At 42.4% G+C, this 833932-nt stretch overlaps 1 protein-coding gene and 1 pseudogene across 1 annotated transcript; one reads left to right on the top strand and one right to left on the bottom strand.

Annotated features, from left to right (window-relative positions):
- The first annotated feature begins 191467 nt into the window (after nt 1-191467).
- On the top strand, nt 191468-756147 carry RGS6 (regulator of G protein signaling 6). The gene is made up of 19 exons (XM_068562720.1): nt 191468-191490; nt 221071-221174; nt 571440-571539; nt 656027-656077; nt 659075-659181; nt 660465-660516; nt 665746-665810; nt 669382-669458; nt 672170-672251; nt 673669-673743; nt 675222-675320; nt 676962-677023; nt 690547-690657; nt 703318-703443; nt 711082-711268; nt 725375-725464; nt 729182-729235; nt 741198-741264; nt 755981-756147. Exons 2-19 carry the CDS (start codon nt 221091-221093, stop codon nt 756145-756147), a joined length of 1656 nt encoding a protein of 551 aa, XP_068418821.1. The 5' UTR covers nt 191468-191490; nt 221071-221090.
- Nucleotides 271941-277188, bottom strand: LOC137762456 (protein phosphatase 1 regulatory subunit 14B pseudogene; annotated as a pseudogene).
- Nucleotides 756148-833932: the final 77785 nt, after the last annotated feature.

Here is an 833932-nt window from a genome sequence, read left to right as displayed (position 1 = left end):
AGATAACAATGTGGCAAAATTGTATTTTTAGCTTGCTCAAAATGCACTTACTAATAAATTAGTAAATCCTTCTCTCCAAAGCAAGACTTCACCAGTATTTGTAACTAGGAAAAGTGAATGTTAAATTGTGAACTTTAATACTTACTTGTTAGGAGCAATGACTGTGATAATGGAATGGCCTTTTGAGACCTGCATGTCCCAGTGTACAATTTCAGCCCAGCATTTTCTGCATCCTTGTGTGGCCTTCCAAAGGATTCTGCTGCAGAAATGATTGATGTGCTATTTTTCCTGTCTAGTGATGCAGCTGCTTTGGGCCCCTGGCCGTTGTTCCAAGGCTCTCAGTCCTGCACAGAACAGAGAAACTGGGTCACTAGTGTTGAGAGGCCCCAGGGGAGCTCCTGGTGGCCTTGTTTCTTGCCTTCACAATTGTCACTAAATTGCCACCTGTGCCCCTTCAGTGGTAACTCTGGTCTAAGGGAACGTTCAGCTATCCAGTGGCACCTGCTCGGAAGTTCCCTGCCCCAAGTAATCTCAGCCCATTCCTCTCTCCATCCCTGAAAGAAACGGGATGGATTTTCCTCTCTTCTCCCCCGCACCCCCATCACTAGACTTTTATGCTACAGTTTCGTTCATGATTGTGATTTCTCCATGGGATTTTTTTTTTTTTCTGGTGACATTTCTGTCATGGAAATAGGAAGATTTCGGAGTGCTCTGTAAAGATCTCAATTGTCTGTCTCTTTCTCTCTTTGACTTGTATGAAGGAGATTGTACATTGCCTGATATCTCTTTGTAAATGAGAAATACTGCTAACATCCAAGCATTCTGAAGTCTTGCTTAGCCTTCTAAGTTTAGTTTTTATTTTGTTTTACATTTTGTCTGGGGACTTGGGGCAAGCTATTTATTAGAGTTTTGCAACAGAGTTCTTGTTTGAAGCCTTTAAAGACTACTTGTAAAATTCAAATAATAAAATTCATTTTAAACACTCTTTTAAAACACTTTGGTATTATTGCTTGAGGTTTTCTTATTTATTTATTTTTTTTCCTTTTCTTTTCTTTTCTTTTCTTCTCTTTTCTTTTCTTAACATCTTTACTGGAGCACAGCCGCTCCACAATGGTCTGTTAGCCTCCACTACACAACAAAGCGAATCAGCTATACACACACATACACCCCCATATCTCCTCCCTCCCGTGCCCCGCGCCCCCCGCCCTTCCCATCCCACCCCTCCAGGTGGTCACAAAGCACCGAGCTGATCTCCCTGTGCTATGCAGCTGCTTCCCACTAGCTATCTATGTTACATTTGGTAGTGTATCTATGTCCATGCCACTCTCTCACTTCATCCCAGTTTACCCTTCCCCCTCCCCGTGTCCTCAAGTCCATTCTCTTTCTTCTTTGAAAGACCACCCAGTAACTCATTGACCCTCCTTGTATCCTTATTTTTCCATCAGACTCCATTAACACCCAAGATGATCCTTGAAACTTTGTCCCTTTTAGAATTTTAATAAGCTTTTATACTGTCTGTTCACATGTCCATAGAGAATTCCTAATTTGCCCTCTCTGCTTACACTTTAATATTTGCAGAGCACTTTATAATTAGTTCCCTCTTCATTACCCGTGTGTGGATTGTCCGTAACAACGCTCATGCCCTGAGACCAGCACATTTTGGACTCCTCTACGGCATCTGCCCAACTCTCAATGTTAGATGTCGTATGCTCGGGGAATACAAATGCCTGTTAATACTAGGCTGTGCAAGATGTAATTAGGAAAGTTAATCTACTGAAAAACATCACAATGCATTCCAAAGCCAAATGGAACCAAATTTTTTAAATCTACCACGTCACTGTTCCTCTCCAGTGGCGCAGCTAATTGAGAGCTGACAGTAGAGTTTCTTCCTTTTATTTGGTTCAGCAATTCTACAAATTCTAGAATTACAAGACAGGCTAAGACTGGATGCCACAAGATACTCTGATTAGCAAGCTAAAAAGTCTGTTTAGACCATGATTTTTACCTGGTTTAGAGGGTTTCCGAAGGGCTTGGACGTGGGTTGTGAGTTCCTGGGAGAAGGTGCCATTGACCTACATTGATGGAGGACCTTCATCCATGAGCTGACTGGAGGGGCCAATTGGTTGCACTACAAGTCTGCTGCAGGTGATAAACAGATTGGGTTGTGTTGGATTACTAACTCTGTAGATGGGGATAAAAACGGTAGTACAAGGGCAAAGGAAATAGGCCCAGCAAGCTTAAGCCATTTGCCTCTAGTTAAATGCAGAGCAATGGCCTGAACAGATTACAACCTCACAGTAGATATATGTAACCGCCTGGTGCTATTTCCCCAGAAGGAACAAAATCGAGATTAAAGTGCAAGGTGGCACACCTTGGTCAGAAATGCACTTAAACGGTAAAGACTTGGGCATTGTTAAAGATGAAGTGTGTTATTTTAAAAGAATGAGAGCACAGTAATATTGGATACCTTTTCCCTGTATGAATTATGCCACTACTGACCTGTCCATAAGGAATCAACATACTCTAATAAAAAAGGCATTTGACTTGGACTCAAATCCCATCCAATTGTGTAGCGGCTGTGTCTTTAGGTAAATTACCTAATATATTTGAGTTTGGTTTCCTATCTGGTAAAATAGCAACAGCCTCATATTGTTTTAAGGATTAAGTGGGATCATATGTGTAAAGCCAGTGACTGGCAAATTCAAGGCACTCAATAATTATATGTCTTTCCTTGTCTTCCACCTCCAATATGTTAGGGCTTTTATGTTGTTTTTCTAGGAGAGAGTCCTGACATATTAATAGGAGAGGGGGATGGAAGAGCCAGAATGAGCTCGTCCACTCTGCCTAATATCGGCCCGGGGCTTTTCACCCTTTGCCGTGTATTTTAGAACAGTGACTCAAACTTGAGCTTGCATCACAGTCACATAGAGGGTTGGTTAAAAACCTGGGTCACTGGGTTGCATCCCCAGGATCTGTAATTGGGCAGGTCTGGGGTGGGAACTTTGTATTTTCTCCAACTTCCCAGGTGATGATTTAGAAGCAGGACTTTTGAAGAATAGAGTTAACAAGAGGATAGCCATGCCCATTAGTAATTGAAAGAAATAGATGCTACGATGCGAGGCTCTTAACCATGTCCAGAAACCTGAGTATTATTTTGACAGGTTGGCTAACCACAGAGCACCTTGCCGAAGGAAACAGGCTTAAATTATAGCTAAAGAGAGCTTAGGCAAAATAACTTATTTTTTCTTTTTTACTAAAAAGGTAATTTAGAGACCCCTTTGCATGACAGTTTCTGCCACTTGACTATTTTAAATTCTTGTGTTACCTAGATGTGACTGGAGTGTCCTTAACTACCATTAATGGTATGAGACTAGTTACCAGGTCAGCAAGGAATGACCTTGGTGACCTTGAGGAGCTAACAGTTTGGGAGCCAGTGAAGAGCCCTCAGCCAGGCCCACAGTGTGCAGCTTCACAGGAGTACAAAGACCGGGAGACTAGGTCCCAGGCTGGGAGCATTGAATTCCAGTCACTAATTTCCAAATTCAGCCCGTCCTGTTTACCCTACTCTCCAAGAACCTATCAACCCTCAAAGTTACTAGACAAGCAAATTTCCCAACTGCCCTCATACCTGCTCCAAACTTAAGAAATCTATCCTCATGCTGCATCACAGCTCATTTTCTGTGCCACTGTCCAGAGAGAAGGAAAGCATTGCTGATCCTCTATATCCTTTAGATAAGCCGCAGCTCAGGCTTGAAGACACTGGCTGTCTTTTTGGAGATCATTATAACCATGGTTTTATTTGCTGCTGCTTTGTCCCCTTACTGCTCTCCTTTCCTCGGGTCTCCCCCCTCTCCCCAGAAGAGTCGGCCAGTGTCGTGCTCCTCTGTTTCCTTGTCAGCTGAGCCCCTCCGGTCCTCCATCCTTAAATATCCAAACATCTCCCCCTCTCATGCCTTAGCGCATCCGAGTCATCGTACCTGAGACCAAAGAGAGCTTTCGCCTTCCCTGTCGCATTACACCTCTCATTATACACCTTCACCACGATTGCCTTTGGTCCTGTGAACATGCCTGTCTCAAATGTCCTCCCATTACTTCTTCTAAATGAGCACACGTCACTATGCCCCTTAAAGAACTCCTCTGCCAGGACAGCCCCACCTTCAAATATATGCAGCTCATGTCATCCTTCAAGTTGTATCCCTCATGACCCATTTTCAACCTGAATGATCTCCCAGGCAAAATCCCCTAAGCTTTGGGCATTTTACTCTGTATTTTTAAATACTTTCCTTAAGGGATCTCATCACATGTTCTAGGGATGCACCCATCACTCCCTGTCCTTAACCAGAATGCTCTGTTCTCTTAAAGGGACCCATCTCTGTACACATTTTTTTAGATATTAGAACACTCCCTGAATCTCTAATGAGCCCACCCAGCCGTACCTCTCCTACACATTTCTGTAATTCAGCATGTAAGAAAAGAATCACAAAATGGCTATCCACCAATCAAATCCAGCTCCCTTGGCAGAAGTATAAATGGCTGGGAGGGTGTGGGTTCTCCCACTCAGCAGTGACACTTCCACTCGCTATTGCCCTAACTACCCCCAACTCGCTGCACACATTTAACTAGACTGGTAGGTAGACATTTGAGTGGGTGTCCAGATCCCCAGGCCAAACCCAGGGCGGCACTTCCGCCAACCCCCCCCCCCACCCCGCCCCATAATGCACAGACATTCCCACCCCACCCCGACCCCACCTGCTCTGTGTTCCTGGGAGTGAAAGCTCTGAGAAAATACTTTTAAGAAAGGAGTTTTATTCAAGTTCAAATAGCAAGCTAGAAGTAACTAATAAAATTGCCGGGAGGCGGTCCTTCTGTCTCGTCTTAGTGAAGATCTGGGAATGGATTTGTAAGTGGACCCAGTAATTTTTCTAAAGAGCTTAGGGGTATTTGAACAGTTACTTCTCTTAAGCAGCTTAAACGTTGCTCTACAATCTTAAGGAAAAGAATATGTTTAGCAAACTTTTGCAGTAGTTGGTACAAAGATACATTCAGCCCAGTGTAGGCACATATCAAATAAATGAGGCTATGCCTATTGAAACATGTGCTGTCAATGCAGTCTAGCTTAATATTAAAGATTCCAGCTGGAGTAAGAACTTGAATTTCATTTACAGGCACTGGGAACAAACAATTCTACCCGCAAAGAGAAAAGACTCAGTGGAGGGTAGGAGGGGTTCAGGGATATGGAACTACTGATCACTATCTTTAAGTATTTGACACACCATGGTGTGAAGGAGAAAGCAGCCTTGATCTCTGTGGTTCTAGAGACAAAACTGGGACCAATGGATACAAGTTACAGGAAACATATTATGTCTGATTGGGTGGTTTCCTGGACTTGAAGCCAAGAATTAAGTTAGGCCAGGAACCACTTTGCAAAGATGCCACTCATCACCTTTTCTAGTGGACTCCGCCCTGTTTAAATAAACTTGGAGTCATGAGTTACAGACTCAAGATGGAAAGGAACCTTCAACATTACGGTTCTACCTCCCTTCCCAGGAGTCAGTCTCTCTTCATCACCCAGCCGCAAGTTCAAGCACCTGGGTTTTGAATACATCCAGTGATGGGGAGCTCACTACTTCCTGAGACAGCACATTTTATCTTTATATTTACTCCTCTTTTTAAAAAGTGCCTCCTTTTATTCAGAGAAAATCCATTTTCCTTTCATTTTTGTAACTACTCCCAGTCCTACCATTTTAAATTACACAAACAAATATAAATTTCCCTTCCCAGGTAATAACCATCAATATGTTGGGAAATATCAAGTCTTCCCAATATTATTTCTTCCCCAGGATAAGAATTCTCTATTCTCTCAACTTGTCCTCATGTGTCATGGTTTCCAGTCCCTTTCCCTGCATAATCTAATCACACATAATATGTATTAAAGACACAATTGCTTTATATGCATTTGCTCTTTGAATACTTATAACAGCCCTGTGAGGAGGGTGCTTTTTTTGTCCCCACTTTACAAAAACAAGAAACTGAGGCCTGGAAAGGTCAAATAATTTGTCTGCAGTAAAACAGCTGGTGAATGGTAGAGCTGGGATTCAAACCCAGGCCTCTGATTTCAGAGCCAATACTTAATCTGTACTTTCTCAATTGTATTGGTTCCAACTTATGGGCCCCCTTCACGGCCTGGTTGCATGGATCCTTACCAAAGGCACCTAGACAGTGAGCATCCCAGATATTGGGCCATAAATGGGGTAGGGCTGAGAGCCAGGGAAGACAACAAAGTGTCCCTAAAGGCTCTAGGACTGAGAGGAAACCATCTCTTCTGGGGACCCTTTAGCAGAGAGGAAGCTTTAAAGTGCTTCGACATTTTCTCTGATACAATATAGATGTTCTCCCTACAAATATCAATTCAAGAAAACATCTCTGTCCAATCGCAGGCCAACTCTGGAAGTAAAGAGGCTTTGAGAAGCCCAAGCCAATGGTTCCTAGACTTAAGAATGCATCAGTGCCACCTGGAGAGCTTATCTAATTACCAATTCCTGGGCTCCAAGCTCGAAGGTTTAGTCTTATTAGGTCTGGGTGGAGCTGTGGAAGCTTCATTTTAATAAGCATCCCAAGTAGTTATGGCGTGGATGGCTCCTGAACCACTCTCTGAGAAACTCTGCCCTAAGCTTTCAAAAACTGTTGGCCAGCTCTTCTGAATAAGGGAATGGTGTGTTAAGGCAAGGTGTTGTAGGCCAAGTGGTCATCTGGCTTGAGATACCTGGATGCCTTGCTGCTCCCCCAGTAGGTGGAGAATGGCAGCCTGGGCCCTGCTGGCCAGCCAGGGTTCTTGATGACAGAAGGGTAGAGTTACCCTCTGAGCAGCCATTTATACAGTGGCTGAGAATTCTCAGCCTCACCTCACCCTACTCCCAGGTTTTCCTTTTTTTAAAACAAGAAGTAGTTGCTTAAGTGGAAGCCAATTAAAATCGTTATTTTAAAACCAACTTCTAAATATTGTATCTAACACTCTTCCCTCCTTAGGATAAACTGCAACAATGTTAATTTTACACCCTGATCTAATCAGATCTCATTACTGATGTTGCTGTAATAACCTGCTACCAGCTCTGTATCCTTACTAGTGAGCAGATAGAAGTCATAGATTTCAAAGCTGGTCCCTGTTTTTAGCAAATAGAAAGACAAAGAAGAGACTTCCAGCTTATACTTCGAAACCCATCTGTTGGAAAACCATGCCCAAGGTGCTTGCAGTCTGCCTGCTAAAGCAACAGACTGAGAGGAGCAAAACAAGCCCAGCTCCCAAGTGTAAACCCAGGCAAAAGTCCAAATGCCTCCCGACTGCCTGCCAAGGCTACAGCAGGACAGCTGGAGCCAGTGTCCCTGGCCAGGACCTCTTCCTTCAGCCAGTGTTCTGGTTATCTATGGCCACTTAAACTACTTCCTACTTGCTTGTTTAAACCACCACCATTGCATTATGCACAATCTCACATGTCAGGAATTTGGGCAGGACTCAGCTGTGTGATTCTTCGATTCCATGTGGCATTAACTGGGGTGACTCAGTGGCATTCAGCTGGACTGGTTTGGAAAGTCCAAGATGACTTCACTCATGTTGCTGCCCCTCAGCAGGAACAGTGGAAGGCTGAGCTCAGAAGGGCCCATTCCCCTCTCTCTACAGTCTCAGAGCTTCTACCTGCATCCTTCCTAGCACAGTGGCTGGGCTGCTAACATGGTACTCAGGGCTCCAAGAGACCAAGGTGGACATGGCCAGTCTTCTTACAAGGTAGGCCCAGAAATGGCTTAGTGTCACTTCTCGTGTTTTGTCAGGCCCCGAGTCATGGGGAGGGGAAATAGACACACCCTACCTTTCAAGGAGAGGCTTGTCAAAGAATATGCACCATCTTTATCTCCCAGAGCCAGCCTCTTCTCCTCTGGCTCCCATGGGTTCAGAGCCGTTCTCCCTTCACAGACCGCTAAATCCTTAAGACCAGAATACAAGGCTCCAGTTCCAGACGGCGATGTAGAAGCATCCTGAACTCACTTCTTCCCATGAACACCCCAAATCCCAAACCCCAAAACTAGACGAGTGACTCCTACACATCAGGCAAATGAGAAAATCCCACATCAAAGTGGGAAGGAGAGGCTGAGGCACAGTCTCACTATAAACCCAACCGCCGGCACAGGATCAGGGGGAAACTCACAAACCTGAGGTTCTCCCTGAAGAGCAAAGGGTTTGGACCCCACTTTCGCACCCCAACTTTTAAGACCTGCACCTGAGAGATGAATCCCCCCAAACATCTACCTTTGAAAGCCAGTGAGGCTTGTGTCCATGAGACCCACAGGGCTATAGTGAACTGAGAAGCAGTCCCTAAAGGGCTCACGTGCAGACTCACCAATCCAGAGCTTGATACAGAGGCTGCCAAATGAAAAGGCCCCAGCCTTTCTGTGAAAGAGGCTTATTAACTTATCTTAAGGCAATGGCCAGAGGAGCAGGCATCTAATTGAACACACATCTAGGGCTCTACTGAAGTACTCTCCAAAGACGGGGCCAGCAGTTGCTGTGTTCGTGTTCTCCCTCTGCCTTGCTCCAGCTTGTTCGTATCTCCCAGAAAGGAGTTTACACCCTTGTCTGGTACCCCAATTGTTGTGGCTGCTGCCTAGGGAACACGTCTAGATCTCCTGGCTTGGGTGGCCAGTGGAGTTTATGTTCACGGGTACCACAAGACTGTAACAAATGGAGAAAGAGTTCTTAACTGGCTGTCATTTGCAGGACGCGGCAGAGAGGCAACAGATGGGAGTGCCCAGTCTGTCTGTGAAAGAAACCTACTGGCTTGTCTTCCTAGTTGTAGCCTGAGGGGTGGCTTCTAATTAAACACACATTTAACGGCCAACTGTAATCCTCTCCAGAGACCTGGGAAGACAGGCACTATCTTCACACTCTCCCTCTGCTGTTCTCCAGAACACCATTATCTCCTGGAATGGGGCCTGTATCTGGCGCCCCGGTTTTTATGTCTGGTACCCTGTTGTTATGGCTGCCACCCAGGGGATACCCCTTGATCACCTGGCTCTAATGGCCAGTGGGACTTGTGTTCACGAGTTCAATGGGTTGGTAGCAAAGAAAAAAACAGATCTTAACTAGCTCTCAAGTCTCAGCACAGGGAGAAATGCTCATCTCCCAGTCTTCCCCTGAGAGAGGTATATCTGCATAATTTAAAAGCTACTGCCTAAAGGTCTGGCTTCCGATTAGCCAGAGTCTAGGTGCTGACTAAAATCCTCCCCTTTAGTATACTGACAGGTCTTTTCACATCTTCAACTACTAGAGGCTATTAAAAATAAAATAAGCAGCTTGAACGATCACAAAGATTTGTCCTGAAAACTAGGGCAGGGTAGAATGATAAGTTTCATCTCCTACACGAGGCCACCCCTTAAAGACTGGAAGAGGTGGCTGCTTTATCTAATGCATAGAAACCCAGCACAGTCAAGGAAGATGAAGAAACAAAGGGAAATGTTCAAAATGAAAATGAAGATAAAACCTCAGAAAAAGACCTTAATGAAATGGAGGTAGGTGATCTGCCTGATAAAGACTTCAAATACATGGTGATAAAGATGCTCATTAATCTTGAGAGAAGAATGCATGAACAAAGTGAGAATTTCAACGATGAGATGGAACATATAAAAAATACCAAGCAGAAGTCACAGAGCCGAAGAATACAGTAACTGAACTGAGAGGTACAGTAGAGGGGTTCAACACACCTGAAGATGCAGAGGAAAGTATCACTGAACTCGAAGACAGAGCAGTAGAACTCACCCAATCAGAGCAGCAAAAAACACAAATAGCTTAAGGGACTGACTTACGGGTCAACATCAAATGGACCAACATTTGCATTATAAGAGCCCCAGAAGGAGAAGAGGGAGAGAGGCAGAAAACTTATTTGAAGAAATAATGGCAGAGAATTTCCCCAACCTGCAGAAGGAAACACACATCCAGATCCAGAAAGCTCAGAGAGTCTCAAATAAGATGAACCCAAAGAAACCCACACCAAGACACATTACAAAGTGTCAAAAGTTAAGAAAAAAGAGGGAGGGAGATCAAGATGGCAGAGCTCACACCCCCCGCTCCCGCCATGAACACATCAAAAATACATCTACATGTGGAGTAATTCTCACTGAAAACAAACTGGAGACTGGCAGAGAGACACATACAACCAAGGCTGTAAGAAAGATCCACAAGGAAACAGGAACGGAAGAGAAGCAATCATGCCGGGTCCTGCACTCCTAGAAGGGGAAGCATGACCTTTAGATCCTCCCTGGGGAGTGAGCCGTTTGATCCACATATTGGGCACCCCAACCCTGCGGTCTGTCACTGGGGAGGACAAGTCCCCACGCTGGTTTGAAAAGCAGAGGGACTGATAGAAGGGCTGTAAGAAACCGAGACTCCACTTGTGAAAAGCATGCACATACTTGCTTACTGCCAAAAGAAGGCAGAGGAAGAAGATTGAAACTGCCCAGGACTCTGCCAGTTTCCTGTGGGTTTCCTGTGACTACCCCAGCACACCGCCCAGCTTGAGCTGATCACCCACTCCAATCCCCTCTTGCTCTGTGCTGCAGCTCCACACTGGGGCAAGGCCTACTGCAGCTGAGAGGAGTGCCCATTTGTGAGAGAAGAAACCAGCTCAGACCTGGCACAGCATCTGTACAGGGTGAGGATGGCCATTGCCGGTGCTCACAGAGGCAGAGGATTGGGAGTAGTCCAGAACTCTTATTGGTGCTGGGACTGCCAGAGCCTGCACCCACACCCATGTCAAGCACCCACTCTGACTCCTCTTGCTCCATCGGTGCTTCCCTCTGAGGTGAGGGTGCCAGTGCTAGGATGGAGGAAAGCACACACTTAGAGGGAATAAAGCCAACTTGAACCTGGCCTTCAGTGCTTCTGCTCCAGTGACTTGGGACCTGACCCCACCACCAAGAGGGTGATGTTGGCCACTGAGCAGAGGAGAAGACACAGCTCACACCTGGCTCTGGCCATAGCCCTTCCATCTCCAGCCCCATCTCCTACCAAGGTGATAGCTGCCAGAACACCCTGAGGAAGATGTGACTCATGCTCATGCCAGATCCAGCTCACCAAAGCCACTGGCCACATACAGATTGTACAAGGATGCTCCCACACAAGGATACCCCTTCAAGACTGGGATGGGTAAATGTTTCACCCAATTTCATAGAGACAGAGAAAGTTAAGCAAAATGAGAAGACAGAGGAATTTGTTTCAATTGAAAGAACAAGAGAAAACCCCTGACAAAACAACTAACAAAACAGAAATAAATAATTTACCAGATAAAGAATTCAAGGCATTAGTAATAAGAATACTAACTGAATTAGGGAAAAGAATAGATGAACACAGTAAGAATTTTTCCAAGGAACTAGAATATATAAAAAAGAACCAGTCAGAACTGAAGAATACAATAACTGAAATGAAAAATACACTAGAAGGAATTAACAGCAGACTAGGTGATGCAGAAGAATGCGTAAGTGATCTGGAAGACAGAATAATGAAAATTACCCAATTGGAACAACAGAAAGAAAAATAAATTTTAAAAATGAGAACAGTTTAAAGGATCTCTGAGACAACATCAAGCATACCGCCATTCACAGTATAGGGGTCCCAGAAGGAGAAGAGAGAGAAAAATGGGTCAAAAATGTATTTGATGAAATTACAGCTAAAAACTTCCTAAACCTGAAGAAGGAAACAGATATCAAGGTACAGAAAGCACAGAGAGTCCCAAACAAGATGAACTCAAACAGCCATAAAAAAAGAATAAAATTCTGCCATTTGTACCAACATGAGTAGACCTGGAGGGTATCATGCTTAGTGAAATAAGTCAGACAGAAAAAGACAAATACTGTATGTTATCACTTATATGTGGAATCTAAAAAGCCTCATGGCTTTTTTTTTTTAACCACAAAGCAAAAAACCTAGAGTATATACACAAATGATATAAAGAAATGAATCTAAGCATACCACTACAGAAAATCATCAAATTACAAAGGAAGAGAGCAAGAGAAAAAGGAAGGAAAAGAGGAACTACAAAACAGCTAGAAAACAATTAACAAAAAGATAATAAGTACATATACATCAATGATTACTTTAAATGTAAATGGACTAAATTCTCCAAGCAAAAGACATTGAGTAGCTGAATGGATAAAAAGACAAGACCAATCTCTATGCTTCCTCCAAGAGTCTCACTTCAGATGTAAGGAAACAGACTAAATGCGAAGGAATGGAAAAAGATACTCCATGCAAATGGAAACCAAAAGAAAGTTGGGTGGGGTAGCAATACTTAAATCAGACAAATTAGATTTTAAGACAAAGTGTAATAACAGACAAAAAAGATCATGACATAATTCTAAAGGGGTCAATACAACAATAGGATATATCATTTGTTAATATTTATGCACCCAACACAACAACACCTAAATATATAAAGCAAATATTAACAAACTTAAAAAGAGAAATAGATAGCAATACAATAATAGTAGAAATTTTAAAACCCCACTTACATCATTGGATAGATCATCTAGACAGAAAATTAATAAGAAAACATCAACCTTAAATGATACATTAGACCAGATGGACTTAACAGATACATAAGAATTCATTCAAAAGCAAAAGAATGCACATTCGCTCAAGTGAACATGGAACATTCTCCAGGATAGATCATATGTTGGGCCACAAAACAAGTCTTAATAAATTTAAGAATACTGAAATCATATCATGCATCTTTTCCAACTACAATGGTATGAAACTGGAAATCAATTATAAGAAGAAAACCAGAAAATTCAAATAGGTGGAGAGTAAACAACATGCTAATGAACAACCAAAGGGTCTAAGAAGAAATCAAAGGAGAAATTAAAAAATACCTTGAGACAAGTGAAAATGGAAACACAACATACCAAAATTTGTAAGATGCAACAAAAGCAATTCTAAGAGGGAAGTTCATAGCAATAAGGACTACATCAAGAAACAAGAAAGATCTCAAATAAACAACCTCACTTTACACTGCCAGAAACTAGAAAAAGAAGAACAAATAAAGAGCAAAGTTAGTAGAAGGAAGGAAATAAAATCAGAGAAGAAATAAATGAAATAGAGACTAAAAAGACAATAGAAAAAAATCAACAAAAGTAAGAGCTGCTTCTCTGAAAAGATAAACATAATTGACAAACTTTCAGCTAGACACACCAAGAAAAAGAGAGGACTCAAAATCAGAAATGAAAGAGGAAATATTATAACTGATACCACAGAAATAAAAAAAGCTCATAAAAGACTACTGTGAACAGTTATACACCCAAAAAATTGGACACCTAGAAGAAATGGATAAATTCATAAAAATATACAACCTACCAAGAGTGAATCAAGAAGAAATAGAAAACTGAACAGATGAATTACTAGGGAGGAGACTGAATCAGCAACCACCAACCTCCCAACATACAAAAGTCCAGGACCAGACAGCTTCCTTCTCAATATCCCAAAAAACAGAAGAGGAGGGAACTCTTCCAAATTATTCTTTGAGGCTAGCATTACCTTAATACCAAAAGGTATTAAGACAGAAAGAAAAGGACACCATAAGAAAAGAATACTACAGGCCAATATCCCAGATGAACATATATGCAAAAAATCCAACAAAATATTTGAAAACCAAATTCAACAACACATTAAAAGGATCATACAGCTGATAAAGTGGGATTTATTCCAGGGATGAAAGTATGGTTCAACAATGTGATACAGGGGGGAGGAGTCAAGATGGTGGAGTAGGAAGATGTGGAGTTCAAGTCTCCTCAAAATTAGGGCACCTACCAGGTGTTGTTTGGGGGCCTCGGACACCTAAAGGGATGGGAGGAATCCCCAAGCAACCGGGTAAGATGTAGTGGGGGGGGAAGGAGGAGAGGAGACAGGATGGGACTGGCACCCCAAGGGACGGCTGGGGGAGGGGAGGGGTTCCCACGATCTGAGGGGCCGACCCCCAGAGCAGGGATCAGTGGGGATGGGGAGAGACCTTCAGGGTATTGGGGGATCAGAGGGGAAGGAGGCTAGCATCTCCCCTGCCTGCTCGATCCCCAGCAAGCCTACTCGGGTCCCGGGCCTAAACCTCAGCCCTCTGGGGCCCCCTCCATCCGTGCTGAGCCTAAGGCCCGCCCCCCCACACTCCCAGGGCCTTTTCCGGCCATGGAGGTCCTGAGCCTAGGCCCTGCCCCCCAGCTAAACTCTGCCCCCCTACCAAGGCCTTTTCCAGCCTTTTTCTTTTCTTTTCTTTTCTTTTGCTGTTGTAGTTCTGTTTTGCCTTGTTGTTGTTGTTCCATATATATATATATATATATATATTTATTTATTTATTTATTTATTTATGTTTTGGCTGCATTGGGTCTTCGTTGCTGCATGCAGGCTTTCTCTAGTTGCAGCAAGCAGGGGCTACCCATTGTTGAGGTGCGCAGGCTTCTCATTGCGGTGGCTTCTCTTGTTATGGAGCATGGGCTCTAGTTGTGTGGGCTTCAGTAGTTGTGGCATGTGGGCTTCAGTAGTTGTGGCATGTGGACTTCAGTAGTTGTGGCTTGTGGACTCTAGAGCACAGGTTCAGTAGTTGTGGCGCACAGGCTTAGTTGCTCGGCAGCATGTGTGATCTTCCCAGACCAGGGCTCAAACCCGTGTCCCCTTCATTGGCAGGCAGATTCTTAACCACTGTGCCACCAGGGAAGCCCTATATTTTTATCTTTTCTAATATATTTTTTATTTTTCTAATTTTATCTTATTTTTTATTCTTTGTTATTGTTCTGCTCTTTTTTTTTTGCCATGCTGTGGGGCTTGCAAAATCTTGATTCCCAGGCCAGGGGCTGGGCCTGAGCTCCTGTGGTGGGAGTGCCAAGTCCAAACTGCTGGACTAACAGAGAACCTCAGACCCTAGGGAATATTAATCAGTGTGAAGTCTCCTGGAGGTCCTCATCTTGGCCCCAACCCCAGCTCTATCCAACTGCCTGCAAACTCCAGTTTGCAGGACGTCTCAGGCCAAACAACAGGTAAGACAGAAACACAGCCCCACCAATCAAAAAAAAAAAAAAAAATGACACAACACTATGTTACAAAGGAGCAAGGTAAAAACCTACAAGACCAAATAAATGAAGAGGAAATAGGCAATCTACCTGAAAAAGAATTCAGAGTAATGATAGTAAAGATGATCCAAACTCTCAGAAATAGAATGGAGGCACAGATCGAGAAAATACAAGAAATGTTTAACAAGGACCTAGAAGAACTAAAGAACAAACAGTGATGAACAACACAATAACTGAAATGAAAAATACACTAGAAGGAATCAATAGCAGAATAACTGAAGCAGAAGAACGAATAAATGAGCTGGAAGATAGAATGGTGGAAATAACTGCCAAGAAGCAGAATAAAGAAAACAGAATGTAAAGAAATGAGGATAGTCTCAGAGACCTCTGGGACAACATTAAATGCACCAACATACAAATTATAGGGGTCCCAGAAGAAGAAGAGAAAGAGAAAGTGTTTGAGAAAATATTTGAAGAGATTAGTCAAAAACTTCCCTAACACGGAAAGGAAATAGTCACCCAAGTCCAGGAAGCACAGAGAGTCCCATATAAGATAAACCCTAGGAGAAACACACCAAGACACATATTAATCAAACTAACAAAAATTAAATTCAAAGAAAAAATATTAAAAGCAGCAAAGGAAAAGCAACAAATAACATACAAGGGAATCCCCATAAGGTTATCATCTGATTTTTCAGCAGAAACTCTGCAGGCCAGAAGGGAGTGGCAGGATATATTTAAGGTGATGAAAAGGAAAATCCTACAACCAAGATTACTCTACCCAGCAAGGATCTCATTCAGATTCAATGGAGAAATCAGAAGCTTTACAGACAAGCAAAAGCTAAAAGAATTCAGCATTACCAAGCCAGCTTTACAGCTAATGCTAAAGGAACTTCTCTAGGAGGGAAACACAAGAGAAGAAAAAGACCCACAAAAACAAACCCAAAACAATTAGGAAAATGGTAATAGGAACATACATATCGATAATTACCTTGAATGTAAATGGATTAAATGCTCCAACCAAAAGACACAGAATGGCTGAATGGACATATATATGTCCATATCCCCTCACCGTATATATACTGTCTACAAGAGACCCACTTCAGACCTAGGGACGCATACAGACTGAAAGTGAGGGGATAGAAAAAGATACTCCATACAAATGGAAATCAAAAGAAAGCTCGAGTAACAATACTCATGTCAGATAAAATAGACTTTAAAATAAAGACTGTTACAAGAGATAAGGAAGGACACTACATAATGATCAAGGGATCAATCCAAGAAGAAGATATAACAATTATAAATATTTATGCACCCAACGTAGGAGCACCTCAATACATAAGGCAAATACTAATAGCCATAAAAGGGCAAACTGACAGTAACACAAAAATAGTGGGGGACTGTAACACCCCACTTACACCAATGGACAGATTATCCAGACAGAAAATAAATAAGGAAACACAAGCTTTATTTTTTTAATATAAATTAATGTTATTTATTTATTTAATTAATTTTTTTAGCTGCATCTGGTCTTAGTTGCGGCACGAGGGGTCTTTGTTGAGGTGTGTATGATCTTTCATTGTGGCGTGGGCTCTTCGTTGTGGTGCGCGGGCTTCTCTCTAGTTGTGGTGTGTGGGGTCTTTTTCTCTCTCTAGTTGTGGCATGCAGGGTCCAGAGTGCGTGGGCTCTGTAGTTTGCAGCACACAGGCTCTCTCATTGAGGTGCGTGTGCTCAGTGTTGTGGCGCACAGGCTTAGTTGCCCTGTGGCACGTGGGATCTTAGTTCTCTGACCAGGGATCAAACCCGGGTCCCCTGCATTGGAAAGTGGATTCTTTACCACTGGACCACCAGGGAAGTCCCAGGAAACACAAGCTTTAAATGACACAATAGACCAGATAGATTTAATTGATATTTATAGGACATTCCACCTGAAAGTGGCAGAATACACTTTCTTCTCAAGTGCACATGGAACATTCTCCAGGATAGATCACATATTGGGTCTCAAATCAAGCCTCGGAAAATTTAAGAAAACTGAAATCGTATCAAGCATTTTTCCGACCACAATGTTATGAAATTAGAAATCAATTACAGGGAAAGAAAACTGTGAAAAACACAAACACATGGAGGCTAAACAATATTCTACTAAATAACCAAGAGATCACTGAAGAAATCAAAGAGGAAATCAAAAAATACGTAGAAACAAATGACAATGAAAACATGACAACCCCAAACCTATGGGATGCAGCAAAGCAGTTCTAAGAGGGAAGTTTATAGCAATTCAACCTCACCTCAGGAAACAAGAAAAATCTCAAATAATCTAACCTAACACTTAAAGCAACTAGAGAAAGAAGAAGAAGAACAACAACAACAACAAAAACCCCAATGTTAGTAGAAGGAAAGAAATCATAAAGATCAGAGCAGAAATAAATGAAATAGAAGTGAAGAAAACAATAGCAAAGGTCAATGAAACTAAAAGTTGGTTCTTTGAGAAGATAAACAAAATTGATAAACCTTTAACCAGACTCATCAAGAAAAAAAGGGAGAGGATTCAAATCAATAAAATTAGAGGTGAAAAAGGAGAAATTACAACCGACACCGCAGAAATACAAAGGTTCATAAGAGACTGCTACAAGCAACTATATGCCAATAAAATGGACAACCTGGAAGAAATAGATAAATTCTTGGAAAGGTACAACTTCCAAGACTCAACCAGGAATAATTAGAAAATATAAGCAGACCAATCACAAGTAAAGAAATTGAAAGTGTAATTAAAAATCTTCCAGCAAATAAAAGTCCAGGAACAGATGGCTTCACAGGCGAATTCTATCAAACATTTAGAGAAGAGTTCACCTATCCTTCTCAAACTCTTCCAAAAAATTGCAGAGGGAGGAACACTCCCAAACTCGTTCTACGAGACCACCATCACCCTGATACCAAAACCAGACAAAGATATCACACACACACAAATTAGACACCAATATCACTGATGAACATAGACGCAAAAATCCTCAACAAACTTCTAGCAAATAGAATCCAACAACACGTTAAAAGGATCATACATCATGATCAAGTGGGATTTATCCCAGGGATGCAAGGATTCTTCAATATACGCAAATCAATCAATGTGATACAACATATTAACAAATTAAAGAATAAAAACCATATGATCATCTCAATAGATGCAGAAAAATCTTTTGACAAAATCCAACACCCATTTATGATAAAAACTCTCCAGAAAGTGGGCATAGAGGGAACCTCAACATAATAAAGGTCATATACAACAAACCCACAGCAAACATCATTCTCAATGGTGAAAAACTGAAAGCATTTCCTCTAAGATCAGGAACAAGAAAAGGATGTCCACTCTTGCCACTATTATTCAACATAGTTTTGGAATTCCTAGCCACAGCAATCAGAGAAGAAAAAGAAATAAAAGGAATCCAAATTGGAAAAGAAGAAGTAAAACTGTCACTGTTTGCAGATGACATGATACTATACATAGAAAATCCTAAAGATGCCACCAGAAAACTACTAGAGCTAATCAATGAATTTGGTAAAGTTGCAGGATACAAAATTAATGCACAGAAATCTCTTGCATTCCTATACACGAACAATGAAATATCAGAAAGAGAAATTAAGGAAACAATCCCATTTACCATCGCAACAAAAAGAATAAAATACCTAGGAATAAATCTACCTAAGGAGGCAAAATACCTGTACTTGGAAAACTATAAAACACTGATGAAAGAAATCAAAGATGACACAAACAGATGGAGAGTTATCCCATGTTCTTGGATTGGAAGAATCAATATTGTGAAAATGACTATACTACCCAAAGCAATCTACAGATTCAATGCAATCCCTATCAAATTACCAATGGCATTTTTCACAGAGTTAGAACAAAAAATTTCACAATTTGTATGGAAACACAAAAGACCCCAAATAACCAAAGCAATCTTGAGAAAGAAAAACGGAGCTGGAGGAATCAGACTCCCTGACTTCAGACTATACTACAAAGCTACAGTAATCAAGACAGTATGGGACTGGCACAAAAACAGAAATATAGATCAATGGTACAGGATAGAAAGCCCATGCACCTATGAGACAAACCCACACACCTATGGTCACCTAATCTATGACAAAGGAGGCAAGAATATACAATGGAGAAAGGACAGTCTCTTCAATAAGTGGTGCTGGGAAAACTGGACAGCTACATGTAAAAGAATGAAATTAGAATACTCCCTAACACCATACATAAAAATAAACTCAAGATGGATTAAAGACCTAAATGTAAGGCCAGACACTATAAAACTCTTAGAGGAAAACGTAGGCAGACAACTCTATGACATAATCACAGCAAGATCCTTTCTGACCCACCTCCTAGAGAAATGGAAATAAAATAAAAAATAAACAAATGGGACCTAATGAAACTTAAAAGCTTTTGCACAGTGAAGGAAACCATAAACAAGATGGAAAGACAACCCTCAGAATGGGAGAAAATATTTGCAAATGAAGCAACAGACAAAGGATTAATCTTCAAAATATACAAACAGCTCATGCAGCTCAATATCAAAAAACAAACAACCCAATCAAAAAATGGGTGGAAGACCTAAACAGACATTTCTCCAAAGAAGACTTACAGATGGCCAAGAGGCACATGAAAAGATGTTCAACATCACTAATTTTAATGCAAATCAAAACTATAATGACGTATAACCTCACACCAGTCAGACTGGCCATCATCAAAAAATCTACAAACAATAAGTTCTGGAGAGGGTGTGGAGAAAAGGGAACCCTCTTGCACTGTTGGTGGGAATGTAAATTGATACAGCCACTATGGAGAGCAGTATGGAGGTTCCTTAAAATACTAAAAGTAGAATTACCATATGGCCCAGCAATCCCACTACTGGGCATATACCCAGAGAAAACCATCATTCAAAAAGACACATGCACCCCAATGTTCATTGCAGCACTATTTACAATAGCCAGGTCATGGAAGCAACCTAAATGCCCATAGACAGACGAATGGATAAAGAAGATGTGGTACATATATACAATGGAATATTACTCAGCCATAAAAAGGAACAAAACTGGGTCATTTGTAGATATGTGAATGGACCTAGAGTCTATCATACAGAGTGAAGTAAGTCAGAAAGAGAAAAACAAATATCGTATATTAACGCATATATGTGGAATCTAGAAAAATGGTACAGATGAACCTATTTGCAGGGCAGGAATAGAGACAGAGAAGTAGAGAATGGACATGTGGACACAGTGGGGGAAGGAGAGGGTGGGACGAATTGGGAGCATAGGATTGACATATATACACTACCATGTGCAAAATAGATAGCTAGTGGGAACCTGCTGTATAGCACAGGAAGCTCAGCTCAGTGCTCTGTGATGACCTAGATGGGCAGGATTGGGAGGGGGTGAGTGGGAGGGAGGTCGAAGAGGGAGGGGATATATGTATACATATAGCTGATTCACTTTGTTGCACAGCAGAATCTAACACAACATTGTAAAGCAACTATACCCCAATAAAATAAATGTGATACACCACAATCTGCCAATCATTGTGATGCACCACATTAACAAAATGCAAGACAAAAATAATATGATCATCTTAATAGATGCAGAAAAAGCCGTCGAAGTTTTCAACATTCATTTATGGTAAAAACTTTCAGCAATGTGGGTATGGAGAAGACATACCTCAACATAATAAAGGCCACGTATGATAAGCCCACAGTTATCATACTCAACTTTGAAAAGCTGAAAGATTTCCTCTAAGGTCAGGAACAAAACAAGGATGCCCACTCTCACCACTTTTATTTAACACAGTATTGGAAGTCCTAGCTAGATCAATTAGGCAAGAAAAAGAAACAAAAGGCATCCAAATTGGAAAGGAAGGAGTAAAACTGTCACTATTTGCAAACATCATGATATTATATACAGAAAACCCTAAAGACTTCACCAAAAAACTATTAGAACTAATCAATAAATTCAGTAAAGTTGGAGGACACAAATCAATACACAAAAATCTTGTGTTTCTAATAACACTAATAACAAACTATCAAAAGGAGATATTAAGAAAACAATCCCGTATACAGTTGAATCAAACAGAATAAAATGTCTAGGAATAAATTTAACCAGGGAGGTAAAAGACCTGTACACTGAAAAGTATAAGACATTAATGAAAGAAATTGAAGACACAAAAGATAATCAATGCTCATGGATTAGAAGAATATTGTTAAAATTTCCATACTACCCAAAGCAATCTACATATTCAAAGCAATCCCTATTAAATTCTCATGGCCTTTTTCACAGGAATAGAATAAAGAATCCTAAAATTTGTATGGAACCACAAGAGACCTTGAATAGCCAAAAATCAGTGTTGATAAAGAACCAAAAAACTGGAGGCATCATGCTTCCTGATTTCAAATTTTATTACAGAGGTACAATAAAACAGTATGGTACTGGCATAAAAACAGACACATACATCAATGGAACAGAATAGAGAGCCCAGAAATAAACCCACACATATATGGTTAATTTATGATAAAGGAGGCAAGAACATATAATGGGGAAGGACAGTCTCTTTAGTAAGTGGTGTTAGGAAAACTGGACAGTCACATGCAAAAGAATGAATCTGGACCACTATTTTACACCATACACAAAAGTTAACTCATAATGGATTAAAGACTTGAATGTAAGACCTGAAATCATAAAACTCCTAGAAGAAGACATACATGGTAAGCAACTTGACATCAGTCTTGGTGATGATTTTTTGGATCTGACACCAAAAACAACAAAAGCAAAACTAAACAAGTGGTACTACATCAAACCAAAAAGCTCTGCACAGCAAAGGAAACCATCAACAAAATGAAAAGGCCACCTACCCAAGCGGAGAAAATATTTGCAAATCATATATCTGATAAAGGATTAATATCCAAAGTATATAAAGAACTCATACAATTCAACAACAACAAAAACAACCCAATTAAAAAATGGGCAGAGAATCTGAATAGACAATTTTCCCAAAGATATACAGATGGCCAACACACACATGAATGTAATGTTCAACATTACTAATTATTAGGAAAATGCACATCGAAACCACAATATCACCTCATCTCTGCTAGAATGGCTATTATCAAAAAGCCAAGAAATAACAAGTGTTGGCGAGGATGTGGAGAAAAGGGAACCCTCGTGCACTGTTGGTGAGAATGTAAGTTAGTGCAGCCACTGTGGAAAACAGTATGGAGGTTCCTCAAAAAAAGAAGAGGATAGACTACCATATGATCCATCTATCCCACTTCTGGGTATTTATCCAAAGAGCATGAAAACACTAATCGGAAAAGATATCTGCAGCCACATGTTTATTAAATCATTATTTACTGTAGCCAAGATAGGGAAACAGCCTAAGCACCCATCAATGGATGAATGGATAAAGAAGATGGAATATTACTCAGCCATAAAAAGATGAAATCTTGGCATTTGCAACAACATGGATGGACCTTGAGGGTATTATGCTAAGTAAACTAAGTCAGATGGAGAAAGACAAATTTTGTATGATTTCGCTCATATATGCAATATAAAAAACAAACACAATAAATAAATAAACAAACAAACAAATACAACAAGTCAAACCAAACAAAAACAAGCATGTAGATACAGAAAACAGTAGTGGTAAGCAGAAGTTAAGGGTGAAATTGGTAAAGGGGATCAACTGTATGGTGATGAACGGAAACTAAATTTTTGGTGGTGATCTACTATAGTGTATACAGAAGTAGAACTATGATGTTGTACATATGAAACTTATATAATGTTATATACCAATGTTATCTCAATTAAAAAAAAATGGGCAGAGGATCTGAATAGACATTTCTCCAAAGAAGAAATACAAATGGCCAAGAGGTACACGACAATGTGCTCAACATCACCAATCATCAAAGAAATGCAAATCAAAACTATAATGAGGGGGCTTCCCTGGTGGCGCAGTGCTTGAGAATCTGCCTGCCAATGCAGGGGACACGGGTTCGAGCCCTGGTCTGGGAAGATCCCACATGCCGCGGAGCAACTAGGCCCGTGAGCCACAATTACTGAGCCTGCGCATCTGGAGCCTGTGCTCCCCAACAAGAGAGGCCCCGATAATGAGAGGCCCGCGCACCACGATGAAGAGTCGCCCCTGCTTGCCGCAACTAGAGAAAGTCCTCACACAGAAATGAAGACCCAACACAGCCATAAATAAATAAATAAAATTAAAAAAAAAAACAACTATAATGAGGTATCACCTCACACCTGTCAGAATGGCTATTATCAAAAAGACGACAAACAAGAAGTGTTGGCAAGAATGTTCATTGTTGGTGGGAATGTAAATTGTACAGCCACTATGGAAAACAGTATGGAAGCTCCTCAAAAAATTAAAAATAGAATTACCCTGTGATCCAGCAATTCCACTTCTTGGTATTTAATCAAAGAAATAAAAAACACTCACTTGAAAAGATATATGCACCCCCATGTTCAATGCAGCATTATTTACAATAACCAAGATGCAGAAACAACCCAAGTATCCATGGATGGATGAATGGATAAAGAAAAAGTGGTGTGTGTGTATACACACACACACACACACACACACACACACACACACACACACAGAGGAATATATCCAGCCATAAAAAGGAAGGAAATCTTGCCATTTGAGACAACATGGATGGACTTTGAAGGCATTATGCTGAGTGAAATAAGTCAGAAAGAGAAGGACAAATACTGTAATATCTCACTTAGATATAGAATCTTAAAAAAACAACGAAAAAGCCCTCCCCCAAAGCTGAACTTAGAGATACAGAGAACAGATTGGTGGTTGCCAGAGGTGGGGGCTTGGGGGGTGGGTGAAATGGGTGAAGGGGGTCAAGAGATCCATACTTCCAGTTACATAATAAATAAGTCACGGGGAGGCAGTGTACAGCGTGGTGACAACAGTTAATAACACTGCCTTCAGTATTTGAAAGTTGCTAAAAGTAGATCTTAAAAGTTCTCATCACAGGAAGAAAATTGTGTGGTGATGCATGTTAACTAGACTTACTGTGGTGACCATTCTGCAATATACAAATATTGAATCGTTATACTGTACACCTGAAACTAATATAGTGTTATATGGTCAATTATTTTTCCATTAACATAAAAAGACTAGAATACCAGAAGTTTCATCAGGAGCCGTAAGAAACATGAATGCTGATTTCACCTGTGGACAATTACCTCATTCCTCACGTGGTCATGGCGGGGAAGGGCAGGCGCTTTTCAATGTCTTTGCTGGACAGAGAGGCCCCACTGCCCCTCACCCCTTTCACCACCACTCCCATCAGCGGGTCTGAGGTTCACCAGTTGATAAACACTCCTTTTTATTTTTTACCCCAGCTTGGTCTGAGTGCCATGGCGTGCCATCAGAAGAGACCGGCAGAAGAAGAGACGGTCAACCCTCACCCCAGCCCCCTTCCCACTAAGCCTGAGAGTCTCCATCCAAAGACCCTGTCCACCCAAGGTCGACAATTGCTGTGGGGCCTGAGAGGCCCCCAACTCTGAAGGACCAAGAAAGAGCTGGCTCCCTAGGCCATCACCACATTCCTGAGAACTCGGGGTTTACTATATATTTGGGGCAGCCCTTAGGACCCAAAGGCCATTTAAGGGCTACCACAAGGACAAGGGTAAGCAGAGCAGTCTGGAGGTGGCTGGTAGGAAGTGGTACAGTGCGGGGAGCCCCAGCCAGCAGGCAGGGAGCCAGGGGCCGAAGCTCTAGGGACAGTCCCCTAGCTGCTTCTGCAGCACCAGCGACGGCCTCCCTTCTGCTGCCAGGGAAGCGATGCGCCAGAATGCCGGTGTGCAGGGCTGCGACGCCCTCTGCCGGCTGTCTAGAGGCATGGGAAGTGGCCTGGCAGCCCTGTTTCCTGCACTTGAGTGAGCTTCGTGTGGGAGATCTGTCAGCGTAATCCCCTAAACAGCTCCCTCCTGCAACTCACACGGCCTGCCTGCTGGGCCCCAATGCTTAACCCGCCAGAGAACTGACCACGAGAAGTAGCAGGAAGTGGAATCAAGGAAAGCCCTCAGCTGGGGCGCAGTGAGCCCCCCCCATCCCATGTCATGTGACTCTTCATGAAAGACGCCCTCGGAGGAGCAAGGGATATCCGCCTCCCCCCCCCCCCGCCCCCCCGCCGGCACCTAAATGCCTTTCACCTTTCCAGCCACGTCCGGCCAGTCTCTGTCTTCGCGGCCTCTAAGCCTCACTTAATGGGGGTGCGATGAAGCACTGCCCTAGGTTTGGGACAGCTTCCCCATGTCCAGATGTGGGGACATCTGCAGCCCTGCCCTTTGGCTGGCTGTTCTGCAGCACAGTGGCCGGATGGGCCAAGCACAGTTCTTTTTTTAAAAGCAGGGCTAAATTCTCCCTCGACACCAAGAACGATACTTGTAATCAATCTAGCTGGGGCAGCAAAGTACACACATTCTCAGTATTATAACCACCTGAATGTTCCTAACCTCCCAAAACTGCACTCTGTGGAGGGGAAGCTCCAAGTGCTAGAAGATTCTTTTGCACTAAACCCAAAATTATCCCCCTCTAAGTACCCCCTAATAGTAACAACAAGTGCACTTTATCCAGGCCTTACAATGCTTCCGGCCCTCTGCTGAGCACTTTGTGGCCGTCGTCCCATCCTGGGTGCTGCTTGGGAGTGCAGGCATACCAGCATCCCTGCTTTACAGCTGAGGTTCAAGGTTCAGTGGGCTAAGGACATCGCTGAGTCACTTAGCTGGGTTTGAACACAGGTTTGTGGGATGCCCTGGACCAATGTTCCTCCCAGCCTGTTGGGCCTGGTTCTATCCTCTGAAACCCCAAAGAAAAACATCACCCCTCTTTCTCTAGGCCTCTCTACACCAGTCTTTTCTCCTAGACCAAGCATCCTTGGGCTTCTCATTGCCACTTAGCAGCCTTGGCCTCAGTCCCCTCACCATCCTGGTCACTTGTTTGCCTGGGCTCCCATCAGAGGGCAACAGGTAGAAATGGACACAATACTGCAGCATTAGTAACCACCTCTCCACTTCTGGATCCCATATGCCCTGTGATGCAGCCGAAGATTACCTTTTTTTGGCCTCTCTATCCCACATGAGCACAGAGGCAACTCCAACACCTGATGCTTGTTCACACGCGGTATTTTAGGGTATTCCTTCTGCATTCAGAACTTTACATTTATCTCGATCAAATTTTGTCTTGTTAGATTGGATTGATTGTTTCAGTCTCTTGAGTACTTTTACCAATGCCGATTCTGTCATTCAGCACACACGCTACCCCTCAAAGCGTGTCATGCGTAAATGTGGCCTCACAAAGGACACTGATGACGTGCCGACTGGCTGAGGCTGAGGATATGGCCTGAGGCCACCACACACCACATCCAGACTGGGATCCACTGCGTTTAAACAGGGCCCCTTGGGAAGCACCGGTCAGCCCGATGAATCCACCACCCAATGCCACCCCCGTACTCACCCCTCTCCTTCCAGGTTTCCTCCTGATCTCCACTGCTGGCTCCTGGCTCCCTCCAGGATTCTTGGAATGTCTGAGCAAGACAATGACAGACTTCCACTTCTTTGTTAAACGTGGTCAATGTCTGCCCCGAGTCATGAAACTGTCAATGTTTTTCTGCGGAGTCTCCCGACAGCAGTTGAAAGTTGTGGAGCGGAGACCTCTGTGATGTTCCGGAGGGGATCAGCGTGCAGGCAACCGGGACCTTTTAAAACAACCAGGTAGCCCCAGTGGTGGACGAGGCTGAGGAAGGGAAGGCAGCTGTCCTGGAAGGTGAAAGCGGAGGCGTTTCTGAAACCCAGAGTCCAACCGTGAGCCCTGATCTCAAGAAACTTACAGCACCTGTCCCTCAAGGTCTGTGGGGACCGTGTGTGGGAGATGCAAGGAATTCTCAGCAGAAGGAAGGAAGGAGGGAAGGAAGAGAGGAGTTCTGGCCTGGCGGAGCCCACGGGCTTCTGGTGGAGAGAGAGGTGGACAGAGGCTGCCTCTGCTGCTTTTCTGCTTTCCATTTTCCTCAAGAGGCACTTCACCTGGGCTTTGCTGATTGGGTTCAGCCCCTCTTTGCAGCACAAAGTGCAGGGGTGGGGGAGCTTACTTGAAGAACACCTGTTTAAAATCAGGTATCAGATAGTTGGCTAAGGAGTTGATTAGCTTCATTACCAAAAGGTGCTTCTTATAGACGATTCGGGGTCCTCAGAGACAGAAAATGCCCCCAACGCTTTTCTGGGTGTCCACAGGTTAGCCATTCAAAGAGGACCAGAGGGAAAGGGCACACATTTAAGTTCTAGAGAGAGGGAAGGGACTGTCTACTGCAAAAGAATCGGAAAAGAAGGTAAATTCCCTCTGTAAATCTGAGAAAAATGAGCCTCACTAGACAAGCTGTATTTCCACCTGCTAATAACACAGCGGCTGTGAAAAGACGGGTTGACATGGGAGAGCGACACAGGTGATGAATTTGGAAGGAAACCACAGTGGGCCCTCGAGAGGCATTCACTTAAGTCAATGTGTATTTTCCGGGCGCTCCAGTTCCAGGGGGAAGAGCCAACAAGCCCTTGGAATACTTACTACACTTCAGAAGCCTGGCCTGAAAGCCAACGGCAGGCTGCTGGCTCCCTCTGCTGGATGCTTTTAAGTCTTGCTTCAGGTGAAGAAGAAGAGCTGTGCCAGGAGAAAATCTGAAGGCACGAAGACTTGGCTCAGACTCTTGGGGCTCTCGCAGGACTGGGAGAGCCGCTGATCTGAATTTCAGCAGGACACACAGCCCTGTCACTGTCTGAGCTAATGGGCGGGGCTGCGAGTGACCCACTCATTGACCGGTGGCCTTCGGAGCACAATTTCTTTCAAGGACTTTTCCTGGGGTGGCAGTGAAGAGGCAGTCTGTAAAGGCAAAGGGGTCCACAGAGCACTGAGCAAATGATAAAGACATTGCTTCAACCTGAACAGACATTCCTCCAAAGAAGACATACAGACGGCCAACAGGCACGTGAAAAGATGCTCAACATCACTCATCATTAGAGAAATGCAAATCAAAACCACAGCGAGGTATCACTGGTCAGAATGGCCATCATCAAAAAATCTACAAACATGCTGGAGAGGGTGTGGAGAAAAGGGAACCCTCCTGCACCGTTGGTGGGAATGTAAATGGATACAGCCACTATGGAGAACAGTATGGAGGTTCCTTAAGAAACTAAAAATAGAACTACCATACAACCCAGCAATCCCACTACTGGGCATATACCCTGAGAAAACCATAATTCAAAAAGAGTCATGCACCCCAATGTTCATTGCAGCTCTATTTACAATAGCCAGGACATGGAAGCAACCTAAGTTTCCGTCAACAGATGAATGGATAAAGAAGATGTGGCACATATATACAATGGAATATTACTCAGCCATAAAAAGAAACGAAATTGAACTATTTGTAGTGAGGTGGATGGACCTAGAGTCTGTCATACAGAGTGAAGTAAGTCAGAAAGAGAAAAACAAATACTGTATGCTAATACATATATATGGAATCTAAAAAAAATGGTACTGATGAAACTAGGGGCAGGGCAGAATAAAGATGCAGACGTTGAGGGTGGACTTGAGGACATGGCGTGGGGAGGGGAAGCTGGGGTGAAGTGAGAGTAGCATGGGCATATATACACTACCAAATGTAAAATAGATAGCTAGTGGGAAGCAGCCGCATAGCACAGGGAGATCAGCTCAGTGCTTTGTGACCACATAGAGGGGTGGGATAGGGAGGGTGGGAGGGAGGTGCAAGAGGGAGGGGATATAGGGATATATGTATACATATAGCTGATTCACTTTGTTGTACAACAGAAACTAACACAGCATTGAGAAGCAACTGTACTCCAATAAAGATGTATAAAAAACCCACAGTGAGGGCTTCCCTGGTGGCTCAGTAGTTGAGAGTCCGCCTGCCAATGCAGGGGACATGGGTTCGAGCCCTGGTCTGGGAAGATCCCACATGCCGCGGAGCGGCTGGGCCCGTGAGCCATAATTACTGAGCCTGCGCGTCTGGAGCCTGTGCTCCGCAACAAGAGAGGCCGCGATAGTGAGAGGCCCGCGCACCGTGATGAAGAGCGGCCCGCGCTCGCCACAACTAGAGAAAGCCCTCGCACAGAAACGAAGACCCAACACAGCCATAAATAAATAAATAAAAATTAAAAAAAAAAAAAAAAAACAACCCACAATGAGATGTCACCTCACACCTGTCAGAATGGCCATCATCAAAAAGTCTAAGAATAACAAATGTTGGCAAGGATGTGGAGAAAAGGGAACACTTGTACACTGTTGGTGGGAATGTAAATTGGTACAGCCACTATGGGAAACAGTATGGAGGTTTCTCAAAAAACTAAAAATAAAACTACCATAAGGACTTCCCTGGTGGTGCAGTAGCTGAGAATCCACCTGCCAAGGCAGGGGACACGGGTTCGAGCCCTGGTCCGAGAAGATCCCACATGCCGTGGAGCAACTAAGCCTGTGCGCCACAACTACTGAGCCTGCGCTCTAGAGCCCACGAGGCACAACTACTGAAGCCTGTGCACCTAGAGCCCGTGCTCTGCAACAAGAGAAGCCACTGCAATGAGAGGCCCGTGCACCACATTGAGGAGTAGTCCCTTCTCGCTGCAACTAGAGCAGCAACGAAGACAAAACACAGCCAAAACAAACAAACAAACAAACAAAAACAAAACTACCATATGACCCAGAAATTTCATTCCTGGGTATATACCCAAAATAACCAAAAACACTAATTTCAATGATACATGCACCCCAATGTTTATAGCAGCATTATTTACAATTGCCAGGATATGGAAGCAACCTAAGTGTCCATCAACAGATGAATGGATAAAGAAGATGTGGTGTGTATACACAATGGAATATTACTCAGCCATAAAAAAATGAAATTTTGCCATTTGCAACAACATGAATAGACTTGGAGGGTATTAAGCTAAGTGAAATAAGTCAGACAAAGAAAAGACAAATACTGTATTATATCACTTATATGTGGTATCTAAAAATTTTTTTAAGACACATAATGAATATGACAAAAAAGAAGTAGACTCACAGATATAGAGAACAAACTAGTGGTTACCAAGGGGGAGGAGGAAGGGGGAAAGGTGAGACAGGGGTAGGGGATTAAGGGGTACCAACTACTATGCATAAAATAAATAAGCTACAAGGATATGCTGTACAACACAGGGAATATAGCCAATATTTCATAATAACCGTAAATGGAGTATAACCTTTAAAAATTGTGAATCACTGTTGTACACCTGAAACTTATATAATATCATACATCAACTATACTTCAATTTTAAAAAAAGCATTGCTTCATCCCAGAAGGTGTTGAGAAGACAGAGAACTTCTGTTGATGGCTCCACGTGGTTTCCATTTTCCTCCCCTCAGGCTGATGGGAAAACCTCCTACCACCTATAACCTCCCCCCACCAGCACCTGAAAAGTCCTGGGGAGCCAGAGCAACTGGAAAGAACTAGGGAGTGGGGTGGGGATGAGCTGCGGGGGCCCTGATTTCTCTGACCAGGAATTCTCCACAAAGTGATCTGCTAAGTACCCAGACATTTTGTTTTTCCCCTAAAGCAAGTTCCAGAAATGTCAAGATTGTCCAGCAGGGAAGGCCCTGGAGTCCACCCTTCCCCAGACCATGAGCTCCCCCCACTTCAAGAGATAAAAGGAGGAGAAGAGTGTCAGGATTCACCAAACTTATTTATGGAGTGGATTATGACTTTACTGAATTAAACGGTGTGTAAGAAATGTCACATTTCTTTCCTTTCTTCCCAATCCAAATCTATCCTATCTGCTCTAATCTGGCTAGGTTGAAAGGGAATTCCATCTTGGTAAGGACCGAAGCTCTCACCTGCCCTCCCACGGTCATATAAAGGTGCCAGGGGTCCTAGCAGGGAGGTCCCAGGTCTTCTGGTCACCATATCCTGGTTTGATACACTCCTTGTTCTTATCTGCTGAGCCAGGGCATGGAGGTCACTCCCCAGGTCACAGCCCCAGCTGTGTTCCAGCAGATATTCTCCTCGAGGTCCTGCCACATCCCAGGGATGCTGTGCTCAGAACCTAAGGACTCCCGTCCCCTTCCCGGGCATGGGGGAAGCTCTCAGAATCTCATTCCAGTCTTCCTGTTTCTCCGTGCCCAGCACAGCTTGAGGCAGGGGTAAGCCCCAAATGGCCCCTCACTCTCGGCACCAGCCTTTAAGCCTGGGCAAGAGGGGTGCCACGCTATACAGGGCCCACAAATCATGCATGTACACACACTACACACACACACACACACACACACACACGCACTCAGGACACAACCCCCAGTGCTGGCACAGAGCCACCTGTAAACCCCAAACAGTCGCCTTACTAAAACCTATCAGGCCTCAGAGAAATGCCTGCCCTTGTCTTTTGCTCTGTGGCTTCAAAACAAAAGGTGGTGGAGACAGAATGCTTGCAGGGAGCTGGATACCACTGTGAAATGTGGGGAGGAGTTGAGCACGGGGAGTGTCTAGGGTGGAGAAAAGACATGTTAGCTTGTCAAATGCATCCTCTTAAGTAGCATCAAAGGAATAGCTTTGTGCACAGCAAAGTGTTGCTTCTGTATAGTTTGAAGTGTCCATTTTCTAGCTTCTCTTCATGTTCCAGTTCATGGTCCCAATTCTGTGACATTCACAACAGGTGCATATGGCGGCTGAGGACCATTTTGTACTATTAAACAATTCATATTACTCTTCAGCCTGTGTATGTAAAGGTCTAGGGGTAACATGTTTGAAGTAATATACCAAATCATTTTTATGTTTACATTTATGGTAATTTACATTTTTGATAAATAGATATTAAAATTGTGTGCATTTGGGATACAATTCCATTTAATTTCTCCAGATCCTTGAAAAGAGGAGAACAAATCAGGATGATGAAAAAATAGAAAATCTGACAGAGGAAATCAGAAAAAAGGCTGAAAAGAGAAAAGAAATAGAAAATCTTTAGAGAAATGGACTGCTTAAATTTTTTAGAAACAGGAAATGCTGAAAGTGAGCAGGTTTGCATGTCAAAATGCACTCATGTCATTATGAAAATGGACAGAAGACTAGATAAGCAGCCAACAGTCAAGATATTCAACAATGACAAGGAAATACGTGTCAAGACTTGAAATATTATACGTTCAATATTTAGCCAAATATAATGACGCTTTTGATGGCACTAACAGTGCAATATTTATAGAAAACAATGGGTAATTTTTAAGTTTAACAGAAATGATTTTGAAATGTGATGCTATAATGGCCAAAACATGTAGTTTGGATAAAAATTAAAGAAATAATCCCTCCCTAGGATGGAGAATTCAAAATGAGATTATTAATTTATGAGTAATAAAGTCAAAAAAACATACATATATCCAATTCAACTAGATTGTACTAGGGAGGGACAAAATCATGGTGCATAACTAACATTTTTATACATATCATTGAGCTGCCAGAAGAAAACAAGGAAGTTGAAGTTAATGAATGTTTTTAACTGGTTTTGCAAATATTGTAAAAGATAATATTCTTGTTCTAAGTGAAGAACTAAAAAAAGTTTAAATTTTAGGCATTCATTGAAAGCAGAGATGCACAAACTTTTTATGTAAAGGGCTAGATAGTAAATATTTTAGTCTCTCTAGGCTAGACTGTGCTTGCAATCCTTCCAGCTCTTTCAGGCATAAAGGATAGGTTCCAGGATAGTATTGGGGTCAGCCTGTCCCAGACGGAAAACTTTAGGAAATGCTGAAAGAGATCACAGGATCCCCAGCCCAGGATGCCTAAAAGGGTTCCTGTTTACAAATGAGCCCCGTTAAGGGGCTCCTGCAGACTCGGAGACCCCAACCTCAATTTCTCAACATCCTGTTTACCATCTGCCACTGGAAGGACAAAATTAGACATGTCTGTGGCACATGATATTTAATAATCTCTTATCGGTGCTGCATATTTTCATTGTGAATATTTTAGGACTTTTATCATTTAACTGGATTCACATATCTTCTAAGGGATCCAAGCTATCTGATCAACAAAGTTGTCTTTACATTGCAAATTCAATGTAGAAGAGTTTCCTAGTTCTTTTATATTTTTAGGTTTCTTTCTGTGGTCCAACCCATCACCTTCATATTTCTAGAAGAAGGAACATAAAAAGAAAAAGAAAAAAGCCCTTGCAACTTCATAGGGGTGACTATAGCAGCACAGCATGCTGATATCCTAAAGAAAGCAGACAGCACAGTTCCAGGTAAAAGTTAGAAAGTTGAGACTATATTTTACTCTATATTAATAAACTCTAAATAAAAAAGTTTTGTTATTTCTCTGATAACGCAAAGTCTTCTTTGAAGCTGTGGAAGGGAGAGTGTGTGTGTGTGCTTGCCATTTTTATTTTTCTTAATGTACTGATAGGCTGGGCTGGGCTGGGATTGGATAGAGAACTTCAGAGAAAAAGAGTAGGAACCACTCAACTCTTAAAATTTGCCTGCTGGTCTCCTAGCAACTGGCTTCTTGTCTGAGGCACAATCGAGCTGTGCAGGAACTCAGAACACTGTGAAGGGCCACAGATTCGCTTTCCCACTGGATAATGGAGTTGTTTGTAATTAATACAAACATTCCATTTAAGGAGTCGTGAAGGAAAGAGGGAGAGTTTTCAGAATAAGCTTTCCTTTTCTTTTTAAAAATTCTTTTTCATTATGGTTTATTACAAGATATAGTTTCCTGTATTATATAGTAGGTCCTTGTTGTATATCTCTTTTATATACAGTAGTGTATATATGTTACTCCTAATTTATCCCTCGCCCCCTTTCCCCTTTGGTAAACATAAGTTTGTTTTCTATGTCTGTTAGTCTGTTTCTGTTTTTTGTAAATAAGTTCCTTTGTGTCATATTTTAGATTCCACATGTAAGTGTTATGTGATATTTGTCTTTCTCTGTCTGACTGACTTTACTTAGTATGATAATCTCTGGGTCCACCCATGTAGCTGCACATGGCATTATTTCATTCTTTTTTGTGGCTGAGTAGTCAGAATGAGCTTCTCTGGGTTGCTGTGTCTGCTGTTGTGACAAGAGAAGATGTGTGTGTGAGGGTGATGGTTGGCTTAGTCCTTACGGGAGCCGGAGTTGCTCATGCAGCCTCCTCCATGCACACGGGGGCCAGGCGGGCTACCTGAATGAGGAAGGAGGCAGGTGAGGCACTGGAGGGCAGGACCAGACTGGAGTGAGGCAGGTGAGGAGAGTGAGACATTGGGGTGAAAATGTAAGGAGGCGTTCATTCTCTGGGTGATGATACAAATGCTGGCTCTGCACTCGCAGCCCCTGCTTACACTAGGCAACCCACTGACCCCACTCCAGGCTCTGCTGGAGGGGCATGTCCTGCCTCAGGACAGCATTTGCTTTTGAGACTATGAGCCCAGTTACCAGATCACTTGGTTTTTAAAGAAGCAACAGGAATCTAGATGTCTGTGTGTGTGTGTGTGTGTGTGTGTGTATGTAAATCTCCCAATTTAAATATACACTCTGCTATATATAAAATAGATAATCGACAAGGACCTACTATATAGCACAAGGAACTCTACTCAATACTCTGTAATAACCTATATGGGGAAATAAGCTGAAAAAGAATAGATATATGTAGGGAATTCCCTGGTGGTCCAGTGGTTAAGACTCTGCTCCCAACACAGGGGACCAGGGTTCGATCCCTGGTCAGGGAACTAGGTCCCGCATGCCACAACTAAAGATCCCTCATGCCACAGTGAAGATCCCGTATGCCGCCATCTAACACCCAATGCAGCCAAATAAATAAATACATACATAAATATTAAAAAAAAGAATAGATATATGTGTATGTATAACTAAATCACTTTGCTATACACCTGAAACTAACACAATATTGTAACTCAAATATACTCTAATAGAGAATTTAAAAATAAATAAATAAATAGATAAATAAAATTTGCTTATTTTTCTTCAAAAAATAAAATAAAAATATTTTTACGCAAATGTTTTTCATTCCCTTGGGACACATGAGGGCCAAAATTTGAACCACGACCCTTTGCTTAAATCTTTTCTCAGCAGACTTTGCTTTTAAAAACTCTTTTCTCATCCCATTCCTAAAGCCATGCACTCCCCTTCGGGCAGGATGATGACCCAGGAGTGTCAGAAGCATCAGAGGCTTTTTAGTCCCACAGCTCAGTCTGCGAGCTACGCCCCGCCAGACACGGGGTTCAGCACTCTAGCACCTCTCCCCACACTGAGTGCAGATCCTTAGTGGAGGGCGGTGGTGACCAGGGAGACCAGGGCGGTGGTGGACAGGGGAGACCAGGGCTGTGGTGGACAGGGGAGACCAGGGCTGTGGTGGACAGGGGAGACCAGGGCTGTGGTGGACAGGGGAGATCAGGGCTGTGGTGGACAGGGGAGACCAGGGCGGTGGTGACCGGGGAGACCAGGGCTGTGGTGACCGGGGAGACCAGGGCTGTGGTGGACAGGGGAGACCAGGGCTGTGGTGGACAGGGGAGACCAGGGCTGTGGTGACCGGGGGGACCAGGGCTGTGGTGGACAGGGGAGACCAGGGCTGTGGTGACCGGGGAGACCAGGGCTGTGGTGGACAGGGGAGACCAGGGGTGTGGTGACCGGGGGGACCAGGGCTGTGGTGGACAGGGGAGACCAGGGGTGTGGTGACCGGGGGGACCAGGGCTGTGGTGGACAGGGGAGACCAGGGCTGTGGTGACCGGGGAGACCAGGGCTGTGGTGGACAGGGGAGACCAGGGGTGTGGTGACCGGGGGGACCAGGGCTGTGGTGGACAGGGGGGACCAGGGCTGTGGTGGACAGAGGAGACCAGGGCTGTGGTGGACAGGGGAGACCAGGGCTGTGGTGACCGGGGAGACCAGGGCTGTGGTGGACAGGGGAGACCAGGGCTGTGGTGGACAGGGGGGACCAGGGCTGTGGTGGACAGGGGGGACCAGGGCTGTGGTGGACAGAGGAGACCAGGGCTGTGGTGGACAGGGGAGACCAGGGCTGTGGTGGACGCGGGAGACCAGGGCTGTAGGGGGGGTGAAAACTTGGTGACCGGAGATTGCCACCAGTATCTATAGAAGTGAAGAGTCCAATGAGGAAAAAGACTGCAGAATGAAGGGCATATTGAGTGTTCACATTTGGGGGGTGGGGCGGGGTGAGCAGCGGTTTAGCTGAGGGCATAGGCAAACTTGTGAAGCTGAGTTCTGCTTCTGGGTAGGCTAGAGTAGGTCATGGCACACCAACTCACTTACTGACAAAGAGCAGAAAAAACTGGATAAATTACAAAAGTCATATTTTTAATGGCATCAAAGAGTTGAGGAAGCTACAAGGATAAATGGACTAACATTTCAGAAAGGGGAGAACTGTCCAGAGCTGAGTGGACAATTGGCTGCCCTTTATTTCCCTGGGTCATTTTCTGATTCTGGGCTGGGCTGAGCACCACGCGAGGCGGGGAGCAGCCAAACTCTCGGGGGCCCTGCGGGGTTGCACTGCTCAAAGCGGGGGTTTTAGGAGTCTCCAACTCGTGGCTAGCTCCCCCGTAAAAACTTTTCTGAATCTGAGGCTGTGAGGGTGACAAAAGAGTTAGGTGACAAGTTTTAAAAGGCAGAGTGAAATATCCTATGGTCTAGGGGTGCTGAAGAAACTAAAATGGCCAGGTGGAAATGAACTGAAAACAAAAAGGCAACTGATGAAAGCTATAGGGAGAGGGGTACACTGACACTGAGATTCCATAGGCCCTTTTTACCTGGGGTCACTTATGAATTCTGGAAGCTGCTAGAGCCTGGGAGTCGAGGCTTGCCTCTAAGTCTGCAGCTAGAGGTGGAGAGCTTATGATATTTATGAGAAACTGGGGTGATACAACTGAAGACTAGGGGACCTCAGACAGATGGCTGGGCTCCCTCTCAGGATATGTACTAAAGTTTGAATCTGTATGAGGTGAGATGTTAAAAAAGCTAAGCTGAAAACCTGTGAAGGGCAGAGCTCTCCTGTAGTCTTCAGGTGAAGGAGCCAAAGACCGGCCAGGCTCTAACTGAAAACTCTGCAGAGTCACACCCTAGGCACAGGGTAAGCTGGAGGTAGACCGAGTCTTGCCAAAACTCTTACCAAAATCACATCCTAGGCCTGATTCAGCTCAGCCTCTGATGGACAGTCTCCTGCCTGATGCCTAACAGAGGAAAAGGGGAAGATAACATCATTTGGAGCCTTTACAGGTCTTTCATCAAAATGTCTGGCATCTAATAAAAAATTACCAAACACGTGAAAAGCAAGATTGTACCACAGATAACTAAATTAAAAACCTAGACAATAGAAATAAACCCATAGATGGTCCAGATAGTAACAGATAAGAACTTTTAAATAGCTATGATTAATATACTCAAGAAGGTAGAGAAAAGGATGGACAAAAGAGATGACAGAATAGAGAATTTCACCAGACATTTGGAATAGAATCTATAAAGAAAGAAACAAATGGACATTCTAGAACTGGAAAATACAATATTTAAGCTTGAGAACTCAATGAATGGGTTTAATGTCAGATTGTGAACATAATTTACTAACTAGTTGGAAGACAGCCTACTAGAAAATATTCAAAATAAATATACAGAAGAAAAATATGAAAAAGTAAACATCAACAGTGTGACATGTGGGGTCACTGGAGTCTCAGAAGGAGAGAAAGAGGGAATGGAAAGAAACAATAGGGATTATGCTTAAAAATTTCCCAAACTGATGAAAGACAGATTCCCTCCCACAGATTCAGAAAGCTCAGCAAACCCCAAGCAAGATAAATACAAACTTGTGGTGCCCTTCTATGCTGTTTTTAGATCCTGAACTGAGTACAATAAGAAGTAAGGGCTTAGAATTAGAGAAATAGAAATATTTATTCTGGGGCATCGACCACCTTTGGTTAGAAAACTGACATATTTCACAAACTCCCTATGACCACTCCCCATTTCCCAAGGCACTTTGGACACTGAAACTGCCCTGCTTTGCTGTTGTTTTTTCTCTGCTTGGAATGCTCCCTCTCATCTACCTGTTGAATCTCTGTTTGTCCTTCAAGACCTGTGGCATGTGATGCTTATCACTGCTGATCATTTTGAGGTTGAGGGGAGGGCACACTTGCTACACTCACCAGGAGGAAACAGTACTGCAGAAACACCACTGGCCCCTCTCTTTTCCTCTTGACTGTATCTCCTTATGGAAGGAGGCATGATTTATTTGACTGGACCATTGGAGAAATCTGACACCCTCCCCATAGTTATGTTTCTCTATTCAGTGAGGCTAACAGGCTAAAATCACCCCTACACATGGCCTTTCTCTCTCTTCTGCGTTCAACTTTTGTATCACAGTTCACAACCCGGCCTGCTGCTGGCTCAGAGTCTGCCTTGCTCACCTGGTTTTCTCATGAACTCCCTGTGTGCAGGTACTGAAGTCTAGACTATGAGAGAAATGTGAAGATTTTTTTCACCCATAGCCCCAAGCCTCATTCTCGAGTCCAGTTTTATATGCAACATTTACTCCCTATTCTATTTCTCAGTTGGTTCAAACTCCAAGGGGATGAATGAGGTTTATTATCACCCTTAAAAACCCAATAGGGGGGGAGGAGAGAAGATGGCGGAAGAGTAAGACGCGGAGATCACCTTCCTTCCCACAGATACAGTAGAAATACATCTACACGTGGAACTGCTCCTACAGAACACCCACTGAACGCTGGCAGAAAACGTCCGACCTCCAAAAAGGCAAGAAACTCCCCCCGTACTTGGGTAGGGCAAAAGAAAAAAGAAATAACAGAGACAAAAGAATAGGGACGGCACCTGCACCAGTGGGAGGGAGCTGTGAAGGAGGAAAGATTTCCACGCACTAGGAAGCCCCTTCGCGGGCAGAGACTGCGGGTGGCAGAGGGGGGAAGCTTCGGAGCCACGGAGGAGAGCGCAGCCACAGGGGTGCGGAGGGCAAAGCGGAGAGGCTCCCGCACGGAGGAGCGGTGCCGACCAGCACTCACCAGCCCGAGAGGCTTGTCTGCTCCCCCGCCGAGGCGGGCGGAGGCTGGGAGCTGAGGCTCGGGCTTCGGTCGGATCGCAGGGAGAGGACTGGGATTGGCGGCGTGAACACAGCCTGAAGGGGTTAGCGCACCACAGCTAGCCGGGAGGGAGTCCGAGAAAAAGTCTGCAGCTGCCGAAGAGGCAAGAGATTTTTGCTTCCCTCTTTGTTTCCTGGTGCGCGAGGAGAGGGGATTCAGAGCGCCGCCTAAACGAACTTCAGAGACGGGCGCGAGCCGCAGCTAACAGCGCGGATCCCACAGCAACAGGGGCGCAGAGGAAAAAGCGGAGAGACTCCCGCACAGAGGCTTGGCGCCAAGCAGCGCTCACCAGCCCGAGAGGCTTGTCTGCTCCCCCGCCGGGGCAGGCGGGGTTGGGAGCTGAGGCTCGGGCTTCGGTCGGGTCGCAGGGGGAGGACTGGGATTGGCGGCGTGAACACAGCCTGAAGGGGTTAGCGCACCACAGCTGGCTGGGAGGGAGACCGGGAAAAGGTCTGCAGCTGCCGAAGAGGCAAGAGACTTTTTCTTGCCTCTTTGTTTCGCTGCGCGCAAGGAGAGGGGATTCAGAGCGCCGCCTAAACGAACTCCAGAGAAGGGCGCGAGCCGCGGCGATCAGCGCGGACCCCAGAGACGGGCGTGAGACGCTGGGGCTGCTGCTGCCGCCTCCAAAAAGCCTGTGTGTGAGCACAGGTCACTCTCCACACCGCCCCTCCCGGGAGCCGGTGCAGCCCGCCACTGCCAGGGTCCCGTGATCCCCGGACAAATTCCCCGGGAGAACGCACTGCGCGCCTCAGGCTGGTGCAACGTCACGCCGGCCTCTGACGCCACAGGCTCGCCCCGCCTCCTCCGTACCCCTCCCTCCCCGCGGCCTGAGTGAGCCAGCGCCCCCGAAGCAGCGGCTCCTTTAACCCCGTTCTGTCTGGGCGGGGAATAGACGCCCTCAGGCGACCTACACGCAGAGGCGGGTCCAAATCCAAAGCTGAACCCCAGGAGCTGTGTGAACAGGGAAGAGAAGGGGAAATCTCTCCCAGCAGCCTCAGAAGCAGCGGATTAAAACTCCACAAACAACTTGATGTGCCTGCATCTGTTGAATACCTGAATAGACAACGAATCATCCCAAATTCAGGAGGTGGACTTTGGGAGCAGGATATATTAATTTTTCCCCTGTTCCTTTTTTTTTGTGAGTGTATATGTATATGCTTCTGGGTGAGATTTTGTCTGTATAGCTTTGCTTTACAATAGCTTTATTTTACTTCACTATATTATAGCCTCTTTCTTTCTTTCTTTCTTTCTTTCTTTCTTTCTTTCTTTCTTTCTTTCTTTCTTTCTTTCTTTCTTTCTTTCTATTTTTTCTCCCTTTTACTCTGAGCCGTGTGGACGAAAGGCTCTTGGTGCTCCAGCCAGGCATCAGGGCCGTGCCTCTGAGGTGGGAGAGCCAACTTCAGGACACTGGTCCACAAGAGACCTCCCAGCTCCACGTAATACCAAACGGTAAAAATCTCTCAGAGATCTCCATCTCAACATCAAGACCCAGCATCACTCAATGACCAGCAAGCTACAGTGCTGAACACCCTATGCCAAACAACTAGCAAGACAGGAACACAGCCCCGTCCATTAGCAGAGAGGCTGCCTAAAATCATAATAAGGCCACAGACACCCCAAAATACACCACCAGACGTGGATGTGCCCACCAGAAAGACAAGATCCAGCCTCATCCACCAGCGCTCAGGCACTAGTTCCCTACACCAGGAAGCCTACACAACCCACTGAACCAACCTTAGCCACTGGGGACAGATACCAAAAACAACGGGAACTACGAACCTGCAGCCTGTGAAAAGGAGACCCCAAACACAGTAAGATAAGCAAAATGAGACGACAGAAAAACACACAGCAGATGAAGGAGCAAGGTAAAAACACACCAGACCTAACAAATGAAGAGGAAATAGGTAGTCTACCTGAAAAAGAATTCAGAATAATGATAGTAAGGATGATCCAAAATCTTGGAAATAGAATAGACAAAATGCAAGAAACATTTAACAAGGACGTAGAAGAACTAAAGAGGAACCAAGCAACGATGAAAAACACAATAAATGAAATTAAAAATACTCTAGATGGGATCAATAGCAGAATAACTGAGGCAGAAGAAAGGATAAGTGACCTGGAAGATAAAATGGTGGAAATAACTACTACAGAGCAGGATAAAGAAAAAAGAATGAAAAGAACTGAGGACAGTCTCAGAGACCTCTGGGACAACATTAAACGCACCAACATTCGAATTATAGGGGTCCCAGAAGAAGAAGAGAAAAAGAAAGGGACTGAGAAAATATTTGAAGAGATTATAGTTGAAAACTTCCCTAATATGGGAAAGGAAATAGTTAATCAAGTCCTGGAAGCACAGAGTCCCATACAGGATAAACCCAAGGAGAAACACGCCAAGACACATATTAATCAAACTGTCAAAAATTAAATATAAGGAAAACATATTAAAGGCAGCAAGGGAAAAAAAAACAAATAACACACAAGGGAATCCCCATAAGGTTAACATCTGATCTTTCAGCAGAAACTCTGCAAGCCAGAAGGGAGTGGCAGGATATACTTAAAGTGATGAAGGAGAAAAACCTACAACCAAGATTACTCTACCCAGCAAGGATCTCATTCAGATTCCATGGAGAAATTAAAACCTTTACAGACAAGCAAAAGCTGAGAGAGTTCAGCACCACCAAACCAGCTTTACAACAAATGCTAAAGGAACTTCTCTAGGCAAGAAACACAAGAGAAGGAAAACACCTACAATAACAAACCCAAAACATTTAAGAAAATGGGAATAGGAACATATATATCGATAATTACCTTGAATGTAAATGGATTAAATGCTCCCACCAAAAGACACAGGCTGGCTGAATGGATACAAAAACAAGACCCATATATATGCTGTCTACAAGAGACCCACTTCAGACCTAGAGACACATACAGACTGAAAGTGAGGGGATGGAAAAAGATATTCCATGCAAATGGAAATCAAAAGAAAGCTGGAGTAGCAATTCTCATATCAGACAAAATAGACTTTAAAATAAAGACTATTACAAGAGACAAAGAAGGACACTATATAATGATCAAGGGATCGATCCAAGAGGAAGGTATAACAATTGTAAATATTTATGCACCCAACATAGGAGCACCTCAATACATAAGGCAAATACTAACAGCCATAAAAGGGGAAATCGACAGCAACACAATCATAGTAGGGGACTTTAACACCCCACTTTCACCAATGGACAGATCATCCAAAATGAAAATAAATAAGGAAACACAAGCTTTAAATGATACATTAAACAAGATGGACTTAATTGATATTTATAGGACATTCTACCCAAAAACAACAGAATACACATTTTTCTCAAGTGCTCATGGAACATTCTCCAGGATAGATCATATCTTGGGTCATAAATCAAGCCTTGGTAAATTTAAGAAAATTGAAATCGTATCAAGTATCTTTTCCGACCACAACGCTATGAGACTAGATATCAATTACAGGAAAAGATCTGTAAAAAATACAAACACATGGAGGCTACACAATACACTACTTAATAACGAAGTGATTACTGAAGAAATCAAAGGGGAAATCAAAAAATACCTAGAAACAAATGACAATGGGGATACGACGACCCAAAACCTATGGGACGCAGCAAAAGCAGTGCTAAGAGGGAAGTTTATAGCAATACAAGCCTACCTCAAGAAACAGGAAACATCTCGAATAAACAACCTAACCTTGCACCTGAAGCAATTAGAGAAAGAAGAACAAAAAAACCCCAAAGCCAGCAGAAGGAAAGAAATCATAAAGATCAGATCAGAAATAAATGAAAAAGAAATGAAGGAAACAATAGCAAAAATCAATGAAACTAAAAGCTGGTTCTTTGAGAAGATAAACAAAATTGATAAACCATTAGCCAGACTCATCAAGAAAAAAGGGAGAAGACTCAAATCAATAGAATTAGAAATGAAAAAGGAGAAGTAACCACTGACACTGCAGAAATACAAAAGATCATGAGAGATTACTACAAGCAACTCTATGCCAATAAAATGGACAACCTGGAAGAAATGGACAGATTCTTAGAAATGCACAAACTGCCAAGACTGAACCAGGAAGAAATAGAAAATATGAACAGACCAATCACAAGCACTGAAATTGAAACTGTGATTAAAAACCTTCCAACAAACAAAAGCCCAGGACCAGATGGCTTCACAGGTGAATTCTATCAAACATTTAGAGAAGAGCTAACACCTATCCTTCTCAAACTCTTCCAAAATATTGCAGAGGGAGGAACACTCCCAAACTCATTCTACGAGGCCACCATCACCCTGATACCAAAACCAGACAAAGATGTCACAAAGAAAGAAAACTACAGGCCAATATCACTGATGAATATAGATGCAAAAATCCTCAACAAAATACTAGCAAACAGAATCCAACAGCACATTAAAAGGATCATACACCATGATCAAGTGGGGTTTATCCCAGGAATGCAAGGATTCTTCAATATACGCAAATCAATCAATGTGATACACCATATTAACAAATTGAAGGAGAAAAACCATATGATCATCTCAATAGATGCAGAGAAAGCTTTCGACAAAATTCAACACCCATTTATGATAAAAGCCCTGCAGAAAGTAGGCATAGAGGGAACTTTCCTCAACATAATAAAGGCCATATATGACAAACCCACAGCCAACATTGTCCTCAATGGTGAAAAACTGAAACCATTTCCACTAAGATCAGGAACAAGACAAGGTTGCCCACTCTCACCACTATTATTCAACATAGTTTTGGAAGTGTTAGCCACAGCAATCAGAGAAGACAAAGAAATAAAAGGAATCAAAATCGGAAAAGAAGAAGTAAAGCTGTCACTATTGGCAGATGACATGATACTATACATAGAGAATCCTAAAGATGCTACCAGAAAACTCCTAGAGCTAATCAATGAATTTGGTAAAGTAGCAGGATACAAAATTAATGCACAGAAATCTCTTGCATTTCTATACACTAATGACGAAAAATCTGAAAGTGAAATTAAGAAAACACTCCCATTTACCATTGCAACAAAAAGAATAAAATATCTAGGAATAAACCTACCTAAGGAGACAAAAGACCTGTATGCAGAAAATTATAAGACACTGATGAAAGAAATTAAAGATGATACAAATAGATGGAGAGATATACCATGTTCCTGGATTGGAAGAATCAACATTGTGAAAATGACTCTACTACCCAAAGCAATCTACAGATTCAATGCAATCCCTATCAAACTACCACTGGCATTTTTCACAGAACTAGAACAAAAAATTTCACAATTTGTATGGAAACACAAAAGACCCCGAATAGCCAAGGCAATCTTGAGAACGAAAAATGGAGCTGGGGGAATCAGGCTTCCTGACTTCAGACTATATTACAAAGCTTCAGTAATCAACACAGTTTGGTACTGGCACAAAAACAGAAATATAGATCAATGGAACAGGATAGAAAGCCCAGAGATAAACCCACACACATATGGTCACCTTATCTTTGATAAAGGAGGCAAGAATATACAGTGGAGAAAAGACAGCCTCTTCAATAAGTGGTGCTGGGAAAATTGGACAGGTACATGTAAAAGTATGAAATTAGAACACTGCCTGACACCATGCACAAAAATAAACTCAAAATGGATTAAAGACCTAAGTGTAAGGGCAGACACTATCAAACTCTTAGAGGAAAACATAGGCAGAACACTCTATGACATACATCACAGCAAGATTCTTTTTGACCCAGCTCCCAGAGAAATGGAAATAAGAACACAAATAAACAAATGGGACCTAATGAAACTTAAAAGCTTTTGCACAGCAAAGGAAACCATAAACAAGACCAAAAGACAACCATCAGAATGGGAGAAAATATTTGCAAATGAAGCAACTGACAAAGGATTAATCTCCAAGATTTACAAGCAGCTCATGCAGCTCAATAACAAAAAAACCAACAACCCAATCCAAAAATGGGCAGAAGACCTAAATAGACATTTCTCCAAAGAAGATATACAGATGGCCTACAGACACATGAAAGAATGCTCAACATCATTAATCATTAGAGAAATGCAAATCAAAACTACAATGAGATATCATCTCACACTGGTCAGAATGGCCATCATCAAAAAATCTAGAAACAATAAATGCTGGAGAGGGTGTGGAGGAAAGGGAACACTCTTGCACTGTTGGTGGGAATGTAAATTGATAGAGCCACTATGGAGAACAGTATGGAGGTTCCTGAAAAAACTACAAATAGAACTACCATACGACCCAGCAGTCCCAATACTGGGCATATACCCTGAGAAAACCATAGGTCAAAAAGAGTCATGTACCAAAATGTTCATTGCAGCTCTATTTACAATAGCCAGGACATGGAAGCAACCTAAATGTCCATCGACAGATGAATGGATAAAGAAGATGTGGCACATATATACAATGGAATATTACTCAGCCATAAAAAGAAATGAAATGGAGGTATTTGTAATGTGGTGGATGGAGTTAGAGTCTGTCATACAGAGTGAAGTAAGTCAGAAAGAGAAAAACAAATACAGTATGCTAACACATATATACGGAATCTAAGGAAAAAAAAAAAAAAAAAGGTCATGAAGAACCTAGTGGCAAGACAGGAATAAAGACACAGACCTACTAGAGAATGGACTTGAGGATATGGGGAGGGGGTGGGGTGAGAAGTGACAGGGTAAGAGAGTGTCATGGACATATATACACTACCAAATGTAAAATAGATAACTAGTGGGAAGCAGCCGCATAGCACAGGGAGATCAGCTCGGTGCTTTGTGACCACCTAGAGGGGTGGGATGGGGAGGGTGGGAGGGAGGGAGATGCAAGAGGGAAGAGAAATGGGAACATATTGTATATGTATAACTGATTCACTTTGTTATAAAACAGAAGCTAACACACCATTGTAAGGCAATTATACTTCAATAAAGATGTTTAAAAAAAAAAAAAACCCAATAAAACACATCTCAAAAGGTACACCTTATTTTAAGCCTTTCTTATTCTTTCCAAGCAGAATACACTGCTCCCTTTACGGCTCTGAACCACTTCACAATAGTACCACATTGTGTGGTTATTATTTCTTGATCCAGATGCCCTCCTCACTTGGCCCAGGCTCTTTGATTCAGGTACCATATCTGATTTCCTCATGTTACCTAACTCAGCATCTGGCACATCCTAGGTATTCAACATTTGTTTAAGGAGGGGACTCTGGAATTTCACCAAATATTACTATGTGAGAATCGCTAATGTTAGCAACTAATTCTTTGCTCTGTAGCTGTTTTCTATATCAGGTTCACCTTTATTAATTCAGAGTAGCTAGGAATGGGCTGTTTTAAAAAGGCTAACTCTTACATAACAAAATTTTCTTCTCCAAGTGCCAATGTTTTAAAACTTTCTTTACCCTTTTGAATGAAACTTTTCCATACATACATAAATATATAACTTTATTATATTATTTCTCTGCTTTTTGAAATACTGGGTTGGCCAAAATTTCATGAAGGTTGGCTTCATGAATCTAGAGTTAGGAATAACAAGATTCCTGAGTTTTTCAAGGGTCCTAGAAAAAGCTACCTTATCCCATGTTAGGCAGAGTTGATTTCCAAGGAGGAAATGAACTGATGCAATAGTCCCTGTGTTTACCTTCTTTCTTTTTTAAAAAAAAAATCTTTTTTGAGATAGAATTCACACACCATATGTCTTAGTTTGCTTGGGCTGCTATAACAAGATAGATGGGTAGCTTAAATAACAGGTACTTATTTTTCACAGTTCTGGAGGTTAGGAAGAACAGGATCAAGGTGCTGGCAGATTTAATTCTTGGTGAGGGCCTCCTCCTGGCTTGTATACAGCACCTTCTTGCTGTGTGCTCACATGGCCTTTCCTGAGTGCATGCATGTGGAGAGGGGATCTCTCCATCTTCCTTATAAGGGCACTAGTCCCATCATGAGGGTCCCATGCTCATAACCTAATTTAAACCTAATTATCTCCCAAAGGCCCGCCTCCAAATACCATTACGTTGGGGGTTAGGGCTTCAACATATGAATTTGGGCGGGGGACACAAACATTCAGCCCATAACACCATACAATTCACCCATCTAAAGTATACAATTCAATGAATTTTCATATACGCACAGATATGCACAACAATCGCCACAGTCAACTTTGGAACATTTCTCTTATCTCAAAAAGAAACCCCATACTCCTTAGCTATCATCCCATTCTCCCCCAGTCCCCAGTCCTAAGCAACTGCTAATCTACTTTCTGTCTCTATAGGCATACTTATTTTGTACATTTCATATGAATGGAATCATATAATATGTGGTCACTGGTGACTTAGATAAGCGGTCTGGTTGAGGGTCTCTCATGAAATTGCAGTCAAGATGTTGGCTGGGGCCTACAGTTATTAGCCTGAAGACTTGACTGTACCTGGAGGATTCACTTGAAAGATGGCTCACTCACGTGACCATTGGCAGAAGGCCTCAGTTCCTCACCATGCAGACCTCTCCATAAGACTGCTAGAGTGTCCTCACGATATGGCAGGTGGCTCCTCATACAGCAAATGCCCTGAAAGAAAATAGAGGAAACTGAATTAAATTTTATGATTTAAAGTCTCAGAAGTCACACACCATCACCACATTCTATTTGTTAGACGTGGGTCACTAAATCTACACTCAAGGGGAGAAGGATAGGTTCCATTTCTTGAAAGGAAGATCAAGGAATATGTGGACAAATTTATAACTCACCACAGAAATATTGCTGGATTAAAGATCAATGAAAAAACTAATACCAGTTTTTATACCACCAACAATTAACTAGAAAATGTAAGAACAACAACAACAACGAAGCATGCTATCTACAATAGTTATCAAAAATAAAAAGTTTCTAAAAATTAACCAAGAACACCAAGTCTTCTATAAGGGCTATAGGGGAAGATCCGATAAATGGAGAGATATCCTATGTTCTAGAATGGGACAACAATCCATTCCCTAGTTATCTAAAAATTTGCTATTATCAAAATGAAGATTCAATTTGAACTTCTTGAGAATATTGATAAACATGATAAAATTTACATGGAAAAAAGTCAAAGTCTACAAATAGGTAAGATAGTTTTAAAAAAGAAGCATAAAGAGGGGTACATGCCCTACCAAATACAGAACACATCACAGAATTATAACAAAAACAACAACAACAAAAAACCCATAAGCAGTGTGATATTGACACAAGAACAGTCAAATGGACTATTGAAGCAGAAGAGAGAGAGCTCAGCAAGACCCAAAGGTATAGGAGAACTTAATATGAGATAAACATGGTACCACATATCAGTGAGGACTGACTGGCTTGTCTGTCAAATGGTACTGAGAAAAATAACAACTATATGGTGAAAATACACTGGATATCTACCTAACACCACATAAAAAGATGCACTCAAGATGGAAAAAAAAACTAAATATAAAAGGTTATATAGTTAACAGGAAAAAATGTCGACAATATTGTTTTGAACTGAGAGCATAAACCATAAGACAAAAATTTTATTTGTCTAAATAAAAATTAAGTATTTATTTTCAACAAAATAAATCATGGATGTCTTTTGATAGAATGACAGAAGATATCTGCAGTGTTTAAAACTGAAAAGGGATTAATATCTAGAACATTGCGTGTCAAATTTTAACAGGGATTCTAATTCCTTGGGGGATTTTGTTAAACTGCAGATTCTGATTCTGTAGGTCTGGGGTGGGGCCCTGAATTCTGTACTTTTAACAAGCTCCCAGCTGATGCCAATGCTTCTGAATAGCAAGGATCTAGAGTATATAAAAAACTTCCAAACCATCAAGAAAATGACAGAAACCTTAATACAAAATGGACAAAGGTCATGAGAACATGATTTAAAGAGGAAACCCAAAAGGCCATCAAACATATGAAAAGAGTCTCAAACTCATTAATTATAAGATAAATGCAAATTAAAACAATAAGAAAATATTATTTTACACATATCAGGGTGTCAAAAATTAGGAAGACTGATAATGCCACTTATTAGCATAAAGTTTGGGAATATAGAAATACTCATGCACTGCTGGTGGGATGGTAGACTGGCATAGCCATTTTTCTGAGTAGTCTAGCACTATTTGGTAAATTTAAATACAAATTCACACCATATGTATAGGCGATCTACTCCTGGTTACATTTTCCAAAATAATTCTCACATAGGTTCATAAGGAGATATGCTTATTTATGAGAATGTTTATTAGAGCATTATTTATGGTACTAAGGAATTGAAGGCTCTCTAGAGGTCCATACCTAACAGAGTGGACAGATACCCACTTTAGAACATACACCAAGTTTATGGATCAAAAAACTTAATGTCTTTAAGATGACAATACTCACCTAATTGATGTACAGATTCAACACAATCTCTATTAAAATCCCAGCTGCCTTTTCTGCATAAATAGACAAGCTGATCCTAAAATTCATATGGTAATGCAAAGGACCTAGAATAGCCAATTGTGCTGGACATGGGACTTTTTAGCATGGTGGAGTGAGGAGTTTGGCAAATCTAACAACTAACATCTTACTCAATGGTGAAAGACTGGATGCTTTTCCTCTAAGATGAGGAACAAAATAAGGATATTCTATCTTGCCACTTCTATTCAACATTGTACCAGAGGTTCTAGCAAGAGCAATTAGGCAAGAAAAATAAATTAAAGGCATCCAGATTGGAAAGAAAGGAGTAAAACCATCTCTATTTGCAGACAACATGATCTTCTATATATAAAATCCTAAAGAATCCACTTAAAAACTATGTGAATTAGTAAATTAGTTCAGCAATGTTGCAGGATATAAGATCAATATAAAAAGTCAATTATATTTCTATATATTTGCATTGAACAATCCAAAAATATAACTAAGAATGCAATTCCATTTACAATGGCATTAAAAATATTAAAATATTTAGGAATACATTTCATTAAAAGAGTGCAAAACTTATGCTCTGAAAATTACAAAACATTGTTGAAAGAAATTAAAAGGAGACCCAAATAAGTGGAAAGACATTCCATGTTCATGGATCAGAAGATTTAATAGTGCTCAGATGGCAGTACTCCTCAAATTGATCTACAGATTCAATGCAATCCATATCAAAATCCCAGCCAGCTTCTTTGCAAAAATTGACAAGCTGATTTTAAAATGTGTATGGAAATTCAAGGGGCCTAGAATAGCAAAACAATCTTGAAAAAGAACAAAGTTTGACAGTTTCTGATTTCAAAACTTATTATAAAGCTATAGTAATTGAGACAGCGAAGTACTGATAAAGATAGACATAGTGGTCAACAGAATGGAAATGAGAAAAAATTTGTCACAGTTATAGTCAACAGATTTTAAACAAGGGTACCAAGGCAATTCAATGAGTAAAGAATGATCTTTTCAATAAATGGTGCTGGGAAAACTGGATATCCACATGTAAAATAATTAATTTGGATACCTACATCACACCACATGGAAAAATTAATTCCAAATGGAACAAGGCCATTTTAGGAAAAGCCAAAACTATAATATTCTTAGAAGTAAACATAGGCATAAATCTTCATGACCTTCGATTAGGCAATGGCTTCTTAGATATGACACCAAAGGCACAAATAACAAAAGAAAAAATGCATATATTGGACATTATCAAAATTAAAAACTTGCATTCATCAAAGGACATCATTAAGAAAGTGAAAAAATCTATAGAATGAGAGAAAACTTTTGGAAATCACGTATCTGAAAGGGGTTTTGTATTCAGAACATAGAAAGGATTCTTACAGCTCAGTAATAACCCAATTTAAAAATGGGCAAAAGATCTAAATAGGTATTTGTCCAAAAAAGATATATAAATGGCTAATAAGCATATGAAAAGATGTTCAACATCACTGGTCATCTGAGCAATGCAAATCAAAACCACAGTGAGATAGCCACTCAAATAACCACAGTGAGATAGCCACTCAAATATTTGAGTAACAAGTATTAGTAAGGATGTGGAGAAGTTGGAACCTTAATATAATGCTAGTAGGAATGTAAAATGGTACAACTATTTTGGAAAGCAGTTTGGTGATTTCTTAAAAAGCTAAGTATATACTTTCCATATGGCTCATTTATTCCATTCCTAGGTATTTACTCAAAAGAAATGAAAGCAGTATGTCCACACAAAGACTTGTAAGCAAATCTGTAGAGACAGGAAATAGATCAGTGTTTGCCTGGGGCTGGAGGTGGGAATAGGTATTGACTACAAGTGGAATGAGTGAACTTTTCTGGTGTTGGAAATGTTTTAAAATTGAATTTTTGTGACCGTTACACAGATCTATAAATTTAGTTAAAGACATTGACCTATATAATTATAATGACTGAATTTAATGGTATGGAATTATACTTCAATAAAATTGTTTAAAAAATAACCAGCAAGTGATAGGAGGTATGGATAAATCAAGATTGGCAGTGTGTTGAAAACTGCTGAACCTCAGTGATAATGGGGTTTCGTTACACTCTTCTTTCTATTTTTATATATATTTGAAAATTTTCATAATACAAAGTAAAAAAACAACAACAACAAAACAGTAGTGTTTTAGGAAAGTTTTGTAGCCAAATAACTTTGTGATGGGAAAAGTCTATTTGATGGTAAGGCTATTCAGAAAGAAATTGCACACTGAGACATTGCACACATCTCTAAATGTATAAATTCATACTAAGCATTTGAGTTGTCTTTATTCAACAACCATTAAAAAAGAGATAAATTTTAAAAATCTGTATCACAATGCCCACAGGTCTGTATCCCCTAAAACATGTTGCTAGCACTCAGCATCCCAAGATTGGGATGTTAGTGTTCGACAAACAAGATTGTCCACTGAATGACCCCAGATAGTCTCTGCACGTTGCCTGGCAACAAGCCATCTGGGATCAGTATAAGGGGCTGCACACAGTCTGGACTTCCCACAAGGTCTCCAGGTGCTATCAGCATAGGTCTGCAAACTCCCTGGACAGTTGGAACTTATGCCCAGACTCTTTTCTCCTGTGTGTGAGGCTGTTCTCTGGCTGCCCTATAAAAATGCAAAGCAACAGAGGGAAAGTTTCCAGATGGAGCACAGGGCAAGGTACACACATCTGTGCCTTGGCTCCTGAACTTTCCTTGGGATAATGAGAGCTTGGTGGTGGGGGACGCATGTCTCCTCTTACTGCTTGTAAGTTTACTCCCAAATTCTGCTTTGCATCTACACCCTGTCACATGTAGTATATTCCTTCATCCACATTCCACAGGTGAGGCCCAACATGGAGAACATACAGCTTCTTACTGCCATTTTGAAATAGTCAAAGGGATCAATTAGGTCATTTTGGGTGTGGGAGACATGGCTCCTGGGGGCAATGGCAGGCCACCTGGCTGAGCTGGGATTGTGACCTTGTGGTCAGAGATTTATGCCCATGGACTGCACGAGTCACAGAGCAGTGGTTCAAACATAAAAGGAGAGGCAATGGAAGACAAGGCTACCCATAATTCTATTCCTTTGCTTTTCTGGAAATCCTTTTGAAGAACAAGAAGGAAGAGACAAAAGAGGTCTCTCCTAGGCCACCATCAGAGGGACTGGGTTATCGTAACCACTTAGATCTGAAATCTATTAATATGCAGGGTTGCAACCAGGGTCGTTTTGTCAGGAGAAGTGTGAGTCAGGCTCCCTCCTTCATTACCACCCTCGGTCAGAGGAGTCCTGAGAAGTGTGTCATTTACAGGACATGAAGGGGCTGAACAAGGGAAGTTAAGGGAAACCAAGAGGTGGTTAATGCAAGCTTCCCTGCTGCCAAATGAATTGCCTCGAACCTGTCTAATTCCTGAATTGGCTGCCAGGGTAATCAGGTCCTCATACCTGCACAAAGGAGGTTCCTCTGAGACCTTGCATGTGGAAGCCTACTGATGTAGCCACAGCCATTTGAGACACTTTGCAATTTTGTTGTCATTATGTGATAAACCTGGGCATTGCGAGGCACGCTCAACAATGTGCCCTGGACTCAGAGTCTGCCAGATGAGTTAACAGAGACAGAGGTTTCCAAGAAGAAACCTTGTTCCATGCCTGGATGGGGGCGGGGTGGGGAAGTATTGTGAGAGGTGGGATAAGGATTTTAGCTGCTTATATATACCATATACCATGTCTCAAGGGAACAGATGGAGTTAAGAGGCCAAATAGGGGCCTTGTCTGGCAGCTATGGAAAGAAAGGGGGTTGAAGAAGGGGGTAAGCAAAAAGAGGGGAAGACCCAAGGGCCAGACTCTTATAAGACAATATGGTTGTTGGCCAAAGGGGTTGTTACTGAGGAAGCAGACTGACTGGTCACCCAATCCTAATCTGTGAAAAATAGAGACAGGCAGGTTTCAGAGGTCTGAGGTGCTGTGGGCTCTGCGATCCCCCTTCCTTCCTGGGTCAGGGGCCTAGGAGGTTCCTAAGGGGCTGTATAAGTCTCCAGGCTGACCCTGGAACAAGTGACCTCTGGCCCTGAGGCCTCTCTTAGCTGCTCCTGGGCCCCGCCTACAGGAACAGAGAAGATAGAAGCCACAGGCACAGTTGTAGGTGGTGGGGGTGGTGGCTGGAGAGACATCCGGCCCCAGACATGTTGCAGCTATAGGGTTTCTGGGGGGATAAAACATTGGGTCTCGGGGTCCTCTAGGGGCTTCTGGTTTCTTGAGCTCATGTATTGCTCCTTTCCTCTCCTCATTCCCAAGACACCTGTTGTAGCTGGAGTGATCTTCATGATAGACAAGTCCTGGTTTACGCTGGGGAAAGAGTGATGCCCAGATGGGCTTTGTTACATTGGTCAATGACAACAATGACAATGACAACAGTAATAGGTAACCTTGCCTGAGCGCTCTCTAGATGTGAGGCCCTGCTCTAAGGACTACACATGCTAACTCATTAATCCTCACAATCTCTCCGTGATCATCTCTGAACATCTCCACATTACACATGAGGAAACTGAGACACGGAGAAGTTAGTAATTAGTCCAGGGCAATGCAGCTAGTGAGGAGCCTCTGGTCACATGGATGGACAGACACGTGAAGGACACGCAGACTTCAGATTATATACCTGTGTCCTTCACAGACACGTGAAGGACATGCAGACTTCAGATTATATACCTGTGCTGCTTCCTTCCATACCTCACCTCTGCTCGTTATCAGAAAGGCTGGTGGCGGGGGGCTTCCCTGGTGGTGCAGTGGTTGAGAATCTGCCTGCCAATGCAGGGGACACGGGTTCGAGCCCTGGTCTGGAAAGATCCCACATGCCGCGGAGCAACTGGGCCCGTGAGCCACAACTACGGAGCCTGCACGTCTGGAGTCTGTGCTCCGCAACAAGAGAGGCCGCGATAGTGAGAGGCCTGCACACCACGATGAAGAGTGGCCCCTGCTTGCCGCAACTAGAGAAAGCCCTCGCACAGAAACGAAGACCCAACACAGCCATAAATAAATAAATTAATTAATTAAAAAAAAAAAAAAAAAGAATGGCTGGGGCAGTGAGCAGAGTGGTATGGGGTGAAAGTAAACTATGGAGTCAGATGGCCTGAGTTCAAATCCTGGATCTGCTACTTAAGAGTTGGTCCACAGCAAGTTACTTAGGCTCTTTAAGGCTCAGCTTCCTCATCCTTAACAAGCGGATGGTTATACTCGTACCTATCTCATAGGTTGTTATCAGTATTAAATGGGGTAACATGTTAATTCTAGTGACCAGGCTGGATGCTGGAGCCACAACCCACACACTGTATGACTATATTCTATCCATATATCTCTATATATCCAGGCAGCAGGAAGAAGGAAGGTGGGAAGGACTAAAAGGTGCTCTCTCTGTTTAAAGGAACCCTCCAGAAGTCCTACACAACTTCCCTGCTCACATCTCATAGTCCAGGACGTAGTCCACGGCCACTCTAGGCACAAAGGATGCTGGGAAATACATGGTTGCTCTGAATCCAGGTTCTGATTCCCAGGAGGAGGGGATAATGGATGAGGAGGTAGGCAGATAGCAATCTCTGCCACACTCTTCCAGACACGTGGAAGTGCTCAGAGGAAAATTCATCATGGAGCTGGGCGATGCATTTGATTTTACATTCGTAGTAGAAACTTCTAGTTGCTTACTCAATCAATACCCATCCTCATTGTCTCCCTTTCCAGAAGAATCCCCATTTGGGGGATGTGGGGGATGCAATTGTGAGAAAAAGGCTGTTTTCTTCACTTCCCTTGTATAAAGTGGAGCCACGTGATCCACTTCTGGTCTTCAAGGCATAAGCTTGGTATTTCTGGGAAACCCTTTGCTTCTTAGATAGAGATTCTGGAGTTTCCTTTCCTTCTTCTTCCTGCTCAGAATATGGACTTGATGGCTAAAGACAAAGCACAACCTTGAGACCAAAAGGGAAAGGCCAAGTGAATAGAGAAGACCTTAGTCCTAAAATCCCGAAGCTTCTCAACTAACGTTGGTGACCATGCACCTGGACCTCTTGTGTAAGAAAAGAAACCTAGGTGTTTAAGCCACTACTGGTTGGCTTCCCATTTCATGCAGATCATAATACACTCATGGATACACTTTGTCTAGGAAAGAACCAGTCATTGTCAACCTCATCCATGGGACCAGAACCCTTGCCAGCGGACACCATGGCACAAATCCATCCCAACTGCTGCTGCCCTGCCAGTATTGGGTGGAGGGGAAAAAAATAAGACTGAGACACAAACACTTGCAAGGCGCAGAAGGGACCGATGAGATTATTTTGGTAGGGAGTGCTTGATATTTGGAAGAAAAAGGGGAAAAAGTGGGGGAAGAGGGCAACATAGGGGAAGGTGCTGTATGGAGATTCATTCTCTCCCTCTCTTCTTTCTCCCCACCATCTTGCAGTCTCTGTTTTTCACACCTCCAACTCCTTTCTAGTTGCCATCCTCCCAGTACAGAATTCTTGTAACTTTCTTGGGACTTCCCTGGTGGTCCAGTGGTTGAGACTCCATGCTCCCAATGCAGGGGCCCGGGTTCGATCCCTGGTCAGGGAACCAGATCCCACATGCCGCAACTAAAATATCCTGCGTGTCGCAACTAAAGATCCTACATACTGCAACTAAAGATCTTGTATGGTGCAACTAAAAAAAAAGATCCCACATGCTGCAGTGAAGATCCCCCATGTCGCAACTAAGACCTGGCGTAGCCAAATTAAAAAAAAAAAAAAAGAATTCCTATAACTTTATTTTTTTTCTCTTTTAAATTAATTAAGTTATTTATTTATTTTTGGCTGCATTGGGTCTTCGTTGCTGCGCGCGGGCTTTCTCTAGTTGCAGCCAGTGGGGGCTTCTCTTGTTGCAGAGCATGGGCTCTAGGCATGCAGGCTCAGTAGTTGTGGCACGTGGGCTCAGTAGTTGTGGTGCACGGGCTTAGTTGCTCCGCGGCACGTGGGATCTTCCCGGACCAGGGCTCGAACCCGTGTCCCCTGCATTGGCAGGCGGATTCTTAACCACTGAGCCACCACGGAAGTCCCCTATAACTTTCTTAAGCATTTTAATTCTCCATCCCCTCAGCGCATTTTTATAAACTGATTAAATTGCTGTACTAGTCCAGGTGATTAAGGCGAAGTACAAAGGAATAAACTTAAGAAACGTAAAAATTCCTCTGTGGGGACGTATACAAGACTTGAACAAATGGAAAAGACAAAATATTTCCGTATAAGAAAACTAAAGACATCAATTTTATCTAAGATGATTTGTGCCATGATCCTGGTTTAAAAAGAAATATTAACAGGATATTATTGAGAAATGGGCAAACTGGTGACAAAATTCAAATGGAAAAATAAGTGGGTAATGGAGCCAGACTAACTCCATCCTAATCTGCTGATGGAAATGGAAGAAAGTAAACAGGTTTTGGTAAGACTTGGCTTGCACATGACTCACATCTGCAGTGCTGCATTCAATTGGCAAGAACTAGTCACCTAGTCACCTGGTCAGACCTGGATGCTGAGGGCCTGGGAACACTGTGGCCTCCTAGTAGCAACACTGTGCTATGGGAGGGGAATTGCCTTATTTATTTCTTATAGTGACTGACAGGATGCTTATTATTATGCTTATTTTAGACACCTTCCTGAGCCTTAGGTAGGTTAAGTAACTTTCCCTAATTCACAACTAGTAATTGTCAGGGCTGGGAATCAAATTGGGCAGCAAGGCATCCCAAACCTAAGCTCTTTTCTCCATAGCAGGTTACATTTTAGAGCTGGAAGGGGACTTAGAGATGACTTAGTTGTACCCTCGACTGTGAAATGCTTGCAGGCTTCTTCTGGACCTAGCACGGGTCCCGGCTCAATTACACGTGTTGCCTCCCTAATGAATGGACTGGCTGGCTCTCCTCCAGATGAGCAAACTGAGGCCCCAGACCTTTGAATGACACGCCCGAGGTCCTCTCCTAGTTAATGGCGGAACTGGGATGGGCCTGTGTCCGTTTATCGCTCTGTCTTCTAGGCCACACTGCCATGATCCTTTTCTCTCCTCCATATGAACTCATCCCAATCCATGAAACCCCTCTCGTCAGAGGGTTAGTCCTTTATTCTTCACTGTGAGTGTCAAATGTGACTCATGGGCAGTTTTACAAGTAGTCATAACTTCACAGAAAGGTCTGGCTTTTCATCTGAAGTCCTCACTTCTGAAGCTTGACCAGCTACACTTCTTGATGACCCCCATTCCAGATGAGAACAAAGTTCTTTCTGGCTTTCCTCCCTCTTGCAATTCAGTTTGGAAATTGCCCTTTCCCCCCAGACTCCTCACAGCTGGCACTGGTTTCTGTCTCAGCTGCTTCTCTCCAAATCTGGACTCTCTTAAATGGTCATTTCTTTGCACTCCTAATCTGAGGCCAGATCCACTTTTGGATTAATTCCAAATACCTTCTGCCTAATAACTAACTCTTGTCATCCCTGGCAGTCCTGGGGAAGAATCTGGCATTGGTCCAGCTGTGTCCTCAGATGTCTGCCTGGGATCGCTTCTGCTCCAGCCCGCAGGGATGACACTTGTATTTTCCTGGAGTGCTTAACCTCCTACTAGTAAACTCTCACCTATTGCTAATTTGCAGTTGTAGAACACACACAAACACACCTTACAGACACACACCCCCTTCCTATTTATATGGGTTTGTTCTTACCGGTCCCTGAAGACAGATACATTTATAACACCCCTAGAACCAGAGGGTTATTCTTCACAGCAGACTGGAAAACCCAGATCTGTCCTTGGAGTTGACTTTACTTTTGCCTGTTGGGAATGGTTCCCCTGGGGGACGGGAGGGAATAGGTTGATATCAATCATTTAGATGCAAGAATCAAACCAAACCAAACCAAACCAAACCAACTCACAACCGGAGGCACTGGAGAACTCGAATTAAAACCTCTTTAAAGAGAATTTTGAGAGGTAATGATTATCTTGCTAAGTAACCCTTATTTAAGGTGGCCTCCATAGTAGGAAACTTTTTGTCTGAATAGGCCAACAGCCTTTAAATTTCATATGGATGAAAAAAATTGTCATAACACAAGAGATAAATGAATAAAAATGGTTTCTCCAACTCATATATTTGAAAATAATATCTTTCATTGCAAGTAATATTATGTGATGTCTTAAGCCTCTGGAGTTGGACATTTAGTAATATAATTATCGATGTTTATCTGCATTCACCTTTGTGTGCTCAAATCTTATTTTTGAGAAAAATAATGTAAATTCAATTAATCACAATGTAATAGGGCCATAAAGGAATCTTGATAAACCAGCAACAAACACTATAACACTTACTGTCCAGGATCACATCTTTAAGCTAAGCGCTGAAAACAAATTTCAGGGCTGAAAGGGCTAAGCCCTGCTAAAGACTTGGGCTCTCTTTCTACCAAAGGAAAGACTGGGGAACACGTAGCAGCCTTGAGGCCAAATCAAACATCTTTGAATTTCTTCCTGTTCACATCCTAAGCCTCTTGATTATTCCTTATCCCAGGAAGGAAAAGAAAGTCAGATGTTCCCCTTGACAGGAAGTTGGAGGGTGAAATTCATCCAAAGTGAACTGTCAGGGAGGGGGTCCTGGGGTGAGTGGGGAAGATGGAGGAGGAAATCAAAGGGGTTCGCGGGGCTGTGACCAGGGCAAGGTAGCTATGCCAACAACCTGTCATCTGTCTGGGGGCCACCTCTCCTTGGTCCCTTGCCCCTGGAGGTAGAGAAGCAGGACATGTGAGGGGTCTGGCACATGGCTTGGGAACAGCAGCTGAGGGGACAGATCCTGTGTGTAGGGCCAGCACAATGAAGATGTGCTATATTGGGTGCCTTGGAGAGAGAGATGCAGAGCGAGCGCTGGCAGCAGGGAGAAACATCCTAGGTGCAATAAAATAGTGAGTGGAGAAGCCTTTTATAAAAGGGCAGCGTAGTTGTATTCTTGGATTTCTGGAAGCTTCTTGGACGAGCAAGTGCAGTGGGGTGATGGTTTTCATTTCCATAACTCCTCTTGGTCCCTACGCTCTCGTTAGCATCGGTCAGACTTTGTTCTCGGGATAGAGTTGTCAGAGTGAAGTGCAAAGGGCAAAGTAAAAACCTACATATTTCTTGGGTTTGGAATTTCCAAATGGACATTTCCATTTCCAGTTGGGAGCACACCCAGCTTTTGAGTACCAAAGCCAACATTCGTGCCATACGCAATAGGCCTGGGAAGGAAGACTGATGTTGTAACAGTCAGTCCTCTTGTCCTAAGCCTGATCAAGGGTGAGAGTTGGGGAGGAAGACGATAGCCAAGGTGCTGGTGTGTGGCCCTGTGCTCTTGCCCCATCCCTCCTGTCTGGGGGCTGAGTCCAGGGGAAAGACCCTTTGATGGTTAGGAATCTAGGAGGAGAGAGGATGTATGTCTTGCTATTCATCTGGTGCTCTACTGGCCTCACAAATGTGCCGGGGGGAAGCAGGTAAGCCTGGGATGGTGGCAGGGCAGGGAGGGCTGGATCCTGGCCAGTCCTGACAACCCTTAGAGCAGCTCAGAAGTGAGTTTTCTTGCACAGGAGACAAAGGGATGGGCTCAGAATTAGCAATAGAAATGGGAATGATAAGATGCCTAAGGCTGTTCATCTATACAGGAGTCTTGAGTGTGGGGGACAAAAGATGAAAACCCAGGACTGCCCTGGTGGCGCAGTGGTTAAGAATCCGCCTGCCAATGCAGGGGACATGGGTTCGAGCCCTAGTCCGGGAAGATCCCACATGCTGGGGAGCAACTAAGCCCGTGCGCCACAACTACTGAGCCTGCGCTCCAGAGCCCGCGAGCCACAACTACTGACCCCGCGAGCCACAACTACTGAAGCCTGTGCACCTAGAGCCCGTGCTCCACAACAAGAGAAGCCACCACAATGAGAAGCCCTCGCACCGCAATGAAGAGTAGCCCCCACTCGCTGCAACTAGAGAAAGCCTGCGCACAGCAACAAAGACCCAATGCAGCCAAAAATAAATAAATAAATAATAAATAAATAAACTTAAAAAAAAAAAAGATGAAAACCCTTTCAAGACTTAATGGTTTTCAGCCCACCTCTCCTCCTGGGATCAGGAATTCCACAAGTTCATCTGTTCATTGGTTTGTTAGTTTGCCTGGTTATTATTTCAATTATTCATTTGTTCTCATTGGTTTCAGCACCTACTATATTTCTAGAGTTTAAATCTTGTATTAGCTACTGAACCAGCTCTCTCCAGCATTAAGGAATGTTCCCTTGTCTTATCCTGGAAAATGGTGATCAGTTCTGAATTGCCCTGCCCAGACTCTTCATTGTTTTGGATACTCTGATCAGACTGACTTTGAGCCTGAAAGGTAAAGTTTTTAGAAATCTTAAACCATGGAGCAAGAACCGTTGTGTGGACATACTGAAGAGAAGGGAAACACATATTCGTTCTCTTTAGAGTTTTCCACACCCATGGAGTTACTTCACGTATGAAAAAATAGGAAGGGGCATCTAATTTTCAGAAGAGAAGACATTTAAACTCTTACCTTTCAGGAGGGCAAACATTTAACTTCTTTGTGCATCTCGAGGTCACACAGGCTCAGAAAATTCCGACTTCCTTTAAACTCCAGCCTCTTGACTTATTATTATTCTCTTGGTCCTGAGACTTTGGAGCAAATAAGGTGATGGCTTATTTTCTCAGCATATCTGAGGAATAAAGATTCCACAAATGTTGGAGATTCAGTAAGTAAGCCATAGAAATGTAAGTGATCTAGGGACAAAAGTGTAACTGTTCCTGGAGGCTGTCAAGAACTGCTTTCTTCAAGCTCCCTTTATTCTTAGGATTCTCTGGGTGGCGAGTGTATTTATGGACCATACCCCCTGGGTAGATCATCAACCTTGCTATTTCCAGAAGAATCCATTAACATAGCACTAGACACTGCAGACATCCTGCTTCCTGTGTGTAGAATACAAGGCTATTTTCTATACATTCCCAAGGGAGAGTATGTATTTTTTCAATACCTATTTCCTTACTGTAAAGAAAAAGAAAAGTGACTGAGGTATTTTGCCTGTGAGAATCCATGGAAGTCTGGGCTGGTTACTGCCGTGACTGGAGCAACAGGAATGAAGCCAAGGGTTTAGTCCATACGTCAACCTGTTAGTTCCAATGTCTGACCACAAATTATTCTCCTCACGTGACTTGCAAATGCCTCATGTTGGTCATGAGAACTGATTAAGAAGTACAGATGGCTCAGTGTGTATCCATCACCCTCAGTGGGAAAGTAATGCCAAGTGCATGCTAACAGCTCATTCCAGGCAGCGACAAATGGCTTCTTTTCCAGTTGTGTTGGAAGCCGAAGGTTTTTCTTATTATAAAAAGATGTTATTTAAATTATTGTTTGCTTTTGCTCTGATGTGAGGAGAGAAAAAAAAAAAAAGCGTGGGATTGCAAAGACCCTTTTCCTGCTGAGATGAAACAGAGAAGGATAGGCTGCAATCTGAGAGGGCACATGTGGTCTCTGTTTGGCTTTAGATCCTAGGGTAGCAGAAAGACACCTTCACTCCATTATAGGGGTGATGCAGACTCAGAAGGGAAGTGCAAAAGCCTCCAAGGTCATGGGCTTTCTCCGAGAGGAAAGAAGAGCTAATGAAGGAAGTCACAAAGAGATGTCAAGGGAACCAAGAAGGAATGAGTCTGTCAATAGCAATTTGCCATCTGCTTTTGTTATGCACAAGACAATTAGGTGACATCTAAGGCTGAGTTCTTCAAGGGCAGTCAAAAACAAACAGAGCTTCTTCAAGCATCTGTAGTAGACTCATAGATTAACTTGGTCAGTGACTTATTTGCAACTCAGCTGGTGAATGATGGTCTGGCAGTCTGCTCTCTGGGCTTTGAGGAATTCTTGAAGATATTTGGTAAGTCGAAGAATGATGTTCAGAGAATAGTTGGTGTCAGCTGAGGCAGGACCTTTCTGGGGAATCTGAGCCTCACCCTGAGCAAACCTACACATTTGATGTTGGTGTGTGTGTGTTTCAATGTGAGCTGACCCAAGGGACTGACTCACACTAACCAAATGCATAAGAGGCAGATGCAAAAGCCCAACTGACGATTCATTAATTTTTAGCAAGAAACATAACAGTTGACATACTGTGTCAGCTGGTCAGCATGTTGGCTCTCTGGAGGGATGGGAAACTCCAATGCCCGTGGGGCCAGGCGGGCAAAGAAATGAATTGACCAGATGTGAGGTCAAAAGGAGGCATAGGAATTGTGCTGAACAGGGGACCCTATTCCCTTTTTAAACTATGCAGCCAATATGATCTCCACCCAGGTGTTGCTGTTCAGGGGGTGGTGTGTGCAGAATTTCTGATTTTTTAGAAGTTGAGATACAGAGTTGTATAAGAAATTTCCTGATTTATAAATATTAGCAATTAATTTTTTAAAGTTTTAAAACCCACTGTATAAGCCAAACATGCCTACACACTTCACATTTGCAACTGCTCATTAAATTAAAACCAGAAGGCTGCTCTGAGAGCCAATTTCAGGACAAGGGAGTTAGTTGGTTGAGCTCAATGTTTAGTGTCATCAAACTGTAAAAGCCTGATGTATCTGTCTGTTTCTATTCCACACACCTGCTAGGAAGGGTTGAAGTCTCCTCTGGTCCAGATACACAGTCACATCTGCCTCAGCTTCATAGGTTTCATTAAAACCACCAATCCCCCCACTAGCAACACTTTCTTCATTTACACTGTGGTGTTTGCCAAGGAAGGTTCCACCTTTCTGGACATCTTCTGGGATTGCATTCTCACTCCCCAGTTAGAGTTTACCAAGCTCCTGTTTTGACCTAAGGATTCCGGAGCACTTTGTCCAAGTGGATATACAATCTTATTCATTAGGAATTGATTTTTCTCGTTTAATTTTCCACAGGAAACAATGACACTATTAATAGTATTCATTCATCCAACAAGTGTTTATTGAGCTCCTATATTGAACCAAGCACCAAGCTGGGCACTAGGATTGCATGAGCAAACAAGAGAGAACCGAAGGAGCTTACACTCTAAGCACTGCCAACATTTATCAAGATCTTTCAATGTACCAGGCTCTGGGAGAGATATTTTATGTAATTATTCAATCTTTAGGTCAACTCAAAAACCAGTATTATAATTATTTCTGTGTTATGGTTAAGAAGCTGTGGCAAGTTAAGATCTAATGACCCTACTTCCACTATCCAGAGAGGCACCGTGGGTCCCCATTTGTCAACCTTAGTGTCTTCCTAGGCACTGATGACTCAACTCCTTCCCCCCACCATGCTGTCTTGGGACTGGACTTGGTGGATGGGAAGTGGGTTGGGTCTTCTGATGGGAATTCCACGTATGTGTTGAAGGTCTTTCCCATTCAAGAGTTCTTTATAATAATTATTAAAAGAGATACCATTTTCTGGGTGCTTACTTTGTGCTAGGCTTCACACTAAGTATTTTACTTATATTAATTAAATCCTCAAATCTATCACACGACGTAGGTATTATTACACCTTTTTACAGATGAAGAAACTGGAGATCAGAGAAGTCAATAACCTGTCCAAGATTACACACAGGGTCACTGCACGTCACTGGGGGTTGGTGGGGGGGACTGACGTCGCAGACCATGGAGTAGGCAGTGCATGACGTAGTCAGTTGCTCACAGAGTTCATACATGGTGCCACCGAGAGCTGACCCAGAACAAATACAGTCAGATGGAAACACAGGCAGAGGGGCTGGTGGAGGGGAAAGAGAATTCCAGGAGGGATTCAAGAGAACCGCCCTCCTACCCCGGGAAGTGGGAGATGCTACCCGCACATGGGGACAACCTCTCCAATATCATAATTTTGCCCGTGGTCATTCCAACACATTGGAAGAGTTGGCTCAGCTAATAACTCACCAAAAAGACAAGCAACTGGTTGATTCACCTATAAGATAGTCAGAGTCTTGTAAAACTGTTGTAGTTGTTCAACTTCTTTCATCTGACCAATCTGGGAATGTAACTGACCTTCTTGACCAGATATTTTGGCATTGTGTGGACAAAGCGGAATAAACAATCAACACTAAGATCCAAAAAGCCTACATTAAGATATGGTTAAGAAGAGTCAGAATGTTTTGCAGATCATGAGGCCTTCCCTGTTTATGGTTTGTCCTATTGTCCTAGCTGGGTTGAGGAAGGAAACATTTTCCTAAGGTTTAAAAATAAATAAGTAAGTAGGATGCTATCAAAAGCCATAAACTAAAAGAGTCCTTGGAGAACAGCCAAATGGGATTGTTATCAAGGAATGGCAGCCTTCCTGAGCAACCAGTCAAATCCTTGGCATGTCAAAATGGATTGCAAATGGAACAAGTAGTCCTGGAATTCTAGAATATTAGATCTGGAAGGGGCTTTAGGGACCAGCTAGACAATCTCCCTTATTTTATAAATGAGGAAAAACTTACGGACCAGAGAGACAGAATGACTTAGTCAAGGTCACACAGCCAATGATGGAAGAGCATTAGAATGAAGGCTTCCTGAAGCTTCTGCATATCTAGAGCAACATTTCTGCCTCTTTGAGGACTATTTAGAGCTATTTGGCCGGGGTGGGGGGGGGGTCTTAAAATAAATAGTTGATTTATTAATGTTATAAATTCAAAAGTGTAATTTTTCTCTCAACTTTTACATTCAACTTATGTCTCATATTTTTATTTATCAAATAGCCCTATTTAATCCAGTTAATAAAATTCTTTTAAATCTACTCAACATGATTATAAAGGTAATATATTCCATTTTCATTTTTAAAACTTTTTAAATGTCTGAATTAATAAGCAACTTTCCTAAATACTTAAACAACGCTAACAAATCTAATAAATCTAGTAGAATCATCAGTGATTATCAATCTTAAATGCTCCAGTAAAGCTGTAAAATTCTCTTAACACTTATGAACTTAAAAATCACAAGCTAAAATTAACTACTCCATCTTACTTTTTAAGTTGGAACCACAAGGCAGTGTTTTATTCCCTAATATTCCAAATTCTCTTAAGCATTTTAGACACTTTAAGCATCAAATATACAGATTGTCCCAATGTTCACAAAATCTATTCTTAAACTGAATAGAAAAGTATTAACTCTATGGAACTGACGTACTTCACCATCTCCTTAAGTCTAAATCTTTCCCAGGGGTAAAGAAGCCATTACTCCATCCCCAGACTGAGGGCATCATTTCAGTGAACCGAGGACCATGAAGGATTTGGCTGTGATGGGCAGCCTAGAGCAGCAGGTAGGTAGAGGAGTCATCCCTGGATATGCACTACATTTTGAACCCCTTTAAAACTGTTGCACCAATAGTGTGGTCTTGCAGTCTGGGTTCTCTGGTTTGAAACGATACCTTCTCTCTTTTCATTTGTATCTTCATTTCCTTTCCACTCTGCAAGCCTGCTTTGCAACTTGATTGGATTCTGCTAATCTGTTTACTGCATTATTGTGTTCTGAAGCTTTTCCCTTTGTTCCTGTTTCTCCCTGCCCAGGCCATAACTCTTATAGATACTTAATGACATCTGTTTGGATTCTGTATGGATATCTCAGAGCTTTGTCCGGTTCTGTGGTCACTTAATCCAGTGATACCCCAGAGGTCTTTCCATCACATGGCCTTCTCCTGTAACATGGAGGTCAGTCTCTGGGCAGGATCTGGGAGTGGCTGCAGGCTTCTCCTCCCTCTCATCCGGGAAAAATAACCCCCAAATGCTGATTGCCTTATAGACCTCTGAGGCAGAGCCCAATTCTCCCCAGGGAGCTGGTCCCCCAGTTGGATACAGCCTGCCCTATTATGGCGGTATTCTTCTGTGGAAGAGACTTCAATACAAAGCTTTTTTTTTTTCTTTTTAAATAGATTTATTTATTGGCTGCACCGTGCAGCATGTGGGGTCTTAATTCCCCAACCAGGGATCGAACCTGCACCCCCTGCATTGGAAGTGCAGAGTCTTAAACACTGGACCGCCAGGGAAGTCCAATATAAAGCTTTTTAAGATAATGAGTTTTGGGGTGTCTTTCTTTTTTTTTTGTAATACAGGGAAAAGATGCCCTCCAGTCTCAGTCTTTTTTTTTTTTTTTAAAGGACTGGTTTTGCTTATTTATTTATTTAATTAGGACGCACCATGCAGCATGCGGGATCTTAACTTCCCGACCAGGGATCAAACCCATGCCCCCTGCAGTGGAAGTTCAGAGTCTTAACTGCTGGACTGCCAGGAAATTCCTGATTTGGGGTGTCTTTTAATACTTCATGTGAATATAAAATTTAGTGGGTGTGCTTGGGTGGTTTAAAAAAAAAAATGTTATGTGATATGCCCAAATTTTACTTTGGAGGGTCCTGGGAATCACACTTAAGAGAAGCAGAATCTCAGATATTACTGGAAGCCCATATGGCCTCTGGTCAGAAGTAATCTACTCTATGTATTAAGATGCTGTAAACAGAGAAAACAAGCAATGGTTTCAAATCAAAACTCACCTTGAATTACAGGTGTTGATTTGCAATTGAGCTGCTTTTCTCATGAGCATACACCTGGGTACAGGGCAGCCAGAGATGGACGATTAAATGATGCTTAGTGATTCTTCAGCATGATACTGGGTTAACCAGAATTTATTTTCTGTATATATGATATGCGTATGTACGTGTGCGCATGTATATGTATATATCTTTCAAATTGAAAAGAAAAAAAAGAAACAGAAGTTCCTTTAGTTTTTGTTTATTTACAAAAATATTTAGCTGGGCTTGACAAAACTTCGGAGTGTGTACAGCAGATGTTGCAAAACTGTCCTACTCTGGTAAAATCCAGCCTGTAGATGGGATTAGTTCAGCCCATTAGTATCGGCCCATGTGGTGTTAAGAAAACAGCAACCAACATTTAGGAGTAGGAAGGTAGCACGTAAATATCTAGATTTCTTTAAGGAATGCCTGGCTACACAACCAGTATGACATGGTGACAATGGTGTCCCCACTAGATGGGGCTTGTACTCTTCAGTCCACAGTCCCCATCATCCCCTATGTCTACCTGACATTGAGTGTCAGTTGCTGTTTATCTTCACACTCACCTTGTTATTTTTCTTATGGTAGCATTAAGAAGCAGCATCATAATTCTAGCAAAAAATGGAAAAACAAAAGTCCAAGGGAGTTGCAGTTTTCAAGAAATAAAAGAGGGCGTATTTCTATGCAGAAATAAAGGCTGTTCCTAAGTTTTTAACATGCAGAGTTTTCTTAGACCCAGACAGCACCATTCATTGGCTTGACCTCCGGGGTTCCTGCTGGCTTGTGAATATGCAACCCTTGGGTCAACTGTGCTTGGGAATAGATCCTTATGTTTGGCTCCCTGACAATGAGTGTCAGCATGCTGTAACCCACTGAAATACTCATGGCAGGGAAGGTGGGTGAGCTTTACAAACTTTAGCAGTTCTCTCTTTAGCTTCTTCCCTAAGGCCCTCCTTTCTCACAAAACTTTCAAGCCAGTCTCACTAACTCACTTCACACAAACATAATTGTCTGCACTGGTACTTTTTCCCTTTCCAATCTCCCTTGAAATTGGGTTATTGCACTAGAAGTGTTCATGGCCATGAGAGACTTAAAAGCTAATAGAGATATGTAATACAGAAGACTCAGCCCTCCCTTAGGAAATTATTCTGTAATACAGTTGAAAGGGGAAGATATTAAAATCAAGATTATGTTGAATAAGATTGAAAAGGAAACACGGTAACTAGGGAGAGGGGTAAAGAGGGTAGTTGGAGGGATTTCTTGATTTTAAAATTCATTCTATTAAAAAGATATTGTCAGTTTAGAATAAGCCCTACTCTTAGCTTTTGATTAAAAGGTTGGGAGAAGAAATGAATATTTCAGACTTTCATATGGGCAGAAGTAGCATTACAGATGACTCATTTCAAAGGGGAAAGAAGAGTAAAGGTTTTCTTGCAGTGGTGCAAAGGGTGCTGGAAAAGAGGCACGTCTTTCTGACAACGAATCTGACCTACTTAAATTCAGGGTCTGGAGAAGCATGAAAACATAAAAGTCCTAGAGAGTCACTCTGATCGTGTCCTCCTCTCTTTCGTATATGAGACTTCCTTCGGGAGTGATAACCTTCCATAACCAATGCAATGAACAAAAATGATTGACCTCTAAGGTGCAGCCTCAAACAACCTTACTGGTGCCTCCACCCCTAGGTCCTGGTTCAGATCTGCTCTGTGCAGCTCCTTTTCCTGACTCCCGGGTGAGGTCTAGGGCAAGCCCAGACTGTCTTGGTCACCCTCAGATAAGGAAAAATCTTCTGGTCACCTGAAGTCACAAAATCAGTCTCATCTCAGTAATTAGGATATTTAGTTGCACAAAATAGTTAAAACTCCAAGTACATTTAGAGTTACAAGTTCTTTTCTCCTTTAAGTCAGGCTGCCCCAGGAAAAGGAGGCCTGATTGGATTCTTCAAGATTTCCCAATCTAGCGCTTACACCAGCGCTCCCATCCTCCTTTCTCGGTGTGCTGACCACAGAGTTTCTAATCCTTCCAGGAAGCAGGGGAGAGGGAGGAGAAGTAGGATGTCAGGAGAGGTCTTACCTGACAGGTACAGACATGGCTGTCACGAGGGCTGGGATTAGGACATAAAATTTAAGGGGCTCCCCAAATTAGCAATCAAGATAAATAGTATTTTAATCCCACATTAAAAAAAAACTAAAATTAATGCAAGAATCCCTAATGAACAAAATGTCAATGTTTTTTAAAGACAGGATAAGCTGAAATTAATTTAAAAATTATTTCAAATGCTCACTTACACAAGAGAAATTGTCAAACACAGCAATTCTCTCAAATGAAAATGAGATAAGTAAAAAAGTTGATTCTGAAGATGTTATTGATGAGTTTGTGTCCATTAAAGCCAGGAAATTAAAATAATAGCAAATCTGTTGGGGTTACAGATAAAATATTTAAATTTAAAGTAATGTGGTTTCAAAACATTTTTCAATTTCTCAGTATTTTTTCAACTATGTTAATGTTCTGGGAAAAAATTAACCATTAAAAAGATACATTAAAAAATGTATGTAGAGGGCACACGTCTTTCCTTTCACCTCAGGCTCCAATATGGCTTGCTGCGGCACTGTTACCAATCCTGCTTTCATTTAAAATATTAATACTTTGTTCATCATGAATGTTTTACCATTAATTTTGATTTTTAAAAATACTGTATCAGAATATTATTTATCTTGATTACTGAGTTGTTTGGTGTCCCCTTAAATTTTGTGCCCACCCTAAGTGTCCTGCTCCGGTTGCCCTAATCCCAGCCAGGGCTGACACTGTGTTTGAAGGTGGGCTAGGCAGTTGTTTCAACGTGACTGTCACCTGCACGGCTCCCATACTGCAGGTGTACCTACCCTGTCTCTACACACTCATGATTCTTCCCTCCACCTTTAGACAACCCACAGGACACTTCCACCCTTATCTGCAACTCTTGGGCAGGGTCTAAGCCTCACCTGAGCGGCTGTCAGGTGCCCACAACCTTTCCTGGAAAACAAGTACCTTGAACCCACCATTATTAGTAACTAAGGTCCTTAGTTTATTTAGATTTTCTTAATTTTAACCTAATGTCCTTTTAAAATTTTAATTTAAGACAAAATAAAAATTTATAAAAAGACTATCTTTTTAGAGCAATTTTAGGTTCACAGCAAAATTGAGAGGAAGGTACAGAAATTTCCCATATAACCACTGCCCTCACACATGTATAACCTCCCCCATTATCAACATCCCCTCTCAGAGTGGTGCCTTTATTGCAATTAATGAGCCTACATTAACACATCATAATCATCCAAAGCCCATAGACCACATTAGTGTTCATTCTTGGTGTTGTCCATTCTATGGGTTTGACAAATCTATAATGCCATGTATCCATCATTACAGTATTTTACAGAATAATTCACTGCCCTAAAAATCCTCTGTGTCCTGCATATTCACCCTTCCCTCCGACTCTCAGCCCTTGGAAACCACTGCTTTTTTGTCTCATAGTTTTGCCTTTCCCAGAATGTCATATAGTTGGAATTATATAGTATGTAACCTTTCAGATTGGCTTTTTTCACTTAGTAATATGTACTTAAGTTTCCTCCATGACTTTTCATAGCTTGATAGCTCATTTATTTTAGTGCTGAATAATATTCCATTGTCTGGATGTACCAGAATTTATTTATCCACCCACCTGAAGGATATCTTGGTTTCTTCCAAGTTTTGGCAATTACGAATAAAATTGCTATAAACATCTGTAAGTTTTTTGTGCAGACATAAGTTTTTTTTTAAAAATATTTTCAGTTTTTTTGGATGTATAGTTGATTTACAATGTTGTGTTTGTTTCAGGTATACAGCAAAGTGATTCAGTTATACGTATACATATATCCATTCTTTTTCAAGTTCTTTTCCCATTTAGGTTATTACAGAATATTGAGCATAGTTCCCTGTGCTATATAGTAGGTCCTTGTTGGTTATCTATTTTTTATATAGTAGTATATATATGTTAATCCCAAACTCCTAATTTATGTGGACATAAGTTTTTAACTCCTTTAGGTAAATACCAAGAATGCAATTGCTGGATCATATGGTAAGTGTATGTTTTGTAAGAAATGGCCAACTGTCTTTTGAAGTGGCTGTATCATTTTACCAACATTTCATCAACATTTGGCGTTGTCAATGTTCTGGATTTTGGCCATTCTAATAGATGTGTAGTGGTATCTCATTGTTGATTTAATTTACATTTCCCGAAGACATAAGATGTGGAGCATTTTTTATATGCTTATTTGCCATCTGTATATCTTATTTGGTGAGATGTCTATTAAGTATGGCCTTTGGCCCACTTTTTAACTGGGTAGATTGTTTTTCTATTGTTGAGCTTAAAGAGTTTTTGGTATGTTTTGGATAATAGTCCCTTATCAGATGTGTCTTTTGCAAATATTTTCTCCCACTCTGTGGTTTGTCTTCTCATTCTCTTGACCTTTTTATGTTCTAGGATCCCATCTAGTATACCACATTATATTTGTCAATTCTCCTTAGGCTCCTCTTGGCTATGACAGTTTCTCAGACATTCCTTGTTTTGGATGATCTTGACAGTTTGAGGGGTACTGATCAGGTATATTGTAGGATGTCCCTTTATTGGAACTTGTCTTAGGTTTTGGTCATGATTACACTGGGGCTATGAATTTTTAGGAGGAAAATAAAAGAGGTAAAGTGTCATTTTTATCACAGCATATTAAGGGTATATACTACCAACATGATTTATAACTGTTGATGTTGAACTTGATTACCTGGCTGAAGCAGTGTTTGGCAGATTTCTCTACTGTAACATGACTCTTGTTTATCTCCTTTCCATGCTGTGCTCTTCGGAATGCAGTCATTACACGCAGCCCACACTTAAGGAACAGGGAGTTATGTTCCCCCTCTTTAGAATGGAGTAGATACGTAATTTATTTGTAATTTTTCTACATAGGATATCTGTGATTTATTGGTTTATTCCGTAACTTATTTGTATCAGTAGGCCTCATGTATATTTATTTTATTCTTCTTTTTTATGTAGGTGTTTATAGCCATGTATTTCCTTTAAGCACTACTTAGCTGCATTCCATAAGTACAAAACTGGTTTTTAACCAACTCCTGAGCGAGTCCCTTAGCGTGACTACTTGATAGCTAGTCTTGGGGCTCAGCCAAAACTCAGACTGAGTGCCCTTTTAACATCCTGGTATAACAAGGTTCTTTGACACTTGACCAACAAACTCCCCTTTTTTGAGGTCCGTAATAGATTTACATTTATTTTACGTTTCTATGATATTGAGCAAAGTCCCAGGGCAAGAAGCATTGTGGGGTTGAGGGTTGCCATAGCAGGAAGTTAGATTTCTAATGTGTTCACAATGGTTACTTTTAGTTTAATTTAGGCATACCCTTAGACGAATTGCACCGCTGCAATTATAAGTTAAGCAGAGGAAACAGACATATCTCTTCTCGATTATTTGGTTAATTTAGGCCAGACTGTGTGTTTATATGTGGAGGAAATATGGAGAGAGAGACTGGGAAGTGGGGAGATGGAGATGGTAAATATTTGCAGTCGTTGAGGTCTGGCTCATAATCCAGAAAGGAGACAAGAACCAAAGGGCAAAACTCTCAGGTAGTCACAGTGACTTCAGGAGCATGACGGCTTGAAAATTCTTATCGGCACAAAACCAAAAAAGCAGCTTATTTGAAATAGGATTATCCTGGTCCACTTTCTTGTGCTTTGGCTCTGAAATAAACTGAGCTTGGCCTTTGGTTCTTGGAAGACTGACTTCCCAGGAGTAACTCCTGAGAAAGCTGGTATCCAATGGGGAAAGATATTGCCTTTGAGGCTTCCCAGGGCTGTGATATGGTCATATCATCCCTAGTTGCTCCATAACTTATTGTGTGACCTGGGGAAAGCCCCCTTAACCTCTCTGAGCCTTACCTTCCTTATCTAGAAAAATGAGACTGGAATAGATGGAGTAAATGATATCTAGAGACCCTTCCAGCTCTAACCTTCTGTGTTAGATTTCTCGGCTGGTGTTAGCCCATCTTCCATTATAAAATGACCCCCAGAGAAACATAGAGTACTAGTCTGTATTTTTCTCCCCTCCCTTTTTTTCTCTCCTCACCCTTGCCCATACTATTTTTCCCTGTTTTTATCCAAATACTAAAATTTCCCTTAAACTTAAAACTGGGATGGAATTGAAAAAGATGTGATGCTTCCCATATATGTTTAATAAGCTAAAATGACTGTTTCAGTTAGGGAGGGAAGACCTCAGCAAGCCCAGCACCAGAAACCCAGTTCTCAAGGGCATGCCCTGATTATGGTTTCATTCAGGGTATTTTCAGTAAACAAAAGATAATTAACAATGAAACAGAAGCAAAACAAACCATTTGTGCCCATTTGCATTCTCTTCATAGGGTGATGTCTAATTCTGGAAGCAACAGTAAAAAATTACAACAAAGAACTCTGTTGTGATTCAGCTGGTGAACAGCACAAGCCAGTTCTTTTCAATATGCAAAAAGTTGGGGACTTCCCTGGTGGCGCAGTGGTTAAGAATCTGCCTGCCAATGCAGGGGACACGGGTTCGAGCCCTGGTCTGGGAGGATCCCACATGCCGTGGAGTAACTAAGCCCGTGTGCCACAACTACTGAGCCCGTGCGCCTAGAGCCCGTGCCCTGCAACAAGAGAAGCCACCGCAATGAGAAGCCCGCGCACCGCAGTGAAGAGTAGCTCCCACTCGCTGCAACTACAGAAAGCCTGTGCACAGCAATGAAGACCCAACACAGCCAAAAAAATAATATTAATAATAATATGCAAAAGGTTGGGGAAGGGGTCAGATATGATTAGGTGGCAAGAGGCTTGTTCGGCAAAAGCTCAGTGAATTTTTCATCTGTGTTGTACCTGGGCTTCCTGAAACCCACCGAAGTATCTTTTCTGTTAAAAACGTTTCAGAGAACGTTTTTGGGGGGCACAGAGGAGGGGGAGAGGAAAAAAGAGAAAGAGTGTCAGGGATAGGTCCAACCATCTGGTTTATGCCACAGAAGGCCCAGAATTAGATGTTTCTCAAAGATACAGTGTGGTGAGACGCACGCTGGATTTGGAGTCCAAGTCAGAACCTGAGCCTCCTGCCCTGTAGCACAGAACTCCGCCTAACGCTTGCTCACGTGACTGTTGTGAAGGCCAAAGAGATCCTTTACAGGGGCTGGAAAACAACAGCATCTCGTGTTGGCCGATGTCACGAAGAGGCCGTGCTCCTTGGAAAGAGAGGTGCATTTCAAACTAAGCAGGGATTGCTGTAAAGGGGGCTGTAACTGGGGATGAGGAGGGCTTCAGGGATTTGTGCCCCCTCATTTCCACAGGTGTCTCTTCCTATAGAGGCAAACTACTTGTAACTGGTGAGGCAGGGTCCCAGCGGGAATTGCACTGGGAGGGCAGGGGAAGCAGCCTTGGGGACTCAGGCTGGAGAGTTATTTGGGGACCTTGAGATGCTCGAGGGACCACAGGCGATGACTGCAGTACACCTGCTGAGGGCCAGCTCACCCTTCCTTCTGGCTAGAACACGTGTTAGACTTGGATGATTAAGTGTTATGATGGGATTTATTTGTGTTATGGTTCCGACTCATCTTACGTGAAACTTACACGATTTAAGCTATGTTAAGATATGTTAAGTAGTTCTAAATGGAGTCCCAGTGGCCAATGGGAATTTTCCTAATTGTTGTTTTGAAACGTCTGCTGTAGGACTGCGAGTGTCTTAGGGTGTAAACTAAGAGTGTTACTTTAGATAAGAAGTATGACGGGCAATGTATGTCCCTGGAACAGAAAGAGTGACTGATAGTCAAGACCCCTTTCCTAGGGTAATCGTTACTTCTTAAAAAGAAACCACTCAGCTGAGTGGCTTGAAGGCTCTTTGCCGGGGGACCTGACTCCACACTGCTGCCCTGTCGGAGCTTGTCCTGACTCACGCTTGTCACAAGACCAGTTGCCAGACTGGAGACTGCTGCTCACGTTGAGATGCCTCCTTCCAGACTCTCCTTGGGGTGGTTCGTTACCCTCTTTTCCCTACTTTAACTAACCTGTGTTATGTGCTACTTGTGTACAATAAACCAAGTGATTCGTGAATTGAATATTGGCTCTTATTTCATCCGCCTCCAATTCCCATGATTCTTACCTGCCCTTGCTGCTGGCTCCTGCAACGAGCATTAAACCTTCCCTCTCTGAAGGGCTCAAATAAACACCCCAAAGAACTACAGACTCAGAGGTCTAGAGGTTGTCATTCTTTTCAGTTAACTCATTTCCTTCCTCTATCTGATGGTCTTGTCTCTTCGGCTTCCAGTGTGCTTAACTCCTCCCAACTTCATTGCCCTCTATCTCCCTATTTCAGGTCCTTCCTTTGGCTTTACACACACACACACACACACAAACACAGCCATTCCCCAGTCTTTCCTGTCTGGCCATCTTCCAACCCTCCTAGAGATCTTCATTCCTTCCTACATAATAAAGAAGTCCTGACCCCATACTCTTGTGCCCTGCAAACTCGGATCACTTGGACTTTAACAGGAGCCTAGTGGAGGTTTGCCTTTGCTGACTCTAGATGTGTGTGGAAGATGGGGCAGCAGAGGGTCAAACTGGATATGGAAGGAAAATGTGGTTATGGGATATGATGTGGTTTCCTGATCCAGTTCATGTTAGATGCTCCACCAGCCAGAGATGCATTGAGTTCCCTCCAAAATCAACCTACAAGGAAACGCACCTTGTGCGCTTCCAGACAAAAGTATGGAAAATTCCACGCGTGTGTGTGTGTGTGTGTGTGTGTGTGAGAGAGAGAGAGAGAGAGAGAGAGAGAGAGAGGGAAAGGGAGAGAGGGAGAGGGAAAGGGAGAGGGAGAGAGGGACAGGGATCTTAATGTCATTCTATTTTTAAGTGGAGTAATTTTTAAATTTAATTTTCAGATTTTCAACTGGGAGCACAGATAGATGACTAAAAACCATTTAAGAGCACACAAGCTTTAATGTCCACGTGACAATGAAGGACATTCAGAACACACTGAAGTAAATGATAATTACAGCAGATCTGATGCGGTCTGAGGCTCCATAGTGAATGACTAGCATAATGCTACATAACGACTAGAAAAGACAGCAGTACCACATCCATAGCGAGTGGTTCATGGAGCTCATTAAAAATTTCTATAACTTGACCAAAAGGAGTTTGCAAATCAACAGATTTTCACCCACACATCATTTAAAACGGAGCAAAACAAGCACAATAAAATGTCAAATTCATTCATGGCTTTAGTCCAATCAGAAGTAAAAATGGGGTTGACTTTAGTCTTTCAGTCAGAGTTCAGGGACGTCTTTTGAACATGCAAAAATGCATCATTTCAGCTTGGCCGTCTCTTCTTGAGCCTAAACCCAGATCCACAACCCGGATCTCTACCAAGTTTTCTCCTATTACATGATTCTGAAATTTTGAAAGAAGCTTCAAGCAATTTTGTCTCCATCGTCTTATTTCTAGCCCAGACATGTTTCCTGTTAGCCACAAGAATCCCTGAGATGCATTCAAAATTGCATAATTGAATTTTCAATGTCACTGCAACAACGGTTCTTTATTGATCAGTTTTATCACACAGGAGTTTTATTATATGAAAGTTTGTGATCATTTGCATCTCCACAATTATAAAGCCCAGGTTTAACATAAGCATCTAAATACCTCCTACACTTTAAAAATTGCCCACAGCTTACTTGTTATGGTTTTGGAAGTACCATCTTCTTTTTTATAAGATTGTACCTAAGAGGCAGTGAGTGTGCATTCAGCTAGCATATACGTATCCTCACGTCCGCATGTGAGCAACACTCAGGAAAAGCAGCGCACCCTGAAGCCACAGCCGTGCACCAACCGTGACACCACAATTATTTAGATCACCTTTCCTCAAAGGGTCTGTATCAGGGTTCTCCGGAGAAACAGGACCAATAGTAAATATACAGATACGTAGAAAGAGAGTTATTGTTAGGAATTGGCTCAGGCAATTATGTAGGCTAAATCCCACCATCTGCTGCCTGCCAGCTGAAGTCTTAGGAAAGCCAGTGGTGTATAATTCTAGTCTGAACCTAAAGCTCTGAGAACCAACGGAGCTGATGTAAGTCCCCCTCTGAGTCCAAAGGTCTCAGAATCAGGAGCGCTGATGTCCAAGGGCAGGGGAAGATGGATGTCCTGATCTAGGCAGAGAGCAAATTCGCCTTTCCTCTGTCTTTCTGCTCTATTCAGACCCTCAACAGATTGGATAACACCCACCTGCATGGGTGAGGAAACTCTTCCTTATTCAGTCTACTGATAAATACTGGATTCAGTCCAATGCTAATCTCTCCTGGAAACACCCTCACGGATACACCCAGAAATAATGTTTTACCAGCCATCCAGGCATCCCTTACCCCAGTCAAGTTGACACTGAAAACTAACCATCATGGAGTCTGAGTCTTGATCTTTTCAGTGGCATCAGCGTTCTCAGTTTACTCACTGGTAAAAAAATAGGATGTAAACTGTGTAAAGATCAGTGGTTTGAATACTGACCTTTCCAGAGGAAGCAGAAAGCTTGTGCTAGCACATATCTATATGCTATTTCAGCTGGGAGAAGGCGCTCATTAAAATTTTCAGGCTGGGGCTTCCCTGGTGGCACAGTGGTTGAGAGTCTGCCTGCCGATGCAGGGGACATGGGTTCGAGCCCTGCTCCGGTAAGATCCCACATGCCGCGGAGCAACTAAGCCCGTGCGCCACAACTACTGAGCCTGCGCGTCTGGAGCTGTGCTCCACAACGAGAGGCCGCGACAGTGAGAGGCCCACGCACCGCGATGAGGAGTGGCCCCTGCTCGCCACAACTAGAGAAAGCCCTCGCACAGAAACGAAGACCCAACACAGCCAAAAATAAATAAATAAATAAAATTAAATTAAAAAAATTTTTTTTTTCAGGCAAAGAATTAAACGGTTGTTTATCTTTTTGGAGAAAATGCGACCTTGAGGCAAAGGTAAAAGCGTGAACGGGCAAACGATTTTATTTTTGACCTTGATGATGAAAAGTGACTCACAAAGTTGCCTTTTTGCAGCAGATATTCTTTATCATGACTGACTGAGCATGCTCATTCAACACAAAGGTGAAAATAAATATTTTAAATTGCACGTGACTTGATCACAAATAAAAATGAAGTTTGAGGGTTGGATAAAGACAGTTGATTGTGAGGACAGTGAATCATTTAAGACTCTCTGTTTACCTGGCATCCAAAATCACAGCCCCATTGGTAAAATAAAGAACAACATTGGCAGTGATCTTTTATCGCAGAAAAAGCCACTTAATGAATATTTCCTGGGGTTGTTGAGCCTGATAGAGGCTCCTTCAAAACAAAATGTGACATGAGCGACCTGACCTCTTAACAAAGATATATTTGTTAAGTTTGCATCAGCTGAGTTTCAGCAGCCTGAAAACCTTGTGCTATGTACCTCTTAGTATAATTCTGGCATGTTTCCTCAGCCATTACTGTGATGTTTGTTTGAGTTGTTAAAAAAAAATAAAGCTGTAGCCGTTATATTTATGTAAATCTGTGTTTATAAATATTATGACACAAAGAGAAGGGAAATTGTGTTGATGGTGAACTTAGTACATGTCCCCTCCTGCACCCCAGCCCCCATCCTGCCCAGGCAGCCCTCAGTTTTTACTACTCAGCTCTGTTTCCCCTGCTGCTTCCTCTCTTTTTCAAACCTGGGTGAGCAGATCACGTGATGATCACTTCCTCCTTGTGCTGTAGTCAAAGGAGTTCTTCTTGACCCAGGAGTTCTTTGCAAAGTGCCCATTAAAGTCTTTTGGGCCCAATTCCCAGTTTATATGGTAGGTACTTAATAAACATTTGCTGTCGAATGTTGTTCAGCTGCTGTGTTTTGTGGGCTTTCCCATTCGGGGTACTTGGGCTCTCATTCCAGTGTTTGAAAAGCACTCTTTTCATTGTGGCACTCTCTTTGACTTTGCTCATTTTGAGTGCCTGGTATTTTTGGTCTTTGGCTCACTCTTGTTCCTGGGTTTCTAATAAATGGCCTTTTAAATAGTCTCTAGGCTTCCTGTGGGTTTGCTTGCTTGTTTGTTTGTTTTTTTTTTATCTTGTCTTATAACTCTCCCTTTACAATTTTTTCCCCAACTAGTGTCTGATAGTGTCAAATTTCCCTTTTCTAACGTTGGATATCTAAGCAATGGATATGCTTGGTTTTCTCTCTCCTTGTGGATAGCAGGGGAGGGTTAGAGTTGGGATTGAAAAAAGAGAACTAACATTTATTACATACACGGTATAGACTTTACATGTAATTTTATTTAATGCTCACAAATGCTTATGTCCAAGATTATTTATAATAACAGCCAATATTTATTGAGCATTTACCACCTTTCTAGAGATCAAATTTTTGCTCATTTGTGTATACTATCTCACGTGATTCTCATGACAACTCTATGGGGTAGATTATATTATTCTCATCAGTTTAAATGTAAGGAAGCTGAGGATCAGAGAGGCCAAGTGACCTGCCCAAGGTCACACAGCTAGTACGGGGCAGAAGTGGGCTTCACACTCAGTCCAAAGCTTCGGCAGCTATGCACTTGAGCATTCTGTTAACAAGTGTTGCAGCTGGGGTTCACAACCAGGGTTCACAAGTAGGACTGGCCGCAAAGGCCGTGTTCCTTCCACTACAGCACCCCTGCCTCCCTTGTTATTACATGCTATTAAATTCAACTCCAGAGTGTGTAATTTAACAGTCTCGTGATTACTGGCTCACAGTGAAAGAATATCTTGACATTCTTGAAAGATGTTTAAAACCATGATAAGGCCGAACAACTGAAGGCATAAAGGGGTATTAAAGGAGGTAGTCAAATGATCTGGTTTATCCTGAATTTTGAATAATTTGCAACAGGTTAGAAAACATCGAGAGGCTATTTCCATACAGGATGCAAAAGACTCACCAGCTCTGTTTCAGCCTCACTGAGTTCCCATTGGCCCATATTAGCCACATTTGTGAAAGAGAAAAATTGAGCTTGTAAAGGACTCCAATTCATTAATTCATGTATCTATTCATTCGGTCATTCAACAAATATGTGTATTAAGTTAAAAAATGTGCCAGGTACTGTTGTAGGTAATGTGGTTATAAACTGTACAAGACAGATGAAATGTCTGTCCTCTTGGACCATATTCGAAGGGTGATGAGAACCCCTGGAAGGTTTCAGGTTTCTAATGTTTGAAAGGCTCACTCTGGCTTCTGGAGGGCAGGAGTGGAGGGGGGACTAGATGGAAGGATTCTGTAGTGGTCTGGGCAAGAACTCACGGCGGCATGGAAGATCAAGGGATAGAGGTGGAAGGGATGAGAGGGATGAGAGGAGGCTGAGGTCAGGATATATTTTTTTTTTTGTTTATAAATTTATTTATTTAATTTATTTTATTTTTGGCTGCATTGGGTCTTCGTTGCTGCGCACGGGCTTTCTCTAGTTGCGGCGAGCGGGGGCTACTCTTCGTTGCGGTGCGCGGGCTTCTCATTGCGGTGGCTTCTCTTGTTGCGGAGCACGGGCTCTAGGTGCAGGCTTCAGTAGTTGTGGTACGCGGGCTCAGTAGTTGTGGCTCGCGGGCTCTAGAGCGCAGGCTTAGTAGTTGCGGTGAACAGGCTTAGTTGCTTTGTGGCATGTGGGATCTTCCCGGCCCAGGGCTCGAACCCGTGTCCCCTGCATTGGCAGGTGGATTCTTAACCACTGCGCCACCAGGGAAGCCCCCAGGATACATCTTGAAGGCACAGCCAACGGGGTGAGTTGTGGGGAGTGAAAGACAGAGAGAGTGGAAGTTGCTTCCCAGTCTTGGGGTTGGGCTGCTGGATAAATGGAAACGCCATTACCGTCTGTGGGAGCAGCAGGTTTGGGAAGGCGTTCTGTTTCGACTCCTTTAAGTTTGACAAGTCCGTCATGCATTTCCAGGAGCCATGTCAGGCAGGTGGAGGCTGTGTGGGTCTGGAGCTCAAGGGAGAAGTCAGGCACTCCCTGCGGTTGACTTCCCCATCCCACCCAGGTGATTGAGCGGTAGAGAAATGGGGACCTGAGCTCAGGTTTCTCCCTCTTCCACTCAACAGTGATTGGCCCCATTTCACACAGCCTGGAGGACACACATACGGCTTCCCTGGTGTGCTCTCCTGTGAGGCACCTGAGCCCCCAGTGCTCCTCTAATTTCCCCTGGAGACATTCTCAAGATAGAGGAAGTGGCTCCTAGGGCTCCTGAAGGGGCAGGGGGTGCACAATGCCATCGGGAAGAGGTTTTAATCAACTGCCAAGGTGCTGTGTTACTTCTCTCCTTCCTCCTGCCTAGATCCGTGGTGTAGTAATAGTAACAACGGTCAGTACTCCTCTGGGGTCACAGGAGCTGGGAACTGTTCTAAGCACTTTATTATCTCATCTCAGCAATCCTTACAACAATCCCCCGTGGAAGGCAGTCTTATTATCCCTGTTTTACAGACAGCACACTGAAGCACAGAGAGAGGATGAGAGGTGTGGCCACCAGCCTGGCCTGGCCTGCCCTCTGCCCTGCTGGTCCTGATGAGGTACCCCTTCCTCCTACCTGCGGCTCCCCTTGCTCCCCTTCATCTTCCTTGTTGCAGGCTGGTGCAGAGGAGGGGCTTTCTACTTAGTGCTCAGGCCTGATTATTCTCCTCTGACCCCTGTAGAGCTGATGGGAAGACCCCTCTCTGGGGGATCTTCATTCACATCTTGGTCTAGGTAAGGCAGGGCCCACTTCTCTGCTTGACCTCTGAAGCACCCCAAGCAATCACCCATGAGTTTCCACTAAACAAGGTGTGACTGAGGAAGTTCAAAATCATGAGAGAAGAAAGCCTCCCAGTTCCTTGTACCACTTAGAGCGTATCACCTGCACGCATCAGTGCCAAAAACTACCCTGCTGACCCTCCTGCTTTTGCCCTACTTGATCACACCTCCTTTTGGGTCTTTTAGTAACTTTTATTTATTTTATTTATTAAAAACATTTTTAAATTGAAGTATAGTTGATTTAAAATGTGTTAATTTCTGCTGTACAGCAAAGTGACTCAGTTATACACATATATACATTCTTTTTCATTTTGAATTTTATTTATTTTTGTATACAGCAGGTTCTTATTAGTCATCCATTTTATACACATCAGTGTATACATGTCAATCCCAATTGCCCAATTCATCACACCACCACCCCCACCCTCCTCCGCTTTCCCCCCTTGGTGTCCATACGTTTGTTCTCTACATCTGTGTCTCTATTTCTGTCCTGCAAACTGGTTCATCTGTACCATTTTTCTAGGTTCCACATATATGCATTAATATACGATATTTGTTTTTCTCTTTCTGACTTACTTCACTCTGTATGACAGTCTCTAGATCCATCCACATCTCTACAAATGACCCAATTTCGTTCCTTGTCATGGCTGAGTAATATTCCACTGTATACATGTACCATATCTTCTTTAACCATTTGTCTGTTGATGGGCATTTAGGTTGCTTCCATGACCTGGCTATTGTAAATAGTGCTGCAATGAACATTGGGGTGCACGTGTCTTTTTGAATTATGGTTTTCTCAGGGTATATGCCCAGTAGTGGGATTGCTGGGTCGTATGGTAATTCTATTTTTAGTTTTTTAAGGAACCTCCATACAGTTCCCCATAGTGGCTGTATCAGTTTACATTCCCACCAACAGTGCAAGAGGGTTCCCTTTTCTCCACACCCTCTCCAGCATTTGTTGTTTGTAGATTTTCCTATGATGCCCATTCTAAACAGTGTGAGGTGATACCTCATTGTAGTTTTGGTTTGCATTTCTCTAATAATTAGTGATGTTGAGCAGCTTTTCATGTGCTTCTTGGCCATCTGTATGTCTTCTTTGGAGAAATGTCTATTTAGGTCTTCTGCCCATTTTTGGATTGGGTTGTTTGTTTTTTTAATATTGAGCTGCATGAGCTGTTTATATATTTTGGAGATTAATCCTTTGTCCGTTGATTCATTTGCAAATATTTTCTCCCATTCTGAGGGTTGTCTTTTCGTCTTGTTTATGGTTTCCTTTGCTGTGCAAAAGCTTTTAAGGTCCCATTTGTGTATTTTTGTTTTTATTTCCATTACTCTAGGAGGTGGATCAAAAAAGATCTTGCGGTGATTTATGTCAAAGAGTGTTCTTCCTATGTTTTCCTCTGAGTTTTATAGTGTCTTGTCTTAGGTTTATGTCTCTAATCCATTTGAGTTTATTTTTGTGTATGGTGTTAGGGAGTGCTCTAATTTCATTCTTTTACATGTAGCTGTCCAGTTTTCCCAGCACCACTTATTGAAGAGACTGTCTTTTCTCCATTGTATATCCTTGCCTCCTTTGTCGTAGATTAGCTGACCATAGGTGCGTGGGTTTATCTTTGGGCTTTCTATCTTGTTCCATTGATTTGTATTTCTGTTTTTGTGCCAGTACCCTATTGTCTTGATTACTGTAGCTTTGTAGTATAGTCTGAAGTCAGGGAGTCTGATTCCTCCAGCTCCGCTTTTTTCCCTCAAGACTGCTTTGACTATTCGGGGTCTTTTGTATCTCCATACAAATTTTAAGATTTTTTGTTCTAGTTCTGTAAAAAATGCCATTGGTAATTTGATAGGGATTGCATTGAATCTGTAGATTGCTTTGGGTAGTATAGTCATTTTCACAATATTGATTCTTCCAATCCAAGAACATGGTATATCTCTCCATCTGTTGGTATCATCTTTAATTTCTTTCATCAGTGTCTTATAGTTTTCTGCATACAGGTCTTTTGTTTCCCTAGGTAGGTATATTCCTAGGTATTTTATTCTTTTTGTTGCAATGGTAAATGGGAGTGTTTCCTTAATTTCTCTTTCAGGTTTTTCATCATTAGTATATAGGAATGCAAGAGATTTCTGTGCATTAATTTTGTATCCTGCAACTTTACCAAATTCATTGATTAGCTCTAGTAGTTTTCTGGTGGCATCTTTACGATTCTCTATATATAGTATCATGTCATCTGCAAACAGTGACAGTTTCACTTCTTCTTTTCCAATTTGTATTCCTTTTATTTCTTTTTCCATTCTTTTTAATATTCTTTTCCATTATGGTTTATCCCAGGATATTGAATGTAGTTCCCTGTGCTATACAGCAGGACCTTGTTTTTTATCCATTCTGTATGTAGTCTTTTAGTAACTTTTAAACATTTTCTTCATATACCCTTGTATATTTTTTGTTATGCTTACTGCTAGGTATTTTATCTTTTTATTGCTACTTTAAAAGATTTTTCCACTATATCTATTAACTAGTTGCTGTTTATATATATGTGTGTGTGTCTATGTGTGTGTGTGGGTGTGTGTGGTGTGAAAACTACTGATTTAAATATTTATTCTGTATCCCTCTATGGTGCTGAACTCTTACTGTTAGCAGTGAATTTTCAGTTAAGTTTTTTGGGTTTTTCAGATACAGAGCAATATCTTCAATGATAATTTTAGCCTCTCCTTTTATATTTTTTATGCTTGTAATTTCTCACTCTCTTCTGTGTTGGTTGGTACCTCGAGGTTAATATTGAACAATGGTGGTGATAGCCAGCTCACTTGCTTCTTCCCGACTTTAGTGGGACTGCCTCTCATAGTCCCTATTAACTTTACCTCAGGCATGAAATAGATGTATCATGTTGAGAAGTAATCACATACACCTACTTTATTGTGTGTTGTGATCAAGATTGGTTTATTGATTTTGTCAAATGGCATTTCGGCATCTGTGAGCATGATATTCTCCTGAGAGCCATTGACATGATAAATTATATTAATAGTTTTGCTAATATTGAAGCATTTGGACATTCCTGGAATAAATTCCACTTGGTCATGATATTTCAGTTTTAAATAAACTGTTGAATTTAGAATTGATATCCTTACATGAGAATGATCTATAGTAAGTTTGTTTTGTACAAGCTTTGACAGATTTGTTATCATTATTATACTGGTTTCGTAAAAGGAATTCGAACATTTTCTTTTTTTCCCATGCTCTAAAAGAGAGCCTTAGAATTATCAATTCTTTGAGGTTTTGGTGGAATTCCCACATGAAACTCCCTGATGCCATCTTGGGGGTCATCTCTTTGAACTTTCTCTCTTTTGCCTATAGAAAAGGGCTGTTTTGATTTTCTCTTTCTTCTGGGTTAGTTTTATTTAGTTATATTTTCCTAGAGAATTGTCCATTTCATTCATATTAACATGCTGTAATTCCCTTAATTTCCTCTGTATCTATGATTATTGTCCTTTTACGATCCATCATTCTGTATCTATGTGCTTTTGCCCTTTCTCTCCTGACTGGCCTAGCTAGTGCTTTGTTGTGAGTTGGGTTCTCAGGGGAGTAGACCATGAGGCAGAGGTGAGTGAATCAGATGTTTGTTAGGGAATGCTGCTGGAATCAAGATTTGTGGAAGGCAGGGGTAGGAAGCAGAAGTAGTCAGAGAGAGAAGAGATCCAGGTCCAATGCTAACCTCTGGTGACTTCTTGGGCAGCTCTGGAGCTAGAATGGCCTTCGGAGTTGTCCCCCAATGGGCCGCACGGTCAGGCCTCTTTTACTGCTTTGAAGAGATAGTGGATATGGACCACTTGCTCCAGAAGGGGTGTGACCTGAGTGAGGTGACTCTCTGCGGCTGACACAATCCTCAAAGCCACTGACAGCTGAAGCAACAAGTTTTCAAGAAGGGAGAACTGGGGAAATCAGTGTCCCCCACATGGTTTATCAACTTTTTACTTCTTGAAGATTCTACTTTTTGACTTATTTATTGCCTCTTTTTTTTTAACATATTAATTTCTGTTTTTACCCATATTAATTTCTTCTGTCTTCTTTCACCTTATTTTGTTGTTCATTTCTTAACTTTTTGAGCCAGATGCCTAATTCATATGTTTTTTTTCTTTCATGTTTATTTTTGTAAGTATTTTTAAGGTTAAATACTTTCCTCTGTGTATGACTTTTGAAGTTTTCTGTAGCTTCTGATACATCTTTATGATTTTTTTTTTTCCTTTCTAGGAAGTCTGCAATTTCTGTTTATATTTCCTTTTAGACCCTAAGGTTGTTTAAGAGTTTTTAAAATTTGCAGATGGAAAATGTTTTCTGATTGTTATTAATTTCAAATTTTATTGACTTTGAGCAGAAAATATTGTTTGTACTATTTCTACTATTTGAAATTTATTGAGGTTCCCTTTGTGGATTTAATGTATGGTCAATTTTTGAGAAAGTTCTCTAGGTACTCGAAAAGAAGGCATATTTAATTAATTAATTAATTTTTTGGCCACCCCGCGTGGCATGTTGAACTTCCCCTAACAGGGATCGAAACCATGCCCCCTGAAGTGGAAGCACGGGATCTTAACCAATGGATCACCGGGGAAGTCAAGAAGGCATATTTTAAATTATTCTTAGGATACACAGTTTGATGTGTATCAATTTAGATATATACCTTATTCATTACTTAGGTACTCTATATCTTGTTTATTCTTTGCTCTACGTAATGTTTTTTGGCTTAAATTTTAGCTTACCTTTTATTTGAGACCATGACCTCTGCTTTGTTTGGTTTGTTTATTGCATTTGCCTAGTATGTCTCAGCATAAACTTCTGTTTCCAAACTTGCTACATAACTTTTCTTTTTCAGGTGTGTATTTTGCATGCTGCATAGAGGTAGTTTTTGCTTTGCGATCCAACCTGAAAATCTTCTTATTTAATAGATAAGTTAAGCCATTTGTATTAACTGATGTAACAAATATGTTTGGTTTCAGTTCTATTATTTTAATTTATAGTATGTTTCCTGAATTTAGAAAAGTTTTTAAAAAACTTATAGTCTGTTTTCTTTGCGTGTGGTTCTCTGGGCAGTACTTCTGATATTTAGAAAGGTATCTATTTTTGTTCTGTTAATAAATAACAACTTATAATGTAATTTCATTTAATGCCCTTAGTCCTTTGTTTCTTTAGAAAATATCCATTAATTCCTTAATAAGAGAAGTGATAAAATTAACATGTTTCTTTTTACTTCCCCTTGTAACAGGGAAGAGCCAAATCGGACTACATGTTGGATCTGTTTTAGTTTAACCTTTGCTTTCCGTGGCTTTTGTTCACTAAAAGGATACTGTCTCTACATAATGGCCTGCCTTGGGAAACTCTGCCCCTCTGCCTGAATATTAAAGTGCCTTTGTTCAGGGAAACATCGGACCCTGTTCTGCCTGTGGATGGCTACAAGAAAGAAGAAATAAACACATCCCCTCCCGGAGGTAGGCCATTCCAGGTGATATTTGCAAAACTTACGGCCTTTTTACTTTACGTCCTCATCTCCTCTGTGCTATAAAAGAAACTGGCATCCAAACCCTGATAAGATGGTTATTTTGGGACTTCAGTATGCCATATTCTCGGTCTGCCAGCTTTCTGAATAAAGTCGTATTCCTTGCCTCAGCACCTCGTCTCTGATTTATTGGCCTGTCGTGCAGCAAGCAGAGTGAGCTTGGACTCGGTAACACCCTCTCCTTCTTTTCCTTCATCACCTGATTTTTGTCAATATTTTTTAGCATTTCTTTTGAACCATTATATGTACTTATACTTTGATAACTTGTTCATTTGTTTTAAGTGATATCTTTGGCTCTCGTTTTTACAGATGAGACCACCTCTGAACTTATTCTATTCCCTAACAACTTTCTCCCTTTCTCTCCCATTTTTTATTGTATAATTTTTACACGGTCAAGAATAAGCTTCCCTGACATAAGGTGTATCATTTTAATATGCAAATTTAAGAAGGAACAATCTCTTGAATTTTACCTTCTAATGTTCTTCTTTTTCATTGTCTTGGTTTTCTTCCTTCTTACAGCTAAAGGTATATTGGGGTTTTTTTTCATCCATTCTCCATATTTATCACTGTTTTCTCTAGTCCTTTTTAGTTATTCCTTTGTTACCATTTCGTTTTAGTCTTTGTTTTTATTTCTACCTTGTGTACCTTATGTTTTTCTGAAATGCCTATGTTCCCTGTGCTCCTTCCAAATTTTACTTTTTTTTCTTTTATAGTTTCCTGAGTTTTTTTTAAATTGAAGTATAGTTGATTTACAACATTGTGTTAATTTTCCTGAGTTTTTCTAGTTCAAGGCTTTTTTTTTTTTTTTGAATTGAGGTATGGTTGATGTACAATTTTTTAAAATTGAGGTATTCTAGGTCAAGTTTCATCTCCTCCTGAAGTTTGCCATCTCTTCCTTGATTTCTTACATCTGTGCTTTGTGGTTTTTCCTTTATAGAAGCAATTACCTCATTAGGTTATTTTTTTGTTGTTGTTCATTAGGTTATTTTAATTCTTAGCAAATAAGCCAGAAAGAGAAAAACAAATATCATATATTAACGCATATTTGTGGAATATAGAAAAACGGTACAGATGAACCTATTTGCAGGGCTGGAATAGAGACGTAGATGTAGAGAACGGACATGTGGACGCAGCACGGGGTAAGGGGAGGGTGGGACGAACTGGGAGATTAGGTTTGACATAAATGCACTACCATGCGTAAAATAGCTAGCTAGTGGGAACCTACTGTATAGCACAGGGAGCTCAGCTCAGCGCTCTGTGACAGGAGTGGGGGTCCAGGGGGGAGGGGAGATATGTATCCATATAGCTGATTCGCTTCATTGTACAGCAGAAACCAACACAACATTGTAAAGCAATTATACTCCAATAAAAAAATAAAATTAAAAAAAAATTTGCTCAGGATTTCCATCCATTTCATTGTAACTTTTTTCTGGTAGCAATTATATCTGTTGGTAGGTTTTACTGCTCTTTTCCACCATTTTTTTCTTATGGTATCTTTGTATCAATATTGTGTCAGCTTCTTTATGATCACTCACCTTTGAGTGAGAAGTATTTGGGGGAAGCTCTGTGCAGGAGATTCCTTTGGGCTAGGGCAGCAAGTAACCTGAAAGGCTTCAGAATTCAAAGGCTTTCTGCTATCAGCTGCCTCAGAGACAGTCTTCTGCAAATATGGCTCATTTGGTGATTCTTTGAACGGTCCATCCCCACTGCTTCTATGATGCAAGCCAGACCAGGGAGGTCACCTGTCACCAGCCCTGCTCATCTCAGGTTCCATACTTGCATTGTAAGGAAGAGAGAGTTTTGCACCTTGGGTGAATCTGTCACTTTCAGGAAGAGTATTTTATGACACTTTCGTAGATACGATACCACTGAACCCTCTTGCAATTCTCTATATTTCTTGTCTTCACTTTCTACCCTATTTTAGCTGTTTTGGGGCATCTTTTAGCATATTTTGAAGGCGTGTAAATTGTATTTGTCTCCTAGTATAGCTGAAACTGAATTTGTGGGGTTTTATTTTCTTTATTGCTTCTGTATGTTTTCCAGGAGAAGGGAAAAGATACTGATTTGCATAAGTTTGTTTATATCAGATGTTCTGAAGAATGACTTTCTTTTTTTAGAAATGGAAGTGTAGTTGATTTACAATGTTGTGTTAGTATCAGGTGTACAGCAAAGTGATTCAATTATATATATACTTTTCAGATTTTTTTAAATTATAGGTTTTTATAAGATATTAAATATAGTTCCCTGTTTTATACAATAGGTCCTTGTTGTTTATCTGTTTCATATATAGTAGTGTGTAAGGAATGACCTTCTTAAAATAAAAACCAGATCCTATCTTCCCAGCTTAAAATTTTTTGGTGGCTTTGCATTTCACATAGGATAAAATCCAAATTCCTTTGTACTAGTAAGTCTTGTTTGTGGTCTAGTCTCTATTCAGCTTTCCAACCTCACCTTAAATCTCTCTCCTACATACCATGTTCCAGCAGCATTGACTTTCTTGGACTCCTTAGAACATGCCAGGTTCTTGCTCACTAAGGGTCTCTGTCCACTAAACACTCCCTTTGCCCTGCCCCCTATGGCTTCAGGATTTGTTACTTTATCAGCTCCTTCTCATTTTATAGGTCTGAGTGTAAATAACACATTTTCAGAGATACCTTCCCTGGCCATCCTATTCCAGCCCCTTGCTTGTGAAGGGTAGCAAAACATGCCATCCCAAAATAGGCCCCTTTGCTATACTGATTAGTTTGAGCTTTAGACTCTTGAAAAACAGCAAATGCAGGGAGAGGCTTTCTCTGAACTCCCCTTATTTGTCAAAAGACAGATTCTCCAAAAGGAACTCACCTGTCTTAAACTGCCTACCTGGGGATGGGGGGTTTCATCAACCAGGGAAGATCGAGACTCTTACCAAGTGGGGGGAGACTAGAGGTGGACTCCACACATACAGACTTTGTCACAATCATACCTCCCATCTATTCTGCTAAAGGCCCCTTCATCTTTCCTGACAACCATTTACTCTCCCCTAACAGGCCTACATCCCTCCTTCCCTCTCCCTACTATGATGCTATTTAATCCTGAATTCTAAGTCACCTTGGAGAGTTACTCAGTTTTCTTGGGTATCTCTCGTGTATACAAAAGGTATACATGATAGTAAACTTTCGTTTGTTTTTATTTTCTTAATCTGTCTTTTACTACAGGGGTCTCAGCTAAGAACTCAGAAAGTAGGGGGAAATTTATTTTTCCTTCCCTATACTTGCTCCTTTCATAGTACGTCATATATTTTGTAATTATTTGTCTCTTTCCCTTTGATGAAATAAAATTCATATTTTATGGCAAGACAATAAAAATTTTAAATATAAAATGTTTCTGCGCTTGTTTGGGCCCCCTCCCTCTTTAGTGTATACTACGCATCTGCATGAACTGGACCTCCTTAGGAGATACCTTCTTTATCTTTGTACGTGCAGATCTGGATTATGTAAACTGTCAGTTCATCATTTGATGTCTAACCCTTTGTCTCAAGAACGTATATAACTGTGCTTCAGCTTTCTGAAAGGCTGTCTCCCAGGTTATCGTCCTCAGGTTGACTCGAATAAAATTTTTTATTTCTTTCTTAGATTGACTATTGATTAATTTTTATTGACACCTTCTTCCCTTCTCTCTCTCCTTCCTTTCTTCCTTCCTTCCCTCTTTCTTTTCCTTGTTTCTTCCTCCTTCCCTTCCTTTCTCCTTCTCTCCCTTACTATAAGCTTTAGGAGTAAAGGAACTGTGATAATCTTGTTCTTTCTCTTCAACACAGTGCCTGTCATTAACATGTGCTCAATAAGCGTTTGTTAAGAGAATAAACACATAAATCAGTGAAGATTGTTTTCACACGTGAGTGTCATATTTGAATAGGGAAATCAATAGGGTCTGTTGTTTGCACTGGAGAATAAATAGGTTGGATGGAGGTCTAGAGACTGTTTCTTGGAAGGTTTGGTTATAGGAACAAGGGATATTTCATTTTGGAGAAGAGAAAAGTTTGGAGATGGAAATTAATAGCCTTCAAATATAAGCAGTTTAATCTTGTAGAAAAGTGTTTTTCATCATACGAATCCCCTGAGGACCTTGTTAAAAACATGGAACCCCAGGCTCTTCCCTGATCTTTGATACATTGGGTACAGAGTAGGACTAGAGAATCTGTTTTTTCTGTTGTTTGTTTTGGTTTGTTTTTTAACAAGCACCTCAGGAAGTTCTTTATATCAGAAAATGTTGGGAAATGCTATTTTATATGAGGCAGTGTTGTTACAGTGGTGAAAACTAGGATTTATGGGCTGAAGTTATAGAAAGGCAGACTTTGACTCAACATAAGGAAATTGTTTTAAGCCAGAAGGGCGGCAAAGTGGATGAGGCTGCCTCTCTGGATGGATCTGGCAGAGGCGGTCAACCCTCCAGGGGCTAATCTTGCAGTGGAAATTGCAGGGGGTGAATGAGATACATGCTGAAGCAGCTAAAATCTAGGGTTCAAGGAGATGCAAAGTGTTTTAAATACTTGGGGCTAGCAGTTATTCTAAGAGTGAGGAAAGGCAGGAAACAACAATAATGACAAACAAAACACAAAACCACACACACAAAACCATGGGAGATTTCTGAGAGGGAAAAAGGAAGCAAGACAGCAGATATAATTAAACCCTCAAAGGTCTTGAAGACCAGAGGAAACCTGACATTTTTAATATATTTAGAGCCACAGGACAAACAACAAGAATGATGAAGTGAGCTGAGTCTCAGTTATTAACTAGATTATCTTCAAGTGCAAGGGCCTCAGCAATTACCATGCAGAATCATCGTGCTTTTGCAAATAACATATTATGAGGAAATGGACTGTGGAGCAGTGGGTTCCGGGCTGTGGGAAGATGAACTGGCTAGAAACTGTTTACCTGTGGTCAGTAATTCCCAGGTAGCCCTGGAGTGGGAGGAAGGTCACTGACTTCCGGGTGGTGACAAGTCAGAAGCCGCCCGGTTTGTTTCTGGGTGGCAGTGGAGGCTGCTATACAAACAGAGACTGGTTCTAGAAACTCTCTCTCAACTGGCCTGATGGGGGCTCAGAAAGGCAGAGGTGAGCGTCATCACTGGTTTTTTTGAGCTGATGTGGGGAGAGGGCCCCCTTGGAATAGAGCACGTTTGGCTCTGCTAACAGAATGGTTTCTCCAGCTCCAGGTGAAACCTGCCCCCCTCTCCCATCCAGGGGAATAGACAGCTCTGAACACTCACCACTGGTCTGAATGTCTAAAATAAAGGCAGGTTTTTTTTTGACAGATACCCTCTAATGTGGAACTTGCCCCTTTGGATATCCATAGAGGCTTTTCTAGCTTAAGAGCAAACACAAGGAGGGACTTCCCCGGTGGTGCAGTGGTTAAGACTCCACACTCCCAATGCAGGGGGCCCGGGTTCGATCCCTGGTCAGGGAACTAGATCCCACATGCATGCTGCAACTAAGAGTTCGCATGCCACAATTAAGCAGCCTGTGAGCCTCAACTAAGGAGCTCACCTGCTGCAACTAAGGAGCCCACGTGCCACAGCTAAGGAGCTGGTGAGCCACAACTAAGGAGCCCGCCTGCCACAACTAAGACCCGGCGCAACTAAATACATAAATAAATATTTTTTAAAAAAGAAGTTATAGGGCTTCCCTGGTGGCGCAGTGGTTGAGAATCTGCCTGCCAATGCAGGGGACATGGGTTCGAGCCCTGGTCTGGGAAGATCCCACATGCCGCGGAGCAACTAGTCCCGTGAGCCACAACTACTGAGCCTGCACGTCTGGAGCCTGTGCTCCGCAACAAGAGAGGCCGCGACAGTGAGAGGCCCACGCACCACGATGAGGAGTGGCCCCCACTCGCCGCAACTAGAGAAAGCCCTCGCACAGAAACGAAGACCCAACACAGCCAAAAATAAATAAATAAATAAATAAATAAGCTTTCATTTAAAAAAAAAAAAAAAAGAAGTTATAAAAAGAAAAGAGCAAACACAAGGAGAAAAGGGGAGTAAAGCTAAGCCAGCCTGGACATTGAGAAAGCCATGTGGATCAGCCTGTGGTGTCAGACCTCAGAGCAACAGAATCCTGTCCCATTTTCCTCTATGTTAGCGCTTCCAATCCTGGCAGCCCGTTGGACCCATCTGGAAGAAGTGATGCTTTGGAGTTGGTATATACTAGCTCATGAAAACCAATTCAGAAAATTTCAGAAATTTTGTGAACCACTGGTTGAATAGACCCATTAGTAAAAATTAATTATATGAAAATATAATTAGCTACATGATATTGAAAACAAAGCCCATCACTCCCTAATTATTTTACTCTTCTCTATGCTCTTGAGGTTGTTTACATCTATCGTATGTGTAGGGCGGAAGCCCTACGTGATGGTATGCAACCACTCACCTCTTCCCAACTCCTGTGCTCAGTGATGTCTCACTGTAAGCTTAAAAGTGACCATCATGGGAGTATTTGTACCATGAAAACTGGTAAGTACTTTAATCCGGGCTTGATCTATTGTCTTGTTGATTGTCTAAGACTTAACGAAATGATAGATAAAAATGTCAATAATGCAGATTAAACTTAAAAGTATGTCCTGTTTATAACTGTTACACTGCGAATAACACAAAAAGTTGAGGAAATATTCCTCCAGCCTTCAACATTATTATCTGTTTAAATAAAGAAGTTACTCACGTTATGGACAATTGAGGATAATCTGACCTACTTTTACATGTTTCACTTTCATTTTCTTCATTAACATAAATGAGAATATCAATCAACATTCATGTCTGAACTACGCTCATGTGTCAGTTACAACTGTACGTTAACCATGAATAAAAGAGTTCAGTAAAAATAAATGGAAGCATTTTGTGAGAATCAATTGGTTAAATGGAATTTACAGTAAAGAGCATTATGTTTTATTTTTATATGTAAATTATGTGCTACACATCTTTTATGTCACTAAAGTTTATAATAAGCTTATGTAGTTATATGCATACTGATTTTTTTCTTTTGGAGAGCTGGCTGTTAAACACTACCACTACACCACTTCTGCCTGGGAGCTTTAAAAATCACTAATACCTGGAAAGGTGTCATCAGCAAGATGGTGGAGTAGGAGATACCAGCCTTCAGTCCCCCCATATAAAACAACAGTTAGACAGCTATCCATGAACAAAAATAGCCCTGGGTGGGCTCAAGTCTAATTAAGAACCTGCAGCAACACAATGGAACATCAAGAACAGCAACAGCAACAGCAAACGAAGAATAACTGCACAGAAAGGACTGCTGGGGAGATCTGCATAGCTGAGATGTCTGGAGATGGCTGAGAACAAAGAAGAAGCGTGGGGACTATCAGTGATACCCGCTGATACGGTGTTTCCTAGTGGCCTGCCCTGTGATGGACCTTCCCATCCTTTGCCTCTGAAGACCTCAACAGCCTCTGCAATGGCCACAGACTCCCTGAAGCTTTCACAGCAGAGGAAGGACCCCACAGTGTTTGTTGGCACCGACCCCAGCAGCCAGCTCCACAGAGAACTCCTTGCTAGGTAACCTCCACCTTACTAGGTAACCAGCAGTCATCGCAGCCATGGACGCCCCTGGAGAGGGAGAGGCTACTGTGCTCTTGTCCCAAGAAGGAGCCGCTGGTGTGCCATCCAGGGCTAACACACCCCATCCCCCACCTCCATACATGCCTTGGACCCAAGAGCTCTGGCTGCTCTGTGTATACCTGTGCCTCAGTGACCAGAGCCACTGTCACTGTGGACTAACCTGTGCCCTGGCCTAGTTCTGCACCCTAGCTCTGTGGCCCCTTGTGAGCACTGTGGAAATTAGAGGCACAGCTGCAACGCGTGTATCTGCACTGTGGACCATGGCGCCACAGTCACTCTGCCCACACCCACGCTCTGGATTCTGGCTCCACAGCCACTCTGTGAGTACCTGTGCCGAGGACACTGGGCCACCACCGCAATGGGCACGTCTGTGTCCTGGGCCCCAGAGCCATCTGTAAATATAGCACACATCTGTGCTCAGACCACTGGCTCGGCAGCTGCTCTGTGAGTGCCCACGCCAAGGGCACTGGCGTCACCTACAGCGGGACCCGGACCAGCTATAACTCTGCACATTCTGTGCTCCAGACACTGGTTCCCTGGCTGCCCCATAGGTGCGTGTACATCAGCACTGGTGCCACCACCACTGCAAGTACATCCAGAAACCAGACCTGGTGCCAAGAGGGATTCCCTTGGCCATAACTTCCCCTGTGGGAGGAAAAGATATCAGGAAAAGCCCAGAATCTTTGCCATAAAAGACCCCAACAGCCCTCACTGCTGCTGTGGTCACTTACCACAATGGTTGCTGAGGACCCCTGTAATCTTGGCAAATGCTGACCTCAGGTGATGGACAAGCACAGAGACTATACCGCTGCGTCCTCCATGAAGCAGGAGCTGCCACACCCCACCCAGCCAATGCCCTTGCACACATTCATAGGTGAAGTCTTTCCCCACTGAAACCAGTCCATAGAGTCTGGTAGAGGTGAGTGCTACATCAGATGTATACATTAAAACAAGGCTACAAGAAATATGAAAAGTCAAGGTAATATGACACCACCAAAGGCACACAATAATTTTCCACTAAATGACTCCAAAGAAATGAAGATTTACAAATTGCTGGACAAATAATTCAAAATAATTGTTTTAAGGAAGCTCAGTGAACTACAAGAAAACACAGACAACTCAATGAAATCAGGAAAACAATATATGAACAAAAGAAGTTCAACAAAGAGATAGAAATCACAAAAAAAGGAACCAAACAAATTCTGGAGCTGAAGGATACAATGAATGAAATAAAAGTGGGATAGACAGCATCAGTAGCAGATTTGATCAAGCAAAAGAAAAAATCTGCAAACTAAATGGTAGGTCATTTGAAATTACCCAGTTAGAGGAACAAAAAGAATGAAAAAGAGTGAAGAAAGCCCATGGAATTTGGGGGTACCAGTAAAGGAAACAACCAACAAAATGAAAAGGCAACTTATAGAATGGGAGAAAATATTTGCAAACCATATATCTGATAAGGAATTAATATTCCAAATATATAAGTAACTCATACAATTCAATAGCAAAAAACCCTAAATAACTTGATTAAAAAATGGGCAGAAGACCTGAGTAGACATTTTTCCAAAGAAGATATACAAACAGCCAACAGGTATATGAAAAGATGCTTAATATCACTAATTACCAGGGAAATGCAAATCAAAACCACAATGAAATATCACCTCACACTTGTTAGGATGGCTATTATCAAAAAGTCAAAAGATAACAAGTGTTAGGATGTGGAGAAAAGGGAACCTTTATTCACTGTTGGTGGAAACGTAAACTGGTATAGCAACTATGGAAAACAGCATGGAGGTTCCTCAAAAAATTAAAAATAGAACTACCGGATGATCCAGCAATCCCACTTCTGGGTATATATCCAAAGGAAATGAAATCACTGTCTTGAAGAGATATCTGTACTCTCATGTTTGCTGAAGTATTCCTCAGAGCAGCCAAGATATGGAAACAAGCTAAGTATTCTTTGACAGATGAATGGATGAAGAAAATGTGAAAAAAAAAATACGTAATGGAATATTATTCAGCCCTGAAAAAGAAGGAAATCCTGCCACGTGTGACGTGGATGAACCTGGAGGGCATTATGCTAAGTGAAAGAAGCCAGACACAGAAAAACAAATACTGCATAATCTCACTTATATGTGAACTCTAAAAAGGAAGTCAAATTTATAGTAACAAAAAATAGAATGGTGTTAACAGGGGCTGGGTGATAGGGAAAAAGGGGAGATGTCTGTCAAAGGGCACAAACTTTCAGTTATAAGGTAAATAAGTTCTGGGACATGGACCTAGAGATTATCATACTAAGTGAAGTAAGCCAGACAGAGAAAGACAAATATCATATGATACCGCTTACACGTGGAATCTACAAGGAAAAAAAAAAGACTGAAATGAGCTTATTTCCAAAACAGAAAGAGACTCACAGACACAGAAAACAAACTTATGGTTACCAAAGGGGAAAGGTGGGGTGAGGGAGGAATAAATTAGGAGGCTGCAATTAACATATACATACTACTATGTGTATAATAACAACAAGGACCTACAGTACAGCACAGGGAACTGTACTCAATATTATGTAATAACCTATAAGGGAAAAGAATCTGCAAAAGAATACGTGTGTGTGTGTATAACTGAATCACTATGTTGTACACCTGAAACTTACACAATATTGTAAGTCAACTATACTTCAATTAAAAAAAAAGATAAATAAGTTCTGGATACCTAATGTACAGCATAGTGGCTATAGATAATAATAATGTATTATATACTCAATTTCAACTGTTCTCACTAGAAGGAAGAAAAAGGTAACTTTGTGAGGTGATAGATATGTAATTTAGTTTTTGTGGCAATCATGTCACAATGTATATCAAAACATCACATTGTATACCTTAAATATATAAAATTTTTCATTTGTCTGTCATACCTCACTGAAGTTGGAAAAAAATCACTAATACTTGAATCCCGTCCCCACATTTTCTGATGTAACAGTGTCTGGTATAACGATTACATCAGCCTCAGGTGACTTTAGTGTGCAGTAGCTGACAGCAACTGCTCCAGAGATTTGCAAAACTGAATTCCAGAAAGTCTAGGTTGGGTCACTTGACCAAGACTGGCTTCATAGGAGACGTGGCTCTCCTTCCCAGGCTCAGATGACTACATGGAAACTTTATCTTCTGAGATGCAACCAGCCCATCTTCAAGCAATGACATACAAGCTCTCTGTCCTCAAAAAGATTCCAGGTAAGGCAGGAAGGGAAGCTTGGTATAAATGAAATGTAATGAAAAACACAGGGCTTACAAAATTAAGATCCAGATTATGGGAAGAGGAAGAAAGTGTGAGGATACGTTTGTCACAGGCAACTAGGTATGTACATGTTGGCAACAGCGTACCATACAAGGTCTTACAGGGGGGTAGGACTAGCCTAGGGCGAAACTTAAAGAGGTTGTACTTGTGACAATTATTAAAACATGCGAACTACACACACACACACACACACCCCACCCCCACAAATGAGTGCCAGAGGCAGAAATATAGATTATTTAGAGAGATTGTCTGCCTAAATCAGTAGTTTACTCTTTCTCATAGTCTCTTATTTTACCCCCTTTGGTTTTAAATTCTTCTTTTACACTCTATTTTTTCCCTATCAGTTCCTTTCTTTGATTTTATATGACATCCTACTCATTACCACAGAAAAGAATCAGAGTAACTGCCATGTTCTTCCCAAGTCTCCTCAGGGCCAGCAGAATGTCAAGAGGCTTGCCAATTATTTTAGATTGAGGTTCTCAGAGCTAGAAGTTTCAGGGAAATAAAAGTTAAAAAGTGTGGTTAAAGGGCCAGCATATGCCAACATCTTCTAATCAAACTCAGATGAAATCCAAAGAGCTCTGCAGATTGAGTGAAGCCTATGGGGATAGGTGGGAGGGGTGGCAAAAATAGTCCTGTTCTCTGACTCACAAATCTCAGCTGCCCTGACGCCCCTCACAGGGTACTGCAGAGAGACTAGCGGACAATGCAGAACAGCCTGGATTATTTTACAATCATCCTCCATCTTCTATAATTGAGTTAGACTGACTTCAGCTCTATATACACTTTAGACATTTTTAAGAGTTGAGGATTAGGACAGGAAATTGGAAAGAGCTAAAACTAGCCACTTGTGACAGAAGCTGCTACTTATTCCCCAATACATTAATTCTCTCTTCCTTTTTAACACAGACACCATTTCTTATGTAAGCAAATGGTCACCTAAAATAAAACCCCCTCTGTAGTTTGTTGAGGGCTTATGGCAAAGTTCTGGTGAATAAGATGTAAGAGGGAAGGTTACATGAGATTCTAGGAAGTATCCTTAAAGAGAGGGGATGCACTCTTGTCTCTTCCTCCTTCATGTTGGCTGGAATGTAGACATGAGAACTGGAATGCTGGCAACCACCTTGGACCATTGAGGATGGTGAAGAGCAAGATGGAAGGGGCCAGAGTTCCAGTTCCTGGAAAGATGGAGTAGACACTGTATCTTGTCTCTCCCACTGAATGCAGTTATAAAACCTGGACAGAATCCTTGGAACTGATATTTGAGGACTCTAAAAATTAACTTATAGCAGGAAGATGGGAAGAAGACCAGAATTCGAAGAATCACCAAATCAGTGATGAATCCCACCCCCTCCCCAATGTTTTTCCTCTCTTTTCCCCCAGTCTGGACTCAAGGCAGCCTGAAACCAGGAAGTAAGCACCAAGGCAGGAGAAGTCCTCTAGTTCTGGCTTGAAAAGTGGGAAAGGGGATTCCTAACAAGTTGAGAAATCCTCCACTTCCCTTTGTTTTCTCCATTCTCTTACACCCTAGCCCCGACAATCCTGTGATGGTGGTGGCAACAGCAATGACAGTAGCAGTAGTGGGACCCGCAGGTGCCTAAAACTGAGGGATGGGGACTTTCCTCTCTGATCAGAGGTGCTGTGGTCCCAAAAGGGTAAGATAAACCTCTATTTTGGTTTGTCTCTCTGTCTTTCTACCATTTGGCCTCTGTTATAGGTGCAGGAAATATATACAACAGGGCTCAATTAACAAGTCCCAGTTTTCTGGCCGAAGGACCATAAAAGGGAGCCCCAGAGAGTCAGAAAGTAGCAGAAATATCACATAGAGGGGGTTCTTGGGGGAAAAAAAAGACATAAATCTATTGGGTTCTCCTGGAAATTGTGCATACATGGGGCCAAGAGAATACTACAAACTTGAAAATGAAGTACTGGGTAGGCTACCACCTAAGTCCCAGACTGGCCACTAGGTGGCACACACGACAGACAGATATGAATAGCACAGGAAATGCTTTGAAAACATAACTGACACTGGAATTACATTCTATGGAAGACTGGTCAGAACTTGCTGCCTGAACCCAAACAGGTCTATATCCTGGCAAAACAAAAATGTCAACGTTCTCTACAGGATTTAAACAAGACTTGGAGTCTCATGACGGAAGATCCAAAATGTCCAGGATACAATCCAAAATAGTTTGGCATATTAACAACCAGACAGATCTCAATTTGTGTAGAAAAAGACAATCAACAGACACCAACTGTCGAAATGACACAGATGTGGAGACTATCTGACACGGACTAAATAAATAAAATGGTTAAAAAAAAAAGTAAGGGTGAATACTCTTTTAAAGAATGGAAAGATAGGAAGTTTCAGTCAAAAATCCCAGAAGATATAAGGAAAAAACAAATGGAAATTTTAGAACTAAAAAATACAAAATGTGAAATAAGAATTCCATTGGATGGATTCAATAGCAGAATGGTGATGACAAAGGTAAAAGTCAGTGAACTTGCAGACAGACCAATAGAAATTATATAACATAAACCAGAGAGAGAAAAAGATTGGGGGGAAAATTAACAGAGCATCAGAGGCCTAGGGGACAATACCAAAAGTCTAACATTTGTGGCATCAGAGTCCTGGAACATGCAGAGAAAGCATGTGGTACAGAAAAAAAAGTAAGTGAAGAAATAGTGGCTGAAAACTTCCCAAATTTCTCAGAAGAAAGAAATTTCTTCTGTGAGTGCAAATTTCTTCAGTGAGTGCAATGTTATACTTTACTATTTTATCAGTCAGTATCCTCTCAGGGAAATGGAAACCATGCTAGGTATTTCAAACAGAGAAAATTTAATACAGGAAATTGGTTACAAATTTCTTAGAAGGGCTTGAAGAGCAAAACAAAGGGAGCTTAGTAAATGCACAAGGCAATTAGCAACCTCCTCCCCCCAGGAGAAAAAGTTAGAATGACTTTATCCAGAGCCCAGAATCATTGCACATCTGAGGGTGCTCAAGCACCTACTGCTGTTACTAGAACCATCACTGCTGCTTTGTGCAAACAAAGCATGGTGACGGATGATGTAGGAGCCCAGCAACCGGAAGTCACCTGGATTGCTGCTGCTGTTGCTGGAGGTGCCATCAGAAACAGAAAAAAAAAAAAAGAAAAAAGCCTTCTCTTTTCCTTCTGCCTTATAATCTCTGACAAGTGCCTCTCATTAGAAGCATATAAACTGAAGCCAACTGACAAAGGAGTATGGAAGATGTACTTTGTAGGGTTCAAGCCTGTTTTGAGACAAAGCAGTGCTCAGAGTGCCTGGAATGAGGCAAGAACAGAAGCTAAACAACTGACCAACTAAAAAGTGTTGTTCAAATCTTCTGTATCTTTAGTATATCAATTATTGACATAGTGTATTTGTATATTTCTCCTTACAGTTCTGTCAATTTTTTCCTTCATTATTTTGAGCCTGTATTATTGGATTCATACAAATTTAATATTTTTAGAGCTTCCTGGTAAATTGAATCTTTTAAAAAATTATGAAGTGACCCTCTTTATCTCAAGTAAGCATGTTTGTCTTAAAGTCCATTGATGTGATATTATTATAGTTTGTCTTAAGTTGGGTTCCCTAAGAGCAGAGCAGAGACAGGGATTTTGATGCAAACTTGACCATTTTACCCATTTGTCACTGTACAGTTCAATGGCATTAACATCCATATCGTTGTGTAACCACCATTGCTATAGATCGTTTGTAGATGCCCTCTGTAAGACTGAGGAACTTTCCATTTTTCCTGGTTTGCTGAGAGTTTTTATCATAAAGGTGTTGAATTTTGTCAAATGTTATTTTTTTCTGCATCTGTGAGATAATTGTATGTTTTTCTTTTATTCTATTAATTTAATAAACCATACTGATTTATTTTAGAATGTTCCATCAAACTATTTTGGTTAAAACCCACTTGTTCATGGAGGATTGCCATTTTACTATATTGATATTCATGAGTTGTATTGCTCTGTAATTTCTCTTTCTTTTAATATCTTTGTCAGTTTTGCTATAGCTATGTTGTTCTCATAAAACAATTTGGGAAACATTTCTTGTATTATTTGAGAGTTTTTGTAATTAAAAACCTTTCCATAAAGAAAATGTTAGGCTTAGATGGATTTACTGATGAACTCTATCAAATATTTAAGGAAAAAATAATTCTAATCTTACAAAGAACCAAATTCTGACTTTTAAAATTTTTCATTGCTATTTTTCTATTCTCCATTTTTAAATTACTGCTCTTTATCATTTCCCTCCTGTTACTTGTTTTGGGTTTAGTTTGCTGTTCTTCATTTAGCCCTTAATCTTAGATCATTATATTAAACGTTTCTTTTCTTTTAAAGATCTACATTTATAATTATACATTTTCCTCTAAGCAGTGCTTTAGCTGCATCTTACAAATTTTGTTGTATTTTCAATACTATTCAACTCAAAATATTTTCTTGTTTCTTTTAAGATTTCTTCTTTGACTCATGGGTCATTAAGAAGTATGTTGTATAAGTTTTTAAATTGTGGAGCTTTTTATAATACCTTATTGATTTCTAATTGAACTCCACTGTGTTCAGAACACACACTCTGTATGATTTCAATATTTTGAATATTTTTGATTATTTCATGGCCCAGGAGGTGGTCTATTTTGGAGAATGTTCCATGTGCCCTGCAGAGCATGTTCTGCCATTTTTGGTCATTGTGTTCTATAGATGGTAATTAGGTTGCATTGGTTGGTAGTGTTCATATTTTCTGTATTCTTACTGATTTTTAAAAATCTACTTGGCCTATCTGTCATTGAAAGAGAAGTGCTAACATTTCCAACTATGATTGCAAATTTGTCTATTTCTCCTTTTAGTTTTGTCAAATTTGCATCCTGCATTTTGAAACCCTATTATGAGGTACATAATAATTTAGGATTATTATGTCTTCCTGGTGAACTAATCCTTTTATCTTTACAAAATGTCCCTGGTCATAGTCCTTGTGATTTTTCTCCCCTTCACTTGGTGCCAAGGTTCAAGACACTTGATTTTCCTTATGGTCTCCTGATTGGGGCAGGATGGCTCAATCTTATACTAATAATGTAGTTATTTGGGGTTCTGGCTCTAAAAATGGTAGGTGTCACTTTTTTTTGAGATGAAGAAAGCTAAAAGAGGAATAGCATCCAGGGGGAGGGGGAGATGAACCAGAACTCAGATGTATACATGTTATGCTGGAGATTCCCAAGAGCTGTACAAATACAAGTGGAGATAATTTTTTGAATATTTTCTATATGACAATCACAATCCCAATTGCTTTACATGTACTAACAGATTTAATATTTGTAGCAGCCCTATGAGGAGGATAACATTGTTATTCTCTTTTATAGATGGGAAACTGAGGCTCAGAGAAGTTCGATTACTTGCAGAGCTAACAGAAGAGAGAGGCAGAACATGAAGCCAGGCAGTGATACTTAGGAGCCCACCTCGGAACCACTATGTCCACATGTGATGTAGTGATCGCAAGTCAACTGTTACATTCTGAACTGGATATGCAAATCTGATCATGACACTTGACAGCTCAAATCTTTTTAATGGCTTGTCATGGTTCTTAGGTTAAAGACCAAAATTCTTTACCTGTTCCTGTAAGATTTAGATCCTGCTCATCGCCTGAGCCTCATTTTGAGTTACTTTGCCCCTTGGTCCACCTCATTCATACTGCTCATCTCTAAGATTTTCAAATATAATATGGTTTCTCCTTCTCTAAGAACATGACACATACTCACCCTAAGTCTGAAACACTCTTCCTCTCTATTTTTACCCCATCATGTTTTAAATCTCGAACTTTTCCTCCTCCAGGAAGTCTTCTCTGATACTCCTTGGTGAGATTCTCCTGCCTTACGTGCTCACAGGATTCTCTAACACTCATCATGCTTGGAACTAGAAATTATCATGCTTGTTGGTGATATGTCTTTTCTTATGGACTTTCAACTCAATAAGGCCAGGAATGGTGACTGTCTTATTCACAGTTGGGTCCTTATCGCTCCACAACGGGCTTGACACATAACAGTCCTGCAGTAAATGTTTAACTATTTCAGTTCCAGAAGGAAAACTGGTGTCTTAGAGAAGTAGTTCTCTCTCTAGGCACATGGCCTCTGAGAATTTGGAATATCTTATGAACACTTCAGACACTGTATAGGGCTCACATCCCAGATTTAATTCGCTATCTGAAAATTAGGTTAGCATTCTCCTGAGAACAAGCCTCAGGAGATGAGATTTCTGGGGTTTTTGCTTTAGGAAGTTAGGAAAGCATTTCTCGTGGTGTTTTGACCTCACAGATTCCAGTAACATCTGGAACCTAAAATGCAAAGTCATGTATATTTATGAGAAAAAAAAAGTGGCCAAAGCTATGAAACAATCCTTTTGGCAGATTCCAAATAAATTTGTTTTAACCAATGAGAAGAGGGCATAGGGAATATTATTTATACAGAGATTGCTTTAAAGTATGAAACGGATGCCAGCAAATCCCCTGTACCCCAACGTGTTTGCCTCAAATTCCACTTGTAACATTTTGGAGAAAAGCAATTGCCTCTTTTGAAATGCAAATATCATCAGGGGATGAAGGAGGCAGAGCTAAGGAGACAGCATGATGAGTTGCTGCTAATGTTCCTTTGTTCCATTTTCTTTTCACAATTTTGTGTGACTTAGTAAAGCATCTCCTTCCCAAACTGACAGATAAGTTGAGAATAGGCTCCGTGAGAAGGAAAAGAAAAAAAGACAAGAGGGAAGAGTTACTCCCAGACGGATCCTTCTTGGGAATGGGATGGAGAATCCTGAGTACCAGGCAAGCAGGAAATGCCACAGAATGCCAGGGAAGGAGAAAGAGAGCCCTGTGTAGGCAGGAAGGAAAGCTTCATAGAAGTTGCATCTTGTTCACAATGTTTCCCGGGACAAGTTTATCGACTTCATTCAGCTTTGTTTAATGAGCTGCACATACCTCTATCCTACTCTATTAATTTGAAATAAAAGATTTTTTTTAAAGACAGCTTTGCTGAAGTATAATTGGCATGATAAACTGCACATATGCACTTTAAATTTTATTAAAATAAAATTTGATATATGAATACACCTGCGAAATTATCACCACAGTCAAGATAATGAACATAAGCCCCCCACCCCAAAACTTTCTTCTTGCCTCTTTGTAAATCCTTCCTCTTGCCCCTTCCCATCCTTTCCCTCTAGGCAACTATTGATTGGCTTTCTTTTGGGGGGGGGGAGGTGTTTATCTTTTAAAAAAATTTTTTATTGATGTATAGTTGATTTACAATGTTGTGTCAGCTGATTTGCTTTCTATCACTCTAGATTAGTTTGCATTTTCTTGAATTGTTCTATACAGAGAATTATACTGTGTGTATTCCTTTCATTTGGCATAATTATTTTGAGATTCATCCATGTTGCATGTATTAATAGTTCATTACTTTTTTATTTCATTGTATGGATATGCCACATTTTGTTTATTCATTTATCTGTTGATGTATATTTGGATTGTTTCCCATTTTTGGCTATTACAAATAAAGCTGCTATGAACATTCACGGATAATTCTGTATAAGTCTCTGTGTGGACATATGATTTTAGTTCTTTGGGTAAGTATCAAGGACTAGAACAACTGAGTCATATTGTAGGGGTATTTTAACTTTTTAAGAAACTGCCAAACAATTTTCCAAAGTGATTGTGTCATTTTACATTCCCAAGAGCAGTATATGAGAATTCCAGTTTCTCTGCATCCATGCCAGCATTTGGTATGGTCATACTGTTTAATTTCAGCCGTTCTAATCATGTGTAGTAGGGTTTCCTTGAGGTTTTAATTTGTATTTCCCTAATGACTGATGATGTTGAACGTCTTTTCATGTGCTTATTTGCCATCTGTATATCTTCTTTGGTGATATGTCTATTCAAATCCTTTTCCCATAAAAAAATTGGGTTGTTTTCTTATTTTTGAGTTTTGAGAGTTCTTTATATATCCTGGATATAAGCCTTTTATCAAATATATGCTTTGCAAATATTTTTTTCTCAGTCTTTCAGTAGTCTTTTTGTTCTCTTAACAATGTCTTCCAAAGAAAAGAAGTTTTTAACTTAGATGAAGTGCAATTTACCAATTTTTGCTTTTATGGGCTGTGCTTTTGGTATCATGTCCATGAAAGCTTTGTCTAAATCAAAGTCACAAAGATTTTCTCCTATGTTTTCTTCTAGAAATTTTTACAGTTTTGGTTTTTGTATTTGGGTCTGTAATCCATTTTGAGTTAATTTTTGTATATGGTGGAGGATTGGACAGGAGTTCTATATTTTGGTTTATGGATATCCAATTGTTCCAGTATCATTTGTTGAAAAGACTATCCATTCTCCGCTGAATTGTCTTTGCAACTTTTTCAAAACACAATTATCCATATATGTGTGGGCCTATTTCTGAACTCTATTCTCTGCCTTTCATTTATTTTTCTAATATTTATGCTAATAGCTTATTGTCTTGATTATTGTAGCTTTATAATAAGTCTTGAAATCAGGTAGTATTAGCCTTCCAAACTTGTCTTTTTCAAAGTTATTTTTGGCTAGTCTAGGACATTTGCCTTACCATATCAAGTTTAAAATCAGCTTGTGAATTTCAACAACAAAAAAACCCTGCTGGGATTTGAATAGGAATTGCATTGAATCTAAAGAACAATTTGGGGAGGACTGAAATCTTAACAACTTTTAGTCTTTCAACCCATGAACAAGGCATGTATCTCTATTCATTTGACTTAAAGTTTCCACAGCTAATTTTATAGATTTCAATGTATATGTTTTTTAACATCCGTCAGACTTACTCCTAGGTATTTCATGTTTGATACTATTATAAATAATTTTTAAAATTCCAATTTTTGAATGTTCATTGCTAGTAAATAGAAATATTACTGATTTCTAATGTGGATCTTATATACTACAACCTCGCTAAATTCACTTATTAATTCTAGTAGCTTTTAAAAATAGATTCCAACAGATTTTCTAAACAATTGTACCCAATGTTGTCTATAAAGACAATTTTACTTCTCTCTTTCCAATCTGGATGACCTTTATTTCCTATTCCTCCCTTGTTGTACTGACTAGAGCCCCCAGTACAATGTTGAATAGACTGGGTGAGAGCAGACATCTTTGTTTGTTCTAGATCTTAGGGGAAAAACATTCAGTCTTTCACCATTAAGTGTGATGTTAACATTAAGTTTTTCTAGATTACTAGTATCTGGCTGAGAAAGTTCCCTTCTATTTCCAGTTTGCTGAGGGTTTTTTAAAAAAATAGAAACGTATGTTGGACTTCGTCAATGCTTTCTCTGCATCTATTAAAATGATCATATGTTTTTTTCTTTTTAACAACTTTTTAAAAAGTTTAATAGCTGAATTACATCAATTAATTTTCTAATGTTAAGCTAATCTTACATACATGGAATGAATTCTATTTGGTCATGCTGTATTGCACTTTTTATATACTGTTGGATTCAGTTTGATAAAATTTTGTTTACAATGTTTGCATGTATGTTCATGAGAGATTTTGATCTGTAGATTTTTAAAAAATGGTAATCTCTCTGGGTTTTGGTATCAGGGTAATGCTGACCTTGTAGAATGAGTTGGGATGTATTCCTTCCTCTTCATTTTTATGGAGGAGTTTGTGTAGTATTGATATTACTTCTTCATTAAATATCAAGTAGAACTTCCTTAAATATTCCTTAAATATTCAGTAGAACTTAAATATTCAGTGAAGCCATCTGAGCCTGGAGTTTTCTTTTTTTTTTTTTTTTTCACACACACACACTGTATTTTATTTTTACAAGGGATAAATAGACTGACACCAAGCATTGTACATGGATGACCACAACAAAAGCAACAATGATTGCAATTACCAAACATGAAACACACTCATACTATGTCATAATATTGACATTCAGTCCAGTAATCCTCCACTGTAACAGCTCCTTTACTTTGCAGTGAAAATTGATTTGTATATTCTTTGCCTCTGAGTCCTTGTGGGATTTTTTTTTTTTTTTTTAATTCAGACAGAAAGTCACAAAAATTATACTCATCCTCATCAGTTCACTCAGTCCCATGTAATTAATTTTTTTTTTTCATCTTGATCTTTTGTTAGCACTTTTATGAGTTCATCAGTTTTTCATTAGAGTTCTGAAAATGCTTATTCATTCAGTTCAGCAGTACAGTCAGTTACCAGAAACCTGTACTTCTCAGAGTCTTTTCCATGAATTTCTTGAAGATGAAACCCTCTTATAGGAACATATTTGCAAAATCATCAGAGTACACCCAGAACTGTCTGTAAATGACAAAAGACTTAAAAATGACCACGGTTAAAGATTTGATGAAAGTTCATAATAATGCAGTTGACAAGAAAATTAGTTATTTCTGAGATATACATTTTAAAGTAATAACTAGGATTATTACTTATAACATTATACCAGAACATATAAGATTTTTAGAAATTTCATGTAATGTCTGAAACATTTATATTAACATATTTCCATACAAATACAAATATAAGATTTTTAGAAATTTCATGTAATGTCTGAAACATTTATATTAACATATTTCCATACATATTTCCATACAAATACAAATACAAGATTTTTAGAAATTTCATGTAATGTCTGAAACATTTATATTAACATATTTCCATACAAATAACCCGATGAAAGTTTAGTATTAGTTGTTTTGTTTGTTTGTTTTTTTATACTGCAGGTTCTTATTAGGCATCAATTTTATACACATCAGTGTATACATGTCAATCCCAATCGCCCAATTCAGCACACCACCATCCCCACCTCACCGCAGTTTTCCCCCCTTGGTGTCCATATGTCCATTCTCTACATCTGTGTCTCAACTTCTGCCCTGCAAACTGGCTCATCTGTACCATTTTTCTAGGTTCCACATACATGCATTAATATACGATATTTGTTTTTCTCTTTCTGACTTACTTCACTCTGTATGACAGTCTCTAGATCCATCCACGTCTCAACAAATGACTCAATTTCATTCCTTTTTATGGCTGAGTAATATTCCATTGTATATATGTACCACAACTTCTTTATCCATTCGTCTGCTGATGGGCACTTAGGTTGCTTCCATGACCTGGCTATTGTAAATAGTGCTGCAATGAACATTCGGGTGCATGTGTCTTTTTGAATTACGGTTTTCTCTGGGTATATGCCCAGTAGTGGGATTGTTGGGTCATATGGTAATTCTATTTTTAGTTTTTTAAGGAACCTCCATATTGTTCTCCATAGTGGCTGTATCAATTTACATTCCCACCAACAGTGCAAGAGGGTTCCCTTTTCTCCACACCCTCTCCAGCATTTGTTGTTTGTAGATTTTCTGATGATGCCCATTCTAACAGGAGTGAGGTGATACCTCATTGTAGTTTTGATTTGCATTTCTCTAATAATTAGTGATGTTGAGCATCTTTTCATATGCTTCGTGGCCGTCTGTATGTCTTCTTTGGAGAAATGTCTATTTAGGTCTTCTGCCCATTTTTGGATTGGGGTGTTTGTTTCTTTGATATTGAGCTGAATGAGCTGTTTATATATTTTGGAGATTAATCCTTTGTCCGTTGATTCATTTGCAAATATTTTCTCCCATTCTGAGGGTTGTCTTTTCGTCTTGTTTATGGTTTCCTTTGCTGTGCAAAAGCTTTGAAGTTTCATTAGGTCCCACTTGTTTATTTTTGTTTTTATTTCCATTACTCTAGGAGGTGGATCAAAAAAGATCTTGCTGTGATTTACGTCAAAGAGTGTTCTTCCTATGTTTTCCTCTAAGAGTTTTATAGTGTCCAGTCTTATATTTAGGTCTCTAATCCATTTTGAGTTTATTTTTGTGTATGGTGTTAGGGAGTGCTCTAATTTCATTCTTTTACATGTAGCTGTCCAGTTTTCCCAGCACCACTTATTGAAGAGACTGTCTTTTCTCCATTGTATATCTTTGCCTCCTTTGTCATAGATTAGTTGACCATAGGTGCGTGGGTTAATCTCTGGGCTTTCTATCTTGTTCCATTGATCTATGTTTCTGTTTTTGTGCCAGTACCATATTGTCTTGATTACTGTAGCTTTGTAGTAGAGTCTGAAGTCAGGGAGTCTGATTCCTCCAGCTCCATTTTTTTGCCTCAAGACTGCTTTGGCTATTCGGGGTCTTTTGTGTCTCCATACAAATTTTAAGATGATTTGTTCTAGCTCCGTAAAAAATGCCATTGGTAATTTGATAGGGATTGCATTGAATCTGTAGATTGCTTTGGGTAGTATACTCATTTTCACAATGTTGATTCTTCCAATCCAAGAACATGGTATATCTCTCCATCTGTTGGTATCATCTTTAATTTCTTTCATCAGTGTCTTATAGTTTTCTGCATACAGGTCTTTTGTCTCCCTAGGTAGGTTTATTCCTAGGTATTTTATTCTTTTTGTTGCAATGGTAAATGGAAGTGTTTCCATAATTTCTCTTTCAGATTTTTCATCATTAGTGTATAGGAATGCAAGAGATTTCTGTGCATTAATTTTGTATCCTGCAACTTTACCATAGTCATTAATTAGCTCTAGCAGTTTTCTGGTGGCAGTTTTAGGATTCTCTATGTATAGTATCATGTCATCTGCAAACAGTGACAGTTTTACTTCTTCTTTTCCAATTTGTATTCCTTTTATTTCTTTTTCTTCTCTGATTGCCGTGGCTAGGACTTCCAGAACTATGTTGAATAATAGTGGTGAGAGTGGACATCCTTGTCTCGTTCCTGATCTTAGAGGAAATGCTTTCAGTTTTTCACCATTGAGAATGATGTTTGCTGTGGGTTTGTCATATATGGCCTTTATTATGTTGAGGTAGGTTCCCTCTATGCCCACTTTCTGGAGAGTTTTTATCAGAAATGGGTGTTGAATTTTGTCAAAAGCTGTTTCTGCATCTATTGAGATGATCATATGGTTTTTATTCTTCAAATTGTTAATATGGTGTATCACATTGATTGATTTGCGTATATTGAAGAATCCTTGCATCCCTGGGATAAATCCCACTTGATCGTGGTGTATGATCCTTTTAATGTGTTGTGGATTCTGTTTGCTAGTATTTTGTTGAGGATTTTTGCATCTATATTCATCAGTGATATTGGTCTGTAATTTTCTTTTTTTGTAGTGTCTTTGTCTGGTTTTGGTATCAGGGTGATGGTGGCCTCATAGAATGAGTTTGGGAGTGTTCCTTCCTCTGCAATTTTTTGGAAGAGTTTGAGAAGGATGGGTGTTAGCTCTTCTCTAAATGTTTGATAGAATTCACCTGTGAAGCCATCTGGTCCTGGACTTTTGTTTGTTGGAAGATTTTTAATCACAGTTTCAATTTCATTACTTGTGATTGGTCTGTTCATATTTTCTGTTTCTTCCTGATTCAGTCTTGGAAGGTTATACCTTTCTAAGAATTTGTCCATTTCTTCCAGGTTGTCAATTTTATTGGCATAAAGTTGCTTGTAGTAGTCTCTTAGGATGCTTTGTATTTCTGCGGTGTCTGTTGTAACTTCTCCTTTTTCATTTCTGATTTTATTGATTTGAGTCCTCTCCCTCTTTTTCTTGATGAGTCTGGCTAATGGCTTATCAATTTTGTTTATCTTCTCAAAGAACCAACTTTTAGTTTTATTGATCTTTGCTATTGTTTTCTTTGTTTCTATTTCATTTATTTCTGCTCTGATCTTTATGATTTCTTTCCTTCTGCTAACTTTGGGTTTTGTTTGTTCTTCTTTCTCTAGTTTCTTTAGGTGTAAGGTTAGATTGTTTACTTGAGATTTTTCTTGTTTCTTTAGGTAGGCTTGTATAGCTATAAACTTCCCGCTTAGAACCGCTTTTGCTGCATCCCATAGGTTTTGGGTCGTCGTGTTTTCATTGTCATTTGTCTCTAGGTATTTTTTTATTTCCTCTTTGATTTCTTCAGTGATCTCTTGGTTATTTAGTAACGTATTGTTTAGCCTCCATGTGTTTGTCTTTTTTACGTTTTTTTCCCTGTAATTCATTTCTAATCTCATAGCGTTGTGGTCAGAAAAGATGCTTGATATGATTTCAATTTTCTTAAATTTACCGAGGCTTGATTTGTGACCCAAGATGTGATCTATCCTGGAGAATGTTCCGTGCGCACTTGAGAAGAACGTGTAATCTGCTGTTTTTGGATGGAATGTCCTATATATATCAATTAAATCTATCTGGTCTATTGTGTCATTTAAAGCTTCTGTTTCCTTATTTATTTTCATTTTGGATGATCTGTCCTTTGGTGTAAGTGAAGTGTTAAAGTCCCCCACTATTATTGTGTTACTGTCGATTTCCTCTTTTATAGCTGTTAGCAGTTGCCTTATGTATTGAGGTGCTCCTATGTTGGGTGCATATATGTTTATAATTGTTATATCTTCTTCTTGGATTGATCCCTGGATCATTATGTAGTGTCCTTCCTTGTCTCTTGTAACATTCTTTATTTTAAAGTCTATTTTATCTGATATGAGTATAGCTACTCCAGCTTTCTTTTGATTTCCATTTGCATGGAATATCTTTTTCCATCCCCTCACTTTCAGACTGTATGTGTCCCTAGGTCTAAAGTGGGTCTCTTGTAGACAGCATATATATGGGTCTTGTTTTTGTATCCATTCAGCAAGCCTGTGTCTTTTGGTTGGGGCATTTAATCCATTCACATTTAAGGTAATTATCGATATGTATGTTCCTATGACCATTTTCTTAATTGTTTTGGGTTTGTTTTTGTAGGTTCTTTTCTTCTCTTGTGTTTCCCACTTAGAGAAGTTCCTTTAGCATTTGTTGTAGAGCTGGTTTGGTGGTGCTGAATTCTCTTAGCTTTTGCTTGTCTGTAAAGCTTTTGATTTGTCCATCAAATCTAAATGAGATCCTTGCCGGGTAGAGTAATCTTGGTTGTAGGTTCTTCCCTTTCATCACTTTAAGTATATCATGCCACTCCCTTCTGGCTTGCAGAGTTTCTGCTGAGAAATCAGCTGTTAACCTTATGGGAGTTCCCTTGTATGTTATTTGTCGTTTTTCCCTTGCTGCTTTCAATAATTTTTCTTTGTCTTTAATTTTTGCCACTTTGATTACTATGTGTCTCGGCGTGTTTCTCCTTGGGTTTATCCTGTATGGGACTCTCTGCGCTTCCTGGACTTGGGTGGCTATTTCCTTTCCCATGTTAGGGAAGCTTTCGACTATAATCTCTTCAAATATTTTCTCTGGTCCTTTCTCTCTCTCTTCTCCTTCTGGGACCCCTATAATGCGAATGTTGTTGCGTTTAATGTTGTCCCAGAGGTCTCTTAGGCTCTCTTCATTTCTTTTCATTCTTTTTTCTTTAGTCTGTTCCGCAGCAGTGAATTCCACCATTCTGTCTTCCAGGTCACTTATCCGTTCTTCTGACTCAGTTATTCTGCTATTGATTCCTTCTAGTGTAGTTTTCATTTCAGTTATTGTATTGGCCATCTCTGTTTGTTTGTTCTTTAATTCTTCTAGGTCTTTGTTAATCATTTCTTGCATCTTCTCAATCTTTGCCTCCATTCTTATTCCGAGGTCCTGGATCATCTTCACTATCATTATTCTGAATTCTTTTTCTGGAAGGTTGCCTATCTCCACTTCATTTAGTTGTTTTTCTGGGGTTTTTTCTTGTTCCTTCATCTGGTACATAGCCCTCTGCCTTTTCATCTTGTCTATCTTTCTGTAACTGTGGTTTTTGGTCCACAGGCTGCAGGATTGTAGTTTTTCTTGCTTCTGCTGTCTCTGGAGTTTTCTTTTTGGGAAGGTATTTAACTACAAAGTCAAGTTTTTCTTTTTTTTTTTTTTTTTAATAGATATAGAGCTATTCAGTTTGTCTATTTCTTTTTGAGTGGGTTTGGTGTTGGTCCATTTTATCTAAATTATCAAGTTTATTATCATAGAGTTGTGAATTGTATTTCCTTACTATTTGTTTACTATCTGTAGAATGTATAGTGAAATAGCCATTCTCATTCTTGATATTGGTAATTTATGTTTTCTTTTCCTGATCAGTCTGGCTAGGGGTTTATCAGTTTTATTGATCATATCGTAGGATTAGCTTTTAGTTTTACAGATTTTCTTTATTGTGCTTCTATTACCTATTTCACTGATATTTATTTCAATCTTTATTGTTTCATTTCTTCTATTTTTTTTTTTCCCTAGTTTAAGCTGAAAACAGGCCACTGGTAAGATACCTTTATTCTTTTCTACTTTAGGCATTTAAAGCTATAAATTTCCCCCTAAGTAATGCTTTTGTAGCATTCCCCAAATTTGGATACGCTGTACTTTCATTTTTGTTCAGTTCAAAATACTTTCTAACTTCCCTTTTGATTTCTTCTCTGACTCATGGATTATTTAGAAGTATTCATGTTATTTAATGTTCAAATAATTGGAGATTTTTCAGAGATATTGGTAATTTAATTTTACTGTGGTCAGAGAGCACTCTTTATATGACTTGAATCCTTTTAAATTTACTGAGACGTATCTTATGGCCCAGAATTTGGTCTAGTGTGGTAAATTTTCCTTGTGCACTTGAAAAGGGTGTGAATCCTGCTATTGTTGGGTGGAGTGTCAATCAGGTCAAGTTGGTTGACTATGTTGTTCAAGTCTTTTCTATTTTTACTGATTTTTTATCTCTATTTGTTCTACTAGGTATTGAGAAAGGGGCTTTAAGATCTCTGACTATAGTTACGGATTTGTCTATTTCTCCTTGAAGTTCTACTAATTTGATGCATAAACCCTTATTATGGTTATGCCCTCTTGATGAATTGATCTCTTCATCATTATGAAATGACCTTCTTTACCACTGGTAATATGCTCTTCTCTGAATGTTACTGATATTAATCTAGTCACTTCAGCTTTCTTTTGATTAGTACAATATGATATACATTTTCAATCGTTTTACTTTTAACTTATTTGTCTTTATAGTGAATAAATGTTTTTTATAGGTAGCATATAGTTGCATCTTACTTTTCCCAATCAATCTGACAATTTCTACCTTTTGACTTTAATTATGTGTTTATTGGATACTTTAGGCTTCCTCACAGCTCATTTTTATAATTCATTTTTCTCTATTTCATTTGGTAGGTTCTACTGTTGTGTTTAAGTTCACTAATCTTTTCTTCTGAAATGTCTAATATGCCATTAATTCTATCCAGTTTTTTTTCACCTTAGACATTATAGGTTTTTTTGTATAAAAGTTCAATTTGGGTCATTTTATTTCTTCCATGTGTCTACCTAACTCTTTGAACATATGGGATGTTTTAATATCCTTATTTTTTGAAAATTGAAATCTCTCTGGGTTTTGTTATCAGAATAATGCTGACCTTGTAGAATGAGTTGGGATTAAGAATAGGACTAATTTTTTTACATTAAAGTTTCTTCAATGATTATAATCAATACAACTCGAGTTTCTTTAATGTGTACTCCAGTTTTTTTTTAATAAGATTCAAAAAGTCTTAACAAATATATCAATTAATATACAAATTATGAAAAATAAAATAAATTTTAAAATATACAAATTAGGATCACAAGCAAAGGTTTTTTTCCCCCCTAGTTCTCACCACTGCTTCCGGGTTGGCTCAGCTTCCCTGGCAGGCTATTATCTGTCTCGTACATGTTCTTCTCCCCCCACCCTCCATTCTCTGTGATTCTCTCTCTCTCTCATTCTTTCTGTCTCTCTTTCAATTTCTCTTTCTTACTACACTGGGACACAAGACATGTACACTCTATTCCTAGAATTATTACTATGCCTGTGAAACACTGGCTAAGTCATTTCAACCCACTGATTTTAAACAAAATAATAATAAAGGTTAAATTAGTTGCCACCTCTCTATATGATGGAAATCCTGGTGCTAGGTAATACAGTTGTAGATAAAGGTTCTCAAGGTTAACAGATTTTATCTGTTTAATCCTTCCCTGTAGGCTGTCTCTCATTAAATGCCTGCAGGGGCTTAGGGCTAGGGAATGTGCTATACTGGGGGAGGTTTTGGGGTGGGTTGGGGGGAGGAAAGAGCTACCAAGGAAAAGGAGCCCCCAGGTAGTTTTTGATCTTATAGTGCTAGTCTCTTAAATGCAGATTTTGCTTTGGGCTCTTAGAAGAGTTGCTAGGGCCCATTATAATTGGATAGCATTTATTACAAAGAAGGCGCTTTTATATGTTTGTGTATACATTCAACTGACCTAGTATATCTGGATGTAAACACTAAGAATGTTTTGAATTTTAGCCAGTCCCTTTGGTAGCCATTTTTACAGAGACAATGACCCAGGCTGCCCCAGATGGGCCCAGAATAAATAGCTTTGCCTGGCTTTCCATAGCCACCTTTTTCAATCATTTCTTTAAAGTGTAGGAGTCAGATTACATGGGTTTGTTAGTACTTTAAACCTGGCAGGACAGGGACCTCTAACCCTCTGTTTCTTCATCTGAAATGTGAGAACACTCTACCCCCTACATAGGGTTATTGTGGGAATTAAACAAGATGGTGCACATAAAGCATTTAGTACAGTTCCTGGCATGTGGTAAGCTCTCAGTTACTGTCAGCTACTATCATTATTCACCATCTAATAACTACTTGTTGAGTACCCACTACATACAAAGCCCTGGACTGGGTTCTGTGATGCTCTAATGAAAAAGCCATCACCCCTGCACTGCAGTCTAGAGCAAGGTCAGCTAAGTTTTTCCACAGAAGGCCAGAAGGTAAATATTTTAGGCTTTGTGGGACATACTGCCTCTCTCACAACTACTCGATTTTGTGTTATAGCTTAAAAGCAGCCACATATGAGACATAGATGAAAGGATATGGCTGTGTTCCTACAGCTCCAGTAGTTTGCTAACCCCTGGTCTAGAGGGAAGACAGATATTCAAAGGGGCCATTACGATACAGTGTGATAAGTGTTCTGATAGAGTGAGTGGGGAATAACCTAGTCCCTCGCTACTCCAAGTATGGTCCTCAGACCAGCAGCATTGATATAACCATGGAGCTTGTTAGCAATGCAGAATCTCATACCCCACCCCAGAACTGTTAAATCAGAGTCTGCATTTAATAGGAGAAGCTCTGGTAGGGGGCCACTTCATAGAAGGAAAAACATCTGATCTGAAAGCTGGACAAGTAGGAGATTTCCAGGTGATGTGTGGGGCCTGGGGACATCTTTCAGGCAGAAAGCACAGTAAGTGCAAAGGCCCGGAGGTGAGCGAGAGGTATTTGAGGAACCGAAGAAGTCGAAGACCTTGTCGGCGTTGTTCAGATATTAACACTACTCTAGGTTAGAAGAGATTTAAGCAACATAACAGTCAAAAGCAGTGACTCGATTTTGTTTAGATCCTGTTTTAAAGAAACCAACTCTTAAAAGACATTTTTGAGACAATTAGAAAGTTTGAACATTGAGTGGGTGTTAATACCACTGGTTGTGAAAATGGTTTTGTGTTTATATAAGAAAATGCCTACTTATTAGAGATACACATGGAAAGATTTAGGGACAAAATGACCTGACCATGGGAATTGGCTTGAAAAAATATTCACCAAAAAAGAAGACAGATAAAAAGGAATAGATGAAGCAGTGGCACAGAAAGTGAATAATGGCTGAATCAGGGGATGGGCACATGGGTTCATTATATTATTCTCTCCTCTTTTGTGTGTACTTTTGACAACTTTCATAATAAAAAGTTAAAAAAGAATTTAGGACTTCATCAAATCTCTTATCTTTGCTTTTATGTGCAGTTCATGATTAAACCATCCCAAGAGCTATGCACAAAGCAATACCTTCCTTCTTTGAAGACATTTCAGAGGCCCTTGACAGAAGGTCACTTTCAGCCCTGGTGGAGCTACATGCATTTTCTTTTATTGGAAAGAACAGAAAAACAATAGCTTTATGGAAGTTTTGACTCCATTTCTTTAAGCAGAGGCATCTGAGCCTGGGCGCAGGGGCCTCGGCCCAGAGGTAGCACAGACCCTCACCCAGAGGCCCCTGTGGTGCAGGCACAGCCAGGCCTGCAGCCTGGTAGGCAGTATTCTGCAATGGACACATGAAGAATGTGCACTCCCGTGTTCCTGGGTTTGGAATCATACATATACAACAGCGACTTTCTATGGTGAAGATTACAGATTTTTCAGTGAGTGACATTTACTGTAACTCTGAGAAGATCAGTAATAAGGAAATGAGAACAGCAAAAGGAGATGGCTTTGGAGCCACCATTTATCAGCTCTGTAGCCTTGAGAAAGCTATTAAGTTTCTCATGGTCTCATTTCATCATCTGTAAAATTATTTCACCTACTCAATTGGGTTCCTGTGAAGATTTAATGAGATAATTTGTATAAAGGCTTGGTCTCATTTGGAGCTGTAAGAAGTAATCAATAAATGCATTTTGTCTGAGTTGGACTTCTTTGTATTCTCCCTTATTTCCTATGTGGTTTGTAAAGCTTATTTTTGGACCTCAAATTTTACTCTTCCCCCGGTACCCTGTCTTCATCTCTAATGCAAAAACTGGCCCTTTAGCATGTATCTCTTAACCTGGATCTTCTTCCTGCCTGGAATGTTGACACAATTCCTAGAGGTGGAGCAGCCATCTTGCCATCCTGAGGATTAGCCTACAACCTAAGGGTGTCAGGGCAGAAGGATAGAAACCTTGGTCCTCAGTGGCAATGTGGGACTGTACCAAGGCTGGACTACCCACAGAATTTCACCTTTAAAGAACATACATCTGGGCTTCCCTGGTGGCACAGTGGTTAAGAATCCGCCTGCCAATTCAGGGGACACAGGTTCCAGCCCTGGTCCGGGAAGATCCCACATGCCGCAGAGCAACTAAGCCCGTGCGCCACAACTACTGAAGCCTGTGCGCCTAGAGCCCGTGCTCCACAACAGGAGAAGCCACCGCAATGAGAAGCCCATGCACTGTGGCTAAGAGTAGCCCCCGCTCACCACAACTAGAGAAAGCCTGCGCACAGCAATGAAGACACAATGCAGCAAATAAATTTATTTAAAAAAATAAAGAACATACATCCTAGAATTTTAAACTCCAACTGTCTCTAACATAAGAAAGAAAGAAAATAGGTATAGGTAAGGAAGTGTGGCAGAATACTGATAAATGATGAATCTGGAGAATGGATACATGGATTCACTATATTTTTCTCTCTACTTCTATGTGTGTGTATGTGTGTGCACATGTGTGTGAACATTTTCATAATAAAAAGTTTTTTAAAATTTGAACTTCAAGAAATTTCCCATCGTGATTATTTTGTGAAGCTCCGGCTCATAATTAAGCTCTTCCAAGAGCAGAGCGCAATGGTTTTCTGTTCGCAGAGTTTTCACTGGCCTAATCCATATACTCCAGGCCTGCCTCCATATTCCTGCCACGCTGCTGCCCTCTGCTGGCCCCTGCCATGGTGTGTGCCTGAGGTTAAGCGTTCCACCATGTCAAAGGGTCCTGGTTGTAAGCTCTCTCTACTGAACGTTTTCAGGGAGAGATCTGTCTCTTGATTTCAGATGATGTTTGATAAGTGAGTGTCCCTTCTATTCTAAAATTCTTAATGCCTGCTTTTTGCAAGGCACCACAAATGCTCAAAAATGGCATATGGGAGGGCTTCCCTGGTGGCGCAGTGGTTGAGAATCTGCCCGCCAATGCAGGGGACACGGGTTCGAGCGCTGGTCTGGGAAGATCCTACATGCCGCGGAGCAACTGGGCCCGTGAGCCACAATTACTGAGCCTGCGCGTCTGGAGCCTGTGCTCCGCAACAAGAGAGGCCGCGATAGTGAGAGGCCCGCGCACCGCGACGAAGAGTGGCCCCCGCTTGCCACAACTAGAGAAAGCCCTCGCACAGAAATGAAGACACAACACAGCCATAAACTAAAAAAAAAAAAAAAAAAAAAAAAAAAAAGGCATATGGGGAGATACAAGAGACAGAAAACCCTGCCTTTGAGGTTCATGTTATGGGGACGAGGATTCATAAACTTCCCCCTGGAGAGGATGCCCTCCATTTCATTCTCACTTCTCTGATTTCTCCAGTTTTCTACTCATGGAGATGTTCTGGGATATATTTCTGAAATCCCATCCTTTCTGCTTTTATTTAATCTTAGGCTTCATGGATGTGATAGTGGTGAAATATTTGAGAACAGAATGACTATTTAAGATGGGCCAGGAAGAGATGAAGGGTTGGGTGCAGGTTGCTTTACAAGGAGGTTGTTGAATCATTTCTGTGATCCCAGAACAGAATAGATCCCAGAATAGAATAGAAATTGTACCACTAGGTTGACTGGCAAGAGACTGAGGAACTTGCACTATCTTTTCAAGTTGAGGAAAAACTGACAGGTTCATATGCCCTCCTTAATATAATTAAGGTTGTGGAAATTGCCTTGTAGGACGGAATATTTTTTGTATGCACTTCCTCAAATTCCCCATGGCTTCTGGGTAACTAAAGACAGGGCTTTACAAGCAGGTTGTATTTTCTATGTCCATTCATTCAGGAGCAGATAAAATAAAATTGTTTTGTTACTCGTGGCAAATGGAAGTTGTCTAATCCCTGTTTATTCACGGACATGAGGGGTACATATTAAAGACAGAGGAGAACTTTTAGGGATTATCTAATTTACTCTTCTCATTTTACAGACATGAAAACAGAGGGCCATGTGAGATGGGGCGATTTAACAGATGTCCCATTGGTAGCTCCGTGGTAGGCAGGCACTGGAGCTTAGATATCTTTTTAAGTGCACTTGGAACATTTACCAGGATAGATCATATCCTGGATCATAAAAGAAACCCTAACCAAAATAATTCAAGTCATACAAGTATGTACTCTAATCATAATGGAATTAAAACAGAAATCAATAACAAAAGAACAGGAAAATTCCCAAACGTTTGAAAAAAATCAAACACACTGCTAAATAATACATGTGTCAAAAAATAAGTCTCAAAGAAAAGTAGAAAATATTTTGAACTGTATGAAAATGAAAATAGAACATATTAAGATTTGTGGAATGCCACTAAGGCAGTGCTTAGAGGGAAATTTATGGCATTAAATGCTTATATTAGAAAATAAGTGTTTCAGATTAATAATCTCAACTCCCGTCTTAAGGAACTAGAAAAAGAAGAGCAAAATAAACCCCAAGCAAGCAAAGCATAAAGAAAGAAAGATAAAAGTAGAAGTTAACCAAACTAAAAACAGGAAAAAAAAAAAATCAATAAACAGCTGGTTTTGATAAATATTGATCAACTTGTGGACAAAGACTGTCACCTGCCATATCAGTGAACAAAGGATGTTGAGGCCATCAAGCCATCAGCCACTGCAGCCACCCCCAGTGGTGCACCCCGAGGGGACTCAGGATGGAGGAAAACAGGATACTGGCCCTAGACAGTTAAGGTGCATGTCAAAGGAATAATTACAATAAATCCAGACTCTTGCATCTTCCCATACATAGAAAGGTATTAAGTTCATTAACTTGAGATGTCTGGTTTTCTTTAATTAGCAGTAATCTTTTGATGTTCTGACTACCTGGTTTTTTTTTTTTTTTGCAAAAACTTCTATATACCTGGCTCCTCCCTTACCTCTTCGGAATAGTCCCTCAGAGCTATCTGAGAGGCTGTCTCTCTGGTTTAAGTCCTCAGTAAGTCCATTGTATAAGACATAATTTTCAACTTTTAGGTTGTGCATTTTTTTCAGTCGACAAACTTGTAGCAAGACTGCCAAAGGAGACGGAGAAGAAAGAGGAGAGTAACCACTCTCTTTTAGTTTTAGCACTGAAAGTCCTGCATCCGAGGAAATCCCCCATTCCTGAGCAATCTGAGATGGTTGGTCACCCTACAACAAATTACCCAGGGATGGAAAAGATTTCACTACAGACCTGCAGAGGATAACAAGGAAATACTAAAAACAACTCTACACACAGAAAGTCAACCAATCCTGATGAAATGGACTGTTTCTTTGAAAACCACAAATTATAAAAACTCACCCAAGATGAAATAGACAACCTGAATAACTTGATAAGTACTAAAGAAATTGAATTCATAGTTAACAACCTCCTGTAAAAGAACTCTCCAGGCCCAAATGGTTTCACTGGCAAATTCTACCAATCATTTAAAGAAGAAATAGCACAAATTCCTTATAATCTCTTCCAAAAAAATAGAATAGGAAGGAATATTTCCCATCTTGTTATTTGATTACTTAATTACTCTGATACCAGAACCAGAAAAGAGATTAGAAGAAAAGAAAACCACAGCCCAATATCCATCATGAACATAGGTGCAAAAATTTCCAATGAAGTATTACTGAATTAAATCCAACTCTTCCTTTCTTCCTTCCTTCCTTCCTTTGTACCTTCCTTCCTTTCTACGTTCCTTCCTTTCTACATTCCTTCTTTTCTACCTACATACCTGTCTATCCATCCATCCACTCACCCACCCATCCATCTACCTACCTATCTATCTCACCATGACCAAGCACATCTTATCCTCGTAATGCAAGAAGACTGGCTCAGTTTTCAAATAACAATCAATGTTATCCACTATATTAACAATCTAAAGAAGAAAAACCACATGATCTTACCAAGTGGTACAGAAAAAGCTTTTCACAATTCAGCATTTAATCATGATACAAATTTTTGGTGAACTAGAAATAGAAGGTAACATTCTCAACCCAATAAAAAGCATCTACAAAAAATGTACAGCTAACATCATACTTAATGATGAAAAAATGAATGTTTTTCTTCTAAGATCAAAAACAAGACTGGGATGTCTACTCTCCTCACTCTTAGTCAACATGGTATTGAAGTCTAGCTAGTGCAATAAGGCAAGAAAAAAAGGCATACGTATTAGAAAGAAAGAAAGAATCATATTACCTTTGAATAGGGATGATTTTAAGAAAATCACAAGGAATCTACAAAAAACAAAAACAAAACCTTCCTAGAACAATAAATGAGTTCACTGACAGAGCAGAATTCAAGGTCAATTCACAGTATCAGCTGTATTTGTTATATACTAACAATGAACAATTAGAACCCCAAATTTAATACAATAGACCCCCCAAAAACAGAGAGAAAGAAATACTGACATATAAATCTAACAAAACATGTATAGATTCTGTATGCTGAAAACTACAAAACTAATGAAAGAAAGCAAAGAATACCTTGAAAAATGCAGATGTAAACCTTGTGAGTTGGAAGTCTCAAAACAGTAAACATGTTAGTTCACCATAAATTAACCTACAAATTTAATACAATTCCAATACAAATTCCAGAAGAACTTTTTGTTGATGTGGACAGCTTATTCTAAAACTCATATGGAATGGCAAAGAAACTAGAATAGCCAAAAAAAATTTGCAAAAAAATAAAGTTTGACCCTAAAGACTCCACACAAAAACTACTAGAATTGATAAACAAATTCAGTAAGATAGCAGGATACAAGATTAATACAGAAATCTGCTGCATTTATTTACACTACGAATGAAATTCAGAGAGGGAAAGTTAATTTAAAAATCCCTTTTAAAATTGCATCAAGAAAATAAAATACTTAGGAATAAGCCTGACCAAGGGGTTAAAGACTTATATGATGAGAACTATAAAACAACGATAAAGGAAACTGAAGATGATTCAAAGAAATGGAAAGATATCCCATGCTCTTGGATTGGAAGAATTAATATTCTTAAAATGGCCACACTACCCAAAGCAACCTACAGATGTAACTCGATCCCTACCAAATCATCCATGGCATTTTTCACAGAACTAGAACAAATAATCCTAAAATTTATATGGAACCATAGAAGACCCAGAAGTGCCAAAGAAATCCTGAGGAAAAAGAATAAAGCTAGAGGCATACCCTCCCAGACTTCAGATAATACTACAAAGCTACAGTAATCAAAACAGTGTGGTATTGGCCCCAAACCATCACATGGATCAATGAAACAGAACAGAGAGCCCAGAAATAAATCTACACACATATGGTCAATTAATCTTCGACAAAGGAGTCAAGAATATACAATGGATAAATGACAGTCTCTTCAGCAAGTGGTGTTGGGAAAGCTGGACAGCTGCATGTAAATCAATGAAGTTAGAACACTCCCTCACACCATATACAAAAATAAACTCAAAATGGCTTAAATACGTAAGTTTAAACCATGACACCATAAAACTCCTAGAAGAGAACATAGGCAAAACATTCTCTCACATAAATGATAGCAATGTTCTCTTAGGTCAGTCTCCCAAGGAAATAGAAATAAAAGCAAAAATAAACAAATGGGACCTAATCGAACTTATAAGCTTTTGCACAGCAAAGGAAACCATAAACAAAACAAAAAGACAGCCTACGGACCGGGAGAAAATATTTGCAAATGATGTGACCAACAGGGCTTAATATCCAAAATATAACAGCTCATACAACTCAATAACAACAACAAAACAACCCAATCAACAAATGGGCAGAAGATCTAAATAGCCATTTCTCCAAAGAAGACATCCAGATGTCCAACAGGCACATGAACAGATGTTCAACATCGCTAATTATTAGAGAGATGCAAATCAAAACTACAATGAGGTATCACCTCACACTGGTCAGAATGGCCATCATCGAAAAGTCTACAAATAATAAATGCCGGAGAGGGTGTGGAGAAAAGGGAACTCTCCTACACTGTTGGTGGGAATGTAAATTGGTACAGCCACTATGGAAAACAGTATGGAGGTTCCTTAAAAAACTAAAAATAGAACTACCATATGACCCAACAATCCTACTCCTGGGAATATCTTCAGAAAAAACTCTAATTGGAAAAGATACATGCACCCCAATATGCATAGCAGCACTATTTACAATAGCCAAGACATGGAAGCAACCTAAATGTCCATCAACAGGTGAATGAATACAGAATATGTGGTGTGTATATATATATACACAATGGAATATCACTCAGCCATAAAAACAGAATGAAATGACCATTTGCAACAACATGGATGGACCTAGAGATTATCATACTAAGTGAAGTAAGTCAGAGAGAGAAAGTTAAATATCATACGATATCACTTATATGTGGAATCTAAAAAATGACACAAATGAACTTATTTACAAAAGAGAAACAGACTAACAGACATAGAAAACAAACTTATGGTCACAAAAGGGAAAGGGGGATGGGAGGGATAGATTAGGAGTTTGGGATTAACATATACACACTGCTACATATAAAATAGATAAACAACAAGGTCCTACTGTATAGCACAAGGAACTATATTTAATATCTTGTAATAAACTATGTTTAATATCTTGTAATAAACTACAAAACAATCCAAAAAAGAATATGTATATGTAAAACTGAATCACTTTGCTGTACACTTGAAACTAATACAACATTGCAAATTAACTATACTTCAATAAAAAAAACTGATATTAAAAAAAAAAAGACTTCCTCTCTTCACCTACATCATAGGGAACGCAGCTCTTGAGAAATGAGGTCTCATGGAAGATATATATCACTTTGTTGCACACCAAACATTAACACAATATTATAAATCAACTATACTTCAATAAAAATAAATAAAATTGTATAGCTTGATTCCTCAAACTTTAAGACTTACTATACAGCTACAGAAATCAAGACGGGAGGACCTTCAAGATGGAGGAGGAGTAAGATGTAGAGATCACCTTCCTTTCCACAAATACATCACAAATACATCTACATGTGGAAGAACTCCTACAGAACATCTACTGAACACTGGCAGAAGACTTCAGACTTCCCAAAAGGCAAGAAACTCCTCACGTACCTGGCCTTGTGGCTGACAGGGTCTTGGTGCTCCGGCCGGGTGTCAGGCCTGAGTCTCTGACATGGGAGAGCCGAGTTCAGGACACTGAACCACAAGAGACCTCCCAGCCCCATGTAATATCAATCGGCGAGAGCTCTCCCAGAGATCTCTGTCTCAACGCTAAGACCCAGCTCCACTCAATCACCAGCAAGCTCCAGCACTGGACACCCTATGCCAAACAACTAGCAAGACAGGAACACAACCTCACCAATTAGCAGAGAGGCTGCTTAAAATCATAATAAGGCCACAGACACCCCAAAACACACCACCGGACGTGGTACTGCCTATCAGAAAGACAAGATCCAGCCTCATCCACCAGAACACAGGCACCAGTCCCCTCCACCAGGAAGGCTACACAACCCACTGAGCCAACCTTACCCACTGGGGGCAGACACCAAAAACAATGGGAACTACGAACCTGCAGCCTGCAAAAAGGAGATCCCAAACCCAGTAAGTTAAGCAAAATGAGATGACAGAGAAACACACAGCAGACGAAGAAGCAAGGTAAAAACCCACCAGACCAAACAAATGAAGAGGAAATAGGCAGTCTACCTGAAAAAAAATTCAGAGTAATGATAGTAAAGATGAGCCAAAATCTTGGAAATAGAATTGAGAAAACACAAGAAATGTTTAACAAGGACCTAGAAGAACTAAAGAGCAAACAAACAATGATGAACAACACAATAAATGAAATTAAAAATTCTCTAGAAGGAATCAATAGCAAAATAACTGAGGCAGAAGACCAGATAAGTGACCTGGAAGATAAAATAGTGGAAATAGCTACCACAGAGCAGAATAAAGAAAAAAGAATGAAAAGAATTGAGGACAGTCTCAGAGACCTCTGGGACAGCATTGAACACACCAACATTCGAATTATAGGGGTCCGAGAAGAAGAAGAGAAAAAGAAAGGGACTGAGAAAATATTTGAAGAGATTATAGTTGAAAACTTCCCTAATATGGGAAAGGAAATATTCAATCAAGTCCAGGAAGCACAGAGAGTCCCATACAGGATAAATCCAAGGAGAAACATGCCAAGACACATATTAATCAACATATCAAAAGTTAAATACAAAGAAAAAATATTAAAAGCAGCAAGGGAAAAGCAACAAATAACATACAAGGGAATCCCCATAAGGTTAACAGCTGATCTTTCAGCAGAAACTCTGCAAGCCAGAAGGGAGTGGCAGGAAATATTTAAAGTGATGAAAGGGAAAAACCTACAACCAAGATTACTCTACCCAGCAAAGACCTCATTCAGATTCGATGGAGAAATTAAAACCTTTACAGACAAGCAAAAGTTAAGAGAACTCAGCACCACCAAACCACCTTTACAACAAATGCTAAAGGAACTTCTCTAGGCAGAAAACACAAGAGAAGGAAAAGACCTACAATAACAAACCCAAAACAATTAAGAAAATGGTAATAGGAACATACATATCGATAATTACCTTAAATGTGAATGGATTAAATGCCGCAACCAAAAGACATACCCTGGCTGAATGGATACAAAAACAAGACCCATATATATGCTGTCTACAAGAGACCCGCTTCAGACCTAGGGACACACATAGACTGAAAGTGAGGGGATGGAAAAAGATATTCCATGCAAATGGAAATCAAAAGAAAGCTGGAGCAGCAATTCTCATATCAGACAAAATAGACTTTAAAATAAAGACTATTACAAGAGACAAAGAAGGACACTACATAATGATCAAGGGATCAATTCAAGAAGAAGATATAACAATTGTAAATATTTATGCACCCAACATAGGAGTACCTCAATACATGAGTCAAATGCTAACAGCCATAAAAGGGGAAATCGACAGTAACACAATAACAGTAGGGGACTTTAACACCCCACTTTCACCAATGGAGAGATCAACCAAAATGAAAATAAATAAGGAAACACAAGATTTAAATGATACATTAAACAAGATGGACTTGATATTTATAGGACATTCCATCCAAAAACAAAAGATGACACATTCTTCTCAAGTGCTCATGGAACATTCTCCAGAATAGATCATATCTTGGGTCACAAATCAAGTCGTGGTAAATTTAAGAAAATTGAAATCGTATCAAGCATCTTTTCTGACCACAATGCTATGAGACTAGATATCAATTAAAGGAAAAAAAACTGTAAAAAATACAAACACATGGAGGCTAAACAATATGCTACTAAATAACCAACAGATCACTGAAGAAATCAAAGAGGAAATCAAAAAATACCTAGAAACAAATGACAATGAAAACACGACGGCCCAAAACCTATGGGATGCAGCAAAAGCAGTTCTAAGAGGGAAATTTACAGCAATACAATCATACCTCAGGAAACAAGAAAAATCTCAAACAACCTAATCTTACATGTAAAGCAATTAGAGAAAGAAGAACAAAAAAACCCCAAAGTTAGCAGAAGGAAAGAAATCATAAAGATCAGATCAGAAATAAATGAAAAGGAAATGAAGGAAACAATAGCAAAGATCAATAAAACTAAATGCTGGTTCTTTGAGAACATAAACAAAATTGATAAACCATTAGCCAGACTCATCAAGAAAAAAAAAGGAGAAGACTCAAATCAATAGAATTAGAAATGAAAAAGGAGAAGTAACCACTGACACTGCAGAAATACAAAGGATCATGAGAGACGACTACAGGCAACTATATGTCAATAAAATGGACAACCTGGAAGAAATGGACAAATTCGTAGAAAAGCACAACCTTCCGAGACTGAGCTAGGAAGAAATAGAAAATATAAACAGACCAATCACAAGCACTGAAATTGAAACTGTGGTTAAAAATCTTCCAACAAACAAAAGCCCAGGACCAGAAGGATTCACGGGCGAATTCTATCAAACATTTAGAGAAGAGCTAACACATATCCTTCTCACACTCTTCCAAAATATAGCAGAGGGAGGAACACTCCCAAACTCATTTACAAGGCCACCATCACCCTGATACCAAAACCAGAAAAAGATGTCACAAAGAAAGAAAACTACAGGCCAATATCACTGATGAATATAGAATCAAAAATCCTCAACAAAATACTAACAAACAGAATCCAACAACACAGTAAAAAGATCATACACCATGATCAAGTGGGGTTTATCCCAGGAATGCAAGGATTCTTCAATATACGCAAATCAATCAACGTGATACATCATATTAACAAATTGAAGGAGAAAAACCATATGATCATCTCAATAGATGCAGAGAAAGCTTTTGACAAAATTCAACACCCATTTATGATAAAAGCCCTGCAGAAAGTAGGCATAGAGGGAACTTTCCTCAACATAATAAAGGCCATACATGACAAACCCACAGCCAACATCGTTCTCAATGGTGGAAAATCTGAAACCATTTCCACTAAGATCAGGAACAAGACAAGGTTGCCCACTCTCACCACTATTATTCAACATAGTTTTGGAAGTTTTAGCCACAGCAATCAGAGACAAAAAAGAAATAAAAGGAATCCAAATCAGAAAAGAAGAAGTAAAACTGTCACTGTTTGCAGATGACATGATACTATACAAAGAGAATCCTAAACATGCTACCAGAAAACTACTAGAGCTAATCAATTAATTTGGTAAAGTAGCAGGATACAAAATTAATGCACTGAAATCTCTTGCATTCTTATACACTAATGATGAAAAATCTGTAAGAGAAATTAAGGAAACACTCCCATATAACACTGCAACAAAAAGAATAAAATACCTAGGAATAAACCTACCTAGGGAGACAAAAGACCTGTATGCAGAAAACTATAAGACACTAATGAAAGAAATTAAAGATGATACAAACAGAAGGAGAGATATACCATGTTCTTGGATTGGAAGAATCAACATTGTGAAAATGACTATACTACCCAAAGCAATCTACAGATTCAATGCAATCCCTATCAAACTACCAATGGCATTTTTCACAGAACTAGAACAAAACATTTCACAATTTGTATGGAAATGAAAATGACCCCGAATAGACAAAGCAATCTGGAGAAAGAAAAATGGAGCTGGAGGAATCAGGCTCCCTGACTTCAGACTATACTACAAAGCTACAGTAATCAAGACAATATGGTACTGGCACAAAAACAGAAATATAGATCAATGGAACAGGATAGAAAGCCCAGAGATAAACCCATGCACATATGGTCTCCTTATTTTTGATAAAGGAGGCAAGAATATACAGTGGAGAAAAGACAGCCTCTTCAATAAGTAGAGCTGGGAAAACTGGACAGCTACATGTAAAAGAATGAAATTAGAACACTCCCTAACACCATACACAAAAATAAACTCAAAATGGATGAAAGACCTAAATGTAAGGCCAGACACTATAAAACTTAGAGGAAAACATAGGCAGAACACTCTATGACATAAATCACAGGAAGATCTCTTTTGACCCACCTCCTAGAGAAATGGAAATAAAAACAAAAATAAACAAATGGGACCTAATGAAACTTAAAACTTTTGCACAGCAAAGGAAACCATAAACAAGACGAAGAAACAACCCTCAGAATGGGAGAAAATATTTGCAAATGAAGCAACTGACAAAGGATTAATCTCCAAAATATATATGCAGCTCATGCAGCTCAATATCAAAAAAACAAACAACCCAATCCAAAAATGGGCAGAAGACCTAAACAGACATTTCTCCAAAGAAGATATACAGATTGCCAACAGACACATGAAAGGATGCTCAACATCACTAATCATTAGAGAAATGCAAATCAAAACTACAATGAGGTATCACCTCACACCGGTCAGGATGGCCAGCATCAAAAAATCTACAAACAATAAATGCTGGAGAGGGTGTGGAGCAAAGGGAACCCTCTTGCACTGTTGGTGGGAATGTAAATTGATACAGCCACTATGGAGAACAGTATGGAGGTTCCTTAAGAAACTAAAAATGCAACTACCATATGACCCAGCAATCCCACTACTGGGCATATACCCTGAGAAAACCATAATTCAAAAAGACAAATGTAGCACAATGTTTATTGCAGCACTGTTTACAATAGCCAGGACATGGAAGCAACGTAAGTGCCCTTCGACAGATGAATGGATAAAGAAGATGTGGCACATATATATAATGGAATATTACTCAGCCATAAAAAGAAACGAAATTGAGTTATTTTTACTGAGGTGGATGGACCTAGAGTCTGTCATACAGAGTGAAGTAAGTCAGAAAGAGAAAAACAAATACCATATGCTAACACATTTATATGGAATCTAAAAAGAAAAAAAATTGGTTCTGAAGAATCTAGCGGCAGGACAGGAATAAAGATGCAGATGTAGAGAATGGACTTGAGGACATGGGGAGGGGGAAGGGTAAGCTGGGACGAAGTTAGAGAGTGGCATGGACATATATACACTACCAAATGTAAAATAGATAGCTAGTGGGAAGCAGCCGCATAGCACAGGGAGATCAGCTTGGTGCTTTGTGACCACCTAGAAGGCTGGGATAGGGAGGGTGGGAGGGAGACACAAGAGGGAGGGGATATGGGGATATATGTATACGTATAGCTGATTCACTTTGTTATACAGCAGCAACTAACACAACAATGAAAAGCAATTATTCTCCAATAAAGATGTTAAAAAAATAAAGAAATCAAGACAGTGTGGTATTGGTGAAGGAACAAACCATAGACCAATGAGACAGCATAGAGAGACCAGAAATAGACCTACACAAATATGACCAATTGATGTTCAACAGAGGTTCAAAGGCAATTCAATGGAGAAAGGATTCTCTTTTCAACAAATAGTGTTGGAACAACTGGATATCCATATGTAAAAAAAACCCAAAACAACCTTATCTTCACACCTACACAAAACTTAATTCAAATAGATCATAGCTCTAATCGTAAAACATAAAACTATAGAACTTTTACAGAAAAACAAAGGAGAAAATCTTCATGATCTTGATTAGGCAAAGAATTCTTAGATAAGACACTAAAAGTATGAGCCACAATAGAAAATATTGGTAAATTAGACTTCAACAAAGTTAAAAACTTTTGCTCTGATAAAGATATTGTTAACAGAATGAAAATACATACTACACTCTTAGATAAAATATTTATAAATCACATATCAAAGGTCTTGTATGCACAGTATATAAAAAGCTCTCAATATTTAATGGGAGGAGAAGGATTGATCCAGCAATCACACTGTTAGGTATCTTCCCTAGAGAAATAAAAACTTTTGTTCATGCAGCTCTATTGAAAATCAACCAAAACTGGAAATAACCCAAAGGTCCATCAAAAGATGAATAAATACGAACTGTGGTATGTCCATACAATGGAATTTTACTCAGCAATAGAAAGGACTGAACTATTGATACATGTAACAACCTGGATATTCTTCAAGGCATTATGCTAAATGATAAAAAAGCCATTCTCAAAAGGTTATACACTGTATTATTCCATTATACGACATTTTTGAAAGGACTAAAGCACAGTGCCAGAGAACAGATTAGGGGTGGTGTGAAGGTGAGATTACAAAGATAACAGGAGACTTTTTTTGGGGTGACAAAACTATTTTGCATTCAGACTGTGGTGGTAGTTACAGAAATCAATACATGTGTTAAAATCCATAGAATTGTAAGGACATTATATGTTAACTTAAAAAATAACATTTGAATCTTTAATAATAATAGACATTTACTTTTCTGAAATAATTTCTGAAAACCCTAAGAATTAGATATTGGACTAAATGACCTCTCAAGATTCTTATAGCTCTTATTCTTATTGAGCAGTTCCTTTGGAAAACACTAAAGACAGATTCATCTATATTTAACTTAATTGCTTCCAGTACTACAAATTTGGGTAAAACAATCTCAAATACTTTAAAGATAATAGGATAATAGAGGGGAAAGAATAGGTGTTTAATTTATCATTGAAACAGTCATTTTCTTTAACATGTGAAACAAGAAACAGGTGGAAAAAGAGTAAGTTGTCATTCTAACCTTATTAGAACTCATCTGCATTTCAATCAGGAGCTGTTTTGACCACAGCAGCTTAAACACAATAGGGACCCAACCTTCCATTTTTCTGCTCCTCCATCCTTAGCATATAGCCTACATCCTCAGGGTCACCTCATGGGCCATAGCTGATGGATCTCCAACCGTTCTGTTTATCTTCCAAGGGAACAAGAAAGATGAAGGGGAGGATATGCAAAAAACTTCCACTGAGTCAAGTCCGTTTAAGGAGTTTTATTTGGCGGTGCATGTATGCTTCCTCTCATTGGCCAGACCTTAGTTACACGGCTAGCCCTATCTGCAAGGGAGGTTGGGAAATGCAGTTTCTTAGTTGGGCCCAATGCAGCCCAGGATAAGATCAGAATTCTGTTACTAATGAAGGAGGGGAAATGGATGTTGGGTATTCAGCTAGTAGTTTCTGCAATAGATTCTCCCATGTGAGAGAGGGTTAATTTGATTTCATGAGGAAGGGTGGGCAGAAAGGCAGTTTGCAATAGCCCAGAGAAGCATTTGTCTTTCAGGGGGATTATCTGGTTGAATAAGCTGTGGAGAACAACTCAGCCTCAGTAAGAATCCCTTTACCAGGAGGACTGTCAGTCTGACCAAGAGAAGATCCTCTCCAATCTGTCAGGATTTGAGAATAAAAAGTGTCTTCCATTCCTGGAAGCTTCCAGGAAGAATTACAACTTGTAGCTCCATGTTGACTAGGTCTTGATTGAGTTGAGGACCCATATGGTAGCCTCCAGGCTTGCAGATGACGTAGGACTGCCCAGCATTTGGGGCTAAAGTCTGGGCCATCACTCAGGATTTGCACACACTGGGCCGAGCAAAGGCTTCCAGTAGCTCTTCTACCGACCCACTTCTGTGGCACTTGGAATGTCTCCACCATTTCCTCTCCACTGTAGAGACGCCCCCGCCTTTGGGAGGGACACAGGCGTTTTCAGCACTGTCCTTCGTTGCTATCTTCCAGAACTCCCTCCTCAGGGGTCTGTTAATGCTGTTACCTGGAAAAACTGTGTCTCACGGTTTTGCTCTCTTCTCTTCCCCAGCTAGGCTTCTCCTTTTCAGCTGTGTTTTTAGCTCTAATCTTTTCCCTCCCACTGTATTGCTGTGATGGCCCATATGTGGTGATAAGTAAAATATGGAAATATATATGTGTATTAGTCAGGGTTCTCCGGAGAAACAAAACCAATCGGATATTTGTAAATAAATAAATACAATAAATCGATGTAAACAAATAAATTTACATATATATAAAATAGAAATTGACTCACGTGATTATGGAGATGAAGAAGTCCCATGATTTGCCATCTGGAAGCTGGGGAACAAGGGAAACCGGTGGTGTAGGCCAGTCCGAGTCTGAAGGCCTGAGAACCAGGAGCTCTGAGGTCCAAAAGCGGGAGGAAGTAAATGTGCCGGCTCAGGCAGAGAGCAAACTCACCCCTCCTCCACCTTTTGGTCCTTTTCATGCCCTCAAGGGGGTTGATGATGCCCAGCTGCGCTGATGAGGATACCAATCCGCCACTTCACCTGCTAATCTCTTTCAGAAACACCCTCACAGATGCACCCAGAAATAATGATTTCCCAGCGATCCGGGCAGCTCTTAGACCAGTCAAGGTGACGTATAAAATTAACCGCCATGACCTCCATTTATTTGGCTTTTGAGCACAGCAGTGGGAGGTGCTGAGAAGCCAGAGAGCTCTGAGCGCATTTGGGGGTCTCTAAAGTGATAACATACAGTGGCAATAATAATAATAACAACAACAACAACAAAAATAAGAATAAAGAAACATACAGACTTTCAGCCCTCTGTAAACGTAACGACCTAAATCCCTCCGCAGTCACTGGATTTCTGGCCCATGCCCCTCACTCTTACCACTCGAGCGTGTACCCAACAGGTTTCTCATTGTCAGCACCTGCGTTTCTTTGTGTGCGGACCTCCTCTTGCTGCTGGAGCCCACTTAGCTGCTCACACCGCCAGGCAGAAGTACCAGGGAATTAATGCTCCCTAGGAGCAACCCTCAACCAACGACTTATGCGAACTGGTGTATACATGGCCCCTTGCGTGGAGTAAATCCTAGGCATACGCTGTATGCTGGCTGCCAGAGTCTCCCCTGGGGGATAAGCTCCAGGCATCCACAATGGCGGCTGCCTTAAGAACACATGCTTACCCCCCACTGGTGTTCCCTTCACCTCCCGAAAAGACTAGTTACCCTAGAGTCCTTGTCTTAGGATCTGCTTCTGAGGGAACCCAAACTAAGACAGGTCCCAGCTGACAGTATTATGAGGAACAGCACATATAAGCAGACAAAGAAGACATCACTATTTCATGCTTTTTTTTTTTTTTTGAGGCGCTACTGAGTGTCACACAAATGGCTAAGCTATTATTGCTTCGTGTCAATTCTAACAAACTTAGATATCTGTTTTCTAAATCCAGAACAGATTAGAAGTAAAAAATTAGAAGGGAGTAGTTTTATGCTACAGGAAGGCAGAAAAGGAACTAAAAAATGAATGCAAGGGAAGGGCAAAAACATGATTGAAAAAATAAGCAGTCATAGATACAGAGAACAAACAGGTGGTTGCCAGATGGAAGGGGGGGTGGGGGGATGAGAGAAATAGGTGAGGGAGTTTGAGGTACAAGCTTCCAGTTACAAAATAAACGAGTCATGGCAATGAAATGTACAGTGTGGGGAATATAGTCCATAATTATGTCATATCTTTCTATGGTGGCAGATGGTAACTAGCTTTATGGTGGTGACCATTTTATAATGTATAGAAATATCGAATCACTACGTTGTGTAGCAGGAAGTAACATAGTGGTGTAGGTCAATTATACTTCAAAAACAAACAAGCAAAGTCACAGAAAAAGAGATCAGACTTGTGGTAACCAGAGACGGGGTGGCATGGGGGAGGGGGAATTGGATGAAGGTGGTCAAGAGGTATAAACTGCCAGTTATAAGTACTAGGGATGTAATGGACAACATGATAAATATAATGAACACTGATGAACGTTATCTGTGAAAGTTAAGAGTAAATCCTAAGAGGTCTCATCACAAGGAAAAAAATTTTCTTTTTAAAAAGTTTTATATCTATACAAGATGATGGTTGCTTGCTGAACTTATTGTGATAATCATTTCATGAGGTATGTTAAGTCAGACCATTCTGCTGTACACCTTAAACTTATGCAGTGCTGTGTGTCAATTATATCTCAATAAAACTGGAAGAAAAAAAATAAGCAGCCATGGTTATTGGTATCCACAGCAGATGGGGACCATTTAGTTTAGGACAAATAGCACTACACACTTCAGATGGTCCCAATGGGTCAGTGTTTATAGAATTGTAGATGAACTGTTCTAACTTCCAGATCCCTGCCCTTGACCTGATGTGGTAATCCACTGCCCACCATTGTTGCCCAGGTATAGACTCTTCTTACTTCTTGCTTGGATTATTAGCAGCCACTTATCAGGCCTCTTTAGTATCATGCTCACGTCTCCTTAATTCGTCCCCACTACTGTTGCCAGAGAGATCATTTTAACAAGGAAACCAAATTATGCTTAAAATCCTTCAGTAGCAGTATTTCTCAGCCAGGGAATGTCCCAGATGTCCTAGGGAGTGTATGCCCTTAAAAGTTTCTTTCTTTTTTTTTTTTTTTGATTTCCTGTTTCAGAGTCTATTTTTCTGAACTTGAAATACGAATGTTAGAATTACTTAATTATTCCCACCTGTGAAAGCCGAAGCATTTGCTCCCCTCTTGAGGGGGCCTGCACGGTGGTTAATGAGGTGGGAAGAAGGAAAACTGTCTGGAAGCAATTACTCAGCTGGGTTATCAGGGGACCACTGATAACCACAGTGGTGGTTTTAGCTGGTACACTATTTTAAGTTGTTTGCATTTTTGGTTATGTATTTTAAAATTTATACCCATAACGAATTAATGGCTAAAGATGGGACACATTTAGGTACTCACATCGAAATGCAACAAAAGAATGAAAAAACATAAGAAAGAACATTCTCTAAATCTCTTCAAGATGATTTCATCAGATCTAGAAATTGCACGTATATAACAACACTTGTTGTATAGTATATCAAGGGATCTCTGATACTTGTGACTGTTACATGTAATCTGGTGTCCGGTTTATTGGGTATAAAGACCGTTAATACCTACAAAGTGTTCTGGGCTAGAAGAGCTGGGAAAGAGCAGTCCGAAGCCCTTTCCTAATTTCATCATTTAGAAACAAACACTAATGTTTCAAAAATAAACCAGTTGGTATTTTTTTTCACAGCAAAGGAAGCATTCCAACATTAGGTCATAAAAGCAGTTTTAATCTATTTTTGCTACTGTAAAGTGTAGTCAAAATCATTCTATATTAGGTGTGCTCAATCTCAAAATACATCCACAATACAAGATGTTAATGGTAAATGTACTGGACAAGAAAAAATGCTTTTCCTTACGTAATTAACAAGGTAAATTAAGGAGCATGTGTTGCCTATTAATGGAACAAAGAAGGAATTTGTCTGTTTACATAAATACTATTAAACAGTTATTAAAAACTGAATCTTGTAATATAATCTGTAATCCACTAACCTAAAAATATTTTTTAACTCAAAAATATTTCTTTATCTTATACCACATATAAATGACATGAGATTTTTAAAATCCTCCGAGAGTATCACAAGCTTATCTATTTTATCTCTGTGAGAGACATTCAAGGGTCATAACTGGATCTTTTAGCATGATACATTAGCCTCTCTAAGACTTGGTCCACATTCCTACCATTCACCAATGCACACTACCTCCTGGCTATCCCAAACCATTGGACGTTCCCCCCAAACACGTCCTCAAACCCTGGGTTTTTGCACGTGCTCCTTTCGGCCTGGAATGTTCTTCCGTCATTGTCACCATTTTTGAACCAAATGAAGCATTTCTTACTTAATCCTTGACATCAACTTATCTCTAAACATTTCCCTTTCTGAAAGTCAGGAAGAATTAGATGTTACTTTCTGTGTTTCCAAACCATCCTTTTCACAATCCATTTAATTATCAGGAAGTTTTGTAAGTAGTTGAGTAGTTCTCTGTCTCTCCCACTAGACTGTGAGTTCTTGGCAGTGGGGTTTTTGTCTTATTTATGTTTGTATCCCCTGGGCACAGTGCCTGGAACAAAAATTGGCTCTCAATAAATGTTTAAAATGATGTTCCATAAGGTGACCCCTATCAAGAAAGGGCTTAATTATATTTTAAAAATTCTGTTTAGAAAGCCGGAAAGTGTAAACTGTATTTTGAAAAAGATTACCATCTCAAATGACTAAAAGAGAAACAAAAACGTTGATATTTACAAAGGTGCCCTCTCAGATCTTCAGGGCACTGAGCTTTCCACAGAACCCAGTCCTGAGGGGATCCTGGGTACACAGGCTGTGCTCAGCTCAGAATCACCCATTCTTTTCATGTGAACTCCCTGTGTCTACCTGATGGATATGACCCAGGTTGGTCCTTTTATCACTTATACTGGCTCCTGGTTCCTTTTGGAGAGGGCCCTATCGCTGGAGTGAACGAGGTAAAGGCAGAAAAGGACAAAGGAGCCAGGCTATATTGCCATAAGACGTTATTTTAGTGCCTTGCAAGGAAAGAGGCCCTTGGAGGAATGAATCCACATATGTAAGCACGAGCAGTTACATTTAATTTTGTTTCAGAGAAATCCTGAGGAAAAACTGCAGGAAAGCAGTGCTGTGTTCTCTTGCTGGCCCAGGAATCAAAAGGATGCATGTGAAAGTCTCCTCATTTCTCATAAATCAGGGTCAGGTGAGTCTGCTGGGCGTCCTCTTTATATCTGAAGAATGTCAGGAAATCTCTAATTAAATATTCTGGAGGTGCTCTAATTTTGGGGGAATCTTGTTTGAGCAAAACCCAAGGGATGAGCTCATGCAGCTCAATATTAAAGAAACAAGCAACCCAATCCAAAAATGGGCAGAAGACCTAAATAGACATTTCTCCAAAGAAGACATACAGATGGCCAAGAAGCACATGAAAAGTTGCTCAACATCACTAATCATTAGAGAAATGCAAATCAAAACTACAATGAGGTATCACCTCACACCAGTTAGAATGGGCATCATCAGAAAATCTACAAACAACAAATGCTGGAGAGGGTGTGGAGAAAAGGGAACCTCTTGCACTGTTGGTGGGAATGTAAACTGATACAGACACTATAGAGAACAGTATGGAGGTTCCTTAAAAAACTAAAAATAGAACTACCATATGATCCAGCAATCCCACTACTGGGCATATACCCTGAGAAAACCATAATTCAAAAAGACACGTGCACCCCAATGTTCATTGCAGCACTATTTATAATAGCCAGGTCGTGGAAGCAACCTAAATGCCCATCAACAGACGAATAGATAAAGAAGTTGTGGTACATATATACAATGGAGTATTACTCAGCCATAAAAAGGAACGAAATTGGGTCATTTGTAGAGACGTGGATGGATCTAGAGACTGTCATACAGAGTGAAGTAAGTCAGAAAGAGAAAAACAAATATCATATATTAACGCATATATGTGGAATCTAGAAAAATGGTACAGATGAACCAGTTTGCAAGGCAGAAATAGAGACACAGATGTAGAGGACAAACGTATGGACACCAACGGGGAAAGTGGCAGGGGGTGGGGGTGGTGGTGTGATGAATTGGGAGATTGGGATTTACATATACACACTAATATGTATAAAATGGATAACTAATAAGAACCTGCTGTATAAAAAATAAATAAAATTTTAAAAAAACCCCAAAGGATGAGGATATAAAAAGTCTTAAAAGTCTACCTTCTCTTTTCTGTTTGAAAGGGCACTAGTGCATTCTGCCAGCTTCACTCCAACACTTCCCTAAAGAAAAGAGTGCAGGTTAAGTGGGGCGCCCTTGTGCCTTCCAAGAGAGTTCAATTATTTAACTCAGGTGCAGGTGATTTGGCTGAAAGCAGTTTGAGCAAAAGCAATTTGGTCGAATATAATTTGGACAATAAGATAATTTGGGTCAAAAATGAATGCTTCTTGATCATTGATTTTTCATGTATTAATCATTTTGGCAGACTAGGAGGGAGGTTTTGCAACCCTTAATGTATTGTTTGGGCACTTTTTGTCTCCTCTCCCTGCCTTTTTTAAGTGCAGTGAGTTTTTTTCCGTATTCTTTGGATATTTTACCTTTGGAATTAATTTTCAAAAATGTATTCCAGCTCTGCACTCTATATGATAATGAAAAGTTAGAAACATTTTAAATGCTGAGCGAAAGAAAGCTAGTTGAAATAAACTCCATGTCCAACAATAGGTGGATTGTTTAAACATGTTATAGCATGTTTCAAAGAAGTATGAAAATCCCCAGCTATCCCCCAAATTAGCTATTTATCAAGACTCAGACCTAAGGGATATAAATGTGTAACCCATTCTTCTAGAAAAGACATATGGACACACACAGAAAAATCTGGAAGATGTATGCTTTGGTGATGTTTTCTAATAGGTGAATTGATATGGGAATTCTTTATAGTTGCCTATGTTCTATTTTTTTTCCTTTTAATGAACATCCATTGCCTTTTTAGTAAGAAAAATAATTTTAGAAACTTCCTTAATAAAATAAACTATAAGAGAATGATCTGGAATTTTCATGCTTTGGGGATGTGATGGAGACTTGCAGCTGCCTGCACCATCATCATGTTACTTGAGGCAGCAGTGCACTCAGCCAGAGGGCTGCCTCTCCCAGCCTCTCCTGTAGCTGCATGGGCCTTGGGACTGGGTTCTGACCTTAGCAGAGGGGCTATGTGATCCTTCCAGAACGTCTCCTTAAAAGGGATGGAGTGGGCCCTTGCACTTCTCATCTTCTGTCCTCTGCCTGAACTTGGATATGATGGCCAACACTCCAAGTGTTAAGGCCAGGGATAACTGACTGAAAATGAACTAAACAATTAAGGAAAAAACAGCAAACCTCCCTCACTAAAACAGGAAAATATTTAGAGAAACAGACAAAAATTCGTAGAGGCTGCAAAATCACCCCCAAAGGCACTAGAATTGTTAATACTTAAAAAAGTCAGCAACTGGAGATATTTATGTAACAGGATGAAGCTAGGCGCCAAGTGGGAGTGTTTTCTCATCTTGGTTGGAACTGATAACCAACTTAACTGCTGAAAACAAAACCTCAAGTTTCCCCACATTGTAAGCGCAGAGAATGGCCAGCCATGGGGATGGTAGCTTTCCAAAATGACTTGCTGAGAGGCAATACTTTCAGCAGGTCCCACACCACCACAAACTCCAACCTCCCAGCATCCCTCTGACCCCATCCAAAACGCCCACACCATCTCCCAGTATAGGACTTTGGGGGAGGGAAATGGTTTTTTAAGCAGGAAAATATTATGAAGAACAGCGATGTCTCCTTTTTCTTATGCCCCTCATGGGGATAGAGAATAAGCTCCTGAAAGGGGCAGGACCTGGGGAGATTCACATCTGTACAACTTGGGAGTGTCTTCAAGAAAGGCAGGCTGACATCTCATCTTCTGGTTAGGACTAAAGAAAGAGCCCTGGGAGAGATGATAAGAGATGTCCAGATCAGGTGAGGACAAGGACCATTCCTCTAAATGTTTCACTCCTAGAAGTACAGAAAGTAGATTCCTCTTGTGTCGGCCGATTCCACGATTATGAGCCTCCTTGAATTGATGAGGTTGGGATAGGGCTAACTGGGGAACGTCATAGCAAATAGCAAAGAGCCTAGGCCTCGCACGAATATAGCTTAGATTGCCCGTGGGGGTCATCCTGAAGATGAGATCACTCGTCTTTAGGGATGCTAGACACCTTGGGAAACTGTCTCACATCACTGAAGCTTGTTGAGACCAGCACCCAATCACCCATCCATAACCAGACCATAGAAAACTAGACTGGGCTTCCCTGGTGGCGCAGTGGTTGAGAATCTGCCTGCCAATGCAGGGAACACGGGTTCGAGCCCTGGTCTGGGAGGATCCCACATGCCGTGGAGCAGCTGGGCCCGTGAGCCACAACTACTGAGCCTGCGCGTCTGGAGCCTGTGCTCCGCAACAAGAGAGGCCGCGATAGTGAGAGGCCCGCGCACCGCGATGAAGAGTGGCCCCCGCTCGCCGCAACTAGAGAAAGCCCGTGCACAGAAACAAAGACCCAACACAGCCATAAATAAATAAATAAACAAATACTTAAAAAAAAAAAAGAAAACTAGCCTGGGCTTGGTGGGAGGCGGGGAGGATGGGGGGCTTTGAATTGAATTTGAAATGGAAAGTTTTAAATAAACAAGACTGAACTTCAAGGACTAAAATGAGATGACTCTTTTTTAAATTAATTTATTAATTTTTGGCTGCGTTGGGTCTTCGTTGCTGTGCGCAGGCTTTCTCTAGTTGCGGCGAGCGGGGGCGACTCTTCATTGCAGTGCACGGGTTTCTCATTGTGGTGGCTTCTCTTGTTGCGGAGTATGGGCTCTAGAGGCACTGGCTTCAGCAGTTGTGGCGCACAGGCTCAGTAATTGTGACTTACGGGCTCTAGAGCACAGGCTTAGCAGTTGTGGTGCATGGGCTTAGTTGCTCCGCAGCATGTGGGATCTTCCCGGACCAGGGCTCGAACCGCTGTTCCCTCTATTGGCAGGCGGATTCTTAACCACTGCCACCAGGGAAGCCCCTAAAATGAGATGACTTTGATAACTGAAAGTAATCGAGGAGCTATGGGCTTAAACAGAAATGTCATTAAGGGAGCTCACTCCTCCAGTGGGAAAGGGTGTTCCACAGAGCCCAGTAGAGAGCAGGCACTGGAAAACTAGGCCCATTTTGTGTTTCCACTCCAGTGTGGGATTCCCCCTTTTTAAACCAATTATATATATTCCTTTTCAAAAAAATTGTCCAATTGACTGTACTGTTTCAAGCCAAATGGTATGCCATCCTGAAGGCTGGACAGGATCTTGCAATGAGGTGGTCACATAGCACAGGTATGGAAGAAAGTTCTAGAAAGTCAATGTGTGGTACACTTCAGGAACCATTTCTGATCCTTTTGATCTCACCTGTCCCGGGTACCCTTGACCATTTGACTGCTCCAGGAAACATTTTCTCAAGGACCCCAGTCACTTTCAGGAGGGCCCAATTCCATAGCCTCTTGGCCTTTTGCTCTACTAGACTCCTAACTCCTGCCCTGGGGCATCCCTGTTGGGGGGGAGCCACAACTCTGCCCTGAGGTCTGCTGGGGTCCCAAGGAATGATCCAAGAGTGGTCACCCAATGAGAAATGGATACATCGTCCTTTCCTCCAGGGACAGGCTGCCTTGAGCTGCAGTTTACAGCACCCCTTGGAAGGGGAGCCTTTGAGACTGAGCAGCCATTCGCACCTGACACCCACATCCCCTCGTTCCCTGCCTCAGCTCTCTTCCCCATCACACCCACTTCCCTGGGATCGTACTCTTTAATAAGGAGTAGTATATGAGCCTTTGCCTCAGGCTCTGCTTCTGGGGAACTCAGACAGGGACAGGTGTGCAAACCTGTCTTGATTTTCAAAATATTCCTTCTCTGGTTTCTGTGCCAGATTTGCCTTGAGAATCGGCTCAAATAGTGTGAGTGTTAGCGCTGAAGATGCCGCCAGCTAGAGGCATGCGATATACCAAGTGCCCACTGTCTGCCAGGAGAAAGCAGAATCAGACAGGCTCTCAGTCCCCAACCCCACTGTGCCTACCAGGACTGGACTGCGATTCCAGGGGAACCTTCCCAAGCGAAGGAAGGGAGACTGTCCTTCACTTTGCAAATAGAGTTAGGTGGAAATGACAGACATTGGGGAAACAAAAGTGCTCTCCAGACATTGTTGCTATGGTCCCTGCAGAGACTAAAAAACTGAAACTGACAAGCTTTCCCAACAAAGGAAAATGACTTACCTTCCAGTATGCTAAATTAAAAGTAAAATATCCATTTTGAAAGAAAGCACAGTGTTCCAGCTATAGAATGCCTCCTAAGGAAATGAGACAAACCTTTGGCTAAAAACCCCCAAACCACCGGATCAGCATATCAAAACTTGACACAGTGTGGTTTACCAAAAGAATGAGCTGCTAAACTCCAGGCCAAGGTCTTCAGAGCACCACCCAGTCAATTCCTTTTGGAAGTACACCGTGACCCATCCTGTATGACAAAAGGCAAAACCGTCCCTACTGACTTTTAGCTTTTTTTTTCCTCATTCAACTATTTGTCCCTTTGCAACTAAGCTAAAGTAAGTTGAGTAGAGCCGGGATAACAATGACACCAGTCTGATTCACCTCCAGTGAGGGAAGAAAATAGAATGGAGAGTCTTCAGTGTTAGTAAAAGGCAAATCCACATCCTCCCTAGGAGATGGTCGAGGCTGTTCAGGAGCAGGGGTAGGGGCTGAAGTTTGCAGATGACCCCTGAACACTATCAGGGTAACCAGAGAAGTAGTTTAAGGGGTTGATGCTAAAGACATCTGGGGCGTCTGAGAATTCACCCACAGCACGGGTAGTTTTGGGGGGTTCGTGCCTTCCTCACTGAGTCGGGCACCTCTGTGTGTGATACGGCTTGGTGTCCAGGAAGGACACCAAGGCTGCCGAGAGTCCCCCAAAGAATTCCAAGACTAGGGGCCTTGGCTGCTGTCACTGCCCAGTTCCTGTAGCCCCTCCAGAACATCTGGAGCGAGGCCGCGTGCAGGCAGCAGTGCCGACCTGCAGCCCAGGGGTGCAGCAGCCAAGGTCCTGCCCCCGCCGGGGGTTCCCGGGGTGCCAGGACTGTCCACAGAGATTGCCCAGCTCAGGGCTGCGCTAAGGGAGAAGTCAGCCTTATTAAGTGGCCTCGGGCCTCCCACCTGGGTCACTGTGTAAGGTGGACATAGTTTGATGCCTGTACCTCTGTGAGGTGGCACAGGCTGTATACAAGTCCTCCTGGGAAGAGGGACAATTACAGTAGTGAGGTGGGGGCAGGGAAGAAGTCAAGCAGCTGCCCCACCAATCCTGCTGAGGCTTTCCCAGCCCCCAGGGTGCCCGCTGACCTCCGGGTCAGAATGGAACAGCGTAGAGAAAGCTTCCTGCACTGAGACCCTGTTCCTGAGGAACGTGCCTCCTCAGGGGTGAGGAGCTAGCTGGTGAGTGAGTACAGGGTAACTTCAGACACCATACTTTCAAAACAATGACTGGGAAAAGGGAAGGGAGGGAAAATCCCAAACCAGAGCATTTCCCCCAGAGTCTTCCACTCCTAAAAATGGAGACCAACACAGGCTATAGAAGTGGTCGAAGAGAGTGTCATGGACATATATACACTACCAAATGTAAAATAGATAGCTAGTGGGAAGCAGCTGCATAGCACAGGGAGATCAGCTTGGTGCTTTGTGACCACCTAGAGGGGTGGGATATAGAGGGTGGGAGGGAGGGAGATGCAAGAGGGAAGAGATATGGGAACATATGTATATGTATAACTGATTCACTTTGTTATAAAGCAGAAACTAACACACCATTGTAAAGCAATTATACTCCAATAAAGATGTTTAAAAAAAAAAAAAAAAGTGGTCGATAGAAGCCAGACTGCTTGCCTAAGACTCCCATATCCTTTTCTTGCTAGTCTCTGAATAACTTCTGTGTTCTTTCCTCCTGTCTGCCCTCAGTGACTCTTCGCCCTCTTTCACACCGTATGCTGTGTGTTCCCAAGGTTTGGTCTTTAGCTTTTTGCTCTGATTTTTTCCCTCTGAGAGCTAATTCCCAAGAAGCCCCCTCCTCAAATATCACCTCTGTGGACTCCTCTAAACCCATCTCTACTCCTGACCACCTAGAGACCGTCTCGTGGGGATGTTCCTGAGACCCGGGTGTCACCAACAAACTCAAAACCTGGATGTGTTGCTCTCTGAACACCATCTCCTTCACGCACCACATTCGCATGGCCATCGAGGTCAGGTGATTTCCTTCTTCCCCTTCCTGTTTGCTGTTCCTATCGCCCTGACCCAGGTCTCCATCACCTCACACCTGAGTTACTGTCAGGGGACTTAGCCAACAGCATTCTTTCCTCTCCAGCTCATTTCCTCACCTTGCTGTTGGGCGAATCTCCCTGGAGCATCTTTCACGGTGTCCTATCACCCACTTACATCCAGACCTCCAACGACGATTTCCTGGGGCAGCAGATTTGAGCTTGACCTGCGCAGGGGCGGACGGGGTGGGCAGATGAGCCGGGAGGTGAGGGAGCAGGGAGGCAGGCGTCCCTCCTTGAGAGCTTTGCCGGGAGCAGCCCGTGGGCAGCCGCCCAGCAGGGCTCTGGCTCCGTCTTTGACTGAGGTTTATTCGGTTCTAATTACAAGTGAACACAATACCACCCCCACTCCTTAAAAAACGAGCAGTTTGCCACACTTCCGCCCACAGGATCGGATAAAAGAAGAATCCATTCGGTGACTCAGGGCTTCCTTCTCCCACTGACAATCCCACCCTCTCGCCGGTGGTGTGCACAATTTCCCAGGATTAGGTTTCCGTGATCCGAGTGGCACGGCTGGATTCTCTGATAGGACGGAGAGGGGAATGATTTCTTTTCTCTCCAGCTCACTAAAATGCTTTCTTTTCTGCTCCCGGAGCCTAATCTGGCTTAAGGGGTGCTCACGGGCTGCCGTGGACCCCGGATCTCTAATCATTCCTTTTGTGTGAAAGCCCCAGGGCTTTTGTGGTCTTAAAGGGAGTTTTGAATCTCATGGTATAATTGGGTAGAACCTAGCAATAACTGAAGAGATAGTATGTGTAAATGTAGAAAATATACTCCAAAACCTAATAGAAACGAGTTTTTTGTTTGTTTGTTTTTGTTTTTAATTCAGTTTGTTTTATCCTAGCTGCAGCTCCCTTCGTTGAGGGATGCTGATTTAGAATTCTGTTTCTTAGAGTCCCACCAAACCTTTGCTTCTGTGTCTGGTTTTGTGACATTTAATCAGATATTTTGGGCATAGTTTTTCTGGATGTCGTCCACTTCACAGTTTATTCGCTTTCTGCCCTACACACACCTGTTGTCTGGGTTCTTAATTCTGAGCCCGAGGCTTATGAAAAGGGAGAAAAAACTGGGCTTCAAAGCTTTAGGAGCTCACAGGGCAAAAACTCACTGTGGATTTATGGGAGAAAGCTATTTTCATTTCCCCTCTTCGAAAGCAAAAGATGAAAGAGCTTGGAGATGTAACAGGTAATTCTAAAATTTGCTTTATTCACAAGTGAAAGATTTGCCTGGAAAGAAGAGGCAGTAGAGAGGAGTGGTTAAGAGTACAGGCTTTGAATGGAGACAGAACTGGCTCTGCTGTGTGACTTAAGGGGACTGAACTACCCTCTCTGAATCTCTGTAGCTCATCTATCAGATAAGCGGATAACTCCTCACAGTGCTGTGAAGATTAAATGAGTTGCTTAGCACAGAGCCTGACACACAGTAGCAGACGAAATCACAAACCCCCAAAACTAAAGGTGAGTCCAACAACTGGACAGCACTTTTTTCTTTCCTTCCTCCCTTCTTCCCTTCTTCCCTCCTCCCTCCCTTCCTTCCTTTATATTGTGGGAAAATAATGCACACCATAAAATTTACCATTTAACCATTTTTAAGTGTACAGTTCAGTGGCATTAAGTACATCCACATTGTTGTGCAACCATCGCCACTATCCATCTCCAGAACTTTTCATCATCTCAAACTCTGTACCTATTATACTAACTCCCCATTCCCTCCTCCCCGCTAGCCTCTGGTAACCACTATTCCACTTTCTGTCTCTATGAATTTGACTATCCTAAGTACCTCATATAAGTGGAATCATACAGTATTTGTCCTTTTGTATCTGGCTTATTTCACTTAGCATAACATCCTCAAGTTTCATCATGTTGTAGCATGTATCAAAATTTCATTCCTTTTAATGGCTGAGTAATATTCCATTGTATGGATATACCACTTCTTGTTTATTCATTCATCTATCAATGGACATTTGGGTCCACCTTTTGGCTATTGTGAGTAATGCCACTATGAACATCGATGTGCAGATATCCAAGTCCCTGTTTTCTGGACAGCACATTAAAAAGGTGTGGTTTGCTATGAAAAATTATTCCAAACTTGGAAACAGGCAAAAAGGATTACTGGATGTCCTTTCAGTGCAGTGCTGGGTGCTGTTTAACAGTCTACCCCGTGTGGGGATGATCTTCTACCCTGTGTGGGGATGATTTTCTAGGGATGTTGACCTGTGTTTGATTTCCTATTTATGATTGGTTCAGTTATTTTACAACTCTATATATTTTAGTATATTGAAAATCATCAGAATTACAAATGATTGTTGTTCAATTGCAATGCAAATGATTTCTGCCCAGGAGGAAAGAAAGTGAATGCCAAGATTACAGTTCATGCCTTGTGGCATATTTTAGCAGGTTTAACAGAGGTTGTGAAAGAACTAGAAAATCTGTATAATTTTAATAAGGATGGTTTTGGCTTCTTGGTCTATCTTGCTCTGCTTCCCAAAGAGTCTCCAACAGTGTTTGTTTTCTGGACTTGTTCAACCCTTCAAATGTCTCCCTGGAAGAGGATATTTGGAAGTTGGGTTTTTTTCCGACTCTCACACCACTTCTTTGGTCAAGAAACCTTATCCTTGATTGGAGTCTTCATTTCTTATGGAGAATCCTGCTCTCTCTTTAACAGTTGTGATGTATATTTCCCTACTCTAGTTCATTTCATGACTTGTGCTTGTTTATTATTTTAGTTCAGTGATAGGCAGGGTGTGGAAATGAAAGAAGAACATGAAGGGGCAGGAGGGGGTCAAAGTGACAGGTTGGATATTTGTAACCAGCACCTCTTCTTACCTTGGGAAAGTGACTCTCTCTTCTAAGCCAAGACACACTCTTGTTCTTCTCAGACAGAGAATGAGGTCTCTATTTTCTAGTAGTTAAATCTGTCAACTTTTCACCAATCCCGTTTTCCACCTTTGCATGCCCATTTGTCACTACCAGGAGAATTTATGTCTGGATCCCCTCACTTTCTTGTAGCCCCACAGAGCTCAATTCCCCGGGGCCAGAACTAGGAACCAGATGCAGTGAGTGGGTGCCTGGGCACAAAATGTAAGGAGGCCTCTGGGACTTCCCGGGCAGTCCAGTGGTTAAGACTTCGCCTTCCAATGCAGGGGATGAAGGTTCAATCCCTGGTCGGGGAGCTAAGATCCCACATGCCTTGCAGCCAAAAAACCAAAACATAGAACAGAAGCAATATTGTAACAAATTCAATAAAGACTTTAAAAAAAGTAAGGAGGCCTCCCTCTCAGTGTTGTCCAAGTGCAGGGTCAGCACCCAAGATGCCTCACTTGCCTCACCCTATCTATTCCCATCCTATGGAAGCGACAGCACTGCTAACCTAGAAACTTCCTCTCCAATACAATCTCACTCCCTCAATATGACCTTCAGCTGGGTGCAGATAGCTTTCTCCCCCGCAGCCATTCTTCTAACTTGCCTATTGAAAGAGACAATTGTATTTAAATTGTAAACAAATCATTTAACCAGCACTAAAACAAACAAACAGTTCTAACTAACATAACCGAGTTAATTTTTTTTCGTTCATAAAGTTGCCAAACTAACTCAGTAATAAAGACATGTGACATTAATTCCTAGGATGCCTGATCTAGGTGATATTATAGCCATCTCTGGATTTTAGACATTAAAATTTTTCTTCACTCCAGTTCTTACAAGAGCAAGTTCTTAAAGAGGCAGCTCGCTCTGTTTTTGGAGCTCACATGGTGGAAGGAGGGCAGAGCACACGCGGAAAGTCTTAGTGGTCCTTCTAGGATTTCAAGAGCGTTCACTTGGGGAGTCAGTAATCACATCAGAGAACCAGAGGGGATTTGAGGGGTAACAATGATTGAGGCTGTCAGAGGGTTTGAAACACAAACAAACAAGAGCTGCAAAATTAATAACACAGTACATTCTTTTGCGCATAGGAGAGTTCAAAGGCTGTTCTTGTGGGATACTGGCAATTCTTTCCAGTGCTGTCTACTTTCAGAGATGACCTTCACCTTTGGCCTTGTTTCTCTCCCATGTAGTCTTTGGCCAGAGAAGAGGAAGGCTGTTTAATAGGGGGATAAAATTCCTGCTTCCCTTCCTCTCTCCCTCCCTCCCTCCTCCCCCACCCTTTCCCTTTCCTCCATCTCCCTTCCTCCCTCCCTCTCTCCTTCCCTCCTCCCTCCCTCTCTCTCCTCCCGCCCTTCCTTTCTCTGCCTTTATTTTCTTCAGAAATGCATGTGATCCTAAATTCAAAGAAGGAAATTGACCATCTCATCCCTTGCTAGTCATTAGAAAACAATTAGTTCTCAGGACTTGGACTGTTTAATGATTTTCTTTCCTTTTTTTAAAAAAAAAAAATTAATGTATTTATTTATTGGAGGCATTGGGTTTTCGTTGAGGTGCATGGGTTTCTCATTGCAGTGGCTTCTCTTGTTGCGGAGCGTGGGCTCTAGGTGTGCGGGCTTTAGTAGTTGTGGCACACAGGCTCAGTAGTTGTGGCTCACGGGCTCTAGAGTGCAGGCTCAGTAGTTGTGGCGCATGGGCTTAGTTGCTCTGCGGTATGTGGGATCTTCCCAGACCAGGGCTCGAACCCGAGTTCCATGCATTGGCAGGCAGATTCTTAACCACTGCGCCACCAGGGAAGTCCCAGGGCTTGGACTGTTTAGATTGATGTGATTAAGGTTTAAGCCATGCTGATATACTGACAATAAATTATGCTTACATATGGTCTTCCAGGAATAAGCCAGGTAAAGTAGCTTTTTTGCCTACCATACTTATCACTATCTGAATCTCTTATTTTTCTGTTTAAGAGTTGATTGTCCCTCCTACTAGAAGTTAAGCTCATTGAGGGCAGTGACTTTGCCTTATGCATGGCATAAAGATCCTCAGTTAAAATCACTGTGCACAAGAGAGAGGAGATATGGGGATATATGTATATGTATAGCTGATTCACTTTGTTATAAAGCAGAAACTAACACACCATTGTAAAGCAATTATACTGCAGTAAAGTATGTTAAAAAAATCACTGTGCACATCTTGGAGTAGGTGATTAATATTGGTTAAATGAATGAATGAATAAATGTATGAATGAGTTGCATTCCAATAATGAGTCATCTAAGTAAGTAGATAATAATGTGTTTGCATTCTCTCATTTAGTAACCATTCTATCCAGGATCTATTTGGAGACATATGCCAGGCAGTGTGCTGGGCACTGAGGCTAAGGCAATGAACAAGAACTCCCTGGCTCCTGCCTTCATGGACCTTAGAGTCTAGCAGGAAATACAAGAAATAAACAAGTAATTTCAGTGTGTTGCACTTTTTGTAAAGTAGGACTTTAATTTTGTTTGTTTGTTTCTTTTGGAGGAAAACAATTGAGGTATAACTTGAAGGCTGCTGGGTACAGTTTGACAAACGCTTGGAAGAAACCCAGGGCTTTCTGGTGGGGCATATCCATTAGAGATTGCTTTTGCCTGCATATGATAGAGTCCTGACTGCGGGAGCTTAACCAAATTGGGGTTTATTTTTCCTCATATAGCAAACAGGTGGCTCCATGATGTGGTCAGTGTTTCAAGATCTTTCTTTCCCCCTGCTCTGCCATCCCAAGCATCAGACTCTCCTCCACAAGGTTGCAAAACGGCTGTTCCACCTTGGGTCTGATACTCGTTCTCCATTCACTAAGAAGGAAAGGAAGGGACAAGGTGCAACAGGAAATTTAAATCTTCCTTGAAGTCACTTCTTCCAAAACTGTGTCATGTGGGCAGCCTCAGACACAAGGAGTTGGGGAACTATAGCTTTTCATTACCTTGGGCAAAAGCTGTATTGGGGTGGAAGGATGGCAAATGCTACTCCATTACAAAAGCAGGTTTCCATTAGTAAGGAAAAGGGGAAGAATAAATATTAGGAAACAAATAGCAATGAGCAGTCTTCCACAGACGACTTATTTCCTCCTGAACTTGTTCAGATAGACTGAGCTGGCCTGACTGTGGGTTAGTGACCGGAAACAAGAACTTTGTGAGTCACACAGGAGAATACATCTTCAGAATGCTGGGGTTTCAGCAGGCGGTGACAACAGATTCCAGCACCAGCAGCAAAAGCAGTGACATGGTCCATCAGAGACATCTCTCAGTGTGATGACAGCAGGGTTCCGGAGCAATCAGAGAAAACAGGGAACAGGTTCGGCTGCTATAATAAAAGAGACCTCAAACACAGTGGCTTGAGCAAGATGGAAAATTTTCCCCTCATATGCAGCATTCCAGTGATAAGCTGTCCGGGGCTATTTGAACTACTCTGTCATTCCCAACTTGTGGTTTCCATCTCAAGACAAGGAAGCTACCCCAATTGTCTTCAGCTCTTAGCCAGAATGAAGGAGAAAAGGGCCAGAGATGCATGTACTAGTTCTTTTAAAAGCAAGACCTGGAAGTCTTCCAGCCTCGAGGGGCTATTCTGATTCCATTAGTGATTCAAGAATATGCAGGTCCGGCTTTCTATAAATTAGTAAGCTTTGGAGTCTATAAGAGGAGGAAGATTCCAGAAAGAATGAGACTTTCTATAAAGTGGGGAGATGGGAGCTCAAGTCTTGAACTTAGAGATACTCCTGGAAAGCTGTTATTTGTACTCCATTCTGTGAAGTAGAACTCCAGGTCACAATAATAAAATGAGGTGATTATAAAGGGAACTGTCTTAGCCTGGGTACTCCAGAGCCTGAGGCAAGGATTAAGGTGCTAACCCTTTTTTAGGGAGGTACAAGCCCAAAGCAGGGAGAGTAAAGGAGAAAGAGAAATGGCCACAGATGACGGGAAGCGACGCGATGCATTACGTTACACACTAGTCACCACTTCACAATGAGCCACAAAGAGACAAGGGACATAACAGGCTGCTCAGCAGGTGTGTTCACTCAGCATACGCAGCACTTTGCCCAGACAGGTTGCAAGGAAGGAACCCCACCTGAAGTAGCTAACAGGTGATAAAGATGAGGAAGAATTTATCGGCCTTGGTCCTCCCATTTCCTATTTCTCATTGATCAAGGTTCACCCCACAGAAAGCAAACGCTCCCTCCCTCCACAAACCAGTGACGATACTGTCACTGCTCCACATTGAGAAAGAGAAACATAAACAAATGAATAGCATTGCAACACCACCCATGCTAAGGGCGAAATGAGTGATAAAGAAGTCAGAGGAGGACATTATCACCAGAGCTTGGGTAGAGGAGAAGGCTTCATGAAGATGGTCAGATTTGATCTGGGTCTTAAAAGAAAGGGGGACTTCGGTATGTTTGGAGTGGGAGGAGGGCATTCTGGGTTGGAGGCAAGGAGCAGAGGTATGGTCTTTGTGGGAAAGTACATGGTGAAGAGCAACCAGAAGAAGAAGAAGCAATGAATAACTGCCTTTGTCTGGAGAAGGGAAGGGTGAGAAACATAGCTGTCAAGAGAGGTTGGATCTTAAATTGTGGATATTCTTAAATACTAAGATAGGGAGTTTGATTTTTTTCCCCAAAGGCCTTGGAGATGCCACAGAGGGACGTTAGCATTCCGAGAATGGGAAACTGGAGGGGCAACTTTTAGTGGGCGGTGGAAGGGGAGTTGGATAAGTCCCATTGCGGACTTTATCAAGGACCCTCAACCAAATAGGTCACACCTACTTGGTCAGAGAGGGGATAGTGAAGTGGGGTAGGTCTATGGGGCAGTGCACTTAGGGGGTGTAAAGTACAGAAAGCAAAAGCAAGAGGGCAACGAACATAATTATTCTGTGTTGTAGTTTTGCCAAGTTTTGACTGTGAGCAGACCAAGAGATCTGGTCAGCGTGCTTCGTGTTGGGTCCTTTCAATGCTATGTGAGAGGCAAAATCAGTGCAGGAGGCTCTGCCATGAAGAACTACAGTAAGTAACGGTCTGATTTGTACGGCTGTAAGATAATTTTCCAGGGGGGGTGTGTGTGCGCGTGTGCGTGTGAATGAGAAAGAGATCTTGTCTAGAGGCTGAACCTGTCTCTGACTGCATTTCATGTTTTCTTCCAACGCCTCATAATGCTGGGGGCATCCGTCTTCCTGTTAAGCCAATTGTCAGATGTTATTTTTTTATTTTTATTTTTTAAAATTTATTTATTTATTTATTTTTGGCTGTGTTGGGTCTTCGTTTCTATGCGAGGGCTTTCTCTAGTTGTGGCAAGCAGGGGCCACTCTTCATCGCGGTGCGCGGGCCTCTCACTATCGCGGCCTCTCTTGTTGCAGAGCACAGGCTCCAGACGCGCAGGCTCAGTAATTGTGGCTCACGTGCCCAGTTGCTCCGCGGCATGTGGGATCTTCCCAGACCAGGGCTCGAACCCGTGTCCCCTGCATTGGCAGGCAGACTCTCAACCACTGCGCCACCAGGGAAGCCTGTCAGATGTTATTTTGGTGAGCATAGGCCTTTATTCTAACCCATTCTTTAAAAGGTTATTTTCCAGATTATTCCATTTCTAACCATGCACTTGCTGCTAACCCTCCATGCAGTTAATTCTAGGGCTGCCTGCAGATCCTGCCATAGATGTTTTATAACTGTTACAACGTATTTTTAAAATTCATTGGGGATGTTTTCCCTAGAGTAACTTACCCTTCCAGAAAGTCTTTAGCTGCTACCCACACACCACATGAGTCACAACAGATCTTGATTCAGAGCTAGTGAAACCTTTAAGAATAAAGCTGTTATTAGTGAAAAAGGCTTAGTTCAGGAGCACCTAAGAAGGATTTGATTCAGTTTGGGCTTAAAAACAACAAGACACTTTAAAAAAAAGAATTTTGTCTTTATATCTCAAATCTATATGTTTTGAGAAAATATTTTAGTACTCAGTGGGATTTCTGGTAAAATAAAATATGAGAAAATGGATTCTGGAGTGAAAGGTAATTTGTTTGAGTTTTATATAGTGTCTGTAGACAAGGGGCACTTTTCTTGATCTGGAAAGAAAAGAAGGTGCCACAGTTATTAGGACAGTTTGCCAGAATCAGCCAACACATTGACTTTTTTTTTTTTAAGTTTGCCTAATGCAGTCCGAGGATATTCTGTCTGTGAAATTCGCACACAGATCTCCTGTAGGTCAACAAATCAGTCCTCATTTTGGTTACCATTGCTGTAAGTCCAATTGTCTCAGGGCCAGAAATTCTAAAGGACTCAGCTGGGAAGTTCTCACTTAGTTTGTAGCATGTAATTGCAGTCAGATGTGTACTGGGACTGCAATCATCCAAAGGTTTGACTGGGCTGGATGTGCAAGATGGCTCATCACATGGCTGGCAGCTGATGCCTCCTGTTGGCTGACAAGAGTGTCCACACATGGCCTCTTCAGCAGGGCAGTCTGTGAGTAGTCAGCAGCTGGCTTCCAACACGGAGCAAACATTCCAACAAAACCAAGTGGAAGCTATATGGCCATTTCCAACCCAGCCTCAAAAGTCACATGGCGACTGTACTGGGTGATACAGTCATAGGTCCACCCACACTCAAGGGAGAAGGCAGAGACCCAGTCTTGATGAGAGGAATACCAGATAATTTGCCACCATTAAAAAAAAAACCCAAACTGCTATAATCCTTTACAGCCAGCCTTAAGATGTCTCTGAGGACATTTCTAGAGATTCTTATCAAGTTCATGTCAAATTCTGTTAGCATCAGGATATCCACTTAGTAGACTGTCTTCTCCAGCTTTTCCCCAGGACCTCCTTGTCACACTTTTCTTCCTTTTCTTTCTCTCTACTTGGACAAATCACCTTAGGTATCTCATCTTCAATTTTAAGGACTTTCTAACTGAATTGGTTCTAATCGGTTGATGGATTTGTAACTTGTGCGTAGAATGCCTGTCATAAAATGTATTTTTATATTAGTAACAAAGTGGAGATTTTAATATAATAGCTCATTTTTTGAACTATCTTTCACATGACTACATTGCACATGAATCTTATTACAATACACATCATTTCAGTGAAGAGTCTGTGTTTTTCATCTTAACGGCATCTAATTGGCCTTCTATCTCAACACAATGAAATTCCTTCATGATAAAATACTATGGACAGTCCTTTGGAAACAATTGTAGTGGGTTGGACCCATGTTAGAAAAGGAAAGCTACTGGGAGCTGTTTGAACGCCTGAGAAATTGTATTCTGTTGAATATTTTCAAGCAATTAGCCACCAATAAGCCTCATAAAAATAGATTCTTCCCTGCCTTAAAAACTGAATAATTGCCGGTAATCTTCAGCCAGATGGATACAGCCTTCCTACAATCACCTTAAATTTTCCTTTTCAGTCTTCCTGGGTCAGCTGAGAATTATGCTCACATTAGCTTCTTAATAATGAATGAACTAAGATTGACAGGATGATGGATCCCACCCACTTCTCTTACTGGAGTAAGGATGGAGGAGTGGCTTTTTCTCCTGTAGGAGGAAATTCTGAAGAGGGATGGTGCCAGTGAAGAGGGAGTGTCACAGTATAACCTGAGCATGTCACACTGAGCACATCCAAGGGTGTGGCCTTGGATTTGCAGACTATGTAAACTGTTATCCAGAGCAAAAGGAAATGGTAAATTTAGAAGGATAGCACGTCACTGAGATGGCGACAGGGCTATTCAATAAACTATGAATGCCTTCTTAGAAATTAAATGTAGTTTATATAAGACAGTGGATTGTTAGGGATTTTAAAACACAATATGGTTTCTGTAATACAATGGCATTTTATGGCTTTTCATGATGATTTTTTTATCAATGTTGAGTATGCAGTTTTTTCTTATAGAAATTGTGTGACAAGACAACAATAATGTGCTCTACGTACAGATGAATATGTGACCTGAGCCAGCCTCATGGGATGGCAGTGTTCTGTCCAAGGGCATTTATCTGTTATACTGTTTGTAATTCAAAACACTTCTGCATAAACACAGTAAAATCTGTATTAGTTGGCTTTTATCTACACTTCAGAGGCAGTTAGTTAATATTTGAAGTATTCTAAATCAGAAATTATACACCAAAGGGATAATTAGTTAGCATTTGAAAGTTCTGAATAAAGTCTGTACTCCAGAGACAGCTGACTGTAGAGGGACCTCAGCATTCCTTATCTGTGATCCACACTAGAGACTTGGATGAATATAGTGGATGTTAGAATTCTGTCACCGATGAAGTGAGTGGTGTTCAAATGTGTGGACTTGCTAGAAATATTGTTTGGGAGCTCCTACCTTTATATACACAGGGTATGAGGATTTAGCAAGGCCCATACGTCTCTCTAGGATTTGATTACAAATTTGCCTTGGACTCAAATGCTGATTAGAGAATTTTTGTGACCCTGCTTTGACTTGGCAACTGAATCTGCTGCTAGAATATTACCACATTTGCTTTAAGTAAACTTTTCATGAAAGATTCTTTCCCAGCACCCAAAAGGACAGAAAGCTGGGACTTCATCGTTTATGGAATAGAATGTATGACTCTTTTTCTGTTTATGTGTTAAAGTAACTTCTCAGGAAATTAATTGCAAGTATATCTCAAAGGTATTTTTCAAACCCACTGCCAGGGAAGAGGTTTGTGAGCACACTAACTTCAATATTTCTTACTTGACACATATTTTGTAGGGGAAAAATTGTTTAGATAATCACTACTAGGCTGTATTTTTTAAAAAAGAATGTTTATACATGTACCCCAATGCAGCACTATTTACAGTAGCTGGGACATGGAAGGAACCTAAATGTCCATCGATGGAGGAATGGATAAAGAAGATGTGGTACATACATACAATGGAATATTATTCAGCCATAAAAGGAATGAAATAATGTCATTGCAGCGACATGGATGGACCTAGAGATTGTCATAGCAAGTGAAGTAAGTCAGACAAAGACAAATATCATATGATACCGCTTATATGTGGAATCTCAAAAAATGGTACAAATGAACTTATCTATTGATACAAAACAGAAATAGAGTCACAGATGTAGAAAACAAACTTATGGTTACTAAGAGGGCAAGGGGGGGAGGGATTAATTGGGAGATTGGGATTGACATATACACACTACTATATATAAAATAGATAACTAATAAGGACCTACCGTAGAGCACAGGAAACTCTACTCAATACTCTGTAATGGCATATATGGGAAAAGAATCTAAAAGAGTGGATATATGTATATGTATATCTGATTCACTTTGCTGTACAGCAGAAACTAACACAACATTGTAAATCACCTATACTCCAATAAAAATTAGTTAAGAAAAATAAAATAAAAAAGAATGTTTAAAGATCATTAGACACTCTAGGAGACTGGTCATAGGTTGCTAGACAACTCGTGAGGTTGATGGTGGATGTGTTAGTCTAGGTCTTGGTAGAAAGCAAATGGTTTGCTCAAAATGGGTAATGTGAAGACAGTTGGAGAGAGGTTGTTTGTTGTGGTGTGCGTGTGGGGTTTGGGGATACTAACAAGGGGTGTGCACCTCAGAGCTGGCAGCAGTGGGAGCCATTGCTACTCTTACCTGAAGGGCCAAGGGAAGGGAGCCGGCACTAGACCGGAAGAAGAGAGCTACATAGAAGGTGCCATCTCCCAGGAACAGAGGCCTTCAGGAGAGGGGTCTAGCCAACCCATGGTGTCTTTGCAGGGAGAGAGCCAGGGCGTGTGTACCCAGCCTCACTCTCCTCCTGCCCTTTACCCTCTGGTCTCCTACTGGTGCTTCTCACTGGCCAAACCCATCCCAAGCTGGAAGGCCAGGGAGCCCAGGAATGCAGTCCATACAAGCTAGCTTCCAGGGCTCATGAGCGTGATGAAAGGTGCAGAGTGGAGCTGGGGGGGCAAACAGAAGACCCAGCGCAGGAAATTTTCTGGAAAGAACTCTTGAGCTCATTGAAGTCTATCAGAAAATAGCTTATGCGATTTATCAGAAATGGTAATTACCTCTCCAAAGGAGCAGCTAACTCACATCAGACCATGGAGTTCTGCCTCCACTCAGGGACAATTTTTCTTTCTCAGTATGTGTAGCAAAAATTGGTCTGACCTGGCTTTTATTACTGCTTCATCTACCTATAAGCAGGTGCGGCTATTAGGCAGAGATTATCTTCTTGATACCACGCACCTGTGAAGGGCTGGACTGCGCTAGGTAAGCTCACTACATCTCTATACTCTCCATCCTCTTCTTTTCCCTCATCGTATTTGTTGCCATTCAGATTATATATTTATTAGTTTGTTCATTTGTTTATTGTCTCTCTGCCATCCTGCTCAGTGTCCATAGTTCATGAAGGCAAAAGAATATGTCTCTCTATACTGTCTATCATGGTGCCAGGCACGTAGTAGGTGCTCAATAATTATTTATTGAATGAAGGGGTGAATGAATACTCTGCTTATCTTCCAGCAAGACAGCATTAGTGAAGTAAAGAGAATGTGGGTTCTGGAATAAGGAAGAATTGGGTTTGAATCTTGATCTACTTGGGAGCTGAGAGGTCTTAGCAAATTGCTTAATCTCTCAAAGCTGCAATTTCCTCCTCTATAATGTGGTGATTATAAAATTTACTCACCTGGTTGTTAAAGTTTGAATCAGATACACTGTTAAGTGCCTATAAGGACTGGGAACATGAAGGAAATAGAGTGATACCTGCTGCTGGTCTCATCTACCTATTGTTAGGTTTTGTTAAAGAATGTTTACAGCAAGAGAGGACTCCTTTCAAGTGAGGAATGCGCGTTAAAACAATTTTTTTTCTTGCAGGAAAAACCAGGGGCTTAGCATATAATATAAAGGCTTTATCTTTTTGAGGGTTATAGAAATTTCTTTTTTAGATGATCACTGGTCACTGGGGTTTAGTACCATCTAGTGGATATACTTTCAGCTGAGTCTGAAGTCCTTAGCATCTGTGAGCCAGGGTGTCCTATGGAATTGTCATGGGGTAAATGCAATAGAAATGTTCCTAAGAATATGCAGGCACACATTTATCAATTATGTTATATTTTAAATGCATTAGGAACATTCACCCTGTGATGAATTCTCTTCTAATTCTAAGAATATCTCCAATATTATTTTTTAAAATCTAATTTCCTTTACGTAATGCTAATGTGGGAAAACCCATATGCTGGTGATGTCCTCTGGGCTGGCTTTCCAAGTACTTGTCAGTAAAGCACCCCCTTCATCCCCTTTTTCAAAGTGGGCTTTAAAAAAATTTGAAAATCTCTCAAGTTGACTATAGAAAAAAATAAGAAATACAAATAGCAAAAATAATTTAAAAATGTAAACCCCACCCAGAATCCAACTGCTCAAGAGTGAATTTGTACTTACCCCTTCCTTTATAGACTTTACCAGGAAAAATCTTCATTGGTGATACTTTCTCCTCCCTGGAATGATAGCAGGGTTTTATGTTTCAGTGAGTATTTTTGTAAACAGAATCCCTTTTGCAAATTTCCCCCACTTTCCCACTCTAAGAAAAAACTCTCAAGAACCTGTCATTGGGACTTCCCTGGTGGGGCAGTGGTTAAGAATCCTCCTGCCAATGCAGGGGACATGGGTTCGAGCCCTGGGCCAGGAAGATCCCACATGCTGCAGAGCAACTAAGCCCCTGCACCACAACTACTGAGCCTGCGCTGTAAAGCCCGTGAGCCACAACTATTGAAACCTGTGCGCTTAGAGTCCGTGCTCCGCAGGAGGAGAGGCCACTGCAATGAGAAGCCCGCGCACCACAAGGAAGAGCCGCAACTAGAGAAAGCCCGCGCGCAGCAACCAAGACCCAACGCAGCCAAAAATAAAAATAAGTTAAAAAAAAAAAAAAAGAAACCGTTATTGCTTCCCCAACATTGATTTTACCTCCTTCACGATAAGTAAAAACTATATTGTTTGAGTAGGATTGAGCCAACCCCTCAGTTTTAGGGATGGGCGCTACGTGGTATAAACCAACCCAGGTAATCCCATTTCCTCTTGCTGAGGTGATTGGTTCAAGCAATGTAGGCCTAGAACTATCTGTGCTATTCCCTTAGCCACAAAGATTGACTCATAGGTGATCCAATCAGCTTGTAGCTTGAGCCATTTGCTGGGAATTCTGCAATATAAAATTTTCTCTCCTGGATGTGGAATGTGAGTGTGTAATACAATTCTAGCCAATGCAATGTGAGGAAAGCCTTTTTGTTTGTTTGTTTTGGGTTTTTTTTGCAGGGCTTCTGGAAAAAAAAACTGTTCTCTTAAAAGGCAAATAGGCAAATAGGGATGGGACATTTTGTCCTCCAGCCTTGGGGTGTTGATATATGAACAAGTGACGCTTGAGGTGGCTACAGTCATCCTTTTATCATAATGCGTCAAGCCCGAGATGAGAGTCAGCACTGAGGAGAAAAGAACCTGGTTCTTGATGACATTGTTGAACAGCTGGAAACCAACCTGATTCAGGACGGCTTGCTGTATAGTAGATTAAATCCCTTTACCGTTCAAGCCATTTAGAGTGTTCTGTTGCTTACATCAGTGATTCAACTATGAGATATGAATAACCTATTTTCTCCTCTGAGATGTTTTTCTTTTTGTTCAGAGAGAAGCAGGCTGTGGAAAAACATGAATAGCTCCACTCATTTTGTAGAAAAAATAATTACCAAAAGGTTCTTTTGGCAACTATTTTCATATATTTCATATTTTTGAGTGACACCAAATCTTGTTAGGCTTAAAGAAAAAGTAAAACCTTTGTTTCCTGTTAGATGTGGAGACTTGGGTACCTCAGAGAGAACTTTGGGTATCTCTTGGGACATTTTACTTCATCAGTACAGTTTCAAAAAGTCTGAATGCTCACAAACAGTAGTTTTCTTCTGAGGTATGTTCCTCAGAGAGGAGCAAAATTGTTTGGAAATACAAGATTCAGAGAGAGAAAAATCCTCTTCTTAGGGACAGAAAGGACTATTCTTGAAACTACAACTTCTGGCAAAGTCAATATAGTTAAAGAAATAGAAAGAATAGATGCTGCTTCTGAACCATATTATGACAGGAAATACATCAAACATATAAACTTATTTGCCTTTTGAAAGGAAAAGATTGTGTGGCATTTACCTAAAGGCAGATCAATCCCTCTCCCAGACTAAATGAGGAAGAGATTAATTGAAATCTTAATGAAACAGAAAATTAGGCATTGGTGATATTGCCTGCAACCATTGTAGACTGATAAATAATGCAGCCAGTCTGTTTACCTTGTTGGAATGAGCCCTGGGGAAGCCATGTATCTGATTCCTAATCTGAGAATTAAATCTCTACTCCTTAGTTTCTGTCGACAGGCTAATTTCCGTTCTCACTGGATAAATCAGGTACATTTCCAGCTTCCTTTGTTTCGACCTAGGGAAGATTTAATGACATTTGTCTAGGCATGGCAGGGTGAAGTCCAACACTATGTTGAAAAGAACTGGGATGCAGGAAGACGTGGCCCTATTAACAGCAGTGTTCCCTTTAAAACAGCAGAAGGGGAATGATGTCTTTTGAAGAAAGCCCGTGTTATCACCATCCTCCTCTCTCTACATGTCAGCAATCTCTATAGTTACATGCTTGAGCTCCTTGAGGGCAAGGCCCTTCCCTCATCAATCTCCTTATCTCCCTCTTCCTGTCATGGTGCTCTGGACATAGTAGATGTTTGATAAATCCTAGTTGGTTGACAATTGAGGTCAACCTGTTCTCCAATCCACATTTTGAAAGGTTGGGTTCATTACTACTGAGGCTCTAGATAAAGATTGCTAGGGATTAACAGATTGTACTGCTAGTGTCTGACATCCTGGGGTGGGAAAGTAGGTGGGAAGAGATGGAGTGGAGAGTGGGAGGCCAGGAGCCAGAGGAGCAAATTAGCAAGTGGAGTTCACACTCTTCTCTTGGAGCCCCTTATTACTGTTACCGTGGAGATCTGACTTCCGAACATAGTGAGGGTGTGGTTGCCAATCCATATATCAATATACAAAATGTTAATGAAGCTTCCTTTTATCCTAAAAAAATTAGTAAGAAAAATAAATAGAAATTCTACTATTATCTTCGTGCACCAAACTTTTTTACACATCTCACTTTGCAGACTGCTCGTCCACGTGGATAAACAAGATAAGCACAGTTTCTCTGCCCTCATAGGGGTTATAATCCACTGGGGAATATTAATGACAAAACAAGCCTTTATAATAATGTAACACCCATATTCAAATATATACCTCCATACGTAATATTAAAATAAGTGAATATTAACTGATAGTAACATTTTTGTGTAGCTAAACAGATGACAATATTTCTCAGCTGCTGTAGCAGACAATTGTGGCTTCTGCTACCCAAACTCTATTTCCACTTTTTCTGGGAAGAACATCCTGGGTTTTTTCTTAGGATAGCATCTCCTCTTCCCCCTGGACTTTTAGCCCACCACCCCCCTCCCCAGATCTAGGGATGGGGAAATTATCCAGGTGTCAGCAGTATATTTTAATCCCTGACCAGAGAGATTGTTTCAGAAGTAGTCATGTGACCCAAGCTAGTCCAAGCAGAAAAAATCCTGGGATTTTTTTTTTTTTTTTTTCCTGGAATAACTTGGAAAGAGGAGTTCTCTTTTTTACAGATTTGGAATCAAGTATGAAAGTTTGGAACTTCAGGCAGATATCCTCTCCACAAGAGGAGAGCCTATGAAAAGAGAACCAAGACAGAAGAAATGTAACATTCAAGAGGCAAAGGCGGAGAGACTGGGTTTTGGTGATGTTTGAGCCCTGAATCCCTGGAGACCAGATATACCTCTATACCTTCCATTTACATGGACCAATAGATTCTTGATTTTTTGCTTAAGCTGTTTTGAGTTGGGCTTTCTCTTAACAACCAAAATTTTGTACCAAATTTACTAATTTGCAGCTACTTTCAATGACTGCTAAGCTAACCTTAGTCTTGTTTGAAGTTTGAATGGAGCTCACCTCTTTAACATCCTAAATTTTTCTTGGATTTATACTTTACCTAATATTTGTCTTTTATCTCTGAGCTTTTAAAAATGATAGTGGCTTCTGGATATCATTATCCTTCCCTGTACCCTCCATTGTGATTTTTGCTATCCTAGCACAGTTTTTCCTCAGTCTGTTTTGAAATCATGAGATGCCCATTGAAACTGCAGATACTGTGAAGGTTGGACAATCTGCATTTTTTAAATGCTCCCAAGTGGTTCTGTCATGCACTAGCATTTGAAAACCAGAGTCCTAGCCCTAGACCATCATCTATAATTGCTTTCTGCTCTTCCCCCAAAACCCTTAGGTCACTCTCTGCCTTTGATCAGTTTCTTTTCCCATCCATGGATAGAAAGTGAATGAGAAACAGAAGAGCTACCTGGACTTCCCATTGGCCAGTGTGACCCTGATCTTTCTCTCTCATTCACGTAGCTGGGAAAATTTTCCCAGATGAACTATCTCAAAACTCAGCTCTTTGCCCTTTGGAAATCTGAATTTATGTTTCCTAACAAAGTGCACTGATGTATAGTCTTCCGTACTTTTTGCAGCTGTACTTTTTGCAAGGGGCACAGAATTCCTAAAACTCAGCCCGCATCAGAAATTGGAAAACATGTACGTAAATAGAACATAACAAGATATTTAAATGTTTTCCTTTTTCTTCCCCCTTCTATGAAGAGGCAAGAGAGGTCTGAGGCTGCCTGCCCCTTCTTCTGTAAAATGAGCCCACTTATATTAGGGGCTTGTACGGCAGCACCATATCAGGGTCTTTAAACAAAAATATCCAACGATAACCTCAAACTTGACGGGACTGTTGATTGTGATACATGAGGCTGCAGGGAAAGTTATGGGACAGTCATAGAAGCCAACTTTGAACTGTAAGCCTTTCCCATGACCTGTGCCCCCAGAATAGTAGCTCCCTGCCGGCGACCATCTGTAGCCCTGATCTGACCCTGCCCCAAACGTTTGTCATGTGGAAGCTGGCCCAGCTGTCACAGAGCAAGCAGATAAATTTCCCAGTGTTTACAGACTTCTCCTGGACTTGTGCATATCCCCGCAGTAATGGCTGTTTAAAAAACACCCAATAAAATTCAAGAATGTGCCAATAATAATCCCCTCATCACAGGCTGGACTGGATTTGCAGAGCTCCAGATGCTGAATGCTGCTCCTCTAGGAAAGACATTGAGCAGGGTACCAGGAGGTGCCCTGTTGAAGGCACTGGCCTCACCCTGGCCCCCAGGTCCATCTCACTCCAAACCACAGGCCTGGTCCACTTCAGGTCAGGGAGATGTGGGTGTGGGCAGAGTGGGCGAGGAAGGAAATCTCACCTTTTACATCAGCTTTTCTTAACCTTTCTTTGCTTTCCAGGTCCTGCCGCTTATCTCACCATCCCTGTCTTCCCACCCCTCACCTTCCCCCCCACCCCTGCCCTGCCCCCAGTGGAGACGGATTCCTTAAAGCTTCATGCAGAAAACTCTGAGTCACCTCTGCTTACACCATTAATTCTCCCTCTCTGCCCTTCCTTCCCTAAATCTCCTCCACAGTACAAATGAGTGCCTAAGACTTTGCAATGAGATGTTAAAAAATGTATTTTTAAGTTAAGGAGGAAAATGATATATGAGCTCTTCCATTTGAATTGAGAATTGAGAAAGGCAATGTGTTTTATTTAGGGATCCATGTTCCAGAAGATCCAGGCAGAAGTCAGCACTTTTGGGGAAATTCAGGGACCTCCCCGCAAATCTATCGTATACAGAATATTTCCCATCAAAAGGACTAAGGTGAGGACAGTAAGGGATAGGAAACCAGGGAGTTTGTGGGGCAGATTGAGGTAGAGGAAGCACTGTAGTTAGATGGGGTGACCCTTTCCTTTCTCTCGGGAAGGACCTCTGCAAGAGAGGGAGGCTTGGACCCTCCAGGGGATGAATGTTTATATCCTTCAACAAGTATTGAGTGTGCCAGGCACAGTACTGGATGTGGAGGTTACAAGGATGCATAAAGAGACGTGGTTCCTGCCTCCACGGAGCTAGAGTGTGTGTTGGGAGGTGTAATGCTAGTAATCAATTAATCATTAAATAAATGTGCACATGAAGCAGTGGTAAGTGCTGCTAAGGAGAGGTTTGTTGGGCTAGGAGAGGCAATTTGAGAGAGGATTTGACCTATTCTGAGGGGTCAGGGAAAGCTTTCCTAAGAAAGTGATGACTGGCTTGAGAGCTGAATGATGACTAAGAACTAGGCAGCTAAAGGGGGAAGGACGGGGCTGGAGCTGGGGGCCCGTGGGGGCCTGCTGAGCAGAAGGCCCTAGAGTAAGGACAGTGGATTGGAGTTGGGAGAGCAAATGGGGGAGGGGTTGAGGCTGGAGAGGTTCTACGGCACCGATCAGGGAGCACCTTGATTGTAGACCATGTTGAGGATTCTCGTCTTTATCATACAAGCAATGAAAAGCCACTGAACCATTTTAATTGGTGGTGGTGGGCATGGTAGTGGTGGGGGATGTGTTCAGATTTGTGTTGGAAAAGATTGTTTTGGCTACAATGTGATGGGTTGCGGGGGTGGGGGGTGGTGGTAGATTCAAGGTAGAAAGAAGAGGCGGGGGGGTGGGGTGGGTCGTGTAGTAGCCCAGGCAAGAAATGATGATAGCTTGGGCTAAGTTAGTGGCAGTGATGGGAAGAGAGATTTTAGAGGCAAAATCAACAGGGCTTGGTGTGTGTGTTCCCCTTATCACCTTCAAGCTTCCTCAAGTGTAAATCTGACAGGAGCCTGAAGGTAGCATGCCCATTGGTGCATGAGAGAGCAGGTCACAGCTAAATTACATTTATCTGAACAAACAGCTCCGGTGCTGGATCTCAAAGAGGATTTTCCAGCCCTCGTGCATCTTTGGCATGAGCAGGCACTGAAAATGAAGTGCTAGGGAAGGAAGCAGGCTCCCAGGTTATTTTTAGTAAGCTCTAGGAAATAGCCGACATTCTAATTTGAATCCTTCTCATTAAAATCCAGAGCCTCACCTCACACAGTTCTTGTTGCTAATGTCTGCAAACTTCTCTTTTCCCCAGATAATTGACAGTAGGGCCCCATGGAAGTCTTCTCAGCATTTCTGCAAAAATTCAGGAAACATTAGGTTTGACACCATCACCATGTTTGCCAAGACAGCAAAAATCCCAGCCGGCAAAACTTCAAGTGTGATGAAGCGGAAGGGTGGGGACAGCACAGAATGACTGATCATCTCGGGATGTCTTCTAGCGAGAGTTTCCAATGTTGGCATTTTCCCTTGTCTTTGAAGCAGGCACAGGAGGCAATGGTGGCTTTGGGGTCATGCCATGGTGATGTAGGTAGGGTTTACCCCTCTTCCTTTTCTACCTTTCCTCTCTGCCCTCAAGCAGTTCCTGGATTTAAAGTTATTTTTAATATTTTTATTTAACAACAGTAAAAGCGTTTTTAAATTAGATATGTTGAAGTTATATAGAACAGTCAGTGCCTGAACTATTGCTGAGCTGATTCTTATGTTGGCATTCCAGGCCCTCCATGGGCTTAACGTGGGACGTGTTATTTAGCCTCTTTGGGTCTTGATTCTGTTGCCCGAGACATGAAGAGGTGTTGTACCAGCTTGGCATTTCTCCACCTTCAGTCATTCAGGCATCACTCTCATCATATTTGCAATGATGACTTTTCACTTACATTATGACTTTCTTAACATGTTTTTCCTTTAAATTGACACATTCGTTTATATCAGTCCCTTTTTTTAAAAAAAAAAGTCTTGGCTATAATGTATATGAAATTGTGGGACTGATGTGATAATGACTTTTTTCCTTAACACACATAAATAAGCACAGAATTAAAAATATTTATCTATCTATCTATCTATCTCAAATTACATTCCACTATGATGATATGTAGACCCCACTCTGGTAGACTCTGGACAAGCTGATTTCTAAGCTCTCTTGCAGTGCTAACATATTATTGTTCACATCTGGCCTTACCTACCCAGCCTTATTTCCCATGGCTTCCTAAAAGAAAACCTCAAGTTTGGCCAAATCAGTGTTCTTGTTGCTCCCTGTAGACAGTGTATGCATGCTATTCCCTTCATCTAGAATCAGTAATTTACTAAGGAGAGAGGAACTCTGACCCAAGAAGAAAGAATAAGTTGAGAAAGCACATGATTGGGTGGACAAGCTACCCTTGACAAGTTGGCCAAGAAAAGCCTTTGGGTTGGCAGTTGTTTGTTTGATGAAGGTCAAGTGTAAAGAGTTGAGGGACTGGTCATTCGTTGGTTATTTTTTTCCCTTTGAAAAGAGGGTTACTCATTTACTGGGCAGATCTACTGGACAAATTTCTGAGTGCCACCCCCCCACCCCGGGGGGAGTTCTTCAGCTTCATCTAATAGAGAAGAGAAAATCTGGTTTGACTATTGTTGTGAGAAATCATTATTTGCTATAGAAATTAATTAGTTCACTTATTTACAATGCATGATGCTTTATTCCATGCTAGTCATTGGATATGTGAACATAATCAAGACACTTCTCTACCCTCTAGGAGCTCAAGTTTAGGAGGAGACAGAAAGTAAATAGGTGAACATGATAAGGCATGTTCAGGCCCCAAAGCAGAAGTGTCTCTAGTGTACAATGTGGCCACAGGAGAGCAAGTGTCAGCTCTATGGAGGCAAAGCTTCCTGGGGGAAGTAAAATGATTTATAAGTTGGGTCTTGACTATAAGTCAGTGCTGGCTAGCTGAATGGGCAGTGCAGGACAAAATGCCCTCCCAGGGAGAATAAACACAGTTATAAAGTTATCTGGCATATTCAATAAAGCTGAAAAGTGAATGCAATTTAGTAGGGGTGGAACATACAGTTACCTCTGTGTGTGTGTGTGTGTGTGTGTGTGTGTGTGTGTGTGTGTGTGTGTGAGAGAGAGAGAGAGAGAGAGAGAGAGAGAAAGACCGAGAGAGAGAAATATTGGACTATAGTCTCTATTCAAGAAGGAGCTATTGAAGTCTTTTAAGCAAGGGGGTGATTGTTCAGAGTTACATACTGAAAATTCACTCAGGCAGCTGCGTTGTGGAGAATTGGGTTGGAAGGCGTTTCCAAAGTACAGGCAAAGAGACCAGTTAAAACTCAATTACAAGGGTCCAGGTGAGAGAGGATGAGGGCAGCAGCAGTGGGTAAAGAGGGAAGGGGCAGATCTGAGACATATTAAGAAGGATGTGATGATGAGACAGTGGGTGATGTATAGGAAGATGCCAAAATTTCCAGCTTGGATGATTGGGTCGTGGCGCCACTCAAACCCAAGAGGAAAGATGCAATTTGGGGAAACATGAATTTCTTTTGGAACTGTATTCCCTGGGGCCTGCATGACCAAGTGACAGGGTTTGAAGCAGTTATGCCTGAGTTTTTTCCCCAGCTCTGTTGGTATGACGTTTGACCTCCCAAGGTCTCTTTGTCCATAAGATGTATTGCCTGTCCTGGATTGATTTGAGGTCTCAAAGAAAAGATATATGTGAAAATACTTTGTAAATGTCTTCACAAATGTAAATATTTATGTCTCCAGGGAGGTGCAAAGTGTAAAAAGCAGAGTCATCATTACATTTAGCTTATAAACGGGCAGCGTGCACAGCTGCTTTCCATTGTGATCCAGCATCCAGCAGATTTCTCTGTGAAATTGCCAGTATCACTGCCTGTCCTCCTGACCAAGATGGATTAATTCCTATGAGACTAAAATGTACTACTTTGCCCTGCAACAGTCCAATTCAAGCAACATCACACATCTTTATTTTTCTAAACCTTATTAAATTGCTCCTCCGTTCCCATTTGCCAGGGTGGCCTAAACATCCATTTTCAGTCAGAATTGAGAGTCCCATTGGATCACATAAAAATCCTGTTTTGTTTTTTTTTTTAAACATCTTTATTGAAGTATAATTGCTTTACAATGGTGTGTTAGTTTCTGCTTTATAACAAAGTGAATCAGTTATACATATACATATGTTCCCATATCTCTTCCCTCTTGGGTCTCCCTCCCTCCCACCCTCCCCATCCCACCCCTCTAGGTGGTCACAAAGCACCGAGGTGATCTCCCTGTGCTATGCGGCTGCTTCCCACTAGCTATCTATTTTACATTTGGTAGTGTATATATGTCCATGACACTCTCTCACTCTGTCACATCTCACCCCTCCCCCTCCGCACATCCTCAAGTCCATTCTCTAGTAGGTCTGTGTCTTTATTCCCGTCTTGCCACTAGGTTCTTCATGGCCTTTTTTTTTTTTTCCCTTAGATTCCATACATATGTGTTAGCATACTGTATTTGTTTTTCTCTTTCTGACTTACTTCACTCTGTATGACAGACTCTAACTCCATCCACCTCATTACAAATACCTCCATTTCATTTCTTTTCATGGCTGAGTAATATTCCATTGCATATATGTGCCACATCTTCTTTATCCATTCACCTGTCGATGGACATTTAGGTTGCTTCCATGTCCTGGCTATTGTACATAGAGCTGCAATGAACATTTTGGTACATGACTCTTTTTGAACTATGGTTTTCTCAGGGTATATGCCCAGTAGTGGGATTGCTGGGTTGTATGGTAGTTCTATCTGTAGTTTTTTAAGGAACCTCCATACTGTTCTCCATAGTGGCTGTATCAATTTACATTCCCACCAACAGTGCAAGAGTGTTCCCTTTCCTCCACACCCTCTCCAGCATTTATTGTTTCTAGATTTTTTGATGATGGCCATTCTGACCGGTGTGAGATGATATCTCATTGTAGTTTTGATTTGCATTTCTCTAATGATTAATGATGTTGAGCATTCTTTCATGTGTCTGTTGGCAATCTGTATATCTTCTTTGGAGAAATGTCTATTTAGGTCTTCTGCCCATTTTTGGATTGGGTTGTTCGTTTTTTTGTTATTGAGCTGCATGAGCTGCTTGTAAATCTTGGAGATTAATCCTTTGTCAGTTGCTTCATTTGCAAATATTTTCTCCCATTCTGAGGGTTGTCTTTTGGTCTTGTTTATGGTTTCCTTTGCTGTGCAAAAGCTTTTAAGTTTCATTAGGTCCCATTTGTTTATTTGTGTTCTTATTTCCATTTCTCTAGGAGCTGGGTCAAAAAGAATCTTGCTGTGATGTATGTCATAGAGTGTTCTGCCTATGTTTTCCTCTAAGAGTTTGATAGTGTCTGGCCTTACACTTAGGTCTTTAATCCATTTTGAGTTTATTTTTGTGCATGGTGTCAGGGAGTGTTCTAATTTCATACTTTTACATGTATCTGTCCAATTTTCCCAGCACCACTTATTGAAGAGGCTGTCTTTTCTCCACTGTATATGCTTGCCTCCTTTATCAAAGATAAGGTGACCATATGTGCGTGGGTTTATCTCTGGGCTTTCTATCCTGTTCCATTGATCTATATTTCTGTTTTTGAAAACTCCTGTTTTTCATTGGTGAAATGAGTGGGGTTCGTAGGTAGGCTAAGAAATATTACATAGGGAGCTCTACCCCCTTGCATGAACAGGGTATACGAGTTGTCATAGGTTTAGGCAAACCTGTAACACCTGTTAATTCAGACCCAGGTCTTCAAGATCCGTTGCCCATAGGGCTGAGAAGAAGATGAGCCTAAGGTCCCCACACCCAAGACAGCTCAGCAGACTTATTATCCAGACCCCAGTATTGAGGATTTACTTTTGGTTGCTGCTGGGTTCACAGTTTGCTGTGGAATAATCATGTTCCTTATAAACGAGGAGAGTTGTAATGTCAACAGTGTGGGGAGGGTCAAGATGGAAGGAAAGCCCCAAAACTGAACCACTGAGGGTAGGGGCTGCTGAGGAGAGCGGAGGGTTGAGTGTACATGATGGAGCTAAGTCTACCGAAGAGAAAGAGGTAGGAAATAAAGACTTTATCTGAAAAAGAGGCCAGAATGGAGAAAAATAGGAATAAGAAAGTATTCTGAGTGCATTGAAAATCTTTCTTTTAATTCTTGCAAATTGTGAAACTATCAACTTAGCACAATTGCCCTTAAAATAAACATTTTTGCTCAGGGCATTTTAAATGCTAACTCAACTCCTGGGAGGAGAGAAAAGCCCCCCTCCTAGAGCAATGTTTCTAGAGTGGGATACATGGACCACTGGTGGCCTGTGAGATGATTCTTGTAGTTAAACATAAGAATATTCTTCTCTTTTAATAGTTCTATGTTTATTTTGATTATCATTATCTTTGGCAACTCATGATAGTTTTCTATTTAAGGCAGTGACACTGTTTTAAAAAAATTTTATTTTATATTAGAGTATAGTTGATTTACAATGTTGTATTAGTTTCAGGTGTACAGCAAAGAGATTTAGTTATACATATACATATATCCATTCTTTTTCAGATTATTTTCCCATATAGGTTGTTGCGGAATATTGAGTAGAGTTCTCTGTGCTATCCAGTAGGTCCTTGTTGATTATCTGTTTTATATAGAGTAGTATATATATATTAATCCCAACCTCCTAATTTATCCCTTCCCCCAACATTTTGACACTTTCTTTTAAAATAAATTTAAGGAAAAAAGTGAGTTGATTTAAAGAAAAAGTATAGGTATTTATTAAAATAAACAGGTGATAGTATGGAAAAATAGAAGGTAGTATTAGAATGACTAATGTTTGGGAAACATCAAAAGTTGTGCTACATTTGGGTGGAGAAGTAGGAAGGAAGTAGCTTACAAGGTTTGTGATGACCACACACAGATAATTTCTCACCAGGTTACCTCATTGCATGGGCTTTTGTCTCATGAAGATTATTCTCTAAAAATGCAAGTAATTTGAGGATAGTGTCATATCGTAACATATTATAAGCACATTTCTTATTCATCTATTTTGTTTTTAGGCCACGCCGTGTTGCTTGTGGGATCTCAGTTCCCCAGTCAGGGATTGAATCCGGCCACAGCAGTGAAAGTGCGGAATCCTAACCACTAGGCTACCAAGGAACTCTTTAGGCACATTTCTTAATGCTCCACTTACACTCTGACCAGGACATACCTGGAAAGAGAAAGGAGATTCCTGGGCTGCAGTGGGGGTGGCGTGGAGTGGACCCCAAGACAGTTCACCAACCTCACAGTTTTGTCCAAGTCTTGAGTGGCAGCATTTACCTAGTGTAGCGGCTGACAAGTGGATTGAATTCAAATGATATGAGGCTTAATTAAATGTGATGACGAGCACCCCTGGAGGGTAGACTTGAGGCATTGTGACTTTTTTTGTATGTAGACCTTGCAGTCCCCAGAATTGTGCTTGGCACATACTACATAGATGCTCAATAAATAGTTGCTAAATGAAAGAATGAATGGCTGTGAAAATTGCACAATATTTTATATTTATACTTGCAAATGAGTAGAAAGGATCCAGGCTTGAAATAATAAAGCACGGAGTTCACATCTCATTTCTGTCTTTTACTTGCTGTGTAACCTTGGGCAAGTTACTTAACCTCTCTGAATCTCGTCTATCAAATGGAACTAATCAGTGATACTCTGGTAAGTGTTTTACAATTGGCTCTCCAAGAAGAAAAGCTCTGCTTTGTAGCATTTGCTGATTTCTGGGGCGTAAATATTCCCATCAAGCTAACAACCATTTAACAGCTAGCTTGCAAAATTCCTGCAAATCTAAAAAATCAAATCTCAGAAGTGACAGGATACAGTTCACCACTGGTGGCAACCTCATGGGGTGTCAATCATTCTTGGAGCACATACTACCTGCTAGCACTGTGCTTAGAATATCTCGTTTAGTTCTCATAAAAATGCTGATGTAGAAACTATTATTATCCTTATTTTAGGGATAAGGAAATAGAGTGTTGGAGAGATTAAGGGATTTGTGTGTGGACACACAGCCTGTATCCTTTCTACTAGACTGTCTTCCCTGTTCTTTGACTTGAATCAAGAAAGGACAAGTACCACATGCAGCATCTGGCATGTAATAGATGCTTAATTAATGTTACTTTCCTTTCCTTCTTCACCATTTCTATGAAAAATATATTGGTAGAAAATGTCCTGGACCAGATCCCAGACATCCCTGGGAAGGTCTAGTCATAGAACAATGCCAGAAACATTATTTTTTTATTTTTGAGAATGCACCTTAGGTATTGGGGAAGGAAAAAAAGAACAACATATGAAATTGCAAAGATACAATAAAATCCAGGTGTAGTTTCAAGTACGTAGAGCATCAAATTGTTGTGTAATGACCCATTTAGCAAGCCAAGGGCTTTGAACATGTATGGTTCTTCTACAGGAGGGCACACGCCACCTCCACTAACTTCCTGCCCAGTTTAAGAGAGCTTCGTAATGATTTACCAGCTAAGTGAGAGCCTCTTCCTTCCCTGATTTCTCTGCTTTTGGCATACCAGGCAATGAGAAACTCACAGGTGTTTCTAAGAGTCTGATATCCAGCTATTCATTAAAAATATAACATTTGGAACTAAACTGATGCATTGTTATACAATTTCTGCCAAAAGAGTATGAAAAATTTTCCTCCTATGGAAAAATGTGGGCATAACTTGGGTTGAAGGAAATTGGACTGGGGGGATTTGGCTAAGGGGATAGGGTCTCCTACCCACCAGTCATTCCCCTCCCACATCCTCCTGCCTGGCAGAGCCAGCTCCACGAGATGCTGGAAAGGCTAGGTACTTGCTTGAAGGGAGGATGGCCATGTAGCCTACCCAGTTATGGCCAAGGGAAAACATGCTAAGGGGCTTCTAGGAACAATTTTCTTTGCTGAAAAAAGCAGGGACATTCAATCACAAATTCCACATGTCCTTACCTGCTTTTGGACACTGTCATCTGAGGGTGACAGTTTTGGTGTCTAGGTGGATAGCCTGGAAGTTTCTACCTCCCTATTTCTCATTAAGCAAGATAGAGAAATATCCTTATTGTTTAAAGCCTGTTTGTCATGTATTCCCTACTTTGCAGCCCAAAGCATCCTATACCAATAGTTAAAATTATCAGGATTATCAAGTTTACCTGCTAGAACTTAAGTGTTAGAACCCATGGTTACCAAAAAACTTTGCATAAGAAAACTTTCTGCTGCAAGTAATTCAAAGTCCTTACTCCAACTGACTTAATATAGGGAAGTTTATCACCTCATGTGGCAGGAAGCACAGAGTCAGGGCAGGCTTTAGGTGGCAGGCATGCCCTGTCTCTGCTTCTCTGAGACTCTCCTATTCTGCTCTTCCTGGTGACTTTGGTCCTCAGGCCAGCTGACTGCCAAGTTCTAGGCACCATGTCCCAAAAAGACCACGTCCCCAGTGGAAGAAGAGGACTTGTCCATCCCTGTGTCTCTTCAGAGAAGTGAGGAAAGCTTCTTTGTTAGTGATAATTCATTTTCCATCCTTTCCTAAGTCATTCTCTGCCAATGGGAACCTAAGATCTTCATGGGCTACATTTGGGTGGAATAGATTTGGGGAACCCACACCAAGCACCAAGAGTCACTTTTCTTATTTTCCCTCTTCTTGGAGATCTTTCATGGACCCTGGTGAGCCCATTGTCTACCTAGAATCTCTGAGAGCCCTAACTGATCCTTTTTTCCCCCTTCTAACTTGGTTTTGAGCCTTAACTCACTCAGATCCCTCCTAGCTGACAAGTGATTCTTTAATGTTATCAGTTGGTTTCTCTTAAAAGAATTGGAATTTTTTTTTTGTTTCTGGGTCCTTAATCCACCCCTGCAAATTATAAAACAGGTGTAGTTTAAAAACAAAAAACAAACAAACAAAAAAAACAATGGGATACAAATTTCTTCAAAGGAAAAATGTCTAGATGTACAAACTACTGTTTTCATGGTTAAAAACGTTTTACCTTGATTTGTTCCTCTGCTTGAGCATATTTTTAAGCTTACAAAGAAAATAGGCACCATGCCTTTAGGAGGAGATATGTCAGATTTTTAAAGTGATACAAAGTTACTTAAGGAATAAGAGCCATGAAATGTGAAGCGACTTTTATCTGGGGAAAACTTCAAGATTCAACCTGGAGGAAAGGGTTAGTAAAGGAGAGAAACTTGTGTGTCAGGTCAACCCTTTCCTCATTTGATGGGAACCCTACCCTTTCCATTACCCCTCACGGCTCCCTCTCCTGTATTCACATGTAGCAGATTAACCACTAAAGGCTTACTTTGTGCCTGGTTCCTGCTGCTTTTAGTCCGAGAATCCCCTGGGTGAACTCTGGGCCAGCAGTAGCTGATTCGGCTGTTGTCATGACTACCTCGCATCCTGTCCCTCCCTTCCCCCACCCTCAAGGGCCCAGTGTCCACCCCGGCCGTCCAGCCTATGTTACTGGGCATGTGGGAGTAAGTCAACCAGCAGTCTGTGGCCACTGGCTCAGGGCAAGCACGGGACAGACATGCCTAGTCGGGAGGAATCGCAGGGTTACTTTGCTTGGAATGTTGTGGCAGACACAATCTCTCTCCCTCTGTGGTATGTGGCTATGGAGGTGTGTGCTGCTTACACTCTGGAAGGCAAAAGAGAGATTGAAAACAGAACAAAAAAAGCAGATGGAAAGAAACTAAGGGCTTCCCTGGCGGCGCAGTGGTTAAGAATCCACCTGCCAATGCAGGGGACACGGGTTCGTTCCCTGGTCCGGAAAGATCCCACATGCCGCGGAACAATTAAGCCCGTGCACCACAACTACTGAGCCTGCGCTCTAGAGCCCACGAGCCACAACTACTGAGCCTGCGTGCTGCAACTACTGAAGCCCACGTGCCTAGAGCCCATGCTCTGCAACGAAGAGTAGCCCCCGCTCACCACAACTAGAGAAAGCCCGTGCCCAGCAACAAAGACCCAATGCAGCCAAAGATAAATAATAAATTAAAAAAAAAAAAAAGAAAGAAACTGAATCAAGACAGGCTTGAGGCCTGACCTGGCTCTGGACCTTCCAGTGACCTGGGCCAAGAAATCTCTTTATTGTTGATTGAATTTTCCATTAGCAGCCACTCAAAGGGCTGCACAGATGGAATGGCTGATGCCATAGGCTGAGGGAGAAGCTGCTCTCAAGAAATTTTAGTAAATAGTCCTATGTGTTTCATAAGTCTAGGTTCCTCAAGGCAAATAAGTTTATTGCCCAAGAAAGGGAGGAAAATGGATCCTTTGTGTTTTGAGGGTTGAAAAGAAAATTAGCCTGATTTCAAGCTTAGAGCCGCAGGCCTGGGAGATAAAAATGGTTTAGGAATTCTTCAGAGGCTGAGCCCACACCCACTCAGATGCAGCCAAGGCGTGGGGTCTCTGAGGGGGCCAGCCTAGCAGGCGTCTGAAAGGACCAGGCAATTAGGGCATCAAAGGCTGGGGTGAGCCTGGCAGAGTGGCCATGGAGGATCCCGCTGGCCCAATCAGGAGGCTTGTCTGTGTCCTGGTCAGCAGTGCTGGGCAAAGGGTGGAGAACCAGTGATCCACAGTCACACTGTCTGTTAAAATGCAGATTCCCAGGACAGATACCAAAGTCACTGAATCAGACCCCCTGGGTGCACAGCCTGGAAACAGGCATTTCAAAAAGCATCCCAGCCAAAGTTTAGGTGAGTACCATTTGAGAACCCACACCTTAGAGCATGCAGAGGGTAAAGCTGAGGAATCTTAGTCCAGCTGTCACCAGCCAGGCAGGAGAATGGCTGAAAACAGGTGGCAGAAAGTCCAGGGTCAGGGTTCTAGCAGATGCAGAAATAGGATGCCACAGGTTACCACTCTGGGTCAGGCTGGCTTAAGATCTTAAAATCCTTTTGAGTTAATTACCAATGCTTCTGCTATGAGGCCCGCCTTTAGTGTCACTACTGACCTTCGACACTTGTCCCTCGTTGGATCGCCCTGCCAGCTTTGAGGTGTTGGAGAGGCAGGGTGACCGGCATACTGGCTCCGTCTGACACCGCCAGAGCTCCTTGGCCTGTGTCAGGGTCACGTGGTCCTCGTGACACACCTCATCACAGACTGGCTCCAGGGTTGAGGTCATGCAACCTCTTTTCCTGCTGCTGCTTTAAAAAGTATACATACAGCAGTTTGGCAGGGAAAAGATTTTTACCACCACTGTTTACAAAGCAAGGCAGAATCATGGAATTATTAGATTTCTCGAAGGTCAAGCAACAGTAGGGAGTCCAGGGAGGTGGGAACCACAGTGGTTTCTACCCGTGACCCTGTGAGCCGTCAAGGTTAGCAGAGGTCATGGCCTAGGCAGCAGACCCCTATGTGGGCCAGCGGCTCCCCCTATCATTATTTGAGTTCTGAGCGTTCTTCAGCTAAAAAAGCAACGCAAATACGAACAACAGGGAAAACGTTAACAAGCACCATTAGGAAGAACACAGGGCTGGAACCAGGAGGATGGAGCTCTGTTCCAACTGTAATCCTTTGGCATCCCATGGTTCTTTCTGGGCCCCTTTGTTCATCAGCAAAATAAGCAGCAGGAATTCATGGCAAAATTATCATCTAGGGCTTCTAGTGTTAGGTGTTTCCTTGTCAATTTAAGCCTCTCTAATACAAGGCCGACTTGGAAGAATGCTCTCAGTGTCCATTTTATATTGGTGGTTCTTAGATTTTTCAGCTTGAGTTTATCTCATTTGGACAATACTTCTCATATTTATCAACACAGTGAAATTAAAGGAGGAGGCCGCACTTACCATTCACAGGCTTGTTTCCACTTGGCTACATTAAATCAGTTGCTAAGCCCTTGATCCCACGAAAGGATTAGCTAATAGATTCCTTCTCTTAAGGTTGCCTAATTTTAGAGACCTCCCAAGGGAATGAAAATGCATAGTTTACTGGGATTGGGATTTTATGGCTGAAATTCTTCATTAATTGAGAGGAAAGAGATACAACCAAAGATCTAGTTTATCCCCAAATAATTTTGTGTTCCCATGTGAGTTGCTTCAGTAGTTAAAAAAAGTCTCCAACTTAAAAATATTCCCTCGGTGTAAATATTTATGTGTGCATACTTTCTTAAACCTCGATCTTTTTCCATTACGTGAAGAAGTTTTCATTCTTGGTATGCAATTCTGTTAAACAACCTATCTATGGTCCTCAAAACCAAGCACTCTAATAATTTCCGTGGGGATTAAGTCTGTAAAATATTTATCGATTCTGAGTCACACCAAATTTACTTTCTTGACAACAACTGTATTATTTTTGGTATCAATCAGTGCCTAAAGAAACTGCCTCTGCAGTAAGCTGATTAGTGAAGTTAGTGTCGAATTCCTGTAGGAATGAATTCCATTTGGTCATGTTAAACCTACAGTATCATTACTACTGGTATATAATCGTACTTGAAAACATTTTTTATTGAGGTATAGTTGATGTAAGTTTCAGGTGTACAACATAGTGATTCACAATTTTTAAAGGTTATACTCCATTTATAGTTATTATAAAATATTGGCTATATTCCCTATACTGTACAATATATCCATGTAACTTATTTATTTTATACATAGTAGTTTGTACCTCTTAATCTCTTACCCCTATCTTGCCCTTCCCTCTACCCTCTCCCCATTGGTAATCACTAGTTTGTTCTTTATATCTGTGAGTCTGTTTCTTCTTTGTTATATTCACTAGTTTTATTTTTTAGATTCCACGTATAAGTGATATCATGCAGTATTTGTCTTTCTCTGTCTGACTCATTTCACTAAGCATAATACCTTCCAAGCCTATCTATGTTGTTGCAAATGGCAAAATTTCATTCTTTTTTACGGCTGAGCAGTATTTTATTGTATATATACATATACATATGTATACCCACATATATATGTATATATGTATACCACATCTTCTTTATCCATTCATCTGTTGTTGGATACTCCTTGGGGATTAGTTTTTAATCTTCATCTTAGTCAGTTGTTCTATTTTATAAGAATAGTATAATTTTACTGTAAGATATACATTTAAATGAAAATCAAATATAATACATGGCAAACAGCCAGGGAGTTGAGTTACTACGATAAAGATTTGTTTGAAACCCACCTGAGGTACAGAACAGCTGTGGTTTCTAGGTAGTTGCATTTAAAGTATTTAATTCTTCTCCTCTTCTTGGTTAAAGAATATTTTTTCTTTTTCCCAGAAAGAGATATTCCTTATCAAATTATATATGATCCACCCTCGTGCTGGGGTAAATAGAAAAGAGACAAGGGCCCATTTCCTTTATGGTCATGTGCCTGGAGAATCTTGGGAAATTCCGGATAAGGAGTGGGTTCTGTCATCTGCAGCTCATAAATCCTCCATAGTTGCTCCCAACGTCTCCACGGCTTCTTGTACAGTCTCAGCCTCTGAAGGGAAGAAGAATGAGGGTTGGTTCCTCCCTTGGCTTGCTCAGAGTTTTCCAGAGTAAGTTCATGTTGGGGCCAGGGCAGGGCGCCTCTCCTCTTTCTCTCTACAGCAGGAATCCTCAAACTCTAGGGTGTCAGAACCACCTGAATTACCCACAGAGCTTGGTACATCGCTGATTTTCAGCTGCCATTGCTGGAGTTTCTGATTCAGCAGAACTTTGGGGATGAGGAACCTGTGTTTTAACCCGCACGTCAACTAGATGTATGTGTTAGTTAGATGTATAGGTGGACAGATAAGCAGGCCGTTAGTTAATATTTGAAATATCCTAGAGGAATGCCTATTCCGGGGGTAGTTAGGGAGTTCATAGTGACTCTCATCTAAAGCCCGTGTGTGTTGGGGTGGGGGTTGGGTGCTTACTAAACGCAGCTTCAATTATCCTTATCTCCCATCACAGAGGATTTGTTAATTAGCACAATGCACATTAGAAATATTTTTTCATTGTGAAATGAGAGGGGTTCAAGATATGTAGGTAGGCTTAGAAATACTACACAGACAGCCTTCCCTTGCATGAACAGCGTATACGAATTGTCATAGGTTCAGGCAAATCCATAACACCTGTTAATTCAGACCCAGTTCTTCGAGATCCGTTGCCCATAGGGCTGAGAAGAAGATGAGCCTAAGGTCCCCACACCCAAGACAGCTCAGCAGACCTATCATGCAGACCCCAGTATTGAGGATTTACTTTTGGTTGCTGCTGGGTTCACAGTTTGCTGTGGAATAATCATGTTCCTTATAAACGAGGAGAGTTGTAATGTCAACAGTGTGGGGAGGATCAAGATGGAAGGAAAACCCCAAAACTGAACCACTGAGGGTGGGGGCTGCTGAGGAGAGCTGAGGGTTGAGTGTACATGATGGAGCTAAGTCTACCGAAGAGAAAGAGGTAGGAAATAAAGACTTTATCTGAAAAATAGGCCAGAATGGGGAAAAAATAGGAATACGAAAGTGTTTTGAGTTCATTAAAATGAACTCAAAACCTTTTTTTATAATTCTTTCTTGCAAATTGTGAAAAGATCAACATGGGGCAATCACCCTTAGAATAGCATTTCTGAGTAGGGTATTTTAAATGCTAATTGCCTGCTCATGTGTATATTAATCCTAATGGACATGCTTATATCTTGCTGAAATGCAGGTTAAAATGCATTAGTTTCTGATGTCCCAGTTGGATGCTTCATAAGAGAGACTAGAACAGTGATTTTCAGTGGGAGAGGAAGGCCCATGGGCATGTATCAGGATATCTGCGTGTGTGAGAGTATGTGTAATTAACACAAATTATTTGCTTCGAGGATTCTCTCAAGCTTTTTGACCCTGTTTTGCTTTCTGCAGACACTGTCATTGCTATAGGAAATCATCTAAGTTCCATGACTTTAAATCCTACCTATTTTATATCTGCAGCCCTCATTTCTCCCTCAAAGGACTGAGATGAACGTACAACTTCCCAACAGACATGTCAAAACAACATGGCCCCGGACTGAGTGCTCGTCTCCAGCACACCTGTTGCATCTCATTGTTCTTCACCTTGGTAAATGGTACTATCCTTTTTCCTGGTTTTTAAGGTTAGAATCATTCTTGACTCCTCTCTTTTTCTCACAGTCTTTATCCAACCTATCAGCAAGTCTTATCAGCTAAATCATATCCTGAACTCAACCACTGCTCATTACTCTCACCTCTATTGCTCTAATCCAAGACAAAACACCATCCTCCCTTGCCATGCTGGTTTACTACAATAGCCACAGTCCTTGTGCTTCCTCCTTCATAGTCTATTCTAAACACAGCAGCTAGAATTTAAATAATAAATATGATTGTGTTTTTCTCCTACTCAAAGCCCCCCAACAGCTTTCCACTGCACTTAAAATAACATCCAAAGTATCAGGGCCTCAAGGTCTGCCATGATCTGAACCCCAGGCATTTCTCTGAACATATCTCCTCCTCTTTTTCAAAAAAATTTTTATTACAGTATAGTTGATTTACAATGTTGTGTTAGTTTCAGGTCTACAGTAAAGTGAATCTGTTTTACATATCCATACATCCACTCTTTTTTAGCTTCTTTTCCCATATAGGCCATTACAGAGTATTGAGTAGTGTTCCCTGTGCTATACTGTAGGTCCTTATTAGTTATCTATTTTATATATAGTAGTGTGTCCTTCTACTCTTTCTTCCTTATATATTCTGCTGTTCTTTAACATGCCAAGCTCATTCTCACCTCAGAGCCTTTGCAAAAGCTGTTGCTTCTGTCTCAGAAGGATTTACCCTAGATATCTACATGGCTCGCCTCCCCCCACCTTCAGTCTATGCTCAAATATCGCTTATCATAAAAACCTTCTGTAACCTCCTGCTCTAAAATAACGTTATCCAGCTTTATTTTCCTTATGACATTATTATTATCTGACAATACATTTATTCTATTCTTTCTTTCTCTTCTAACCTTCCATACTACAACGCAAGCTCTACGAGGACAGGCTTTTCATCTGTTTTGTACATGGTATGTTCCTAGCACCTAAACTGTGCCTGATATTTAGTAAGAACTCAGTAAATATTTGTTAAATGAAGTAAGAAACTCTCAAAACCATCCTAAGCAGTTGAGGTGATACACTTTAAGCAATAAATCACAAAAGCCTTATACCTTTCAAAATGTTCTGTGGCCTTAAAACTTAAAATAATTTTTTGGAATAATTTTTAGACTTACAGAGAAGTTACAATGATAGTACAGAGTGTTTACATATATCCTTCACACAGCTTTCCCTAATGTTAACATCTTACATAACCATGGTACATTTATCAAAGCTAAGAAATTAGCACAGCTGCAATACTGTTAACTGAACTACAGACTTTATTTAGGTATCACCAGTTTTTCCACTAATGTCCCTGCTGTATTGCAGATCCAGTGCAGGATACTACATTGCATTTAGTCACCATGTGTCTTTAGTCTCCTCCAATCTATGTCAGTTTCTCATTTTCTCTTTGTTTATTATGACCTTGACAGTTTTGAACAGCACTGGTCAGGCATTTTGGAGAATGCACTACCATGCTCTTTTTATTTGTTTGCCACAAAAGCCAATGTGATAGGAAACCAACAAAAGGGAACCCCAGCGCCCATTGAAAATTTTGCTATAGCTTACCTTCCGTGGGCTCCTATGAGAGCAGGAACTTACTCACATTAAGTAGGAGATTGTGGAGGCTGAGGAGATCAGGAGAGCAGGGATTAAGAGCCAAGAAGCTTTTTACCAGAAGCTCCCAGCAGATTTTCCATCATTGGTTATATAACATGGCCACAAAAATGGAATCACTATGATTAGCTTAATCCAATGAAGATTCACTCTGGTGAAAGTGGGACTGGGTCCTCTTCCCTGACTCATGCTACTAGAATGGGGAGAAGCCAACAAAGATGAAGGAGGAAACTGAGGGGCATCAGGGATGGGGACCGGGCAGGGAATGGGTTTGGTAGACAACAAACAATGTCTGTTACAGAGTCTATTTTTATATTCTGTGTACCAGTAATGTTTGAATGGGTCATGGCCTCCTAGGAGAATAACATATCAGAAGTGTGATACTTATCAAAAGATGGCTGGTGTGGATAAACAAACTGGTATATCCATACAATGAAACACTACTGGGCACTCAAAATGAATGGACTGCTGGTACATGCAACATCATAGATGAATCTCAAAGGCATTATGCCAACCAAAAGAAGCCTGACAAACAACTGTGTACTGTATGTTTTCAATTATATGACATTCTAGAAAAGGCACAAACATAGGGACAGAAGACAGATAAGTGGCTGCCCAGTGAGGGTGGAGGGAGGTGATTGGATGCAAAGGGGTATGAGGGAACTTTTGGGGCTGATGAAAATGTTCTACAGATTAAAGAGAAAACAACTATTGGGTCTTGGGTGATGGCATGAAAAGGGACAAAAGGACATGACATTGTGGGAAAGTTCTTTTTGAGCATAGGGGACAGTTCTGTTGTCTTGAGAAGGAGTCATCGACCTAGGCTTTGGTTTGGGCAAATGGTGCAAGTTTCATTTCTGTGTTCTTTGGAACATCAGTTAGGAGTTGGCAAACACAAGACTCTGCAGAGGGCTGAGAATACCCTATGAGCTGAGCTCTGGTTCTTAAATATTTGCAAAAGATGATAAATTAATTAAAATACAGTTCTATTAAGACGAAAGCTTTGCCACGTTTTACAGAGGGTGTTATGTGTTGTTTCACAGAGGCTTTTACAGGGGGTGTTATGTGTTCAATTTGGGGGGGCTGCCTGTTTGTAACTGACAGATTTTGCCTCAATAAAGGAATTTTCTAGTAGAAGTACATCCCTGACTATTTACCATGGTCCTAATCAAACATGACTGTAACTGGTTATCAAAAACTGAGGGAAATCCCAGAACCTAGGGATACAGGGGGACAGGGTAGAGATGAGGAACAGGTATCTTTGGCTGAGGTGACCTGTCCAATATTTCAAGTCACATCACACAAACAGCTGCCTATTCTGTGATGAATCTAACCACAAGATCTTGGATGGCAGTGCCTGAAATAATGCCTAGGAGGTGATCTGATGAAGAAGCTTGGTCCGAAAAATTGGTGTGCAGAGAATCCCACGGTTCGTTTGGGGCTGGTGTAGGTTTTTAAAAACTTGTTATTGTTGATGTAAATTTTCTCCCATGTGCACTGGTTGTACACATACATATCCCTGCATCTTGATTATTAAGCACTGGGACTTTGCAAATATGCATTCCAATCTGAGTAACATTACTCCTGAGTTTCAAAACATTACCATTACAGCCTCAAGATATAAACACATCCATTCCCAGACACGTGATTTTCAAAGCTGCAAATCAAGTACTAAACTGTATCAACTGTGCTGGAAAGAGAAAAAAAATCCCCTTTATATTGTACTTAGCTTGCCTGTCATACACCCCTCCTGAGAAGGAGATTATGCAATTAGTAGTAACAGAAACGCTGGGCAGGCTACGGGTTGGTCACACGTTGTTGGAGGATGTCATGGAGAAGATGTGACCTTCGGTTGACTTCTGAGCTGAACCTGGGCGATCAGAGGCTCCTCACTGCCTCCCCGTCCTTGGAATGCACATTCTGACCACATTCTCACAGTGTTCCAAGACCGTCGCCTTGACTGAGGCAAGGTGCTGTTGAGACCATCTGGAGGGTATACATGACTAAACCCAGGTAAGGCCTCTGTGTAAACTTTTAAGATTCTGGCGGGGCGTGGAAATCTACTTGCCTTACAGCTGCCCAAGGCAAGCCTCTTATGTAAGTTTCCTTGCTTGTTAAAACTGCCGCCTGCCAGTCTGGAGGGGTCTGCCTCTTTCTTCAGTCTCTCCCTGCCCTCCGTGTATGGCGCCAGTTTTCAAACCAACACAAATATTTGTTCAAAGGCAGATTCCCAGGTCCCATCACTAGAAATTTCAACTCAGCAGATCTGAGGAGGTACTTGAGAATCTTTACTGCTAAGTTTTAATAAGTACCGCAGGTGACACAGATGCTGTGGCCTTCAAGAAAGACCCTTTTGAGAAAGACCCCTTTCTAAAATATCTAGACAGGAAATTTATTTTCTTTCAGGCTTTAACAGGGGGCAAAACCTAACTCAGAATCTTTTTTTCCTTTTATTGTCAAAGTGCAAAGAAAACAGCTCTTAATTCTCAGAAAAGAAGACAACATTGAAGAGTGAGAAAAAGGAAAGGTGGCGGCTTGAGGAAAAGCAGCATCAGCTGTCAAGTGTCACAAATTCACAGTCCCAGGAAGTAGGCCACATGGTACCAGACTCATCCTCCTACCCAAATCCACTGCCATAAACTCATGCACCAAATGCATTGATACTAACCATATTTTCCTACCTTCTCCCGCCAATACAATTACTGAAACTAAATTGTCAACTCATTTGCATTCTTCTGTTCAATTTGTCACACAGTTTGAGGGCTATACCACAATCAATTCTATTACATACTTTTCTGCAACTCCTTACTTGATAATGAAGTAATAAAAGGATTCAAGATTTTAACTATAAACTTATTTTATTTTATACTTTAGATGAGTTTTGGGAAAGACACTTATATTGCAGCACGCCCTTAAGAAATAATTGCTGAGTGAATGAATGAAATGTTGGGCTGAATCACATTGTATATATTCCCGAAGTAGTAGACCAAATCATATTTTCAATACAGCTCACAGGGAGTTGATTCTTTTTTTTTTTAATTAATTAATTAATTTATTTATTTTTGGCTGTGTTGGGTCTTCGTTTCTGTGCGAGGGCTTTCTCTAGTTGCGGCAAGCGGGGACCACTCTTCATCGCGGTGCGCGGGCCTCTCACCATCGCGGCCTCTCTTGTTGCGGAGCACAGGCTCCAGACGCGCAGGCTCAGTGATTGTGGCTCACGGGCCCAGTTGCTCCGTGGCATGTGGGATCTTCCCAGACCAGGGCTCGAACCCTAGTGCCCTGCATTGGCAGGCAGATTCTCAACCACTGCGCCACCAGGGAAGCCCCTGAAATCATTTTAAATTACAAAAAGTTGCAAAAATAGTTCAAAGAGCTCCCTTATACCCTTCGAGTTGTTAACATTTCTGAACCATCTGAGATAAAGTTGCAGATGTGATGCCCCGTTTACCCCCTCATACTTCAGTGTGTACTTTCCAAAAATGAGGAAACTCTCCTAAATAAAGTACAATCTCATCAGGAAAATAACATTGATCCAATTTAATTCAACAGAATGCATTGAAGTTTTGCTGATTATGCCATTAATGTCATTTATAGATCTTGGATTCCATTCAAGATCATCTCCTGCATTTAGCTGTCCCTTTAGCGTCCTCCAATCTGGAACAATCTTTACTTTAAAGATTATATATTATATCAGGACACAACACAAGGGTGATTTTTCCCATTACTGTTTTTTATTTATGTAAACTTTAGCCGGTTGATTAAGATGGTATCTCCCAAGTATTATAGCTGTGATTGTTAATTAATAAGTATGTTGTGTTTATTAATAAATAATAATATATTAATGAGAATTAATGAATTTTTTTAGGCACATGCTTTGAGACTGTAAATATTCTGTCCCTCATCATACTTTTACCCACTAATTTTAGTACCCATTGATGATTCTGGCCTGAATCAATTATTACCATGATGGTTGCAAAATGGTGATTTTCTAATTCTACCTTTCTTTCTTCATCTATTTTTTGCATTCTACCAGTAGAACTTCCTTTCTCTCTCTCTTTTTTTTTTCCTCCTCTTTTTCTATCAGCATGGACTCGTTGATTCCTATTTTACGCAAAAGTTGCAACCTGCTGCTGTCATTATTTATTTTGATGCTTAAATGGTCCTAGATTTGGCCAGTGGGAACCCCTTCAAACTGGCTCCTATATTCCTTTGACATATCTCCATAATTCTTTAAGTACCTTCTTATTTTTTTGCTCAACAAAGTATTCCAGTTTCACCCACTACACATGGAGCCATAGTTCCTCTTGGTGGAGAATGGTATTTAGAAACAAATCTGAGTTCTAAGTGTGTTCACTGTACTGGGTGCTATTGCTTTCAGGATTTCTTGGTGGACAGAGCTAGGAAATATATCAACGTATATATACACATACATAAGTCTTTCTATCTATCAAACTAAATTAAAAATCATTTCATACCATCACCTCTATTTTCAAGCCACTTCACTGAGTTTATTCTAATCTTTCTCCTTTTTATATCTGTAATTCCCTCCTCCAACAGTGAGAAACCTGCCTCTCAATATCCTTGATATATTTATTTGTTTGCTCAGTTTCCCAGTATGTAAACCAATTTCTTGGCCATGCCAGGAAAAAGTGTGGTCTGTCCCTATTAAGTTAGTTATTTTTATCATTATATATAAATTATATTTATAATATATATAAATTATATAAATAAAAATTATATACCATTATTAAAATATGTGTAGTATGTATATAGTATGTGTATTATGTGATACATATGTACATATGTGTAATCAAACATTTTATGAAAAATCAGATATTTTCCATACATATATAAGAAATTATATTCAAGTCCTTTGTCTATTTTTTAATCAGATTTTTTTTGCTATTGAGTTGTATGAGTTCTTATATATTTTGAATATTAACTTTTTATCAGATAGCTGGTTTGAAAATCTTTTCTCTCATTCTGTAGGTTGCTTTTTCATTTTGCTGATGGTTTCTTTTGCTGTATAGAAGCTTTTTAGTTTGATGTAGTCTCACCTATTTATTTTTGCTTTTGTTGCTTGTGCTTTTGGCATCAGATTAAAAAATTGTTGCCAAGACCAATGTCAAAGAGATTTTCCTTATGTTTTCTTCTAGTAGTTTTACAGTTTGGGGTCTTACATTTAAGTCTTCAATCCATCTGGAGTTAATTTTTGTGAGTGATGTAAGATAGGGGTCCAATTTCATTCTTTTGCTTATGAATATCCAGTTTTCAATAAACACCATTTATTGAAGGGACTATCCTTTCCTTACTGAGTATTCTTGGCTCCCTGGTCAAATATTAGTTGACTGTATATGCATGGGTTTATTTCTGGGCTCTCTATTCCGGTCCATTGGTCTGTTTTTCAGTTTTTACACTGGTATTATACTGTCTTGGTTACTATAGCTTTGTAATATAATTTGAAATCAGGTATTGTGACGTCTCCAGCTTTGTGCTTCTTGCTCCAGACTGCTTTGGCTATTCAGGGTCTTTTGTGAGTCGACATAAATTTTAGGATTTTGTTTCTATTTCTGTGAAAAATGCCACTGGAATTTTGAAAGGGATTGCATTAAATCTATAAATGGCTTTGGGTAGTACAAATATTTTAACAATATCAACTTATCCAATCCATGAACTCGGGGTATCTTTCCATTTATTTATGTCATCTTCAATTTCTTTCTTCAATATCTTGTAATTGTCAGTATACAGATCTTTCACCTCCTTGGTTAAATTTATTCCTAATTATTTTATTATTTTTGATGCTACTGTATTAAGGGAAGTCCACAGAAAGCCTTTCTTCAGATGCACCTGGATCCCTTTGCTCATACTTCCACGTGGTTGTTCCCTCATGCCTGACCCTCAGGAAGCTTCTGGTCTCAGAAATTCAGAGCTCCCCACAGAGGAAGAGCCTGCCGTCACCCCCTCTCTCTCAGTAAGCAGCCTATGCTCTAAGTGTGGAGCCACAGCCAGCTTCTCAGACACGCTTAAGCCAAATGCTAAACCTGGGGAAGGAAAGACTTTACATTTCAACTTTAATTAATGAAATAACTGGGGAATTTATTGAAATTATATTTTACTCACTAGGTTGGGTGTGGTTTCTTTCGGTTGCATGTTTTTCTCTAGTTCTCAAGGACTTAGCCCATGGTAATACACATATCTTGTGCACTGTTAGGCCGGGGGCCTGGATGGCAGAGACTGTTCTGTCATCCGTTTCTAGTGCTTAGCAGAGGGTCTAACACAAGGTATGTGCTAATTACTGTTTATTGGATCAAAGAATGAATACATCCATTAATCAATGTAGAATGGTGGGAAAGGAGATGTATGTTGGGAAGGAGACCTTAGATTTCCACCTCTGGACCCACATGGATGAAGGGAGTCCAGGTTATCCATCCTTAATGGAACCTAGATATTTATTTTTAAGGTTTTTTTTTTTTTTCCTGGTGACACAATACAATATAAGAATAAATCCTGAATTTATCCTTGATGTTGATAACATCGGTATTGCACATCAATCCCATGGTTACCGTCCAGCACCAACAATCTTGTTCTATTTCCACCTGCAGCTTCCTGAATCCTTAACTAAGCATCAAATTTCAAAGCTCCCACATTAAAGAAGGCCGTCAATTGAAGTTACCCTTTCTCATTTTCTGTCTCCTACTTTTTTTCTTCTTCTCCAAGATTATTTGCAGAGTTAAATTTTCTTGAAAGTTCTTTTGTGGTGTGTACTCGATAAGAAGGCTCATAAAACACTCCAAATACAGCATGTGGTGTAAATGTTGAAACAATAAAAATGACGAGGTGAGTAACACTATCCCTGAGGATCGCGGTGGCCCGTTTTAATTTAGAGGGCGCCAGCTACACGTCAGAGAGGGATTCAAGAACCACCGGGCAAACCACTCCGGACTAGGAATCCCCAAGACAACCCTGACACCACCAAAGTTTCCAGTCGCAGCCAGCTCTCGGAATTGACGGAAGGAGCCTCCGCCCCGCTGAGCCGCTCTGCCAGTTTTCTCGCCGGAGCTCAAGTGTCAGGAATTTCTAGTTTTTTTTCCCCCTTCCTCGGGCAAATCTCCATCTGCACCTTCCGCGACGCTGGGAACAGGTGAGCCGGGCAGCGGCGCCCTTAGGACGCGCTCAGGTGCCTCGGCCCCGCCCGGGCCGCCGCGCCCCGCCCCGCCCTGCGCCTGTCGGGGCCCAGGTGCCGGAGCCCAGGTGCGCGCGGCGCGGGCTGCAGCTTCGCTCGACACCCGACAGCGGGCGCCGCTGCGGCAGCTCCCGAGCGGCGGAGCTGAGCGCCTTCGCGACTTGGGGCAGCTCCTGCGCTCGGCCCTGCTCGGCGGCGAGAGCTCCGCCCGGGCGCCGGGTTCCCGAAGCTGGGGGAGCAGGCGGGCGGGCGCCGAGGGGGCGGACCGAGCTCTGCGGACCCCGCCGGCCTGGGGCGACAGAGGCGGGTGAGCGGGGAGCGCCCAGGAGCGCGGAGAGCGTCGCCAGCCCCCAGCGCGCTGGAGACACCCGAGTGACCTGCGCCCTTGACACCATGCGACCCACCGCGCCTCCGCGCCGGCCTCGCTGAGGCTTCGCTGTCCGCTCGCTGAGACGCCGCGCTCGCCACCGCGGAAACTCGGGAAGACCAGGCGAGACGTTGGAGAGCCGCGCGGAGGCTGACCCAGGCGTCCTCTCCGCCCCCAAGAAGCTGCCGGCCCCTTGATCCCTGGGCTCCTCTAGCTTTACCATGAACCTGGCGCAAGCTTGGCGTTAGGAGAAATTCAGAAACCGGAGGGGGAGTCAAGGCAATTCTTTGGTTGCTAAGGTAATTGTAGTTGTTACAGAAATGGGCAAGAAACAAATGGGGGAAAAGATGTTTTAAAACGGTATGCCCTTCACCCTTCCAGTTCATGTGTGTTGATTTCATTTCATTTCCTGGGTGTAGATGCTTGTCCATTGCAGATACGTGACAGGTGTCGGTGTGTGTGTGTGTGTGTGTGTGTGCAGTTTGGGACTGTAGAGGCACGAGCTTACATAAGTGGTTAGGCAAGCTGGCGTGTGGAGTTGTGTGGGACGGGTGCAGGTCTGCATATAAATCATGTTCCTGGGTTTCTGGGTGTGAGGCGCTCACCGGCCGGGGCGAGCTGGCAGAGGGTACGTGCTTTTAGGTACTTCCAATCTTCTGGTTCCGTGATCACAGGTAGGGCAGCTTTACCTCAAAAGCAGATGTTCATTAACTTTTTCTCTGAATAAGCTCGCCCGTTTGTGGTTTGGAAGAAAAGCAAGCGAGAGGCGAGGTGTGGAGGGCAGGGGTGGGTGGGGAGGTCTGCTGTTTGGGGACTGCGGCAGGAAAGGGACCGGTGGGTATTTGCTCCGTGAGGATAACAACTGAAAGGGTTGTGTGAAGGACCGTGTTTACCGTCACTGTCAGGCTGCGTAAGAAGTGGCCCAGTGAGACAGGAAAGGAAAGTGACCCAGAAAATTTAATTTTGTTCAGAATGGAAGCTGTTGAATCTTATTATTACTATTTTTAATTTTGATGGAGTAGGAACGTTGTTTCTTTCTCTCTTGTTGAGACGAGTGGCATTTCCACGCTACAAACTTAAGATATTTTGGGTCTTGTTCTTGGCTTGGAATTGTTCCCTCAGTATTTATCAATGCTTAGCAGCTGGATCTGCAGGTACTTTCTGATCAATACCTCTTAGCAGTCCCAAAGTAAAACTGCAAAAATAAGCAGTAGTAGGTAAACTGGGACCTACTTTCCTAGGGTCCCAAAAGGGTTGGACCCTTTTTCTTAGCAGAGGGGGGTGAGAGATGGAAGAATAAGAAATGGGCTTATAAGTGTCCGGATGGAGTTAGAGTCTGAGCCACAGGTTTGTGTATGTTGTCAAAAAGTGTTAAACTGAAAGGAAACTGTCAGATTTGGCTTAATAGGTAAGGCTTTTATGGATCAATTTTCACAGGTAGATAGGTAATTATATGGAGTGGGCACTGGGGGGTTGGTGAGAAACTTTCTGTGAGTGGTATAGTCATTATATTCTATCTTCTTTTTTTTTTAATTAATTTGTTATTTTTGTAATGGGTGGGACTGCCCTGTGAGAGAAAGCAAGTTCTAGGACTGAGTGAAATTGGAGACTCTTCAGAGATTTACCTTTGTAAGCAAACGCTCACATGCTGAACAGCGAAAACCAAGATGGTAAATTCGTAAATTCTTTCTGCGTTCTCTGATATTACTAAGCTAAACTGTTGTGTAGATCTGGTGAGCTTATGTACTATAAATGTTGGTGTATTACTATATATATTTTTTTACCCCAAATAATTTGTCCTTTTCTGAAAGTGTCTGGAAATTCTAGAAATGTCAGCTTCTGTGAGGTATTTTTCTGAAGTAGGTAGCCACTGGCGTTTTCTTTTCCATAGTAATTACATTTGTTCTTAACTTTACTTCCCTGTCTCCTTTAAGAAACTTTAATTAACACGCACTGAATTTATATTGCTGAGAGTTTCAGTAAAACAATGCTAGGTTTTCTTCCAGTGACAAACTTATCTTATCAAGTGAAGCATTGCAACAATGCTTTTGGGGCAGAAAGATCTCTTTAAATGAGACAGTGCTTATTTATTTATTTATTTATGATCTGTGGAATGAGATGGCCAATATAGATATTTTTTTAAATGAGCAAACATTTCTTGAGAAAGAAAAAAATTTTAAAGGATATTTCGGACAATGAAATTTGTCAGTAATTTTGGATGTCTTACTGTCCGCAGGAACAGACTTTTATATAAAAATTGGATCATTCTCTTTCTTATTTCTCTGATATTCTCCCATGCACGTTATCCCCTGAACTCCTAAGACTTTGCCAGGAATTGCCAAACCTTCTGTTTTGTGCCGGGGTTAAACATCAGGGAGATTTGAGTAACGAGCTATGTGTCACATCAATGTTTTTCAAAAGAGATGCTCTCAGAGATCTCAATACTGGGATTAATTTTTCCTTTAGCTTCACAGTTAGCTCGTCTTAATTCATAGTGCTTTGAACCTAGGAAAGCATTTAACCTCTTCATTTTCAGTGCCAGCTGGATGGAACATATTTACCAAATTTCATCTTCATTGTAACATATGGCATGATATAAATAATTACTACACACACACTATCCTGCTGTATGGAAAGAAATAGAATTACAAAATAAACCTTTATGTTGTGTGATATGGATGTAACATTTCAAAAAAGTGGTTTTACTTTTTGCTTGATACCAAAGTAATAAATAACCATTGGGAAAAATTCAGGAAAATACAAAGGAAAAAATAGAAGATCGTTTGTAATTCTCCCATAGAAAGTGAGCCACTGTTGACATTTCTGCATACTATATATTTTTCTAGGCTATATTCCGATCACATTATTCCTTGTATTTTTACCCTTCTCCCTATCCCGCCCGCCCCCCTCCCCCCCCCCCCCCGCAGTTTTCAAATTGTAAATGAAACTTGGATGTGTGTTAAAGGTTTGGGAAATTACTGCTAGTTTGCTGGATGGCTTTGATAGATCAGGTTTTACTTTTTGTTAGTGGTCTTTATTTTCAAAGAGACTAGTTTCTCTGTTGTCTTTGAAAACCAGTGTTTGCACTTTGGATTGGCCAAACTTGGCTCCCCATAAGATTTAGGATTTAAAGCATCAGAAAAGAAACAGAAAGAACCTTGGCCATGCAGTGCGGGGGTGGGGGGGTGGTGGTGGTGGGAGAGCTGAGTTCTGGTTTCAATTTCCCCACCAACTCCTCACGTGGCTTTTGGGCTCTGGGCCTGTTTCCTCAAAGGACAAATGACACTTTAAGATTTAGCTCAATAAGCTAACCACATACTTGTCGTTTTGACCTTTGATGAGGATGATCTTTGTTTGAAGCAGGTTTTTTCTGGTTACCCCCAGAGTTTTGGACTCAGTTGGTCTGGAGCGGGGCCTGAGCATTTATATTTCTAGCATGATGGTCCCGCTGATTCTGCTGGTCTGGGGACCACCCTGAGAACTAGATGGTAAGTTCCTTGGGGGCAGAAACACTGTTGCACTTTTCTTTGCATCCCTCCGCCCCATGCCTAGCAATGTACCTGCCAGTAAGTGCCCGGTAAACATTGGTCAAACCGCTATCAGTTTTCTCCATGGGGAAAAAAACTTTCCGAAGTGGTCAGGATAAAAGAGATCATCATCCATAATTTGGAACCATTAAATCTGTAATAAGAATAATAATCAGTCATGAAACCCAGTTCTTCCAACTGTAGGGACAGCAAAACTGTTCACAAGTAGGCAAAGTGCACATTAAACCTAGTGAGTTACATTAAGTAACAACTCAGAGTACCTGCTTGAGATGTTACAAACTAGGAAGCTTCTCCAGTGCCTCACAGCTGCCTCCGTGAGACCTGTAAGAGGCAATTCTTTTTCTACCACATGCACATTCTAGTAAGGGTGAGGAAATTCACTATTAATTATCCCAACTACCAAGGCAGCCCATAAAGCAAGCAGTGGCCCAGACTCCGCCCTCATCCCCCAAAAAAGGCAGAACAGTGCTCGTTAGAGCATCCTGACCAGTCTCCGAGGGAGGACCGCATCTTATGACCCAGGAAACAAGAGAAGAGGGCACTGAGTGAGTGCATTTGCTAGCTAGGAGGTTCCAGCTGGCTGAAACACCATGGTCAGAACTTGTTGGTCTTCCTTGTGTGGCTACTTTGTGGCTAGAAAATGAATCCCTTCCTTCCACTTTGGTGTTAGAAACATAGGGTGCAGAGGACACCCATTTTTACAGATGGAAACTGAAAAATGTGTAAATATTTGAATATGAACAGAGTAGATGGTCCTGTGGGTGAGGCTATTCAAATGAGTTGTGGTGGAGACAGCTGTCTGGGCTTTTCGAAATACTTTGGTAAAACCATCAAAGGAAAAAGCCACCTTCAAGTTTTGGCATGGTAGAGCTCCCTTGTCCACTGCTGTCTGCCCTACCCTAGGGGCTATTTTCTTGCACAGGGGAAAGCACACGTTCATCAGAGGCTCCTGAGATGACAGTGTCCTGTATGAACGTGGGTGGGTGGTGGCAGCCCTCGGAGGTCCCCAGGCGCCTGTATTGCATTCAATCCAGGCCAGCCCCGAGCTCCCACAGAACTACCATCCATAGCTCTTCAAGTAGCACGACAGGCATTTTAAACCCTGTTCATTGTGTTTCTGAACCTCAATGTCCTCGTCTGTAAAATTAAAAAAAAAAAAATACCCCGTGAGTATGTGTGGCTGTGAGGAGAAGGGCAGAGGAGGCCCCGTAGCTGGAGAAGATGGGCCCTGTTACACCATACTTCCTGTTTTCTAAGAATTTTGATAATGAGTTACAACCCTGGTTGTTCCCTGGATGAAATCTGAAACCGGTCCCCACACATGAAAGGCAAGGAGAAGGAAGAAAGAGGGAGACCTCCAGATTGGTAGGTGAAAGATGTAATAAGCAAGGAAACTTACATAAGAGCCTTGTCTTCCGCAGGGCCAGAGGGGTAGATCTCTGTACCCACCTGCCAGAACCTTAAAAATTTATGTTTTTCAGGCCTGTGTTTCTACTTTGAGGCTTTAACTGGGCTCAGTCAAGTCCTCAGTCCAGATGGTCTCAACAACACCTTTCTCTCTCAAGGCTGCGTCCTTGCACATGCTCCCCAGGGGGATGGTGGGAAGAACGTACATTCCAAGCACGGGGGAGGGGTGAGGAGCCTCCTGGGTGCCGGGGTTCAACTCGCAGGTCAACTGGAGGCCACGTCCTCTCTGTGACCTCCTCCAGCGTGAGTCTGTTGGGAAATACTAAGTATTTCAGGGCAATTGTTTCCAACTTTTTTCTATTCCTGAGGACTTGCTCTGTCAGCCTAGCATTTGAGGAACTCCTAAGTTCCTTGGAGAATCTTACTCCATAGTTCTGACACTGGATGTGAGAAAGCAAGTGGCCCAAACACTGGAAGTAGAAAGGGTGGAGTGAGGATGATCTTCTTTTGTGGCAGCCAGCGATCTATTTCCATGAGCCTAAAGGCCATTTGTCACCAGCAGGAAGAGAAGTGAAAAATAGGGGCTGTGGCTACATCGATATCTCTTGTGCCAGACTGTGACCCACACCCGGACAAGGCCCTGTGCTATTTTTCTCTATTTCCTTGGTATCTCTTACAGTGCTTGGCACATGGTAGGGGTTTGGTAACTATGTGCTGAGTTACTGACTTGCAGAGTGACAGCTATGGGTGGGTGAAAATGGAAGGAAGGATGGACAAATACTGGTGCAGATGTGCGGACTGGACCAGATGTGGGTGCATGGACTGGCCTGGGTGCAGGCGCATGGGCAGTAACAGGTGAATATGCAAGGTGCAAATGGTTATAACCCCCATTCTTATTGTTTGCTTGATCCTGCCTGGCTAGATCCACCTGAGCTCCATGATATCGTGAGGTCCTCGTCCCAGTTTGTAATTATACATCAGTGTTTGTCTCTCCCACTAGGCTGTGGTCTGTTTTGTTTTTTTTTTTAAACCATAATTTTATCCTGCCCCCACCATGAGGCAACACACATAGTAAATGCTTGAGAGAAATTGGTTTCCTAAGCCAAAAGTTGCCCAGCCTACAGAGCTATGGATCTGTCATACAGCAGTGGACTGATCTTATAAGAATTAGCACATGTAAAGCCTTTTGTAGATCAAAGACTTTAACAAGAATTAGGTGGTATCACTCCCATTTTACAGATGAAGAAACTGAAGCTGAAGAAGAGGTTCAGCCACTTGTCCTAGGTCAGGTAGTTATTGAGTTATTAAAACCAAGATTTAAATCCAGATCTTATCCAACCCTAAGATCCCAAGTCTCTCTGATATATCACAAGGCCAGGGATGAACAGAAACCCTTCCCTTGAGATCATTTCAGTTGTTTTGGAGAGAAATAGAAATAAACAGAAAATAAACAATAAAGGATGTTAAGTGACAGTTTAGGAAAATAATGCACGGAATTTTATAAGTCAGATTGGGTAGCAAATAGATGATGAAGACAGTGAGTACAGTCCAGTTCAGAGAGAGAACACTGTATCATCAGACCTGGAAGAGAGGCTTTGGGAAATAGGCAGAAATTTCATAGGTGAAGAGAGGGGATAACAGCAATCTTTTCAGATAAGAGGTGTTAATAATAATAATAATTAAACCAATTATTGTTTGCTTTCAGAGTAAAAACGAATGTAAAAGCTTCATCATCAGAGTCATCCCAGACCAGCGTAGCTAAAACAACTAACTCCTGCCTCAACACAGTGCTCTGTATTGCCTTATCTGCTCCAGTTTTCTTCAGAGCTTTATCACCATGACATTGCACTATATGTTTTTATTTGTATTTTGTCTGTCTGTGTCCGCTAACATGTACACTCCCTGAGAGCAGGGACTCTATTTTATTCTCTCCTGTAGCTTCAACATCTGTCAGTTTCTGATTCATAGTAATTGCTTGAGAGCTGTTTGCGGAATGAAGGAAAGGAAAAGGCTTAGAAAATGGGTTGCAAACTCAAACACAGAGCCAGTTAGGTAAAGCAGATGAGTGAAACAAGTGAGGTTTCTTTTTTTTTTTTAACATCTTTATTGGAGTGAGGTTTCTTTCACAGTGGTAACTTAAGTTGTATTTTTTCATCAAAACCATGCTTTGTTTGTGTGTAAAACATGTAGAAAGTTTTTACTCCCAGAAAGAAATGTATTTATCCCCAGTTTCTTGAAACGTGGGGCCCTCTGCCCCATTTTTGAAAGAGACATGGGTACCAAATAACACTTTCCTTTTTTCTAAAAGCCAAACAGCCACCCACGTGTGACGATGAATGGCATCTGGTGCTGGACCTCAGGGTTGGGAAGCATTAGGGGCAGGTAAGGACTGTGTTAAAGCAAAGGGTATGTGCTGCTCAGAAAGCTGTTGTCATCCATTTTTAATCCATTTTAGTCATTAGCAACTAATTCCAATTAGAAAAATATAGGGATCTACAATGCCTAATCCAAACAAAACGCTTGTTAGAGCTGGCTGTGTTTTTTTTCTTCTTGTGACCTCTGTAGAAGAAAGACAACTTTAAAAACAGTATACTGTGTATTTTTCCCTGGAGCCACTGTGTAAGTGCTACAGTGTTCAGATTCCAAACCAAGCAGGAAACTGCCGTTATATTATTTTGCTGACCATACATCCTAAAACAAAGACTGATTCAGCAGCTGGTCAGAATAGAAAGGATGCATTCACAAAGAATACATTTATTGATTATATTTGAGTTTTTTTTAAGGGGAAGGCACTTTTAACTTTCAGAATGGCAGGTAGTTTAGGGACTTGGCTGCTGGTTCCTGCCTGTAGCCAGGGGTTTGTGACATTAGACAAAGCAGCTTAATGCTATTGATCTGTGCTCTCCCCAGGTGCAGCATAGGGCTGAGAAATTGTGATTGCTTCTTGGGCATTCCTGTAAGAGAGAGTATTCCTGGAAATCTGAGGTTTAGTCACTCTTAGTTTGGGGGTGGGGGAGGATGGGGGAAGGGGAGGGGGTGTTCCTACCCCAGGTGACAGTTAGTCTAAGGTCTCTGCTGTTCTTCTCTGCTCCTTGTCCTGCTTGTTCGTGACGACAGTGGTCCCACTACTGAAGGCCCTTTTCTAGATGATGATTAATCAGATATGGCTTCTGTTTTCAAGAGGTTTAAAATTCTGTTGAGGGGAAAAAGATGGAGAAACAGAATGTGGTAACACAGGCACGTATACATGGAATGGGGGAGGGATTACTTCCCACTGGGAGATTTCGCTGAAGAGGTTGAATGGATGAATTGGATGTTGGAGGACCTGCAGAGTTGGGGGTCTGCAGAGATGGGGCAGGGGACACAGTTGGTCAAAGTGTGCTTGAGGCATTTCAGTGTAAGTAAAAGGATAGAAGTGACAAAGTGTGCAAAGGATTTTTAATACCTCTCTACTGAGTGTCAGGTCCTCAACGACCTTCCAGGCAGAGAAGTCCATGTTGAAGAACTTAGAACTTAAGGGGAAACAGGGATGGGGAAATCTAAATTTATGTTTACTGAAAGTAAAATGAGAAAACAAAGTAGATTGAGTGACATTTTCCTCACCTTATGTTGATAATAGAGGGTATGTCACAATGAATTTCTAGTTACTTCTTACTATTATTCAGGAGATTGCTCCCCTGCAGTGAAATGCTTGTAACTGGTTTTGCTTTATTACAGTCAATGAACAATTCCCATGCGAATGGGCATTTTTCCCCACTATGTCAGGATCTCTGTCCAAATGTTCAATTTCTTTTAGACTTTCAGACTGAGAGGTTTGACCACTGACTCCCAGATCTTCCTATGGCTTAAGGTTAAAGTGGATACATCTTGGGATAAACTTTATTTAACTTGCTTGGCATGACCGATTAGGAAGTTGTCAGATGTCTCACCCCAACGCACAGGGTATTTCACTTTATGCCAAAGCATATGCTGTCAATTCTAGGTTTTCGTTTCCTTGGCTTCCTTTAGCTTTCAAAAGCTTCTCTGCAAAAACCAGTTCTTCAGCCTGCCATCTGCCATACTCCCCCACTTAAAAAAAAATCCATTTCTAATCCCCAGTTTCTTATATTTTCTAATTATCCTTAACAGGAATGACCAGTTGGCTATCAAAAGTGTATTTGGAAGTAGGTTGTTTTAAGTTGAACTTTACTTATTGGTAATTCTTAGTTGCGGAATGTTTCCTGTGGTTGAGATTGGTCATATTGTTGATTATATGAAGATGAATAGTGATTGATAAGACTAGAAATGCAAATTGGGGCCAGTCTATTGAAGGAATTAAATGCCACATATACATGATAAAGGTGATGATGTTAATGGTGATTCAGAGCTCTCTTGGATGTAGACAAAAAACAAAACAACTGCACTAAAACAAAATTCAAACCAACTCAAGCAAAAAGGAATTTATCTGACTAATATATCTGGGAATTCAGGCATGGCTGGATCCAGGGACTTAAATGATATCATCAGCACTTCTTACTGACACCGCATCGTCTTGATATCCTTCTTCTGTGACACTAGAAAAAAAGAAGATGGTCATTAATCTCCCTCCCCTCATATCCTTTCAGCCTAATCCCTCACAGGGAAGGGGCCTTCTCTCTTCCAGTATTCTTATCTCAGTCTCAAGGAAGGACCCTGATTGGTCCTGGTTAGAGTCACATGTCTATCTTGGTCCAATCAGTGTGCCCAGTGATATGGCATACTCTGCTGAGGACAGTTTACAAGCCCATCTTTCTGTATCAGAAGAAGTAAATTTAACAGCAAATATATATACATATATATACACACATCTATATGTGTATATCTATACACATATAGATGTGTGTATATATATGTATATACACACATCTATATGTGTATATTTATATACACATATATATGTATACATGCACACACACACACACACACACACATACACATACACTGGGCAAAAATATCCAGTAGCTGCTTCAGTCTTCTAAACTGGCTGGAAGACTGGATTTTATTTGCTGGAGAGTAGAAAGTTATTAAGAACAAGTGCAGAGTATTTCAACTACTCTTTGGGAGTTCTGAGCTTTTATAAGAGCTGGAAGACTTTCAATATCCAAAATAAAGCTTTTGGATAGTGTGAAACATTCTTTCAGTTGTGTGTTTCTAATCTTGTTTCACTTCTATACCAGCTCTCTCGTTCAATGATTTTTGCTCCTGGTCTATGCCTGCACACAAACATTGGGGTAAGTGTGTATGTATATAGTGGTGACAGATACAACCTCTGGCTCCTCCACCATCCCTGCAACTGTATCTCTGCAATTACATCACTTTTTCATGGCTGTACCTGAGATGGCTCAGGTGCCACCATGAGAATCAGAGATGCTCTGTCCTATATCCTTTTCCCAGAATATTTGCACTCTTTCCAGAAAAGTACACAAATCATTGCTCAATGAATTTTCAAAGAGTAAATACATCCATATTGTCCCTCCTAGGTTAAGTGAGAGAATATTTATTACCATTCCCCCAGAAACTACCGCAGGCACCCTCCCAGTGGTACTACATACCCCCTTTCCCCAGCGGCGACCACTAACCGGATTTCTAACACCATAGCACTCTCATTTTTGAAATATGCGAAATATATATGGAATTACACATATATGTATATACTCTCTTTTTTGTGGCTTCTTATGAACAGTACTGTTTGAGAGATTTATTCATGATGTGGTATGTAGCCATAGTTTATTTTTACTGCTGTATAGCAGCCCACTCTGTAACATTTCACAAACAGTTTATTCATCTACTGTTGATGGGCATTTGGGACATTTCCAGTTTAGGGCTACTGTGAATAATACGGCTATAATTTTTTTTTAGTGTGTTTTTTGGTGCACGTATGAATGCGTTTCTGTTTGGTATGCACCTAAGACTGGATTTCTGGGACATGGGGACATAATGTTCAACTTTAGGAGGGCCTTACAAAGAGATTTCCTAAGTGGTTGTACCAGTTTATACTCCTATCATCAGTTTATGAGTGTTTCAGTTTCTCCACATACTTGTCAACACTTGAGACTGTCAAACATTTGAATTTTAGCCATTATGGTGGGTGGGTGGTGGTGTCTTATTGTGGTTTCAGTTTGCTCTGGTGACTAATGATTATTGTGCCTTGTTAGTAATTTTTTGTCGCTTTTACTTAATCTTCTGTGGTCCCTCTTCAAGTTTATTGCCTATTTTTCTGTTGGATTATCTATCTTATTGATTTGGAGTTTTTTTTTCAAACAAATTCTGAATACAAATATTTTTACCAGTTATTTGTATTTGAAGTGTCTTTTCCTATTTTGTGGCTTTCCACTTGACTCTCTTTTGATGAATAGGAGATCTTACTTTTAATAATCCAATTTATCAATTTCTTCCTTTATGGTTATTGTTTTCTGTGCCTGCTTAAGAAAGTTTTGCCTACCCTAAGGGTCATGAAGCTATTTTCCCACTTTAATTTATAGAAGCCCTGTTGTTTTGCCTTTTACCTTTAGGCAAAAAATCTATGGCATAAGAAAAAGATCTACTTTGCTTTCCATAAGTATATCCAGTTAACCCATCACTACATATTGAAAAGTCTCTTCTTTTCCACTGCTCTGAAATGCCATCTTTGTTATAAATCAGGTGATCATTTATACGTGGATCGTGGATCTCTCTCTGCTTTCTAGCCCCTTCCATTGTTCTATTTGTCTATTCTTATATAATATCACACTGTCTTAACTAATATAGCTTAATAATAAATCTTGATATCCAGTAGTATGTCTCCTCCAGCTTTGTTGTTATTTTAAGGATAGTTTGGTTATTCTTAGCCATTTGTATTACTATATAAATTTTAAAATCATCTTTTGATGGGATTTTGATTGCATTAAATCCCTAACCCAAACTGAGAGTAAATTAATGTCTTTAGAATGTTGACTGTTTCAATGTATTAATATGGTAATCCCTTCATTTATTTAGAGCTTTCATTTCTGTTAGTGTTTTGTATCTCTCTATGTTGTAAATGCATCACACATTTTTCTTTAGATGTATTCCCAGTTTTTGAAGGTATTTGATGGTATAAATGGTATCTTTTAAAAACATCATTTTCTGATTGTTTGTTGCAGGTATATAGAAATGCAGTTGGTTTTTATATATTGACCTTGTATCCAGTGACTTTGCTAAAAAATTCACCTGTTAATCCTAATTAATCCTAACAGGTCTGATAGGTAGATTATTATGTCTTTTCCATGTACACAAGCAAATTACCTGCAAAAAAAAGTTTTTACTTTTTCCTTTGCAGTCATTGTGCCTTTTATTTCTTTTTCTTGCCTGTTGCATTGGCTGAGACCTTTAACATAATGGTGAATAGAAGTGGTCATAGTGAGCATCATTGTCTCATTCCTAATCTCAGTGGGAAAGCTTCCGGAGTCACTGTATGTGTTTTTAAAATACCCCTTATCAAATTAAGCAAGTTCCCTTACATTCAAAATTTGCTCAGAGTATTTTCATGAGTGGATGTTGGATTTGACGAGATACCTTAAAGCAATGTTTCATGGAATGTCTGTTCTCCTCTGCACTTCCCTTTTCTCCATGTGTCCTCATTGCCTTGGGAGCACTTCTTTTAAAATTTTATCCAACTTTTCTAGTTGTTCTCAGGGGTTGGATATGGAACATTCTAAGTTGAACTATTTTTGTCTTCTATCTACATAATATGAGTAAAATCATACCCTCAGGAACCTATTCAGTTGTTATTTCTTTGACCTGTATTGCTCCTGCCTGGTGAGCTTTATGAATAGACCTTTCTTTTGTCAAGTGTTGCTATCTCCAGAAGGGGAAAAACCTACTACTGCGACTTCACATGTATGCACTGTAGAGTCATAAAAGAGCTGGACCCCGTATTTAAGTGCCCAGTTGTAAAGATACTGATTTTTACCTGTTCTTACAATTAAAAGAAGAAGAAAGAAAAAAACAAAATCCCAAGGAATATAACTGACATTCTTAAAAAAAAAGCCAATCCAAGTGCTTTTCATCTTGGTCCCCTGGGAACATGCCATCCTCTTCATCTCTTAGTCATCCCATTCTTGTGCATAGAAACTGGCAAGGCTTCCCTATCACTCCTATTTCTCCTGTAGCAGTCATGCCACCTTTCATGTGAAATAAGAGAATAATAAAATGTTAATTCTGCAGTCCCCAGAGTCAGTAATATTAGTCACTATTAGTCAGTAGTGTTAGACACTGTGATCTTAGAATCCATACTTATATAAGTCCTCTAATGTGAGAGGACAGGCACTTGGGATCTGAAGACCTGCATTTTCATGCTGCTTTGTTACTGACCAGGAAGATGACATGCTAGTGTAACTCTATCTCCCAGGCCTTGGTTTCAGCCTCTGAAAAATTAAGTGATTGGGCGTGTTCAGGGAACAGAAAAAATTTTGTGTAAAGGATCAAAGAGTAAGTGCTTTGAGCTCTGTGGGCCGCATGGTCTCTGCTGCAGCTACTGAGCTCTGCCCTTGTAGTACAAAAGCAGCCAAGGCAATAAGGAAACAGATGGGTGTTTATAGAACTTTGTTTATGGGCACAGAACTTCGATTTCTGTACAGTTTTCATGTGTCATAAAATATTATTCTTCTTTTAACTTTTTTCAACCATCTGAAAAGGTAGAAATCATTCTTAGCTAACAGACCACACAAAAACAGGCACGGGGGTCAGGGTGGGGAGGGGGAATGGGGAGTTAGTGTTTAATGGGGACAGAGTTTCACTTTAGGAAGGTGAAAAATTCGGGAGCTGGATGATGGTGAGAGTTGCACAACAACGTGAATGTACTTAGTGTCACTGAACTGTACAGTTAAATATGGTTAAAATAGTATGTTTTATATTATGTGACTTTCACCACAATAAAAAAACATTTAAAAGAAAAACAGGCAGCAGGCTAGGTTTGTCCCAAGGGCCCTACTTTGCCAACCCTTGGACTAGCTGATTGTCAAGGGCTATTTTAGAGCTCTGTGTTAGGCATTGATATGCTAATCTTTGTAAAAATATTTTTTTTCTGTCCCATGAACACTGTTCAAAAGAGTCTTATTCCTTTCTCTTAGATCAATTTAGAATAAGAAAATAAAAGAGTTATTTCCCTTTATTTTTTATTTCCCTTTATTTCTTCCCTGACATATGCTGTTTCATTTGGTAGATCTAAGTTTCTGACCTATATGATTTTCCTCTGCCTGAAGAACTCCTAGCATTTCTTGCAGGCAAGTCAATTAGTGATGAACTCACTCAGTATTGATCTGAGAAAATTTAGATTTCCTTCACTTTCGAAGGATCATTTCACTAGATGTAGAATTCCATGTTGGTGTTTTTTTTCTTTCAACATTTTAAGTATTTAGAAACTAACACACCATTGTAAAGCAATTATACTCCAATAAAGATGTTAAAAAAAAACATTTTAAGTATTTGCCTGTACTCTCATTTGTATGATTTCTGGTGAGAAGCCCCCTGTAATTCTTATCCTTGTTCTTACATAGTTAAGGTTTTTCTTCTGGTTTCTTTCAAGATTTTCTCTTTGATTTTCTGCACTTTGAATACAGTATGTCTAGATGTAGTGATCTGTTTTGTTCTGTTTTCATGTATACTGATTGGTGGTCTCTGATCTTTCTGGATCTGTGTTTTGGTGTATGTCATTAACTTTGGAAAATTCTCAGTCATTATTCCTACGAATATTTCTTCTTCTCCTTTCTCTTTCTTTTCCTTCTGGTACTCCAATTACACTTAATGCCTTTTGATATGTACCATAGTCTTTGGATGTTCTGTTCCATTAAAATTTTTTTCTCCCTTTTTTTCAGTTTGAGAAGTTTCTATTGACCTCAAGCTCACTGAATTCTTCCGTGGCCATTTAGAGTCCACCAATGAGTCCACTGAAGGCATTCTTCATTTGTTACAGTGTTTTTGACTTTTAGCATTTTCTTTTTAAGGATTTTTTTTTTTTTTTAAAAAGAGTTTCTATCTCTGCTTTCATTACCATCTATTTTTCCATCAGAACCTTTAACATATTTAATCATAGTTATTTTAAATTTCATGTCTGATAATTTCAACATCTGTGTCACATCTGGTTTTCATGACTGCTTGTCTCTTCAGATTGTGTTTTTCCCTTGCCTGTTAGCATGGCTCATGATTTTTTGCTGAGAGCCAAACACAAGGTATCAGGTAATAGAAACTGAAGTAACCAGGCCTTTTCCGTGAGGTTTTATTTAATCTGGCCAGGAGTTGGGCTGTGCTCAATGCTTGTTGTAGCTGTAAGTGCGAGAAGCTTCAAATTCCCCTGGTGTTCTTGTTTTCGCCTACTCTCTTAAATTAAGGTTTCCCTATGTGCTCTTCAGAGACAGTGTCTTGGAGGTCTTTGAGCTGTAACCCACTGTTGTTATACCGGAGCCTGTCGGTGTGGTGGGAGGGTGTAGATGAGGAACAACGTTCTATCACCTTCCAACTAAGGGCAAATGTAGAGCGGCTTCCCTCTGTAAATGCAACAGCACTTCCCCTATTGCAGTGGAAGGAAGACCAAGAGCATGGTGGTTTAGGTGAGGGTGTCTCAAGATGAGAGACTTGCCTTCTGCCGGCTTCCATTTCTTCAACAGATTTTGAAGTGAGCCCATCAACTGAGACCGTGTGTGAAGCTCGAACAAGGAGAAGTTATGAGATAGCCAACTCAGAAGGGGAGAGAGCAAGCTTGACAGGAAAACCTTTTAGGTTTGGTGGGCAGTGTTGACGAACTAACTAACTAATTTACTTATTTATTTATTCATTTATTTATGGCTAACTCACTTCAAGTTTGCACTCATGAATTTCAAATGCAGCTTGTGGGCTTCCCTGGTGGCGCAGTGGTTGAGAATCCGCCTGCCAATGCAGGGGACACGGGTTCGAGCCCTGGTCTGGGAAGATCCCACATGCCGCGGAGCAACTGGGCCCGTGAGCCACAACTACTGAGCCTGCGCGTCTGGAGCCTGTGCTCCGCAACAAGAGAGGCCACGCTGGTGAGAGGCCCGCACACAGTGATGAAGAGTGGCCCCCGCTTGCTGCAACTAGAGAAAGCCCTCGCACAGAAACGAAGACCCAACACAGCCATAAATAAATAAATAAATAAATAAATAAATAATTAAAAAAAAAAAATTTTAAAATGCAGCTTGTCAGCCTGGTGAGTGATTTCCTCCCCACCCCAAAGCATTCACCTGCTCGGATGTGAGCTTGGATATCATATGGCAGAGAGTCGGGTTCCCTCCGTGTTGGAGTTTTGTCAGGAAATATGACACAGAAAGGGGAGGTGAGGAAGTTGAGGATATTTGCAAAGGACTGATGATGAGTGATTATAATGACGGAGCCAGGGGGAGAAGAAAGTGAAGGCAGAGTGAAGAGCAGTAATGAATAGTACCAAAGGTGTGGTTGAAATGGATTGAATATTTGTAGAGAATGTTCAATAAGTGATCTGGAAAGAGGGGCAGTGGACAGAGTGTACCTTCTCAACTTGTGTTGGGATTTGAGGTGGTACAGTCACCAGCGATGGCAAGGTTCCGCATGTGGCTTTGCAAGATGGTAGCTGAGGAGGAGGGATGAAGGAAAAGGGTTCAGATGAGGAAAGAAAAGGGTGGAGAAACCAGCTTTGGCTCTAATGTTAAAGTCACTGAGGTTGACCAAGGGATGGAGAAAACCTCTGAGACCTCGAAGCTGGAATCTTTAGGAAATGAAAAGGCTTAACAGGAGAGAGGTAGGAAATAGCAGTGAGAATGGGTGGATAGTGGCACGGCCAGATGGTCCGAATGTCATGAGGGCAGGGGTTTGTGTAGGAAGACGGGAGGGAAATCATTTGAAGCAGTAGTGGAGAATCAGGAGGATGCTTGCTTTACTTCTTGGTCTTGAGATAGGTGGGGTGAAGACAACTAGGCTTCAGGGAGGGGATGTCTTTGGGGGAAGCCAGGGTTCCATGAAGGTCACAGAAGGTCGGAGTTCAGAGAGGAGGTGGAAGGACATAGTGGGCATGCTGTTCACAGAAGGAGAATTCAGAAGGCAGAAGGAGTCAGTGAGGAGGTGACGGGCTCTGCGTGTCCAGAGCTGTGTGGAGTTCAAAGCCCCTGGTAAGAGAGGATTCCTGGTGGACCTGAACTTCAGGCAGCGACTGCAGTAATAGACTGTGAGGCACATCACACAGCCAAGTGCATCCTGTTATGTGAAGAACTTTCCACTTCTCCCTCCCAGCTGAATTTTTTTTAGGACTTTTGTTTAATAAAAGGATTGCAAAAATAATTTTCTTTACAAGTAGCTTTGGTAGATTAGTTTGTTTAGGCTGTCAGGCAGTCAAGCAACTTAGGGAAGATTGTATTTATTCCTATGTCTTCAGGTAGGATTGGTATGGGGATGTCAGCTTCACTGATACACTAGCAAGAAGAAGGAAAGACCCATTAATTAGTTGAGAACCTACTATGTACCAGTTGTACTATGTACCAGAAGTACCTGCTACTGAGTATGCTATAATTAGTCTGTAGGTGCTAAATACTGTATATTTAAGTATATACTGAAATTTGTATATTTACAAAATTTTGTTTTAAATACTGTGTATCAGTGATTTCACTGGAGACCAAGCTGCCCTATTGGAAACTCTGTGGGTATTGCAGTCAGTCCTGGATTTGAATTCTAGATTCTTGGCTGACAAGCTGTTTTATTGATACTTTGGGCAAGTGACCTATGTTCTCAAGCTTCAGTTTTCTCATCTGTAGCGTGGGAGTGATAACATCCACCTGTTAGAGTTTCTGTCATCATCTGGGTGATTCTAATGAGCAGGGAAGGCGGAGAACCACTGGTACAGGTGATGAGTATTTGTTCCATTTTATGGATGAGGAAACCAAGGCTCGGAGAGGCTAAATAAGCATAGCAATACGCTGTTCATGGTCACACAGCTCTTAAGTGGCATGGCCGGGACTGAGAGCCAGTTCTTTGACCTCAGGACCCTGGCTTTATCCATCACAGTGAGTTTCTGGCCAAATTCAAGGGAAGTTAAAGGAGCCCCACCTCAGCATGGCTGCCCAGACTGTCGGCAGCATGGGGCGGGATGAAGGGATCAGGCGAAGAGAAGGCAGGCTCCGTGGAATCTAGGTCACTAGTTCCCAATCCTGACTGTTCTTCCAAATCACCTGGGGAACGTTTCATTTATAAATCTCCACGGACCATCCTAGGCCTACTGGATCAGAATTTCTGGAGCCTGGGAACCAAGAACATGTATCTTTATAATCTGCCCCCCTCTCCAGTGACTCTGAGGCTCCTTGTCTGGTTCAGGTCCTTGGACCAGCTTTTGGGAACCCCTGAGTTCTAGCTGAAGTCCTAAAATGATCAAGCGATTACAGTCTAGTAAAATACTGGGTGCCTGGCATTACCAGCAGCATTGGCCCCTAGGGGTTGAGCTCTAGTGCCTTGTTTTCAGATCTTTGGTGCATTACTTGAAACAGACACTTGAGCTGTCATGGAGCGTCTGAACTTTGAGTATATAGGAGACGTCAAGTTGGCAGACTCTGCAGTAATAGAAAGAGTTATTTGTTCTTTAGAGCTATTGCTCTTCTTTCTTCCCTCTTGAGGTTCCTGCCCACTCAGTCAGATTAGAGCTGTATAAACAAGCTTGTACTACTGAGCTAGCACACATCTTGTAAATTTTTTTTTTTTTTTTCTGAAGTACTTAACATTGCTGATGTCAGAAAAAAAATCCACTGGGTTTTAATGGGCTGAGGCAAACAATGTGAATTGGATATAACACGGAGGGGAGGAAATAGCACCAACAGAAATTCTTATGTGGCAGCATAAATATTCAGACTAATATTACAAGCAGGGTTTGGTTGCCTCTCCTGAAAGGTATTTCCTTGAATAGGGTTTCAAGGGCTGGACGCTAGAAGTGGCGAGCATGATGTGTAGGGCTTTTTGCTGCGTGTGATGCTGGTTTTAGTGGCGTTGTAGTGTAATTGTAGTGGTCTGCTGCTTAGTTGTGTATCACGATCACCCGAGAAGCTTGTGAAACTGCTAATGGCTCCATCTCAGATGCACTGAGTCAGAATACCTGAGGAGGAGGAAGGCTTTCTCCAATGATTCTGATGTCAGTGGCCTGGCAATTTCACTTGGCCAAACACTGGCCAAAAATAAGACTGCTGGTCAGTTGCAACAATTCATTCAGTGCCAAGGAAATTCGTGTGACTTGTTTTATTCCCTCTTCAAAAGCAACCCTGCAAAGTAGAGGGTTCTCTGCTTCCAGGTGAAGAGCTGGAAGTTTAGGGTGGAGGAATCAATTGCCAAAGGCCACACAGCAGCCTTGGTGTGGCCAGAGCTGAGATGCGATTCCTGGTCTGACTTCAAAGCCCCTCCCTTTTCCACATCATGGAGGTCCTTCCTACCTGCCCTGCTCAGCATCATTATCTGCTGGACCCTAGGCTTTGCTTGCTAAGGGGCTGGCATTACAAAGGAAAACAGCTGGCATTTGTGGTAACTGAAGCTGCAAATGCAATGTAAGTTTGGAGTGAATTGCAGTCCTGACTTTCAAAAGATTTACTAATCAGAGTTTGAGTCATAGATGCTCAATTGTTCTGTTATTCACAGGGTCCCTCCTCACTATACTTTCTACCCTCCCACATATTCTTTCTGACCTAAATTGCTCGTGGATTCCAAAAGTGGATCCCTGAGTTCAAGGCTGGTCCACGTCAATAAACCCTGGGGGAAATCTTCATGTGTGATTCCATCCCTAGGTCTTTGTTGATAAAGAGCCTTCTTTGCTGAGCAGTTTTAATGGCTTGTTAACCAGATGAGTGTTCTAGACGGAGTACACTGCATCTTCGTGAAATCTTATCAGTTTTGTCATTCATTAAAAATATTAAGAATCTGCCTGCCAATGCAGGAGACACTGGTTCGAGCCCTGGTCCGGAAAGATCCCACATGCTGCGGTGCAGCTAAGCCCGCGAGCCACAGCTGCTGAGCCCGTGCGCCACAACTACTGAAGCCCGTGCGCCTACAGCCCGTGCTCTGCAACGAGAGAAGCCACCGCAATGAGAAGCCTGTGCACCACGGCGAAGAGTAGCCCCCGCTCGCCACAACTAGAGAAAGCCCACGCGCAGCAACAAAGACCCAATGCAACCAAAAATAAATAAATAAATTAATTTAAAAAAAAGTTTGAGTACCTTCTAGGTGCCAGGGATAGAGGGGTAAACCCCACCGACAAAGACTCTGCCCAGGCAGAACTGGCTCTCTAGCAGCGGAGGTCCCTGATAAACAAGTGAGCAAAGTCATATGAATTCAGCTAGGTGCAAATCCCTGTTATTTCACTCTCCACATTTGACTGTCTTCCACTTAATCTCCTTGAGATCAGATCATCGTCATGTTTTTTTCCTCCCGGGTGTCTACCACTTCTGCGGCTTCAGATGTTCATACCTGTGTTGGGACCCAGGCTGGAAGGGCCTCTTCTGCCTCCCCCAGACTCCTGTTCATCCTTCTGCTTTGATCGTAGTTGCCGCCTCTTCCTGCTCTGTGCTGTCATAACTGAGCACCCACATATTAGTGTCCTGCATTTTTGGACATGTGTCACCCCTCCTGGACTCTGAACATTTTAAGGAGAGACGATCTGTGTCTGATTTATCTTTATATCTCCAGCACAAAGCATGGAGCTTTGTGCAATTGGATTCTCAGTGTTTGCTCCAAGATTAAACGTTGAGTCCCATGGCACCTAGTGGTGGGTGGTAGTATTACAGGAATTGCTCCACGGGGAGGGATGCTGAGTCTGGGAGGGGATGCTCTAGCTTACCAGTTTGGTGATTCTTTGAGAAGTTCAGCATGAGCATCGTCATGATTAGAGGAGAAGAGCTAGCATATAAGCAGTGATGATGGAAGAGAGGTGGCATGGAACATTCTGGTGAGTCTCTGAAGAAAAGTTAGAAATTTGAAATTCTGAGGTTCTAGGACAGAGCTGGAATACTAAGGATGTATAGCTAATGTCCACTGGGGCTGTGGCTTGACCTGGTTCCAACAGCTAGTTAGTTGCAGATCAGGTGGGGGATCCAGGCTTCTCAGTTCAGAGGGTTTTCAACTATGCTGGGACTGCGGTTTGTGACAGATAAGGAAACAAAGGCACAGAGACGTGAAGTAACTTGCCTCAGACCACACAGCTAGTGAGTGGAGCCTGGATTGAGACATAGAGACATAGATCTGTCTGATGAGAGAGGCCAGCTTGTCGCCACTAAGCTATCATGTCTCGGAGATTGTGAAATGCGTGGTTGTAACACATTTGCAGTTTTCCTCTTCTGTTAGTTGAAAGCGACTAGAGAAAAATATTATTACTAACGTGTTTTCTTTCTATTGAAATGTAGTTGTGTGTTTTCAGAAAAACATTCGCAAATATTAAAAGTCCCTATATTATTTACTGTACGTATATACATGTATATCTAAGTAACCTAAAGAAGGTTTTGTTTTTCTCCACCACTAAACTTAAAGTACTCCTACTTCATTTTTATTGTACTTCATTTAAAAATAAATATTTATACTATGTTGTAGTGAATGAAAATCTAGTTCTTTAATTTTAGGAACCCAGCTCTATAGTCAATGATTTAATTAGAACATCCTTACCTGTGTAGGTTTCACATCTAGTACTCTCTAACATCTGTTGACATGTAGACTAGAAAGTGGTTGCATCACTATTTTAGAAATGCTTCTTTCTAGACACAGAAAAGTTAAATGACTCGTCTGAATTTCAAAACGAGTTAATAGAGGAACCAAAAATAGAAGCTTTTCTACTACATATTAGACTCACTAAAGTTCCAAACATAGAGGCTATGTACATTTACTGAGCAGTCTATAGTCCAGAGCCTGGGACACAGCCTGTTTTAACACACAGGAATGTTGCTCTTGGGGGTGGAGGGGTGGCCAGGGAAAGGCGAAAGGAGGGCTGACACGATTGTTTCACGATTGTTTCATTTCCAAACTTGCTATTATTGCACAGTTTTCTGGGTGGAAGATAATATGCTCATTAAAGTGAAAGTGTTCGTTTTAAAATAAAGCAATAGAAACCCAAGATGACTCTGTTACGCAGATAAATGAGATACATAAATGGGCTCAGATTTTGTTTTTCATGCTGTGTCATATTCTGTGTTCAGGCAAAAGAGTAGGTAAATAAGTAGTTGTTGAAAAATGAAACAGTGTGTTGTTCATTTAACTTTAAAAGCTACTGATTAGAATAATAATGAGTGTTTTCATGTAGTACAATATTCATAGAAATACTGATATTACAGTGGGTAGAGATAATAGAATGATGCTCTTTATTTCTGCTTGTAATCTAACTTTTAAAATGCACCCTGATTCATAAATGATGAAGAAAACAAGCAACATTATTCAAATGGGATACTTGGGGCAATTAAATTCTTAGCTTAAATTATAAATTCCTATCTCTTCCCCATCTTCCGCCGAAATTTGTTTTTACAGGATGACCTTTGGTACCAACTTATTTTATAATAAAATGTTTCCTGAGTTTTTATTTTAAATTGAAATGGCCTTTTCTGTCAAGTATGGTATTTATAGAGGTTTCTTTGATGAAAAGCCTCTGAATTTTGTGCAAATAACCCAGGCAGGCTCTTAGATTAGTGATAACATTTGTATAGGACTTTAATGGCTTTATATAATACTTTACACTCGATTTATTTGACCCTTACCTGTGAGTACTCACTGGAATTCACATTTTACTGATGAGAGCAATGTAGGGGAAGGTGACTTGGCATGGTTCTGGGCACATAACAGGCATTCAACATGTTCACTTTAAAAGGAAAGTAACAAAGGGAACCCAACAGGTTATTTAACTTGTTCGAGGTCACCCAGCAAATAGTGCATCATACCAAGAATTGAACTTGCTTCTTTAACTCAAAAATTCCATATGCTGTCATTGTCTCACTGCTGTCTTTTCAGGCTGTTAAAAAAAAAAGGTCAAATTAGAAAAATTCATTCTTCTTAATTGAGATGAAATTCACATAACTTAAAATTAATTTTAAAGCATACATTTCAGTGGCATTTAATACATTCACAATGTTCTGCAGACATCACCTCTATCTAGTTCAAAAATGTTTTCCTCATCCCTAAAGGAGACCCCATATCCATTAAGCAGCCATTCCATTCCCTCCTCCCACCCCAGCTGCTGGTAACTACGAATCTGCTCTCTGTCTCTATAGATTTCCCTATTCTAGATATTTCGTGTAAATGGAATTGTACAATATAGGACTGTCTTAGTCCACTCAGGCTGCTATAATAGAATACCGTAGACTGAGTGGCTTATAAACAATAGAAATTTATTTCTCACCATTCTAGAGACTGGGAAGTCCAAGATCAAGGCTTAAGCAGATTTGGTGTGTGGTGAGAACCCACTTCCTCGTTCATAGATGGCTTTCTTCTCACTGTGTCCTCACATGGTAGAAGGGAGCTCTCTGGGATCTCTTTCATAAGGACACAAATCCCAGTCATGAGGGCTCTGCCCTCATGATCTAATCAAATCCCAAAGGCTCTACCTCCTAATACCATCAGATTTGGGGTTAGGATTTCAACATATACATTTTAAGGGGACATAAATATTCAGTCCTTAGCAGTGACCTTTTATGTCTGGTTTCTTTTACTTAGTATAATGTTTTCAAGGTTGATCTATATTGTAACGTGTATCAGTACTTTATTACTTTGTTTTTGAAAAATCTTTATTGGAGTATAATTGCTTTACAATGGTGTGTACAAAATACAGGTCTTTTGTCTCCTTAGGTAGGTTTATTCCTAGATATTTTATTCTTTTTGTTGCAATGGTAAATGGGAGTGTTTTCTTAATTTCACTTTCAGATTTTTCATCATTAGTGTATAGGAATGCAAGAGATTTCTGTGCATTAATTTTGTATCCTGCCACTTTACCAAATTCATTGATTTGCTCTAGTAGTTTTCTGGTAGCATCTTTAGGATTCTCTATGTATAGTATCATGTCATCTGCAAACAGTGACAGCTTTACTTCTTCTTTTCCGATTTGGATTCCTTTTATTTCTTTTTCTTCTCTGATTGCTGTGGCTAACACTTCCAAAACTATGTTGAATAATAGTGGTGAGAGTGGGCAACCTTGTCTCGTTCCTGATCTTAGTGGAAATGGTTTCAGTTTTTCACCATTGAGGACAATGTTGGCTGTGGGTTTGTCATATATGGCCTTTATTATGTTGAGGAAAGTTCCCTCTATGCCTACTTTCTGGAGGGTTTTTATCATAAATGGGTATTGAATTTTGTTGAAAGCTTTCTCTGCATCTATTGAGATAATCATATGGTTTTTTTTCTTCAATTTGTTAATATGGTGTATCACATTGATTGAATTGCATATATTGAAGAATCCTTGCATTCCTGGGATAAACCCCACTTGATCATGGTGTATGATCCTTTTAATGTGCTGTTGGATTGTGTTTGCTAGTATTTTGTTGAGGATTTTTGCATCTATGTTCATCAGTGATATTGGCCTGTAGTTTTCTTTCTTTGTGACATCTTTGTCTGGTTTTGGTATCAGGGTGATGGTGGCCTCATAGAATGAGTTTGGGAGTGTTCCTCCCTCTGCTATATTTTGGAAGAGTTTGAGAAGGATAGGTGTTAGCTCTTCTCTAAATGTTTGATAGAATTCACCTGTGAAGCCATCTGGTCCTGGACTTTTGTTTGTTGGAAGATTTTTAATCACAGTTTCAGTTTCAGTGCTTGTGATTGGTGTGTTCATATTTTCTATTTCTTCCTGGTTCAGTCTCGGAAGGTTGTGCATTTCTAAGAATTTGTCCATTTCTTCCAGGTTGTCCATTTTATTGGCATATAGTTGCTTGTAGTAATCTCTCATGATCCTTTGTATTTCTGCAGTGTCAGTTGTTACTTCTCCTGTTTCATTTCTAATTCTATTGATTTGAGTCTTCTCCCTGTTTTTCTTGATGAGTCTGGCTAATGGTTTATCAATTTTGTTTATCTTCTCAAAGAACCAGTGTTTAGTTTTATTGATCTTTGCTATCGTTTCCTTCATTTCTTTTTCATTTATTTCTGATCTGGTCGTTATGATTTTTTTCCTTCTGCTAATTTTGGAGGGTTTTTTTGTTCTTCTTTCTCTAATTGCTTTAGATGTAAGGTTAGGGTGTTTATTTGAGATGTTTCTTGTTTCTTAAGGTGGGATTGTATTGCTATAAACTTCTCTCTTAGAACCGCTTTTGCTGCATCCCATACGTTTTGGGTCATCATGTTTTCATTATCATTTGTTTCTAGGTATTTTTTGATTTCCTCTTTGATTTCTTCAGTGATCTCTTGGTTATTAAGTAGTATATTGTTTAGCCTCCATGTGTTTGTATTTTTTACAGATTTTTTCCTGTAATTGATATGTAGTCTCATAGCGTTGTGGTCGGAAAAAATACTTGATATGATTTCAATTTTCTTAAATTTACCAAGGCTTGATTTGTGACCCAAGATATGATCTATCCTGGAGAATGTTCCATGAGCACTTGAGAAGAATGTGTATTCTGTTGTTTTTGGGTGGAATATCCTGTAAATATCAGTTAAGTCCATCTTGTTTAATGTATCATTTAAAGCTTGTTTCCTTATTTATTTTCATTTTGGATGATCCGTTGGTGAAAGTGGGGTGTTAAAGTCCCCTACTATGATTGTGTTACTGTTGATTTCCCCTTTTATGGCTGTTAGTATTTGCCTTATGTATTGAGGTGCTCCTATGTTGGGTGCATAAATATTTACAATTGTTATATCTTCTTCTTGGATTGATCCCTTGATCATTATGCAGTGTCCTTCTTTGTCTCTTGTAATTGTCTTTGTTTTAAAGTCCGTTTTGTCTGATATGAGAATTGCTACTCCAGCTTTCTTTTTTTTTTTTTTTTTTCTTTTTTTCAGCTTTCTTTTGATTTCCATTTTCATGGACTATCTTTTTCCATCCCCTCACTTTCAGTCTGTATATGTCCCTAGGTCTGAAGTGGGTCTCTTGTAGACAGTATATGTACAGGTCTTGTTTTTGTATGCATTCAGCCAATCTATGTCTTTTGGTTGGAGCATTTAATCCATTTACATTTAAGGTAATTATCAATATGTATGTTCCTATTACCATTTTCTTAATTGTTTTGGGTTTGTTATTGTAGGTTTTTTCCTTCTCTTGTGTTTCCTGCCTAGAGAAGTTCCTTTAGCATTTGTTGTAAAGGTGGTTTGGTGGTGCTGAATTCTCTTAGCTTTTGCTTGTCTGTAAAGGTTTTAATTCTCTGTCAAATCTGAATGAGATCCTTGCTGGGTAGAGTAATCTTTGTTGTAGATTTTTCTCCTTAAATACTTTAAGTATGTCCTGCCACTCCCTTCTGGCTTGCCGAGTTTCTGCTGAAAGATCAGCTGGTAACCTTATGGGGATTCCCTTGTGTGTTTTTTGTTGTTTTTCCCTTGCTGCTTTTAATATTTGTTCTTTGTATTTAATTTTTGATAGTTTGATTAATATGTGTCTTGGCATGTTTCTCCTTGGGTTTATCCTGTATTGGACTCTCTGTGCTTCCTGGACTTGAATAACTATTTCTTTTCCCATATTAGGGAAGTTTTCAACTATAATATCTTCAAATATTTTCTCAGTTTCTTTATTTTTCTCTTCTTCTTCTGGGACCCCTATAATTTGAATGTTGGTGCGTTTAATGTTGTCTGAGAGGTCTCTGAGACTGTCCTCAATTCTTTTCATTCTTTTTTCTTTATTCTGCTCTGCAGTAGTTGTTTCCACTATTTTATCTTCCAGGTTACTGTTCCGTTCTTCTGCCTCAGTTATTCTTCTATTGATCCCTTCTAGAGAATTTTAAATTTCATTTATTGTGTTGTTCATCACTGTTTGTTTGCTCTTTAGTTCTTCTAGGTCCTTGTTAAACGTTTCTTGTATTTTCTCCCTTCTATTTCCAAGAGTTTGGATCAACTTTACTATTATTATTCTGAAATCTTTTTCAGGTAGACTGCCTATTTCCTCTTCATTTGTTAGGTCTGGTGGGATTTTGCCTTGCTCCTTCATCTGCTGTGTGTTTCTCTGTCTTCTCATTTTGCTTAACTTACTGTGTTTGGGGTCTCCTTTTCGCAGGCTGCAGGTTCGTAGTTCCCGTTGTTTTTGGTGTCTGTCCCCAGTGGCTAAGGTTGGTTCATTGGGTTGTGTAGGCTTCCTGGTGGAGGGGACCTAGTGCCTGTGTTCTGGTGGATGAGGCTGGATCTTGTCTTTCTGGTGGGCAGGTCCACATCTGGTGGTGTGTTTTGGGGTGTCTGTGGCCTTATTATGGGTTTAGGCAGCCTCTGTGCTAATGGATGGGGTTGTGTTCCTGTCTTGCTAGTTGTTTGGCATAGGGTGTCCAGCACTGTAGCTTGCTGGTCATTGAGTGGAGCTGGGTCTTGGCGTTGAGATGGAGATCTCTGGGAGATTTTCGCCATTTGATATTACGTGGAGCTGGGAGGTCTCTTGTGGACCAGTGTTCTGAACTTGGCTCTCCCACCTCAGAAGCACAGCCCTGATGCCTGGCTGGAGCACCAAGAGCCTGTCCTCTACATGGCTCAGAGTAAAAGGGAGGAAAAAAAAGAAAGAAAGAAAGAAGAAGATAAAATAGAATAAAGTAAAATACAGTTATTAAAATAAAAAATAATTATTAAAAAATTTTTTTTAAAAGTAATAAAAAAAAAAGAAAGAAAGAAGAGAGCAACCAAACCAAAAAACAAATCCACCAATGATAACAAGTACTAAAATCTATACTTTAAAAAAAAATAAAAAAAACGGACAGACAGAACCCTAGGACAAATGGTAAAAGCAAAGCTATACAGACAAAATCACACACAGAAGCATACACATACACACAAAAAGGGAAAAAAATATATATATCATTGCTCCCAAAGTCCACCTCCTCAATTTGGGATGATTCGTTGTGTATTCAGGTATTCCACAGATGCAGGTACATCAAGTTGTGGAGCTTTAATCTGCTGCTTCTGAGGCTGCTGGGAGAGATTTCCCTTTCTCTTCTTTGCTCGCACACAGCTCCTGGGGTTCAGCTTTGGATTTGGCCCTGCCTCTGCGTGTAGGTCGCCTGAGGGCGTCTGTTCTTCGCTCAGACAGGACGGGGTTAAAGGAGCAGCTGCTTCGGGGGCTCTGGCTCACTCAGGCCGGGGGGGGAGGGAGGAGTACGGAGGCGGGGCGAGCCTGCGGCGGCAGAGGCCGGCGTGACGTTGCAGTAGCCTGAGGCGCGCCATGCGTTCTCCCGGGGAAGTTGTCCCTGGATCATGGGACCCTGGCAGTGGTAGGCCGCACAGGCTCCCGTGAGGGGAGGTGTGGCGAGTGACCTGTGCTTGCACATGGGCTTCTTGGTGGCGGCAGCAGCAGCCTTAGCGTCTCCTGCCCGCCTCTGGGGTCCGCGCTGATAGCCGCGGCTCGCTCCCGTTTCTGGAGTTCGTTTAGGTGGCGCTCTGAATCCCCTCTCCTCGCGCACCCGGAAACAATGGTCTCTTGCCTCTCCGGCAGCTCCAGACTTTTTCCCGGACTCCCTCCCGGCTAGCTGTGGTGCACTAGCCCCTTCAGGCTGTGTTCACGCAGCCAACCCCAGTCCTCTCCCTGGGATCCGACCGAAGCCCGAGCCTCAGCTCCCAGCCCCCGCCCGCCCCGGCGGCTGAGCAGACAAGCCCCTCGGGCTGGTGAGTGCTGCTCGGCGCCGCTCCTCTGTGCGGGAATCTCCCCGCTTTGCCCTCCGCACCCCTGTGGCTGCGCTCTCCTCCGTGGCGCCGAAGCTTCCCCCCTCCGCCACCCGCAGTCTCCGCCAGAGAAGGGGCTTCTAGTGTGTGGAAACCTTTCCTCCTTCACAGCTCCCTCCCACTGGTGCAGGTCCCGTCCCTATTCTTTTTCTCTGTATTTTCTTTTTTCTTTTGCCCTACCCAGGTACGTGGGAGGTTTTTTGCTTTTTGGGAGGTCTGAGGTCTTCTGCCAGCGTTCAGTAGGTGTTCTGTAAGAGTTGTTCCACATGTAGATGTATTTCTGATGTATCTGTGGGGAGGAAGGTGATCTCCACGTCTTACTCTTCCGCCATCTTGAAGCTCCCCCCAGTACTTTATTACTTTGGATGGCTGAATTACATTCCATGGTAGAGATAGACCGTATTTTTTTTAGCCATTCATCAGTTGATGGACATTGAGTTATTTCCATTTTTCGGTGAATAGTGCTGCTCTGACAGACATTAGTGTTCAAATATTGGTTTGAATACCTGTTTTTAGTTATTAAGAGTAGAATTGCAAGGTTATATGGTAAATTCTATTCTGTGGTAAATTCTAACTTTTTGAGGAGCCAGCAAACTGTTTTCCATGGTGACTGAACCATTTTATATTCCTACCAACAATGTACAAGCGTTCTGATTTCCCTACATCCTTGCCAATGCTTATTTGAGTTAAAAAAATTATTATAACCATCCTAGTGGGTATAAAGTGGTATCTCCTTGTGGTTTTGATTTGCAATTCCTTGATAAAATATTCATATTTTAATGCATAGAATTAATCATAAAATGAGCTTTGGTAAGACAAAATCAACATGAAAATGAGTGGCTTCATCTATCTCCAGGAGATTATTTAAGATTGGTGTATGATCTCCCCTAGAGTGCATGATTCTGGGCTGAAAATTAAAAAAAAACACATGTTGCTTTGGAATTAGAAGAATGTATGTGGATAATAAGACTACAGTTATCCCCAACTTAAAAAAATACTGCTTAAAGCAATGAGGAAAAAAAAGAAATTACATCACGTTTTGTTTCCATGCCACCTGACAAAAGATACTTAGTTCTTTGCATGGCATGTCTTTTGTGTAATTCTTTCCTCTCTTAATGGTCTGTTTATTTATTTTTGCAGTGTGAGTGAAGACACCCAGGATGGCTCAGGGATCCGGGGATCAAAGAACAGTGGGGATTGCAGACCCAGAGGAGAGTTCTCCAAATATGATAGTCTACCGCAAAGTAAGGCATCTGGTTAAACGCTGGGGGCGCTGCCGTGTACGTGTCTGTGTTCTGTGTAGGGTTGACTGACGGTTGATAGCTCCGCAAATGTTTTCTGCCTAAACGGCCTTGACTGTTAAATGAATAATTTTCTTCGCATATCCTCTGATTCCCCAATTTTAAAATTCAAGGAAGTTAGGTCTTGTCATCCTTGGTATTGAACACTTGAAAATCACTATATGGCTTAGTTTTCTTTAAACCAAAGATTGCCTGAACAATGCAGATAGACACGTGTTGTCCTTTTGCGTAAAGGCCTTAGTGTAACATTAATTAATCGAATGTTCTTCAAACCCATAGTACAGATAAGATCTGGTCTAGATACTGTGGGAGGGACACAGAGGTGTGTATGTATTAAATGGTTTACAGCTGGTAGGAGACATAAGATGTACACAAATAACTGTTATAGCATCCAAGTGTTAATTTCCGAAAGAGAAGTAGAGTGTTACATAATCTCAGAGGAGGGGGCGATTACTTCCAGCCTCCGAGATCTGGGATGGGTTGTGGAGGAGAGGCCTTTGAACTCAGTTTTAAAGGATCTGTAGGATTCCCTTCTGTGGAAAGCAGAAGTGAAGAGCAACGTTGCAGGCAATGAGATGCATTCAGCAAAGGCAAAGAGCTAGAGGAAGTGAAGGGCAAGCAGAACCAGTAAGCTTGGGCAGAGGATGAATTACAAGTAATTGGAGTAAATGGAGGAGAGACTTGGGGAAGACAGTCTGGGATGGAGCCAGATTTTAGAATGTTGAGTCATAGGCAATTTAATCATCAAAAACGTTAGTGCTGGGAGTTGTAAGACCAACATTTCTTTGGGATTATGAGCCTTGCGCCAGTGTGCCAAGTGGACTATTATCGAGGGTGGGTTGGAGGCTTTGGTGGGGTGCTTCTGTGTCTGTGAGAAAGGTAAGGAGGACCCTAATCTAGCAGGGAAAATGCCCCTCAGAAATGAGCAGGACTGAGCAGAGGGATTAAAGAGTCTGAATTAACAATGACTTGGAAACGGAATGAATATGAAATCAGAAGGTGAATAGAGGGTCAAAGATAACTGGGTTTTTGACCTTTGGGTGATAGAAAGGCATTGGTGCTATTAATTCAAATAAGAATATTGGGAAGCATATGTTTTAAAGGAAGGAAATATGGTACATAAGTTTTATTTGTGCATTGCTGAATTTGAGGAAACAGTAGCTGCTTCTCATACACCTTTTTGATGTCTGCACGTTTGTAAAAATGTAGCCTAACTGTATCATATATTAATAAGGAAAATGAGTTCATCTCGTTCATTTCACTAAGTATTTGAGTTGTCTGCTGAGTTCTGTGTATTCTGCAAGATTCTGTGTTCTATCTATGTTAATCATATGTGCAGTGTTGAACTAGATATTCCTGGATGATCAATATGGTGAATTTTTCTTTTTTCCTTGTAAAAACAGAGCTCTCAAACTAATCTTGCTTATAGTACCAAATTCCTTAATCCTTTGCTTTGAAAAAGAAGGCTTAGATAACCCATCCCTAAGACAGATGTTTATTAAGTTGTAGTAAAGAAAAAAGAGATTAGTGGGGCTAACCAAGTTGTGAGGAATATAGAATAATATAGAGACGTTTATTCATTACCTTCTTAACCCACCTCAAACTAGGAGACCCTCTGCCAAGCTCATAGGAACATGGGGTTTGGGGTCAGATCTGGGTTAAAATTGCAACTCCGCCACTTCCTAGTGGTGTGACCTGGAGTCGGTTATTTAACTTCTGTGAGTCTCTGTTTCTTCATCCAGCAAAGGGGGAAAAGGTGGGAGAAAGGATAGTACCTCCAGGAGTTATTGTGAAGATTCATTTGGATAAGGTAATTAAAGCATCTTACATCCTGCTTGGCATAGAGGTGGTCCATGATTAATGCTTCTTTTTCTTTTATCTTTTGGTCTTGTAGCGATAGTAACACTTGGAGAGGAAGTAAATTATAAAATGTATAAATGTTGATGCTGTTAGTAAGGTGATTAAAGTGCATTCACACAGTGAGTTGCTTTTTATGACACAGGAAAACAATGCAGATATTTTTATATTATTCAGGAGATTGCAAATTAATGGATTATTAAAGGTTAATAAGAAATGTAAAGGTCATGTAATCCAAACACCTTCCCACAAGAATGTTTGGTATTATGTTGAAAGGGAAAACTTCCTACAGGTTTGTGGGAACTTGATTTTTACTTTTTAGGTGGTATCAGGGGGCTCTTCATTTTTTAATTTTAATTTAGCTACAAAGTTGTAAAATGCTGTAATCCTTTAGAGAAATGACTATTAGTTATTTGGTTTCTATATTGGAAATCTATCTTGCTTCCTCATGATAAATCTGTGAGGGGTATGTATGTGTTCATGTTATTTGCTATGTTAGTTAATTGGTATAAAAGGGACATTGGATCTGTGCAATCTGTTAGAAAGAAAGCAGGCACACTTATTGCCCCCTATAGGTCCAGGACCTGCAATCATTTAAACCTAGTTGGTTTGACTAACTTAGGCCCTGGTTGTGTTTGAAACATGGGATATTCACCTAGTTTTCTGCTGTAGACTGACCATTGCCTATGACCAAGACTTACCTACTGCAGGACACTATCCTCAAGGTATAGGTAAAGATTGAATCTTGAAACCAAGATTGATTCAAAATATTTTCTATGGAAGTCCTCTTATGTAATGATTTATTCAAGGTCATAGCTATAAAATCAAACCTTTTCTCAGAGTTGTACAGCAAAAATTTACATTAAAAATGTGCAAATAGTGCCTTCATTTTAATTTTCTTTCTCTTGCTTGTTATTTCTTTCTCTTGTCAGATGTTTTCAGTGTGAAATTTTTGCTTGGACTATGTTATGTTGATTCAGATGCTGACATTTAAAAAGCTAAATCTAGAGAAATGAAACTTTTGAGTAAACCTCCGACTAATAAGTGGGGTGATTATGTCCATAATGTTGTTGTGACTTTTAAATGCCATTTAGGATGGTAACCTTCTGACATATGAGTAATGATTTGTGGGTTTCTTAAGCCTATACTTTTCAGAATACTCTTCATTTTCTTTTCATGTGTTCTATGTCATTAACTATGAGAAGTTATACTTTCCCAAGGCATGATTTATTTATTGACTTGAGCAGACTTTCTAATTTAGTTTTTTTATCCTTCATATTCACATTTTGGATTGGAGGTGTGCATGAAAAATGTATTGGTCACATTAAAAATCTACTTAAAAGAAAACCTTAATTATTCATTGTTGTCTAGACCTGTTAACTTTTTTTTTTTTTTTTTTTTAATATTCCTGGATCCAAAAGATCCTGGGGTCATTGAATTGCCCAATGTAGTGATGATATTTGAACCTGGCTGTACATCAGATCATTTAGGGGTACTTTATAAAAATGCTGGTCCTCAAAGAACCCCCAAGTTGTTTTTGTTTAATATGTCTGAGCTGGGTCCTAGGAATCTGAGTTTTAAAGTGTTCTCAAGAGAATCTGATGCCCAGCTATGTTTGAAACACATTTATTTAGTGTCTTTTAAAATATCCAGGTGGAGTATGCAGTGTAAAGTCATGGGGAAGTTGGTGTCTTGAATTGGGTTTTTGATTTTGTAATTATTTGCAGATCTTTCAAGATGTAGAAAAACCAGGCTCTTATAGAGTTAGAATTGAGGAATTTTAGTAGCTTCATCTTAGAGATTTTCTCGTCAATACCCTCATCTGATAGATGAGAAAACTAAAGTATGGGGAAGATGCATAACTTGCTGAAGGTTACTTGGCAATTTCCCAGTGAACCAGTGATTGTGTCCAGGTAACTCGACAGCCCAGTTGGTGTCCTCTCTCCTGTTATGTTATCAACCACAAACTACCGTTACTACATTGTTGGGGCTGAAAGCCATTGGTTAAATAAATGAAAATACCACGTGGCAGATCTTTGGTTTTCGAGGTTATTCTCAGAGGTGTGACTTGGGTTACCTTTGAACATTTGTAATGCTCAAGTTTCATTCTTCTTGCTAGTGCTCTTGTTTCCTGGGTGAAGATGTTCTGAAATGTTTACTTTCTTTTATAACTAGGAATTCTTTTGAGTGAGAGTAGGTTGCTTTCTGATTTTATTTGGTTCTCTGAGAGGTGTTGGTAATGTCTCTTGACAAATTTCCACCTGGACTGGCAATTTGATTTGGTAGAACTCTGGGAAATTAAATGGTAGGTGGACAGAGAAAATCGTAGCTTACTGTGACCCAGGCTAGGGTCAGGAGGTGGTACAGTGTGATGGAAGATGCCAAACAGGGAGCCAAGAGCCCTGGCTCACTTACTGCTTTGGTTCTCTCGGTGGGGAACTTCATCTTCCTGGCTCTGTTTCTTATTTTGCCTTCCTCCTTCCCAACTAAGGAACACTTCTTACAAAAAATATGTATGTATTTAGTGTCTACATAAAATAGAAAGAAGCATGATAAAATTAACCCTGTTTACTCACAGGGTAAACTTAATAAATAAACTCAATAAATAAAATACTGTTTGGCTTCATTTCCTCTTATGTAAAGTGATGGGGATTGGACTAAATAATGTGCACAGAACCTCTCTGCAGTGATTTTGAGAAAGCTAGCAACAGGACATTGTTTTGGAATTCATTGAAGGCAGTTGTAGAGGCCAGCGCAATTGAGAGTCAGGGAACCTGCAGACCCTGGTGACCAAGGCGTGACGAGGATTAGAAACTCTTTAATTAGCAAATACGTAGTGAGTGTCATTTGTGTGCCAGACAGTGTTAGATGCTAGGAAGGCAAGATGAATACTATTCCCTGAAAGAACCCATTGGCCAATGGGGCAGAGATGGGGTAACTAGGCAATTGCAATGCACATAGAGGTACACTGAGGGGTCTGGGAGGAGATAGAAGGGTTGGGAGGTCCGTATCAGGAGAGAGGATGATGATGTCATAGAAGGCATCCAGAGGGTTTGGCCTGCCTGAATTCTTGAAAGACGAATAAGAATTAACCTTGCAGAGAATGGGAGAAAAACTGTGGAGGCAGAAGGACTAGCACATGCAAAGGGACAGAGCTGTGATGTATACTGAGTTCTGGAAACTTTAAGTGGCTGTTTTCCTGGAGCTAGGTTTCTGTGATGAAGGTTGAGAAATAAAGCTGGATAGGTAGATTAGGGCCAGATCATAAAAGATCTTATGCATCAGGCAAGGAGTTTGGATGCTGTGCAGGTATCTTCTCTTTCTGTCTCTGCGCCCACACTCCCCTGCTCTATGTGCTGCTCACTGTACCATGTGGACTGCATCTACAGGGCTTCCGTGACCTCTGGCTTTCAGTTGAATTTGGTCCATAGTAGCCTGAGGAGAGGTGGGGCGGGGGGGAGGAAGAAGAGCAAGGTCAGGGTATTTCTTCCCCTGGCCCCCTCTTGGCAAGGTCTCGCACTGGCTGTGTCCCTTGACTGAAGGTCATTGCTCCTCTCTAGGCAGACTGCTCTCCTCCTCTGGGTCCAGATACTCTTTTCTTCGACTCATCCTTTTGGGCCTTGGGGTGGTGGTTCCAGTTTGTATTAGTAATCTATTGCTGTATAACACATCACCCCCCAACTCAATGGCTTAAATACGACATTTATTGCCACAGTTTCTGTGGGTCCATAATCCAAGTGCAGATTAGGTGGGTCCTCTGGCTCAGGATCTCTCACAAGCTACAGTCAAGATGTTGGCTGGAATTGCAGGTTCATCTGAAAGTTCAACTGGGGAAAGGCCCACATCCAGGCTCACTCATGTGGTTGTTGGTGGGATTCAATTCCTCGAGGGTTATTGAATGATCGCCTCGGTTCCTCACCGTCTGTTGTCTAGAGGTTACTCTCAGTTCCTTTCCATATGTGTCTCTCTGTAGGGTAGGTCACAACATAGAAGCCTGTTTCATCAGAGTAAGCTAGGAAGAGGTGGAGGGTGGGGGGGTTGGCAGTGGGAGTCACACTATTTTATAACCTAATCTTGGAGGTAACACTCCATCCCTTACATTAGGGGCAAGTCTCCAGGTCTAGCCCTCAGTCAAGGTGAGGGGTTTATACAAGGGCACAAATACCCAGAGGTAGAGATCATTATGGGCCACTTTAGAAGCCATTTACCACATGGTTCTACTTCCACAAGTCAGAGGTTCCTGAATGTTCCCTTATGGTTCCCCTATGCCCTGCTACTTCTTTATACTTGATCCTTTCTGAAATAAACCTTCCTTGAATTGTCCTATATTTTATGTGCCATCTGTTTGCCGATAAGCCTCTGACTCATACAGGTCTAATCCCCGAAGCAAAGAGAATCCATTGAGATCCTGTTTTTCTTCGCAATGAAATTCTCCACAAAAGGATTTAAATCAGGGAAGTCATATGTTCAGTGTTCAGGATGGGATTGCGGAGGGAGGCTGTAAGAGAAGTGGTAGGATTAGTAAGCAGAAGAATAGTTCGGTGACTTTACAGGAATTCATGGGAGGAAAAAATGATGTCCAACTCAGTGGCAGTGATAATGTAGATGAAGAGAAGTGCTTGAGAGCTGTTTAGGAGGTAGACTCTACAGGATTTGGTGACTGATAAGATGCAGGGCAGATCTGAGGGTAACGAGAGGGAATGAGAGGGTTCCTCTCACTAGCTTATACCTGGGCGTTGTCTGAAGGTCTCTGGGGCAACAAAATTTTGAACCAAATAACCATGGAACTGGATTGCCTTCCCCTCTTCTTGTATGTAGATAAATCAAGAGGGTCATGGAAAGAGGCTGTAACTGGACCAGGATATCTGGCTGTTTATTGTCACTGCCCCGCTAGTTCACTTTTGGCACTGCGCAAGTTGTTTCTATGTTTTATTAAGTCCAGTTTTGTCATTTGTGAAGTGAAGTGTTAACTAGGCTGAGTGATCTCAAAAGCACTTTCAGTTCTAACATTCCAGGGCTTTAATAATCCATAATAAAGGAATCCACATTTTATTATGCTTATTCTTTCATAGCCTCCTTTGCTTTCTTTTTAGTTTTCTTTAAAAAGTTAACCCAAGTAAAACTTTAAAACACAGGGATGTCAGTATGTTTAAAACAAATACTTTCTGGTCTTGGCTGTCTTTCATTTTCTTTTCTTTTTTTTAACATTAAATAAAATTCCCAAGGACAAACTACAGAGAGTGTTCTGGATAACTAATTGTTCAGTCTGCATTTTAAGATTCCTTTCATTAAATATTTTGAAGGTTCTTAATTGCGTTAAGAAAAAACTGTTCTGTTTTCCATTTCCCCTAGGATTAAACTTGTGAGGGGAAATGCTTCCCATCCCATTATCTTGGTTGGCAGGAGACAGGAGTGCAGGCAAGTCCCAGACCAGTGGTATCAGTGTCCACAGATGAAAGGGATGGTATTTTTAGTGTGGAGAATAGCTCAGTGTGGTTTAATGTGATGTGTTTCCCTGAATATATAACTTTCTAGTTTGAAAGCCTTTGGTGTATTTAAGGCTTCATTTCATTTTTTCAAATTTTTTCCCTCATTTCATTTCAAAGAGTCTAAGATTTTACACTTTGGCAGACAGTTTATTACTCTAGCTATTGATACTCCTGTATCCTTACACTATGGAGAACCTGAGTGGCAGCAGAGGAGATTCCCCATTCTCAGGATTTTGAACAAGAAAAACTAAAAGTTAATAAATGTCTGTGAAAGGAAAATAAATGTGTTAAATCATTGGGGGGATAGGAGGGTTATTTTTAAAAAGTCTGTTAGTTTGCAAATACAAATCAAAATTGAAAAAAGGCAATGAGGGAATGGAAAAAATATATAAAGATATAAATACAGATGTAGACACACACCCATTCCAAAAGAATATCCATACTCTTTGGTGAATAATATCCAAAGATGGAAATAAATCAAATGTCTCTTGAAAGGGAATTAGTTAAATAATTATTCATATTTGGGATGATCCCACAGTTAGGTTACTGAACTTCTGTTCTGGTAGACCTAATAATTGCCTTGAAAGGGAGATGGTTACTGACATCCTGGGATATGGTCAGATTGACTGTTCTTTATTTTTAAAACCCTATAAGACTTTACCATTTTTCTTTTACTTGCTAAATATAATGGTTATGTAGATGTATTAAAAATTATTGTTTCCATTATTCTTAATTATTTTCTGCACCTCTGTGCTTACATCTGGAGTCATTTTTCTTTTGTCTGAAGAACTACCTTTAGACTCTTCTGTAGTGCAGGTCTGCTGGACATAAATTCTCTCAGTTTCTCTTTGTCTAAAAATGTCTTTGTTTCATCTTCATTTTTTGGAGGGTGCTTTTCCTACGTATGGAATTCTAGATTGTCAGTTATTTTCTTTCCACACTTTAATGATAACTTGCTTTGTCTCTTGGCTTCTATGGTTTTTGTTGTGAAGTTACCTGTCAGTTTTGTTACTTTGTTGAATATAATCTCTGTTTTTAATCTTTGACTGCTTTTAAGATTTCTTTCACTTCGGTTTTAGCAATTTTACTATGAGCTGTTATTTTCTCTTTACTTATTGTTCTTAAAGTTAATAGCAGTTCTTTTTATTTGATTGGTGTTTGGAAAATTCTCAGCCATCATCTTCTCAAGTATCGTTTATGTCTAGTTTTCTCTTTTTACTCTTCTTGGGATTTAGTTCATACAGTATGACTTTTTCTCTGTGTTTCATGTTCTTTATGCTCTTTTCTGTATTTTTTATTCCTCTGTGTTTCAATATGGATGTTTTCTACTGACCCAACCTCCAGTTTACAAATTCTTTCCTTAACTGTATCTAATCTGTGGTTAAATCCATCCAATTGAATTTATAACATTAGTTATTACTATTTAAGTTCTAATATTTCCATTGAATTCCTTTCGATAGTTTCCAGTTTCCTGCTAAAATTCTCTATTTTGTCATTTAATTCCTTAAACATATTAATCATAGTTATTAAGTTAGTACCTGATACTTCAAAATCTATATCACTTGCTTGATTGTTTATATTGTCTTCAAATTTTTTTCTAGTTATTTTTTTCTTAAGTTCTGCACATTGTTTATATAACTAACATTGAGAGATAATTTTTAAGGCTCTGGGGGAAAGTTGTCTTACTCCAGAGGGTACTTAGTTCTAACTGTTTCTTTTTTCTATCAGTTAGGCAAGGGGCAGACTACCTTAATCTAATCAGATACAGAGAGTACATGTAGCTGGATTTTAGTTCTTGTTAGGGCTAGTGTATTTCTAGATCACCTTTACTCTTGGGTGCGAGCTCTTCTGGTCCCAACAAAACCCCTGGATGTTCGCTCAGTTTCCTCATCCTTGGTGACTCTGACCTTCAGTTGTTGTCCCTTGAGCTCCATGAGACATCTGAAAGCACAGATCATCTTCTCTGTCATGCCTTTTGTTTAAGAAATTGGCAGTGTCCTGAGAGGAAAATGAAACTCCAATTGCCAGGCTCATCTTCTTAGCTCTCTTCTTTCTCAGATCTTGGTCTAAAGTTCTTACTGCCTTTGTAGCGCTACAATGCCTTCAGACAAATTTAACAAAACATTTTTCAGTCTCTCTGGTTACTCTCAACAGGAGGGTTATCCTGAAACATTTACTTAGCGAGTGCCAGAAGTAGAACCTTAGAACATTGGCTTTGAAGGAAGATAGATCTGTCCCTGATAGCCTCAGTTTGCTCTTAAAATGTTTTAGAAAAGACATTTCCTGAGTGGTTTATTGGTCTAGGGTGGCAGTGGCAGAGATGAAGAACATGAGAGACTTTCAGTATATTTAGGAAGTAGAATTGACTTGGAGGGTGAGAGAGAAGGATTCGAGGCTGATGACTAGGATTTGGGCCTGGGTAGCTGGGTGGCTGGTGGCACCAGTCACTGGGGTAAGTAGGAGGAGGAAGATGACTCTAAAGTGTAATATCACCACAGTACCCAAATGACATGTATTCACCCCAGCCTAGTTCTACAGAACTCTAGAAAGGGGGACTATGTCAGGCAAATAACTCTAATAGGCAATGGGCCTGAAAAGAAGCTTTATCTAAAGGAAATCTTACCTGGCTCTAAAGAGCTTTTTGGTCTAGAAAACAGGACGTAGTTTGTACCTGTCGGTATGACACTTCTGAACATTTTTGTATTTGTTTCCTAGGGCTGCGATAACAAATTGCCACAAACTGTGTGGCTTAAAATAATAGAAATTTATTCTGTCACAGTTCAGGAGGCTAGACGTATGAAATCAAGGTGTCCGCAGGGCTGTGCTCCCTCTGAATGCTCTGAGGAAGAATCCTTCCTTGCCTCTCCCTAGCTTCTTGTGGCTGCCAGTAATCCTTGGTGTTCCTTGGATTATGGCTGCATAAATCCAATCTTAACTTCCATCTTCACATGGCCTCCGGCTTCTGTGTCTTCACATGGCCTTCTTATAAGGTCATTGGATTTAGGACCCACCCTAATCCAGTCCAATTCTGATCTGATATTCACTTAATTAATTACATCTGCAAAGGTCCCATTTCCAAATAAGGTCACATACACAGGTATCAGGGGTTAGGACTTCAACATGTCTTTTTGGGGGACACAATTCAACCTGTAATAGTTTCTAATTTTTCTCTGCCTGAAGCTTAGCGCTCCTTGCAAAAAACAAATCAACAAGTAGTATATATATATATTTTAATACCTTTATTTATTTTATTATTTTATTTATTTATTGTTTTTGGCTGCGTTGGGTCTTCATTGCTGTGCGCAGGCTTTTCTCTGGTTGCGGCGAGTGGGGGCTACTCTTCGTTGCGGTGCGCGGGCCTCTCATTGCGGTGGCTTCTCTTGTTGTGGAGCACCGGCTCTAGGTGCACAGGCTTCAGTAGTTGTGGCTCACGGGCTCTAGAGCACAGGATCAGTAGTTGTGGCGCACGGGCTTAATTGCTCCACGGCATGTGGGATCTTCCTGGACCAGGGCTTGAACCCGTGTCCCCTGCGCTGGCAGACGGATTCTTAACCACTGCACCACCAGGGAAGCCCCAACAAGTACAATATTTATTGAACATCTGCTTCTGGTAAGGCACTGTAATTTATTCCCCCACACACTTTTGTGTGGGGGAATAAAAAGTAGGGTACCACATGGTCCCTGTCCTAGACAATTTTAGATTGTCCTAGACAATCTTCCCAGTTGGGGAGACCAGGGGTGGTGCAAGAGTAAGGAAGAAAATAAGCATTTATTGGCTACCCAGTGTATACCAGATGCTGTCCTGGGTGCTGAACATACACTGAATCATTTAATCATTAGAATAGCTTGTTAGGTAGGTGGTGGTCACCCTATAATTCAGATAAGGAAACTGAGTTTCAGAAGGGTTAAACAACTGGTATGGGTGTTTGAATCTGGGCTTGCTTTATTTTAAAGCATGTGGTTTTTAAAAATACATTGAATTACATAAAAAAAGAAAAAAAAAAGGAAATTTCAAGGCTGTTTATAATTAATTACAGGAGAGTTGGTGTGCACAGGATGGGCATCCAGAGGAAAAGAAATGTGAAGAGAAATGATGTGAATTGCATCTTTAAGAAAGGGTAGGATTCAGTCTGGTAGAAAGAGAGCCAAGAAATGATTCTAGGTGATGGGTGCTATCTGAGAAAAATATGAGATGTTAAGAAAACATAAGATGATAGGACTTCCCTGGTGGCACAGTACTTAAGAATCCACCTGCCAATGCAGGGGACACGGGTTCGAGCCCTGGTCCTGGAAGATCCCACATTGCCACAGAGCAACTAAGCGTGTGTGCCACAACTACTGATCCTGCGCTCTAGAGCTGGCAAGCCACAACTACTGAGCCCGCCTGCCACAACTACTGAAGCCTGTGTGCTTAGAGCCTGTGCTCCGCAACAAGAGAAGCCACCGCAATGAGAAGCCCGCGCACCGCAACGAAGAGTAGCCCCCACTCGCCGCAACTAGAGAAAGCCCGTGCGCAGCAACGAAGACCCAACACAGCCATACATACATACGTAAATAAATCAAACATAAGATGTAGTTAGGAGATAGTATATTTTATAATACTAAATCTAGGAGTTGTGCCTGATGTAATAATAGCCTCATTCTTCGTATGGAGACCCTGAAGCATGAAATCATAAAATATTTTTAGTTCTGAAACTCACATGGCAAGATATTGGTACAGCTGAGCTTTCCACCAACTGACTTTCTTTCTCCCTTTCCTCTTAAAAAACAATTTGTTTTCCATTTTAAAAGTTATAATTGCGTTTTGAAAGAATCGAAGCATGAACTATAGAAAAAAAAATCTCACATATTCCTACCATGCAGATACGACTACAGTAACATTTTGGTCTGTTTCCTCCCAGTTTTTTAATTTGTATAAGCAGTGTATATATAATACATTAACCTAATGGGTAATTTATGGGTACCTAATGGGTACCTAATGGGTACAATTTATGTTTCCCTGCCATATCCTAAGCATTAATCTGTGCCACAAGACATTATCATTATCATAGTTTTGAAGGTTGCTTAATATCCTAAGTGGATTATGTCCCATAATTTAATTTTTTAGTCTCTCCTAATTAATAGCAGAATTTAGAATTCCTAGGTCAAAAGGCATAAACTGTATTGTAACTCCTGATACCCCCCCCCCACCACACACACACACACACATTTTTTTTCTAGAGGGTCAATCTTGGTTTTTGCGTGGTTAGACTATGTTTCCCTCGGTAAAGCTCTGTGTCAGCAGACTGCAGAGAGAGAGAGTGAGGGGATTTCTAATAATCAGGGCCAGTGTTTGCTTCACTCTCAGCCTCTAAACCAGCCCCTCCTTGTGCTGGTGCCTGACTAGCTTTGCAGCACCACCCTTGTCTCCAGAGCCTCAACGGCTGGGGGATTCAGAAACTTTCAACCTGGAACCTTTCCAAGCCGTTTGCTATTGTATCCTCTATTTGTTTATCTTAAGCAACTAACTAAATAAGAATAACATCTCAGCCTCTTTTCACTCCCCACAGCATTTTTCCTGCCTCACCACCCCTGCCTATAGTTTAACCATGGGGTTGCTTCTTATATTTTAAAGCTCAATACAAAAGCACAGTCCTGAGAAGCAGCCAAGTCCTGCAGCCAAGTTTGAAGAATAAAACTTTAAAACAGCCCTTCTGTCACCCACTGGGGAGGGGAGGCAGGCTTTGCTATAAATAAGTCACATTCCATTTCTATCTCATCCTTTGCAGTCCTCTTGGATAACGCTTTTCATACATGTCTACAGTGTTCTCGAACTGCCCACTCGCCCCTTTCAACCTACCATCTTATATCTTATTTTATTTAAATGTTTAGTGGGTCTGGAGTTTAGGGACCCTGCATGAGAGAGGGCTAGAACTTTCCTTTCATCTTCCAGGGTTAGGTGTCACGAGACAAAGCGGCTGACTTGTTAGAAACGATACTTTATCTGGCACATTTTTAGCAGCTGCCTGTATTAGTTTTCTACTGCTGCTGTAACAGATTACCACAATTTGAAACGAAACAGATTTATTCTCTTAGAGTTCTGGAGGTCGGAAGTCGAAAATGATTTGGCCGGGCTGCATTCCTTCCGGAGGCTCTGTGGGAGAATCCATTTCCTTCCTTTCTCTGGAGGCTGCCCACATTCCTCAACTCAGGACCCCTTATCACTCTGATCTCTGCTTCAGTCACTGTGTCTCTTTCTCTGACTGACCCTCCTGCCTCTCTCTCACAGGAAACTGTGATTACATGAAGCCCACCCAGATACCCCAGAATAACCTCCTCATCTCAGAACCCTTAACTTAATCACACTTGCAAAGTCCCTTGTGCCATGGAAGGTAGCATATTCACAGGTTTTGGGGATTAGGATGTGGACATCTTTGGAAAGGGCATTTATTCTGCCGGTCACACTGTCTATCTTTGGAAAGGGAAGGGAAAATAATTTTGGAATTTTATCATTTTCAGTGTTTGGTAGATACAACCTAAATTAAGTCTGGGATATCCGTTTGTACTGGGCCAAGTCCATCTGAGGGCAGAAAAGAGAAGCCTTTCAGCAACCGGCAGTGAGGATGGGAGGGTGTTTCAGTTAAAGACCTTCCTTCCTCTTCACTGGGTGCCCTTATTAGGCCCTGCTCAGGACACAAGCAAGCCCTTGCCATTGAAGGGAAATGACCGAGCAGGTGCATTCAAAATAAATGAAGGAAAACCTCCTTTAATGTAGCCCCATATCGTGTGGCTTCCTTATAGGACTGTTTGTCTCCTGTTATTTTATATTTTAGAATCTATACAAATTATGGTACTGAGCAATAATTAGTAAACACTTTCCTCATGGCTAGCCAGCCAGTACAGTAGCAGACCATGACCTTACATTTTTTTTTAGGCGATAAGAGAGAGTGCTGTCAAAAGGCACTCGCCTTAGCCTGAGAGGAATGTCAGTCTGCTTGTTGACTTTCCTGAGGCCTCTCTGTCCACCCTTTTTCATGTGCTGGCGAGGAGTTGTGATATGTAATGGCCAACAAAATGCACACAAGTGCTAGTGTTGGCAGTAAAACTGCCCAGGAAGAGCATGACCCTGGATGCTAGAAGGATTCAAGGTAGAAGAGCCCGTCCAAGGAGCTAGTCAAGGAAGCAGATGGTAGAGCCTAACTGTCAGCAAGGGATTGGAGTGAGCTTCTTCTCCAAGAAATTATTAATATCATTAAGTTCACTGCCTTCCTGGGAAGGAGAGGTCAGTAGGTGAAAAAAAACAAACAAGCTACTGCAGCTGATGACACATTACAACTTTAGGACAGTGGTCGGCAAACTGCTTGTCCTGGGACCAAATCCATCACCAGGCCAGTTTTTGTATGGCACTCCAGCTAAGGATGGTTTTTCCGTTTTGAAATGGTTGGGAGGAATCAAAAGAGGAGCAACATTCCATGATGTGTGAAAATTATGCGAAATTCAAACGTCAGTGTTCGTAAATCACGTTTTATGGAAACAAAGCCACGCCATTGCTTTACCAGTTGTCTGTGGCCTTTGTTGTGCCACCGTGGAGGAGTTGAGTGCTTGTGACAAGAGACTGACCATGTGACTGGCAGAGCCTAAAATATTTACAAACTGGCCCTTTACAGAGCCGTTTGCAGTCTCTGTTTAGGGGATTTGGAAGAGACTGAAGAAGCATCTGCCAACGTCCTTGTTGGGACAATATTTCCATAGGAACCAAGACCCAGTGATTCTGCATAGTGTTGGCTCATTTCCAGGAACCCACGGAGAGTCTAACTGCAGGATGGGCACACGAGAGAACTCGGGGACCAGGGTGCATTCATGTGCTATAAATAACACACAGGTCCTGTCATTCCCCCCTGGAAGGGTATGTTCCCCTTTACTGAGGGGTCACAGAGCTTATACCAGTGCTTTACAGGAGAGATTTTGTTTGTCTGGTTGTTTGTTTTTTTAATGAAAAAGAGCATATTGAGCCGTTGGAAGTGTTGGGCTGTGTGTTCTGAAATGTCCTGGTAGGAAAAGCACTAGCTACCTACGTTTCAGATGCAGCATCCAAATGTCTCTCCTCCCTCCAGGACCCACTTTGTCTGGGTATCTGACCAGGGCTTGGCATGTGATTGCTCACACAGATAGCACCTCTGCAAGTTCACTGCTGTTATTCCCACTCTGCCTGTGAGGACAGGGGCTTCTGGTGGGTAAGCTTATGCCTGGGGTTCCACTCAAGGTGTGAAGCCATTTCTTCACAGACCAGGCTCTTTTCATAAGACCTGGAAGGAACAGTCCAACCACCTGGGGAGCTGCTTAATTCTGGTGTTTAATCTAGGATAGCAGGGCTGTCACAAGCTCATAAGCAAAACGTTCTAATCACTGAGATATAGTATTCAGGAATAATATTAACTACCATCAACAGACACTTAGGTTGTTTCTGTGTCTTGGCTGTTGTAAAGAATGCTGCAACAAACATACGAGTGCAGGTGTCTCTCTGAGATCCTAATTTTGTTTTCTTTGTATATATACCCCAAAGTGGGCTTGCTGGATCATATGGTAGTGCTACTTTTAATTTTTTGAGGAACCTCCATACTGTTTTTTCATATTAGCTGTACCCACTTACATTCACCAGCAGTGAGCAAGTGTTCCCTTTTCTCCACATCCTCATCAATACTTGTTGTCTCTTGTCTTTTTGATGATGGCCATCCTAACAGGTGTGATGTGATATCTCATTGTGGTTTTAAAAAATGTTTTATTTTATATTGGAGTATAGTTGATTAATAATGATGTGTTAGTTACAGGTGTATAGCAGTGTAATTCAGTTATACCCATACAGGTATCCATTCTTTTTCAAATTCTTTTCCCGTTTAGGTTATTACTCTCATTGTGGTTTTGATTTGTATTCACAATAGCCAAATATGGAAACAACCTACGTGTTTGTCAGTGGATGAATGGATAAACAAATATGGTATGTGTATACAATGGAATATTATTCAGCCATGAACCACAAGGGAAATCCTGCCATTTGCGACACAATATGCATGAACCTGGAGAATGTTATGCTAAGATAAATAAGCCAGGGAGAGAAAGACAGATTCTGTATGATCTCACTTATATGTGGAATCTAAAAAGAAAGTTGAACTCATAGAACCAAAGAGTAGAATGGTAGAGTAGAATCAGAACTGCCAGGGGCTGGGTGGTAGGATGGCTGGTAGGAAAAGGGGAGATGTTGGTCAAAGGGTACAAACGTTCAGCTATAAGATGAGTAAGTTCTGAGGCTCTAATATACAGCATGATGACTATAGTTAATAAGACTGTATTGTGTATGAAATTTGCTAAGAGAGTAGATCTTAAGCATTCTCACCACACACACACACACACAAACACACACACAGGTAACTATGTGAGGTGATGGTTGTGTTCATTAACTTTATTGTGGCAAATATTTCACAACTTATATGTTATGTCAAATCATCATGTTGTACACTTTAAATATATACAGATTTGTCAATTATACCTCAGTAAATCAGGAAGAAAATTAACTTCCCCTTTATAGTTCCTTCCATATCCTTTACATTATGTTCATGACAGTCCTGAGGTATTATTTATTTCTACTTTGTAGATCAGGAAACTGAGGCTCAGAGAGGTTAAGAAACTTGTCTAGGGTCAACTAGCTTTTAGTGGCAGAGCCAGACCTTCTGACCTGGGGTCTGGTGTCCTGTACATTACTTCCCATTGTTTCTCTATGAGACAGGGCTGGCCTGACTGTGTCACTCAGATTGATCTTAGCCGAGGACCGTGCTACTGTCTAGGCTCACCCTCAGTGGTGGCTCATCTTCATCCTCATTGGTGGTCACCAGCTGGCCTCCAAAGACAAATTTCACATCCTAGGTGTCTTTGGACATTACTTGAAAATTGTGGCTCTGCTGAATACAGTGTATGTCTGAATCCCTTTTTCTTCCTCATCACCACATCTGTTGCTTGTGTTTTGGCCCAAACAAAGCAAAGCAAAACCAAAAATGGATTCCCATTTACATGATCCTTACCACATGGCATAATGCATGTGTTCTGCTCAGAAAAAGGCTGAAAAATCATAGGGAAATGCAGCTTCAAAGAAGGTTTGCATTCTTGAAGACACAGGAATATATCATTAATCAGAACTGCCGCTTACTGCTGAACAAATTTCATCTTAGGCAAATTTTAAATACCGGAGAAGATCCATCTTAAGCATGTATAACAAACACTCTGTCCTGGTTTCGCCCCAATCTCGCACTTTCCCTCTCAGTGTTTGTCACTGGAGTAACTTCCGCCGCCCGCCCCAGGAAGCCTTGGCCTCCTTCTCTTATGCATGTGGTCTGGGGGCAAACTCCTGTACTCATATACTGATCTGTCGATCCTGAAATTGCTATCCCCCCTCCAAATTCCAAACGCCTGCATCCGGCTACCAAAAGGGCATCTCTGTTTGAATTCTCCTTGCTTACTGCAAACTCAACTGGTAGAACATAAATATTTGTTTGCCCTCCTGAAACTTCTCCCTCTGCAGTTCAGTGGGAGCATCATTCCCCAGCTAGCATCTGAGTAAAAAACCTGAATCTGATTCTCCATCAGATCAGACAAGAACCATCACTCACCCCTCTGTGCCGTGTAAATATTTTAATTTTTGTATGTGTCACATTCTGTGTCTGTCTCCCTATGATACTGTAAACGCTTGGCACCAATTAGGCACTAAATAAATATTTGCTGAACAGACCTGTTGGTTAAGCATTCCTGAAACATATCCCATTATCTTTCCCAGATGAGATTTGGGGCCACATGACTTCTTTTACTGGATGGATCGTGTAACTCAATCTTTGGTTCAAAGATTGGTAGCAACTCTCCAAGCTTTGCAAACTTATTTATCTTAGGAATGACAGGGCTTGGCTGCTCTCCACGTCATGTAACAATTCTGCTATCACATTTCCCTCCTTGCTTTCTTTCTTCCCTCTCCCCCATCTTTCACATTCCTATCTGTGAGAGAGAATAAGAAGAAATGAAGATGAGAATACAAATCCATATTTCTCTCACCAGTTAAAAATATCCGTTTTACCATTAAGTGTGTTGTCTTCTCTCTATGTCATAATTAAAACAGCTTAGTTTCTTTCTTTTAGTTTTTTTATTATTGCAGAAATAGTTCCCATTTATTGTAAAAAGAAAAACCAGAAATTATAGATAAAAACACAAAGAAGAAAATAAAATGTGTAAAGCCCCATCTCTTACTCAGAGATAACTTTTGAAGTACCTACTTCCATACCTTTTTTCCTATTTGCATATTTTAATAAAAATGGAGACTTTCTATTCTTGCTGTTAGGAAACTTCTTTTCACTAAATAGATTGAGAACATTCTCCCATGATTTAAATATTCATCTAGATCAGGGGTTGGCAAACTTTTTCTGTAAATAGCCAGATAGTGAACATTTTAGGCTTTGTGGGACATACTGCTGTTATAGTGCAAAAGTGTAGATAATATGTAAATGAATGATCATGACTATGTTTCAATAAAACTTTATTTACAAAAACAGACAGTGGGCCAAGTTTGGCTCATAGGTTCGACTGTAGTTTGCCTATGTTTGCTCTAGAATATCATTTTTAATGGCTAAACAGTATTCTACTTTATCAATATATCATGATTTACTTAACCAATCAGAATAATAGCTACTGTTGTTTGAGGCCTTATGCTGACCTTGGCACATTTCTGTGTTTGCTCTATGTACTTTCTTTTCCTGCCTATAACTCTGTGAAGTGTAGGTATCATTCTTTTTATTTAACAGATGAGGAAACTCAGATAAAGAACAGGTAGGTAATTGGCCTCACTTTAGATGGCAAGTTGAAAAGACAGAATTTAAATTTGTTTGATTTTGAGAGGCCAAGCTCTTAACCACTCATTATGTGTTTATGCATATTGGTGGTTATTTCCTTAGGATAAATTCCTAGAATTAAAATAACAAGTGCATTTTAAGGCTTTTGATCTATGTTGCCAGGTTGATTTGATATCCGTTTCTCAGGTTGTATATAACAGGGCTTTGTTCTTCACACCCTTGCCTATAGTGGGGACTCTTAAACCTTTGTGGTAATATGTAAATCAAACCTCATTGTTTTAAATCACATTAAAAATTATAAATACAGATAAACACTAATCTTATGCATATTTCTCATCTATATTTTTAAAAATTGAAGTATAGTTGATTTACAATGTTGTGTGAGTTTTAGGTGTACAGCAAAGTGATTCAGTTATACATACATGTATATCTATTTTTTTCAGAATCTTTTCCCTTATAGGTTACTACAAAATATTGAGTATAGCTCCCTGTGCTATACACTAGGTCCTTGTTGGTTATCTATTTTATATATAGTAATTTGTATATGTTAATCTCAACTCCTACTTTATCCCTCCCCTATATGTCTTCTTTTTTTTTTTTTTTTTTGGAGAGAATCTTTTTTAAAAAAAATTAATTAATTAATTTATTTATTTTTGGCTGTGTTGAGTCTTCATTGTTTTGCGCGGGCCTTCTCCGGTTGGGGCGAGCTGGGGCTACTCCTCTCTGCGGCGTGTGGGCTTCCCATTGCCGCGGCCTCTCCAGTTGCAGAGCACGGGCCCCAGGCTCGCAGGCTTCAGCAGTTGTGGCACGTGGGCCCAGTAGCCGTGGCTTACGGGCTCCAGAGCGCAGGCTCAGCAGCGGTGGCACGTGGGCCCAGCTGCTCTGCAGCATGTGGGATCCTCCCAGAGCAGGGATTGAACCCATGTTCCCTGCATTGGCAGGCGGATTCCCAACTGCTGCGCCACCAGGGAAGTCACCCCATATGTCTTCTTAAGTGAAATTTTCATTCATGTCTTTTCCTCATTATTCTTTAAGATCATTTGTCTCTTCTGTTGATTTGTTGGACCCTTTCAAATAAGGGACTCCTTTGGTGTTAATGTTACCTTGCTTGTTATGAAAATAGCCTGTTTACTTTAAAGAGATATTGTCTTTACAATCGAAAAGAATTAAAGAAAAAAGTATCCTGTTTTTAACATAATAGCACCCGTCAGACTTCTGGAATTTAAAAAACAGAAAAAAACCCAAAAAATCTGTAAGTTAAGAGAGAACTTATTTCTTCTGAGGAACTTGTTCCTTTAGTTTCCATCTCTTAAGTCACTAGGGTTTGTGTTCTTTAATTGGAACTAGTACTTTGCTGTGGCCATGGCAACACATCTTAGCTGCCATGAACAGCACACACCTTGACAATATATTTTTTTAGAGAGTGGTTTTCATTAACCAGTGTATTATGGAGAGTCTAGATGAATTAATGGGTGTAGACCCATAATTGTATAATAATAACAGTAATAAAAATAGTAAAATTAACAGTTACTATCTACAGATCACTTACTGTATTCCAGCCACAATGCTAAATGCTTTGTATTATTTAATCTGATCTTCACAGTAATCCTAGGTTGTGGCTATTGTTATTACCCCTAGTTTATACATGAGGAAATTGAGACACCAAAAAGTTAAGTGGCTTGCCCTGGCTATACAGATGGTAAATACTGGAGTTTGACTTCAACCCCGATGCTGTACTGTTCTGAGTCTCACAGGCTTATTCTAAAAGGATGCTGGGGGGTATATGTTTACTTAAACAGTGTGAGCATGCATGGCAAATATCTTGATTGTAAAAGCTGGGGTTAGCACTGCGAGACTCTAAGACAACACTAGGATCAATGGCCACAGTAACTGCCAGGATTTCAGACCTACGCTCTTACAAAGATCAGAGTTTTGATGCTTCATTAGATTTAAAGAGCCCAAAGGGTAGCTGCTTCAATATATTCTATCTTGGGCTTCTCTTGAGGACCATCAAATTAGAAGAGGGTCTCTGACGGGGAAAAGGTGGAATAGTAAGGCATCCTAGGCACTAAGACAGAAGAACCACTCCTTTTCTTCTAGTTTTATTGAAGTGTAATTGACAAAATTGTGTATAAAAAACACAACATGATCATTTGATATAGGTATACATTATGAAATATTTGCCACAGTAAATTTAATTAAGACACCTGTCACCTCATGTAGTTACTTTTTTTGTGTGATGAGAATGCTTGAGATGTGCTCTGTGAGCAAATTTCAGGTGTACAATACAGTATGATTAACTATAGTCACTATGCTATACATTAGATCTCCAGAACTTAGTCATTTTATAACAAAGTTTGTACCCTTTGACCAATATCTCTTCACTTTCCCCATTCCCCAGCCCCTGGCAACCACCATTCTATTTTCTGGTTCCATGAGTTCAACTTTTTTTTTTTTCAGATTCCATATATAAGTGATATCGTACAATATTTGTCTTTCTGTGTCTAGCTTATTTCACTAAGTGTAATGTCCTCCAGTTCATTTATGTTGTCACAGATGGCAGGATTTCCTTCTTTTTTTATGGCTGAATAATATTCTGTTTTGTATATATATCAGCTTCTTTATCCATTAATCCATCTGTGGACACTTGGGTTGTTTCCATGTCTTGGCTATTGTGAATAATGTTGTAATGAACAGTGGTACAGATATCTCTTCAAGATACTGATTTTATTTCTTTTGGATATGTATCCAGAAGTGAGCTTGCTGGACCATATGGTAGTTCTATTTTTAATTTTTTGAAGAACCTTCATACCGTTTTCCATAATGGCTGTACCAATTTGCATTCCCACTAACAATGTACGAGGGTTTCATTTTCTCCACATCTTCTTCAACAATTTTTGATGATAGCCATTCTGACAGGTGTTAGGTGATACCTCATTGTGGTTTCGATTTGCATTTCCCTGATGATTAGTGATGTTGAGCATCTTTTCATGTACCCATTGGCCATTTGATTGTTTTCTTTGGCAAATGTCTATTTAGGTTCTTTGTCCATTTTTAAATTGGATTATTATTATTATTGCTATTGAGTTATATGGGTTCCTTATATATTTTAGATATTAACCCCTTATGAGATATAGTTTGTAAATAATTTCTCCTGTAGGTTACCTTTTCACTTTGTTGACTGTTTCCCTTGTTGTACAGAAGGTTTTTAGTTGGTTGTAGTCCCACTCATTTATTTTTGCTGTTGTTGACTGTGCTTTTGGTGTCATATCCAAAAAAATTGTTGCCTAGACCAATGTCAAAGAGCTTTTCCCCTACGTTTTCTTCTGGGAGTTTTACAGTTTCAGGTCTTATATTTAAATCTTTAATCCATTTCCAGTTAACTTTTGTGAATGGTGTAAGAGAGGGATCCAGTTTCATTCTTTGGATATAGATTCCAGTTTCCCCAACACTATTTATTGAAGAGATTATTATTTACCCATTGTATGTTCTTGGTGCCCTTGTCAATGATTAGGTGACCATATATTTGTGGGTTTATTTCTGGGCTCTCTGTTTTGTTCCGTTAGTCTGTGTGTCTGTTTTTAATGCCAGTACCATACTGTTCTGATTACTATAGCTTTGTAATATAGTTTGAAATCAGGAATTGTGGTGCCTCCAGTTTTTTCTTCCTTCTCAAGATTGCTTTGACTATTCTGGGTCTTTTGTGCTTCCATATGAATTTTAGGATTGTTTTTCCCAATTCTGTGGAAAATACCACTGGAATTTTGATAGAGATTGCATTGAATCTGTAAATCGTTTTGGGTAGTATGTATATTTTAGCAGTGTTAATTTTTCCAATCTATGAACGTAGGATATCTTTCCATTTATTCATGTCTTCTTCATTTTCTTTCATCAATGTCTTATAGTCTTCAGGGTACAGATCTTTTACTTCCTTGGTTAAATTTATTGCTAAGTATTTTATTGTTTATGAAGCTATCATAAATGGGTTTGTTTTCTTAATTTCTCTTTCAAATAGTTCATTTTTAGTGTATAGAAATGCAACTGATTTTTGTACATTGATTTTATTATATTCTGCAACTTCTCTGAATGTTTTTTATTAATTCTAACAGTTTTTTGGGTGGAGTCTTTAGAGTTTTCTATGTACAAGATTGTGTCGTCTGCAAACAAAGATAGTTTTACTTTTTCCTTTCTAATGTGGCTGCGTTTTATTTCTTTTTCTTGCCTAATTGTTCTGATTAGGACCTCCAGTACTATGTTGAATAGATTCTTGTCTTTTTCCTGACCTTAGAAGGAGTGCTTTCAGCTTTTCATTGGTGAGTATGATGTTAGCTATGGGCTTGTTACATAGGGCCTTTATTATGTTGAAATATGTTTCTTTTACACCTAGTTTGTTGAGAGGTTTTTTTTTTTTTTCAGAAATGAATGTTGAATTTTGTCAAATGCTTCTTCTGCATCTATTAAAATGATCCTATGATTTAAAAAAATTTTTTTATTAGAGTTTAGTTGATTTACAATGTTGTGTTAGTTTCAGGTGTACAGCAAAGTGAATCAGTTATACACACACACACACACACACTCACACACACACACACACACACATATATATATATATATATTCATTCGTTTTTAGATTCTTTTCCTATTTAGGTCATTACAGATTAACGAGTAGAGTTTCCTGTGCTATACAGTAGGTCCTTATTAGTTATCTATTTTATATATAGTAATGTGTATATGTCAGTCCCAGTCTCCTAATTTATCCCACCCCCCTCCTTACCCCCTGGTAACCATAAGTTTGTTTTCTACATCTCTAACTCTATTTCTGTTTTGTAGGTAAGTTCCTTCGTACCTTTTTTTAAAGATTCCACATATAAGTGATATCATATGATATTTGTTTTTCTCTTTCTGACTTACTTCACTCAGTATGACAATTTCTAGGTCCATCTATGTTGCTGCAAATGGCATTATTTCTTTCTTTTTAATGGCTGAGTAATATTCCATTGTATATATGTACCACATTTTCTTTATCCATTCCTCTGTTGATGGACATTTAGGTTGCTTCCATGTCCTGGCTATTGTAAATAGTGCTGCAGTAAACATTGAGGTGCATGTATCTTCTCAAATTATGGTTTTCTCCAGATATATGCCCAAGAGTGGGATTGCTGGATCATATGGTAGCTCTATCTTTAGTTTTTTAAGGAACCTCCATACTGTTCTCCATAGTGGCTGTACCAATTTACATTCCCACCAACAGTGTAGGAGGGTTCCCTTTTCTCCACACTCTCTCAGCATTTATCATTGGTAGACTTTTTGATGATGGCCAGTCTACCTGGTGTGAGGGATACCTCATTGTAGTTTTTATTTGCATTTCTGTAATAATTTGTGATGTTGAGAATGATCCTATGATTTTTATCCTTCATTCTGTTAATGTGTTGTATCACATTTATTTATTTGCATATGTTAAACCATCCTTGCATCCCAAGGATAAATCCCACTTGATTATGGCGTATGATTCTTTTAATGTGCTTTTGAATTCAGTTTGCTAGTATTTTGTTGAGGATTTTTGCATCTGTGTTCTTCAGGCATATTGGCTTGCAATTTTCTTTTCTTGCAGTGTCCTTGTCTGTCTGCCTTTGATATCAGGGTAATGCTGCCCTTGTAAAATAAGTTTGGGAGTGTCCCCTCCTCTTCAGTTTTTTGGAAGAGTTTAAGAAGGATTGATATTAATTCTTTAAATGTTTGGTAGAATTCACCAGTGAAGCCATCTGATCATGGGCTTTTCTTTGTTGGGAGGTTCTTGATTACTGATTCAATATCCTGACTCATTATTGGTCTCCTCAGATTTTCTGCTTTTTCATGACACAGTCTCGGAATGTTGTATGTTTGTATGAATTTATCCATTACTTCTTGGTTATTCACCTTTTTGGTATACAGTAGTCTCTTATGATCCTTTTGTTTCTGTAGTATCAGTTATAATGTTTCCGCTTTCATTTCTGATTTTACTTCTTTGTCTCCTCTTTTTTTTTTTTTTTTAGTCTTGCTAAAGCTTTGTCTGCTCTGTTTATCTTTTCAAAGAACCAGCTTTTAATTTTGTTTATCTTTTCTATTACTTATATAGTCCCTATTTCATTTACATCCATTCTGATCTTTGTTATTCCCTTTCTTCTAACTTTGGGCTTAGTTATTCTTTTTCTATTTCCTTGAGGTATAAAGTTAAGTTGTTTATTTTAAATCTTTCTAGTTTTAAAAAAAAATTTTTTTTGGCTGCATTGGGCCTTTTTGCTGTGCGCGGGCTTTCTCTAGTTGTGGCAAGTGGGGGTTACTCTTCATTGCGGTGCGTGGGCTTCTCACTGCGGTGGCTTCTCTTGTTGCGGAACACGGGCTCTAGGCATGCAGGCTTCAGTAGTTGTGGCACATGGGCTCAGTAGTTGTGGCTCGCGGGCTCTGGAGTGCAGGCTCAGTAGTTGTGGTGCACGGACTTAGTTGCTCTACGGCATGTAGGATCTTCCTGGACCAAGGCTTGAACCCGTGTCCCCTGCATTGGCAGGTAGATTCTTAACCACTACGCCACCCAGGGAAGTCCCTCTAGTTTGTTTTCTTTTTTTTTTTTTTAACATCTTTATTGGAGTATAATTGCTTTACAATGATGTGTTAGTTTCTGCTTTATAACAAAGTGAATCAGTTATACATATACATATATCCCCATATCTCTTCCCTCTTGCATCTCCCTCCCTCCCACCCTCCCTATCTCACCCCTCTAGGTAGTCACAAAGCACTGAACTGATCTCCCTGTGCTATGCGGCTGCTTCCCACTAGCTATCTATTTTACATTTGGTAGGGTATATATGTCCATGCCACTGTCTCACTTTGTCCCAGCTTACCCTTCCCCCTCCCCATATCCTCAAGTCCATTCTCTAGTAGGTCTGTGTCTTTATTCCTGTCTTGCCCCTAGGTTCTTCATGACCATTTTTTTTTTTTTGGTTTTTTAGATTCCATATATATGTGTTAGCATACGGTATTTGTTTTTCTCTTTCTGACTTACTTCACTCTGTATGACAGACTCTAGGTCCATCCAGCTCACTACAAATAACTCAGTTTCATTTCTTTTTATGGCTGAGCCCTCTAGTTTCTTAATATAGGTGTTTGTTGCTGTAAACTTCCCTCTTAGAACTCCTTTTGCTACATCCCATAGGTTTTGGTATGTTGTATTTCCATTTTTGTTTGTTTCAAAAAAATTTTTTTAAATCCCTTTTGATTTCTTCTGTGGCCCATTGGCCATTCAGAAGTGTGTTAATTTCCACATATTTGTGAATTTTCCACCTTTCCTCCTGTTATTGATTTCTAGTTTCATACCTTTATTGTTGGAATAGATATTTGATATGATATTAATCTTCTTAAATTTCTTAAGACCTGTTTGTAGCCTAAGATATGATTTACCTTTGAGAATATTTTGTATGCACTTGAGAAGGATATGTATTCTGTTGCTGCTGACTAGAATGTATATTTATCTTAGGTCTAATTTATCCAATGTGTAGTTTAAGTTCAGTGTTTCGTTATTGGTTTTCTGTCTGTATGATCTATCCATTGTTGAAAGCGGAGTACTGAAGTCCCCTACTATTAATGTATTGTTGTCTGTTACTCCCTTCAGATCTCTTAGTGTTTGCTTAATATATTCACATGCTTGATGTTGGGTGCACATGCATTTACAATTATTATGTACTCTTGATGAATTGATCCCTTTGTTATTATATAATGACCTTCTTTGTCTCTCATTATGATCTTTGACTTAAAGTCTATTTTGTCTAAGTGCAGCTACACCTGCTCCCTTATGGTTTCCATTTTCATGGAATATCTTTTTCCATCCCTTCACTTTCAGCCTATGTGCATTCTTAAAGCTGACATGAGTCTGGTAGGCAGTATTTCATTGGGTCTTTTTTTTTTTTTTTTTTTTTAATCCATTTAGCTACTCTGTGCCTTTTGATTGGAGAATTTAATCCATTTACATTTGAAGCAATTATTGATAGGTAAGGACTTACTATTGCCATCTTGTAATTGTTTTCTGGCTGTTTAGTAGTTCCTTTGTTCCTCTCTTGCTTTCTTCCCTTGTGATTTAATGATTTTTCTTTACTGTTATAAAGTGTCTTGTCTGTAATAGCTTTTGCCTTGAGGTTACCATAAGACTTACATAAAACATCTTACAGTTATAACAATCTGTTTTATGGTGATAACTTCAATCACATACCCTTTTACTCTCTACCTTTTACTACCCACCCCACACATTTTATGTTTTTGATGTCACAGTTTACATCTTTTTACATTGTGTATCCGTATCCAAATTATTGTACCTGTAGTTATTTTAAATCCCTTTTTTCTTTTAATTTTTATACTGGAATTAAGTGATTTACACATCACCTTTGTAGTATTAGAGTATTTTGAATTTGACTATGTAACTTCTTTTACCAGGGAGTTATATACTTTCATATGTTTTTAAGCTATTAATTAACATCTTTTCATTTCTGCTTGAGAACTCTCTTTAGCATTTCTCTTAAGGTATTCCTAGTGGTGATAAACTCCCTCAGCTTTTGTTTGTCTGAGAAATCTTTATCCTTCATTCAAAAGGACAGCTTTTCTGGATAAAGTATTCTTGTTTGGTAGTTTTTTTCTTTCAGCACCTTGACTATCTTATCCCACTCTCTCCTGGTCTGCAGGGTTTCTACTGAGAAATCCACTGATAGCCTTATGAGAGTTCCCTTTTATGTGATGAATCCTTTTCACTTGCTGCTTTCAAAATTCTCTCTTTGTCTCTGGTTTTTGATGGTTATAGTGTGTTTCCATGAAGTCATTTTTGAGTTGAATCTGATTGGGGACCTAGGAGCATCACATACGTGGGTGTCCATATATCTCCCCAGATGGGGAAGTGTTCAGCCAGTATTAGAGGAACTACTTTTCTTGGCCACCTAAATTACTTCCAGATGCCTACTAATTTAGATACAAAACTCCTTTTCCTGCCAATTAAGATTGCCCAAACTATAATTTTTTGACTCCACAATACACACCCAGTTCTCTGGGCAAACAGACCTGACCCAAACACAGCTTGTGCTTTCTCTTTTCTTTGTTCAACCTGTTCTGTCTACTTGGAATGTCTTCAGTTTCTCTGTCCCAACCACAAGTCTCCATCTGTCAGAATTATGGGCCTCCTTCAATCCTGTAATCAAACTCTATCTAAGGATCAATTCCTGATTTTTACATACAAAAGTGACTTCTTTCCCCCTATTTGATTCTTACAGTATTTATATTATTTTCAAGTCAATTATAACCTACTTATTTGTAGGATAGCTTTTGTGTATGTCCTCTCCCTCCAGCTCCATTGGAAGGTCCTTGAGAAATGGGATCAAATTCATTTTTATATTCCCTGTAGGACTTACATGGTTTCTTAAACATAGTAATTTTCTATAAATAAATGATGGCATGCCTTAATCCTGTTCTTAGAGATCCCAACTCTGGAAGAAAGGAAACTGCAGTTTAGAGCTTTGTTACAGGTTGAATTGTGTCTCCCCCCATAACCATACCTTGAAGTCCCGACCCTCTTTGCCTCACATTGTGACCTTATTTGGAAATAGAGTCATTGTAGATATAATTAGTTAAGATGAGGTCATAGTGGAGTAAAGTGGGGCCCCTAATCCAGTACAGCTGGTGTCTTTACAAAAAGGAACATTTGGACACAGACACACATAGAGAGAACACCATGTAAAGACTGGAGTTATGCTGCCACAAACCAAGGAGCTACGAGAAGTTAGGAGAATAGCCTCGAGCTGATGCTTCCCTAGAGCATTCCGAGGAAACAGGAGCCTGCTGACACCTTGATCTCAGACTTCTAGCCTCCAGAACTGTGAGACAGTACATTTCTGTCAGTCAGTTTGTGGTACTGTTACGGCAGCCTCAGGAAACTGACACCAGCCTGGTGTTTTCACCATCCTCAGAACAAACAAGATGGGGTGTTTAACAGCGTTTTTCCTCCTGTTCTAGGTGGAACTGAGGGCTGAGGTGGGGTGGCCAGATAACAAAGTAGCCAGAGTCTTCTCTGTCATCTGCGCCTCTCGTGCACAGCTCCAGCCTCAGAGTTCTGACAGCCCTCTTAGCAGCTTTAGCACTGGCAGCTCAGCAGGTCAAAACTGGATACACAGGGTTTCCCTTCCAAATCTCTTCCTGCCTCTTAATCTCATCTCAGTTACTGTTATTGTATTCCTTTCAGTCCCTCTGGAGAAAGCATTCTGTGATCCTTCCCTTTCCTCATCCCCAATTTTTAAAAATCTGGATTTCTGCCTTTTTTTGAAAAATAGATCTAGGATCATCAGACCCTCATTACCGCATGGCGATAACTGGCCAGACTGAGGGGCTGCCCCTTAATGCAGAGAGTGTGTTCTTGGTCCTGCCTATTCCCATCACTCCCATCACCCCTCTTCCCCCCACCCTGGGGAAGTCAGAGTCAGAAGTCAGGGCAGAGCATCTGATCCTGGGCTCTGAGTCAGCCTGTACCTTTGTCTCTTGCTGTGTCACTTACTGGCTGGGGGGCCTCCTGAGGGAGGCTCTTTAATCTCACTGGGCCTTTGGACATTAATCTGTAGATGAGATAATAATGGTGCTCACCTCCTGTGAACCTTGAGAGGATTAAATGATTTAACGCACATCAAGAGGTTAGACCCTGGCCCCAAGCAGGCCCTCCATAATCGTTCACTTGTATTGTTACCGAGTCAAGAAAATCTCATTGGCATTTATCCAGCCTGCTTTCTTATTTTTCATAAAGGAGGGCGTGGTTACTCCCCAGTTTTTCTTTGTTTCTCCTCATCCCCCACCAGTTTGACACAGTAAGAGATGTGGTAGTTTATGCATGAAGAAGCAGAGCTGGCCTAGCAGGGAGTTTGGAGCAAAGCTCCTGGGCCACTCCTGGCAGCTGAGACTCCCCTGTGCTTACCTGCCTTCTGTGTTGTTTAGGATCCAGTGACCAAACGCATAGCTTGGTGACTGGCCTCCTGAGGCCTCCAGCTTCCCCGGTGGGGGCGGGGGGGTGCCTCTATTTAGGTTCACTGTTGAGGACGCAGGTATTTACCTTGGAGGCAGGAAGGGCTGCTGGGAATAGCTGCTTAACTTGAAATGCAGTCAGCAAGTCTGATGTTAGTTAGAAGCATGTTACCTGTGATTTGAGGCCTTGGCAAAGCCTAGACAAGCACAGTGAGGAGCCCCACTCCCACCCCAGTTGTTTCCATTGTATTCCCCTTATAGGGCCTCTCCGAAGCAGAACTGACTCATTAAGCTGATATTCATGGACTGGATCTTTGTTAATCAATAGGGATTTACTAAGCAATTCCTGGGTGCCAGATACAGTACCAGGTGTTGATAATAAATAAAATGACAGGTGACACACAGTCCTGCCTGTAAGGAGTTTATAGATAGAGACGGGGAGATGGATGAGACAACACTGGCGGTGGGGCTGGGGGATCAAAGGTGTGGGGTATGGGATCCAGGGTGGGAGATCCTGACACAGTCTGGGGTTGGGACCGGCAGTGACTGGGAGATCATCATACTTGTCATTGTTGATCTAATGTCCCAATAAGATTGAGCTTTGTCAGGACAAGGATTGCAACTATCTTTTTATTGCTCTGTCTCTAGTGCTAGCCCAGTGGTTGGCATATAGTAGAGGCTCAGTAAACATTTGATGAATAAGGGAATTAAATGATATCTAAACTGAGAACAGAAGGATGAGGGGCTTGCCAGGAGGCAAGTGTGTGTGTGTGTGTGTGTGTGTGTGTGTGTGTGTGTGGAGTGGCAGGAAGAGGTGGCGTAGAAGGGAGTGGCAGTAGGAAATAAAAAGGTGAGGAAGGACATTATGAGGAGGGGTAGCGAGCTCCTGGTGGGAGACAAAAGACTGAAATTCTGGGAACCATGGCTCAAATGGTGGTGTGGAATAGAGCCATTTCAGGGAGGCATGGAGCAGGCTGATGGTGAGGTTTTAAACAGAGGAAAAACATGATTAGATTTGACACGCATGTTGTTATGGATTGGAGAGAACAGAGTAGAAGCCGAGAGGCCAATTCGATGACTTCTGCAACAATCTTGATTAGAGATCGGGGTGGTTGGACAAATTACTGACAACTGAGATGGGAATGCAGATAGATTCAAAAGCAACTAGGGATGTAGAATTGTCAGGACCTGGCATTTGTCTATGGAGAAGGAAGGAAAGATGTCTGAATGATGTCCACACCTTTGGGGGATGCTAGTTTACTTACGTGGCAAACAACAGAGAAAGAAGAGCAGCAGGGAGATAAAAGCACAAGTGGACACGTTGAGTTTGGGTTGCCAGTGGGAAGTGCATACATCAGTCTTAACCTAATGAGAACAACCTGGCTTGAGATACGGGTTTGGACATTCACTGACGTATGAGATCAGGGTTTCATAACCTAGAGGTCTAGAGATACAATTCAACAGGCCCATGAACCTCAGAAATTTCTTTGAAAATGTAGTGTATGAACGTTACTCTGGAGAGTTAGCTTTGTATCAACTTTCAAAATGTCCATGTCTCCAAATAGGTTATCCCTTGATCTACGTGGTTATGGAAGCTGGAAGGAGAGATGAGGTTTCTCAGGCACAGTGGGAAGGGCAGAGAGATGGCGACTGTGCTGTGGGGCTGAGGGTCCCTGTGCTAAGTCGGGGGTGGGGGCAGAGTATGGGGCAGGAGACGAAGACCTACCGAAAACATTAGGTTTACTGTTTATAAAGCAGAGTCACAGATATTATTGTTTTATGTCTCAGTAACTCAACTAGATATTTATCATTTCGCTCTGGGTCATTTAGAGGTCAGTATAAGACACAGAAACTTGGCCATGAGTTTTAAACAAGAAGGGATTTAATACAGAGAATTAGATGCTTAAAAACCACTGGGAGGGCCAGCCGTGGGGAAAGATTTCCAGAACAATGTGGAACCACACTCAGAGCACAGCCCGGCAGCTGGCATCCCAGCATGGGGAAGCTGGGACCAGAAAGCCACTATGGCTGCCACTACTGCTGTAACTGCTTCTGGACCCTCAGAAAGCTGGAGAAAGGGTGCTGGGACGCTGCTGAGGTTAAAAGGTCTCATGTTTCCATGACCGTCCTTAACAGCAGTGGACAGTCAAGAAGGAGCCAGAAATGGCCCCCATCTTACTTTTACCTTCCAGAACATCTTGCATGAATGCATCTAATTAGTGGAACCTAATTAACGCCCCCTCCCCAGGTTTAGGGAAGTCTGGAAAATATTTCTAATTATTCCACCTCTCTACCTAAAAAGAGAGTGCAGTGGTAGAAGAGGGGGTCTTTTTTTCTAAGGGGCTAGATGGTAAATATTTTAGTCTTACTGGGCCACGTGATCTCTGTTGTAGCTACTCAGCTTTACCATCATAGTGCAAATCAGCCATAGAAAGTACATAAGTAAATGAGCATGGTTGCGTTCCACTAAAACTTTATTTATGAAAATGAGTGGTGGGTTGGTTTTGGCCTGGGGGCCATGGTTTGCCCAACCTTGAGTTAAGCAAGCCAATTCACAATAATTACCATGGGTCCTTTTTACAGATGATGGAAGTAAAATCGGAGAGATTCAGGGTCATTTAACTAGTGCAAGTGAAAACACACCCCAGTTATTTTGGTTTCAAAGTTCATGCTCTTTTCAGCAAACCATGATGCTGAGCCCCTCTCTTTGGGAGACTTGTGATCTAAAATAGGAGAGAAAATGTGCACTTCATTGTTATAGACCGTGGTAAAAGCCCCAAGGATGGTGAAAAATATTTTTGCCTATGAGGCCTTTTTTGACAAGAGGATTCAGGACGAGTTTCATTGTGAAGTAGTTTGAGCTAGGTGTTGAAGAAAGGTGTAATTTTAACAGGTGGAGATGCTGTGGGGGTAGAGAGGTAGGGACCAAAGAGCACTTTGGATGGAGGGGGAAACTTCAAGGCAAGTTTAGGAAAACAGCTAGGAATCCAAACTCATCTGAATGTTGTGACTGTCTAGGGTTTTAGCAGAGATAAGGCTAGATTATGGAGAACCTCAGATGTTAGGATTAGGAATCTGGACGTGAAAAGCAGAAGCAGTGGCAATTTTTGAACAAGGCTGTGATACACACACATTACTTCAGGAAGAATTATCTGGTACTGTGGTGCAGAATTTTTTGAGATCAGAAGATACTGGTAACAAGAATCCACATAAGTTATTGCAATATCTTTGTATGAGGATACAAAGGAAGCAGTGGATATGAGGGATGTCTTGAGCCATTCCTGGGACTTGGAAACTTGTAAGTGTGGGAGAAGTAGAAGGATGGCTTTGATAGTGAGAAGTGAGAAGAATAACAAAACTTGGAAAGCTGGGAGAAGGAGCTTGTTTTTGTAGGAAAGGTGGTGGGTTCCATCTTGGATATAAAGTGCTGAGGGGACAAATGGAAACATGGAGCAGGCGATTGGAAATAATGGCCTTGATCTTGAAAAGAGAGGTGGTTGGGAATTGTCACGTACAGCTGGATGGAGAGCCACAGAAGAGCTCAGATCTCTGAGGGAGTGTGGATAGTGGACGATGCCCAAAGCAGAATCTGGAGGACTTAGGTCCTCAAGGACCTGGAGAGGAACAGGGATAAGAAAATGGGGTAGGAGGAGTAGGTGGAATGCCAGGATGGGTGTTGCACCAGAGGAGTCGAGAGGAAGAGCTGTTTGCAGTGGAAGGACCAGCCAGCGGTGTAGCATGCCACAGGAGGTGGAGAAGAGTTCACCAGGGGCCACTGGACGAGGCGATCACACCATCGTGTTGCGTGTCCCTGAGAGGGCTGTGTAGAGTGGGGTGAGTCAATGGAGACAGAAGGCTGGGGACCATTCTCATGAAGAGTTTGATACAGAAAGGAGAGAGAAGACAGTAGATTGACTAATTCTTCAGTGCCTAAATACCACACATGACTTCGCGTGTCAGGATGTCTCCTGATTTCTCCCCTCCCCCACCACAGTGGGTGGAAAGAGGAACGTCATCTAGGTCTGGATTTCAGGATTCATTCTTTGGTCCTTTGCTTGTGTCTGACTTGACGATGCCTTTGGCTCTGCCGGTGGCTTCTCCTGGCAACCTGTGAGGTCGGACACAAATGTGAGCAGTTGTTGGGCGACTGCTCAAAGCCGTGTGGTCCCCTACGTTTGGAACACATACTAGTTCCCATCTCAGTCTCCACTCAGCGGGAAGAAATCAGTCTCTGACTTTGAAATTTCAGAGGTTATACATTTGCAGAATATGAAATCAGCGTATCGATGATTTTTGTCTCAACTCACAGGATTCCTTTAAACTCTGCTAGAGAATGGGTACACTGGGTTGTGAAAATTTAGTCTCTCCAGGGTTTTTTCTAGAAAAACGTTAAGTATGCCCAAATCCCAGAGGAACGGAATATTTTACATCGGTGCTTTCTGTGATAAGAAACAAAAGCAACACACACAACAACAAACAACAAGCCAGACAAACTCTAGAGTTTCAGTTGGAAATGATCTCATCAGTCTAAATCAAGGGCGTATTCTAACTCATTTCCTTTCACACCTCCGTCTGTGGCTTCTACAACATAATCAGCTTGGTCTCAAATGAGTTATGAAATGGATGTAAGAAGAGGTAACTTGGATTAATATTTTTCCCTCAGTGGAATTCACTTCCTCACTCTCATATTTAAACAGCTGTGTTATACTTAAATGGCCCTGAGTTATGTTTCTCCAGAGCTCTTTAGAGATTTAGAAGTGTTATAGTACTCTTTCACATTTTTATAGAACTTCAGTTGTTGAAATGTTTAGATAGCAGATAGCCATTAATCTCATTTGACCTCACAACAATCTGTGTGATAGGCAGTGCAAGTATGATCATTAAGCCCATTATTGCAGATAAAGGAACTGAGATTCTGAGTGGTTAATTAACTAGCCCATGGTCACACAGGTTGTGAGCAGCAGATTCAAGACTGAAGGTCAAGTGTCCCAGCTCCAAATTCATTACTTTTTCTTTTTTTAAAAAAAAATTAATTAATATATTTATTTTTGGCTGCGTTGGGTCTTCGTTGCTGCGCACGGGCTTTCTCTAGTTGTGGCAAGCCGGGGCTACTCTTTGTTGTGGTGCGTGGGCTTCTCACTGCGGTGGCTTCTCTTTGTTGCGGAGCATGAGCTCTAGGTGCGCGGGCTCAGTAGTTGTGGCTCGCAGGCTCAGTAGTTGTGGTGCATGGGCTTAGTTGCTCCGCGGCATGTGGGATCTTCCCGGATCAGGGCTCGAACCTGTGTCCCCTGCATTGGCAGGCAGATTCTTAACCACTGCACCGCCAGGGAAGTCCCTCATTATTTTTTCCATTATGCTTTGGGTGGCATTTTTGACATTAGCATTTTCTTTCATTTTTAAGCACTTCAGCGTATAAGCTTTGTAAAACATCATGGTTTCTGGTAGTACATTGATTGTGGAGGGCCAGGAGCAAGAAACCACAGACTTTAAATGACAGTTACTCTTATTGGAGGTTTGGCCTTTATTGAATGGAGGTCTTTTGTTAAGGGAAGGTATACATTGATATAAGAGGCTTGCCAGTCTTTCAAAAAATGGAAACTTCTGGGCTCCTTGGGGATGGCTAATGATGATGATTATGGAGGAGTTTGCAAATGTGAAGTACTTTATAAATCCTGGAGTAGTGGCAGTGGACTGTACTGGGGAGAGATTTTTGCATCTGATATTCTTTGGGCACTGCTGCTTTTGGCTCACTCTGGTTTTATAAATAAACCTGTTTTGCTTCTCTTTTAGAAATGGTCTGTTGTCTAGCTTCATGGTGGTTTTCTGTACGTGTGAACTTGTGCTTTAGTTAAATTAAACACTTGTGCTACTGCAAAACTGAATTTAGTAATGTTGCCAATATCTTAGCTCTCAGTAGTCTTTAAATATTCTTAACCCTGGGAGCTGGCCCAAGCAATAGCTTATTTTTTTTCCTGTACTACTCAGCATATAAATCCTGAATTACTGCTGACCAAAGATACGTAAAGTACAAATCAATGAGCATTTTGTTTCTGTGTGTTAGGGAATGAGATAGTGAGTGAAAGAAAACCCCTGGATGAGGGCTTAAAAATATTGTCAGTGTTCTATGGATTAATGGAGCTGAGGCTGCTATTTTATTCATTTGTTGACCACCATGTCTTTACACTGCACTGAAAGGGTTTTTTTAACAGCTTTATTGAGGTATAATTCACATATCAATGATTCACCCATTTATTTTTTAATTCTATTTTTTTTGTGGAGAACAAGTGGTTTACCTTATTTTTTTTTAATTGAAGTAAAATTGGCTTGCAATATTAGTTTCAAGTGTACAACATAGTGATTCTATATTTTTGTACATTATGAAATGCTCACCATTGTATGCCTAGTTACTATCTGAAACCATATAAGATTATTTCAATATTATTGACTGTATTCCTTATGCCATACATTATATCCCCATGACTTAATTATTTTATAACTGGAAGTTTTGTACTTCTTAATCCCCTTCACCTATTTCACCTAGTCCTCCCCACCCTGCTCCCCTCTGGCGAACACCAGTTTTTTCTCTTTATCTATGAGTCTGTTTCTGTCTTGTTTTGTTTGTTCATTTGTTTTGTTTGTTTAGATTCCACATACAAGTGAAATCGTATGATATTTTTGTTTGACTTATTTCACTTAGCATAATGCCCTCTAGGTCCAGCCAAGCTGTCACAAATGGCAAGATTTCTTTCTTTTTTTTATGGCCGAGTAATATTCCATTATATTTTGTGTATATATATATACATGTGTATATATACATATATATACATGTATATATATATACACACACACACATATATATATATATATTGATGGGCACTTAGGTTGCTCCCATAGTTTGGCTGTTGTAAATAATGCTATAATGAATGTTGGGGTGCACATATCTTTCTGAATTAGTGTTTTCATTTTCTTTGGATAAATACCCAGAAGTAGAATTGCTGGATCATACAGTAGTTTTATTTTTAGGAACCTGCATACTGTTTTCCACAGTGGCTGTGCCAGTTTACATTCCCAGAAACAGTGTACAAGGGTTCCCTTTTCTCCACATCCTCGCTAACATTTGTTATTTGTTGCCTTTTTGATAGTAGCCATCTGACAGATGTGAGTTGTATCTCATTGGGGGTTTGATTTGCATTTCCTTGATGATTAGTGAGTTTGAGCATCTTTTCATGTGCCTCTTGGCCATCTGTATGTCTTCTTTGGAAAAATTTCTGTTCAGTTCCTCTGTCTATTTCTCAATCGGATTTTTTTTTTTGATATTGAGTTGTATGAGTTCTTTATGTAGTTTGGATATTAACCCCTTGTTTTGTAATAGGCACGGGGAGGGTGTGCAGCCATTAGCACGAGACCCATAGCACCAATGGTCAGACTCGCAGTGGTCCTCACGGCAGAAAGTGCAGTGAGAGGCAGATCAGGGCCTTCTCCCCAGGGGCCTCCAGTCCCTCCAGCCTCGGGGCTGGCGGGTGAGCTGCGGGGCCCGGGGACAGGCTGGGGGCTGTGTCCTGCAGGGCTCCAGAGCTCTTACCAAGGCCTCCCATTGGCCGGGCCCAGGCCTTGAAGAAGCAGCAAACCTCTCCCACATCCCTTCCTCTGTGACCTAATGCCTGCGGCGGTCTGCATGGGTCGCAGTTCATGGAGGTCTCAGCAACTGGAGTATACGGACACAGCCATTAAGGTAACATCTTCAACCGGCTTCAGTCTCTCCTTTCAAGTTTCAAAAATTAGTCCAGCTTAGATCAGTTGTCTCCCCCTAGGGGGTGACCAGAGGTCAGGGTTAAGGTGTAAGGACACTGCACATCATTACTTCAGGTCCACCTCTGTGGCTGGGGCTATTCTCAAAGAAGGGCAGCTGTTGTGAGCTGGGAATTCACCTGATGGGTATTTGCTACAACGTGTATTCCTATTGATCCTATACAAATGGTTCTCTCCAGTTTAAATGAAAAGCCTAAGGGTTGGCTGGGTCCTGGGTGCCTGGCTCCCTCAGTGATGATGGCTGGGGAGGGTCTGGGGACCTGGCCCTGAGGGCGCCGCCAGCTGAGATCTGCCTCCTCAGCCAGGCCTGGGCACTGGTGGACGGACCCAGACTGGGTACTGGATGAACACTCCCAGGCCAGGGTATCCAGCTGTGCAGAGATCCCCTCCTCTTAGCCAGGGCCTAAACCTCAGAGGGTGAAAGTTGAGCCTTGGGACCTTGCCGTTTTTTGTCAGAACAAAGAATAACATGTGTTTTAGTGGAGGGTTACAGGAACATTGTGACCAACACGTGACCTGACCTCAAGAACAAAGGATCTGACACCAAGAAGTCTGCAACAACTAACCACATCCCTCCCTCACCTTCCCTATAAAAGGGCTTTGCTGAAAGCTTTTGGGGAGTTCGGGGTTTTTTAAGGCATGAGCCACCCATATCCTTGCAAAACCCTGCAATAAACCTCTCTCTGCTCCAAATTCTGATGTTTTGGTATTGTTTGACCTCACTGTGTGTCAGGCACATGGACTTGCGTGAGGTAACAGTTGGACATATCATTTGCATATATCTTCTCCCATTCAGTAGGTTGTCTTATCGTTTTGTTGATGGTTTCCTTCACTGTGCAAAAGCTTTTTTAGTTTTATGTAGTCCCATTTGTTTGTTTTTGCTTTTGTTTCCCTTGTCTGAGGATTCAGATCCAAAAAATATTGCTAAGACCAATGTCAAAGAGCATACTGCCTATGTTTTCTTCTAGGAGTTTTATGGTTTCAGATCTTACATATAAATCTTTAATCCATTTTGAGTTTATTTTTGTATATGGGTTAGGAAAGTGATCTAATTTCATTCTTTTGCATGCAGCTGTCCAGTTTTCCCATCACCATTTATTGAAGGGGCTGTCTGTTCCATTGTATAGGCTTGCCTCCTTTGTCATAGATTAATTGACCATGTAAGTGTGGGTTTATTTCTGGGATTTCTGTTCGGTTCCACTGATCTGTGTGTCTGTTTTTGTGCCAGTACCATACTGTTTTGATTACTGTAGCTTTGTAGTATAGTTTGAAGCCAGGGAGCATGATACCTCCAGCTTTGCTCTTCTTTCTCAAGTTTGCTTTTGCTATTCAGGGTCTGTTGTGGTTCCATAAAAATTTTAGGATTATTTTTTCTAGTTCTGTGAAAAATGCCATGGATATTTTGATAAGAATTGCATTGAATCTGTAGATTGCTTTGGGTAGTATGGACATTTTAACAATATTAATTCTTCCAGTTCATGAGCATGGTGTAGCTTTTCATTTATTTGGGTCATCTTTAATTTCTTTCCTCTATGTCTTACAGTTTTCAGAGTACAGGTGTTTCACCTCCCTGGTTAAATTTATTCCTAGGCATTTTATTCCTTTTGATGCAATTGTAAATGGGGTGGTTTTTAAAATTTCTCTTTCTGATAGTTCATTATGAATGTGTAGAAATGCTACAGATTTCTGTATATTAATTTTGTATCCTTCAACTTTACTGAACAATTTACCCATTTAAAGTATACAATTTAATGATTTGGGGTATATTACGTTATTACTTTTTGAAAATTGTGGTAAAATGTATATAACATAAAATTTACCTTTTTAACTTTTTAATGTACAATTCAGTGGCATTAATCCATTACCTTCATAATTTCGTGCACCCGTCACCACTATTTTCAAAAGTTTTTCATCACCCCAAACAGAAACTCTCACTAAACAATAACTCCACCTGAAAGGATTTCTGACTATGCTTTGGTAACTACCTTCAGCTGTATGTAAGGCTTTTGAGGAAGATTTTGTTTAGTTTCTTCTTTAAGAGGAAGTTTTTTTTTTTAGGGGAAGGTCCATGTAGTCATGACACAGGCTGGTTCCCCTCAGGAAGCAGCCTCTGTGATGAGTGTGTAGGACATTGTTAGGGAATCTCTCAGGGTCAGCACTTGGGGGGAGGGGGAGGAGGCAGAGTTGGGCAGAAGGAGAAGATGGGCTTCACTGCAGTCATAAGGCCTCCTACCCAGTAGGAATTCTGGAACTGGGATTTTCTGAGGTTGGGCAACAAGGATGGGTCTTTTTTTTTTTGGCCACGCTGCGCAGCATGCGGGATCTTAGTTCCCCGATCAGGGATAGAACCCGTGCCCCCTGCAGTGGAAGCGCGGAGTCTTAAGCACTGGACCGCCAGGGAAGTCCCAAGGATGGGTCTTTGTATCTTCATATCCTCCAGTCGTAGGAGGCAGCAGGCCCAAGAAGGGACATGAGCTTAAATTAGTTAACTCTTATCAACCAAGGGCAATTTGAGAGAGGGCTGACAGCCAAGGGCTGTGAGCCCGCAGCATTCCCAGCAGCTGGGGGATGGAATCTTTGGTCAGTGGTTCCAAACGCCGCTGCCCACTGAATCACCTGGGCACCCTCAAAAATGCTATGCCTGGTTAAACTGATGTGGGGTGAGAAGCGGGTGTCAGGAGTTTGAAATGAACAGCGGTTTGGGAATGCCTGCTCTTAGTCCTGAAGAGGCATAAGCATAGTCTGCACCGCTGTGGGAAATGGCTGAGTTTTGGAGTCAGGAAAATTTGAATGTGGCTCAATATTTTCCTAACCCTGTGAGTTCTTATTTATGTTCTGCTGATAACACTTTGCTGCCAGGGTGTTAAACATGTGAATGGGTGTGCATTTGGGTGGGAGGGCACTTAACAAATGAATACGAAAACAGTGAACACTTCCATGAAAATTTGGTAAAAAACAAGGATGTGTAATTCACAAAGAAGAAGTTTAAATGATCTTTAAACATTTTAAAGTGTATTGTCTTAATATATTGTCGTTCATGTCTGAAGAAATGAAAATTAAGACTGTATGTGCTTCTAGTACTCAGTGATGGTGAAGGTGGTGGCCGGAGACATTTCTATACTCTTGGTGTGGGTATACATTGGTATAACATTTATGGTGGGACATGCAGCAATATGCATATAAGTTCTTTAAAACTGAATGTCTTGGGCTTCCCTGGTGGCACAGTGGTTAAGAATCTGCCTGTCAGTGCAGAGGACACGGGTTTGAGCCCTGGTCCGGGAAGATCCCACATGCCGTGGAGCAACTAAGCCCGTGCGCCACAACTACTGAGCCTGCGCCTTAGAGCCTGTGAGCCACAACCGCTGAGCCCACGTGCCACAACTACTGAAGCCCGCATGCCTAGAGCCTGTGCTCCGCAACAAGAGAAGCCACTGCAATGAGAAGCCCGCGCACCGCAACGAAGAGGAGCCCCCGCTCGCTGCAACTAGAGAAAGCCCTCACTCAGCAACGAAGACCCAACACAGCCAAAAATAAATAAATAAATAAAATAAATTAAAAGAAAAAGTAGTGAATGTCTTTTGACATAACAAACCTAACTCTAGAAGTTTATCCTGACGAAGTAACCGGTAAGTGTGCAAAGATGTGTGCATAAAGGTATCAATGCTGAGGCTTGTTGACAATGATGGAAAATTGGGAGCAGCATACATGCTCATCAGTAGGGACTGGTTAAATCAGTTATGGTACATACCTATTCTGGAACTATATAGTCATTAAAAATACTGTAGGTGTACACGTGTTCACGGAGGAAGGTAGCCGCCATGTACTTTTAAGTGAGAGAAGCACTTAACAAAACAGCATGAGCCTATTTTTGCAGTAAAATCATATTTGCATTGAATATGCCTGTAAGAAGAATACTAGGTGTTAACAGTAAAGTGTTTTTCCCCCTGAGTAAAAGAAGTACAGGTGAATTTTACTCTCCCTCATGCCTCTCCATAATATTTAGACTTTAGAATGCATTACCCGTAAGTGAATTTAATATTTATGTGTTAATTTTATATTCATGAAAAACATGGAGCCATTTCCAAAAATGACGTATTTCCAAAATTACACACACATATACATACATACATGCATATATATACATACATATATGTGTGTGTGTGGTATATGTGTATCTTTCTACCTATCTATCAGCAGTCTACAAGGGTATAGTCTGTAATCCAGTTAGTGGTTATCCCTAGAATTTAAGGTCATGGGTGACTTTTACTTTCTTTCTTATGCTTATTTACAGATTTTTATAAAAAGATTGTATCACTTATAGTAAGAAATGAAAAATTAGCTTTTATACTCCAGTGTGCTTGCCTAACCTAGTTTTCCACCCACTCTTTAAACTGTGCTTTGCATCTGTTTCACGTGGAGGTCCTTTGGTTAGCATTTCTTTCTCCATCTCCATCTTTCTTCTTGCCTTCTTATTTAAATAATCACTATCATGTGTTGAAGAGCTGTGTGCTTTACCAAATTAGGGGCATTTATTCTGACTTTCACATTTGTTATCAAACGGTGTATTTTTGCTTTATTCGTCTGTTTGTCATTTTTCCCCCTTAAGTTTGACCTTTACATGAGACATTTCCAAGCATAGTGTTTGTCATCTACCATTATGCTTTTGATTCATCTATTAAATGGTAATGTGTCCTCCAGAAACACTGATATTACATTAAGTCGTTCCATAGTTGCTCTTAGGAAGAGCTTTGGGGTTATTGAATTTACCAGGCAGGTAGGATATGCAAAAAGAGAAATGCATGGGAAGCTTCCAGCAGGCCGAGGCTCTTCCATGTGTCTGACAAATCTCATTCATCCCTTTAGGGCCCTAAATTACATACACATCACCTCCTCTGTCACACCAACTTGACTCCTCAGGGTAAGCTGGTGATAACTTCTCCCATGTGTTTTTTATGGCCCTTATTAAATTTTATTGTAAGTAGTTGTTGATGGCTATCATCCCATTAGACTTCCAGGTAGGAAACGTGGTAGCCATCCACCAAGATGGCCCCCAGTGATCCTCACCTCCTGGTATTCACGCCTTTGAAAATAGATTACTACGGAAGTGATGGTTTGTCATGTCCAAGATTAGGTTATAAGTGACTGAGGTTTCCATGTTAGGCTCTTTCTCTTGGACCACTCATTCTATGGAAAGCCAGCTGCCGGGCTGGGAAAATAGGCAACGGATGGAGAGAGACTCAGTCCCGTGGCAGCAGCTAATAAAAAACGGGGCTGGCAACAACCATGTGAGTGAGTTTAGAAGCAGATCTTCCCCTAGTTGAGCCTTCAGCTGTTACAGACTCTGCCCATCAGCTTGATTGCAACTCACGGGAGACCCTGAGCTGAAACCAATCCGTCTAAATTTAGGCTCCCAATTTCTGACCCTCAGAAAGCATGGGAGACAATAGACGCTTATTGTTTTAATCAGGGTGGCTTATTACACAGCAATAGGTAACTAATGAGATTTTGGTAGTAGAAGTGGGGTGCTGATGTAACGAAACACTAAAATGTGGTAGTGGCCTTGAATCTTGGCAGTGTGCAGTGGAAAAAGCTGTAAGGACTTTGAGGAACAGGTTAATAAAAGCTTAACATACCTTGAATACACTGTCTATAGAAGTTTGGACTTTGAGGAGGCTGCCAGTGAAGGCTTACAGGAAAATAATACTGGGAACTGGAAAAGGGAGAGTCTGTTATGTGGTGGCAAAATATTTAGCAATCCTCATCGCGGTGCGCGGGCCTCTCACCATCGTGGCCTCTCTTGTTGCGGAGCACAGGCTCCAGACGCGCAGGCTCAGTAGTTGTGGCTCACGGACCTAGACCAGGGCTCGAACCCATGTCCCCTGCATTGGCAGGCAGACGCTCAACCACTGCACCACCAGGGAAGCCCCCAGTTAAGGGGATTTCTAACCGAGGTGTTGAAAGTGCCTTCTGTTTTTTTCCTGTTGCTTATAGTAAAATTGCAGGAAGAGAGAAGCTGAAGGCAGAAGCAGTCAGCAAAAAAGAGCCAGGACTAGCTGTTTTTGAAGATTTGCAGCAAGAAATGGCTTCTAAGCAAAGATCAAATTTGGGCCACTTTTAGGAAAACAAGCTCCAAACGTGAAGCCAAGGGTGTGACTGTAAAATCTTTTCTTAAGATCTCACAAAATCTAAGATGGTGTCTCAGAGTACCAAGCAGCCAGCCAAAGAGCCCTCTAAAGAGATTAAGGGTTTGTCTTCACAGATCCACTTGATCAAACAAGAGCGCTTCTTGGAGGCTCAAGGACATGGTACCCCAGCAAAAGCCCAGGGTGAGGAAGGACCGAATGCACAGGGATTGGTGGGTGGGGCTTTTTGTCTAATGGAGTGAATCCTAAAAGGAGTCACAGAAGACCTTCAGAGTTTTTAAGAGTCATACTTGGAGAGGCGCCATCAGCTTGAAATGAAAGGAACATAGAACAAAATGAAGAGAGGTCTTTGGACCCCCAGGTATCAACAAGTAGGAGGCAAGCTGAGGAAATTACTCCTCTGCAAATGCGTTTTACCCTTCATGAAAATGGAAAGATGATGGAGAGGCCAAAACCAGGAGCCCGGAGGGTGGCGTTAAGGGTCACAGAGAACTATTCTCAGACCTCACCTCTAGACCAAATCAAGGAACATCTGCTCGGCAGGATTTTAGAATTGCTACCCCTACGTGCTCCTCATTACCCACTTTGTGAGCAGGAGTGTTTATAGCAGTTATCCTTTGCTTGTCCCACCATTGTGTATTGAGTGTGTGTCGCTTGAGTGACAGGTGTCTACAGATTGAGAGGAGCCGTACATCAGGGACTATACTGAAGAAGTCTCATCTGTACTTAGACATGATCTAGATGACAAGCGTCTAGACGTGGAACTGATGCTGTGATGGGATGAGACTTTTAGGGACCGTGGGAGGGGTTAGTGTATGCTGCATGTAGGAGGGATGTGAATCATTGGGAGCCAGAGGGTAGGCTGTGGTAGGCACCCTCCAAGACAGCCCACCATGACCTCTGACTCTTGGCATCCCCTCCTTTTCCCACATTGTACTAGAGTTGGTCTTTGTGACCAGCAGTGGAAGTGATGGTATGTCACTTTGAGATTAGTGTATTAGAGACTGGCTTCCATTTGGGGCATGTTCTCGATCTCTTACTCTCTTGGATGACTTGCCGTGGGGGAATGCCAGCTGCCATATGTTGAGGATGTGCAGGCAGCCACGTGGAGAGCCCTGCACAGGGAAGAACTTCCAGCCTGTAGCTGCGTGCGAGAGCTTTCTTATGAGCATACCTCTAGCTCTAGTCAAGGCTTCAGATGAGGGAGCCCCAGCTGACACCTTGACTACAACCTCATGGGACACTGCATAGAAAAGAATTCACATAGCAGGCCTGAAACTGCCATCCTTAGAAAGTCCTGCTTGCAAGATTGGCTCTTGGCTGGCATCTGGGAGCTTGGATTTAGGGAGGGTTCTCACCATTCTCTAACTGATGGTGAGAGTGCTTGACTGTCCCTAAACTGTGCAAGCAGTATTTTTATCATGAACACCTGCTTCTATCTGGAAGTCTGGAATTTTGGTATGTGCTAGACAGAGGGTGGGTATGTGAACAGCCACCAGTAAAAACCTCGGGCACTGAGTCTCTGATGAGCTTCCCTGGTAGAGAACATTTCACAAATTGTAGTTACAATACGATGCTGGGGAATTAAGCCTGTCCTGTGTGACTTGGTAGGGAGAGGACTCTTGGCAGCTTGTGCCTGGTTTCCTACGGACTTCACTCCAGGCACCCTTTGCTGATTTTGCTGTAATAAATCAGAGCCATAAGTAATACCATACGTGAGTCCTGTGCATCATTCTAGTGGTCACTGACCCTGGGGGACCCCCAACACAGAAACCCTGAGCCAGAGCCACCTCTTCTGAAACTGTGAGATAGTTGTTTTTTGTTTTTTTTTTAAAACCCAATCAAGATTTGCCCATTGCATTCAATTGTTATATCTTTTACCCAACTCTTTTTTTTTTTTTTAATTTATTTATTTATGGCTGTGTTGGGTCTTCGTTTCTGTGCGAGGGCTTTCTCTAGTTGTGGCAAGCGGGTGCCACTCTTCATCGCGGTGCGCGGGCCTCTCACTATCGCGGCCTCTCTTGTTGCGGAGCACAGGCTCCAGACGCGCAGGCTCAGTAATTGTGGCTCATGGGCCCAGTTGCTCCGCGGCATGTGGGATCTTCCCAGACCAGGGCTCGAACCCGTGTCCCCTGCATTGGCAGGCGGATTCTCAACCACTGCGCCACCAGGGAAGCCCTAACAGTTGTTTTGTTATTTTAAGCCACTGAGTTTTAGAGTAGTTTTAATCCACACAGCTGTAGATAAACTAATACAGGAAGCCAGTCATTTCTCTCTCCCCAGCATTTAGCTTAGTGTCTGGAACATAGGTGTTAAAGAAATATTTGTTGAGTGAATTGATATTTCTACCTTTGAAGAATTTTATAGCCCATCTGGCTGCTTTGCGGGAAATCGCGATCCTGGGTCGGTATAAGGAAGCAGGCTTCCCTTCCTGTTCCTTGTCTGGAAGAACCAGTCCCAGAGGCAGCCGCCTGCCTTACAGTTGTCACTTCTGCCATCTTCCTTTCTGGATGAAGTCCACGTGTATGAGAAGTAGTGTGTGGCCATCAGACCATGCTTCGTCTCTGTTCCTCACTTCTTAGGTCCCCTGATTTTTTTTTCTCTCTCCTATGCCTTGGTGGTGATAACTATTCTTACCATTGAAATAAAACCTTCCTTCTGAAAAATTAATTAACAAATGTTTCAGGGCCTTATAAGATACTAACATTTCTCTTGCCTCTTTATCATATTATTGCCTCCACAGAAGTTGAGACAAATGAACTTTTCTTGTTTCACATTGTCCCCTCCTCTGCACAGTATCTCAAAATAGACTTATATACGAAGATAGCAACCATAGCTTTGATGTGGGAGAGAAACCTAAAATATATACTAGAAGTAGACTTCCTTGAGGAGTTATTTACAGTTTCTTAGAGAAGTATTTTAATCAAAGGGTGTTTCTGTTCTCGTGTGTGGGTATGTGTGCGTGCATACACACACACACACACACACACACACAGAGCCGTATTGATTCCTGTGGTAATTATCAGAACGTTTCCCTCTCTTCAAATCTGCTTCAGTCTTAGCAGATGACCTTGATTCCTGTTTTCCTGATAATTTCAAGGTGGTCTCATAGGATCTCTCTCATTTGATCTCCTTTCCACCTAATTAGAAAACTTTCCTCCTCTTTTATCAAAAACTCGTCTATCTTTCTTTCAAAAGGTCCCCTCTCCAGCCCGTCCTCCCTCTTCTTGAACGTGTCATCTGTTTTTCTGCTCTTCATGCCTGCATTTCTTCCTCTTTCTACCGGTTTCTGTAAGGATGCTCAGGTTTCTCCAACACTAAATAGAACAGCCGTCCTTTTCCTTAGACTTGCTTTCTCTCGGAGCTGGACTTCTGTGTGTTTCCTTTACTCTCCCGCCACGCTTACGATCATTCCCTTGTGCTGGCAGCCTTCAACTTCCTCATCACCCATCCCCTGCTTCCCACTTAAAACACTCTGAAATGCCCTCCAAGGTATTTTAGTGACCAAGTCTGTTAACCCTCCACCCCCCCACCCCACGCAGATTGTTGACCTTTCTAAAGTATTTTTTTAATTGCTTTACAGTTGTCAGCTTCTGTCATCTTCCTTTTTGGATGAGGTCCATGTGTATAAGAATTAGTGTGTGGCCATCAGGTTTTACCTCCATCTTTTCTGTCTCGGAGGCAGTTTTGTGAGTGGTAAAGAGCTTGGACCACAATTTGAATTGTGACTCAACCATTTACCAGCTGTGTGACTTTGGGCAGGTTTGTGAACCTGGGAATGTCTCATTTACCCTCATCTGTAAATTGAGGATAAAAGTAATACCCACATGGCTGTATCGTTGTGAAGACTAAATGAGTTAGTACGTGGGAAATACTTAACAGTGCCTGGCATAGAGTAAGCAAACAAGAAACTTTAGCCTTTATTGCCAGTCAAGTCCCTTGTCGAGTAAGCGAGGTTAATCATCAAATAGCTCCTGTAAAATGAAGCGTGGATACGTTCTTCAGTAAGATGAATTATGTATTAAAGACTCTGTTTTACCAGTTTTAATGGCCAGGAGCCATGAACACGGCAATCTCAACGTGTGGGAGTTTATAGGGATAGTGTGTAATCTTGCACATTTAAAAGGTGAGTCGGAGCCCTTTTGTAGGCAGATTCCTACAGCGACAAATGAGGGGAGAATTAAAGCCTTCTTAGAAGAAATTTGTCCTTGGTTTTGTGAACAGCATACTTAATTTACCCCACACTTGATGAGGGCAGGGACGCGGCTGTTTCAGGTCACCATTTGTATACCAGTCCCGCACTCGGCCATGGAAGGCACTCAATAAATACTCATGAACTAAATACACATTTGTGAACAAACATGTCTATGCTTTGTTGAATGTAAGTTGTACACATAATGCAGGCTTTGTGTGATGAACTGACGATGGACGAGGGAACTCTTGTCCACAGAGTGGGATGGGGGCTTGCAGCCTTTTCTTCTGATTTTTATTGGGCTTGAGGGTGAGCAGCTTCAGAAACCATGCAGGCAACGTTTGCTGCTTGGGCATGCCTCCCTCTAAGCCGATCAGGTTCTCTGATTCCTCTGCCTTTCCCTCGTGGTGCCCTGTCCTTATCGCAGCTGCTGGATCAGATCTCACTGTGAAAACAGTGTTTCCTTTCTACTGACCCATGGGGTTCAGTGTTTGATTAACAAGTTTCCGATTTTCTGAGCCAAACACCTAGGTAAATCCCCCCAGATGCTGTGAGGATCTGCAGTAATTTACAACCACTGCATGAGCCCTGTGTTGAATGGCACGCTCTTTGTAAGGGTGGGGTGTCATTTTTAATGCTGGTTCCAACATCGCTCCTAGCTGTGCGGCGTGTTGGCTCCCATACTAGATGACATTGACAGTCAGGAGAGGAGTGACTTCAGTTGCCACTGCTGAATTAAAGAAAAATCAGATTTACAGTATAAGTGGATTTTGTTCTCTACAAACTAGTGACCTTGGGATAGATGTAATCCTTCGATGCTTCCACTGATGTTGCTATTGCCCCAAACATTTCTGGAATCCTTCTTTTTAAGTTGTCTTCTGAGCCTGTGGCATATTCTTGGGAATATTTTCAAGTCTGACAAATATTCATTCTTTGTAGGAGGCTTTGATTTTTGGAAAAAGGAAAGAGTCGCTGGCATTGGGTCCAGCAGCTGAGGTGGGTGATGGGGCCAGGGAGCACTGGTCCTGTCCAACGCAACGTAGGATTTTAGACGTCTTTTCATTATGTCCTAAGACTGGTATCTTTTTTGTTCTGAACAGTGTTTCTTTTAAAAATAATGTTTCAAATTATAAACATATCAAGCCTATAGAACACTATGGGACTCTGTATGACAGACAGGTGTATTTCCAGCACTGATGTTTAAATGGATGCTAACTTTTTTTTTTCCCCAAGCGAATTAGTTTGTGAAATGAAGACTATGGTGTGAGCTTAAGCTTAAACGATGCAGGTTAAACATTAACCAGCTCAGACCACAAACCAGATGTGAAGATGATCCCAGCTGTGCCCGGGTCAGTGTTGCACTGGAAGAACGGAATCCAGGTGACTGAGTTTGCATTCTCTGGCTCAGCAGGGAGTTTTTTTTTTTTTTTTTTTAAGACTTGTATGCCTCCCAAACAAGCTGGGCATAAATTTAATTCTTCATTAAAATACTGGCAAAAAACTCAATTTTTACCTAATTTCCAAATTATATAGAAAATTTTAGATATTCATATTTGTGATCGGATGCTATTTGCTCTATTTGTTGGCATGTGTTCTTTCTTCTTTCTCCCAAAAAATACATTTTAGGTATTCCTAAAACCCTACCCTGCCCCATGCCCATCTGCACCCACCCTCCCTCTGTAGTCACACCTCTGCCAATCCCAGGTGTGTCTAGGCCTTTTGGAGGGAGTGTTTTAAAATGAACATGAATTGTATTATACTGTATGTTTCCCTCCGACATTTTTTTTTTTTTTTGGAGATTTATCCATGTCGATTTGTTTAACTGCTCTATAGTATTTCACCTTCAGAATTGTTTTGCCATACCAGGCTCTTTACACTTTAAAATATATTTCAGGAATGTGGAGCCCTGTTTTGCTTTGTTGGAATTACTCAGATGTTTTACAGACACATTATGAAAATTTGTCTTCTTATGATAATGGGTCTTCTCACCCACAAACATGTTATACTGTGTTTATTTAGTTGTTTTTTAATGTCCTTCAATAGAATTTCCCAATTTTTGGTATACTTCTCTTACATATCTTTATTGAGGGAATTCATAAGTATCCCATACCCTATATTTCTGTTGCTTTTTTTTTTTTTTTTTTTAACTGCACCAAAGGCGTATCCTAGCTTTATTAAAGAGCCCGCGCCGCAGTCAGTATAAACACACAAGAACTCCCATCAGTTTAATAATAATAACCCCCCCACAAAATGGAAAACTGAGGGGGCAGGGAAGAGGCCCCTGGGCCAGGGGCATGGGGAGCCATGCTCATGGCAGCAGGCCTGGCTGCAGGGCCCCCCGGTATTGCTGTTGCTACGAGGTTGGGGGTCAGCGATTGTCCTGTGGGAGCCATCGTTCACCTGGGTCGAAGACCCTTACTTCTTCTGGGGTGTGCTCAGCTTCTGCATGCCCCGGATCTTGCCCAGCAGGCCAGACATGAAGACCTCAGTGGGTTTGCAACAGTCCACCAGCGGCTCCTTGACCCTGGCAGCTCGGGTATCATCGCCCTCCACGTCAGGATTTATCCACATCAGTCTCCAGCTCCGGGATCTCCTCTTCCTGGCAGTTGTAGAGGCGAATGAGCTGCTCCAGGATCCACTCCTCCAGGTTGAGGCGCTTCCGTAGCTCCTTGCGTTCCTACTCAACCGTGACCTTCCCTTGGCGCCTCATTGGGCCCTCATCCTCCGTGCTGCTCGGGCCCTCGCCTGCGGCCCCAAGGGGTCTCTGAAAGTAGACGCTGGTCCCTGGGCCGCCACTGCCTGGTCCAGGGCCCGGAGCCGCAAACGCTGCGCCCCCCGCGGGGCCGCTGTCTGCCTTGGCGGCCGCTGGGGCCACGTGCATGCGTCGGTCCCCTCCCTGTGCCGCCACCTCCGGGAGGGCCGCCGGCTGGCTACGGGCTGCTGGCTCGGCTTAGCCGGTGAGCTCCGCTCAGCCTGGCTCCACGGAGAGGGCGGCGGAGGGGGCGCCCGGGGGCAGCATGCGGAGCCCCCGGCCGGCCCTGGCCTGGTCACGCCCCCTGTGTTTGTACTGTTAATGGCATCTTTTTATTATGTTTTCCTGTTGTTGCTAGTGCATAGGAACATTACTTGTTTTTGTATATCTTGCTGAACTCTCATTTATTTTCATGGTTTATCTGTAGATAGTCTTGCATTTCCTATGCATATGGATATATAACTTTTTGATGACAGATTTTTTTTTTTAAGTTTGTGTGACTAAAGGAAAACCGTTTTTCTACTGACAACACATGCGTGGATTTTCCACATATTTCAATTTTCTGTGGACCAACTGGATGGCCTACAATTTAATTCAATTCTGGCGTTATCGACCTGGAGTTAGCGCAGACCCCTCAAGACTGCCCCCTCTTCACATGCCAGTTCCAAGTCTGGGCTTCCCATGCTTTTGACTAGTAGGTTCCCATGACCCCCTCCTGAGTTCAGTAATTTGCTAGAATGGTGCGCAGATCTCAGGAAAGCACTGTACTTACTATCGCTGGTTTATTATAGGGATACAACTTAGGAACAGCCAAATGGAAGAGATGTATAGGGCAAGATATGGGAGGAGGGGTACACGGGGCTTCCATGCCCTCTCCAGGCACGCCACCCTCACAGCACCTCCACGTGGTCACCTACCCAGAAGCTCTCCAAACCCTGTCCTTTATGGTTTTTATGGAGGTTTCATTACATAGGCATGATTGATTAAATTATTGGCCATTGGTGATTGAACTCAATCTCCAGCCCCTCTCCCCTCTCCTCTGGTAACCAGCTTCATCTGCCAGGAGTCACCTCATTAGCATAAATTCACCTGTGGTTAAAAGGGACTTATTATGAATAGCAAAAGACACTCCTCTCACCCCTATCACTCAGGAAATTCCAGGGGTTTTAGGAGCTCTGTGCTAGGAACCCGGGATGACGACCAAATACATGTATTTTATTATATCGCAGTAACTTTCACTTATTTTTCTTGAATTAATGTATTGGCTTGGACTTCCACTCTAATACCTGTTTTTGTAAATGAAGTTTTATTGAAACACAGCCACACTCTTATTGTCTCTGGTTCCTTTTGCATTACAACAGCAGAGTTGACTACTTGGAACAGAGACTTTCTAGTTTGCAAAGCCTAAAGTATTTGCTATCAGGCCCTTTACAGAAAGTTTGTGAACACCCTCAACACAGTGTTGAACACAGAAAGTGATAGTAACCTTTCTTGTCTCATTACTGACTTTAAAAGGAGAGCTTATAGTGCTGTGCCATTAAGAATGACGCTATCCATAGGCTGGTTAGCGTGTGCCCTTTATTGGGTTAAGAAAATGTCTTTCTAGTCTTAGATTTGTAAGAAAGGTTTTCTTGTTTGCCGAATTTTGTTATTTTTAAGAAATCATAAATCAATGTTGAGTTTTATCAAATGTGTTTTTGGCATCTGAGATTGGTTTTTCTCTCCTTTTAAACATACCTAATTATGTTCTCTTTCAGAGTTTTCTATTATTTCCAGTTCTTAGGGGCTAGAATCCTCCAGTTCACTGTGCTTTTATCACTTGTGAGCTTCCTGGGTCTGACTTTTCTAATTGTCTGTAGCATGAGTTGTGGGAGTTTTGCTCTCATTTTTCCCATGCCCATCGTTGGCCCAGGACCAATTTTTATGCTAATTTCTTAGGTTGGGCATTTCCAGACTGTAGCCTAAATCTGTACCCCAAATGCTCCAGAGGCAGAGGTATGAGGTTCAAATTTTGCAGGAAGCTTTTAGTTCTCCTCCCCTGAAGCCAGAGATAGACAAGCTAGCTGAGCTGGTAGGGAAATACTTTTCAGCCCATTTTTCCCGGGGTCGCAGCTCTTTGCAGGGCCTCGCTTTGGACAGCACCCTCCTCTCTCGGGCAGGACTCACGGGCTTTGCCTCCTGTTCCCATGTGCTAGTTGACATCTACACCCTTACTTCCCCTGGATCAATGCTTATTCTATTCCTTCCTCTGCCCTGTGGTCCCCCTCAGCCCCAGGAGTGGCTGCCCGGTTGATTCCTCTGCTTACTTCTGGTTTTCAGTTGAGGCTTTGTTTCTGGCACCTGGTAATTTCCTATTCTTTATTGCAGGTTCAAGTATGCATTTAAAAAATTATTGTATCTGATATTTCTAGGTGCTTATAGCAGGAATGTTTGAAAGTGTATGTCATCTTAGCTCAACATCTTGCTGAAATGAGAGATCGCCATTTAAATGCAATTTCAGGATTCAACACCCAAAAGCAAAACAAAACCCAGTAAAACAAAAAGCAAAACCCCAAATCGGATCCCTAAACAAACTATCCATGAACCAGGCAACATGCAAAGTCCTCTGATATTAGCTCATGTAATTCTTACGAAGACCCCATAACTCTTTGCCAATGGAGAACTTGAGTAACTGGCCTAGCAGTTTGTCAGGGGGAGAGCCAGGCAAGGATCTCAGCTTTATCTGACATTCCCTCCTCTTAAGTGGTCTGAACATCAGTAACACTAAGTATGAAGTGTGCCCGTTCTCAAGGTGACTAATGTGAAGGTCAATGCTATTTTCCATCTCATATTCCTAATATATTTACACAACTGTCTCACCTGGTAATCCAGAATAGAATCATGATTGTGTTTGTCTATGAGAATTTGCAGTTTTGGGTGAGTTTAAATTAAAGAAAAATCTGAAAAGCAGTTGCCTAGGGGCTATTAATTGTTGCAAAAAGGAGCATGAGTACACCTCCTTCTGAGCACAGTAGAGCTCCAGGGAATTAATAGGGACCCATTGTTTTCCATGTTGACTTTCGAGAAATGTACCTTACTCCCAGTCTGCTGAAACATGTTTTAAGGATGTACTGTCATGCATGTAGTTTCTGAAAGGCCACAGACAAGTGAATTTTTATATCCCCTCTTGGTTCATTTGCTCATCCTCTGAAATCAAGGCCTCTGCAAAGATGGAGTCAGTGGTCATTATAGTTTGTGTTAGGAGTTGCAGGTGGCTGACATTTTAGTCTCAGTTAATGGCTGAGGATGGACCCCAGGGCACTTCACCTTGTTCACAGTCTAATTTAGCAACACAATCTTAATTTGAGTTGAAAAGTAGCCTTAGGGATTTTTGCTTGGTGCTTGCACGAGCATTCTGGAACACTGTATGTTACCTGATGCTACCTGAGAGGAGGTGCTTGGGCAGTCACGGCTTCTCTGAGCCCTCATCTACATGGGGGAGGTTGAGAAGTGGCAGAAGTTCTATTCTACCAGCAGCATAGACCTGTCTCACTATGAAGTTGTGTTAATGGCTTTGCCAAGAATTTTCTCCGTGCACAGTAGACATATTTGCTGGAGGAGCTGATCTTGCAGTCCCTGTATATCTGGAGCAGTCAGTTATGAATCTGCTAATTAGCTTGATGTTTGGTCTCCCAGCTAAGTGAGCTCTTGTGAACTCTGCCAGAATATGGATTTCCAAATGATCTGACGAGAGGAAAGGGAAAGATTGGGCCAAAGAGGCCATTACAATTTAATTTCATATAATCAGAAGTTTACTCAGCCCTAGCGCCTGCCTTTTCTGTTGCCACAAAATACCCATTCTTCCCCTTTCATAGCTGCTGACCCATCCGTGGGTGAACTGGTTTTGCCTCCCTTTTTTTGTTTTCAGTATTAGCGCTTGAAAAAGCCTCTGGCCACATGGTGCAAGGTGTGGCCTCCCCAGGGGCACATCTCACCTCTCTTCCCTGCCTTAAAAGGAGGCCCAAATTTCTAATCTTGGAGAGTCTGTTAATTTTTCCTTTTCCCGGTGAGTACGTGGGAGTGTTCCAAGGTTCAGCACTTCCCATCTGCCTTTCTCTTTACAAGTTTTTGAGATATTCATCAATAAATGCTAATATTTACTGAACATGTTTTATATGCGAGACACTTTTGAAAGCACTTTAATAACAACACTAATATTACTGAGCATCTACTGTGTGCCAGGCACTGCCCTAGGCACCAAGGATGTGGAACAAGCAAAACAAAGGTCATCCCTCCTGGAGCACATGTTTTATTAGGCAGACAGCCAGACAGTACAACCCATCAGTAAACAAACATATACTATGTCAGATAGTTACACACGTGCTCTGAAGGAGAAGTGGGGGGAGGTGACAGTGCGTGTAGGAGCTGGCCAGGGAAAGCCTCTCTGATGGGGGGAGAATAGAGTCTCCAAGGTAATGAAGGAATAAGTCCACTGGGCCTCAGATCTCCTCCTCCCCAGGTCTTGCTGACTCAGACAGAGCCAGTGGCATGGGGAGCCCCTCCCTCCCTTCTCTGCTCTCTGCTCATGGCACCACGTTCTCCCAGACCCCAGCCTCTAGGCCTGAGTCCCCACCCTTCCCTCCTCTTTCCTCATCCAATCGCCAGACCTCATTGACTTTCTTTGGAAATCTCTGTGGCATCCCTTCCACTGCCTTTGTGGAAAAGAAACCCCTGCCAGCTGAGCCCTTTGCCGGTCCGTTTTAGAATGACTGTAACCGCCTCCTAAGTGTTCTCTCTGGGCTGCTAGCCTCTCTTCTCACCAATCTGTCACCGCCCAAGTGCTGGCACATACATGCCATCGTTTGAGTGCTTATTCCAGGCGGGGCACTGGATCCCCATAGGAGCTTTATTATTATTATTATCATCGCCATTTTACAGATGAGGAAACAGACTCCCTCAAGGTCACTCACTGATCCAATAAGTGGTTAAATCCGAATTTGAACTCAGGTCCCACTGAATCCACAGGACTCTTCTAGCCAGGAGCCCAAGCTGCCTCTACCCTGCCCTTGTGTGTATCAAGACCCTGCTTTGATCGCTCCTTTGCTTAGAAATCTTTCATGCTTCCCATCATCTGTGGGGGAAAGTCCAACCATTTTGAAATAGTTTTCAAAGCCTTTCATAACTGGACCACGCTTCACCTGTCTCCCCGTCTTACACCTGAGTTCTCTCCAGTGACAACCTCTGCCGGGCACACACAGATGTGTCCCGTTGGCAAACACAGCTACACCTGTGCTCACAGGTGGGTGTTTTTTCACTCCCTCTGTGTTAACTCACTCTCCACGCCCCAGCTCAGACTGCATCCTCTCTTACCTTCATTTGTGTCCGTCTTTACCGCCAGCCTCCACCTAGTTAGGAGGAGTGTCCTGCCTGTCTTAAGCCAATCCTGATGTCATAGGATGCACTGGGCCATCCTTTGAGCGCATGTAGCTCTCTTAGTTCTGATCCCCAACTGGCCATTCCCGTTGATTTCCTTAGTACTTTCCCACATGTGATCCTAAAATATTGAGAAAACTTATATGTCCAAAATGAGTATAACTTTCTAAGTAAGAGTCTTGGAAGATACATACTTATTTCACTAAACCTTCTCAGAGTTCAAAACACATTTGGAGGAGGCCCCTTTGCTAAACTGCCTTCCAGCTACCCAAGAAAGCCAATTTCCTTCTTTAATAACTGCGGCTCATTTTTGGACCCACGATGACACGAATCCAGTTCGCTCACCCATCTGGATCATCAGTAGGGACTCCATTTAAAGTTAGACAATTTTCCTAAATCAAATCCATCCTCAAGAGATTAAAGGTAGATATTCACTAGAATGTACCCTGGGAAATTCTGAAGTAAGAGTTCCGAAAATGTTGGTTTAAAATGTCAGGGGCTGAAACTAGGAGAAAAGCAGGACTGGAATGTTCCTCTTATTTCTTAATTCATTGTCCCTCACTTACCTGCTTCTTAGTGGAAGAAAAGACAGAAACGGAAGCATGGGAAGGAAAAGGGGAACTAATCAGAGGCAGCTGGAATCACGGGAAGCAGTTAAAACTCACAAAAAAGAAAATGAACAAAATTTTCTCCTGAATCCAAGCCTTCCTTAGGGGAGGCTGGAGCAGGAAATTTCATTTTGAAAATGAGAGCTGGTCCGGTGCAATTGGAAAGATGGGTATAGAGGCAGGAGGAATGAGGTAGAAAGACCTAGGGACCCTGGAGCAAAGGAATGCCATTTATTTGCAAGTAATTCTCCAGAGGTAAGGGAGGGGATGGCATAGAGGGGGAGGCTGGGGACTAGAGGGCTTGGTCCAAGCTGGATCAAGACCTTGGTCTTCTGCACTCATCTGGTTACGTGCAGCTCCTCTACTCAGCAGTTGTGTTGACAATGAGCTCGCTGAGAGCTGCCACTGAATTTTATTCTATACACTATGTACATCCAGCACTTAGCACTTGTCTGGCCCCTAGTAAGGACTCAGTACATATATATATATTTTTAACATCTTTATTGGAGTATAATTGCTTTACAATGGTGTGTTAGTTTCTGCTTTATAACAAAGTGAATCAGTTATACATATACATATGTTCCCATATCTCTTCCTTCTTGCATCTCCCTACCTCCCACCCTCCCTATCCCACCCCTCTAGGTGGTCACAAAGCACAGAGCTGATCTCCCTGTGCTATGCGGTTGCTTCCCACTAGCTATTTTACGTTTCGTAGTGTATATATTTGCTGAGTGAAAAAATACAAAGTACTTTGTTGCTGGAAGAGGTTAAGGCTAATTCTGTGCTGTCATTTCTGGTAGCGGCCACCAGGTGGTGCCTTCCTAAGAGCTAGAGCAAATGAGATCTTGAATCTTGGGTGGAAGTCTTCAGAGAAGCCTTAGGTCTCACCCAGAAGGAACCCTCACCCGAGTGCGTGCCCTCCAGCAATTCATCACACTTTCTTATTCCTCTGTTGAATGTGCCTGCAGAGTTCAGACAAGTGGCTAGAACCAACTTTCTTTACTTGGAGTCAGTTTCACAGGAGGCCCACAAAAACCTTTCAGTTTCATTTACGGCTAAACTTTGGGATGTGAGACCAGTCCCGCCCCAGTCCTGTGCTCTGTCACGTGGGTTCCCATTGTTCCCAATGACCCATTCTTCAGGAGAATGTCTACTCCCATGGATCCTGTATTTTCTCTGAAATTCTTCCCCAAAGTCATTTATGGCTTCACACCCAGCTCTGGCAGCCTGTGAGTTGAAGTGCGTGGCACCCCTGCCTACTTTAAGCTGCTGCCTGATGAGTCCCTACGCTGTGCCTGTGGTTTATAGGTTCACATTCTCAGAATAGTTCCACAAGATGGGCAGAAAGCAGAATAGCAGCTCAGAAGGCTTAGGCAGCCTTCCCAGAGTGGCACAGCCAGTCCATGGGAGAGAGGACTCAAGCCCAGGGCCAGCTGCCCACAGGCCTTGCTGGGATTCTTTTTTTTTTTTTTCCACACACACACACACACACACACACACACACACACACACACTGTATTTTATTTTTACAAGAGAGAAATAAACTGACACCAAGCATTGTAAAATGGATGACCACAACAAAAGCAACAATGATTGCAATTACCAAACACACTAATACTATGTCATAATATTGACATTCAGTCCAGTAATTCTCCACTGTAACAGGTCCTTTACTTTGCAGTGAAAATTGATTTGTATATTTTTTGCCTCTGAGTCCTTGTGGGACTTTTTTTTTTTTAATTCAAACAGAAAGTCACAAAAATTATAATCATCCTCATCAGTTCACTCAGGCCTTGCTGGGGTTCTTATTGCATTTCACATAGAGTGAGTGCAGTTTCATGTATCTGTATGTCTGAGGTCCAGGGACAGTAACGATAATAATAACGATTATTGTTTTAATAACGATAAAGCAAAATCCACATCCTGTGAAGCCAAGTCTTATAGGAGTATAGTTGACCATCAGTGTGAGCAGAAACACTCAGCTGTGGTCAGTTTTTAGACAGTGCCAAAGGAAAAAATACTCAGCCTCCTTTGTGCCCATAAACCTAATTAAAGGTACTAGAGATTTTGATTGGCAAGAGCTGGGGATGGAGGTGCTGAGTGAGATTGTATGTGTCCTCGTGTATGTGTGTGTGTGTGTGTGTGTGTGTGTGTGTGTGTGTGTGAGAGAGAGAGAGAGAGAGCATGTTAAATCCTATGAAGACCTAGAAAATGATCATTTTTGCCAGGACTGGACTTGGGCAAAGCAACAGAATACAAGGACTTTATGTCTGAGTGCCCCCTTCAAAACGTACCTGTTCTGTGTCTCACTGTCTCAGGTTTCTGCTATGCAAGTTGCAATGAATTGTACAAGGTTAATCAAATAAATAGATCAATATAATGCACTTGCTAAATAGTGTTTCTTTTGGGAGAAGATGATTTAACTCAGTTAACCATCTCCAGGCATGGGGGATGTTAATGTTGGGAATATCAGGAGTGATTGGCCTGTGGGGTCGGGGTGGGTGGGGTGGGAAGAAGGGAGGTGGAAATCCAGATCACAGTGGGGACCGAGGTGAAGGGCGGGCTGAAGGAAAGGGGGGATGGGAGGATGTGGAGTCAGGAGCGCCTCCTGAAGTCTCTTATCTCAGACCTTACTCTGTGCCTTTTCATAGGGCTGCACCTGATCATCCTGGGCTTTATGGTCTTGAATGTCTTCTTTGAGCCTTTCAGAAATTTTCCACGTAGTAATATACATGATTTATGCTTTTAAACACTTAACATGCTAGAAACTGGGCATTGTTTCCATAATCGTCACAGGAGACTTGGGAGATACTGTTATTCTTTCCTCCCACCCTTCTTTCAACTAATGAAATGGAGATTCAGGAAGGCCATAAGCTAGAGCCAAAATTCAAAGCCAGGACTGTGTGATTATAAAGCCATGCACTTAACAGCTATCTTGTGCTGTGAGAATAAAGTGGCAAATCTTAAAATAAAAGCACCCATTATCAGTAATCTGGCAACCCCCCACCCCAAACCATTGATTGATTTATTCAACATGAATGTGCCAGGTGTAGCAGATATGGGGGATACAGGATGAATGAAACAGGCAAACCTAATTGAATGGAGTTTACCTTTAGAGAATAATAGAATAAAAGTTCTCTCAAACTTAGGAAAAGCCTGATTGTTCCATAGCTATGGTAACAAGTAGCCAGCGGAACCAATTTTAAATCTGTTTGCTTGGTCCGCACCAACTTGTCTTAGTGAAAGCTGGTTTTAAAACCAACCAGTGTTGGCTCCCCAGTTCTGAAAGTCAGCCAGTCAGGGATGGATGCTCTCCAGAAAACCTGTCAATCAACATCAGCCTTACCTGAGCACCCACCTGTTGTCAGCCCAGGAATGACTCTGAACATCCGCGAATCACAGAGCTCCACACTTTCCAAAGCCCTCTATGAGATCAGTCACCTGTTCTGCTTGTAGAGACCTTTTGGCCAGCACAGCTCTTCCGTATTATCTGAGCAATAAATTCAGCCTTGTAGTCCGATTTCAGACCCTGAGTAGTGTTCTCATTGTCCTTTGACAAAACAGACAAGTACACACATGTCAGGTAGTGTCTGGCTACAGAGAAAGTAGCACAGGTAAGAGGAGCATGACAGGATGGAAAGCTCAGGAGAACCTGTTGGTTGGGGGAAGGTTTGTGGAGAGACTGGAATGATTTGAGAGGGGTCCAGGCATGTGCAGATCTAGACCTAGAGCTTTTAAGGGGCCCTGAGGAAGAGAGGTTGCCCTGTGTTTTGGGAAGGAGGAGAAGAGGAGGCTGATTCTCCAGGGCTTTGGGAGTTTGGATTTTGCTCCAAATGCAGTGGGAAAGCAGGAAACTACCCAGGAATGGACCACGTCCTCTGCTTTAAAAAGGATGTGCACGTTTGCACATGTGTATACACACTCATGTTCTGAAATTAGGTCCAAAGATCCTTTAGGTCTATCACAGTGTTTATGACCTTGAGCATGTGAATCAGGATGCCCTCCACTGTGTGCTGCTGCCCCTGCCCACACTTTCCCATTGTGAGTCCCAGAAATGGGGTGATTTCTCTACCACTGATGGGGTCCAGTAACAGGCAATCAGTGATATAAAAAGTACAGGTCGGGGGCTTCCCTGGTGGCGCAGTGGTTGAGAGTCTGCCTGCTAATGCAGGGGACGCGGGTTCGAACCCTGGTCTGGGAGGATCCCGCATGCTGCGGAGCAACTAGGCCCGTGAGCCACAACTACTGAGCCTGCGCGTCTGGAGCCTGTGCTCCGCAACAAGAGAGGCCACAATAGTGAGAGGCCCGTGCACCACGATGAAGGGTGGCCCCTGCTTGCCACAACTGGAGAAAGCCCTCACAGAGACGAAGACCGAACACAGCCAAAAATGAATAAATAAATAAATTTAAAAAAAAAAGTACAGGTCTAAGAGATGATTCACTTCATTGTAAAGCTGCTCTATTGTGTCAGGTACAGAGTCTGGGGAGGCTGGGGCCAGAGTAAGGCCCCAAACTACTGTGAAACCTGCCCAAGTCCAAGTTGGGGTTGGTCTACTCCTAAATACGTTAGCCAATTGTTTTTCTTAGTCCTTACATGTAAAGCTCGATGTCTGTTTCTCAAGCAGGATTTATCCTGATCACCATTCTTACAGAGGGGATAGATGCCCATAAAAGACTGACATATGCTCTGTTTTTATTCCTCTTACACAGTTGTTGCTTCAGTGAGATCACCTGACCATCTGCTGGGAGTGTTTCTGTTAATTTGTGAAGCCTGATTTCAATTGCTGTAGGAGATGAATGTCACAAGCGCTCATTGTTTTTGTTTGAGAACTGCCGCTGCCCTGGGGGACTGCGTGCCGGTGCTGCTGGCTTTTGCTGACGAGGCCATTGGATTTACACTGCTGTGGGAGGACAAGGCCAGCCTGGCAGTTTTGTGGGGCTGGGTAGGCTGCTCTTTCATTCCTGGCTGCTTTGCTCTTCCAAAAGCATTAACTCCAGTTCAGGTGGAAATCATTCTCCTTTTCATCAGCCCGAACTTCTGAACCCATTCCTTCAGCCATACCTCCAGACTGCTTGGACACTTGGGGATGTGTTTTGCTTATTCACATTTGAATTGCAGTCTGGTTTGTGGATACTCCCTCACTAGATTGGCAGTTGTTTGCAGAATTCCTGAGTACCAGTTACACTGAGTAGCAGGAAATAAAAAGACAAGCAAGGAACTAGTAGAGCCCAGAGCATAGCCCTTTATCATTCTTCCTTCTTAGCTAATACATCTTATAGTTATCTCTGAAAGGAGAATTTATTTAAACATACTAAATACTGTGGATAGTGACTTATGTTTGTTATCATAATAACATTGCTAATGCTACATTTCAAGGTGCAGTGAATAAACCTTTGGAGAAATAACCTCATAATATGGTTTCAAAGGACATGCATCCTTCTGGAACACATTGCTAAAGTAGTGTTGTTGTTTAAATTAGCACAGAGAGATCCTATTTCTAAGGCTGTGTTTGTGCTCCATTGTAATATGTCTGTAATGGATATGGAAGTCTTATGTGTGATTCAGTGTGGGTAGCTGAACTAGCTAAAGAAGACTTAATGTTTGTTTGGCTTTGTGGCTCTGGTGAAATTCTCAGACGGTAGAGTTGAAAAATCAACATGGGTTGACTCGCTCTCTTCTCATTGTTGCTTTTGGTCTTCTAGTGAATCAAAAAACAGGTACTCTTCTTGAAGTCTTTCTGCCAGTTCCTCATTTGTAGGTCCTGTCGTAATTGAAATACGGCCTAAATGGTTGGAGTCATAAAAAGTAGAATCCCCGGACTTCCCTGGTGGTGCAGTGATTATGAATCCGCCTCCCAATGCAGGGGACACGGGTTCGAGCCCTGGTCCGGGAAGATCCCACATGCCGTGGAGCAACTAAGCCCTTGAGCCACAACTACCGAGCCTGCGTTCTAGAACCCACGAGCCACAACTACTGAGCCCACATGCCACAACTACTGAAGCCCACGCGCCTAGAGCCCATGCTCCACAACAAGAGAAGCCCACCCACGGCAATGAAGAGTAGCCCCGTGCACCGCAACTAGAGAAAGCCCGCGTGCAGCAACGGAGACCCAACGCAGCCAAAAGATAAAAATAAATTAATTAATAAATTAAAAAAAAAAAACAGGCTGAATTTAGTCCACAAGCCATGTTTAAAAAAAAAAAGTGGAATCCCTATGACATATGAGCCAGTTTCTAGCATCGTACTGGCTCTTGATGTTGGGGTTCCATTGATAAGTTAGTCAGGATTATAATTTGTTAAGAATCTCCTGTCATTGGGAATAATCAACAGTGGATGGATAACGTGTTGGATATGGACATTGCTTGCAAGTCGCAGTGTGCTTGTAAACATTATTAAGTGTCATCTGTAGCAGGAACCAGTTTTTCATGATCCCTCTTGCAGTGATTACTAGCTAGGTCTCCATCATGGAGACCTACAGTATAGTTTCAAATGCAGCAGCAGCTGCATAATCCTTGTCACCCAAAGACTATAGGTCTTGCCAGAAGTTGTATAATAGTGGCCTTGCTGATTACTGATATACATTCACCTTGTCATTTGGCCATGTGAGAAAACTGAAGCCATCATTGTATTTTGATGTATATCAGACTCTGTGTCTTCTGAATGTAATTCAACTCCTGGATTTCTTGGTTATGGAGGTATCAAGATCACCTGATGCTCACTGATGTGAACTACTGTGAAAGTTCTTGAGGCTTCTTCTGCTGGGTTTCTAAAGTTTCATCCTTACAGAGAGGCCCTTCCTCTTGCACAGTCTGCATCCAGCACCCATAAGTGCTCTCTTTTGCTGCAGGCTCAGGAACTGAACCAAACCGCGGATGTGGTGGGAAATGTGTTTCCTGGTTCCTGCTAACTAGTGGTATGATGTGATAAGTAAGCTCCAATGCAGTGCCTCCTGGAAGGGTCCCCCAACTTCATGTGATGAAAAGCATTTCTCTCTCTTTCTTTGGATAGAGAGAGGGGCTTTGGATTTGAAAAGAATGATGTTCTTGGGCCTCAAGATGGGGAGAAGGTGGTCAAGTGTTTTATTCTTTCTGTGATGAGAACCAGCTCATTACAGAACTGAAAGTGAATGCTGTGTATCAAATTTAAACTAGGCGCTTGTGTTGAAGTCTAAGTAGTGATGGAATTTTTTTTTTTTTTCCTCCTTGAGGAGGCCAGCAGTCTGCTCGCAAATGATAGAGCTACAGGCAAAATATCTAGCCTTTTCTCTTCCTTTAATTCTTCATCTTGTTTATTGGTCCCTCAGTCATTCTAGAGGGTTAAAAGATAAGGAGTTCTAAGGTCTTTGCATTGTCTGGGAAGAAGTATAAATATAAGTCAGTATTAGTCTTTGATAAGTTAATGACATATATTGTAATTGTTAGAATAACCCCTAAAGAGTAGTAAGAGTGTATAATTTCCATGCTAACAGGTTGAAAACAAAATAATTAAAAATAAGCCAATGGGAATGAAGGAGAAAGAGAATTTGAACATTGGGACAAAAGCACTGCACACAATGGTAGACACAAACCCAAATATTTCAGTAATTATATTAAATATAAGTAGACTGAATGTTGCAATTAAAAGACAAAGACTGTCAGAGTTTAAAAACTTTCAGGAGATATATGTAAAAGATAAAGAATTAAAATTTTGAAAAATAAAAAGTTGGAAAAATATAATATGCAAATACTAACCCAAGGAAAGTAGATGTAGCTTGGTGTCAATGTTGATCATATCATGGACATGGTTGATTATGGTATGGATTTGTGCTTTATGTTGTATGTTTTCATAATCAGAGTTTCTTGTAGGTAGAAAAAATGATCAAATTTTATGATTCATAGAAAATATTTTATAATTGTAGCTGATTTCTTTTTCTTTTTGTTAAAGATGTAGGTTTTTTTACTGCATCTGAAGGAGTCTTTCAACCATTATGTAAACTATGTACCATTATGTAAGATAAGTGGAAGATAATATTTGTTTAAGCCATTGGAATTTAATTGGAAACAGCTTATGTTAACAATATCATTATCTTAATGGTGAAGGGGCAGGGAGAATGCAGTAGAAATCAGATTCCCTGGGGAATAGGCTCTACAGCCCAAAGTAGAGTTGTTTATTTCCTGACCAGTGACTTATCTTATTTTTTAGGTCAGTGGTGTTCTCTAAATAAAGCAAGATTTAATGGGGCTCATTTGTAGCTGATATGAATTCTGGGGCCTGAATAGGACTTGGGTATTGAACTGGGAATCTAGAAAAGATAAGAAATAAGACCTTTAGCAACAAAAAATTTCTAGGGTTTGAGATTAGTTAACACAGGATACAGGACAAAGAGTGTTAGGTTGTAAATTTGTGGATAAGCATAAATATATACTCCATAGATTAAAGCATTGGCCAGATAGCTCCCATTTTTCAAGACAGCACGTTCATATGAAGGGATAATCTCTTCTTTCTGGAAAACTTTCAGTTTGCAAATTTTACATGATAAAGTTCCCTTCTGAACATTTTTTGTGACTTCCATGCTCTTTAAGGAATGTTATTTTACCCATTAGAGATCATGTATGAATACACGCTATTAAAAAACTAACAACAAAAAAAATGGTTCTGATGAACCTAGGGGCAGGACAGGAATAAAGACGTAGAGAATGGACTTGAAGACACGGGGAGGGGGAAGGGTAAGCTGGGACGAAGTGGGAGAGTAGCATGGACATATATACACTACCAAATGTAAAATAGATAGCTAGTGGGAAGCAGCCGCATAGCACAGGGAGATCAGCTCGGTGCTTTGTGACCACCCAGAGGGGTGGGATAGGGAGGGTGGGAGGGAGGCTCAAGAGGGAGGGGATATGGGGATATATGTATACGTATAGCTGATTCACTTTGTTATGCAGCAGAAACTAACACAACATTGTAAAGCAATACTCCAATGAAGATGTTAAAAAAATAATAATAAAAAAACAAAACAGAGGTAGGAAGAATTTCCTATATATCCATCAAAAGATAATCATTATTAATATTTGGGTGTGTGTACTTTTAGTCTTTTTTTCTAGGAATAAGATATTTATAAAGTAGAGGTATACTCATAGCATATATAGTTTTTATTGTGTTCTTTTATACTTACAATTTAATGTAATTAGCATTTTTCTTATGGAGTAGGGATACTACATCAGTCTAGATACTGTTGTGACACAGCTCCTCAAATCTTAGTGACTTAACACAAAAGATTTAGTTTTTGCTCTTGTTACATGTCTAGTGTGGTTCAACAGGGAAACTTTGTTCATTCAAATTCAGGGAACCATGATGAATTCAGGGATCCATGATGACTCTGATGGACGCTCCATTTGGACACAAGCATTCACAGTCATCAAAGCAAAATAAGAGAATGTGGTCACTCTTCACTAGCTTTAAAATCTTCTTCCTAGAAGGGAAACACCACTTGCTTACATTTCATTGGTCAAAGCCAGTCACATGGCCATGCTAACTTCAAAGAAGGTGAACAAGTGCAATCCTACTATGTGTCCAGAAGGAAGAGAACTAAAATATTTGGGGACAGCTCTAATGACTATCCCAAATGGCCATTGAAAGCACTTTTTTAAATGATTGAGATAATATTCCTATGAATACCTAGTTTACAGAGTTAGCCCTTCTATTTATGTTTCCAATGTCAATATTTTATTAATAATGCTGAAATGAACATTTTGGTATGTTATCACACCTCCATCCTACCCCCTTTTGGGGTACTTAAATTCTTATAGATTACAGACTAGATTAATTTCCCTGTTATATAGCTTAATGGCCTGTTGTACACCTACTTTGTAGCACTTAATTTCTGCCTCCACACTGTAAGTTTCATAATTGGAACATAATAAATGCTAAATATTCATTGATGAAGGAATGAATAAATTGGGAGAGAGGGAAGAGTTTTATCAGAGGATAAAATGGTAAAGCTATTATTAAGGCTTTTTCTGTGTATTGTTAAATTGCTTTCCAAAAAGATTAAAGCAATGAACGTGTCAGTCTGCCAGGGTTAGTCAACTCACTGCCTATTGCTATCATTGGTAATTTTTCTTTGCTAAATGGAAAGGCAAAATAAATAGTATTTCAGCATTTTTTCAGCAGTTTAATTGGCATATCTTTGATTACCAATATGACTATTTTTCATACATTTTTTTCTTGTGGTAAAAAACACATAACAAAATTTACCATCTTAATGATTTTAAAATATACAGTACAAAAGTGTTAACTATATGTACATTGTTGTGCAACAGATCCCTAGAACTTTTTCATCTTGCAAAATGAAAACTCTGTATCTATTGAACCCTTTCCCCCCACCCCCCCAAGCCCCGGACAACCACCATTCTGCTTTCTGTTTCTAAGAGTTTGACTACTTTAGATACCCCATATAAGTATAATCATTCAGTAATTGTCTTTTTGTGGCTGACTTATTTCACTTAGCATAATGTCCTCAAGTTTCATCCATATTGTAGCATATGATAGTATTTTCTTCTTAAGGCTGAATAATATTCCATTGCATATATATATATATATATTTTTTTTTCCTTATCAATTCATCCACTGATAGACATTTATTTTGCTTTAACCTCTAGGCTATTGTGAATAATCCTGTAATGAGTACGAGTGTGCAGATATCTCTTTAAGATTCTGTTTTCAAATCATTTGGATATATGTGCAAAATATATAGAGGTGTGATCGCTGAATCATATGGTAATTCTATTTTTAATTTTTTGAGGAACCTCCATAGCAGCTGTACCGTTTTACGTTGCCACTAACAGCGAACAAGAGTTCCAATTTCTCTACATCGTTGCCAACATTTGTAATTTTTTTTTTTTTTTGATAGTGGTCATCCTAATGGGTTGAAGGGTGGTGACTTCTCACTGTGGTTTTGATTTGCATTTCCCTGATGATTAGTAACGCTGAGCATCTTTTCATGTTTGTTGGCCATTTTCATGTCTTCTTTGGAGAAATGTCTATTCAAGTCATCTGCCCATTTTTAAATCAGGTTATTTGTTTGTTGTTGAGTTTTAGGAGTTATTTATATATTCTGGATATTCTAGATAACCCCTTATCAGATACATGGTTGCCTTTTGACTCTGTTGATCACTTACTTTCCTGCACAGAGTTTTAAAGTTTGATGTAGTCCTATTTGTCGATTTTAGCTTTGGTGGTCTGTGATTTTGGTGTCATATCCAAGAAATCATTGTCAAATCCAATGTTATAAAGCTTTCCCTTGTGTCTTCTTCTAGAAATTTTATAGTTTCAGTTCTTACATTTAGGTCTTTAATCCACTTTGAATTAATTATTGTACATGGTATAAGGTAATGGTTCAACTTTATTCTTTTTCATGTGGATATCCAGTTTTCCCAGCACCATTTGTTGAAGAGACTATTCTTTACCCTTTATGTAGTCACGGAACCCATGTTGAAAATCACCTGAGCGTGTACCTTAGGGTTTATTTCTGGCCTGTCTATTCTGTTACATTAGTCTATATGTCTGTATTTATGCGAGTACCATATTGCTTTGATTACTGTAGCTACGTAAAATGATTTTGAAATAGGGATGTATGAAGCCTCCAGCTTTGTTTTTCTTTCTCAAGAGTATCTTGGCTATTTCAGTTCCTTTGAGAGTTCATATGAATTTTTAGGATTGTTTTTTCTACATCTGCAAAAATAGGCATTGGGATTTTGATAGAGATTGCTTTGAATCTATAGATCACTTAGGTCATACAGACATTTTAACAATATTAAGTCTTCCAATTCATGAACATGGAGTGTCTTCACATTATTTGTATTGTCTTTACTTTCTTTCAGCAATCTTTTATAGCTTTCAGTATATACATTTTTTGCCTCCTTGGTTAAGTTTATTCCTAAGTATTTTATTGCTTTTGATGCTCTTGTAACTGGGATTGCTTTCTTAGTTTCCTTTTTTAGATTGTTCATTGTTAGTATATAGACACTCAACTGATTTTTGCATGTTGATTTTTGTATGTTGATTTTTGTATCCTGCAACTTTGCTTAATTTCTTCTAATACATTACAATATTACAGTATTCTGTATTTGCTAATATATTTAGAGAACTTTATATTTTTATATGCTTTCATGTTGCTGTCTAGCATCCTTTCGTTTCAACTTGAAGGACTCCCTTTAGCATTTTTTGTAAGGCAGGTCTAGTGGTGATGAACTTCCTCAGCTTTGTTTACCTGGGAAAATTTTTATTTCTTCTTTATTTTTGAACAACTCTTTGGCCAGATACAGTATTCTTGGTTGGCAATTTATGTCTTTCAGCACTTTGAATATATCATCCCACTCTCTTCTGGCCTATTATGTTTCTGCTTAGAAATTCACTGATAATCTTTTAGGAGCTTCGTGGTACATGATGAGTCAGTTCTGACTTGCTGTCTTCAAGATTCTCTCTTTGTCTTTTATTTTTGATAGCTGATTATAATGTGTCTCAGTGGGCTATTTAGGTTTATCCTAGTTGGAGTCCATTAAGCTTCTTGAATTTGGATGTCTATTTTCTTCCTAATTTGGGAAGTTTTTGGCCATTATTTCTTCAAATAATCTCTCTGCCCCTTTCCATCTGCTCCTTCTGGGACTCCCATAATGTGTTTATCGGTACATCTGATGTTGTCCTATAAGCCCCTTAAGTTCTCTTCACTTTTCTTCTTCTTTTTAAAAAAATTTATTATTCTGCTTCTCTGATTGGATACTTACAAATGACCTGTTTTTCAAGTTCACTGATTCTTTCTTATACTTGATTGAATCTGCTGTTGAACTCCTCTAGTGAATTTTTCAATTCAGTTACTGTATTTTTCAGCTTCAGAATTTCTGTTTGGTTCTTTTTTTATAGTTTCTTCCTCTTTGTTGGTATTCTCATTTTGTTCATTCATCATTTTTCTATTTCATTTGGTTGTCTATCTGTGTTCTCTTTTAGCTTATTGAACTTTTTTGCTATGGTAATTTTGAATTCTTTTTTAGGTAGTCAGTACATCTCTATTTCTTTTCTTTTTTTTTTTTAAACATATATTTGTATTTCCAAATAAAGTCCTTCAATCAGTTATTTATTTATTTATTTATTTATGACTGTGTTGGGTCTTCGTTTCTGTGCGAGGGCTTTCTCTAGTTGCGGCAAGCAGGGGCCACTCTTCATCGCGGTGTGTGGGCCTTACACTATCGCGGCCTCTCTTGTTGCGGAGAACAGACTCCAGACGCGCAGGCTCGGTAATTGTGGCTCACGGGCCCAGTTGCTCTGTGGCATGTGGGATCTTCCCAGACCAGGGCTCAAACCCGTGTCCCCTGCATTAGCAGGCAGACTCTCAACCACTGCGCCACCAGGGAAGCCCACATCTCTATTTCTTTAAGATCAGTTCTGGAGATTTATTTTGCTCCTTTGATTGGGCTGTGTTTCCCTGCTTCTTCCTATGCCTTTTTATTTTTGCTGGGACTTGCCATTAAAAAAAAAGCCACCTCACCTAGTCTTTACAGACTGGCTTCATATAGGAGAAGATCTTCCCCAGTCAGTCTGGCTAGAGAATCTGGAGACCCCTCCAACCTTTTCTGGGATGCATTTTCTCTGGGCTTGTGTGTATACTTTCCCAATTAGAGAGGTTTGCTGATTTCTTTTCCTAGAGCTCATTATCTCTTGTTCCCTTTGGTGTCTCTCTGCAATCATGCAAGTTCTTTGGTGCAGCAAGAAGACACCAAGCTCTCCTTTGTTCTTAGCCCCCACACATCCTAATTATGCTAGTTCCCCATTAGTGCTCAGTAGTAGCCCCCTGGAAAGTCAGAATGTTGGATCTACATTTTACTCTTCTCTTTCCCTCCTGAACCACAACTCGGGTATTTTCTCCTGACCACACTAATCTGTGCCAGGGGAAGCCTATTGAGGGTTAAATGCAATGGCTTTTTCTTACCCATTTTGGTGAGACTATTCTTGGCTTTGTGTTTGCCTGGAGTACTGTACTTCTTAACTGTTTCTGGAGAGCTCATAAAGGCTTTTGGACCATTGATAAGTCAGTATCTCTATGGGGAAATAATATCTTGGGCTTCCTTTTCTGCCATCTTGCTGACATCACACCCCAGGAAGATCAAATTTTAAGTCTATCAGTGTAGGGCAGTGGAAAGGTTGTTTGTATTGAAAACCAGGAGATACGGTTCCATGTTTGTTTCTGTAACTAATGGTAGAACTACTGCTATCTTATAAAAATTTTAAATGGTGCTAGAATAGAATATCATATTGTTGAAACTATAAAATCTGAAGGACTTTATTGCTTATTTTTTGCATATTCTCAGAGTTTTAATAGTAAAAAAAAATTCCTTTAATAATTTTAGTATTTTGCTAATTATGAATCTAATGAATGCTTATAGCTTTGTATACATTTATTATAGTAATATGTATTACATATAATATATTACTATAAACATTCATTAAGTTCATAATTAGAAAATTACTCTCTAAAAATCATCTGTAACCCATTCAACCTGAGTAATAACATTTTTGGAGTATTTCTTTTACATTTTGTTTGTATCTGTATGATGGGTTCAAAATTATATAACTTTAAATGTTTTCTGTACACAGTTTTGTTTACTCTCTGATCACCAGACTTTATATGATGAACTTTTTTTTCTTGATAAGCATTTAGTGATTTTTTTTCAGTAGCTATATATTGTTCTAATACCTTATTTGACCATATAACCATATCTCATATTTCTGTTTTGGGAGCTTACTATAAATATGGGGCTATGAACATCTTTGCAGAAATATAGTGAAATAGTGGTTTCTCCACTGTAAAGTTACACTTCTATCCCCCCTCTTCATACTGTCCTCTTTGGAAGGAAGTCATTATGTGCTGCCCACACTTAAGGAATGTTCCCTCTCCTTAAGGGCAGAGTAGCTACATAAATTAATTGGAAATCTTCTGCATGGGAGATTTGCCTCTCCTCCCCCTTTTGTCAACCATTTATTTATTTAACAGTTTATTTATATCAGTCTGGACAAATGAATATTTATTTTTTACCTTGGGCTGTAATTCCAATGCCACTTTCTTTTGTTGCTCCAGTTGTTCTAGCTGGGAGTTCTTTCAGTTGGCTTCTATGTCCCTTTGACAAACCACTATCATTGTGTGTGTGTGTGTGTGTTGAGCACTTCCTTACTTTCCTGCATTAGAAGATGCTCATGCTCATCTTGTATGTTATCTGCCCAGCCCTGCAATCTACCATTTCTTTAAGGAATTTTGGCTCCTTTTATTGGAGAATGGTCTTAGAAACTAAGATCTGGGCGCTGGGTGTTCTACTACCAAGTTTTTAAATATAAATTTAAGAGAAACTTGAAGCTTTGGAGAAGTTTTCTTTGCCAAATGAGTTTATTGCAAATTCAGCATATTTATCCAACTTCTCAGGAGGCATAAAAGTCCAGTAGTTGTTGAGTATTTACACTGTGCCAGACATTATGCCAACTGCTGGGGAGAGAGTGGGATGTGAGACCTTTTAGTGGTTTCTGGAACCACATATTCCGGTTTGTGTCTGGTGAGGGGGGCTTGGACGGGGATGGGGGCATGGGTGGGTGGGAGAAATAAACAAATAGATGATTTTGGTGAAAGATAAGCAGAAGATAAAGAAAAAAGGAATGAAGTAGAGAATGACTTAGGATTGGTGCTCCTGAAGCAGTAATCACTGGGGGAAGGTCACCTAGAGGGGCCACTCTGAGCCACTTGAATAATGCAAAGGAGGCATCTCAAGTTCATAAAAGATCGTTCCCAACAAAAGGAACAGTGAAGGCAAAGGGAAGAATTTGATGTGTTGGAGGGACAGAAAAACACCCATGAAGGACCAGTGGAGGATAGTGATTGAACAGGAGGATGGAGGGAGAGGAAGGCAAAGACATAGATAGGGCTAGGGTGGTGGTGGTGGAAAGTAGGCAGAGCGATAAATCATGGGATACCATACCTGGGGTTCTGACCACCTTAACTTTCCCTCCAGACTTTGCCCCTTTTCCCCAAATCCTAATTGTCCCTACTTTCAGGTTACTTGGGGGCATTTTGGCCCTTGTCTGCTACCTCAGTCCTGGACCAGAAACTTGCTTTGGGAAGTGGCTCGGTGTTGAAGAAAGATCATGGCTTTGGATTCAGAAAGTTCTAAGTTTGAATTGTGTAGGATCTTGGGGTATTTACTTAACTTTGCAGAACCCCATTTTTCTTGGAATCTTGCAGGAATCTTTTGTGGATTAGAGGTGATATATGTAAAGTGCTTTGGAGGTACACAATGGGTGTGGCTTATTATTTGTAGTCAAAGTTTCATTGTACACCATGAGAAGAAGTTTGTGGTACAAACTGAACAGTTAAATCATAACTAATTAAGAGTAACTCAGGGTTATATAATAGTCTCTCATGACTCCAGCTTATGCGACCCTGTTAAGATATAAAAGTGGATGATGCCAAGAAACTGTGGACATATGATAGCCCTCAACCCTTTGATAGTACAAAGTTATCAAAAGGCAACCAGAGACAGTAGAGGGGGAGCAAAAGGAACCATAAAATAGTGGAAGAGGAAGGCAAAGGCACCAAGAATAAACACAACATAAATATTAAATGAGAGAAAAAGAGGTCTGTATTTGAGATAAGAAGTGAGGAAGAGAAGTCAATCAGAGCCACCACATGAATTGTGCCCCTTGGAGACATGCAACATGGCAGCCTTGATTGGAATCCATACGAGTGAAAGAAGAACAGAATCTTAATATATTTAAGAGAAAGTCTAAGGGCTAAGATACAGAAGTCCAGGCAGGTAAGACCTGGTGAGACCAAATGTTTTAGTCAGAACCTGGGATATACCGGCTTGGCCATGTGCACCAAGTTCCATCCTGAAAAGTTTTCTCTTTGGCCTTCCTGCCTACACACACCCTGTACCCACCACTTGAAGCTTCCCATTGGGCAGGTGGTGCCATGTTTCCATATCTTTGTGCAGGCAGCACTCTCTACCTAGAATTCATTTCCTCCACTGAGATCCTGGACTTCTTTCAATTCAGTCCATAAGTCTTCTCCTGGGAATTCCCTGGAGGTCCAATGGTTAGGCCTTCATGCTCTCACTGCCAAGGGCACGGGTTCAGTCCCTGGTCGGGGAACTAAGATCCCACAAGCCGTGCAGCCAAAAAAAAAAAAAAAAAAAAGTCTTCTCCTATAGAAAGACCATTCTTATTTATTTCCTTCACCCATACCAAACTAACATGCCATTCTTTGGGTTCCTGTGGTACACATTCCCACCATCTACTGCACATGTGTGTCTGTCTCTTTTTCTATACTAAATCATGAACTATCTGTTGGTCTAGTTCATCTCTGTGTTACACAGATTATTTGTTAGTACAATGGGCTATCAAATAATTGGCATTTGACAATTTACTTATTGAGACCTACAGTGTTCTGGCGTTGTTTTAGCCTCTGGGGAGAGTGTGAATCAGACAAAGTTCTTGCCTCATGGGGCAATAAGCACACACATAAAATAGCATCACAGAGTAATAAATGCCATGAAGACCTGGTTAGGAGATTGAAAGTGATAGGGGCAGGGGAGGGAGTAGTTAATGGGGAGGAAGGAAGCTTTGGGATAGGGTGGTCAGAAAAAGCCTCTCTTAGGAGATGACATTTGAGCAGTCACTCAAGAAACATGGAAGAAAAGCTCAGAAAAAAATATGGAGAGAAAGATGTCAATTACAGGATTTCTTCTTAGGGAGATTTAATCTATTTGTTTGGAAGAAATGTGCTGGTAAGTCAGTTTGAAGTAGCAGATGAGACCTCCAAAGGGCTGACTCAGAAAGATGAAGAGGAGCTGATTTGCTTCTGAAGCACAGTGGGAAGAGGAGAGACAAGGGGACCGAGGGGGGCCCAGTAGGAGGGAATATGACCCTCTGTGTGGGCCCCACCCCCAGCCTTCAGTGAAGTTTCTGAACCCATGAACTGCTTGGTGGGTACACAGAGAATCACAAACAGCACATGTGGTTGTAGGAGCCCAGAGTCAGGCAGACCCTGGGTGAGACTCAGGCAGGCAGGTGGATAGCAGGTTACAGAAGGCAGGCAGGTGAGACACAGACAACCCAGCAGCAGGTCTAGAGACTAAACGGGAGACCAGAAAGTAGCAGTGGAAGCTGGAAAGTCAGCCCTACCCAGCAGCTCCTGTAAGGATAATACCTAAATTTAAACCAGACCACTCTATCTGCTTAAAAGTCTGTGAGATCAGTGCTCAGTTCTGGTGTGAGCTGCCAACTTGCTTCTGCCTTGGCTTCTGCTCATCTACGTAGTATCTCGATGTGTTCTCAGAGGTCTTGCTGCTCTAAGAAATGAAAGCAAATGCTGCTGTTTTAATCTATGGTCACCATGGTTCTAGGGCATATCCTGGAGTGTGTGGTGTGTGTACCTTTGTGGGTGTGTGTCTGTGTGTGTTGGTGGGCGGGTATTGGGAAATTCAAACTGTTCTCCAAAGAGCCTGGTGTCAATGAAGTTCTTGGAGGTCTTAGGTCTCTCCTTTTGTGCCCCAGAATCTCAGTGACATCATCTATTCTTGGTTACGCAGGTGAAAATGTTAGTAGGCGTTTCTCCAGGGGAGTATCTTTTTCTTTCTTTTTTTTTTTTTCAAATTGCCAGGCTAGTGTTAGGCACAGATTCACTCCTTAAATTTTGTTTTTCTTACCTGATTATGACTGTAATGTTGAACTTTTAGGTGTGGTGCATACACACACCTCTTGTTTTATTTTAATTGCTTTTAAATTCCCGTATCCAGTATCTATTTTGAATCTTATATTTGGTAACCTGAAACATTTCATTTCTAAATTTAATTCTCTAATTGTATAGCATTTACATGGCTTGTGATAAAGACATCAATTAGGAAGAGTCTAGGATCCAACTCCTAGTGTTGTGTATTAAGAGTAAGTAACCTATTTTGGCTGATGTGGGAAGAGGAGATTGACAAGCCCCAATGTGTGGTGTGGCGTGTGCATGTGTGTGTGTGTGAACAGTTGCTCCCCTCTCCCTTCATCCTTCTCCTCCTCTTCCTACTTCTTCTTTTCCTTATCCCCATTCCAAGGAGTTATGCTGGCATTAGAAATATCCCTTAATGACTATACTTTTCAGGTATTATTATTATTTCAGAATTTGGTAGCTGATTACAGGGGCATTCTAGGACAAACGTCATATAGAATCAGACTCTGAGTTCAGACGTAGAAGAAATATATCTCCCTTTATTGAAATCTTACTCATTTTCAGCCACAGTGAACAATTCATGGCCTCCTGATATTAAAAAATAATAAAAATTGATTCTACATAATAACACCTTTATTCACCTAGTCTCATGGCCCTCTGATTTTCTTAGATGATCCAGTCGCTGAAAAATGGACCAGGATTGATGTTCAGACAAATAGTAAATCCCTGTTTTCTTTACAGTGGATGCTTTCTACCCCAAATACCAGCTCTAATAGTAATTTGGGTAGGCAGCTGTTCCCATGACCTTATAATATAATGCATAACAAGAGCTGTGGCTACCCCAGATAATATTGTACTTTGGCAAACTCTGGTGTCTGGAATTTCTGCCTAGCTGCCTTGGATTGTTAAGCCATAGAAGTCCATGACTGAACTGTGTTGTTTCTGGAAAGAGTGATGGAATCAACAGAAATGGCTGTTACTCAGTGAGTACTTACCATGTGCCAGGTCCTGTGCTAAGGGCTTCATGTACCTTATTTTGTTTCATCCTCACAACAAACTTGGGAGGTATTGTTCCCCCTTTGAACTTGAAGACACAAAGGTCAAACAGCTAATAAGCAGAGCTGGTAATAAGTCCTGTTCTAGCCACTAACATTTATTAACTCCATCCTATAGACATACTTTTTTAGGTTGTTTAGCCAGTTCCGTGACTGCTGTGGGACTGGGGCAAAGGAGAGGTAAGTGATGACTGAAGACACAGAGCAGAGAAAGATTCATTCGTATAGGAGTGCGAGTCTGGAGTTACTGGAGATAATGCCTAACAGATGTGGCAGCAACAATGGTTAATAGGCTTATTCCAAATGTGATATCGGCCTTTGCCTTTCCATCATGGTCTGAGTTTGCAAACTTCAGACCGGGGGGTATCGTCTCATATGTATGAAGCCACTATTGAGTTAAGCTGACACATGACATGGTACCTGGACGAGGATCTCAAGTGAACCAGGAATTCTTTGGGCAAAGTGGGAACCTAAGAGAATGTTGATTCAGATTTTTCCATGTAGCCATATTTCAGAACAGGTCATCACAGTGTGTCCTAGGGTAAATAATAGCTAAATTATCACCCAGCTTTAAATGTTTTCACTTTAATGGAGTTACCCAGTGGCACTTTAACTCTGATTTTCTGTCAAGCTTCAGAACTATACATTTTTTTCCTAGTCTGTTCTAGGATCAGTGAGGCCCTCAGCCCATTTCTTCAGGTATCACAGCCCCTGTAGTCTTTTCTTTGCCATGGGTGCGTCCATACTACCTTCTTCTCACACCCTTTTTAGTGGAAAGCACCTATTTTCCTGGTTACCCTGCTGCCTTCTCTCTCCCCTGCAGTGCCACAGAAAGGGAAGGGAATCATGCAGCAGTATGAAATGGGGGACTTTTCTGGGCTGATTTTCCTTTTAAATCAGAATGGAGATTTATAGTCATCCCACTTTCCATTAAATATTTACAGGTTTTCAGGCAACCAGCGCTCTTATCAGTGGTTCTCACAAGTAATGAGGTTAGCCTGCTCTCCAAATAGACTGTCCCTTGCTTTTTTTTTTTAACAAATTTATTTATTTATTTATTTATTTTTAGACTGTCCCTTGTTAAAGGGACACTTTTTTTTTCTTAAGCAGAGAAAATAGAGATATAAAATAGTTTCCTCAATCTCTAAAATAACAGACCAAACCATCATCATTCCTATTTTATTTGTTAAACTTTTTAATTTCACCAACAATACATGGCAGTCGTAGACATTTGTTTTTAATAGAGAAGAGCTAAAAAATAAATGAAAACCTCTATAATTCCAATACCCAGGGATAAGGTCTAACCTCATTCATCTCACAAGTTCTATGCAACTATTGTATTCCATGTTGCCTACTCATTAAATATTGAGAGACTAATATTATTTTTATTATGATGATGATTTGTAAATAATTGCCCAGAGCTAATTCACAGAGATTTGAAATTATGGCCACAATAGAAAGTCAGGATTTTATTTTCTCAGTTGGAAAGTTGATAAAAAAAAATGTAACCATGAAAATTTTTTTTCTATATTTGCATTGGGTGGTTCCAATTTCAAGACAGAGAAAGGTTTTTAACTCCTGCTTTCCTGATTCGTTCTTACAAATAAGTAGAATTGTTTCCCAGCAAAACCTTGGAAAACCCCTAAGGAGAGAGCCACTGTGATAGCAGGAGGATGCTATCACATTCTATGCTATGTAAGTGGAAAATGGCAAGTTTGAAGGATGTTAATTTGGAAATTGCCATCGTTTGGAACACAGAGAGCTGGCCATGGCATTGGACTCAGGTTTTACTTGTTTTCCTCCAGAGCATTAGGTTCAAAATGAAGGAGGGGCTTCAAACCACAGGTCAGGATATTGGGAAAGTTCAGCAAAATGGTGTTAAGTCCCTTATAATATCTACCTTTATACTTACAACTTTCCTATGGTAAAAACAGATCTAGTCTTTTGCAAACCCCCTAAGTTCCCACCAGTAGAAAGTGAAGGAGTGGGTGAGTCAGGAGCAGTCAGCCAGAAGCAAACAAATGGGTTTGAACATGGCACTCCAACAGGTAACACAGAGTGGCTGACTACAACATTTACCCTTAAAATGCCCTTGGTGATCGCAATTAAATATAGTTGGAGCTTCGTCTCTGAGCTTTGTCCTCTGGCAGTCATCTGCCTCATTTGCTGATGGGTTTCTCTTCTTGAAACTCTGAAAGGGAAATCTTCCGTTGACCCATCCCTACTTTTTTTTTTTTTTTTTAATAAATTTATTTATTTATTTATTTATTTATGGCTGTGTTGGGTCTTCGTTTCTGTGCGAGGGCTTTCTCCAGTTGCGGCGAGCGGGGCCCACTCGTCATCGCGGTGCATGGGCCTCTCACTGTGGCGGCCTCTCCCGTTGCAGAGCACAGGCTCCAGATGCACAGGCTCAGTAGTTGTGGCTCACGGGCTTAGTTGCTCCGCGGCATATGGGATCTTCCCAGACCAGGGCTCGAACCCGTGTCCCCTGCATTGGCAGGCAGATTCTCAACCACTGCGCCACCAGGGAAGCCCCATTCCTACTTTTCAGACAGGAAAGGACTTGCAATTTTATGTACTATGCATTGTTTCTGAAAATTTCTTTGATGACTTTCTGTATCAAAAAAGCAATTTAAGAAAGTGGGAAATATAGTAAATAAACAAAAAAATGACACTAAAAAAACCAAAACTATAGTTGAACAGTAGTCCTGTCTAAAACTGACCAGCTAGGTGATCTTGATGATGGAGTAAAGACATGTTTATTCTGTCAACAAGAGAAAAGAAAGGCAAGTAGAAATTCTTGGAAAAACAAAAATTTGCAAAGGAAATCCCAATTCAACTATGAAGTAAACTAAAATGTGACAGAATTCTGAGTAATTGATGATGTATAAAGAGAAAAGAATACATTTGAACTTGATGCTTGGAACTACTATTGTGACAAAGGATTATATCTTCTTCAACTGATCTAGTCTCAATATCTGGATCTGTACTGAATAAAAACACTTACCTAATTGTAATATTAGAAACATTTTATTTTCAATTTTCAGAATTAACCTATTTGTAGAGCATGAAAGATAAATTATATTTACTGAATAAAATGCAAATGTTGTAAAGCTTGACATTGTGAAATAATGATATAGGTGATAAAATGTAAGAAATAGAAGGGGCTACAAGGTAGAGTAAAGCATAAAGGCATACATTTTCTCCTACCTCATGATGTATAGTTGAATTGTACTCTAATCTTGCTAAGTAGAGAAATAGAGATTTAGGTGTATGATTATGTGATTAAGGTAGGCAATAAAAGATTATATGTACGTGAAGGAGACAAAAGGGAAAGACAGTGTATCCTAAAGCCTTTTTTCTCTCATAGTACGGAATCAGCATAAATTGCTTAAAGTTTATAGTGGCATATGGGACAAGGCAAGCTCATACTTTTCACTCTATGCCCTTGTTCAAATTAAAAAAAAATACACTTATACATCATACAAAATTAAAAAAACAAGGTAAACACATGATCTGTAAGAAACTGTGATAGGAAATAACACTAGCAAAACTTCACTAAATTTCCCTATTAGAAGACACAGAGTCTCAGATACAATTAAAAAAAAGCACAATCTGCCTCCGTGTGTTTATAGAAGTACCTAAACAAAAGGGCACCAAGTCTGACAATAAATTGACAGGCACAGAATCTAGGCAAGTGAAAGCAAAAACAAAGCAGGGACAATTTCAAGGCAAAAAGCATTAATGGACAAGAGGGGATTATTTTTTTAATGGTAAAAGTTATTACACCAAGAAATTGGTACAGTCATGGATCTTTACATATGGAAAAACAGCACTAAAGCAAAAATTGTTTGCAGATAAAAGAATTTGTAAGGTAAGAGAAAGCACATAGAAAATCAGAATAACAATTAAGTGGCTTAATTTCATATACAAAACCAGAATATACTTTAAAAAAAAAAAAGTCTTCATCTACAAAGGAATCTTGAAAGGCAAGGCTCTTGGGAGTGGGAGGTGTAGAAGTGTACAGGCAGTTTATCCTACTCATAGGTTTCAGGCACTTTCTAGAAGAAGGAATGAAAAGTTTTATTTCCGTGACATTTTCTCATGGTAAAATTCCATGAAGTTGAAAACTTTGAGATAAAGGTATTACCAGAAGATACTGTCATGATTTTTAGTATGTGAGCTATAAATTCTCTTCTTATCACCAGGTCACTGAGAAGCAAGACTGCTGATTTTCCCAACTCAGTAAAACAGAGTGACCCAACCAAGAAATGATTCTATTGACCTTCATTCTTCTCCATGCAACCCTAATGCCCTTCCTGCTTCTATAGATTCTAGCCGATATAGCAATTTTAGTGACATGACTCGTTTCCTCTAATGGAAGTGAAGATCAAGAGCAAAAGAAGGTTGGCTTGGTATCTGTGCAAATGTCAGCAGGAAGAGGAGGGGGAGCAGGCAGGAGACTGAGAAAGATGTGCTTTGAGCATCAGGGAAAGCTCTTCTAGCACTAAAGACTTGGAAGAGAAATCTCCATCCAAGCCAGAAGAGCACCTTTTTTTTTTTAAATTTTTTAAAGCCTCTTGGTTTATACCTTTTAATCAAATAGCATTGTGACCTTATTACAATCTTTGGACAAAAAATATTTTTAGTACATTTGGTACTAAACATAGAACGTGTTAATGTGTCATTTTATCAAAAACCTTTAAAAGAATTTATTAATGGACTAGAATGAACATGCGTGGTAGAAGTTCCTTACCCTCACCCCACACACACTATTCATAATTTACTGATTTGAAACATTTGTGAAATCAATACAGAGGAATTAACTTAGTTGAGTGCCTGCTCCGCGGTGTCTGGCTGCAGTGATAAGAAGGCTCACCGTGGATGGACTTGATACCAGCTGGTATACAAGGCTTATTTCAACACATGGACTGAAAATAGGGCAGATCAGTGAGCAGAACTGTACCTGTTTTGGTGTCTTAGTCTGTAAGGATCTCAAGGAACTAGATTCCCCAGCAGGAGGAATTTTTCTTACTGGATTTTTAAATGCCCTTATTTGGCAATGATTTATTTGAATTCAAACATCAGGAGAGCTAAGAAAAGTAGCCTTTTCAAGTGATTAGAACTGGCCCAACACTGTATTTTTGCTCTTGTTTAGTTCCTTAAACACTGCCATCAGGTTGTATAGGTAAGAAAGCTGAGACATTTTTGCAAGGGCATTAACTCTAAAAGGCCACAGAAGTATCTTTTTAAATGTATTTATAAAATTGAGTGGATACCGTGTCAGACCCTCAAGGGTTCTTTCAGTGTGTCTGATGTCCAGGACAAACCATGTGTTCAGATTTGCATTGTAAGTTGTAACACAATGTTTCCTACAAGGTGTGGTCCGGGGTCTAGCCTCTTGGTCCTATGCCCCAGTTTCTGATTCAGTAGGTTAGGTGATACTTAGGAATTTTCATTTTAGCATGGTCTCAGGAAGTTTGTAGGCATCCCAAATTTGAGAATAACTGCTAAGGGCCATTATGTTTCTGCAGGCAAAACTATTTTTCTGTTTTCACTTTACGTCATACGTAAGTAGGAGTTTAAAAATTTATTTTTGGTAAAACTGGAACACTGTGTTTAAATTAATAAGAGCCTTGTTGTGTAGGAGAAATCATCTCTTCAAAATTCCTCTATGAAATTGATCTTAAAAAGACCTGCTGACTCAAATGCTAGACAAATCTGTCCTCTCTCCGACTGCTGCCTGTCAGAATTGCTGACCTTAGGCTTATGTATTCAAATGTTTCCTGAAAGTCAAAATATATTTCCCAAAGTTTCTAATGGAAAAGAACTGAGCCTGTCACTGGGTTTTAAAAGGAAGAAATTGAGATAAGACAAAATGGTTCAGATAAATTTTACATCTCAAGAGCAGAGGGAAGAAAAGAATAAAAATTCCTATAACTGCTATCAATTACCTTTTGAGTGAGGGTATCGTGAAATAAGTAGCTCCTGTCTCCCCAAGCCACAATAAATATTAGATATAGCCGTCCTGCCTAATGATTCCTGCTGTGTCATAGATAAATTACATTAATTTCTTATAGAATTATGAAGAATATAACCCTTAAAAAACTGGGAATTGTAACATTAATAATTGGATTTTTATTTTATTTTTTTTTGGTATGGTCTGAAAGACTTTTTTCCTTCCTAGCTATTCTCAATTAGCTACACCAGAGGCACCTTTGGCTGGCAAGGTGAAGGTGCCCCTGTGCTCCAAGATGACAGTTCGGTACCATGACCTGACAACTTTGAGATTCTTGCTTCTAAAGTGAGATGGAACCTGCAAGATGGAGTGATTCTAGTTTATGAGTATTTGACTTAGAATCATTGAAAGTCCTTTGAATTTCCTTCTCACTAGATTGGGCTCTATTGTCTTTACTGATAGAATTTTCTTTTCCTTCCATTCTTTGGAACTCTAGTGCACAGAATTAGAACCACCTTAATTCTTTTTTTTTTTTTTTTTTAGAACCACCTTAATTCTTAGTTCATGACATACCACCAACTGTCCATGCCTTCTTTCATTATTTTACTTATTTTAAAAATGAAGACATTTTAAATGTGAACACATTGCCTCATCTAAGAATCAGAACATTGTTAATTTGTTACATCCGTCTCTGCAATTCTCCTTTTCTTATTGCTTTGCCTCTCCATCCTTCTGCCGCCAGAGGTAACCCCTATTCTGAACACTGTTGCTGTCTTGCTTTACCCCCTCTTTATCTACATGTATGCTTAAGTGATACGTTGTTTCATTTTGCCTGGCTTTGAACTTTATGAAGAGGTGTCATCCCTGGCTTATACAGTCTAGTGAGACTTGCTTTTTCACTCTACATCATGTTCCTGAGATTCATCCGTGCAGCCCCTGCTGTGTAATATTTTGTCGTTATGCTGCAGTTCACCCATAAATTATAGTGTAATTTATACTATGACTTATCCATACTCCTGTCATTGGGCATTTAGGGCGTTTCCAGTTTTTGCTTCTGTGACCAGGGCTGCTCTCTGGTATGCTTGTGCTGAGGTTTCTCTTCTAAAGGTAGAACAGCAGCCACTGCTGTGTGGCAGGATGTGAGATTGTTCAACTTTACAAGATAATATGAAAGTGCTTTCCAATGTTATTGTATCAATTTATGCTCCCAGCAGCAGTGCAGAAATGATTCTATTAATCCAGATCTTCACGAACCCTTTGCATCTTCAGACTTATTTAATTTAGCTAATTTTTTGGGTATGAATCTACTGATATACTTTTAAAGTAATTTGTCCATCACTTAGAAAAAAGTCAGGGAATACGATTTGGTTCCCTTCATGTATATTGGCTAGAGAGCAATTACCTGATAGTGTTGGCTTAGTTTAATGGCACCACATTTTTCCCCTAGTTATATCATTATATGTAGTTGACATTTTTCCCCCATACTTGCTAAAAATATTAAAACCTTGCCTGCACAATGTAATCATTTGGGAAATTTAAAAAAGTACTAATGCCTAGACCCCACCTCCAGAGACTGATTTATCTGGGGTGCAGCCTTGAACATAGGAGTTTTAAAAGCCTCCCAGCAGATTTGAATGTGCCATCAAGGTTGAGAATCACTGCTTTCAATTAAAGAAATCTTGAAAAATAAGTATAAGCTCAGGGTAGCCTGATACCATTACTTTTTCAGTTTTCTAAAGTATAAATTTTGTGTTGCTTTGGAACATTCTCTTGCTTCTAATTTTAAGTTTAGCCAACTTTGAGAGAGGTGTGTGTGTGTGTGCGTGCGTGTGTGTGTGTGTCTGTTGCCAGTAGAAGTAAATAGTAGACACATTCAGTGAAAGTTTTTATAGGCTATTAATTGTGCTTATCACTTATTTTATGCTTCCAACCATGGATCTCAAAGTTTAGTGCACATAAGATTCTCCTGGGATTTTTTTTTTGGTTGTTTTTTACAATGCAGACTTTGATTCCAAAGGTCTGGGTTTGAGCCCAGGAATCTACATTCTGGCAAGGATGTCAGGTGAAGGTGACACAGGTGGGTCCAGGAGCACCCTTAGAGAAAAACTCCCTCCTTCTAATCCTGCAGTTTAGATCGGATTTTCATTTACAGATGAGGAAACAAACGGGAAGCTCAGAGGAGTTGAGAAACCTGGACCAGGTCACACAGCTGCTGAGGGGTCAAGCCTTTGCTCTGTTTGTCCTTAGCCCTACTTCCAGCGGGCCTCCAACAAGACTCCCAGCACGTGGGGAAATCTGCCAGAGTTTGGAACGTGTGTTATCTTCTCTACACTTAAATGTTCTTTTTTTCGTCTGGGCCCACTTCTCCCTCCTACCCCCAAAATAAATAAATAACCTTTAATGTCCTAGCAAAATTCACCTCATTCCTGTGGACCATCGGGTAGACTGCACTCTGGACATGGCCCTGGGCTGCCCTGTGTGCCTCATTCTGTAGGTTTGTAACCAAGAGCAGATGTTTCATTTGAGACTTGCATGTCTAAGTTTCACTTACCTCTGCGTTTTGATTATTTGGGACACGTTGGGTTGCAAGGGAGAGGATACCAAGGCGAGCAAGCAGAAGGGAACTTAAGGGTTGTAACAAAGAGCGGGGTGGGGTGCAGCTGGGGCTCAGGGACCTGTCAGCACTCAGGACCCCAAGCCTCTATTCCTCTCTGCACGATGGTGTCCTTCTGTGACTGGCTCCTCCCGCTTAGCGACAGGTGTGCCTTTGGACGGGAGTGCTGCGTCGTCCTGCACAGCACAGGAGTACATCGCTTTCCCAGCTCCGGAGCGTACACCCTGGGAAGGCTCTGGCTTGGTTTTGGCTCCATGCCTGACCCAGGATCAGTTAGCTGCACAGAAGGTGGGGCACTACGATCGTCAGCCTTATGGTGCAAAGGGAGAAAGGAGCAGTTTTCCTATGAAAAAGGGGGAATGTGTCCCAATAAAGGGGCTGGGGGCAGCCAGGCAGTCAAAGTGACTGACGTCTAATTCAGGTGCCTGTGGCTGATTTTGGAGGGGCAGAGTGACTTCATGGCTTTATGGCGTTTGGCTTTTTGTTTAGGGAAAACGTTGAGCATGATGTATGTATAAGTGACTCTCTCTGGTGTGCCCGTCCCCACAGGTAACCAACAATAAGGCTGAAAATGTTTACTTGCCTACCATTGGCTCAGGACGCTTGATTTTGATTTTGAGGTGGGTTATGTTTTCTGAGGAAACTGTACATAGAGACTTTATTAAAAACAGGTTGAAAAAGCAAAAATCGGTGTGTTGTATTTTTGTTCTTACTAGGCCCTTGATAGTGGCTTTAGTTGGCACTGACTTCCCTGCAACTTTAAGAATTCTTTCTAAACTCATGTACAAGTGGATGGAAATATTTCTGTGCACGTTTTCAAACCTTGTATTCCGTGCATGCTCTCCTCCCCAAATTAGGACTGTACCATGAAATCTGGGCCTTTGGCCTATGTATTTTAATTTATGTTCATATTGTACTACACATGCGACCGGCTATAATACAGCTGTGTATATCTACATGAAACACAATGTGCATTTAAGTTTCCATTCCGTTTGTGAGCACATGGTAGCTTGTCAAGGAAACATCATTAGGATGTTTGTGTCCATATTTTGCCATGCAAACCTCATAATCACTCTCAATAATTACATCTCCTTCTTGTGTTAACCTGTAATAAATGCAGTACCATCATATATGTTGGCATTGTGATATATATCCTTTGTATGCAAAGAATGTTTACTACCGTGGGCATATTTGTGTCCGGACTGTGTGATATATCAAGGGAGTATTCTAGTTTGTATCTGGTGCTTCTTCAAGAAGGGTGTCGTAGGGTCTGTGGTTATGCTCCAGCATGACCCCCCGCCTCTGGCAACCACCAGTCTGTTCTCTGTATCTATGAGCCTGTTTTTTCTTTTTTTCTCTTGTTTTGTTTTTGTTTTTGTTCTTTAGATTCTACATATAAGTGAGATACGGTATTTATCTTTCTCTGTCCAACTTATTTCACTTAGCATAATGCCCTTAAGGTCGATCCACGTTGTTGCAAATGGCACGATTTCCTTCGTTTTTATGGCTGAATTATATTCTTCTGTATACATACACCATATCTTCTTTATCTGTTCTTCTGCTGATGGACACTTAGGTTGTTTCCATATCTTGGCTATTGTGACTAGTGCTACAATGAACGTGGGGGTGCATGTATCTTCTCGAGTTACTGTTTTTGTTTTCTTTAGATTAAATTCTCACAGGTGGAATTGCTGGATCATATGGGAGTTTTCGTTTTTAATTTATTGAGGAACCTCCATACTGGTTTCCATAGTGGCTGTACAGGTTTATTTTCCCACCAGCAGTGCACAAGGGTTCCCTTTTCTCCACATCCTCACCAATACATGTTATTTGTTGTCTTTTTGGTGATAACCATGCTAGCAGGTGTGAGGTGATATCTCATTGTGGTTTTGATTTGCATTTCCTTGATGAGTAGTGATGTTGAGCCTCTTTTCAGGTACCTGTTGGCCATCTGTACATCTTCTTAGGAAAAATGTCTCTTCAGATCTTTTGCCCATTTTTAAATTGCATTGTTTTTTGTTTTTGCTATTGAGGTGCATGGGCAGTGAATTCTTTTCTTTTCTTTTCTTTTGTTTAAATAGAGCTTATTTTTTGGAAGTCCTAGGTTTATGGCAAAATCAAGCAGAATGTTTACAGAGTACCTGCATACTCCTTGACACCTGCCCCCCACACACTCAGACACAGTCTTCCTCACCATCAACATCCTGTGCCACAGTAGTGCATTTGTTACAATCAATACACCTACACTGACATGTCATTATCATCCAAAGTCCACAGTTTACATTTGTGTTCAGCCTTGGTGTTGTACACTCTATGGGTTTTGACAGCTGTATAACAACATGTATCCACCATTATAGTTTCATACAAAATAGTTTCACTACACTAAAAGTCCTCTGTGCTCCACTTATTCATCCCTTCCTCCCCAAATCCCTGGCAATCACTCATATTTTTATTGTCTCCATACTTTTACCTTTTTCAGAATGTCATAGTTGGAATCATACAACATATAGCCTTTTCAGATTGGCTGCTTTCACTTAGTAATATGCATTTAAGGTTCCTCCATGTCTTTTCATGCTTGATAGATCATTTATTTTTAGTGCTGAATGATATTCTGTTGTCTGGATGTACCACAGTTTATTTATCCATTTGTTTATCCAGGACATCTTTTCAAATCACTTCCTAAAGGCTTCATTCCAAGGCCCTTCTGAGGGTCATTTTGTACTTCTACTTAGTGCTCATTGGTAGTACAGAGTCAGCTGGTCAAGAAGCACTCCTGTCACCCATGATCTCTCCAAGTTCTCAGTATGTTCAGAAAGTTAGAATTTCATTCTTTGTAGAATTTACACCTGGCTTGGAAATTAAGGCTGGATTAATTCTGCACAGTCTCTCCAAGTCTCTTGAAGGATGTGCTAACATTTTCATTGGGTTCTACTCCAGGATCACAATGTTATCTGTGAGTAACTGCCACTAAATCTGCTGTGATGAAAATGTTTTCTTATCCTGGTAGATGATGCTGGTTATCGTATCATATTGTCAATTCATGACTTTTTTTTGCCTGTCATCTTCCATGTGAGTATTTCCAGAGCACAGGCATTGACACGCAGAAGGCGTGGCTGTAGTCAATCCAATTTTCTGAGACATGCTGAAGCTTCAGCAAGGGTCTTAAAAAGTTGTGTTAGAATACCCATCTTCAGAAAAGTTTTTCTGAAGTTGATGCAGTGAAACAGCTGCCAATTGATCCTATGTTTCAAGGTGATTTTCCTTTAGCGAGAGTGTACACTCATCCTCACTTTCTTTCCAGTGTTCCTGGCGTTAAATATTTTGAGAGCTGGTTAGAGTTGGCAGAGAGGTCCTTCTTTGGTCATGAAATGATGATGACAAATTCTAAAATCACATGGCTATTCATCATTAAGAGCATTTTTTTTTTTGCATCCATTAACTCATTTATTCTTTATAACAGGCTCTGTGAGGTAGGTATAAAAAGTCTTTTTTGTTTTTGTTGCCAAGTGTTATTTAAAATAATCGTAAAACTTGAGAAAGGAAAACCTAATTAGCAATCACCCAGTCTAATTCTCTCACTTTACAAGTGAAGAAACTGAATTCCAAAGACATGAAGTCACTTGCTTGTGGCTCCATAGCTAGTGAGTGGCCCAACAAATTATTTCCCAGCCCAAAGATGGTTTTGTGGATAAAAGCACATTGATTGAGACCTGATTCTCATATTTTTGACTGGGTGATGTTTTTACCAATTATCTAACATTTCTGGGTCTCTGTTTTTTTCATCTGTAAAATGGAATATTGTGAATATTATATTAAGCTGCATCTAAAATAGCAATCAACCTAGTGCCTAGCATCAAGTAAGTAGTTAATTTATGTTAGCAGTTCACAACTGGATTTATAATTTCAGTATTCTTCTCTCAGGGACTTTGAGAGCCAGAGCAATATGGCAATTTTTCAGCTTTTACATTGTCTTTGGAAGCATTGTATCTATGCGTCTGTTCCATCATTTAAAATTCTCCTAGTGCAATTTGGAAGGATTCACTCTGAAAGAAGAGCAGGGACATTGTTTGGGAGAGTTTGATGAGAACTTGTTATGTGTTGGTTCACTGAAAAGCTGAATGAGTTTCTTTCTTCTTACTTATGTACTCTCATTTAACTGTGAAGTACCCTGGCCCTTAAAACAAGGTACCATACTGTTTTAAACCTGGCAGTGTGTTTAGAAACCATGCTTCAGAGAAGAGTCCATGTTTCATTATCACTCAGTCATGGCTTGTGTTATCTCTTCTTATGAACTAAATGTATCATCCCCACCCCAAACTCCCTCTGCCTCCACTCCAGTTACCAATTGATATGTTGAAACTTTAACCCCCATTGTGATGGTTTTGGAGATGGGGCCTTTGTGGGGGGGTGATATGGGTTAGATTAGGTCAATAGGGTGGGGCCTTCATGATGGGATTAGTGGCTTTATGAGGGGGTGACCGGGGTGGGGGCGAGAGACAAGAGAGAGGGAGAGGGAGATTGAGATCTCCGTTTGAGCACAGAGGAAAGACCGTGTGAAGACTCAGTGAGAAGGAGGCCATCTGCAAGCCAGGAAGAGGACTCTCACCAGAAACTGAACCCTGCTAGAACTTGATCTGGACTTTCCAGCCTCCAGAACTGTGAAAAAAGAAATTTCTGTTGTTTAAAGCACCCAATCTGTGGGATTTCATTAGGGCAGCCAGAGCAGATTAAGACACTTCTGCAGGAGTGTGTGTTGTTCAGCCATCTACTTCCCTGTTTGCCTACACATTTTGAATAGGTCTCCATGATGGAAAAAGCATGACTGTTCAGATGCATTGAGAATTTTCTTTTTATCCTCCAACGTCCTATGCTTTGAGAGGACACTGGACCAGGCACTCAAAGGAGCATCAGTCATCAAATACCTTTCCATTAGGTCTTTGGTGATTTAAAATCTCCTCTTAGATGAATCAAGAGGTTGGGCAAGTGTTAATGTTCACAGTTGATGTATAAAACATGAAAGCTTTGTAATAAAATTATTTTATATATAAGTAGTTTCCGGCAAGTATTTACTCTTCATTTCCATAATTGCTTATAATCTTTTCTTTATGTTTAGTATTTTTGTACAACCCCCCGCCCCCCCCCCACACACTTTTTTTAAAAACCATGATCCATGTGCTTCTGTGTAACCTGGGCTACAAAGACTGGAATACTGCAGATATTCCTTTTTCGTTTCACCTGTAATATCTGTCGTTTTCTTACAAAGAGTCCTTAGTCTGTCATATATAAATCTCTGCATAGACACCAACACTTCTTGCCTATTCATTAGTCTTATCTTGTTCCTTCGGCTTCTGGTTCATCTTTAGCTGAATTCGAAATCATCTGAGGTCAGTGCTTGTCTTTCTCCAAATAGATAGGGTGCAGCTAAACCTGGATCATAGCCAAGAAAGATCTTAAGTCAAGTGTCTACAAAATTAGAAGCATTACCAAGGAAGCTTCAGCAGAGTTTCGTTTACTTGTGTCTTATTCTCAAATAAATTTTATGCATTTGTGATAGAAGCTTTGGGTTGCTATTGTGAAACTGCTAGGAAGTGTAGCATTGTTTAATTTTGCTTTTAATTTTTGAAATATGAAATCTTTCCAGAGATTTTGCCAATGGGGGTTGGGCCTATCCATTAGAGGTCATTTTTGTGTTCACATACGTGACTGGGTAGAAGGTATGAGGTAAACAGGAAGGTCTTTACCTGCTATTTTGTAAAAGTTATTATTCAAGGCTCTGTGAGGGGAATGCGGCAGTCATAAAGGCTGCAAATATTCTGGCAGGATTGTAGAATTTCATCTTCCCTCCTCCTTTGAAGGTAGGAAGGAGCCATGTGAATTTCTTTGGCCAATGAAATGTGAACAGAATGTTGGAGGCTTTAAGAACTGGTACATGTCAAGTAGATCATACTTGAAAAACCACAAATGATAAACATGCAATAGATTCACAAAAACCAAAAAGAAGAAAACATAAGCATAATGTGAAGGGAAACCATCAAACCACAAAAGGAGAAACAAATAAAGGAACAAAGAAGAAATACAAAATCAACTGGAAAACAGGGTTTAAAATGGCAACAAATACATATCTATCAATAATTACCTTAAAAATCAATGGACTAAATGCTCCAATCAAAAGACATAGAGTGGGAGATGGGATTAAAAAACCAAAAGCCTACAATATGCTGCCTACAAGAGACCCACTTTAGGGCAAAGGACACACATAGATTGAAAATGAGGGGATAGAAAAAGATATTTCATGCAAACAGAAATGACAAGAAAGCGGGGGTAGCAATACTCATATGAGACAAAATAGACTTTAAAACCAAGGCCATAAAGAAAGATAAAGAGGGACACTATATAATGATAAAAGGATCAATAGAATAAGAGGATATTACACCCATTAACATATATGCACCCCATATAGGAGCACCCAAATACGTAAAACAAATACTAACAGACAAGAAGGGAAAATTTGATGAGAATACAGTAATAGTAGGAGACATTAACACCACACTCACATCAATGGATAGGTTTTCCAGACAGAAAATCAATAAGGCCACAGAAATCCGAAATGATACAATAGAATAGTTAGACTTAATTGATATTTTCAGGACATTACATCCAAAAAAAAGAATATACATTCTTTTCAAGTACACATGGAACATTTTCCAGGATTGACCACATACTAGGATACAAAACAAGCCTCAAAAAATTTAAGAAGATAGAAATTATTTTAAGTATCTTTTCTGGCCACAATGGCATGAAACAAGAAATCAACCACAGAAAGAGAAATGAGAAAAAAAGATTACTTGGAGACCAAACAACATGATACTAAAAAAACAGTGGGTGAATGATGAAATCAAGGAGGGAATTAAAAAATACCTTGAGGCAACTGACAATGAAAACACAACCATACAAAATCTATGGGATGCAGCAAAAGCAGTTCTTAGAGGGAAGTTCATAGCGATACAGGCCTTCCTCAAAAAATGTGAAAAATCTCAAATAAACAACCTAACCTATCCCTAAAAGAATTAGAAAAAGAAGAACAAACAAAACCTAACGTTAGCAGAAGGAAGGAAATAATAAAGATCAGAGAGAAAATAAATAAAATAGAGATTAAAAAAATAATAGGAAAAATCAATAAAACCAAGAGCTGGTTCTTCAAAAGGGTAAACAAAATCGACAAACCTCTGGCCAGGCTCACCAAGAAGAAAAGAGAGAGGACCCAAATAAACAAAATGAGAAATGAAAGAGAAGATATAACAACCGATACCACAGAAATTTAAAAAAACCGTAAGAGAATACTATGAACAATTATATGCCAACAAATTGGACAACCTAGAAGAAATGGGCAAGTTGCTAGAAACATACAGTCCACCAAAACTGAATCAAGAAGAAATAAATAATTTGAACAGACTTATCACTAGAAGTGAAATAGAATCTGTAATATAAAAACTCCCTGCAAACAAAAGTCCAGGACTAGATGGCTTCACTGGAGAATTCTACCAAACATACAAAGAAGAACTTATACTGATCCATCTCAAACTCTTCCAAAAGTTTGAAGAGGAGGGAACACTCCCAAAGACATTCTTTGAAGCCACCATCACCCTGAAACCAAAACCAGACAATGACAATATCAAAAAAGAAAATTACCAGCCAATATCTTTGATGAACATAGATGCAAAAATTCTCAACAAAATATTAGCAAACCGAATCCAACAATACATATAAAAAAATCATACACCACAATCAAGTTGGATTCTTCCCGGGGTCACAAGGATAGTTCAACATACACAAATCAATCAACGTGATATACCACATCAACAAAAGAAAAGACAAGAACCACATGATCATCTCAATAGATGCAGAAAAAGCATTTGATAAAATTCAACATCCATTCATGATAAAAATTCTTACCAAAGTGGGTATGGAGGGAACATGTTTCAGCTTACTAAAACAGTCAACATAACGCTCAACAGTGAAAAGCTCAAAGCCTTCCCACTAAAATCTGGAACAAGACAAGGATTCCCACTCTCACCACTTCTCTTTAACATAGTATTAGAAGTCCTAGTCACAGAAATCAGTCAAGAAAAAGAAATACAAGGTATCCAACTTGGAGGAAAAGAGGTCAAATTGTCATTATATGAAGATGACATGATACTATATATAGAAAACCCTAAAGACTCCACACAGAAACTACTAGAACTGATAAATGAATTTGGCAAGGTAGCAGGATACAAGATTGACCTACAGAAACTGGTTGTATTTCTTTACATAACAGTGAAATATAAGAAAGGGAAAGTGAAAAAAATCCCTTTTAAAATCACATTGAAAATAAACCTGACCAAGGAAGTGAAAGACTTATGTGCTGAGAACTATAAGACACTGATAAAGGAAATTGAAGATGAGTAAAAGAAATGGAAAGAAATGCTCCTGGATTGGAAGAATTAATCTTGTTAAAATGGCCATACTATCCAAAGCAATCTACAGATTTAATGCAATTCCTATCAAATTACCCATGACATTTTTCACAGAACTAGAGGAAATAATCCTATAATTTATAGGGAACCATAAAAGATGAAGAATTGCCAAAGCAATCCTGAAGAAAAAGAACAAAGCTGGAGGCATAATCCTTCCAGACTCCAGACAATACTACAAAGCTACAGTAATCAAAATAGCATGGTATTGGCACAAAAACAGACATACAGATCAATGGAATAGAATAGAGAACCCAGAAATAAACCCACACACCTATGGTCAATTAATCTTCAACAAAAAAGGCAAGAATATACAATGGAGAAAAGACAGTCTCTTCAGCATGTGGTGTTGGGAAAGCTGGACAGCCACATGTAAGTCAGTGAAGTTAGAACACTCCCTCACATCATACACAAAAATAAGCTCAAAATGTCTTAAAAACTTAAATATAAGTCATGACACCATAAAACTCCTAGAAGAGAACATAGGCAAAACATTCTCTGACATAAATCATAGCAATGTTTTGTTAGGTCAATCTCCCAAGACAATAGAAATAAAAGCAAAAATAAACAAATGGGACCTAATCAAACTCATAAGCTTTTGCACAGCCAAGGAAACCATAAACAATATGAAAATACAACCTATGGACTGAGAGAAAATATTTGCAAACAGTGCAACCAACGAGGGCTTAGTCTCCAAAATATACAAACAGCTCATACAAGTCAATAACAAAAAACAAACAACCCAATCAAAAAATGGGCAGAAGACCTAAATAGACATTTCTCCAAAGAAGACTTACAGATGGCCAACAGGCACATGAAAAGATGCTCGACATCACTAATGATTAGAGAAATGCGAACCACAACTACAATGAAGTATCACCTCACACCTGTCAGAATGGCCATCATCAAAAAGTCAACAAACAACAAATGCTGGAGCGGGTGTGGAGAAAAGGGAAACCTTCTGCACTGTTGGTGGGAATGTAAGTTGGTGCAGCCACTATGGAAAACAGCATGGAGGTTCCTCAAAAAACTAAAAATAGACCCAGAAATCCTACTCCTGGGCATATATCCAGAGAGAACTCTAATTCGAAAAGATACATGCACCCCAATGTTCATAGCAGCACTATTTACAATAGCCACAACATGGAAACAACCTAAATGTCCATCAACAGATGAATGGATAAAGAAGATGTGGTACATATGTACAATGGAATATTACTTGACCGTAAAGAAGAATGAAGTAATGCCATTTGCAACAACATGGATGGACCTAGAGCTCACCATACTAAGTGAAGTAAGTCAGAGAAAGACAGATACCATATAATATCATTTATATGTAGAATCTAAAATATGACACAAATGAACTTATTTATGAAACAGACTCACAGACATAGGAAACGAACTTATGGTTACCAAAGGGGAAAGGGGGTGGGGGAGGGATAAATTAGGAGTTTGGGATTAGCAGATACAAACTATTTTATATAAAATATATAAGCAATAAGGTCCTACTGTATAGCACATATATAGTATACATATATAAAACTGAATCACTTTGTTGTATACCAGAAACTAACACAACATTGTAAATCAACTGTACTTCAAAAAAGAGAGAAGAAAAAAAAAAGAACTGGTACATGATCCACCACATTCATTGCCAAGTGATTTTGAAAGCAAGTGTTGGGAGGGAAATTGTATCTTTCTGGGTACTTAATTGACCATGATAAATTGAATTGTAGCTGGCCTGTATTAGACATGTGTCTTAAGCAATATTATTTTGTTGGCATTTTGTTGGGATAAGGGACTGAGATTTGGCATACCCAGTGTAGCCTAACCTATTCTGACTATTACAGGGGGTCAAAGAAGTAACCTTGTATTCAGGGAGCTTGTGATCTAATTGGGCAGAGAAGATGCATTTGCATAATCAAGAAAGAACTAGGTACTTCACTATACCTTTTATTTAACCACATTTATTACTGAACAAGAGGGAAGTTGATTGTAGCATAGGATTGAGCTTTTCATCATATTCCTGAGACCCTAATTTCAACTAGGAAAAGTAACTTTTTTTTAATGATGCTTTCAGATCATAATTGATCAAAACACCTATGCAGGGGATTAAAATTTGCTGTTCATTAGCTAGTGGATGCATGATATCTTTAATCTGAAACTGGGGGTAAGAAAACCAATTATGAGTTATATCTCTGTTGTTCTTTCTATCTTGATATTATCTACCTAGGAAATAGAAATAAAATCTTTAAAACAATACACATTTGCCTTGATCGCATCTATTAATCAAAATTGTACTTTGTCTTTTTATTATGTGGGGACAACCTGCCTGACTACACATACTCATAGCTAATATTGGATAAATTGGTAACTCGTTCATTGCTTAAATTGGTAATTCATTCAGTAAACATTTATTGGGCATCTGGTATAAACCAAGCCCAGCTGTAGATGCTGTGGGTACAGTGAGGAACAAAACAGAGCCTCTAGCTTCATGAATCTTACATTTTAGTGAAGAAGTTGGGGAATAAACAAGTAAACAAATAAACAAAGAATATGATAGCAGTGAATGAACGCTGTGGCGGCAACTAAAGCAGGGGGATCAGGAATGGTAAGGTGCATGATTTTAGATAGCTTGTGAATCCCCTGGGGAAAAGTATTCCAGGTGACAGAAATAGCAATTGTGAAGGCTCCAAGACAGGGACATAGTATTTAGAGAATAGCAAGGAAGCTAGTGTGAGGTATGAGGGAGAGGTGAGCAAGGGAGAAACTGGGGGGAGGTAAAGCCAAAGAGGTGATCAGGAGACAGATATCCAGGGCTTTCTGGACCTTTTCTACACCTGATGGGAAGCCATCCGGGTTTTGAATGTGGGAGAGCTATGAGCTGCTTTATGTTTTAAACAGATGACCCCAGAGTAGTCCATAGAGAGCAAGAGAACAAACAGGAAGATGGGTTAGGAGGCTTATGCATGAGTCCAGGTGGGAGATGATGGGACTTGGATGCAACTAGCAAGTGTTGGTTGTAAGACTTGGTTGGACTCAGTATATATTTTGAAAGTTTTTGCTGTTAGGATTTGCTGACTGGATGTGGACTTTGGCCTGAGCATCTGGCTGAATGATGACGCCATTTTCTTAGATGAGGAAAATGTTTGAGATGCCGTTACGTATTCAAGAGAAGGTGACCACTGCATCTATGAACCTGGAGTTCAGGGGAGAGGTTAGGGCTGGGGGAATAAGGTTGGGCGTTCAGTTGGTAGGTGGATTTAAGTCCACAAGATTGGACGAGATCCCTAAAGGAGTGAGTGTAGTGGGCCAAGAGAAGATGCCAGAAGACTGAGTCCTGGGGTCCAGCATTTAGAGGTTGAGAAGCTGAAGAGGAACCAGTAAAGAGGACTGAGAAGGAACAGCCACTGAGGACAGGAGGACAGTTGGGCAAGTGAAGTGTCACAAAGCTACAAGCAGAGAGTGTAAAACATGAGAGAGGAGTGAAGAACCATGGGAATGCTACTGAGTGGTCGAAGACCTTGACCATGACTTGAGCATTGGAGGTAGCAGCATGAGATCACGGTGATGTTGACAGTATCAGTGTCAGCAGTTGATTGGGGGAAAAAGTCTGATTGGAATTGGTTCAGGTGAGAAATGAGAGATGAGGAAATAGGGACAGGATACATAGTTCTTGAGAGAACTTGGGGGAGTGGGGGAGAATAGCTATATAGGATATGAGGTCAGAAATATTTAGCTTATTTTTTTAAAAGATGGGAGTTACTGTAATATGTTTGAAAACTGTTGGGAGTTTTTTAGTATAGAGGAAGGAATTGACAGAAGGTCTCCTTTAATAGGCAAGAGGGGATGAAGCTAAGGCATTGCATGTTCTAGATTTGTACAGATTCACATAGATGAGTGTACATAGTTGTGGGAAGATGCAGTGTTATCGTTTGCGTGCTCCTGTTTTCTAAGAAAAATAAGAATCAGGTCATCAGATGAGCGTGAGGAAGAGGTAGAAAGTATAAAATAGTTTTCTAGCAGTAATAGTGTAAGATGGTCAGGGAAGTGTGGTAAGGTCATTAAGTAGGGCTGAAAGCCTTTTGAGAGTAGTGTCCGATCTTTAAAGCAAAACCAGCCAGTATAGTTGTTTATTTTCTCTGGATTGTGTCAGTTTCTCTGGGATAGGGAGAGAATCCAAGGATAATTGTATTTAATCAGGGTTGTAGTTTTGCCAACTGAAGAACATGGAAGCAGAAAGAGGCCGAGATGGACTGGGGACAAACGCAGGGGCATGATTATTGTGTAGTGTGATGGGTCAGGTGGGGTGACAAGGAAGGGGAAGCCATGAGGCTGTGATTGACTGTGAAGAAGTGGTCAAGTCAATGGGTTCCGGGGCCACTGACATCGAAGTGTTGAAGTTGGGGCATTAGAGGGAATGAGCTGGAAATGCATTGAAATAAAAAGTTGGCAGCTTTCCTCAAGCTGAATCTCCAAAAGAGACATTTAAAAAATTACTTACTTTTGCTGCATGGCTGGCGAAAAATGTATTTTTCAAATATGACTTCAACTCATTTTGTATCAGGATATTCACCCTGGTATTCTTGGGCAAGTTATGAAAATTAGGCAACTATTTCTGTGTCTTCACTCATAAAAGAAGATGAGTGAGAAAGCAGAACTGAATACTTAGTGATTGTTGGATTCTACTGAATTTCACTGCTTTGTTGCAGTTTAACTGACAGGCTAGAATTACAGGGATGTCATTTCAGTTAAGCCATCGAGCCTCACATAAGAAGATAAAATTGGAATATAAGGTCTTGGTTGACACAACAAAAGAAGCTTCGGTGTGTCACAAATGAGAGATCATTGGATAGATGTCATCTATTTGATTGTTAAATAATAGCACATAAAGAAATATCCTACCTGAATATTTGTCATGTGTATTTATCTTGTGAAGCATCAGTGAATAAAAAAACTTTCTTTGGAATTATAAAAATGTTCTCATCAAAGATATGGCAATTGTAAAGGTTGTTATATATATGTAAATATATTTAATGTCACAGATGAATCTTGCCATTATTTTTTACAGTATCTTGGGCATAGAACTATTACAATAGTCAGATTCATTTCCAACTTATTGAAAAGCTACTGTAAGCATTCTCACATACATTGTGTTTTTAGGAGAAATTCTACTGATGATTAACATATGTTGTCTAGAAGTGGAGCCTTCTGAATTGACAGCAAAATATGATAATTCACTTTTATTAAATATCCAGCTGGCACACTTTGGAAATGTTATCTCAAAAAAAAAAAAAAAAAAAAGAAAATGTTATGTCAGCATCTAGCATTGGTTTTATTTTAGCTTTCAACTTCCCTGTTTATTTTATCCTGTTGGGGTAGGGGAGTTAAGGTTACAAATTTTGTGTTTTCCCTGCATTACTGGTTGTTATCAAATGGTTTACAGGTCGAGATTCCTAGATCTGTCAGGGACTTTATCCCACAAATACTGACAACAACTATTTCTTAATATAGTTTTAGATTGATTCCTACATTAATACATGTTTTGGGATAAATGAATGGTGCACAATACCTTTAGTCTTAATATGACCATTGGTTTAATTTGGTAGAGTTAGGATGAGGCTACCCATTGCTTAATTAACCCATCTTTGACTTCCCAGTAGAATTTCTCCCTTTTAGAGTTATCTTATATTGCCATACTCTTCTTGTCCTTAAAACAACAATAACAAACCCTCAAAAGTCACTGGGCTCATCAGGGTGTTCCTTTATTTTCAAATCTTTGACCCAGCCTCTCCTGACAGTGAAAGTTTTCAAACTCACCATTTGAAAAGGAGCAGGGAGTGGAAGGCACTTGTGCATCGTGTGGCTTTTGAAAGTAGCCCTCATTATTAACTCATGTCTCTGCCTGTTGATTGGATGTTAACTGTTTACGTTATGGACTGAGGTCAGAGTGTCTGCTGTAAACATTTGGGAGTAAGTCTTCTTTCCTCGCAGGTGAAGTTTATAAGTTCTCCGTAAAATGCACAGGGATCTCAAAAGGAACAAATGTAGCTAAGCCTGATGCGACCACTTTATTGCTGCCTTGGAAGTATGTACTTTTCATCTCTGCAGGTGTGTGGTTTAACTGTGGGGGGAACATGTCACTGGAGATTTTACTTTTGCTGTCTTGTCTCTCCGGGTTCAGTGCCTTGAGAATCAAAGGTAGATAACAGTTTGGCAAAACCCTATAAAGGGCCAGTCTTTTTCTACAGATTTTTAGGTCTGTATTTAGCTCTGTATGTTACTACTTCAAGCTCAGCAACTGGCAATTTTGGTTTCACTGAGATTGTGTTTTCTTTAAATATACAAGATAATAGCACTTTCATACAAACTACATTATATGTATATATTTTATTTAATCTCATCCAGAGGGTTTGTTTTTTTTTAAAACTGGTCTTAAGCTAATTTGGCATCCATCTCTTTTCAAAGAGAAGCATATCCAAGGAGATCGCTCTGTCTGGAGGATGGCTATCCACTTAAAAACTGAAATAGGTCAGTGTTATTTTAAACCCCAAGTGAGTAGTGACTTGGGATTTTACTTAAGTACTTAATTTCCTGAAAAAAACAGTTTTTGAGACTGAATAATTATGATGCTACTGAATAATTACATTTTCTTCTCTGTTCCCAGTGTTCTTAGACTTTAGAGACAAATGTTTTTTAAAAAGACCACAAAAACTTCTGGGGCAGATGTATTTTGGAATTCAGGATGTTTTTGGATTTTAGCAGGGTCTTATGTGGCACTTTTTAATCAAACACAGTAGGATTTCTGCAGTGAAACATGAATACTCACATGAAGTGGGATAAAAATGACAATAACCTCACACCAGTTCAGGTAAGGTTTTGCCTCCTATAGAGTCTTGGTATCAAACTTAAAAATCGACCAACCAAGCAACCAAAACTGTGTTTTCAAGTACTATGTGCCTGACGTATTACCAACTATGACCCTGAACATTAAACATTCTACTTCAGAGTTTTCTGGGACCCTGACTGTTGTATGAATTTGTACTGCAAACTTGCATGGGTTTAGGTTTGTCGTAATGAAATCTTAGGGTTGATTTTATTTTCTTCTTCTTCCATCCATGGCCAAGATGTGAGACAGGCTGGGCTCCTGGCACCCATCTATGTGCTGTTTGTGGTGCTGGTGCTGGTGCTGGGAAGATCTCCTCTACGTGTAGGCACGCAGCTGGTAAAGGGAGCACAGGCTGGATTTCAGCACTTCCCTGTTTGCTGTGGCCCTGCTGTTGGGCCTTAAACCAAAGCTCAGGGAGCCTGGAATTAGACAGGTGACCTCAGGCAAAAGCCAGCTTCAGTGCTTAGCTTATTTCACAGGAATCATGCATGTGGATGCATGTAGATATATATATGAGACTCTGTGTATATAGGTATGAGACACTATGTGTATATAGGCATATATATATGTATGTATGAAACTCTATGTAGAGATAGGTACATGTATGAGACTCTGTGGAGATATAGGTATATATGTAAATATATGTGCATATATATAAATGTATGTAGCCAGTAGATACCTGAAGTATTTTAAAGAGAGACTGGTGTCAGGGTGACGGGCAGTATAATTAGTTCTTCTAGTGCCACTGTAACCTAGCAGCCTGGATTCACGCATCTGCTCCTTTAATCTAATGCCCACCCCCACCGCTTTTGGGGGAAGAGAGTAAATGTAGGTCTGGAAAGCTTGATGTGTTGTAAATTAGGGGGTAGAAGCTCTGTTCTGAGAAAGCAGTGGTTTACAGTCTTTTCAGGTAATCACCCGTCCTCCACTCAATTAGCAACTTAATATGTGATTTGCAGATTAAGTTAGTTTCAAATGGATGTTAATTTTCGTGTCAAAATATATTAAGCAGCATCCCATTAGAGTGAAGGTGAGCCTTGTAATCATTAGAGCAATATGGCATTGCGCTGTGGTTCTCAAATTTGGCTGTACGTTGGACCTACATGGGGAGTTTTAAAAATACTGCACCCTGGGAGTCACTCCCAGAAACTCTGATGTATCTGGTCTGGATGCGGCCTGGGGCATCAGCAGTTTTAAAAGCTCCCCCAGTGCTTCTAATATGTGTTTAAATTTGAGGATTACTTGACAGTAGTCAATTATATGGATGCCGCATTCAGACTAACTAGGTTCAAATAAATCCTGGCTCTGCCACTCACTAGATGTGTGACCTTGGCAAGTTTCACAATGTCAACGTGGAAAATGGGGGTGATAATGATGACAGTATCTCCATCTTAAAGTGTTGTCATGAGGATAAAATGAGTAAGTGTATGTAAAATGCTTAGAGTAGTGGCTGGCACAAAGGAAACATTTGTTGTTATTTTAAATATACTACTGATTAAAAAATTATTACTGTTGTTGGATATTTTCTGTCTCAAAAGTATTTGGAGGGGGGGTAAGAAATTAAATCAAGTTTTGCATAGTACCAACCTAACAGTCTGATATCTCCACTTAGATATTATCATTAAGAAAATTATCTATTTTCCCCATAGTATTTAAAAGTAAACCAGGACTTGTGACATCATGCTAATCAGAGCATTTATAAAATATTATTTAATTTCTTTGTTCTTATTGTAAAGAGTCAGTTTTGTTAATTTGTAAATTCATTTATTTATTCATTATTTGTATACACAACAAGATAATGTGATACAGCCTTGCACTTAAGGATTTTATAGTCTAGGAAAAAAGAATATACACACCACACACATACACACACACACACACACACACACTACACACACCATGTCTGAATATATGAACAGACATAAAATGAAGATAAAATCCTAATCAGGCTTTTATATTTTGTCTTTCCCATAAACTAGACTATCTTTTCTTTCTCAGTAAGTAGAATGGATTACTTTTTATTATAAACATAATGCATGTTCACTGTAAAAGAGAGATAATTAAGAAAGGTATATAAAAGAAAGAGAAAATTACCTATGATCCCACCACCTAGAAGTAAGAACTATTGTTAATGTTTTTATTATTTACTCTTATAAATTTTTCTGTGTATTCACAGGCTGACACTATTTTTTACAGACTTGTTCTCAGTGTATTCATAGGCTGCTACGATTGTTCTGATCCCACACAGCCGATGCAGGTCATCAGCATGATCAGTCCTGGGTACCTTGGGTGTCCTCCAGACATCAGTGCAAGTGTTGGAACTGGCAGGCTGATGGGAATATATGAAAACCTAATTGATTGCCTTTATACATCTGACCAAAATCAGTGGGAAGAACAAGAAGTCGCTGATACCCAGGAGTTCTTCCCAAGAGAGGGCTCAAGGTAACTTTGATGCAGTCCTCAAATTCCTTCTTTACATTCGAAGACCTTTGGTTTCTTTGGAGGACAACATGCTCCCAAACTCCTATAGACCTTGTCTCCAAGAGGTCCTGGCTAGGGCACGTGTGAAGTTACCTCTGTCTTTACAGCATTTGCATTTTGCTTCTTCTTTTTATAAAGCCCTTACTAGAAGGAGAGCAGAGCACTGCCACAGCAGCTGGGAGGTGATGCTTCACTGTGCAACCTCCACAGAGACCTTGACACTGCATGGTTAAATTCTGGTCTCTGCTTCACTCCATGGGGGTAAAAAGAGGATAAAGTATGCTGGAGCCATACCCTCTTCTGTTCTTGTTTTGTCTTCCTCACTCTAACTTTATTGATAATCTTACTAGTTTTTTTTTTTTAATTAATTAATTAATTATTTATGGCTGTGTTGGGTCTTTGTTTCTGTGAGAGGGCTTTCTCTAGTTGCGGCAAGTGGGGGCCACTCTTCATCGCGGTGCGCGGGCCTCTCACTATCGCGGCCTCTCTTGTTGCGGACGGAGCACAGGCTCCAGATGCGCAGGCTCAGTAATTGTGGCTCATGGGCCTAGTTGCTCCGCGGCATGTGGGATCTTCCCAGACCAGGGCTCGAACCCGTGTCTCCTGCATTGGCAGGCAGATTCTCAACCACTGTGCCACCAGGGAAGCCCTAGTTTTTTTTTATATAATTAATTTTTATTTTTTATTAAAAAATCTTTTTGTTGAAGTATAGTTGATTTACAGTGTTGTGATAGTTTTAGGTGTATGGCAGAGTGATTCAGTTATACATACCTATATATCTATTTTTTTCAGATAATTTCCCTTATAGGTTATTACAAAATATTGAATACAGTTCCCTGTGCTGTACAGTAGGTCCTTGTTGGTTATCTATTTTATATATTGTAGTGTATATATGTTAATCTCAAACTCCTAATTTATCCCTCTCTTCCTTTTTCCGTTTGGTAACCACAAGTTTGTTTTCTATGTCTGTGGGTCTATTTCTTCTGTTTCGTATATAAGTTCATTTGTTTGTTTGTTTGTTTTTTAGATTCCACATATAAGCGATATATGATATTTGCCTTTCTCTTTCTGGCTTACTTCAAATTGACAAAAATTAAAGATAAAGAGAAAATATTAAAAGCAACAAGGGAAAAGCAACAAATAACATACAAGGGAATCGCCCTAAGACTATCAGCTGATTTTTCAGCAGAAACTCTGCAGGCCAGAAGGGAGTGGCACAATATATTTGAAGTAATGAAAGGGGAAAACTAATTTTTAATAGTTATATAATATTCTCTTGTATGGACATTCCCTTATATAATCAACTGCTTGTATAACATTTTAATTATTTTTAGTTTTTCAATATTCTAATTAACTCTACAATCAATATTCTTTTACTTGGGACTTGCTTCTGGATGGAGAATTGCTGGATTAAAAAATGTGTACATGTAACATATATGTATGTATATATATCCAAATTATCCCACAAGACTTGTGCCCTGCAAACAGGGCATTACAATTTCCTTTTCCCAGAGGCTTGCCAACACTGTTTACTTACAGTCCTTTCAAGCTTCGTAATTAAGATAAATAAAACTATATTGACTTATAATTGTTTAATGGTAGAGTTGAGGATCCTCCCCTAGCTTTCTTAGACTTTTGTATATTAATTTCCTCATCATATTTTTGCTCACTTTTTCACTGAATTGTTCTCCTTATTGGTTTGTAATGGCTCTGTACATAATAAAAACATTAGTCTTTGCCTTTTTTACATAGTACAAATATTCGCCCCAGTTTTCCTAAGCTTAGTTTTATTCTTCCTTCTGGAATGCTAACTTTTATGTAATCCTGTCTTTCAGTCTTTTTCTTCATTGTTTCTAGCTTTGATGGCATGCATAGAAAGTCCCTTCCTACCCCAAGGTTATAAAGCTATTGGAAAATGCTGTTAAATGCCACTTTTAATATTTATTAAATGCTCTTGAAAAATTTGCTCTATGCTAAAGTCCTCTAATTCTTCCTTTAACCTGTCTTTTCCTATGTCTGTTCCTTAGCATTGTGACTACAGCAGGATACCTATTTGTATCTACATATAAAGCCATATGGGTTCAGCAAATACACCTGTTACTCTTCTTAAAAATTTTTTTCAGCCTACTCTTGAATGTTTATTCTTTTAAATGACTGTTAAACATTTAGTAAATTTTCAAGAACTTTGCTAGTTGTATTTAGATTACATTAAATTGTTAGCTAGTTCACGGGAGAATCAGCATCTTTGTAGTTTTAAGTCTTTCAATCTAAGCTAGCCTGTAGGCATTGCCTGTCTTTATCCCCTTAAGTTTTTTTTTTTTTTTCAAATTCTCAGTGAGGGTGTCAAAATTCTCAAATCCCTCTGCACCAGGACTCCTCTCCCCTAGAACCCTGTGACGGCCCCCCACTCCCACAGTATCAGCCTGGCACTACAGTTAGATTACCCTTCCTTACACTTCTGTATCCGTATCTCCAACTTCATTCATCCATCGTGGTTGTAGCTTATGTCTTTAATTATTTCCTCCATCTTCTATTATATTTATTATTTAAATATTCTACTTTCTCCTTTTCTACTTTTACTGGATTTATCAGAATTTGTAAATCTCCTTTACCTCTGATTTGTTAATTCAACGAAATACATCTATTTTGCCAATGCTCATCTTCTTGTTTCTAACAGTCATATATCAGACCATATTTGGATATTTGGTGTATCCACAGATACACCAAAATTAAAGAACATCTTAGATGTCCTCCGCCAACTGGAGTGTTTATTACCATGTTCTAAACCCACATACTCTCCCTGAATTGAGGTAGGGCATGTAAAAAGCTTTTGTGTCATTATTTTTTTCATCTATTTCTTCCTTGAAAATTCTGGGGCTAGTTGAATTAATTTAGAATTTTAGTTTTAAGATACTGTTAACTTTTCTAACACATATATCTGGAATCTAAGAAAAAAAAAAGGTTCTGAAGAACCTAGGGGCAGGACAGGAATAAAGACGCAGACATAGAGAATGGACTTGAGGACATGGGGAGGGGGAAGGGTAATCTGGGACGAAGTGAGAGAGTGGCATGGACATATATACACTACCAAATGTAAAATAGATAGCTAGTGGGAAGCAGCCGCATAGCACAGGGAGATCAGCTCGGTGCTTTGTGACCACCTAGAGGGGTGGGATAGGGAGGGTGGGAGGGAGGCTCAAGAGGGAGGAGATATGGGGATATATATGTATGTGTATAGCTGATTCACTTTGTTATAAAGCAGAAACTAACACACCATTGTAAAGCAATTATACTCCAATAAAGATGTTAAAAAAAAAAGATACTATTAGCTTTTTATTGCATTGCCAAAAAGTTTGCTCGGGTTTGTCTGTCAGATCTTATGGGAAAAGCCCAAACAAACTTTCTGGCCAACCCAGTAATTTTTTTTGCAGCATGCTTCTATTGTTTAAAGGATCACAGCTTTTAAAACATATCACTAGACACATTTATATTATCTACTTTGACTTAACTACATTATCATATATTCAACCTATTTCCCTAAAAAAGTACTACTCAACACTAATTCTTATACTCTTCATCTTCCCCTTGAGATCTTTGCTTTTGCTTAATTTTTATTTGATCAGGATGCTGTCTTAGAGCCCAGTGTTTGTATACTTTTTTGAGTTTGTTTCCAAAAATATTTTTTTCCCTCAAATATGTACTTTAGCCTGTGGTCTTGGATTGTAGTTCTTTTCCTTCACATGGTGTGTAAACCCTGTTTCATTGTTGTCTGTCATCCAGGGTTGCAGATGAGAAGTCCAATGTTACAGGAATTATTTTTCCTTTATAAGTTACTTGCTCTGTCTCTGTAGAAGAGTGCAGAATTTTCCCTTTTGTCCTTGAAGAAATTTCTCCAGAGTATGTCCAGGTGACTATTTTATTAAGCCTGAGTAGGATTTCTGAGCCTTTTTATTCTAAAAATGCAAGTCTGTCTTCAACTCAGTAAAGCTTTTCAATCTGAAAACTGAAGTTGTAAAGTCAGTGAAGCTTTCTCTCCTTTAAAAAATTATTACCACACCTACTTTTTCTTCTTATATTTGTTGACCTTAAAAAAAAAAAAGAATGCAGTAAGTTCTCATTTAGTTCAAGCAAGAGTTAAGTGTAAACCTCCTGTCATATTTTTTTCAAACCTTTTTTTTAAGTATAATATATTTAAAAATATTGTCTAGAAGACAGGAGTTATAGCCATTCAGTTTTTTTCTCATGGTACTTAGACAGTTGTTTGTGATTTAGAGGATGGTGGTAAGGAATGCTGGAAGCAGCAGAAAGAAGTCTTAGGGAGAAAATAAGCATGTTTTACAGTGTCATGGAACTTGGATCTTGGATGTCAGTATTGTTTTATAAGTATTTGTAATGAACAATACAATAGGATATTGTATTAGGATGCTTTTGGCTAAAAGTTACAAAAATCCCCTGCTCAAATTGGCTTAAAGAATAAAGAAATGGTTCCGTTCCAATAACAAGGGCTACTTGGCTTCACCTCAGGCCAGGCCCTCATGCGTCCCCCTAGAAGACTCACCTGCAGGGTCTCAGTACTCAGAATTCACTCACGTGTTTAAACCAATGGTAAGAAAAATAGAATTCCCATGACTGACATAGACCAGTTGTTCCCAAGCAGAGCTGATTTTACCCCCAGGGGACACTTGGCCATGTCTGGAGATCACTCTGGTTGTCACAGCCGAGGGGTGCTATTGGCATCTAGTGGGTGGAGGCCAGGGTTGCTGCTAAACATCCTACAGGGTACAGGACAGGCCCACAACAAAGAATTATCCAACCCAAACTGTTAGTGGTGTTGAGGTTGAGAAACCCTGACAGACTAATCAGAATTTTACCCCTCGAAGCTGAGGAGAGGGCTATTTTCCACTGAAGCACGGGGCTAAAGAGGGGATGGGTGGGTGTCGTAGAGACCACCAAGAGAGCCCACTGAAACCCCTGATGTTCCCTCTGATGAGGCTGGTCTCCTGAGCTGCTCAGGAAGGACGGCTCAAGGCTGTGGGTTTTAGACTATTAATAAAAATTAACTGGCTGCATTGAATTTCATGCTATTCTCTAATTCATTCCCAGTTTTGTTGTTTGCCAAGCTTTCTGCTAAAGATTTTTGTAATGAATGTAAGCAGGTCCTTATTTAAAAAAAAAAAAAATCTTAAGATCCTGTGATTTGCTTGACGAGGAGCCAGAAGAAGTGACACGTGGGGGAAATGGCCTGAATTAGACAAGCTTGCCTATCCATCTTGTACTTGGGGATTGTCTGGAAAACAGGCAGAGAGGTTATTCAGGCTTCACAGAGAAGCTCACTAACGTCTGCACCTCAAAGCATCAGGGTTGAGAATTGTCGGCAATGGCAATGGTCATGTGTTGAAATTCCACGATGCACAGGCCTTTGCTTTTTTTTTCCTGCTAAAACCATGGTGGTTTTGGGATGAGTAACAGACTAGAACCTTCTGGATTAAGCAGTTAAGGAACCTCTGCAAGTCCCAGATCGACTTGACTGTTTTCAGCTTTGGGTACCTCATCTATAAAATAAAGAAATTAAATTATAAGATTGAACAGGTCCTATAATTCCCCTCATCTCAGGTGAAAAATCCCTTTCTCAGTTCAAGAGAAGGCATGATTGTGATAGCAGCTACTGCAAGTATTTGCTTGTTGCTTTTATTGTTTCTAACAGTCAGTGGGAAATTCATCAGATGAAATCTGTCAGGCCTGCATATATCTGGTCATAACTCATTTACTGATTTTTCTGCTGAAGCTTGTGCATATATAAAAAACGAAAAGACCAAAGTTAATTTTAAGCAGCTCAGTGTCTAGGATTGTGGCTACTTGTCTCCCCAAAGCTGGAGTTGCTCTCAAATAATAAACTAAGCTGTAAAACTTTTAAGATATCTGATCAGGTGGAAAGCATTTCTGATTAATTTTTTGTCTGTTGATTCGTTTGCAAGTATTTTCTCCCATTCTGAGGGTTGTCTTTTCGTCTTGTTTGTAGTTTCCTTTGCTTTGCGAAAACTTTCAAGTTTCAGGGTCCCATTTGTTTATTTTTGTTCTTATTTCCATTACTCTAGGAGGTGGATCAAAAAAGATCTTGTGGTGATTTATGTCAAAGAGTGTTCTTCCTATGTTTTCCTCTAAGAGTTTGATAGTGTCCGGCCTTACATTTAGGTCTCTAATCCATTTTGAGTTTATTTTTGTGTATGGTGTTAGGGAGTGTTCTAATTTCATTCTTTTACATTTAGCTGTCCAGTTTTCCCAGCACCACTTATTGAAGAGGCTGTCTTTTCTCCATTGTATGTCCTTGCCTCCTTTGTCATAGATTAGTTGACCATAGGTGCGTGGGTTTATCTCTGGGCTTTCTATCCTGTTCCACTGATCTATATTTCTGTTTTTGTGCCAGTACCATATTGTCTTGATTACTGTAGCTTTGTAGTACAGTCTGAAATCAGGAAGTCTGATTCCTCCAGCTCCACTTTTTCCCCTCAAGACTGCTTTGGCTATTCGGGGTCTTTTGTGTCTCCATACAAATTTTAATATTTTTTGTTCTAGTTCTGTAAAAAATGGCACTGGTAATTTGATAAGGATTGCATTGAATCTGTAGATTGCTTTGGGTAGTATGGTCATTTTCACAATATTGATTCTTCCAATCCAAGAACATGGTATATCTCTCCATCTGTTTGTGTCATCTTTGATTTCTTTCATCAGTGTCTTACAGTTTTCTGAGTACAGGTTTTTTACCTCCTTAGGTAGGTTTATTCCTAGGTATTTTATTCTTTTTGTTGCAGTGGTAAATGGGATTGTTTCCTTAATTTCTCTTTCTGATTTTTCATTGTTAGTGTATAGGAATGCAACAGATTTCTGTGCATTAATTTTGTATCCTGCAACTTTACCAGATTCATTGATTAGCTCTAGTAGTTTTCTGGTAGCATCTTTAGGATTCTCTATGTATAGTATCATGTCATCTGCAAACAGTGACAGTTTTACTTCTTCCTTTCCAATTTGTATTCCTTTTATTTCTTTTTTCTTCCCTGATTGCTGTGGCTAGGACCTCCAAAACTATATTGAATAATAGTGGTGAGAGTGGGCATCCTTGTCTTGTTCCTGATCTTAGAGGACATGCTTTCAGTTTTTCACCATTGAGAATGATGTTTGCTGTGGGTTTGTCATATATGGCCTTCATTATGTTGAGGTAGGTTCCCACTATGCCCACTTTCTGGAGAGTTTTTATCATAAATGGGTGGTGAATTTTGTCAAAAGCTTTTTCTGCATCTATTGAGATAATATCATATGGTTTTTATTCTTCAATTTGTTAATATGGTGTATCACATTGATTGATTTGCATATATTGAAGAATCCTTGCATCCCTGGGATAAATCCCACTTGATCATGGTGTATGAACCTTTTAATGTGTTGTTGGATTCTGTTTGCTAGTATTTTGTTGAGGATTTTTGCATCTGTATTCATCAGTGCTTTTGGTCTGTGATTTTCTTTTTTTGTAGTATCTTTGTCTGGTTTTGGTATCAGGGTGATGGTGGCCTCATAGAATGAGTTTGGGAGTGTTCCTTCCTCTGCAATTTTTGGAAGGATGGATGTTACCTCTTCTCTAAACGTTTGATAGAATTCACCTGTGAAGCCATCTGGTCCTGGGCTTTTGTTTGTTGGAAGATTCTTAATCACAGTTTCAATTTCATTACTTGTGATTGGTCTGTTCATACTTTCTATTTCTTCCTGGTTCAGTCTTGGAAGGTTATACCTTTCTAAGAATTTGTCCATTTCTTCCAGGTTGTTCATTTTATTGGCATAGAGTTGCTTGTAGTAGTCGCTTATGATGCTTTGTGTTTCTGCGGTGTCCTTTGTAACTTCTTCTTTTTCATTTCTAATTTTATTGATTTCTCTCCCTCTTTTTCTTGATGAGTCTGGCTAATGGTTTATCAATTTTGTTTATCTTCTTGAAGAACCAGCTTTTAGTTTTCTTGATCTTTGCTATCGTTTCCTTCGTTTCTTTTTCATTTATTTCTGGTCTGATCTTTATGATTTCTTTCCTTTTGCTAACTTTGGGTTTTGTTTGTTCTTCTTTCTCTAGTTCCTTTAGGTGTAAGATTAGATTGTTTATTTGAGATTTGTCTTGTTTCTTGAGGTAGGCTTGTATTGCTATAAATTTCCCTCTTAGAACTGCTTTTGCTGCATCCCGTAGGTTTTGGATCATCGTGTTTTTGTTGTAATTTGTCTCTAGGTATTTTTTGATTTCCTCTTTGGTTTCTTCAGTGATCTCTTGGTTATTTAGTAATGTATTGTTTAGCCTCCCTGTGTTTGTGTTTTTTATGTTTTTTTAAAGACCCACATATGGATCAATGATGATAGTTTCTCCTGATTATGAGCAATCAGTTCTGATCATCCAAGATCTTTTGAAATAGGTCCCATGGATGAGCTCATCCATTCCAAATTTGAGATTTTTAAAGTTTCTGCTGTTCTCTATTTTTTTGTATTTATAATTATTATCCTCAGAGAATGTTTAAAAAAAAAATTATTCAGATACTTGTTAAAGATAGTAAGCAGGACTTTATTTGGGGGTGGGGCTGGGGCTACTACAGTGGAGTTTTATAGTTAGGTAGAGAGATCAGGCTCACCTCTGCTGCATACAGCAAGGGCAAGTGGGAATTTATAGCCAAGGAGCAGAGTGAGGGGGTCAGTGGATGGGAAATTATTAAGGGGAAACATTAGGGGTTAGGAGGATTCTTCCTAGACCAACTTTCAACAGAATTCTTGCTGAAGGCAGGCCAGGGTGATAAGATATTGTGGGTAGGAGCTGAGGAATTTGATCAGATTTTGAGGGTGATCAGATACCAAGGGCAGGGGATTTTCACTAAACGGACTTAGCAGGATTCTTGCTAAAACTGGAATAAGCAGGCCAAGGACAGAGCCCAAGGGCAAGGCCTAGTCAGAAAGACTCCAAAGGAGTCTGAGGAGCCTGATTCAAGTTTGGTTAAGGAGAGAGTTTGTTTTTTTTTGTTTGTTTTTTTGTTTTAATTTTTATTTTATATTGGGATATAGTTGATTTACAATGCTGTGTTAGTTTCAGGTGTACAGCAAAGTGCTTCAGTTATACATGTACACATATCCATTCTTTTTCAGATTCTTTTCCAATGTAGTTTATTACAGAATACTGGGAAAACTGACAGCTACATGTAAAAGAATGAAAATTAGAACATTCTCGAACACTATACACAAAAATAAACTCAAAATGGATTAAAGACCTAAATGTAAGACTGGACACTATAAAACTCTTAGAGGAAAACATAGGCAGAACACTCTCTGACATAAATCACAGCAAGATCTTTTTGGATCCACCATCTAGAGTAATGAAAATGAAAGGAGGGAGTCTTTGTTAGAGCACACAGGCCTGTAGCTACTGAAGGCAGAAATACAGGTCAGAGAAATCTTGGGACCACGGGGCTAGGTGAGAATGGGCAAGCCAATAGATAGGGACCTGTGAGGAGGAGTTGGTGCTTTGGGCTGAGCGAAGAAAAGACCTCGTCTTTTTGAATCATCTCTTTCTCTGCATTTAAGGTGAAACTTCGTTCTTAAAAATAAAGGCGCCAGCCCTCTGTGTTACCAGCAGCTGAGGTACCTTTGGTGGCAGAGTTTTTCTTTTTTTCTTTTTAAACCCAATCAAGATTTGCCCATTGCATTCAATTGTTATATCTTTTACCCCACTTTTTTTTTTTTTTAATTTATTTATTTATGGCTGTGTTGGGTCTTCGTTTCTGTGCGAGGGCTTTCTCTAGTTGTGGCAAGCGGGGGCCACTCTTCATCGTGGTGCGCGGGCCTCTCACTATCGTGGCCTCTCTTGTTGCGGAGCACAGGCTCCAGACACGCAGGCTCAGTAATTGTGGCTCACGGGCCCAGTTGCTCCACGGCATGTGGGATCTTCCCAGACCAGGGCTCGAACCCGTGTCCCCTGCATTGGCAGGCAGATTCTCAACCACTGCGCCACCAGGGAAGCCCCGGTGGCAGAGTTTTGATTAAATGGCATGGTTTTGCTCATCATTGACCTGTGGGGCACATTTCGTTCCTAAGAAATTAATGCGGGTGCTGTTCATTTGAATCAAGGGAGAAGCTACCAGCTGTGATGAACTCCTATTTCCCATGATCACAACAGTGTGTTTCTGAGTGACCAGCTCCTTGATTCTGCAGGTGCTCTCCCTTTACAGGTGCTGGCTGAGAGAGAGGGTATCTCACCTCAACACTCACCACATATCACTACCTTTCTATTAAGGCTTCTGCTCTCTTTGGCAAAACAGAAGCGAGACTTCATCTGAAATGATTCATTGAAATGCTACACAGAGGGGAAGGGAACCATCCCATTTAACAGTTACTGACATCAAGTCACCATCATCTTTTGTCTGAACAGCTGTGAGGCTTCCCTGCTCCCTTTATGTCCCCACTGCTCGGCTTCCCAGCCCGTTTCTGTCCTCACCCGCCATGATCTTTAGAAGGCTTAAATTAGACCAGATAATTCTCTTGCTTAAAAACTCTCCAATGATTTCCCATTGCCCTTAGAATAACATCCGTGATTTTATTATGTGCTAGTGGGGCTCGCCACCACCTGGCCCCTGCCTGTGTTCCCTGCCTTGTCTTGTGCCATTTTGCGCATGGTTCACCTATGTTCTTGTTACCCTGGTCTCTTCCTCAGTCACCCTGAGCTCATTCCCTCCTCAAGGCCTTTGCACATGCTGTCCCCTCCCTAGAATATTCCTGGTCCAGAGCTTTGCAAAACTGTCATAGTCTCATCATTCTCAGAAGGGAGCCACCCTGTCTAAAGTAGCCCGCCCGTCGCCTCCACCCCGTTCAGGGACACTGTCTCATTGCACCTTTATATTATCTTCATCGCCCTTACTGACCTCTGAAATTATTCTGGTGTGTTAATGGTTGCCCAGTTAGAATTAATTTCCACGAGGGGAAGAGGAATCTTGAGTGATTCCCCATTGAATTCCTGGTGCCCAGAACACTGCCTGGCAGATAGAAAGTGTTCAGGACATGAAAGCAGAACCGAAGATGTCACTGTTATGTGTGTCTGTGACATAGATCACTTCCAACAAGCGTGGGGGAAACCTTCCCATTTTTCCAGAATAATATTACAAAGGATAGAAAATAAGTGCACACAGCTGAACAACACTTAATAATGCCGTGACCTGCTAGTGTACATTTAAATAAATATTGCCAAAAGAATTAGGTCAACATCAGATGATCTGAGTTTACATTCCCACACATTGTGTATTTGTTTCCTGATGATCCAAACTGAGTTATTTAGTCTACGCTGTGTCTTTTCTGTTAGGGATATGAAGATATCTGCTCTATCCAATTTGTTTTTTCTCAGCTGAGAAATCATCATTGAATTTAAAAAGCGACTTGCTTGGCCCTGTTTCCTGATCTTTTGATGGAAGTGGTTCAGTGGGAAAAAAATATTTACTAGAACCAGATAATTAAATCATTTAATGCAGTTTTCATATGCTAATGCTTCTACGTTCCTCTGAGGGATAACTCCCTTTTTCCGATCCTTTCTCCCAGCCTCCTCCCCAGGCCAGGTCTGGAACTTCCTCTCTGTCACCAGCTCATGGTTCAGCTCCTCAGGCTTCCATATGGGACAGTTCTTCCCCCCACCCCCACCCACCGCCCTTTACCAACTGCCATTTACACACCAGGGCTCCAGTCAAGTGGACTGAGGGGAAGGGAGTTTGGAAAGAGCTTTATAGTTAACTGGTACTTTTATGAGGCACATTGCAAGATGTGTTGAACAGTAATCGGTATCGAGGCAGCAAAGAACAAAGAGCTTTATTTGCGGGGGTCTTAAGAATTGCAGTTTGGGAGACACAGATTCTGGTAAAACCAAAAGAGTGTTCTGGGGAAGAGGAAGAGTCAGGGCAAAAGCCCCCAAAGGCAAAAGCCACAAGGTTCTCCAAGAATCATGATAGACCCTGACATAAGAAAGGAAAGATTTGTCCTTAAGGGATAGGCTGTTACGAGTTGTTTTAGGGTGAAAGGGTCCAATAAGTCTTGAGTTTCTGGAACATCGGGCAGATGTTCTGGAAGCCTGCATTAAGACAATAACTGGTCAGAAGGTCAGATTCCCCCTGGGCCAAGATGTGCATAAGTCACACGTCCTCAGTGGCCTCCCAGCTCCATTTTATTTATTATTTATTTATTTGGCTGTGCCATATGAGAATCTTAGGTCCCCAACCAGAGATCGAACACTTGCCCCCTGCAGTGGAAGCGTGGAGTCCTAACCACTGGACCACTAGGGAGTTACCCTTGGCTCCATTTTAGAGAGCTCTCTTAGCAGTAGCAACTCCATTTTGATTTTCCTTTCACAGATGTTAGGTAAATACAGCACACCAAATTTTATTAACAATAAAAATTCTTTATTCTTTAAGGAACTTTGTTTCTAGAGAGTAACTCTCTTAGATTCTCTTTAAGCCAAAACTTACATAAATCTGAAAATGAATGAATGAGTACATGAACATAGTAGCCATCTAGTTGATAACTATCAACCTGGAGTCAGAATCAGAATATGAGTTCTAGGTAGAAAAGTAAGGAAAAGAAAGTTCATATGTGTTGACTGTGCTTGGCTCCATCCTGGCTGTGTGTACATCTCGTCCCAGTTCCTCCTCATGTCTCCATAATGCAGATATTACGTGTTCCATTTAACAGTCATGCAGACAGAGGCCCAGTGGTTTGATGCAACTCACTCCTAAGTGACAGTGCTAGCAGAGGCGCATGAATTTGCAGGCAAGGTCCATCCTCGGTCCATGCCGAGAGATTTCATTCTCTGGCTCCATCACTTAATTGAACTCTTTGCATGTTAGTTTCCTCATGTGCAGAAGGGGATAATAGTGCTGCATTGTCTACCTCCCAAGCTGTTCTGAGAATCACATGGAACGTGAAATAGCTTTGAAACCCACGTGCAGCTCTGCAAACAGGGGTGAACAGAATGAGCACTAGGTGTTATTAGCAATAGAAGTCAGGTCCGTTCTCCCAGTTTCTTCTCCCTTTCCTCTTCCGTTTGTTCTTCTAACCCCTCTCCCTGATTCATCTCTTCCCTCTACAAGAAAAATCCTCTCTGTCAGTTTGAAGTTGCCCGATAGGAGGGCTGAGCTTAGACCCTAGAATGTTCCCTCTTTCTCTCCTCTTGGTTAGTCTTCAACTCACTGCAGTAGGATTTTGCCTCCTGCACTCCACTGAAACCACCAAGTTTTTCACAAGCACATTTGGTAACTTTGCCCCAATTAGGGAAAATGTATCCCTTCCTTGGAGGGAATGAGCTCATGAGCACAGTGCAGGCTGGTGTCCTTTTTCAGTCAACAACTTGTACAACTATCTTTGGCCAACAGACACTGCTTTGGCAAGGTCATCAATGATCTCCTACCGACAAAATCCAACAGAAACTTTTCAAACTTCATCCTACTGCAGTTCTTTTTACATTTGATGTTGTTGAGAATTCCCTTGGAGCACCAACCTCCCTTCCTCAGTGAAGCTGATACCGATGTTGATTGAACGGGGGCTACTCTTCATTGCGGTGCGGTGGCTTCTCCTGCCATGGAGCACGGGCTCTAGGTGAGCTGGCTCAGTAGTTGTGGCTCCTGGGCTCCAGAGCGCAGGCTCAGCAGCTGCGGCACAGGGACTTAGCTGCTCCGCGGCATGTGGGATCTTCCCCGACCAGGGCTCAAACCCGTGTCCCCTGCACTGGCAGGCAGATTCTTAACCACTGCGCCACTAGGGAAGCCCTGGAAGCAATATAAAGTAAAGGATTTCTCCTTTTGCCTTAACTACCAGGAATCTCACATCTAAATATAGCGCCCAGCTGCAGTGCCTGGCACACCCCAGTTACCTTCAGTACGTTTACATTTTGGCTTTTTAACTAAAGCGTTTTATTTTATTTTTATTTGTCTTGTTTTACATACCACATCATTTTGGAAGTAACTAAGGTATAGATCTTAGAGGGAAGATAAGATTTTGGTCATCCACATTTTTAGCTTTTCGTAGACGAAATAGCCTTCCTTTTCTGGGGGTTTGGGGTGTTTGTGTAGGGGTCTTACAGTACTGGCACGCTTGCTTGATTTCAGTATGAATTCTCCAAATTAATTTATTATCCATCAAGAGGCAATTTGTTCCCTAAATACTTCACTTAGATGATGATTCTTCTTTTTAATCACCACCAACACACACACAAACAGAATTTAGCAATTCCACTTGGCTCTACTGCTATCTTTAGGAATATTTGTCTTGTCTTAACTACTCTCCTCGTAAAGACATCTAGTTTTCTGTGACACTGTTTACTTTCATTATGCCTTAATTATGGGATTCTGATAACCATGGAGGAGTAAAGAGACAATAAATGTGGTTTTGTGGGTGATAAAATGCTAAAGCAAAGCTGAGATGTTTGATAACCACAACAGTTGTTTCTGCAAGTATATTCCAAAAGCAGGAATATTATGGCTATTACACAATAAGCAAGAAAAGAAAAAGCCTCCCACAAATCACTCTGCTACTTTTCTCAACCACTGTGCTTTTGAAAGTCCAATGCTCTTTTATCTGATGTTTTTTTGATTGTCAGTCTGAGTAGTTGGCTCTTGATGGCAGAATGCTATTTAAAGAACAAGTTCTCAGTGTGAATATGTCACTTATGTAAATGAGTGGTTGAAGTGGGCAAAAATGTACCTCATCATCAACCACGTGGAGCATAGTATAGTCTGAAGAAAAATTATATTTGAGGAGCTATAATTGACCTCAATCTTACAAGGGCTTACTAGGTTTTAATGAATGACTTAGCACTATCAAGAAGAAATGCATGTGACTGCAGGTAATGGAAAACTGGAATAACAAGTAGGGTTTATTTTTCTCACATGACAAATCTAGAAATGATAGGCAATTTCTAGGCTTCGTTTAGCTGCTTGGTAATTCCATAAGAGATCTGGGTTTTTTTGTGCTTTCTGTTCTGCTCTTCCTAATGTGTTAGCATTCGTCCTTATGTTTATTGCCTCATGATTGCAAAATGGCTGCTGCAGGTGTCACGTCCACATTCTAGGAGGGAGATGTGAAGTGGTGATGCTGTCCATGGCTTTCCCCTTTTATCAGGATAGCAAAGTTTCATCATAACTCCCAGCAGACTTGCTCGTAATTCTAAATGGCTATAACCGAGTCACGTGGGTGCTCTGCTTTCAAGGAAAGCTCAGAAAGTTGAATATTTAGCTGAGACATTAAAGCTTCAAACAAAGTGGAAGACATTGACAAGAAACACACAGGGAATGGATACTGACAAAGCAACTAACTGCCAATCATCAACCTATCATACATCGCACATGAGAGTTTTGCAGTTAAGCATTTAATATAAAAATGAATGCCATCATCATGAAAATGGAAAACCACTACATATTTATGTCATGTCTGTTCCATAGTTAAAATTGAAAGATAGCAAATCTGGCACACTGCCCACATCAATGTATCTGCTTGTTGACTCTACTGCCTAAAGGATGCTTGTGGAGACAAGCTGATCTTGCTTTGTTTCAGAAGACTTTGCTTTTATTTTTCCTTTTTGTTGCTGACCTTGAAGACAATTAAGAAAGATACATAGACATGAAATGGAGCTGGTTAATTCTTCATATATTCTTGGAAAATGCATACATTTATGCCTTGATTATCTTCAGGTGATCATTAGGGAAAGGGAGCAAGAGATAATTAATAACTACATTCAACTAAAAAATAAATTGGGCCACAAATTTCAATCTCATTTACCATGTTGCCACAGGTTAAAAAAAAAGTTTTCAAATTTCAGGCTTTCCTTTCCTTCCCTTGACATTTGTCTTCTGGTTATGTCATGCTGTGTAATAAGCCACGGTTTCATGGGTTGATGGGCTCAGCTGGAGCTGCTCATGCTCCGGCTCTCCAATGGCAGCTGGGGCTGGAGTTATTGGAAAACTTGGGCTGAGCTAGACGTCCAAGATGGCTCATCATGTGGCCTCTTCATGTGGCATGGGCTTCTCACAGGCTGGTGGCTGGATTCTGAAGTTAAAGGTTCTAAGAATTCAAGGCAGATGCTGCAAGACTTCTAACCTTGAAAGTCATGCAGCATCCACCTTCCACTAGTTATGAAGGACAGCCCAGACAAAGGCGGGGCATGAGGCATGGTCAGTTGGAGACCATCTTTGGAGACAAGCTACCATAGTCTCCTTCCTTTCTTCCTCTTGTGGATTGAAAGGACCATCAGAAGCCAGAAAGAGAAGAAAAGGGTGAGGATACAGCTGCATGTAGCAGGCAATGGAGCCAGGATGCTAAGATTTGCCATCCTGGTACCCGAGGGTATCCTTTTCATGCCATTTTGGAACATGACAATGATAATTATGAGTAGAGTTGAAATCTTTAGCTTTATATTGATACCTTAAAAAATTTTCCCTTTCAGAGGAAAAAGAAGCAAACATTAACCTTTAAAAATTTTTTTCTTTTAATACTAACAGTTGCAAACGAAACATAAAACTTATGACAACCCCAAGCTCAAATCAAAACCAACCCTGAACTATGTTTTGATGTACAATTTCTATTTTTTATATGTGAATATTTCCTCTTGTATTGGAGGCCTAGCAGAGAACATTCTAGTCCAAAATAAATGAGATCAAAATTGATTTTATTAAGAGTATCATCTTTCTTTGTGCCAAGACTATAGGGACACAGTTAAATACATCTGCATGTAACATAGGCACTTTAAATCATTCTCTTTATGTTGACCTTTGGTGATTTTTTCATCTTTGCTGCCTTTTCATGTGAATGAATGGCAAAAGCAGAGCAAGTTTTAAGAATCTGTAGGGATCCTCACAGATTCCTGTCTTGCTGAGACACAGGAAGGCCATAATTAACAAACAGACCAAGAATGGAGAGGTGGAAAAGAGGGCGGGTACCTTCGCTGCTATGAACTACTAGCTTTCACCGTTCTATGCCTTGCCTGTGTTGCTGCTGCCACCTGGAACACCCTTCCTCCCCATTCTTCGCCTGGCAGACTCCCGCTCACCCTCAGATGCAGCCCAGCTGCTGCCTTCTGCGTGAAGCCACCTCAGCTACCCGGACAGGCTACTCCACAGCTACAACCCCGTGTCTGTTGCCTTATTTCTATATAGGCATCTCCCTCCCTGGATTGTGGCTTCTTATGGGGCGGGGACCACCTCTTAGCCTAATGCCATCAGTCAAGAAAGCATAGTGTTCAGGGGCTCGGGAGAAGTTTGAAAGCAGAATACAGAGTCAACTACGCCGATATATAGGTCATTTTTATGATGATCGGCAGCCATTGTGTTAGGTGGCTTATACCCTGCCCTGACCAAAGCAAAACAAACAAATGCTAAAAACAACAAACTGGACCATACACACTTTTTCCATGTCAAAGATGGAAGAGATGTTATAATAACCCGAGACAATTATGCTGGTGCTCATTTAGTCTCTGTTACTGGAGCATACCCCTCTATCTCCTCCAAAGGCTCCCCATCCTTGTGGTCTGGTTCAGGAGGCCAGCCTCCTTGTGGTCCTCGCGGAGCCCCCAGAACCTCGGTGTCTCCCTTCCCCTAAATCCCGATGGAGTCTTGAATGGGGACCACACAATTGAGCAGTTACAGATAACCTAACTTTTGCTGTCATTTCCCTTGCATGTGTCTGGCCTCTTGGCTAAGATGTGAGTGCCCATCCTCACTTTTTTTTCTGTCCCCCAAAGGCTAGGTAGGGTGTATATGTGGCAGGCACTCACTGGAGTTGCCCTTGACTGCCTGGAGCCCAGCAGTGCGTGGATATCAGCTGAGCACTAACACTTCACACCTTCACACCTCCCCTTAGTGGGAATTGGTTCTTTGGAAGGTGTGGCCTGGGGGACATTGGCTTGGTGACATAGTTTTTCTTCAAGCTTAAAGACTACAAACTATCAGCAGGTTCAGCCAAATTTGTCTCACAGATATATTTTGATTGACCTGCACAGGGTATTTAGAAACAATTGAAAGAGTCACCAACATTTAACCATCAGGAGACTGCACATAAGAATCCAGAGTTCTAGTTTCTCTTGAAAATTTGGGAGATTTGGCAAAATTGGACCTTGATTCCCAATTAGCAATAACTGCTTCTAACCAAGTGGCCATTGTTCTCTTCAGACAGAAGATGAGCCTCCCTTCTCCTCCTATAAAATTATACCCCACACTCTCTTTTCCCATTTGTGTTACCTGCCTGGTTCTTGGATAAATTATTCTAGAAAATGCCAATTATATGTGCTGTTGTGAGGCTAAGTGCGAAAAGCCCTAACATACACAAGGCTGACAAAAGATGTATGAACAGCTTACATACGGACTTCTTTCTTATATATTGTACACGTTTTAAGAGGTATCAAGACTTCTGTGCATCCCTTAGAATTGCAGTGTTTTCATCAATTGGCTTATTTAACAGTGATCATAATAGTATCCTTTTTATTGAGCGCTTACTGTGTACTAGTTACTGTTCTAAGCACATATTAACTCATTAATCTCTCAACACCCCTCTGAGCTAGGAGCTTTGATTACCCCCATTTTCTTTCTTTCTTTTTTTTTAAATTTTATTTATTTATTTATTTATTTATTTATTTATTTATTTATTTATTTATGGCTGTGTTGGGTCTTCGTTTCTGTGCGAGGGCTTTCTCTAGTTGCGGCAAGTGGGGGCCACTCTCCATCGCGGTGCGTGGGCCTCTCATTATTGTGGCCTCTCGTTGCGGAGCACAGGCTCCAGACGCGCAGGCTCAGTAATTGTGGCTCACGGGCCCAGTTGCTCCGCGGCATGTGGGATCTTCCTAGACCAGGGCTTGAACCCACGTCCCCTGCGTTGGCAGGCAGATTCTCAACCACTGCGCCACCAGGGAAGCCCTACCCCCATTTTCTAGATGAGAAACTGATAGCTTAAACACCAGGTCCCACAGCCAGGAAGTAGCCTAGCCTGGCTTTGGACTCAGGCACAGGTGGCGAGAGTTACACGTCTTTAAGGTTTATTTCCAGGACAGTATACATTTCTTTAAATGGCTGTTTTGTGGGCATTTAAATGTGCTCATGAAATAGAGCAGGACCCTCTGGTCCTTCCCTACTGCCCCCCACCCCCATGTCCTCTTCATGCCTTTTGTCTGTAGAAAAACTTTAGCCAAAGAATAAGTTTAATCGGAGAAGTGAAAAAATGCAGAAACAAAGGAAAATAGTCAAACGAGACCAAATAATAATAGTTTAGTCATTAAGCGTAGTCAAGGACCTTTAGTTCTTCGCCAAGGGCTGTAGATAATATTCTGAGCCATATCCTGTCAGCTGTCCTGTAGATACTGAAACCCCCATCAGGTGGAAGAACTTAACCACATGGTGACCAGACTGTAGCCGTGACATAAGCCGCCACAGTTCTGAGAACTGGCCTCAAAGAAATAGGAGCAAACCGACCCTAGAACTAAATATTAATAGTACCCCAAAACAATCAAGGTGACGCTGATCAGACCACCATGTGACCAATTTCAAGATGACTGCCAGAGCTGACTGTGCTGTTTCTAAGCGTAGCCCCCTCCCTCTACCTATACACCCCTGAAACGCCCCTTTAAAAGCTCTTTGCCCACCGATTGTTGGGGGTGGGAAGGGGGGAGTTGGCATTTGGACACGAGTCTGCCCTCTCCCCGCTGCTTGCCGGCCTTTGAAATAAAGCAAACTTTCCTTTCCACCAACCTTGCCTCTCTAGTATTGGTTTAAGAGTGGGGAGCAGCCAGACCCCACTTTCAGCAACAAAGTCAGATCTGGTTTTTGTTGTTGTTAAGTAGTCTACTCTGAAGAAAGTTCTACTTGGGCAGGGGGAGGGTTTCCTAATGTTTAAACTATTCAATATAATTGACCCTCAGAAGCCATAAACTTTTTTTGGCATGAATATAAAAGAGAAATTAGTAGTGAGATACTAGTAGAATGAGGGGTTTAGTTTTCTCTTTAATCCTAATCACATCTTTGAATATTTTCTCTGAAGCTACCTACTTGTAGTGCAAACTCCCTACATGCTTAGGACTCTGGTTCTTGTTTTCCCTTCCCTCTCTTGCAACATCTCCTACTTCATTTGCTGCTTTCCCTATTCTTCTCTTTTGCCTCTCTTTTTCATCTCTGCCAAAATCTTTATGGAGTGCTAATGTGTCAGGGAAAAATATGATGGTTTCTGCTCTCAGAAGACTTAGTTTTGTGGAGGCAGGCAGACATATAAACAAAAAATCACTCTTTTGAAACTTCACATTGTAGCGCACCATTTTTCATCAGTTCTATGCTCAAGAATACAAACAGAAAACAATGATTCCTAATGTTGGCAAAACTAAAATAAAATGGGTCCTCTTGTACATTACCAGTATTAGGACATATTTGAGAATTTGAAAAGTATGTAGTTTTTATATTATCCACAGTATTATCAATCAGACTTTCAGGAACTTCAAATATGCTTTCTAAAACACATTAGTCCACTGAGTTATAGACGTATTTTAATAGCCCATCCATGAGAAAGCTCCCTGAAGAGAAGAGGGGACCCCAAGGTACACCTAAGACACAACTTTTGCAGGGCATTCTGGACCAAGGTAAGATATTCTGGGTGTCTCGGGACAATTTGTGTCTCTACAGAGTAGATTTTCTACAGGCGGTATGTAGACAGCAAGGAAACCACAGTGGCCGAATAGAGTGAATGCTCAGAGTAGATAGAATGACTTGCTTGGAAAATGACTGAGATGAAAAGGGATATTCATGCACAAGAAACATCTATATTCTCATTAAAATAATCTGACAATATATCCAATGCCATCAGCGCTCATTCCTCGCTGACACCTCATTCCTCACAACTTCTGGGAATCTAATTTTAGGAACTATTTCAAAATATGGAAAAATCCATACGCATGGAAATTATTCATTTTGGTTCTATTTATAATAACCAAAAATGCTCTATGTGTCCCTCCGTAGAGATATGCTTATGTAAGTTAAAAACATTTTCTTCATGGAATGTTACGCAGCAATTAAATGATGATCTTAAAGACTGTGAAGCAATTTGAAAAATGCTCAAATAATTTAAAAGTAGGATAACAATTGTACACTGTGACCAAAACTGTGTAAATGTTCTTGGGGGGGGGGGAAACAATAGGCAGGAAATACAGCTAAATGTTTGTAATTATTGTGTTAATGCGGGATTATGGATGTAAAATGATTATTATATTACTCCTAATAGTATGATGAATTTATGATTACTTTAACTATGAAAATGGCATACATTTAAACATTGAACAACAGCACTGTGGTAAGTGCATGATAGAAGTAGATGTAGGTGCCTTACTGTGATGTGTGGGCGGTGTCAGTGGATGCGTTCCCTGGGACATAGCTATAGTTGAGTCAGGTGAAAAGTATGGCTTAAACCAAGGGTCTAGGAGACAGACACAGTAGGGCTGCAGAGGCGGGCAGAGGTCAGATGACGGTGGTAATACTGATTTGAGAGCGTCAGCTTTAATATGGTATTTGTGTCCCAAACATCAGAACCCCATCCTGCCACAGCTGGTTTGCCCAGGGAAATACTGGTTTTTCTCTGCCTTCTTTGGAGACACTTTTTCCACTTGATTAGTTCAGTAGTTCTGGGGTTGCTCTCTTTAGGAGCTACTGATGCCCTAGAAAAAGGTTGAGCCAGACCTATTGATGACTCTGCCATTGGTCTTGTGAGGAACTTGCCTTCTCTCTTCCCTATAGCTTTGGCTAGTATTATTTGTCTTTGGACTCGTTCCTTTTTATGAAAGTGATAATAGCGGTAATCACGACAGCAGTCATGGCTAACTTTGTGAGCACATACAGTGTCAGATGTTGTAGGAAGCACTCTCAAACTCCCTATTTTATAGGGGAATGCAAGGAGGCTCAGAGAGCTTAAGTAATTTACTTGGATTATACAATGAGTCAGTGGTAGAAATGCAATTAACTTTTAGAAATGTGTTCATTATTTTTTAAATACTTTTATTGGCTAAAAGTTGGCAACCTAATGTCAGTCCCTCGATCATTATTTTTTTTCCCCTAAAAGTCCTAAAATCACAAGGCCTGGGAAATCCTGTATTATTTTCTGAACCCAGAACTCAGGGCCCATGATTTGACAGTGGAAGAGAATATTTAAAATAGGAAATGTTCCAGAAAATCCAGATGACAAGATTGTCCTAAGGTTCAGAAGAAGAACCAAAGATTTGGCTTGCTGTTCAGAGCTGAACACTGTGTACAAAATATCTCAGGAGGAATTTGAGAGCTCTAGTATTTAAGACATAGGAAATAGCCATTTCTCAGCCCTTGTGCAATCTTTACTTGTCTCTCTGTAAGCAAGGCCCCTTCACAAATGCATTACAGCCAGCCCAGTGCCATCCTTTCCCATCAGGAATCGTCTTTAAAAAGTCTCCAAATTGCAAATATGTGGCTGAGTGTCAAGTGTGGCATGCACTGTATTTAAGTACCACTTAGGAAGAAAAGCAAAAAACTCAGCACTTTGATTTTTAATTTAATATTTTGGTGGAAAATTCCGGTCTTACCTGTGGCAACTAAACACCTTTTTTTTTTTTTTTTTTAAAGATGACCCAGTTTTTGTTGTTGTTGTTTTTAATTTATTTATTTTTATTTTTGGCAGTGTTGGGTCTTTGTTTCTGTGCGAGGGCTTTCTCTAGTTGCGGCAAGTGGGGGCCACTCCTCATTGCAGTGCGTGGGCCTCTCACTATCGCGGCCTCTCTTGTTGCGGAGCACAGGCTCCAGACGCGCCGGCTCAGTAGTTGTGGCTCACGGGCCCAGTTGCTCCGCGGCATGTGGGATCTTCCCAGACCAGGGCTCGAACCCATGTCCCCTGCATTGGCAGGCGGATTCTCAACCACTGCACCACCAGGGAAGCCCAACTAAACACCTTTTATGTAATTTTATTCAAGTTCTTGAAAATACAGGAGGAAAACCACTTCTCATTGTGTCTGCTTTTTCCCCAATAGCAGCAATCAGCAAGCTAACGTCTACCCTCTTCCTGTTCCCTGGAACTTATGTTTTCCCTTAGTTGTTTCCCAACAACTTAGGGAAAAACAAGAACAGAAGAAAACTTTGCCCCTAAAAAATTTACAGAAAATCATAATTATATCGTGCCCAGTGAGGAAAGAAAATCAAATTGTGAAAAGATTTTTACCAAGTTGAAACGAATATGCCTGGGCTTGCTCCCATGGTAGAGATAGGATTCCTGAGAGTCTGCTAGAAGTAGGCAAGGCCACTGGAAGCCTAGACTCAGAAATGGCACATTCTACTTCCACTGAGTTCCATTGGTCAAAGCAACTCATTGAGACCAGCCAGATTCAAAGGGTGGAGAAACAAAGAGTCCACCTATGAGTGAAGGAGTGTGGCCATTTTTTTTTAATAGATATTTATTGGAGTACAATTGCTTCACAGTACTGTGTTAGTTTCTGTTATACACCAAAGTGAATTAGCCATATGTATACATATGTCCCCATATCCCTTCCCTCTTAAGGAATGGCTTTGTCAGAGGTTATTTATAGAGTTAAGTGAGTTAATGTAAGTAAAGGGCTTAGAAGAATGGCACACAGTAATTGCTATTTTGCTACTTATTATTAATATTACTACTATTATTATCTCTAGACATTTCACCCAGAGCTTATTGAGTATCCTTTAATTTTACTTTTTTTTTTTTTTTAAATGGTGTGGGAGGAACAGCAGTGACTCTTCACACGGAAAATGTTATTTCAGGGCTGATATCCTCCGTCACCGGAAGCAAAGGTGTGGGGTGGGAGAGATGTTTCTAGGTGGTGCTGTTCTCCGACGTCCAGGTATCCTGTTTCTTCCTGCTTTTTCCTTCCTTCTCTGTCAAAATTAATTCCAATCCTTTGTTCTCACCATTGTAGTGTTTACCAAATGTGAGTGATATTTCCAGCAGTCTTGTGAAGTTAGGTGTGGATTTATATTTTTATTATAATGTTACTTAACTATGTACAAACATAAGGCTATATATAAGCTAATTATGCTTGTGTATAGCTTTCATGCATCCATAAAATAAAAAGTAACTTTGAAAATGAAAAGATTTAAAAATTAAAAACAAGGCGGGGGAGGGATAAATCAGGAGTTTGAGATTAAAATATACACACTACTATATACAAAATAGATAAAGAAGGACCTAAGGACCTACTGTATAGCACAAGGAACTATACTCAATATCTTGTAATAACCTATAATGGAAGAGAATGTAAAAAAAGAATATATATATGTATTTATATATATCTGTATAACTGAATCACTACTGTACACCTGAAACTAACACAACGTTGTAAATAGAATATATTTACTATATTTCAATAGAAATTTTTTAAAAAGTTAAAGGCAAGAAAAACTTCAGAATTTCAAAGTAACGGCATTATCATAACATGACGGACAATGTTGTTTTTACTAAAACGATTCCTGACTCAAAACCGCCATGGCCTTTGATGCCTTGGTTCTCCCTTAGTTTTCTCTGTTCAGACGACTGTAAACCCCTCCATTACACAGTGTACCGTGACATTATCAGACCTTTGTTTGGCATGAGAGCATCATTTAGATATCAAGTCCATCTCTATCCCTTCTCTTTAGCCTGCAGTGATTACAATAGCACTACTTGATATCGACTTGACTGTATGTAAACACAAACAAGAACAGTGAAGTCACCTGTCAGTGCTTGGTTATCAGATGGCTATCTGATTTAGTGCCTTTCCCATTTTAATGGGCTGATAAATCACAAGAGGATCTTGGTAAAATGCAGACTGGTTCGGAAGGACTGGGATAGGGCCCAGAATTCTGCATCTCCAATAAACTCTCAGGCGATGCTCATGCTGTGGTCCAGGGACAGCACTTTGAGTACAAGGCTCTGATTATGCCCCCATCAATATTTTTTAGATTATTATTTCAACAAAACATACAAACATTTAAGAGTCAGGAGGAAGTTCACATGTCTATGGATTTGTCCATGGTCCCCAACCTAAGAATAACTGTGCTGAAACACAAATGCAGCGAGGTTATTAGACTATTATTACAGGCCCTGTAGGAATCAAATCCTAACATAAGTATGAAGCTGCGTGTATTGAATATCAGGCATCAGCCAGTAATGTAGGAGGAAATGAGGCTTGAACGAAGCCTTCTCTGGATATTCCGTACATAACTCATAGATGACTCCTCTACCAGAGGGACAGGCCAACTGTGTTTTTGCCTCTAATAAATCAAATCTCTCTTTTTTTGTTGTTGTACCTCTCTTATATGACCACTTGCATTTTGCCTGGTCTTAGAGGTTAAAATGTGGTGGAGCTTTTTCAATTTTAATGCCCTGAGGGCAAGGATTATGTTCTATTCATTTTTGTACTTTCACACAGCAGGCATATAAACAGTTGTAGAATTGAATTTATGAGCTAGATAAATCTTGTGAATGCCCTTTGATATTGCATAACCAAGGCTTGATTTTCTTAAAATTCTAGGAATTTTGCTCTCTCTTTTATATTTGAGGACACTTGTTATTTTATTTACTACTCTGCTTTTTTTTTTTCTTTCTAGGAAATATCCCTAAAACTTAAATGACTAAAGCTTAGTTTCTGATATTTGAACTTACACCGCATTTTTATTCTTGGCTCTCAGGTGCACTTTGCCTTTTATTTTTGTCTGGTGAATGTTGAGAGGATAAGAAATGCTTATAGATATATACTTGATAATTTGTGAGGCCAGGATTTATCTTTTCTAAATAGTGCCATAGCAGTCTCCTGAAGAGAAGTCCTGTCAGAAGATGCAATGGAATGAATTTTTCTTTAATAATAAAGTACAAGATCATAGAGAAATATCCAGATGTAGGCTTTGTACATATGATATCTTTCCTATGAGGAAAAAGAAAACAGTGTCCGACTTTATCAATAAACCATTATACGATGTCTCCAACATGGGCACCAAGTACATTCCAACTCTTCTTTTGGATTGAGAAACTTTCAGATAATGATTGGGAGAAAACAATCCAGAGGTCACAGTGGGATACCTAGTGGGTACCCCAACTTATCCTAGTGGGATAAGTTGTGTAACGCATCACTGAACAGAGAGAGACCAGGTGTATAATATATGAATGGTAAGGCAATCTTCTCAAGGTATTAATATGATTTTTCCCTAGTTCTGTTGATCTGTCTGTCTGTCTGCCTGTCCTTCCACCCACCAAATCCATCCACACACCCAACCCACCCAACCAACTCAATCTACTCATCCCATCCATTCATCCCGTCCATCCCACCCCATCCATCCCACCCATCCTATCCATCCCACCCATCCCATCCATCCATCCATCCATTTATCCACCCATCCATCCATCCATCCATCCTATCGTTCCATTCAGTCATTCACTTAACCTTTTCACTGAAAAATAAAATGCAGACTGAAAAGAACCACATAAAACAAATATGGCTTAATGCAAAGATTCTTGAGTGTGGACTCCGTATCATCAGCATCAGCATTATATTAGAACTTGCTAGAAATACACATGTTTGAGCTTCTGTGGAGACATTAAATCACAAACTATGGAGGTGGGGTCTCTTGAAACAGAGGTTTCCCACGCATGCTTGAGTTTGAGAACCATTGGCTTGGTGAACTATTATAAGGTAGACTTTTTTGGAAACTACCACCTAGGTCAAGAACTAGAACTTTTCCAGTCACTTCAGAAGCCCTTTCATGTGCCCCTTCCTAACCATAGCTCCTTCCTCCTTCCGAGAAAACCACTCTCTTGAGTTCTACAGTAATTTTTTACTTGTCTCTTTATAGTTTTATCACTGAATTGCGTATCCCCAGATGCTATAGTTTAGTTTTTTCCATTGATGTTAATTTTTTGTCTTTTAATCTACAGGTTCCCTCCATTGTCATTTTCTTTATCATACAATGTTTCTGTTGAAGAACCTAGATTGTTTGACCTGTTGGAACTTCCCAGAGTATGGATTTTGCAGATAGCATACTCATGGTTCAGTTCAGTGTGTTCTTCTGCATTTCATGCATATTGGCAGCTAGATATAGAGGCTTTATCAAACCCAAGCTTGATCCTTTTGCCCAGACTCTAGGTGGTATTGAGTTCTTTCAACAGGAGGCACATGATGTCTAGTTTTATTGTTGTTTGATATTGACAACCATAGATGCTCAATACCTAGATCTGTTGGGAGGTGTATATTGGCATATTCTGCCATTTCATTTTCCCTTATTAGCTAGAATACTTTCTATGGAGTAAATGTATATCACTAGATGACTTCTCAGTGATAGGGTTTGTACATGAAAGCAGATCAAATGTTCATCTTTCCTTTTATCGACCTAGTTTCAAGATGGTGAATTGTTTTCCCTGTCATGTCCAGAAGATGACCAATTATTTTTTTTAAATATCATTATGAACTACTAGGTTTAAACATATTGGAAGGGTATCAAACAATAGCAAACCTTATCTTTATTAAATCTCAAATTGTTCCATTCGTTGGCCAGTGGGAGCCCCTTCAACCTGCTTCCTGATTCCTCTGGATATGACTCTAGTACTCTGATTCCTTCCGCGTTCCGGGCTCATGTTGTACACTTCTTGCCTCAGACCATTTCTTCAAGAAACCTCTGTCTCTTAATAAGAAAATGGTATGTCAAAACCACAAACCAGGCACTCCTGGCTATTGCCTTGGTCCTTTTTCCTGCATTTTTTCCATGATGGAGCTAGGAAATATTTATAACTATATGCATATCTTTTTCTATACCTATATATAGGTATAGTATACTATATATTTTTATAATTAAATATATATTTAAATGTATATAAAGTTAAAATACCTCGTAAGTTTTTTCTGAGATTTACACTTTAGGACTATGGGTTTTTACCTAACCTCTTTTGTATCTCCCTTCTTCCACCTCAAGAATCTTGGTTCTCAAGGACATAGAGAATGCTAGATTAGAATATCTCATAATTACTCATTTGCTCTATTCCACATTACACACACAATATTATTACTACCAGCACCAGTTATCATTACTAAAAAGAGTTTAAAATTTTTTGTGCATATACTAGTTCCATTTCCCCCTAATATTTTATTGTAATACCTAATCTGTATTATCAGCTAATAGTTATTATATGCTATACTCTCTCCCATTCAACCCTCATTTAATGTTAATTCTTAATTTTATATATTTAATACCACTATCTTTATATCAATAATTCTCTAGTCATTTGGTTTCCTGAATCTTATCCTCTGGTAGATTCCTTAGGAAGAGGTTATGGTTCAGTTTTACTAGATATAAAATCCTTGACTTACATTTACTTTTCTTGAGTACGCTAAATATGTTACTCAGTTTTCTTCTGGCATAAAACATTGCTGTAAAATTATGATGATAATCAAGTTTTCCTTCTCTTATAAGATATGTTCTCCTTTTTGCCTAGAATCCCAAAGAATTTTTAACTTTTTCTTTAAAGTCTTGTAATTTTTAGTAGCATATGTCTTGGTGTTGGTAGTTCTGGGTCATTATTCTCATGTATGTAGTTTATTTTTTAACTATACATTAACATGTAGTTTCTAAAGTTTTTGTATTTCAGGAAAATTTTCTCCAAGTTTTAAAAAATTTGTTATGTCCTCTTGTTTTAGTTTTTTTCTTCAGAGACTTCTGTTATCCTTATGTTGCATCTTATTTGCCTGTCTTCAAAATTTGTCACTTTTCCTTGAAACATTTTCATCTTTCTTCATTTCTTTTGATTTAAAAATTTTTCTATTTTCCCCTTCTATTTATCTTAAGGTATTATTTTTTAAATTCACCCTTAAGTTTTTTCTAGTTAAGGCTTTATTTCTAAAATTTATAATTCTCTCGAGTTTTTCACCTCATTTTTGAATTTTTTCTAGTTCTAATTCCTAAGAAGAAATTGTTGTTCCTTTGTTTCTAGTATATTCTTTTGGTATCTTTTGGCAAGTTTAGAAATTGCATGTTATAGCTGTGATCTGATATTTGAGGCTGTTTTCCTTGGGGTGCTTTCATTGTAGAGTTGTTAATCCTTTTTCCCTCTTTATTTCTTACAGTAATATTGTGTGGAATTTGATCTCAGTGCTTTTCTGTTGCTCATTTTCTTGAAGCTTAAGAAAGAGGCTTGATTCTATATAGCTTTTTCTAACTTCACAGAGCTCCCTCCTCAATTCATGTAGTATTGTTTTTTGTTTTTTTACCTTGCTGTCTGAAGTTTCCTGTCTTTTCTTCCCCTTCCCTACTGTTATCTGGCTCTTCTGGTTTTTCACCTTTGTTATATCTGTTTTGCTTAATTTTGATTTTTCTCCCAGTATTTTTTCTCCAATGTGAGGCCCTGTTCTGGGGGCAGGAGTTGGCTAGTCATGTAGATGTTGGAGGTTTATCCATACCTGCTTGTATTTTGGTGTTTGTGGGGATACCTTGTCACCTAGTTTTGTTGTAAATGGTGTCCATCCATTTTATATGAATTAAATGAATTTTTCTATTTAATTGCTCTGAATGTTTATATGTGGGGATTCCAAGAGATCTAAAGAACTATGTTACTACTACCACTGCCATCTTAGAACTCCCCAGTTTTTAAAATGATGATTATGGAACTTTGGACTTGAGAGAGGTATCATTTTTGGAGCTGGGACAAAAAATTTATAAATGTAATTATGAGAAGTAATGAAAAGAATTGGCTTGTAAAATGTAATGGATTATTATGCAGAGATGGGTGAACTCAGTATCTTTGCCTTGCGCAATTACGGAGCAAATAGGGATAACGATGACAATACAAAAAGAAGTATGTGTGATCTGGGGCAGAAGTAGGTTAATCAACACAGTTTAGTCTCCTTCTCAGGACATATACTTTATTTATTTCTTCATAAAGTTAAGAAATTTCTGTAGTTTCTTACAATGAACAGCTACTATGTTAAGTGCTTTAACAATATGTGGACCCTTGCCTACCTGGCCCATCATATACCAAAATCACACACTGAGATGTTGTGGGGAAGTAAAGTGAGTGGGAAATGACTTGGCCAGTATCACACAGCTGCTTTGAGATTTAGACCTCAAGCCTGCCTTTCCTTAACCGCCAATCCAGGATCCCTTCCACCTCCACCTTCTAGCTCATCACTAAGTATCAAGAAGATGGGTTTGTTAGCCAAAACTAAAACTTCCTGATGTGCAATGTATGGTGTTTTTTGAAGAATGTTGTGAATTCTCCTTTCTTAACCATCAGCATGGCAGCTCTCACTGTAGACTTGTTTTGTTCAGGCCGACATGGCGATCACGGTTCACTGAGTGACTTGGCTGCTTTGCATACATGTTTTTATCTAATCTGCACCGCCTGACAAAGTATTATCCTCATGCCTGGTTTACACACGAGGAGAATGTCGCCCAAAAGTACACTGCTAATAAACTGTGAGTCTATGGACATAAACTCTTTCTTATTTTATTTTTAAAGTGTTCTGGGCAGCAGATAATAGCCTCCTAGTCTCTCTTATCATCACTGTGGACACCACGGTCTGTGTGCCTCCTTCCCCTCGCCTCTCCCCCTCCCTACACATGTGCACATGTGTGCGTGCATGTGCAGGAGAGGAGAGAAGTTCTACCCTGAGTGATTATCTTGGGCGGGAGTCTGTCCTGGTGAATGGGTCCTGTAGGAGGGAGGCAGCCGCTTTTGTTTTCTTGCCTTTTCCCTTTCTGTTTCCCTCCCTACTCAGCAGTTAGTTCATTGAGCGTCAGAGTGTAGATCCAGTGCGTGCTCCTTACTCGTGTCAACGTATCAACTTTTGGGCCATTTTCTATGTAAGATTTCTACTTGAACTCTTTACAACCTGTTGCTTTGGTGCCTAGGGCTGTAGAATAAGCAATAACTAAAAACGGAAATGTTTAAAGAAAAAACTTCATGTCTGATCCTTTATATCCATTGGCCCAGGACTCACAAGGACCACGAGAGGGGAGCGGGAGGCATGGCCCACACGTTGCCAGGCCTCCATCTTTTCCAGGACTCGTTACATCCAGTAGCTTCCTCACTTGTCTTCTTGTCTTGACCTTTATCCTTCTCAAATCCTTCAAACACTGTAACCAGCCGAGGCCCCCGAACTCTTCTTTCCCTAGGTCACTTTCCTACCCAGCACCCACCGATGCTTTCTCATTGTTCCCGAAATCAAATCAAAACTCCTGCTTGACTTTCAAGCCTCTCTCAGTGTGCTTCGCTGAGCTCTTTGCTAGGAGGGCTAGAGTTATAATGGTCTGTAATCCTTCTTTTCCTTTCAACCTGCCTCTCTCTGCCCCCTTTTGCTTTTACTGAGTAACATGTTCTTTTCCACAGTTACTGTAAAAAGAGATCGATTCTTTTTAGCTAAAGTAAATTACATCCAACTCTCCTTACATGGAAAAAAATGTACTAAAGTGCTGACAGATACCATCTCAAGAGTGGGTGGATGTTCTTGCTGTTTTCCTTCCAGGATGATCAGAAACAAATTTAACTGGTGAATGGCCATTTTGTGTGGAAGGCAAGTAATAACTCATGCTAAATTAGTATACCTCCCAGTAGAATTCCCAGCATTTCTATATGATTTGCCACTTACAAATTACAAAGATAATGAATCTCAAATGGGAAGACAAGATGGGTCATATATGCTGTCTACATTTATCTCTTTAAAATGCACTTTGAATAACAGAGCCACAAAAATATGTTAAAAGGAGTGTTAAAATTTCTAGAACATGGTAGGACTTAAAAAATTCCAGGGACTTCCCTGGTGGCACAGTGGTTAAGAATCTGCCTGCCAATGCAGGGGACATGGGTTTGAGCCCTGGTCCGGGAAGATCCCACATGCCGCGAAGCAACTAAGTCTGTGCGCCACAACTACTGAGCCTGCGCTCTAGCCCGCAAGCCACAACTACTTGAGCCCGTGCGCCACAACAACTGAAGCCCGCGTGCCTAGAGCCTGTGCTCTGCAACAAGAGAAGCCACCGCAATGAGAAGCCCACGCACCACAACGAAGAGTAGCCCCTGCTCGCCGCAACTAGAGAAAACCCACATGTAGCAACGAAGACCCAACACAGCCAAAAAATAAATAAATAAATAAATTTATTAAAAAAAAAAACTCCAGTTACCATTATATATTATTCACGGCACCCCCAACAGGGTTTTGATAAAATACCTTTTCCTGACAGAGTTTACTGCCAACACATATCAAGAGACCTGGGGAGGACCACATTTGCATGTGTGTGGCCAGCAGCATCCATGGAGTGGAGTGAGGGGGTATGTGGCTCGAGGGAGCTTCAATAGCCATTCAACGTGGACTCAAAAAGGGAGCCTTGGAGGAGCATTCAGACCAATTGCTTAAATCATTGCATGACCACAAAAAGTGGCAGATGGCAGCTTCAACTAGTGACCTGATAGTTAATCCATGTCTAGGATGTTTCTTAACTAAAAATGTTAAAGGAGATGGATGGATTGGTTTCTACTCCCAATTCTCAGTTTTGCTCTCCTCCTTAGCTACCGTGCTGCTTGTGTCTTTGGTATAATCCCTCTGAGAGACTCCACTGGTGGGGCTCTGGGTCTTAGAGAAATATGGCTGTAAAATGCATGAGGTTTATTCTGATGGTACTTGTGACACTGGGCAAATGGTGGCATTTACCATGTTGATCGGCGAGGAGTGTTTGCACTCGCAGCCACAGATGGGCCGGGAGGGCCTCCTGGTAGCATCACATCCACCCCCTCCAACACACCATGGCAGGTAGTTAGCTGCTCCCTCTTTTTGTTTCATTAGCACTTGTGCTTGTGTTTCTTTCATGTTACCCGTTGGTGGTGGTGATGATAATCTGTCCTGATGCATACTCCTACGAGGCTGTCAAGTCTTTAAGGGTAGGGACCTGGCTTCTGCTTCAGGGGTTAAGAGGTTCTGCACTATGCTCAAGGTCACCAAGCAGCTGAGTAGCAGTGAGGCAGGGTCTAAGCCTCATTCATAAATCTCCGAAGCCCAGGCTCTTAATTAGAAGGCCTGTCATGTCATCAAAATAATAATGGTCCTCTGAGGGCAGAATAATGGAAGTGAAATAGTCCATTGCCCAATAATAATTATAATAGTAATTGTTTATTGGATTTTTAGAAACTGCACTAATCATTTTATAGATATTATTTCGTTAATCCTTCCAACAGTCCTATGCCTAGAAAATACAAACACCATTTTCAGATGAGGAAACAGGTTCACAGAAGTTAAAAGACTTGCCAATCAGGTCACACAACTTGTAAGTAGCTCCAACTTTAACCTCAGTTGATTTGATTCCAAAAAGCCTTTGATTGTCTGCTATGCTTTAGTGCCTGTTGGCACAAATGGGCCTTGAATATCTGAGAAAAACTACAGTCTGGGAGCTCCTCATCTGTGTGTGTCTCTCTTGTTTCACCAAAGCCCAAACTCTAGAGATCATTTGTTGTTACCTTGAGCATAAGAAAACACATGAAGTGATAATAAGCACATGTTTATAGATAGGTGAATAGCTAGATAGCTAGATAGCTAGATATAACTTGTCATATACCTGAATCAAATTGTAGAAAATAATGTGTTAGTTCCAGGTGTACAGCATAGTGATTCAGTTATACATATACATGTATCTATTCTTTTTCAAATTCTTTTCCCGTTTAGGTTGTTACATAATACTGAGCGGAGTTCCCTAAACTATACTCCAATATAAAATTTTAAAAAAAACCATCTGTGTCCTATTAAAATAATTGTAGAAAATAATTTTCTTACGTGTTGTCCCATTTCTCATTTGAAGTCAGTGGGGAGCTTGGGAAGGACCATTGAAAAGTCCCAGCTACCGTTCTCTTGAGCCCCCAAACGTGCCTTATTTCTCACTTAGATTATGGTGAAGGGAGTACCTCTGTCAGGTCCACCCCATCATGTGGATGATTATGGAGAGGCGGTGGTGGGGGTGGCAGCAATGATGCCTTTCATCAGTGTGCCCTGTATTTTTACACGTATTCTGATTTGGTCTACCTCAGAGGTTGGTTGACCAAGCATTACGCATTATTCTCTTTTTCCTCACCTAGGAAGGAACTGGATCTCAAGGGTGGTTAAGTGATCTCGAGTGGGATTTGAACTCAGGACTTCTATTTTCTGATCGAGTGCACTTTCTGTTGGAGTCATTGCTTTCAAACTGTGGCGTGTGGAGGTGCCTCAGAAGCTATGGTGATAAGTGGGGACAGGGGGGCGCAAGGACCTACATCCTGCCTGCAGATCCGCCTTCATCTGGTTGATTTACAGGACTCTGTATGAGGTTTCGATTTATAAAAGGGTTCTGGCATTTTCAGTTTGATGTAACAAAGCACTACCAAAATGTGGTTATTATTATCGTGCATGCACGTGTGGGTTGGCGGGGGTTTGGCTGGGCTGTGCAAGGCTGCCGTGCTGCAGGCTGCACCAGTGGGGCAGCTCTGCTTCTCGTTGCAGGTGTGTGGGGCAGCCAGCGGGATGGCTCTGTTCCACAGGCCTCTCATCTCTCCTGGACCAGTGGGTCAGCCAGGGCACGTTCTTCACATCTTCTTCCAGACTTAGGCTTGGGGCTGGCCTACCATCTCTTCTGAAGCAAGTCACATGGCCAAGCCCAAAGTCAAGGGGCGGGGCAGTTCACGGCTCACTGTGAGGCCGTGGCCAGGGCATGGATGCAGAGAGTGTTGAAGAGTTGGGGCCAGTAATGCAGTCGACCACAGGTACGTTCACAGATTGTAGTATCACTGCACTGCCAACATTTGAAAGTGATGAAAGTTCTTCAAGCCATCTGTACCTATAGGATCCACTGGAGGTGGCTTTGTAGTAAAGGACAGGAGATTTGTACCCAGAGATCATCAGGCTTGAGGAATGTTGCTTGTGAGTGGCTGCCAGTTTTGGCTGTGGTCCTCATCTTTCATAACTTGTCAGGTAGGGTGATGTTTAAATCTGTATATGTGTTAGTGTAAGGACAGAGAGAGAGATGCACGGTACAAACGTGCCTCTCCTACCAACCTTGTCCGTTGCCATCCTTGTTTGACCTGAAAGCTTTATTCTATGCTTCACCTTCCCTCCCACCCCTGCTCTGTCCCAACATTCACATTAAGTTGGTCTGTAGATCCAGTTCCTCCTCTGCCACTGTGTCCTTGGTTGGTGTCAGCTGCACATCTGTACTGTAAGCTTTACCTGCTGAAAGCCATTCCTGGGTGGTTTGTACCTTCTGACCCTAGACTGGCTAATTTGCCTTCATAAACTGTCATATTCTGCAAAGGTCATTTAATTCTGTCTTCTTTGTAATGTGGTTCAAGAAAAATGGCTAAGAGGCCAAACAGTGAGAAATCTGCCCCGAACACAACATGCCAGCTGTGTTCTAATTCATCATTGAAAAAATGGTGCAGGAGTTACCAAGTAAGATATTTATGAAGATGGACTCAATGAGGAGTTTATAAGGACAGATGCAAAATATTACAGTCACAAAATAAAAATTACTCCCTGAGGTTTGGGACAGACAAAATCTCCCCATCTTCCTTACTGCTGTTTTTCCCAGTATGTTTAATTACTTGGGTGACAGTCATTAAACATCGCACGTCATGTGTGCCAAGTGATCCAAAGGCTCGTCACCAGACATCTGAGTGGGAGGGTGATTACCTTGTGGGACAAGTGATTATGATAAAGGAAAACAAGTAAATCATCAGGTGATACAAAAAGATATGCATCCATTCTGTTTAGTCAAAATGAATTTCAATGACCTTTAAAAAGATGGGAAGAATCATAACCATAGGCACTGTGCAAGTATGACCACTTTATCTGATTTAGCAAGTCATTTTCTAATTATCTGGAGCCCACACTAAGTGTATCTACATGCTAAAATTCATTTCCTTCTAATAAGATCCCATCCACCTGGATCTCAATAATGTGGCAATCTTATCAATGTGGAACATGTCTCTGAATACAGAAGGATGTGGGAAGGCCACCAAATTGCCAACCCCAGTGTCTCAGCCAGGGTGTGATCAGAGAAGCAGAGCCACTAGGATTTATGATCTGGATTTCACTTATGCAGTTGGGGGATCTGGTTAAACAGTCAATGGAAGGTTGTTACTTCTGTATTTGACCCTGGGGCCTGAGGTTGGCAGGGCAGGCAGTGGGAAGGAAAGATGGACGTGAAGTGGAGGAAGCAAAGATGAACTGGGACCCTTGGGGATAAGCCGGACTCCAGGAGGATGGGCTGGAAAGCACATTGGTCTCTTGCTGCCTTCAAGCAACTTTCATGATGGGGCTGACCTCCAGCAGAAGCTGACTGACCTTCATCATGGGACAAGCAAGCACCTGGCCAGGAGTCAGGGAAGGTAAAGGAGGAGTTCCCAAATGGCTGGACAGGCTCATTGGCTGCCTCTTGACAGCTAGGTGGCCCACAGACAAATGATAACTGTAAGAGCTGCAGTGGCCCCTGGCACCACGCACAAACCTTTCAAATGCAAAAGTGCCACAGCTGCTGCTGTACTTCCTTCTTTCAGCTCTCACACAGAATGAATGCCTCTTGTGGTCCATGCCAACCCGGAACTCCATAGGAGAGGGAGGGAGGTTTGGGAAACACAGTTCCAGCTTAGCTAGGTTAACACAGTACAAGTCTACTACACTTAGTCTCACAAGCCCATTGATCACACATGGCCCGCCCAAATTGGAATAATCCCTGTTGGTTCACCATTTTGTAAGGGCCACTTTACCTAGTTTGCCTAATTAGGGCGCTAGAGTGTTAGATGCAACCATCAGTTCTGTATTGCCTGTTAAGGATCTGCTTACCTGATGGGAATCTTTTTTTAAAATTTTTTTAGTTGAAGTATAGTTGATTTACAATGTGTTAGTTTCAGGTGTACAGCATAGTGATTCAGTTTTATATACATATTTTTTTTTCCGATTCTTTTCCATTATAGGTTATTACAAGATGTTGAATATAGTTCCCTGTGCTATACAGTAGGTCCTTGTTGTTTATCTATTTTATATATAGTAGTGTGTATCTGTTAATCCCAAACTCCTAATTTATCCCTCTCCCCATGATGGGAATCTTTTAACCCTTGAATTTGCAATGACATCATAAGGATTATTTGAGAAAAACCAGTAATGCAGTGTAGCACACTGCACTGATAGTGACATCTGATGCGGAGATACATAAACATAAATGGATATGAATATTATAACACATATATGCTGTAAATAATATACCGCCATTGATATAACATGGTGTAGCAATAACGCCTCCTCAGTGAAATCCAGGAGCAAGAGTAGCTTAGTTGTTAACAAATGTTGATTGAGCACCTGCTCTGTGTCAGGTAGTGCTAAAGGCACAGGGGATACAGCAGTTAATAGAACAACGTCGACCCTAAGGTGCTTAGGTTCTATTCCAGGTCATCACAGCCAAGGCGCTACTGACATTGTTGGCTGGGTAATCCTTCGTTGTGGGCATTGTTCTGTTCATTGCAGAGTGTCGGACAGTGTCGCTGACCTCTGCCTACCGGAGGCCAGTAGTCCACTCACTCCTCTCCAGGTGGAGGCAACCAAAAATGTCTTTAGACACTGAGGTCAAATGTCCCTGGGGGGGAAATCACCCCTAGTTGAGAACTGCTGTTTCAGGGGGAAGGACAGGTAACAGTCACCACTGAGATACTTTCGGGCGCTACAAGGTGACATTGAGAGTATAAAGTAGGACTGGGTGGTTCCATGAGCACGTTCGGGGGGTTGAGAAAGGCCTTGTGGAGGATTGGTGTTTGATTTGAGATGCAGGTAGCCCTTCAGAGATCTGGGGGCAAAGTACTTCAAGCAGAAGGAAGAGCCAGTGCTCAGGCCCTGGGGGGGCGGGGAACGAGCTTGGGGCGTTGGAGGGCAGAAATGCCAGGGGACTTGGAGCGCATGTGAAGGGGAGAGAGGAGTGCATGGGGTGGGGATGGGGGCTTGACATGGGGGCTTTGTTGCAGGGGTCATGGTACGGAGTCTGCATTTAACCCTGGCTACACAGGGAAGTCCCGGGAGAGATTTGCTCAGGGGAATGAGGTGATCTAATTTATTTAAAACAACCATGCGGCCACTGTGTGTGGGGTAGACAAATGCCTCATTGTCCTGCAGCATCATGTACTCTACTTCCTACATCCAGTGACCTACAGGATCCATGATAACCCCCTGCAGCTGGCTGTTTCCACCTAAGAAGCAAATGGTAGTTTTGAGTCTCAATGTCTGCCAGTGATCAAAACTGCACCTGGAAATCTGGCACTTTCGTCACTGACATTTCTTAAATGCTGGCTACTTCAGTTTCTGGCCCTTGCGTGTACACATCAGCATCCTTGCTCAAGTGCTGAGCCCCACCCTTACCCCACTTTTAAAAACAGGCCTTCTGCAGCCTTTGGTAAACATCAGCTTTTCCCTACGGCTGTAGTGGGAAGGACCCACATAGATTTTGCATTTGGGTAAAATCTGAAAATCTCTTACCTGACTACTGCCTGTAATATTCTTTTCTTCCTGACCAAAAAACCTTAACTCTAGGTTATTTCTCTCCATCTACCTCCCTTCCCCCCTCCTCCCCAACCCCCCATACCTACACAAGATTTTACTGGTTTTATGCCCATTTATATTTGAATTACATAGCATGAGCATTCATGCTCTTTGCTCATAGAAGATTCGCTCTGTCTTTCCTGGAAAAATGATTCACTTTCATTTTGGACCCTGTTTGAGAACACCCGGTTGTCTGAGTAGAAGCAGAAAAGAAAATAGCAAGAAGAGTCCTGCTCCAGGCAGTGGGGAGATGTGGCATCTGACAGCCTGTGAGCAGGACAGTAGAACCAGGATTCAGAAACATCTTCCTGAGGTCAGTGCAGGGTCACTAGCACCACCATAACTAAGTCATCCTGAGGGCCTCTTTGTGTGACAGGCCAGCGTGGCAATGGATTTCCTAATGAAGATCATGAGACATCAAGATAAAATTGATGTCTTCTTAGCATAGTCTATCTAGCAATGCAGGAAAATGTTACACTTTTTAGTTACACTTTAATTTAAAGCGATAAGAAATAAGAGTGGTTTTGGTGCTTAAAGAGTTACTTGAGGAAAAATAGATCATCCAGAGTGCTTCTCTAAAGTTTACTCCTCCAAATTTTATTATTTGGCCTAGCTTTCAGTAGAATCTTCCAAAAGGTATTAATCCATTCTCTTGCTTCAATATATGTTTTCTTGATGGATATTATCTATTTTCTGTTCTGTTGTAAGATTTCCAGGACACATAAAAGTTGGAGGATATATGGTTGATGCAAAATAATTCTGTAGAGTAATGAGATTGATTTGGGGAGGTAGTTTAAGGAATACAGATGCCTTTCTTTCACTTTTCCTGAGTAGATGTAAAAAGAAAGGGAAGGAACAGCATCTGAAGCTAAGGAAGGAATTATTTGAGCTGAAGACTGACTAAATAGGAGCAGAACGGGCTTTTTAACACAGTTCCAAATAGCAGTTGACTTAGACCAATGGCAAAAGCTAGCACTGCAGGCACTTAGGAAGCATTTTTTGTTAGATATTATTGGGCTTGGACAGGAAATCAGACCCTGGTTGTGCTAAAAGAAAATCAGCACTGGTTTTCCATGGGCAATTTGTGCCAGTGGTAGTTTTGTGGGAGGCAGGATTTGCAAAATGACCATGTGTTTGACAGGTCATTGAGGGAGATAGCCTTGAGAGTGAATGTTCCATGGGTGTCCTTTAAGTTTTTTTGCTCCTTCTGTGAACAGCCTGAAGTTTTACTTGGTTTAAAGATTTAGGAAAATAATAGCTATACATACTCACAAATCAGATTCAGCCAGTATTGATTTTAGCCTTGTACAAGCAAGGACTATTTTTGGTGCTATATGTGAATCAAAGGAGAGCGAGCAAGGGAGAAGCAGAGGCTGTCTCTGGCTCTTGGGATTTGGAAGTGAAGATGCAGGTATGTGTACAAGTTGCTATGATACTACACACATGGAGAGCATATGTGTTCTTCTTTTTTTCATTTTTTAAAAAAAATTTTAATATCTTTATTGGAGTATAATTGCTTTACAGTGTTGTGTTAGTCTCTGCTATATAACAGTGAATCAGCTATATGTATACATATGTCCCCATATCCCCTCCCTCTTGCGCCTCCCTCCCACCCTCCTTTTCCTACCCCTCTAGGTGGTCACAAAGCACCGAGCTGCTCCCCCTGTGCTATGCGGCTGCTCCCACTAGCTATCTATTTGACATTTGGTAGCTACTATATGTCAATGCCACTCTCTCACTTCGTTCCAGCTTCCCGTACCCCCACACCCCGTGTCCTCAAGTCCATTCCCTACGTCTGTGTCTTTATTCCTGTTCTGCCTCTATGTTCATCGGAACCTTTTTTTTTTTTTTAGATTCCATATATATGCGTTAGCATACGGCATTTGTTTTTCTCTTTCTGACTTACTTCACTCTGTATGACAGACTCTAGGTCCATCCACCTCACAACAAATAACTCAGTTTCATTTCTTTTCACGACTGAGTAATATTCCATTGTATATATGTGCCACATCTTCTTTATCCATTCATCTGTCGATGGACACTTAGGTTGCTTCCATGTCCTGGCTATTGCAGATAGAGCTGCAGTGAACATTGTGGTACATGTCTCTTTTTGAATAATGGTTTTCTCAGGGTATATGCCCAGGAGTGGGATTGCTGGGTTATATGGTAGTTCCATTTTTAGTTTTTTAAGGAACCTCCATACTGATCTCCATAGCGGCTGTATCAATTTACATTGCCACCAACAGTACAAGAGGGTTCCCTTTTCTCCATATCCTCTCCAGCATTTATTGTTTGTAGATTTTTTGGTGCTGGCCATTCTGACCAGTGTGAGGTGATACGTCATGGTAGTTTTTTTTTTTTTTTTTTTTTTTCTCATTGTAGTTTTGATTTGCATTTCTCTAATGATTAGTGACGTTGAGCATCCTTTCATATGTTTGTTGGCAATCTGTATATCTTCTTTGGAGAAATGTCTGTTTAGGTCTTCTGCCCATTTTTGGATTGGGTTGTTTGTTTTTTTGATATTGAGCTACATGAGCTGCTTATAAATTTTGGAGATTAATCCTTTGTCAGTTGCTTCATTTGCAAATATTTTTCTCCCATTCTGAGGGTTGCCTTTTTGTCTTGTTTATGGTTTCTTTTGCTATGCAAAAGCTTTTAAGTTTCATTAGGTCCCATTTGTTTATTTTTGTTTTTATTCCCATTTCTTTAGGAGGTGGGTCCAAAAGGTTCTTGCTGTGATTTAAGTAATAGAGTGTTCTGCCTATATTTTCCTCTAAGAGTTTGATAGTGTCTGGCCTTACATTTAGGTCTTTAATCCATTTTGAGTTTATTTTTGTGTATGATGTTAGGAAGTGTTCTAATTTCATGCTTTTACATGTAGCTGTCCAGTTTTCCCAGCACCACTTATTGAAGAGGCTGTCTTTTCTCCATTGCATATTCTTGCCTCCTTTATCAAAGATAAGGTGACGATATGTGTGTGGATTTATCTCTGGGCTTTCTATCCTATTCCATTGACCTATATTTCTGTTTTTGTGCCAGTACCATACTGTCTTGATTACTGTAGCTTTGTAGTATAGTCTGAAGTCAGGAAGCCTGATTCCTCCAGCTCCATTTTTCTTTCTCAAGATTGCTTTGGCTATTCAGGGTCTTCTGTGTTTCCATACAAATTGTAAGATTTTTTGATCTAGTTCTGTGAAAAATGCCATTGGTAGTTTGATAGGGATTGCACTGAATCTGTAGATTGCTTTGGGTAGTATAGTCATTTTCACAATGTTGATTCTTCCAATCCAAGAACATGGTATATCTCTCCATCTGTTTGGATCATCTTTAATTTCTTTTATCAGTGTCTTATAGTTTTCTGCATACAGGTCTTTCTTCTCCTTAGGTAGGTTTATTCCTAGGTATTTTATTATTTTTGTTGCAGTGGTAAATGGGAGTGTTTCCTTCATTTCTCTTTCAAATTTTTCGTTGTTAGTGTATAAGAATGCAAGAGATTTCTGTGCATTAATTTTGTATCCTGCTACTTTACCAGATTCACTGATTAGCTCTAGTAGTTTTCTGGTAGCATCTTCAGGATTCTCTATGTATTGTATCATGTCATCTGCAAACAGTGACAGTTTTACTTTTTTTCTTTTCTGATTTGGATTCCTTTTATTCACGAGGAATTTTCATGCGGGCTTCACGAGGCCCGCATGAAAATCACTCAGGGAAGTCCCGTGGGTCTCTGAGATCACTTCTTTCTGTTTCTTGAGTTTTTCTGATGTAAAGCAGAGAGGCTCAAGGGCAGTGGCATTTCAGTTGGTTTGAAGAGAGGGACTCTTTCTTCCCAGAAGAGTCATCAGCCAGTTGCTGATGGTCAGATAAGGCCCCAGGGTCCAGCTCTTCATGAGACTAGTTTTAGTAGTTGTGGCCCCCTATATAACCTGTGTTTCGTTCTTTCAAGAATCAATTTACAATATTTAACGTTCAAGGATGGTTCCATTTCTCCTTTTGCATCCACAGGTGAGGCTTCATTTAGTAGAGGCAGTTAAGAGCAGATGCTGGGGCGGTTGGTTCAGGAGTCCTTGACACTGCTGGAGGGGCTCATATGCTGAGGAACTTGAAGACTATCACTCTGAAATAAGAGCTGAACACAATATCAGATGGACACAAGTCAATATTAATTAATGTCACTTATAGGAATTCTTATTTCCCATCTCTCAGACTTATAACAAAGCTCTTACTGTCATCAGTGGTCATTGTGTAAGAAGTTGGTAGCAGAGAAATAGCCCTCAAAGACCACAGGAAGTACCTGAGAGAAAGGAGAGGGGGAAGCCTGGGTGGAAAGGGAAAATTTTCTGGCTCTGTTTATTCCTCCCTGCCCTCCATTTGCCTTTTATTTGATCAGTTGTTGATTAAATAACGTTTATTTCTGTTGCGGAATTGTAAGTAAGAAACTACTGGCCTTTTATACTGTTCAAGTTGGAAATGAAAGTGATGAGGATTGCAGGTCATCGGTTCTAATATGGCCCATTTTGCCAACGTTATTAACAGCTTTTGGGGAGCAATTAATGTCAAGGTGAAAAGCAGTGAACCCTTCAGCAACCGGGAATGAGCCAAGGGAATATTCACTTAGCCTTCCATAGACCTTTCTCCTGCCAGAACATGTCTTTAAGGTCCAATGTCTAATATTTTTGACTTTTTAATCCAAATTTTTAACTTACTTAGAGTTATTTTGGTGGTTTGTTTAGATTATTAAATCATTCTTTTTTAAACAATGGATATAACAAAAAGTAATGCAGGGAAGATAGTGCTAAATAAAATCTTTGTTTAATGTCAGTAATATTTATTGCCACCAGATTAGGACCAAGGTAACATCAGATTAGTAAATAGCATTTCAATCACAGACCTTTTAGGGATGTGAAGTAAAGAAGACCAAAGAAGTTGAAGAAACAACTAGATTTATCTTTGGGGAGTTTCAAAACCATCAATGAGACATTGGCAAAACTGAGAAAATTATTGCTGAATCTTGAGCCAATGATGTCCCATGATCAGACCATTTGGCTATTATGTGTTTAGAGAGCCATCATGTTTCTTGGCATATTTAATCTAAAAAACCTTTATCCTAAAAAATTAGAGAAAAATTACAACCACAATAAATTGGTCTCATTTTCACGGATTCATGACACCAGTCTCTTTCCGTTTCTTTCTATGTAGTGTTGTTTACAACTACTGCCCACTTAACAAAATTTGGGAGTCTGTAAGGGACAAAATACTGAAGCTATTAGGCCCTTAAGGAAAAGTGTGCAAGATACATCTTCTGTTTTTAACCTACTTCCCCCTTGCCACACCCCTAGGAGAACCTTCTCTTTCAAGAACTCACGGATCAACAGCTGGAAGATGGTTGTATTTTTGAGCGTTGAGGTTCGACTTTTTCTCTTCTAAGCTTTTTATGCTGCAAGAACCCTTTGGAGTGATTTGAAATAACCTCTCCACTCATTCATAATGTATTGAAAATCTATTTGGAGCAAGGTATTGTGGTAGATTTAAAGAGAGGGGAAATGGTTCATTCACTTAGTGTATATTTGTTGTGCACACACTATGTGGTTAAGAACTAGGAATAGAGTGGAGAGCGAAAGAAGACACCATTCCTGCCCTCTTGGAGTTGAGTCTAGTAGAGGAGACACCCTTGAATCAAAAAACCACACCCACAAATACCAGTGTAGTGTGTGACATGAGATGTAAAATAGAGGAATCTCATGTCTGGGGCAAAGGACTTCCCTGAAGAAGGGATATTTAAGGGAAGACTGAGGAGAGATTCACTCAGGAAGGAGTGGGGTGCAGAATTGTACTGCAGGTAGAGGCAGCAGCTGGTGCCCATGTTCTGTGGTGAGGGGTAGCACAGCATAATTGAGAGAGGGTACGGGCTATGGTGCTGGAGCCCAGAGAACTAGGGGGATCTCAGGGTGAGATGAATCTGGAGTGGGAGGTGGGGGCCAGACCATGTAAGACCTTATAACCACTTTAAGGATTTGGGGTTTGATCCTAAGAGTAGTGGGAAATCAGTGAAGGGTTTTAATCAGGGAAGGTGAAAGGAACCCATCTGTGGTTTGCAGAGACCACTCTAGTGCCATTGGAGTGGAGTGGTAGCAAGAGCAGTTAGGGCACTAGTGCATCCAGGTGAAAGATGACAGTATCTCCAATGCACATTATGGAGAAGGGAGCCGTGAATGGATTCTGGAGATGTGGAAGAGGCAGAAGCAATAGAACTTGGTATTGATTGACTGTGGTTTGGAGGAGGGGTGTTAGCATGACCCTTAGGTTTCTATCTTGCTCGTAGGGTGAATGGTGGTTCCAGTCACTGAGATAGAAAACTGGGATAAGATAAGATTTGGGGGAAAGCTGAGTTTTACTTTGGACATGTTGAGTTTGACCTGTTATATGGTGTCTTAAAGTAGGTTCTTGTTATGTAATCGAAAAGAAAAAAGGATTTTAGAAAGGTCAAGATGGCCGGAGGTAGGGTGCTCCAGTTACTTAATGTTGCATAACAAACACCCAATAGTTATGGTTTACAACAACATTGATTTTGCTCATGAGTCTGGAATTTTGGTAGGAATTTTAGAATTGCAGATAGCTCGTCTCTGCTTGGTGTCAGCCTGGGTAGCCTGAAGGCTGGGGGCTGGAATCACCAGAAAGCTTGCTCACTCTATGGCAGTTGATACTGGCTCTTGGCTGGCACCTTAGCTGGGGCTGTGGCCAGAACACCTACCCCTGGCCTTTTCCTGTGGCTGCTGGGCTTCTCAGAGCTTGGTTGGCTGGGCTCCACTGAGTGTCACAAGAGCAGAGTGAGAGCCAGGCAGGGGTCCGACCTCCTTCCGTGCCCTCACCTTGGAAGTCATCAGCATCACTTCGCTTTCCACTGCGTTCTATTCATTAGAAGTGAGTCACTAGGCCAGGCTGTAGGGACACAGGTCAAAGGGAGAGGAATTAGAGTCCACCTTTTGATGGGAGGAGCATTGAAGAATTTGCCAACGTGTTCTAAAAGCACCACTTGGGGTGAGAGGTGAAGAGAAGAAAGCAAAGAGCATTCCAGCTGGAGGGAACAGTTGGAAGCTGGAAAGTAGAAACTGTATTCAATGGAAGTGCTGTTGACCCAATTAGAGAATGCATGAGGGGTCATGAGTAGTGGGGAAATATAGGTTAAAAGAAAGTTTGGGACTAAATTATGGTGGAGCCCAAATTCCCCGAAATCCGTTGTTTTGAACCCTGAAACAGCTGTCCGAGAAGACTACAGGTTCAGATTTATTAAATAAAGATCGAAAGGAGAGATAACAGTTCAATGACTGGCACGGGTTAGGAAGAACTCTATTTGATGATGAAATGATTCATGCCAATTTTTTTTCTGGTTCTAGTCTACAAATTTTGGATCATATGTCTCCAAATTTAAACTGCAGACATGCTCAAATCTCTCTTCATTTGGGTTTGTTGTTTGCCTTATGCCAGTTGGAAAGATGAGTCAAAAAAAAACACACAAAACATGCATGAGTGTTTCCAACAGGGGGTGGATCTCCTTTATCCCTTAGTGGGTTAACTGCAGGAATCCTGGTCTTTCTGTTCCTGGTTATGGCTTCAAATTCCTCCCATCTCACTCTTGGACTACCTCAGTAGGACTGCCTCGGGACAAGTGTAGTGGGTTGAATAATGTCCCCCCAAGTTCATGTCCATGTGGATCCTGAGAATGTCACCTTATTTGGAAATAAGATCTTGTAGATGGAACTAGTTAAGGATCTCAAGATGAAATCATCCTGAGTTTAGGGTGAGCCTTAGTCCAGTGACTGACGTCCCTCTATGAAAAGGAGAAAGGACACGGGGACAGAGGGAAGAAGGCCACGTGAAAATGCAGAGGCAGGGATTGGAGTTACACATCTAAAACCAAAGATTGCCAGGAGCCACCAGAAGCTGGAAGAGGCAAGGAAGGTTGCTTCCCTAACGTTAACCTAACCTAACCTAGAGGTAGCGTGACCCTGTCAACACCTTGATTTCAGACTTCTGGCCACCAGAACTGAGAGAATAAATTTCTGGGTTTTTTAAAGTCACCCAGCGTGTGATGATTTGTAACGGCAGCTCTAGGAAAATAACATCAGGAGTTAGAGCCGGGCATTGAGAGTATTGGTGTTAGTTTGCCAAATGCCAAACAAACAATTTTGAATCTGTTCATAATTGGGTATCATTTTTATCACTTCTACCTCCAGGAAATCAGAAAGTCTAGCATATTTCTAAGTGTAACAGCTAGGTATGTTGGCCTGGGAGAGGGGATATGAAACGTAAGTGATGGGCTCCACCAAAGGGCCCTCATATAACTCTGGCTGGCCCTTTTATCTGCCCTGGTAGATGGTCACCACGAAGGGAAATGGGCCAAGGAAGACTCACAGGTGGAACCTGATGCCCAGCAGTTCATTCAGTGCAGGAATTGCAGCTGTCTACAAAGGAGGGAGCCCGGTTCTTTGTCTCTATTACGGTAAATAGAGAAGAAAGCGGGCCTTCCTATGGCAATGGGGGATTGCTAATGAAGTAAAGGAGACAGAAGAAATGTCCCAATGGAGAAGTATGTCAAAAACAGATTGCTCACGTAATTACTTTCTCAGACCTTCCTGACATTATCAGCAGGATGGGTGTTTTGATGAGAAAACTTAATTAAAACTTAATTTTTTTTAAGTGGAAAATATTCAGCATGGTTACAGGAGGATTGAATCAGGGCACTGTGTAATTTTAGTTGTCTTCAAGAGATGTGCTTCACGGAGATGAGCATGGGGAGAAAGCAGCCCCAGGGACAGACTCAGAGGTGAGCGGCCCTGTTGCATCTCCATCATTGGCAGGTAGTGGTGGCCGTGCCTTTGGGTGGAGTTTTCCCTACTCTTCCAGGTGATGGGATACAAACTCAGGTTTCATTGTTGGCACATCAGCCCAGAGTAAGGGAAGTCAGGGATCTATTCCGGAGCATACTGGTCAGGCCCCGTTTGTATTACACATTGTAGGCAGAATGTTGATTTTTAAAATATAAAGTTTGTTCCCCCAGAAAGGGAAACTGGAAGCTGAGGAGGTTAACTCTCGCATGAGGCAGCAGTTTTTAAATGCTGATCTCTGAATCAGTTCTATCAGAATCATCTGGTTCCAGTTCACTAAATCTGCTTGAGAACCTGTGTGTGTCTATTTTTAAAATAGACCTTCTCACGGGATTCTGGGAGTCAGGTGTGGGAACCACAGGTTTGTAATGAAAGGACGGTGGACTTGGAAACAATATAGGCCGTGCCCTTTACTTCTCGTGGAGATTCAAGCTAGTTGCTCTGCCTCCATCGAACGGGGATAATAAACTTACCTGATGGCGTTTTGTGATAATCAAAGATCACACTAGTAACGTGACTGAGACATAGTAAGTGATCTCAAAATGATAAAACTGTGTAGGAAGAATTGAATCAGTCTCCTTGCTAAATTGGGAGAGTTAAGGCAGCTTTCTTCAAATATTTAGAGGGCAGCTGGGTGGAAGAGGTAATAAACTTATTTCTTGTGGCCTGTAGAGGTCAGACGCAGGCCCAGCAGGTGGAAGTCTTGGAGAGAGAGAAATTTCAGTGCAATACAAAGTGGAACTTTCTAGCGAATGGTCCAGGGATGACCTGGGCTTACTTCAGAGGGCAGTACCTTCCTAATCACTGGAGCAGTGATAGCAGCTGCCGTATCGGAGCCGCTGCTAGGTAACCACCTGGATCAGCTCTGCAGTGGGGTTTCTGGCTTCCTGGGGAGCAGTGGCCAGCATTCCATTGCTTTGTAAACTATAAACACTGGTTTGAAGGAAGTTTTAGCAGAAAACGTGCACAAATAAGACATACACAAGTAGGGGTGGCCTTTGAAGCATTTTCTACCAGGGACATTATTGTCACCCTTACCCCGGGCCTTTCAGAAAGGAATGGGGGCATATTTAGGTTTCTCTAATGAGTGGGAGTTCTACTGGCATTTTGGGGGTGGGGACTAGAGCTGTAAAATGTGCTGAAAAGAGTAGGAGAGTTCCAGGCAGTAAGAAATTATCCCACCCCAAGTGCCAACAGGGCGGGCAGGCTCTATGAAAAACTGGCACCTTGTTGAAACCCAGTTGGTACCCCTGAACCAGGCCCTGAGGCTTCTTTTTGGTGCATAATTTGGAAGCCTCTGGTGTAGGATGGGCTGGGTTACAGGGCCTTGCATCCTGGCACTCCCTGGGACCTCAAGTTTAAAGCCTAGTGTCAAAAAGAAGGTGGGCTGGGCCTGGCCTAAAGCAGAGCGTAAAGACAGTGGTGGGACGTGAAGGCAGTTTACCTCCTTTTCTCTGGGGACCATGTTTGCCTGAATGCTGACACACTTTTCAGAAGGAGACTTAGCCGTTTTCCCAGTCTATCCGTCTTGTTATCAACGAGATGTGGGGGGACCATTTGATGGGGACGAGGGAAGTAGTTTGTGTTCACGGTGTTTGATGTCCCGCAAGGCGCTAAGCAGGCTGTGTGGGAAATCCGATGTCTGACTTTGGCCTTGGCATCAGGCTCCGGCCAACTGACATGAAAGCAATTTGTAATTAATTTCATCCCGGCTAACTCAAGTTTCCAAATCTTTCCTTTCTACATAGATGTTCCTTCTGCCTACTTTAATTAATTGCAAGTGCCTTTCTCCAACTGTTTCACTGTTTGCTCTGATGGCTGTTTTCCCAGTAAGTGGGAAGACCCCGCATCCCTTCTCTGTTGGCGCTCCCTGGTGAGGCTGGTGGTCACGAGGGAACCTTGATGAGTTACAGGGGCATGACCATGTTACCAAGCTGCACACTAAGAGAAACCCTTCTCAGAGGTGCTCCACAAGCCTAGGAGAGGTGACACAGCCCTTGGTAGTGGGCAGGAACAAAAGCCCTGAGGGAATTTGGCCCTCCACCTGAAGGTGATCAGAGCGAAGCAGACATCTCCACTGTGGCACAGTTTGCTCAGCAGCCTTCATTATTGGCTTTCTGGGAAGCCAGTAAACAAGGTGGAGAGACGAATTATTCCCTTTGGAGTGCAGGGGCCCCTCCCCCCCACCACAGTCCTCCTGGCTGTCACTTCGAGTCACACCCCCGGCTTTCTGGAACCGGAATGAATGTCTCTAGTCAGCTCAGGTCTTGCAGCGGTGCCAGATCCAACCTGTGACATTGTCTGAGCAGCAGGGCGTTCTGTTCCTCCTGGCTTAGCTCTGGAGCAGAGCAGTGGCCCAGGCAGACCACAGGTCATTCATTTCCTTCCTAGCATTCTTTAGAACCCTTGGGGCTTGTCACCTGGAATCAAAGACTTGCCAGCACTAAAGAGAATCTTAAAGGTCAGCTTATTCAACCTCCCACCCAGGATATGATCTTCCAGAGCTAACCACCCACATGGCACATTAGTAATATTGTATGTGGTTGCTCAATGCAATTGTGTCATTTCAGGAGAAATGGCTTGTCCCCAGGGTGTCGTAAAACCCAGTGTAATGAGCTGGGCTGTGATGGAGCTTTACTCTGGTTTCCAACCTTAATTATTAGTGGTTTGGATTCTTTAAGTTTATGACTGGTTTTCTGATTACCAATTATGATGTACTACATGCCATTTTTTGAATATAACATGAAGCTCTGAACCACTTTCAACAGCACAGCGGCCAAACGCCCAACAATTGGCAATTTCCCCTTCTAATATCAGCCGTTTGGATCATTGCATCTACTGCGATGGCTGGGGAACCACTTCATCTTCATTCTCTGGCTTTGGTGTTATTTTCTGATGTTGTCATTACCTACCTGGGTACAGCCCTGCGCCATGCTGGGACCTCAGCTCTGTGCCGGTGAGGAAATGCGGTTCCACTGGGGAAATGGCCTAGAGCCATTGTTCTCGGACTTGACTGCTCAGTAGAGTCACGTGGGGACCTTTACAGAAATGCCGATGCATGGGTCCCGCTCCTGGAAATTCTGGTATAATTATCTGGGGTGCAGCCTGGGTCTCAGGAGTTCTGTCATCTCCATGGATAATTCCAGTGTGCAGGCAGGCTTGTGAACCTGTGACTGAAGGGACTGGCCATCGAGGAGAGCAGTACAAATGGTGGTGGCCAAGGGGGGTTAAAATGGACTTGTGATATGTAAGAGCATTTTCACCCCAGAGGTCTAATTAGGCGGTAGCAGGCTTTGCAGGGGGAATGTTTACTCATTAGGTTGATGACTATACAGTGCACAGGAGCAGGATGTGGCTGCTAAGGGTTAGAGTGGTGCAAGGATGGGGCAGATTGACAGTTCTCCAGCAAATAAGATGGGATCTGCAGTTCCAGCAGGAAAAGCTCAGATAAGGACCTTGGACACAGGGAGGTGGTGTGGGCTGTGTCCACAAGCCGCGGTCAGAGGACGAGGCCTGTTTGTCATGCTCACATCGGGCTTGCCGCTCTCATAGACAGTGAGGCTGACTCCAGAGCCTGCCTTCTGGCTGGGTGACGGGGCTCTTCATTTATCTCCAGGCTCAAGGCTGAGCCTGCAGGAAAACAAAAACTGGAGTTCTCGTGTCGTCCAAGACTGAGACAGTCAGAGAAAAATGGACTTGGAACCAGAGGAGTTTGGGATAAAAAGATTGCTCTCAGTCTGTTGTAATGATCAGGCAGTCATTAGGACTGCCTGGAAAGGTGATGTTCGTGGTTGTGTCTTCTTGTGAAAGTAATTTCCTCTCCCAAACCAGGCCGATATGACACCCTTCAGCTCTCATATCGGAAGTACTGAATTAGGTAATGTCTTTAAAGCTCTCTCTGGAGTCCTTAGAAGAAAGATCATTTGAACACTATGCCTAGACGGGAAAGAAAATGCAATTTACCTAAGCACTGCACCATAGCATTCAGTCTTCACCTCCACGTGGACTCCTAGCAACTAGAAGCCCAGGATTTGACGTGAGAAGGCTGGATATTTGGCCGAATGGAAACAGGGATATAGCTCAGGATTTGAAGCACTAGAAGTTGGAGAATCTTTTGATTCCCAGGTGTGTATGTTTGTTACCCACTTGAAACTGGGGAAGGTCTCTCTTGTAGAAAATCTTGCTGTCTGTCCCAGGGCAGCGCAGGTGGTCAGTGGGGGTGTGGAACTTCCTCCTTGTTCTGGGAGATGAGCACCCAGGTTTCCTTGACTATGATGTTGTGGATGTGTGCCACTGTGGGAGGATGTTGCCTGTTCTATGGCTTATAAATGACAAGGGATTTTTCAGAACGCCTTGGGAAGAATTTGAACTTCTTCCTCGAGACAGTGGGGAGCTACTGGAGTTGTTTGGCCAGGTGAGCAACATGTTGAAAGAAATATTTTAGGAATATGCCCTTGGCAGCCTTGTGTAGGTGGGGGGTAATAATACTTAAATGCTGGCTTGTTGTGAAGAGTAAATGAAATGATATAAGTGAATGTGAAGATGCAGGACTGCTATTCCTTTATCCATTCTTATTGCTTTCTCTGAGGTCTGGTGCCCCCCAAGGACACAATATTCTCTTTTTTTTTTTTTAAACACCTTTATTAGAGTATGATTGCTTTACAATGGTGTGTTGGTTTCTGCTTTATAACAAAGTGAATCAGCTATACATATACATATATCCCCATATCTCCTCCCTCTTGCATCTCGCTCCCACCCTCCCTATCCCACCTCTCTAGGTGGTCACAAAGCACCGAGCTCATTTCCCTGTGCTATGTGGCTGCTTCCCACGAGCTATCTATTTTACATTTGGTAGTGTGTACATGTCCGTGCCACTCTCTCACTTCGTCCCAGCTTAACCTTCCCCCTCCCTGTGTCCTCAAGTCCATTCTCTACATCTGCGTCTTTATTCCTGTCCTGCTCCTAGGTTCTTCAGAAGCATTTTTTTTCTTTAGATTCCATATATATGTGTTAGCATACGGTATTTGTTTTTCTCTTTCTGACTTACTTCACTCTGTATGACAGTCTTTAGGTCCATCCACCTCACTACAAATAACTCAACTTCGTTTCTTTTTATGGCTGAGTAATATTCCACTGTATATATGTGCCACATCTTCTTTATCCATTCATCTGTCGATGCACACTTAGGTTGCTTCCACGTCTTGGCTACTGTAAATAGAGCTGCAATGAACATTGTGGTACATGACTCTTTTTTGAATTATGGTTTTCTCAGGATATATGCCCAGTAGTGGGATTGCTGGGTCATATGGTAGTTCTATTTTTAGTTTCTTAAGGAACCTCCGTACTGTTCTCCATAGTGGCTGTATCAATTTACATTCCCACCAACAGTGCAAGAGGGTTCCCTTTTCTCAACACCCGCTCCAGCATTTATTGTTTGTAGATTTTTGATGATGGCTATTCTGACTGGTGTGAGGTGATACCTCATTGTAGTTTTGATTTGCATTTCTCTAATTATAAGTGATGTTGAGTATCCTTTCATGTGTTTGTTGGCAATCTGTATATCTTCTTTGGGGAAATGTCTATTCAGGTATTCTGCCCATTTTTGGATTGGGTTGTTTTTTCGATGTTGAGCTGTATGAGCTGCTTGTAAATTTTGGAGATGAATCCTTTGTCTGTTGCTTCATTTGTAAATATTTTCTCCCATTCTGAGGGTTGTCTTTTCATCTTGTTTATGGTTTCCTTTGCTGTGCAAAAGCTTTTAAGTGTCATTAGGTCCCATTTGTTTATTTTTGTTTTTATTTCCATTTCTCTAGGAGGTGGGTCCAAAAGGATCTTGCTGTGATTTATGTCATAGAGTGTTCTGCCTATGTTTTCCTCTAAGAGTTTTATAGTGTCTGGTCTTACACTTAGGGTTTTAATCCATTTTGAGTTTATTTTTGTGTATGGTGTTAGGGAGTGTTCTAATTTCATTCCTTTACATGTAGCAGGACACAATATTCTCTTGACCAGTATATTAGTTTGCTAGGGCTGCCATAGCAAAGTACCACAGACTGGGTGGCTTAAACAACAGAAATTGATTTTCTCGTGCTTCTGGAGGCTGGTAGTCTGAGATCAAGGTGTTGGCGTAGTTGGTTCCTTCTAAGGGCCGTGAGGGAAGGATCTGTTCCGGGTCTCTCCACTTGGCTTGTTGATGGCCATCTTCTCTTTGCCTTCCCTCTGTGTTTGTGTCTCCGTCCAAATTCCTCCTTCTTGTAAGGATGCCAGTCTTATTGGAATAGGGCCTATCCTAATGACCTTACTTTAATTTAATTACCCCTATAAGGACCTTATCTCTCAATATGGTCACATTCTGAGGCACTGGGGGTTTAGAACTTCAACATATGAATTGGGGGGAGGTACATAATTCAGCCCATAACACCCAGTCTTTTTGGAGACTTTCTCTTTTAGGGCCATCCACTTAGTAATTACAGGCTATCTTAAGAGGTATTTCAAGACCCAACAGCCCCCTTCTCCACCCAGCATATACCCAAAATTATGTTCATTATCTCTTGGTTCCTGTTATCCCATCACTAGAATTACTTGGTTGAATAAAGCAGTGTTTTAAGATAATTTCTGTAAACATGCACTCCTTTTACGTAAGAGGAGTGAAAATAGCAGCCAATGAACTACTGGACGAATTTGTTTACCCAATGACAAACAAGTACTAATGTATGATAGCTAGTTCAGGAACCTAAGATGTGTGACACAGTACAGAACATTTAGAATATCCCGTGTAACATCGTGGGAAACGGCAAGGGCTCTGGAGCCAGTCTGCCTGGGGTTGAATTCCAGCTCTGCCCCTTTGTCTCTCTGTGACCTTAGGCAAATTATTTAATCTCTCTGATTTTTTTCTTCATCTGAATAATGGGCATAATAGTAGCAAGTGTCTGATGTGGTTGATTAGAAGATAAGAATATACATAAAGTGCCTTGTCTATAGTCAGCTTTCAAAAAATGCAGCAGCTATTACTGTTGTTGTTGTTATTATAATGTTTTATGAATTGCAAAGCACATCCCTGTTTTCTTCTTTGCCATTAAAACAACCCTGTGGAGTAAGAGTAATTAGTCCTATTTTACAGATGAAGTGACTGAGGCTCTAAGACATTAAGTGAACCATCCCGGGGCGTATGGCAGTGTTCCTAAATTTTATTTCACTACTGAGGACGCCTATTAGAAGAGAAATAGAACACCAAAATGACAGGGCTTTCCCCAGGAAGGTGAGGCCAAAGTGTGAGCTACTATAGGATGACCTTGGGACAGAACAAGGATGTAAGCTCCTGAGAAGCGATCAAAGAGGCAATCTTTGGGGGAGAAGGATTTCAAAGAACTGTGCCTCTTGGTCAGTGCATCATGGGTTGTAATGCTGTCCAGGTAGCTGCACTTTGAACCCTTCTTGGCTATTTGATGGTAAAGACAATCTTTGAATGTGTTGGTTTCCGGTATTAGATTTGTGGAATCCAGTTGCCTCAGATTTCCCCGTCGTATGCCGGCTCTGCCAGGTGACCTCCATGTGTGGGTTTTATGATGTTTCCAGTGCTCAACATACAGCCTGTGATAATTTTTCTAGGACTCCCGATGGTACACTTAGTGCACTGGAGCAGAAAAGTTTTCTCCGTGTTCTCCTGAGTGTGGTCCTCACCAGGGTTCTTATTGCATCCTCAAGCATGGACAACAAAAATGAACGGGGAGAAATCAGCATTCTCCTAAGTGATGAGGCAAGGTTGAAGGATGACATCATTAACGTGACCATGTATTGCCAACTTGGAACTTTGCACATGTCGGTAAAGATGTCCAATCTTGCTAATTTCAAAAAAAAAAACTTTTTTTTTTTTTTAAATAAATTTTTATTTATTTATTTATTTTTGGCTGTGTTGGGTCTTCATTTCTGTGCGAGGGCTTTCTCTAGTTGTGGCAAGCGGGGGCCCCTCTTCATCGTGGTGCGCGGGCCTCTCACTGTCACGGCCTCTCTTGTTGCGGAGCACAGGCTCCAGACGCGCAGGCTCAGTAGTTGTGGTGCACGGGCCTAGTTGCTCCGCAGCATGTGGGATCTTCCCAGACCAGGGCTCAAACCCGTGTCCCCTGCATTGGCAGGCAGATTCTCAACCACTGCGCCACCAGGGAAGCCCTAATTTCAAAATTTTAAATTCAGTTTAAAAGGCTTTATAAAATTATTTTTATCTTATGAAGTATGTATAGTTCTCTATGCATGTGTCTTTTACCCATTAGATTATGAGCCAGCTCATGGGTAAGCACTAAGACCTACTTAACTTTGTGCCAGAACTCAATTATGCCTAGTAAACAGTAGGTGTTAGTAAATGACAAATGTTCAGTCAAATCAAAAGCTTAGATATAATCTGTACCACCTCCCTGGGCCACTGGGAATGCCTATATTACGCCTCAAAGCACTTTGAATTCAGGTACAAGAGTAGAAGTAATTTTAACAAACCCAGTGTGCTTTAATAAAGGCAGAATTATAGCTATTTCTTTTTCCCTTGATCATCAAAGCAACCTATAAATGAATAAATATATGAAAGAGTCATCAAATGCTATAGGAGAGGACTACTGTTTGGTTTACAAATGATTCCTGTTGTTTCGTTGCATGTGGCAAGGATGGATGGAGGTGGTGTCGGGTAGAGAAAGACTCAGTTCTGTTGGTAAATTATTTACCTTGGTCACTGTTACGGGCTGAATTGTCCTCTCCAAATTCATATGTTGAAAGCCCTAACCCCCCGTACCTCAGCATGTATTTGGAGATAGGGCCATTAAAGAGGTGTAAATTAGGATGAGCCCTAATCCAACCTGACTGGTGTCCTTATAAGAAGAGGAAATTTGCGTACATAGAGTGACACCAGGGATGTGTGTATAAAGGTAAGGTCATGTGAGGACTCAGTGAGAAGGCAGCCGTGTGCAAGCCAAGGAGAGAGGAGACGCCTCCAAAGAAACCAAACCTACCGACAACTTGATCTCAGACTTGCAACCTCCAGAAGTGTGAAAAATCCATTTCCGTTGTTTAAGCCACTCTGTCTGTGGTATTTTATTATGGCGGCCCTAGCGAACTAATGCAAACCACCTACTTTGCAGCATTTGTAGGATCCAAGGATGAGAGCATGTAAAAAATAAAAGGGGAGGTAATGTAGACCCTTTCTTGTTTAATGGAAGTTTTGTAAGTATCACACTGGACCATGGAAGAGTCTGTGTGAATTTTGTTTGTTTGTTTCCATTCTGACCCCAAAGCCAGTCTTGAAAGGGGCCACGTGGGATCTTCCACACAGATGCCATGGACTGGGGGCTCAAGAAAGACACCGTGGCGAAGTCATTGTTGAAATATTCTGTTTCCATGAGGTTTCTGCATGTCATTATGGGCCCTCCCCCTCCAACCTTTGCAATTAGCAAAACTACAGGGGTGCTGAGCAGTGATGTCTTCCACATAGAATTGTGTTTGTGGCCAGCCTTGCTTGAATTAAACTATTTGGCCATATCTACCAACTAGAGTGCTGGATAACGAATGAGGAAAACGAAATGTGAGTTCTTTCTTCCACTGTACAATGGGGCTTCTGTTTTCTTTGTTTTCCTCTCGTTCTTAAGTTCTGTGGGAAACCCATGGGAAATAAGAGATTCTTTCCAGGGTATTTGACTTCAAATCATTTCATCTCTTTTGTTCTTTCTCTCGTCTATTCCACTGTGTTTTTATAATATACTCAAGGGCAGGATTAATTTCAGAGAGAATTCCACTATGAAATTTGAGCAACGTGAATTCTTCATCAAGATTTCAAGAATCAAAACTTTGATTACAATCTAGCCCATAATTGGCACTTGTATGCACTTGACATTGTTCATTTACATTAACTAGCATAAAATGCCTAATGAATGCAGCAAAAAGGGGGGAAAATGCTATATGGGGAAGAAGAAATGATTGCTCTTCTGTTACTCATTGGAGGGAACGGTTGGATTTATTTCAAGTTGTTATTTAGGTAAATACTGTTGATGGACTCTCTGGAGTGTGAAAGTGGTGGACCCTAGCCTGCCTCCATTCCCTGCAGTGTTGTCTGGAAGGATGCTGCAGAATAGACATAAGGCCGAATTACTCTGCAAAATGAAGTTGAAGAATTTTATGAGTTCTGGGAAGTGGAGAGAAGAGGGGTGAATACGATGAGAATGTGGGACTGGGCAACATGACGTCTGGAGCAGGGGACAGAGGAGCTCAGCCAGGAGATGGTCCCTAAGGTGGGGGACAGGACAACAGGGAACAGTAATGCCTAATATTACTGAGCTTTGCTGTTCTGTAACCTCTGTTCACTGCACTCCCCAAAACCTTCACAGACGCCTACTGTACATACCAGGGACTTGTTTCTTGGAAAGTAAAACTCAAACGGTTTCTATGTTGAGTTAGTTTGAGGTGGTAAAAGAGACTGACAGGAGATGAAATGCAAATGAGATTCAGTGGGACCCACACATGCAAGTCAACAGATGACAGAGACTGTAAATCCACCAGGAATCCACAAAACTTTCAAAGAGGGCACTGGACTCCCACAAGAAAGTGAGATTGGTGAGGGTTTTGTTTGAGCCATTAAAAATAAATGTGTAATAAATGAATGGATGAATGTATGAATGAATAGTAATGCCCAGAAAGCTGGAGATCTTGGGAGAAACCCAGGCGAGAAACACTTGGGTTTAAGCAAAACTGCAGTTGTAGAAGCTTTTAAATCCCTACTGTGAAGCTAGGGGAAGGGAATGTTTCTGCTCAAGTACCATTTGAGACATGGGTTATTCCTCTTTTCCGGGGGGAGTGGCAGGAGGAAGGGGTGCAAAGCAGGAGGTAAATAAGATGAAAACATTCCATGTGTTGGTAGTTGGTCACCTAAGAAGGTTTTAGGAAAGAAAAAAAATGACCTGTTCTAGCCAGCAAGCTGATTGATCAAACCTGCCCTCCCCTACCCCACCTTGCCTATAGCCTGCCTTTTCATTTGTAGCATTTTGTATTTTGTTTTTTGGCTGCGTTGGGTCTTCCTTGCATCTTCGTTGCTGCGCGCGGGCTTTCTCTAGTTGCGGCAAGAGGGGGCTACTCTTCGTTGCGGAGCACGGGCTTCTCATTGCGGTGGTTTCTCTTGTTGCGGAGCACGGGCTCTAGGCACGCGGGCTTCAGTAGTTGTGGCACACGGGCTCAGTAGTTGTGGCTCATGGGCTCTGGAGCGCAGGCTCAGTAGTTGTGGCGCATGGGCTTAGTTGCTCCTTGGCATGTGGGATCTTCCCAGACCAGGGCTCGAACCTGTGTCCCCTGCAGTGGCAGGCAGATTCTTAACCTCTGTGCCACCAGGGCATTTTGTATTTTTTTATGCAAAGAGATTTCTCATGAGAGTAAAGGACAGCCCAGGAGAGGGAAGGCATTACCTGTCTCCAGGCACAGGGTTTCAGAACCGTACTGCTCTGGAGTCATAAAAAGAAAAGTAAGTCTTTGATTTGCAGGTGGTTTGTGTTGCTTGCTGTATCAAGTAAAACTCAGATGGAATGTTTCATCCAGCTGCTCTCTGGATGTTCCCTGCAGCCCCGTGCCTGAGCAGCCCTGGGGGAAGGTGCAGAAAGGAAGAGGGAGGAGAGAGGAAGGAGAAAACGGGACCTGGATTTCAGTGTTGGAGATCTTCCCTGTGTCAGACACCTGGAGTGGTCAGCCCTTCAAATCCTCAACACGACCCTTGGATAGAGGGATGATGTTCCACTTTATAGGTGAGGAGACTGAACCTCAGTTCAGTCTGGCTGAGCTAGTAGCTCATAGTTATGAAGTGGCACGGTGCAGTTATGGGACTCAAAACCAGGGCTCTTCGGTCAGAAGGGGGCCATTTCATGACTTAACCCTCCCTCCCTTCATCCCTTCCTCATTCCTTTTCTTTCCTTCCTCCCTTCCTCCCTCCCTTCTTTCCTTTTTGTTGTCTCTCTTGAGGTGAATGGTGATAACTCTACATTTTGAATAAATAATGACTTCAATTTGTAACCATCTTTTGTTCTAGAATTTTAACAAACATAACATGTTTGAAGTTATTTTCCAACAGGCCTGATGAGGTGGTGTATGACCGTGACTGCTGTCATTTATTTTCTATTGGTAAAGTCAGGGTTAATTTGCAAATGTCTAAAGAGGACAGGGCGTGAGCAGCCAAATAGGGCTGGGGTGGGCCTAGGAAAGTGAGATCTCCTTATAGGTCCACCTGGTCTGTCTTAGGGGCACTTACTTCAGTGGTAGCTCAACTCATACTTTGTGAGTTCCGACAAGGAGCCAGGAACCGTGCTTGGGATAGAAAAGCAAAGAAGTCAGGGCACTCGCCTTGCATTGCCCACCAAGCCAAGAAGGTGAGTCAGACTCAGGCAAGGAAGAATCACATCATATGTATGTGCTCCGGCCTGGAGATGCAAGGACAGCTTTCGAAGGACATAGACCTGATAGGTAGATTCACTTGTGGGGAACAGAGTGTGAGGAGGAGGAATAAAGCAGTTCAGGGGTTGCATCACCACGAGGAAACACAATGAGAAGGAGTTTTTTTATCAATCTGGCCTCATCCATAATGAGCAGGTCCCCCAGGACCTCAGCTGCAAGTACTTCTGCTTTACAACCAGTAGCCGTCCCTGAGCTCATGATTTCAAAGAGTGTTGCTGGGTTTCCTTTGGGGCCCTGCTTTCATTTGTTGTGGTCTCGTAGTTTGTTCTGGCACAATGTCCCGCATGGGTTTTTACAGCTTGCTTTAGTGCATGGGCATCTTTCCACCAAGCAGCATGTTTACGAATACCAGCCCTTCGTTTTCTGAAAATACCGCTGAAAAGAGCAACTGTGCTGGGCTGAGCCGTGTGTTTGAGGCCAGGCAACCAGCCACCGGCATCGGCTCTTCCTGGTGACGGGTCTGCTCAGAATCACTGCTCATGTCGTCTGCTTCTCCGGCACTCTAAAGTCCAAAAAAGGGCCTGTCCTCTGCTGACATGCCATCATTTGGGACGCTAAAACCCTTTCTGGCAATTCCTGCTATGCTTTGTCACACGTTCTAGAAAACCCCTTTGTATAAACTCCCTGTATTAGTGAATTTATCCAAACTCCTTAGAGAACATATTTGCACAGATTTTAGAGTTAATCAACTGTAACTAATCTGAATGTTTTAATATTTGTGTTTCCTGTGCAAATCCCTTCAAACCACTCCTCCTTCTGGCCCCATTTTTGAGAGAAAGACAGACAGACAGACAGATAGACAGACCCCACCATACCTTACTGGTTTTTAACTGATGGTCAGATAACTCCCTCCTCTCTGTTACTCCTGCCTTCAAAATCACCACTTCCGTCGTAGTTTTCTCTTTCTCTTACTATATTTCTTACTTTCAAAAACATGTAGGTGAGTGGAATTCAAGGGCTTCCAATCATTTGTTGTATTTGTAAGCTCCTTTCTCTGTGACTGTATTTTCTCAATGTTAGTCCTGAATACAGACTAGTAAACGTATATGGAAGAGAGAGTAGGGAATTACGTTGTTTCACCCACTCAGGAGCTTCCCAATTCAGGAATTGTCTGGATGGGGAAGATTTTACTATATGGCGACACTAGCCAACCAAGTGCATTAAGGAAGCCCGTCTGTGACAGACTTCAGAAACAGACCAAAGATAGAGGGAGTTTTGAGAAATCTAAGGAAGCATAGAAGCCATTCTTAAGGTTTGAGGTCAAAAATGATTGGTAGCAGTGGGTTCATCTCACAATTTGAAAATGCCATAAGGAAAAAAATGCACCTTTCTATAGACCTATTGATTACAGCAGATATCACACAGATGGTGGGGGGATGGTGATCATCCCCCAGACACCCACCATTCAATATTTTCTTCCTTGTCATGTGTTCTCAATTTATTGTGAATGCTTTTCCTACCTAATTTTTGGTGGCAATTTTTGAGGACTGGAAGCTGGACTCATTTATTCTTCATTCGTTTATCAGATCATTTTGTGTGGGTTTTTGCCAGGTTCTATTTCAAATGTTGGGCACAGCTTTAGATTTAATAATTTAACTTCTTTCAATTCCTTACCAGCCCACTTACACATTTCAAATGAATGCATAACTCTTGAAGGGAGAATTTTTTTTAAAGGGAGAGTGTTTGTTTGTAGCTTCTGCTTCTTGTTCTTGGAGGGGACGTTCAGAGGGGTCAAGTCGGGGTTAAAAGCGTCATCTGAAAAAGCAAGAGGTGCGCCCTAGCACCTCCTCTCCAACTCAGTTTGAGTTCCTTAATTAGGCACAGCCAACCCCCACCCACCAGAGGTCCCACCTGTGGGATAACAAGGCTGGTGCCTTCAGGGTCTCTTTCTTGCAAAGCTAGTGTGCCAGAACTAGTGGACTCATGTTTTATTGGCTTAACAATCTGATCCTGGTTAGAAATACAGAATTAAAGTTCTAAAAATCATAGTATTTTCTTGGACACACTATAATTCTTGGAACAAAATGGTCTCAAATCTATTGTACATTTAAGCTAGTATTTTTTTTATTTATAAAAATAAAACATGAACACAGCAGCACAACTAAAGTAATACAAAAGATTATACAAGCACAGTAAAATCTTCCTTTTCTCCCCCTGAATCTGAGTCTCTTTCCCTGAAGGTAATACCTGTTAAGAGTTTCCTATTCTAAAAATTTTCTATACATACACACATTTATATGTGTATACATGCATTTTTATACATTTCCACTGTATTTGCTAACTGCATTAGCTATATATTGCTGTATAACAAAGTACCACAAACACAGATGCTTAAAACTACACACACTTATGATCTGACAGTATCTGTGGGTCAGGAATCTGAGCATGGCTTAACTGAATCCTCTGCTTCAAGGGGTTCTCATGGGGCTACCATCAAGGTATAGTCCAGGACTGGGGTCCTATCTAAAAGCTTGCCTGGGGATGAGCCACGTTCAAGCTCATTTATGTAGTTGTTAGCAGGATTTAGCTCCTTTTGGGCTGTTGGACTGAAGTCCCTCAGGTCCTAGCTGGCTGTGGGCCAGAGACCACCCTTGGTTCTTCACCAAATGGTCCTCCCTGTCATGACAACTTGGCTCTTCAAAGCCAGCAAGGAAGGGAGTCTGCTAGCAAGACAGGAGTTACAATTCTATGTAATGTAGTCAAAGGAGTGACAGCCCATCACCTTTGTCATATTTGGTTGGTTAGAAGCAAGTCACAGGTCCTGTCTACACTCAAGGGAGTGTACATGAGCATTACATGAGCGTATGAATACCAAGAGGTGGGGACTATTGAGGGCCATCCTAGACTCTGTACTCTATGCTGCATGAACACTGAACAGTAATTTCATATTAATTATATCTGTACTTCTATATAACAGTACTCTGCAGAGAATTCACTGTATGCCAGATGATACCTCTGATCTCCTTGGTTTATCTTTCCTTATCCCATCCATAATTACAACTAACAAAACTTCAGGGCATATCAATGGTAAAACAGAATCCTTATTCCAGAAATTTAATTAATAGTCAATAGAAATAAGGACGATTTGTTTATTGTGGGTAAACTAAAACATCATCACAAGGAGGAGTGGGTCAGAATAGGCAAAATACAGTAGCTAATATTGAATAGCTAGGGGTGATGGTTAGAATAATGAATAGCCTATCCAGTGGGGACATTGATCCCCACTGGCCCTATTGAAGCACTTGCCTGGAAGATCCTGCCTGTGCCTGGTGTTAGCCCATCAGTTGCTGAATAGTGGGGAGATTTTTGGTGGGGATTCTGGGGAAGGGGTCTGAGAGGCAGTGATAGAGGACTCTGGGAGAGCTCAGGGCAATTTCTATTTACTCACCATTAAAGACATATTTTAATAACTTAATAATCAGTATAGCTGTACCAGTACATATAGCTTGAATATCACTTCTCTTATTAACAGCTAACCCTTATTGAGCTCTTTCTCAATATATAATATTGGTAATGTACAGAAAGGGAATGCAGCCAATATTGCCTGTGCCAGTGTCTAAGCCCTATTAGAGGTGCTAGTGGTGATGTGATTTATAGTTCTTTTTAAATAAAGAGCCAACAGTAAATAGGACAGTTTCTTCATTCAGCACACGGCGGAGTTGTGGGAGAGCCCACTCCAGCTTGAGTCCCGCTCCCCTTCTTTTTGCACCCCTGCCCCAGCCCTCATTGTGTGGTGCCTGGGACACATGCATGGGAGCCAGGCTACATGTAGAAGCTCCACCCACACCCCCTTCAAACAGCTGCTCTGTGGTCCCCCTCAGGCCTCAGAGCATGAGCTCAGGAGAGGCTCCCCCAGGCCCTGCAAGTGGACACAGGATCCTGCCAAGAATCCGGGGCCCTGTGACCCAGAGCCTGGTCTAGGACTGTGCTGCCAGACACGGTCCCTACATGCGGCCGTGGAGCTCTGGCTGACACGTGCTGTACGTGTAAAGCACACACTGGACTTAACATGAAAAGTGAAGAATGTAAAATATCTCATTAATATTATTACATTGATTACATGTTGAAATGATAATATTTTGCATATATTGGGTTAAATAAAATATATTAATAAAATTAATAATTATAAATTTATAATTGTATCAAATAGTATTAAATTTAATAATTTTGCCTGTTTCTTTTTTACTTTCTAATGTGGCTACTAACAACTTTAAACTTAGGTATGTAGCTCACATTTGTGGCTCCCCTAACATTTCTCTTGGGCAGTGCTGGTCTAGAAGGAGGAAACGGGCCTACGAGGGCATGTGCCCTTGGTGCCTTGGGCTCCTTGTGCTGAGAAGAGGAAGAGCCAGAGCAGAGCCCTCTAAAGCCTGGGGTCCCAGGCAGGGGCCCCATTTCCCCGAAGGTGGTTTATTTTTAAGGTGATGTTCATAGTTAATTTGGTCTTCCACCCTCTCAGGGCTACATGTCCTCCAAATCTCACTTCCCTTTGCTCACAGGTGGTTTTACCTGAGGCAACAAGATAGGCTTCCCGCCCCCGACTGCCACATCACAGTTACTTTTGAATCAATATATACACCAGCACAGGAAGTAAAATTGTTATGTATTAACCATTATCTTTTGAGAAGCTGTTATTATTTGGATAAGACAGAATCCAATCACTAAGCAATTTTTTGCAGGCTCTGCGCCTCTTCCCTCCCTCTCCCTTTACTTTGGAGAACACATTAAGCTTTCCAAATTGATTCTTCTAGTAGAGTGATGACATAAGGATCAGAATAGCTTTTTTGGATTCAAGGGGTGAACATTCTGCTGTATGTTTTAACATCCATTCTGTTGGATTACAATACAGATATTTTCTAAGAAGAAAATCTACTTATCCAATCTCTAGAGAAGGAAACTGTAGACAGTCCCTTATGACTTGCTTAAGAAATCCATGTGTATGGTATATTGCTTTATGACAGCTTTTAGAATTTATAAGAAATGATTTAGACTTAAGGCTTCAGAGTTTCAAGAGAAACAATGGCTTATTTAGGGGGATTGTGCCTCTTGCTTCTGAATAAATTTGATTTGAGCTTGCAAGTAGGAAGGATTAATCATTTAGATGTTTATTGCTTCTTTTCTTATTGTGGCAGAGAGTGGCTAACTGTTAATAACACTGTTTTTCCTCCTGAACACAGAGCTGGTTCACATTACCCAGCCTCCCTTGCAGTTAGGTGTGACCATGTGACTGAGACTGGCCAGTGGGGTGTTGGTGAAAGGGATGGATTCCTGCCCATACTGTTATTTACTCTTTCTCCTTTTCCTCTGTCTGAGGATGCAGAGTATCCAGGGGAGAGATTCAGAATATGCATTTTAACAAGGTCCGCAGGTGATACCTATGCATATTAACATTTGAGAAACACTGTCCTAGGAGGTGACAGAGCCACTTGATGCAAGAAGCTTGGGTCCTTGCCTTGTGCTTAGAGGTGAGTCACCCAGGAGAGCGGCCCCTAGGAATAGCCATCTTAGATTGATACATGTACTAGAAATCACCTTTTATTAGTATTAAGCCACTGAGATTTAGGGGTTGTTTGTTAGAGCAGTTAGCCTTCCCTGGCTAATATACTCACAGAGTATTTGCAGAACTTTGTGCACCTGTAATGTATCCCCCTCTTACGAATAGGCTCTGCCCACCAAAATGATCTTATTATACCTCCATTATCCAAATTATTTAATATAAAAGACCAAGGTAGACCTTAAAAAGTGACATGAGTGAAACCCTTGTGGATAATTTTTAGAAATCACCAAAGTTACAAGACACTGGCAAATTTGCATTTGCCCTGTATATATTTTGTAAATTTTCCTCTCTTCCCCATCTTTCGACCCTTTTTTATCAACTGCCTCCTTCACTTCCCAGTAGCACCAAAGTTAAAGGGTGAAAATCGCCCTTGCTTCCATGAATGGGTGAGGAGGCCACTCTTTCGCAAAATCCCCATGGAAGCCGAATGATAAGAAGATGCAGGTTCAAGAATATAAATTTTCATTTCTCTTAATTAGATTATCTTATTTTCATTTGACTATCTTTAGTTTCTTTAGGCCAACATTGCTTTCTATAGCTTAATTATACAAGTTAAAATGATAAAAGGTATCTTTCTGTTATCATGAAGGTACAATTATTTATATGTTCATCTATTTATTCATTCATTCCTAGTACAGAGAATAGTCCAATCAAGAATAATCTCTTGTACCTATGACAGGTAGAAAAAAGCCCCGAAGATCAGTCTCTAAGGTGTTAATAAGAGTTTTACTGATTTTTTTGCTATAGATCTGGAGATGCAAGATATTCACAAGATGGATAAGTTCATTGGATGTGTATATGAATAGCTGTCTGTGTTGGATTAGACAGAGTCAATATTTTAAAGCTTCATCAGAACTCCCTATATTTATACATTTTAAATTAAGAAATCTAGGTAATTTTTGCTTATTGGCTTACATTATACCTAGAACTAAATTATTAAAACACCAGCATGTTTAAGCCTCATTATTTCCTTAGACACATATATGTGCACACACACAGGCACGCATGTACATATATCTACATGCAAGCATGTATACACATTCTCATGCCTACACATACACACATGGTAACAAAAGAAAAAAGAAGCTGAAAGAATTTGTGCACACATGCATGCACACACATGCATAGGCATGCATATGCACACATGCATGAACACACAAATTCCTTCAGCTTCTTTCTTTTCAGCCAACTGTGGTAGAGAGGAGTGACATCTGTTGTCAAAATTCAAGCAGAAAAATGTAATATACAAGAACCACAAGCCTAGCGGTGGAGAAAAGAAGATTCTTTGAGGCTTTCTGTAGTTGGTGTACACTAGCACTAGATCAGTGTTTCCCAGCGCAGGAGGCCGTCAAGGTGTTGGAGAGCTTAGGTACCACTGTGATAGGGGTTTTATCAAATTTTAGCTTTCCTTCACTTCTCAACTAAAATATCTTGAGGGTGATATGTGCTGAGATTTTGTTTTTAAGGGTGAAATGTCTCTTTCGGAAACAAGAGGAAAAGGAAACAGGTGTCCTGTGGTTTTTATGGTAAGGCTTTATAGCCTGATAGCACATCTTGGCTTCATCATTATTATGTTTAGTGACAGAGGAGGGGAAACAGTAACAGTACCCACAAAATGTGAGTTCAAGTAGCCTGACCTTTATATTGAACTCTGAATTATTAACAAGTGCTGTATGTGCATTTCTCATTTAATGCTTACAACAAGCCTATGAGATGGAGACCATCATTATATCATTTTGCAGAGGAGGAAACTGAAGCACAGAGAAGTTAAGTAACGCGCCCAATGACTCTTAGGATTCTAACTCAGGCCATCTGTCTCCCGGAGCCGGGGTCTTTTTTTCCTTTTTTTTTTGAAGTATAGTTCATTTACATGTTGTGTTAATTTCTGCTGTACAGCAAAGTGATTCGGTTATACACATATTTACATTCTCTTTTATATTCTTTTCCATTATGGTTTATCCCAGGATATTGGATATAGTTCCCTGTGCTGTACAGTAGGACCTTGTTGTTCATCCATTCTATATGTAATAGTTTGCATCTACTAACCCCAAACTCACAATCCATCCCTCCCCAAACCCTCCCACCCCCTTGGCGACCACAAGTCTATTCTCTCTGTCTGTAGTCTGTTTCTGTTTCATAGATAGGTTCATTTGTGCCATATTTCAGATTCCACATATAAGTGATATCATATGGTATTTGTCTTTCTCTGTCCGACTTACTTCACTTAGTATGATAATCTCTAGGTCCATCCATGTTGCTGCAAATAGGAGCCGGGGTCTTAATCAACTTCCTCTACTGTGGAGATGATGAGCTTGCCCCTGCCTCGTGGTCACTCTCTGAGGCTTTGCAATTTGTGATTCTGGGTCTGCCTAACTCACTTAAATGTGGAAGTTTCGCAAAGATTCAGACTGCTCAGGGATATGAAAATGACTCATTGGCAGGGTGGGGCTTCCAAGAAAATCAATTTCATTCCCTTCCTAACGGGCTGTGCGAGTTTGCAAAAATCAAGAACTGTGATGATTTAAGATGCGTTTGAACTATTTTAGATTTCCATAGAACCTCACTCAGCAGTCCTTTTGAGATGACGTCATAGTTCTTCTGTGTAAGCTAGTAATGCTTCCAGGGGAGGAAGCCAACGTATTTTACAAATGTTGTCTTATCCTTACAACACCCTTGAGGCTTAGTGAGTGGTATTTAGTTACCATCTGGGGGACTATAAAAATTAGGTCGTGGTTTTTAAAGTTTATTTTTGTGCCGTGGAGAACTCACATACTTATATGCATATACTGTCTATATAATATTCTATATTATTATTCTAGATCATGTGTTATATATGTATACACACATACATATATGCAAACATTTCATGAAACACTCTTAGTATATGTGATATACCTTGGTGTATTGTATTCTGTTCCATTCTATTCCGCTGAGAAGGATGCCGCTTATGACCCACAAAGCTGACTTCATGACCTACAAATGGGATACAACCTACAGTTTGAAAACCATGGCATTGAGGGGACTCCCCAGCATTTATGGACATTACTCAGGTGGTGCCCTGCTGGCATCCTTCTGATATTTTGCAACTACCACCCGTTGTGACTTTAAACCATCAGCTTTTTAGGTACATGAAAAGTTAGCAGTGTGGCATTAGATCTCGCAGTGTGTCCTAGAATCCCTTTCACATGCTTGGTGGATATTTACTGAGTGCCACCTGTGTGCCAGACCCTGGCATTACAGCAGTGACTCACAGAGTCACTGCACTGGAGAAATTGACTGTCTAGTGGTCAGAGCCAAAGAGAAAACGAATACATCATCTGTCAGGTGATGGTGCGTGCTTCTGAAGAAAAACAAAGTAGGCTGAGCTGCAGTGACATTTCGGCATAGGGCTGCTTCCCAACTCTTCCCCACTCTCACCTTATCTGAGGCTTTTCTTGCTCTCAAGCAGCAGTTTTCAACCAGGGGTGATCCTGGCCTCCTAGGGGACATTTGGAAGTATTTATTGTCACACCTGGGGGAGGGGATGCTGCTGGTGTCTGGTGGGTAGGGACCGGGCATATGGCTAACATTCTGCAATGTACAGGACAGCCCCCTACAACAAAGAATTTTTGAGCTCAGGATGTCAGTAGTGTCCAGGTATCCTAGAGCCATGCTCAGGGGTGCAGGAGACCTCCCAAAGTGAGCATGAAAAGGCAAAACTCCTTTCCCCCTGGGATCCCTTTTTCTGGCCCAGGAAAACCTATGCCATAGCCTGTCTCATTGACAGAATTGTTTGCTGTCGAGCCTCAGTGTTTTGGCACCAGTATGCCACCTTCATGTTTAGACTTGCCAAGGAGCCTCTAGAATAAAATGCGTGTTCAGGGAGAGAGCCATCATGACACGGCACATCTTCCCATTCTTCTCCATCAACCTCACTCCTTGAATGGGTAACGGACATTTCAACAGGAGCTGGTCATCTGGGCTTTGGATCTGGCATGGATTTTATTTAAAAATACTCCATGAGCCCGAGATTCTTGAAATCAAAACCTATGGGCAACCTCCTGCCCCCTCCCCTCAATATAATAGTTAAATAGACGTATCTTTGTTACAGTTATTGCTCTAAAAATAAGGGAAAAATTCACCTCTTTCTCAACAGCACTTTATACTTCTCCCTTTTGGATCCTCAGCTGCTAGAATTTCCTATCCACAAAGTGATTTGAAAAGATGCTCAGGCCACTTGTAAGAAAAAATACCCTTTTAGATTCCTAGGGCCCCAGCCTCTTACGCTGTGCATAGAATACAAGGGCAGGCCCCTTACCTGCCCCGAGTGTGCGGGGGATGGGGGTGGGGGATGGCCAGCGAGGTGGCTCCTCCCTGGAGATGTGCCACCATCCCAAGTGCTCCCGACGGACAGAAGAACATGCAGGACTGTTGAGCAGCCTGGGGCACAACCAGATGCCCTCGTCTCCCGCCATTCTTGGGAACAGTCTCTGAGCCTCCCAGCCGTAAGGCATGGAAGCTCAAGGATGTTTTCATGAATAAACTTGAAAAGGGGGTCTCAGAAAAAACTCCCCAGAATGTTCCATAGAATCCAATTCTTGGGGAAATCCGCCTTTCCGTCTCAGTACTTAGCGTGAAGTGGACCTGGTAGGGTGTAGGGACTGTTTGCTCAGGCTTCTGTCCTGGTCCTCACCCCTCCTGCAGGCCAGGAGCCTCCTCACTAGCCGAAGATCTGGAGCGACTTGTCACCTGGAGACAGCTTCAGATGACCCATTAGAGAGGATTGACCAGATGGTGGCAAGGCTGTGAGTTGGAGGGTCACAGTGACATAAGGAGATGGCAGTTTTGTTGGCAGCCCTCACAGAGGCCCTTGTGCAAGATGGACCCTATCGCCTTTACTCACAGGATAGGAAATGGAAAGGGATACAGGACCTTCCATTGCTGGAGAGGAAGGAAAGGAGGCAGGAGGGCTCCCAGGTAGGTCTTGTCTCTGGGTAATACAGTAAGGGATTGATTTACCCTGCCCGGAGCTGTTCCAGATATGGTGGAGGGACTTAACTGTGTGTCATGGAATGTCCATCCATGAAGCAGAGCTTTTTTTTTTTGGTACTGACATTACTAAATGTTTTCCTGGCAATTTCTCTGCTTTGACCAAGAGTCTTCCTCCGCCACACCCCCACCCCCACCCCGCCCCCAGCAAATCATCCTCTCTGGCCTCTCAAAACCCTGGATAATTCTCTCATTCTGTTTGCCATTTTCATACCATGCATCTGGAACTCTTGGCCTCTGGTTAAATATCCCAACACAAGAAAAAGGAAGCAAAAGAAGGCAAGAGAGCGTATGTCTGAACACACTGTGATTTTTAGAATTTTCAGTTAGTCATAGTTATATTTCACGGTCTCTATGCCAATAATCAACAACTTTTTTTAAAAATTAGAGTCAGAGTAGGATGGTTGTAACCTATCATATCTATATGACTTGCTCCATTTGTTTATGTACGCATGCATTCACTTATTCAACAAAATTGTACTGAGTGTATATTATGGTCTAGGCACGGGCTGGGCTGGCCCCGTGGGAAATGCGAAGGTGAAATAAGACACGCTCCCCTCAAGTCTGCGTGGAATGGGAAGGACTAGATATTGGCTTAGCAAACTGTAAACTCTTCTGGGAGACAGTAGTTTAGGCTAAAACAAGGCATCACACAAATGTCAAATGGGTGCTCCAGTCAGCGAGACTGGGTCAGAGGCTCCTCAGGGGTGGGGAGTGCACCGAGGTGTTGCTGGGTGGCCTGGTGGTTAGCACTACTAAATGAACTGCTGTAGTAGTGCCGAGGGTGATGAAGTGCGGGAGATCACCGCGAGGGAGATCGCGTCGGCAGTCTCTGCAAGAAGGGGAGAATGGCGTTCTGCTCCCTAACTTAGGTTCGCCGAAAATGGGCCTGCAGACCTGCTCTTGTACCTTTGGGGCAAGGGGAAAAGACCATAGAAACAGATGCCACCAAAGGGGTAAGGATTCCAATCAGCACACAGAGCCAGTTGAGGACATGGCCGTGAACCAACTGTTCTGTGTCCTGTTTCCGCTAACATGCCTTTACCCACATAGCAGACTTTTCTCTGTCTTCGCAGCCAAGAAAGTGCCAAGAGTAAGCCTGAAATCTGCGGGGAATTCAGACTCTAGGAAGTTGGGGGAGGAGGCTGGGAAAGAGCCAGTTTAGGGCTGTGAACAGTGATAAGTTAATGAAACAGTTTGAATCTGCCTGAAAATTTACCAAGAGCATTTTAAGATAGAAGAGGCTGAAAATATAAAGTGCACTAATCTTATCTGTCACAGTGAAATTTTACTGTGTATGTAAATTGTACATACACGCACACACACACTCACTCACACACCCCTATATAACCTTCACTCGGGTCAAGATATAGCGTTTCCCACCTCCCTAGATGGAGTGCCTTGTGCTCTTTTTCAGTCAATATCTCCCTAATGTAACCATTATTCTGACTTCTATCACCCTTGATTAATTTGGCCTATTCTTATTCTTGAACTTCACTAAATGAACACACGTAATATGGACTCCTTTGTGTCTGGCTTCTTACCCTCAACAGAATATTTATGAGATTTTTCAATGTTGCTGTATGTATCAGTATTTTCTTCTCTTTTTAAATTCTGTGTATAACCCATCATATGAATAAACCACAATTCGCTTATTTATTCACCTGTTGATGGAAATTTGAATTGTTTCCAATTTTTGGTGCTTTTGAATGGAACTGCTATGAATATCCCTGTGCATGTCTTTCAGTGGACAAAGGCACTCATTTCTCTTAGAAATATCTATAAGACTGGGATTATGCATTGTAAGGTAGACCTAGGTGTAGCTTTCTACCTGGTTTGTTCTATTCTTCCGCTGAGGTCAAAGATAGTAAACGGGTGTCTGAAAGCAGGGAGATTGAAAAGGCTCTTGTGAGCAGGGTAAGTGAATGGCTTGTGCAGTGCAGGGCCAGAAGAGCAGGTGCTGGAAAGACCCCCCCAGAGGAGGCCTGATGCCAATCTAACCAGAGACTGAGGAAGACTCATTGGGAATCAGCTTTTAGTATGTCTAGGCTCAGGGAAAGCTGAGTCAAATGACAGAAGGATAGATTTAAAAAATTGGAAGATTTTTAGTCTGATTTCTAGTTTTGTCCATTAGCACAACGCAAAATAATTGACCTTGGGCATATCACAGGATCTCTCAGATCCTATTTTCTCTTTTATAAATAAAAAGGCTGTTCAGGGTGATCCCTAAATGACCTGTGAGCTCTCATCAGCTCATATGTGTATGAATAGTAGCTTAGTTGTCAGTGATCAATTCTAGTGTAAGAGAAAATCACATGGAGATTACTAAGAGAAGCCCAGTTATTTTCTTCTGTTGTCTTAATATCCATCCCTGGATATTAAAAGAATATGAAAATATATCCTTAGGACTTTCCTTGTTTGGCCAGGCCAGCTATATGCCATTGGTCCTTCATGGGAAGTAGCTAAACCTCTCTCCGCTTCCCCCACTTTTTGTATCCTATCAGGGAACACTGGACCCCAACAGCCGTCCGCCACAGGTGCTATTCCATTTCCTCCCCATCTCTCACTGATTCAGCCACTGCTTCTGGCTGGTTCACTGGCTGTTCTGCCACACTCACTGAAAACCACATCTCAGGATGGATGTAGGGAGGTGGACCATTTTCTTTCACTCATTCATCCATTCACAAAGTAACTCCAGTTATGGCCACTGCAGCCAGCACCTTATACACTGAACTATCTCTGATACCCAGTCCCTGCCCGCTCCTAGACATGACACAGACCTCGCTCTCCTGCCTTGACTTGGGTCAAATCACCAAAAAAACAGCATCCCCCAGAGGACACGCCTGTATCTTAAAGCTTCTCCCTCCGCATTTCAGCTCAGGGACTGGAGAAAACAGGTCAACCCCAGCTTTTCCGATGTCAGTCGGGGGCTGTGAAATGACCCTCCTGCCAAGATGGGAGGGGACTCTGGAGAAATAAGATGGGGCTCTTAGTTGCTAATTCACAGCCTACTGGGTAGAGCCCACGCTTGTGATACCTCAGGATGCTTCCTCTACTCCAACAGACCAACCTCCTGAAGCAGAGAAACTCCCTTTCTCCTCAGTCTGCCCTGGTCCTGGGAATAGGTGTATCCCCAGAGGCCATTTGTTCCTGACCCCTCCTACCTGAGAAGTTCTAGACCTCACTGAGTTCTAGTTTGTTCTTTCTTTCAAGAGCTGCATTAAAATATCTTTACAACTTGTGTTTATTGTTTGTTGAAGTTTAGCTATTTATAATAAATAATTATATTTGTGATAATGTAAGGGCTATATTGGTCCATCTTTCTAGTCTTGGTTTCTAGTTTGGTATCAAGTATATACAACCCTTCATACTGAATAAAGAGAAAGTGGAAAGTAGTTTTGCCAAGAGCCCTACTCAAGGCTGAGGTGCTGATGTATTGTCGCCACCTGGTGACAAGTTACCTAAATTGCAGGAATATGGAACAAGCAGGATATTCATAGTGAACATCTCAGGTAATAACAGAATTTTTAAAAGGGAAAAGGTCTTTATAATTTCTATAAATAATTCAACATTTCAGATTTAGTAACAGAGCACTTGTGGCAGTGCTCTCATAGATCAAGAAAAAATTGATATAATCTGATCTTGGGGAAAGTCCCTCCCTTAAGTTTGTTACTATCAGTAAATATAGTCTTGAAACATTTTTATACCACATTTTGTCGTGTGGAATCCAGCACATAGGTCTGATCTGGTGAAAGCTAAGAGAAGCTCAGTCATAAAAATAATCAGAAAATTATAAAATAGAAATCTGACCTAAGACTGTTTCTTGGAAAAATAAGATGCTGCTTTGAGAAATGAAAAATGAGCCCTAGCACTGGAACAGATTATTCCAAAAACTGCAAGCAAAGATCTTTTTCCCTGTTATGCAAGTTTGTCTCCTTAGTTCCTTTTCTAGGGCTAAAATGTATGCTTAATCTGCATGTGAGTGCCAGTCCCAGGTTGGTGGGCCTGCTGGGATCCCTCAGTCCAGCTGGCATGGTTCAGGAGGGCTATCAGGCTGGGTTTCATGTTTTCATTGTTTCAACAATCTCTGCCTAGCCACCTTGGGCTGGCAAGCACTGCTCGGTTAACAGTGCCTGGCACATGGTGGGTCCGGTGTCAAATGAACTAGCAGATATTTCCAAGTGGTACAGGCAGCAGCACTGGCAATTAGCAGTAACATAGCCCCACAGCAGGGACAGGAAAGCCAAGCCTTCTCTGAGCCCCTGCTACACACAGAGCATGTCTCTGGTCACCAAGGAGGCAGGGCATACTCAGCCAAATATCTGCCCTGATACCTGGCAGCACCAATTTTGCAGGACCTGGATCTGCATAACCCCCGCCCCCCACCCCTGCCAGTGTGCTGTTTACACCATATTTGAAGGGGCTGTACTTTTAGGTTATTCCTGAATTGAGTCCTCTCATATAATAGTGATTCCCAAAGTTTGGTCCCTGAACCAGTAGGATCGAGATCACCTGGGAAATTGTTAGAAATGCAGGTACTCAGGCCCCACCTACTGAATCAAACATTCTTGGGGTGGAGCCAGCAATCAGTGTTTTAACAAGCCCACCAGATGATTCTAATGCACATTCAAGTTCCTGAACCACGGCCATATAAGCATTGCTACCAGTAATCCCACATCACTGTCAGAAGAACACGACTTTGAACCCATTTGTTCCAATGGATCAAGGGCTCTCTGTCCTGGTTCTCGGGCAGATCATCTCTACTGAGAATTACTTGGGTTTTCAGAATTAGAGATGGGAAGTGGATGGGTGGTTAAGAAGGATGTTTGGCTTTTTACTGGGGGGAGAATCATAAGCCAAGTTCTTTTCTTCTCCATTACTTATGTGGTGATGAAAACTGCCAAGGACTGAGGCGATCTGTTGACCGTTGGGTGCGTTACACTTCTGCTTACCTGTTAGTCGCCGTGTTGGGTGTTAGCACTTAAGCAATAGACTGCCCCAGGAAATGAAATCTTAGTACCAGAAATCTTGAGTTGGACTAGACAAAAGTACTTCTCCACATAGCCGCCGTTTTTGGAGGTGTTCAATCGATATTCGTTTAATTGAATAGAATGGATAAGTGCTTGAGTGGCTCACTCCAAACTTTATGAAAGACAGATGATGGCAGTTTTGATCTTAGCCTTCATGATCCATAACCTTTCTTACTTCTCTTGAGAAAATCTTGATCTCAGGTCATTATGGACTCAGGCTGTCATGGGAGATTCAGTCTCAGAAATGCTCCGAAGTCTTTTGTCCTGAGGCATATTTTGGTTCATCATCAGTTTTAAAAGAATGGAAAATTCACCCCCTGTATCTTGAGTAGCAGGGTAACCAGAAAGTAAGAAACCTCTTGTCTCATAATTCTCTACCTCTATTTGTATTCAGGTGCTCTCAATTCTGGAAGGTCTGGTCAGAGGATGGAAATTTGACATTGTAATGCAGCCCTTTGGTGTCGCTACAGTGTTGATTTAATTAAAAACACTCTGCTTTATTTGTCCCCATTAATGATTCACATCTTAGGAAGCCATTGTTAGGACTTTTTGGTTAGTTCAGTGTGGGAAATGGGATTTCCCATCCTTGACCTTCGTGACTAGCTGAGTAGCAGGTGCAGAAGCTGGGTGGTCATTATGCCAACGAGATAAGTAAGGCTCAGTTACCTGATGTTTTGATCTGGGCCCTTGTAATTGCTGTGCAGACAGTGTTCAAAGCCAGATCCATCCTGACCATGAGGTGCTGACAGGACACTCAGTTTTTGCCATCATTCAGAGCTCTGCAAGAGAGCAAATTGCTTGTTACTGAAATGTGTTTGCCTTTGAAGAATAAAAAGCTGAATTGACACTGCTGGGATTTGAGCCTCCAGGTGCAGCGATTTGAGAAATCTATATGTGCCATAGGATGTGGCTTAGCAGGACTAAGCTGATTCCTTCAGCATAATGTACTGTGTTATTAAACCCATCTGCAGTGTGTGGAGTGAAGACCTTTCTTCAACCAGATTTGAAATTTTCTTAAAAATATCTTGATGATATGATAAAATAATCAGGTTCTCTCTAACCCTGAAACCTAGCTGTTTCTTTGATAGTCCTACTAACAATACAAAGTTCTTTTTTTTTTTTCTAACCAACATTGGAGTGCCTTTTATGTGCCTAATACGGGTTATAAGAGCAGCTCACATTACACTTAATTTGAGTTACCAACAGTTTGTCTTTATTATCCAAATATACAGTGGCAACAATAAGATTGTTGTCAGTGCTGAATGTGTGTATACTCACAGATTACTAAGTGACCAATTTACTACAAAAAAAAAGAAGAAAAATTACTGAGATTTGTTGCTTTCTGCTCCTTGTTTTGCATTATGGTTCAGTTGGGATTTTCACAACAATTCAGAAATGAAAATTGTTTTTACATAATGATATCAGTTTGAGTTTTTTCCAAATTTCATTTTCCTTTAGAAAATGTACAGCTTCTATTTTCTATTAACTCCAAAATCCCCACGAATTTTAAAATGCTAGGTCAATGCTGGGGGTACAGCCCAGCAGACTGTGGCTTTTTAATTCACTGAGACAGAGATGGTGGATGAGCTATTCTGGGAAACTGCCAAAAGGAACATCCATCCTCATCGAAAGTCAAGTGGAAACATGGTCCAGATGAGAGCAAAATAAAATATGGATGATGTTTTCAAAGAAGCGAGTAATAAATCAGGGGAGCACACACACACTATTTTAGATAAGATCCACAGCAATTTTCTAGTGTGTAAGAGGGAAAAATCCATTCTGGGGAACTCTCCCAATGACTGTTTTTGGTCAAAGGTTGGAAGGAGCAAGATTTAGCAGAACTTTACCTAAAAAAATGTATTTTGAAACAGTTTAGAAAAACATCTGGTGTTGTGGTCATTGATGATTTTTTTTTTTTCATACTGTGTCTTGTTCAGGAGACATGTGAGTGAAGGAAAGAATAATGTTGTGTCAGTTCATGTTGCATGGCCCATCCTAAGCTAGTACCTTTTTCACCTTCATGGTAAATTCCCCATAACATTTGATGGAGACCATGCAGGTCAAAGGTAGATGCTTCTGGGGCTGTGATTTTGGAAATATATTTTTCCTGGCCTTCAGATACACTATTAATTACAGTTCAGAAATCCTCTTCAATTTAATCTGATAGGATAACCTTACTTTATGTCACCTTAAAATGAGGTCAAGCTAAGTGCTGTAAGGTATCAAGTATTCAGTGGCAGTACTCCATTTCTGCAGGGGACAAAGAAAGCCTGGCTTAGGTAATTGCATTGTAATGCTCAAAACTGGCTGAATTGCTTCTGTACCTGCAAACCACTCTTCTATCTTTTACATTCACAGACTTACATTTCTCCTGAATGTAGATCTAACACCCAGTGTAGGCTCTTGTATAATTTGTGTGATTAATGGACTCTGGGCCTGGCCTATTCCTTGCATTGTAGGCCTATAAATTATCATAATAATATAGGCATAATTGCAGGTACATTTTTATATCTGTCTGGTCCTGCAGTGGTTTTATCATTCATTCACTGAGAACAATTATTAATCTTCAACCCCAAGGCAGGACACCCAGTTCCAATTTGGCCCATAAATAGTACATCAATTTACAATAGGATAGGGGTGGGGGAACAGTGTAGTTTAAAGGGAATAAGTGATATACTAAACCTGGGGATAGGGAGAGAGCATGCAGCAAGTGTGGAAAGAGATTGCAGAGAAGTTTAAAAACAAAGAGGAGAAGAAATATCACAGCAAATGTGCTCGCATCTCAAAGTAGATGTGAAGAATTCTTTTTCCTTCTTCTGTGAATCTGAGCTGCCTCTCCATGACTGTGTGTGCCCCAGGGATTGAGGGGTTTGGTAAGTGATGAGAAAGGAGATTTTTCGTTCCTGGAAGGTGTATTTGCTTGTGTTGGCTCAACTATGGGTAAGTATTCTAGATGATCAATGGACCAAAACCTGATAATATGCCATTTTTTAGAGCTTGTTTATTAGCAGTCTACACATTTTAAGTATTTCCTGCCAGTTTGCACTCTCTGTAGTTTCTGTACCATTAGTGTCAGAAATTTGCTTTTGATAGGAGTTTTCTAATTAAAAACAAATTTATTGTCCCTATGCCTTGTCTCTACATAACCCAATCTTACACACCCTTTGAGGCACTGGTTAGATGTTGTTTCTCTTTCAAGGAGCTTCTTATAGGCAGGAACTGGACCTCATTCATCTTTTTGTCCTACACAAGGCTTGCCACAACTATTTATTGAATAAATGAATGATAAAATTTACAAGGAGTCTCTGAGGCTTACAAACACTTCTTGAAGAGAGTTAATAATGCAATAAAAATAGTAGCATTTAGCGATTACCTGTTCATGTTACAAAAGTATTTTACACTCACACAAAACCACCCAATCTAACAAACCACTTAAGGGAAACCAAAAAAATGATATTATTGTTGCTAGTTGTTGAGTTTATAGTTGATTTATACTTTCCTCTGAATATGTATTGTACTCATTATGTAAGAGCTACAAATAAAGGGTGACCATTTCTATGCTTATCACAGGTACTCCAGCCTAGAAATGCTTTGTTTGAGCCAATAGGCTGGAGAAGAGGACTTGTTTATATTGCTTTATATAGTTAGTCTTGGGTTTCTTATGGGGTAGATGGAAAAATGCCAAGTTTGCTTTTCTGTCATTTGGCAAAGTTTATTATTTTCCTAAGCCCAAGAAGATACACACTTTTCTCCTATTGACACAAAATATTGTTTATACAAGTGTAGAATTCTGTTAAGCATATTATATGTATATTCCTATCTGAGTGTTTCTGTAAAGGACATGCTTCATTTTGAGACAGGTCCAATCCTATTAAAATGCCCTCACAGAAAACTCCTGATAACCATAATAATTATATCCAAGTCCTCTCAATAACAAATGTATTTTCGTCAGTATTTACTACCTCAGAATGGCAATACTATAAATGAAGGATAGGATGTGGTTATAGCGTGGAGTGTGAATTACTTGGACTGGATTGTGAAGTAGATGTAAACACTCTACAGGAAAGAAATTGCAGTCATTATAAATCATAAAAATTAGCATTTGTACATGATTTTCTGATGTATCAACCACTTCCCAAGCATTATGTCATTGATCCTCAAAACAGCCCTTGTGAGTATGGTTGTTATCTCCTCTATAAATGGAAGAAATGAGTCTCGAAGGGGTGATTAGCCTTTAGACAGCTGGGTAAGGAGGTGTTGGCAATTTGAGTTCAGTGCTTTTGACTCCAAAGCCTATGCCCGGAGATGTCTGTCAAGCCCACCACCCTGCTTTTTCAGGTACCAAAGCAGATGTCACCACCTGATCCCATTTCTTTCTCTCTGAACCAGGTGGAGCACAAGAATCCCTGTCAGTGTAGACAAAATCTGTCTGCTCTCCTGCCCTGGGTTCTTTCTAAGCGTATTTTGCTGGGCGTTAGTGGAGATCAAATGCAGCCAGAGTTTGCATAAGAACCACATAGCACATCACCCAGCGCCCAGCGTGAGCCTGCAAGCTGCCCTTGGTTGGAGGAGGTAAATTTCCTGTAAAAGGCTTTGATATGTTTTTCCCCCCAGGAATTTTGGCCCACCTCCTATGGGAGGTGAGAGGTCTTCTGCTCAACGTCTACTCCCTTTATTTCTTCCTTCATAAGAACTTTAACTGGCCAACTTGGAGTATGCTGAGGCGACCTATTTCTGTCTGGGATAACAAAAACGTTCCAGATGACTGATGCCTTTTACTAGGGACAGTTTGACCTGATTCTAACCTTCCTGCTCTGCTTGCCAAGGAAGATGATCACTGACAGGCCTTAGCGCCGACCTCTTTATTTTTCATCTGCATTGTTTTTTCTATTTTCTTGCAAAAATAGCCAACTTGTCCAAGTGCCTAGCTACTATGGCAATGAGTGCTATTTAAATAGTTGTTGAATACATGTGTCCCACCTTCAGTGAGTCAGTGGAAGCAGTCGTGGGATCTGATTGCATAAATGCATGGGAATAGTGTTTGTCTCTGGGGCAACAGAAACTCCTTTTGAGCCCTTGAGATGACTGTGTGCAGACGCAGAAAGGCTGGTGTAATGATCTTACACGTTCAGGTGGAAGGGTCAGTTCCTCCCGAAATGGAAAATGTCAAGAAATGGTCGTTTGGATATTCTGCTTTGTAATCATAGCAAATGCCTCAAGAAAAAGAGAATGAGCAAGGAAAGGCCTCAAAAGCTCTAATGGACTTGGAAAATGTAAAGCCATTATTGTTGGTTTATGGTCTTTATTTGGCTAAGCAAATGTCCTGGCTTATTCAGACACATGGATTGATTTTTTTAAAAATACGCAATGGACATTAAGAAACTTGAACCTAAATAAATGAACATTGCCTTACAGAATGCTGCCAAACACGTCTTGAATACATTGGGAAACCACACTGCTGTGAACAATTACAAAGGCAGAACTTTGTCGACGCAAAGATGACATTGTTTTGAAGATGCCTCTATCATGTGGCTACCAGTGTATCGTGCTAACTCTACAACCCTAAAATGCTCAGGGCACACGGGTGGTCTGTTAGTGCTAGTCGGTTACTAGTCCCGCCATAAAGGTACGGCTTGGTTCCTTAGGTTGGATTCTTTCCAAGTTGGCAGTGGACTTGAGTGCACAGAGATTAGCAGTCTTTTTTGGTCTTGGCAGTAGGCAAAGAAGCAAGGAAAGGGCTCGAAGTTTTAGTCAGACAAGTTCAACATTAGGAAGTCTTCCTGATTTTAAATACCCACTGAAGTTCCCTTAAAAAAAGGTCTTACAAGCCTTTCCACCCTTCCCGCCCCTCCTCTCCTGTTACCTTTTCCTTTTCTTTCTGCAGAGACTCCCCATCTGTAAAATGGGGAAAATAATAATACATTCGATCCTCCTTATTCACAGATTCCATACTCATGAATCCACTACTCACTAAAACTTATGTGTAACCCCAAAGTCAATACTTGTAGCGCGGTACTTCCCTGGCAGTCCAGTGGTTAAGACTCTGCGGCTCCAAGGCAGGGGTCCCACATGCTGCGTGCCGTGGCCAAAAAACAAATAAATAAATAATACTTGCAGCCCTTTTGTGCTCATTTGCAGACATGCACAGAGCAGAGAAAAATTTGAGTCACAAGGTGACCCTTAGTCACCTTGTTTTATCTCATATTATGAACAAGTGTCCTTTCCACACTCTCTTTGGTGCCACATTTTTCACATTTTTGTGCTTTTTGTTGATTTCACTGTTCAAAATGGCCCCCGAGCCTAGTGCTGAAGTGCTATCTAGTGTTCCTAAGCACAGGACGGGTGGGATATGCCTTACGGAGAAAACGTGTGTTAGATAAGCTTTGTCCAGGCACAAGTTACAAGTGCTGTTGGCTGTGAGTTCAGTGTTAGTGAATTAACAATATACATTAAATAAGGTGTCTCTAAACAGAAACACACATAAAACAAGGTTTGTGTGTTGATTGGTTAATGAAAATGTTGTGACCAGAGGCTGGCAGGAACCTAACCCTGTATTTCTCGTAGGAGCAGTGGTGTGGTATTCACTGACTGTTCACATTCACTGTTGTTCACAGCAACTTTATAGCCCATAGTTACCACAAGTATGAGAACTGACCATACCTGCCTCTTAGGATTGGTGTAAGGATCACGTGCGATGATGCCTATGAAATGCATGTTCGACTGGTACAGTGCTCAGTAACCACGTGTACAGCTGTCACTTGTTGTCACCATAGTTATAAGTTAAAACCTGGGAAAAGACAGAATAATTCCACTGTTTTATCTGAACACCTGGCTTCGTTTTGCATCTTTCTTTCAGCCTTTGTTCCTCCTTATTCACATTTTGACAAAAGTGCATTAAGATGCATACAATCTCAAATAATTGTTTTTCACCTGCCATTCTGTCATGTGCTCCATTCTGTGTTGTGACACAGCCTTCATTTCCCTGGTCTTGTTGACTGAAAGTGTTGAACATTTTCTTCCTGGGATGACTTAAGAGTAGTCCTTTTCCAGTATGAGGCTGATTAATCTCTCACGACCCTGAGAAGCTTTAAAATTCTGTGATTAATGGTTAAAAAAAAAAAAAAAAAGAACTTAGCAATAGAGAGAAGACTCTTACTGAGCAGGAAAACTTATTATGCAATCTTTTTTACCTCCAGTGGAAAACTGCCTGTTTTAAGCCAGAGGGTCTGGAACATTATTCAGTGGAACAAGGTGCTGAGGATGTACAAAGGAAGAGTAATTCTAATCTTAGTAAAAGTGCTGGCCTAATTCAGGGATGGTAAAGGTTTTCTGTAAACGGCCAGATAGCAACTATGTTAGATGCTGTGGGCCATATGGTCTCTGTCACAGCTGCTCAAGTCTGCACTGTGGCTAGAAAGTAGGCACAGATGATACTTAAACACATGGGTGTGACCGTGTTCCAATAAAACCTTATTTACAGTTGAGGGTCAATTCCAAACAGAATGTCTGAACACCAAAGTGGGCAGTTGCTTCATTTACTCTGTTCCCTCCGCAAAACTTGTAGTATATGTCAGGTCTTATCCTGGTTGGGAGTAACATCAGGAAGGGTAGCAAAACAAGATTTTCCATGTCTTATGAAGTTTACAGTCTGGAGGAGAAGAGAGAGATCTTAACTGTGTAAATTAATGTACAATTAATTATGTTGATAAATGCCGTGAAGGAACAAATTAATGGGCAATAAAACTGTATACAGAGATTCAGGAACAAAGTTTAGGGAAGGAGCTGCACCTTGAGGCTGCCATCAGAAGCTCACTGAGATTGTAGGGCCTTGTTCATTGTGAAATAAGTGATTTTTATTAACAAGAGCTTAATGATGTACATGCCTAGCAGTAAGTAGATGCTAGCTCTTAATAGATTTTCAACAGTCAGTTGGTTCTTGAACCAGGGCCAAAAAAAAGGGGGCTTTCTTCCTTGAACTAGTAATCCCACAAATGACCCCTTAACTCTTGTGCATAGATATAACCACCATGCCATCTGGATTCAGATTTTTGGTCCTTTTTATGTAACACCCTTTTTTCTTACGGTTTAACTTGCCAGCTTCCCGTTTGCTGACTTGGGGCTGGATTTATTTACATCAACTGCTCCCTTAGTATTTTATTTTTTTGTATTATTGGTCTTTCTAGGGAGAAATGAGTGTGGTTGAGACGTGCAAGATTCAGGGCCACAGCAGCTGCTCAGTGGCTCTGATACTTCAAGGGCAATAGAGAGTCAGTGGGGTAATGGCCCACCCTAACTCTCCACAGGCTGCACCGGGGCAGGGCCTGGGCACCCGCATGGGCTTCCTGGGATGAGATGTGTTTATACAGATACGTGGGAGAAGCCCAGAGACTTCTAGAAGTATGTGGAGGAGAATCTAGGGGGTGCAGTGTAGGGACTGAGAATTTGAGATGTATAGTTTATTACCGTTAATGTGATCTCAACTTTCCACCAGCCTGTGCAGCCCATCAAAGCATGGATTACACTATTAACATGCAGAAATTCCTGATTGTGCCTCTTTTTGAGCTGTTCCATCCTTACATTAGTGCTTTTGAAATCTCCGTGAGTCCTTGAGGTTAGAAATGTAAATTTTCCCAAATATTGAACTTGTCAAAGCACTGCTGCGCATCCGGTAGAAATAGATCTCTCTCCTCAATAGCAATATGCTTATTTTCTTTTCTTGGTGGGTTTTATACCCTTTGCTCATTTTCCATGAAAAGGCTTCCTCACTACCATATTTTAAAAGTTATCTCATCAATATTATTCCAAGTGAATTTTGCAGTATCTTTTAAAGGGGGGCAACAATCATGTGATTCCCTTGCTTTAAACCCTTTGTGATTTCCCCAGTGGTGGAGCCAGGGCCAGGGTGCAATGTAAGGGAGTGTCCAAAGAGTCAGCAATCGGGATAAAAAATATTTAATGCATTGTTTTCTAAAAATCTAATAGGCAACTATGGCTCACATCTGTGTTTGTAAATGAGGTCTTGAGCCACACTCTTGATGTCTCTGAGAGGCCACTACCGCAGACTTCATCACACAGCTCTACCTCTCTCCATTCACACTTACCTTTCTGGAACTCACCATGCTCCCTCCTCCTCCCCCGCTCCCCAGGCCCTTGCACAGGTTGTTCCCTTTCAGATACCTCCCAGGGCTGGCCCTCCTGCTCATCCTTCAGAACTCACTCAAGTGTCCCTTCTCAGGGTCAGGCTCCTCTGCTGTATGCTTTCATGGAAGTGAGTCCCCTTCCTTGAGAGCATTTGCCCAGTAGACATTTTGTTTATTGACATCTAACTTCTCCAGTTGGTTGTAAGTTCCATGAGAGCAGGACTGAGTTCGTTTGTAACTCTCATAGCACAGTGGCTCACACGTTGATGATTAATGAACAATTAATGGGTGTTTATCTCATGTGCTTCTGGTGTAACCCCATGATATTGGATCAGAAACTTCAGATAGTTGTTTTCCTGGTGGTGGGTGTGACACCTTCACCTTGTTCACCATTGCAGCGCTCTTTCGCCTCTTCACAGTAACTCTGCCAGGTAGATTAGGTTGTGTCATGACCTCTGTTGATAGCTGTGCCAAACATATGCTTTTGAGGAGGGCGTAAGGTGGTTAAAAAAAAAAAAAGATGAAGCCATCCCTCTACAGATGAGGAAAATGAATCTCAGAGCAGTGAACTGACTTGGCCAGGAGTCTGTAGCACAGCAAGAACTCCTACCTGGGTTTATGACTCTGAGCTTTGTCCTCATTCTACTTCCCTAGGCGCCATCTGTCAGGGGAAAGTACTGGAGAAGATTCCCCTTTCACTTTCCAGCAAAAGGGCAAAGGAGATTAGGAACCTTTTCTTAGCATTAATGCTTTGCCAATTTCTAGACCTCCTTTTCCCACTAATCCCTTAAAACATCCAATTTGCACATCTCTGCTCTTAGAGGCTGAGTGTTTGGTATAAGTTCCACGGTGAATAAAAGGCAATAAAATAAATAAATAAAAGGCAATAAAAAGTATCCCCTGGTAGAATATAATTTTCTTTCTCTTGTTCCTCTCTCAGGCTTACTTTATCCTCTTCACCATGAAAGGCTTAATTGGAACTGGCTCTCTTATTAGCCTTCCAGTTAAATCGGCTTCCACAGAGGGACTGTCTCTTACTAGACTTGTTTGCTTGGCAGACCTTTGCAGAAGTTAAGCATAGATTGAAGTATTCATCAGAGTAAGGACCCAGCACAGGGTCCAAATGTCTCCATGAGGCCTTGCTGGAAGACCTCGGCTGCTGTTTGTACTACTGCCTGAACCCTGCTGTGGTTCAAGGTCAGGCCTTAGAAATCTTCCATTAGTAGCTATCACTCCCTCTAATGCAAGGCCACATCCTTTCCCCCACAGAGAGTGCAGGCCTTGGAGAGGATTGAGTGTGACCTCAATGGGTTTCTATTCATTCATTCATTTATTCACGCATTAAACAAATATACACTGAGCATCCACTGTGTGCTTGGCGTTTTTTGGACCCTGGGGAGGCACAGTGAACAACTCAAAGATCCCTGTCCTCCTGGAGTTTATATTCTCACGAGGGAAACAGTCAATGAACAAGTAATCAAGTAAGTTTTATTTTCAGTGATAAATGCTATGGAGAAGAATGAATTAGGGCAAATAGGGATGATGTTTGATGCCGGCGGTAAGTGGCAGATGGGGTGGTCAAGGAAGGCCTCCCAAAGAGGTGACATTTGAACAGAGGCCTGAGTGATGGGAGGAGGGAGCCATACAAAGGTCTGGGGAAAAGTTTACCAGGCAATGTATAGAGCTCATGTAAAGCTCTGCGTCCAGAGTAAGGGTGATTATCCAACAATCAGGAAGAGGCCACTGTGGCTGGGAAACGTGGGAAGAGTGGAAGGAAGAGAGACCAGAGATGTGAGCAGGGGACAAAGCAGGAGGGCTGTTATGCAGACCATGATCTTTTATGGAAGTTCTCTCAAATCACTGGAGAGATTTGAGCAGGGGTGGGTCGTGGTCTTATTTATGCTTTAAAGAGGCCATCCTGGCTACTGTGTGCAATGAAAAGTGGATGAGTGGAGCAAGACCGGAGTGGGACAGGGAGATCAGGTGAGAGGCTACTAGAATAATCCAAGTAAAAGATGAAGGTGACTTGGAACAGGGTGTTAGCAGTGGAGGTGATGAGAAGAGGTCAGATCCTTGTGTGTGTTGAGGGCAGTGCTCATTCACAGTTGTTGCTCTGCCAGATGTGGGCTATGAAGGAAAGAGACAAGCCAAGCCTGGCTTATTAGTTCATTTACAAATATTTATTGATCACCCATCAGGGACCAACCATTGTTCTATGTGGTTGGATATACCAGTGAACAAAATAGTCAGAGATTCCTGCCCTTGCAGAGCTTACCTTCTAGCATGGGAAAGAAAGAAACAGAAAATAAATGTAAAAAACAGTAACTTATACTGCATGTTCAGAAGATGATGTATGTTATGGAAAAAGGAAAAATAGAGGAGGGACACTTGGGGAGGGGAACTGTTGCAATTTCAACTAGGGCGGGTAGGGCAGGTCTGCTTAAGAAGTCACTGAGGTTTTTGGCCTGAGTAGCTGGATGGATGCTGATGCTATTTAATGAGATGTCTACAAAGAATAAATAAATAAAACTAGAGCAGGGAGGAGGTTAGAGGTTAGAGTGATGTCAACAAGTACAGTTGACCCTTGAATAACACGGGTTTGAATTGCATGGGTCCACTTATACACAGATTTTTTTCAGTAACTACTACATACTATAGTACTACATGATCCCTGGTTGGTTGCATCCATGGATATGGAACCATGGATACTGACGGTGGACTGTAAAGTCATATGGGGATTTTTGGCTGCATGGAGGGTAGGTGCCCCAACCCCTGCGTTGTGCAAGGGTCAACTGTATTTGCTGTCTTTAAGTACTGAGATTGAGTTGCCTCTTAGTGAAGATATCAAGTAGGTGGATATTCATACCTGGGCCTGAGGGAGAGGTCAGAGCTACAGATGTAAATTTCAGAGTCATCAGAGTCTGGAAGGTATTTAAAGCCATGGGATCAGAGGACATCTCCAAGGGCATGGGTGTAGAGATTAAAAAGAGAGCCAAGGGTTAGTGGGTCCTCCAAGGGGAGGAAAGAAAGGAGGAGTTAGCAAAGGAGGACCTGAAGTAGCAGTTGGAAAGGCAGGAGAAAAATGAGGAGTGTGAAAAAATAAGTGAAAGAAGAGTGTAAGAGGGAGAGAGCAATCAACGATTTGCAAAGCGTCAAGTAAGGTGACGAATGGGTCAGGGAAGTGAACGTGGAGATCTTTTTTTACAGGTTACTTCTTGAGCTGCAAGTAATTAAGTCACCGTGTTACTGCCATTTAACTGCAGTGCCTAGAGTCATGGAAAGTATCGTCTCACTGTGTGTCCACAGAAACACCAGGGCTGAGAGCCCTCCGTGCTGGCCAGTGTTGATGTGGTTGACTTAAGAATAAATGCTTATTCTGCAAGGCAGTGCAGCTGGTTACAGATCATGGAGGCTGTGACTGCCACACAGAAGTCTATGGACTTGATTGTATAGGTGGGGGGATTAAGGTAAGATTTTTAAGCTGGGGAGTGACATATGGAAACCTATTTCATGTAGGTATTTTGGGGAGCAGAAGGAAAGATGGGTTGAAGTGTGAAGAGTGATAGGAAGACCTGGTAGGGAGATCTGGTAGGAAGACTGTTTCAGTAGTTGAGGCATGAGATGGGTGGGTGGGGGGACTGAACCAAAGGAGAAACAGGGAGAAGGCAAAGGGGAGGACACGTCAGAGAGACACCGAGTAGGTAGATCTGGTGGTGCTTGGTAAGTGATCGGGAGAGGATATGGAGAGAGGAAAGATGGAAGACAACTCTAGGGTTTTTCTCTTGTGTGACTTGGGATGGGGGCTGGTGGTAGAGCTCACCGTGGATTTTTGCTGGGAGATCAAGGGAAGGGATTGACAGATTAACCAGTTTATGGATTAATTAAGACACCGCAGGGCCCTGGGAGCAATCCCCCTCACTAATTAGTTAGCTGGTAATTAGGCTGATTAATGCTATCCCCTGCCCCCTGTGGGGTGGGAGGAGAGGAGCTGAGCCCCTGCCCCCCGAGCACTGTGGTGCATGAAAGAAGGGGGACCTAGAGTCCCTGTCATTCATTATAGGATGTCACCACCACCCTCCCAGAAACCCAGCTGTGAAGGGCTTTCCTTGACACCAGATTTTCTCTTCCTGCAACTTTTCAGATGTTTTCTGCCTAATGGAGAGAAAGCAGGGAAAGGAAATAAATATGTGTACCACAGAATTCTCATTCTCATTAGTGGTGTTTTGCAAAAACGCCTTGGCAACCTTCCTCTTCAACTACTTGGGATTTGATTTTCATGCATCTGTCAAGTGCACATCAGAGTTTAATTTTCTACTTTGGAACTACGACTTGGGTTCTGCTTCCCCCATCCTGGGCTTCTGTCCTCCTGACAAGTGCCTGTTCTGATACAAAATGGAAGTTTCCCAAGGCTGATGTAGCAGCTTAACGCTGAGTGTTGGGGAGTAACCCAAAACAGAATTTGGTAAATGCTTTTAAAAATCTATAAATTCCCTAGAAACCCAAGTCGCTTTAATTCATGAAGCACATTCTGACCTCCTGTCGGAGCAGTGTGAGAACTAAATTCCAAACATTCTCTGATTATTTAGTTCAAATATCTATGTCAGAGTGCTGTCTCAGACTTAAATTAAAAATATCTGTCTCAGGCAGGAGTCCTGTGTCTACCAACTTCCCATCCTGTGATGGACACTCTGGCAGAACACTTTGCAGATGCAAGAAGAAAAGGCCCAGGGGACCAGGGGGTAAAGAGCAGAGAGTACCAAGGGGGCAACAGATGGGCTGGATGAAGCCTTTATTTAATAGTACTTTGAAACATTAAAATGAAGTGCCAAAATTTAAAAATCAGTGATTTTTATTTTAAAAATCCAATAAATCCCCCAAATTCCAATAAATTGGGAGTATGGGATTAACAGATGCACACTACCATATATAAAATAGATAAACAATAAGGTTTTACTGTATAGCACAGGGAACTGTATTCAATATCTTATAATAAACTGTAATGGAAAAGAATCGCAAAAAAAGAATTTAAATATATATATATATATATGTATAACTGAATCACTTTGCTGACACTTGAAACGAAGACAATATTGTAAATCAACTATACTTCAATTAAAAAAATTTTTTTAATCCAAATAATCAGAAGACACGACACATTGGGGCCCCAATTTCCATTTGGCAGATGTCAGCTAGAGATGAGTTGGTGTCCTTCAAAACTCAGGGCATGTGTGTTTCCCAAGGGTCACACTCGCCACCACACCTTGCTGTCTCCATAGCGCCAAGGAGACATAGGATTCGCTGATGAGTGATGTTCTTCCAGAAGCCTTCCTTGATCCTCCAGGTCAGGGTCAGGTGCCCACCAATGCTCCTAAACTAGCCAGAGCAATGTCTATTTGTATATATAATATTATATACATATATTATCTATAGTAAAAATATACTATGTGTAGTAAAAATTACATATATAAAATTTATATTTAAAAAATTTACGGTTTTTACATATATATAAAAATTTTACTATTTTTTAGTATATATATAACTTTTTACTATTATAATTGCTTGCTGATTTATCTCAGCCCCCCTCACTGTAATTTAGGCTCCATAAGAGCAAGTACTTTGCCCCGTTTGCTATTACACCTCCAACATAAGGCCCAGCCCAGAGCAGGCATTCAAATAAATTAATTTATAAAATAGGAACTGTAGTCTAAATGATCTCTAGGGCCATTTAGTTGTAATGTCCTATTGCTCTGATGTTTCTCTTCAAATGAACAGGTATCCATGGCGTTCCTACTATGTGACATATTTTGCTTGCATCTATGAACACCTGATTACCAATACTGTGCTTTGGTCTTGTTCCCTCTTTTATAGCTCATAACAATAGAGACTATAAGAGATGGAAGGGCCCTTGGAGTTCAACCCCCTAATTTGCAGGTGGAGAAATGGAGGCTCAGAGAAGAGAAGCGACTTTCCTGAAGGCATACAGTTATAACTCAACTTAGAACCAGAGCCTCTAAAGAATAGTCCGCCTGCCTTGTTCTCTAGTCTGGAGGAGCCACTGATCAATGTAGAAGGAAAGAATAAAGTGAATGCCTGGTGTCACCTGAATGGTGAAAATAATACATGCTAGAAAGATTTCAGAAACATGACTAGGTTTAAGGAATCCAGTCTCCATGGCAATAGTTCTCAAACTGGGGTGCTCAGGCCCATTCTCAGGGGACCCTGAGTCCTCTCTGGAAATAGTGACTATGCATACATTCTGATCATCTGCTGCTGAATTTCAGAGTTTTCACTGGTTTCTGTGAGCAGGTATGAGACTATCCTGGCCAACGAGGTGGCGAAGGAAGGGGCATCGATCTGTAAATGATGTGTACACACTAAGCAAAGGCCCAGGGATGGCGTGATGATGTTTTGCCATAGTCAGGGGGGTGGTTAGTGACATTTTTAAATTGCAGGGCATGATTTCACTGCAGCAGGACACCATGATCCATTGCATTATTTTAATGCAATGGACCATTACTGGCTTTGTATTTAATTTTTACGTTTATTTTAGTTTCAGGATTGCATAAGAGCTGTAAGCAAAAGCACTTGGTATTGAATTTTGTTAGTTTTATGCATATTTAAGCAACACTGCAATAAAAGTAATCTAAAATGATGCTGAAGGTCCAGGAGATTTTATCTTTCCTTTAAAAGGCACCTATGCATTATTCAAAGGTGTTGTACACTGACTTCCTTTCATATTTGTATTTAAGTTATGAGAATCTATTGGCATGAGAGAGAATTTCTGTGGCATGAGCTCTTTGGCTGTCAGAGTGAATTACTTATAAGGAACTTGGTGTGGGACATGTGATATGCTCTTCCCTCAGTAAGTGGCTGTTCCTACAGGCGATTCTAGAATGTAAGAGGTAATTCTGACTATTGATTTGCTAACTTTAGAACCTAATCCATTGTAAGATGTTATGATGTACAAGGTCTGAAAGGGGAAAAAGTGTATCTTCTCTTTAACATGATATAAGCTAGAGGTCTGCAAGCTATAGCCCGAGGACCAAATTTGGCCCGCAGACTGTTTTTGTAAATAAAATTTTATTGAAATTTAGCCACATCCATTTGTTTACAAATTGCTTGTGGCTGCTTTCGCACTATAATGGCAGAGTTGTGAAACAGATACCCTATGGCCTGCAAAGCCTAAAATCTTTACTATCTGACAGACCCCTGGGGTGCGCCTTCTAAATACCATCATTTCTGCACTGTGCTTTCAGCTTATGTACATTTCACTTGTTTGATTCTCTAAAGTGGCTTAATTAATCTGTCCTGTTTTGGGAATTAGGAAATTCTAGATGGTTGTTGCTTTGTGTAAGATTCCTTGATTTCTCTAATGAGGGAATCTACTCTATTCTCAACATCAGTTGCTATTGGGTTGGCCAAAAATTTGTTCAGGTTTTTCCATAAGGTGTTACAGAAAAACCCGAACGAACTTTTTGGCCAACCCAACACTTTCTTTAAATAGGACATTGGAAGCTGGCGAGATGCTGCTTTAATCATGGACACCTACCTGGTGGAGCTGGCCTGCGTCTGAGCTGTGAATTAAATGCTTGTGTTTCCATCTGTCAGCCCTCCCTTGCTGAGTCTCCCACCTTCACCCTGTATTTCTCTCACCATCTTTGAGACGCAGTGCCCTTTGATTCTTTCTTGCCTCTCAGCCATATTAAGGGAAGGCCCAGACACCTCACTTTTATCTCCATTTAAATTCATTTAGTTTGTTCGTTTCTTAGTTCCTCCAAGCGTATTCACACTTAAAGCTTTTTATTCCAACTGTGGAATAAGAAGCTTTGGCCTCTCTTAAAGATTTGACAACGGTAGAGGTGCTGAGGAAGTTTGGGACGATGGGGGTAGCACCAAGGAAAGAGGGTGGGGACAGAGATTTTCCTGGAAATGGCCAAGCCCCCTCAGTGACTATGGTTCACTGCATCGAATCCTGAGTTTGCTGTGAAGATCAGAGTCTATGCCTCCCTGACCTCAAAGCCCTAAATCTTCAGGAGGATCCCAGACTTTAAAAATAAATTCTCTCAATGTGTTTGACTTATTTATGGAACCACCTGAGACTGACACAAAAAGCAGAAGATTCAAACGCTATTTGGGACATTTGACTGAAGATGACTTCCTACATAGTCATGCCTAGGGAAACCATCAAAGGTCTAATGGAGTATTGTAGGATTTAAGGACAGTTCCTAAAAGAAGCTATCTACTGCTGAAAATACTTTGCTAGAGAAATTAGAAGAAAGAAATTGTTGTGAGTAACCAAAATAATGGAAGACACTGGAGCTTTCTTAGCCAACTCAGGTCATTCCTGATGGCGCAAGCATTGCCCACCCTCTGAGGATTAGGTCAGCCACAGTGAGCTTTCGCAGAGAAATGGTGCCTCAGTGACATTCACTTTATTCTTTCCTCCTTTCAGCCAACAACTGAAAAGCAAAGGCAGGTGGCCACTGAGGTGCTCATTTGGTCCTGGTTTTTTAATATGTAATGATAAGAACCCTGTCATCTCTTTACATCTGCTTTGTGTTCTTACCATGGCAATACCTCCAAATATGTCAGGATTGCTGCCAATTAATTGCTTATTCTGGCAACTAGTAATTTGGCACATATGTCCCTAAGAGTTTCTTCAACTAACATTTATTGAACACCTACTGTGTACCAAAAGACTAGGCACAATGGTAAAGTTTTCCTGTCTTTGAGGAGCTCATGATCCAATGAGGATCTGTGAATAATTGCAGTCTAGGCTGGAGAAATTAGGAAAATTCCCCTTAATACTGTGTTCCTCTCATTCCCTTTACACTGAATTTGACATTTTTTTTTTTTTTTGCCTTCCATTCATTGTTGGTTTATTTTTTATTTTTTGGAATATAGTTGATTTACAATGTTGTGTTAGTTTCAGGTGTACAGCAAAGAGATTCAGTTATACATACATATATATTGTTTATATTGTATATAGTATATATATTGTATGTATATATACTATATATAGTAAATATAAATATATATACTATATACAAATATATATATAGTATATTATATATAGTTTATATTATATATATAGTATATATATATATTGTTTATAAAGAGTCTGAGAAACAATATCTATATTGTTTCTCAGATTCTTTTCCCTTATAGGTTATTACAAAATATTAAGTATAGTTCCCTGTGCTATACAGTAGGTCCTTGCTGGTTATCTATTTTATACATAGCAGTGTGTATATGTTAATCCCAAACTCCCAATTTATCCTTCCCTCTCCCTTTCCCCCTTGGTGACCACAAGTTTGTTTTCTATGTCTGTGGCTCTATTTCTGTTTTCTAAATAAATTCATTTATATCATTCTTTTTTTTTTAGATTCCACATATAAGCGATATCATATGATATTTGTCTTTGTCTGTCTGACTTACTCCACTTAGTATGATAATCTCTAGGTCTATTCATGTTGCTGCAAATGGCATTATTTCATTCTTTTCCATGGCTGAGCAATATGCCATTGTATATATATACCACATCTTTATCCATTCACCTGTTGATGGCCATTTTGGTTGCTTCCATGTCTTGACTATTGTAAATAGTGCTGCAGTGAACATTGGGGTGCATGTATCTTTTTGAATTTGACTTTTTAAATTCAGCAGTGATCATCTGAAGCCTAAGCTGTTTAGCTTGCTAGATAACACTACTCCAAGTGAACCTACAAGAATTTTAATTAAAGAAGTGAATTTGGATATGTTCAAATTGTGGCTCATTAAATAACAACTTCTCTGCTATGCATCCTCAGCATTCCCACGTGCCAAATAAACTTGGTGAGCTAGAATAAAGGAGTCGAGATCACAGGTTGGCAAACTACAGGAGGCCAAGTTCCTCCTGCTGCCTATTTTGATAAATAAAATTCTGTTGAAACACAGACAGGTCCATTCATTTACAGTGTCTGTTGTCTGTAGCTGCTTTCGAGCTACAATGGCTGAGTTGAATAGTTGGAACAGAGACAGTCTGTGGCCAGTAACACCTAAAATAATTGCAAGAGGGAAGAGATATGGGAACATATGTGTATGTGTAGCTGATTTACTTTGTTATAAAGCAGAAACTGGCACACCATTGTAAAGCAATTATACTCCAATAAAGATGTTAAAAAAAATAAATAAAATAAAATAAAATAATTGTTATCTTACCCTTCATGGAAAAAAATTTGGCAACCCTTGGTCTAGACTATACTAGACACCCATATAATGTAAAGAGTAAAATTATTCAGCACCTCTGACTGGTAAAACAACTTAAGAACTGGTACATTGGTACATTTTAACATTGATTGGAAATCTAGACAGATTTGGGGTTAAACTCACATCAAATATCCACCTCTTCTGTGACAAGTATTAACACAGGAAATGCTTAGCACTCATGTACTTTAAATCTCTCTTATTTTGATGTGTCTATTTATACAAATTAGGGACTGCTAAATACATTTATAAAGCAAGTCATCTTTACCAGTGGAAGAGTAATAGTACCCAAATCACTGATGCTGAGGTGAGAAGGAAAGAGACCGAGTATTACCCCCATTGCACAGTTAAAGGGAGGGCTAAAATAGTCAGCTGAAGGCACAAAATATCTTTGGAAGAGAGGTGTTAAGAGTAAGAGCACATGTAGCATATTTCGTGAAGTCTCCCCTGTCTTCCAGATTCCCCAGTGGGCCTGCAAAGAGTTTGTCCTGTAAGAGGGCCTCTCTCTGGATCTGAGAAGCTCAGTTCTCACCCATTCCACAGGCCTTTCTTTTGGGGACTTAGGGGAGAACTTACACAGCAGTCTGTGCCCTGTGTTTCACAGAACATTTTTAAACAACTGATTCTCCTAGTTTTGTAGCCAAACTCAGAATCAGCAAGGTCACTTCCTCTCTGGGGAGAAGAAGTCAGGTGAGTCCCCACATGTCCCTGCATGGTGTCTTTGCCTCTAGCTTTGCTGCCAGCTGGAAATGCATTTCTCCACATGGACTAGAGATGCAGCCCCCTGGAAGGAAGGAAAGGGGGAGAGCAGGAATGTGTTACCAGGGGTAGTAGACGGAAGCGTGTACAGCTGTGACTGCCCACTACTGCTTAAATGGCAAGTCAGTCCCCTGATATGAATTCAGAGATTATGCAGAAGGGATCCTGTTTGTTTAGAAAAAGTAGACTGTTAATACACAACTTTTTTTTTTTTTTTTAATTTTTTGATTTTATTTATTTATTTATTTTTGTCTGTGTTGGGTCTTCGTTTCTGTGCGAGGGCTTTCTCCAGTTGCGGCGAGCGGGGGCCACTCCTCATTGCAGTGCGTGGGCCTTTCACTATCGCGGCCTCTCCCGTTGCGGAGCACAGGCTCCAGACGCGCAGGCTCAGTAATTGTGGCTCACGGGCCTAGTTGCTCCGCGGCATGCGGGATCCTCCCAGACCAGGGCTCGAACCCGTGTCCCCTGCATTGGCAGGCGGATTCCCAACCACTGCGCCACCAGGGAAGCTCCTGTTAATACATTATGTATTGTCCCTAGCAGGGTATATACCAGGTACATAGCACAAATACATACTTGAGTAAATGTATAAATTAATGAATGAATGAAGACCTCAGACTCTGAGGACAGGCAAAATTGGATCTAAATCCCAGCTTTGCCAGTTAGTAGCTGTCAGTTATCTATTGCTGCATAACAAATTACACCCAAATTTAGCAACTTAAGTTTTTATCTCACAGTTTCTGTGCATAAGCAATCTGGGCATGACTCCTCTGGGTACCTCTGGTTCAGGGTCTTTCCCAAGGCCACAGTCATCTCAAGGCTTGACTGGAGGAGGACCTGTTCCCAACCTTACCCATGTGGCTGTTGGCAGGCCTTAGATTCTCAATGGCTGCTGGCCAGAGACATCAGTTCATTGCTGCCTGGGCCTCTCCAAAGGACTGCTCACAGCATGGCAGCTGACTTTCTCCAGAGAGAAGAATCTCAGAGAGAGTCCCAAGATGAAGCCACAGTGTTTCTGTTTTGTTTTTTGAACTTTTTAAAATTGTGGATATATACATATACATGTATATGTATATATGTATCATTTTAAGTGTACAGTTCAGTGGCATTAAGTACATTCACAACCACCACCATTATCCATTTGCAAAATTTTTCATCACCCAAACAAAAACTCAAAGCTGTAATGTTTTTACAACCTAATCTCAAAAGTGACATACCATCACTTCTAATCTACTCCTTGGAAACAAGTCACTAAATCCAGCCCACACTCACGGGAAGAGGATTACACAGGGTGAGAACAGCAGGAGGGTGAGTGTCCTTGGCCATCGTAGAGGCTGACTACTATAGAAGCTATGTGATCTTAGGCTTAACCTTGCTAAGCCTCAGTTCCATTCTTTGTAAATCAAGCATGATATCTACATTGTAGAACTGTGCTCGTATCCAAGGGGAAAACCACCAAACTTTCTGCATATCAACGTGAGATAAAATGCATGTCCTTGAGGCATGATGTTTGACCACCTTGGACTGTGTCTTCCCTCACAGCCTCTTGGGTTCTCTATGATGATTCAGTAACTGTCACATCTTTAGACCCCTGACAGCATGAGAAGAGCCATGGAGATCCAGACTACGATCCCTAAATATTCATAGTGTAATCTTTATGCAAAGCAGAGCTTCCTCTAAAGAAGCCTGCACTGGACAATGTTAGCTCATATGTTCCCATTGTATCACCTCTGGGAATTGGTCCACCCTCTCCCTCAGTCACTCATGTTCACCACCAAGATGCTCTCCTTGTTTGCATTATGGTTTACTCTCTTCCTTCCATGCAAATTCCCAAAATGTATCTCCTCTCTTTCCTGGTGAGCTGTCCTGTGCAGTGAATAAGAAGCAGTCAGTTCCTCTGCAGCTCTGTACGTGGGATTATGCAATGAGCAAGCAAGCTGCTTTTAAAACTATCCTTTAAACATTTCCAAAATGGCAATATATATTTCCATTCTTGTCCCCTCTCACAGGTCAATCCTAAACAGGTCAGGGGTTCATTCCAAACACCAGTTTACAGGTGAGTTCTGGGTTCACCATACATTCAGCATGTCTTTGTACTTCTCCTTCTGTAGTCCTATAGGAGACTATCAATTTAGATCCATAACTCATCAGCTGCAAATCAACTCAGATAATTGTACTTTTAAGCCAATGAAGTAAATTAATATTCTGTACCAAGTTTTCCAGTGATAAGTATTTTGCAAAGACTAATAAAAACATTTGAAATTAAAATAGTTTACTGGCTAATGCTCAAAAACCAAAAATAAGTATTGAGCAGTGTTTTCCAAAGTGTAGACTTTGGAATGAAATGCTATTTGTTTGCCCACTGACCAAAATTAAATTGATAATCTCTAGAGTTGATGAGAATATGGTGAAACAGTCATAGACGGTTTGCTGCTGGGAGTATAAATTGGGCTCATCTCTATGGAGGTAAATTGGCAGCTTCTATCAGAATTTAAAATGTATGTGCCCTTTGACCCAGAAATTATACTTTTGGAAATTAATCTTAAATCATCCTTGCACATATACAAAAGGGCACATATACAAGGAGTTTCACTGCAGTACTGTTTGCAATAGGAAAAAATTAGAAACAACTCAAATGTTCATCAATAATAGACCAGGTAAATCAATTTACACTGTACCTCTATTTTGGAGTACCATGCAGCAGTTAAAATAATGAAGCAGATTTATATGCCTGCACACAGAAAGATGGACATAATATTTTGTTACCTGGATGAAGTTAAGTAGTAGAGCAGTGTCTCAGTATGATCCCTTTTGTAGGAGGCTTTATGTATATATGAATGTGATATATGAAATCATACGTATGATATATCATTCACATACACACACACACACACACACACATGAATACCCACATAGATTTGTTTGGAAGGATACACAGCAAACTGGTGATAGTAGTTACTCTTCCTCTTGTGAAAGGAATAGAATTTTCTAGAGGATGGGACGGTTGCTTCCCACTTTACTGTATATACTTGCATATTGTTTGAATTTTTTACAATCAGCATAAATTGCTTTTATAACTTTCATAAAACAATTTAAAAATTACCTTTCAAACTTATCACAGAGTAACATACAAAAGTCTATAATCCCTCCACCCAAATACAATTACCATGAATCTTCCATACCTTTTTCTACACATGTACTGTTTTTAAAAAATGTAATTTTTCCACATAGACATTTTTGTAATCTACTTATCTGAATTCAAAATATGCGATAGGGGGGAGGGGCAAGATGGCGGAAGAGTAAGACGCGGAGATCAACTTCCTTCCCACAGATACAGTAGAAATACATCTACACGTGGAACTGCTCCTACAGAACACCTACTGAACGCTGGCAGAAGACGTCAGACCTCCCAAAAGGCAAGAAAATCCCCACGTACTAGGGTAGGGCAAAAGAAAAAAGAAATAACAGAGACAAAAGAATAGGGACGGGACCTGCGCCAGTGAGAGGGAGCCGTGAAGGAGGAAAGGTTTCCACACACTAGGAAGCCCCTTCGTGGGCAGAGACTGTGGGTGGCAGAGGGGAGAAGCTTCGGAGCCACGGAGGAGAGCGCAGCCACAGGGGTGCGGAGGGCAAAGCAGAGAGATTCTCGCACGGAGGCTCGGCGCCGAGCAGCACTCACCAGCCCGAGAGGCTTGTCTGCTCCCCCGCCGGGGCGGGTGGGGCTGGGAGCTGAGGCTCGGGCTTCGGTGCTAGCCGGGAGGGAGTCCGGGAAAAAGTCTGCAGCTGCTGAAGATGCAAGAGACTTTTTCTTGCCTCTTTGTTTCGCAGCGCGCAAGGAGAGGGGATTCAGAGCGCCGCCTTAATGAACTCCAGAGACGGGCGCGAGCCGTGGCTATCAGCACGGATCCCACAGCAACAGGGGCGCAGAGGGAAAAGCGGAGAGATTCCCGCAAGGAGGCTCAGCGCCGAGCAGCGCTCACCAGCCCGAGAGGCTTGTCTGCTCACCCGCTGGGGCGGGCGGGGCTGGGAGCTGAGGCTCGGGCTTCGGTCGGATCGCAGGGAGAGGACTGGGGCTGGCGGCATGACACAGCCTGAGGGGGGCTAGTGCGCCACAGCTAGCCGGGAGGGAGCCCGAGAAAAAGTCTGCAGCTGCCGAAGACGCAAGAGACTTTTTCTTGCCTCTTTGTTTCACGGTGCGCAAGGAGAGGGGATTCAGAGCGCTGCCTAAACGAACTCCAGAGACGGGCGTGAGCCGCGGCTATCAGCGCGGACCCCAGAGACGGGCAAGAGACGCTAGGGCTGCTGCTGCCGCCACCAAGAAGCCTGTGTGCGAGCGCAGGTCACTCTCCACACCGCCCCTCCCGGGAGCCAGTGCAGCCCGCCACTGCCAGGCTCCCGTGATCCGGGGACAACTTCCCCGGGAAAACGCAGGCTGCTGCAACGCCACGCCGGCCTCTGCCGCCGCAGGCTCGCCCCGCCTCCTCTGTACCCCTCCCTCCCCCCGGCCTGAGTGAGCCAGAGCCCCCGAAGCAGCTGCTCCTTTAACCCTGTTCTGTCTGGGCGGGGAACGGACGCCCTCAGGCGACCTACATGCAGAGGCGGGTCCAAATCCAAAGCTGAACCCCGGGAGCTGTACGAACAAAGAAGAGAAAGGGAAATCTCTCCCAGCAGCCTCAGAAGCAGCGGATTAAACCTCCACAAACAACTTGATGTGCCTGCATCTGTTGAATACCTGAATAGACAACGAATCATCCCAAATTCAAGAGGTGGACTTTGGGAGCAGGATATATTAATTTTTCCCCTTTTCCTTTTTTTGTGAGTGGATATGTGTATGCTTCTGGTTAGGTCCGTCTGTTTTTGTTTTTTTTTTTTTAACTTAAAAAAAATTTTTTTTTCCTAATAAATGTTTTCTTAATAATTTTTTCCTTATTTTCTATTTCTAGATATTAAAAAAAATTTTTTTACTAAGTTTTTTCATATTTTTTATTTTAAAAAAAATTAAAAAATTTTTTTTCTTAATAAATTTTTTTCTTAATAATTTTTTTTCTTATTTTTTATTATAAAAAATTAATAAATCTATCTTTAAAAATTAAAAAAAATTTTTTTCTGAATACATTTACTCTTAATTTTGTTTCTTATTTTTTATTATAATAGCTTTATTTTATTTTATTTTATCCTCTTTCTTTCTTTCTTTCTATTTTTTTCTCCCTTATACTCTGAGCTGTGTGGATGAAAGGCTCTTGGTGCTCCAGCCAGGCATCAGGGCTGTGGCTCTGAGGTGGGAGAGCCAACTTCAGGACACTGGTCCACAAGAGACCTCCCAGCTCCACATAATACCAAACAGTGAAAATCTCTCAGAGATCTCCATCTCAACATCAAGACCCAGCTTCACTCAACGACCAGCAAGCTACAGTGCTGGACACCCTATGCCAAACAACTAGCAAGACAGGAACATAGCCCCATCCATTAGCAGAGAGACTGCCTAAAAACATAATAAGGCCACAGACACCCCAAAACACACCACCAGACGTGGACCTGCCCACCAGAAAGACAAGATCCAACCTCATCCAACAGAACACAGGCACTAGTCCCCTCCACCAGGAAGCCTACACTACCCGCTGAACCAACCTTAGCCACTGGGGACAGATACCAAAAACAATGGGAACTACGAACCTGCAGCCTGTGAAAAGGAGACCCCAAACACAGTAAGATAAGCAAAGTGAGAAGACAAAAAACCACACAGCAGGTGAAGGAGCAGGGTCAAAACCCACCAGACCTAACAAATGAAGAGGAAATAGGCAATCTACCTGAAAAAGAATTCAGAATAATGATAGTAAAGATGATCCAAAATCTTGGAAATAGAATAGACAAAATGCAAGAAACATTTAACAAGGATGTAGAAGAAGTAAAGAGGAACCAAGCAACGATGAAAAACACAATAAATGAAATTAAAAATACTCTAGACGGGATCAATAGCAGAATAACTGAGGCAGAAGAACGGATAAGTGACCTGGAAGATAAAATAGTGGAAATAACTACTGCAGAGCAGAATAAAGAAAAAAGAATGAAAAGAACTGAGGACAGTCTCAGAGACCTCTGGGACAACATTAAACGCACCAACATTCGAATTATAGGGGTCCCAGAAGAAGAAGAGAAAAAGAAAGGGACTGAGAAAATATTTGAAGAGATTATAGTTGAAAACTTCCCTAATATGGGAAAGGAAATAGTTAATCAAGTCCTGGAAGCACAGAGAGTCCCATACAGGATAAATCCAAGGAGAAACACACCAAGACACATATTAATCAAACTATCAAAAATTAAATATAAAGAAAACATATTAAAAGCAGCAAGGGAAAAACAACAAATAACACACAAGGGAATCCCCATAAGGTTAACAGCTGACCTTTCAGCAGAAACTCTGCAAGCCAGAAGGGAGTGGCAGGATATACTTAAAGTGATGAAGGAGAAAAACCTACAATCAAGGTTACTCTACCCAGCAAGGATCTCATTCAGATTTGATGGAGAAATTAAACCCTTTACAGACAAGTAAAAGCTGAGAGAGTTCAGCACCACCAAACCAGCTTTACAACAAATGCTAAAGGAACTTCTCTAGGCAAGAAACACAAGAGAAGGAAAACACCTACAACAACAAACCCAAAACATTTAAGAAAATGGGAATAGGAACATACATATCAATAATTACCTTGAATGTAAATGGATTAAATGCTCCCACCAAAAGACACAGACTGGCTGAATGGATACAAAAACAAGACCCATATATATGCTGTCTACAAGAGACCCACTTCAGACCTAGAGACACATACAGACTGAAAGTGAGGGGATGGAAAAAGATATTCCATGCAAATGGAAATCAAAAGAAAGCTGGAGTAGCAATTCTCATATCAGACAAAATAGACTTTAAAATAAAGACTATTACAAGAGACAAAGAAGGACACTATATAATAAGCAAGGGATCGATCCAAGAGGAAGATATAACAATTGTAAATATTTACGCACCCAACATAGGAGCACCTCAATACATAAGGCAAATACTAACAGCCATAAAAGGGGAAATCGACAGTAACACAATCATAGTAGGGGACTTTAACACCCCACTTTCACCAATGGACAGATCATCCAAAATGAAAATAAATAAGGAAACACAAGCTTTAAATGATACATTAAACAAGATGGACTTAATTGATATTTATAGGACATTCCACCCAAAAACAACAGAATACACATTTTTCTCAAGTGCTCATGGAACATTCTCCAGGATAGATCATATCTTGGGTCACAAATCAAGCCTTGGTAAATTTAAGAAAATTGAAATCGTATCAAGTATCTTTTCCGACCACAACGCTATGAGACTAGATATCAATTACAGGAAAAGATCTGTAAAAAATACAAACACATGGAGGCTACACAATACACTACTTAATAACGAAGTGATTACTGAAGAAATCAAAGGGGAAATCAAAAAATACCTAGAAACAAATGACAATGGAGATACGACGACCCAAAACCTATGGGATGCAGCAAAAGCAGTTCTAAGAGGGAAGTTTATAGCAATACAAGCCTACATCAAGAAACAGGAAACATCTTGAATAAACAACCTAACCTTGCACCTAAAGCAATTAGAGAAAGAAGAGCAAAAAAACCCCAAAGCTAGCAGAAGGAAAGAAATCATAAAGATCAGATCAGAAATAAATGAAAAAGAAATGAAGGAAACAATAGTAAAAATCAATGAAACTAAAAGCTGGTTCTTCGAGAAGATAAACAAAATTGACAAACCATTAGCCAGACTCATCAAGAGAAAAAGGGAGAAGACTCAAATCAATAGAATTAGAAATGAAAAAGGAGAAGTAACCACTGACACTGCAGAAATACAAACGATCATGAGAGATTACTACAAGCAACTCTATGCCAATAAAATGGACAACTTGGAAGAAATGGACAGATTCTTAGAAATGCACAACCTACCGAGACTGAACCAGGAAGAAATAGAAAATATGAACAGACCAATCACAAGCACTGAAATTGAAACTGTGATTAAAAATCTTCCAACAAACAAAAGCCCAGGACCAGATGGCTTCACTGGCGAATTCTATCAAACATTTAGAGAAGAGCTAACACCTATCCTTCTCAAACTCTTCCAAAATATTGCAGAGGGAGGAACACTCCCCAACTCATTCTATGAGGCCACCATCACCCTGATACCAAAACCAGATAAAGATGTCACAAAGAAAGAAAACTACAGGCCAATATCACTGATGAACATAGATGCAAATATCCTCAACAAAATACTAGCAAACAGAATCCAACAGCACATTAAAAGGATTATACACCATGATCAAGTGGGGTTTATTCCAGGAATGCAAGGATTCTTCAATATACGCAAATCAATCAATGTGATACATCATATTAACAAACTGAAGGAGAAAAACCATATGATCATCTCAATAGATGCAGAGAAAGCTTTCGACAAAATTCAACACCCATTTATGATAAAAGCCCTGCAGAAAGTAGGCATCGAGGGAACTTTCCTCAACATAATAAAGGCCATATATGACAAACCCACAGCCAACATTGTCCTCAATGGTGAAAAACTGAAAGCATTTCCACTAAGATCAGGAACAAGACAAGGTTGCCCACTCTCACCACTATTATTCAACATAGTTTTGGAAGTGTTAGCCACAGCAATCAGAGAAGAAAAAGAAATAAAAGGAATCCAAATCGGAAAAGAAGAAGTAAAGCTGTCACTATTTGCAGATGACATGATACTATACATAGAGAATCCTAAAACTGCCACTAGAAAACTACTAGAGCTAATCAATGAATTTGGTAAAGTAGCAGGATACAAAATTAATGCACAGAAATCTCTTGCATTCCTATACACTAATGATGAAAATTCTGAAAGTGAAATTAAGAAAACACTCCCGTTTTCCATTGCAACAAAAAGAATAAAATATCTAGGAATAAATCTACCTAAGGAGACAAAAGACCTGTATGCAGAAAATTATAGGACACTGATGAAAGAAATTAAAGATGATACAAATAGTTGGAGAGATATACCATGTTCTTGGATTGGAAGAATCAACATTGTGAAAATGACTCTACTACCCAAAGCAATCTACAGATTCAATGCAATCCCTATCAAACTACCACAGGCATTTTTCACAGAACTAGAACAAAAAATTTCACAATTTGTATGGAGACACAAAAGACCCCGAATAGCCAAAGCAATCTTGAGAATGAAAAATGGAGCTGGAGGAATCAGGCTCCCTGACTTCAGACTATATTACAAAGCTACAGTAATCAAGACAGTTTGGTACTGGCACTAAAACAGAAATATAGATCAATGGAACAGGATAGAAAGCCCAGAGATAAACCCACGCACATATGGTCACCTTATCTTTGATAAAGGAGGCAAGCATATACAGTGGAGAAAAGACAGTCTCTTCAATAAGTGGTGTTGGGAAAATTGGACAGGTACATGTAAAAGTATGAAACTAGAACACTCCCTGACACCATACACAAAAATAAACTCAAAATGGATTAAAGACCTAAATGTTAAGCCAGACACTATCAAACTCTTAGAGGAAAACATAGGCAGAACACTCTATGACATAAATCGCAGCAAGATCCTTTTTGACCCAGCTCCTAGAGAAATGGAAATAAAAACACAAATAAACAAATGGGACCTAATGAAACTTAAAAGCTTTTGCACAGCAAAGGAAACCATAAACAAGACCAAAAGACAACCCTCAGAATGGGAGAAAATATTTGCAAATGAAGCAACTGACGAAGGATTCATCTCCAAAATTTACAAGCAGCTCATGCAGCTCAATAACAAAAAAACAAACAACCCAATCCAAAAATGGGCAGAAGACCTAAATAGACATTTCTCCAAAGAAGATATACAGATGGCCAAGAGACACATGAAAGAATGCTCAACATCCTTAATCATTAGAGAAATGCAAATCAAAACTACAATGAGGTATCATCTCACACCGGTCAGAATGGCCATCATCAAAAAATGTAGAAACAATAAATGCTGGAGAGGGTGTGGAGAAAAGGGAACACTCTTGCACTGTTGGTGGGAATGTAAATTGATACAGCCACTATGGAGAACAGTATGGAGGTTCCTTAAAAAACTACAAATAGAACTACCATACGACCCAGCAATCCCACTACTGGTCATATACCCTGAGAAAACCATAATTCAAAAAGAGTCATGTACCAAAATATTCATTGCAGCTCTATTTACAATAGCCAGGACATGGAAGCAACCAAAGTGTCCATCATCGGATGAATGGATAAAGAAGATGTGGCACATATATACAATGGAATATTACTCAGCCATAAAAAGAAATGAAATGGAGGTATTTGTAATGAGGTGGATGGAGTTAGAGTCTGTCATACAGAGTGAAGTAAGTCAGAAAGAGAAAAACAAATACAGTATGCTAACACATATATATGGAATCTAAGGGAAAAAAAAAAAAAGGACATTGAAGAACCTAGTGGCGAGATGGGAATAAAGACACAGACCTACTAAAGAATGGACTTGAGGATATGGGGAGGGGGAGGGGTGAGATGTGACAGGGTGAGAGAGTGTCATGGACATATATACACTACCAAATGTAAACTAGATAGCTAGTGGGAAGCAGCCGCATAGCACAGGGAGATCAGCTCGGTGCTTTGTGACCACCTAGAGGGGTGGGATAGGGAGGGTGGGAGGGAGGGAGACGCAAGAGGGAAGAGATATGGGAACATATGTATATGTATAACTGATTCACTTTGTTTTAAAGCAGAAACTAACACACCATTGTAAAGCAATTATACTTCAATAAAGATGTTAAAAAAAAAAAAGAAAAGAAAAAAAAAGAAATGAAAAAAAAATATGCGATAAACATGATTATTCCCCAGAGTGCTACATAATCAACACATTTATGTGTCAGTAGATATTAAATTATAATATGTCTAATGGTTATAATATTATGGTTTTTAGGTACATGAGTTTGCTGGAAAGTAGGAATTAAAAATGGGGCAAGGTAAACTTTTAATGCAAGAGCCTGTTACCTGGTTCCCTGCATTCAGGCTTGTCCATCCCTACGTCCATACTGCCCATAGTCTATACCTAAGCTCTGTTAGTGTCTGGAATAAAATCTTCCATGGCCTCCTGTTGCCTCAAGATACAAGTCTACCATCCCTGTATGGACTACAAGGTCTCTCATCTTCTGGCTTATGTTTATTCTCCAGTATTTGGTCAACACCTTTACCTCCAACTCCTGTCAGCCTCCCACCTTGCTGGCTTACTTACTCCTCCATTTCTTTTTTCTTTTTTTTTTTTTATAAATTAATTTTATTTATTTTTGGCTGCGTTGGGTCTTCATTGCTGGGCGTGGGCTTTCTCTAGTTGCAGCGAGTAGGGGCTACTCTTCACTGCGGTGCGGGGGCTTCTCATTGCAGTGGCTTCTCTTGTTGCGGAGCACAGGCTCTAGGCGCTTCAGTAGTTATGGCTCACGGGCTCGGTAGTTGTGGCTCGCGGGCTCTAGAGCGCAGGCTCAGTAGTTGTGGCACACGGGCTTAGTCGCTCCGCGGCATGTGGGATCTTCCCGGACCAGGGCTCGAACCCATGTCCCCTGCATTGGCAGGTGGATTCTTAACCACTGTGCCACCGGGGAAGCCCACTCCTCCATTTCTGATTCAGTCACTTCTCTGATTCCCACAGCATCCTTGGGCTTACCCTTGGTCCTGGGCATCTCTTGCTTTTGCTACCCAACAGCAAAAGGGAGCTTTTGCTCCCTTTTCCTGACAGAACAGTTTATCATGTGTGGAGACCTGGAGCAGGTTATAAATCAGTTTGTGCTTCAAGCTCATCATCTATTGACAGGATAAAAATAGTCTCTACTTCCTGAGGTCGTTAATTAGAGGAAGCAGATGAATATATCTCAGTGGCTTGGAAGTGCCGGATACATGGTGAGGGCTCTCTGTATGTGGCTGTGGTCGCTGGTCACCACTTTTGTACTTAGTTGGTCCGGTTTGGTTGAGATTGGTTCGGCCTTCTACTCTAGAGGTAGATTCCTGATTAGCTAAGGTGATCAGTTAATCTCCTCCTCCTAGATTGGGTAATTGGTTCAGAAGAGGACACACAACCCGGTTTCAGCCATTAGGAGTCATCATGAAAATTTTAGATTTTGAAGGAGAGAACCTCTCTTTTCTTCTCTAGGCTTGAGCATAGTGTATGCCAGGCTTATTGCTGCTGCACGGAGCCAGCACAGAAGCAAGCAGAGCAGCGTAAAGAGAAAGCACTAGTGTCCTGGTGACACCGTGTGGAGGTCCTTTCATGAAACCACCCCTGAGCAGCTCCTTCCTCAACTTTTCAGTCATTTGAGCCTAAATCTTCCCTTTTTGCTTAAACCACTTAGGGCTGGATTTTCTGTCCCTTGTGACCCAGAGTTCCAAGACTTGTATCCCATGTCTAACCAACATCATATCTCAGTGTAATACTCTGCCTACCGGTCTTTCCTCCTTGTTAGATTTTAAGCCCTGTGAGCAAAGGGCCTGAGTCCTATTCAGCTTTGCATCTCCAGCCCCCAATGCAGTGCTTGAGAATATTAGAGGCTAAGCATTTGTTGAGTGAATAAAATAACCCCAGAGGCTACCTTGAGTGTTTTAACAGAACCTGTTCAATGCTGCTGGTTTATCCAGGCTTAAAATTCTGCTGGTTGACATATAGGATAGGGGAAGAGAATTAACACTACTGAATGCCTATTAGGAGCTGGGTAATATATACAATACTTTACATCACATTGTGTCATTTAATCAAAAAGGCTTATTGCTCTTTCTCCCTATCTGCTCTCCCATGATAGGGGAGTGATTTTATCTATCAGTGAAATAATATGAAATAATGAAATAATCACTTTGCAAGTGAGTGATTTTTTCTATTAATGAAATAAGAACAAAGTATGAGCTATCTTCAGGCATCTAATAAAAACAAAAAGCAGATAAAAAGCACACAAGTTCTATTCTTTAAAAGGAAGCAATCATTTGAGTCTTTGGAGTTCAAGACGCTAGGTTTTATAAGCTATTACTACTGTTTTTGAAATAAATGATTTCATTAACGTGTGCCATTTCAATTGCGAAGCATGTCAATTCAAAATCCCCTAAGAAACAGAAAGTGAAGTGCTTGTATCTAGTCCTTTAATTAGCTAAGGGAAGTGATGTGGTTGGCTATGTATAGGCCAATTGGACGGTCACAGGAAACCCTCTGCCCTCTCCAGGCTGCCAGTTTATTGTCCCCTACTTGGTGACATTCAGTTTGGGGACAATTGGCCAGGACAGAAACACTGAACAGCCTTCAATCCAGAAGATTTTCTGTACTGACTTTGTCCCTGACTTCTCTTGCTCAGAGAGCATACAGTAGTAAGAACACCTAAATTATAATGCTTGTCCTCTATATATGGGCAGTTTATATTTTTTCAGGTTAGTTCTTTAGAGAATAAGAATGAAGACTGTAGTACAACCCAGCTCTTTCTTGTGTAATTACTCTTTATAAAGCAGTCTATAGAAATATATTGACCAAGTAAATACAGTTATTAATCATTGAGTTATCTGCCTAAGGGTACTTAAGAATTATTGAAACTGATTATTGCTGTATTTGTTCAGTAAATATTTAAAGAGCATCCCTCTATGGACCAAACTTTGTGGAATACAAAGATACCTAGGATACAGTAGATCTCTTGTCTGCAAGGAGTGATAATCAAGTTGAGTTGTTCTTGAATTACCTTTTTCCTTTATAGTGGGAATTTTGATGGATGGAGAAATTTATCCGGAAAAGTGTTGAAGAATGTGGTTTATCTGCATGTAGGTTAAGGATTAATATTTAGTGAGAGCCATAGACAGCCTGAGTACACAGTTCTTAGCCCCAAAGAAGCAAGTTATTCAGAGAAAGATGGGAAATGGCAACTCCCTCTAGTGCCTGGTTTTGTTTTGGTTTGTTTTTTTCTCTCTGTCAGAAAGGTGAGTTTCCAGAGTCTTCTAGATCAGATTGCTCGTACCTTTCTCACATAGTTTTGGGCTCCACAAACCTTCATTTTATCCTCAAATTTGCCATAAGTTTAACACCTATTTGTATCTAATCAGGGAAGGACATGATACCATATTATTAGTATTTTACGTGGAAAATCTTTGAGGGGAAATAATTTTTGTCATTTGAAAGAAAGAAGAATTTTTGTTTTGAGTCACTTCAGTTCTGGCAAATTGAAGTGACGTTGTCATTTCAGGTCTTTGTCGTGATAACAGATTCAATCTTATTTAAACTCTGTCTCAGTGAGAATATTCTTAGGTGGGGTGGGAAGCACTTTCAAGTCATTGCACCCTATAATCTGGAAAACGAGATGACCCTTAGCAGTAGAATGCCCTTTTAAGATTGATCTACTTGGTCTTTTGCTTTTTCCTTTCTCCATCTTGTTTTGTCTTAAATCCCCAGGTACTCCCTCTCAGAACTCTTCTTACACTATTGACTGTCCTTCTCTTCTGTCCTTTCCTAGTTTATTTTTTAATTTTTCACCATCTTATAAAGTGATAGCTCCCAAACAAGTGTTCTTTAAGTGAGCAATAAAGGATAATAAACCTTTATTTGTATGTATGCATGTTTTCAATCAACATACTTAATAACAAAATATCAGTAGAAAATGAACAGTGTCACATTTTTCATCCTTTGTTAAAATCAAAACCGTCCCTTTTACCCTTTGCTTTCAAATATGGGAGGGCCTAAATTCCTAAGAAAATGCTAAACATATCAAAGAAATGGAGACAAATATATATGAACAGAGGAGGGCACTGATACTGACCTTGGCCCCAGCATGGACTTATTCGGAAAGGATATCAAGAGACAGATTTTGGGGGTTTCCAAAAGTGAGAAAGATAAGGAAAACTTGGATATTGAGGTGTCACAGAAGCCAAGGGTAGGGTTTCAAGGAGGAGGAAGCGGTCAAAGTGTCAAAATATCAGGTATAAAGAGAACTGAAAAATATAGTTTGGATTTAGAGACTTGGAGTAATTAGTGGCTTTTGCAGCATTGTTTTTGGGAAGTTGTGGGGCTTGAAGTCAAATTGGTAGGCTAAGGAGTGAGCAGAAGATAAGGAAACTGATGTGTAGATATGGGATGCTTCCTTCAAATTAGCTGTGAAGAGAGTAATAGGATGGTAGCTGGAGGAATATAGGGACTTGAGGACTAGGAAATACTTTATTTTAGATGGGAAATACTTGAACAGGTTTAAAAGCTGATGGGAAGGATTCAGCTGGAAGGGAGAGGTTGAATTAAAAGGCCAAGAGAGACGATATAATACAATAGATAATAAGTTCCTGAGATCCACAATGACCCCAAACCCAAGAATTGTCTTAGAATAGACCTGAGGTCCAAGGTTCATCTGGCAAAGACTCTATTTCCAGATGGCCTCTGAATTCAGGACTGATGTTCACCAGCCTGCCCTGAAGTTTGAGAGGAAGAAGAGGACTGAGGTACCATTTGCTCCTTCTCTGACTCTAAGGAACAAAGTTAATGTTCAATATTAATCAAGCTTTGGAAACTAAGGAAAGGAACAGGTAGTGAGGATGCGTAAGGTTAAAATAAAAAACTAGACATGGACAATAAATTCATTACAGGTCAATCTAGCTTTACCATAACCTGAGAGAGGTGGGTGGTCAAGCAGCTAGGTTATATTTATTTTTTTATTTATATATTTTTTAACATCTTTATTGGAGTATAATTGCTTTAAAATGGTGTGTTAGTTTCTGCTTTATAACAAAGTGAATCAGTTATACATATACATACGTCCCCATATCTCTTCCCTCTTGCGTCTCCCTCCCTCCCTATCCCACCCCTCTAGGTGGTCACAAAGCACCGAGCTGATCTCCCTGTGCTATGTGGCTGCTTCCCACTAGCTATCTATTTTATGTTTGGTAGTGTATATATGTCCATGCCACTCTCTCACTTTGTCCCAGCTTACCCTTCCCCCTCCCCGTATCCTCAAGTCCATTCTCTAGTAGATCTGTGTCTTTATTCCCGTCTTGCCCCTAGGTTCTTCATGACCATTTTTTTTTTAGATGCCATATATATGTGTTAGCATACGGTATTTGTTTTTCTCTTTCTGACTTACTTAACTCTGTATGACAGACTCTAGGTATTTGTTTTTCTCTTTCTGACTTACTTGACGCTGTATAACAGACTCTAGGTATTTGTTTTTCTTTTTCTGACTTACTTCACTCTGTATGACAGATTCTAGGTCCATCCTATATCCATATGGCTGAGTAATATTCCATAGTATATATGTACCACATCTTCTTTATCCATTCATCTGTCGATGGACACTCAGGTTGCTTCCATGTCTTGACCATTGTAAATAGAGCTGCAATGAACATTGTGGTACATGACTCTTTTTGAATTATGGTTTCTCAGGGTATATGCCCAGTAGTGGGATTCCTGGGTCGTATGGTAGTTCTACTTTTAGTTTTTTCAGGAACCTCCATACTGTTCTCCATAGTAGCTGTATCAATTTACATTCCCACCAACAGTGCAATAGGGTTCCCTTTTCTCCACACCCTGTCCAGCATTTACTGTTTGTAGATTTCTTGATGATGGCCATTCTGACTGGTGTGAGGTGATACCTCATTGTGGTTTTGATTTGCATTTCTCTAATGATGAATGATGTTGAGCATTCTTTCATGTATTTGTTGGCAATCTGTATATCTTCTTTGGAGAAATGTCTATTTAGGTCTTCTGCCCATTTTTGGATTGGGTTGTTTGTTTCTTTGATATTGAGCTGCATGAGCTGCTTGTATATTTTGGAGATGAATCCTTTGTCAGTTGCTTCATTTGCAAATATTTTCTCCCATTCTGAGGGTTGTCTTTTGGTCTTGTTTATGGTTTCCTTTGCTGTGCAAAAGCTTTTAAGTTTCATTCGGTCCCATTTGTTTATTTTTGTTTTTATTTCCATTTCTCTAGGAGCTGGGTCCAAAAGGATCTTGCTGTGATTTATGTCATAGAGTGTTCTGCCTATGTTTTCCTCTAAGAGTTTTATAGTGTCTGGCCTTACATTTTGGTCTTTAACACATTTTGAGTTTATTTTTGTGTAGGTGTTAGGGAGTGTTCTAATTTCATTCTTTTACATGTAGCTGTCCAGTTTTCCCAGCACCATTTATTGAAGAGGTTGTCTTTTCTCCACTGTATATTCTTGCCTCCTTTATCAAAGATAAGGTGACCATATGTGCGTGGGTATATCCCTGGGCTTTCTATCCTGTTCCATTGATCTATATTTCTGTTTTTGTGCCAGTCCCATATTGTCTTGATTACTGTAGCTTTGTAGTATAGTCTGAAGTCGGGGAGCCTGATTCCTCCAGCTCTGTTTTTCTTTCTCAAGATTGCTTTGGCTATTCGGGGTCTTTTGTGTTTCCATACAAATTGTGAATTTTTTTGTTCTAGTTCTGTGAAAAATGCCAGTGGTAGTTTGATAGGGATTGCATTGAATCTGTAGATTGCTTTGGGTAGTATAGTCATTTTCACAATGCTGATTCTTCCAATCCAGGAACATGGTATATCTCTCCATCTATTTGTATCATCGAATTTATTTCATCAGTGTCTTATGATTTTCTGCATACAGGTCTTTTGTCTCCGTAGGTAGGTTTACTCCTCGGTATTTTATTCTTTTTGTTGCAATGGTAAATGGGAGTGTTTTCTTAATTTCATTTTCAGATTTTTCATCATTAGTGTATAGGCATGCAAGAGATTTCTGTGCATTAATTTTGTATCCTGCTACTTTACCAAATTCATTGATTAGCTCTAGTAGTTTTCTGGTAGCATCTTTAGGATTCTCTATGTATAGTATCATGTCATCTGCAAACAGTGACAGCTTTACTTCTTCTTTTCCGATTTGGATTCCTTTTATTTCTTTTTCTTCTCTGATTGTTGTGGCTAAAACTTCCAAAACTATGTTGAATAATAGTGGTGAGAGTGGGCAACCTTGTCTTGTTCCTGTTCTTAGTGCAAATGGTTTCAGTTGATCACCATTGAGGACGGTGTTGGCTGTGGGTTTGTCATATATGGCCTTTATTATGTTGAGGAAAGTTCCCTCTATGCCTACTTTCTGGAGGGTTTTTATCATAAATGGGTGTTGAATTTTGTCAAAAGTTTTCTCTGCATCTATTGAGATGATCATGTGGTTTTTCTCCTTCAATTTGTTAATATGGTGTATCACATTGATTGAATTGCATATATTGAAGAATCCTTGCATTCCTGGGATAAACCCTACTTGATCATGGTGTATGATCCTTTTAATGTGCTGTTGGATTCTGTTTGCTAGTATTTTGTTGAGGATTTTTGCATCTATGCTCATCAGTGATATTGGCCTGTAGTTTTCTTTCTTTGTGAAATCTTTGTCTGGTTTTGGTATCAGGATGATGGTGGCCTCGTAGAATGAGTTTGGGAGTGTTCCTCCCTCTGCTATATTTTGGAAAGTTTGAGAAGGATAGATATTAGCTGTTCTGTAAATGTTTGATAGAATTCGCCTGTGAAGCCATCTGGTCCTGGGCTTTTGTTTGTTGAAAGATTTTAAATCACAGTTTCAATTTCAGTGCTTGTGATTGGTCTGTTCGTATTTTCTATTTCTTCCTGATTCAGTCTCAGAAGGTTGTGCTTTTCTAAGAATTTCTCCATTTCTTCGTGGTTGTCCATTTTATTGGCATAACTTGCTTGTAGGTATCTCTCATGATCCTTTGTATTTCTGCAGTGGCAGTTGTTACTTCTCCTTTTTCATTTCTAATTCTATTGAATTGAGTCTTCTCCCTTTTTTTCTTGATGAGTGTGGCTAATGGTTTATCAATTTTGTTTATCTTCTCAAAGAACCAGCTTTTAGTTTTATTGATCTTTGCTATCGTTTCCTTCATTTCTTTTTCATTTATTTCTGATCTGATCTTTATGATTTCTTTCCTTCTGCTAAGTTTGGGGTTTTTTTGTTCTTCTTTCTCTAATTGCTTTAGGTGTAAGGTTAGGTTGTTTATTTGGGATGTTTCTTGTTTCTAAGGTGGGATTGTATTGCTGTAAACTTCCCTCTTAGAACTGCTTTTGCTGCATCCCATAGGTTTTGGGTCATTGTGTTTTCATTGTCATTTGTTTCTAGGTATTTTTTGATTTCCTCTTTGATTTCTTCAGTGATCTCTTGGTTATTAAGTAGTGTATTGCTTAGCCTCCATGTGTTTGTATTTTTTACAGGTTTTTTCCTGTAATTGATATCTAGTCTCATAGCATTGTGGTCGGAAAAGATACTTGATATGATTTCAACTTTCTTAAATTTACCAAGGCTTGGTTTGTGACCCAAGATATGATCTATCCTGGAGAATGTTCCATGAGCACTTGAGAAGAAAGTGCATTCTGTTGTTTTTGGATGGAATGTCCTATAAATATCAATTAAGTCCATCTTGTTTAATGTATCATTTAAAGCTTGTGTTTCCTTATTTATTTTCATTTTGGATGATCTGTCCATTGGTGAAAGTGGGGTGTTAAAGTCCCCTACTATGATTGTGTTACTGTCGATTTCCCCTTTTATGGCTGTTAGTATTTGCCTTATGTATTGAGGTGCTCCTATGTTGGGGTGCATAAATATTTACAATTGTTATATCTTCTTCTTGGATTGATCCCTTGATCATTATGTAATGTCCTTCTTTGTCTCTTGTAACTGTCTTTATTTTAAAGTCTATTTCGTCTGATATGAGAATTGCTACTCCAGCTTTCTTTTGATTTCCATTTGCATGGGATATCTTTTTCCATCCCCTCACTTTCAGTCTGTATGTGTCCCTAGGTCTGAAGTAGGTCTCTTGTAGACAGCATATATACGGGTCTTGTTTTTGTATCCATTCAGCCAGTCTATGTCTTTTGGTTGGAGCATTTAATCCATTTACATTTAAGGTAACTATTGATATGTATGTTCCTATTACTATTTTCTTAATTGTTTTGGGTTTGTTATTGTAGGTCTTTTCCTTCTCTTGTGTTTCCTGCCTAGAGAAGTTCCTTTAGCATTTGTTGTAAAGCTGGTTTGGTGGTGCTGAATTCTCATAGCTTTTGCTTGTCCGTAAAAGTTTTAATTTCCCCTTCAAATCTGAATGAGATCCTTGCTGGGTAGAGTAATCTTGGTTGTAGGTTTTTCTCCTTCTTCACTTTAAATATGTCCTGCCGCTCCCTTCTGGCTTGCATTTTCTGCTGAAAGATCAGCTGTTAACCTTATGGGGATTCCTTTGTGTGTTATTTGTTGTTTTTCCCTTGCTGCTTTTAATATTTTTTCTTTGTATTTAATTTTTCATAGGTTGTTTAATATGTGTCTTGGTGTGTTTCTCCTTGGATTTATCCTCTATGGTACTCTCTGTGCTTCCTGGACTTGAATAACTATTTCCTTTCCCATATTAGGGAAGTTTTCAACTATAATCTCTTCAAATATTTTCTCAGACCGTTTCTTTTTCTCTTCTTCTTCTGGGACCCCTATTATTTGAATGTTGGTGTGTTTAATGTTGTCCCAGAGGTCTCTGAGACTGTCCTCAATTCTTTTCATTCTTTTTCTTTATTCTGCTCTGCAGTAGTTATTTCCACTGTTTTATCTTCCAGGCACTTATCTGTTCTTCTGCCTCAGTTATTCTGCTATTGATCCCTTCTAGAGAATTTTTAATTTCATTTATTGTGTTGTTCATCACTGTTTGTTTGCTCTTTAGTTCTTATAGGTCCTTGTTAAACGCTTCTTGTATTTTCTCCATTTTATTTCCAAGATTTTGGATCATCTTTACTATCATTTTTCTGAATTCTTTTTCAGGTAGACTGCCTATTTCCTCTTCATTTGTTGGGTCTGGTGGGTTTTTACCTTGCTCCTTCATCTGCTGTGTGTTTCTCTGTCTTCTCATTTTGCTTAACTTACTGTGTTTGGGGTCTCCTTTTCACAGGCTGCAGGTTCGTAGTTCCCATTGTTTTTGGTGTCTGTCCCCAGTGGCTAAGGTTGGTTCAGTGTGTTGTGTAGGCTTCCTGGTGGAGGGGACTAGTGCCTGTGTTCTGGTGGATGAGGCTGGATCTTGTCTTTCTGGTGGGCAGGTCCACGTCTGGTGGTGTGTTTTGGGGTGTCTGTTGCCTTATTATGATTTTAGGCAGCCCCTCTGCTAATGAGTGGGGTTGTGTTCCTGTCTTGCTAGTTGTTTGGCATAGGGTGTCCAGCACTGTAGCTTGCTGGTCGTTTAGTGGAGCTGGGTCTTGGTATTGAGATGGAGATCTCTGGGAGTTTTCCGCCATTTGGTATTATGTGCGGCTGGGACGTCTCTTGTGGACCAGTGTCCTGAACTTGGCTCTCCACCTCAGAGGCACAGCCCTGATGCCTGGCTGGAGCACCAAGAGCCTGTCATCCACATGGCTCAGAATAAAAGGGAGAAAAAATAGAAAGAAAGAAGAAGATAAAATAAAGTCATTAAAATAAAAAATAAGTATTAAAAAATTTTTTTTAAGTAATTAAGAAAAGATAAAAGGAAAGAAAGAAAGAAGAGAGCAACCAAACCAAAAAACAAATCCACCAATGATAACAAGTGCTAAAAACTATACTAAAAAACAAACAAACAAACAAACAAAAAAACCGACCAACAGAACCCTAGGACAAATGGTAAAAGCAAAGCTATACAGACAAAATCACACACATAAGCATACACATACACACTCACAAAAAGAGAAAAAGGGAAAAAAAATATATCGTTGCTCCTAAAGTCCACCTCCTCAATTTGGGATGATTTGTTGTCTATTCAGGTATTCCACAGATGCAGGTACATCAAGTTGTTTGTGGAGATTTAATCCACTGCTTCTGAGGCTGCTGGGAGAAATTTCCCTTTCTCTTCTTTGTTTGCACAGCTCCCGGGGTTCAGCTTTGGATTTGGCCCCACCTCTGCGTGTAGGTCACCTGAGAGCATCTGTTCTTCGCTCAGACAGGACGGGGTTAAAGGAGCAGCTGATTCAGGGGCTCTGGCTCACTCAGGCCGGGGGGAGGGAGGGGTACGGATGCGGGGCGAGCCTGCGGCGGCAGAGGCCGTTGTGACGTTGCACCAGCCTGAGGCGCGCCGTGCGTTCTCCTGGGGAGGTTGTCCCTGGATCACGGGACCCTGGCAGTGGCGGGCTGCACAGGCTCCTGGGAGGGCAGGTGTGGAGAGTGACCTGTGCTCGCACACAGGCTTCTTGGTGGTGGCAGCAGCAGCCTTAGCGTCTCATGCCCGTCTCTGGGGTCCGCGCTGATAGCCGCGGCTCGTGCCCTTCTCTGGAGCTACTATAAGCGGCGCTCTTAATCCCCTCTCCTTGCACACCAGGAAACAGAGAGGCAAGAAAAAGTCTCTTGTCTCTTCGGCAGCTCCAGACTTTTTCCCCAGTCTCCCTCCCAGCTAGCTGTGGCGCACTAGCCCCCTTCAGGCTGTGTTCACCAGTCCTCTCCCTGCGATCCGACCCGAGCCTCAGCTCCCAGCCCCCGCCCGCCCCGGCGGGGGAGCAGACAAGCCTCTCGGGCTGGTGAGTGCTGCTCGGCGCCGATCCTCCATGCGGGAATCTCTCCGCTTTGCCCTCCGCACCCCTGTGGCTGCGCTCTCCTCCGTGGCTCTGAAGCTTCCCCCCTCTGCCACCCGCAGTCTCCGCCCGCGAAGGGGCTTCCTAGTGTGTGGACACCTTTCCTCCTTCACAGCTCCCTCCCACTGGTGCAGGTCCCGTCCCTATTCTTTTGTCTCTGTTGTTTATTTTTTCTTTTGCCCTACCCAGGTACGTGGGGAGTTTCTTGCCTTTTGGGAGGTCTGTCTTCTGCCAGCATTCAGTAGGTGTTCTGTAGGAGTTGTTCCACATGTAGATGTATTTCTGATGTATTTGTGGGGAGGAAGGTGATCTCCACGTGTTACTCTTTTGCCATCTTGAAGCTCCAAGCAGCTAGGTTTTACCTCAAGTTGGACTTGCACATAGTGAAAACCGTCATCAAAGAAACCAGTGTAGAATCAACATATTAGCTGGGGAAGAATGCCTAGAGCCATAGATCTATTGCCTGGGAAAGGCCAGAAATAAAAAATAAATAAAATTAACTGTGACCAAAGAATAGCATCCTCCTGACACCTCCATGGTACATCACGCACTTTCTGCCCATTTTGAGGACTCACCATCAAGACTTCTAAGCTTGAATCACCGGGCAGTGCTTTGGGGATGTGGCAATGCTAATTATGCTAAATACCTATGATTAGCTGTCTAATCTTATAGTTATATTGATAGCTTAACCTAATCAAAGACTCACTTCAGCCAAGCTGACCTTGCTGATTGCCTGTATTGGCCGCCAACACAACAATTTATCAGAGAGAAGGGTAATACAGAAACTAGAGGTAGATTGTGTTATGACTTATGTGGCACCATGAAAGTAGTGTTTGTGTCAGCAAGAGCTGTGAACAGATGCTGTGGGTAGCTGGATACGGCTGAGATTTTTCAAAAATTGGCAGGCATGTTACTTTTGGAAATTTTCCAGTGAAACAGAGATTTAATAATTTTTTACAGTTTTCTATTCTTGCTTTCTGTGACATTTCTCTCCTTTATGCTTAATCAATGTTTGTTTCCCAGTATATGTTTGCCACTGTTCTTAACTTGGGAAGATAAAAGAAAACCCCAGATCACTCATCTAGGAGTGATTCTCTAGTTTTTTCTGTTGGACACCAACCCACAAAATAACCCCTTTTGTAGGCTCATGCAAGAGTAAAAGAATTCAACTTCCCTGATGGGGGGATAGGTCAAGTTCCAGTGGATGTCAGTTGGTACCTTGTATATCAAGAGAGGGTCAAGAGCATCTCCCCTGCCAATTTACATCATTTTCTGAACAGAGAGAGAATGTCCAAAGGCAGGACCATACACAGGTCCTTGACCATTTCCCTTTTGAAAGCCCCTCCTATCAGGCCTGTAAACTAATTGTATTCCATCACCTAGGTAAAGGAGTAAAGTGGGAAAGGGTAGGGAGAGACCAAAGCTGCTGAGACCAGCATTCCCCTGGGTTATTTTATAGTTGCTTCGTTAACCCTAGGAACTTAACCCGTAGGAGTTAGGCCTGTGGTTAACTAGGTTTCTTCTTGGGGAAAGTAGTCTTACCAGCATCTTTGGGTTGCTTTCCCAATTCCTACCACTACTCCTTTGTATTCCCGCTCAGAAGCTATAGAATGGGCAGGATGACTGCTCCAGGCTTTCTATGAGTGCCTCTTTGATGTTCTGAAATGGGTCAGGAGAGAGGCCCTAAATGCAGACTGGATGGGAGGGTGAGTCACATACTGTCCTCCTGCCCATCTCAGGCTGCACTCTGTCGTGTCATCCACCCGTGCTGGCCAGAGGGTCCTACGAAGCACCCCGGGTACCAGCACCGTCTAGTGGGAAAGTAGGCCCTTCTTCCCAAAGACCGTTGCATCATCATCACATCCTCATGAACAACGGCCCGAGAGACAGTGGGTAAGGGCGGACCTTTAGATTAGCACCCAAACCATGATACATTGGCAGCTGCCGTTGCCTAAAGTCTAGATGGCAAACAGTTCCAGGTAGGTGACAACCTTGTTTGTTTATTCACAAACAAGAGTAGTTTTTGGTTTAAGTGAACATTTTTCTGAACTACTGACGGTGTTGAACTTCACCTGTGATTCCGGAAAACAGTTCTGGGACACAGTTTGCTGCAGAGTCACCTCCCGCATATGACTCACATAAGATTCATGGTGACGCCCTCTTTAACCTATGACAAGGCCAGACACAGACCCTCCAGAAGCCTATTCTCTATCTCATACATGATTAAGCAAATGTGCCCCACTGACCTCTGGACAAAATGCCTGCTAGTTTGACATGACTAAACTTCAGTTAAGGCCAGAGGCCTCCACTCACCCTTGAGGTTGAGCAGGCTTTGGAACACAGAGCAATCCCTCCTGAATGGCCCTTCCTGAGAATCTTCTGGCTGCAGATGATGCCCCCTGCTCACCCCAAAACCCCACCCCGCTCCTCCCAGCCTTGTTTATTACTCTCTGTTGCAAGGGCCCTTTCTGCCCCTCCTGTGATCAGAAAGAGGCTTCTAGATCTTAGGGTCTGAGCCTTGTCTCCATTGCACTAATTCCCCTCCCCTTTTGAAACAGTCTTTTTAAATAAACTCTCTCCTTATCTAAGTCTGGAATTGTTTTTCTTTGACACTGTTATATTTTTTAATACTGAGTCTATTGAACATGACCTTTTCTTAATGACCTGGCTTGCTCCTTGAGACTGTGAGTCACGGTGATGTGCCCAAGAGGTAGTTGTTGGTGATAAAGCTGATGCTGGGATGTTGGCTTCTCTGGCAGTAACAGTGGAGCTGATGTGTTTCTGGGATAGAGTAGCTACTTTTCTTTCATGTGTTTTTGAGTTACATTGAGCTCATTTGGGTCAGGTATAATGGGGACCTCTTACTTGGCCAGGAAAAAAAAAAAACCCAAAACTAAAACGCTGTCTACCAGAGTTCACACTTTCTATCTAACACATGTATATATGTACACATACACACACATATATATGTACATACATATACCTATATAGACATATACGTATATACAACTCTTGTGGCTAATTTCTAAATATGAGTTTGTATTTTATGTATGTACATATATGTGTATGTGTATGTATATGTATACATATATTACCAACTCTTGTATCTAGAAATTAGCTACGAGAATCAGAGGATGTGAGCTAACTTTCTGAAAGGCTATTGCAATATAATACAGGCATCTGGCTGCCATCTTATTTTTACCCCTGACACATGAAATGTTAGCAAAAAAAAAAAATTTAAGTAGTAGTTAATAGTATAATTTTAAAGTTATACCTATAATATCTGGAAGAACATGTAGGTATAGTCCTTTATCAGAAAGGGGGTAAGGAAAGAAGCAGGTAAAAGCAGAAGAAAACCATCTTGCCCTGAGGCTTTAAGAGCAATGTGATATTGAAATTATTCCCATTTTACGTATGAGAAAAAATGAAATTTGAGAATTGTGATTTGCATGAAATCACCTGATTTGTAAGAAGCAGAGCCAGGATTGAACTAGGTTATTCTATTTTCTAGTCTAGGGCTCTCACCAGCATGCCATGAAGCCCTCCCTCTTGTGAGTTTCTGGTATTGAAGACCAGAGAAGTCCATATTTTGCACTTTGTTATTCATTTCACTGTCAGACTGTCTGCAACTTGTTGCCTCAATTGTGCCTTCAACACCAGTGGCTGCTATCCACTCCTCCTTTCCTAGTCAGCATTTTTATTGAAGCATGTAGGAGCTCATTGATTGAGTTCCAGCCAATCAGAGGCAGGAGATCCATTCTGCCCATTATCTCTTTGGGGCTGTATCTATCTCTGAGTACTTGGTGGGGGGCTGCTCTTTGCTGACAGAAGTGGGGCTAGAAAGAGAGGGAATGCTGTGTTCCTCTCTCAACTTCCCAGAACTTCTGAAGGTCCTAGAAGAGAGAGAGTATCCTAGATACTGAAATAGTACTGTATTCCACTCAATATCCATTCTATCGTCATAAGATCTCATGACAAACAGTACACATGAACATACATTCTACCTTAGGTGGTGGAGCCATTTTGAGAATTACATGGACTACAAATCTAGTTTGTTCCGTGGAAATAGCATTTTCATTTCAAAGAGATTGAGTGATATCCTCAAAGCCTCACTTGGTAAGGTGCAGTGCCTCACCAGAGCAAGGTACCACCTTTAGTCTAGCCAGCCTCACTGGATGCTGCCCGGTATTTTAGCTGTTGGTTCATGCTGTCTCTAAATGCAAAGATGTCATGTATATTATGAAGGGACCACAGATGGATTTAGAGCATGCAGGCTTTGCCATTTATTTTAACTTCTCCTAATAGTTACTGTGGAGACAGCAAAAGAAGTGTAAGACACAGCCCTGACACAAGGAGTTATCAGTCTTGTTATTGAGGGGAGAGATGACTCCTTTCAGATAGACTAAATTTCTTTCCGGGCCCTTTAAAAGTGAAATGTAATAAGATATTTAAACATCATTTCACTAACATGTAAAGGAAAATACGAACACGTGCACATTAAATTGCAGGTCTCACAATTTTGGTACTAAGGAAACAGTAATTAAAGTAAGTTCAAAATAATACTTGCTGACTGGGAACAGATCAATTGAAGTAAGAAAACTGTTACAAGTAATATGGAATAGTTAATCAGGCTTAATCCCCCTCCCCCTCCTTCTCCCCCTTTTTCTCTGGCTGTTGCTTTTCTCTTGCTTTTACTCTCTACTTCTCTCTTTCTATATCTTTCATGAGATACATAGTTTTTACATTGGGTGACAAGGTCACAATTCTCTTTAATAATTACATAGATTGAGAATATATTTGCTTTTGGAGGGAAGAAACATTTGCTTTGTAAATGCAGAAAAGAAAGAACGAACTTTGACTTTGTGGTGAAGATAGGTAAGTCCTTCCTTCAGCAATGGAGAAAGGCTGTACCTTGTATAGGGAACAGGGAGGGGGTGTTTCTTGTTTTACAGTGATGGCGTCTCCCAATACAGATCTCATAAGGAAAATGACAAATTTCTTGGTTCGTGGGGCTGGCAGCAGACCCCTTCCCCTAACAGCTTGAAGAGAAGGAAAATCAAGGTGCCTCCTGAGGGTTAAATGCGGTAAACCCACACACAGTGGATGCCATTAGCCATCTGTGGTGGGAAAGTAACAGAGTTTCAATCAATGCATGGTTGAAGAGTTTGAAAACACCCAGAACTCCAGTCAAGGTGATACAGGAGCAATCTCTTGGAAGTAGAACTGGATGGTGGTTGCATTTAGCTGTGACAACCTCATCGGTTGTATTCCCATAGGAAGACTGTGTGCATAAAAGGGTGATGTCAGCCCAGAGCTGGGTTCTCACAGCGTGGCGAGAAGACCACCAGCCTAAGCATCTCCTGAGGTGCCTGTGAAAATGCAGATTCTGGAGCTTCATTGCACAAACACTGAAAATTTGGAGTGGGATAAAATAATTGGCATTTTGTTTATCTAATATATTCAATTGAATTTTCTTTTTAATATTTTCTCTTTAATTAAAAAAATATGTTTATTGTAACTAAGGTTGAAAACATGTTAAAAGAAAAGTAAATCTTACCTGACCCCTCCGTTTTTTCTACCCTGGGGTAACAATATTAGTAGCTGGTAAGCATCCTTCTACCCCATTCTCCACGATACCCATTCAAACATATATACAGTTTTAGAAGTGGTGGCAGTAGTTGTTGTTGTTTTGCTTTTGTTGTTTATTTTTATAAAGTGGGTCGTGTTATACATATTATTTTGAAATTTGTATTTCTCAAGTCTTAATAGAAAACCGTTCAGGTTGAAAAACATGTACGTAGGTATATATGTATGTACACACACACACACATCAGTTTGATTGGAAATGCAGATCAACTCCATCTAACTTGGTAAACTCCATCTAAGACTAAATACTGGCACAGCAGTTACCAAGTACCATAAGAAAAAGTTGAAAAAAACTTTGGAAGAAATATATATATAAATTCTTTAAAATCATTGCGTTTTTTCCATGGTATGGATGTATTAAGATATTCAAACATTTCCCCATCAGTGAACATTCAGGTAACTTCCTAATGTTGTTATATTTCATTTTGTTGCCATTACAACTAATGCTCCTATTTTGGGAGGATAGATTTGCAGAAATGGTATTTCTGGGTCAAAAGCTACATTCATTCTTTTTTTAATTTTTATTGGAGTATAGTTGATTTACAATGTTGTGTTAGCTTCAAATGTACAGCAAAGTGAATCAGTTATACATATACATATAATCACTTTTTTTTTTAAGATTCTTTTCCCATATAGGCCATTACAGAGTATTATGTAGAATTCCCTGTGCTATACAGCAGGTTCTTATTAGTTATGTATTTTATATACAGTAGTGTGTATATGTAAATCCCAGTCTCCCAGTTTATACCCCCCCATCCCCTGGTAACCATAAATTTGTTTTCTATAACCATGACTCCACTTCTGTTTTGTAAATAAGTTTATTTGTACCTTCTTTTTTTAGATTCCACATATAAGTGATACCCTGTGATATTTGTCCTTCTGTGTCTGGCTGACTTCACTCAGTATGACAATCTCTAGGTCCATCCACATTGCTGCAAATGGCATTATTTTGTTCTTTTTTATGGCTGAGTAATATTCCATTGTATATATGTACCACATCTTCTTTATCCATTCCTCTGTTGATGGACATTTAGGTCGCTTCCATGTCCTGGCTACTGTAAATAGTGCTGCTATTACAGAGTTTTTATCATAAATGGGTGTTGAATTTTGTCAAAAGCTTTGTCTGCATCTATAGAGATGATCATATAGTTTTTATTCTTCAGTTTGTTAATATGGTGTATCACATTGATTGATTTGCGTATATTGAAGAATCCTTGCATCGTTGGGATAAATCCCACTTGATCATGGTGTATGATCCTTTTAATTCATCCTTAATTTTATTAGTATTGGGATATTACTTTCCTAAAAGATTGAGGCAAATTGCAGTTGATTATCATTCCACTTAATGATGTCCTATGAAAAACGTTGTGAACCCTAAAGTAGTGAATACTAAATCATTAGAGGAAATACAAGGTTAGGTTCCTGCAAGCTTTGGTCCCAACATTTTTTGTCAAACAATCAATATGTAACCTTGTTTTATGTGTTTCTATTTAAAGACAGCTTATTTATTATATATCATTGATTCTTTAACATTGAACTCACAGCCAACAGCACTATTACTCATGCCTGCACCAAGTTTATCTAACACACATATTTTCTCTGAAAGCACACCACAGCTTTCTTGTGTTTAGAAATGTTAGACGGCACTTCAGCATTATGCTTGGAGGCTATTTAAACAGCAAAGTCACTTTACAAAAAGCAAAAAAAATGCAGGAAGCATTCACTAAATAGATGGTAAAAAGGACACTTGTTTATAGTATGTGAGCTGAAGAAGAAAACAGAAGATCGCCTTGCTTGACCTCAGTTGGAAATGTACCTATTGAATGACTCTATAATTTTACTATTCTGCACATGTCCACAAATGACTGCATGTAACTGTAAAAGCACTTCAAGTATTGATTTTGGAGTTACAAATAAATTTTAGCAAGTAAGTGAATTTGTAAATATGGAATCGACAAATGATAATCTCGCTGGTGGCTATATTCCCACCAGCAATGTGTTTGTCATGCTCACTATCCTTCATCTTCACTGAATGTTATTGTTTTTAAAATAGCTGTGAGGGAATTCCCTAGTGGCGCAGTGGTTAAGACTCTGCGCTCCCAATGCAGGGGGCCCGGGTTTGATCCCTGGTCAGGGAAATAGATCCCACATGCATACCACAACTAAGAATTTGCATGCCATAACTAAGGAGCTGGCGAGCTGCAACTAAGGAGCCCACCTGCCGCAACTAAGAACTAAGACCTGGAGCAACCAAATTAATTAATTAATTAAATATATTTTAAAAATACTTGTGAAATTTTTGTGAAAAATATTTCCTTGTTGCTAACTACTAGTGAGGTTGAGTGTATTTTCTTGCGTTTCTTACACATTTTCATGCAAACTTTGACCACTTACATGTTTATATACTTTGCCACTTTTCCTATTAAGTGGCTTATTTTTTCTCATCAATTTATAGAAACTTTGTATATTAGAGATGTCAACCCTTTGTTCTATGTTATGCAGATATTTTTCCACTCCATTACTTGTCTTATTTTTGGTTTGAGTATCTTTGCCATATTTTTTAATAACCAAGTATGTCTGTTTCCCTTTTGTGATTTAAGGTCTCCTATCTTGTTATACCTCCAAGATTACCTAGACTTCAAGTTTTTGTTCTAATATTTTTATGATATAATTTACATTTAAATTTTGAATTAGCATTACCTCATTAAGATCAACCAGCCCATGGAATAGAAAATAGAAACCTGATAAGGCACAAGTTGGAAGTACTGATTCAAGCACTGTGCAGGAAAAATAACACCCTAGCTCAAAGACATGATCTGAATGTCTGCATGCTAGGTGTATCTCTTAAATCTACTAGGACCCCATGCTGTAAACATTAGACAGCCAAATTCAAATGGCATAACTAATAACAAATTCAATCACTCACCTCACTGAATAATTCAAGGGCTTTTGATCTTTGATCTAGTAGCCCAGTGATATTTCAAAGACCCAGTTTCTTTCCATTTGTGCTCAGCCTTCCTCAATGTCACCTTAACCTAGGGTTGGCTTTCCTCGTGTTCATATGGTGTTTACCAACAGCAAGAATGAGGGCTACATTCTTTCTCGTTCAGGCACAGTGACTGCGGTGGACATATTTCTCCATTGATATGGTTCTTCTGGGGTGGTTGAGACAAAGTTCCTAGCATCTAGAACCAAGCAGCACTGGTGTCCCCTAATGAGGATCAATGTCAGTGTGTGATGTGGTGGAGTGTTTTTTCTCTCTGGGTTGTTTCTGGATCTGCAGCAGCCAAGTCTGGTTCCTTGGCCCTCCTAGAGATTCTATGAGCTACCTTTATTCATCTCTTTCTCCTTAGCCTGGTTAAAGTAGATTCTGGTTTTTGCCACTAAGTTTTGCAGCAAAGAATAGTAAGTGGTGCTGAAAGTGTTTTCACATAACAGACTATTAAGGAAATGGGAATCTAGGATTAGTTATTTAATTTAGTTGGGTTTGAAGGCATGTAGAGTGAAACATTTTCTTAAACATTGGCTGTGGTTAATTGGAGTGAAGTGCCTCTAGAAGGCTAGGCTTCTGTGGGCTCAAGTGGCTGCTGTCATATACTATGCTAAAGAAATGTGGTTGTACTAGTTACATATAAGTATGCTAGAGAGCTTAAAGAAAGAGAAAGGAAACAGGTTTTCAATTCTTACCTCAATGTAGGCTCAGTAAACAAGGGAATGTTTATGTCTGACCTAAAAGAATATCATCTCTTAGAGCCACCAGGTTGATGAAGCTGAGTATCAAACATATGCTCTGATCCTGTGGTTTGTTGTATTACAATATAGGCTGAATTCACAGACTTGCTGGTTCCTTAAGTGAAAGTTAGGGCATTGGGATGAAAAGAATGGGACCCTGAGAACTGAAATGGAGACATTTGGGAGGATTCAGATGACTCATAGCTCACTCACACCTGAAGACCCTATAAGAGGATTTTTTCTTTTTTTGGCTGTGCCATGTGGCTTGTGGGATCTTAGTTCCCTGACCAGGGATCAAACCCAAGCCCACGGCAGTGAAGGTGCCAAGTCTTAACCACTGAAATTCTTAAAGGGAATTCCCTATAAGAGGATATTGATTCCTCATTACCCACTCCTATGATCTCCCTCATTTGCTTCCATTCATCTATCTGAAATCAGATACAAATATGTCACAGAGAGCTTATCATAAACTCATAACTTGGAAGAAAAACATTTCTTCTGTTATTGCTACTCTTGTGATTTTTACATGCCAAAATATTACAAGATTTTTCAGTTCATATCTGCAAAAATCTTTATAGTGTTATCCATTACACACCTTAATTTTCTTGGTAACTAACAGGAACATCTGTTTTTTAAATGACTCAGCTGAAATACTGTATTTCCCAAACGTCTCAGCATCTAGGAATGGCCAAGTGACACAGCCAATGAGACACAAGTGTAAGTCTGCTGATTATTTCTTTAAAAGTTTTGCTTTCCAAAGTGCTGCTCATCCTTCTTGTACCTTTCTCCTTTTTATTGTCTGGACGTAGTTGTAATGTCTGAGGCTGTAGAAGTCATCTTATGCTCATGAGGGAAAGGCCTGGAGAATTGCTAAGACTTCAGAACTGACCTTTTTAAGCCCCTGAACAAATGACTGGTTACTTTCAACTTTTCTTCTTGATTACTTAATGAGATGGAAAATGAAACCTAATTTGTTTAAATCGTTTCGTTGAATTCACTTTTACATCGAGCCAAACACAATCATGAGTAGCTAGTGTGCCAGGTGGAAACCATCTATTTCCCCCTTAAAAAAGTAAAAAAAAAAAAAAATCCCTGAGCTTCGCTGATTGGGTCAACTTCGATCCCATACCAACCCTGTATCCAATTACTTTGGCAAGAGAAATGTTGTGTGCTAATTGGTTTAGTCCAGTTAAGGGCTCCCCTTTGAAGGGGGGGGTGGGTCAATCCCTTTATGCCTACTTGTTTGCAGCTCCATGGGGGGATAAGTGCTGACAGGAAAAAGAAAAGGAAGTTTGGATGTGAAGTAGGCAGGGAACATGTCCACTCTATCCCTATTGTGAATATGCCATTAAAATTTATTACTAATTATCCTTAATCTACTTTCATGACTGCCAAACAATCTGCTGGTTAGATTTGACCCTTGTGTAATTTACAACAGAGTGATAGGCACTACTGATATGAGCCTTGTGGTCTGATTCCTGGTTAATACATTTAAATACAAGATTTCATGAATCAGCATCTCTGAGCTTAGTTAATCTGAGTCCTCTATCCCAACCTCTAAGATATGGATCTGGTCTGCCTGTAATAAACCAGGTCTTGAGCCTGGGAGGATGAGGGCCAGATCCCAGACCAGGGAATTCTCCAGGTAAATGGCACTTTCGGAGCCATCCTAGCATCCAGCTCACTTGCCTTCTGGGGATCTCCCTCTGCTGCACTCCTTAGCATCTACTTGAACCCTTAAAACTGTCATGAGTGCCATGAGCGTTACATTTTCTTTATGAAAGATTTCAGCAGTAACATTTGTTCCATCTCCAAGAGAACCCAGTATACAGTGCAGGGTGGGACAGATCCAATTTCAAATTGATGAATCCAGAACCTTCACCACTATAAAATGGTATCACTTTGATCAGCTGTAATTCAGTTTAAGGGTTCTTGGCAGATATAACCAGGATTATACCAATCGCAGAAATGTAGAGTGAGTTTGAAAAAAAAAAAAAGATTGGCTCTGTAACCAGAGCCTGGCAAAAAAAATCTGGGCTATAGGTAACTGGCTAATATTTATTGAGTATAAAAAGATATACATCTGACTAATAGAGATCCTATCAATAATAATCAATAGGATGAAGAGAGTTCTGGACTGGAAGAGAGGAGCCCTAAGTGCTAATTTGTTTAGTATGGGTGCAGCTGTGAATAAATCACCTCAATAAAATGATCTTCAAGTTTCCTTTCAGTTCTAAAACTGAGTACTCGTTAAGGTTAAATATTTCCTGAGCTGTTTTATTTATCTCATTAACTTTCTTAAAACGGCTTTCCACAAAGATTCAATTACATTGTGGGGTTTTTTTTAACAAACTATAACAAATATTGTATTTGTGGAATCCAAATTAATGAGATCTGGCTGCATGCTAATTAAAACTCCTTAGAATTCTATATAGACTTTCCCTTCAAGAGTTCAGATTTGTTGATGAAATTTTCTCATTAGTCTTCATGATGAGCTTGGGAAACAAATGATCAGTCTATCAACCCTAAAAAGAAAAACTCTGGGATATTCTTCCCAGTTTTTACTATGGAAGGCAGTAACAGACCAGCATAGAAACCTAGCCTTCTGGTTTTAACGTCTTGCAGATAACTCACTCTCTTAAAGAGATTCTTATAATGATTTAAAACCAAACTGTAATGTAGCTGTGAAGATCAATTAGCAGATTCATTGGTTGGGTCTTGATCACACTCCTGGTTGTCACCCCTAATAGATTGAATTAAAGTGTTCATTCATTACGGTCATTAGTCCCTGTCAGTGATAAGAAGAAATCTGTTTGTGTTCAACTTCTAATGAGTGTGTTAAGTGGTGTCTCTGCTTAGAACGCATATCGGTTGTGGTTCAGGGTGGTGTGGCCCATTTAAAAGCCATTCTTGCAGGTGTAGTCTGGGAGGTTTAACTGGAACAGCTGAGAAAAGGCGACACTATCCAATCTAGTAGTAATAGAAGAGGACAGTTTGGAAGGCCATATCTTCCAGAGTCAGGAAGGAAGGTGTTCTCACCAGAGGGAGAGGGTAATTGCTTCGTCCCATCCAGAGGGGGTTTTGCAATGGAACAAAGGTTTACATTAGGCCAGCTTTACTCTAGATATGGTGGGAAGACCACTTGCATCAGAATCATTTGGGATGTTTATCAAAAAAATCAGCCCTTGGGCCACACTGCAGACCTCTGGGGTAGGACCCAGGAACCTGGGTGGTTAATAAGCACCTCAGATTATTTGGGGGCTCACTAAAGATTGAGAACCACCACAGAAGATGCCTGCAAGAAGAGACAGAGAAGCAACTCAGGTGCGGCAAAGACATCAGAACATTTTGTAAGAAAGTATTGAGGAATCATTCAACTTGTATTTATTATTGGAGCTTTTGCCCTAAATAACTGAGATAAGCTATGAAGGGGAGCAGGGGTCAAATTTGCAACAGGTAATGAGAATCGTTTTTTGTTTTTGGGGTTTTTTTTTTGTCCTTTAGAGCTTTTGGTTTTCCTTTTCCTGCTTTATGTGGTCTTGTTTAGTCGTGTGTATTTGAGTTACCTGCATAAAATAGTGGGGTTTTTGTTATTTTTTATTATACATGCAAGAAACATGGGTGTGCTGAAATTTTTTTTTCCTACTTCTGAAAAGTTGTATGTCAGTAATTCATTTCTTTTCCTAGGGTACTTGACATTTTGAGAATCTGATAAAGGGCATGGCTTCTGATTTCCACAAATGCACGTACATAAATGTATAAAGTTTTACATTTAATTTCTGGGGTGGGGGGGAATTTTAGACCTCCCCCTACTGATCCATGGAGCCCAGATAAGGAACCTCTGACCTGAGCCTAAATCACCCGTCAGTTGCTTTATCCACTCAGGTGGCTCCCCGTATCACAGCCATGGCAAGAAGGAAAAGGGTCTGGTTTATGTGGAGGAAATGGGTAACAACCACCTGAGGAATTCAGTGTCCCTCAAGGCCTTGACCCAGACCTTCAGATCTGTCAGAATTGCCACATAAAATATTTGCTCCTCCACAGGAATATTTGAGGCTTAACCTATCTTGGGTGGCAAGTTCCACATTTCCCCATGTTTGCTCATCAGGGCCTGGTGGGAACCATAATTAAAGGCAGGTTTAATGCATTTTGTCCTCCCCACTGAGGACTGTGGGCTCCTTGTCAGTTTTGGCCTCCGTATTTATATTTTGCTACCATAAATGGAGATGGTGTTTTCTAGCGTTTGGGTTTTGCAATCTCAGAGTTTAGTCTAGGGCTATGTGGAAATGGCCCGTAGCTTAGTCTGGGCCCATTATAAATTAGATTTTTTTTAAACTTTTGTCCACTTTGGAAGAAAGAAAAATCAAATCTCCTATAATACCACTGCCAAAACCACCTAATATTATTTTGGAGTGTGTTACTGTAGCATACATTCTATATCTTTTTTTTCAAAAATAGGATCATACTATATTTAGTGTAATCAAATCTGATTTCTTCACTTAATATATCTTAAATATCTATCTATCTCAATAGATACATCTCTTTTATTATGTTTACTGGCTGCTGGTATTCTGTAATATCTATGCATATACTTTATTTGACGAAGTGCCGACTAATGAATGCTTAGGCTCATTCTGTAAACTGGATTTTCTAACATCTTTCTGTGCTTATACCCATTAACGTTTAGGATTCTTGCTGCTGTTATGGCTCATCTCGAAGTCTCTGAAGAAACAAGTGCTTTGTAGAATCCAATTTTCTTGCTTAAAAAAAGAATTCCTCAGAGTCAAGTGTTGTTTAGATGTAATTTTCACTTTATTCTGGAAAACTAAGAATAAATAAAAATCCAAATCTATAACCAATGCCCACCCCTCTCGTGAAAGTAATCAGCCTCTGTCTCTGAAATTTCAAAGGAAAAAAAAAAACTGAAAATGTCACTGAAATCATTTTTAATTAGGCATTTAGCAGTTTCTAAAGCAAGTTATGAATTGACATTCAAGAGTGGTATTTTTTAAGAAAGGAGCATTTTAATTGGTATGTTCTCGTTTAGCATTTTGTGTCAGGTGGTAAAGTTTTAGACTTTAGATGTCGTATCTAAGTGTACCAGACCAAGAATATGATTTTTTCTGTCTTCTAACTAGCTAACCCATGGCACATAGTGGATGTGTCAATATGGATCTATGGGAGGAAAGGGAAACTTTTCTATTAGCTTTAGCTTGATGTCATGTTTGGGGGCTCCAGAGCCACCACTTTTATCATGTAAGCACTGTAGAGCCTCTTAAAATGTGGTCCATGGACCATGGCATCAACACCACCTAGGAGCTTAGATGAATAGAACCGTGGGTCCCACCCTACCCCTCCTGAATCAGAATCTTCATTTTAGCAAGAGCCTCAGGTGACTCCCATATGCTTTAAAGTTTGAGAAGCACTGCCGAAGAGGACACCCAATAAATCAGAACAAGCAAATACATACACAACCTCCATCCACTGCTCTCCACTAGATATGTAGCATTTCTTTCAAAGGGATTGATTCTTGCAGTCGTTTGTAAACTATGAAGGTGTTGTTTGTGCCTTAACGTTGGAATGCATGTGTTCAAGCGAATTGTTATAGAGAAAAACTTCCATTGAGTGAATCTTATTTCTCACTTTATTTTCATAGTAAAATTAGGGGTTTCCAGATTGAAAAAATACCCTAGTATATAATATTAGAATGAAGAAAAGAGTGAATTAAGGTGCTCACCGAACCCCTGGCATTTTGTGTGACAGTGATCTTAAAAGCTTTGAGCCCCTTCCCAACAGCAGCCATTCATCAAACTATTCATAAGCACCTAGAGCATGCCAGGTGCCTCACTGGGGAGGAGGGAAAACCAATACATGCTCCAATAATCACAAAGACAGAGGTGTCCTGGGATTAGAGAGGGCACCTAATTTTGTATGAGGGTACCAGGAAAGCCAAACGGTGGAAGGGATGTTTGAACTGAATCTCGTTAGATAAGGAGGAGTCCCCAGGGGAACCAGGAGGACAGAACACATCCAGTGACTGAGAGGATGAATATAAACATACAAAGATAGGTTGCTATGTTAATAAATCTGTTCTTCCTCCTGCTGTTAGTAGGGAGCCACTGGAGGATTTTAATCAGAGAAGTGACACGATGAGATTTGCATTTGAGAAAGATAATTCTGGTATTCGCAGAAATAGAGCAAGGTAAGGTCAGAGGGAGGGAAATCAACAAGGAAGTTGTGTACTGAGACAGTGAACGTGGCAATAACAGTGGTAGGACTGAGTTTAGAGAGATGCTAGAAGCAGAAGCGAAAGGATTAGTGACAGAGCAAAGAGATAGGATAAGGAGAGTAAAAAGACAAAGACTTCCAAGATTCCAGCTGGGCTAACTTGATTGCTATTGGTGCCATTAAAATGAGATGGAAGACTATACTACAAAGCTACAGTAATCAAGACAGTATGGGACTGGCACAAAAACAGAAATATAGATCAATGGAACAGGATAGAAGGCCCAGAGATAAACCCACGCACATATGGTCACCTTATCTTTGATAAAGGAGGCAAGAATATACAATGGAGAAAAGACAGACTCTTCAATAAGTGGTGCTGGGAAAACTGGACAGCTACATGTAAAAGAAAGAAATTAGAACACTCCCTAAAAAACACCATACACAAAAATAAACTGAAAATGGATTAAAGACCTAAAGGTAAGGCCAGACACTATAAAACCCTTAGAGGAAAACACAGGCAGAACACTCTATGACATAAATCATAGCAAGATCCTTTTTGACCCACGTCCAAGAGAAATGGAAATAAAAACAAAAATAAACAAATGAGACCTAATGAAACTTAAAAGCTTTTGCACAGCAAAAGAAACCATAAACAAGACAAAAAGACAACCCTCAGAATGGGAGAAAATATTTGCAAATGAAGCAACTGACAAAGGATTCATCTCCAAAATTTACAAGCAGCTCATGCAGCTCAATAACAAAAAAACAAACAACCCAATCCAAAAATGGGCAGAAGATCCAAATAGACATTTCTCCAGAGAAGATATACAGATTGCCAACAAACACATGAAAGAATGCTCAACATCACTAATCATTAGAGAAATGCAAGTCAAAACTACAATGAGGTATCACCTCACACCGGTCAGAATGACCATCATCAAAAAATCTACAAACAATAAATGCTGGAGAGGGTGTGGAGAAAAGGGAACCCTCTTGCACTGTTGGTGGGAATGTAAATTGATACAGCCACTATGGAGAACAGTATGGAGGTGCCTGAAAAAACTAAAAATAGAACTACCATATGACCCAGCAATCCCACTACTGGGCATATACCCTGAGAAAACCATAATTCAAAAAGAGTCATGTACCACAATGTTCATTGCAGCTCTATTTACAATAGCCAGGACATGGAAGCAACCTGAGTGTCCATCGACAGATGAATGGATAAAGCAGATGTGATACATATATACAATACAATATTACTCAGCCATAAAAAGAAACAAAATTGAATTATTTTGTAGTGAGGTGGATGGACCTAGAGTCTGTCGTACAGAGTGAAGGAAGTCAGAAAAAGAAAAACAAATGCCGTATGCTAACACATATATATGAAATCTAAAAAAAAAAAAAAAAAAAAAAAAAAGGTTCCAATGAACCTAGGGGCAGGACAGGAATAAAGACGTAGACGTAGAGAATGGACTTGAGGACACGGGAAGGGGGAAGGGTAAGCCGGGACGAAGTGAGAGAGTAGCTTTGACATATATACACTACCAAATGTAAAATAGATAGCTGGTGGGAAGCAGCTGCATCACACGGGGACATCAGCTCGGTGCGGTGCTTTGTGACCACGTAGAGGGGTGGGATTGGGAAGGTGGGAGGTAGATGCAAGAGGGAGGGGATATGGGGATATATGTATACATATAGCTGATTCACTTTGTTATACAGCAGAAACTAACAACATTGTAAAGCAATTATACTCCAATAAAGATGTTAAAAAAATTTTTTAAGTTAAAAAAAAATGCATTGCGATCAGCGGCTTCCACAATGTCTGCATATGAAATGTCACTTGAATTTAAATTCACATCAAAGGATCTGGGTTGATTCTTTGTGTCCTTGAAATTAGTACAGTTCTGATACCATTTTCAGTAACTCTTTCTTAGTGCATCTTTGGCAGGGCTGGTTCTGTATGAACCTCCAGAGTGAGTGGAAGGACAGTGTGGTGCCTACTCTGGTTGCACAGTTAGCTGGAAGGGAAAGGGTTGCAGGCTTATGTGTGACAAACCGAAGGCTACAGGCAGGGGCCATACGGTGAGCCTCTCTGCCTGTGACAAGAGCATCAGCTAAACTGGGCTCTGTGGAAGACAAGTCTGTCTCCAGGGCCATGGCTTTTTGTGCTGATGGTGTGAGGCACTCAGCAGCTAGATGTTTTTCCTGAGTGTCCGTGGTGTAGGGGAGTTTCAACCACAGCATTCAGGGGTGGTGGCTGTGATTAGGGTTGGTTAAGGGGATGGAGAGGCACAGTTGTGGTTTGCTTAACAGCAAAGTTCACTGTCCAGAAGGGGTGCGAGCTGAATCCTGATAGTGTTGCGTGGCTTGTATATATTATTGGACACCTATTATGCTCCATGTTTTGATAAGCACTTAACGTACACTTCCCTTAATTTTCCCAATCATTCCATTTTCACTTTGAGGAAGGCAAACAGTTAAGACAGGGTGGCCCCCTGACAGAACCCCACACAATGACTGTACCTCTAAGGGGTTAACCATTTTCTGAGGTCTGGATCCCTGCTGGGTAGGTTCAAAATTCTGGTTTGTAACCAGAGGTGAATGGGTGTTTAGGAGACTGACACACACTATCCTGACTCATAAGGGACTGATGTATAAAAACAGGACTGCCAGCCACTTATCTTGCAGTGAGAAAGAAAATAATCCTGAGAACGAGAGACCTGTTCTCTGAGTGTTGCATTCTCTCTGAAGGCAGGTTTATATGATAACACAATTTAAGATCTTAAGGTTACTTCAGAGTGTGAAGCAGCACAGGCTGGATGAGGTAGGGGATCTTACTGGCTGGGTAACAGACCTGTGAGGGTCTGAGTCTGGATGTCACAGCTACTTTCACGGTGAGGGGACACCAGGCCCAGCCTCTGTCAGTCTCTGCTTTCAGTGTCTCCAATACTGGCTGACATCCAATTGGGCTGATACAGGCTTTCTTTAGATATTTTAATACTGGCCCTTCAGTCAAGTTGTCGCCTTTGAGAGTATGTTTTCTCTTTGTGATGTCTTTGCATATCACTGTTTTAGTCCATTATTTTTGTTTTATGGCTGTAAGATGTTTTGTTTCCAGATTTGTGGGGAAGGGTAAGAAAAGTGGGGAGACACCGTACTATCAACCTCACCTCCCACTCGAAAGAAGGTATTATTTTCCCCATCTTAGAGCTGAGTAAACTAGGTCATGCTGAGCTCCCATTGCCATCCTATGTAGTAGTCATTTAGTTGCTTGTTTATTGTCAATTTCTCCCATTAGAATGTAAGCTTCACCAGAGTGGGATTGTTTTATTCACTACCATGTTCCCAGCACCTGGAACAGTGTGGGGCACAAAGTAGGTGCAGGCAGAATAAATAGACATTGGATGGATGAATGATCAGACACTCAATTCCAGTCCTATTGGGCTCTAAAGACGTGGTGTCACACCCTAATCTCAGTTTGGTGAGGCAATGGAAGGGAGGGAAACCTAAGAGTATCTGAGCCAAATGAAAATCAAGTGAAGACAGGGCGTGTTCTGGGGGACTTGTGTTCCTACCTCTTCTTAAAGAACCAGGCTGGCCTGGTGGGACTGGAGCTGGTGACACACAATGACACAAGAATGTTGAAGGCCTTTCTTGGGCATGATTGAAATAAACTTTGATGCTAAAGAAGAAAACAATTTGTCCTGCTTTTAATATCTTTTAGATGATATCTGGAACCATGTATCATTTACAATTTCTACTTCCTTTATCACTTTTATTTCAAGTATTTCCATCTATAGTGTCACATCCAAAGGTGACACCCTTTACCTGGTAGCAGTCCCCTGCATTTCAGACATTAATATCTAAGAGAAAATAAATTGGCTCAGAGTTGCCTTTTTGTAACCCCAAATCCAGGATGTGATTATATGGCTTATTAATATTATATGTGATTATATAGTCTGCTAATCTCCTAGTTGTTGATAGCTGGTTGATGGACATATGTATGTACTCTGCATATTTTATTCTGTGAAAAACCCACAGAATTTTACCTTATGTCCAGTATTGCAAACCCCATGCACCTTTGATACAGATACATAAATTAGCCTGTATTTATTATATTAGAAAGTGGGGTTATTTTCTCTAAATATTTTTAAAAGATATTAAAATATCTTGTTCCAAGTCAAATGGAGCTAACTTACTACCAGCATTTTGTACCTTCTTCAATAATTAAAGAAAGCAAGCAAGATTTTCAGACAATGCAATTTTCATGACGCATCAAAAAATGTGTTCTTATAGAAACCGTGTATCACATACTTTCATTTTCTTAACGTCTTAAAATTGCTTGGCAAAATGAAAAGGGGGGGTGGTGGGTGGTCAGGGACCCTCCCAACATTTTATTAGGATACTTTTCAAACAAATAGAAACTCTGAAGGAACTGTACAGTGGGTACTCAGGTACCCACCACCTGTATTTTGCAGTTAACATTTTGCTGTATTTGTCACTGTCCATCCATCTGTCCATTTCTCTCTTCATCTGATTTCTGATACATTTTAAAGTAAGTTGCAGAAATCAATATACTTCAGCCCTAAAGACTTCAGCATTTCTATGATCATCTGGAGTTCAATATGTGTTTATGGTTTTTATTGAGGTAAAAATTTACATGCAGTGACACACACAAATTTAAAATTTTCTATTCAGTGAGTTTTGACAAATGCATACACCTGTGTAATGCCAATCACACAGGGGTAGCCAGTGACCTGATTTTTCTCAATAGGCATTAGTTTAGCCTCTTCTGGAACTTCATACACTTCTAGAATTATAGAGTGTATACTATGTGGGATAAGTACATAGAGTATACACTATTTTGCATAAGTCTTTCAGTGCATATTTTTGAGATTCATCATCTTTTTTTGCATATATCAGTCATCGGTGCCCTTTTTAGTACTGAGTAGTATTGCTTTGGGTGGAGAGACCACAATTTGCTTATCCATTCACCTGTTGATGGTTGCCTGGGCTATTTCTAGTTTTGGGTTATTAGGAATAAAGCTGCTGTGAACATTCTTATATAAGTCTTTTTGTAGGCATATGTTTTTTGCTTACTTTGGAAACCCCTGAAATATGTAGCCTAACAGGGTCTATAGACCCCCTCCCCAAAGTGTCCCTGTAAAACTGGCATTTCCACAGGAATCTTCAGTTTTCAGATTGAGGGAATCTTTTATATTAGTATGATTTTCTACCTGTACACTTAATGCTGTTAGAGCTCCAGCCTTGATGCTAATCTCCGTATCGCCTCCTACCCTCATTGGCAGCAAACCAGTGAGCAGGCAAATCAACTGTGAGTTAACCAGTGGAAGGATTTACCGAAATTTGTTCCTGGGGGATTTTTTAATGCAAGTCTAATGTTTAAATGCAGCTCTGGTTATGGTTCTTAGCTATCAGAAGTGACTTCATTTGGACAGAAAGCTTTTTTACTCAGGGAAAACACAGAATCTGAGCAGCAGCGTAATGCTTTCCAGTGACTCTGCAGGCTATTAAAGTGCCACTTGCTGCTGCTGTTAATTAAGTTTACAGCCTCATTATTAGTTCTTGGCTCTGCTATTGCTATTAATTATGTTGATAAAAATTTATGGTGGTAGGCAATTCCTCAGGGAATTTTTTTAAGTTGCATGCTAAAATTAGAAATAATAAATATTTAAGTTTCCTTATCAATATACTAAGAGTCTGGAGATGTTATTTCCAGCCCTTTCTACATCGTAAAGATGGTGCAATGGTTTGAGAATTTAGTTTTTAATTGCATTTCCCTTCCTTACTAAAATGTTATTTTTGGGGTTTGCAGCAGAAATTTCTATAATACTTACCTGTGTGGTTTAGCATTTTAATGTTTAACCCATTCTGTGACAACTTGTAGTTCATTTCAAGAATTAGAATTATGCCTTTACAAGAGAAGGAAAGGAAAAAGACTGGCATGGGATTTTGCATACAATGGGAACTCAAATTGTGTTGGACAAATTTGAATGTAAGCAAGTCTGTTTGTATACTGATAATACTGGGGAGAACGAATTTTCCTCTACCCTTAAAAGATTCTTTCAGCTGGTCTAATAATCAAATCGACATGAGACAGATTAACAGGAGAAAAAGTTAATTTCATACATATGGGGAACCCAAATAATGAGAGGTTCAAAGACAGAAGGGTAAAAAGAAGTACATATTACAATCCTGAGCTAAGGAATGGGAAAGGGGCCTGGGACTTCAAAGGGGAGAAGGGCAATTCATAGGACAATAAGAGCAGATGTTTAGTAATTAGATGTTTGCCTTGCCATGCAGATAGGTCACTCAGATAAAATTTATCCCTGGTAGTAATTCTCATTCTGGGAAATATTGCCAATTTAAATTCTTCTACATAGTCAAGGGAGAGGCAGAAGTTTCTGTTGAGCCTGCAGGGTCTCAATTATCTTTAGCTCAAAATAACCCACATGCCAAAGTGTTACATTGGGGGTAGCTCATTCTGAACCCCCTTCAACAAAAACAGCCCCTTTAGTTAACAGTACTGTGTCCTTTATTTTGTTTTTATTTTTGAGAAAGGTTTAAATCCCTCCCTGTTCCTTGATTCAACTCTCCAGACAATGTTTGCTAATTGGGTTCATAAGTAATTATGGTACCTTTTGGTTGGTTCTTTTACCAAAGCTTAGTCTTTTATTTTTTTATCTTCTATTAAGAAGAAGCAACAAATCACCCATAATTCTCCATGTTAGAGAAAGCAACTATTGGAATTTTTATGTATTTCCTTCTAAATGCCTTCCCAAGCATATATACCAAACTTAATTTAGATCACACCCTTTTTTTTTTTTTACTTTATTTTACCCCTTAACATTTTATTTAGCTATTCTTTATTATTGGGCATTTAAGTTGTTTGTAATTTTTGTCCTTGAAAAATAAATATATATTGTGCTGAGTAGCTCTTTAAATAAATATTTGAGAGCATCTCTTATTATCTCCTAGATGTCTAGAAATTTTCATGTCTAGGGATATTAACATTGTTAAGGCTCTTGATACAAGTTGAAAAATTGTATCAAGAGCAATTGATACAGGAAATTGTATCCAGGAAATTGTCTGAATTTCCTGTCCACTAGAAGCATTTCAGGGTGCCTGGTTCACTGCAGCCACACCACTTAATATATCTAATAAGCTAATAACCATATTGTTACCCAACTAAACTTGAGTTTGCTTGCCCGAGCATAGCAAAGCCAATCTACTGACATGGGCTTGTGGTGAAGGAAAGTACAACATTTAGTACAGGGTGCCAAGCAAAGAGAATGGGCAGCTAATGCTCAAAAGACATGAACTCCCCAGTTGCTTTCAGGGAAGAGTTTTTAAGGCAATGTTAGGGGTGAGGGTTGTAGGATGTGTAATCAGCTCATGGATTTTCTTCTGATTGGTCAGTGGTGAGATAGTGGAGTGATGTTTTGGTAATATTTATCATTAGCCTTCTGGTTCCAGCCAGTCTGTGGTCCATGTCCTTTTGGTCAGCATGTAGTCACCACCCTCCACCTGGGTGGGGGTCTTAGTTTCTTCAGAACAGCTCAAAGAAATGCATCAGATTGTTATGTATATCCCTAGAGGAGGAGCTAGGACTCTGTTTTATCATTGAACTGCTGTTTAAACTATCATTACTTTTCTTGCTTGGCTGCTTTTTTTTGTTTGTTTCTGCATTCCCTCACTTCCCTAATTAGTAACTGCTTGAGTCTGCTCTTTGGAATTCAGGGGAGGCCTAAGAGACAAAGCCTTTTTCTACAAACAATAAATGGGGGACACGGATGGGTCTGTCACCAGGAAGGCCCTGTGGGTCTTTCATGGTTTCAGTTTTCACTTATTAACTTGTTTTTGAATTCAGAAACTTGATTAATTCAATAAAATAGGATATCAAATACTGATCTATTTCTTTTCAAAGCTTTACTTTGCTCTTGTTGGTGGAAAAATTTTCCTCTTCCAACTTGGATTCAGTGGTTGGGGTCCTGCAAATTAACTGACAATAGACAGTTTAACAGGAGAAAAGATGAACGTTACTTACATATGCACTAGAGAGCTGCTCAGTAATGAGTAACTTACTAAATAGCCAGAGATAAGTGTTTATATACCAACTTAACAAAGGGCATGGAAGTTGGGGTGGAGGAGTGTTAGGGCTTCAGTGGGAAAATATGGAATGTTCTTTTGGGCTTTTTGATGCTAATGCAGGGGGCAGTCTGTCTCCATGGCAGCTGAATTTGCTGAAACTTCCTCAGAGGGAGGTTAATAGCAGCTGTATTTTTGGGAAGCTCTGCTTTAGTCAGATAAAAGAAGTTTAGATAAGATTTCTTTCTATATCTTCTGTAGCTCAAACGTTTTCATTTTAAAATCATCTTTATGCTAACACTGGGGGTTTGAATGGGTCCCCACACTTTTTATTTTTTTTAATATCACAAATAAATGTGCTCAATGATACATTTTCTAGCATGAGTTATGCTGAGATTTAGTATTAATGGTGTTTTATGCCATTTTAAACAGATAAAAATTACCTGTGAGGGATGATATTGGAGGATAAAAGGGGAAAAGAAAGAAAGGTTGCAAGGATAATTTTTATCACAGATATGAATATATTTGCTTGGAACTGACAACTACTTTCAGAAGAAAATTAGGCAAAATTGACTCTAGTGTATGGGGGTGGGGAGGGATAGTAGTTGTGGGTTTCAAAGAATTTTTAACCTCCCCCTTGATACAGTATTACCTGGAGTTCATTTATTTCAGTTTTCAGTCGTGGGATATGTTTAAAACTTCTGAGTGATACTGTTTGGAATAAATAATCATAAATATCAGAGATGGACAGTTAAATTAGTTTCTCATTGTTTTGATGTTCATCTAGGAAACAGTTTGTTCTATAGATGTTATTCAAGCAAATCTCAGTTCCTTGAATCTTGACTTTCGCAGTCACCCTTGATTTGAACATCCGTCCCGTGGTAGCTTTGTGGATAATGCAGTGTGAGAGACATAATCGGAAGGCTTCACAAGTAAGAAAATGGGTTCATACCTCAAAACAAAGGCTCATTATTCATGACATTGAAGGGGTGTAAAAATTTTCCCTTCTTCCCTTCAAGGTTCTTCGGCTGGTCTAATAATTAAACTGATATCAGACAGATTAACCAGAGAAAAACAAATTTTCTATGTATGAGAGCCCCATAATAACTTGAGACCTGCAGGGCAGCCATGTAAGTGAGGCTTGTATAGCATCCTGAGCTAAGGAAATGGGTAGAGGTCTGGGACTACAAAGGGGAGGAGGGTCATTCACAGGAAGGCAGAGGAGATGTTTGGAAAACAAAGATTGCCCTGTTATGCAGAAGTTTCTTAGGTAAAAAGGTATCTTTGATTATAGCTCTCTCCAGGTGTAGGCCCCCATTCCAATGTAAATTTAGGCAGTTGAGGGGAGTTAAAGAGCTTTCCCTGAATCTGCTAGGGTTTGATTGCCTTTAGCTCAAAATAATCCTCATGCCAAAGTGGCATAGTTTGGGGTGACAAATTCTGCTCCCCTTCAACATTATACATTATACATGTGATTCATTTTGGGCTCTTCACTGCATACTTGCCACATAGATTCATTGCCTTCCAATTTAAACGGGTATTTAAACGTTTCCTCTAGGAAAAACACCTTTTTTTCTCTTACCTTCATAACCCTGGTATCTGGTGTCACTAATTCAGCTATTCAGTCTGGGACAAAGTGACTTTTAAGTTTCTAGAGCAATAAGGAAGCTATAAAGGGAATGCCATTCACTCCGTTAGAGAAATAACAGCCTGAGAGATCAGGGACCAGAAATGTTGCTCTCCAAAGGTTTGTTAGAGCCTTACTTTAAATTTTATTCCTCAATATTTTTGTTGGTCTGAACCAGTGACTCTAATTACATATAGAAGATAGAAACAGCATATTTAGCAAGTTGGAAAGATCCCCACAGTCTACCCTAGGAACAGCTAAACATAGGGAGCAAACCTGAGACTCTGAAGACCCTATTAATTCCCTGAGAGATACTGATGACTTAATAGCCCCGGGAACACAACAGAGCGGGAACTCCAGGCAAGAAAGCTCATCAAGGGGTGACACTAAGAGATCACGTATAGCTGTTACCAAACCGAACTTGGGTCGGTTTGCCCGCAGCAGAGCAAAGCCAATCTAATCTACAGACACCGTATTGTGGTGAATGAAAGTATGGTGTTTATTTGCAGGACACCAAGCAAAGAGAGTGGGCAGCTCATGTTCAAAAAACCTGAACTCCCTGAGGGCTTTCAGGGAAGGGTTTTTAAAGGCAACATTTGGAATGAGGGTTGCAGCTCGTGGACTTTCTTCTGATTGGATGGTGGTGAAGTAACATGGTGATGTTTCTGGTATCTTAATCATCAGCCTTCTGGTTCCAACTGATCTCAGGTGGTGGCCTTGGCCTGCAGTGGCTTGAAGCAGGATTTCGTTTCCCTGGCCAGAGATTGTAGTCAGGCCATGACAGTGAGAGTGCTAGATCCTAGCCACTAGACCACCAGGAACAGTGGCCAGTGACAAGGCCCTGCCCTGTCAGCTTTGTAGAAATGAATTTTCACGTAGAGACAGAAAGTAGTGAAACAAAGTGTTTCTTAGGAGGAAAAAGAGAATGTGTGAATAGACACACACAGGCAGACTCAGAGAGAGGTTGCACCCTCATGGTAGCTTGAATCACTTATATGGAGCATTTCTTCCAGGTTTCCTCTGGCCAATCATCTTGCTTTGCCTGGTTCTGAGTCTGTGTTTGGTTTATCTCAGAATCCTTCCCTGTGTGTGCGCACATCTCTTAGCCAAGATGGATTCTAGTGAAGAGGGCTATGGGTAGGTTGACATCACTTACTATGGGGTGGCGCTCCCTCCCTTTTTGACCCCCAAGGAGCCTTTCTGTGTATGTGTAGTTGGGAAGGTCTTCTTGACCTCAAGAATGAGAAATATGCAGTCTCTTTATCTCTTATCTGGGAAGGGCTCAGCTCCTCTCTGCCCCTGCCGTTACTGATATCTTAAAGTGTCCACCGAAGGCAAAGTCCAGCTATTAACCCTGTCCCTGTTGTTGTTCCTATCTGGAAGAGTAAACAGGAGGCTGGCTGTAAATGTCTAACCTGGAGCCCATCTATCTCCTGCCTCACAATTAGTCTGGGGTCTATATATGCTTGTGGTCGGCCTGTAGTCACCATCATCCATCTGAATGAGGGGTCTTAAGTTTTTGCAGAACAACTCAAAGATATGCATCAGATTGTTATATGTATCCCTTGAGAAGGAACTAGGACTGTGTTTTATCACTGAACTATAGTTTAAGCTATCATTACTTTTCTTGCTTGACTGTTTTTTTGTTTGTTTGTTTCTGCATTCTCTCACTTCCCTAACTAGTATCTGCTTGAGTCTGCTCTTTGGAACTCAGGGAAGACCAAAGCCTTTTTCTGCCAACAATAAATGGGGGACATGGAGGGGCTTTTGTATCTGGGAGAGCCCCACAGGCTTCTGCTCATTTTCACAGCCAATCCCCTTCTCCTTGAGGGAAAAGTGGGAAGCACAGGATAAGAAATAGATAGGATAATAAAGCAGTGAGAACTATTATCCTCCTGGTAGCAGTTTGCTCAGGAAGTGTGGGTAGGTAGTGTTGACACTGAGGAAAGGAATGAAAGTCTGATAAAAAATTATAAAAGGGGTGGGTGGGTTGAGCACAGGGTGCTAGCCCCCTGACCCTGCCCCCATCTCCACCCCCCTAAAAAAAGCTAGATAAGTAATAAACAAAAGCATAGGGTGGAAGCTGGGAATTCTCCTGGAGGGCTTATTGATGACCTTTGTCCCATACTGAATAGCTGTCATCTGTTGAGCCTCCACTGGGAAGCTGCCCCAAGAACAGTCGGTCCCCACACGGCAGCCACTGGCTCCTTCCCTCCGACCAGGAAGCCAATTAGAGTCATGAAGTACCTGAAGGGAAAAAAGATGGAGGGAGAGCTAGTGCGGGACCTAGAGCAAGCTTCCCCCATCCCAGCACCCCACATTCCTACTCCTCCCTCCCATGTTCAAGCTTTTGGTGGTGAACCGGGGTGAGGCCATGGGTGCCACTGGCCTCAGGTGCAGGCAATAAGGAGTGCACTGTCCATGGAAATTTTAAAAACATTAATGAAGCTGACTAAAAGTTGATTTGCTTTTTATTATCACTGTGTTCTAAAAATTCTAAATGATGAATATCATACTCCTCCCTAGAAAATTATTTTTTAATGAAAATTTTTTTATTGAAGTATGGTTGATTTACAATATTATATTAATTTCAAGAGTACAACATAGTGATTTGATATTTTTATTGATTATACTTTATAATAACTTTAAATGGAATATAATCGGTAGAAAATTCTTCTGTTAGCTAAGTTCTAAACAATTGCTGCAATGATTGTTGAGTCTTAATAATAATAAAGTAGCACATTTATGACTTACTCTTTCAGAAATACTATATTCTACTTGGAAGTTAACTTGGGGAACTCGCAGTTTTGTCCTTTGACTCCCTACACACGAGGACTCAGCTACATAGAATCAAGTGTGTGTTGGTTAATTGTATGTGTCAGCTTGACTGGCCATGAGGTGCCCAGATTAAACATTATTTCTGGGTATGTCTGTGTGAGGGCGTTTCTGGATGAGATTAGTATTTGAATCCGTGGGCTCAGTAAAGTAGATCACCCTCCTTAATGTAGGTAGGCATCATTGCCTGAGCTGGGACCTCTCATCTCATCTACTCCTGCCCTTGGACTAGGATTTATGTCATCAGCTCCCCTGGTTCTCAGGCCTTTGGACTTAGTCTGAATTATACCACTAGCTTTCACTAGCTTTCCTGGGTTTCCAGCTTGCAGATGACAAATCATGGGACTTCCCAGCCTCCATAATTACAATCAATCTATAATCTCCTATGAGTTCTGTTTCTCTGGAGAATCCTGACTAATACAAAGTGTTAAGTTCATAAGATTTGGAATAATTTGAGTTTGCTTCCAGCACAGTTTGTGTCTCTAAACCCTGTAACACCACATATTTCTGTATTTCGAGAGTAGATTCAAAATGAACAAGGATAACACAATAACTGTAGGGGCACAGAAACAAGGCTGGCCTTACTGCAGTTCTATGTGCAAATCTGTCTCTGAACTTTGTAGAGTTTACTCCTTTCGAAGTGCTTCTTTTCTGTGCCTTTCAAACAAATACTTTAATGTAATTGAAATGATATATCCATTACTTTTCCTCCTTTTTTGTGTTGTAATAATTAATTACTGGCCTAATTATATGTATAAAACTTAATAGAAGACAATTCTTTATGTTTTCACTTCTTTTCTAGCCTTATTTATTACTAGTTTTAGGATCATTTCTGGAGATAATTGCGTTGTATTAAGGAGGGAGGTCTTAAGACCCACTCTGGGGACAGCTGTGCCCCTGTGCCCACCACCCTGGGCTCTTCCTGCCCCTCCCTTCCCCATTCTCATGTCTCTGTAAATGCCTGGAAAAACTTTAATTCTTCCATGAAGACTTGGCTGATTATTCCACCTCCTTTCTTTCTTCTCTGAATTCTTCTACCATGCTATGGTTTCCCACAAGATGTAGCATGTAGTTGTTTGCCAACTTAGATTTGTTTCTAAGGTTTTTTTTTTTCTGAAATAGGTTGTAAATGCCCTGAAAGCCTGGGTTATGCCTCCTATTTCCTCTCTTGTGTCCCACTCAACACACCTAGTGGAAATATCTGATTGATTAAGATATCTGCTCTGTAGCACCAACTCAAATCCTTCCAAAGCAGCTCCTCCACCCTTAAAAACTTCATTGTACTCTCATGATTTTATATGATCATTTTTTATCAGAAAATGAAACCTTGATCTGGGTGACCAAATGCAACCACTTACCTTCAAGGAAACAGAGCTTGCTTCAGCTGTGCATTCTAAAGACACATGAGGGGACAGAAGGAAAATCAATAGCAGCAGTTAATTTCTGGCTTTACCCCCAAGACAGGTACTTTTACAACACTGAAGAGGTACTCATTGAAGAGATGTTAGCAGACGCTAAGCTATGTCCGTGAAAACCATCTTTATTTGTATCCCCTATCTTAGGCCAGCAGTTCTCAAAGTATGATCCAGGGACCCTCCCCAGGAGTCTCAGAGACCTTTTCAGGGGTTCCATGAGGTCAAATTATTTTCATAACATTACCTGGACATTGTTTGCCTTTTTCATTCCCCTCTCACAATCTGAGCAATTGATTCAGAATCTGGTAGGGGCCAGGTACCTCTCCTATATTTTTAAAGTTTTGATGAGGTGATTTTGATGCATAGTGAGGATTAGGAACAGATGACACTGTCAAGTATGTGATCAGATACCAAACAAAACACATAGTTTGTAAGTGGATAGATTCAATCATTTATTCATTTAGCCTTTATCCAGGGCAGAGGCCCACCTGGAGATTTGAACTCAAGTCTTGTTTAACACATAAGTATTTTATGACCTTAGAGGCTGATTGTTAACCTTACTGAGAAACTTGTTGAAGGCGGGGAGAATTTTTTTTAGTTACTCAATTATAGTTTACTCCCTGGATGAGCAACACCAATGGAATAAAGGCTCCAAACTAAATTAGAAGGAATGTGTTAGTCTAGTTTTTGCACTAGCGTAGGACTGATTTACCTGTGTTTCTTTGGTGCAGTGATCCCAACTCATGGGCCAGAGACCCCTGAGGGCTAAGAGTTGCAAGTAATGGAAATCCATCCAAACATCAAGCATTATCTATAAACTAAATACCTAATATGATTCACCTATACATATGTCAGCCCTTCTTTTTCAAATGTATGCATGGACTTGATTGACAGAAAAGATAAAAATGAGTTAAAAACATTATGGAACACATGATTCTTTTTATCAGTTAAGGAATTGATATTGAAATTGATATTAAAATTGTTCAGAAATATTTAATGAGCATCAACTATGTACTAAGTCCCTAGAATACAGTATTGAACAAGACAGCCCCAAGCCACAGAGACACACAGATTAACGGATGATTGCCATCTAGTGAATTTAGTGCCAATCCCTTTATAGCTATCTGTGGTATAAATTTATGTAATGGTATAAATGTCTGTAATTATAGAAAAACTGCCTTTAAAGCCAGCATGTCTGCTCCCATCTCCCTGTTAGCCTGTATAAATCTTCTCAAGTGTTAATTAGCAATCCCAGGGGAGAAGTACTGTCATTCATAATTATCTCAAGATTACCTTTAGATATAGTAAACAGTGGCTTGCAATTGATGAGTATTGTGGTTTTAGCCAAATGCATTTTCTCGGTCTGTAGTTACTCAAAATGGAGCAATAGTCATGGTGGGGGGAGGGGTTGATGCTCAAAATGTGTTGACATGAAAAGGTTGAAAACAGTGATGCAGTTCGATTACCTCATTTTATAAGAGGAGGACTCTGAGGTTCAGAGAGAGACTTATTCTAGATCCATGGTCTTTTAAGGGTTTTTTTTCATAGTGCTGAGCTGACTTTTGCACACCAGGATTTCTTTCTTTTTTTTTTTTTTAATAATTAAAATGTTTTATTTTATTTATTTTTATTTTTGGCTGCATTGGGTCTTCGTTGTTGCGCGCAGGCTTTTCTCTAGCTGCGGTGAGCGGGGCTACTCTTTGCTGCGGTGCACGGGCTTCTCATTGCGGTGGCTTTTATTGCTGCGGAGCATGGGCTCTAGGCGTGCGGGCTTCAGTAGTTGTGGCACGTGGGCTCAGTAGTTGTGGCGCACGGGCTTAGCTACTCCGCGGCATGTGGGATCTTCCCAGACCCGGGCTTGAACCTGTGTCCCCTGCATTGGCAGGTGGATTCTCAACCACGGCGCCATCAGGGAAGCCTGCACACCAGGATTTCTTAAGGTCCTGGCCAGCCATTGGTGCTGTCCCCCCCAAACTGCTCACCTGTTAGGGATGGTCAATTGTGTCCTTGTTCCCAATTATTGTTCCTTCTCTGTAAGAGTACTACACATCCCTGCACATAATCAGGTAACTCACAGTGCCTCCTTATGGTGGGGCATTCACTTCTCTATCCAATGATGTGAGGCTGGGCCACGTGACTTTCACTGACCAATAAAATGTGAGCAAAAGTAATGTAACTATGTACATCCATGCTTAAGCTTTAAGAGTCATTGTGAGATTCAGCCATGCTCTTTTCTCTCTGCCACAAGAATGGTATATTATAATAAGGAATACTTCATCAGCCTGTGAAGAAGACCCAAATCACAGCCACAGCCTGCCCACAACTGACATGTAATGAGAATGAGAAATAAACCTTTGTTTTTGTAAGCCCCTGTGATTGGGAGGCTGTTTGTTATTGTGGCATAACCTAGTGAAAGCTAACTAATACAGTAGGTCACAGATCTGCAAACTTTTTCTTAAAGGACCAGATGGTAAATACTTTAGGCTTGTAGACCACATGTAGTCTGTGTCACAACTACTCAGTGCTATGGCGAGCACAGCTGTAGACCATATGTAAACAAATGGGTATGGCTATATTCTAACAAAACTTTATTTATAAATACAGTTGGCTGGGCTGTGAGCTGTAGTTTGTAAACCCTGCTGTAGGACTGTATTTTCTTATCTCCTTAAAGTTGGATGTGACCATTGAAGTTGGGTGTACACTTGCTTTGGCTAGTGGAATGCAAGTCATTTTAAGATCTGGTGCATGTGGTGGCTACTCTGTCAGCCTGAGTCCTGGGAGAGAATATTAGAAAACTGAGCATGGCCAACCCCTGATGGATATGTAGCTTAACTAAGAAATAAACCTCACTGTTTTAAATCACTAAGATTTGTGGGGTGTTTGTTACCACAGCATAACTGTTTATCGTTCCTGCTATAGGTCTATCTGGCATGAGATTTTAGAGAGCCCCTTCTCTTCTCACTACCATCCCAGTGGACCCCATGTGGCATTCTAAGTTACTTGCTTCTTTACGATGTTTGGGCTGTTGATCATAATGATAGAATTTACTTAGATGATGTTTTGATTGTGGTAGCAGGGTGTGGCAAGGATTGTTCTATTGAACCAATACAACCTCAGATCTTTTATAAATAGATCAATTAACTTAATGAGCTCTTGAATATTTTTAAAAGTATGAACTCATCTGAAATAATTTTTAAGTTAAATTTGTGGTGGATGAAATCTGTTAGCAGTTTGGTTCACAAGGCTGGCCTTCGAAAAAACACAAATCAGAGACTGCCACAATACCTGTATTTCCCTGGTGTGTAATGGTTAATTATCAAACTCATGCTTGGCGATAAAAACGTTGAGTTCATTGAAGTCATCACCTTACATGACCGGAAGCAGCCTTTCTTCCTCACTCTCGGGTCCAGGCCTACTGTGTGACCGTCTGCTTGGACCTGTGACCTCCTTTGTCTTATCCCCTTTCCATGTCGAGCCCTATCTGCTTCTTGGCAGTGCGTGTGTGAGAGCTGCCCTTCCCACAGTTCCTGTTCCTCTCCGAGGTCTGGTTAATTGCTTCTCTGTGTAACGTGTTGTCCAGCTTAAGCTTGCCAGAAACCCTCTGCACCTGCTCTGTGATCTCCACTGTTATTTCTGGAAAATTCCCAATTCACAAGGGGCTCTTTGCTTCCCTTCTTTATGCCCGAGGGAGAACAAATCAGAGAGAAGCAGCAATCCCTTTGTGTCTCAAACTATACCTCCCAGATGGAGCCGCAGAACAAAAGGCAGAATCCCTTTGTTGCTCAGAGAACATTCAGTCCTGGTGGGTTGGGCTCATTGGTGCCATGACAGTGGCTTTCTGGACACTCCCTATAGCATCTCCTACAATTAGTCTTAGAGTTTTTGTTTAGAGTGAAAGGTAATAGACTAGCATTTTGATCCTATTACCTTGGATGAGGTATGGTGAGGCCAGATGTGCTCAAGAAAGGGAAACCAGAAAGAGCTTTACAGTTTTATCACTTACAGTTCCCTGTGAGAACACAGCACATCACATAGGGCCACTCTGGGGAAGCACTGGGGTCGGTCACCAGGCAGGAGGGGTGGGAGAGGCAGTGGTCAAGTCCATTTATTGTGGTTTCCACAGGAAAGAAAGGGTGAGGCAGAGCTGCAGGTTTAGGAGTGGCTGATTTGGAAAATTTCAGCAGACTCTGGGGCAAAGGGGCTGACCCTGGTTGTCTGGGACCTGGCCCCAGGGCAGTTAGGGTGGGTGCACAGTGGCCTGGAGTGTGAGAGACAGTAAGGGAGGTGGTTGGGATTGTGGACTTAATTGACTGCTAATGAAGGGGCACTGACCAGCCTTTGGCCAAAGCCTCAAAACTGGGTGAGGACAGCACCAAAAAACTATAGTACACCTCGGACAGATACCAAAATGCTGGGGGCCTTGTGCCTGCCACAATTATTCCATCAGCTGAAGTCTTATTATGTCTAGTAAGAGTGAGACTAGTGGGGTATTAGACTGAAGTCTATGTTTGTTTAGACGAAGATTCTGAATTTATTTCCTTATTGGTTCCCAGAGATGGACAAAGCCGTGTAGCTGCCAGGCAAGCTGTGAATGGGGCACTAACATTCTTTATTCAGTTGATGCTTTTTAGTGAAGGCTTCAAAGAAACTGATTTTCTATTACTAAAAAGTTCATACTTCTTTATGTTCATAATAAGCATTTAACATGTACACTATCTATAAAACAGCATTTACTTAGTTGGAAAACTTTTATTTCCATTTCACATTTTGCTACCACTCCTTACAAACTAGAATGAGTTGTCCACATTCAGTAGGGATAGAACTAAGTAATAACTTACAAGGAAAGTCTTATTCAAATATGTATATTTTTACCTGGCTTATATGTCAGTAAAATGGTTCCCCTTTTTTGTAGCTTTCCTTTGCAATTTCTTTTGTGATTTCAGAAATATACAACATCTTTTGACACATGTTAAGTGTTTTAAAATTTAAATAGTCAAATAAACCACTTGTTGCCCCCCCCATTGTTATACTATGCTTTGTTCAGTTTTAGAATTTCATCTGAACGTAACTAATAACTACAAATAGCTGTCAACTTACTGATCTTGAGGTTGGGGGCAAGGCCTGTAGTAATACTACTCTGTAACATACATGTGCACCCCCAAAACATGCTATACAGGTGGGCTGACACCAGCAAGAGGAGTGCTTTTGTAAAAAATTCATATGAAGATGCTTTCTACTTCAGTGGGAGTTTTGCCAGTGATGGTAGAAGTTGCTGTGGAAACCAGAATTAGCTGGTCCTATATTTTTGGTTTGTTTTAGTGATGTTGTAATGTCCCTCATTGATTATCACCCAGCAGGAACCATGTTTTATGGAACCCTAAGATTCTTTTGAACTACTTTAGACATTCCTCTGAACATTTATACCACATTAAAGCAGGCTCAATAATAAGATAGTAGCTGAGGAGCCCTGAGGGTTGGCTACCCTAGAGGAGAGAGGGGAGTGTCAGGCTGTGTTTAAAACAGCTCTGGTCCAAGAAGGGCAGCCCACCCAGGCCCAGCCCACAAGCCCCCCTCCCAATAATCACCCAGCCACAGAGCACTGGAGTTGCATGAAGTGCTTGGAGAAAACAGTTCTACTGCTTAAAAGGTTTAAAAACCACTGTTCTATCATTCCTTATGAGAAAAGAAACTAAGAATAAGAACAATACTGAATTTGAACAAGTAATTCCTTAAGACCTAGGGACATCCTGTGCTCTTATAGTTGTAATTTAATACAAATACATTGGAACCATGCTGTAATTCAATTCTAGGCAAAGAACAGAGTTTTGTACACAGCAGATTCATTTTGGAGTACTCTCCAGGGATTTGGTTACAGAAGAATCCAAAGGCCTTCTTTGTGTTCTCTTACCTGTAAATCTGCCCCATGGCCTGAATTTGAGAGAGAACATTGCAACGAGGTCCTCTCTAGGACATACTGTGGGATACACCACTTTATCTTCACAAGACATATTTGAATTACATTCTTTATCTATTGTGTGCCCTTGTTATATTTGGTCAGATTCTACAACCCAGTTCTGAAACTGGGGTTCCATTTCAGCCCATTAATTTGTTGTTATTAGCACAGGGAATTTTAATGCCTTCAGAAAGTGTGTGTAGTATACACTGCACAACTCCAGGGGGCACCATTTGTATTGTGATCACATTGTGTTGTAGGGAACTGTGCCCCTATAGTGGCATTGAGCGAGGCCCTCTCTAGCAGTATCCAAGTCTGGGTTGCATCTGAGTTTGAGATCCTTGCTATGTGACTGCCTTGTTTCTCCTAGTCAGTAGAGCACTTGACTTGGAGCCAGAAGACATAGGTTGGGTCTTCTCATTTCCTGATTCAGGCGTTGATTAATTATCAAGTCAGTTAACGTTGTGGAGCCTCAGTTTATTCACTTATCAATGGGACCAATAGTGTCTATTTCAGAGGGGTTGTTGTGAAAGTCATTTATACCCTGCTTTCCAAAGAGGATTTAGAGTGGACCTATATGTTTGTATAAAATACAGCAAGATGACATAAATTAGAAGTAGCTGAGAAAGAAAAAGGTGAAGGGAGGGAGTATAAAACAGGGCCAAGGGATTGTTCCTTCAGTCCAGATCTGCCTGCTTGCTAGGAGTAGGCCACAAATTTGCTTCTGGGCTTCCTGGCAGCCAAGAAGAAAATGGAAGCTTGATCATTTTCTTTCATCACCATGTCCACAAGATCAACAACATGCTAAAAATTTAGGAAAAATATTCCTCTTCCAAATACCTTAACTGAAGGAGACTGCTCTCAAGGGTCTGCATAGAGGGGACACTGCATAAGGCAACCAACAATATCTGCTACAGAGAGAGGTTGCGAACGGGCAGCCCACAGATGCCAGCATTTGTAGGGGTTTTGATTTGTTTTGATTTGGCTTGATGTCTAAAAAACTTGATCCCATATTTTAAAAAATCAGTTGATTTCACAATATATGAATTTTTAGATTTTCTTTTTTAAAAAATCAGATGATCAGATAACATGAGAGCTGCATGTCAGACGTCGTTGGCACTGAGTAGCAGCTGCATATTTTTTTTTTTATGTGGTTTGTGATTTCGGGATCGCCACCGTCCTTACCACTCCCTACTGCCTCACTTCCTATATAACCTGCTTGGTAACTTAAGCATCTGATTTACTGACTCTTAGTCTATAAAATCCTTTTTGTAGGCTCAGTAATGTGTTTTATCCTGAGAGGACTGACTGAGAAAATGTATGGGAAAATGCTGGCACACTGTACAAACTGTACTACAATGGAAGTATAGAATATTGTTATTGAAATCACATCACTGAGGGTTAAAGTACTTAAACGAACAAGAGTGAGAAATAGCTAATTAATGGAACTTCAACAGAGTCATGTATCTCCCAAAGTACACCGCTGCTAGAAAGTAGCTTACCCAGAGTATCTGGTCCATTTGCTTTTTAATCAAATAAAATTTTTTAAAGAATTTTTACATGACCTATATGGGAAAAGAATCTAAAAAAGAGTGGATATATGTATATGTATAACTGATTCACTTTGCTGTACAGCAGAAACTAACACAACATTGTAAATCAACTATAATTTAAAAAATTTTTTAATTAAAAAAATAAAATTAAAAAATTTTTACATAGGGCTTCCCTGGTGGCGCAGTGGTTGAGAATCTGCCTGCCAATGCAGGGGACACGGGTTCGAGCCCTGGTCTGGGAAGATCCCACATGCCGCGGAGCAACTAGGCCCGTGAGCCACAACTACTGAGCCTGCGCGTCTGGAGCCTGTGCTCTGCAACAGGAGAGGCCGCGATAGTGAGAGGCCTGCGCACCACGATGAAGAGTGGCCCCCACTTGCCGCAGCTAGCGAAAGCCCTCGCACAGAAACGAAGACCCAACACAGCCAAAAATAAATATAAAAATAAATTAAAAAAAAATTTCTATATAAATAAACATAGCTGTATATTTTAATCAGAAAACAGTATTATAGCAAAGCCATGTTTTAATATGCCTTTACATTTGTAAAGTATGATTGTTAGTCTCTATTATATGATTATAATAGTCATTACTATTAGAGTGGAATCCCGATAAGGCTGGTATTTTAATTCAAGGTTCACTTGTGGCTTCTAGACTCATTAAATTTAGTGGTGCTCTCAGCACTGGGTTGCTAATTTTCCAGAAACATAATTTATTTTTTTGTTTTTTTTTTGTTTTTTTTTTTAACTTAAAAAAAAGAAATTTATTATAGCTTGTTCAAACATGTCATCTAATGACAGGTGTGGTTTAAGTGATACTGATGACAGTGGTAGCAAATTCAAGTCTATAACTACGTAGCAGTTTGAACGTTACTCTTTTCTGTAGGCTATTCCATTTGCCTGAATTTTAATGCCATTACAATAATATTCCACATTAAACTCTTTCGAGAATAAGGAGAAGCTCATATAAATTTTAAAAGATAATATCATTTATTCATCCTTATGGATTTATTCAGAGCTCATTTATGGAGTGTCTACTCAGCATAAGGGCTACAATTGTTCCTGCCCTAAGAAGGCTTATAACCTAATGGAATAGAGAGACAATAAAACAGTTATTATAAAGTGAGATAGATGCTCTTTTAGGGAAGTTCTGTATGTAATGGGAGCATATCACAGAGTCATCAGAGAGGACCCCTGCAGCAGGTCCGTTGTGTAGTAATATTGAGATCTCACATGATTTCATCATCAGTCGAGTTATGAGCAAAGTCTTTCTTTTTTTTTTTTTTTTTTTTTCCACACACACACACACTGTATTTTATTTTTACAAGAGATAAATAGACTGACACCAAGCATTGTACATGGATGACCACAACAAAAGCAACAATGATTGCAATTACCAAACATGAAACACACTCATACTATGTCATAATATTTACATTCAGTCCAGTAATCCTCCACTGTAACAGCTCCTTTACTTTGCAGTGAAAATTGATTTCTATATTCTTTGCCTCTGAGTCCTTGTGGGATTTTTTTTTTTTAAATTCAGACAGAAAGTCACAAAAATTATACTCATCCTCATCAGTTCACTCAGTCCCATGTAATTAATTTTTTTTTTCAACTTGATCTTTTTGTTAGCACTTTTATGAGTTCATCAGTTTTTCATTAGAGTTCTGAAAATGCTTATTCATTCAGTTCAGCAGTACAGTCAGTTACCAGAAACCTGTACTTGTCAGAGTCTTTTCCATGAATTTCTTGAAGATGAAACCCTTTTATAGGAACATATTTGCAAACTCATCAGAGTACACCCAGAACTGTCTGTAAATGACAAAAGACTTAAAAATGACCACGGTTAAAGATGTGATGAAAGTTCATAATAATGCAGTTGACAAGAAAATTAGTTATTTCTGAGATATACATTTTAAAGTAATAACTAGGATTATTACTTATACCATTATACCAGAACATATAAGATTTTTAGAAATTTCATATAATGTCTGAAACATTTATATTAACATATTTCCATACATATTTCCATACAAATACAAATATAAGATTTTTAGAAATTTCATGTAATGTCTGAAACATTTATATTAACATATTTCCATACATATTTCCATACAAATACAAATATAAGATTTTTAGAAATTTCATGTAATGTCTGAAACATTTATATTAACATATTTCCATACAAATAACCCAATGAAAGTTTAGTATTAGTTGTTTCGTTTGTTTTTTTATACTGCAGGTTCTTATTAGGCATCAATTTTATACACATCAGTGTATACATGTCAATCCCAATCGCCCAATTCAGCACACCACCATCCCCACCTCACCGCAGTTTTCCCCCCTTGGTGTCCATATGTCCATTGTCTACATCTGTGTCTCAACTTCTGCCCTGCAAACTGGCTCATCTGTACCATTTTTCTAGGTTCCACATACATGCATTAATATACGATATTTGTTTTTCTCTTTCTGACTTACTTCACTCTGTATGACAGTCTCTAGATCCATCCACGTCTCAACAAATGACTCAATTTCGTTCCTTTTTATGGCTGAGTAATATTCCATTGTATATATGTACCACAACTTCTTTATCCATTCGTCTGCTGATGGGCATTTAGGTTGCTTCCATGACCTGGCTATTGTAAATAGTGCTGCAATGAACATTCGGGTGCATGTGTCTTTTTGAATTACGGTTTTCTCTGGGTATATGCCCAGTAGTGGGATTGCTGGGTCATATGGTAATTCTATTTTTAGTTTTTTAAGGAACCTCCATATTGTTCTCCATAGTGGCTGTATCAATTTACATTCCCACCAACAGTGCAAGAGGGTTCCCTTTTCTCCACACCCTCTCCAGCATTTGTTGTTTGTAGATTTTCTGATGATGCCCATTCTAACAGGAGTGAGGTGATACCTCATTGTAGTTTTGATTTGCATTTCTCTAATAATTAGTGATGTTGAGCATCTTTTCATGTGCTTCGTGGCCGTCTGTATGTCTTCTTTGGAGAAATGTCTATTTAGGTCTTCTGCCCATTTTTGGATTGGGGTGTTTGTTTCTTTGATATTGAGCTGAATGAGCTGTTTATATATTTTGGAGATTAATCCTTTGTCCGTTGATTCATTTGCAAATATTTTCTCCCATTCTGAGGGTTGTCTTTTCGTCTTGTTTATGGTTTCCTTTGCTGTGCAAAAGCTTTGAAGTTTCATTAGGTCCCACTTGTTTATTTTTGTTTTTATTTCCATTACTCTAGGAGGTGGATCAAAAAAGATCTTGCTGTGATTTATGTCAAAGAGTGTTCTTCCTATGTTTTCCTCTAAGAGTTTTATAGTGTCCAGTCTTATATTTAGGTCTCTAATCCATTTTGAGTTTATTTTTGTGTATGGTGTTAGGGAGTATTCTAATTTCATTCTTTTACATGTAGCTGTCCAGTTTTCCCAGCACCACTTATTGAAGAGACTGTCTTTTCTCCATTGTATATCTTTGCCTCCTTTGTCATAGATTAGTTGACCATAGGTGCGTGGGTTAATCTCTGGGCTTTCTATCTTGTTCCATTGATCTATGTTTCTGTTTTTGTGCCAGTACCATATTGTCTTGATTACTGTAGCTTTGTAGTATAGTCTGAAGTCAGGGAGTCTGATTCCTCCAGCTCCATTTTTTTCCCTCAAGACTGCTTTGGCTATTCGGGGTCTTTTGTGTCTCCATACAAATTTTAAGATGATTTGTTCTAGCTCCGTAAAAATGCCATTGGTAATTTGATAGGGATTGCATTGAATCTGTAGATTGCTTTGGGTAGTATACTCATTTTCACAATGTTGATTCTTCCAAGCCAAGAACATGGTATATCTCTCCATCTGTTGGTACCATCTTTAATTTCTTTCATCAGTGTCTTATAGTTTTCTGCATACAGGTCTTTTGTCTCCCTAGGTAGGTTTATTCCTAGGTATTTTATTCTTTTTGTTGCAATGGTAAATGGAAGTGTTTCCATAATTTCTCTTTCAGATTTTTCATCATTAGTGTATAGGAATGCAAGAGATTTCTGTGCATTAATTTTGTATCCTGCAACTTTACCATATTCATTAATTAGCTCTAGCAGTTTTCTGGTGGCAGTTTTAGGATTCTCTATGTATAGTATCATGTCATCCGCAAACAGTGACAGTTTTACTTCTTCTTTTCCAATTTGTATTCCTTTTATTTCTTTTTCTTCTCTGATTGCCGTGGCTAGGACTTCCAGAAGTATGTTGAATAATAGTGGTGAGAGTGGACATCCTTGTCTCGTTCCTGATCTTAGAGGAAATGCTTTCAGTTTTTCACCATTGAGAATGATGTTTGCTGTGGGTTTGTCATATATGGCCTTTATTATGTTGAGGTAGGTTCCCTCTATGCCCACTTTCTGGAGAGTTTTTATCAGAAATGGGTGTTGAATTTTGTCAAAAGCTGTTTCTGCATCTATTGAGATGATCATATGGTTTTTATTCTTCAATTTGTTAATATGGTGTATCACATTGATTGATTTGCGTATATTGAAGAATCCTTGCATCCCTGGGATAAATCCCACTTGATCGTGGTGTATGATCCTTTTAATGTGTTGTTGGATTCTGTTTGCTAGTATTTTGTTGAGGATTTTTGCATCTATATTCATCAGTGATATTGGTCTGTAATTTTCTGTTTTTGTAGTGTCTTTGTCTGGTTTTGGTATCAGGGTGATGGTGGCCTCATAGAATGAGTTTGGGAGTGTTCCTTCCTCTGCAATTTTTTGGAAGAGTTTGAGAAGGATGGGTGTTAGCTCTTCTCTAAATGTTTGATAGAATTCACCTGTGAAGCCATCTGGTCCTGGACTTTTGTTTGTTGGAAGATTTTTAATCACAGTTTCAATTTCATTACTTGTGATTGGTCTGTTCATATTTTCTGTTTCTTCCTGATTCAGTCTTGGAAGGTTATACCTTTCTAAGAATTTGTCCATTTCTTCCAGGTTGTCCATTTTATTGGCATAAAGTTGCTTGTAGTAGTCTCTTAGGATGCTTTGTATTTCTGCGGTGTCTGTTGTAACTTCTCCTTTTTCATTTCTGATTTTATTGATTTGAGTCCTCTCCCTCTTTTTCTTGATGAGTCTGGCTAATGGCTTATCAATTTTGTTTATCTTCTCAAAGAACCAACTTTTAGTTTTATTGATCTTTGCTATTGTTTTCTTTGTTTCTATTTCATTTATTTCTGCTCTGATCTTTATGATTTCTTTCCTTCTGCTAACTTTGGGTTTTGTTTGTTCTTCTTTCTCTAGTTTCTTTAGGTGTAAGGTTAGATTGTTTACTTGAGATTTTTCTTGTTTCTTTAGGTAGGCTTGTATAGCTATAAACTTCCCTCTTAGAACCGCTTTTGCTGCATCCCATAGGTTTTGGGTCGTCGTGTTTTCATTGTCATTTGTCTCTAGGTATTTTTTGATTTCCTCTTTGATTTCTTCAGTGATCTCTTGGTTATTTAGTAACGTATTGTTTAGCCTCCATGTGTTTGTCTTTTTTACGTTTTTTTCCCTGTAATTCATTTCTAATCTCATAGCGTTGTGGTCAGAAAAGATGCTTGATATGATTTCAATTTTCTTAAATTTACTGAGGCTTGATTTGTGACCCAAGATGTGATCTATCCTGGAGAATGTTCCGTGCGCACTTGAGAAGAAAGTGTAATCTGCTGTTTTTGGATGGAATGTCCTATGTATATCAATTAAATCTATCTGGTCTATTGTGTCATTTAAAGCTTCTGTTTCCTTATTTATTTTCATTTTGGATGATCTGTCCATTGGTGTAAGTGAAGTGTTAAAGTCCCCCACTATTATTGTGTTACTGTCGATTTCCTCTTTTATAGCTGTTAGCAGTTGCCTTATGTATTGAGGTGCTCCTATGTTGGGTGCATATATATTTATAATTGTTATATCTTCTTCTTGGATTGATCCGTTGATCATTATGTAGTGTCCTTCCTTGTCTCTTGTAACATTCTTTATTTTAAAGTCTATTTTATCTGATATGAGTATAGCTACTCCAGCTTTCTTTTGATTTCCATTTGCATGGAATATCTTTTTCCATCCCCTCACTTTCAGTCTGTATGTGTCCCTAGGTCTAAAGTGGGTCTCTTGTAGACAGCATATATATGGGTCTTGTTTTTGTATCCATTCAGCCAGTCTATGTCTTTTGGTTGGGGCATTTAAACCATTCACGTTTAAGGTAATTATCGATATGTATGTTCCTATGACCATTTTCTTAATTGTTTTGGGTTTGTTTTTGTAGGTCCTTTTCTTCTCTTGTGTTTCCCACTTAGAGAAGTTCCTTTAGCATTTGTTGTAGAGCTGGTTTGGTGGTGCTGAATTCTCTTAGCTTTTGCTTGTCTGTAAAGCTTTTGATTTCTCCATCAAATCTAAATGAGATCCTTGCCGGGTAGAGTAATCTTGGTTGTAGGTTCTTCCCTTTCATCACTTTAAGTATATCATGCCACTCCCTTCTGGCTTGCAGAGTTTCTGCTGAGAAATCAGCTGTTAACCTTATGGGAGTTCCCTTGTATGTTATTTGTCGTTTTTCCCTTGCTGCTTTCAATAATTTTTCTTTGTCTTTAATTTTTGCCACTTTGATTACTATGTGTCTCGGCGTGTTTCTCCTTGGGTTTATCCTGTATGGGACTCTCTGCGCTTCCTGGACTTGGGTGGCTATTTCCTTTCCCATGTTAGGGAAGTTTTCGACTATAATCTCTTCAAATATTTTCTCTGTTCCTTTCTCTCTCTCTTCTCCTTCTGGGACCCCTATAATGCGAATGTTGTTGCGTTTAATGTTGTCCCAGAGGTCTCTTAGGCTGTCTTCATTTCTTTTCATTCTTTTTTCTTTAGTCTGTTCCGCAGCAGTGAATTCCACCATTCTGTCTTCCAGGTCACTTATCCGTTCTTCTGCCTCAGTTATTCTGCTATTGATTCCGTCTAGTGTAGTTTTCATTTCAGTTATTGTATTGGTCATCTCTGTTTGTTTGTTCTTTAATTCTTCTAGGTCTTTGTTAATCATTTCTTGCATCTTCTCAATCTTTGCCTCCATTCTTATTCCGAGGTCCTGGATCATCTTCACTATCATTATTCTGAATTCTTTTTCTGGAAGGTTGCCTATCTCCACTTCATTTAGTTGTTTTTCTGGGGTTTTTTCTTGTTCCTTCATCTGGTACATAGCCCTCTGCCTTTTCATCTTCTCTATCTTTCTGTAACTGTGGTTTTTGGTCCCAGAAACACAATTTATAGTGAGGATGTTGATGGGACTTTTTTCCAATTATCAGAAAGAATTAATACTCCAAAGTTGAAAATGAGTTTTAATTATCTAATATTCTGAAACATAGCGTTAGACATGGCTATGGAGTGTTTAATAAAAGATGTCAAAATTAGTCTAGTGACTACCGGCTCCCAAGTTCTAGCTGATATTAGAGACGACTAGCGATTCAGAAAGAGACTGAAGACAGTCATCTCAGTAAAGAGTCCTGGGCCTCATTCCCCCTCCCACTGCCATGGAGAAAGGAGAGGAGGGGTCTCCCCTCACCCCAAGCCAAGGGAAAGGATCTCCAAACTAGAGGTTGGGGTCATGGCAGCAATAAGAGGGTGACATTTCCCTCCCCAGGCAGATGCGTGCTGAGCTGCCACTGGCCCATCAGAGTGGAGCACGGTGAAGACCTTGGGGGGGTGTGAATACAGAGACAGGGGCCTGCTTCCCACATAGAGAGTTTGGTAGCTGGGAAGTTGCTAAAGCAGCCCATGAAAGTGAGGTCAGGAGAGGGTGTCAGCAGTGGCAAATTCATCTTCCACCGTTCGGCAGAGAAAGACGTGTGTGTTCTCCTTGAGTCAAGCAACACTGGGAAAGGCAGAGAGTCTGAGAAGTTATTGCTAGGTCTTGGCCTTTTGGGGTGAGGTGACCCAGGCAATGGACACAGACTCTGAAGTATATGCTGAGGTCAGAGGTCAAGTGATTCTTCAACCACCTTGGGAACTGGTCAGGGGGAGTTCCATGCGGGTCCTCTGAAGAACCTACGAATGCACCCCTTGAATGTATCAATATGTGATTGTCGCCTCACACAGACAACTTTGATAGCCAAGAGAGAACTGCAAACAGCACAGACTAATGTAAGAAGATGTGCAGCCCCCCTCTGCACTGATGTCACTTCCCCTTGTGTTGTCCCTAGAGGAGCTACAAGCAGCAGGGTGGTGGGGGGCAGTGAAAGAGGTAGGGGAGAGTAAAAGGGAAGGCCATGAGCCCCTTCCCCACTCCAGGTCTTGGAGACGGGGAAGGAGGAGAGAAGCTTCGAATTGGCTGAGTGTGAAGTTTGGATATGAGATCACTAGGCCTCAGGGAAGGGAGCTCCAACAGAACATGCAACAGAAGATGTGAAAATAGTGGTGAGAGAAAAGTGAAACCATATCTTTAAATTCCCACCATTTCATAAACCAGTAACCAACCCCATGGAACTCATATTATTTGACAAGATTCCAATATGAATCTTTCCACATAAGGAGCCCTCTTCTCTTACCAGCTTTATAACTGGTTTTCGTGGCAGTGTTTCCTGCTCAAAATTGAATTCTTATGACCAAAAAGTCAGAATCATAGTCTTCTAGGCTTTTCTTGAAAATATTTTCTCTTACAGTTGAATTGGTTGTCTTGCTTAATTAGTGTCAAAGGTGAATCTACTCTAGAGATAATTTTTGAGTCATGATATGTAATAGTTAAAAACTGTATTTTGATTTTGATCTTCAGTCATGGTAATTTCAAATGAGATTATTAAATCACTGTAACTTCACGTTTTGTAGAAACTGTGAAGAAATTAACCTAAAACATCTTGGACTGCTTCCTTTATTCTGTTATTCACCAGTGCCTTCCAGCATTTCCAGGCAGACTCTGGTTTCCTGTTTATCCTCCTTGTGGCTTTTCCTTTTGGAGGTGTTGGTGGGAGAGAGTGCAGGGCTGAGGGTGACCCTTGCAAAGTGACAAACTGTTGAGTTGACTCCCTCAGAAACTTCATAGAGAGTGTATTAGCTGGCTCAGGTTGCCATAACAAAATACCACAGGCCGAATGGCTTAAATAACAGAAATTTATTTTCTCATAATTCCGGAGGTTAGAAGTCCAAGATCAAGGTGTCATCAGGGTTGGTTTCTGATGAGACATCCCTTCCTGGCTTGTACATGGCCACTTTATTGCTGTGTCCTCACATGGCCTCTTCTCTGTGCAAGCAGAGAGGGAGAGGGAGAGGGAGAGAGAGAGGGCACAAGCCACAAGCTCTGGTCTCTCTTCTTCTTCTTATAGAAACACCAGTCCTGTTGGATTAAGGTTCCACCCTATGACCTCATTTAACCTTAATTACCTTCCTAAAGACCCTAACTCTAAATACAGTCACACTGGGGCTTAGGGCTTCAATATATGAATTTGGGGAGGATGTAATTCAGTCTGTAACAGAGAGGGAGGAAGAGATTCTTCTAAAGTTTTCTCTTCTTAAAGTTAACACTTCTTAAAAAAACATTTTTTTAAATTTCAAGTTTAGGAGACTTCTAGAATTGCCTGTGGAATTTTCTTTTACATGTGACTGAAACCCAGCTCAAACTAGCCAAAGAAAAACTGGACATTTTTTGGCTCACATAGCATATGGCTGAGGGTCAAATATGTCAGCTGCAGCTGGATCCAGGGTTCATGTTGTCATGTGTCTGTCCTCTGCCCCAGCCCTATTTTCCACTGCATTGTCTTCCTGCTCAGGTAGGTCCTCTCCCTGTGGTGGCATCGGTGACCTGCGGCAGCTTCAGGCTGACCCACTTCTTAACGTTTGCGACTTTGAAAGGAGGGACGCTCTCTCCCAAGGATCAGCTCTGATTGCCCCGACATGGGGTAGGGATACTTGCTGATGGCCTGGACCTCTGCAGGTGGGAGAGGCCCAGCTCTCAAACAGCGAAGATTCTGGGCAGTTTAAACTGTAAGACATGCCATGGTCTTGCCCTTCTAAGTTTCTGAGATGAGACAATTTATTTGTCCTTTTTTAACTTCTATAATTTTGTAATTGATAGTCCAGGGACGGTTCAAATTAGTTCATCTTAATCATATTCGAAGAGATTCTATTTTAAGGTTGTTAGAATCTTTTGGAACGCCAATTGGCATCATGTTGACCTTTGCAGGTGTCTCTCTGCAGATCCTGTGGATTACACAGCCTCGTCACCATCAGCAGATTTGGTTCCCACTTCTTTGCCACCTGCAGGCTGTCTACAGGGATGGCCTCCATCTCTGTCCTCCTCCCCCATCCTCACTCTTCTCTGCTCTTTCCTGCACCCCTTGTGTGGCCCCTCTCATGTGGATGCAGGTGCCTGATCCCCAATCTGAACTTCTCGGAGTCAGATATAGCTCTGTATATAGACACTCTTAGCAGGATCTGGGGCAGCACCCAGATTCTAGCTCATTAACATTTCTGCAGGGAAACATGTCAATGTTGACACTAAGTGGGAATAGAGAAAGTCTACAGTAGCCTTGAGACAGGCTGGGACCTGGGACCTGGGACCCTTTGCTGCAGTGCTTGCACCTGGACAAACTTCTCCTCCAGCAACAAAATACAAAGAAACTATGAGGGACTAAATATAACTGCGTGCATGGGCAGCTGGGGCAAATTATGGACAACAAGATACAAAAAGACCAAAATCCCAACTGCCACTTGTGAAGAGCTGGGAGCAAAAACAGGGTGTCGGGAGCAAAAGCAGGGCACTGCACATGCCCCCTGCACTCAGCACCAACAGAGGGGTGGGCAAAACACCTAAGCTACCCCTTTAGCCCCACCCCTGGACACATCCCTACCCTCACCCCATATAAGGAACCAGCTCGGACCCCCCTCTCAGGGAGTGAGCAAGGGAAGCTGTTACCTGTTTTCGCTCCCCTCTGCTGCAGCAGGGACCCCCAATAAAGCCTTGCCTGAATTTCTTGTCTGGCCTCTTATCCTTTGTAAACAAGGATTCTGGACCTATATTTGCTTGTACATAGTAGGTACTTGTGAATACCTCTGTTGGAATCTCAGTAGCTCTGACTGGTCTCCATGAAATTTAAAACTTACGAAACATTTTAACTTAAAGAACTTAAAGCAGTACCTTCCAGTGTTTCAAGTATATGAGTGTATCTGTGGGGGGTAGATAACTATAAAGAAAAACCAATTTTGTGCTGATATCTTTACTTTGAGAGGTTCCTGGTGGGCAAAGAGTTAGAAAGCCACAATACCTGAAATTAGAAGTTTTTATTTACTCTTTTTTTTTTTAAGTACTACTTACCATCCAGGGAGAGGAAAGAATTCTCACCAAAAATGGTTATTTCCATGTGAAATGAGGTCAACGTGAAACTCATTCGTAATTTTCTATTTCAAACCCCTTGTGGGGTTTTCACCAAAGGATTTTCCACATCTTTTTTGTCTTTGAGCACAGAAATTAGAGAACACTCTTACCAGGAGTGAAAGCAATTCAAGCACCCAAAAATAAATTAGTTTACCACTTGGAACCATGAAGTTCAAGAGAATTTTTTTTTTATATGTTTACCTACTTTTTTTTTATTAATTAATTAATTTATTTATTTATTCACTTTTGGCTGTGTTGGAGCTTCGTTTCTGTGCGAGGGCTTTCTCTAGTTGCGGCGAGCGTGGGCCACTCTTCATCGCGGTGTGCGGGCCTCTCACTGTCGCGGCCTCTCTTGTTGCTGAGCACAGGCTCCAGACGCGCAGGCTCAGTAGTTGTGGCTCACGGGCCTAATTGCTCCGCGGCACGTGGGATCTCCCCAGCCCAGGGCTTGAACCCGTGTCCCCTGCATTAGCAGGCAGATTCTCAGCCACTGCGCCACCAGGGAAGCCCTCAAGAGAATTTTTAAGTTTGCAATGCTTGGTGTCTCCCAGGGAGAGGCAGAGGGCAAAATTGATTCTAGTTTTGCTAATGTTCCTGCAGCTTGTGTCAACCATTTACCATCACGATGTCTCTGTTATCCCATCTGTCAGAGTGAAGAGTCTTTGCTGTATTTCAGCATGTCATGTTTTCAAGAACTTCTCAATGCTGCATTCTGGTGCCTGGCAACTGTCATGGGTGAATTTGCTGCACCTCTTTCTGCTGCCTGCCGGGAGGGAGCTGGAGGAAGGATTTAGAGCATCTTCTGGTAAATCCAGATGACCACATATATGCTGCCATGGAGGTGGGAGAATGGAATTAGGGGCAGCTGTCTTATTAGAATTGTGGGAATTGACTTTTCAAATACTCTGTATGAGGAGTTTAGGGTTAGCTATGTGCATAGGCAATGCCCTGATCTGGGAAACACTTGGGGATTGATAAATCTAGTGCTGTTTTTGAAAATGTGGTTGGTTAGGATGGTGACACAGGACTCAGCATCTTTGCGAAAATGAGGCATCAGAAAATTGGAACGCCAAGGATCTTTGGCAGCAAGACGACATTTCAGGTCCAAGCCGCTTGACCCCATGTTTCTCTCCACTTCATGGGGAATCTGCCACCTGGTTCAGCCACAGGCCTGGTGGTTCAGATGAAGAATTTCCTGCCAGGTGCTGGTCCATGTACTGGAGGGCAGAGAAGACCTCTTGGAAGCCACCTGCCCATACAAAGCCTCCCTTTCAGATTCAACCCAGTCTCCAGTTTCTTTCCTTCCTATAGCTTTCCTTACCTACTCCATCCCATATTGATCTTTTCCTTCTCTGAATTTCAGTCATGCCACTTTTGGGGGGAGTAAGGGAGAAGGAGCGCATCTCTTCATATTTGCTGTTCTCCTTATCTATGCTATGTAACTACATCAAAGTTTAGTGGCTTAAAACAGTAAACATTTTATCATGTCTCGTGGGTTTGTGGATCAGGAATTCTGGCAGAGCTCAGCTAGGAGTTTCTTTGCTCCTTGTGGCCCTCAATTGAGGTCACTTGGTGGTTTCAGTTGGCAGATGGGTGATCTGGAGGATGCTAAACGGCTTCACTCGCATGCCTGGCGCCTTGGTGGGGCGGCTGGAAGGTGTGCTCAGCTGGAATGTTCCCTGGACCACCTACACCTACACTTGGTTGTCTCAGACTGATTGCATGGCAGCTGGCTTCCCCCAGAGGGAACATTTCAAGAGAAAGGAAGTGGAAGCTCCAGGTGTCCTAAGCCTGGGCCCAGAGTCACTTCTGCCATATTCTGATGGCCAAGCAGTTAGAAAGTCCTCCCAGATTTAAGGGAAGAGAACCTGGACCCCACCTCCTAACGGGTGGTATAGCAGAGTTGGCCACCATCTTTAATCTTCACACTTGCCTTCTTTGTTATCCGACCTTCTTCTATATTGTGCTGCTTTCTCCAAATTAGATTGTCTCATAAATCTTTGGTACTTAGGACAGGATTCAAGAAATACTAGTTGAAATGAAAAGAGTTGAAGGAAAGAGAGTTTCCCTGTCTAACCACTTTCTCGAAGAGGTGTCAAAGCTTTTGGGAACAATTTAGGGATACTTCTTCTAATCTCACAGCTTGGGGCTCAGAACTGAGCTGATAGGCATTTCTAGATTTCTTCCCAGGTATGACAGGCTGGGGGATATGAGGCCCTGTTCTTTCTCCCCAGGGTTCAACTGTATCAAGCCTGAGCCAGGTTCAGTGAAGTCTCTTTTACCCACCAGGTCGTAGTATCTTAGACCAGGGGCCAGCAACTGTGGCCTGCAGGCCAAATCCATTCTACCTCCTGTTTTTATATAGCCCATGAGTTGGTTGGGTTCTGATGTGACACGGAGAAAGATGCAAACCATTATGAACATCAGTAACAAGTATATTTTGTGTCATTCCAACTCCATGGAGCCAATGACTTATTAAAAGTCGGAGAAGACACTCATTACTTGAACTGGGAGAAGAATGAAAGACTTCTGTTGCTAGAATATCCCTAACACTTGAATCCCTTCTTTCAGCCCACTGTATATTACTGATTCTTAAGACAAGCAAAAAGAAAAAAAAAAAAGTATTTTCATCCCCATAGCCAATTAATTTCTACCCTGAAGCGTAGAATATGGTTATTTCTGTCATTATCTTAGTTTCTGGAGCCACTGATGGTTCAGTGACATACATATTCACATACTCACACACACTACATCTGAGCATTTATCGGAAGGATCTGACTTAGCTTTCAGGAGTGCTCATTTCCCCCTAATTACTCTACACGTGGTTTTTAGAGTATTTACATTTTATATATTGAAGTTTGCTGACATTTAGGATTGTCAGGTAGTTACTCTAGTGTCCAGGACTTTGTAGCAGACACTCACTCAGAATAGCCGCTCCAGCTCCTGGCAAGCTCACCTTTTGGAATACGGCCCCGCCTTGGGTGGCCCTCTCTTGTTAACATAAGAATGACAAGCTGGTACCGAAAGGTGAGTTTTTTCCTAAGATATCATATTGGGAACTTCCTGTTCTCCTCTTTGCCTCTTCTATGCTATTTTTTTTTTCTTTTAAATTCCATAGCAGTTTTTTAAAAGTCTCCCCGCACTGTTTGATAGGCAATGAACTTTCTCTCCTGGGCGGTTTCCACCTGAGGGAAATGGCATAGCACACCCATGATATTTCCCTGACTGCCTCCTACTCTGCATCACAAATCAGCGAGAAAGAGGCTGCATCTAGGCACTGAATACCGGCTCTGTGGCATGTGACTTCTCAGTCACTCTTCTCCAAAATAGGATTTCATCCGCCGGTTACTGTAAGTTACTCGTGACTTCTAATAGACTTTGCAGCGGTGATTCATTTACCCTTGGCTCAGAGAGAGAAGGATTTCAGGTGAGGAAGGATGGTTGGGAGAGGGGCGATGGGTAGGCAGGACAGCTGTAGGAGAATCCTTCCCCGCAAGGTGATAACATCCTTCAGTGTTACACTTTATACCAGGAAAGATGCCACCTTACATGTTATCCTGGCTGAATCTTACAACAATTCTGTAGAGTAAACAGGCATTACTGAATACAGAGGGAGAAATGGAGGTTCAGAGAGGTTAAGCGACTTGCCCAGTGATATACAGCTGGTAATTAGACCTGATCTTCCTGCCAAAACATACTCCTTCAGGCTTCTCCAGTTCAGTAGATGGTCCTGCAATGCTCATATTAAACACCTTGGTGTGATTCTACCTCTCCTGTATTTCTCTTGCATCCTTCTTTTAGTCTAGCAGTGAATTCCTGCTGGCTTCACTTTTCTGTTTTCTTTTTTACTGGTTTATAACATCGTATAAGTTTGATGTGTACAATACTATATTTTGACTTCTGTATACACTACATCATACTCACTACTAAAAGTCTACTTTCCATCCACTGCCATACTGTTGACCCCCTTCCCCATTTTGCCCTTCCCCCACCCCTTTCCCCTCTGGTAACCACTACTCTGTTAAAATACACCCAGAATCTCTCACCTCTTTCACTCCCACCCTGTTTCCAGCCAGCATCATCTCTCTGCTGGACCATTGTGATAGCCTTGTCCCTGGTCTCCCTGCTTCTGCCCTTGTTCCCCTAAAGTCAATTTCCAGCACACAGGCAGATAAGTCAGATCAGACTCTTGACTGGAAATCCCATTTCATTCCAAATAAAAGCAGAAGTCTATACAGGGGCTACAACCTGCCTCCTACCCCCATTATCCCTCTGCCCATCATTGCCCATGCTTGCTCACTCTACTTCAGTCACACTGGTTTCCATGCTGTCTCTTGAATAATCAGGGCCTTTGCACTTGCTCTTCCCTCTGCCTGGAACACTCTTGTCCCAGGGAACTGCATGATTTACTGTCTAACCTTCTTTGTGTCTTTGCTGGAACGATGCCTTTTTAATGATGATCCTGTGTAAAAACCTTTCCCACTCCCTCCCCCCACACCCAGAATTCCTCTTTCCTCCACAGCACTTTATTTTTCCCCATAGTACTATTCATAATCTGGCACACTGCATATTTTACTCATGTATTTGTTTATTGTCTGTCTCCTGCTAGAATGTAAGCTCCATGAGGACATGACTTCTATCTGTCTTATTCAGTGCTGGGTTCCTAGTACCTCTCACAATGCCTGGCACATAGTACATGCTCAATAAACTTGAATGGTAAATGAATGGATTATTCAATCTTAGGACTTTAAATCCAAGCGTCTCTGCTCTTTCCAGATGCTCACTATTCTTTTTTTTTTTTTCAGTGTTATCATACATTTATTTTTTTACATTACAGTTTCCTGACTGTACCATAATTGCACCAAATTCCTGTGTCATTCATACTGAAGGTGTTATTATTACAATACCCATCAGATATAACGACTGTCTCATTACTGACTCTTTCTCAGCAGAACTTTCCTTTTCCCATATACCATATGTTATCTTGTATGGGGGTCTTTCTTGTAGGCCAAGTCAGAGTGGTCTCTGAGTCCCACTGGGTTTGAGGGCAGAACCAAATGTTGCTTTTCAAAGTGCAGCTCAACATGGAGACTGGCGTCCAAATGTGGGGCACAGCTTCTTTATTAACCAGGACCCAGTGGCTTCCCATAGGCAGTATGTGCTGTCTCTGGAAAATGTTCCTGTCCCCTGTTGCCTACCTGATATAGCAACCCCCCTCTTTTTTTTTTTAAGTAATCAGTCATCAATTTTATACACATCAGTGTATACATGTCAATCCCAATCGCCCAATTCAGCACACCACCATCCCCACCCCACCGTGGTTTTCCCCCCTTGGTGTCCATACATTTGTTCTCTACATCTGTGTCTCAACTTCTGCCCTGCAAACCGGTTCATCTGTACCATTTTTCTAGGTTCCACATACATGCGTTAATATACGATATTTGTTTTTCTCTTTCTGACTTACTTCACTCTGTATGACAGTCTCTAGATCCATCCACGTCTCAACAAATGACTCAATTTCGTTCCTTTTTATGGCTGAGTAATATTCCATTGTATATAGGTACCACACCTTCTTTATCCATTCATCTGTCGATGGGCATTTAGGTTGCTTCCATGACCTGGCTATTGTAAATAGTGCTGCAATGAACATTGGGGTGCAAGTGTCTTTTTGAATTACGGTTTTCTCTGGGTATATGCCCAGTAGTGGGATTGCTGGATCATATGGTAATTCTACTTTTAGTTTTTTAAGGAAACTCCATATTGTTCTCCATAGTGGCTGTATCAATTTACATTCCCACCAACAGTGCAAGAGGGTTCCCTTTTCTCCACACCCTCTCCAGCATTTGTTGTTTGTAGATTTTCTGATGATGCCCATTCTAACAGGAGTGAGGTGATACCTCATTGTAGTTTTGATTTGCATTTCTCTAATAATTAGTGATGTTGAGCATCTTTTCATGTGCTTCTTGGCCATCTGTATGTCTTCTTTGGAAAAATGTCTATTTAGGTCTTCTGCCCATTTTTGGATTGGGTTGTTTGTTTCTTTAATATTGAGCTGAATGGATACTCATTATTCTGCTGGTTAATTTTTATATGATCATTTTGATAGAAAACAGCTCATTTCAGGAAATAGCTGAAGAATGCATTTACAGGGGAGGAAATTGGCCCCTGATTTCTGACATCCATTTGGACTTTGATATTCTGTGACTACAAAGGCTGATTTCATGATGCAAAATTGTTTCTGTGTCCCAGAGACACAGATATAGGTTTTCCAGATATGGGGTGTCCTTGGGCTGTGGATGTCATCTCTCTGGTCATCAACCTTCCTGTCTATAAATTATGCAAGTTAGTAGACAATCATTACCCTTCTTTCCACATCAAAAATGTTATATCATTTGGCCCACTGAGGTTAAATACCTCTTCTTAAATACAAGAACCTACTGCTTAGTTTGTGTTCCCTTCTTCTGAATGTGTATCAAAGACTCAAGCTCTCTGAAAACCAGAACTAACTTTTCCTTTACTTGGTTTATTTCCTCACAGTCCAAGATGTGATGTTCTGTACTCAGTTGCATGTCAGTATGCTTTGTTGACGTAACTAAAGACAAAATCACACTGAGTGCTGAGCTCTCCCTTAGTTTGGAGTTCGTTGTTAGGTAAATTAGTTCTAAGAGAATAGCTGCTATTGCCAACATCAGAGGCCGCTACACTTCTGTGCACATATGGCTGCATCCACAATCACCCTAATCAATGGACACTTCCGTTTGGTAAAGTTAACTTCACACAGAGATCAATTAAGACAGTCTATCAAGAAATATTAGAACTACATTGGAGATCTTCATGCTGGAAATCTTAGGATTCTGTGGATTCGTGTGAGTTTCCAAGTTCAAACTCTATCTTGAATGAAGGGATAAATGTTAGGATACCAACTTGGCTTGATCAACATTAACAAGCTATTGCTTATTGCATAAGATTGGAGCTAAGTGTATATGGGAAAGGAAATACCCTTCCGTGTCCTAAATCCACAGCCTCGAAGACGTAAATGTATTCGAGATATTGAAAAACGTTTTAAATCTAGATGGACTTCTAATGAGCGTGATCCTGTCCTTAAGATTTTTTTTTTATATAAATTTATTTATTTATTTTTGGCTGTGTTGAGTCTTCATTGCTGCACGCGGGCTTTCTCTAGTTGCTGCAAGCGGGGGCTACTCTTCGTTGCAGTGCGTGTGCTTCTCATTGCAGTGCCTTCTCTTGTTGTGGAGCACAGGCTCTAGGTGTGTGGGCTTCAGTAGTTGTGGCACGTGGGCTCAGTAGTTGTGGCTCACAGGCTGTAGAGCGCAGGCTCAGTAGCTGTGGCCCACGGGCTTAGTTGCTTCGCGGCATGTGGGATCTGCCCGGACCAGGGCTTGAACCCATGTCCCCTGCATTGGCAGCGGATTCTTAACCACTGTGCCACCAGGGAAGTCCCAAGATTTTTAATAAGAAACTCAGTACAGATGTGTTTTAATGTCACAATCACCACATTTTAGTAAGAATTGGTTGACTTCCCTTTTCGTATGAGATTTTGAATAACGTATGTTTTAATATATGATTTTATGGGTGATATAAAATAGGACAGAATATTTTCTCCCTCCAGAGCAGCACTTCCTTAACTTTATAGAGAAAATACATATTAAAAAGAGCTCATGCTCGAGCACTCTTTCTTTTTCTCGCTCCCTCTTTTCTTCCCTCCCCGACTCCACACATACACATTTTATCTCGATGAAGTGCCATGCACCTTTAATTTAATGCATCAAATATGGACTGAGTCCCTACTGTGTGTAAACTATGCTGTAGTGATATTAGAGGATAGAAAAAGGTAAAAGGGTGTATACGTCTTGCCCTCAGGAAGTTTACACTTTGGAGGGAGAAGAAAACAAAAAGCCAGAATTCGCTGCACATGCCAAAAAAAGTTGCAAGTGAAATGCTATGCAGGGGAAACCATTCGGCAGAAATCTGGAGAGATTTCCTGGAGGAGGGGCTAGAAGAGGAGACCGAGGCGACTGGGGACAATTTAGATCAGGTTTCCCTCTGCCACATTCTCCTTTTTGCCTTCAAAATGCTCTAGTTTGCAAGATGTCAGCTCCTGTGCAACTTTTCTGGGACTCAGCCGTCATCTTAAACGAGGTTCACGCTGATGGTGTTGGTCCGTGCAAAAGAATGACTGGGTGACGGCCAGGACAAATGGACTCCTCCAAAGCAGGGAGACACATAAAGAGAAAGGACATGAAATGGCATGATCCCAGGAACTGCCACAGGGAAAGGGTGGGAGAGAGGAGAGCGGGCAAAGACTATGATGTGTTGTCCATTGTCAACTGTCCAGCCTTTCAGATGTCACCCGAGGACACGGCCAAAATCAGCATGCAACCAGACAGCGCACAATGAGTACACATTTTGGCTTGGTTGGTGGTAATAGTTGAGACTCAGACAAAAGCAGTTTCAGTTGCAGAGCTGGTGCCAGGCTTTCAGAGAAAGAGAATAAATTAGGCTGCTGTGACAAGCTGTCCCATTGCAGCAACAATAGTTTGGACTTGCAATGCTGCCTGTCAACCAGGCCTCAAAATACATCTTCATTTGGTTTTGGGCAGTTGGCGAGGATGAATCATTAAAGAACTCCATAATACATCAAAGGCCATGAATTCTCCCTTTCATGCAGTCACACCTTACCCCAGCCCTCATTCTGCCAAAATAAACTCTTTAGTACACCAAAAGGTAGGTAGAATCCCTTTCCTTTATTTATGTGCTATGTGCCTATTTCTTTGAGAACTGTGAAAAAAATTCAGCCATTCTCTTTAGGACTGCATTTCAGTTCTGCAAGCATTCACGGGCCACCTACTGTTTCCAAGCGTTATGCTGGTTGATGGATGAAAAAGTTGTTGTTGGAAAGCCCAGGCCTATCAATCAGGTTGTTAACGGTGCAAGAGAAGTAGCACCAACAACGTGTTGGGAGGTCAGGGGAAGGAGAGGTTGTGTCTCTGAGAGAGTGAGAAACTGTTGAATCCATCCCCCCTTGTTTCCATTGTCGGTCTGACCAGGTTCACACCTGGTCAAGAGTCAAAAGGAGCTGGTTGGAGAATGGAACATTTTAATGTGTAACAATTTGTGTGGAGTCATTCCAACTTTGTATTGGTTTCCTATGGCTGCTATAACAAATTATCACAAAAGTAGTGGCTTAAAACAACACAAATTATTATCTTACAGTTCTGGAGACCAGAAGTCTGTCATGGGTCTCACTGAGTTAAGATCAAGGTGTTGACAGGGTATGTTCCTTCTGGAGGCTCTAGGGGGAATTTTGCCTTTTCCGGCTTCGAGAGGCTGCCCACATTTCTTGGCTTGTGGTCTTCTTCCCTCTTCAAACCCAGCAACAGTGAGTCGAGTCCTTCTCACACAGCATCACTCACCTTTTTTTGCCTCCTTCTACTTTTAAGGATTCTTGTGATTACCTTGGGCTCACCTGGATAATGCAGGATAATCTTCCTACCTTAAGGACAGCTGATAGGCAACCTTAATTCCATCTACAGCCTTAATTCCCTTTTGCCATGTGACCTAACATATTCACAGGTTCTAGGGCTTAGGATATGGACATATTTGATGGGTGGGGGGTGAGCATTATTCTGCCTACCACAGACTCTCATCCATCCTCCAAAACCACAGATTGCGATCAGTAGGGTAAGGGCTAAGGATATGCACTTGGGGCCCAGGTGAGAGGAGGGTTACGTGGCCTTGCCAAGAGTGACCTCATCTCACCTTACCTAGTGCAACTGGGGCTACGGATCCAAAGGGAAAGGAAGGGGCACCATGTTATACGGGAATAGCACTTGCCTGGTAATCAAAAGACTTAGATTTTGGTTTCTCTTCTGTAAACAAACTGCCAGCTGACTGTGGGCAAGTCATCAGACCTCTCTGGATTTCCACTTTGTCCTCTATAAAACGAAGGTGGTGAATTAGATGTTCTCAAATCCCCTTTCAGTTTCTAGCTCTCCATGGCTCTTTACTAACAAATGTACAAAAACAGAGAAAGGCTGGCCTGTTGAAAATGTCCTGCCATCGCTACAGCATCAGAATGCTAGAATAGTGTACAAAATGTTGTCTATCTACAACTCAGACTCTGTACCCCTTTTACCCCATCCTGGGCCAGCCCCATCATCTTGCCCCTGATGAATGTAATGCACAGTGTCCGCCCCCAGTCTTTTTTTCCTAAACTGGAAATTATGCCAAAAGAGTCATGCCAGTGAATGAGGTGAATTAGAGAGAAAACTGGCTCTGCAGTTGAAACACGGCGTTAAGGAAATCGACTTGGAGATGCATGAGGTCACATGTAATTGAAAGTGAGGATTCTAGAGTGACTTGAGAAGGTTGGTTCTGCTTTTTGAAGCTTGCATTATGGGCAAGAAACCCAAGCCTAAGAAGAAATACTACGTACGTATGTGGGTCATTAGACAACTTCCTCCTTCGTTACCTTTTTTCCTTTAATCAAAGAACTATACATATGCAAGTAACCGAATCACCTCTTCTCTCCTTTTTTCCCTTTAATCACAGCTGAAAGTTTCCAGCTAGGCATTAAATTGGGTCAACAGCAAACACAGCAGGAGTATAGGTGGCAGGGAAGCAAGTGGTACATACACAGGAGATAAATGGCACTGTGCAGCCGGCGTGGATAGCTGTGGAATAGTGCAGGGGCCCCATTAAGATTTAAAGTAATAAAAGATGAGAGGAAATATGGTTACCAGCTGCTGATAAACATCCCTGCCTTACGAAGGTGTTAGTTTCACTTACTGGCTTCTGGTGCCTCAAGTATAATCTCTCGTGGTGACTTTTATCCCCCAGAGCGGGCCTAAAGGACACCTAGGAACTGTCGCCTTTGTAGTTGCTCGAGGAATAACTTTGGGTGGCTGCGGGGAGACCTGAATACATTAAGTATGGCAGGTACGTGGAGTTGCATCCATTTACAAAATCATCGATTCAACTTAAGAAGAAGTGTAAAAAAGACGTCTTTGACCCTGGTATGTGCAGATAGAAGGGGAATTTCATCAGGAGTGTGTATGGAAACATGCCTAGTTGCAAAAGGGCAAGTACTTTCCGCTCAAGTATGTAACAATTTGGAACCATTTATTGCTACTGAACAGCAATGTTTCCTCCCCATGAAACTGTGCTAATATTGGACTAGGACAGTTCACACAATTGGGGGCAATGTCCAAATTATTCCTAGAGATCTGAGGGAGGGGGTCATTCCTTCCCATGTTACACCCAGTTAGGAGTGTCCCAGAGAGTCATTTACCCCCAGGCAAACCTTTAGTGGCAAAGACAGTGGATTAGGAGCAGTTCTAGCATCAATCCACACTGGGTGCAGAAACGTCTTTCCCCTCTGACCTAAGAAGTAGAATCATGCTCTACTTGAGTCTGTCAGATTAGTCTTGATCTATCTCATCACCCACCAGTGTGATTGTAACTCAGGTGCATGTTCATGAGCTCTCAAACCAAGGCCCCATCAGTATTGCATCTGGGGCTTGGGGGTTCTGCTTCCTGCCATCAAGTGACCACACGGATTAAGGCAGCTCAGCCCTCACCACTGACACCACCCTAGACCTTCCATTGCCTCCAAGAGTGAAACCAAAGGCCACAGGAATTTGTTCTCATCAGGCCCAAGGCTCACACAACAGACAGAATAATGGCCCTCATTGATGTCCACGTCCGAATGCCCAGAGCCTCTGAATATATTACCTTATATGGCAAAAGGGACTTTGCACATGTAAGTAAGTTCAGGATCTTTAGGTAGGGAGATTACCCCAGATTATCCACATAGGCCAAATGTAGTCAATAAGAGGATGACAGGAGGTTGAGTCAGAGAAGGTGTTGTAGTGATGAAAGCAGAGGTCAGAGTGATGCTACTGCTGGCTTTGAAGAAGGAAGGGGCCACAAGCCAGAGAATGCAGGCAGCCTCCAAGAGCTTAAAAAAAAGCAAGGAAATGAATTTTAGTCTAGAATGTCCAGGACGGACACAGCCCTGCCACCCATTTTAGACCTCTGACATCCAGAACTGTAAGAGAATTAATTTGTGTTACTTTATGCATCTAAGCCCCTTTACTTTAAGCCCCTAAGTTTGTAATGATTCGTTAAAGCAACAGTAGGAAACAAATGCAGCTTACCTGGTTCCCTGCCATCATGATTAACCACTTTCTGGGTTAATCAACAAGAAACACAACTGTTTCTTTAACAGAAAATTCATTCTCACCCACCAGAGTGAAAGTTTGCCACCCTGGTTCCAGCAAATGCCAAAAGCACTGTAGCATCAACTGTGGGCAGGTCAGCAATTAACAAAACGTTTGTTTGTCTTGTGTGATGATTATAGTTAGATATAGTGGGATTACTACTTCTACTGTTCTGATTTTCTAAACATGTCTTTAATGAGCATGTATTAATTTTGCAATTAAATGATATAATAAATAAAAATTTTAAGGGAAAGGAGAAATTTTTCATTTCTGTAGTGCCCTAACCTGTGTTACCTAATCATTAATGAGAACATGAGTGTGGTTTGCCCAAAGAGAAGGTAGAAGAAGAGCAGCCCTATGAGTGAAAGCAGTTACCCTGTATACCAAGAGCAATGCATAAGAGTGAGTCTTGCCTGTAGATTTCTACATCGTCATGAGCTTAATAAGGGCACTGTAGTAAGCAGAATTCTGAGAGAGCCTCCGAGGGTGTACCAGGTTTGCATTTTCTCTGGATCTATGAGTATAATAAATTTTACTTCTGTGATCAGATATGTTAGGTGACACAGACTTTATGGCAGGGGGATTATTTGGCTGGGCTTGACCTAATCACGTGAACCCTTTAAAAGAAGAGAGTTTTCTCTGGCTAGTAGCAAAAAAGAAAATCAGCCTTGAAGTGACTTCTCTGGTGGTCCAGTGGCTAAGACTCCATGCTCCCTATGCAGGGGGCCCAGGTTCGATCCCTGATCAGGGAACTAGATCCCACATGCCACAACAAAGAGTTCGCATGCCGCAGCAAAAATCCCGTGTGCTGCGACTAAGACCCGATGCAGCCAAATAAATAAATGAATGAATATTTTAAAAAAAATCAGCCTTGAGGCATGAGGAGGATTTTTCCTGGCATCGATGGATATATAGGGTATATTAGTAAAGCTGCTCTTTCACTTCTGCCCTCTAAATTTCACACATGAAGGCCTCTTATGGCCCATTCTAGTCAGAAGCATATAAAGCAGGAAATCCTGGTAACTGTAGTTGAGCCTACCCAAGTTGACACATTACAAAGCCACCAGAGTCTCTAAAGAGAAATTGTGTCTTGGGTCAGGGGAGATGGGAGCCATTAGCAGACTGAGATGAACAATCGATGGCCTGGAAACAGACCTATAAAGGGCCAGAGATATTCATTAGAAGGAATTGACTCATGCAGTTGTGGAGGCTGAGGTTCCAGGATGTGCAGGGTGAGTCAGCCAGCAGGAGGCCCAGGAGAGCCGATGTGTAGGTCCAGTCCAGTGCCTGGCAGCCTCAAGACCCAGGATGAGCCAGTGTTTCCGTTCAAGTCTGAAGGCAGGAAAAAAAAAATGTCCTATCTCATAGGGCAGCCCGGCAGGAGGAATTCCCTCTTAATCAAGGGATGGTTGGCCTTTTGCTCTATTCAGTCCTTCAACTGATTGGATGAGGTCCACCCACATTAGAGAAGGCAATCTGCTTTATTCAGTCTATCAATTTAAATGCTAAACTCAACTAAGAGCACCCTCACAGAAACACCCAGAAGAGTGTTTGACAAGCCATCTGAGTACCTTGTAGCCCAGTCAAGTTGACCCATAAAATTAACCATCACATCATGGTACAAAGAATGTGCGTGGTGGAGTAGTCTCAGCTTTGCCATTCTGACCAGCCTTTTGTAACCTCAGGCTCTTCACATGTGAAGTGGGAGTGATGTATTTATCTCCCAGAACAACTGCAATGACCAACTGCTAATGTAGTTACTCAACAAATGTAGTGAGCAGCAACTCTATACCAGGCGCTGTTCCCCACACTGCGGACACAGTTACGGAGACAGAGACCATGTCCTTGCTCTCACTGAGCTTACGGTGTAGTGAGAAGAGACAGATCAAAGCAAATCAATCAATAATTTGTTACCTAATCGCTCAATGCCCAACGTAATAGAAGCTGTACATTCACTTGCATCCTGGGAAGTGTTTATGATTTCCCTTTTCTAAATGTTGAAATGGAGGTTACTTGCCCGAGATCTCTGCTACCAAGTGTCAGCTGAGGTCTTCCGACTTCATGTGCAGTACTCTTTATACAAAGGCCTCTTCCAACAGAAAATGTAAGCCAGCTGTTCTCACATCCTTACAAAACTTAAGTGGAGTACCTTATCTCATGTGGACAGATAGTTATGACTTTATACACTAAGAAAACCTACTTAGGCAGATGTTTAGGCGATAACAAGAAGTGCAAACTTGACACTAATCCTAATTTAATGGATTTGCTGAAAGTCATTGGTTGCTGTTAATACAGACATAGTTATTGGTGTATTAATGCAGAGAGTAAGGCATATGTAGCAAGCTAAAAAGTGAGAAGTAAAACCAGATTCTTGGGGCAGGAGTGACCACTGGGAACTAGACCCATTTATTTCATTAATTTAAATGATACTGAGTTTCTACTACTAGAGTGATAAAGGCAATAAAGAAAATAAAAGGAGGTGATGGGATCATGTGACTAGGGGAGGGGCCCTCTTTATACAGGTTGGTCAGGCAAGACCTCTGTGAGCAGGTGACTTTTTGAGACAGGCCTGAGGAGGCAAATATGTGAAAATCTGGAGGAAGCCCGTTGTAGGAGAGGGATTGCAAGTGCAAAGACCCTGAGGCAGAATGAGTGTGATGTGCTTGAGGTACAGAGTGAAGAGTGGCTGGAGGTTGCTGAGCAACCTGGTAACCCATGCATCTGGAAAGGTACAGAAGAGCCAGATCCTGCAGGGTGGTGTAGCCCACAATGAGGGATTTGAATTTTATACACAGTACAAGGGAAGCTATTGAAAGATTTTATGCAGAACTGAAATGATGCCATTTGTGTTTTTAAAAAATCACTGTAGCTGATATAAAGGTATCATCAGTTATAGGGCACTTCTAGACATTTAGCTCTTTTTAAAGATTATTGTGTTCTGGATCATTCATGTATTCCAGACTTGAAATGGAAAAGATGAGGTCAAAAATGAGAAACTTGTAGGACATCAGTAAGGACTGCTAGGATCCTGGCTGTGGTGCAGACCTTTGAGTTGTGGCATCCCCAAGACATGGACGTGATGGCAGTAAGGTCCCGTTTGTCACTTCTTCCCATCAAACATAGCTGACCTTCATATGACCCTGTCCACTGATTGGTGACTGGGTACCAGAAGATTAGCATCGATTGGTTTTCAGTTCACTGTGACAGATAGTCAATGTGTTACCCTCTTCAGGTAACAGGGTTCATTAAACCATTTGAAATGCCCAAATTGCCAGAAAGCCTCAATATGTGACTGTAAGAGAGTTGGGATTTCCAAGTCTGTAACTTGCCACTAGGAGAGGGGTTGGAAGACAGGATAGAACACAGAGGCAGCGATGGCCACCTGCTCTGCCCGTGCCTGTGCTTCCCCTGGTTTAAGACATGAGCCAAAATTTCTCTTTAGCTGGTAGGATAACATAAATATTATATATGTACAATCTTATAAGTCAAGAAAATTGTTCTTCAAAAGGTACTGGAAAAACTCAATTCTTACTTTTAGGACTCTTCCATTATTCTGGTGTCTTGGCTTCTCAGGTAACACCATAATACTGAAATTCATTCCATGATACTATTGAGTGAAAGGGATCCACTGCTGGAAATCGACTTGATAGTTGACCGGGTAGGTTAAATACTAGGATAGGTTAGCTAGGGGGCTGCCCCCAGGGGTAATAAGCAGAAAAGAAGGTCATATTGGTCTGGTTGGGGTGGAAAAGGAATAACCCCAGTGGTCTTCCAGAGTCGCAAAGTCCAAGTGGAAAGATGAAACTGCAGGCTGGAGGGAGGTCAGAGTCATGATCTGGGGAGAGGATGCGTGTTGAGCAGAGGGGATAAGTCTTGTATGCAGTGGTGGCTGCAGTGAGGGTTGCTGAAGGAAATACAGAGAATGAAGTTAGGAGGGAGGCTTGGGGGAAAGAAGGTCAGGTACTTTAGAAGGCTGAGAGTTCTAGAAGCGTGGGCAAGAGTGCCTGGCAGAAGGACAGCACCTTGAAAGTGACACATCAGCTTGTTTTTGTCACGGATGGCTCACCCTGCCAGAAATGTCTTGCTAAGGCAGTTTTTAAAGGGAGTTAGTTTCCCTGGCTTTGCTCTCTCTGGGTACCTGAACCTTGATTCTAAGACTTAGATGAGGTCCACTTGGCCTACATATTTATTAAATGCCAGCGTCTAGGGGAGTCCTTGAAAAATGGTAATGCTGTGAAGATGGTGAAGGGCCCTGTTGAGCCACTAAACCCACATTTTGAAATGAGGATTATAACCAATGTATATACAATAAACTAGAAGGGATTATATAGTATTTTCTGATACAAGTCTTTAAATTCTCCATACCAGGGAATTTGTGTTAGTCCTTAATCAGCTGCTCTGGGAATCTGTCTAGTCCAGCGTGGATCTTCATTTCTCTATCTCGTCTACCGTCTGGTGATTGCTTTCTACCCACTTGATCTGGAAAGTGATGGCTGATTCCAGGATCCTTAACCTGCATGCTCTCCCTCTCTATTTCCTTTGGCTCCCATGTTCTCCCTGTGGGATTTTCTCTTCTTCTGCTGTAGCGTTGAAAGCTTGTTGTCAGGATGAGCCCTCTATTACTTAGAATCCAATCTTTTGATGAATTGCCCATTTCACAGAAGCACGGATGCCATGCTACTTCCTGGCAATACAGCTAAAGCTTCAGTCTCCACCCCTACTCTTAGCAAAAGTTCCTTAGGACATTTTTGTTTAATCACTCAGTGCCCAATATCATAGAAGTTAGACATTCATCCCAGGATCTTTGCATCCTGGGAAATAGTTACCACAACTGCTAGATCAAAGGTCACTTGCCCAGGACCTCTCTGCTACCAAGTGTCAAAGGAGAGACTCAGCCCAGGTCATCTGATTCCACGTCCAACACTCTTTATGCAGCCAAAGCCCTCTTCCGACAGAAAATATAAGCCTGCAGTTCTCACATCCTTATAAAACCTAAACAGCATATTATCTCATGTGGACAGATGGTTATGACTTTATACACTAAGAAAACCTATTTAGGCAGATGTTTCGTTGACTCCAAGAAGTGTAAACATGACCCTAATTAATCGATTTGCTGGAAGTTATTGGTTGCTCCTTGTCAGAACTCTGGTTTTTCCTGTCATTCCTCAGATTGGATACAAAGAGAAAAATCAAGCATGAAGAAAATTGGCATTTAAAATGTGTTTATTCTTCACCATCAAGCCAAATAGAACTTTTCATTCAAAAAGGAACGAAGAGTTCATTGTACTATGGAAAATCACACATGAGAAAGAGGGGATAGAGAAATCCGAGGAGGCTCAATCTCTCTTAAAACAAAACGAGGAAATAGTAGAAGTCTCCTTGCAAAGAATTCTGCAGGTGCATAAAGGCTAAGATTGGACTGATCCCCGAGTTTGAGAGTGACACCCAATCTGTGCACCGTTTGGGTTCATTCTCAAGAAGGTGACATCACCCCCACATCCCCCGCCTGGTCCACCAGCGATGCAGGCCACCAACAGGCCATCAGCGATGCAGGCCATTCTTGTTTTGCCCTCCCCATTCCTAAGTGACTCCCTAATGCCTTCATTAGCTTCGCTCCTAGCAAGTGGCAAGTTTTACTTTAGACCGTCAGCAGGCCCTCTGACCCTCAGCTCCATCCCTTTCTCCAACTTCAGCAGAAGGTATTTGCAAGTCCCTTTGAACTGATCCTTGCTGAGTAAACCCCTTTGTGAGTCTCAGACTTTTACAAGTTCTTGGACCTCACAGGACCCCCTCTTTGAGGGTTGACTTGCTGATACATCAGTGTTGCTTCTGTCACCAGAGAAGCAGGTGGAAGTCTAGGCTTGCAGTGGGAGAATGTGTTAATTAGAAATTGGTCCTCATAGAGGGTCGTAAGGGAGACGTTCAATTTGCACGTATCTTAGCGGATCCTCACAGGAGTTAATTAAAAGCCACTGCTCCCACCAGTGAAACCTTCAAGCCTGGGCTGAATTCTCTGCAGCTGCCAAATGTGTACAAAGGGGAGAACAGTTTGAATCTGGGTTCTTTCCAAGGCAGAAGGTTCTTTCAATCTGTGGATTCCAGGGAGCCGGCATCTCAGGGTAGAAGATAAGGAGGAGCAGTTGGGGTTACTTTTCCTCTTTGTCTATTCTCCCCAGATGACCACCGTGCCTCTCCGCTCTCCCTGTCTCCTCCTCTGCCTGTGCTGTGCTCTCCCCCTCCCCGTCTGACCTGGCCAGGCTGTGGCCAGCTCTTTCTCTGTGATCTCCCAGGCACCAATTCTTCAACTCCTCCTTCCCTACATTGTTACATTCAAGCCCTTAGCATGGCATTCCTCCGAGACCTCCCGTGTCCATCTCCTCCCCCACGTCCTTCCACGAGCTTAGGAGGCCAGCCACAGTGGGCAGTGCTTGTCTCTTACGTACCCTCCTCCCAGGCCATTGTTCCTACCAAACTGCCCTTTCTCTCTTCCTCCCCTTAGGAAATTCTGTTAATTCTCCATATCTGTGTTCACATCCACTTCCTTTTGTCCCTGCTAAGAGCTCATTGTTCTTTTTGTCATGCTCCTAAAGTACTCCTCTTAGACCAGCATTGTAGCACGCATTTGTCCTGTCTATATTACAGGCATTTGTGTGGCTTTTCTCCCCGCTGAATTTAAAGTTTTCAAGGGTTTGGTCCTCATCTTATTCATCTCTGTAACCTCATAGTACCTAATAGAGCTCTTTGTACAAACCCAGTGTGGAAAAGTGTTTATTGGATTGAGACCAGCAGGCCAACCTTTCTGATGAGCCAGAAAGATAGAGCAGATTAGCTTTTCTAAAGTTGTGAAGGGCAAGGCTGATGAAAAGCTTGTTCTCAGAAAGATTTTCTTTTGGGACCCTCATCACTTCACCATAGCAGGTTTGAAAACAAACTCAGGGCTGAGTACATCAGTACTGCCTATTGAGTGCACGTGTATACAGGGCCAAACGTCGACTACAATAGGAAGTCGCAAAAAGAAAGAGCAGATGCTTTTTGTACCTTAGGAGCTAATCATTTTCCAATGATTTTCATCTCAGGCCCCAAAGTACATTCTGTTGTTAACCCTGAAATAGTTGTACATGAATGTCCAGTCGAACACACACACATACACACACATAGGTGTGTGTATATGCATGCCTGTATATGTGTGTATATACATGTATGTATGTGTATATATGTGTATGTGTATGTGTATATGTATGTATGTGTGTATATTTGTGTGTATGTATATTCATGTGTTATATGTACACATGTGTATTGTGTGTATATGTATGGGTACATGTGTGTATGTACACACATTTGGTGTATATGTGTGTATCTATATATCTGTGTATGTGTGTATGTGTGTATATTTATGTGTGTATGTGCATATGTATATATGTGTACATATGCGTATATGTATGTATGTATATTATATGTATGTGTGTATACATGTGTGTGTATTTGTGTGTGCACATGTGTATGTATATGCATGTATGTATGTGTTATGCGTATTGTGTGTATGTGTGTATGTGTATATATGTGTGTGTATACATATATGTGTGTATATTTGTATATATGTGTATATTTATGTGTGTATGCATATACATGCATGTGTGTATGTTGTGCATATATGTATCATGTGTATACATATGTATGTGTGTATACGTGTGTATATATATGTATGTGGAGATGTGCATGTGTGTCTATATGAATGTGTGTGTGTGTGTGTGTGTATATATATATATATATATATATATATATATATATATATCCCAATCTGTTTTTAAAAAGCCAGTGTTAGGTAGCACATTCCAGAGGAACCCAAGGCTGAGAGACTCAAGCACAGAAACTCAATTGGACCCATTTCTGCAGAGCAGGATGATTCAGACCATCCTGAGCAAAAGAGGCTGTGGGTGGAGATCCTCACCCCAGGAGATGTGGAAACTGCTTTCTCCAGTTTATTGGTTTTCCCTGACAGCATGGAATCAAGTTAATCCCTGCCAGGGCTTCAAGCCTTATATTTAGTAAATTTGTATTCGAGTCACCAGCACAGATTTGACACCTCGGTGTGGTCAGCTCTGACTGCCATCTGCCCTGCTCTTGTCTCTTCCGGCACAGTGGCTGGAACCTGCGTCTCTATGTCACCACACTTACCTTTCCCTGACCACAGGCACAGAGGAGGAGTGACAGCCGCATCTCCCACTGCCAGGGAGAGCAGAGAAGTTGAGGCTCAGGCCAACAGGATGAAGGCTGAGCCACGGCGAGGAGGACAGTGGAATTAAAATGGCCGAGGGGGGCCCCTACTCTTAGAATTATATCCCTATCAGCACACTGGAGGGGAAGGAATTGGTCCTGGTAATAAAATAAACCTTTCATTCCTGGTCCTATGTTCGGTTTACTGACGTTTCCCCATCACACTGTTTTAACAGTGCCCTCTACAGGCTGTTTCCAAAACTACAGTGCTCTGCAGGCTTTACTTGCCTCCCTCCACTTGTTTAGGAATTCCTTCTGCGGGATGGGCTGAACCCTAAGCTTTCTTGATATAAGAAATATATTACTAACTTCAGGTTCTTAAAAGCATGAAAACGAACCATCCCGTCTAGCTGGAAGGAAGGAGGGACTCTCATCCTTGTAAGAGATTTCTTTGTAAAGGTCCACCAGGATTTCAAAATCTCACCTCCTCCTGAACAGGGGAGAGAGGCCCAGAGCGGTTCTGAAGATGTGATACAGGAACTTGGACACAGGTTGATGGATTGAGAGCATGGCTGCATTTTCTGAACACGTCACTTTGCTGACAGCTCTTAGTCTCCTGTGAAAGGCTCTTTCTCATCTTTGAAGCATACTGGTTTTTCTCTGGTGATGTTTTTATTATGGTTATTTTGCATCTGTCAGAATTTCATCCCTTATTAACTCATCCTTTGCAAAAAAAAAAAATCACTCTGGGCTTGTTAGTTTCTTTACTCCCTCTTAAAGAAACTCTAAACAAAACCCTACATATAGTTACAGCAAAGAGGTGTTTTCTTACTAGATATTCCCATCAGAACACCCCCCCATCCATCTATTTTAGTTCATTTTAAGCCACTATCATGTAACAAGTTCAAGAAAATTGTGTTTTCATCCTGAATTATTATTCACGATCCCTCTGCCTGTTGAAGATCACTGAGGCAGTGCAGAAAAGTAGTAAAGCAACAGATGAGGCCTGTTTTCAAAAAACTGTGGAACTGGTACACAGCATTCCTCAAAATGTGATTGGGGTGAGACTTTGAAAGTTTCTTCTGATAGGTTAGGGTTTTGCTTCTCTTCTCTCTCTCTCCCCAAACCTTAAATAGAAACAGAATCGTATGTATTCTTACAATCAGTAGGCCTGATTTATCCTGCCAGAGAATACACTGCTCAGCCTTTCATGAGGGAAACGAACTCCTATCGGATCCCAGCATTACATTGTGTTTTTAAGCAAATGTTGACCAAGTGACCCAAGTACTTATTCAATTCCAGCACTTGAGTTGTATATTCTGTACCCGGTAGTAGATTCATTTCATTATTTAGGAGTGTGGCTCTAAAAAAAATGAATATCAGACATGGGCTAAGCCAAGGGTTGGTGAACTTTTTCTGTAAAGGGCCAGATAATAAATATTTTCAGCTTGTAGGCCATATGATCTCTTCGCCGCGACTGCTCAACTTGGCTGTTGTAGTGCAGAAGCAGCCACAGATGGGCATGATTGTGTTCCAATAAACTTACAGAATTAGGTGGCAGCCTGGATTTGGCCCGCGAGCTCTTGTTTGCCGACCCCTGGGCTCAAGCTATGGGAGGGCCGCTACTGACAGACCCAGAGGCTGAGCTTTGTCTGATGGAGCCCAACCAAGGGGGTGATGGGACCCAACATCCAACCCATGCTCTGCTTCTCCCCACCTCTGACAGCAAGGGGCTCTTGTTCTAATTTGCACAAAGGTGTCCTCTGCTCACAGGCTGTGTCCAACCAGAAGGAACATCCTTCCTAATGTATTAGTCAGGGTTCTCCAGAAAAACAGAACCAATATGATGTATATAAACAGAAAAGATTTATCATAAGGAATTGGCTCACACAGTGATAGAGTCTGGCTAGTCCCAAGAGCTGCAGGGTGAGTCAGCAAGCAGGAGACCCAGAAGAATTGATGGGTCACTCCCATCCAAGTCCAAAGGCCTGAGAACCAGGAGAGCTTATGTTTCGTTTCTAGTCTGAAGGCCACCAGGCTCAAGACCTAGGAGGAGCCAAGGTTTTGTTTTGAGTCTGGAGGCAGGAAAAATTCCGCCTATTCATAGGAGAGTCGGCCCTTTTGTTCTATTCAGGCCTTCAACTTATTGGAGGAGGCCCATCCACATTAGGGAGGGCAATCTGCTTTACTCAGTGTACTGACTCAAACGTTAATCTCATCCAGAAATACCCTCAAAGACACTCCCAGAATAATGTTTGACCAAATACGTGGGCACTTCATGGCTCACTTCAATTGACACATCAAATCAACCATCACACCTAATTTGCAAAAAGGTGCCAAATGTGGAACAGTAGTGCTGAGTACTTTGCTTTGTTTGCTGGGCTTTATTTTCCAAAGTGGGATCTCACTACCTCTGTTTTAGTATCCACATCACTCTTTAGAGACACAATTATTGTCCAAACAGTAAACAAGAGGGCGCCATCATCAGGACCATTGGACTGCAAGGATTGGAAACCCATTCAATCCCCCAAGTCAATGGAGGGTCTAAAAAGAATGGAGGGGACAGACAGTATAGCACAGCAGGCTACGTGGCATAGGAGGTGGGAACGGTTTCCTCTCACAGAACTACAAGTGATCCTCCCATCCTTGCCTCTCTTTATTTTTTCATTCTCTCACCCACTTCTACTTACACAGGGTCTGCCCCAGCCCTGGCTCAATGGGTCCTTTCATTTCAGACATTTGCACTCTTACCTTCAGCCAGCCAACTGACCTATTGCTTGTTGTCCCAATGCTAGATTGAACGGAGAGGGACCTGATTTTCCTGGATTAAGCTTAGGTCGCCCTTGGATCTAATTAACTGTTACTGAAATTTCAGGATAAGGTCACATGATTCAAACATGGCTTCCTTGACCCACACCTAGGGACTGGGAGTAGGTGGTGGGAGCAATTTCAAAGGAGATGTAGACTGGGCACGTACCCCAGGTAAGGGGAACGCTGAAGAAACTGAGTTCATTTGGTTAGGGATTCCTGTGGTCTGAATATTCGTGTCCTTCCAAAATTCATATGTTGAAACCTACCCCTCAGGGTCATGGTAACAGGAGGTGGTATTAGAGGCCTTTGGGAGATGATGCGGTCATGAGGGTGGAACCCTTGTGAATGAGACTTTAAAAGCTTGAGAAAGCCCCCTTGTCCCTTCTGCCATGTGAGGCCACAGCAAAAAGATAGCCATCAGTGAACAAGGAAGCGGGCTCTCACCAGACAGCAAATCTGCCGGCACCATGATCTTGGACTTCCCAGCCTCCAAAACAGTGAGAAGTAAATTTCTGTTGTTTATTAGCTACCCAGTTTAGGGTATTCTGTTATAGCAGCCCAAACAGGCTAAGACAGGGATCTTGTTACTGGTTATTGCCAAAACCAGAATCCCTTCCAAAAGTTTCTCCTTGTCCAAAAATTGTGATTTAGGCCACCAAGTTCTATCCTAGAATGGTAGAATATTAAAAGTAGGAGGAAACAAAGCATGCTTTTTCAAATTTTAACATCAGAATCCTTTTCTCAAATAAGATCTTAAATGAAACTCCAGTGTATGTAACTGAGAAAGGGGGAGGTGTCTGGTACAACTGGAAAAGGAAGATGAAGAGTGGTCCTCATTGTTCCTTACCCTCCTTGGCCTCCTGCCTGGCCCAGAGGTGGCCACTGAAACTCCACCAGGGAGCCAACTTGAAAGCCACTGCTATCACTCTGAAATGAAATAATTTGGGGTAATAATATCTTCTACCAGCTTTTGTGGATAGAAAACACCTTTTCCTTCCAAATTCCCCCACTATAAACATTTTTTGTTGTAAATATATTTAGAATATTTTATAGAGATTAATATAGAATTGAAAGGCTGAATATAATGTTGGTATTGGACATTCTAATGGATCTAAGCAGTGGGGGGAAGAGAGGAAGTAAAAATAAGTGCATGAAGGAAACTGCTATTAGTGTCTGTTTACATGTGAATGAAATAGCACATCAGCTGGGCATATAAACATCTTGATAGAAGTTTTTTCAGTTACTTGTTTAATGGAGGTATATTTACATAAAGTGAAATGCATAGCTTTTAAGAGCACAGTTTGATCTTGTGTTAACAAATGCATAAACTTGTGTAATCCACTACATTATCAAAATATACACTTTTGTTGGCCAGGATGTAGAGAGAAGGGAACTCTTGTACACTTTTGGTAGGAATGTAAACTGGTGCAGCCACTGTGGAAAAGAATGGTGGTTTCTCAAAAAAACTAAAGATAGAACTACCATATGATCCAGCAATTCCACTCCTGGGTATATATCCAAAAAGAACAAAAACAAAAACACTAATTCGAATAGATACATGCATCCCAATGTTCACAGCAGCATTATTTACAATAGCCAAGTTATGGAAGCAACCTAAGTGTCCATCAATAAATGGATGGATAAAGAAGATGTGGTGTATATACACGAATGAATACTACTCAGCCATAAAAAAAGAAAGAGATTTTGCCATTTGCAGCAACAAATATTCTTTTGTGTCTGGCTTCTTTCACTTAACATAATATTTTTGAGATTCATCCATGTTCAGCATACATCAATACCTAGTTCCTTTTTATGTCTAAGGAGTGTTCCACTGTGTGAATAAAGTGTGGTTTATTCATTCTCTTGTTGATGAATGCCTGGAATGTTTCTAGTGTCTGGCTTTGAAAAAGCTGCTCTGAAAATTCTTGTTCAAGGCTTTTTGTGGACGTATGTCTTCATTTCTCTTGGATAAATACCTAGGAGTAGAACTGTTGCCTCATAGGGGAGATGTATGTTTATCTTTTTTAAAAACTGTCAAAGAATTTTCTGAAATGATTCCCCATTTTACACACTCACTAGCAACATTTTTGCCAGTGCTTGATACTATCAGCCTTTTAATTTCTAGTGGGCATATTATAGTATCTCATTGAAGTTTTAATTTGTATTTCTCTGTAACTAATGATGTTGATTGCCTTTTCAAATACTTATTGGCCATTCATCTATCATTTGTGAAATCTCTTCACTCTACTGGTTCATTCTACTGTGGTGTGCATCCCCTATGGGGCCCTGCATGATGTGCTGTGTCCCCCTCCCCCAGGCTTTGAGTACATATGTCTAATACACTGCCATCTAGCCCATCTGTCTGGTGAAGGGCATTGTGTGTTCTGCCACATCCTACTATTGAGGGCAGGGGATCCCTCTCTCACCAGCTGAGTGAATAGGAGATGATTAGAACAATTCCATATTATACATAGAGCAATATCTTATTCTTTTTAACAGCTGCAAAAAGTTCTACAGTACAAATACAAACTTATTTATCTTGTTCACTATTGGTAGATATTTAGTTTCACTCTTTGGGCAATGCTTTAGTGAATTTTCTTTTTTTCTTTCTTTTTTTCTTAACATCTTTATTGGAGTATAATTGCCTTACATTGTTGTGTTAGTATCTGCTGTATAACAAAGTGGATCAGCTATACGTATACATACGTCCCCATATCCCCTTCCTCTTGTGCCTCCCTCCCACCCTCCCTATGCCACCCCTCTAGGTGGTCACAAAGCACCGAGCTGATCTCCCTGTGCTATGCAGCTGCTTCCCACTAGCTATCTGTTTTACATTTGGTAGTGTATATATGTCCATGCCGCTCTCTCACTTCGTCCCAGCTTACACTTCCCCCTCCCCATGTCCTCAAGTCCATTCTCTACGTCTACATGTTTATTCCTGTACTGCCCCTAGGTTCGTCAGAATCTTTTTTTTTTTTTTTAGATTCCATATATATGTGTTAGCATACGGTATTTGTTTTTCTCTTCCTGACTTACTTCACTCTGTATGACAGACTCTAGGTCCATCCACCTCACTACAAATAACTCAATTTCATTTCTTTTTATGGCGGAGTAATATTCCACTGTATATATGTGCCACATCTTCTTTATCCATTCATCTGTTGATGGACACTTAGGTTGCTTCCATGTCCTGGCTATTGTAAATAGAGCTGCAATGAACATTGTGGTACATGACTCTTTTTGAATTATGGTTTTCTCAGGGTATATGCCCAGTAGTGGGTTTGCTGGGTCATATGGTAGTTCTATTTTTAGTTTTTTCAGGAACCTCTGTACTGTTCTCCATAGTGGCTGTATCAATTTACATTCCCACCAACAGTGCAAGAGGGTTCCCTTTTCCCCACACCCTCTCCAGCGTTTATTGTTTGTAGATTTTTTGATGCTGGCCATTCTGACTGGTGTGAGATGATACCTCATTGTGGTTTTGATTTGCATTTCTCTAATGATTAGTGATGTTGAGCATCCTTTCATGTGTTTGTTGGCAATCTGTATATCTTCTTTGGAGAAATGTCTATTTAGAGCTTCTGCCCATTTTTGGATTGGGTTGTTTGTTTGTTTTTTTGATATTGAGCTGCATGAGCTACTTGTATATTTTGGAGATTAATCCTTTGTCAGTTGCTTCGTTTGCAAATATTTTCTCCTATTCTGAGGGTTGTCTTTTCGTCTTGTTTATGGTTTCCTTTGCTGTGCAAAAGCTTTTAAGTTTCATTAGGTCCCATTTGTTTATTTTTGTTTTTATTTCCATTTCTCTAGGAGGTGGGTCCAAAAGGATCTTGCTGTGATTTATGTCATAGTGTGTTCTGCCTATGTTTTCCTCTAAGAGTTACCAGAAAACTACTAGAGCTAATAAATGAATTTGGTAAAGTAGCAGGATATAAAATTAATGCAAAGAAATCTTTTGCATTCCTATACACTAACGACGAAAAATCTGAGAGAGAAATTAAGGAAACACTCCCATTTACCACTGCAACAAAAAGAACAAAATACCTAGGGGTAAACCTACGTAAGGAGACAAAAGACCTATATGCAGGAAACTATAAGACACTGATGAAAGAAATTAAAGATGATACAAACAGATGGAGAGATATACCATGTTCTTGGGTTGAAAGAATCAACATTGTGAAAATGACTATACTACCCAAAGCAATCTACAGATTCAATGCAATCCCTATCAAATTACCAATGGCATTTTTTACAGAACTAGAACAAAAAATCTTAAAATTTGTATGGAGACGCAAAAGACCCTGAATAGCCAAAGCAGTCTTGAGGGAAAAAAGCAGAGTTGGAGGAATCAGACTCCCTGACTTCAGACTATACTACAAAGCTACAGTCATCAAGACAATATGGTACTGGCACAAAAACAGAAATATAGATCAATGGAACAGGATAGAAAGCCCAGAGATAAACCCTTGCACATATGGTCACCTTATCTTTGATAAAGGAGGCAAGCATATGCAATGGGGAAAAGATAGCCTCTTCAATAAGTGGTTCTGGGAATACTGGATACCTACATGTAAAAGAATGAAATTAGAACACTTCCTAACACCATACACAAAAATAAACTCAAAATGGATTAAAGACCTAAATGTAAGCCCAGACACTTTAGTAAATTTTCTTAAGCAAATGTCATGTCACATCTGAAGGAGTGAATTCTTAGAAGCTGAAGTATGGGTCAAAGACTATGCACATTTAAAATTTGGAGACACATAGCCAACTTGCTCTCCATAAAACATATATACCAATTTAGACTGTCATAGGCCACTTCTGAGAACCTGTTCCCCACATCCTTGTCAACCAGGATGTCATCAAACTGTTTAATCTTGGCCAAGATGATAAGTGAAAAATGTCAAGTTGCTGTGCTTTTAGTCTATATTCTTCTTATTAGAAGTGAGTGTAAGGATCTTTTCATATACTTAAGGCTCATTTATATTTCTGGTCTTTTTCTTACTGACTGAGTAAGATTTTTCTATATAAAGTAAATTAGCCCGTTTTTCTATAATATGGAGTTGGAAACTTGTCATTTATCATTTGACTTGTAGATTTTGTTGTCCAGACCTTTATTTTATTTTATGTTGTTAAATTTATTTTCTCGTATGGATTCTGTTTTTTGGATCACACGCAGTGAGGTCTTCGCCACTCTATTGTTGTATAAAGAAATTCTCCTGATGTTTTTGTGTGGATTGTAATGGCTTAGTGATTACATTTAAATTTTTGATTCATCTATACTGATGTGAGGTATAAGATAAAGATCCACAACTTTTCTTCTTTCAGTTGAATACCTATTTGGGTGTAATTCTTCTTTTCTTGAATAACATGCAATGTCCCCTTTATCAAATTCTAAGAGACTGGTCTGTGTTCTGTTCCATGGATCTATCTGTCTCTTCATCTAATAATATGAGTATATGTATATTAATACAATTAATGTCTGTTACTATCTGCATTTGTCTTCTTTTTCTTATTCATACTTATTTTGTTTCCCATATGAACTCTAAAATCATCTTGTCTACAAACTCCGTGGAAAAATTCTATTGCTATTTTTGTTGAGATTATTTGAAAAAGACATTAAATTAAGAACAATTAAATCTTTAAGATGTGGAGTTTCCCCCTCAAAAGATGTGATAGACATTTTATTTCTTTAAAGGTCTTTATGCCCCTGAACAGTGTTTTAAAGTTTAGTTTATGCAGATTTTACACATTTCTCATTACATTTATTCCTAGATACTTATAGTCTTTTCTTCCTTTGGGGTTTTTTAACTAGTTGTAATTTACAAATATTAAGTCTGCTGATTTCCAGATATGAACTTCCCCTAGATAGCTAACTGAATTTTTTATTACTTATAATAGTTTCCCAGGTATACAGTCATATCCTCTCCAAATAATGATGATTTTACTTCCTCGCTCTCAGTTTTCATAGTCCTTATTTACTTTCCTTGTCTATTTGGGTTGGCCTTCAGAAAAACACTGAGTAAAGGAGAAAGGATACCTTTACCTTATTCTTGACTTCAGCTTCTATGGCTTCCCTACACCAAATGTCAACAGAGTAGCCACTATGTTCCAGGCACCAGGATAGAGCAAATCCAGCTGTCATTGAAGACTTAACCCAAACCCACCTTCTTCCAAAGCCCTTTTTTGATCATCTCAAGAAAAAGCTGTCTTTGTTCCCTCCAAGCTTCCTATTTTCCTCCCCTGTGTCCCTTCCTACTGTTTATCCTGTTTTAGAGTTATTCGTGCCCTTGTCTTTTATAGTCCCCTAAAGTTCTATAAGCTAGAAAAGGCAGGGTCTTTGACTAACCGCCCAGCTGTGCTCAGAATTCAGCCTTGCACATAGCAAATGCTCAACCCTGTGCTGCTTAATTAATTAATTAATATGAAGATCTGCTCAAATAAACTCTAAACATCTGCTCAAATAAAATGGCGGATTCTCATACAGAGCACATAGCCATGAGTAATAAACGTAAATCCAGCTGACAAAATACACAATACACGTATTCATATTTAGCAATCCACAAAGGGTGCAGGGTTTGCCTTTCAATTGTTATGGAGGAAATAAAATAGAAAGGAAAAAGCCACTTGTACCCAGAGAGCTGGGAAGTTTTGAACTTTGATCAGTTCTCTAAAACTAGACGAATAATATAAATCATCCAGTCATTTCATGCCTTTTTGGTTTAACCTCAGAATCTTTTTCTCTAAAAAGCCTCTCTCACTGGGGATAATAGAGTGAATGACCTCAGTATCAGTGTTTGCTGTCTTTGTAAAGTGCAATTGGTTTTATCTGGTGTGGAATGTCTTTTTGATTTTAAATTCCTATTTTTAGCTTCTCCATATTTTGTGTTATGTGGCCACTCTTACTCTCCACCCCCTCGCACCAGAGATCTATCCACACACCCTTTGTAAGTCTCTATAAAAAGGTTTCATGCAGAGCTAGAGTTCTTTTGAGGGACCTGTCATCAGCCTGCTGACACCCACACATCCTCAGGGCCTGAGTGAGGATGGGCACAGGGGCGTGGATGTAGGAGCCTGGATCTCCTGACTCCTCAGGTTATAAGTCGTAATAGGAAGAAAGTGTCTCGAGGCCAGGAACCATGATTTGGCGGCTAGAGCCTAGCACACTGGCTGGCACACATTTGACTCTTAATAAATGTGTGCTCAATGAATGAACAACTAAATGGATAGTGAATGAGTGAACACACTTGCATCTCAACAGGAGATGGATCACAACCCGACATTCACTATAGGCTCTTCTAATTTTTCAATATGATTGAAGTTGGCAGCTTGTACGTTTACACTTGGTTTAGACAAGTTCCATTAACCTGGTCCTCGTGCAATATGTTTCTATTATTAATTCATGCATTTGAAAGAACACACACACTGAACGCAACAGCAAATGCTTTTAAGCTCTACGCTCTGGTGAAGAGCTTCTTTCTTTCATGCTCAGGAAGAAAAATCACTGGTGGTGATGGCAGCAGACTGGTGCCTCGACTCTCTGCTCACAGCCTGTGGAGGAGAGAGCCCACGATGACAGGTCACCTGTATGGTCATACCTGTGATTGGCCAAAATTGTATGATTGAGTTAAATTTAAATTTAATTGTATGATTTTGGTTAAAATTTGTATGGAGACACAAAAGACCCTGAATAGCCAAAGCAGTCTTGAGGGAAAAAAGCGGAGTTGGAGGAATCAGACTCCCTGACTGCAGTCTCTACTACAAAGCTACAGTCATCAAGACAATATGGTACTGGCACAAAAACAGAAATATAGATCAATGGAACAGGATAGAAAGCCCAGAGATAAACCCATGCACTTTAATTAAAGTTAAATCAGTATTTAACTCAAAAATTGGAGATGTATTCTGGGTATTGCAACCATTAGTTTGTCCCGGCCTTTATTTTCTGGCAGATCATTCCTTCCTCTCGTCCTTCCCCCCAGCACTGGTGTAAATTGAGTTTTGTGAGAGGGCAGCTCCTCCTCTCCTTGCCTCCCCCTCCCTCCCCCTCCGCCGGCTCTTCACACCCTGTCGGTCATCTATTAGTGATGACCCTTCGGCATCTTGTCTGCCCCAGGGTTCCCGAAGCCCTTGTGCCCTGCTGAGCAGAGACAGGTGCAGGGTCTGGTGGGGGGCCAGGACTGCTGCTCCGAGCATGCCAGGACGCCTTTCTCTTCCTGCTGCCGGAGAGGACGCCTGGCACCAGAGAAATAACAGCGGTGGCGATGGTGGCCAGTGCCCAGGAGGGTTTGTTTCTCTTGTCTGTTCTCTAGGAAGCAGAAGGTTAAACTGTCCATTTTCAGAGACCTCCTGGGTATAAAATCCTGAGCTTTGTCTTTCTGGAGTGGACCAATTCCTAGGCTCTTGACCTTGACTTCAATGCATCAGTTGCCCACCCCTTAGAGTGGGTTTCTTTCCTCTCTATTTGGTCAGGACAAAGGAGGCTAATGTGTGCTGTTAGCTTAGTTATTGGGGACAAGCACTGGCAGACAAACACCGGCAGAAAAGCGCCGGCAGAAAAGAAGCTGATTCTGTTTCCCCCCTTCTTATTCAAACAAATGTTAACAAGATGATTGGGTGAATAATGTCCATGGAGTGGCCTTTCTGCAGCAGATTATCTGCTTGAGGATTCCTCAGAGAAGGCTGGAGACCCACTGGACCTGTTCACCTTCACATCTGTATGCATGATTTACACACACCGAGCTCCATCCGCATGTCCACAGCCAGCCTCCCCTGAAGCTTTGCAAGACACAGGCTGCTGCTTTAGAGAATGTCAGAACCGGACCCTCCCAGGGACTCATCTCACTGGCTTATCCCATCATGATCAGATTTCATATCTGAGAATTCAGAATTCATAGGGCCCAGGGTAATTTTAGGAAAAGACAACCAGATGTCTACTGCCCAGTTCCCAGAAGGTAAAACAGGTGTTATTCTTGATAGAATAACGAAAAACAGGACCCTGCTGTGTCCCAGGCATCCAGCAAACTTGACTTAGAATTATTCTAGAAAGTAAGGGAGTGATTTGTGTGCTCACTCTAACCAAGGAGTGCGGAGAGAAGGGAAAACCATCCTTTTAGTCCTAATCTCCTACAAGGGACCGTGTACTTAAGGCTTCTCCAAACTTGCTCAGGATTGTATCACAAAATGAACAGTTCTTTGCTCCACAAAATATTTTAATGAAAGTAAAACAAGGGATAAGAGCCTCATGTAATACTGGTCTTGCTTATTTCACATCTTCAAAGGCCTTTAATAATTTCTATTATGTGGCTATGTGATTTTTATCACACAACCTCAGACTCTTACATTTTTTAAATAATTCATCAGCAAGAACCAATGTCAGAACTAAATGCTAATAAGATTTGGTCTGAGAGACTAACATGGGAAGATTGTTAATGTTTAATGCACTCACATCAAAGTGGGATAATCCTGCTGCCGAAGGTCAAGAGAGCTTTTAAAAAAGAATAGAAGAGAAAACATGATTGTAGCCATTCTGTTTTTCTCACTCAAATATATCTAGTTTAAATGTATTACAGCCAAGCCCAGGAGAGACATTTCTTGGCAATCTGGCAATTTCCCACGTATTGTTCACGTGGTTTGTCTCTTTCTTCTTCCTCTCTGTTTCTAATGATGATGATGAAAAGCATCCCTGGAATATTCCATGCCTTCCAAGTACTTCTCTCATTGTCACTCCAAAGGACCACTGTTGGGTTTTATTACCATCATTGATATATATAGTTCATTTGCATACAAAATTGTGGTTTGGTTTTAGAACTCTAGTGATGGAAGTTATCACTCAGCAGTGAGAAAAGGAAGAATGACCTTCAGCCATGCAGTAGGAAATTGCAAAGAGTTCTGCTCCTGGTTCTCTTGCCGAATCAAAAGATTACAAGGGTCAAGATCGATTTCTTCATTTTCTTTAGGCAGCATTCTGAAGAGGGCCCAGCAGAAAACTCCAGCCCTAGAATCTCTAGTAATTGAAAAAAGAAGCAAGTGTTCTTGGGGACCTTATGTGATGTTCATAAAAGGGCACCGGCTTCTGGGTGCAGCCTGGAGTCGCTGGGTTCAGTTTGCGTGTGCACAGAATGGCCCCTGCAGAGTTTCTGTAGGGGGGTGGAGCACGCCGGTGCTCTTTATGAAGCTTCCAACAAGCTTATAGAGTTGCTTTATTTGGCTGGTAAATATTTTCTTGGTCCTCAGCCCTAATTTTCTCTGGCAGATATTGTTCCATAGCTTTGAGATAAATGCACCCATTGAAAACTCTGGGATAAATCCTCACGTGGTTCTATTGTCACTCATCATTTTGCCAAGAAACATTAGTGAAGAAAGCTATAAAGTGGCCGATTAAGTTTTTTGTGTTTTTTTGTTTGTTTTGCTTTTTCATCTTTTTGTGTTTTAGTGGGGGAAGAATCTGTCTCAGAAGAAAAAGCCAGGTTCTGGTTTTAGCTCTGCCCTGTAACTTAATGTGTTCCTTTATGCAAAGGTCTGAATCTTTCCAGGAATTAATTTCTTTATTTGTCAAATGACCCAATGATACCTGCCCCAGTTGACCTATAGCATGGTAGTATGGATAAAGTAAAATCACAAATGTGAAAGTGTTTGCAAAATTCTAAAATGTTTAGATAGCATTTCCTCATGTGTCGGGGGGTAATGAGTTACAATGCTACTGCAAAAAGGCGATTATGAGGATTGAATGTCAAAGGGCTTAGAAGAGACCCTGACACATGAATCGCACCCTGTAGACGGCAGCTGGAAGACCAAGCGGTGGAGGTGTTACCCCACAATCCCTTCTATAACTTCCACCCATGCGAAGCCAAGGAACCTAACTGGCCTCACTCCAATGCTAATATTCATCACTATAATGCTAATATTCTTTGACTTCAGAGATTTTGCCTTTTTTGGATCCTCACATTTCTGCTTTCCAGGCATTTGCCAGAGCTTAGCTCTCCTATCAAAGGGAATCTGCTATCAGCAAAGAATGACCTTGGAGCTGGAATGATCTCGGTGCTAAGTTTGAAATCTAGCTTTTTACTTACTGGTTATGACCTCAGGCAACCTTCCTCAATACTTGGGCCTCAGTTTCTTCAACTGGGGATGGTATTATACCATCTCCCTCATAGGAGATGACACAAATGCCACAGTCAGAGAGGCTACCTGATTGGCAGGGCCCAGTGCAAAATGAAAATGCAAGGTCCCTTGTTCAAACATTATTAAGAATTTCAAGATGGCGACAACAGAGCATTAAACCAAGCATGGGGTCCTTCTGAGCCCAGGGTCCCATGCAACTGTGCAGGGCACATCTGTGAACCTGGCTCTGGCCACGGTTCCTGGTACAGTGACAGCCTGCCACATAATAGGCATTCAGTAAAGACTACTGCTTTCTTTCTTTTCCTCTCTCCTTTCCTCTCTTCTTTCCTTTATAGCTATGTATCCCTAGGAAGAGTTGGTTTCACTCCTAAACCTCCTACTGCAACTTCTCTGACAAGCCCACTTAGGATGGTTCCCTCTGATGATTAAACTGCTTCTTTCTTCCTGCCCCTGAAATTAGGGAGCCAGGTGGTAGGATTAAGAAAGGATAGCTTATCTATACAACCTTCCCATCTTGTGTCTGTATTTCCCAAGCACTCTCAAAGGCAGCCCAAGAAAATAAAGAAATAACAGCATCATGATACATAAGAAGAGGCTAGAATATATATATTCTATATACATATATATATGTGTATATGTATATATATATGTGTGTGTGTGTGTGTGTATATATATATATATATATATATATATATATATAGGTGGAGGGGGAGGAAATGATGGAGAAGGTAAACTGAGGTGAAGAAAACGAACAAAGGAAAATGATGGTATTAGAAGAAAATAAAAGCCTGCACTTCACAAAGGATATCATTTTGCTACCCTCTGTCTAAGCACAATTGCCACAGATTAGTTGTAAATCACTTCTTTTACTTGTTTCCCCAACTTTCAGCCATTTCCATGAAATAAAGCAACCACACATTTTCTGAGGGTTTGATTTCCTTGTCTGTGAACTTCATAATTAAAAAAGTATTTTGTTATGCATTGTTTTATTCAGAATTCACAATATCTGTGTGTTTGGGTATGTTACTTACCTCTTCATTTTGTAGAGGAGGAGATAAAGTAACCTTCCATAGTTACTGGGTCAGTTGGGAATATTTTGGCTCCACATAGCAGAAAATCTGAATTACTGTGTCTGTATTTGGTGGGGAGATGGTCCTCTTAATAAGAGTCTTGGAAGCAGACCACTGCCTCAGGGGCTGGGCAGCTCATAGACATCATGGTTCCTTTCTGCAGTTCTCATGGTCTTTCCTTCAAGGTCACAAGATGGCTGCTTTCACTCCAGGCATCACAGCCATGGTCAAGGGAAGAAGAAATGTGGGAAGGAGCAGTATCAGCCACCTTGTTTCCTTTTCTCCTGAAAGTTAAACTTTCTCAGGCATCCTCTGCTTATGTCTCAATGGCTTAGAACTATGTCTCTTGGAAGTTCTTAGCTACATAAAAGGCTGAGAAAGAGGGTGTTTACTTTTCCAGCCTTTACACTGGAGGTGAGAGAGAAGGGTGCTAAGACACCTCTTGGGTGAAGCACACAACAGCGTAGGCTCTGTGATACAGAGTGGCAGGGCCAGAGACTGAACCCAAGATCTCTGACCCTGAGTTTAGTGCTTTTACCACTGTGCCATATTGGACTTCTTTTAAAAATGTGTTCAGCACCACCCACTTGGCCACTTCCTGCTGAGACGAGCAGACAGAAGTCACTCCACATTATGGAAATTTAAAAACAGGAAATACATTTACTATGCCTTGCCTTAAGGCTCCTCAGAGCAAAACTCCTCCAAGTTATGTAAAACTGAGAGGTAGGTGGCATACAGAGAATTTATTCCTCCCATGAGAAATCCTGTGCATTTGAAGTTTCATAGAACTAGCTGTTGTATATTTGGAAACACATAACAGAAATTGTGTGAGATATCGCTTCAGGCTCTGTGCCCTTCCAGCCTTAAGCTGCCCCTCTTCCCACCCTGCTTCAAATCACAACCGTCTTGTTTTTTGGTAGGAACTATTTACATATGAAGATCATATTTGGATGCCCTTAGTGATTTATTAAACTCACTTTCCTAAAGCAAGACCAGAGTAAAAAACATACATAAATATCAGTTTGGAAGATTAGAAACAAAGGCCAAGATGGAATTTCTCCGCTGTAATCACCACATGCAGTTACCACAACAGGGAAGCTTAACTGAGTAATTCAGTCCAAGGTAGAGAAAGAACAGAATCTGGAAATGTAAATATGTTTCTGTTGGAGATACTTGAAATTACATTATTGCCAGCTTCTTTTTTTTTTTTAGCTGGGGAATGTTGTATGCGGAATTTTTGTTGTGTTTTCTTAAATGCTCCCGGCAGTAAATTGGAAGTATAGCACCTGCTAAATATTTAGTCAGTAGTTGAAAAATTGAATAACTCATGAAATCTGTAGGTGAATAACTCATGAAAACTTGTAGGTGAATAATAGCTGCCCTGGAGAGAATCATAATTCAGTGTTGACAAAATAACCCCCCTTGCATTTTTCTGGGGAATCTTTTATTTTTAGCAAGGGTGTTTGATACTCCTAAGTTAATTAAGAGTTTTGACAGATTGGAATGTTATTGATCCTAGCGGCAATGTTTAAGAACTGCCATATATGTGCTAGGTACTGGGTTAGGCAATTGTGTAAGCATTGGATCATTAAATTCTCTCCCAACACTATACATTTGTCAGCTCTGTCTCTCTCGATGAATAACCAGGACCCTGAGAGGCTGTGTAAGTAGTCCAAGACCACGGCTGGGAAGGAGTAAAGTTTTTTCCGCCACTTCTTCATAAAAGTACTTCCCAGGCAGTGTGGGGGACCCAACGGATTGGCTCACTTGACCCTTGTTACAGCCCCTTCTATCTTGTCTAATTCCTCCACAGAGACCAGAAACCTCAAATTCTCAGCCTTCCTTGTGGCTTGGCTTGGCTTGGTAGCCAGTAGACACAGTCTGTCCAATGATGTGTAGGTGGAATTCCATGGGAAAGCTTCCCTCCCCCCAATAGGTAAATCCTCTTTGCCTTTTGCCCTTTGTTCAGGAAAAGAAGATTCACTCTCTAGGCATTCAGTGGCTACTCTTTACCATGAGAAGGAAAGTTGCGCAGTTAAGGTTGGTATACCAGGAAGTCCAGGTCCTTGATGGCATTCTTGACCACTTGTACTAACCCTAGACTGCTTGATGTTAGAATCCTTCTTACACAAGGAAAATAATAGTCTCTTATTGTATCCAGGAGGCCATGGATTGGTGTTCTGTCTGCCTGCCCACCTCCCCACCTCCCCAGCCCCCTACAGCCAAATTAATACACCTGCATTTCTCAAAGTGTAGCTCCTAGTGTATAGGTTGTTCCTGAGGCAGAGGTAACTGAGAAAGGTGATTGCATATATGTATAGTCAATGTTGCTCTTAGAATTACAATGCAATTCCATTAAAATGATAATATAAATTAGATAACTCATGACTAATAGTGATTAAAGTAAAGGATGTAGTAGTCAGGTAAACCTGGGTTCTAGTGCTGGCTATAGCACTTATTGGTTATGTGACCTTGAGCTAGTCAGCTAAACTTACTAAGTCTCAGTTTCTCATGTATGATTGGGAATAATAATAGCCCCACCTTGTAGGGATTTGCAGGGCACTTAACACTGGCTCGGGCACATAATATGCACACAGTTGGTAGTATTATTGTGGCTAATAATAATAGTAGAATTATTCAAGACTTACAGTTTGAGGGAACAGTTATGAAATATATAACAACTAAGGTAAAAGTGTTCTAATTTTCTCTCTCTGGATTCATCTGTTATGGTACTTTTTAAACTTAATCTAACATTAGTATCCTTCCAGAATTAAATCAATCTTTCTTAAAGGTCAATAGTTTCTCATCCTAGAGAAGCCTCTTTGGGCCTCTGAATGGTGAAAATATCTGTTTGTCCCTTCCCTTTATTTTCATTGTCAAAGGTCTTAGCTACTTTACCTAATTATTCTAGCCAGCTGCTTCCTGACACACTTATGGCCTCAAAGTTTAATACTTGATTTGGTTTCTTTTGACTCTAGTCCCCTATGTTGTGTTGATTTGTAAAACAGTGATTCTAAATGCTAAACCAGAAAGAAGAGCCACATGACTCTTCTTGACCACGTGGCATTCTTGACCAATTGTACTAGCCCTAGACTGCCTGATGTTAGAATCCTTGTTACACGAGAAAAATAATAATCTCTTTTTGTATTCAGGAGGCCATTGATTGGTGTTCTGTCTCCCTGCCCACTCCACTTTGGAATAGTAAAAACAGCATGGTGTCCTTTAAATTTTAAGATTTTATCAGAAAGAAAGCTCTTCCCATTTTACTCTTGAAAATCATAAAACAGAAAAACAAGAATAAAAAGTATAAATTCCATTTTCAGTAAAGCTAGGAGATTCTGTATCCATGAACCACAGTCTGTGACATAGGGCTGGTCAAATGCAAGGGAGCAGGATTTCAGGAAGAGCTAAGACAAAATGGCTGTGACCAGGCTATAGATTTTGATGAAGCGAATGGAAAATATAGCTCCAAAGTTGGCACTACAGAGTAAGCATACCCTAAAGGATGAAACCAATAACCCTTTGAAAAATGGCAAGAGTATTACAAAGCTGGAAGCAAAAGCTTCCTTAGACCCTACCTGACACCACATAATAGCAGATGAAGCCAAAAAGGAAATGAGCAGGTAGATTGGTAAGACATTGCTGTAGCCTCTTGGCTGAGAGGAAGCACAGCTAAAATAGCTCATAAATACACAAACTTTTATAATGAGATTTAATGATGAATCATGGCAAATTTATACCAACACACAGCAACAGCCTGCCTCCTACCCATACAAACTTCTTTCAAGTATCTGGATTGAGAAGAATTCTCCACATTTGATGAACAGTCACAATAAAAAAGGAACCAGCCCAGGATGCTATAACATACTACTTGCTACCACAAAACTACTGCAATAGAAAAGGAGAAAAAGGACTGGAAAAACAAATGGTGAGTAGAGGACACTGACTGTTAGTGATTCTAACAGACAACTGAAAAATATAATGTGATCAAGAACTCAAACAAATTAAAGAAACCGCTGACAAGTTCAAAACAGATGAAGAGGTCAGGGATGATATGGTGAAATGAGAGGAGAAAAGAAACAAATGATATAGCTGACCAAAGAAGTGAAGTGGGAAAAGCAGCACAGATATGAAGATGATTTTGAAGAAACAAAGCAAAATACACACTGCTGAAAATAGAAAAGGGAATCTGAAGGGCAGGATTATCAAAGCAAATAAAGTAAAAAGGAACTAACATTTTTAAAGGATTAGAGATAAAATGGTAGATTTGGCTGTCAAAGAAGACACCACAGATACCTAATAAAATATCGCTGAAGAAAAGAACTAAAAAAATGAAACACAAAGAAATAGTCAAAGATATAATTCCACACAACTTTGAAAAAATAAAAGATGATGAGAATTTGTAGATTGAAAGGATCGACCATGTTCCAGGAAATTTTGTTAAAGAGCTGTCAACACTATTGCTGTATTTTAGGAGTATTAATAAGCTTTAGAGATAAATAATCATTTGGTCAACCCAGCAGGAATACCAAGTAACCTCTATAAGATCAAAAGTTTTTTAAGAGTCAGGATAACCTAAGGTTTCCTTACAGAAGCATTCAAAGATAGCAGAGATAATGCCTATGAAGCCCTCAATGAAAGAAAAGAAAGTGTGTGGCCTAAGAATTTTATGCACAGCCAAACTGTCAATCAAAATAAAGACAGTATATAAAACTTGTCCAACATTTAAGAACCCATAGAAGTTAGTTCTCATGAGTCATTCTTTTAAAAAACTATTAAAGGAAAGACTGTAGCTGACTAAGAGATGAATGGAGAAAATCTGTCAAAAGAACTTCCAAGTAGGCACTGAATCCATTTAGCTTTTGGATTAAATCTAAAATAAATATGGGGAACTTCCCTGGTGGTGCAGTGGTTAAGAATCTGCCTGTCAATGCAGGGGACATGGGTTCAATCCCTGGTCCAGGAAGATCCCACATGCTGCGGAGCAACTAAGCCCATGTACCACAACTACTGAGCCTGTGCTCTAGAGCCCACGAGCCACAACTACTGAGCCCACGCCCCACAACCACTGTAGCCCATGCGCCTAGAGCCCGTGCTCTGCAACAAGAGAAGCCACCACAATGAGAAGTCCGCGCACCGCAACGAAGAGTATCCCCACTCACCGCAACTAGAGAGAAGCCCGTGCACAGCAACAAAGACCCAACGCAGCCCAAAATAAAATAAACAATTAATTTTTTAAAAACTTTAAAAAAATAAATTAAATAAAATAAATATGGAAATTTTGGTTGCAGGAAAAGAAGTATGTTATAAGCCCTGAATATATATAGATATTATAATTAATATAATATTAAGAATAGAGAAGTCAGAAGGATGTATATGTTGTTTTTTTCATCATTTATAGATGAAAATCAAAGGATCTCATTTAAACATGATAAATCAAGTAATTGCTCTTTAAGGATATTAAATATACAAAGGTAAAAAGTGTAAGACTATATATATGTGCTTAGTTATGTATATACATACATATATAGACATATATGTAATTACATATACATTATATATCTATCTATATCTATATCTGTATATATTTTAAATGAAATTCATGTGATGGAAGGAAGAGTAAATGGAGAACAGTTTTTTTTTTAATTGAGGTATAGTTGATATACAATATTATGTGTTACAGGTATACAACAGTTTTTATTGTTCAGAGTGGGAAGTTAAAAGTTACTGTTTCAAGAAATAGAGAAGTTAAATAATTAAATAGTTTACTTATAATGGTGCTCACTGGAAAAATTAATTATAACACAAACCTGCCCAGATAGTACAAGGAACACTCACAAAAATAAAACAAAGAAAATATAGACTGAGAAGTTTAAGATTTTTAAAAAATAAAGCAATAGAAACATAAAACATGACACAAAATGTTGTAAATTAAGAGTAAACACATCTGTCACACCAATAAATATGTAGGCTAAGCTCACAATTGAGTAATTAAATAAAACTTAACCATATGCTATATACCAGACATATATCTAAAGCAAAGTGACTCAGAAACTTGAAAGTAGAAGGATGAACAAAGGAATATCATCAAATGCCAACAAAAAGGAAACAAAAGGCCATGATCTTAGTATAAAACAAGGTTGAATTTAGATCAAAAAGCATTAAGCAAGAAAAATAAAGATACTTTGTATGATAATTATATATTCCACAAGGAAGATCTAGCAGTCATAAGTATTTCTGTACCAACTAAAGGAGCATGGAAAGTTATTAAGCAAAGCTACACAAAATACAAGGAAAAATACTGAAATACTTTAGTTATAGGAAGTTTAACAAATAAAATGGACCAAAAGAAAGTAATGATATAAATGGCCTAAATAACATAACAAAGTTATATATATCAAGCAATCCCTAAAAACTGAGAGTACTTCATCCTTTTTTCCATGTCCACAGAAGATTCCCCCAGACTGACTGTTCTTTAGCCCACACAGAAAACCCAAATAAATTTCCCAGATGTTATCCTCTGATCACTCTGAGTCTAAAAAAAAATTGATCTGAAATTACACAATATTTAAAATTGATAGTGAATGTAACCACACTACATATGTGGTTATAAGGGATCAGCTAAAGCCATTGCTCAAAGGAAAATTCATGGACATAAGTACTTAAATTAATAAACAAGAAAGACAGGAAATCAAACCATTGTCTTCTACTCATGAAGCTAAAAACAAGAAAAATAAAATTAACCTAAGAAAAATATAAGGAAGAGATGAATGATTAAAGCAGGAAACAATAAATTAGAGAAAAAAAGGACAAATAAACTTTAGGAAAAAAGCAATAAATCATTAGTAAGCTAACCAAGATGGATGGATAAATCATTTTCCTGGAAAATATAAATTCCCAAGCATGACCCCTGATAGAAAGGAAAAAAATCTAAATTAGCAACAAGAAATATAGAACATGGACAAAAAGCAAACCTATCCAAAGAAAACACCAGGCCCAGAATATCTCACAGATAACTTCCACCAAACCTCTAAGGAAAAGACAGGTCCAATATTATTTACACTCTTGCAGAATAGAAGCTAGCATACATCAATTGTATCCTGAAAAAGAGAGAACAAAAAAAGAAAGTTAAGACCAATATTGCTTATAAATATTGGTGCAAAAAAATCCTAATTAAAATATTAGCAAACAAATCCAAGAGCTTACAAAGACAAGAATTGACTATGACCAAGTGGGTTTCTTTTTTAATTGAAGGATAGTTGTTACAATATTATATTAGTTTCAGGTATATAACATAGTGATCAAAATTTTTATAGATTATACTCCATTTAAACTTATCATAAAATAATGGTTATATTCCCTGTGCTGCACATTACATTCTTTTATCTTATTTGTTTTATACCTGATAGTTTGTACATCTTAATCCCCTTCCGCATCTTGCCCCGATCCTGACCCCTCTCCCCACTAGTAACCACTAGTTTGTTCTCTGTATCTGTGAGTCTGTTTCTGTTTGTTATACTCGTTTGTTTTATTTTTTAGATTCCACATGTAAGTGAAAACATCCAGTATTTGTCTTTATCTGTCTGACTACTTCACTAAGCATAATATCCTCCAGGTCCATCCATGTTGTTGCAAATGGCAAAATTGCATTCTTTTTCATGGCTGGGCAATATTCCATTATAAATAAATAAATATATATATAATATTCCATTATATGTGTGTGTGTGTGTGTATATATATATATACACACACACACACACACACACACACACACACACACATACACACACACACACATATACCACATCTTTATCCATTTTTCTGTTGATGGATACTTAGGTTGCTTCCATATCCTGGCTATTATAAATAATGCTGCTATGAACATTGGGGTGCATGTATCTTTTTGAATTAGTGTTCTTGGTTTTTTGGATATAGACCCAGGAGTAGAATTGCTGGATCGTATGGTAGTTCTATTTTTAGTTTTTTTGAGGAAACTCCATACTATTTTCAACAATATAATATACCAATTTATATTCCCAAGTGGGATTTTTTTCTTTTAAAAATGTAAGAATGTTTCAAAATCTAGAACCATCTTAATTTAATTTGTATAATATTGTCAAAATTAAGAATCATTTTTATTATCTCAATAGATAACTGAAGAGGCATTTGATAAAATTTGTCTCCATTCTTGATGAAAAACCCATAATAAAATACTTCATTACACACACAGACACACATATACACCCTCACACATACTTAGCAACATATGTCCCCAAAGCTACTAACATATGTACTGGAGAAAAAGTAGAAACAGTGCCATTAATGTCAGCTACAAGAAAAGATACCTTAATCCACAGCATTAGTTAACATTACTCCAGCCCAAGTAGACATTAGCCACCCAAGTAGAAGAGAGAAAGAAATAATCATAGAAATTGGAATCAGGAGTTAAGGTTACGATTATATGCAGATGATATATTATATACTGTTAAACACAAAGAATCATGGAAAAAATGTTATAAACAATAAGGAAACTCATTAAGGTGATGGAGTATAAAAATACTACTACTAAAAACCTTCCAATACAAACAGAAATTGGTTAGAAAATATAACTGAAAAGATCCCATTTACAACTGAGAAAAATTTAACAAGAAATGTGCCAAATAAAACATTTTAATGCTACTGAGGAGAATAAAAGATGATTTAAGCAAATGCAAAGAGATACCCTATTTAACCTAAAGATGTCTTAGCTAAACTAAACTAGTGCAATCAAACACTAATAGGTGTTCTGAGAAGACAGGATGATTCTAAATCTCAAATACAAATAAGCACAGCCTGAGAAATTTACAAAGAAAACTAAGAGTGGGGATTAGCTTTTCACATATTAAAATACATTGTAAAGCTACAGAAGTTAAAAAAATTGATTGACAGATAGATAATAGATAGATAAAGATAGATATATAGACACAGTACCATACCTGCATAACCAGGAAGCTCAATGGAAGAGTGTTTAGAAATAAACCAGACTACATGTGATAGATGACGTGTTACCTATCAATGGAAAAAAAAGATAATCTATTAAAAAATGTTACTGAAACTATTGGATACCTTTTTTGGAAAAAATTAAAGCTGGATTCTATCCTCAAAACCTACACCAAAAGCAATGTCAGATGACTCAAATATTTAAATATAAAAAAGAAAATCATGAAGGCACTATAAAAAAATGGAAAATTTTATTAGCCTGTTTTGGGGAAGACCTTTCAATTTTAGACACAAAATGCAAAAACCATAAGTTAAAATATTAATAAATTCTATCTACTATAAAAAATTTCTGCATTGAAGAAAACACCATAAACAAAATAAAAAAGTGACTTACTGAGAAAAATAATTTGCAAAGGACTTCTCTTCTTAACATATTAAAAATGCTAGTTTACAATTCTGTATTGTACACTTAAAGATTTGTCAAGAGGGTAGATCTCATGTTAAGTGTTTTTAACACACACACACACACACACACACACATGCATGCACACATAAAAAGAATAGAAGAATAAAAGGAAGCAGGAGGAAACTTTTGGAGGTGATGGATATGTTTATTAACTTGATGGTGATGATAGTTTCACAGTTCAGAGGCATATCTCCAAACTCATCAAATTGTATACGTTAAATATGTCTAGTTTTTTTGTATATCAATTATACCTCAAAAAAGCTGTTTTTTTAAACAAAAAAGAATTAAAAGGACAATGAATGAAGTTGGTACTTGCCGCAACTAGAGAAAGCCCTCACACAGAAATGAAGACCCAACACAACCAAAAATAAATAAATAAATAAGCCTACACCTTAAAAAAAAAAAAAATTGAATGGTAATCAATATAGACTCATTACCACAAAGATCCGGTCAATCTATACGAAGGAATCCTATATTCTTTATGAGTATGCTTTCTGAGAAAAACAAAGTGCCGACAGTACTATAGGGTAAGATACCACTGCTGTAAAATAATGATAATAGTAATAATGATTATTATATATAAAGTGTATGCTTACATATGAATAAAAAAAATCACTGAAAGCATACCCATGAACCTGATAACAATGAATGCCTTGGATAGGGGACTTGAGTGACCTGGGGTCTATGTTGAGAAGCAGACTTACTTTCTAATGTGCCCCTTTTCTATCTGTTAAATTTCGTATCCTGTATATGTGTTACCTATTCAAAACGTTAATCAACTTAAATTAATTTAAATCCCAATTCAAATCCTACGGTCTCCTATTTTCAGCTTTGTGACCTTGAGCAAATCATACCCTACTTTCCCTCTCTATGGAGCAGGGACGATCATAATCCTCCCTCCCAGGTTGTGATCAGAGCTACATGAGATAATCATGGGAACGCAGACTGCACAGAGCCTGCCAATTACATGTAATTGTTTAGTAAATGCCCTCCACCTCTTTTCCCTGAGAATTAAAGTAAGTTGCAGTAGTTTCACTATTATTGGGCTTTGCTGTGTTTTTAATGTTCTCCGTGATACACGAATGACTTAAACATATGGCTTCCTTAGGCACCATTAAGTAAGAGGGAGAGCAGTATACATCACCAGTCAGGCATTCTTTCCCATTGTAAAAGTAACACTTTTTATTTAAGAGCCAAGTCTAGGTGTTAACCAGTCCTTGGCACCACTAGAATAAGGTTGAAGGACTAAAGCCGCCAAAGCACAATTATGTACTGGCCTTGGATTTCAGATACCTGGGTTCAAACCCTACCTCCATCACTGCTGACTGCCACCTGGTGGCTGTTTATCGCTGGAGATGTTTTGTTACTTCTCTGCCCTTCCATGGCATCACTTTAAAATGGGAACAACCACCGCGCAGACGTGCTGTCTGGATTAAAGTCAGTCTGTCTAGAAAAGCACCCGATACATACCAGGCACTCAACAAATATTTTTGGAAGAGTATTAAACAGCTACTACGTGCAAGGACCAAGAAATGGTTCCTACCTTCAAAATCCTTACACATGAATATGGGGGAGGAAACCATGACTCGAATGACTGCAGGACCAAGCCATTTAGTGGTAGAAAATGAAGTGAAGAGGGTAAGCATGACTAATAAAGAGTTATCACCAGTGAACCAGTGGCCACGTTGACTAACTGTAGCCAGAATACCAAGGAAGAGTAAAACCAGCATCAGAGGCCAATACATCAAACTTGTAAGTGGAGGAAAGACTCCTTCCTGCATGGTGAAGTATAAACTTCCTGATGGTATCACACAATTTGCGTCTCCACAACAGCAGACATAGCAGGTGTGCTGTAAACATTAGTGCAGGACCAATACTGTAGGTGCAAATGCTTCTCCAGCATCAGGAGCCTTGCCAGGATCTGCCATCAGGCTCCCGATCCCAGATGATGGTTTTAAACCTTCCAGCCCACTTCTCCCCGGTTACCAGTCTTTGTTCAGGACTGGTATTAATGCATTACCAGCCCTGGACAATGCACTAAATGCATGTATTAAATGCCTACCATGTGCATGTAACACACAGCCAGTGGGTGTTCGGGTGGCCCCGCAGAAGGAACTGCACTTCTGTCTTTGCTTGGCACGTCTGTAATTTCAGCGTACCTTGCCGTGTTCTCCTCTGTAAGGGGTCGACGTAAATAAGGAGGAATGTTTGGGGGCCTCTGGGAATCCCTCAGGCCAGCAGCACTCTCAGCATCATGAACTGGGGAAATGGGGCACCCAAGGAGGGTGGATACCCTCTTAGCATATTTTCCCCTCTCATGCCAGGGAGTTTGTTGGCAGGTTGAAAAATCAAGGCTTCTGCCATATTTTTCTCTGAGTTTGATTCATCTGCAAGGGCATTAACTTTTCATATGCCTCAGCTAAGTGGGATTTTAAAACCCGTGTTAGTGACAGGATATCTAATTTCACATCCACAGGGCCCACATCTAAACTTAATATGCATGCTTGTCAGAAGGAATTCCAAATTCCCTCTCGCAGCAGCCTTGCATGGGACCTAGAGATCCCTGACCAGATGGGGGTGACGGGTTCCATCTCAGCTTTCAACTGAACACCTGCAAGAATTTTTTCTTCTGACGTGACACGTAAAAGTTTTTGGTGTGTCCTGTCTTCCCAGACGACATTCGAGTTTCCATCAGTCCTCATGCTTTCCAAGGCCCGTGGTCTGTCATGGAGCGGGGCTTCCCCTGCCCTCGATTAATCAATTTCTCATAGACGATGCAGACAGGCTGCTGGCCCAGGCCAGCAAGGGCTTTCAGCTGAGACCATCTGGAGGGTGAATCTGGAGAAGGCAGCCAACAGGCCCAGGAATCTGCTAGACACAGAGAGGAGGCTGCCCGGCCAAAAGCAAAGATCAGGAAGACTCAAGGAGGGGGTATAAGTCCACCTGTTACGTGCACCTGTACTGGCTTGCTGTGGGCAACAACCACAGGCTGAAAGCCACCCTGTTGTTCAAGAAGATTGAGCTGTTTGCTCATGGACTTTGAAGACTTTCCTAGCTGAGTGTAGCAGTGTGTCAGAGAAGTGACCAGGCGTTCGGATTTTATTTGCAATCGAGGAATATACATGAGGCCGACAGGCTGTCTTGTGGGGTCTGTTAATGTCCTCTGCTTGGTGAGGTGGGCCTGCCTAGCTAAATCGTTACTGGAGAGGGCTGGATAGGATGAAGTAATCCTTGGAGACAGTTCTCTGGGAGGACAGACTACAGAGTTGCGTTTCCACTTGGTGTCCTCCAGGGGCTGCCTGACCTGGGGCTTCAAGCGTCCTTTCAGACCAAGGCTCCAAGGTCAAGGGTGGTCTGCCCTTTTCTTTTCTCATTCTTTCTCTGTCTCCTTTCTACTCACTCTTTCTCCTTCCTTTTCTTTGATGGCTTCTGGCACTCTCTTTGGAGCAGAGCACAAGCTGTACACCCACTGGCCTTGAGAACCTCTCTGTAAGGCTACTCACCCACCCCCAACCCTGGCAAAGGAGAGAAAAGGGAAGTGTGTCCAGTTTATCGCTGTAACAAATACCCAATTTTGTTTTTCTCCATGGGCTCTCCAGATGAATGCTTCTTTTACAATTTGTGTTTGCAGTATTTTCTTCCTTAGAGAAAAAAGCCGTTTGCAGATGTGAAATTATTCTGATTATCTAATCGCTGTTGCATTCCTCGGCAATGCAGAGTTAAATCATGCATGAAATCACCTGTCAGCCCCCATTAGACGGGGCTGTGTTTACATACCCAGAGGCGGCCTGTGAATTATTTAAGGGAAGGGGCTCTTGGCTCTGCGTCCGGTTAGACACGGTTCAGCCCGAGTTACTTTGGAGGTGCCGTTTGTGGCCTCAGCTTCCACTTGGCTGAGGAAACCGTCTGACAGACACTGCGGGCTGCTGCCAGCACCAGCTCTCCTTGAGAACAACTTGAACTTAGCTCCTACAAGATCCAGATGGCTTGCAAACTACAGAGGAGCTTTGCAGAGTCCCGAAAGCGTCTCCAAAAAAGAAAGTCGGCCATGTTTCAGTCCGGGTGGTAGGATCGCCCTGACACTGTGGACTCCAGGATTATTGTTGGGGTTTCAGAGAGTCCATTTAATAACACCACCAGTCTCCATCTGGATTTGGAACCAATGCGAGAGGGAAAGAGAGAGGAGTAGAGGCAGGTGAAGTTCAAAATAGCACCTGTATTCCTGAATGACCTGTCAGAGAACGTGGGGGACAGTGACACTGGACATCCTATGAACCCCAGGATGAACGCACACTTCCTCACCCGGTGCAGGAAGCCGTAAGCCTCACCCCGTGGGGCAGGATCCTGGCGCCTTTTACCCTGGGGCAGGGAGCAGAGGTGAGCCATATTTTCTGTAAGTACCAGGCTCCCAAGAAGCAGCAGCCAGGGACCAATTTTGTGGCCCATACAGTCGGCCCTCCATATCAGTGGACTTCTATCCTAGGTTGGTTGAACCCACAGATATGGAGAGCTGACTGTACTACACCTTTTTTACGTACGGGACTTGAGCCTCCTCAGATTTTGGTATCCGTGGGGGTCCTGGAGCCAGTCCCGTGTGGATACTTAGGGATTATTGTACCCATCTTTCAGGTGAGTTTCTCCCTCTCCCCGGAGAAGAGAGAGGGTAGAGGCTGTGGCAAAAGACAGAGGCATCTGGAGGGGAGCCTTCCCCTGGGAACACAGCATTCCTTGCATGTCCTAAGGGGACGGGTCAAGCTGAAGATTTGGAGGAAGGAGATTATAAGAGCTGGAGAGGATTTTGGAAGCCATGAAATGCTTTTATTTGCAGAAGGAAACTGAGGCACAGGCTCACCCATGGTTATACAGCTCGCTAGGAGCAAGGCTGCGTTCTGCGTGGCCCCCTCCTGGTGGAGTGCAGAACAGCTGATGGATGGCACTGCAGAGGGCTCTTCACCCCAGAACCTCACCATGGAGGCCCATACTGCCTCTTGGTCCATGGCGGCTCCACCCATTGTGGGTCTCAGACCCCAGTCCCACCCCCATCACATCTACCCCACCCCCCCCAGAATGGGATAGGCTTAGAGGATGCACAGTCATCTTCTATTCGTAGCAAATTATAATTTAGTTTAATATCATGACATTGAGTCAAATAAAGGTCTTTGCTGATGCTTTGTCCTTGAGCTTTTTCAACTCTGAACAGACAGTTGGGAATATAATCAGCTCTAGCCTGATCCATAGGGCAGCTTCGGGGGAGGCAAAGGAAGGGAGGGGACCTAATTGGTATGTCACTGGGAGGATGCTATTGCCTCCCAGTTGGATGGGGATCATCGTCACGCCTGCTTCTGCAGACGCTCAGACCTCTAGGCGGCTCTGTGGCTTCTTTCTGTCCTCCGCACACAGTCCCCGCTGCTTTATTTACCTCATTGATAATTCCCACTGTCAAAATCATATTTCTCCCAGCCACTCACTGTGTTGCTTGATTTGTGCACTGTCTTTTGCTGGTGTCAGGGGCTCAACCCCCAGACTGCTTTGGCTTGGGCTCCCATGGAGCAGCCACTCCCTGTGCTAGAGACCCAGGAAAGGGCCCTTCCCAACGTGCCTTGTGACCGTGGGGAGGCGACACCTTTGCCATCATACTCCCTGAGGGCTCTCGTGCTCTCCCCGCCAGAGAAGGCACTGAAAGCTAAACACCTACTGGCTGAGTTTTATTTCTAGCCCTGCAAGGTAACAAGTTCACACACACACCAGATTTCTACTCCCATCGAATCTTGGCACCCCAGAATGACCTACATGTGGGCAAAGGCTTTTTATCTGTCAAAACTCATTATCAACTGGAAGTTTTCTCTCTCTCTCTCTCTCTCCGCTGCACACACATTATCACAAATGCAGGTACCATTTTCTCTCCATCTTGCCAGTCCCCTCCCCTAAACCCTCCACCCCTCCCTCACACCCCAGGCTCTTGAATGCCCCAGGAGAATGTCTGAGGCCAGCATGTAATTGGTGTCCAAAAGGAGGCCCCTGGGGGACAAAAAGGACATTTTTTAGGGCACTCACCCATATATTTTTTTAATATTTAATTGAAGTACAGTTGATTTACCATGTTGTATTAGCAGGTATACAGCAAAGTGATTCAGATTCTTTTTCAGATTCTTTTCCCGTATAGGTTATTACAGAACACTGAGTAGAGTTCCCTGTACTACACAGTAGGTCCTTATTGATTATCTGTTTTATATATAGTAGTGTGTATATGTTAATCCCAAACTCCTAATTTATCCCTCCCCACCCATGTTTCCCCTTTAGTAACCATAAGTTTCTTTTCTGTGTCTGAGTCTATTTCTGTTTTGTAAATAAGTTCGTTTGTATCAATTTTTTTAGATGCCACATATAAGTGATATCATATGATATTTGTCTTTCTCTGGCTTACTTCACTTAGTATGATAATCTCTAGGTCCATCCATGTTGTTGCACAAGACATTATTTCATTCTTTTTTATGGCCACTCACCCATATTTTTAATGGTGCTGTCCTTCCCCATAAGGCCCAGTGCGGGAAAGCCCTCCAGCCATGCCAGCGCCCACCTGCCCTGAGGCTCAGGCTGAACCCCTCTTCTCTCCAGGGCAGTGGGGCCTAGGAGCTGGGCCAAGAACCCCCCCTCTCAGCTCTTGAAAGGGTGTCCATGTACGGCTCATTTGAACCCTGCACTAACCTGGAGGAGCAGGCAGGGCACAGAGGTGAAGGCCACACAGTAGGCAAGTCGGGGAGTGTTTCTCCTTCCCTACTCCTCCACCCCTCGCCTTGGAATCATCATTCACCTTGAAGGCAGAAGGGAAGACGCCTGGACTGGATTGGCCTGGAAACACCCAGAAATCCAAATAGAACCCACGGAGGCACTTGGATTTCAGGAAAATGAGGGATGTCTGTCTTAAACATTTTCTGCAAAAATGTGTTCCACGATGGAGCTCACCCAGCTCATTTATAAGGAGACTGAGAGCCTCAGAGGGGGCATGATTTCCTTGTGACAAAGCAAGGGTAAGAACCACATGCAAAAAAGCCACTCTGAAGGCTTTTTGAGATAAGAACTTCACCTCCCTGCCTCCCCCACCTGCCCAATTCAGCATCTCCCCACCCTCCCGGACACTCTCCCCCTGCGGCCTGGCAATCTCAGGCTTCCCCTGGCTCTAGAGGGGCCCTTGCACCCCACCCCCACCCAACCCCTTCCACCGGCAGCCCCTCACCCGGGCCTACCCACCTTAGAATTCAAGCCTCAGACTCCACCCCTCCTCCCACGCCCCCAGCTCCCGCTGTCCCCAGCCCTTTAGGGTGACCCTGCTCTTTGGGATTTTTCTGGTGAGAGTTAGCTCATCTGATGGACTAACACTTTCTGGGAGGCCACAGGTAATAGGTTAATAGGTTTCCATTCCAAGCTGACTTAGTTGCATTTTAAGAACTGAAAGTGAATCCAAGGGACCAGGGCCTTGGCTCAAGAAGTGCTTCTAGAGCTTGGCAGTGGCAGATCAGAATAGTTTTTTAAGAAACCACCATACTGTTCTCCATAGTGGCTGTATCAATTTACATTCCCACCAACAGTGCAAGAGGGTTCCCTTTTCTCCACACCCGCTCCAGCATCTCTTGTTTGTAGATTTTTTGAGGATGGCCATTCTGACTAGTGTGAGGTGATACCTCGCTGTAGTTTTGATCTGCATTTCTCTAATGATTAGTGATGTTGAGCATCCTTTCATGTGTTTGTTGGCAATCTGTATATCTTCTTTGGAGAAATGTCTATTTAGGTCTTCTGCCCACTTTTGGATTGGGTTGTTTGTTTTTTTGATATTGAGCTGCATGAGCTGCTTGTATATTTTGGATATTAATCCTTTGTCAGTTGCTTCATTTACAAATATTTTCTCCCATTCTGAGGGTTGTCTTTTCGTCTTGTTTATGGTTTCCTTTGCTGTGCAAAAGCTTTTAAGTTTCATTAGGTGCCATTTGTTTATTTTTGTTTTTATTTCCCTTCCTCTAGGAGGTGGGTCCAAAAGGATCTTGCTGTAATTTATGTCATAGAGTGTTCTGCCTATGTTTTCCTCTAAGAGTTTTATAGTGTCTGGCCTTACATTTAGGTCTTTAATCCATTTTGAGTTTATTTTTGTGTATGGTGTTAGGGAGTGTTCTAATTTCATTCTTTTACATGTAGCTGTCCAGTTTTTCCCAGCACCACTTATTGAAGAGGCTCTCTTTTTTCCATTGTATATTCTTGCCTCCTTTATCAAAGATAAGGTGACCATATGTGCATGGGTTTATCTCTGGGCTTTCTATCCTGTTCCATTGATCGATATTTCTGTTTCTGTGCCATTACCATACTGTCTTGATTACTGTAGCTTTGTAGTATAGTCTGAAGTCAGGGAGCCTGATTCCTCCAGGTCTGTTTTTCTTTCTCAAGATTGCTTTGGCTATTTAGGGTCTTTTGTGTTTCCATAAAAATTGTGAAATTTTTTGTTCTAGTTCTGTGAAAAATGCCATTGGTAGTTTGATAGGGATTGCACTGAATCTGTAGATTGCTTTGGGTAGTATAGTCATTTTCACAACGTTGATTCTTCCAATCCAAGAACATGGTATATCTCTGCATCTGTTTGTATCATCTTTAATTTCTTTCATCAGTGTCTTATAATTCTCTGCATACAGGTCTTTTGTCTCCCTAGGTAGGTTTATTCCTAGGTATTTTATTCTTTTTGTTGCAATGGTAAATGGGAGTGTTTTCTTAATTTCAGTTTCAGATTTTTCATCATTAGTGTATAGGAATGCAAGAGATTTCTGTGCATTAATTTTGTATCCTGCTACTTTACCAAATTCATTGATTAGCTCTAGTAGTTTTCTGGTAGCATCTTTAGGATTCTTTATGTATAATATCATCTCATCTGCAAACCGTGACAGTTTTACTTCTTCTTTTCCGATTTGGATTCCTTTAATTTCTTTTTCTTCCCTGATTGCCGTGGCTGAAACTTCCAAAACTATGTTGAATATTAGTGGTGAGAGTGGAAAACCTTGTCTTGTTCCTGATCTTAGTGGAAATGGTCTCAGTTTTTCACCATTGAGAATGATGTTGGCTGTGGGTTTGTCATATATGGCCTTTATTATGTTGAGGTGAGTTCCCTCTATGCCTACTTTCTGGAGGGTTTTGTCATAAATGGGTGTTGAATTTTGTCAAAAGCTTTTTCTACATCTATTGAGATGATCATATGGTTTTTCTCCTTCAATTTGTTAATATGGTTTATCACATTGATTTGTGTATATTGAAGTATCCTTGCATTCCTGGGATAAACCCCACTTGATCATGGTGTATGATCCTTTTAATGTGCTCTTGGATTCTGTTTGCTAGTATTTTGTTGAGGATTTTTGCATCTATGTTCATCAGTGATATTGGCCAGTAGTTTTCTTTTTTTGTGACATCTTTGCCTACTTTTGGTATCAGGGTGATGGTGGTCCCATAGAATGAGTCTGGGAGTGTTCCTGCCTCTGCTATATTTTGGAAGAATTTGAGAAGGATAGGTGTTAGCTCTTCTCTAAAGGTTTGATAGAATTCGCCTGTGAAGCCATCTGGTCCTGGGCTTTTGTTTGTTGGAAGATTTTTAATCACAGTTTCAATTTCAGTGCTTGTGATTGGTCTGTTTATATTTGCTATTTCTTCCTGGTTCAGTCTTGGAAGGTTGAGCTTTTCTAAGAATTTGTCCATTTCTTCCAGGTTGTCCATTTTATTGGCATATAGTTGTTTGTAGTAATCTCTCATGATCCTTTGTATTTCTGCAGTGGCAGTTGGTACTTCTCCTGTTTCATTTTTAATTCTATTGATTTGAGTCTTCTCCCTATTTTTCTTGATGAGTCTGGCTAGTGGTTTATCAATTTTGTTAATCTTCTCAAAGAACCAGCTTTTAGTTTTATTCATTTTTTCTATTGTTTCCTTCATTTCTTTTTCATTTATTTCTGATCTGATTTTTATGATTTCTTTCCTTCTACTAACACTGGGGGTTTTTTGTTCTTCTTTCTCTAATTGCTTTAGGTGTAAGGTTAGGTTGTTTATTTGAGATGTTTCTTGTTTCTTGAGGTAGGATTGTATTGCTATAAACTTCCCTCTTAGAACTGCTTTTGCTGCATCCCATAGGTTTTGGGTTGTCGTGTTTTCATTGTTATTTGTTTCTAGGTATTTTTTGATTTCCTCTTTGATTTCTTCAGTGATCTCTTGGTTATTTAGTGGTGTATTTTTTAGCCTCCATGTGTTTGTATTTTTTACAGAGTTTTTCGAGTAATAGATATCTAGTCTCATAGCGTTTGGGTCAGAAAAGATACTTGATATGATTTCAATTTTCTTAAATTTACCAAGGCTTGATTTGTGACCCAAGATATGATCTATCCTGGAGAATGTTCCATGAGCACTTGAGAAGAAAGTGTATTCTGTTGTTTTTGGATGGCATGTTCTATAAATATCCATTAAGTCCATTTTGTTTAATGTGTCATTTAAAGCTTCTGTTTCCTTATTTATTTTCATTTTGGATGATCTGTCCACTGGTGAAAGTGGGGTGTTAAAGTCCCCTACTATGATTGTGTTACTGTCGATTTCCGCTTTTATGGCTGTTAACATTTGCCTTGTGTGTTGAGGTGTTCCTATGTTGGGTGCCTAAATATTTACAATTGTTATATCTTCTTCTTGGATTCATCCCTTGATCATTATGTCGTGTGCTTCTTTGTCTCTTGTAATAGTCTTTATTTTAAAGTCTATTATGTGTGATATGAAAATTGCTACTCCAGCTTTCTTTTGATTTCCGTTTGCATAAATATCTTTTTCCATCCCCTCACTTTCAGTCTGTATGTGTCCCTAGGTCTGAAGTCGGTCTCTTGTAGGCAGCATATATATGGGTCTTGTTTTTGTATCCATTCAGCCAGTCTATGTCCTTTGGTTGGAGCATTTAAACCATTTACATTTAAGGTGTTATCGATATGTATATTCCTATTACCATTTTCTTAATTGTTTTGGGCTTGTTATTGTAGGTCTTTTCCTTCTCTTCTGTTTCCTGCCTAGAGAAGTTCCTTTAGCATTTGTTGTAAAGCTGGTTTGGTGGTGCTGAATTCTCTTAGTTTTTACTTGTCTGTAAAGGTTTTATTTTCTCTGTTGAATCTGAATGAAATCCTTGCTGGGTAGAATAATCTTGGTTAAAGGTTTTTCCCTTTCATCACTTTAAGTATGTCCTGCCACTCCCTTCTGGCTTGCAGAGTTTCTGCTGAACGATCAGCTGTTAACCTTATGGGGATTCCCTTGTATGTTATTTGTTGCTTTTCCCTTGCTGCTTTTAATATATTTTCTTTGTATTTAATTTTTGATAGTTTGATTAAAATGTGTCTTGGCATGTTTCTCCTTGGATTTATCCTGTATGGGACTCTCTGTGCTTCCTAGACTTGATTGACTATTTCCTTTCCCATATTAGGGAAATTTTCAACTACAATCTCTTCAAATATTTTCTCAGTCCCTCTTTTTTTATCTCTTCTTCTTCTCGGACCCCTATAATTCGAATGTTGGTGTGTTTAATGTTGTCCCAGAGGTCTCTGAGACTATCCTCAGTTCTTTTCATTCTTTTATCTTTATTCTGCTCTGTGATCGTTATTTCCGCTATTTTATCTTCCAGGTCACTTATCCATTCTTCTGCCTCAGTTATTCTGCTATTGATTCCTTCTAGAGAATTTTTAATTTCATTTGTTGGGTTCTTCATCATTGTTTGTTTGCTCTTTAGTTCTTCTAGGTCCTTGTTAAACATTTCTTGTATTTTCTCCATTCTATTTCCAAGATTTTGGATTATCTTTACTATCATTACTCTAGATTCTTTCTCAGGTAGACTGCCTGTTTCGTCTTCATTTGTTTGGTCTGGTGGGTTTTTACCTTGCTCCTTCATCTACTGTGTATTTCTCTGTCTTCTCATTTTGCTTAACTTACTGTGTTTGGGGTCTCCTTTTCATAGGCTGCAGGTTCGTAGTTCCCGTTGTTTTTGGTGTCTGCCCCCAGTGGGTAAGGTTGGTTCAGTGGGTTGTGTAGGCTTCCTGGTGGAGGGGACTGGTGCCTGTGTTCTGGTGGATGACGCTGGATCTTGTCTTTCTGGCGGGAAGGACCATGTCCGGTGGTGTGTTTTGAGGTGTCTGTGAACTTAGTATGACTTTAGGCAGCCTCTCTGCTAATGCGTGAGGTTGTGTTTCTGTGTTGCTAGTTGTTTGCCATAGGGTATCCAGCACTGTAGCTTGCCGGTTGTTGAGTGGAGCTGGGTTTTAGCGTTGAGATGGAGATCTCTGGGAGAGCTTTTGCCGAATGATATTACGTGGGGCTGGGAGGTCTCTGGTGGACCAGTGTCCTGATCTCGGCTCTCCCACCTCAGAGGCTCAGGCCTGACACCTGGCCGGAGCACCAAGACCCTGTCAGCCACACAGCTCATAAGAAAAGGGAGAAGAAAAAAGAAAGAAAGAAAGAATAAAATAAAGTTATTAAAATAAAAAATAAAAAATTATTATTAAGAATTAAAAAATATAAAAGTAATAAAAAAAGAAAGAAAGAAGAGAGCAACCGAATCAAAAAACAAATCCACCAATGATAACAAGTGCTAAAAACTGTACTAAGAAAAAAAAAAAAAACGGACAGACAGAACCCTAGGACAAATGGTAAAAGCAAAGCTATACAGACAAAATCACACAAAGAAGCATACACATATACACTCACAAAAGAGAAAAAGCAAAAGAAAAAAATAATATATATATATTAATAAAAAAAGAATAGAGCAACCAAATCAATAAACAAATCTACCAGTGATAGTAAGCTCTAAATACTAAACTAAGATAAACATAAAACCAGAAACAACTTAGATGCAGAAAGCAAAAGCCAAATCTACAGTTGCTCCCAAAGTCCCCTGCCTCAATTTTCCGATGATTCACTGTCTATTCAGGTATTCCACAGATGCAGGGTACATCAAGTTGATTGTGGAGATTTAATCAGCTGCTCCTGAGGCTGCTGGGAGAGATTTCCCTTTCTCTTCTTTGTTCTCACAGCTCCTGGGGTTCAGTTTGGATTTGGCCCCGCCTCTGTGTGTAGGTCACCTGAGGGCATCTGTTCCCCACCCAGACAGGAGGGAGTTAAGGGAGCGGCTGATTCGGGGGCTCTGACTCACTCAGGCCGGGGGGAGAGAGGGGTACAGAGTGTGGGGCGAGCCTGCGGCGGCAGAGGCCGGCATGACATTGCACCAGCCTGAGGCGTGCCATGTGTTCTCCGGGGGAAGTTGTCCCTCGATGATGGGACCCTGGGAGTGGCGAGCTGCACAGGCTCCTGGGAGGGGAGGTGTGGATAGTGACCTGTGCTTGCACACAGGCCTCTTGGTGGCTGCAGCAGCAGCCTTAGCGTTTCATGCCTGTCTCTGGTGTCCACACTGATAGCCGCGGCTCACGCCCATCTCTGGAGATCATTTAGGCGGTGCTGTGAATCCCCTGTCCTCGTACACCCCACAACAATGGTCTGTTGCCTCTTAGACAGGTCCAGACTTTTTCGAGACTCTCTCCCGGCTAACTGTGGCTCACTAGCCCCCTTCAGGCTGCGTTCACATAGCCAACCCCCATTGTCTCCCTGGGATCTGACCTCCGAAGCCAGAGCCTCAGCTCCCAGCCCCCGCCCATCCCGGCTGGTGAGCAGACAAGCCTCTCGGGCTGGTGAGTGCTGGTCATCACCGATCCTCTGTGCAGGAATCTCTCCGCTTTGCCTTCCGCACCCCTGTTGCTGCACTCTCCTCCGTGGCTCCAAAGCTTCCCCCCCCGCCCACCCCCTGTCTCCACCAGTGAAGGGGCTTCCTAGTGTGTGGAAACTTTTCCTCCTTCACAGCTCCCTCCCAGAGGGGCAGGTCCCATCCCTATTCTTTTGTCTCTGTTTTTTCTTTTTCCTTTTGCCCTGCCCAGGTACATGGGGAGTTTCTTGCCTTTGGGAAGTCTGAGGTCTTCTGCCAGCATTCAGTAGGTGTTCTGTAGGAGTTGTTCCACATGTAGATGTATTTTTGATGTATTTGTGGGGAGGAAGGTGATCTCCACATCTTACTCCTCTTGAAGGTCTCCCCCTCAGAGAGGGAGAGGAAATTGTTTTCATTGCATGTTGAATGGAAAGAGTTGGAAAAATTAATTCCTATGACCTGTAAAGTCATTTGAGGAGTGTAAGTTTGCTAGGACTGCCGTAAGAAAGGAGATCTTGAAGGTCTCCCTCTCTGAAGTATTGTTGATATACAATATTATGTAAGTTACAGGTTACAATGTAGTGATTCACAATTTTTAAAGTTTATACTTAATTTATAGTTATTATAAAATATTGGCTATATTCTCTGTGTTGTATAATATATTGTTATAGCTTATTTTATACCTAATAGTTTGTACCTCTTAATCCCCTTAATCCCCTACCCCTATGTTGCCCCTTCCCCCTTCCCTCTTCCCACTGGTAACCACTAGTTTGTTCTCTATATCTGTGAGTCTGTTTCTTTTTTGTTATATTCACTAGTTTATTGTATTTTTTAAATTCCACATATAAATGATATCATACAGTATTTGTCTTTCTCTGTCTGACTTATTTCACTTAGCATAATGCCCTCCAAGTCCATCCATGTTGCTGCAGATGGTAAAATTTCATTCTTTTTTATGGCTGAGAAAAATTCTGTTGTGTATATATATATACAGTATACATCTTCTTTATTCATTCATCTGCTGATGGACACTTAGGTTGCTTCCATACCTTGGCAATTGTAAATAATGCTGCTATGAACATTGGGGTGCATGTATCTTTGAATTAGTGTGTTTGTATTTTTTGGATATGTACCTAGGAGTGGAATTGCTGGGTCATGTGGTATTTCTATTTTTAGTTTTTTGAGAACCCTCCATACTGTTTTCCACAGTGGCTGTACCAATTTACATTCCCACCAACAGTGTAGGGGCGGTTCCCTTTTCTCCATACACTCGCCAACATTGTTATTTGCAAACCCACTCTTTTTACTTGGACTGTGGGGTTTTTTAAGTTGGTAGAGGGGCTAAGCACTGCCCTGCCAACCTCTACCCCTGTCGTGTAATGCTTTCACAGGATCTAGTCACTTGCTTTTACCCTCACTACAGTTTGTGGATGTTCTCTTAGATCTGGTGCCCAATGGGAACTTGGTATTCCTAAGTGTGTCCTCATCAGTACAGATGAGGGCCCTGTCACCTCCCTCACTCAGGTCACTATGTCTCTGTTTATGCATCCTATGATCAAATTAACCTTTTCATGTTTTGTGTTTGCTGTCATCTTACCTTGTAAGTTTTTAGTTGACTCAAATGAAAAATATCTAGTATTTGGGCTGCTAATTTATCTCTCAAGTTGTGTGGTATTCTGTCTACATATCTGTGCCCTAAGTGCAGGAGTTTATATTTATTCCTTATTACAGATAGTTTTAGAACAAACAAAACCCAGCTCTGGTTGGAATACTCCTCACTCCTGATTCTGGAAAATAGTGTCTTCCTGCACCCCTGGTTCTGAATCTTGTCTCTGAATCTGGTGTTTATTCTCAGCCCCAATGTTAGACATGGTCTTGGCTTTTTAGAAAGGCAGAGCTTTGAAGGAATATGCTGTGTGGCTTCCTGGGAATCAGACAATATGCAAGATGTCAAATAAGTCAGTTTGGCACATGGAACACTGTCTGATCTGGAAATAGTCATCCTCTCTTGGGGGAGAGTGTGTGTGTGTGTGTGTGTGTGTGTGTGTGTGTGTGTGTGTAGGGAGAGAGCAGTGGAGGGGAAGAGAGAGAGGAGAGGAAGGGAGCATGAGAGGAAATTGTTTTCATTGCATGTTGAACGGAAATAATTGGAAAAATTAATTCCTATGACCTGTAAAGTCATTTGAGGAGTGTAAGTTTGCTAGGGCTGCCATAAGAAAGTATTACAGACTGAGTGGCTTAAACAACATAACTTTATTGTCTCAAAGTTCTGCTGTCTAGAAGTTGGGGATCAAGGTGTCCACAGGGTTGGTTCCTTCCACGATCCTTGAGGGAAGGATGTGTCCCTCATCTGCTCTCCTCAGCTTGCAGATGACTGTCTTCTCCCTGTGTCTCCACATCATCTTCCTTTTACACATCTCTGTGTCCAAATATCCCCTTCTTATAAGGACACAATAGTTTGGATTAGGACCCACCCTAATGACCTCATTATAACATGATTGCCTCTGTAAAGACTCTATCTCCAAATCAGGCCACGCTCTGAGGCAGTGGGGGTTAGGAGTTGAATGTAGGACTTTGAGGAGGACACAGTTCAGCCCATAACAAGAGGCTTCACGACACAGTATAATAAGAATATCAGCAAGGCAGCAGGGAGCTCCTGCAAAGCCGGTAGAGCAGTGGAAGTCACGCCTGAGACGTGGCCTTTCTAATGTGATCCCACTCTGGAAATGGTCCAGTTCCCATCAACCATTTACCTATTCCACACCCCTGCCAGGTATTTCAGGCCCTTTGACAGCTTTTCTCCTTAGGTGGGGGAGAAAACCTTCTCCCTTCCAAATTGCTGTGGTCCGTGTTTGAAATCCAGCAGTTTCTCACCTTTGCATCCCTCCTCTGCACCTCCTGGTTCTCTGCAAATCCTCCACCCACATGTAGAGGAGGGAAAAAGTCCTTTTCATTTAGACAGGAGGGGCCAGGTGCTCTACATACAGCAGCGTCTCCATTTAAACGTGAAAAGCTAGGGGGCGTGGTCAGCTGAATGACTGGCAAGTCTCAGGGCCACTCCCCAACCACCCTGCCTCCCCTGTAGATGGGAGCCGGGCACCCAGTGGGTGCTTCTATGTCCTGCCTGACAGGACTGCAGGCTCCGCCTGACTCTCACTTGCCCTCCTGTTGCAGAAGACCTGCAGGGAAACTGCAGAAAAAGAAAGTGACTACAAAAGCCACTTAATCCATGTGGTTAACAGAAATCATTGGCAAATGACCCCACTGCCCTCCCCAGGAACTTGAAGGGTTAATTTTCAGATACGGGTGTTCATCCCACAGATTTGCAGTGTGTGCCGGTAGTGCATCACATGCTTCCCAGAGTTGCTCGGGCTCCTTCTTAGATTAAAATCAGAATTAAGTCAGATAGATAAATACTGTATTAAATCTCATTTTCTTAGGAATGAAAAATAAGTTCATCTTTCAGTCCGTGATTTCAGGAGCAGGAGGCAAAAGACATTGAAATAAAAAACACCTTTTCCTGGGCCTGCAAAACTTGTCCTTCCTCCAGACAGATGTAGACCTCTCCTCGGCAAGGTGCTACCTGTGGCTAGGAAGGTCCTGCTGCAGGTCCTGTGTGTAGTGGGACTTGGGAGGGAAGGTGGTAAAAATAAGGCTGCTTGGGGAGCCCAGGGTTGATGCAGAGTTGGTTCACGGGATGATCCTTTTCCATGTAGTTGGAAACCTACACAAAGTGGGCCCATGAAGTAGGAAATGACTTCAGTGACACTCATTTGGAATGCGTGGCTCTTCTTCCCCAGCTGTTGACCGCTGAGGTTTCTGCAGGGAACTGAACAACAAAGGGCCAATCACGTGCATCTGAAGGGAGCAGTAGAATCTTCTGTGGTTACTCATTTGCTTCAGACGGAAGAAGAAATTAAATCTATTTTGAATGCGGGGAAATTAACATTTATTGGGAGCAACTGTGTGCCAGGCACTGTGCTAGGAGCTTTTGCCTACATCTTCATTTAAATTTTAGAAATAAACTGTTATTCCTTAAAATTAATAAAAGTAGTTCATGGATATTAAAGAAAGTTGGGGAAATATTATAAAGCCTAAAGAAGAGAATAAAATTACCCATTGTGCCTTAGCCCGTTCTGTTTAATCCTTTGGTGGCTGGATTGAAAGGGAGACACCAGCCAATTCAGAAAAACCAGGGGACCTCGTGCTTCTTTCTGAGTAAGAGAAGGTGCAGGGGCATTTTATGGTGCAGGAATGCAACGAGGGGAAGGATCCAAAGTCTACAGGGGAGACAGCAGCCTCTGGGCATCAGTTGCAGACCAGGAGGAGTACTCTGGCATCACTCAGGGGAGTGTCCCAGAAAACAGCCCACGGGCTGGTGTGTTCTGAGCACCAGTATTTGTCAGCAGGAGAGCCATGAGACTCAAAACCCAAAACAGAACCCTTGTTGCTGTCCCTCTGGCAGCACAAGCCGGGGTTGTCATGGGCCCCACCCAGCAGTGCCCGGCAGGACCCCAGGTTGCTGAGGACGGTGCTCGGGGCGCCCTCAGGAATGGAGGCAGGAATTACATGAAGTGAGCAGTGTACATGCACCTCCTTCAGCACGGCTCCCTTGGGGACTGTTCCCCTTTTTCCTTAGGCTCACTTAAAATCCTCAAGGTGAGAGTGGAAGAAAGGGACCCTCCTATCTGGTTTCCCAGCACCTAGCACCTAGTGAGTGCTCAAATATATTTGGCATAAATTCACCTCCTGTTTCCCCTTTAGGACTCTTACCTGGTTTTGCCTGTATAGCATTGAGGGGGGTCCACACACTGCTTTGTCTCAGGGGTGACTCTCCTGTGCTCAGTTGGGGACATCAAACCTGAAGAATGATATCACCAAAGAAGACAATGCCCCAGGAAGAAAAGTAACCAGATCAGCAGCAGTGGGGCTGCCATCTGAGGAAACGGTGAAAAGAATGGGTCCCCTCAGGACAGGTGGGGAGGGGCCCGATGAAACCACAGGCACAGAATCAGAGTCAGCTGGACTGAGGGGAGGCCAGCAGGACCGCCCTCCCCTTCGGAGGGAAGGGTGGTGGTGTCATCGCGAACCACAGTGAGATGTTTGGCACCAAGAAGTGGTGCCACCCCGGGTTCTTCTGAGTGTGGACGGCAGTGGTTCTGAGCAAAGCCAACAGGGGCCCTGGGGGGCAGGCAGCTGGGCAGTCTGTGGGCACCCCTGTCAGAAGAGGTGTGGACACAGTGAGAGGGGATCCTGGGGATGACCAGGCCTCAGGTGCAGACCTACTTTTTCTTTTTAATTCTCTAAAGCTTCTCTAGGCGTTCTGGTGTTTCCAATTGCTGAGCAAATTTCACTCTAGCCCTTCTTGTTGCATCTGGAAATGCTCTTCTCTCTGAAACTCTGGGAGACTATGAAGGGCTAGTTCTCTCATTTCCCTGAGATTAAGGGATGAGTATTCCCTGTTTTAAGGGATGACTGTTATCCTCTCTGTTTTCTATTTCCATTCAATGGAGCCCAGGTACGGAAGACCAGGGCTCATCTTCAAAGATGAGAACTGTCTCTTCTCTCCAGAAAGTTACATTCTAGAGGGAAAGAAGCAGAACTTCAGTAACAGAAAATAAGTCCTAAGTGGAGGCATATAGCACTTACCATTGGAGCAGAGGAAGAAACACCATATTCTGGATCTTGCCTCACATCCTTTGAATGGAAAAAGGGAATAAAAAATAGAGACATTCATTCTGTTTATCCATTCTATATATCATAGCTTACCTCTGCTAACCCCCAACCTCCTGCTCCATCCCTCCCCAACCTCCTCCCTCTTGGCAACCACAAGTCTGTTCTCTATGTCCATGAGTCTGTTTCTGTTTCGTAGATAGGTTCTATATAAGTTATTGTACATAGAATGGATAAACAACAAGGTCCTACTGTATAGCACAGGGAACTATATTCAATATCCTATGATAAACCATAATGGAAAAGAATATTTTTAAAAAGAATGTATATATGTATAACTGAATCACTTTGCTGTACAGCAGAAATTAACACAACAATGTAAGTAAAATATACTGCAATAAAAAATATTTTTCAATAAAAAATATATACATAATGCATATGTACACATGTGCTGGAAAGATCAAGTGACATTTCCTAGAGGAGGAGCTTTGAGCAAGGCCTGGGAGCTTGATGAAGATTTGGGTGGGTTTACAGTGGTGGACGAATCATTGCATGAGCAAGGATAGAATGCAGAGAAGTGTTTGCAGATAAGTGTGACCAGGAACCAAAAGGGTTTGGGGAACTGATGCTGGAAAGGTAGTTTGACGTCAAATCAGAGAGGACCTTGAATTCCATAGTAGGAACCTTGGCATTTATTTTGTAACAGTAGGGAGCCACAGCAGGTGTTTGAGGAGATTATTTACATACATGATTCCAAGCCCCCAAATTCGCTTCAGTGGTCAGTTCAGTTGTTCAGCTTGGAGTAGGGGAAGGTGTTGAGGAAGAGTCAGAAAGGATGAGTGATTCCAGAGTCCAGGGTGTCCCTGGGGACAAGGTCTTACGTTTCTTGCTCCCCTCCAGGAGGAAAAACATGTCGTAAGATTCTAGGACACTGAAGGGACCAGTTTTCTTTGGAAACAAAGATATTGACCTCTCCCCAGCAGTAAGGGAAAGGTGATGTACCTGTTAAACTAGATTATTTCTGTAGGAACTTAAATATATGAAAGGCTTCACGTTCACATTTGGAGCATTTTATGGTGCCGGCCTAATTATTTGGGTTGTGTTGCTGCATGATATTCCTTGTCCAATTCTCCTTGGTAAGCTAGATTGAGGAATGTGGCAAGGGAAAATCTGGGATGGGAAATAAGAAAGGATGTTTGTTTTTGCATGTGTGGTATGTGGTGTTGTTGTTAATTAGTGGGCTGTGACCCATTTGAGAAGCTCCTGGAAACAACCTCTGAACCACCCATCTAATTGTTCCCAGCAGACCAAAAACTGAAGCATTTAAAATGTCATGGAAGCAGTTACTTCGGGATATAGACAGACATCTTCCCTGTCATCATTCCTGACACCTTCCCCAAGCAGAAGGCCACCATTCCTGGCTGACCATTGGTTTGGCTGTTAAACTGTTCAGAAAAAGCAGAGAGCAGTGGAGTCTGGGAAAATCTACCCACTTCCTCCCCAGGAGGAGAAAATAGTAATCTGTTTTGCAACCAAGACAGAATCCTGTTTTTTCCAAACATTTAGTCTTGAGTAGGGGTCACTGTTGCTACTGTAAAAAATTACCACAATTTTAATGGTTTAACCCAACATAAATTTGCTGTTTTACAGTTCTGGGGCTCAGAAGTCTGGAATGGGCCTTTCTGTGCTAAAATCAAGGTGTTGGCAGGACAACATACCTTTTTGAAGGCTCTAGGGGACAATCTGTTTCCTTGCCTTTTCTGGCTTCTAGAAGCCTCCCACATCCCTTGGATTGTGGCCCCTCCCTCCATGTTCAAAGCCAGCAAAGTCCCATTTCTCTGACCCTTTTTCTGTGGCCACATCTCTCTCTCACTGACTGCACCTGGGAAAAGTCCTTGTCTTTCAAGGACTCATGTGATTAGACTAAGCCCAGCTGGATAATGCGGGATAACCACTCCATCTCAAAGACCTAAACCCATTACATTTGCAATGTGTCTTTTGCCATGTAAGGCAGTATATCCACAGGTTCCAAAAAAGATGTGGACATCTTTTTTGGGGGACGGGGGGGAGGTGGGCATTTTTCTGCCTTCCACACTGTGTATTAAACTTTTAAACACAAGATGTGGCCCCATCTTCTGCATCTCCTTCCACACAGCTAAAGTCTTAGGTGTACCGAGGCCTCCCTGGGAGCTACCCTGGCACTGGTGTAGTGACTCAGGGAGCCGGCTCTGGAGCAAGACTGCCTGGGTTTCTTACCAATAATCTCATTATTCAAGTCTCATTTGGCCTTGGACAGTTTACCTTTCCTAAGTATCACTGTGTTTATCTGTTCCCAATAAGAAGCAGATAGCAAACTCAATTAGAGTAACTTGAGAATATAATAAAGAGATTTTAGGTCCTCTGACATTGCTAGAATGTTTCATTGGTCGGTATTCATTTTCCTCATTTGCCTTGTATCTGACCTTCTGCAGTCAGAGATTCCTTGTTCCGTGGCTTGCCCAAAGGACCTGCTCCACTCATATTTGCAAACAAACAATAGATTCTTCTACAGGAGAGACAATGCCTTCTAAGGCATGACTATTGCAGCCAAGCTCAGGGGAAAGTCATTTCCCCTAAAGTGTCATCAACAAGCCACTTGTCCACTGACCTAGAACGTCATTCTTGCCTGCTTTTCTCTTCAGTTAAATGGGGAACAATGTTTTCCATAAAAGTAATTTATGAAGCACTACATATCGTAATAGTAAAACCATAAAAATGGGACTTCCCTGGTGGCACAGTGGTTAAGAATCCGCCTGCCAATTCAGGGGACACGTGTTCGAGCCCAGGTCCAGGAAGATCCCATATGCCGCGGAACAACTAAGCCCGTGTGCCACAACTACTGAGCCTGCACTCTAGAGCCCGCAAGCCACAGCTACTGAGCCCACGTGCCACAACTACTGAAGCTTACGCGCCTAGAGCCTGTGCTCCACAACAAGAGAAGCCACTGCAATGAGAAGCCCACACACTGCAACGAAGAGTAGACCCCACTCGCCGCAACTAGAGAAAGCCCACGTACAGCAACAAAGACCCAACGCAACCAAAAATAAATAAATAAGATAAACAAATTTATTTTAAAAAAGACCCATAAAAATAAGCTTCCAGGAGACAAAGCAAATAACACTGCTTCATCCTTCTAGCCTGGCACTGCCCCTGGGTGATGTCAGGATCAGTCCATTGGGGAACTGGCTCCTAGCTGGACTGGTACTTAGGTGCCTATTTAGCAATTCCTTGAACACTGTTGCTAAGGTTCATGGAATCTTGAGATTTCTGTTTACTTAACGCATTTCCAAAGCAGAATGATCTTAAAAATGTAAATACCGAATTTACTTTAAATGGCAGATATCACTACCCCTAAATCCATGATACATTAAGTATCCCATTCAATGCTGGATTCCAAGATAAAGTTCTTTAAGAATATAGTACTCATGTCATTCATTCATTCATTCATTTACTGATGCATACATTTGATTATTCATTCAATAAATATTTACTGAGCACCCACAATTAGGATTAAATGGTGAGCAAAACCATTTAATCTAATGAGAAATACAAGTACGAATTAAAGTGATAATTGATAGAGAGAAAAGATAGAGGGTTCTATAAGAGCTTATAACAGAAGCACCAAGAAACCATAGACAGATTTTAGGTTAAAGGATCAAATTTTTTCCTCTAAGAGCATCAACAGGCTGCATGTAGAGAACAGGTCAGAGAAAAATCAAGATCTGCCTAACCATCCTTCATGAATATTCTTTAATACAGTGTCTTTGTGGCAGAGAGTGTTACTTGGTTAACCCAACCCCATTTCCATTCTCCTATTCCCATAGTTCCATGTGGTGTAGAGGCTGGAAAAGCTAATTACCCTCTTCCCAGCTTCCTTTGCAACCACATGTAGCCATGTGACCCTGTTCTGGCCAGTGAGACTAGAACAGAGATCTGTTGGGATCTTCTGGGAAGGAATATACTTTTCCAGATAAAAGGAACAAGTACAGCTGTACCAACACTCCCTGCTTCTTCCCACCTTTCTTCTTCTTTAACATAGAAGTGACGTCTAGAGCTGCGGTAGCTTTCTGGAAACTGTGAAGGAAAAGCCAAGATGGCGATTCATGTAGGACTGAGTAACTGCAGTAATGCCAGCAGCCACCCACATGGATATTACTTGTTATGGGGGGAAAATAATACCTCATGTTTGGATTTTGGATTTTTTAAAATTTTTTATTGAAGTATAGCTGGTTTACAATGTTGTGTAAGTTTCTGGTGTATAGCAAAGTGATTCAATTTTATATATATAACTATATATGTATATATTGTTTTTCAGATTCTTTTCCACTATAGATTATTACAAGATATGGAATATAGTTCCCTGTGCTACACAGTAAGACATTGTTGTTTATCTGTTTTACATACAGTAGTGTGTGTATGTTAATTCCAAACTCCTAATTTATCCTTCCTCCCCTCTTTTCCCTTTTGTAACCATAAGTTTGTTTTCTATGTCGGTGAGTCTGTTTCTGTTTTGCATGTAAGATCATTTGTATCATATTTTAGATTCCACATATAGGTGATATCATATGATATTTGTCTTTCTCTGACTTACTTAGTATGATAATCTCTAGGTCCACCCATGTTGCTGCAAATGGCATTATTTCATTCTTTTTTATGGCTGAATAATATTCCATTGTATATATGTTATGACATCTTCTTTATTGGTTCATCTGTCAATGGACATTTAGGTTGCTTCTTTGTCTTGGCTATTGTAAATACTGCTGCAATGAACATTGTGGTACATGACTCTTTTTTTTTTTTAATTTTTATTTATTTATGGCTGCATTGGGTCTTCGTTTCTGTGCGAGGGCTTTCTCTAGTTGTGGCAAGCGGGGGCCACTCTTCATCGTGGTGCGCGAGCCTCTCACTATCGCGGCCTCTCTTCTTGCAGAGCACAGGCTCCAGACTCGCAGGCTCAGTAATTGTGGCTCACGGGCCCAGTTGCTCCGCGGCATGTGGGATCCTCCCAGACCAGGGCTCGAACCCGTATCCCCTGCATTGGCAGGCAGATTCTCAACCACTGTGCCACCAGGGAAGCCCCATGACTCTTTTTGAATTATGATTTTCTCAGGGTATATGCCCAGTAGTGGGATAGCTGGGTCGTATGGTAGTCTATTTTTAGTTTTTTAAGGAAACTCCATACTGTTCTCCCTAGTGGCTGTATCAATTTACATTCCCACCAACAGTGCAAGAGGGTTCCCTTTTCTCCACACCCTCTCCAGCGTTTGTGGTTTATACATTTTCTGATGATGCCCATTCTAACTGGTGTGAGGTGATACCTCATTGTAGTTTTGATTTTTATTCCTCTAATAATTACTGAGTTGAGCAGCTTTTCATGTCCTTCTTGGCCATCTGTATGTCTTCTTTGGAGTAATGTCTATTTAGGTCTTCTGCCCATTTTTTGATTGGGCTGTTTGTTTTTTTGATATTGAGCTGCATGAGCTGTTTATATATTTTGGAGATTAATCCTTTGTCCATTGATTCGTTTGCAAATATTTTCTCCCATTCTCAGGGTGGTCTTTTCATCTTGTTTATGGTTTCCTTTGCTTTGCAAAAGCTTTTAAGTTTCATTAGGTCCCATTTGTTTCTTTTGGTTTTTATTTCGATTACTCTAGGAGGTGGATCAAAAAAGATCTTGCTGTGATTTATGTCAAAGAGTGTTCTTCCTGTGTTTTCCTCTAAGAGTTTTATAGTGTCCGGTCTTACATTTAGGTCTCTAATCCATTTTGAGTTTATTTTTGTGTATGGTGTTAGGGAGTGTTCTAATTTCATTCTTTTACATGTAGCTGTCCAGTTTTCCCAGCACCACTTATGAAGAGACTCTCTTTTCTCCATTGTATATCCTTGCCTACTTTGTCATAGATTAGTTGACCATAGGTGCGTGGGTTTATCTCTGGGCTTTCTATCCTGTTCCATTGATCTATATTTCTGTTTTTGTGCCAGTACCATATTGTCTTTATTACTGTAGCTTTGTAGTATAGTCTGAGGTCAGGGAGTCTGATTCCTCCAGCTCTGTTTTTTTCCCTCAAGACTGCTTTGGCTATTCGGGATCTCTTGTTTCTCCATGGAAATTTTAAGATTGTTTGTTCGAGTTCTGTAAAAATTGCCATTGGTAATTTGATAGGGATTGCCTTGAATCTGTAGATTGCTTTGGGTAGTATAGTCATTTTCACAATATTTATTCTTCCAATCCAAGAACATGGTATATCTCTCCATCTGTTGGTATCACCTTTAATTTCTTTCATCAGTGTCTTATAGTTTTCTGCATAGAGGTCTTCTGTCTCCTTAGGTAGGTTTATTCCTACGTATTTTATTATTTTTGTTGCAGTGGTAAATGGGAGTGTTTCCTTAATTTCTCTTTCAGATTTTTCATCATTAGTGTATAGGAATACAAGAGATTTCTGTGAATTAATTTTGTATCCTGCAACTTTACCAAATTCATTGATTAGCTCTAGTAGTTTTCTGGTGGCATCTTTAAGATTCTCTACGTATAGTGTCATGTCGTCTGCAAACAGTGACGGTTTTACTTCTTCTTTTCCAATTTGTATTCCTTTTATTTCTTTTTCTTCTCTGATTGCCATGGCTAGGACTTCCAAAACTATGTTGAATAATAGTGGCGAGAGTGGACATCCTTGTCTTGTTCCTGATCTTAGAGGAGATGCTTTCAGTTTTTCACCATTGAGAATGATGTTTGCTGTGGGTTTGTCGTTTATGGCATTTATTATGTTGAGGTAGGTTCCCTCTATGTCCGCTTTCAGGGGAGTTTTTATCATAAATGCATGTTGAATTTTGTCAAAAGCTTTTTCTGCATCTATTGAGATGATCATATGGTTTTTATTCTTCAATTTGTTATTATGGTGTATCATATTGATTGATTGGTGTATATTGAAGAATCCTCGCATCACTGGGATAAATCCCACTTGATCATGTTGTATGATCCTTTTAATGTGTTGTTGGATTCTGTCTGCTAATATTTTGTTGAGGATTTCTGTATCTATATTCATCAGTGATATTGGTCTGTAATTTTCTTTTTTTGTAGTGTCTTTGTCTGGTTTTGGTATCAGGGTGGTGGTGGCCTCATAGAATGAGTTTAGGAGTGTTCCTTCCTCTGCAGTTGTTTGGAAGAGTTTGAGAAGGATGGGTGTTAGCTCTTCTCTAAATGTTTGATAGAATTCACCTGTGAAGCCATCTGGTCCTGGACTTTTGTTTGTTGGAAGATTTTAAATCACAGTTTCAATTTCATTACTTGTGATTGGTCTGTTCATATTTTCTATTTCTTCCTGGTTCAGTCTTGGAAGGTTATACCTTTCTAAGAATTTGTCCATTTCTTCCAGGTTGTCCATTTTATTGGCATAGAGTTGCTTGTAGTAGTCTCTTAGGATGCTTTGTATTTCTGCTGTGTCCGTTGTAACTTCTCCTTTTTAATTTCTAATTTTATTGATTTGAGTCCTCTCCCTCTTTTTCTTGATGAGTCTGGCTAATGGTTTATCAATTTTGTTTATCTTGTCAAAGAACCAGCTTTTAGTTCTCTTGATCTTTGCTATTGTTTTCTTCTTTTCTATTTCATTTATTTCTGCTCTGATCTTTATGATTTCTTTCCTTCTACTAACTTTGGGTTTTGTTTGTTCTTCTTTCTCTAGTTCCTTTAGGTGTAAGGTTAGATTGTTTACTTGAGATTTGTCTTGTTTCTTGAGGTAGGTTTGTATTGCTATAAACTTCCCTCTTAGAACTGCTTTTGCTGCATCCCATAGGTTTTGGATCATTGTGTTTTCATTGTCATTTGTCTCTAGGAACTATTTGATTTCCTCTTTGATTTCTTCTGTGATCTCTTGGTTATTTAGTAACGTACTGGTTAGCCTCCATGTGTTTGTGTTTTTTACGTTTTTTCCCTGTAATTGATTTCTAATCTCATAGTGTTGTGGTCAGAAAAGATGCTTGATATGATTTCAATTTTCTTAAATTTACTGAAGCTTGATTTGTGACCCAAGATGTGATCTATCATGGAGAATGTACCATGTACACTTGAGAAGAAAGTGTAATCTGCTGTTTTTGGATGGAATGTCCTATAAATATCAATTAAATCTATCTGGTCTATTGTGTCATTTAAAACTTGTGTTTCTTTATTAATTTTCTGTTTGGATGATCTGTCCACTGGTGTAAGTGAGGTGTTAAAGTCCCCCACTATTATTGTGTTCCTGTCGATTTCCTCTTTTATAGCTGTTAGCAGTTGCCTTATGTATTGAGGTGTTCCTATGTTGGGTGAATATATATTAATAATTGTTATATCTTCTTCTTGGATTGATCCCTTGATCATTATGTGGTGTCCTTCCTTGTCTCTTGTAACAGTCTTTATTTTAAAGTCTATCTTATCTGATACAAATATTGCTACTCCAGCTTTCTTTTGATTTCCATTTGAATGGAATATCTTTTTCCATCCCCTCACTCTCAGTCTGTATGTGTACTTAGGTCTGAAGTGGGTCTCTTGTAGACAGCATATATATGGGTCTTGTTTTTGTATCCATTCAGCAACCCTGTCTTTTGGTTGGAGCATATAATACATTCACCTTTAAGGTAATTATCAATATGTATGTTCCTGTTACCATTTTCTTAATTGTTATGGGTTCGTTTTTGTAGGTCCTTTTCTTCTCTTGTGTTTCCCACTTAGAGAAGTTCCTTTATCATTTGTTGTAGAGCTGGTTTGGTGGTGCTGAATTCTCTTAGCTTTTGCTTGTCCATAAAGCTTTTGATTTCTCTGTTGAATCTGAATGAGATCCTTGCCAGGTAGAGTAATCTTGGTTGTAGGTTCTTCCCTTTCATCACTTTAAATATATCATGCCACTCCCTTCTGGCTTGTAGAGTTTCTGCTGAGAAATGAGCTGTTAACCTTATGGGAGTTCCCTTGTATGTTATTTGTCATTTTTCCCTTGTTGCTTTCAATAATTTTTCTTTGTCTTTAATTTTTGTAAGTTTGATTACTATGTGTCTCAACATGTTTCTCCTTGGGTTTATCCTTTATGGGACTCTCTGCACTTCCTGGACTTGGGTGGCTATTTCCTTTCCCATGTTAGGGAAGTTTTCGACTATAATCTCTTCCAATATTTTCTCTGGTCCTTTCTCTCTCTCTTCTCCTTCTGGGACCTCTATAATGCGAATGTTGTTGCATTTAATGTTGTCCCAGAGGTCTCTTAGGCTGTCTTCATTTCTTTACATTCTTTTTGCTTTATTCTGTTCCATGGCAGTGAATACCACCATTCTGTCTTCCAGGTCACTTATCCGTTCTTCTGCCTCAGTTATTCTGCTACTGATTCCTTCTGGTGTAGTTGTCATTTCAGTTACTGTATTGTTCATCTCTGTTTGTTTGTTCTTTAATTCTTCTAGGTCTTTGTTAAACATTTCTTGCATCTTCTCGATCTTTGCCTCCACTGTTTTTCTGAGGTCCTGGATCATCTTCACTATCATTATTCGGAATTCTTTTTCTGGAAGGTTTTTTTTCTGGAAGGTTTTGTTTTTCTGGGGTTTTATCTTGTTCCTTCATCTGGTACATAGCCCTCTGCCTTTTCATCTTGTCTATCTTTCTGTGAATGTCTTTTCTCTTCCACAGGCTGTAGGATTGTAGTTCTTCTTGCTTCTGCTGTCTGCCCTCTGGTGGATGAGGCTATGTCATATGACAATATTTTTATATTACTTTATAAGTTTACCTGCAAACTCTGGAACTCCACACTCCAGATGCCCTCCTTTTCACATGCTGCCTCTCCCCTTCTGCACCATGTATCTTTTTAAATTATCGTTTTATCCAGATATATGCCCAGGGGTAGGATTGCAAGATCATATGGTAGCTCTATTTTTAGTTTTTTAAGGAACCTCCATACTGCTCTTAGTTTGGATTTTTTTAAACTTTCCGTCAAAAGCATTCTAGGCTGATACAGTGATTCAAAGTAAGTTTAACTGAATACAAGTTAGCAGGCATTGCAATCATTGTCATAGCTAGCACAGGGAATCTCAAAAGTCTGTTCCTGACTTTGAAATCAGTCTTTTGAATGGGCTGGAGGAAAAGGGTGGAAGTCTTGATGGTTCCCCCTCTGAGGGTCTCTGAAAGTGGTATTCCTTAGTGTTTCTAACTTCTTTGGAACTCATACTTGGCTCTGCTGTCTCCAACACAGGCTACATCCCTGAGTCTTTCTGAAATTTATTAGTCCATGATGAAGAGGAACAGATTCTCTCTTTTACCTACTTTTTGTAACCATAGAAACTAAATCAGTGCCTGGCACTTTGTAGATGCTCATTAAATGTCCACTAAACCAGTAGGTCAAGCTGAGGACATTTAAATGTTGAGAATAGCAGTGTGTGGTGTTTTTAAAAATAAAAGTGAGAAATGGTCTGATCTTATGGAACACATATGGGACAGACCATACTCAGTGGAGCATGCCCATTTTGGATTAAGAAATATGATAATCACTTGCCAGCTCTGATTTCTGCCTCTGGGCTGATAAGATGTGTCCAAAGATTCATTTTCACTCATTCGCAGACACCAAGATAGAAGAGGTTTTTAATGAATGCAGGAGCTGAAGTAACAGTCATTAGTAGCTAGAAATAGGCAACTGATTGCTAAGTCAAGATGAAATGCTTCAATAAAAAAGACCTTCATGCCTGAGGCATACTCTGCCTTCTTTGCTGAAGTTGTGGTGTATTTTTTTTTTTAATGATGGCAACATAGTTTGCCTGTTCTTGACGTTTTCTAATCTTCCACTGAGGAAAGATTGGAGGAGCTAAATAAATTAGTTATCAGATAATTAATTTACACAAACAAAACTAATATTGGCCCTTAGTCATTTCTGTTAGGCATGCCATCTATCCAAACAGAGATGGAGCTGGCCAAGAAAGGGCAGTGTCAAGGCCTCTTTGGATCATGTCTCTGTCTGGCTTCTGATGCCATCTGTCTGAAATGATTTCTAAAAACATCAAAAATCCCTGGTCCTGCCCAGCACCTTTCCCCCACCTTGCACTGCTCAGCACTGGGAAGCGTTCTGCATGGATCCACCTGGCAGATGGGCAGGATGGTAACCCAGGGGCCTGATTGCTGGTCCTATTCCTTCCTTGCAGACACAGCTTTGCATTTGTCAAGTCAGAGAAGTCTCTCATGTTTTAGAACTAGAAATCTTAGCTTAGCAACCAGAGCTATCGCTGTAGAGATGAGGGAAGTGAAGTCCAGAGAGGTTAAGTAGCTTGTCTAAGGTCAACACAGCAAAACAGTGAAGCTGAGGCTGGCATTTCTCTTGGGCCTCAGACCAGTGTTCTTCCTACTGTCCTTCTGTGGCTTCAGTTTGTAAAGGGAGGATTGCTTCTCCCCACTCCTCTCTTATACCCCATGGTTATTTCAGTGAATTATGTCTACTGTCCTCATAATATTCCTTTTCATTTCAAAGAAAACCCACTCTATGGTATAGTGCTTTCCATTTTTCCTGCTGTTTGGAAGGATGTTTTACCTGCTTGTCAGTGCTGAGCTCTGAGCTCCTTAGAGAAGGGCGTTTGGTTGTTGTGAGCCATCCAGGCAGAACTGGCCGAGCTGGCCACGTGGTTTCTCCGCATCACTTGGCTGTCAGATAAGGGCCACCTGCTTATTGATTGGCACAGTGTAACTTAGGTCCAACATGCTCCCTGATGACACAGAACTTCAGGGAATTGATGTTGCTCTTCTTCAGGAACAAAAGGTACCAGAAGTTAGATGGAACTGAACAGTCAAGAAAACAAAAGTATATACCTCCCGTCTCCCCATTCCCAACCCAGGAGCTGTGATCTGCCAATAGAGGATAAGTCCAACCAAGCCCCTGGGACAAAGAGAGAAAATGCTGAGCAACAAGACGTCAACAGTCATTGGGCCAAAATAAACCTTGAGATGGTTGAGAATCTGATTATCTGGATCAATTTCTCTTTTTTCTCCTTTATCCTCTTAGGACTGAGCTAAACGTTCCCTTCAATGCAAACAGTATTAAGTGCCTTGTATCTAAAAAGCATGTTGGCAGGCACTGGTTGAGGATAAAAGATGAATCTTAGATTTGATAGACAGAGCTTGGGCATTGGAGACAGGAAGACTTGGGTAAGAATCCTGGCTTTGCCACTTAATAGCTGTGTGTCCTTGGATAAATGACTTAACCTTTCTGAGCCTTAATTTCAGTATCTTTGTTAAATAAATTTTAAGACTGAGAAAAGTATTAAAATACCTAGGACAGTATTGATCATAACATAGATGTTCTGAAAATGTTTGTCATTATAATTTATATAAGCTCCTGGGAGCCCACTTTTGATCTTTTGGCAGATCTGTACTCTTAGCATTTCTCCGGAAACCATGAAAAACTTTTCAGAGACAGTATTATTAGCTGATGTCACAGTGGACCATGCTATGGAATCAAACTCAGCTATCACAAATTTGCCTGACATAATGTTAGAATAAACCCTAAGAATTTTTAAGCACATCGTGAATGGTATAGATGGAATTTCTGCATTCTTTAAAAGGGTTGGATTCTAGGATGCCCTACCTCTAAGGTTTATTGATTCTTATTATTTGTTGTGGCTTCATCAGTTTTGACAAATGCATTTTTTTTCAGAGCCCTGTGTATCAGTCAGCTATAGCCACAATTTTTCTGCATAGCAAATCACTCCAAACTCAGTGGCATGCAACAATAAGCATGCATTTCTCACTCATGAGTCTGCAGGTCAGCTGAGTTTTGACTGTCTAGCTATGGGTTGGGTCCCTTCTGCTCTAGATGTCTCTCACCTTCCTTGGAACAACAGCCATCTGATGCAGGAGGGCCAGGGAAGGGGGTAAGCATCACCATCCAGGTACATTAAAAGCCTCTGCTCACATCACATTCAATAACATCCCATTAGCCAGGCAAGTCACATGGCTAAGCCCCAAAGTCAAGAAGCAGACTTTCCGCCCACCATGAGGCCAGAACAAGGATCTGGGTGTCTGTTAATTCTGGGGAGCAGTCAAGAATTGGGGATCAATGAAACATTCTTCTACACCTCTGATGCTGTAAACTATTGCTAGAATGTTATCCCCTTCTGGTCATTTAAGGAGATTGTCCTTTGGATCTAGCTGTAACCTCTGACGAGTGATCTACCTCTTGGTACATTGTGGGCCAACATAAGAAGGTAGGTTTTCTTCTTTAGTAGACAGGTCCTTTTAAGATTCAATGGTGTGATAAAGCAACTAAACAGAGCAGAGGAAAAAAGAATCATGGAGATGTCCTCTGTCAGTTTTTAAATCCAGTCCACATCAGAACAGACTGGAACTTTTACCAACTAATGTCATGTCAGGGGTCTAACTGAATCGAAATATTGGCTTTCCTCCAATTTCCAGTGATTTTTCAGGCCATTTCATAAAAAGCAGCAATGTAACTGATACTTCTGGTTTCACATAGCACACTAGATCAAAAGCATAGATTACTTTGAAAATCTGATCATTTTTCTAGGAATAACTCTCCTTGACTATCAATAAGTAATAAATACTCAAACTACTCTGAATCGTTGCGTTGAGTTTAGAGGACAAAAGGTGGGGCTCTAGCTGAGACTATTAACAAGAATGTGGTTGAAAATCCTCCTTATCCTGTCATCTAACAGAATACAGGCCTTCAGAGAATGACCCTTTTTCCTGGTGTGATATATTCAACCACTGCCTAAGGGGCAGGGAGCTTAAGATTCTTTCTCACTATCAGTACTACTCTGGGAAACCAAGAAATATCCAGGGGAGAATGGTCTTCCTGCTTGGCTGCTTCTCTGAGACTCTTACTGGGTGACAGAGCACCCCAGGGTTTAGAAGCCTGATCTCTGGGATATGTGGCTGGGTTCAAGCTCAGATCTACCACTGGGTAGCTGTGTGACCTTGGGAAGGTGGTTTAATCTCTGTGATGTCACTGATGCTGCTCACAGATGGCCCTCTCCTCTCTCTTCCTGGCACCCAGAAGACTGGATCCCCTGGTTCATTTGTGGTTGGGTGGTGACTCGTCCTGTCCAAAGAATTGTGATATTATTATAGTAACGTCTGGGCTATAACATGCAATAACTCATGCAAGAGTCTCCAGAATTCTCTCTCGCCTCTCTAACACAATGAGCAGCAACATTCAAGACGGTGGCTACTCCGTCAGCCTCGGTCCCAGGGTAACTACAATGAACAGATTCGTCCTGGTGATCTCTGATAGACTTGTAGCATGAGAGAAAAATAAACTTGGTTACATTAAACCATTGTGATTTTGAGGGTTATTTGTTACCACAGCTTAACTTAGTCTACCCTGATTGATACACCTCACTAAATCTCAGCTTCTTTATCTGAAAATGAGGATAATAGTGGAATCTAGGCTATGAAGTAATCATGGGAATTAAATAAGATAATATGTCTATAGTACTTAGAATAGTACCTACATAATAAATTCTTAATATATTTTGGCTATTGTATATTATTATTATTATTACGTTATATCTTATGCTAACTTTGTCTCTAACAAGCTACCTATTTCTTTCAAATAAGTTGTTAGTCATGTGATTTGAGAAACTCACTTACCCACAAATTGCTATACTAGTACATTAGACTAGGTGAACTCCAGCTTTAAATTTCTAGACTTAAAATTATGTGACTCTACTCTGGAAGCACTCAGAGAATCCATCCTGGTGTTTCACATACATTCAATTGCTTAGGGGAACAAAATATGTGATAAAACTAAGCACTATCTTCTTCCCTTTTCCAGTTGCCCTTCCCTACCACTCACCAAACAAAAAGATCTATGTCCTTTTTACAGTTTGCTCTGTATCCTATTCTGAAGTTTTCTGCCCAGGAAATTACATCTGGCTTGTAAATTCTCAGCTACAGATTGGTTTCCCAGTTTAGGCACCTACATCCTTGGTAGTCCGTCTCCTCTCTCTGTTCTGTGTTCAATCTATGTACACAGTATCTTGTCTCGTCAATACAATTTCACCTGGCTCCAGGCCGTAGCCCACCATGGTCTTCTCATGGTAGTGTGGTCTTCTCTAGTCCAAAAGGAGAGGATCGTGTTCTTGTTCCATCTTAGTCCTGGCTAAAGGTGACGCCCCTCATGCCACCACTCACAACCATGAGACTTGTCCTCCAACTTCTCCACATCAGCACTTTCCATATCTTGATTTATATTCTTTATTTTTTCCCCTATGTGACTCTGGCTGAATCCTTCTCTGGTCCCAAAGGCAGCCCCGCCTATACTTCTAACAGCAGTATGTTAATAATGTTAGGTTAAACTATAGGAAATGGCCATTTTTAGGTTGAATGTGGCAATTTCATATGGCTCAACCTATATATAAACCCAATTTAGGAAAGAGGAGGAATTTCATCACATACATATTGAATTGCATGTTGGATCCAATCCTATCAAGAATTTCTTTCTCCTTACTTGCTGAACTGGGGGCAAGTGGTTGTTCTTACAGACCATGCTTTATGCTATTTATATATAACCCCCTGGCCTCCCTATCCCCAGCACTTGGCCCGTAGCAGATCCTGCTACTACGTTTATTGACTGAGGCAGAGGCTTTTCCTAATATCTCTTATTGGCATCCATGTTCCCACATTTTGGCTATTTATAAAGGTACTGTTTACTATTACTTTGTGAGATACAATAACACTTCTTTTCTTTAATCTCTTTCAGATTGAAGACATCATTACAAAGATGCAAGATGACAAGACAGGTGGTGTGCCTATCAGAACAGTCAAGAGCTTTCTCTCCAAAATCCCCAGTGTTGTCACAGGTAAATGTTCTCCTTACAAGATGTTGATGGCAACAAGGAAGTGTTGCTGAAGTGTTGTGTAGCCTTGACTGTGACCTGGGAGGTGTCTAATAGTTTGTGAATAGCAAAGATGATATGTTCACTGTGCTTCTTATATAAAGTCAAGTTCTGATCCTGGTTTCTAGGAAGAAACTACTCTTTGCCAGTCATTAAGAATGGTCTAACCATGACCAGCCTATGGTTGAGACTTCTGGAAAGAAACAAACTCATTAACGAACTGGCTAGCCCATCAGCCATTTCGCCTATGGGGTGTACACAAGCACAGAAATATTAAGGAAATTATTTTAGTTTTAAACAAGCTTTAAAAAAAGTCTTATATTCAAATTCTATAAAATGCTTTAAAGTGTTTTAACTCATTGTACTTGAACTCTTGAAAGAAGTGGTTTTAAAATGTTTTTCTGCATTACTTTGGGGTTTTTGTGTGTTTTCTGTGCTCAAATATCTCTTTAAAAATTGTTAATTGTGAAATCTATCAAACACATGGGTATAGTTTCAAGAAGAAGAATAGAACAGGTCACATGTACCACCATGCCGCTTCATAAATAACACATCCTCGGTATCTTAGAGCCTCTAGGGAACGTAGTGGATGGCATCTACCTCCCTTTCTGCCAGAGGAACCACTATCTACTTTTATATTAAACAAATTGTTGCTTTTCCTCACAATCTTTCCACATAGGTGTGTATACCTTACTATCCAAACCAATAACCAAATAAATTAAGATAAAATTTTAGATGATTCCCTATCAAAATCTGCTATTTGCTTTCCCATTTGGGGGAAAATGCACACCTATAGAATAGCTAAAATAAAAATCCTGACAATACCAAGTGTCAGTGAGGTTATGGAGCAACTGGAACTCTCATAAGCTGTTGGTGGGAAGGTAAAATGATGCAGCTACTCTGGAAGTTTCTTACAAAGTTAAACATATCCTTACCATGTGACCCAGCAATCCCACTCCTAGGTACTTATCCAAGAGAAATAGAACTTGCATTCAGACAGAAACTTGTCAATATTCGTAGCAACTTTATTCATCATCTCTGAAGACTGGAAACAACCCAGATGTCCTTCAGTGGGTGAATGAATAAACAGACTGTGGTACATCCATATCCAGCAATAAAAAGGAGAGAACTATTGATGCATGCACCAACTTGGATTAATCTCGAAGTCATTTGTCTGAATGAAAAAAAAATCCATCTCAGAAGGTTAGATACTATATGAATCCATTTGTAGGACATTCTAAAAAATAAATAAACCAAAAAAAAAAAACCTATAGTGATAGAGAGCAGATCAATAGTTGCCAGGGATTGGGAGTTGGGGGAGTTATGGAATGACAGAACAGTTCTGTATTCTGATTGGGTTAGTGGTGGTGACATGAATCTATACATAGGTCAATATTCATAGAACAGCACACCAAAAAAAAAAAAAGAGTCAATATACTATATGTCACTTTAAAAAATAAATGTACTCAGTTGAGGTACCCATAAGTATCCCAACTTATTATTCAGACTGTCACTGTCTGAACTCAAGTACCAAGTAGATTTGGATAATGAAAGATGCTTGCATTCTTAGTATTCTCTCATTCTGAAATTTATATAAATGGAATTATACCCTAATATTGGCTAGTATATATTTTTTCACCCATTTCTGCATTTTGCTTGATAAAATGTTGTTCAGGATTTTGTATCTATTTTCATGGGCAAGATTGGACTGTTGGTTTTCTTATTTACCCTCGTTGCTGGTTTCAGTACCAAATTTATGCTGGTTTCAGTACCAAATTTATGCTAGTTTCATAAGATGAACAACGGCATATATCTCTTTCATTGACATTGTGGTGTTCTCTGAAAAATAATTTTACCTTTAATCTAGCTTTCAGGTGTTTATTTCAATTATTCTATTTTTATTTATTAGAGTTCCATCTGGTTCTTCTTTCAGTATGCCTGGTCATTCATTCAACAAATATTTACTGGGTATTTACCATTTTCTAAGCATTGTTGGGCACTGGGGATCCAGAAGTAAATGAAACAGGTCAGAATTTCTGCTCTCATGGAATTTAGATTCTAGTAGAGGAGATAAAATAAAGAAGGAAAATTTGCAGAATTTCCGTAGTGGTAAAGACCAATGAAGAAAATAAGTATGAAAAGGGGATAGGAGTGTTAAAATTTTGGAATTAGTGGCCAAGCAAGAACTTCCTGAGAAGGTAACATTTGAGTAAAGATGGACGGAGATGAGGGGTTGCATTATGTGGATACTGAGGTAACAAGCATTCCTGAAAGCCAGTGCTAAAACTCCAAGGCAGGCGTGTTCCTGGTGTACTGAGGAACTAAGAAGAGGGAACTAGAATAGAGTGAAGAAAAGAAAGGATAATAGAGATGAAGTCAGAGTGATAATGGTGAGCTAGATCGTGTAGCTTCTTGGTCATTATAAGGCCCCCGGAGGACTTTGAGCATGGGGTGACATGCTCTGACTTATGTTTCAACAGGATCACTCTATTGCTTTCTAAGTACTCTGGGGAGTTGGGAGGTTAAGCACCAGATAGGAGGCTATTGTAAAAATGGTGACTCAGACTAGGCTGTCAGCATTGGAGATATGTAAAGTGGTCAGATTCCAATTCAAGCTTAAAGGCAGAATAGTATTTGGGGATAGATCTGATGTAGAATATGAGAGAAAGAAAGGAATTGATGATGACTCCACACTTTTGGGCTTGAGTGACTAGAAGAACAGAGTTGCCATTGAGTTCAATGACAAAGACTGTGAATGGGGCAGGGGGGTTGTTTGTTTGTTTAGCTGAAGTATAAGAAATCAAAAAATTCATTTTCATTTTTATTTTTTAATTGAAATACAGTTGATTTACAATGTTGTGTTAGCTTCAGGTGTACAGCAAAGTGATTCAGTGATACATATATATGTATATTCTTTTCCCTTATAGGTTATTACAAAATATTGAGTTCCCTGTGCTATACAGTAGGTCCTTGTTGGTTATCTATTTTATATACAGTAGTGTGTATATGTTAATCTCAAACTCCTAATTTATCTCTCCCTGCCCTTTCCCCTTTAGTAACCATAAGTTTGTTTTCTATGTCTGTGGGTCTATTTCTGTTTTGTAAATAAGTTCATTTATATCTTTTTTTTTTTTAGATTCCAAATGTAAGCAATATTATATGATATTTGTCTTTCCCTGTCTGGCTTACTTCATTTTGTATGATAATCACTGGGTCCATCCATGATGCTGCAGATGATTATTTCATTCTCTTTTGTGGCTGAGTAATATTCCATTGTGTATGTATGTATATGTGTATATATATATATACCATATCTTCTTTATCCATTCATCTGTCAGTGGACACTTAGGTTGCTTCCATGTCTTGACAATTGTAAATAGTGCTGCAATGAATACTGGGGTGCATGTATCTTTTTGAGTTATAGTTTTTTCCAGATATATGCCCAGGAGTAGGATTGCAGGATCATATGGTAACTCTATTTTTAGTTTTTTAAGAAACCTCCATACTGTTCTCCATAGTGGCTGCACCAATTTACATTCCCACCAACAGTGTAGGAGGGTTGCTTTTACTCCACACCCTATCTAGCATTCATTATTTGTAAACTTTTTGATGATGGCCATTCTGCCAAGTGTGAGGTGATACCTCATTGTAGTTTTGATTTTCATTTTTCTAATAATCAGTGATGTTGAGCATCTTTTCATGTGCTTCATGGCCATATGTATGTCTTCTTTGGAGAAACGCCTATTCAGATTTTCTGCACATTTTTTGATTGGGTTGTTTGTTTTTTTGATTTGAGCGGTATGAGCTGTTTATGTATTTTGGAAATTAATCCCTTGTCGGTTGCATCATTTGCAAATATTTTCTCCATTCGGTAGGTTGTCTTTTCATTTTGTTTACGGTTTCCTTTGCTGTGCAAAAGCTTTTAAGTTTAATTAGGTCCCATTTGTTTATTTTTGTTTTTATTTCCATTATCCTGGGAGATGGATCCAAAAAGATATTGCTGCAATTTACATCAGAGAGTGTTCTGCCTATGTTTTCCTCTAGGAGTTTTACAATATCTGGTCTTACATTTAGGTCTTTAATCCATTTTGAGTTTATTTTTGTATATGGTGTTAGAGAACGTCCTAATTTCATTCTTTTACATGTAGCTGTTCAGTTTTCCCAGCACCATTTATTGAAGAGACTGTCTTTTCTCCATTGTATATCCTTGCCTGCTTTGTTGTAGGTTAATTGACCATAAGTGCATGGGTTTATTTCTGGACTTTCTAACCTGCTCCATCTATATGTCTGTTTTTGCAAAAACTTCATTTTTAGACATGTCAAATTTTAGGGACCTATTATACATTCAACTAGAAATAACAAGTAGGCACTTGGGTTTGTGGATCTAGATCTTTCAGGCAGAGTCTGAGCTGGGACATAAGTCATCGGCATATGGATGGTATTAAAGCCATGGAATTAATGAGCTCACCAAGGGAGTGAGTGTAGGTAGAAAACATAGTCCAAGACCCAAAACTTGGGATAATCTAGTATATAGAGGACATGGAGAAAAGAAGAAATCAGCAAAACAAATTGAGAAAGAGTAGCTGGAGACAAGGAATATCAGGAGGATATGGTTTCTTGGAAGCCAAATTTTCTAGAAAGTATTTGAAGGAAGTGTAGAGTTGATCTACTATATCAAATGTAACTGATAGTCAACTAAGATAAGGACTGAGAATCGACCACTGGATTTAGCAACATTGACTTCACTGCTGACCTTGATAAGTTTGTGTTCCATGAAGCATTGAGAGCAAAAAGCCTTACTGGAGTGGGTTCAAGTCAGAATGGGAGGAGAGTGAGTTGAGGTAGTGAGTATTATTAGCCTTCATAGGAGTTTTCCTTAAAAGGAAGAAGTGCAGTAGTGTCTAAATGGGTAAATGAGATTAGAATACGTAGGTTTTTAAATTAATACGAAAGTCACAGTATGTTTGTATGATGACGGGAGTGATTCAGTAAAGAGGAAAAAATGGTGCAGGAGAAAGAGGGAAAATTCAAGGACTTATTTCGACAAGGAGGTAAGGGATTGAATCTGATGCACAGGTACATGGGAAGCTTTAGCTAGAAACATGTACGGTGTATTCATAGGAGGAGGAGGGAAGGCATAGTAAATGCACAGAGGTACAAATAAGCATAAAGGGGTGGTGGGAGCTTGTAGAAGTTTTCTTCTAATTGTTTAAATTTTCTTAGTAATATGGGCAGCAAAGACAGTAGAGATGTTAAAGGACTGGGAAGAGATTAGAAGCTATGAAATAGTCATTTAAGAGAGTAAAGAGATCGGACTAGGGAAACAGAGTTTTGACTGCTAGGTAGCTTAAAGACCCTCTTGATTATTATTAATATTTATGAATTTAAAGAGAGGCAAATCTTTCTCCAGCCACATTTAACTCCCTTGATTTCGGGCATGTATCAGGTAGAAAATTAGACTTCATTAAAAGTCCTTAAAAGGCTAAAGCAAGTATGAGAGCGTGATAAATCAAAAGAGAGGCAAGAGCATAACTAAAATGATTGACCATTAAGTTTTTTTTTAAACATTAACTCACTGTATTTTTTTAAATTAATTAATTAATTTTGGGCTGCATTGGGTCTTCATTGCTGTGTGCAGGCTTTCTCTAGTTGCGGCGAGTAGGGGCTACTCTTCGTTGTGGTGCGCAGGCTTCTCATTGAGGTGGCTTCTCTTGTTGTGGAGCATGGGCTCTAGGTGTGCGGGCTTCAGTAGTTGTGGCATGCAGGCTCGGTAGTTGTGGCTCGCGGGCTCTAGAGCACAGGCTTAGTAGCTGTGGCGCACGGGCTTAGTTGCTCCGAGGCATGTGGGATCTTCCTGGACCCGGGCTTGAATCCATGTCCCCTGCATTGGCAGGCAGATTCTTAACCACTGCGCCACCAGGGAAGTCCTGACCATTAAATTTTAACCGACTAAGGAGGGAAGCGAGAACATGAGATGGTAAAGAACAGTGAAGAGTAATGATTACAATAAATTTGTAGGTTCCAGTGGCAAAGGAATTTTGGAGCTGGAGGTGAGAGAAAGAGGGTTGGAAATATATGAGGTGGTGATTAGATAGTGGATGTTTGAAATTGAGATTGTAGAGGGGTTGCAATATATTGGTGGTGACAAGATGGAAGGTATGACTATGGGAATAAGTGACTGAGATAGAATGGAGGTCAAGGAACTAAGAGGTCATGATTTTGGAAGATTGAGTTCTCCGGATATTGAAATCACTACTGGGGAGTGTTAGAGAGGGTGCTTGTGAGTCCTCATGGAATGAGAGGCTGGGACCCAGGGATCAGTATGTGACTTTCACAGCAAGGGGTACAGGTGGTTTAACCCGATGTCATGGAAATCAAAGCTGAGTGTTCTTTAGAGAAGAGAGAGGGATTGGAGACAGTCTGAATGAAGCCATGAGAAACAAAGAGGTTGCTTTCCTGCCTTCAAACCCCGAGGGGTATAAGGCATGGGGCAGGGAGGATAGGCACCACCTAAGAGGGCTACAGGGAAGCAGGCCTATTTGGTAAGAACAAGAAGATAAAGGGAATATTAACTGAAAAGGTTGAGGATATTAAAAAATAATCTTACTTATGATTGACCATGTGTTCCAGAGAGCAGGTAAAAGCATTTCAGGAAATGGGGAGTATATGACCTGGGTAATAAATCCACATGATTGCTCTGTACCACGCACTAGGGTAGGCACAGGAGACATGATGATGAGTAAAAACCTGATCTCTGCTTTTCAAAAGCTATTAATCTAGTGAGAGAAACAGATACAGGTAGACCAATAGTTATATGAGCTATGCACTATACTAGAAGAATATTTCTCTGAGGATGTGTATCAGTTATCTATTGCTGTATAACCAACTACCACAAACCATAATGATTTTTTCATTTTTCATGATCATGACTCCATGAATTAGCAATTGGGGCAGTTGTTCTGCTGGTCTCACCCACATGGCCCTAGTCATCTGATGGTTCATCTGAGGCCAGAGGGTCTATGATGGCCTCACTCACTTGCTTGGCAGTGGTGCCTACTCTTCGCTGAGGCTTCAGTTCTCCTCCACGTCTCCTCGTATCCCCCAGTAGGCTAGACTGGACTGCTTCACAGCCTGCTGGTTTCAGAGTTCCAAGAGAGAGAGGATAAAAACAGAAAGGCTTCTTAAGGCCCAGCCTCCAGAACTCATACAATGTCAAGTCCACCACAATCTATTCTTCAAAGCAAGTCACAAGACCAGCCTAGATTGAAGAGGATGGAGAAACCAACTCCATCTCCTGGTGTAGGAGTAGCAGTGTTACATTGACAATAGGGAGACACGATTCATTGGAGGCCAATATTCTAATGATCTACCACAGGAAATAATTTTAGAACTAGGCCTTACTCATGAGGAGAAAATGGAGGAAGGTCATTTCAAGTGGAGAAAATAGAATTTTCAGAGGCTCAAATACAGGAAACCTATGCCAGGTTTCAGCAGGGGTGAGCTTGTTTATGTGGCTGGAGTTTAAGATACGGTAATAAATGTGTTTGAGGAGAGGAACACACTGGCGGAACAGCCACAGGAATTAAAAGAATATGAAGTTTAGACTTCCCAGAACTACTGCTGCCAGTGTCTGTCCCTGAAGTGAGCCAAAGCCACCCCCCACCTCCACAGAGGATCCTACAATACTAGCAGATCTTCAAAAACATGCTTATTTCTCATATGAAAAGCAGTATGCCACTTTAAGAATCCCTGGAGCCCTGTGGAGAGGCCAGCGGTGAGGAGCTGAGGTGGGGCTCCTTCTCAGGCGGTAGCCACGCTTTCGGGGGACTACAGCTTCTGCAAGAGACCCTGATCCCCAACCACCGCCGGATGTGGACCCACAAGTGTTTTTGGCCACAAGGAATGAAATCCGAAGCTGACGGCTAACAGCCTATGGGACAGCAAGACACAAGCGAGGCGCCTGCTGTATACCCTTCAAGTTCTCTGTCTCTCTCATCCTTACAGCTGTGGATTCCACATAAAAAGTGATTAAGAGAGTTTCACCCATTGTTGGAGCCCATCGGGCTGACCAGCATCCTGCCTCTCCACCAGTGTGTGATGCATTCCTTCCACATCTACCTACGTGAAAGCATCCCTCTGTGATGAGGATAGGGTGGTGGTCCACACAGAATCCAGCAGCAAGAGGGAAGACCGTGTGGCTGACAGGGTCTTGGTGCTCTGGCTGGGTGTCAGGCCTGAGCCTCTGAGGTGGGAGCTGAGTTCAGGACATTGGACCACCAGAGACCTTCCAGCCCCACGTAATATCATTTGGTGAGGGCTCTCCCAGAGATCTCCATTTCAACGCTAAGACCCAGCTCCACTCAATCACCAGCAAGGTCCAGTGCTGGACACCCCATGCCAAACAACTAGCAAGACAGGAACACAACCCCACCCATTAGCAGAGAGGCTGCCTAAAATCATACTAAGTTCACAGACACCTCAAAACACACCACCAGAGGTGGTCCTGCCCGCCAGAAAGACAATATCCAGCCTCATCCACCAGAACACAGGCACCACTGGCCTCCACCAGGAAGCCTACACAACCCACTGAACCAACTTTACCCTCTGGGGGCACACACCAAAAACAATGGGAACTACAAACCTGCAGCCTGCGAAAAGGAGATCCCAAACACAGTAAGTTAAGCTAAATGAGAAGACAGAGAAATACACAGCAGATGAAGTAACAAGGTAAAAACCCACCAGACCAAACAAATGAAGAGGAAATAGGCAGTCTACCTGAAAAAGAATTCAGAGTAATGATAGTAAAGACGATCCAAAATCTTGGAAATAGAATGGAGAAAATACAAGAAATGTTTAACAAGGACCTAGAAGAAGTAAAGAGCAAACAAACAATGATGAACAACACAATAAATGAAATTTTAAATTCTCTAAAATTAGGGAATCAATAGCAGAATAACTGAGGCAGAAGAACAGATAAGTGACCTGGAAGATAAAATAGTGGAAATAACTACTGCAGAGCAGAATAAAGATGAAAGAATGAAAAGAACTGAGGACAGTCTCAGAGACCTCTGGGAAAGCATTAAACGCACAACATTCGAATTATAGGGGTCCCAGAGGAAGAGAAAAAGAAAGGGACTGAGAAAATATTTGAAGAGATTATCGTTGAAAACTTCCCTAATATGGGAAAGGAAATAGTCAATCAAGTCCAATAAGTGCAGAGAGTCCCATACAGGATAAATCCAAGCAGACACACGCCAAGACACATATTAAACAAACTATCAAAAATTAAGTACAAAGAAAAATTATTAAAAGCAGCAAAGGAAAAGCAACAAATAATATACAAGGGAATCCCCATAAGGTTAGCAGCAGATCTTTCAGCAGAAACTCTGCAAGCCAGAAAGGAGTGTCAGGACATATTTAAAGTGATGAAAGGGAAAAACTTACAACCAAGACTACTCTAGCCAGCAAGGATCTCATTCAGATTCGATGGAGAAATTAAAACCTTTACAGATAAGCAAAAGCTAAGAGAATTCAGCACCACCAAGCCAGCTTTACAGCAAATGCTAAAGGAACTTCTCTAGGCAGGAAACACAAGAGAAGGAAAAGACCTATGATAACAAACCCAAAACAATTAAGAAAATGGTAAAAGGAACATACATGTCAATAACTACCTTAAATGTAAATGGATTAAATGCTCCAACCAAACGACACAGACTGGCTGAATGGATACAAAAACAAGACCCGTATATATGCTGTCTACAAGAGACCCACTTCAGACCTAGGGACACATACAGACTGAAAGTGAGGGGATGGAAAAAGATATTCCATGCAAATGGAAATCAAAAGAAAGCTGGAGTAGCAATTCTCATATTAGACAAAATAGACTTTAAAATAAAGACTATTACAAGAGACAAAGAAGTACACTACATAATGATCAAGGAACCAATCCAAGAAGAAGATATAACAATTGTAAATATTTATGCACCCAACATAGGAGCACCTCAATACATAAGGCAAATACTAACAGCCATAAAAGGGGAAATCGACAGTAACACAATCATAGTAGGGGACTTTAACACCCCACTTTCACCAATGGACAGATCATCCAAAATGAAAATAAATAAGGAAACACAAACTTTAAATGACACATTAAACAAGATGGACTTAATTAATATTTATAGGACATTCCATCCAAAAACAACAGAATACACTTTCTTCTCAAGTGCTCATGGAACATTCTCCAGGATAGATCATATCTTGGGTCACAAATCAAGCCTTGGTAAATTTAAGAAAATTGAAATCATATCAAGTATCTTTTCCGACCACAACACTGTGAGACTAGATATCTATTACTGGAAAAACTCTGTAAAAAATACAAACACATGGAGGCTAAAAAATACACTACTAGATAACCAAGAGATCACTGAAGAAATCAAAGAGGAAATGAAAAAATACCTAGAAACAAATGACAATGAAAACACAATGACCCCAAACCTATGGGATGCAGCAAAAACAGTTCTAAGAGGGAAATTTATAGCAATACAATCCTACCTCAAGAAACAAGAAACGTCTCAAATAAACAACCTAACCTTACACCTAAAGCAATGAGAGAAAGAAAAACAAAAAAAAAATCCCAATGTTAGTAGAAGGAAAGAAATCATAAAGATCAGATCAGAAATAAATGAAAAAGAAATGAAGGAAACTATAGCAAAAATCAATAAAACTAAAAGCTGGTTCTTCGAGAAGATAAACAAAATTGACAAACCATTAGCCAGACTCATCAAGAGAAAAAGGGAGCTGACTCAAATCAATAGAATTAGAAATGAAAAAGGAGAAGTACCAACTGACACTGCAGAAATACAGAGGATCATGAGAGATTACTACAAGCAACTATATGCCAATAATATGGACAAATTCTTAGAAAAGCACAACCTTCTGAGACTGAACCAGGAAGAAATAGAAAATACAAATAGACCAATCACAAGGACTGAAATTCAGACTGTGATTAAAAATCTTCCAATAAACAAAAGCCCAGGACCAGATGGCTTCACAGGTGAATTCTATCAAACATTTAGAGAAGAGCTAACACCTATCCTTCTCAAATTCTTCCAAAATATAGCAGAGGCAGGAACACTCCCAAACTCATTCTACGAGGCCACCATCACCCTGATACCAAAAGCAGACAAATATGTCACAAAAAAAAGAAAACTAAAGGCTAATATCACTGATGAACATAGATGCAAATATCCTCAACAAAATACTTACAAACAGAATTCAAGAGCACATTAAAAGGATCATACACCATGATCAAGTGGGTTTTATCCCAGGAATGCAAGGATACTTCCATATACACAAATCGATGTGATAAATCGCCTTAACAAATTGAAGGAGAAAAACCATATGATCATCTCAATAGATGCAGAAAAAGCTTTTGACAAAATTCAACGAGAATTTATGATAAAAACCCTCCAGAAAGTAGGCATAGAGGGAACTTACCTCCACAAAATAAAGGCCATATATGACAAACCCACAGCCAACAGCATTCTCAGTGGTGAAAAACTGAGACCATTTCCACAAAGATCAGGAACAAGACAAGGTTGCCCACTCTCACCACTGTTATTCAACGTAGTTTTGGAAGTTTTAGCCACAGCAATCAGAGAAGAAAAAGCAATTAAAGGAATCCAAATTGGAAAAGAAGAAGTAAAACTGTCACTGTTTGCAGATGACATGATATTATGCATAGAGAATCCTAAAGATGCTACCAGAAAACTACTAGAGCTAATCAATGAATTTGGTAAAGTAGCAGGATACAAAATTAATGCACAGAAATCTCTTGCATGCCTATACACTAATGATGAAAAATCTGAAAGCGAAATTAAAGAAACACTCCCATTTACCATTGCAACAAAAAGAATAAAATACCTAGGAATCAATGTACCTAAGGAGACAAAAGACCCGTGTGCAGAAAACTGTAAGACACTGATGTAAGTAATTAAAGATGATACAAACAGATGGAGAGATATGCCATGTTCTTGGATTGGAAGAATTAACATTGTGAAAATGACTGTACTACCCAAAGCAGTCTACAGATTCAGTGCAATCCCTATCAAACTACCAATGGCATTTTTCACAGAACTAGAACAAAACATTTCACAATTTGTATGGAATCACAGAAGACCCCGAATAGCCAAAGCAATCTTGAGAAAGAAAAATGGAGCTGGAGGAATCAGGCTCATGGACTTCAGACTATACTACAAAGCTACAGTAATCAAGACAGTATGGTACTGGCACAAAAACAGAAATATAGATCACTGGAACAGGATAGAAAACACAGAGATAAACCCAGGCACATATGGTCACCTTATCTTTGATAAAGGAGGCAAGAATATACAGTGGAGAAAAGACAGTCTCTTCAATAAGTGGTGCTAGGAAAACTGGACAGCTACATATAAAAGAATGACATTAGAACACTCCCTAACACCATACACAAAATAAACTCAAAATGGATTAAAGACCAAAATGTAAGGCCAGACACTATCAAACTCTTAGAGGAAAACATAGGCAGAACACTCTATGACATAAATCACAGCAAGATCGTTTTAGACCCACGTCCTAGAGAAATGGAAATAAAAACAAAAGTAAACAAATGGGACCTAATGAAACTTAAAAGCTTTTGCACAGCAAAGGAAATCATAAACAAGATGAAAAGACAACCCTCAGAATGGGAGAAAATATTCGTAAATGAAGCAACTGACAAAGGATTAATCTCCAAAATATACAAGTAGCTCATGCAGCTCAATATCAAAAAAACCCAACCTAATTCAAAAATGAGCATAAGCTCTAAATAGACATTTCTCCAAAGAAGATATACAGATTGCCAACAAACACATGAAAGGATGCTCAACATCACTAATCATTAGAGAAATGCAAATCAAAACCACAATGAGGTATCACCTCACACCAGTCAGAATGGCCATCATCAAAAAATCTACAAACAATAAATGCTGGAGAGGGTGTGGGGAAAAGGGAACCCTCTTGCACTGTTGGTGGGAATGTAAATTGATCCAGCCACTATTGAGAACAGTATGGAGGTTCCTTAAAAAACTAAAAATAGAACTACCATGTGACTCAGCAATCCCACTACTGGGCGTATACCCTGAGAAAACCATTATTCAAAAAGAGTCATGTACCACAATGTTCATTGCAGCACTATTTACAATAGCCAGGATATGGAAGTAACGTAAGTGTCCATCGACAGATGAATGGATAAAGAAGATGTGGCACATATATACAATGGAATATTACTCAGCCACAAAAAGAAATGAAATTGAATTATTTGTAGTGAGTTGGATGGACCTAGAGTCTCTCATACAGAGTGAAGTAAGTCAGAAAGAGAAAAACAAATACTGTATGCTAACACATATATATGGAAGCTTAAAAAAAAAAAAGGTTCTGACGAACCTCGGCACAGGACAGGAATAAAGACATAGACGTAGAGAATGGAGTTGAGGACACGGGGAGGGGGAAGGGTAATCTGGGACAAAGTGAGAGAGTGGCATGGACATATATACACTACCAAACGTAATACAGATAGCTAGTGGGAAGCAGTTGCATAGCACAGGGAGATCAGCTCGGTGCTTTGTGACCACCTAGAGGGGTGGGACAGGGAGGGTAGGAGGGAGACGCAAGACAGAGGGGATATGGGGATATATGTAAATGTATAGCTGATTCACTTTATTATACAGCAGAAACTAACACAACATTGCAAAGCAATTATACTCCAATAAAGATATATTTTTTTAAAAAAGTATATGAATTTTAACCATAATTACAGATTAAAAATGAACTTTGGCTTGTGGATTTTATCCCCAAGGTAATGGACTGCCATTAGAGGTTTTTAAATAGGAGGATAAATCACACCTATGTGTTAGAAGTGGATGAAAGGTGGAGCAGGAAGAGATAGGGAATCTGAGACTACTTAGGGAACCTTTAGATGAGGGAGTCTAAGTGGAAAATAAGGAGTATCCACCACAGCATCAGCTGAAACCACAGCTTTAGAGCCACACCTAATTTAATCTTCACAGAAATCCTGTAAGAGAAGAACTGGTATCTTTTCCATCTTATAATCGGGGAAACTGCAAATTCAAGAGCAGTCATTACTTTTCCTTGTTCAAACACCTTGTCAGTGGCAGGACCTGTGCCTCCAGGGCCCACTGTGAAAGAATAGTAAGATACAAGACATCTGAGCAAAAGGTAGAATATAAGATTGATAGGACTTGGTGACTAATGTGAGGCATAAGGTAACTCATTCAAAACTGGATCCAAGTTAACATGATGGATTGAATACATACATCTTTTCTCTTCTGAAATGCCACAAAATCATAAAAAAGGATTTTTTTAAAAGATGTAATCCCAAAGTTGCAGGCCATTATTATAATTATCGAACATGGAAAGTAAACATCATCCTTGGACTAAATCTCCTTGAAAATATAGTCCAATACAAAGGGCAAACAATGCCTCACTCTCAAGATGTACCACTGTGTGAGAGATCCATGGAGAATTGTTTCCAAACACAAGAGACAATAACCACAAAATTCAGGGATCTGAAAAACATATGGATGAATGGTAACTAACAACAGCCCTGAGACATCCTTAACCATCACAGTCATTGGGGAAAGCTAAGAAACAACTCTGTTTAAATGATGGAGTCCTCAAAAGACTCAGACGCTAGCAGCATCAGCAGACCATTCTATTGAGTTAGAATGCATTTTGCCAACATACTCACCTTCTGATTAACCACCACCGCTTAACCAGACACTAACTCGGTGTCTACTGTCCAGCAATATCCGGTCCCATACAACCAGCACAGCACAGGCTGGGGGCTGAGGTGGCCAGTCAAGCCCCATGACAGAAGATAAATCTCATGCTCAACCTGTTCAAAGTATCAAACATGTCATTCAGCCAGCACCTGCTGTGGCACAGGAAAAAATAACGATTAGAACACAGGAAAGTCATTTGCAACTCCAACCAATACCCAAGAACTTCAGTCTACACCAATGAAGAATTCCATTGTAATGCTGTTGGATGGAGTCACAGTTGCAGCCAATCCCATGAGCATTATGTTCAGACCCAGAGCCAGAGTGCTAGCACCAACACAGCAGCCCCTAGCTCTTAACCCCCACCAACCTCCCCTAGAGAAAAACCCTGGGATGGTATTTCAGGAAATCATTATTCCTCTTCACCCACCTAAAGTTGCTGGCACTGGAGTGGAGAGCCACGTACAGAGAAAATCTAGATCGCTGACATCATACCAAACCCAAGCGGAAATCCATGAATATGTGGCCACTGTGTTACTGTGCCAATGGAAGCTGTGTCTACAGAACAGTCACTGGCCTACATTGCAGCCTTTGCTCCTACTCAGCAGCCTCCACCCATCTTTCTAACCATTTGTGAAGTAGCCAGCCTCCCATCACAAACCAGCAAACACCCTTTCAAACATTTCAGCAGTTTTATCACCAACATCAGAGTTTCCCCTCTGTGACCAACAGTTGGGAGTAGCTTTATCTCTTCTGTATTGGGACTCCATTTCCTTAGTAAAGATTGAAACATAAAGATTAAGAATGATGGACATAATGAGGCTGGTTTAACCAACATAGTGTTTCTCTCTTCCACTGCTGGACAACAAACTGTCCATACCTACATGTGACCAACCACCTGAGTAAACCGAAAGTGATTTCCATGAGAAAGAAGAGACAAATAACACAACATTGAGGGGCCTCTGGTGAAAGCTGAGAAGTGCAAGATTCCTCCCAAAGACTGTATTGATGAGGAGCATGTGTGTCCCAGTGCATTCAAGATGCCGTCACTAACACAAGCCCTACAAAGCTACTGATCACCACTTTCTCAGCAGCCCGGTAAAAATCGAAGATCAGAATAATACTCATCTGCAGGAAGTAGCCCTGCTGGGAGGCCCATCTCTGTGCTGTGCAGCTACTATGCTGAGTTGAAAATCTCACCAACTTATACAAATCATCTCAAAGGTTAAAAAAGTGAAGAAGCACCTGTTAATGATCTACACCAAATAAACATAATACACAGAAATATGCAGATGTATACATTTTAATGGATGAAACGAGTGAGTCTGGGTGAGAAACTCCAAACTGAAGGCTTTAGAGTAAAGAAGAAGGTCCCAGAACAAGAATGTATTTGAAAAAAAAAAAAAAAAAAAACCTGGGGGATATGGACTTTGAGAAAAAGGATTAGTGAGAAATGAGCATAGAGGTGGGGGAAAGATGTAGCTGTAAGAGCAGAACACTGAAAGTTTTCTAGAATTCATAGGTGGCCATAAGAGGGATCCATGGAACCCAGTGACACGAAAAGATCAGAGTTGAGTGCATGTTGTTTTTTTCAGATGAGTCCCTTTTGAAGCAGGCTTTGTGGTACCTTTGTTTATAACCTTCCTAATGTGTTGGTATATATCAGTTGGAATCAGTGACATAAGAGATGGTAGGCATTTCTTGACCTTCTACCTTACAAATTAGATTTATCTGGTGAATTCCTGCAGGACCCATACAGAGCCTGGATAGAAAACACCTATTTGGATTGTTGATGCTTAAAAATAAAACCTTTTCCCATCATGTTATTTTCTTTTCTGTCTGCTGGCCTTTAAATATCTGATCTAACTTTAGTGGGCAGATCTTTATTTTTTTAATTTTTTTTAACATCTTTATTGGAGTATAATTGCTTTACACTGTTGTGTTAGTTTCTGCTGTATAACAAAGTGAATCAGCTATACATATACATATATCCCCTCCCTCTTGTGCCTCCCTCCCACCCTCCCTATCCCACCCCTCTAGGTCATCACAAAGCACCGAGCTGATCTCCCTGTGCTATGCGGCTGCTTCCCACTAGCTATCTATTTTACATTTGGTAGTGTATATATATCAATGCTACTCTCTCACTTCATCCCAGTTTACCCTTTCCCCTCCCCATGTCCTCAAGTCCATTACCTACATCTGTGTCTTTATTCCTGTCCTGCCCCTAGGTTCTTCAGAACCATTTTTTTTTTTAGATTCCATATGTATGTGTTAGCATATGGTATTTGTTTTTCTCTTTCTGACTTCACTCTGTATGACAGACTCTAGGTCCATCCAACTCACTACTAATAACTCAATTTCGTTTCTTTTTATGGCTGAGTAATATTCCATTGTATATATGTGCCACATCTTCTTTATCCAGTCATCTGTCGATGGACACTTAGGTTGCTTCCATGTCCTGGCAGATCTTTATTATTAAGAAATATTTTATAAAAATAAACATAATACATTTAAATAAATAAATTTAGCAAAAGTAATGATAACCTTTATTGATCTAACCTAATATAAAAACTTGAGGAAGCTCTAGGTGTGGGAGAGAAGACACAGGAACAGACTTGGTCATGCTGAGTAGGAGGTTTTAAAGGGGCATTTAGGTGGTGCTGTCCAGGAGACAGCTGGAAGTGAGGGACTGAAGTTCTAGAGAACATTTTCTGTAAGAGATATGGATTTGGGAGTCATCAGAGCCTTAGTGGCAGGGGTTTCCAGGGACATGACTGGGTACTAAAATTTGTACATCTTCATCTGCAAGCTATGTACCAGTCTGTCCCTTACTTAGCCTGAGATAATTTGTTAACCCACTCCCATCTTCTATGATTTTGATTTGAAATTTCCCTGCCAACATCAGGAAGTCATCTTCATCTCTCAGATAGGAACTCATAGGTTAATTCACAGACCTTGGTAGAATGAAGAGAGTAGAGGAATGCCCATTGGTTCACCTGTGGGTCAGATGTCTTGGGCTTAGGAAGGCCATCCCAGGGAGTAAATGTACTGAGATAAGGAATGGGTATGTTTAGGAGAAGATCAAACACGAGATAGCCATTAGAACACAATTCCTCCCTCAATAGTGAAAAGGTAAGAGCTATAAGGGGTGAGGCTTAGCAAATAAATGACCTTCAGGGAACACAGATGGAGAATTAGAGAAAGAAAAATAGGGAAGAAAGAGAACCTAGTATTAGATCAAAAGCCAAGGCTCGTTGCCTTTTGGGAGGGAAGGCTCATTCATAAGAAAAAAAGTTGCCAACCCCTCTCACCTTCCAGAGGCTTGGTATTTCTGGGCAAGGTGCCCACAGAAAGGGCACTTCCTAATCACCTTATCACTCCCTTACAGGACAGCAGATCAGCCTCCTTGGGCCCTCCTTTTTGAACAGTAACTAGATTACAAAGAGCCAAAATGGGGAGGTTTCTGAGTTTCCAACTTCCAGCCTGCCAGCCCTCTCCACTCCCCACCTGCCCTGCATGTGACAGACATATCCTGGGCCTAATGCCTGCCAACTCCAGGAAACCAGCCAGCTCGCATGGCCTTGCCCAGCTGTCTTAGGCAGTCATTCCAGGACAACTGTCTGTCATCTGAATGTCATGAGGAATTTTCCAGGGAGTTTGAAGATTAATTTCTTCCAGGCCACCCTCAGAAACACAAATTCCTACCATCTAAGAGCCATAAGATACATCTAGTCTCACTTATTTTTGCAGACAGGAAAATTGAGTCCCAGAGACATGATGTCATATGCTCAAAAATCACACAGCTTCTTAGGGACCAAACCAAGAAAGAATCTGGATTCCTTGCTACAATTACAGTGTTGTTTCCATTACCTTATGAGGAAAATTATAGACTCTTGAATTGGAACAGTTCCTTTTAGGTGTCTGATGCATTACCCCCAAACACAAGAATCACTTGGGTAGCTTATTAAGCGTACACATCCAAGGACATCCCTATGTGCCTGGTCTCAGAAACTTCTGGTTTTAGCATCTGCCCAGATTATCTAATACAGCCTGTTTGAATTTGGGAATCAGTACAACTTCCACATTCCTGCCAAGTGCTCTGCAGCCTCAGCTTTAATAACCTCCAGTGATGAATGTCATCATCTCTCATTCCTGCTTTGGACAACTTTGACCTTTAGAAACTTCTTCCTTATAGTGAACTGAAACTTATCCACAGCCAGACCTGTTGCTTCAACCCATTAGTCCCAATTCTCACAATCAAGAAACAGAGGAATGAACGTGATTAAAAGTATACCCACATAAGGACTTCCTGGCGGTCCAGTGCTTAGGACTTCATGCTTCCACTGCAGGGGGCGTGGGTTCGATCCCTGGTTGGGGAACTAAGATCCCACATGCTGTAAGGTGTGGCCAAAAAAACTTTTAAAAAAGAATTATTAAAAAAAATCCCCACATAGCTCTCCTTGTAAATTTTTATGATACAGTAATTTTCAGATTGTAATGCTAGGTGTATACATGGATTTTTATTCTGTTTATCTCAACACATTTTTTCATGTGTACATTTCTATCTCTTCATAATCCACAAATTTCTTTTTAATGGCTTTATGGTGACATAAACATTTAAAAGTATTTTCCTTATGGATTCTTGGCAGTACAGTCTGGGTGAAAGAGTCTAGGGCTATAAACTGCTTGTGTGACCATTGACCTGGTCATCAGCCTCTTTGGGCCTCAGTTTCCTCATCTGTTAATTAATAGGTTTGGATTAAACAAAATCTGTGGTCCATTCTGGCTCTGACCTTTTGTGATTCTTCAGTGTATGAAGAATGTGTAGGAAGGCCTGTCTGAAGTTAGTTCTTTTCACTCACTCTTCTGGATGGTCTAATTGAATATATCCCTGGGTTAATCCAAGTCATCAGTTTTCTCTTAAACTGTGATTCTCTCAGATCAGAAAACAAGAGAACTGGGTTAGGAAACTGGAGCATTACCCCAAATTGGTTAACATTCTTGACCTTTGTTATTCTCATTCTGCTTCCGTATCATTGAAAGTGAAAGGAACTGACAAAAATGACTCAATTTAGAGATAATTTGTTGGTTGCCTGTAGCAGACTGAAGAGTGGCCCCCAGAGGTATCAGGTCCCAATTCTTGTAACCTATAAATATTATCTTATATTGATGAAGGGTCTTTGCAAGTGTGATTAAGTTATGGATCTTGAGATAGGGAGATTATCCTGGATTACTCAGGTGGGCCCTAAATGCAACCAGATGTATCCTTTTTTTTTTAAATTTATTTAATTTATTTATTTTTGGCTGTGTTGGGTCTTTGTTGCTGCACGAGGGCTTTCTCTACTTGCAGCGAGCGGGGGCTACTCTTTGTTGCGGTGCGCGGGCTTCTCATTGCGGTGGCTTCTCTTGTTGTGGAGCACGGACTCTAAGCGCATGGGCTCAGTAGTTGTGGCTTGCAGGCTCTAGAGCACAGCCTCAGTAGCTGTGGCTCATGGGCTTAGTTGCTCCGCAGCATGTGGGATCTTCCCGGACTAGGGCTTGAACCTGTGTACCCTGCATTAGCAGGTGGATTCTTAACCACTGCGCCACCAGGGAAGCCCTCAGATGTATCCTTATAAAAGAGAGTCAGAGAAAGATTTGACACAGAAGAGGAGAAGGCCATGTGACCACAGAAGCAAGAGATTGGAGCAATGTGGCCACAAGCCAATGAGTGCCAGAAGCCACCAGAAGCTCCCCTAGAGCCTCCAGAGGGAGTGTGGCCCTTCCAACACCTTGATTTTGGCGCAGAACTGTGATAGAATAAATTCCTGTTGTTTTAAGCCACAAAGTTTGTAGTGATTTGTACAGCAGCCACAGAGAACTAGTATAATGCCAAAATCTCACTACACATATTGTAGCATGAAGAAAATGACATCGTAGAAAATTAAGGTGTTATTAATTGAAAAAGAAACAAGCACAAGTTTACAAACGGTTTCTTTCAAAGTTTTAGTGGAAAAATATAAATTATAATAGTAATCTTGAAAACAAATTGTATTGATGTACCTATGTGGTATAATTACTCCACAAGTAGTAAGCCTAAATTGTTTAATGATGCTATAACACAAATTTTACTTATCGAGGTCCTAATGTAGTGCAATATACCTTTCAGATATCCTCAATAATCCTATTATTCCTATATTCATGATGAATTAAATTCAACTAGTTAGTAATATACAAATATAATATTTTTAATTAGCATGCCAGAATTTATACATATGTAGGTGTTATTCCCTTCAAATAGTCACCTTGAAAAGTTGCATATTTATTTCAACAGTACTGTAGTTGATTTGATTATTTCCAGAATTTCTCTTTGATAAGAACTTTTAAAGCTTCTAGAGTTTGTTAAAATGTCCTCAGCAGAAGCACAGCCATAAATCCATATATGTATATATACACACACCTACATATACATATATAGTCATAATTGATTTTGAGACTTCTGCTTTGGGAACTAGGGGACAAGCCTACTCAAACCAACCATCTGGCTGAGAGCAACTATAAAAGCTGGGGGGAGTTTTGACTTGATATCACTGGAGAGCTAATAAGAGAGTGAAGAATTATTAGGCCAAGATTCATAATAGTATGAAAATCCATAGATATAATCCTGGATTTAGGGACAGTTTTTACCCGGGGACATTTGACAGTCCAAACAGGCAATTGCAAAGCTGAGCAGTGCTTTTGATAACATCATGGGCTGAGGGTAACTAAAACTGAAGTCTGAAGACCACTGAAGATGAGGACCCTGAGAAATTCACCATACTTTTGATCAAGATTCTGGAAGACTGAAAAGTGAAATGAAAATATCCAATCTTCATACAGACTGAAGACCAACTTTCAGTCATCAGGATAGGCCAGAAAATTCTAAATTCTTGACATTGGTGAAAAGTGATTCCAGATCATTAGTACCCCTGGGCACTTTGGAGAAGCAGATATAAACACTTTCTTTATTAGAAGATAACTTTATTCTAGTTCTCAAGTCATTTCCACCAATGACTTTCCAAATATAAAGACAGTACACAGTCAAAGATACCAGGCACTTAAGGAGAAAGGTTAACAGGAATGAGAACTAGTAGAAACAATAGATGATTGAAACAAACTCAAAGGAACTCCAGATAGTGAAATTAACAAGACACTAACTTTAAAATAGCTGTCATGACTATGTTCATGACATAGATAGAAAGCAAAAAGGAAAATTTCAGCAGACAACTACAGACCATAAAAAAATACTCATATAACATTTTTAATAGAAATTCTAGAATCAGAAAAATTTAATAACCAAGATTAAGAACTCGGTACATGGGTTTAATGGCATATTAAATGTGGCTGAAAAGAGAATTGTTATAATGGAAGATAACTCAGAAAAAAAAATTCAAAATAAAGACAGAAAATGAATAGGATGAGCAATTGAGAAGAGAGGGTAAAAGACATAGAAATATGAGAAAGTTAAACAAATGTTTAATGGAGTCTTATATGTAGAAGAGAGAGGGAGTAAGGCAGAACCAATATTTGAGGAGAAATTGAGAATCTTTTCAAAACTAATGGAAGACACCAGCCCACAAAATCAGGAAGCCAAACAATCCTCAAGCAGAAAAAATTAATCTACACTTAGACACATCAGAGAAGAATTACAGAAAACCAAAGGCAAAGATAAAATTTGTAAAGACAGTAAGAGAAGAAAGGACAGATCTAACTTCAAAAAGGCAATAATTAGACTGGCAGCTAATTTTCTTGAGAAACAGTAGAAGCTGAAAGGTAATAAGCTGAAAGCAAGTAGTTGTCGATCTAAACTTCTTTACAAAGCAAAAATATCCTTATACCAACAAATTTAACAGCATAGATGAAATGTAAAACTTCCTTAAAACACAAATTACCAAAACTGCCTCATGAAGAATTTTAAAACTGAGTAGAACTATACCTGTTTAAAGGAATTGAATTTATAGTTACAATTTTCCCCACAAACAAAACTATAGTCCCAATAGGTTTCCTACATAAAGATTTAAAGGAAGAAGTAATACCCATTCTACATTGAGAAGGTGAGAGTACTTCCCAGCTCATTTGATGAAGCTGAGATTATCCTGATACCAAAAACAGACCAAGACATGGCAAAAAAGAAAAGTACAGTACAATGTCTCTCACAAAAATAAATGCAAAATTTTGAAACAAACTATTAGCAAATTGAATCAAGTAGTATATCTAAATCAGGAATCGGCAAACTTTTTCTGTAAAGGCCATGTGGCAAATATTAGACTTTGTGAGCCGCAGTCTCTGTTGCAATTATTCACCTCTGCCATGGTAATGCAAAAGCAGCCACAGATAACATGTCAACGAGTGGGCATGGCTGTATTCCTATGAAACTATTTACAAAAATAGATGACAGGCCATAGTTTGCCTACTCTTGCTTTAGATGCAACTAATAAACAAGATATTGAGCAAAAGAAGGCAGATGCAGAAGGATATATACTGTATGATTTCATTTATATAACATTCAAAAACCAAACTATGGAATGATAGCATTGAGGAATATATAATAGGTAATAAAAGTGATAGGAAAAGGATGGAAGTGACTACTCTTTACTTACAGGCAGGTATTGATTGGGACAAGACATTCAAGGAACTCCTGGAATGTTAGGGAAATTTCTTTAACCTCTGTTATGGTAACATGAATGTTTTCTTTAAAGAATTTAAACAGTACATATTATATGTAATATTTCATGATAAAAAATGTTTTTCTTTTTTTATTAAAAAGTAATTTGAAGTCAGTTTGGTGAATAAGGTCTGGGTAAGACCAGTTGCCAGGGCAGAGTGCCTATTTTGGTTTAAATAAGGTATGACTGAATGAATGAAGTGGGTTTTCTTGCTGTCCTTAGAAACTGGTGCATAAGTTTATTTCCAAAGAGGATTTCCAAAAATATGTGTAGCGTAGCCAATACTGCTTGAAATGAGAGTATAAGCTCTGAGGGGCCAGCTCTGAAAAAGATAATGCTTAATTAAATATTGACTATGCGGTGTTTGTCTTAACAAATATAACTCTTCTATAACACATTTTCCTTCGATGTATGCATTTTCACTTTCTTCTTCTGAAGTTCACTTCAGCAACAACATCCTGAAATTCTTTCAAGTTGTCATTGTGAAAGCAAAAGGCATAATATTCTTGGCCTTGGTGCCATTAAAATCTTACTCTAAATGTCATATTAATTCATCTTTTCACATTTTTCCTTGTTTGATTTTTTTTTCCTTCGAGAAGAAATGGTAGGAAAAAGGAAAAGACAGCTCATTTATTAAAAGTGAAAATACACCACACAATCCTCTAATTTGGACTCTAACATTTCTTTTTAAACACTTCTATTAAAAAGTCTGTTTCAGAGTGAGATAAAATTTGAGAGAATGAAGTCCAAATTTATTGTAAATGACCCGGGGTCACTGAGTCTTTTTAAAAGAAGGAATCAGAAACTATCATGGGCACCGTCCCTGTAACAAGGGGTGGTAGGTTAGCAACAATGACTATTGAATTCATGGAATCAACTGTTGTAGCACAGAATTCTATACTCTAAATTGGCTGGATGTGTTGCTGGTAGGAAGACTCTAGCAAAATCATATTGCTGGCAGGAAGTCTATGTAAAGATTGTGAACATGTAGACCATTAACTTTCAGCTTAGCTGCTTTCGCAGTTGATTTTGTCATTCTGTTCTACTGAGGACAGTTGTACCAGATAAAACTTTAATTTGTGGAAACACAAAACATTTTTACTGGCATATTAAAATAATTATGGCATGTATTATGTATTAAAAAAAATTTAAGCTGAATTTAGAAGTTGTTATTGTATCATCCATAAAGGGTTTTTTTTTTTCCTTAAACACATTGACATTAATAAGGCATTCTCTACACAGATAAAGCCTAGTTCTACCCTCAGTTGCAGCCAGAGGAAATTTGAAGTTATTTTTATATAAAACTTGGATTATGACACTTAACCTAATAGTTTTGGGTTCTAAGACATCATTTTCTAGATCCAAGAACCATATCATTGGCTCAGGATTTTCTACAGGGTTCTACCCTATAGATTCTTCAGATATTATGCCCCTAAAGTATTATTTTCCTGAACATTAATGATGACACCCAATATTTGTTGAGCTCATCATAGCTAGCACTTGTTGACTATCTATATTGGCTGAAACACTCCCACCTTTATCCTGAGGTATGTAGGCAAACTGCTGAGATGGAGAGTGGGTTGGGGAGTCCAAAGAGGACCCTCTTCAGAGTCACCGTTGTAGGTTTTTGTAAACAACACTTCCTAAATCCAAGCATTTCCTCCCTCTAAACCAAGTGAGGAGGGCTCCAAGAAAATCACTAGTGATGATTAGGAGTGCCACAGAAGGGGCACGATGGATCCTCTCCCTAACTAGATTCTTACTGAGCTCTTTAAGCCATAGTTCTTTCTTACTTCTGCCAGCAGGAAGGAAAACGTGGAAAAATTCATGGGAAGCTTGGCAGGTATCTCTTTGAGTTTGTGAATGTATGTGAACCAAGAGTGATGTCTGCTTCTTGAAGCTAAGAGGCTGGATGGGGCAGCCCACACCAACAGGCAAATAGGGACCATAGTGTGGTGTGATATGCAAGGAGAAAGATAAGGAACCCGGCCCCCAGGATCCCTGTGACCCTTGGAGGCTCAAGGAGGGATCTCCGTGAAGACTGAAAAAGAGGTAGAAAGAGGAGAAATAAAGGATCAGAGCTCATCCTATTCCGCAAGTCCCTCTGAAAAGTAATAAGAGATAATAAAAGTAATAGAAGGAAAAGAAATAAGAGTTAAATTGGGATTAAATTGTAAATGCAAGTAACCGGAAAGCTAAAGGGTCTACCCAAGATGCCATTAAACAGTGGCAAAGGAGATCTGACTTTTCATGTTTGAGGGCAGTGATTAGGGAAAAGTAAAATCATTTCATGTTTGTACCTCATTAAGTTCAGATTGTGGAATAAACTGGATATAATACTTAGTGACAAAAAGAATCAGGGCTTCTATTTCTGTTCACATAGCCAACTAGATTTCAGAAGAACACCCTTTGGTCAGAACACTGAACTGATAAGAAAGTAAGAGAAATCTTTTGAGGCTATAAGGTAGAAAATGAGAATCCAGAAAAGTCAACTATTATAGGATTAGCCTTTTCTCCGAGGACATCTATCAATCCCAGGTAGTCCAGAACCTGGATTTTAAGAGCCTATGCATGTGGGTGTCAAGAAACAAAACTGAGTAGGGAGACAGTCACTTCAGAGACCCCTGAGGGACAATGCCATTATTGGGTGAACTAGGGATAAAGAGCCTCCGAAAGGGAGATGATAGGAATAATCATTTCAGCCTTGGTTATTATTAGAGTGAAAGAAAGGAGAAAAAATATCTCCCTGGATAATTTCTAATTCCAAATCCTAAATCTCCTCTAGCTGATGTGTCTCACCAAACTCCATGTGGCCCAAAAAAGCCAAGCAAAAAAATATAAAGTTTCTGCATTTCAGTACTGCCCCTAGGTACCTGGCAGAAGCAAACACATCACCTCTCTGGAGGAACACATTTTAAATATGGACCTCAAAAATTCCCAGAAAAAAACCCCCAAAATCACTAGAAATATAAGAGAACAAACCAGTATCAGTGAAAGTCAGCAGAGAGCACAACAGGAAGAATCCAACACATAAAGATTGCAGATGTTGGAATTATCATATACAGATATAGATGAATTGTTAGGTCAGAGTATATGAAATTGTCATTTTTGCAAGTCAAAACTGGTCAATATCTGCAATTTCATATATTTTACCTAATATTTTTAAAGAAATGAGCGGGTATTGGAAGTATCTTGAAGGAGTAAGCATTGTATACTCTCAAAAAGGACTAAGAACTTTGATAAGGAGTCAAACAAAAATTCTAGAAATGAAAAATATAATAACTGAAATTAGAAACTTAACAGAAATGTTCAACAGAAGATTTGGCTTAACTAAAAAGAGAAATAATAAACTGGAAGATAGAGCAGATGAAAGTTCACAGAATATAGTATGGAAGGGCAAAAACAGAAATAATATGAAAGAAAGGTTGTAGAAAAAAGTGAGAAACTGTAACACCTAATCAAATGTTGAGAAGGAAATAGTAGAAAAATGGGAAGGGCAATTCATCCCCATTCGCTCTATTACTTCCTTCTTGATTTAAAGATATAATAGTTGACACTTCCAGAGTTGATTAAAAACATCAGTCCTCAGCTTCCAAAACTCAAACAAATTCCAAACAGGATAAATGAAAACAAATTTATATCTAGCTACATTGACATCAAATTGGAGAAGAACCAAAAGAAGATTTTCAAAACAACGAGAGAAAAGACAGATTGCTTATCCAAAAAATGACTGACAGGTGACCTCTCATATGTAAAAATGGAAGCTACAGGGCAATGTAAGAAAATCTTCCAAGTGTTTAGAGAAAGTAACGATCACTTAAAGTTCTGCATGTAATGAAACTATCTTTCAACAAGAGCTGGATTACACAAAAAATGAAGGGAATGTATTATTAACATACATTTACCAAAGGAATTTCTATAGAATATATTTCAGGAAGAAGGAAAATTATCCCAGGGAAAGTCTAAGGTGCAAAAGGGAACAGTAAGTAAGGAACACGGTGATTAATCTAAACAAACACGGGCTACATAAAGCAAAACCAGTAATCTCTCGCGTGAAGGAATTGATAAAAAGGCAAAATCACTTTTAAATACTGGAAAATAAAAGCATGCAAATTGAGAGGGGGTTGATGAGTTAACATGTATAAAGTTTCTGTAATTGTTTAGAAACAGGATAAAGACATTTAGTATTTCTAGACTGATACTGTCCAATATGGTAGCTACTAGCTGCATATAGCTTTTAAAATCAGAATTAAAGTTAAATAAAATATAACAATTCAGTTCTCTAGTTGTACTAGTTTCATTCTAAGGACTCAATAGCCACTTGTGGTCAGGACAGAAATATAGCATTCCCATAACTGCAGAAATGTTTCTTGGATAGAAAAAACTGCTCTGGACTTTGAGCTTTACATATGTATTAGTTTCCTATTGCTGCTGTAACAAATTACTGCGGAGTTGCCAAATCAACACATATTTATTATCTTACAGTTCTGGGGTCAGAAGTTCAAAATGGGTCTTATGAGGCTAAAATTAAGGTATTGGCAGGGCTGTGTTCCTTCTGGAGGCTCTATGGAAGAATGTGTTTCTCGCCTTTTCCACCTCCTAGAGGGTGCCCATGTTCCTTGACTTATGACCACCCCCCTCCACCTTCCAATCCAGCAACACCTAGCTTAGCCCTTCTTAGGCTGCATGACTCAGCCACTGAGTCTTCTGCCTCCCTCTTCCACATTAAAGAACCCTTAAAATTACATTGGGCCCCCCAGATAATTCAGGAAAATCTCCCTCCATCTCAAGATCCCCAATTACATATGCCAAGTCTCTTTTGTCATATAAGGTAATATATTCACAGATTCCAAGAAAAGTATGTTGATATCTTTTTTTTGGAGGGGAAAGAACCATTATTCTACTAGCTACCACATTGTGTCTTAAATTTTCTAGGGAACTTCCAGAAGAACAGGAATAAAATGTAAACATTTTTTCCTCAGAGAGAGAAGAAAAACCTCAATCCAACAAGCATGAAAAAGGAAAGTACATATATATAAACAAACAGAAAAAGCAAATCAAAGAAAAATATATGCTAGTGAGAATTGGTCTAAATACATGGATAATTACAATATATATAAATAGTAAACTCTGCGTTTAAAAGAGCAAAATTGTGAGACTGCATTTTTTATAAATCAAACTACATGCTATTTATAAGAGATTTTCCTAAAATACAGAAAAACGAGAAAAATAGACCAAACACTAATAAAAGAAATCTGGCATGGGTATATTAATATCAGAAAAAAATAGGATTTAGGACAAAAAAATGACTAGAGAAAACAAAGGTGAGTAAATATAAATAAAGTTTTATTTACCAAAAAGATATAAAAATTCTAAATTTGTGTATACCTAATAACGTAGCCTCAGTGTATAAAACACCAAAAGTGATAGACCTACAAAGAGAAATTAGCATATCCCTAATTATGATGGAAAATTTTAGTATACATGTTTCTGTAATTGATAGATAAGCAAAGAGTAAATGAAAAAGTACTATACAGAAGATTTGAACAGCAAAATTAGCAGGCTCAATTAAATGGATATTTATTAAAAACATAGCCAACAACTCAGAATTCACACAGAACACTTATTAAAAACTAAGCAAATAACAGACCATAAAACAAGTCTCAACGAATTTCAAAAATTTGATATTATATGGTCCATATTCTGTTACAGGAATGTAATTAATCTGGTAATACTAATAATAAAAAGATAAGTAACAAATAAGATTGGAAATTTAAAGCATACTTCTAAATACCTCAGACCAGAGAAAAAATTATAATAGAAATTAGTAAATACTTTAAACAATAATGAAAACACTAGGTATCGAAACTTATAGGATCTGGATAAAACGGTACTTGGAAACTAATAGCTGAAAACAAATGGGCTATGATTCTAATTTGAGAAATATAAAAAACAAAAACAATAAACCCATAGGAAGGAGACAGAAATTAAAGATAGGATAAATTAATAAGACAGATAAAATAGATCAAAAGGGCCCAAATCACCTTTGGAAAGACTGACCAAATTGACAAACCTCAGGCAAGATCAGTCACGAGAGATAGAAAAAAGAGATGTCTATCAGACCATATAAATATCAGAATGAAAGAGAGATATAACCAGAGATGTAAACGAGATTAAAACAACTTAATGCCAAAAACTGAGAATTTATGTGAAATGGTCAAATTTCTAGAAAAATATCCTAAATTACCAAAAAGGACTGAAGAAAAAAATTTTATGAATATTCCTTTAACTTTTAATCACTGTTTAAAAATATCCCCACAAATAAAATACCAGTCCCAGGTTTTTGCATATAGGCTGGCAAACATTCAAGAAACAAATAACTTCAATCTTATATAAACTCTTAGAAACAATAGAAAAGAGACAGATCACTCCTCACCTCATTATATGAGATTAATTCAACGTATTCCTTCTGTTTTACTGCTTCCCAAGGAAGGTCATGTATCCTCCGGTGGAGAACCAAGGGCAGGGCTGTGGGAGCCATCCACTCCAAAGGCAGGCCTTGAGGATGGGGCTGTGGGGAAGGGGGGGACACTGTCTGTAGAGAATTTTAAAATAATAATAAAACTGAATAAAAATCATTCTTCTCTGTGTTATCATCTGCAATTCTAAATAATGTTGGTGTTATCATATGCCTCCCCCCAAAATTATTCTTTTGGTCTGAGTTCTTAATTGCTACAGTTAATAATGAGTAAAATTATATGTATATAAATATACATATTAATATATATGTAAGCTTCAAATTAGCATATTTTCATTACCTATCTTCAAAAACCTCATATTCAAGTTCCCTGGCAGTCCAGTAGTTAGGACTTGATGCTTTCACTGCTGTGGCCTGGGTTCCATCGCTGGTCAGGGAACTAAGATCCTGCAAGCTGTGTGGCATAGCCAAAAAAACAAACAAAAACAAAACAAAAAAATAAAAAACAAACAAACAAAAAACACCTCATATTCTACACGGACATTAACTCAGAGGACCAAGAGTTTCAGGGGCCTCCCAGCATACTTAGTGGCAAGCGTTCACTGGGAGAGTAAATGCATGACCATTTGGTATTAGGTGCAGTCTGTGTCTCAAACCTCTACGGCACTATTTAAACAACAGGTGAAAATAAACACTGGTAGCAAAGTAATTGTAAAGATGAAGAAACAGAACTTAAGTTATATCAGTTCTGCCATTCCGTGTGACCACTTGGAGTTTAAATTTTGTATCTGGAATTGGAAACAGTGAGAACTGTGAAAACTGCAAAGTGTAATATTTTTCTTTGGTAAATATAAGTTTCAGTTCATGCATGAAACAGTCACTGAATTTCAGATATAGCTTTCATGATTAAATTTATTCTCTTTTTGGTCATTTTTTGGTTTTAAAAGTAAAACACACACACACAAATCAAGAAATGACACATTATGTGACTGAGTGGGGCAATTTGGCCGCAATTGTGCCTTTTGTGGATGTTTCCATTTTATTAACATTCACTTATTGGTCATTGTCAGTAAGGAGAGGGTGTTAAAAATTATCTGTCCTGGGTATCAGATACATAGGTATACTCTGGAATCCTCTTTTCCTTTCAGCTCCCCAGGAGGTCAGTGGGAAATCTAGTGTTTCGGGCAGGAGAAAGAGGGATGCTTTAACTGGAGGGGACTTGGTTGGTGTATTTAAGGGAATATTCAACTTGCGCACCTTGTCCTAAACGTGGCCCACCTGAGAACACGCCTTGCTCACTGTTTTGCTTATATGGTAGTCCTTTTCTGTAAACTGAATGATTCAAATCTCCAAGGCCTTGTGAAAAACGTATGTCAAGCTTGGGTGGCATATACATTACACCTGCAGTTACATCCTCACAGCCATTTCAGTATCCTTCTAAATGTTTAGATGTTAAAAATATGTAAGGGGGTGCTCGCTTTGCAAAATGATGACTTGAGGAAGAAAAGTTTCTGAAGACTGCTGCTGTAAGATAGTGTTAGCAGACAGTGTGCGTATTTGGAGGGATTTCAACAGCCAGTAGCCAAGTCTCCTCAGTGTTTCTTACCAAAGAATTCTTGAGAAAGAAATTTCAGGCGATTGGGATGTATTCCTTAAATCGCATAGTAGAGAGTCTTGTTGTTGGGACTTTGTTCCTGGTGAACCAGCACTTGATATATGTCTTCTTATTTAATACTTCAAACAATGAAGTGATTCATTGCTGTGTGGAGCCCTTTTTGATGAAGGTGAGGCTGGGGGTCGGGGCTGACTCGCTCTGCTGGGGGACCCCAGGCTGGTTGGCAGTGGGCTGAGATTTTCACGCAGTCGGCCGCAGGTATCCCCGCCACCTCCTCTGTCCTGCGTTTAGACCTGGCTTTGACCTTCAACATGATGCTGGACAAAGGATTCCAATGGGACAAGTAGGGAAGGCAGCACATTTCCTGAGCTGCCTTTTAATTTGTAAACACGGCCAAAATCTCTTCTCAACCTGTACTCTTTCAGTCAGAATGAGGGTGGAGAAAGCTTCTGTCACAAGCTGACCTTTCATTTTGCCACAGAGAAGCTCCTCGTGGATGTGCTGAAAGAGAACTCGTTTGTGCCAGGGGCTTGGCAAACCTGCGGAACTTGGTGCTGTCAGATAAGCATTTCCCCTCCTACGAGAGTAGTCATGGGGTTTTCTTACTAGGTCACACACGAGCAGGAAGCGATCAAAGGAAGCTGACTGGCATCTTGGGCAGCAGGGGTTGCCTGCCTTCTATTTCCAGTCCCGGCACTGATGGCATCCCTCATCTTTTTGTCTCACTTCCTCCCATCTGAAAGTCTTTGCAGAGGCATATCTGATGGCAGCCAACTTTTGTAGTGAGTAATATTGGGAGGATTTTCCCAGAGCATCGGGAAGCTCTTGTACATGAGCTAAGTCAATGAACAAAGGGCCAACACGGTATCAATGGGGGCAGGAGCCCGGATTCGGTGATACTGATGGGGCTCTGATCCTCACCACTGCCTCTCATTGGGTATCTGACTCTGTGGCCCTGTTTCCTCTTCTGGAAAAGGAGGCCGATGGAACCTATGCATAGAGTTGTCATGAAGAGTAACTGAGAAAGTGTCCTTCAAGCCCGGCACAGAGTGTTTACCAAGAGCTGCCTCCGGGGTCATTAGCACCATCTCCTCCGACATTATGAAAGGAGCCGAGCCATCTATCTCTCTTTACAGGAAATGAAATGACTCCCACTGGGGTCCACCTCTAAGGCAGAATCATTGGAAGCCTCTCTTACCACTCAGGAACCCAACATCTGGGTCACTCCTGACCCAAGTAAAACATTTCGCCCACCCCTGTGGTCCCTCCTCCTCCCCCCACACATGTATAATGAGAAAAGAAAGGAACTTGACTGTTGTCTCAAAATTGGTCTAAAACTGTAAATATACATATAATCCTAAACTACATATCCTAAACTATAGGGTGAGTCTTCATTTTTGACACGGGTTTTGAATTCCAAAGAGTCCTGGTGGGTGGTCCTCTTGAGGCAATGTCTTTGTGAACAGCAAATACCAGGGAACTTGCCCTATTTCTGATCACCCATAAACTCAGAGGAAGGGAACTGGTTTTAAGTCCTCGGCACACCATGATCGTAAAGAGAACAGACCGACCGTTTACGGAGCAGACTGTGGATATACATCAAGACCGTCCTCTCACAATCCTCCCTAAGAGGAGGCCGTGGCAACCGCATCTTACGGACGAGAGGTCTGTGCCCAGCATGTCACAAGGGCAACACCGGGATTCGAGCACAGGTTTGTCGGATCCCTAACTCATGCTTCCTTTTACATTTTATCTTTACCTCCCTATAAATGAGAAGTATAATTGAATAATCTAAGGTGTGGCATTGCCTTTTTACTTAAGAGTAATCTCAAAGATACAGCAAACATTCCATTTATCTGAAATTCTAAAAAAAGCAAAACCATCGTGACAGAAAGCAGATCAATGGTTGCCTGCAGCTGCAGGTGGGGTTGGGAAGAGAATCCACGATGAAGGGGCACCAGGAAACTCTTTTAGTTTTGAGAATTGTTTTATCTTGATTGTGATGGTGGTTATACAGTTAACTGTATACAGTTACCAATGTTCATCAAACGGTACGCTTACAGGAGTGAATTTACAATACAATTGCACATATAATTTTTATGCATAAAGAATTTTATAAATTTTAAAATAATTTTTTTAAATAGAAATATATATAATATACACAACATCTCTTTCTACCCTCCCCCCAAATATGGAAATGAAGAAAGAAGTCTGGTCCATGGAAACCTGTAGGGAGTAAGAACAGTTAGAGATGGCATATTCGTTTGCTCGGGCTGCCGTAACTGAGTACCACACACTGGGTGTTTAAGGAACAGAAATGTATTTTCTCACAGTTTGGAGGCTGGAAGTCCCAGCTCCGGAGGCTTCTCTCCTTGCCTTGTAGATGGTCATCTTCTCCCTGTGTCTTCACATCATCTCCTTCTGTATATGTCTGTGTCCCAATCTCTTCTTATAAGGACATCAGTCATATTGGATTACAGCCCACCCTAATGACCTCATTTTAAGTTAATTACCTTTTTAAAGATCCAATCTCCAAATACAGTCACATTCTGAGGTTCTGGGGGTAGGACGTCAACATATGAATTTGGCAGGAAGAGGACACAGTTCAGCCCACAATAGAGGAGGAATGGTGTCTGAGGTCCTTTATTTACTAATTTACTCACCTTGGTGATATTTGAATTTCTTTACCAGGAGCATGTATTTATAAGTTAAAGAATATATGTTGGAGAAACATACATATTTTTTTTTCAAATACAGCAGAGGTAATCTATAGACCCAAATATGTGCTGACGAGATCAGTAGACTGTGCTCCTTATTGGTCTCCATGATTTGTAACTTGTAAACTGTATCCGTTAGGCTCCACGCAGATGCCATAACTCGTACAGTCCTTGCACACGGCTGTGCAAAAATTATAACTTTATTCTTCTGTGACTGAACTTGATTTCTCTGTGACACTCCTTTTCTCAGTTGCATGTGAGTTTGCGGGGGCAGGCGTAGGGTGTGGTCTCCGGCAGGGAAGGTGGGCAACTCTTCTGGACCTTTGCCAGTCTGTGGTCATTCCTCCAGGATGGTATCCCATAGATAGCCTCCTGCCTACTTGTCCTCCACTCCACACGTGTCACTGCTGCATCCTCTTTGTCCTGACTCTAAGACCTCTTTGGTTTTGACTCCGGAGCTAGACTCCCTGGATTTGAATCCCAGCTCTACTTATTACTGGCTGTGTGCCCTGGCCACTTTACTATACCTCTCTGTGCCTCAGTTTCTCATGTATAAGTTAGAGGTATTTATAATAAAAGTACCCACTTTGTAAGATTGTGGGGAGAATTAAATGAGTTAATGTGTAGCAGTGTTTAAAATAGTGTCTGCCCCATAGTAAGAGCTATATTCTGTAAAATGTTTCCAATTATTAGTATCAGCAGTAGTATTGTTCTTGTTATTTCGTGTGCTTCATTGGTCCTTTATTTGGAAGCACACAAAATACTGGATTTACCCGTTAGCTGTGAAAACTCTACTGGGAGTCTCGGGCCCATCTGCCAGACACATTATTTCTGCTCCTACATCGTGCTGGGAATACAGCTTGTGTGGGCTAGGGTGCAGAGGGATGTGGGACCTCCCAGACTCTCTGTATTTCCCTTGGGAGGTGGAGGGATGCAAATTATTTATGTCCCAGATGCCCAAATCTTTGTTGTAGCAACGGTGCGGCTGGGTACCCCGGCCCCTCAAGGGAGCCTGGCCCCTCTGCTTCCTTTGCTTCTCTCCTTTGCCAGCAGTCCGCACACAGACTGCTTTTCCTGGGAGGCCTTCAAAGAATGAATGGGCTGTTGAGACTCAGACTCAGAGATATGACTCTTGGTCTGCTGGTTTTGCTGAGTCCCTCCCTCCCAAGGCAATAAGTGAGATTTCCCTGACTGCTCCCTGGGGCAAAGGGCAGGACACACGCTGGGTGACAGAAGTGTGGTGGGGCAAAAATCCCTTAAACTGATGCACCAAAATATTCCCAGACAACACCAGGGAAACTTTATAAAGGTCCCTGCAACATCCGAACGTGAGACTCTGTTACCTGTGTCCCCCCACCAGATCCCCAGGGCCTGACACATGGTCCAGGGAATATTTGGAAACTGATTGTGAGAGCTGTAACCTCCTTGGTGGTATAATTGTTTACTTCCCAAGATCCACCAATAATTATGGCTGGTTAATTTGGTTTTTTTAGTCATTTAGACACAAACTGTTTTTTGAGACTCAGGGGGGAAAAAAATCCCACAACAGAACTGTTTGGATAGCTTACAGTCAAGTTTGAATGCTCTGTGTAAATTAATGAAGTTGAAGCCTATCTCATGTGAATTAAAATCTTGGAGTCACATTAACGAAATGAGCCTAATGAATTAATTTTCATAAATTCTTCTGAGTCACTCGCACGTCCTCAAATTAACAATAAAAGTCAAACTAGAATTTGAAGTTTGGGTCCAAGGAGAGCACACGCTGAATAAACATACTTGTGTAGTTAAAGACTCAATAACAGATGGTAGGAGCAGCAAAGTACAGGAAAACTGCAAGAAGTTTTTCTTAAAAAATAAATGAGTCCTCAAAAGAGATGAGTGCCAAACCTCTATTGCCAAATAAAGTAGAAGATTTTAAAGAGCCGTGGTTCTTAGTGGAGAGTGAAGCCTTTCACATCAGCTATATCAGTGCCTGGAGACGTCCCAAGTATGGATGTGAGGAAAAGGTTTAATGGGGAAAAGAAAGAGAACGTTGGGACGGCTGTGAAAAGTTTTAATTATAAGCCCCATTGTCATGGGAAAGGTAGAGATAAGTACTAATTTCATAAATTTAGCTATTACACCAGTCTTCCCAAAAGTCATCACATTTGTCTAATAAAAGCCATTTACCATGATAGCTGCCAGAAAGTGTAAATGTAGAATCATAATATACTAGAGTTTAAAGGTGCTTTGTGATCTTCTGGCCCAATTGACTCATTTTACAGGCAAGGAATTCGGGACTCCGAGAAGTTTACTAAGCGGACCCCCCAGGGTCTCGTGACGAGTTAGTGGTGTAATCAGGGACTAAACCCAGGTGTCTGGCTCTTAGTCCGGGGCTGAGATGTAGCCCCGACCCTCACAGATTGGTAGCGACTTCTTTCTGGGGCCACAGATAAGCACTGATCTTCTAGAATCCTCCCATCAGACTTCATATGCCAGGGTTGTATCCAGAGCTGAGGAGGGCGCTGTCCTGGCTGAAGGGAGAGACTGTGAAATTCAAACATTTTGGCAAATGCAAGCACGTGGAAAAAATCAGCTGAAATCAGGGCAGAAAGCTTTTCTTATTTAAATTGCCATTGGAAAGAAAGGTGAACACTTAACCGTAATTCATGAATGTGATAATTGTTTTTTTCTGCCACGGAGACTCACTCATTTACTCTGAAGGGAATGATACGTTTCATTTCCATATTCTACTTTTACTTTAAAGAAATTCAGACTTCAAGGGAAAAAAAAGTTCAGCACTGTATTGCGATTGCTTCAATAGTTAAGGATATCAGTGCTCACGACTCTGAAAAATCATTAGCAAAAATTGGCCGTGAAAAAGGGAAAACCGTTTAGTTCACAGCAACCATCCATCTTACACGAGTTAATAATTCCTTACCTCGCGTTGGAGAAAAACACAGCACCTAACCGTGTGCCATCAGGATTGGCTTCGCCACAGCGGCTGACCCTGAAGAACCCCCAGGGCTGGCCGGGCTCCAAGCCTTGCCTTCCTTTACCTCTTGTCCCCTTAGTCACTTCCTCCTGCTCCTCTGCCACTTCTTCATCTGTCTAGCATCTTTTATTTATTCATGTATTCCACTGATATTTCTTGTGCCAGGAAGAAAAGTTAATTGCATGCCAAGCAAGGTGTTAGGTGTAAGGAACACACAATGGAAAGCAGAATAGTCCACCCTGCCTTCCCAGAGCTTATAATCCAGTGGCAGGAACATTAGGCAAGAAACCCACAAATAAATGAACCATTGGGCATGTGATGGTGCTCAGAGGAGGGGGACACAGTGACGTAAGAGATCACCACAGGAGAATTTCACTAGGCTGACATTCGAGCTGAGATATGAAAGATAAGCTGGCGTTAGCCAAGTAAAGATGGCTATAGAGAGCCAGGCAGAGGAGACCGCGTGTGCAAAATGCCTGTTGTGGGCGAGAGCACAGCGAGTACATGGGACTAAAGGATGATCGTGGTGAGAGCAGAAGAAGGCAGAGGAGCATGGCCTGGTGGGAGGCTGGAGGGGTGCATAGGGACTTTGGTCTTGAGAGCAGTGGGAAAGCACTGGAGGTTTTATATAGGGATGACGGGATCAGATATGAATTTTGAAAAGGTTGCTCAGGGTTCAATCAGAGAAACAGAAGCACTAGGATACAGCACTGTGTGTACGTTTATGAATATCATTATAAGTATAAATATGAATATATGTGTTTGTTACAGGGGTTTGACATTACCCAGTTGTGATTGCTAGTTAAGCAGTCTCTGTAAGAGTATTGCCTTCACATCTGGTCACCTGATGTTGGAGCTCGTAATCCACAGGATGGGCAGTCAGCAAGGGAAGATGGATGTAAAGCATGGAGAGTGAGGAATAGCTGGGACCCACATGCACACACTGGAACCCGTAAGACTGAAACCATGTCAGTTCTTGCTGCCTCCCTGATGATCCAGTGGTCCTGCTGGACGATGCTCCCATCATCATAGAGATAAACACACACCTAGTCCAGGAGTCAGAGGATCCAAAGGAAAATCCAGGGGAATGTGGGACAGTTGCAAGCCTGGATGCGGCCCACCCCATAATGAGATGAGCCCCCAGATAAGGGACAACATGTGTGTCCTTATCGGCTGCTTCACTGCTGCTCTGGGCACAGGAATGTCCCTTGTGGCCCCACCCTAACTGGAAACGCTGGGGAAAGGCAGCCTGGGGAAGGTGGTTCAGCCTTGCCAAGATGATGCTTTACAAAGCTACGCAGGCAGCCTGGCTACGGTGTGGAGAGAGTGTGCAAAGCCTTCCACATTCCTCTCTGGCAGCTCCTACCCTAGCCTCCTGGGTCAGGTATGCACTTTCAGGGGACGTAACCTCTCCACTCTGCATGCCAGTTGTATGGGGGAAAATTTGGAATTCCCAGGTGAGCTGCCAACAGGCAGAGACAGGGAAGCAGCAGCTAATAACATTACAAGTCCGTTTGGCAGCAGTGCAAACTCCCACCATCACAACTAGAGCAAGTGGAGCGGGGAGACTCTCTTAATGGCCAAATCAAATAAACAGTGGCTGGCTTCTGAAGATAATACCGAACCCTACATGACGTGTCCTGGGAACAAAGAGTCTGACGTCATTCCATCTTTGGTTTGTCTGCTCAGAGAGCTAGGGTGTTTTTCTGCCTTCTCCTGCCTGAGGATCTCCAAGCTACACACCACGAGAGGATCTGACACAGTTTGGCCACCTCTTTTCTCAGAGTGTTAGGGAGCCAGGACGGAGCCTGCAGCAGGATATTCTGTGATGTAAGATGGGTATTTTTGGTTATCAGTAGCTCAGTGGTCCTTGAATCTGACTGTATCTCAGAATAACCTGTATAGCTTTACAGCCTTTCCAATGTCCAAGCTCCCCAGAGCTTGGGGTGGGGCAAGGCATCACAAGTTGGTAAATCTCCTCAGGTGATTCTAACATGCAATCAGGGTCAAGAACCAGGGTTCCAGTCCTCTTGTTTCCAGATAATGAAGCTGAGTCGTAGAGAAGTTAGGTGTGTTGACCAACAGGGCCACAAGGAATAGAACCCAAGTCTCCTAACTCTGAAACTCATCACTTTCCATTGGGTATCCTTCCATATCCTAGAGGTCAAACATAAACTAAAACTACGTTCTCTCCTGTGACCTAAGAATGTGATGATTTTGAAAATATGTTATTTATGAAGACAGGTGGTGAGATTAGTGCTCAGTCATTCATTCAAACTCCTAAAGCACGTAGACAAACACATACGGCCCTGTGATCCTAATGCTGGCAGACCCGGCCGATTCATTTACCATGTCCATAGCATGAGAAGAGAAAAGAAAAAGAGACAAGTCTAGGAATATATTGTTCAATGGAATGCATTCTGCAATGATTCTATAAATTACAGGAGAGCCTTAATAGCCAATAATTAGGTCTCCTAAAAATGGAGCCATCTTAACTAGCTTATGGCCACATGCTCAGTCTAAAATAGAGCCCAGAGCCTCTGTGACAGCCTGCTTCAAAAAGAAGGACAGTAGGAATGGTGAATCAGACTGAGAAAACTTTTGTAAATTAACAAAGCAACATTCAACCTACACTCTGTCCTCATAAGTATCATTAATTATTTCTTTTAAAAGAAACAAAATCAAATCAGTGGACATTTTCAATCTATGGCAATAACATGTTATACCAGTATCTACTTTTACTATCTCCTTATTTTTTTAGCTTAAAGAAAAATTGCAGTATTGTTTCTATAAAAACCATACGTGCTCCTTCTAAAGAATTCAACAGTTGCAGAAAGGTACAAAGAAAAAAAATAATCTTCCAAATCTCACCATCCAAAAATAGCAACATTGAACATTAGGTAGACATCAGTTTAGACTCTTTCAAAGAGTTTGTGTGTGTGTGTGTGTGTGTGTGTGTGTGTGTGTGTACACATACACATGTACACAGAGAAAGAGAGAGAGAAGCTGGCTGGCTGGTTACATAGACGAACTATAAAATTGGGATCATACTCTCAGGCCTTTTTTAAATTTAAAAATATATATATATATTCAGATTGATTTTACTTATGTACAGAAGTAAAGGAAACTGAAGTAACACTGGAAGAATTCTGAAACTCATGTGTTTCTTTACTACCCAACATATGGTTTCCCTAAAGATGCCTTAACAAAAATGATTATAAAAGTCATTGTAGTCATAAAATTTGTATTAACTACATGGTTCACTTTTATATAGTATCAATCGACCCCCTCTTTGGAAGGATATTAACTTCTTCCCATTTCTCTAGCTCCCTCCTCCCAATTTTTGTAGTTTATGCTCATCTTTTCATTTAATATGTGTTCACTGAGGGTCTCCTTTGTGCAAGGCCCTCTCAAGGTGCTGGGCCAATAGCTATAAGCTGTAGACAAAACAGACAAAATTCTCACCCATCATCGTCCTTGCATTTTAATAGAGAGGAAAAAAGAAATTACAATTTTGATATTGTGCGGATTCTGTTCACTAGCCATGAGTCTCATAAATGCTCAGTATCATTTCTATATCCAAATTCATTTGATGCTTATATATAGGTAGAAGTCTGGCAGACTAGACAGATAGCCAAAAACACGTTTATGAAAATGAGGTGATACTGTAAATTCACTTCCGTCATGGAAAGTCAGCCCCATCCTTTACATACCTTCTTACATTCATTTCTCACCACATACCTCTCCAATTCTGCCCCGTTAGAAAGGAAAGTTCTCTCCTTTCCAGATTCATAGGGAAAGTTTCCCCATCATGCTAACTCCCAGGTTTGATTTTAAGGAGCAAGACCGGGCTGGGGGTGGCGCTGAGGCTTCCTCTACTGCTTCTCTGCAGAACTGCCTTGACTGCCAGTTTGGAAGCATGTGACATTGCATTATGTCCCTTTCCCTTTTTGGTTGCTGGTGATAAAAATTTTGATTGGTTTTCACTATTTTGATGTTGTTATTGTTCAGCTTATTAAGTTATCATTAAATTAGAGAAATGTTATGATCAGTCTTTGCTATCTTATTTTTACCAACAGTCTAACTCTTTCAAATACCATTATGAACACAAACCCCTGATATAAAATCAAACCATAATGTGTTTCCTGGAGTAGGGATAGAAAGATATGTTAACTAAATTTTCCTTGTCCGCTTCATGTTGGATCAACTCCTGAAGAATAATTTCTACTCCGTCTCTTGTAAGCTTTGCCGGCCCTGGTTTGTACTTCTGAAGGGCTCCAAAGCAGATGGGAGAATCTTTGATAATTGACAAGGTTCACAAGACTCATTATTGCAACCCACTCCATCATTTGTGAGGGTATCACAACTATGTTGCTACTCAAAATAAAGAGCAAAACTCACAAATGATTTTATATATGTGAGATGTTGCCACATGAGAGGATGACGAGAAGAGATTGACTAGGTCACCTCCCAGCACACTTCCAACCTGGAGACTCTGTGGCAGTTTGGGATTTCCAAATGATTCAAATGAGAAAGAAACGGAAAAATATCTAAATAAATCAGAAAGCTACGTAGGAAACCTTCTGAAGAGCCCAAATATTAGAAGGATGAATGCAACAAAGCAAGGAAGGGAAGGAGAAATAAACGTAGAGTATCCAAAGCTGAAAGAATGATATTCAGTTAGGGTAATGCTAAGAAGGGTTAGAGTCTTGTGACCTATCCTGAGGTCAAAAACAAGAACAAAAAGAGACGTATTTGGAGTGACAGGAAGGGTGAATGAGGGTCTCAGAGGAAGCTGATGGTTCACTGATGATATTTGAGGCTATTTTACTTTATTTTATTAACATCTTTATTGGAGTATAATTGCTTTACAATGTTGTGTTAGTTTCTGCTGTATACAAAGTGAATCAGCTATATGTATACATAAATCCCGTATCCCCTCCCTCTTAAGCCTCCCTCCCACCCTCCCTATCCCACCCCTCTAGGTCATCACAAAGCACCAAGCTCATCTCCCAGTGCTATGCGGCTGCTTCCCACTAGCTATCTGTTTTACATTTGGTAGTGTATATATGTCGATGCTACTCTCTCTTCGCCCCAGCTTCTCCCTCCACCCCCCATGTCTTCAAGTCCATTCCCAGTGTCTACCTCTTTATTCCTGCCCTACCACTAGGTTCATTAGTACCATTTTTTTTTTAAGATTCCATATATATGTGTTAGCATGTGGTATTTCTTTTTCTCTTTCTGACTTACTTCACTCTGTATGACACACTCTAGGTCCATCCACCTGACTACAAATAACTCAATTTCATTTCACTTTATGGCTGAGTAATATTCCATTGTATATATGTACCACATCTTCTTTATCCATTCATCTGTCGACGGACACTTAGGTTGCTTCCATGTCCTGGCTATTGTAAATAGAGCTGCAATGAACACTATGGTACATGACTCTTTTTGAATTATGGTTTTCTCAGGGTATATGCCCAGTAGTGAGATTGCTGGGTCATATGGTAGTTCTATTTTTAGTTTTTTAAGGAATCTCCATACTCTTCTCCATAGTGGCTGGCTATTTTAATGAAAAGTTTTTTTTAAAGTTATGGGAAGAGTATAGAGAAAGTAACAAGGGATGGAGCAAGTTGGAACCTGTTGAGAGTAATTGTTTGGGAAAGGACTCAAGACAGAAGCAGTGGCTTTCAGTGGTGGACCCCAGCCAACCTATGGAATCAGGCAGGGAGTGAGCTAATCCCACTGTCTTTCCATTCCCCCACCTCCCTCTGGTGCTACCTCCCTTTGGCTGAACCAAACCAGAAACCAGAGGGCAAGAGGACCCATGAATCCTCTCCATCCAGGAACCTCTCCAGGCTCAGAGCAGGGTGGAGAAAGGTGGTGATTCTGAGAGACAAGTTGAAGACATCCAGCAAAAAGGACAAAGGGGACAGAATTACTTACTACTTAAAGAGGTTGAGTTGTTACAGTACTTGACAATAAGAAAGCAGATGAATTCAGTGTCTACTTCATGTTTATCTTTTCTATCAGAGACAATGATCTCACTGGTAGGAAAAGAACAGGATTGAAGGCAAAATGAAGCCAAAATGATCAAGACCGTCAACCAACACTTACCTGTTGCAAACCTGCTCAGTGTGGGCCTATATGAATTTTTATCTAAGAGTGCTGAAAAAAGTTATGTTCAATTTCCAGAGAAGGTCAAAATAGTGTATTGTTGCATTTATAATAAAATTACTGAAATTAAAAGGAATGTTTAAGATCTCAAGTATCTAACTTCAGGAAAATACTTGATGGCCCCTCTCACAGTTTGGTTGGGAATATTGCTGGAGAAATGTTGGTGTACAGTAAAGTTGGGCCTACCCCTGGGTGAAGAGTAATACACAGTGAATGTTAACTAGTAGTGATGTGTACATAGCATAGAGGAGAGAGGACACAGGATCCTCTCTCTGACCCACACGTTTTTGTAGAAGACGTATACTCATATCAGAGTTATGACTGATTCAAAGCGAGAAATGAAAAGCAATTCTGAGCAACTCAGTTAAGATGCCTCAGGGTATGGGAGGGGTGGGAGTTCTGGATAGATGGAAAAACACTGCCTGAAGCTTGAGGGAATGTGTTTGATGAAGTTTGTCTGATATGCATTGGATGGAATCAGAGCCAGAATGTTCCTTCTCTGTTGGACTAGCACTGCTTCTGGGCTCCAGATTCTAGCTCCTAAGAATGGCTCTTCATCCCTCAGGGAAACCCCTGTTGCCCATCCCTCTGCTGCCAGCCAGGATGCTGTGAGAGCTGTCCGCACGAATGCAGAGATGCTGCTAGCAGCCTTGCATGCCTCAGGACTCTGTCTCTGTGGTCCCACAGGGCAAGCATGACAAATAGGCCAAATGAAAAAAATTTTTAAAGATCTCACCTGATGGACCAAATTAAATGAAATGTTATGTAATGGAATTTTATGGTTTATAGAGCTAGTTTGTCTATCATATGCTGAAGATGAGCCAGAATGAAGGCTGAAAGAGTGACAGGGCTGCCCCTGCTATTGCTGCCACAGGTGGAAATACAGTGTCTAAATTAAGAGAAGTGACAGTCTTCTTGTATTCTGACAGAGCAAGAACACATCAGAAGTGCTGTCTTTATGGCGAGGCATCCATTTTCAGACAATAATGACAAATCTCAGCGTCTCACTGGGAGAGAGACCAGCAGAGTGATGAGGCTAGAAAATCTGTCAACATGAAGACCAGTGAAAGGAAATGGGGACCCCAGAGGAGAGAAGAACTGAAAGGGATTCACAAGAAGTTGAACTTCAGTGAGATGAGGTTGCAGGGAAACCGATTTTAAGATCAGTGTAAGGAAAAAAATCCTTGACAATGAGACATGTTTCAAAATGGAATCAGCAGCTCTTTGGGATGGGGTCACTACAGTGAGAATATGGGAAGAGGGCTGGGTGACACCTGTCAGAGAGGCTGGAATTCATCCCTGCAAGGTCTTGATTGCCTTCAATCCACTCGTTCATGAGCCTCTGAATAGTGAGGGGCGGTGGAAGGTAACATGGAAAAGAGACGGAAGAGGACCTTCTCGTGTTATTTTCACCTTTCCTTTTCCCTGAAAAAGTGACTAGTCAGTCTACTCTTAGGAGGATGGATGGCAAACTGACCCAAAATGGCTACCAAATAATAATCATCATCATCCTTTACATTTGTTTAGCTATTTAAACTTCTGAAAGGACTTTAACAAAGCAAAGACAAAAGAACTCGCTTTCAGGAGAACTGCATTCAGGGTCTGGCTCCACCAAAGACTAACTGTGTCACCTTGGGCAGTCACCCAAGTCTTAACTTCCCTCTTGGTAAAGTTATGGCATCCACCTACGTTGGTTGTTGAGCGCTTACACACGATGACATAGACAATATTTGTATATGTATACATTCAGACGTGAATATGTAGAAATGGTTGCCACCTCTAACCCCTGCAGCCTCATGTCACCACATGTAAACTCACTGAAGCTCCCAGTGACCAGAGTTTTGCGGAAGCACGACCTCACCATTGACATTGGGTCTCCTTGCATCCCCCCAACCCCAGCTGAAGGAATTCACTGCCAGGGATGTCCTTTGGTGATGGGGTTTAATTTTCTACTTACTGAAATGTAATCAGCTTTCACTTCCAGTTGTGGTCTCTGCCTTGTAGCTTCTTTCTCAGGGCTACTGTCTTCTTTGTACAGCAGGGCCCTCTCTTTTCCAGGTGTCCTTGGATTGCTGAGGATGTATGAGTCGAGGTCTTAATGTTACTGTAGTCAATAAATGGGAGGGGGAAATGGGTTAGGGTTAGGGTTTAAAGGTATCCAGAGGCCTGGGGAAAAGACTTTTGACTGCAAAAGAAAATGCTACTTAACAAAACATCAGCCAAGCACTTTATTGTGGCCATCTGAGTTTTTCTTGCTGTGAAAACTGACACAGAGGAGGTTGTATGTGGGTGTAGGTGACCGGGGACTGGAACAGCACAGAGGCTGGCGATTGGAGTATAGGCTGGGGCTATTTTCTATCACCAGCTACCAGATTTATCCCAAAGATGTAAAGAGCCCCATCTATAGTGACAAGTTCCAATTTTGCGTTTTCTTTGTGTTTGACGTGTCTGTTCTTTCCTTGTAGTTGAGGTGCAGCTATAGAGGTATTTTTACCTGAGTATTTCAGGGCCAAGACTCACAAACCAACGATACAAGAAGGTGTCTGTTGGTTACAGGTAATAGCCTGAGGAAAATCAGCTTCCTTAAGGATGTATTCGGTAAGGAGGGTGGCGGGCTGGCAGCAGCTACCGCCTGGGATTTGCCCAACACAGGCATCCAGTCTTGATTTCATAGATGGGCTGGGCTGGTCCATGCTGTTCAGATATCTACAGGTAACATGAACTCAGACTTATGAAAATAACTCATGAGAATGACTAAGGTCACATTTGGTAATGAAAACTATGTGCAATTTTCTTTTGTTACATTGACGTTGTTATATACTATTCATAATCAATTATATTGATTTGTATTGTATCGTGTCATATTGTATTGTAGATTCTAATACCAAGTCCCAAGGTCTTGCACTCTTTTTTTTTTTTTTAATCAGTCATCAATTTTATACACATCACTTTATACATGTCAATCCCAATCGCCCAATTCAGCACACCACCATCCCCACCCCACCGCAGTTATTCCCCCTTGGTGTCCATACGTTTGTTCTCTACATCTGTGTCTCAACTTCTGCCCTGCAACCCGGTTCATCTGTACCATTTTTCTAGGTTCCACATACATGCGTTAATATACGATATTTGTTTTTCTCTTTCTGACTTACTTCACTCTGTATGACAGTCTCTAGATCCATCCACGTCTCAACAAATGACTCAATTTCGTTCCTTTTTATGTATGAGTAATATTCCATTGTATATATGTACCACAACTTCTTTATCCATTCGTCTGTTGATGGGCATTTAGGTTGCTTCCATGACCTGGCTATTGTAAATAGTGCTGCAATGAACATTGGGGTGCATGTGTCTTTTTGAATTACGGTTTTCTCTGGGTATATGCCCAGTAGTGAGATTGCTGGGTCATATGGTAATTCTATTTTTAGTTTTTTAAGGAACTTCCATATTATTCTCCATAGTGGCTGTATCAATTTACATTCCCACCAACAGTGCAAGAGGGTTCCCTTTTCTCCACACCCTCTCCAGCATTTGTTGTTTGTAGATTTTCTGATGATGCCCATTCTAACTGGTGTGAGGTGATACCTCATTGTAGTTTTGATTTGCATTTCTCTAATAATTAGTGATGTTGAGCATCTTTTCATGTGCTTCGTAGTCGTCTCTATGTCTTCTTTGGCGAAATGTCTATTTAGGTCTTCTGCCCATTTTTGGATTAGGGTGTTTGTTTCTTTAATACTGAGCTGAATGAGCTGTTTATATATTTTGGAGATTAATCCTTTGTCAGTTGCTTCATTTACAAATATTTTCTCCCATTCTGAGGGTTGTCTTTTCGTCTTGTTTATGGTTTCCTTTGCTGTGCAAAAGCTTTGAAGTTTCATTAGGTCCCATTTGTTTATTTTTGTTTTTATTTCCATTACTCTAGGAGGTGGATCAAAAAGGATCTTGCTGTGATTTATGTCAAAGAGTGTTCTTCCTGTGTTTTCCTCTAAGAGTTTTATAGTGTCCAGTCTTACATTTAGGTCTCTAATCCATTTTGAGTTTATTTTTGTGTATGGTGTTAGGGAGTATTCTAATTTCATTCTTTTACATGTAGCTGTCCAGTTTTCCCAGCACCACTTATTGAAGAGACTGTCTTTTCTCCATTGTATATCTTTGCCTCCTTTGTCATAGGTTAGTTGACCATAGGTGTGTGGGTTTATCTCTGGGCTTTCTATCTTGTTCCATTGATCTATGTTTCTGTTTTTGTGCCAGTACCATATTGTCTTGATTACTGTAGCTTTGTAGTATAGGCTGAAGTCAGGGAGTCTGATTCCTCCAGCTCCGTTTTTTTCCCTCAAGACTGCTTTGGCTATTCGGGGTCTTTTGTGTCTCCATACAAATTTTAAGATGATTTGTTCTAGTTCCGTAAAAAATGCCATTGGTAATTTGATAGGGATTGCATTGAATCTGTAGATTGCTTTGGGTAGTATAGTCATTTTCACAATATTGATTCTTCCAATCCAAGAACATGGTATATCTCTCCATCTGTTGGTATCATCTTTAATTTCTTTCATCAGTGTCTTATAGTTTTCTGCATACAGGTCTTTTGTCTTCCTAGGTAGGTTTATTCCTAGGTATTTTATTCTTTTTGTTGCAATGGTAAATGGGAGTGTTTCCATAATTTCTCTTTCAGATTTTTCATCATTAGTGTATAGGAATGCAAGAGATTTCTGTGTATTAATTTTGTATCCTGCAACTTTACCAAATTCATTAATTAGCTCTAGCAGTTTTCTGGTGGCAGTTTTAGGATTCTCTATGTATAATATCATGTCATCTGCAAACAGTGACGGTTTTACTTCTTCTTTTCCAATTTGTATTCCTTTTATTTCTTTTTCTTCTCTGATTGCCGTGGCTCGGACTTCCAGAACTATGTTGGATAATAGTGGTGAGAGTGGACATCCTTGTCTCGTTCCTGATCTTAGAGGAAATGCTTTCAGTTTTTCACCGTTGAGAATGATGTTTGCCGTGGGTTTGTCATATATGGCCTTTATTATGTTGAGGTAGGTTCCCTCTATGCCCACTTTCTGGAGAGTTTTTATCATAAGTGGGTGTTGAATTTTGTCAAAAGCTTTTTCTGCATCTATTGAGATGATCATGTGGTTTTTATTCTTCAATTTGTTAATATGGTGTATCACATTGATTGATTTGCGTATATTGAAGAATCCTTGCATCCCTGGGATAAATCCCACTTGATCATGGTGTATGATCCTTTTAATGTGTTGTTGGATTCTGTTTGCTAGTATTTTGTTGAGGATTTTTGCATCTATATTCATCAGTGATATTGGTCTGTAATTTTCTTTTTTTGTAGTGTCTTTGTCTGGTTTTGGTATCAGGGTGATGGTGGCCTCATAGAATGAGTTTGGGAGTGTTCCTTCCTCTGCAATTTTTTGGAAGAGTTTGAGAAGGATGGGTGTTAGCTCTTCTCTAAATGTTTGATAGAATTCACCTGTGAAGCCATCTGGTCCTGGACTATTGTTTGTTGGAAGATTTTAAATCACAGTTTCAATTTCATTACTTGTGATTGGTCTGTTCATATTTTCTATTTCTTCCTGGTTCAGTCTTGGAAGGTTATACCTTTCTAAGAATTTGTCCATTTCTTCCAGGTTGTCCATTTTATTGGCATAGAGTTGCTTGTAGTAGTTTCTTAGGATGCTTTGTATTTCTGCAGTGTCTGTTGTAACTTCTCCTTTTTCATTTCTGATTTTGTTGATATGAGTCCTCTCCCTCTTTTTCTTGATGAGTCTGGCTAATGGTTTATCAATTTTGTTTATCTTGTCAAAGAACCAGCTTTTAGTTTTATTGATCTTTGCTATTGTTTTCTTTGTTTCTATTTCATTTATTTCCGCTCTGATCTTTATGATTTCTTTCCTTCTGCTAACTTTGGGTTTTGTTTGTTCTTCTTTCTCTAGTTCCTTTAGGTGTAAGGTTAGATTGTTTACTTGAGATTTGTCTTGTTTCTTTAGGTAGGCTTGTATAGCTATAAACTTCCCTCTTAGAACTGCTTTTGCTGCATCCCATAGGTTTTGGGTCATCGTGTTTTCATTGTCATTTGTCTCTAGGTATTTTTTGATTTCCTCTTTGATTTCTTCAGTGATCTCTTGGTTATTTAGTAACGTATTGTTTAGCCTCCATGTGTTTGTGTTTTTTACGTTTTTTTCCCTGTAATTCATTTCTAATCTCATAGCATTGTGGTCAGAAAAGATGCTTGATATGATTTCAATTTTCTTAAATTTACTGAGGCTTGATTTGTGACCCAGGATGTGATCTATCCTGGAGAATGTTCCGTGCGCATTTGAGAAGAAAGTGTAATCTGCTGTTTTTGGATGGAATGTCCTATAAATATCAATTAAATCTATCTGGTCTGTTGTGTCATTTAAAGCTTCTGTTTCCTTATTTATTTTCATTTTGGATGATCTGTCCATTGGTGTAAGTGAGGTGTTAAAGTCCCCCACTATTATTGTTACTGTCAATTTCCTCTTTTATAGCTGTTAGCAGTTGCCTTATGTATTGAGGTGCTCCTATGTTGGGTGCATATATATTTATAATTGTTATATCTTCTTCTTGGATTGATCCGTTGATCATTATGTAGTGTCCTTCCTTGTCTCTTGTAACATTCTTTATTTTAAAGTCTATTTTATCTGATATGAGTATAGCTACTCCAGCTTTCTTTTGATTTCCATTTGCATGGAATATCTTTTTCCATCCCCTCACTTTCAGTCTGTATGTGTCCCTAGGTCTAAAGTGGGTCTCTTGTAGACAGCATATATATGGGTCTTGTTTTTGAATCCATTCAGCAAGCCTGTGTCTTTTGGTTGGAGCATTTAATCCATTCACGTTTAAGGTAATTATCGATATGTATGTTCCTATGACCATTTTCTTAATTGTTTTGGGTTTGTTTTTGTAGGTCCTTTTCTTCTCTTGTGTCTCCCACTTAGAGAAGTTCCTTTAGCATTTGTTGTAGAGCTGGTTTGGTGGTGCTGAATTCTCTTAGCTTTTGCTTGTCTGTAAAGCTTTTGATTTCTCCATCAAATCTAAATGAGATCCTTGCCGGGTAGAGTAATCTTGGTTGTAGGTTCTTCCCTTTCATCACTTTAAGTATATCATGCCACTCCCTTCTGGCTTGTAGAGTTTCTGCTGAGAAATCAGCTGTTAACCTTATGGGAATTCCCTTGTATGTTATTTGTCATTTTTCCCTTGCTGCTTTCAATAATTTTTCTTTGTCTTTAATTTTTGCCACTTTGATTACTATGTGTCTCAGCATGTTTCTCCTTGGGTTTATCCTGTATGGGACTCTCTGCGCTTCCTGGACTTGGGTGGCTATTTCCTTTCCCATGTTAGGGAAGTTTTCGACTATAATCTCTTCAAATATTTTCTCTGATCCTTTCTCTCTCTCTTCTCCTTCTGGGACCCCTATAATGCAAATGTTGTTGTGTTTAATGTTGTCCCAGAGGTCTCTTAGGCTGTCTTCATTTCTTTTCATTCTTTTTTCTTTATTCTGTTCTGCAGCAGTGAATTCCACCATTCTGTCTTCCAGGTCACTTATCCGTTCTTCTGCCTCAGTTATTCTGCTATTGATTCCTTCTAGTGTAGTTTTCATTTCAGTTATTGTATTGGTCATCTCTGTTTGTTTGTTCTTTAATTCTTCTAGGTCTTTGTTAAACATTTCTTGCATCTTCTCAATCTTTGCCTCCATTCTTATTCCGAAGTCCTGGATCATCTTCAGTATCATTATTCTGAAATCTTTTTCTGGAAGGTTGCCTATCTCCACTTCATTTAGTTGTTTTTCTGGGGTTTTTTCTTGTTCCTTCATCTGGTATATAGCCCTCTGCCTTTTCATCTTGTCTATCTTTCTGTAAATGTGGTTTTTGTTCCACAGGCTGCAGGATTGTAGTTTTTCTTGCTTCTGCTGTCTGCCCTCTGGTGGTTGAGGCTATCTAAGAGGCTTGATGGGAGGCTCTCAAGGTCTTGCTGTCTTAAAGACTGGTGACCACCTTTAACTTATATGGCATAGCACTGATAGTCCTGGAATGATCTGAGTCCTCTCCTATATGTCCCATGCAACATTGCCCCATGCCACCTGTGCTAGGGTGCCTGTGTGTGTGTGTGTGTGTGTGTGTGACCCTCTTAGTCTTTGCTTATGCACTTGTGCAGGGTACCATCTTGCAGCAGTGAGTCTGTACTGGTTACTGTCTATGGAAAGCCTCCAGGACATCTGGTATTGCTATTCCCTGTCCCTCCACTGACTGCTGTATTCCTTAGCTGCCACTTTCACCCCAGCACAGTCAGTGTTCTTCCAGGCAGTGATCTAGAATAGCCTCCTTTTAAAGCCATCTGTGTCAAGAGACACTACTTCCTTTTAGAAGCTGACTTTGTATGGAAACACAGATGCTGTGACCTTTCTAATGTGATGACATTAAAATTCCCCCAGCAGTTGAGGCTCAAGAGAAGGGGCCATCTCACAGCCTCTCAAGAGATCAAAAACACCATTACCATTGACATTTTCTTAACTTATGCTCCACTGTTACCATAATATTTGTTGCAGTCTGTGTTCACCAGGAGGTGACCAGTGTAGGAACGGGGACCCTAGACTTGAAATGGTACAGCCAACTAGTTAAACCACAGGGTTTGCTCTGCTTACTGATATCAGCCAGTCTTCCCCTCTACACCATTGGAGAAAAGGAGCTTTATGCAAAAGATATGCTCCGAAAGTGTTGTATTTAAATCAAGTTTTAATAAACCAATTCATGCTGGTTAATCCACTAATAACCTTTTTAAAGGAAATGTTGAGAGTCCTTTTTTGTCATTCCATCATGAAGACAGACTTGCACTAAGCATTTTTAGATTGAATCCAGACTATTTATATACTAAGATCTACAGACCCCACCCCCGCCCAGTGGCTCTCAGATGACTTGAGGATTTGCAGATTCTATTAATTTTTTTTTTAATTTTGTGGTTTTATTTTTTATGATAATTGTTTTCAGTTTTTCTGATGATCTTTTCAATGTTTATAAGTATATATGTGTATATATATATGTATACTTATATATATGTTTGCATATATATAACCTAAATGATTCCCTAACCTAATGTAATATATATATATACATAACCTAATACCACCTAAACAACTAAGTACTACCGAGAGATTTCCGTGTCTGTGTTCTCAGTCCTGCAGGTAACCTAGACATCATCTAAAATAACATCATTTAACTTTAAATATTTGCAAGGCATATCTGGCTGTCATTTGGTTGACAGCATCTGTCTTGTACTCATTTCGTACTGTGTTGGAATCAATCACCGGATGAAACTTCCCTTTTGCCATGATAGGTACAGTTAAATGACATTTTTATAGACCGGGAGTTTAGTTTCTTAGGGCAGTTAATAGATCGATTTGGCATCATGGAAATGACATAGTCCATCACAGTCACATGCGACTTGAAGTGTCACAGTCTAACGATAAGGGACAGAAAAGGGCATATTAGGTAATTGGTACATTTCTGCTAAATGAAGTCATGGCAGGCTGAACAAACAGAAGTTTCACAGTAATTTGGAAGGATAAAATGACGGGGGAATTGAGTCATCACAGGGAGTCTGCCCTGTGGCATCGTCCCTGGTTTACCTTGCTAGCAGGTGTCTTTTCTGGGTTCCATCTGGACACATAACCATTTTAGCAGCAAATACAAAAAGACTCTTACTTTGATGAAACAGAGTTGGTTTTTTTTCAATTGAAGTATAGTTAAGTTACAATGTATTGTTATTTACAGGTGTACAGCAAAGTGATTCAGATAGATACATATATATAACATATATAAGTATGCTTTTTCAGATTCTTTTCCATTAGATATCAAATATAGTATAGTTCCCTGTGCTCTACAGTAGGTCCTTGTTGTTCATTTTTTTATATATAGTAGTGTGTATCTGTTAATCCCCCTTGGTAACCACAAGATTGTGAAACAAAGTTTTTAAACCTGTATTTCAGGGTACACTTGGATTGGTTCTGTAAAAACTAGTACATTATTTTAAAATAATAGCAGGAATAATAATACAGACTCCAGTGAGGGGGGGTCTGTGTTGTTCAGAGTCCAAGGACTGAAGTCAGCAAAAATAAGACATATAAATTCATCTTTTGCCACTGTTATTTATGCCCTACAAAAATGGCAGCTGTGCGTGGTTGGGCCTCAGAAGCACAACAGTGGCAATTTAGTGTCAGCAAAGCAGCGTCCATCACAAGAATAAATTCTTAATTTGAATTTTACCCATCTGTATCTCTGTACTTAGTTGTGCATTCACTTGTTGTACATTTGTATAAGAACTAAAAGCATAAAAAGTTTAAGCCTAGTTCAGTGTTTGTAACATTGAAATAAAAATCATGTAAATCAGTGCTGGAGCACCAGGAGATCTCTAGATACATGACTCAATTTTGAGAAACCTTGAGCTGAATATTTCTATCCTCTGCGGACCCCAAGCAACAGGCTTTAAGGCTGGTGTCCTTTTCTTCTTGTCACCTGTTCTCAGCTCTGAATGGGCGTTTTGCAAATATGCCAGCACTGCATATTAAGCCTCAAAATCATAAGGCATCAGATTTGTAAGTGAATTTGATTCTCTTAATTTTAATTCCTCAAAGTGTTTTCAGTTCATAAAGTTAACCCCAAAGTATAAAGGGACCCCCCCCAAATTAAACCTAGGTCATTCTGTTTAGAGTCTTAGACCTGTTAGTGGACCCCACGGTGCTATAAGGAAATAGTAGTAGACCCTGACCTCAGGCTCTGGTGCTAATACAACATGAGTCAGGAGCTGCCCACTGCAAATAGGGAGCTCATCCCCAGATCCAGGTTCAGGAAGATGTAAGCACCTCTCTCTTTGAACTCTCCAAGGCAGCTAGAGGGTGTGGTTAAGAGTAAGGGCTTTGACAACAGGCTTCCTGGGTTCAAATCCTGCCTCTGACATTAGCTATGTGACCTTCTTAATTCCTCAGTGCCTCAACCACAAAGTGGGTCCAATGATAATGTGAAAACCCCCATAACAGTGTAAGGATTAGACAGGTTAATTGGTACATGTAAAATGCCTAGAACAGTGCCTGGCACATGATAAGCATTCAGTAAATGTTAGCTGCTAGCATGGTAATTTCTTTCACTCTTACTACTGCTTCTGCTGCTGCTGCATGCACGGACAAAGGAACTTAACCCTTCAGGCACAGATCAGCATTGCATCCTGATTTTGACATCTGCATAAAGGGAAGAAATGATTGCAACAGCCAGTGTTCTGGTTTCAGGAATGCTCCCTGCCAGCTGAACTGTGTGATAAGCACCAGACTCTGGAAAGATTTATTGGGATATTGATTATGACATTGTCAAACATTTTTCCTGGTCCATGGAAAGACCTGCAGGCCGGTAAGCCTGGAAAGGTTCAGCCCTTCAATTCCTCCACTTATTCATTCGTATCCAGTCCCTCACTCAGCCAACAGCTGACCAGGGTTCAGTGCATGTGGGTGAAGGCAGCAGCCGAGCCTGGAAAGGCGATTTGACATTAGGCTGGGAAGGAGCAGAAAGCCAGGCTGAAGATTTTGGGTTTATTTATTTTTTCCAGACTGTAGGGAACCTGGATTTGGAGACTTCTGGACCCTCTGGCACTCTATTAACACTGCTGCTACAAAGAAATCACCCCTGGGGAGGCAGGATACCTCCGTGGGAAGTATGGACTATGGAGCTGGTTCTGGGTTCAAATTCCAGTTCTGCCACTCATTTGCTGGATGATCTTGGACAAATGACTTAGCAAATCTGTACTGCAGTTTCCTCACCACCGAAATATACATGAAATACACATACGATAGTACCTAACAGCTGTTATGAGGCTTAAGGGAGTTATCCGTGTAAAGCACAAATGGTGCCTGGCACATCGACAGAGCTGTGTTGGTGCTAACTGTTATCCTTCACCTCTTTGGGCCTCAGTCTCCACATCTGTAATGAGAAGCAAATGGACCGCATACTTTCACATCCTTTTGTACTCAGGTTTTTCATCAGCAGATCTAAGGCTGTGCTTTCAGTTTAACGTGGTGGTGGTTATAGGGTAGCCAGGAGGAGGTACAGGAGCTTGGAGGCTGCCCTGGCTTCACTGTTATCCCTCCTTCCCTCTGTCCCCCACCCCCAGCCTGGACAGCCCTGCAGAAGCCCTTTTATAGATCCAGGCAGTGTGGGAGTCGTCCATGGGGCACATATAACCTCCTCTTTTAATGCCAGTGTCTAAACTGAAACTTCTTTGCCAGGAAATAGAATTGGGAAGGGGGGTAGAAGGAAACTAGAGCAGGGTCAGAAAGATAGGAAAATTGTTTGTTGGTTTGTTTGTTTTTCTGTAATAATAGTGCAACCAGGCTGCAGACTGAGCGGGCCCAAGGATAGGAGGCACACCCACAGCTGAGACAGAATGTCCCAGACCTCCCTTCTCAGAAGGCGACTTGAAGCTTATTTATTCTGCCAGGTCGCCGTTCTTTCTCACCTCTCTTCGTCCCTTTCACTGTCTTCTTCTGTCCATGAATCCCAGCAGATAAAAGCACAAATCTGCTGAGAAGATGCATGTCACAAGTGGTCAGATGAATGACAGCCACAACTCCATGTAGATAAGACCCAGGCTGGCGCCTAGGCTGGCCTGGGAGGGGGCGGGGCGACACTTGCCATTATCAAATTGTGCAATTTAGCAAATGGCCGGTGGCAGGCTGGAATGATAGCGAGTTAATCTGTTTTCCATGCACTCAAGGCTTTTGCGAAGCAGGGGTTCTCTCTGAAGACGCAAAGCTGGAGCCAACCCAGGGAGCAGACTGCTCAGATTGCATTTCCCAGCCCGCTGCAGCGGACACCAGTGAAGCTAGCTGGACAGACGAGCAGGCATAGGGATAAACACAGGGGTTCTTTTTCTTACCATGGAAGAAAGATACTGCTAATTGGCAAGAAGTCCTAGGGTGTTTGTATTGTAATTAGTGATAATAAAAATACTATTCAAAGTTAGCATTTATTAACAGCTTGCTTTCCATGGCGTACTTTTTCAAGTACATTACAAGTACTAGCTGGTTTTATCCACACAGCATCCATAGAAAGTCTCTGCTGTCATTATCTTCAACACATGGGTGAGGCAATGGAGATGCACAGAGAAGTTCTGTAACTTGCCCAAGTTTACACAGCTTGTCAGTAGCAGAGCCAGGCTATGAACTTGGGCAGTCTGGCTCCAGAGTCTGGGCACTAACCATGCTGTAAGCCCACTTGTGCTGTAGGCGAGAGACAGTGTGAGGACACCAGGGACCAAGTCCTGTCAGCTGGACATCAGAGTGTTTAAGTCAAGTCCAGATCCTTTACACAAAATACAGTGTGTATGGGCACATGTGACTGTTAATTCAATCACCTGTCTCCTGGGTTCCTGCTGTGTGCTGGCCACTGGGCTGGACTCTGTGAGGTGGAAGAATCAGATGCAAAGCATGGCCCTAAAGATCCGGTTGGTACAAACAGGCTCCACAAATCATTATAACACAAGAGAGGAAATGGTAGATGCTTAAAGAGAAATATAGATAAAGTGCTGCAAATTCATTAAGGATGGGGAGACTTTTTGCACCCATGGTATCAGGGAAGGCTTCTCGGAGGAGATGGCCTTTGTGGTAGGACTTGAAATAGGAGTAAAACTTGGAAATGGAGCGGAGGGAAGGAAGGAGCCTCCAGGCAGGGCAAGTTGAGCCAAAGAGGTTGGTTCAGGGTGCAGTAAATGACCCAATTTGGCTGCCTGTGGCTGTGAGACAGAGAGATGGACCGGATGACCAGGAAGGCTGTCAGCAGTGGGCCAGGTGGAAGGAGGAGGGGTATTGGTCAGAATCAGAATGGGCTCAGAAGTCAGCTTAGCCAAACCCCTCAATTTACAGATGATGGACCCAAGACTTGACCAAGTGCCTGGAACAATGCAGGAATTAGTTAGTGGCTAAAGTCTCAAATCTAGGGCTTGCCCCAGATTTTCTTTGTACTCTCCACCCAGTGCAAACATGCAGGTAACAAGGATCTCACAAGGCCAGAAAAGCTTCACTTTTTAATTACACGTTCTCTGTGAGGGTCTCCAAATACATGGCCCGTGTTTGGAGTTAGTCTTAGCCAAATACTACCCAGTATTGCAGACAAGGATCAGCACCCACATATATTGGGAGAAGCTGAGGATTTGAGGACTCAGGGTTTGCTGCAGACACTTTGAAGGAGCTGGGCCTCCGATCCACTGAAACCGCTGGCTTAATTACACTTCTTTAATAACCAGTCATCATTGCTGCATAATTTACGAGGCCTGGTGCAATACGGTTCCTGTGAGCTTCAGCTCTCTCTGCTGTCCCCTCCCACTGTCCTTTAGTAAATCTACAACTTTTCTTTCCTGCCTCCTCATTTTTTTCCCTTTTATCTTTTGGACCGCCACAATTAGCATGTTAATTTAATCCATATAACCAGAAGGTCCAGGAACACTTTTAAACTCGTGAAAATCCTTTACAAGTGACTTTTCGCTATAACCATAGGTTTCCCTTGGCCTTCATTATTTGCCTCTGGAAGGTGCTATAAATGACATCAAGCAGATTTCAGATCTTTACCTCTGGAAGCAAGAAATTAAGCAGTTATTCAGGACACCAATGGTTATTAATTTAAAAGAAATAAAAAATCAGTTCCATAATCCCGGATCCTGGCGTTTTTTTCTAATCGGAGATGCAGCCTGGGAAGCATTGTGGCTTTCAAGAGCAACAGCGCTCCGGTGTGGCCAATCTGTGCATTGCATCCCAGAGCAATTGAAAACTCAAGGCGGGAAGAAATGCTGGCCTCAAGCAAGGACCCCAATTCACCAGCAAATAACTTCTGCTTTAAATCAACAGGGTGTTTGTACCAAAAAAAAGATGAGTTCAGTTAGATTTTACTGAGCTGATATTCTGTCTTAAAATTTGAAGAGGATTTCTTTTTTTCCCTGTGAAACCAGGAACAAAAACAGAGAGCCACATGGATGGGTTGGAATCATTTCCATGATTTGAAAGTGTGGGGTGAGTGGAAGGGATGCGATTGGAAAGAGAGGTGCGCTGGTAGGTTGGAGGGAAGATCAGTGCAGAGGTGAGGCGTGGCAGATGGGCTGGGAGACCGGGAGTACAGGGAGGATGGAGTGAGGTTTACCTGGTAATAAGAATTATGGAACATGCAATCGTTTGTATTTTAAACTAAATCAAAGGCTGCACAGAAATATCTTGCAACCCAGAATGGAGAAGTGCTGTCGCCAGAATTCAGAATTCCCTGCTATAGTTTGACGAGGCGTCTGCCTCCCCACCCCAAGCTGACTCTCCACACCCACTTGAGAAAGGATTTAGCTTCTCCTGACTGTGAGCTGAATGTGTGGATGCCGCCCCTCCTGATGCATCTGAAATCACCTTGCCCTGACCTCTGAAGGGCTGTGGTGGAAAAGGAGAAGCAATGGACCTGAAACCCCAAGGCTGGGTTCTATTCCCAGTATAAGAGGGGAGAGGGTATTCATCACTGATATTCTTTATTGTTCTTAAATTCTCTGTGGACCTCAATGCACCTCAATTGCCTGCCCACGCCTACAGCTCCCACTGTTCCCTCCCTTGGAGGACACGGTACTACTTGTCATGTGCCACGGGGCTCCAGTTTCCTCATCTGGAAAGTGAGAATAACGCTCCCTGTTGACCTCACAGTATCGTTTCAAGGGTTAAATGGGCTGTGAGAATGAAATTCTTATATCATTGTTACTGTAATATGCAACTTCGTATCTGATATACTATATAAATAAATATATAATATAAAAGATACATATCTTTATTATCTATTATACTAAAGGAGTGAAATAACTTAGTAATTTCTTGTTAGTGTCTACCTTCTTGGAAAAACCAAATCTAGAGAAATGAGGAGTCACCGTTTGCTGTGGAAAGATGGCCCTCGAGTTAGAGTCGGGTAAGAGAAAGAAATCTCATTTTTCTCAGGAGAAGTCAGTTCCAGGTCAGTAAGCCAGCCCAGGAGGATGGGAGTGCCCTGTGTACTCAGGAGTGGGTACCCATATAAGGGTGTGGGGTGGTCACACTGAGGAGTATCAAAGGGACAGGTAGACTGGGGTCATACATGGAGGAATTTGCCATTCAATAGGTGTGGGAGGTCAAATACAAGTGGAGTCACTTATTAAGAATATGAAGAGGCTTGAGAGAAAGGCCATGTGAGGATAAGTGTTGGAGAGATGCAGCTACAAGCCAAGGAATGCCGAGGATTGCCAGAAACCACCAGAAGCTAGGAGAGAGGCATGGAACGGACTTTCCCTCCCAGCCTCCAGAAAGAACCAACTCTGCCAAAACTTTAATTTCAACCTTCTGGCTTCCAGAAGGCAATCCTTCAGCAATGTTTTGAGTGAGAAAGACAACTTTGGAAGGATTCTTTCAGGAACCATTGTCAGGGCTGGCTATAGACCAGATTGTGAAACAGGCAGAAATCTGTCCCATTTATAGGGCCTTTTCTTTTCCACCCATGTTTCCTCCATGTAATATTTGCCTGTCTCTCAAGCATATGCTGAACGCCCTCAGGCTGGCTTTCTCCTCTCGAAAGTGAATGGCTGGCCCCTAATTCTAAGATATAATATGAGATAGAAATAACAGCAATTTAGTCATTGCAAGATCCGTTATCACATACAAGTCAGGAGTGAATGTCCCTGCCTCCCTCCCCCCAGGAATTCAGACTAGCTGAAAGCTTCATTCCCGTCCATTCATTCACTCCACGCGGGACTGGGGTTATGGTGAACAAAAGTAGAGCCTGTCCCTCTCTGCAGGTGGTTTCCAGTCTCCTGGCGACATTTACTCAGGCAGTGAAGCCACACAGGTGGCATTTCAGGCATGAGTTGGTTTCAGTAAACAAAGGTGTGAGGTCTGCTTGGGTGGCCGGCTGCTTGGGGCTTTTCCTGGTAGGGCCCAGCGCTTTGTCTGTACCTAGACAAGCCTGTGTCTCCCTGTCCTGGACTGTCTTTGCTAGAATGTCCCAAGTACTGTGGGCTCAAGTCCTTCACATTTCTTGCAGGGCACTAATTTTGGGGTGAGTTTTCTATGGATTTATGATGTTTCACTTCAAAAGAAAAATATGGGATAGAAAGAAGTGAAGTGTAACAAATAAATAATCCAAGGCTTGTTCAGTTTAGGGGTGGCAAATAAGGACACTGTGACTTTTCTTGAGTTGATGAGGTCCAGCCAAGGGCAGTAACCCTGAAATGCTATTTATAGGCCTCTTGCAGTGAAAACCCTTGAAGGAAGGGTAGCTCTTCCCCTGCTAAGATTCTGTGATTCAGAGAGATTCGAAAAAGGGTCCTAGGGCATAGATAATATCTGCCTTTAACCTACTAATGAAATGAAAAATTATATCATTGATGATTATTCCTTGATGTGGAACAAATGCTATTAATCCTTTCTTTAGTGTCATTTCAAGCCTTCTCATTCACGGATGTTCTTATAGCTATCTCCTTAGCACCCTCATGCTTATATAGATACTACTCACCGTAAAATGCTCTGAGAGCCAGGAATTGGAGTTCCGGGTGGCATCGCTATAATCTCTGCTCAGGGCCAAAGCCTTCTGTGCAATTGGTCTTTGAATAGAGTGGAATGTGTTTGGGGTTTTGCTTATTTCAGTTTATAAACCCTTCCGTGATAAATGTTTTCATTTTGAGTTCAGATCTATGCTTTAGATGATGCTTCAGTGCTTAAAACAGTGCCTGGCATGTAGGAAGCATCCAGTAAGTATATGTTGAAGGAATGAGTAAACGAATTCAACAGAAACTTACAAAAGCTCATCTCTTTAAAATCTAGACAATATTGCAAGCATGACAGCAAAGGCGAAAACCATAAACAAAAGAGTTGATAGATTTGAACATACAATATTGTAAAACACTACCTCTAGGGGCACCTTAAATGTAAATGACAAATTGGAGGAGGGAAAATTGTGCAGCACAAATTTCAGATAAAATGTTATATCCTTAATACTTAATGAGTTCTTATTAATCAATATAAAAAGTTGGGTACCCCAACAGAAGAAATATGTATGGTGAATAAATGTATTAGAAACATTTAAACTTAAAAAAAGTGATTTTCTTAAATGGGCTATCATTTCTCCCCATCAGATTGGCAATGATAAACAAGAATGCTGGTTAGGGTATAGGGAAAGAGGAATAAGTGTGCACTTCCAGAGGGAGGAGAATTTGGTTCAGCATATTCTGAAGGCCAGTTATGCCATAGATTCTGAAGCCTTGAAAGTGATTCAGAAATTTCTTTTTCTTTTTTTTAACATCTTTATTGGAGTATAATTGCTTTACAATGGTGTGTTAGTTTCTGCTTTATAACAAAGTGAATCAGCTATACGTATACATATCCCCATATCCCCTCCCTCTTGCATCTCTCTCCCACCCTCCCTACCCACCCGTTTAGGTGGTCACAAAGCACTGAGCTGATCTCCCTGTGCTATGTGGCTGCTTCCCACTAGCTCTCTATTTTACATTTGGTAGTATATATATGTCCATGTCACTATCTCACTTCGTCCCAGCAGAAATTTCAATTGTAGAGATTTGTCTTAAGGCAGTCAGAGGAGGTATGAAAAGTCACAACTGTTTATTGCTTTATTGCTTATCATTGCCCCCCCAAAAAGTGGGAAACTACTTCTTTGAAGGGAACTAGATATAATATAAAACTATAAAAATTTATTTTTAAAAAGAGGAGAAAGAGATGATAGAATCCAAGAGGGAGATTCTGTGTGATTTTTATTTTCTTCTTTATGCTTAGTTGTTTTTTCTAAAGTTTTTATTGAATTAAAATCTTTGACTTTTGTATTCACAAAAATGTATTTTTTTCTAAAATAAAAAATTATGGCTGCTTAGATAATAATATGATGACTACCAAGTGATATAACCCATGTTACTGAGACCTTACCATAAGCCTCTGAGTTAACCTCTATCAGGTCCTTACCATAATTCTCAGGGTTAAGCAGGGCAGGTGGCCTTATCCCTCCACATGACAAAACTGAGACTCAGAAAAGGTAAATGGCTGTTTAATATCACACAGTTGATGAGTGAAGTCCAGGGTGCCACACCCACAGCTCAGTAAGTGCTCCCTCCTCTGTGGTCTGTTGCTTCAGAACAAAAATCCAAATGACCATTAGACCATTGTTGGTCTACATGAAGGTGTAGAGCAAACTGTTTTGTAGTTTTGGGAACACTTACCCAAGCATGAGCCTATTCAATTATTAGTGTCAAGCAGGCAAGATATATTTAATATTCCCTTTGTACAGATGGGGAAGCTGAGGCTCAGAGATGTTCCATGACTTTCCCAAGGTTGTACACAGTAATGGGGAAGTTGGGATTTAAACATGCTCTTAGTCCAAGTTCCTTGCTCTGTCCACTTGAGTTTGGCATAATAAGCTCTAATTTCCTTAACATCTCTCAGTCTGTCTTATTGTGTTCCTGAAGGCTTGTGATTGGCTTAAGTCCTTCTTAAGTGCCCTTTCAATATAGTTGTCACAAACTAACAAGGCTTTGGGACTAACCTTGTTTGCCAGATTGTATTTCCAAAGATGTCTGGAATAATGTGTCCTATCCCACATGCTCTTCTAGAACTTTGTCACCTCTCCATCCCAAAACGTGGAGCCAATAGAGTATGGCTGAGGTAACGTTTCATAACATGGTACTTCATGTTAGCCAAGGCTAAGTCATAAAAATTGCATGCACTTCTGCCCTGTTGTCATGGGATGTTTTCTCTTGGAATGCAGCCACCATGCTATAAGGAAGCCCAAGGAGCCCAGGGAGAGGCCCACCTGGAAAGGAACTGAATCCCCCAACTCACACCCTTGGCTGAACTCCCAGCCATCAGCAAGAGCTAACTTGCAGCCATAGTTCACTTTCAACTTGAAACCTGCCCCTAGTCAAGCCACCTCAGCTGATGCTGCAATGTGCAAAGTGAGTTGAACCCACCAAGCTCTGCCCAAATTGCAGATCCCTGAGCAAAATAAATGATTATTTTAAACCATTCATTTTGGGGGCATTTTGTTAGACAGCAATAAAAGACTGATACATCAAAGAACTGAATCACACTTTTAAAATTAATTTTGTGTGAAAAATATATTCATATTTATTAAGCACCTATGATGTGCCAGATATTTTTTTCCAGGTGCTTGGGAGTATTAGCAAACAAAATCCATGAAGCTCCTTGCCCCTGTGAAGTTTGTATTTCAGGGTGGGAGCAGACTAGATAATAAGCATAATAAATAAGTAGCATCTAGTATGCAAAAGGGGATAAATGCTTCTGAAAGTTTAAAAGGTAAAACAGGGAAAGGGAATCAGGAGAGCAGGGTTAGGGCAGTTTGCTGTATTACCAGCGTGGTCAGAGAAGCATCAGGGAGAAGGTGCCATCTGAGCAAAGATGTAAGTTCGCCCTGTTGGGACCTGGGGGAAGACGCTGAGTAGGGGTGTCAGATCACGTTGTCTTGTCGGCCATTGTGAGGACTTTGGCCATTTTAGGGTTTTGAGCAGATCTGTTTCCTGACTGACATTTTTAAAGCTTCACTCTTTCGCCATGTGGAGAGCCGCCACAGGAGATGAATGATGGAAGCGGGGAGACCAGTTAGGAATCAGGCAGGAAACAGAGGCTCCGTCCTAGGTGGGAACGGTGGAGGTGGTGAGAAACGCTAGATTTCAGGCCATATTCTATGTTTGGAAGGTACGCCTGAATGGATTTCCTGACGGATCGGATGTGGAACGTGAGAGGAAGAGAGAATTCAAGGATCACTCTGAAATTTGGGGCCTGAGCAACTCTAAGGATGGAGCAGCCGTCAGCTGAGACACGCGAGGACTAGGAGTGAGAGATGGGGAAGGTCGGGAGCCCATTCTACTGTGTTAGTACCGAGGCGAAGCCGCAGAGTAGGGGTGTCAGATCTGTGCTGTCCAGCATTTGGACTGTATGGGTTTTAAAGGCCCATTTGTTCCACAAGTGTTTATCGCGTGGCTACTGTGTGGTGGGCACTGAGCTTGGCACTGGTGATTTCGAGGTGGATAAAACAGTGCATTTCTGAAGATGGCTGATGTATAGTGAGAGGACCAGATAGCTGGACAGGCAACGGCCATGCTGTGTGACAAGCAGTTTGATAGAGATGCACGTGTATGGGCTGTGGGACCACATGGAGTCGGGGGTGGGCAGTAACATCTGAGCTGGGCCCAGAAGGCAGTGCTGGAGATACACAGGCCAAGTGCCATAAGCAATGGACCAGCATGGGCAAAGGCCCAGGGGTGGGCAGGGAGAGGCTGGGGGTATAGGCTTGGCCTTCTGTAGGTCCTGCTAAGAGTCCTGAAAGTTACCTGTTAAAAATAGGACTTCTCCCACTTGGCTGGAGGTTGGAATGTGTTTGAGGAAGATGCTATTTCCTAAGAGAAAAAAGATGTTTAAGTATTTGCACAACCTTTAAAAATCATTATAAAGTACTTTCTAAATTCTAGGGCTCTGGAACAGAATCCTGGTCACCATACTCAGTTGTGGCTCCACGGAATCTCTGTGCAATTTACAAACGGGAAGAGTAAGATTTGAATTTGAAGATCACTGGAGTAGAGGACAGGGAACTGAGAAGCTGACATAGTCAGTGGGTCCCACACATGGATAATGATGTCACCAAGGAGAGTGGCAGGATTTAGGGTGGAAAACAAGATTGTGATCCAGGTGCCAAAGTCTTCCACGAATGAGGAGAAGTTAACAAAAATAAAGAGACGATAGGCCGGAAGAGTAGAGAGGAAACTGGTAGAATATATAAACCTCAAATAATCAGGAATTTTTACATGGAAAAAGGAGAAATATCATGAAGGGCAAGATGATGCCTACTTTCCCTCCTAGCCCCAAATTAGGTGGTGGTGCGGGGGGGGTGGTGTGTGGCACAAGAACAAAGGACACTGGAAACAACAGCAGGGGGAGGGTCAGTGTAGACCAGGAGGCAGACGGGTCCTTCTGCACATCAGTGAAGGCTACACGGGAACTTTTTTCACCAATGGAGCCAGAGAACAGAGGTTCCAGATGTGGGCATGGGGAACGGGTCAGGGACAAATTAAGGGAAGAGGTAGCTCAAAGCAACATGGAGATGAACTTAGAAATAATGGGGCTCCAGTGGCGCTTGGGTTTTACCCACTGACTAAGGATGAGGGGGAATTAGCTGGTGTCAACATTTCTGACAGAGCAAGTTAGAGGTAATCTAGTACATATTTGTGGGTTTGTTGTATGGAAGGATGGATGGATGGATGGATGGATGGATGGATGGATGGATGGATGGATAGATGGACGGACAGCTGGGGGGACTTATCTCTGGAAGGCTCCACCTCACCCTGGAATGATGGTGTTTCTATGAGAACTCTGGCAGTATTTGGTCTCTCCCAGACCCTCATAACATGTTGTAAGAAGTGGATGATCAAGGGGGGCCCCCCCACTGAACGTTCTCAGCTCTCCCTGGGGCCTGGTTTGTTCTTGAAATTGGCCTTAGCAATCCTGGGGCTCTCTTCTGACTTTGCATCCTAGGTGAATGTCCTGTTCTGTGTTGAGCCATGACCAAACCTTTCAGATGTAATCATTACAAGAGAGACTAACATGTGGCAGTGTTCGTATGTCCTTGCGGGACAACCCCAAATCTGGAGAAGGTTCTGTGGGGTAGGGTCTTCTGTGGAAATGATGGTCATTGGAGAAATCTCCCTTGATGTCCTCTCTTGGAGGCGGGCACTGGGCATTCCAAGTGGAGAGAGCCACGGGAACAAAGGCCTGGAGGTGGGAAACCCCAGATGTGTTGAGCAGCATGTCTAGTCATGGGCTGAAGTAGACGAAGCTACAGAGGTAGCTGAGGCCATGTTGTGGAGGACTGGCTCAACTATTGGCACCCGTAGCCTTTGTAATTTATTTGGCTCTTAAGAGGGTCAAGCTACTTGGATTAAAATATTTGACGCTACTTATTAAGAATCTCTTCCCCCAAAAGATTGCAAATTATTTTGGGGTCCGAAAGTTTACTTCTCTTTGATCCAGATTAATCTCTCTGCAGTCTAGTGCTCCTACTATGACATTTCTCGTGGTATTGTAAAGATCTTTGTATTTATCTTTCTCCCTACCAGATGTTAGCTCTTTGAATCCCATCCAACTGCTTTCCAAGGTTCTTGCCACCACTTCTAGAGCCCTGAGTGATTTGCACGGTGAGGCAGTGGGCAGGGAGGGGCTCTCTAGTCAAATGCCTGCCTTGTTCTCCAATGGTGATCCCAGTTGGGCCACCTTTTCTCCTTTTATGCTGGTGGTGGTCCAGGAAATCTCTGCTTTCCTCCCCTTAAGACCGCGCCCTGGTCTTGACCTTGGGATTTTCCCATTCTGAGTTTAAGAGGCGGAAGAATAAAGGATGTTTGTTTTGTCTATCCAACATCTTAATGTCTTGCTTTGATTAGGAAACTCCCAAATAATGAGTGTCATTGGGGGCAAAGACCACTTCCAACTATAGAAGCGGGAAATATTAGACATTCTCTTGCCCAGCTCTCAGTACAGCCAGGACATATGATGTGTTCCAGGCTCTGCCAACCAGATGTGCCCCTGGCAGACTTTGACTCAGGAGCCAGGGATATAAGGGACAGAGTAATTTCCTCCCCAGAGCCTCTTCTGGGCCATGTTGATGGACCTTTTCCAGTTGCCTTGTCTCAAGTCTTGTTTTCCAGTCTTCATCCGTGGCAGGCTCTGTAGAACTCTACATGGTCCAAGGGCATGAGAGTTGTCATTTAATGAGAGGGAGACGGCCTCGTCCCTGACATCTCACCTTTCTGAGGGAAGACGTATCTCAAGAAATGGGCAGCTATGACCTGGGGTCATGGCCATGGTACAAAAGAGAAAAAATAGTGGAGACAATAAGACATCCAAGAGTAAGGATAACGTAAGGAAGGCCTGGCATCATTTGCCTTAACCAGATCTATTTATAATTTTTAGTCCACGTCAGAAAACACTATTCTTTCCTTTGTATAGTAACTCATAATACATCCCTGAGGATCCCACATTGTCTTTGCTCCTGTCCATCCCAGCTTCTCCAGGTGGGCAAAACAGGAGAAAGGTATCCATCTCACTCCGGTTAAAGCATCTCTGCTTCCAGAGAGTGTGGGTGAGTGAGAGCTGTAATCCTGGGAAATAAGCTATGTGCTCCCTTTGCTGGGTTTTGGGTTGTTGTTTATTTTAACAAAATTTCTGTGACCTCAGAACCATGCGTCTAGGAGTAGCCACTTGAAAAGGAAGAAATATTTAGCCACATTCTACAATTGCAACTAAAGGCAGCCAGTGGGTTACTCTAGAAAGGGAGTGTCATTCACCAACCCAGTCAGAATGATCATCATTCCATTCCAGCTTATCTGCATCTGGGGAATGGAAGTCTTAGAATATAAGTGATTGTCTTCAGAATTCCCTGGCGGTCCAGTGGTTAGGGCAGTGCTTTCACTGCCGGGGGCCACGTTCGATCCCCGGTCGGTGAACTAAGATCCCGTAAGCTATGCGGTGCAGCCAATAATAATAATAATAATAATAAGTGATTGTCTCGTTCTTTTCTTTAACTTTGTACCTGCCAATTCACCACACATAGCTTGACTGGCAAGAGGTGTTTATAAGGTTGAGATTAAGTCAGATATGATAAAGAGGTTTTCTGTAATGCCAGTAATTTGCCACATTCTGCCTGTCTTCTGTGTGACCTGTGTCCTAATTGCCTGTGAACAGATCATAGGTTGAAACTAGAAATTACTTCCCTCTCCTAGGCAGCTTGGGGAATAGCCACTATATTTCTTATAGTTTGGTAAGGGTAGTGCAGGAAACCGAGAAAAGCCTAACTATAAATGTCTTTTAGGCAAGAGAGAATCTTAAGTAGGATTTAGAGGAAGCTCATCCTTAAATGGTCTCCTATAACTTTTAAGTTCTGGCTTGAAAAGCCAGAACCGCGCAAAATGATTGACTCTAAGCAATGTGACTCTAAGCCAAAGTGCCCGGGTTCAAATCCTGACTTTACAGACCACGTGACCTCAGGCAAGTACCTACCCTCTCTCTGCCTCACTTTCTTCATCTGTAAAATGGGATAATGACAGTACCTGCTTCATCAGGTTGCTGTGCATATAAATGAGTTAAAATATGTAAAGTGCTTGGAACCATGCCTGGCATATAGTAAACACTATATAAATGTTTGCTGATATTGTTCGCCATGATTCTGTGGCTTTGAATATGTTGTTCTCTCATCCTGGAATGCAGTCCCCCCCCTCCTTACTAGCTAATTCCAACTTGTCCTCCAAGATTCAGCTCAAGCAACATCTCCTCCAGCAAAATGCTCCTGGCAGCCAGGTCTGATGTTGGTTCCCTCATCCGTGTTCCCAGTTCCTGCAAATGTATCTGTCGTAGCACTCAATGCACTGAAGTACGGTTGTTGGTTTACTGGTCCATCTTCCCCCGATGCTGTGAGCTCCTTGATCATGGGAAGATCTTACTGGGCTTTGCACCCAGCACTTAACTTAATCCTAGGACATAGAATGAATGGATGAAACTGTATTGAAATCCATCAAATTCCTAGGTTTATTCACTTGCTCATTTACTCCTTCGGTCATTAAAAAAATTCTGCTGAACATCTGTGACGTATTTTTTTATAAGTACTTTTTTGTTGATCTATCTATAATTTCTGTGTCAGCCCTTGCATTTAGCTAGGACGAAGAGAGAAGGTAGATTTCAAGCTATAATTGCTTACAGTCTGACTTTATCAAGAGAAATTTTGGAGACCAAGAGTCTTACTGATAACTGACTGAGTTGCTTCTCTCAAATTCAAAACCCTGTTTTAGACTACAGACTTCACAGCGGGACTCAGACATATCTGATTAGGAACTTTCAGCTAAAATAGGCGTTAGAGAGAGTGTTCTACCTTAAGAATTACTTGAATCCTCTTTTAAATCAGTTGCCACAATACTTTTAAAGCTGTTTATGCTACCTTCTTAGGTATATTTCCTCACTATGGATTCAGTTCTGTTTTGAGGAGAATACTTTTCTGCTATGCTAAATGTGGAGACCCTTGCGTTTGTGTAACAGCCCCGCCTGGCAGTCTGCTGTTGCCGACCGCAGCATCTACTTTTCCTTTCCGCCTCAGTAACACTGCCCCCCCTTTTGGCTGAGCAACCTGTAACTCACAATAAGACTATTTCCCAGAGTTCCTTGTAGCCAGGTGTGGTCAAGTGACTGAATTCTGGTGTCTGAGTCACATGTGTATACGTGTCCTGTTGCAGCTACAACAAATTACAAATTTAATGGCTTAAAACAATACAATACAAATGTATTATCTTATAGAGCTGGAGGTCAGAAGTCTGAAACGGGCCTTAGAGGAGTAAAGGTCCTGGCAGAACTATGTTCCTTCTGAGCCTCTAGGGAAGAATCCGTTTCCTTGCCCTTTCCGGCTTCTAGATGTTGCCTGGTTTCCTTGACTCGTGGTCCTTTCCTCTGTTTTCAAAGCCAGCAGCCTAACTAGCGCTCTCCCCACTCCATCCCCTCTCTCTTCCTCCACCCCTCCCCATGAGCTCCTTCGAATACACACACATGTGGGAGCCCACACACACCTCTGCTTCTGTCCTCACATCTCCTCTCCCTGACACTCCTATCTCTCTCTCATAAAGATCCTTGTGATTACATTGGTCCCACCTGGATAATCCAGGATAATCTCTCCGTCTTGAGGACCTTAATTTAATCTTACCTGCAAAGTCCTTTTTGCCATGTAAGGTAGATATTCACAGTTCGGGGGATTAGGACATGGACATCTTTGGGGAGCCATTATTGTGTGTATCACAGTGTGTGAATAGAGTATGGAACTTCTGGAAAATATGCTTAATATGCTTCTCACCTGGGAAAGGCATTCTTTAGCTCTTCTGCTTCTCCTTCTTCCTCCTGCCTGAAGCTGGGACATGATAGCTGGTGCTTCAGCAGACATTTTGAACCATAAGGTGACCTTCGGGGTGAAAGTCAAGCAGTTGGAAGATGGAAGAGAAACATTAAAGTGTGGATTCCTGAGGACCCCGTGGAGCCACCTCCAGACTTCTTTTACCAAATATACTTCTATCTTGTTTAAGCCACTGTTATTTTTTTTTTCTGAAATGTGCAGCTGAACCTAATCCCAATCCCTCAAAACTATACCCAACTCTCTCCTTAATAAACTCCAAGTCTGAGTCTCTCAATCTACTACCCTCCCAATGGCATGGATATGACCTTTGCTGAGAAAATATTTTAGTAAAACGGACAGTGTTTTTATCGTGTTATTTGATCAGACACCAGCCTTTAGTTCTGCCTGCATGCTGAGCCATACAAACCTCAATATTAATCTGGGCTTTTAACATTCTTTCAAAGGTCTGACCGTATTTGACTGTAATACCACCTGGAGGATCAGGGTGGGCAGGAATGGGCTACTGACACACCAAGTTCTAGTCCTGAATAACTTAAAATGGGGCATGTGTTGACCCCCTCTTCTTTAACATACATGTAAATAATCTACAATAGCAAGTAGCAAGCTAACTTTCCACACCAAAGATCTGGCCTGTTTTACTATCAAGATTCAGAAGCGGCCCTGAGGAGTAACCAGCTCCAGCAAAACCAACGTCTGGAAGAAAAAGCAGCACAGTGATTACACCAAAACGAAAATCACTGATTTTGGCCCACATTCTTAAATATAGTCATCAGGTCTTCATTGAAAATCTGCAGTGAGTCAGGGAGGCACAGCTGAAGGGACGGGGTCTCTCTCTTTAAGGACCCTGTATGCACTAATGGAGAGACAGGGCAAGAAATGAGAGCAATATCCTTTACTGTTTTATTATTTCCAGGAACCATAAACTAAATTCTCTGATCACTTAGAGCAGCCATCCTTCTCTGGCATTCTTCATATGGCTCTCTCCCATTCATTGTGTGAATCTTGTATTCTCTTTATTAATTCTAGCGATATCATTAAGTATTCACTGCCTCAAGTCTAATCCATTTTGGAAGAAGCCAGCACTTGGGGCAGGGGCGATGATGAAGAAATGGGTCTAGAAAGCATAAACTCATGATGGGTTTTATATTTAGTCTGTCCTTTTCCTAGTTACAGGGTTTCTCCATTTGAAACATTCTCAACACGTTCTCTGAACAACAGCCAGATTCTCTTGGTCTGGAGTTGATGCGAATGAAATGAGGCTTGCACATTAGAAAGACGACATTCCACCCCAAAGCCTCTAACCCGGGTGGGATCTGGAGCTTGAAGTCACTCCCAGGCTGTGTTCACCCAGCAGTGCTCGGCCACGGGCCAGCTCCACAGTCCCACTAGATGCTTTCAGGGAATTTAGTGACAGAAAAGCCAGAAAACGAGTTTAAACTTGTTATAAATCAGAAGAGAACACAGAAACCCTTAGCTGTCTCTTTGGCTTGGGCACTGGGCAGAGCTGTCAGGTGCTGTACATGGTGGTAAGTGTCAATTTTTCCCTGACGTGAGCAAGAAAGGGAGGTTGCTCGAAGGTCAGGTTCTGGGAGGGCCTGGCGGAAGGGCCAGAGTTTGAGCTCATTTTTCTTGCTGTATCCCAAGGAAGGGGAATGGATCGCAGGATAAGTCACAGAAGAGAGAAGCCCAGGCATTCAGGGTAACGGAAGGCATTCCAGAGTGAGGGAGGGCAGGCTTGGGTCCCCTGCCAGCTGCGCCATTGCCAGGCCCAGGGCTTGGTTCCAATGCTCTCTTTTCTCAGTCAACGTGTTCTCCTTGGGTGACCTCACCCAGCCTCGCTGCTTAAGGGACGTTCCTACACACCAGTGACACCCAAATACTATCTCCAGCCTGCTCTCTCCCTGAAAACCCAGCCTCCTATGTCCACTGGCAGACTTGACATCTCCAGTTGGATGGCTACAGTATATGTCTGTCTCAGACAGAACATGGCCAATAATGAAGCCAGGTTTCCTCCCCAACCTGCTTCCCCATCTCAGGTAGGCTAAGCTCCACCTGCATCCAATTAGTCAAGCTGGAAACCGGAAGTCAAGCCAGACTCCTCTTGTTCTCACACCCTGTGTCCCGTGCATTCAAGGGGACCAGGAGCCCTGCCTCTGAGACAGACCCGGGACCCATTTGCTCCTCTCCATCTCGCTGCCACCACAGAGCCCAGCCAGCATTAGATTTCTTACCCACTGAAAACAGCTGCTGGCTGGTCCCCTGCTTCTCTTGTCCCTCTGCAATCCCTTTTCCACCCAGCAGCCAAAGAGGTCATTTAAAAACACACAAAACCCTCCCCTACTCCAGCCCTCCAGAGGCTTCCAGAGGGTGCAACCCCTCCCTCTCCCATCTCCCCTCCAGGCGCCCGTGCCTTCCTTCTGCAGGTTCCCACCTCACTGCTGTTCCTCCAGATGCACCGCTGCATCCTTCCTGCTGCTCAGGCCTCCGTGTAAATGTCACCTCGCTCACCTCCCTGTCTTCACAGCCCCCAGTCCCCTCTCCCCGTCACCCCATTTTGTCTTCACTATTGCACTGTTTTTTCTTACCTAAATGCCGGAGACAGAAAAGGATTTAGGGATTTCAGGAGGAAAGAGTGGGGCAGGGAAGGCGGGCGGTGTGACTTGGCTGCCACCTGCTTCCCCGTGGGCTGTGCCCCCGTTTCCTACTGATGACTTGTTATCCGGGGCCCGCCCCAGCCCTCAGCAAGGTCAGAACACACAGGCCTCTGACTGGCTCCTGTCACTCCTGCCACTGCTTCTGTTTTGTGGTCCTCAACGCCCACCCCTTCAGACAGCCAAGTCCCAAGGACTCAAGGCCGTTGCTGGGAGTGGGGTCAAGGGGGAGGTGTCCTTGGAGGCAAGATGGCAGCAGGTCCCAGAGAAGCCCAAGGCCATGCCCTCCCCTGAAGGATGGCAGGGAGGGGAAACAGTGGTGGTGTCCTGCACATGAGCCCCTCTGGGTTTGGGGTGCCTCGCTGAAGGCAGCTGAGCAGGGATCCGGGACGGTAGCCAGCAGCAGAGGTGTAGGGGATGCAGGCTGGCCAAGCAGTGCATCACCTCCCAAGGCCAACTGCAGGAAGGGACCACAGGACTGCTGGCAGTGGCCATGAGGCCCGGGTTGGGGGAGGGATGGGGGGAAAGGCCAGCATCCTGATGCCAGGAAAGCATGAGCTCATTCCCCGGCAGCTCTGACATCATCTCCCTGTAGCTTTTAAGCCTGATTCTTTTTCTGATTCACGCTTGACTGTCAGCCCCTGGTGACAGGCTCAGTGCTTTGCACCTAAGTGACGCCAGAGCATGCTGTGACTTCTGCCCTTCTAGGACTCTTTTCCCTTTCACAGCGACTTGCTGTTCCAGTCTGCATATAAATGTTAGCTGTCACATGATGCCATTGGTGTGGTTGCTTTGGATGGCTTTGTTCTTGGCCCTACATCCAATGCTTTCCTCCTCAATCTTCTGTTTCTCACTGATCCTAAGCACCTCCTTCTCTGTGAACCTTCTCCCGACACTGGGTGGGCTGGAATTACATACTCTTTCTGTGGCCCAAAGCACCCCACAAACACTCCAGTCTAGCCCTGGCAGCCTGCCAACACCCTTTTTTGTTTAAGGACAGAGCCGTCTTAATCATCACTGCAGATAAATGAATGAAAGTGGTCCAATCAGTAGTCATGGCAATAATAATAATGATGATGATAAAGCCAGCACATGCTGATCATTTGCTCTGCACTGAAGGACACAGGGCTGAACTTTTTACAGGAATTATCCCATGCCCACCCTCTCAGACTGTGCTTTTATCATATCTTAGAGAAACTGAAGCTTAGCAAGAGTAAGGCACATCCCCAAGGTCACAGAGCTGGTGGGAGGGGAAACCTGGATTCAGACACAGGCTGCTTGCCTCGTGGCCACTCCTGTGGGAGATGCCAGGCTAAGGGCTTGGCTGTAGCTGGGATGGAGAAGGAGAGATGTTGGGGTACCTTGGTGTTCTTCTGACGTTTTGCCTCAGGAACTGGAAATTGAACTGGGAGTAGATCCCCTACTGATAGAGAAGGTCCCAGACCAATGTTTAAAAGGATGGGTTCCTTCATCTCAATGAAACAGAGAAGCTTGAGAGATCGAAGCTAGAGCCAGCTCTGAACTGTCTAGTCTAGGCCTGCAGCACAAGCCCAGGGAAGAGCCGGGAGAAAGGCTTGATTCCTACTTGAGGCTCTCTGCTCAGGAGATCAGTCCCAGGCCAGATTCCACTCTGGGTCGATAGAGGTGTGCATCACCTATAAGTAGAAAGGAACCAAAATAACCATTGAGCAGTGTGCCCAGTCGGTACCCAGGACTACGTTAAGTGCCCACCTCCATTTCCTTATTTAAATACTCATAACACAGTCTGAGGTAGATTCTGTGATCGACCCATTTTGCAAGTGGGTAAACTGGGGCTCAGGGTGGTTGAGTAACTCGTCCAAGGTGATAAACTAGCAAGTTGCAGAGCCGGGTGGGATTTGACCCCAGGTCTGTTTACAAAAGCCGAGTGTGTCCCACGAAGCCAGAGCTCCAGGGTACTGGAGTTGGCATTAGTGCAACGCCAATCAAGTCTTTGCCCAAGCACCTGTGTGTCCCAGACTCCGCTTGAAACCTGGCCTGCTCACACTGCCTGCTATGCACACCTTGCCCGTCCCAAGGTGGTGGCAGGTGTCCAGCACACTCTGCAGACTTAAGCCTTAAAGCACGCTGTGCAAGTGTGTCAGCATTATTCCCTGACAGTGCGGTTAGACGGCTCAGATTCCAGGTAAAGTGACTGCAGCCTGCAGACCTGGGCGTCACAAAGGCTACCTCTCCTACTCCCCCTCAAGAAAGCCTTAACCCCTCAGATTAATTTAAATACAAATGTTCACAAACCACATTTAAGGTTCAAATGTGCACAGATGCGATGACCATTGGACAACACTGGAAGGCAATAAAGCCCCTGACACCTTCCAGCCCTGGGTCCCTTCCAGCCCTCCTGGAAAGGCTCAGGACACCTGGCACTAGCTCACTTCTCCCCAGAAGCTGCAAATCTGCTTATTTGTTTTTCGTTTCTGCCTTTGGATTGAGCGGGAGGCGGTCATGGGAGCAACCACCCTCCCGGAGCAGAGGCTACACCCACAGTGGCCGAGACTCGCCATCTCCCTGCGTGAGGCCCATCCGCGTAGCCATATCCGGCCTCCCCTTTAATAAGCTGATCGTTGAGCTAAATCCCGGGTGTGTTCCTCCTGGCCCTGGATGCTTTTGATTGACAAAACTAATCTCTCCTCCACCCTCACGTCTGCCGCTGCCTGCATCCTCTTGCAAATCATGTACTCGGCTGCTGACAATTAGATAGAAGACTTGGGATTCGGACGCGGGAGGGTTATGAGGTTATGAATCAATCGTGGGAGCCCGAGTGAGATAACAAACCGGGGGAGCCCGTCCCAGACACCTCGCCATAACACTCAGAGCCTCCCAGTTGATTTATGTGTTGGTAATAACCTCGCCCAGTCTCCTGCCCCCTATTATTTTTTATAATGCGCAGGGAAGCGGGAAAGTGCCGTCTGAGCGGCGGAGGGGAGGGGGGCCGGTGGGGGGGTCCCGTCGGCCGGGCTGGCTGTCTTTCCTGCTGTGTGCGCTGTGAGTCGCTGAGGGGCGCAGTTGCCACGTGCCCGCGGAGGCCGGCAAGCCGATGTGCCTGGCCTGGAAGACGACCCCAGGGAGGTGGCCCCGGCCGGCCCTGCTTTAGGACTGGATAAGGCAGTGATGCTTGAGTATCACCGGGTTCAAAATGATAGTCTTGCGTGTCTGGATTTAAGTGTTCCAAACTGTTCGAGTCAGACTGACACAAATGCCTCCAGTTTAGAAGGGAGAACCACAGGCTGGATCAAAGCCAGTCGCATCGCAGGCAGTTTGAACTCTGCGGCCTGGGAGCCAGTGAGACCAACAGCAGGGACAGACGAGAGGAGAAAGGGGCACCAGGTCTTTCTGCCTCGAGAAGAGAGTTGAAGACTTCACCTTTCCTTCTACTCGTCGTCCTCTTTAGGTGCCAGCCAGGGTTGAACGAGGAGGAGGCAGTTCAGATTGCTGCCAAATGGGTTTTGTTTTGTTTTGTTTTTTGAAGTATAGTTGATTTACAATACTGTGTTAATTTCAGGTATACAGCAAAGTGATTCAGATATATATATATATATTCTTTTAAAATTCTTTTCCATTATAGTTTATTACAAGATATTGAATGTAATTCCCTGTGCTATGCAGTGAATCCTTGTTGTTTATGTATTTGCCTTATATTTTTTAAAGCATTCATTTGTTGAGGCTTCTTTTTACAAGGAGGGGTGTGGTTTTTGAAAGAAAGTGTCAATGGGTGGAAAACCCTGAACCTTTCCTCTAAAGCAGTAGCTGCAAAATGCCCAACCAAGGTTGGTGCTGGTCTGTGATGAAGTTTCCATGGGCCATAAAAAGTTGAGAAAAAAATTTTAAATGTAATGAATATGTGCATATGAATGGATATGTATTATATGATGCCCATTTGAATATAACTATTGATCAATGAGCATTTATGAAACCCCAGCTTCATGCCAGGTCTTTGCTTGTTGCCAGAGATAAAACAGTATAACAGAGTCCTGCTCTCTCGGAACTATAGTTATGGGTTGAATTGTGTCATCCCCAAAATTTACATGTTGTGGTCCTAACCTCTGATACCTCAGAATGTGACCTTATTTGGATACAAGGTTGTCGCATGTGTAATTAGTTAAGATAAACTAGTTTAGGGTGGGCTATAATCCACTATGCCTTTATAAAAAGGAGAAATTAGACACAGAGGCATACATACAGGGATAACGCCATGTGAAGATGAAGGCAGAAATTGGGGTAATGCTTCTACAAGACCAGGCACACCAAAGACTGCCAGAAAAGCATCAGAAGTGAGGGGAGAGGCTGGAACAACTTCTCCCTCACAGCCTTCAGATGAACCAACTCTGCCCACACCTGGATCTTGGTCTTCCTGTCTCCAGAACTGTGAGACAATAAATTTCTGTGGTTTAAGCTGCTCAGTTTGTGGTACTTTGTTAGGCAGTCCCAGGAAACTAATACAGAGAGGGAAGCAGACACTGACCAAATCATCACGCTGTAGATGTCTAGTTCCAAACCAAGATAAGTGCTCCAAGAGAAAGCGCTCACTTCCTGGAAAATGTCCTCCAGAGGAGCAAAGCCGCAAAAGCTGCCAGGCGGGAGTCCCACCCCCTCCACGAGGCCCTGTCAGCCTCCTAAAAGTTTGCCTGCTGCAACTCCCTCCTTTGTTTCTCCTTCTGTCCAACAAGCTGTCCATCAGCAGATCCCTTCCTAAAAGCATCAGAAGACATTTGAGATTCTCTAAGGCCTAAAATGAAAAAGCAGGCAAATAACAAGAAGTTCAAGTTGCTGCTGCTTCTCTGAGCCATGCCGATGACTTGGTGAGACACTTGGCTCGAAAATGAATGTAAAACACAGACCCTCTCCGTAGCTCATGTGTGTTTTGCTTATTACGTTCCAGGAGCTGTGCTGGCATTGCACATACAGCATCTCCTTTAACCCCAGAGCCTAAGCAGCAGGTCCTTTTATTATTGTCCTCATTTTCATATGAGGAAATGCGGGCACAGAGCAGGTAGGTTACCTAATAATAAACAGGCCATTTCAGCAAAACCATGGGCCAGGCTTTTGTAGAGAGTCTTGTATACATGACCTTGTTTTATCCTGGAAGTAGGTGGGATTTCCCCCAGTTGACCCATGAAAATGGAGATTGGGGTGGGTGGTAATTAAGGGACCTGCCCAGGATGACACAATTTGGAAATGACATACCATGAGTTGAACTCCTATCTGCCTGCCTTTATAAACAATGTGCTTTATTGCTTCATATGCTTGGGAAGCAAGTGTATATCTGTTAAATTTGTCACCATTTTCCGTGGAAGAACTCAAGCCCATTGCCAAAAAATACCTCTCAAAAAATGCCACTAGACTTTTTATCACACTAGTTCTTCCACCTGTATTTCCTTCTGTCTACTGCCAGCTATTCGTTGTGTCCACCCCCCAAAAACCCAGTTGAACATTTGCTCACAAGCTTTCTCTGTAGTGCATTTTTTATTGTTTTTTAACAAAGTCATAAAAGAATGGTCTAAATTTGTAAAAACTTCCCTACTTAGGGTGTCCTTCAATTCATCTGCAAAATGGAGATAATAATCTACTTACACCATATAATTATTATAGTAGAATCATTCCAAGCCTGGAATATAGAAAGTGCTCAATAAATTATTAGCTCAATAGCTAACAGTAATAATTATTATTATCACTAAATTAGTGTCTGTACTTCAGGAAAGAAGTAGAGTACAGAAGATAACTTTTCCAATTATTCTTCTATGTACTACCTGGGAAGTTATTCAGAGATAAGGGGGGCAGAATGGTGTAGTGGAAATAATATTTCACATGAGATTGCCTGGATTCCAACCTTGGCTCTATTAGGTACTAGCATGTGACCTGGGGCCTCTCTGGGCCTCTTTAAAACAGGTATAAGAGTTATTATATTTTACATAGTTGTTGTCAAGATGATGTGTGACAACAGGGTTAAGTGTCCAGCTCTGGCCTAGTGCACAGTGGGCACTGGGGAATGCCATCCTTCTTGGCGGGCTTTGGCCTGCACATGGCACCTGCATGCGTGGTGAGGTGGCACAAAGCTGCCCTCTCTACTCACAGGTGCAGCAGAGACCTTGGCAGATACGTGAAAATCCAATGGAGGACGGAGTCATAACCTTGCCTAAGGAGTACCGTGAGCTCACTCACGGCAGGAACCGTCTTATCCTTGGTTGAGCTCCAGAAAAATAGGTTACTCAAGTGGAAGTGTCTTTCTCCAGTGGGGAGGACTGATGAGTAAGTTATCAATTGCTTCAGTTACCAGAACCATGAAATACAAGCTACCAAGCTGCAGGTAACTTGAAATTTGCAGGTGACTGGAAGCTGTCTTTTGTCAAGTTTGCGTAATCTAATTTGGGCTCAGATTGATACAAAACTTTGGGGGAAATGAAGGAAGTGTTTCATAGTAGGATCTGCTTGGGTTTTGACTTATTTCAAAAGAAGATCCAGGTATCCCTCATTCTTTAGGGGAGCTTAAAACGCCGGAAGCCAAGCCCAGAATAGAACACTTTTATAGTAAGGGTCTCCCCCAAGCCAGAAAGAGAACTATCTAAAATCTCGCAAGATCTTACCAGCTTACTCAAATCCAGTTTATATTGATCTAGAGTTAATACAACTTGGGAAGAGGTCACTGAGTCTCACTCCACCCAAGTAAACAAGTAAGCAAACCCCAGGGAGGGGTGCTGGGGGTCACCCTTTGTCCAGGACTGTGGTGAACAGCCCTATTAGAGTCTACAGAAGGCCACTCCAAGGCTCAGAGCCAGCCAGATGGCCAGACAGTGACCAATTTGAGGCCCATGACCAAGTCACCTGCTCTGTGCTCCTCAGGAGGGAAGACAGCTTTGCGAGTCCTGCCTTCATTCCTCTGCCCTTTCCCCAGAGAGCAGCGAGAGCACAGGGCCTGGGGGCAGCAGGAGGCTGCACTCCATACCCTCTCTACTTGGGCCCGTAGCCCTGACTCTCCACGTTCTCACCACTTGAGGCTCAGAGGCCAATTCTTCCCTCTCTGCTCCTTAACAAAAAAGGATTTTTCTCAGTGCAAACGTAATATACGAATGTTCTATGAACTCCAAATAATAAGGAAATGTAAAGAACAGAAATTTCCCATAATTTGACCCTCACCTCTCCCCAAGATAACCTAAATTTAACAGTTTAAATATACTTCCAGGGCTTCCCTGGTGGCGCAGTGGTTAAGAATCCGCCTGCCAATGCAGGGGACACGGGTTCGAGCCCTGGTCCGGGAAGATCCCACATGCCGCGGAGCAAATAAGCCCGTGCGCCACAATTACTGAGCCTGCGCTCTAGGACGCATGAGCCACAACTACTGAAGCCCGCGCACCGAGAGCCCGTGCTCCGCAACAAGAGAAGCCACCACAATGAGAAGCCCGCACACCGCAACGAAGAGTAGCCCCCGCTCACCACAACTAGAGAAAGCCCGCACGCAGCAACAAAGACCCAATGCAGCCAAAAATAAATAAATTAAATAAATAAATAAATATACTTCCAGAACTTTTCTCCTCCACATCTGTATATATCTATACATATGTAAGTAATAGAATACAAATATAAATATATATTTTCTATTGTAAAAATGTCATTTTACGATATACACTGTTCTCAATATGCTTTTTCATTTAATACGGTAGGTGTTCAATAAATATTTGTTGTATGGATGGGCCATAATTTATGTATTGAATCCCCAAGTTGTGTCCAAATGCCCTGCCAATAGACATAATTTTATACATATATAAGACATAATTGAAATACGGGCTTACAACACATATAGAAACATGAAGCATACCTGCATATAATAAATATATATTGAAATATACCAACAATCCACGCAGGTTGTGAAGAAGTGTTTCAGGTGCCCTCTGGTGTATTTCATGGATATCCCTAGTATAAATGTTGATAAATTAGCCTCAAAAAGAAAACTTTCAGCCAAATGTTTTGGGATCTTTGGGAATAAAGAGCGGCTATTGTGCACTTGTTCTTAATGTTTTTATATTGGCTTTAAGTCCTTGGCAGGCAGGGCAGCTTGGGAAAGATAAGAACCAGAATCCAATAGTAGTAACAAAAGGCAACAATCAATTTTAGATAGAACAGAAAAAAAAGTCTGCTGCAAATTCTTATTAGAATAAGAAGGAAAGAATGATTGGGAGAAGGAGGAAAGAAGGAAGAAAGGAAAGAGAAAAGAGAAGAATAAAAATGTTTTCTCCTGATGGTTATTTGGACTCTTCTTGCCTGGTTATACAGTGTAATAATTGTAGGTCTTATAAAGGACATAATATTATGACAGATTTCCCTTCCTTACTTGTTCCTGAGGCTGAACCTGCAACGGTTTACTGCCTGCTCACAAGGCTGAGGCTGGCCCTTCCTGGATTAGTCCCACGAAGCCTAAAATAACCCACGCCCAAGAGAATGAGACTGTCCACAGCCCCAGACATCGTTGTGTGTGCTCAGGTCCCCCAGGCAGTGCCCACGCGTGTCAGGGATGGCAGTGGCGTGTGTGCTGCTACAGACTGAAGACAGTGACCTGGGCAGCCAAGGGCAGCAGCCCAGCCCCACAAGGGCCTGAGGACGGTCACACGAGTCCCCAGATGAGACAGTGACTGTCATGGTGCCTACACCAGCGACAGGAAACCCAGGTCTGTGGTTCCCGCAGTGCTAGGGGAGGAGGGCCAGGGGCTTTTGTGACTTTCACTTCTTTACCAAAAAATGCTTACATGTGATCCTTCAGCTCTGTGAATGCAAACCGGAGCCTGGGGGACTGGGAAGAACAATGAGGCCGGACATGAGTGCAGAAAGCCAAAGGGGGTAGAAACCCAGACAATGGTACCGAAGGCCGGGGTGGGGTGGAGGGGGGAGCAGATATGATAGCAAGGAAGGAGTTTCAATGTGAACGAATACTAATTAGTGACATGGATATTAATGATGACAGTAATTAACAGGGGAAAGGAAGGGCTGTCATTGTCCCAGGGTGAGTAATCAATCTTGGCAGGTGATAAATAATGGTTCAGCAAGCTCAGCAGAAAGATAATCCTCTTGCCCGGGGGAGAGCTGTTGCTGATGCTGGAAACCTCTCCGTTTCTAGGCAACCCACAAAAAAAAGGACTGTTTTTCTTTTGAGGGAAAAACAGGTTAGAGTCTCTCCCCCCCAGCCCCCAACTTGGGATTACAGTTTGTTTTTGATTTCTGCTTTGTTCTTCATTTCCTAGGACAAATGTTGAACTTGTATAATTTGGAGGAAGTGGACACACACACACACACACACACACGAGACATACTCTCCCTTTCTCTCTAAGAATGTGAATGAAAAGGAGTGTTTTTGATCCAAAGTTTAGTTCATAGATGCCATCTGGGAGCAAGAGTGGGGAAATGCTTAGAAGTCTTGCTTTTGAGGTTGAAATGCAGGGAACTTGCAGGGCCATGTCAGTGGAGGCTAGTCCTGGGATGGGGGGACAGCACAGAAAGGGCAGGACAGTCTACTGTGCAGGGTTCATTCACCTTCCAGAGAGCCAGAGAGAAACAAAATATCTAGGCACTCAGGCCTGTACTGGTCTCACTTCTGAACCCCAGTCAAATTTCTGAGCAATTTTAATTCTGGAAAAAGGGCAATATCCGTTCAACCCCTCTGCTGGGGTTTCCAGTGTTTTAGCTGGGAGTCCATCCCACAAGAGCTTCTGGCAGGCCCTCTCCCTCACACCATGCCTCAGACCCATGACAAGACTCGGATATCTAGAAATGCTGCCCTTTTCAGGCTGTTTTCCATCAAACATTTCATCCTGAGGTGACCAAGCCACCTTCGAAGATCTGAACTGGTTTAAAGTGAGATTTTGGGGTGACAAAGGTAGATTGCACAGAAGTTCAGAACCTCCCAGAAAATTGGACTCCTCTACCCACACATGAACTGCACTGGCCTAAGAGAACTGGTTCCAGGTGCCGCATTTAAAGGGAGGCAAACAAAGGCAAATATATTCTGAGAATTGGGACCAAAATGAGGAGGGACCCCAGATCATGTCACGAGAAGAAACAGCTGAGGAATCCAGGTGTGTTTCACCTGGAGGGAAGGAAACTCAAGGAGAACATTGATAATACATTGGACGGACTGTCCAAATAGTTGAAGGATTGTCTCACAGAGTGAGAGGTCTGAGTTCATTTTTCTGTCATCAGAGGGCAAAACTAAGACCAAAGAGAGGAATTCAGAGAAGGGCAAATTTCTGTTGAGAGAAATCGAAGATGATTTAACTGGAACAGGTTGTCCATCAGGAAATTTGTGAGTTTCCAGGCACTAGGGTTTTTCTAAATGGAAATTACAGCACCTCTTGTCCAGGGTGTTGTGGATGGGGCTTGTGTATTGGCTAGGGTTGGAGTAGATAAGCTTTAAAAGTCCCCTCTGATTCTTAAGATTTTATGTTAATTAAGGCATTACTAGATGCCAAAACAGATAACCTCAAATATCCGGGGCTCAACACGACCAAGTTTGCTTTTCAATCAGGTCACCCCAAATGGGCCTCAATTTTCATGTCTGTTCGGGATCCCAGGCTCCTTCCACACATGGCTCTGCCCTCCCCTAGGCCCCTGGAGTTCTCTCCATTCAGCCAGCAGATGGGGATGAATGGTGTGGAGGGTCACACAGGAGTTTTATGGTCTGAGTCTGGAAATCGCTTATGGCATTTCCACCCACATTCCATTGTCAGAACTCAGTGCACACCCAACTGCAGGAGAGTCTAGAAATGTAATCTAGCTGTGGCCCAGGGGGTAGAGGACAGAGGTTTTGGTGAACACAGAGAAGTTTCTCCCACAGACACAGGGGCTGATTCATTCTGGATGAGCCCAGGCCAGAAGAAATTAGAGATTTTTTTCAGGAACCTGTGAGGTCATCTGTGTTGGGCAGGCCTTGTCAGTTGAGGATAGTGAGCTAAAAGGAGTCTCCTCCCTCAGGAACTGGTCTGGGGCCAGGCGTGATAAGACTTCCTCTAGCCTGTCATCAAAATATGTGTTCTCAGGAAGGCCCCTCCAGAAGCGCCCTAGAGAAATGTGGATACAAGACCATCCTGGGTCATCAGAAGTGGATTTTGGGGGGAAGAGAATGGAACTGTGACTACAGAAGCATACTAATGGATGGAAAGTGTTGGTTAGGATGGAAGAGTGTCCATATTACCTAGCTCTCCAGGTGTGTGCTAATTGGAATTAGGAGTCTCTTGGGTAACCGTGTTTCTTCTGGCACAGAGCTAAACATCCATGAGGTCTTCAGTTGACATTGCTTTATCCTTGCAGGTACTGACATTGTGCAGTGGCTTATGAAGAACCTCTCCATTGAGGACCCAGGTACCTGACCCTTGACCCTGACTTTACCCCCATGATATTAGTGAACAACCCATAACCAGATTCTCCTACCCTCCTGAGAACTGGGCTTATACACGTGAATTCCAAGATGTAGAATCACTCTATTTACAAATAGCATTAATTTATTTTCTCCACTGAATTCCTATCTTTAAATTTAAATCACCCTTGGAGGAAATGAGCAACTATTTAGAATGCCAAAGAGCCCAATACAATAACATGGGAAATGAGATGGACTCTGGTTAGCCCAGCAATTAAAGATAAGTTGTAGCACTGTCACGGAACAGCCTTCTAGAGCCAGCTCTTAAAATTAGATTGCCTGATCCACAATTAAGAGGTTTAATTATTTGCTAAGACTCCTTCTGTTCTCTGCTTCTGCAAGAAGTGAAGGAATGATTTTTTTTTTCAACTTTAATTGTGCAATGCAATTACCTCACCAGGAAAACAACAGCAAACCCTGACCAGTAAAACAGTTTCCAAATCTGTCCTCCCACCAGCAAATAAGCAGTAAAATTTATTTGCATAGCAAAATTAGAAAATGCAGGGTTCTAGAATAAAATGAAAATTCTAGATAAGAAAACTTTTCTGAATTTATTATATACTTCGCATCTTAACTAAGTATTCTTGCTGCCTGAAGTTCATATTTACAAGCATCCACTAATGTGTTCTGATGTTCTTGCGGATTAGACCTATTTGCCTCAAACTGAATGTCCTTCAATTGCTATGCTTTTTAAAAAATTTTTTTCAAGTGCCCATTCTAGGTGTCTGACCTTCAGCTGTGATTCCTTGCCGGGGTCAGTATGTCAGCTCGGGCATTCCTATATTTTAATCTGATGCTCCTAATAGACTATTGACTATGAAACAATACAACTTATATAGAGTTCAATTAAACATAGGCGCCAGAAATCTGAGTGCCAGAAAAGCAGGTCATGAACGGAACACTAGCCTTTTTCCCCATCATGATTAATGGCCACTCTCATGAGTAGTGAAAATTCTTAATTCTAGTCAAGTTCTTAATCCTCAGGGGGAAATTATAAATGCTAATCCTTTTAAGGAAAAAACCCAAATCAACTACCCTACGTGTTTGCCTTACACAGCCTGGACTTCTGATTGTCCACTTGTGAAAACTGGACTGAATAAGTCTCCACCAGTTCATTTACATGTACGTAGAGTCACCCTTCTTTGTGGTGGTCTCCTCTTCCAAGAGCACTGTTTTCTCTGCCCTTCTAAAACAGTCATCCTATTTCTGACAAGTATTTTATCCTTATCATCAGTGGTGGTAGTAGCAGCAGTAATGGTATATTCAGAGAACCCTGAACCCCCTAGTGGTAGGACAGACTTCAGGAATCCTCTGGTCCCGGTTCGAGAAGCTTCTGTGAAAGATCCCGAATGATAAGAGTCTTATCTATGACGGTCTATTATACCTTGATGCCCTTGGGAGGACATGAAGGTGTTGGGACCTGTCTGGGCTTCTGAGAAGTAGATGAGCAGCAGAAGTTAAGAACAATTCACCAGCAGAAATGAGGCAAACAAAAGCCCTGGGAAGGCGGGTATCCAACATCTGCCCTCCCTCTCTTCTTCCTTCCCATCTGCCACGTCTCCAAGTGAAAGCCTTTTGAAGAATGAAGTGAGACTTCTAGCTCCTAGATTGGTGACATGAAAGTCTCCTTCTTACTGGATTTTACTCTTCCTTCCCTGGAGAAGGAGAAGTTGCAGGGGATGAAACTTCCTTCCCTTTTCTGCTGGACCCTTGGTTCTTGAAGCATATAAACTTCAAAAGCCAACAGGTCACCACTAAGCAAGTAAAATACATCTCCATTCATTCTGATTCTCCCAGTTACAAGTGTACGCTCCTTCCAAAGGAGAATAGCAGGTTCTAAATATGCAAAACGGCTGGATTATATACAACCTCTTGAAAGTTGTAGCATTGTCACGGAACAGCCTTCTAGAGCCAGCTCTTAAAATTACATTGCCTGATCCACAACTGAGGTTTAATTATTTGCTAAGACTCTTGAAGAGTTTGCAAATAAAACCAATACAAGTCACTTTAAAAAATTCAGAACTTATGAAATTAATAATTCCTAGAGACTCCCTGAGTGTGTCAAATAATTTCTACAACCAAAAATTAGTTTTTATCAGTTAGAGTACTTTTATATTTGTGAAAGATTATCATGTATGATAGAACCATTTAGATTTCTTTTTTCTTAGCTCTGCTCAAAGTAAATATAAATTTGTAACCATTTATGTGAATCTATTTATGGCTGGTGCTAAAGTAACGAAACAACAGGTAGATTGTGGCAAAAATATAAGGATTTCTTTTAGGTTGGCCTCCCTAGGCTACTGCCCACTGCACTGCCTGCCCTTCCTCCAGTTCTCTAAGATACTGAGCTTTCCCTCTATGTCCATAAAAGAAGGGTAACGCCCTCCTCATCGCTGGTGGGACTGTCATGTCTGGAAATGCAATGTGAGTCCGAAGACTCTATGGGCTGCATCCTCATTGCTGGCGGTGATTTAAAAAAAAAAAAAGGATGAAACTAAAAATATGAATCAGGGCTGCCAGCACTTACTGAGCACTTACCCTGCACCAGACACTGCTAAGCACTCTATGTGAAGCATCTCACTTAATTAAATACAGGCTTATCCACACCAAAACCCATGGTCTTAACTGGGAAGCTGGACTTTCTTCTGGAAGCTTTAGGGACGTTAACAATGTCAGACTCTCAGAGCTAGGATCCAGGGGATCCAGACACATGTGGCCCTCTCCAACCACTGACATCTCCCCCCCACCCCCGCCCAGTGCAGCCCTATCAGAAGGTATCAGCCAATCAATCAGCCAATCATGCAGTGATTTGGGGGTGATGATAGTTGACTTCTGGTTGCCTTTCTGCTCCCCCCACCCTGCCCCACTTACATTTCAGCTAAGTAGCCCTGCATTCTAACAGCTTCCTAATTACTTCTCTCTCTTCTGCCCTGTCCCTGCAGTTGAAGCAATACACTTGGGAAGCCTCGTAGCTGCCCAGGGCTACGTCTTTCCGATCTCGGACCATGTTCTCACCATGAAGGATGATGGCACGTTTTATCGTTTCCAGGTAGGAATGCAGCTTGTCCTCCTGAAGAACCTTTTCTTCTCATCATCATCTGATCTCAGATTAGAACTACCTAAAAAACTGACAGTATTTAAGGGAGCAACCCTTACCTCCCACCAGCACTGGGACAACCAAGCGAACTTTTGTCTGGGCCATTTGTTGCCCTACCGGCATAGTAGTAAAAATCCCTCATGGAGAACCTACTATTCACTGTGTGCTTTACACGTTATCTCCTCATTTATTCTGAAGAACAAACTTTGGGGGGATTAATGTCTCCCATTTTACAGTTGGTAAAACTGAGGTACTTGGAGAATTAACAGGGCATTGAGTAAATCCAGGGGACAGCCTTGATTTGAACCTAGGTCAGCCTGATAGCAAAGTCCTTGATGGTTCTACTATATCATGCTGCCTTCCTGGTGTGAAGTTTCTATTCACTGCCTATTAACACTTCCCAACCATTCCCACTCCTCAGATCCTGTCCCACAATGAATTGGAGCAGAGGATAAGGGGTTGTGTCAAGATCTAACCAAAGGGTTTAGGAGTGGAGTTCTTCAGACAGGGTCGAAGGATGTCTAAGTCTGCTCAGCTGACATAACAAAATACCACAGACTGGGTGGCTTAAACAGCAGAAATGTATTTCTCATGGTTCTGGCAGCTGGAAGTCTAAGATTTTCAAGTAGGGTTCAGTTTGTGAGGAGAGCTTTCATCCTGGCTTTCAGATGGTTGATTCTCACTGTGTCCTCACAGGGTGGAGAGAGAGAGAGAGAGGTTGTTAGCTCTCTGGTGTTTCCTCTTATAGGGACACTAATCCTATCTGATCAGGGCCCCACCCTTATGATCTCATTTAACCTTAATTACTTCCTTACTTCACATACAGTCACACTGGGGGTTAAGGCTTCATCATAGAAATTTAGGAGGACACCATTCAGTCCTTAGCAAAGGGACAAAGGAACTTGGGGCTTGTGTCCCAGCAAACAGTGCTTGTCTGACTTCTGTATTAGACTTCTATTACCTTGGGATAAGAAGTTGTTGCCCTGTAAACTGTTTCTCATTTTTGCATTTATTTGGCTTACCTCAGGTTTCATTTCTCAACACCTAGATTAAAATGTTGACTGGCCTCCGCTGCATTAAGAACAGGAGAGAGTTAGGGTGTGGCGTCAGCACGTGGACAGAGCCTGTCATAGGGAGGGGTCCCCACTGGGTGCAGGGGAGGGCTGCCCCTGGGCCCCAGGCAGGGGAGGGCAAGTGCTAGCATTCTGAGTCCTGACACCTGTGCTCTTTTGCAGGCCCCGTACTTCTGGCCTTCAAACTGCTGGGAGCCTGAAAACACTGACTACGGTAAGCACTGAAGCCACGGCCCACACTTAGTGTTACTCCTGGGAATGCAGAAGGCAAATCCTTGCTGTCTGGGCAACCATGGTGCATGAGGAGGAGGGTCTTTGCCCTGCTTAACCCTTTCTCATATTGTTGACATGTACTAAGTTTCCTGTTCCATGTAATGATGAAAGACAGTGCACGCTGAAAGGTGCAGCCATTGGAAGGGAATAGGGGAAGGGAAGAAAAGTTCTATCAAGTGTGGCCAATGCTCATTCTGTGGGGCCATGGAGAACTGGGCTGGTGGCTATTGACCCCTCCTTCCTGGGACAGGGTTTCAGGGAGGGCTGGATCAAGGTGCCACCTCCCCCTGTCCATTTCCTTTCTCACAGACTTGTTAAGACTTTTTAATAATTCATTGGTGTTTTTGATAGTTGGTCGTTAGAGGGAAAGTGTAACAGACCGTGGAAGGGGTATACAAAAGTTACCCTACCTAAGAAAAAAAGAGTGGGTGAAGCTGGGAGCTGGGTAAGCGGGGAATTACCTTTGTCCAGGCAGGGATCTATTAGACTCTTGCCATATCCTCTCCGTGAAGACTGTTTAACACGTCTACATGTCAGTCTTCTAAAGTTACATTATCCCTATACTTCAGACAAAGCTGAGGTCCAGAGAGGCCCCATCCTCATACCTCTCACACTGTATGCTACTTGTCTGGATGCCTGGTCAATTGTAAGCTCCATGAGGGCAGGCTGGTCCACCTCATTCATTCTCTTATCATCCAGTGCACAGTGCATGCCTGAGGTATAGTTGGCACTCAGTAAATATTTGCTGAGGGTTCTGGTTCTTTATTAAAGGTGATTAACAGACACTCAGTAGAGGCAGCAGAATTTGAACTCAGGTGCTCGTTTCATTCTGTCCCTCTGCACAGTGCCCTCATCACCGACTCAGCTGCTGGGGCAGCCCACAGCAGCTCTCCTTGGGACTGGTGCGCTTGATGAGACCTGCACCTTCTCCGTGGGTTCTTTGCAGGATGCTTTTCACAGGAAGGCAGAGCCAGCTGCAGCTGGGTGGTATTCTGGGGAGCCTGTCCCTGAGACCTTGTGATAAGCTATACCCTCTGGATTATACTTCTGAGGGATGGGAAACCAGCAATTGGGAACAGTCCTGAGGATAGAATTCTGGCAAGTCATTGCCCTACAAGGGCTACAGTTGTTCTGTTTTCAAGTCTGGATCACAGCCCTGATGCAGAGGACAGGTCCCTGTGACTGTCTCATCAGCTGTGTGCAGGCACCACTGCGGGTCCCTCTGGAACTGTGCTGTGCCTTAAATGATGTGATAAGTGGGTCCAGCCAGGTTTCTGGCTCAGAATGGGAGCAGCACTTGGCTGCTCATAAGTGCTTCTGGGGCTGAAATACTGCTGACAAAAGCCCAACTTGGAATTTGAATAATTGTAGCTCAGTTCCATGCAGCAGCCGTGTGCCCTTGTGAATGTGAAAACCAGTATTTTTCCAGGCAATGGAGAGCGTGGGAGGATAGTGGGACCAGAAAACTGAGGCCAAGTAAAATTCAAATATTTACTTGAATATAAACCCACAACCATCAGCCGTCTTACTCTGCATACAGCAGGGCACTATTTCCCTTTCTGTACAGATTTTTTAATTTTAGTTGTGCAGCAGGAACAGGGAGGAAAATAACAATTAATGTCAGGATCTCCCTAAAGCAAAATTATTCTGAATTCCTGTACCTCCATTTTGGCAAATCGGATGGAGAACTTAGGGTGCAGGGTACAAATTACTCATCGCCATTTCCAGTTTAGCCAGAAAATCAGTATTTATCAAGAGAGATGTCAACACAATGGGCCCATTGTTGACTGGCTCCAATAGCTGTGTGATCTTGGCAAGTTACTTAACCTCTCTGTGCCTTGGAAATCTCATATTAAAACCAGAATAATAATGGTACTTGTCTCTCAGTGTTGTTTTGTTAACTAGAAATGGGTATAAGTTTCGGTGCATGGCATGTAGTAAGGAGTCAATAAAAACCATGGTGGTGGTTGGTATTATTACCTCCAGGGTGATGTTCGATCTTACTTGTTCTGTGGTAGCCCTCTTGCCAGAAAGGATGTGACACCAAAGCTAAGAATTCAGAATAGGTATGGCTTGGATTGATGAAGAACCAGGAAACTTTCATTCATTCAGCAAACATGTACTGGTCACCCACTCTGTGTCAGTTGCTCTGTCACAGATTTGAGTGAGTTATAGGCTTACCCTCCAAGCATCCCGGGCTGGGAGAGACAGCATGATGGGGGCAAGAAGAGGATGGAGAGGAGTCTGATCTGAGTACTCAAAGATTTTATGTTGATGAAGAATGATTACGAAGGTTGAATAATTTGGAATGGGCAAGTTTATAAAAAGGTCTTCGTAGTCAAGGAGAGACGCTTAGAGTAGATTCAGCAGCTTTAGAGAGCCATTGTGGGTCCCCAACAATGGGGAATAACCTGCAAAATTCCCTCATCTATGAAATGAGGCTAATAACAGAACTCACCTCATAGGTTATTATGAGGATAAATAAGTGGACATTTGGAAAGTCCCTAGAACACTGCCTGACGTTCAATAAGTTCCATACATGTGGTAGCTGTTCCGCTATTGTGGTGATTTCCCCAGACCTAAAATACCGCTTGGCACATAAGAGGCACTCAGATTTTTAAATGGGTGAATGAATGAATCAATGAATGAGTAAATGGGGCAGTGAATGTCATAGTGGAGACGTTCCTCTGAACTAGACCTCAATTCTAGTTCCATCCCTACCACTAACTAGTCCATGGCTAAATCACTTCACTTCTCTGAGCCTTTAATTTTTCCATCTGTTAATGAGGTGTCTGTACTTGATGGTCGCCAAGGTTACTTCCAATGCTAAAATTCCATGGTTCTAAGAAGTAGTTAGAGGGTATGAGGGCAACAGAGAAATAAGTGATTTATATGTTCCCTAGTTTAGGAGATTGAGGTTAATTATGATGTCACTAGTAAAGACAGAAAGCTTGGAAAGGGAGTGAGTTTTTTAAGGACATTGAAATAGGATAGGTTCAATACTCTTTAAATGTTTAATTGCACATGTAGCACATGAATCTATTGACTTTATAGAATTTTTAATTCCGTTTTTGTGATGGTAGGATGCTGGTGAGTTTGAGATGGCAATGAGATGCCAGCGTGAGGGCAAGAAGACAAAGAGTTTTCAATGAGAAATTACACATCCAAGAAAAACCAACATCTGAGCTTAAAGCAAGTCCCCTGGATGCCCTGTTCGAGGACTTGGCTTTGTTGCCAGTGGTCACTTGATTAGTTAGGTGTCAGAGGGAGCACTGTTGAGGCACCAAGGAAGTGCAGACAGACAAGCCACAGGGAAGGTCTGTGCCAAGAGGAAGGTCCCCTCAATAGCTACTTGCTGCCTTCCCAGTTATGGTGAACCAACTGCCCAATGTGTGACATTAGCTGCACAGGAAGGGGGCCGCCAGCATTCGATCATGTAGCTCGTGGTCATCAGTAGAGGTACCGGCTTTGCCTTCCGCGCATGGTACTTTACTTCTCAACTTAGCTGGCCCATTTTGACCCAGATGGGTTGGAAATTTCTTGGGATGATTCTGCTTAAATAGAAACCAAATCTGGGTTACACTTTCCTGAGTTTCACATTTGGCCAATACAAAATACTGCCTGAGGCAACATCGTCAAAGCAGCTGCCACCCGCGCTGACCTACACCTCTCCGGGGTCATTGAGACCAGGTCTGCTGGGGCTGGTGACATGCCAGGCTTCCTGCTGCAGGTTGCCCCAATTCCACAGGCTGCCTAGTTGGTGACAAAGGAGGTACCTTGTAATAGAGAAGATACCCCTTTATCTGACACAGTGCAGAGCTGTAGATGTTTGGTTCATTGGAAAAGTTGGTGAGTTGGTATGAAAAAGTGATACATCCATACCTTAATGACCCCAAATTAATGTAAAATATACAAAGAAACATTCATTCAACAGCCTTTTGAGGTAGAATGAAAGGTTCTCTTTGATTATCGTTCCCCATAATTTGAGTTTCTTTCTTAAATAAACCACACTTAAACCATCCAGTTTTAACATCTTTAAAGTGCATCAAGAATTTTGAAAATACATTTAAAGCAACTGTATGTTGGCCCCGCTCAGATTTCTACTATTTTTTCATGTTTTTTTCAGTTCTCTCACCTATACCAAATTCATCAGCAATTGTCTTAGCTGACTCTCCTTTATCAGGTTATTCAAAAACCATTCAACTGGATCGTCATAGAAACAACAACGCTCTCTCTTTTCACATTAATTTCACCAGGGCGTGTAATACTAAGTGAATGTACATTATTAAAATAACAAGTATGCCTAACATAAGCAGGTTTGAGAACAAACACAATTGACTCTCACCCACAGACTCGACTGTGTGCGCAGAAGTGTGGGCATACAGAGTAGGCTGCTGCCAGAAGGCTCCAGCATATCATAGGCTGCATCAGGAAATTTTTCAGACCACATGGAGGAGGTCGGTTAACCCAGCAAGGAGTTGACTAGAGTTCCTGGTATAATTAAGTTGTCAAACAGCAGGTCAGCCCTGGTCCTCTCGGACCTTCCCTCTTGGTCGTTCTATTGTTCATTCATACCATTCATCTGTTATATCTCCCCTGGGTCGTTCTACTTGGCACTAGAGAAGGAAGGAGATACCGAAGAAGCAGAGGTAGGAGAGGAAGTGATGAAGGCCATGTTTGAGGAAGAATATCCTGGCAGCTGAGGGCTAAGAGCCCTTCCTGAGCCTGGGAAGAGACACCTAAATTGTCCTCCCTTTCCACTGTCCACTCATTCCACCTGGCAGGCCAGGCCCTGGTGCTGGGTGCAGGGGTTCGTGCTGAGCAGGACACAGCCTCTGCCCTGTTTGGGGTGAAACAGAGTGAGGAGGATGAAGGGGGTTGTCAGGATTGGAAGATGGGGGCCCTCATCTGATCCTGACCTGCAGATAGATTCCCAGAGGTCAGGTGTCATGGCTTCCACATAGAAACGTATTCTTGACTGCACAGGGTTGGGCACATAGAGGGGAATGGCTGGCTGGCTGGCTGGCTGGCTGGATGGATGGATGGATGGATGGACGGATGGATGGATGGTTGGATGGATGGATGAGTGGATGAACAACTGGGTGGGTGAATTTACGATTCCACCACACTGCTGGTTTTGTATATGTCGTAATTTCTCTTCTTCCTTCAGCCATCTACCTCTGTAAGAGGACAATGCAGAATAAAGCAAGGCTGGAACTGGCAGATTATGAGGCAGTAAGTACGATTCTTTTCCAGGAAAGGTGTGGGAGGAGAGTGTAAAATACCTGCAGTTCTTTCTCAGCTTGTATTTTTCCCTTTTTCCCTCCCCAACCCCTTCAGACAGTGGAAAGACAGTCTCTTCTATTTTCCCTCTTTTGTTCTCAGCTCCTCTTACCATCACAATAAATTGCTTCTTTAAATAAAGGAATCTCAAAACTCAGCAATAAAAAAAACAACTCAATTAAAAGTTGGCAAAGGACTAGAACAGGCACTTCACCAAAGAGGACATAAGGTTGACAAAGATGTTCAGCATCATTAGCCATTAGAGAAATGCAGATTAAATCCATGGTGAGATACTGTTACACACCTATTAAAATGGCTAAAATTAAAAGTACTGATAACGCCAAGTGCTGGTGAGGATGTGGTGAACAACTGGAGCTCTCCTATATTGCTGGCAGGAATGCAAAATGGTGCAGCCACTCGGGAAAATGGTTTGGCAGTTTCTCATAAAGTTCAACATACACATACTATACAACCAAGTAATCCCACTTTTGCATACCTACATACATACCCTAGAGAAATCAGAACTTACGTTCACACAAAAACCTGTACACTAATGTCCATAGCAGCTTTCTGTGTGATAACCCAAAGCTGAAAACAACTCAAATGCACTTTAACAGGTGAATGATTAAATGAACTATGCTACAGCCATGTAATGGAATACTGCTCTTCAGTGAAAAGGAATAAACTATTAATCTAACCACTTGGATGAGTATCAAAGGCATTATGTTGAGTGAAAGAAGCCAATCTCAAAAGATTTCAAACTGTGTGATTCCATTTATGTGACACTTTTGTAAGTACAAAACTATCATGAGGGAAAACAGATCAGTGGCTTCCAGGATGCATCTATAAAGAGATAGCACGAGGGAGTTTTGGGGGGGTGATGGAACCATTCTGTATTCCGATTGTGGTGGTGGTTACATGAATATATACATGTGTTAAAATTTATAGTACTATACACGAAAAGAAAAAAAACAAATTTATTGTATGATAATTTTTTAGTTTAATATATGATAGTTTTTTAAATTGCATCTTCATACCCGATTCACCTGTGCTTGGCAGTAAATGCAAAATCTAAGGACCAAATCCAATCCAGAAGATAAGATGTATGTCAGATGGCAATATACTCTCCCAGCTTTCCTCCACCTCCACCTTCTTTACAAGGTGTGATTTCTTGCAGAAATTGGAGACCCAGCCACACTCATATCCATTCCCATTTAACAGAGCCAAGGCACAGAGAACTTGAAGATTCACAGATAATGTTTTAAATATTTAAAATTTGGGGTTGCAAACTCTTTCCCCAAAACCACACTTTGTATGGGTCACAGGAAACCTAGGATACTGGCCAACTTTTCTCATACCCTCCAGAGGAGGTGTTGCTGAGCCATGGAATGACTGAAGAGCTGGCAGCTAGGAGGAGGGGCAACGTTAGGGGCAGTGAAGAATCCTCCCCTGGATAATCCAGCGTGAACACACCTCAGATCCACCCACCTCCCCAATGTCCCTCCCACTTTTGCTGTCTCAGTCTTCCAAACCAAGCGTGAGGCCCCACTCTACCAAACCTTGTCACCCTTGGTTACCTACACCCAAGCCCACCAACACACTGAGCCACCATTCCCCTCTCTGCAGCCCAAGGGGAATGTGCATGCCATCAGAGAGCAGGACCGGTGCATGGCCCTCCACCCTCTTTGATCCCACTGGCATCACAGGACCTGTGAATGGGGGGAGAAAGCAGTGCAGGTTGCAGTGCAAGAGTTTACTGGGAGCATTGGGACCTGGCTAAAGTTTGCTTATCCAAGGGAGCTGTGAAACATAAATCTGTTGGAACGTTATGATTTTCCCAGGCATCCCTAGCATGGCGGTTCTGTGGCTCTGAGCTTCTTAGGCACCCGGTCCCTGCCCTATCTGCCCTCGTGCACCAGCAATCACCCCTCTTCTAGAAGACTGCTGTCTGACTCTTTGTGCGCCCAGTGCAAAGGCTTTAACTTTGGCATGACTACATCACTTCCTGAATATGACCTACAGAAGCAACCCAGACGGCAGAAGCATGTGGCCCCTCCATCCCATGTCTCCCTTCCCCGTAGTTCCCTTGTTTAAAAAAGCTCCTAAACGGAAACAAGACAGCACCAACTCCTGAAATATTTTATTCTGTTTTCTTTTCTCTTACCCTATAATATTCTGCTTTGGTATTTGTAAAGAATATGGTGTTAAGATGTTCTTTCAGGTTGAAGTTCTGTCAAAAGTGGTTAGAAACTAAAAAGACATTTTGTTTTCAAAATTCAGTAATTTTATTAATTTTTTCTGATTACATCGTCCCTTTGTAAAAACAACAATTCAAACAGCAAAGAAAGGAGAGAAAATAGCCTGCAATCCTTCTGTCCTAAGCTTTTTTCTGTACATACATTTTTTTTTCTAACAAGAAAACTTGAATCACACCACAAACATTATACTGTAAGCTGCTTCTTTTCCAGTCATATACTGTAGGGATGTTGAGAATCTTTCCATATCAGTAATAATCATCTACATTCTCATTTTTAATGGCTGCCTAGTATTCCATGGTATGACTGTGTCGTTATTTATGTAACTGCTCCCCAGTTGACTGACATTCAGGCTTTACCAGCTTTGCTTCCTGTGAACAGTGGGAAAATCAAAGGGACAGTTTTTTTGAGGTACTCCTACAGCAAGCCTTGGTAATAACTGAGTTCACGTGTGTTTGTCTTCAACCGAAGCTCCTTTTATGTTAATAATCCACTAATGAAGGTAATCAGTTAGTGTTGGCATGAGCTCTATGAAAATACACAGCATAATGTGGGCTCTCGCCTTGCATTCCATCAGGATTAGGCGGGTCATTAGGGGACCTGTCAAACGCCCCTCCCCACCGTCCTGTTGTGCTGCTAGGCTACTCTACAGGCTTCGAGAAAGGACTTCTTCCCTCTTCCTCTAAAGGTGACCCTGGATGCCTTTTCTTTCTTTTTGTTTTGGGGTTTTCCTTTCATGACCATCACAAACCTAGACACTCCCTTCTTTCCCACTTTTGAGTCTGGACTTTCAAAGTTGTTAATGCCAGGTCCTCTGGGTTCTCCTTTCCTGCCACCTTCCTAGCCCTCTGCTTGCTGGAAGACAAGTCTTGAGACATCCATTCTTGGTTTTGCAATCAGTTGCAAAAACACCCCTCATCCCTTCCCTAAATCCTGCATGAACAACTACAACCAATTCTTCCTATCTTCAGTGGCCTTTATAAGTGTGTGTGAGTCGTGCTCTTGTAAAACACACAAGAAAAGAGGAATCAGGGGAACCACAGAGACGTCAGACTTAATGGGTGTGTAAATGAATATTAATAGTTCTGCTCTGTACAGCAGGGTCTGGTGCAAAGTAAGATTGGGTTCACGTCCGGTGGATTTAAAGTGGGGCCCTACTGTTTTGTTGGGAGTAACCAAAATAGATGGCTGCCTTGTAATAAGCATAGCTGTCGATGTGCAAACTTACGATGATTAATGCCTTCTTGTTGATTTTCATTTCTCATTAGGAAAACTTAGCAAGACTCCAGAGGGCCTTTGCAAGGAAGTGGGAATTCATCTTTATGCAAGCAGAAGCACAAGTAAAGTAGGTGAACTTAATAGAGACCCTTGCAAAGAGAAAAAACTCTCTGGAATTCAGAGGTGGTGTGAGAGTGGGGTTTCCTTCCATGGCCAGCCAGCTGTTGTTAGTCACTGTCTCTCTCATGACAGCAACTGAGTAGAAATCAAGTTCAGGATGGATAAGTTGCACCTCTGTCACCCATGGCACTCTAAAACAATTTCCAAAGTGTGTGTTTCAGCAGGCAATGGGGTTCCTCCCAAACGTAGAACTCTGGTTCTAAGAAGATGTACCTAATTCCCAAGGAGATTTCCAAATCTTCTTCTGTGCTCAGAGGCTAAAAACCATCAGACCCACTTTACTTGTTGGTCTGGAAATTTCGTCTTCATAGGAAAACATACTGGAGTTTTAGGCAGGCCAACAAGTGGCCCCTCCACCGTATCTCCCGAGGGGAGGGGTTCAGAACTAATCAAAAATAAGGCACAGAAGTCAGACATTTGGAGTCTGAAATGTCAGATTGTTACTGATAAACTAGTTATAGGACATGATTTTGTATCTGTGACCACAGATCTTTACCCTGGAATTAAACATCCTGGGCAGAGCTGGGTATCTGCAGGGCCGTCCGCACCTCAGGGCAGAGTCCAGCCCTGTAAGTTTACTGCACGCAGAGAACAGGTGTCCTGAGAATAGGCTGACCCAGACAGGGCCCAGAAGGACCGACCTCAGCTTTCTGAATTTCTTTTTTTTTTTAATTTATTTATTTTATTTATTTATTTTTGGCTGTGTTGGGTCTTCGCTGCTGCACGTGGGCTTTCTCTAGTTGCGGCGAGCGGGGGCTACTCTTCATTGCGGTGTGCAGGCTTCTCATTGCGGTGGCTTCTCTTGTTGCGGAGCACCGGCTGTAGAGCGCAGGCTCAGTAGTTGTGGCGCATGGGCTTCCTTGCTTTGCGGCATGTGAGATCTTCCTGGTCCAGGGCTTGAACCCTTGTTCCCTGCATTGGCAGGTGGATTCTTAACCACTGCACTACCAGGGAAGCCCCAGCTTTCTAAACCTCTTCTTTCAAATCTGCCAGTAAGTTAAGTCTACAAGAGATGAAAGGAGGAGAAAGTTGAGAGTGTTTTACCCATATTCTTCCTTCCCAGAGAGTGTAGTGGAAATTCCTTCCTGTCTAAGGAAACAGGAGAAGTGGGTAGTAAATGTCCCCCACCCCACAGACATGGTCATCAACCAGATCCTTTTGATTCTGGGAAATGGACTTGCTCAGGTGCGGTTCTCTCTTGTCCTTTCTAGCAATGGGCTCTGATTTAGCTTCAAGTGATAATGGAAGAAATGGGACAGAGGAGGGGGTGGGAAAGGGATGCTGAGCTGGGAGGAGGTGAGTACCTTTTCTCTGGGCACCACTTGCACCTGAGCCGCCCCCGTGGGTCTTCAGAGGACCCCCTGTGCGCTCTCTGGGCAGTGTGGGTGACATTGATCACAGGTCCGGTCACAGATGGCAATGACTTGAGGTCATTGGGTCCAGTGTGCCACATGGTGTCATCGCTCTCCCCCTCCCTCTGCAGTCTCTACCCCCTCACCCATGAATCCACAGGCCTGCCCACCACCCCGGTTCTCCCAAAGACCCCCGAGGGAGGTGGACACCAGACACTGGATGCTGAGCTGCATCAGGAAGAGCCTTGGTCCCTGAGGAAGGAGAGAGCGGGAGGGTGGGTGAGTGGGTGAGAAGGAGGCAGGATTGAGCCACTCAGAAGCCTCCGGGAAGTGAAGAGGAGGGCTGATTAACACTTTCGGGATCACACAGCATCGAATGTTATAAAAGGAGGGAAAAGTGCCACTTTGTACATATACGGTATTTCTCGATTCACTTTTTTGATGAACTCTGTGATTACATTATAATTGTGGGCCATTTAAGTACACAATAACTATCACAGAAATCACAGGGTTATTATGACTTTATTTCAGTCCAATAAACTAAGTTCTCCCAAGAGAGCCAAGAACCAGCAGTTACAAAGCAATTAATCTGAGTTACTTTTTACTTAGATAATATGAAGTAATAAAGGCTTTTTTTTTTTAAGGCTCTTATCTATGCGATCACAACATAAAGAATCTGTCTGTCTGTCTGTCTGTCTGTCTGTCTTGCAATGTGTACCTCCCCCAGCTGAGGCCAGTGATATTTGCCTTCTAGATCTTGTCACACACTAGGGTTATTACTTTGCTTTTAGGAAGCCAGATGGTTTAAGTGACTTTTAAAACACATAGCTGCAGCATTTTGAAGACATTTCTACTGATTCTGAATCTAAAGCAAACTTTCAAATTTGAGGATGAAACACTACAAGCCTATGGTTATATTCCTTCCCATAATTTGAATATGCAATAGTAGCCACTTTGATGCGGGGCATGTCAACAACTTATGCAGCTCTTAATAATCCAAATCTTAATAATTCAAATGGACAGCTGCATTCCTGAACCCTCATTAGGCTCACCCTGTTCATTACACATAATTGGTCATTTGCAACCTAGCTGAAAACAAGCTCTCTTACCATGTGTGGGCTTCTTGAGGTTTCCTTGAGGGAACTATACACCTATATTGTACAGCTCTGCAGAAAGCAGGGACCACACAGGTGCCAAGAGCCCTGTGCACACTAAGCTCCTAAAAAAGGGAGAACAGAGCTGACACATGGATCAGGAGGAAAAACAGAATTAAAAGCCTCTGATTTCCCTTTTTTCACTCTTTCAGGATTGATCGGAAAAAGGACAAGACAGAGAGGAAAATTTTGGATAGTCAAGAACGAGCCTTTTGGGATGTCCACAGGCCAGTGGTGAGAAAGCTCTGCTTAGTTCTCTAAGTTTTACATTTTCTCTCTTCCTTCGCTTAAAAGAAAAGACTGTCTTTAGCCACCAGGCGTCTCACTCTTAAGAAAATTGCTAAGCTTTGTGCAATTGGTTTTGCCATTCATTCATATCATCTTAGTAGATTTTCTGGAATATATGTCAGTTCCACCTTTTAAAAATTATCCATCCATGAAAATATGGAATTGGAAATGGGGAGCTGTGGGAATTCCACCTGGGGAACTTTGGGCCCTGAAGTTCCCAGTCCTAAATTAAGCAATTTCCATTTCTACTGTCATTCAATTCCAACTTCTAGAATATTCTCTTTCAAATGCAACTGTTGTTGTTACGGTGGCTATGTTCTATGAAGTCGCTGAGAACACTGAATTCGCGGATGCTGAAACATTATCCTGGGAGAGATACAGGGTTAGGTTCTTGCAAGCCTCCAGCCACATTTTCGTCAACCGATCAATACATAACCTTGTTTAAAGTGTGTTTCGGTTTAAAGACACCTTATTTAATGTATACTGTTGATCACTGACATTGAACTCGCAGCCAAGAGCACTATAGCTCACGCCTAGATGGAGCTTATCTAACATACCTATTTTCTCCATAAAGCACATCCCAGCCTTCCTGTACTTAGGAACGCTCGGCAAAATCACCAACAAAAACACAAAAATGTGTAAAACTGGTGCTAAATAGACTGTGCAAAGGACACTTGTTTGCAGCATGAGATGAAATAAGAAGGCACCTCACCGGGAACACGCAGGTCTGGCACCTCAACATTTCTCCTGCTCTGAGCACGTCCACAAATGACCATGAAGGCACCACAAGCCCTGACTTGGGGGTTATAAATAAATTTTAGCACGTAGGCAAAATCACAAATACAAAATCCACAAATAATGAGGTTTCATGCATTTCTAATTTCATATTACTAAAATAAATCTTACATTTTCCTCATGAAATGGAACTAAAATGAATAAACTATGTCAGCCTTCCTCAAGTCTGATTAAAAGCAAAACCAAAAAAAAAAAAAAAAAATTCCCTATCCTGATAGTGGAGCGGTTTTAGATGGTTAGGTATATGAAAGAACAAAGGCTCTGACTGAAGCCATCCGCCAATTTAAATAATAAGTTTACTCTTATAAACTGTACACTGTACTCTCTACTTATCATCCTTAGGTAATATGAGGTAAGCTGTTTTAATTCATATGAGAACTCTGTGGAGGAACACATACTGAAGGTGAAACACCTTTTTAAAAAAAAAAAAACTGTAAATGGCAAAATGGGGGTAGTCATGTATTACCTGTAATGGAAAAGATAAAGATTGGTTCTGATGGTGTCACTTGAGCCAACTTGGAAAGTATGATTTTCACTTAGTAACTTATATGATGATTTTTTTTCTCAGCCAGGCTGTGTGAACACAACAGAAATGGATATCAGAAAATGTCGACGTTTGAAGAACCCGCAAAAGGTTAAAAAGGTTCGCTAGTTTAGCTGAATTAAAAATTCTTGGGATCGCCCCTCCATTTCCGGTACTGTTCAAATAATAATTTACTATTTGTAGTTCTTCCCTGTTTCATCCTTTGAAACCATGTCATTCATTCTACAAATATTTATGGAGTGGCTGGCTTGTGCTTGGCACCGTTCTGGCTGCGGAAATATAGTGGCAAGTCTTACAAAGCCCACAGCCTGGTAGGCATGAAGCAAGCCAGCAGGCAACGGTGGGAAGTACAGGACGGTTCAGGAAGACCAGGAGGGTGCGCCAGACCGGGGGGCTTCCCAGGGGTTTCCATAGCAGGCTCGAGGGTGCAGAGGTCTAAAGGGTAAGTAGCAGTTGGCTCTGGGGAGACAGCAGAGAGGAAGGGAAACATAAGGAACAAAAAGTAGGGCAACACCACAGGCGAAGGCCAGCTTGGTACTTTGACACAAATGCAAGTCTTTTAGTATAGCTAGATCTCCCAAAGTCAAATCACCATCTCACCCCACTGTGAAAGATCCAGTGATCATTTGTGTTTCACTGTACTGGAAGGGGCAGTGGCTCTGTCTCCTCTATCAATATATATGTGACGTGACATATATATCAACTTCTTGAATTTACTTATATATTTTGTTCTTCATTGAGATATTGATGCCCACTGTATTATACTTTAATGTTAGTCTTAAAATGTCCCCATTTAGTCTTTAAAGGCCCCCTAATTCTAATATTCCAGAATTTCATGGAACCCGCATGCACCCTGAGCCTTTCTTGATTTTATAGATTTCAGCTATAAATTGCATACCCTTCAGTGTTTTATTTCTTTCCCAGAACAAAGATTGTCTTTAATCTGTCTCTCACAAAAGGAACAGATTAAAAAGTAGCTATAGCTGTGGGTAAGTGGAAAATCTGTGTCCAGAAAACTGGTCAGCTTAAAAGGAAAAAATCGGAAACCCTGCCATCTCAAGTTTGTACGAGACAGGCATGTCATCTGCTGACAAACAGAAAATCTAGAGGGGATCTTTATCTTCCTGCATAATCTTCAGGAATTGTTCCTGAACTTTCCTGTGTCTCAGAATCACCTGGGGCATTTGATAAAAGTGCAGGTTCCCGAACCCCACCCACGAAGATTCCGATTCAGGAGGTCTTGGGTAGAGCTCGGCAATGTACCTGTTTACCGAGTACCCAAGATAACTCTTTGCAGATGGTCTATGGACTGTATCTGGAGAAACACTGATATACAAGGAGACCATTTAAACTCAATGAAAGGAAGGATTTTCTAATAGTGGTAACTCAAAGATGGACCAGCTGCCTCAAGAGGCAGAGTTCCCATTATTGGAGAATTTCAAGCAGAGGCCACTCCCTTATTGTCAGGATGTCACGGAGGGGATTGGAAGCATGAGATGAGCGCTTGAACTAGCTGACCCTTCGGACCCCCTTCAACTCTGAGGGTGCATGATTCAATATTCTTGTTTCTTCTCTAGTCAGTGTATGGCGTGACGGAAGAATCCCAGTCGCAAAGCCCAGTGCACGTCCCCAGTCAGCCAATCAGGAAAACTACAAAAGAGGACATCCGGAAACAGGTGAATGAATGGGCCACTGCACTCTAAGGAGGAGATGTGGCCAGCTTGAAAACCTTTTGAATGTCCACCTCTGGAGGCTGAGTGTGCTTTGAGTTCCTGGAAAGCACGGTGGAACCCAGCTGTGGGCGACTTGAACCTTTGGGCGCTGTGTGTGAATAATTCACGGAGGCTCGAGAAGACAAATTCTCCACCGAGTTACTCCAGCAGTTACTAGAAAAGGACATAAATGAGTTACCCGAACACCATGGGCTGACTGCCGCAGTCGGGTTTCCCCCAAGACGCTGTGGGAGCTGGAGGCAGGAGGGACTCGTGTCACGGGGTCCTTAAAATTGTATTGCACTTCCAGAGTAAGCCAGCTCAGGACCACCAACTTTATTGCTCTGATTCAAAACGAAGGTTGACAGATAAAGCAAACCCTACCCACAATGCCATTTCAGCATTATTTGGTTCCATGTTATCTTCCTTCATGATGAGGAGTTAACTGGTCAACCCAGGTCACAGACAATGCCTAATTACATTACTGCTTTCCAGGGGTTCACTGGTAATGAAGTGACTTGACTTTACATTATGCTTTACTGGCTTCTAGGGGGCACCCAAAGGCATAAACTGTGAGGTGCCTTCCCTTGACAACTTTATTATTGGGTGGGGAAAAGGAAACAGATGTATGGAAAATAGCTACTCAGTGCCAGTTAAGTACACCAAGCACATGGGCATGATGTAGGTGTGAAAGTTGGATAGGAGGTCACTGGAGATTAGCCAAACCAGATCCTTATGGTGTGTGTGTTACCTCCATTTTGTTGCTAAGCTTTGTAGAATATATACTATATTTAAGTTTTCATTCACTTCTGGGTAAAGAAGATGTGGCAATATATACAATGGAATATTACTCAGCCATAAAGAGAAACGAAACTGAGTTATTTGTAATGAGGTGGATGGACCTAGAGTCTGTCATACAGAGTGAAGTAAGTCAGAAAGAGAAAAACAAATGCCGTATGCTAACACATATATATGGAATCTAAAAAAAAAAAAAAATGGTACTGATGAATCTAGTGGCAGGGCAGGAATAAAGACGTAGACATAGAGAATGGACTTGAGGACACTTGAGGGGTGGGGGGAGGGGGAAGCTGGGGCAAAGTGAGAGAGTGGCATGGACATATATACACTACCAAATGTAAAACAGATAGCTAGTGGGAAGCAGCAGCATAGCACAGGGAGATCAGCTCGGTGCTTTGTGACCACCTAGAGGGGTGGGATGGGGAGGGTGGGAGGGAGACGCAAGAGGGAAGAGATACGGGGATACATGTATGCATATGGCTGATTCACTTTATTGTAGAACAGAAACACAGTATTGTGAAGCAATTATACTCCAATAAAGATCTATTAAAAAAAAAAAAAGACTTAAGCTGTAACACAACACAGGAGAATATGTGACGTAGGCTAAATTGTAGAGTGTGTTTCTTAGTGTGGTAGGAATTTCCAAAAGGGCAAAATGGTTGCTGGAGTGTCGAGTTGGAGGGCTGGAGAAGTCTGTCCAGAGGAGGTGTTTGGATCTTGGTAGAAATACAGGTTTGGGGTTCCTGGGGTGAAGGGGGGGAAAAAATTCCAGTTTGGTCTTAACACCTCTGTTCTGCCTTTCCCCAGGTAACATTTTTGAATGCACAGATTGACAGACATCGTTTAAAAATGTCCAAAGTGGCTGAAAGGTATGTTTCCCCTTAATAATATTACTACTTTCTTCTAATTTAACAAAGGAGAAATGTTACAGGGTTATGGCTAACAAGTGTGTACCAAGAGGCAAACCACAGTCATTTCTTAAACTGATGGGTGAAAAAACTACAGACCCTGTGTGAGTACAGCTAAGATAGCAGGCCTCCCTTGAGTGATGTCAAGAAATGTTCTGTTGCTAAAGCTTTTCAGGGGGGTGGCCGAGGGACCTTGTCAATCAAGGAAGAACATCCTTAAAAGCTACCTAATGCACTTTTACCTTCAGCTACTTGATTAATTCAGATGGAATTGCTCCCTTTTCGGCTATAAAATGCCCAGATTCACTTTATAAGGGGAAAGAAATTACGTATGCCCTTTGAGGTGCTAGCTGCGCAAACAGGAGGGGACTGGTCCATCAGGAGACGTTCCACTTCCACACGCCATCAACCAGCCAACCGCATGGAACCAACTGTAAAGAAAATATTTGGGACCTCCAGCCTGGCTTCCGCCAGGGCATTTGTGCTACAATCTGCACCAGGAGCTGGTTCCACCTTGTTAACTCGTAGGAAACTCAATTTTGTCAACGAAACGGTCTGTGTTTGAACTCTCCGTGAAGAGGCGAGACCACCTGAGGAGTCTGTATGGAATAAATCTGAGCAAGCAGCCCCAAGCTGAAGGTTTGTTCATCCATATGCCACTGGTAAAGCAATGACCAGTATCTGAAAGCTCAAGGGCTTAAGCCGGTCTTACTATTTATTGGCTATAACAGTAAAGTGGGTCCTTTAAGCCCACCTCACACAGAGGGCTGGCTGTGTGTTCAACCTGTAAACCTTTCTCTGCTGGCCCCTGGGTTCATCCACATCTTCTTTCTAGATAAATAACAGCAGATTGAGGCAAAGAACACTCCACACCCAACGCCAAACCGGAATTCACACTTTGCCCTCAGGTGGCCAAGGACATCCCTGGATATGGGCTCATCTCTTTAATGGCATCTTGTATCTATTCCAGGACTTCTCAGTAGTGTCACGATTGACATTCTGGGCCGAATACTTGTTTGTTGCAGAAGGCTGCCCTGTACATGATAAGATGTGTTTCAGCATCCCTGACCTCTACCCACTAGATGCCAAAACCCCACCTCACAGTTTATGACAACCAAAAATGTCTCCAGACGTTGCCAAATGTCCCCAGGAGGGGACAAAATCGACCCCTCTGAGAATCACTGATATTCCCATTTTCCCCAGTGCACGTGCTTGCGAAGGTTGCCATGGCTGGAGCTCACATCTAGACGAGTGTTCTGGGGTCACAGTTTTAGCCTGGCGGCTGGGGAGCCACCGCACCCCACTATCATAATGTGGGGCTTCCGGAGTACAGCCTCTCAGGTTGCTTTTTAGATCTCACTGTGGTTGCCTTTGTCCCAGAAGAGTGCTTGTTAGTGAGATAGCTGGGAGGACCTTGACTCCATTGGTGTCATAGCCTGTGAGGAACTACAAGCTTCTTTCTCTGTGAAAAAGGGATAGAAATGGCTGTCCTGGGATACTGTGAGGGTCAGAGCTAGCCTTGCAAGGGCACTTTAAAGTTTGCAGTCCTAGGAGAGCATGTATACGGGAGCATCTTTCCCTGGGTCTGGTTGCTAGGGTCAGTGGTTTTGAGCGTGATCATCCAGGTGAACGAGGGGGTTAAGAATGGAGATTCCCAAGCCGTAGTGCTAGGGAATTGGATTCAGTGATTCCGAGTAGGTCGAGGAACCTGCAGTTTGAATTCTCTGCGGTGGACTGACCAGGTCTCTGAGGATTTGGGGAAGCCACGGCCCACCACTCACAGTGACCTGAGAGCTCACCTCAAAGGGGACACCCAGCTTGGTCTTATCTTTGGGGTGTAGGGAGAGATCCCAAACCAGTCAGCACGAGGGAGGCCAGCTGTGCAGGTGTGCAAGGCGGGAAAGGAGACAGCCACTATGGGGGAGGGGAGCTGGACGCGCCTATTGTTGGTTTGTTTACCACCGGGTACCATCTAATTATGCTTGAGAGGCTGCTCACACTGAAGAGATTATTCATGCCAACCCTGCACTCCTCGCTCCGCAGCTTGAAGCTTTCATGGGTCTCCACCCAGCAGAGACTGCACTTTATTCCCAGCAGCAATAACTGGCAACTTTTCAATGTGACACAAGGGTTTTTCATTAGAGCCACCAGGAAACCCCCAGATAGAGGAGGAGGGAGAGGAGACGGGTGTTAGCAGGAGATAAAGCAGCCTGGAGCCTTGGTCTCTGTCAGCAGCTCTGTGGGGGTGGGGACAGGGAGGTGGCGCTGGCAGCTGGCCTTGGGTGCGACTGCTCTGCTCGCCAGAGGTGACAGCTGAGCTATCTCAGGTGGGCGCCAGTTCCCCTTGACGGATCTGGGTTCCCTGGGCCTGCTCCAGGTGAGGGTGGTAATTAGCCCGAGGCCATCAGGCAAAGGACCGCAGCCCCCTGAGAACAGGTGCACATCGTTTTTCACTTAGTTCCCTGAGAACTGAAATTGTGGAGAGGGCAGGAGGGCTGGTGATCATAAAGGTCCAGTTCTAAAAAAAGCAAGAGTCAAGGCTGGGTCAAAGGGTGCAGCCAGACCCAGCTGGGAAGAGAAAAAGGAAACTTTGCAAACTGAAGGAGCAGAAAAGAACAGAACAATTTAGGGGGTGGGTGCGGAGCCAGTCATCTGGGTTTGGATTCTGCCTCTGCCATTTTCTAACTGTGTGACCTTGGGCAATTTGCTTCACCTCTCTCGACCTCTGTTCCACCTCTTGAAAGGCGAGAGAGCAGTAGTACTTAACTAATAGGGTTCATGGGTGAATCCACGGCAAGAGCTTGATCCAGCCCTTGACACAGCGCATTCAATGAATGTGAACGATTGTTATTATTTTCCAGTGTGGTGCTTTGGAAAGTAGCAGAATTGCATGAACTGGGTGTGTGGTGTCCAGAGGAACAGAGGGCAGGCCAAGGAATGAGGCTGGCCCTGCAGATGGCAGTTATGTGTTAGTGAAATTCTTCCCACCCTCTCTCTTTTCAGTCTCCAGCACAGAGAGCCCTGCAGGCTGCCGAAGGCTGGCCCTGCAGCCTGCAATCTGTGTGTCTCCCCTGGGTGCCTCCTATGGCACCACTAACCCGGCACCTTTGAGGAAGGAGGGGCCGTACGTGAAGAGGTTGGCTCTTCTGCACAGACTTGCTTGGGTCATCCTGATTTCACCTATTTTGTCTCATTGTCCCCATGAGTGGTCAAATGTCCCCAAAACTGCAACATCATGGCAACCAAACTACATTTCCTGGAAGCAGCACAAAAGTCTGTTTGAAATGTCACCCAATTTTTGCTTCAGAAAGTATGGTCCCTGCACACACAGATGAATTTTCCAGATAAATAATGCTTAACACCTTAAGCTTTTCATTTTAACTATGTTGAATGAAAATATTTCTTAAACATGCCCTTGCCTTCTTAAAGAAAGGACGCTGCATTTCAGTTAGGTTTTCTGGATAACTCAGGGTCAGTGTTCTTATTTTGTGCTTTAAAACTCTGAAAGCGATCAAAATCAAGTGCCACAAAATGCTTCCCTTTCCCTAAACGGCCCCAGACCGTTATGTTCTTTGAGTCTCTGTTTATGCTTTTTGGTTGCTGGTTTGTCTTCTTGTTCCTGTCAACATGGCTTATCTCCAGTAGCCCTTCTTCATCTCTAAACAACTCCCATTTCCAACCTGTACCAGGCCAGGTGTATCAGTTAGCTATTGCTAAGTAACAAACCGCCTGAAAAAAAAACCCTGAAAACTGAGTGTCTTCAAACAATATGCACAATATGCTCACATGTTTATGTGCCAGTCTGTGTGCTCACATGTCTATGTACACATGTCTGTTTCCGCTGGGCCACCCTCTTGTCTGTGTGCCTCCATGGATTGGGTTGGCTGCTCTACTGATCTTGCCTGGGATCTCTCACATGTTTGGTTCAGCTGGTTTAGGATGACCTCAGCTGGGACCATTGGGCAGTCCTTCTCATGGTCTCCCATCCTCCAGCAGGCTAGTTTGACCTTGTTCACCTGGGGATAGTAGGATTCCAAGAAAGAGAGCAGAAGCATGCAAAGCTTCTTGAGGCTTGGAAGTGGCACTCTGACACTTGGGCTGCATTTTATTGACTAAAGCAAGTCACAATCTCAGATCAGATTCAAGGGCTGGGGAAATAGACTCCATTTTTAAAACTGATCTACCACACCAGGAAATCAAATAATCAAGTTCTTTAATCTCCATCCTAAAGCAAGAGGAAAGAGTCTTCGTGAGGTGTGCTCTTCCAAATAACAGACAGTGAGCCTTGGGGCATAGAGTTTATTTCATTGTAGACTCTGCTCAGAGCCCCTTTTGGTCACTTATCTTACCTATGTTTCCTCAGTAGTTGAAGTTGCCAAATAGATGAGGTCTTAGTCTTCTTTGCAAGAGTCCTCAAGGGGTCCACTTTTTATTCACCCCAGCCTTACAGCACTGGACAAGCCAACTTTGAGAATGCAAAAATCTGTATGTTTTAGTTCAAAATTGTCTGAAAAGTCTCTATATTTTGCTATGTTTCCCCAGCCTTAGTGGCACTGAGCTCTAGCCAGTCACTGCCTGGATCACACCGTGCGGCCCCACATGGAGAGATGGCTTTGTGTCATTTTATAACTGCTCCTGTACTCGGCTCGTCCTTACCCCATCCCTGGGAGCCATTTGTGCATCACAGCTGACTGCTGAATTGATTTTTTACCATCACCTTGCTTGCGTGTGTCTGAGATCACTGCTGCACCCTGAAATTGGAGCTGGTTCCTCCTCTGCTTCCTGACCTTCTGTGATCATGAAATGTAATTAATGAAATAAGACAGCAAGGGGCTGCATACCCTAAGGGTCTATTGAAAACATGCTAGGGTGATAGAGGTCCGTGAACTTAATGTCTAATGATAGTTTCAGGGGGGAAAGAAAGGGGGCCCAAGAGGTCATTATGACATTGCTTTTATGTGATTCCAGACACCACAGGGTCCTTGCTTCTCACGTTAGGTGATAGAAGAGAAACCATCAGAGGTAACACTCTAGCCAGGGTGACTGTATCCAGACCAAGATCTAGAAGGGCCACAATACGTGGCCTGGTATATGCTCTTCTTTCTGAGGGGCTAAATTCACCTCCATGTCCCTTCCCTCATCCCGAGTTTCTCTATTGCATATCTTTCCTCTGGGTGACCCATAATTAAGGAATTCTTTCTTTATATTGTCTCTCCTCCCCATCTTCTCCAACGTGAAGAAAATAGATGAACGAATTAATGAGAACCAAACTTTCTTCTTCGGTGTCTGCAGTGCTGCTCTGCTTTTCATTCCCTTCCTAATCAGATGCTCTTCCTACCCGGTTCCCTTTTGTGCGTCATCATTTAGAAAGTGCATGTATCAAAGGGGGTGCAAACACACTCTCCTATTCACCCCTTCTCACATTCAGTCTCCAGGTTTCCCTCCCACTGAGAGGCCCCCAGTTTCCTAAGGAATCCAGTAGCACATTTGTGTTGTATTTCGAAAGTAGGAATGATGGTCACTATCGCATAAGGCTTTGTATTCCATGCCTTTGTTTCCCTTGACTAATCATTTCCCACAGCTGCAAGCCATCCCTCACTGCCCATTTTCCCTGGAGCCTAACTGTATCTTTCCATCTTCCCCTCACCTGCTTTGTAAACCAGATCCCGTATACATACTTCACTCTTGGGATGCTGTGTAGGGAAAAATCCAGTCTTCCTTTTCCTGTGTTTTTCCTTTAATCTGAAACTACCACATTCACAGTACTTTTTAAAAAATTTTTATTGGAGTCTAGTTGATTTACAATGTTGTATTAGTTTCAGGTGTACAGCAAAGTAAATCAGTTAAACATATGTATATATCCACTCTTTTTTAGATTCTTTTCCCATGTAGACCATTATGGAGTATTGAGTAGAGTTCCCTGTGCTATACAGTAGGTCCTTATTAGTTATCTATCTTATATATAGCAGCATGTCACAGTACTTCTGACACCAGATGTGTGGGGATCTTTCTCCTCATGCCAGGCAATTCTCTGACACCAACTGGGTGTCCTACAATTTAACTCAATTCTGACACTCTACCTGGAAATAGTATAAGATCCCACAAGTTAAGGTCTCAATCCCATAAGACAGCTCCCAACTCACTTCAGATGCCAGTCATAGTAGGTGCCCGGGTTACCCACAACTTCTGTCCAACTTGGCTACAAATCAGAGGTTCCCACAGCCCGTTCCTTGGGTTTGATTAATCTGTAGTGTCTCACAGAACTCAGGGAAACACTTACTTATACTTACCAGTTTATTAAAGGATATGATAAAGGATACAGATGAGCAGCCAGACACAGAGATACATAGGGCGAGGTCTGGGAGGGTCCCAAGCACAGGACCTTCTTCCCTGTGGAGTTGGGGTTCGTCACCCTCCCCAGGTAGATATGTTCACCAACTGGAAGCTCCCTGTATCCCATACTATTGGGATTTTTTGGAGGCTTCCTCATGTAGGCATGATCAATTATTAATTCCATGTCCAGACTTTCTCCCTTCTCAAGAGAATGGGGGGTGGGCCTAAAAGTTCCAAGCTTCTAATCATGGCTTGGTCTTTCTGGTGACCAGCCCCAGCCAGGAGCCATCCATAAGCCCACCCAGAGTCACCTCATTAGAACAAAAGACTCCTATCACTCAGGAGATTACAAGGGTTTCAGGAGCCCTGTGTCAGGGACCGAGCTCAAAACCCAAACATTGAACGGGGTTTGCAGGGTTTAGAGATGGGAGGGGGCCATGAGCCAAGGAATGCAGCCTGCTTCTAAAAGGTAGAAAAGGCAAAGAAATGGATTCTCCCCTAAAGCCTCCAGAAGGAACACGGTCCTGCTGACACCTTGATTTCAGCCCAGCAAAACCCACTTCAGACTTCTGACCCTTAGAACTGGAAGGTAATACATTTGTGTCATTTTAAGCCACTAAGTATGTGGCAATTTGTTACAGCAGCCATTAGAAACTAATACAGTACCCAATCTCTCCCTTTCTCATAGAATCTCAAGAAGATCAAACTGCACATTCTCCTTTCTAAAGTGTGTGCATTTCCAAGTCCCTTGCTGATCAAAAATTCCTGTTATACCCCTGAGAGGTATATATGTAATTCTGATGATTCAATACATCCTACTTCTACCAATAAGACAGAACATTGAAAATACATATGCCCATATAATTTTACTGTTTCCTTTACAAAGCCTCTAACCAACTTTATTTATGTAACTGTACCTTAACAAAATAGCTTTTCCTCTTCCTACAGTAAATTTCCCTGCTGACCAATACTGGCCACCACTGGCACTGGCTGACTGATTGGTGATCCTGCTGACTTGAGCTGCTGCCTTGGTGCAGACTGTCGGGCGTTTCTGCAGGAAGTTCTTAGCTCTTTCTTCATGTGGTCCTCCACTTATATCCTGGATACCTGCCTGGACCCTGCTCTGAGAAGGCAGGACGTAGGGCTAGGTCATAGGAACATCTTCACTCACGCTTAATGCCTATTCCATAGTCATATCTTGTGCCCCTGTGTGGTTACAAAATCCCACCTTGGGCTCTCGACCACTTCTCTTGAACTAACATCTCCATTAAATCTCACCACCTCTCCTCCAACCACTCCTCTGAATAGCCCCAAATTTCTCTAAAAGAGACCTGGCTGTGAGCCTGTGATTCATTACAGGCTTGTGATGCTCGCAGCTGCTCTCTGGCCGTTTCAGCCTCTGCTGCCGTAGGCTGGGCAGTGGACCGCTGCCTTCATTGCCTTTCCTGCAGCAGCAGGCAGCCACGTGCGGCCTCCTTGAGTGCCCGAGTACAGCTGACTCCTGAATAACTCGGGAGTTAGGGATATGACCATCATGCACTTGAAAATCCACATATAAAGTATTGCCATTGTTCCTGGCATCCATTTCTGCACCTGTGAATTCAACCAATCGTGTAGTACTGTGGTATCTACTATTGAAAAAATCCGCCTACAAGTGGACCAGTGTGGTGCAAACCCATGTTGTTCAGGGGTCACCTGTACTCACCCAGCCCCTCCTCAGCCTCCCCGCTGTGCCCTTGCCCCAGGCGCTCATTCCTGGCTCCGGGACCTGACCTGGCTGGTTGGACCTGGCTTCCCAGGTAGGAGGCGTGGCCACGTGCAAGGTCTAATAAGACATAAGCTGGAGGGTGCAGGGAGGGTCTACTGGTAAAACCTCCAGCCTGTCTCACAGAAATCTGAGGCAGGGCAGGGGAGGATGGGGAGGAAAATTTTTTCCCATCCCTATGTTTTGCTTCTGGGAAATCCACTTCTGGTTAAGAAATGTTTCTTCCTCATAACTTGTAACTAACTCGTTAGATGAAGGCCCAGCCTTTGCCTTGGGCTGCTCAAGTAGAAGTCCTTTATTAGAGACACAGGGTCACCCAAGGCTGAGGTCACTGGAACAGCCAGCGGCAGACATCCGGGAGGACAAAGGGGTCACAGCTGAGCAGAGCCCCATGGGCTACACGCTCCATCTCAGATTTTGAGAACACTGTGGGTGCCCAAATGCTTCATAATCAGGAAAGCCCCCAACACCCCATCATGCCTCAGACACTCTGGAGCCTCTCAGTGTGGCCTGTCATCCCTTGAGTAGGATTTAGGTTACCTGCTGCTGGTCTGTTACTGTGTCCATCTGAACAGAGGAGTCAGGTGTCAGCTGTGCCTTCCCCATCCTCACATCCAGGTGCTTTCACGTTCCTTGCAGTGGGTTGAATAGAGGTCCCCCCCAAGAGATATGTGCAATCCTAACCCGCGGAACCCGGGAATGAATGTGACCTTATTTAGGAAAAGAGTCTTTGCAGAGGATCTTGAGATGAGATCATTCTGGATTATCCAGGTAGATCCTAAATCCAATGGCAAGTGTGCATATAAGAGAGAGAAGGGGAGAAGACACAGACATGTCTTCACGGAAGGCCATGTGAAGACAGAGGCAGAGATGGGAGTGATCTAGCCACAAGCCAATGATCAATCACCTAAAGCCACCAGAAGCTGGACGAGGCAAGGAAGATTCTCCCCTAGAGACTTCAGAGGGAAACATGGCCTCAATTTCAGACTTCTAGCCTCCAGAAGTGAGAGAATACACTTCTGTTGTTTTAAACCACCAATTTTGTGGTAATTTGTTATAGTAACGCTAGGAAACTGATATATTCCTTAATGTGCAAGCCCATTTCTTTCAGGAAGAATGAAATTAGCCCAAGTGGCAAAGGGGTAACTCCCCTTGCAGCTGTCACAGCACCAAGTTATTGCCTGATGCTTCCTGTCACAATGCTCACTTAGAGCTCCCTTCCCTGTTCATTCTCACCTGAGATGCTGTGTGGCTCATACAGATGAAGCCTCGCTCAGGCCAGACGCACATCCAGCAGATTTACAGGACGGTGGGCCTGCGCTGCATGTGGGGGTTGCAGTCATCTATCTCACAGTTCTTGGGTACTTGGAAGACTCTTGAAATGCTTTCCTATTTTTTTTTTGTCAAATGGTCCTGAGTACTCATCAAGGCCATTATGTAACCTATGGTGAACTTGACAAAGATCAGTTCAATGGCTCACCCCACAGCTAGAACCAAGGTTTTGCAACTTGGACCAGTGCCCCTCCCGCCCCACAGGGTGACGGTCCACGCCTGGGACAGTGAGGAGGTTGTGAGGTGTTAGGAAACCTGCGACCGAATTTAAAACCAAAAGTATCACAGGCTCCTTCATCTTCATTTGATGAATAAAATATCCTGTGTCCTGAGCCTCTCAGAAGATTGAGGAACGGGATGTGGTGCTTTGCAGACATTAACATGCATATGAATTACCTGGCCAATGCAGGTAATTGGCAGGTAATGGCCAGTGCATTACTACCAATGCAGATTCTGACTCAGTAGGTCTGGGTGGGGCCTGAGCTTCTGCATTTCTTACAAGCTCCCAGGTGATGCCCCTGCTGCTGGTTTGTGGACCACATTTTGAGTAGCAATGAGATGGAGCTGCCAGTGAATTTCTTCACATTCTCAGAAGCTACTTGGCCATGCTTGCCCTTTGCAATTCAGTAGCAGGACTTGTGGCTCTGAATCTGCCATTGCAGAGGAAACTGGTGACACTCAAGCTGGTGATGCTTAGGGAAAAGTTTTATTGTAGATCGATAACCATAAAAATATTCATATCTTTGGGCCCAATAATTCCACTTATGGATGTTAATTCTAAATAAATAACCCAAAAGATGGAAAAACCTTTGTGAACAATGGTGTTCTACTATAGCCAGCACTACATATACTAAAAAAAAGAAATTAGAAGTCTATGTCCAATACAAAGGAAATTATTATATAAATTATAATAAATTCATTCAAAATAATATTGTGGATGTATGTTAGTCTTCTCTCCCTTCCCGAAAGTAACATGTCAATAAAGGGATGAAAATGGTATGAACTCACAAGGTCAACAAATGAATGGATTAACAGTTTCCACACATTTTTCCAAGGTCAAAAGTATAAAGGATTGGGGAGCATGACCGCAGGCCTCTGTCTCTATTTGTAATGTTGTGTTTCTTTTTATTGGGTGGTGAGTACAAGGGTGATATTCTTACGGTTTTTAATGCCTTTCTGAATGCAAGAAATATTTCAAAATTTAATAAAAAAGAAAGTGAATGGGGACAGAGTGAAGAACATTATGACCTCCACGTTAGGGGTGTGGGAGAATTATAACAAAACCAATTTGCCCAACAAAATTTGGCTTTGGTTCTTGAAGGCACCAGGGACAATGGAAGGCAAGAAGGAGGCATGGGGATAACCCCAGAGGAATGGGTAGTCTGTCTCCGGAGCTTTTGGATCCCTCGATCCGTGCCGCATGAGGAGACCCTCTCTCCCCTCTTACCACCACCATGGGAGATGGGCACTTTATTCTCCGGAGAAACTGAGTCACATCAGCTCAGAACTCAGGCACATCACATCATGAAGGGCCAGCTGAAAGCAGGAGAATTACTGAGCGAGCTGTGTACTGAGCTGTGGGACCCTCTACCACTCCCCTGTCCTGCTCTCAGCCCTCCACGAGCCAGATGTAGATGCCCATGGGCAAGAGACTGGCAAACTACAACCAATGGGCCACATCCACTCCACTCCACTCCCTGTGTTTGCAAATAAAGTTTTACTGAAACACAGTCACATGCATTTATTCATGGATTGTCTATGGCTGTTCTTGTTCTACAACAGAAGAGCGGAACAGTTGCAACAGACACCATCTGGTCTGCCAAGCCTAAAATATTTACTATCTGGGTCTTGCAGAAAAAACTTTGCCTACCACTGCTCTAGAGCAAAGTAGATATCCCTCCCGAGGAAGGACTCCAGATCTCTCACGTGGAGCTTTAGTGAAATGACAGGCAAGCTGCCCTGACCCGACAACAAAGCCCATCAGTTGGCAGATCCTGTCCACACACACACTAAGCCTCCAAGCAGGTCTTAGTCCCTCACTTTTAAGCACAAATGGATGTCCAGTGATGTTCCAGACTCTCGGAGGGAGCCCCAACACAAAAGAGTGTGATCAGAGCAAACAAACAGAAAAAGGGACTCGGAGGAACCGAAAACTATTCAAGAAACAAAAGAAACGGACAATAAAAATATAGATTTAATATCCTCAGAGATACGAGAAGATATTTCATCCATAAAACAAGAACTAGATACTATGATAAACAAGAGTGAACTCTGGAAACGTAAGAAAGTGATAATCCAAATTGAAAAAAATAAAGACAAAGTTCGGAAGAATCATGAGACAAAAAGACAAGGATGAAAATTAGGAGGGAAAATTTAGGAATATTGGATTATCAATTCCAATATTTAATTTAAAAGAATTATGAAAAGAGAAAACAGAGGAAATGAAGGTTATGAAATTAGCAAAGAAATACCATAAGATTTCTGGGATTTTTTTTTTTTTACCTATGGATTGCCCGTTGTGCCTGGCACAATGAATAAAAACTACTGGCAAGGGTCATGATGAAATTTGAGAGCATTACAGCAATAAAGAGAAGACTTTAAGCTTCCAGAGAGAAGAGAAACTAAGCAAAAGAACAAAAATTAAAATGGATTCAGACTTCTCAACAGTAACATAGCACTGGATATCAAAAAAAAGTAAAGCAATGCCTTCAAAATTCTGAAAGAAAATGATTTTTAACCTAGGGTTCTATGTCCAGTACTGCCAGTCGAGTGTAAAGATAAAAGGAAAACATTTTTAGACCTGCAAGGACTCAAAATATTTAGCTCTTGTGCATCTTTTCTTAGGAACTACTAAAGGATGTGCTTCAACACAACCAGGAGGTAAAACCAATAGACAGACATGGAATCCAGGAAACTGGGGCCCTAACATAGACGTGAAGGAAGGCCCAGGATGATGGTTTTGCATCAAGCCTATAGAGCAAACAGTCCAGATTCAAGCAAGAGGACTCCAAGACTTTGGGGAGAGGGCCTCCAGGAGACAGGGAGACAACACTGCTTGATGATCTGATGTGTTTAAGATGTGAAAAATTACTGCTAGATGTTTTACAGATTTGTTAGAACACTTGAAAAAGGTAATATGCTGCTTAGCTCAGCAGCAGACAATTTTTACCCAGTTTAATCATGTGGATACTGACTATTGATTTAACAAAAAGTGTTATATTTGGAGGCTCATGGGAGGAAGTGGTGGAGTGAGTGGGGGGGACTGGTGAGTAGAAAGTTAATCCTTGTCTAAAATTGATAATCAAGAGCAGCTATAAAAACATATAATTTAGAAATATACGGGTAACTGCTACAAGAAATAAGGACTGAAAGTAAGTGCCTCTGTGGGAAGGGACAGGAGAAAACATTGCTATTGCTTTTTTGTAAAAGAAATCATTTAGTACTATTTTATTGTTTTAACTATGTACGTGCATTTTGATAAAATTGAAATTTTGTTTAAAAAGATTATGTGGCTATTTAAATTCTGTGGCTGTTTAACTAGAAAAACTAAGTTGCTTTTTGGAAAAATGTTTATAATACGTTAACTCCTTTTGGTCTGCCAGGATTTTAAAGTCTTTACAATAAAGAAGTCCTCCAGTTGAGAATGAGGCACTGGCAGCCTAGAAAAACTGTAGCATCCTTTGTGTGCCCCAGATGCCTTGAGATCTGTAGTCCATGTGGAAGGACGAGACACAGGCAGCCTTGGACCAGTGTATCAGTAAAGCTAGCATAACCAGGGGAGGATGCACCAAGGTTCAGGGAAAGAGTTAAGTGGGAAAAAGATATAAAATGCACATGTATACTATGACTGCAATAATGCGAAAACGATATGTTCGTCACGAGAAGGGAACAAGGACAAATGAAAACAGTTGGATTTGTTGGAAGTGGCAGGGAAGGTAAATTTTTTCCCCTTTAACTTGGAATTATATGAAGACTGATATAATGTTTGTGTAAAGCAGAATACACGTTTCTATAGGAAATCAGTGGCATTCTTGGCTCTGCTTCCCTCCTGCAGCTTAATTGCTTACACAGAACAGTATGTGGAATACGACCCTTTGGTCACGCCAGCTGAGCCATCCAATCCCTGGATCAGTGACGATATTGCTTTATGGGACATAGAGATGAGGTAAAAAAAAAAATGTTTTAATGTTTGGGAGTGGGGGCGGGGCAATGCATGAGATCGTGAGATTATGTTACACCCTATCTTAATTTGACTCTTTTTATCAGTAGAACAGAAACCCCTCAAGTAACCACCCAACTTGGTTCCTTTACCCATGGTTTCTACCTCCTCATAGCTTTGTACGTGGATCCTTTGTGGCTTCCCTCTGACCTCTCTATGACCCTATGGGTGTTATGATAACTGGGACAGTCCTTCACATTTCCTAGTTCCGATTGCTGGAGGGCAAGAATCTGTGGGTCAGTTTCACTTTGATACATTAGCAGCAGCAACAATAATAGCTAGCACTTACTCTGTGCTGGCCACACAGTAAGTGTCTTCCACTGAATCCCCACAACAGGTAAACATTATTACTCTCACAATTGAACAGATGGGGAACTGAAGCACAGAGGAGTTAGTGAACTTGCTCAAGGTCACACAGCAAGTAGGTGGCAGAGTTAGGATTAGAACCCAGGCAGAGGGCTCCAGAGCTGTGGTTTTCATCACTCTGCTCTTCTGGAATAGTGGGCAGCAGTGGTTCCGTCCCATAGCTCCTTACCGATGAGAGAAACTAGTGTGTTTACTTAGTAGCTGAGGAACCGAAGCCCAGGGGGACTTAGACCACGTTCACGATTACAAAAGGAAACACAGTGTGGTGTGCCTTTGTACCCTCTGCCCCTCGGCGAGTCAACTCTTCATTTGTTCTTCATGTCTTCATATCTCTCTCATTCACTTTCATTCTTGCTCTTTTTCTGGCTTCTTTTCTTAAAATGGAAAACCTTATAAGAAGTAATAGAAGTCATAGACGCTTCTTATAAAAAGTTCAAACTGTCCAGATGTGCATAACAAAGAAAACTCTTTCTCCCTCCAGCCCCATCTCATTTTCCAGAAGGAGCCTTTGTTAATAGTCTAATGCCATGATTCCCAAACTGCACCAGGGCACTCTAGGCTGCTGCAGGGAACTCACAGAGTTCCCACCGGACATTCTAAATCTTTGACGGAAACACAGTGATGTTCAACCCATGTCAGATACTGTATAGACGATTAGCTTATGGTCGTTCACCATTCTCAACATTAGATCACATTACATTCCTTCCAGTGATGTCATATCTTTTCAAATCTGAGTTTTCAGGGCAGTTGTTGTGATAAAAAGCAAGTACTGGGCAAAAATCAACATGGACTAGGAAATGAGGGGGCAGGTGCAGTCTGATTCCAAAGTTTGAGAAGACGTGCAGTACTCCACAGCACACACACGGTCATTAGGAATGAAATAAACATATTATTTTTTCTTTCAATTTATATGTATTTCAAATAGCTATTAAGTTGTTAGGACATAGATACATATTAAGCTCTTTGCCTTTTTAAGAAAAACAAAAAACTGTTAAGGTTTTTTTTGTTGTTTTGGCCCAGGGGCTCCATGAAAAACTTAGTGAGACATTAAGAGCACCATGAACTAAGGAAGAGTGAAAACCTTTGACTTAGTGTCTATCCCTTTAGATCTGTATGTATATACAATATCATATTCTTTTGGATAAATAGGTCCTTTACATATACATTGTCCCATAATTTTTTAATTAACAATATATCATGGCAATCTTTCCAGGTAAACACGTATAGATCCGCCTATGCTTTTTAATAGTTACATCATGTCCACTTACATGATTGTTGTGTAATTTATTTAACTAATGCCCAGGTCATAACACGCCGCCCGCAGCCATCTTGCCCCAAGCTTGGGAGTTCCCTCGTCCCTCCCAGAGCATCTCTCCCTCACCCTCATGCTCAGGGCGGATGGGGGCATGCAGGTGGCAAGGGCCCGGCCTCCACCCCTGCAGCCCACCCAGCAATCGCCCCCTTCTCGCCCTGGGGCCCAGGATGTAGGTATTGTACAAAGGTTTCTAAATCCCTTCTTTTCTATGCACTTTTTTATTTAAGAGGGTGGGATCCCAGGTGGGAACCTCCCATGATAAAGTTTGTCAATGTTTGGGGAAAAAAAATATTTAGGTTATAACCTTTTTTTGTTGTTGTTAACATAAACAGTGATACAAGGAACATCCTTATACACAAGTCCAGTTATTTCTTTAGGATAAATGTCCAGTGTTGGAATTGCTAAGAATTGTATGCGTATTTTAATTTTAGTTCATATTGCTAGATTCCCCTGGAGCAAAACAATAGCAACTTTTTTTCATGCCCTCAGCTTAAAAGTGCCTATTTCCCCACATCCTTACCAACCCAAGCATTATCAAGTTTTTTCATCTTTGCAAATCTGACAGATGAAAATAAAAATATTTTACTTTTATTTCTTTGTTAACATACTTGAGAATCTTTTCTCATGATTACTAGATACTCATTTTTCTTTTGTGACTTGTCTGTTTTTGTGTTTTTTGCCCATTTTTCTAGTGGTATGTTTTGTCTTAGACTTTGGGATAGAAAGCAGTCACATTTACTCGGATCATATAGTTAATCTTTTTCCTGATAGTTTATGTTTTCTGAATCTAATTTTTCTTCTTGTTTCTGTTTCTCTTCCTTGACTTTTGCTTTATTAATCAAGTTTTGTATTAGTTTTTGTTACTCTAGTTTCTAGTCTAGTCATACTTTTAAGGGGTTTATTTTTAAATGTCATTACTTCAAGCAAATAATAATGAAGTATAAAAAATGAAAACTAGAAGCTTTTCTTTACCTCCTCCAAATCCCATTCTTCCCCAGAGCTTTGTTAACCTGATATATATATATACATTTTTTTTTAATTTATTATTTTTGGCTGCGTTGGGTCTTTGTTGCTGCGTGCGGGCTTTCTCTAGTTGTGGCAAGCAGGGGCTACTCTTCGCTGCGGTGCATGGGCTTCTCATTGCGGTGGCTTCTCTTGTTGTGGAGCACGGGCTCTAGGTGTGCAGGCTTCAGTAGTTGTGGCTCGCGGGCTCTAGAGCACAGGCTCAGTAGTTGTGGCGCACCGGCTTAGTTGCTCCGCAGCATGTGGGATCTTCCTGGACCAGGAATCGAACCCATGTTCCCTGCATTGGCAGGCGGATTCTTAACCACTACGCCACCAGGGAAGTCCCAACCTGATATATTTGAAACTAACACTTTGAGACGTATTTCTCAATCAACATTAAAAGAAAATAGTATGTAGATGGGTATCTTCTTTCTAATATTTCTGACATGCCCTCGGTAGTCCCTTTGATCGGATACAAGAACCTAAATCTTTCTTTAACTTGGGTCCCCTTCCATCCTTCCTTCCTTCCTTCCTTCCTTCTTCCTTCCTTCCTTTCTTTCTTTCAATTATTGCTACACTTTTCTCCATTCTACCCTCTCTTTTCAGGAAATCCTTTTGTAGGAATTCTGGTCATGTGGGGTGTAGGAGCCCTACCTCTTTTCTCTACTATTTTTCCATCTCTTAGTCTTTTTATTCTATATTCAAGGATAGAATTCCTTGAATTACTCTTCAGAGTCACCAGTTTCAATGGTGTCCATTCTGTGATTTTTATACTTTAAGGAGTTTTTCTTTTCCTACGAAGTGTTGGGAAGAGTGGTTGACAACCGTGCTTTTTATTTCCAAGAACCTGTAATATTTCTTGGACTACTTGTTCTTAGTAGCCTGCTCTGTTCTAGTGATGTTTATCCTCTCGAATCGCCCTGAGGATGGGATACAGATTATTTTTCATATCTTCCCTCTATTTCTACCACTTAGTCTATTTCACAGGGTGTCATTGATCAGAGAATCATTGTTTCTGTTCATTGTCTCATTACTCCAATCACTGTTCAGAGCAGATCAATCCTTTCAGATACCCAGAAATTTGGGGTACTGCTGGTTTTCGTAAATGAAGGTCTTGGCTTTCAACTTTTGCCATACATTAGAACCACCTGGAGAGCTTATTTTAAAAAATACCAATGCCCAGTCCCCTCCCCAGGTCAATTAAGTCAGAATTTCTGGCGGTGGGGCATTTTTTTCTTAATGTTATGCTAATGTACAGCCCTGGTCCAGTTGGACTATACCAGTAGCTGATGAGGGTTCCCTCAGTAATTGTTTGGGTGGGTGGTTCTCAAACCACGGGGTACATCAGAATCACCTGCAGGTGCTCATTCAAATACAGATGCCCCAGGGTGGTTCTGGGTGCCTATATTTTTAGCAAGCCTTCTAAGTGATTCTGAGGCATAGCACAGGTTGAGAAATCCTGGTGTGGCTCCTGAGTTCCCCTGACCTGGGGCAGGCTTTCCTCTGAGCAGGTCACATGGCTGTACGGCCTCACCTGAGTGTATTAATGGGAGGAGGGCACAGGTAAATCGGCGGGGTTCTCCTCTGGGTCCTGGACATATGGTCCAAGAACAGACTGAAAGACTGGGTCCTCTCTGGAAGTGGGATGGGTGGCTGCGGGGGTCCGTAGGTGGTCGAGCCCCAACTTTCCTTAGCCCAACGTCCCTGCAGCCAAGTGTGCTGCTGTGTTTCAGGCCCTGATTGGGTTTCTGAAGTTCTTCAGTTTCCTCTCCATGGTGCTTCCCAAGAAGGCCACTCTTCTCCCTTCTGCTGAGGGATCTTAGGGGCACCCAGATAGATCTGCAGAAACCTATGAGAAGCAGGGGAAAACCTCAGCATCTTTAGAAGTCTCCCTGCCTTGCTGAGATGTTTTTCCCATCCATATTTGCTGTACCACCCCTAGGTTACAGAGGCACCACCCTCTGGCTTTATTGCCCACATGAGAAGCTGGCCAGAAAACATCCCCCCTTTACTTAGGAGACCCTCTCTGCCCCAGGGAGCCTGTGTCCCATATTTCTGAGTTTATTCCCTGTGTCCCCTGTTCAGTGCCCACCAACTGCCTCTACTTCCATTCCTGCTGTTCAGGGCTTGGGGTTTTCCCAGGCTTATGCTGGGGACACTCAGTTACTTTATTCCCACATGGCGCCACTAGAGGCATAGGCGGCTCTCAATCAGCTTTGTCACCAGTTCAGTGAGGCCACCTGCTTCATACCTTCACGAAATTCCTCAATGTTTGTCATCTGCTGGTAGGAAATTTCTTTGCCTCTACACACTATGTTTGGTCTTGTTTTTTAGTATTTCGTGGAACTCCAGGATCTTGCCTGTTCCCTCTTCCTGGACCACTTCCACAGACCCTCACACAGCTGACTTCCCTTCTCATTCAAGTCTCACTCAGCATTGGTGTCCCTTCCTCAGAAAGGTCTTCTCCTAAATGGAGAAAGAATTTGAAAAAGAATAGATACATGTATGTGTAAAAAAGAAGAAGAAGAAGAAGAAGGTCTTCTATGACCACTCAATCTGTAGTGGCCACCCCATCCATCCGGTCACTCTATATCACATCCTCCCCCTGGTTCTCTTTCTAGATAAGACTTAAAATTATTTTAGTGCCTTGACCCATGTCTGGCACATAGTAGGTACTCAAAAAGTATAGGTTGGATGGATGATAGGTGGAGAAGTGACCATTCTGTTGGCCATTTTGTTGGTATTTGGGAAAGGAGGAGAGGTAGGTGCATGAATTGAATTCACCATGATGACACTGGGATTTCTTCCTTCTTTCTTGAAAGTCAACAAAAAAACATGTGATAGCTTGGGAAAATGGCGATCATCTGGCCTGTTGGTTTATCCCAACCTATCAGCTTGGTCCCCAAGGGACGAGCTGCCCCCACAACTAGGCTCTGGCTCTGTCCTTACTGCTCAGGCTTCTACTCTAATCATAACACCTGACCTAACACCTGCAGTGTTCTGTCTACCTTCAAGGAGAGTCAAGTTATTTAGATACAAGTGAAAATGAAGAGAAGCTGTGAGGCCCTATTTCTTCTCCCAGTAGGACATTCCCACTCAGTCAGATGCTGGTGGTGGTTGGGTACCTGCCTTTGGTGACACGGAGTCAAGGATCAGTGCCAACATCCCGGTTCGGTCTAAAGATGAAACAGCCTTTGTCCGTGAAACAAAGGCTGAACATGACTGGTAAAATAATCAAAGGTTATTTTTTCTCAGTTTCAGTTTAATTCAACAAATAGTATTGTGAACCTACTATGTGCTGCCTTCTGAGCAAGAAGGTCTCTCAAGATACTAATGTAGCGAGGTGAATAAACGTGCTATCTTACCTCCCGGCCTCAGGATTCCTCCTCATTTGGCAAAGGACATTAATGTCGCTTGGGGCATAGAGTCAGGCCCTGAGGGCAGGGGTGTGGGCAGAGACTCAACAACAGGTGGAGAGGTTGTGCCCCATAAGAAAATGAGATGAATGTACTTTTCATCCCTCAGGGCAGTGAAAAGTGAAGGTGGAAAGAGGATCAGAGTGACAGGAGAGACCAGGCCTCTGTGCAGGGCCAGGAAAACCCCTAGTGCTGGGATGTCCAAGGACTTTTCAAAATAGGAATAACGAGTATGTGATTTTTTTAAATTGCCTGCTGCTGGATGGGGCAATGTGTACCCCCTTCTCAAAACCCTCCAATTTCAGTAAAGGCTCTACCCTCCCAAACACTGTGTGAAGGAAGTTTTTGGTGAAGATGGGTGAAGGTGTGTGGAAGAGTCAAGGCAGCATGGGAGAGAGCAGGAGTCCCTTGGGACTTCGTGTTCATCTGAGGTGGGCTGTGATTTCTACTGGGCATGAGCAAATGGGTACAGACTCTTTACGATGTCCAGGGCGGAGGGCATCGCAGAGAATGTCTGGATTCCACAGAGATGAACATGCTGTCTCTGCCACGTGGAGGTTTCAGACAACCCAGTGGAAGACGGTGACAGGGTTTAACAGAATATTTGGCAGGGTGATGCACGATGTAGCGTAAATAATAGAAAATTGTGCTTTAATCCTGTCTCCTTCTCAGACAAACTTTTAGATCTAGAAATCCAAGAATGAGAAAGGGCATGTTCAGAGGGCAATACAAGGCTGCCCTTTTAAAGGATGCACCTCAAGTCTATCTAATGGAAATTCTGAGAAGTCAAGGTTTGATAAAGAAAGTAGTGATTGCCAGGGCTTGTCATTGAGCAAAAATAAGCCCCAAATTGTCAGATCTCAGTTGGAGAGAGCTCTGTAGTCTAAACACCACCAGGAGAGTGTCTCTGGGAAATATTCCTGAGTATGCCATCAGCCAGATAGCGGATCTAACAAGAACCTGGCATTGCCTGCAGGATTGTGGTTCATGATTTGCTCTCACCACATGATATACGTTTGGCTTTCTCTCTATGCTGGGCAAAGGTGCATGAGCAAAGAGCTACAAGGAAGCCGGCTCATCCTGCTTGGCCAAAGGCATCCACTCCCAACTAGCCTGACCTGCTGAGAGGCAGGGACCGTCCCTGAGCTGCCCGTGTCCAGCAAGTTTGATAGAACTGTTCATCCAGGATATTAATCAAGTTCCTTCGCTGTGGCAGTCAGTCTCCGAATATGGCCCCATCGGTGCCTTCTCTCTTTGTATGCCTGGGCTGCTGCTTACATCAGGATGGGACACCTCCTGCTCTTTTTATCTGGGCTGGCCTTGGTGCCTTATTTAACCAACAGAGTATGGCAGAAGTAACATTCTGGGAAAATGGTCATCAAGCAGCCCTTGGTCATTTGAGACATTTGCTTTTAAGACACTCCTTCTTAGAACCTGTTGGCCAAGTCGTGAGAAACCCAAACCATTAGGGAGACCATGAGGTTGACAGCCTCAGCTGAGCTCCTGGCCAAAACCCAGCATCATCTGCCATGTGATGAGCCATTGTGGATGTCCAACCCAGTCTAGCCTTCAGATGACACCACCCCAGCTGCCATCCAACTACAACCTCTTGAGAGACCCCAAGTGAGAACCACCCAGCTGAGCCCAGTCAACCCATGGGATACTGAGAGAGAAGAATAAATTGCTGTTTTAAGCCACTGAGTTTGAAGATGGTTTGTTACACAGCAACAAATAATAGGACCACTCCCCATTGAAGTATTTAGGACCCTCGGGTTTTCTTGGAGCATTAAATAAAATTGCGATTGTTCCTTCAACAACCCTGGTCCTGAGATGGGGTCAATGGGTATTTACTCTTTAAGGAACAATCCCTTGTATCATAGTTTTTCTGTTAACTCAAATATCTTTTGAAGATAGCTGAGTGTTTTTATAGATAGCTGCTTCTTGTGAATCTGGCTTTCTTGTTCTCAGTTTGGGAGATTTCCTCCATGCTCTTTAGTTGGGAGATCAACTGGAATGACAGACTCCCTTGTAGAGCCACCTGTCTTTGCTATATGTTGGTTTGGGCCGCTCACTGGGAGGCAGAATTTGGTGAGGATCAATGGACAAAGAAGAGAAATCAGAGTTAGAAAAAGGCATCCAGCTAGCGATTAGAAAATACTGTCAGTATAAGGACACATCATCCACATCACTATACACATCTTATTGATTTCCTCTTAGCGTTAAATACTTGCTGTGTGAAAAGCACTATGATGAATACAAAGACACATGATATGTGATCTCTGCCCTCAGAGAGCTCACAAGATAGCTGGAGAGACAATGACATAAACCCTTAAGAAACTAAATGATGGTACAAAACCATAATTAGAAATATGTCATAAGGAAGCCTTTCTACACAATGGATGGAAATAAAGGAGCTGTGAGTTCCATGGATTATTTGTTTAAGTTGGGCCAAGGGAAAATTATTGACCCAGTCACCTGGGGATGGATGTTCAGAGATATTTTACTTTTCAGAATTATTTTATAACAACAGAGACCATTCCATGGTAGCAATATGTTCAAATCTGATCTTAAACCTTAAAAGGGATGATGCTTGGAAATAACCAAGTGATACAAGAAAGACAAATATAGAAAAGTTGTATCCAAGAAGCTTTTAATAGAATAGATCCCAATGACCAGATGTTCTAGAAGAAAAGGAGCAGATGTGAAGTGTCCAGATACAGAAATAGGATTGTGAATAATGGATAATTGAAGGAACCCAGATGTACTAGTTTGAATAATGTCACCTAAAAATTCAGAATCTCAGAATGTGACTTTATTTGGAAACAGGACCATTAAAGATGCAATTAGTTAAGATGAGGTCATCCTCGGGTAGAGTAAGCTCTTAATCCATATGACTGGTGTCTTTATAAAAAGAGAAAACAGAGACACAGGCACACACAGAGTAAATGTCTAATGAAAAACCAGATACAGAGGGAGAACACCATGTGATAACGGAGGCAGAGATTGGAGTAATGTATGAGCAAGCCAAGGAATGCCAAGGATTGCTGGCAACATCAGAAGCTAAGAGGAAGGCATGGAACATATTCTCCCCTAGAGCCTTCAGAGAGAGCGTGGCCCTGTTAACACCTTGATTTCAGATTTCTAGCCTCTAGAACTGTGAGAGAATAAATTTCTATTTTAAGCCACCCAGTTCGTTGGTACTTCGTTGTGGCCACCCTAGGAAACTACCACACCAGGGTATCCTATTTCTCCAGACCTCCTTGTTTCTGCTGAAGGCTAAGCTTGCAGCTTTCTGGATGTCCCAACCTCTGTCCTAGGCCTCCGATTCTGCCTCTACTGTGACACCCCAAGCTTTCTGGCTTACCCTCAAAATGGCCCTTATCCCACTCCTGCCACCACCAAGGAACCTGGCGGGATGAATGCGGTCTCACTGCTTGGGTACCAGAAAGTGGTGACACTAGTGGTAGGCGTGTGTCCATAAGGCAGTCACTGCAGTGACCAAGCAACTTTCCACACCTGGCTCTCTGGGCACAGCCTTTGATTGGGGTGCAGCTGCCACCAGCACCATCCCTGCAGAGCCCTGCAACCTTGGTGGCAAAGAGCAGATAGCTGAGCCCATTCCAGGTCACAACATGACACTGGCAGAAAGAGATGCTTTCCTGCAACTCTCTGGGTCTTATATTTGCTGCTAGCCTCAACCCCAGGGGGGATTTCTCTATTAACAGCATTTTTTTGTGCCCTGGAAAGCTATTGAATTTGATTGGTTCTGTGGCTTGAGTTTGAGAGAATTCAGGATCTGTCTTCTTGGCTCGTTGCAGAAGGCCCAGCCTTGCACTTTGGAAGAGATCTTTCATGGAATTCCCCATTGTTTGACCTGGTAGGCTTAGTCTTCCACTGTCACCCTATTGAGCTATCCCTAGAGATTCGCAAGAGCCTCCCCAAGCCCCAAGGACAAGCCCCAGAATTAGAAGATCCTGCAGATAATGATTACACCTAGCGGTGCAGAAATAGAAGAGATGGGTTTGAATCACTTCATTCCAGAACTGTGATTTCCAATACAGTAGCCACTAGCCACATGTAGCCCCTTAAATTTAAGCTGTAATTATTTAAAATTAAGTAAAATTTAAAATTCAGTTCCTCAGTCACACTAGCCACATTTCAAGGACTCAATAGCCACATGTGGCTGGTGGCTACCATATTGGAGCACAGATATGGAATCCTTCCATCATCACAGAAAGTTCTATCAGGTAGCACTGGTCTAGAGCTATTTGTTTTCCAAACCTTTCCACACACGTGCTCGCTTCCCCTTTTTTACTGAGTGTAGTTTCCTGAGATAAATATTGAGAATATGTCAACTCCATAACACAAAGAAACATCATTTTATTCACTTAACGTCTGTTAGAGATAATAAAAAGTTTGTGTCCATTTTTAAAAAGAGGGGGAATACTTGGATGTGATCACTGTACCCTACACTACAGAGCAGCGCTCACAGCACTAATGTTTGCAGATGACATGTTCCTTCCTTGCATCATTTGTTGACGCTACTGTGCAGTGATTCTGAGCCCTGTGGGCAGGAGCCTTTGCAAACCAATGTGGCTAGCTTTCATTCCACACCTACACACTTTCTATCTCCACCTTCTGTCCTTGGCAACAGAGCTGCATTGGGAGAATAACCCAGGTTTGGATGTGGGGAGCAGAGAGATGGCTACTGTTGAGCTCCTGCAAAAAGCCTGAGTGAGACCATTGAAAATGAATGGAATATTCATGCTATTTTCTCCTCCAGTTTCTATAATTTTCTTGTATCAAGCCGGATGACAATGCAACTATGTACTTCATTATTTGGCTCTCCATAAAAATAACTTCACCACACTCTAGAATTTAAAATTATGCTTCTGGCTTTTGTTGAAAGTAGCTGTATGGAAAAGTTCCTGCACTTTTTGTTGTAAGAAAAGTATCAAAAACATCATTCATTGTGTTTCAGTGCCTCTTATGTAAAGACTTGTGAGATAATTCCTCTTATAATTCAATACTAGAGCAAAAGTTGTCTTTACTGACAAACTTATAAGCTAGCTGTTTCAAATGTTGAGAGTTGTGTAATCCATTCAAACCTCTTTTTGTCTTGGCTCCAAGGAAGCTCTAAAAATTTTTTTGTTCACTTGCAGTAGTTTCCCTAGCCTAGATTTTCTGGTATAATAATCATCCCCTACCATGCCTTGTCATCACTTGTGCTTATTATTATATTTAAGAGTTTTGTTTTTTTGTTATTGTTTTGTTTTAGTAATTGTATTCTTGTAAACCTCCTCTTCTTTTTGGACATAAATTGAACATCAATTTATCAATGAATGTCAAAAAAAAGAGGGGAAATAAATATTGCTAGGCCAGTGCTTCTCAGAGTTTAATGTGCACTTAAATCACCCAGGGATCTTGTTAAGCTGCGGATTCCAATTCCACGTGTCTGAGGTGGGGCCTGAGATTCCACTGCTGGTCCACAGACCACCGCCTGAGTTGGAGATGGCAGCGTGTAGTTTGTGAACTAGCACCCTATTGCTGCTAGAAGTAGTCAGAGGAATAAATACAGCAAGTGAACTGTAAATGGAAAGACAGAAGCTGAAGGAAATATTCTCATCTTCCAACACAAAATGAATAAGACCAACCCCCCATCCCCCTCTCCCCCATGCTTTGGTTTGGAGAGGGTCCCATGGTTGTGAGGCAGCACAGCAGAGCTAAGAGCTGCACTCTGGAGCCACACTGTCTGACCTAGAGTCTCCACTCCATCCCTTCCTAGTGTGTCTTTGGGCAAATTGTCACTAGGCCTCAGTTTCCCTATCTGCAAAATGGGGACAATACTAGTACATTTTTCAGAGTAGTTTCAAGGACTCAGTGAATTAACAGATGTGAAGTGCTGGGAACAACGCCTAGGCCATCATAAACACTGTGCGGGTGGTGGTTAAATCAGTGAATGAATGCAACATTCTGCTTCTAAACAACTGAATAAGGTTTATCCTGGATGAGTGGATGCATTTCTGATTGGCTGTATATCACTTGGATCTAAACTGGACTCTGTTTTTCCCCTGTGGATTGAGGAAGGGGCAGGAGGGGAGGGGGCTACATCTTTGGTGAGAGGTCAGATTCACGAGGCATCTTCGTTATTTTTTTTTAAGTGAAAAAAATGATGGCCTTAAGAGTTGGACTTATAACTGACAGGAGTGGCCCAGGGAGGCCGAGTCAGTGGGGTTGTTGTAGTTCCTGTAGAGCAGCCACTTGGAGGGCATCCTGGTGACCCTCACTTAAATGTGGCCCCTTTCAAATACCTTCTTTAAAGAGACTTTTTACTGTTGGCTAGTGCTGGTGTACAAAAGTCTGCATTTGGGATTCTGTCGCTTAAATATGTCACTTAAATATATGCCCGTGGCAGCAAAATAAATTTGAGTTGCTGAAGAGAATATGACACAGGTTTTAGCCTGGTATTGATCACCTTTTAAACCTTTGTTCCCCCTCCCAAAGCAAAGAGCCCAGCCAGCAGCGAGTAAAGAGATGGGGCTTCTCTTTCGACGAGATATTGAAGGACCAGGTGGGGCAGGACCAGTTTCTACGATTTCTGGAGTCCGAATTCAGTTCCGAAAACCTCAGGTAAATCTCTCCAAGGTCTGAGTTGTGTGCAGAGCGTATATGAAGAAATTTGCATCATCAGTCTCTCTTTCCACCTCCCTTTCTCAATCGGATGTTATGGTTCAGATTCAAATTCCAGTTAATCTGGCTGAGGTTGACACAGAGAACAAACTTTATGTGCAGCTTTGTTATCACCAGATTCGCACTGACCAATACCAGCATTTTTTGTTCTTTAAGTCCAGATGACATGCTTTCAAGCTATTGGAAACGTGTCTCCAATAATAAGTCAATGGTCAAATGGATTTAAGGACACTGTCCATTAACTAAAACCATAAAACCATGGAAATCCACAGTGGAAAGGCAGCTCGGAGACCATCCCCTTCAAAACTTCCCAGTCCAGGGTCCTGAATACTGGACAGGCTAACCAGAAGAAAGAGCGGTCAGTGGGCTCATTTCAGAATTTCAGAAAGCCAAAGTAAATATCATTCAAGACCTGGAGACATAACTGTAAAAGCTAATTAAAACATGCTTTTCCTTTTGGGAGGAATTCTAGCAACTCCATGTAGTGGTTACACTTGTCACTTGATGCCCATAAGAACATCTGATTTTTTCTTTTGGTCTATGACTAATCAAGATGAGGGGAAACGTCTAATGTACTTACAGTTACTGTTTAGTAGAAAAAATGAAAACTTTCAAAACATGGGGCCCATTGTAAGTGGAATGAAAGATGAAAAATGAAAAATCTGGTACCGTGGTTTACAGGCTTTCACTGTATTAGATATAGAAACAGAGACATATAGTAAATGTGACTTATCTAAGACCCTTACTGATCTTAGCCAAGTAGTGGCTTCTCCGTGGATAAGAGGGAAATCTCAGTGTTTTCTTGGCCCCAAGCTCTCTTTTATACACAATGTTAATTCCCATCTTCCAATGGCATTTTTCCAAAGAGTGGCTTTATAAATTTTTTACTTTTTTTTTTTTTTTACTTTAAAAAGAGCATACGCTGTGGGCAAAGGACTGTCTGCTCCAGCGTCAGTGTGCAAAATCCATGTTCTTTATTTAGAGTTATAGACCATATCGGTCCCGTACATCCATCAAATGATATTTATTACACACCTATCCTGTACCCAGCCCCCGAGAGTCTGCTAAGGGATGCGAGAAAGTCAAGATGCGTGATCTTTGCCTGCAACGAATTTGTAGGTCCTTGAAGAAAAGACACAAGAAACTCTTAAATCATTAAATGAATATATATGAGTGTAAACTCTAAGAACCATTTTTGAAGTGTTTTCAAAAGGGACAGATGAGTGTAAACCAGAGTAGGCAAATCATAAGCTGGACTTTGAAGAGTATACAAGATACTGACATAGACAAGAAAGAGGGAGGGGGACTGTTCTACGCTGGAAGACGCTGAGACCAAAGATGTGGCAGGGGGACCCTCCCACACCACGAAGTCCTGGGAGGACGTGTAGATGCCGATTAACTGTAATAGCGATGCCTTTCCAGGCAGCCATGTGCCCGCTGTAAACCAGATAAGGTTGAATATCTGATTTCAGGCTATGACACAGAAGAGTTCTTTCCTTGTGCTGAGGCATTGTACTAAACAGAGTTGTGCTTCAGTTTCTTATTGAGTATCCGTGACAGAAGACTTGACTCTAAAACTCTTTATCGGGACGGTGCTCAGACCAGCCTCCCAGGCTGTGCCTGCAGGTGGGTCCCGCGTGGGAAGCCACGCCCCCTGTGGCCACCATCATGCGCCCAGGCAGACTCTGTGTGGCCGGTTCAGCCCCAGGTCCTACCCCCAGCTTGGTCCCCATGAACCACCCCTGGGAGCCCTTTCCATGCCCCCTTCTCATCCCTGTCCCCCAGGTCCCCAAGATGGAGCGGTATAGAGGCCCCCTTTACCTGACTATTTCTCAGACACCTGCACCACTGCAGAGACTTTGAGGGATGACCACAGGGTGCTGGTCCTCGCGAGGGGCCCCAGGGCGGGAGCATCTGCTGACTCAGCGCTGCCTTGCCCAGTCTGAGCATAGCCAGGGCCACGAAATCCGCCGTGCATTTCAGGCCGGGAGCGCACGGAGGAGTGTCCCCCTGGCAGGTGTTCAGCACCTCATCCTGCTTTACCTCCTGCACCAGCGCCTTGCTCCTGCGCCAGGAGGGCTCTGCTCAGTCCTGGCTGAGAGAATGCATGTGAGCGCACGTGAGTGTGCCAGGGACTAATCTCCACCCCTAGCGTGGGTGCATAAATCCAGACTTAAAGAGGGTCCCCTCTGATCTGTGACAGGAGAGCGGATAAAGGAAATAGAACAGCTGGAGATAAAAAGTATAGCCCAAGAGCTTCTAAAATCCTCTCTGCAAGCCCAAACTCTACTTTTATGATATTCAGCGTAATTGGATATATGGGAGGAAGCTTGGTTTTAAATCACACAACGTTAGGACTCTTTGGTCACAAGAACCAGGACTTCCCTCTTCTTCCCTTTGCAGTCATTCCTGTGGCCACAGATAGTGGCCTGGCACCCACCGTGACTCAGGTCCTGAGGGCACAGAGCTGAATGCGTTTCACCCCTTGTCCGGGGCAGCCACGAGCAGCCCTGCAGGTGCATCTCTGCTGTTGGTCCCTGTGAAGGGTGGTCCCTAGAGCCGTGCCATGTGGCACAACATTAGGGCCTCGCTCATCTGTGGTGTTGGCCACCCCAGGGTTGTTCTTTCTCCCCAGGACTGGTCAAGCCCAGGCATCTGGCATTGGAGCAGGGGAGGAAAAGAGAGAGACTGACCAGAACTTAACTAGATGCACTGCAAAGGCCTCTCCACATCTGTCCTCCCGCACTCCCTTGCATCTCTCCAGTGAAAGGGGTACTTAGAGCAAGACACTTCTGCAGGACACCTAGAAAAATTTTGCCAGTTAAGTAACCAAGTGGTTCAAACTATACCAGATCTTCAGAATACAGAGCAGAGGAGCTCCAAAGAGACATAGGTATTGCTCTCACCACAGTGAAAGGTCACCCTGGATCCATTAAGGAAAGATGTCTTACATATGTGATCATACAGTGTAAGTTGACGTCCCCTTTGATCATTTTTCTTTGGGGTGAGCCTGTGAGGTGAGGGAGGGGCGGCATCTCCAGGCACTTGAGGGGGCATGACCAGCGCATTTTGCTGCAGACAGCACAGCATGTGATTGTATGCTCCCTGCAGCACCCTGGGCCGAGCCGGGGGCTCCATTCGGTGGGCCCCCCTGGAGACAGCTGTTTGCTCAGGGCCTCTAGAATGCATCCAAGGTGGGGCCTGCCCGTTCTGAAGCAGGGAGTCCCAGGGAGTGATCTGGTCCCTCTCTTTTCTCTGTGTGTTTTCCTAGAATGGTGACAGGAGCCCCTTGCCACCTTTGCCCCCCTCCATCTCCCCTGCACAAATCTCTGTCCTACCTGGCTTGACACCCGCTGCCGCTCAGCAGGGCACGAGTTAAAAATCAAAACCTGCAGCAAAGAGCGTCCCCCGTACATTTTTTATGAGCTGTAACTCTCCTGAGAGAAGGTGGTTGTTCTTCTAACCTGCAGATTGATTATCCCTGTCCCACACAGTGTCAGCTGAAGGGAGAAGCAATTAAAGAGAGCGCAGGAGAATCGCCAGGTTGGCCTGGAGCGCTCCCATCTCCCACAGTTGCCCCGAGTCATAGGAAGACCTCGGAAGGTTGGCCAGGCCTGGCAGTGTTCCCCACGAACCAAACACATGGTTCATGGGAACAGAGGTGCTCACACAACACTGGGACAATCTGTGGCATTTCAGCCACTGCCTGGCGAACATCACTCAGCTTCCGTGGTGCTGCTGGTGGTGGGATTCCAGCCCAACCAGAGACTAAGCCAAGTGGCGTCCGTTGTGCCTGAGTCTCTGTTGACCAGCAGAGGGCACAGAAACCCTTCCTTCTGCACGGAGTTGGCTTTTCCCTGGGAACGAACTAAAAGCTGAATTTTTCTAATCCATGAAAATCTTAGTTGATGAGAAAATAGGTAAGCGAGGAACTAAGGGCTGCCCAGACCTCCTGATAGGATGGAGAGCGTCCAACCGCTGCGTGGTCCCCCTTGTTGCAGCCAGCCTTGGGGAGCAAACCGCATTCTCTGTCAGCACCCCGGCCCTGCAGGAGATAGGAGGCCCCCTGGGGCAGCCCCCCGACCGCCCTCAAGTCCCATCTCCTGCTGCTTGGCGCCGGGGGTGTCTGAGCCCAGGCTGCCTCCCCGCGAAGGCCAGTTGCCACCTGCATTCCTAAGGCAATGACACGGATCACATGCTGGCATAGGGCTGGCTCCCCCACTCTGCCGACTCCCGCAACGCAGGACAGGTGGTCTCCCTGATACCCGCGTGTCCTCACGGCCTGCCAGTCATGGCAGCCCTTCTGCCGCAAGAAGCCACGGAGGCTTAGCGCAGGGTGGGCACTAATCCGCCGCCGCTGGCATCCTCCTCCCTGCTGGTGTCCTGGCGGAGCAGCGGTACCTGCAGGCTTTTGATAAGGGCAGAAGCCGCGCAGGCCTCAGTGGGCCACCCATCCTCAGTAGATGTGGGAGGGGAGCTTCGGGGGCTCTTTCAAGGGGAGGGGGGGCCGGGCAGCCGGGGATCAGAGCCCCCAGCTCAGGCCCGTGGGCTCACAGATGACAAATACAAACCGAGCCTGTTCTGAATTTCTAATTGACACAAAGGTTCCTCGAAGCCAGTGATGGTAAACACACATGGGAGGTCAGGGTGCTGTTGTGATAGCACGTTTGCTGTCACCTGAGAGGGATAAGACAGGTCACCTCCAAGGCAGGCAGAGGGCTGAGAGGGTCCCCATGCGTGCAGGGAGGGGAAACTGCCGTCTGGGGAAAGTCGTCCCCGGTCCTCCCCTTCCTCTCCCCCCCGCTCCTCCGCCTCTTCTTTCCTGTCCTCCAGCATGCCTGTTGTTTCTTTTTATGCTTTTTTTGTTCTTGGTTTTATCTGATAAAGGGAACCTTTTAATTTTTTACGTAAAAGTTTATTAAATTTGATTCAGAAATTTCCATTTCCATCCACCCCAGTCCTTCTCTATACCCAGCTGAGCGATGTGCATTAATGTGGGTCCCAATTCATTCTGCCCAAGGGACGCTGAGGCCTCAGGGGCCGCGGGGAGCCTGCAGCGCTCAGAAGCTGCCGGGTCCTCGGGGCCTCCCCAGAGCTGCTCCTCAGAGCAGACTGGAACAAGGGACAGAAGGTGACAGAAGGTGACGCCCACATGACACTGACTGAGGGGGGCAGGAAATCGCCCAGGTGTCATCATTTGTGTGAGAAATTGCCGGGTCTGGTGGTCTTGGGAAGGACACTGGCCCAGAGAAGTTGCTTGTGGCCCGGGGCCTCAGCCCGAGGTGGCTCGCTGGGGCTGCAGAGGACTCACCGAGCTGCCCGTTAGCCCTCCTTCCAGTCCTCTGAAAAACCAACACCAGTTCCTTTCTTTAGGGCTGGTTTCCTAAATTTTACCTGCCCATCAAACACGGTCCTCCAGGAGAAGGAAGCCTTACGGGTACTGTCATCGCCAGATGATCATTTTCACCTTTTTAAATACTTGGCCACCTCCTTCATTTCATGGCAGACCTAGTGGGGACACAGAGAGACCCAAGAAACCTAGGGAACGTCCAGGGGGATGGAGGAGACCCACTCCCAGCTGAGTTTCAAAGACCCATCTGAAAAATTGGACAGTTAACAGCCCCCTTCAAACTCTGCCCCCTGCCCACCAGACTCCAGTTAAAGAGCCACTAGTTTCCCTCTCCCTGGGTAGCCAGAGGACGTGAGCACCAAAGACCTGGGGCAGAAAGACAGAGGGCTGGTGTTGAAGGGCAGGTGATGGCAGATGGCAGTGGCAGGAACCCCAGGCAGCTTCCACCCAGGCCACCCGAGGAAGAGGTGAGCTCTGAGGGATCAGAGTGGCCCAGGATTGAACCTGTGGCCACCCTGCTGGTCCCTCCACTGCTCCCACCCACGCGGCCTGAAAGCATTTCAGAGTTACACCGGATAGGAAGTGCTCAGACCAGACCTGTCTCACGTACCCCTCCACCTGCTTTGTACCCACTGTGCCATGAGGAGAGAGATGCCCAGAAAGATACAGCAATTCCGAGACAGCAGCACAGCGGGGATGAGAACTTCCTTATCTTCTGGTTGAGTGAAGTGATTGTCTCCTTCCCCGCCTCTCGCTCTTCAGGACCAGCGAGGGAACCATGAGGGTTTTCTTCAGGGAGATCGTTAGAATCACTAATGGCAAATCAGGGGGAGAGTTGGAGCTCACAGAGCTTGTGTCACACACGCATACGCACACACTCTCTCTCCAGTCTTCTGTCCTTGTGTAAATGGAGCTGCATTACCTGAGTTGGCCACTGGGTGGCACCGTTAGGCCATGCACTTGGCTCCACAGACATTTCTCTGAACAGCGACAGAAAAATATGCTTACCCTTTAAAAAAAGAGTACATCTTACTGTGGGCGAAATTCGATGACAGATTGAATGCACCTTCCTCCATGTCGTGGTTCAGCTTCTCTTGTCCCTGCCCTTTTGTTGACTTGAGTAGGTGTGATACCCATGACTGTGGGAACCACATAGCCAGGAGCCTGTCCTCACGTCTCATTGATGGGGAAACTAGACTCTGTTGTTCACAGGGCACGAAATGTGCCACCCAGACCTGAGTCCTGCTGAAAGCCCTCTCCAGGGATGCCTTGGGAACCATCCTCATGACCTAGGGAGCTGTTGTCCAAGCTTTGGCCCTGGCTACTGCTGTTCTCAGCAGAAAAGAGCTCACAGCTCACACCCACCTCTCCAACACCACGCTGCTGCTGAGGGATTTGTGAGAGGCAAATATGGATGTGAGCACGAGGTTTTTCTCTCCAGTGATCCCTGGAGAATCTTTTGGTAGAGAGGTTCCCCACGTATGTCCCTTCAGCTTTGTTCCAGATGAGCCCATCTGCATTCCAACAGACATTTATTGAGCCCCTACTATGTGCCAAGCACCATGCCTGATACTGATGTTGCAAATAGGCTTGGTTTCTCCATCTATAATATGAATGACTGGGTCCTTCCAGCTCGAATATTCTTAATGATGCCCAGATTCTATCTGCTTCTTTGATCTTTCCTTCATTTGGATGCCGCCAGATCCCAACCAGATATGGCAAAGGGACTCACGTTGTCTGTGTCGTGGCATCTATGTCAAGTGGTAGTTCTCAGCCAGGGGTGATTTTACCTCCCAGAAGACATTTGGTAATGTCCAGAAATTTTCTGGTTGTCACAACTGGGGAAGGGATGCCACTGGCATCTGATGGGTCGAAGCCAAGATTGCTGCTAAATCTCTTTCAATGAACAAGGCAGCCCTCACAACAAAGAATTATCCAGCCCGAAACGGCAATAGTGCCGAGGCTGAGAAACCTTGATGTAGAGGGAGAGAAATCTCTTTTTGGTGATCAGAAGCACAGTGATCTTCTAACATGCATTTAGTGCAATAATGGAACGCCTTTGTATTCTCAGCAGTCCCTGCGGCCTTCGTGATGTGTGAAGTGGCCACTGGGAAGGCTCGGGGATGCAGCAGAATGAGTGCCATGGGAGGTCAGTTCTGGGACCTTGTCCAGCAGAGCAGCTACTGACTAAGCCCCTGGAACAGACTGTCTTTGTGCTTCCATTTCAGGTTCTGGTTGGCTGTCCAAGATCTCAAGAAACAACCCCTACAAGATGTGGCCAAGAGGGTGGAAGAAATCTGGCAAGAGTTTCTGGCCCCCGGAGCCCCAAGTGCAATCAATCTGGATTCTCACAGCTACGAGATAACCAGTCAAAACGTCAAAGATGGAGGGAGATACACATTCGAAGATGCCCAGGTTTGCTTATCTAGTCGAATAGTTCTGTCCCAAGATGTTCACTTTTCCACTCCACCACCCCACCCTTTAACACACATCCAAGGCATTGTATGTAGTTACAATTTCAGGTTTTATTATTTATAAGGCCATCAGTGGAGACCATTCCAGGTAGGTGCACAAAAAAATTCCAGGAGGATTGTTTTCCTAGATGAGTTACATTGTTAAATAGAAATAGAAATTTACCATTATATGTGTTATCTTTTCCAGGAAAACCTCAGAGTGTTTTACAAAACCTGAAGTCCTGTAATAAGTCATAGTAGAATCTGGGCACCATAGCACAACATTGGCAAACTGGGAACAATAGCTGGCAGGGCCGGGGGTCAAGCCCACACTCATAACCACCACCCTGCACTGCTTCCACGGTGACTCCCAACCCTGTGGTGACCGGGGAGCCTTGTGCCATGTGATGAGATACCACGAGGAACAGGCCAAAGCCCCTGCCCTCAAGGGAGTTAAAGGCTAGCGGGAGAGAAAGACAAGGAAATGGGCAGTGTCACCAATAAATGAAGTGCCTCAACAGGATGAGCTCTAGGGTTTAAGGGACCCATGGTTGGTGGTGGGGGGAGAGAAACTTACAACCCTGCTAAGCACAGTTACCACACAGATGCTGGTGAGGCTGACGAAAGAAACAGAAGCCCCCTAAGCAGCAAGCTTAACTTGAGGGCTGGGAGGTGCCTTTTCTAGAGATAAGCCTCAGACCCATTTCTCACTTCCTGGTTCCTAACTTTTATTTCCTTCCGTCATCCTACACTCCATGACAGGGCTTAAGGTTTTGCTCTTGTCTCCTCGACCCTCTTCATTTCTCTCACTTGTAGGGTCCCCAGGTGAGAATTTAGCGAGATTGCCCTCCCACAGACATTACCTAATTTAGGAAACAGTCGCTGATGCAGGTAATGGCATGAGGACACAGCCAGTGTCTCATCATCCAGATCTGCCTTGTCATTTGCTCAGAACTTCAGAATGGATATACCTACCAACCTCAACACCACAACTATCATTTCTCTCCCCCTGGTCATGAGCTCCACTGAACACCTGTGCCAGGTAGATTTGGTTCTATAGAGTGCAGTGACTTTGCTTTATGAAGTCCCTCACACCCTTTGCGCCTTCAAAGCAAAATATTTAAGTCATGAGAAATCTTTTTTTTTTTTCCAATAGATTTTTGTACGTGTGTGTATGTGTCCCAAGCACATAGCGACATGTCGTGGTGAGGAGAGTGATGGCAAAACTCCGTGGGTAATGGAGAGGCTCCATGGGTAGTAGAGAATCTCCATAGGTGATAGAGAATCTCAGTGGGTGGTGGAGAATCCCCATGGGTGTAGAGAACCTCCATGGATGATGGAGAAGCTCCCCAGATGAACAATCTGAAGCACAAAACTCAACTCTCCATTATTCATGAGACATGAGAAAAAGGATACTGGTCAGAACCATGATGCTCCCTGCCCAGTATTATTGCTCTGATCATGACATCAGGAAGGCTTTATTTTCATGTTTTATTATGGAAACTTGTAAACATGTGGAAAAGTAGAAGGAATAGAACAACAAACCTTTGTGGACCCTCATCCAGACTCAGCAATCATCTATACAAGACTGATCTCATTTTATCTGTGTCCCCACCTACTTTTTCACCGTTTGTTTTAAAGCAAATCCAAGACTGTATCATTTCACTGTAAATAGTTAGGTATGTATCTCTAAGAGAAACTGACCCTTTGGTCTTAACATTACCACAATGCGTTTACAAATTAGCAGTTATCTCTTAATATCATCAAGTGTCGTGCAAGTGTTCAAATTTATAGTAGTTCCATAAATGCCTTTTTAAAATTGTTATTCAAAATCAGAATCCAAACAAGGCCCACACATCACAGTAGATCACCATGTCTTTTAAGTGCCTCGTAATCTACGGGTTCCTTTTACGTCCTCCCCACCCACCCCCCAACCCCTTGCAATTTATTTAATGAAGAAACTGGATCCTTTGTGCTGGAGAGATTCCACCGTCTGGATTTTTCTGATTGCAACCCTGTGGTACTATTTAACGTGTCCTTCTACCATCTGCATTTCCTGTAAACTGGTAATTTGACTTAGGTATTTAATCAGATTTAAGTGTGACTTTTGTGGGCAAAACTACTTCCTAGACTGTGCTGTGCTGTCTTGTCAGAAGGCACATGATGTCTAGTTGTCTCTCTTTGTGGTTTTAGCAGCTATTGATGCTTATTGCTTAAATCCATTAGTTAATTAGAGGTTACAAAATGCTGTTCTAATTCTATCGTTCTTTCTTCATTTATTAACTGAAATACAAATAATCAAATGCATCTACCATTTGATTATCTAGTAATACAGTTCACATAGGAAAGATGGAATACGTGTTTGATTCATTCCCTTTATTTGCCAATTTAAAAAATAATGAATGGTTTACTGTCATCATCTAATGGTGACCAATTAGGGGTTTTTTGTGTGTGTGTCTTTTAGTATCCTTGTAAACCTGTGGGTTTAAACATATTTGATGTGTTTTATCCATTTTGTTTATTATTTTTATCAATGCTTGGATTGTGCCATCTCTGCCCTGTTGGCTCCTTCTGACATGACCCTACTAGTCTTTGATGTCATTCAAATACCAAGGAAACTAAGATGATCCAGGCCATTCCCCAGACCTGGAATCAGCTAGTTCTCTAAGAATCGCTGGTTCCTCTTAGGGGGAAATGGTTTTTAGAGACCATAATTTGGGCACTTAGAGGCACTCATTCTTCCTGGGTTGGTCATCATTTTCAGGCCTTTCCAGTGGCCAGAGCTAGGAAATCGGTAGTTGTTATTTCTGATAAAAATACATCACGAGTACATACTGATACTTTCCATTCAAACTCAAAACTACAGGGGATTTCATTTAACTTCTTCTTTCTTATGTCTGTGTCACCTTTCTCTATGCTGAGAATCCTGGTTCTTAAGGACACCATAGATGATAGCATTAGTACTTCATGTTATTTGCTTTATCCTGCATCACCACAGAGCTCTCAAAATCGCAGTGCCAACTAACAGCAGTGATGTGATTATTGCCTGGTTCTTTAATAGCTGCATAGTATTCCATTGTGTAGAAGTACCATAGTTTAGTCAGCCAGTCCTCTCTTCCTGACATTTATGTTATTACTAAGTCAAGAAATATTTGATGGGAAAACTTGGGAAGTCAGCACATTGTGCCTTGACATGTTTCTGGATACACAGCCTTCATTAGCACAGTTCTCTGCCATTTTTCAGGTACATACTTCCAAATACATTGTATCTCCTTACTGAGGATACCCAAAGCATCTCTAACCTCCTCATTGTCTGTTAGGACTGAGATTCTCTGAATTCTAATAAAGTACTCTTCCTAAACCAATTTCTTTTCAGCTTGTCCCCTTTTGTTTCTCAAGTGTGTTTTCATCATAAGTATACAAAGTGCTTCTCACTAGCACTCTGACCCTGGGCAAGTTACTTAAACTCCCTGAGTCTTCTTTTCCTCATCTGTAGAACACAGATACAAGGGTACCTATACTGTGGAAAGGGAATGAAGTGAAATGAAGCGTGTCAACAGCTAACAGTGTCTGGCTCACAGTAAGATAAGATATTTATGATATTATTTCCTTAATGTCATTAATGTTCTTTTCTTATACTTTTATGTTTAGGAAGTTTGGTGAAAAAATTCAAATAATTGCATATAACCTTAGTACCCAGAGATAACCCCTATTCTAGTGTTTTGTTTCCCTCAACTTATGTGTATAGAGTGTTTATGCAAATAGGGTGATTCTGTAGCCTGCCTTTTACACTAAACTAAGAGTTGATTTAAAAGGCTAAATTTCTTCTGTAAAGGGCCAGATAGTTTGAATTTTGAGGTTTGTGGGTCATACGATCTACATCACTACTACTCAATTCTGCCATATAAAAACAGCTACACTGTAACAGTGTAACAATGTAAAATACATAAATAAGTGGGCATGGTTGTGCTGAAAAACTTTATTTATGGACCCTGAAAGCTCAATTTCTTATCATTGTTCATGAAATATTATTCTTCTTTTGATTTTTTTTCAGCCAGTTAAAAATATAAAAACCATTCTTAGTTCACATAACATAAAGAAATAGACAGAGTTTGAGACCGCTGTGCTGAACAATGTATCATGAAAATCATTGAAACACTTCAACAAATCCAGAAAGACAGAAGACAGAGAGACTGGGGAGTGGTTAATCTTTCGTTTATATGGGAGAGTAGGTTAGAGTAGACCATCTTGGTGCAGTAACAGCAACCCACGTATCTCCGCGAATGTTTCTGCATCAAGGTTGAGTGTTACGGAGCCAATCGGCCGAGGGCAAGTCAGCCAGTACCATGATCCTTGCACTGCCTTACCCTTCCTGGCCAGCACTGCTGCCTGCCCCCGCTGCACGGGTGTGACTTAGAAGTTTCCAGGTAAGGAGAGGAGGCTAAGACCCAGCCAGGACTTGCTCTCCGATCTCCCGACTTGCTGGTCAAGTCTGCAGCTCAGATCACACTGCCCCTGCGTTATTAGAGCTGAGGGCTTGGTTGTCATGCAGAGACCTGGAGAAACTCTGGTCCCTAGAGAAGGTCCCCAAGCTGGGGAGCAAGCTCTGATCCTGTTTCAGTCACATGCTTTGTCTAGGATTGTAAGATTGTACCTGTAAGTCCTTTAAGCTTGCTCTCCTCAGTCTGCCCATCTGAGAAGTGGGAATGGTAACACCCAAGCCCTTTGGAACGCCCCCCTCAATCCCCCCATTGGGATCAGGAGCTCTGGGGTGGCTTCCTCAGCCGGTCACACGGTTCTCAGAAGCCAACCAACAGTGGTCAAAATGCCAATAGACATGTGAGTATATGTCCTGCTATTAGGGGTCAGTAGCCAGAGTGAAGGCTCAGCCAGATTTATGCATTCATTTGAAATGGGGACTGGGGGTGGGGTGCAGGCTCCCTCTGATGGTTTTGTCTTTTATTTGACCACATGCATTGTTACAGCAAAGTTAATTGCCTGTGTTTGCTTCCTGTGGAAATATCTCACAAGATGCCCTGTCAGCATGGGCCCAGCATTTGCACTTGTGTTTTGCCGATCCATTTGGCTTTTTTGAAAATTTGGGCCAAGACCAAATCTTCCATAAAGGTCTGTGGGCTGTGACCATAGCCCTCAGCTGTTTGCTGTGTTGTTCCAGTTTCACAGATTTAGCCTCGTGAGGGGAGGAATAAAAGAAAAATGAGCCATGATTTTTTTTTTTTAAGGACTCAGTTCTTTATGCTAGGGATTGAATTCTCTGTTCTCAATCTTGGGGCATCCGCGGGAGCTGCATTGCCACCTACTTGCTATGTGGTCTCAGGCAAGGATCTTGACCTTTTGTGCTCTAGTTTTCTCCTCTGTAAAATGGGGATGATGTCTTCTCTACAGCCCTCTAAGGGTTTTTTAGAAATCAGATGAGCTAATAGCACTGAAAATTCTTTGAATAAGTAAAGTGCTATATACTTATATGTGTGAACTCACAAAAATTAATGGCTTTAGTATTCCCTGAGGTCTCATAATTCCAAGCTAGATCTAAAACGAGTTCTCCCCAGAAGGGTATGCTCTTAGAAGGGGTTCTTAGGGGGGAAATTCAAAAATAAAAAGTATGTAGGAGCCAAACTTGGGGGGCCTTGAGCGTCTTCCTAAGGAATTTGAACTTTCTCACTCTGAAGACAGTAGGAAAACATTGAAGGCTTAGAGCTGAAAGAGGAGGAATCAAATGGTGGTAAGCAGAGCAAGCTGGAGCTGAGAGATCTGAATCTCGGGGCATGTAGTCCGAAGCTCTGCTAGAGGTTTTTGGAGGAGAGAATGAAACCACAGGAAGTATCTCGGGCCTAAGACCTCCTCTTAGGGCATTCGTCTCTTTCCAGAGCCTCCACAGGCTGCAGGAGGGAGACCGGAGTCAGCTGGCTGGTGCAGTGGCTTCAATTTTAAAAGTCTCAGAGTATCCTAGGATGTTCCAAGGACTGTGTCACTGGATCCCTTCAGTCATTCATCCATCTCCCCATCCATCCATTTCATGAACATTCATTCTCCCATTCGAGTTGGGAGACCTTGACCTGTGGGCTGTGAAGTTCTACTCTGAGGGAAATTGCAAAGGATATTAGGGACCCAGATGGCTTTTTGCCACTGGGCACAGCTTATCCAAGAGCACATCATTCTTTACAGATAAAACAAAACAGGCCTAAGAAAACACTTCACTGAGATTGGATTGGATTGGAAATCTGTCCATCAAAGGGATTGACAGTTGAATCTGATGGACCAATCCAGCCTGTTGACTTTGGTCCCTGCAGGTTCCCATGTAGGTTTCCTACGTGTCCAAGCCACCCTGCTTTCCTGACCTGCAGTAGCTGCTGAGATGCCCCATCCAGACCTGTACCTGCAGTGTCTGGCCTCCAGCGCCTCTGGATTTTAAGTTCTTTGCTGGGAGTAGACATCTGGCCTTCCTTACCTTCTATAAATCCCTGCAACACTAAAATAATGCTCTGCACACAGTTTTGGTTTAAATAAAAAAATTTCCTTGACAACTCAGTCCAGAATGATAACACTCTCAGCTGTACGTATCATTTTAAAAAATAAATAAATAAAAGGCCATTTGTCCCTTGGTTTTCCACTTTGAAAAATCTTGCCACACAACCTTGGGGAGCACATATAGTAGGTGCTCAATAAATACTGGTTAAATCCAATTTCTACAGTATGCCAATTCAGCAAAGCTTGGAATATCCACTAAGGGCCAGATGTTCTAGGCTCTGGGAATATACAGATACATAAGCTCTCCTCTTAAGCAGACCCCAATCTAAGTTACCAAAACTCAGCTTGGCCATCATCTATGCGTGGAGTGATCAAAGAGCAACCTCAAGGTCAAAATGAGGTCAGGGTGATACAAGAGCTGAGAAATACACCATCAAGTTACACCCACAGTGAGCAGTCAAGAAGCCTCTAGTCAAAAGTCTCTATTCTTACCTAAACTTAGATGTTTAAAAGCAACTTGATTAAGGAATGCAAGGCCTCTAACATTTGCTTTGTTCAAAAGCCAGAGTCCAGTGGAGCCCACGTTTACATTTGCCCCAGATTACTCAGAAGCAGATGTCTTCCTAGCTTGGTGAAGGCTGTTAATCTTTGCCCTAGTGGTGGAGGTGGTGGCATTGTGTGCCAGTATCACAAGACTACACCAAGTTTCCTGATATTAATCCTCATTTGGAGGGCATTTCCTAGTAGACTTCCCATGCCAGACATATTTTAATAAAAAATGCTATGGCACTGCTTACTCCAGGAATTACTCATTTTATCCTGTGGGTGGTTTTATTTTAGGGAAATGAGCAGCAGAGGGAGGGATGCATTTTGAAAAGAACAAATCAGTTGTTTGTGAGCGGTTTCTGTTTATTACCACACAGACGAGTAGTTCTTGAAGAGAAGGCGTCAGAGAACTAAATTCCAAAATTTCTTTGTTGATGCTTCAGAGCAGAGATTTCTTGCACCAACCCCCTTACCTTGAAGAGGAGAAGGAAACATTTGTCTAAGTTAATACCCATGGTATTTGGGTAGGTGAAAGGAAATATGCAAAGCTGTCTTTGAAGCTACTCTTATCTAAGAATAGGGATTGAACGGCATCAAAATACTGTGCCCTTTGGCCAGTTAAATTAAACATGTTTATACAGATGCTTTGCAATGTAAAGGCAAAAGATAATTCACTCTTACACTCTCTTATGACTCGAATGTTGCATTCCATGGAAACAGTGTCCGCCACGTCCCACTTAGAAGGACAAAGAAATCCAAATGGGGCTTCTCATTTAAGATCCACAGGATCCTAGAATATTTTTTTTAATGTATGTATATATATATATATATATATATATATATATATATATATATATATATATATATATAATTGAATCACTTTGCTATACAGCAGAAATTAACACAACATTGTAAATCAACTATATTTCAATTTTAAAAAAGAAGGAAAAAAACCTGGAAAAAAAGATCCACAGGATCCTAGGATGGTCATCCAAAGCTGCATCCATGAGGACAAGCTGCTGTCTTTCACTCAAGTGAGCGTCTGTACTCACTCAAGTGAGTCTTTTCTATGTTTATTAAGCAGATACTGACTTAGGATCCCCATCAATTCCCTACCACTGTGCAGTCCCACCCTCTGTCCTCCTGAAGGACCCATGATGAGAAAAGTGTTAATTTTCTTTAGGCTTCAGCTAACCATGCCTAAGGTCTGAAGACCTTTGGTTTAAGATATTCAAGAGTCTCTTGAAAGGTGAGACTCATGCATCTTCTGGGTGACTTTCTGTGACACAGACTTGCTGCCTGTGACTTCCCAGGGGCCCGGTCAGCCCTCAGAGCTTTGCCAGTTTGGCCCTCCCTTCTGGTGCGGAAGGCAAGTTGTACATGATCTGGGAGGTGAGAGCCTGTGTCACCCTGGGAGACTTGGCCGTTGCTGTCACTGACAACGTGGTGGTGAACAGTGCCCGAAAGGGAATGGTGAATGGCGGTTGCATCTACCCCTGGGATGACTCAGATTAAAGCTTGAGAGGAGGCCCCTGACGCTTCTGCTGACCACACGCTGAGGACTTTGTCTCAGCCACAGAACCTGACTCCCGCAAAACCCCAACTCAAGGACCATGAACAGCAGCATGTACCAAGGGAAGAGTGTGAGCTTCGGGGTCACAGAACACTGGGCTCAAATCCTTGCTCTGTGCTTGGGCAAGTCACTCAACTTTGTAGAGCTTTAGTGTCCGCATCTGTGAAATGGGGTTGTTTAAACCTAAGCACTGATTCAGAGCAAACAACAACAGCAATGGAAATAATACAGCTGGACTCCGCTCACCTTTCCTCCTCCCCGGGAACCTTCTGGTCTTTGGTCTCCTTCCCACGTCATCCCTGGCAAGGACAGTCCCAACATGAAGGCCAGTTATCGTCATTACTTTACACGTGTATAGTTTTCCTAATGTGTTCCCTTGTATTTCCTCGGTTAATTGTGTGCTCAGTGGGGCTGGAAAAGGCAGAGTCGGGACCTGAATCCAAACCTTTGGCCCCCAGCCCAGCCCCCCTTCCAGCATCTCACGCGGCAATGTCACATCCTGCCCCACAGTGTCATCTTCCTTCAAGGGACCACAAGGGACCCAACAGTTCCCAAAGGCTGGATGTTGTTCCAGGAAGCTTGGATGTTCCCAAGAGGACAGAGGACAGAGACACATACATCTGCAGAAGAAAAACTGGACACTTGAAAATCCCAAGAAGAGCTCTTGGCAGCTGTGCAATGCTCCAGCTGAGCGGCCTGCCACTCCAGAAGGATGCTCTAAAGCTGGGAGATGAGATCGTAGCTGTTTCAGGAACCCACCGCAAAGAGGAGGACATAAGGGTGTTCTGAAGTAGTCTAACTGCTCCAGCATGCTTGGGGCCCAAGGCATTTGTCTGATTACCTTCCCCAGCGCTGTGAGGCCCACCGTGTCTTGTCTGAAAACAAAGGAGATTTCCAAATGAGGACCCTCACTGGAAAACATTGATTTGTAGCAGGTGTGGTTTTGAGACAGCTTGCACTGCTCGCTCCCTCCTCCTCCCGCATATGTCTCGGACTCCACTGATTCCAGTCGTTTTGAGTTTAGGGTTTGTTTTTCTTTCTCTCCATTGCTTTTTTTTTTTTTTCTGAATCTTTTTTATTGAAGTATGGTTGATTTACAATATTATATGAGTTTCAGGTGTACAACATAGTCATTCAATATTTTTATAGATTACATTCCATTTGAAGTTATTATAAAATCTTGCCCATGGTTCCAGTTGGTTTTGCTTCTGCCTTAGCATCCCAGGTAAGCAAAGCTCCCATCTTGGGCTTGGCCCTGGATGAGGGTGGAGTGTCTCATCAGGGTGACATCCATGTACTGTAACTGTCAACCGCCGTGGGGTGTGATTCCCTCCCCCCACTGGGAATTGTAGCTAAGATGTTCAGTATGACTTAGGGCCTTAGGGCATCAGTTCCTCTACCTATGGAGAACCATCCTCACCCTCCCTGGAGCAGGTGCCTCCCTACATGTCAGGAAGGCAGATGTGGACCCTGGTAGTTCTGCTTGTTCACAATCAACTCAATCATCCATTTTTTAGAAAGAGAGAGGGAGCAGGGGAGGGAGGGGTCTGGGGAAGGAAGGAAGGAAGGGAGGGAGGGAGGGAGGGAGGGAGGGAGGGAGGGAGGGAAATAAAACAAGAAAAGACAAGAAAAAGCAAAGAAGAGAAATGCAAACTTCTTTCTCTCTGGCCCTTAGGAATTCTGTCGGTGAGCGCTTGCGGGTTTTGCCAGTGGCTCTCCTGCTTTCTGCAGATTCTGGATATACATTTTCCTTAAGACTGGTTGTCTGCAAAGCAGGGGAAACAAACCAGAACCCCTCATAAATCAGTAGGGGTCACTGCCAAGAGCTTTGTACACTTGCTGTCCCTGGCAGTGATAAACTCATTGCATTTGGGAACTGGCCAAAGACCCTGAGTCCTATCTTAATTCTCATTCCCAGAAAAACCTCAGCACTCCGTTCCCCCACCCCCTGTTTACTGTCTTTGTGTTTCTTAGACAAAGCTGGCGAGGAAGAAAGCACAGAGTTCCATAACTGGGTACATCAAAGGCTGCACTTCTTTGCTTGGGGGAGGAGAGGAGGGTAGAAGAGAGTCCTGGATCCATAGGCTGTGGGAGAGGAGGCCCCAGAGGGGCCTGAAGCCTCGGGCCCTGTGGGGGGCATGAGGGATCTGCAGAGGGTCTTGGATTCTGTTTTGCTCAGACCATGCCTTGCACATGCTATAGTTGTTTTGGTGGTTGTTTCCTTACAGGGTAATCTGAGACTGTCATAATGATGGCCAAGGACTAGCAACGAGGTTGGCAGAGTGAGACTGCCTTATGCAGCCCACATCCAACAGGCCATGTTCTCTTTACTCTGTCCCCACAAGGTCCTCACCTTGGCTCTGGCCTTGGCAACAAACTGCCAGGTTGGCATGTGAATAGAGAGGGCAAGAGCAGTGCCCAAACTGCCCCTCTGACCCACATCAACTGCCCCCACCCCGCCCAGAGAGGGGACCACCACTGCTTGCTGCTCCTGCCTCCTCGGCCCTGGACTGTCCTTCTTGCTCTGGTTGACCAGACCAGGAACTGGGAGACACATTCCTGTCTGCTCAGCTCTTCCTACCTTGATGAGGCTCTTTCTGGCTGAGGGATAACCACTCCCCACCTCTGGCAGGGTAGGTCATCCTCAGTTATGCCCGTTCACTGCACCCGGAACCTGCTCTTCTTCCTTGTATCCCTCAGCTCAACTGGTCACGCACGCCCTTATGCAATGAGATCTAAGCTTTCTGACAGCGGGGACCTCTTCTGTCTTGGTGATGCTGTATTCTCAGTGCCTGATACAGTGCCTGGCACCTAGGAGATGCTCAACAAATATTTTGGAGATCAAATGCTGAGGCATCTGCTTTATCCTATTCTTTCTCAATTGACAAGTTCTTTCTTTCAATGGGTTTTCCTGCCCACGATGAGCTGGAGGAATTAGCTAGATCAGGGGTGAAATTTGTTGCCAAGGCCAGAAGGGCTGGGCTGGGAAAGGTTTCCTTACTCTTCTTGGGGGAGCAGGGGGTATTTTGTGAGATATACCTGGGGATTTAGATTCCTCTGAGAAGTCAGAACAAGAAGCATGGGCCTGTTGCCTTGGAGAGGGGTTTGGAGAGGGTCCAGGCCTGAGGGCCAGGCCTTTCCAGATGACTCAGGAGCCACCTGGCTCTGTGGGCCAGACAGAAGCCATGCCTGAGACAAGAAGAAGGAGACAGCGAGATATTTCCTCTCTGGGTTAACATTTGTACCTAAGATGTAAGTGTTAGACCACTTTAAAGAGACAACAAATGCAAAGACCATGATGTCCCTCAGTCTGGGCTCTGAGGCCATTAGGGCTGAGCCAAGATGCCCACATAGGGACCTCCTTTGAATTGAGTGTGATCCCCACTCTCCTTCCATACAGAGAGCAGGATCTGATCATAAACTAAAACAAGTATGGAGCCTGCAAACTTGCTCACTACTTGCAGACTCAGACCAGCATTTCAGTGAACCAAAAAGCAACATAAATTCCTCTAACATTTAACCCTGTGCTGGACGCTATGCACATATAAGAGATTAAAAACACATTGTTCCCTCAAGGAGCTTAAACTAGAGTGGGCTGGATTTTTGTCTGAAATTTGCAGAAAAACACTCAGCGACATGTGTTCCCACTAAGTTTATTAACTCAGCACACATCTGGATCATCAAAGTAGGTTCAGATTGAAGCCAGTGTTTCATTTCACTGGGCTCCTTGCAGTGGCCCCATTCCCACGAGTAGGGCTGCACCCGGTTTTATAAATATGGGGGCATCTGGGCAAGAATGAAGCTGGTGCCCAAATAGGTCTGCATATGGTCCATCTGAAGATGGCCAGAGAGGGATCCACATGCCACCAAGGTGACTCTTGCTTTCTGCCTTCACTTCCTTTTGAGGTGGGTAGGAGGAGGGTCTTGGCAAGCCACCGTCATCACCCAGCTTCCTCTGGGATGCACCAGCAGTCTGGCCAGGTATCTCTTAAATGTGCCCCCAGCTGAGGAGAAGTCTCTACCTCCCCTTCCTCCTCCCCTGGGAACAGTACCCGAGGAAGAGGTCCTTAGTGACCAGTCCAGCCTCTTTGCTGAGCACCCTCTTCACTGACCAGCTCTCCTTTCCCCTGAGCACTGGGGCCCTGGTCCAGCTTCGTGGGATGAGCAATGAGTGTACATCAGGCAAGATGCGTCCCTGCCTGATGATCCCACCCTCCCTAGGGAAAGCCCACCCTCCTCCTAACAGGTCCTCTCTCGGGACAGCCATGCTTTCCTGTGCAGCTGAGCTACCTTGCATTTCAACTAATAAATAACCCTTTTTCAATGGACAAGCTCCATCTTTTAATGAAACAGGCTTTTCCTGCCCTTAATGAGGACAGATCTATTAGGAAGGGATCACAAGGCTATAGGAATTAGCCGGAAGTGAAGGGTAAAATCCGTTGCCATGGCCAGAATGTAATTCCTCTAGGAGCCCAGGAAGGCACTATGCCCCAGCATCTGCCCCTCCTGGATGGAAGACTCAGGCCTGGCATATTTGCCCAGATGCCCCCATGATCTGGTTCTAAGGGTCCCCTTCCTGGATGGGATGGTGGCCCTGACATGCACAAACTGACCCAATTGCATCGTTGCCTGTGGACTTTTTTTTAATTAAACTTTTTATTTTGAGATACTTTTAGCTTCACAAGCAGTTATAAGAAATAATATAGAGATATCCCATTTACCCAGTTTCTTCTAACAGTAACATCTGCAAAAACTATACTACAGTATCACGGCCATGATGTTGACATTGCTACATCCCCCGAGTTTATCAGATTTCCCAATTTTACTTGTACTCGTATGTGTGTGTATGTGTTTCGTTCTATACAACTCTATCACATGTGTAAGATGTGTCAAGATACAGAGCTAGTCCACCACCACAAGAACCCTTCCTATTGTCTTTTATAACGACACCTCCCTCCCCTCCCTGCCCCTCTCTCATCCCTAACCTCTGGCAACCACTAATCTGTTGTCTGTTTCTATAATTTGTCATTTCAAGAATGTCATATCAGTGGAATCATACAGTATGTAACCTTCTGGGGCTTTTTTTCATTCATCATAATTCCTTTGAGATTCATCCAAGTGGTGGGTGCATCAGTAATTTCTTCCTTCTTATTGCTGTGCCTGTGGTTTTCATCATTAAGCAGTACTGCATCCCAACATGGCACCAAGGCCCAATTACATAGCTTCTGCGACATGATCCTCAAGGATCTTTTACTCTGTGAGAGAAAATAGATTTTGGTTGGTGTTTCTGAGTGGGAAAAAAACGAAACAAAGCAAACATGTTACATGTTTTTCCAGGTACAGACAAGCATATTTCGGTTTGTTTGTTTCTTTCCTAACACAGTGGCCAGTTGGGTTGCAGTTCCCTTTAGCGTTGGTTGACAGTTCTTTCTTGTGTCTTCCCACCTCCCGCCTTTCCAGGAGCACATCTACAAGCTGATGAAGAGTGACAGCTATGCCCGCTTCCTCCGGTCAAACGCTTACCAGGACTTGCTGCTCGCCAAGAAGAAGGTATCTCTGCGAAGGGCAGCCTTGCCTTTCTTAGCACTGTTGACCTTTGCCTGCTGCTTGCTGCTGGTGTGAAAAGAGAATGTCATCCCTTGGGTTTTATTTCTTTTCTCTCTTCTTCTTTCCCTTCTGTACCTGGTCCCACTCCAGTAGAATATAATTAGGATTGTCACCACGTCAGCCCACCCACAAGGTCCAGGGTGTGGCATCCTGTCTCCCTGGAACCATCATCTCCATCTGTGTGTTCTGCCCACAGTGGAGAGTGTGACCAAATACTGAGGCCGCAGTGGCTCAGCCCAGGAGTACAGGGCTGGCAGTGACATCAGCCAATCCCTTAGGAAACCACTGCAGAGTCCAGTCCCCTCCCCACAGATTTTCTGTCCCCGACCAGCTCAGAGATGAGTATGAGGCAAGGATTGGGGCACCCCCCTCTGGATAGAAACGCTTATAGGTTTCCAGGGGGCGATCTGGCACCCGAAGTCCTTCCTGGGGTGGTCGCCCCTTCCTCTCCCTCACCTGCCCCGCAGCATTTGCTTTTTCTTTTAACCAAGAAGTAACGGCATCCTAGCTCCTTCCTCCCCCTCCACTCTGAATGAAGTCCTGGTTCCCTGTGGCCCTCAGTGTCTGGATTTTGGGGCGCAGGGACCCTCAGCATGCAGGCGGTGAGGAGTGACTGAGGCAGGGATGAACTCAGCTGGATTTCTGGGAGGAGGGAAGGAAGAGCCAGGAGGGACATGGGGTCTGGAAAAGGGGAGGCAGGAGGGACGGCTCATGGTTCCTGCAAACGCTCTGTACGTCTCGGTTCTGATCTGAGGCCCACGTGTGGTTAATGGGGCTCTCCTTGCACCAAATCCCGGGACTCCCGTGCCATGCCGCTTAGGACCACGCGCATCCCTTTCTTCTCCCTCTCGGCCTCCCAGCAGCAGTCCCTGAGCCTGTGGCTGTCCAGCAACACGCTGTCTGTCGGACTTCCTCTCTCAGCCACACAGCCCCTCTTTCTGTGTACTGTGACCTCACGTGCCAGCATCTTGTCTGCATATCTGGCTGGCCCCACATCACTCCCAAGTCTAGAAGAGCATTTATATCCTGCTTGCCTGCCTTTAGGTAGCCCTGAGGACATCCCCAAGAGCCTGAGAAAGAGAAGTAGACTTTGGGGACTCCCAGAGTGTGAGGAACCCAACTTTCTTGTTGGCCTGCATCCCTTCCATCAGGTGTCACTACTACGATGGAAAATGTGAAGCCTGACCTCCAGCCCGCTCCCTTGCCAGAGTGGAGGTGGAGAGGCCCTGATGCAGCTAGCTGACATCCCCACCAGTAATGGCTCTGATACGCAGTTTTTCAAGAAAAGTTGTGGAGACCTTTGGTGCCTCCAGCCCAGATCTCAGGGGAGAAGGCAAAGTAATTGTTCATTATTTCTTGCGGCTCAAGACACTGAACTGATCCCAGTTTGGGGAAATTGTGAGCCCCTAGCAGTCTGACCCATCTGGGCCTGTCCGCACACCCAGAAGAAGCCAGAGGCCATTCAGTCACCCTGTGGGTCTGAGCACAAAGGGAAAACGCACCCCAGCACAGGGAGTGGGGCTGAGATTCCACAGATCCTCCCGTACGAGGAAAGTTTCTCAGAGGAGGTCACTTGAATGAGGAAGGAACGGATGGCCTGCCTGTAAAATGTCACACATGAAGTTCATTAGAATTATCCTTCCAGCCCCTACACCAAGGAGTGTTCTTGGGGCAGAAAGCTCTTGCAGATGCCAAAGCCCTTTCAATATCCAGGGGTTAATTGTTTCCAAAATCAGTGACAAGCCTACCTTTTCTTCCATTTCTCCCTGAGTCTCCAGGCATGGACTGGATTTGTAACTCGGCACTTCCAGGTAGGCCTAGAGTGTCTTCTGATGTCAGGGATGGGCTTACCATGCGATCTACATGTCCAGGTCATGAAGGGATGTGAGCCACAAACTCCAGCTAAGAGGAGGGATGTAAATCGGCCTCACTTTTCTGCCCAGGAAGGCTCCTGATGGAGTCTGGAGGCATAGCCTCCAGTCCTTCCTCCCTAATTCTTCCTCTATCCTAGTATTTTCAGAGATCAGGTTAGTCGTTCTGATGAGCCAGGTCTCAAGGGCAGGTGAGCTGGGTTTTGAGGGGCCCCTCCAGAACACTTAAGTACCAGTACTTCAGTACAATTTTCCAGGGCGGCTTGGAGGACCTGTGCAAGGCAGAAGAACCTGAATAAGTCAGGCCAGTAGCCACTGTCTGTGGGCAGCAGCTCAGGAGCCAAGGGACAAAAATGCCAGGCGCAGAATGCCAGCTGCAGGGCCTAGGACTGGCCTGACTTGAGCTGCACAGACAGCCCCCGGGCTGCCCACTGGATTGAAGCTGAGTCCTGCCGTCCCCAGTGGGGAGACTCAGTATGGTGCCAGGCCAAGCACGGATCCTTCAGTTCCCTGTGCCTGAAGGAGAAAGACCAGCCTGGCTTTGCGGCGGTGTGCCCTTTGTGTTGTGTCTTCCTTCTGCAGCGTCCTCTCTGTCTCCCGGCAGCCAGCTGAGGGGATGGGGCGTGACAGCCAAGGAAGCCCTCTGACCTTGTCCACACCCACAGTGGCTACCTTTGGCCCCCTCTGCTTCCAGCACATCCTGCAGACCCACAGACACCTGGCTGCTTCTTCAGCTCTCTAATTTCCATTCTTTGCTGTGTGTGTGTCCACGTGAGTGAGTGTGCTCTCCAGATTTCCCAGGCATGGATTCAGGACCTTGGAACTGGGCTCTGGGATAAACTAGCAGGTATTTGGGATGTAATTCTCCCCCCTTCGAAAAGCAGGAAAGTTGAGGAGAGGGTCAGGTCCACACCACACCCCCTCCTCCTCCACGAGAGGAGAACGGCCAGGCCTGGGGGCAGCGTCCAGGGGCTTTGCCTCCTCTTCCCCCTGTGTGGGGGGACCCTCAGCCTGGAGTCCCTGGGAGGTTCCTGAGCCTGCTGTCACCTGCTGTGAGTAAACCTTGGAAGGGGTCACCTGCCCGGGTACCGAGAGAGCATTTTCTGTCCAGAACGCTCCTTCTGAGGCCCAAGATCTTTGTGGTTGCAAAAGACCTGGGTAGAGCCTCCCTGGTCTAAGAACAGAGAACGAGAGTCACTAGGGGCCACGAGGATGCTGAGGAAGTTAACAAACTTTCTGGCTGCATCTGAGCAGAAAAATGTCAGAGAAAGTCCTAACCCAGACTCATGGAGGACTTGATGACCTCACCTCGCCCACGGCCACTCCGGCCGTCTCAGCAGCATTCCCGCACATGCCCCGCTGGCCCTGGAAGCTCGTCTGCTTTGTGTCCCCCGTTGGGGCCCCCAGTTGGCTCCTGCGCGTGGGCTCGGCCACTCAAAAGCAGCGAGCAGGCAGCTCCAAACTGCTGACCAAGGGGCCGGCTCCCAGCCCGGTGGCTCCTACTTCAGCCCCGAAGCACGATTAATGGCTCTTCTAGAAGCAAACACCCCTCTCTCCTCGCTGCGCCAGGGAAGCTCTGTTTTCCTTCTCTCCACTGACTGTCGCACACAGCGCTGGCTGCTTCTCTTGTCCTGTTTCCCGCCCCCCCACCCCCAGCCCTGTCTTGCTTTTGTTTTGGTTCATTAGCTGCCGCTGCTGCCCTTGGGGAACGATGTGTAAGCTGAAGATTTTTTTTTTTTTTCTGTATTTTTCTCCCTATCTTTTTTTTTTTTTTTTTTTTCCCCTAAAGCCAGAAAGTGAGCAAGGTCGTAGAACTTCCTTAGAAAAGTTCACTCGCAGTGTGGTAAGTTCAGCTGGTTTTCTTTGGTTGTTGTTTTTCTCTGTTTTGTTTTCTGTGTGTGCGGTGGTGGTTATTGCCGTTTCCTTCGGGATGGGAGGGAGCCCAGTGCATTCCCCCTCAACACACCCACCCGTTTTCTTTTGCGAGGGTCGGCGGCTTCTCTCCTAGGGATGGATCTGCAAAAGACAAGAGGCCCGGCGGCTCCCTCTGCAGACGGTGCACGGGGCGACCGCCCAGCCTCGGGCCTGGCATTTGATCTTCTGTCTGGGGCCTTGAGGAGGAAGGACCGCCCCCCCCCCACCCCCCGCCCTCAGGGCTGCTCGGTTGGTGCACCCTCTGCAGCAGCCCAGGGAGAAGGCCGTCCAACCGGACTATAAAATAAATTGGCTCAGAAACATAGCTCATCTAAAAAAACATCCAAATTTCCCTCTGTGGACTCTGGCAACCACGCGGGTGCCAGAGGCCAGCTGCCGCTGCTGCTGTGTCGGCGGCTTTTGCGTGTGCCTAAGGCGGCCGTGCTGCATGGGTTGTGGCGATGCGGTCTACAGCTGGCGTGTGTGTGTGTTAGTGGCCTCTGCATGAGTTCCCACGTCCCCGACAGCCCCTTGTCAGCCTTCTTTGCACAGCGTGACAGGGAGAGGAGGGCAGTAGCCATGGGGTGGAGCGGCCGTGGGAGGGTCTTCCCCATGGTGCCTGGTGGAGATTCTGGGTCCTGATCTGTAGAACAACACAGACCCATCTCCCCTTTCCATGACCTCCTCTGTAAGGCAGGGGCATAGGGCTTGATGCACGGGAAGTACTCAGTCCCGCTCATTCACTCACTCGTCAAAAACAAGCTGCTGAGTTCATGGGGCCCAGCCTTCACTCTTCACCAGAGAGGACCAACATGGCAGCCAGGGAGCAGGGATCCCACGTGTGGAACTGGCTAAATTTCCCTTCCCAAAGGGTGGAAACCCACAGATGCTAACTTGCCTTTTTCCTCCCTCTGTTGAAGAGGAGAGTCCTTGTAAAGCTGACTACTGTGTGGTTAGTATCTTTATTTTATCCCTTTAATGAAAAGTCTAAGAATTCTGGGTTGAAAACAACCTGGTCATTTACCTGTCATAGCCAGGTGCATCTTAACTGAATTTAAACATCATTTTGAATTTGCTGGCTGTAAACATCACAGGAACTCTAGGAGGTGGCAATTAAAATATGGCTGCTCATCCCATCTCTTCTTTGGTCTTTTCTCCCCATGGCTTTTCCTCATGAGAAATCAGAACTTGCACAGTGTAAGACCTGTGGTTCCCCTGTCTGTCTCCATGGCTGGTTTGCCACGGACACGTAACTTCATACACCAAGAAGCTGCCACGGGCTGTTAGAGGCAAGGCCAACAGGAGTTCCTTCACCCCCGATGGCTGATAGAGAGTGGTGGGAACCCACCCCTCCCTCTCTTTTGAGGCCTGGAGGCTGTAGGTGGAAGATGTTTAGGGGTTTTGTTGACAAGCCCAGAGTATACTGTGGAGAAAGCAGAACTCCTGCAGCCCCATGGAGGCCCTTCAGGTTGACTGCGTGGGCTGAGGGTGCGAGAGGAAGCCTGGTACTTGGATGAGGCATCCAAACATCTCCAGGCTGCTTTTCATGAGAAGTGGGTATTGGGAAAGCAAGCATGATCTCAGTGAAGCTCTGTGAAGAGCATTTATTGATGTTCCTTCATCCCACAAGTGGTGTTGGTTCAGTGGTCCTCCAAGGTCTGTTAACAAAGCGTTTGGAACGAGAAAGCGTCAGACACCACCTTCCAAGCATCTGAAGTGTGCACATGGGAGAACTTACAGAGATGTTTCAGGGCCGGCTGAAAGAGAAAAATCTTCCAAGTTCCTGAGATTTTTAGAATCTATATGAGAGAAGGCCCAAACTTCAAAACCAAAAAATTCCTAAATTCCATGCTATTTTTTCTATGAAGACTCTAAGGGGTGGTACGTTCTGAGTTTTTGTTTCCAGTGGTGGAGTTGGAGATGGATTTGTATTGATCCATCCTTGTTCCTTGTGCTCTTGGGGTAACACCACTTGGGGTAACAAGATGAGGCTGAATTTGAGGAAACTGCCCATGGCCGTAGAATAGTAGCAACTCTCAGAGTACTTGAGGCTGGAACCCAAGAACGTGGTCTCCACAGCCCAGTGTTCTAATCAAACGGAATTAACCAGCCAACGAAAATGCCTTGCAATTTGATGGCCATTTTCTGGATATAATATACATAAAGTGCTTGATTTTTTTAAAAGCAGGTCTACGTGAATATTTCATCTGCTACATACTGCAAACTATAAAAGTCAATGAAAGACTTGTTCAATAGCATTCTCACGGTGCTGGGAAATATGTGTAAAAAGACCATCCATGTCATGGAACCAATAATGGGAAAATGAGGGGGTGAAGCTGGGCAGTCCATAGACCAAGGATGTGAGGCCAGCTGCCATTTAGGACCAACTAGTGGCAAGAAATGTTGATCCAGATGGTTAGTTATCTCAGTCAGCTCACTTCTTATCAAAATTGAATCTGGGTCCAGAATTTCTCCCACGCCAGTGTCCTTTCTTTTCTTGGTAAAGGAGGAACATGTGGAGAAAGCAGATCGCTCTTTCCAAGACTCAGGTGTATCATGATATGGAGGGATTATCTGTTGAAGGCCCCAGATGCCCCCTTTAACGTGAGATCCTAGGGAGTAGTTCACTGTGGTTCATGGAAGCTGCTGGGGCCACGCTCGTTTGGGTGCAGACGGAGCCTTACGATCCCCATCAGAGGCATTGCTGGGTGAGCTGCTCCTTCCAATGGAAGCGTCATTCTGAGTCACGCAGAGCTTGAACATCAGAGCAAATGGGGGGTATGCTGTGCCAAGGCATTGTGTAGCTGGGCCACCTAGAGCCACGGAGCTTGCATAATGGCCTGCTTTTTGACAGGGCAGGCCCAGGTTCAGAAGCAAACGTCACTCAAAGTCCATGGCGTGGCGCAGCCAGGCCGCGTCACATCTTTATCCAGAGCAGAAAACAGGACTCCCTCTGATGAGCCCAGCCCCACAGATGCCCAGCTGGCCAAGCGACGCGCAGCTGGATTTCGTCCCCTCCTTGACCCTCAGCTGCCCTTGTGCAGTGGATGACTCACATCACTGTACCTGGTGGCCCCGGTCCCAAGAGCTGCAGGCCCAGGAAGAGCTGTAACCCATAGCAGCTTCTCAAAGGGGGCCTAGGACTTGGCCTCAGGTCAGATGAATGGAGCCCCTCTCTCCCTAGTCCTGTCCACTGGGAAGCTTCCTTTCACGGTGGCTGGAGAATATGAAAGCCACAGTAGGAAGCTTCTGCGGATTGCCTTTGCATGACCCTCCATCTCCTCTTCAGACTCTCTGGTGGGAGGTCCCAGGCACTGCTGACGGCGGGGAGGAGGGTCTTCTCTAACTAGAGACCACTTCCTACTGCTCAGTGCCGACCAGTCTGCCGTTCTCCACCATCTTCCTGGTTTTGCGGTTGACAGATGACAATGAGGGTATGAGGGTGGCCAGAGCGGAAAGGCTGTCCATCCCCCTGCTCTCTCTTAGGCGTGCTCATTCCTTCAGGGTCTACCACAAAGCAGGGAGGGCCCCACGAGGGGCTACTCTGACACAGAGGACGGCAAGGATGCATGAGGGGAGGGCAAGAAGGAGCAAAGGGCCATTAGCCAAGGTTCAACAGCAGCAATTTGATTGTCCCTTTTCAGAGGGTGGCCAAAGCCATCTGGTGAGAACTCCAGAGGAGGAACTCTGGGAGGAAAAGCTAGAAAAAGTCCTCTGCATGGTATCTGCAAGGGATAGCACTTAAGTTAGCAGAAGTGGCGGCCCTGGGTGATGGTGGCGTCAGCCTCCCTGGACACCTTTGCCTGGGCGCTCAGCCGAAGCCCCAGCTGTCCTCTTGAGAGCCTCATCAGCTGTAGCCTCGGGCTCCCAAGATGGGCAATGGGGTTGCTGGTGCCTGAGCGACGCTGGAGTCCTCAGAGGAGAGCAGAGATGAGAACCAGGTGTTCATCCCCCTCCTAAGAGAGCATCGCAGTTGGGCTTTGTCGAGGTGCTCCTTGGAATTGAAACAGCGAGGGCCGGGAGCTGAGGGAGACTTGGCGTGCGCCAAGCAGCATCTCCAAGCGTTTCTGTCCTGCCTGCCAAGGAATGCAGCGGGAAAGTCAGATGGAGACCAGGAAGTTCTGGGAGCCAGCTGTCACCCTCCCTCCCTCTCCCTTTCCTCCCGCCCCAACCAAAAGCCAAGGAAAATCTAATGAGAACTAAAAAGTCTGCAGCTCACCTCCCACCACCTTCCAGGCAGCTCCGGCCCCAGGCTCAGGTGCTGAACCAGAAGTGGAAGGCTGAGACCCTTGGCAGGCGAGGCAGAGGGCCGGCAGCCAGGGTGCTCGGCCCCCCCCCACCTCTACCCCCCCCCCCCCCAACAGCAGCTCCTTCCCCGGGGAGGCTGTCTCCCCCTCCCCCTCAGCGTGTCAGGGGCAGGGCCGTGCACTCTGCTGGAATGAGTTCTCAAACACCTAGACTCAGCAGAGCCCCCAGAGGGCTTTGACCTCAGTTGAAAAAATCCTTTCGGGCCTCCAGCAAGGAACGACTGGCTAAAAATCTTTAGAGTTGAGTCTGATCGCAAACAGTCCTTGGGCCCCATAGGGACGTCTGGGTCGCCGACTGTAGTGCCAGCCTCTCCCATCTCAGAGCCCTGAGATCCAGCAGCAGTGAGACCCGGGCCTGCCTAGAGATGGGGGCGGATTCCATAACAGTGCTTGGGAGGGAAAACATGAAAACTGGCCTGTCTTGAGCAGCAAGGACTTCCCCTGGGACTCTGGGAAACCCCTCGGCAGCCTCCATGCGGGGTGACTCCTGCTTCCAGGCTCAGCTTGCTAACAGCGCGGCGTCAGGCCCATCACTCGCCCTCTCTGAGCCCTGGTTTCCTCCTGTGAACAATGGTGTGGACTAGATCACCCCTTTGGAACTTTGCAGCTGGAACGTTCTATAGGTCTGTGCCTCTCTCTATCCTGAGATTTGCGAGCTGTGCTAATCATCCCTCAGAGTGAGAGGGGAGCTGCCTTCCTGCCTGGGAAGTGGCTGCCCGCCCTTGACACTGGGAAGTAAACCATGTTTAGAACTGAGTTGGGTGTGTATTTAAAATCCTTTGACAGGGATGTGAAGCTAAAGCACCGTCTGAACTGAGCGCGACTGGCACCTGACGCACAGGCCCCGTCCCTCCATCGCTCAGGGCTCACTGTACACTGTGACCCCCGGAGGGCAGGGAGGGAGAGGTCGCAAAGAGCAGGGTAAGCGCCACGCACCCCGTCAGTCTTGGGGCCGCAGTCCCTGCCATTCCAGGACGGATGCCCAGCTGGGTGTGTGTCGGGAGGTGGGGGTGAGGTCAGTCGGGCAGAGGGATGGGCTCCGCGTGGCTGCTGCCGCCTCGCCCCGTGCATGCTGGGAAAAATGGGCTGTGAGCCTCTGGGGACCTCGGCATCGCTCTGCTCTTCTCCTGCTACCACACCTTCCGGTTCCCTGGAGAACTCCGGGCCGGCTTTCCACTGTCCTCTCTTAATGCCCAAAAAGAGGGCACAGAGGGCGTGTTAACCTGGTTATAGTCAGTGGGAGGTTAAGCCTCCTCTGGTCTCCATCCTTCTCTCTCCATCTTGGGTCCAAGTGAAGTTTGAAAAAGCATGTTTAATATTATAGTTTTGTAGCTGGAAAATGAAAACGTAAAAGTTTATTTTTTTTACAAACCAACTATAAAATGTAAGACAGCTGAATCAGCTTAGCTGGCAGGATGCAGAGAAGACAAAGAGATAAAGTGGTTCTCCATGGGGGTGTTGGGAGGGGTTCTTTCTGAAACTCTGGGGAAGGCTGAGATTTCTATTTATCAGAAAGGGTCAGAGGTCGTCATTGTTGACGCCGCCACTCCTCTTGGAAGGAGGAACCCCCAGCTGATGGTTCAACCTGTCAAACAAAAGCAGCCAAAAGCACCCTCCCCGCGGAGTGCCCGCTCAGTGCAGCAGTGACCCTGCCTCCCGACCCGGGGGCCAGCTAGGCTCTGCAAAACTGCGCCCGCCTCCTCTGGCCGGGCCTCCCTCTCCCCCACCCCGGGCTTCTCCTGCCTTCCGCAGACCCCAGTGTGCCGAGCAGTCAAGTGAAAAACTCCCGTGAGGCAGAAAGGCACAGCTGTGTGTTTACAGCCACTGATTCTGATCCAAATCGCATCCCTGCCAGTCTCCCGCGAGGCAGGCTGGGGGCACACTGTGGATGGATGTGCCAGGTGGGAAGCTATTTCGGGAGCTGACCTGCAGCCTTTTGCCGTAACAGAGCCTTCCTCCTACCCCCCACTCAGGAAAGACGTCCTTCTAGAAGGATCTCTCCCTTTAGAAGTGGCTGATGGGGCTGTGGGATTTCAGCCCATTCCCTGTTGCTTGTACTGTCAGATTTCTGGCTCCTGTCCCCAGGCAGCCACGTGAGAACGGCCATGGGCTCCCATCTGTCCAGGGAGAAGGCAGAGGGTGAAGGTGACCGACCACAGGGCCCTCAGCTGGGATGAACGGCGGGGAGTGTAGGCCACGCAGGGGACAGGACGCCCTCTTCTCCAGAGGACAGAATCCGCCTCGGACCTGCCTGGGCAGCAGCGGTACCACACAAGGGGCAGGAGAGAAACCTCCAGGCATCAGTCAGGCTTTGGAATAGCAGGAACCTAGGAAGGAGACAAAGCTGCCAATGTCAAGGTCAGGGAGAAGAGACCCAACTCTGCCTGTGTCCATACTGGACGGTTAGAAGTCAGAGAGCTCAAGGTCTAAGGACTTCGAAGGCTGAGAAGTAAGCCGGCCACGGCATTCCCCCAGAACGAGCTTCTGGTGAAAGCAACGCGGGAGTCTCCCCTGTTTCTGAGCAGCAAATGAGTATCTTTGGTTCAAATCGAGTTTGGGAACCATGGTATTCTGGAAGGAGGGCAGGATACAAATCCATAGGAAGGAACAATCTCTAAAATGTTGCTATGAAGCAGAATGCTGACTGGGACACCGCAGGGGAGCTGAAAAGAGCTTGGAGAAGTGGGATCTGCAGTTCAGTGATGTTACCTGAAGGCCAGTGAGAGAAAGACCCTTGAGTGTTTGTTTGCTGGCTCCCTGACAGATGGGAAGGTGGGACGGGGTTGGGAGTGTATAGCTACCCGGGCAGTGGCAGCGTCCAAATGGCAAGAGTTCTGCCACACCCGTTGGTCAAGATCAATTCATTTTGGCCTGAGCGATGGCACCACAGCCCCAGACAAGAATGGGCCTCATTGGTGTAACATTTGCAGGAACTTTCCACACCCTCCTTGCAAGCCTGGCTTACTGTAGATGGATGACCATCATAACTACATCCCTTGCTCCAGAAAATATTTATTTGTGACCAGATACTAGTGCAATAACGTTGAAAATAATATCAGTTCCTGTCCCCTGTACCCCCTCCACCTCCGCTGCCTCTATGTTTGCCCATAATTAGGGAAAGCAAGTATATTCATCGCATCTTAATGGCTGATAAGATGGTGAATTAATAGATCTATGTCCATGGGAAATGCAGTTTCTAGTTGTGGCCACAAGGGTCCAGCCATAGCCCTGTCCTATCCACACCCTTTTTGATGACTCAGATGGAGAGACAAACATGTCAGTCATACTCAAAGATGCAAACCTGGAAGGTACTGCTCATTTGATAGGTAATGGAATTATCGTAAAACCATCTCCTTCAGGTAGAATGATGGGTCCAAACAACCAGGTATAATTTAACCAGATAAAATTTATGTTAAAAAAAATTCAGTCTCACAACTACAGGGTGGCATTCCTAGCCTTCACTGTAATTCAAGTTTAAAAAATTCTGGGGTTGCAATTGATTACAAGCTTGATAGAAGCAAAAGCAGGATGCGATCACTTTTTTTTTTTAAGCAACTTTAGGTTGTAATAACAAAAGTGGAACAGTCAGAAAAGATGTGCTCCACTGCTCTCTGTGTTGCTCTAGACTGTGTTGAATCTTGGTTCTAAGCCCCCTGCATTTTATCAGGAACTTCAACAAACTAGAGAAAATTCAGAAGAGAATAGCTGGGGACTCTGGAAGCCATGTCAGATGAGACTGAAGGAGATAAAGGTGTCCTGCCCCTAAAGAGATTCAATAACCATCTGGAGCTATATGTGTGTTTGTCTCCCAGAGTGAGTGGACATTTCTGGATTGTTCCAGACAAAGCTAGAACAAATGCGTAGAAGACATGGGGATGGTCACTCATTCTAAGAATATTCTAACAATAGCAACTTCCCAACGATGGAATATGTCACCCCAAGGAAAAAGGAGCTCCCTGGAAACGTTCAGAGCTGAATGGCCAAGGATATTGTAGAGCAGGTTTCTGCTCTGGATTCCATCACCTCTTCCAGATGGAATCCTCGGATGCATTAAATATTTGTGAAATACTGCATTTTATCATATGGTTTATAAATTAGCTACGGAAAAGGAGGACAGATCACATGGAGGGAGTTTGCTGAGACTGGAGGAGAGGGATCCGGAGGAGATTAGATTTTACCTTGAGGGAGAAAAGCCAGATGACGATAAAGTCAAAGCAAGGCCACTGTCAAGAAGTGGAATTGCTGCCCTTCACTTGTCATCCTTACCTTTTGTTTTTGGTTTTTTAAGCCAGTCGCTGCTGCTGCAGCTGAGCCCTGGGCAATAGGGCTCTCTCCCCTGAATGCCCAGGAGGAAGTCAGTGCGTGGAGGACACCAGTGCCCGTTGGCTTAGGGAGGCTGAACACAGCCAGGGTTGGCGTGTGTGGGGTGCCCTGCCCTATGCTGGAGAAAGCTTGGCCTGACATCATTTCCATCCAGAAAGGGTGTTTTGTTGAAAGCAGAAAAGGTGATCAAGACAGTTGCCTTTTACCTGATGCCAGTGCAGGTTCCAGGCGGACAAGCTGGCACCCAAACTGTCTCAGCCTGGCCAGGAACAGAACACGCCCCCTGATACCTTAGACCCTGGGGAAACTGCGTTCGTGGGCCCCCTCCTCCTGGGGCCTTCCGTGAGGACTCATCTTCAGCCCAACTCAGGGGAAGGGAAGGGCTCTCGTGTCACATTCTTCCCAGCTGTCCCGAGGACCAACCTGATTGCAGATGACACTCCCTCCTCTCTCGGGCATTGCCAGGGTTGCTTTCAACTCATCATGGGATTGTATAATTATGGTGATTACAGCTTATGGCTTTTTTTCTCTCCTCATCTTTTGCTTTCAAATTCTTTGAGGCCTCTCATTAAACATGGCGATCCCGATAAAGTCAGCAAAGTTTTAATAAGACATTTTTTGAAGGTAAAGAAAACCCAGTCAGAGTTGATTGTTACTGTGTTCCCTCATACAGGCCTTTAAAACTCTGGTGGGCGTGATTGATGCCTGGATATAAGAGGTAGGGGAGAGAGAGGTATGGGGATCCAGGGGGGTGCCCCTGCTTTTTCACAGGGCTGGAGAACTGTTTTACACCATGCCCCTGGCCTTTCTCATTTGTACCAAGAGCACGGTGCATCCAAATCCCCACACCTAATGGGAAAAGACAGACCATCAAGTAAGGGTAGAGGGCCTGCCCTTTCCATCCTAGCATACTAAGTTGGGAAATGGGGTTGGAGCAACCAGTACAAAACTCAACCCAACCTTGTAAGCTGCAGCAAAAGGAGAGGGGAAATTCTGATGGATTCTCTGTCCTGAATGATCCTGGAAGGTTCCAGGGCATCCATAATTCTAACTATGTAAAGGATTCAACCATTAGTATTTGTGAGTGGTCACCATCCTGTGGTCATATCCTCAAGGGCAGTTTCCTTGGTAATGACACAGCTTCAGAGCCCATCATTGCTAGCCCCCAATCATAGCGTTGCTGAATCGTTTCTAGATGTGTAGGACGTTATGAGAAGGATCACCAGGAAGGCGTGCGGCTGGGGTGGTGGCCACTAGAGCCCTCAGCTTGCCCTTCAGCAGCTTTGTGTAGGTTTGATGCCAGGGTCTCCTTTCTTTCCATCCTCCCCAGGACTGCACGGAGGACTGCACAGCGACGTGCATCTTGCCCTGGCAGGAGTTTGTTTTGAGAGGCTCCAACTGGCCCCTCGTCCTGCCCTGAGCTGTCCTCACTGCTCCTCAGCCAGCTATCTGGGTGTGACTGAACAAGCACTACCTATGAGAGGTTAAATGTCGAAAACCTGGCAGTGATATTTCCCCCAACTGCATTCTCATCCCCTACTGAAGACGACCGGCTGGCTCCGCCCCCTGAGAACAACATCCCTTTAGGGGCCACCAGAATGTAGAGAATGGGCTCAGGGTTAGGGATGGGCAGCCCCCGTTGAATCCTATTTCTCCACCTGAAGTTGGTATAAGACCCTGGGCAAGCCACTCACTTGCCCGATGGGTACAATGATGTCTGCTGCCCTGGGTGGCTGTTGGCACTAAATGAGGGCATAACAAGAACAGCTGCCATGTCGGGCGCTCACGTTGTCGCACTGTGGGCATCCGTGTCATGCAGAACTTGGCCTGAGAGGGACTTCGGTTCTCCTCCAGCTCCACCACTTAACTGTGTGTTTCAGGCTCCAAGCCTCAGTTTCCTCATCTGTAAAAAAGATAAGAGAGGGAAACAATACATAAAGTGCTTAGCATAGTGTTTGCAGTATATATGCTTAAGTATAACTAACTCTTTGTATTACTATTTTCATTATTATGATGTTACCTGCAGCCCATTAGCTCTTATTACCTTATCTGATTTCCAACCACGTCCTGCAAGGTAGGTATTATTGTATTTATTTTGCAGTTGAGGATGGTGACACGCGTATCTCAAATACGACAATGTGTGCAAAGCACATTCGTTTATTACAGCAACCGGCACATGACTCTACTCGATAAATGGTAGCTATTATTATTGTCTTATTTTTAAAGTCAACTCAGAGAGCCAGTTTCTCTGCTTTCCCTAGGAATGGAGGGACTGTGGTACCCAGCACGCCAGCTTCTGCCCTGTGGTTTCTTTCTCCGGGCCCCTGTGCACTTCCCAGGAAGCCGTAGGAGCTAGGGGCTTGTAGCAGTGCGGTGCCAGGATGTGGGGAGGGCCACCAAGGGAACACTGCCTACGTTGTCAGGATCTGGCATTTGCCCCGACTCCTGAGGTGCAGGACCCTAAGATGCCTCCTGCTTCCAGACACAGATCGGAGATGGTTCTCCCCTATAAGAGCATGAAATCCAATCCTGCAGATGTAGCGCTCTGCACAGCAGAAGCCTCATTCCCAGAAACCCTCACCTGGCAGCTGTCTGCCTGCCTGGAGCCACCCTGAGCAGTACAGCCTCACCAAGTCTGGTTGCTCCATCTGCCAGATAAACAGAGGCTCCTGCTTTTTAACTGCGTGCTACAAAGTGGGGTGGTTGGCGGAGTCAGAACCAAGTGGCAGGGGATGCTTTGAAATCCCTCGGAAACCAGCCCCCTGGGCGGCACGCTCCCACTGCTTGCAGTATTGACAGAAACAGAAGCAGAGAGGCCATTTCCACTGACACGAATGGCTTTTTCCTGGGGAAAGTCAGGTTTATATATGTATCTTAAGGTAAATGCTTGAAGTTTGCAGTGTCTGTCAAAGATTGGCATCTTAGGAGCCTGATGTAAAGCTCTACAGCCAACCACGTGGTTGCTCATGAACCTTGCATGAGATGCTTTTGCAAGTGCCTGTGGTGTAAACACTCACATGAGCGTGTGCACAGCTGCATACACAGGTGCATGTGCTACCTGCCTGATACACGCCTCCGTGTTCAGTGTATGGTACGTGTGTAACATACGCTGCAGACCTGCATGTGCCTCTGTGCATGGACCGCCTGCCCGCTGCTGCTGTGTGCGTGTCTGGGCAGGGGCTCCCCTAAAGCCACAGGTCTTCACGGTTTCAGCTGGATAAGTTATTCTTCACTTCCCTTCCTAAAAACACAATTGCCTAGTGCTGCTGGCGCAGAGTCAGAATGGCCGCTGCATTTCACCCCCGAGGTGGCTTCCTTCCAGCAGTGGGTGAGTGATCCCGGCGTCCGAACTCTCTAACCTTCTTTGGGATCCTTCTGCCCAGAAGGTGCTCCAAATCTGGAAGAGATGATCTGTTTGTCCGTGGCCTCATCTCTGCCCACCCCTCCTGTTCTCACACCCTAGTTCCATGGGCAGTCAGTGGCACCCATTTTTTAGTGTGCCCATTTTTCCTGCCTCTTTTTTTACACCCATAGTTTTTTCTTCCTAAGAAACAAGAAGCTGAGGGGTCTAGAAATGACACGGAGATGAGTGCCTTGCCCCAGAGGCAATGTACAAATAATGTCTTTAGGTATTGATCCTGTAACTCACTTCTCCTGGACCCCTAGCAGAAATGCCCTCTACCTTTGAAGATGCTTTTCGATCTAACAGCAGCAACCTGAGGCTTAGTCTCCCACTTACAGCTGCCATTACTCTTCCTCTGTGGTCCAGGGCCAAGTCCTGCAGGAAACTTGGAAATCTCACCTTTCTACCTGCTAGACCACCAGGGGAGAAGAGGGCCAGGGAACCGTGCATCCCCTGTGTCACTGGGATGGAGAGCATTGCAGAGACATGTGAAAAGGGTTTGTAGGGAAGTAAGAAGGGTCTCTGTGGCTAGGAATTCCATCAGCCCACGTTTCTGTCCAGAGATGTCTTGAAAAATGCTGCTTGACCTGTCCCCTGCTGTACTTTTTCAGGTTAGAAATACATGTCTGATAAATGCCCGCCAAACTGCATTCCTGAGAGTAGGGAGGAAAGAGAAATGAGCCAGCCCTCTTTGAATGTGTATCCAAATGGACTTGGACATTCACGGAAAGATTATGCTTCGGGGCGGTGGGGACAGTCAGCATGTTGGCAGCCTGTGCCCTCGAAACTCTGCCTTGGCAGCTGGCTTAACCAAGGACCCCAAGCCATGGATGTGTTCTGGGCGAACGTGTTCGCAGGAGATGAGAAGTGCCCTTAGGAGGGTGGGATTAGAGTCCTCCTGGGTCCTGAGAAGGATCACACACTGCCGAGCAAGTGATCCCTCCTGCTGTCTCATCCACTAAACTTCAGCAGCGCTCTCCCCTGTCGCCATAGTCAAGGGTCACTTGAACTTCCTAGTTGGAAAAAAAGTAGCATCAAGTTGTTGCCAATAACAACTCAGGCATGTCCCTGTTTCCTTGAGTCTTTGGGCCCTTGCCTAATTTGGGGTGAACCAGCGCAGAAATGCCAAAGTACATTTAAGGAGAAGGAGGAGGAGGCGAGGAAGAGGCCAGCACAGCATGGGCTAAGGAAGGCGTGCCATCGAGGGGCCTTGTGAACAGAATGCCCACCTCCACTCCACCCCTGTGTCCACCGAGAACTTGCTGCAGGCTGAGTGTAGAAAGAGCACCAGGGTTTTTCAGTCAGAACGAGAGGAAGGAGATAAGAGATCGGTAATAAAAGGGGGGCATTTCTCCTGCATGAGGTGAAAAAAGCAGCAGGGAAAATGGAAATGCACAACTTGGACAGGACACTGGGGAGTTGGGGACTGGGCATTGTGCCACCAGTGTCGGGCACAGCTGCTGAGCCCTTGTCACTCCCGGCATCCCGCATGCCTGCCGGGTTCCAGATTTGTCCCTGCACAGCTGGGGACCATGGAGGAAGGTCTCCCATCACCCACCAAAACTAACAGGTAGAGGTCGGACTTTGCAAAGAGCCCCATAAGTGACGAGCACGATGAGGGGGCAGGAGGCAGAAGTGCCAGGAAGAGCAGCCGGGGAGGGCTTCCCCAGCCAGCTCGATTTAGGCACGTGGTTCTAATTGGGGTTGGTTCTAATTGGAGTAAAGCGTCCGCCTGCCCCTCCTCAGGAAGGTAAACATCACACCAGCTTCTCTCCTCCCTGGGACTGTTGCTATGGAGATCCCAGAGGCATCGGCACCAATAACACAGGGTCACAGACAGAAGTGACAGCTTCACTGGCTGGTCCAGTAGCCACCGTTTTAAACCCACGAGTGCCAAGCGGCGGTGACGTGCACCTCAGCTCAACACAACAGCCAAAGTCCCACTTTGCCAGGCTTGCCAGCCAGAAGGTAGCAGCTTTTCCTTCCCAGGAGTCCCCAGTGTGATGAAGGGAAGCACCTTAGGCAGAACAGAAATGCCTGGGATGGTCTCAAGTGTGCCCAAGAGCTGAAGCGTCTTTCTCAGTGAGGTTGAGAAAATCACCCTGCACTGCCCAGAGAGATAGCCTAGTGTGGGTAGATGTGGAGGAGTCCTTAGTCCTGAGCTTTTCCACCTGCCTCCTTCCTTGAGAGTGACAGTCATGTACAGGGGAGAAGGTGGACAGGCCATGAAGGCCACTGACCAGCAGTGTGCACTCAGGCTAGTGGTTCAACCTCATGTGTCCAGTCAGGGTTAAAGGAATACCTAACTGGCAAGGATGCTGTGGACATTAGCACAGGTGTCTCTCAAATGTCTAGTGCGCTTGACACACAACAGCTGCTCTATGTTCAATCAATGGGTGGCCGTTAGTAACTTTCCTCGGCAGCTAACCTGTGTCCCTGGTAAGGGGACCGTCCCCACACTGCCACCATCAAGGTCTGGTTGAGTCGAAGAGGAGGGCACTTGAGAAGGGAGGGTGTGTGAGATAACGATGCCACCCCACTGGGCAGGAACAAGAAATTCAAAGAGAAAATCCCTGGAGATAGGGGATATAGGTTGGTCCTCTCACATTTAGTTCAGATAGGAGGGCTGACAACTCAACTTTTCTAAATTAAAAAAAAATTTAAGTAAAAAAAAAAAGAAAAAAGCACTGCTAGTTGCCAGGCTAGAGTAAGGTGTCTGGACCTGCTAATGATCCCAGTAACATTTTGTGGGAATTGCTCTCGGCAGACACAACTGCAGGCAGATTCCATAGACCCACCATTGACATGGAAAAACCTGATGTTACTGTACATAAGATGGTGGGCTGTTGCAAAAGAATCCATTGTTTATATTTTGACCATATTACTTACTTTTTACATAGGTTTAATGTATGTTAAGTCTTCATCCAGAGAGCTTTTTTTAAATATAATTCAATTTTCACCTATCTCTTGATTTGGAGGTGGGGGGTGGGGGAGGCTTTGTTTTATGTTTGTGGTACCCTATTTTTTTTTTAACAGCTTTATTGGAGTATAATTGCTTTACAATGGTGTGTTAGTTTCTGCTGTATAACAAAGTGAATCAGCTATACATATACGTATATCCCCATATCCCCTCCCTCTTGCGCCTCCCTCCCACCCTCCCTATCCCACCCCTCTAGATGGTCACAAAGCACCGAGCTGATCTCCCTGTGCTATGCGGCTGCTTCCCACTAGCTATCTGTTTTACATTTTGTAGTGTATATATGTCCATGCCACTCTCTCACTTCGTCCCAGCTTACCCTTCCCCGTCCGCGTGTCATCAAGTCCATTCCCTACGTCTGTGTCTTTATTCCTGTCCTGCCCCTAGGTTCTTCAGAACCATTTTTTTTTTCTTTAGATTCCATATATATGTGTTAGCATACGGTATTTGTTTTTCTCTTTCTGACTTACTTCACTCTGCATGACAGTCTTTAGGTCCATCCACCTCACTACAAATAACTCAATTTCATTTCTTTTTATGGCTGAGTAATATTGCATTGTATATTTGTGCCACATCTTCTTTATCCATTCATCTGTTGATGGACACTTAGGTTGCTTCCATATCCTGGCTATTGTAAATAGTGCTACAATGAACATTGTGGTACATGACTCTTTTTGAATTATGGTTTTCTCAGGGTATTTGCCCAGTAGTGGGATTACTAGGTCATATGGGAGTTCTATTTTTAGTTTTTTAAGTAACCTCCATACTGTTCTCCATAGCGGCTGTATAAATTTACATTCCCACCAACAGTGCAAGAGGGTTCCCTTTTCCCCCACACCCTCTCCAGCATTTATTGTTTGTAGATTTTTTGATGATGGCCATTCTGACCGGTGTGATGTGATACCTCATTGTAGTTTTGATTTGCATTTCTCTAATGATTAGTGATGTTCAGCATCCTTTCATGTGTTTGCTGGCTATCTGTATATCTTCTTCGGAGAAATGTCTATTTAGGTCTTCTGCCCATTTTTGGATTGGGTTGTTTGTTTTTTTGATATTGAGCTGCATGAGCTGCTTGTATATTTTGGAGATTCATCCTTTGTCAGTTGCTTCATTTGCAAATATTTTCTCCCATTCTGAGGGTTGTCTTTTCATCTTGTTTATGGTTTCCTTTGCTGTGCAAAAGCTTTTAAGTTTCATTAGGTCCCATTGTTTGTTAGTGTTCATTGTTTATTTTTGTTTTTATTTCCATTTCTCTAGGAGGTGGGTCCAAAAAGATCTTGCTGTGATTTATGTCATAGAGTGTTCTGCCTATGTTTTCCTCTAAGAGTTTGATAGTGTCTGGCCTTACATTTAGATCTTTAGTCTATTTTGAGTTTATTTTTGTGTATGGTGTTAGGGAGTCTTCTAACTTCATTCTTTTACATGTAGCTGTCCAGTTTTCCCAGCACCACTTATTGGAGAGGCTGTCTTTTCTCCATTGTATATTCTTGCCTCCTTTATCAAAGATAAGGTGACCATATGTGCATGGGTTTATCTCTGGGCTTTCTATCCTGTTCCATTGATCTATATTTCTGTCTTTGTGCCAGTGCCATACTGTCTTTTTTTTTTTTAACATCTTTATTGGAGTATAATTGCTTTACAATGGTGTGTTACTTTCTGCTTTATAACAAAGTGAATCAGCTATATACCATACTGTCTTGATTACTGTAGCTTTGTAGTATAGTCTGAAGTCAGGGAGCCTGATTCCTCCAGCTCCGTTTTTCTTTCTCAGGACTGTTTTTGCTATTTGGGGTCTTTTGTGTTTCCACACAAATTGTGAAATTTTTGGTCTAGTTCTGTGAAAAATGCCATTGGTACTTTGATAGGGATTGCACTGAATCTGTAGATTGCTTTGGGTAGTATAGTCATTTTCACCATGTTGATTCTTCCAATCCAAGAACATGGTATAGCTCTCTATCTGTTTGTATCATCTTTAATTTCTTTCATCAGTGTGTTATAGTTTTCTGCATACGGTTTTTTGTCTCCTTAGGTAGGTTTATTCCTAGGTAATTTATTCTTTTTGTTGCAATGGTAAATGGGAGTGTTTCTTTAATTTCTCTTTCAGTTTTTTCATTAGTGTATAGGAATGCAAGAGATTTCTGTGCATTAATTTTGTGTCCTGCTACTTTACCAAATTCATTGATTAGCTGTAGTAGTTTTCTGGTAGCATCTTTAGGATTCTCTATGTATAGTATCATGTCATCTGCAAACAGTGACAGTTTTACTTCTTCTTTTCCGATTTGGATTCCTTTTATTTCTTTTTCTTCTCTGATTGCTGTGGCTAAAACGTCCAAAACGATGTTGAATAATAGTGGTGGGAGTGGGCAACCTTGTTTTGTTCCTGATCTTAGTGGAAATGGTTTCAGTTTCTCACCATTGAGAATGATGGCCTTTATTATGTTGAGGTAAGTTCCCTCTATGCCTACTTTCTGTAGGGTTTTTATCATAAATGGGTGTTGAATTTTGTCAAAAGTTTCTTCTGCATCTATTGAGATTATCATATGGTTTTTCTCCTTCAATTTGTTAATATGGTGTATCACATCGATTTGCATATATTGAAGAATCCTTGCATTCCTGGGATAAACCCCACTTGATCATGTTGTATGATCCTTTTAATGTGCTGTTGGATTCTGTTTGCTAGTATTTTGTTGAGGATTTTTGCATCTATGTTCATCAGTGGTATTGGTTTTCCTTTTTTGTGACATCTTTTTGTCTGGTTTTGGTTTCAGGGTGATGGTGGCCTCATAGAATGAGTTTGGGAGTGTCCCTCCCTCTGCTATATTTTGGAAGAATTTGAGAAGGATAGGTGTTAGCTCTTCTCTAAACGTTTGATAGAATTCGCCTGTGAAGCCATCTGGTCCTGGGCTTTTGTTTGTTGGAAGATTTTTAATCACAGTTTCAATTTCAGTGCTTGTGATTGGTCTGTTTATATTTGCTATTTCTTCCTGGTTCAGTCTCAGAACGTTGTGCTTTTCTAAGAATTAGTCCATTTCTTCCAGGTTTCCATTTTATTGGCATATAGTTGCTTGTAGTAATCTCTCATGATCCATCGTATTTCTGCAGTGTCAGCTGTTACTTCTCCTTTTTCATTTCTAATTCTATTGATTTGAGTCTTCTCCCTTTCTTTCTTGATGAGTCTGGCTAATGGTTTATCAATTTTGTTTATATTCTCAAAGAACCAGCTTTTAGTTTTATTGATCTTTGCTATCGTTTCCTTCATTTCTTTTTCATTTATTTCTGATCTGATCTTTATGATTTCTTTCCTTCTGCTAACTTTGGGTTTTTTTGTTCTTCTTTCTCTAATTGCTTTAGGTGTAAAGTTAGGTTGTTTAGTTGAGATGTTTCTTGTTTCTTGAGGTAGGATTGTATTGCTATAAACTTCCCTCTTAGAACTGCACTTGCTGCATCCCATAGGTTTTGGGTCGTCGTGTTTTCATTGTCATTTGTTTCTAGGTATTTTTTGATTTCCAGGTATTTTTTGATTTCCTCTTTGATTTCTTCAGTGATCTCTTGGTTATTTAGTAATGTATTGTTTAGCCTCCATGTGTTTGTATTTTTTACAGATTTTTTCCTGTAATAGACATCTAGTCTTATAGTGCTGTGGTTGGAAAAGATAGTTGATACGATTTCAATTTTCTTAAATTTACCAAGGCTTGATTTGTGACCCAAGATATGATCTATCTTGGGGAATGTTCCATGAGCACTTGAGAAGAAACTGTATTCTGTTGTTTTTGGATGGAATGTCCTATAAATATCAATTAAGTCCATCTTGTTTAATATGTCATTTAAAGTTTGTGTTTCCTTATTTATTTTCATTTTGGATGATCCATCCATTGGTGAAAGTGAGGTGTTAAAATCCCCTACTATGATTGTCTTACTGTCGATTTCCCCTTTTATGGCTGTTAGCATTTGCCTTATGTATTGAGATGCTCCTATGTTGGGTGCATAAATATTTACAATTATTATTTCTTCTTCTTGGATTGATCCCTTGATCTTTATGTAGTGTCCCTCTTTGTCTCTTGTAATAGTCTTTATTTTAAAGTCCATTTTGCCTGATATGAGAATTGCTACTCCAGCTTTCTTTTGATTTCCATTTGCATGGAATATCTTTTTCCATCCCCTCACTTTCAGTCTGTTTGTGCTCCTAGGTCTGAGGTAGGTCTCTTGTAGACAGCATATATATGGGTCTTGTGTTTTTATCCATTCAGCCAGTCTATGTCTTTGGTTGGAGCATTTAATCCATTTACATTCAAGGTAGTTATCAATATGTATGTTCCTATTACCATTTTCTTAATTGTTTTGGGTTTGTTATTGTAGGTCTTTTCCTCCTTGTGTTTCTGGTGTAGAGAAGTTCCTTTAGTATTTGTTGTAAAGCTGGTTTGGTGGTGCTGAATTCTCTTAGCTTTTGCTTATCTGTAAAGGTTTTAATTTCTCCATCGAATCTGAATGAGATCCCTGCTGGGTAGAGTAATCGCTTTTTTTTAAATTATTAACTATTTATTTATTTATTTTTGGCTGCCTTGTGTCTTCATTGCTGTGAGCGGGTTTTCTTTAGTTGTGGCAAGCAGGGGCTATTCTTCGTTGCAGTGCACGGGCTTCTCGTTGCAGTGGCTTCTCTTGTGGAGCACGGGCTCTAGGCCTGCGGGTTTCAGTAGTTGTGGCGCACAGGCTCTAGAACGCAGGCTCAGTAGTTGTGGCGCATGGGCGTAGCTGCTCTGTGTCATGTGGGATCTTCCTGGACCAGGACTTGTACCCATATCCCCTGCACTGGCAGGCGGATTCTTAACCACTGCACCACCAAGGAAGCCCTGGCTAGAGTAATCTTGACTGTAGTTTTTTCCCTTTCATCATTTGAAATATGTCCTGCCACTCCCTTCTGGCTTGCAGAGTTTCTGCTGAAAGATCAGCTGCTAACCTTATGGGGATTCCCTTGTATGTTATTTGTTGCTTTTCCCTTGCTGCTTTTAATATTTTTTCTTTTTATTTAATTTTTGATAGTTTGATTAATATGTGTCTTGGCATGTTTCTGCTTGGATTTATCCTGTATGGGACTCTCTGTGCTTCCTGGACTTGATTATTTCCTTTCCCATATTAAGGAAGTTTTCAACTATAATCTCTTCAAATATTTTCTCAGTCCCTTTCTTTTTCTCTTCTTCTTCTGGGACCCCTATAATTTTAATATTGGTGCATTTAATGTTGTCCCAGAGATCTCTGAGACTGTCCTCAATTCTTTTCATTCTTTTATCTTTATTCTGCTCTGCAGTAGTTATTTCCACTGTTTTATCTTCCAGGTCACTTATCCGTTCTTCTGCCTCAGTTATTGTGCTATTGATCCCTTCTAGAGAATTTTTAATTTCGTTTATTGTGTTGTTCATCACTGTTTGTTTGCTCTTTAGTTCTTCTAGGTCCTTGTTAAACGTTTCCTGTTATTTTCTCCATTCTACTAATAAGATTTTGGATCATCTTTACTATCATTACTCTGAATTCTTTTTCAGGTAGACTGCCTATTTCCTCTTCATTTGTTTGGTCTGGTGGGTTTTTACCTTGCTCCTTCATCTGCTGTGTGTTTCTCTGTCTTCTCATTTTCCTTAACTTACTGTGTTTGGGGTCTTCTTTTCGCAGGTTGCAGGTTCATAGTTCCCGTTGTTTTTGGTGTCTGCCCCCAGTGGGTAAGGTTGGTTCAGTGGGTTGTGTAGGCTTCCTGGTGGAGGGGACTGGTACCTGTGTTCTGATGGATGAGGCTGGATCTTGTCTCTCTGGTGGGCAGGACTGTGTCCGGTGGTGTGTTTTTGGGGTGTCTGTGAACCTACTGTGATTTTAGGCAGCCTCTCTGCTAATGGGTGGGGTTGTGTTCCTGTCTTGCTAGTTGTTTGGCATGGGGTGTCCAGCACTGTAGCTTGCTGGTCGTTGAGTGGAGCTGGGTCTTAGCACTGAGACGGAGATCTCTGGGAGAGCTCCTGCCGATTGATATTACATGGGGCCAGGAGGTCTCTGGTGGACCAATGTCCTGAACTTGGCTCTCCCACCTCAGAGGCTCAGGCCTGACACCCGGCTGGAGCACCAAGACTGTGTCAGCCTCTCAGCTTTCCCCGGGGGTGACCTCGGAGAGCATCCTGCGTCCCTTGCTGCCTCCCCGGACTCCGGGGCACCACCCACAGCCGAGTCACCGGCCTGGCTGTGTCTCGGATGTCTGTGGTATCCTATTTTTAAAAAGTCAGATAAAGAGAATATTTCATACCAAATAAAATGCCCTTCAGCTCCTGAGAGAGATCAGAAAGCCTGGCAAGGACCCAGGAGTAATACAGACCTCAGGAATGGATCTTGTCACAGGGCACCCACCCACCCCACCCCCTCCCCCATCCCTGAAGAGTGAGAAAGCCAGAAGCAGCCTCTGCTTCCTGGATGCTGCTTCAGCCTAGCTCTGCCATGAATCAGCCATGTGTAACCATTGGCTAGTTCCCATCTCATCTGCCCATCTTGCTGATGATGAAAGAGGAGAGTTGGAGTGTTTTCAAATTATTCTCTATCAAGTATGGGTTTTCCTACCATCCCCTGCCAGAGCTTCTAGCCCTCTAAACTTTCCCAAGCACATGGCACTCTCTCTCCAATTTTAAACATCATTGAGAAAGGAGATGCCACAGAATACCTTACACTTCCTTTTGAAATCATCCCTTTTGCTTTGCTCAGTGGAGAAGGGGGCTCCAGGGGGACCAACCTCCAGGGAAGTCACCGGATGAAGTCAGGCAGTCCTGACTTGGCTGGAGTCCTTGGCTCCTCCCCCTCCCAACAAACCCAAGCTGGGACCTTTCCTTTCTACCCGGCTCCTAGGGCTGACGGCTCTCCCCAGCAAGCCCCCTACAGGCCTGTGAGTCCACACACACTCATCATTTATGAACTTGAGCATCATCTACTCATAGGTAACTTTCAGCCTCCTTGAAAGGACAGCTTCTCTCTGGGACCTCCCACTTCTTGCCTGCTGAGGTCACCTGGTGAGCCCTATTCAGCAAAACACCATTTTTCATTAGCAGGGATGAAAAATGCCTGTGTGCCACCACAAGGTGATCCGTTTGGATCTATGGAGACTAGAAATCATGTTCCAAATTAGTTCTGTTGCAAGTTCTAGTTCCCCTAGCAGAGGAATCTGGGTTTCTCCTATACTGGAGGGGGAAGCTTTGAATTTAGCCAAAAGGCAAAGTTGCTGGGACAGCAACTGAAAAAGAGTAAGGGGTGGGAAATTTCAAAGCAGAGATGTGATAGCTGGATATTTTTCTAATCTTTTTTTTTCTTTTGAAACATAATTACACATGGCAAAATGAATAGATCTGAAATGTATGGTTCAATGAATTTGACGAATGTATGCACCAGTGTAACCTACACCCATCACCCTATAAAGTTCCCTTATGCCCCTTTCCAGTCAATTCCATCTCTCTCCCCTAGAGACAACCACGGTTGATTTCCATCCCCCTCATAGCATGTGTTTAGACTTAGTGGACTTGAGATCTGTAACTTTGGTCTTAGGTCATCTGAGCAAATTAGCAAGAAAATCTCATCAGCAGCTCAGATGTCTCTACTTTCTTAGAGTTGAAAAAGGTCCTGCCTGAGCCACTAGTGCTTGGCTCCGCTGCCCCCAGTATGCCATCTGACCCCCAGGGCTACTCTCTGAGCCACAGCCCTTCTCCCAGCCAAAGAGGTTAGCGTCAGTCTCTCAGGTAAGTGAGTGGCGAAAGCTCTTGGTAACCCAGATGGTGCATGCTTTGTTGATTAATATCTGGAAGTGCGATGCACCGAGCCACAGCATGTCAAGCAGCATGTCGATTTTTCCTGAAGCACCTCACAAAAGGGAGCTATTCCTTTTGTGCACTTCCTTTTAGAAACAAAGGATTCCGTGACCACCTTCTTCCAGGCTTCTAGCCATCAGGATGGCTGCAGAGCTGAAATGATTAGTCAGGGTGGAGGGTGGGAATTGAACGTGTGGGTGTTTGTGAACCCAGCACTGAGCCTGTGGTCCATGAAATTGAAGGATCCCAAATTCTATTGGATTAAACTTGGCCAAATGTCTCGAAGGCGAAAAGTACTTTGTCTGAATGCAAAGCTTTGGTGTCTCTGGAATGTACCTTCTGCAGCTCAGTTCTTAATCACTGTATATTTTTTCACTTGGACAAAGGCTGCCTGCTAATAGCATTTTCAACCACCTTCAGCTGCTTCGCTCAGCTACGCCAAGGCCTCAGGCTGAGCTGGCTGCAGTTTCCTGGCACCATGATCTGTTCCCGACTGACCAGCATTGAGGAACAGCACACATTCACACCCTGAAAAAATTCCTTTCCCTGTAACTAAGCAAGATGCCCGGCAAAGGCAGAATTACCACTCCCCTTCCTAAGTGTCTCCTGCAGAACCGTCCAAACTGGAGGCGAGGATGGGGGTGAAGAGGAGGAAGGAAAGACCCCTAGAAGGCGCAGGGTGGGAGCTCTCCTCTCTGTGCGCAGAGCAGTAGCTAGGAGCTCCCAGCAAGCCCCTAGCAGCGTACACCTTGGGGCACCTCATCTCTGAACGCCGGTAGCCTCTGCTGTCAGGTTTCACTTTGATCCCTGAAAATTATAAGAACCTCAGCTCTTCTGAAGAGAGGCAGCTGCTGAGCCAGTGTGATTGCAGGATTTCTTCCCCAAAGCCCGAGGCCAGCATCTAGCCTTGCCTGCACCCTGCATGAGTAACCACCTTCCAGCCTCACCCACGAGGTCACCGCCTAGTGAACAGATTGCGGCTGGGCTGAGCTGCCCCCTTAGCCAACCTGAACCATCATGACCTCCTTTAGCAGCAGAACTGGCATTTGGTAAATATGTGAGAGCAGGAGCGGGAGAGGGAGAGGGAGACAAAAATGCCAAGGAGTACCACCTGGATGGCTGAGAGGTTGGGAACAATCTCAGGGCGTGTTCTCCGGGCTGTCAGCTGCAGCCCCGCCCCCAACTGTGAAGCCCTGAGCCGCTGCAAGCAGCTGGGAGAGGGGAGGGGAAGGATTGATGGGCTGGCCACAGGTCTTTGCAGTCAGAGCTGTGAGGCTGAGCTCCAGGACTTAGGCAGGAAGAGATTAATTAACGCCTCCCAGCCCAGCCCGCTCTACAGAACTGGGAGGCGTGGAGGGTAGGGATCCTCAGGGCCAAATTCACCTAAAACAGACAGACACACAATCATCCAGAAATAGAATCTCTAACCTCCCTCAACCACAGCCCCTTCTCCAGCCAAAATGACCTCACTAATGAGAATGAAGCTGTAATGAGGGTTTGGATGCCTGGTAAACCTCACCCTCTTTGTCTCTGGGCTTTTAACATCCGCACAGGCAAGGGACTGTTATTTAGAAGCTTTAGTGATTCCTTTTTTTCACACCCGCCAGCTAAATCAGAGCCCCAAATGCCATTGTATGGCAAACCTGGAAATATATCTGGATACACCATGTGTAATTTGTGGCCCTGGTAGAGGAGGCGTGGAAGGAGGGGGGAGGAGCTGGTATTTGGTGTGTGGTTTCCACAGCAATAAGCAGCACCCAGGAGGAAAGCAGCATTCCTTGGTGCCTTTCATGTGAGCAGGGATGGAAAAGGGTGACAGGAGCTGCGGGAGGTTTGGTAGAGCCCCCGTACCAGGAGGCCCCTAGACTCATCAGCTCCACATTTCCCCATGCTTCCTGCCTTCAGGCCTGCGTGGAGAAGGCCCGTTCCCAGGTGCACCACCTGGATGACAAATGCCTACAGCTCCATGTAAGAAAGGGCAGTCAAGGAAAGTCCCGGCTCCATGTGTGCTTTAGAACCAGGGCTGGAGGGAGTCCTCGGAGGTCAGCCTCTGCCATGTGTGAACTATAGTTGTACCTAACTCACTCCACACAGAGGAGTAGCCATCCTGCTTTTAGTGATTTGCAAAGACTGGCACTTGAAACCCTCTAGGATTTTTTTTTTTAAAAATCTGATTAAAAAATTCTTAGCCCAGTATAAATGTATCCGGCTGCAGGCTAAGTTTAGTGTATCTGAAGATTCAGATAAGGTTGCTGATGGGGAGATTTTGTGCGTGTGTGTGTGTGTGTGTGTGTGTGTGTGTGTGTGTGTGTGTGTCTGTTTTAAGGTAGGGAAGAAAAAAATGAAAAGTTTTTTCTCACTAGCAAACATGAGGCATGAAAGGGGAAAAGCAGAGCAAAGGGGAGGTAGATGCAGACTTCCCAACTGCCCCTGAGAGCATTTGCATTTCTGGACAAGCTCCCATCCCTGCCATTGGAATTCTCAAAGTCAAGCTGGCACGTCCCTCCGTGGAGAGCTAAGCCAGATGACATATTGTCCTGTATCCAGCAAACTCACAGCCCATGTTGTTCGTTTGTTGGAAATGCCCATTATCCATCAATTCATCAATCAGCAGGTTTATTGAGTACCCTACCAGGCTTCACAAACCTGATCAATTTTTTTTAATTACATCCAGCTTACATGCAGCCAAGCCCAGTAAACAAGATGAGCCCTCACACCCCACTTGGAAATGAACATGAGGAGTTGCTGGCCCTTGAAACCTCACGCTACCAAACGCTGCAGCCCGTGCTGATGAGCGACCACGTGCTACCCTAGGCAGATGGCGCTGGTGTCGCTGACCCACTGTCAATATTAAGATGGGCTCTGAGTGTTTTCTCAGACACAGTGATCAATCTGCTTGGGTCCAGCCATACTCTCCTCTAGACGCCTGTCCAATGCTATGGATTTCTGAAGAGGGTGAGCAGGGGATGGGCGCAGACCATGGCTAGGGAAATAAGCAGAGGGCTGAGCCTTGCTCCTCCTCCTGTTGGTGCCCAGCCCCACATCAGAGGTTCCTCCCGGGCATGCGAACAACTGGCCTCTCTCAGGACCTCTATGCCCCGTGTACCAGGCCTCACGATAGAGTTCATCCTTTTTGTTTTTGAAAGGCCAAGAACGGCTTCATAGTTTGTAAGTGAAGGGCATGTAAGACTTCCTGATGTGGAATCATCAAAGTCAGCCTCTGGGTACCATAGATGGGGGACCAAGAACATAGGAGTGTATTGCCCTGTGTCCTGCAGCCCAGGCTCCGAGCCTCGGCAGAGCCCCCACACCTTCCCAGTCCCAGAACAGGTTGTCAGGAGGACCCAAGGAGAGCTCAATCCTGCATTTTAAACAGGATTCCTAGGTCTTCTGCCTTCTTCAGACTAGTTAATTCATTAGTTCCAAGTCACCCAGATTCTTAGCCATCATCTGTTTGGGTCAGCCCGCCCCCCCCCGCCACCCCCCGATCTTACTAGTCCCCAGGCCACCTTTCCTTCCTCACTTGGATAAAATCAAGTTCAGGGGCAGCCCACAGGCATTAAGAGACACTCTACCTAAAGGCTGAAATGCCTGGTTTGGGGTAAGTAAGATCCCCACACCCCCAAAAGTGTACCAGCAACACACCCTCACCCCCTAACCTGCCCCAAAGACCTGGTTGTTCAATTGTCTGTGGCTAAGGCTCCCAAACCCAGAGATGAAAGGGGTCGGTGAGCTAAGTCGTTTGGCCTCGTGGCTCGTGCAACAATTAATCCACCTGTCTGGCTCTCTGTGTCTGTCCTCTGTGTGTGTGTGCGCCTGTGGTGCCCCTGTGTCGCTGTCTCTGCAGGGAAAGTCACTGGCGGGCAAGCGCCTCACCGGCCTGATGCAGTCCTCCTGATGGTCCCCCCCGCAGGGCCCGGGCCCGAGGACCACGCGGGCAGCCGGCCACGCTCCACATCTGCAGACAGAATTTCCCTGCGGGGAGATTTGGTCACTGTGAAAGAGAAAGAGTGAGGGCCGTGATGGGCAATGGTGGGGAGACACGGTGGGTGAACCAGAGGGAGGCCAGAAAGAGAGTCCACGGAACCTGGGGTCAGCCGGGTAGAAGCCCCTGTTTACAGCCCTCTCTTCCTTGTATAGTCGCGTGCTGACACCCCACTCTCTAGGAGGTCCTGGTCCCTAACACGTTCAGGGGAGAGCACCCGGTGGGACTCCCGCTGTGACTGTCAGCTGAGGTTATATTCTGACTCTCATCACTCCTCCCGCCGTCTGGGGGATCACGCTTTCCAGCAAACTCAAGAGGACCACTGGCCCTGAGCACATCCAGTATTACATCCCACCGCCTCTCCGGTGCACCCACGGCACCCCCCTAGTTACACCACTGTGTCCCTACCGCCTCCCACCTCCCGCCTCCCCCACCTCTGCGGCCGCTGCGCGTAAGGAGCCGGGACCAGGCTGCCCGCACACCACGCGCCCCAATCGCATCGTCAGCACTGAGCCATCTCCTGGACTGCAGCACCTCGAGTTCTTCCAACCCCCTTGCAGGCCGCCTTTCAAAGAGGTCTCCACAGGCGCTGGCGGCTGCCCTCTGCTCCTGCCAAACGTCTCGAGGGTCCAACACCAGAGGAAGCACTGGTGTTGATGAAAGAGCTTGTGGTTTAACAGCCGTGAAGGTTCTGACCATCTTTTAAATTTTTTTATTATTTCGTAATTTATTCTGTCGTGGCCCCTCGCTCCTTGGTGTGTTCCCGCGTGTCTTACTCAAAATAAACGTAGCGGTGAACTCGGGGGCCGTTGGGATCCTCCCCTCCGGCAGCTCCAGGTGGGAGCTGGGAGGGTCCCAGATGGAGGGGCTGGGCCCCAGGCTGGCAGTCCCAGGCGTGGCTGGGCCCCTGCGGCCAGGTCTCAGTTGTGTCTGAAGCTGGGGCGGAATCTGTGCCCAGAGGCGAGGCCAGGGCCCAATGGTCCTCTGACGGTCCAGCAAAGGCTTTGCCCTCCACAATGCCAATCATCACAGGGCAACGCCAGCACAGAGCCCAACCTGCAAATGACCATCCGCCCACCTGGCTGTGAGGGAGTGATACAGGGCACCGAGTCGGGTGCCTGGCGCATAGTAGGTGTTTTGCAAATGGTAGCTATTACTCTCATTGTTGTCGCTGTCATCGTTGTGACTCCCGTGAGCCCTCCGACAGAGTGGTATAAGCAACGTGCTTTCGAATTCAGACACTCATCCCCGCCTCCACACCTGCTATGACCATCCTCCTTTGATCTATTCTGGCCGGAGGTGAAAAATCTCCCTTGGGAGTGTATAAACAGCAAACACAGAAGCAAAACAGCAATCACTGGTACTTCTTTACTTGTGTGGGCAATTTCACCAGCTGGTGAGGCTCATAAGCTTGTTTGCAGACGCTGATTCCTGGGTGCTCCCCCAGGACCATCTTCCCAAGCCCACCTTCGTGCCCTGTCTCCGGGGCACCAGCTTCCATCCCTCACAGCAGAGCCACCGAGGGCATGAGGAGTCGTGATTACAGTTGCGCCGTGGTGGGTTCTTGACCCCTGCGCCTCAGTTTCCCCCATGGCAGTGTTTGCTCTCCCTTCTCGCTACAGTGGAAATTAGAGACATTATTTTGAGTCCTCAGGGTGCCTCCAAAGGGGGGGCTATAGACCCAGATTCTGGGCAGACACTCCCTCCCCCTCATGCCACACAACCCGGGCTCAGAACCTGGCACCTGGCAGACAGCTGGCCACTGCTTGATGAGTAAATGAGTTTGGTGAAGCCCGCTCCCGTATTGTGGGGTCTTCTGACCCCTCCTCTTCTCGTCCCATCCTTTTTTTGTCCCCTTGCTTTTCACACAGACCTCCTGTTTCAGAACAAAATTGCCGATCATGTTCCTCTGCACCCAACGTTGCCCAAAGGAAGCTATTCCCTGCCAAGGTGCCCAGGCTATGCTGACACTGACACACAGGGTAGGTGGACAAAGGCAGTTCTAGAACAACAGGTGCCTCTGTGCCCTCAGTTGTCGAGGGCAAGGGCCTGGCTGCCTCCTGCCCTTCCTTGTGGCTGCAGCCAGGGCAAGGGTAGTCTCCCTGGCCAGGACTTCTGGGCCCCCCGGCTGCAGCTCCTGAGGCTTGGCCCACCTTGGAGGCCCCCAGAAGGCCCGCCCAGAGCCAGATGGACTGCAGCCCTGAGATAGAGCAGGCTGAAGGCTTCCAGACACCTCTGGGGACATCCAGCAGGCTCGACACACATCAGGGCGCTTCGAATGGATTCAAACCCAGAGCAATAACCTCCCTCATCCCGCCTCCCAACCAAGGCATGTTCGGTCTTGTGACTGCCACCACGTACCCCCCCCAGCAGATCACACCCAGAAATGGGGGGGTAGAACAGGATTGCTCCACCGAAGCTGGCTAGTCCAAGGTCAGTCACCATGCAGACCTTAGAATGCAAGTACACTTGGAAAATCTGGTCTTGGCCAGTTCCCCATTGGACTGGTCGACACAGCCAAAAATTCAGACCAGATTAGACTTTCGAAGGCAATTCTGTAGCAAAATAAACTTTGCTTTTTTGCCCTGTCCTGCCTTAGCTCCCCTGACTGGGCATGGTCTCTGGGTCTGGGTTTCTTCCCCATAAGGATTCACAGGGCAAATACCATGTTGGCAGCCCCACAGCCAAAGCATCAGGGCAGTCTTAGAAGTGACCACCCACGCATCAGGGCAGACACACAGGCACCAGGCATTGGGCATCTGACTGCCATAGACTTTGCCTACATGGGAAGAGTAAAGCTCGTAGGTTGGCACATGTAAGCGCCCAGCAGCAGCCAGAGGGCCTGACCAGAGCAGCAGGAGCTCTCTGGGCTGGAGAGAGGGCTCCTGCCCTTCCAGGAAGGGATGCTTTGTTCTGCTGGGAAGGGGTTGCTGTGCCCCAGGAATGCAGCAGGGTCTAGCCCACCTGGGCAGTCAGCTGCATCCTGCTCCAGACCAACCCCTGCCAAGGGGTCAGGTACAGGCGAGCACCCAGGAGGGACCTCTCACCACTCTGAGTCGCTTCTTAGACCAGTGAACACATGGAGACGTGCTCCAGGGGCTTTCCCTGTAGTAGGGTCCCTGTTGTGTTCAAACTACCTCACCAACAGGGCATGAAGCAGGAGCCTGCCACCCATCCAGCTCCTTGGCTAGTTGTAGAAATTGATGTTTTTCTTAAAATGCACCCCTCTCATTATGCTCCAAGTGCATGGGCTTCAAAAGCCACCACTAGCAAGCCTTCCCAGAAGCTGGAAAGAATTGAGGGCTGTTGGTCTTTGGGCCTTGCAGAACGTATTGAAGGGAGGTGTTCCAGCAAAGTCCAGGAGCTGGAAAGTCCTGGGGGGGGGAAGGTAACATGCCACCAGCCTCCAAAAGGGCTGTCTGAGCTGAGTATGTAGCAAGGACCATGTGTGGCACAGTCAAAAAGTGGCCAAATGAATCCCTGAGAACTCCTCTGAAGAGAATCCTCTGAAGAGAGGTCTGGGTTCATGTAACCATGGCAACGGCAGACGCCAGCAACCTACTCATTAGTACCACCCACTGATAAGGCATCCCCTGGGCACCACCCAGGGGCCATAAAGTAGCAAAGTAGCAAATGTAGCAATAAGGGGCCCAGGGCCGTAAAGGAACAGGGTCCTAATGGCCCGGCCTCAGCCCTCTCTCCAGTCCCAAATGAGGACTCAGAGCCAGAGGCTGTCAGCTGTCCGAGGAGGGAGGCCCTGCGCTGCACCAAGGGCTCCTGGTCTGTATTCTATGCCCACTCGACGCACGATCACAGACACGTCGGAATGGCCTTCTCATAGTGCATGTGGTTCTCGTTAGTTTATTTTTCTGGAATTTGGGGATTGGACTCCAGAACCAAACATGCTGGTACCATCTAAAAATAAATGACTTGAACCCACTATAATCCAGCTCACTCTGTGTGGCTCCTTGGTTTGGGGGTTTGTTGGGTAGGATTTACCCCTAGAAAAAAAATCTATCACCCATCCCCACTTCCCACTCCCTACCCTGCCCCATTACACACACACACACACACACACACACACACACACACACACACACACACACACACACACGGCCTGTTTCCCCCTCGCTCCTAAGCAGATGCTGAGCAGCTTGGGAAAGCTCTGGGGTGGGGAATACATCCTGGTAGGTTGGGACAACAGTGTCACCAGAAGGCTGACGCCCCTGACTCTACCAGGGTCTCCTTGGCTGGGTGGTGTCTGTGCCCCATTGTCTGTGCTCCACCACAAACCACAGTGGCCTGGTGAGCGTCAGCAGTGGCCAGACACCATCTGACACTCTTAAATAAAGTCCCAAGATGGAAGTCTGCTACACACAGACGGGGATCTTTATGGGGAGTCTTGGTTTCCTGAGCGACAGACAATCTCATCTTCCAATCACGCCAAAGCAGCGGGACTCTGAGAGCCTGGAAGTCAGGCTGACAAGAGGAGAAAGAGAACAAGGTAAAAAGGAACCACGGTACTGCAATCCTATTAACGATGAGGCCGGCACCTAGCAGTTTGCTTCAGTGGCAGAAATTCTGCTCCGGAAAGTAAGAGTGATCTCAGAAGTGTGGGAATGGGTCTTCAGCCACATTTGCATGGGAACCAACTTGTCTCTGAACCCCTGGGCCATCTCCCAGAGCAAGAACTCCTGCCTCACAAGGTCAAGACCGAGCTCACACCTGCAGTAGCCGCTGAAGTGTCAGGTCTGTAGCATATCCCACTGTCAGGTCATGGCCCCAGCACAAAAGAGCTGTACTTCCTTGTCCTCCTTGATCATGGCCACCTCCTCCAGGGAGTCTGGAACTCCTTCTCAGTTGAGCCATCTGGCTTATTTCCAGATCTTTGTTCAGCAAGCTGTCACTACGGACAGAGATCTGCTTCAGGTCCAAGGTGGAGGTGGAGCTTTGGGGCTACCCATTATAACAGGAAGAGCTCTGCCCACCCACGATTGTCTGACAACCCCCCGAGTGCTTCCTCTCTCCCTACTTCCTTTTGGGGACTTCTGGCCGAAAGGGCATGAGGCTGTCCCTTACCTTGGTGGCAGCTCCCAATTGCTCAGGGCCTCAGATAGATGTCTCCGATCCTCAGACTTTTCCTAGAATGTGCCAGCTTCCAAACTCTGAGGGCTTGTCCCCTCCTGGGCCACAGAGTGTGCCTTCCCCCAACCTGCCTTCCCAAGGGTGCTTTTGCTCATGAACTCCTGGCTCCCCTTACTGGGACTTGTGACGCCTGTGCCTGGGCCCCCTCCCTGCCCCCAGCCCTTCAGCACCCACAGTGGTGGTTATAGGATCTGTCCCAGACCCTGCACATCGAGGGGCAGGCCTCCCTGGCCAGCGAGAGGCTGCAGGCTCTGGCTTGTTTTACAGAGGCTTTGGGGTAGGGCATGAGCTCCGTCTGGCGCGGAGCTCTCTGTGATGCGCCTGCCCTTAAGGCACGGGCTCATTCCTCTCAGATCCTGGGAACTGGCCCAGCCCGATCTGGCTTTTTTCAGCAGACAAATCGAGTAACAGCCCCTGATGGCGGTGGCTGGGCCGCACACCTCAGTCTGAGCACGAGTTTCCTTCGTTGTAAAATAAGGGTGGGAACTTCAGAATCATATGGTTGTTGTGAATTAATATAGAGGGCTTAGCCTGTGCCTGGTACCTAGTAAGTGCTCGCGAAACGAATGCCGATATTAGCAGTTGCTGCATCTGAGAGGGGCCCTGGGAGGTGGTGAAGGCGGAGCACGTTTGCAAATCGCTGCTGGGCAGCTTTCCCAGCCCTTCCCGCCAGCCGGGAGGTGTGGGTTTTGTTTGCCTGTGCAGGTAGCAGTCTCTGCCTTGCCTGTGACAAGCCTTTGCTCTCATCTTCCCAGCATGGGCCTGGTTCCCTCACTGTGTGTAACCTGGATGGCCTCGATCAATAATCCCACGTTAGGCCTCAGTAAATAGCTGGGCAGAGGTGGGGCGGTGCGTGGGGTGTTCCTCCTGCAGACCCTGGATGGAAAATGGAAGAAGTGTGAGCTCTCCATCCCCATTCCCATCTGTCTGACAAGCCTCCATGGCTGCTTCTCTAGGATCTGGATTCTGAGCTCTTGTTCAGAAATATTCCATTTGGGGCCAGTTGCTCAGACCTTGGACCCAGGATGAGCAGCTGGGCAAGGCCACCATCCTCAGAAAACATCTGTCAGCCACATGGACACAGCTACCTCTTGGAGGGAGGGCCTCATTCCTAAAATGGCCAAGCAAGCCAATGAAGCCTGTTTTCCCTCTTTCTCCCATTACATCACCAAAAGACTGTTGAGTTGGGGGGGAGGAGGAGGGATCAGGGAAGGAAAGATTAGAAACTAGAGGAGGCCCTGGCCATCTCTTGCTGCTGCCCTGCCCGTGACCACACCCGCAGGACAGAATCAGTGAGTATCAGCCCTCAGAAGACCTTAGAGATTTGCTAGTCCAATTGTGAGTGTGTGTGTGTGTGTGTGTGTGTGTGTGTGTGTTTTACATTTTGTTTGTTTATTGAGGTATAATTTACATACAGTAAAATTCGTTTTTAGACATAGATATGAATTTTGACCAACTTATACAATGATGTAACCACCAACCAAAACTCAAGAGAGTAATTTTATCACCCCCCAAATTTCCCTCGTGCCCTTTCATGGTTAATCCCCTCTCCCCATCCACATTCCTGGCAGCTATTGATCTGTTGTCTGATCCTGTAGTTCTGCCTTTTTCGGAAAGGCACATAAAGGGGATCATACGGTGTCAGTCTCTAGAGTCTGGCTTCTCAGCCCAGTGCACATTGTTGCCTAGATCAGTAGTACATTCCTCAGTGTTTTGTTTTTATACAAAGAAACTAAGGCCCAGAGGGGGAAGGCCGAGAGGAGGCAGAGGATCAGGGCCTGGAGTCCAGGTCCTCACTGCCACCCACCCCTCAGGCCCCTTGGCCGCAACCTCTTCAGTAAAAAGTTATCATTTTAATCCCCCAAAGTCCATGAGCCCCTATTTGAGGAAGCACATGATCACAGAACCTGCACACTGAAGACAATGCATGATTCCTTATCTAACAGAAACAACTTACTTGGAAACAAAGGGAAGTAATAGTACATATTGGAGCGAGGCATCATTTATTCAGTTATCAAGTAGTGCTTTATAGACCCCCTACCAATAGGCAAAGGATCTATATAGACATTGCTCCGAAGACGATAGACAAATGGTCGACAAATACATGAAAAGAAAAACTCAACCTCATTAGCCATCAGAGAAATGCAAATCAAAAACACAATGAGAAGCCACTTTGCACCCACTAAGATGGTTATAATTAAAGAGACAGATAATAACAAGTGTTGGTGAGGATGTGCAGAAATTGAAGCTCTCATACACGGTTGGTGGGATGTAACATGCTGCAGCCACTTTAGAAAAGTCTGGCAATTCCTCAAAGAGATAAACGTAGAGTTACCTTATGACCCAGCAATTCTACTCCTAGGTATGTACCCAGGAGAAATGAAAACATATGGTCGTACAAAAATTTGGAGACTAATGTTCATAGCAGCATTATTTATAATGACCAAAAAATGGAAATAATACAAATGTCTGTCAGCTGTTAAATGCATAAACAAAATATGATATATCCATACAATGGAATATTATTTGGCTATAGAAGGGAATGAAGTACTGATACCTAATATAACGTGAATGAGCCTTGAAAACATGCTAAGTGAAAGAAGCCAGTCACCAAAGACCATATATTGTATAATTTCATTTAGATGGAATGCACAGAATAAGCCAATCTATAGAGACAGGAAGTAGATTCGTGATTGCTTAGGGTTAGACGGTCGGTCACTGCTAATGGGTATGGGGCTCTATTAGGGGTAATGAAATGTTCTAAAATTGATTGTGGTGATGTTTGCACAACTCTGTGAATATACTAAAAATGATTGACCTGTATACTTTAAATGAGTGAATTGTTTGGTATGTGAGTCATATGCCAGTAAAGCTATGTGGGGGGATGGGGGGTTGGTTGGGAGGAGAGGAAGGGAGGGAGGTGCAATAGCTGTAGACCAGGAAGAAATCGAAGCCTCTTTTTCTAAGTAGCCAAGAGAACAGAGCTGGTCCCTAGAGAGAGCAGGTGAAGGTAGCCACAAGAGGACTTTGAAATCCTGCCTAGTATCAAAGACAAGGTCAGCAGATGCCCGGTCATCCCAGAGCGAGTGGTCCATTTCAGCCATCTCTGCCTGCTCTGAGAATTCAAGCCCCCTTGTAGGGAACTAATTAAATTAGGTAGATTACCAGTCTGCAGGATAAGCGATCCACTCAACACACTCTCCTGCGTCCCACTTGAGCCTTGTTTCCCAAAGCTTTAAGCCCCAGACACATTTGGGCTGTAAGAGGCAACGTCCTGGATGGAGTCAGAAGACTTGCCTTGGGTTCTAGCCTTGGATTTGCCACCATTAGCTGTGTGGCCTTAGGCAGCTCATGGCAGCCCAGCACCCCTTAGGGCAAATGTTAAAGACTGCCACGCCACACCTCCAGGGGTTCCAAATGGGGAGTTTTGAGAACCCCAGGAATCTCCATTTTTCATAAGTAATCCTATCTGCACAGCGAAGGAGACTATCAACAAAATGAAAAGGCAAACTATGGGGCTTCCCTGGTGGGACAGTGGTTGGGAGTCTGCCTGCTAATGCAGGGGACACGGGTTCGGGCCCTGGTCTGGGAGGATCCCACATGCCGCGGAGCGGCTGGGCCCGTGAGCCACAATTGCTGAGCCTGCGTGTCTGGAGCCTGTGCTCCGCAGCAGGAGAGGCCGCAATGGTGAGAGGCCCGCGCACAACGATGAGGAGTGGCCCCCGCTTGCCACAGCTGGAGAAGGCCCTCGCACAGAAACGAAGACCCAACACAGCCATAAATTAAAAATAAATAAATAAATAAATAAATAAATAAATAAATAAATAAATAAAAGGCAAACTATGGAATGGAAGGACCCACTTGCACATCATATATCTGATAAAGGATTAATATCCAAAATATGTAAAGAACTCATACAGCTCAATAACAGAAAGCAAATAATCCAATTAAAAAATGGTCAGAGGAATGGACATTTTTCAAAAGAAGACATACAAATGACTAACAGGTACGTGAAAAGATGCTCAACGTCACTAATCATCAGGGAAATGCAAATCAAAACCACAGTGAGACATCACCTCACATCTGTTAGAATGGCTAATATCAAAAAGATAAGAGACAACAAGCGCTAGTGAGGGTGTGGAGAAAAGGGAACCCTTGTACACTGTTGGTGGGAATGTAAATTGGTGCAGCCACTACAGAAAACAGTATGACATTTCCTCAAAAAATTAATAGAACTACCATATGATCCAACAATTCCACTTCAGGGTATATAACCAAAGGAAATGAAATCACTATCTCAAAGAGGTATATGCACCCCCGTGTTCATCGCAAAATTACCTGCAATAGCCAAGACATGGAAACAACCTAAGTGTCCATCAATGAATGAATGAAGAAAGAAAATGTGGTATATATACATAATGGAATATTATTCAGCCATAAAAAAAGAAATCCTACTATTTTAGACAACATGGATGGACCTTGAGAACATTATGCTAAGTGAAATAAGTCAGGCAACGACAGATACTGTATAATCTCACTTATATGCGGAATCTAAAAACAACAACAACAGAAAAACCCCAAGCTCATAGATACAGAGAACAGATTGGTGGTTGCCAGAGGTGGGGGTAGGGAGTGGGGGGAATGGGGTGAAGGGGGTCAAAAGGTACAAACTTCCCATTATAAGATAAATAAGTTCTGAGGATCTAATGTACTGCATGGAGACTGTCGTTAACAGCACTGTATTACATATTTGAAAGTTCTAGGAGAGTAGATCTTACAAGTTCTCATAAGAAAAAATATGTAACTATTTGAGGTGATGGATATTAACTAAACTTACTGTGGTGATTGTTTCACAATATATGCATATATGAAATCATTCTGCTGTACACCTTAAACTAATACAATGGTATATGTCAATTAAATCTCAATAAAAATGGGGAAAAAAGTAATCCCAGGTGATTCTGATCCATATTCAGATGAGAACCACTGGACTAGATGCTTCCTATGTTTTCCTTCAGCCTGAGAACTGTAAGGGAAGAAGGTCTGACTGAAGTCCAGAAAAGACATCTAACTCCTCTCCACCTCGTCTCTAACCAAAGCTGCTTACCTCCATCTTCCCCAGGGTGAAGGTCTATACACTGCAGTCTGGCTGCCCCTAGAATCTTCCTAAACCAACTCCAACCCGCCTCTGCTGGCTCTCTGCTTGCCACCCTCACAGAAGCAACCAATCCTGGGTTCCCCTCCTGGAAGGAAAGTCTCTCATTTAGGGGTTAAGGATGCTCCACGTATGCACACATAGACACAGACACGCACACGCACACGCACACATATCCATGCACGTGACTATGAGCTAATCTACTGAGTAGTTAAATGCTTCTATTCATGCAAGACTTTGCCAAGGTGAACTCACTGAGCCTGAAGATGAATGCATCAAGTCGGAAACAAAGGGAAAACACTGGGATCAAACCAAAAGATAAATTACAAATTGGATCAGTGGCTCTCGTTCTCGCTGTGCTGTGGAGGCATGTTATTAGCTGTCTGGACATGCCCAGTCGCTGGCGACACCCACACACACCAACACACACACAGCATCCACAAGCCCCCTCCCTGGTCAGGCACGAAGCAGAGGTGACCTTGACACTTCTCACTCCTAAGCCTTTAGCACTGAGACTCGTGACTGCACTCAGGATTCTGAGCTTCGGGCAGGAAAGAACGAACTTTCCTTTTGGCTCTCCCCCATGGTACCAGCTGGCGAGCCCACAGAACTTCTGCCAGTTCACTCGCACAGTGTTCTGTGCCATCCCCAGTCCCTGCTGCCCCCTCCACAGCCCAGCCTCATGTTTGGCAGAGTCAGAATGACCACAGAGGGAGGGAGGAACCGGCAGAGGAAGGCAGGAGTGCGTCTCCCCCAAAGAAGTCAGGTGGCAATAAGACAGGGTTTGGTGGCTGACCTGATAAAGGACCCAGGGAGCCAGTTCTGATGGAAGGCATGTCCTGGGAAATTTACATCTGTAAATGTTTACTGAGACTGACCATGTAACAGGTGTGGTGCTGGCTGCCATGCTTACAGAGTTGAGTAAAAGGGGTTCTGTCCTCCAAGCCCACACCTTCTAGTAGAAGAGACAGACATGTAACTAACCAAGGGGGACACAAGGCAGAGGGGCACAGGTACAAACAAAATGCACATTGTAAGGAGCAACTAATTCTACCTGAGAGGAAATGAGGAAGGGGGTAGCTTGAAAATTGCTGACCTGTTCAGGGAGCAGTGAGTGGACCCCATGACTGGAGCATACAGAGTATGGAGGACTGGAGTGGGTGTGAAGGAAAAGGAAAGGTCAGAGCTAGACACCAAAGAAAGACATCATGATGCCTCAAACCAGGGTAGGGCCTGGCAGTGAGGATGGAGGGAGGGGACAGACTCACAAGATGCTGTGGTAGAATACAGAGCCCCTTGGTGACTCAATGAATATGGGGGTCGGAAAGCAAGAGGTGAGTATTGAATATTTCAGAGGGCTCGAATCAGCATGGAAGAATGGTGTGGGGTCAGTAGACCTAAGAATGATCCAAAAGGGCATGAGGACAGAGCGGCCAGGCTAGGAGCAGGTTTCCAGGGAATAAAAGCCGTGAGGGAGGTGAAATGATAATAGGTGGTGTTTAGTAAGGGCATTTCAGAGTTTATTCTATCAGAGGTGGAGCAATTTTGAGGCAGCCAGGGTATGGCCGTGGGGGTAGCTGAACTGGAGAGGAGCAGGAAGGACAGCGTGGAGGAGGTAAGGGTCATCCCAGGGGATGTTGAGGTCACTTGGAATGACCGCAGGAGGTGCAGTAGAGGACGAGCCTGGGAGTCGAGAACTGGAGTCCTCATCTTCAGGGAATCCGGAGACATGACCTGCAGGTCCACAGATGAGGGCACTAAGGAGGAGGCGATGACGGAATAGCCACCTGCTATTCCTTCAGCAGGAGAAGGGTCCGGGACAGAGCTCACAGGTGGGTGGCCGGAAGGCAGTGGTGAGGGGGCAAGGGCATGCCAGCCTCCAGCTTCATCCAGATTGCCCTCAGAAGTGCATCTGAGCTGAGCCTTCCTCCCCCACCTCCATCACTTCCGGAAATAAAAGCCGGTCCCCTTGGGAAGCCGGTGCCACGTGTGATGCTCTGCACACAGCAGTCCTTGGGTTCGCTGACTTCTGCTCTGGACTTCGTTCCCGTCTGCCCTGCTCCTCTCTGAGAAGGCGTCCTCGGACAGCTCAGGGCTCTCCATCCGGGTCTTTAAGGGCCATCTGGTGGGACGGCCTCTCAGGGGAACAGTCTGGTGACAATATCCCTTTGACTTTTCCGTCATTAGTCCCCTCCATAGAGTTCAAGGTGAACTGCCTCATACCCAGTTTCAGTCTTGTGAACACAGTTGAGGAAAGAGTCCCCTTGGTTTGCGGTTCTCCTGTCACCTTTTGCTTTCTCTTCCACACAGGCAGCACACATTTTATTCTTCCAGTTTTTTGTTCTGGGCATTTCCTCCAGGTCTCTGGCCACGTAAAGGTGGGCATCTATGCACACGGCCCACCACGTGTGGGGTTCCCGGAAACAACAACAGCTAAAATATCATAATGTTCTCCTCCCCAAAGAGTGCATACAGAGTTTTCACTGAATAACATCACCCTGTAATCTGTAACGGAAAGAATAGAAGTGATGATGGCGGGGCGGGGGATAAATTGGGAGATTGGGATTGACATCTACACCTTTCTATATATAAAATAGATAACTAATAAGGACCTACTGTATAGCACAGGGAACTTTACTCAATATTCTGTGGTGACCTATATGGGAAAAGAATCTAAAAAAGAGTGGATATATGTATATGTATAATTGATTCACTTTGCTGTACACCTGAAACTAACACAACATTGTAAATCAACTCTACTCCAATAAACATTTTTTTTAAAGTGATGATAATTCATAGCAAAAGGACCCAGGTCTCCAACACAATAATGCCATTCCTTTAATGCGCCCGAAAGCAGCAGATTAGGACACACCTTTAATTTCATAGGACGCTTTCGGCACCTTGAAGCATAAACCCTTTTGTCTGTTTGTTTCAACAATTTGGACCAGAAATTTCATTTCATTTGCAGAAATGTCATCAGAATGAGTATCCGTAACCATACAGCTTTGTGCTGCAGGGCTGTCCTTAGGGCATCCTGCAGTCCCATGATGCAGGCAGGCTGGGAGACTGGGAACCTGCCTCTCCTCTTCCTCACTGTCAATCGGGGCTTCTCAGCAGTGTGGATCCAACAGCCCCCAACCTGCTGTCCACTATGCCTTGGGAAGAATAAATGATTTTCAGAGGAGATCTGAAATCAAGCAAATGTCTTAGTGATATTAATCTGAGAGCCTAAGGCTCTGAAATGCCTTATACCTTTCAGGTGAGATAAATACATGGGCTTTGTGACAGCGTTGACCTCAGTTTCGAGAACGCCTCCCTTTATTTCTGGAACCACTGGTGTGATCTGAAGAGTGAGGCTGCTGGTAGAGGGCCTCCAGGGTCACGAGGCTGACCCCTGTTTTGTCCGTGAAGGTCACCTTCATGCATATCTGCACTGAATTTCCCAACACGGGGCTGTAACAAGCAGAGATATTATTTGACACTCACAGCAGAGCCCTAAACTGCCTCAAACTCAGGAGCGATACCAATGCTAACAATAATTTTCTCTTGCCCAGAATCCTATATTCATATGCATATGAAATTCATATCTATATGAAAATTTCCTGAGCAAATACATTGAAAGTTTGAAAGGGTGGTCTACTGTGACTAAATTCCAGACATCTGAACAAAATCTCCTAAAGAGAAAACCAAGTTCTCTGCATGTAAACACGGCCAGGGTTCTACATTCCTGTAGCATTCGTCAGCTCTTAGCACCTACCTCTCACCTCTGTCCCTGCCTCCCAGCCTCCCTCGACAGCTGGCCCCTTTTAGCCCCAACTCCGAGGAGCACATACATTTAGTGCAGCTCCAGTTCCTACTGTGAGAGGGCAGTAGCTGAAATGTCACCAGGAAACATCTAGGCGAGCATAATTTGAAGAAAGCTGGGTTAGGTTGCCCATGTCTGTAATAAAAACACGCCATGGGAGAAGTGACTTCGCACCACACACCTGTCTAGACCGTGACCCTGGAGCTGCAGGCACACTTGCCATCCGAAGCACCACCTACCACCCAAGGCTGAAAGGTGATTTACATGTCTCTGTGTCCTTGGAAGGAGTCCAGGGCAGCCCCCGCAGGAGAAAGCCACTTCCTCATGTCACTGAGCTGCTATTGCCAGGTCTGAGGGACACAGAAACAGCTCAGATTAGTGGCGATCTAAGCCAGACCATCAGCCCTGGTAACAGAGAAACGTTACTTTCAAACCCCCAATCATATCTTGCTTGAAATCGAAGAAGTTGAAGTGTGTCATCGTCAAGTGAAGCACAGAGGCGGGATGAGTGGCCTGGGAATTGGCACGGCGTAAAAGCCTCTCCTCTCCCTCTAGGGGTCGGAATTCTTGACTTTTAACCGCCGGGCCCTTACAGCAAGGGGCTGAAATTAGCTACCCTCCCCTCACAACTGGGTTCTGACTCAGAGCTTGTCCACACCTCTCTCCAGCCCAGAACACAAGCGGCCAGTCTACCGTTCTGACCATTAGAACGTAACTTCCCTCATTTGAAAGACATTTTACTAATTTGGAAAACGAAGAGCTCTTCGAATTTTTCTTTGGTTTGGGAGGACCTTCGCATCCTAAGTCTTAAAATGTCTTGCTTTGGGGCTCAGGGGACAACCCTTCCCCCTGACCTTGTATCTCAGCAAAAATACCATCCCCACCCAGGGCGACAGCTTTGCCCTGCAGGACAGAAGCAATCGGCCTCCATCCTCGGCATCCATATTCATGGGATTTGTTCATGCTCTGACCTGTAGCCCTGTGTGGGCCGTCAGCCGGGGAGCCGGGGCTGATGATCCCCAGAAGTGCACTTCAGGAATGAGCCCTCAGCCATCTGCCTCTCCTCCAAGTAACTCGGGCCCTGGGAGAAATAAACAGCTGTTGTCACTGCAGTCCCAGAGAAGCATGAAATAGGGAGGGAGCGAGGAGGGGGCGGGGGCCAGCACCTTTCAGAGCGAAAGGCGCTCCCGAGACTGTTTGAAGGTTATTAGTGTGGCTATAATCAGGCTGTTAGCCAAATGCAGGTGGAGAATGAAGTGGTTTTGAAATTGCTTTGTAGAGAAAGCGGAGCCTGTGTTGATATAATCTATGCATGCGATCTCTTTCAAGTAGCTCTTCAGCTTCTTACGCGTCCAAGAAGCTAGGACTCGGGTCGCCTGCTAACCACAGTCAGAACTGTACACTTCTCTGACCCTAGAAAGGGATCAGGGCCTGCCAGCCAGAGCCCTGCCCTCTACCTCTTCCACCTGCCCTGCGAGAGCAAGTCCAAGCCACGAGGCCCTTCTCATGTGCCCAGTCAGGGCCCAGAGACCCTGTGGGCTCACAGGTACTTCTTTTCAGTTCACAGGCAGGTGGTCTCATTCTGTGGGCAATGTGCTGTGCCCAGGATGGCCAGCCCAGCCCCTTCATGCTTCCCGAGGGGACCCAACAGCAGCCTCATTTCTAGGGACGGTCTGATGAGAGAGGGGTCCTCAGCGTCCCCTGTAGATGATGAAGCCTCCTGCCCAGGCCCTCTTCTTCTCAGGCTGCAGAAAGAGGATGGGGTGTCCCCACCTGCTCCTCCTTGAGGGTCCTTCTCTTCGTTCACAGCGCCCTCAGCCATCCATCTCTCCCAGCCTAAAGTTTGAGGTTTGTCGTCCTCCTCCACAGACAATCAGTTACAAACTCTATCCTTACATCTCTCAGCCCAACCACTCTCCTCCTCCCCACTTCCACTCCAGTTGCTTCTGGTTCCCACCACAGCAGCCTACCCGGGTCCTCTGCGTGCAGTTCTGTCTCTCTCCAAGCCATTGTCCACGCTGCAGCCAGAATCACCTCCCAGAAATTTCATATCTGATCCTCCAACACCTCGGATCAATGTTCCATAGCTCTCGTCCTTGGGATGTTGTCCAAACGCCTTATCTGACTCTTTCTACCTCCGCGGCCTATGCTGCAGCCGTATTGAAAGTGCTCACAGTGTCCTAATAGGTCTGCTTTCTCTCACTAGCAGCCTTTGCACATGCTGCCGCCTCTGCCTGGAGTGCTTTCTCTTCTCCCTACTCGGCTAAATCCTATTCTTCCTTCAGGGCTTGGCTCAGGTTTCCCCCCTCTCCAGGAGTCTTCTCTGATCCCTCTTTCCCCCAAGTTTGGGATAGAGGTCCCTTTTATATGGACTTGTTACAGTATATGATATGCACATCTCCCTCCCCTGCCTGTCTATGGGCTCCTTCAGGGCAAGGATACTGTTGTAGTCAATTTTGTATCCCTTATGCCTATTACAGCACGTAACACTTAAAAAGCATTTCAAAAGCATCAGATGGTGGCATTCATAAAATAAAATAACAGAAGAGGTTGAAAATCATTCAGTGATCCAAAGGGCCAATAGCTTGGGGTGAGTGTAGTTGGAGATTAAGATGGGAGAATCACACATGCAAATCACACGTGCAGAACTAAGAAATGTTTTCACAGGGGGTACCTTCAGCTTCAGCTCAAAGTCTCCCCTCACTTTTGATGGGTGTATTCCCCCTAGAGCCATCCAATCAAATGTGTTGACTCTTGGTTCTGTGAGCCTTATCATTAACCAAGGAATAACGTTTGGTAATTAGCACGTCGTGTAGGCTGACTAGTGTGGGATGAATGACTCAGCCGTGATGCCAGGACTAGGAGCCTCCACCCCACATAGTCCCCTTTCCATGGGAACTCTGATGTGCCGCCATGTGCTTTTCAACCCTGGGTTGGGTAAAATAACCTTTGACACAGTTGTCTACTCTAATCCAAGTGGGCTGATGGGAGTGATGCAAGAACAGTCTGCTGAGCTGGTATTTGCTGGTTTCATGAACAAGTGAAGGCAAATGAGTTACACCCTGACTCACAAAGTAGAAACTACTCTGTCTAGCTCAGCCTTTTTCTTGAGCCAGTTTTTCTGTCAATCCTCCTTGGTGCCCCTAGGCCTCCCCAGGTCTCTTTCACAAGCTGGCAGATGTTTTCAACACAATGCTGGCAAAATGACATACAGATGGTCACCCATATGGTGCCAGTTTGGATCTGACTCCTGGAGAAAATTCTGGAAGCCCACTCAGCTATGAAGGACACCCACCAGCTCCCTGCACTGAGTCCAAAGCTGACTGCTCATGGGGACACAGGTGGGAAGCAGGTGCTTCACATAAATGGACTACCCTCTGCTAATCACCACCAATCAAGCCAGTGGTGCAGGAGAAGACAAAATGAGACAGAATCGTCATCCAAGAGGTGAAATGAACTGGTTGCCAAGGAGGCAAGGATGGGTCTGGAGTCCCATAACGTAAATGGTCATATGTCAGGCAGGCTTTGCTTCAGAGCAGGCCAGAAACTTGGAGACAGAGTGTGGGGATCTTCAGATTTAATTCCAGTTGATGCAATACCTAAGGGTGTTCAATGTATTACGTTCAAGCTAATCAGCGTCCACAACTGCCAAAAACAGACTCAATCAGCCAATCATTCAATGTTTATTGACTATCCAACATGTGCCAGGCATTTATTGAACGCCTACCACGTGCCAGGCACTATTCTGAGTCTGGGGACAGTATGGTAAACAATTACCATAAGGGCCATGCTTTTTAGAGACTTACATTCCAGTCAGGGGAAGACAGAAAGACAAACAAATGAGAAAATGTTAGATAAGTAATAAGGGCGATGTAATAGAGGATAAGTGGTGGCTACTTTAGATTGGATGACTAAGGGAGTCCTCTCTGAAAAGCTGACATTTGAAACTATAGTCTGAATGAGAAGGAGGAACCAACTAACCGCACAGGCATCAAGGAAATAGCTAGTGCGAAGGCTCAAGGTGAGACAGGTTGATGCCCAGAGACAGTTGGAATAGCAGTATCCTGACAATGGGTGATCCTACAGAAAGTAAAACTCTGGCTGACAGTGGAAGGGTCCAGAAACTGATATAAGCCTGTGTCGAAAACATCACCGTGTGCAGCCGAGAGAGTCTGGAGAAGGCAGGGGCTGACAGTGACTAGCTCAACAATATTTACCATTGAGGTACTCAGATTCTAAGAGGGATTCACATCGGGAGTAGGTTTGACATTGGATCATGGAGACAGGGAGAAAAGCCAGGTCTTGGGGCATTGGGTGGAGGCGACAAAGGAAGTAGGCAAGTGCAGGGGAGGCTGGAACTGAGGTATGTCTGAAGGATGGGGTTGAACCAAGCCCAGGGTCAGAATCTAGGGAAGCAGGGCTGAAAGCCAGAATAATTCAATGGATCAGGAATTCAGGATGCAGTCATGAGCCAGATGTGAAGCCAAATAGGAAGAAACCCAAAGATCATGGCACTTCCATTTCCAGGAAATTTGGTATACGCTTCCTGTTGGGAGGCATCAATCCAAGACTTTAACTAACCCCAGAAGACTACTGATTCTCAAATCTATACTTGGCAATGTACACATTTCTTTTGAAATGTAATCCCAACTTCTTGAAAGTCTCAGGAAGTTCAAGCTCAACTTTTCCAAAGTTAAAATCATGAAGTCGCTCCTATCCCCTTCAAATCACCTCCTCTTTTTGAATTCCACATCCCAGTGAATGACATCCGCATCTACACTGCTCACAACCAGGGAACCTGGACATCATCCATTGCAGGTTTTGCATTTTCCATGAAGCAGATTCTTAGATGAAGATTAGCATAAGGAGATGTACTAGAAAGAGCTCTTGTGATCTCCACCTGTGTAAGGGAAAGGAGAAAAGCGGGATTAGAAAAAAGAAGATGCTGAGCTCCAGTGAAGTCTCAACTAAGGTTTCAGCCAACCCCTCAGGGAGCTCTGACTCTGGGAAGGCCCTCAGAGTTGTCTCAAGGTGGGTCTGAGTTGTCGCTTCTGTACCCTAATGTTGACCTGTCATTGGATGCCGGCTATCTAGGAAAGCAAAGTGAACTTGGACAAGGCAAACGGTCTTCAGCCGAGGGCAGTTCTCCCAACAGCTGGAGGAATAAGTCCTTCAGTCCTGAAGGGGTCAGGGTGATACATCAAAGCATCTACTCCTTCTCTCTTTTGCCTCATCCCCACCATCCCATTAAAGATGAGACGTGTCCTGGGGCTCTACCTTCTATACATCTCTCCCACCCATCCTCTTCTCTCCTTCCACCTTGCCACTAATCCAAGTCTCAAAATTTCTCACCTGGACTAGGTCTTCAATCTGCTCTCCCTGGCCCTCTCCGGTCTGTACTCCACGTGGCTGCCACGTGACTCTCCTATGTTTCTGAGACAAATCTGGGCCTGTTACTCTACAGTTTAAAACTCTTCAGCAGCTATCTTCAGAATACAATCTGAGTTCTCTAGAGGATGAAATCTGAATTTCAGATCAGAGAGTGCAAGATCCTTCAGGACCTGGCCCCTGTTGATGCCTCTGTCCTCCTCTTTCCCCACCCCTGACACCTGGACATTATCTTCAGGCTTTCTTCATGACTTAGTGTTCCTAAGTGTCCCTTTGGACACCTGACTCTTTGGTCAGGAAAGCCTTTCCAATCTCCACCTCTTTGACCTTTAGGACTCATTGCAGGGCTCACTCTATCCTGAAATAATATGCCCATCACCATCCATCCACAGTCCCCCGCCCCACCCCCAGGTCATCTTGGTCTTCCCTTTACCCCAGCATTCACAGCTCTCTCATAATGACCTGCTGCCTTGCCCCCCTTCCCTGTGACACACTGAGACCCTTAAGAATAAAGACTGTATCATATTCTTTATACTGCCCCAGTATGCCCCACTACTGCCACAGTATGTGGCACATAATAGGCACTCAGTAAATATCTGATGAATGAATCAAGTGGTCGACCAATGAGACTAAGAGAGTAAGTTAGTAATGGTGTCTATTTTACACCAAAACAAGATGCTTTAAGGGGTTTATCCACCCAACAGGGATATGATAGCCACAAAGAATGGACAGATTGAATCCTCATTCCAGGGCAACAGCTCCCTGAGAGTGTTGGGACTGTGTGCAGCCATGATGGCCCATTATCCCTGAGCATGGGTTTAACATAAACTGAGGGTCAGCAGTGTCTGTGTTTCTGGTAAGCTGGTGGGCTGTGTTCATGAGAGACCCACTGTGGCTCACCTAACACTCATGCCAAACCCCTTCTCCCATGCCTTCCTGCACTGCAGAGACTGAGAACTGAAAACCACATCCATTTCTAGATCTCACGTGACCTACTTTCCACCAGACATTCGGAAAATGGAAGTGAGCAATGTGAGGTGGCAGCCATGTGCTGGGAGATCAGAACTAGGGGACAGAGGTGGTGGGTTTTTTGGAAAAGCCGTGGTGGAAGTCCTACTCCCTGGTCCCTGCCTTGGAGATAAAAAAAAAAAAAAAAAAAGTGTGTCCAAGTGGGCCCAGCAGTGGGTTTCTGCTCCAACGGTCATTGGGTGTTTCTCCTGGGTGGTTTCCTGACTCTTTGGTAAAACTGACGCCACACCTTGTAATACATCCCTTTATCCTTAAACTAGCAACTGAACAATACACCCAGTTACAAGGAAGCCTGCGGATTTTCCTTGGCAAGCGTTCATCCTGGGGGGAGAAGCAGCAATGTGATAAACTTAACCCAGCAAGAAGACCTCTGTCATCAAAACCAAGACTCTTATCTGAATCCCATTAAGAACGAAACTATCAGTAAAAATAGAAAGAACTGTCGACTAAAACCATGTAAACCACTGAGGCATAGTCAGCCCAGCTTGGCTACCCTCCAGCAGAGAAGAAAGATGGAATGCTACCCCACTTGGCTTCAAATTATTCTGCAGCTCTGCCATCCCAAAAGCTCCAAAGGCTTCCACTAGAGGGGGGCGTCATCCCCCACCAAGAGATGGCAGTGCCCCATCCGATGTCCAGTGGGAGGCTCTAGAACTCACGGGGCACAGAGCTGGAGCAGTGGCCGTGCTGGCAGTGGGAGGCTCATTTGTGAGCTCAGATGCAACTCTCCCTGGGGACTCCCAGGGGTATTTGGGCAGGGGAACATGCTGGGGTGCAGAGGTGAGACACTACCTGGGGACCCCCATAATATTGGGGGAACTCTTACCCGTGAGACCCTGTAAGATCCCCCCTGGGAGTTCCTAGAGACACTTGGGGAAGACTTGTTTGTGAACTGATGTATGGGGGTTTCCCAGGGGCTCTCATAAATGTCATCAAGGGGTCTCTCATCTGTAAGCACATGTGGGACGTGCCCTAGGGATTCCCAGAAAGACCTGGGAGGGCCTTTCATTCATGAGCTCATGGGACACATCCCTGGGGACTCCCACCTCTATGTGGGGGAACTATTGTAAGAATATGTGAGGCATTCCTGGGCTCCAAAAATTCAGGGGGCCCTTCGCAGGGGTTAGACACTCTGCATGGCCAGTTTGAGGCAGGATCCAGTGAAATTTGAGAATTTTGACCCATGTGACCTTTTTACCCACAGGCCTGGGAGCATTTTGACATTCACTTTGATTACTGAGAACAGAACCCCTTCCCTCTCTTCCTGGGGGACAAACTTGTTATTTAGGTCTGGCAATTCTTTTGTTGAGGTTACTATCAAAACTTGCTGGCCTGGGAGCCATTTTGACCCTGTCTGGTGACCTTGCATATCACTGTTGTGCACCATTAGGCAAAAAGTTACAATTTAACTCTCAGAAGGCAAGCTTTTGTGCCGCCTTTTTTGGGACTATGTTGCCCTCTTACTATTTACAGAAATAAATGCAAGCTTTCACAAACTAGTTGGCCTGTGTGAAGGAAGGAGTGTGCAGGGTCCCTGGGCGTCCCGGGTGCCCCATGGAGCCAGCGCCCGGCTCTCTGGTCGGCTGCCAGCACACTTCTCTCCTCCCCTGACTCCAATGCCGAACACTCATCCCCTGCAAGTTCTTTGCAGAGCTGGGAAACGTGACTCAGAAACACATCTGAGAACAAAAGAGATGAATAAACGATTCACACTGGAGGAAAACCAAATGACTACTAAACACTTGGAAAGATATCCAACTACACTAAAAATTTAAGAAATGCAGCTTAAAACCAGCCACCATTACCACTCATTAAATTAGCAAAAAAAAAAAAAAAAAAAAATTCAAATAAGGCTATCCAGAGCTGGCAGCAGTGGTATAAAGCATGGTTTTCACCTGCCACTGGTGGCGCTTTAAATTGGTGCAAACTTTTGGGAAACAGTTTGGCAGTTGATATCAAAAGCTGTTAATGTGCTCTAACTTTTGACCTTGTTACTCTGCTTCTAGGAATCCATCCTAAGGAGAAACCAGATTTCTGTAAAAGGATACATATTAGAATAATCACAAAAGAAAAGCTGGAACAGAAATGTCCAATAAAAAGAGAACTATTTAATAAATAATGATACATTTGTACGGCAGAATATTAACAAATAATAAGTATGTTTTCCAACAAAGTAATTGCATGAAAAATTGCTTACAATATTAAGTTGGGAAAACACAGGGTTCAAAACCACATGGGACTATCTCACAAAAGACTTGACTCCAAAAAATAAATCTTAGAACTAAATAAGATGATAATCCAATTAAAAAGTGGGCAAAAGGTTTGAAGATACTTCACAAAAGAAGTTATGCAAATGGCCAATAAACACATGAAATGATGCTCAACATCAGTAATCATCAGAGAAATGCAAATTAAACCAGTGAGATACTACTACACACCCACTAGAATGTCTAACATTAAAAATATGCATAATACTAAGTACACTGTAAAGACGTGGAGCAACTGGAAATCTCATTTATTACTGGTAGGAGTTAAAAATAGTCCAGCTTTGGAGAGCAGTTTGTCAGATTCTCATAAAGTTAAACATACTCTTACCACATAACCTGGCAATCCCACTACTAGGTATTTAACCAAGAGAAATAAAAGTATATGTCCACAAAAAACACTTGAACAGGAACACTCATGATCACTTCATCAGAACTGACAACAACCCAAATGTTCACCAGTAGGTGAATGGATAAACAAATTGTGGCATTTACGTATAATGGAATATTACTCAGCAATAAAAAGAACACAGTATTGATATGTACAACCACCAGCAAAAATCTCACAAACATTACACCAAGAAAAAGAAACCAGACACAAAAGTGTACTACGGTATGTTCCATTTATATAAAACCGTAGGACAAGCAAAAATAGTAGTTACTTGGGGCTGGGTAAGGAAGAGGATGTAAGGATTGACTGAGAAGGGACACAAAGGAATTTTTTGGAGATGGAAATGTTCTATATCTTGACTGTGAAGCATTTGTTAAAACTCAATGAACTATATGCTTAAAAGAGGTGCATTTTGTTTCATTTAACTGTATCTCAATGAAGTTTTTTTGTTTAAAAAAAATGTAAGTAGAGACTTCCAGTAAAAAAAAAAAATGGCACATTAACTACATGCACTCTTTCCAAGTCCCCACTAAATGACAGTAAAGAAAAAAAGAGCAAGTAGGGGGCCCAATTTCAAAAAGATGCAGGCAAGTTGGAAATCTGATGGAGAGTGGTACTGACCCAGCAGGGTGATGTGTCCCTCAACCTACAGCACATTCACTGGTTGATTTGGCCAAAGGAAGAAGGATGGGGACTCAGAAATGCCAGGTGTGAATAAGGGCAGGAATGAAGCAAGGGGGTGACTGCAGAAGAATTAACTGCATATCTGTAGGTGGAACAGTCTGTTCTCATACCCCACCATGCTGTGGCACAGAAAGCAATCAAGTGCCCCCTATGCCACCCCCAATAAAACATCAGTATGTTCCACTCTTAAACACACACACACACGCACACACACACAGAGAAAGAGAGAGAGAGAGAGATTGATATAAAAAACCCAAAGAAAATTATAGGAACCCTCTAAGAAAGTAAATCAAATTTTTAAAAAACAGAAAAGATAAGGAAATCAAGGCTCAATTGAGAAACTCCATATCCAAATATTAGGAGTTCCAGGGAGAACGGATAAAATAAAGAGAAGAAATGATCAAAGAAATAATACAAGAAAAATTTCCAGAACTGAAGGACATGAACCTATAGAATAAAAGGACCCAAAATGCCTAGCACAATGACTGAAAAGTGACCTGTACTTGGAACATTATTGTAAATTTTCAGAATACTATGCCTGAAGAGAAAATGCTAAAAGCTTCCAGGGAGTAAAAAAAAAAGTCATCTGCAAAGGAATCAGAATCAGGCTGGCCTCTGACTTCTCACCAGCACTGTAGGTAATGATTTCAATGTTCTGAGAGTAAACTACCTGAACCTAGAATTCTATACCTGACACAATAATCAATATGGCATTACGGTAGAATAGTCAAGGACTCAAAAAATGTACCGCCTTCACACCAAGTTTTTGGAAGTTACTTGATGTATTGTACCCAAACAGAAGCCTAAATAAAGGAAAGCATGCGATCCATGAAAAAGAGGAACCACGCCAGGAAAAGAGTGTGAGGAAGCCTCAGCTGGGGCCGTGCAGCAGGCTCAGAGGCAGTCAGTCTAGACTGGAGCAGGATAGAGGCCCCTGGATGAGAGAGAGCTTCCAGAACAGCAAACTTCCAAAAGACCAAACTTTAGATTACCCGACTGGATGGAAAAGTGGGGGTGAGATAGAGAACTTGGTAAAGACAAAGAAAATTGACAACAAAAACATAGGCAAAACAGAGAGCTGTCCAAGCAGCAAATGTACCCTTAGAGCACTGCTTGGCTCTGCAGAGAACCGCAGTGACATAGCCTCAGTGCCTTACACACTGTTTACTGATTCTTACTTTTCCAGATGAATGTATAGGAAAGATGGAAAACAATTGTTGTGGACCACCATGTACATGTTGACATGGGAAAAGCCAAAGTACTGTAGACAGAAGTTGATCTATGGAATATGTGGACGAGAGCCGAAAAAGGGGTGTGTGTGTGTGTGTGTGTGTGTGTGTGTGTTGTGTGTTTGGTAGGGGGCGGGGTGTGGGGTTAATAGCCTCCCAGTAGAAAGTGAAGGGTCAAAATAACTGTATATGGTTGATAGAACAAGATTAAAAAGATATAAGTTTGTTGCTTACAGTAAAAAGTAACCAACAGAGGAATTCCCACCATGCAGGAGACGAGGCCAGAGAGGCCACACCATGAGAGCAGGAAGTCTAGCAGATAATTTCTAACATTGATAAGCAGGAAATAGCGGTAGACCCATGTCGACTGGAGATACAGGCTGACATAACCACCAGAAGAAAATACCAGAAGGGCTAAAAGCAGCTGCCTCTGAGGACCAGGACTGGGGACAGATTTTCCTCCTAATCTCTTCTACACTTGCCATTTTCATTTAACTATGTTCACATATTACTTCACTAAAATTAAAAAAAGAAACATTTAACTAAACTATACACAGCATATGGTTGCCAATATTGTAAAATATATACAAATAAATTCATAGAAAAAAAAGACTTGAAGGAAATATAGTAGCTAAGTCTGGGTGGAAGTTTTATGATGTTATTTAGCCTATTCTTTATACTTTTCCATCTTTCCAAATTTTCTATAGTAGGCATCCATTATTTTTATAAACAGAAAAAAATGTTATATGAAGAATCAAAATGACATTTAGGGACAACTTTTCAATGATATTGGAAATGAAGTGAAAGAAACAAATTTGCACATAAAAATGAATTTGATTATTTAAAACAATATGCATGAAATTGGAAAGATTTAGGAAAATATTAATTATCTTAGTGGTGGAATATGGGTGATTTTTTTTCATCTTATCTTTCCTTTTTATCCCAACATATTTTTTTCATAATAAGCATATTAAACCAGGTTTGGCTGGAGAAGTAAATTTGATCTCTTCCATTGGCTTCAGGCCAAAATAACTATGTAATGCCTCTGGGGTGGTGCTGACACTTTGAAGGCCCTCATACTTGTGGCATTAACAGAACTAAATGCAAATGAGGTTCTCTGGTGACTGCTTCTAATTGAGCCGATTGGCTTCAGTCACCCACCCAGCATTCATCCAGCGTTTACTGTGTCCTGTGACCTGCAGGAGGGGCTGAGTGGGTATTGCAAACGGAGGGTGCCAACAGACTGATCTTGTGTGGCAGACCAGTTTGCAGATGAGAATAAACACCCACAGGTGAAAACAGATGGAAAATGTGCCCAGAGCTACAACAAACAATGTAGCCTGAGGGATGGGTATCCTGTCCAGACCAGCACCACCTTGGAATCCTTGGTGGAATCCTAGATGGCAGGTTTCCTCTCCCCTCCTCCAACAGAGACTCTTCGAAGCCAGTTCCCCTCCTCCTCCTCCCCAGCCCCAGGAGGTGAGCGTCCTGCAAATATCCAAGATAAGGGTGAATAGCAACAAACACCTGGAATTCTTCACCATCCAACCACACTTGACTCCAGGAGAGCTAGGCTTACTCAGTCTTCCCATGGAGAAACCAAGAAGCCAAAAAGAAGAAGGAAAATCAAGAGTACCCAGAGCTCTGTCTGAAAATGCTCTCCAAGGGAAGGCTGAGAGGTTACCAGTGTGTTCTCTGGCCACGTGTGTCCACAAGACTTTCTGATGATGTAAGCCACATTTATTGGCTCCCAAGAGACTGTCAACAAAAAGAAATGCATGGCCTGGACAGGAATGCCTAGTATCTGTATTTCAAGCCTCAGAAGTTCCTTGGCTGTCTCTGTCTCCACCTGCAATTGCATTAAGACCAAAGTAAATATAAAAAGATGTTAAATGGAAAGTTTTGCCTGAGGCACCATGACACAATGGACATGACATTCCAATTTGGTGCCAAAAGAAGACGCACATTTTTAAGGGACGATCCAAAAATTCGTTTTGGAACTCAAACTTCTCACCTACACCCACACTGAGGGCACAAAATGCTCTGGCTTTTAGAGATCAAGGGAGAGGATTTGTAGCGAAGATTAATTTAGAAAAAAAATTATTGATGTGCTGTGAACCTCACCTCTTCCAAGAGGGAGGGTGAGAGGGGTCTATTCCTCATCTCAAATCTAGTGAAAGGGGCTTCAGGGGGACCACTGAGAAAGCTTGGTGAGTGTCCCCGTGACTGGGGGGACAGAGTGGACCCATGTTGGACTCCTGCCCGGAAATCTAAAAGGCAGAGAGACATGGGCTGGCTGGCTGCTCCCACCGTGGATGGAAGGAGATACTTCTGCAGCTTTGGGACTCACCTACGAACTCCCAGAGTGTGTCTGGGCAGGCGCACCTGAATGCTTCCCTTGGACCAGATGTGAGCCAGTGGTGCAAGAGAGAGTAGGTGTGGTCACCTTGGACCCTGTCCAAGAGGGGTTTCCTCAAGGGGTGAACAGTCCTCAGCAGGGAGAAGCTGAAATGATCTCCAGATCCTATGACCTGTGAGAAGAGTTTTGTGATGAGCTGGAGGAGAGTGACCACCGTGGACAAGAGAGCTGCAGGGAACAGTCCCAGTGATGGAGAGCTTCCTATGGACCAACCACACCCAAGAAAGAATATCAACCTTCCCTACTGCCAGTCAAGCAAGAGCACCCAAGCCCCCCTCCTCTCTTTTCCCCTGCCTGCTCTAATTCAGGACCTTAATTCCACCTGGGGAGTTAGAAGAGGAGGAACTGAGAAAGAAAGAAGAGACCCTCTGTCCCCACCCCTTCACCACCCACAGGCTTCCCGCCTGTAGTAGCCCTAGCTATTGGGTTGTGGAGTTTGGGTTATTACATGGGCCTGGGCATTCTAATTTCTGGGTTGAGACAGTGTCTGGTGACTTAGCATGACTGCAGGACTTTTTATTATCTAAGAGGGAGCAGGAAAGTCATGGAACTGCATGAGTTCTCCTCCAGGGTAAGGGAAGAACTTTCCTCCATGAGTACATTTGAAAAGGACAATGAAAATGAAAATAACGTTGTTTTATACTTACATCTCAGGGATCTCGATTGTTCAAAGCCTATCACTCTCTCTGCCATGGAATCCACGGCTTCTCCAAAACCAAAGATCGCCCCTCCTCATAGCTGAACTCAGTTCCAATCCTTTATATAGAGCAAGGGCTGGCTAATAAACATATTCAAAGGGACAGAAGAGGAGATCCCAGAGAAAGTAAGGAGGATTGTGAATGTGGGAAACCCTGCAAAGGAAGGTGTAAGGCCGTTCGAGCAGCCATTACTGTTCTCAGGACCTGGATATTCTGTAGTACTAAGACAGGAAGTCCAGAAAGTTCTACCAGCTCTACCAGCAGCACCAAAAGGAAATAACCATGGATAGAATTACAGTTTGGGGGTAGGGGGGAAGAAGAAAAGGATGAAACTAGTATTTTGGTGAGCGCTTTACACACACCAGTAACTTTTACACATGTCATCTCATTTACTTTTTGCCACTGTCATGCAAAGTAATATCATCATCTCCATTTTGCAGAGGAGACACTGGGAATCCAGAAGTTAAGTGACTTGCTCTTGGTCATTGTCTGTTTGTAGAGCCCATCTACCTTCCACCATAACAGGCTGCCTCTCATATTGTTAAATAGACAGTGACTCTAATGGGCAATGTAATGCAAGGGGCTATGGAATGCTTGGCTGATGGCTCTATGAGTGATGCCAGAAAACCAATTTTCTACCAGGACAAGGTAAGCCAAACCCCAGAATCCGGGCCCCTGCTAAAGCACTCCTTCCCACAGCCCTTTGCTGAGAGAAGCAGATCCTGGACTCCCTGACCCTCATCCCCAACCACTATGTTGATTGACCCAAGGGTCAGGGGCCTATGAAGGGATTTTGTATTAGTCAGGGTTCTCCAGAGAGACAGAACAAATATGAGATTAGACATAGATATAGATATATTGAGAGAGAGAGAGAGATTTATTATAAGAAATTGGCTCATGCAATTATGGAGACTGAGAAGGCCCAAGATCTGCAGTCAGCAAGCTGGAGACCCAGGAGGGTTGGTGGTATAGTTCCAGTCTGGGCCCAAAGGCTTGAGACCCAGGAGAGCCAATGGTATACGTTCCAGCCCAAGGGCAGGAAAAGACCAATGTCCCAGCTTAAGGAGTCAGGCAGGCAAAGTTTCTTACTTAGTCAGCCTTTTTGTTCTATTCAGGTCTTCAACTGATTAGATGAGGCCCACCCGCATTAGGGAGGGCAATCTCCTTTACTTCGTCTACCCATTCAAATGTTAATCTCATCCAAAGATACCAACACAGGCCCACTCAGAATGTTCTACCAAAGTCTGGGCACCCCTGGCTCAGTCAAGTTGACACATAAAATCAACCATCATATGTCTGAAACAAAATTTCTATCCAAACAGGGACAATGGGGATGAACCAGCTCAACTGGATTCTCTCCAATACAGGGCAAGAGTCAAGACCCAGGTGTGGGAGTAGAAGCCAAAAGGTACACCCAGAAAAGCTTCCATGCAGATGCAGAGTAAGCAGAAACCAGAGGAAGGAGAAGTTATAACAGGAGAAAAGGGCTGTGAACAGGGGGTGAGTTGGTTGATTAGCAGTGGCAGGAGAAGCTGCAGGAAGTGGAAACAGGAGTTGGATCTCCAAAATGGCAAAAGGACAAGAATTCTTGCCGCTGAGGAGAGCCTACGCTATCCAGTCCTCAAGGCCCAGCGGAGCCTGCCTGTTCCTGAGCTATATTCCAATACCCAGGAAGCCTAGCGACTTAGCTGCTCTTGCCTTCCTATGAAATACCTGTCTTCCTTCAAAACAAGCCTCAGCAAATTATGGTCCGTGGGTCAAATCCAGCCTGCCACCTGTAGCGGTAAATAAAGTTTTATTGCAACACAGCCACACCCATTCGATTACAATATTTTCTATGGCTGCTTTCACACCACAACGACAAATCTGAGTGGTTGCGACAGAGACCATATAACTCATAAAACCTGAAATATTTACTCCCTGGTGCTTTCCATAAAAAGTTTGCCTTCAGGTGACACTTATCATTGAGCTCTATATGCCAGATGCTGTTCTCAATGCTTTACTTGAAAATCTCACTTAGCTCCCACAAAGCCCCTGTGAGATTAATCCACTCCACCCATTAACGGAATTTTACAGGTGAGGAAACAAAGGCTTCAAAAGGTTAAGTAAAAATTTGCTCCAGGTCAGACGTAGTAATGGAGAATTCGAACCCGACAACCTGATTCTGGCGTCTGTTCTTTTAACCGCTGAAGCTACACTGCCATCCTGCCACTGTTTATTCCATGTATCTTCACAGTAAGTTCCTTCTTAGAAGACAAGCATTTTTATGCCAGAAACATTTAAAAAAAAAAAAAAAAAGAGAGATGGTTCTGAAAGGATTTCTTTTTTTACGTTTTTACCCAGTGCAGTGGCGTCCAGTGTAGGCTGATGGGCAGAACCGCCAGGCTCAGCTGTGACTGCGGTGAGTGACTTGCTGACACTCTGGTCCCCATGATCTGGACAGACCTGCACAGAGTGTAGTGGATAGTCATGGGGACACCTCAGAGGCTGTGGTCACCAGTAGGAATGATCTTCTACTGTGTCGAGATAAGCCAAGGGGCCGCTACTCACAGTCAGGAGTCTGACATAGACATCTGGGAAGGTATGAGATGCCCCGCCAGCACCACCACCAGCAGAGAAAGAGCTAGCCACCAAGACCTGATCGAAGCAGGAAAAAATTAAGCAACTCATGAGTTGTTCTTGGTTTCTGCTTCTCCTCGCAAAATTTAACAGTCTAGGACCTATTATTGCTTTAAGGAGGGTAAGCAGGGATGTAAAAATATTTTCCAGCAGTTACGTACCCATCAGTCAGAAGAGATGCTGGGCCATGGCAATGAGACAGGGTCCTGGAGACCCCCTGTGTGTCGGGTGTTACCCTTTAGTGACTGTGTTGTGCAGAGGTGGGCAAGGGCCCTGAGAGAGGAAGCAAGGGCACTGGGTTGGGACACTAGGCAGGGGCGGAGGCAACAGCCATTACCACCCAGTTGGAAGCGTTTCCAATTTTGACCCACAATATGGCCTGACCTGTACACCTTAGCTGAACGTCAGCTTGGAGTGGAAATAGTCCTAGACTTTGACCCTAGAGATCAATTCAATTAGTGTTTGCCAAACATTCCTGATCATATGAATCACCTCATGTGCTGGTTAAAAATGCAACTTTCTAGGCCTCATGGCTAGAGGTGCTAGAAGTCTGTATTTTCACATCCACCCTATAACCGTCATGATCTGATACATTCAGGAGACAGTCAGTTAATCCAGTGTTTCCCAAATACGTCTGGTGGTAAGAAACAAATTCCCCAGCCCACCCTACCTCTTCTGAAGGAGAACTTCCAGGAGAGGGCCCTGGGAAGCTGAGTCACCCAGGGACTTGATCTATAATCAAGGAACATGTTAATACTGGAGGTGGGACCAAGATCTAACTTTCCCGGGACAGTAGTTTGTCTCCCTACAAGCCCCCCAAATAGTGTGTGTTTATTAACCATCTATCAATTCTCAAAACAGGGAAGGATTTTTGTGAGGACAGCATCTGCGCCTTAATTTACAGAGGAGCCCAGAGCAAGTAAAGTGAACAATTCCAGTACAGTGGAACAAAGATTCAAAGCAGGGTCCTCCTGCCCCCAGGTGTAGCCCTCCTCTTCCTCTTCCTCCACACCCCCTCCCCAGCAGGAGGTCTGCTGTGCTGCGATTCAAACACACCTGCAAGAAGCAAATACACTTCCCCTTAGTTATCGACTGTTAAGGAAACAAAAAGCCTATGTCCAGCTGTGCCCTTGGGCAAACTCCTGACAGTTCTCCAGTTAGCTGATTGCTTCCCCCAGCCTTCTAGAAAGATCTTAGCGAGTTCTATTTATAGTTGACCCAGAGAGCTGATTCTTTACTTCTTTGGGCTCCTGAGGCCCATATCGTTAGGCTATCATGGCTCTGATATTCTGAGTGTGGGCAGAGTGGGGACTGAAAAACTTTTTGCTGGTTACCCAAAAGCCTTGATAACATCACACCATCTTTCACCGGCTGCGTTAAGAGGAAACCACTTCCTCCCTCTCCTGAGCTGCTTGCATATGTACGAGTTAATTGTCCAAACCTCAGTTTTGTTGAATTAATTGCCTCTTCAGCTGGCCTCTCCTCCTCTGGCCTAGAGTGGGAATATGAAGAAAAGTAAGGCAAGGGGCACCTTCTCATGTGAGGGACGCTCACAGTGTGGGTACCACCACAGGGTGACTCCTGAAGGCCGGCCCCTTGGGCTCATTCTCCACCCACACATTTTCGCTTCCACCCTAAATCCTTCCAGCGCATCCAGGCACATTTCTGTGGTCAGTAGTCATGCTTGAGAGCCATCCAGAAATAGTGACTGAGTTGCCCTTACTAGCCATATTTTCATAGTCTTTGCTAAGCATGGTGTCTTCCATAAATGATTCATGGAGGAACTCTAAGTGCATTTTATTTTCTAATAACCATCTCTCTCTGCCAGTCCATTATCGGTGAACTATACGGAAGAGTAGTGAACCCTTATGAAAGATTACCCCCTGCGTGCCCAAAATGACCACACTGACCTTAGCAATATTAATCCCTGGCCCAATTTTGCTGAATATGTCATACATATCCTCAGGTCACTGGAACTATGGTTCACTGTATTTTTCCATCTGTATCAAACAACCTGTGTATATGGTTTAATCATGAGTGTAAATGTGCAGGCCGAAATCACAACCTTTGATCCTAGAATTAAAAGATGACATACACTGTCCAAAGGTCATCTAATGCATCCCCCTGCATCTCCAAAGGCATTGCATAAATCATTCTAGACAAAGTCATATGCAACCACTTGTTTAAAAAAATTTTTAACCCCAGGAAGATGTCCAACCTTTTTCTGTAATCTGTTTTGTTGCTTTGCAGGTCTCATGAAGGTCCTCACACCGTTGTGATGGATTTCTTCCTTTGTCTTTAGTGCACAGCCCACTGAAGAATAGGCTGATTTACCATCAGTAAATTATGAGATGGTGCCTGTGTTTACACTTTCATTCTCCATCAAGGCATCTGTTTATTTAATTGATGGCCTCTTGCCTTCTTTAAAGGTTACCCTGATATTTAGCAGGGTGTTGGGAGTGGCTGAGAAGTGATCAATTATACCTGCATTTACTCTCCTCCATCATCACTGCCATCATACAATCACAAACCCTTGCAGTCTAGACTCCATCCATCCATTCAGTGTTGCTTAGGTTGCTTGCCTCTGTGGAAAGTCACCACTGAACCAATAATTGCTAAACTTAATGATCTCTTCTTGGTTTTGATATGGCTTGAACTCTAAAACATTCATGTGAGGAGAACTTGAAGGAACCAGGATTATACAGCCTAGAGGAGAAGACAGGCGAACGGAATGCTGGCTTCAAGGATCTGATTTCCTTGGAATGCCCCTGTATTAGTTTTTCTGTTCAATATTTCTATTTTCTATTCTATTTGCATTAGTTTTTCTATAGCTATGACAAACATAGTACCTTAAAACCACACAGATTTATTATCTTTGGGTTCTGAGGATCAGAAGTCCTAACATCAAGGTGTCAGCAGGGCTGCATTCCTTTCTGATGGCTCTATGAGAGAATCCACTCTTTTGCCTTTTCCCGTTTCTAGAGGCTGCCCACATTCCTTGACTCTTGGCCCCTTCCTCTATCCTCAAAGCCAAGAATGGCTGGTTGAGTCTTTCTCACATCACATCACTTTGAAGCTGACTCTTCTGCCTCCTTTTTCTATCTTTTAAGGACCTTTGCAATTATATTAAGCCCATCTCTGTTTTAAGGTCAGCTGATTAGCAACCTTAATTCCCTCTGCAATTTCTCTTTGTCATGTAACATAACAGATTCTGAGAACTAGGACGTGGACATCTTTGAGTTGCCATGATTCTGCCTACGGCAGCCCCTGACTGGTAGGGTTAGGGCCAGCAGATAGAAGTTACTGAGAGTGCAATTTCAGGCCAGTCCAAAAGTTCAGGAAATAAAGAACTTTTTAATAGTCAGGATTGCCTAGAGGCAGAATTGCCTGTTATTGAAGATACTGAATCCCCAGTCCCTACAGGGCTTCAAGCATTGGTCAATGAGCCACTTCATCCTAAATAAGTGGTTACTACATGCCAAGCACTCCACTAAGCACTTGTCATACCTTACATCACCAATCTTCACAATAGTCCTACTATATAGAAGTTACTGTTTTAGAGAAGATAAATCTGATGCTCAGAGAGACTCAGATGAGACTCCCAGCTCTGCCTGGTATTAACTACATGACCTTAGGCAAGTTATTTAACCTCACCAATCGTCAGACTCGCCATCTGTAAAATGGGTAGAATAATGGAACCCACTTGGAGGGATAGTTATGAGGATTAAATGTGATAATAATAGCACCTAATTCATTGGTTTGTTGAATCTTGTAGTAAATATGTTTAGCCCAGTGCCTGTCTCATTGTAAAGGCTCAGTAGCTGTCACTATAATTCAGCACCTTACACTTAGTAGGATGTGGTAGACTCCTTGGGTGTCTGCCCAGCACCTGGAAACCTTCCCCCAGAGTCAGACTATGGGCCTCAGGCAGCCATGTTTCTCCTCCATGTCCCCGACCTCCTGGTCATGGCTGATTGGACCAGCAGTGATCACCTGACTCAAGCCAGACCAAAAGATGCTCTCTCCAGGCAATCTGGAATCTGATGCCTGACAGACATTTGACTCAGTCTCTGTGAGTTACTCTCCCTGGACTTGGTGTTGTGGGACATTCATTCTCACTGAGGAACAGAGAATAATCGGTCTCAAGAAACAGGATTAAAGCCGTTGCCCGGAAAGGAGCTAAGAGACGGAGGGACCAGACAGCTCCCCACACCTCTCTTCCCCTCCCCTTCTGAACCTGCCCCCTTGCCACCACTGTGTTCTTGAGATACCCATGTGTCTTCCTAATATGTTGCTCTATTTCAACGTAGTGGCCTTGAGTTGGTATGTGTGTTATTTACAGCCAAAGAGCCTTAACACACAGATGTTCACAAACATTTGCAGACTGTTGGAGCTGAAAGGGACCTTCAGCCCCTTTCTTTGTTTACCCATCCAGGCATCGTGGCGCAGAGAGGTTAGGAGGCTGACCCCAAGTAACACCGAACCAGAGGCAGAGCCAGGATCAGCACCTAGAACCTCCTGGCTGCCCGGGTTGAACTCTGGCTGCCTCCTCTGGCTGCCTCCAAATCCTTTTTTTTTCTTCAGCTCTAATGCCTAGGGTTTGAGAAGCTAACATGACTGGAAGCAGGGCAAAGCTGGAGACTGGGAAGGGTCCCAGGGTTTTAGAAGGAGTTCAAAGGAAATTTCACATTGGGAGACCAAAAAACCTATTCAGGAAGCTAATTTTGATGCAGGATCTGAGCCTCTTCCAACAGCACCTGGGTCTGCCTGGATGATGCTGGAAAAGAGAGGAGCCAGGCATCGTTTGCGTATATGCAAATGAGGCCTTCCACAGCTGCCCAGAAGCCACCTCTGCTTGGAGCACCCAGCTCAGCGGCTGGGGATGCTTTCATCTGTCTACTCAGCCTTGGAAGGTAGAGAGACGAGCTTGTCAGAGCTTCCCACCAAGCTGACAAGGGTACAGAATCATCCCAACACCCCTGGGCTGGAGGAGCATAGAGTCTAAACCTCCACAGTGTGAAACTGGGGCCTCCCTTCCGCCCCTGGCCCTCATCCCCCCCACCCCCATTTCTCTGTTGGGCAGGAGAGGAAGGACCCAGGGTTCTAGCGGGGTGTGGTGGGGAGCATTCCCCCAGGCTTTGCTGGTGGGAGAGCTGCACTCCTTCTGGGGCTCAGACATCGCCCTTTCTCTGGCCTCAAAAACCACCCGCTTCTCCTCTGCAAGGCCTTCCCTTCCCTTGGGAACGCAGGGAGAAGGAAGAGACCAGACAATTGTCCTGAGGTTGGGAGGCCTGACCTGAGCCCCAGCTCGGCCGTTGGATTCCCTGTCACCTGGAGCAAGCCTCAGCCTCGGTTTCCCCTTCTATAAGGCGGGGGAGGGGGGCAAGGAGCTTAGAATCTGTGTTTCTGGCCAAGGAGCTCCTTCCCCAACAAAAATGTAGATGGGCTGCCAATCAGTCACAACTGTGCTGCTCCGGCTGCCACAGCACTGGGGGAGATGGGGGTCCGTCAGCCTCTCCCCCACATGTTCATCTCGCGGAGCCCCCAGGTCTGTCAGAGCACATTCTGAAAACCACTCGGGGCTTCCCTGGTGGTGCAGTGGTTGAGAATCCACCTGCCAATTCAGGGGACATGGGTTCGAGCCCTGGTCTGGGAAGATCCCACGTGCCGCAGAGCAACTAAGCCCGTGCGCCACAACTACTGAGCCTGCGCTCTAGAGCCCACGAGCCACAACTACTGAGTCCGTGAGCCACAACTACTGAAATCCGCACGCCTAGAGCCCATGCTCTGCAACGAGAGAAGCCCGCGCACCGCAACGAAGAGTAGCCCCCGCTCGCCGCAACTAGAGAAAGCCCGTGTGCAGCAACGAAGACCCAACGCAGCCAAAAAAAAAAAGAAAACCACTGGGCTGGCTGGTCCCTAAAGTCCCTCCCTGCTGCCCGAGTCTGTGATTTCAAAGCCAGTAAAGGCTGCCCGGCGAGTGTGGGGAAGAAGAGACAGTGGGACTGAGGGGGCGAAGAGGATTTGAACTAACGTCAAGACCCAAGACCAGCCAGCCAGCCCTCAAGTTTGTGTTTGTGGAACTGCCCTCAGGAAAATCCTGGTGGAGGCCCTCAGCCTCCATCCACGTCAGTCAGGCCCCAAGGCCCTGGGAGGACTTCTGAGCCCGAGATGGCGGCAGAGGTGGGCTTGTCCACCTCCTGTGCCCTCGGGGTCCTCTTCTCTTTCCCTGGCTGCTGCCACCCACACACACACAGACACTCTCACTCACTGCTGCCTTCAATCTCTCTCCCTTCCCTCCCCACTCGCCCAGCCCAACCCAGTCCCTCCCTGGGAAAAAACTTGAACAATACCTGGAGAAGGGGATCAGGTATCCTGGGGGGACTGGCCCCTACAAAACACACAGATGGTTAATCCCCGGGCAGTTCTGGGCTTTCCTTTCTTTCCCTCTCCCCTCCCTCTCTCCTCTCTATTTCCACTTCTGGGCCAACTCCCAGCATCACTGTTCTCCTGACAGACATCCTTTTCAGAAGAAAAGGCAATTTGCCCTGGATGGCAGTTAACCGGCTGTGGGACCCAGTGAGTCACTGTCGCTCGCCAGGCCTCAGTTTCCTCATCTGGGAAAGGAAGGGGCTGCATTGACAAGGGGTGTTTAAGCTCTGGGGCTGCTACCCATCCCTTTGAGAACCTGAGGAAACCAGGCAGACAGACGCACACACGCAATTTTATAGCCAAGTTGGAAGCCCATCCACGGACTAGAGAAAGGTTATCCAAGGGTCCTGTCCACACTCAAGTTCTGAGTCTCGGAGGCTGGGCCCAGCTCCCTGACACCACGCTAGCTACACCTCTCATGCCCTGGGCTGCAGACCCCAAAGGATTCACAGGAGGACGGGGCCAGGCCAACCGGCCGCCCACACTGGCCATTCCAGCTCCCTAGCCTTTCCTATCCCCACCCCTGGCAGGAGGTCTGCTCCTGTGCTCTTGGCACAGTTCCCCACCCCCTCCCCACTCATCTGTAGCCCTCCCCCAGCCTGCAAAAGCTCCAAGAAAGAGGAAGGGAGGAAAGGAAGGGAGGAGGGGGAGTGGGCCCCTCAGTAGACAGGGCAGAGGGCAAAAGGGCTGCAGCCTCCAGCTCCTCCTTCTCAACCCCAAACCCCCTGGCTTGGGCACACCCGCTCGCACACCCTTGGCATCTGGCCTTGGCCCAGGAAGTCTGTCCTCCTGCAGTCAACAGCAGGCTCTGACAGGTCCCTGGTTGGAGAGCCAGGGGCCTCTCTCGCCCCCTCCTCAAATCCAGCCCGCTCAGCGCAGTTCACAACACCCCCTGCTCATGACCCTTTAGCAGCTCTCCATCGAAGCTCCCGGCTCCGTTCCCTCACTGAAGGCTTTCTAGGTCAGACTGCAGCCCCAGGCTTTCCTGCCTCAGCTCCTAAAACTCCTGTCCACACTGGCCAGCATGGACGGCCAGCCACATTTTCCTGTCTCCACACGTGCCTGGAATAATCTCTCTCTCCCTCCTCCTCCCATCACCTAATGTCCCAATTAGTTGAAATGCCACCTCCTCTCTGAAGCCTTCCTAGCTTTCTCTCCAGTTGGAAGTCCTCTCCCCCTGAACTCTTCTGGCACATTATCTGACACCTCTGTGGCCTCTGCCACATTCCCCTCATTTCTGTGAGTAACCTTGACCATATGTGACCATACAACTATTTAGTGGGCATCTATTGAGTGCCAGGTACAGGCCAAGAGCTTTACCTCAGTCATTTCGTTTCATCTTCCTACTAATGCAAGATAAAACGTAGAGGTAATTATCTCCATTAAGAGACAAAGAGGCAAAGCCACACCTCTCTGACTCCCCAGCCATGTACTTTCCTTGGCCCTATTGTGCCGACTAAGTTTCTTAAGGGACAAGATCTTATTCACCTTTTCTCCTAGATGGAAGCTTTTGCCACAGCTGTCATTAAATGGTGGGAGAGAGGGTGGTAGGAGGAGAAAGAAGAAGGGCCCTATGTGCCAGGCACTACACACATGCTATTGTCTTCAATCTTCACAGCAACTCTACAAAGTGGGTGTCGTTATACCCATTTTACAGATGAGAGAACTGAGGCTCCCAGAGGTAATGTAACATGCTTGCCAACAGTCACTGTGAGTGACAGTGCTAGTCTTCCCTCCAAGCATTCTCAGGCCCCAAAACCCCTCCACCAGCAATTTCAAGTTTCACAGTGTTCACTGAGGCAGCGATGAGCTTTCCTGGTGCCTCCCTCCAGTCCTCAAATGGGCCCCCAAGTGTTAGCGTCCAATGACTTTTTTTTTTTTTTTTTTTTTTGGCTGTGTTGGGTCTTCATTGCTGCACGCAGGCTTTCCCTAGTTGTGGCGAGCGAGGGGCTACTCTTTGTTGCAATGCATGGGCTTCTCGTTGTGGTGGCTTCTCCTGTTGTGGAGCACGGGCTCTAGGCTTGCGGGGTCAGTAGTTGCAGCATGCAGGCTCAGTAGTTGCAGCACGCGGGCCCTAGAGCGCGTAGGCTTCAGTAGTTGTGGCACATGGGCTCTAGAGCGCAGGCTCAGTAGTTGTGGTGCACGGACTTAGTTGCTCCGCAGCATGTGGGATCTTCCCAGACCAGGGCTCGAACCCGTGTCCCCTGCATTGGCAGGTGGATTCTTAACCATTGTGCCACCTGGGAAGTCCCGAGTCCAATGACTTTTGTAATTGAAATGTATTTTCTTACTGACTTCCATTAGGTGATTGGAACTGTATTCCCAGGGATAATAATTTTGGCCTCAAGACATAATTAAAAGCATACAGGACTACAGTGTATATTTTTAAATGGCATAACTAGAGGAAAGCTGATGATTTTATGGCACAACAAAGGCACAACTAGAAGATTACGCCAGAAGCTGCATCCACCCCTCTCCAAAGTCAGTTCTAGTTGGAGGAAGATGGGCCTTGATTCTTATCTAGTCCTTTAAAATGAAAGAGTAGTTATAAACCACCAGTTTTAAACCCTGTACTTTTAGGTGCTCTTTATCAATGGCTTTAGCTTGTGGTTGTCTGTTTAGGGACTAATCTAATAACGTATTTTTTCAGGGTCCTGCGTGAGCTCTTTAAGGAAAAAGCTGGTCTTTTTACCCCAGAGAAGCATGGAGATCATTTTCATAATTTATTATTTCTTTAAGTGCAGAGTGGATTTCCCTTAGAGGAGCACAGAGTGGCCCACTTAATATAGATCCTGTTAAAAATGCAGTGGGACTTGAAGGATTCAGGTTTTAAGTGGGCTGTAGTCACCCAGCAGAGAGAGATGAGTAAAGGCCCAGCCACCCAATCCTTCCCATCCAACAGAGCCGCCTTCTCCCGACAGGGTCCAAGGCCCATGGCAGATCTGCTGCTAATTTTGCCAGGACCTTTCCCCAGAAGGAAAAAGACCTATGTCTGAGAGGCAAGCTGTGCTCCATACCCCACCCTATTTTATTTCCTCTGATTTGCTCATTCATTCACTCACTCATGTATCCGACCATGTATCCACCCATCTATCCATTCATTCATTGAATATATACCAGGGCAGTTGGGATTCCACCATGAATAAGACACAGTCTGTGCCAGCAAGAAAGCTCACAAATGGGGCAAGGAGTACCAGGCGCTATAGAGAGGCGTGTACCTAACATGGTAGCGGCTCTGAGGAAGGCACGGCTGCTCCCTGGGCAAGTCAGAAAAGGTTCCACAAGGAGAGGGCTGAGTTGAGCCTTAAAAGTGTTTGTAGGTGGAGAGAGTGTGAGTGCAAGAGGGTGGGGAGTGGAGGACAGTGGCATTCTAGATAGAACACAATTCAGATACACTGACCAAAGACAGAATGGAAGGGTGGAGAAACTCTGAGTAGCCGTGGGAAAGGAGGATTGTAAGAAACCGCCTAGAAAGGATATAGACCAAGATTTAAAGAGCTGAGAATAGGATAAGGAGCTGTCCTTCAGGAGGATGCATAGGGGGTGGGGAGACGGCATAAAGGTTGCAAGGATCCAAGCCCACATTTCAAACAAAATGACAGGAGAGTTGCTGGAAGACCTCAGACTCATCTCTCACAGGTTAAGGACTCAGAGCCTCCAACACCAGCTCTCTTCTGCAGAAGAAGACCCTCTGTGCAGTCTTGGTGGCAACTAGGGCTCCATGGAAGAGTTTGCCCTGGATCTGGGAGGCAGCCTGGGTCCCAGGGCCTAAGACACAGGTCCTGGACCAGCCCAGTGTCCCTAGAATAAAGTGTGTGGGGGGGGGTCTTTGCTCCCATTGCCCTCTCCATTTGGAAGGTCCACTCCCAAATTCCAGATCACTGCTGTCGAAGTCCTGCACATCCCTCCCGGTCCTCCTCCAATGCACCCAGGCTTTCTGAATCTGTTCTCCCCCACCGCGTGCACTCAGGACCATACATCCTTCATTCCATCCTGAATTACAGCCATTTGTGCACGTGCTAGTCCCCTCCGCTGGCGTGCTGTTCCCATGGGAAGGTTCTGTTGTTGATACAGAGCTCTACGTGACCCCCAAGGCTGCAGCCCACAGTAGATGTTCAAGTTGCATTCATCACATTGGCTTAGATGACCCCTCTGAGCATCTCCATGGACACAGAGCACCCAGAGGTGTGAGGGGATCAGAAAGGGGAGATGACTGAGAGACTGGACCTGTGTCAGGCCCTCCTCAGCTCCCCCAGCCCCCAGGGAGGCTCTGTGGAATTGTGTTTTCCCTCTGTTTGGGGTTGAGCCTGTGTTTAGTCCCTGGAGGGGCTGGCATTATTCTCCTCAAGGTTTCAAGGGGGTTGAGGAGCGTTTCATGTTTCTCTGTTTGGCAAATAGTCCATCCCCTGCCTCCCCTCCCAGGAATCAGGAATCTCAGAAATTAAAGCCAGAGGGACTCGGGTTTCTTTCTGAGGAGGGGCTGCCACAGCAGATGCCAGTCAAGCCGGGAGGTGGTGGTGCAGGTGGGGGGCACAGGGCCTTGGGTTTTCTCTGCGGGGGTGGGACGTGAAGGAAGGAACAGCTCTGGATAAAAGCCCCGGGGCGCAGAGGGCCGGCTCCGGTCGCCTGCTCCTGCCAGACCCCTTTCTTTCAGAGCAGGGTTGGGACCACAAGGACCAAGAGCAGCCATTCTGCTCCCTCCTGGGGGCACGTTTCTCTTCTGGTGGAAGGGAGAGAGAGCAGACACGGCACTTTCTGCGCTGGAGAGGGGGCTGGAGGAGCGAGTCCCAGCTGAGAGCGGCAGGCCCGGCCCAGATGCCAGCAGACGGGGATGGGGCGCTGCAGGAGGGAGGGGGCTGAACCGGGCTTCTGAGCAGAGGCTCGGAGGTGGGCGGGCGCTGGTGTGAGGAGCAGAGCTGACACCCGAATCTCCGCTCGCCTCCCCCCGGAGAACACTTTAATGAGGCTCAAAGCTGTAATATCACAGAACGAGCATTAACAATGCTAATTACCTAAAGTTTAGCCCGGGAACGTTCTCAACCCACCCGTCTTGGGAACACACTGTTGTTCTGGCCCTGCTGAAGCGTGCATGGGCTGAGGCTTGTGACGGAGGAGGTGACAGGTGACAGTGCGGGCCAGGGCGGGAGGGAGGCGCGGGGCGGGGGGAGGAAGGGTAGTGTGAGCTGCAAGCTGCAGGGACCCCCAGCAGAGGAGGAAGTGAAACCTCCTGGTCGTGAAGGATGTTCCTCCGCGCTGCTTAAGAGAAACCCGAGGGAGAAGCGCCCGTGCCTGTCAGGCCCACTTTGGGGAAAGCTGGGAGCAGAGACTGTGTCCATTTGTGTCCAGGCAGAGGGTGGTGGGCCCACGACGGCCTCCCGCAGCCTCAGGGGACACCCCTCGTGCCCCTCCTGCCATGAAGCCCAAAGATGTTCTCCCATTGTTGTGTGTGTGTGTGTTTAAAGCAGCTGAACAGCAGTGTATGAAATGGATGAAATCAGAGCTGTACTGGTCAACATTTGAGTTCAGCTTTGGGGCTTAGGACCCTTTTATCCACCCCTGCCCCCTGAGGCCTCTGGACATCTCTAAGGCCCCTTCCGGAAGCCTAGGCCTCTGCACCTGGAAAAAGAGTGTTGTAGAATGACCTAGACTTCCAGCTTCATTGTGTCTGGCATGAAATCATGTCCTTCCCAGGGGCTGCTTGGAGTCAGGCATTGTTGGACGTCCCGGGGCCTCTGACCCAGGCCAGGAGAAGGCACGGGTGCTTGCACGGGTACCTACCTGCTCTGTTGGCTCCTTACCCAAGCCTGCCTGAGTCTGGGAATGGCTTTATAGACACTCATGCCTGTATCTACAAAAGGTCACCCAGTGAGATAACACAAGACTGAGACCTTCCGACTCCTTTCTGCTCCCCCAAGAAGGGGAACTCACACTCTCTCTGTCACAATGCCACCCCCTTAGACTCTCTAATGTGAGGGGTTATCCCACTGGCCCCTCCTTAGTTCCCCAGCCCCATGCTATTTCCTCTCCCCAAGGAAAGAACAAAGGAAATCCATTCTGCTCTGAGTTTGCTTGAACATAATTTGGGTCCCTCCAGTTTTCCCCTCACTCCTCCATCCCTGCGACCCCCTAGTGCAGCATCAGTGTCTGGTCTGTGTTAGATCACTTTCCCAGGCCCCCAGGACCCATTGCCTCCCCTGAAGCCCCCTCTCAGCAACTGTGGATTGAGACTGGGATGCAAAGCTGGTTCCCTGGGGTCAAAGCAGAAACATCACAGCCCCCCAAGCAGATGAAAGGCCTGTGCGTGGGTGTCTGTACCATCTTTTCCCGCCTGAACTTGGTCGCAAGCCTAAGTCCCCCCACTGCTGGAATGAGCAACTCAGCATTGCCAGCCCAGCTCCCACCTGAGACCACTCTGGATGAAGGCCTGGCCTTTCTGCTCTGGCCCTGGGTGGGCACGTCACTCCCTCCGTAGAGACGGCTCACCCACCTGCTCGACAGCCCGTGTCTGCAGCCACAATCAACAGCTCCTTTGCTAGAAAGAACCGCCCTACACTCTGCTTCCGAAGGGAAAGCCTGAAGGCACATGATGACTTATTGAAGGACAATGGAACATTTAATCAGCAAAGGGACTGAAAGAGACCTCGTCTTTCCCCGCTGCCATGTGCACCTGTGTCTTCAAAAAACGCAAGTAGACTCCGACTAACAGCACACTGACTGAGACCAGGAGTCCCTGATTGCGGTCTGGCTCCCCAAATGTCCCCCTGGGCTGTGTCCATCAGATGTCGTATTATTATTATTACCTGTGTGGTTTGTAAGCCCCATGGGAGTGGGGTCTTGCTTCTCTGCTGTATCCTGAGTGCCAGGCACATCGTAGAGGCTTTATTTACTTATTTACCTTAAATGTGTGTGGGGAAACCTGACTCCCAGCTTGCAGCCTCCGGAAACAGCTTCCACGTGCTTCAGAAGTCCTGCACCCGGAGGCTGTTCCCTTACGGAGGTTGCTAAGCAGGCTTGGGGACTCTCAGGGCAGATGTGCCTCCTGCAGAGCCTCTTGTGCCTCACCCTGGGCAGCCACCTCACTGCCTTTTATGGAAGGAGGAGCAGTGACTCAGCTGGCTTCTAGATGGGTCCTGAGGTCCCTCCTTCCCCCACCGCGTCCCCACCTTAGCTGTGAGTCATCTCTGAATCATCGGCCTCACCTTCCCCAGAAGCTCCGGGGGCTTCTCTCCAGGATGCCCTGCCATCGTCTCAGAGGGCTCCTCAGATGGAGCTCATGGTGGCTGCCTGCGGTGCCCACGGAAGCTGCCGTGACCGTGGCTTCCCTGGAGCCTGTGTCTGACGGGGTCAGAATTGCATCCACGGGAGCCACTGGGACCTGCAATGTGTTGCTTTTGGGGTCTCCTTGCAAACATGTAAGCTCCAGTGTTTCTCTGGAGCCTGACACACAGGCGCACGTGTGCTCACACACACACACACACACACGCTCATGCACATGCACGCGTGTGCTCACACGTGTAGTCCCACTGGACACCACAGAATGAAAGGGCTCTACTCACACAGGCTCTGTACATTTGCAATTGATTTTTAAAGATGGGGGTGGCAGGGGGTTGGGTGGGGAGAGAATAACCAAAAGTTGCCAGGAGTTTTGAAGCCTTTTATTTGTTTACACATTCTCTAAATTGCAGACAAAAAGATTCGCTACGTAGATCATCAACACCGCTAACCAACCACAGAACGAGGATACAACCACAGCAAGTAAGGGACAGGGCCTGTGACTCAGTCTTTGTGGACGTGCAAGGGCTCCACGGAGGGGCTGGGATGTCCAGGGGTCCCCAGGATAAAGGCTGCTCGATGCCCACTTCAACTTGGCTACAGGACTTGACCTCTCCCAGGTGCCCCTCCCAGAAGCCGGTCAGGACAGGAGGAAGGCAGGGGGAGAGGGAGGGGTCCTGGTTCACGGGCAGTCCTCCCAGCCAGCCCTCTTCTGAAGGAAGCAGTGGACTCCACTTCTGGGCAAGTCCTCTTCAGTGGATCCAAATCCAGATGTGGGCCGTTTCCAACCTGGAGATCCTCCCGGAGACTCACGGTACACCCGCCCTCTGGGAAGTCACAGGACCCGCGCGTCCTCTCAGGACACTGGGAGACATGGCACTGCCTCATCTCCGATACTGAGACACTGAGAGACCTCGAAACATCCCTCAGACAGGGCAGAAATGTCACAGCACTTTTCACACCAGGAGCCACAAAAGAGTGGGAACTTAACACACAGGAGAAAGGAGCAGCCCCAGAAGGCAGAGGAGCAGAGTGGCACACACACACCTACGGAGGTGACAATCACCTGACATTGTCAGGGGGTGGGGGCTTTTGTCTGTCTGTTGCGGTGGTGGCTTTTTAGAGGAGCCAACGGAGATCTCTCCTTCAGACCATTACACACAACTTCCTAAGTCTGGAGCCCTTCTCTCTAACCTTGTGAAAGCTGTGTCTGCCTCAGCCCTGGACACTGTCAGAAGTACCCGAGCTGCTCAGGGCTGGACGACTCTAAGCTGTCCCATCAGCGGGAGGTAATGGGGTGTTGGATCCCAAGGTCCAGTGGGGAGGGAGTTCAAGGGAGCATACAAGGAAGACCCTTGTTAGCAGGCATTTCTATTGCTGGAGGTCAACTCTCTTGGTCATTCTTTTATGACTAAGAGTTTTAGAAAGAGTTGAGGTGGCGGGGGTGGGGGAGGGTGGGGATGGGCGCGGTGAAAGAGACAAGAGAGCATTTTGGAATGACGGGGATACACTGTGAAAATGGCCTCCTCTCTTGGGCCCACACCTGCAAGAAATGATCTCGAATTTGCGTCTTATCTGCAGGTCTGGAGATATAAATGCATCCTCGGCAACTGGAGATCATTGGAACATCTCCTCCAGGGGTCCCCTTTCCAACCACAGCCCAAAGCACTCTGGGGGACAGTAAATTCCTGAGGCTGCGAGGCACCCACGGTCTATTCACCGGCTGGGACAGGCAGTGTGGAAGCTAAGCGAACCCCTTCCCAGACTCCTCAGGCTCTCTGACCCAACCGGAGCCTGCATAGGCTTGGGCTTCCTCCCGTCCCCTCCTGAGGGACCCCTTCAGCCTTCCTACCCCAGGGGCCACAGCCCGCCCAGAGGAACCCCAGGAAGCCCACCAAAGCCACCAGAATCAGCCTCTCTCTGAGGAGAAACACAGTGGGGCTTTAGGCAACTACGAGAAGAAAATCAATTTCTCTAGGTTTCCTGGCAGAGATGTTCCACTTTTTGGCTCACAGAGGGGAATGTTATCAAAACTGGGTTCGAAAATTGCCCTCAGTCTAAACACATGTGGGAAGGGAGGCACAGACCTGTCTGAGGACTTGCTCTGGCTCTTGGGCTGGTGGACTGTGTGACGTGGATGGGACAGTCTCTCCCCCAGGCCTCCATTTCCTAATTGGTCCAGTGGGTCAGCATCAGGCTGGGAAGGGGTCTGAGCAGACTGCATTCTCAGCCCGAGAGTAAACTTGAGTGGAGGTGGAGGGGAGACCGTCTCAGGGCTCAGCCCACTGGGCCAGCGGTGTCCACCCTTCATGGAGCCTGGGGGCGGGGCCTGTGAGCTCAGGGTCCAAGGCCAGCTACCTGGAGGCCGTGCTGCCAGTCTGGCCTGGTTGGGATCCAAGTCAGATGGGCTTCCCCTCCCTCCTCCTGCCAGCAAAAGAGACTGGTGAAGCTGGGTCAGTCGGAAGAGCCTTGCCCACAGACTCTCGAATGGATGGATGGATCAAGCTCCAGAATGCATTTCGGGTTCTCAAGCACTTTAAAACCTGACTCCCGGCCAAGCATCATGAAAGCCTCGTGTCCCTGACTCTCCACAGAAATCACCAAAACCACCTGCTGGGAGTCACGTGCTGTCCAGGGAAGAGCCTTCCCCAGAGCCTCCCCCCAAGAAGAACCGAAGGCTGCTTTAGGCCAGCTCGGAGCTGACACCTACCCAGGGGCAGATACGTGCCTTCCCCCAGCCCAGGCGCTCAGCTTGAGAGCCAACTTGGTGCGGCTTCTTCAGCTGGAATCTGGCTGTGACACGTGCAGAGGAAGCGGGAGCTGGAGCAAATGGCCAATTTCTGGTGCTGTCAATACAGACAACGGGAGTCTAATGGAGCGTGAAACTGGGATCTGACGGACACCGGGCCAAAGGAGGGCATAGGGGATTTACTGAAAATGCCTTCATGTCGGCCACCCGCACCAAGCCAGAAACGCTGCACAGCTGAGACAGCCTGGCTGGGGTCTCCATGGGAGTCCACCCAACCCATGCGTGAGGCCCCCGTCCCACCACTATTCATCTCTGCTTCCTCCAGTGGGGACTGGACTAGACCATTGTGTGGGTCACTTTCCGCCTCTGATCAGGCCCTGCCAGTCGCACCTGCCTGCCCGCCATCCCAGGAGTCGAAAGGCAGCATCTGGAGGCACAGCCTCAGAGTCCCTCTGGCTGGTGACATACTCCAGCCCAGGTGCCTTCATCGTCTCACTCCCGTTCATGTTAAGGATGCTCATCTTCCAAGGGCAGCCAGTGCTTGGGAAACTTGAAAGCAACCAGGCTGAGGCCAACTGCTCCCTTATCCCCAACCCCCAGAGGGTGAGAATAACTGGACACCTAAGCCTCATCCTCTACTGATGAACGTGGGTCCCAAACAGAGAGACCCAGATACACATACACCTCCCCTGATGGCACGCCAGGGTTATCAGGGTCCCTTGGGGGAGTGTAATTTTGGGGCTGAGAAGCAGCAACTTTGGGCCGAGATGTGCTTTATTTCCCCAGCACATCTGGGGAAATACCCCGCCAAGTGTTTTAGCCAGTACCAGCCTGCCCAGCAACCAATCACGGCAGGCAAGAAGTGTGTTCATTTTCCTCTGGAGGAAAGATGCCCAGAGTGGGCCAACATGGCAGATGAGTGGTGGGCAACGAGGATGGACACAGTCCCTTTCCCGGTCCAAGGCACAAAGGCTCCCTAAGCATCTGAGCATTTCTTGCCAAAGCGTGACTCTCTGCTTTCCCAAATGCCATGTGGACCAGATGCATCGGTGAGCCAGGACTCTGCCTCCCTACCCCGCCTCTCTCCAGCCACCTGCCCCCACCGCCTCTGCTCTGGGATTGTTCTGTTTTCATGCTCTCACTCACATGTTTGTGTTGCTTTCCTTTTTTACTAGTACCTAGTTTAGGCCTCTTCAACTACGTGGTGAAAATGTGCAGGGGGTTTATTTTCTTTTTCTTTTGTGTTACTGTTTCTTTCCACCACCACCCCGTCCTGCAGCATCCGGCATGGCAGGAGGGACATGGGGGCGGGGGCTGGGTTGGGGGGGAAGGTGCGGGAAGGGAGAAGGCTGGATAAGGAAGAGGAGAACCAAGGACTTGGTGGGGAATGATCATGAAAGGGCAAAGCCAATAAAAACCACAACCCCAATTCTACCTATAAAATCTTTGCATCCCTTAGATAAAGCAGAATCGAGACTTTTTCCAGGTTCCCAACTACTGCCAAACATCTTCCCCAAAGAAGCAGGAGAGAGTGAAGGGGAGAGATGAGAGAGTCCTTGCAGCCAGCTGGTTCTCCAAGCATGAGGCTCCCTTTTCATCTCCCTGTGGTTGTGCAGGGGCTAGAAGCTGGGGGAGCCAGCCTGGGAGAACCTCGGGGAAAGAAAGCATCTTGGCTGGCAGCTCCTGGTTACTGGCAGTTCTCCCTCTCATCCTGGAGCAACACGTAAGGTTCGCTTTAGTTCGTTATGTGAGGGGTGTGTGTGTGTGTGTGTGTGTGTGTGTGTGTGTGTGTGCGCGCACACGCGCACGTCTCTGTTCTCATCATCCATATTAATAACATTGATAGGAATCATAGGGATGCAGAGAGGCAAGCAAACGGGATGCAGTGAGTGTGAATATAACCTGGAGACTTGAGGGGTCGTGTCGCTGAGGGAGAAGAGAGGTCTTGGGGGCTCACACCCCCCCCCCCATTTCCTACAGCGACCACTTACCCCTTCATTTCCCCACCACAGCAGCCTTTTTTGCCAGACTGGGCTGGTGCCATCCTGAATGGCCGCTCTGCTCGCTGCCTGGGCTAGAGGTCATGATTAGTCATTACATCTCTGTCGAAGAGGGTTCTGGCTGCCCGCCAGCCCCGGTCCCTGCCTTCCTCTGGCCTGCCTGGGAAATGTCACCATCAGCACAAATACTTCCTTCTCTTGGCGGGGCCAAAGAGGGGGAAAGCCTGCAATGACCCTCTTTCAAAACACTGGCGCGAAGAAAGGGAGGGGGCTGGGAACAAAGACCGTGAGCAGGGGCGTTCCTGTGCCCTCTGACCCCCGTCCTGCCCCCCACAGCCTCCAGGGACCCTGGGAAGTTACCTCAGGTCTCAGCCATCTGAGGGGACACGACCAGGGCTCACTCAGAGCCCAGAGTGCCTCCTCCGGGAGCCCGCCCCCTTCCAAAGCTTTCCGCTCACACAGGGAGCCCCTGTTCCTTCTGGGCAGGCCCAGACCCTTCCCCTCCCAGCTCCCCGCAGGCGCTTCCTTGGGCCTCTCTTCCCAGCAGCCCAGGGAAGGCGCCATGCAGCCAAGCCTTCCCGGGAGCAGCTGCTGAGAGGCTCAAAGGGCGTCCCTGCTCTCACAGCCAGGGCACCCGGGCAGGCAGCACCCAAGGACATCTTCCTCTCCCTCTTGCTTCCCTCCCAGAACAATTACCTCAGCTGTCCCGCCTCCTTAGAAAGGGACCCAGCTTCCCAGGGTCAAAGCCCCGCTCTAGCTGCCTCAAAGGCCCTGAACTAACCCATCTGTTCTGCTGCTTCTCCCCCCCAGGGCTGGTGGCTGCAGAGAATCATAACCAGACTCCCAAGCCCTGGAATGTTCAGGAACTCAACCCACTGACAGCTGCAGAGCCCACCTCTGACCACGGACCAGTTAGACCCAAGGAAACCAGCAGGGCCGTGGGCCCGGGTGGGGAGGCTTGTAGGCCTGAAGCAAATGAAAGTTATCTGTGCTTCCCACCCACTTCCCCATTCCTCACCTGACATCCAGAGGAATCCAATCGCATCCTTTGGGGGTGGGGGGGTAAGATCGCAAAAAGGGGAGCACGCAACAGGGGTAGGAGGAACCCCATCCACTTTGCCGGGCGGTGGGGAGGACCGGCCAGGTGCCCCCTCTCTTGGTGTCCCAGATGCTGGCATCCTGCACTCGGGGACTGGAGGGGGAGGGCTTCCCAGGACTGACCCCTCTGGAAGCAGTGCCTAGAAATCCTCTGCTCCCAAGGTTGCAGGCCGCCTGTGATCTAGCCCGTCCTTTGCTGCCACCTCTTTCCCCACCAAGCCCCCTCTTTCCGTCCAGACCAGGAGGACCTCAACAGCTTATCTCACTGAGTTCGAAGGACACTTTTTCTGTGGGGTTGGGAAAATCCACATCGACCAGAAGACCCTCGGTTCCTCCCACCTCCAGCTGGGTGAGGGGCACCACTCCTGCCTGCTTTGCCCTCTGAAGCCCCCCAACCAACAGGGAGCCAGAGGCCAGGTGGTCCTCAGCACTCCCCACCAACCCCCTACACAAGACTCAAAGAGGATACTAGGGGCCCCTCTTCTCTGAGTCTGGAAGCCTAAGGGTGCCCATAATCTTTCTTCAAGAGCAATAGATCTCTCTCCTAAACTTGCCCCCATAGGAAAAGTAATAATAATCCTTTCATTTTTCTTCCTTAAAATATCTGAACTTTTAAAGGGAAGGGCCAAAAGGAATCATGCTGTGTTCAAAGCGCAAAGACTAAATAAGATGCACCATGAGTGTATAACTCTCCAGGGTATCATGCAACCATCACTGTGAAACCCAAACCCTCCCCCAACCTTAAAACCTGTTATCTTCCCCAGCTCTGAAGGAATCTGGCCTCCCTCCCTCCCCCACCCCCTCGGGCTGGCTACGCCCCAGACGGCATGCGCATGCGCTGAGCCTGGGGAAGCAGCTGCTCTCCTAGGCCTGCCTGGCTTCCCACCTGACCCTGGGGCAATGACAGGAGCAGGGGCTCCTTGGGACCTGCTGGCTCCTGCCTTAGGGGCTCTGAGCCAGTGGGGGGTTTAGAAGGAAAGCCACCGGAAGGTAAATCTCCTGGCAGGGGCCTTGTCTCTAATTCCTCACGCCAGTGCCTCCAACTGGATTTGCTGCAGGCCCGAAAAGCAGTTTCAAAAATATCCACAGGAAACAGAGGATTTCAACGTCCAGTTGGGATCCCGCGGCCTCACCTCCTCTCTGGTCGGCGGCAGCCACAACATCGGGGTGAAGCAGAAGAAAGGCATCCTGGCGGTTCCCAGGGTTTGAGCTGTGAGGCAACAGCACCATTATCTCCACGTGGTGGCCTCTGTACCCAGTGACCAGAACTACCAAGGTGTGGGTCCCTCCCCACGCCAGGGCCCATGCCCGGACCTTCAGCAGCATTACCTCTCGTCCCCGCAAAAACCCTGCCAGAGAAGCCATATCTCCCTGCCTCACAGATGTGGGAAATGAGGCTCAGAGAGGTTAAGTCATTTGCCTGAGGTCAACCAGCTAGAAACTAACAGAGCTGGGCTTTAAACCAAAGTTTTTAAGTGACTGTTACACTGAGCTGAATTATAGCCCTCTCCAGAAGTTAGCACCCCATTCTAGGCTGTGTTGACCCTATAGAAGGGAGTATCTTCATTCCGAAATCCCCAGCCCCAGGATAAATCTCTCACCTTCCACCACAGATCCATGCTCAGTCACAGTTTTCTTGTCACAGCTTGACCTAGTGGCCCTGACCACAGGCAGCCTGTTCCTTAAAACATAAACCCCCTTTGGTCAAAATGGAGATTCCAAGAAAGCGTCTAACCTTGGCTAACTCACACAAGAAAGGGGGTGTAGAAATCATTTGGGGTCCCTACCTGACAAGCCCAGCTCTCCAGTGATGATTTATATAACATTATACTTTTTAAGACTCCTGATGTCACTGTGGGACAGGCAGGACAAGTATTTTCTCCATTTCACAGCTGGGCAAACTGAGGCTCAGAGATGTTAAGTGATTTGCCCAAGGTCACACAGCTACTCAACGGCAGGGGCAAAACGAAAACCCTGACCATCCATGTGCACCCTGTGATTCTAGTTCATTCTCTGGGGCTCAAAGAAAGAGCAATTGTTGACCAACACTTTCCTTTTCTCCATACAGAAGGTGATAAATGTGACCATGGCTTCTGTTTGCTTGCAGTATCCTGCAAGTGCCATCTCACAAGCTGGCTTTGCAGTCCCCATTTTCCAGATGGGGAAACTGAGGTCTCCAAAGAAGAAGGGGTTGGGCCCATCCTTCAGGGAGTGAAACTGGGAAGGGAACTATGGGCCTTCCCGATGTCTGGTCCAGACTCCTGGCCACCCTCATCCCTGTGGAAGGTTACAGCACCGTCCTTGGTCTGCGAGACCCAATCCTACCCTCTGTGGCTGGAGAGAGAACAGAGCCACCCCACCATCTGCATTGAGGTGGGGAACAGATCTGCACACACTCCAAAGAGGGTCTGTCACTTGTAGGGCCACTATTTTGGTTTCAGATTTGCTTTTTTTAACTTTTAAGCCATTTGTGGCGTTTGAGAACATTTTGATGACTTTTTTCCTAAAATTAAATCAAAGTGATTTTTCAAAACCAATAACCAGTCTTTGAGGACGCTCACTTTGGGTTTTGTGGGAGGACAGAGAGCCGGGGTGGTCAGGAGAGGAAATCTGGCCCTCTGATATGACCCGCCCGGGGTAAATGGACGAGGCGACCACATAGCAACTTCCCAGACCCTCCCTGGGCCTCCGGAATCCAAAACGGGTTCACCAACCGGCAGGGGGAAGGAAATATCTCATGAGGAAGATGAAAATCTCATCTGGTCAGGCCCTTTAAACGAGGTCATTATGTATGCATGGAACCCCCTCCAAGGCCACAGGCTCCTGCAGGAGACTGATTCCCGTCTCTGGCCACAGGTCACCCCGTAGAGGACCTGGGGGGACCAGCACAGCTCGGCTGTGCGCCAGGCTGCCCCGGGTCTGCCGGCCAAGAGCAATTAGCCAGGAAGAAGGGCTCTTGCCAAGTCTCGGCGAGAAGGCCGCAGCCAGGCAGAGGTAGCCCAAGCGGCCAGAGCCTCTGGGCCTCCAGGGGCTTCTTCAGGAGCTGAAGGACTAAAAATAACTTAGGCCTTTGTTGTAAGCAGCTGGACCACAGAGATGGAGCTGATTTCAAGGAAGCTGAGCGTGCGCCAGGGTCCTGCTCACCGAGACCTGCCCTTTAGGCAAATGATTTTTCCAGAAATGTGTCAGTTTTTGTGTGTTGCTGCTGTTGCCACTGCTGCGGAGATTCAAAGGCAGCCCGGTCCGCTCCAGCCCACGGGGCTGACTTCCAACACAGACTTCTCGGAACTGAGCCTCCCCACCTCTGGCTTCTCAAAACATTTTTTCAAAAGGAGAGTCTAGCATGTACCAGGGAGCTTAGGAGACAAGAGCAGCCCTCGAGCTGAAGCTTCTGCGTGATTGTCGCCCTGGTCGTAAATAATCACATCACCCCAATTATTTGTTTAGGGAACAATCATTTCTCCCCCATCCTGAAATTTCCAGAGTCAGGTCTCAGTAGACAATGGCAAACATACACTATGTGGAGGGAAGGAATTACTTGGGAAAAGGAATTCGTAGTGTCACATCAATACTGAAGGGTTTCTCAGAGCTGCAGTCCTTGGGACCAACATTCAGATTCTTGACCTGGCAGCCTTCACTCACCTTCCTGGTTCTTGAGTCCCACACAGGGAAAGCTCCAGACCCAGGCTGAGTGGAAGGCAGAGTCTTGGTCTCTTCCTCTGCCACAGTCTGTGGCCTGTCTCTCCTCAAGGATGTCCCAGCTCTGAAGGTCTGGTGCCTTGCCAGGCCGCTCCTGACGGACAGCAGATACTGACTGGCTATGGCGGGGCCTCAAAATTATCTTCACAACATTTCCGTCCACCCCTCAGGGCCTCCCCCCTGCCTCCCCAGCCCCATCAAGAGATCGCCCTGGCTGTGGATGCCACTGGATATCTGCTGGGGAAGCAGCTCTTCCTCTTCACAGGGACCAAGGAACAAGGAGGGATTTCAGGGCTCCATCGTCCAGACAGCCTCTAGGTTCCGAGTCTAGAAGTTTCCAGCGGGGCTTGTAATAAATAAAAACTTCTCCACAGCCCTTTGCTCCTCTGCTGAGTTCAGGATGAAGAGGCTAAGCTGGGGGCAGGGAGGCTGTGCGAAGATTTCTTGGAACACAATAGATAGAAAACACCAAACCACGCGTGAGTGACTGATGGGTGGTCACAAAATGGGACCAGTGGTTCCTTAAATGGGAACCAGTGAGAGGGCCGCAGTGCTAGGGTGAATGTGAGGGGGGTCCACAGGGCTGCGGCTGGGGTCCTTCTTCAAAAGTTTACGATCGTTCTGGCAGAAACAGGAGGGGCTGGCTGAAGAACGGAAACCCGTGTGCAGGAGTTAAGCAGATATCTCGCCCCCTCGGTTCCACGTGTCCACGCCCTCTGTGGTTACTGATGTCCCTTATGGTTGGTCTGTCTGGATATATGGGAGTAGGGGCTTCATCTGGTTTGAACTGGGCTCTGCTTCAGCCTCTCCGGCGGCAAGCCACATTCTGTGACCTGGGGCCCTAGGCCTGGCAGCCGAAGGCTGAGGCTTTTTCTTTGAGCAGTTCCCAGCATAAGTGGCAGCTCCAGCTCCCTACGAGAAATGAGATGGCATTACTAGCAGCCCCTCCCCCAACCCTCAAGCCCCACCCCTTGACCCTAACCTTTCTGTAAGCCCTGTTTTAGTTTGACTTTCACGATTCAGAGACAGAGTCCCAGTTCTGAAAATGTGCTGGAATCCGTCGCTCAGCTGCTCGGGAAACAGAAAGTGCTCAGAGATGATTGGTTGAACTGCGGTGAAGACCCTGCCTCCTTGGCTGTGCCTCTTAACCAGCATCACCGGGTCTGGACCACTTCCCCTAGAAGCTCACACCTCCCCCACCCTCTCAGCCATATGTCTGGGAAACATCTCCTTGGCCCTCGAGTTGAAATTTCAGCTGGTTGAGCTGTGCCTCAGTTTCATCATCTGTAAAATGGTAGTGGTCATACCTGCTCCGTAGGGTTGTGACGATTAAATGAGACAAGACACGTAAAGCCCTTAGCACAAGGCCTGCACATTAGTGAGGGCTCGGTAAGTGGTAGAAGTAGCTGTTGTTGTTATTGTTGACTTCATCACCATTACCTTCTGGGGGCTCAGCCACTGGGGGATTTAAACAGTACATGTGGTAGCCGCGGTCACAGTCATCGCAGAAGAGGAGCTGGTCCTGGTGGAATGCAGAGTAGGAGGAGAGGAGGACAGATTGAATTGTTTAGAACCAACATCTGGCCCCCACCTACTCCGCCTGCCTTATTTCCATTGATCAGCTTCCCTGGATGCCCCTTTCCAGGCCCCCTTTAGAGCCCTCACTGTCCCTCGAACATGCCTTGTGCTTTGCCCACACCTGGAATTTCCCCCTCTGTCTCCCAAACTATGCGCATCCTACTCCCACTTAAAGAGTTCCGCTCAAATCATAGCTCCTCCAGGAAGCCTTCCTAGACCACCACCTCACACCCAAGCTTAAAGGGATTCTTTATCCTTCTGAACTCACATAGCCAATAATTCTGCCTCCATAAGGGTGGAAAACTAATTTCATGCATTTCTGTGTTCTCCAGGATGATTGCCTAGTGCACAGAAAGTACTTTCAATGTTTGCAAATTTTAACTGAATTCCTCTCAACCTCACTCTTTCCATTTGTGCAATGGGCAGCAACCATACTTGCTGGTAACATCCATAACACCTCAGAACTTTTTCAGGGTTTCATTATGCAAGGTTAGAGAAATGCAAGTGATGTGATGCCACCTTTCAGCTCTCAAAAGCCTCTTCGGGGGCTGGGGGCTGGAGTCAGATGAGAAGAGTCCCCTCCAGTGCTGTGGTTAACTTCCAAGGACACAGTAGGCACCTTTGCTCCTGCAGTTCCCTCTGCCTGGAGACTCTCCCAGTGCCTGACCCGTTCTCTTCTGGACCATTCCCTACCCACCCTTCAAGTCTTCAAACACTTCTCTTCCACAGAGACTTCACTAATCTACGTCAAATGGAATTTCTCTGACCCCTCTTGCATCCTCATAGTACTTTCTCTTCCTTAGGACATTTAATTGCACTTTCCTTTATGCTACAAAGCCTGGCATGTGGTAGACATGTACACCCAGTCCATCTGGAACATGCCTCTTTTGTCCACTCCTTTATAGATGGCAAGGCCCTTGGGGCAGAACCTTGTCTTACTCATCTCCGCATCTCCTTCAGAACTTCCTTGCTCATAGTAGCTACTCAGTAAGTGTTTGTGATCTGGTCCCCATTCTCCAGGTTCAGCCCTGTTCTATTCAGTGACCTTTGGGCCTGCTTTGATGGCTTATAAGACGTCTGCAAAGTTAAGTTCTGTATCAAATCTCACCTTGGCTCTCACCAGTGTAGAGATCCTAGAAAAAGTAGATATAGAAGTTGAAAACCCCTGTGAGCAAGCAATGGGGCAGGAGAGATCATGAATGATCTTTTTTTTTTTTATATTCAATAGGACAATGGGAAGCTTTCGGAGAGTTAGCAATAGAGGAATAACATGGTCAGACTTGCAGTACAGAAAGATCTCACCAGCTGCTGTATAAGAAAAGATATCCAGGTGGAGAGAGATTGGTTTTTGAGGCCAGAAGGCCACTTAGGAGGCTACTATAGTCGTCCAGGTAAGAGATAACTTATGATGGTGGCCTGAACTAGGGTTGTGGCTTGGGGGAGAGAAAAGGGGCTTGCTTCCATCTGAGAGTCACTGATTAGATGTAGAGAGTGATAAGGAAGAAATCAAGAATGTCTTCTAGGTGGTGGCTTGGTCGGCAAGCCAAACGATGTAGCCATCCACTAAGGCGTGGGCAGAGGAGCAGACCTGTGGGAGGCAGAAGGCAACCTCAGCTATGAACATGATCTGTAGGTCTACAGATCACCTGGTGAGGGTGCCTGGAGGAAGCTAGAGGTCAGGAGAGAGGCCTGGGCGTAAGACATGGACTGGGGAGTCACTGGTGATGAGATGGCACTGGAGGTCCTGGGAAGGGAAGCCCAGAGTACGTGAGAGCAGATGTCTTTGAACTTGTGCTCATAGAGGGGTGTTCATGAACTCCTTGAAATTATATGCACAACTCTGTGTATAGGTACAGAGGTACATTTTTCTGAGCAAAGGGTAAACCCATAGCTTTAGTTGAATTTTCGGAAAAATCAAGGACTCCAAAATGTTACCGAGGAGAAGGCCAAGAATAGATGCTTGGGGAACACCAAAGCTAAGGCCCAGGCAGAGAAGAAAGAGACTAAGAAACAGCAGTCAGAAAGGTAGGATGAAAACCAGAACAGTGTGGTTTATTCCAAAAGAGTTACACCATTATTGTTGGAGCTGAAGTAAGCTAAATGACAATATGATTTAGGGACAATACAAGGAGAAACCAGTTAGGATAGGGACAGAAAACAGGGAGAGACTTGTGAGAAACAGTATTATTAATATCTGAAATACATTGATAACTCCTACTCTAGTGCTGACACGAGAAATACAAGGAGGTAGAATATCCTGGATTGGACTTTCCCAAAGGGAGACCAAGGCATCTGTGGGTTTAAATGTCTCTTTCATGGGTTGATCATTGTCTAGCACCATATTCTCTTCTTTTCCATTTGCTTCTCAGATAATTGCCAGCCAAAACCACCAAAAAAACCCCAGCTCATGTGGACCCCCATGAGAAACACAGTTTAAGGACATCTTACTCCCAAGTATTCAAGAACCAGAATTCACCTATGGCTACAGTTCCAGTAGAACGGGAATCCCTTTCTGGGATGTGCAGGGTAAATCCCCGGCTATGTGAGAGGAACCTCCTATTGCCCCAGCAGGCTCACTCCTTGATTCCTCCCCTAAGGTTCTGCCAAGTCAACAAAAAACCTCTACATTAACACTATTTGTAAAGCCAAAGACCAGAATCAACCCAAATGTCCATCAATAAAGGACTGGTTGAATAAACTAATGAAGAGCTATGCAACTGTAGGAAGGAGTTAAGATTATGTCTATACATTGCTGTGGAGTAACCTCCAGGATATTCAGTGAAAAAGCAAAGTAAAGAAAACAGGTATATCTTTCTACCATTTTCTAAGAAAATGCATCCACTTTCTTAAGGATTCATGTGCACATACACATGTTTCCATTTAACAGAATAGAAGGATAAACCATAATTTTTTAAAACGGTCCTATAAGCAGAGTGTAAAAGAAGTAAGGATAGAAGCTAGATTTCTTTGAACATACTGTTTATTTTAAAAATTTGATTCTGGAGCCAGTAAATATTTTACATGGTCATAAAGCAAAATTCACATGGTAACTGTCACTAAAAAAAAAAAAAAAGAAAAATGAAACAAATGAATCTAATCATGTACTAGTTGGTGGCATAACCACACAGAAAGAAACTATTCCAAGTGACTTGGAAACAAGTAATCTGACTGTACCTCCTCAGTCAAATATATCTTAAGGACAAAAACAAATGCAAATATGCATATACATATACATACATATATATATTTCTTTTCAGCAATCATATTATTGTTGTTAATAGTGGAATTGATATTCTATGTGAGTATCAAATGAGTGCTTATGTTGGTAATGAGAAGAAAAAATTTTGGCATGGTTAAAAGAAAATACAGATGTAAGAGTGATAAGGTTAAGTAAAAACCCTATAATTAGTTCTGGCAATGAATTGGAAGTATCAGTGTAAATTCACAGTGTATTTTATCTGTAAAACAAGCAAATCCTATTTTCTAGCTCTGTCCATTGAAAATGCCCCCAAACAATGACTAATGCAGTAAAACTTAGCACCCCATCACCCATATTATATTTTCTAAAGACCATTGCCCACTAAAAGGAACCAGGAGTCCTTGGAGAAATGGCTGATTCCAGGTCTGGAGCATGAAATGCATAAGTATCGTTACATATTGGAAAGCAAGGAAACAAATACTACTGAGATATGGACTTCCCTGGTGGTCCAGCGGTTAAGAATCCGTCTTGCAATGCAGAGGACGCCAGTTCAATCCCTGGTCAGGGAACTAAGATCCCACATGCCACGGGGCAACTGAGCCTGCACGCCACAATTACTGAGCCCGCTCTCTCTGGAGCCCCTGTACCTCAACAAAGAGCCTGCGCGCTGCAACGAAAGATCCCGTGTGCCGCAACTAAGGCCTGACGCAGCCAAAAAATAAATAAATATTAAAAAAACAAAAAACAAATACTACTGAGATCATGTCAAAAGAACTCAGGATCCAAACTGTGTTCCCACTGGAATAAAAGTGGGAACACAGTCCCAAAGATGGGACAATTTTAACTGTAATGGATTGAAATAAATCAAGTATGTATAAATCCTCGAGTCCATAAAGATACTATTTTTTAAAAACTTTGTCACTTTTGTTAGATGCCAGGGAAACATCCCATCATTTTTTAATTTATTATATTGAAATAATTGTAGTCTTAGAGAAAATTTGCAAAAATGATACAGAGTTTCTGCGCACACTTTACTGAGCTTCCCCTAAAGTTAACATCTTACATTACCATAGTACAATCACGAAAAGCAGGGAATCACCATTGTCATTAGCATGACACTATTGACTAATCTGCAGACCTCACCTCATTTGAATTTCACCAGTTTTTTTCCCACTTACGTCCTTTCCCCAGGATTCAATTCAGGATCCTACATTCCGTTTAGTTGTTAGGTATTCTTACTGCCCTTGAATCTGTGACAGTTCCTTGGTTTCTTTGTCTTTCATGACTTTGACACTTTCGAAGAGTCCAGGTCAGTGATTTTGTAGAATGTCACTCAGTTTGAGTTTGTCTGATCTTTTTTCCATAAGAGGAGATCTTCTCAGTGCATCTTATCAGGGGGCACGGATACCAATGTATCTTATTACTAGTAATGTTACTCTGATCATATAGTTAAGGTAGTATAGTACCTGTAGTGTAGTTTTTCCACTGTAAAGTTACAGTTTTTCCCTTTGTAACATATTAATAAGTAATCGGGTGGGGGAGATACTTTGAGATCAAGCAAATATTCTGCTTCTCACCATACTTTTGCCCGCTAATTTTAGCATCAATTGATGATTCTTGCTTACAACAACCATACCATGATGTTTGCCTATTGGTGATTTCCCTCCTCCCTCTACATTTATTAATTGTAATCCTGCTCTAAGGAAGAGTTTACCTCTTCCCCATTCATTCATTAATTCATTCACTTATTCAATTTTTAAAATGTTAATATGAATATTTATTTTGTCTTTGGGTTATAATCCAGTACTATCATTATTTACTTTGTTGCTCAAATTGTCCCAGATTGGGCCATTAGGAACTCCTTCAAGTTGGCTCCTGTGTCCTTGACCAATTTTTTAGCTCCTCCTTACTTTCTAGTACCGCAGGAGGCTCCGGCATCCTCTTACATTTTCCCAGCTCCAGCCATTTCTCCAAGAACCCCTGGCTCCTTTTACTGGAGAATCGTATTTAGAAACCAATATCTGGGTGCTATGAGCCCTCATTGCTTCTGGGCCCTTACGACAGAGTTAGGAAATAAATGTACGTGTAGGTGCACATCTATATTTACTTCTGTATTTATCCACATGTGTGTGTACATATAAATATTTATAGATATATAATATATAAACAAAATATATTTAAAAGCATAAATTCATACTGATACCCCCTATTCCAACCCAGGACCACAGGGTTCAGTCTAGCCTTCCCCCTTTATTTGATTTTTCTTTCTCTGACATTGGGAAACCTGGCTCTCATTATTCACAATATATAGGTATCAGTTCAGACCTGCAGACACATCAAGTAGTTTCAGAATGACTAACTCACATGCCTGTGAGAAACAAATTTACTAACTAGCATATAATATGTGTATAGTCATTTCTGTCTTTAGCCTTAAAATACACAAATACTACTTTCCAAAGTTATCTAGGTTAATTTTTTCCTTCCCTACCCTTCAGTATGGCCATGTTACTATTTATATTATAGTTAAGTTCATTTGTTACTGTTCATATTCCATTTTCGCTTCCCCCACATCCTGGTTGAATTTCAGTATTTATCTTGAGGGTATGTGAAACAATACCTCGGTTCAAAGAGTCAGAGCTACACAAAAAGGCATTTTCAGAGAAGTGTTACCCCCCATCCCTACTATCCCACCCCCATTTCCCCATTCTCTCTACCCCATTCCCACCTACCCTGTAGATAACCAATCTCTTTAGTTTTTTGCTTATCCTTCCTGTATTTCTTTCACACAAGTAAATAGATACATGTATATTTTCTTATGCCTTTCTTGCAAGAATGGCAGCTTACTGTGGATATCATTTTTACTGTGCTTTTTTATTTAACAATATATTCTGGAAATCACTCCATATTAATTCATAAAGATCGACATCGTGTTGTTGTTGTTTTACAGCTGCCGAGTACTTCATTGTGCCATCCTTTATTCAACCATTTTGTGTATAAGCATTTAGGTCATTTCCAATATTTTCTAATTATAAGCAGTGTGACCATGAATAACCTTACGCATATGTATTTTCATAGAGCTGTGGGTATATCTTTAGGGTAGATTCCTATAGGTGAGATAGCTGAGTCAAAAGTTAAGTGCACAGTAGCTGTGTTAGGTATTGCTAAATTTCCCTCCAGAAGGGTTGTACCACTTTATATTCCCACTGACAATATATAACGGTGCCACCTTTCCCACAACTTCATCAACAGAATGCACTGTCATAATTTTTTGCACTGCCATACTTTTTTTTCCCAATCTTATGGGTAAGAAATGATATCTCAGTTTTGTTTACATTTTAATTTCTTTAATTATGAGTGCATTCAAACATTTTTTTTTTTGCAAATATTTAAGGGTCATTTTTATATCTTTTGTGAACTGCTTTTCATATCTTTTTCCCATTTTCTATCAGGTTTATGGTCCCTTGTCCCTCAAATTTTAAGAGTTCTTTATATATTGCCACCTTCATCTGTGGTATATGACGCAAATATTTTCTCCCATTTTGTCAGTTGTCTTTTTACTTTATTGTGGTTTTTACTATGCAGATGTTTATGTGGTCAGATTTGTCAACCTTTTCTTTTATGCCTTCCAAATTTTGAGTCACAGAAAATCTTTCCTTATATTTAAAGAGAAATTCACCCATGTTTTCTTCTATTACTAGTATGGTTTTATTTTTTATATTTATATCCCCAGTCCACTTGAAGGCTGCTCTTACATATTACATGAGATATGGGCCTAATTTTATCTTTTCCCAAATGGTTACCCTGTTGTCCCAGCACTGTTCATGAAAATGTCCATCTTTGATCCAGTAATTTTAGATACAACCTTTATTTTATACTAAATGTCTGTATGTAGTTGGGTCGATTTGTGGGTTTTCTATTCCATTCCATTGGTCTTTTTGTCCATACTGTTTTAATTTCAGAGGCATTACAGTATGTTTTAATGTCTAGCAGGGCTAGACTCCCTCCATAATTTGTTGTTTTTCAGTGTTTCCTTGGCTATTCTTGCATGTTTGTTTTTCCATATGAACTTTAGTATCAACTTGTCTAGTTCCATTAAAAAGCACGTTGGTGCTTTTATTGGGTTTGAATCAAATTTGTAAATTAACTTAGGAAGAACTGAGATATTCAAAATGTTGAGTCATTCTATCCAAGATCTCACAATGTCTTTTCATTTGTTCAAGTCTATTTCTATGTCTTTTCAAAAGCATTTAAAAATTTTCTTCATTTAGGTTTTATGTACTTACTGTTAAGTTTATTTCTAAATATTTCTTATTTGTTGCTACTGTAAGTGGAGTTTCTCTACCATAATGTCCTCTAACTGGTTATTATTTGTGCATATGAAAGTTATTAATTTTTGTATGGTAATTTTATATCCTGCTACCTTTAATGTTTGGGTTAGCTTTATTATTGATTTTCTAGACTTTCCCAGATATACTATTAAAGTTATGAAATACAGAAAAACTTTCTACTTTGTTGCCATTCTTATACTTATTGTTTTCTCTTGTCTAATTGCATTAGCTAATATCTCTAGAAAAATTATGAATAGTAATAGAGATAGTGGGCATCCTTGCCTGGTTCCTGATCTTAGCAGAAATGCCTCTAGTATTTCTCCATTAAATAAGACAATGGCTTTAGTTCTAAGGTATAAAAAGTTTATCATGTTAAGAAAATATCCCACAGTTTCTATTTTCTTGAGGGTTTGATCATGAATACGTGTTGAATCCACCCATTATTTTGAAAACTGATAAATAAAGGGAAAGAATCTAGTATTTATCCTGCCTTTTCTATATAATCTATACATGAAGGTAACCAAATATAAGGTTGGAAAAGTTTCTCTTTATAGAATTATTCCAGCTAATAAACAAAGAAGAAATTATGGAATAAGAACATCACTATTTGCAACCCCTAATGAAATAGTCAGTGTAGTCGAAGATGCTACCATCATGAAAAGAGAGACACCAGGTATTACATACCTCCTGATGAAAGTATACCTCACTATTTATGAAGTAGTCTTGCTATTTATATATTTTAGAGACAGAGACAGAAAGAGACAGAGAAAAAGAAAGAGGATCTGGATGTGATCAAGCCTCTAGCTCTAAGCACCAATGTACAAGAAATACAAGAGACAGAGGAAAATGTCAAACACCACCACAGGGATGCAGTTAGTAAAATACAGTCATGGGAAACTCTATTGAACAAATAAACTGATTTCTTCAACCAAAAAATCAAGGGGAAAAAAAAGATCAAAATAGAAGGAAACCCTATATATTAAGAAACTTTAAAGACATATCAACTAATTGCAATGTATGAGTCTTATTTGAATCCCAATTCAAATAAATTGTAAATAAAAACATTTTAAAACAATTTAAGACAATTAACACAATGTTTAAGACAATTGAGGCAATAGGAATGTTTGACTGGATGTTTCATTATATTAAGGAATTATTGATTTTTTTTAATATTATTGTTAATATTTTGGTTATTTTTGTTAATAAGTAAGTCCTTATCTTTTTTTTTCAACTTGAAAATAAACATATTCACAATCTGTAAAACATAAAAGTCCTTATTTTTTTTAGACATATATGGTATTTACAGGTGAAATGATATTATGACTAGGACTATAATATCATGGAGAAAGAGGTGGCAATATTTACAAAACAGGATTGGACATGTATTGATCATTGTTGAAGCTAGTGATGGGGGTACATCAGTTTCACTATTTTCTCTATCTTTGTATATGTTTGAAATTGTCCATAACAAAATGTGGGTTTTTTTAATTCTGCATCTATTATACTTAACATTTAGACCAAGTGAGATGACACACTCCAGAATGTGATGTAAAGAGCCGAGCACATCCCAACCGTTAAGCAGTGCACACCATTGTCTATCAATGAACCCTTAAGGGCTAACGGCCAGCAAGGCAGCCTCTGGCCATCACCTCCTGCACCTCTCTCCACAGGCACGAAGAGTACCCAAGGTCCCTGTAGCACAAGGGTCCCAAGGGTCCTCGGGGCAAAAGTCAAGAAGGAGGTCCTGATGGATATTTTCCCCAGGAGTCCAGTGATGAGAATCCTGCCTTCCTCTCCAATCCTCAAAGGACTCCCAGCTCCTTGTATTTCTCCCTCCCATGCGGGAAGCCCCACACTCACATCATTCTCCGAGGTCCCACAGAGGATGCAGGATTTGCACTCTATGCACTGCCACTTGTAGGTCTTGACAGCCTCGGTCATGTTCAGGGTGAATTGCAGGCAGGTGGGGTGACCTGGAGGAAGCAGAAATGGCAGCATTAGGGCCAGAGGGTCTGACCTGTCACCCCTCAATGCCACAACATCATGGCCAACTTGGAGGGAGGGTGGGGTAGCACGGGTTGGGGAGTAAAGTGGGAGCCTGGCTGGAGCCCTACCCACCATCCTCACCACCACCCACAGTTACATCAGATCAACGCCCAAAGAGAGAAATAGGTATTAAGCCTTTTGCTGGGGAGAGGTGTCATCCAAGTCCTCTTGCCCTAAGAGCCATGTTCCCCCAGAGATGTAACCAGTTGATGAGGACAGAAAGTGGTGATCAGAGAGCAAGAGAAAGGAAATCGCACAGCACAAGGCGACACCATGAGAGTCAGCAGCATTATCTCGCCGGCATCAATTGTGGTGGGAGGTAACACATATGGGCTATTTGCAGCTGAGCTTTCTGACCTGCAAAGCTGTGCACACTGCCTTAAGGCAGCGGGGAGGAGATCAGAGGGAGCATGTGAGGCTCCCGGGGACAGAGCTCGGGGGGCACTGGGAGGCACTACAATGCTACCTAAGGTGTCCATGCCCACGCCCAGGGGACAAGCAGAAGTCCACGCCCTGCACAGTAACAGGCCCTATGGAGGGAAGCAGCCTGGCAGGGAGGGCGAAGAAGTGCAGTGTCACTGCCAGGGCGCACAACAGCCAGGTCTACCCTGAAAGGACTCGTCACGGGCTCCAACTCTTCTCTCCATCCTATGCATCACGTTAGCCAAGCCAATAGTAAGAGCAGGGAGGGACATTAATGTGACCTTAGAGGACCCAGCCCCAGCAGACCTACACTGGAGGCTTGGCCTGCAGAGCTGGGCTCTGCTCTCAGCCACTGCCCACCCAAAAGAGAGACACCGGCAGCAGGAAGAAAACTGTGAGCCGTAGAACGTGAAGACCTTGACCTCCTATTTGGCCAGGAAGGGAAACTTGGATGATGTCCCCAGGTTTCCCAGGGCTGTGAATCAGACGGGAATCTGCCCAGACACCCTGGGCAAAGCCCTTTACTGACTCTCTCACAGAAGAATTGACAGTTTTGCCTATTGCTAGGGGTTCACCCTTCTCCCAATTCTGCCAAATCCACCATATAGTGCATGTGTCGCCTCTTTCACGTGAGGGATTGTGAGCTTCTAAAGAAGGATAGTATAGACGGGGCACCAATTAGGGGCAACCAACACAGCGTCCAACCCAGTGTCCCCCACAGACAGTCAAGATCCCACGCGGTACCACCACTCCTGGGCAAAGCCACATCCCAGCAAGAGGCCCCCATTTCTTCTTTTCCAAACCCTCACAGAGATCTATCATGGTCCTTTGGGGGAAATACTATTCAGTCAATATAAGGACCCTTCAGATCTGGGTCGCCACCAATGCAAACCACACTGAGTTATCTCTGAGAGTGAGAGTGGGGACAGAATGACTCGTGGTGAGGGGAGTTGGGGACACCTAGCAAATAGCAGGTGGGAGCATTGAGGAGGGGACTGATCTAAAAGCATTTCTAGGACTTCTCAGGAGCCATGCAACTTAGAAACCCTCACAGCTCTGAATAACCCTCTCAAAGTGACACCATGCCAGTGACCCTGGGGAGAGCAAAGCCTTACGTTAAAATCCTGGATGAACATCCAGCTGATATTCCTGACAGCATCTCAAAGATCTGTCTAAGAAGAACACTAGCCAGGGTTGTTCCCTATTCTGATCTCTCACACAGAACACTGGGATGGGAATAGGAGAGAAAATACCAGTTTGAGATTCTGGGTGTTCTGGGCCATAGATGCCCAGGTTCTCAGGACACCTGGGAAGGTTGAAGATGAATTCATGGAGCATATACCTAGAACAGCAGGTTGGTGTTGCCCTGTTCAACGGCCCTAGGGCACACCCAGCCACAACCAGCCAGCTTACAGTAATTGTTCATGAACTAGGGTTTATTGAACACCTGCTAGGCCAGCCATGACACTAGACAGAAAAGATACAGTGGTGAGCAAGAGCCCCACCCCCAAATCCCTCTAGTCTGGTCAGAGAACTCAAATTAATAAACTACCCACATACCTATTTACCTATAATTGTGCAAGTACTGTAAAGAAAAAACATAATTGGCATTGAAAAATCACAGGAGAATCGAATCTAGTCTGAGATGTCAAGAAAACCTTCCCTGAGAAAGATCTTTAAGCTGATACCTGGCAGATGAGGAGGAGTTAGCCGAGTGGGCGAGGGAGAGGATTCCACGTGAGGAGAACAGCACGTGGAGAGGCTCTGAGCAGTGGAGGAGCTTGGCAAATTCAACGGAAGGGAAAGGCCAGTAGGCAGAGGCTTGGCGAGCAAACGGAGGAGGGCAAGAAGTGCCCAGAGAGGTAGCTACAGCCAAGTTACATGGGCACTTTTGGCCCTCATTTAAGGATTTGGGGCTTTAAAATCATTAAAGCATTTTAAGCAAGGCAGTGACTGAATTGCCTTGTGTTTTTAAAGGAGCATTCCTTCAGCACGAGGGATCTTTGGGTGGTGAAGCAGTTCTGAACCTTGATTGCAGTGAGTTACGTATTGATAAGATTGCATAGAACTATTCACATACATGCATAAACACACATGTGTGTGAATGTAAAACCAATAACATATGGATAAGGTCTGTGATTGCATCGTGTCAATTGCCTGGTTCTGATAGTGTACTATGGTTACGGAAGATGTTACATTGGGGGAAACTGGGTGAAGAGTGCATGGCACCTCTCAGTAATATATTTTGTAACTTTCTATGAAGCTATAATTATTTCAATATAAAAAGTTGAAAGGGTCTTTTTAAATAAGGAAAACACAAAGAAAAATTTAAGTCATCAAAAAGGAGGGAAGGAAAGGGAGGGAGGGAGGGAGGGAGGGAAGAAGGGAAAGGAAGGGAAAGAAAAGGAAAGGAAAGGAAAGGAAAGAAAAAAGGAAAGGAAAGGAAAGGAAAAGAGGAAGGAAGGAAGGAAGGAAAGAAGGAAGGAAGGAAGGACGGAATGAAGGAAGGAAGGAAGGAAGGAGCTGCTGTCTAAGGAAAGAACTGGGGGGAGGCGGGCAGAGGGAATGTAGAGATGTAAGGATTGTTGCCAGGAAACTAGTTTGGAGGCGGATGCTGCTGTTAGGAGAGAGACAAGGATGGTGGAGGTGGAGATTGGAGAAATATTAAAGAAATCATTGACAGGACTTGACCGTTATTTGAGCATTGGGAGTGTGGGAAAGAGATGATGAGAAATAGTCTCAAGATTCCGACCTAAGAAACTAGGTGGGTTGCAGTGAAACTTACTCAAATGAGGAAGACTACAGAAAGCATACAGGGACCGAATGGAGGAGGGGGAGGAGTACCCTCTTTTGAGCATGTTGAATTTGGGAAGTCTGTGAGACTTTGGGTGGAAATGTCAAGTGGATGGTCGAATATAGGGGTTTAGAGCTCAAAAGAAATATGAACTAGACATATAAATTTAGCAGCTTTTGCTAAATAGGTGGCCATTGAAACCATGAGAGTTAATGAACTTATCTAGGAAAAGGGAAAAAAGAGAAAGGAAGAGGAAAGAAGAGAGAAAAAAGTCGAGGACTGAGCTTTGAGTAACTCAACTATTTGAAGATCAAAAGAAAGGACCAACAGAGGAAACTGGAAGGATGGCTGGAGAGAGGTAAGACGCAAACCGTGCAAGTACGGGTCACAGTGGCCCAGAGAAGAGCTTTCAGGAAGGAGAGGGTGGTCAGCTGTGTTGACAGCCAAAGGTTCATGAGTTTGTCATTGCTCGATAAGGACCCTGAATGAGCGTGTGCTGAGAGAGCTGAGCAGAAGCTGCCCTACTAATAATAATACCCTCAGCAGTGTCACCTTCCCTGGGAAGGAAGGTCAGCACATTCCCGAGCGTGACATGGAACTCCACAGCCAGCTGTGCCTCTGGATGCCTCCGGGGCGGGGCGGGGGGGGGGGGGGGTGTTGCGTGCTTCATGAAGCCGACAACACTCCCCAAATATTTACTGAGAGCCAACTCTCTTTTCAAGACCTCTTGACCACTGTGCTGAGCTCTGAAGACATTTTCTGGGATAGCTTTGGACCAGTGAACAGTAGCAAGTGGGCTTGAGAAAATCCTGTTGGAAGTGTCTCAACAAATCCCATGGGCTTTCTCTGTGTTCCGGTTTTGAGAAAGTCACCAGCCTCCCCCCAAAGACCTTCACACCCAAAGGAAGGGAACGAAGCTCACACAGCCTCCACCCCAGGTAAAATGTAGGACTAAGATTAGCCTCAGCTCTGGTTACAGAGCTCCTTCAGCTCAGAATTCAGACTCAAGTGGGAGAGGAAAGGAGGGGATGCAACTTCTCAGCTGGGGAGGGTGAGACACAAAGAGTTAAGTCACCCAAGCTGCCATTAGCAGGTGCAAAAACTAGGCCCAGAACTAAGTCCTCCTTTCTGTGCCACCAGAACAGGTTGCCTGTCTGCTGCCTTTCTCTACAAACAGGAAAAGTCGTTTCCCAGATAAAACTATAGGGATAAGACTTCTTATCTACCATGGAAATGACTGGAATCAAGCATACTGTTGGACAAAAGAAAAAGTTGCTAAGGAAAGTGCTAGAAGCCCATATCTAAGTTTTACTGCTAGAACTCCTTATTTTTGCCCAGAACTAATTTCTAAAATCCTTGGAAGTAAGTGGATAATAGTCTTTCCAATTCAAGGGTGGTAGGAAATAAAGAGGCACATTGGCAGTAAAGCAATTTACTTATGGCCACCCACTACTTAAAGATTCCTGTCTTACTCTCTTTTGTAAAATTAACCATCATTCTCTAACGTGCTTGCTTGGAAATCTAGATTTTCCATCTATCCAGTTTTCTTAAAGCGAGGAATACCTGCATTGCTATTTAAATGGCCCAATGGAGTGAAGGGGAAACAACACTTTCCGGGTCCCCTGGGTGAGATGATTCAACAGGACATTTATAAGATTTCAATTACCAAAATGGATTTAGAAAGTGGCGTGGTGTGCATGATTCATCCCAGCCAGATCATTAAAAACCAAGTCCTTCCTGAGTGTTCCTCCAAATTTGTTCTATTAGGAGGGTTCAATAAATCTTCTGCCCGTTTGTTCAGTTGGTCCAGTGGTGAACTTGGTGTAAAGAGACATTCTTAATCCAGCCCTAACCCCTTCCAAAACGGACCTCAATCTTCCCTACAAGTTGAAACAGGAAATATAACCCATGGCCACCATGTGCGGAGACCTAACTTCTGGACAGGGCTTTCAGACAACGGAGATTTGGCTTTGGGGTGCTATTTCAGCAGCTGGGTAGAAAAGGGAAACCAGCGGGATGTGAGACGCTTCTCAGAAAGAAGATTGTTCATGAGGTTGGTATGTATGAAATTGCAGTCTACTGAACTCAGTGAAAAAGAGAAGGCAGGCATCTGAAAGCAGGGACTGCCCCCTTGCCACCTGAAGGATACATGTCATGGCTTTCCAGAACCCATGTGCATAGACGCTGGCAATGTTCAGGACAGCGAACAGGAGTTCGTGGTATTCGAGTGAGAAGGCACACCGATAAATACCCAGGCAAAACCAGTGTTTGTTTTATATTTACAGCTGCCTACTTCCACACATGCTCATACACAACTGCCCACACACGTGGATATTTCCAACCTTTTAGGGACAAAAATATCTAAATATACCTTGTTGACTGAGTTCACATTACAACTGTGACTTAGAAGCTAACAGAGCCATCAACCAGTCAGTGTCACTCTGTAGATACTCAGCACAGTGAGAGAAACACAGTTCATTTTCAACAAACCCTGGGCAAAAAGAAATCTACAAATGGCTATGACGTGTGTCTCTTACATTATGATCCTTATTAAAAGAGTTTTTCATTACATTATTGCCAATATTTAATTTGGACTAGGCTAAGCCACATCACTGATTAAATTAGAGCTCCAGAAAAAAAATTATCTCGCTAGGTATGTGCTGAAAACATAAATAAAATAGATACAAATAACTGTGGAACCAGCATGGTCTATTATTTATTCATTGTGAAATTATAAACACCCAATTTTATTTTATTACCTTATTCATCAATGTTGATCTCTTAAAAACTAATTTCTCAGGAAAGGAAAACCTAAATATCCATGGTTCTCAGGCAAGTAACTGCAAAGTTCAAATTGCACTCCTTGGTCTGATGCCTGGTTTATAGAAATCATATTATATAAAATATGTAGGATCGATTCCAATCTGAAAAAGCACCAAAAACAAGTCTCCATAGGCATTCATTAGAAAATAATTTGGCTCAAATTTCTAGCAGTTCTGTATATTCATACACACATACAATTTCTAATATTTACATATTGCAAAAATATATAAGAAGCTTTAGCTAAAGAATTTACGCACAGTGCAGTCAAATCTGAATCACCCATGTTAAAGAGTAATTTGCGGAGAAACAAATATTACTAGCTCACTTTAGGAAGCCATCTCACTCCATCAGATCCATTCATTTTCACTTATCCTCTCTCTCCCTCTCTCCTTCTCTGTCTCTCTCTGTCTCTGTCTCTCCCTTCCTCCCTTTCTCTCTTTCTCTCCGTATCTTCCTCTTTCTAACCTCCTCCACTTTGAGACCCAGTTTGTCAGGTGGAAGAAGGAATGAGGCTCTGAGTTATTATTAATCTGCAAAGGGAGGAACCAATTCTGAGCCATCAAGAATTTGAACTCTGTGCACATACATTGTGACAAGCCTGTTATCCGGGCACTGCTTCCCCACATGGATTACTTCTCCAGCCCTGCTTTGCAAACCTTCTACAATGATCTACAGGCTTACCTCCCATCTGCCCCAGATGTTCTTCTAACACTAAGACATCTACAAATCAAGGACCACAATGGCACTCCAGAGGCACCTGCATGGGTCCCTTTTTTCTCACCATTTTAATGTACTTCAAAGAGGACAAAGACGAGAAAGAAAGTAGAAAGGATAAAGACCATACAGACAACAACGCATTCAAAATAAATGATGGTGTATGCCATGGCTGCCTTTTGCTTGGCTAAAACACTTTACCATCAGCAAGTTTGACCCATCTTAGGGGTCTGTTTATCCTCCCTCAAAGCTGTCACACTCGCAGGCACCCAGGTGTCACACAGGAGACAAGCCACAGGGATTGTTGCTTCAATCATCATCATCAATAATCATAGGAAACCATTCATGCAAGAACATTAAGAGCACTTTTAATGGGCTAAATCACTAAGGGCTCATGGCTCCATTCTCAAATGGCCCTAGAAATTCCCCAAGTTTTCATGGTCAAGTGTGGTCTGAGTAGTCTCATATATAAACCTGAGGGCATTTCAGTTGGTCCTCTTAAAGTGAAATAAGGGGATGGGACAGCCTTGACCTGGTTTTATATAACTTACCTGACCGTCCCAGGTTGGGGCCAAGGTACCAGAAAGATGTCAAGAACCACCGTAATGATCCCAGTGCCCCTAATTAGTCACTGCAGCTGAGTACCAAGGATAATTTATTCACTTACTCATTCCCTCAACCGTATTTTTTTAATAAATATATGTGGCCAGCAGTGTTCTAGGCACTGGGGATACAGTAGTGGGGAAAACCAAAACCTGCCCTCATGGAGCAAGTACCACAATTTGATATATGATGTAGCATCTGAGTCCCTGAGAAAAGTCACTTTGCCTCACAGGCCTTAGTTTTCCAATATATTAAATGAAATGATAGGAATCTGTTATCCATGAAGCTGTGGCTCTGTCTATGCCACCTATAAACACTATTTTTAGAGATATTCGTGATCCCAAATTGCCCATCTGGTTGGTGAAATAAACAAGCCTTCTAAAGTTTGCCAGCTGACACTCAATGTGAAAGAAACTAAGAAGGAAATTAAAGTAACCAGTTAGTTCTGCTAGAATTTCTGGCAAATATTCCACTGAACTAGCCCACTCCTAGTCCAATACCACGACAGAAAGCACAAGAAATCTAGAAACCAAAAGCACTTTTCATCAACCACACCACTCACCCCCATGCAAAACGCTGGGCCTGTACAGATGGGTGGTCAATGAGTCTGCAGGCAGCAGAGGCCTTGGGTAAGGTTTCATCATGAGCAATATTGAGCTGTTTGTGTGACGGTGGGCAGATATTGCCAGGCAGGAATGGGAGAAGAGGGTCACCAACATGAGGCAACTCAGGTTAAGTCTCCTTCTAAATCTTTAGTTGGAACTGTAGATTGGAGGCAACCATCTGCCAAAGTGATGCTTGTCCCACAGCAGTGCATGGAGCCCAGACTGAATCGTTGTCCAGAGCCCAACATCAATATTGGATGTGAATCCCTGACATTGGCTGTGCATATCAGGCCTCTCTGGACATCATGAGCATCTAGCCATGGGCACTGGCTAAAGGCTTTGGGTTTTCTTTGGAAAAGTGAGCCCGAAGAAGAAATTGTTGCTCAGATTGGAGACCCTGCGATCTTCTGTCTGGGAGGATTTTATGGTATAGTTGATGGATAGCTGGTGGAAAAGAGCAGTGATTAGTCAACACTTGATTGTCTGTGATCCTCCAACTGCTGATCTTCCATGAATTGGAAGATGAACTCACGGGTGGTCTAAGTTCTCGAGTTGTCTGAGGAGCTTTGCGATGGTGTTCCATTTTTTTCTTTCAAAACTTTTTCAGAGTTGTACCAAGTCAAAGGAAAAATGATGCTTTCTTGCTTTTCTGGCCTTTTCTATGTGCTACTGGGAAGCAATCGTAGAAGTGCCTAGAAAGTGCCTAGAAGTGCCTAGAGGACTGACAGTGTGTCCATGACACTTCAACACTTTGTCTTTCATTTTACCTTTTAAATCATTTTTAATTCTAATTTTGAGGGTTCTTCTGACTTTGCAATTTACTTTATTGTGATCAGGTTCTTATAGAAAAATAATTCTATTGAATTTGACCAAATTCCATGAGCACCTACAACTGCCAGGAGCTATACTAGGTGCTGAAGTTTCAAAGATGAATGAGGCGTGGATCCTGCCTTGAGGAGTTCAGGTTTAGGAGGTGTGATAGGCAGCTTCTGAGATGACCACCAACGAGCCCCATCTCTTGGTATTCATAACCTTGTGTAATTCTCTCCCCTTGAGGGTAGGCTGGACTTAACTGACTCACCTCTAGCAAGTAGAATATGACAGAAGTGATAGGATGTCACTCCTAATATTAAGTTATAAAAAGACTGTGGCTTTCATCTTTGGCACTCTGTCTTGTGCTTTCTCACTCATTTGCTCTAAGGGAAGGCAGTTGCTGTGTTGTGAGATGTCCTTGGAAAGGTCTCAGTCCAACTTCCTGGGAGGAAATGAATCCTGCTAAAAACCATGCGAGTGAGCTTGGAACAGGATCCTCTCTCAGTCGAGCCTTCAGATGAGACCGTAGCCCTGGATGACAATCTGACTGCAACTTCATGGAAACCTTGATCCAAAGGCACTCAGCAAAGCCACACCTAGATTCCTGACCAATACAAACTATGAGATAATATTTATGTTTTAAGCTGTTACGTTTTGGAGTAATCTGTTATACAGCAACAGATAACTATTATAGGTTATATCTTTTGAAATGACTATAATACAATGTAATAAGTGCTATAATAGGGGAAAGAATAAAGTGTTTACAGATGGAGAAGCAATCAATAATGGGAAGCTTGGGGAAAGGCCACTGAGAGGAGGTAGCATTTGAGCTGGGCCTTGAAGGACGAATTTCCTAAGGGAAAAAAAGGGTAAAGAGGATTACAGGGAGAGGAAATTGCAAGAAAGTTAAGGTGCATGGTTTATTCAGGCAAAGTAGAGTAGCTCAAGAAGAGCAGGAGAAAAGGGAAGTGGCGAAAGATGACGCTGAAGAGGTAAGAGGAAAGATTGTGAAGGGCCCCTTATACAGGCATACAGATTGGAATTTGACTCTGTAAGCAGTGAGGAATCCTCAGAGTTTTTTAAGCAGGGACCTGATTTGCTTGTACCCATGCTTTAGAGAAATGACTCTGGTGGTTAGGACAGAGGGTTTAGTGGAGATGGCTAGGGCAGGATGACCAGTTACAATATCCATTTACTCAAAAAATTTTTATTGAGCACTTACAATGTGCCAGGCACTGTGTGAAGTGCCAAGCAGTGAATAACACAGATAAAAGTTCCTACTCCTATGCAGCTTATGTTCTAGTGGGGGCACTAGCCCAGGGCCAGCCTAGAAGCAGTGGTGATTAATGTAGGAAACATTTGAGAGGTAGAATTAGTCAATGGGACATGATTCTTGCCTGGACATTGGTGTGAGCAAGAGGGAATAATTAAAAATAACACCGACATTCTTAGGTTGGGCCACAGAGTAGATGATAACACTGTTAGCTGAGATGGAGACAGCAGGCTTGCAGAGAGTAACAATAGATTCATGTTGGTACATTGCACTTGTTGTGATTAGACTTTCAGTGGAGCTGTCCTTGGGTCGCTGAGAAAATACAGGTCTATACTCAGGAGAGAAGACCAGGCTGGAGATATAGATTTAGAAATCATCAGGTGTGGGTGGTGGATGAAACCTTGGCACTTGGTGAGATACTCAGTGAGAGACCACAGATTGAAAAATAAAAAGGACCTTGTTGGGAGGAGGGGGCAGGGTAACCACCAGAACTAAAAGCATGAAAGGGCATCAAGAAGAGAATTCAGTGAGAAAGACAGAGACAATGGTCACAAAAGGAGGAGAACCTGGAGAGAGCCCTCCATGGCGTCCATGGCCACCACCATCAAGGGAGAGATAAAGTAAGATAACTGAAGAGAACGTATTACGCTGTGAACCATTGCTGATTAGAACTGGGTAAAGTGATCCCCAAGAGTACTGGACCCTCATCGTCCTCTGAATGACTGGGTGGTTTCAGCGTGGTAGAGGGAAGAATTCACCAGTAGATTATCTCACAACCTGCTTCTCCTTCCACAGGCTTTGTCCATCAGGCTCAGGTTTGGAAATACCATATAAAATAGGCTTAGGGATATTGCCTTTATCTGATTCCATTCGTTGATAGCAGGGGTCATTTTTTTGATGTAGGTTCCATGGCCAAAGCTAGGTCCTGCCAGCATCACTTTCCATCCTTGCCCTAGGAGATGCATCAAGTCTCTGGAAGTAGTTCATTCCTTCTGACCTTGGATTGAAGCTCTTCAGCCCCAGGTGTCAGAGCCCTGCCTGCAAGGCTGGGGCAGGTCCTAGTGGAGGCTTTTCCCACAGTTCCAGAGTTTGGTCGAGTGGCCCTGCATATTCTCCAAGAATGGCCAGATCCAGGAAAGATGCTGGTGCCCAGGCAGGAGAGCAGCATTGCAACTCAGACTGAACAGTGGAGAGGTTGGAAATAATCACCTGCCAGTAATGTTGGTGGCTGTGGTGTTTTTTTAAAATGCCGTTGAATTCTTTGATCCTCCTCTTTTCAAGAGGTGGAGAGGCTATTCCTCAACTGTTGAGTGTGGGCTGAACTTAATGACTTGCTTTAACAGATACAGTAAAAAGGAAGTGACAATATGAAACTTTGGAGGCTAAATTATAAAAAGGCACTCGTGTTTCCATTTTGACATCTCTCTGTCTCTCTTTCCCTCTCTCTCTATCTCTCTCTCTCTCTCCCTCTTTCTCCCTCCTCCTAAAAAAGTCAGCTGCTATGTTATGAGCAGCCCTATGGAAAGGCCCACAAAGCAAGGAACTGAGAGGGGCCTCTGGTCATCAGCCAGTAAGGAACTGAGGCCCTCAGTCCAACAGCCCAAGATGAGCTCAGCCCTACCAACACCACATGAGCAAGCTTGGAAGCGACTCCTTCAACCCCAATCAAGCCTGGAAATGACCGCAGCCCCACCCAAAATCTTGACTACCACCTCCTGAGAGAACACGCACCAAAACCACCCAGCTGAGCCATTCCAAGATTCCTGGTCCACAGAAACTATGACATAATAAATGTTTGCTACTGCATCTGGGGGTAATTTATTACGTAGTCACAGATAACTGAAACAGTAGCAAAGGAGAAACAGTAAGGGGTCTGGTGTGAAGGCTCTAGAAAAACCAGGCACTTGATAGGACTCCTGCTTAGGCGAGTCCCAGACACAGAAGGACCAGCACTGGGCTGAACAATGAAGGGCAGAAGTGGGGTTTGGGATTTTATCTCATTTCCTCTGCTCCATGCAGGGCTGTTAATTTTTTAAAAGAACAAATAGCAGGTACAAAGACAATTTATGCAACAATGTGGGGATGACTAAAAAAAGAAGTGAATAGGTGTGAAACCTCACCATGCAACAAGAGCACGTCTGTGGCTTCCTGGGCCCAACCTGTCTGCACGGTGCGGGCCAGAGAGGACCTCTTCACCATAGAAGATGCCATCTTTGGCCTCTGGTCTTGACCTCTATTCCCATCTCACCCTCACCCTGCTCCACCCTCCTTCCACCTTCCTGAGCCCCTCTCTCACCTCCAGCAAGCTTCCTACGTAGGTTTTCTGGAACAAGTCCCCCCCCATATTAGAAAGTCAGGGACTTCCTGGAAGTTCCACAGACTGATATGAGCAGAGCCGCAACCTACAGTCAGTATGTTAGCTAAAGAAAGCAATGCTTGGACATCTTAATGATAATTCTCATAACGTTTTCAAGTAAACATCTTTCTATTCCCTGCTTTCCTTTGATTCCCCACAATAATCCTGTGAGGTAGGCAGGAC

Source organism: Eschrichtius robustus, chromosome 1, assembly GCF_028021215.1.
Source record: "Eschrichtius robustus isolate mEscRob2 chromosome 1, mEscRob2.pri, whole genome shotgun sequence".
Classification (NCBI taxonomy): Eukaryota; Metazoa; Chordata; class Mammalia; order Artiodactyla; family Eschrichtiidae; genus Eschrichtius; species Eschrichtius robustus.
Note: the sequence above shows the minus strand (reverse complement) of the source record. Positions and strands in the feature narration are given on the sequence as shown.

Excerpts from the sequence above, each read along its gene's own strand:
- RGS6 (XM_068562720.1), top strand. The coding sequence starts at position 221,091 with ATGGCTCAGGGATCCGGGGATCAAAGAACAGTGGGGATTGCAGACCCA. Across the intron at positions 656,078-659,074 it reads CCTCTCCATTGAGGACCCAG|TTGAAGCAATACACTTGGGA; the intron begins GTACCTGACCCT and ends CTGTCCCTGCAG. Across the intron at positions 673,744-675,221 it reads ACCCGCAAAAGGTTAAAAAG|TCAGTGTATGGCGTGACGGA; the intron begins GTTCGCTAGTTT and ends TTTCTTCTCTAG.